This window comes from Oryctolagus cuniculus, chromosome 10, assembly GCF_051225735.1.
Source record: "Oryctolagus cuniculus isolate XC-2025 breed Fujian yellow rabbit chromosome 10, ASM5122573v1, whole genome shotgun sequence".
Classification (NCBI taxonomy): domain Eukaryota; kingdom Metazoa; phylum Chordata; class Mammalia; order Lagomorpha; family Leporidae; genus Oryctolagus; species Oryctolagus cuniculus.
Genome location: NC_142876.1, coordinates 64828775 through 65982207, shown reverse-complemented (window position 1 = coordinate 65982207; position 1153433 = coordinate 64828775). Strand labels below are relative to the sequence as shown.

General features: G+C 44.0%; 2 protein-coding genes, 4 long non-coding RNA genes, 2 other non-coding genes and 2 pseudogenes across 22 annotated transcripts; 4 read left to right on the top strand and 6 right to left on the bottom strand.

The window, feature by feature from the left end:
• Window positions 1-38755: 38755 nt before the first annotated feature.
• RAB12 (RAB12, member RAS oncogene family) lies at window positions 38756-64093 on the bottom strand. 3 transcript variants are annotated; one of them, XM_051852148.3, is made up of 6 exons: window positions 63533-64092; window positions 48096-48156; window positions 43408-43546; window positions 41740-41829; window positions 41074-41178; window positions 38756-39952 (listed from the first exon to the last, which is right to left on the bottom strand). In XM_051852148.3, exons 1-6 carry the CDS (start codon window positions 64071-64073, stop codon window positions 39839-39841), a joined length of 1050 nt encoding a protein of 349 aa, XP_051708108.1. In that variant the 5' UTR covers window positions 64074-64092; the 3' UTR covers window positions 38756-39838. The 3 variants fall into 3 exon arrangements, with proteins under 3 accessions (XP_051708108.1, XP_089161454.1, XP_069906063.1); XM_089305328.1 differs by lacking the exon at window positions 63533-64092 and adding an exon at window positions 48227-48428; XM_070049962.2 differs by lacking the exon at window positions 41740-41829 and having other exon boundaries at window positions 63533-64093.
• Window positions 64094-94478: 30385 nt separating this feature from the next.
• Window positions 94479-95744, bottom strand: LOC108177186 (poly(rC)-binding protein 2 pseudogene; annotated as a pseudogene).
• A 438-nt stretch (window positions 95745-96182) lies between these two features.
• LOC127492531 (U6 spliceosomal RNA) lies at window positions 96183-96291 on the bottom strand. Its single transcript, XR_007922045.1, has one exon. It is a non-coding gene; the product is annotated as a U6 spliceosomal RNA (small nuclear RNA).
• A 7843-nt stretch (window positions 96292-104134) lies between these two features.
• LOC149123801 (uncharacterized) lies at window positions 104135-107095 on the top strand. The gene is made up of 3 exons (XR_016215145.1): window positions 104135-105160; window positions 105931-106006; window positions 106943-107095. It is a non-coding gene; the product is annotated as an uncharacterized LOC149123801 (long non-coding RNA).
• Window positions 107096-114258: 7163 nt separating this feature from the next.
• LOC149123800 (uncharacterized) lies at window positions 114259-126879 on the bottom strand. Its single transcript, XR_016215144.1, has 3 exons — window positions 126737-126879; window positions 120831-120961; window positions 114259-115706 (listed from the first exon to the last, which is right to left on the bottom strand). It is a non-coding gene; the product is annotated as an uncharacterized LOC149123800 (long non-coding RNA).
• Window positions 126880-212315: 85436 nt separating this feature from the next.
• Window positions 212316-249756, top strand: LOC127492407 (uncharacterized). Its single transcript, XR_016214155.1, has 3 exons — window positions 212316-212450; window positions 214698-214809; window positions 249541-249756. It is a non-coding gene; the product is annotated as an uncharacterized LOC127492407 (long non-coding RNA).
• On the bottom strand, window positions 249709-1133994 carry PTPRM (protein tyrosine phosphatase receptor type M). Of its 13 annotated transcripts, XM_089305324.1 has the most exons (35): window positions 1133452-1133697; window positions 1080044-1080242; window positions 921889-922011; window positions 801943-802214; window positions 787427-787505; window positions 760527-760642; window positions 732413-732587; window positions 724583-724876; window positions 615470-615778; window positions 605679-605788; window positions 594041-594242; window positions 590916-591018; window positions 568599-568872; window positions 567668-567704; window positions 560753-560827; window positions 533825-533957; window positions 431003-431154; window positions 427807-427881; window positions 427556-427582; window positions 422718-422905; window positions 376850-376937; window positions 350305-350381; window positions 345796-345832; window positions 315422-315519; window positions 290660-290776; window positions 289927-289977; window positions 285188-285342; window positions 284776-284911; window positions 282130-282279; window positions 278753-278926; window positions 276883-277014; window positions 273050-273175; window positions 271715-271878; window positions 264285-264420; window positions 249709-250445 (listed from the first exon to the last, which is right to left on the bottom strand). In XM_089305324.1, the coding sequence occupies exons 3-35, from the start codon at window positions 921896-921898 to the stop codon at window positions 250392-250394; spliced, it is 4326 nt and encodes a 1441-aa protein (XP_089161450.1). In that variant the 5' UTR covers window positions 921899-922011; window positions 1080044-1080242; window positions 1133452-1133697; the 3' UTR covers window positions 249709-250391. The 13 variants fall into 13 exon arrangements, with proteins under 13 accessions (XP_089161450.1, XP_089161444.1, XP_008259276.2 ...); XM_089305318.1 differs by lacking the exon at window positions 1080044-1080242 and having other exon boundaries at window positions 1133452-1133986; XM_008261054.5 differs by lacking the exons at window positions 289927-289977; window positions 1080044-1080242 and having other exon boundaries at window positions 1133452-1133985.
• Window positions 256756-257060, bottom strand: LOC149123799 (signal recognition particle RNA). Its single transcript, XR_016215191.1, has one exon.
• Window positions 279340-280444, top strand: LOC103349296 (nucleosome assembly protein 1-like 1 pseudogene; annotated as a pseudogene).
• Window positions 885832-886572, top strand: LOC149123798 (uncharacterized). Its single transcript, XR_016214154.1, has 3 exons — window positions 885832-885972; window positions 886251-886326; window positions 886443-886572. It is a non-coding gene; the product is annotated as an uncharacterized LOC149123798 (long non-coding RNA).
• Window positions 1133995-1153433: the final 19439 nt, after the last annotated feature.

Below are 1153433 nucleotides of genomic sequence, written 5' to 3'. Positions count from 1 at the left end.
ACTTGGATGGTGGTCCTAGTTCCTGGCTTCAGTCTGGCTCAGCCCTGGTGGCCATTCGGAGAGTGAACCAGCTGGACTGAAAGTGAAGCAGCAGAGCCTTTGTCTCTCCCTCTCTCTGTAACTCTGATTTTCAAATAAATAAATAAATATTTTAAATATTAAATATAAAATTATTATAAATATTAATATAAATATATTATATTAAATATAGAGTATATTTAATATACTCTATATACTCTATATACTCTATATATATTTAATATTTATAATAATTTTATATTTAATATTTAAAATATTTATTTATTTATTTGAAAGTCAGAGTTACAGAGAGAGGGAGAGACAGAGAAAGGTCTTCCATCTGCTGGTTCACTCCCCAGATGGCCACAGCAGCTGAAGCTGGGCTGATCCAAAGTCAGGAACTAGGAGCTTCTTCCGGGTCTCCCATGGGAGTGCAGGGGCCCAAGGGCTTGGGCCATCTTCCACTGCTTTCCCAGGCCATAGCAGAGATTGGATCGGAAGAGGAGCAGCCGGGAGTTGAACTGGCGCCCATATGGGATGGCACTGCAAGCTGAGGCTTAACCCACTACATCACAGCGCCAGCCCCAAATATTTTATTTTATTATTTGAAAGGCAGAGATACAGAGAGAGGGGGTAGGGAGAGAGAAAAATCAAGTGATCTTCCATTTATTCCCTGGTTCACTCTGCAAATGGCAACAAAACCCCAACCAGGTCTCCCATGTGGGCGTAGGGGCCCAAGGACTTGGGCCACCTTGCTCATCTTTCCCAGATGCATTAGCAGGGAGCTGGATCAGCAATGGAGCAGCCAGGACTTGAACTGGTACTCATGTGGGATGCGAGAGTGGCAGGCGGTCGGTGGTTTAACCTGCGGTGCCCCAACACAGGCCCCTATCTAACATTTCTTAAAAGGGGAGTACATCTGACATGAAAACATATCTTTCACTGGTTTACGTTCTCATTCAATGATAAGTAAAAACTCTTTTGTATTTCATATTGCATCCCCTACCCAGACAGATCGCACCATTCTAAAACTCCCCTACCATCTCCTGGGCCTCCGTGCAATTTTCTCCTCACCACATCTTGCTATGCCCCACTTATTTATCCAAACAAGTCAGGTCTTGCTTCAGTGAGTTTTCATTTCATTTCTAAGCCTTGCAAAGTTCCGGAAGGAGAAGTGAAGACTTGCTATTAAACTGTTGGGCCATGCCACCAGTCGGCCTCACGACTCTGCGTGGGAATTTCAAGGAGAAATGGAAACTCCAGGGTTGGGTTCCAAATTGGAGGTGCATTCTGCAATGCCCCTTCCAATTTATAAAGAGGAAATGGAGGACTATCACGTTTCCTTCACCACCTGAAGTTCGGTCAATCACTGATTTAACAAAAGTCTCACCTCAGATTTATATCAGCTGGGAGAAATTGGTAACACATATCCCTCATTTGTATGTGCAAAACTTCACTCTTTTCTCAACCTTATTAAAGCTGCGAACTTTATCACCGGCACCTTCTGGATTAAAGCTGTAACCATTCAAAGATGAGATGAGTGATTAAGTGATTAACCAGTGGAGGGAAGAAAAGGTCTTTCTTCAAGAGGCAGAGAGACAGAGAAAGACAGATAGGACTCCCATCCATTGATTCACTCCCTGGATGCCTGCAAAGTCATTTGCAATGGGCTGGGAACTCCACCCGGGTCTCCCATGTGGGTGGCAGGCACCCAACTACTTGGGCCATCACCTGTTGCCTCCCACCAGTTGTGTTTGCAGGAAGCTGGACTGGAAAGCCACAACTGAGGTGTTTTTTGTTGTTGTTGTTGTTTTCTTTTAGATTTATTTATTTTACTTGAAAGTCAAAGTTGCACAGAGAGAGAAGTAGAGGCAGAAAGAGAGAGAGGTCTTCCATACACTGGTTCGCTCCCCAATTGGCTGCAATGGCTAGAGCTGCGCCGATCTGAAGCCAGGATCTTCTTCCGGGTCTCCCACACGGGTGCAGGGGCCCAAGGACTTGGGTCATCTTCCACTGCTTTCCCAGGCCTTGCAGAGAGCTGGATCGGAAGTGGAGCAACCGGGACTTGAACCGGCACCCATATGGGATGCTGGCACTGCAGGCGGCATCCTTACCCGCTACACCACAGCGCTGGCCCTACAATTGAGTTTTGAAAACAGGTTCTCTGATACGGGGTTTGGACATTTTAACCAGTATCTTAACCTCAGGGCAAAACAACTGCCCCAAACAGAAATATGCAACTTTCTTAGCTCAGAGATGGAAGTCAGGACAGTGTGAGGGAGGTAATCTTTTTCGACAATGGATGACACACAGAAAAAAAGTCAGTTTGGGAGTACATAATTAAAAATGCTTTCACTGATGTTGATTAGACGAAAAGAGGGGAAAAGAGAAAGTAAAGGCAAAATCTCATCATTTTAGAAAAGATTTTTTATTTTATTTATTTGAGAGGCAGAGTTACAGGGAGAGAGTTAGAGAGAGAGCTTCCCTCCATTTCCTGGTTCACTCTCCAAAGGCTCCAATGACTGGGGCAGGGCCAGGCGAAGTCAGGAGCCTGGACCTCCACCCTGGTCTCCACGTGGGTGACAGGGGCTCAAGCACTTGGGCCAGCTCCCGCTGCTCTCTCAGCTGCACTAGCAGGGAGCTGGCTGGGAAACAGAGCAGCCAGGATTCAAACCAGCGCTTACAGGGGATGCCAGCATCACAGGCAGAGGCTTAACCTGCTGTGCCACAATGCTGGCCCCATCATTTGTTTTTTAAATGAAAAACAGAGAACAAAAATTCTCCCCAGAGATCTGTGCATATTGTAGAGCGATAAACACAATGCTTCCCCCTGGAGGGGGAACGGTTACATAGCCAGCAGCTGCTTCTGAAATTGGGGTTGCTTGGTCTGTTTTCTGTTGCTACACCATGAGGCCCGAGGCTGGGACGTTTATGAAGAAAAGAGGTTCCTGTAGCTCACAGTGCTGGAGGCTCCAGGGCATGGGGCTGGCATCGGTTTGCCTCTAGTGAGGGTTTCATGGCAATGGCAGGAGCGTGGGAGAGGGGGAGAGACCATGTGGCGAAACAGGAACCAGAAAGCAGGAGAGCTCGGGCTTGCTCTTTTTTTTTTTTTTTTTTTTTTTTTTTAAGATTTATTTATTTATTTGAAAGTCAGAGTTACACACAGAGAGAAGGAGAGGCAGAGAGAGAGAGGCCTTCCATCCGCTGGTTCACTTCCCAATTGGCTGCAATGGCCGGAGCTGCGCTGATCCGAAGCCAGGAGCCAGGAGCTTCTTCCAGGTCTCCCATGGGGTGCAGGGGCCCGAGGACCTGGGCCATCCTCCACTGCTTTCCCAGGCCACAGCAGAGGGCTGGATCGGAAGTGGAGCATCTGGAACTGGTGCCCTAAGAGATGCCGGCACTGCAGGTGGCGGCTTTACCCTCTATGCCTCAGCGCCGGCCCATCTTACTCTTTAACAACACCCATCTCCAGAGAACTAACCAGAAGCCTACATCAGTCCTGTTTCACTTGGCCTGACTTCTTAAAGTTCTCTGCACCCTTAGCACCCCCACACTGGGGACGAGGCTTCCAACAGGCCAACCCCTGGGGGACATTCAAACCACAGCAGGAGGGCTCCGGGCTCAGCATTCCTCAGCTGGGGCACTGATCCCCTGTCCACACAGCACAGCACAGCACCCCAGCCTCCTGGGAGCTCCCCTGGGGTGGGGAGAGCCATTGTCTCAGTCCTCAGGATCACTGTTTTCCCACGGGCCAGGCTGTGGAAGGGTCACAGGTCAGCCTGAAGCTCCCCCTGTGCTGTTGTCTCTGGCCTGGCTTGTCACTCTTTTGTGAAACCCTTTTCATCTAGGTTGCCAGTTTTCTCTGTTTTATATTTGTGTATTGGATATCGATAGATTGTGTATGCAAGTCCTTTGTCATTTACGTGCAATGCAGTAAATGAGCAGAACTCTTCTTCTAAATTGAGTACAATAGTGAGAGATCAAAAGACCATAAGTGCACAGCTTGGTGAACGTGGCAGGTACCCACCAGGCGACAGAACAGTGCCGGCACCCCAGACGACTTCCTCACTTCTGTCACAGGTTAGGTTTGCCTGTTCTGAATGTTCTATAAATGGAACCATTCAGTGTGTTTTCTTTTGTGTCTCATTTCTTTTTGTTCAACATGTTATTGAGTTTCATACATACACATTATTGGATATGCTGTATTTCATTTACTTTTTATCACTACATAGAATTTCATTTTGTGACTGCCACAAGTTATTTGTCCATTATTGAAACTGTTTGCATTTGGGTGCTGCTACTAAGGATAATGCATGATTCTTATTTGCCAATGGGGAAAAAAATAAGACTGCCATCAACAATCTTTGGTGCATATATGAATGCAGTTCTTGTGGCTATGATTTTAGTAGATAATGCAAAATTGCTTTTCCAAAATAATGATTTCTATAAATTTTATTCCTGCCAAGTTGTAAAAGAGTTATTGTGAGCTATAACTCAGATGTCAAAAATTTGCTCGGAGGTTGGTGCTGTGGCTCAGCACCTCTGCCTGTGCACCAGCATCCCATATGGGCGCCAGTTCAAGTCCCAGCTGCCCCACTTCTGATCTAGCTCTCTGCTATTAGGAAAGCAGTGAAAGATGGCCCAAGTCCTTGGGCCCCTGCCCCCATGTGGGAGACAGGAAGAAACTCCTGGCTCCTGGCTTCAGATAGGCTCAGCTCCAGCCATTGCTGCCTTTTGGGGAGTGGATGGTTCTCTGTCTCTACCTCTCTCTGTCTGTAATCTACCTCTCAAATAAATATATAAAAATCTTTAAAAAATTCACTCATTTAAAGCATACAATGGATGGGTGCTGTGGCATAGCGGGTGGGGCTGCTTCCTGCAGTGCCGGCACCCCAAGTGGGTGCCAGTTCATGTCCCGGTTGCTCCACTTCCAATCCAGCTCTCTGCTGTGGCCTGGGAAAGCATTGGAGGATGGTCCACGTCCTTGGGCCCCTGCACCTATGTGGGAGACCTGGAGGAGGCTCCTGGATCCTGGTTTCAGATCGGCGCAGCTCTGGCTATTGCAGCCAGTTGGGGAATGGGGAGTGGGCCAGCAGATAGAGGACCTCTCTCAATCTCTCTCTCTTTCCCTCTCTCTCTCTCTCTCTGCCTCTCCTTCTTTCTGTGCGTAACTCTGACTTTCAAATAAATAAAGAAATCTTAAAAAAATAAAGTATACCATGTAGATTTTTAAAGTATATTCACAGTATATTTTAAGTACATTCACAACCTTAAATTCAGAATATTTTTATCACCCTAAAATAAGCCCCATACCAGTCACAGTCATTCCACCCTCACTCCCGGCCCCTGCTGACCACTGATCTACTTTTTGTCTCTGTGGATGCCCATTTTGGACATTGGACATTTCATCTAAATGCAGTCACTCAATTATATGAGTTTTGTGGTTGGTTTCTTTCTCTTAGCATAGTGTCTTTTTTTTTTTTTTAAGATTTATTTATTTTATTTGAAAGGCAGAGTTCAGAGAGAGAGGGAGAGACAGAAAGAGAGAGATCTTCCATCTACTGGTTCACTCCCCAGATGGCTGCAACAGCCAGGGCTGGGCCAGGCCAAAGCCAAGATCCAGAAGCCCCAGTAAACTGGGCCATCTTCTGCCAATTTCCCAAGCATGTTAGCAGGGAGCTGGATCAGAAGTGGAGTGGCGGGGACTGGAACCATCAGTCTGATATGGGATGCTGGTGTCGCAAGTGACAGCTTAACCCACTGCACCACAGTGCTGGCTGCTGGCCCCAAGCTCAAATTTTAACTGAGTTTTCTTTTCAATATTGAATTGTAAAAGTTCTTTACATTTTCTGGAAATAAGTGCTTTGTCAAATACATGATTCGCAAATATTTTGAAATGAACCATTCCATTTTGTGGATTGTTTTTACTTTCTTGATGGCATTGCTTACAGAAGTTTTTAACTTTTGATAAAATTCAATTTATTTATTTCTTTTATTTTGTGCTTGTCCAGTTGGTACCATAACTAAGAAACCATCACCCAAAGTGATGAAAACATTATTTTTTTAATATTCTATATAGGATTTTTAAAAAGATGTATTTATTTACTTGAAAGTCAGAGTTACACAGAGAGACAAGGAGAGGCAGAGAGAGAGGGAAGTCTTCCATCCACTGGTTCCCTCCCCAGTTGGCCACAATGGCTGGAGCTGCACCAATCCGAAGCCAAGAGTCAGAAGCTTCTTCTAGGTTTTGCACACAGGTGCAGGGGCCCAAGGACTTGGACCATCTTCTGCTGCTTTCCCAGGCCATAGCAGAGAGCTGGATCAGAAGTGGAGCAGTCAGGACTCAAACTGACGCCCATATGGGATGCCAGCATTGCAGTCGACAGCTTTATGTGCTACGCCACAGTGCCAGCCCCCAAAAAACTTACTATTGAGCTTTATTTGGTTCCTACACTTATGTTTATGGTCCATTTTGTATGGTCTGAGATAGGGAGTCCAACTTCATTCCAGACATCCTACTTCTATCAAAGATTATCAAAGATAATTTGATTACCAAAGATAATGAAAATGAAAAATATTTCAGATTTTTTTAAACTTTTATTTAATGAATATAAATTTCCAAAGTACGGCTTATGGAATATTTCAGATTTTTGACAACTGTACTTGAATTTCAGAGCAGGAAATTGAACTTATTATCTCTGAGACAGGTAACAAAAGATAACAAGTGAGGGCTGGCATTGTGGTACAGCAGGTAAAGCCGTTGCTTTATATGGATCTAGCTTGGGTCCTGGCTGCTCCGTTTCCAATCCAGCTCCCTGCTAATGCACCTGGGAAGGCAGCACAAGATGGCTCAAGTGCTGGGGCCCCTGCATCCACGTGGGAGACCCAGAAGAAGCTCCTGGCTCCTGACTTTGGTCTGGCCCAGCCCTAGCCAAGTGGCTATTTTGAGAACTAGTAGATGGATGATTTCTCTTTCAAATATATAAACAAATAAATATTTTTTAAAAAGATAAAAATGATTACTTTTCACAGTAAAAACAAAGCCCTAATGTCTTAATTTGTTAAACATTTTCTTTTTTAAAAAAAAGATTTATTTTATTAAATCAAAAGTCAGAGATACAGAGAGAAGGGGAGAGACAGAGATAGAGAGAGAGAGAGAAAGAGAGAGACAGAGAGAAGCAGGTCTTCCATTCACTGCTTCAGTACAACTACAACGACAAATGGCTACAACTGCCAGGGCTGGGCCAAGCTGAAGCCAGGAGCCAGGAGCTTCCTCCGGTTTTCCCACATGGGTGCAGGGGCCTAAGCACTTGGGCCATCCTCCATCGCTTTCCCAGAAACATTATCAGGTATCTGCAAGTGGAACAGCCAGGACTCGAACCAGTACCCATATCCCCAGCACTGCAGGTGGGAGCTTAATCTGCTACACCACAATGTCAGCCCTGACATTTTTTGCTTTTCTATCTTTAGTTCTCTCTTCCTCTCAATCTCTCTCTCTCTCTCCCCACCAAAATACTTGAGACTCCAAATCCTTATGTTTCTTTATCCCCCAATTTTTCCACTTCTTTATTATAATATTGCAAATACATTCAAATATTAGATCACACCCACCCACCCACACACTTGCACTCACACACACACACTCACAGGCACACACACTCTCACGTGCACACACCCACACACACTCATACAAACACACACACTCTCACACGCACACCTACCCGCTCACACACTTCTCCATTTTCTTCCGTCCTGCCTTTTCCTCACCACCCTTTGGGTTGGTCCACAGCCACAGTCAGCAAATGGGCCCGATACTGTGGCTCTATCCGCTACACATCTCTTGGGTCAAACCAAAACACGTACCAGACTGAGCATGGTTTTGCCACGTGCTAAGCGTGCAGTCCCGGGGCTGTAACACCCATGTATAAAAGGGGGATTGGATAAGACCGATCATGTGCACTGGAATGATTTCAGCAATACAGTGTGTTGTGAGAAGGTGTTTCCTGGCCATTTCTACTGGAGGCTCTTGTCCCCGCATGAGATAGGAATTCAAAGCTGGGATGTAAGCAAAGTTCATCAGTGAGAGCAGGATTTATTTAAAGTGATACAGTGAGTATACATCGAGGTGTGAGTGTGGGCAGCCCCACGTGGAGAGAAGCTGTCTATGAGAAGGCCGGAGAAGAGAGCTGCCCATGAGGACAGAGTACCCTCCGTCCCACACGCAATGGTCCCCTTTCTGGGCTTGGGGAGGTTCCCTAATTGAATGTACACACGATGGGGTTTAGCATGTGTGAGGTCTTCTGGGACAGTTTCTTGCCCGCCCACTCAGGTGCATCATGGGAAGTGGGTAGGCTGGACTGGCAGGTAAGGGGGTGGAGTTAAGGTGCAAGGCTTGGGGCCTAAAAAACAGAATCAGTGAGAGCCGGCGCCATGGCTCACTTGGTTAATCCTCCACCTGCTGCGCCAGCATCCCATATGGGCGCCGGGTTCTAGTCCCGGTTGCTCCTCTTCCAGTCCAGCTCTCTGCTGTGGCCCAGGAGTGCAGTGGAGGATGGCCCAAGTGCTTGGGCCCTGCACCCGCATGGGAGACCAGGAGGAAGCGCCTGGCTCCTGGCTTTAGATCGGCGTAGCTCTGGCTGCAGTGGCCATTTGGGGGTGAACCACTGGAAGGAAGACCTTTCTCTCTGTCTCTCTCTCTCTCACTAACTCCGTCAAAATAAAAGAAAAAAAGAAAGAAAGAAAGAAAGAAAAGGTGCAAGGCTGGAGACAGAAACTGGGGGAAAATCATCCAGTCCGTTGACTCTCCATCTAACCCCTGCCTCATCTGGGCCCCATACGAAACCCAAGTTCAAATCTAACCTTGCTCTTTCAGTCACTCAGGCTCCTCTTTGCTCCCTTAGGTATGTGGTATAATTTACCGGCTCGGCAAGGCCTGGCCCTTGGGGAAAGTCTGTAACAGCCAGCTGCCCTCTGCCCTCATGAGTGCCCCCTGTTGAGGCAGCCTGTGCCCAGGGAGTGGCTGGCCCTGCCTCAGGCCTGGGGGAGTGGCTAAGTCTCCAGGTCCAACATGTGGTGGGTGGGTGTGGCTGGGCAGGCCCCGGGGGGTGATGCCAATCAGGTTCCTGACCCACAGGAAGTGCCAAACAGTAACACCCACGGTCCAGCACGCGGTATACACATATCATCTAAATCTCACAACGAGCAACACAGGGGACCCGCCCTCACCCCCAGCTGCCTTCCTTTCTCTTCAGAGAACACTCGCGGTTGGAAGGAAGTGTAGTTCTCTCTCCAAGGCCTGCGGGGGGCCTGCGCAAGGCTTCGCCTCCCCCATCCCACCCCACTGTCCGGTGCTTGCCTAGAATGTCTGGCTCATCAATCCTCGAGGGCCCTTCCAGGGTCGGTCCTGGTCTCCTCCCCCACATCCTTGCTGGCACGCCCCTTTCTCCAGGACGTCCTCTGAGCTCCCTCTGGAGAGCAAGTCCCTCCTGCCTCTCCTTCGCTCTCTAGCCTCCTGTCACAGGTGCGTCCCAGCCTGCCTCCCGTCTTCACTGCCTATCAGATGGCCAGCCTGGGGGACAGGATCCCTGGGTCTCTGCAGAGCATGGCACTTGGCAGGTGCTCAGAAAATGCTGTTAAAGCTCCGAACCAATAAGTCATCTTCCTAGACATCAGCTCTCCAGCCCAGCTCTCTTTTCCAGCCCTTTGGACTCCAACTGTCCCCAGGGACTGCTCTGCCTCGGCGCAACTTCTCACCAAGCCAGAGGACTGAACACAGCTGTGGTCACCAGGAGTTGGGGCAAGGTCTCAGGAGCCAGTCCCATCAGACCACAGGGGCAGATGGGGAGCTCACTGTGGCTTCTGGGGCCAGAGAGTAGGCAAGGACATTGTGGGTAGTCAGCATGGTGGGGTGAAGCCATGGTCCCACACCAGCTCCCAAAAGCCTGGACTATCTTCCTTCCTGCTGGGCCCAACATTGTCACTGAAGCCACATGTGTGGGCAGGCTGGGGGGCAGCCTGGAGACCCTCGTCTCTGCCGTCACACAGCACCCTTGCTCTGCCAGTTACTAGCTGCGGAGCCTGGACAAGTAGGTTCTACTCTGTGTGCCTGTCCATGACCTTTTCTGACACAGGCAGAATAATGTGCCTGTCTCACAGGTTGTTGTAAGATCGAAGTCACTGCATTCATGTGAAGTGTGTAGAAGAGCAGGTAACAACAAAAGGTAGTAGCTTTTATTATGATATAAAGAAAAGAAGGGGGGGCTGGCACTGTGACATAGTGGGTAAAGCCATCGCCTGCAGTGCTGGAATCCCATATGGGCGCTAGTTCAAGTCCTGGCTGCTCTACTTCCAATCCAGCCCTCTGCTATGGCCTGGGAAAATAGTAGAAGATGTCCCAAGTCCTTGGGCCCCTGTACCCTCATGGGAGACCCAGAAGAAGCTCCTGACTCCTGGCTCCTGGCTCCTGGCTTCAGATCGGCCCAGCTCCAGCCATTGAGGCCAACTGGGGAGTGAAGCAGTGGATGGAAGACCTCTCTCTCTCTGCCTCTCCTTCTCTCTCTGTGTAACTCTTCCAAATAAATAAATTAAAAAAAAAAAAAAAAAAAGAAAGCAAAGCAAAGGAGAAGGTCCAACGATATGGCACAGCATGTTAAAGCCCCAGCCTGCAGCACTGGCATCCCATATGGGTGCTGGTTCGAGTCCCGGCTATTCCACTTCCAGTCTAGCTCCTTGCTAATGTGTCTGAGAAAGCAGTGGAAGATGGCCCACATGCTTGGGTCCCTGCACCCAAGTAGGAGATCCGAAAGAAGCTCCTGGCTTTCGTCTGGCCCAGCCCTAGGCATTGTGGCCATTTGGGGAGTGAACCAGCAGATGGAAGACCTCTCTGTCTCTACCTCTGTCTGTAACTCTGCCTTTCAAATAAATAAACTAAATCCTAAAAAAAAAAAAAAAAAGGGAAACTTGTCACCTAGAAGTACAGCCAGGCACACAATGCCCTTCTCCCTGGGCGCCCTGCCCCCACTTCCACACTTTGCATACAGTTGGAGTTCAGTCCCTCTCTCAGAAGTCACCAAGCCCACTGGGCCATGAAGAGGTGAAGGAAGGAGCAGCTGCTGTCAGAGGCGCAGGATAAAGGCTCCGTGTGCAACAGGCGCCTGGAACGCCCGTTGTCCGGGTACACTCACTCACCTCCCCCGTGGGCGCTTTTTGTTTCAATTAACAGAACAAACCAGGAGCCGCTGGTCTTTGTCCCCATCTCAGCTAGTCTCCAGTTCGATGCTAAGCTGCAGGCTCTCTGGGGAAGGTGGGCAAAGTTAGAAACTGCAGGGCCTCGCAGGGAGTGACAGTCCCAGAGCATTATCGTTGCTATTTAAGCATTTGAAGATGAACACATTTTCCAGCCTCTTTGAGGCCAGAGGTGGGCCAGTGTCCCCGCTTAAACGGCCTCCTTCCCAGCAGCTGCGGGGCCCTGGCAGCTCAGGTGGACAGGCAGCGCCCCAGCACCCTCATTCATCACGGGCTCAGGATCGGATTAGCTTTGTGTCCTCCTGAGAGGTCACCCTGAGCCCAGCTGCAAATGCAAATTTGTAATGAGAAAGGGTGTGGTTTCCAATCCCTTCCAGCCAGCGGGAGAGCCAGTTACCTAGGTGACAGACAGCGCTGTTTTCCTGGGGAAATTCACAGGCAGAAGGAAGGGAAAATTAAAACAAGGCTGAGCGATGAATTAAGCCTCTGTAGTTAGGGCTGAGCTCCAGCAGTCACTGAAAATTGAGGGCTGTATTTTTCACCTGTTCTCTAAGATCTAAACCGTGCCGTCAGCTGGAAGTTTGTTCAGGTTAACATTCAATTTTTAAAATGTGTTTTATAGTGAGAATTTTTTTAATTAATTATTTTTTTAAGGATTACAAATTTCATAAGTACAACTTTCGGAATAGAGTGATTCTTCCCACCATACCCGCCCTCCCTACCCCTCCTACTCCTCACTTTCCCCTTGCCAGCCCATTCTCCATTAAGATTCATTTTCAATTAACTTTGTAACAGGAGACCAACTCTATACTAAGTAAAGATTTTGGGGCCGGTGCTGTGGTGCAGCGGGTTAATGCCCTGGCCTGAGTGCCGGCATCCCATATGAGTGCTGGTTCTAGTCCTGGCTGCTCCACTTCTGATCCAGCTCTCTGCTATGGCCTGGGAAAGCAGTAGAAGATGGCCCAAGTCCTAGGACTTTTGCACCCATGATCACTTTAACACTTAATCCAATCCATATGTTCACTTTAACACTTAATGTGATCACTTTAACACTTAAGATGGCATTTTTACCACAGAGCTTAATGGGACTTAGGGTCCCCTGACAAGTTTTTTAAACTATACCCTTAGAAGTAAGTCCGTAGGACTGTATGCAGAACTATACAGCTTTACAGTTACAAACTTCCTCCTTCCTCTCTTATTCCCACTCTTATTTTTTATTGAGATGCGTCCTCAATTGACTTTATACACATATGATTAACTCTATGTTGTAAAGAGTTTAACAAATAGTAAGAGGCCCGCCCCGTGGCTCACTACGCTAATCCTCCACCTTGCGGTGCTGGCACACCGGGTTCTAGTCCTGGTCGGGGCGCTGGATTCTGTCCTGGTTGCCCCTCTTCCAGGCCAGCTCTCTGCTGTGGCCAGGGAGTGCAGTGGAGGATGGCCCAAGTGCTTGGGCCCTGTACCCCATAGACCAGGAGAAGCACCTGGCTCCTGGCTTCAGATCAGCGCAGTGCGCTGGCCGTGGCAGCCATTGGAGGGTGAACCAACGGCAAAGGAAGACCTTTGTCTCCCTCTCTCTCTCACTGTCCACACTCTGCCTGTCAAAAAAAAAAAAATAGTAAGAAGAAAAAAAAGAAAAAACAAAAACCAAAGTGTTTCTCAATAATCAAGACAAGGACAGCTCAGGTCATCCTTTCTTGAAGTGTCAATTTCACTTCTACAGATTACATTTTACATGCTCTATTAGTTCTCACAAATCAGGGAGAACTTTTCTTTGCTGGGAGGGTGTTTATTACTGATTCAATTTCCATCTTGGGAATGGGTCTGTTTAGGTTTTCTATGTCTTCAGGGCTCATGGTAGGTTGTATGTGCCCAGGAATCTATCCATTTCTTCTAGGTTTCCCAGTTTGTTGGCATACAGCTCTTTGTAGTAATTTCTGATGTTTTTTGTTTTATTTCTGTGGTGTCTATTGTTATACTTCTTTTACCATCTCTAATTTTATTGATTTGGGTCTTTGCTATCCTTTTTTTTTTTTTTTGTTAGTTGGACCAATAGTGTGTTAATTTTGTTTATTTTTTCAAAAAACTAGCTCTTTATTTTGCTGATCTTCTGTATTTTTTTGGATTCAATTTTGTTGATTTCTTCTCTAATTTTGATTATTTCTTTTCTCCTACTAGTTTGGGGTTTGGCTTGCTGTTGCTTTTCTAGATCATTGAGATGCATTGATAGCTCATTTATTTGGTGCCTTTCCAATCTCTTAATGTAGGAACCAACTGATATAAACTTTCCTCTTAACATTGATTTTGCTGTATCTCATAAGTTTTGATATGTTGCATTGTCATCTTCATTTGTTTCTAGAAATTTTTGGATTTCTCTTTTGATTTCTACTATGACCTACTGTTTATTCAGGAGCATGTTGTTCAGTCTTCATGTGTTTGCATATGTTCTAAAGATTCCTGAGTTGCTGATTTCCAGCTTCATTCCATTGCAGTCCGTGGAGATGCATGGTATGATTTCAACTTTTTTGAACCTGTTTAGATTTGCTTTATGGCCTCGTATGTGGTCAATCCTAGAGAAAGTTCCATGTACTGCTGAGAAGAATGTGTATTCTGCAACTGTAGGATGAAAAAGTTCTGTAGTTACCTGTTAGGTCCATTTGGTCTACAGTGTTGATTAACTCTGCTGTTTCCTTGTTGATTTTCTGTCTGGTTGATCTGTCTATTGCTGAAAGTAAGGTATTGGAGTCCCCCATGGTATTTGAGTCTATGTCTCCATTTAGATTCCTTATCATTTCTTTTGAATAGTCAGGTGCCCTGTAATTAGGTGCATATACATTTATATTAGTGACATCTTCCTGTTGAATTGATCCCTTAATCATAATATAGTACCTTTGTCTCTTTTAACAGTTTTTGTGTTAAAGTCTATTTTGTCTGATATTAGGATGGCTACAAGCTCTTTTTTGGTTTTTGTTGGCATGAAATACTTTTTCATTCTTTCACTTTTAGTCTGTGTGCATCTTTGTTGGTGAGATGTGTTTCTTGTAGGCAGCAAATAGATGCTTTTTAAAGAATCCATTCAGCCAGCCTGTGTCTTTTAACTGGAGAGTTGAGGCCATTAATACTCATGGTTACTATTGATAGGTAAGAAGCCTGCTCTGCCATTTTTCCAAAAATATTCCTATTTTTTAATTTGAATTTCCACTGAGAGATTTTCTTCCTTTACCTTCTTTTGTAGTGATGACCATGGTTCTGTGTCTCTGTGTGCAACACATCTTTAAGCATCTTTTGAGCATCTTTTCTAGGGCTGGATAGGTGGTGACAAATTCTTTCAATTTCTGTGTTATGGAAGGTCTTTATTTCACCTTCATTCATAAATGGGAGCTTTGCAGGGTATAGTATTCTGGGTTGACAGTTCTTTTCTCTTAAGACTTGGAATATATCTCGCCATTCTCTCCTAGCCTGTAGGGTTTCTGATGAGAAGTCCATTGTGAGTTTAATTGGAGATCCTCTGAAAGTAATCTGGCATTTCTCTCATACACATTTTATAATCTTTTCTTTATGTTTTACTGTGGTGAGTTTGAGTACAATGTGTCATGGCAAAGATCTTTTCTGATCATGTCTATTAGAAGTTCTACATGCTTCCTGTACTTGGATGTCCCTTTCTTTCTCCAAATTAGGGAAGTTTTCTGTTATTATTTCACTAAAAAGTTCTTCTAGTCCTTTCTCTCTTTCCATGCCTTCAGGAACTCCTAGAACCCGTATGTTGGGTCATTTGATAGTATCCTGTAGATTCCCAACAGTGCTTTTTTTTTTTTTTTTTTTTTTTTGACAGGCAGAGTGGACAGTGAGAGAGAGAGACAGAAAGAAAGGTCTTCCTTTGCCGTTGGTTCACCCTCCAATGGCCACCACGGCTGGCGCGCTGCGGCCCGAGCACTGCGCTGATCTGATGGCAGGAGCCAGATGCTTCTCCTGGTCTCCCATGGGGTACAGGGCCCAAGCACTTGGGCCATCCTCCACTGCACTCCCTGGCCACAGCAGAGAGCTGGCCTGGAAGAGGGGCAACCGGGACAGAATCCGGCGCCCCGACCAGGACTAGAACCCGGTGTGCCAGCACCGCAAGGTGGAGGATTAGCCTAGTGAGCCGCGGCGCCGGCCCCCAACAGTGTTTTTTAGTTTTCTAATTTCCTCTTCTTGTTTTTGGTTTGACTGTATACTTTCCTGTGCTCTGTCTTCCAAGTCCAATATTCTCTCTTCTGCCTCACTGATTCTATTTTTTTTTTAAATTTATTTGACAGGTAGAGTTATAGACAGTGAGAGAGAGAGACAGAGAGAAAGGTCTTCCTTCCAGTGATTCACCCCCGAAAAGGCTGCCATGGCCGGCGCTGCGCCAATCCGAAGCCAAGAGCCAGGTGCTTCTTCCCAGTCTCCCATGCAGGTGCAGGGGCCCAAGGACTTGGGCCATCCTCCACTGCCCTCCCTGGCCACAGCAGAGAGCTGGACTGGAAGAGGAGCAACCAGGACTAGAACCTGGCTCCCATATGGGATGCCCGTGCCACAGGTGGGGTATTAACCAAGTGAACCATGGCGCCAGCCCTCACTGATTCTGTTTTTAAGGCTCCCAACTGTGTTTTTTGTTTGTTCTATTGAATTCTTCATTTCATTTTGGTTTCTCTTTAAGATCTCAATGTTGTGGGAGAAATTTCCTTCATGTCATGTACGGATTTCAGTAGTTCGTGCATTTGCTTCTGTTTACTTCTATGTAATCTTATGATCAGTTTTTTGTATTATATTTCTGGCATTTCTTCTATGTCATTATCTCTACAATCCAGTATTGAAATGTTGTGTTCTTTTGGGGGTGTCATGCCTTCCTTATTCTTGTTTCTTGAATTGGTGCATTTGTTATTTGGCATTTGTGGAGATAATCATTGGTTTCCTCTTTTTTTTTTTTTTTTTTCATGTGGTGGCTTTTATCTTTGTACTATGCCTCTGTAGATAAGTGGAGTGTCTGCATTCAGTGAATATCTAGAGGTGTGTGGTGGGTGTGGTCAGGGAGATCTGTTCAGTTCTGCAGGGTGAAGGGTGTATCTAGAGTGACACATCCAGGTTTGGCATGGTAAATCTCTGTTTTTATTTTATCAGGACAGAGGTTTATTCTGCCAGCTGAGCTCCTTTCCTCAAAGGAGACCAGTGCCTGAGTGCTAGCCCCAGTGGGTACATTATTTGTCCACTCTGCCCCTAAGACTACACAAAGGATCTATTTAGTCCTCAGTGTAAGCTCTGATTCCCCAGCAATGTCCTTTACCAGGTAACCAGGAAGCCCTGAGCATATGGAGTCTCCCACAGTGACTGCCCAAAATCCCGGCCACACTGTGAGACCTCCTACACAGCCTATTTTTTTCACAGTCCAGCATACAAGCCTCCCACAGTCACAAGCACCCAGCTCCCTGTTAGTTCTCCCCACCAGAGTCAGGAGTCTCCACTCGGCCAGTTGCTGGGTGCAGACATAAGATGGTGCAGCTGTTATGTATGTCCAAAATGGTGCCTGCTCTATTGGCTTATTACAGGACACTGTTGTCAATGTAAGTTGATCAGGGAGAGAGAAATGTGTCCCTCTTTTTTTTTTCCCCTTCTCTAGTTTGGCAGGTACACTATCCCCCACGGGGCTCCAAGTCAGGTTCCCTCTAGGCTCTTCCTGCAGCTTTATCACCAATGGCTTGGGCTGCTGCAGTCTGTTCTCACCTCACTCTCCAATGCTGGCACGTAGGCTGTCGGCTGCTGGGGTCCTGAGTTGTGGGCGTCCACGCCCTCCACATAGATCCACTGTGTCCCTTTAATTTGCATAGAGTTTCTTCTGCTGTTTTCTCCTGAGACTGCGCTGCCTCCACTTTGTAAAACTATCTTCTAGACTACAGCAGTAAGCTCCTGCCCTACTCCAGCATCTTGAAAGCTCTATTATTCAGTTTTTAATAATAGGTCAAGCAATGCACGTACAATCTGTGTTTTTAGCAGTCAGTAACATTTGCTTCCCATGTAGCAATTCATGCTGAATTTTCATTTTACAATTTTACAGTAGAGCTTGCAAGGTGCCAAGACTTCAGCTTCCGTGTCTTAGAATGATAGAGAAGTAGCAATTCTGGAATTACTCAGCAAGGCTGAGGTTTAAATGTGTCTGGTACCTATCCAGGTACCTACCCAGACACACTACAGCCACATACAATTACCCTCCCTCCTTCCTCTTTTGTGGCAGACACATTTATTTACCAACATTCATTCACTGAATGTTTCCTCCAGGTCACCCGTTCATTTGCAATGCCTGAGATGTCCTTTGCCTTCATGCACTTCATAATCAAGTTGGGCAGCTAGATCAAGAAGTAATTTTGGGGCTGGCACTGTAGCATAGTGGGTAAAACCACTACCTGTAAGGCTGGTATCCCATATGGGTGCCAGTTGGAGTTCCAGCTGGTACACTTTCAAACTAGCTCCCTGCTAATGCATCTGGGAAGAGGATGGCCCAAGTACCCACATGGGAGACCTGGAAGAAGCTCCTGGCTCCTGGGTTTGGATTGGCCCAGCTCTTTACAGCCATTTGGGGAGTGAACTAGTGAATGGAAGATCTCTCTCTCTCTCTCTCTCTGGCCCTCCCTTGCTGTAACTCTGCCTTTCAAATAAATAAATCTTTTTTTAAAGAAGTAATTTTATTTATTTATTTAAGAGAGAGAGAGAGACAGCACCGGCACCTGGGTTCTAGTCCCGGTTGGGGGGCTGGATTATGTCCCGGTTGCTCCTCTTCCAGTCCAGCTCTCTGCTGTGGCCTGGGAAGGCAGTGGAGGATGGCCTAGGTCCTTGGGCCCTGCACCCACATGGGAGACCAGGAGGAAGCACCTGGCTCCTGGCTTCGGATCAGCGCGGTGCGCCGGCCATAGCGGCCATTTGGGGGGTGAACCAACAGAAGGGAGACATTTCTCTCTCTCTCTCTCTCTCTCACTAACTCTGCCTGTCAAATAAATAAATAAATAAATAAATAAAAAGAGAGAGAGAGAAAGAGAGAAAGAGAGAGATCTTCCAACTACAGGTTCACGCCTGAAATGCCTGCACAGCTGGGGGCACTCCAGGCCCAAGGAATCCTGAACTCAAGCTGGGTCTCCCATGCAGGAGGGCAGGGACCCAGGTACTTGGGCATCACCTGTTGCCTTACAGGGCATACATTAGCAAGCAACTGGAATTAGAAATAGAGTCAGGACTCAAACACAGATACAGGCTTCCCAAGTACTGTCTTAACTGTTGTTCCAAATGCCTGCCCCATGAAATAATTGTAATTCCCATGCTAAGTAGCCTTCACCAGCCAGTTAAATCAACCTGTAGTTCCTGGTCCTGCCCCTACTTCCACCCACAGAACCACACTGCCCAGAGCTCACTCCTTTCTTGTGTGGCTGACAGCTAAAACAGGAGGCATGAATGATAAAACTATGGTCCACTCAGGGATGCCTTGCGATTGGTATGAGTATATTCCTGAAAATTGGTTGTTCATTTGATCTTATTTTTAAAACACAGAAAGAGAGCTTACTATTTAAAGCAAATTGATAGCACATCATTTTGCAAAGCAAGGGGATGCCCAACACTCAGAAATGACTGTTTTATGGACTGGTTGTGGCTTATTCTTTTTTTTTTTTTTTTTTTTTTTGACAGGCAGAGTGGACAGTGAGAGAGAGAGGGAGACAGAGAGAAAGGTCTTCCTTTGCCGTTGGTTCATCCTCCAATGGCCGCCGCGACCGGCGCGCTACGGCTGCCGCACCGCGCTGATCCGAAGCCAGGAGCCAGGTGCTTCTCCTGGTCTCCCATGGGGTGCAGGGCCCAAGCACTTGGGCCATCCTCCACTGCACTCCCGGGCCACAGCAGAGAGCTGGCCTGGAAGAGGGGCAACCGGGACAGAATCCGGCGCCCGACTGGGACTAGAACACGGTGTGCTGGCACAGCAGGTAGAGGATTAGCCTAGTGAGCCGCAGCATTGGCCCGTGGCTTATTCTCACCACAACTCCTGCAGAAGTTCAGTTGCCAACCTAGCAGTGTTGGGAGGTGAGCTCTCACCACCTCATCAATAGATTCATTTGCTCTCTGGGGCATGGGCTAGTCTCTCCTGAGGCCCCTCCTTTCTACATAGCCACACTTCACCCTTGGGCTCTCCTGCTGTGCATAGAGCATCCCTTACCAGAAGCTGGTGGCAGAAACAGTGTGTGTGTGTGTGTGTGTGAGAGAGAGAGAGAGACAGAGACAGAGACAGAGAGACAGAGAGAGAGACAGAGATCTTCCATCTGCTGCTGGTTCACTCTCCAAATGGTCACAATGACCAGAGCTGGGAAGAGCTGAAGCCAGAAGCCAGGAACTCTATTTGCAATGGTTTAACCGGCTATACCAGGGAAGTTTTCTGCTATTACTTCACTAAAAAGGCCTTTTAATCCTTTCTCTCTCTCTCTCCATGCCTTCAGGAACTCCTAGAACCCATATGTTGGGTCTTTTTAAAGCTGGCTCTTTCTTTAATTTTTAAAATTTCTTCTCTTAGAAATTGTTCTCAACCGGTGTATGTGGGGAGGTTAAGTTCTCTGAGTGTGCACAGGCCTCCAGAGCTGACAGCACCACAGCCAATGTTTTGTAGAAGTCCAAGAAGAGAAGGGGCTGGCATTGTGGTGCAGTAGGTTAAGCCTCTGTCTGTGAAGCCACTGCCATCCCATATGGGCACTGGATGGAGTCCCAGTTGCTCCTCTTCCAATCCAGCTCCCTGCTAGTGCTCCTGGAAAAGCAGCAGAGGATCGTCCAAGTGCTTGGACCCCTGCACCCACCTGGGAGACCTGGATGAAGCTCCTGAGTCCTGGCTTTGGCCTGATCCAGCCTTTGGGGTCATCTGGGGAGTGAACCAGCTGATGGAAGATCAATCTCTCTGTCTCCGTCCACAGTGCCCTTCCTCTCTGCAGCTCCATCGCTCCTGGGGCAAGAGCCCTCATTCTTGGTTACCAATTGGCTGCTGAATCAGTAAGGGCCCACCTCATATTCCAGCTGCGTTGTGGAGATGCATTTGAGAGAGGAAATACATGGGGCCTCCATAGGAACCGTCCCCTGACTGGAGCTACTCACATAGCTGAAGATGCAATAGCAACTGCCCTTGTGACAGATACGTCAGATCTGGCTGGGTTTCTCCTGTTCCAGTGTCTTAGAGTTCCTAGGGTCCTTATGAAGACCCGAGAGCAAGTGGGAACCATGGTCTCTCCGTAAAAGGCCTTCAGACTTAAGTAAACCAGCTCTGAAGGCAGAGTGAAGACTGAGCTCACTTGCTGCGAACACACACGGAGCTCTCTTCTGACTTTTCCCTGGGCGTGAGCTTCACGAGTCACTGTGCCAAGACAGGTGGAAACCGGCCAGCATGCATGGGGCCTCTGGAGGCTGGCTGGCTGGACCAGCGCCCAGGACCCCAGCCAGCAGCTCTGGAGCTCACTGACTCTGCAAGATGTAGTTGCCATGGTAACGCGACGGTTTCCAGAGGCAGACCAGGTGAGTGCTAGGCAGATACTAAGTCTGCTGGGGGGGAGGGGGGCCGTGTATGTGGGGGGCTGGGCTCAGGGGTTCTGGAAAGAGGTTCAAAAGTATAGTAGGGGCCGGCGCCGCGGCTCACTAGGCTAATCCTCCACCTTGCAGCGCCAGCACACCGGGTTCTGGTCCCAGTAGGGGCGCCGGATTCTGTCCCGGTTGCCCCTCTTCCAGGCCAGCTCTCTGCTGTGGCCAGGGAGTGCAGTGGAGGATGGCCCAAGTGCTTGGGCCCTGCACCCCATGGGAGACCAGGATAAGTACCTGGCTCCTGCCATCGGATCAGCGCGGTGCGGCAGCCGTAGCGCGCCGGTCGCGGCAGCCATTGGAGGGTGAACCAGCGGCAAAAGGAAGACCTTTCTCTCTGTCTCTCTCTCTCTCACTGTCCACTCTGCCTGTCAAAAAAAAAAAGTATCTGTAGGACTTACAGAATTTGTTTGCTAATGAAGGACACATCATAGTGATGATGGAGAAAAATTGCACAACAGTGGAGAAAGGAAAGGAAACTGTGCGAACCAGAAAAAGACCAGCTGCTGAGCGCTATAGATGAAGGCTTGGGACAGTGAGCAAACAGATTGCTGGCAGAGTTTTAAGTCCCTCCCAAAAAGAAGGCAAAGGCAGGAAAGACAACCCCTGGGGACTTTTGAGCCAAGGGCAAAAGGAGAGGGTCTATGCACCTCCCTCTACCTGCAGCCCGGGGCAGGGAGTGACCCTGATGATGAAAAAGCGGGGCTGGCAGCACACAGCGGCATCCTGTTCAGTGCTGACAAGGGCTGGGGATTTTTGCACTGCCTTGCATTTCATGTACTTCTTCACATATCTCACTTCTCGGAAAGTGAAAATGGATTTCATTTCAGCGGCAGTTTCAGTCACCACAGATTACGCTGGGCACAAAAGCAAAAGAGTGCTGGCCAAGTTTCGAGCAGGCAGCCTCTGTTGTCAGGGCAGGCTGGCCAGCAGGTGTTCTTAGCTCTCAGCACCTGGGGAGAGGAGGGCTCCACCAGGGGCCCACTGCAGGGAGTACCTGCCTTGCCCTTGGCACTCACTGTGGTGGCTTAACCCACTGCACTACAACGCCAACCCCTCAGCCCTATTTTTTTTTTAAAGATTTATTTATGGGCTGGCGCCGCGGCTCACTAGGCTAATCCTCCGCCTAGCGGCGCCGGCACACCGGGTTCTAGTCCCGGTTGGGGCGCCGGATTCTGTCCCAGTTACCCCTCTTCCAGGCCAGCCCTCTGCTGTGGCCAGGGAGTGCAGTGGAGGATGGCCCAGGTGCTTGGGCCCTGCACCCCATGGGAGACCAGGAAAAGCACCTGGCTCCTGGCTCCTGCCATCGGATCAGCGCGGTGCGCCGGCCGCAGCGCGCCGGCCGCGGCGGCCATTGGAGGGTGAACCAACGGCAAAGGAAGACCTTTCTCTCTGTCTCTCTCTCTCACTGTCCACTCTGCCTGTCAAAAAAAAAAAAAAAAAAAAAGATTTATTTATTTGGAAAGTCAGAGTTACATAGAGAAGGAGAGTCAGAGAGAGAGAGAAAGAGAGAGAGAGGTCCTCTATCTGCTGGTTCACTCCCTCAACGGCCGCAATGGCTGGAGCTGTGCTGATCCGAAGCCAGGATCTCCCATGCAGGTGGCAGGGGCCCAAGGACTTTGGCCATTTTCTACTGCTTTCCCAGGCCATAGCAGAGAGCTGGATCTGAAGTGGAGCAGCTGGGACTTGAACCGGCGTCCATATGGGATGCCGGCGCTGAAGGTGGCAGCTTTACCTGCTACGCCACAGTGCCAGCCCCCCAGCCCTATTTTTAATAGCCCCAAATTGTCCAGATGTCTGTTTACAGAGAATGGATGAACCGTGGGCAGTCCAGACTCTGGGTTACCACCCATAATGAACACACCAGGGCTTCCTGCAGCAACACGGATGCTCTCTCAAACATGTGAAGGGAGGGCACTGGTGCAGAAGAGTACTTTATGTGTGATGCTCTTACGTAAGTTCAGGTATGGGCACTGGCCTAGCAGTTAAGATGCCACGTCCCACATCGGGCTACCTGAGTTTGAGACCCGGCTTTGGCTCTGCACCCCAGCCTCCTGCTAATGTACACGCTCACATTCCTGGGTTCCTGCCACCCATGAGGGAGACTTGGATGGAATTCCCAGCCCCCTTCTTTGGCCTTGACCCAGCCATGGTCATTATAGGCACTTGAAGAATGAGCCAGCAGATAAGAGCTCTGTCTCTCTGCCTTTCAAATAAAAAAAATTTTTTTTTAATAAATGCAAACCCAGCAAACCTGTCTGTGGTGTTGGAAGTTGGACGAATGCCAAGCCGGAGTGTCTGAGCTCTGCACATGCGCCTTTACTCTCTCTTCTTCAGGGCACAGTTTAGTCATTTTGAGAAAAATGTAACAGTTGCACATCTTACGACTTGTGTTTTCTTTATGTGTTTTATAATGAAAAAAATTAAAATTACAAAGCTTCCCATCCAGAACAGAACCAAATTAAAAAACCTGAACAGCCTGCCCCTGACAAGCCCGCTCATGACTCCCCGCCAAGAGGCCAGGAGATCGCCTCTTCTTCCCATCCCTCTCTCCCTTTACCCCACAATGCCATCTCCACGCACTCTGTATATAACCTCAGTCACCCGGGAAACAACCCTGGCAAAGGCAGCATCTTTCTCCTACATCTGATACTATACGAGCGAAGTCGTGCACTACTTGCAGCTCATGTGTGTTGACAGCACAGCCCTTTGTGGCATCCTTGCCGGGGCCACAAACTTGCAACAGTCATGGCATCCCCTCGGTCCTCTTCTCAAAAACCGTTGGCTAGTTCCAGCCCCAGTGTTCCCCACACTGCACCTGAGGCTGTGCCCTCAGGCTTGCAGGGTCAGTACCGCTGTGTGGATGCCCGGTCATGTGTCACCTCCCTTGCAGTCTCCCATGGCTTCCTTGCCGTGACCCTCCTCCCAGAACCCCATCCTTTCTTCAGCTGCTCCTGCCATGATCCTGAGTCACTGAGATTTAAATAGCAAATGCCAATAGACATGATGAATAAAATATAGTTTTGTCTTCCTTAAACGGCACCTAGCAGAAAAGCACAATGATAACCTTTACTGAAAGAATGATTTTTAAATGAACACTGGGCTCTGTTCAGTTCCAACACTTCCTTATGCTTAAAAATCATCAGTCTACTTAGGAGAATTTCCTGGAGCTCAAAATGAATTCATTAGGTCCTGTTCTAATTACTGCCAAAATGCAGAGCATGATTTTAAAAATTCACATTCCTCTTCTAAATGTTAGCAAATGTACAAATGATACCTTTCAAGTAGGTGTTCATTTTATATATAGTAGACAACATTAAAATTATAAATATTCTAATTTAGAAATAATTTTACAATTTATCAATGATGCCATTTTTTAACATGCAGTATTTTTATTATTGGTGCTTTGGCTCCTCTTAGTGGACGATTTGTGTTATTGCAACATCTCTCCAGCAATTACTGCCACACAAAGACTTTTCATTTTATTCAGTTAGAGACCTTCCATTTTCCATCCAGCTTCCTGCTAAAGTGCAATGTGGGAGGCAGCAGGTGACGGCCTAAGTGCTTAGATCCCTACCACCCATGTGAGAAACCCAGGTCGAGCTCCTGGCTCCTGACTGATCTGCCCCAGAGGTAATTGGCCTTTGGGAAATGAACCAGTGAGAGACCTTCCCATCATTCTGTCTCTCTCTGCCTTTCAAATGAAAATACATATTACATGGTAACAAAGATCTCTAATGGTAAGTATAATTTAGAGTCCATATCATTTGAAGAGACTTAATGAATATGTACGCTATAATAATGTAAAAGAAAATATCAGACTGCAAGTAGGTTTATGGTGTGTTCAGCAGCACTCCTTCACGGAAGGCAACGATGGATTCTGCGGCAGGTGTGCTAAGATTGTTCCGTGTTAGATGAAGGCACCACACCACAGCACAGTGGAGACAGTTCCTGGAGTGAGGCCCTGGGCTTGGAAATCATACAAAGAAAGGAATGGAGAAGGTGGCTTTTGAGCTTTGAACAGATTTCAATAACGTTGAGTAGTAGGTAGCTGAAGCTTGTATTTCATTTCAACAGCTTGGAGTGTATGCAATCCACATAGCTGGTTAAAGGCAATGTGTATGTCTTTTTCTTTTCTTTTTTTTTTTTTTTAAGATTTATTTATTTATTTGAAAGGCAGAGTTACAGAGAAGCTGAGGCAGAGAGAAAGATGTCTTCCATCCACTGATTCACTCCCCAAATAGCCACACGGCCAGAGCTGTGCCGATCCGAAGCCAGGAGCCAGGAGCTTCTTCCAGGTCTCCCATGCAGGTGCAGGGGCCCAAGGACTTGGGCCATTTTCTACTGCTTTCCCAGGCCATAGCAGAGAGCTGGATCGGAAGTGGAGCAGCTGGTACTCAGATAGACACCCATATGGGATGCCAATGCTGCAGGCGGCAACTTTACCTGCTCCACCACAGCCCTGGCCCATCAATCCATATGTCTTAAAAACACCAGATGGTCCAATTGCCTTCACTTCTGGCGGAGAATAAGAAAACCTAATGTGAATGTTAGGCTGAATGGTAGTCAGCTCTTGGCATTCGGTTTATTCACACTTAACACTTCTATTGGCTTTTGTAAAATGGGCTGTCACAGTTATTTTGGGAGCAGCCATGTTGGGGAGAAGGGAAGTGACAAAGACATTTTAAAAGGCAAGGAGAACCGGTGTTGTAAAGTAGTGAGTTAAGACACCTCCTATGAGGCTGGCATGCCTTATGAGGAATGGTTCAAGTCCAGGCTGCTCCATTTCTGATCCAGCTCCCTGCTAACATGCCTGGGAAAGCAGTAGAAAGTGCTTGGGCCCCTGTACCCAGGTGGGAGGCCTGGATTGAATTGCTGGCTCCTTGCTGCTATCTGGTCCAGCCCTGGCAGTTGCAGCCATTTGGAGAATGAACCAGCAGATGGAAGATCTGTCTCTCCCTCTCTAACTCTGCCTTTCAAACAAATGAAGGCTTAAAAAATAAAATAGGCCAGCACCACGGCTCACTTGGCTAATCCTCTGCCTGCTGCGCCAGCACCCTGGGGTTCTAGTCCCGGTTGCTCCTCTTCCAGTCCAGCTCTCTGCTGTGGCCCCGGAAGGCAGTGGAGATTGGCCCAAGTGCTTGGGCCCTGCACCCGCATGGGAGACCAGGAGGAAACACCTGGCTCCTGGCTTCAGATCGGCGTAGTTCCAGCCGTAGCGGCCATTTGGGGGGTGAACCAACAGAAAAAGGAAGACCTTTCTCTCTGTCTCTCTCTCACACTGTCTAACTCTGCCTGTCAAAAAAAAAAATAATTAATTAAAATAAAATAAAAAGGCATATACTGCATTAGCCACCTTCCCTTTGCTATCTAATTTCTTTTTACAACACTGATAGCCTACTTCATGGAACCGAGAAGGTTGGGACCTTGCTGAAGGAGAGAGATTACTTTTTGTGTTTTCTTCTGGAAGATTTTAGTTTAAGCTACCTTGCTTAGTTTATGATCTACTTTGAGTTTGCTTTTTGTGTAGAGTAAGAGGTAAAGACTGCTATCCATACATTCCACATGGATGTTTTATTGCTCCAGCATCCTCCCTTGAGAAAAAGTCTCCTTTATCCATAGTGTTGTCTCTCTCCACACTTGGTGAAAATCAATTCACCATATATGTGTGGGTGTTTTTCTGACTCTGTTCCACTCATCTATATAAGAGGATCTCAAAAGGTTCATGGGGAATGGGGTTAAAAGGTAAACTTATTTTGGTGCAAGATTTTGAAATTCATGTGTACAAGGGGCCTTCAGAAAATTCATGAAAAATGAACCTTATGAAAAAACTGTATGGCTTTCAGAACTTTTTTTCACCAAAATTGCTTTGCTGTAGTCTACTTGCTTTTATATTTAAGGTTTAGAATTAGCTTGTCAATTTTTACAAAAACATACTGCATTTGATTGAAATTATGTTACATCCATAGGTCAGTCTGAAGGGAGAGCTTAGCAACATGGGAATAGCGTATCTGCCCATTCATATGCTTTCCTTGATGCCTTTCATTACAATTGTGTGGTTTTCAGCATATACATTTTGCACATACTTTGTTAGATTTTGTATCTAAGAATATCTTGTGTTTTTTTGATAGTAAATAAAAATACAATTAGTTCGTGTATACTGACCTTATGTGCTGTGATTGCTCATTCTCCTTCCCCTGAGAACCTAAGAATTTCACTACTCCAGGAATCTCACATAAGTGTAATCACGTAAGATTTGTCCTTTTGTGTCTAACTCATTTCACTTAGTGTAATGTTACAAGGTTTCTCTGCATCGTAGTGCACATCAGAAATTCCTCTTTTTTTTTTTAAGACTATTTTTTTTAAATAAAAAGATTTATTTATTTGAAAGGCAGACTTAGAGAAAGAGGGAGATATAGAAAGAAGGGTCTTTCATCTGCTGGTTCACTCCCCAAATAGCAGCAATGGCCAGGGCTGGGCCAGGCTGAAGCCAGGAGCCAGGACCTCCACATTTCTCCATGGGCCATCTTCCATTGCCTTCCCAGAAGCATTAGCAGGAAGCTGGATCGGATGTGGAGCAGCTGGGACTTGAATGGGCACCTACATAGGAAGCCAGCATTGCGGGTAGAGGCTTAACCTGCTGTGCCATGCTGGCCCCAAGACCTTTTTATTAACATGTAAGATGCACATCTTAGAGGATATTATGCACTATTTCAATAGTATATACATTACAAATTCCTTTTCTTTACATTTGGAAACTCCCAATTGCTTTCTTCTAGTTTTTTACACAATAGATAGCACACCATTGTGAACCACAGTTATCCCCTGGTGCTTTGCAACAGAACTGATGATTTTTGGCACTGATTATCCAATATCCCTCTACCTTCTCTCCCCCATGCTTCCCAACCCCTATTAATCACAATTCTAAATTCAGAGCCACATGACAGCATGTGGTATTTCTCTTTAATGTCTGGTTTATTTCACCTAAAATAATGACCTCTAGTTCCATCCACTTTGTTGCAAATGCCAGGATTTAATATTTGAATATTCCAGGCCGGCGCTGCGGCTCACTAGGCTAATCCTCCGCCTTGCAGCGCTGGCACACCGGGTTCTAGTCCCGGTCGGGGCGCCGGATTCTGTCCCGGTTACCCCTCTTCCAGGCCAGCTCTCTGCTGTGGCCAGGGAGTGCAGTGGAGGATGGCCCAAGTGCTTGGGCCCTGCACCCCATGGGAGACCAGGAGAAGCATCTGGCTCCTGCCATCAGATCAGCGCAGTGCGCGGGCCGCAGCGTGCCAGCCGCGGCAGCCATTGGAGGATGAACCAACGGCAAAGGAAGACCTTTCTCTCTGTCTCTCTCTCTCTCACTGTCCACTCTGCCTGTCAAAAAAAAAAATAAAAAATAAAAAAATAAAAAAAAATATTTGAATATTCCTTCATGCATATACACCACCTTTTCTTTACCCACTAATGTACACCCAGGTCAACTCCATCGCTTGCCTATCATGAATAACTGCTACAACTAAGGAGGAGTGCAGGTCTCTATCTCCTATGCTGATTTCAATTCTGTTAGCTATATACCCAGAAGTGGAATTGCACAGTCAAATGGTAGAAGCATTTTTAATTTTATTTAAAAATCTCTGTGAGTGAGATCTCAGTGGAAAGAACAGGTCTTCAAAGAAGGAGGTACCTTTCTCTGAAGGGAGGAGAGAACCTCCACTTTGACTATGACCTTGTCTAAACAAGATAAGAATCGGAGAACTCAGAGGGCTTCCATAGCCTTGGAAACTCATGACTGGAGCATAGGGAGATTACTGATGCCATAGACAGGAGTGTCAATTGGTAAAGTCAACAACAGGAGTCACTGTGCACTTACTCCTCATGTAGGATCTCTGTCCTTAATGTGCTGTGCATTGAGATTTAATGCTATAACGAGTACTCAAACAATATATTTCACTTTGTGTTTCTATGGGGGCGCAAACTGTTGAAATCTTTACTTAATGCATACTAAACTGATCTTCTGTAAAAAAAAAAAAAAAAAAAAAAAAGAAACTATCAACTCCCAACTTGACTCTCACTGGGATTAAACATGACAATAGGTCTGATCTGATTTCATCATCATTAAAAAAAAATCATCTATTATTTTTCACTTTATGTTTCTGTGTGGGAGCAAACTGTTGAAATCCTTACTTAATGTATACTAAGCTGATCTTCTGTATATTAAGATAATCGAAAATGAATCTTGATGTGAATGGAAGGGGAGAGGGAGCGGGAAAGGGGAGGGTTGTGGGTGGGAGGGAAGGTATGGGGGGGAAGCCATTGTAATCCATTATTCGTACTTTGGAAACTTATATTCATTAAATAAATAAAAAAAAAAGTCAAAAAAAAAATAAAAATAAAAAATAGTGTTGTTTATTTATTTGAAAGGCAGAGATGGACAGAGCTTTTTCCACCCACTGGTTGACTCTCCCAAACACCTGCAACAGCCAGGGTTGGGGCAGGCTGAAGCCAGGAGCTGTGAATTCCATTGAGGTGTCCCATGTGGGAGGCAGAGATCTGCAGCCTCTCATGGTGTGCGTTAGCAGGAAGCTGGAATTGGAAGCAGAGCTGGGACCCGAAGCCAGGCTCTCTGATACAGGATGTGGGTATCTCAAGCAGTGTCTTGCCCACTACACAGAATGCCTACCTCTAGTTTTACTTTTTTGAGGAACATCTATACTGTTCTCTATGATGGCTATGATAATTTGCATTCCCACCTTTTGGTGTAAGGGTTCTCACCACCTTTGCTGTTTTTTGCCTTTCTGATAATAGCCAGTCTAACTGAAATGAGATGCTAACCTCAGTGTGTGTGTATTTTTTTTAAAGATTTATTTAATTTAGAGAGAGAGAGACAGAGAGGCTCTTTCATTTGCTGTTCACTCCCCAGATGGCTGCAATGGCCAGGGTTAGGCAGGCCAAAGCCAGCATCCAGGAGCTTCATCCAGGTCTCCTATACAGGAGACCAAGCACTTGGACCATCTTCCCTTGCTTTTCCCAGTCTACCAGCAGTGAGCTGGATGGGAAGTGGAGCAGCCAGGCCATGAACAGGCACCCGTATGGGATGCCAGCTTTGCATGTGTTGCCTTTACCCACTACACCACAATCCTGGCCCCTGTGGTTTTGATTTGCATTTCCCTGATAGCTAGTGCTATTGAGCATTTTTTCATGTGTTTGTTATCCACTTGTATTTTTCTTGAGAAATGTTTATTTAAATATTTTTAATTTTTAACTGGATTATGTTTATTCGTTGTCGAGTTTTTGGAGTTCCTTATATATTCTGGCTATTAATCCTTCATCAGATAAATAACTGGCAAATATTCTCTCCCATTCTGTGAGTTGTCTCTTCACTCTGTTGGTTATTTCCCTTAGCGTGCAGAAGCTTTGTAGTTGGATATAATCCCATCTGTTCAGTTCTGATGTTGTTGCCTGTGCTTCTGGGGTCTTGTCCAAAGCATCAACTGCATTTATTGAGGTCTTGAAGTGTTCTCCCTATTTTCTTCTAGCAGTTTCAGATCTTACACTTAGGGCTTTGACCCACTGTGACTTGATTTTTATGTAGGGTGAAAGGCAGGGTTCAAGCTTAAAGCTTCTGAATACAGATATCCGATTTCCCCATTTCCATTTATTGAAGCGAGTGTCCTTTCTTCAGTGCATGCTTCCGGCACATCTGTGAATAACCCATTGACTGTAGATGCCAGATTCATTTCTGGTGCCTCTATTCTGGTCCGTGTGTTTGTTTTTATGTCATTACCATGAGACTGGGTTACAACAGCTCTGTAGTAGTTCTGGAAAAAACCCACTGTGATGTCTCCTGCTTTGTTTTCTCTGTTCAAGACTGCTTTGGCTATTTAAGGTCTTTTTTGGTTCCCTGTGAAGGTTAGTACTGCTTTTTCCTAGTTCTGTGCACATCATTGGTATTTTGATGGCTATTGCACTGTGCATGTAAATTGCTTTGGCTAGTATGGATATCTTACTAATGTTACTTCTTCCAACTCATGTATATAGGAGATCTTTCGATTTCTTTGTTATCTTCTTCAATTTCTTTCATTAATGTTACATAATTTTTATTGTAGAGGTCTTTCATATCCTTGGTTAAACTTATTTCAAGGTAGTTCTTGTAGTTACTGTGAATAGAATTGGTCCTATAATTTTTTTTTTTTGACAGTTAGAATTACACAGTGAGAGAGAGCAACAGAGAAAAAGGTCTTCCTTCCATTGGTTCACCCCCCAAATGGCCACTACAGCTGGAGCTACGCTGATCCAGGTCCTGGTCTCCCATGTGGGTCCAGGCACCCAAGCACTTGGGCCATCCTCCACGGCCCTCCTGGGCCACAGCAGAGAGCTGGACTGGAAGAGGAACAACCGGGACTAGAACCTGGCGCCCATATGGGATGCCAGCACTGCAGGCAGAGGATTAACCTGAGCCACGGCGCCGGCCCCCCTATAATTTCTTTCCCAATGAGCTTACTATTGGTGTATAGAAATGCTACTGCTTTTTGTGTGTTTTGTGTCCTGCTGCTTTACTGCACTGTGTATTGGTCCTGATAATCTTTTGGTGGAGTCTTTAGGATTTTCAATCTACAAAACCACGTTATCTGCCAAAAGGGATCAGTTGACTTTCTCCTTTCCTGTTTCTGTGCCTTTCATTTCTTTCTCTTGTCTAATTGCTCTGGCTAAAACCTCCAGTAAGTGGTGAGAGCAGACACTGTATGGTAGGTGACTCAAAAGTATAAACTGCCTACAAGGTATAGCACGCCTGGGTGGTTATAGGCTACAGGTTATCTTGCATGTTTGTTTTAAAAACAGAGCCTGTTATTCATAAAAATAAATGTTAGTTTGTAACTGGCCCATTTCTGGCTTCTGTACCCCTGCTTGCTTGACAACGGCTAAGGCCACCAGACTATGGTTTCTCCCAGCTGCAGCCACAAGATAACACAGGTGGCGCCAAGCTAGACCCCAACTGGAACAATCGGATAATTGAATCATTACATCTTTCAATAAGGTTACAAAGAAACTGCCTGATTGGCTAACTATTCCTCCCTTCTGTATGCCTGCTTTCTGCTTGCAAAAGCCCACACCTATAATGAAATGACTGATAAAAAGCAGGTTTTGCTTTAAAAAACCCCCACCACTGCAACTCAGGGCTTTCTTCTCCGGCCTTGCTCTGTGAGAGGGCAGTTGCCAGCTGGCTAATAGAGACTCCTAATTTGACCTCAAAAGTCTGTGTTTTTAATCTGTGCACCCCACAACATCCCTGGCTGGTTCTAGATCTTACAGAAAATGCTTTCACCTTCTCCACATTGTTTTTTAAATTGATTGATTTATTTGGTAGAGTCACAGAGAAAGAGAGAGTGGAGGGAGGGAGGGAAGGAGGGAGGGAGGGAGGGAAGGAGAGATCTTCTATTCACTGGTTCACTCCCCAAATGGCTGCAATGGCCGGAGCAGGGCAAGGCCGAAACCAGGAGCCAGGAGTTTCATTCGGGTTTCCCACATGGATGCAGGGGCCCAAACAATTGTGTCATCTGCTGCTTTCCCAGAAGCATTAGCAGGGAGCTGGATATGGAATCCAAAGCCCATATGGGATCCTGGCATCACAGGCTGTGGCTCTACCTGCTAGACCATGGTGCCAGCCCCAGCTTTTCCACATTCAATACAAATTTTGTAGTGGGCTTGTCATATATAGTTTTTATTATGTAGAGATTTGTTCCTCCTATACCTATCTTGCTTAGGGTTTTATTATGAATACAGGTTGAATTTTATTGAACGTTTTTTATGCATCTATTGAGATGGTCATATGGTTTTTATCCTTTATTTGGTTAATGTGGTACATTACATTTATCAATTTGTGAATGTTGAATCATCCTTGCAACCCTGGGATAAATCTCACTTGTCCTGATGAATGATTTTTTTTTAGATGTGTTGTCCGATTTGATTTGCTGAACTTTTGTTGAGAATGTTTCTGTCTGTGGCTATCAGTGATAAACTGTTATTGGTCTACAGCTTTATTCTTTGTTGTTGTTGTTTCCTTGTCTGGCTTTGAAATCTCCTAGTCTCAGGGTTCCCTCCCTTTCAATTGTTCGGACTAGAGAGAGAAGACTTGACGTTAGTTCTTCTTCCTTGAAAGTTGGGTAGAGTTCATCCGTGAAGCAATCTGGTCCTGGGTTTTTCTTTGTTGGGAGGCTTGACTGCGGATTCAAACTCCTTTCTTTTAATTGGCCTGTTCAGATTTCCTGTCTTCATAGTTCAATTTGGTAAATTAACTGTGTCCAGAGATGTATACTTTTCTTCTGTTGCCAGCCCCACCTTTCTAGGCAGCATCTTGGCACCCACCTACCTTTTCTTCCCCCAAAGCAATTACTCTGTTCATGTTATGCTGTCTGGGACAGGAGGAGGAATGGAGCAAGCAGTCCCGTGACCACCTACACCACAATGCTGGATCACGCCTGGAGATCATAGCTCATGATTGGTGCAGCATGGGGGTAGGGCTGAGGACCACTGTGCTATGTGCTGCCTGTGCTAAGATGAACTTGTGGCCTAAGATTTCTGTAGCCACCCACAGGTGATCCTGGCCAGGATGCAGGTTCAATGGCCTGGGGCATGGCTAGTAACTTAATCCTCAGACCTTGGTGTGAGGACAGGCACCGTTAGTATCTTCCCGGTTTTACCGGTTCCAGGACACAGTCCTGTGCTCATTTTGGTGCCCTGCTCCTCAGTGGCTGAGTCTTGCTTGTTGCTGTCTGCCTAGTCAGGAGGGAGAGGGGTGAAGACAGTCCCTTGCCTGCCCAAGCTGACTCTAAGCTGGGCTGCACTTGAGTCTCACGATCACAGGGCCCTGTGTTGTCTTGCAGATGCATAACATGAGCCTGTGGGTGATGCAGGCTGAAAACAGTCATCTGTCCTACCAGGGTGCAGGTCTCCACCTGCTGCCTAGGCAGGCCTAGAGCTCTGAGTGCTGGACTGAGCACAGGGGCCTCTGGTCATTACCTGGTGCTGGGTCTCACTACAGTGGCTGGCACTGACACTCAAGCCCTAAACTCAGTTTGCCACCCTATTCCCCTGTGGTTACAGTCTCACTCCTTGCTGCCTGCCCCAGGTTGGGGGAGAGATGGTAGAGGTGGTCCCTGGCCACCCAGGCTGCCACCAAGATGGATCTCAGTGGAGTCGCAGTCACCAGCCCCTGCAGACTCAGGGTGTATGCCGGGTCTGCAGAATGCTAGCAGTGACAGACCCAAGTGAGTCTGGCTGTGGCAGGCATTTGGCCAGTGAACTGGCAAATGGAAGATTCTCTACCTTTCAAATGAAGTAAATGAAATAAAAAGCTTAAAAAGTTCATGGACACACATTATGAAAAAACTATGAGCCATAGGGTAGCAGAGTGGTCAAGAATGAGTCCTGTAAAGCCACATGATCCTGACCACAAACCATCTTGTGGTTCAAGCACATTTCCAGTAATTACCTTCTTCTTTTTTAAATAAAGCTTTTATTCAATGAATACAAATTTCATAGGTACAGCTTTAGAAATATAGCAGTTTTTCCCCTCAGACCCACCCCCACTTACATCCCACCTCCTACTCCCTTTCCCATCCCATTCTTAAGATTCGTTTTTAATTATCTTTATATACAGAAGACCAACTCTATAGTAAGTAAAGATTTCCAGTTTGCACCCCCCCACACACAAAGTATAAAGTACTGTTTGAAAACAAGTTTTACCATTAATTCTCATAGTACAACTCATTAAGGGCAGAGGTCCTACATGGGGAGCAAGCGCACAGTGACTCCTGTTATTAACAATTGACACTCTTATTTATGATGTCAGTGATCACCCAAGGCTCTTGTCATGAGCTGCTAAGGCTATGGAAGCCTTTGAGTCCACAAACTCCATGAATATTTAGACAGGGCCATAAGCAAAGTGGAAGTTCTCTCCTCCCTTCAGAGAAAACTACATCCTTCTTTGATGGTCCCTTCTTTCCACTGGGCTCTCATTCACAGAGATTCTTCGTTTTTTTTGCCAGTGTCTTGGCTTTCCATGCCTGAAATGCTCTCATGGGCTTTTCAGTCAGATCCAAATGCCTGATTCTGAGGTCAGAGTGCTGTTTAGGATGTTTGTCATTTTATGAGTCTGCTGTGTGGACTGTTTCCCATATTGGAACATTCTCTCCTTTTAAATTCTAGCTACTGTTATTAGCACACTTGGTCTTATTTATGTGATCCCTTTGACACTTAATCCTATCTGTATGATCAATTACACACTTAATATGATTACTTTAACATGTAAGACGGCATTAGTAATTAATAATTATCTTCTAACATGTGAAGATGCTTAATCAAATGTATACATGAGCAGCCACATGCCTAGGAAGCTATAGGTTAACTGGGATGACTGGGCAGTAGGTTTACCATGTGCACCAAAGACCCCTCAGGCCCTGGTTAGCAGGTTTTTAGCACACCATCCTCATGTTTACTTCACTGTTCAAAGCCAAGGAAGGGCATGCCTCCATTTCCCCTCCCACCTGGCTTCTCCCTGCTCTGGGCTTCCCTAGGACTCTCTAACTTTTCGTGAATAATGGAAACTCTGCCATGCATTGCACTGAAGGATCCACTTCTTGCACCTGAGAACTCCTTAGAGGTCATTTATCTTTGTCTGAATCTCCTTCAGTGCCCAAGCTTAGGCCTTGCATATTACAACTGCACAATAAATATCCAACTGTGGACCGGTGTTACAACTTATACACCAGGCCTTTCCATCATGTCCTGACCCACTCTTCTAAACATTATTTGAGACAAAGACCTCCCAGCTGCTGATTCACTCCCCAGATGCCTGCAACGGCTGGGGCTGGGCCAAACTAGGGAGCTGGGAACCCCAGCCAGATTGTCTCTAAGTGAGTGGCAGGGATCCAACTACTTGAGCCATCATTACTGCCTCCCTGTGTGCACATTAGTAGAAAGTTCGAATTGGGAGTAGTTTGGGATGCAAATCCAAATACTCTGATGTGGGCTGCAGCTGTCCCAATCAGCATTTTAACCACTGTGCTCAACACTCGCCCCGACTCCTTCTCCACTGACTCCACACTCACTGTGGGCAAAACACCTGTAAGGCAAGTACCTTCTCTCTTCGGGGTAGTCACTCCTGAAATGTACACATAGCTAACTTCAGGTAGTTTGTTTTACAGTGGGAAACAAGGGGACTAACTTTTGTTTTGCTATATCATCTACTAATATTCACCTCTCACATTTAAAAAAACTTTATATAATTAAATAAAACCAACCCCCTGCCCATTTGCCCCTTCAAGTCTCTGAGGTGAAATGAGAGAGGGAGGAAGGGAGCCAGGTGCAGAGAGAATTAACGTTTCCCTGCTGCTTTACAGTTCACTCTGGTTCTCCATGAGGCTGCTCCACCCCGCCCCGGTTTACTGTCCACCCATGGACAGAACTGCGGACGATGCTGCAGCACCACACGCTCCACTGATGCTCTCAGAGGATCTTAATTTCTACTTTCTTGGATTAACTTCCACTCTCTGCACGGGTGACTGAAGCTTCATTTTACATCTGGTCCTATTTTTTAGAGTTTCTATGAGAACCAAATGAGACATTGATCTAGGGTAATGAAGCATAAAAATGTAAAACATTACTTGCAACTGTTTCTGGAAAAGGAACAGTTCTCAAGATTCAACCGAATTCATTCATCACACCATGGCCTGTTGGACCATTCGGGGTACACGATGAGAATGACTGTAAAATGGATACTGAATAATCAAGCCTCTAAAATGTGCAGGGGCTGGCATCCCACATGGGTGCTGGTTCAAGTCCTGGCTATTCTACTTCCCATCCAGGTCTCTGCTATGGCCTGGGAAAACAGCAGAAGATACCCCAAGTCCTTGGGCTCCTGCACCCACATGGGAGACCTGGAAGAAGATCCTGGATCCTGACTTCAGATTAGCCCAGCTCTGGCAGTTGTGGCCATTTGGGGAGTGAACCAGAGGATAGAAGACCTCCCTCTCTACCTTTCCAATAAATAAATAAATAAATCTTAAAAAAAAAAAAAAAAAGGAAGTATACTGAGGAACTAAGGAACAAAAATGCAATCAAACTCAGTAACTATTAAAACCACACTAGGCCGGCGCCGTGGCTCACTAGGCTAATCCTCCGCCTTGCAGCGCCGGCACACCGGGTTCTAGTCCCGGTCAGGGCGCCGGATTCTGTCCCGGGTGCCCCTCTTCCAGGCCAGCTCTCTGCTGTGGCCAGGGAGTGCAGTGGAGGATGGCCCAAGTACTTGGGCCCTGCACCCCATGGGAGACTAGGAGAAGCACCTGGCTCCTGCCATCGGATCAGCGCGGCTGTACCCAACGCCGGCTGCAGCATGCCGGCCGCGGCAGCCATTGGAGGGTGAACCAGCGGCAAAAAGGAAGACCTTTCTGTCTCTCTCTCACTCACTCACTGTCCACTCTGCCTGTCAAACAAACAAACAAACAAAAAAAACTAAGACTTTTTGCAAAACCCCTGCTTTAACCCCCATGCTACTCTACTTCACAAGAATGGTGCTTGTGTGAGTACTACAGCTGACATGCATGATGTACGGTCCGCGTTGGAGATGTAAATATAAGACTGCGGGTTGCTGAGTTAGCCGCATCCATGGAAACAAAACTTTTTCCTTAATTCTTCTTTGAAGATGTTTCCTGAAGCTACTGCTGGCATCAAGCACTCAGTCAGGAAGACAGAAAGACAGGCAAAAAGAGGGATCCAGGACAGGAAACTAGCTACAGAGTGGCTGAAATCTAAACCAAAAATGCTGAAGCAACAGACCAGTACAAGAAGCAGCTACTACCTTCAAGGCTGCAAAGAGGAGGTGTTGGCACAACTGGGGAGAAGCGGTGCTCAGCTGAGAGCAGAGTCTGATGGGACTGCAGATGGCCCAGCAGCCGGGACTGTGCCTCTGACAGGTACAGTGAGGGTGGAACTTAGGGACCTGTGGGAAGTTGGAAGCTAAGAGCTCATGGTCTGTTGTCACTGGGTGGAGGCTGATGGAAGGGCGAAATGGCAAGGAAGTCCCCTCTCCTCAGCAGATCTGAATGAAAAGCGCCAGGGGGTTTGGCAAAGAGTTGAGAATCCCAACCCTCAGCATCCCACAAAGTAGCACAGAAGGGTAGCCTTGGAGGTGAGAAAAAACAGGTACATCACAGGCACAGTGGTCAGCTGTTGACGATAAAGGCATGTGCGTGCGTGAGCAAACACACACACACAGATTTGTACAGTTCAGTGGCTGCACAGCGCATTCAGCCTGCTGTGCAGCCCTGCCACCATCCACCTCCAGAACGTCTCACCTGCACAGCTGAAGCTCTGTACCCAGTAACAACTCTACACCCCTCCCTCTCCTCGACGCTCCTCCTGTCTCGAGGAATCTGACCACACACCTTGTCTTAGCAGAATCATAAACCACCTGTCCTTTGTGATTGCGCTGAGGTCTTCGAGGCTCGTCCACATGGCAGCACGTGGCAGGATTTCCTTCCTTTTCAGGGCTGACTATATTACTCCACTGTTTGTGTGATCCACCTTTGTTACCCATCATTCTGCAGATGGTGAGCTGTTTCTACCCTTCGGCTCCTGTGAGTAGTGATGAACATGGAGGGCTGTGCAAGGACCTGCGTGCCTGCTCTCTGTTCACTGTTCCTCTCAGCATGCACCAGGGGGTCAAGCTGCTGGATCACATGGCAGTTCTACGTTTCTACGCCTTCCAGAAACTGCCAAATGGTTTTCCACGGTGGAGGACACGACACCGTTTTTCGTTCCTAAAACACTCCATGAAGAATACCAGCATACACACAATATACACAACTGCATAAATAAACATGGCAACCCAACAGTCATTCATAAATACAAAATTTTATTTGCACTTCATTAGTGTAGAAAGACCACAATGCTTCTCATACCACAACACTCAAGACACGCCAAGTTATTCAAATACATAATTACTTATTTACCTTGACTAAACAAAACAGTGCAGTTTAATAAAAGATATACCAAAGATAAGAGTTCACAAATTCATTATCAGACCAAAAAAAATAAAGGAAGAAAACCGAACACGGTCTGGGCTTAACAGGAATAAGCCTCATCATAAAGGGAAGTCTCGTCATTACACAGGGACAGGATGCTCAGGCAAACACACGCGTGTTCTCTGATAGAGTAAAACCTCTGTAAAATTCCTTTAAACAGGATTTGTTTAGGACAGCAGCGTCGTTTTAAAATCTTTTTCTAAAGTTTCAAAAACACTTCTTTCTTTACTGAATCGTTGTAGTTCTTAAAAGCATGGGGGATGTCCATCAGGAAACCACGGGGATTCTGCGGCCCCGGGACCAAGTCAGACCTGGCCCTCTCACTGGCGGTACTCTGCCACTGGGTCACACCAGGAAGTCACCTGTGACGGCGGCTACGGCTGCAGCCTGGCTTGGTGGCAGGAACACTCCAACGCCTGAGCGATGCTACAGCTGGGGAAATGCCGTGTCAGCAAGAGAAAGCACTTGGCTTAGCTTTTCTTCCCCAAAAGTCTTTCGTTTTATAAATTTCCTTTCAAACAGTAAGCAAAGCACCACGTCCTCTCTTCTTATCACAACATCTTCTGTCCTCATAATATAATTAATAAGGACAAGTATTTAAGAAACATTATAGCTTTCATTTCTCCCATTCTTCATATTAGAAGTACTACGTTCCCAGTGTGTGTACACTAGACACTGGAGCAATGAATGAAATATAATAATTTGGAGGGAAATATGTAATTTATAACCAAAACATACCCAGGATTGCATTATTTGCATATTTACAAGTTAGTGTATAGCTCTGACTTGGATTACAAAGTGCGAAAGGAAATTGTCAAAATGATTGTAGTGCGGAATAGAACGTTTTTCCCCCCTTCCAGGAATTGTTTCCACTTTGTCTCCAAAGCAGCAGATCAACAGCATCGGACGTGTGGCCTGGGAGGAGGCAGTTCCGGTGGGATCTCCGGCTCCGGTTGTAACGAGAGGATGCTGTTGGACAACTCATTCCTTAGGACATCCAGAGGCATCTGAAGGGCACAGGGGAAAGACACACACATTGCAACCTCGCAAGACACACAGGCAGACGCTCATGAACAGCACAGCTCCACCAAAAACAAAGCTCTCCGAAGCAGACATTAAGGGCTTAGGCCAAAACCCAAACCAGAAACCAGGTTCAGCCAGGTACACATCGCTCAGTCTCTAATAGCCTGGGGCAGAAGAAGCAGAACTCAATATCATGAACACTTAATAAAAAGTGGGGGGGAAGAAAAAGGGGTCTGTACTCTAAGCTATTATGTGCTCACGAAAGAGAGAACCTCTCATGGCAATTATGTAAACAACCCATTTACTGGCTGCTTCTGGTCGTGTGTGGACCGAGCAGCCCCCTGCAGCTGCAGCTTCCATAAACTGTCTGTATTCCACACGCACAGACGTTTTTCCTGCCATTCCTCCCAAAGCCATACAGCGTAACAGCCATTTGTTTCCACGGCACTGACAGAGTCTTAGGTATCAGATATCATCTAGAGGTGATCTGAAGCACGCAGGAGGACGTGCACGGGTAACAGGCAAACAACCACGCCATTTTACAGTGAGGACTTGAGCTGCCAGAGTTCGGTATCCTCTGGGAGCACCTAGAGCCAATCGCTCTGGGAAGCCAAGGGACGACTCCATGAATAAACGTGGGTTTTCGCTAAAAGCCCTTGAAAGACGCCTGAAGAATCTGCTATTGCTCACAGAAGCCGCCCTGTTCTCACAACTTGGCATCACAGAACGGCCTCTGCAAAGGCGAGGGGCTCCCCCTAGGGGCAGAGCATGAAGGGACGGCAGGGGCCTCGGGCACTCCTTAGTTGAGACAGCCTGTGTATTTTGCAGCCTCTCCAGCATCTACATGGGACTTAATCCTTGCAGAACGGTTAAGAAGCAAACAGTCAGTAAACACTATCACCGCATTTCCAGGCTTAGTGCATCTACTGAAGATAACAACACCCAAGGGCCCCAGACGGGCAGCAGCTGTCGCTACACCAAACTGGACGCCTTGGCCGGGCTAATAGCTACACCTGGTTTTTGAGCCTAAGCTCCAATAAGAAACTCCCAGAGGAAACAACTGGTGTCAGACGAAAGGCTTGCATGATGCACGCTGTTCTCTTACCTTTTTCAGAATGTCATCAACAAGTTTCAGAAAGATCTCGTCCACGTTGAAGTTATCCTTGGCACTTGCTTCACAGAACCGCATCCCAGTTATCTGCTGTGCAAACTATGAGAGCATAGCAATGTGTTTTTCCTGCGTAAGGCACAGCACCGCCCAGCCCATGTGCGGAAGGCCTGGCTTCCGGTGGGCAAACCCCCAGCTTTAAGGGAACAGCTGGGACAGAAGGTCTGGAAGTCCCACTTACACTCAACTAGGAAGCTCACAGGAGCAGCAAATTCTTAATTTGTAAGTAAACAGCAAAATAAAAGACAACAAAACCCCCAGGGCATAGCAGGACCCTGAAGTCAAGCGCAACAGCTGACATTTAAAATGCGATTATCACCGCTTCTCCATGATTGAGTCCTCAGCAAAAATCCAAGGAAGGTTAAAAACATTTGAGTTATAGAAAAGTCAGAAAATCCACTTGATGGCTTAAAATGTCAGGTTGGATAGCAATTCACTACACACTAATGCAGTTCTTCCTTTTGAAAGGGAAAGTTTTTAAAAAACAAACAAATGAGAAAAACTGTGAATGAGTGATTACTGTAATGTAAAGACAAGTAATCTACTAAGAGGAAAAGTCTACCCCATCAACTACCATGCAGTGGGGCTCCCGCACGCTCTCACCTTTTCACCCTGCTGCCTGCTGATCTCTCTGTCTGTTTCACAGTCCAACTTATTTCCCACTAAGAGAAGCTCTGCATCTTCCGAAGCATACTGTGGAATTTTAAAAGAAGCTGCGTTTCAAAGACGGGCACTGTCGTGTGCTAACAGAGAGAGGTAAGCCAATACAGCGTCTTCACTGCTTTCTCCTTTGCTCACCCACGCCCCACCCTGCCGCCCAAGAGCCCACCCTTGGGGGCGTGTGAGACAGGGCTCTTGGTGCTGCAGAGAGCAGCTGGGTAGTTGCCACGAGGAACCTCTGTGCTCCTGGCCTTGGACCCAGCAATTCCTAAGATTCTCCCCTAAGGAATTCCCCTAAGGAATTCATTCAAAACAGTCAAACGGTTACCAATGGAGACAAACCTGAAAGACCCAACAAGATGGATAAAGAAGAAATAAGATATGAAAAAAATTTTCAAGTTTAAAAAATGCATAGACAGAATCTATACTTCTAAAAAAAAGTTATTTTGAAGAGATGCCAACAAAAAGCACCTGACTGGTGCAGCCTTGACCAAGCCACCGAGCCAGGAGGAGCCAGTTTCCTTAACAGGAACCTGTGTGGCAACGGCGCCAGCAACCACTGTGACAAGGACGGCGCCTGACACTCAGTGCAGAGCAAGAGTCAAGAACCAGAGGGGGGGAGCAGCAGATTCACGAATTCAAGTACTTCATGGAGCCTTAGGATTTGGGCTGTTTCTTTTCAGTTTTACATGGTTCACGTTAGTTTCAAAACACTGACGACAGCAAGCACTGTCCCTTTCTCATGGCCCCTAATGAGGGGAAACCAGCACCCAGTGAAAGCCACTACTGGGCCTGGTACAGCCCACACCCAGAGCAGGGACTCCCCCTCAGCTCTGGTTCATCTTAGAAACCCTGGTCCCCAGTGCGGCTTCAACAGGCACACGCCAGTGGCATGCTCGGTCACACTGCAAGCAAACATTCTCCAACAGCATCTAACAGATGGCTTTAAACACAATCCGGAGTCCACTCGGGATACTTGCTGTGTACTTGGTATATATGCTAGGCATGCTTGTTACCCAAAGGAAATAAACATCAAATTATTGCCCAAGGGGAAGAGAACTCTGAAAACAGGGGCCCAGGGATACCGCCTGCAGCTCATCTCACCCGCGATCACTGTGCCTTCTGAATGGACCTGTGGCACACATTTCTCGGAGAACCCTCGATTTACATGAATCGTAAACACACAGGACAGGTGTAGATATCCAACCATGAGCCAGAGGAGAATCTTATTACAAATGAGAGGCTCAAGGCCATCGACAATGTTGAGGGCAGCCGACCAGTGAGTGAGGCCCCTGGGCTGCCCACAGGCCCCTTGGAGAAGGTCTCCCCCGAGGTCAGTACTCTGGGCAGGCTCACAAAACAAGTGTCCTGGTGACCTCTCAGCTCCACGGGGGCAGCCGATACAGATGAGTGAGTGCCTGGGCTGTGCCGGCAGACAGACCAAGGAACCAGATTAAGTCCTGGGTTCGTTATCTGGATGAACTGAATCCCTTTTTGCCTTGTGGGCCCTGCTACCAATTAAAGGACGGTCAGGCCTTGGCGCATGCTCAGCAAATGCGTTTCCCCTCTCTCCTTTCCAGAGGTCACACTGGTGGAGGACCCGACACTCACCTTGTCAATCATCTTCATCCATTTGGGCAAGTCATCAAACGTCTCCTTCTTAGTGATGTCATACACGAGTATGATCCCCTTGGCACTTCTATAATAAGCTGAGGTAATGCTGTTGAATCTCTCCTGACCTGCTGTGTCCCTAGGAAAGAGCAGCAAAAATCAGTTCCCAAGCCCAATGCAAGCCACTTCACATCCCACATCCTGCACACACAGTAAGCACAGAGGGGCACAGGTTCAGTTGAGGAAAACCTTAGGAGATACACTGTATCTCTGTACACAGGTTAACTGCTCAACTGGATGAATGCAGATGGATTGCAACCCAAGACCAATCAACATTTTCCCCTGAAAGACAGAAAACCAGCAGCGGAAATGTTAATACATCAAAACATATGATCACGTTTTTTCCAAAACACAACAAAGGACACAAGCTTTTAAAATGCAGCCATTTACAAAGCAAACCCCTAATGCTGTCGGTGATTTACAAAACAACTATACAAAAACCTGACAATGCGCAGGGAATTCACATTCTATATGCAGGCAGGTATGCCCTGCCCAGAATGTGGTGAAGATCCCAATAATGTAAGGCCCTCTGAGTCCACAGAGAAATGACCACCAGCCAGCGCTAACGGTGGGGCTGGCTACCTGGGGCAGTTCTCCTATGAGAATAGCAGGGCAGAGATGCACCATTCCAATCTTAGCAGGCTCCTCTGAGGTCAGCAACTCCAGTTCAGCGGAGACCTGCAGCAGGGCCGCCAGGTAACTCCTGCACTGCCAGCAGGTAGTTTTTTATGAATTAGTCACATTCAAACAAAAACATAAGCAAGTCCCAATTTCTTTCAAACCAGGATTTTGGAAATAAGGAGAATTTTCACAGCAAAAAAGACAGTCATAGGTTTTGATCAAATGTTTTCAATGTTTAAAGAAATACCCTCTGCTATCTGAATACTGTTAAGAAACACTTCCCATTTCTTTAAAAAGCCAAAAGCATCACGCATTTTTCTATTCTGAAATCTGTGGATAGCACAATATAGCAGAACCTCAAATTTAAATAGCAATCACACATAAGAGCTTCTTGGAGCATTTTGGGAATTACATGCTTTACTAAATCTCTATTGCAAACAATTTTAATCTGGCTTTTAAATGAACTCACATTCATTTTTGTATACATTCAATGAATTTAGAATCCAGAAATTGGGTCTCAAAAACAGAAATTATAGATAAAAGTAGTTTAAATAAAGACTCCACAATCAAAGCCTCGGGGCAATAAAAAGACACTTCTGATGTAGTTTGAGAAAAGGCTGTGTGAGTAGCAGACTTAGGAATCTTTAGTTAGTGAGTCATCCTTGCTGGTTTTGTATCAGACATGAAGAAAAAAGGATTAAAACCTGAAACGCAAAACCTGAGGCCATCATTCTAACAAAATAAAAGAGCAAGTAAGTTTGGTTTAGAAAAATCCCAGCAAGGGAACATTAACTAGCTCACTACTTCCCATTTAAGACTGTTCCTTAAATCCCATCTTTTTGTGTCTGCTCTGAGTGTTTGCACCAGAAAAGCCCATTCCTTGAGACTATTCCATATTCCCCTAATATCTGGGTTGAGAAAGTTTTTACTTTCTACTCCTCACAAAAGCTCCTTTGCTTCATTTAATTTCCCTACATCCAAAACCGAGTTCATTCACTATTTAGTAAATGCTTCTCACGCACCAAGACCACAGGAATCCCATGCGCTGATCCGCCTAGGAAGAGGCAGATCCTAAAATTTCCTCTTTTTATATCAGTAAACCTGAATTTCACTGTAATGATAAGGAGTTGATTTCTACAGATTTGAAGTCTATTAATAGAAACTAAATCACTTACTACAGCATGCATGTGGCCCTGTTCTGATTTCTCTCTCTGCCATTAGTACAAATAAAAAATTCTTTCAATTCTGTTTCCTCAGTTTGTTAACACAACAATGCTTTTGACAATGCAAAGATTTTTGCCAACTGTATTTAATCTATTTAAATGATGCAACTACTAAACTTATTTGCAGAGCAAGAACCAGTATCAATGTATAAAATGCTCCTCCACCTTCCAAGCAGGGAAGAAAAAGATGTCAACTTGGCTAGAAAAAATTCCCCAACAGCGAGGTGGCAGAGGACGGCACGAAGACGCCTTTGCATGAAGCATTCAGTTCTGTGTTTGCCTAAAAGTAGGGGACAAATTTCATGGCTTCAAGTCCATTTCAACACCTAGACTCCAAGTTCACTGAGAATAATTTTCAGAATAGCATCTGGATATAAAATGACAATCCAGCAAACAGATTTTATTTTAGCTATACTTAAAGATCTTATACTTTCATGTAGAAATGCTTTAAGTACAGAGAAGGAAAAAAATGGTCCCTTTTCTGTCCACAGATGATAAAAGAACTGAAAGATGTGGTCACAACATAAAAGGTGCCGTAAGAATGTGACAGTGGCCGGCACTGTGGTGTAGCAGTGACGCCGCCGCCTGCGATGCCAGCATTCATATGGGCACAGGTTTAAGTCCTGGCTGCTCCACTTCTGATTCAGCTCCTTGCTGACAGGCTTGGGAAAGCAGTGGAGGGTGGCACGAGTCCCTGGGCCCTGCACCTACATGGGAGACCTGGAAGAAGCTCCTGGCTGCAGCCTGGCCCAGCCTTGGCTATTGCGGCCATTTGGGCAGTGAACCAGCAGATGGAAGGCCCCTCCCTCCCTCCCCACCCTCCCTAATTCTGACCTTCAAATATATAAATAAATCTTTAAAGAAAAATTTGGAGGATGAAGGCAAGGGTGAAGGTGAAGCCAGAAGAGTTGTTGTGGAGAACACTTCCCGTCCCGAACAGTGGCCGCCCTGGCTCCCAGAGTGGGATTCCTCGGGGAGGGCCTCTGACGGCGGCACTGCGGACTGCTGAGTCAGACAACACTCCGACATAACTTTTTTTTAAAGACACATTCTCCGTGTTTACTTTTATAATTTTTTTTTACTTTTATAATTTTAAAGTTTTTTAAACATATCATACAAGGTTTATACATGTTTTGATTAACATGTAAACAACATGTACTTATCTATGGGACACCACGTGCATTTTGAGAGGCGGGGGGTGGGGGTGGAGTTCGCATGTCCCAAGTTTGGGGCCTTGGGGCTTCCATGCTTCATAAGACAGGTAATAGGTTACTGCGAACCACAGTCACCACCCTGATCTGCAGAACTCCAGAGCGCACTTCGTCTACTTACGCTTCATACGGGTTATCCAGGATCCCTCTAGGCCCAACCCTCCCTGCGCCTCTGGTCCAGAACGCACTTCGTCTACTTACGTTTCATACAGGCATCCAGCCTCCCTCTAGGCTTACCCCTCCCTTTCTACATTCAATACAACTTTTCCTTTCTCTGCATCAGCTTCCACTTTTGAGAGAGACACGTGGTATTTGTCCTTCTGTGCTTGGTCTACTTCACTACTGTCAGCGAGGAACACTGAAGTACTGATACCTTAACTGTGCTGTTTTCAGATGGGCACTGCCTCCATGAGGTGAGAAAGCAGCTCACCCCCAGGCGCTAGGTGAAGGAGGACACCGCCCCCACCCTCGTAAAAATGGTCCTCGCCTGCAGGAGCTGCTGACGGAAGCAGCAGCTGGGCGACAGATGCTTTAGTGCCAGTGCCACAGTGAAAAGCAGGGGCGGTTATGTGTGAAACATGGGACGGTCGCTGCTGCCTTCTGGAGCATGGGCTGCGAAAGGAAATAGCTTGCTTATCTTCTCCTCGTTCTCAGACTGCTAGTGCTTCAGCCCCAAGCCAAAAACAGAAACCCGAAAACCAAATCCCCAAACCAGAAAGTCCTCCAAGCCGGTTAGCAGTCCCGGATGACCGAACGTAGACATTACCTCAGACAGCTCTGCAGGGCTGCAGCGGCGCCCGGCGCGGGGCGCGGTGGAGAATGGAGACATGGCACTAACATTCAAGCGTTAGGTGACCGGTGACGCCACGGATGAAGCAGCGATTAACGCGGATGAAAGCACACACACACATGGTGGACAGACAGAGCTGGGGACGACCTGCCAAGAGGAGTTAGTGAGCTGAGTACGCTGCGGCCGAGTCACGGGAACAAGGGGCACTCGGGATGGTCCGCCGATGCCACTCTCCACCACCACCACCTCACCTCGTCACAGGTCGCCGGCAAGGCCGTGCGCGCCTCTCCCTGTGACCACAAGGTGAGAAAGGGCTTCTCTTCCACGAGGGGCCTCTCGCCGGTTTCCAGAGGCCTGACAGAGGGCCCTGCCACATGGTGGCGGGAGCGCAGCTGGACATGTAGGTCCACCTCCCGCAGCGTGGAGCCCTGCCTTCCAGGCTTGCAAATCTGGCTCATGCAAAATAATTTAAAGACACGAAGACAGGCACGCGGGCAATCATCACAGCGACGGCAGTTTCGACGTGTGTTACATGATTTGCAAGCAGAGGCATAGAGGTGCCAAATCGCTACCACTGAAGTAGCACAACTCCCCATGTGCCAATGCAGAATGCAGTGAGTGGTCTTCCAAGCTCTCTCCAAGGAAGCACTGTTCGTTTGCTTTGAAAATGAGCACAGGAGCAGAAAAGGAGAGCGTGCCAGCTCACACAGTTAATTTTATTAGATAAGCACAGGGACTGTTAGACACACAGAGCGTCACTGGGGGCGGGACCCTGGCACTTACCAGATCTGTAATCTAATTTTCTTTCCTCTTAGCTCTACAGTTTTGATCTTAAAGTCAACACCTGTAAATAAAACAAACAAGTATAAGGGACAAACAATATAGATGGGCTTTGTCAGGAGAGACAGTCCTACCTGTGTGTTTCTGCACCAGTCCTGACGTTCCCAGGGAGGCCAGAGCACACCAGCGCCTCCAGCTTCCTGGCCCCTTGAAGGCTTCGTGCCCCCAGGCAAGCTGCCCATGTGCTGTTTCATCTGAACCACCAACAGCATTCGTGCTGTTCAGAAGATAATTTACTGCATTCAGTATACAGTTCAGCATACAAGCTGTTTAAAAAAACTCAAATCCCAGTAACAAATGGATGGTTTTCAAAGGGTGTTAAACATTTTTATTTCAAACACTGGAAAGTTAATCTTAATTTCAAACTACCTTATTCTGAATTTAGCAATTATTTTATTAAGTTATTTTGCACTCACAAAAAACTTCAGTGAGGATAAAAATGACTCATTTATCATATTACTGATAGTGGGAGGGAGGAATTATTACTAAAAATTTACTCATACAAATTAACATAGCAATTTTTATTCATCTTAATATTACTAAGTAAGCCATTCATTACACATCAGCTTTCTGCTTCAATTCAGCCTGTAAAGCTCCAGAGATCTGTAAACCAAGTCTTAATTTGTATGTTACCTTTTATGCTTTTTCAATTAGAGAAAACTTAAACTATCTCAAGGCAATTCTTAAATACAGTTTTCACAACTAGGAAAATGAAAGGGACTCGGGCTGAATTTTGAGCATGAGAAACATGTCCCCTGCAAGAACTGCGTTCCAACTGCTTCCCTGGGCTCACATGCAGCGACCCTGGCTCAGGCCGGCACTTGTGGCCACAGTGAGCCACAGGGAACCTGTCTGTCCCATGGCTCTCCACTCGTGTGCACTGAGGCAGCGCTGGCCAGAGGAGGTTCTGAGGTGAAGATAAAGACATGTGACTGCTTTCTATTATTAGTAACGCAGTGTAGCCGAAAGGCAAACTAAAGGCAGCCTCACGCAGTGAGGAAGCTGTATGAATGTAAAATGTCAGGAGAAAACATAGCCAGAGAAGATGCCACCACATCTCAACTCTTCATCTCTCCCAGCAGATGAGACTTCAAAGGTCACTGGACAAGGGCTGGCGCCCCCGATTTCACTTTCAGTTCTGGAATGGCTTTGCTTTCCAGTCAAATGACACAGGCTCCAAAGGGAAGCGAGCTGCACATGACTAAGATCCTTGAACAGAGCTCCTCCAGGGCCCACCCACAGGGAAACGGCCTAACCCAGTGATATTCTGCCAGACTCAGGACCGGTGGTGGTTCCCGGCTGGCCTCCGGATCCCCACACACCTGAGGGTTTCTCCCCGGGGAGCTTACAGAGCAAACCCGCATGCTGTCACGAACGCCAGGCTGTTCTACTTCTGTTTCCAGTTACCTCGGAGGAGCTTGTTTCTAAAATCCTACTTAAGGAAGCCGTAACTTTTTAAAGACTTTCCTGAGAATCGCAGCTGTGAGCCGCTTCAATTCAACGCGGTGACCCCGGCGGGCAGACTGCTTCTGCCCTGACGCTGCTGTTCCCTCTGCGGGGAGCTGCAAGTCCGAACACGTCAGGTGCCGTTTTTCAGCTAACTTGAGCAGCTCTGCCAACTTTAGCAGTCCCTATACTAGGACTGTTTTGCAACCACAAAGTTAACAAAAACAAAAGGATACCATGTTAATGCTCAAATACAGGAGTGGTAATATTATCACAATGGGATTATGAGTGCATTGCTAATCCTAATAGGAAAACAAAGCAAAGATTACCTGACAGCAGACAGGATTAAGAATCTGTTTAGCCAAAATGAAGGCTCCAAAAGAGAAATACCCAATGGTTAAATCTAAGATTATACAAGACAAACAGCTCATAAAATTCTTAAATGACAGATCCTGGGCCTTATCTGACAGCCACGAAGTGGCCTATGATGACAGGAAGCTTAATCCAGTTTATAGCTTAGAAACATGTACTTTGTATCAAAGTACACAACAAACACTTCTAAAAATCTTCTCACATCAAAAAGAAAAATTGCCTAATTCAGGCTAGTGCTAATACCCGCATAACACATCATAGAAATGACTACAATCCTTCCTAAAAGCTCTCAGGTCGCCAAGAGCCTCAGACGTTTGGCAAATTAGCTTACATGGCTCCATGGCTCCTCACTGTTTGGGAGCCAGTAAGGGACTCCACTTTCAGCACCCAGTCACCTGCCCGTACCAGCCGTCAGAGGAACTGTCCCTGCCCTCTGCAAGCCGTCATGTGAGCTAAATCCACACTCCATACACGGGGCAAAGACGTGTCATTTCTGTTCTTAGAAGCCTCCGTACATGCCCAGGAACCTCCAAGGCCCTGGGTTTCCCATGAGAACCCTTCTCCGACAACACCCACGCTGCCCTCACTCTCAGGGGTATTCCCTGTTCTTGGACCTGAACCCTCTTCCTGCCCTCGTCACGCTGTCCCTTCCTAGCCGACCTCCCTCATGGACTTGGAAATGGGCAGCTCACAACACTGCTGGCACACAGCAGCAACTCAATCGAATCGATGGCTGGCAAGGGCCCCTCTTTCCCTCCAAGTGCTGAGGATGTAAGGAGAAATGTTATTTTTGGGAAAAATTTGCTCAAATCAGGACTGAGAGCTGAAAACCAACCAACCCACTTGAGCAGCCAGGACAGGCAGCTGTGCGACGGGAGCAGTGGATGCAAGAAGACACGCGGTGTGTGTGACACGGAGCGCTGCCTTCTCCTGCAGTTCCTTGAAGGATGGATGGGGCAGCCTCCCCCCGCCCGCCCCCATCTAAAGATTACTTTTATTTGTGAGACAGAATGTCAGAGAGAAAAGGAGAGACACATGAGATCTTCTATCCGCTGGTTCACTCCCTAAGTAGCTGCAATGGTCAGGGCTGGGCTAGGCTGAAGCCATCTGAGTCTCCCCCATAATGCTGCAGGGGCCCGAGTACTTGGCCATCTCCTGCTGCTTTCCCAGGCACACGAGCAGGGAGCTGGAGGAAAGCAGAGCTCACAGGGGACGCCGGCACTGCAGGCAGCAGCCCTGGATGGGGCAGTTTTACATGTGCTCGTACCCCCTCCTTACATACACTCGCCCTGGTGGGTTATTGCGGCAACACATTATTTTGGCGGTCACTTGGATGGAGAAGCGGTCCACTAAGTGAATTTTTCTGGCCACAGGAACTTACCTCTCTTCAAGGAATGCTGCGGTTTGGGTGTCCCTCAGGGTGCATGTGTTGAAATTTAACTTCCATTGTGAGGTATTAGGAGGATAGAAACTCCACCCCACTGTGGTGTTAAGAGGCGGGGCTTCTGGAGGTGAGCAGGACTAGGTAAGGTTACCAGGTGAAGCCTCTATGATTGGCTTTACAAGAAGTATCAGAGGACAGGGGACGGGGATGGGGATGGGGATGGGGACGGGGACGAGGATGGACAGACAGACACACTCAGGCTTCCTAACTCGCAATGCAACGCCCTGCACCACCCCAGGACTCTGCCAGCAGGAAGGCCATCATCAGAGGAGGCCCTTGCCTTTCAACCAGAACTGTGGCCAAAATAAACTGCTCTTTTTAAGTACCCTGCCTCAAATACAGTTGTTGCAGTCATGGAAAATGGACTAAGGATGAGCTTGCCTTTCTTTACAAACTGTACCCAGGCTTTTGTTACTTTCAAGTATCTGAGAGGCGCTTCTTAGGAAATAACATTTACTTCAGCCTGCAGTTCTGGGCAGCCCATTCCTCTGGTGTCTGGAGGAGTGTAGAGGGAGGATCACTCGGTGAGCGGGGGCAGAGAGGCGCTGGAAACACTGATAACCAGATCTTCCAGAGAACTGCCTTCCTAGGGCACGGGGCCTGGAGACTTCATACTACGCCCACTTCCCAGCAGCCAAGTCTCCACCTTTAAGTCCTCAACATTAAGCCACTAACCAACATCAGGGGATAAATGTCTGCCTGAGTTTGGGGAGCTAGAGCCTACACAATCAGCACTTTCACCAAAGTTCTACAAATATTTTACAAAGCTTTCAGAAAGGAGGCGGGTTACAGGGCTATCGTCGCTTTCACTGCGAGCTCAGATGCTTTGAGAACTGCCACTGGTTCTTGATCTGAATTTCCTTTAGCAATCAACACAGAGGAAATGTGTCAAACATACTGCCTGACACCCAATGCAGCCAGTTCTCACAGCAGCCCAGTGACATGAGCCACAGTGATACATGTGCCATCTGAGCAGCAAAACCAAAATTCAAGTTTATGCCATGGCACACAATGAAAGTCAGCAGGGTGGGGGTGACTGTGGGGAGGGGGTGCAAAACGGTTTGCACACAGCCCCTAATCACCATAATCCAGCCGGTTAAAGACAAGCTTAACTCTGCACTCCTTTCTTTCAGTCTTTCACAAATCTTAGTTGATAAGATTTCAAAGTTCTCCTGAAGGCAAAACATTTCTCAAACATTACTGTTTCTTTCTGCTGTGCTGTAAGAAGTTAGAGAAAGGAGATAGCAGGCGCACACAGACATTTCTTTCTTCACATTCCCTTCAGGCAAAACCCACAAACAACCCTGCAGCCCACGTTCACCACGGCTGCCTGGGTGTCCCTCCCTCTCCCTTTCTACTTCCATGCTCACCTGCTCTTCTCCCCAGGAGGTGGAGCTTATCCTAGACTACAGACTTGACTCACGTCTCAATCCAAACAGTGGCTTATAATAACTAAAGTCTGTATGGAGGCTTTTCTCCCAGGGGTGTTCGCTACACCATGTCATCTAATGATGCACGGATGTTCCCACGGGAGAGGATTTCAAGCACCTTCAGTGAGTCAAAAGAAACTAAATGAAGATTATGTCAAGGTCACGTACACAGTGGTAACCCTAGGCTGAGACGAGTCATCTGAATAGGAGGCCAGTTCTCAGCCCAAACTACACCATCCACCAGAGAACAGGGCACAAGGAATTTCTTCTGCACAAGGGAAGAGGCACCGTGAACTTGCTGCTAGTGCACCTGTCTTGAGAAACCCCTTTACGGCGTGTACCATGACCTGCCTTTTCCTACATAAGCTGTTAGGAGGACTCGGAACTGAAACCAAGCACTGCTAACTGCACAGCATTCAGATCATCTCAGAAGCAGGTACTATTTAGGGAGTAAAATTTATTATGTGTCATTAATATCCATCCGAAGTTTAGTAAATCTTCCCCGAGTCTCTGTCCTGACAGACACAGGGGCACAAGAGGCACCCTTGAACCGGACTGAACACAGCGTCGCCATGGGCTGCAGTCAGCAGGGGACACAGTGACAGTGCGGGAGGGGCGCTTCGCACATCACTCAGATGGCTCTGCTCTGCAAGTGCAGTGTCACCCGGGGGGGTGGGGATTTCAGAGCAACATGCTTACTCCCTTCATAGATGAAAACACTAAGAGCTCTCTTTTGGTTTTAGCTGTGCTACAAGGGCCTGAGATACAAGAACTCAAGTATGCACTTACGAATTTTAGGGGGTAGATATGATTGCCGTCCCCATTTTACAGATGGAAAAGCTGAAGGCAGAGAGGTTGGAGGACTGCCCAGGTCACTGAATGGGCAGGTTGTCAGAGGGCACGGATGTGATTGTGGGCTGTCTGGCCCCACCTGAGCCCTTCCCATTGCACTGTGCAGCCACAACTGATGAATGAGGCAAGGACGGAACGGCTAGAAAAGGGTAGGAACATATAACTTCGTATGGACAAGAACTCTGCACGCTGGCAAATACAACAAAGAGCGAGGGGCTGGTGCTGTGGTGTAGTAGGCTAAGCCTCTGCCTGCAGTGCCAGCATCCCATATGGGCACTGGTTCGTGTCCCGGCTGCTCCACTTCCAATCCGGCTTTCTGCTTATGGCTTGGGAAAGCAGTGGAAGATGGCCCAAGTGCTTGGGCCCCTGCAACTCACATGGGAGACCCGGAGGAAGCTCCCAGCTCCTGCCTTTGGATTGGCCCAGCTCTGGCTGTTGCGGCCATCTGAGGAGTGAACCAGCAGATGGAAGACCTCTCTGTCTATATCTCTGTCTCTCAGATAAATAAATAAATCTTAAAAAAAAAAAAAACAAAAACCCTCCAAGTGAGCACATGGGATGGCATAGACTCCATCCCTGCACCAGGAGGCTTTCTCCACTCTTGGCCACAGACAGGCTTATCTGCCATTTCAAGTTCTTGGTCACACGGGGAAAAGACAATTTAAAGCGGGAGAAGGAATTGGGGGAAATTAAAAAAAAAAAAAAAAACATATATTCAAAGGGTGAATCATTAACTACTCTCAAACAGGTCCTTAAAAACACTGGGACTGTTTAAGTATCTTATAACCAGACCGTGAGATTACTTTTTTTAAACATTTATTTATTTAATTGAAAAGCAGAGTTAGAGAGACAGACAGACCTTCCATTTGCTGGTTCATTACCCAAACTGTCGCAACAGCCAGGGCTGGGCCAGCCTAAGCCAGGAGCCAGGAGCTTCATCCAGGTCACCCACATAGGTGCAGGGGCCCAAGGACTTGGGCCATTTCTGCTGCTTTCCCAGGCACATTAGCAGAGAGGTGGATTGGAAGTAGAGCAGCTGGGACTTGAATTGGCGCCCATATGGGATGCTGACACTGCAGGCGGCGGCTCATTATATCACAACACAAGACTTATTGATTACACTTTAAAGATTTATTTGAAAGGCAAAGTAGGAATGAGAGACAGAGAGATATTCCAATTGCTGGCTCACTCCCCAAATGGCTGTAATGGCCAGGGGTGGCCAGGCTGATGACAGGAGCCCAGAACTCCATCCTTGTCTCCCACCCATGTGGGAGCAGGGGCCTAAGCACTTAGGTCATCTCCCACTGTCTTCCCAGGCACATCAGCAGGGAGCTGGATAGAAAGGGGAGCACTGGGAGCTTGAATCAGCGCTTTGATAGGGGATGGCCAGCGTCCTAAGCAGCAGCTTAGCCACTTGAGCCTCACCAGCCCCAGTGACTACCTTCTGATGTGCATGTTCAATCACATACGTCTGTATGTATCTTCAAAGGAGAATTTCTGTGGAGTGTTTCAGAATCTTTGGTTCTACAATACAAACTGGGAGAAGAGAATTGTAAATTGCCTTTTCTGGGCCAGGCACTGACGGTACTGCATCCTAATTTATTTCTGCACTCACTGACAGCATATGATGGACAGAGAGAAACACAGCGAGCGTCCACCTGCTAGTTCATATCCCAAATGCCCCAACAAATGGGGTTGGGCCAGGGCTGGGAAGACAATCCAGGTCTGTCTCAAGGGTGGCAGAGACCTAACTACTTGAGCCACCACAGCTGCTCCCCAGGGTCTGAATTAGCAGGAAGCTGGTGTCAGGGACGGAACCCAGGCACTAGGATCGGCTGCTCCAATCAAGAGAGTGCTGAGGTTCTACTGCACCCCAGGAATGAGGAGAGAAGACGGATGTGAGAAGTAACAAAGCCCCCCGCCGAAAGGTACCCCCCTCCAGAAAGGGGCACCCACTCCTCCGCGGGTGCTGGCCTGGAGAGCTGTCTGTGGCAGCGACTTCCATCACATGCTTGCCTGAGATGCACTTGCAGGGTGTCCTGTAAACTAAGACAGTGTTATGTAAGCAGCAGAAACCCAAGAGTGGGGTCTGTCAGTCTGGAGGGAAAACGTTTTCTGCGGAATATTTACACAGTGCCCTGTGAGGCTTGTGTTATGCTTCTTGATCTGAAAGGATAAGAATTTTCTTTAAAAAAAAAAATCACACTCACTTAAGGGCACTATTTTTGGGCCGTAGTTTTGGTTTTCCACGTACTTTCCAAACGTCAAAGATGTGCAATGAAAAGGCAAAAGGGAAATAACGATCCCTTCCTCTACTTGGGTGCAAGGCATTTCCCTCTTCTCCAGCATTTTCTCCTGGCCACCTGCGTGACTCACTTCCCTTTCTGTAAAGTATGAGCAAGGTAAGCAGGTTTAGCTTTGTGCCCTACAAAAGGGCTAGCAGATTTGTAAGTTACATAAAACTCCAAGAGCCTCTCAAACGTGCTTGCTGAGTGACTGCTGCACAAAGCTATGCTTTCTTGACAAATTCAATCCACTGCTTAGCTGGCACGACATAGCTGGCACTCAATGCCACAGAATAATTTGGACCTATCAGTTCTCAAAGGAACTGACTGCCTTCTACAGCCTTTTCCAAGATCTATTAACAGATTGCTTCTGGCAGATTCCACAGACTGGAGAGAAAGCTGCAATCTCTAAGAATCTGGATCCCTTATCATGCATAATGAAGCTTCTCTTCTTCAGCACAAGCAACAGTGAAATACCGCATGCACTCTAGCCAAGTCTTTAAATAGATTTTTATTCAACATAAATAACTGACCCCAACTAAATCTGCATACTTTCTCTGACAGTTACCTTACTCCACAAAACAGGATGCTTCACACAAACCCTAGCAGTTTAGGTTCACAAAGGAACCTCATCGCACAGTGCCCGGCACACACGCATGTAAGACCCAAGTGTTAGCTCCTCACACGCCCATCTCCCTGAGTCATCGTGTTACATCATTTGGCAGGGGAGCTCTCTCCCGATGGAGCGAGTGACGCTGGAGGCCTTTCCCCAGTTCTAAGTCAAACACTTGGGCAGATCTGTTCTGGCCTGCGTTACACGGCATTACAGGCTCACTCCAACATAGCCCAACTGTCTGTTCAGAAGGAAGGCCAAACAGTGTCCCTGGCTGGCCCTCCTACTGCTTCTAGGCAAAGACACTCCTGACTACATCTCATCCTGCGCCTCAACTGACATTCAAGGGCAGGCTCACGGAGAGCTGGGACTCACCTGTTTCCTGGCCCCCAATCCTGCTGTTAGCTCAACTGCTGGATGCAAGTGTGTCCCCAGCTCCTGCACGCTGAGCACATCCTCATCTCAATGTGGACCCAAGGGACTAGAGGGGAGGGTCTGGTGAGACCAACATGGGGGCAGTGGGCAGTGACAACTGCCCTGAAGTCCTGTCATCTTCAGGACCCTGCATGTTCAGGGAGCTCGGCTGTGAAGTTTAACAAACACTTGCTGAAGGAGAAAAATGGAGACCAGGTAGCAAGACTCAGAACAAAATTTAAGGAGCTTCTCACTTCTGTTATCTTGTATTTCCTGACTCTCCTTAGTTTGTTTTTTTTTTTTTTCCCTGTTTTTGAAATATTGGCCATGGCAGATTTTTTTCTTTAAAAAAAAAAAAAAAAAAGGTTTATTTACATCTGCTTGAAAGGCAGAATGACTGAAAGTAACAGAGATCTCCCATTTGCTGGTTCACCCCGAAAATGGTCACAACAGCCAGGGCTGGCCAGGCCGGAGCCAGAAGCCTGGAACTCTATCTGGGTCTCCTATGTGGGTGATAGAGACCCAAGTACTTTGAGCCATCTGCCAATCAGGTACATTAGCAGGAAACTGGACTGGAAATGAAATAGCTGGTACTCAAACCCATGTACTTCCACATGGGATATGTGTATCCCAAGCACTGGCTTAACCCACCACACCACAAAGCCCACACTACAGTGGATTTAAAACAACAATGACAAAAACAAAACAAAACAAAACAACAAAAACCAGAGCAAAACAAAGGAAAAAAAACCTTCTTAGCTTAATAAAAGAATTAACAATCCTATGTTGCCTCCAGCATCCAATAGGAAATTTTACTGTCCATGAAAATCAGAACTCTGGTCTAGACTACCTGATTTCAACCTTTCCCATATTTTAATATTTGCTGAAAAACTCAGGTTAATTTTTTAGAAATATATAAACGTGGGGCTGACGCTATGGTGCAGCAGGTTAAAGCTCCAGCCTGCAGTGCCATCATCCTACATGGGTGCTGGTTCCACTACCAGCTGCTCTACTGCTGATCCAGCTCCCTGCTAATGTGCCTGGGAAAGCAGAAGATGGCCCAAGTCTTTGGGCCCCTGCATCCATGTGAAAGACCTGGAAGAAGCTTCTGGCTCCTGGCTTGGGATTAGCTCAGCTCCGGCTGTTGTGACCATTTGGGGAGTTAAACGCGTGGAAGATCCTGCTATCTTTCAAATAAATAAAAATCTTACTAAAAAAAAAGAAATATATAAAGGCTTGTGATAGTTAAAAGGATTATCCAGGTTAAATCCCTTTGCTTGGGACCAGAAGTGTTTCAGATTTTGATTTATACATACAAATATATATATACATACATATATGTATACATATATCCATATATATATATATATATGGATATTCTGGGAATGGGACCCAAGTATAAACACGAAATTCATTTATGTTTCACAGAGCTGGAGGGTAATTTTATGCGATGTTTTCAGCGCACCTAAGCGTTGACTGTCACACAGAGTCAGCTGTGGAATTTTCCACTTGCAGTGTCATGCCAGAGCTCAAAATTTCAGATTCTGGAACATTTTGGATTAAGGATGCTCAACCTATATAAGAAATGCAGTTTCATGGAGTATTACTTTAATGTCCAAAAGGCAAGTGTCATACGATCACAGGGGCACAAAGAAGGTTAATTTCACTGATAGCATAGAACAGTTACATCGTTCTCGTCACAGCAGTGCTGTTACAAGGACCAGATCAGAAAACCAGGAAAGAGCCTCACGTGTGTGAGCTACCAGTATTTCCAACAAAGCAGTCAGTCAGCTTAAACACCAATGAGAGCTAAGGAACAGACAGAAAGAAAGAACTGACTTTCGGCCCTCACTACCTGCAGACCAACTGCGCCCAGGGCTAGGTTCTACCTCTCCGAGACGGCTTCCTCATCCATAAAGTGGGCGTAAAGTCCCTTTCGGCATTGTGCAAGGCCTTTTGTTGGTACACACAAGGTAAGAGCTCGCCAAACAGTAGTGCCTACTAACAGAACATTGTATCTCATGCACTCAGACAACTAAGTCACATCTCCAAAATCACAAACCAATCAGCTGCAGAGCCTACAGCAAGAACCACACTCACTCTTTATTATGTTTCCCCCAAGACTTAAGGCAGTTAGAGGGAGGGTGAGGTTCTACTTGGTGAAACCAGTAGAATCAGAGCAAAATTAATAGTGGGCTTTCAACAGTTACATAGAAACAAAACAAAGGTTAACAAGTATCTATTTATGAAATTGTCTTTGAAATATCCTTTTAAAAAAGTTCAGTCCTACAGGCCATCAAAGAAGGAGGTACCTTTCTCTGAAGGGAGGAGAGAACTTCCACTTTGACTATGGCCTTGTCTAAATAAGATCGGAGTTGGGGAACTCAAGAGGCTTCCATAGCCTTGGCAGCTCATGACAAGAGCCTCAGGTGATTACTGATGTCATAAAAAGGAGTGTCAATTGTTAAATCAACCACAGGAGTCACTGTGCCCTTACTCCTCATGTGGGATCTCTGTCCTTAACGTGTTGTACTATGTGAATTAATGGTATAACTAGTACTCAAACAGTACTTTATACTTTGTGTTTCTGATGGGTGCAAACTGTTGAAATCTTTACTTAGTATAACTAAATTGATCTTCTGTATATAAAATAATTGAAAATGAATTTTTTATTTTAATTTTTATTTTTTTGACAGGCAAAGATAGACAGTGAGAGAGAGAGAGAGAGAGAAAGGTCTTCCTTTTCCGTTGGTTCACCCCACAATGGCCGCCATGGCCAGCTCACTGTGCTGATCCGAAGCCCAGAGCCATGTGCTTCTCCTGGTCTCCCATGCGGGTGCAGGGCCCAAGGACTTGGGCCATCCTCCACTGCCCTCCCGGGCCACAGCAAAGAGCTGGACTGGAAGAGGAGCAACCGGGACATAATCCGGCACCCGGACCAGGACTAGAACCCGGGGTGCCAGCGCCACAGGCGGAGGATTAACCTATTGAGCTGCAGCGCCGGCCAAAAATGAATCTGGATGTGAATGGGATGGGAGAGGGAGTGGGAGATGGGATGGTTGCGGGTGGGAGGGAGGTTATGGGGGGAAAAACCTGCTATAATCCAAAAGTTGTACTTTGGAAATTTACATTTATACCTTTATATTTATATTTATTAAATAAGTTAAAAAAATAAGTTCAGTCCTTTGTTCACCCCAGTGGGAGTCAAACTGGAGGAAGAAAAACCAAAAGTTGGGGCCAGCACTGTGGTACAGTGGGTTAACGCCCTGGCCTAAAGCGCTGGCATCCCATATGGGCACTGGTTCGAGTCCTGCCTGCTCCTCTTCCAATCCAGCTCTCTGCTATGGCCTGGGAAAGCAGATGGCCCAAGTCCTTGGGTCCCTGCACCCGCGTGGGAGACCCGGAAGAAGCTCCTGGCTCCTGGCTTCGGTTCGGCACAGCTCTGGCCATTGTGGCCAACTGGGGAGTGAACCATCGGATGGAAGACTTCTCTCTCTGCTTCTCCTCTCTCTGTGTAACTCTTTCAAATAAATAAATATTTAAAAAAAAAAAAAAAAGAAAGAAAAACCAAGAAGTCAGTGTTGCTAGACAGAAATGGTTTCTGCAACTTCCACCCAGAAAGTAATGGCATAAAGTTGCACACACATGCGTGCACACTCAGGTTTGTAGTAGGTAATCGAATATGCACAATACTTTGGCCCCACTATAAGAAAAACAGTGGATCAGACAAGTTAAGAGAGTTACCCATATCTATAGCCAACTATTTTTTTCCATTTCTCAAAATTTAAAAAGCTGACCCTCTAAGAACCTATCAAGTTATGTAAGTTATATTAGACTAAGTAATTCAAGTCCATGAATACAAAATTCATTAGAAAATTATATACCATCTAGATTATTTTTAAATAGGTACGCTATTAAAACATTCTTATAGCTTTGTGAATTTTGTGCCTCCTTCAAACTAATCAGACTTTGATTTGATTAGTAAAAAACCAAAATCCAACATTATGCTTATTTACACTTTTACATAGTATTTCACCACCTCAAATTCCTAGGGAATTCCACTTTGATCTTCTATGGAAAGTTAAAGTGAGTGTGAGTCTCTTTAAAAAGGCACTTGGGGAGACACTCCCAGCCTCTGCAGTCTGCCCTGCCATAACTCCAGTGACCCACTGGGCATGCCTGGGGACTGGGGTCAGGAGCAGCAGACATCTGTAAACCTTGCCAGGGGAGGGGAAGCCTGCCACCACGGGGGTGGGCGTGTGGGAATCCTCCTCTTGTGAAGCTCATTGTACCACACAGACACGAAACCAGCCTCACAAGGAGCCTGGAGCCCTGATCCCACACCACCTGATGCCAGGTTTGAAGAGCATTTTCCTAAACTTGAAGAACCAACTTGTCTTCACAACACTCCAATAGAGGACACCTTCTCCGACACGCCCTCACACCCCACCTCCAGATAGGAGGCGCTTCCTGGGTGCTCTGCACAAGTCTCTGTTACCGCCCCTACAACCTCCACCCCAATCCACGTGTCCATTAGCTTGGATCCACTCCTGCACAGAGCCCAGGTCCTGTTGCCATCAAAAGCCTGGTGGACAGCCCAACACCCAGCACCCAGTAGGTGCTCAACCAACGATCCGATCACCACCAGGGAGAGCCGCGTGGAGGCTTTCTGCAAGTGCCTTCTGTCTCAGAACTTCCCACAACTGGACACATGCCCTGAGCCGAGTACTATAGGCTGTGCGTGCGGGAACAAAAGATGAGCAAGAGAAAAATACAACCACACTCAGCATGCGGTGAGATGCACTCCGTTAAGTCCACGTGTTCATGTTTGTTGGGGGGACACAGAACCGCCTGGCCTGTTTCTTTCCTTGGCCCCAAGTGGCCCACACAATCCCAAATTCAGTTGAACTGTCTCTGTAGCAGTCTTCATGGCCACAGGTGCCTGTGGGGCAAGGACCTCACTTCCTAGCATGGTGGTCAAGGTCTCACAGCATCCATTCCTCTGTTCCCTAAAGAACCTTTCCCACGGCTTGGGGGGTCCCAGTCCACTGTGGCCTGGCTTAGAACCCCCCTCCTCTCCTCTGTTCTAAAGCACAACTCTGCTCATGGCCAATCTCACCGGCATCCACCCAGCCCCTCAGTCTCCTGTTTAGCGCCGGCACTGGTTCTTCTTCATCACATGGCGCAACTACATTATCTCTGATTTTCAGATGTCCACGTGTGGAGCCGTGACGGATCGATAATTCTGCATTGTTTTTAACACTACTGGATTTGTGACAGCTACTAAAATAACAGTGTACACATCATGTGATGGTTTAATGACTCCTGCACTCTGCACGGTCCAAGAAGGGACATCTGAAACAGGTCCAGTTATGCTACTGAATTTTAATATCACATTCCCAAGGCCAACTTTTCAAAAAGAGCACCGACAGCACAAATATCACCCCCCCCCCCAAAAAAAAAGGCATGAAGGAAGGAAAGTTCTCAGAAACAAAACAAATACTGGAAGTTTAATTTTCCATAAAGACATCTGAAATGTAGCACTCGTTTTGTCCCGGGACAACCTAAAAGCAATGTATCTGCACACTGGAATTAGCACTGGCTCGGACTCTAAGCCGGTAGGGAAATATAGGAGATGCTACATTTAATTCCGTGCGCCAAATCTCGGTTCTCTTCTGGGAAAAGCCCTCACTGTCCACCACGGGAGGTCAACACCCTTTAGCTGAAGAACCAGCCCAGCTCCAGGCTTCCCCGAGCGCTGCTCCCACGGGCTTTCCGGGGTCACGATTCTCCACCCCCACCTGACACCCCTCCACGGCAGGTCCGGCTGGGCCTGACTTCTTGGAAACAACTCTCCCTTGCAGTTTCCGTTCCGCGTCCTGGGAATGCCACCCCTACGTCGCGGCCTGCAGCCCGCGGTGCTGCCCTCACCGGTGAGGTCACCGGTAAACACAGCTGCTCCAAGTCTGTACTTCAAGACACTTGGTGCAGTCTTAGTTTAAACTCTCTGCGTGGGGAATGTTACACTTCATCATTTCAGCCCGCCCTTGAAAACGGGTTCAAAGGCGAACCGACGCCCCGCCGACAGCGAAAATCCTCCTCCTCCAAACGCTAGGCGAGGACCCGCCGGCCACCAAGGCAGCGGCCAGCGCGGCCAGGCCTTCCTCCTCGGCTGAGTCTGCACAGAGCCGGGAGCCTCCACGTGCAAGTGGATGCGTCGCCCCCCACCCCCGTCCCCCCAGGCCTCAGGACGCGCGAGAAGGGGTCGCCCGCGGCGCGCGCGCTCCAGACCCGGGCTCCGGCCCGGACACAGGCCCGGGCGCCCCAAGGACGCGTCCGCGGCGAGACCCAACGAAAATCTCCGTGCAGCTTCGGGAGTGGCACTGAGGGGCTTCCACCGAGACCCTCCCCTCCCCGCCGCAGATCCCACGCGAGGCTCACCGGCCAAACGCAAGCCCCTGGGGGCCGCAAGATGGGAAAGGGAGGGCCCCCGGGGCGGGGGCGGCGGCGGCGGCGCGCCTTACCCACGGTGGACTTGCAGGCCTCGCAGAAGGTGTCGTCGGTGAAGCGCTCCATCAGGCTGGTCTTGCCCACGCCGCGGGAGCCGATGATGATAACCTGGAGCTTGAAGTCGGCCGGCCTGGGGGGCTGCTTCCTCCGGCGGGCCTGGCCGCCCGACAGCGCCGGGGAGCCCGCGCCCAGGCCGCCGCCGCCGCCCGCGGCCCGCCTCTGCAGCGCGGCGCCCGGATCCATGCACGCATACGGCTCCCGCTCGGCCCGCCGTCCGCCGCCGCCCGCCCCCCGGCCGCGCGCCCCGGGCCCCGGCGCCCCCTCGGCCTTGGCCTCGGTCTCAGCCGCGCGCAGGGGGTCGGCCCCCGGCTCGAAGTCTGCGCGCTCGAGCGGCCCCGGGGGCCCGCGCTGCAGCTGTTCCGCCGGGCGGCTTCCTGCGCCCCCCTCCCCGCTGCCGCTACCGCCGCTACGGCTACTGCCGCCGCCACCACCACCGCCGCCGCCGCCGGGGGAGGAGGAAGGGAAGCAGCTACTCCGCAGCAGCGGCAGCAGCATCCCGGACGAGGAGGGGCAGGAAGCGCAGGCGCGCGGCGGGGGCGGGGCCGCGGCGGGGGCGGGGCCACGGCGGCGGCGGTGACCGGGCGAGCGCCCCCTGCCTGCCGGAGGACTGCCGGGGCCAACACCCGTGATTGTGCGGTTGCTCCCTGATCTCCCAGGCCGGCAGCCTTTGCTCTTTCCCCGCCTCCTGCTCTCATTCGCCCCCCACTTCGGCCCGGGCCGTTCTGTCCGCTAGTTTGTTGTTTCTTTTTCACCTTCCCCCTCTGTTGCACTGTGCGCAGCCCTCAAACGCCACGCCCGCTATTAATCGTCTGCCTTTCCCTGAACCTAGGAGAGCCCCGGAATCAGTGCTGCGAACCCCAGTTGGTTGGTGGGGACCCCGGGCGGTGCCAGGCCAGGCCCGTGCTGCCCGTGCGGCGCATCGGGGGTCTCATTTGGACGCGCAGTCAGGCACCGACAGCAGCCACAGCCTGGCCCCGCGGCTGTCTGCCGTTTCGTACGGAAATACACAAGGTCGGATATTTTCACCCCGGCGGCTGCCTCACTCAGAGATCTCAAGTTCCGATTCCGTCTCATGTTTGCCATAAGCAAGCGGCACACTCCTTTCGGGAGAATCCAAGCAGTGAGATTTAAACTCAGAAAGTTTAGCAATCATGGCCTCGCTGAAGATGCTTTGGCTTTTAGAAAGGTCTCAAAGCGACTGAAAAATCGCCGGGCCGATTGCTGGCCAGGGAGTTGTTTAGCAGATTCCTCGGCGTGAATCCGAGCGCCCAGGAACACAGGGTTCTGAACGCGGTAGGAGCTGGCCCGGAGGCCCGGAAGGCTCCTGTTACCGCCAGGTGACGCTGGGTGTGGACCTCGGTGTGGGAACGCACAGCTCTGCCAATGGCACTCGGCACTGGGCGCTCCGGGGCTGCAGACATCCAGCATCGCCCACCGGGTCAGCTGGGGGAAGTGCGCTTTTACAAGAGAATTCTTAGCTCTGCAAAAGCCACCTCAGTCTTTTCAGTAATTCTCAGGATATGGTAAATATGGTCATCTCTACGATTTTATTTTATTTTATTTTAAATATTTGGTTGAAAGACAGGGTTACAGAGAGAGAGGGAGAGAGCTTCCATCCGCTGGTTCGCACTCCAGATGGTCCAACAGCTGGGGGACTGGGCCAGGCTGAAGCCGGGAGTCAGGTGGGTGCCAGGAGCTTCCTCCTGGTTTCCCATGGGGGTGTCAGAGCACAAGCACATGGGCCATCATCTTCTGCTTTTCCATTTTGTGCGTTAGTGGGGAGCTGGATCCCGAGTGGAGCAGCCGGAACTTGAACTAACGCTACAACACCAGCTCCAATCCATATTATTTTAAACACATCTCCATCACTTCTCACAGTCATGAAACCTTCGTTAAAACAGAGTTTCTCTTCTGTTCTATAGGAAGAGAATCATGACCCTCTTTTCACCCAGCGATATCAGGAAAAAACAACAAACCATCTATGCTCACTATATAAATGTAAGGCAGTAAAGAAACTGATTTATGCACGATTTTTGGAAATACTGAGGCTTTACAAAGTGAAACACATCGGCAAAGGTAACCTCGAGAGTCTTAATTCTCTCCATTCTGCCTCGAAGCACTGCCTGACATAAAAGGCAAATACCTGTGGCGAGGTGTGTGTGGGGGGAGTGTGACAAGTGTGTGGGGGGGGGAGTGTGGTGAGTTGTGTGTGAGTGGGAGTGTGGTGAAGAATGTGCCAGTGGGGTGTGGTGAGGTGCGTGTGAGTGGGGAGTGTGGTGAGTTGTGTGTGTGTGGGGGAGTGTGGCGAGGTGTGTGTATGGGGGGGAGAGTGTGGCGAGGTGTGTGCATGGGGGGAGTGTGGCGAGGTGTGTGTATGGGGGGGAGTGTGGCAAGGTGTGTACATGGGGGGAGTGTGGCGAGGTGTGTGAGTTTGGGGGGTGTGGCGAGGTGTGTGTGTGGGGAGTGTGGTGAGGTTTGTGGGGGGAGTGTGGCAAGATGTGGGGGGGAGTGTGGTGAGGTGTGTGTGTGGGGAGTGTGGCAAGGTGTGCGTGTGTGTGGGGAGTGTGGCGGCGAGGTGTGTGCGTGTGGGGAGTGTGGCAAGGTGTGTGTGTGGGGATTGTGGTGAGGTCTGTGTGTGAGGGTGTGTGGTGAGATGTGTGTATGTGAGGAGTGTGGTGAGGTGTGTGTGTGGGGAGTGTGGCGAGGTGTGCGTGTGTGGGGGGAGTGTGGCGAGGTGTGTGCGTGTGGGGGAGTGTGGTGAGGTGTGTATGTGGGGAGTGTGGTGAGGTGTGTGTGTGGGGAGTGTGGTGAGGTGTGTGTGTGGGGAGTGTGGTGAGGTCTGTGTGTGTGTGGGGAGGCATTTCCACAAGCTTTTTGAAGCCTTGTACTCCTTTCTAAAAGTTTGGATCAGCTTCCACATTTCAGTCTTTGCACTGGTAATGTTGCAAGATTTCTCCGAAAGCTCACTTAATGTTAAGCTTTTGCTGGCACAATTTCCTTGTCATTCTTTTCATCACAGCCTCTTTCCTCGTTGATGAGGGTGATGAGCTCACTGTCCTGCAGGTCCCCTGGCTCAAGAGGCTCTGAAAATGGCAGAGTCAGCTCTTTCATGTGCAACTCCACTTACAGCACATTTGAATTTCATCTCCAGCAATATCATTTTTAAAAAGATTATTTACAGAGAGACAGAGAGGGAGAGAAAGAGCGAGAGAGAGATTCCATCAGTTAGTTCACTCCCAAATGGCCACAACAGCCAGTGCTGGGACAGCTGGAGCCAGGAGCTTCCTCTGGTCTCCCATATAGGTGCCAAGTGCTCAAGTGCTTGGGCCATCTTCTACTGCTTTCCCAGGCTGTTAGCAGGGAGCTGGATTGGAAGTGGAGCAGTGGGGACTTGAACCGGCACCCATATGGGATGCCAGTATTGCAGGTGGAGGCTTTACCTGCTATGCCACAGCTCCAGCCCTGGGCATTATGATTTTTCGCTTCTTTGCTGCATTTGTTTCTTTCTTGGCCATGTATTCATTTAAGCACCCATTTGCATCGCGTGTCACATGGATTTAGCACTGGGAGACTAGGAAGCAGGGCTGCAGGCTTTGCTGCAAGTGTGTGCTATGGTTTGGATATAGTTTGAGAGTGTCTCCCAAAGGTTCATGTGCTGGTAGTGTGGTCCCCAGAGTGATGATGTTGGGAGGTGGGGGGACCTTTAACAGGTGGGGCTTAGTGGGAGGGGGTGAGGTCATTGGGAGCACCACCCTCAGAAGGGATTAATACAATTCTTGCAAAACCCCAGTTAGTTCCTGTGAGAGCAAGTTGTTATAAAAAGAGCAAACCTGGCTCTTGGATCTCTTTGGCTTCCTGTCCCTTCATTTCCCTGGTGCTCCCATCTGCTGTGTTCTGCTGGGAAGCAATGGTGCTATCCTATCTCAGACGTTCAACCTCCAAAACTCTGAGCTAGATAAACGATTTTTCTTCCTTCTTTTCTTTTTTTTTTTTTAAGATTTTATTTATTTATTTATTTGAGAGGTAGAGAGAGAGAGAAAGATAGAGAGAGAGAAAGAGAGAGAGTGATAAAGGTCTTCCATTTGCTGGTTCACTCCCCAAATGGCCGTAATGGCTGAAACTGGGCCAATCTGAAGCCAGGAGCCAGGAGCCTCTTCCAGGTCTGCCACATGGGTGCAGGGGCCCAAGCACTTGGGCCATCTTCCATTGCTTTCCCAGGCCAAAGCAGGGAGCTGGGTTGAAAGGGAGCAGCCAGGACACAAACTGGAGCTCATATGGGATGCAGACAGAGGCTTAGCCCACCACATCACAGCGGTAGCCCCAATATACATGATTCTTATTTGCCAATGGAAAAAAAGTAAGGCTGCCATCAACATTCTTTGGGATGCCAGCACTGCAGGCAGTGGCTTTACCCACTATGCCACCATGCCTGCCCCAACTATTTTTCTTTATCAAGTACTCAGCCTCAGGCATTTATTACAGCCACGGAAAATAGATGAATACTATGTGTGATTTGGGTAATATACACTGTGACCCATCACCAACAGAGTTTGAAACAAGAGCACTGTAATAAAGAATCTGATTTCATATTTTAAATTTGACTGCTGGCACCTTTTTGTTTTTTATTGATTGATTTATTTAAGATTTTATTTATTTATTTAAAAGGTACAACATCAGAGAGAGAGGAAGATAACACATATAGACAGAGATCTTCCATCTGTTGGTTCACTCACCAAGCAGCCAGCTCTTGGCCAGGCTAAAGCCAAGAGCTTGGAACTCCCTTCTGGTCTCCTATATGAGTGGCAGGGGCCCAAGCATTTGAGCCATCTTCTGTCACCTTCCCAGGCACATCAGAAGGATGCTTCATTGGAAATAGAATAGCTAGGACTTGAACCATAACGTTGACATGAGATAAAGGCTTTGCAAGTGGCTTAACCTGCTGCACCACAACATCGGCCTCTGACTTCTCTATTATTTTAAGATTTATTTATTTATTTAAGAGAGAGAGAGACAAAGAGTTTTCATCCACTAGTTCACTCCCCACATACCCACAACTGCTGGGGCTCTGTTGGAGCCAGAAAGGGGAGCTAGGAATGCCATCCAGATCTCCAAGACCGGTGTCAGAAATCCAGTTTCTTGAAGCATCACTGCTGCCTCCCAGAGTCTTCATTAATGGGACGCTGGAGTCAGAAGCCAGAGCCAAGTATGAAAAATGGACAATCCAGTGTGGACCTTAGCCATCCTAATCACTGTCTTAATTGCTAAGCTCAACTCCCGCTCTGAGCTGGTGTCTTTCAGGTCTTACCTCTCCCTTTTCCCTTTCTCTCTTTCATCTGGACAAACTGCCCAGGCGCTGCCTCCTTTGATGCTGATGAGAGAGTCAGACCATGCAAACCTCTGCCCGTGCAGTCTCCTCTGTTCTCAAGCCATTTTCAAACCAGCTCAGGAAGCGCTGTCCAGTTCTCCCCTAGAAAGTACTGACTATGTAAATAACAAGTACATGTGCAGTATCATCCATCTTGACGTCCAAACCTAATTTTGGTGGGAATCCACTTGTTCTTCAGAGTGTCCCCAACAGACACGACAGGTCACTGAGCATGATGCACATGTTATTTACCTGTGTAGTGATCTGTGGACAGAAGAGCTGGCTTGAAGTCTGCACTTTCTGCAGTGACTCTTGGTTAATATGCCAGGGCAGCTGAACTCTGAGCTATTGGGGAACTGATGGCATTCACTAAACTGTGGTAGCTGAAATGTCTGCTTTTTAGAACCTTGCCTGTAGTTAAAGCTCACACTGGATTGAGGAATGCAGGCAGAGTGAGGGCTGGAGAAGCAAGCAGCTCTCCATCCGTTGATGCCACAATGCATTTTGCTTTGCTTGATAATGACAGCAAAGCAAGTAGCGTGAGTCCATAGGGGTCATGTGGGACAGGCCCAGGAGGATGGGCACTCACAGTGGGTTTGCATCACAGCTGAGGAACCTGAAGCTTAGCAAACCCCAGTTGTTGTTGTTTTTTTTTTTTTTTTTAAGATTTATTTATTTGAAAGATTTACAGAGAGAGCAGGAGATAGAGAGAGAGAGAGAGAGAGAGAGAGGTCTTCCATTTGTTGGTTCACTCCCCAAAAGACTGCAACAACCCCGGGTTAGGTCAGACCAAATCCAGAAGCCAGGAGCTTCCTCTGGGTCTCTCATGTGGGTGCAGGGGCCCTGTTACTTGGGCCATCTTCCACCACTTTCCAGCCATTAGCAGGGAGTTGGGTTGGAAGTGGAGCAACCAGGACATGAACTAGTGCCCCTATGAGATGCTGGCATCTCAGGCTGTGGCCTCACCTGCTCCACCACAATGCTGGCCCCAGGAAACCCCCTCTTTTTTTTTTTTAAGATTTTATTTATTTTATTTGAGAGGTAGAGTTACAGACAGTGAGAGGGAGAGACAGAGAGAAAGGTCTTCCTTCCATTGGTTCACTCCCAAAATGGCCGCAATGGCTGGAACTACGCAGATCTGAAGCCAGGAGCCAGGTGCTTCCTCCTGGTCTCCCACATGGGTGTAGGGGCCCAAACACTTGGACCATCTTCTACTGCTTTCCCAGGCCATAGCGGAGAGCTGGACTGGAAGTGGAGGAGCTGGGACTTGAACCAGTGCTCATAAGGGATGCCGGTATTGCAGGCAGAGATTAACCTACTACGCCACAGCTCCCGCCCCAGGAAACCCCCCTCCCCCCCTTAAAGGGACTATAATGCCAACTTGCCCAGTGTTCGCCCACAAGGGAGATGTTACCCCGATTGTACCTGTTAGCAAGCACCTTCTGCGTCTCCATGGGAAAAAACATCTCCATTTTCCAAGACTGTTCACAAGAAAGTACAAACATACCAGAAAAGATGCAAAAGCTGGAAGAAGCTGTCAGAGCCCCAGCCTAGGAGACATGCAGGAACAGCAGAGAGCCCTGAAGAACTATCTCCCAAGAAAAATGAGCTAGGAAGTGAATGTATATTTCAAGTGATAAAATAACTTACAAGTTCGAAAGAGCTACTAATTGTTCTAAACATAATTTGCCAACTTGCTGTTTTTGTTAACAGGCCTGGACCATTTGTATAATTTTGCCTACATTTCTTGCCTGCATACATTTGCTTGTTGGACAGTGACTTTGTGACAACACCTTATATAGTGATGACAAAAATGCACTCTTTTAAGGTCACAACCACTGGGGCTTTGGCAGTCCAAAGCCAGGAGACCGAAAGTCCATCCAGGTCTCCTATATGGGTGGTGGGGCCCAAGCACTTGGAGCTACCTCTGCTGTCTCCCCTGGCACCTCAGCAGGGAGCTATATGCAGCAGCTAGGACTCAAACTGAACTGACACACAGAATGCCGGTAAATTGGCCATGTGGCCAAACCTGCTGCACCACAACGCCGGCCCTGCAGCATTTCCTTTATGTGGTTGATTGGAATTTATGTTTTTGTGGTTGATAGTTGGAATGTATAAAACCCACACCTTCAAATCCAGACGTAGTCCCTGCTGTCACTCTGCTGTAGGCCTGTGCCTGCAAACACAGTTCTGATTGATTCTTTTGACCCATTTACATCCCACCAGGAAACAAAATGTAAGGTTCCTATGCTTTGTCATTAACTGCATCTCTTCCAGGACAGAGTCCCACTTGCCCAGGCATTGTTGAGGACTGATTCTCCATGGACGAATTATGCTTCTGATTTCTGGCTCCACGTGCCTTGGAACACGACTTTTGTGTCACAACCCTGGTGTCTTAGTCTATTGTCTGCTGCTGTAAGCAAATACCTGAGCTGAATACTTTGCAAAGAAAAGAGGTTTATGCAGCTCACGGTGTTGGAGGCTGGGACTCCAGGGTTGAGCGGCTCCACCTCTCTGGTGAGGCCCTCTTGGCAGTGGTATGCCCACGTGCAGCAGAGATCACCGGTGAGACAGCATGTAGAGGAATTTGGGGCCAGGCTTGTCCTTTTTACAACAACTCCCTCTCACAGGAGCTAACTGGTATCCATGAGGGCAGAACCCAAAATTCCCTACCAGGCCCCACCTTTCGAGACCCAATCACTTCTCAGCACTGCCACACGGCTGACCAAGTTTCCAGCTCGTGAATCGTGGGAGGGCACTCAAACCACAGCCAAACCATAGAACTTGGGTCAGTCGGCACAGTGGGCAGAAAGCTCATTCCTACCTAGAATTATTAGCAATACATTGGCTGTAAATAGAAGTGATGGTGAATTATAAGAACCATGTCTTATTAAGCCCAAATTAAAAGAATCCCCAGTTTAATTTCCCATTAGGCATGGCCACTCAGATACACCTGACATAGAGGGAAGTGTGATGGACAGAGAAGGCACAAGAAGAGACAGGGGCCTTGAGAATAAAATCCCAGAAGTGGGAGGATATAGTTCCAGGAGGCTGAAGGTGCAGCTCTGAGCAGGTGGAGGACTGCCCTTCCTCAAAGAAGAGACCGTGGCAGGTGGTTGTCAATACACTTTTTTTTTTTCAATATTTATTTTATTGGTTTGACTGACAGAGTTACAGAGAAAGGTAGAGACAGAGAGAAAGGTCTTCCATCCGCTGGTTCACTCCCCATATGGCTGCAACGGCCGGAGCTGCGCCGATCCAAAGCCAAGGGCCAGGAGCTTCTTCCGGGTCTCCCACGTGGGTGCAGGGGCCCATGGACTTGGGCCATCTTCCACTGCTTTCCCAGGCCATAGCAGAGAGCCAGATCAGAAATGGAGCAGCCAGGACTCGAACTGGTACCCATATGGGATGCCAGCACTGCAGGCCAGGGCTTTAACCTGCTGTGCCGCAGCGCCGGCCCCCGTCAATACACTTGTAAGGAAGGTCCAGAAACACTGAGTTAAGGATGGCCAGGCCCCTCAGCAATTGTTGTTATTATGTCTGTGATGCCCCAGGGTGGATCAGAACCCTGAGAAGCCATGGGGGACAGCATTGTGGCAAATTGGATAATGCTACCAGCTGCGACGCCTGCATCCTCTATGGGCACTGACTCATGTTTCGGCTGCTTCATTTCTGATCTAGCTCCCTGCTAATGGCTTGGGAAAAGCAGTGTTTGAACCTTAAACCCTTGGGGAAGACCCAGATGAAGTTCCTGACTCCTGGCTTCAGTCTGAAGTCTGACCCAGCACTGGCTGTTGTGACCATTTGAGGAGTGAACCAGTGGATGGAAGATCTCTGTGTGTGTGTGTGTGTGTGTGTCTGTCTGTCTCTGTCTCTCCCTCTATTACTATAACTGTTTCAAAAATAAATAGAATAAAAATGTTTAAAAACAAAACAGAACAAAACCGTGAAAGGCCCCAAGCACTGGAGAGACACAGTTTCACTGCTATATTTCCCCTGCTTTTCAAATAAGTAATTTTTTTAGGGGTCGGCGCTGTGGCACACTAGGTTAATCCTCTGCCTGCATTGCCGGCATCCCATATGGGTGCTGGCTCTAGTCCTGGTTCCTCCTCTTCCAATCCAGCTCTCTGCTGTGGCCCGGGAAGGCAGTAGAAGAAGCCCAAGTCCTTGGGCCCCTGCACCCACGTGGAAGACCTGGAAGAAGCTCCTGGCTCCTGGCTTCGGATCAGCACGGCGCTCTGGCTGTAGTGGCCATTTGGGGGTGAACCAACGGAAAGAAGACCTTTCTCTCTGTCTCTCTCTCTCACTGTCTGTAACTCTACCTGTCAAATAAATAAAATCTTTAAAAAATATTTATTTAATCATTTGACAGGCAGAGTTACAGAGAGAGAGAGAGTGAGAGATCTTCCATCTGCTGGTTCACCCCCCAAATGGCTGCAATGGCCAGAGCTGTGCCAATCCAAAGCCAGGAGCCAGGAGCTTCTTCTGGGTCTCCCACGTGAGTGCAGGGGCCCAAGAACTCAGGCCATCTTCTGTTGCTTTCCCAGTCTCATCCCCAGTGGAGCAGCTGAGACTCAAACCCATGCTCATACGGGATGCTTGTGTCACAGGCAGCAGCTTAAAGCGCTGCACTGTGATGTCAGCCCCACTTTATGGCAAGTTTTGAAGTCAGGTACTGTCAGTCTCCAACTATGTTCTTCTTCAGCATGGTGTTGGCTCTTCTAGCTCTTTTGCGTCTCCATGTAGAGTCAGTTTGTCAGTATTCATAAAATAAGTTGCTGGAGTTTGGATTGGAATTGTCTGGAAGCTATGGATGAAGCTGGGAAGGACTCACCTCTTGACAATGTCAAGTCTTCTCGTATTGGTCTGTTTTCCATTACTATCATGAAACGCCTGAGGCTGGCTGGCTTTCTCTCTCTCGCTCTCTCTCTCTCTCTCTTTTAGAGACTTATTTTTTTATTTGAAAGCCAGTGTCACAGAGAGGCAGAGAGAGAGAGAGAGAGAGAGAGAGAGAGATTGAGGTCTTCCATCTGATGGTTCACTCCCCAGATGGCTGCAACGGCCAGACGTGCAGCGATCCAAAGCCAGGAGCCAGAAGATTCTTCTGGGTCTCCCACACGGGTGCAGGGGCCCAGGGACTTGGGCCATCTTCCACTGCTTTCCCAGGCCATAGCAGAGAGCTGGATCAGAAGTGGAGCAGCTGGGACTTGAGGCAGTGCCCATATGGGATGCCTGCACTGCAGTTGGCAGCCTTACCTACTACGACACAGAGCCAGCCCCCAGGTATTTTTTAAAAGTATATTATTTAATTTCTAATTATTTGGGGGATTTTCCAACTATCTGTTTTTTTTTTTTAAAGATTTATTTATTTGAAAGGCAGAGTTACAGAGAGGCAGAGAGAGAGAGAAAGAGAGAGAGAGAGAGAGGTCTTCTATCTGCTGGTTCATTCCCCAGATGCCCGCAACTGCTGGAGTTGCGCTGATTCAAAGCCAGGAGTCAGGAGCCAGGAGCTTCTTCTGGGTCTCCCACGCGGGTGCAGGGGCACAAGGACTTGGCGATCTTCTACTGCTTCCGCAGGCCATAGCAGAGAGCTGGATAGGAAGTGGAGCAGCTGGGACTCGAACTGGTATCCATATGGGATTCTGGCACTGCAGGCGGTGGTTTCCCCCACTACACCACAGTGCCGGCCCTACTATCTGTTACTGATTTCCAGTTTAATTCCACTGTAGTCTGAGAGCAGACATTTTATGATTTCTTTTTTTTTTTAATTGTTAAAGTGTGTTTTATGATCCAGAGTGTGATTTATCTGGATCATGTTTGCACTGTATGAGTTTGAGAAGAATGATATTCTGCTGTTATTGGATCAAGTAGTCTATGTATTATCAAGTTAATTGATAAGATTATTGAGTGCAACTATGACCCTATTGGTTCTCTAGCTTACTTATTATATTTTTCATTTCTTCTATCCAAATATTAGCCTCTATTTTCCTTGATAGAAATCAAACACCTATCCAAGAGAGTACATCTAACATAGAAAAATTCAGAAAGTGGCAACCACAGGGTGATTCCAAAATGCTTGTGCAGACGGCCTTCAGGGTGGTAGAAATGCTAATGCTGGCATTTTCGATTTGGCGCATTATGGGGAAGCCTGAATATGAGTTTTAATTGGAACAAGAAGAAGCTTTGAGGAGACTGAGCCCTGTTCAAAATGAAAACTGAAAAGAATTAACTGGAAATTATAGCTGCTGAAAATTCATGTGTAAAGGCAATATTAACATTGCTGGACCTCAGATTCTAAGAATATCAGAGTGACTTTTGACAGAAGAGTCATTACCTTTGTCAGGAACTGTCTAGAAGGAGCAGCAATCTACTCAAGTTATCACAAGTCTGAAGTTAGAATTTTTCTCATATCCCCGGTATGGGAGGTATAACCGGGCGCCGTGAGGTGCTGCAATCAGGAATTGGACGGTCAGAAATGATGTGCTATGATCTATGCTATCTTCTTCCCTGCCCCAAGCATCAGTGTGACTGTCTCTGGACATCAGGCCTTTAAAGAGGTAATTCAGACAAGACGAGGCCCTACAGGTGGCTGTCATTCAATGACTGACCTTACCCGGAGGGGTTAGGACATAGACACGGTTACAGAACGGCCTTGCGAAGACGCAGGGAGAAGGTGGCCATTAGCAAGCCCAGCAGAGAGAGGTGTCGTGAGGACACAGCCCTGCCACACTGTGATCTCAGGCTTGCAGTTCCCGGGACTCTGAGAAGACACATCCCCGGAAGCCACCCTGGTCTGCGCCACTACGCTCTGGCAGCCTGGGTAAACGGACACGTGGAGACCACAGGGCACAAGTCCCCTCTACGGAGCCGGCGATCTCTCTTTTCAGCGTTTCTTGCTCATTTGCTTCACTGATCTGTACCCGCAGACTTGCTTTCTCTGATGTGGGATGAGCATGACAGAAGTGGTCTCCTTAGTCCAGATTCTGGGTGACCTCTCCCAGTGCCAGTGCCTCAAACCAACCACACAAAGTCTCCCAAAGGGAGAATCTGACTAATTCAGCGGGGCCCAGTATTCATCCCCATATAACAGGAGCTGTGGCTTTAGGGAGACGAGAGTCATGTGATGGAAACGCGGACACCTGGCCATCCCCACCTGTCTGAGATACTGGTAATGACTAATTCACATGAGGAGTTCCAGGACAGGCAGGCAACCCATCGCGACCTACTACACTGACCCTAAGCAGAGCCTTCAAGATGTAAGTACAACAATCAGACCAAGCCATCACCGATGGGCCACTGGGGCTGGACCACACTTCTTGTATCTCCTTCCTTTAGCTTAAACAGCAAGATGCAATGGAGGGAGGACAGGACTCCACAGCTTATTCCAAAAGGCCTGCAAATCAGTGATGACTTTAGCCAAAAACAGAGACTAGGATTGAATCTGTCACCCCCACACACAAACACACCCAACCACACACATACTCTCCAGCTATTGTCTTGTGATCTTTCTTCCCCTTCTAATACTGTTATTTTAACCACACACAAAATGTGCATGTAGGGGTAGAATGGAAAGCAAACATTCCATGTACTTCTATCTGTGTCCCCTAAGAGTGGACACAGATCCCTTTTGTAAATAAGGATAGTTCCACATTTTCAAAAAATTATAGAAATTCAAAAGTCCCAAACTTTACCAAAAGGGGAAATTTGGTTTTAGGATGTGAGCACATCATCTAGAAACCAAAAAGAGAAATGCAAGTCCACCGTGGACTGGCTTGGGGACAGAGACTCAAACACCAGCAGGAGTTTCTCCAGCCTTTCACTCACACTTTGCTGGGGTGTCAGTTTCACTTTTAAATCTCTTGTTATCATATCCCTCTCCGTCTCCTGTTCCAAGAAGAGGAAATGACTTTGTCCTCCATAGCTCTCCGAAAGAAAGAACCTAAACTTACATCTCTGGTCTATTTCCAGCGTCACAGGAAAGGCTCCTCATTGGCGTGGCAAGCTGACCAGAGTTGATTGGTGTTCTGTCTTTAGACCAATGACAAACCACAAAGGCAGTGATGTCATATAAGAACATGGCGGCTCTGACGTAACCAAATTAATGAGTGGGGATGGAGGGAGGGCAGGTTGAGAGGGAAGGTGAAGGTGTGGGTAGTGAGTGAAGGAGTCCACAATTAGAGCAATTGGTTTTCACATCCAGGCAACTGAGAGGGGAAACAGTCATAATTACACTACTTAAAAATAATACTTGCAACTTTTCTTTTTTAAAAATATCATTGATTTTATTTATTTAACAGGCAGAGTTAGGTGGGGGAGAGTGCAGGGCCAGAGGAATCTTCCTCGCCTGCAGGTTCACCCCACAAAGGCACTCCATCAGGGACCCAAGCACTTGAGTCATCTTCCACTGCTTTCCCAGGCACGTTAGCAGGGAGCAGGATCAGAACTGAAGCAGCCAGGACTCAAACTGGCGTTCACATGGGATACTGGCATTGTAGCCCACAACCTAACCTGCTGCACCACAGCGCCAGCCCCCACTTGGATCATCTTGGTATTGTTTTATCTCCACAGATGGAACCACATTTTCTATTCATGCTTTAAGGAAAAATAATGCTAGGATTGTGCATGTGTTTTCACACTTTCTTTTAATATTTTATGTATTTTCTTGTTTTAAAGAGATTCATTTATTTATTTATATTGATTTGAAAGATGTACTGACAGAGACACGATGAGGGAGAGAGAGAGAGAGAGAGAGAGAGAGAGAGAGAGAGAGAGAGAGAGAAAGTCAGAGAGACGGAAAGAAATTGATCTTTCATCCTCTGGTTTATTCCTTAAATGCCTACAACAGTCCAGGCTGGACCAGGCTGAGAAAGCCAGGAGCCAAGAACTCTACCTGGGCCTCCCACATGATGGCAGGGACCCAAGCATTTGGGCCATCATCTGTTTCTTTCCCAGGAGCATCAGCAGGAAGCTGGATAGGAAGCAGAGTGGCTGAGACTTGATCAGCACTCCCATGTGGGACCCAGGTGTTCCAAGCAATGACTTAACCTTTGCATCACAATGCCCACCTCTGTATTTTCCAAATACTGAGTCTGCTTTCATCATTTGAAAAAAAGTAATTGAATTAATAATAGAGGTAACTCAGGAAACATCGTATTTTTCAAAATTTCATTTCTGATCATGACTTGTGCCTAAAAGTCTGATGTGTGGATTGCATTATGAACTGATCAGATTTTTATTGGGAAGATATTTTAAAGTCCAGATAATTGTGTCTATATGTTGAAACACTGGTAGCCAGTTTTCAGGCTCCTTAGTAAGAAGGAGTGTGGCTCAGCAAGTGTAACAGTAAAGCTAATCTGTTGAAATGATTGCTGTAAGAGCTTTCGTATTCATTGCCTTATAGTAAAATTTACAGTAACTTTTTGTCACAAGAGAAGATGTATAAACTGGGAGATTCTCTATAGATATGCATTTATTTATTTTGTGTGATTAATATGTTACAAAAATCATGGAGTAAACCACATTGCTATTTTATAACTTGTTTTTGTAAATTCTAAACAATCTCATATTCTGAAAAGGCTTCCTTCTCTTAATTAATGTTGAGTATTAGATGTCCATGACTGTTATCCCTGTATAATATTTATTTTTTAACTTTGTCCACATCTATTCCTGCTCATCTACAGTAAAATAATTTTATGGAAGATAAAATTACTGTACAAAGAATACAGAAGGCATTCCTTTTATTAGAGAATAAAGTTGGCCAACTAAATTATCCTAGTTTTTCTTAAAATGGATCTTGGGCAAAGAGAAACATAATCAGTGTATTTATCTTGTAAGATGGAAAGACCTATGCTGAGTCTGATTAATGTAAGAAGATGTTGCAAAGAATTGATTTTATAAATCTTAAAGGAGATGTGATTGAAGGGATTTATCTTTTCTTGATTTTTCCTTCTGAACATTGATGTCTTTAGAAAGTGATCAACATGATGGTTTCAGGGCCTAATTGTTGGTAAATGGTTGAGACTCAGATAAAAATGTTAATATCCACTGTTTACCACCATGTTATTTGAATTAGAAGTGACCATGTATATTATCTTGCTTGAAGAAGTATTTGACAAAAAAAAGCAGTATCTGTCATTTGTAAATTTTCTTGTTCTAAAGAAAGCATTATGTTCTATAGATATAAATTATGTAAATAAAAGTTATTTTATACCAAAAAAAAATTTCATTTCTGGTTCCTGAACATGTATAACTTGTACATTGAACACATGTGATTGTTTCATGGGGTACCATCATGTAATCATTTTATTTTGCCTGTCAGTATTCCTTTAAATGTATTCAGTGGGGCTATTTTGTTCCTGTCCCCAGGTAAAAACTCAGGCAGTCCTATAATATCATCATCTCAACATGACAGTGGCCGTGTCCATACCTCTGCAGTATTCCAAACTCCAACTTGATAGAATTAGAGGCGTCTGCCCTCACCCAGTAAGGTGGGGACCCTGCAGCTAAGGAAGGAGCCTAGAGAGAGGGTCTTCCTCTCCTTCCCCATCCAGTGCTGTGCACCTGCCCAAGCCCTCCAGTGTGCTCACCCAAGCCCCTCCAGTGTGCTCGCCATGGTTCCTGACACCCACAGCGTGACTGCTTTGCGTGGAGGTTAACAGGGAGACAAAGGGACGGGTGATTAAATGGTCGCTGTTGTGAGTTGCCTTTGGCTCTGTGGTCCTGACAGATGTTCAAGGCTGACTCTTTCTCTTTCGGAAGACAAGTGGGGTTCCTCAGAGGTCTTCCTCCCAGCACCCTGCAAGTGGGCAGCTCCTTTTGCCAGTTCCCTCCTTGTAGGGGGTGGTTTTCAGCCCGTTCACTGTTAGTGCTTTGCCCACAGCAACCTCTGCAGCTTTGTGCCCTTCCAGATCCTTCTTGGATATGACCCACAATTGGCTTTTTCATAGACACAACCCCTTTCTGGTCCACAGAAAGCATTCATACATGCTGCTTCACCCCAGAATTCTTGGGGTACAGCCTCCTCCACAGTCACTTCTTCCCACATTAACAAAGGGCCGAGCCACTGCATTGTTCCCTTTCAGATTCTCAAGTGGTAATCAGACCCCAGTTGCCTTGGCGCCTGTGCCTGGGACGTGGCCCAGCTCCGTGTGTGGTCGCCTCATACCCCTGTCAGCAGCCTGAGTTGAGGACACGTGTCTCCTTGCATCAAGATCTCTCTCTAAACAGCTCTGCACAAAGCCTGCAGTCTCCACATATTCTGGCCTTTGAGGTCAGTGGAGGATAAAGTTTCTCATCGTTGCTGAACAGCACCCCAAACTATAGAATCCGCAAACCAAGTCCACTCACCCAACGTGCAGAAAGCCAACTGTTGACATTGGGGAGGTGGAAGAAAGCACACCTTTATTGCAAAGTGCAGAGCCAGGAGCCAGGCAGCTATAGCTTAATTCTTGGGCTCCTTGAGGAGTTAAGGTCAAAGGTTCTTATAGAATGAAATTGGGGCTGAGGGGCCAGTGCTGTGGCATAGTGGGTGAAGTTGCTGCCTGCAGTGCTAACATCCCATATGGGCCCTAGTTCATATCCTGGCTGCTCCACCTCTGATCCAGCTCTCTGCTATGGCCTGGGAAAGCAGTAGAAGATGGCCCAAGTCCTTGGGCCCCTACACCCACGTGGGAGACCTGGAAGAAGCTCCTGGCTCCTGGCTCCTGGCTCCTGGCTTCAGATCGGCCCAGCTCCAGACATTGCGGCCATTTGAGGAGTGAACCAGCAGATGGAAGACCTCTCTCTCTCTCTCTCTCTCTCTCTCCCCCTCTCTGTAACTCAAATAAATAAATAAATATTTAAAAACAGAAATGGGGCTGAGAGGTGCATGATCAGCTAGCATCCAAGTGCCCAATTGGTGAGTGGAGCTCATGACCTTCTTTTTTTTTTAAAAGATTTATTTTTATTATTTGAAAGTCAGAGTTACACAGAGGAAGGAGAGGCAGAGAGAGAGAGAGAGAGAGAGGGCTTCCATCTGATAGTTCACTCCCCAATTGGCCGCCATGGCCAGAGCTGCGCCAATCTGAAGCCAGGAGCCAGGAGCTTCTTCCAGTTCTCCCACGTGGGTTCAGGGGCCTGAGGACTTGGGCCATCTTCCACTGCTTTCCTAGGCCATAGCAGAGAGCTGGATTGAAAGTGGAGCAACTGGGACTCGAACCGGTGCCCATATGGGATGCCAGTGCTTTAGGCCAGGGCGTTAACCCACTTCGCCACAGCACCGGCCCCAACTCATGACCTTCTTTTGATTGATAGATGTTGCCATGGGCTTTAGGGAATTCCAAGTGAGCTGCAGGTGGTCTGGTCGGGGAGTAGGCACCTTCTGCCCCAGGGCTGGAATATCTTTGCCTGGGCCTGGAGTTCCTCTAACGAAACACCTCAGGACAACACCAGGGGACAGGGTTTTATCTATTGGAGAAGCAAATGACTGCCCGAGTCTGGTGATTAGAACGTTGTGGACCAGCTGTGCCGCTCCCGCAACTCAGTGAATTCCCTTTGTTAAAGGCCGGGCAAGGACACGAAGGAAGCCAGGAGAGAGGCTGGGCCCTGCTTTTACATGGTAGGGGTTCCGTCTCAGCATCACCTACCTAGCAACCAGCATCCTTATTTGGGACCTCAGCTGGGCCCAAACCTCCATTTTTATATCGTACTGCGCCCTCGGTAGTGCCCATCCCTTTCGTATTTGTTTGCATTTTAAAGAACAGACTCTTGCTTCACCTTTGAAAGCTGACTTTGGGATATTTTAGAAGTGCAACTATATTCTCATCCATTCATTGAGAGAAGAGACGTGAGAGATTACATCACTCTTCTTTTACAGTTCAAACTGGGATGAGAGGGCCTTTCGCTCATCCAGCCCTCTGAGCTTTGAAAAGGAGTGCTTAATTTTAAGTTGCTTATTTCTACACGTGATTGTTCAAAATGAAGGTCACAAAAGGGAAATAACAGATCCTGGAAGGAGGCATCCCTTCGTGTCTACCTCCAGTATGTGTCCATACAAGTGAGAAAGTCCACACAGGGGTTGAAAATTTGGGGAAGATCAATCTCAATCAAGATGACACTTATGATCTATCTCAAACATTCTTTTGGTCTCTCTCATTGGTAGTCATGTGGTTAAAAAGGAAGATTCCGATTTTTCTTGTTTTTCCCTGAAAGGAAAAAGATGGACCCTGATGCTGCTGCACTTAACGGTGCACATGCTCGTGGTGCTAACGGTGTGACGTGGTGGCTCTCCTGGGACCCCGCGGCTCGCAGCCTGTCTCACGAGGCGGGGGCGTGTGTGTCGCAGCCCAAGCCATTCCATTACCCAGATGGCCCCAGTTTCTTGGATTTGCTGCCTTCATTTCCTCTGCCAAGTTTGAGGTTACTGCTCCCCACTGAGCCCAGTCCTTTTATGCAGAATAAAGGCCTGTTAATGATGAAACTGTGGCTTTTTGCCACAAATGAACCCACTTTAAAAAATCTCTCTCACTTCTTCCTCCTGTTCCTCCTCCTCCCTCTCCCTCCTCCTCCTCCTCCTCCTCGCTCTCCCTCTTCCTTCTCCCTCAACCTCCCTTCCCCCTTCTCCACCATCTCTCTTCCTCTCCCGCCTCCGTTCCTGTCTCTCTGTTTTGTCCTTTGCATGAAACAGCCACGCCATGCTCAGACGGGGCTAGCAGACATCTTGGCATTTGCCTGCTGATTCACCCCCCACCTCCAGGAGACGAGGGGCTGAAAGTGCGGGCAGAGACTGAGGGTCTTCCTCCACGTGTAGGCAAGAGACTGGGCCCTGCAGCCCCACCCATCTCTCCAGCCTTGGTTTCTTGCCGCAGAATCTCTCACCTTCTGAGGAAGTGGACCTACTTTAGTCTCCATCTCCTGATAACTTCTCTAATTTCTAAGCCCTGACACATCTTTAAGAACATTTTTTTTAAGAGTTGGGGGATGGGGTGGGAACAGAGAGAGAGAGAGAGAGGTCTTCCATCCATTGGTTCACTCCCCAAATGGCTGCAACTGCCAGGGCTGAGCCAGGCTGAATCCAGGAGCTGGGAGTTTCTTCCAGATCTCCCACATGGGTGCAGGGACCCAAGCACTTGGACCATCTTCTGCTGCTTTCCCAGGCACATTAGCAGGGAGCTGAATTGGAAGGGAGCAAATGGAACTTGAACCAGTACCCATATGCAATGCCGGTGCTATAGGTGATGGCTTTACCTGGTATACCATAGTGCCAGTCCCAAAAATCCATATTTTTCAGGCCTTTAAATTTTTTTAGAGATTCATTTGACAGGGGCTGGCATTTTGACACAACAGGTTAAGCCACTGCATCCCTTAAGAGCACCAGTTCAAGTCTTGGCTGCTCTGCTTTTGCTCCAGATCCCTGCTGATGTACCTGGGAAACAGCAGTGGATGGCTCAAGTCCTTGGGCCCCCTTCACCCATGTGGGAGACCCAGATAGTGTTCCTGGCTCTTGGCTTCAGCCTAGCCCAGCCCCAGCCATTGTGGCCACTTGGGAAGTGAACCAGTGGATAGAAGGTCTCTTTCTCTCCCGCCACCCCCACCATGCCCGTGTCCCTCTCCCCTTCAAGTCATTTGAGAGCTAGAGAGAGAGAGTTCCCATCTGCTGGTTTACCCCTTTCTCCCAATTGCTGGGGCTGGACTGAGCTGAAGCCAGGAGCTGGGAATGGAATCCATGTCTGTCTTGTGGGTGGCAGGAACCCAGTGACTTGGACCATCACCACTGCTTGCCAGGGCCTGCATTTGCAGGAAGCTGGGGTCATGATCTGGAGCTGGGAATAAAAATTGTGTACTCCGATTAGGGATGTGGCTCTCTTAACCTCTAGGCTAACTGCCCATTCTTATCCCATGCCTTTGCATGTGATGTTGTTTTATCATTCAATTACTTTATTAGTTTATGCACCCAACAAATGGTTATTGAATGCTTCTACCTAACAACTCCTGTGCTCAGATAAAGAAGTCCATGAAAGGGTTCCTCTTTGCACTGCCTCCTAACATACCAAGAATCAGGACATTGGATGTCCCTGGGGCCACTTCAAATCCTGTCAGCCCCACACCATTCTCCAACTATAGGAGGGTCCCCTGAACCATGCATGCTCCCACTTGTTTTAAGTAGCTGCAGCCTAGCAAGGTGTTGCATCTCAACAGGCCCATGTCAAGAACTTCATCTCTGACCCCAGGGCTTCTTGGATGCCGTAAAAGGCACCTGCTAAGCACCTGTGCATGTGTAACCTGGACATGAGGGACTTAACCCCTGTGGACACCCTTGACCAGTGGATGATGAGAACTCCCTCTTTTCATTGTTGGACCAAGATGAGAATCAATTCTCCCTGTGGCCCTTGTACAACCCAGATGGGTCATGGGCCATGCCAGAGGATTAGGCAAACATAAACAGATGGTACTGAATTGCAAGAGCTTTGCCGATGTGAAATCTTCACTGGCGCACGTTAGCAACTCCTTCAGCACTTGGGTGCAACCATTCGCCCAGCAGTTGAATTTTTTTCAGTTGCCATTAATAAAATGGGAATTAAACTAAAATGACACCTTAGGAAAAAGGGAAGTACACCAAGATTTTCTTGAGCTGGGGTGTGGTGGTGTTCCTGTTCTCTGTCATAAGAGAATCCGTAGGAACACTGAGGTTTTGGGAAAACCCAGTCCAGAAGACCTGACCACCAAAGGAGGAAGGGACCAAGGAGAGGGGGCATATCCAAGACTACACAGCATCTCATTAATGGGAGTGTGGTTTCTGGTTGCTGCGAGACAATGAGTGCCTGCACTCCCATAAGGGGTTTATATGTCAAATTGGACGGCCCAGAGCTAGCCTAGGTGCACCTTCTTAAGAAATGTTAACATTTTAGGGCTAGATAAAGGACATTCCAATGTCTGGCCTGGCAAGCCAAACCAAGATAAGACCTGCAGGTTATCTTAACAAGTTTATTTACCTTATCAGAGTTTGGGGTTACTTAAAGGGCAAGATGGTGGTTAGGTCCAAAATGGCTACAATCGTTGTCAAGTTGAATCACTACAACTGATTATCCAGACATCCTGAAAACTGCTATGCCAGTCCACTCTGTTGATAACATCATGCTGTGGACCAGCTGTGTATAAATTGGCAAGAACTTTAGATGTCCTTATGAACTACAGGGTTGGCTGAGGGTGAGAGATAAGGGTGATGCAGATCCAAGGATCTGCTACTTAGGCAAAGATTTTAGGGATCCAATGGTCTGAGGGAAGAAGGGACACTCTCTCTTAGGTAAAGGGGAAGTGGTTGCCTCTTGCAACTTCTACCAGCAAAAGCAAAAGGTAAACACAGGGGTGGGAATGTGACCTCAGGACGTTGGTATCACCTGTTAGAGCACTGTGTTCAAGCCCCAGTTCTGCTCCCCATTCCAGCTTCCTGCTAATGGAGGCTCCAGGAGGGAGCAGTAATGGCTCTTTGGGTCCCTGCCACCCATCCAGAAGCCTGGATTGACTTCCTTGCTTTTCATCCCAGAATAGTCCTGGGCATTGAAGGCATCTGGGGAATGAACCCTTGGATGGGAACTCTGTCTAACTGTTTCTCTGTTTCTTTCTTTCTTTCTCTCTCTCTCTCTTAAAAAAAAAAAAAAAAGAGAGAGAGAGAGAGAAAAGAAAAGAAAAAAAAAAAAGACATAGCATTTAATAAACCTCTTTGGGTTTCGGAGGTGTTCTGCATCCTATCCTTGGAAATACCACTCTGCTGTGTTTGCTGGGTGACCCACTCCGATTTCTCCTCCTCCAAGAGTGTCTGGGAGGCTGGCGCTATGATGCAGCGGGTTAAAGCCCTGGCCTGAAGTGCTGGCATCCCATATGGGTGCTGGTTCTACTCCCAGCTGCTCCTCTTGCGATCCAGCTCTGTGCTATGGCCTGGGAAAGCAGTAGAAGATGGCCCAAGTGCTTGGGCCCTTGCACCCACGTGGGAGACCTGGAAGAAGCTCCTGGCTCCTGGCTTCAGATCAGTGCAGCTCCAGCCGTTGCGGGCATCTGGGGAGTGAATCAGCAGATGGAGGACCTCTCTCTCTGTCTCTACTTCTCTCTGTAACTCTTTCAAATAAATAAAAAATAAATCTTAAAAAAAAAAAGTGTCTGGGTTAGTGGAGGAACTTACTGTGGCTTCTTGGTGAAAGGAGACTTTGGGTCCCTTGGGTCCACTTAGGCGTGGAAGATGAGAAAGCGAGGTTCATAGAACAGAGTAGGGTAGTGATTGCGAGGGTATATGGCGGGAAGGGGAGATGATGGTCAGAGACGACGAAGTTGCTGCTGTGTAGGATAAATCCTGTGGATTTGTGCACAGCACAGTCACTCTAGTTAATAACAACAGTGCCGTATCATATACTTGAAACTTGCTGGAAAAGTAAGGTCTTGAGCATTCTCACTACTTCAGTCCATGTAAAAGCAACTATGTGAAGAGATTGATATATTCATTAGATTGACCGCAGTCTTCTGTTCACTGTGTGTTTGTCTATCAAAACATTATCTACTGGGGCCAGTGCTGTGGTGTGGCAGATTTAAGCGGGCCGGGGCTTAAACCAGCTGCGTCAGCATCCCATATGGGTGCCGGTTCGAGTCCTGGCTGCTCCACTGCCAATCCAGCTCTCTGCTATGGCCTGGGAAAATGGTAGAAGATGACCCAAGTCCTTGGGTCCCTGCACCCGCATGGGAGACCCAGAAGAAGCTCTTGGCTCCTGGCTTCAGATCAGCTCAGCTCTGGCCGTTGCAGCCATTTGGGGAGCGAACCAGCAGATGAAAGACCTCTCTCTCTCTCTCTTTCTCTCTCTCTCTCGCTCTCACTCTCTGGCTCTACCTCTCTCTGTAAGTCTGTCTTTCAAATAAATAAAATAAATCTTTAAAAAAATTATTAAAAATCATTATCGTACACCTTAAATCTATACACTTTTTATGCAAAATAAAAATCAAAATGAAGAAATAATACAAACCAGATCGAAGACCATAACATTAAGTTCAAACAGTCAGTGACAAGAATTAGGAGCCCCAAGCTGCCAGAGTTGGTTGAGAAAATCTCTGCTCCGAGAATTGTGTGAAAGTCTGGGCAGCAGCCCGGGTGCACAAGTGCTCCAGGCACCATTGTCCACAGTGGCCTAGCGACCTGGTAGACCCTGAATAATTTTCTGAAAGTTTAATTTTGAGAAACTGTATTCTCCATAGAACACTGAAAATGGCAAAGTTAAATACTATTTTAAGGGCTACAAAAACACTCAGAAGTATGCTGGGAAAATTATTGCTACAATTGAAGGGCAGGAGTAACTATGTTTCGAAAAAGTGCCTCCATTGGGAGAGGCAGGGGACTTCCCTTAAAAGCGGCCCCACTCTGGGGAGACTGAAAGTTACAATGGAACGGCTCACTAGTGTTCACCATATAAGGAAATCCCCCGGGTCTGACCCAATCAGGAACAACCGCGTTTGATCAGGAAGTACCAGAGGTGACCCCAGCCAATCCACTGTTACCCCACACCCCTGGATGACGTAACCCGGCTTTAAAAGAGGCTCCCAAGCAGGGCTTGGGGCCTTCCTCTGCCCTCCGCTGCGCGGTTGAGTAGATGGGTCCCTGCTGCAGCTTGTACTTCCGAAATAAACCTTGCTCTTAGCATTTCGGTGTGTTCAAGTCTCCGGCAGCATTCGGGGATCCGGCGATCTGGACACAACACAATCGCATTGCAATTCTTCAACAAGGTCACAATAGGTATTAAAAAACTACTCAAGGGACCGGCGCTGTGGTGTGTTGGGTAGAGCTGCCACCTGCACTGCTGGCATCCCATGTGGGTGCCAGTTCAAGTCCCGGCCGCTCCACTTCTGATCCAGCTCTCTGTTATGGCCTGGGTATCAGTAAAAGACGGCCCAAGTCCTTGGGCCCCTGCACTCATGTGGGAGACCCGGAAGAAGCTCCTGGCTCCAGCTATTGTGGCCAATTGAGGAGTGAACCAGCAGGTGGAAGACCTCTCTCTCTGCCTCTCCTTCTCTTTATGTGTAACTCTGACTTTCAAATAAATAAAATGTAAAAAATACTCAAGTTCATTAGTTTGATATTTTATTATTATTTTTTTTTTGACAGGCAGAGTTAGACAGTGAGAGAGAGAGAGAGAGAGAGAGAGAGAGAAAGGTCCTCCTTTGCTGTTGGTTCACCTCCAAAATGGCCATCATGGCTGGCACAGCCGATCCGAAGGCAGGAGCCAGGTGCTTCTCCTGGTCTTCCATGGGGTGCAGGGCCCAAGCACTTGGGCCATCCTCCACTGCACTCCTGGGCCACAGCAGAGAGCCGGCCTGGAAGAGGGGCACTGGGACAGAATCTGGCGCCCCAACTGGGATTAGAACCTGGGTGCCAGCGATTGATATTTTATTAATTTAGTATCACTTGTCATGTTTAGCCAGTAATTTCACCATAACTTTAACTTAGTGGCAGGAATTAATCTTATTATAATCGTCAAATGATGTGTGTCTTAAAAAAACAATGGAGGGAGCCAGCACTGTGGCATAGTGGGTAAAGCTGCTGCCTGCAGTGCCAGTATCCCATATGAGTGCCAGTTCGAGTCCCGGCTGCTCCACTTCCCATCCAGCTCTCTGCTATGGCTTGGGAAAGCAGTGAAAGATGGCCCAAGTCCTGGGGCCCCTGCACCCATGTGGGAGACCCAGAGGAAGCTCTTGGCTCCTGACTTCGGATCGGTGCAGCTCCAGCCATTACAGTCATTTGGGGAATGAACCAACAGATGGAAGACCTCTCTCTCTTTCTCTCTGCCTCTCTGTGTAACTCTTTCAAATAAATAAATGAATAAATCTTAAAAAAAAAATGGAGGGGCTGGCACTGTGGCACAGCAGGTTAAGCTATTGCCTGCAGCACCAGCATCCCATTTAGGCACCAATTCAAGGGTTGGCTGCTCTGCTTCTGCTCTAGCTCCCTGCTGGTATGCCTGGGGAAGCAGCAGAGGATGGCCCAAGTGTTTGGGCCCCTGTATCCATGTAGGAGACCCAGATGAAGCTCCTGGCTACTGGCTTCAGATCAGCCCAGCTCTGGCCATTGTGGCCATATGCGGGTGGAAGATCTCTCTCTCTCTCTCTCTCTCTCTCTCTCTCTGCTCCTCCACCCTATAACTCTGCCTTTCAAATAAATAAATAAATCTTTTAAAAAATGGAAAAGCTATGATGTTTTCCAATATTATGAAACTTTCATTTAAGGATATTATTGCATCTAATATGGGAAAAAGAAAAGTTAATTTTGAAATCGAGTGTATTGTGGACTCTGTAATAGAAGTGATTGCTCTCCCTCTGTTTTTCTAGTATTTTCCACATTTGAGAATTCAGTTTTAGTGTCAGAAAACTCTACAATCTGTTTCACTTAAATAACATTTTTAAAAAAGTAAATATGGTCAATGCATTTTTCTTCAAAGAGTTTCTCAACCCTTTTGGTACTTTTCATGGCTATTAAAATTTCTGTTATTGTGTCATTTTGCTTATAATATTAATTTTACTTAAAGCATAATTCCAAATTAGTACTGAGCAAATATATTTGGAAGAAGGTATTTAAAAATCATACCTGGCCTGCGCCGCGGCTCACTAGGCTAATTCTCTGCCTGCGGCGCCGGCACACCGGGTTCTAGTCCTGGTCGGGGCACTGGATTCTGTCCTGGTTGCCCCTCTTCCAGGCCAGCTCTCTGCTGTGGCCAGGGAGTGCAGTGGAGGATGGCCCAAGTGCTTGGGCCCTGCGCCCCATGGGAGATCAGGAGAAGCACCTGGCTCCTGGTTTCAGATCAGCGCGGTGCACCGGCCATTGGAGGGTGAACCAATGGCAAAGGAAGACCTTTCTCTCTGTCTCTCTCTCTCTCTCTGTCCACTCTGCCTGTCCAAAAAAAAAAAAAAAAAAAAAAAAAAAAAAAAAAATCATACCTTTGACTTGCATTTTAGAATGTGAATCTTTACATTTTGGAAAAATTCCAAGTGAGTATTCTGAAGCTGATAGCCCTGCCTTCCCACTCAGGTTCAATAAGAGTTTAAGTTGATACGGTGATGGGGCCGAAGCTGTGGCAGGTAAAGCCGCTGCCTGCAGTGCCAGCATCCTGTATGGGCACCAGTTTTAGTCCCTGCTACTCTACTTCCAATCCAGCTCTCTGTTATGGCCTGGAAAAGCAGTAGCAGATGGCCCAGGCACTTGGGCCCCTGCGCCTGCATGGGAGACCCGGAAGAAGCTCCTGGCTGCTGGCTTTGGATTGGCCTGGCTCCAGTTGTTGCGGCTAGTTGGGAAGTGAACCAGTGGATGGAAGACCTCTCTCTCTCTGCCTCTCCTTCTCTCTGTGTGTAACTCTTTCAGATAAAAAAATAAATCTTTAAAAAAATACTAGATAAAAGAATAAAGGCTCCCCACATCATCAGAATAATGTGGCACATTTAAAAAAAAGTTTACACCAGGCCAATGTCTTTTTTTATAAAAAGATTTATTTATTTGAAAGGCAGAGTTACAGAGAAAGAGAAATCTTTGATCCATTGATTCACTCCCCAAATGACTGCAACTTCATCAAGGTCTCCCACAAGGGTAGCAGAGACCCAAGTGACTGGGCCATCTTCTGCTGTTTTCCCAGGCACAGTAGCAGGGAGCTGGATCAGAAGTGGAGCAGCTGGGACTTGAACTAGCGTTCATATGGGATGCCAGCATCACCAGTGGTGGTTTAACCAGCTGCACCACAAGGCTAGCCCCTAATGTGTTCTTAATACCCCTAGATACCCACAAAAGGAACAGAGAAGTTGCCTGAGTTCTTGGCTATCACCCAAAAGTCAGTTTTGCCAAAGGCTTGTAGTACAGTGTTACTTGGCTTTTTTTTTTTTTTTTTTTTTAAGGTTTATTTATTTATTTGAGAGGCAGAGTTTCAGACATGGCTCACTCCCCAAATGGCTGCAATAGTCAGGACTGGGCCTGGCCAAAGATGGGAGCTGGGAGCTTTTTCTGGAAAATGGCCTGAATGCTTGGGCCTCTGCACCCACATGGGAGACCCGGAAGAAGCTCCTGGCTCCCAGCTTCCATCTAGCTCAGCTCCGACCATTGCAGCCATTTGGGGAGTGAACCAGCAGATGGAAGACCTCTCTCTCTGTAAGTCTGCCTTTAAAAATAAATAAATAAAATCTTTAGAAAAATACAGAATTATGTAGATGAATTAGAGCAAAGGTCATTGATTATTGAATGTCTCCATCTTCATAAGTCAATGGAGAGTCATATTCTACACTATTAAAATAAGACACTTCCATCCATCAAAAATTACCAGTGTATTTTAATTTTGTTAAAATAATATACATTACTGCCATTTCCTGGAAAATTATTCTAATAATTACATAAAGTTTCCATCTTTGAAACAGACAATTATATGATAAAGCATAAAACATATTCACAATAACAAAGATGTCCTTCATGTGACTGTATGTGGTGTCTTTGTGCAGTGTACGGCCTGAACAACTGAATATCCTGCTCTTGGTCACCTTCTGGTGCAGTCATATGGCGTTTTCTGGGTATCTTCCTCGTCACGAGGGAGAATTCCTGGGTTTCCCTCTGCCTGATGGCAGGGAGGTTGGCATGGGAGCAGCCTGGATGGGGGGAACATTCCCTTCCAGACTTGGCGATGGGAAGTGGGCAGAGACTGCCGTGTCCTGGAGGCATCCATGCTCATATATTACCTGCATTTTCTTTTTTTTAAGTTTTATTTTTTTAAAGATTTAATTATTTATTTGAAAGTCAGAGTTACACAGAGAGAGGAGAGGGGGAGAGAGAAAGAGAGAAAGAGAGAGAGAGAGAGAGGTCCTCTATCTGCTGGTTCACTGCCCAATTGGCCACAACGGCCGGAGCTGCACTGATCCGAAGCCAGGAGCCAGGAGCTTCTTCTGGGTCTCCGACGTGGGTGCAGAGGCCCAAGGACTTGGCCATCTTCTACTGCTTTCCCAGGCCACGGCGGAGAGCTGGATCAGGAGTGGAGCAGCTGGGTCTCAAACCAGCACCCATGTGGGATGCTGGTGCTTCAGGCTAGGGCGTTAACCTGCTGCGCCATAGTGCCGCCGGCCCCCAGGCTCCACTTTCTCCTTCCCACTCTTGCCTCTGGGACTTCACATGTGCTCGTCCCTTTGTTTGGACACCTGCTCTTCTTTTCCCCTGCCCTACAATAACAAGCTGTTTGTTTTCCAAGCATAGATACAAGCAAATATAAGTTCCCAAGTATTTTTTAATACGTTATCATTATCATGTTGTAAGTTGTGAGCAAATGCCTATAGCTTCCAATAACTTCTGCACCAAAGGTGTTTTTGGCAATCTAAAACGGTTTTTAGAGAAACAATGAAGAAAGGTTTTGGCAATGTGCACGTTCATTCTGAAATACAGAAAAATCTGTTGTGATCTGTATTGAGTAGTTTGAAGATCAAAACATGAAACAGCAGAGTGCAGCACAAGTGGAAACACTCCGACATAAAGGCCTGTAGACCGCCAAGTTAATTAGCAGAGGGCAGTGGGCGTGGGGCCCAGAGGAAATTAGGCCAGAGGAAGCCAGGCTCGAGGAAAGCAGAAACAATGACTGCGCTCCAGTGACAGCTCCCGCCTGAGCCGTAATTAAGGCATTAACTACACGACACCCCCTTGGCTGCAGGCTGACCCGGTCCCCGGCAGTTCCCATCATCACCATGGGGCGGATCTGCACAGCGCCAGGGAGAGCTTTGCAGCTCGCTGGCAATGTGGCCCGAGGTTTTACTTTTTTAAAAACTCCTCGCAGGCCAGGATAAATGAATGGGATCTCTCATTGTTCAGAACTGATGCTGAACTAAAATTGTGATTCTAGCGAAATAATAGCAGGTGGTTCATGTTGTGGATGTAATTCTACGACTTTTCTTGCAGAGCTTCTCAGGCAATCAAATGCTTTGGATAAGGAAACATCCCAGCACTTTCAGTGGGAAGTCAAGGCCTCCTTGCACAGCGGTGGGAAGACAGTAACAGTTTAATACAAGGTTACTTTTAAAAGTTTGTGGGACATGGAATTAAAAGAAGTTTATTTTGGTACAAAATTTCTGAAATCTACATACATGAGGGGTCTTCAAAACATTCATGGAAAATGTCTATGACCAAAAAAATAATGCATAGATTTCTTTTTTTCTTTTCTTTTTTTTTTTTTTTGCATCAGAATAAGTTTACTAAGGTTGGTGCTAAGGGGCAGGGCATTAAGCTGCTGCTTGCAATGTCACTATCCCATATTGGAGTTTTGATTAGAGTTCCACTGCTCCACTTCCTTGGTAATGTGCCTGGGAGAGCAGCAGAAGATGGCCCCAGGGCTTGAGCTCCTTCCACTGAAGTGGGAGACCCAAATGGAGTTCCAGGATCCTGGCTTCAGCCTGGACCAGCCCTGGCCACTAAAACCTTTTAGGGGAGTGAACTAGCAGATGGAAAAATCTCTTGTCTCTCTTTCTCTGTAACTCTGCCTTTCAAATAAATGAATAGATCTTTAAAGGAAAACTCACTGTTCAATTCCATGAACTTCTAGGTACTCCCAGTATCCCGTGCTGTGCCCAAATGTCCAGGAGTGCAGTGAACATGTGCTAGATAAACTAGAAACAGAGAGAGGAGGGAGGGCAGACGTTTGGCACAGCAGTTAAGTCACCGTTTGGAACACCCACATGTGCTATCAGAGCTCTTGGGTTCTAGTCCCAGGTCTGCTTCTGATTCCAGCTTCCAGCCCGTGTGCACCCTGGGAGGCAGTAGGTGATGGCTCATGTAGTGGGTCCCTGCCAGCCATGTTGAAGATGTGGATTGCATTCTGGGCTCCTGGCTCTCACCTGGCCTGGCCAGGGCTATTGTGGGCATTTGGGAACTGGAGGAGGAAGGGTTCTCTCTGTCTCTGTTTCCCTTTCTCTGCTTTGAAGAATAAAAGAGAGATGAGAGGAGACAGAGATACACTTTCTCTGGGGAGCACATGTTCACGCGACATCAACCATCAAACAAGTGAATAATGGACCCGCAGAACCTTTAACAGGGGAAGGAAAATTTGCAGCTCAAATGGCCTCACGAGCTCCATCCTCTCCCAAGGTGTCTGGCAGCTTCCTCTGTAGACGGGACTCTGCACTTGGATGGTTTCAACTCTACTCCTCCTCTTGTTTTCTTTCTACTTGCTGTAGCTTTTGTTATTTTTTATGAATGTAAAATTTGTAGCATATAGTCAGTGTTACAAATACTGACAGTGTATTTAAAATAATTTTTTATTAATAAAACAAATATTTAACGTGACAAATACTCAAAAAGAGAGGGGAAAGTACAGGGAGGGAAGGAGAAAGAGAGAGGAAGACGGATTGATTTATTCTTTCTTTTTCACTGTAGCATCCAGTTTCCATTCACAAAGAAAAAGCTCCAGTCCATCTTTTAATTTTTTTGAAAAATTCCTGACATTACAGAATTAAAGCGAAATATATTAATATTCTACTCTTACATTTCTAAGACAAACAAAATTCATGAGCTAAAAAAACGCGGGAGAAGCTTAAAAAATTAAATATGGATCTCAGCATTAACAGCTGAATGGAGAAAGAAGTTAAAATGCTTTAATTGTAAAATCACGAGTAGATGATAAAGTGTGTGGGAACTGAAAATTTACAAGCTACTTAAAACCTGGAATCACTGACTGTTGAGATGGATCTTGGAGGGTGGTGCACATGGGGAAAGCTCCCGCGGTCTCTGTGCAGAGGGAAAGGGATTCTGGATGAATCTGCACTGTTCTGGCAGCTCCCCGCACCACCTGTGTCCCAGGAAAGCCTAACATTGGTTAGACATTGAGCCAAGTTAGTGCTGGCAGCAGATCTGGTGATGGAAGCCTGCCTATCAGTAGATCCTTCTACCGGGGTCGCAGTTTTGATCTGCTCCCCAGACGTCTGATGAATCTCACTGATTTGGGTGCCTTGGCACCAACGTATGTAACCAGTCAAATCATTTGGAAGGTGAGTTCATGAGAAGTAGTGTGGGCAGGATGCATCCACCTCTGGAGCGCTGGAGTCAATGCCACTGAATCTGGTGTTGCCATGCATCATGGGAAAATGAGACTGTTGCATTGCCAAGTGGTGCAGCTTGGTCACATCTGGCTGTGGAATGGCATACTGTCGTTGCATGGTAAGGGCCTCCAGAGGTGGTCCCTCAGGTCAAGGTTCAGGCACGGGAACAGGGTGGTGTGGGGAAAGCTCCCGCGGTCTCTGCCTGTGCTGTACCTGTCCTGACCACCTGCAAAGATGACCGGAGAACTGGACGGCTTGGGCTGGCCCAGGATGCTCACATCCTTCCGTAGGGTGGGAGTGGAGGGCCTGGGAGAGAGTCTCCAACATGACCGCGCAGATCTGTCTGACACACTCGGTGATGGACTGTGGAAAGCCAGCATCGTGATGGTCCATTGGTTGAGTAGGGGAGGGAGCACACCCCCTGCCACCTGCACCTGAGCCTCTGCACCCACGAGAGGTCCCACTGACTAGCAGGAACCACCAGCAGCCGTGCTATTGGTCGCAAAACTAGTGATGTCTTCTTCCAGTTTGTCAATGATCGCAGCAAAGGCTTTGAAGATGGCGCGCGTGGGTCCAGCCAAAGCGGTCATTCTCTCTGGACAACTCCCTTCTGAGACGCTGACGCCTGCACCACTCTCCTCAGGCATCCTCTTCACAGATTCTCCTTTCTGTCCGATGACGCTGCCAACTTCCCGGCCATGCATTAGGAGCCGGATGGTGAGAGTGACATTTAATCCACCTTCAGTCATACAGGTGTCCACGTGAAACAGCATTCTTGGAAGCTGGACTTTGAAAGTTCAAGGCTTTGGTCACTGCCGGGAGTGAAACCAAAACTGCAGGCGCGAGACGACTGAGGGCAGGGGGGAGCGGGTGGAAGGGGAAGGGCGGGAGGCCGGGGCAGAGCCACAGTGGTCCCCGGGAAGGCGAGGCTCGCAGCGGCGGAAGCAGAAGTGGAAGCAGAAGCGGAAGTGGGAGGAGGGGATGGAGGAGGAAGAAGGGGAAAGAGAGCCCTAGGTGGGCTGGAGAGGCCGCAGGCTGCGGCTGCTCCTCTGCTGCTCTGGGAGGGAGTTGGGCCTGATTTATTCTGGAGAATTTCTGGGTTTATCAGCCACAGACAGCCTCGATGAACTGTTCGGAAGTGATGATTTAGTGCTTGGCCATTATCTCTGCTCCCCGTTCCTCCCCCTCAGCCTCTCTTCCTACATTTCTTCACGAATTTGCATATCATCCTTGCGCAGGGGCCATGCTAATCTTCTCTGTGTCCGTCCAAATTTTTAGTATATGTGCTGCCGAAGCAAGCACCCTACATTTCTGATTTAGAATTCACCAACCAAATTTGACAGAGGGTGTAGTTTCACTGCCTCTTTGGGTCCTATCTTTTCTGCTGGTAGCCCTGAAATCCTTGGACTGCTTGCACTTAATTCAGGTCTTCATTTCTTATTTGCTGATACTGGGAAGTGTTTCTTCAGATATTAAAAGAGTATTTGCATGAGTGTTAAAAATCCACTTAGTTATAAATTTTTCTTTTTTCTGTCTTACAAAAGACAACATTAAACTTCACATTATCAAAACTCTTTGGTCAAACCATTTATAATAAATGTTAGTCTTAAAATTTTTAGGGGTGGGTGTTGTGATGTAGTGGGTAAAGCCTCTGGTCTGTATTCCGGATGCTCCACTTCTTTTTTTTTAAACTTCCTTCAGTCATTTTTTTTTTAAGATTTATTTTATTTATTTGAAAGAGTTACAGAGAGAGGTAGAGACACACACAGAGAGAGAGGGCTTCCATCTGTTGGTTCACTCCCCACATGGCCTCAATGGCTGGAGCTGAACCAATCCAAAGCCAGGAGCCAGAGGCTTCTCCCACATGGGTACGGGGGCCCAAGGACTCAGCCTATCCTCTGCTGCTTTCCCAGGCACATCAGCAGGGAGCTGGATGCGAAGTGGAGCAACTGAGACCCAAACCGGTGCCTATATGTGATGCCGGTACTGCAGGCCACAGCACTGGCCCTGCTGCTCCACTTCAGCTCTCGCTCCCTGCTGACAGCCTGGGGGAAAACAGCAGAGGATGACCCCAGTGCTTGAACACTTGATACTCATGTGGGAGACCTGGAAAAAGCTCCTGGCTCTACCCCTTCAGCCCTGCCTAGCCCTGGCCATTGTGGCGTGAACCAGAAGATAGATCTCTCGATCTCCAAGTAAATATATAAATATTTAAAAAAATATATATGGGATTTACATTCTCATCCTTTGATAAAGGGTTTCTCCTTTGATAAAGGGTTTCTCCGAGTAGTTGTTCTTCCTGTCCTGAGCATAACGTTTATCATTCGCTTTAACACTCTGCTCCCCAAACTTCTCAACAAGCCTGTGACTTGCTCCTACTTTAGCTATGAGGAATGTCACTTTAAATGCAGTTTTCAAAAACACCATTTTATTCTATTTTTTTCCTCTGTATAACCAACTTTTTTGCTTTATTTTTATTGAAAATAATTATTTTGAGCTTGTCCTAAGGGAAATTCATTGAGTTTTTCAAAAAGATTACAGGACTGGCCAGCACCACAGCTCAATAGGCTAATCCTCCACCTGCGGTGCTGGCACCCTGGGTTTTAGTCCCAGTCGGGATGCTGGATTCTGTCCTGGTTGCTCCTCTTCCAGGCCAGCTCTCTGCTGTGGCCCGGGAGTGCAGTGGAGGATGGCCCAAGTGCTTGGGCCCTGCACCTGCATGGGAGACCAGGAGGAAGCACCGGGCTCCTGGCTTTGGATCAGCGCAGTGCGCCGGCCACAGCGGCCATTTTGGGGGTGAACCAACAGAAGGAAGACTTTTCTCTCTGTCTCTCTCTCTCACTGTCCACTCTGCCTGTCAAAAAAAAAAAAAAAAAAAAGATTACAGACCTTAAGGATGAGATGACAGCCTCAGTGGTTTCATGCTTTTGTTTGGTAAAATTTAGGACACAGCACACCACCTGCTTGCGATCTAAAATTTGTATTTATGTAAAAAAATCTGTGAGTGAGAGAGAGAGAGAAACAGAGATGAAGAGAAACAGAGTTAGACAGTGAGAGAGAGAGAGAGAGAAAGGTCTTCCTTCCATTGGATCACTCCCCAAGTGGCCGCAATGGCCGGCGCTGCGCTGATCCTAAGCCAGGAGCCAGGTGCCTTCTCCTGGTCTCCCATGCGGATGCAGGGCCCAAGGACCTGGGCCATCCTCCACTGCACTCCCGGGGCACAGCAGAGAGCTCGACTGGAAGAGGAGCAACCGGGACAGAACCGGCGCCCCAACTGGGACTAGAATCTGGAGTGCCAGCACCGCAGGCGGAGGATTAGCCTAGTGAGCCACGGCGCCGGCCTCCCCATAGCTTTTTAATGTTGTCCCCAGAGCTTTTGAAAAGATGGGAGATGAGAAGTGGGAACACTCATCACTTCAGTTCAGGTGCTCCTCCACTCATGACAGGGTTATGTCCCAATAAACCAAAGGTAAGCTGAAAAATATCCCAAGTCAAAAAACCATTTAATATACCTATCCTAGCTTGTAACCCAGCTTAGCCTCACCCACTGTAAGTGTGCTCACAATACTTGGGAAAAATCATCACACACAAAGCCAGCGTTACAATAAAGTGTTGAATGTCTCCTGGAATTTATTGAATGACTCCATTGAAAGTGAAAAACAACATGGCTGTATGGCCATTGCACAGTTGAAAAATGGAAGAAGTTGAACCGTGGTAAGTCAGAACCATCTGTAATGAACGTGAACATGGCCTGGGTCAGCGGACACACTGTGCTTAAAGCCTCTAGTAACAACACACAGGGGGCCGAGGGACAGCCCAGGCGCACGGACCAGTCAGCTCAGAGCTCTGAGAACTGAGTCCAACCCTTCAGCCTCAGTGTGACCCTGGGCCTGAGAGTCACAGCGTGACAACAAAGCATGACGGTGCTTTGCCGCTGCGGACAGTCTCTCACCCTTTCTGCTCCTCTTCAGGATGCTGGGTGTGCCTCTCCCTGCTGCTCGTTATTTACGGTGTGGGTTTGTGCGTGTAGGGGAGCAGTCAGTGGGGGAGAAGGGAAAAGACAAAACCGGACTGGAAGGCAGGGGGAAGGTGGGCAGTGTAGGGGGATGGAAAGGTCAGCAGGGACCACAGATTTAGGGGATGAGACAGAAACAAGGCCCTGGCAGGAGCCGTGAAGCCTGGGGCTTGAGGGATGGGGAGAAGGATTCTAGAAAACGCTACTGCTTTGTGTTGTGCAGTCTAAGGTCTCTCTGCCCGGCTTGAGCTTCTGTGTTTTTTTGGATGTGGTGCTGGGCTAAATTACCAGTATAGGAGATTGCAACACTGTCACAGAGTCTCCCATTCATGTTGAAAGAGAATTTTGCAACTCCTCTATCAAGAAGTGTCTATTTTTTATTTCTTGAATCTGAACTAGAGTCACCCCAAAAGTGACAGTCAGGGAGTTCCCATGAGGGCACCAAATGCTCGCTGAGATTGCAAACCAAGCAGCAGTAAAAGCCAGGGTGATCAGTCAGAGCGTTTATTAGAGAAATGTACAGGGGGCTTGGGTGAATCCTCCCATCAGACAGCAAGAGGAAGGGCTGATGTGTACAGATAATGTCCACAGCCAGGCGGTTGTTGTGGGAAACCTATCTGAGGGCTTAGGGACTTGGTTCAGGGCTGGGACCGATTACTTCCGATGTTTGGGGAAAGAACTTAGGTTCCCTTTTCAGTCCCTGAGAATGTTCGAGGCCTGGGCTTGTGTTCAGTCAGGGAAACGACACAGAAACAAAGGTGGGGGAGCTGGGGGACGCTACAGCTCCCGAGTGCTCTTAGGTACCCTGGAAGCATCACCCTGTGAAGGCGCCCCTCTGGACTGCTAGAAGAGGACCACGTGATGTGCTTTGCCCCACGGGCCCCGCTGACAGCTGGCCCACTGTCAGACAGGAGTGGGGCTGCTGAGCGTACATGATGTGGGCTAGGCAGGGAGCTGGAGAGCAAAGGAGCTGAGAGACCACCAGCAGGCTTTTTGCTTCAGCCCTGCCCTGCCTAAAACCCCACCCCTTCTGTGCCCATCCAACATAGCTGCAGATTCCGCAAGCCAATTCCCTATCGTGCACCTGAGTCTCCCTTCCCCACATGCACCAGAAACCATGTGACCATGTTTGCTGTGCCCCATGGGCAGATGCCATGACACCTTCCTGGAGATCACCATGGGAACTGAAGCCCTGCCCAAACTCTGCCTCATTTGCATATTCAATCAGGGCACTCCCCCCCCCCCCCAAAGGGACAGCCTGAACTTCGGTGGGGCAGCCATCTTTCTTTCCTCATGGTGAGAGGTTGCCCACGTTCGTGTTTGAACGAGCACTACCTCTTTAAGTAAATCTTCCCTTCCTTGCACCTCTATCTGTGTTTCTGCTTTGAATTCTCTCACACTGAAAAGAGAATCCAGAATAAACCCAGCCAGGGACTCCACGCCTCACAACACAAACATCCGGGTAAGAGCAGCGACAATGCTATGCAACAGACCAGCCCCTGCAGCCAGCGGAGCCCAAACTGTGGATTCCCAGAACTGTGAACAAACACATGGTGTCTGAGTTGTGCTACCAAGCTTTGGAATGGCGTGTTCTTCAGCAAAGCTAACCCACAGAGGCAGGATCAAGCGATCCCGAACTTCAGCAAGGCTGTGAGCAGATGGGGTTAGATGCATGCTCAACGTGGGTGTCCAGGAATTCATCCCTGGCCCCCACCCCTGCAGCTGGGGTCCCTGTGTCCAGCCGGCCCTGCTGTGCCCCCTGGCTTCCCAGGGCTGGGACCATGCAGCTTTCCCTGGTCGGCCGTCTCACTAAGAGTTTGGATTTACGACTTGCTCTTATATATCCCAAAGCAGCAACATTATGAATGAGGAAGGTGTTTTATTTTTAGAGGAATTGAGAGGTGGAGGAGAAAGACCAATGCTGCTCTGAGCTCGCCCTCCCCTCTCCCTGTCATCTGCCCTGAAGACATCTGCTGGTGACAGCCTCTTCCCTTTGCTGACCCACTTAGCTGGTCTGGGTGATGCAGCCAGCACCTCTCCACGGGTGGAAACCCTGGGAATCTGGGTCACTGGGAAAGAAGGGGCTGAGAAAGGAAGGCCAAAGTCACAGACTCGGACCAGTGAGGGAACAGGCGCTGTGCTGTACGTGCAAGGTGAGAAGCACCCAGGACGATATATAGTATACACGTGTGCTAAGATGGGATGCCATGCTCAATGAATCTGTTGTGACATGATTTCCTCTGCTCTGGGGGCAATTGACACAAACTTGGAAACACCATAAAGTTGACCTGGGGTGGAATCAATTGCTGTCCTCAAAAAATCAAATTGGGGATTGAGTGGGTTGTCCATTAACTCATTCATTCATCTGGTATTTGCTGAATAGTAGGTCCTGGGGTGCAGTGAGCAAAAACGAGAAGTATCAGAACTTACGGAGCTTCTATGCTAGAGGAAAAACACCCAATAACCACATCACTATAAAGCATCATTCGGTCTGCAGTGCTCCTGGTCCTCCTTGGATTGGTCTGTGACCTCGTGTTCTTTAGGGGATTCTGATGATAGCAAAGGGGGCTTCAGGAGAATTGAGAGCTATAGATAAATGGTAGTTACATTTCGCTCAGGGCCTGGGGTTCCTGGAAAAGAAAGCCCTCAAGACCAGAGGGGATGGGGCCAGTGCTGTGGCATAGCGAGTAAAACAGCCACCTGCAGTGTCCCATATGGGTACTGGTTCAAGTCCTGGCTGCTCCACTTCTGATCCAGCTCCCCGCTAATGCTCCTGAGAAAGCAGCCCTTGCACCCATGTGCGAGACCCAGAGGAAGCTCCTGGCTCCTGGCTTTGAATCAGCCCGGCTCCAGCCATTGCAGCCATTTGGGGAGTGAGCTAGTGGATGGAAGACCTCTCTCTCTCTCTCTCTCTCTCTCTCTCTCTGCTTCTCTGTAGCTCTGCCTTTCAAATAAATAAATTTTTAAATAAACAAAAAAGACCAGAGGGGAGATAAAGGATCTCCTGGTGTTCAGGGATGCTGTAGGGCCAGCTGCACCACACCCTGAATTCAGGGAGCTAATTTTAATGAGGGTGATTTGAATCATGAAAGCAGGGCAAGAAAGCTTGAAGCTAAGGAAAGGAGGCGAGGAGAGACTAGGACCTGATGGCTTTTAGCAACTGCATCCGAGGTTCGGTATAGAGGCTTGTTTCCATGGACACCACATCTGGCTGCACCATACCTCTGTTGATGGACACTTGGGTTGTATCCACATCTTGGCTATTATGAATGATGTGGCTGTGAATGTGGGGGATCAGACACCTCTCTGTAACTCTACCTGACACTGGCTTCCATAGTAGCTGGACCATTTGATATTCCAGTTTCTCCACATGTTCACCAATGCTTACTATTTTTGGTTTGGTTTGGTTTGGTTTGATGGTATGGGTAATGGGTGTAGGGTGGTATCTCATTAAGGCTTTGATTTGCATTACCCTAATGATTAGTGATGTTGGCCATCTTTTCATATGCTTGGCGGCCATTTGCATATCTTCTTTGGAGAAATGTCTATACAAGTCCTTTGTCTATTTTCTAATTTTGCCATTGTTATTGTTGAGGTGTAGGTGTTTTTAACATATTCTGGATATTAACCCCTTTTCAGGTGTGTGCCTTGCAAATATTTCATTCTGTGAGCTGCGTTTTCATTCTACTGATTGTGTCCCTTGATGCACAGATGTTTTACATCTTGATGTAGTCTAATTTATCTGTTCTCTCCTTTGTTGACTGTGTTTTGGGTGTCACATCAAGAAAACAGTTAAATTGTCCAACAGTGCTATAAGGCAAATAGTTAAGATTCAATTTCATGAAGCTTTTCCCTTACGTTTTAGCTTTAGTTTTTACATGTAGATTTTTGATCAATTTTGAGTTAACTTTTGTATATCACTTAAGACAGGGGTCCAACTTCATTCTTTCACACATGGATATCTAGTTTTCACAGCACGATTTGTTGAAAAGACAGTCCTTTCCCCATTGGCTCCCTTGAAGAAAATCATTTGACTCTACACGTGTGGACTTATCTCTGGGCTCTCCATTCTGCCTCTGTTTACATCTATACCACACTGTCTAAATTACTGTAATTTTTAGTAAGTTTTGAAGTCAGGAAGTATGAGTCCCTGATTTTGTACTTTTTTTTCAAGTTGATTTTTAACTGTTCAGGTTCCCTTGAAATCCCATCTGAATTTTAGGATGGATATTTCTTTTTCTGGAAAAAAAATGCTCTTGGGATTCTGGCAGAATTGCACTGACTCTGTCGACTATTTTGGGCGCCACTGACATCTGAAGAATATGGAGTCTTCCCAGCCATGTACACGAGATGTCGGTGTCATTCTTTAAATTTCTTTCAGGAACATTCTATGGTTTCCAGTGTACAAGTCTTTCATCTCTTTGTCAAGCTTATTGTTATGTATTTTATTCTTTTTAAAGCCATTGTGGAACTGTTTTACTAATTTTCTTATTGGATTGTTCATTTTTTTTTTTTTTTAAGACAGGCAGAGTTAGTGAGGGAGAGAGAGACAGAGAGAAAGGTCTTCCTTTTTCCGTTGGTTCACCACCCAAGTGGCCGCTAAGGCCAGCGCGTTGTGGCTGGCATATTGTGGCCGGCGCGCTGCGCCGATCCGAAGCCAGGAGCCCGGTGCCTCCTCCTGGTCTCCCACGCGGGTGCAGGGCCCAAGCACTTGGGCCATCCTCCACTGCCTTCCCGGGCCACAGCAGAGAGCTGGACTGGAAGAGGAGCAACCAGGACAGAACCGGCGCCCCAACCGGGACTAGAACCTAGGGTGCCAGCACCACAGGCAGAGAATTAGCCTAGTGAGCCGTGGTGCCGGCCAGATTCTTCATTGTTAATATATAGAAACCCAAGTAATTTTTGTTTGTTGATTTTGTATCCTGCAACTTTGCTGAATTTGTTTTATTTCAACAATGGCATATATATAATTGAATATAACTTTTTAAATACTTTCAAAACCAAGCTCCTGGGGCAGGCAGGAGTGGTTAGGATGCCACGTGGGGTGCCGGCACCCCATTTTTGAGTGTCCGAGTTCGGGGCCCGGCTACGCTCTCGATTTCAGATTCCTATTAATGCACACCCTGGGAGATAATAGCCCAAGTCCTTGGATCCCTACCACCATGTGACTGTGGGGATGTGGTGAGTAAAGCAGCAGGTGGGAGATCACTCCATCTTGTTCTCTAGATCTCTCTGCCTCTCAAACAGCATTTGCAAAACCAGAACCCTGCTCCCCCACCTATTAGAAGGCTGTGCACGAGTGCTCTTTGCTTCTAACAAATGCTGAGTGGAGATGGGAAGAATCCTGAGCACCTGTGCCGCTGCTGCTGCTGCTAGTGCACGCTCCAAAAGCAGATCACGGCTGCGCGTGGCTTTGAATCTGTCTGTTACACAAAATCAAGTGTAAACGGCTGACACACTGAGCTGAAAATGTTGAAGACAGAGAGGAATTTAAGAGGTCTTTGTAGATGTTTTCAATTTGCTTAGTGTAAATATGACCTCTGAATAAATTTAAATTGTGCTTATCCCCACGTCAGAATTTTCACAGAAAATGGTAAACAACGTTTAATAAGAAAATTGCTTTGCCGTGTGAGATTGCCTACCAACCATGAATGAGGTGTCAGCGGTTTTCTAACTTAGGAAAAACAGTGAGGAACTTCTCCTGCTTGAGAAAGGAAGTCTGACCTACTCTCAAAGTAATTGGGAGGCCTCACTGAAAACATTGCAGTGGGGGACAGATGTCACAGAATGTCTGGAATGGCGATTGGAGCTGCCAGGGGAGGGTGTGTGTTATATATTAATGTTAGCCGTCGCAAAACACACCGAACACCGGAGTAAGGGAAAGGGTTTATTGGGGAACACCCTACAGACTGGAGTGAAGGGGCGGCGAAGGAAAAAGAGAGAAAGAGAATATAAGAGAGAAACAGAGAGGAGAGGAGCTAGCAAGGAGAGAAGATAGAGCAGAGAAGAGGAGAGAGGAGAGCAGAGCCAAGAGAGAAGAACCAAGAGCCAAGAGAGCACGTGTTCAGGAACAGGCCCTTTTAAAACTTCGCCTGAGGGCGGGCAGGGAAGCAGGAGCTGCGAATCCCCTTAGGATGGGGGTGGAGCCTGGCTCAGGTAGCTGGGCCTTGTGGCCACCTGGCTAAAACTGCGCCCGTGTCCTAACAGTGTGTATAGTGGGCTGTGCAGATGCAGGTTGAATATCCTTTATCCGAAACGCTCCAGACCACAACTCTGTCATATTTTGGGTTTTTTTCAGATTCTGGACTATTTACATAGACTGGTGAAGGATTTGGGAGCATTGTGGATTGCAGATGATGGGATTTGAGATACTCAACTTGTAATTTCAAGGAAAAGGCTGTGACTAAGAAAGTGGAATAATTGTCAATTGTCCTCACTGCTCAGGGCATGTCCTGGGGTCAGGGCTCCTATCTGTTGGGCCCTGCTTGCTGCCTGATGGAGGGGAGGGCAAACTTTGTAAACAGCAGGCTCATGCATTTCTCAGAACCCAGGATAGCCTCAGCTGGGCCCCAGGAGTCTTTATCCCAGCCCAGCCTCCTGGGGCAGCAGCACCAGGGGTTTGAACAGGTGGGAATGTCATCTGCAGCCCTATGGCTCATCAGAGTCCGTCAGCAGTGGATCAGCAGACCCCAGGAGCTCTCTCAAGCACACAGCTTCCACAAGTCAAGCCATTCCCCTTCCTCCTTTGCCTAAGGGCAAATGCCCTTGGAGCGCCTCCCCAGACCCAGCTATAATGACTGTTTACTCGGCTTTCTGGTGGTTCACCTCATTATAGCCTGTTGACATAATAAGTGGGCCCCCAGCCCGGCAGCCAGGGCTGGAACGGGCTCGGGTTAGACTCTGACTCACTTGTTTCATGTGGTCAGGCTCCAGTGGTGTCTGCTCTCGGCTGATTTCAACTCTGTGGTCTCAGCAACGTGAATGGCTCCAGAGGTCTGCCAGGTAACACTGCCCTCCGCCCCTCCCGCCTCCCCAGCCCACACTGGGTTGCCATGTGCAGCCCCCCTGAGTGCCCAGAAATAGCTCGCTCCAGTCCCCGTTCTCGGCGCTGATGCCTCCTCCAGGCATCACTGCGGCCCACTGAACACCTGCTGCACACATTCGTGCGCCTTTCTGCATCACCTTAGCCCTAGGAGATGCGACTCATTAATTATTTCCCTATCTGTCCATCTTGTTTCACTTCTCTTATATTATTTACCTTTTCCCTTTTCCTTTTTTCTTTTTTTCCCCTTTTACTTAACTTTTTTCTTTTGAAAGGCAGAATGACAGAGAAGGAGAGAGGGAAGAGGGGAGAGAAAAAGAGAGATCTCCACCTGTTGGTTCATTCTTCAAATGCCCACACAGCCAAGGGCAGGCCTCACTGAAGCCAGGAGCCAGGAACTTCACCAGGGTCATTCTGTGTCATAAGAAAAATATTTTTTGGGCCAGTGCTGTGGTGTAGCAGGTAAAGCCTCTGCCTGCAGTGCCGGAATCTCATATGGGCACTGGTTCATGATCCGGCTGCTCCACTTCCAATCCAGCTCTCTGCTATGGTCTGGGAAAGCAGTAGAAGATGGCTCAGACCTTGGACTCCCACACCTGCGTGGGAGATCAGGAAGAGGACCCAGGCTCCTGACTTCAGATCAGCCTAGCTCTGGCCGTTGCGGCCATTTAGGAAGTAAACCAGCAGATGGAAGACCTCTCTCTCTCTCTCCCTCCCTCTCTGTAATGCTGCCTTTCCAATAAATAAATAAATCTTTTTTTTTCCCCAAAAAGTAGTTTAGTGCTGTATTTAAGACTTCCTTTTGGGAGCAGTGGGTTAAGCCACCACTTGGAATGCCTGCATCCCAAATCAGAGAGTGTTGTTCGAGTCACAACAAGTCTGCACTTCCCATCCAGCTTCCTGCTACAGCACCTGGGAAGAAGCAGGTGCTGACTCAAGTCCTTAGATGCCCGCCACCTGTGTGAATGACCCTGCTGAAGTTCCTGGCTCCTGGCTGCAGTGAGGCCTACCCCTGCAAGATCTCCTTCTCTCTCTATTTCTCTCCCCTCTGTCATTCTGCTTTTTAAATAAATAAATCTTTTGTAAAACTTCCCTTGAATTTGAAATTATTTCACATTACTTTTTACCAAAATAATAATAATAAATAAAAAATGAGGAATTGGCAAGCAATAGGAACCTGATGCACTTAGGACAAGGGGATAAATAAGCAGCCCAAGCCTCCCTAACACGGTCAAAGGATAATCCTTCCAGATGCTTCAGTTGGCATAATGGAAAGGATATTCTGTTTGTGAAAGGGGATTGAGATAGTTAACATTTTGTGGGGCTGGCGCTGTGGCGTAGGTGGTAAAGCTGCCACCTGCAGTGCTGGCATCACATATGGGTGCCAGTTCATTTCCTGGCTATTCCACTTCCAATCCAGCTCCCTGCTAATGTGCCTGTGAAAGCAGCAGAGGACAATGCAAGTACTTGGGCCCCCGCACCTATGTGAGAGACCCGGAAGAAGCTCCTAACTCCTGGCTTTGGCCTGGCCCAGCCCTGGCCATTGTGGCCATTTAAGGAGTGAAACAGTAAATGGAAGATCTCTCTCTCTCTCTCTCTCTCTGCCTCTATGTAATTCTGCCTCTCAAATAAATAAATTAATTTAAAAAAACATTTTGTATAACTTCAAACAAGAAGTTAAATAGTAGGGGTTATCAATATTTTTCTTTTTTTAAAAATTTATTTATTATTTGAAAGGCAGAGTTACAAAGAGGCATAGGCAGAGACTCTTTCAGGTCTCCCACAAGGGTGCAGGGGCCCAAGGACCTGGGCCATCTTCTACTGCTTTCCCAGGCCATAGCAGAGAGCTGGATCAGAAGTGGAGCAGCCAGGACTCAAACCAGCAACCATGTGGGATACCGGCACTGCACCTGCATGGGAGACCTGAAAGAAACTCCTGGCTCCTGGATTGAGATCTGCACAGCTCTGGCCACTGTGGCCAATTGGGGAGTGAACCAGCAGATGGAAGACCTCTCTCTCTCTCTCTCTCTCTCTCTCTCTCTCTTTGTGTGTGTGTGTGTGTGTGTGTGTAACTCTGACTTTCAAATAAATAAACAAATCTTAAAAAAAAAAAAACAAGTGCAGATTCTTCCTCTTTGCAGGAATATCGTAGAATGACGACGTATTCTTCTGCTACCTTTTCATGTGGAATGTCTGGTTAAGGTGGTATCTCCCAGCCTCCCCTCTCTAAGGTCACTCTTTCTTTCTCCCAGTAAATAACGAGTATTTTTTTAAAAGATTTATTTATTTATTTGAAATTCAGAGTTACACAGAGAGAGGAGAGAGAGAGAGAGAAAGAGAGAGAGAGAGAGAGAGAGAGGTATCTTCCATCCGCTGGTTCACTTCCCAATTGGCTGCAACGGCTGGAACTGCGCAGATCTGAAGCCAGGAGCCAGGTGCTTCTTCTGGGTCTCCCACGCAGGTGCAGGGGTCCAAGGACTTGAGCCATCCTCTACTGCTTTCCCAGGCCATAGCAGAGAGCTGGATCGGAAGTAGAGCAGCCGGGACTCGAGCCAGCGCCCATATGGGATGCCGGCACTTCAGGCCAGGGCATTAATCCGCTGCACCACAGCGCCAGCCCCAAAACAAGTATTTTTTGAGGGAAATTCTCTGATACTATGTAAGTATCCTGTTCTTCATGAAACTTCTGGGCTATTAATTTGTTTTCTTATTCCACAAACCTGAGCCCATGGATTTCAATTTTCTTCGATGGTTATCATCTATTACTATCTCTGTATCATGCTATGCACTCAACAACGCCCTGGATTTGGACAGTGCAAGCGTCTTCAAGCTGGTTCTGTGTCTCTTTGAGAGGTCCTCTCATTCTTTGAGTCCTGCTCTACTTTCTGGCACAAGCAGAAAGTCCGTGATCAAGTTGTGTGTTCTCTGTCCTAGCCCTGGAATTGGTCACTTCTCCAGGGTGTTCTGGTTCTTTTTAGTGAAAAATGTTATTTAGGAACCAAGGTATAAGCTGTAACTGTGTTCATTGCTATTGGGGTATTTGATGATCTCTCTCTCTCTCTCTCTCATCTGTGTATCTATCTCATTTGTCATCTGTCTGCCTATTCTCATGAAGATATATATGTGCATGCACATACATTTGTATCTGTATTTAATTCTCTCTCTATCGCTCTGCACTGAAACCCTTAATAGCTCCGATCCCCAACACACAGCAGTGTTCAGCTGGCTTTCTTCACTTTCCACGTCTTCGACAATGACAAATCTGGCTCCTATTGCCCTTGGCATTCTCACCTATGTGGTCAGTCTCCTGAGCTGTACCCAGTCTTGCACTACCGCCCTGCCTGTCCCCTCCCTGTGCAGATGGCCTGCTCCGGCAGCAGGCTGGCTCTCACAGGGAGATCCTCCCCACGCTCTGACTGTGGGTCCATTCCAGCCTGGCCCCCTGTGGGGACACAAGCATCCTCCTTGGGGCTTGGGTTCTGAGGCCTCCACAGCTTCCCTCCACCTGCTTTGCTCAGCCTATTGTGCCTTGGATTGCATTGTTCAGAAAAGGAAGGAGGAGCCCCAAGGTACATTGAATGTAGTGTCCATCTCTACAAAATGTCAGCATTCTTACCACTTGGCTCTCAATGTCCTGGAAGCCAACTTTCCATTGCTTCCCATTGCTTACACATCAACATCGAACAGGGCTTGCATTACCTGGAAAATGGTGAGAGTAATTGGCTTACCTCATCATAACTTCTCCCTGTCCCTGGCTGTCCTGGCTAGCATCACCCCTGAACCCCGCCATGGGGCTCCCTCCCTGCCTGGTGCTTCCCTCTCCTAAGTCATGCTCGGAACACCAGGGGCCCCGCAGTTTTCTACAGAAACAACCTTCGAGCCTTCATCTGGGGTTCCTAAGCGCACACATTCCTGAGCTGTGGGGCAGCAAAGGCAGCTACTTGGAGACAGTGGAGAGGAACAGGGAGCAGATTGTGGCACCCACAAGGCCCCTCCTAGTGCATGGTGAAGCTGAGGGTGGACAGGGAAAGAGTGAGTCATTGGCTGCCACAACCCAGACTTTAGAGAAGCCTGAATGTTAATAACGTGAGGCTGGCATTCAAGAGGGTTAGGGAAGAATATCTGTTGAGATAAGGGATAGGATATATTTTCTTTTCTTTTTTTTTTCCTTTGATCTATAACTTTCAAGTATTTAAATAGGGGAAGGCATTGGGCCTAGTGATTAAGACTCCAGGTAAGATGCTTGTGTTTCATACTGGAGTATCTGAGACCAATATTTAGCTTTGCCTTCTGACTCCAGGTCCCTGATCATGCAGACGCCGGAGGCAGCAGCAGTGGCTCAGGTAGTAGGGTTTCTGTCACCCACATGAGAGACCTGGATTGAGTCTGTGTCTCCCAGTTTCAGCTTAGCCATTTGGGGGAGTGAATCAGCAGACAGGAGCTCTTTCTCTGTGTCTTACTAATTCTCAAGTTAAAAAAAAAAAACTTTACAAATCTAGATAGGTAGCATAGGATTTTATATTTGCATTCTTGCCCCTAATCTGTCAATATTTATAAAAAGGCCTGGCCCTTGCATGCGGTAGGCGTGTGTGTGTGTGTGTGTGCGTGTGTGCGTGTGCTTGCCGCATGTACACAGGCCCATTCTAACTTGCTCCTGGGTGTGCACTGTGATCGAGGACATCCACACTCAGAAAGCAGGCCCTAGATGCTCCTACACTGTCACGTTCCACACTTAGATCATCTATGCTGCTCAAGCAGAGAGGGCTGTGTGCAGACCTGGTGGTAGACCTGCTAGAGAGGCCTGCCACAAAGGTCACGGCTCCAACACTGCACAGCGCTCGCTGGCAGGCACACATTGGATCACAGCGCTCAGGCCAGATTGCCCTGTGCCTGCCTCTACCTCTGCACCGTCACGTTCTGATCCAGAGAAGCCCCCCACATTTTGTTCTTTGGGCAACCAAATTATAAACAACCACATTAGAGCCCTTCTTAGCATGAGCCACCATGGTTTGCTGACAAAAAACTTAAGGTCCTGAGGTCCACCATTATGGCACAGTGGATGAAGCCACTGCTTGCAACCCCCGTGGGAGGGTCAGTTTCAGTCCTGGCTGCCCTGCTTCTGATCCAGCTCCCTGATAATGCACACAGAAAGGACGTGGAAGATGGCCCAAGTGCTTGGGCCCCTGCCACTCACATAGGAGAACGGATGGAGTTCCTCGTTCCTGGCTCCTGGATTTCCTTATACTTGAAAGTGATTTTATACATTACATACAACTATATTTACATACTACACTCCATAAGAAAGTTCTCACATTTAGTCATTCAGGGAGTGAACCAGAAGATGGAGGATTTCTCTTTGTCTCTCCCTTTCTGTCACTCTACAGTTCAAATAACCAAAACTTAAAAAAAAAAAAAAAAAGAAAACCAAGAAAAACACAGAAACACAAGGGCTGGGCCAATTCTCAACACTCCCTGCTTCGGCAGGGCTGGCTGTGGGAACGTGGCCCCAGGGACGACTGCTTGCTTTGTGCGTGTTCGTGCCCGAGGGAGGTCGGCTGACTCAGAGAAGAGCTAGAGGTTCCAGCAGAGTTAAGAACCAGAGAATTCCCACTTCCTCCTGGCAGGTGGGGTGTGGGGACTTCAGGACGTGGAGAAGAGCAACGGTGCAGGGTCAGGGGAGAGGAAGGGTGACGCTGGAGGAAAGGATAGGAGGTCGGCCCAAGAAGAAGGACCAAGGGACTTTAAGAGCCATGATCCTTAAACACCAGTGGCATTTGTACTCAGTGTATGCTGTACCTCACCCATAAAGGTCATCAGTACCATCTTAAATACGTTTGCTTATCTGCACTGACATATGTCACTGCTATGTAAAAATTCTTATTTTCTAGCTTTTCAAAAAGTGATAGCAACTTATACTTGAAAGTGATTTTATACATTACATACAGCTATCTTTACATACTACACTCCATAAGAAAGTTGTCACATTTAGTATGTCATGGAAAATTGAATTTCTGCATTCTGTTTTTAAAGCTAACATTGTCCCTTACTATGCTCACTTGAAAAAATACCTTTTTTGTTGGAGGTGTTATTGGATATGCTCCTGAGTTTAAAATCTGCACCATTCCTTATTCTTGTTGCCTTAATCACACCATGACTAGTGACATCATCATTGGCAGGGTAGCACTCAGATTCACCTTTAAGGAGGTAAACCCATCCCCAACCCCAAAATATTATGACCAGTGCACAAAGGTACTTTTAAAAGTTCATGGAAAATGCACATTATGAAAAAACTATACATGGATTTCAAAATTTTTGCAACAAAATAAACCTATTTTTTCATTTTCTACAAAAAATAGATTTATTTGCCATGAACAAGCGAAGAAATACAAATTGATTGGGCCAGTGCTGTGGTGTAGAAGGTTAACCTTCTTTTTTTAAATATTTTCTTTTTTTTTAAATTTTTTGACAGGCAGAGTGGACAGTGAGAGAGAGAGAGACAGAGAGAAAGGTCTTCCTTTGCCGTTGGTTCACCCTCCAATGGCCGCCACGGCCGGCGCACCGCGCTGATCCGATGGCAGGAGCCAGGTGCTTCTCCTGGTCTCCCATGGGGTGCAAGGCCCAAGCACTTGGGCCATCCTCCACTGCACTCCCTGGCCACAGCAGAGAGCTGGCCTGGAAGAGGGGCAACCGGGACAGAATCTGGCACCCCGACCAGGACTAGAACCCGGTGTGTCAGGCGCCGCAAGGCGGAGGATTAGCCTAGTGAGCCGCGGCGCCGGCCCGAAGGTTAACCTTCTGCCTGCAGTGCCAGCATCTCATATGGGTGCTGGTTCTGGTCCAGGTTGCTCCATTTCCCATCCAGCTCCTTGCTAATGTACCTGGGAAAGCAGTGGAAGATGGCCCAAGTGCTTGGTCCTCTGCACCCAAGTGGGAGACCTGGAAGAAGCTCCTGGCTCCTGGCTTCAGCCTGGCCCAGCCCCAGCCATTGCAGCCATTCAGGGAGTGAACCAGTGGATGGAAGATATTTCTCTCTCACTCTCTCCCCTCTTTCTGTATCTCTGTTTTTCAAATAAATGCATCAGTCTTTTAACAAATACAAGTTGAATAAATCAAATTAAAAAATTAAACTGCAAGTTGGGCAGCTGAGTACTTGCACAGCAAGGAACGAATGGCGGTGGGTTCCACTGCCGATGGAGGTAAATAAGAAGGGCTTGCTGTGGTATGAGCAGGATTTGGCTCCCCAGCTCACACGGACATTTAAACCCCGAAGTCTGACACTGATGATTCATGGGCTGCTGGATCTCTTTTGGCACCTGGGAGGTGCACCTGGTGGCCGGCTTGCCTGCCCGAGAGGGATGGTTCTGTAAGCCCAGCATGGTTCGTGTCTGCTTCCTGGTTCTCCACGTGATCCTCCTTTCTCGTGTGTTCTTCCAGCAGACACCAGACTGATGGGGCTGTGATCCGGGGCTGTGGATCCCCACCCTTTAGGTCAAAATGAGCTTCTTCCTCCTTGAGAAGCCTTTCCCGAGGGTTTCAGTTAAAGTAATGTGAAGCCGCTGACGTAGTACCAGAAAGTCATTCCAGCTGCCTGCAAGAACCACTAACTCACAACTAATTGTCTTTGTGGTCATAAGTCTTGGCTCTGGTGTCAAATGCATAATTTTTGATGCAACTACCTTTGAAATGTAATATTGAGATCCTTCTAGACTTACACAGATAAATCATCTCCCTTTTTGTTTCTTCAAAATAGCCAAAAAATGTATAATTGACCAGAAGATTAAATTAGGCTAATCAACAAGAACAAAAGAGGCGTGTCCTTCTTTTATTTCTGCCTCGGATAGAGTTAGAACTAATCCAAACCATTAAGTGTGAATTTTCAAAAACTGCTGTCCCGGGATGACACTTTGCCTTGCTTCGTAAGCACATGTCTGTCTTAGGGGGTGATTCCAGGGGTTACTCAGTAACAAAACTGGTTAATTTTATTTCACAGAACTTAATTTATGAATTTGGAGATTGTGTAGAGGATGCCTAACAGCCTGTTGGTTAAGTAAATTATGGACAACAAATTGCCCACGTGATCACCTTGTAAGTAAGATTGAACTCCTTTTCCATTAACCCACTGTTTAAAATAGAGCTTCTAGAATACCAAGACTCCCGGGAGGGGGTGCTGGTGAGGAGCATCCTCAGTGTTATAACCAGGCGAGGAAGCACATGGGGAAGAGCGAAAAGCAGGCCAGATGCATCTTTTTTTGCTTTCTAAAGTATGTATTTTTATTTATTTGAGAGGAGAGAGAGAGAGAGAGAGAAATCCCATTTGCTCAAATGTCTGCAACAATGAAGACTGGGCTGGGCTGAAACTGGGAGCAGAGAGACCTCCATCAGGTCTCCCATGTGGGTGTCAGGAGCCCAAGCACTTCATCCACCACCGCTGCCTCCTGGGGTGTCGTTAGCTGGCAGCAGGAGCCAGAGCTGGGCATCAACTCCTGGTCCTCCCGTCTGGGATGTGGGCCTCTTAGCTGCTGTCTTAACCACTAGGTTTCAGGCCCCCTGCAGACTCATTTGCTTTTTTTCAGGAGCCCCTTCCTTCAGTAACCAACACGCTCCTGTGAGAGAGCCCTCACATGACCTCTTAAAGGTCCTGTCTGACTACTGTATTGCAAGGGCCATTGCCACTTCAGTTTGGGAGGAGACATTCAAACCGTAGCAGAGGCTCAAACCGAGAGCAGTGAGAGTGAGGAAAAAGGGAGAGCGAGGTGAGGACAATGAGAGCTGGTGCCATGCCTGGCTGGGCTGTGCACGGTGAGTCACAAGGACACTCTACTCAACAGGCACGAGCCAGACTTCTTGGGACATTCGAAAGAGGAATCTGCATGTAGAGCAGCCTGCTGGGGGCGATGGGCAGTGGATGGTGGGGTCGCCCTGTTCAGTTCTCGTCTAACTCCTGTTTCCAGCTATCAGGATATGCTCTGCGGGAAGCTGTGACTCTGAATTCTGGGGGCAGCTCTTGGCTCCCTACTTGGGCATCAGTCCTCTGCCTGGTGTGGGGCATTTCATAGAAACCTGGAAGAGGAAAGGGAACCCAGCTGGGAGCTGGGTATGTATGTATGTGTGTGTGTATATGTGTGTGTTGGTGCATGTGTGTGTATGTGTGTGTATGTGTGTGTGTGTGTGTGTGTGTGTGGCTGTGTGGACTAAGAAAAAACCAATGAAAGGAAGAAAGCAGAAGATGCACAGGTCTGTGTCCAACAGAGAAGACAGACAGTCCTGGCTTGGCTATTAACCAACACCGTGACCTTGGACGTGGCACCTGGCCTCCATGAGCATGTCTCCTCCACGGGGGATAGCTGGTACAGTCTTCCAAGTCCCTTCAGTGGAAACCACTAGGTACACAGAAATTAGCAACCCAGCTGCGTGCCTGGGAGCCTGGGGCCAGCTTGTGGCAGTCATGGCTGCAGGCAGGCAGGGGAAGAATTCTGCAGGATTCGTGCAGAGATTTTGAAGACAGGCAGGAGGAACATCTGCCCCCTCCCTACCCCAAGAGGAAGTATTGCTTTCACTCTGTAGGAGGGGAAGGAGAACTGGCTTCCGTGATTTCTTCTGTCCTTGCCAAAATTTGCCACTGATATCCATTCAGTTGTCAGCAGGATCCTACCCAAATAACTGTAAACAAAATTTATAAAATAACTACCTACAAAGGGAATATAACAATGCTCTTTAAATCACTCAAGTCAAAATACTGTAATGCGTGTGGCTCTAACTGCCAACAAATATAAGCACAAATGCCACAGGGGCTTCAGGTCAGTGGTGACTTAGGGTGAGAGGGTGGGAAAACCACGTGACCACAGCTGTTTGGCGTGGTTCCTCTTTAAGTCAGACCAGGAGGAAACGACTCAAGCATGGAAGCAGTACATGGGGTCTGGAATCACTCTCTGCCCCACTGGGGCCTGAAGAACAGATACAGGCTGCTGTGCACTGAGTGCCAGTGGCCTCCTGGGCCACAGAGTCCCTGTCCCCAGCATGTTTCCATCCCAGCAACTCAACGCGCTGTTCTGGAACCGGGTCTGCACCTCACAGCTCCAAGGACACCACGCCAATTGTCCCTGGTGTAGGAATTTGTGTTCGGAGGGGGGTGTTGCCTCTATTTTCAGTGTGTGCTTTGCCATTATGTTAAATGTCTGATGGAGCATTACATTGCAAAGACTTCATCATCTCAAAGCAGCATCGCCAGATTTAGCACATATAAATGCATGTTGCTCACTTAAGTTTGAACGTCAGATTCAAATGAGTAGTTGTTCATCCCAAGTATTGCATAGGGTATAACGAAAAACTTCCATTGTTTATTTGAAATTAAACTTTAACTAGGGATCCTAAATTTTATCCAATAGCCCTACTTCAAATATGGTACTTTCTATTTATACAAACATTTGTGTGTGTCAATGAATATAAATATATTTTCTTTTTTTCCCATGTAAATGATAGCATATTGTACACACTAGTTTGTGCCTGGATTTTGTTATTTAATAGTACACCTTATATTGGGGGGTGAGTGTTTAGCCTAGTGGTTGGGATATAATAGGTTAAGATTCCTTAGCTTCATACTGGAGTACTTGGGTTTGATACCTGGCTCTAGCTCCTGCTTCCAGTTTCCTGCTAATGCAGACCCTAAGAAGCAGCACTGGCGGCTCATGTTCCTGCCACCCAAGTAGGATACTTGCACTGTGTTCCCAGCTCTGTCCCTTGGCTCAGCCCAGCCCCGCTGCCAGACATCTGGGGAGTGAATCAGCAGATGGGAACTCTCTCTCAAATAAATAGAAATTTAAAACTGTATCTTATCAATTATCTATGATCTGTGCACACATATCTGCCCCCCCCCCTTTTTAAGATTATTTTATTTATTTGACAGGTAGAGTTACAGACAGAGAGAGGGAGAGGCAGAGAGAAAGGTCTTCCATCAGCTGGTTCATTCCTCAAATGGTTGCAATGGCCAGAGCTGAGTCGATCTGAAGCCCAGAGCCAAGAGCTTCTTCCAGGTCCTACACGCAGGTGCAGGGACCCAAGCACTTGAGCCGTCTTCCACTGGTTTTCCCAGGCTATAAGCAGGGAGCTGGATTGAAAGTGGAACAGTCGGAACTAGAACTGGCACCCATATGGGATGTCAGTGCCTCGGATGGAGGCTTAGCCTACTGCTCCACAGTGCTGGCCCCTGCTTCCTTCTTTTTAATGGCTGCTGAATGGATGTACCATAGACATTCAGCCATCTATAGATATTTACCTCCAACTTAGCACTGATTACAGTTGCCAATAGTGTAAAATTTCTTGTTGGTGTTACCGTCTCCGGGGCACCTCTGGGGCTTAGTTGGGCCGTCCTGGTGCTGGCAGACATGTTCTGTTAGACGTCTCTAGTGCACTGTTCAGGATACACTCAGCAGCAGTCACAGTTGCCTGCTTGGGTCGCTTCACATTCTTGCTTCCATGTCTACTGGTTGCTTTCCAGGTACATGCAGATTATATTCACTGTGCTGTGGGTGCCTTCCTGCTATCCTGGGTTGGGTCCATTGCTTCCTGGGTTCCATGGTGTTATTTTTCTCCTATATATTCATGTTGTAGGACAGTACACTGTAGGAATATTCCTTTTTTTTTTTTTTTTTTTTTTGACAGGCAGAGTGGACAGTGAGAGAGAGAGACAGAGAGAAAGGTCTTCCTTTTGCCGTTGGTTCACCCTCCAATGGCCGCCGCAGCACACCGGCCGCGGCAGGCGCAGGAACCAGGTGCAAGGCCCAAGCACTTGGGCCATCCTCCACTGCACTCCCTGGCCACAGCAGAGAGCTGGCCTGGAAGAGGGGCAACCGGGACAGAATCCGGTGCCCCGACCGGGACTAGAACCCGGTGTGCCGGCGCCACAAGGTGGAGGATTAGCCTAGTGAGCCACGGCACCGGCCAGGAGTATTCTTTAGAATTTTATAGGTCTTTGTGTGTTTGTTTTGCTCATATGTGACAGATAATTTGGCTGGTTACAGAATTCTCAAATGTAAATATTTTCTTTCAGAATTCTAAACGTATTATTGCTTTATCTTCTAATTCTAGTGTTATGACTCCTGATATCATCCTGATTTTTGTTTCTATTTAATGTAAGCTAGTTTTTCTTTTTCTTATTATTAAGCTTAAAGAATTGTTCCATTCTGGTGATAAGAAACCTCTTGAAAATGTGCCTTGGAGATGGTCTTTGTATTAATAGTTCCAGGCTGATGATAGATCCAATAATACAGGAGATTTATATTCTTCTATGAAGGCTCATATTTTTATTTATTGAATAATTCTCAGTAGTTTTCTGTGTTGTTTCATTTAGAATATCTATTATTAGGATATCAACATTTTTGGTGTTGAATCTCTAATTTTCTTGTCTGCTTTTCTTCTTGTCTATTCTACTTTCCAGATTTCTTTGACTTGTATTATTAAATCTTTTAATTAATTTTCTTGTTTTTTAAGACAAGATTTATTTATTTGAAAATCTGAGAGAGAGAGAGAGGGAAGGGGGAGAGAGAGAGATTGATTTACTATCCACCGGTTCATTCATTAAATGGCTGCAACATCCTCTGCCAGCGCCGTAGCTCACTAGGCTAATCCTCCGCCTAGCGGCGCCGGCACACCGGGTTCTAGTCCCGGTCGGGGCGCCGGATTCTGTCCCGGATGCCCCTCTTCCAGGCCAGCTCTCTGCTGTGGCCCGGGAGTGCAGTGGAGGATGGCCCGAGTACTTGGGCCCTGCACCCGCATGGGAGACCAGGAGAAGCACCTGGCTCCTGCCTTTGGATCAGTGCGATGAGCCGGCCGCAGCGCGCCAGCCGCGGCAGCCATTGGAGGGTGAACCAATGGCAAAAGGAAGACCTTTCTCTCTGTCTCTCTCTCACTGTCCACTCTGCCTGTCAAAAAAATTTTTTTTTAATTAAAAAAAAAATGGCTGCAACATCCTGATCAGGGCAGGCTGAAGTCAGGAAGCAGGAACTCCATCCAGGACTTCCTCATATGTGGCAGGGGCCTAAGTACAGGGCCATCTTCCACTGTCTCTCCAGGAACATCTTCCAATGTACATTGGAAGTAGAACATTGGGAACTTGAACTGGCTCTCTGATATGGGATGCCATTATCTTGAGTGGCAGCTTAACTCACTGGGCCACAATTCTGGCCCTAGAATTTTTTTTTTAGAGATGTATTTATTTGCTTGAGAGGCAGAGTTACAGAGAGAGGGAGACACAGAGACAGCAGTCTTTCATCCACTGATTCGCTCCTCAAATGGCCGCAATAGCTGGAGCTGGGCCCATCTGAAGCCGGGAGCCAGGAGCTTCTTCTGGGTCTCCCATGTGGGTGCAGAGGTTCAAGCACTTGGGCCATCTTCTACTACTTTCTCAGGCATCAGCTTGGAATTGGAACAGAAGTGGAACAGCTGAGACTCAAACTGGCACACGTAATAAAATGCCAGCGCCACAGGCAGATGTTTAGCCTGCTATGCCTCCAGAATTTTTTTAACTAATTAATTAATTTTGAAAGTGAGAATTACAGAGAGAGAGAGAGAGAGAGAGAGAGAGAGAAACACACACACACACACAGAATCTTCCATCTGTTGTTTTACTCCCCAGATGGTTGCAATGGCCATGTTGGGCCAGGCCAAAGCAGGAGCCAGGAGCTTCTTCCAGGTCTCTCACATGGGCAAAGGGGCTCAAGCATTTGAGCCATCTTCTGCTGTTTTCCCAGGCACATTAGCAGGGAGCTGGATCAGAAGGGGAGCAGCTGGGACTCAAACTAGTGCCCATACGGAATGCGGGTACTGCAGGCAACGACTTTAATCCACTATGCCACAAACCTGGTTCCCAGAATTTTCTTGACTTTTATGTTTCCAATCTTTTAATGCATTAAACATGTTCAGTGCTTAAATGTTGATTACTGTATCAACCAGTACAGGCTGAGATATGCTGTGGTAATGGCACTGGAGGCTCAGTGACTTCCAACAAGAGAGGTCTCTAGCCAGCTCAAGCCCTACATCCATAACCCACCTCTGTACCATGGCTGGGCTGCTAAGAGAGTAGAGCGTCTGGCAAACCATACATTTGAACCTAAAGTTTCTGCTTGGGTTCACTTTTGTTCATGGCTCATTGGCCAAGGCAAGTCACGTGACCAGGTCTTGCAGTGTGGGAAGTAGCATCCTCCCTCAGCCAGGGAGTGAATATTTGTGAACAATAGTACATTTGACCACATGTCATATTTTTACATAGTAAAACTGTGGTTTTGATTTCTCCATTTCTTGATTTGTTGGTTTAATATCCTCGTCAGACCCTCTGAGGATATTCCTGAGGTTTTTACTTTAATTTTAAATATTGCCTCTACAGTTCTGTTTCCCTGTGTGTGTGTGTGTGTGTGTGTGTGTGTGTATGTGTTTGCCTGCCTGTTGGGGTTCTTCTTGTATGGATTGTACCCTAGTTTGCCCACTCAGATTGAAGAGTGAGTCACTGGGGAGCAGACCGGAAGGCCTGCAGGCCTCTTTTGTGAGTGGGTGGCAGACAGCTTACCAAGGGACCAACAGTGATGGGTCTGGGGAAGTTGTGACCACCTGTGTCTATGCAGGAAATAGATGACCTGCTCAGGACAGGGAGCTGGACTGTAGGTGAGGTAGGGGACAACCATTGTTGGATCCCGGTGCCTCTTCCCCATGCTCAGCCTCGTTCCCCCTTGCATCGGGAAGTCCCAGGGCCTCCGCCCACTCGGGGAGGGCAGCCTGAGCCAATCCCTTTCCTACCTGGTATTCCTGGGCACACACTGGGCATTGTGGCTTCCTCTTCTCCGTCACCACTTCTTTTCTAAGAATCTGTTGAAATTTCTTGGTTCCATTTGCATTTTCTTCTTTTTCTTCTTAATTCCTCCCTTTAACTTTATTAAGAAATGGAAATACTCAATTTTTTAATATTTCAACAAAACGATGTATGCTAATTATTTATAGCTTTTTAACATTATCAATAATATCCTATATAAATATAAAACAATTAGTATTTAAAATAATACTCCAATAGTATACCTTCAGTGGAATAAAATTCTAACAATGACAACAACAAAGGATAAGAAATCTTTTTTAAATAAAGATTTATTTATTTATTTGAAAGGTAGAGTTACAGAGAGAAAGGGAGGGGGGTAATCTTTCATTCACTGGTTTACTCCCCAGATGGTTGCAATGGCCAGGGCCAGGCCTGACTGAAGCCAGGAGCCAGGAGCCAGGAGCCAGGAGCCAGGAGCCAGGAGCCAGGAGCCAGGAGCTTCTTTTAGGTCTTCCACATGGGTGAAGAGGCACAAGCACTTGGGCCACTTTCTGCTGTTCTCCCAGATGCATTAGCAGGGGGCTGGATGGGAAGTGGAGCAGCCAAGACTTGAGCCAGCACCCATATGGGATGCCAGTGCCACAAGTGGTGGCTTTATCCATTGAGCCACAGCACCAGCCCCAGGTTAAGAAATCTTAACCCTGGAATTGAGTATGTTCCTTCAGTGGTATTGCAATTTGAAATCTAGAACTCTTGGGTTTGGACTGCAGATTAGAACAATGAGCAAACCCAGTCAGCCCTGGTGTCTGCAGGGAATGGGCTCCAGGACTGCCCCCCGTCCCCGGGCTCCCACAGATGCCCAAGTCCCATATATAAAATAGTGTAATATTTGCATATAACCCTTGCATATCCTCTTATAGACTATAAATCCCCTCTATATGCCTAATACATTGTAATATTATGTGCATTGTTGTCATGCTATATTATTAAGGGAACAATGACAAGAACAAAAATATGTACTAGTTTCATGAAGATGGGACTTTTTCTGAGCCTTTTCCATCTGAGGCTGGTTTAAGCTGAGGCTGTAGAACCCATGGCTGTGGAGAGCCACCTGTTGTCGGCGTTCACTGTGGAAGGGGGGAGCTGTGGAAGAACCCCGTGTTGCTGGCTTTGGTTCTAGGGCTTTAAGCACCAACAATCACATGCATTCCTATTGTGAAGAGTGAGCTGTTCACCAATTCCCCAAATAGTGTTCTTGCCGGAAGGGCTTGACCTAAACATCATTACAAGGACAGAGTCAGACAAACAGAGGATGTGCCCTTCACAGCACTCACTGGTAGAAGAAACAAAGATGGTGTTGGGATTGTTCTCTCCCTGGGATGGTTAACGGGCCATGGACACCCGCGTGTACATGTGTGAGCCTTGGCTGCATACTGAACCACAAGGAAAAAGAACTATCTAGGACGCCACCAGGACAGCCCTGAAGGTCTCTCTCTCCCTCCTTCCCTCCCTCCCTCCCCCCACCCTCCCTCTTTGCCTTTCAAATAACTAAAATAAATTTTTAAATAAAGAAAGACTCAAAACAAAAAACCTTCCCCCACGAGGGCTAAAAACACAGACACGACAGCGTCACCTCTGCTTATCACTGAGTGACAGAGAAAGTTCCTTTTCATCTCATGTGCCAGACCCTAGAGGTGTGAGCGGAATCATGAGAAGGAGAAACAATGGAAGCTACTGATGTCTGAGACAGACATCGAGCTGCTGCCGTCACGCAGTCCAATCTGCTCTCCTGCCCGGATCTTAGCCACAGATGCCTCTGGCACCTGCCTCTGAGTCTCTCCCTTTGGAGGGTACTTAGATCCTTGGAGTAAAGCGATACAGCGTGGGGTGCAACCACCGATTTTCACAATGGTCTGGAACATCTGGATGACACTTGGCCTAGAGTGCTTCCACTCCTGGATATGCCACACACGTAAATTGTATCTGCCACAGATAGCATGGCAGTCTACACATATGTGCATATATCATACACATGTGTATGTTAACCTGATGCATGCATGTGCTTTGCCACATCGCAACAGTGAAACTGAAAGGGTTTAGGGGAGGCTAAAGCTGCTGCTTCCCCAGCCACGACCTTCTGGAATGCATGCTTGTACACCTGCTCACTCTTATACTTAGAGGTGGTTGTGATGGAGTTGGTGTAGACAGGTCAATTTGCACACACAGACATGATTAAAGTGTGCATGGTTAGGTATACACACAGACTGCATACAAACAAATGTGTATCATTTGGAAGAGTACAGGAAAATAAAAGTTCCTAACTCGGATATTGATCTCTTTGCAGAGTTATATGACTTCCTCCTCCTGGTGGCAACAGTCTTGAAAAGCTGCTCATCCTGTCCAGAGGTTAGAGGGGGAGGGAAAGGAAATGGGACAGACTGAAGAGGTGAGTGGGTCTGGCACCTAAGTCACTTTAACCTGCAATTGAATCCAACTATTGGAAAGAGCTACGGGCTTGGTCAAGGCCAGGCGACAAGAGGAGCCAGTCTGAGATGGGACAAGTTTTCTCCTCGCCTTCAGCTGTTTTCCAAGAAGCAGGCAACCTTGACCTACTCCTATCAACTCTCAGAGCTGAGTGCTTCCACACCACAGGAACTGCAGTTGTGGGCAGGCACCCAGAACCTTTCTCATCAGGAAAGCTTGCCAGCTGGATCTCTGCCCGGTGTGGGATGAGCCCCTTGGGTGATGGGGGATGCCCTGCCTCCTGCTGGTGGGAGTGGAGGGCTGCATCAACAAACAAGTTTTCAATCTACCACCTTGAGAAGCGACCATTCTTCATGGCTCCACACGAGGAGGGTGGGCTCAGGGCAGCCTTAAAAGTTGTCTGCTTCAGGCCGGCGCCGCGGCTCACTAGGCTAATCCTCCGCCTAGCGGCGCCGGCACCCCGGGTTCTAGTCCCGGTTGGGGCGCCAGATTCTGTCCCGGTTGCCCCTCTTCCAGGCCAGCTCTCTGCTGTGGCCAGGGAGTGCAGTGGAGGATGGCCCAGGTGCTTGGGCCCTGCACCCCATGGGAGACCAGGAAAAGCACCTGGCTCCTGGCTCCTGCCATCGAATCAGCGCGGTGCGGCGGCCATTGGAGGGTGAACCAACGGCAAAGGAAGACTTTTCTCTCTCTCTCTCTCTCTCACTGTCCACTCTGCCTGTCAAAAAAAAAAAAAAAAGTTGTCTGCTTCAATGCTTCAAAGCATATTCTGAAAACGATTCATCACATCCATCCTCTTATTCTTCCCACACATTTTTTTTTTTTGCAATCCAGGGGTATTTTATTTATTTAATTCTTTTACACTTATTATGCCAAGAATTCATAAGGAATGGGTTCCAGTGCTCAGGCTGCTTTCCATGGGTTCTGACACAGTGGGCTTCTCGGGGTGGAGCAGGCTGGCGCTGTAGTTGAACCCAGGTGCCCTTCTCTTTGGCTGCCTTCTTTTTCTGGTCATTTTCCTTCACACGCTTCAGGAAGCTGTCTCAGCTCTTAGAGTGCTTAATCTGTTCAATACCCACATTTATTCTCTTGGCAAGAATCCTGCCCTTCACTTGTTTGTTTACAACAAGGCCAACAGCATGCTGGGTAGCACTGTAGACTCTCCCAGTTTGGCCATGGTGACATTGATGGGGCCTTCCTTTTTCAACTGTACCCATGCCCTTGATGTCTACAATGTCACCTTTCTTGTAAATGCACGTGTATGTGGCCAAAGGAACAACTCCGCGTTTTCTGAAAGCCCTGGAGAACATGTGTCCGGTGCCTCTCCTCTTTCCCTTTGTGTTCGTCATCTTGGTGAATGGAAGATGGTGGTTCTGGCTGAAAGGCTCTTCCCACACATTCTAAGAGCAAAAGTGAGCACATATTGGCTACCAGTGGTGTATCAGATGGATAAAGTCACAGAATTTCTGCACAAGAAGTTTCTAGAATGGTAGTGAGAGGATTTGTTCCAGATTATTGACTTGGGTCATCTGTGGGAAACCATCTTTAGGGTCAAAATGGTGCTTTACAAGAATGGGACAGTCTTCATTCCTGCAGCGGACATTGCTGTCTGGGACATTGCTGTATCTTCTGGGAGCTGCCACAACAGAAGCCATCATGACATATGGGGATGGTCTTGGCCAGTTGCACATCGTCTGTTCACCCCACATGTCAGTACTTCTGTAGGGAGCGTCTTTACTTTTCCGCCTTCTGGTGACTGTCAGCACCACGCTGGTCTTCTGCTTCCACCTTCACACGGCCTTCACCTCATATGCATATCTCTTAACTCCCCTTCTCCTCCCTAGTAACACTGGCTATTGGAAAATGACAAAAGGAGAAGAGGAGGCATGCTGTTTCCCTTTAAGGGATTGTTCTAATAATTGCAGTCTTTTCTTATGTCCCACTGGCTGAAACTTGGTCACATGGTCAAATTCAGCCTTACAGGAGGCTGGGACATATAGTCTTTAGCTGGCTGTCTAGAGATTCTTTGACTACATTAGCAATGGAACAGATACATGGCTAACTGGTGGCTGATGCCCCCAAAATGTGTCTCTAATGTGAATTCCAGAGTAGAATGGCTGGCCACAGGGCAGGCTTGTATTAAGTGCAGCCTGCCATGTCTTGTGGATTTACTCTTCCATCAGCAACATTGAGAATAGCCTTTCCCATACCCCCATCAATCATTAATAGAAACAAACCTTAAAGATTTTTAAAAGATTTTACTTCCATAGCTTCTAGTGACGTATTTAAGGATCATTTCTGTTTTATTTTCTCAGATTTTTCTCTTTGCTGTATTCACTTTTTTTTTTTTTTTTTTTTGACAGGCAGAGTGGACAGTGAGAGAGAGAGAAAGGTCTTCCTTTTCCATTTGTTCACCCCACAATGGCTGCCGGAGTGCAGCAGCCGGCGCACCACGCTGATCTGAAGCCAGGAGCCAGGTGCCTCTCCTGGTCTCCCATGCGGGTGCAGGGCCCAAGGACCTGGGCCATCCTCCACTGCACTCCCTGGCCACAGCAGAGAGCTGGACTGGAAGAGGAGCAACCGGTACAGAGTCCGGCGCCCTGACCAGGACTAGAACCCGGGGTGCCGGCGCCACAGGCGGAGGATTAGCCTAGTGAGCCGCGGTGCCTGCCTGTATTCACTTTTTCCTACTAACTTGTCTTTCTCTAGTTGATGAGCAGTTTTTTTTTTTTTGGCACCATTTTCCATGTTAATATTTGTCATAACTGTTACATGCATTTCCAGTATGTCACTTGTCTTTGCATTTTGTTTCAGGACATATTTTGTCATAATAGAAATTTTAAATATGCTTTCATCATTAAAATGTTAATTTTGAGAAAAGCAAGTGTTGATTTCCACCTTTTTGTTTTATGAAGCTGGAAAATCCAGAGAAGATTCACTGAGGGGAGTCTTACCCCCCAGGATAAGGAAAGGGGACATAGGAAGCCAGCTTGTAACTCACAGCACCACCCCACAAACCTCCATCGCATCCCACGCCTGGGTGTTGCCTGCACAGGGAGGGTCTTCCCATCAATCAGTGAGTGACAGCATTCTGACGGCCATGTGTGTGCGCTGGCCCCTTGGGAAACTGAGCCACGTATTTAGGAGCAGAGGCCTTCCATATCACCTACCAGAGTCTATGAGGGCCACAAGGCTCTCACAACCACAGAAAGGACCCTCCGGATGGCCAACAAATGCTGTACCCAGAGGTTACTGAGGCATAAGGGAAAAGGTTCCAGTGTCAGAGCCTACATTGAACAAAACTGCGGACAGGAGAAGACACCCCCCCCTCCCAGTGCCTTCCCAGAAGACCCATTTTCATTACCCCCTAATCGGAGGAGAGTGGAGGTCTCAGAGACCAGACTTCCCATACCTTTTCCAGGGTGGCCATCGCGTACCCAGGGTCTGTGTGGGGTCTTCTTCAGGGAAGAGCTTCTCAGGCCACTTTGCCCCAAGGTTTGTCCTTTCTCATGGAGCATTATCCTTAAAGCACCAGGAGGCCTGCACCTGCACAGAGGAAGGAATGGGGCCCCCTCATGTGATGCTTAAGATGCCACACCCCCTGGGGCTGATGAGCTACCACTGGTCAGCATTTTAAGGGACATCCTCATGCTATTAACATAAAACACTGGCTGCAACATTGTCAATGCCATCTTGTGTCTGTGTCACACGACCCCTTCCCCAGTCTGCCACGGACGTCTCACTGCCATTTCAACCTTTCCTTTCCCCAACTGGAGAAATAATTCAGGAAACAAAGGCAGAAAGAGTCATTTAAGTAAGGCACCTCAGATCACAGCCCTCCCTCACACTGGCCCCTCCCACTGCCACCTGTGTGCAGGAAAAGATGAGCTGGGGCCAGTGCTGCGGTGCAGCAGGTTACCCTGCTGCTTGCAACGCCTGTACCCCTGGTCATTTTAGCCATTTGGGGATGAACCTGCAGATGGAAGATTTCTTTCTGTGTCTCTCCCTCTTCCTCTGTCACTCTGCCACTCTATCTTTCAAATAAATAACCTTCTAAAAAAGAAAAAAAAAAGAAAAGGAAAGAGGATGAGCTGTTTCCGGTTCCCTCCAGAACAGGCACAAATTTATGGCTGAAGTTATGAAGGGCAGTTGCTCAAATGAGAATGTCCATATCATGTGTAGAAGAGAGAGGGGTGGGAGGGTCTCCTGTAGAGCATGAAGCTGATTGGTTAGGAAGTAACTGAGCTGAGACCAGTACTGGCTCCTCTGCATGTATCTCCTACGTGTCACTCTTACTCCCTGCAGCACATTGTAGGTGGCACAGGGACAATAGTTTTGGGAGCTGGTGGGATTAAACGCCAGTCAATCAAAAAATGACAACCTGGTAGAACAACAACAAGAACCAAAAAAACCCAACAAGAACCAAAAAAGGAAAATCGGAGGTGAAATGTAAGTAGCCAATAAATATATTAGATAATGCTCATCCAGTCTAGGAATAGCTCTGTCCTTAGATTTCTGTTAATTGGGGGAGGTTAAAGGTCAGATTCTGGTCGACATTTTTGTCAGGGAAGAGCTTCTCAGGCCACTTTTTTTAAAGAGAGAGTTACAGAGAAAGAGAGGCAGGGAGAGGGAGAGGGAGAGGCAGAGAGACAGGGAGACAGAGAGAGAGAAAGAGAGAGATTTTCCATCTGCTGGCCCACTCCCCAAATGGCCACATCGGCCAGGGTTGGGCTGGGCCGAAGTCAGGAGCCAGGAGCTTCCTGCAGGTCTCCCACACGGGTGGAAAGGGCCGGAGCACCTGGGCCATCCTCTGCTGCCCTCCCCGATGCACCAGCAGGAACCCGGATGGGAAGCGAAGCAGCCAAGACCCAAACCAGTGCCCACACAGGATGCCAGCATTGCAGACAGTGGCTCACCCCTCTACGCCTGGGCCTGCTTTCCTGGGATCTTTTCCCAGACTGGTAAATTCTATTTTTTCCTGTTATCCCTTCCTCCAAAGATGCACACACGATGGAAGTCTGAGGCAGGTAACTTTCAGTGTGGTTGGCTCCCATATCCAGGGCCCTCCCCAGCCTGTCTTCCCCATACTCTTCCTTGCTTGCATTGAGAGTCCACCTGCTACATTGTCCCACAGCCTCACCTTGTCTATCAGCACATAAAGATACAAGCACACACTCATCCTGCAAGAGTCGGAGCCCCCTAGCTTGCTAAATGCTGGTTCAGTTTCTGTACTCTGGCTTGCTTGCAGGCCGGCTATACTGACAAGGAGGCTGGCTGGGTCCTTGAGAACAAAGAAAGTAAGCTCCCTGGAATTTATGACCTTCTGCTCCCCTGAAATTTAAGGCCAGTGCTTTCTGCCAGTTCCTCCCCATGCCACCTCCTTTGTGTTGCCTTCCCGCACATGCATGTATAGTCTTTACGTTTAAAAGAACCAATGAACATGTTAGGTCCCAATACCTTGCCATATAGAGAGTAAGAAGGTAACCTACTTAGGAGATGACCTGCACCCTTGCAAGTGTGAGGCTATAAAAACCTCTCTTATACAAACGAAGGGGAGGGGCCTTTTGCCTGTGCACTGCTAAAGGGCTGTGTGCGGGTAGGGGGTCCCAGCCGGCTGGTAACAAATAAACCTCTGCTTTTGCATCCGCAACTGTGCCTTGTGCATTGATTGGGAAATTCGGACACAACAATCCAAATAGGGCATGGGTTCTACTCTTCCTGTTCTAGAGAAACTGGCTTCATGGTAACAATTTCTTCACAGACACAAAAGACAGATGTCTTTAGGGGATTTGTTCCCTTCTGTGTCTTTACAAAAGCTGACTCCCCAAGGCAGAGGGAAGCAGAGGCAGTGAGGTTTGATGGCCAGAAACAATGGACTTTGAGGATTCCAGCCCCACTTGGAGAAGCTTCGCCCTAGCAGGAGGTGTCTGTGCCCTACCTGGGTCCCCTTTGTGCAAACAGCCTCTTACTATAATTACCTTCAACTCCACCCAAGAGCTTCCTGGGGCTGGGGGAGCAGTCTCGGACAAAAGGCAGGCTGGAAATGCTGGGAACCCTTGGGAATGCCTTTCAAACAATGCCAAAGAGGAGGTCCCTGTCCTTTGAGTGGGACAATGCTGAAGCCTGCCCTAAGCCAAGGGTCAGCAAACTTTTCTGTAAACAGCCAGTTATGGACCATATGGTCTTTGTTAGAACAACAGAAGTCTGGGGTTGTGGTGGGCTGGCGGCCAGCATGGGCCATATTTACATATGAATGGGCGTGGCTCTGCTGCAGGAAACCTTCGTTTTTTTTTGCCACTTGCATTTCATTTCAATACTTTCACAGCACAAAATGTTATGCCTCCTTTGATTATCTTCCAACCACTGAAAAAATGTACAGACCATTCTTAGCTTGTGGGTCATAGGAAACCAATGGGCTGGGCCGGCGCCGTGGCTCACTAGGCTAATCCTCCGCCTTGTGGTGCCGGCACACCGGGTTCTAGTCCCGGTCGGGGCGCCAGATTCTGTCCTGGTTGCCCCTCTTCCAGTCCAGCTCTCTGCTGTGGCCCAGGAGTGCAGTGGAGGATGGCCCAAGTCCTTGGGCCCTGCATCCCATGGGAGACCAGGATAAGTACCTGGCTCCTGCCATCGGATCAGCATGGTGAGCCGGCCACAGCATGCCAGCCGCAGCAGCCATTGGAGGGTGAACCAATGGTAAAGGAGGACCTTTCTCTCTGTCTCTCTCTCTCTCTCACTGTCCACTCTGCCTGTCAAAAAAAGGAAAAAAAAAAAAGAAAAAAGAAAAAAGAAAAGAAAACCAATGGGCTGGGTTCAGCCCCAGTTCTCTGAGCCCAGTCTCAATAGTCTCCCAGAGGACCCCAGTGAGAGTGAGCGCTGGCTGTTTGCAGCAGTAGTCTATTCATTGGAGTGCCTTGGGCTGGCTTCCTGACCTTCCTGGCTCACTCCACCTGCTCCCCAGGGATTGCCTTCCTGATAAGCTAACTGCCCTCGGTGCCCATCTGGAGTCTGCTTGTGCTCTTTCACCTCTTCCCACAGGGAACTTCAGGGCAAGGCAACTCTAGTCACAGCTCTATGTCTGCCTTCCCCACCCTCTGCTCTGCCAGCCTAGCCTTGTCACCTCTGTCAACCTCTAAAACTCTTGGCTTCACAGTTCGCTGAGGATACTTCAGTGCACAAGAATGCCCTTCTCCAACACCACCGTGCTCTCATTCTGCTGGGGAAGGTAGAGGGTGAGCCCTCGATTATAGCACAGTGTGAGAACCAGCAATGGTAGCAGGTCACGGCAGGAGCCAGGAAACATTCGCATCGCGCTGTCACCCACAAGGAGAATCTGTCTGAACCTCATTTCTTCACCTGGAGAAAAGACAGTCAGCTCATCCCTTCTGGGGTTATTGGAGGCTGAGACAGACATCAAGTGTCGACCATGCTTTACAGCACAACTCCATAGGGTAGGTACTGAAAGACTGGAGGTGACCATTGTCATCAATAGACGGTGAGGGCTCACAGTGGAAGGACCAGCGAGCTCCAGCCCCAGCATGAGACAGGCAGACAGGTGTGTAGGGGGCAGGTCCCTGAGAAATGAGCAAGACGTGGGTGCCTGGGTGGAGAAGAGGAGCACCTCACAACAGAATACAGCAAGCAAAGTCGTTAGCCATGGACCCCTGACAGAGCAAAGTCAGACGACCAATCCGGCCTCCTATCTGTGCAACACAGGCTAAGGGAGAAGGTGGCGCAAAAGCAATGCATAGACATTTACTGAGTATGGATCCCCTGAGAAACTTCCTAGACTGCAGGCAGTGTCCTAAGGGCTAGCGATTCATCCCATTCAATTCGTACAATGGTGAGTAGATGGGAAGTCATACTGTCCCCAGTCTACAGGGAAGACAGCAAGCCTTCAGGTGGGTTCAGTTGCCAGCCTGGAGACTCCACTCATGGTCGGTCCAGTTGCAGAACTTCAGTTCTTACCCACTGTGCTTTGAGGATTCTGCAGCACATAGAAGAGAGCAAAGCCGGACGTGGGGTTTGGAGGAGGCACTCTGAAGGAACTGAAGTCTACAATGAGGTCCGAAGAAAGCAAGAAGCTATCCTTGGGAAGGCAGATGGAGAGGACTGCAGGCAAGAGCTTGTACTGAGTTCAAGGGCATGCAGGCAGGAGGACGAGACATGAAATCAGGTGAGAGACAGACTCATGAAAGACCCTAGAAACTATGTTGAGGAATCAGGACTTTGTCCCAAAGCAATAGAAAGCTTTTGAAGAGTTTTGAAGAACACAGGTTTCTTTCTTTCCATTTTAATTCTAAGACAGCTCTCTGGTGAATGAGGAGAACGGATTGGGGCCAGACTAGAGATAGGGACCCCAGTGTGATGGCTCTTGGACGCTGCCTGCAGTCTAGGAAGTTTCTCAGGGGATCCATGCTCAGTAAGCGTCTACGCACTGACATAGTTTTCCAGGCAGGGAGAGCTGGTATGTAGGAAAGGAAGTGTTGCCGGTCACGGAGGGGAGGGCGGTTGCTGCGTCGAGTCCCTTGGGTTCTTTTCCTCAGTTTGGTATAGAAATAAAAAGCGGGGAAACAACTTGCAAAGAGGCAGACACTTTCATTTGATTGACAAGCGACAGAGAAAGCATCTGGTTTGAGAGGAGAGCAGACGGAGCGTCCAAGAGGGACACTGGCTTTGAGGAAGTGTCACGGGTTTCTAAGGCATTGCTATCCGTTCATTGGGTCATCTCACTGGGGGGTGCCCATTGGCAGGGGGGTTCACGTACATACGTTGACTGGCTTGGGGCTCATGGGGACAGCGTGGATCTCCTGGAGACTGTCTCCTTAGCGGCTCAGACCCCCTCTTCTGCTGGCTCTGGGTGAAAAGATTGCAGCCACCCTGACGGTGTGATTTAAAGCCGTAAGGTCACACAAGATGGCCTGGATCTCCTGGAGCCGATCTGACAAATGTTTTGAAAGACGAAACATCACCCTCGCAAACATCTACTGTATTCATTGATCTCGGGGTCCCAGGCTTCAGGGGGAACCATGAAATCCTCCTCGCACTGCAACCTGACTGAAAGCCTCTGGGAGTGAATCTGCGTTTAAAAGAAGTCCGTGTTGCAAAGCTGAGGGAACGCAGAGCATGGAGGAGCTCACATAGACCCTGGTTAAATTTAATCTTTCCCGCAGAAAGGGACTGAGCTAAAATCCTCACAGTTTTGGGCAGGAAGCGAGCAAGAAGCAGGCAACACACAGCACAAAGGGAAGAGCTGAGCAAAGAACCACAGTGCTGCCGGGCAGCACCTGCACGCCTCGCTCCGCAGGGGGAGGGCTTCTTCCCAGGTGAGGACTTCCTCAAGGGGAGGGCGGAGCTCAAGGTTGGTCCCCGGATTTTGGCCCCCGGATGTGGAAAGGGGAGCATTTTCAAGCATAGAAATAAACGGAAGCACCCTACTTCGGACGGGTCCCAACCTGTCATGGGAGCGCATTAAACCAAAGAAAGGATCCTTAGAAGGCTGAAGCGGGAGCATGAATCGGACCCTTGGTCCGTTCTCCAGCCTCTGGAAGAACAGTCTCCATTCCTGGCCTAATGGGATCGACACACTGGGCAGCTCTTGTCCGAGGTAAATCAACGCACTGGACAGAGAAGCAATGTGCTAAAAACTTTTTCTGAGGGTCCCAGCAAGCCGCTTCAGGGACAATTCTTCAGTTTCCCTCTGTGCAGGAAAGGCAGGAGGAGAGTGGAAATAAAGGTCAAGGCCTCCTTTCTCGTTCACAAAAACAAACCAAGAGAGGATACTGACCTTGCCCAGTTAAAGTTCAAAACCGTGACTTTTCCTTAAAACAGCAGCCTTGCTGTGTCGGAAGCATCTGAGTCCAGCACAGGTTAGTATCCTGGCTGTGCCACTCGGGCTTCGACTATGAGTGACATACTAAGATGAGAAGAGACAGCTCCATCACCTTCGCTGCAGCTTCGCACCGGTCCTAACCTGGGAGGACACTGTGCTCAGGACAGCTGGATTGCGAAGTCTTCCCCTACTTCCGGAGCAGCGTCTGATGGTTGTGATCCACAGACCACCGCTGGGGCAGGTGCGTGGGCTGCATGGAGTCCAGGAAGTGCTGGCGCCAGCGGCTCGGGTGCTGCATGGGGGAGGGCTAAATCTCTTTTACTTCTACTTTTTCATTGAGCTTTTCCAAGTACCCTCGTATTTACTGAGTATGTACTACATGCCAGGCACTGTTTGAAGTGAGAGCAACTGCAGAAGTGTAATTCGAAGCTTGGGGATCTAGAGAATGAAGAATTACGCTGAGGATGTGAGAGTCTGGAATAAATAAGTGCGGCTGTCAAGTAAATGCGACTTCGCTTCAACTGAATGAAGAGTACTGTGGCCATATCTAGAACATCATCACAGCACCACTGTGCATGCTTATCGAGGAAAACAAATCTGTCACTTAAAGACAACTTTTGGAAGATGTACCAAGTGAAGAAACTGGTAAACAATTTTAAATGTCTCAGATCTCATCTCTGTTTTAAGATCAGGATCGCATGGCCAGGATGGTGGTGCTTCCATTTTCCAACAACCTCAAAACAAAAGTCCTGGGCAGGCACTCTGGCATAGCAGGTAAAGCCTCCGCCTGTGGTGCCAGCATCCCATATGGGCGCCAGTTCAAGTCCTGGCTGTTCCACTTCCGATCCAGCTCTCTGCTATGGCCTGGGAAAGCAGTACAAGATGGCCTAAGCCCTTGGGCCCCTGCACCCACATGGGAGACCCAGAAGAAGCTCCTGGCTCCTGGCTTCAGATCGACATAGCTCTGGCCATTGTGGCCAATTGGGGAGTGAACCATCGGATAGAAGACATCTCTCTCTCTCTTTGCCTCTCCTCTCTCTGTGTAACTCTTTCAAATAAATAAATTAATTTAAAAAAACCCACAAAAGTCCTGAACACACTGATTCTGTTCCTTAGAGAGGAGATTGGGCTAAAGGTGACAGCTTCTGTTAATTAAAAAAAGATAACTCATTTTTTTTCAGAGGCAGCAAGTCACAGAGACATACAGAGAACGTCCATCCAGTGGTTCATTCCCCAAATGTCTACAATGGCTGGCCCTTGGCTAGGCTGAAGCCAGGCCTAGAAATTCAGTCCAGTTCTCCCACATGAGTGGCAGGGACCCAAGTACTTGAGCCATCACTTGGCACTTTCTATAGTGTGTAGTGGCTGGAAGCTGGAATCAGGAACAGAGCTGGGACTATAATGAAGGCACTTTGGATGTAGGGATCACAATTGACACCTTAACCCCTGAGCCAAGCACCCAATAACATGAATAGCTCTGTGTGGGAACTGTAGTGTCTGGAGGAACAGAAGGGAGCTGTCCACTTTTCATAGCCAGAGCAACCTCAGAAAAGGACTTAAAATACTGACCTCTTGGAGCAGGCATTTGGCTAGGATACCAGTGGTTAGGATACCAGTTGGGATGCCCGTGTCCCACATTGGAGTGCTTGACTTTGATACCTGGCTTTGGATCTTGTTCCTGAGCTCAGCTTCCTGCTAGTGCAGACCCCAGAAGGCAGCAGCAATGGCCTAGGTAGTTGGGCTCCTGCCACCCACGGGAGACCTGGACTGAGTTCCTGGCTCCCAGCTTTGCTCTGGTCCAGCACTGACTCTTGGAAAGTGAACCAGTAAGTGGGAGTTCTATATCTATATCTGTATTGCTCTTCTTTCTCTCAGATTAGTAATTTTGTAAACAAAAATTATGGACTTTGCCCTGATGGGATGAGAATGTGCCCCCTTATCTCTCCTGGGACGTTTCCATGGAGATGAACTTCCTGACTTCCTCAGTCCTGAGAATAGGCAAGTGTTGCCCACACTCAAGCAGGAAGGACTCAGTTGTTTTGTTTTCTGCAAGGACTACAAGCATTATCTTCAATCTCAGTGGAAATCAGCTCTTTGTCCCATTCTATATATTTGTCTTATTGTCATTATTTCAAAGGGCCCACTTTTTTTTAACATTTATTTTATTTATTTGAAAGTCAGAGTTACAGAGAGAGGTAGAGACAGAGAGAGGTCTTCCATCTGCTGGTTCACTCCCCAGATGGTGGCAATGGCCAGAGCTGTGCTGATCCAAAGCCAGGAACCAGGAGCTTCTTCCAGGTCTCCCACGTGGGTGCAGGGGCTCAAGGACTTGAGCCATCTTCTACTGTTTCCCAGGCCATAGCAGAGAGCTGGATCGGAAGAGGAGCAACCGGGACTTGAACTGGTGCACATATGGGATGCCGGCGCTTCAGGCCAGGGCTTTAACCCACTGTGCCACAGCACCGGCCCCAGGGCCAACTTTCTAAGCCTGCAATATCAGTAACTTGTGTATTCAAATTGGAGGAGATAGCAACCAGGATTTCACCTGGGGCAGCAAGACAGAGGGCACACTTTGTGTGAGGTGGTCAGAAATGGAGTCAGTTTGACAAGAAGCACAGCTGGTAAGCTCATAGTTAATTTATCTATTACATCAGGTGGAAGACAACACAAAGCATCACCTGTTAGAAAACTTCATTAGATGCCAAAATTAAATAGCGAAGCTCCAGGATCATTCAAACCCTTCTTTGCTGCATCTTCTTTCAGTGAGCACAAAACTAAAAGGCAAATAGGAAGTATTAGAAAAACAAAGAATTATTTATGAAGGGCATAAGGGTTCTAAGGAACACGTTCTAGAAAGAGCAAATGTTCTCAGTTGGACAACAGTAATGGGAAACATTGTGACCCTAGTGCTTGTTGCAGTTGAAGTGACACTTGTGTATCCACTATCCTCCTTGATCCTCACTACCATCTCAAGGCTGTTCTGCGAGCTATCCCCTTACTCATTCTGGAGACAGAATCAAGGATCAGGCAGCTCTGGGAGTAATCAAAAGGCACATTCAAAATTAGTGATTTGAGGAGAGTTTACCAAAGGGGCCATTTTTAAATGCATGGGCAGGATTGGGGGAAGCAACATCAGAGAGCTGTTACCCTCTCTTGGTCTGAAGGTGCAAAGGGAAGAAGGTAGCAGAACCCAGGCTCCCTGATGGGAGCTGTCAGTGAGGGATGCAGCCATCCACAGCAATGTGGTTGGGAGTCTGTACCTTGCCCTCTCTCTTGGTGGCCTTCTGACCTGGGAAGCTCAGTTTCTTAGCTGAACCTAATCCAAAGCCAGACAGCCAGGGAGGTGGGTTGATGCCATCCTCACAGTCAGCCCCAGGCTCCTGGGACAGAGCAGGATGGAGCGGTGCAGAGGGCACTGGGGGACAAAGGGAGGGTCCCACAGAGGTGGGTTAGGGGGTTCACTTGAGGTTGAGACAGAAAGAAGGGTCTTTAGACTCATTTAAATGTTCTCTCTCTGTTGAGCAGAGGATTGAGTAGGAGTTCATCAGGGTGTGAATGTGGCAGAAGAAATTTCTCTTGCTTCAATTCTGTGAAGATGAAGATTACAATGGCTCATTGCGAAGGTGATGGTTCTAGTACAGTCTCGATGTGGTCATTTATGCCTCAAGAATCCTAAATGGAGAATGGCCTTGAGCATGTGATGAAGAGAATGAAGCACAGTGAATAGGCAGCTGCCCCATCATCTCTCAATCTGTCCTTTCTCGGTTTCCATTAAAAATTAGAACATCATGGTGATTAGAAGGAAGTTTAACTGTATGTGTTATTTTTATGGCCAGTAGAGGTGATAATCCTCTATCAGCTGGGCTTGCGTCTGAAGAATACAGAATACAGACTCTTAAGGCTTCCTGGGCATTTAAGGATGTAATGGGATCACAGTCAGCTGTCACGGTTCAGATCTCAACTTAATTGGGGAGGAGGACTTATTCTAAGTAAAATATTGGGAATCTGACTCCTTTTGGTTGATTTTTGAAAGCTAAAACTGAAACTTCATTCTTATTAAGTACATGGCATGTACTATAAATGACTTTTGTGCAATTCTTAGACCAGATCAAGAATGATCCTTGCTAATAGCTTTTGAAGTGTCTGTATATGGTCACTTAAACTCCTAGAGAAGGTAAAATTTGAGAAATGAGAATTTCCTCAATACAATTCAGAGTATTGGGGCACCTGTTTGAGTCCTGGCTGCTCCACTTCTGATTTAGCCTCCTGCTAATGTGTCTGGAAGATGGCCCATACTTGGGCCCCTGACACCTGTTTGGGAGACCTGGATGGAGTTCTGGACTCCTGGCTTTGACCTGATCTAGCCCTGGCCATTGCAGCCATTTGGGGAGTGGACCAGCAGGTGGAAGATAGATTCTCTCTCTCTCTCTCTCTCTTTCAAATAAAATTAAAAAAAAATCTTAAAAAACCCCTCAGGGTATCAACTTAGACATAAACTTTACTTGTGGAAAATATAGGAAACCATGAAACAGGAAGGGCTATTGCAGACTGGATCCATGACTCTTGGGAAATGGCTACACCATTGAAACAAAAAGATAAAACACGACATTGAAGGGATTCACTGGGGAATGAAGACCGTTTTGGAGATCCCCAGATCGCCTAGGTGGGCAAGCGAGGCTGGCGAGCTGTGATGGTGGGACCTGCTACTTTAGCTGTGACGTCTCAGCATGTCACTGAGCTGATCCTGGCTTTGTTCTTACCTGTCAAATGAGGAACATAATTGCCTTTTTCTTTATCCTTCTGAAGATCAAATGAGAACACGGGTGTGAGAGTGTCATGTAAATAGTTTTAGGCCTACAAAAGTAAGGTATTATTTTTGCTTAATTCAAAGCATTTTCTCAGAAGGTGTAGAAATATACCATGTACACTGCATTCTGAAATACTTAAATCCTCGTGCTTACTGGTATGGGTACAGTTCCAGGGTTCTCTTGAGTAGCTTTCTTTCTCTCCCTTCTTCCTTCCTTCCTTCCTTCCTTCCTTCCTTCCTTGCTTCCTTCCTTCCTTCCTTCCTTCCTTCCTTTTTAAAGGTTAATTTTATTTATTTGAAAGACAGTTACAGAGAGAGGTAGAGATAGAGACAGAGAGGTCTTCCATCCTCTGGTTCACTCTCCAGGTGGCCGCAACGGCTGGAGCCCTGCCGATCTGAAGCCAGGAGCCAGGAGTTTCTTCTGGATCTCCCATGTGGGTGCAGGGGTCCAAAGATTTGGTCCATCTTCTACTGCTTTCTCAGGCTATAACAGAGAGCTGGATTGGAAGTGAAGCAGTCCGGACTAGAACTGGCACCCATATGGTATGCCCGTACTTCAGGCCAGGACTTTAACCCACAGTGCCACAGCACCGGCCCCCTTGAGTAGGTTTCTTATAACCCTATATGGCTTAGACATATGATTCTGGAGGCTGCTATTGTGGTTTAATGGGTTAAGTTGCCGCCTATGATGCTGCCATCTCACATGGGCACTGGTTCAAATCCTGGCTGTTCCACCTCCAATCCAGTTCCCCGCTAATGCACCTGAGAGAGTAGCAGAGGATGGCCCAAATGATTGGGCTCCTGCACCCATGTGGGAGACCTGAATGAAGCTCCTAGCTTCCACCTGGCCCATCCCCAGTTGTTGTGGACACTGGGGAGTAAACCAGCAGATGGAAGACCTCTCTCAGTGTCTCTCCTTCTCTCTTTCTACAACTCTTTCAAATAAGTAAAACAAACATTAAAAAAGAAATATGATTTTTGCATTAAATATACATTCTTCTTAAGTGGAAAACAAGCAGAGGTTTATTGTCAACCAACCACTAGGCTTTGGGTGCCATATTGGGAGCTAGGATAGATGCCCAACTTCATTCTCGGACGAGGAAGGAGTAAGGAGCCAGAGTACCCCAGAGAGGCTGTTTGTACCCAGAGGAGGAAAAACGTGGACCTGTAGAAATGACTCTAGACCCATCTAGTTGGGCCCAGAGCTGGGATTCTGGATGGAGAATGGGCAGCCTTCACAGTGGGTGTGGCCAAGCAGGGTGAACTTGGACATGCAGCCTTTAGCCACCCTTCCGCTGCAGACTGCCCTGCTTTCTAGACGGACATCCAGTTGGTCTGTTGCTCTCAGAACTAATCCCCCACTTGCCCTGCCTGGTGCCTGAGGGCAATGTCCAACCCTCCTTCCCCAGACAGAACCTCCTGAGATTCATACAGCCCCTGGCCTACCTAGCTCTCAGCCATTTACTGGGAGCTGCCATAATCCTGCTTTTTAAATTTCAGCTTTGTTATGATCATTTTTAAGGTTTTATTTTGTTTTTAATTGACACGTAAGAATTGTACAGGGAACAGCATTGTGGCATAGAAGGTAACGCCTCCACATGTAATGCCAGCATCCCATAGGGTTGCTGGTTTGTGTCCCAGCTACTCCACTTCCAATCCACTTCCCTGATAATGGCCTGGGAAAGTGACTTTGGCCCCTGCCACCCACATGGAGACCCAGATGAAGCTCCTGCTTTCTGGCTGTGGCCTGGCCCAGCGCTGGCCGCTGTGGCCATCGGGGGAGTCAACCAGCAAATAGAAGATCTGTCTCTCTGTCTCTCCCTCTCTCTCTAAAATTCTGACTTTCAAATAAATAAATCTTTTAAAAAAGGAATTGTTCATATTTGTAGGACATAGTATAATGTTTCATGTGTACATTGTGTATTAGCATGACATCACTTTTTTAAAAAAAAGATTTATTTATTGATTTGAAAGGCAGAGAGGCAGAGAGAAAGGTCTTCCATCCACTGGTTCACTCCCCAGAAGGCTGCAATGGCCAGAGCTGCGCCAATCTGAAGCCAGGAGCCTTGAGCTTCTTCCGGGTTTCTCACGTAGGTGCAGGGGCCCAAGGACTTGGGCCATCTTGTACTACTTTCCGAGGCCATAGCAGAGAGCTGGATAGGAAGTGGCACAGCCAGGACTCGAACTGTTGCCCATATGGGATGCCAGCACTGTAAGCATTGGCTTTACCCACTACGCCACAGTGCCAGACCCTCACTTCTTTTTTTTTTTTTTTTTTTTTGACAGGCAGAGTGGACAGTGAGAGACAGAGAGAAAGGTCTTCCTTTTGCCGTTGGTTCACCCTCCAATGGCCACCGTGGCCGGCGCACCGCGCTGATCTGATGGCAGGAGCCAGGTACTTCTCCTGGTCTCCCATGGAGTGCAGGACCCAAGTACTTGGGCCATCCTCCACTGCACTCCCGGGCCACAGCAGAGAGCTGGCCTGGAAGAGGGGCAACTGGGACAGAATCCGGCGCCCCGACCGGGACTAGAACCTGGTGTGCCGGTGCCGCAAGGTGGAGGATTAGCCTAGTGAGCCGCGGCGCCGGCCCCTCACTTCTAACATTTGTCATTTCCTTGTGGTGAGAATGTTCAGAACCTGTCTTCTGGTGATTGAAGTTAGCCTATTGTGCTAAAAAGCTGTCCCAGAGATGAGCCTCTGGGAAGGCTCAGGCTGGATTCTTCCCTTGTCAGGTCAAGTCTTGACCCAAACACTCCAAGGTTCCCAGATGCCTGACTCACCCTATTCACCCATACTTAGGCTTTGCCCTCACATTGGGCAAAGTCAGCAGAAATGGGAGGTTTGAGCCTGTGCAGGGAGGATATGGGGGTGCAGGGCACAACTTTGCACCTGCCTTCTTCCTTTAGGCACGGGACAGCAGCAACCCGGGAGGTGGGCAGGGCAGGGCCAGGAAGCTGACCTCCCAAGAAAACCAACTCTGTTCTGTATAAAAGTTTTACAAATTTTAAGGTTTTAGGTTGCACTCCCTCACACTAGTGTTGGTAATTTTTTTTAAGATTTATTTTTATTTTATTTGAAAGACAGAGTTACAGAGAGAGGTAGAGACAGAGAAAGCAGTCTTCCATCTACTGGTTCACTCCCCAGATGGCCGCAACGGCCGGAGCTGAGCCAGTTTGAAGCCAGGAACTTCTTCTGGGTCTCCCACGTGGGTGCAGGGGCCCAAGGACTTGGGCCATCCTGTACTGCTTTCCCAGGCCATAGCAGAGAGCTGGATCGGAAGAGGAGCAGCCAGGACTAGAACCGGTGCCTATTGGGATGCCAGAGCTTCAGACCAGGGCATTAACCCGCTGCGCCACAGCACTGGCCCCAGTGCTGGTAATTTAACCTAAGATTTAAAAGGCTTGTTCAAGTGCAATAGTGTACTTTGCCTGTGAATGTTATTAATCTAGTATCATATATATTTTAAAAAATTATGTATTTATTTGAGAGGCAGAGAGACAGACTGAATGAACTTCCATCCACTGATCACTCCCTAAATGCCTGCAATGACTGGGGCTGGACCAGGCTGAAGTAGAGAGCAAGGAACTCAGTCCAGGTGTACCATGTGGGTGGCAGGAACCCAATTACTTGGAACACCACCTGCGGCTTCCCAGGGTCTGCATTAGCAGGAAGCTGAAACCAGGAGCCGGAGCTGAGCATCAAACCCAGGCATTCCGATGAGTCTTAGATGCACACGACCCTCCCTTCTCAGACAGATGCTTTGCCATCAGTGCTGCACACAAAGCACCTGCACACAGGTGCGTGATGCCTTCTTCACCCTGGGGCCCCCTTGGAACTGTGGTGCCATCACTAATCACTTCTGCTACACTAATCGCTGTTGTCATCAGTACTCATCTTTACCCAAAAGCAGAGTGAGAATGAAAAACAGACATGAGGGGATGCACTGGGGCGCAGTGGGTTAAGCTGCCACTTGCAACACTGGTACCGAGTATCTGAGTTCTGGTTCGAGTCCCAGTTGCTCCACTTCTGATCCAGCTCCTTGTTAACGCATCTAGGAAGGCAATAGCAGAAGGTCCAAGTACTTGGGCTCCCCCCACCCACCTGGGAGACCAAGATGGAGTTCCAGGCTCCTGGCCCAGCCCTGGCCATTGCGGTTATCTTGGGACTGAACCAGAGGATGGAAGATTTTTCTGTCTTTCCATCTCTCCCTGTCATTCTGCCTTTGAAATAAGTAAATAAATAAGTAAATCTTAACAAAAATTGGACATAAGACTCTGAGACGTGACAGAGTGAGGATTAGGGGATACTTGGCATTGTTGTTGGTTGGAATACAGTCAACAAGTAAAGAGATCATGTAACAAATGAAAGCAAGGCTTCTCCTGGAACCCAGACACTGAAAATACTAATACTCTTGTCCTGTCATGCAGCTGAATTAGGTTTTTAACAAACATTGCCTCAGAAAGAGATCTTCCAGCAAACTAACTTATAAGCCTGCTGTAAATTCATGCCTAATATAACGTCTCTTTCCTGCAAAGAACAATAAAATGATTCAGTTGATGAGCACATAGAGAATGAATAGGAGTTTGGCATTAATGTGAACTACAAACAAAGTCCTAAAATTAATGTGTGGTGAGAGACTGGTCTTTATGACAGCACATAAGAAAATGCACCCATAATAAATTTGCTCAAAGGATAAATGACTTTTTTTCTGCTGATAGCCCATCTGGCTGTCACCTTGAAATGAATATTTATTAAGGGAATCAAATAAAAGCATTTTAAGTCTACTGAAGAAATGTGTTTAAACACATGTGATGACATAAATATAATAATAGATGATGAGATAGACTAAAGTTTTAAAATAATAGAATAAATCATATTCTTCAGGAAGAATTTATAGAAAATGTGTATAAAAACCTATGATTTTAATTTTTTGTATCAGAATAAACTTATATCCCCCCCCCAAAGATTTACTTATTTATTTGAAATGAAGAGTGAAGGAGAGAGAGACGGAGAGATGGAAAGAGAGATCTTCCATCCGTTGGTTCACTCCCCAAATGGCCACAATGGCCAGGCCAAAGCCAGAAACCTGGAACTCATCTGGGTTTCCCACGTGGATACAGGGACCCAAGGACTTTGCCACGGTCTGCCACTTTCTCAGGCACATTAGCAGGAAGCTGGATTGGAAGTGGAGTAGCCAGGTCTCCAGCTGGCACTCCCATCAGGAATGATGGCATTGCAAGCAGTAGCTTAGCTCACCTGTGCCACAATGCCAGCCTTGAATTACCTTTCAATTCTACCCCCGCCCCCCAACACACTGTACTCCCCTCCCCCACCATGGACTTTGTGAACAGTGCCCTCATGTGTTTTGGGCATTTAATAGTTTTTTTTTTTTTTAAGATTTATTTATTTATTTGAAAAGCAGTTACAGAGAGGCAGAGAGAGAGAGAGAAAGAGAGAGAGAGTCTTCCATCTGCTGGTTTACTCCCCAAATGGCCACAACCACAGGAGCTGGGCAGATCCAAAGCCAGGAGCCAGGAGCTTCTTCCAGGTCTCCCACAGGAGTGCAGGGGCCCAAGGACTTGGGTCATCTTCTACTGCTTTCCCAGGCCATAGCAGAGAGCTGGATCTGAAGTGGAACATCCAGGACTCGAACTGGGGCCCATGTGGGATGCCAGAAGTGCAGGTGGAGTCTCTATCCATTATGCCACAGCACTGGCCCCCGTTTAACAGTTCTTAAATCAAGATGTGAAGTCAGATGCAGTAAGATTGGACTGATTTCTTTTTCTTTTTTTTTTTTTTACAGGCAGAATGGACAGTGAGAGACAGAGAGAAAGGTCTTCCTTTGCCGTTGGTTCACCCACCAATGGCCGCCGTGGCCGGCGCACTGCAGCCGGCGCACCGCGCTGATCCGATGGCAGGAGCCAGGTGCTTCTCCTGGTCTCCCATGGGGTGCAGGGCCCAAGCACTTGGGCCATCCTCCACTGCACTCCCTGGCCACAGCAGAGAGCTGGCCTGGAAGAGGGGCAACCGGGACAGAATCCGGCGCCCTGACCGGGACTAGAACCTGGTGTGCCGGCGCCGCTAGGCGGAGGATTAGCCTAGTGAGCCGCGGTGCCGGCCGGGACTGATTTCTTGAAATAGAATCTCTGACTACTTCTGGGGAGTGGGGCAAGCCTTTATGCCTGCAGGATTCTCAGGCTGGGACACAGCGCATAGTGGATCGGAAGTTCTCAATGCAGATACATTTCCACACCTGCTGGATCGGAAGTTCTCAATGCAGATACATTTCCACACCTGCTGGGGGCAGCATCCTTTCTCACATCCAAACCACTTCCCCTACCTCAGCTGGAAAAAGCACCATTGCTGGGAAATCGGGTGCTCAGCCAGCTAATGAAACAGAGCTTTGCTAGTTACTGTCCTGACCCTGATCTTCCTACCCCGGGGGCCAGCTTCTACCTCAAGGTGGTGGGGACGGGGCAGAGCTAGCCATCCTGGTCCTCCCGGAACTGGCCCCTGACATCTTGGAGCCAAGAAGAGGTGGCTTCTTCAGCCAGGCCTCACGTCTCAGCAGCCTCTTGCCTTGATTCTCTTCAAAGCCAATGAAGGACCATTTTTTTCCTTCTGTGGAGCTGGGGACCAAATTCTGGAATTGGGAAGGAGTTTCTGTGAGTCCTGGGGTGCTCAGCAAATGGGAGAGACCAAATTGGCCACAGTTTCCAATGGAACTAGATCTGCAGTGAGCTGGAATTTGCAGAGAAGATAATAGAAAAAAATGTTCGAGTCCCACCGTCCGCGGTGACAAAGTAAGAACCGTGACTCCAGACCCTGCGCTGTTTGCCAGGGCACTCCCTCATCCCTTGGTACCTGCTGGCCCCTCCGGGGACACCAAAATCAACAGACGCTCAAACCCCTTATATAAATGGTGTAGTATTTGCACAGAAGCTGTGCAATCCTCCCACAAACTTTCAATCATCTTGAGACTGCTTATAATATCTAATAAAATGCAGTTGCTATGTAAGCAGTTGTTACACTGTATTGTTTAGGGAATAACAACAAGAAATGAAAGTTTGTACGTGTTCAGTACAAATGCAATTTGAAAATATTTTTGATCTGTTGGTTAGATGTACACATTCAGAAGCTGTGGTTATTGAAGGCCAATGATTATTTTTATTTTTATTATTATTTTAAAGTTTTATTTATTTATTTGAAAGAGTGACAGAGAGGACACACACACACACACACACACAATCTTCCATCCTCTGGTTGACTCCCCAAATGCTTGCACAAGTTGGAGCTAGGCCAAGCTGAAGTCAGTGGCCAAGAACTCCATCCGGGTCTCCCATGTGGGTGGCAGGATCCCAAGCACTGAACCATCTTCCACTGGTTTCCCAGGCACATTAGCAGGGAGCTGGATTGGAAGCAGAGCAGCTGGGGCTCAACCTGGCATTCTGATAAGGGATGCCGGCCTCCCAAGTGGAGGCTTAACCTGCTGTGACACCATGCTGACTATTCCTGCCTTATTTATTTATTTATTTATTTATTTATTTATTTTTGACAGGCAGAGTGGACAGTGAGAGAGAGACAGAGAGAAAGGTCTTCCTTTGCCGGTGGTTCACCCTCCAATGGCCACAGTGGCCGGCGCACCGCGCTGATCCGATGGCAGGAGCCAGGTGCTTCTCCTGGTCTCCCATGGGGTGCAGGGCCCAAGTACTTGGGCCATCCTCCACTGCACTCCCTGGCCACAGCAGAGAGCTGGCCTGGAAGAGGGGCAACCAGGACAGAATCTGGCGCCCCGACCGGGACTAGAACCTGGTGTGCTGACGCCACAAGGCGGAGGATTAGCCTAGTGAGCTGCGGCTCCGGCCTATTCCTGCCATTTTTTAAAATGCAACCTTCTTCCTGCTAAATTCCTAACAGCTCCCAGCATCACAACATCCCTAAGAATTTTTTTTTTTTTTTGACAGGCAGAGTTAGACAGTGAGAGAGACAGAGAGAAAGGTCTTCCTTCCGTTGGTTTACTCCCCAAATGGCTGCCACAGCCGGCTCTGTGCCGATCTGAAGCCAGGAGTCAGGCACTTCCTCCTGGTCTCCCATGCGGGTGCAGGGGCCCAAGCTCCTGGGCCATCCTCCACTGCCCTCCCTGGCCACAGCAGAGAGCTGGCCTGGAAGAGGAGCAACCAGGACAGAATCCGGCGCCCCAACCGGGACTAGAACCCGGCACCGCAGGCAGAGGATTAGCCTAGTGAGCTGCGGCACTGGCCCTAAGAATTTTCCATTCCCCTCTCCTGCCCCAAGTCAGGCCTTGGTGTCTACTGGCTTCCAAAAAGGTCTCCATGCCTCCTGTTTCTTTCTCTTCCCAAAGATGGCCCCCAACACAGGCATTCTGCATCCAGCAACCCCAGGGCTTTCCTGCTGCCCATTTGGCTCACGTGCCTCAGACTCGCATCCTCTGCACTCTCTCTCCACCTTTCCAGCACCTGGCACCAGACGCAGGCACACCCAGCAGTTCACTGCTAAGCACAACTTTGTTCCTTCCCTTCCTCGCCTGGAACGCGCTCTGCCCTCTTTGTAGACTATCAGAAACCCCAGAGGCCTGATAAGACCCCGTTACCCCCTGGGAAGACTGCTCTCCCTGCAGCGGTCACCCTTCTCTGGGCTGGCCCCTCGGCTTTCCCCAGCTGCTGCTCAGCCCCCATCAGTGAAGCCTTTGGAGTTCCTGAGAGCACTGTTTCTGAGCCCAGACCCGTGGTCTGCAGCATATGAGGTGGGGCTGCTGTCCCGGCGCATCTCAGGGATGTCAGTGCACCCCGCTGCAGCCACCCCACTGGGAACTTCGGGGTGCAGGATGACAGCACACAGAGCCATCAGGACACAGCAGCTGCTCACGAAAGTTTTGCTCATCTACAAGAGAGCAATCCAGTGTCCAGGAGTAGGAGGATATCCAGTAGCCTCTCTTTTTTTTTTCCTTAAAGATTTATTTATTTATTTGAAAGGCAGAGTTACAAACAGAGAGGGAGAGACAGAAAGAGAGATCTTTCATCTGCTGGTTCACTCCCCAGATGGTCACAATGGCTGGGCCTGGACCAATCCAAAGCCAGGAGCCAGGAGCTTCTTCCAGGTCATCCATGTGGGTACAGGGGCCCAAGCACTTGGGTCATCCTCTGCTACCTTCCCAAGTCATCAGCAGACCGCTGGATCAGAAGTGGAGCAGCCGGGACTTGAATTGGTGTCCACATGGGATGCTGGTACTGAAGGTGGAGGCTTAACCCCACTACGCCACAGCATCGGCCCCTCCGAAAGCCTCTTGAAAGTACTAGAAAGCAGCCACGGTAAGTGGCCTTGGGTGACACTCTGTTACTGAACAGGGACCTGGTCATCCCTTTGGCTCTTGTTGCCTGTCGTCTTCCATAACCACGTTACTATCCTAGGGCAGTTTGCTCTCAGACCCTTTCTCCCTCCCTCCTCCAAACAGTATCTCAAATTTTTGTGTGTTTTGTTTCATTTTGGTATCTCAAACAACTCCTTCCTCTGCTGTCAGCCGTGTGGCTCTGTGGGACAGCCGGCTCTAGGTCCAGGGGGCCGCTAGTGTATTCTTGTCCCTGAGCTGCCGTGGTGGGGACGTAGCTCAGGAAGGGCGCCAACAGGTCCTCCAGCCAGTGGGATTCCTGCAGGGGTGGTGACCTCAGCTCGTGCGCTCATCGATGGCCTCAAGGCTGGGCTGGGGTCCCGGCACCTGCAGCTCTCAGAGGCTCAGAACTGCCGCCGTCACAGGGAGCATCTGGAACTGCATTGGACGCTCCCTGTCCTGCCTGGGAACGTGCACAGGGAGTGCAAAGATGGATCCTGTGGACATTGCTGCCTGGATGAAGCTACACCGGAAACAAGGGCTTATCCCTGGGCTCCTCAGTTAGGCGAATCAGAAGCTGCCTGTTTTAGGAAACAGCTCTTGCCTTGAAATCTACAGTGAGACAGTACACAATTGCATGAAAAATATTTATTTTTTTCCAAAACATTTTTCATTCATGAGTATTTTCAAGTTTCTCATACTGTACGCAATTCTTTTTATTTATTTATTTATTTGAGAGGTAGAGCCACAGACAGTGAGAGGTAGAGGCAGAGAGAAAGGTCTTCCCATCTGCTGGTTCACTCCCCAAATGGTTTCAACTGCTGGAGCTGTGCTGATCTGAAGCAAGGAGCCAGGAGCTTCTTCCAGGTCCCCTGTGTGGGTGCAGGGGCCCAAGGACTTGGGCCATCCTCCACTGCCCTCCCAGGCCATATCAGAGAGCTAGATGGGAAGAGGAGCAGCCAGGACCAGAACTGGCACCCATATGGGATACCAGCGCCGCAGGCAGAGGATTAACCCACTGTGCCACAGCGCCAGCCCCACTGTATGCATTTCTTAAATACATGAAACCAGCAGCAACTGAAAATGAATGTTGAATTCGGTACACATGTGTTAGCTACCTCAGGTAACAAGAGTATGTGGCAAAGCATACGCCCTCTGCGTAGTGCTTCACAGTCTGCACTTAGGTTTAGTCGGCGTTTAGTGTAGTCAGCTCTTCTTAGTGAGACTCATCACCGTTTAGTAATGTTCTGGAATTCATTCGAGTGTGAATACCTCGCGTCTTATTTATCTTAGCAAATCATATTTTCTTGTATTTAAATATAAAAGTTAACTGAGTTTTAAAAACTTATTTGCAAATATGCTTTTCCCATTTGACACTATGGTTTGTTGCCTACCTAGCTGAATGCATGTCAGCTTAGCCTAAGGCTGTCCACGTACTTAATTTGCTTAACTGTTCATTTTAATTAAAGTGTTTACTGTGTATAGGAATTTGTATTTTGGAGGTGCTTGATCTAGCTACAAAGAAAAATTAGCAATTGCTTTATTATAAAATGCTGCTAGAAGTCTTAATTGTGTTCATTTTAAAAAAAGAAACTGTAATGTTAGACTTGTGTGTGTGGAAGTAATTGAGGTACATCATTATTGTAGTTTAAAAGTTGTACATGGAAAGACATTTTGTTTTTACTGTATGTTTTTACTGAATGAACTATTCCCCATCCCAAGGCAAACATGAATAAAATTAGGTTAAATGCAGCAAAAAAAACCAAAAAACAAAAAACAAAAAAAACCCTGCTTGTTTTGACCTAAGTTAGACCAAAGTGGTTTTCCATCACTTGTCATCAAAAGAATCCTGAGGTTCTGTAAGTATGGCCATATCGCTATTTCTGTCTATATCCTTGCTTTCTGAAGAGCATTCAGCACCACTCAGTCTTTCTGCCTCCAGCTTGGATTTTGGTGTGCTGTGCTCCCTCAGTGCATGTGCACACACACCTTTCCTCTCTCTGTAAAGTTATGTATCCCTCAGCCCCAAGATTCTCCCAAGTGATTCTTTGAATTAGAAATGTTTGTACATGAAAGGATCTCTCCCTCTTTTATAAAGCCACTGTGCTCCCAGTTATAGCCACAAAAGCCCACCAAGTGAGGAAAATTGGGAGAAAGAGCCAAAGGACGGGAGCAAGCCCGCTCGCTCTCAATCTCTCTTGTTCTGTATTTCCTCCTCTTAAATAAATATTTGTTTTAAGGTTTGGGAAAACCACCACAGGCTGAGTGTTTCATACACAACAGGCATTTATTGTCACAGCTTGCAGACTGAGAAGTCCAAGATCAAGGTGCCAACAGATTGTGTGTCTAGCAGGGGGCCCACTCCCTGGCTCGCAGCCTCGCCTTTTCCCCACACCCTCACACTCACATGGTGGCAGGGGCAACAGAGCTCTCTGGGGCCCCTGCTACAAGGGCACCAGTCACATCCACGAGGGCTCCCTCCCTGTGGTCCACTCAGCTCACAAAGGCCCACCTCCTGATACCATCACCTCAAGGGTGAGTGGGAGCATGCAGACCACTGCAGGGAGGGAGGAAAACAGAACTAATTGAGTCATAGCTCCTGGATCTAGTTAAAGCCACTGTACTCAATATTATGGTTACTGGAGCCAGCTAATTCCCTTTGCTGTCTAAGCTGTGTTTAATTAATTAATTAATTAATTTGAGAGACAGAGCAACAGAGAGGGAGAGATAGAGAGAAAGGTCTTTCATCTTTTGGTTCACTCCCCAAATGGCTGCAATAGCCTGAGCTGGGGTGATCCGAAGTCAGGAGCCAGGAGCTTCTTCTGAATCTCCCAACGTGGGTACAGGGCCCAAGCACTTGGGCCATCTTCCACTGCTTTCCCAGACCATTAGCAGGGAGCTAGATTGGAAGTGGAGCAGCTAGGACTCGAACCGGCACCCATATGTGATGCCAGCACCACAGGCAGAGGCTTAACCTACTGTGCTACAGCGCTGGGCCCATCTAAGCTGTTGAAAATTAGTTTTCTGTCACTGGCAACTGAAACAGCCTTTAGTAACAATATGCTTCCCTTCTCACTCAAGACAGCCAGCTCGGGGACTGACAGCCACTCCCTTCTTGGTCTCTCATTGTGTCTGAAGCATCATCAGTGGATAATGAGCGCTTAGCAAAAGCCACAACTATCATTTAATGGTATGCCATGGCACATGGTTGAAACAGCTGTTTTTTACAAAAGTATTTTTATGTATTTATTTGAAAAGCAAAATTACAGAGAGAGAAGAGAAGACAGAGAAGTCTTCCATCCTCTGGTTTACCCCCCAAATAGTCACAATGGCCAGGACTGGGCCAGCCAAGAGCCCAGAACTCCACTCAGGTTTCCCATGTGGATGACAGGGGCCCAGGTACTTGGGTCATCTTCCACTGATTTCCCAGGCACATTATCAGGGAGCTGGATCATAAGCAGAGCATCTAGGACTTGAACCAGCACTCAGTTGGGGAGTGAATCAGCAAATGGAAGATCTTCCTCTCTCTCTGCAACTCTGCCTTTCAAATAAAATAAATATATCTTTTTAAAAAAGTTATTTCCAAGAAGAACCCCAGGTTTTTATTTTAAGATTTATTTATTTTATTTGAAAGGCAGAGTTAGAGAAAGAGAGAGAGAGAGAGAGAGAGAGAGAGGTCTTCCGTCTGCTGGTTCACTCCCCAGATGTCCGCAATGGCTGTGCCTATCCGAATCCAGGAGCCAGGAGCTTCTTCCATGTCTCCCACGCAGGTGCAGGGGTCCAAGGACTTGGGCCATCTTCTACTGCTTTCCCAGGCCATAGCAGAGAGCTGGATTGGAAGTAGAGCAGCTGGGACTCGAACCAGCACCCATATGGGATGCCGGCACTGCAGGCGGTGGCTTTACCTGCTATGCCACAGCGCCAGCCCCGAGTCCAGTTTTAGACTGGAGTTCTTGACGAGGAGTTACGGATGGGGTGTGTTGGGACACACAGCAGGTGTTTCCAGGGGGGAGGCTGGGAGGCACCCGGGGACATGGAGGTGTGAAGAGGCACACGGTCTAGAAGCTGCTCGCCTCTCTTCCCGTCCAGTTCCCTAAGTGCCCGCCATAGGGCCCTCTCCTCCTCCATGTAGCAAGTTCTGAATGCTCTCGAGTGAATAGCTAACGGGAAGTTTGGTGGAAATCACTTCGGTTGGCAGGCAGCAGCATAGAATCTTTTCAGTTGTTCCGTGTGTGTCCCCCCCCAAGTGGCTGACTTGGTGTTGTCACCTCTGTCAGTAGAGGGCAGGATTCCACTCAGCTAGTGGGACAAACACCCGAATCCTGCATCTGATTGTTTGTCACCACCCCAGGCAGTGGCTGCTGCATGTCTGTGAGTCACCTCCACACACACACACACACACACACACACCCGTCCACAGGGCGGAGAAGGAGGCAGACGCTGACTCAGCACTGGGCACTCCCCGGGTGCTGCTGGCTCCCTATTCATTGCTCTTTCAGTAACTTTATAGCTCTGCTAGGAAAACACATACTTTTCCCGTTAGGCTCAGTCTAGGTAAAATCCTAGGAAGTGAATTCTAAAGGGTTTTTGCGAAGCTCACTAAGAAGCAAAGCTCATTTACTAGGTGCTCACTGCATGCCTGACACACCCTAGGGGTGTGATTGAATTCTCTCTGCCGGCCCTGGTGGCAGATGCTACTCCTTTTCGGGGTGGTTGTGAGCTTGAGGTCCGAGGTTAAGCAATGTGCTTGTCATCCTTTTTTTAAAAGATTTATTTATTTATCTGAAAGGCAGAGTTACACAGAGAGAGAAGGAGAGGCAGAGAGAGAGAGAGAGGTCTTCATTCTCTGGTTTACTCCCAATTGGCTGCAATGGCCGGAGCTGGGCCATTCCAAAGCCAGGAACCAGGAGCTCCATCTAGGTCTCCCATGTGGGTGCAGGGATCCAAGGACTTGGACCATCCTCTGCTGCTTTCCCAGGCCATAGCAGAGAGCTGGATCGGAAGAGGAACAGCCGGGAGTCGAACTGGCTCCCATATGGGATGCCGGCACTGCAGGCCACGGCTTTACCCGCTATACCACAGTGCCAGCCCCATGTCATCTTGGGTCGCACGGCAAAGCCTGAGTTGAAAAAAACAGGTTTGGTCCTTCCATGGCCCATATTCTCCCCATGACACTACACATTGAAGTTGCAGTCAAATGCAGGCCTAGAAAGTCACCGAGAATGGACAGCAAGCTTCCAAATGTTGAATCCACGGGACGCCATTTGGCAGAAAAGCTCAATAATATGTGGACAGCATCAACACTGACACACCCCCACCCCCTGCTGCACAATTAAGGGAGTCGGTGGCCTGTGACACAGAGACGGGAGAGGTCAGGCTGTGCAAGCCTGGAGCTGGGAGCCTAGGAGCCTGGATCACGCAGCTAAGCCGGGGCTGATCCCCTCAGTCAGCTGGGAAGAGGCTGGAAGGCAACTGCAGGTCCTTATCGCCAGCGCTCAGCAACTCAGAAGGCTGTAACCCACAGAAGAATCCAGAATACCCAGGGCAGCATGCAGCAGAGACTGACGTCAGCGTGGAAACAGGCCCAGCCATGCCAGGGGAAGGGTGGGGTTTCCTGCTCTGTTCTCCAGGCCAGTTCATGGCCCTGCTGCTCTGTTGAGACAAGAGGTCTTTAGCTACCTGCTCTGGCTCCAGGAGGCCACGTTCAAGGTGCTCTTGGAGACTTGAGCCCCCTCAGCCCTTCCTGTCTCCTGGCTGCTCCAGGAGGCTGGCCTGGAAACCACAACAGTTACCAACCTGTGCTTGAGGCCGGGTCCCAGGGTATGCCTCTGGTTGGTCATGCCATCCTTGTTATCTTGGAGCACTCCTTAGATACCAAGGTCACCAGCACTTTGCACAAGTTACCTCCTTCAAGTGATCCTGAAACAACTGGGTCAGGGCTTCCTTTTATGGATCTGAGAACGCAAGCAATGCGCCTGAGTCTTAGAGACAAGCATGCAGCTGAACCTGCACTTCCGCACGCAAAGCTGGGCTCTCAGGGCCAAAGGCAGCAGGGGTTTCACTTTGTCGAGACGTTGACAGAAATTCGAGTTTGAAGAGCCTTAGTCAGTTCTTGTGCCTGTCTTCCAAACCGCCTCGCTAGCTTTCTGTTTCTGCGCTTTGATTCCCATCATACAGTTTCCTGGTCTGCGTGAGGCCATCAAACCTAGCTGACTGTCACATCCTGTAGGTGGAGCCACTTCCGCAGCCCCTTGCCTGTCCAAAGTTCAAATGCAGTGCTTGGCACATAGGACAGTTGTCTTGCTTGCTCTGGCAGTGATTGGTCCCAAGAACTTCTGCAGACGCTCAAGTCCCTTATAGAAAATGGTATGGGGCTTGCGTAGCACCTATGCTACCCTCCCGTGTATTTTAAATAACCTCCAGATGACTTGTAGTACTTTATACGATGCGAAGGCTGTGTAAATGGTTGTTCTGCTGCTTAGGGAATAATGACAAGAAAAAAATGTCTGAACATGTTCTGTACAGATGCAAATTTTTTTCCCCCAAATATCTTTGGTCTGGAGTTGTTTAATCTGTAGATGCAGACCTAGAGGTATGAAGGACCTAACTGTAACTACTTAGTATGCACTTGTTCAATGTCATGTGCTCCAAAAAGCAACCAAGCAGATGAACGGGAAGATGTAGGCAATTGTCACCAACTGTCAGAACTTCTGGCACCAGTAACTGGGGAACCATGTGGGTCATTCAGTCCTGGGCTGATGCAGTCTCCCAGACCTTTGTCTCTTCCCTGTGTTTCGACCATTAGTGGAAGTTCCTGGATGATCCTGCCCAGGAATGTGGCTTTTCCGTATATCAACAGACTCTGTGGAAGGTTGTTCAGAAAATACACATGTTGAGTATACGCAAACACGTGTACACACACACACACACACACAGAGGAGTGTACTTCAAAACATTAGTGGGAAATGTGTGTTATAAAAAAAGGCATGGATTTCAAATTTTTTGGCACCAACATAGACTTAATTTTTAATTCTATTTTTTCATAAACTTTTTGAAGTACCCTCTTATCTTTTCTTATTGGAAAAGTAATACCTGATGCTCACTGTTTAAAAAGCTGGGCTGAGGCAAGTGTTGTGGTACAGTGAGTTAAGCCATCACTTGGAAGAGCCGCATCCCACATCCAAATGTCTGGGATTGGGTCTTCCCTCCACTTTATTTATTTATTTATCTTTAATTCTTTGGCTAAGACAGCAAAAGAGATGATGCATTACACATGTGTTACCCTTAGCCACAACTGAGAACAGAACGAAACAGAGTTAAAATCAAGGTGTCCCCAGGCACGTGCTCTTTCTGGAAGCTCTGGGGAAGAGTCATTGCCCTGCCTCGTCCAGCCTCCAGACGCCACCAGCATCCTGGCCACATGGCCTTTCCAGCAGCTTCACAGCTATGTGGCTACGTAGCACCTTCCCCTCTCTCTCAACTCCCACCTCTGCTCTCCTTGTCACACTTCCTATCTCTCTCTGATCCTCCTTCCTGCCTCTTGGAAGTTCTTTCATGATTAAGCTGGACCCACCTGTATCTTCCAGTGTAATCTTTCCATTTCAAGATCCTCAAGTCAATCACATTTGCAAACTGCCTCTTACCATGTAAGGTAATGTGGGGAGCAATCCGGACTGGACTAAGTTACTGGAATTAAGACTTATTCTATGCATCTGCTCTCCCACAATATGGCGCTGGGAGAGAAGTAAACAGCTTCTACACAGCTGCCTCCAGTTCAGCTAATAAACTGTAGGACTTGCTCCTGATTGGAGGAGAGCAGCATACTCGGCGTGTGGGCAGCCGAGTTAGGATTGGCAGAGGAGGACTATAAAGGAGGAAAGAGACGGCATGCACCAGGAACATCTAAGGGGAACATCTAGCTGAAGGAACACCCGTGCAGCCCCCCCCGAGAAAGCTGGCCGGCGGTGTGCCGCTCCCCTGCGGAAGTGGGGAATGTGGCCAGGGGGAACTGCCCTTCCACGGAGGTGGAAGGGATAATAGCCAACCCGGGAAGAACCAGCAGCAAACCCGGGGAGGGCCGAGCAGACGAAAGAACAGCGCAGGGTCCTGTGTCGTTCCTCCACAAAGAGGGGGAGCGACAAGGTAATCCTTGCACAGACACAAGTTCTGGGTATTAGCACATGGCTATGTTGCAAGATCATTATTGTGCCTACCTCATCTTCCAAGAAATTGTTTTTTTGAAATCCAAAATGCTTTCTTAAACCAAAATTTGCCTATCATCATTTTCCTATTTATTTTCAATTTTAGTCTCACTCTTAGTCATTTCCCATGCTTATTTAAGCACAATTGAGTTATCTATTTCTACCAAATATGATTCCCATCCTTCTTTTACATTTCTAAGGATTTATTTATTTGAGAGGCAGAGTTACAGACACACAGAGAGACAGAACAACAGAGAGAGAGGTCTTCTATCCACTGGTTCACTCCCCAGATGGCTGCAATGGCCAGAGATAGACTATCTGAAAGCAGAAGCCATGAGTTTCTTCCAGGTCTCTCACGTGGGTACAGGGCCCTTAGCAGTCAGACTATCCTCCACTGCCCTCCCAGGCACGTCAGCAGGGAGCTGGATCAGAACTGGAGCAGCTGGAACTCAAACCAGCGCCCATATGGGATACTGGTGCTGAAGGCAGAGGCTTAACCTGCTACATCACAGTGTCGGCCCCAGTACCCATTCAGCTTTTACTGTTTAAAAAATTCACTATATCACAGGGATTTTTCCATGTCATCACATATAGATTACCTCTTTCTTGTTGATGGTATACAAGTGTCCATTTTATAGAGGTACCACGAATATGTTTAATCAAGCCCCTACTGATGGACACTTAGGATGTGTGGCAGCACTGCTGGTTGCCTCTCTGATATCATTTCTCTCCTTCTCCTTTCCCAAAATCCATCCAATTATTATTATTTTTGAAAGATTTATCCAGAAAATGGCGGCTTCCCCCTGTGTGGTGTGGTGTGGTGTGGTGTGGTGTGGTGTGGTGTGGTGTCGCGGGCCCTCCGGCCTGCAGTGTCCTTGGAGCTTGCGCGGAGCATCGTTCTGAAAAACAGCAGCGAGAGAAAGAGGACACCCACCTAGCATCAAGGAGTTATGAGCTGCGTTTCAATGCTCCAGGGAACAAACTCAAGAGTGTGGTCGAAAGAAAGAAGAGCCAAGGTGACGGGGTGAGTACTTGTTTTCTTACCTGACACGCGGACGAAGGTGCGGCCCAGGAGCAGCCGGATGAGGTCATTCGGGGAGCAGGAGCGCACCAGTGCATGGGAGAGACTCTCTCCTGCTCTCCCTCTCTCCCTCCCTCCCTCCCTTTCTCCATCAATAAATTAAGGGGAAAAAAAGATTTGTCCATTCATTTAAAAGGCAGAGCTACACAGAGGGAGGGGGAGGGGAGGGGGGGAGGGAGACGCCACAATGACTTTGGTTGGGCCACTCCTAAGTGAGAGGGGGAGGGGAGAGGAAAGGGGGAGTGGGGAAGGGAGAGGGGAGGGGAGAGGGGAGAGATCTTCTACCCACTGGTCTACTCCACAAATGGCCACAATGACCCGAGCTGGGCCAATCCGAAGCCAGGAGCCAGGTGCTTCCTCTGGGTCCCCAACATGGGCATAAGGGCCTAAGTGCTTAGGCCTTCCTCTGCTGCCCTCCCAGGCACACCAGCAGGGAGCTGGATCAGAAGTGGAGCAGCTGGGAGTCGAATTGGCTCCCATATGGGATGCTAGCACTGTAGGCAGCGCCTTTACTCACTTTGCCACAGTACTGGCCCCTCATTCAATTACTTATCCCCTCCCTCTACCTGAAGAAGGGGGTATCAACTAACCTAAGCCCACTGGAACCTGACCTTATCCTGGGGATGGGCCAGGAATGTACATTTGACCTAAGCTCATCAATCGGACTGGGGATAGAGCTTAGAGCTGATGCTTAGAGAAGAGCTGCACCTGTCTTCTGCCTTCTTCTTCTCCCCTCTGGACAAGCAGGGCCCTGTTGCAGTGTTGAAGAAACAGCCGATCCTGGAAGCAGCAGAGATGAGTGAGGAGGGACACACGACCTTGGTGACACCTTTGAGTTGCTTCTCGCAGCACATCTGAGCCTCTGACTGCTGGACTTGCAGTCACGTGAGAGGCTAATTTTCCTATTCTTAACAGCTGGTTGGAATTGCAATTTCTGAAACTTGAGCGCACTGCTAAAGGGTTTCTAGGGGGATTTAATCACTATATATGGTCATGCACTGTATAACATTTCAGTCCCCCAGCGAACAATATGCGAAGGTGGTGTCATAACGCTATAACGGAACTGAAAAGTCCCTACCGCCATTGCAGTGTGATTTGTGACTCACGTATTTGTGGTGAGGTTGGTGGAAACAGCCCACTGAACTGTATAAAATACAGCAGACACGAGTATGTGTGTACAAGGTACTTGATAATGATAACAAGTGGCTATGTCACCGTTTCTCTATTTCCTACGCTATACTTTTCATCATGATTTTAAATCGCACCCCTTATGCTTATCTGTCAGTCTGCTGTAGAATAGCCTGCTGTGCAAGGCCTGCCCCGGCCTCTGCTCGTGCCGACCACATCTCCCAATGCCATCAAGGGGCCACGACTGGTGATTGTGACACTATGTAGGTTTGTGTAACTGTGGTTCAAGATGCTCCCACCACAAGAAAACTGCCTGAGGATTCAGCTGTCAGAATGTATCCCACCCTTCAGCCACACATGACTGTATTTGCAAAATACTTAGAATGGGGCTCAGCATATAGTAAGTGCTATGTCAATGTCTATTGAATAAATAAGGAGAATACAGATGGATTACAAGTAGTAATGTTACAAGCAGCATTACAATAACCCCCTCTTTGCACACTTTCAGCACAGTGAGTGTCGCTTATATGACTAGAAGAACAGTTGCTGGGTCAAAGGTTTGTGTGTGCCCAGTATGGGTGTTGACAAATTGCCTTCCAAAGAAGTTACTGAATTTACGGATCTGCTAACCGAGTATCAGAGTGCTTCTTCTCCTGTCCTTTCATCAACAAGCCATTCGTCAAGCCTTTTCATCTTTGCTAATGTAATAGATTAAAAAGATAGATACATTATCCTTTTTGGTTTGGGTTTTCTAAGTTGTGAGAGTATGCATTTTTCATATTTGTTATCATTATATATATATTCCCTCTTTAAAAGATTTGTTTATTTATTTATTTGAAATTCATATGGAGACACAGGAGACCTTGAATAGCTAAAGCAATCTTGTACAACAAAAACAAAGCTGGAGGCATCACAATACCAGATTTCAGGACATACTACAGGGCAGTTGTAATCAAAACAGCATGGTACTGGTACAGAAACAGATGGATAGACCAATGGAACAGAATTGAAACACCAGAAATCAACCCAAATATCTACAGCCAACTCATATTTGATCAAGGATCCAAAACCAATCCTTGGAGTAAGGACAGTCTATTCAATAAATGGTGCTGGGAAAATTGGATTTCCATGTGCAGAATCATGAAGCAAGACCCCTACCTTTTACCTTACACAAAAATTCACTCAACATGGATTAAAGACTTAAATCTATTTATTTATTTGAAAGCGTGACAGAGAGAGAGAGAGAGAGAGAGAGAGCGATTCCATTTGCTGTTTCATTCCCTTAAATGGCCACAATGATTAGGGCTGGGTCAGGCTGAAGCCAGGATCAGGTAGCTTTCTCTGGGTCTCCCATGTGGGTAGCAGGGGCCCCAGCACTTGGGCCATCTTTCGCTGCTTTCCCAGGCACATTAGCAGGGAGCTGCATCTGAAGTGGAGCAACCGGGACCCAAACCAACACTATGAGATGGGATGGAAGAGTCAAAGGTGGCAGCTTAACCTGCTGTGCCACAACACTGACCCCTAAGCTTCCTTTTTTCAAAAAGTCACAATTTAGAAATTCTAGTTTCAAATAGTAAGAGCCAACTAATTTTCCGTACATTTAATTATGTAAGAATTAGCATATCCATATGTGAAAAAGCATTAACATACCACATTTAATACCAAAAGTAAAAGGTCATCTCTAAACCAGGAAAAATATTTGCAATATGCATGAAAATGGATATAAAATACTTTTCATAAATCATTAAGAAAAAGATAAACACTCAATTTTAAAGTAACAAAGGGCATGAACAGACATCTTACAGAATTCAAATAACCAGTAACTGTATGTCTCACTGAAACTGATTAAAAAGTCTAAATAATATATAATTCAGCTATCAAGTTGCAAGGATTCCTTTCTTAAAATTCTTAGTGTTAATAACAATTTAGTTACACAGAATGAGTGACACACAGTGGTAGACTATGAATTGGTCTACTCTTAGGTGAGATTTACCTTGCCTATTAAAACAAAAGTTTTTTTTTTTTTTTTTTTTTTTTTTTGAAGGTAGAGAGAGAGAGAGAGAGAAAGGGAGATCTTTTATCTGCTGGTTCACTTCCCAAATAGAAAACAGCCGGAGTTGCGCTGATCCGAAGCCAGGAGCCAGGAGTCAGGAGCCAGGAGCCAGGAGCCAGGAGCCAGGAGCCAGGAGCTTCTTCTGGGTCTCCCACGTGGGTGCAGGGGCCCAAGGACTCGGGCCATCTTCCACTGCTATCCCAGGCCATAGCAGAGAGCTGGATCGGAAGAGGGCAGCTGGGACTCAAATCGGTGCCCATATGAGATGCCAGCTTCACAGGCTGTGGCTTTTCCTGCTATGTCACAGCACCAGCCCCCTAAATTGCCTTTAAAACACGTGTGACTAAGTGATGTGGGCTAGGCAGACAGTTAGTGAGGGACAAAGAGCTGAAGATGGCACCACCCAAATCCCGTCTCTCTCCATGCAGATTCCACATGGTTGGAGACTCGGTACACCCACTCCTCACACTGGGACAGGGCCCACTTTCCATCAGGGTCCAGATGCCGTGACACCTTCTTGGAGATCACCCTGTGTGCTGGAGCCGCACCCGTACCCTGTAGAAAGGATGGTCCCAGCCCGGGTGGAGGTGAAGTCCTCCCTCCTGAGGCCGCCATGCCCACGTCTTAGGTGGGTACTGTCCTTTTGCCTTTCAACAAATCCTGCTTTCTGGCTCACCTCCATCTGTCTCCTGGCCGTATTCCTACATGCAGGGAGACAACCTGGATTAAGGGATTAAGTCTAGCTGGGGCCCTCTCTGAGGCCAGCTGGGGCCCTTGCTCCCCATCACATAATTTGGGTGTCTCCATCCCCCACACAAGGACTTTTGGGGCAGTGGAGCTTCCCTGTGTGACACTACAATGGTGGAGACACGTCATTACACACTCGTACCAAAGACTGTAGTTGAGGGGTGAACCCTAATGTGAACCAGGGACTTGGATGATAATGGCATATCTGTGTAGGCTCATTGATTGCGACAAACGCGTCTGTCTGGTGGGTGACGTTGAGGATGGGGGAGACTGCCCGTTTGGGGCCAGGCAGCACATGGGAGATCTTCCCCTCGATTTTGCTGTGAGTCTAAAACTACTCTACAAAAAAAATCTACCAATCCAAAACCTTTTAAAGTGTGTGTGACATGCCCTCTGACACACCCATTCTTCCTAAAGATGTAAACAAAGATATAAAGATACAGATTATTCATTGTGCCTTTACTTATCACTGGAAAAATACACACTCATTGTTCAGTAATAAGACAATGTTAAGTAAATGCCGGTATGGCTACAGGATGGAATACGTAGATGTTAATAACCACAAGCAGACTATTAAATCACAAAGGAAGTTGTGCATGAAATATTAACCCCATGGTGATATTAACAACATGATCTTAATTTTGTGTGTCTGGGAGAGAGAGCGAGCGAGAGAGCGAGTGAGCGAGAGAGGTGTAGGGAGTGCAAGCAACTCAGAGAAAAGATTGTTGTGATTATACATACAGAATGTTGGCCATCTCTAAGTGATTCAATTGCAAATGATCTTCATTTCCTTTTGTACTTTATTGTTTCTATTTTATTTTACAGTGAATGCATTTATATCCTTTCTCCCATCAATAAAGCTATCCAAAGTATTTTCCACGGTATTAGCAAGTCTCGTATAACTTAGGCTATTCTAGTTTGCAGTCAACCAAAATAATGCTAGGAAATGCTATGCAATAGAAGTAAGGTATTAATTAAAAAAAAAGAGTATCTCAGTTATTTGCATGAAAAGTGCACTCTAATTTACCCTGGTTGCTGACAGAATGTTGGAAAGTGTGTTAGCCCTCATGCTGGGGAGGAAAACCATGAGTTATTTTGATGGATACAATGCAGCTGAGGTTATTTTTGAACAATAAAAAGCAGCAGCACTTAGTTGAGTCTGGAAAAAAAAAAGTCTCAGTTTTAAAGCTTCATTTTTCACAGTCACAGTGATTAGTCCAGACTCATAGCAAGAGGCCTCTCCAGAGCTGCAAGCTACTGGGTTTTCTTTCTCTCTCTCTCTTTCTTTCCTTCTTTCCTTCTTTCTTTCTTTCTTTCTTTCTTTCTTTCTTTCTTTCTTTCTTTCTTTCTTTCTTTCTTTCTTTCTTTCTCTCTCTCTCTCTCTCTCTCTCTCTCTCTCTCTCTCTCTCTTTCTCTCTTTCTCTCTTTCTCTTTCCCTCCCTCCCTCCCTCCCTCCCTCCCTTCCTTTCTTCCATTTACTTTGAAAATTAAAAGGTTCTTGTGCATTTTCGTTCAGGTAGCAATTTAGCAAATTAAATTGTTTGAGATGAAAGTGCGTGAATAAGCACCACGTCTTCTCTTTAATCCAATTGTAGTTTCTAAATTTACTTTTAATATTCAAAGTAGCTGGAAATTAGCCTGATACCCAATGGGGCAGAAAACTTACTTATCTTGATGAGAAAAAGGAAGAAGCAAGGGAAGCTGTCCATTTTACATTAGAAAAATGACAGTAAATTGCTTCCTGTACAAATGACTTAATTTGGGCCTCAGCTCCCTGTTGCTGGGTTTATTGCTTTGATCCACACACTCCCCTTTTCACCATATGTGGGCACGTTCGCTGCGAGCTTGCAGTTCAAGACTGCTAGAGTTACGGAGGCACAAGGAACCTTCTCTGGTTCCTTCCTTCAGAAGCAGTGTTTTCTGTCATTAGCTGTTTCCTTAGGCTTCACGAGTGCATCTCACCGTGGAACTGTCAAGCTGTTTGAAATCCTGTCTTCCATTTCCATTTTTAAGTTGCTTATTTATTTATTGTTTAGAAACATTTATTTGAAAGAGAGAAAGGAGGGATGGAGGGAGAAGGGAGGGGAGAGAGAGAGAGAGCGCGCGCGCTCCCATTTGCTGATTCACTCTCCAAACGCCCACAATAGCCAGGGCTGGACCAGGTAGAAGTCAAGAGCCAGGAACTCTATCCAGGTCTCCCAGGAGTGTGGCAGGGACCCAACTACTTGGGCCATCACCTGCTGCTGCCCAGGGTGCTCATTAACAGGAAGCTGGAATGGGAAACGGAGTCGGGGTTCAAACCCTGGTGCTCTGATAGGAGATGCGGGTGTCCCAAGCAGAGTCTTGAGTCCTGTGCTGAATGCCTGTCCCTCCAGTGGTCTGAATAGGGAGGGTCTTTCCTTAGAAAACCCTTTCCTTGGGGTCTGGAGTCACTGTGGCTGAGACTGGGGAACCCTCCTCACTCACAGGGGAAGTAATTTTATGGTTGCAGGCAGGCTGGGTTTGAACTCACAGTTGCAGGTTCTGTCTCTACCACACATGCCCCACAAGCATGGTAGTAGTCTGAGCTTTCACAGGGTCCTGTTGCTTTGCCCCCTTTCCTTTGCATGTGCTAAAAAAGCAGAAATGGGCTGGTGCTGTGGCTCACTTGGTTAATCCTCCGCCTGCAGCACCAGCATCCCATATGGGTGCCGGGTTCTAGTCGCGGTTGTTCCTCTTCCAGGCCAGCTCTCTGCTGGGGCCCGGGAGTGCAGTGGAGGATGGCCCAGGTGCTTGGGCCTTGCACCCGCATGGGAGACCAGGAGGAAGCACCTGGCTCCTGGCTTCGGATCGGTGCAGCACCAGCCATAGCGGCCATTTGGGGAGTGAACCAACAGAAGGAAGACCTTTCTCTCTGTCTCTCTCTCACTGTCTATAACTCTACCTGCCAAATAAATTAAAAAAAAAAAAAAGAGCAGAACCAGTTAGGGCCTTTCTTTCTCTCTCTGACCCCTCAATTTTGGGGCTCGAGGCTCAAGCAGTCCTGAATTATCATCTTCCCAAATGGTCGCATCACTTCCTTGAAGTCAGGCCCCGCGTTTTTGCTGCTGTCTGCAAAACCATGTCCTCACTAGACATCTCCTCGGAGGTGAAAGTCGGCAGGGTGCAGCTTCTGCTTAGAGGGTGGGGTGAAGGCTGAGGGGGCAGGGAGGGGGCTGCCCCAAGACTACCTCACTCAGCCTTTTCATTTTGCAGGGGATTAGCCTGAGACCTGTCAGAATTCAGGGTTGTGTCCCCTGGACATTTTTTGGTGACCTTCGGTTAAGATGGTATGAAACTGTGCAAAATGACCACGTCTTAGAATTGATTCCCTCCCCAAACCAGGTCTCTACCCTGTTTTTCCTCTAGTGCCAAGTGGCACCATGACTGCTCCCACATACCTGAGCCAGAAACTGGGGATCAGACTTGCTTCCTCATTTTCATTCCTAACCTACCAGCAAGCCCTAATAGTTCACCTTCCAAAATATGTCTTGAGTTTGCACACTCCTCTCTGCGGCCACTGTCCCTGCTTTGTCCAGACTGCTATCGATGAGTGCTCAGACCTCTGCTCAGTCTCCTTTCTGTCCTGCCTTGTTCCAACCCATTCATCACTCAGCTGCCAAAGTGACGGCGATGGTCTGAACGTATCCCCACGGAGATCGTGTGCGTTGGCAACCGTTCACGTTTCAATGGCACTGGGAGGTGGGGCCTTCAGGAGGCATTCAAGAATAGATGAGGTCACGAGGGTGGGTCTCCTGTGATGGCATCAGTGGCTTTAGGAGAAACGAAAGTGCGACCTGAGCTCGTGCACCTGCTGCGTCTCGCCATGTGGTGCCTCCCATTGTGTTACCCTGCAGCACGAGGACCCCCTCCCTCCACCAGTGCTGGCACCATGCTCTCAGACTCCATAACCAAGAGCTAAATCGATCTCTAGTTCTTGTTTCTTCTTTATTTATTTGAAAGACAGAGTTACAGAGAGGTAGAGACAGAGAAGTCTTCCATCTGCTGATTCACTCCCCAAATAGCTGCAACAGCCGGAGCTGAGGCGATCCAAAGTCAGGAGCCAGGAGCTTCTTCCAGGTCTCCCAGGCAGGTGCAGGGGTCCAAGGACTTGGGCCATCTTCTACTGCTTTCCTAGGCCATATTAGAGAGCTGGATCGGAAGAGGAGTAGCTGGGAATCGAACCAGCGCCCTTATGGGATGTCGGTGCTTCAGGCCAGGGCTTAACCCACTACACTACAGCACCGGCCCCTGATCTCTATTTCTTAAATTAACTACTGAGCCTTCAGTGTTTTCTTATAGAAACAAAAACCAGACTAAGACAGTGATCTTATGAATATGGAACTCAGAACCCCAGAGGACCTCAGAGAGCAGTGCCTTAAAGGCTCAGGGCAGCAGAAGTGCTGGTGAATTTGCAGCATTGAGGGGAGCCAGGGTGGCTGAGAGTGGATGGCCAGAGGCTGACGGGGCTCTGGGGAGCTGCCCCTCTGCTGGGGCTCCAGGGCTGAGATGTTGCCAAGCATCTTGCTGATCTGGGTTGCAGCCCACTCAGACTCACTCATTTGTTTCGAGACACAGCCCTGAAGCGCTACACCTGTCAGTCAGAGGGCTGGGTGGATGTTCACTGTGGCCCCTCCAGCTCTGTCACTCTGTCCTTCTGTGACTCCAGATAAGACTTGGGCCGTGTCTTGTTGCCCATCACACCTGGGGCCTTCCTGGTAGCTAAAGTGCCTGTAATTCATGTCCTCTCATTTCGCCGAGGCCCTGCCTGGCCTAATGCATTGATGGGAAGCCACATTTTCTCTTCTCCACTCTCTCACCTCCCTTCTCTGCCCCTCTCTTCCCCGGCTGAGCTCTGAACCTCAGCAAAACTGGGTGTTCAGGCTGCTGCCTGGCTCTCAAAGGCTCCCTTATGTCTGACATTGCTTCCTGAACCTCGCATGAGCAAGAACCAATGCTGGAAACCTCTCCTTTGCACCTGTCATTCGTGGTCACAAGGAAGGAGCTGGCTGACTCCCCCAGTGTGCTGTACCAACGAAACAGCCAGTGGCAGCCAAGCCCTCCACACAGACCCAGCTGATATCTACAAGCAAGAAGAAATCAGGAACAGGGGAGAAAGCCACAAAGCTTTAGAAGCTGGGAAATAGATGGAAAGGGGCGTAACAGACTTGGATAGAAGAAGCAGAAAGCTCAGCTTGCTCTGGGAATGTGAAGAATCAGAAGAAACACTTCCCAAACTATCAGGACCATGGACCCTGGAAAATGGAGGTGCAAGTGGAGCCGACTGGAAAGTCTCTTTAACAAACCAGGGTCCCCTTCCTGTTGCATGTGGTGAGTGAAGTCTCCTCTGCAAATACAGTGCAAAGTCAGAGTTTCACTTGCAAAGAATTGGAAACAGAGGAAATCTGAACTCAGGTGCAGCTGAGCCGAGGGGTGCAGTCCTGGGACGGGGTAGGCAGGCAGTAGACTGCCTAGGGCTTGATGAGCACACAGGCTCCACTCCCAGCCTGGCTCCCACAATGGCCACAGCTAGACTTGGACTTCCCAGGGTTCCTCCCATGGAAACCTGACCTTGACAAGAGCAGAGACCTAAAGACGCTGGTGTATTGGTGGGGGGTAGGGTGTGTCCCACAAAAGAAGTGGTCAAGCTAACTCACTGCACCGGGAAGCCCACTGGTCAGCACGTACCTACCCCCCAACCCCGTCCGACACACATGCAGCTTTAATGAACTTTCTTGGTGTCATGTCCTCCAAGGAGCACTGACCTTTATGGAAACCTGCCTTCCTATACAAGACAGAAACCCTACACATAAGAAAAGAACACTCAGAGGACTCAGAGACAGCCCATGGAGCACGGCACAAACTTTTGAAAAGTATGTCTTCAGAGTTTCCTGAGACAGTAACGATGGATTCATCCCTCCCTCATAGAGATAGTAACATTCTGATAGCAGAAATGAGAAATTCTGTAGAACTGAAAAACAACAAAAGAGAGAGGAAAAACAAATAGAAACAAAAGGTAATCATCAATCCAGAAGGTCCAACAAACAAAGAACAGGCGTCCTAGAAACACGGAGTGGAGAAACCGATGAGACAACTCGAGACTGCTCGGAATGGAAAGGTGGGGGTTTCAGGTGGAAAGGGCTCACTGAGTGTGTAATATGATGCGTGAACCAAGGCCGGCAGGTGCATTAGCCTGAATGTTCTAGGAAACAGCAGAAATCCTTCAATCTTCTAAGTGAAAAAGCAGGTAACAGAAAAGGGCCAGGAATAAGAATGGCAGGAGGCTTCTCAATAGCAACACCGGACATTAGAACAGTGATGCATGGGCCTAAAGGTTCAGGGAGGAGATATGAGGGTTTTCTAGTGCCACGGTCTCAATATTCTGTTTTTCCTCATAACACATATGTTGAAATCCCACCCCACTCCACAGAAACCAACAAGCACTGTGTAAAGTTTCCTAAAAATCAAGAATCCAATGTTACTTATGAACCTGGAAGGGCAAACCAGAAGGAAGAGCTAAGGAGTAATTGTCTCCTGCAGGGCCGGAGCCCAGGTGGGGAAGAATGGAGATGCTGTGATGTAAACCTCATAGCAACTACCAGGCTTTTTAAAGTGCGCACATACATACAATTGCAAGGATGGCCGGAAAGGAAGGAAAAGGTGTGGAGGGTGGAGACAGGAAAGGCGGGGGTGAGGGCTGGATCTGCCAAGTGAGTTCCCAATGAGAGAGTTACTGTCTGTACAGTTTAATGGATTCCTTTTTCCAAAAGCCCTGCCTTTTTAAAAGGTGACCAGAAACACCATTTGTGTTTAATTTTTTAAAAATTAACTTATTTACTTTCACTTATTTGAAAGGTAGAGAGAGAGAGATCTTGCATCCCCTGGCTCACTCCTCCAAATGCCTACAACAGCCACAGATGGTTCAGGCTGAAGCCTGGATCTAGGGACTCAATCCAGGTCTCCCCGAGGAGGTGGCAGGGACCCAACCTCTTGAGCCACCTCCTGCTGCCTCCCAAGGTGTGCATTAGCAGGAAGCTGGAATTGGAAGCAGAGCCAGGATTTGAACCTTAGGAATTCCGTTATGGGATGCCCGTGTCCCAAGTGGTGCCTTTAAGACTGCAGTGAACACCCACCCAAAACAAATCAGACCCTGCAATGGGGAACCCTCACTAGAGGGGAGCCCAGCGCCTTGCAACCACAGCAGAATGGAGAGGAAGAGGTCAGATAGCTGGGGAAGGGGAACAGCCAGTAAGGGTTGCTCTGCGAATTCCCCAACCCCGAGATTCCTGTGGAGCCCGGCACATGGTGGGCGATGCGGGAAATCAGCTCTGGCCTGGAGCATGGGGCACTCAGTGCCCGCCCTGGCCAGGGACGAGGAACAGGGGTGTAGACAAGAGCAGCCGCAGCAACTCTGCCTGGGGCCAGTAGGTCCTATCCTGGAAGGGCTGGCAATGCCAGCAGAGGCTCCAGCGCCTATGGGCAACCCTGCCAGAGCGCTCACCTGCTCCCTGAGCACAGGGTGGTGGCTGCCTAGGAAATCTGACTAGAGGAACATCATGTGTCCCACGGAAGGGATCTGGACACGGGCGCATTCAGATGCTCTCTGTGGAAATGGCAGCGGGCCCTTCCTTGGGGAAAGCACTGTGGTGACAGAGACCCATGAACATGCTGACAGCCCTCGATGGGTACCGCACCTTAACACAGTCACTGGACATCTGGACAGGTTTTTGCACAAAGACTCACACCGCAGTGTCACGTTTAATGGAAGGAAGAAGCACCAATGCCAGTTGGCATATTTGCTTCTCTTTTGGAGGGTATTCCTTAATGGCAATGTAAATACATGCCTGTGCATTGTGTCTGTGTTAGAGGTGTTGTGTTATTACTAAGATGATGCTTATAAAGAACTTGGTAACATGGGAAGACTGGGCTGCAATCCTGGGGGAAGAAATGAAACTGCAGCCATCATTACCCCAACTTGTACTGTATTTTATTTCATTTTTTTATAAAATATTGTATTTATTTATTTGAGAGGCAGAATTACAGATAGAGAGAGGGAGAGACAGAAAGGTCTTCCATCTGCTGGTTCACTTCCCAAATGGCTGCAATAGCCAGAGCTGGGCCAATTTGAAGCCAGGAGCCAGGAGCTTCTTCCGGGTCTCCCATGCAGGTGCAGGGGTCCAAGGACTTGGGCCATCTTCTACTGCTTTCCCAGGCCATAGCAGAGAGCTGGATGGGAAGAGGAGCAGCCGGGACTTGAACTGGCGCCCATATGGGATTCTGGCACTGCAGGTGGATGCTTAACCTACTACACCACAGCACCACCGTCCCCCCAACCTGTATTTTAAAGACTAAAGTAGTTCCCCCTTATCCATGGGGCTATGTTCCAAGACTGTCTGAAGCCGAGGAAAGTACTGGCCCTATATTCCCATTCCTACATCCTTACGATACAATTTAATTTCTCTGTTATGCACAGTAAGAAATTGACAACAATAACAGAACAATTGTGACAACACATTGGGAAAGAGTGACCTGTGTGTGGTCTCCTGCTCACAGCATGGTATTGTCCTCCTGCCTCTCCCCGGACAGCAGCCCTCCATGGTTTCTCTCTGGCCCATCTGAATCGCCAGCATCGCTGCTGTTGCACTTCCGGCTCGTGGGTGAGCCCTGTGAGGGTGACTGGAAACACAAGCGCTGTGATCCTGTGACAGTGACTCAGCGGCTAACGGGCGGGTTGTGTATATGGTGGGGATACACTGCTCAGAGGGGTGATTTGAATCTTGGATGGGATGGGGCAGGATAGGATGAAACTTCATCACACTACTCAGAATGGCATGTAATTTGAAATTTATGAGTTTCTTATTTCTGGAACTTTCCATTTAACATCTTTGGGCCATGTTTGATCCTGGGTAGCTGAAACCATGAGAAACGAAACCTGGGTAAGTGGAGACCATTGTACATATGGAGACAAGAAAGAAAACCAAAGCAGTACTGAAACACTGACAGCATGAGACATACAAGTAATCCATCTCCTTTTTATATTTCCACTGGTCCTACTTATATACAATATGCATTGCTTTTTAATGGAAAGTGTGATAAATGCTTGCATGAAAATTTCTCATCCCATCAATAGATAAGTATCACAGAAATCAGATTAGTGACATGCAACCTCTTCAAAGATATACCAAGATTCCAAGTCCCTTCTAACAAATTGAGCTGCTTTGATTTCCACGCACTTCTAGCAAATACTGAATTTAAAGAAATTGATTTAGAAATTCAGTCATCGTAACGCCTGCCTGCAGAGTTAATACAGGTCTGGAGTTATCTTTCCCAGTCTCTGCCAGAGGTCCCAAGCTTGTTCCGGTGTTTCGAGAAGTTTCGATACTATCCCTTTTAAGGGATTTGATAAAGATTTTTATTAGCTTTTTCTCCAAGGACCATGACGGGCATAATTACCGAACCTGGGTGTCATTCAAAGCAGGACACATCAAACCAAAAGGCTGCAGTGGACACTCGCACACAGAGCTGTGCAGGGCTCCCTGGGAGCCAGATAATGCCGGGCCAGGGGGAGCCCTATAAACACTGCGGCCCTGAGCGCTGGTCTCCACATTCAAACCCGGAGAGATCTGACACAGCCGGCTGAGATTTCTTTTCCCGAAGGTAGCCCGGCTGCAGGTCGGGAGAATTGTTGAAAATCCTGAAAGGTCTCCTACCTGTTGTTGCTGCTCTCTCGTCACTTAGGAAAAGCTGGATGGCTTTCTCTCCCGGCCTCGCCAGCAAATTGGCTGGGTAGGACCACGAATGGGTGAATCTGCCTTAAGCTACGGAGATTATCTCCCAGAGCTCAAAGTTCGTCAGTTCTTACACCTACCCTGCTCTCTACCCGTCCTTTCTGTATTATTCACTGCTCCCTGCTCAGAAGACTTCCGCAAACAGGCGCACGGTGCCTGGAGAAGGTATGGGTGTCAGCGACTGCACACGCGGATCGCTCCCTAGCTGCGTTTCGGGCGCGCTGAGGTCCCGAAGCGGGCGCGGCGGCCGCCCAATCCTGGTAATACCACTCTGGACCACAAGATGGCTCCATAGCTACAGCAAAGGTGGGCCCATCCCTGCCTGGCACTCTACTAGGGAATCTGAATTGGCGGCCAAGACTCACCCAAGCCTGCGCGGGGCGCTGCTGATGGTGGTGGCAACAGCCCCAGCCTGGTTATACCCAGGGCAGACAGGCTGGTTTTTATGTTTTCTTGATTTGTTCCTAGGTGACTGTGATGTGTTAACAAACAAGATATCACACTGTAGAAAAGACCGTCGTCTCTAAACAGTTTTTGTTTTTACGGGGCTATTCCAGGGACCGTCATTTTTTTTTTTTTCTTCTAATCATCGTGTTTAAATGGAAAGAAAACAAGCAATGCTTAAAATCCTGAAATGATTTTGGTCCTATAAATCTCCAAGAAGACCTCTCCCGCTGCGATTATCACAAGAGGTTGGTGTGTGTTATTAACAGGTGCAAAGCTCAGGCCTCCCTGTAGCCTGCTTCAGTTGAACAGCACTCAATTCAAGGTCTCACGGGCAAAGGGCACGCGTGGGGCGGCACAGGGAGTGCCCCGTTTTAGCTCACAGAGAACAGCGTTTTCCTGAACAGACTTCACGCAGTGCTGCGGTAAGGTAAGTAGCCAGGGTGTGCCGGGCTGCTCTTGGCAAAGACCTCTTCCTCCCTGTGTGGCAACAGAGAGTCCTAACATGCGGCACGGCCTGGCTCTGGGGAAACTTCCAGAATGGGGTGGGAGCAAATGGTGGTCACCCTCCAGGTAGGTACAACACTGACAGTCAGAGGCCTGAATCTGCACAGCTAGGGCCGGGGCTGGGAATGGCCAGCGACACAGGTCTGCAAGCTCCCTCCTGCCCCACGTGATTCGGGTGTGCTAGCAGAATAAGCAAAAAGGAGAGAAGGTGCCTGAATGGGGGCCACGCTGGTCACCCCACCCCATAGAAGCACCCTGCACCGGGAGGGATTCCTTGGGAAATTACCCTGTAGGAGCGCCCACCCTCTGCAAGGTGCCGAGAGGATGAGGGCGTGGGGATTTCTCTGTGAAGCAGCTGGACCCTAGCCAGGGCTGAATGGGATGCAAAGGAGAGGCAGAAACACAGCCCACAGCAGGCTCGGCAGTTTCGTGGTGTCTGAGGTTAGCACTGTGGTTAGCGGGTGTCTGTGGTGACATCGCTTCCTTCCATCTCACCCCCGTCCCGCACGCTGGTGGTGGCGAGGCTCAGCGCCTAGAGCGGTGAGCGTCCTGGGCAGTGTCCGCTCTGCCCAGCGTCACCTGGGAAGTAAGGTGAGGGTTCTGCTCCCGAGCCCTCTGACCCTGCCCCACTGTGCCAGGTGTTTGCTGGGCCAGGCCTGGAGGCTCGGCTCACCGCCCTTCCCTCTGAGAAGTGTGCCTGGCTGGGCTGGACGCCCTGTTGCATATTCCAAGAGGCCGAGGGGCATTGCACTGGAAGCCCTCCTCCTCCACAGAGGCGGTGCGTTCCCTGGGGCCCTCCTCCGTGGGGGATTCTGCACCCCCAGGCCCAGCACAGAGCTGAGAACACGGCAGGTGCACCAGGAGAGTTTGCTCTCACAAGTGTTTAGGCTCCACCCAGGGGCTCTCAAGGCCAGAGAGGAGGGGCACCCAGCCCTGGCTCTCGAGCTGCACCATGGAGTGACCGCCATCTTCATTTCCACATCCATAAAATGGGATGGCAAGTTCAGTCGCAATAGTAGCTATTTTTTTAAAGATTTATTTTATTTTATTTGGAATATAGATTTACAGAGAGGGGTAGACACAGAGAGAGAAAGAGAGGTCTTCCATCCGCTGGTTCACTCCCCAGATGACCACAATGGCTGGAGCTGAGCTGAGCTGAAGCCAGGAGCCAGGGGCTTCCTCTGGGTCTCCCACATGGGTGCAGGGGCCCAAGCTCTGGGCCACCTTCCACTGCCTTCTCAGGCCATAGCAGAGAGCTGGATTGGAAGTGGAACAGCCGAGACGCAAACCGGCACCCATATGGGATGCCCGTGCTGCAGGCTGGGGCTTTAACCCACTGAGCCTCTGCACCGGCCTCTTGCATTAGTGTTTGTCAAATAGCGGCTGACACTCAGCAAGTCATCTTACTGACAGGGGGCAATCTAGATTCTGTGAGTAAGGGTCTGTTGAAGCCATGGAGGGGGAGGGGGAGATGGCTTTGTTCTTCGGAGCGAATGTGGGGCTAGGGAAGGAAGTGAACTTTGGGGAAAGAGGTGATAACCTAACTGTGTAAACAGGAAAAGCAGACACCCCCATTTCTGCTTCCCAGTGCTGTCGTGTGTGTGTGTGTGCATGTATTTGTGTGTGTATTCATATATGCGTGTATGTTGTATGCATGTGTGTATTAGTGTATGAATGTGCGTGTATATGCATGTATATGTGTGTATACACATGCATCTCTGTATGTATGTATATGTGTGTATTCGTGTATGCATGTGTATGTGTGTGTATTTGTGTGTATGCATGTGTGTGCATGTATGTGTGTGTGTATGTGTGTGAACAGCATAAGAGACTCAAGCACGGGCCTGTAAAGGATATGTTTTGTTATTTAACTACTTGAAATCTAGATTCCTCATTCACAAATCTTGGATTATAATGCCTCCTTTATAGAGACACCATAAAAATTAAATTATGGTTTTAAAGATTTTTCTCAATCTCTTTTGGAAAGGACTTTATAAGGATAAAGCATTATGGAGATATTATCCTGAGTCAGCCTTGTCCACTTCAAACTACGCATCTTATTGAAATTATAAAATATGTTTTTGGGCTGGTGCTGTGGCTCACTAGGCTAATCCTCCGCCTTGCGGCGTCGGCACATCGGGTTCTAGTCCCGGTCGGGGCGCCGGATTCTGTCCCGGTTGCCCCTCTTCCAGGCCAGCTCTCTGCTGTGGCCAGGGAGTGCAGTGGAGGATAGCCCAAGTGCTTGGGCCCTGCACCCCATGGGAGACCAGGAGAAGTACCTGGCTCCTGCCATCGGATCAGCGCGGTGCGCTGGCCGCAGCGTGCCAGCCGTGGCGGCCATTGGAGGGTGAACCAACGGCAAAAGGAAGACCTTTCTCTCTGTCTGTCTCTCTCACTGTCCACTCTGCCTGTCAAAAAAAAAATTTTAATCCTTCCCCCCACTGGCTAGCCTAGATGCCAGGAGAACCCTAAAACATAACGAACAAAGGTACAAATAAGTGGAAAGTGAGTCAACTCTTGAACCAAATTATAAATAGTCATGCCACGTGGCTTTGCTGTGAAATACAGATCAGAGATAAAGATGATGAGCACTTTGAATAATTTTTCAGATGGAAAACATCCCAGTCCAACAACAATGAAGAGTAAGAACAGGTTTTGTGTGTCTTAGACGTGCCAGACAACCGTCCAGCAGGCTGTGAGCATGAGCACTCAGGCACGCAGCCCTGAAATTATTGAAGATGCTGGGGACCACTTTTTTTTTTTTTTTAAGATTTATTTATTTATTTGCAAGTCAGAGCTACACAGAGAGAGGAGAGGCAGAGAGAGAGAGAGAGAGAGGTCTTCCATCTGATGGTTCACTCCCCAGTTGGCCGCAACGGCCGGAGCTGCGCTGATCCGAAGCCAGGAGCCAGGAGCTTCCTCCGGGTCTCCCACGTGGGTGCAAGGGCCCAAGGACTTGGGCCATCCTCTACCGCTTTCCCATGCCAAAGCAGAGTGCTGGATCGGAAGTGGAACAGCCGGGTCTCGAACCAGCGCCCATATAGGATGCCGGAACTTCAGGCTAGGGCGTTAACCCACCGGGCCACAGCATCGGCCCCAGGGACCACCTTCCTTTGCTTCATGGGACAACTCCATCAAGATACATGCGGAGGCTGGGGGAGGGGGATACTGTGGCACAGCAGGTGAAGCCGCCGTCTGTGGCATCCGCATCCCATACGGGCACCAGTTCAAGTCCCAGCTGCTGTCCCAGTTCTGATCCAGCTTCCTGCTAATGTCCTTGGGAAAGCAGTGGAGGATGGCCCAAGTTCCTGGGCCCCTGCGTCCATAGGGGAGACCCAGAAGAAGCTCCTGGCTTCTGGCTCCTGGCTTTGGATCAGTGCAGCTCTGGCTGTTGTGACCAGCTGAGGACTGAACCAGTGGATGGATTCTCTCTCCCTCTCTCTCTCTGTAACTCTGCCTTTCAAATAAATAAATCTTAAAAATGCATTAATCAATGTTTTTTTTAAAGATTTATATATAAAAAAAGATCCATCGGGCCCTGCCACCTTCTCCATGGGGCCGGCTCCCAGACATTCTGTACGGTTGACCCTCCCATCTCACCAGTGGAGGGAGGATTTAAGAAGCGGCATGACCCCCGCCCCCAGTCACCACCCGGAAGCTCTCTTGGGTGTGACTCAGGCTCTGACACTGCTGTGCCCTGGAGGCACAGTGCCCTCCTTCTACTCGCTGCGGGGGACACGCTCAGGAGCCTGCAGGCTCCCACGGGCCGTCTTGCTTCCGGTAGCAATGCAGACGGCCCTGATGACTGAAAAGAGGCTCAAGTGAACGGCACAGACTCAAGAGAGTGAAAAGGAAGGGGTGGTTTAGGGGGAGTTCCGCCTTGGCGTGAGGGCTGGGGCTCCATGCCAGACGTGCTGGTGTGGGGGGTGAGAGCCCACCTCCCTGACCTGGGGCTCGGCGTCTTAGGTGGGTCACGCGTGCGCACACCTGTGCTGTCGTTAGCGGCATTCACCAACGATGAGCTGACCGAGTGTGCCGGTCAGCGCAGAGCGGCACTCATTCTCCAGCTGCCAGGGAAAATGGAATGCAAAGGTGCTCATCTGGGTGCCAGAAACTCAAAATTTCATAAAATGCATTCCCATGAATTGGATTTGCTGCTTATTTCATCAGCATATCCTGCCTGCCTCTGTTAAGGGGAGCTGACAAAAGTGCACGGAATGTCAGCTGGTTTTTTTTTTTTTTTCTGGAAACTTCTAGTCTTTTCTGGAGATCCCCATGCTCTTGCTACTCTATCTTTCCTAAAGTCAGCATTTGGCTCTCATGAGATTTGCCCTCACACCCGAACAGGAATAAGCCAAAAATAAAATAAAATAAAATAAAATAAAATAAAATAAAATAAAATAGCAGTGGCTGTTCTAGATAAATCTAGATAGATCTGAGAGTTGTCCTAGGCCCTCTGGTTTTCTTCCCAGCTGCCCCATCTCTTGCCCGCAAAGGACCCAGCCCAGTTTTCCAAGATGATGACCATGGCGTGGAAGCTGCAAAGAGCCACAGCCGGGCAGCTCCTTCCTGACTTGCAGATCTGATGACACAAGAGCCCAGCTCCCCGGCTCTGATTAGTTTAACGATTCCGGTCTTCTGATGACTCTAAAGGCAAATGTGTTCCTGAGTGCAAAGGATCGGCCGGGTTTCATCACCTCCCAGTAGCCGGGTGCCCAGGGAGGAGGCTGAGTCCGACTGAAAAATCTCCCTGATGAAGAAAAGGAGTTCAATGTCCTGACACCATTTCTGCCATCCAAGCCTCGAGTAAAAAAGCACTATACATGGCACCACGCTCAAAATAAGTGCCCTGAAAATCCCCCACTCCTGCCTGCCCCACCTGGAAGGACTCTGGACAGCAGGTAGCCAGCTTGGCCTCTTTCTTTCTTACTTTGAATCACTCGATGAAATTGCTCTGGTCGGCCAGATACGAATCAACTCAAAGTACAAACACCAGATATTTTCAAACAAAGGCCAATGACCTGATTTTCTATGGAGAACGGTATGACTTTTATAATTAGAAAAAAGGGAAGTTTAAATAAAAAAAAAACCTCAATAGAGCCTTTCTGATAGCTAAGAACAGTCCAGGGCATACCACTTCTGTAAGGCACGCTCATGGCTCCTTTCCAACCCTGGATAGGGGAGAGGCTTCCCAAGCGCACGGAGGTGATGGAAGAAGGCAGGTACAAGAGTTCTCCAGGTCCTCTGCCAACCGCTACATCTGATGACCTTGACGTTGAGGTTGGGAGACTGCTCTAAACCACCAGTGCCCATAGCCGGTTCCCATAGCAATTATGGCGAAACTTGGTCCCTGTGCAGAAGACAGCCCCGGAAAGGGATGCGTGGATGGAATTGTTTCTCAGCTCGGGGCCCCAGTTTCTGTGGTAGAGCCCAGGGTGTTGTGTATGATGGGATGGCTCTGTCTCACACACAGAGCATCACGGTTCTTCTCTGGCTCAGAGGACAAGGCTGAGCCCACTTTGTTCTGCGGACAGCAGCCAGACTAGTGGCCAAAGGTGCAGTGCTGAAGCCACCTCTCGTGGAGACACGGCTCCCCGGGGAGAGTCATCAAAGCCCGTGGTGTACCGTCAGGCCAGAGTGGCGGTGCTTCCAGAGAGAACCCAGGCACAGCTTCTGTAATACTTGCTGTGTGCCACCCCCAGCCACTGGTTTCCTAACCCAGCAGATGCAGATGGGAATGTGAGAAAGGCAGGTGGCAGCTTTGCTCTCCACGGGGCTTCTCCTGGCAATTTAGCAAACAGGATGGCGCGAGTGGTGTTGGTGCCGCATCCTTGGGAAGGAGTTAATGATTCGGGGCAGGGCAGAGCAGTTCTCTTTCTCCTATTTGCTCTATTTACTGTGGCCAGCCCACCCTGATCCCAACAGGGAGCTAGGCTGGATGAGGAGACGTGCCCAACCAGGCACAAATGCGAGTGCAGTATGATTTGGTCATTTATCATGAGTCTGTCCCTCTGTCAAGGTCAGTGTCCAGCCTGCCTCTGCCAGGGGAGCTGATAAGAGTGCATGGCGTTTTTTTCTGGAAACTTCTAGTCTTTTCTGGAGACCCCCATGCTCTTGCTACTCTACCTTTTCTCCAGTCAGCATTTGGATCTCATGGAGAAAGAAGTCAGTGTCTTACTTCCAGTCTACAAAGTTCCCTCCCCTCTCCTTTTTGGTTTTTTAAAATTGTTAGTCTATTTGAAAGGCAGAGTGACAAGGAGAGAGGGAAACACACACACACACACACACACACACACACCCCACACACCCCACACAGATCTTCCATCCCGTGGGTTCACTCCCCAGATGACTACAATAGCCAGCAGTGGGCCAGGATGAAGCTAGGAGCCAGGAACTCCATCCTGGTCTCCTCCAAGATAGGTGGCAGGGGCCTAAGCACTTGAGCCATCATCCATTGCTTTCCCAGGCACATTAACAGGAAGCTGGATCAGAAGTGGAACAGCCAGGACCCGACTCACCACTATAACATGGGATTTCAGGCATCTTAATCCACTGAGCCACACACTGGCCACATGTCCCTGCCCCTTTCACCTGCAAATATCAAGTTCATATGTCACTCAGCATTACCAGAACCAAAGCTTGACCTCTGCTCCCTGACACAGATCTCCAGGTTCAATGCTGCTGTGTCCCAGCCCGGTGGCCGTGGTGTTGCCCTTGTGGTTCCACGAGGCTGTGTTCCTAACGTGCACTCTGGGAAGGCGCCTGCCCTGCTACCAGAAATAGGCGCTGCCGGCGCTAATGCTGATATCCAGAGTGCTGGGCGGAACTGTTTAGTTGCTTCCCTGCAGGGTCTGCCTTCACCTGCTCTTCTATTTCACAGTCCGCTTAGATCCTATCACCACCGACAGACACATGAGCAGGTTCCGCTGCAACCAGGCACGTCGGCAATCCGGGAGGTGGGCTCCCAGAGCTCCCCGGCATGCTGCATTAGGCAGTGGGCCAGTAGGGTTCCCAGCCGAGCGAGCGCTCCACCTCATTAGTTTCTCCCTGTACAGCAAAATGCACGGTCATCTGGGTTACAGCAATCAGGGCAGAATGGCTGGCAATTGGGATGGGAGATGCACTAGATTTCAGAGGCCCCAGACAACGCCGTTCTGTGAACTGTGCCGTTTTAAAGTAGGGCTAACGCAGGGAGGGGGGGGAAGTGGTTTATCCAGCTCTGAGGTTTGGGTCCGCGCTCCTTTGTGGTGAAGAGGCATCTGGGAAACGCTCCCAGGTGTCAGGCTCAGATCAGCAGCGGTCTCAGGGAAGCGCTTCCCCCGGCTTAGCAGCACAACATCAAGCGTTCCAGGAACAAGCAGAAAGTGTCCTGTGCTCTGCTACGAATCCTGGTCAGGGCTTTAAAAGTCAGAGAGGATTTGGGAGCAGAGAAATCTCTTTTATCTGTACAGTAAGCAAACTGGGCCCGGGGCCAAGATGTTGACATGTCCGTGGTGTCTGGGCATATGTCGATGGATAAGAGATAAATTGCTTCACAAAGCTATCATTGATCCTGCTAGTCATTCAATTTTCAGCGGCTCATTTGTTTTCTTAATTGGAGAGAAAGCTCAGGAACCAAATGCGCAGATGATGGTCGGGTTTCACGTCCATGAATGCAACCATTGATCTCTATGAATACCTTAGTTCAGCTCAACCCACTGAGTGTCTACTACATTTCAGCCACTACGCTGGGTCTGAGATGGGCCTTGAAACTCCCTGGCTTCTGATTGGTAGGGGAAGGGTACATAGACACGTCAACACATCATTTCAGTCTACAGAGAACCACCATGGAGCAAGGTTGGTATGGTGACGCAGTGAGTAAAGCCACTGCCTGCAAGGCTGGCACCCCATATGCTGCTTCGCTTCCCATCCAGCTCCCTGCTAATGCGCCTGGGAAAAGCAGTGACAGATGGCCCAAGTGCTGGGGCCCCTGCCACCCACGTGGGAGACCCATTTGGAGAGTGCACCAGCAGATGAAAGATCTCCCTCTCTCTGCAACTCTGACTTTCAGATGAAAATTTTCTTTAAAGAAATACCATGGAGGGTTGCACAGAGGACTCCATCAGCTCTCACTCTGGTCTGCCATCAGCCCTCAATCAAGTCTTGGTCTTTATCCACAAAGATTCCCCGACACCGGCTGACAAGGTCTGCTTCTGTAGTGGTCCTGCCCTGGCCTGGTTTCACCCCCTACTGGTGGCAGAGCCCCTCACAGCCCCATACTTGGCCCCGCTGGGTGGAGCTGGGCATGGATGTTCCAGTTCAGCATTGTCCTCAGCTAGGGGCTTTGGAGCCTGGGGCTGGATGAGGGAATTCTGGAGAAAACTGCAGGGAGGGTGGGAATGCTTCTTTTTTTTTTTTCTTTTCTTTTTAAAGATTTATTTATTTAGTTATTTGAAAGGCAGAGTTACAGAGAGGCGGGAGGGTGGGTGGGGGGAGAAAGTCTTCCATCTACTGTCTCACTCCCCAGATGGCCTCAGTGGCTGGAGCTGGGCCGATCTGAAGCCAGGAGCCAGGAGCTTCCTCTGGGCCTCCCACATGGGTGCAGGGGCTGAAGCATTTGGGCCATCCTCTATTGCTTTCCCAGGCCATAGCAGAGAGCTGGATTGGAAGTGGAGTAGCCGGGACTTGAACCAGCATCCTTATGGGATGTCGGTACTGCAGGTGGCTGTTTTACCCACTATGCCACAGTGCTGGCCCCAGGAATGCTTCTTGAAACTGTGGGAGAGGTCAATACATCAAGATGAGACACTCCCCCTGCCCCCACTATGCCCCTATGAGCCCATCTCCTTCCCCGATAGAGGGGCCAGCTTTTGTATTCAAATGGACACTTTAAAACCTGAAGGGCCCATGCAACACACTAGAAAAAATTTGCTATTGAGGTTTTCTAAAATATTCTGTGCATCTGTGAGGCCTGACACCTGGCTGTGTGTGTGTGTGTGTGTGTGTGTGTGTGTGGACAGGGGGGTCTGAGCTCCTTGGTGTTGAGGATGCATTTGTCTCCTGTCCAGGCCAGCTGTGGCTTCCTTCTGCCTCTCCTCAGGGTGGGCGCCCTGCAGAGGTAGCCGCTGGGGTGTGACTCTCCCCTCAGAGGGCCTGGGACATGACCTGGCTCCACACCTGACTTGTTGTATGTGGTCGCAGACAGGAAGCCTGTCTCTGCTTGTCCCTCTCCCTCCGACTGCCTTCCCTTCCCCCTTCTCCTTGTATGATTTCTTCCACTGGTCCCGGCGGTGGCCATGCTCGTGCCTGTTTGGCTTCATCCTAGAGGTCACTGAGTGTTTCTTAGGCTTTACCCTCAGCCCGGCAAGCCCATGCTCCACGGGGTGCTGGCCTCATGGAGCTGAGTGTCAGCCCGAGCCTCTTGACTGACCAGCCAGGAACCCAGGCCCAAGTTCATTGGTAAATGGCGTCTCCCAGCCACAGAACTGGCTCAGGAACAGCCACGAAGATTTGAGGGCAAGTTTTCAAGGGCAGTGAGGGGAAAGACTTGTCTTTGCTCTGAAGAGGGAATCCCAGGCCTATCTTCAGCCTGGCCCAGCCCTGACTAATGCAGTCATTTAGGGAGTAGACCAGAAGATGGACTCCCCCTCCCCATAAATAAACCAGTAAATCTTAAAAAAAAAATAAAAACTACAATACAATCCAACAATTCCACTTCCAAGAATCTATCTATCCATTAAAATTGAAATTAGGAGGCTGGTGGCCGGCGCTGCGGCTCACTAGGCTAGTCCTCTGCCTTGCAGTGCCGGCACACCGGGTTCTAGTCCCAGTCAGGGTGCCGGATTCTGTCCCGGTTGCCCCTCTTCCAGGCCATCTCTCTGCTGTGGCCTGGGAGTGCAGTGGAAGATGGCCCAAGTACTTGGGCCCTGCACCCCATGGGAGACCAGGATAAGCACCTGGCTCCTGCCATCAGATCAGCGCTGTATGCTGGCCGCAGTGCACCAGCCGTGGCAGCCATTGGAGGGTGAACCAACAGCAAAGGAAGACCTTTCTCTCTGTCTCTCTCTCTCACTGTCCACTCTGCCTGTCAAAAAAAAAAAAAAAAAAAAAATCAGGAGGCTGGTGCTGAGGCCTTAGCACATAAGGCCGCCCCCTGTAGCACCAGCATCCCATACGGGCACCAGTTCAAATCCTGGCTGCTCCAATTCTGATCCAGCTCCCTGCTGATGTGCCTGGGAAAGCAGCAGAAGGTGGCCCAAGTCCTTGGGCCCCTGTACCCATGTAGGGGACCCAGGGGAAGCTCTTGGCTCTTGGTTTCAGCCTGGCCCAGCCTGGCTGTTGTGGCCATTTGGGGAGTGAGCCAGTGATGGAAGATCCTTATCTATCTCTCCCTCTTTGTGTAATTCTTTCAAATAAACAAAATAAATCTATATAAAAAAAAGAACTGAAATCAGATCTCAGAGAGCTATCTGCGCTTCCATGTTCACAACAGCATTGTTCACAACAGCCAAGATGTGGGAGGACCTAAGTGGTCCTAAGCATGTGTATAGACAGAGGAAGCCATAAACCCACAGGATGGAACGCCCTCCTGGCTTCAGAAGTATAGGGAAGGCGAGGCAGGGTGAGAATGGAGGGGACCTTGGGTGCATTCCTGGAAATTCCACCCCTCCAGAAAAACATACAACTTATGAAAACACACTATTTAAATAGACGACGCCGGAGGGAGGAGGGAGGCACCAACGCATGCGCACACACACATGCCGCGACTTGCGATGTGCTGACTGGCGGATCTCATAGCCCTTCATAAACCTGCCCATGGGCCCCTCTCCCTCCTCAGGCCGTTCCCACGCTGGAAGGCGCAGGATGACACAGGCAGAGCACCACTCTTCGTGGAATCCTCTGCTGCCCCAGCATTTGTGGGGAAACCAATCATCCCAGCTTCCCCGGCCTGAGGATGCGGCTGGACCAGGGAATTTCAGGGCTGAAATCAGGAAAGACCCCGCACATCAGGGTAGATGGTCGTCGCCTTACATGCAACACCCCCCACCCGCCCCGTACAAAGGAGACTCCCATGCCACCTTATCTGTGTACCGAGACAATGACAGCCCAACCCTTGCAACGCCTGTCTGCCTGGTGCCCAGGCCTTGCACTTTTTCCAGTAGGGTGCAGCTTCTAAGTAAGAACTGCCTGGCCCAGCTGTCAGTACTAAGGACAGGCTATGCAAGGAATGCTCGTTTGTGTGTTTGAAAAGTCTTTGGCTAGCTTGGGAGGTGTTCAAAACTCTCTACCTTGGATTTAACTGTTGTCTTAGTAAAAAAAAAAATGTGGGTATGATTTTGACCTTTGTGTACAACGAATCCATTTTCTATGGTGCTAAGGAAAGTTGCTGCACATTGCCAGGAGGGAGAGAACAGTGTGACTGCTTCTCCAATTTATACACAGACAACTGGGTGGTTGGTGGGGAACGGTGGACTCTCCTACTATTCTAGCGTCCCCCTAAGAAGTAGAATGGAAATGGCCATGAACACTCCCCAAAACGTGGTGCCAATAAGGGAGACCCCCATCTGAGACACCAGTTGATTAAAAAGTGCCAGTTCTTAGTCAAGGAAATATAAGAACACAAATCACATATTGCCTTATACAGAAATTGCAAGCTAAAAACAACGCCAACCACACAGCCCGCCTTACATTTTCCATGGGGCTAGGAAACCATGTCTGCTTGCCAGTCTGAGGCTGCCCACCCCGGGAAGGAAACTGTGTTTGTCCTGGTCTCCAGAGTGATGTAAAAATAGGAAAGGCAGTCAATAGTGATTGATTAATTTCAATACTGCCAGTAATGGCTGTAATTGCAATTGAAAGAGAAACCTTCCCACCTTGATTAATCTGCCCCCCTGGGCTGCAACTAGCAGAGGCACTTTCAGATACTCATCAGGAAACAAATGCAGACAGATGCCACTCACCGGGACTTCCCCAGCCACGTCCCCTGCTCTCCCTTCGGCCCTTCTGTCTTCCACAGTCTGACCTGAAACGCCCATCTCTCAAACAGGAAAAACCATGCTTTATCTTCAAAACGTGCTGCCAGCTTGGAGCTATTCCCATCAGAGAAACACGCTGGCTGGTACTCTGTGACATTGCCCTTGGCAATTCTGCAGCACTGTGTGACCAGCACTGTGTGGCTGGGGGGACTTGGCTAAGTGGCTAATTTTACAGATTACTGAGCAGAGACATGGAGAGGTTCCTGCCTCGCCCAGCCAGGCAGCAGCAGTAATGTAACTAAGTGTGCTGCTCCAAATGCAACATGGGAACCACCGAGAGCACTCTGGGGCAGCCTCCCGGCTGAGTACTCTGCTCTTGCTTCTTCCCGGTCATCCTCAGGGCTCCGGTCACTCACTGCCTCCTGTCACCCTCTGTCTAGCCCCAGCTGTCACGTGGGGGCCTAAGAACCACGCCTCTGATCAGCCATGGTGATCTCTGCAGGTTCCATGTTCCCTCCCAAGGGTAGCGAACCATTTTTTTTTAAAATTTATTTATTTATTTGAAAGTCAGAGTTACACACAGAGAGAAGGAGAGGCAGTTCACTCCCTAATTGGCAGCAACTGCTGGAGTTGCGTCGATCTGAAGCCAGGAGTCAGGAGCCACCTCCGGGTCTTCCCACGTAAGTGTAGGGGCCCAAGCACTTGGGCCATCTTCTACTGCTTTCCCAGGCCACAGCAGAGAGCTGGATTGGAAATGGAGCAGTTGGTCTTGAACCGGCAACTTGTATGCAGTGCCAGATTGCAGACAAAGGCTCAACCAGCTATGCCACAATGCTGGCCCCTGTATCTAGAATTTCTACTGGTAAATGAACACTTTTAAAAGCACATGGTGGGGCCAGTGCTGTGGTGTAGAGTGGGGCCTCTGCCTGCAGTGCCAGCATTCCATGTGGGTGCTGGTTCTAGTCCTGGCTGCTCCTCTTCCGATTCAGTTCTCTGCTATGGCCTGGAACAGCAATGGAAGATGGTACAAGTCCTTGGGTCCCTGCACCCATGTGGGAGACCTGGAAGAGGCTCTTGGCTCCTGGCTCCTGGCTTTGGATCGACTCCGCTCTGGCAGCAGCCATTTGGGGAGTGAACCAACGGATGGAAGACCTCTCTTTCTACCTCTGCCTCTGCCTCCGGCTCTCTGTAACTTGGCCTTTCAAATAAATAAATAAATATTTAAAAAGAAAAAACACAGAGTTATTCAAACTTGTCAAATATAACATAGAGGACAAATGGGTTCTTTCAAGGACCAGAGCAGAGAGAGACCACTAATTGGGTAATTCTTACCTTCTATAGAAAAACAGCGTTTTAAGTATGTTGGAATGTGTAATTCATCTTAAATTTAAGGCGATTTGAAAAGATTTTCTTCTGAGGAGTGACAATCAGATTTGCTTGGCCCGTTGGGCCGAGTGGCCGCCCCATCATTTCCAGCCGTGAGCCCCGTTTTTCCTGTTGTAACAACGCAGAGAAAGTGCTAGGCGATGTTCCATGCTGAGCCAGGACTCTCATTAACCATGGGAAAATGCCTATAGCATTGACTTGGCTTTTTTTGTTACCACCAAGGCAACAAAAGACAATTTTTCAAGATCACACTTATCTATGCCTTAGATTTCATGTGTCAAATTGCAGTAATTTCTTAGCAGAGTGAAAAATAGTCACTGCTCAAAAAATAACATTGAGGTTTTTTTTTTTTTTCTTTCTAGGCAATCACTAAACTTCAAATAGCCACTGGTAAAGAGCTCCCCTCCCAACCCTCTGTCAAATTAAAACGAAAAAAGCCTTCAACTAGTTGGAAATATGACAACACACAGTGCATTTAAATTCACGCAAAGAGAGACTGTAGATTGTATATTTCATTCTGCCCAGAGCTAGGAAAAAATGCTTTGGCAAATAAATATGTCTTCCATAAACAGAGCGCTTTCCTATCTTTTCCGATACTGCACCATCTCGGGAAAGGGAATTTTTCCTCCCTAAAGTTATGGCATATTGAGAAGAAATAAGGATGGGATATTTCTGAAAGAAACCAGTTCCAGTGAAATGACCCTCAATTCGTTGTCCACTGCCCTGTCTTGAAGAGACCTGGAACATCGGACTCCGCTCCCCTGCTCCTATTCCCGAAGTCCAGCACTTGGCAGGGTATGTTTCTAGCTGCTCTCCATCTCTCTGCTGCAATCCTGCTATCTAACCTACCTGAGAAATGGTTTCCATTCATCACTTCTGCTTATCTAGGCACGGAGTTCTTCACCACCCCGCAAAGAAACCTTTTATTTAAGGAATACAAACTTCATGAATTTCATAAGTACAACTTTAGGAATATAGTGATTCTTCCCACCATACCCCCCCCCCCCCCACTCCCATCCCACCTCCTTTTCCCTCTCCCATTCCCAATCCCATTCACGGAGTTCTGACATAAGGAACTGCTGTAAGAATCCTGAGTTTGTTCCATGGCCACTGTATTAATCAACTTTCCATTAGTACAACTGAAATTATCTGAGAGAAGCTCCTTTGGGAGGAAGGCCTCTTTTGGCTCACAGTTTTGGAGGTTCACAGTCCAATTGGTTCAGGCACCTGGTGAGGCTGGAGGATGGCCAAGGGATAGGAAGCAGAGACACCCAGGGAGCTCCCTCATCCATGTGGTCTTACCTTAAAATGCCATCATGATTTGACCATGGGGTCTACCCTAGCAACCAAATCCAATCCATTCACTTCCCAAGTCCCCATCTTCAGATGCCATAATAGGATTAACCCTCCACCTTTAATACACCAGCCATTATCATATAATACTTTGAGACTGAAACTTCTGCATGGCTCTGGAGATGCCAGTCCTGTTCAAACCGTAACAGTGACTGAGATGTTCTCCTGCCGGACAAGTCCACACCCCTCAAGAAATTGAACTAAGAGCAGCTGTCCCTTGTCAGCAGGTCATCAGCCCCTAGACGTGGTGAATGAGAGGAAGAACAAGGAGACAGCTTGGCCTGCCCAGAAAGAGCCTGCACAGGATGCTCACACATACAGTGACTGATGGCAAGGTGGGGCAGGACGCCTATTGATTGCCTTGAACATGTTCTCACTCAGCTCCCTTACAGATCAGAATATCCCAAACTCCACCATGCATAAGCTCCCCAGGAATCTTGTTCCAATGCAGGCTGATTGGGAAGGTCTGGGGTGGGGTCTGGCTACTTGCATTCCTGGCAGGGTTCCAGAGCCTGCAGCTACTGCTGCTGGAATCACACTTTAAAGGGACAAGGTGCTAGACGCATGCATGCTCCAGCGTGCTACCCAAAGTGTGGTCTGCAGATTGGCAGGGATTGTCACCTGGGAGCTTGGAAGGTAGGTCCGCAAGCCCTGCCCAGACCTTTCCTATTGAAATCTCTGGCTGTGGGGCCCCGCAAGCGATGCCTAACGAACTGTTCAGGGGAGACTCACGTATGAGAAAGTTTGAGAAACTGCTTTCGACTAGAACCATGTGGGTCTCTGACGGGTGGGGACTCTGTCGCCCAGGAGCTTGACAGGGACGCAGAATCCCAGGCTCCACTCCAGACATTGCTTTTTATTTCTTTTTTAAAGATTTATTTATTTATTTATTTAAAAGGTAGAGTTACAGAGAGAAAGAGAGAAAGAGAGGGAGAGGGAGAGAGAGAGAGAGAGAGAGAGGTCTTGCATCTACTGGTTCACTCCCCAATTGGCCACAATGGCTGGAGCTGTGCCAATCTGAAGCCAGGAGCCGGGAGCTTCTTCTGGGTCCCCTATGTGGGTTCAGGGGCCAAGGACCTGGGCCATCTTCTACTGCTATCCCAGGCCATAGCAGAGAGTTGTATTGGAGGTGGAGCAGCCAGGACTTGAACTGGCAACCATATGGGATGCCAGCACTGTAGGCAGTGGCTTTATCTGGTACACTACAGTGCTGCCCCTCAGACATTCTTAACCATAGTCTGCATTTTAATAAGACCCCAGGTGATTGGTCTGCGCTATGATTTCTGAGACGCAGTCCTCCGAAGGAATGTTCCAGAAGGATAGTAACAATGTTTGAGTGGGGCTGCCAGGAGCCCAAGATCCTTGTCTGCTGAGATGGCATTCTCTCAGCACCCAGACCACTCAGAACCAAGCATCCCTGCCAGGCAAGGCCAGGTCCCAGCGGGCCACCTGCACACTGGGCCCTACGCCCCTCCCACCAGTCCCTCAGCACAAGCCTTCAGCCACCAGTCCCCACCCTTTTGCTCTGCAGTGTTTTCTTCTTCCTCTGATAAGAATAATAATACCTGTCTGTCATGGGAAATAAATGTGTAAAGAAGAAAAGAACAGCCTCCCTCTTCGCCCTCCAACTCAGCACCCAGAGATAACCATTATCTACACGTTGGTATATTTCCTTCAAGTCTATTTTCTGTGTATTGTGAGAGTTTCACTTTTTCCGCCACTTAATAGTATTTTAGGTTTTAAAAGCGCTTCATAAACATAATCTTATTGTTTTTTGTTCCATTTGAGAGACAGAGAGACAGAGCTCCCATCTGCTGGTTTATTCCTCCAATGTCCTCAACAGCCAGGAAGCAGGAGGCTGGAACTGAATCTGGGTCTCCCACGTGGGTGGCAGAAACCCAACCACCCAAGTCATCAACTGGCCACCACTCAGCATCTGCACTGCTAGGAAGCTGGAATCCAGAGCTCCAGCCGGAAATTGGACCTTGGCATTCTATTAAGGGATGCAGACTTCTTAAATGCTAGACCAAATACCCACCTCCACTAAAATAATTTAAATTCTAATAGATGCTCCATTGAAGTAGCAGAAATTAATAAACTTTTTTTTGGGTACACTTAGACATTTAGTGGCTTAAAATTTTTCTTTCCATACATGGGAGGTAGATCTTCATATTCATTTCTTATTTCCTTTGAATAGAGTCCTGCAAACGTAATGACAGTAATCAGTGTGCTAAATGGTTTTCGTATTTGCAAGGCTTTTGTTATCTACTGCCAAGGTGTTTTTTGGAAAGTTCTAAATGATTGAAACTTACTTGTACATTAAAGCGCCTGTCTCCCCTTTGCCCTCACCAGCTTTGAGTGCCACTCTTTCTGGAATATTCACTAATGTGAGAAAAGCGGTCTGTCATTGCTGTTGGTACTTTCACGTTTCTTTATGTGATTATGAACATTTGCCTGTTTGTTTAGCCAGTGATGGCAGGAAGGGACCTTGTGGGAGTTGTGCGTCCTTCTAGCCAGTGTCTCTTCCCAAGAATCTCCCTCTGCTCCCAGGCAGCCAGAGGCCACACCCACCCTTTTTCTCAGGGGTCCCCTCCCCAGCCCAGGGGACTGCCTGCTGCCCCAGTGGCTGAAGCGCCCCTGTAACCTGAGGGCTTTGTCGGTTTTGAGGAGTGTCAGTAGAGCCCTTAATTATCCTGTAAGTTATGTCTGTGCCTGTCTGTGTGTAGGGGGGGCCACACATGTGCATGCCAGCACGTGCACAATTAGAAGATGGCTTCCCTCCTGGTGACACAGCCCCTCGGTGGACTGCACCAAGGTGAGGGAAAAGGATTGATTTCAGCCCTGCTTACCTGTGGGCCAGGTATCCTTGTACAGCACCAACCTGTGCTACTCTCCAAGACACCCCCAAGGAGTAAACTCTGTGTGTCCTTCATGAAACCTCTGCTGGATCTGAGAGAGGAACTCCCTCCTCTCTCCCCCATCTTTCCCTCTCTCTCTCTCTAAGGTTTTATTTATTTATTTGAGAGGCAGAGTTACAGAAAAGAGAGGGACAGAGAGAGGTCTTCCATCCACTGGTTCGCTTCCCAGGAGCCAGGAGCTTCTTCCAGGTCTCCCACGTGGGTGCAGGGGCCCAAGCACTTGGGCCATCCTCCACTGCTTTCCCAGGCCACAGCAGAGAGCTGGATTGGAAATGGAGCAGCTGGGATTAGAACTGGCACCCATGTGGGAACGGGCACCCAAAGGCTTAGCCTATTATGCCACAATGATGCCCCCTACCCCCTGTCTCTCTACAGGAGTCTTTTTCTCCGTTTTTTTTTTTTTTAATTTGTTTTATTTATTTGAAAGGCAGAGTGGCAGAGAGAGAGAGAGAGAGAGAGAGAGAGATCTCCCAGCCACTAGTTCACTCCCAAATGGCCACTACAACCAGGGCAGGCTGAGCCTGGAACTCCATCCGAGTCTCCCACTTGGGTGGCAGGGCCCTGCTGCTTTGCCAGGCACGCTAGCAGGGAGCTGGATCAAAAGAGAAGCAGCTGGGATTCTAACTGGCACTCTGGAATGGAATTCCACACTGCAGTGGCAGCTTAACCCAACGGCCACAGTGCCAGGCCCCATCTCCCGTCTTCACATTGCAACAGCTTTTACCCTTGAAGCAGGCCCTGAGCTAAGGGCTGCTCAGCTGCAGACTTTCCCTTACCAATAGAGTCGCTTACTTTACCTTCTTACTAGACGGGCGTATTATTCAGTTGCTCACCTCATCCCAAAGCCACCCGAGTGGCTCCTTCCCCCTCCCTCATCTTAGCTTTGCATGTGGCCTCAGAGCTGGCCGCAGCCCCCACGTCCTGGAGGGGAGAAGCAGCTGTCACAGCATGACTCGCGCAGGTCCCTGCATTGTGCCCCAGAAGGACGAGAAGAGTGGGGCAGGGCTCTGGCGCAGGGGGCAGAACAACCAGGAAAGAGAATCTACTTGTCTTGGAGTAACGACTGGAAAGATGGAGAAGTCACGGGCCATCAGGTCGAAACGACGGTCACCTGGGAGAGGAACTCAATAGCCGGGCGCCTGCCTGGTGGTAAAGATCATTAGAAATAAGCGGAAATGACAGCTGATGTTCCAAACCCCGCTGCTGCCAAACTGAACCTGCAGGGCCTGCTTCTGCGACCACACCAAGGATCCGATGATGGCGAGGACCTATCTGATAGCCGCTGGCAGGTGCAAGCGGTGCAGGAAATTGTCAGGGTTCTACTTTATTCAACATATTTGCTTCCTAAGTGAATCACTGTGCGGTTTCATCATCATCCCCCAAATAATATCCTTTCAGATGCAACCTCATTCGTCTCCATACACATGCAGCAGAGGAGGCTGTTGGGCTGTTTCCTGTGGCTGTGATAAACTGCCAGGGACCAGGGCATTTATAAAGAGTGGAAGCATATTTGGCTCCCAGCTCTGGAGGCTGGAAGTCCCAGAGCGTGGTGCTGGCGTCTGGTGAGGCGGTGGCCGCATCCCACGGCCGGACAATAAGCTGTTCTTCCCTGGCAGAGCCGCTAGTACCAGCTTGGCGGGCTGCCTTACCGACCTCGCCTGATCCCAAGTCCCCCATCCCCGGTGTCCCACCTCCAAATGTACTAACATCTGAATTTGAGGGTTCGGTCTCACCAGGAATTTTAGAGGGGACATTTAAACCTCGGCACGGTGGGGCTGCTGGCCTCGTGTGTGAGCGGTGGGGGAGGGGTGGGGGTAAGGACGAGGAGAAGCTCCGTGGTGGCCAGAGGGCACTCTTTTTCCCAATGTACTCTGTGTGTGTGTGTGTGTGTGTGTGTGTTTTAAAGATTTATTTATTTATTTATTTGAAAGTCAGAGTTACATAGAGAGAGAAGGAGGGGGAGAGAGAGAGAGAGAGGTGTCTTCCATCCGCTGGTTCACTTCCCAATTGGCCGCAATGGCTAGAGCTGCGCCGATCCAAAGCCAGGAGCCAGGAGCTTCTTCCGAGTCTCCTATGCGTGTGCAGGGGCCCAAGGACTTGGGCCATCTTCCACTGCTTTCCCAGGCCACAGCAGAGAGCTAGATCAGAAGTGGAGCAGCCAGGTCTCGAACCAGCACCCATATGGGATGCCGGTGCTACAGGCCAGGGCGTTAACCTGCTGCGCCACAGCGCCAGCCTCTTCCCAATGCATTTGTTGCTTTTGTTCTCACTTCCTTCCAAAGATGATGTCCAGCTTATTTGTTGACGTTCACATCAGAAGGCTATGGTGGAAATCGTTTCTCCATAAACATCCTTCTTTAAAAAGAAGATTTATTTATTTATTTATTTGAAAGGCAAAGTTACAGAGCAAGAAGGAGAGACAGAGAGAGGTCTTCCATCCACAGGTTCACTCCCCAAAAGGTTGCAACAACCAGAGCTGGACCAGGCCAAAGCCAGGAGCCAGGTGCCAGGAGCCAGGAGCCAGGAGCTTCTTCCAGGTCTCCCACAGGGGTGGCAGGAGCCCAGGCACTTGGGCCATCTTCTGCTGTTTTTGAAGGTGAATTAGCAGGGAGCTGGATCAGAAGTTGAACAGCTGGGACTTGAACTGGTGTCCTTAAAGGATGCTGGGACACAGTGGCTGCTCCCAGGAACGAACGTCCTTAACACCCATCATAAACAGCTCAGTCCAGCAGCCAAGAGTGTGAAATACCAGCCACGCCCACAAAGATGCAGAGAACCCTTCCCGTTCAAAGGCAGAGCCTATAGCACGTGAAAACAGAAACCTTTAACGGAAGTGAATCCCATCCCTGCGTTGATTGCTTTGTCTTTCTTTAAAGGAAGCAACCTTTGATCAAATGATAAAGACTTGTTGATTGCTTTGTCTTTCTTTAAAGGAAGCAACCTTTGATCAAATGATAAAGACTTGAACAAATGCAGGAAGTGCACCCTGAGGGCGCTTCGTGACTGGATCACGCCTGAAGACTGCCCCTGTCCTGAGCGGGTGAGGGAGATTCATCTGTGCCAGGGTAAGTCACAGAGTCCCGATCTGCAGGAACCTGTGGCCCAGGGGTCTGGAGGAAGGAAAGTCGGGGCTAAAGCCTCACAGAGCAGCCCTGTATGGGGGCAGCAAGTCTGTGTCTGCCTACAACAAGTGGCAGGAGGGATCGGACAAGGCTCCCATGACTGAAAGAACCAAAAGTGCAACCCAACTTTTTGACATCTGGCAAAATTCCAGCTGTGTAATATAAAAATCAGTTGCAGTAAGTGGATGACAAATTACCACGCAAGATGCGATGTGTGTTTCCATTTTGGCCAAATTTCACTCCAAGTCCCAGACTTTGGATCTTTCAGATGCATGAAGAAGCCCTGAAGAACCCACTCGCTCGTATGCTCTGTCTCAGGCCTGCAGCAGGGAAGGGAGACTTTTTAGTTTCTTAGGCAATATCATCCCCAAAGAGAGAACCACTGCTCTTTTAAAAACAATTAATTAATGTTATTCCTTTGACAGAGAGTAAGCAGGAGAGTACTTATATCTGCTCGTTCGTTCCCCAAATGCCAGCAACCACCAGGGCAGGTCCAGGTCGAATCCAAGAGCCAGGAACTCCAACCAAGTCTCCCATGTGGATAGCAGGGACCCAACTATTTGAGCCATCACCTGCCGCCTCCCAGAGCGCGCATGAGCAGGAAGCTGAAATCAGGAGTGGAGTCAGGGCTTGAACTCAGGCAGTCTGGGTGTGCTGTGTGCATCTCAAACAGCATCTTAACTACTTCACCAAATGCCCACCACTCTCTCTCTCTCTCTCTCTCTTTTTTTTTTAGCTCCATTTTGGAGACTCTGGGCTATTGTTCTGAAAGAATGCATTGTACCCTAACCTCATAGCCGGTTCCTTTGCCTGGGCTCTTCCCTTCCCTTCCCTTCCCTTCCCTTCCCTTCCCTTCCCTTCCCGATTTATTTATTTATTTATTTGAAAGGCAGAGTTACAGAGAGAGAAAGAGAGAGGTCTTCCATAGCTGATTCACTCCCCAGATGGTCATAATGGCCAGAACTGAGCCCATCTGAAGCCAGGAGCCAGGTGCCTCTTCTGGGTCTCCCATGTAGGTGCAGGGGTCCAAGGACTTGGGCCATCTTCTACTGCTTTCCCAGGCCACAGCAGAGCTCTGGATTGGAAGTGGAGCAGCTCGGACTTGAACTGGCGCCTATATGGGATGCCAGCATTGCAGGCAGCGGCTTTACCCACTATGCCACAGCACTGGCCCTTTCCTGGGCTGTTTCACTCACTGAAGGCAGGAGATACCATTGCCATCAGGCGTGCCCAGGTGATCTCGGTCCTGGTGGATGAGATGGAAAAGGAAGTGTGTGGTGGGAGAGCTCAGTTGCCCACTGCAGGTGCAGCTTCTTCCTCCCTCCTGCCACCCTGTGTGCTCCTGGGTGGAGTGGCCACCTTGGGAACACAAGGTGACACACACACCCAGGGATGCAGAGCTGAGAGCTGAAAGAGTCCAGGGCCCTGGTGACACCGCTGAGCAGCAGAGCCCAAGCCAGACCTGCCAGCTTCCAGTCCTCCTGTTCATGAAAAAAGTACCTCCCCTCAAGCTGGCTGCAATTTAGGCTTTGTGTTGCTTGCAGCTAAACACTTCCCATCTGATTCAAGTACTAACTCCCTGAAAATGTGGTTCTCACTGATGCCTGCACACAGAGAGAACTGTGTCGAAAGAGATCAAGCCAACAGTTTTGGTTATATTGGAGTTGGGGTGGGGGTGGGGGATGGAGATCCAGTGGGGAGGGGAAAATAGAACAAAGGAAAACATTTAAAACAATTCAAAAGTAAAATTTAATAAACATTTAATGAAAAGATCGTACATTATATATATAATTTATTGTTAACATTTATACTGGCAAACATTTGGGAGTAATTATTCTGTAAAGGGGTTTGGTACTTGTCAAAAAATGGAAACTTCTGAAGTCATTAACAAGTGTTGATGCACAGATGTTGGTAAAGGGGTGTGTGTGTGTGTGTGTGTGTGGTGTCATAAACATACACAGTCAGCTGTTTCTATCTGGGATCTGCATCTGCGGGTTCAATCAACAGTGGACCGAAAATATTTGGTGGAGCTGCTGCTCCCTGGTAAGCTAAGCCTCTGCCTGTGGTTCCAGCATCCCACATGGGCACCGGTTCAAGTCCCAGAGGCTCCTCTTCTGATCCAGCTCTCTGCTATGGCCTGGGAGGGTTGTAGAAGATGGCCCAAGTGCTTGGGCCCCTGCACCCACTGGCTGCTGGCTTCAGATTGGCTCAGCTCTGGTCATCGAGGCCATTTGGGGAGTGAACCAGTAAATAGACCTTTCTCTGTCTCTCCCTCTCTCTGTCTGTAACTCTACCTCTCAAATACATAAACAGGAAATATTCAAAAGACCTTGCCTCTATCCTGAGCATGCACAGACCTGTCTTCCTAGTCATTATTCCCTAAACAATGTAGTATAATGACTAACACAGCATTTACATAGGACAGGTGTTATAAGTCAGCCAGAGATGATTTAAAGCATAGGGCAGGGTGTGCAGGGATAGAAGCAAATTTTGGGCCTTTTTATAGAAGGGACTTGAATGTCTGCAGATTTTGCTGTCCATTGTGGGGGTCTTGGAACTAATCCCCACAGTGACCGAGGGTGTCTCTGTGTGCATATACACACATCACTACACATACGCACATACTCATATCTACATGGGCATGTATACATATATGTAGCAAGTGCAGTAGGATGCCACCTTTGAGTGTGTGTGTGCCTGGTCAGATAGATGTGTGCCAATATTACTGTGCTGGGGCTGTGGTCTTTCAGGCCTCCCATCTCCCTTAAATTTATTGCTCACTCAAATATCCTAGTTTTCCTATATTAAATTGGATTCTTTCTGTGTAATCGAGAAGTTAGGAAAATCTCACACAAGACCTCTCTGAGAGACCCTGTTCAGCCAGCCAGCATGGCTCAGCGGAAGGTCGGCTGTGGGGGATGCTGGGGCTGTCAGGGCTGTGGAGGGGCTGAGTCAGACGCAGAGGCTGCCAGGGGAACTCTCTTAGTCCCTTAGACTTACATGCGCAGGATGCAACTGTAAGACGCTATTACAGTCTCATGCCCAGCACATCCTGCTCAGGTCTATAAGACCAAGACTATCAAATACTACAGACCTTTCGTTCTGTTGTTACTATCAGGGTAGCAGAGAATAAATTTAACTGGGGGGGACTGAAATGCATGATGCCCTCTTTCCTACCCGTTGTAACCACTGAGAATCCAGCCCTAAACTTTGAGAACTGTGCATCTTTTTTTCAAGGAGGGGGAAAAGGACTTAGAAATCGGGGTTCGTGTGTCAGGGTTCCTTGGAGGATGGCAAAAATTGTCTTTCTATGCTGCTGCTGCTGCTCCCTTCCTGGGAAATTTTACTGAATGAAATTTGATGGCTACTTGTCTAGGGTGAAGTAGCATTTTTCCCTCTTCTCCTTCCATTGGGTCTAACTCTATTTCTGTCTTTTTTTCTTCTGTTTCAAAACATGATTTTAAAATATTGAAGTCATTTTTCTTTTCCTTTAAAGATGCTTGTTTCAAGCGAGAACCTAAGAATTTTTTCTCACAGCATTTAATCTGCAATTTTGTAGGTTACTCTCATTTGCAGATTTTAGAAAGTGCCTTTTATTCTTCTCGAAGCGTTAAAGCAATTTAGATTAATGGGCCTCGGACTCTTTGATACTCGGTTTTTTAAGGCATTTCAAAATCTGCAGAAGATGATACCCTTTCATATGTGATAAGTAAAAATCTTGGCAGATGAAAGAGGTTTTTTTTTTCTTTTTGTTTTTGCACAAAAGAAATTTTCATAACCGCAGAAAAATTGCAGAGGTGAGGAGGAAAGAGCTTCCACATTGCGTTTCTCCTCTTTCCCTCCCCCTTCAGGAAGGTTGTGCTTTGCAACCACTCCCCAGGGGAAGCAGAAGAGGCTGCAGGAAGTCCAGCCCCAGGACAGGGGACAAAGGAAGGCTGACCCTTTTGTTCCCGAAAGAAAACGTCCACCGAGCCCTTTGGTCTCTCCAGCTCAGGCGCCTCTGTGAGGACCTGCATCCTCTGAAACGCAGCCATCCTCAAGGGGAATTGACTCGTTAGAGCCCTGTGCGGTGCTGACGGCAGGTGGGGCAGCATCTTTGCGGCCCTGAGCCTGCGCAGGGTGCTAAGCCCTGGGAGCGCAGTGCTACAGGGCAGACACGGAGCAGCCATCCACTGTCAGCCCCTCCCTTCTGTTGAAGGCTTCCCAGATCCCACTTAGGGGAGACAAGGGAGGCCATCAGAGACCGTGGCACAGTCCGCGTGCCTGTGTCTCTGTGCATCTCTGCCCATTTGGTGGAGAGGATGGCTGCTTCCGGTGGGGAGCCGAAGGGGTGAGGGAGCCGCGCCATGTTTTACTACATTTGCTTTACTGCACCTGCTCACAGACTATAAACCCCGTTCTCCGTTGAGACAAATGCCTGGTTGTGAGAGAATCATAATTTGCTGCCTATGTGAGGGGAACCCCACCCGCACCCTTAAACCCAAGGAAGCAGTGGGTAAGAGGCTGCCCACTGCAGGGGGCGTGGTCATCTGTTAACTTCTCAACCGCTGTGGTCGGAGCTTCTATTTCAGAGTTAGAAAAGCTCACTCCGATGTTCCCAATATTACACCACCAGGGACACAGTTTATTGTTTTCCCTCCGAGGACATCATATTTGGAGTCTGTTTACCAAATCGCATGTAGCTCTGTTAAAACTGAAGTCACCTTCCAGAATCTCCAGAAAGTGGAAATTAATGTCAATGCGTTTAATTTTGTTGGTAGGCTTTTGAGTCAGAAAAAAAAAATCAAGTAATTTTTTTTTCCTTTTATGTTCATCAAGAATATGCCAAAGAATTCTGGGCAGGTGAATGAATAGAAATTGCATGAATTTGAGTCTCAACTGAATCTGCAAAACTCCAGAGTGAGCAGGAGGACGAGCAAATGAAGTGATGCTGAGCACACGTCTCAAGAAGACAGGGACCTCCTCGGCTTTAAAAGGCCGAAATCTCAGCAAACTGTTTCTTGTGTTGCCATCTCAAGACTCTGGAACACAAGAGCAACAGTGTGGGAAATACCAAACAGAAGAGAGAAGAAGCAACCTAATGGAGGGTGTAAAATGGATGGAAAACATTGCCCCCAATGCAACCTCCCTGTAGGTGCAAAAATGCTGAGTGAGCACTACTACAGGGCGCCAGACTGCCAAAGTGTCTTAGTCTGTTTTCTGTTACTATAACAAAATACCCAAGGTGGGCTACTGACAAAGAAGAGACGTCTTGGAGACTGAATGTCTAAGATGGAACAGCCTACTGCTTTGGCCTCTGCTGAGCGCCCAATGGCAGATGGCATAATTATGCAAGCATGGACCACAAGGAGAGATTCTGTTGCAAAACCATGCCCTTGATGACCTAAGGGTTCCCACCAGACTCTACCTCTTCAAGGTCCTAACACTTCTCAACATCACCACCCAATTGGGACCAAGCTCCCAACACATTCGGAACCTTTGAAAGACAAGTGCAAACTGTATCCAGACCCAAGCAAAAAGACTTCACCTCTTAAGGAGAGGCTACATGGAAGGCAGACACAGTTTTTGGAGAATGGGTAGTAAGGTGGAAAGAAAAAAGGCAGAAGTCTTAGAATTTTGCAGGGCAAGAAAAAAGGCAAAAAGGTCCCCATGATCCCTCACCCATGGCCTTCCAGAAAATGCCATCCATTAAAGAAACCATAGTTTCCTATGCAGACAGGAGCACTGCCCCTAATCCAGGACTCTCTTAGCCATCCAGTAAATGAATAGGTAAGCAGATTAAATAGGGACAAAGCTAGCATAACAACAACAACAGAAAATCCCTTCCAGTGATGAAAATCTACCTCCCACAAAGCATCACAAAGCAGAAGAAAACTGTAACACAACAGTCAAAACTGAATTAAATACCAATCAAGCATTTTACAATATCAAAGTCATACCTTGAATCAGGAATTTAAAAGTTAAAACCAGAAATGGACAAAAATAGGAAGAAATGAAAAGAAAGTCGGTTGATCTCAGGAGAGAAAACAAAGAAAAAGACAAAATAACCCAAGAAATGAAAAATAAATTCCAAAGTGCAAGAAGAGTAGCCACCAGGGAATGCTGCAGAAGGACCATTGAAGAAAGGCGGAGAAGCAGAAGGAAGTGAAAAGACTCCGAAAGTAACTGGAATGAAAGAAGCAGGCACAAACCAATATTCATAATTGGAGACCACAAGGAAGAAAACACAATGGAACAAAACAAATACATAAAACTCAACTATAATGCAAGAAAACTTTCCAGGTGTAAGAGGAAACATAAATATAGACATTGGAAAGGCCCATTCAGTTCCTGGAAAACTGACCAAGAGCAAACAGCCAGACAAAGCTTCAACCCATTTAGGAGGGCAATGGAGTTAGGCTGGCACCAGAGCTCTCGGGAGCAACACGCGCACGCGGCAGCAGTTCTCAGGAAAAGTCATGGAAAATGTGAGTTGTAATTTCACATCAAGCCAAGCTATTATGAAAAGCTTAAATACTTAAAAACTTATATATGAAAGTTGAAGTAAAAGAGCTTTGAACAAATAAGAATATATGAAATTCTCTATCTGTGAGCCCTTCTTAGGAATCAACTGTAGGATAAGCCTCACTCATTCAACCAAGAAAAATATCTCTATAAAGGTATTTTAAAGAGTTCATAGAAAATTGAATTAAAAGATAAGTTTGTTTTGATTCAAAAAATATTGAAATCTTTTTTTTAATCTGATTTTTTTAAAACTTTTATTTAATGAATATAGATTTCCAAAGTACAGCTTATGGATTACAATGGCTTCCCCCCCATAACTTCCCTCCCACCCGCAACCCTCCCCTTTCCCACTCCCTCTCCCCTTCCATTCACATCAAGATTAATTTTCAATTCTCTTTATATACAGAAGATCAGTTTAGCATATATTAAGTAAAGATTTCAACAGTTTGCACCCACATAGAAACACAAAGTGAAAAATACTGTTTGAGTATTCGTTATAGCATTAAATCGCAATGTACAGCACATGAAGGATAGAGATCCTACATGAGGAGTAAGTACACAGTGACTCCTGTTGTTGACTTAACAAATTGACACTCTTGTTTATGGCATCAGTAATCACCCTAGGCTCTTGTCATGAGCTGCCAAGGCTATGGAAGCCCCCTGAGTTCACTGACTCTGATCATATTTAGACAAGGCCATGGTCAGAGTGGAACTTCTCTCCTTCCTTCAGAGAAAGGTACCTCCTTCTCTGATGACCCGTTCTTTCCACTGGGATCTCACTCGTGGAGATCTTTCATTTAGGTCATTTTTTTTTTTTTTGCCAGAATGTCTTGGCTTTCCATGCCTGAAATACTCTCAGGGGCTTTTTAGCTGGATCTGAATGACTTAGAGCTGATTCTGAGGCCAGAGTGCTGTTTAGGACATCTGCCATTCTATGGGTCTGCTGTGTATCTCGCTTCCCATGTTGGATTGTTCTCTCCCTTTTTTATTCTATCAGTTAGTATTTGCAGACACTAGTCTTGTTTATGTGATCCCTTTGGCTCCTAGTCCTATCATTATGATCAATTGTGAGCAGAAATTGATCACTTGGACCAGTGAGATGGCATTGGTACATGCCACCTTGATGGGATTGAATTGGAATCCCCTGGTATGTTTCTAACTCTACTGTTTGGGGCAAGTCAGCTTGAGCATGTCCCAAATTGCACATCTCTTCCCTCTTTTATTCCCACTCTTATATTTAACAGGGATCAATTTTCAGTTAAGTTTCAACACTTAAGAATAACTGTGTATTGTCAGGAAAGTGAAGAGGCAACCGACAGAATGGGAAAAATATTTGCAAACTATGGAACAGATAAAGGGTTGATAACCAGAATCTACAAAGAAATCAAGAAACTCCACAACATCAAACAAACAACCCACTTAAGAGATGGGCCAAGGACCTCAATAGACATTTTTCAAAAGTGGAAATCCAAATGGCCAACAGACACATGAAAAAATGTTCAAGATCACTAGCAATCAGGGAAATGCAAATCAAAACCACAATGAGGTTTCACCTCACCCTGGTTAGAATGGCTCACATTCAGAAATCTACCAACAATAGATGCTGGAGAGGATGTGGGGAAAAAGGGACACTAACCCACTGTTGGTGGGAATGCAAACTGGTTAAGCCACTGTGGAAGTCAGTCTGGAGATTCCTCAGAAACCTGAATATAACCCTACCATTCAACCCAGCCATCCCACTCCTTGGAATTTACCCAAAGGAAATTAAATTGGCAAACAAACAAGCTGTCTGCACATTAATGTTTATTGCAGCACAATTCACAATAGCTAAGACCTGGAACCAACCCAAATGCCCATCAACAGTAGACTGGATAAAGAAATTATGGGACATGTACTCTATAGAATACTATACAGCAGTCAAAAACAATGAAACCCGGTCATTTGCAACAAGATGGAGGAATCTGGAAAACATCATGCTGAGTGAACTAAGCCAGTCCCAAAGGGACAAATATCATATGTTCTTCCTGATTGGCGACAACTAACTGAGCACCAAAGGGGAAACTTGTTGAAATGAAATGGACACTATGAGCAACAGTGACTTGATCAGCTCTTGTCCTGACGGTTGATGTACAATGTAATACTCTATCCATTTTAATATTTTTTTGTTCTAGTACTATTGGTTGAACTCTGTAATTAACACAAATTATTCTTAGGTGTTTAAATTTTAACTGAAAAGTGATCCCTGTTAGGAATTTAGAAAACATTAAGCTGGGTGAAATAAGCCAGTCCCAAAGGGACAAATATCGTATTCTCTCCGTGATCGGTGACAAATAACCAAGCACTAAAAAGGAAACCTGTTGAAGTGAAATGAACACTGTGAAAAACAGTGACTTGATCAGCTCTTGCCCTGACTGTTGATGAACAACTTAATACGTTATCAAAAAATATTGAAATCTTTACATAGAAGGGTCATCAAGATGTTCATGGGAAATGAGCATTATGAAAAAACAATGAATGGATTTCAAACATTTTTTGAAATAAAAAATAACCCACCTTTTAATTAAATTTTTCATGAATTTTTGAAGTCCTATCATATTTTAAAAGTAACAAAATAGTTGAAACACTAGCTAACCTAAAAAAGGAAATAAATGAAGGGGTTAGAAAGCACAAACATATAAACTAAAGTGGCAAAGGGGAAGTAGCCTGACACAGAAATTTAAATAATTCTAAGACTACCATCTTTTTATTTATTTGAAAGGGAGAGAGGGAAAGAGGCAGAGATATACCCAGATCTTCCATCTGTTAGTTTGCTCCCTCAAATGCCCACAATAGTCAGGGCTGGGCCAGATGGAAGTCAGGAACCTGGAACTCAGTCTGGGTCTCCTTCGTGGGTGGCAGGGACCCAACTACTTGAACCATCACTTGCTGCCTTCACAGGTGTATATCAGCAGGATGTTGGAATTGGCAGAGCTGGGACTCGAACCCAGACATTCCGATATGGGATGTGAGTATCCCAGGTAATACTTTAACCACTGCACCAAAAGCCCACTCTACAGATCCACTTCACAGGCTTCTCAGCAAGTGAATTTGAAAATTGAAAAATTGAAGTGGGAAATTTCCTAGAGACATGCAGGTTACCAAAACTGATTCCACCAGAAACAGAAAACGTGCAAACAGACCAGTTTCTTCAGCAGAGAGAAAGTTATCAAGGAATGACTATGCAAGAAAAGAAGTAGACCCATATGGTTTTAGAGGATAATTCTGCCTAGGTATTCCCAGTGCTCCTTAGATTGTTCTAAGGCATTAACAAAGACAGAAAAACTTCTCAATTTTTTTTTTTCTGATTTTAAATACTTAAAGAGAAAGTAACAAATATTACTTATGAGTCTTCCTGCAAATTTTCTAGATAAAAAATTATTACAAATCTTATATCACATTAAGAGAATTAAGACCAAGTGAAGTTTTACTCTAGGAGCCCAATAGGGTTCCTACAAAGCTAGCATAACAACAATATTACAATATTAGGAAACCTATTATGTAATATATATGATAACATATATACTTAAATACATAAAATATACTAACAATGTGATATGTATATTAATACATATTCATAGGTCTAGGGAAAAGATCCATATGAATAATGGACTGTTTGGGGAACAGCATTGTGGTTCAGCATGGTAAGTCTACCTAGCTCCCCTATGAGCACAGGTTTGTCCTGGTTCCAGCTGCTCCATTTTCCATCCAGCTCCATTTTAATGTGCCTGAGATAGCAGTGGATGACAGCTCACGTACTTTGACTCCAAACAGGAGACCTGGAAGGAGTTCCAGGCTCCTGGCTCTGGTCTGGACCAGACCTGGCCATTGCAGCCCTTTGGGGAGTGAACCAGCAAATGCAAGATCTCTCTCTCTCTCTCTCTGTCTCTCTTTCAAGTCTGCTTTTCAAATAAATCTTTTTTTTAAAGATTTATTTATTTATTTGAAAGTCAGAGTGATACAGAGAGAGGAGAGGCAGAGAGAGAAAGAGGTCTTCCATCCGATGATTCACTCCCCAGATGGCTGCAAAGGCCGGAGAAGCTGCAATCCGAAGCCAGGAGCTAGGAGCCAGGAGCTTCTTCTGGGTCACCCAGTGCAGGGGCCCATGCACTTGGGTCATCTTCTACTGCTATCCCAGGCCATAGCAGAGAGCTGGATTGGAAGAGGAGCAGCCGGGACTAGAACTGGCACCCATATGGGATGCCGGCACTTCAGGCCAGGGCATTAACCCGCTGCGCCACGGCGCCGGCCAATCTTTTTTTTTCTTAAAAAAAAAAAAAAAAAAAAAAAGACACGAGGAGAATTAGACTATCAAACAGTAAAGCCTGCTGCAGAGCCTCTATGAGTAACACCGCAGGGGCAGGCATTTGGTCTAGTGGTTACGATGCTGGTTGGGAGTGCTCTGTGCCACATCAGAGTGCCTGGGTTCAATACCCAGCTCCAGCTCTGAACACAGCTTCCTGCTAATGCACACCAAGTGATGGCCCAAGGAGCTGGGTCCCTACCACCAGTGTGGGAGACCTGGACTGAGTTCCTAGCCCCCAGCTCTGGGTGCCCTGGCCATTCTGGACATTTGGGATGGAAGTGCTCTCTAAAACAAATTTTTAAAAATACTTGGGGGGCGGGAGGTGGCATTGTGACACAGCTGCTACTTGTGACATCAGTGTCCCACATCAGAGACAGTGTCAGTCTTGGCTGCTCTGCTTTGGACCTAGCTCTCTGCTAATGCTCCTGGGAATGCAGAAGATGGCCCAAGTGCCTGGGTCCCTGCTGATCATCTGGGAGACCAGGATGGAGTTCTTGGCTCCTGGCTATGGCCTGGCTCAGACTTGGCTGTTGTGGCCCTTTGAGGAGTGAACCTACAGATGGAAGATTTCTCTCTGTCTCTCTCTGTCACTCTGCCTTTCAAATAATAAATAACTCTTTCTGGGCCAGTGTTGTGGCGTAGCAGGTAAAGCCATTGCCTACAACACTGGCATTCCATATGGGTGCCATTTTGCGTCCTGGCTGCTCCACTTCTGATTCAGCTATCCTGGGAAAAGCAGCAGAGGATGGCCCAAGTTCTTGGGCCCCTGCACCCATGTGGGAGACCCAGATGAAGCTCCTGACTCCTGGCTTTGGCCTGACCCAGCTCTGGGCATTTTGGCCACGTAGGGAGTGAACCAGCAGATGGAAGATTCTCTCTGTGTGTGTGTGTGTGTGTGTGTGCATGTGTAACTCTGACTTTCAAATAAACAAGTAAATCTTTGAAAAAAAAAAAGAGGAAAGTTAAAACTGATTGAAATGTCCTGTTTCTCACCCCTAGGATCTGAGTGAAAGAGCATGCGGTATCAGCAAGTCATGGGGCTGGAGGATGAGCGTCTTCTGTGGGGTTGTCCCCTGGGCTTCACAGCTCCTCCCACAGCACCGGTCCTGAGCACTGTCTGTGGGTGAATGACAGGTCAGTGTTGTAAAAGGTTAACTTCAGGGAACTCTGGGTTAAGGGTTAAGGGTTGTTATGGCTGGAATATGAGTTAATCTGAAACTCATTCAGGAGTTTAAATCCTGAAGTCTTTTTTTTTTTTTTTACTTTTATTTTTACTTTTTAAAATTTTCACATTAATTAGTTTTTAACAGATTCAATATATTTTGTAGATACATTTTTTAAAAAGATTTATTTATTTATTTGAAACTCAAAGTTATACAGAGAGAGGAGAGGCAGAGAGAGAGAGAGAGAGAGAGAGAGAGAGAGGTCTTCCATCCTCTGGTTCATTCCCCAGTTGACTGCAACGGCTGGAGATGCGCTGATCCGAAGCCAGGAGCCAGGAGCTTCTTCCAGGTCTCCCACGTGGGTGCAGGGGCCCAAGGACCTGGGCCATCTTCCACTGTTTTCCCAGGCCATTGCAGAGAGCTGGATTGGAAGTGGAGCAGCCAGGTCTCTAACTGGCACCCATATGAGATGCGGGCGCTTCAGGCCAGGGCATTAACCCACTGCGCCACAGCACCAGCCCCTGTAGATACAATTCTAAGAATACACTGATATTCCTGTCCTCCCTCCTTCCCTTTCTCTCTCTTATTTTTTTAAATTTTTGAGATAACATTTTAAATTTCCATTACAACAAAAAGGCTTAATACTTCACCTAATGAGAAGTTTAACAAGTGAAAAGCAAAATGACCCCAGTTTAGTGGGAGTACAGACAATGGCTATAAACAATGATTGAATGGAAATAATGATCTTTTCACCCATATACAGTAAATTAATCACAGATCATTAAAACCATAGTAGTGTAACATTCGTAACCATTGGTTTGATGAAGGTATAAAACAAAGTTTTTCAGAAACTAGATTTGCGGCAATACTGATACACACAAGCTTTCTTCCTTCCTTTCTTTTTTGTTTTTTATTTTTTAAATTACAGCTCCCGCATATAAAAGAGAACATGCAGTATTTGTCTTTCAGGGTCCTAAGTTCTGAAGTCTTACGGTGATAGTATTAAGAAGGTGGAAACTCAATCCAGTAAGTCTTACGGTGATAGTATTAAGAAGGTGGAAACTCAATCCAGTAAGTCTTATGGTGATAGTATTAAGAAGGTGGAAACTCAATCCAGTTGCAATGTTTAGAGTTGGGGCCTTTGAAGGAGCGATCAGATTGGCCTAGCTCATCAGGCTGGAGGCCCCATGACTGAGTCCTGGCGGCTTCGTAAGGAGAGACACACTCACAGGCTCATGCACGCCCCAGCTCTCATCCCATGTGGCCCTGTGCCACCCTGTGCCTCTACAGCAAGAACATCCCCAGAGACTCAGTCAATGGAGTCCGCCCAGTCTTTCTTGTTTTTAAGATTTATTTATTGAAAGAGTTACAGAGAATGAGGGAGAGACAGAGACACAGACACACAGAAAGAAACAGAGATCTTCCATCTGCTGGTTCACTCCCCAGATGGCTGCCATGCCCAGTGCTGGGCCAGGCCTAAAACAGGAGCCAGGAGTTTCACCTGGGTCTCCCATGTGGGGTCCACTCAATTGTGAACTCTGAACCTCTGCAACCATGAGCCAAAGTAAACCTCTTCCTTTGGTAAGTAGCCTGCGCCTGGTATTCTTGTTTCAGTGATGGAAAGCTGACCCCCACAAGGGTATGTGAGAATCCTTTGTTCTATTCTTGCAACTTTCCTGTAAGTCTGAGGTGGTGAGAAATGTTTTGTTGTTGTTGAGTTTGCTTTGACAAGTGATTCCGGAACTATACAGAAGCTACCCACGTGCAGGTCAGAGCTTCTGTATCACCAGGCAAAATAAGCCATCCCTTGCTGCCCACTGCTGCACAGCCAAGTACCAGGGTCGAGTGTGGGTAAGAGGAAAGCATTTATTCCCGGAGGCCTGCGGTCTTGGGAAAGAGTGATCCTTGGATCCAAAATGTGCTCTTTCCCTCCCAAGAAGCCTGCAAAAAGTGTTCTTCAAGGGAGGGGAGTCACTGCAGGTGGAAGTTAGTTAAAACAATGACTCCAGTCAGTGGGCTCATTAAGCAGGGTTTCAGGCTTTGTTTTGATGCTGGTCTGTCCACGAAATCCAGGGGCTCAGCCAGCTGGGGGGCGGGTCCTATAATGAAGCTCAGCTGTTTGCAGTTGATGGTTGTGACTCTCTCCTTAGCTGGGTGTGAGGTCTGCCCTCTGCCATCTGCCATCTTAGGCTCCCACTTCCATGCAAATATCATCATTCACACGATAAGTCACAGGTAATTCACAACATCAGCAGTTGGTCCTTGTTAGCTGAAATACAAAAAGGGAAGGGAAGAAACCTTCATTATGGTTATAGCTGGTCTCTAATAAGCAGAGCAGGTGCTCCCAGGTGAGCATTAGCAGGAAGTTGGAGTCAGAAGTAGAAGAGCTGGGACTCCAACCAGGCACTCCAATACGGGATGTGGGCATCCCAAGTGGTAGCTTAACCACCGCACCAATTGCCTGCCTACTGCTGGCTCGAAGGGAACAAGGAGACAGAAAATGCAAGTGGCCTCTGGCGTTCAAGAACCATCCTGGCCCCAAGCTGGCAAGAAAATGGTTCTACAGCCACCCAGGACTGAAGCCTGTCCACAGCCCAGAAGTCCCCCGGAAGGATGCCCTTCTAGAGTCTCCCAGAAAGAGTCATGGCCTCTTTTTTTTATTTTTTTTTAATTTTTTTTTAATTTTTTATTTTTTTTGACAGGCAGAGTGGACAGTGAGAGAGAGAGAGACAGAGAGAAAGGTCTTCCTTTGCCGTTGGTTCACCCTCCAATGGCCGCCGCGGCCAGCGCTATGTGGCCGGCGCACCGCGCTGATCCGATGGCAGGAGCCAGGAGCCAGGTGCTTTTCCTGGTCTCCCATGGGGTGCAGGGCCCAAGCACCTGGGCCATCCTCCACTGCACTCCCTGGCCACAGCAGAGAGCTGGCCTGGAAGAGGGGCAACCGGGACAGAATCCGGCGCCCCGACCGGGACTAGAACCCGGTGTGCCGGCGCCGCTAGGCGGAGGATTAGCCTAGTGAGCCGCGGCGCCGGCCTGTCATGGCCTCTTGACACCTTGATTTTGGGGTGTGAGACCCGAAGCAGAGACTCAGCTGAGCCATGCTGTGCCCAGGAACGGTGAGTAAAATATGGGTGTGCTTTAAGTTTGTGGTCCTCTGTGACAGCAGCAAGAGAAGAAAATGAATAGGTCAGCTAACCTGGAGAGCATGGTTAGGGGTCGGGAGACCCAGCAGGCAACACTGTCGTTCTCTCCTTGTATCTACAGAGCAGAGGTGCTCACTAGGTGTTGTAGGACAATGACAATCGCAGTGACACTGGGGACCTCTGCACCTCTGTGAGGTCTCAAAAGCCTGCTCACACTGAATCCAGCCTCTAATGGTGAATTCAATAGGACCTAGCCCCTCAGAGCAATGCCCTGCCTGTCCCTGTGTGGTGGGAGATGTGAGCGCGGGAGCCTCTTGCAGGTGGAGCTGCCCAAACCCAAGATATCCTTGAGTCTCTGGGGCTCTCTCTCTCTGCTGTAAAGGGAGCAGCTGAGCTGTGAGTTTGAGAATGTCTTTTATACTAAAGAGGTTATTTTCATTTTTATTTATTTTAAAGTTGGGTCCAGAGGCATACACCTTCAAGGAGATGAGGAGGGGTACATAAATTTTGTGCTTGTCCAAAGGCCACAGGTCAACATATGGCAAAGGTGTTGCTTTGGGTCTGTCCAGCTTCTCTCAGTAACACCTGGCCCCGACCCTGTGTGAGCGCTGCAGGACTGCAGGTGGAGTTTGTGTGAGGGACTTCAGATTCTCAGGCCTCAGTCTCCTCATTTGTAAAATGGGAAGAGGGCTGAAACAAAGTCAATGACTTTTATGATGTTTGAGCATCTGTGATCTCTATGGTCAAATTGTCTCACCCCGTGTGGCCAACATCTTAACTGGTTGCCAGGTCTGGATCTGGCATGGCCAAAGGGTAAGCAGCAGCCTTACCGCACCCCCCTCCCCCTGCCCAACTGTGCCCTCCCCACTCATTTATAAAACCTTCCTTTGTTCCTTCTTTGTGGCCTCAAGCAGAATCAATCCTGACCATAAACTTGGAGGGGCTGGTTGTGGATCTCTGAGGTCTGTTCCAGCTCTCAGATTTATGGCCCATACATTCTGGCTTTGAGCAGCCAATCGCCAGGGTCAAAAACATGTTCTAGGAAGATTGAGGACTCTTCACAGATTTAATGCTGAGTTTAATCCTTAAACCTGGCTGTATAGTGTTCATGGGTTTCCAGTGTACCCCTGTTTCTAATTGGATGATATAAACACACATCGTACATTGACATTGTCTGTGTGATGCATGCTGAGTGGTTGGCCTGTGGGCATTAGCCCCTGATTGTCCCCAAAGCATCACTGCCCCACTGGCCTGGCGAAGAACAGCACCTAAGCAGGGTCCTTGCAAGTCGTTCAGCTGGGCCGGCTAGGCCTGCAGCTCTGCAGAGCCGGGGCACTTGATGTTGGAAGGTCAGGCACAAGGGTTCAGTACTAAGTGATCTCCCACAAAAACTGGGTGCTAGTCAGGGTCCAACCAGGACACAGAACCAAGCAGTAGTTGGAAAGTTTAACAGAAAGGGTGATTAGCTACCGAGGGGGTTGGCCTAATAAGAGAATGGCTATTGAGAAACTAAGAGAACTCTAATGAATATGGGGACCACACACATAGGTGGTGGCTACTCCCTGGGGTGGGTGAGATTGGCCATGTAAGGAAGAGGCCCTCCGCTGGCATGGCTGACATCTAGACTTTGCTAGAGGGGAAGGAGAGACCCACTGGTAGGCAGAGAGCTGACTGTGATGCACCCCCAATAGAACCTGATGGAAAGTTGCTCCCTGAGAAATAAGGGCAGCTGACTCCAGGGAGGGGCGGTATCTTAGAGCTTGCTGCCCCCATGCCTGCTGGGGAGAGCTACTCCAGCTGGCCACCGGCCACGGCCAGTAGTACTGGAGAAACAGCCCGCTGTGGGAGCCTGGGGAGAGGCCCACCGCAGGGCTGCAGAGAGCAATGCCTGCCCTATGCAGCACCCCTCCATCACCCTCCACCTGTCAGAACTAACACTGTGCCGCATTTGGAAAGGAGCCCAGGGAGACAATTCTAATCAGGTACATATTATCTCATTTAATCCTCCACCAACCTCATGACACAGACATTCATTTTCTTCTGCAGACAAAGATCCTCAGACTGACAAAGTGAAGTGACAAGTCCATGGTTACCCAGCTTGTGTGTAAGAGAGTTTGGAGCAAATTCATGTCAGTGACTCCTCAACTTGTGCTTTTTAAAATACTGACATTCATTTTTAGTTGAAAGAGAGACAGATAAACAGAGCAAGCTCTTTCATCCACAGGCTCATTCCACAAATGCTCATGACAGCCAGGCTGGGTCAGGCCAGAGCTAGGAGCCAGGAGCTTCATCTGGGTCTCCCACATGAGTGACAGGTGCCCAAGGACTTGGACCATCTTCTGCTGCTTTTCCCAGGCCACTAGCTGGAAGCTGGATTGGAAATAGAGCAGCCGGGACTCAAACTGGCACCCATATGGGATGCTGACCTTGCAGTCGGTAGCTTACCTGCTATGCCACAACACTGGACCCCAAAGTGCTACTTTTTAATAAGAGTGACAGGAGAAGGAATAAGGGTTGACCCAGGAGAGAAGAATTGCAAGACTTTGTCAGGGATGGGTCAGGTGCAAGGGGCCTGACAGCAGGGGGTAGACTTCAGAGAATCTCTGTGAAATGGAAAGGCATGGGGAGATGGTGACTATGGGAAAGCTAAAGAATCTAGAATCACAGCTTGGGAGCTGAGGTGGCCATGCAGTGGGCAGGTCCAATCCGAGAGCTAGGAAATAGCTGGCCCCCAAATGTCTTGTTTTATAGAAACAGAGAAACCATCTATCCTAAGACCATTCTGGGCTCACTCAATAGGAAAAACTCTGCCAATGAAAATGATGCCATATTTATATCACTTCAAATTTTTCTTTATAGTTATTGAAAGCATTCCCTTGTGGATCCTATCACACGTTACTCTAGTGCTTACATGAAATTGAGCAAGTAAGTGAAATACATTGGTTAGTTTCAGAAAAACTAAAAGATCTCCCCATTTAGCATCTACATCCAACTATGTGGAATCACTCGGGCTCACGGGGTGAATGAGCTCCAAGGGGCAGCAGAGGTACATTTCTTAAAGAGAAGTTTCTGGAACTTAGTGATTTCTTGGCCTTTGGGTCACATTCCCAGGTGTGGGATATGAGTTCCTTCTCATATGTCACTCTCTGTCATATCTTCCTTTGTTGGGTGCTATAACCACTTGACTGTTGCTTTGCAAAGATGAAATATGAAATTCTAGTGAGACATATCTGATTCATTGACAACAAATTTTCTCTGCATCCATGCTCATCAGCCTATTTCTTCATTTCAGGGCTGAATCACAGTGTAACATTTTTGAGGATTTTTGAAATGCAGAGTTACACAGAGGCAGAGAAAGAGAGAGAGGTCGTCATACCACTGCCGGTTTACTCCCCAAATGGAGCTAGGCCGATCCGAAGCCAGGAGCTTTATCTGGGTCTCCCACAGGGGGACAGGGGCACAAGGACTTGGGCCATCTTCTACTGCTTTCCCAGGCACATTAGCAGGGAGCTGGATCAGCAGCAGAGCAGCCAAGACTCAAACCAGCACCCATATGGAATGCCGGCACTGTAGGTGGCGGCTTTACCAGCTCTGTCATAGCACCAGCCCCGAGGATATTTAAAAATAGCAATTAAACTCACCACGTATAGTACCAACATTATCCATTAAATTGACAACCACAGGAGATACTTTGATGGAACAAGCCTGTGTGAACAACAGCAATGGCTGGTTGTTTTAGCTGTCACCTGCCTCATAGCAGTTGTCAGCAACATTCCTATCGGAATCCTAAAGTGTGCACCTTAGAGCTGACTTACTCAGGACCAAGCCCGTATTACCAGGGAGGGGAAGAGGAAGAGACCATGAGGCCTTGTGGCCTGCACATTACAATCACCAGGGGACAACACTGAGCCATTTTTCCAGAGATTCTCAGAATAGGTAGGGAATGGGCCTCCCAACATGAGAACGGTTTAAAAGCTCCCCAGGTGACTTCAATGTGCCAGGTGATTCCAGCTGGCCATGAGGTCCCAAGGTTTCTGGGAAAGAGAAGCACGCCTCCTACAGGGATATCCCTGCTGCCCAGGGCGCTGAGAGGCGGCTGTGTCCTTGCCCTGTGCTGTGGCAAAGCCTTAAAAGGCAGAGCTGGGCTGTGGGCCCTCGGGAGTCCCTGCCCTTGTCCCCAGCGCCACAGGTGGCCCCCTCTGCAGGGTGCTGGACAAGAAGCTTCAGGTTTTGTTCTAAAGCCACATCCTCCTGGAGGGACCAGGTCGCAGCTGCTCTGCCTCCTAATCTATGCGGGTACTTCAAAAAGTTCACGGAAAATGGAATGAAAACATGTTTATTTTGATGCAAAAAAAAATTGTTGAAATCCATGCAGCTTGATCATTACAAGCATTTTCTATCAACTCTGTGAAGAGGTCATGTTTGCACGGATTTCAACATGTTTCTGCATTAGAATCAACGTTTAAGTCCATTTTCCCAAGTGTCTGAACGGCCATTTTATCCCCCACCCCCACCCCGCTTTACCCCTCCACACGTGCACGCATGCACCCACCCACACACACCTGTCCCTGCTCCCAGCTGCGTGCACTTGAGGACTCGCCTCTCCCAGGCAAATCACCTCCCATAAGGCTCCCAGGGTTCTCAGTGCCCGAATTCTCCAGCACACACAGGTGGGTATCTCAGGGGACGTCAGCTCCAGCTCGGTGTTCAGTGCTCTGCCCTTGTATTTCCTGCTCAGACGGGCAAGTTTGGGCAACACTCTCCCTCTGCAGTGGAAAGCTGGTCCATCCCATGATCTCGCGGCAGAAGCTGGGCAGTAGCAGGGCTGTGGCCTCTGGACCTGGAACTACTGGGTAGGCAACCAACCTTGACATGCAGGTCTAAGCAAGGCTCCCTATGCGGCCCTTCTCCCACAAAGAGAGCATTCTGGGTCCTGGGGATGGCCCTGGGCTGGGCCTCGCCTTGGCCTCCAGGGTAAGCAATCTTAAGTGGAATCCCGTAGTGACGGGGCGGGCGTAGAAGCCTAGCACAGCAGGCTTGTAGCACACCGGGAAGACGCCCGCCTGCTTAGCCGGTGAACCGCTCGTGCGTGTAGACTCCTGCAGTACGCACGCAAGGCTGCGGACGTAGGCTGGCGGCGTGGATCTTTCCGCTTTCACCGGATGCCGTGGGTCCCTCCCTTGAGACGAGTGGCTGTCTCTCCCAGCCGGATTGCTACCGGTGGTTTTCTCCGGAGTCAGCGTTAAGCGTGCGCCCTCTTGGATTTCGGGCTCCTGCTGGCGCGACGGCAGGTACGCGGGGACCTCAATTCTGCTGCCCCTTGATGCCCTGGTCTGGTGAAGTAGGTTGGTGTTTGTGGTTAAGGGGTGCCAGCACTCCCAGAGGAAGAGGCGGGCACAGGGGAAGGCTTGGAGGGAGGAGTTTCCACCCCTGGTCTGGGCAAGCTGTGGTCCCATTTAGAATGACAATCCCATGCTGGGCTCCTGACCGCCCAAGGGCCTTGGGGACGCTCTGTAAGTCACCCTCCACCTGTCGCATTCTGCGGTCCAAAGGCAGTCAACTGGGCGTGCTGGCCCTGTCCGGTGGGAGGTGAGGCTGTCCTTGAGCCTTGTAACCAGACTTTGATTTGAGAGCTTTGGGGGAAGAAATGAATTATTAGAGCAGAGAGAAACCCACGTTGTCAGGATGTAAGAAAACGTTTCTGTGAGTGCATGTGCTTGTGTGTGTGGTGTGTAGACTGACTGATGTGAAAGGCAGAGCAATAGAGAGAGGTGGGCATAGGGGTGAGAGTAGAGAGAGACCGTGATCTCCAACCGGCTGTTTCCCTTCCCAAATGACCACAACAGCCAGAGCTAGGCCAGGCTGAAGCCAGGAGCTTCTTCCAGGCCTCCCATGTGAGTGGCAGGGGCGAGCACTTGAGTCATCCTCACTGCGTTCCCCAGACGAATTAGCAGGGAGCTGAATTGCAGCGGGGACTCGAACCAGTGTTCTGATATGGGATGCTGGCGTTGCAAGTGGTGGTTTAATGGCTTGTGCCATATGCTGTCCCCTGTACTTGTGTTTTTTAAAATCATTTTAAACATTTTATTTGGGGGTGGGGGGAGAGAGAGACAAGCACAGAGAGCTTGTACCTACTGGTTTGTTTCCAAAGTGCCTGTGATGGCCAGGGCTGGCCCCAGACTGAGGCAGGAGCTGGCAACCCAGTTCCATTCTGTCACATGGGTACAGGAATGCTATTACTTGAGCCATCACAGCTGCCTCTCAGAGTCTGTCAGCAGGGAGCAGGAGTCAGGGGCCAGAGCCAAGAATGGAATACAGGTCCCCCACTGTGGCATGTGGGTGTCTTTAACCAGCTTCCTAATCAACAGACTAAATGCCTGCCCCCGCACACGTGTTTTATTTTTTAAAAGATTTTTTATTTGAAAGGCAGAGTTAGAGAGGGAGATAGAGCGATCTTCCATCTACTGGTTCACTCCCCAAATAGTCACAAAGGCCAGGGCTGGGCCAGGCTGAAGCCAGGAGCCAGAAGCTTCCTCTGGGTCTCCCCCATGAGTATAAGGACCCAATGACTTTGGCCGTCTTTGACTTAGGTGCGTTAACAGGGAGCTGCTTTGGAAGTAGAGCAGCTGAGAATTGTATGGGTGGCCATACGAGATGCCGGCATCGCAGGCGGCAGCTTGACCTGTTACTCTACAATGCTGGCTCCTGGTGCACGAGTTTTAAATATAAGTGGGTTCAAAACTTCCTTAGAGTCCCAGAAGAGTGGTGACTCCTAAAATGGGTAAGCAGCCATTTGTGTGTAGTAAAGCTCATTTGATTTTGGAATTTTTCTCTCATGCAGATGGTAAATCTCATGTTGCTTAGGCGGTTTGATTTAACAGAACTTACTGAGGGGCCATGATGGAGTCTAATGTTGGTCACTGAGGATCATAAATTAAAAGTAGATAAGAGGCCTGCGCCGCGGCTCAATAGGCTAATCCTCCACCTGCGGCGCCGGCACCCCCGGGGTTCTAGTCCCGTTTGGGGCACCGGATTCTGTCCTGGTTGCCCCTCTTCCAGGCCAGCTCTCTGCTATGGACAGGGAGTGCAGTGGAGGATGGCCCAGGTGCTTGGGCCCTGCACCCCATGGGAGACCAGGAGAAGCACCTGGCTCCTGCCTTCGGATCAGCGCGGTGCGCCCGGATTGGAGGGTGAACCAACGGCAAAAGGAAGACCTTTCTCTCTCTCTCTCTCTCTCTCTCTCTAACTCTGCCTGTCAAAAAAAAAAAAAAAAAAAAAGTAGCTAAAGAGAGCCGAGGAAAGGCAGGAGGGTTGGCCTATAACAACAGAAGAGTCTAAGCGGCAGCATTCACAAAGGCCAACAGTGGAAACAACTCCCATGTTTATGGATAAATGAATGGATTAAAAAAAAAAGTCTTATAGGTATTCAAAATGTTAATGAAAGGTGTCTATGATGAAAAATCTGTGCATAGATTTCAAAATATTTTGAACCAAAATAAACATATATTGTAATTGTATTTTCCATAAACTGTTTGAAGGAGTGCTGAAATGGTGATGGGTCTCCCGGGGAAATTCTGACACCTGCTGCAATGGGATGAACAGTGAAGACCCTGTGAAGAAAGGGCCAGCCCTCTGATTCCACCACGTAAGGTACTTAGAGTCATCAGCATCACAGAGACAGAAAACGTTATGGTGGTTCCAGGAGCTGGGGAGAGGGGAGTCGGGAGTGGTGTTTAGGGGATATGGAGTTTGAGAGTTGTGTGGACGGATGGTGGGAACAGTTGTCTGGGGAAGTGAATGTATGTCATCCCATTGAATTGGTTAAAATGGTAAGTTTTATGTTTGTGTATATTTAAACACATAAAAAGGACTTTAGTCACAGCCACATTACTGGAGGGTCTCATTTACTTGTTACCAATGGGTTACACATTTGGCTCTAGGCTTTCCAGCAGTTAACGTTTCAAGCATTTTTCCTTGGAGAGTGAGGGGCTTCCCTACCTTATGAAGCAAAACACTTTGTTATAATGGCCACTTAAGTGGCGCCAATTAAAACCAATACCTATTACACGGCCATTTAAACCCGTGACAATTTGCTGATGCTTTTTATCGCCTAATGGGATGGGAAAGAGAAGGTGAATTTATATTTAACTGAAACATGTACTTTAAAGTGAGGGTAACATCCAACAAATTGGTGTTTTATGAAATAGAGATGCTGAGGTGGGTTGAGGAAGTGGGGGAGACACGGGCACAGGGACACAGACCCCGCTTAAGTCCAAGCCTTCTGCTTCAGGTTGGTCACGCACACTCAAAATTGCAGTTTCCAGCACCCGGAAAGTCTCTCTCTGGTCCAGGAATGTCTTTGCCACCAGCAAGGAGCTGTCAGCTCTGATGTCTTCTCTGGAGAGGTGCAGCAGCCCCCCCACCCCACCCCCATACCTCTGCCTGCCATGGGGCCTCCTCTGCAGCGCTCCTTAAATGACTGTCGTTTCTCTATCATTTTCCAAGGTCAAAGTGAAGCAGAGAGGATCTGCGGGTGAGAGAAGCTGTCATTCAGCAGGCATCTTTCTAGCCCAAATAGGCCTCTGCATTAGTGCCAGGACCTGGCAGGCCAGGCTAGGGTCAGAGAGAAGCATCACCATTTCAGGGCTCCATCCCAAGGCTCAGGCACGCGTTGGGTACCCCCAGGCCTGTCACATGTTTGAGGGTCTGGGCTCGCCATGAGAAGCCACTGACTCTCCTCCCTCCTGGGGCCACCTCTTGGCATTTGAGAGCAGGCACCAGCATTCCATGATGTTATGCGAATCCTTCCCTGCAGCCTTGGGTCTGGTCCATTTCTCAAGGCCGCTCCGTACTGGGAGCCTGCGGCTACAAAGGTGGCCCCTTGACCTTCATCATTTGTTACCAGGCTCGCAGCTCTCTGCTGTTTTCCCATCCTGTGAATTAGCTGCAAGCCTTGCTGTGGTCCATGTGGGAGTGAGTGACAGGCTTCTGTGTGGAAGTGCCCCAGGGTAGGATGCTGAGGCCAGACCATCAGATGGCTGTGCATCCGATGTAAGGGAAGAAATTCCAGCTTCCAGCACCCGGAAAACTGTGCATTTTAAGTAAGGGAAGAAAAGAACCCAGGGGTGGCCTCAGAAGATACATGTGGCCAGGGGTCAGTCAGTTGCAGAAACAAAGAGATAGAGTGCTCAGGATCAAAGTCACGGAGACACGTGGCCCCAGATCCCACGTGGACCTGTGGTGTCTGCAGGAGAAGCTGGCCTGAGGACAAGTCCCGAGGCTGTGGCACAGCTTTAGGGAAGCCACTCGCCTTAAGGTCGGCTTCCTTGGTCGTTGTGGGACAGTAAATGGCACAGTGCCCGTGGAGTTGGTGAAGTCAGGTGGCTCTGAATCCAGTCTCCTCTGTCCCAGGAGGAAGAGGCAGCTTTCAGCCATGTTTTCAGTCGAGTCCACTGTGGCAATGACATTTTTTTTTTTTTTGACAGGCAGAATGGATAGTGAGAGAGAGAGAAAGGTCTTCCTTTGCCGTTGGTTCACCCTCCAATGGCCGCTGCGGCTGGCGTGCTGCGGCCAGCGCACCGCGCTGATCCAGGAGCCAGGTGCTTCTCCTGGTCTCCCATGTGGGTGCAGGGCCCAAGCACTTGGGCCATCCTCCACTGCCTTCCCGGGCCACAGCAGAGAGCTGGCCTGGAAGAGGGGCAACCGGGAAGAATCCGGCGCCCCGACCGGGACTAGAACCCGGTGTGCTGGCGCCGCTAGGTGGAGGATTAGCCTGTTGAGCTGCGGCGCCGGCCGGCAATGACATCTTCATTCTAGCCGTTAAATTAGCCCAGAGGGACAAAGGGTGTCCTACTGTTGCTTTATTTATTTTTATTTTATTTTTTTAATTCACAGGCTTTTATTGGGCTTCTGCTCCCGGCGAGGTTCCCCGGTCCCAACAGAGCAACAGAGCAGGGGCTGGGGAAGTCGCCCGTCAGAGATTGGGAGAGCTCCTTTTATAGATTCAGGGCATGGGGGTTAAAGGTTTTAGGCGGGTCTGATCCTCATTAGTTGACCTTTAGGCACCTGCAGGGACCTTGACAAGGACTTTCTTCCCCAGAAGTAGGCCTCTCCATTCCCGGAAGTGTAGGCCTTCCCTCCTTGCGGATCCCAAAGCTACCATCCTGACCTTTTGATGATAGGAAAGGGGGCGACGACGAGTCTCTCTGGCTACTTCCTGCTGACTGGGGATGTCGTCTACAGGGGCCCGCTGGGGGTATCTTGGGGCTCCACAGGGACAGGCATGTGTGGATGGAGAAGCATCTGGTTGACTGCCTGGTTGCTGAAGGCCTTGGTTCATTCCATTATCACCTGCTGTAAACACTTAAACAGACACTGTAGTATATAAGTCAGGGTGAGAATAGCAACCAATGTTCCTAAGAATGGCATTAACCAGGTAATGAAAGGATTTCATAGAGGAGAGGAAATGAGGGGGGGTCTCTGGACCCTTGTGTGAGGATGGTTTGATGGATGTGGTTTAAATCTGATCCCAGCTGAGACCAGAAGAAAGGCCATTCTTTTGCAGGTAGAGGGGTTTGTAGAGAAATTCTGAATAATCAAACAACATTAAATGTGGGAGAGGACCATCAGTACACATATATTGGGAGTAGAGCCATTAATGTTAGAGTAGAGGCTGTGATTACAAAGGAATGAGACCCAAGTGGGCTAGACAGGGTCTAGAACAAAGGACAGAGTCATTATTAGATGACTCTGACCCAAGAAAGATACTATCTAAGCCACGAATAAGTTCTCTGATAGGCAAACAGAACCTGACAGAAGGGGCTTGAAAATAATCTGGTGGGCTTTAGGCCTTGTAAGTTAAGAGGCCCGGACTTACCTATCTCTTCACATAGGGTACATCCTAAGGGAGGTGTGAACCTCCTTGGGGAAGGCACCCTGTTGACTTCCATTACCTAGCTGGCCTGGGAGGAGAGCTGGCCAGGTAAAGGCAGGTGGCATCTCTAACAGGAAATTTACAGCTCTGCCTGCAGTGTTGCTGATCCTACTTGGCCGTCCCCTCAGCTGTGGTGGTCACTTTGGAAGCTGGGCTGAGTGAAGGGCTTTTCAGCTTAGAGCCAGCAAGATCCGTGGCTCTGACCTGGGTGTCCTTCAACTCCAGGGCAGGTCCATTTCCAGTGATCCAACTCTTGGCAGAGCTGCCAGGGCTCTTCACAGGCTGACTTCTGCTGAAGCCCAGGCTTGCCACACTGAAAGCCACTGCAGTGGACTGGCCTGTTGGGGTCTCCTTGAGGGCAGATCACTGTACAGAACAGCCATTAATAGGCCTGCCACCTATCATCACATTTCTGATGCCTGGCTTTCTCTTCCTCCTGGTTTTTGTTAAAGCAGACCAGAGGATGCAAGTCAAGGGGGTGCCAGTCCCAGATCACTTACTGACAATAGCAATATCAAATGAAAACTTAGAAAGCAGTTTTAATCATTAGATAACAAATATAGCAGTTTCAATACTAGCTTTTTAAACTTTTAAACTTTTTTTAATTTACCAATTGATTCGAATTACTTTCTGCTCTTAGTAACCTCAGCTAACCATACTTTCAGTTGGTACCTATAATACATTATTGGCTTCATCTGTTTACAGCGCCATCCCAGAGTACTGAATACAATAGAAGTGGCTGGAAAAAGTCCATCAGAACCTGTAAGAGGACAGCTAAGAACAGAACCAACAACACTTTAGTTTTATGAGCAGCAAATCTGATATATAAAACTGTGGATGACAAAAGACTTTCAGTTGCCATGTTTAAAATTATAAACTCATCGCTTGATTACTTCACATAGCATTTTTGAAAGCACCTGTAGGATTTTACAGAACATTTAACTCTTTAGGTCTCCGTGGCTTTCTCATTAAGATCCAAGATTTCTTTCTTTCATAACCTTCTGTGACTTCCACACATCCTCTTAACTTACTTGAAACATTCCATCATTTCCATTCCAGTCTAGAGTAAACTAGCCATCAGGATGAAGTCAATCTTACAAACTTTGTCCTTTCTTTATTCAAAATAACTCTTTCCTTTTAACCTTCCTTACCAAATGCATTTCTATAACATTTTTAACACAAATTTAACATGCTGAGTATACAAGAGTTTACAATAAATTAGCAGTTACACCTAAATGACTTAAGATACTAATATGATATATCTCTACTGATTGCCCGGAAACCTGTTAAAATAAATTGCAAAAATAAGCTCAGCAAGTTACAAAGCAATATTTTCAAAGGTAGTGGTCTACTTAGATTCAAAGAAAGGAAACCAGAGGAGGAGGCTAGAGAGCCACGTGTCAGGAACAGGTCCTTTTAAAACTTTGCCGGAGGGTGGCCAGGGAAGCAGGAGCAGCGAATCTCATTAGGATGGGGGTGGGGAGCTTGACACTGGTGGTTGAGCCACGTGGCTACCTGGCTTCCAGCAATGGTGGCGGGGAGAGGCAGGACATGGGGTGGGGCAGGGCGGAAGAATGCGCATATGGGGGCGGTAGGGTCCTAGCTAGCTGTGGGATCCCCAGGAACTCAGGAGGGTCCGAAAAGGTAGAGGGTGGAGAGTTTGGCAATAACAAGAAGAGGCGTCCTTAGGCGGTGGGGGCCAGCAAGACCTGGGCCATGGAGCAGGCAGAGAGTAAATTAGAGGAGAAGAGGGTAGGATGGGAGCGGAGGTCTCAGAAAGCCTGGACATAGGGACCTCTGACCATTTTCTCTCCCTGCGGCAGAAATTCTCAAGGTAATTAGGCCATGCCTGGATTGAGTAGATTAGGCATTTACTCCGTAGGTCCTGGGCCAGTCCCAGTTTATTCAAGTTCTTTAAGAGGCAGGTTAGGGGGCATGTTGGGTCCCACCCTCAGGATTGGCCAGATCCCATGGTCTTCCTGGTAGCCTGGATCTACCGAAATTCGGTCAAGGCGTCCCCTGTCCCGGACTTCAGCAGACGGATTAGAGGTCAGTCCTCTACGGGGCCAAGCCAGTGGTGGGACATCTCCAACAGCCGCTGGGAGGCTAAACAGCGGAGAGAACAGAGGCCACGTGCGCATGATTTGGAGGTCTCTGTCAGGACGGAGAGCTAGCCGGAGATCGCAGAGACTGGGCCAACCCAGAGGAGGGAGGGAGAGCAAGGGAGGAGTTACTACAGTTGGTCGAGCATGGTCCGTAGTCAGCCTGGGGCACCAGACAGGTTCAAGGAGCGAGGGGGCCTCAAACTCAGAAAGGGGAGGCTCGCAACCACAGCTCCCCGTTTCGGCACCATCTGTAAGGTGTCCAGCGTGTGACAAATCTTCCCAGGCAGACGAATCAACTAATTCACAGGCTTTTATTGGGGTTCCGCTCCCAGGCGAGGTTCCCCAGTCCCAACAGAGCAACAGAGTGGGGGCCGGGGAAGTCGCACCCCTACTGTTGCTTTAGTGAACCACGCAGGAGCCTCTTCAGACTGCCAGGCTGAGGGCTATGGCCCTGGTTGTGGCGTCAGCTTTGTCTATGGGCCCAGCCAGCTGCTCTGGGCGTCTGAGGGCCTGGGGCTGCTGCAGCCACCCACACAGCTGGAGGAGCCCCAGGTCTGTGTTGCTGGTATCGCGGCCAGACCCAGCTACCCTGAGCATTTCTTCCTGTGCTTGCCTGCTGCCATCAGTTGTGTTAATTAACGGGCCATTGACCACAGTTTCTCCCTTACCCAAGTGTAGACCCCTTGGCAGGTGTACGTCCTCACATCTGATCCCCATGTTGGCTGCACCTTACTTATGGTCATGGATCTCTTCATTTCCACCACATCTTTGATTTTTTTTTTTCTCATGCCACATCCTTGTGGGAGAAACAGGAAGACCTTCAGAAAGGCATGGAAACTGAGGCAGGGAAGCAGTAGCTGGTTGGCCAGGGCTGATTCAGTTTTATTTCTCATTGGCAAGAGGGGGCCTTTAGAACAGTCTTTGCTGTCCTCCAAGGGGAGGAAGTGGAGTGAACAGTTGTCCTGTTCTCTTCCCAGATACACTCAATGAGCACCCAGTACTGCTGGGGTTCTCAGGTTCCCCCTGGGCTAATGGTGAATGTCCATTCATACAACTTACCAGGGCAGGAAGCTGCCACTATGTGTGTCTTTTAAATCATTTTTATCTGAGAGGCAGAAAGACAAAAGCTCTCCCGTCCAATGGCGGTTCACTCCCCAAATGCCCACAACAGGTGGAACTGGGCCAAGCCAGGAGTCAGGAATCCAGGTCCCCCACATAGGTGGCAGGGACTCAATTGCTTGAGCCACCACTTGCTGCCTCCCAGAGTTTGCATTAGCAGGAAGCTGGAATCAGGAGTGAGGTCAGAACTGAACACAGGAACTCTGATATGGGATGCAGTGCCTCAGGTGATGTCTAACTGCTGGCTGGAAGCCCACCCCACCACCATTTGTCTTATAGGAAACGTTGAGGGGTGGGGGGTGGCCAGGTACCCCTCCCCTCCACTAGCACATGGTGAGGCAGTCATATTAGTCCCATTAAGTCCAATATTTCCATTAGTGGGTTCCAGCTCAGTGCTGGCACAGGTGAGAGTTGGAAGCAGGATCAGAGCCAGGAATCTGGGGCCAGCCCAAAACCCTTTCCTTGCAGTTGTCCCCTGCCCTCTTCCTAAGAGAGGAGGAGAGGGCGAGAAGGCCCTGCAAAGGTGGGCAGCATTTGTAATGACAGCTCTTAGCCAGGCTGTTTTGGGCTAGTGCTCACTTCTGCTGCCCACACATATGTCTGTGAAGGAAGAGAGAGCCCTTGAGAGACAGGCAAGGCCCGGAGTGCTGTGAACCACGGGCAGCGGGAAGGACCCAGAGCTGGTCAGAGGGCTTAGCAGTTGGCACAGGCAGATGTTCCGCCACTGTTGGATGAGTCACCTGTGTTATCTCCACCTGCTGCTAAAAAAAGACTCCTACTTCATAGTCTACACAGGCAAACTGAAACCCCGCAGGTCTGTGTGCAGAAAGGGGGTACAAGGCTGTTATTCCTGGAGCCCAAGGGCCCCCAGGGAGGTGGAGGCTGGAAGTGGGACCGCGAGGGGAAAAGGCAGGACCGAGGCTTCAATCTGGGCGAGAGGCCAACGTGACCACGCAGGCTCCAGTGCTGGAGAGTCCTCCTGCATTCTGAAGTCTTTACTCCCTGCAAGGCAGGGAGGAATGTGCTTTGTTTGGAAGTGGTAAAATATGGGTGACCCCGAAATTTACCATTTTGACTATTTTTAGATGTGAAACTCAGTGACATTAAGTACATTCATTTGTTGTGCAGCTGTCACCTCCTTCCATCTCCAGAACTTTTTCTTTGTTTAAAAGTTTACTATTCAGAGGCAGAGTGAATAGGGACAGAGAGGCAGGCAGAGATATTCCATTCCCTGGTTCATTCCCCCAAATGCCTACAGCAGCCAGGACGGGGCCAGGCCAATTCTAGGAGCCAAATCTCTTATGTGGGTGGCAGGAACCCTAGTACTTGGGCCATCATCTGCTGTCTCCCAGGCGTATTAGCAGGAAGCTGGGTCAGAAGCAGAGGTGGGCCTTGAGAGTCCAGGCACTCCCATATGGGGTGTGCTGTCCCAAAAGGTGGCTTAACCTGCTGTGCCCCTAGAACCTTATCACTGTCCCAAATTGAAACTATGTATCCATTAAACACTAACCCCTTCTCTCCCTGGGCTGCGGCAACCACCATTTTCCTGTTTATGAATTTGACCATTCCAGATAACTAATATGAGTGGAATCTGACAGTATTTGTCCTTGTCTGGCACACTTAGTATTATGGTATCTTTAGGGTTCATTCATGTTGCAGCAAATTTCCGAATTTCTTTTTTTTTTTTTTTAACTTTTATTTAATGAATATACGTTTCCAAAGTACGAATAATGGATTACTATGGCTTCCCCCCCATACCGTCCCTCCCACCCACAACCCTCCCCTTTCCCACTCCCTCTCCCCTTCCATTCACATCAAGATTCATTTTCGATTATCTTAATATACAGAAGATCAGCTTAGTATACATTAAGTAAGGATTTCAACAGTTTGCTCCCACACAGAAACATAAAGTGAAAAATAATAGATGATTTTTTTTAATGATGATGAAATCAGATCAGACTTATTGTCATGTTTAATCCCAGTGAGAGTCAAGTTGGGAGTTGATAGTTTCTTTTCTTTTCTTTTCTTTTCTTTTTTTTTTTTTATACAGAGGATCAGTTTAGTATGCATTAAGTAAAGATTTCAACAGTTTGCACCCCCATAGAAACACAAAGTGAAATATATTATTTGAGTACTCGTTATAGCATTAAATCTCAATGCACAGCACATTAAGGACAGAGATCCTACATGAGGAGTAAGTGCACAGTGACTCCTGTTGTTGACTTTACCAATTGACACTCCTGTCTATGGCATCAGTAATCTCCCTATGCTCCAGTCATGAGTTTCCAAGGCTATGGAAGCCCTCTGAGTTCTCCGACTCTTATCTTGTTTAGACAAGGTCATAGTCAAAGTGGAGGTTCTCTCCTCCCTTCAGAGAAAGGTACCTCCTTCTTTGAAGACCTGTTCTTTCCACTGGGATCTCACTCACAGAGATCTTTTGCCAGAGTGTCTTGGCTTTCCATGCCTGAAATACTCTCATGGGCTTTTCCGCCAGATCCGAATGCCTTTAGGGCTGATTCTGAGGCCAGAGTGCTATTTAGGACATCTGCCATTCTATGAGTCTGCTGAGTATCTCACTTCTCATGTTGGATCACTCTCCCCTTTATTTATTCTATCGGTTAGTGTTAGCAGGTACTAGACTTGCTTATGTGCTCCCTTTGACTCTTAGTCCTTTCATTATGATCAATTGTGAACTGAAATTGATCACTTGGACTAGTGAGATGGCATTGGTACATGCCACCTTGATGGGATTAAATTGGAGTCCCCTGGTATGTTTCTAACTCTACCATTTGGGGCAAGTCAGCTTGAGCATGTCCCAAATTATACATCTCTTCCCTCTCTTATTCCTACTCTTATGTTTAACAGGGATCACATTTCAGTTAAATTTCAACACTTAAGAATAACTGTGTATTAATTACAGAATTAAACCAGTCATATTAAGTAGAACAGACAAAAAAACTACTAAGAGGGATAATGTATTAAGTTGTTCATTAACAGTCAGGGCTATGCTGATCAAGTCACCGTTTCCCATAGTGTCCATTCCACTTCAACAGGTTTCCTTTTTGGTGTTCAGTCAGTTGTCACCGATCAGGGAGAACATATGGTATTTGTCCCTTTGGGACTGGCTTATTTCACTCAGCATGATGTGTTCCAGATTCCTCCATTTTGTTGCAAATGACTGGATTTCGTTGTTTCTTACTGCGGTATAGTATTCTAAAGAATACATATCCCATAATTTCTTTATCCAGTCTAGCGTTGATGGGCATTTAGGTTGGTTCCAGGTCTTGGCTATTGTGAATTGAGCTGCAATAAACATTAGGCTGCAGACCGCTTTTTTGTTTGCCAATTTAAATTCCTTTGGGTAAATTCCAAGGAGTGGGATGGCTGGGGCGAACGGTAGGGTTATCTTCAGGTTTCTGAGGAATCTCCAGACTGACTTCCATAGTGGCTTGACCAGTTTGCATTCCCACCAACAGTGGGTTAGTGTCCCTTTTTCCCCACATCCTCGCCAGCATCTGTTGTTGGTAGGTTTCTGCATGTGAGCCATTCTAACCGGGGTGAGGTGGAACCTCATTGTGGTTTTGATTTGCATTTCCCTGATTGCTGAATACTATTTCACGGTATGGACAGGCTGCACTTGTTAATCCATTCATCTGTTGTTGGACATGCGGTTCCTCACGTTGTGGCTGTTGTGAATAATGGTGCTATGAAATACCTATTTGAGTCTCTGAGTTCAGTTCTTTTGAATTTATAGCCACAAGCAGAGTTGCTAGATAATGTAATTCTGTGCTTGGTTTTTTGGAGGAACCACCCTGCTGTTTCCCATAGCAGTTGTACCATTTTGTGTTCCTACCAGCAGTGCACAATGATTCCAATTCCTTTTTTTGTTTATTTGACAGAATTAGAGAGACAGAAAGGTCTTCCTTCCGTTGGTTCACCCCTCAAATGGCCGCTACGGGTGGCACTGCACAGATCTGAAGCCAGGAGCCAGGTGTTCTTCCTGGTCTCCCATGCGGGTGCAGGGGCCCAAGCACTTGGGTCATCCTCCACTGCCCTCCTGGGCCTCAGCAGAGAGCTGGACTGGAAGAGGAGAGGCCGGGACTAGAACCCGGTGCCCATATTGGGTGCCGGTGCCACAGGCGGAGGTTTAGCCTAGTGAGCCACGGTGCTGGCCCCAATGATTCCAATTTCATCACATCCTCACCAACACCTGCTATTTTCTGTCTTTCAAATAATAGCCATGTCAATGTGTGTGAGGTGGTGTCTCTTTGTGGTCTAGGGGAGGAGTTTTTAAAGGGTTAAGATAGGGAGCAGTGGTGAGCGAGGCACTTCCATGCCTCAGTGCTCTTCCCACTTGCTCCTGACCTGGTTGAGCTTCCTGGCCCTTCCCCAGCCCCCAAAATGAGGACTGCTGGTTTGGGTTGGATTGGGTGACATCCAAAGCCCCAGCAGGGAGGTATAATTATCAGTTCTGCAGAGTTGGCAGGCACTTAAAAGGCTATTGCCTAATAATAACAATAGCAATAGCAACAGTGGCGACAGCCAGCCATTGAGCCATTACTGCTGATTAGGTTCTGTTTCACTTAAGGTTCATAATCATCCCACTTTACAAGTGAGCTCAGTGAGACTTAGCTTAAGGTGACACAGCTGGTCAAGAGGAATGCTGAGATCTGAACTTGGCCTGGCCCCAGAGTCTATACGCTCATCCTCAGACCTCCTTGTGTGGACCAGTGGAAGTGTGCACACGAGGTGGTGCACCGGTGGGTGCTTAGTAACTATTTGGTGACAAAGTAAGACTCGTGAGACTGCTTTGAAACAGCTTCAGATAGCACAAGGCTCCCCAAGACTCTCGCTCCACTGAAGACCATTTTCTGGGCTGTAGTAGTGCCCAGAATAAGTCGAGAGAGGGTCTCCTGTGAGTGATCTGCGGCAGGCGTGGTTAGGGACTTGGAGGGGAGGTTTTAGGCAGTGACAGGACAGGCTTGGAGCATCCTCTGTGAGAGGGACAGGAAGGGCCAAGCCACTGTGGTGTTGGATAATAAAAAATTCACGTAGAGGTTGGAGTTTGGCCAGCAGTTCAGAGGCTGGTTTGAACATCTGCATCCCACATCATGGCGCCTGGGATTCAAGTCCCAGCTCTGCTCCTGATTCCAGCTTCTTGTAATGCAGACTCTGGAAGATAGTAAGTGATGGCTCATGTACTGGGGTCCACGCCCCACCCATGCAGGAGACCTGGATTGAGTTCCTGGCTTTTGGTTTCAGCACAGTTCAGCCCAGTTCCTGCTGTTGCAGGTATTTGGGAAGTGATTGGGAGATCTTTGTTTCTTTCTCTCTCTCTCTGCTTCTCAAATAATAAAACAAGCCTTTGTTCAGGGTTTCTAGCATGGAACTTCTGAAACCCATGGAATTTCCAGAGTGACGGAAATAGCTGTTTTATACATGAGCCCCGTGGATCACCCCTGGATTTAGGCTAATGAGGTGACACGTGGTGGGTCCGTCCCTAGCTAGCTCCAGGATGCTGGCTGGTCACCAGAAAGAGCAACCATGTGATCAGAGGACTGGGACTTCGAGCCAGGCAGATCTCCTGAGCTCTGGGGAGGGATGGACGAACTGGAGATGGAGTTCACTCCTGTGGCTAATGGTTTACTCCCATCATGCCCAGGGATTGAAACCCCAGTAAAAGCTGGACACTGACGCTCAATGCAGCCTCCTGTTTGGGGAGCCCGTTGATGTGCCAGGATGGGGAAGGCATGGAGGATCTGCATGTGAGAGCCTTTCAGACCTTGCCTTACAGCTTGGATGAAATGTGCCAGGCCACTGTCAGGGAGTGGCCCTGGCCCCAGGCTGAGTGACAACTGTCGGAGGCTGTTTCTGCACATTCTGGGATAATCATTGTTCAAGTAGGGTTTTTTTTTTTTTTTTCAAGATTTATTTTATTTATGTGAAAGGTGGAGTTGGGGAGAGAGAGAGAGAGAGATCTTTCGTTTACTGGTTCACTCCCAAATGCCTTCTACAGCCAGGGCTGGGCCAAGCTGAAGCCAGGAACTTTTGGGTCTCCCACATGGGTGCAGGAGTCCAAACACTTAGACTGTCCTTCTCTGCTTTCCCAGGCACATTAGTAGAGAGCTGGATCAGAAGTGGAGCGGCCGGGACTCAAATGGGCGCCCATATAGGATGCTGGTGCTGCAGGCCACAGCTTTAATCCTCTGCACCACAATGGTGGCCCCGAGTTATTTTAATTCTCTTCTTGCTTTCTAAGATTAGGTCAGAATGAAGGATTTTTTACATGAGAAATTGAGTTTTAGAATTTTATCTATTTTTGTGGTTAACATATTTTTAGTTAAAGGCTTAATGGTTCTACTAAATAAAGAGTTCAACAACAATAACAAGAAAGACCATAGTCCAGGAGGAAAATAGACAAGGGCTATAAATAATAAAGTGAAAAGATCAACATCACTCATATAACTTTCAAATAGTCACCAACTCATTAAAACTATAGTAGTAAGTCAACTTGTTTGACAAAGATTTAAAACAAAATTTGACAAAACACTGTATTTGTAGCAAAACTGATAAACACAGAAAGTTATTTTCTTTTTAAATTTTAGCTCCCACATCCAAGAACATAGAGTATTTTTCTTTCTGTGTCTGGCTTATTTCACTCAATATGATATCCCCCAGTTCCAACCGTTTTGCTGCAAATGATAGAATTCCATTCTTTTTTATAGCTGGATAATCTTCTATATTATATATATTTCTTGTATAATATACACACAATCACTTTTCTTACCCATTTGATGATAGACACCTTGGTTGATCCCATGGCTTAGCTATGGTGAACAGTGCTGCCATAAACATGGTGGAGCAGGTATCTCTTTGATAAAAGTAATTCATGTCTTGGGGGTATATACCTAGTAGTGGGATTCACGGATCATAGGGCCGATACTTCTAGTTCTTCAAGAAATCTTTATACTGTTTTCCACAGTGGCTGCACTAAGTTACATTCTCCCCAGCGCTGTGTAAGAGTTTCCCTTTCTCCACATCCTTGCCAGCACTTGTTGCTCTCTTTTGGATAACAGCCTTTCTGACAGCGATAAGCTGATATCTCATTGTGGTTTTCATTTGCATTTCCCCGGTGGCTAGTGATAGCACTTTTTTATATATTTGTTGGACATTTGTATTTCTTTTGAGAACTGTCTAGTCAGGTCCTTTGCCCATTGCTTAACTGGATTGGATGCTTCTCTGTTGTTGAGTTCTTTGAGCTGCTGATATATTCTGGATACTAATCATTTGCCAGACAAGTAGTTGCAAATATTTTCTCCCATTCTGCTAGATGTCTCTTCACTCTATTGTTTTCTTTGCTGTACGAAGCTTCTGAGTTTGATAGTTTTGCTCTTATGGTTTGTGCTTTGGGGGTCTTATCTAAGAAGTCATCCCCTACACCAGTGTCTTGAACTGTTTGCCTTATATTTTTTTCTAGCTGTTTCAAAGTTTCAGTTCTTAAATTTAGATCTTTGATCCATCTTGAGTTAATTTGTGTGTGTGTGTGTATATATATATAATGATTTCATTCTTCTACATATATGCATTCAGTTTTGCCAGCACCATTTGTTGATGGACTATCCTTACTCCACTGTATGGTCTGAGTACTTTTGCCAAAAATTAGTCGGTTGTATGTACGTGGATTAATTTTTGGGTGTTCTTTTCTATTCCATTGATCTATGTGTTGGTTTTTATGTCACGACCATGATGTTTTGGTTACCAGAGCTTTGTAGTGTGCTTTGAAGTCAGGTATTGTGATGCCCCCAGCTTGTTTTTTCTTGCTTGGAATCTCTTTGGCTATTTTGGGTGTTCTATAATTCCATATGAATTTTAGGATTTTTTTCTAATTCAGTAAAGAATGCCATTGATCATTTGATAGGGATTGCATTGAATCTATAGATTGCTTTAAATAGTATAGACATTTTAATGATATTCTAATCATTAAGCAAAGAACATCTCATTTTTTGGTGTCCTTGATTTTTTTCATTAATGTTTTATAGTTTACAGTGTATAGATCTTTTTCTTCTTTGGCTCATTTTATTCCCAAATATTTGATTATTTTTGTGGCTATTGTGAGTGGGATTTCCTTTTTGGCAAGTTTATTATTCATGTATAAAGAAAAGCTACTGTATTTTTTTATGTTGCTGTAACCTGCAACTTTACTGAATTGGTTGATCAGTTCTTTTTTTTTTAAATATTAATTTATTTATTTGAAAGGCAGAGTTACACAGAGAGAGAGAGAGAAAGAGAGAGAGAGAGAGAGAAAGAGAAGTCTTCCATCATTCCCCAAATGGCCACAACAGCCAGAGCTGGACCCATCTGGAGTCTCTTACATGGGTGCAGGGGCCCAAGGACTTGGGCCATCTTCTACTGCTTTCCTATGCCATAGTAGAGAGCTGGATCAGAAGAGGAGCGGCCAGGACTAGAACTGACGACCATATGGCATGCTGGCACTGTAGGTGGCAGCTTTATCTGCTATGCCACAGTGCTGGCCCAGCTGGTCAGTTCTAACAGCTTTTTGGTGGCGTGCTTAGGTTTTTCCATGTACAACATCATGGCATCTGCAAACATGATAATTTGATTTTTCTCTCTAATTTTGATTCCCTTTATTTCTTTCTCCTCCCTAATTACTCTTGCTATTACTTGCAGTACTATATTGAGTCAGAGTGGTGAAAATGGGCAGCCTTTTTGTGTTCCAGCGCTGAGGAGAAATGTTTTCAACTTTTCCCCATTCAGTATTGGAGTGGCTGTTTGTTTGTTGTAGATAGCCCTTATAATATTTAGGTATCCTCCTTCTATACCTAGTTTCTGGGGAGCTTTTATCATGAAGGGATGTTGAATCTTATCAGATGCTTCCTCTGTATCTGTTGGGATGATCATATGGGTTTTGTTCATTCTCTTGATGTGATTTATGATGTTTATTGACTTGTGAATGTTGAACCACCCTTCCATCTCTTGGATAAATCCCACTTGATCGTGGTGTATGATATTTTTGATGTAGTATTGGATTAGATTTGCTAGTATTTTGCGAATTTTTGCATCTATGCTCATCAAGGATATTGATCTGTAGTTTTCTTTTTGTGTTGTATCTTTGGTTTTGGTATCAGAGCAATGCTGGCCTTGTTAAGAGTTTGACTAGGTTCCATCCTGTTCAATAATTTGGAGTAGTTTGGAAAGTATTGTAGTTATTTCCTCTTTAAATGTTTTGTAGAATTCTATGGTAAATCCATCAGGTAATAGACTTTTCTTTGATGGGAGACTTTTAATTACTACCTCAATGTCAATGCTTGTTATAGGTCTGTTTAGATTGTCTGTATCTTCTTGATTTAATCATGGTAGTTTCTATATATTCAAGAATTTATCCATTTCTTCAAGGGTTTCCAATTTGTTAACACCTACTTAGTTGTTAATAGTAGTTTCTTATGATCCTTTGTATTTCTGTGTTAGTTTTAATATCTTCTTTTTATCTCTAATTTTGAGTTTTTTCTTAGTCTGGCTAAGGTTCTATTTTGCTTATCTTAAAAACAGCTTTTTGTTTTGTATTTTTTAGTTTCATTTCTGCTCTGATTCTTATTTCTCACCTCTGCTAATTTAGGGTTTGATTTTTTTCTAAGTTTTTGAGATGCATCATTATATTTATTTGAGGTTTTTTCTTTAAATATATGCATTTATTGCTATAAATTTCCCTCTTTGTACCACTTTTGATATATCCCACAGATTTTGATATGTTGTCTTTTCACTTTTATTCAAGAAAGATTTTTTATTTCCTTTCCAATTTTTTCTAGGACTCATTGATCATTCAGTTAGCATGTTGTTGATTTTTGCACTCATTCCTTTGTGGTCTGAGAAGATACATGCTATGATTTGAATCTTTTAAAATTTACTGAGTCTTGATTTGTGGCCTACCAAATGGTCTGTCCTAGAAAATGTTTCATGCGCTGATGAGAAGAATGTATATACTGTAGCTTTGTGAAATGTTCTGTAAATGTCTGTTCGTTCCATTTGCTCAATAGTATGGTTCAACTCTGATATATCTTTATTTTCTGTCTGGATGATTTGTTCATTGACAGAGGGGTGTTGATATCCTTATGCTGTATTGCAGTGTATCTCTCCCTTTAAGTCTAATATTCTCTCTCTCTCTCTTGTGTTGGGTGCATATATTTATATTTATCACTGAAGTATTGAGTAGTCTGCAGACAGTCTAATTTGTTTTCCTTTATATGTAATTGGACGCTTTTCTGTTACTGTCTTTAGGATTCTCTCCTTGTCTTTTGGCAATTTGACTACAATATGCCTTGGAGAAGGTCTGTCTGTGGTTGAGTCTGCTTGGGGTTCTTTGAGATTCCTAAATGTAGATGTCCATAGTCCATATCACTTTCAAGACTTGGGAAGTTTTCAATTATACTTTCATTTAGTAGGTTCTCAATGCCTCTTTCCTTTCCTTCTCCTTCAGGAATCCCTGTAGTATGAACATTTGTTCACTTAATGGTATCCCGTATTTCACATAGGCTTTCTTCATTCATTTTAATTCCTTTGTCTTTATTTTTTGTCTGACTGGGTTATTTAAAAACTCTTATCCTGCAAATCAGAAATTCTTTCTCCTGCTTGGTCTGTTCTGCTGTTGAAGCTCTCAATTACACATTTTTATTTCATTGATTTATGTTTTCAACTCAAATTTCTGGTTGATTATTTTTAATGATTTCTCCTTAATTTCTCATTCATGTCATTTATTTTTCTCATTTCTTTAAATTGTCTAGCTGTATTTCAGTTGTCTAGCTGTATTCTCTTACAACACATTTAGCTTCCTTCTATTTCAGGAATGTCGTGGATTTCCCTCAGGATCTATTTCTGGAGAACCATTGTGCTCTTTTGGAGGTGCTGTGCTTCCTTGCTTCTTACTGTCTCCTGTGTCCCTGTGGTGATGTCTGCACATCTCGTGTGATAGTCCATTGAATGGAGTAGGTTTTGTTGGAAAAGAGTTTTTATTTTTGTTTTGTTTTGTCTACATGGAATGCAGGGTTTCCCTTGGCTTGTTGCTTTGGCTTTGGTTATAGGTAAGCCCAGAAGTATAACCTCTGGAGTGATTTCCTTAGCTTTAATGAATATCAACAGTGTATATGTCACAGTTCATGGAGTTAGAAGTACTATTTTAAGTGGATGTGGGCTTCCTAGGGTATATATCTTTTTTTTAAAAAAGATTTATTTATTTGAAAGAGTGACACAGAGAGGTCTTCCATCTGCCGGTTCACTCGCCAAGTGGCCACAATGGCTGGGGTTGGGCCAGGCTGACGCCAGAAGTCAGGAGCTTCCTCTGGATCTTCCATGTGGGTGCAGAGGCCCCGTCCCAGGTGCATTAGCAGGGAGCTGAATTAGAAGCATAGCAAGCAGCCAGGAATTGAAATGGCACCCGTATAGGATGCCAGCATTGCAGCTTTACCTGCTATGCTGCAATGCTAGCCCCCCCTTTTAATAATTATTTTATTTATTTGAAAGGCAGGGTTATAGAAAGAGAGAGGGAGAGACAGACATTCCATCTGCTGGTTCACTCCCCAAATGGCTGCAATGGCTGGGGCTGGGCCAGACTGAAGCCAGGAGCTAGGAACTTAATCTGGGTCTCCCTCATGGGTGCATGGGCCCAAGGACTTGGGCTATCACCCCCTGTTTTCCCAAACATTAATATAGAGCTGGATCAGAAGTGGAGCAGCTGGAACTCCAACCAGAGCCCATGTGGGGTGCCAGCATTGCAGGCTATGGCTTAATGCCACAATGCCAGTCTGGGTGTATATCTTTAGCCTCCAGAGAGTTGGATGTCAGTCACACTAGGGTTTGTGATCGACTGTCATTCTTGGTGCTGAGGACAGCAAGGGGGCTTTTCCCCTTGTCCCACTGGGCAAGCCTGAGTGATGTGCTTGTTGCACCAATAGCTCTGGCTCTAGACTATGTAAGATAGATGGGACCTTTCCAAGGTTCTCTTGGGAGAGCATTACTGGTGCTGGTGCTTATAACATCAAAAGCCCTAATCTACACTGGGGGATGCAGAAAGGACCCTCTTCCCATCCTGGAGTGTGACCACAAGATACACTGGGGATTTTGCCCTGACAGGTGTGGGTCTGGAGAGGTGGAATACGGGGCTGCTCTTCCCTAGGTCCCACAGGGTAGATTACTGAAGAACCTGGTACTGATAGTCACAGACCTGGTGCTGCAGGATGCGATGGAATCATTACCCACGTCTCGCAGGGTGAGAGCCAGTTGTGTTGGGGATTGTGGAAGCGGAGGAATGCAGATAGAGCTCTCCAGATACTGCAAGTAAGCATGAGTAACTCTAGAGTTTGTGAGAGTAACACCAACAGTCCCAGATCTGCAAGGCGCTGCCTCCGGTTCCTGCATAGTACGCAAGGTGATGCCGGGGCTTGTTCCCTAGACTCCTAGCACCATGGACTAAGAGGCCCGGGGGGGCCTTCCTCAGGTCCAGTCCTCTTGGATTTTTTTTTTTTTTAACAGGCAGAGTGGACAGTGAGAGAGAGAGACAGAGAGAAAGGTTTTCCTTTGCCGTTGGTTCACCCTCTAATGGCCGCTGCGGCCAGCGCACCACGCTGATCCGATGGCAGGAGCCAGGTGCTTCTCCTGGTCTCCCATGCGGGTGCAGGGACCAAGCACTTGGGCCATCCTCCACTGCACTCCCTGGCCACAGCAGAGAGCTGGCCTGGAAGAAGGGCAACCGGGACAGAATCCGGCGCCCTGACTGGGACTAGAACCTGGTGTGCCGGCGCTGCAAGGCCAAGGATTAGCCTAGTGAGCTGCGGCGCCAGCCAGTCCTCTTGGATTTTTTATGGGCTGATGTTGGTGCTAGGCCCAAGAGGCTAAGAGGAACCTGCATGGATCATACAGGGTGAGTGTGTATGGTTCCAGGTTTATGTCCAGAACTCCCACAGCTACAGGGCCAAAAGAAGAAAGCTGGTCCTGTGGTAGGTCCAGGCTCTGAACGTGGGTTGGAGGCCTGTTGAATGAGCCTTAGGTCCATATGGGGTCAAAGCCCTCCAACTTCGGAGCATGGCTACCTCTGGCTCTCTCTGACCCTGGGGGATGCACCAGGGGTTGGCTGGGGAGTGAGCTAGGATGTGCACCAGGCCAACCTGAGCTCTGCTTCCCAGCCTGTTTTTCCTGGGTTGAGTTGTGTCCTTCAAGATAGGAATTCGGGACACCAGTTACTTGTAAATGTGACCTCCTTTGGTCCACTCCTTGCTTCTCTTGGTTTTGATTTTACCATTTCATTTACCAACAGACGACTATGACCTGTAAGTGTTAAATAGAAAATTGCAGAAGTAATTAATCAGTTTAAATTGTGTGCCATTCTGAGTAGTGTGATGGAATCTTGCACCTTCTCCTTCCATCTGGTCTGAAATGCAAATCATCCCTTTCTCCAGTGTGTTCACAATGTATATACTAGCTGCCCATTAGTCTCTTAATGGCTATCTTGGTTATCAGATCTATTAAAGTATTACACTGTGTGTGTTTAACCCTTATTTTACCTAATAATGGCCCTAAAGCACAAACTGTTGTTATAGTATTTGTTGTAGTTGTTTTATTTCATGAACAGTTCTGAATCTCTTACTGTGTCCAGCTTCTAAGTTAAACATTCCCATGGTTGCATATGTGTAGGAAAAAACATAGTATATACAAGGTTCAGTACTGTCTGGGGTTCAAGCATCCAGTGGGGGTCTTGGAATGTCTCCTCCATAAATGAGGGGGACTGCTGTAGATTCACTGCAAATGTGACTGATAAGACAAAGTCACACTGCAGTGCTGTGGCCCTTCTTCCAACATGCCTGGTGTCATTATAAGGACAGAAGAGACACACATCAGGGAGATGGGCAGGTGATGACAGACATGGGGGGTGCTGCCATTGCAAGCCCAGGACCCCGGTGATTTCCAGCCATCACCAGACGCTAAGAAGGGGCAAGGGAGGAGTTTCCCCTACAGGTTTCAGAGAGAGCCAGGCTTTGCTGACACCTTGACTTTGGACTTCAGGCCTCCATAATGGAGACCACACATTTTTGTTGATGTGACCCCAGCCTGTGGAGCTTTGTTAGGGCAACCTCAGGACCTGAATTCACCCCTGTTGCAGGGAGACCTCACAGCTGAAGGCAGTGAGCAAGGTCAGGGCTGGCTCCGGGGCTGTTTCCCAGCTTCACTTGAGCTCACACTCAAGGCCTTGTCATAATCCAGTATCGCCTTACTATTATTGTTCTAAAGACTTATTTTTATTTACCTGAAAGGTAGAGTTTAATATATAGAGGGAGAGACAGAGATCTTCCATCTGTTGGTTCACTCCCCAAATGATTGCAACAGCCAGGACTGGGCCAGACCAAAGACAGGAGCCAGGAGCTTCTTCCTGGTCTCCCATGTGGGTGGCAGGGGCCCGAGCACTAGGACCATTGTCCGCTGCTTTTCCCAGGTGTGTTAGGCATGGTGCTGGATCAGAAGTGAAGCAACCAGGACTTGAACTGGCGTCCATATGGGAAGCTGGCATTGCAGGTAGCACCTTTATCCGCCACGCCACAATGCCGGCTCCTGCCTTACTGTTATTTACAATGTGTTTTTTAATTGCATCACTTTTTAGTGTTATGAAAGTTATGTTTTAAAAGGAAGCTATGTATCCCTGAGGATATCAATCCTGGAGAGAATGTCGTGGCTTGGGTAATATGGTAACAAACATCTGAGAAGTCAATGAGTACATGACTCTAAAAGAAGTGTCATGAATAGCTCTGTTAGAAAAAGTATCCCAACAGCAACAACACGTACAGTACTTTTCCAAAATCGAAGCCCATGCACGCTCCTGGGGCCTGGACTTTGGTCACCAACACCATTGTCCAACCAAAATGAAAGCGCTCTTTTGGAGTTGGCTGTATGATTTGGATCAAGAAAAAAAAATGTCAGGGCAGGTAATATTGAGAGTAACAGTAGAGTGATTCACAGGAAAAATGAATTCAACAGAACGTACCTCATCCGTGTTGGTCATGGAGAGACGTTGCTGTCTGTGGATGTGTGGATGTCTTGCTTCTCTGGCAAGCACCTGTCACTGGGGGAGCTGCAGAAAGTTTGTGGCAAATGGAACCAGAAAAGAAGTTTATTTTGGTGCTGACAGGGTAAAAAATTCGTATGCGGTTTTAATAATAATATATATTTTCCATGAACTTTATGATGATACCTTGTATTTATGGATCTCAGGTTTTTTTTTTTGTTGTTGTTGTTTGGGTTTGTGTTGTTTTTTTTGTTTTGTTGTTTTTTGTTTTTTGTTTTTTTTTTTTTTTTTGCACCAAAATAAACTTCTAATTCCATTTGCTACAAACACTGAAACCAGGGGCTCAGCTGGGGAATTCCAGTAGAGGAAGGAACTGCCTTGAACAGAAGGCGTGGGTGACACTTGGAAAGTGCCACGGCATGGAGGAGGCTTAGTGATCTCGCTCAGTACGCACTAAAGAATTTGAGATGCGTTCCTGGACAGCAGACTAGCCAAATGTCCTTGAAAGAAGAAACAGCCGCCTCTAGTCTTCCTCCTTCTCTTCCTCAAGAATGAAGCCTCTGGGGGCCGGCGCTGTGGCTCATTTGGCATTGCGCCGGGTTCTAGTCCCAGTTGCTCCTCTTCCAGTCCAGCTCTCTGCTGTGGCCCAGGAAGGCAGTGGAGGATGGCCCAGGTGCTTGGGCCCTGCACCCCATGGGAGACCAGGAGGAAGCACCTGGCTCCTGGCTTCGGATCGGTGCAGTGCCAGCCGTAGCAGCCATTTGGGGAGTGAACCAACAGAAGGAAGACCTTTCTCTCTGTCTCTCTCACTCACTGTCTATACCTCTACCTGTCAAATAAAAAAAATAAAAGATTGAAGCCTCTGGGCAACTCCACTAATTATAACAGGGTACTAATTAGACAAAGGTCCAGGAGCTTCCAGTAATGCTAATAGAGCAGAATCTCAAATCTTCATTATTGGACAATAAGAAGAGGCCAGACGCAAAGCTTAATGACTGTTGAATTCTGAAGAAAAAGTCTTGTCTCAAAAGTTAACATCATGGAGGTGGGCCGGGGCCCAGGGGTTAAGATGCTGCTTTGGACACAGGTGTCTCATGGCAGAGTGCTGGCTCTGAGTCCCAGGTCTGCCCCTGTAGGGAGGGCTCGTAACGCTGCCCTTTTCCCAAGAGAAGGAGTGTCCTGCGGGTGGCTTCTGGGACAGCTGCTGTCCCCTCCAGGGTAGACATCTGAAGTGGAATCTGGGAGGGAAGGCACGTGTAGGTGGACCATCTGCCATAGGTCACCATCGTAGGTAAACTCCTGTCTGTCCCAATTGGACTTCTGAGTGGTTTCTTTGGAATTAATGAAAGTTACGTGTGAGCCCTCTTAGGCTTGGGCTCCCATAGTGTTTCAGCGCCTGATTCCAGCTTCCTGTTACTGTGCATGCTGGGAAGTAAGCAGGTGATTTCTTGCCACCTACAAGGGAGATCTGGGTGGAGTTCCTGGCCCTGGCTTCAGCCTGGCCCAGGATTGGTTGCCGCAGACATCTGGGGAGTGAGCCAACAGATGGAAGATGTCTACTTCTCTTTCTCTTGTCTCTCCGTTAACAAAACGCTAACATCATTACGGAAGGTAGGAGCATAAAAGTCCCAGGATATAATAAGTGAAACTTCTTTGTAACAGATAGAAATTTATTCTGATGCATTGTGGCTCTGGTTTGAATCAACTTGTTCTATACAACCATGGCTGACCAAAAATCCGTAGGTCACCAACCCAAGACCTGCTAACTCCCAGTGGTGGGGTCAAGGCAATATTCTCTGACCGCAAAGTTTTTGAAATTCCAGAAAGGTGTAAAATCTGGGTTACTGAACTCAGGGTTATTGGAATCCCAGGACGATAGAGTGACATTGGACATGTGAGAGAACAAGTGTGAGATGGCGGAAGGAGACAGGTCGTTGTATCGATGTCACGGCTGTGGTGTGAGGGCATTCATTTGGAATCTCTTTGTTTTGTGGAGCCGTGTGTGCTTGAGTGGCCTTGGAACACTGAAGGGAACACTAATAAGTTAGAATTCAGATTTTAATTAAGTATCTGAAAGTGCTGGGTTAAGATTGTAATCTACATTTATATTGATTGGGAAAATTAACTTTGTTAAGTCTATTTTTGTTAGTCATAAGTAATTGTAAATATTTAGGGAACCATTGATTATTTAGTATCTACATGGATGCTAATTGTCTCATAAATCCCTAAGATTAATAACTGGGATGCTGCCTAAATTACAGTTGGTAGTGAGTATTCCACTCCAGGCCCTGATTCCCCTCAGACATGAAGAAATCCATTTCGCACTGAAAATAGAAAACATTTTTGTTAATGCATAATGAAATAAGTGAAGATACATTACAAAAAATAAATACTTATCTCTGCACCTGCTGCAGTCCTCTTGTGAACCATACTTTGGAAATGCCTCTTTCTGTGCACAAGGTTCTAGAACGTGAGCACAATAAAGAGCTTCAACCTATGCTTCCACGTTTTTTGGTTGGAAGTACCTCTTTCAAGAAGCTCCTAATAGATACTAGAATTGGAGTCTATATTGGAGCCACAAAATCACCCCAAAACATAAAATAACCTACATTCGTTATTTCACATGGTTTGAGGATAGGGAATTTGGGAGTGGCATCAATGGGTGGTCCTGTCTTAGAGGCTTGCATGAGGTCCCAGTCCAGGTCCAGGCTGGGGCTGTGGACATTTGAGGCTTGTGGGGGCTGGAAGATCTGCCCCCAGCTCAGTGTAGTGACTGTCGGCAGGGGGCCTGAGTTCCTCACGGGCTGTAGGTGAGAGGCCTGAGTTCCTCTTATGCTGGGCCTCTTCCCAAGAGGAGTGTTCATCATGGCAGCTGGCCTCCCCCAGAGCCAGTGGGCCACGAGAGAGCCAGGGCAAGCTGGCCACCGCAGGGCCTTTTCATGAGCTTGTGGCAGGAGTTAAACACCTCTGCTCCACTTTGTCTTCCTTGTCAGCAGCAAGTCAGCCTGGCCGCAACTGAAGAAGATTGGATACAGGCCCAGCTCCGGCAGAGAGGACTTTATTGATCTGATTCTTTATTATTATTATTTATTTATTTGACAGGTAGAGCTATAGAAAGTGAGAGAGAGAGACAGAGAGAAAAGTCTTCCTTCCGTTGGTTCACTCCCCAAATGGCCGCTATGGCCAGTGCTGTGCTGATCCGAAGCCAGGAGCCAGGTGCTTCCTCCTGGTCTCCCATGTAGGTGCAGGAGCCCAAGCACCTGGGCCATCCTCCACAGCCTTCCTGGGCCACAGCAGAGAGCTGGACTGGAAGAGGAGCAACCAGGACTAGAACCTGGAGCCTACATGGGGTGCAAGTGCTGCAGGCAGAGGATTAACCAAGTATGCCACGGCGCCGGTCCCTTGATCTGTTTCAATACCACCGAGCGCCCCCCAGCGCACCTGGAGGTGAAGCATAGGTTGTTATTCCAAATAAGAAACCCAGTAAGCCTGCACAGCTGTGGCTTCTACACCTGAGCGTTCCCTGAAAGAGCGCATGCGTCACCCGGGGCTGCGTCACTACATCACAGCCGCCTTCGGCCAGAAGGAAAACAGGAAAATGACACAGTCGGTTAATTGCCTGCATTTTATATCAACACGTTCCAAACAGGTATGCTTCGTTTTACTTTTTACAGTTTTTCTTCCTGTGACAACCAAGCTCTCTGATTCCTGTGTATATTTTTTTCCTAGCTGGTGCTTTATAGCAGTTTCTCAGGTAGGAGCAGACCTGTGTTTCTCTCCGATGTTTTGGAGTTCAGACCTAGAGCGGGTGTCCAGAGGGTGTGGCCATGGGCTTCGGGCGGACTCCTGCCCTCACCTGTTCATTGCACCAATACGAATGGGCATGAGGGTGCAGGTGTCGTGTTAGGCTCCCAGCTCTCCAGTCTGCTGGGTGACACAGGCCATGAACGTGGAGACACAAGGGCACAGCATGCTGGAAAGGACAGCGCAAGGTTCTCAGAGACCAGTCTGGGCTGCAGGGCCAGGGCAGGGTTCTGGGGGTGAGGCAGGGACTTTTATGTTGGAGTCTCCTTCCTGTTCCATTTCCCTTCCCCAGGAAGTAGAAGTGAGGTCCCTGGGTTCTCTCCTGGGAGCCCCTTTCATGGACGTGGTTGTTACCAATGTCCCAGGGAGGGGTGGAGGAAGAGCTGGGGTGGGAGGCAGCCCAGCAGAAAAACAAACTGTCTCAGGATGGAGAGGAGAGAGCTGGGGGAGCCATGTACCAGTGTGCGGTGGCCAGGCCAGAGAAGGGTCGCCGTGCACAAGCGCAGGGCCTCAGCCGCCTGGCTGCCTACCTTCCAACCTTAGCCCACTCCTGCTGCTGGAACTGAACACCACACTGGGTCATTTCTAAAGAACAGAGGTTTATTGGGCTCACAGTTCTGGTGGGTGGGAAGGCCAGCCTCAGTGGCTGGCATCTCACGCTGTTGCATCACAACACAGGGGAGGCACCACGTGGCCAGACGGAGTGAGTTGCTGGTTGCGTCTCTCTTCTTGCAAAGCCGCTAATGCTCTCAACAGGGTCTCACCCTCATGACCTCATCTCCCCCTAATCCCCTCCCAGAGGCCCCGCCTCCACATGTTCCCAACGCGTGGACCTCAGGGGGACACTGAAGCTGGGACACCTGCCGAGTGTCCTGTGTGTCAGCTCAAGTAAGCAGTGGAGCTGGCGGGGCTGGAGAACATGGGGGTGGGACAGGGGCCTCCTGGCTGTCACAGGGGTGGGCTGTGCATGCTGGCTGGATAGTGGGGGCCCCTAACCACAATGGACTCTGGGATTCTGTACAATTTGGGGTGGTGGTGGTGGTGGTGGTGGTGGTGGTGTCAGAGTTTCAGGAAAGATAATCTAATTAATTTTCAGCCCAGCATGAGAGGGGCTGGAGGGAGAGGCACAGAGATTTGAGGACAAGTAAATGAAGTTTTGTGCACCCCCAGGTCTGTGGTCTGAGCCCTCAGGCTGGGGGTGGGGTGAGGGGTTTGGGCCTGAGAGCTGGGGGATGGGCCCAGGGAGGAGGGGGAGAGATGTGGGAAAGAGCATGCGGGGTGTGTTGAGGCTGAGCTTGAGATGAGGAGGGCATGGGGGCACTGTGACTCAGAGGGCCAGGGAGGCTGCAGAGGGATGAGGTGACTGGGGCAAGGGGGAGGCAGAGGAGTGTGAGGCAGGGGTCAGGTGGATTCCTGAAAGGTGTCTGGGTGAAGATTGGGAGGGGTGCGAGAACCACTAGAGGAACAGGTACTTCGTAGACACCGTGTTGGTACAAAGATGAGATGGATCCGAGGAGAGTTAGCAGGTGGCCTGGAAACACCCAGTTTCCTGATTAGGCGGCTGCAAGCACAGGGGTCCAATTCACAGGCAGTGAGGAGGACTTTTGGGGGTGGGGGGCGGGGAGGAGTGACCCCCACCTGCCGTCTGATGGAGGCCTGAGCCCTGGAGCTTCCAGGCGCCTCCTGCCCTCAGGAGCTGGCTTTCCAAGGCCGGAAATGATCACTGTTTCTCTGAATTTAGGGAGAAGGATGTGAGGATGGGTGTGGAGGTCAACACAGTTATAGGTGTGTGAGCAGATGGTTGATTTTTCCAGCGAAGTCGGAAATAAAGCGGTTCTTGGGTGTGAAGAAGGGTTGGAATACTACCATAGAGAATAGAACAAGAAAGACGGATGCCAGGAATTTATAGCAGCCGTAACGTGCCCATTTGTGTGTGCGTATATTTTTTTTCTGAGCAGCTTGGGTGTATTAAGGAAGCAGCTGGATGGGGTTCTTTATGTGTAAATATACGTAGGCAGCATTTAGATGGGTGTTGGTATCTTCCCCCAATCTGACAATCTCTTTTAATTGGCGCGCGCAACTCATTTCCATTTTAATGTGATTATTGATACAGTCGACTTTAAATCTACCTTCGTACTCTGTGTTTTCTACTTGTCCCATCTGTTCCTTGTTCCATTTTTTCTGTCTTTTTCTTCCCTCTTTTGGATTAATTGAGTCTCTTATGATTTTATTTTGCCTTACTTGTTGGCGTAGCAGCCGTAACTCTCTGTTGTGTTACTTTAGTGGTTGCTCTGGGTTTGTGGCGCACGTCTTTACCTCGTCCCTGCCTTCTAGTGGTATTATATGACTTTATGGGTAGCAGAAGACTCTTTACAACATTTTTCCCTTCCCTCTGCCGTTGTCACACCTTTTTTTTTCTTTTTTACATATGTTACAAGCCACACACTACGTGATGTTATATTTAAACAATTATCTTTTAATATTGATATGAAAAATCTTTTCTATTTATCCATGAAATACATGTGCAGTGTTCTTCATGCCTTTGTGTAGGTGCGGATGTATTTCCTTCACAGCTTGTGTCGTGGGCTTCCAGGTGGTGCATTCTTTCAACTTTTCCATGCTGGAAAACTTGTTTCTACCTTTGCTTCTGATGGTGCTTTTGTTCAGTATAGAATTCTAGGTTGACACTTTTTATTTCAGGACTTTAAATTAGTGTTTTGTCTTTTGGCTTAGAATAGGTCTGAAAATAAGTCTGCTATAATTACCTTTAAAATTTTTTTTTAAAAAGGTATTTAATTTTTGGAAAGACAATGACAGAGAGATGGAGAGAGAGATCTTCAGTCCAGTGGTTCACTCCCCAAATTGCTGCAACAGGTGCAACTGGGCCAGGCTGCAGCCAGGAGCCAGACTCTCCACTGGAGTTTTCCACGCGGGTGGCAGGAACTTGATTACTTGAACCACTACTTCTTAGGTGGAGTATTAAGGAGCTGGAATGGAAGTGCAGAAGCCAGGAGGCTGGCATTCTGATACAGGTACGGTGTCCTGAGCACCAACTAACCCTGTTGCACCACAATACCTGCCTCCTCTGCTTTACTTCTCCTCTTTCTCTGAACACACGAGGTCTTTTCTCTGCCGCTTACACAATGTGCTGTCTGTCGTTGCTTTGCAGTAACCTGATAATGATGTGCCGGACTACAGTTTTCTTGGTATTTCTTGTGTTTTGAGTTTATTGAGCTTCCTGGATCTGCAGGTTTATCATTTTCATCTAGTTTGGAAAGTTTGGGTCATTTTTTCAAATATTATTCCTACACCATTTCTCTTCAGCTTTGGAGAGATCCTAAATAGTTCACTCATGCTCTATTTTTATTTTTGTTTTCAATCTTTTCTCAGTGTGTGTTCTTTTGGATGGTTTCTACTGATGTATTCAGGGTCACTGAGTATCCTTTTTTTAAATTTTAAAATTTAAAAAAAATTTTAAAAAGGCAGAGTTAGAGGCAAAAACAGAGAGAGAGAGAGAGAGAGAGAGAGATCTTCAATTCTCTGGTTCACTCCCCAGATGGCCACATCAGCTGGAGGTGTGCAGATCCAAAGCCAGGAGCCAGGAGCTTCCTCCGGGTCTCCCATGCAGATGCAGGGGCCCAAGGACTTGGGCCATCTTCTACTGCTTTCCCAGGCCATAGCAGAGAGCTGGATCGGCACTGGAGCAGCTGGGACTCAAACTGGCACCCATATGGGATGCTGACACTGCAGTCAGTTTGCTTTTATCCGCTACGTCTCAGTGCCGGCCCCTTACTGAATATACTTTTTAATTTTAGGATTTGAAGTTTCCATCTCTTAAAGTTCTATTTGGGTCTTTTATATATTTTCCATGTCTTTGCCAAACTTGGCTAAATCTTTCCTCTAATGTCTTGTCATCTATAATAAAGTTATAAAATACTTTCATGTGCTTATCTACTAATTCTATTATCATCTGTGTTCTTTCTGGGTCAGTTTTGATTGACTTTGTCTGCGTTATATGTCATATTTTCATTCTCTCTTTGTGTGCCTGGTAACTCCTGGATTGTGATTGTTCCTTTCTTGAGTACTGGGTATTTTTGTGTCCCTATAAAAACATTCTCGAGTTGCCCTCTGTGACGCGATTGTTATTTGATCCCTTAGTTACTGCTTTGCAAGGCAGGACCACAGCTATGCTAAGCCTGGAGATGATTTTGTGCCACATGCTGAGTCAAAACCTCCTGGGCTCTCTGTCATTGGGACAGACACTCCTCTGGCCTGAGTGTTATTGGCCCTGACCCTTCTGGGGGCGGGGTTCCTCTGTGGCCTCAGGTAATTTCCTTACATGCTTGTGTAGCCAGTCCTTCCCTGAAGACTCGAGGGGGACGCTCCAGGTCTCTGAACTCCTTCCCCATGCAGCGCTCCCATCTCTGGGACTCCGCCCTACAAACCGTAGCCATCTGGGCCTTACCGAACTCTCAGAGACGAACTGGGCTCCCCTGGGTTTCTCTTCCCTGCATCCCTCATCTAGAAATTCTCTGCAGCCTGTTTGCTGCGGCCAGTCCCAGGAGTCCCCCAGTTTGCTTCTTGTTTCTTGCGGATCAGTGTCCTTCATTGTCTGATGTCCAGTATCTTGAATGCCATTTTTACAAGATTTATTTACTTATTTGAAAGAGTTACAGAGAGGCAGAGGCAGAGTGAGAGGAGGTCTTCCATCCTCTGGTTCACTCCCCAAATGGCTGCAACAGCTGGAGGTGTGCCAATCTGAAGTCAAGAGCCAGGAGCTTCTTCTGGGTCTCCTATGGGAGTGCAGGGACCCAAGGACTTGGGCCATCTTCTGCTTTCCCAGGCCATCACAGAGAGCTGGATCAGAAGAGGAGCAGCTGGGACTAAAACTGGCATCCAAATGGGATGCCAGCACTATAGACAGCAGCTTTTACCCACTACACCACAGTGCCAGCCCCCTTGGATGCCACTTAAAAGTTATTTTCATTCATTTGAAAGGCACAGAGACAGAGACCTTCCATCTTATGGTTTACTCCCCAGATACCTTTAGTTTTATTTTTTAAAAAGTATTTTTTAAAAAAGATTTATTTTATTTATTTGAAAGAGTTAGAGAGGTAGAGACAGAGAGAAAGGTCTTCCATCTGCTGATTCCTTTCCCAAATGACCACAACAGCTGGAGCTGAAGATCTGAAGCCAAGAGCCAGGAGCTTCCCCTGGGTCTCCCAGTTGAGTGTGGGGGCCCAAATACTTGGACCATTGTCCAGTGTTTTCCCAGGCATGTCAGCAGGGAGCTGGATGGAAGTAGGGCAGTCGGAGCTTGAACTGCCGCTCACATGGGATGCTGGCGCTGCAGGCTGGGGCCTTAACCTGCTGCGCCATGCTGCCGGCCCCCCTCAAATGCTTTTATAACATCCCAGGTTGGGTCAGGCCAAAGCCAGGAATCAGGAACTCAGTTACTCAATCCAGGTCTCCCATGTGGGTGGCAGGGTCCCAAGGACTTGAGCCATCCCTGCTGTCTTGCGGAATGCACCTTAGCAGGAAGCTGCATGGATAAGTGGAGCTGGGACTGGGACCAGGCACTCTGAAAAGGGCTGCAGGTGTCTCAAGTGGCATCTCTACCACCTTGCCAAACACCCGACCCTGCATGCCATTTATTTATTCTTATTTTCAAAAACAACCTTATTCATAACACATACTAAAAAAAATTTCTACCCCCTGGAAATGAGCTAAAAAAAAATTCACCTCCTTGTTCCCACTTCCTCCATTCCCTACAAATAAAAGGGAAAAACGGCAAAGGGACAAAACAAAACAGCCGTGGAAGAGGTTGGGGTCAGAATCTGGTGTGTTTGATTTCGGGGGGATGCGTTTCAGGTTTCAGGGGGGAGAAGCTAGGAGGTGTGGCGGGCAGTTGTTGAATTGAGATGTATTTGGAATGCGAAGCAATGAGGTCCCCGTGCTTAGTGTGTCAGAGGGGGCGGTTTCCTTGGGGTTTGAGACTGTGGGGGAAGTTTATTTATAGCCGAGTAGGATTTCCTTAGGGCCTACTGAAGATGGCCGGGTATTGTCTGAAGTGGAGGAACAGGAGGAGGTGCCTGGGAGTATGGAGAGGGCTGTATGGGGAGGACTTGACTCCACAGGCCACGCCCTCGAGGGTGGGATTTACTTCACTCCAGCCTACCAGCCTGCGTGGGAGGTCTTCAGGCGGCTGGCAGGTGGCAGCCACCCTCCCAGATGAGGTAATTCCCACATCCTGGTGTTCCTAGCTGTGAGCAGTTCTTTCCCACACGGAGTAGGGCTGTCTCTTTTAACCAACAGAATATTGTAGCAATGGCAAGGTATGACTTGCTAGGCCAGGTATGACTTGCCAACAACCAGAACCAACTTGGCAGACACATGAGTGAGCTTTCCCCAGCCCCAGCCGAGCTCTCAGATGACTACAGCCCCAGCCCAGCATTCAAATGGTCACCTTGTGGGTGAGCCCAAAGCAACTGGGTAAACCACCCCTGAATTTCTTGCCCAAGGAAACCACATAAGGTAAACATTTATTGTGGTTCTACTCATCAAAATTTTGGAGCAAATTTTTATTCAGCAGTAGATAACTCATGCACATTTTGGAACTTGGGAACTAGGATGCCTTAACACAACCTAAAAGTAAAGGCGTGGGTTTGGATGTGGGGAGTGGTGCAGAAGGACCCCCATGGTGGGGGCTGCTGGGAGCTCGCACACATGGTCACTGACCTGGGGCTTCCCCTTGTGGGCTGGGCCCCTTTCTGAGAATTAAGTCGCCATAGCAGCTGCTTCACATCTGGCCTCCACCTCTTGCACCCAGGATTCCCCGGGGCTCCCCCTAGCTGGAAATCCACAGAGAATGGCACTCTGAGAAGTTGAGGCCTGTCATGCCGACGTGCTCCAGAGACACCATGGGGCGCTGCCAGGAGGCTATCCTTGAGGAGCACCATGCCAGGGGGTTGAGGCAGGATCCTCCGGCTTCCACAGCACTCACGGGCACTGAAGTAGCAGGGAGGCTCCGGGTGACATGACCGCAGGGGACCCCGAAGATCAAGACAGACAGAGGTGGCCTCTCAGCCAAGAGCTTGGCCTACGTTGTATTCTGGAGGCACACTTCTCTGTATTGCAAATAAGAGATCTCAAGGCCGAAAGAGTCACAGGATGTCCCTTTATTTATTTATTTTTAAAGATTTATTTATTTCTTTGAAAGGCAGAGTTAAAGGGAGGCAGAGGCAGAGAGAGAGAGAGGTCTTCCATCCACTGGTTCACTCCCCAGATGGCTACAAGGGCTGGAGCTGCACTGATCTGAAGCCAGGAGCCAGGAGCTTCTTCTGGGTCTCCCACGTGGGTGCAGGGGCCCAAGGACTTGGGCCATCTTCTCTTGCTTTCCCAGGCCACAGCAGAGAGCTAGATCGGAAGTGGGGCAGCCGGGATTCGAACCTGTGCCCATTTGGGATTCTGGGCCTGCAGGTGGTGGCTTTACCCATTGTGCCACAGTGCCATTCCCAAAATGTCTCTTTCCTTCCATCAGCATTTGTGCTCAAAGGCGAAAGACGAGAATCCAAGAGATTCAAAAGTCTAGAGGAAGCTGTTGGCTTCAGTGGGAGGCGAGGGCTTCACAAAGGCAGGGATTGCCTGAGAAATGCCTGTGCCATTAGACTCAGAAATCTCGGGGCATTTCAGTGCAGGCTGGCATGACTGCTCTGTTCACCCAGGTGCAGGGAGTGGAGCCCAGGGCCACGACTTGACAGAGGAGTGCCCGGGGTTTCAGCACACTCTCCTGGTCAAGGCCTGGCTCAGACACAGCACGTGTATCTGTCCATGTATTCATCCCTGTTCCTGGAGCCCAGAGTGGTCATTTGAAGAGACACAAAACCAGCAGTCATTTCATCTTGTAGGTGCTCATTCCAGAACTGGGTGGGATGCCGAGGCCATTCCCTGGGAGGAGCCTGTGTGTGGGGCACCAAGTGTGGACTCAAAACTCAGCCAGCTCTTCCAGGGGGTGGAAAGGGTCCCACCCACTCTAAGGAGGGGTTTGGGGAGAATGATGCCCGTCAGGGGTGGTGCATGGATTGCTCAGAGCAGTTGAGAAGGCCAGAGATGCACATGCCAACTTCAGTCGTCTTGGTGGACAGTCTCTGCTCTTGTCCTTGGTCACCAAGCTCTCCAGAGCGGGCAGGAGTAACGCCCTCCTGTCTCCCACTTCCAGCAGTCTTCCTGTCTCAGCATGAGCAGGCCTCCCTGCACCTGTCGGTTGTACGAAGGGTGCCAGGGATGACCCTGCTGCCTTCTCTCCACCTCCCTTGGGCTCTGGAGATGTTTGGAGCCTACTAGCTGGTATGACTTTGGGCAGTTTCTTAAATCTAAGTGGGCTTTCTCCATGTGTCAGAGGGGGCTCATTTTGGGGGGAGGGCTTGCTACCACTTGGCAAAGTGTCTGGCTCAGAATTGGCACTGCATAACGGTGGCTCTCCACCAGAGACTGGCAGTCATTTAGCGGCCCATAGCTCGGGCCTGATTCATACTGTACACCCTCAGCATTCCTCCTCTCAAAGCACAGCCCAGGCTGCCCCGACCATGGTGCTGATCTTTCTATGTGGTGATCTCCCCTTGGGCAGGAGCTGTCTCTCTCTCTGTTCCTGCATCAGTGCGCTGATTCAATAACCTTTTACAAACTCTCCTCCTGGCATGCTTGAGGTTTGAATGAGCCACGGAGAGGACAGATACTATCCCCCGGCTTTGACGGAGGTGAAACAGGGCGGGGAGGGGGGAAATCCCATTCAGAAAGTCCCTATCATTGCAGAATTCACACCCATCATGGGGTCCTCGGGTGTGTTTCCTCAGCACAGGGGGGCCAGAGTTCTCGCTGACAGAATTCGCTCAGAAACCCCAATTTATCCGTTCCAGGCAAAGAGGCTGCTATGGTTTGAATGATGCCACCAAGACGTGCGTTCAAACTGAGCTGCTGTTGTGATGGTGTGGGGAGGTGGGACCCTTAAAGGGTGTGAGTTCAGGAGGGCATCCCGGGCATGAATGGGTTAAGTCCCATGCCATTGTGCAGGGGTGGGTGTGTCACTGTGGGAGTGGGAGTGGCCTGGTTACCAAAGTGAGGCTGGTGTCCTCCTTGTACTCCTGCTGCCTGGGCTCTGTCCCTGGGTCAGATGTGTGCACCTGCTCCTCTGCCATGTGATAACACAGCAAGAAGGCCCTCGCCCTACACCTTGACCTTTGCTACCTCTAGATCAGGGAGAAGTATGCTGCTTTCCTTTATGAATTACCCAGTCTGTGCTTTCCTGATACAGTGGCAGAGAACAGACCCAGATGAGCCCACGAGCACTCTCTCTCCCCCAGGGGTCTGGTGTGACGGGGGCGGCCTCCGCCACCTGTGCGCTGAAACCCCCAGGAATACGCCACGACTGGTCATGGGTCAGCATTTATTGAGTCGAGAATTCACACAAGGTAACATCATACAGGACATCGTTTGCAGGGCTTGATAAAAATGATTGTCACTCACTGTGCTTCACAAAAATTTCTTTTAATGAATAAATAATTTGATGAAATCAAAAATATTTACAAGTATAAACACACGGAAAAGCTTTGGATCTCTGCATCTGACCATCGGGTCCTGTATCGGTGAACCGAGTCCGCCCAAGCTTCTCCCTTGGAAACAATACAAATCTGATAGCAACAGGAACTCATACGACATCTCTGTCCGTTACACGTTTATCTGTTAGTCCTGGAAAGCTACAGGAGTTTCTATTATGCAACATGTTAAAATACAAATATTAAGTAAAATAATATAATGCCAGAGAGCATTCTCCACTGAACAAAGACGGACACTCAGCGGCAACAACGAAGGATCACAGGCCACAAATTCATACCCCAAAGGTACAGATCCCTTCCTACGAATAGAATTGTGCTCTTCGGTTGACCAGATGTCTGCGCTGCTCTAACAAGCCGGCGACTGGGAGTGCGGTATCTGGCGCCTGTATGCAGAGCGTGGGAGTCCCTCGGCAGCAGCATGACTGGGAATTGGGCAGTGCAAGCAGTTTTAGAAACATGTTCTGGGGGCTCTTAAAAAGAGCCAATTATGCAAAGCAAAATAAGCGTATTTGAGAAGTCTCCATCTCGTCTACACGCACACCGCAGCCCGCCCCGGCTCCATGGGACGGAGGGCTTTGTCTGCAGGCCCGTCGCTGCTGTCAGCCGGAATTCAAGTACTCCAGGGCCACCTCGTAGCAGAACTTGTACTGATCCTGGAAAACAGGAGAGGGGCAATGCCAGCACCGTAACATCTAAGCGTTGTTTGTTAAAGCAGTTGTGACAGACGAAGGCCAGAAGGGAAGACGGCAAACAGACAAGGATTTGAATTAGCAATGAGTCGGAAAGTTGGGGTTCTGAGTGACAGGCAGTCACGCTTTGTAGATGCTCCCCATAGGGGCCTCGAGAAAGGGATCTGGATATCTGTGCTTGTTAGAATTCCTGGAAAGTTCTGGACAACTGGGACACATATGCAGCCTGCATCTAAGGGCCTCACCAGCTGCAGATCGCAAATATTCAGAAAAATAAAGCATCTGTACTGAACACGCACAGACCTTTTTCCTTGTCGGTATTCCCTAAACAGTACAGCATAACAGCTATTTACATAACATTGACGTTGTATCAGGGATTATAAGAGACAAAGTAGGGGGGGGGATTGTATAGGTTCTATACAAAGACTACACTGTTTTACGTTAGGGACTTGAGCATCTGTGACCTCCTGGAACCAGTCCTTGAGGGACATCAAGGGGTGACAGTATCTGTTTGTCCCTACACATATGTATATCTGGATGAATGGCCTTCATGGAAAATGCATGTTATGGAAAAACAGCATGGATTTCAAAATGTGTTGCACCGAAATAAACTCTAGCTTGTTCTGATGTATTGGAACAGGACCTAGTTGGAGGAGTAAGAATTGGACACAAGTTTGAACAGAGCCCCTATCAGACTAATGTGAATTCTACTCAAATTGAAGAAGCAGACACCAAGTTGAGGGTGAAGCTTAGCTTGGAAAAAGGGTGCAATCATTGAGTCCAGGGGCAGAGAGAGAGGCCACAAGGGCTTGAGGAAGTGCCTCTGTGACTTGCTCTTAGGAGGCCCTCGCTCATGACCCGGCTCTGCCCTGGGCCTCCAGTTGGCAAGAGCGCCTTAGTTTCATGAAGTTATTAAGCACCTCCGGTGCTCCACGCCCTCAGACCTGGCCCCTGATTTTTGAGGAGGCTATGATGCGGTGAGGAGGACAATACAGGTCACCCAGTGACAACAGGAACTGGCCCCCTGATGTGGGCGGTGGGCTCAGAGGAGGTGAGAGCAGATCTTAGGGAGGATCATAGGTGAGAGTCAGCCCTGTCCTTGGAGGAGGAAGATGATGTGGGGGACATGAAGGTGGCCCGAGGCTTGGTTTGCCTCAGACAGTCCTGGTTCTTGACTGTAGTCCTGGCATAGCTAGTAGCAAAAATGTCCCCGTTGGATGATAAAGTATGTAGCCGTCCTAACTGGGGTGCAAACCAACATTCCAGGTATGGAGAGGCGAATGTCTGAAATCCTCTGGGCAGCACAGACCAGTCCTTAAATCAGTCAACTCAGTTTTCTTCATCAAAACTGTAAGAGTCAGCTTGTGCGGCCCGGCAGCCCTGTCTTTCCACCCATCACCTGTTACAGCCACAACCCAAAGAAATGTACCTTTCAGTTTTGATGTTGCCAAATTAATAAACAGTTCTGGCTCTTTAGAAAAAAATGTGCCTCCTAATTTGTCATTGAAATTTCACTGACATTTCCTTTTCTTCATCTACATCCTGTTCCCTAAACACCCGAGTTGTACAACTCATGTATGTGCGAACCAGGGCCACAGTTTACCACTCATTGTGTAGTGCACCAGTCTATACACAGAGCGTGATGCATAGTTGAGAGCTGAACATTAGCCTTGAATATAAACTATGACAAATCAAGAGTTTAACAGCATCTGATTCAACCCAATATACCTTTAAAGTGAGAGACTGGGGACTTTGGAAGTCTCAGCCGCTTGAGAGCTTACAGTCTAGAAGTGAAGACACATAGGTCATTCTATCCACTGAAGATGCTACAAAATCAAGTCAGTAGCAGCAGTGGCCACTAGAAAGGCTAAAATAAAAAGACACAAGGGCTAGGATGTGGAGAATTCAGAGCCCTTCATAACACTGCTAGCGGGAATGTAAAGTGGTATAGCCACTTGAAAACAGTCTTAGACGCTCCTCAAAGTATTAAACATAGAATTACCACTTAACCCAGCAATTCTACTTCTTGGTATACACCCAAGAGTACCAAAAATATATGCTTACAGAGACACCTATAGACCGATGTCCATAGTGTATTATCCATAAACGCCAGAGGAGTTTTAACCCAAACGTTCACCAGTTGACAACATATGACCAAATGTAGCTAATAACACAATAGAATATGAGAGCACTTCAAAAGCTCACGGAAAATGAGATTAATAGTGAACTGTAGAATTTTTAAAATCCATGCATGATTTTTTTATAGTAGACATTTTCTATGAGCTTTTTATCGATCCCTCAGATTATTTGGCTACAAAGAAGAATGAAGTGCCAATAAATTCTACATTATAACTGAATATGAAAGCATTATGCTGAATAAAAGACACAAAGGGTTATGCAGGGTATGTTCCGTTTATCCAAAATATCTAGAATATAGTGGTCATCCTTTATCTGCAGGGCAAACATTCTAAGACCTGGCAGATGCCTGAAACCATGACATAGGCTATATATTATTTTCTACACACACATTTCCTATATTTCATGTTTTAAATTATATCTTTATATATATGGTAAATTAGGCACAGTGAGAGATTAACAATAATTAACAAGAGAATAATTATAAGATACTAGATAGGATAAGCACACCAGAAGGAATGTTACGTAAGTGTAAATGAGATACCAGAAGGAAAGTCATGTAAATGCGTTCTCTCTCAGTCTGCCTATGGGTTACCTGAACACAAGCATAGCTGAGAGGGCTGCTCGGTGACCACTGGGTAGCAGTAAGCACAGTCTGGATTTGCTGCACAAAGGGATGATTCATGTCCTGGATGGGACACGGTGGGATGGCTCAAGATTTCTTCCTGGGAAATTTCAAATTCATGAATCGCTTCTAGAATTTTCCATTTAATATTTTTGGATCAAAGTTGAGTGTAAGCAACAAACTCTGGAAAACCAAACCTTAGATAAGGGCCAGAGGACTACTGTGTGCAAATCTGAAAATAGACCGTGGGTTGCCAGGGACTGGGAGCAAGGGTAATAGGTGACTTCTAATATGCATTGGAGTTGGTTTTGGGGGGTGATGGTTGCACAACTCTGAATCTACTGCAAACCACTAAATTGTATACACTTTTAAAAAAAAGTTTGAGAAGCAGACACATACTTACACACACATGCACAAACACTCTCCCATCTGCTGGTTCACTCTCCAAATGTGCACAATGGCTGCGGGCAAAACTAGGAACTCCATCCAGGTCTCCCACAAGCATTGCAAGAACCCAATGAATGACAGGTGCTGTGGCTCAAGAGGCTAATCCTCCGCCTGCGGTGCCAGCACCCTGGGTCCTAGTCCCAGTCGGGGCGCCGGATTCTGTCCTGGTTGCTCCTCTTCCAGTCCAGCTCTCTGCTGTAGCCCGGGGGTGCAGTGGAGGATGGCCCAGGTGCTTGGGCCCTGCACCTGCATGGGAGACCAGGAGGAAGCACCTGGCTCCTGGCTGCAGATCAGTGCAGTGCACTGGCTGCAATGCACCAGCCATAGTGGCCACTTAGGGGGTGAACCAACGGAAAAAGGAAGACCTTTCTGTCTCTCTCTCTCACTGTCTAACTCTGTCCAAAAAAAAAAAAAAACAACAACAATGAATGAGCCATCTTTGTTGCTTCTCAGGGTCTGCATTAGCAGGAAAGTGGAAGCAGGAGCCAGACAGAGCTGGGACTCCAACTCAGGCACTCCAGTGTGGGACACGGGTGTCCTAACCACTGGGCTAAAAGACAAACTTAATGGTAGGCACATTCTCTCTCAATAAGGCCATTATACAAAATCAGCAGAAACATACTGCTTGCTTCGTGCTGTGAATTCTACCTCTTGTCAGTGAAAGGTTCGAGTGTGACTGCAAGGAGGGCTGCTTTGATGTAAGAAGCAGGAATCCATTTGCTTCTGTGGCATCACAGCCGAGTGCTCTACGCTGACCTGGACCTTAGGGGCCAATCAGCTCCCCTCTGGTTACAAAATAGGGAGGGGGTGGGTCAGGAGGATCATAGCTAAGGTGGTTTTCTGGCTTTGCCAATCTAGAATTCTATGGATGTAAGACCCGGTTTGCCTTTGAAGGAAGCCCCGTGACAGGGGAGATGGTATCTGTTAAGCTCGCTCGTCTTGCAAATCTTTATATTCCACCTGCCTAGCATCTCTCCCTGTCAGACCAGCTCCCTCTCTGCACACAGGGGCTTGTCAACAAATGTAGACTTTTTTTTTTAATATTAAACTCGATCTGGAGAAACTATTGTTTGCCCCAGGCAAAGTTATAGTTCTGATTCCCATTTTAATATTATTGTCAGGATTCAATACTTTTATTTTCAGTTTTTAAAAGAGTTTGGATTTCCAGCTTCTAAAAGGCCATCGTCATCCCACCAGGCTGACATATTGGCTACAGAGGACTCTGATCATCTCTCTCTCTTGTTTTTGTGCATCACAGGGATAACAGATTTTGTCACGTGCCTAAGAGATTCAAACCCTTACATGTACAAATGATTTTGTAGGAACCTAATGGTGCAATTGAGGGTGGTGACTTTGAGGTGTCCATTTAACATATTCCAACACACTTAGAGGGGACTCCAGGCTGCTGGCTAGAAACACAGGCTGGAAGCCCAGAAGGGCTTTTAGCCATCCCTGCTAAGGAGCGGCTGCCAGCAAGTCACTGAAATTGCCCTGTCTCAGGCGTAACTGTAAATTTCAAGACAAATGCTCCCTCTCTCATCTTCTCCCCCCACAAGCAAGCTGCTTATCCCGGAGATTCTGTGATGACTGGTTTCCGAATCAGAAAAACAAGGGGAAGGAGGAGGAAGACCCTGAATGGCCGTGTCCCCTCCTCCAAGCACCTGGGTAAGCGCCTGAGCTCTAAGGACACGGCAAGCTGATTACATTTCATCACCAATGAGGGCCTGCCTGCTGCGGTTTCCTCTCGCAACTCACTCGCGTTGGAACAGTGTAATTAAGCCACATGAGCTCTCCCTGCACTTCAGAGGGAAAAACAACATGTATGCCTGGGTCCCTGGCAGCCCCAACATGGGCGGCATTGGCTGGCTGCAGGCGTGAAGATGGGTGGGGAGCGGGAGCCCAGCCTGGTCTCGCCTCTCTCATGTGCAGGGTCATCATGAGGGCGATCTGCTATTCAAGACCCCCACACACTGCATGCTGGCCCAGCTCCCTGCTCCTGCGAAGGAGACCGGGACACTAAAGAGAAACTTAAACCTGAAGTGATTGCTTAAAAGTCCCCAGCTTGCTCGATGCAGCAGTCACAAGGCCAGAGCCCCAGCAGGCAGCTTTGGGGGCTCTGCCTTAGGTCAGCACCTGCTACCTGTGTCTGGGGAACTCTGGGGGCCTGCAGCCACTCCAGGCACTTCAAACACCCCATTCTGGCTGCCAAAGAGGATTCAAAGAGAACAATCTACACAGCTTACTTGGGGCAAGCGTCCTCCCTGACGCATCTGCTTTTCCAAGTGAAGACAGGTTTCACATTGTCGGCTGGATTCTGTGCTGAGAGATCCTTTAGGCAGGAAGAATCCTCCTGACTGACGCCCTGCCAGGAAGGCAAAGCAGCCCTGTGTGCTAATAATCGTGGGGGAGATCACTGGGTTTACACACCCCCATCAGGTCCCACAGGGCGATCGGCCCCTCTGTGCCAAAGGCACCAATAAATTCACATTGTCACTCAGTGAGACAGCTGCCACATCTCTGATGATGATGGGACAGGTCCTCGCTTCCATCTATAGTTTTAAAAAATGCAGCACTTTCTTCATCCAAGACCCCTGCAAAATCCACACCCAGTTCCTAATGACATGCCGTCTACAGAGGGCCACAACCTCCTGGGGGCTGGAGAGAGCAGCAGGAGGCCCAGGCTGGCCCCTGGCAAATACTGCACCAGCATTTCTGGGGAGCCGGGGCTCTGCTGCTGCAGATGGTGGGGTGTGGGCCAGACCCCTCAGTTCCTACCTCACGGAGATCAGAGTCAGGGGGCCAGGGGATGCATAGAGTTCAAACTTTTTTTTGCACCAAAATAAACATCTTTTAATTCTACTTTCCCACAAACTTTCTGAAGTATCCGAGAGTAAGCTGTCCCTTTTGGAGCTCTACCTATGAAAGTGTGTGCAGAGTACAGGCTGCCTGGCAGGCTGTGCATGAATGTGTGTGCACACGCATGTGCTGGACTGGAGGGTGTGGGAGGCCAGTGGGGAATCGGAGGCGAGCTGAGGTCCCTGCATAGCCCCTGCAATCCATACTCCCATGGCCAGTCTTCCTGTACTCTTGAGGAAGGGTCTGGGGCAAGCTTTGTCAATCCCCATGGATTTCAAATATTCTGCATCAAAATAAACTTTGGACCTGCTCCATTTCCAACCTGGGCCGGTTCACCCCTCCTTAGGCAACCTGGCGGTCCCCCGCTCCCGGGAGGTCACCATAGTGATGCCGAACTTAGTACGGACACCCGATTGGCATAGCGCACGACAGCCCAGAACTCCTGGACTCAAGCCATCCTCCAGCCTCAGCCTCCCGAGTAGCTGGGACTACAGGCATGCCCCACTGCACCTGGCTCAAAATAAACTTTTAATCCTACTTTGCATGAACTTTTTCAATTGCCCTTGTACCCAGCAGTTAGCTGACTATGTCATCTGCACAGAGGGAGAGTTGCAGTCTCCTCCGGCCCCACGGTGTGCAGTTTGGCAGGTGGGACACTGTATGGCACGTTAACTTTTCCTATACTAAAGAGGGAAGTGAGGCTGGGTCTGGGTGGCCAGCTGTCCAAACTGTGCAGGGGACGCGCAAGCCTGGGTCTGGAGTAAGTGGGGAGGAAGGCAGACTTGGGATGCAGAGGCAGCCATGTTACCTGGGAAGGGATACACCTGTTCGTCTTCCTCTACAAGGAGCACTTGCGCCATGATCCACCCCCAGGGCCCCTGGATGAACTGATCTGGGTCATGGCCTGGGCAAGGGCCGTTTTGAAAACTCCCTGGGGGGTGGGAGGCTGGCTGCTGTGGCGTAGCAGGTAAAGCCACCACATGCAGTGCTGGCATCCCATACGGGCGCCGGTTTGAGTCCCGGCTGCTCTACTTCAAATCCAGCTCTCTGCTATGGCCTGGGAAAGCAGTAGAAGATGCCCAAGTCCTTGGGCTCTTGTATCCACGTGGGAGACCTGGAAGAAGACTCCTGGCTCCTGGCTTTGGATCGGGGCAGCTCCGGCCATTGCAGCCAACTGCTCATTAGGATCTGATTACTCTGGCTTGATGGTTCTACAATGAATACATACAATGTGTTGAAATATCACTGTGTCTCGTAAACATATACAATTATTATCTGTCAACTAAAAACAAAGCTAGATAGAAAAAGCCAGTGCTCTGCTGAAGCCAGGCCACAGGCTGCCAGAACCGGGGGCCTCTGGGTGGTGCAGGGAACAGACTTTTCTTAGGTCTCCCAGGGGACTGTTCGTGTACAGGTCTGAGAATCCTCTGGGAGGGCATGGATGTCTTGGTCTGACGGGGTCCATGTGCCGAGATTACTTTTGCAAGCATCCTGACTGGGTTCTGCTCGGGGATCCTACACACTGATCCATCCAGGTGGGCTTGAGGCTCTTAGATTTTTCCTGGCAGCTGGAAGTGCTTGCCAAGTAACTAACTACTAACACAGCCACCCACGGAGGATTCATGACTGTCGCTTTCACCTTGGTCCCGTTCTTTTCTGATGCCCACATGTCTGGGGTTAATACATTGAGCTACACTGTATCTGGAGTTTTCATCTAATGGTTCTGTGTAAGTTGCTGATTTCTCCCTCCCCCTTGCCTTTTTCCCATAAAAAATCCTAAGAGCACTTTTTGAGTCCAGCCTCTGAGCTGGTAAAACAGCCTGGGAGAGCCTTGTGGGGTGGTCAAAAAAATCAAGGGGCTTAGGACTAGGGATCGGGGTTCTGGTCTGGGTTTGACTTGCACTGGTTACAAAACTCCAGACTGTGGTTTCCTTGTCGGTAGAGCAGGTGCAGCAGAGGTGTCCCCTGTCTCTGTGAAGAAGACTGAGCGAAGGAAGAGAACTCACAGGACCAGGTCTTTTAAACAGACGAGCCCTGGGCCCTGTAGGCATCTAGGACCAGTAGCCCCCATCATCATCATCATCATCTTGAATCATCATCATCATCATCTTGATATTACTTTTTTTTTTTTTTTTTTTTTTTGACAGGCAGAGTGGACAGTGAGAGAGAGAGACAGAGAGAAAGGTCTTCCTTTTGCCGTTGGTTCACCCTCCAATGGCCGCCGCGGCTGGCGCGCTGCGGCCGGCGCACCGCGCTGATCCGATGGCAGGAGCCAGGAGCCAGGTGCTTTTCCTGGCCTCCCATGGGGTGCAGGGCCCAAGCACCTGGGCCATCCTCCACTGCACTCCCTGGCCACAGCAGAGGGCTGGCCTGGAAGAGGGGCAACCGGGACAGAATCCGGCGCCCCAACCGGGACTAGAACCCGGTGTGCCGGCGCCGCTAGGCGGAGGATTAGCCTAGTGAGCCGCGGCGCCGGCCGATATTACTGTTTAAAAATGGCAGCATCACTGACATGTCACCCACGCACTAAACTTGATCTTTTTAAAGGTTACTCATTTTAAATAGAATTCACAGGAAGCTATTGGTTTGGACCAGGCTCTTGTGCTAGGCTCTAACAGATCAGGCCAGGTAGAGTCCCTTGGGCAAGCAGCAAATGAAGTCAGAGACTTTAAAATGGGTCAGTTTCTCACAAAGTGGGAGACTTGCTGCAAAGCAGTGGGAAGAGGTGAGTGTGCCCGCACCAGCATAAGGAAGTGCCCTCTGCCCTACACCTACAAGGGATGGTACTTAGAAAGGACTGGTCTACTTTGTGTCCTGTCTCTGTCTACAGCCCTTTCCCGCCTAGGAAACCAACCTCCTCTGCTCAGTGCACTGGAACACCCACTCTGTTTTAAAACTGCGACGTTGCCTGATTCTCAGACCGTTAAGAGCCGGTTCGATCTTTAACTTGTGATTTTGTCTTAGGAACAGTTCAGGGGTCTTCAGCATATTGACAGAGTTGTACTCTGTCTAAATGAGGACGTTTCCATCACTTTGAAAGGAAAACCCAAGCCTATCAGCAGTCACTTCCATTCTGCCAGTCCCTGGCAACCCTGATTCTGCTTTTTGCCTTGATGGTTTGCCTGCATATGGCACATACAGGGAATCACACAGCAGGTGGCCTTTAGTGCCTGTCTTAATATTCTTCTCCCCATTTTACAGATGAGAAAAACTGTAGTTCAAGAGAGGACTTCGGTTTTGCATTCCCACCGAGTCACAAGCTCCATGAGGGTAAGCCTGTGTCTTCTACTACTTTTGCATCCACCATGATGTCCAGCACAATACTGGGCACAGAGCTGAGGCTGACAAATACATGTTGAATGGAATGGAACTCAGGGAAGACCCTGGCTGATCCTGCAGTGGCACATTGGCAGGTAAATCTTTACTATCTCAGCAGAGAGATGCGTTTCTCATCAATGGGAAAGGCCTTTGCTTGGGCTGACTCCGGAGAAGCCAAGATGCCCGGGGGCATGTGTGTTCAGCAGAAATTTGTCTTGCCCCTGAGAAGGAGAGGCCAAGATGGGAAGGGGCTGGGGGTAATAATGGGGGGTCACTGGGACAAAAAAGGGAGTGGGAGAAGGGAACTGGCAACGTGCACAAGGTAGAAGGCAGAGGTGGTCAGGGCCATGCTGGATGATGATGATGCCTGGTGATGAGGCCATGCTGTCTGGTGCATGAAGAGGAAGGCGGGACCTTCAGGTGTGGGGTAGACCTAGAGTCAAAGAGGACCAGGAGGCTGAACATCCCCATGCCCTGATGGAGACCCTGAGAAGGCCCTGGATGTCTGTGCTGGGGGTCGGAGCCTGTCTCTTTCGGCTTTCATGCACTGGGAGGCCCCAGCCGGTGTGAAGCTCAAAAGCAGGCACTTATTTCCCATACGTGGTGCCTGAAGAGACAGCTGTGCCAGGCCTGCCTAGGGCATCTGGGTGACTGAGGAATCCAGAGATTCATGTCCCGGGCAGGCAAAGCGCTTGGGCTGGGGGAAAGAAGCTTCGAGAGCTTCCATCTCCTCGCAGAGGACCTGCTGTTGTTTCTCCAGGCAAGATCAATGCCCCAGAGCTGTTTCTCTACCAAGTCAGGGCCTGCCTGGGGAGCTTCAAAAGCCAGGCGTCGAGACAAAGGTGAGAGGAGACCGAAGTGGCTGAGTGGCAGTTTCTGGCCACTGTGAGGGCTTCAGAGGCGCTCAGGCTGGGGGACTGCATCAGAATCTAATGAGGCCAGCAACAGGGAGTCTCAGACCCGACCACGCCAGTCTGCCCTCTGGGGACCCTGTCTTTGATGGGGACATGAGGCTGGGGAAGAGATGCATGGCTTAGAAGCTGGGCTCACAAAAGGGTCAGGAGAAGAGGCAGCTGCACCTGCTGTGATTGAAAACCAAATCCAGTCTCGGGTCCTAAATGCTTTCACCTCCCGGCAACCCCCTGCCTCCCGCCGGAGCCCCCGAAAGTAACAGTCGGGAGGGAGAAATCATTGGTAGGGCCTTGTGGAGTTCCCTTGAGAGGCTTCTATGGGAACGGGCAACTTTGCAAAGTCAGAAGCCCATGTCACCAGCGCGAGGCACGAGGGGCGAGGGAGAGGTGTGTGCTGTTCCTCCCTGAGCGTTCAGCCCACACTGGTGGGGAGGGGGCCGTGGGGGATAGAAGGGGCCACAGTCACTGTATGAGGAGACCCTTCCCCCACTGCCTCCCTCCAGGCCAGCTCAGAAGCACCCCCAGGGCGTCCTGGCACACACTCCCTGTTCTAATTCAGCTGCTGGGACAACAACAGTTGGTGTTCAGCTCTCAGACAGCCTGTTCTGCCTCATAAAACTGTACCAGATTTTATCACCGTGACCTAAGTTAATTAATTCTCTCAGCCAACACACACACATATGAATACCAAACCAAACAGAAACGGACTTACGGCAGAAGGCGCACAACCAAACAAACAAATGACAAGGGCTCCTGTTCAGTTCTGGCAGCTTCAAACCCACTGCAAAGAGCACTGTGACATTTCCCCCTGGCCACCAGATACTGTCTGTGACTCTGCTGACAGTTACCATGACAGATTTCTCTGCAAACTGCACAGCCTTCCTACGTTTCTCTACCACTGATCTTACCCTAAACGTGGGGCTGACCTGCGGAGGTCTGGGCATCCAGGGACCCGTTTCCTCCATTAGAATTGCCAAGAACTGGAGCCAGCACTGTGGTGCAGCTGGTTAAACTGTCGCTTGCATACTGGAATCCCTTATGGGCGCCAGTTCCAGTCCTGGCTGCTCCACTTCCAATCCAGCTTCCTGCTAACACACCTGGAAAGGCAGTGGATGATGGCTCGGGCCCCTGCACCCACATGGGAGACTCAGGTTGAGTTCCAGGTTGCTGGCTGTTGCAGGTATTTGGGGAGTGAACCAGCAGATGGAAGATCTCCCTATCTCTGTCACTCTGCCTTTCAAATAAACAAATAAATCAAACCATTTAAAAAAATACCAGCAATGGCAGAAACTCCTAAGTTATTACAGAACAGGGGGCTTTGACCCCTAGCTCCCTTCAGGTCCAGCTACCAGAGTCTCCATTCATTTCATGAAGAATTGCTCCTGTCCAGTCATTTGCACCAGTGACTTGGAAAAGGCCCCGTTGTTTCTGCCTAGGAAAATTCCCAAGGGATGAATGCACAGAGAGCCGGTGAAGGAAAGGCCTGGTAGGGTCTGCTGCTAATAACTTGCTTAATTCAGGCTGCAGTGAGAAGGAAATGGCATTTCATTTTGGATCAAGGTCAGCCTTAACCTAAGGACAGAAGTTTGGAAGCTGCACATCTGTCTCTGGTGAGGTTAAATTCCAAACGAAGTCATGGTCAGAGCACTAAATTCATGCCTTTGTATCCATCCTCTGCCAGCCTATGACCCATGCCACACCCCCTCAGGCCTCCCTTGCCTGCAAGTTTGCTTTTAGCTCACTTGCTCCCTGCCTCCTGTGGGTGTCAGGGAGGGACTCAGTTCTTAGCTCGCTCTAGAAAAGGCTGCACGCTGGACACACTGGTTGACCTTGCAGCCCATCCACTGAAGCCTGGTACTCCACCGGGGGCCCTGGGGGCAGTGCTGGGCGCGGGCGAGTATTAAACATCCCGTAGATGCTGACGCATGGCTGCCTCCTAGTCTTCCTCTCAGTGCACAGAGAGTACTTCCAAGAGTTCATGGATAAAAGTGAATTAAAAAATAGGGTGATTTTAGTGGGGGGGAGTTTGAAATCCTTGCTTTTTGTTCATAATATGCATGTTCCGTGAACTTTCTGAAGATCCCCTCAAGTATGCAACTGACTGATGGGTTGTGAAGGCCTCATCCCCTGTAGGCACCTCCCCTATCAACTGGTATCTCTGTCCCCTCTGAAGATTCCAGAACACCTCCACAAAACAGCATTACCTTCCTGTTGGAACACCTCAATCAGCTACTGTGACAAAGTTTGTCAAAGTAAAACCCAAGGAAGTCAGGGATCTTGTCCAAGGACACTTCATTGGCACAGTTAACGTGGCTCAGGTCACCTAAGCTTGGTTGGTAACAGCACTGAGACAGAGCTTCCCGTGGGCTTCTCACGGCTGCACGGGCTTGGCGCCACAGACACCAACATGGTAACTACGGACAGTGAGAGTGTGCACCTGGCCGGAGGCATCCTTCTGCCAAATTCCCAGCCAGCTCCAGGCTCCCTGGACATAAAACAGCTTGTCAAGCACAGGACAGGTGTCTGGGGACAGCAGCTGCCCCTGGAGAGTAGGCTGTGCTGAGTGGGACTTGACCATGTCCCAGGAGCTGACCGTCACCAGGATTACCTGACACTGCTATAATGACTTTTCTGTTCACAGATGGAGACCGTAGCTACTTCCTCAATCAGCTCAAATCACAACTCTCTTTAGCTGCTTTGTTTTATTTTAAACTTGAACCCCACCCCTGCAGTGTCACAGATGGGGCAGCTTTTGAACCTTGCCTGCCTGGACCATCTCTTCCTCCCTCTCCCCTGCCCTAGGCCATCCTCCCGACCTTGGCTTGGTCTTCCTGCTTCCTTCACACCCTTCCTCTGCTCCCAGGGAAAGGACAAAAACCTAATCTAAAGGCCTCCTCCTTTAAGCTGTTCTCCTAGTCTTGAGTCACAGTGGTTGGCATTTAACAGCTCCACATAAAAAGATTTCACGAACTACTCTAATAATTGCACAAGGCCCTTTGTTTCTCAACTCCTTTAATGCTTTTCTCAGCTATGGCCACCGTAATTAAATGCAATATTCTGGATGTCAAACTAAAATTCAAAGCTTTGATACATATTAGGCGATTAAGCTATTTATAAAATCTATAATTTGAAAATCTGGCAGTTTCGTGTGCTATGATTATTTCTCCTCTGTGAAGACAAAGTGCTTAGCCACATGGATGGCTCTGCCAGGAAGAGAAATGAATAAGGATGTGCACTTATGAGTTTCAGCTATTTCCACATTTCAGAGGAGGCGAGACCAAGTCTCCGAGTGACAACACAAAGAAAGAGGCACAGTGAAGAAAGGGGGCGGAGCAAAGTGGGACAGGCGAAATGAGTGCCCCATGCTTCTGCGACCCAGGCTCTTTCTTTGTGAGCCAATGTCACAGCAGAGCTGGGAGCTGCACAGATACCCCCCCCCCCCCAGCCACCGAGCTAAACCAAGGACGCCCCACAGATGGCACGGGGATGGGGTGGGGGGCAGGGTCCTACCAGGAGATCCACCATGTTGGGTTTGTTGTTCCTCAGCGTCTTCACCGCGTGGAAGACATCCACGCTTCTCTGGTGCCGGAGCATCTCGCAGACGATGCTGATGGCACAAAACGTGCCACTGCGGCCGCCGCCGTTCCTGTCACAAATGACATCAGATGGTTGGCTCACCTGTGGTCTGTGGGACCACGTGCTCTAAGCCCCCGTGGAGCAGTCATGATGCAGGCCGTGGTGGCCAGGTGAACTCGTTGCCTGGGTCAGCTCCTCTCTGCAAGGGTGGGGAACATCCAAGGCCTGTGCAATCCTTTGGTCTGGTCCTCCCAAGAAAACCACAGGTGCAACTCAAAATTCAAGACATCTATACAGCAGAATCATTTTAAACTTGGTAATTGTGTATCTTCTGCAAATGATGGTTTACATATCCAAATGGCCTTTGGCAGAAGAATGGGTTCCCACCCAAAGCAAAGAGAACAGATTAGCCAAGAGTTTGGTCCTTGGTCCACCTGTCAGAAAGCCCTTTCTCTGCTTCGTGTTAGCCCTAGAGTTCATTACCTGATAAAGCATCTTGTAAGAACCCACAGCAGAAAGCTTTGGGCCAATGAGTACCAGTTCATCAAATGCCCGCCAGGAAAACTGGTGACTAGAGGGTTCAAAGACATACCAGGCCTTAGAAAAGAATCCACCTGTATTTCATTATCTCTAAAACAAAGGCTCTTGTTAAAGAAAATTTTTGATTGTGAATTAATTTTAGCTGTATAGGAGTATTGCCAAACTAGCCTAGCGAGTTCCCTTGTATGTCTAACTTCCCGGATGTGAATGTCTTATTTAACCCTAGCTGGTACAACACTGCTGAGCTGTAGACCTCGTCCAGATTCCATCAGTTGTCTTTTTCCAGGTCTAGGAGCCAACTCAGGAGCCCACCTTGAATTGAGCTGTGGTGTCCCCGTGGCCTCCTCCACCTGGGGCCGTGCCCCAGCCTTTCCTTGTCCTACTCGACTTTGACACACCTGAAGAATGTGATCAGGTATTCTGTAGACTGTAAAATGCAGAACGTAGAACGCGGCACAGAGTAGCCGTGGTCCCCAGCTACCACTTGCGAGTCACTACAAGGTGGAGAATGCCGACTGCCTCTTCATCTAGGGGATGTCTGTGACCTCTTACACTTGGAAGTGAGGTTGTACGTTCCTACAAGAAAATCTCAGCATCCTTGAAGGGGCTCACGATGTTGAGCTGTCTATGCTGATGTTAATCCCGCTCACTTACTAAGATGGGGTCTGGCTGGATTTTTTTTTTCTCCGCAAAGTTATCACCTTTCTCTTTGTGGTTAATGCATCTGTTGGAGGAAGAAACTTCAGGACTTTGCAAATGTGTTGTCCTTGTTTTGTGTTCACTGATCTTTGCATCCATCGGTGGATCCTCTGTGCAATAATGAGGACTATCATGTTTGCTTAAGGGCGGTTGTCTATGTCCCCCTGTCCTCAACATTCTACCATAAGACAGCTGCCTCTTCTGCCCCATTGAAAAATGCTTTTTTATGGTTCTATTATTTATGATGGACTTACACTGCTAATTCATTGCATGAGCTAAAATTCAACCGTATCAGGATTTATCTTGTTGCTCATATTGCTCCAGCTTTGGCCAACAGCAGTCCCACAAGGCTAGACCTTGTTCTTAGGACAAGCCTACCTCCGTTCTGAGCATCTGTCTACTTCCTGCAACCACACGATGTATCAGGCTCATCCTGTTATCCCTGAATCAGCTCTAGCATCAATGCCTGCTCCAAGGAGCAAAAGGAAGTTTTATTTGTTTAGAAAGATGAACAGAGTACCACTGTCATACTTAAAATAAGCAGATGTTACTGGCTTAATACAATCAAGCTTCTGGTCAGATTCCCGATAGTTTCTTGTTGCTTTTTAGAAATGCTCACCTTAGCAAAGTCCACACATTGCATTTAAGACATGTATTCTAATCCATAGGTTCCTCTTTGCTATTTTTTTCCTGGAGTTTATTTGTGTAGGAAATGGGCTCACTGTTGGAGCCCCACATTCTGGGTTTTTCTCCCTCATTGCACTGTTGTGATATCATCTATCATGTTGTTCTCTACTCACGTGCATCCTGGGAACTGGTGGTTGGCCCCGTGCCTTGGTCAGGATTCAGGATTTATTTATCGAAATATGGAGACCTTATAGGGGTATTCCTAAAGAGGCAGCACAAGGCATCTGGCTGTCACTTGTTTGTGATGGGTTTCAATGGCAGTCCGATCAATAAAATTCCACACCAGTTTTTAAATAAACAAACTACAGCAAAGTCCTTGGATGGTAAGCAGGTAGCTCAGTGAACTTTGACTGTTGCATATACCACACACCAATCACTATCCAGGTCCAGATACAGACCGGGGTTAGCACCCTGGGGCTTCCCACTTGCTTCCTCTTCATCAATACCATCAGAACCACCAGAGAGAACCTCTGTTCACACTTCTACCACCAGGAGTTTCTTTTGTTTTTGAACTTTGTACAGATGGAATCATATGGTATATACTCTCCCCAGTCTATGTGAGAATCACCCTCATTGTTGTATCAGTTTATTCTTTGATAGGAAGAAGTCCACTGAGCTACTGTGTTATTCATTTATCCAACAGCTGCTGAAGTTCTGGGCCGTTTCCAGTTTTCAGATTTGAGTATTATGAGTAAAGCTGCCATACGCGTGTCTTGTGTTCTGTGAGTCAGCTGTGTAGTGTATTCCTAGGAAAGAGTCATACAGCTTGGAGACTATGCACGAGTCCGCCCAGCAGGCGCTGGCATACCGTTGGCACAGTTGGGCTGGATAATAATTGCTTCCTAACAACAGTGCAGGAGATTTCCAGTTAATCCCAAGTTCACCGATACTGGTGCTACCATTTGTGCGGCTTTACAAATTTCAGCCATTCTGATGGGTTTGTGGTAGTATCTGATCCTGGCTTCAATATGTATTTTACTAAAAACAAATGTTAAGTGCCTTTTCTACATTTATTGGCTATTTGGATATCCTTCCATTCTTTTTTTTTTTAATGAAGTTCCTGTCAATTATGCCCACTGGAAAAACTGTTAGCTGTCTTTCCTGTTGACTGTCAGTAGTTGTCACACAATTTGGTGCTGAGTCTTTTGAAATGTATCACAACGTGTCTTCCCGTAGTCTTAATTTTTCTCCCTCTTATCATTGTCTCTGAGTGAGCAGAAGGGCTTCATTTGAATAAGAATCAGTCGGTCAATCTTTCTGCTGATGGCCAGTGTTCTGTGTCCTGCTTCCCCAAGTCTCTGATTGCCTTGTGGCCAGGAAGGCTTTCAACTGTGTTTTCTTCCAGAAGCTTTAGAGTTTCACTTTTAGTCTGTGACTCACCTGGAACTACGTGCTATGAAAAAGCTATGCTTTGACTTAAAATTTCTTCCAACAATAAGCTATCTTTTAGTTCCATTTCTGTGAACTTTTTGGAGTAGCCTGTGCACCTCTTTCTCCCTATCAGCTTCGGTAGTTCTTGATGATCACTGTCTACATACGTTATTTTCATCAAACGTTTCCAAACGGTGATGCATCAATTCTATTCATTCATTCTGGTTTGAATAGCTAAGACATATGTATATTTTAAAAAAACCCAAAACTCGTTTATTTGCACACCTTGAGTATCTGGGGCTCAGGGAACCTTTCCATTCCTGCAGGTCTGTTCCGGGCAGGAAGCCTGCCCACAGCCATTAGGTGGCGCTATACTATGCCGAATGCAAGGCCCTTCCTTCAGCGAAGAGGAGTTAATGTGGTTTCAAAGCTGGCCAGTACTGGAGAGTCCTTGTTTACACTAACTTCACTTCTTTCAACTGACACACACACACACACACACACACACACACTCTGAGATTTACAAATCTCAACAGAAATAAACATTCTCACCAGGCCCGGGTATCACGCCCACAATGAGGCCAGGAGAGAACAGCCAGGGGGGCTTTGAAGGGGCAGGGAAGTGGCAGAGGGCAGAAAGAACAGATGCCCACCTGGCCTGGTTGAGCCGAACAGCGGCCACTGTGGGACACCACCCAGACCAGCGATGGCAGTGTTCAGGGCCATAGCTGTCTTTGGAAGAGTGTAGGCACGAGGGGCAGTGACCTGGGCGGCGGCGGGGGGGGGGGGGGGGGGGGTCTTTGTTATCTTCTCTGCAGGCCTATCCTGGTGCCCCAGCTCCCTCCACCGCTGATTCAGTCCTGTGGACTAAAGCCTTGGCCCTTGTGAGACAGCCTCTAATCTCAGCAACTAAGACATGTCTCAGCTCCAGATGCTGGGGTCTCCAGACACAGGCAGAAGTAGCTGCAAACGCTTTTTAGCATTAAAAAAAAAAAAGACAAAAACCCTCCAAAACCCTACAGGTTGAACACCCGTGAAGTAGAACACAAATTTTTTCCCTGCTGAGATTGTATCCAGTCAGGATGGGGAACCTGCTACTTATTCTGATCAGAGGTTATATGAGGGCATTTCAAAAAGCTCATGGAAAATGGAATTAAAAAGGAAGTATATTTTGGTGTAAACTATCTTTGAAATCCATGAGTAACCTTTTCTTTTTCTTTTTTTAAAAAAGATTTATTTATTTGAAAGAGTTACAGAGAGAGGTAGAGACAGAGAGAGAGAGAGAGGTCTTCCATCCGTTGGTTCACTTCCCAAATGGCTGCAATGGCCAGAGCTGAGCTATCTGAAGCCAGGAGCCAAGAGCTTCTGGGTCTCCCACGTGGGTACAGGGGCCCAAGGACTTGGCACATTTTCTGCTGCTTTCCCAGGCCATAGCAGGGAGCTGGATTGAAAGTGGAGCAGCTGGGGCTTGAACTGGAGCCCACATGGGATGCCGGCACTTCAGACCAGGGCTTTAACCCACTGTGCCACAGCACTGGCCCTTTTTCATAATATGCATTTTCCATGAATGTTTTGAAGACCCCTTGTATCATGACTTAGAGAAATTAAAATGGGACGTGAATTATTAACTAAAAGCTTTTTGGAATTTTTACACAGAGATTAAAACATTAAAAATTATTATTTTTTATTTGAGAGGCAGGGGAGAGGGAGTGAGACCTCCCATCTGCTGGTTACCTTCCCCAGTGCTTGTGGGCGGTAGAAGCCAGGAGCCTGAACACCTTGCATTCAATGTGGGTGACAGGGGTCCAAATACTTGAGCTGTCACCTCTGCCTCCCAGTGGGCATTTTAGCAGGAAGCTGGAATTGAGGATTGAAGCTGTGTATTCAATCCAGGTTTTCCAATGTGGGATACTCAACTAGGGCAAATGCAGCCCCCTCCCCAGAGAGGCCAGAATGTACTGAGCCCAGGAGAAGGAAGCAGGAGATCAGTAAATAGACTTTCAGAGAACAGAGGACTGGGACTTCTGACTTCCAAGCGCGAGAGGAGTTGCCCAAGACCTTTCACACGTTTCCTGCACCAGGAGACACCCTCACCATCCGATCCAGTGAGAGGCAGAGGCTGAGCTCTGGGAGAGGCTGAGGGCGCCAGGTGGGAGCAGCACTACAGGAGCTCCAAGAGTTGAGGGTACCCATGGCCTCAGCCAGACCCGTCATTGCACTAGGGACAGTCTGCTCAGAGTAGAACTTCGGTTTGCCTTTTTTTTTTTTTTTTTTTGACAGGCAGAGTGGACAGTGAGAGAGAGAGACAGAGAGAAAGGTCTTCCTTTGTCGTTGGTTCACCCTCCAATGGCCGCCGCGGCCGTGCGCTGCGGCCGGCGCACCGCGCTGATCCGATGGCAGGAGCCAGGTGCTTCTCCTGGTCTCCCCTGGGGTGCAGGGCCCAAGCACTTGGGCCATCCTCCACTGCACTCCCTGGCCACAGCAGAGAGCTGGCCTGGAAGAGGGGCAACCGGGACAGAATCCAGCACCCCGACCAGGACTAGAACCTGGTGTGCCGGCGCCGCAAGGCGGAGGGTTAGCCTATTGAGCCGTGACGCCGGCCAGTTTGATTTCAATTTGGGGGAGATCCTATTGTGTGCTTCTACTGGCACTGAGCAGTGACATTCATTTTATAATTTAAGTTTCCACAAATTCTCTAAACATCTTCCTTAACTGCCATGACTTTTTAATTGCCTGTTCCATTAAGCCAATCCCAGCTGGTTGATTAGCTACATATCACTGCCAACGAGAAAACACAGGTGAGAGTGCTTTGGAAAATCTGATACCCTCTATGCAGCAGCTCTTAATCTGGGCTGCCCAAGGAAGTAATCGAGGAGTTTTAAAGAGAAAGGTGAGTTTTAAAGAGAAAGCATTTAATAGGTTTGGGTTTGGCCTGTGGGTGGGCTGATCTATCTATCTATCTATCTATCTATCTATCTATCTATCTATCTATCTATCTATCTATCTATCTCCCTCCCTCCCTCCCTACCTACCTACCTATTTTTAAGCTCCCCATGAATTTCAATGTGCTGCCGAGGTTCTCATATCCTAGCACCTGTTAAAACTGCCCGCCTGGAAGCCACACTTTGCTGGCTGTAACCAAATCCTCTCCACATTTCTTGGAAAAAAGCTCTCCTAAAAACCACACACACACACACACACACACACTCACACTCACAAAGGGGAAGCTTCTTTGAAACCTCTGATGTGATTTCCAATAGAATTACTGAATAATGTGATGGCCAGCTGGCCTTGGCTGGGTGGGAGGGAGCCTGCATTTGTAGCCTTTGCCAATTTCCACAGGTAGTACTTCCACTATAGATGACTTTGAGTTACCAGCAGTTTAACGACCAGCTCAGAAAATTCCTGAAAGTTAACAGTGGGCTCTCTAGAGCCAGGTGATCTCACTGAACCTACTCAATTGGTTTTTCTTCTTCTTTTGGGCAGGGAGCAGTCCCAAATGTAGGACCAATGCTTATTTTTCTAACAGTGACGCATCCCCTGCTGTGGGCTGATTATGTCCCCTACAAGCTGATGGACTGTTAACTGAATCCTCAAACTCTCATGTCAGTGGGCCTTTGGGAAGTGATTAGGGGTTAGATGGGGTCCCCACGATGGCACTGGAGGAGGTGAGACCTAAGCCAGCAGCTGGGTCTGTGTCGCCACATGCGTGTGCACCACGTTGAGATGCAGCACGAGGCCCTCACCAGATGCTGGCGCCATGCTCTTGAACTTCCTAGTCTCCAGAACCAGGTGTCAAATCAACTGCTGTTCTTTACAAATTCTGGGCTTTCAGGCATTTTGTTACAGCAACAGAAAACGAAGCAAGGCACCACCCAGGTGCCAAAAGCACCTAACTTTGTTTCCTACAAAAACCAGTTGAACCTCCATGAGGTTCTGATCATCCCCTTTCCCCGAGACTTGCTTATATCTTTTCCTCTTTTCCAAGAACAGGGAGACACCAGACAGGGAGCTGGGAGGTGAGAGCCACCGGTGGGGCCCCGGCTGCTCCTCCGAGGGGCACTTACAGGCAGTGCACGACTGTGCGGCCTTCACCACCGTTGTACTCCTCCTGCCACTTGTCCACTTGGCGAATGAGCTTCAGGAAGGAGCGCTTGGACACCGGTGTGTCCCTGTACATCGGCCAGCCCAGGAACTGGAACTGCTGCACCATCCGATATCCGTCTTGGGGCTGCATAGAAGCAGGCAACAATGTGGGGGAGTGGAGGGGAAACAGGCAGTGCTTAGTTCGGGGCCTTGCAGGGGGCTGGTCCCACTTAGTTCATCTTCTTGTCAAAGCCAGACTTTGCTCAAGGACAGTCCTAGCCACGAGTAACACAGGCGGCAACTCCAGCCCGGAAGGGCCAAAGGATTTGTAATCCTGAGCTGGGGTGGAACACCTGGTGTTGGAAAGGACAAGCCAGACAGGAGCCATGCTGAGTGCCTACTGGCTGGCAGAAGCCCAGTGAGAAATCACACACAACACAGCGCTACCCTCATTGGGTGTCTAAGTGGGAAACTGGCTTCACTTTCACTACAGGTGAATTGCTAAGGGAAAGGATGCTAATTTGGAGATGTCTGTGGGCCAGTGTGGTGGAGGTGACACTGTGCTTCCCTGTGCGTGCCATATGGCTTGGAGTATTGATGTGAGTCTTGGTAGGGTACCGGTATCTGACTAATCTTTAGTCTAGACTACACTGAACTGCAGGATTCAAAAAAGTGGTGCTTAGCTCACGTTAGGAAAGCGACGACGGCTCTGACTCGGCCGCGGCCAAGTCACCTAGACTCAGTTGCTCACCCTCCCCACCAAGCTGGCCATGCAGCCTCTCCTCTGCCTCAGTCTCCCTTTCTCCCGGCCCTCAGGCTCAGTCCCTGGGTTCCTTTTTCTTTTCTGTCTCACACTGGATGACTTCCATTCAGTCGCGTGGTCTGGAATATCCCCAGCATTCCAGGAAGTCACATGTGTCTCTCTCTCTCTAGCCCGGACCTCACCTGCACCTGGTCCTCCCACAGTCAGGGCCTACCCGATATCCTCACATAGCCGTCCAACAGTCATCACAAACCAGCATGTCTACAACTGAACTTCTGATCCTCCCTCCATGCAGGGCCCCCGCCCCCAAGCCCCAAGCCGTCCTCGGACAACCACAGCCTTTCATGACGCAGTCAGTGTCCATTCTGCTGTTTTGGTTCTCAGGAGAAAAGTCTACTTCATTCTCTGCAAGACCGAGATGGAATATTCCAGCGCCGTCCCCTCTCCCTCCCCCCACCCCGAGCAGTGACTGACCTAGAGTGGGCTCTCTAAAATCCCATGAGTGACAAAAGAAGGAAAGCACAGTAACCGCGACGCGGGCCCCGCCTCTTACTCTGGCTGCATTATAAATACGGAATATCCTGCTGATGATGTCCTCTTCGAGATCAGCAGACACAAACTCCACTTGGATGGGGCCATGCCTGTGCACTCCATTTTCTGGCCAGTACTGCGGACACAGCTGAATGCAAGACACAGTGACACAAAGTTCATGGTCAGAAGAAACTTAGTTCTAACAGCCGAGGCCACGGTCAGTATCCACACTCAGGAACTCCTAGACTTCACAGATTGTCTCCCATTGTTCTCCCTCCTCCCTTCTGCCAGCCAAGTGGACTTTACAACTTTCTCTGGCTGTACTCAGCTGCACCTGTCCTTCTCCTGGGACTTTTTTCTTCATTTTCTCGGAAAGCATCATTTAGCCACAAACCATGCAGCTTTCCAAGAAGGTCATCACGATGCCACTCAACATGTCCCTTTGAAACCTGTCTTTTGTATGGTGAAAGGAACCCTTAGCAGGTCTTGGTGGGAGGGTGGGGGAGGATTTGCTGTCAGGACGTGCGTGAATAAGATACGTCAACTGCACACAGAGCCGTGGACACGGGTCCTCCCCTGGCTGGGCTTGCATGGTAATTTAGTCACCTTTGGGAATCAGGCTGCTTGGTGACAAGACTGAAGACCGCTGACAGTGTCGGGGTTACCTTTTCATGCTGGTCCAAACCCTGACAGCTGAGACCTAGGCAACCCAGTGTAACAGAGTAACTGGTTTGCTGTTTGACCTGGAAGTGGTTTTAATTAAAAACCCACTTTCCTAGAGTCTCATAGTGAATGTAGTGGTGACAACCAGGAAACTAGCACTTTTGCCCAAATGTTAATGTGTAGGCATTGCATTTGCCACCAGCCCTAAAAACTTGGAGACAACTGGGTTGGGGGAACTCGTAAGACTTTTTTTTTTTTTTTTTTTTCAAAAAAACCTTTCTTAAATCTCTGAAACCTTAATAGGCATTTCAAGTTTGAAATTGAATTTCCTCTGGGACTTGGCTGAGTGACATTTTTTGGAGCAGTGTTTAACTTTTGTCTTTTTGAGTTACCTGACAGACTGATGGCATATGGGGAAGCAAGAGGGGAACAATTCATTATTTTACAACCTGTTTCTCTTGGGCCAAGAGCAGATGAAAAACGTAGCACTTCATTCTGAGCAAAATGAGGTACCAGAAAAGGAGAACCCGTGGTTGAATTTCTTTTTGTTTGATGGCTTTTATTTTTCAAAGGATCTAAAATCTCATTGTCAAAGGTTGCAAAGGTTGATTTCTATCCAAGATTGCAAGGTAAGTTTTCAGCGAACAGTGAGTCAACTGAAACAGCCATGTCTCTCTCCATTATAAAGAAGTTAAAGGTTTGAACTTGATGATGAAGAATGAAAATGGGATGGCTAAGGGACATTTTATGTCAGCTACATTTATAGCATTTTGGAAATTACATTATTTTATTATTTATTTATTTATTTTCACAGGCAGAGTTAGACAGTTAGAGAGATAGAGAGAAAGGTCTTCCTTTTTCCGTTGGTTCACCCCCCAAGTGGTCTCTAACCAGGTGATCCGAAGCCAGGAGCCAGGTGCTTCCTCCTGGTCTCCCATGTGGGTGCAGGGCCCAAACACCTGGGCTATCCTCCACTGCCTTCCCGGGCCACAGCAGAGAGCTGGACTGGAAGAGGAGCAACTGGGACAGAATCCAGCGCCCCAACCGGGACTAGAACCTGTGGTGCCAGCGCCACAGGTGGAGGATTAGCCTAGTGAGCTGCAGCGCCAGCCTACATTAATTTATGTTAAAACAATGCCTCCATAAAAGTTTTCCTTTCTCAACAGCACTTCCTGGTGACAAGTTATTAAGTGGCCCTGGCAAACAGTGGCAAGCTCATATTTATTTTCTTTTTGATACCTTTGGGTACCCACTGTTAACATTAAAAAGGCACAAGGATGGGAAGCCAAGAAGATGGTACTAGAAGTCATAACATGTACCTTGGAACTGCTGTGCCCATTTTTCTACTGGCTGAGCTAGCTTTGTTTTCTGTTTGCTCTCTCAATTCAAGCGCCTGATCAAGAACTTGTCACTTACAACAAAGAAATATGAATAGCCTGGGCTGGCGCCTGGCTCTTGGCACATGCTACACTTTGCCCAAGGAAACGGTGTAGAAAATGGCTTAAATGGTGCATAACACGTCCATGAACCAGACCTATAAATACTTAAAATAGTTGAGTGCTAGTCTTGTACAGCTGCAAAACCTTTAAGTTCAAATGCTCAGTTTAGTGCTCGCTAAAAGACTGACTCCCAAGAGCCTCCCTTCTCTCACTCTGAACATAGGCAGTGTCTGCTGAATAGAATTGGAGTCTTTTTGTCTCTCCAGCCGCCAGTCAGCTAAGGCTTGGTGGCAGTCCAGATAGTTTGTATTTAGAATGTAGCTTTAGAATTCAATGTTCTTGTTCTAAAAGAACATGCTAGAATCACTAAGATGAACAAAAATAGTGTATTACTGCATTGCAGTATTCACATTAGGAAGAAGGAAGAATGGTTCTAAATGAGGAACAAGTTTCTTGTCCTGTAACCCTCGGTGACCGAAGAATCTTGAATGAGTGGGATTCGACCCATGGCGCTGTAAGAAACTCAGGATCCTGGGTTCTATTCTGGGCAGTGTCTCGGAAGTGGCCTGAGATGCAGGGCCTGCTGTCTTTATAAACGGCTGCAGCACAGGATAAGTGGGGGAGGAACTGCAAAATATTTAAGCTTTTATTTATTTATCAGATAAAATAAGGACAAGATGAGAACCAAGATCACCCATTGTTATTTCTTTAACTAAGTTTCCGATGTGAGCCTTAGCAATCTAACGTAGTGCCTCAAACATAATGAACAACCCTTGCAGAACTGAATTCACATCTGGGTCATGGATGGGAGATAGGTGGCCACAAAATGGATTTTTGGAAGGAAATATCTGTCCAGCCTGGATGCTGAATTATTTCAGATCTTTGTTGTTGTTGTTTTCTTTAAGAATTTGTTTCCACTAGATAGGAAGTTAATTCCATTCTTGAGCAAGCTTATTCTTAACACCCATGAAGTTCAAGTTTTCCATAATGCCTTCTGTCGTGGGGTGAAGTCTGTGATGAGGATAACTTCAGTTTGGACACTGCTAGTGTTCACCTGACAATGCCCTTTAAGAAGGCACACCTCCCCCATTACTAGTATCAAGTCATCCCTGTCCCATTCCTTCTCTTTTTCTGTTTAAGAGGAACCACACAAAAGCCCCATTTGGCATCCGCAGCTTCTCTTATTTCCAAATCCCAGTTTTACAACATCTTCACCAAAGAGCTGTCAAAACTAACTGCTCTCCCTTAAACTTGCTTGCCTTCTCTACTGCCTCTATCATGATGGTCTCCACTTGCAGGCTCCAGGGGAGCAGGCCAGGATGCACAGACACCCCCGGGACAGGAACAAAGGTTACAGCAAATGCCAACATCCTTTCTCCACTGTCCTCTGGTTTGCCTGCTGTGCTTTTGGATCTGTGGTGTTCAGGTTCCTGGCCAGCTTTGACTTTGTCTATGACCTTGGACCCCTCCAGTGGGAATTTCCATCCACTGGGGACAGCCCTAGTTATACCCTGTCCTGTTCTGTCACTTCCACAATTTACTATTTCAGTTTGTCTTTTTGCTTATTGCTTATTGCTCTAGCCCCTCATTCCGCCCAATTTTTTAACACTTGTTTTTCAGCATCCCCAGTTCTCAATTCTCAACTGGAACTGGAGACCTTGCTTGGGGCCTGCATAGCTCAGTGTGTAAACAAAGCACACATGGCCTTGACCCTGGAACAGGCGCTCTGCCTGCAAGAATTCCCTGGTCTCACCTGGGCAGGATCCACATCATTTAGCATAACAACTGACGTGCAGTGATAATCCAGGGCCAGTCTCCAGAAGTCTTTGACTGTGTTTGGCAAAGGATGCTGGGTGACTATAAAAGCCGAAGGCTGTTTGTAGCTCTGCAAACACAAGCAAGAAAGATCCACATGTACCCATGAAAATATGAAGAGAGGAGGCTCAGTTATCTCTGCACGTGGAAACATGTGGCACAAAACACTGGACATAAATAGCAATTGCTGAATTCTATCACCATTGGTCAACACCAACATAGACCAAATAGAAACTTATCTGCAGAATAACCATGGGAATCAGTTCTTACTTTGAGAACAAGAGAACTTTTATCTCTCTCTCTCTCTCTTTTTTTTTATTTGACAAATAGAGAGAGAGACAGAGAGAAAGGTCTTCCTTCCATTGGTTCACCCCCCAAATGGCTGCTATGGCTGGAGCTACGCCGATCCGAAGCCAGCAGCCAGGTGCTTCCTCCTGGTCTCCCATGCGGGTGCAGGGGCCCAAGCACCTGGGCCATCCTCCACTGCCCTCCCAGGCCACAGCAGAGAGCTGGCCTGGAAGAGGGGCAACTGGACTAGAACCCGGCACCCATATGGGATGCTGGCGCTGCAGGTGGATGATTAGCCAAGTGAGCCACAGCGCTGGCCCTGAACTTAGTATCTCTTATGAAATTTTTGTATTTCTTGTAGAAGAGCAATATCAACTCTATACATAATTATTTTAAGTTACTTTATTTTAAAATTATGCTTAATTAAGAGTTGCCTTTTTTCCTGAAACTTGTCTGTTTGTCATCTGTAAGTAGGACAGGGTTAATAATTCCTGCAAATGATACATACACACATTTTATAGCTCTAGAGGGCTTCACACAAGTAAGCACTTTTTAGCTGATTATACAAACAGAATTAAAACTTCCATATTAGGACTGAAGATATCCATTTATTTCTCATCAATTGAATAATGAGAAATAAAGAGACTGACAGGAAGTAATGAGTTTTGCTTTTTTCCCCATGTTCATTACTGTCTAAATTAAGAGGAAAGGGAATTTAAATAATATTGCAAACCACATTGTCCCATGTCCCCACCATGGTGTCACATCTCTTCAGGCAGCAAGGTGAAAACTTTGGTGTTCAGAGAGTAACTGAAACACATTTCATTGATCACTACTTCCCAACTGATGGTCAGAGAGACCAAGAATGTGCACCTTGACTCAAAAACATTTGGAATCTGAGATGCAAAAAGTTCATGGAAATGGAATTAAAAGATAACTTTGATGCAAGAAATTTTTGAAATCCATGCAATTTTTTTTCACAATATGCACTTTCCATTAAGTTTTTTAAAAGATGTATTTATTTATTTGAAAGGCAGAGTTAGAGAAAGGGAGATCTTCCATCTGCTGGTTCACTCCCCAAATGGCTACTGTGGCCAGGGCTGGTCTAGGCTGAAGCCAGGAACCCAGAACTCCAACTGGGTCTCTCAAGATCGCCATCTGGGTCTGCCACATGGGTGGCAGGGGCCCAAGCACTTGGGTCATCTTCTGCATTTTCAGGTGCATTAGTAGGGAGCTGGATCAGAAGTCGAATGCTTGGGACCTGTGCTTATATGGGATGCCGGCTGGCCTTACAGGCAGCGGCTTAACCCACTGTGCCACAATGCAGGTCCCTCCATGAATTTTTGAAGACCCTGCTCATATGCATGGATTTCAAAATCTTCTGCATCAAAACAAACGCATCTTTTAATTCCACTTCTCAAGTACCCTTGTAGTTTGCATCTTAAAGGGGGCACATGAGCAGAAGACCCATGCCACTCCCGCCTCCCTCTTCCCAGCGGCTCCGCCTGCGAGTGGCTTACATCCATGAGGGCGGCGTTGATGTAGTTGCTGCTCTCCCCATCGATGGTGATGAGGAAGGGCAGGCATCGGTCGGGGGGCAGGATGTCCATGCACCGGTTCTTTTCATGGTTCCGCGGCAAAAGTGCGATGCTGCAGTCTTCCACACGCAGTGTTGGTGTCACCATGTTTAGGGTCTGTGGGACAAAAGAGGCACAAGACCCCCAGGCTCGTCAGTGTGGTGACAAATGACAAGACTCCGACCTTTCTTAATGGCCAAATGGTGTGAGTACATGCAAAGAAACATTGCACTGTTATGCCACAACTCTGTAAAATTATTATGTGCGGATTAAAAGCACATTAAACTTAAAAACTTAAGAGCTGTTTACTTCTGGAATCTTCCAATTAATATTTTCAGACTGTCCCTGTACTAACCACAGATTTTCTGTCTCCCAGCACGGCAGACATTGACAACAAAGAATAGTCTGAACTTGATCAAGGCTTGCATGATGTTGAAAAATAGAAGAAACTAGTGAAGAAACAAAAAGCATTTCTGCTGACAGTTTGGTTCAGATGATGCAAAATCCTCAGATTCTTGCAAGAGAGACTTGATGGTCTGGTAGAAATGCAACAGGATACACCGAAAGCTTGCTTTTGGTAGTTAAAAGGCAAAGAGCAGGCTCTCAAAAGCCTTCAGGTTAAATGCACAGATGGAAGCCAAATTCTACGAGGCAGTTCACGATCTTGAAAGGACGTATGCTGTTTTCTATCAGCCTCTACTTGATAAGTGATGTGAGACCAACCATGCGATTTATGAACCCGTGGGAGAAGAACAGGACTGGAAATGAGCTGAGGAGGATGACGTTTTGGAGGAGTTGACAGAAAAGGCTGAGATTGAAGACAAGAAAAAGGGTTGAAGGAAAAGAAGACCCCAGAGGCATTCCTGAATTTTGGTGGGCTGTCTTGGAGAACGCTGCCTTGCTCGGTGATGTGCTGCAGGAACACCACGCACCCATCCTGGAGCCCTTGAAAGGCAGTTAAGTGGCATTCTGTGAGCTTTGTCTGCGAATTTCACCCTGAACCCGGTGATGAGCTCACAAATGAAGTGTTCACAAAGACACGCAGGATGAGGTCAGAACGGGATGATTCTGACCCCCTTTTCTTTAGATTCACCAGCGGGGTAGGGACGCCAGGTAGATTGGAAAAGAGGGAAGGATGTCACTTTGAAAACCATCAAGCAGCAGTGGAAACACAAGGGACCTGAACAGCTTGTGCTGCGGCTAACAGTTTCCAGTGGCTTTTCTTCCATTTGCTTCGTGCCCTGGAAGCTCCTGACAGTGAAAATCTGGATGACGACGCTGACGCTGGCCTAGCTGTGGACACTGCACCTGGCCGCTTTTTAGGCTGTGAATATGTAATCCCAGGATCGGTGTTAGACTTCATGGAGAAGCTACTGAAGGTGGGGAGTGGGAGAGGAGGAGGACGAGGAAGAAGGAGGAGAGGAGGAAACTGACCTGGAAGATGACTCCGAAAAGGATCAAAACCCACAGAGTGAAAACAGCACGGAAGAGGATGGGTGACCTCCCCTTCCCTGAATGGGATGAATTTACATCATGTGACCAGCCAGTTTCAAGTTTTGGTTGTTATTTGTTTGCTGGTTGTTTTTGTAGCCTAGAGTAAAAGTGTCATACAACACACACATACACATGTATACACACACACACTTACACACTCATATACTCACACATACACATATACTCACACATACATACACATCTACACACATACACAGATATACACACATATATACATATACATACACACACATATATGTACACTTGCATACACATATACACACATACACACAGACATTTCAGGTTGCAGCTGACCATGGGTAACAAACTGCGGAAAGCAAAAATTCAGAAAAGTGGGGACTACTGTTTTGGGTTACATAAAACACAATGATTAAAATTAAAAGTAGAGACAGAAAGACACATCAGGAGGAGAATGGCCCGACTGAACATTTGTCTTATGCTCAGCATGTATTTATTTTAAAATCATTTGTTTTCATTTTAACTGAAAGGCAGAAAGAGAGGGAAAGAGGGAAAAATCTTCCATCCATTGGTTCACTCAATTGGCTGCAACAGCTGAGAATGGGCCAGGCTGAAGCCAAGAGCCTGAAACTCCATCTGGGTCTCCCATGTGGTTGGCATGGAGCCAAGTTCTTGAGTTATCATCCAAGGTACATCCCAAGGTGCACACTAGCAGGAAGCTGGACCTGGGAGTGGAGCTGGGACTTGAACCCGGACCCTCTGATTTGTGGTACAGGCATCCTAAGCAGTGTCTTAACCACTATGCTAAATTTAAAAGTTGCAGGCTTGGGGCTGGTGTTGTGGCATGGCAGGTGAAGCCACTGTCTGTGATGCCAGCATTCCATATGGGTGCCCATTCGTGTCCTGGCTGCTCCACTTCTGATCCTGCTCCCTGCTAATGTACCTGGGAAAGCAGCAGCAGATGACCCAAGTGCTTGGGCCCCTTAATCCACATGGGAGACCTAGCTGAAGTTCTTGGCTTCAGCCTACCCCATCCCTGATGTTTTGGCCATTTGGTGAGTGAACCATTGACTGGAAGATTGATCTCTGTCTCTCTGCCTGTCTGTAATGCTGCCTTTCAAATAAATAAATAAATTTTTTAAAAAAATAATAAAAAAGATGAAGACTTCCTGCAGTGGATTGCAATATGGTCCTCTCCCCCAACATCCTGGAGTTAGATGTGTGTGTGTGTGTATATATATATATATATATACACACACACACACACACACATATTTATTTGAAAGAGTGACCAGGGGTGGGGTGGGGAGGGAAGATCTTCCATCCGCTGGTTTACTGCCTAGATGGATGCAACAGCCAGTTTGGGGCCAGGCTGAAGCCAGGAGCCCAGAACTCCATCCAGTTCTCCTATGTGGATGGCAGGGGCCCAAGTCCTTGGGCCATCTTCCACTACCTTCCCAGGCACATCAGCAGGGAGCTGGATCAGAAGCAGAGTAGTTGGGACTCAAACAAGCACTCTGATATGGGATGCCAGTGTTATAAACAGTGGCTTGTCCTGCTGTGCCCCAGTGCTGGGCCAGGCTAAAGTCAGAAGTTTCCAGCTGCACCTGAGTTTCCCACATGAGTGGCAGGGACCCAAGGACCTGGGCCATCTTCTGCTCCTTTCCTAGGTGTTTCAGCCGGAAGCTGGATTGGAAGCAGAGGAGCCAGGACTCACACTGGCCCTCCAATATGGGATGCCACTATCCCAAGCAGTGGCTAAACGCCAGTGAGCCACAAGGCCCACACCTGAGATATTTCTGAAGGAGCAAAGACAGCCAGTCGTCTTTCTCTTTAGCATAACTTACCCGGAATTCCTCTTTAATCTGGCTTGAGTTTGTCTGTGGATCCAGTTTGTTCATGTCATAGTACAGAGACCTGACTTGGGAGGCAGGGACAGAGGTGTCTCCACAAAGACAGGCTTCCAGGATGGCATCGTGGATAAACACGTACTGCTCCTGGGAAAGCAGAGAGAACAAGTTAGCGTGGGAGATCCAGACAAGCCCAGACAAGCCGCGGAAGGAAGGCAGGGTTGATGCCTCACGTTGTTAAGATAGTGGAGACAACACATTCTCCAGGACCTGAGGATCTGACGCACACGAGACTGGCTTTTCCAGTGTCAGTCACCCTGATTCTCACATAGGCAGCCATCGTGTTACCCAATCAGCCACAGGAAGTAGCATCAATGGAAGAAGAGACAAACAGGGCACCCACATGGAATAGCAGATTTAAAACTAAGCAGACACAGAGGCAAACCAGAACAAGTACTAGAATACTATAGCTGATTAACACGCCTCTGTGTGTCTGAGCCCATGGATTTGAACCCAATACTGCCAGTGAGGAATGGGAGACTTGTACCCACCAATGTTGAAAAGAAGATTTGCTAACCAAATTAATAATGCAAAGAAAGTCCAGGGAAACTTGACATACCTAGGAAGACAAACAGATCTGAATACTTGGAACTACTTATTTCATAGAAGCACTGATTAATGTGATAATCACAAAGGCTCTTACAAACCCAGAGAAGAGTTCTCATATGTATGTACAGTGAGTCCATGGTGACAGATGAGTCCTCCAATTCTGATTGGGTACTGACTTTTCCTATAGTTAATTAAGAAAGTTTTACTATAGTTATGATTCATCATTATATGAGATTTTTTTAAAAAAAGATTTATTTATTTATTTGAAAGAGTTACAGAGAGGGAGAGACACAGAGTGAGAGATCTTTCATTCGCTGGTTCAGATGGCCAAGATGAAGCCAGGAGCCAGGAGTTTCATGTGGGTTTCAAACATGGGCAGACTGGGCCATCTTCCACTGCTTTTCCTAGGCCATTAGCAGGGAGCTGGATTGGAAGTGCAGCAGCCAGGACATGAACTGGCAGCCACAGGGGATACTGATTTAATCCCCAAATGCCTGGGAGCCAGGCACCGAGTCAGGGCCTCTCACATGGGAGGCAGAGACACAAGTACTTGAGCTATCACTGCTGTTTCCCAGGGTTGGCATCAGCAGGAAGCTGGAGTCAGGAGTGGAGCTGGGATTGGAACCCAAGCTTTGATACAGGATGCACATATCCCAAAATGGCATCTTAGGTACTGCCAAATGCCCACCCCTGTTAATTTAATTTCTATAAGTAACTAGATCTCTTGATTACCAAAACCAGATCTCTTGATTACTAAAAACCACCTCTAGAGATGAAATCAACTGAGAAACTGGGTGTGGCAACATTTGATTGACTATAAAGGACATTAAAAAAATAAACAAGAAGCAGGCGTTTAACCTGGGTGTTAAGATACCTCCCATATCAAGGTAGCCGGGTTCATTCCCCAGCTACTTGTCAATGTAGACCCTAGGAGGCAGCAGATGATGGCTCAAGTGATTGGGTCCCTGCAACCCAAGTGGGAGACCCAGACTGAGATCCTAGCTCCCAACTTTGGCCAGTCTCAGCCATTAAGGGCAGGTGGGGAGTGAACCAGCAAATGGGAGACTTTCTGTCTGTGCCACTGTCTTTTCCTGTGTCTCTCTCTGTTTCTCTCTCCCTGTCTCAAATGAATTTTGAAAATAACGATTATATCTTTATTACCTTTAAAGCAAAATATTTCTACTCTTAAAAAAAAAGAGACCATGCAAACAGCACTTACAGCTTTGTTATTTTTATGTTAGCTAAAAAAATGGGATTAGGTTTCCCAGTGGCTTTTGTAAACTTTAATGTACAATCTAAATGTAAGACATTCTTACTTATTCTTCAGTCTGCTTCATGAATCATTTTCTAGGTGGTGGGTTGTAATGCTTACTTAAAACCATCAATTATCGGTAAAAAAATATGAATGTCCAAGGAGCGGGATGTAAAACTTCTCAGTAATTTAAATTCCCGATGCGGCTCGAGTTACAGGTGTAGTGTAACTAGTTGGTGTTGAGCACGCCTACAAAAATGGGCAAATCCCCCTGATACCAAGCCACTGGCAGCATTTTTAGGGACAGGAGTCTGCAGTTCTTCCCAGGTCCCCTGGAGAAGAATAAAATGTTCAGAGATACCCTAAAGCCACTTGGCAAATGCCTGGCAATTCCCAGGAGTGGTCTTGCTCTGGTTCCCAGCTAGTTTAAAAGACAGGATAAAGAGAAGCGGTATGGAAACCCTGACTGCTTCATGCCCGGACTACAGACACAGAAAAATACACAGATGTTGGCTCCCGACTAGAGATTCTGTTACCCGGCACACTCTGGATGCTTTCTGTTTATTTATGAAAGGAAAAACAAAGAGGAGGAAGCAGAGCCAGGTGAGAGGAAGGAAGGAAGGAGGAAACAGGGATTGCCAGGCGGGTCACTTGAGTCACTTTTTCCTACAGGGCATTTTGCAGAGCTAGTTGGTGAGATTCCTTTTGCCCTTGGCTTTGCGAGGAGGAGACACAGACAATGAGGACCAAGGCCCCAGGATGGACGGGGTGGGCTGCAGTACCTCTGTTTGCACCATGTTCACTCTCCGCGACCGCAGCTCCCGCACGCAGTTGTAGATGTCCACCACGCCTTCCCTCTCAGCCATGTCCAGCATGATGTCGATGACGATGAAGCAGCCAGTCCTCCCCGCACCAGCGCTGCGTGAAAAGAGGGCTCCGTCAGCCGAGGACCAGGGACCACCATGCTCCTGCCGCTACTTCCTTTTTGCATTTTTATTTACATGAAATTCACTTGCCATAAACATAATTGTTTTAAAGGTACACCTCTGGCAAAGGGTGCATTCACAATGTTGGCGCCCATCACCTTCTATCAAGCTCCAAAACATTTCCATTAACTGTCCCCGCCTCCCTCCATGAGACCCCATCCCTGGAAACCAGGGTGTTGCTTTCAGAGGCACCCGGCACTCTGCTCACCTGCAGTGTACCACCAGAGGGCCGGCATTGGGTGGGCTCTTGGATTTGACCTGCCGGACAAATCCCAGCAGGCCGGTGGCATGGTAGGGGACCCCGTGATCGGGCCATCCGGTGAAGTGAAACTGTCTGATCTCGCGGATTTCGTGAACGCCTCTCTGCATTCGGGAGCCAGCCACAACACAGAAGAGAACAACAGAAAATCAATGATGAGCAAAAGCCATGGGGGCAGGGCACAGCGCCCTAAGTAGCAACCCTAGAGCCAGTGAACACAGACTTGCTGGGGAGGAAGGTCCTTCTTAGGTTGCACAAGCAACTTGGAAGACTTATCAGCCTGGTGAAGATGTTTGTGGATGTGAAAGGAGAGGTGATGTTTAGACAGTGTGCTAATTAATCTACATGTGCAATTCCAGCAAAGGGATGGATGGATTTCTTTGGTTCTTCAAAATTCCTTTCTAAAAAAAGCAGACTATGTCTAAAACTTTGTGCCACTTGGATTACAGTGTGTGCCGATGGGGTGAGAATCCATACAGAAAGAGCCATAGAACTGAGACCTGAAGAAATTAAAGGACAGCTATGGGCTCAATGGCAGCTACTGAAATGCAAGACCCTTCTTTCTCGTCTGCACCCTGCTGCCTCTTTGTGCTGGGTACTTGAACAGACACACACACACACACACACACACACACAGACTACGCATGCTCACAAACTTTGCTGGAAGAATGAATGGGGGCTACATTCCACTAGATCAGAAGGGTGATCTTCACTTGCAGCAGAGTTTTGTACATTTCTTTTTTTTCAATTCGGATAACATTTAACCCATTCATCCAATCACTAAAAGCGTAAAGGACTACAGTGCTCTAGGCCTGGCACATGGGCTGCAGAGACCTGAAGACACTGTCTCCTCTTCCAGTGGCCATCACAGTCTGCTTGGGGGAAGCAGGCAGATAGGCAAAGGTACGCCATGGGAATCAGAGTGACTTTCTGCCGGAATTATACGTGAGATGTGCAAATTAAAGAAAGCAGGCTGCTTGTTGCTGAACTGAATGGAGGGCAGAAGGAAAGAGACTTTATGATTGTTTTTGCTTTTAATTTACTCTTGCTTCGAGAATAACCAAGTTCATTTAGACCCATCAATATGAGCCTATGTATTTTTTTTTTGACAGGCAGAGTGGACAGTGAGAGACAGAGAGAAAAGTCTTCCTTTGCCATTGGTTCACCCTCCAATGGCCACCGTGGCCGGCGCATCATGCTGATCCGAAGCCAGGAGCCAGGTGCTTCTCCTGGTCTCCCATGTGGGTGCAGGGCCCAAGCACTTGGGTCATCCTCCACTGCACTCCCGGGCCACAGCAGAGAGCTGGCCTGGAAGAGGGGCAACCGGGACAGAATTCAGTGCCCTGACCGGGACTAGAACCCGGTGTGCCAGCACCACAGGCGGAGGATTGGCCTATTGAGCCATGGCACAGGCCTCAATATGAGCCTATGTATTAAGACGAGGCTTTAAAGCAAAAAAGTCTGTTTTAAAATAAGAAATTCAGATCAGGGCAGTATGTAAACCTAGGATCACATGTGACTTTGTCCCTTATTCCTTTGATGACCATTTACTGAATCCCATCTCTGTAGCAGGTCCAGGCGTTGGTTTTTATTACATCTTTTTTTTTTTTTTTTTTTTTTTTTTGACAGGCAGAGTGGACAGTGAGAGAGAGAGACAGAGAGAAAGGTCTTCCTTTTGCCGTTGGTTCACCCTCCAATGGCCGCCGCGGCTGGCGCGCTGCGGTCGGCGCATTCCGCTGATCCGATGGCAGGAGCCAGGAGCCAGGTGCTTTTCCTGGTCTCCCATGGGGTGCAGGGCCCAAGCACCTGGGCCATCCTCCACTGCACTCCCTGGCCACAGCAGAGGGCTGGCCTGGAAGAGGGGCAACCGGGACAGAATCCGGCGCCCCGACCGGGACTAGAACCCGGTGTGCCGGCGCCGCTAGGCGGAGGATTAGCCTAGTGAGCCGCGGCGCCGGCCGGTTTTTATTACATCTTAAAAGGAAATACACACTAACCTTATCCCATTCATCACTGATCATTGTTCATAGTTAGTGAACAAAGAAATCAAGAATTTTTATGTGCTTTGAGAAGCCAGAGGCAAGCACTTACAGATTCTAAGATAAGGCTTGTTTGCTATCAGTGTGTTACTGTGTCTTCGTTTAATAATGTATGAGTACGGAAGCTTGATTTCTCTGTGAAAATGCTTAAATTAAGAGTTTAAGAATTAAGGAATTAAGTTGTCAGGGACTCACAAATGCAAGTCAACACTGTTATCTGCTAACTCGGCTGATCCCAGAGCAGTGTTATGGGTGGCTAGGAGTTACTAAGTGACTATCATTGAAAACACAGGGACAAGTGGTCAACTCCGAAGTCTCCATCAGAACGGAGCCAAGCCTGTGTCACTCACCTCCTCACCCCTAGGGGGCACCCCTGGCTTTTCTCTGAGCTCACTCAGGCAGGTGTGGTCCAGACTGGGTGGTGAACACCCCGCAGACTGGGAAAGCATACTACCAAGAGATTTATTTATTTCAAAGCAGACATAAGGGAGCATTTCTTTCCCTGCTAGATTTTTAACTCCAGCATCTCGAAGCCCTAAACCCTATCCATATTGAGATGGGCTCCCAGCTGATCTCTAAGGCTCATTTTTTGAGCAAGGTAAATGTCAGTTTCTAGAATGCAGAAAACCTGTGCCCAGAATAAACCTCTGCCTTCTAATATGTTCACTATTGATAAGATTTATCAAAGGAAATTGCTTTGGATCCAATGTTCATTCTTGTTCACTGACACAGCAGTTTCTCCTTTTGCAGTTTAGTAATATATTTGGCGAAGAAAATAAGCAATCATGGCCCAAATATATCCCAAGTAAATGTCCAGGATGTTTTCCTTATTTTTCATGATAGTAAGCATTCATGTAAAAATAATAATTGTCACTTAGTTTTCCCATGTAACTTAATGAGAAGACAAATTCAAGTCATATAGTAGTGGTACACACAGCCCATAGTGGGTACTTAACACTGTGGAAGGAATGCATTATCAAGTGCATATTCTTTGAGTCAGGGGGATCATGCCTTCCTTGGGTAGAGAGAATTGGATGGCTGTTGTCCATTTCCCTTCCTGCCAGGATAAGTGAATCGATATGCTCCATTCTCAATTCCTACAGACTTTTGAACTGTTTTCCTCTTGGCACAATGGGCACTGAGTGAGGGTACTTCAAATAGTTCATTAACAATGGAATTCAAAGATCTTTGTTTTGTTGCAAAAATTTTTGAAATTCATGCATACAAGATATCTTCAAAAAGTTAGTAGAAACTGTGTGTTATGGAAAAACTATGCATGGATTTCAATGTTTTTGCCCCCAAAATAAATTTATCTTTGAACACCACTTTCGCACAAACTTTTAGAAGGATACTCCTAAGTGATTTCAAATCTGTTTAGCTTTGAATCATTAGGTATATGGGAAAGGCAAGGGGACAATCAGATGTAAAACAGGAATTCATCAGTTTCAAACTGCAATGTGTCTGCTTGTTTGGCAGCATAAAGACCAAATCCATCTTTCACCGTGAAGTCCCCTGATGGCATCCTGCTCTCAAATAGCATCAGCATTGCAAGAATCTCAAAGTGCACACCTAACTGTTCTGTTTGCCTCTGCCTTTTAATGAGAAAGTTTAAGCCTACAAGAAATGTCCTACCGAAATTCAATGATTTGTTTTCCTTAAAGATTCCAATTGCCCAGTTAGAAAATCACTAACATGTCACTGTGATTTCCCCCAATGCATTAATAAGAACCTCTTCCATCCCTTCCTTCCAACACCTCTTTACTGGTTGTCTGAAGGCTAAAAGAACATTTCTGTGCAGCTGGGAATGTAGAACAGTACAATAAGAGGTTAAAAAAATAGCAAAGAAACAAACAAACCCACCCTTCAGCAACAGAGATGCTTTTGCAGCTTATTAGAGAGCTGACTATTATTCAAAGAACTCCATATTTAAGTGATGGCTTTTGGATTTTTTTCTACAGAAAAAAAAAATGGAGGGTCTTTTATCACTATCTGTTTTAATGCAGTTATTCATGAGTGTTCTTGCCAAGAGCCATCCAAAAATCTTCCACGTGGTTTTTTTTTTTTTTCAATCCTGTCTAAGATGGAAAAAATCGACATCAAAGTGTGAGGCTCAGAACTTGAAGAATTGAGTCAACCAGAACTCCAATTTCTTTGAAGTCTCCAAGCCTCCTGCCTGCTTATTAAAAAAGACAGGCTAAGAAAAAAAATGCTAAATAGTATGAGAAAGAGATTAAAATAAACTAAAGTCTTTTCAGCCTGTGATTCTATGACAAATTTGGATTTGCAAACCAGAAATGGTAGCTCAAAACATCAGGGTAAATTAGCCAATAAACAGCTGCTGCCATTTCCTTGATTTCCTGGAACTGGTCTTGTTAATCCACAAAGTACATTTAGCTGCAGTGAGAATACAAAGTAGACTGGAGGGGCAGGAGCCAACTGCCCAGCCCTCTGCTTAGAACCCAGGTCCTCCACGGGGCTCTGCTACTATTAAATGAGTGTAAGCAGAACAAATGCAGAGCAAAACTGCTTAGTTCAGGGCAGCTGTGCAGGCTCAGTTTTGGAACATGATAGCGCCTCCTAGAAAAGTCTGTGGACCTTCGGAAGGCAGAGTGTCTTAGCCACGTCACCTCCATCTTCCCCACAGCCTACCTGTGCCACTTCTCTGGATGGACTGCAGTTTGCTTCACCTCCGGCCCCTCCCTATGTCAGCAGAAAGAGGGGGAATAAGGAGATTCCCTGTTATGCCCTACAGTGCTTCCCAGGGAAGGAGCCCCATCCATGCACATGGGATGAGGCAGGGCAGAATCAAAGCAACAGCATTCACCGACCCAACACCAGCAACTCCAAAAGGCTGACACCAGTATGGGAGTGAGTATGAGCAAATGGGCTGGTTCATGCAGGAGTGACCTGTGTCTAATGGGGATCACTCACTCAGGTTTCCAGGTAGGATACTTCTCCCTGGAAAACCCATCAGTCCATGGCAAACTGTGGGCCTGAAAAGCCTCAAGGAAGTGATGGAATCCAGGAGGAGTTAGCACCTGTGTCTCAACACTGACACTAACTCACTACTGGGAAACTCATAGTGGACACACGGCATGAAGGAAATTTATCAATCTGGAAGGCCAGGTATCAAAATTGAACAGATTTTGTTCTATGAACAAAGAGAAAGAGAGAGATGGGCAGCATGGTATCAACCAGGTTAAAAAGAAAAAAGAAAACAGACAAATAGGAAATACATTTTGGTTTCACTGCAAAGTATAGATTTGTATGAAATGGGAATGATGCACTTTAATGATGGCACAGAACTATTACAGAATCAGAGGGCAAAGTGCCACCTTGAGAAAACACCAGATAGAGCCCACCTGCGTTCAGGTGTACTTACCTTTTCAACAGCAAATGTCCTTATCACATATTCTGCCAGGAGTTCTGTTTCTATTAAGGTAACTTTAATGTCTTTATATATCTCTGTGTCATCTGGCCAATATTTGCAGCATTTGACCTTTAGAAAACACAAAGGAAATTATGGGTTTAGGTTTTTTTGTTTCTGTGTTTTTTTTTTTTTTTTTTTGGAGTTCCCTCAATAATGGGTCTCACTATAACTTAGAGGATATAATTTGCACACAGAAACAAAAGTTAATCATATACTCAAGAGAAAGGTCTTTTTTTTTTTTTAGATCATCTATTTTTTTTCCTTTCCCTGGAAGGAAACAAAATTTGAGTTATAGGAGGAAGAAAGCCTGAAGTGAACAAATTGCATTTATGCTACAGATACACCATTTACAGGAAGCATTCATTTCCTGTGCATCTCAGACTCAGGGAGTGACCTGGAAAAATAAACTATAAAAGGAAGTTTGCAACATTTTAGCTGCTCTGAATCTTGAATTCCTTCTACTTTCAGAAATTAAAACTTTCTGAGCAGGTGTAAGCTGAACATCAGAATCAACACAGAAGATTATTTTTTTTTTCTGCAGAAGGAAGTGGCGATGTGGGTTTTCCAAGTTAGATGTACAGGTTCATTTTAATCAAAGTAAATACAATAAATAAAAATTTGCTAAGATATGCACATGTATCTTCCCATATTATGTGAAGCCTCCAACTAAAGATCTTCCAGGTAGAAGAAATCTGTGAGACCCGGTCCCTTGTAGCCCTGTGGTTATGCTATTGTGCAGTTCTGCAGACGTCAGCAAGTGCTCGGGATGAGGGCAGACCTGTGCAGAGGTCAGGCCGGGACTCATGGCCATCGTTGGGTTCTGAGCTTGACCTCTTATGCCCTCTACATTCTTGACAGTTCCATCCACTTCTGCCTATGACTCTCCATGGATAGACTTCTATAACTCTGCTCCTGTTTCCCCAAGAAACTGAATTTTCTTCTTTTGTGGGTCTTTTTCCTTGGAGGTCCTGCCAGCATCTCAAAAGTCACATGTCTCAAAGAGAACTGTCCACCATCTACTGCTCTCTTTGTGACTTCTATGATAATGCCAGTCATCCAGGCAAAATGCCTGACCCTTCCTTCCCCACAACTCAACCAGTGGCCAAGTCTAGGAATGTCTTTGAAATACAAGGGTAATTCAAAAATTGTGAAAAAATTATGTAAGTTTATTTTGGTGCCAAAAAAGTTTTGAAATCCATGTGCAGTTTTTCATGAGATGCATTTTCTAAGAGGTTTCTATGAAGACTCTTCATATGCATGTATCTCAAATTAAAAACAACTAAAAACTTTATTTGAAAAGGCAGAGAGAGAGAGAGAGAGAGAGAGAGAGAGAGAGAGAGAAAGAAAGGTTCTATTAGCTGGTTTACTCCCCAAATCCTGAAAAGGCTGGGACTGGGCTGAGGCTAAAGCTAGGAGCCAGGAACTCAAACCAGGTCTCCCATGTGGATGACAGGAACCCAATTACCTGATCACCACTGCCCCTAAGGATCTGTGTGTACAGGAAGCTGGAACCAAGGAACAGGAGTTGGAAATTAAATCCTGGTATATATGTGGGATGTTGGTGTCATAACCCGCAGCTAACCACTAGGCCAAACACATGACCCTCCAAATATTTTGTACCAAAAACAAACATCTTCTAATTTCATTGTTCCACGAGCTTTTTAAAGTACTCTTGCATCTCTCAAATATGTTTTCCAACTTTTTATTCTCTATGCTACAATCAGGCTCTGTTGTCTTCCTGCTGGGCCATCCTACACATATGGTCTACTACCAGAAAAAGCCTCTCCCATCCACTTACTTGCTCTATTTGACATTCTCCCATTTCAACCAGCGGCTGTAAAATTAGATAGAAATTATTTGGACTGGCATGTAAGGACCTTTAAAAACCTGGCTACACTAGCATTTTTCAGCCTTATTTTTTACTACTGTCTTTTCTATCTGCATGTAAGTATTTTACCTTCAAGGACAAGTGGTTTGCCTAAATCCCAAACATAGCCCATGATCCAAACCCCTACTTATGCCAGTCCTTCTGTTTTGACTGTTCTCCTCCCAACCATCCATTTCTTCTCAGTTGAAGAGTTCTTCCATTCTTGAAAATACTGTCTCAAATGCCACCCCCTCACCACCATCCAAAGTCTTTCCTTCACAGATGTGAATTCTTTGATGGCTCTGGCAAAACATGCTTGTTCCAAAGCTAGGATGACTCCATTCTTACGAAGCCAGATACTTGCTCATTGCTAGTGAGCATGTAGAAAGGTGTTGTTTTGCTTCTTCCTACAAACACTGCTATACCTGGTCATTGTGTTCCATACACAACAAATACATACGCACCATATGGTACATGAAGAACTGAATTTCCAGCTGGCGCCGCGGCTCACTAGGCTAATCCTCCGCCTTGTGGCGCCAGCACACCGGGTTCTAGTCCCGGTAGGGGCGCCAGATTCTGTCCCGGTTGCCCCTCTTCCAGGCCAGCTCTCTGCTGTGGCCCGGGAAGGCAGTGGAGGATGGCCCAAGTGCTTGGGACCTGCACCCCATGGGAGACCAGGATAAGTACCTGGCTCCTGCCATCGGATCAGCGCGGTGCACCTGTCGCAGTGGCTATTGGAGGGTGAACCAACGGCAAAGGAAGACCTTTCTCTCTGTCTCTCTCACTGTCTACTCTGCCTGTCAAAAAATAAAAATAAAAAATAAACAAAAATAAAAAAAAAAACTGAATTTCATGGAGAAAGGAAATTAGTGTAGGAGGGAAAATTCCAGACTGGGAAAGATCATGGTACTCTGTTTGCAGTGTCTTTCTTTTGGTTGCTTCCTTATGAAACTTTTGGGCAGTCAATTCTATGCAGTTCCAGGTAAGCCTCATTGCCATTAGTTGGCAAAATGTGAACTAGATGGGCTGGGAGTTGGAAGCTGGAGATTCAGAGGAGTGTAAAATAAAGATGGTGGCTGCCTTCATTAAGCTTTTGGTCTCTGTTGGGGATTTTTTTTTTCCATCATAGTAACATTACCTGTGACATTATAAAGGTTCTATTTAGATGATCTCAGAACTTGACATCATGGATATCTGTGCTGTCTCTAAAATAAGGAGTAAGATATCTCTAATTTCTCCTTTCCAGTGGGTAAAGTGTGTCTGACAATTGCTTTAAGTAACACTCTGACCTCAGAATCAGCCCTTTAGGCTTCCTGTCTGGCTGAAAAGCCTGTAAGAGCATTTCAGGCATGGAAGGCCAAGACACTGTGGGAAAAAAAGTTCTACATAAAGGATCTCTGTGACTGAGACCTCAGTGGAAAGAAGGGATCATCAAAGAAGGATGTACTTTTCTCTAAAGGAGGAGAGAACTTCTACTTTGCTACGGCCTTGTCCAAATACTGATGGAAGTCAAAAGACTTCCACAGCCTAGGCAGCTCATGTCAAGAGCCTCAGGTGCTCACTGACATCATACATAAGAACGTCACTGTGCACTAACCTCTGTCCTCAATGAGTTGTATGTAAAACTCATTTACATGAGAGTTAAATGTAAAACTAGTTCTGTGTGTGTATGTGTGTGTGCATGCGTGCAAATTGTTGAAATCTTTACTTAGTATAGAGTTGGTCTTTAGTGTACAAAGTTAATTGAAAATGAATCTTAATGGAGAATGGGACTGGCAAGGGGAGAGGGAGGAGGAGGAGGGGTGGGGATGCAGGTGGGAGGGAAGGTATGGTGGGAAGAATAACTATTCCTAAAGTTGTACTTATGAAATTTGTATTCCTTAAAATATAAATTAAAAAATAAAAAAGTGTGCCTGAGTAGATCATGTATATTTTGGAGATGTCTAATTTGACAGTAACCATAATTTTACGTATAGACTGTTAAGCCCTCGACTTTCAAAATGTTAATGAACAAACATGCTTATATGGAACATGCTGGAATCTCCTCTGTAATTGGGAGACTTGCTTTTACCTTTCAGTGACTTCCATTAGGAAAGCAGAAGGTAGTAGATATAAAACTACAAATTCAATATGCATGCACACTTTAAGAATGAAGTAATTATTGATGAATGAATAAACAATTAAAAATTCATGTGTTTCTCTAAAAATTACTCCTGAACAAAAAATCACACCCATACCTGCTACCTATGTTATACTGGTTATGGGTTACCTAGTTTAAAAAATACCTTATCTAGATATATCTTATCCAGTAAGATGAGTTTATTAACAGGATGCAATGGGTATATGGCATTTGGTATGTCACTTATTTTAGACATTTTATCCTTTTCACCCTCCTAATTTTCAATAAATATAGATGTGAGGGCCTTCAACACCTCGGAATCAGGGAAACCAAATCCCCGCCATGTACCAAAGGCTCAGAGTTTATCTTTGCAACTCTTCTTCCTGAGGGATGCGCTTCCAATTCCCTTGGCTTGTTAGGGCTCCATCAGAAATCTGAGCCTGCCTGACCCCTCTGAGGCCGGCTCCGCCCGTTCTCCGAAAAGCCCGCCCGCTCTCCGGATGCAGCCCAGAGCCCTGGGTTTTAATTTGAGCCAGGCTCAGGGCTGACAGGTGCAGTCGCGCTCCCGGCTCGGCGCGGCGCGGGGCGCGGCGCAGCAACAGCGCGAACGTGGTCTACTGTGCACCGCTTGGCTCCGTGCTGAGTCCGCGCCGCCCGCCCGGATGCCTCCGGATGAGGCTGTAATTGCTTGAAAGGAAGCGTGGGGTGCTTCCTTCCAGAACGTGTGCGGGGCAGGGCCGCCTTCCGGGCAGAAGCACCTGGCGGGGCGGGTCCAGAAGAGGCGGACGAGCCATTTCGCATCCGGTCCTCCCCATTTCATTTCCCAGAATATCCTGAAATGGTTTGTCACATCTGTTTTCAGCCTACTAAAAAACCCTTCGAAATTGAGTTCCTTTTAGCATCTTTTTAACTGCTTGGACTGGTGTCAATTTATTATTTTGCCTTTTTTTTTTTTTAAAGGAAACAGAAGAGAAGAACTGTGCTTTTTCTCTCTGGCTGAAGGCTTCCCATGTCTGCAGAGTCCAGCCTTGTGGTTGTCTCCTGTCCTCTGAGGTCTGTGCACAGAGAGGCTGAAACCCTTGCTTTTGGGGCATCTGTTGGAGCCCCGAACAGCAGAACAATAGAACCGATGCTTCTGGGCTTGGCACCTGTCAGGTTCAGCTGCCTCCTGCAGCCCAGTGCTACCTGCACAGCTTCTAGGAGAGCCTGTGCCTCCCATGCATCCTCATCTCCTAAAGCAATAGCCTCCAGCCCAGAAAGCAAGGGCCCAACGGGACTGTCTAATTACCTTGGTGCCCTAGCGCTAGTTCCATCCGGCCATCAATCAAGCAAACAGTTCTGAGCCCTGCTGCCTACTCATGACTGGGTGGAGGGCTGCAGGGGTAGATGGTGCGGTCCCTGCCCCAGAGGGGCTATGGTTATTGGCTTTCACATTCACAAACATGAAACAACACAGAAAGCAGTGCAACAAAAACAGCTGCCCGGTGAATGACTTTTAACCAGCAGCCCAGACGAGGCCCATGTACATTCAAGTCGGGATTGTTAAAGGCTGGAGCCAGAGCTCCCTGGGGAGGGTGCACTTGACTGAGATGAGAGCCACAGCAGCGGTTCTCAAACTCCAGCAGGCATCAGGGTTTCTTCCTTTTTTTTTTTTTTAAGATTTATTTACTTATTTGAAAGTCACAGTTATACAGAGAGAAGGAAAGAGAGAGAGAGAGAGAGAGAGAGAGAGTGTACTTCCATCCGCTGGTTCACTCCCCAGTTGGCTGCAACAGCTGGAGCTGAGCTGATCTGAAGCCAGAAGCCAGGAGCCTCCTTGGGGTCTCCCATGTGGGTCCAGGGGCCCAAGCACTTGGGCCATCTTCTACTGTTTTCCCAGGCTATAGTAGAGAGCTAGATAGGAAGAGGAGCAGTTGGGACTTGATCTGGCACCCATATGGGATACTGGTACTGCAGGCAGCGGCTCTACCTGCTGCGCCACAGCACCGGCCCCCATCAAGGTTTCTTAGAGATCTGAATGTTTGGGACCTGAGAATTTGTATTCTGAACAAGCTCTCAGGTGTTGCTGGTCTGTGGTCCACAGCCTGAGCATCTGGGATTTAGACCACACAAGCTGACTGCAGCATCTGGATGGCCAGAGTGCTGTCTGCGTCTGGAAAAGTCATTTTGTTGGCTGTGTCTCAGGTGCTTCATCTGTCAAGGTTACGGTTCCTATCAGAGTGCCCTAAGAGTAAGTCAGTGCTTCCCAAATCTACCTGCATGTGAACATTATGTAGTGGGTCAGGCTTAATAAATTCCAAAGCCCAGGCTACATTCCAGGCTGATTAAATGTTTTAGGGTGGAACAGAGGTGTCAGCAGTTCGATGAAACGCCCCAGGAGATTCCAAAGTTTGGGAACCACTGGATGAAGTGACAGGATGCAATGAAAGCATTTGGCCAAGTGCATGGTTCATTGTAAGTGCTCAAAAAAATGTTAATTCTTGTTACGGGATAATTCAGTGGTCCATACTGTGTTGAGGGGTTACAGGAGTACCGAGGGCAAGCAGCCCACCAAGAGCTTGGTGAGGGAAAGCAGTATTTTTGGAAAAGGAGGAGGGATGTGCTGTGCTCTGTCAGTTTATGCCTGTTTATGATGGTGGAGGGAAAACAAAAGGAATCCTGGCCCCCCCGGCTCCCTGTTTCCCCACGACTTATTCCAGGCATTGGAATGACCTGAGAGAGGCTGGCTTGTCCTTCCTTCCATCTGTGTGGCTTGCTTTACCCCCTGGCCCGGCAGAAATTAGGAATTACTGTCTGTGTTTTGGAGGAGGAGATTCAAATAAAATACAGCGGTGAGGAACTGACCTGCATTTTCAAGGTCATTGCAACTGTATGCACAGTGCCCTTCCTGCTCTGAATCCCAGGCACTGAACGGCTGCATTCTCAAGCTGTGGCCTCGCCTGGCAGCCCAGGGAGGGCCAGTGACCTGCAAGGGCCAGGGTAGGTCTCTGCTTCTTCCTGCTCTAAAAGGTAGAATCAGAAGGCAGCAGGCCCAGCGGCTCCACAAGGTAATACTCTTGATGGCGGTGGAGGAGGGGTGGAGGCCAGGCTCTGACTCGTGCTGCACAACTCTGTAGCAGCGGTGTGATGCCTTCTTCTATCTTGCTGGAGTGTTTCCACTTCTGGAATGGGTACCAAATAGGAAGTCTTGAAGCCAGTTTAGCTGCCTTGCCACTTGGGGAACAGAAGAGAGATGGGGGTAAAGCAGGAAGAATAGAATGCACACTATGCAACCCTCATTAGGTGGCTAATTTCTGTTGGTGCCTCTCATCTCATCAATTCTTCCGTGCAGCAGGAAGCAGCCTGAAGCTGGACTGAAGATCTATTTATTTTCTTTCTTCTTCTTTTTAAAATTAATTAATTAATTAATTTTTATTTTTTTTTTAACAGAAAGGGTTTATTGGGGGAAACCAGAGAGAACGGGCAAAGAAGGAAAATAGGGAGGAGGAGAGTGTAAGAGAGCAATCAAGAGACAGAGGGAGAGAGAGAGCCATGGGTTCAGGGACAAGTCCTCTTAAAACTTTGCCTGGGGAGGGGGGTGGGCAGGGAAGTAGGAGCAGCGAATCCCATTAGGATGGGGGCGGAGCAGACACAGGTGGTTGGGCCATGTGGCCACCTGGCTTCCAGCAATGGTGGTGGGGGCTAGAGCGTAGAATGGTGTCCGGGGTGTAGACCATACCATAGATAAGACTGTCCCATTTTACTAACATTTCCCTCTTGTTTTTTTATAAAGTAAGCGTATATGGGATTACATCAGCCCCAAAAGTCCAGGAGGGGTAGAGGGACATGATCTGTCTTTAGAGCTACTTCCTGCTGACATGGGGTGACAAGGTACTCCCTGCTGCTTTGGGGCATTGTTTCAAGCTGCTGTCTCCTGGGTGGGGAGCCAAGTATATCCCTGTAGCAGCATTTGGTTGACCACCTGGTTGGTGAAGGCTTTGGTTCATTCCATTATGAGAGGCAGAGTTACAGAGATAGAGAAGGAGAGACACAGAGAGGGGTCTTTCATCTGCTGGTTCACTCCCCAGACGGCCACAATGGCCGGAGCTGCAACGATCCAAAGCCAGGAGCCAGGAGCTTCTTCCAGGTCTCCCACGTGGGTGCAGGGACCCAAGGACTTGGGCCATCTTCCACTGCTTTCCCAGGCTATAGCAGAGAGCAGGATCATATGGGATGCCGGCACTGCAGGCAGCAGCTTTACCTGCTATGCCACCACACGGGCCCCCTGAAGGTCTGTTTCTGTGTACTGTGTATGGGTACACAGCTCACTTCACTGAGAAACCCAGGATTAAGAAATGGAAAGGACAGTTCTTGGACTGGGTGCACCAACTGAAGTATGATCTAATAAGCCCAACTTCAAAGGGGATAGAAGGGCAGAGAAAGAAAAAGGCAGCTGTAAGCTTTGATTTGTCAAGAGTTTTCAACTGACTTTTTTTTTTTTTTTGTGGGGTGGGGTGGGGGATAGACATCCAAACAGACTGAAGTGACAGCACTTCTATTAATAGCTGTGTTTAAGGGCCTGCTGCTGCATACAGCTTTGATGGAGATACTGGTACAAAAACCCATCACCACGCAAAGCCCTGGCCAGGAGCAAGTGCCAGCTTGGTTTCCAAAGAACACAATCATTGTACCCAAAAATAAAATTTTTGAAACAGAGGTTTTTAAGCAGAGGAATAAAAATATTCACTCATTCAAATATCCTGAAAATACAGATTGCTTTCGTCTCAGTGTGATGGATTTGATGGACTTGCCTTTGACTTTGTCTGTCTAACTTGTGCTACTGCGGCAAGGGATTCAGACTCTCTGAGCCTCAGTTTTTCCTGCATAAGGTGGCATAATATCATTGCTTCCTTTGGGAGGGTGTGGTGGTGAAATAAGATACATGAATACATATATGTTCATGTATACACACACATATATATGAATATATATATTCATACATACACACACAAAAGTTTTGTGTAAGGATCTGGCTTATGAAAACCTTCCTTGTTTCTAGGCCTGTTTTATTTGGCTACGGCGGGGATCTCCATTGGGCACATTCTTGAAAACTATTTCAAAACTGGCACTAAATCAAAAATTTATGGAGATTGTGTAGTTTGAGTTTGGAAAAATAACTTCATAATGTAAGTCAATCCTTCTTGTGTGTGCCTCTCCCTCCCCTGCCTGGCTTTCTTTGGGGTTTCTCAATTACTCCTTAATGGGCACACAATAAGCACAAGGTCGCATCCTGTCCGTACGCTTGTTTCCATCAGCTGTTGAGGCGCATGCAGCCGGATGCCTCTTGTGGAATTTAAAGGACCATTTTACAGCCCCATCAGAAACGTCCTATTACTTTCCTCGCAGACCTCGTTTGGATGAAAACTTAATCAGAAAGCAGCATCGGTGGACCAGCAGCCGACTTTGAAGAGACACTAATTGAGACTGCTGGTTCCCCACCTTATTCAAGTGATTCAGCTTTGATTCAGCTGTTCCCAACACTAAAGTCCTGCCTAGGAGGGATTTGTCACTATTCAGGGCATTACAAAGAACTGAAAAGAATACCACATACTCCAGTGATCAATCTAACCTTAGAGTTTCAGGAATATTTTGAGCAATCACAGTATCCTCAAAATATAGACACATGCCAGAGGTACATCAGTGGGGACATTTCTGAGAGTGTCAAGTGATACATCTGCTTCAGGAAAAAAAAAGCACATTTTCTCCAATAGTCAATCTTCAGGGTCAGAGTTTACAGCTATGACCTTATGCCAGTCAGAACCCTCCTGGCCCTAAGTTTCCTGTGCTGAAGGGGATATGAGATCACGCAGCAGGGAGAATTATTCTAACGCATAGGATTATCTGATTATATGCACTCCATACTAATTGTGTGGGATTATTATTATCACCTTTATTTATAAACGCATCATGTGAAGCTGAGAGAGATTGAAGAGAGCAACATGTCAACACTGTGGCTGTGCAGACTGTATCTGAGCTCAGGGCTGTGGTGTCCACATTGTCTTCCCAGCTGCTCAGTCAGCCCCCAAAGCCCACGATGAGCAGACCCTGTGCAGGCATTCCTGGGGATGCCGAGAGGAACAAGACATGGTTGTGTGACTCATGGCTACAAAACTGCTCATTGGATTATTCTGCCTCTTGTGGTCCCATTCTCCTGGGAGGCCCCAACATTTGCTCAGGTGTTTCTTTCGTCAGATGACCCCAGACTCTCAGGGAAAGGTGGAGCAAGGCTCAGAAGATTTAGTGAGCTGATTGGGAAAGCAGAGAAGTGGAAAAAAGAACCCTGCATCCAAGAAAGGCCACAAGTTACTGCTTTCAGCCAATTATACAAGAATAGGATATACCTGCAGTGCGAAAAGTGAGGGAAAAACCAATTTCCAAGCATTCATGGGAGCAGAACAGGGGAGGAGGGCCGTGGCAGCTTTGAGATCATCCCATATTGTGTGTCCATTGACAGTGCCAAGAAACTACAGCTGTGCACCTGCCGAAGCAGGTAGGAGTGTGGCTGGGGCTGTGCTATAAAAGCTCTCAGGCTGTGACGTGTGTGTCCTCGGTGCTTTTGTCCATCTGCTGCACACACAAGCTTCCCACCATCTCAGATGCTTTATAGACATGAAGACATACGATTGCCTACATGCACCTCTAAGACTGCGGCAAAGTTAGAGGTAGCAGAGCGAGGCAATGGAAGATCCAAGCCCAGGCCAGGAAAACATCCAGTAGACAAGATGCCTAGACGTGGATTTAAGTGAGGATTTTCCAGGTCTGGTCAGCTGTGACCAGGCAGCAAGAGTGTCTGCTGAGGGCAAGTGACAGAGCTTGACAATGGTGACCAGGGAAGCAGGTGCACATCACAAGCGGCCCATGGGCTCAGCTCAAGGTCCTTGAAGAGCTGATCTGCACACAGTTCACAGTTACCTGGGGAGCCAGCAGACCGAGTTCAGAAAAATACTTGTTATTCAGACCTGCAAATTTGCTTTGATGCTGCAATATCCTGCCACCGAGGCAACGCGAGAGAGGGCTGACACAAAAGCATCAGATGACTTATAGCACATCAAGAATCATCTGCAAAGCCTGATTTGTAATTCATCGATAGCTGAGAAAAAATGACTTTTGCTTTCTTTTGAAGGGACATAATGCATTAGGCCAAATTACCAAGAACTTACTACAAAAGAGTTCATCAGGGAAGCTAAGTGTAGATATATTTCTGTCATATCCAATAGACCTATTGTGATCTTCAGTCCCATCCATAATGAATATATTACAAGAAGGGATTTCAAAACATTGGTGGAAAGTGGAATTAAAAGACAAGTTTATTTTTGCTGCAGAAATTCTTGAAATCCATGCAGAGAAGGGGTCTTCAGAAAGTTTCTAGAAAATGCACATGGATTTCAAAAACGCTTTGCACATCTTTTAATTCTACTTTCCATGAATTTCTGTAGTGCACTAATATGTGGGTTTGACCTGAGATCCAGGTCTGCTGTCTCAAAAGAAACTAAGGGGAAAGAGAGCAGCAAATGGCAGTTTCTGTTTTACAAAATAGGTTATTTTGCACCAGCTTACTTGTCCCTCTGTAATTGTTCATCCGTGTCTCCCAACATATTCAGAGCCCTTTTCTTTGTCAAGCCTTTTGGGGTTCACAGAGGAAATCCCCCAGCCTTTGCTCACAGAAGCCTGTGGTCCCACAGGGGAAGCCATCGGGGGTCGCTGGAGGTGTTTTGCTCCTTCGCAGCCAGCTGTATGTAATGGCTGCCTAATTGGACTGTCAGTGTTTCAGGGCTTTTACCTACCACCTGTTAGAGGTTACCTTACAGGGTCATGTGTCACTTGGCAATGCAGACGCAGTCTGAGAAAAGCACTGCTGGGCAGTTTCATCGTGTGAACATCATATGGAGTACATTCACACACCCGGATGGTCCAGCCTCCCACACACGCAGGCCATATGGAATAGCCCGCTGCTGCTAGGCTAAAAACCTCTACGGTGGGTTACTGGGCTGACTGTTGCAGACAACTGTAATGCAATGGCATTTGTGTACCTAAACATATCTGAACAGGGGAAAGTAAGACGACTACGTGACAGGAATTTTCCAGCTCCCTAATAATCTTGGGGCCACTGTCACTCACAGATGGGATCTATCGTTGACTGAAAGTCATTATGCGGCGCAGGACTGTCCCTGCACACTGCATGCATCCGGGGAGAAGAACCAGCAGGAGGGATGAACAGAGACTCCATGGGGGCGGGGGTTAGGTTTCTAACACTGACAATGGAAGAGACATAGGAGGTGGAGAAAAAGATAGGAGGCTGATCCTGGCTTCCCCACGGGAAGTTCATTAATTCACTGTGACAGCTCATCCAGAATCCAGCAAAAGAGACAAAGGCCTGCACTTGGAAGAAAAGAGCACTCTGCTGTTCCCGGCAGAATGCAGAGTGCTTCTGAACTGGAGGCAAGGATGTGTGAACAGAGGTGTCTGTGTGTGTGCACACACCTGTGCACATTTGGAAAGACCCTTTTATCAGGTGTGGGGAATACTAATGCTGTGAAAGAGACCTAGTCTGGTTACAAATGTGATGGAATGGAATAGCTAGTCTTTAACAAAAATGTGTACCTGTGTGTATATGTAAATATACAGAAATTTATATTGATGGGCATATTTATTTGTAGGAATACTATCAAAATACAGTTTACAGAGTTTGGGTTAGCATTCCAGACAATTTTATATAAAGAACCTCTTTTGAGTTTTAAAATACAGTGCTTGGTAATTTAACTTAAAATCTCAAAAAAGCCTTTAATAAGACTAAAGTTATGTGATTTTCTTCTTGCTTTAGTCTGAGACCCTGTGTTTTCTTTAATCTCACATTTTTCAAAATCACTACCCAATTTAGTTATCAATGAATGGTTAGTTAAATGAATTTGTTTTACAATTGCATATGGTTTTGTATTTCCTTTATGCCACAGTTTACCTTTCAATGAAATGAACTTGCTATTCAAATTGGGCTGAAGGATATGAAGTGTTGAATCTGTATTGTTAAACATTTTGGGTAAAATACTTTTTGCGAACAAGGAGACCACATTTGACAGCTGGGGTTATAAGGAGCACAGTGTCATGGATGGAGATTGCTTTATTAAATGGTCTCAGGAGTGCTCCTCTCCTATTGTGTGCAGGAAACAGGTGCGCTACGGCTGCTCACGTGGTAATGAGACGGAAATGTGTTGGCAGGGTAGCATTGATTTGCTGTGCCAGTTGATGAATTAGCAGATTGTTGTAAGGATTTAAGAACTTGGAAAAGAATGTGTCTGCTCAAAACCATAGTTTACCACAGTCAGGTAGACCATTTGCTCAAAGTTCTACAAATTTTAAAAGAGAATGGACATCTTTTATATTCTGCATAAAGTAAGATACAGATCATTCACTGACAGAATTTGTCTCATTGGTACCTAAATACTGTGACACTCTGTTCCATATCTTCTACCAAACTGGTGTATAATGGTGCAGAAGAAACATGGGAGAATGGCTGTTTTTAAGGGCAGGACAGGTCTCACGTCTTTGTACTGAACCATTCTCTTTAAAATCTGAACTCAGTCCTTTTCTCCCATTGCCGGTTCTCAGAGCCGGCAATGCTAAGTGCTGTGGGTCTGGGAGCCGTGTGGATTATCACACATCTGGCTGCAGACTCAATCGTTTCTCAAATGGAACTCTAAACCAACATGTAAAGAACACACAGAAAAATATTCTACATATAAACATGGGATTTCAGGGCTCATTTGGTCCATCTCCCTTCATCATCAAGGACTGAAGCTTAGAAGTAAGGACTGACTCACCTGTAACACTCAGAGTACCCAGCCCACCTCGGAGTCCCAGTCCCTCCCACCCTGGTTCTGGGATGATTCCAGGCCCCTGCGAGCTGCTGCATCCACCGGAGTCTTCCTGTTTCCCACCTCTCCTCTGCGTGAGAAGAGTAGGCCAGCCCTTGCCTCTCTAAAGTAGCTCTGCCCCCAACTTCCTCCAGTCCCTCAGCCCAGGGCCTGGCCCCTTTCATCACCAGGAAAGCTGATGTTCTCAGGAGAGGCTGCCATCCCAAGACTGTGGCTTACGTCTTGTTTACATCTATTTCAGTGTGTCCACACCTGCCACCAGGCCGCAGGCTCACAGGAAAAGCTGTCATCCCTCGTAAAGTGCTCCAGCTCCCTTCCGTCCGGCCTCCTTGGCAAACGCGTTTCAAGGGCTTCCACCTGGCAAGATTTTCAATCTCGCCCTTTGCCCTGATTATTTTCCTTAATGTGAAAATTTTCAAAGGTCTTCCACCTCACAGATATCCTCTGATTGCAAAAGTCCCCAGTTTATAGTCCTGTTTTTCCCCCTCTCTTTCCTTTATAGCTAAGCCTTGGACAAGTTTTTTTTAATAGAAAGGTTTTATTTAATAAATATAAATTTCATAAGTACAACTTTTGGTTTATAGTGGTTCTTCTCCCCCATACCTGGCCTCCCACCCCCAAACCAACCCACCTCCTACACCCTCTCTCATCGCATTCTTCATTAACGTTTATTTTTAATTATCTTTATAGTATCAACTCTACTAAGTAAAGATTTCAACAGTTTGCACCCACACAGACACACAAAGTATAAAGTCCTGTTTGCAGACTAGTTTTACCATTAATTCTCATAGTACAACACATTCAGGACAGAGGTCCTACATGGGAAGCAAGTGCACAGTGACTCCTGTTATTGATTTAACAATTGGCACTCTTATTTATGACGTCAGTGATCACCCGAGGCTCTTGTCATGAGCTGCCAAGGCTATGGAAGCCTCTTGATCTTGGACAAGGTTAAACTTGGCATAGACTTCCTGGTTTTCTGCTCTTGCCTGACTCTGCAGGAGGGCTTCCGTGTGCACCAGATGCTGTGAATGCCTGTTTTGCTCCATCAACATCTATGAACTTCTTCCATACAGAAATCAACAAACAACAAATGCTGGCAAGGATGTGGGGAAAAAGGTATCCTAATCCACTGTTGGAGGGAGTGTAAACTGATAAAACCATTATGGAAGACAGTATGGAGATAACTCAGAAATCTGAATATAGACCTACAATATGACCCAGCCATTCCCCTCCTGGGAATTTACCCAAGGGAAATGAAATCAGTAATTAAAAGAGTTATCTGCACCCCCATGTTTATTGCAGCTCAATTCACAATAGCTAAATCATGGAATCAGCCCAAATGCTCATCAACGGAAGATTGGATAAAGGAATTATGGGATATGTACTCTATGGAATACTACACAGCAGTAAAAAAATGAAATTCAGTCATTTGTAACAAAATGGATGAATCTGGAAAAATCATACTTTTGTGAAATAAGCTGGTCCCAAAGTGACAAATACCATATGTTCTCCCTGATCTGTGAGAACTAACAGAGCACCTAAAAGGAAATCTGTAGAAGTAAAATTGACACTTTGAGAAGCAATGACTTGAACAGCCCTTGTCTTGACTGAGGAACAGTTTTTTTTTTTCTCTTCTTCATACTATTTGTTGAATTCTTTACTTAACATAGAGTTTATGTGTATAAAGTCAACTGAAAATAGATCTCAGTAAAAAATAAAAGTGGTAAAAGAGAGGGAGGAGGAAGTTTATAACTGTAAGGCTGTATAGTTTTACATACATTCCTACAGACTTACTTCTAAGAGTACAGTTTAAAAACTTGCCATGGACCCAAAATCCCATTAAGCTGGGTTGTAAAAATGCCATCTTAAGTGTTAAAGTGACCATATTAAGTGCTAAAGTGATCATATAGATAGGATGAAGTGTTAAAGGGGGCATATAAATAAGATCAAATGTCTGGTAATAATAATAGATAGAATTAAAAAGGAGAGAATGTTCCAACATGGGAAGCAGTCCACACAGCAGACTCATTGAATGACAATCGCTTTAAATAGCACTCTGAACTCAGAATCAGCCCTTAAGGCATTCTGGTCTGGCTGAAAAGTCTGTGAGAGCATTTCAGGCATGGAAAGAAAGACACTGGCAAAAAAATGTTCTACATGAAGGATCTCTGTGAGAGAGAACCCAGTGGAAAGAAGGGACCATAAAAGAAGGATATACTTTTCTCTGAAAGGAAGCGAGAACTTCCACTTTGCTTATGGCCTTGTCTAAATACTGATGGAAATGGTGGATTCAAAAGGCTTCCATAGCCTTCACAGTTCATGTCAAGAGCCTCAGGTGATCACTGATGTCATACATAAGAGTGCTAATTGTTAAATTAACAATAGGGGTCACTTCCCATGCAGAATTTCTGTCCTCAATGAGTTGTATTGTGAGAATTAACTGTAAAACTTGTTCTCAAACAGTGTATGTGTGTGTGTGCAAATTGTTGAAATTTTTTTTTGTTTTTGTGTGTGTGTGCAAATTGTTGAAATCTTTACTTAGTAGAGAGTTGGTCTTCTGTGTATAAAGGTAATTGAAAAGTAATCTTAATGGAAAATGAGACTAGGAATGGGAATGGGAGGAGGAGTTGGGGTGGGAGGGCAGGTATCGTAGGAAGAATCACTACATTCCTAAAATTGTACTTATGAAATTTGTACTCATTAAATAAAAGGTTTCTTTAGGAAAAAAAACTATGAACTTGAAAAATTTCATGGAAAAACGAATTAAAGATATGTTTATTTTCATTCAAACCAAAAAATATATTTATTTGAAAGGCAGGGTGACAGAGAGAGAGGGAGAAACCGATCTTCCACCCACTGGCTTACTCTCCAGATGGCCACAATGGCCAGGACTTGGCCAGACAAGAGCCAAGAGTCAAGAACTTCATCTGAATTTCCTACACAGGTGGCAGAGACCCAAGTTCTTGGGTCATCATCTGCTGCCTTTGCAGGTGCACTAGCAGGAAGCTGGAACCAGCATTCCGATATGGGCTGCAGGCATCACAAGCAGTGGCTTTAGCTGCTGCACCATAATGCTGGCTCCTCTAAACCTTTCTTTAATGGTTACCCAAATTGTTTTTTTAACAACACTAATTAGAAAATACAATTTACCAACTCAATGCTTTCCATTAAAAGGAATAAAAAATCAAAAATACCAGCCATTTTCTGCTTCTGCTTTCAACTACTCACAGGAAAGGTGTTGCTGACCCTGCCCCATGAGCCTTGATCCAGCCTCCCAGCCTCAGAGTTCTACCCTCCTCAGTCTCCCTTGGTCTCTTTTCCACCTTGTTCCTTGGTTATTGTTGTCTCTTTCTTGCCATTTCAAACCCTTCCCCCTACTAAGGTCTGGTTCCCTACCATGTTCTCCAAGAAGTCCTGCATCCCTTTAGGCAGAATTTACACACACACACACACACACACATTAAACACTTTTACTTTAAAGGGCTAGAAAGGTGGGGAGGGGGTGAGAGCGAAAAAGACAGAGAGAGGGAGAGGCTCACTCCTCCCCAGTGCCCTAAACAGCTGGGGCTGGGCCAGGCCCAAGCCAAGAGAAGGAGTTCCATCTGGGTCTCCAACGTGGATGATAGGAACTCAATTACTTGAGCCATTATCTGCTGCCTCCTAGGGCATTAGCAGGAAGCTGGATCAGAAGCAGAGACAGGACTTGAACCCAGGCACTCAGATATGGGACGCGTGTGTCCCAAGAGGCAGCTTAACCCACTGTGGCACAATGCCCACCCTCCTTGGGCAGAATTACCATGCTTGTTAATACCATCACATTCTGACTTACATGCGTTGGAGTTAATAGTTTATATTAAAGGGCTGGCAGTGTAGCATAGCGGGTAAAGCTGCTGCTTGTGATGCTGGCATCCCATATGGGTGCCAGTTCATGTCCCAGCTGCTCCACTTCCAATCCCGCTTCCTGCTAATGGCCCGGGAAAAGCAGCAGAAGATGACCCAAGTGCTTGGGCCTCTGCTAACCTCTTGGGAGACCTGGAAGAAGCTTCAGGCTCCTGACTTTGGCCTGGGCCAGCCCTGGCTGTTGTTGCCATCTGGGGAGTGAAACAGCAGATGGAAGATCTTTCTCTGTTTCTGTCTCTCTCTCTCTGTAACTCTTTCAAATAAATAAATAAATCTTTAAAAATAGTTCATATTCAGTCTTTATCACCCTTTGATAGCCCTTGAAAAAAATGAATTATAAAAACTTGCAGTGCTGGCATCCCAGATGGACATCAGTTAGAGTCCCAACTGCTCCACTTCTGATCTAGCTCTCTGCTATGGCCTGGGAAAGATGTGGCAGATGTCCCAAATCCTTGGGTCCCTACACCTGCGTGGAAGACCCAGAAGAAGCTCCTGGCTCCTGGCTTTGGATCAGCTCAGCTTCAGCCATTGCGGCCATCTGGGGAGTGAACCAGTGGATGGACAGTCTCTTTCTCTTTCTCTTTCTCTGCCTTTCAAATAAATATATACATCTTAAAAAAAAAGTTAATGCAAGGCTCGGTGTTGTGGTGTAGTGGCTAAGCCTCTACTTGCAATGCTGGTATTCCATTTCTGAACATCTGTTTGAGTCTCAGCCACTCCACTTCCTCTCCAGCTCACTGCCCAATGTGCTTGGAAAATCAGCAGATCATGTCCCAAGTACTTGGGCCCCTGCCACGAATGTGGGAGACCCGGATGGAGTTCCTGGCTGCAGGCTTCACCTGGCTGCTGTGGACAAACAAGGAGTGATCCAGTGGATGGAAGGACTCCGGCGGTTTGGTCTTTGTCTCTGTGTCTCTCCCTCTCTGTCTCTGTTGCTCTGCCTTTCAAACAAATAGATTTAGTAAGCCTTCTGTAAAGGGGGGCAACCTTGCTCCTTCCATTGATTCCAGGTCTGGTGTCCTTTTCTGCATGAGGCACAGGCACTTGGAATCTTAATATACCTTCCTTGCATGTGAATTAGACAGTTAATTCTGATGTCTAGTGTTCATCCTGAACATTTTCCTCCCATTATTCTTTTAGTGACAACTGAAAGGAATTCTAGGCCAGCATCTCTGAGGAAATGAGGTTCTTTGAGGCATCCATTTAGGAGGTTTCTGTGCATCCTCCACTATGATTGGAGAAAACGACTCTGGTTCTTACTTAGCTTCACAGCATTTTCTCATCTGTTTTCAGAACTATTCAGAGCGACTCAACAATAATTTTCCTAAATGACCGTGAGCCCTCATTTGGATTTTTAATAAACAGTCACATTCTAATGAGGTCTTCATAAAACTGACTAAATATGTTTAGAAATCATTAGCGTAAATTACCGGCACGAACGTCTCCTTTGGGAGTCCTGCAGATTTGGTTATAAGACTTCTGGCAGATGGATTAGTGCAGTGCCACAGCCGAGTTTCCGAATTTCCACACAAACGGTGTAAATGGGAATGCCTGGGAAACAGGCGACTGGACCGGAAGCTAAATGTCCCTCAGGTGGGTTCATTAAACAGAGAAAACAATCTCAACACATCCCAGCGCCATTTAAATGCCAGGTGTGCAGCTGTCTGCAGGTGCCAGGAACACCGACTAGGGTCCCTTCCTGGAACACATGGGCTGAAAGGAGCTGTGCGGTGGTGACAGGGAAGTCTCAGATAATGACAGGTCCTGGCAGGTGTACTGGGGACCCCGCTGCAGGGAAGTGCAGCGTCTGTGTCTTTTGCACCAGGTGCAGCGACAGGGAAGGCCTCCCAGTGGCTCGGATACCGGCAATTAAAGCCGCCTAATGCAGAGTGCTTCAGGGCAAAGCGGGGCGATGCAGGTCCCCAGCTCTCCCTTAATGAATCGGCAGCAAGTCTGTGTAAACAAACACGCATCCGCCTGGCTCATGCTTAATTCATGAAGGACACACCATGTGCGGTACACATGTTAAGTAGGTAGCTGTTGGCCTTTAAAGCCATGCCATTTTGATTTCTTGGGTGGGTGGTTGTGGTTGTTTTTAAGCATGGAGAATGGGGAAGTTGTTGCTAAACAAATGTGTAGGATTAACAATGGGAAACAGCCTGGAACAAGGGGAGTGTGCCTGCTCCCCTAGGGGGCATGACCTTCTGTCAAAACTCCCCAATCATGCCAGGCATTCGAGGACAGATGTCATTACTAATTGCAGACACACCAGTGCAGGGGGCAGACGGCAATGGGGGAGGCCCCTTCAAAGCACGCCCACATCCCTGCAAACCTGGTCAGGATTTGGAAGAATTTTCTTAAAAATAAGCCTCCTAGACCAAAAGTGATTTTGAGTTATGGGAAGACCATGGACTTAGATTTATGGGTAACAAAGAAACCCAGGTACCAGCTCACTGCTTCAGCTGCACTGTATTGGCTGGAGCTTCTGTGGTTGTCTGTCAGAAGAGACAGCTGCCCCCTAAACACCAATCATGAGCAAGCACCCTGCTTTCGTAAAAGAAGGTGGGAAAATGAAAATTGGGTAATTATATTCACCACTGCAGGTGTTGGGTTTGTTGGCGGAAGGGTAAATATTATAATATATACCTGTTTGATTTCTCAGAATTGGAGGAAATGTTCCAAACATGCAGAAACCCATATAACCTTTAAACATGCAGCAGGTTGTTATAGACTGAATACCTGTTTACCCTCAAAATTCATAGGCTTCAGGCTGAAGCTCTAACCCCCAAGAGTGAGGATAATCTGAGATCAGGCTTCTGTAGAACTAATTCAGGTTGAATGAGGTCAGAAAGACAGGGCCCTGGTCCACCAGGTTTAGTGTCCTTTTAAGAAGACACACCAGGGGCTTGTTTCTCCACGCCCTGTGAGGTCACAGTGAGAAGGTGGCTGCCTCAAAGCCAGGAAGGGAGCCCTCCCTGCAGCTGAATCCTGCTGCACTTGACCTGGACTTCCCAGCCTCCACAACCGCGAGAAAGCAAACGTGTGTTGTTTCGGGCTCCCAGCTTGTGGCAGCCCAAGCATCAGATGCACAGCCACTACTGCATCCCACTTCTTAGAGAGAGGTCGGTGGCAGGGGAGCCTCAGCCCCCTCCTTCAGGCCTGCTGCACCAGGCCCTGGGCCAGCTCAGATGTGATCCCCCCGAGCTCTGGGCAGAGACAAAATGTAAAGAAATGGTTTCTATAACTTTAGTACATAAAATATTGCTAAGATTTTATGCGTTACACAATGTCCTGTAGGATATCTCCCCTGCACTCTTATCAGTTGACTTGGTACAGTCTTTATTGTACAGAAAAATTTACATTTTGATATAGCCAAATTTTCTGATACTGTTCTTACAATGTGTAGTGATTTGGGTTTCTTGAAACATCCTTAAAAGAACAAAGGTCATAAACATTTGCTCCTATACTCTCCTCTAAAAGTTTGATTATGCAAGCATTTAGGTCTTTATTTGTAGCCATTCCTGGGTGTTTCATGAAGAAGGGAGGCTTTGATGTGCATGGACAAGCACACTCCCAAGTTCACATCATTGAGGCTTTCTCTACTAAGGACACAGCTTCTTATTTAGGTGTCAGGTCAACAACTGGGCTCTCACAAATATGGCTACCTTAGGAGACAGCAAGGTCTGTGCACAGAAAAGACCTGAGCTCCCTGCCTGTTGGTAGCGGAGAGGCAGGTATATATGTGTGTTGTCTTTAATAAAGCATAGAATAATAATAATGAACATAAAACACAACTGGGCTGTTTCAAACAACTGCTGCTAAAATTTGAGGCACCTGCAATTTTCCTTTTTCTTATATTCTTTGTCTGGTTCAGATATGAAGGTTATATTGGTTTTTAAAATAAAGTGGGGGAACAGTCTTTCTTTTTCTGTTCTTTCATGAGAGTTTTTATAAGAGGTCTAAAATTTAGTTTTTACAGTCATAGGTACTCATGCAATTTGTACGAAGTCAACTATCCATTCCTTGAATATTAGTATCTTTAGGTAGTGTTTGGTTCTGGTGTATTTTCGTGAGGCAATTTGTTGGATCACAATTCAATTTTTAAATAATGACTATTTTTTCAGAATTTGTTTCTTTTTGAGTCATGTTTGGATGATCTTTTTTTCAATAAACTCACATAATGCATCAAATTTATTGTTATTACTACTATTCTGGGTGATAGGAAATCTCTATCCTTTCCTAATACTGGATATATGTGGTTTTCCTGATTCTATTTCTGATCTATTTCCCTAGCTTTTTCACAAGGGTGGTTTTTTCCTTTGTTGATCTTAATTCTTGTTTCTTTGCTTTTTATTTAATACATGTGTATTTATTATTTCCCTTTTTCTTTCTTTGCTTTTATTCCATTTTTCATCTACCTTCTTGAATTATATGCTTAGTCTTTCTTGAGAACATGCTTCCTTTTAAGTTCAATTTTATTTGCAGCCTACATGTTTACTGCAATTGTCTTTCAGTTATGTGGGGACTGGTTCAGGACTCCTGAGGATATTAGGATTGGAGGAAGCTCGGGTCCCTTAAATACAATGGCGCAGTATTTGCACAGAACCTTTACACACCCTCCCGTATACTCTGACTGGTCTCTAGAATGGTATGTTATACACACTGCTTAGGGATTAATGACAAGAAAGAAAGGTTTGTACATGCTCCACTCCAGATAGAATGTTTTTCAAGTATTTTTGATCCACGATTGGTCGAATCTGCAGATGAGGAACCCGTGGACGAAGAGATGACTGCATATGACCCTTCACGAGTCACAGTTCTGACCGATTTATATTAGGCATTTTACTTTGCCCTATGAGTCACCAGATGTGCTTTTTCACCCACATCCCGAGTCAAGTCAGCATCACTCCCTGTTCGGCTCCCAGGGCTGGCTGATGCGCTCTTCTCTCTCCCTACTGCCACCCCTCCCTGCTTTCCCCGAGTGCCTGCCCTTAAAGGGTTTGGTTTTGGGTGGCAGTGTCCGTTCAAACTCAGCCTTGCACAGCTCCAAGGCATCCTCTCCTATCCACAGTCAGCTTTAAAACCCACAATCCAGCCGGCACCATGGCTCACTAGGCTAATCCTCTGCCTGCAGCGCTGGCACCCCAGGTTCTAGTCCTGGTTGGGGCACCAGTTCTGTCCTGGTTGCTCCTCTTCCAGTCCAGCTCTCTGCTGTGGCCCGGTAGTGCAGTGGAGGATGGCCCAAGTGCTTGGGCCCTCCACCTGCATGGGAGACCAGGAGAAGCGCCGGGCTCCTGGCTTCGGATCAGCGCAGCACACCGGCTGTAGCGGCCATTCGGGGGGGTGAACCAATGGAAGGAAGACCTTTCTCTCTGTCTCTCTCTCTCACTGTTTAAACTCTGCCTGTCAAAAACAAAAAACAAAACAAAACAAAACAAAACAAAAAACAAAACAAAACCAAAACCCACAATCCAAGGTTGTGACTGCTGGGACTCCCCACTTTTCACCAGAATGGACACAGGCCACCCCTGCCCAGGCTCCTGAAGGCAGTTTCAGGGTGCACGCTCTCCAGGAGGCCTGGTCCTCTCTATATTGCTGGTCTGCAGTAGCTTTCTCTGCTTTCTCAGGGCGAGGTTGACCATTTCTAATATATATGAGAGCACTTCAAAAAGTCCGTGGGAAAATGGCATTAGAAGATAAATTTTGGTACAGAACAATTTGAAGCCCATGCATAGTTTTTTTTTTTTTTTTGTTTGTTTGTTTGTTTGTTTTTGACAGGCAGAGTGGACAGTGAGAGAGAGAGACAGAGAGAAAGGTCTTCCTTTTCCATTGGTTCACCCTCCAATGGCCGCCACAGCCGGCGCGCTGCGGCTGGCGCACCGCGCTGATCTGAAGGCAGGAGCCGACTGGGACTAGAACTGGGTGTGCTGGCGCCGCAAGGCGGAAGATTAGCCTAGTGAGCCGCGGCGCCGGTGCACATGTTCCATGAACTTTGTGAAGACCTCTCATGGTTATGGATACAGACACTGTAGTATGCATGTTTCTCCAGTGTTTCTAGATGTTTCTAGAAGGGTTCTGAGGTTTTGCTAGAATTGTGTCTCCCACTTCCTGAGTATCCTCATTGCAACAGCACAGTAAAGACCTCCAGAGACCACTCCTGTATGGTTTCTGTCCCAATTTCTCCATTCTGGCTGCTCTCGAGGCTGTCTCTGCTGAGGCTAATTCTCACGATGTCAAGGAATAATGTTCTCGTCTCCCGAGTTGAGCACAACCACGGAATGGAACCCACAAAAAGGCAACTGCACCCTGCATACTTCCTCATTTTTAAATTTCACCTTGAAAGAATCCTACAGCATACCACTACCGAGACCACAGCCATATAGAGTAGTTTTGTGGTTAAATAAAAAATAGCATAAATAGTTACTACAGAGAAATTCATCCAAGACCCTCAGAGAAGATCATGACTTCTACTGCACACGCTAGGAAACTGAAGTACATGCCAGTTCAACGTAAGCCAGAGAAGATGCTGGAATTCCAGTGCGAGAACCGAATGCAGTGCCTCACACTGGTGGTAGAGCTGATTTTCCGGAGTTAGGGGATGCAGCACCCATTGAGTTCTGACACCCAACAACAAGCATTCATGCTTGGAGGCATTTTTGTGTGCTCAATATACCCAGATAACAACTGCTTTTAAATCTGAGTGCCTTTCCTGTCTGTTGCTATCGCAACAAATGAAAGCAGTTCCAGCTATGTTTACTGATAATTTATAAGCAAGTGCAGCGAGCAATAGGAGGGGCTGGAGTAGTGAGTGTGCTTTGGAGTCCACATAATACTTCAAAAGCCTGGCTCGTGCCTCACTTTTTGCTCCCAACTACGCACGACACAGAAGGGCCATTTGCGGTGGACGGCCCACTTACCCTTCCCACCTCCACGAGGTTGGTCACCATGATTATGCTTGCAGTGTTTTCATGCCACACCATCCTCCAGAAGTCATAGATGGTCTCCTGCATTGGCCCTGCAGCAACACAGAACAGAGACTTTGGTTTTCACTTTGTCAGTTTCAGCTGGGACACTCCTGGGCTTGCAGATTAATCTCTTACTTCCCACATGCAGCCCCCTCACTTTTACGGATGGACAGGGCACCCTGGTGCAGATGCAGAAAAAGGTGCACCTATTCGAATTCCCACATTTTCCATTCGTGGCTGGATCTTCTCATGTCATCCAATGTTATCTGCATTTGTGCTCCTTCTACCCTTCTTCAACTACTACCGTGAAAGAAAGTTATTTCTCCATCATTAGCTATTTATCTCCATAATACTCAAGAGTGAGATTTAAAAAAATGGATAGCATTACTCTTTGCTAACAATTGGCAGATATCCCAGGGAAGTGGTAGATAGAGTGAAATGAGCCTCTATAGGAAAAATGGCCTTTTCTTGTTTCTAATATTTTTCTTATTCTTTGCCATCTGTCAAATTAATCCATTTTTTTTTTCTGCCTGACTTTCTAAACTGAGAGAGAAGTTTTAAGCAGTGTACTTCTTCTCACTGAACATAAAAATTCCTGGCAGAACATGACTGGGCGTCAACTTCCTTAGCTCTTGGGATCTGAGTAAAATATCTCTTTCCTATGGCATGGGAGATAAAAGGGGGAAAATACATATTACCAAATGCTGGCGCTACTGGTATCGAATTTATTTTAATTCAGATTTAAAAAACAAACCTAAGCTGTATTTAATGCACATGTATACTTAGGGATATAAATGTAACAGTTGAAAATGTTTATTTACTTAAGAATATTTCTTTACTTTACAGGCAGAGGGATTGGCATTTGTGGCACAGTGAGTTAAACTTCTGCCTGTGACACCACCAGCATTCCATACGGAGCACCAATTCCAGTCCTAGTTGCTCCACTTCCCATCCAGTTCCCTAATGCTGCTGGGAACACAGCAGAGGATGGCCTAAGCACTTGTGCCCCTGAATTCATGCAGATGAAGTTCCTGGCTTCTGGCTTCAGCCCTGGCTGTTGCAAACCAGTGGATGGACGATCTCTCTTTCTCTCTCTTTCTCTCTCTCTCTCTCTCTTCTCCCTGTCATTCTGCCTTTCAAATAACTAAAAAGCTAGCCTTAAAAAAAAGAGAGAAAAGAAAGAGTGACAGAGAGAGACAGCACAAAACAGAGATCTTCCATCTACTGGTTCACTCCCCAACTGGACCAGGCTGAAGCCAGCAGCAAGGAACTCCATCTAGGTCTCCCATGTGGGTGGCAGGGGTCCAAGCACTTGGGCCATCTTCCACTGCTTTTCCAGGTACATTAGCAGGGTGTTGGATTAGAAGCAGAGCAGCTGAGGCTCAAACCAGTTCTGATAGGGATGCTGGCATTGGAAGCTGTGGCTTACTCTATTGCACCCCAATACAGGCCCCAGGATAAATCTTAGAAGACAAGTAGAAAAGCAAGGGAGTGAGAAAAACATATCTCCATCAAAAGTATAGGGAATCACATGATATATGCAGCATCACCCATGTTTAGGCAGGTTCAGGACCAGAACCCTATTTCACTGTAGATTTTTGACATTTCAGATGCCTAGATTTGGAACTCAAATATTTTAGATAATAAGTTTGCTTATTGTCAAATAATTCGCTTCAGCCTTTGACCTGGCTTTGTGATTTGGGACAGATGACTTAGCCCCTGTCAGTTCCAGTGTCTTCTGCATCTGTACACTGATGGCAGTGACACCTCTCAAGGCTATCTGAGGCTTCTTGGACTTGAAGTACACACAGGCAGTGTGCAAACAGCAAAGCCACAGAAGTAACATAAGGAGCTTTTGAATATTTTTATGAGCAGTCTCCCCTCTGCTGAGGACTGCACCCTGAGTGTTAATGGCATGACCTGGGAGTCCTCTCTGTCAGTCCCCTCATTCCTCCTTCTCCTTCCTCTTGTCCAGGCCGCCTACCATTCCTCCCGTGACAAACTTCTCGCTTCTTCTGTGCTGCTAAGATCACACTCTTATCCTCCTGTTAAAAGCCTCCCTGGTTTCCTGATGTCTCTGTGTCTCATCCCTTTGGGGCCAGGGCCACACAAACCCCCTCCTGCGAAGCTCCACCAGCCCTCCTGACCGGTGTCCCCTGGTATGTGCGTGCCATTCTCCCGATGTTGAGGCCGAAGATTTCAGTGACTTTAATCCAAGGTTACAGAGGGGACAAATAAACATCAGATTCCATCAATCACCACATTTCCAGCTTGCCCAGAGGCACAGGCATTGTGTACTTAACAGCTTGTTACTTATTCACAAGGAAGAAAAAAATGCACAGAGCCCATCTTTGTGCAAATATCATCTTGTCAATGTGACCCCTGGAACAGGGGTGACCTTCACAGAACAGAGTTCTGGCGACAATGGCTGTGGTAGACATGCTGTATGTATATCCCAGCATCCTGCACGGTGTGTCTGCAGAAAGTAGGGCCTCTCTGTCAGTGCCCAAGAGGCGTCTTCCTGGACACATTCCAGGCTAGGACCCCTCCTGTGCACTTCCAGAATACTCCTCATTTACCCTTCCCCAGCACTGGACACCCTGAGAACACTTAGTTCAATTCTCCCTGCCGGGGAAAAGGACCCTCTTGGTTTACTGCTATTTCCTCAGTGCCTCAGGGAATGCCTGGCACGCAACTGGAGCTCAGTGAATTCACTGAATGAATAAGTCCGTGCTTGTGTATAAATCACATTATCGCTAAAATATTATATTAAGCATATACTAAGTATTAAATAATGTTAACATGAAATGTCCTTTTCTTGACTTGCATTTCTAAAGTTATCTGGAGAAACTTGGAAACGCAGTGCCTTTACTTGATTTCCATTGCTGGACAGGGGTGGTTTTTGGAAGGGTTTCAGAATGAGTGTGATGACCACTCAGTCTTCAGGAACCACCTGGAAGCCTTGAACTTGAACTGCTCTTCCCTCTGCATAGCAGATCGTCCCAGGCTTCCTTGCCCCACGGCTCTGCTTCCAGACTCAGCTCAGTCCACTGCTTGGGGTAACTGCGTGCAATCCTAGCTTCCCAGTAACTGTTCTCTCTGGAAGGCAGTGGCTCCCAACTCTGCCCATGATTTACTGTGGGACTCCAAAAGAAAGCCTGATGTTGGGGCAGGCATTTGGCCTGTAAATGTCTGCCTGGGATGACCATATCCTATATGGAGAGCCTGGGTTCAAGTCCCAGCTCTGCTCCTGATTCCAGCTTCCTGCTAATGTGCACTCTGAGAAGCAGCAGTGGTGGTTCAAGTAACTGGGTTCCTGCTCACCATGTGGGAGACCCAGATGGAGTTCCTGGCTCAGTCTTGGCTGTTACTGAGAAACTGGGGAGTGAACCAGTAGATAGGATTGATCTATGTATGTATGTATGTATGTATCTATCTATCTACCTACCTCTGCCTCTCAAATGATGAAAAAAATATTTTTAAATTCTGATACCCTAATCCAAGAGACCCTGATTTAATGGCTCTCAATCTATATAGCATTGAGGGTATTATTTCCAACTTCCAATCTAATGATCGGTGATCTATCTTCTAGGGAGTTGCCAGTGGGAAATACCAAAGATAGGCTTGATTGAATAAGCTGATTAGTCTGGTACTGTGTAGGAGCTTTGTGAATCAAGCAATTCCACTGCTCTCTGATCGAGAAGGAACATCATTTGTAAGATGTCACCAAGGAACCTGGTTGTACCATCTCACTGGTTGTGGCTGGCAGTTAAGGTGGCATGGGTTCTTGAGAGTATTTCAGGCATGGAAAGCCAAGACACTCTGGCAAAAAGATCTCTGTGAGTGAGATCCCAGTGGAAAGAACAGGTCTTCAAAGAGGGAGGTGCCTTTCTCTGAAGGGAGGAGAGAACCTCCACTTTGACTATGACCGTGTCTAAACAAGATAAGAGTCGGAGAACTCAAGGGGCTTCCATAGCCTTGGAAACTCATGACTGGTGCATAGGGAGATTACTGATGCCATAAACAGGAGTGTCAATTGGTAAAGTCAACAACAGGAGTCACTGTGCACTTACTCCTCATGTAGGATCTCTGTCCTTAATGTGCTGTACATTGAGGCTTAATGCTATAACGAGTACTCAAACAGTATATTTCACTTTGTGTTTCTATGGGGGTGCAAACGATTGAAATCTTTACTTAATGTATACTAAACTGATCTTCTGTAAAAAAAAAAAAAAAGAAATTATCAATTCCCAACTTGACTCTCACTGGGATTAAACATGACAATAGGTCTGATCTGATTTCAACATCATTTAAAAAAAATCATCTATTATTTTTCACTTTATGTTTCTGTGTGGGAGCAAACTGTTGAAATCCTTACTTAAGGTATACTAAGCTGATCTTCTGTATATTAAGATAATCGAAAATGAATCTTGATGTGAATGGAAGGGGAGAGGGAGTGGGAAAGGGGAGGGTTGTGGGTGGGAGGGACGGTATGGGGGGGGGGAAGCCATTGTAACCCATGAGTCGTACTTTGGAAATTTATATTCGTTAAATAAAAGATAAAAAAAAAAAAGTGGCATGGGCTCTTTAATGTTTACACAACCTATCTTTTAATTACACTGTTTATAAGCATTAGTGGTGTCCTTGGATGATAATATAAACAAAAATACTTCAAAAAGTTTTTAAGAAAATGGAAATAAAAGGTAAATTTATTCTGATGCGAATTTTTTTTCTTTCAAAGTCAGAGTTATAGAGAGAGCAGGAGAGACAGAGAGAGACAGATCTTCCATGTGCTGGTTCACTCCACAGATGGTTGCTAAGGTCAGAGCTGGGCCAGTTGAAGCCAAGAGCCAGGAGCTTCATCTGGGTCTCTCTCATGGGTGGCAGGGGCCCAAACACTTGGGTCATCTTCCACTGCTTTTCTCAGGCTAGCAGGGGGCAACGCAAAAATTTTTTGAAATCCGTGCCTACAGCAGTCTTCAAAAAGTTCGCATAAAAAACTAGGCCTGGGTTTCCAGAAATTTTTTACACCAAAATAAACTCCATGAAACTTTAAAAGTCTCCTTGGTTGGATTGGCATTTATTTTATTACCCATTGACTGGACTTAAAAATAGTATTACAATAGAAAAATGAACTAGGTGAGGATCTTTCCAGTACTAAAACTGGATACAGGTATCCAGAAGAAATGGAAGAATTTGGTGCTAAAATCTAAAAATGAAATTGAACACAAAGATTATTCTAAATTGATGTCAGAAAGAAAATAGAAAATGGAGGCAACGGGCACCTCTCTCCTCAGGTTGGGGTTTCTGCCCTGTTCTTTCTTGCCTCTGTTCAGCTTTGCGTGGGGCACAGTGCATTGTCAGCACTTCACAGAGTCTGATTTGTGTCCTCTCCGTGGCCTGGAACCTCTGCAGGCTCCACAGTAAAATGGCTCAGAGGTGGGTGCTAGATATTCATGGCTGGTGATTCAAGGGACTTCTCCAAATGCTCAAATTCTCCTTTTTGAGCCAGGGGAGGGCAGTGACAAATGGGGAAAAAACATTGAAATTTAAGGTTTAAAAATTTTTAAATTTATTAGGCCAGAGCCGTGGCTCACTAGGCTACTCCTCCGCCTGTGGCGCCGGTACTCTGGGATCTAGTCCCAGTTGGGGCACCGGTTCTGTCCCGGTTGCCCCTCTTCCAGTCCAGCTCTCTGCTGTGGCCCGGGAGGGCAGCAGAGGATAGCCCAGATGCTTGGGCCCCTGCACCCACATGGGAGACCAGGAGGAAGTGCCTGGCTCCTGGCTTCGGATTGGTGCAGCGTGCTAGCCGTAGCAGCCATTTGGAGGATGAACCAACGGAAGGAAGACCTTTCTCTCTGTCTCTCTCTCTAACTCTGCCTGTAAAAAAAATTAAAATTTATTTATGTGATATATAGAGAGAGAAGATGAGAGAGAGAAAGATGTGTAAATACCCTCATTCTCTGGTTCATGCCCCAGATACCTGCATGGCAGGGTGAACCAGGCTGAAGCCAGGAGGCAGGAATTCAACCCAGGTATCCCTCGTGGGTGACAGGGACCCAATTACTTGAGATATCACTGTTGCTTCTCAAGGTTCATATTAGCTGGAGGCAGGAGCCAGAATCAGGAGTTGAAGCCAAGTTCTTCAATATGGGATGCAAGCAACCTAGCCTGCATCTTAATCACTAGCCAAACATCTGTGCCCAAATTTAAGAATTTTAATGCAGTTTTTCAATTCAATTTTTTCTTTTCTCTTGGGCATTTTCAAATTATTTCATAAGATCTGAGTATATTATTGCTCAGAGATACATGGAGACTTGAAAAAGTATGTGAAAAATGGAATTAAGAAGTAAGTTTACTTGGATATAAAATTTTGAAATCCATGCATAGTTCTTTCATAGTAGACACTTCCACAAACTTTTGGAAGAGCCCTTGTAGGCATGAATTTCCAATGTTTTTGCACCAAAAACCCTCATCTTTGGATTCCATTTTCTATGAGCTTTGAAAGGATCCTTGTACATGTTTCTGACAAAATCCAAAAGCGCAGTGGAGACCATGGAAGGGTAGACTTGACTGTCACTGAGAGCCACTCAGTGTGATGTCAGCAGCTCTTGGTGGGGTCTGAGCAACCATGGCCATCATGCGTCAATGTCACGAGGTGCCTGTTACCAAGATGCCATGGCCCGGCAGGGCTGATGCACAGGGAGGCACACCACAGGAGGTTAGCACTTGTCTGCCCTCAACCTGCACATCCCAAGGTCACTGGGGATTGCTCAGAGAGTGGACACACAACTCATTCCTGACACCAGGAAGCTATGGCAGGAGGTAAAGGACTCTGAGAGACCTCCCTGTCTCAGGGACTGAATGGTGCCACTCAGGGCCAAGTGTTTGACTTGCGTGGTTTCTGGCTGGTGGGAGCCTCTGCCATTGCTGTGGCGGTGCACTTACAGATGTTTGCATGACAGGCAAGGAAGTCACTCTTGGTAGTGGTCCCCCAGTGGGACTACAGTGCTTAAAAGGTGAGATCTAGACATTTCAGTAATATCAGGCCAGTAACACAGGCCATTCCTTCAGACACAGACCTCTGCTGAGAAGGAAATGTGCACCAAGCCCCAGAGGAACAGCAACATCAGGGCAGAAGGAACTAGAGTATAATAAAACAATTTAAATGCAATGAACAGCCTAAGTGAAAGATGTTCAAGGATGGCTCTATTGTGTGAGATGAGTTCCCCAGTTCATAGAAAGCGAGAGATTACAAATTATAATTTCAAACCTTGATGGATGACTTGTACCTCTTCTTTTCACATTTGAGTTTCTATACAGTTTATTTTCTGTGCTAACTAGAGTTGCTGAGAAGTCAAGGTCCTTTAAGCTCACAGCGGCGTATTCAAGTTTTTTTTTTGAAGTGAAGAAAGACAGCACAAATACAAACTGGTATTCTGCCATAAACAGAATAATACCCAACATGCTTTCAGCATTTCCTATTTTCCTGTTTGAGATCTTTTATATCATTTCATTAAGTTTAAAACTCGGTATCTTATGAAATAGGAACTCTCGTTCTCCCCCCGTTGACTGAAAAGAGACAGAGACACAGAGCAGTCAGGAAACTTGTTCAAGGCCACCACGGCCTCTGGACCGAGGAGCTGAGCTGTGGACCTGGTGATCTGAATCCATTCCATCACACTGCTGCCCAGGTTGTGTCAAAAACAACTCAAAAGAGTTCTACCAGACAGGTGTGTATCCTGTAGGCAACACAATCCAGCGAGAATAAAAGAGAAGAAAACCCACATCAACTCTGCCGGGTCCCTACCCTCCTTTACTACCTCCTGGGGCCCCTGCTGTGAAATAAAATTCAACTTCAGGGGCAGAGTCTGCCTCACATTTTTCTGCAAACTCAGCCAGGGAGTACATCCCTGGTCCTGTTTTATTCACCTCCATTTCCATTCCTCCTCTACATGCCCCAGCCACCCTAACAGCTCCCCGGAATTATCAAGGTAACGCCCATGCCAAACCCACATGGGGCTGGATGCTCCCTCCCATTGGCTCCTCCCCCGCCCCGGCAGAGCACACCCCTCAAAAACCTAAACCCAATCATGTCATTTTTCAGCTTTAAATCCTCCCAGGGGTTTCCACTGTCATTCTCTAGAGACAAACGCTGCCTGCACAGCTGGAGCCTGGGCCGTATCTTGGTTTCTTTTTATTTATTTATTTATTTACTTATTTATTTACTTATTTATTTATTTTGACAGGCAGAGTGGACAGTGGAGAGAGAGAGAGAGAGACAGAGAGAAAGGTCTTCCTTTTGCCGTTGGTTCACCCTCCAATGGCCACCGTGGCCAGCACGCTGCGGCCAGCGCATAGCGCTGATCCAAAGCCAGAAGCCAGGAGCCAGGTGCTTCTCCTGGTCTCCCATGTAGTACAGGGCCCAAGCACCTGGGCCATCCTCCACTGCACTCCCGGGCCACAGCAGAGAGCTGGCCTGGAAGAGGGGCAACCGGGACAGAATCCGGCGCCCTGACTGGGACTAGAACCTGGTGTGCCGGCACCACAGGCAGAGGATTAGCCTATTGAGCCAAGGCGCCGGCCTAAACTTGGTTTCCACCACCTCATGTGGCTCCCCCCTCCCTGCCCACACCTCGTGGATCCTGCCCCTGGCCTCTGTATCGCCCCCTCGTGCCAGTGCATCAGTTAAACCTGCAGGTCCCACTGGTCTTACTGTTAATAGTCTGCAAGCCACTTCTGCAGGTCACTTTTCCAAGACTCACGTGGAAGCTCCCTGTGTCTTCATGACATTTAAAGTTAGCTGTGCTGCCAGTGTTTTTAATGCATGTTCTCCTTGGAAGGCTGTGAACGTGGCCTTGTACCTGGCTGGCTTTGTTTACTTATACCCCCCTGCCAGGCCCCAGCAGTAAAGAAGCAACCCCTGCATGCAACCCTTTAACCATCAGCCTGGTGTTAAATGCTGGCATTGTGCTCCAGATGCCATGATGTACGGAACGGGCTGCACCAGTGAACAGTATAAATACAGAGTGGGGTGGGGATCACAAACAGTTCACGGAACATGGGATGAAAAGAATAGGGTGCAAAAACAATTCAAAATACGTGAACACTTTCTCCATAACCTACATTTCCTATGAATTTTTTGAAGGCTGCTGGCATAGACCCTATTTTCCAGAAGGTTGTCTTTCTCTAAGGTAGAAACAAGGCAACCTATTAACACTTGCATATCAAGTGCAATAAGGCAAAAGTCCCGAGACATCTATATGCATAACCCTGTGAATACACGAGGACTTTCAAAAGGGCCTGAAAGGTCTTTAAGCATTCATTTCCAGATATTTGACATCTATAGGACTCTGCTAAAATTCTTCTCCCTGAGCAGGAGCCTCCAAGCACAACAGTCTTTCTTGTACTTGACAAGACCTTTAGCCATCTCAACTACCACTCTGGGCACTGGCCAGATGTAAAGACCTAACTGTCGCTCCCCCTCTTCGTGGAGGAACAACACTGAACCCTGCGCTGTTCTCTCGTCTGCTCGGCCCTCCCGGGTTTGCTGCTGGTTCTTCCCGGGTTGGCTACTATCCCTTCCACCTCCGTGGAAGGGTAGTTCCCCCTGGCCACATTCCCCACTTCCGCAGGGGAGCGGCACACCGCCGGCCAGCTCTCTCGGGGGCTGCACAGGTGTTCCCCTTAGATGTTCCCCATAGATGTTCCTGGTGAATGCCGTCTCTCTCCTCCTTTATAGTCCTCCTCCGCCAATCCCAACTCGGCTGCCCACACGCCGAGTACGCTGCTCTCCTCCAATCAGGAGCAAGTCCTACAGTTTATTGGTTGAACTGGAGGCAGCTGTGCGGAAGCTGTTTACTCCTCTCCCAGCGCCATATTGTGGGAGAGCAGATGCATAGAATAAGTCTTAATTCCAGTAACTCAGTCCAGTCCGGATTGCTCCCCACAGATCCCCCTTTCTTTTTATTTTTGGTGTTGATACGCGCCTGTCTTCGGTGTCCCACGGCACACACTCTGCTCTACTTGCTAGAGTTGCCACGGGCTCTTACAAGTCCTATCAATCAGGCAAACCGAATCCGGGTCCTCTCTTCGCCATGTTGTGAGGAGGTTTTTAGGCGCTGATGCGTGCCTGTGTTCGGTGCCCTGCAGCGCATGCTCTGGTCGAGCCTGCAGGGGCTTACAAGCCCTATCAGGCAAACCGAATCCAAGCCTTCTCATTGCCTTTTTGTGGGGAGGCCTTACTGATGTTAATTCGTGCCTGTCTTCGGTGACCTGCGGCGCATAAGCTGCTAGCCGCCGCAGGTGCTCATCGTGCTCATCGCCTCACTTAATCAGGCAGACCGAATCCAAGCTCTCACATTGCAGTGTTGTAGGGAGGCCTTTCTATTTCTCTATTTCTCTATCTCCGGGCATTCCTATTTCTCCCATTTTACTTCTATCTTCCAGCATTCCTATTTCTCTCACTTTGCTTCTAAACTTCTGTTTCTCTTATCCCTGCGGCTTCCCGGCTGCGCCTGCCCCGAGGCTGCTTCTCGGCAGCTTCCCGGCTGAGCCGCTTCAGCCCGCGCCTCTTTCATCTGCGCAGCTTCCCGGCTTTGCGCGGCTTGGCTTCGGGCGCTCCGCGGTCTCCACGCCCTTCGCGTCTGCACCACGGCCTCGCGCCAGCCCCGTTCCCTATCTATTCACGCCCCGTGCTCTCTCTGCACGCGGCGGCTTCCGCGAATGTTTCCGCCACCACCGGCATTCAGTCCAAGTTCCCCGGACTAACCTGGCGAATCCTGGCGGCCCACGTCTCTGCCTCTGGTTCCAGATCTTCACCTCTTGCTCCCCGGGGTGACTTGAAGAATTCCAAGGTGGCTTATGTCTCCGCCTCGGCCTGCACTCGCGGCTTCATCCTCCCTAACATTTTTCTCTACCCGGTATGTTTCCTTAAGTTTTCTTCCAACAATATTCCTCTCATTTCTCCTGGCTACTCCCCACAGTCCGTATCCGAGTCCAAGCCTCCTCCAGGTTTCACTTTCGCTTTCAATCTCCTAGCTTCCCCGCCATAGTCCGCATCCGAGTCTATGAAAGCTTTCACTTTTGCTTTCAATCCTAACTTCTTTCCCACAGTCCATATCCGAGTCTATGCCTAGGCTTTCAATAGCTTCTTCCGGCACCTAGGCTCTTTGCTAGTCTCTCTCTCCGATATTTTCCCTAGGCTGTTTGCTAGTTTCTCTCTCCGATATTTTCCCTAGTTCTTCCCGTTTCTTCCCTCCTAAGTTTCATATCCGTCCTAAGTTTCCTATCCGAGTCACGTTTCTTCCCTCCTAAGTTTTCTATCCGTCCTAGGTTTCCTATCCGAGTCACGGCACCATTATGTCGTTCCCCCATGAAGACGGGGAGCGACACCTAACAGGTGTGACGAAGGGATGGGCTGCAACTCTGACTGCAGACTCACCAGGCATCCTGCTTTTCTTGTCTGAAACACACCTTTCAACGACAGTAGCTAGGTGACAATTCAGTGAGGGCAGCATGTGGAACCTGGGAGCAGGAAGGTCAGAGCTATCGGGGCAGGGTGACAAGCCCCAGGCTGGCTTCTCACTGACACAGCCAGGATGGGACCCAAGGCTTGCAGAGACTAGGCTCGGGGGCTTTCAGGCCTGGACCAGGTTGGCTCAAGAATTGCTGGGGTGGTAAGATGGGCTTGTATCCAACCAGGGAAGAACAGGGCTGCCCTTTTTGGAGGATGGTTTTGAAACCAAGAGGGATCCTTGGTCACTGTGAAGGCAATCAGAGCTGGGAGGAGAGCTGGAAAGTAAGAGGCACCCAGGGCAAAGATGGTGAACAATTAAATGAGGCCGAATTATGGCCAGCCCCATGGGCAGGTGCTGCAAACTGTGTTGTGTGTACACTGTCCCACAACAGTATGAGCCAGGAGCAAGACTCCAAGTTACCTGAGAAAAGGGCTTAGGAGACTAAGTGACTTTGGTGAATCTGCATGGCAAGTGGCACAGGTGGGAATTCAACTCCGGCCAATCCAGTTATGATCTTCTTATCAGAGTGCACCAAGTAGCCTGAGACCATGAGGCCTGTGCACATCAGGTGTGTGACAGGGCTGCTGTGCCTTGGGAGCTGAAGGAGGGAGTGTGCAAGGGGGTACCTAGCACAGGGCAGAAGCACAGAGGGAAGGGGGGCAGCCCTAAGGCAATGTAGCTGCCATAAGGTGAGGTCCTGACTTTGCACTCTGGCCTGCACTGGACTTCAGTAGGTCTCTGGGCCCCAGTTTACCCCATCAGAACCACAGACGTGGAAGGGACAACGTGAATGTGGGAAAAGATGAGCCTGAGAGTTATGCATTAACTTTAAATCTTTTGCTACATACATAAAAGTAGCTCCCAAGTTTTGATCCCTGTTGCTACTGCTGCTGCTGGCGATCATCTATAATAAGTATTTTAAAGTCAGTTATTCAGTATTCGGAGAATTAGATGTCCCTTCCGTGGTTTCTGAGTACGTTTTTATTACCCAACTTTATGTGATTTTTCAGTAAGATTCTTCCACAACACTTATGTCTATAATTTCACATTTAGTAGCTTTTCATTTTTGCAGAAGTGAAATGTACAAGGTAAAATATGCCACTGCGCTTTACTTGATTTGCCTTCTGTGTCATGAAAATGGTAATGGTGACATGGAAAACAGTTGGCTTCCACATTAATAATCTTTAATATCACTTATCTGAGAGATGCATTTGCTCTCCCCTGAGGCTACTTAGGTCACAACTGCAGAATTTTTATGAGTAATTTTTGGGTTTTGCCTGCAGTAAAGGGAAAGCAAAGTTGAGATAGTGGGGCATATAGGACAGGAGTTGCTCATTTTCTTGGACTGTGAAGAATATCCTAAAGAAAATGATCACTGAGAAGAAAAAATAAAACTCAACTAACAAGAATTAGAAGCAAACATCATACCAAGAGTTGTTCTAAAATGGGGAAAACTTGGGGATGTTTTATTTAACATAAATTCTTTTTTTTTTTTTTTGACAGGCAGAGTGGACAGTGAGAGAGACAGAGAGAAAGGTCTTCCTTTACCGTTGGTTCACCCTCTAATGGCCGCCACAGCCGGCATGCTGCGGCCAGCGCACCACGCTGATCCAAAGCCAGGAGCCAGGTGCTTCTCCTGGTCTCCCATGGGGGTACAGGGCCCAAGCACTTGGGCCATCCTCCGATGCACTCCTGGGCCACAGAAGAGAGCTGGCCTGGAAGAGGGGCAACCAGGACAGAATCCAGCGCCCCGACCGGGACTAGAACCCGGTGTGCCGGTGCCGCAAGGCGGAGGATTAGCCTATTGAGCCACGGCGCTGACCTATTTAACATAAATTCAAAACTGTAACTGGCAGCTTGTCACAACAGCATTATCTAAGGATCGCTCTTATGCCAAGCACTCTTTATGGCTAGAATTACAGGGTTAAAAGTGTTCCCCAGTCCATTGGAATTTTAATTTAGTGACAGTAGAGGAAAAGGAAATAGACATTGGAGCTATAATAAAACACGCCTTTTTGAAGTAGTGTCAAAAGCAATGACTTAAATAATGACGTTAAATAGTGTTTCGGTTAATAAATTTCAGTGGTTCACATGCGGTGAGAAATCCCTTTTTCTTGCACTGGAGTGTGTCTTCCTCTACGTGAGCCTTTGCCTTTTACGTGGCTCGCTCTGCTCAGCAGGTGCCTGCGGTATCCCCCATTTCTTCTAAATTGACTTGCAGGTGTGTACTCTTCTTACCCCTAAAATTAGACCACATTTTCTGCCGAGTCCCTGGTTAACCTTTCCTGTGGGACACAGAACCCACATGTGGATGTTTGTGCCTCACTCGGATCATTCTCCTTTCAGTCTGAAAAAAGTGTGCCAGCATGGAACTGTGCAAACATTTGTGGCTTTCTTTACATGATCTGCTTGATGGAATGCTTGCTTGTTGGCTTATTTCTAGAATATATAAAATTTCGAATGGGCACCAAGAGGTTATGTCAGGTTAATTAGGAGAAAATTGATAGAAACCACACAGTAGTAGACAGGCTGCAGGTAAACACTACAAACTTGAGAAACCTCTGCCTGTACTACTGATTGTCATCTTCAACTGTTCCTTTTTTTTTTTTTTGGTTAATAACCTTTCATTTTATTGATTTATTCAATCAAAGGTAATTATGAAACATCTAAACACAAAAAAGTAAACAATTTCATGGTAGTTGATATTTAGTATGTCTTTACAAAGATACATTCAATCAATAGTCATTTTTTTTCCTTAGGAATATAAGGAACTTAGTACATTTTAATTTTAATCTTTCAAATTTTCAAGTTATTATTGCTTATGAATGAGTTTATGCCACTTGGATTAGTCATTTTCTAATTCATTTTTTCCTGTTGTATGTTCTTACACACCTTGCTAGTTTTTATTTTGGTTTTCCTGAATTTATCTTTACTAAAGTTTGTGCATTTCCATAGGGTGGGAAGGATCACTATGCTCCTAAATCTGTGTATATGGAATCTGTTCAGTTTATATAAACAAAAATTATTAAAAAATAGACAAAAGAAAAGACATACATACAAAGAGAGAAATAAACTTCAAACACAATTGTTCATAGGTCTGTGTTATCTGGAAGGAGGAGGAAGATCCAAGACTGTAATATTCTCTATTTACTAATGAAGGAGCATTTCAACTATGGGAATAGGCTAGGCTATGCTAAGACTTGGCCAAATAAACTCCTTAATAATTGCAGGAAAAAAAAAAGAGTAAATTGAAAACAAAACGACTCAAGCATTCAGAGTACTTTCTGTTTCAATCCAGAACTCCAAGATCTTTAAACAACCAATCAAAATGAAGGAAAACAGTGGCTTTGAGATCTAGGCTTGTAATATTTCTTAAGAAGTTTTGTTTTTGGGGCTGGTGCTGTGGCACAGCAGGTTAACGCCCTGGCTTGGCTGCTCCTCTTCCGATCCAGCTCTCTGCTAATGGCCTGGGAAAGCAGTGGAAGATGGCCCAAGTCCTTGGGCCCCTGCATCTGCGTGGGAGACCCGAAAGAAGCTCCTGGCTCTTGGCTCCGGCCATTGCGGCCGTCTGGGGAGTGAACCAGTAGATGTCTCTCTGCCTCTCTGCCTCTCCTCTCTGTGTAACTCTGACTTTCAAATAAATAAATAAATCTTTAAAAAAAGTTTTGTTTTTTGTTAAAATTAAGTTGAATTAACAAAAAGCATATAAACTATACAAGATCACCCTTTAACTCTTAAAATTATTTCTGAAACACACACACATATAATATATACTCCTAACCATTAAGAGTGTATGTGTTAATAAACTCTCCACAAAAATTTAAAAATCAGTAGTCACATAAAAGATAACTTTGGCTGTTCTCATAACACATATGCCACACAATGATTTAAATCACAAGGAAAACTAATTCTTGTCATGTATTCTGCAACATGAAGCTGATCTCAGAAGCAGCCTGAAGGAACCCAGCCGGCCTCTCTGTTTCCTGCCTCCTTGGTCTAGAGCATGACTGTCATTTTCAGGTGTCTGGTCAACCTCTGGCTAAGCAGAAAACCTGCTTAGTCTGCTTAGCCAGTCCCACCCAACAGGCCTGGTGCAGAAGCCGGCCAAGTGCACACACCTTTACCTTCAGCTGCCTTGTATTTCCTCTAATACTCCTGGGGCAGTATTCTCTTTGGCAGAAGATCACAGCTCAGCCTTATTTTGTTCTCCAGTGGTTTCTCAGCCTTCCCCAAATACTCTCTGAAACATCCCTGTGTAATTCCTGTCTTCAGGTTGATTTGGATTAAGAAGAGGCAAGTCTGGTCTTTGGAATGAAGCTATGGTCTGAATTTAAATGTGTATGGGGGAAGCCCTTGTAAGCCCAAGGCAGGGAGCTGACAGGGAGCTGACGTCATTTTCTGCTATCACCACTGCTCAAGTTCTGTATGACCCATTGTGGCACAGTGAGTTAAGCCACCACCTGCAAAACTGGCATCCCACATGGGTGCTGGTTCGAGTCCTAGCTGCTCCACTTCCAATCCAGCTGCCTGCTAATATGCCTGGGAAAGCAGCAGAAGATGGCTCAAGTACTTGGGTCCCTGCCACCTACGTGGGAGATCCAGATGGAGTTCGATACTCCTGGCTTTGGTCTGGCCTAGCCCTGGCCATTGAGGCTATTTGGGGAGTGAGCCAGCAGATGGAAACTTGTTTTCTCTTTCTCCTTCCCCTCTCTCCCGCCCGCCCCCCTCGTCTCTTTGTAACTCCGCCTTTTAAATAAATAAATAAATCTAAAAATGTCTCATGGGAAACATGCCTTTCCAACCGTATAAAATAGCTGATGTTGGTCTTTGTTTGTAAGTTAACACTGATGACAATCTCTGTGCTCCGGAGGGAGGTACAGCTGTAGTGTAAAGGTTAGAGGTTCCCTTTGATTCATCCTACGGAAGGAAGCATTGGCAGGCATAGAATCTATCAGCTTTTGTGAAACTATGGCAGTGCACGCTGCATTTGAGTTAAAGCTTAACTGCGTTCCTGCTCCTGCCTGAGGTGTCTTTGGAATCCAGAGGACCATATGATACTAATAATTGTAGCTAGTATTTATTGAGAGGTTGCTGGTATTAGAGACTGGGCAATTTAGAGTCCATAATTAATCACTCTGCTCTGTTGTCTCGCGGGGATTTGAGGAGAGGTTCTGGTCTAGTTATTGACATAAAAATGTTTGCATATACAGCAAATTTTAGAGCCAACTTTCAAAGATCTGATTGTGCCTGTATTGCATAAGCAAAGAAATATTCATGAGTAAAACCAACAAGAAGGTGATTCTTTGCACTGTGTACACTTGAAGCTGAAATGTCCCAAAGCATTTCTGGAAGCCCCACCTACGTCAGTGAACCCTGAGTTGGACCTTGTCCTCTCTGGACTGTGTTCAGCCCTCCTCTAGCATCAAGCCTCCCTAGCAGCCTCATTAGCATCCTCAGCTGGCAGTGCTCTGACGACAAAGGAGAATGGAAAGGCCTCTGTTATCCCCACCATGGAAGGCAAGTGGGTATCGGCAGACAAACCAGATTTAAGTGACCAGGGTAGAGACCGACACTTCAAAGAGGAGCTCTAATAGAGGAAATGAGAAAAAGCCTGGTGGGCAGTGTGGCACACTCTGTTTGGCAATGCAGAGACAGAGGCACCATTTCCAGGGGGACCTTTCTGGCCCCTGTTCCTCAGGCCAAGTTGTACGGCACCGTGCATGCAAGCTGGCAAGAGGAACAGGAGAACGTGTGTGTGGCTTCGAAGGGAAGAACGTGACAGATGTCCCCAGCACAAGAGCTGCCTGCTGGCCCAGCACAGCTTTCATCAGAGCCGGTCTCCAAAGAGAACTCTCAGAAGCTGAGCCTGGGTACTTGAGCATGCTGCAAAGAGGGAGAAGGAGAGAAGGCAATCAAGGAGGGAAAAAAAGAACAGCAGCCTTTAGAATGGATGGACTTGGGGGCCCAGAGGATCTGGCTGCCTTCTGTCAAGGAGAAGCCAAGTGAAGGGAAAAACCCATGTTCATATGCTTCAGGGGTTCCTGCCAGCGAAATAAAAGCTTTCCTTAGTCTCTATCTTCTTTAATTAAGTTTTTCTTAGTACACAAATGGGATCTTCTTTTATTTAAGAAAAAAAGAATAAACCTAATAAATGAATAAAATAGAGATAAATTAACTCCCTGGGTACAGCTGAGTGCAGACAGCCTCACATGTTCAATGGCAGTACGGAGCCCTGCATCAGGAAATTTCTAGCAGTTTCCCTTTGGGTGAGAAAGCAAGGAACAGAAGTAACTGCAATGGCCAGAAACTTGCTGTTTTCTGCCTTGACAAACTTGCCCAAAACTGTGCGCAGGGGTGAAAAGGAAATCCAGTGCCCAGAGTTAGGAACCATGGTTCTAGGGCTTCATGGAATCTTGCCTTTCCATCTGCAAGTGGAGGAGGGGCTGGGGAGAGAAACGCACTGGAGAAGTTCCTGAAAGTGGTGTTCCAGGGAAACAGTCAACTAGTACTAGCTGGCTGTCATCTACAGAGGCTTCTGCAACGTGTGGTTGAGGCCCCTGCTGTGCTGCCAGCCCTGTGCTCAGGCCAGCACTTGGTACGTGTGCAGAAACAGTTGTTCAGTTTTGGATGAAACGTTAGGAACAGCTTTGCTTTGCATGGGCCCACGGTACTGGAGGTGCAGGGAAGCTGGCATCATGGACAGAACATGAGTATTGAGTTGCCATGCTATCCTTTCAAAGGCCTGAACCTGGAAGGAAGATGTGAGCTCACACGTTTTCCCCTGTTGAACACAAGACTCCTTAGAAGGTCTGCCTTAATGTACTATGTTTCTCCTAAGTAGAACATTGCACACATTTTATTAAATGATGACTGTTAGTCCACACAGATTACAAATGTGAGTGAACTTCAAAAAGTCCATGGAAATGGAATTGAAAGATAAGTTTATTTTGGTGAAAACAATTTTGAAATCCATGCACAGGTTTTCCATAGTGTGCATTTTCTACTACCTTTGTAAAGTACCTCCCATACTAATATAAATTTTCAAAAACTAATGATTTATTTGAAAGGGAGGAATGGAGGGAAGTAGGGAGGGAGACAGGAGGGGAGAGAGAGACACACACACACAGAAAGGAATATCTTGCACCTGCTCATTCTCTTTCCAGTTGGGCATACTGGACAAGGCCAAAGTCTGGAGCCAGGAACTCTATCTGGATTTCCCACAGCGGTCGGACATCACCTGCCACCTTTCCAGGTGAATCAGCAGGAAGATGGACTGGAAGCAGGCACTCTGAATGGGATGCCAGTGTGGCATATGGATGCTTAACCCACTATACCACAACGCTGTCCCCTCCCCACACTAATTTGCATATATGACTCATTTGAACTTCTGTGGATGAAGGTCAATTAAATCAATTTCTGTTTTAAGTTTTACATAGAAAAAGGAAATTGGGATGTGAATTTTTTGAAGCTTCTCCCAGCCATATAAGATTCTATAACTTTTTAAATTTTTTTTATTTTTTATTTGACAGGTGGAGTTACAGACAGCGAAAGAGACAGAGAGAAAGTTCTTCCCTCTGTTGGTTCACTCCCAAATGGTTGCTACGATCCAAAGCCAGGAGCCAAGTGCTTCTTCCTAGTCTCCCATGCGGGTGCAGGGACCCAAGCACTTGGGCCATCCTCCACTGCCCTCCCGGGCCACAGCAGAGAGCTGGACTAGAAGAGGAGCAACCGGGACTAGAACCAGAGCCCATATGGGATGCTGGTGCCACAGGTGGAGGATTAACCAAGTGAGCCACTGCGCCGGCCCCCAAGATTCTATAACTTTTTATATCAAATGAGGAAAACTTCAAAATTCTTCTTAGAAATTTAAAAAGCACTCTTATAGATTCTTTTGGATTCTTCATAGAAGTAAGATCATATGGTATTGGTCTCTGTGTCTGGTTTATTTCACTTAGTGTTGCCTGGGTTCATCAATGTTGTGATAGAATTTCTTGTTTCTGTAAGGCTGGATAGTATTCTATTGTGTACGTGTACCACATTTTAAAAAACCCATCCATCGTTAGACACTTAGGTCATTTCCATATGTTAACTATTGTGAATCACACTGCAAGCAGCATGTATAGTATGTTCCAAAATAGCTGAAAGACAGGATCTTAGATGTTCTGACCACAAAGAAATTATAAATGACTGAGGCAATGCATATGTTAATTACCATGATTTGATAATTCCATAATGCCTCCATAAATGGAAACAATTATTATCAATTAAAAATTTGATTAACATCTTGATTAATATTATCAATTAAAAATTTTGTTAAAAATTTGAAAAAAATTTAAAAAGCATTTTATAAAAGGATCTGTTTATTTGTTTGAAAGGCAGAGTGACTGAGAGACAGGAGGGAGGGAGGGAATGAGAGAGAGAAGGAGAGAGAGAGAGAGAGAGGGTGACAGAGAGAGACAGACAGAGATAGAGACAGATATCTTTCATCTGCTGGAAGATTACCTCCCAAATGCCCACAATATCTGGGATTGGGAATGCCATCCAGGTGTCCCGCATGGGTGGCAGAAACCCTAGCACTTGGGGCACCATTCACTACCTCTCAGGTGCTTTAGCAGGAAGCTGGATTGGAAACAGAGTAGTCAGGAACCAGGCATTCTGATATGGAAAACAGATATCCCAGGCAGTGGTGTCACAAGGCCCATCCCAAAGCATTTCTTCTAAGACAACCTGAAACTAGCATCTGCTTAACGGCAGGACATTATTTGCCTTCAGGTTATTCTATGTCCACTGAGATTCTATGATTTCAGGGGTGCATTTCTGCTCAGAGCACTTGTGACCACATACGGGGACATTAGCTAGCATGATCCATACCTGGCTTCATCTTTTAATTTGCAGTCTGTCTTTAAATGTTCTCACTGCTAATGGACAAGTTTATTAGGAGCACAAGGATGAGATATGTCTATGAAATTGACCATTTGGCTGATTGGCCAGTGCCTTTTGAAATTAAGTTGGCAAAGAGCAACTATTATTTGAAAGGCATTTTCTGTAAACGCAGTTAATTGTAATTGTTGATTCTCTTCTGGAAAATCACAGATGGGTGGCAAGATGCAGGTGAGCCCTGCATGAACTTGGCTCTGGGTTGCTGGAACAGTTTGTCTCATGAGGGGTTACCATGTGCCTGTGTATAAACCATATTTTTCTCAAAGCTTTCCTGTTTACATTGGGAAAACAGAGAATGCTCCATTTCACCAGATAATACTTCTAAGTCACTATCAAATAGGACCTAATCCATGAATCCATAACCTACAGTCCATTGACAATACGGGAACAAGTTAGCCGGGAAGAACAATGTCAGCTAACAGAATTTGTGCTTGGAGTGCAAGTCATACGAGTGCTTGGAAGAATAAAAACAAAAGTTGTTTACGGAAGGCTGAGCTTTTGATTAAAAAAAAAATCTTTCAATTCGACTGAGAAATAATTTCAAGTGTTCATCTCCATCTGGAGGCCAGAATGCAGGAGACAAAAGCTTCTTTATGGAGTGTGTCGAACTTGCACTGAGGCTCTGAGAACACTGTGCTTCGAGAACAGCTCGCCCAGGAAAGCTAAGTGTACTATTCAAAGCACAATTATTTACTGCTTCGGAGGCCTGAAGGGGAATTTAGAGCTGAGAAAATATAAACCATATTTATCTTTCTGAATTCCTTATTAAAAATGTTCACACTGCACAGAGTATGTGGAAGAAATGCAGACGAAAAAACAGATTAACAAAGCAAACAGAATGAAGTCAGCATAGGGATGTTTCAATGGAGTACAGTTTGAGACTCTAAATATTTCCACTATAAGCTTTCACCTTCCATATTGTTATTACTTTCACATAAAAGTTAGTTTCTAGCTTAAAATCTCTACATGGAACTTTCAGGTTTCCCTTTTCAAATTAGCAACAAATAATAATTAAAGATAAAACTGGCTATCTGAGTATTTTTCAAAAAGTTTGTGGAAAATGGAATAAAAGATGCATTTATTTTGGTGCAGAACAATTGTGCAGCCCATGCATAGTTGCTTCATAATATGCATTTAGCATCAACTTTTGAAGACTCCTTGTATAAGGTAAATAGGAGGGTTGCACATATAGGGTCAGTGCAGAGCTACGCAAGTTAGCTTGACAAGATGGACTGCCTCAAAAGTCAGGGCCTTGAATTACTGCCACATCTAAATGAGGGTTTCCAAGAATAGGAGCTGGCTAGCCCTTAGAGAAATAGTCACAGATGTGGAGATAGGATCTCAGAATCTGTCCAGGGAAATAGATGCTTTGTAGAGACATCCTTTCTGCCTAGCTGGAATATTCTATCATACAATTGTGTCTGGCACCCAGTAACTCCCCAGTCACTCATGTATTCCTACATATTCTCCCTTAGCCTTATGTTCTAACTGAGTACCTGCTTCCTGCTACCCATCAGGTGGCTGGAACGTACATGTTCCATCAATGGATGGGCGCTGTGACCCCTTCTTCTGATGTCTGGGTCATGAAACAACCTTCTGCCAAAGCATCTTCCTCTATAGTTGGCCGTGGGCACAGAATGCCCAGGCTGCCAGGCCTTAGGCAGTTCTGCCTGATGGATACTAAACATTTCTCAGGCAAATGACTTCCCTGGTATCTAGTGTTCTATATCTGTTCCAGTGGTTTCTGCCAATGTGACTTTGCATCCTTAAAGAGGCAACCGGGCATCCATGGCAGATGAAGAGAAGGTCAAAGGCATGTGCTGTGGGGCCTGTCTGGATGGCCAACTCTCCACAGGCTGCAAGCTCTGTGCACTGTTCCAAGGCCTCCTAACAGTGTACAGCTCAGATCGATTCACAGGTAAGAAATGAAAGTTTATGTGGCTAGCGACTTAGGGGTTGAACAAGGTTCTTTACAACTTGAAAAGTGACATATATAATTAGCAAGACCTACTTTATTGTATGAGTCCATTTTCAAGGTCACAGAAGGAAGACATTATTTTATAAATATTTATATGGCACCCACTAGGTACTAGACACTGACCTAGGAGCTTTAGAAATATTAACTCAGTTCATCTATGCAATGGTCTCTTACAAAGGAGGCCAGTGTTATTCATTTATGATGAGCACAGAGACGTGAAGCAACCTGTCTAAGGTCACACAGGTGACCAACCAGGGAGCTAGGGTTAGAACCACATAACATGGCTACAGAGTCCATGATCCTAATTATGAAGATACCCGTTCTCTCAAAATTTGCAATGGCTTCCATGGAAATGGCATTTACTGCATGCTACCACTGATCTACAGATCTAGATACTGTATATACAAGTTAATTTAATCCCTGTGGAGACTAGTATTAGCAGTACAGTGAGCTGATGTTGAGTCTTGATGTTGGAGTTCCATGGCCTGCATTTAAATCTGGCTCTTTCGTGTCCTAGAACTATGACATTGAGCAAGTCATTTCAACTTTTTCCTCAGTTTCCTCATCTGTAAATTGGAACAGTAAGAGTACCCACCTACCCTTTATTTGTGGTAAAGTTGAAATGAGTTATTACCTGGGGCCAGTGTTGTGATGTAGCAGGTTAAGCCACCACCTGGTATCCCATATGGGCACTAGTTCAAGTCCCCATTGCTCTCCTTCTGGTTCAGATCCCTGCTAATGCACCTGGGTAAACAGCAGAAGATGGCCCAAGTCCTTGGGCCCTCCTCCCATGTGGAAGACCCAGATGGAGTTCCAGGCTTTGGCCTGGCTCAGCCCTGGCCATTGTAGCCATTTGGGGAGTGAATCAGCAGATCAAAAATATCTGTCTCTCCCTCTTTCTGTAATTCTGCCTTTCAAATAATTTAAAGAAAAGTTCATGGAAAATACATATTATGAAGATGCTATGCATGAATTTCAAAATTTTTTGTACCAAAATAAACATCTTAAAATTCCATTTTTCCCATGAACGTTTTGAGGTACTCATGCATGTCTGTGTTTAGAACACCAACAGTCACTACTAGTTACAAATACTGTGTCTCTACCTTCAATTTAGGCAGCCCAAAAAACTTACTGCAGCAGCACAAGAATTACAACCCAGGTCTTCTGATGGGGGTATAGGTGTTATTTCCAGGACATTTTGCTTGTCTTTTTGCAGGTCAGAGGTTTTCTTTTACACTTATTATGCCAAGAATTCATAAGGAATGGGTTCCAGCGCTCAGGCTGCTTTCCATGGGTTCTGACACAGTGGGCTTCTCGGGGTGGAGCAGGCTGGTGCTGTAGTTGAACCCAGGTGCCCTTCTCTTTGGCTGCCTTCTTTTTCTGGTCATTTTCCTTCACACGCTTCAGGAAGCTGTCTCAGCTCTTAGAGTGCTTAATCTGTTCAATACCCGCATTTATTCTCTTGGCAAGAATCCTGCCCTTCACTTGTTTGTTTACAACAAGGCCAACAGCATGCTGGGTAACACTGTAGACTCTCCCAGTTTGGCCTTGGTGACATTCATGGGGCCTTCTTTTTCTTTTTCTTTTCTTTCTTTTTTTTTTTTTTTTTATTTTTTGACAGGCAGAGGGGACAGTGAGAGACAGAGAGAAAGGTCTTCCTTTGCCATTGGTTCACCCTCCAATGGCTGCCACGGCTAGCGTGCTGCGGCTGGCGCACTGCACTGGGGTGCAGGGCCCAGGTACTTGGGCCATCCTCCACTGCACTCCCTGGCCACAGCAGAGAGCTGGCCTGGAAGAGGGGCAACCGGGACAGAATCCGGCGCCCCGACCGGGACTAGAACCCGGTGTGCCGGCGCCGCAAAGCGGAGGATTAGCGTAGTGAGCCGTGGCGCCGGCCAGGGCCTTCCTTTTTCAACAGTACCCATTCCCTTGATGTCTACAATGTCACCTTTCTTGTAAATGCATGTGTATGTGGCCAAAGGAACAACACCACGTTTTCTGAAAGCCCTGGAGAACATGTGTCCGGTGCCTCTCCTCTTTCCCTTTGTGTTGGGGTTCCGGCCAAAGGCAAGCAGAATATTCTGCTTTTAAAAATTAAATGTCAGCTATGGGACCTGCAACTCCAGTCTCTTGTCATTAAGAGAGAATGCTTTCTAATATATGATAACATTGCATAAGTATAAATTTTCAAAATAATGTTACAGAAAACACAGCCTGAGACATCAGGAAAATCCAAGCCTTGAATGTGTTCAAAACACTAAAGACTGAACAATACTCCGGGGTCTCAGAACAAGGTTAGGCCACAAACATTTTAACAACAATTCATTAAAGTTATTTAAAACGTTGATGCTTTCAGAAATGTATTTCACATAGTTATAAACAACCGTGACATTTTTAACCCCTGGGAAGTATGTTATTTTCTAAGGCAGGTTAATTAAGTGTAGCTTTATATCTTACCCTGGAATAACTTTCTCACCACAATGAAGTTCTTCAGCTGAGGTCCAGGGAAACTGAGATAATTCATGAGTAGGATTTGGGGGAAAGGCGATCCAGGAATGACTTCAAATTGTATAAGATGTTTCATACATGTTGTTATGGTTTGGATGTATTTGACCTCCCAGGGCTCACGTGCTGGGAGCTTGGTCCCCAGTGTGGTGATGTTGAGAGGTGGTGGCTGGGGTTTAGCCTATTAGTCAAGATGCTCACTTCTTCCTGGCTTCTATTCCTGGCTCCAGCTTCTTACTAATGTAGACCCTGGGAGGCAGTGGTAATGGCCCAAGTAATTGGGTTCCTGCTACCCACACAGGAAATCTAGATCGAGTTCTCAGCTCCCAGCTTTCACCTTGGCCCTGGACCAGCCACTGTGGGCATTTGGGGAGTGAATCAGTGAATGGGACACCTCTCTCTCTCTCTTTCAAATTAAAAGAAAAATCTAAAATTAAAAAAAAAAAGAGGTGGTGGGTCTTCAAAGTCTGGGGTCCAATGGGAGGTGCTCAGGTTACCGGGGGGCACGGCCCTCAGATGGTGTCAAGGTAGTTCTAGCAGGATTCTGAGTTTGCAAGTAGTTAGAAAAGAAGCCCTCCTCACTCTGTGGCTTCTGGCCACAGAAGTGGATGCAGAAGTAGATGTAGGCCACAGATGTAGACATCCTGTCTGGTCATGGGATCTCTCCCTCCAGTGTTTCTGCCACTGTGGCATGACCTGCCACAGTGAGATACGATCAGTGGGGAGCACTCAACAGAGCCTGTGCTAGATAAACTACCTGGACTTTCCATCTCTGGAATAGGGAATCAACTAAACCTCTTTGCAAATTACCCAGCCGCAGGCACAGAAAATGTATGGCTGTGCACGTGTATGGAAGAAGTGTTCCTGTGGGCAGGAGGACTTCTAGATTTTACCAGCAGCTGAAACAAGTCCTGTGTCTCCTGAGGGTGGTGAACCATTAGGCCAGAGCATCCAGGGCCAGGCAGTGCCGAAGCAAACACGGAGCCAGGGCACAGGGCGCTCCCTGTTCTCACACGGACATCTGGGCACCTGTTGGAGGGCCTCTCTGTAGTTCAGGCTCCACTGGGGTGCTTTGCAGACAGAACACTTCCCTTGGGAAAGGGGGACGTGGTGCTGGGTGAGCCATACCTGCCGCAGACCTGCAGCATTTTCTTCTGTAACTGCCTTGCACTGTCTTTCCCTGAGCGGTCCCAAGCAGGACTCTCCTGAGGTCAGTTTTCAAAAAGACAACTGAACAACAAATACAAGGAACGCTTCTCCAGGGTCTCCTTGGCTGCCCACCACGAGGCCAGCAGGTGCTGGCTCCAATCACTGAAAGCTTCATCCAGCTTTCAGCCCATGCGGTCTCATGGGTTTGCGTTTTGAGTGTGAGATGGGATCAGGTCTGGGCCAGCCCACCCACCTGCAAACTCTTCAGCCCCTGACTGTGAGTCCTTCTGTTGGAATTTCAGTCTCCACTCACACCCCCGCCCCTGGCTCCCAGCACAGCCACAGACACGCAGTAACAGATGCGACCCCTCTCCTTTGATCTCTCGTTTGCCAAATCATAAACCTCACATGTTTTACAACTGTATTAATGTCTGGTCAGCCAGATGTGATGAAGTTAATATTGGGTCATCAACATATTGGCTGCCAGACAGAAAACAGAGGAGTCACAGGAAGAACAGAACAGAGTGAAAAAGCAACAGTTCTGGCTTGAATGGGATCCAGTTTGCAGCAGCGTAATCATCACAGGTCAAAGCCAGCGAGTGGTAGAAAAATTCAATACATCTAAGGCAGGGGGTGGGGAGCAAGAGACCCAGTACAGAAATTCATGATATGTACTCGGTATTGAAGGAACTTGGTGAAAATCTGGGGTTGTCAGTAGATTAGACCATTCGTGTGATTTCATAGCTCCCCAACTGTGAATTGATTTTCAAGAATTATCTCAGTGCAAAACAGAGAGGAAAAGGAGAGCAAAAGAGAGATTTAAAAATTGCATCTGAGGGTGAATGTTTGGCCCAGCAGTTAAAACGCTGCTTGGGATGCCCACATCTCACACTGAGGTGCCTGGGTTCCAGTCCTACTCTACTTCCAATTCCAGCTCCCTGCTACTACAGAGCATAGGAGGCAGCAGGTGATGGCTCAAGTACTTGGGGTCCTGCCACCCATGTAGGAGACCTGGATTGAGTACTGGGCTCCTGCTTTTGGCCTGGCTCAGCTTTGGCTGATGTGGGCATTTGGGAAGTGAACCAGCAGATGGAACACCTTTCTGTCATTGTCTTTCTCCCTCTACCTTTCAAATAAAAAAATAATAAAATGAAAGAAGAATTGCACCTGTCTGTTGGTCTTCATCATGTGTTTGTTTGGCCAGCCTCTTAGAATGAGGTGTTTGAGTGTTTTATTTCTCATGAATGTGGCCCATGGCCATATGCTACCTACCCATAATGAATACTCCAGATTACCAGTGATTCTTATTATGGGTGGTTAGGAGCCAGTCACTACATTATGCTTGCGGCATACACTGGAATGGAGATTCTAGCTTTCTCATCTGAACATCATGGTCTGGGTGTATTACCCTTAATGATGTGTATAGTCTTGACTGAGAGACCAAAACCATTCATTTCCTCCTGGTCCCCTGCATCAACAACAGTGATGTAAGCACTGCCAGTCTGAAAAGTCCCACCTGCAGCTCTGCCTGCCCTGGGGAAAGGCTGCCCTGCTCTGGTCAGCAGGGCACCAGGCCTGCCCTTCTCCCCCAGGGGCAGATTATGGTCTCTGAAACACTACTGATCACTTGACTATGCTTGCCATTTCTTAGCTGCTACACATACATTTGCTCATTAGCACCCAATAGGTTGAATGCTGCCAAAGAGGGCTACTGAGCAATGAAGTATCACTCTAATTAATTCTGCAGAAGTGACTTCTCCGATGGCTTTTGTCTTCAAAGAACACTCTCCCACAGGGAGAGAGAAGTGGAGAGAATGGACACAGGGAAGCTGGACGAAGGGCTGTGCACAGACTCGGAAGTCTCTACGTCAGCAGCTATCTGTTCAGTCACATCACTCTGGAAGCCCTCAATCATGCAGGTTCAATTAAAATCCAACTTTATATTCTCGCTATCTGTGAAAACACGGTTGTTAATCATGTTACTGGATATATAAGAAACACAGGAGTATTTTGGATATTTCACAATTAAATTGTCACATGAATTTATTATAAACTGCCAATTTCAAATTATCATCAAATTTATTAAATCAGATGTTATGATGCTTACTGTAGAACATTCTGAAAGCTATTAGGATGAATTCCAAAGGGGAGCAGGTGTTTGGTGTAGAAGTTAGGATGTGTGCATCCCATACCACAGTGTCCAAGGTTGTCATAGATAATAACCACATGGAGCTGTTTATATGAATATTAAAATTTTAAATATAGTCTCTCATTCCTAATAGCTACATTTTTTTTTTGACAGGCAGAGTTAGAAACTGAGAGAGAGAGAGACAGAGAGAAAGGTCTTCCTTTCCATTGGTTCACCCTTCAAATGGCCACTACGGCCGGCGCGTTGTGCTGATCCAAAGCCAGGAGCCAGGTGCTTCCTCCTGGTCTCCCATGCAGGTGCAGGGCCCAAGCACATGGGCCATCCTCCACTGCCTTCCTGGGCCACAGCAGAGAGCTGGACTGGAAGAGGAGCAACCAGGACAGAATCTGGCACCCCAACTGGGACTAGAACCTGGGGTGCCTTGCCGCAGGTGGAGGATTAGTCAAGTTAGCCGTGGCGCCGGCCCCTAATAGCTACATTTCAAGTACAGCTGTCATGCAGTATCTCTGGAAGACTGGTACTAGAACCTCTGAGCACACTAAAATCTGAGAATGCCGAAGTTTGCTATATAAAATGGTGTAGTGTTTGCCTATAACCTATGCACATCCAGCTCCATACTGTAAGTTATCTCTAAGTTACCCACAATACCTACTTCAGTGTGAATGCTGTGTAAACAGGTGTCACGCTGCATTGCTTAGGGACTAATTGAGGCCTGCACATGTTCAGTACAGTCACTATCTCCTTTAGAACATTTTTGATCCGCTGCTGATTGGATCTGTGAATTTGGACTTGCAGATAGGCAGGGCTGCAGGCAACCACATGTGCCAGTGACATGTGACAGTGTGGTATAGCACATCTCTACCACTGCATAAGGCTACAGGGGGCAGTGCTGCTCTCATGTTGGAATTCTGCTCTCTTCCAATCCCACACCTCCTGAGCTGAACCGGCCACCATGCACTCATTCCTTCCCTCTTGCCGTGGTTCACTGAGCACCTCTGACCTCTCTGCCTCCAAGCCTAGATGTCTCAAGCATGATCTTCTTGGTATCTTTAATTCCTTTGCTCCTTGAATTTCTATGGCCAAACATCCTTCTGATTGCCCTGCGTCTGTTTCTGGGCATAACTGGCTCTTCGCTGCTTCTCAGCACTTTTTTAGTTCACTTTACGTCAACTCACAAACTCATTCCTTCTGATGCTTCATGCCCTACAATCTCAGTTCTCTCGTGGGCCTCATGCTCCACAGATGACCTTCACAGTCTGGAAGGAAGACCACTCAAAAACCATGACCATGAGCTTCTTCCACATTTCCTCTGGCTTTCTTTTAGTTTCCTGTAGCCAAAGAGATCCACCTATCGCTTTCCACCTGAGAGTTCTAATCTTCTGCTTCTAGATCTCTGCTCACAACATTTCCACACTTAGAAGTTTTCCTCCCCATCTTAACCTCTGCTACCAAGCTGTTTGGGTTCATCCCACCAGAAAGCAACCTATTTCCTCAATGTTTTCTCTGTAGCGCTCACAGAAGTCTCCTGGAATTGCACCTATAAAGAATATGCAGGTCACCTTGCATCTTCCCCACTAAATACAGCCATGATGAGAAAGGTGCTTGCTGGGTTCAGCTTGTGCCCCAGCAGCAACTAGTACAGGTCTCTGTTTAGGGAGTAATCACTTTCATATTCCATTTTTATTTTAAATGTAGCTTTTATTCAGCTTAGAGTTTAACCTTACTTTGGTATTATCTAAAACATTCTTAAGTACACATAATTGAATGGATATCTATATATCTGTTATTACAAACATTGGCTAATTCCTAAGGTAGACAGGTTGAATTCAGTTACACACACACACACACACACACACACACACACTTCTCCTAATGATCTCAACATGAAGTTCTAACTAAATGGTTATATTACCAGAACCTCTAATGGGAAAGTAAGGGTGTCTGTATTGATTGTTAGAACTGCAATAAATTGCAGTATCTTCCTAAGGGAGGGTGGAATGGATACAAGATGATAGAGATAGAGAATTTCCCCTTCCAAAAAAAAAAAAAAAAACCAAGAAAGATATCAAAGCTGAAATAAACTTACCTTGAGTAGCAATATAATGATTGGGTCGATGATAGCCCTAAAAATAAATGAGAAAGAACATGTGGTAAACTTAAAATCAATAAGCAGCACAGAAATCATGTGCTACGTTTGCCCAAATGAACACAGATACAAATACCAACAGCCTCATCACTTGAAAGTTAAATTGCCAGACCTAGTACCACGGTGTTTCTCTTCATCGTGCAGCTGGATCAAATGTAACAGTTCTGAGGCATGCACAGGAAGTGTGAGTAACTTAATCACAACACTGGCTATGAGATGATGGATGAGCAATAAACACTAACAACTTATGGATTCTCTGAGAGAACATGACCACAACCCTTATTAAGGTGCAAACAGGCAAGGAATGCACAATAGAACTTCATTTGTGCTTGGGATGTTATTGGCAATGTGCCAAGGGCTTAACACATATTCTGTTATATCAGTATAGACAGTTATATCAATAGTAATACTTAAAACCATTTTTAAACACTGCTAATACTATGACAATGTGCTGTAGCAAGGGGCAGGAATTTAAAAGGCAGAAATTCTGCAAGATCTCTTTTATCAAGACCCTATAAGAAAAAGGAAAGATAAAAATTGGGAGCAAAGAAAGCAGGGAGCAAAGAAATTGTAGAATCAGAACCAGGGAAAAATAAAGCCAACTCAGAGAAAAGTACATCCAGTTAATATATTGTATCACCGTGGACCTCAATACTTTCAGTTTCTGTCCTCTGATATGACTCAAAATACTTTGCCCAAAGTCAGCCGGAAAAAGGAAGAAAAGAAATGTGGAAAGAAAATGCAGATTTCTCAGACAACGTAAGTACATATCTGTTAAACCTGATGCTCTTAAAGGCAAGTTGACAACAATGAAAGACAAAAGCAAACACATTTTTACATACACCTGACCTGCCACAGGACTCTAATTATAGAATCATGACCAACAATAGAATTCCGTAGACAATCACTCATTTCTCATTAGCTGAGTGTCACATGGGGAAGAACCATGACTTATGTGTTCTACATATACAGTGTGTCTCAAGGTACCGAGCAGATAGGAAAGACTCATTGGATAAATTGAGCTACACAGTCCATGAGTGGCCTTTGTGGCTAAATGCTAAGATCGTCCTTGGCCTATCAGCACCCTGAATACAATTGATCTCCTAAAGACAGTTTTTTCATTTGGTTCCAGGATCTGACACTCTGCTACCTATATCCTGGCCACTCATCTTCAGTTTTTTTGGCTGTTCCTCTCCTTCACAGATGTTAGAATCTCGCATCTTGGACTTTTCCCAGTCTACACTCACTCTTAGAGCTCTTGTGCAGTCCGCTTGACCTTCAAAGCCATGTATATCTGCTGAATCTCCCATTTTCATTGCCAGTCCAGACCTTTCCCCTGAAATCTTGTTGCATATTCATTGATAGATACACACACACACACACACGCACACACACAGACACAGACACACACACACAATACACATGAGGGCACTTCAAAAAGTTCACGGAAAGCTCAAAGTTCATGGTGTAAACATTTTTGAAATCCACGTATAGCTTTTTCATGATGAGTGTTTTCTATGAATTTTGTTTTGAAGATCCCTCCTAGGCATGAATTTCAACAATTTTTTGGCACCAAAATAAGCTTATATTTTAGCTGTACTGTTCATGAATTTTTTTGAAGTAACCCTCATATTTAAAAGTTTAACACATCTAATATAGAACTCCCCAAATCTGCTCAAATAATAGCAGCTCCATCACTTGAAGGCATCCCTGACCCCTCTCTTCCTCCTGTACCCCACAGCCAGTCTGTCAGCAAACCCTGTAGATTCAGCCTCCCATGCAGCTCTGGGCTCCCACATCTGTCGACCTCCATAGTTAGCCATGGTGGTCTCCCTCAGAGTATTTCCACAGCCACCCATTAGGCCTCCTGCTCTACTCCTGCCCGGCGGCTGTTTGCTCTTTTCTCTGCAGCCGGATCACCTCACACCTCTGCTCAGATTCCTCCAAGAGCTGCAGGTCTCCCAAGTGTTATATATCACCAACACTCAGGAACCTCCTCTCCTCATCTCCTACAACTTTTTCCACCCACTTCACACCATTCCACCAAAATTCCCTGCTTGCTTCTTTTCCTCACAGCTTTTGCTTGGCTGTGTCCCACCTGGAATGCAATTCTCCCAGGCAATGTGAATGGCTCAATGCCACCCCTGCTGTGCTCCAATGTCACCTTCTCAGGGCAACTGACTCCAGCCACTCTATTACCAATGGTGTTCTCCTTCAATCCCGGCACTCCCATCTAGTGTTCTAGTGTTCTCCATAGCGCATGCTACTTAATAGTATTCCATTTATTGATTGTCCATTTCTCCTGATTAGAACATCAGCTCCAGTAGGTCAGTGGTTTGGTTTGATTTTTGATTGGAATTGTTCACAATTACAGCTTAGCACCTTGAACAGTAACTCACATACAATGGATGCTCAATAAGATCTTATTGACTAGAGGGAATAAAGGGTGTCTGCCTATTGACTTTTCTCTCTGTAAAAATAAAATTAAAACTCATTGATCTGGTATTTTCATTACTTTTTGGCCTTGCTAATGATGTCCTTGAGCTGGAGTCTTGTCTCCTTTGTATCCCTACCCACCCATTGTTTAAAGCTCAGTTTTGGGGCTGCTGCTGTGGTGATGTGGGTTAAATCACTGCCTGTAGCACCAGCATTCCATCTGGGCACGGGTTCCAGCCTTGGCTGCTCCACTTCTGGTCCAACTCCCTGCTAATGCACTTGGGAAAGCAGCCGAAGAGTCCAAGTCCTTGGGCCCTATACCCACGTGGGAGACGGTGTCAAAGCTCCTGGTCCAGCCCTGGCTGATGTGACCATTTGGGGAGTGAACAAACCAATGGAATATCTCACTCTTTGTAACTCTGCCTTTCAAGTAAATAAACTAAATATATTTAAAAGAAAAGCTTAGTTTGAATTATTTCCTCTACAGTGCCTTCTCCGGTTCCATGTACAACTTCAGTTAATTATAAGACACTAAGCACTGGATTGAGTTCCTGGCTCCCAGCGTCAGTCCCTGGCCAGCCCCAGCCGTTGTGGGCATTTGTGAACTAGCAGATGGAGGCCTTCTCTGTCTTGGTCTGCCTCTCTGTGTTTCAAATACAAGAAACTTTTTTTAATGGCACAGTGGTCTTGTTTGATGGGTAAAATATGAACTTTTTTTCAATAATTATCTCCCAGACTCAACCCACAAATCTATAACTAAAATGCCAAATCTTTCCAGTGAGCATGGAAAATAACATTCTTACGGTTATTTTTAGACAACTATTTCCTAGAGATTTTGATACTAGTTGTTTTTAGGACCACCTGAGTCAAGTTCAACCAAGAAAATAAATATAGGCTGAGTGCTCCTAATCTGAAATGCTTGGGACCAGAAGTGTTTCCTATTTTGGATTTGAAATTTGAATTTGCATACATAATGAGATATCAGGGAGGGGACCCAGGTCTAAACATGACCTTCATTTGTCTCATCTATACTTTATATACACAGTCTGAGGTCACTCTGGAGAATCTTTTTAATAGCTCTGTACATGAAACACATTTTGTACATTGCTGCTGAAGGGGTCGGGAGTTTTTATCTTTGAGGGATGATAAATTAACTGTATGTTGTGTTTTGACTGTGACCTACCACCTGAGGTCAGATGTGGAATTTTCCACATGTGATATCATGTTAGTGCTCCACAAATTTTCGGATTTTGGAGCATTTCAGATTTTCAGATTAGGGATGCTCAACCTGTGTATGGGGAAAGCCTGTCCCTAGGAGTTCTGATGGGACATCTAAGTACAGGGTGTGCCTTGGAAACTGCAAGGTAACTGGAATTTGCTTGATATAAACTTGGACATTTCAGGGAATAGCAATTTGCCCTTGATTTTCCAGTCTACTTTTGATTTCATTCATTCTTGCCATTGACAACATGCTGTCTCCTAGAGAATGTAGCCTAATGTAAAACATTAAGTTAACATGATGCAGAATGAACAAAGAAGCCATCGTCAATAATTAAACAGCTTCCATATTTAATGACCTGTCTTGCTTGCATTGGAAGTCATGGGGAACAGCTGCAGACTACTTTGAAGGCAACTTAAAAGTGCAGTGGTGACAAGTGATTGTGAATCACCATATCAGGAATTAGAGAGATTTGTCCTATTAATATGCAAGCAGATTTTAAAGTATTGAATAACGTTAAGTTGTTGACAAGAAAAGGAAATAGCATTTTCTTGGTCCACATAGGCACAGGGCAGCAAAGAAGGCAGAGAACATTACAAAGAAAGTTAGCAACAAAGAGGCTGAACTGAGAAAGGGAGGGAATGCATGGTCACTGTCAAGGTCTGTGGTGCCCTGGCAACATTAATTTTGCTTCTGGATTGAGGCCAACATGTGTCCAACAGTCTTACAGTAGACACACAGTCTGGGATGTGCTGGAATGTGGTGGGGTTTACTGACAGTTTCAAAATACATACATCGATGTAATTGCCATTGATGTAGTCTGAGTTGGTGTCTCCTTCTATTGTCTGCAGCCTCACCCGGGAATGGTCATCTACAAAGGAAAAAGAAGAGAACAGCCATTAACAACGAAAGCAATGGATTCTGGGAGCACACAGAGCTTACTCACACAGGAAGGCACTCAATGACACTATGCTGACAAGGTCCTGGGAGGATTTTCAGGCATTTCACACCCTGAAAGTCCTCCACTTCACAGTTACATGGAAGAGGGAAGAGGGGAGGAGAAACAGGGGTGAGGCGAGGGGTGGGGACCAATACTCATATCCATAAAGACTCCAGTCGGAATGCAGATTGGGCTCTCAGTTCTTTCCTGAGATGCCTGCCTGCTCTGTCAGGAGTACTTTCTCTTCATTAAACTTCACTAGCATGCTTACTGCTAAAAACAAAGCAAACAAAAAACTATGATAAAAGTGGAACAAATAGATTATTTTAATGCAAAAATTGAAATTTATGCATGATGAAATCCATGCATAGTTTTTTCATAATTCACATTCCAATAACCTTTTTGAAGTACCCCTGTAGAGGCTCTTTAAGGATAAACAAAGAATTACATATCATATACCTTCAAAGCCCCAGATTTTGCTATTAATACTGGGAAGGATTTATAATACTTCACCTCTTATGATAAATCTCATTAGCTTATTCTTTGATCATTGACACATGGACATCATCAGCAAAGGTTTGAACTTTTTAATTATATTTCTGTGAACCACAGCCAAATTATGTCTTAGATTGGAAGCTGCAGCAACTTCACCAAATTACATACAAACTGTCTGAGGGCTTGGAGTTGCCTTTGACATCTACTTGGATCAATGTTGGGTACAAATTCACGGCCTAGCCTTCTGGCCTGTGCAGATGTGGTCCTAACCTTTGTTGCTTGACAGTTCTCTGAGCCCTCCCTCTGTACCTGAGGATACTGCAAGGGACAGCAATGCTCTAAGCACAGGCCAGTCAATAACAACACCAACCCTTAGTCTCCCCATCCGGAGAAGGGGACCACAGTGCTTGCCTCAATTTGCACTGCTCCAAGGGGTAAGTGACAATACAGACTGCCAAATCTGATGTCTGACACACAGAAATTACTGGGTAGAAGTCTTAATTGTGGCATAAATTAACTATATTTACATTATTTTCTGAATGAAAACAATTTAACCAAGAGCTCTATGGAGGCGACTCAATTATTTCACTGAAAATTGATACTTTCAGAAGGAAAGTGCTACAAGCACCATAATGGCTAAGACTGTCCTCTTTTGATCACTGTTCTGCCCCCAGCCCCTAGAGTGGTGCCTGGGACACAGTAGGTTTTCCCCCAAGTCCTTTTTTGAGTAAATGTAAAGTGAACTTTTTTCTTTTAAACATCTATCCTTTAAAAATTATTTTCCTTTACTGAATGCTCTTTTTAGCAGAGAAACTCTTCCTTCCAATCCAAGTGTCCACCAAAGCTTGGTATGTGGAATAGAAGAAGCCAGTGGCCCCGAGCAGGGAAGCACTAGATTTCCTGGGTGGTTAGCTACAGGAGCCTGCAGAAATTCACCTGCAACATAGCAGGGACAGGGGGAGTTCCTGATGGTAAACTATCAGTGCTGTGTTCTGATGTGAACTTCGCTCAATATTTCATCTGGGTTAGTGGGTGAGATATGAAGACTCCAGCTGGAGCAAGAGCCGGGCAAAGCACAGATGGCAGATCACTTTATCCCCAGTCATTGGACCAAGTGCTGACTTGGGCCTGTTCCTTGCTGGTGACAGTGGGTAAGTTACCTCTTCTCTCTCTGCTTGCCTTCACTTCTCTGTAAAATGGGGACGAACACTGCTGATCTCATGGGGATATTGTGAGCATTAAAAAATATATATCAAGGGATTTTTAGAAAAATGTTTGGCAGAGCGTGAGTGATGGTCGGAGGCCAATTACTATTGTACTATGTACCAGATGCCCACACTTCTCATTATCTTTGTATCTAATACCCAATCATTGACAGCAACTCCAGGAAGGGACCTATACAGTCAGAACACTTCCTCATGGTGACCCATTTTAGGAGCTAGTTTCCCAGGACACAGATTGCTTCAACAGTTTGCTATGCTGGGAAGTTGGAAGGAGCCGTGTCACGTGTGCACTGGATACCTGTGGGCTGTTGTGGCTTTTTGTACGTGTGAGGAGAGCCACCGCATACACGCAGCTCTTTTGCAGAGTGGAGCTATCAGCAATTCCACTGGCAAAACCATCTGAGCTTTCCAGATGAAAGATGCTGCAACAGGACCGAACCTTGGCTATTCCGTGCACACCAGGCTTTGATTGCACTCCTGACGATGGAGATTAGGTTTGCTTTCCTGTGCACTTGGACTTTGCCTGGGCAGCTTTCACTGGGCAGGTAACTGCACTGGAGCCTCCAATCTCGAGGAGCAGGCATGCCTTAAGAACATATTATAGCCCCTGTCAGAATCCTGCCTCTTGCGTGTTGTATTTCTTTTGGAGGCTCAGGATGAATACTGCCCATTTCCTGAGATTTGCTACCTTTGGGCTTTTCCAGTTGATCCTACATGCTCTCTTAGGGACTTCGATCTCTGACAAAACTGAATTCTCATCTCCTATAAACAGAACCTTCGAAATCAAGTGTCTTCATCATCTCCTACAGCTGAGTCATTTCATCCCCTCCCTCCCCCCTAGCTACTGCTCCCAATTTCACTGCTCTCACTCCCCTCCTGATGGAGAAATCTATAAGACATAAGGACAGGAGCTGGCACTGTGGCGTAGTGGGTAAAGCCACCGCCTGCAGTGCTGGCATCCCATATGGGTGCTGGTTCATGTCCTGGCTGCTCCACTTCCAATCCAGCTCTCTACTATGGCCTGGCAAGGCAGTGGAGGATGGCCCAAGTTTTGGGGCCACTGTACTTGGGTGGGAGACCTGGAGGAAGCTCCTGGCTCCTGGCTCCTGGCTTTGGATCGGCTCAGCTCTGGCTATTGTGGCCATCTGGGGAGTGAACCAGTTGATGGAAGACCTCTCTCACTTTCTCTCTGCCTCTTTCTAACTCTGCCTTTTAAAAAAATAAATAAATCCTTAAAATATACAAATACAAAGCCGGCGCCGCGGCTCACTAGGCTAATCCTCCACCTAGCGGCGCCGGCACACCGGGTTCTAGTCCCGGTCGAGGCGCCGGATTCTGTCCCGGTTGCCCCTCTTCCAGGCCAGCCCTCTGCTGTGGCCAGGGAGTGCAGTGGAGGATGGCCCAGGTGCTTGGGCCCTGCACCCCATGGGAGACCAGGAAAAGCACCTGGCTCCTGGCTCCTGCCATCGGATCGGCGCGGTGCGCCGGCAGCAGCGCGACGACCGCGGCGGCCATTGGAGGGTGAACCAACGGCAAAGGAAGACCTTTCTCTCTGTCTCTCTCTCTCACTGTCTACTCTGCCTGTCCAAAAAAAAAAATACAAATACATACACACACACACACACACACGGACAGCACAGCTCCTAAGCAGACATATTGTTTCTACATTTCTATGGATGCAAAGAGTGGATTCTTCTAGTTCATAATGTCTTTTTTTTTTGCAGGCAGAGTGGACAGTGAGAGAGAGAGACAGAGAGAAAGGTCTTCCTTTTGCCGTTGGTTCACCCTCCAATGGCTGCCGCGGCCGGCGCGCTGTGACCGGCGCATCGCGCTGATCCGATGGCAGGAGCCAGGTACTTATCCTGGTCTCCCATGGGGTGCAGGGCCCAGGGACTTGGGCCATCCTCCACTGCACTCCCTGGCCACAGCAGAGAGCTGGCCTGGAAGAGGGGCAACCAAGACAGAATCCGGTGCCCCGACCGGGACTAGAACCCGGTGTGCCGGCACCGCAAGGCAGAGGATTAGCCGAGTGAGCCATGGCGCCGGCCCATCATAATGTCTTACAGTAAAAAACCAAATTACATATATTCTGAATATCCCAGCAGCACCTTCCTAGCACCCAACTCCAGGGACTCCACTCAGTGTGGCTGCAGTGCCCTGCACATTGGCTCTGGCCACCACCATTGCATGCCCACTAGCAAGACAAGTCTGTTAACAGCAAGTGTAACTACAGATGTGCACTAATATGAACGCAAGGATGCAACTGCTGGGAGTGAAAATTAGTACAATCACTTTGGCAAACAATTTACTATTAATGAACAAGGCTGAAGATAGCACCCCCCATGACCCAGCAGTGAGGAAATGGTTGGTGTGCACATACTGACGCACACACATGAATGTGCACAGCAATACTGTTTACAACGCAAAACTGTAAACAATCCATCAACTGAAGGGAGATAGGAACTGTGTTAAATTAATGAGGTGGAACATTATTTAGTAATAAAAGTGAACAAACTATTGTTGCTCCCCGTCTTCGTGGAGGAGCGACACTGAACCCTGCCTAGGCTTCATATCCGAGTCACGGCACCATTATGTCGCTCCCCCTCTTCGTGGAGGAACGACACAGGACCCTGCGCTGTTCTTTTGTCTGCTCGGCCCTCCCCGGGTTTGCTGCTGGTTCTTCCCGGGTTGGCTACCGACCCTTCCACCTCCGTGGAAGGGCGGTTCCCCCTAGCCACTTTCCCCACTTCCGCGGGGGAGCGGCACACCGCCGGCCGGCTCTCTCGGGGGGCTGCACAGGTGTTCCCTCAGATGTTCCCCTTAGATGTTCCCGGTGCATGTTGTCTCTCTCCTCCTTTATAGTCCTCTTCCGCCAATCCCAACTCGGCTGCCCACACGCCGAGTACGCTGCTCTCCTCCAATCAGGAGCAGGATCAGCTCCTGGAGGTCATCACTCAAGTTGGCAAGAGGCAGCTGCGTAGAAGCTGTTTTCTCCTCTCCCAGCGCCATATTGTGGGAGAGCAGATGCATAGAATAAGTCTTAATTCCAGTAACTCAGTCCAGTCCGGGTTGCTCCCCACAACTATACTTACATAGAACAAACTGGACAAATGATAGAAATCTAAGACTGCACATGAAAAAGCAACACACAGAAGATTACTAGGGCTCCTCAGAACCTTCAGTGTTGATGGAAATGTCCTCCATCTGTGCTTAGCACAGTAGTTACTAGTCACATGCTGTCATGGAGCACATGAAATGTAACCAGAATGACAGAGGAACTGGCTTTTTACTTCAATTTCTCTGGATTCAAATTTAAAAAGCTATACGTAGCTAGTGGCTACCATATTGGAGAACACAGCCTCTAATAGCAAACTAAAGCTCAAAAACAGGCAAGATGTCGCTGTCTGGATATTCTTTGGATCTGGGATCTTTGGATGTTGTCAGATATGGTGCCTGCTAGCCACTTGGGGCTAATCCTAATTGAGATGTGCTGGAAGTGAAAAATGTACACCAAATTGGGAAATTTAATATGATAAAAAGAAAATAAAATATCTCATTTTATTATGCCTATATTGATTATGAGTTGCAATGTTAATATTTAGGATATATTGGCTTAAATAAATATACTTTCAAAGTTAATTTTGCTTATTTTCTTTTCTGTTTTTTAGTGTGCCTTTTAGGAAATTACACTTACACATGTGGCTCGTATGTGTAGTTTATATCCGAGTGGATCATGCTGTGAGAAGATGCATAAAACAGGAAGGACAAGTATGAAAGTTATGACTGTAAGTCACAATGGTCATTGTCCGAGTGGAAGAAGGGTCCATCTGAGAGGCACACTGGGCCTGTCTGGGTTGGCAAAGTGCTGTTTATAGATTGGTTGGTGTTTTTATGGTATTTGCATTACAATAATATATTAAATAGCACATGGATTTTTGTGCCCATTTATGTACATATATTTTGCTATAGGAAAGTAAAAGAATCTCCTTTGAAAACACTACGCTATGTGAAACAAGCCAGATAGAAAAGGAATGGAAGGACAAATACCATATGATTTCACTAACACAGTACAGTTTCAGTACCCCTTATCCAAAATGTTTGGGACCAGAAGTGTTTCAAATTTCAATTTTTTCTTCCAATTTTGGAATATTGGCACATACATGAGTTAACCTGGGTATGGTATATAGTCTAAACACAAAATTCATTTATTTTTCACATACACCTTTTAACACATAGCCTAGAGGTAATTTTATATGATAATCTTAATACTTTTGTGCGTAAAACAAAGTTGGATGGTGTGGAATTTTCTACATGTGGTGTCAAGTCAATGCTCAAAAAATTACAGATTTTGAAGTGTTTCACATTTCAGATTTTTGGACTAGGGATGCTCAAGCTAAACCTAGATCACTCAAATTCATAATGAGATAAATAGAATGGTAGTGACCAGGTTGGGTAGAAACAGGAATGAGGAGTTATTTAGTGGTTACAGGATTTCAATTTGGAAAGACAAAAAGAATTCTGGAAATGGATGGAGGTGATGGTTGCACAACAATGTGAAGTACATAATGCCCATGAAAAGTGTGTTAAAAATAATTTAAAATGGTAAATTTTGTGTATTTTACACTTAAAAATAAATACAGTTTTTCATCCTTCCCTTACATAACAAGTCCACGTTCCACTTTAATCCCAAACATGCTAGGAAACAGCACTTTCAAGGTCGGGGGGACACGTGTGGACATGCAGTCCTAGAGCCCTTGGATCCCTCTGCCAGGCAGATCTCTTGAGGTGGGCTCCTCCCCTTTCCGAGATGAATAAACAGTGGTGACAGTAACTCCAAAGTTTGCTAATAGAGGACAACAGTCACACATTATTCATGTGAACTCAGTAAATATACTTAAGAATGATAAAGTTCAAGTTTGTAGACTAGTCTTCCTTTCAGTGATAAAGTATGAATACTGAGACAAGCATCTATCTTAAGCCACGCGTGCCAGCAACTGACAGTGGGCTAAGTGTCTAGGAGGAGTCCAGCCCTGTATGAGAACACAGTTACACACGTTCTGCCCATGGAGAACAGACTGTTCATCACAAGACTGCATCTCTTAGCTGTCATGGGTCAGCATGTATTGAGTCAATCTTCCTGCCTTCCCACAGGCTCTCCTTCCTAAATAGGAATCCAGTAAACAGGAAAGAAATACCATGACCCCCACCGAGTTAGTGAAACGCCGGCCCTTCCAGCCACACAGCCGATGCCACATGGCTGCTGGGATATCTGAGAATGGCTTGGAGTAGACGCTACAGATTCTCAGGTGTGCTCTTTGAAATCAGGTGTTCAGTTGGTTATAAAACGATTAGATGTTGACTTGGGGACCCATAAGTCACGATATAGAGGCTCATCGTCACATTTTCTTGTAATTTAATTCACCTTGAATCAGATGCCAATTAAGAAGATGAATATATCAACCATTCTTTTAGGGAAGTTATTCTCTTGGGGGCACTGTTGAGGCTAAATCATACCAAATCTGCATGAGGAAAAGCCTGGAGGACATTTCTGCAGTGTAGCAAATATGGTAGTCACTCGGGCAAGGACTCCAGAGAGTGGCCAAGGGCTCATGCACTTGAGCACCTGTTCTGCCAGTTTGCTCTGCAGAACTGCAGGTTAGAGGGGCTTTCTCAGGGCCAGGGTCTGTCTAGCCATTGGGATTGAAAGGAGGAAGAAACCTCAAGGACTCACTGTGTAGGGATAAAATTTAGGAAATCCAATGGGATTTATGGTTAACAATAAGTCAACTATTAATCATGAAAGCCACAGGGTCAAGACCGAGAGTGTGGTATTTCTGGAGATACAGCCTGGTAAGTGTGAGAAGGCCTGAGCTTCAGGGTTATTCATCCCACCTGTGTCTCTCTCCCAGCATGGGTGTTTTCCCCTGGCTACTCCACAGCCATTTCCTGTTGCCATTTTGTGGAAAATGAAAACAGGGCGGTGTTGTCCCAGAATCCTTGACGTGAATGCTGGCTCTATGAATCCCATGAATACTGAACTTGTACAACTGTGGATCTCGGTGAGCTCCTTCCATAAAAAAAGGGGTGACAATAGGCCACTTCATAGGCATGCTGGGAAGATCATGTGAGATAATTTGTGGTAAGTGCTGGAATATAGGACAGTCTGTTCTCATTAAAAATAAATTATCCCTCTTATGTGAATAAAAGCAATGTCCCTGTTTTTGGAGTTTAGCCATAAGAGCTTCAAAGTGCAAAGAGCCAGGAAGCTTGAACTGAAGATTAAGTGGAGGCTGGCACTGTGGCTTAGTGGGTAGTCTCCACCTGCAGTGCTAGCATCCCATATGGGCGCTGGTTCAAGTCCTGGCTGCTCCACTTCTGATCCAACTCTCTGTTATGGCCTGGGAAAGTAGTAGAAGATGGTCCAAGTCCTTGGGCCCTGCACCATGTGGGAGACCTGGAAAAAGCTCCTGGCTCCTGCCTTCAGATCAGGGCAACTCTGGCCACGGCAGCCATCTGGGGAATGAGCCAGCTGATGGAAGACATCTCTCTTTCTCTGTCTCTGTCTCTGCCTCTGTAACTCTGCTTTTCATATGAATAAATAAATAAATCTCAAAAAACAACAGAGATTAAGCAGCCAGTCTTTGGGGAAGTGGAGTTTGAACTAATTTTGAAGAGAAAACAGGGAAAGGCTCAGAAACAGGCTGAACACTGCTCTGCAATTCCTACATTTCAATCTCCTGGCATCTATTCATCTTTCCAGTCCCTATTTCTGTGTGGTATAGTACAGATGCAGAGATCACGGTTCTGCACAACAATCCCTGTTTGAATCCCAGTTCTGTCACTCTGCTTGTGTGACCTTGCACAAGTTACTTAATCTTTCTATGCCTCAGTTTCCTCAACTGTATGATAGTGCCTACACTATGATGGTAGGTAACAAAAAATAATGAAAAATGGAATTAAAAGATTAAGTTTATTTTTGTGCAAAAAATTGAAATACATGCATTGCTTTTCCATAACAAACATTTTCCACAAATATTTTGAAGAATCCTCCCTTATAGACACTGATTGTAAAATTTTTTGCACTAAAATAAACTTACTTTTTTTTTAAAATGAATTTTTGTTTTACAGGCAGAGACAGAACAGAGAGCGAGAGTGACAGTAGAGAGCAAGAGAAGGAGAGCACTTCCATCTACTGGGTTATTCCCCCAAATGCCTCCTACAATTGCTGGAGTTAGGCCAGGCGGATGTGGAAGCTGCGAACTCATTCCAAGTCTCCTATGAAGGTGGCTGGGACCCCAATCAGTTGTGTTGCTGCTTCCCAGGGTGCCCATTAACAGGAAGCAGGCATCAGGGATGGAGCTGGAACTCAAAAACTTGGGCACTCTGATATGGGTTGCAGACATTGCAACTAAGGTAATAGACACTGGGCCAAATGCCTTCTCCTAAATGTACCTTTTGATGCCACTTATTTGAGGGCCACTTCTTTCCACTGGGGTCTCACTCACAGAGATCCTTCATGTAGAACAATTTTTGCCACAGTGTCTTGGCTTTCCATGCCTGAAATGCTCTCAAGGGCTTTTCAGCCAGACAAGGAAAACTTAAGGGCTGATTCTGAGGTCAGAGTGTTACCTAAAGCGATTGTCATTCTATGAGTCTGCTATGTGGACTGCTTCCCATGTTGGAACATTCTCTCCTTTTTAATTCTATCTATTATTATTACCAGACATTTGATCCTGTTTATATGATCACTTTAACACTTAATCCTATCTATATGTTTACTTTAACACTTAAGATGGCATTTTTACTACCTGAGAGCTACTTTTTAAAAGCCATTTTTCTATTACCACTTTTTAGACCTTTCATTGATATCAACAGAGAAATGATCAACAGTGATCAAAGGCATCTGATATAATCATTACAAGGAATTACTATGGCTTTAATTTATTTATTTGGAAAGATTCCTATGATATATTACAAAGTGAAGATGACACTTTACAAAGATGTATGTCCAATAAGGCTATTTACATGAAATAATCGAATGCATCTGTACACACTTGACTCCATATCTCCTGCTTCCATATTTGTAGATTCAATCAATTGTGGAGGGAAGATTCTAAAAATTTTGCATTTGCAGTGAATTTCTTGTCATTATTCCTAAACAACACTGTATAACAAATAGTTACATAGATGGGGCCAGCGCTGTGGTGCAGTGGGTTAACGCCCTGGCCTGAAGCGCCGGCATCCCATATGGGCACCGGTTGGAGACCCGGCTGCTCCACTTCCTGTCCAGCTCTCTTCTATGGCCCAGGAAAGCAGCAGAAGATGGCCCAAGTCCTTGGGCCCCTGTACCCATGTGGGAGACCCAGAAGAAGCTCCTGGCTCCTGGCTTCAGATTGGTGCAGCTCTGACTGATGTGGCCATCTGGGGAGTGAACCATCAGATGGAAGACCTCTCTCTCTCTCTCTCTCCCTCTCTCTCTGCATCTCCTCTCTCTGTGTAACTCTGACTTTCAAATAAATAAATAAATCTTTAAAAAAACAGTTACTTACATAGCACTTACATCAAATTAGGTGTCAGAAATAATTCAGAGATTATTCAAAGTATGTAGGAGGATGTGTATATGTTCTTTGCAAACACTCTGTCATTTTATAAAGAGCACTTGAGTATCCATATGTGTTAGTGTCTATGGAGGTGCTAGAACCAAGATGCTATGGATACTGTGGGAGGGGAACTGTGTGGATATGGAGGTTGGGAAAACTGGAAGGATGGGCCTTTGCTGGTGAGAAAATATGGAATGATTTTTACTTTCATCTTCACAATTTTATGTACTGCTTCAATGATATACTTGATCTATACTGCCTTTATAAGCAGAAAGAAAAAAAATGTTTCCAGTAAAAAACAAAAGAAAACAAAACAAAAAACCAAAGAAACACCAATAGGGGTGGGCATTGTGGCATAGCAGTTAAAGCTGCTGTCTTGTGGTGCCAGGATCCCATACGGGTGCCAGTCTGAGTACCAGCTGCTCCACTTCTGATCCAGCTCTCCGCTAATGTACCAGGAGGGCAGTGGAAGATGATGCAAGTGCTTGGGCCCCTGCAACTATTTGGGAGACCTCAAAGACGCTCCTGGATCTAGGCTTCTGATTGGCCCAGCTCCAACTGTTGTGGCCATTTGTAGAGTGAACCAGTGGATGGAAAATCTCTCCCTCTGCCTCATTCTCTCTCTGTAACTATGCCTTTCAAATAAGACCTGGAAAAAGCTCCTGGCTCTTGGCTTCAGATTGGCCCAGCTCTGGCTGTTGTGGCTATTTGTGAATTGAACAAGCAGATGGAAAATCTTTCTCTGTCTCACTCTCTCTCTGTAACTCTGCCTTTCAAAAAAATAAATCCTTAAAAAAGTAAAAAGATCTAGTAACAGCAAAAGTAAAACTGATAACTTCATGGCATAGGGAAAAGAAAATTGGAATGAAGCAGAATAAAATGTTAGCAGAGTTTTCATTTGCATGGTGAGGTTCTAGGCAATTTTCCCCAACATTTATTTACTGTACAAATGCCTTTAATGTGTATGAATTGCTGTTATAATTGGAGAAAAAGAAGCCCATTTTCCATGCATGGCTGGAATATGATTACAATCCAACTAATGTTTTATCATCATCACAGCTCTACTCCATCAAGAAATGTAACAAACTATGTCACTTTGACAAACTCAATCTGCATTTTCACTCAAAAATTTTAAAGGCTTTTACTAGATATAACAGGGCAGAACACACATTTCTGGATAAGAAAGTGGCACATAAAGACCTGGTTACAAGAAATCACTGCATATGTTGAAAAATTATAATTTGCTGAGGCTTTTACACATGTATGTACATACACACTGGAGGTGACATCATAGGAGATTTATTTTTATTTTTAAATATTTATTTGAAAGGCAGAATGACATATTTATACATATCTTCCACCCACTGGTTCACTCCCCAAATGCTTGCAACAGCCAGGGTTGGGACCAGGCCAAAGCCAGGAGTCTAGAACTCTATGTGGGTCTCCCACAAGGATCTAAGTATTGAGGCCATCATTCTGCTGCTTTCCCAGGCACATTAGCAGGAAGCTGGACTGGAAGCAGAGCTGATGGGACTTGAACTGGTGCTCCAATATGAAATGTCACCATAGCAAGAGGTGGCTTAACCAGTTATGCCGGGACGCCAGCCCCTCATTGAGATTTAAAACAAGATTCCATGGGATTGGAAGGGTAGGGGAGTGTGGGATAGAGGGAGATTGATTAATGATTATCAAAATATAGCTAGATAGGAGGAATTATTTCTTGTGTCCTACAGCACAGTATGGTGGCTGCAATTCACAATTATCTAATATGTATTTTATAAAGAGCTAGAACAGAGTTAAAGCATCACAAAGAAATGACAGATGCTGAAGGAGACTGAAATGCTACCTGCCCTGATTTGACCATTATACATTGGGCACATTTATCAAATTATCACTCCGTACCCCCCCCATATATATATATATATATATATACATATACACACACACACACACACACACACAATTATGTGTTAATTACAAAGAAAAACTAGGTAAATGGCCTTTAAAATTATGTAAATAGCTTTTGAGTAATTAGAAAAAAAACCAGGTATCTGTACTCTAGGTCCCTAAAACATGGCATTTGTGTCTTTCCCATCAAGTAATACATTTAAAAATCCCTTTAAGTAGCTTCAAGTATTTTCATGCTTTAATATTAAACAAAATGGTTCTAGGTAATAGCCTTGCAATTTTAACTTGTGTGTGATTAGATTATTCCCATAGCAGCAGAAATGGCGTATGTCATTGATAATCTCTAACCTCCAGCCAATTCTCTCTCTGCTAAATATTGATGGCATATTTAGGGTAAATAGGAATCACAATGATCTAAGTAACATTTGGCCTCTGAGAGAAGACTGGACATTAATTTTAATTACAATTGATTTCTGTAAGTAGTGGCCTTGCTCCTCTTGTGGTTACGCTCTTGCCTAGGACTGCTGTCCTGCTTGTTTCAAGGGGCAGGATTCTCAGCAAGAAGCAGAGGGACCCTTGAGTTGAAGGGCTGGTGGCTCCGTGTGCAGCTTCACTCTGGTTGTTGGTGCATGTGCGTCTTGCCCCATTTCTGGCTCTGTTTATCTAGTCCTTCTGTTGGATCCTGCTGCTCTTTACTCTTCAGAATCCTGGTTGGGATCCCTGACTTATATTTTGTCTGATCCTTCTAGATTTTATCCTATGCCTTCCCAGGCATATTATTTCAACCTGTTTCTCCCTGATTCCTGCCCATATAAATTTAATACCAGAAGATCTACTTGCCAGTACCCTCTCATTAACTACATTTTTCCCCCTCCCTACAGGGCAGTCCTGCCTTCTATAGTTAAGCCAGATCATGACAACTGTGGATTCCTAGCCAAGGATAAAGACAGTGTTGTAGTCACTTAATCAGAGAGAAGCACACTGCTATGATATAAAGCCCTGCAAAAACAAGGCCTTCAGGGGCCAGTGCTGTGGCATAGTAGGTTAGGCCTCAGCCTGTGGTGCCAGCATCCCATATGGGTGGCTGCTGGAGTCCCAGCTGCTCCTCTTCCAATCCAGCTCTCTGCTATGGCCTGGGAAGGCAGTGGAGTCATGTCTTCACCCCACATTAGAATCTTTATTGTGCTAGATCTGTCAACAGGCCAGGATTGACTTAAACTTTTCTCCACGACACAACATTCCTTTGTGCAGGCTGAGCAGTTGCGTCTTATTGCTCATTACTATAGGCCCTGTGGGTTGGGTCCAAGGCTCTCCATGCGCCCTAAGCTCCTTTCACAGACAACTGCATCACACGATAGCTTCAGCCACCACCCATAAGCCCCAACACACTCAATATTTGGGTCCAGACCCTTCTGTTTTGGGTTCCAGAGCAGCCTATATATTTGTCTATTGTATTGCACTGAAGGTTTCAAAAGCATCCTATTTTGCCCCCACAATTAAACTCCCAAGCTTGCTGTGCTCCTGCTAACTTTCTGACCACCCCTCCATTCCACAATAAGTCTGGTTCCCTTCTACAGTTACCCATCTGAGTAAACCATCCATCCTTCCATCTGTCTATCTCACTGGCCGTCACCTGTTAATCTATCAGTTCACCCATCTATCCTCCTGCAAGTTAGAGATGGAAGACTTCTGCTGTCTTCCTTACCTCATAGCCTGTCCATCTTTCAGTACAGCCAAGCACTTCTCTTGTATCCATCCTGCTGGCCCTTATTAATCATCCGATTAATCCTGTGCTATGGGGAACCTTTTTCTTATAGTAATGTCCCCTTCTAATCCATTTTCTACTCTGCAGTCAGATCAAAATTATCCAATGCAAATTTGATTTACATCCCACCCCAACAACTTTAATGAAACCTCTTTGGTCTTTATAATAAAAACTAAAATCCTTCATCTTCCCTAGAGAGCTCTGTAGGTCTGCAGGTCTGGCCTCTGCTTCCTCCTGTGTCTATCCTAACTCCCACCTTTTACCCCTGGCCTCCTGGCCTCCTCCTGTTCCTCAAACCCAGAGGGTTCCCTTGTGTGACAAGGTCTGCTCACAGGACATTTGCTGTCTACAGCACCCTCTTTTATGCGGTTGTCTTCCATGTCACATCCTCAGGGAGGCCTGCCCACACCTCCCAACTAAGTCAGCCCCACATTATGCTTTTTTTTATGTTTTATTTTAGGGCAGGGATGTGTATAGTGTGTGTGCTCCTTTCCCAAATCCTGATCTATATGAAACCACAGAACTTTCCTCACTTTAAGTAGCTATAACTTTATCTTAACCTTTTTAGGCTAATGCTGAGTTCTCTGTGAAATGAGACAGCTCTTAGCTCTAGGGAAAAGAGGAATGTCCAGCCTTTTTAAGAAAAAAATATACATTATTTTTATTTATAGTCACCCTACTGTGTGATAGAATCCACAGCTTTTTATTCTTACCTTAGTATCACTGAGTAACTATTGACCGACCTTTCCCCCATACTTGCCCACACACTGTTCTCATGGCACCACCTACTTCTTCTCGTACCATAACTTGAATTTCATTTACTCCTGTAATCATTGCACTCACTGCTCCCTACCTACATCCCAGGACTGTCAGCTTCATGAGGGAAGAGACTCTGTCAGCTTTTGTCACTGTGGTCCCCAACTCTTCCCCTTGCTCCTTCTGCTCCAGCAAGCCCGGCCTCGCTGTCCTGACCATTCTGGGGCAGGTACACCTCCTCCCTCAGAGCTGCCCCTCACTGCTTGCACCGCTCCTTCTCTGGCCTGCATAGAACAAAATGTGGAAGCTGCCCTATCTCCTTTCTTTGCTGCATCTCCTATTGCACAGAACACTTGTCAACACACGTGAAAACAGAATCAAAAGATAAGTTTATTTTGGTGCAAAAAATGTTTGAAATCCAGGCAGTTTTTCCTCTATTCACGCTTTCCATGAAGTGTTTAAAGTACATCATATTACACCATGCACTCAGTCTGTTTTCTGTGTCCCCTGCCAGAGTGTCACACAAACCATTCTCCCTGATTTTGTTCCCTGCTCTACCGCTGACTCCTAGAATAGTGGCTGGCACAGAACAGGCACGCAGAAAGGATTTGTTCACAGAATGGCTTCCGCTTGGCTCAGAGCCTGGCACACGGCAGGTCTATATGGATTTGATGAGTGAATGGCAGAAAAGAGGGGGGAGGGAGCCAGCGGAGGAAGCTCCTGCAGATTCTGGTTTCTTCTCTTCAGCTGCCTGCCAGTCCCCTGGGAGGAGGAGGTGGCCACAAGAGGGTCAGCGGGGGTGACTGGTGTGCCTTCAGCAGGCGTTAATTACAACCAGGGGCTGTGGCGGTGTGAGGAGGCTCTATGTGCAGTGGTGGGAAGGGCAGATGGGGTGTCCCTTTAGACTTGGAAAGGGATAGCTTAGAAAATACACAGTGCAAAGAAGGGAAACGCTGAATTTCCCTGTGAGCAGGGCCCAGTAAATGATTCTCAAGCACCACTAAAATCATTTTATATGCATCTATGTTCTGCAAAAAGCAGATATGCTGACAAATCCCCCAATTCCTCCAGCCAGGAGGTAGGGTAGTCCCCAAGGCCTAGGCTCCTTGAAGCAGTCTTCTCAGTAAGTGACACTGGTCTTTCTGCAGTTACTTGCATGTTTAGGGGTGGTCAGGCATCACACACTTTCATGTGTATAAAGAAACCACCGTTCTATTTGGGGATAGACATAAGCGTGGCTTAGTTAAGTGCTTTTATTCTTTTTTAATCCTTAAATCCTGCCATAATTCTAACAACAGCTCAAATTTGTTTCTACTGCTGTAAAGACACATGGACAGCCTCAAATAAAGCTGTTCCCAAACACTGAGTCTCGGGGTGACATTTAAGCAGTGTGGTGATTTATTAGAATCAATCAGGTAACTTGCACTCCATGGAGGCCCTTCCTAGTGACACTATCCAGGCCACTGGGTCAACCACTGGTCATGGACCTGCACCAGGGCTCCTGAAATTTAAGGCAATGGTAGTGGTTTTCCCTCAAACCATTTATGGTATCCACCAGGGTGGATGGTATTTCACAAATTTCTTTTTCTTTTCTTTTTATTATTATTATTTATTTTTTTGACAGGCAGAGTGGACAGTGAGAGAGAGAGACAGAGAGAAAGGTCTTCCTTTTGCCGTTGGTTCACCCTCCAATGTCCGGCGCGGCCGGCGCGCTGCAGCCGGCGCACTGCACTGATCCAAAGCCAGGAGCCAGGTGCTTCTTCTGGTCTCCCATGGGGTGCAGGGCCCAAGCACTTGGGCCATGCTTCACTGAACTCCCGGGCCACAGCAGAGAGCTGGCCTGGAAGAGGGGCAACCGGGACAGAATCCGGTGCCGCGACCGGGACTAGAACCCGGTGTGCAGGCGCCGCAGGTGGAGGATTAGAATCAATCAATCAATCAATCAATCAAATTTGATGGAAAAAAGGAGTTGAAAGATTAATTTATTTTAGTGCAAAAATATTTGAAATCTATGCATATGAGGGGTCTTCAAAAAGTTCGTTGAAAATGCCTACTATGGAAACCTCAATTCTTTCACCAAAATAAATGTAGTTTTAAATTCTATTTTCCCACAACCTTGATGAAGTACTCTGATATTTGGCAGGGGTGGATGAATAGTTCTATCTAAGAAGTTGGCTATCCTATTTTAGAAGCACTAACAATTGTTTGGCAGGTTGTTAAAGTAACTGATATCTCAGGAAATGCCATCATAGGGCCTTACAGAGAATTCTATAAATAACTAGCTTACATATAAGTAAATATATAAGCCACATTATATGAAACTATAGTCATAGAATCAATTGTGTAACAACCGTTCTGCAGGGATTTCAGAAAAGAAACGCAAACAAGGGAGAAGAACATGGTTGCGCCCAGGATGCTGTGGCAGGTGAGGAGGAAGATGGAGATGGAGCAGCTGGGGCAGAGAAGCTGCACCCTGAGATTGTCTCTGACAATGCACTGGGTACAGGAACTCTGGAACAGCACCGGGAGGGCATGGGTTGGAGGGAGGGCAACTGTGGGCTGGAAAATGAAGCCCTAGAGATCAGGGTGGAAGGACAGCCAGGCAAAGCACCAGAAATGGAAGCTGGAGCCAAGCTTGGGAAGAGCCAGGTCCCTGTACACAGTGGTGCTAACATTCAACAAGCAAGAGGCAACCTGCAATCGTCCAACAGCCAAGCATTTGAACCCGACACCACAAAATGCAGGTGTTATCGGAAAACATAAACCAAACTTAAATATTTAGGGTTCTTGCCTTTAGCTTAGAGAATAATTCTAAGCTCAGGCACAAACGAGATAGTCAACATGGTAAAGTTCAGGATTTATTTGGAAAGTGAGAGAAATACACAGAAATGTAAGGGCTATATTAAGGGAGAGGGGGTCAGAGAAAGCAAATGGGGAATTTCATATCATCCTTTTCCTGGGACCAGCCCAGAGACTGCAAGCACGAGAGGGCATGCAGGCAGCAGTGCAGTACACAGTGCGGGAGAGCAGGGATGAGAAGCGACAAAATAAATAAATAAATAAATAGATAGATAGATAGATAGATAGGGTCCTTTTCAGTGGGCTGGGTAAAATATAATGGACCCCATTTTGTGTGCAAATGGATACTCTAGGGTGTCAAAATTATTGCTAATGCAATGTATCCAAGTCACACGCTTAAGGATAATTAACCTGGTGAAGAGCTGTGTCTGTATTTATCTTCTCAGATTCTGCAAAGAGACTGTAAAGCTGCATAGCTCTGCACACATTTCTACGGACTTACTTCTAAGGGTACAGTTTAAACATGGACTCCTGGATCCATGTCTCTCTGTAATACTCCTATTTTGTATCACATAGATAGGAGTAAGTATTTAGTAATAATATAGATAGGACTAAAAGAGGAGGGAATGTTCCAACATGGGAAGCAGTCCACACAGGAGACTTAGACAATGGTAACTGCTCTAAGTAGCACTCAGTGACCTCGGAGTCAGCCTGTAAGGCATTCTGGTCTGAATGAGAAGCCCACGAGAGCATTTCAGGCATGGAAAGCCAGGACGCTGTTGCAAAAAGTGTCCCTCTCATGAAAGATCTCTGTGGTTGAGGCCCCAATGGAAAGAAGTGGCCATAGAAGGATGTACTCTTCTCTGAAGGGAGAAGAGAATTTCCACTTTGCTCATGTCCTTGTCTGAAAATTGATGGGGTTTGTGGATTCAAAAGGCTTCCATAGCCTAGGCATCTCACATCAAGAGACTCGGATGATCACGGATGTCTTACTTAAGAGTGCTAATTGCTAAATTAACAACAGCAGTCACTGTGTACTAACTTCCCATGCAGGATCTCTGTCCTCCAAGAGTTGTACTGTTAGAATTAATGGTAAAACTTGGACTCAAAGATTTACTTTGCTTTAGTGTGTTAAGTAGATGTATTCTTATGTCTCATAAGTTTTAGTTATGTTCAAGTGTCCAACTCCATTGCTTGTAAGAAATTTGTTATTATCCTTAGGTGCTTCCTTACAGTTAATTAAGTTTCACAAACACAGGCTCTTGGTCCCAGGTCAGTCTCCCTCTAATACTCCTATCTTGATCATTTTAAGGTCAAACGGAGAGTACAAAATGGTTCAAGGCCCCGGGGCTATTAATGAGACAACTGTTTCAAGGCATCTTATTGTGTGCTAAACCATTCCCTCTATCTACAACTTTCTCCTACATCCCATTAAACCTAGAATCTAGGTTTCCCCAATAAAGCTCAGGTTTCTAAAGAGGTAGATTACCTGAGATATAGTTTGACCCCAGGAAAGCCTGTTCTTTCAGTCAAGAAAAAAAAGAAGCTATTCCATCTATAGGGTCACCACAGACAAAAAATCAGCTAAAAATATTTCTGGGGATTTGGATTAATAGCCAAGCCTTTGTTTGAAGCTTTAAAAGGCCCTGACATAGACCCACTTCGTTGGACAGGGGAGCTACAAATGGTGTTCCGAAGAATTAAACCGCTTTTAACAGAAGCTCCAGCATTACGAATTCCTGAGTGAGCCATTTGTCTTGTTTATAGAAGGATCCCCTTCAGACCAGTTGCAGCCTAAATGGAAGGGACGCTACCAGGTGCTACTGAACAAGCCTACCCCAGGCTGCAGGGCATCGCACGCTGGGTGCATTTGCAAGGATTAAACTTCTACCTCTTGAGTCTTCACAGGTGAACTCGAAAGACTAGTCTGCTTATTCCTGTGAGCCAATTAAGACCTTAAATAACTCTTTAAAAAGCAAAAGGAAAGGAAAGCTTTTGCTTTTGTCACATCAAGAATGTGCACTTCAAGGCAGACATGCTGTACTTATGTCTTTTTTTGATTCTTTCTGGGAGCTGTTATTGGCAGAAAAACTCCTCAGTGAGTTCTTCTATTATAATGATTGGAAGTCCTGGTGAACCACATGAAGCTGATTTTAAAAATCTGACCATAGCTTTAAGTAATCTGGCCTACACTTCAGGCCAACTTTTACGGCAAATACTTAGGTCAGTGGACACTCTGTCCATGGTAGTTATGGACACATTAGACTGGCCATGGAATATATAGTATAGAGCAAGGAGGAACATGTGCAGTGATTGATGGAATCTGCCACCTTTACTTGAACAGTAACATATTCACTGAAAGAGATGTTAAAAATCTTTATGCTTATGCTAAACAGTTTTATAATCTGCAAAAAGATAGCCTTTCACCACCTACTATCTGGGAGTTTATAAAATACGTTCTTTCCATCTTAAATGGCACTCCACTTGCAATCTGTTTTGTTCTCATTTTGTTTATGCTGACTGATACACTTGTATGTTTCAGAACTCAATGACTTCTGAGAGTAATGATGACCATGCAGGTGACACAGCCATTGGTGGTGACTGAGAGTTCTCCAGCTCATGAAAAGAATTCATTAGATGAGCTAGGAAGAGACTTCTGGACCAGGACAGGAAGAGCGTGCATCCCTGATCAGCAGGAAGCAGCTACAGAAGATCTGATGAGTCTACGTCCTTCAGCATCCCTTCAAGACAAAGGGTCTGGAATCGCTGAGAGGAGAGTGATATGGGACCTGACCCGATCCGGGAGATAGGGAGATAGGATTAGGACAGCACCCCGCTGCCCCTGTGTAATCTCACACCCCCTGCATGATCTCACCTGTATCCACACATCTGTCAATCAGACTATATAACCACTCCCCTTTTGGAAGTGAATAAGAGGCTTGGATTGTGCTGCGATGGTCCTTGCTCTCCTGTGTGCCTCTTGTGCACGTGGCCATTTTGCTGCTTCTCGGGCCTGCTCTTCTGCACTGCTGCTAGCTACTGCTCTCCTGCCCATGTGTCTTCTCCTGCTTGCAGTCTCTGGGATGCAACTTCCCATTTACCCTTCTCGGGCCCCTCTCCCTTAATAAAGCCCTCACATTCCTGTGCATTTCTCACACTTTCCAAATAAATCCTGAATTTTACCATGTTGCCTGTCTTGTTTGTGCCTGAGTTCTGAGTTTAGAATTCTTCTTTATGCTTAAGGCAAGAATCCAAAATATTAAAATCTGATTTATGTTCCCTGATAACAAAGAGTTGTTTTTTTTTTTTATTTTAAATGATCTCCTGAATTTACAAGGCTAAAGAGGAACACAGGAGTAATAAAGCTGTGATTTTTTTTTTTTTTCAGGAACTAACCATCTCCAATGCTTTGTGGCATTTCAGTGCATTTCCACAACAGGTGAAGTTCTCAGGACAGAATGACATCCAGAAGATTCACGACTTATCCAAAGCCATTGGGCCAAGACATGGTGGGACAAGGACTCCAAATCATGTCTCTAACTCAAGCCGTGTTCTTCTCTATTGCCAAGAGGTCTTTCCCGACCAGGTAACCCACTCTCATTACCCTTTTGCTACACATTCCTCATGTTCTCTCCATAACACACTTTCCACATATCTGTGGACCTGACACCTATGATCTCATCCAGTCTTAGCCTGGCGTGGCCCACACATAGTACGTTCTGGGGGTGGGAGATAGAGTTAAACCTGCTCTGCCTCTGACAGCACTGGCTGCCTTCAGTCCCTGTGTCTGGGGTGATGCAATACTTGATCCCAAAGGCAAAGACCTGAGAGTTGAGGATGATCTTGGTGTTGGCAAAATGTTCTCCACCAAGCTGGGAGTCAGCAAACCACAGCCTGTGGACCAAATAAAGTCCATTGCCTGGATCGGAAATCCAGTTGACTGGAACATAGGCCCGCTTGTAGCTATATTATCTGCGTCTGCTTTTGTGCTGCGACAGCAGAGCTGAGAGCTGAACAGAGCCTGGCTACCCCATGGCTGTGAACTGAAATGTGTCCCTCCAAAATTACTCCCAGGGCAATAAGATTAAGAAGTGGGGGCCTTTGCGAGGTGGTTAGGCCATGGAAGTCCTGCCCTCATGGATGGGATGAGCTCCTTATAAAAGGACCAAAGGGAACTAACATGGCCCTTTTGTGCTTCCACTCTCCCATCGTGTGGGGACGCAGTATTCGTCCCTTATGGAGGGTGCAGCAACAAGGTGATGACTGTGAAGCAGGTAGCAGCTCTCCCCATGCCCAAATCTGTCCACGCCTTGATCTTGGGACTCTCCAGCCTCCAGAACTGAGAGTGAGAGAGGGAAATTTTTATTGTTTACAAAGTGCTAGTTTGTAGGATTTTGTTACAGCAGCAGGAATGGACTAAGATATCTACAAAGGCTGAATTATTTCCCACTGAGCCCTACACGGGCAAGTCTGCCAATCTCTGCAGCAGACTGGAATTGCTGGGAGAGCTGTACCCATTTACATGGAATCCTTAACAGCAGTGCCACTTACGGTGTCTAGCAGATAGTAGTATCTGTGCACTGACGGAATGGATTATTTGATCTGTTGAGGCACATTCTCTTTGTCTAGCTGTGAGGAGAAGCAAAGAGCTGTGCACCAAATACCCAGATGGGCCCAGTAGATATGAGGTGAGCAGACATCTGGAGGCTGAGTAAGATGTCTACAGGAAATATCCATGTGGGACGCAGTGGTGAGCTTGCAACCCTTTTGCAGAGGGAAGCAGTGAATATGGGGCCATTCCCATGTGGGCTCAGAGGGGCTCTGCCTCTACCTGAGTATAGAAATAGAAAATTTTCTAGATAATTAAACCAGCAAATCATTTTTTTTATTAACACAAACAGATAACTCCTTACTTAATGTGATCAGAGCCAAGTCACTTCATCTCTCTGAGGATGAGGACAGTGGTTGGTCCCATGCAAATACTTTGCATTTGTGGGTTTTAAATGTCCCCACAAAAAAGACATTATGGATTTTTATTACAGGAATATTGGAGGTAGGTTAGGCCACGCTTATCTTTTGTTCTGCTTCCCTCCCCACCCTGTATTCAGCAGTGCTGGCCAGAGCCCTGCAGCTGGCCATCCTGCCTTCCCAGACAAGGCAGAATGTGGGTGGCCACGCCGGCCTCCACCCTTCTCCACACCTGTCCCGGATATTCCAGTGTCCGCTGACCTCCTGTCCTCTCTGTGCGCATTCTGAGTTGGAGATGATCAGTGATAACAGTCGAACTATTCAGCCTTAACCCTACTGTCCTTAGACAACAGCCATGAAGCCATCAAACAGAACCACAGCAGAAGGCAGCCCTGGAACTTCTCTACAGGGGACCCTGGAGAATCTATACTGAAGCTATCTTTAAGTACACAGATTTTATTTCATTTGTGTATTGATTTGGAATGGCTTAGGAAGAGGAAGGATAGCAGGGCAGGGGGAGCAAGTCTCCTTAAGCTGCCTCCTGCTGGTCACTGACTTTTTTTTTAAAAGATTTATTTATTTGGCCGGCACCATGGCTCACTTGGCTAATCCTCCACCTGCGGCGCCGGCACCCCGGGTTCCAGTCCCGGTTGGGGTGCCAGGTACTAGTCCCAGTTGCTCCTCTTCCAGTCCAGCTCTCTGCTGTGGCCCAGGAGGGCAGCGGAGGATGGCCCAAGTGCTTGGGCCCCTGCACCTGCATGGGAGACCAGGAGGAAGCACCTGGCTCTTGGCTTTGGATTGGCACAGCGCCGGCTGTGGCAGCCATTAGGGGAGTGAACCAACAGAGGGAAGACCTTTCTCTCTGTCTCTCTCTCACTGTCTGTAACTCTACCTGTCAAATAAAAAAATATTTATTTAAATATTTATTTATTTGAAAGTCAGAGTTACAGAGATAAAGGAGAGGAAGAGAGAGAGAAAGAGAGAGAGGTCTTCCATCTGATGGTTCACTCCCCAATTGGCCTCAACAGCTGGAGCTATATCGATCCGAAGCTGGGAGCCAGGAACTTCTTCCAGGTCTCCCATGCGGGTGCAGGAGCCCAAAGACTTGGGCCACCTTCCACTGCTTCCAGGCCATAGCAGAGAGCTGGATCGGAAGTGGAACAGCCAGGTCTTGAACTGGCGCCCATATGGGATGCCGGTGCTTCAGGCCAGGGCATTAACCCACTATGCCACAGCGCTGGTCCCTGATCACTGACTCTTTAGACTCTGATGCTAATGCAAAAAGTAAGCCAGTGGGACCAATCATTCAACCAGGCAGTGGTGAGACAAGCTGCTCAAGGTTGGAGCTCTGCCTCCACATCTTACTAACTGTAGGATGCTTTTACCCTCTTTTATGTTTTCAAAAAGATTTATTTTACTCGAAAGGCAGATTTACAGAGAGAGGGACACACACACGCACACACACACACACACACACACACAGAGAACGAGAGATATCTTTCATCTGCTATTCACTCCCCATTGGCTGCAAAGGCTGGGGCTGGGCCTGGTGGAAGCCAGGAGCTTCCTCCGGGTCTCTCACATGGGTGCAGGGGCCCAGGGACTGAAGCCATCTTCTGCTGCTTTCCCAGGCTCATTAGCAGGCAGCTAGATCAGAAGCGGAGCAGCTGGGACACAAACCGGTTCTCATACAGGATGCTGGCACTGCAGGAGGTGGCTTAACCCCCTATGCTAAAACATCAGCCCCAGCTCTCACCCTCTTGATGCTGCAGTTTTCTCACCCATAAAACAGTGTGTGACATTACCTGTCCCCTGGTGGCATCACAGAGAGTAATGAGTTAATACGTGTAACATGCTTATACTGGTGTCTACCACTTGCAAGTCCTTGGCAAATGCTAGCTTTTATTCTTTTGCATTGATAATTCAAAAATAGCTCTCATGTCTACCAAGTATAGATAGGTATTAAACTATGCATCAGGGAGCAGACTCAAAGATGTATTGTGCAAAGGCCACTAGACTCTCAGCACACTTGAAGTCACACCGCTTGACACTGCCTTTTGTGTGCTCAGCAGGAGGGCCACACGACTGCCAGACAGAGGCTTGTCAACATGCCCTTGCCCTTCACATGTGAAGGGAATTCTTCGGTTTCCCTCTGAGTCCCCTCAGAGCTTGTTATAGAGCAGAAGGCATCCCAGTAAAGGATCTTGGAAGCCATTAGGAATTGCCTTAAGTTCTTCTAACAGGGCCAGGCTTCACTGGCTCCCAGGCAACACGCAGGATCTGTATAGTCCAAGAAGGCCCATTTTTCTTCTCTGAGCCTCTCTCTCTGCAGCACTGGGCATGTGGCTGCCATCACAATGGAGTACAGCCATGGGGATCGGTTGTCTGTGGGGCCTGCTCTGTTCTGGGGTTAGGGACAGTGCCTCATCTTGATAACTTCTGCATTTTCAGTGTCCAGTATCAAGCAAACTCACCAAGTGGCAACCAAACCCTAGATCTCAGGGCAGCATCTCCTGTAGCATGCTCACTGAGGCACTAAGGGAACACAGCATGTTCTAAAAGCAACCAAAAATCATGCAAAGTTATCACTTGTATCCTGCAAAACTTGTGGTTTGGTTTTACTGGTGGCCAAAGAGAAAACAGGGCATGCTCAGTTGGGATGTATCAGAGTATCAGTCAGCTCTCTCTGCCCCCACCCCATCCCTTTTCTTTTGATAAAACACACTGCAGACCGGCACTGTCCAGTATGGCAGCCGCTAGTATCCTGTAGTATCTGACTTCAACACTATTAAAATTAACTAAAATATAAACTTCGCTTCCTTGCTGGCACCAACCACATTCCAAGAACCCAGTGGTGCTGTATGGGATGTCACAGACATAGGACATTTTTTTCGTTCACAGAAAACTCTGTGGGGTGAGGCTGTCCTGGAATCTGTGCTGTCACACTGAGGAAGGGCAACTTGGGCATGTTAGCTGCTCTCCCACAATCAATACAGCACAAAACTGCTCCCCAGGAATAGCCAGCCTTCCCAGGCTGTCCTCTTCTAAGTGCTGTGATACCAAGAGCTTGATGTTCCCGAGGCCAAATCTCATGTCACCAGTGTTTTCATTATCATTATTGTTATTTACTTATCTTCACAAATAGTTTCAGTTCCGTGTGGCTACTTCAGCCAGCGGGCTTGTCAGGGCCGCGATGCAGTCACAGATGCCTTAGCGCAGCTGAATGCTGGGGGAGGGAAGACTGGAGCCTGGGCAGAAGAGAGCTTATCGCTCTACCCTGCGTCTCAGCATCGTTACGGAACATTAATGAGGTTGGGCTCGATTTAAAAACCGTCGCAGGTATTATGGATCGGTAACATTCAGTTTTACAGGCGCTGGGAATTTCTGAGATATAATCCTAGTTCTTTTGCTAATGAGTGTTGTGATATGGGGACTCTCATTTAACTTCAGAGTTTCAGTTTCCTGTCCTTAAAATGGGGCTATTACTGACCTACCTAACCCAGTGTCCAGAGGATTAATGAGCTAACGCCTGCAGAGAACTCCACTAAGGCATGCTGTGCATCATTATTTCTATTCATCCTCACGTAGCAGCTGGGAGAAGTTAACACTGTTATGTTTACCCCTTCTAAAATGAATTTTCACACAACCTAGGCTACCCAAACCTTAAATCTGCAGGTGAACCTGGGCCCTCAGCAAGAGCGCACTGATGTACTGTGGGCATTCACAGGTGGCTTTTCCTTTCTTTAGTATGATTATATACCAGCTCTCCTGGGACTGGGAAGCAGTAATTGCACTGGAAATTCTCCCTGCATGAGTCTGGTGGTCAGTCTTATCAGGTGTGGAAAGAAAGTTATACAACCGCACAATGGTCCCGTCAGCACTTACATGCGATGATATTCCCGTATCTGTTCTTCATTCTGTTCTCATCTTTCTTCGCGGAGTCCCACGGTGCTGACTGCCCTTCAAAGAAGCTCTGGAAGAAAGAGGCAAGTGACAGGAGGCATTACAATTTGGTGCAGTAAACAGAGGGAGCTCTGGGAGGACGGAGGCGCTGAAAAAATGGGGAACAAAGGTCAAAAGCAAAGACTGTCCACAGGAGTGAGAAAAAACAATTATTATACTGTTTTATAGCTTAGCTACTTCATTTAGGCTTTGCTATCCATTTTCCCCCCATAGTTAGTATCTTACAAACACAAGAATGGAGGCTGAAGAGGGGATACCCACAATTTATCTGTATAGCACAGAAAAAAGGTCACATGGTCATTCTAGCCTACCTGGATACATAATCCAGGAAAAATAATTAACATTTCTCTCATTTTCTTAAATACCATTTTTCAATAGTCTTGTAAGAGATATAAAGATATCTTTTTTTTCTCCCTATTTGTTAACTTAAAGAAGATTATTTTTGGTTAAAATGGTGAACTTAGTGACTAAACCTTTATATGACTTCAGGCTAAAATCTTGTAATAAACCCTGCCAGAGTTTTTGTTCATCTTAACTGAAGCTTAGATGTCCATTTATTTGAGGATTTGGCATTATTATGCCTGGGGTCTTTAATCTTCATGTTATTAGATGTATTTTTTCTGTTCCAATTATACTGAAAATGTCCTCTACTATCAATGGACAAGTAAAAAAAAAAATCTGGGGTTTTCATTTCCACTTTAAGTCCGTGTAATATTCTCCCTTTGTGTAGTCAACTATATGAGGAGGTTATGGAAGAAGGAGGGTAGCAAGAAGGATTTTGTGAACCTCATTTCTTGTCCTTGTCACAGCTGCTCTTCTATTTCTTGGCACCAGTTGGGAAAGAGAAAAAGCGAAGAAAGAAGAATGTGGGGCAGACAAGAAAGGCTCCAGTCTGAAACACTTGAGGGCCAGATGGTGTCAAGAATTCAGGTTCTCAAACAAGCACCCAGGGGGCTCTCTGAGGTCTCTCTTCACAATGGAAGCTCTTCCTTACCCACCTAATCTCCATCCCAGTGCCCTGGCCATCTCCACCACTCACCAGTGCTTAGTGATTTATTATTTTTTATGGGTCCTTCCTTATTAGGTAAATTAGTCCTTAGTCTTACTGCAGTAGATACATCTTCTCTCAGACCTCACAGGGTCTCTGTGATCTGCTCCACCCACCTGCCTGTCCCACAGCACCCAACATGGAGTGGACAGGGCTCAATACATTCTGTTATATCTATGTCTGTCTCTCATGCCCCTGGTCATAACTTAGCAATTACTTATTGAACAAATACATGGTTGTGATGTTTGGTTAACATGTATTTTGGCCATGAATTCAAAAGTAAGCTTTATGTTTGCAACTTAAGTGTAGGATGAGTTCTAAGCCTCGAAAAACTTGCCTTTTCATGACCTGCTGGGTATGGATAGCTCAGTTCTCATCAGAGACCAGCTGGGAAAGAGGCAATCCAAGCTCTGTCCCAGTTGGCTAATTCAGACTTTATTATCATTAGGACATCCAAAGCAGCAGGAGTTGAAGCAGACAAGATTTTATCAATTCAAGAGTGAAAAGATGACACTAGACACTTAACAGTTAAAGAGTTGGGGCCGGCACTGTGGTGTAGAGGGTAAAGCCGCTGCCTATAGTGCCAGCAACCCATATGGGCGCCAGTTTGAGTCCTGGCTGCTCCACTTCTGATTCAGCTGTTATGGCATGAGAAAGCAGTAGAAGATGGCCCAAGTTCTTGGGCCCCTGCACCGGCAAGGGAAGACCCAGAGGAAGCTCTTGGCTCCTGGTTTTTGATCGGCGCAGCTCTAGCTATTGCGGCCAATTGGGGAGTGAACCAGTGGATGGAACACCTGGCCCCCCACCTCTGCCTCTCCTCTCTCTGTGTAACTTTCTCTGTGACTTTCAAATAAAATAAATAAATAAATCTTTAAAAAAAATTCTAAAGAGTTTTAATTGCCCATCTTAACTTAGGATGCCTTTCATTCTGATCATTAGATCATTATTATCACAACAGGTTTTTATATTCTATTTGTCATTTAGAAAAGAATAACAGAGGGGCAGGTCAGGTATAGAAGTCCTTTATAGGAGTGAGCTGCATAATGTTTTGGTCAGCAATGGATCCCCTTAGATTGTGTTGCCTTGTGACATCACAGTCGGCTTGGTTTAAGTGCACCTTGTGATGTCTGTCCAACAGTGAAACTGACTAACAACTTATTTCTCAGAATGTGTCCCTGTTGTTCAGCAGCACATGGTGTACATGAATGGCAGTATAATTCAAAAAGTTTGTGTAAAAATGGAATTAAAAGTATGAGTTTCAAACAGGTTGATTATTGTTTACAGCCCTTGTCTCCATTGTTGAGGAATGCTGTTTTTTGTTTTCTTAGTATTTGTTGAATTCTTAAGGAGGGATAACCTTATGATTATAAAATAAACTGAATGTATGTCATTGTACAAATTAAAAGTAAGAATAAGAAAGGAAAGAGGAGGGAGGGTGAGAACATGGGCGGGAGGGAGGGTAGAGCGGGAAGTAACACTATGCTTCCAAATCTGTATAAATGAAATGCATGACATCTGTTCATCTTACATAAATAAAAAATTATATTAAAAAATTAAATGTATAATCAATTTCCAAAAAAGTATGAGTTTTTTGATGCAAAAAACTTGAAATCCATGCATAATTTTTTCATAATACATATTTTCCATGTATTATGAAAACATGTTTTTGCACCAAAATAAACTAATTCTTTTTTTTTTTTTTTTCGACAGGCAGAGTTAGACAGTGAGAGAGACAGAGAGAAAGGTCTTCTGTTGGTTCACCCCTCAAATGGCCGCTACGGCCAGCACTGTGCCAATCTGAAGCCAGGAGCCAGGTGCTTATCCTGGTCTCCCATGCGGGTGCAGGGCCCAAGCACATGAGGCATCCTCCACTGCCTTCCTGGGCCACAGCAGAGAGCTGGACTGGAAGGGGAGCAACCAGGACAGAACCGGCACCCCAACCGGGACTAGAACCCAGGGTCCCAGCACTGCAGGCGGAGAACTAGCTTAGTGAGCTGTGGTGCCGGCCAAACTCATACTTTTTTTTTTTTTTTTTTTGACAGGCAGAGTGGACAGTGAGAGAGAGAGACAGAGAGAAAGGTCTTCCTTTGCTGTTGGTTCACCCTCCAATGGCCGCCGCGGCCGGCGCACCAAACTGATCCAAAGGCAGGAGCCAGGTGCTTCTCCTGGTCTCCCATGGGGTACAGGGCCCAAGGACTTGGGCCATGTCGCTCCCCGTCTTCGTGGGGGAATGACACAGGACCCTGCGCTGTTCTTTCGTCTGCTCGGCCCTCCCCGGGTTTGCTGCTGGTTCTTCCCGGGTTGGCTACTATCCCTTCCACCTCCGTGGAAGGGCAGTTCCCCCTGGCCGCATTCCCCACTTCCGCAGGGGAGCGGCACACCGCCGGCCGGTTCTCTCGGGGGCTGCACGGGTTCCCTTAGATGTTCCCCATAGATGTTCCCCGGTGCATGCCGTCTCTCTCCTCCTTTATAGTCCTCCTCCGCCAATCCTAACTCGGCTGCCCACACGCCGAGTACGCTGCTCTCCTCCAATCAGGAGCAAGTCCTACAGTTTATTAGTTGAACTGGAGGCAGCTGTGCGGAAGCTGTTTACTTCTCTCCCAGCGCCATATTGTGGGAGAGCAGATGCATAGAATAAGTCTTAATTCGAGTAACTTAGTCTAGTCCGGATTGCTCCCCACAGGGCCATCCTCCACTGCCCTCCCTGGCCACAGCAGAGAGCTGGACTAGAAGAGGGGCAACTGGGAAAGAATCTGGCGCCCCGACTGGGACTAGAACCCGGTGTGCCGGCGCCCCTAGGTGGAGGATTAGCCTATTGAGCCGCGGCGCCGGCCCAAACTCATACTTTTAATTCCATTTTTACATAGACTTTTTAAAAAACTTTTGTTTAATAAATATAAATTTCCAAAGTACAGTTTATGGATTACAATGGCTTTCCCCCCCATAACTTCCCTCCCACCTGCAACCCTCCCATCTCCTGTTCCCTCTCCCATTCCATTCACATCAAGATTCATTTTTAATTCTCTTTATATACAGAAGATCAATTTAGTATATATTAAGTAAAGCTTTTGACTGTTTGTACCCACACAGAAACATAAAGTGTAAAATACTGTTTGAGTACTAGTTATAGCATTAATTCACATTGTACAACACATTAAGGACAGAGATCCTATATGAGGAGTAAGTGCACAGGACTCCTGTTGTTGACTTAACAAATTGACACTCTTGTTTATGGCATCAGTAATCTCCCTAGGCTCTTGTCATGAGTTGCCAAGGCTATGGAAGCCTTTGAGTTCACTGACTCCGATCTTACTTAGACAAGGTCATAGTCAAAGTGGAAGTTCTCTCTTCTCTTCAGAGAAAGGTACCTCCTCCTCTGATGGCCCATTCTTTCCACTGGGATCTCACTCGCAGATATCTTTCATTTAGTGTTTTTTTTTTTTTTTTTTTTCCAGAGTGTCTTGGCTTTCCATGCCTAAAATACTCTCATGGGCTCTTTAGCCAGATCCAAATGCCTTAGGGCTGATTCTGAGGCCAGAGTGCTGTTTAGGACATCTGCCATTCTATGAGTCTGCTGTGTCTCCTGCTTCCCATGTTGGATCATTCCCTCCCTTTTTAATTCTATCAGTTAGTATTAGCAGACACTAGTCTTGTTTATGTGATCCCTTTGACTCTTGGACCTATCATTATGAGACTTTTTGAATCCTCTTAGACTGCTAGTTGAAAGGTAAAATAAAATATGATGTAATAAAAAACAAGTAAAATATTTTCAGATTATCAATAAGCTAAGTCAATAAAAATGTAGTACAAGACCATTATATAATATGGATTTATTCAAGCAGGTAACTTCTATCTGTTCTGCTCTAAAATATGAACTTAAAATAGCATCACGAATTTTAAAGTCAGATACTCTTTTTCTGAATAATGCCTCCGTTACTTTATGAATAACAATTATTTTACAGTAGAGTCATAATTATATTTGACTGACACAATTTAATTTTACTTGGAATTTGCAGTGATCTAATTACTAATCTCACTCCCCTCTGCCTTTTCCACAAATCTAGAACATTCTCAGCTCTTGTTTCTTTGTAGGAAGTTGGAAGAAGATCACTGATTTAAAGGGAGAATATGAGGTCTTCCTGTAAATCCACAGCTTCAACCATGGAAAGATGCCTTTAGATCCTTCGAGTCATTGCACACCTGAGCTACACATTCATGTCCTTCCCACTCCTGACAAACAGAAGCTCTTCTGCAGGGTAAGATGCTCTCATCACAGCTGTGTTTCTTGAATATTTGTGCTAAATGTGGGACTTCTAATAGCCCTTGCATTTAAAAACAGTTATTTTAATTTCATTATTTTCATTTAATTGGTGACCAGGAAGCAGACACAAATCAACAAATGGAATAATAACCAATCTTCTTCCACTTGAGCACTATAGTTCCAAAAATAGTTTTTAAGAGTTGGGCTCTTAAGTCTTCTCCATTTCTGAGCACACAGGCTGGGGGCGGGGGCACCAGCACGTGTCTGCAGAACAAGTCCATTATTGAAGTCATTCCCACTTTAGCAGCCGTGTGCCTTATGGCTCAGGGATCCGACATGGAGACAAGCTCTCAACAGCCTCAAACATAACGATGACCAGATCTCAACATTTTCTGATTCTGCATCCACTGCTCTTTCTGTACAGCCCTACCCTGTCAATGGCTTTGAAGGGGAGGACAGTATTAAATCTACACACTGAATATACATGCCAACATTATTGCTTTTCATGCTGACATCATATCTTCTCATCTCTAAGTGAAAGCTTACAAGAAGAGAATGTAAAAATTGTCAAGTGAGCTTTGTTTAGCTGTTGACTACTTTATATAAAATTGTTCTTGTTTTTCTTATTTGGTATGTGTTCCTTGTAGGGAAACAACAGCAGGAGAAGCTGGCATTCCTGCAAAGACCCTCTCAGCTTCCTACCTGGGAACTATGGGAATCATTACAAGTGGCAAAATGTATTTTTTTAAACCAAAGAAAAAACAAAGAGAAAATTATCAGATGCCTAGTGCCTCCACAGATGAATGCCATAGTCTCTTGACTCCCTACAGATATGGCGACTGTTGTCCTGCATTTTCTGGAACAGTTCCACTTCCCATTGTGGAGCCAATCTCTCCATACGTGATACACCTGCATCATTAAGATCACATACCTTATCGTTGAGTTGGAAAATAAGTACTATGCCTACGGGGAGTCTAGCTGCAGGAAGGAGGGGCTTTCTGGATTGATTACTTTGGCTTTTGCCTTCTATTTCTAAAAATTTATTTTGTTTCCTTCTGAAAGGGAGATTTTTTTTTTCCTCATAACATTCTAAGATGGACCCAGTTTTAAATGTTATGGTTTCTGTTAGTATGAACTTTCACAATATCTGAGAAAATATTTACCTTTAGATTTTGGACTCTTTTATACCTAAAGCAGGACAAAAGGCAACTGCCCAAAATTCTATCAGAAAATAAATCTTTGCCTGTACTCAGAGAAGCCAGGACATGATGACACATGACTCTTTGACAGTATGAGCCCCGGTTGCTTTCCTGGTTTGGAAATTCTCAGAGCAAGAATGGTAACTGGATCAGGGACCTGTCATCAGGATCACAGACTGCTTCACGTCTGGTCCAGAGCCACCCCCACCTCCGATGTGTAACTCCAGAGGGAGAGACGAACTTCCTGAGACTGAGAATTCCCTGATGACCCTCGGGATCCATTTCCTTTTGCTTTTTTGCTGACCATAAGATGGACAAACAGCCACTTATAAACCCACAGGTTAAATATGACTGAGGAAAAATCAGGTTCCTGGGGTTATATGCAAGTTTACTAAGCAACCATTTTATTCTGTCCTACCCCACTGACTTTTGGTTTTTAAATCCCTTTTAATAAATTGAGCAAAGTCAACACACATTTTATAAAATTTTCTCCTGTGTACTTTCCTTTGAGTAAGAACCAAAGCTTCTTTAGCTCTCCTTTGTTATCTTTAAGAGGCCAAAAGGTATACATGTTCCTTTTAAATGACAGAAATTGAGTCACTGAATTCTGCGCAAAAAATTCTACTTCGAATCAGTATTCATGAGAAGAAAGTAACCAGCACGTAACTTACGGCACATCTAGAGAAGAATCGTCCCTATGAGACGTGTTGGAAGTAAAACCAACCAGATTCTGAGTCCCTCCAGGGCTGAGATAGAAAGAATTTAGTCCCTTGAAAGGAGTCAGGGTTTCCTGAGCACATGCCAGAGACTGGCATCTGGCTGCTTGAGGGGAAACTTTGCCTGTCTGTCATGTTCAAGTTGACTTGCAACCTCCAATTTCTCCTGCCTCTCACACTTTTTGCTTGACAGCAATGAGGAGCAGGTTCACTGAAATCAGGTACAGCCAAAGCACAGGTGTGATTTGGAAACAGAGGCCCCACAAGAGGCCCACTGAGAGGACAGAAGTGACTGCTGAGGGAACCAAGGCGAAAGACGTCACTGGCCAAGAGAGCACTTTCCCTCCTCAGGGTGGTAACTTAAGGGCAAGCCTGGGAGACGTCAGGGATGGCCCAAGCTTCCAGTACACTTTTATAGGAGAAATTTTGAAAACGATATGCACATTTAGGCAATATTTAGTGGTTAGGGCATATTTTTAATATGCGGGTACAATTTAACACACCAACGATGGGTTTTTTATTATGAACAAAAACACTTTATGTATGTTGGGGATTTAAGTTAATGGTCTCCCTGTGCCTTCTGTTAGAGTTTTCATAAATATACTTATGCTTTTATTCTACTTAAAATGTAATTAAAGTGTTTCTTCTGACTACCTGAGCTCATATATACAGAAAAAAAGGCAGCAAACCTGGGAACCACTCTGAAAGAGTAATAAGTCTCCGAAACAATAAAAATGAAACCAGGCAAGCTCTGGTGAATACCAATGACTTCTCTTCCCTAAGATGCTGCACTCTCCATGGGCTCAGAGTAGAGGGAAATTGAACATCGTGCACGCTGTCATTTCTTCCTGAATAGGAAACATGTTTTTGTGATTCAATAACCTTCTCCCCCCACCCCTCACACCACCATCATTTTCCACAGGATATAATTATACATCTCAGTTGCCCACCTCAAGAGAATGTTACTCCAAAATGATGCAGTCTGTTAAAAATGCCACAGCTTCCAGATATTAAAAAAGGAGAGGGAGAGAGAGAGAGAGGAAAAAAAAAAAAAAAAACCTATTCAATACAAAAGCTGCCAGAAAGAAAGGGATGAAGGTCAGGGCTGTCTGTAACATACAGTATGCTCTCGGGCAGTGCAGGGTCAAGCGTTTTAGAAGCTTCTGAAATCGAATTTTTCCTCTCTTTCTCATATGAATAAAACTGTGCATATAAAATGACTGAGATCATCACCCTGAAAGAAACAAGATGAACTCACTGGGGCATGCAAAGTCTGAACTTTCTTTGTTTTCTGCCCATACTTCTCTTCTGGTTTTTCCAAGCATTGCATTTTATTAGGTACATATAAACTATTTATTGCTATGGCGCTAGAGCAACTAAAGGCATGGAACATCGCCTGTTGGGCCAGACCGCAGAGTGCTGGTGGGAAAGGGGACCCAGCAGTTCAGGCTAAGTGGCAGCAGTGGTCATCGGTCACCATCCATTCTCCAATGTCCTGGATGCAGGAAGGCAAGTGAAGCACATGACACTTCCAGGGCAAAAGAGGTGGGGATTGAAGTGAGAATAGGCATATAGATACATGGACTGCGTTAACTAAAATCTAAGTGTGAACGTTCATTGGTTCTTTTTAAAAGTTTATTCACTGGAGAGGGTCAAGGAGAGGGGTATCTTTTATCTGCTGGTTCACTCCCAAATGTCCTCAACAGCTGGGGCTGGCCAGGCTGAAGCCAAGAGCCAGGAAGTCCATTCAGGTCTCTGCATGAGTTGCAGGGACCCCAGGACTTGAGCTATCACCTGCTACCTCCCAGGGTGCACAGTACCAGGAAGCTGCACTGGAAGTGGAGGTGATGAGGATCTCCCACAATGCTGGTCCCTTACTGATTCTTTTAAAGAAGGTGCTGTTCTCTCAGTGCTTCAGATGGGCAGTTTACATTTCAACTTAATCCAATTCAAAATACTGCAGAATTCTCCTGTTTTGCAGGATTCAGGAGGGTGGTGATCTTGGCAAAAGTCATAAAATTGCCTTCCTTTACCTAACAGCTCTCTTTTGACAATGGATTTAGGTTTGCAGCCTTAGACAATTATATACTGTTTTAGTACCTAGAAATAGTCCCCCTGAGGTCCAGCTGAACTTGAGGACATGTTTTTATTCCACTGAATATTACTCTGAATGAAGGATTTTATCAATGGCTTTTCATAGCAATGTCATATACTGCTTATTGATTAATATATGCTTTTGGGGTTTTTGAAGCTCTAGCAGTTGAGAACTTTTAATCATATCGCACAGATAAGGAAATCTGGGGTCAAAGGTGTTAAGTGGCTCCCTTGAAATCATGCAGCTGGTAAGCAAAAGAGCTGGGCCCCAGGGCCAAGGTCAACCCCACTTTGAACTCGGTGCTATTCCTGCTTGGCCATAAAGCTGACAGAGGGCTTTGAGTCTGCTGTACTGCACTGTGCATGCAAGTCCCCCTGGCTATGGGTCATAAGCCACCAAGCATTTCTGGTTACCACTTTCTCCAGGCTGAGTCAGTTCCATGTCCAAGCCCTGTCACTATTTGCACAGAGATTCTTCCAGGGGATGTGGGAGAATGTGCTCCCTGGAGGAACCTTCAATCTACTTGTTTTTCTTTCTTTTCAGATTTTTCCAATTTTGAAAGTCTCCCTTCCTCCCTCTTTTAGAATCCCTGTGGTAGCCAGCTCCCACTAACAAAGTGACATATCTCTCAAGGTACCAATGCAGAAAAATGTTAAGAACTACAGATCAAGTGGCAAGAGAGGGAAAAAGCCAGGCACCATTCAGGTGAGTGATGGAGGAAAAGGTGGTGGAAGCGGTGACTGCAGAGCAGTCATGGCGGCTGAACATTCCATGGACAAGGCCACTACTCTGTGGCACCACAGAGATTGACACATAGCAAGGTGGCTTTAGTAAGGGAATGCTTTGGACATAATTGGAGTGAATGTCAGTGGAGCTGAGCTGTGAAGGGATATTCAACCCCTTCCTGACATGCACCCCTCTTCACTTTGTTTCCTGCTAGACAGCTTAATATCCAAGAGCCACATTCTCAGCAGTGCCTGGGGCTCCCTGTTAGCTGGGAGGCCTCCTCTGTCTTCCTGTACCTTTGATGAAGTTCTCAGCTTAGAGTTTTGGGAAGTCCCGGATCCCCTGAAACATATCACAAGGAGGATCTCTGTGGGCGTCCATCTCAAAGGCTGTATCTGCAGATTCATTTTTCCTGACAGGGCCTTTGATGCATGTTAGACAGTGAGGACAGGTGTACAGAGGGACTGCATGGCAATGGATTTAGAACAGTGCTTATCCTCATTGCACATCACTTGGTCCAGGTTTCCTCTTCTGAGTTGGGCTTGAGTTTAGCATTGCCTATCTCTTGATTACAATGGTCATCAACAAGACCAATCAATCTGTTGAAGATTCTGGAACTTGATTCTGCCTGGTCCTCACTGCATTACCCTGGCAACCCCAAGGAGGCCACAGGAAGTGCTAGGCTGCTAAAATAGTGATGTCAACAAGTGACTGCCACAGGTACTACAAGAAGGCCTGCTTTGTTTTCCAGGCAGTTAAAAGACTTGGCTTTAATTGCTTTGCAGTATCTGTAAGCCTTGTTGAACTTAACTCTCTCCTTCGGGACTGCCACCACGTTTCAGAGAGAGAGAGAGAGAGAGAGAGAGAGAGAGAGAGAGAGCGAGCTTGCATTTCCCCTCATGCAGCAGTGCGTATGCTGTGCAAGAACTATAATTTTCCCCACCTCTGTACCTGACCTGAAACAGTGACTTGTCAGGGAGCCTTAGCCAGAGGCACCTAGATCTCCAGAGATAAACAAGAGTACCTCTCTCAGAAAAGGCACCCCCAAACAGCTCGCGAGCACAGGGATGCTTCTGCAGAAATCTAGCTGCTCCTTTGCCTCTGGGAGCAGCCAGCAGAGCTGTTTCTGCTCTCTCTTGCCTGCATCATTGCAGTAGCTGCCTCGCTGGTCTCTTTGCTGGGCCACCCTCCCCCATCACCAGTTTATACACTCAAACCACAGTTAGCTATTTCAAATATTTTCTTTTGATGGATTCAAAAGCTGGAGAGAGATATTGCTCATTCACTCTTCAGTCCCCAAATGCATACATAAAGGCTGGTGCTGGGCCAGGCTGAAGTTGGGAGCTGGGGACTCAATCTAGGTATCCCACTTGGGTGGTGGGGATCCAAGGACTCCACCTATCACTTGTTGCCTCCCAGGGTGCTCATTAGGAGCAAGTCAGAATTGGGAGTGGAGCCAGGACCCAACCTAGGCATTCCGATATGGGAGATGGATGATCCAAGTGGTAAATTAACTGCTGCACCAAATGCCTGCCCAATAGTTAACTACTTCAGACACACCAGGGCACCTGCTATTTTCCTACTTGAACACCTGGCAAGTGTCCCTATTGATAATGACATGGCCATAAGAAGGACTAATGAGACTCAACACGTGTGACATGCCCTGCATGCATTAGGTGCTTAATTAAGGCTATCACTTACTATTCTTTTTTCGAATAATCAAGCTTGAGACCTTGATGACAACACATTCTTGCTGACTTGCAGCTATTTGTTGTTGTTGTTGTTGCCTTCCTGACATTCTTTTCCAATTCCCCCAACCCCAGTGGCTGTATATTTCCCCACTCTGAATCTCGAGAGTATTTAGAAGTGGGGCAGTCGTTTCATTCCGTGTCCCTCTACGAAACCAACACAAGCAAACATCCTCTTTTACAATACCCCTTGGAGAGCTGTGGGCTTTAAAACATCCTCACCACAGACATCACAGCACATAAGCACCCATCAGATAGGATGGAAAATCTAAGGACTTTTTTCTAGAGATGACAGGCTTGGGAATGAGTAAAGTGTAGCAGAAAAGGGAATTTTAATGTGAGATTTGTGACTCTCCTTTTGACATCTATTAATTTACAAATCCTATCAGCATAGTTCCCAGGCTCTTCTTGTAATACCTAAGTCATGGTGATTAAAGATCACAATTTAGAATGGAGAATTATTTTAGAAATTTAGAAAAATGGTTAGAAATATCTTTTCAAAGAATCAAATGAAAAATAATTGAATGTCAATTCACTGTCAGCAAGTCCAATGTCTACTCTCAAAAGCAAACACTTTTATTGAAAATTACAACCCCATGTTAGTTCTGGTCACTGCAGCTGTCCTTTATTGACAGAGTTTAGCCAAATGTCATTTCTTATTAAAGACAGTGGATACTGTCACTTCTGAGTCACGCAGACTCTCTCTTTTGTGAGGCCAGTCTTGGCATTGAGCCTGTGACTATGGCAATCAGGAGCAGATGTCAACCCAAGTCCAGCCCACGAGCCTGCACACAGGTACAGGGCAGAAACCCAGGCTGGTGGGAGTTCCCACAGGAATCGATCACCTACGGAGGCAGAGGCAGCCTCCCCCGGGAATCCTGACTGACCCCCCAATTCATCTCTCAAAAGAGATCCATCATCTTACTGTAGAACACCTGCCTCATCTGAGTACACTCCCTACAACCTGTGGGCTCACTAGCAGGCCTTGGGGCTGGGGAACTGTAAGAAACTAAGGGATAAGAGGAAACCCCTGGAGGCAAGGGATAGAGACGGGGGCAGCTCACAAGGTCTTCCCAGATTGCTGTCACCCGGGTAACACCTTCACCACTGCCCTCGTGCCCTTACCACTTTCCTCGAATTTATTCAGTGACTTCAGTTTAGTACTGGATATTGAAACACATTCACTTGCGAATCAGACTGTCATTATTATAGTAAATATAAAGCCAGTAACACTTGGCTCAAGACAATAGAAATATAGATAAAACAGTATTGCATTCTGGCCTGGTGGGTCTGCTCAGCTCTGTTTTGAGCCTGAAACCTCTGCTTTGGGTGAGAGATGGCAAAGATAAGAGTAAGGAACCCTACTTCACTGATGAATCCAAAGCATCAAGAGACAACTCCTACGGCAGGCGATCTCTTTCTCAGCCCGCACGTCAGCACTGTGCACTCCGCACGGTTGCACCTAAATTTACCTTGTACATCACTAGTTGTTTGCATCTCATACTTGGGGAAAACTCTGAATTCACCATCAACACAGGGTATTCACAAGGTAAGAGTCTAGGTTCTAGGACCAGAAGATTTGGGTTTAAATCCCAGCTCTGACCTGTTCCTAATGGTGTGTGCCATCCCACAGGCATATTCCATGTTCCTGCATTTTTCAATTTTCTCCACAGTGTTTCTACAACTGTTTAACAGGACTGCTTTCTGTATTAAGCTCAGTGAATGTCAATGGAAAGAACATGTAGGTTGCATATACAAAAAGCGATAGAGCTGTTATCAGCACGATGTGAACAACCTGTAGAACCTCTATGGAAATGCACAGGGCATCAGAGCCACAAACATTTAAGCCCTCTTACATGCCGTGAGCTGCACTTGGGGGAAGAGTTGAGTCCCTGCACATCCTTGGCATCTAGCAACTACCTGGAACACATGAGGAACTCTGAAAATATCAGTGAATAAATAAATAGCAATTATCAATCAAAGGATTCACACACTGTAAATGTATTTGAATTTGATATATTTCAGACCTACTTTGTGAAAGTTTTTTTTTTTTTTAAAGCACATACTCACATCTAGTTTTAAATGAATTACTGTCATGTTTGAAAGAGTCATACTGACAAGGCATATTTTACATGGAGGGCATGGTACTCAGAGTTTTTAAATTCCTCCAGTGTTCTGTAGTATGGTTTTTCTTTTTCCCTTTAGAATCACAATCTGCTGAAAGGATAACAATTAGTTTAAGTGAACCAAGGTCAGATGCTAAAAGGAAGTAGTCAAAAGTTGTATTTAGAATCTGCTGATGTTTTAAAAAGTGAAGAGTTGGCCCCAATTCAAGGAACAAGATATTAGACTAAAACCTTGGGGGCAGATGGTTCAATTTTCTTATTTAGAACTACAAGGTTCGGGATTAAACAAAAATAAGATGCTCTGTGTTATTAGTTATTATTTTAGTGAGGATGGTGGTGTTGAAAGTAGATGAAAGCAAACTTGAGGGTCAGCTGTGAAATGAAAACAGAGACCTACTGCCCTTGGAGGACCTACACTACCTTCTCTGTCCCAAAGCATAATGAACTTTCACACGTTATCTACACTGATATTTCAGCAAAGAAAATGCCTCAAAGAGGACTTGAAGTTTTGCCAAGAAGTCTAATAAGGAAGAAAACCTGGGCTCAAAAGATTTCAGTTACACAATAATTCTTTTAGTGAAATAACAATAAACTCTCAATTCTGTAGTATTAATAAGAATCAAGTAACAATAATAATAACACAATAACAAGTGTAGTATAACTGCTTTGTTCCAAATGTTGTGGTAAGTGCTGTATCCCAAATGTCTCATACTTGTAAGCCTGTTAACCAACCAGTTTTCCATTATAGCTGTAACCTATGCTCATAAAAAGCAAATACTGGAATTTCAAAAATTAAGGCATATCTTCTTATTACCAATAAATTAAGGAATTATTATTTTGGTAACCAGCAACTTTAAAATAAATTTTAAATTCTATCACTGACTAACTTAAGAAAACTTTTTTATTTGAAATATGTATAGATGGATTCAGAAGTTGCAAAGACAGTATGGAAAGCTCACATGTATTCCTCAGTTTTCCCCAACTGAAAGCTGTATAACTGTCATATACTTTCAAAGGCAGGACAGCAATTCATATAACATGTGTATAGTTCTATGCCATTTTATCTCAGTGCAGATTTGTACAGACACCATCCCAATTAGACACAACTCTCCCATCACCACAAAGAACTCTCTTGTGAAACCTCTTTGTAGTCATTGTATTCTCCTGATATCAGCATCCTTTGGAATACTCTTCATCTCCATAATTTCTGAAACATTTCAAGAACGTTCTGTAAATGCAATCACGTAGGATTGCCCTTTTTCCTCCTCAGCACATTGCCCTTGAGAGTCACCCGCATAGGTGCATGTACCAATAGTTTGTTCCTTATTATGACCGAGTAACACTCCTTGGTAGGACGTATTAGTTGGTTAGCCATTTCCGTAGTGAAGAAAAATTTGTTTCCAGGACTTAGCTATTTCAAACAATGCTGTTATGGATACTCACTTACAGGGTTCTGTGGGGATCTAAGCTTTCATTTCTCTGGGATAATTTCCCAGGAGCTCCACTGCTGGCTGTTATGGTAAATCTTTGTTTAGTTCTTCAAGATCTGCCAAACTATTTTCCAGATTAAATACACCGTTTCACATTACACTGACAGTTTATGAAAGACCAGTTTCTCAACATCCCTGTCAGCATTTGGTGTTCTTCCAAGTTTATATTTTAGCTGTCTTAATACGTGTGTAGTGACACCTCTTTGTGGCTTTAATTCGCATTTTCCTAGTGATCACTCATGTTGATTTCATCTTTTCATGTGTCTTTATCACCCACATATCCTCTTTAGTAGTGTCTGTCATGTCTGCCTATTTTCTAATTTGATGTTTTAATTAAGTTTTTAAACAAAGACTTATTTATATGGAAAGGAGAGAGAGAGAGAGAGAGAGAGAGAGAGAGAGAGAGAGAGAGAAAATCCACTGATTTACATTCCAAATAGCTGCATTGGCTGGGGCTGGGTCAGGTCAAAGTCAGGAGCCCAGAATTCCATCTGGGTCTCCTACATGGGTGGAAGGGGACCAAGTGCTTAGGCCATCTTCTGCTGCTTTCCTAGGTGCATTAGTAGGAAGCTAGATTGGAAGCAAGGAAGCCAGGACTCAATTTGGTGCTTTGAAATGGGATGCTGGTGTTGCAAGTAGCAGTTTACCCCACTGTGCCATGATGCCAGCAGATTTACTAAGCTTTAAGAGTTCTTTATATTTTCTAGGTGAGTCCTTTGTCAGATATGTGGGCTGTAAATATTTTCTTCCCAGTGTGTAGCTTGCCTTTCTATCCTCTTAACAGCATCTTTCACAAGCTAAATTTTTTAATTTTGGTGAAGTCCAATTTACTGAGCTCTCTTTTTTATGGGCTATGATTTTGGTGTGATGTCTAAGAACGTTTCACCAAGCCTTAGGTCCTGAAACAATAACGTTTATTTAATTTAAAACACTGAAAAAAGTCTCCCACATTTGTTAAGTAAATTTCTAAAGTGAAAAGTAACTGACATTTGATAATCAACATTAAAACAGTGATCACTGTCAGCATCTGTACTTAACACGTTAGGAGATGCCCTCCTCAAATGTACTGCGGGCCCCCATGAGCAGGCCTGTTCAACGTGACACTTTGAGCCCTTGACTTTTTCCAGTCTACTTTTAAGTGGATGGACTGGGAATTGTCATAGTTTGCCCAGGGCTCCTGAATACCTCCTGCATGCTCCAGACAAAGGACAGAGTCGCTGGAAGGGCTGAGGCAAAAGAAGCTGTTCACTCTCAGCTGATTGCTCCAAGAAGACTTCCTGACAGCCCAAAGGAGCTTCAGCCCCGCTGTTCGGATCCTTTGTCACCCAGACCATGCAGAGAGCTCAAGAGCCACATGTGGCTGGTGGCCACCGTACTGGATGGTGCAGATTTCTGTCACTGTAGGAGAACCATGCTCTGTGGACTGGGGACTCAGTAAGGTTAAGTCCTGCAATGAGCATCCTACTGTAAGTGGAGGAAGAGAGGTGTAAGACAACGCTAGAGAAAGACAGTGGAATGAAGGAAGTCTTTGTGGATCGGCCAGGATGTGTAAGAGCACAGGGCTGTACTGATGAGTGAATAGGAAAGGCTGAGAAAAGGCAAGAAAAGTGAAGAGGTGAAGAGGACGGAATGAAGGCACTGACATCACTGTATGTCCAGGCTCAAGGGCAGGGTCACAGATATTTTCTCTGCCAGCTATGCTCCATCTTCTGTGGGCTATGCTGCTCCTCAAGCAAGGGGCCCTGCCTTCATTTCCCTCACCTGAAAAGATCACCTGCTCATTACAACGCAGCTCAACATACCTGTTCCATGTATTTTTTCTTCTCTGGTTTCTACTGATATTTTTGTTTTCCCTACAAGATTCTATTGTAGCTATTCTATGAGAGGACTTCAAAAACTTCATGGAAAATGGAAGTAAAGTATTATTTTAAGTCCATGAATAGCTGTTTTTTCCCCCATAATATGTGGGCTTTTCTGTTGTTGTTGTTGTTCAGGAACTTTTTGAAAATCACTTGTATATATGTTTTTCAATTTTTCTGCACCAAAACAAAATTTTTCTTTAAATTCATTTTCCTTGGGCTTTTTGAAGTTCTCTTGTATGTACCACTTGTCTGCTTTATGACTCCTATATGCAAGATTTTATATTATTTTTAGCACCAGATTTAGATTGAGTTGCCTAAAGGGGGTCCATGTCCCCACTTCTAACTTCTACAGAAAAACCTGGGTACAAAGCAGGTGCTTGTGCCAGGATTCCTTTAGTGATGACCAAAGCCCTTGTGCATGGCACGGAAGGTGATGGTGGCTCTCCACTGGCAGAAGGGTTCGATATTTTCACTATTCAACAAGAAGGTCACTAATCCACTTACCCCTATTGGACACTTGCAATGGAGCTAGGAAAACCGAGGAACTAACTTTTAATTTAATTTCAATAGCCATGTTGCTAGTGGCTACTATTTTGAACAGCTCAAGTTATGATTTACAACAGACCCCACCAATGAGGCTCAAGGGATGCCTGGCCCAACCTGTCAGAGAAGGCCCCTTGTTTGAGTCTCAAATTATAAGATATCTCAGCCTCCCTGAAAAAGAATTGTGATTTTCTAAGTGTTATGGGCTGAGAAGAGATGCATTTTGTCTCCTTGAACACATCTCTGCAAATTCATGTTTAAGTTCCAATCCCCAGTACCTCAGAATGTGGCTATATTTGGAGAGAGGGTACTTAAAAAGAAGTAATGAGGTTATATTGGGGTGGGGGGAGGCCTAATCCAATGACTAGTGCCCTCCTATGAAGAGATGAGGGTCAGAGACCCCAGGGGCAAGTGTTCACAGAGAGACCATCTGCAAGCCACAGTGGAAGGAGAAGGAACCAGCCCAGACCACAGCTTAACCTTGGACTTGCAGCCTCTAGAGTGCAAGGAAGTAAGTTGCTGTGGCTTAAGCTGCCAAGACTGTGGTGCTTTGTTAGGGCAGCCCTAGCAAATGAATCCGCTTAGCACTCTACGAAATGAAGCATTTCCAGTTGGATGCACGCACATTACACCGAGGTGACTGTGATGCGTAACCCGGAATGCCAATGCGCTGATTTAAAAAGGGGTATTTGCTTTCCAAGTGTCTGTCATACCACTGGGGCCTCTGCAGTGACACCACCCAGAGAGCCAGATGGAAGCTGAGGCTGTGTGGTGAACACAGAGGTGGAGCAAGTGAAGCAGAATGCTTTCAGGGGCTGCTGCCTACGTGCCAGGAAACTGCGAGAAGCTGGTTCAGTAGGCATGGTGCGTCCCGGGCAGGCCACGGATCAGTGCTGCACACATCCACGTGCAGTTCCTGCTTCTCAGAACATCCTTTCCATGTGACATTCATATGCTTTCACTTCTTTTGGAGATGTCGTTATCGCCAATTTCTTAGTTCAGCCACGGTGCACGTGAGCACAGAGGCATTGTCTCAACACCATAGCCCTGTGATGTGCTATTCCAGGGAGGCACACCCCGCACCGTGGCCTTCCTAGCAGTGCCCAGCAAAAGGCAACACAGGCCACGGGCCTGGCATGGCTGTGGGCCCACTCCTCAGGGCTATTTGGTAGTGGCACAGGGTGGGCTCCTCTGGCACAGGCAGTAATCAAGAACTATCCAGGGAGGTTGCAGGTCCAATGGCAACCTGCAGAGTCCTGGTAGGTATTTCAAGATCAGAAAAAGGCCTTCTCTCTTTTCCAGTCCTGCCTGCTACCCTGGGCCTCAGAGTCATGAAGTCTTGCAAAGATGTTGACTTCATGCCTTTTCCATACCATATTCCTAGCCATAGAAGATGACCTTCAGAAAGGTTCTTACTGCATCCCCATAGTATGACAGCACTCACATTTAGACCATCCTTAATAATTGAGATTATCTTCCAGGATCCATGATCTTGTGAAAGGGAATTTCACAATGAAAGAGTCTATCAATCCCAATAAGTTTTTTTTTTTTTTTTTTTTTTGACAGAGTTAGACAGTGAGAGAGAGAGAGAGACAGAGAGAAAGGTCTTCCTTTTTCGCGCTGTGCCAATCCGAAGCCAGGAGCCAGGTGCCTCCTCCTGGTCTCCCACGTGGGTGCAGGGCCCAAGCACTTGGGCCATCCTCCACTGCCTTCCTGGGCCACAGCAGAGAGCTGGACTGGAAGAGGAACAACCGGGACAGAATCCAGCGCACCAACCGGGACTAGAACCACAAAACCCCTTTGCAAAGAGTCACGTGCTTTGTACATAAATACATCTCTAGTGTGAACATTTCAGTAGGTAGGAGAGTTTGGGGCTGATCAGGACATGGACATTTGCATATTTTGCTCCTGCCATCCCACATCTGTAAGGTGCTCTGTAGATGCTGGGTTCTCAAGGATGCTGTGTGTCATTTCCCCTTCCTCACTTTCAGCAGCCACATGCAGCTTTGCACGTAACCTGGAACTTCAAATGAACTTGTAAGCAATTACATTTCCACTGAAATGTATAATGTGATCAGCTCTTTCATTTATTTATTTTTTCATTTTGCCTCTGCTCTCACTGACGACTGCAGCAATCCCTCAATCAGAAGTGAAGGGTGGAGTTTAATGACTTTATGTATAATTTAGTTTTCTGCAATATGCTTCTGTGCTTTCTGTTTTGCATAAGCTTAGGACAGTATGGCTGTTTATCAGACCTGCAAGGACACCAAAGATTTATACAGATATCAGCTCTATCTTTTTATCTTACACCTTCTTTCATTAGAACTGTGCACTTAAGTCAAATTTGCTGCCATAAAGTATCATAAAGGTTTAGCCCAGGAGAGAGTAGATGCTTTTATATTTGGCATTGCCTCACCAAAACAAAATTACTTAGGCAACGTTGGCTGCTGTATTTGTTTAGATATAATCTTCTTGAAGATGTTAAGTATCTCTTTTTCATTTGGTTCTTTTAGGTATTCTTTGATTATACCAGGCTAAGTTCTAAGAAATAGATACTGAGTGCTGGCTAACTGTGTACCATTCATTAGGAACACTGAATTCATATTTTATGTTGGGAAACCAAATTCCTGCCTTGTAGATGTGTTTTTTACATTTTTTAGATAGCCCCTCCCCCACTCCTCATCACACTTCTTCCCCACTTGGATCAATTTATAGGCACACAGCATATATTGGCTTTTACATAGAAAGAATTATTATTTGACATCTCTAAAAGCACCTAGGTGAGATGAAACAGTATTTTTAAAAATATAGTTCTTCTAGAAGCAGAACTATGGTAATTGGTGGCACACTTTCCAGGTTACCATGCCAAGACAATTTTAAATACACAAAACACATATGCTAGCATTAGTAATACGTTGTTCTAAATCTGGGTATTGGTTATGAATGTGATCAGAGGACAAAACCCTCATTTATCTGTATATTTACATGCATTTCTTAGTATGGATATTATATTTCAATAAAATGTTCAAAACACATGTGCATCCACAGACATGCACAGGAATCAACAAATTTGCAAGAGTCCCCATCAATTTAAGCTTTTCCTGCATTTTAGAAAATTTTAGGTTCTAAAAGTTTATATAATTGGGAGATTGACTTTTTTCTGAAATATCTTCATACTTATATTCCAATCATTTTGATGTCTCTTCTTCACTGCTCCTTTATCAAAGCATATACAATGAACTTGCTGTAAAAAAAGAATTACAATTTGGTTTTTATTTTTGAGATGAGAGAGAGAGAGTTCTCATCTGTTGATTCAATCCCTGGACCAAGCCAGAGCCATGGGTTGAGAACTCAATTCAGGTCTCCTATGGGGGTGGCAGAGACCCAAGTACTTGAGCCATCATCTGCTGCCTCCCAGGGTCTGCATTAGCAGGAAGCTGGACTCAGAAGTACAGCCAGGACTCCAATGCAGGAACTCCAACATGGAATGGTAGCGTCGTAACCAGCATATTAACTGGTAGGCCAAATGCCTGCCCTTGATTGCATATTAAATACAAAATACAATATTCCTTTGCATTGGTGGTCAACACCAAAGGAAAAATGTACTTTGCTTTTATGTAAGTCTCTTCTGCAATGACTCTTCATGCTAATGAAGCAATTGCACACTTAAGTCTGACTCTCAACCCTTTCACATAAGTGAAATTTGTACATAAGAAACAAAACTAGGTACCTTTACATGATGGAAGTTATGACACCAACATCCTATAGTCATGCATTCAATAAGCTTAAATTTCTACATTTCTATCATACTTTATATTTTGGGAAAAATAAAAATATTCCAATTTTGACAAATCTCTATACATCATGCTTTCTATTTCTGCTACTCAAAATTGGAGAAAGTTGTCAAGCTGCCTTCTAGTATCTGATATATGCAGAATTCTTGTTCCAATCATTTTCCTGTGTTCTCCACTTGTTCTGGTTTCACAGGCCCAAAGTACAGAGGAAGAGGAGGGAGAATCTACTTCCTTGTTGTACCAGAAGATAGCACAAGCCCTAGAGGCAGCTGTCCTCGGTTCAAATTCCAGCACCCCTCATGCACTTCTCCTCAAGGGTGAAGGACTAAACCCTCTAAGCCTCAGCTCCTCCTTTCCATAGTGGGGAGGGTGATGGTGAGCCTTAAATGAGACACAGCATAGAAATGCTGAGTCTGATGTCTGGCCCATGGCTGATGCTCAATAAATGTTAGTTACATTTTGATGAAAAAAAAATGCTGACTACTCTTACCATCATCATGAAGGAGTATCATTTCTACTTCTAATAATTTTCAAAACCTTGAAACAATAATTGGCTGTTAAACATCTGCACCACTGGCCTGTGCTGACATATCACACGACAGTCCTTTAAAGAGCTCCTTGTTCAAGAGTCAACCCTCATGCCTGGTAGGTATCAAGCAGAGCGACAGACACTGTGGAGCCCACATCAAAGACTAGAAGGCTTCCTACCTGAAGAAGATGCAGCCCAGTTGTAACACTCATGGAACAGATGGCCAATGGACAGAGAACACATCAGAGGAGGTTACGTTATATTGCAGGGACTTGAATATGTTGTGAATGTCTGAAGAAAGGAGCAAGGAATGAGGGCTTGATCCAAGGTGGAGTGGAGAAATCTTCAAGGAGGAGGCAAAGCTTGAGCCAGTTCTACAGAACTGATAGAAGGACTTTGAGATTAGAAGGGAGAGAGAAATGGGCTCCAAGAAGAGGTAGGCAATGCCTGTAACAAAGTCAGGGGCATGGGAATGAGGCAAAGTAAACAGAGGGTCTGACCCAAGAGAGATTCTGTCATCAACAAACAAGGGGATACAAGGAGGAGGGATGGAGTCCACTGATGAGGGGTCACAAGCATCCAGCATTGTGGGTTTCTAAGCACAGGGCAGTGAATACTATTTCAATGTGACTCAAGAAAGTGAAGCCTGGTGGTGATGTAGTGATGCAGTCTATCAGCGATGTTGGATGGATGGATCTGTCAGTGATCCGGGAATGGAGGGCTTCAGCTTTGGAGCACGATGAAAAGGTCTAAGTCTATATTTATGCCTACACAGGAGTGTTTATACAAAACGTCATTCTCATAACAGGCTGACGGGGTACACATGACCTTATTTTCTCAATGAGGAACTGAAGGTTCTGAGACGCACCAGAGGGGGAAAGGCACACTACCGGCAGCCATAGGCGAGTGTGCCTTCATGTCAGGCAGTGCGAGGAATATGCCAGAAAACACTGTGATTTTAAGATGTTCTGATCCCATTCAGGTCTTATATAAACAACAGGACAATTCCTTGACTTGCCTGAAAAGCTAGGAACATAAAAGAGTCTCTTGGAACCACTGAGGTCTTTACATTTCCATTATTAGACTACTCATAAATCACATGGACGTAGCTGACAGACAGTTTGCTTTGTGTTATCCATTTAATCATCATTTTAGAATCTAGGGCTAATTTTTTAAGCAATCACTTTCTTACACCATCTACCAGTTGCAGACTGCAGAAGAAACACGTTTTATACAATGGCTGAGGGCTGAAGGGTAATCATGTATGTTCCATAAATTACAGGGAAATATTGTTGCTATGATCCTTTAACATGTGATGCTGGAAGGGTGTGTGATGTCAATCAAAATTCCAGAGAGTTATTCCTTGATTAATTATGTATGCAAGCTTTTGACAATGACATTGGAGAAATGATTCCTGAGGAGAGAAAACACTAACTTTTATCTACCCTGACTCCGAGTTTTTGAACTTCGCTTAACAGGGCTCTGGCACTTACAGTGGTGCACAGGCTATGTCCCTAAGGCTTGGACTGTCTAATAGTACTTCTGAGAGTCCTTGTGGGAAGAGTTTAGAGGTCTAATTATTTAACAAATGCTTAGGGGGATGTCATTCTGAAAAATGGCCCTCCCAGAGCAATGCCAGCTCAGCTCAAGCACTGATTAAATTGCTTTGACATAATTGCCAGATCACAAGAATCATGACAGCCACTACTCAAACAATTTTGGAGGGAAAACTATTGGAAAGAGTCACATGGGAAAAGCATTGGAAAAGCAATTATGAAGAATCATTTATTTATTTTATGGGAACATTGATGTCAAATATTGGCATTTTTGGAAAATAAAGCATTGGAGTTATCTGGCCAATGTAGTAGTCATCACTAGAATTCAAACACATAAATTTAAAAATTTTATTTAGTGTAAAATAGATTAAAGTCCATGTTCTACAGTCTACCCGAGGCTCTTTAAAATAGTTAAGAGGTCAATAATATTAATGATATTTGTGCCAAGCTATAAAAAAGAAGTCCAGCATGGAAATTGGACATCCGGATCCTAAACAAATCAAAAACCACTGAAGACTCTATGAAAGATTTACTTTCCACCAACAGACATGGAACAGCATGACAATAAGCAAAGCCAGTTTGGGTCAGTTCTCAGAGCCACACAGGGCTCCTGAGCACAGTGACAATGGTTCTGAACATGCTGGGAGCAGCTCAGTTGCCACCTGGCTGCAGCGGAGCTGTGGGACTGAGGAGAGAACATAGGGCTGCATGCTGACACTCAGAACTCAACATTAGGAGGAATTTAAAAAGGGCAGAGGAGAATGGGCAAACTCTATGGGGCTATTCAGCAAAGAATTTTCCCATCAGTTCTAAATGGTTTGCCAAGCTCCATTTTCTCCTTGTTTCTGCTCCTCAGACTTACAGGACAAGTTATATTATTTCTAAAATACTGGTAGTCTTGAGTTGCAAATTACAAAATGTCTATATATACCAACCATTCCTACTGAACCTGGTGAATTCCCCCAACCTCTGAAGACTGGGAATATGTTTACACTGGGAGGATCTTGTTTAAAAATTAGAGTAGTGTGGGGAGGAGAAGGAAGAGTTGGGGCAGCTGTTGGACAATGAATAAAGCAAGAGGAGGATGGACTATGAGCCCTGGGAGAAGGAAAGAAGAAGTAACTGAGCGAGGGAGTGGAATATATAATCTCCTTCAAAACCACTACAGTTCATAGAGGGAAAGCAGATCAATGAAGTAAAGGAAAATGAGATACAGCTGTTCACTCCGTTTGACGTGTACATCCTAGGTGGAAAGGCAGGTAGCAAAACTGGAAGGCAGACAGAGAAAAGGGGTCTGCTATCAGATGGTAGAAACACAATGCCTACGCTAGAAAGCATCTCTGATAGAGCAATGAATGATGGTGTCCAGGTAGGACAGCTGTTACAAGTAACTACCAGCAAGGGACAGCAGAGGCCCATGTTCCAAGGCCACCATGGCCACCATGGTGTAAGCCTGCAATGGTTAGAACTGGTTGATGACCAGGTGGAAAATATGATTGTAGGACACAAAGACACAGGGTTTTTGGTAGTGATGAGTCACTTTTCTCTTGCTTTAAAAGCAGACTTTTCACAACTTAATAATAGGGTGTTTTGGCATAGATCTTTTTAGGTTCAGATTATTTGGGAACTTTTGGGCCTCATGAATCTGCATATCCATTTCTCCCCCAAGATTTGGGAAGTTTTCAGCCATAATTTCTTTAAAAGACTTTATGTACCTTTTGGCCTACCTTCCCCTCCAGGATTCCAGTAATGCAGATACTATCTCACTTGATGGGGGTCACATAAATCTCACTGGCTTTTCTTAATTTTTTTCTCCCCTGGACAATTTCAAATGATGGTTTGCAAGCTCACTGACTCTTTCTTCTGCTTGGTTGTGTCTACTATTGAAGCTCTCTATTGAATTTTTCAGTTTGGTTACTGTATTCTACATCTCTAGAATTTCTATAATTTGAGATTTTTTATGGTTTCTAATTTCTTTGTTGAGTTTCTAACTTTGTTTAGTAGTCTACACACATTTTCTTGTAATTCTCTGAAATTACTTAAGAGGAATGTTCTGAATTCTTTGTCAGTTAGTTCACTGATCTCCATTTCATTAATGTCAGTTACTAGGGTGATTTTAATTTCCTTTGTCATGTTCCCTGATTCTCTCTGAGCCTTGTATCCTTGGTGTCGGTGTCTGTGCATCTGAGGAATCCTTCATGTTTTCTAGCCTTTGAACGTTTACATTGGCAAGGATTGGTCTTAGTCAGTCCAGCATGGATTGCTGTCAGGACAAATGATGGCTTCCACAGGCAGGTATGGCTTGCCTTGATGTTCTCTAGCTGGGTGAGGTAACTGCATGCTCTAGGACTGGGCGGGCGGCTGGCAGGGCTCTGTGGTCAGGCAGAGACCCTAGTTGGGCTCTGTGTTTGGGTAGGTCTGCTGGGTGGGCTCCCTGGTTAGGCAAGACTATTGGCTGTGCCATGTGCCAACCTAAGTTTTCTGTAAAATTGGACTGGAGGTTATTTCTGCTTTACACTGAAGAAAAAACACACAACATTCATAAAGATTAAAAAGAAGCAAAATTACCAAGAGTGAGTTGACATATTTTCTCCACACAAAAATCCTAAAATATCACATTTTATAAAATGTTAAAAAATTATTAATTTTGATTTTTGGCAAGTAGTTCATGAATTGGCAGAAAATTTGCTTCTATTTATAAAATTAATATATAAAATAATAAATTGTCTCCTGGAAAATATGTTTCTAAATTAACTATTGTCTTTAAACTCTAGTATTTTCACATGACTTATGAGGGAAAAATAAGTCTCTCTGTTAAATTCAGATTTTTCAATATTTTCCCAATGATAAGAAGATAAAAATGCAAAATATAAGATGTACGGCACTATTAGAGTGGCTTCCATTTCTATGTCTTTGTCTTCTGGAATCCTGATAATCCTAAACAAATATCCATTTTATTATCTTTTCTGTTCAATATTATTAAAGACATATTTATACTTAAACAAGTGTTCCATTGTATAATAAAAAGAAAAATCTTAAAATAATCTAGAGAAGAGGCTGGTGCCGTGGCTCACTAGGCTAATCCTCCACCTGCAGCGCTGGCACCCCGGGGTTCTAGTCCCGGTTGGGGTGCTGGTTCTGTCCCGGTTGCTCCTCTTCCAGTACAGCCCTCTGCTGTGGCCCGGGAAGGCAGTGGACGATGGCCCAAGTGCTTGGGCCCTGCACCTGCATGGGAGACCAGGAGGAAGCACCTGGCTCCTGGCTTCAGATCGGCGCAGCGTGCCAGCTGTAACAGCCATTTGGGGAGGTGAACCAACAGAAGGAAGACCTTTCTGTCTGTTTCTCTCTCTCACTAACTCTGCCTGTCAAAAAAATAATAATCTAGAGAAGAATTATTAAAATGAAGTATACTGAACAAGGTTTCTGACCATAACAGCAATGTACAAAAGGCACTGCATATATAAACACACATACATATATGAATATGCCTCTATATATTTATATCTATATACTCTATATATTTTTCTACCTATATTATAAACTTGTAATAAAAACACTCTAAAACAGAATTGCCATATTAAAAAGTACAAGTAATTAAAAGATGTATAGGATATAATGAATAATTTCAAGCTTTATTGAAAAATATTTAAGCATATACAAATAAATGAAGGCATACATCATATTAAGGATAGGAAGAACCAGCGTTGCCAAGAAATCAATTCTCTCAAGCTGTATAAATGGATCCTAAGTAATTCCAAATAAAATTACCCAGGGTTTTTCATGAAGCTGATTGTCTAAACTATTCATATTTCTGATGAACTTGGCGATTCTCAAATTATGGAAAGACAACGCCTAAGGATGACCAACACATTCTTAAAAAAACATGAGCAAGGTCGGCTTCACCCAGGGACAGGCTTTGAGCCCGGCGTTTAAGATGCCAGTTGTGATGCCCACATCCCGCACCAGACTGCTGGGGTTTGAGTCCTGGCTCTGCTCTCAAGTTCAGCTTCCTGCTGCTGCACACACCAGGAGGCAGAGGTAATGGCTCAAGTACTTTGCTTCCTGCCCCCTACGTGGGAAGCTTGGATTGGGTTCCCAGGTCTCAGCGTTGGCCAATCCAGTTCTGGCCATTGCAGACATTTAAGGAGTGAACCAGCAGACAGAAGACCTCTCTCTGCCTTTTTGCTTTTCTAATCAATTAATAAATACACTTTAAAAAAGAGACCTGATACAAATCAGCGAGAGGTAACTGACTTCCTTGAAGAAAAAGAGGCAGAGGATGGGAACACTTCACAAAATAAACATCATGTGCTCAGTGAATACATGGATATGTCTAGTTTCAAAGAGATTAATGAGATTTTCTTTTAGTGAGATATCTATCAAACTGACACAGATTTTAAAGATATATATATATATATATATATATTTATTTTTATTTTTTGACAGGCAGAGTGGACAGTGAGAGAGAGAGAGAGACAGAGAGAAAGGTCTTCCTTTTGGCGTTGGTTCACCCTCCAATGGCCGCCACGGCCGGCGCGCTGCGGCCGGCGCACCGCGCTGATCCGATGGCAGGAGCCAGGAGCCAGGTGCTTCTCCTGGTCTCCCATGGGGTGCAGGGCCCAAGCACCTGGGCCATCCTCCACTGCACTCCCTGGCCACAGCAGAGGGCTGGCCTGGAAGAGGGGCAACCGGGACAGAATCCGGCGCCCCGACCGGGACTAGAACCCGGTGTGCCGGCGCCGCTAGGCGGAGGATTAGCCTAGTGAGCTGCGGCGCCGGCCGGATTTTAAAGATATAATGCTCATTTTTGCAATGTTGAGTTGAGATTAGCATTCTTACAGAATACTGGTGCGAAAGTGATTGGTACAAACTTTCATGATAACAAGTTGTAAGTATGTCAAGATTGTTAAACACTTTGTATGCTTTCAACTAGCAATACAACTTTTCAAACTATATCTTTAGAAAATAATGTAATAAGAATATTTACAGGTGCTGGTGTTCTGGCAAAATAATGTAATAAGAATATTCACAGCGGCTGGTGTTCTGGCACATGAGTTAATCTGCTGCTTTGTGATGCTGGCATCCAGTATCAGAGTGCTGATTCCAGTTCCAGCTGCTCAGTTTCTGATACAGCTTCCTGCTAATGTGCCTAAGAAAGCAGCAAAAGTTGGCCCAAGTGCTTGGGCTCTGCCACCCTTGTGGAGACCGGGTTGGAGTTCCTGGCTCCTGGCTTTGGCCTGCCTCAGCCCCAGGCCCAGCCATTGCAGCCATCCGGGCAGTAAACAGCAGATGGAAGATATCTGTGACTCTGTCTCTCTGTCTCTCTCTCTGTCACTCTGCCTTTCAAATAAATAATTTTTAAAAAATTTATAAAAGTGCTTATTGCAAAGATACAGGAAATATATGGTACAATATTAAGTGGGGAAATAAGATTTTAATGTATTAAAATATTACATAAATTTAACCAAAACTCATAGCTAGTTAGTGGGTGGTTTTTATTAGCTGTTATTCTTATACTTTTCTTAAAATTCTTTCATAAACTATGTTCTTTTTTTAAATGAATCCATTAGCAAAATTGAGCTTGGAAATCTTTAAAAACAAGTTACTCTATATTCTTACAACTGTTTTTATCATTAAAATACAGAAAAAAAATAAAAGTAAGCATTCTCTTTAGCCAGATAAATCATGGTTAATTGGATTTACAGTATGTTCTCTTCATGTTTCAAGAAGTAAGCTTAAAATACACTTAGTAATCAGCCAAGTAAAATATTGTGGCCATAAAATTGGCAAGGAACTCAAATGCATAATTACCTGAAGTATATAAATATGGTACATGTAAAACATATGTTCCCTATTTGTAATTAACACTGAATATGTTATAATTATTCAGTACCTCTTGTATAATTTCCTTGAAGTAAACATATAAAAGGTGTCCCATGTCTTCCTCAATGGTAACAGTAGATGATAAAGGGAGCAAAGCAATTTCCAATTCAATCCCATCAAGGTGGCATGTACCAATGCCATCTCACTAGTCCCAGTGATCAATTTCAGTTCTCAATTGATCATAGTGATAGGTCTAAGAGTCAAAGGGATCACATAAACAAGACTAGTGTCTGCTAATACTAACTGATAGGATAAAAAAGGGAGAGAACGATCCAACATGGGAAGCAGGATACACAGCAGACTCATAGAATGGCAGATGTCCTAAATAGCACTCTGGCCTCAGAATCAGCCCTTAAGGCATTCAGATCTGGCTAAAGAGCCCATGAGAGTATTTTAGGCATGGAAAGCCAAGACACTCTAGGAAAAAAAAAAAAAACAAAGAACCACAAACCTAAATGAAATATCTCTGTTAGTGAGATCGCAGTGGAAAGAAAGGGCCATCAGAGGAGGAGGTACCTTTCTCTGAAGAGAGGAGAGAACTTCCACTTTGACTATGGCCTTGTCTAAGTAAAATCGGAGTCGGCGAACTCAAAATGCTTCCATAGCCTTGGCAACTCATGACAAGAGCCTAGGGTGATTACTGACACCATAAACAAGAGTGTCAATTTGTTAAGTCAACAACAGGAGTCCCTGTGCACTTACTCCTCATATAGGATCTCTGTCCCTAATGTGTTGTACAATGTGAATTAATGCTATAACTAGTACTCAAACAGTATTTTTCATTTTGTGTTTCTGTGTGGGTACAAACTGTTGAAAGCTTTACTTAATATATGCTAAACTGATCTTCTGTATATAAAGAGAATTGAAAATGAATCCTGATGTGAATGGAATGGGAGAGGGAACGGGAGATGGGAGGGTTGCGGGTGGGAGGGAAGTTTTGGGGGGGGGTAGCCATTGTAATCCATAAACTGTACTTTGGAAATTTATATTTATTAAATAAAAGTTAAAAAAAAACAAAAAAAAACTATATTATAATGAATAATATGAGTGAATTCTAAACTTTATTATATTATTATTTATATAATACTAGCACTACATTATTAATGTGGGCCTCAAACCACTTTATCTCAGAAGGTGCAATAGATAACACTGGAAAGTTGGCATGTTTCCTTTCTTTTCAGTGATGTCATGGGTTAAAATATTATGGGCTTTAATTCAATATTATTTTGGGCTGAACAATACATATGGAGATAATATGAATCTATACAACATAAAATGTGAAACAAATTAAGTAACAACTCTTAATCCACAGATTTCTTTATTATTCATGAGTCTTAAAGGCTGGGACAGTGTGATGACAGTCACACTGGAACAACGGCTAGAACCCCATTCTAAGCAGTGGGAGGACTGGTCATAAAAATGTACTAGCACCATTATTATGACATCTCACCTTAGTGTTCCTAGCGTTTTGGAGATGGGGTGGGGGTTAGAAGTGAGGTGGGAAGAGGCTGAAGCTAGGGTAAGTCAGAGAAGGGAAGACAGGAGGCGCACATCAGAATAGGAACCACCTTATTCAGAAATTCTGAAGAAAAAAATCAAAACAGTCCATGGAGAACCAGAGAGGGGCCCGTGGGAACCATGTGATGGCCGTCTACACAGTGAGGATGAGCAGACGGTGTCCCACACAGGTCTCAGCCAGCCAGTCTGTGCTGCCCATTGAAACACGTGCCATCCATGAAGAGTGCCAGTCACCCTGGAAGTCTGCGGTCACCAAGACGACCATCCCACTAACAGGATCACAGGTACCCGGGGAGCATGTGGTTCTCACAACCACTTCACAGTTGCTTCACAGAACTCAAGTAATTTGCTCAATGTTCCTGAGTTAGCAAGTTGGCAGAGAGGAACTGGGACCCACTTCTGATTCCTGATCTATTGTCCTTTCTGTCACCCAGTACTGTTCTTCAAAATAACGGTTGACTTTTTGAATGGTTACCTCTAGGATCACTTAGTGAACGCACAGGTTCTGCTTTGAGGTCAGAGATTCAGTGAACAACGCTGTCACTATTATGCTGTACCATTCCACTGTGAGAAGACTGAGCCACCCCCAAAGAAGATGTTTTTTGAAAACTGTTGGCTTTTAAACACAACTAAACCTCACATATTCATCTCCTTCCTTTCTCCCTTCTTCCCTCTGTAGGGTTGGTTGGCAGTAATGTCGCAACACAGGAAGGCAGAATATAGAACTGACAACTCTAAGAGCTGTAGCTTGAGTTTAGCTTACAGCCAGGCATCCAGATGAGCCTGGCTGGCTGCTATCTTCAGAGAGATTTCCTGTGTTACTCAGACAATGGAAAACTAGAGTGAGGAGGAGCAACGCTGGAGTGACCTCACATCCCCGAGCCGAGACCGGAGCGAGATGAACAGGCAGCATCTGCTACTGCTGAGATGTTGGAAAGCACCAGAGCTGGCACTTTCAGTGGGGTCCCTGGGCTGGATGGGGCCTCTGCCAAAAACACAGAGTGCTGTTCCAAGCCAAGAAAAACAGCAGAGCGGAAAAATATCATGCCCGCCACACAATCACAAGTCAAGTCAATGAAACGCAAGCTTAATTTCCATAGTTCTTATCTCCATGGTGTTGTATGAGGAAATAATGTGGTGTGGTAGAAAGAACATGGGTTCTAGAGTCCACAGATGATAGAGTAATTCCCACAACTCCATAGTGGGATGGCCTGGGGTAAGTTACTGAAATTCTGAGTCATCTCATCTGGAAAATGGGTATGATGGTTATGTTATCGCACTGTGGATAGAAATGCATCTGTGTGTGTGTGTGTGTGTGTGCATGCACACTTATACAATGTTGCTATAGATATTCAACAAGGGTGGGACCAATCAATATCATCCAAGATCTGGGAGCCAAGCAAGACTTTCTAAAATTTTACCTTGAAAACTTTGCTACCCCCACGATATTTGAATGATAACACAAGTCAGCATTATGAAATGTGATTGTGGATAATGACACAATTTCTCTTTTGGCATAGTTATGCTACAAAATTTACTAAAGCCTTGTAAGGAAAGAAAAAAACCAATTCTCTTTGCTACTCGCACATACTCAACAAAGCACAGAACATGTCTGTGAACACCTGTGGGACTTTTCCACACGGAGAAGTTCTCAAGGAGGTACCAACTGTGTGTTCTATGATTCAATCCAGTTCCATCCTGACACTGTCTACCTGGAACTGGAGTCATGTTCAACAGGTTGTTGGCTCAGTCCCACAGACTGATCCAATTTCTGATGCTGAGCAGAAGTGGCTACATATTGTACTTCCTAAGATCCCCTTCTTAGGTTTGATTAATTTGCTAGGATGGCTCAGAGGACTAGGAGAAAGAGTGGTTGATTGTAAAGGATGTTATAAAAGACACAAACAGCCAGAGGAGAAGTTACACAGACCTAGGCATGGGAGAGGGACACGGAGCTCCACTCCCTCTCTGGGGGTGCCACCCTCCAGGTACCTCTATGTATCCAGCAACCCAGAAACTAATCACATTGTGTTATTCTACAATTTTTTTTATAAATAGAGCTTTGCTCCCCACCTAGAGGTTAGTGAGTAGAGTTTAAACTTCTACCCTCTACTCCTCTAATCACTTGGTCTTTCTGGAGCCTCGTCCCATCCTGAGGGTCACTTCATTCTTCATGAAGTGACCTTGAATTGTATTTCAGGCTTTCATTTTAATGACAGCTATTTCTCACTGTGTGCTTTGTACCTTAGCTCTACTGAGCACCCCTATATGCGCTCTGCTTGGATCTTGTTTTCTGGAAAGAGTCAAGAATATTTTGAGCATCAGTCAAACGTGATAACATGCATGTCTTACAAAGCCAACTAGCCGCAGAGCCAGGGGCAACTCTGAAATAGAAGGGATAAATGTACAGAGATAATTTAGGGGATTCTTCCAGTGGTACAGCAAATAGCGGGGGCAGGCAGTGGGGTAGGGAGGAAGCCTGGGACTGAAAAGTGGTTGTGGTGAGGAGCAGGCATTTGGCCTCATAGTTAAGATGCCTGAGACCCACTAGAATGCTTGAGTTTGAATCCAAACGTGGGTTCCTAGCTCCAACTTCCTGCTAGTGTGGACCTAGGAGGAAATGTCTGATGAGACTCAAGTAGTTGGGTCCTTGTCACCCCCGTCGGAGACTCTGAGTGAATTCCTAGCTTCTGGCTTCAGCATTTGGGGAATGAATCAGCAAATGGGAGCTCTTTCTGTCTCTCAAACAAATAAAAGGAAAATAATAAAAATGAAAAATGGTGGAGAGGGAAAAGTACTTAGAACTTTTGACCTGCTGATGTGGAGGTGAGGGAGGAGGGCAGAGGGAGGAGGGCAATGACTACTGTGAAAGATGCAGTGTGACCCACTTAGTGGGCAGAGACCCCACCAACATACTCAAAACCTTGATGGACACCAGGCACGCATAGGCTGAGGATGCTGGGAAATGAGCACGTGTACAGTCCCTTCTGGGCTGGGTCCTCCTCAAAGGCACTTGAAGGCCAAAGGCACATGACACCAAAAGCCTGCTACCAAGTGGGAGACCCCCCTGACTTCTCCCAGGTGAGATGAAGAACATTCTCACTGCCACCTTCTACTGAAAAAGCAGACAGCTGCCTACAGGTGCTTCTCCCAATCTGGAAAGGGAGGGCTGCCATGGTCTCTCCTCAGAGGGAGGACAGAGTTGGAGGAAATAACCACTTCTAATCTACTTTGCTGAAGTCTGAGCTTGCAGATGACGCCATCAGAAAACAGAGCAAAAGGAATCTAAAAGCACAAAAGAGCCCTGAGAGCAAAAAAGAGCAGGAAACAAACAAGCAGAGCCAGTCAGTCCTTCTGGAAAGATAGAACAGGGATCCCTGGTAAAACTAACTTTGTGGCATTATTAAAACACATGCAGAAACTTCTGTTCAAGGTCATTAGCAATCAGGGAAATGCAAATCAAAACCACAATGAGGTTTCACCTCACCCCGGTTAGAATGGCTCACATGCAGAAATCTACCAACAACAGATGCTGGCGAAGATGTGGGGAAAAAGGGACACTAACCCACTATTGGTGGGAATGCAAACTGGTCAAGCCACTATGGAAGTCAGTCTGGAGATTCCTCAGAAACCTGAAGATAACCCTACCTTTCGACCCAGCCATCCCACTCCTTGGAATTTACCCAAAGGAATTTAAATTGGAAAACAAAAAACCGGTCTGCACCCTAATGTTTATTGCAGCTCAATTCACAATAGCTAAGACCTGGAACCAACCTAAATGCCCATCAACGGTAGACTGGATAAAGAAATTATGGGATATGTATTCTTTAGAATACTATACCGCAGTAAGAAACAACGAAATCCAGTCATTTGCAACAAAATGGAGGAATCTGGAACACATCATGCTGAGTGAAATAAGCCAGTCCCAAAGGGACAAATACCATATGTTCTCCCTGATCGGTGACAACTGACTGAACACCAAAAAGGAAACCTGTTGAAGTGAAATGGACACTATGGGAAACGGTGACTTGATCAGCATAGCCCTGACTGTTAATGAACAACTTAATACATTATCCCTCTTAGTAGTTTTTTTTTGTCTGTTCTACTTAATATGACTGGTTTAGATCTGTAATTAATACACAGTTATTCTTAAGTGTTGAAAATTAACTGAAATGTGATCCCTGTTAAACATAAGAGTGGGAATAAGAGAGGGAAGAGATGTATAATTTGGGACATGCTCAAGCTGACTTGCCCCAAATGGTAGAGTTAGAAACATACCAGGGGATTCCAATTTAATCCCATCAAGGTGGCATGTACCAATGCCATCTCACTATTCCAAGTGATCAATTTCAGTTCACAATTGATCATAATGAAAGGACTAAGAGTCAAAGGGAGCACATAAACAAGTCTAGTACCTGCTAACACTAACCGATAGAATAAATAAAGGGGAGAGTGATCCAACATGGGAAGTGAGATACTCAGCAGACTCATAGAATGGCAGATGTCCTAAATAGCACTCTGGCCTCAGAATCAGCCCTAAAGGTATTCGGATCTGGCTGAAAAGCCCATGAGAGAATTTCAGGCATGGAAAGCCAAGACACTCTGGCAAAAGATCTCTGTGAGTGAGATCCCAGTGGAAAGAACAGGTCTTCAAAGAAGGAGGTACCTTTCTCTGAAGGGAGGAGAGAACCTCCACTTTGACTATGACCTTGTCTAAACAAGATAAGAATCGGAGAACTCAGAGGGCTTCCATAGCCTTGGAAACTCATGACTGGAGCATAGGGAGATTACTGATGCCATAGACAGGAGTGTCAATTGGTAAAGTCAACAACAGGAGTCACTGTGCACTTACTCCTCATGTAGGATCTCTGTCCTTAATGTGCTGTGCATTGAGATTTAATGCTATAACGAGTACTCAAACAATATATTTCACTTTGTGTTTCTATGGGGGTGCAAACTGTTGAAATCTTTACTTAATGCATACTAAACTGATCTTCTGTAAAAAAAAAAAAAAAAAAAAAAAAAAGAAATGATCAACTCCCAACTTGACTCTCACTGGGATTAAACATGACAATAGGTCTGATCTGATTTCATCATCATTTAAAAAAAATCATCTATTATTTTTCACTTTATGTTTCTGTGTGGGAGCAAACTGTTGAAATCCTTACTTAATGTAAACTAAGCTGACCTTCTGTATATTAAGATAATCGAAAATGAATCTTGATGTGAATGGAAGGGGAGAGGGAGTGGGAAAGGGGAGGGTTGTGGGTGGGAGGGACGGTATGGGGGGGAAGCCATTGTAATCCATAAATCATACTTTGGAAATTTATATTCATAAAATAAAAGTTAAAAAAAAAACACATGCAGAAACTGTTATCAACCAACAGAATATCCACAAGCACCTAGCTTTCTACAGAGCTTGAAGCAACTTCAACATTCCAGAGAGGAGGGGTTTTATCATTTCCTTACAGATCTGTCTCACCATGGCCATAATAATTAAAGGAAAAAAAATGTCAAACATCACTTGGCGGCTCCAGCCATTGGAGGCGCAGCTGTTTGCATTCTTAATGCATTTACAGCTCCTGCCAATGCCTCCTCCCCCCTTCGCCCCATCCTTAGCTTTCAATGGGTTTGTTTTGTGTATTTTGTATCCGGTGAGACAGAAAATAACCTGCACTGATTGTGGCGATTGATGGACTCAGCTGGTGCCTCGGGATATGAAACAGGAACTGAAAGGCACATCTGAGAAGTGTGTGGGCTGGAGGAGAGGGGACCAGGTGCCTTCAGCCCAGGGTGGTACATGGAATTGCCAGACCGTCAGTGTTCAGGCGATGGCTCTAGCAGCTGAGTAACACAAGCGCCTTTTATTCCACCTGCCTTTGCTGCTGTTTTCAGAAACCCAAGTGCGGGGCCGCTGTGCACTGTTCTGAAAACTTTTCTAAGGGGTCAGCATTGTGGCGCAGCAGGTTAAGCTGCTGCTTGTGATACCGGCATCTCATATGAACACCAGTTCAAATCCCGGCCACTCCACTTTCAAACCAGCTCCCTGCTAATATGCCTGGGAAAGTAGTGGAAGAGGGTCCCCGCCACCCACCTGAGGGACTAGCTCCTGGCTTCAGACTGGCCCAGCCTTGGCTGTTGTGGCCATTTGGCGAGTGAACCAGCAGATGGAAGATCTCCCCCACCTCTCTCTGTCACTCTGCTATCAAATAAATACATTTAAAAAAAAAAAAAAAAGCTTTTCTAGATGTCGTGCAATTCTCCCTCTGCTAGCTAACTCTGGTGCTCCTTTCCTGTCCCTGGTACTGGGTCTGATTCTAGCCTGTTTTCTGCAGCTCAGAGCTTTTCTGGTCTACATACATGCAAAAGTGAGAAATGAGAACTGTGTCCTCACACAGAGCAGGTAGGTTTTAGAGCGTGTGCTCCGAAGTGTTAGGCAAGCGAATAAAAAACAGATTTTAGAGAGCAGGTAAGATATTGTCATAATACTTCTTTCTTAAGTGGCTATACGTTTGCCAAATATAGACAGAGGCATCACATAAAACATGCATGCTTGCATTTAATACCATCAGTGGCTTTACTTAGAAAACAGTGAGACAGGTAAGAAGGGGAGATGTGCAACCTACCTATTGAAAAAATACCCACAAGGAGACAGACACATTGAAAGAAAATTCAGGCTCCTCTGAAAGCTTCATAGGCTGTAGTTAAGCCTGAAGATTCTGACATAAGGTCCTCAATTCCCTCGTTTAAATTGAGCTAAAAATCAATCTCCATGTTCAATTATAAAATTAATCACCAGTGTTTGTCCCCTGGAGAGAAACACAGGAGAAAAGTGTGTGGGATATGGATAATGCTTTTCTAAATGCATTTAGATATAGACGTCCACACACATGAATCTTTTAATTCTACTTTCCCACAAACTCTATGAAATTCCCTCATATATATTAAATGTTAGGTCTACACTGATGCAAAAAAAAAAAAACCTCTTGAAATTAATTTTTTTCATAACATGCATTTTTCATGAATTTTTCAAATATGTCTTGTCTGTCTGGATTTCAGATATTTTGGCACCAAAATAAAATTATCTTTTACTTCATCTTTAAAAAAAAGATTTATTTATTTGAGAGGCAGAGTGACAGAGGGAGAGACAGACAGAGAAAGAAAAACAAATCTGATGATTTCTTCCCCAAATGGCCACAATGGGAAGGGCAGGACTAGACTGAAGCTAGGATCCAGGAACTCCATCCGGGTTTTCCACATGGTGGCCAGGGCCCAAGTACTTGGGCCATTATGCACTGCCTTCTGAGGTGCATTAGCATGGAGCTGGATTGAAAGCGGGGCAGCTGGGACTCCAACTGGTACTCCAATATGGGATGCTGGTGCTGCAGGTGGAGCCTTGACCCACTACCCTACCATGCTAGTCTCACTTCAATTTTCTCTAAACTTTTTGAAGTATCCTCTACTCGCATCTGCTTTGAAGAGGAAGATCCAAAGAGTTACTTAGGTTTCTGATCAGTTTCAGCTCCAGTAATTGGAAGATGAATGTGTGTGCCCAGAGCAATATTGACTACTAGCTAATGAAACGGTGCCATCTGTGTTTTTCAGGATATCCTATCTGGAAGTAGTTTGCAATTGCTATATTTCTTCTATCTTAATTTTACAGTTAGAGCAACACATACTCTTTCAGAATAATATGCTGTTTGCCTACTTAATGTCTTCTTATTGGGAGCCCAAAGAGATTCAGGATCAGTTCAAGCACAGAGGATTAGAAGGCGTGTAGCTTGGCAATCAAGACGCTGGCTGAGATACCTGCATCCATGGGGCAGGCATTTGTTACAATCAAGATGCAGCTTGGGGGCTGGCGCCAGGGCTCACTTGGTTAATCCTCCACCTGCGGCGCCAGCATCCCACATGGGCACCGGGTTCTAGTCCCGGGTGCTCCTCTTCTAGTCCAGCTCTCTGCTGTAGCCTGAGTGCTTGGGCTCCTGCACCCACATGGGAGACCAGGAGGAAGCACCTGGCTCCTGGCTTTGGATCGGCATAGTTCTGGCTGTAGCGGCCATTTGGGGAATGAACCAATGGAAGGAAGACCTTTCTCTCTCTCTCTCTCACTGTCTATAACTCTACCTGTCCAAAAAAAAAAAAAAAAAGATGCAGCTTGGGACACCTGCCTCCCATATTAGAGTGCCCAGGTCCAAGTACTGGCTCTGCTTCAGATTCCAGCATTCGTGATGCTAATGTGATCCCTGGCAGGCCGTAGGTGAGGGCACAAATAGCCAGGTTCCTGCCACCCATGTGTGGAATGACTGCTGTTCCTGGCTCCTGGCTTCAGCCTGGTGCATCGCTGACTGTTTCAGGCATTCGTGGGGTAAAGTGGATGGCAGCTGTCTGTCTGTCTGTGTCTATCTCTGAAATAATAATTTTTAAGGCCCTTCGGGGACTACAGAAGGGGAGCAACTCAGTCATGCAGAGTTTCTGCCCCCTTGTCCCCAGCACAGCTTGAACAACATGTAGCTAGCACTCAGGCTGTGGGAGCAAGAGGCATGGAAAGGGCCTTGCACGCCTGTGTCTAGGGCAGGGTCTACTGGTTCAAGGATGAGCTGCAGGACCACAGTGAATGTCTTGTGTCAACTCCAGGTGACCAAGGCCAGGAGTCTGCTGGGCAGGTGGCTGAACCCCATAGTCCCTGTAGGGTACAGGCGGGCCCTTTCTCTTCGGGAAACTCACGGCCTTCTCCCCAAGGGGTTGGCACCGCCTGCTCTTTACCTTTTGCCCTTTGCTTGGAGGGAGAAAGACTCGGCTCCTCTCTAGTAGCAATGTAAACAAACTTGTCCTTTCCGCTCTTTCTCCTGAGACCCCTGAACGTTTCTCTGCCGACAACATGCCATTTTCTGTTCAGTTCAGCATGTTTACTTCTTTATTGTGATTCATGTCTGAGTTTCTTTTGAATCAAATTATTGCATCTCCCTGGTGAGAGGTGCCATATGACTATCTTGTTAGAACAAAATCAAATAAAAAAATTTGCACCGCATGCCGCTCTGGCTCATCCCCGCCACATGTTCCCTCTTGTTTGGACACACTTCTCTCTGCTCTTTGATCGGTAATGAATCCTTCCGGTGTTTAGGCCAAATCGCAGGCTTTGCCGTCTTGGAAAAGGTAAAGAAGAATGGGTTGTAACAGAATTGACAGAGAGGAAGGCACCATTCAAAACGATTTCACATCCTGGAGGACTGCTTTTTCCTGATCCACATAGACTGAGGAAACCCAGGAGAGTTACAGCCACCAGAGCCATTCTTTCTGCTGCATCCCCAGAGACATGGCTGCACCATAGTCATGCTTGGCTTCAGCAAGGATCGCCTGCATTACTCAGCATTTTTGAAGAGGGAGAGAGAAACAGAAAAATATACTTTCTGTCTTTCTTTGACTTATTTCTATATTGTTACCTTTCAAGGAATTCCTGTGTGCCTTGTGCAAATAATACTTAGAAAACAGAGCTGCTCATATTAAATAGATCCCTATCTGGCTATGGGGGTGAGATTCCTATTCTCTGAGTCTTTCTCCTTTTCTTACTGTGTCTAGAAGAGTATCAGGGCTGGCGCTGTGGCGCAGTAGGTTAAAGCCCCAGCCTGTGGTGCCGGCATCCCATAGGGGTGCCGGTTCATGTCCCGGCTGCTCTTCTTCTGATCTAGCTCTCTGCTGTGGCCTGGGAAAGCAGCAGAAGATGGCCCAACTCCTTGGGCCCCTGCACCCTCATGGGAGACCTGGAGGAAGCGCCTGGCTCCTGGCTTCGGATCAGCTCAGCTCAGCTCAGACTGTTGTGGTCATTTGGAGAATAAACCAGTGGAATGGAAGACCCCCCCCCCCCCCAACTTTCTCTGTCTGTAACTCTTTCAAATAAATAAAATTTTTTTTTAAAAAATAGAACAGTATCAAAACTTTCCAGTGCATCACAATGCCCTTCACGCTGGGAGCTCTGACACACCTTGTATCCCTAGGTTCCCCTGTGACACAGGTACACAGAATGGTGGCCATTTCCCTAAGTGTGTCCCACCCTCTTCCCCCTTCTCCTGACCAACTCTCACTCATCCTTTGAGGAAAACAGTCTTGCCCAGGCCTGGCTAAGGTGCTCCCCCAGTGGCTTTCAAAGCCATCTTTGCACATCTCCGGGGTGGGGGTGGGGCAGAAGGGAGGGGTGTGGTCTGCACAGTTAGCTTCCTTAAGCAGCGGTGGTGGGATGGGGGTGGGGAGGGGGAGATGTTTGTGGGTCTTCTCTGTATCCCAGGCACCAAGTGCAGTGTACAGTCTGTAAATTCACTGTTCCCCCCAAATGCTACTGTGCCAAAAATATCCATGCAGTTGATATTTTAAGAGAACTCTGTGTTCCACAGTTACACTATTCCTTAGAACTTTCCCGAGATACGGAATTATCATTTTAGCAGCAATAGATGACAGCATATATTTTAACATACTTATTTTTCTCAGTTTGTAAGCTCTTAATCCACAGAACCAAGCCTATAAATTCTTCAGTTACTTTGAAGGGGAACTTTTGATCACATACAATATAGGATAAGGGAATTAGCTAGCCCATGGATGAGCAAAAAGCACTGACCACTTTCCACACTGGGTGGCTCTGCTACACACCAGAGACACAGATGCGCTGAGGCCTCAGCAGAATCCGGGTTTCCTCTGAGGAATGCAGCGTGCAGCTTCCGTCTTTGCTCTTTCTATAGCTACTACTTTTTCTTCTAGCAGCTTGAATGAAACGAGAGCCTACTGGATGCCAGATACCGTTCTGGTATTCATAAGGCATCAAAAGATGTAATCTTTTCACAGTCTTATGAGGCTGACACCATCATTATTTTCAGCTGAGGCCCAGAATGGCTAGACAGGTTGCCCAAGGTCACACAGCTAAGAAGCCGTGTGAATACAGGCAGCCTGGCGCCACTGTCTGTGTCCCAAGCCAGTGTCTTTCAGCATCTGATCCATGAGCTGACCCCACTGAGTGGCCTGGGGCGTCCCACTGCACCAGTTAGCACTCCAGGAGCCTGTCTCCGGGCTGTGCTCCCAGGAAGGACGCAGGTGTCACAACATGCCTGATCGAGCTATGTGTTGCTGGAACGTCTAAAATCTCAAGGAAAATTTCTGAAGAATTTTCCAGATTTACAGCAGGATTAAAAACTCTGTGGGGTTTGGAGAGACAGTAGATCAGGAATGACTGCAGCCTAGGACCTACCGCTGCACTGTCAGCTTCCCAAAGCTTGGCTGTGGCTCCAGAAAGATTTTGGATTCAAAGACACACACAGGTAAGGCTGGCGAGGCCAGGACCTCAGGGCTTCAGGTGAGAGGCTACTTTAGGAGGTGGGCCCCTCCCCCAGCAATCCCCCTCCACCACCAAGGCTCTTCCCCCCCCCAGGTACTCTGTCCCTCCAGGGTCCCTGGCAACATCAGCAGTACCTTAATTAGGGTAGAAGGGTGGGTGAGGGGGAAAGAAGCAGATATTGAGTGCTCCTTTTGTCCCTAACAAAATCTTCTGTTTTGAATTTCTCCCAATAGCTGCTTCCCATTTGTCCCTGCTTTTCTTCCTAGTACGAGGGTTTTTTTTTTTTTTTTAATGATTTTCCCCTTCTTTTTACTTTTTTTTTTTTAATTGATAATGGTTTTGGAGTTTAAAAGCATTTGTTTTTTAAACAATGCTTTCTGGTCACTTCCACAGTCTCCACGGCAGGCGTGGCTACATCAAATTACAGCTTCCGGGTCGCTGAGGCTGCCTGAGGCTGCGCAGGATTCAGGGTTTGCTGGTGTCCAGTTGATGGAGGCACGTTTTTCCAGCTGCTCTGCAAAGCCTGTTTCCTGCTCCTCCACGCTGACTACAGCGCCTCTCAGAAACCACTGTTTCTCAGATGAAGGGCATCTTCTGCGTGAATAGCAACTGAACAGGCTACAGAACCCAGACTACCTCCTAACTTCTATGTGACATGTTACACATTGGATCAACCTGAAAATCATGTTTTTGTGCTTCATGAGGGGATGTTTTGGTACTTAAATTGCTCATAATTTCTCACTTTAGCCTGTCAGTGCCTTGCAATCATGTTTCCTTTCTTCATGTTGGTAAAAAATAAGCAGCAGCCCCAGGATTATGACTTTCAGCTGTGTATCCATTGACGCTTTCACCCCATCAACATCTTCCAACCTTGAATGTGCTGGCTATATGTTGGTATGTTGGTATCTTCCAACCTTGACTGTGCTGGCTGTATGTTGGTATGTTGGTATCTTCCAACCTTGAATATGCTGGCTATATGTTGATAGGTGGTTTTTAAACAGTCACTCTGCTTCAAAGTCAGTCTTTCCTTATAAAATGTGTACCATATTTCTACATACCTTGCGACTCTGACCTGAGTGCTAGAGTAAATACTCTCCTAACCTATTTATCCACAATGTTCATTCCAGAAATGACTTCATTCCTGAACTGAGTGAAGACATTTCAGTATACTCTTTTAGTATATAGTTGTTGTAGTTTTGTAAAATTTTTTACTCTCTTTTGCTTTTTTTCTTATTTGGTTTAATTTTTCCAACATTAAGAGTTATAAAACAATCCTAGGTGTTTCCATGGGCAAGTGTGATGACTATTTTTTTTCCTTTGAATGAGTTGCAGTGCCATAATATTTATTTACTGAGAGGATACATTTATAAACATTTTAACATTCTATAAAGTGGACTAGAAATATTTATAGTTTTATGGGCAGGACAGTATTTTATCCTTAATTTATTTAAAAAGAGGCACTATTTGTGTAAATCTCAACTGTGGGATATTTCTTGCTTTAAGGGAAAGAAGTAAACCTCTTATACTGAAAAAAATGCTTTCTGATCACTGAATAGCTTTTTGAAATTTATTAATGGATATAACATTTTATTTCAAAGTATAATAACTTCTAATGAACTGCCAGTCACAGTATACTTAAAATGGGTATAAAGTATTGCAGTTTGATCTTTTAAATCGTATTTCTTCAGGAGATCTGAATATGAAATAATTTTCTGCGTGTTTTCAAATAGACATCAACTACAGTGGGTTATAGGAATTCTTAAGTAGGTATTTCTAGATAGTCCATGAAAAATAGGACTCAGGCCCTTTTGTGAATTGTTATTTGAGTCTCTAACTAATCTCTGACATTAACATCTTTAATAAACATTTGAGCAATATCTGCATTCAGAATTGGATAGAACTGAGACATCATCCCTATTCATTAGGCTTATATTTTCTCAATAACCTAATTTTGTCTTTCATAAGATATTAATGCTTTTGGAAGTCTTACTCTTAATCCTATTAATTCCTAAGCTAGCCTTTAAAAGTGCATGAGGAAATATGCAAAGGCAGTCAATTTCACTGAATTATACATTGAGCAGCTAAAGGTAAATCTAAGAATTTCAGGCTTATTAAAATGTAGAACTTCCTTCGAAAATATTCTCTGGACTGAAATCCAGCCCTTGGGGCATGGTTTGGATCAGTTTCCTTGGCTTTGCCGCCTTCTGTGCTGAGGTCACTGGCAATGTACCAGGATGCACACATTAGCAGAGAAAATGTGTCTATCTGTCTGCTTTGGACCAAAGACCTCCTCCTAAAAGCACAGCAGTAGCAAGGCCAATATTGGTACCAGGTGTTGCACACTGGATGCCATAATGAGCACTAGATGATCAAGACTGGAATGAGAGCTAGACCTAAGACAATGTAACCTCTGGGGTATAACATTAAGTCTGACGAGTGTGCCCACAAGAAGAGGGGAAACAGAGTTGGAAACTGATATGCTTTAAGACAGGTGAGGAGCTGATTTAAACAATACTTGAATTCTGGACAAGATGCTTCCCAGCCATGAGCTAGTGAGGTACATATGGAACCAGAAACACATCCTGAGATTTAAAAAACCACTTACCTGTCCAATCCTATCATTACTCTAAGTATACTACTTCATCGATGACCATAAACAGAGCAGTCCAAGCTTTCTGCCTTGTCCCCCTACACAGACACACCCTCAGGTGATGGTGAGCTTCTCTGAATCAGACTTGCTCAAGACAATCAATCAACTCTCAGTTCGTGAACGACCTTCCAACAGAAATAGCTGTTGGCAGAGGCTGTGAAGGATTAAGCCTTGCATTTTACATAGAGTTGAAGAATGTCACCTTTCCGGGAAGTGCCCACAACAACTGTCCATGCGAGAATCCAGACAGCAGCATGCTCTCTGGGCTGATAGACAATAACAGCTGTTGTCAAAGCCACGACAGGAGCCAGTGTCTTCATTGATAATTTCCCAACACATGACATCACTGGTTAGTCTGTAACTGCTTTAAGTGAATAGTTTCTTCCTGAGATACCATCTATAAAATTATTGGGACTTAAAATCGCACTTAATTACATGAAATGTCAAGGAGGGTGATCAAGAAAGGGGAGATGACAGCCTGGTGGACCCCTATCATCAATGCACATTTTTGCAGAAAATGGTAAAAGCTCTTCCTTTTCCATCCGACGCCCATGAGTGAATGCCTTGGTAACAAGTGTTGGACGTGGATGCATGGATGAAAGACCTGATCCCTCTCTGCATCTCTCTAGGCTGCCTGTGGCTCGTGGAATGAGTTGGGAGCACAGCACCTGGCCCCATGTTCAGCGAGAAACTGGTAAAGAACTCCGACGAGGAGCTCGTGCTCACCTCGTATTCCTCCTTGAAGCCGTAGCCCTCGGCACACTTCATCTGTGTGATGTGTTGCAGGAGATCCGCCACCCGGATGGCGGGGTGAAGCTGCCCGGTCTGGTAGGGCACGTCTGTCTGCTCGCGCTTCTTGTAAGTGTGGGACTGCACCAGGCTGCTGGTATCGCTGGCCATTGTGTGGGTCTCATCTGGGGAAAGAAGGCCGATGGGAAAATGAGGGAGATCCAGAAGGCAAGGTCAAGATCACTGAGAATGCTAAGAAGCTGGCTGCTGAGGTCCCTCAACCTAAGGCTGCGGTAATCACTACGATGACTCAGCAAAAAAGAAAAGTTAAATGTTCAGAAATTTCAATGGGATTGGCAATACTGATAGGAAGGAGGCAGAAATCGTTGCTTTTACAAAGCAGTCCAAACGAGATATTGCTTTCACAAAGCTAATTGAGAAGAGTCTTTTAGCCTTTCCGTGCTGAAGTTTGTAGAAGTTTCAGTCTGAAACTTCATCAAGACCTGGGGCAAAACTGGTCTTGGGTTCCTCCAAACATTAGATTGCTAGTTTTTATGATGAAGTAAATACACTCTGTACAGATGTTGTATGAGCAAAAGAAAAGTGCACAAAATGGTTTGGCTTATAAAGCTAGCAATGGAAACGTGGAAATTAAAGCAGCATGGTGTCAATAAACGGGAATTTAGTTTGGGGATAACGTTTTGATGAGTCACTTTGCATGCTCTGGTATCTGAAAGGCTGACAAGATATTGTGGACCAACACAGCAAACATGGAATGTTCTACAAGCGTGAACATGCAGGCCAGCACAGGGTGCCACCAGCTGGCTTCTTCAGAATCTACAGGTTAGACACACACTCCCACTCCCTCCGCGACCTTTCCATGGGGCGAATCGGGGAACTTACCATTTATTGGCACTTTTAAGAAGATACATTTCAGGAGAAAAGAGGAGGAGAAAAAGGAAACAGGGCATAAGCAATAGTACTGTGTGAAGAATTACAGGTAGTTTTTATATTGTGCTTTAAATTTCTGGTTAAGTTTTCTGTTTGGAGGTGGTCAGAGGGCAAAACCTCAAGTCTCCCACCACGTGGGGATGGAGGTATTTAATTTGAACACTCAATAATAAAAAGGTTAAAATCAGTGTCATAGTTGCTCTTCATTTCCCCATGAACCAAGTAATGACTAAACAAGGCATATTTGTATTCAATACATCTTTGTTGTTTACATTTCTTGAAGAAGTCAACCAAATTGTACTACAAAGTTAAAGTCAAAATTTGGTCAAACAAGCCTAAAGAGACTGTATTTTCATGGGCTACTAGTAAGTTAGATGAATGAACTGCAGAAAATGATAGCTATTAAAAATGTCTTGCGGGAAAGTGCTATTAGATTAAGAAGTCCACATTCTACAGGTTAATTCATTGTAATGCTGAATCCCTTTAACTGTTTTGTGATTGAGGATGGGCATCATTAAAATACAAAGCTAAAATCACTTTAAATAAGAATATTATATAAATACTGATTTCAAGGTATAAAGAATTAAAACGCATAGAAAGGATACGCTCAATTTTTCAAAATTACCATACTGTTTTTCAGTAGGGAATTCAGCTCTCCTTTTTGGTTTTAGTTTTTTTACTGAGAGGTTCGGCTCCAAAGGCCATTTAGTGTTGGGGTGCTCAATGAGTTGGGCCTGGTTTTGGAACCTCATTTCTGTCTGCATTGCAAAGCACCTGAGATGCATGGTATGAAAGGTGGTACACAAGTGTATAGCTATGTTGCTTTGCTGAAATGGCACCTGGATCACTACAAGGTGGCTAAAGACACAAAGACAAAATAAAAAAGGGTGGTAAGTTGACTTTATGATTTTCTTTCATTTGGATTTGCTTTGAAATTCAGCAATTCATAGGTTCCCATTTTCACAGTCACCCATAAACCTGGGAATTGTCACATCAGATTTGCTTGCTGGCAACTGCCAGGCTTTGTCGACTGGGACCCAGGATCCCTGCTGAAGGACTGAATCCCTGGAGTGTTCAGGTGCTCCAGCAGGAAGCCCTGCTCTTCAGGCTAAAATAAATGGAACATTAATTAGTTTCCCCTCTGTGCCTCTCTTGTTCTCTCAGTTTTGTGCCTTATGGGACGAACATAATTAATACGCTCTCCACTGTGGGCTGACCTCCTAGGCTTCCCCTAAATGATTCAGGCCTTTCACTTGGATACACCAGCAACCTGGTGATGCTCAGATCCCAGACCTGGGTATTTTTGGAAGTTTTAAATCCACAGAGCTACAACCACTGTCACTGTTGTACATAATCTTCCCACACTGCACTATGACACCTTGGCCTCATTACCGGCGTGGAACATGTCTTAACGCATTTAAAACGCCTCCAAGTCCACCCAGGAAGAGCCTGCTGCTATCTAGTATGTACATACTGAAGAGGGGATAGGTTTCTCAGGCAACATCTGTTATGAAATTGGGTTACCTCTACTATTAGAAATTCTTGATTCTGCTTAAAAGAGTGATTAATCAAGTTTCCTTTGATTCTTAAAAAATATGGCTGACAAAATATTAATTTCCTATATTTATTAAAAACTACCCCCTAAGATTTTTTAATTAAAAATATCGAAGAGGAAATGCTTGCTGCTTATAGTTCTGATGGTTTTCTAGGAATTGAATATTAATTCTACCTATGTTTTTAATGAATTATCCTGAATTTTTAATAAGCTGGTTGGAAAAATCTGAATTACAATGAATGTTATATGTTTTGATATGGGAGAGGTTCCACCTCCCATATCCCACACCCCCATATCCATCCATCTATCCACCCATCCAGGTATCGATCTTTGCAAGCAAATGAGGTAAGGATATACTAAAACTCTGTGTGTTGGATCTGGGCACCTAAGCATGTGAGGATAAAAGATAAAGGTACCAGAGGATTTGATAATGCCCAGCGCTGATTCATAACAAAGCATTTCTTCTTTTCTTAATGCAAATTATAGCTGCTACCATCTCCTGGAAGGGCCAGAGTAGATACACAGCTTGTCTTCCTTCCATGGCTTCAAGTGTTAACCTCACCAATTCTTCTTATGCAATATGCAGCGTCTCATTTGCAGCCAGTAAGCTGTAAGGAACACAGTTCCCAGGTACTGCTGTTGGTGACTTTGGTACACACATAAGCTATACAGGGTCAATGTATGTCTCGCTGGTGGACATTCTCATGATGTGCGTCACTTTTGCTACCTGAATTGTCCGTTCAACTCTCTTCCTTCAAGAAGCCTAACCAACTTTTATGAGGCCATTAGTGTTCATAATAACAAAGCAGCAACTTTAAAAAAATGTTATTTGTTTAATAAGCTCAATCTTCATCCTGCTGTGAAATCTGCTCGGTCTCGTCCTTCTAACGACCTGCATCTCAGTTCCTCCCCACTCACAGCTCCATCAAGGTCAGAACCTTGGGATCGGAGGTCCCCACAACAACAGAAATGGCAGATTTTCACCTCAAAAGACTCTGCAAATGACATCTGCAGATAGCTTACATTGTTTGGGTGCCGGTGAGTAGCCTGTCACCCCACTTATGCAAAGAATAAGACTGAAGGTTTCTTTCTCTTCCAGTTGGTAAAAAGCAGGGGGTGGTAGCTGGCTTTCATGGGTGCAAAATTAAAGAATTCGATTTTATGTCTACTCCTACATTCCTGTCTTGGTTCTTTCTTTTTCCTCAAGCAACAAACTTGCTTAAGCCCAAAGAATGTTCAGGAAAATACAAATTACCCTCTACACAAAAATCCTAACAACTTAGAGAAAAGAGAAGCACAGGGGGAAAAAATTATGTTGCAAAGAGATAAAACCTTTATAAAGAGAATCAGGAAGAAAGTCAAACAGCTGAGGATGGAACTCTGGCTACGATGAATCGTTATATACCTGGAAGTCGTTTGTGTTGTGCTCCTTCTCGGTAAGGTTAGTAGTAGAAAGAGAACACAGCCGTGATAGACTCGGGTTATTTGTGCGTCTCAGATGCAACAGTAGCGCATGCTTGTGTGGTTATCACAGCCAGCTAATGCCATTTCTCCTCACCCTTCTGATATGGGACAAACGGGAATTTTTGTCTGTAACCCCCTGCTGGGAATATTTCATACTTCAAATGCATTCTGCCCACATGGGCTGACATTTTAGTACATTTCTCGTGACATCTGACACATGATAAACCATCTGAGGATGAAGTGCCGTCTTGCCATTCGCTGCTCAGAACATCAGCTCCTTGGCATTTCCACTGTGTGACAGACACTGCAGAATGCTGGGGTAGGGAGGGGGCACCCCGAGTGGCTCCCAGGTTGGGGAGGGGGCCCAAACTGTTGTGATCATTTTTCTGTGTAACATTTGGCATCATTAGAAAAAAAATGCTCTTTTGAAATGGAAGTCCTTGGTGCTTAGCAGTAAGTGAAAATAAGAAGCTATTTTCACTTTTAAGACTATTACGATGGACAGAATTCAGCTTTTGGAAGTACACAGCTGAGGGGTGATACTTTTTTTTCTCCCTGGTTTCAGACCTAACTTTAAATTCTGACCATGGAAAGGGAGAATCCTGGGGCTGGGCTTGTCCCTGGGAACCTTGTGGAATTGTCCCCAACATACATGCAGGAAACCCTTCTCGTCACTGGAGACTCCTTTAGGAAGTTTTCATCATCTACCCCCACCCCCTCCTCCCAGAGCCAACTCGCCACCCCCACCCCATCCCAGCGCCCTTATCATCCCTGAGCCGTCCAGCCTTAGCACTCCAGTCTGCTACAGAGCGGCACTGACTACCTTGCTCCTGCCATAGACTGTGGGAAAGGGAAATGTTCTCACCTAGAATTGCAGTTGGCACAAATGGATCTGTCATACATCGTAAGCAGGTCAATGCAGAGAAAGTAAAAAGAGAAAGAACAGTAAATGACTGTGAAAGATCCCCCGACCTCCCGTTAGAAAGCCTTAGAAAGCCTTGGGTGAAACAGAGCCAACAGCGTAAGCTCCCAAGCACTGCGCTAGCGCGGGGGGGCTGAGAGAGCTGGCTGCTTAAGGGGGCCGCGAAGACATGAAGCCATGGAAGGACCCGTTACCTGGGTAATAGGAATTAGGCACCGACGTGCTCAGTGTGTTGGTTTTCATCGTAAAGGACGATGGTGAGGACACAGCTGTAAATGAAAGAAGGGCTGGTCAGCGGCTGTAGGGAGGTAAGACCCAGATACACGCGTGGCCGGGGACAGCCGTGGCGACTGCACATGCGTGTGGACGCCTGAGGTGAAGAAGTCACCAGATTCCCCGAATCTACCCGGTAACCACCTCCACTCTTGGGTGTCTCTGGCCGGTTCTTTGGTCTTTAGAGGACACGCACCCTTTTGCTACCGAACGACTTTTCCTCCGCCACAAATGAGGGAAAAACCTGCAACCAACCATGCCCACCATGTTGAACACAGAATTTAATCAAACCTCTGTTTGGACTCCTAGCCTTTGCTCGTTCTGCTGCCACATCAAGCTGAATTTTTACAAATAAAAGCAGACGAGGCATGTGTTTACAAATGGCTTTTGAAGAACGTTCTGAATGTCAGTGTGTTGGAAGCTTGCTAAAGCTTTTCCTTCCTCATATACCTGATATTTAGAGACTCTTCCTCATTGCTATGACTTGGTTTGTGAAAAATGCAGGTGATAGTCCATACCGTTCTCTTAGTCTCTAAAATCCTTACAGATACACTTGCTTTTTTGAAATATTTCTGCAAAACACTCACCACTAGTATACTTTCTCTTCTTTCCTGTTATTAAGAGGGAAAGTCAGTTCTATCCAATTTATCTGATTCCATTAAAAATGGATATTTCCTGTGTTAAAATTAGTCTTTTAAATCTCTTTAATGTCTTAATTGATTGATGTTTTGAAAACACTTTCATTTCTTTAAAAGTAAGGATTTGAATACTCCAAGTGCTTCAACCAAAGTCTAAACCTTCACTCCTCTGCAATAGTTATACGATTTATTTCATGCTGTGTTCCTGATGAGAACACTACCATGCAATTACGTCATCCTATCGATGCGTACCCCTTCCAATCCCTGTGGACACTACAAGCTAGAATTCTCCTGATGACAGGTTAACCTGCTGTAGTTTGCAAGAGTCATTCCTTTAGAACAGTGCTTGACTTGCATTTGTAATTTTAAAGTGCCGAATTGGTACAAAACAGAACCAGGACCAGAACTCAGGCTGCCTATCATTTGTAAGATATTTTTCTAAAATAGAGAAGGATCACATTTATAATCTATGTTTCTGATAAGCTGCCAGGAAAAAAAGAGAGCAATTGATGAAATCAATAACCAAAAAACAAAAACAGAAATAAAACGACAGCAACAACAAAAAAACCCAAACCCGAGTACCTATAAAATATGTAAGGGCCAGGGAGAATAACCTCTTTATTACCTTAGACATTTCACATGGTTGGTAACAATGTGCAAAGAAGATATAAAAGCACTGATTATTTTACCTTGCTGTTAAAATAAGATGCATCAAAATATTGTTTTTAGTATAAAATATATATTTCTTTTTATAGCATATTGCAGTTGATGGTACAACTCATAGTTGCCTTGAGGACAGATTATTCTCCACTCTGACAAATGTGCTTATGCTTGGTTTTAAATCTTCCAATTTTGGGGCCAGTGCCATGGCTCACTTGGTTAATCCTCCGCCTGTGGTGCCGGCATCCCATATGGGTACCAGGTTCTAGTCCCAGTTGCTCCTCTTCCAGTCCAACTCTCTGCTGTGACCCGGGAGGGCAGTGGAGGATGGCTCAGGTGCTTGGGCCCCTGCACCCACAAGGGAGACCAGGAGGAAGCACCTGGCTCCTGGCTTTGGATCGGCATAGTTCTGGCTGTAGCAGCCATTTGGGGGGTGAACCGATGGAAGGAAAACCTTTCTCTCTGCCTCTCTCTCTCTCTCACTGTCTAACTCTATCTGCCAAATAAATAAATAAATCTTCCAATTTCATAAGCTTCTAGCACTTTCTCCTAATCTGAAAAGATCTTATACATACCTCCACCCTTTTTATAATAGCTGTGGGACTCTCTTGTTTTACAGGCGTTAAGAGAGTGGTATGATAAGGCTCACCACCAGGGTCACTCCCAAGGGATGAGGTGTGATGAGACCTTCTCTTAGCTCAAACAGTGGGAGGAGGAGTGGGGGTTTGGCCCAGTCCACATGAGAGTGTCTGGGGTCGAGTTCTGGCTCTATTCCTGATTCCAGCTTCCTGCTAATGGGCACTCTGGGAGGCCGCAAATGACAGCTCAAGTGCTTGGGCCCCTGCCACCCAACTGAGAGACCTGGATCAAGTTTCTGGCTCCCAGCTCTGGCCTGGCACAACCCTGGCCATTGAGTGCATTTGGGAAGTGATGCAGTGAATGAGAGCTCTGCCTCTGTCTCTCTACCTCTCAAACAAAATATAAAATAAAATAAATAAAAACTAGGAGGAGGGTGAAAAATCCTTTTTTCTCCCCTGTGGTATTTATGGAGGGTAGGCACAAAATAATCCCCGAAAACAGATCAGCCAAAGTATAAACAAATGTTGCAACTTTGAACTTGATGAAGGTGTGTCCTGGCCCACAGAGTGGGCAAGATAACGGGGGCTCCCTCTGGGCTCTTGAGAGCTATTGCTCCTCTTGTACTTCATATAGTCAATCTAATTGTTAGTTTCCCAGAATAATGCCTTCTACCTGGATCACAGGTGTAGTGGGGTAAGGTATTAGCTGAGCTTGGTTTACCCACCTGGTGTGAAGTGTTAAGACTTGGGAAGTTGAAATACAGTTTAATTTATTAATTGCTACTAATAGCCTATAATAAAAGCTGAACCTGTCTACTAAACAAATAAACAATTAACTTGTTACTGCCATTTAGGGAACTGTTTTATAACAGGCTTCCTTGGGTAATTCCACACCTGGCTTGCTTACAAATGGGATCTAAACAACAAAAAGGATGATGAGAAACAGGTGCCTTCCCACTGGAGCGACTCAAGGCTTCATCACATTAATGTTCTCAAAATCTTACAGAAACTTCAGTGTGGTTTCCTGCGCTCTCTGATCTGCTCCTATATCCCCGGGACAACATCACTGCTAAGCAATCCACAGCGCGTGGAGTTTTCAGGATCACTTAAAGTAACTGGAGAAACCAACAGGGCACAAGAATTCTTTAGGAAGTTCTTGTATCGGTTTAATCACCCAGTGCTATACAGAATCCTGGAAAGCTAGAGAGAAGCATGAGAAGCCAAGTACTATGTGCACTTACACCTCCCATTCAGATTGTGCGTGTCCATGAATGAGAAGGCCTCGTCGCAGTTGGTGCCTTGCTCAGCATAGCTCTTGTCCATGGAGTTCACCATCACAGTCATCTCCTGCCGGGTGCTGCTCATCGTCTCCTTCCGCTTCTTGGCCAGTTTCCTTAGGACAGAGAATTCAGTCGTGTAGATACACATGGGAATGGACAAGGGGAATTTTGTGCCTATGCACTGGCCAACGTTCAGGAATAATTTCTTCTCAATTAACGATATTCAATGAGTCATTTATTTCTGGTGCCTTCTATAAGGCAGCCAGCTTGCCAAGTTGCATCCATGGGAATGTGAAGCATTCACTGCCTATCCTCAAAGAAACCACGGTCTAAAACATTGTGTTTCTCCTACTAGATAACCTAAATTAAAATGGCCAATGATCCTAGAACAACAAAGTCATCTCCTGCTTACTAATATGCTCTAGAGTCAGAAACTGGTACTAAATAATTGTGTACATTTCCACACGCAGTGTCAAAAAGATTTCCTCTAGAAAATATTTACCAGGTAATACTGAAATACATACTCCTTGACTTGATCTTGGGTTTCTGTTGCAATAAACCAATGCAAGTTGGAAATATTATAAATCCGTATTAGATATTTCATAAAGACCAAAGCGAAACCAGCATAAACAGATAGCTTTATTTATCTTACCATCAGAGGTTGTTTTATGCATCCAAGACAAACTGGAATCAGAGCTGCTTCGGAAGAAGAGATCATGCTTCTAACCCACAGAAGCTCACAGCTCAGCAGCATAGCACACTGGATAGCCTCAGCTGTTGCCCTGTGATCACGGGACTGAGTGGGAGCTGTACTCACTACTCCTGCCCAGTACCCCAAGAGGGGATTGGACCACACAGGGCTAGCCCCACGAAAATTAAAAATTCAAGATCTGAAGTGTGGTTTCTACTTAACGTGTATCGCTTTCAGACCATCACAAAATTGACTGAATCCTCATGAACTGGGTACTACCTGAAATCCAAGAATTAATCTAAAAGGCACATGGTGAGAGTAAGGAACAAAACCAGGTGAGGAGTGAAGAAAGTGTCACTGGAGTTTAGTATAAAGGAGCAAAGGACAGCAGAGCTCAGGTCTCGGAAGAACCAGAGGGACATGTGTGAATTCTCAGAAGGCTGTGACACTGGACCAAATCCCAAGTCAACCCAGATTAGTTCCCCATCAAGGTTTGCAAACTTCTACAGAGCAGACAGTAAGAAAAAAGTCATGAGGCTGGCTTCCCTGGAACATTTAGCATAGCTACATCCTCACTGTTCCCTCCCTCAGTGGAAGACAGCAGAGAAATTTCCAATTGTCTTGGAGACAAAGGTTAATCCTGGCCTCTGCCTCCTGCTATCTGACCATGAAAAATTCATAATTGGAAGTGAGAGATGCCTACATGAAAGCTATAAAAACCTGAGGGAAACCAATAGACATAAACAAGTAAAACCCACTTTTTATATATCTTCCCACCAGAGGTTGCTTTTGCACCCAAGAAGACAAGAATAGAATTAGAGACACTGAAGGAGAAGGGATAAAATAAGGCTCATTAGGCTAATCCTCCGCCTGCGGCGCCAGCAACCCGGGTTCTAGTTCTGGTGGGGGCGCTGGATTCTGTCCCAGTTGCTCCTCTTCTAGTCCAGCTCTCTGCTGTGGCCCGGGAGTGCAGTGGAGGATGGCCCAAATCCTTGGGCCCTACGCCCACATGGGAGACCAGGAGGAGGCACCTGGCTTCTGGCTTCGGATCAGCGTAGTGCGCCGGCCGCAGCGGCCATTGTGGGGTGAACCAACAGAAAAGGAAGACCTTTCTCTCTGTCTCTCTCTCTCACTGTCCACTCTGCCTGTCAAAAACAAAAACAAAAACAAAAACAAAAAACAAAACAAAACAACAAACAAAAATAACCTAACACCATCGTAGCTAAGTAACTGGGTCCTGAAATATTTTAGTTTTGCTTGAGCACCTAGCAGAAGTTACAAAAGAAAATGGCAGCTATTTCTAGTAAATCTTCTTGACATTGATTGACCTGGGACACAGCAGAATTGAAAATGAGCCACATAATCAAAATTGCACCCGTATTAGGCCATTGCTAATGCAACGGGAGGCACTGAAACATTACACCATATGGGTAATCTCTATTATCATTTCCAAGTAACACATAATCCAAATGCTTTCTTGCCTGTAGTTATAATAATCTTTTATTTTCATACGTTGAAGGCAGAAGGGTTTCATTAATAAGTTGCCCCTTTTATTGCTAAAAGTTGGTGGAATGAAGATACATTTCTAAATGGAAAAATGAAAATCAGTAGGAACATTTTTGGCAGGGTAAAGGTAAGATTTGGAAGGGCCAGCCAGTGTGACCCCTGTAGGCACTGGTGCTCCTTCTCTTTCCACGTGCAGACCTGACCATAGGGCCTTCCATCTCCCAGCCGGCCATGCTGGTGTGAGAGCTGGTGTGTTCTCATGAGGTTCTCGTGAGGAGCTCTGGACAGAGGCAGCTCCAGCCTCCATCTCTATAGCTGCACTCACAGTAACACATTTTCTCTCCACTTCTAAATCTGCCAGTTCACTGGAAAAACAGTCTTAGGCCAGGTCTCCTCAGGAACACTGAAGTGGAGAATTGCAATAATTAGCTTTGGAATTCAGGCAAAATGCCCACTTTCTGCTTACATTTCTTTGCTTTGGACTGATTTAAGCAGATAATTGCCTCAATACTCTTTTTTGTTCTGCCTATAATAGAGAAGTAGAGGCAACTTTCCCAGTTCTGCTTGAATTCCTCCAATCCTAAAGGTTAGGAAATGACAGTATCAGTGTCCTTCTTGTACTGCTATTGTTGTTGAGGGTGGGGGGGGAGGTGCACACCCCAATAAAAGCGAGGCTTTTATGGAAAACATCTTTCTCATCTTCCACTTGCAGGAAATCATTTCAGAGAGGTCCCACTAACATGTCATTGTTGATCTTCCTTAGCCACTTGAAAATTCCATTCAGGATCCCTGAGAGCATGCTCAAGTCAAACAGAGGTCAAGTCAAGACTACAACTTCATGCTCATATCCATTAAACATGTACTGTATGTCCAAGGACCTCCTTGAAAACATGGCTTCCAGCGACCTCAGCAAGCCTTCCTGCTTTAACCTTTGAGCACATTTTACACTCATCAGATATTCCAAACATGAAAGTCTCACTGGCTTCAGGCAGGTAATGTAACTGAGGGAAACTGTGTAAGACCTTAGGGAGCTCTGGAGACTGCAGAAAAAGAGGGAAAGCAGTGACTTAGCTCCCATAGACTGATGTCTTAGTCACTGCAAGTTTCCAGATTTTATGTCAAGTCTTAATCTTTGAACGTTGCCAACTAACTCAAATATTTTAAAAATATTTTGATTTAAAAATAATTAAAATCATTTAATTAATTTATTTTAAATTTATTTATTTGACAGGTAGAGTTACAGACAGTGAGAGAGAGAGAGACAGAGAGAAAGGTCTTTCCTTCGTTGGTTGGTTCACTCCCCAAATGGTTGCAACGGCTGGAGCTACCTATCCGAAGCCAGGAGCCAGGCGCCTCCTCCCGGTCTCCCATGCGGGTGCAGGGGCCCAAGCACTTGGGCCATCTTCCACTTCCTTCCCAGGCCACAGCAGAGAGCTGAACTGAAAGAGGAGCAACCAGGACTAGAACCCAGTGCCCATATAGGATACCGGTGCCGCAGGCAGAGGATTAACCTAGTGTGCCACAATGCTGGCCCCTAAAATCATTTAATTTAAAAATAAAATATTTTAAAAATAAAACCGTGTGTGGCCCAATTAAATAAGATTTGAGGCTACGTCTGCTGTTATATAGTTCATTGTATTGGAAGGAAGTATAAATGAACATATAGCATATAACTACTGTAGATCTCTACTCTACATGTGATCTCTCATTTATTCTTAGGAATCTGTGGGCATTATTCTTACTTTCTCTTTTACAGATGAGAAAATTTTCGAAGTTAAGTAACCTGTCCAAATAGTAGAGCTAGGACTGGACACCAGATCTCTCTGATAGAATAGGTACTGACTCTAGGACAATGAGCTATCTTCAGTAAAGAATTTTTTAATTTACATTTCCTTACAGGTTACATTATAATTATCACCAAATTTCTTTAAAGTATAAATAAATCACCCCAAAACTAAATACTATGCTTTACCCCAAAACTAAATATGCTTTGAACAAGTTGAGTCCCTAGTGTCTAACCAGAGCTTTGCACAGGGCAGGCAGCATCTGATATTCCTCTCCAACGGAATCAATCATCATCACAGCAAACCATCAGTAAAGAGGGTTTACGACAACCCATTTATCAAAAGTTCTGTGCTTGGTTAGGGAGGCTTTGAGTCATTTCCCGGGATTCTAATTTGTTCTTGTGTACAGCTCTTAGCGTCTCATCCATAATAACAGGTGTTTGAGGAAGGCTAGATTTAGAATTGAAGCTCAGTTCCAACTGTAGAAGTGGAGTTTCATCTGCTCTTCCTCAATTTTTAAAAAATTATCATTTTTAATTTTAATTAATTTTAGTTAATTCTTTATTGAAAAAGTAGCTTGCAAGTGTTTTCTCCCATTGTGTCAGACATCTCTTCACCCTACTGATTGTTTCTTTTGTTACCCAGAAGCTTCTGAGTTTGATAAAATCTCATTTGTCTAGTTTTGCTTTTGTAGCCTGTGATATTGGGGTCTTATCCAAGAAGTCATCACCTATTCTAGCCAATGTCTTGAAGTGTTTCCCCAATGGTTTCTTCTATAATCTCATAGTTTCAGGCATTACATTTAGGTCTTTGATGCATCTTGAGTTGATTTTTATATATGGTAAGAAGCAGGGATCTAATTTCACTCTTCTGCATACATACACCAATTTTGCCAGCACCATTTATTGAAAAGCTTGCCATTTCTCCAATGTATGTTCTTGGCATCTTTGTTAAAAATCAGTTGGATTTCTATTCTTTTCTGTTGTCTATATACCAGTTTTTATGCCAGCATCATGCTGTTTTTTTTTTTTTTTAATGATTGATTTATGTACTTGAGAAGCAGAGTAACATACAGAGGGAGAGACGGAGAGAGGTCTTTCATCTGCTAGTTCACTCCCCAAATGGATGCAATGCCTGGAGCTGGGCCAACCTGAAACTGGGAGCTTCCTCCAGGTCTCCCACTTGGGTGCAGGGGCCCGAGCACTTGGGCCATTTTCTACTGCTTTCCCAGGCCATCAGCAGGGTGGGAGCTGGATTGTAAGTGGAGAAGCCAGGACTTGAATCAGTGCCCATATGTGATGCCAGTGCCACAGGCGGAAACTTAACCTACTATGCCACAGCACTGGCCCCACTATACTGTTTTAATTGAGATAGCTTTGTTGTACATTTTGAAATCAGGTATTGTTAAAAGAAACTGGGAATATGTTTAATCAAAGAAGTAAAAGATCTCTACAATGAATATTATAATACATTGATGAAAGAATTGTTCATGGACACACAAAAAAAATGGAAAGATATTCCTTGCTCATGGATTGGAATTAATAATATCATTAATGGGGCTGCATTGTGGCATAGTGGGTAAAGCCACCACCTGCAATGCCAGAATCCTATATGGGTGCTGGTTTGAATCCTGGCTGCAACTCTTCAATCCAGCTCCCTGCTAATGTGTCTTGGAAAGTAGGGGAGGATGGCCCAAGTCCTTGGGCCCCTACACCCACATGGGAGACCCAGAAGAAGCTCCTGGCTCCTGGCTTTGGACCCTCTCAGCTCCAGCTGTTGTGACCATTTGGGGAATGAATCAGCAGATAGAAGTTCTCTCTCTGTCTCTCTCTGTATCTCTGCCTTTCAAATACTTAAAAAAATCAAAGAAAAAAATTTTTAAAAATTAATATCATTAACATATCTATACTATACCTAATGTATACAGATTCAATGTAATCCCTATCAAAATACCAATGACATACTTTACAGAATTAGAAAAAGCAATCATAAAATTCATATGGAATCTGAAAGATCTAGAACAACCAAAGTGATGCTGAGAGGGAAACAAAATCAAGCAGGAGAAATCATGATTCCTCTCTTTGAACCCCGGATTTCACGTAGGAACTTCTTTCTTGAGTGAAGACCACGAGAAAATCTTTGTGAATTTAATGAAATGGTCTTCTGCTGAGGACAAACCACTGAAAGTTAAAACAATGTCCTTACCAATCTTACCCAAAGACACCAGGCAAGTTATTTCTCATTCTGATTTTCAACAAATGGTTTATCTATAATATTTAAATCTCCAGACTGTGAACTTGTACGTATAAACTTTGAAGGCCCTTAGTAGTGCAGGGGGTAGGTGGGTGGGTGTCCTACAAAAATCTTCAAATATGGTCACAAAAATCAGAGAAAGGACTTGCAGGTTCCAAGCCAGCAAGAAAGGAGCTTGGAAGTCATTACTGCAGCCTAACAAGAGAAAGCCGGGCACACGAACACCCACAGCTCTTGTTAGGTCAGAGAACTGAGGTCACAGGGCAAACCACTGCCCCGCACTGCACAGTCTGAAAGGCGAACAGGGAGAGCAAAGACTTCACAAGCAGAGCCTCTGGGAGACTCAGCATCAAGTCTGGGAAAACCAAACCGCTGATGGTAGCTCAGTGTAGACGAGCCTGAGAACCAGCATCTCTGGGGAGGGCTGCTCCTGCGGGGGCTTCCAGCCTTCTGCGAGTTTTGCCTTCAGAAGCCCTACCAGGTTTTCATAGTGAAGACTGCACACCAATCTCCTCCTGCTTCCAGGAGGAGGTGGACAGTAACTGTTCTGAAATACACCAGTGCAGTCTGTTCTGAACCAGGCCTGCCCTCAACAGAAGCTCTTCTACCAGAGGCTAACCTACTAGAGTGTTATCAGAGCCTCATGGACCTGCCCAACTCCGCTCCGCTTTAACCATCCTGCCCCTGCTAAGTGCAGGGGTTGCAGGAGACCAAGAGGCATCATGAGGTCACAGTCCAGAGACACAGGCTCACTTAAGACTTGGATCTAATCACAGGGCTGTAGAACGCCTCCCCTCACACCTACCCACACATCATTAAAGGCCTACTTAACGTGATTGCTTTTACCCAATATACCACATGCAGGTATCAAGGAAAAAAACATGAGGTATGCAGGAAGGCAGAACACATAGTTTGAAGAGATAACCAGCTACAGAACCAGACTGATACGGCAGGGATGTTGGATGTAATACACTGGGAATTTACAACCACCGTGATTAGTCCACTAAAGGTTCTAATGGATAAAGTAGACAGCATCAGGACTGGATGGACAATGTGAGCAGAAAGATGGAAATTCTAAGAAAGAGTCCCAAAGAAATACAAGAGATGAAAGACACTGTACTAGAAATGAAGAGTGCCTTCGAAGGGCTCATTGGATTGGACGTGGCTTGTGGTGTGGGGGGAGAATCTCTGACCTCGAGGACAGAATAACAGAAGCTTCCCAAAAGGAAAAGCACAAAGAACAAGACTGAATACAAACCAGAACATCCAAAATCTGTGGGACAGCCACTAAGGTGTAAGTACGTGCAGTGGGAACACCAGAAGAAGTGAGGTAGGAATAGAGGGAGTGTTTAGGAGCAATAATGACTGATTCATAAAAGAAACGTCAGACACCAAACCACACATTCAGGAAACCCAGAGAATACCAAGCAGAACAAATGCCCCAAATTATAGATAGCCATATCACATTCCAACTGCAGAGACTCAAAGACAAAGAACAAATATTGAAAAAAAATAGAGGGACAAAACATCTCACCTATAGAGAAGCAAGGATAAGAATTACATTGGAAGCACTGTGCCGATCCGAAGCCAGGAACCAAGTGCTTCCTCCTGGTCTCCCATGCGGGTGCAGAGCCCAAGCACTTGGGCCATCCTCCACTGCCTTCCCGGGCCACAGCAGAGAGCTGGACTGGAAAAGGAGCAACCGGGGCAGAATCCGGCGCCCCAGCTGGGACTAGAACCCTGGGGTACTGGCGCTGCAGGCAGAGATTAGCTAAGTGAGCCAGGGCATCGGCCGCACAGTGTTGTTTAAAGATGAACGTGGATTAGTTATAAATGAATATTGCAAACTCAAGGGGAACCACTGAGGAAATTTTTTAAAAATCTAAGAAAGGAAGGAAAATGAAATATGAAATGTTCAGTGAAACCACAAAAGGCAGAAAAAGGATAGAAGCTGAAAATGAGAATAAAAAAGGATATGGCAACAAACAGAAAACAGTAAAACTACAGTAGATATTAAACAACTACAGTAATAAAAACTTTAAATGTATATTACCCAAATACAAAAATTATAAATCAGATATTATCATAGTAGATCAAAAGACAAAACCAACTACATATTATCTACAGGAAAACTATGATAAACATAAAGATACATGTAGATTAAAAGTAAAGGGATAGAAAAAGATGTACCATGCTAACACTAATCAAAAGAAAAGTTGGAAAATTCTGTATTAAATTCAGATAGAAGACTTCAGAACAAGAAAAATTACTGGGATCCAGAAAGGCATTACATAATGAAAAAATGCCCAATTCTCGAAGATTTCTTAAAAAATTCCATACCAGTAAGAGAACACTGAAATACACAAGGCAAAAAAGTGACAAAACTGCAAGGAAAAAATAGATGAATTCATTATTGTAGTTGGAGACTTCAAAACTCTTCTATCAGTAATGGGCATTTCTATCAGGAAAGGAGTTTGTTGTGAAGAATCAGTAAGGACACAGCTGAACTCAACAGCACCATCAATCAACTGTATGTAACTGACATCTCTGGAATGTTTTATCCAACAACAGCAGAGCACTCATTCTTCGCAAGCCCAGGGAATAGTCGCCAGCATATGCGGCATTCAGAACCATAAAACACACCTTTAAAAATTTAAAGTAACAAATTATACAATGAATTTTCTCAGATGACAGTGGAATTAAACAAGAATTTAATAACAGAAAGAGGTGAAAATCCCAAAACATCTAAAGACAAACAACACACTTTAAATAACACATGGAGCAAAGAAGAAATCTCAGGAGAAATTTAAAAAGTATTTTAAACTAAATCAAAATGAAAGGATCATTTATCAAAATTTGTAAGATGCAGCAAAAAGGTTGTTAGAAGGAGATTTATAGTACTGAATGTACACATTACAAAAAAGAAAGTTCTAAAATCAATAATCTCAGCTTCTATCCAGGGAGTTGGAAAAAGAATATCAAATGAAATCTAAAATGAAGAGAAAAAAGAAATAAGAAAAATTAGTATAAAATCAATCAAATGGAAAACAGGAAATTAATAGAAAAACAAAACATAAAACTTAAAGTTTGTCCTTTGCAAAGACCAACAAAATTGATAAGCTTCTAGCCAGGCTAAGAAGAGAGAAAATGCAAATTATTAATGTCAGAAATTAAAGAGGAAATATAATTACAGATTCCATGACCATTAAAAGGATAACAGACTATTATGAACAATTCTAAGCCTACAACTTTGACAAACCTATGTGTTTCAAAGAAAATGAATTGGTAACTGATAATCTTCCAAACAGAAATTTCCGGATTCAGATGAATCTGCTGTTGAACTCTATCAAACGTTTACTGAAGAAATTGTACTGACTCTATGCAATACTTTCCCGAAGGCCCAGGGATTAGTTCCTAACTCAGAATGAGTCCATCATGACCTTAATGTCAAAAGCAGACAAACGCATTATAAGAAAACTGCAACCAATATCTGTCATGATCAGAAGTGCAAAAAATCTTCAACAAAAATTTTGCAAATTGAATCCAACAATTTATACAAAGACTTAGACATCACAAACAGGTGGGATATAGGCTGGTTCAACATCTGAAACTCAATATATATGATTTACCACATTGGCAACCTGCTGAAGAAAAAAATCCCATGACCCTATAATAGATGTAGGAAAAGCCTTTGACATAATCTGATACCCAGTTATGAAAAAAAAAAAAAAACTTTTAGCAAACTAGGGATACCAGGGAACTTCCTCAAGTTGATAAAGAACATCTACCAAATCTCTAATAACTAACATTGTCCATAATGATGAGAATCTACTAAAAGCTTTTCCACCGAGATCAGGAACAGGGGAAGGGTGTTTTCGCTCATGAATTCTCTTCAGTATCCTACTGGAATTCTTAGGTTATGCAACTGAGATAAGGAAGGAATGAATAAAACTGTCTTTGTTCACATATCACATGCTTATCTAGACACTGTGACAAAAAAAAAAAATGACCTAAATGAAAGATCTCTGTGAGTGAGATCCCAGTGGAAAGAATGGGCCATCAAAGAAGGAGGGAAGGAGGTACCTTTCTCTGAAGGGAGGAGAGAACTTCCACTTTGACTACGACCTTGTCTAAATATGATCAGAGTTGGCGAACTCAAGAGGCTTCCATAGTCTTGGAAACCCATGACAAGAGCCTCAGGTGATTACTGACACCATAAACAAGAGTGTCAATTGTTAAATCAACAACAGGAGTCACTGTGCACTTACTCCTCATGTAGGATCTCTGTCCTTAATGTGTTGTACTATGTGAATTAACAGTATAACTAGTACTCAAACAGTACTTTATACTTTGTGTTTCTGTGTGGGTGCCAACAGTTGAAATCTTTACTTAGTATATACTAAATCGATCTTCTGTATCTAAAGATAATTGAAAATGAATCTTGATGTGAATGGGATGGGAGAGGGAGTGGGAGATGGGATGGTTGCAGGTGGGAGGGAGGTTATGGGGGGAAAAAGCCACTATAATCCAAAAGTTGTACTTTGGAAATTTATATTTATTAAGTAAAAGTTAAAAAAATCAATACATAGTTCTTTCTATATAATAGGTATCAGTCCTTTATTAGGTAAATTTTTTACAAATATCTCCTCTAGGTCTGTGGCTTAGCTCCTCATTCTCTTTAAAGTGTGCTTCACAGAGCAGAGATTTTTAATTAGAATGAAGTCCATCTTTAATTCTTTCTTTCATGGATCAAGTCCTTGATGTTTTATCATTGCTATACCTGGAGTCATCTATGTTTTCTCCCTATGTTATCTGATTAATTGTTCTGTTTTTACAGCTAGATCTATAATCTAGCTGAGTTAATTTTTGTAAATATTGTGAGATCTGTGTCTAGATTCCCTGTTTGCATATGGATGTCTAACTGTTCTAGCACTATTTGTTGAAAAAATTGTTTTTGTGCCATTGCTTCTTTGTCAAAGATCGGTTGACTGTATTTATGTTGGTCTCTTTCTCTGTTCACTGTTCTGTCCCAGTGATCTCTTTGTATATAATTTGCCAATAAAACATTTCTTGATCATTGTTGCTTTATAAGTCTGGAAAGTGAGTAGTATCAGTCCTGTGCTGTTCTCCTTCTGTGTTGTGTTGGCTCTTCTGGGTTCTTCACCTCTCCATGGAAACTTTAGAATTATTTTGTGGATATCTATAATATAAATTGGTAGGATTCTCATTGGGATTGCATTGACTCTGTAGATATAATTGGGAAGAACTGACATTTTAACAATACTGAGTGAAAGAAACCAAAGGCTACATACTGTATGATTTCAACTCTATGACATTCTGGAAGAGGCCAGACTGTGACGTAAAAAGATTATGAAGCTCCAGGGGGTAGGTGGCAGGAGTAACAAGTACAGGAGCAATGTTTTTTTTTAGGGAAGTCAAACTATTCCTTAGGATATTATCATGGAGGACGAATGTTGTGCAGAGTTGTCAAGATACATAATGGAGCCAGTGCCGTGGCTCACTAGGCTAATCCTCCGCCTTGTGGCACCGGCACACGGGGTTCTAGTCCCGGTCGGGGCGCTGGATTCTGTCCCGGTTGCCCCTCTTCCAGGCCAGCTCTCTGCTGTGGCCCGGGAGTGCAGTGGAGGATGGCCCAAGTACTTGGGCCCTGCACCCCATGGGAGACCAAGAGAAGCACCTGGCTCCTGCCATCAGATCAGCGCGGTGCGCCGGCCGCGGCGGCCATTGGAGGGTGAACCAACGGCAAAAGAAGACCTTTCTCTCTGTCTCTCTCTCTCACTGTCCACTCTGCCTGTCAAAAAAAAAAAAAAAGATCCATAATGGGGCTCATGGCTTATACTAAATATTCCACTCTGGTGTGGGATACTGACAATGCAGAAAGTCTGTATGAGTGGTTAGGAGGTATATGGGAACTCTACATTTTCAGTTCAGTTTTGCTACAAACTTAAAAATGTTCTAAAAAAGTCTATGACAAAGTTGCAATATTGTTTAGAAAAAAAAATTAGAGTGATAAAAAAAAAACTGGGCAATGCCTTAAAATTAAAAACTAGAATAAAGGTAGGAAAGGAGAGAAATGTGAGGAGATGCATTCAAATAAAAGAAAAGGTTGTTGTACTTTATGCTTATTATTCCCTAATAGCTTCTCTCCTGGGGTAAAAGTAAAAACAAACAAACAAAAAACCAAAAAACATGGAATAAAAGTAAGTGGAGTGGAACAATGTGTCTTGGCTCATTATTATTGATGTGGCAGGTATGAATAAGAATCAACAAAGAAAGCTTGGTGAAGACTGATGTGTGTCCCATGAGGGGCTGCAGGATAAATGGCCGTCAACTAGGAGAACAAGTATAACATGGTGGAAGGAGAGCCCACAGAACCCCCTGGCAATTTTCCTCTCTGAAACTGGAGGAAGTGCCTTTGTGAGAAGAGTAGTCCAGAAGGGCCTGTCTTCCACGTGCACCAGTGTATCCCAGGGAAAAGGATTCAAGGGTCAGCCTCAATACCGATGCTACATCCCAGTCCTAGTTTAGTGTACTTGAGATTACAGAACATGGCTGTTCCCACCCTATTCCAGATCCCACCAAAGAGACTGTCACTGAGAAAGACTTCGTAGCACTGACTTGGAGACAGGTGATTCCCCAAGGAAAGTTGTCATCTTTCAAAAACATTCTTTCATCAAAATATTACAAGAATGGCAAAACTTATAGAAAATGGAAATCACCTCTAGATGTAAGAATGAATGGGCAAATGGTTTTCTGGTCCTAGTTTCTACAATTAAGTGTCTGCTTAGACTTCATTAAGGGCTGGGGTAGAAGCTGGAACTGAGAAGTATTTAATTTTGCTCACAGTAGGAAAGAAATCATCATTGCTTGACTCAAGCAATGCGTACATTATACCAGGATCCAGCTGAATAAACCTAAATGAACAAGAGGCTATCACTTTAAAGATAAATCTGTGAGAATTATTGATAATGTTGTCTTTAAAAGTCAACTTTCAAGGAACCAACACTGGTCTAACCATTATTTCAACTCAAAAGAAGCAGCACTAAAAACAACTGGTAGAAACATGAGATGAAAATGGAAATTAAAAAAAAAATATGTAGGAATTCAGATAAGCCAGATAGGTTTTATTAATTAATTTCTGTAATACCTCCAATGGCCCAGTGAGGATACCACCGCAGGCTGGGTAGCCCTTATCCAAAATGCATGGGACCAAGCATGCTTTGAATTTTGATGGGGTTTGGAGTATTTGTACAGACTTAATGAGATATCTTGGGGATGAGGACCAAGTCGAAACATAAAATTCATTTATGTTTCATATATACCTTATACACAAAGCCTGCAGATAATTTTTTGCAATATTTTTAGTCTACCCGTGTTTTGACTGCAAGCTGTCACATGAAATCAAGTACAGAATTTTCCATTTGTGACTTCCTGTTGCTGCTCCAAAACTTTCAGATTTGGGAGCGCTTTGGGTTTCTGATTTCAGGATGAGGAATGCTCGGCCTGCGTGAATACTACTGTCTCAGAGAGAAGGCACTGAAACTCAGTCCTGTAATGTTTTCAAGGTCACACGGCTACAGAAGCACTTTAGATGTCGGGCATTGCTTCCCTACATTGAGATAAAGATCTTCTCTTTGAAACTGTCATGGCATCATTAGTCACATTTATTAGTTGTTTAAGCCTGTCAATAAAGGCTAGTCTGCTTTGCTACCTGGGAGTTTACAGTTGCTGACTGAGGTAAAATCTTCTGCCATCACTAACTGTATCATTACTTAAGAAATCTGCTCAAGCCCTCACTTCCAGACACAGCATCATGGTGGACACTTACTACCTTCCCATTTGCTTTCTATCCTCCATGAACTAGTTAACAAGCAAGTGTTTATCACAAAGAATACGGCTTCTTTGAGATGTTGAGAATTTTGTCTTTATTGGACCTCTAATTTTGAGTTCACCCCTTCACCATGTGACAAGATAAAAGATAGGCTGATGGGCTACCAGGAGGCTGAGATGGCTAGAGGAATCAGAGAGAAAGATTTATATTTATCCTCCTGCCCTGCCAACTAACAAGTGCAAACAGCTTACTGAACATATCACTTAGGCTATGATTTTGCTTTGGGAGATCTGGAAGTGGTAGAGATGCTAGAGAATGTTTCGTTGGCAATTAGGATGTCTGCAAATGAACACACACCAGGACGAAAGAAGCAACGAACCATGTGGATCCCTTCAGCAAGTGGCTGTCAGGGTTGTACTTGGTGCACGTGTACACAAACACACAGATGCACATACAACCACATGTATCTCATGTGGAAGAGGCTCAAATGATAGAGACAGTACACACATAACCATTTCACGGTATAGATATTTTATCTTCAAGTATTGCTTAGTGATTGCTATGGTATGACTGTGTCCCCAAAAGTTCACATGTTGCAGACTTAATCCCCAGATCCATGTTTACGGTATTTTGAGGTACAGCCTTCAGCAGGTAATCAGGGTTGCAGAGAGCCTAAGGGTGGGATACCCACCATGGTTCCAGTTGCTTTATGAGAAGAGGAAGAGATACCCAAGCCAGTGTGTTAGCTGAATCTCCATGTGATGCCCTCTGCATTGTTATGAGGATCCTGATAGTGGACTTTTCAGTCTCCACATTGTGAGAAATCAATTTGTTTTCCTTATAAATTGTCTATGGTACTTCATCATAACAACAGAAAATGAACTACAGCAGAGATGGAGAGGAATTACAAAACCAAACAAATACAATATTTTCTTGTTACTGTGCATTATTCCTTGGCAGGAAAGTCTTTGGGTTAATCTCAACATGTACTTAACGGTCCTGCCCCTTCATTACTTATCTACTGAGCAACCTTCCTACTTCCCTCTGTATCCTTCCTACCAAGGACAAATTCCTTGTGTGCCCCATTTCCCCTCTTCCTACTGCTCCTTCTACATGTGGCTCCTGGGCCTTGGAGGTGAGTGACATGTGACATGTGACAGCATGCCCAGGTCTGAAGCTGGGCTCTTCGAAACACGTGCTGCTGCAGGACCCGTGAGTGTACACACACTCTGCTCTCCAAGACCTACCTGCAGATGGATCCTTCCTGACAAAAATATCCTGCATTTGGGAGTAACTCACAGCTCATGTGAGGGCCAAATGTGATTTCCCAAACCAGCTGAAGATTTTTAAACACTAAAGAAAGTCAGCCATAAAAATAAGAGATGCAGTATCTGTCATCCTTAGTAATATTTTGTTTAGTTTTATTTCTCACATCAGAGCTATATGAATCCAGAGGGACCAAAACCACTGATGGCACAAGAAATATGAAACTGGTACATCACAGTGGAGCAAAATGGGAATAAAGTGACATTAGTGATAGCAGGTCCCAGCCTGCAGTCAGCTTATGCTGCTGAATTCCACATGTGCGCATTATCTTGAAATTTAATGGCTTCAAAAATGTCAGTTTGCTGCAAGACTAAATTGGTATACTGTTGATCCTCTATCAGACTATAAATACAAGTGAGAAAGGAGTTTTTAATGCATGTCATATTGAAATAGTATCTTGATGCTGTTTGTTAAGCTCACTAAAAAATCCTGGAATTCCTGTGTCTAATAAAAATAAGGCAATCCACTGGTATCACCACAAAGAAAATAAGAATCCAAAATACTGCATATTCCAGATCCTAATTTAAATATTGATACTATTTTAAGATCCACATGATTGTATGTGAAGAATTAAATACCCAAGAATCTCACAAATATATAGAATGGAAATTTAATGAAAATATTCTGTTTCATCTTAAAAATATAGCTGCCAGTTAATTTATGCAGGAGCCAACACAACTTATTTCTAAAAGGACTCTGAAATAACATGGGACAAGCTGATTAAAAGAGATTGTTCCAGAAATATGAACTGTAACTCCAGAGGGGATGTCACACTGTGCTGGGTCTCAATCTCATTCACAGGGCAGATGGCTCCTCAAAGGTATTCACCTACTAATCTTGGGACCTGTGAATATATGTTATATTATGTGACACAATGGTATTAAGGTTGTATTAGAATCAAGGTTGTTTATAAGTAATCTTTAGATCAGGAGATTGGGGGATGACTGTGTGGCATAGTGGTTTAAGCCACTGTTTGCATCACCAGCATCCTAATTCAGAGTGCCAGTTCAAGTCCAGGTGCCTCTGCTTCAGATGCAGATATCCACTATTGTGGAGGGCGGCCCAAGTTCTTGGCATCCTGTCACTCATGTGGGAGACCAGCATGGAGTTCCTCTCTCCTGGCTTCTGCCTGGCCCATAACAGGCTGTTGCAGTGATTTGGGGAGTGAATCAGTGAATGGAGGATCTTTGTCACTCCTCTTTCGTTTCTCCCTCTCTGTCACTCTTTCAAGTAAATAAATAAATAAACAAATCTAAAAAAGATCAGATTATCCTAGGTTATCTGGTGGAGTGATAGAAGCATATGACATCTTAAGAGGGAAAGAGTGGGTCTGAACTCTCAACCCACCTTTTCTGGCTTTGAAGATAAGGAAGAGGCCACCAGCCCAGGAACATGGCTGATTTGTAGAAGTGGGAAAAGGTAAGGATGTAGATTCCTCCCTAATGTCTCCAGAAAGGAACACAGCCCGGCTAACATCTTTATTTGGAAGTATCACTAAATTTGAATTAGGTTAAGAGTTGTTCAGTAGGGGTTGGCACTGTGGCTCACTTGGTTAATCCTCTGCCTGCAGCGCTGGCATCCCATATGAGCATCAGGTTCTAGTCCTGGTTGCTCCTCTTCCAGTTCAACTTTTTGCTGTGGCCTGGGAAGGCAGTGGAGGATGGCCCAAGTGCATGGGCCCCCGCACCCGCATGGGAGACCAGGAAGAAGCACCTGGCTCCTGGCTTCGGATCGTCGTAGCTCCGGCCGTTAAGGCCATTTGGGGGGTGAACCAACAGAAGCAAGACCTTTCTCTCTGTCTCTCTCTCACTGTCTAACTCTATCTGTCAAATAAATTAAAAAAAAGTTTTTTAAAAAAAGAGTTGTTAAGTAGATTATTTCCCACACTTCCACCAACACTTGTTACAAAAATGTTTGCCAATATGGCAAAAGTATGGTAACATAATTTGCTGATTCACATTTGTCTGATCATGTGTGAGGTTAACCTTTTCAAATGTGACTTAGCCATACATTCGCATTCTATAGTTGCTGATTTACATTTGCAAATGTACTTTTCTACTGAGTTGTCTTTTCCTATTGAAAATACATACTGAAACGCTGACTTAAAGATACTAGAAATATTTGTCTCTAATCTAGAGAGCTTGTTCTAAATTTCATCTGTGATCTTTTGTCATGCAGAAGTTACTAATTTCAATATATTCAGTTTATTGGTTATGATTATTGTGGTTATAGGGTTTTTCCTATGTGAAGAGCAAAGATTTCCTCTTATGTTTCCTTACATATCAGTGACCTTTCTCTTCTAGTGAACATGGACAAAGGAGATAAGTTTGATGCTGGCATGTCAGATGCAGCGGCTGGATCAGCAGACAGTGGGTTAAAGACAGTGAAAGTGGTTGATGAAGGTATAGAAGCAATGGTTGACTCGGTTCAGTGATTATCAGATTGTGGTCTAGAGATACATTTTTCCATGGAAGAAAACCAGGGTAACCAGGGTTTCTTGGATAAATGGCTGACACCAGACATGGGCCATACAGTGTACAAAATAGGCTGAGAACATCCTCTGAACCATTTCATCCAGAGGGCTGGATTCACTTCCAGAGAACAAAAAAGACAACCGGATTGGGCTTCCAGTAGCCAAAGATGAGGTATTCTAAATATTCAAACACTAGTTACTATAAATATGCAAAGATATCACATTAAAGCCCCTGAGTTCACACTGACACTATTGGCCATCTTACAAAGTCCCATAATGCCAATTCATTTTGGAACTGATAAACAAGAGGAATGTGTTTATCTTGAATCTCCCATATGAACTACATTCATGTTAACTAAGCAGTGAGGCAGGGAATGATACTTCATAAATACAGTAGGAATGACAGAATTAAGATGACACCATTTTGCAATCCCTAATAAGATAATGGATTTAAGCAATTATCATAAGTAGCTTAAAAAACCATTAAGTGAAAGGTTGATGTGGAACTTTATAATGGATGGACAAGATGGGCAAAACCACAACCCACACTAATCAATTTCAGTAGTATGTGCTCTCTGATGTAATAGGAAGCACAAAACGCTACCTATGACTGATTCTTACCAAACCCGGAAACCAGAATCTTGTTAAGCTTCTAGTTCTAGCCTCAGTGCACAGGAAATAAAATGATGTGTTAAATGGTACTAAAATAATGTACAAGCCAAGTTCAGACTTGGGAGTGCTACAGGGTAAACGGTTTATTCAACAAATAAATGAGGTAGGGATGGATCCTATTATTCCATGTTACAAATATATCATATATGAACAGTTAGATAATTTGTCTTGGGACACAAATAAATCAGGCATGGGTCCTGGTCCAGGTTTCCATTATTTTTATTCATTTTCCCCCATTATTCTGAACAAGACCTGTGGCTTGACAAGCTCAGATTTAGGACCAACTCTCAACTGGGCAATCTGGTTCTCGATGATGCAGTGCGGGGACTGTGATTCACAGTCAGTAGATGTCTGCTGTCATGCCATTTTAACACAGGGGCATGGATGGGGCACAGGTGTTTTTGAAATTAAGCAAAGCCGTAAGTCTCCTGTCAGTGGTGTATGCAAAAAGAACTTTCAGATGCCTCCTACCTTCCTTTTGTTATGCCTTACTGGTTCTTGAGTTTCAGTGGAAATTCACAGATAAATGAATAGAGATGCATATACCATGTAAAGCCACTGAAGAGACTGTTCCAAAGCACAGCTCAAAAAGCAACATTAAGGAGTTGACATCTTTGCCTCGTGGTTAAGATGCCCACATCGCGGGGTTTGCTTCCTGCCTCTGGCTTCTGACTTCAGCTTCCTGTTAACCCAGACTCTGAGAGGCAGTGGTGATGGTTCACATAACTAGACATTCAAATGGGAGGCTTGGATTGAGTTCCTAGCTCCTGGCCATTGTGGGTATTTGAGGAATGGACCAGCGGATAGGACTGCAAGTGCATGCTCTCTTTCTGCCTCTCAAATAGATTTTTTTAAAGTATAAGATTAAGACTGATTTGTGAAAACAGACAAGTAGTTTTAGTGGTGTTTCATCTTGAAAAAGTGTTTTCCTTTTCCTTATTCAGTGGCTTCCCTCTTTCCTTATGATTTTTTTTTATTTTATTTTATTTTTTTTTATTTTTTAACAGGCAGAGTGGACAGTGAGAGAGAGAGACAGAGAGAAAGGTCTTCCTTTTCCGTTGGTTCACCCTCCGATGGCCGCCGTGGCCGGCGCGCTGCGGCCGGCGCACCGTGCTGATCCGATGGCAGGAGCCAGGAGCCAGGTGCTTTTTCTGGTCTCCCATGGGGTGCAGGGCCCAAGCACCTGGGCCATCCTCCACGGCACTCCCTGGCCACAGCAGAGAGCTGGCCTGGAAGAGGGGCAACCGGGACAGAATCCGGCGCCCCAACCGGGACTAGAACCCGGGGTGCTGGCGCCGCTAGGCGGAGGATTAGCCTAGTGAGCCGCGGTGCCGGCTTTCCTTATGATTTAAGTCACATGATTTCAATTAAGAAAAGCTGAACCTCCTGATGTGATGGCTCCATGATTCTTAGAAGCAAATGACACAGACACAAAAGATACTTCCTGAGATGCACTATGACTTCTAAATTATCCTTCTAAAGCTCATTAGCATTTTATAAAAATTGGGTTTCAAGCCATCTGCTTGTCTGGGAGCTGTCTGGCTAACAGTGCTGGCAAATTTCTGGGGCTATGCATCCAGCAGCGACTGGATTTTCTTTTGATTTCTGAAGCAAAGAGAAAGACTGTACCACTCCTCCCCCCAACCCAAGGAATTCAAGCATCATCGTAGTCTTTTCTGTGTCTTACATGGTGTTCTTCATTCACATCAAAGAGTAAGACAGAACAAAAGGTAGGTAGGGGGCATCTGAAAGTTCTTGCATATACTATATACTTATACACCCCTGACAGGAGACTTACAGCTTTGCTTAATTTCAAAAACACCTGTCCCCCATCCACACTCCTGTATTAAAATGGTATGACAGCAGACTTTAATGACTATAAATAATAACCCCCACACCGCATGAAGTGCTGTCTTGAACAGTTTGAATAACTAAGACTTCTGTGAGGGAGGGGACAGTAAAAACAAGCCTAAATCATCTTAATCGGATGTAATTTCTTTTTCAATCATGGCACTTTGGATTTTCTTGGTGCCTGGGTAAGAAGATGTTATACAGTGAAATAGTCTGTATATTGGAGACTGACTTATACTAAGACTAACAGAGTTGAAGACAGTTCACTAAACAATACAACTCAGGCCACTGACTTACGCTTCCTTAATGTTCCATTCTGACAAAATAAAAATAATTTTATAATTACTATCATAGGATTCTGCATCCTAGGGTTTATAAGAAGTTAACCAAGATTTAGAGAAACAAATAAGGCATGGGCTGCCTATAGTGAAACTCTGGTTCCATTCTATGGGAAGCTGAAAGTTGATGTATCCTCTTGACACAAGGAAAGCTGTGCCATCATGTGGGAGAACAGAATGAGAAGACTTCAAAAAGTTTATGGACAAATGGAACCAAAACATACTTTTAGGTTGGTGCCAGAATATTTTAATATCCATTCACAGTATTGTTTTTTCATTCTATACATCCCCATGAATTTCTGAAGATCCTTTCATATGCAGGGATTTCAATTTCTATTTGCACCAAATTAAACTTATCTTTTAATTCAATTTTCCAAAAAACTTTTGAAGTACTCTCCATAACAGACATTCCAATTTAGGAAAACTAATTTTCCATTTTCTCTTATCTCCTCCTATCTCCATTTGCTCCTCCCTGACTCCTTTCAGATGAAAACTTCTGATTTCACCAAGTAAATGCCAGCAAGCAGAGGACACCCTCCCCCTTTTCCAGCAGTTACGGCTTCCGTATGAACGGCACTGAAACTTCTGAGGTCTTGATTTCCTCGCACGGGGAATGGCGACAGCATATCACCTACACTCTAGGGTGATTCTGGATATTAAATGAAATTACAAATAAACTACAATTCCTGGAACTTGGTAAAGACTCCACAGATACAAAGGAAAAATGAGAAGAAACTTCTAACAGCTTCATGTTGTTCTAAACACCATTGTTTCTCCTTGGTTATTTGGATACCCACAAAATCTGCCCTTCACTCTTTTCCAGTCTTCATTCATTCAGCAGTTCATAGTCACATTTGTCCATGAGCCCAGCTCTGTGCTGGGTGTGTGGGATAAACCACAGCAGCAAGGGCAAGGCATTTTAATACAGGCTCAATAAAGTACCAAGCAACACAGGTGAATGTGTGAAGACACCCTGCATTATGATTGGGATCTGTTCCTCTCCTACTCTTCCAGGACAAATCCCAATATTTATAGTTTACACAATAAACATCCTCTGAAATCTCCAATAGGGGAAATGGAGGAAAATTAGGTCAAGTGCAAGTTATGTCAAATGCCTCTTTTTTTTTTTTTTTCTAGGATAATCACTTGACTATTACGTTGCCTGAATATTCTCACCTTGTCCATTGGGATCATTATGTCTTAAGGGTTTTTACAGAGCACATTAATGAGTAAACTGCCCTCACTCTGATGGTTCTCATTAGTGGCTATAAAGGAGATATGATGTTCAATCACACTCTTCAGCACATAAACGCTCACACTTAATCCAAAGAAAAATGAGGAATTAAAAACACCAGTGATCTTGCGATAGCTAATTCAAGGAATGATCAAAGTAAAGCCCCAATTGTAAAGGAAACCAGTAATCATAGCCAAAACTGACAAAACATACCAAAGGAATAAGTTAAGTCTTGGCTTTTTTTCTCCTGAGGAGTCTTATTCCTGAGAAACTACAGCTTTCTAAACTCAAAAAAATAATACTCATTTAGTGGGCCCGTCCACTACACATGTATATTTCTGATTATCTTGATAATGGGTTCTAAATGGGACAAATCCACGAAGAGAAACGTCCCAACCCTGTCAGTAGGAGCATGGAGTCTAAATTTCTCAGCCTTTCCAAAAACAACAAAAGAAAAATGAATCCATTGGCGGTATGTGTGTTTTGAAAAGTAGGAGTATCTTGTGACTGCTTTGTGCTATATAAAGGAAGTTTGATAAATGACTTACAACGTGATATGTCTGTATGCCCCCGAAAAGGAAGTGGAGTTGCAATTTGAACGACATAAATTCAGAATCAGTAAAATGTTTCTGAAATCATCACTCACAGTTTCTACATTTTCTTGATCTGTTTTTTACTTCTTTAATCTTCGTATTCCCTTTTAATTCTCACTATGCTTCTTTAAAATTTCATATTAAATTTTGTTATTCTTGATAATGATCTAATGATTCTACCACACAATGATTCCTCAGTGAGCATGAGAGGATTAGAATTTGCATAAAAACTGAGAATAGAATCACTGGCTTCATGAAGCTCAGGGCCTGGGGGGCTCCAAGTTGCCTTGTGGGTGGGAAGGAAATCCATCAGCGCCTCTCCAAACTCTCAGAACTGGGACGAAAACCTGCAGATGATCATTCAGGGAGAGAAGCTTTTGTTGTTGTTTTGCAGGAGGGAAGGGAAGGGAAGGTAGAAGAGAGAGAATGACCATCCACTGGTGCATGTCTCAAATATCTGTAACACCCTTGAGCTAGGGCCTGGAATTCAATTCAAGTCTCCTACACATGTGGCATGAACCCAATTACTTGAACCATCACCACTACCTTTCAGGGTTTGCAGGAGCAGACAGCTGGAGTCAGGAGCCAGTGCTGGGACTCAAATCCAGACCTTTTGCTGTGGGATGCAGGCATCTTAACTGCTAGGCCCCACACCTGCCCCAGAAGGAGAGTTTCTAGTCTTCCCACTTTCTAAAAACCACGAGTCAGCAAATTTTTTCTGAAAATTTGGCCAGAGCAATCTAAATTCCACTCAGTCTTTGGGAAGCACAATGCCACTGTTCCCTGCAAGACTCACGGTGCCAAACACCTGGCCATGTGCTGCTGCTCTCCCATTCCTTTCCTGTAAGTCCCCAGGACGCTCTGCTGACCACTAGAGATGCTTTCCGCACAAAATTGGGAAAGTGGAAGACAGAGCCAAATGACAAAGCCAAATGACAATCTTTCCATTGAGCGCCATACTGCCCCTTGCCCATGGCTCCCAAAGTCCCCCACAAAGTACGATGGTTAATCTGTTTATACAAAACCACCTACAGAAGTTAATAGACAGTTATAAACTAATTGAGTGAGTCTGCGGCGCTGTCTCCTCATTCATCTTGCTTATTCAATTTAACTCCTTTAGTCTTCCATAAGGCACAGTGTCCCTGCTGCTGGAAGCAGTCTCGCTCCTGGAACAACAGGAAGCTAATGGCTTAACCGTTCCTCTAAATTTGTTTGACAAAACTGACATTTAGTGCATTATGTCATATTGTGGGTAATCTGCAATTTACCCCTGGGCGTGCAGTGGATGCTCATTTTATTTACCTCTCATAGTTAAAAGCGTAATTAATATTCCTCTCTGTAACAAAGATTAGAGATTTGACAAACATTGTAATTTAAATTCTCCATTATAGCAAACATTAAAATCAAACATCTTCCACACGCCCCATTGCATAAAGGACACGTGTAGCTGTAATTTAACTTTTTAGTTTTTAATACCACAAACTAATTTCTGCTGTCAGTTTAATGAGCTGGAAAACACAAATCTTGCTGCTCTCTGTGTGGGCACAGGCTGTGAGAGCTGAACCGAGGAGACAGAGCGCACTGATTGCTTTCAAAACATATTTCTAAAAATGCGCCAAGCACGTTGTGTATGTGTGACCCAGGAAGTGCAATGTGATACCATGGAATCCCAAAACCCTTCTAAAGGTTAAATCATAGGTGGAAAACCAAAACATGTCAAGAGAGAAACAAAGAAATGACTCTGGTATTTTCTAAAGTAAAGATGTGCCATGTGTGAATCATATATGAATCCTGACTACAAACCAAATGAAACAAAACCACGCCATGCTAATGTGTACTGGGACTCAGCAGGGGGCCAGGGGGTCTTTAGGATGCGCATTAGCCAGAGGAAGCTTTTGCAGGGCACTAAGGAGGCAACAAGGTTTATCAAGGAAATATCTCCACTGTTCTAATTCTGGCTAATTTGCATGAGAATCTCAGCTTCATAAATTTTATGTGACTGACTAGAATTATTGTTATGGAGAATACCTTCAGGCAGCTAAAATGGCTCATTAAGCAAGGAAGCTAGCTGGGAATTATCAGTAATGTAACAAATTTGTATACTATGAATTTGATGCTTCTAGGAGGAAGGTAGGTAGAGTACGTGTGCTTAAACCACACTCCCACAGTGGAGCTGGGCATGGGAGGAGGGAAGGAGAAAGGCCTGGATCTCAGGGAGGCACTGGTGCCTGTGTTCCCCCACTCCTGGTTACGCAAAAACCCACTGACTTGCCGACTTCTGTACGAGACTTCATTAATCACTGCCAACTTCAATCTGCTTCAGTTATTTTGCATTCACATCCCAAGAGGAAGCCAAATCTCTGCTGCAATTTCAGGCTAAACCAAAGATAAACTGACTCGTTTTAGAAAACGACAAGCCGGCATGTCCCAACTTATGCTAACATCTCACAACACAAGAAAGTATGTATAAATATTAGCAAACTTGCCACAGTGCTAAAGGAAAGAGATATGTATTTCTAAGGCAGAAGGCTTCCAAATGGACACAGAATCACACACTCCATATGAAGTTGTTTCCATAGCCATAGAGTTAGAGAGTTAAGAATATTACATGTGGCATAAGGACATTTTGGTCAGTGGTGGGCCACATACATGATGGTGGTCCCAGAAGATCACGTGGCTGAGTGACACCATAGCTGTCCTGGTTTTTGTGAGCACAAGCTGTGAGCTCCACATGACGATGAAATCTCTAAGGAGGCGTCTCCCCACGGAGTGACACATGACTGTACAGCTACTTCTTGTCATCCAATCTATACTCAAAAACTCTCCTAAATAGATTTTTCAGGCTTTGGATTGGCTCAGCTCTGGCTGTTGCGGCCATTTGGGGAGTGAACCAGCAGATGGAAGACCTCTCTGTCTCTGTCTCTATTTTTCCCAGTAACTCTTTCAAATAAATAAAAATAAATCTTTAGGGGGCCAGTGCAGTGGTGCAGTAGGTTAATCTTCCACCTGTGGTGCTGGCATCCCATGTGGGCGCCAGTTCTAGTCTTGGCTGCTCTTCTTCTCATCCAGTTCTCTGCTATGGCCTGGGAAAGCAGTGGAGGATGGCCCAAGTCCTTGGTCCCCTATACCTGCATGGGAGACCAGGAAGAAGCACCTGGCTCCTGGCTTCAGATCTGCTCAGCTCTGGCTGTTGCGGCCATTTGGGGAGTGAACCAATGGAAGGAAGACCTTTCTCTCTGTCTCTCCCTCTCACTGTCTGTAACGCTACTTCTCAAATAAATAAATAAAATCTTTAAAAAAAATAAATCTTAAAAAAAAGAAGAAGAGGGGCTGGGCAAAACAAAATGGGCTAAATAAACTTACTCTGTACCTCAGGGACCCAGAACAGAAGCCTGGGGTAGAATCTGAGGAAGGAATTAAAGAAAGGACAGAATAACTGAGTGTTTTCTTTTTCTTTTTTCAAGACTTATTTCTTTGTTTGAAAGTCAGAGTTAGAGAAGAGAGAGAGGGAGAGGGGGAGAAAGAAAGATATCTTCGACCTGCTGGTTCACTCCCCAGATGACTACAGCAGCCAGGACTGGGGCAGGCCAACACCAGGAGCCAGGAGCTTATTCCAGGTCTCCCACATGGGTGGCAGGGGCTCAAACACTTGAGTCATCTTCTGCTGCTTTTCCCAGGCCATTAGCAGGGAGCAGGAATGGAAGTGGAGCAGCTGGGACATGACCTCGTGCCCACAAGGGATGCCAATGTTGAGGCAGTGGTTTTAACCACCGTGCCACAATGCCAGCCCCGATAACTGAGTTTTAAAGACAGAAAAGTTTTGAACAATTGTATATCATGTCAGACACATGGCAAAATGGCTCTGAATAGGCACATTCCCAGGGAGAGAAAGTGCTTTTATTGACAGTATCTTCATGAAGTTCCAGGAATGGCAACTTTCAGAAGTTTCCGCCAGCTAGAGACAGTAGATGACAAACACTGCATCATATTTATGTGCATGCAGTGGGTGGCCTGTTTATGTGGTGCTTTGTCTTCATGGTATGATGGAATGTAGATGAGGGACGTTATGGGGGGGAAGCCATTGTAATCCATATTCTGTACTTTGGAAATTTATATTCATTAAATAAAAGTTAAAAAAAAATCCAAATTTATCACTCAATGCAATTGCAACTTCTCTGCCATCATGGGTAATAATCAAGCCTCCTACCAATAATTTAATAACTAAAATTAGAAACACCTAATGCTTTTTTTCTTAAAATTTTATTTAAGGTATACAAATTTCATGTATTTCATATGTATAGATTCAGAAACACAGTGATACTTTCCAGCCTACCCTCCCACCCTTCTTCCTCCTCTCTCTCCTAGTCACATTCTTATTTTTAACAAAGATCTATTTATACTCATCAGATTAACCTTACACTAAATAAAGAGTTCAACAAATAGTATGAAGAAAAAAACAACACTGTTCCTCAACAGTTGAGACAAGGGCTGTGCAAAATCATTGCATCTCCAAGTGTCAATTTCACTACTGGAGATTACCTTTTAGGTACTCTATTAGTACCACACATTAGGGAGAACGTATGGTATTTGTCTTTTTGGGACAGGCTTACTTCACTAAGAATAATGGTTTTCAGTTGCATCCATTTTGTTGCAAACAAACAAGATTTTCTTTTCTTTTTTAACCACTGTGTAGTATTCTGTAGTGTATATATACCATAAATTTTATATTCAATCTTCAGTTGATGGATATCTAGTTTGATTCCATATCTTAGCTATTGTGAATTGAGCTGCAATAAACATGGGGGTACAGATCACTCTTTCATATGTTGATTTCTTTCTATTGGAGTAAATTCCCAGGAGTGGGATGGCTGGGTCATATGGTAGGTCTATATTGAGATTTCTGAGGTATCTCCATACTGTCTTTCCTAGTGGCTGTACCAGTTTACATTCCCACCAACAGTGGATTAGGGTACCTTTTCCCTATATCCTTGCCAGCATTTGTTGTTTGTTGATTTCTGTATGAACGTCATTCTAATGGGGATGAGGTGAAACCTCATTGTGGTTTGGATTTGCATTTCCCTGATGGCTAGGGATCCTGAGCACTTTTTCATGTATCTGTTAGTCATTTGTATTTCCCCTTTTGAAAAGTGCCTGTTCAAGTCCTTTGCCCATTTCCAAACTGAATTGCTTGTTCTGTTGTTGTTGAGTTTCTTGAGCTCTTTATAGATTCTGGATACTAATCCTTTAACAGTTGCATAGTTTACAAATATTTTCTCCCATTCTGTCGGTTGTCTTTTCACTTTGCTGAGTGAAACAACCAATGCTTAAACTTTCTAAGCTATGTTCAGACTCTACTACCTAATCTTAGTTACTGCTGATTAGTATGGTCACCATGTCTTTACAAATACAACACCAAACAGAAGCCAACCCTTTCTTGCAGGAGCCTGAGGTTCATAATTTCATCCAGTGATGCTACCGAGACCTATTTCTTCCTTTTTCAGTGTCTGTATGCCATTCATGAAAGGCTGTGATGTAGAATCCTGGTTCCTTCTATATCAAATGTCACCACTTGACCTTGGATGTACTGACATGAGATTTGATACACTGGATACTGGTGTCATTTGTGCAGGATGAAAAGAATGCTGACCACTTCATGACGCTCCCCTTCCAAAGGCCACATGAAACGTGTGGTTAGTGAAATGTAGGTGAAGATAATTCTCCTCATCCTGAATATTCCATGTTGAACACAGTCCAACAGAGAGTGGGGCTTATTTTGGCATGCCACATTTGGGGTGCCAATCACAAACATGATGTGAGGGATTCCTTGATTTTTGGGTGCAATAGGATATTAGCTAAAGCCACTGCCTATGGCAAGAGTCTCATTTTGTTTATTCTGCTTCAGTACTTCACAGAATAGGAAATTTTTCTATTAGCAAACACGTATGACAGCGGGAGTAAGGTTAACTCAAAGAAGAATTGAGAACAGTGTCTTGCTTTTCTAGTATTTACATTCTCAGAGGGAAACACAGTGTGAAGAAGCTCCTGATATGGTCTGACACAGGGCCCCAGGTTTAACACTGAGTCTGCAAGCAGAGTCTTCTCCACTGCTCATGTAGGAGTGAGCACCTGATGCGTTTCCTCTTTTTCTGCCCACACCTTACTGTGGTGTCCCACCACAAGGTTCTGGCATGTCTTGAATCCCAGCTTGGCTCCATCTCCACCACCTCCAGTCCAGATCAACCCCTGTGCCCACAGCTGGCCTGGTACAATTGGCTCCAACCTTCAGGCATCCAGTCCCCAAATGCAAGGTAATCTTTTTTTTTTAAAAGATGTATTTATTTATTTGAGATGCAAAGTTATAGACACAGAGAGGGAGAGACAGAGAAAGAGGTCTTCCACCTGCTGGTTCATTTTCCAAATGGCTGGATCTGGGTCAATCCAAAGCCAGAAAGGAGGAACTTTTTCTGAGTTTCCCACGTGGGTGCAGGGGCCAAGCACTTGGGCCATCTTCCACTGCTTTCCTAGGCCATAATCAGTAAGCTGTATTGGAAGAGGAGCAGCCCAGACACGAACCCATGCCCATATGGGATACTAGCGCCACAGGCCAAGGACTAACCTGCTATACCACTGCACCAGCCTCAAGGCGATCCTTTAAGAACATAAAGCATTGCAGGTCACTCCTTTGCTCACAACCTCTGAGTGATTTCGACACATTTGGAATGAAGCCCAAGTTCCTCATTTCTGCTTATAAAGTTTATAAAAGGGGTGGTCTACTCCTTGCTCCCTTCTAGAAGACTCATACCCCGACACTCTACTGCTCACTCGCTGTGCTCAGGATGCCCTGACCTGGGCTTTCTCCTTGAACACAGCAGGCTTATTCCCTCCTTTGTGCCTCTGTACTGTTGTTCTCCCTGCATTCTTGGGGTGCTTCCTGTCCCTTCTTTAGGTGTGGTTTGAACCCCGCTTTCTCCATAAGGCCTTTTCTGTTCCATAGCACAGTGACTATATTGTACTTCTTTTTGAATGCACATTTATCTATCTTGTTCACTATTGCAACCCCAACCCTTACCAGTGCAGACATGAGAAAGATATCACCCTGACAGCTCTGTTTGCCATGCTATCTCCTCTAGTCTAGTCATCTCTTACTATTGTCTTGTACCAGATTTTTAAAACATTTTATTTTCATTTTATTAGAAAGCCAGAAAGAACAGGGAGTGACAGAATAAGTCAGATACCTTCCATCTGCTGGTTCATTCCCTTTATGCCCTCAACAGCCACAGCTGAAGTCAGGAGGCCCAGAATTCAATTTATACTTGAATGGTAGGAGTACTTGGACCATCATCTGCTGCCTCCCGGGGTGCAAATTAGTAGGAAGTTGGACTGGAAATTAGGAGCTAGGACTCCACCCAGAATCTCTGTGGGATGTGAGTGTTCCAAGCAGCAGCTTAGCCAGAGCACCAAATGCCTGCCCCACATCAGATTCAGATTCTTTTCAGCAACTGTTGCAAACAGTCTGCTCTCAGAGAACCTGCTTCAGGAGAGCACCTGCTGTCTCTGCTTTCTATAGTGTTGCTGCTGTCCAGGGAGGTGTATAGAGCCTCTCTTTCCAATAAAACGTCTCTGGTCCACAGGGTTTTTGATAAGTGGGATTTCTTCAGGTTTCTAATTAGTCAGGAATGGTGCTGACCAGGTCCAGCATCCGTTACCACCTTGGGTGTCAGCTTTCATAACACTATAATCAGCATACTGTTGACCCAAAGGACTTGCTCACATTTTGATTACATTCTGCAGCCTGCAGAGCTGAATGAGGCTGACGCTTTACCATATTAAGTCATGTCATTACCACTTAAACATTTAAGAAAACTTACATGTAAGAATTATCCACACAGGGGACAGCATTGTGGCGTAGCTGGTAAAGCAGCCCCCTGCGAGGCTGGCATCCCATATGGGCGCCGGTTTGTGTCCCAGCTGCTCCACTTCTGATCAAGCTCCCTACTAATGGCCTGGGAAAAGCAGTGGAAGATGGTCCAAGTATTTGGGCCCCTGCCACCCACGTGGGAGACCTGAAGGAGGCTCCTGTATCCTGGCTTTGGCCTGACCCAGCCCTGGCCATCGAAGCCATCTGGGGAGTGAACCTGTGAATAGAAGATCTTTCTTCCTCTCTCTGTCTTTCTTTCTCTTTCTGTAACTCTGTCTTTCAAATAAATAAACAAATCTTTTAAAAAATAATCCACAAAGAATGTACTTAGTCTAAGTGACCACTGTTATCATTGTGATTAAATATCCAAAACCCTACATTGAAATGTTCATGACTTATAGATAGGAGGACAGAATGTCCAGTCACCTTAAGCTCTGTCATCATTCTTAATAATGGTTATTTGCCAGGTTCCAAACCAAAGTTAGTTTTGTATCTTCAAGTGGGCCTGCTGGAATATTGGTAGGGAGGCCAGCAAATAAGAGCCTGACCTAAGAGTGGCTAGGAGAATGTTCATGAGGTCACAAGAAAAGAGGTGGAAAGGTAGATGGGTGGACAGAGGGGAAGAGCAAAAATATGCTTTTATTCTAGAAGATGTGTAAGAGTTAAACATTCTAATAAAATTTTATAATAAATTTTACATATATAATGCTATATCTATAATTTTGCTATATATATACAATTATACACATTTGGAAGTGACATAGAGCCTTAAACTTGTCAGTAAAGTATAATAATTATTTTTGTGAACTGAAATTGATCACTTGGACTAGTGAGATGGCATTGGTACATGCAACCTTGATGGGATTGTATTGGAATCCCCTGGCACATTTCTAACTCCACCATTTGGGGCAAGTCTGATTGAGCATGTCCCAAATTGTATATCTCCTCCCTCTCTTATTCCCACTCTTATATTTAACAGGGATCGCTTTTCAGTTAAATTTAAACACATAAGAATAATTGTGTGTTAATTACACAAATTAAATTACACAAAAAAATACTAAAAGGAATAAAGTATTAAATTGTACATCAACAGTCAGGACAAGGGCTGAAGAGTCAAAGGGATCACATAAACAAGACTAGTGTCTACTAATACTAACTGATATAATTAAAAAGGAGAGAACAATTCAACATGGGAAGCAGGATACACAGCAGATTCATAGAATGGCAGATGTCCTAAACAGCATTCTGGCCTCAGAATCATCCCTTAAGGCATGCGGATCTGGCTGAAGAGCCCATGAGAGTACTTTAGGCATGGAAAGCCAAAACACTCTGGCAAAACAAACAAACAAAAAAACACCTAAATGAAAGACCTCTGCAAGTGAGATCTCAGAAGAAAGAACGGGGCCATAAAAGAAGGAGGTACCTTTCTCTGAAGGGAGGAGAGAACTCCCACTTTGACTATGACCTTGTCTAAATAAGATCGAAGTTGGTGAACTCAAAAGGCTTCCATAACCTTGGCAACTCATGACTAGAGCCTTGGGTGATTACTGATGCCATAAACAAGAGTGTCAAATTGTTAAGTCAACAACAGGAGTCACTGTGTACTTACTCCTCATGTAGGATCTCTGTCCTTAATGTGTTGTCCAATGTGAATTAATGCTGTAACTAGTACTGAAACAGTATTTTACACTTTATGTTCTGTGTGGATGCAAACTGATGAAATCTTTACTTAATATATGCTAAACTGATCTTCTGTATATAAAGAGAATCGAAAATGAATCTTGATGTGAATGGAAGGGGAGAGGGAGCGGGAGATGGGAGGGGTGTGGGTGGGAGGGAAGTTATGGGGGGAAAAGCATTGTAATCCATAAACTGTACTTTGGAAATTATATTTACTAAATAAAAGTTAAAAATACATAATAATTACTGTTGATGTAGTCATAGATAGTAAACAGGTGGTTTCCCACATTCCATGTGAGTTCAAATCCCTGATACTCCACTTCTGATGCAGCCTCCTGCAGTGTGCACCCTGAGAGGCAACAAGTGAGGGTCCAAGTTCTTGGGTCCCTACCACTTACAAGGGAGACCCAGATGGAGTTCTGGGCTCCTGGTTTCAGCATGACTCAGCCTCAGATGATACAGACATTTGGGGAGTAAACCAGCAAACAGAAAAATTTTTTTTCTCTCTCCCTCTGTCACTCTGCTTTTGAATAAATAAGAAGGAAATTAACAAAGACCAAGGGCATTGCCATTCCTGGGGTTTGCATGTGCACCTGTTTTCTCCTAGTACCTGCCCATTCCTCATCTGTCTGTCATCCAATCTCCATTCATTCTTTAAGACAATGTCCCTGAAGCCATTCCTGGTCCTGCCCCGACCCCAGCCAGGCAAAGGGGGTAGGTGTATTTTGTTCTCCTGGCTTTTTTCTGTACTGGACAATAAGCTGTTTGAGATGAGCTTCTTTTTTCTTTCTGCCTGTGAGGTCTCAGCTACTCCTTCACACCCTTGTCAACCCCGCATAGAGCTCACTCTCCCTGATTCACACCCACACTGCCAAGCATGGCTGGGGAAATACACACAGTCATACGACAAGTACCTGACCACTAACCTCCAGCGAGCCCTGCACAAGCTGCTCCATGGACCACTTACCCTCCTCTGCTACAGAACAGGTTCATGCCCTAGCCTCTGTCTTCAAATCTCACACTGCACATGCACTCAGCTGATGACCATGCCTCCTATTTCACCAAGGAAACTGAGGCAATCAGAAGAGATCTATGCAAGCTTTACTCTAATTCTCCACCTGTCTCCATGCCCCTGTTCCATCGTATTGGGTGACACTGTCCCTGATACAGGCACTCTCCCCGTGTACCACGGCCCACCCCTTCCTGTTAGGCCAGGAGCACCCCCAGCAACCCTCCTGCCTGTCTTCATTCTGCATCTCCCTGCAGCTGGTATACCACTGCTCTACTTCTGATAGCAAAACTCTTCTCAAGAGCTGCTGTGTTCCCTGTATCTAACTCCTCTCCAGTTTTCCTTTGAACCCATTCTGATGAGGATTTCAATCGCATCTGAAACCATCAGTTGGGATTTCTTAGGAGCTCCATGCAACTAAATCCATGCTCACTTTTTAGTCCACGGCAGCTTTTAGTCAAGAAAGTGCTTTTCTCCTGGAGGCATGCTGGCTACTTAGCAACTGTCCTTCCAGGTTTTCCTGCTCCATCACCAGCAAGGCCTCAGTTGGCTTTGTGTGTTCTTCCTCACCTACCAAACCCTACACAGCTAGAGGCCCCCTTCACAACCTCATCTCATCTCACTGTGTTAAGTATCACCCAGTATCAGCCCAAAATTTCTCTCTCCTGAGATTCATGTCCAGCCATCAATTCTACTTGTCTGCTTGCAGAATGTACGTTTCCTAGGGCTGCTATGACAAAGTACCACAAACCGGTGGCCTAGAAAAACAGAAACGTGTTTTCTCAAAGTTCTGGAGGCCAGATGAAGATCCAGGTGCTGGTGGGGCACCGCCCTCTCTCCTTGTCTCTTCCACTGTCTGGTGGCTGAGAGGTTCCTGGGTTGAAGGCAGCATCCTATCAATCTGTCTCCATCTTCAGGTGGCTCCTCCCTGTGTTTCTTTGTGCTGCTTCCCATTATATGTCCTTGTGTCCAAATGTTCCCTTTTTCCAGGACTCCAGTCACACTGGATTGCAGTCTAATCCAAGACCTTATTTTAAAGTGATTACTTCCATAAAGGCCACCCTGTGAAGCACTGGGAATTAGGACTTCAAATCTTTTTTTTTTGGGGGGGGGTTGGGGGTGAGTGAGCAGTGTAGTAAAATTCACAGTTGATGCCAAAAGGACATTTCTGATTTATAGTGTCCAAATTCTGGATTCTGAATTTCTTCTCTTCTCCCATCCACACCTTTTCCTATGATCTTCTCCTTCTCGACGGCAGCTCTAGCCTTCCCATTGCTCAGGCCGAAAGATCTGAGTGGCATCTTTAATTCTTCACTTTCACACTGCACATCGATCCACACGCATATGCTGTTGGGGCTACGCCACTGTTGAGCCCTACGACCACTCTGCACCAGCCGTGATTGCTTCTCATCTGCCTGGCTGCAGCAGCCTCCTGTTTGTCTTCTTGCTTCATCCCTTGGCTCCGTAAGGTCTGTTCTTAACACAGTAGCCACGTTTACTTTTTGGAAAGGCATTGGATGAAAGTATAGACAACCCTTCTATTCTAAAACAGAAACCAGACTATGTCACTCCTTGCTTCAAAAACCTCCCATTGGTCTCTGCTTCACTCAGAAGAAAAGCTGGAGCCCTGTCCACAGCTACTGTGACCTATCTGATTTCAGTTGTGTTCCCCCTGGCTCTCGGGCTTTACCTCTTAGCACCCTGCCCTTGCTTATTCCGTTCCAGCCAACCGGCTCCTTGTTGTTCCTTCACCCTCCAGGTGTGCTGTCCTGGGAGCTTTCGGCTCTCTCTTCCATCTGCCAGGCCTCTCCTGCCCAGGCTTTTTCAGGCTGACTTCTCTTCCTTTAAGTGGGCACTAAAAATCAAGGCCTTGGCTAGCAACTCCACTTACAAGTCTGATTTCTTCCCTCATTCCCTATCTACCTGCCAGGTTTTATTTTTCTCTCTTGTACAATAAGCTACTTGGTTTCTTTATGGTCTATCTCTTCCCATCAGAAATCCAGCTCCACAAGGAAAGAAATTTTGTGAATTGTATTTCCCCAGACTGACATGGCCTAGCTTATAATAGATACTCATTTGGTACTTGTTAAACAAATAAGGCGCACATCTCCAGCAACCACATAGCAATGAGGGTACTTTAAAAAGTTCATGGAAAATGCAATAAAAATTTATTTTGGTGCAGTTAAGCTTTTTTTTTTTTTATCTAGGCACATAAGAGGTCTTCAATAAGCATACAGAAGTGCCTATTATGGAATATCTATGCATGAATTCAAAACTTTGGGCACTAAAATAGATTTATCTGTTAATTCTCTTCTCCACCAGCTTTTTGAATACTCTCATACTAGCCACCGTGAGCATGTTCTTTGTGGGATTTAAACAACTCACTTGCACTGAAATGTATAGTGTGCTGGATGGAGTGCCTGCACATGAGGCACACAGTAGGTCTACATCAGAAGGCATCTAAGCAGGGCCCAGCTTGTGACTATGGTTACTGCCTGGGTCCATCATTTGTCGCTTTTAGGTTCTAAGATTTGCTTATTGCTTTGAAAAGGGCACTTGATGTTGCTCCTACTATAGAGGTAGCTTAAGGTTTTCTTCTTATTCTTTTTTAAAACAGTATCTAACTTGTGAATATTTCTTGACCCACTGCATTTCCATGGAACTGCCAAGTATTTTTTCTTAGCTTCATCACACACCACCACATACACAAGACAGGACCTATTCAGAAATCCTACTATCCACTCAAATTCTCCAATTACACATAATATAATGCCACATGTGCTCAGTAATACTACTAAGACTCAAAGCAGGTTCTTGATTATTGGGAAGATAAGGAAAATTCTAGAAGTCCCAGGGTCCTTTCATAAAAAAGAATGTTCTTGGAGATTGACTAGTAGGATGATTTTTCAAACAGTGAATGTCACTGGTGGGTCATCAAATTAAGTTAGTGGAAAAAAACAGCATTTTAAAAATGAAATGCAATAGAAAATATCATATTTTCTACTTGTCATATGAGTAAAGCAAAACTTGTTTCCTGAAAAATTTCCTACAATATATATGTGGTATACACTGGGCAGGAATGTAAAACACATTTATTAAGAGTCTCCATGTGGGAGACTTGCGTGGCGTTTCTGGCTCCTGGCTTTAGTCTGGCCCAGTTCTGGCCATTGCAGCCATCTGGGGAGTGACCAGTGGATGGAAGATCTCTCTGTCTCCCCAACTCACTCTTTCTCTTGGTAACTCTGCCTTTCAAATAAATAAATAAAATAAATCTTGAAAAAAAGAGTAGCAGGTAGAAACCTTTGAAAGCTACAGTTCAGGTCTACACTTACTCAAAACAGAAATCTCCTTGTGATTGCCAGTGTTGGGTGTCAACTTGCCTGGGTTACAGAATAACTAGAAACCTAGAAAAGCATCATTTTGGGTGTGGCCAAATCAGATTAGCATGTGCATCTGAGGGAACTGGGTAGAAAGACTCAGCCTCAATGTTGGTGGCACCATCAGCTGGCCTGGGGTCATGAAGACAAAGTCTGGAAGGTGGATGAGTGCTGGGACATGCTCAGCTTGCCCGAGTCCTTCCTACCCTGGACAGCAACATGCCGGACTTGCTGGTCTTTAGACTCCAGGATTTACACCAGAGGCCCCCTTACTGGTGCTCATGCTTTTGCCCCCAGCCCTGAGTAGACCCTTAGCTTCCCTGGTTCTGGGGCCCTTGGACTTGGGCCGAGACATATGATTAGCAACCCAGGGTCTCCAAGGCTGAAGAGGACCTGTTGTGGGACTTCTGAGTGGCCATATCTGCATGAGCCAATTCCCCACTACATCCCATGGATCTACATATGCATTCTATGGAGAACCCATTGTATAGAACCCCTTCTCAGTGTCCCCAGCAAATGGCAATAGGCCTCTATAAGAAAGCTTCTGGGATGAAGGTGTTGACAGCAAACAGAAGAATGCAGAATTTACTTTGAGAGGTATCCAAAATATAAGGTGGATTGATAGAGGGACAGATAGAGAGACATGTGATGTGGGGAGCAACTCAGACTAGACTGTTACTGGAATTAAGACTTATTCTATGCATCTGCTCTCCCACAATATGGCGCTGAGAAGGGAGTAACAACTTCTACGCAGCTGCCTCTCGCCAACTTGAGTGATGACCTGCAGGAGCTGATCCTGCTCCTGATTGGAGGAGAGCAGCGTACTTGGCGTGTGGGTAGCAGAGTTGGGATTGGTGGAAGAGGACTATAAAGGAGGAGAGAGACAACATGCACCAGGAACATCTATCTGAAGGAACACCTGTGCAGCCCCCGAGAGAGCCGGCCGGCGGTGTGCCGCTCCTCTGCGGAAGTGGGGAAAGTGGCAGGGGGAACCGCCCTTCCACGGAGGTGGAAGGGTCGGTAGCCAACCCGGGAAGAACCAGCAGCAAACCCGGGGAGGGCCGAGCAGACAAAAGAACAGCACAGGGTCTTGTGTCGTTCCTCCACGAAGAGGCGAGCGACAATGTGATTAATCAAATTACACATACACACACACACACACACACACCATTTTATTCAGCAACTTTTCATTAGCTGGTCCAGAGATAACATTGGCGTTTATTGATTTCTGAAACTCTGTTTCTGAGACTTCATCTTCCCTACCTTATTTTACTGTATTAATAAATTATTAAAATAAATGAAAGTTTAATATAATTTTCCTAAAAATGATTTATTTTATTGTATAAAATTTAAGAAATAGGGAAATCAAGGAACTAAAAACCACCTCTAAGTCTACTGCTCAGAATAATAAGTGTCAACACTTTACATTATTTTTATCCAGTTTTTTTACATATATTTATTTTAAATAATATTTGGATTTTACTGTACTTATAATTTTTCTGTATCGCTAAAATTTGTCTGAAAACACGTTTTAGTGACTGAAAAATATTTAATGAAATGGTTGTACCATCATTTATTCATGTCACTATTGCTGGAAATTTAGGGAACAACCAAATTTTTCATTGTCACATAATCCTGCAATGATCATCCATAATTTATAAATCTTTACTGCATCTGAAAATTCCCTTAAAAGAAATTCTAAATGTTATGAATTAAGTTGTGTGCATATTTAAAAGAACAGTGTTATAAACTATAAGTTGCTTCCCCAAAAGATCTACTAATTTTTACTCTCACCAGCAAATACATGAAAATCCCTTTTTCACTGCACTCTAACTAGATTTTTAAAGCTAATTTATGGGGCTGGTGCTGTGGCGCAGTATGTTAATCCTCCGCCTGTGGCACCGGCATCCCATATGGGCACAGGTTCTAGTCCCGGAGGTTCCTCTTCTGATCCAGCTCTCTGTTATGGCCTGGGAAATCAGCAGCAGATAGCCTAAGTGCTTGAGACCCTGCACCCATGTGGGAGACCCAGAAAAAGCTCTTGGCTCATGGCTTTGGATTGGCTCAGATCTGGCCACTGTGGCCATTTGGGGAATGAACCAGCAGATGGATGATAGTTCTCTCTCTCTCTCTCCCTCTTACTGTCTCCAACTCTACCTCTCAAATAAATAAATAAAATTTTTAAAAAAGTTAATTTAATGTGAAATATAAGCAGTATTTTACAGTTAAAATTTGTATTTCATTAATTTAATTGAATGCATTTTAATGTATTTATCATTTTCATTTCTGCTTCTATAAATTGACTATTTATGGCCTTTGCTCATTTTCTATTGTCATTTGTGGATTTGAATGGATAAGATTAAGAACAGTAGCCATGGGGCCCGTGCTGTAGTGTAGTGTGCTAAGCCTCTGCCTGCAGCACTGGCATCCCATATGGATGCTGGCTCTAGTCCTTACTGCTCCTCTTCCAATCCAGCTCTTTGCTTAAGGCCTGGGAAAGAGCCAGGCAATGGTCCAGCTATTTGGGCCTCTGCACCCGCGTAAGAGACAGGTAAGAAGTTCCTGGCTTCAGATTGGCGTGGCTCCAGCCATTTGGCCATTTGGGGAGTGAGCCTGCAGATGGAAAACCTTTCTCTCTCTGTCTCTCCCTCTCTCTCTAACTCTACCTATCAAATAAATAAATAAATCTTAAAAAGAAACAGCAGCCATGTGTTACTTACCAAAATGGTCAGCCTTGATATGTTTTATTTTAAAGGTTTATTTTATTTATTTGAAAAGCAGACTGACAGTAAGAGAGGGACAGACAGAGAAACTGATCTTCTACCCATTGGTTCACTCCCCAAATGGCTGCAATGGCCAGGGCTGGGCCAGGCTGTAGCCTGAGCTAAGAACTATCTGGATCTCCCACAGAGGTGGAAGGGGCCTAAGAGCTGTGTTCTCCTCTGCTGCCTTCCCAGGTGCATTAGTAGGAAGCTGGATCAGAAACAGAGCATCTGGGATTCGAACCAGTGCTCTGAAATGGGATGCTGGCACTGCAGGTGGGCACCACAGTGCGGGCCCATTGATATGTTCTTTTGTGCCTCCCCCATTCCCTTTCAATTCTGCACCTTACACATTGCTTCCACAATAACCAATTCTTCCCTCTCTTTCACGACTTGGTTCCCTGGCATGCATTTTTCTATTGGCCCACAGCAACCTCACTCAACCCGCAAAGCCATCATTACCCTCACTCATCTTGTCTTTTTAATTAATTACCTTTCAACATGTATCTTATCTTGGGGGAGAAACCACTTCTCACACTTCACAGGCATAGCACATATGCCACCAAGCAGTCGTGATTCTAATCACTGGACACTCCAAATATACTGTATGCCAAAAAATTAGCACCAACTCTAAAAATATTTGCAATTTCCCCCTCACTGAAATAGATTTTCTCTAAGAAGCAAAATGCCATCAAATATAAACAACTCTTAGATAATAGAAATTCATTATGTACCTAGATGAGATTATTGTATATTGCATAGTGCAAGCTGACATTATGTCCTGAGATGAACAAGTAAGTAATTATGTATGAAAGCTAGCAGTGGAAATAGAAATATTTTTGGCAGACATGATAATCCACTGAACATGTGTTATTGGTAGTGGATGTGTCAAATTATTTTTCTAACTCAAGCATAACATATCATTCCAAATATAACTATATATGGATCACAGCGATGTAGCATATTGCTGCAATCTAAAATGCCAAAATATTGAATGTTATCAAGCGTGCAATCAATTGAACATATAATAAAGGAAGCAAATCCAGAGAACTTAGCATAGCATTTTCTTATAATGGAAACCTTATGTAGGTTTGGTGCACATTTCTAAAAATTATATCATATAAACATAACCCAATGCCACACATGCATTTAGGGAAAGGGGGGCTTGGCAGGAGAACCCCAAGTCTACTCATGGATTTTTTTTTACTAGTATTCAGCAGTTAAACCCAATGTATTTTACTTCTATGGTTAGGAACAGAAAGTATAGCAGTGAGAAGTGACCATTTCTTTATATATTTGGCAAACCACTCTTAAAAATTCTAGGAGCTAAATGGTTGACTGTTTCAGCTTTGAACTTTAGATTGCATTCCTGTCTTTATGATAATCATGTATTGTCCCTAGGGCTAGAATGGTTGTCTAATTGTGAAGTCAACTGAATAAACTGAAATCATTTAGCCACACAGAATTCATCGAACACTGTAAGAGAAACTGTATGAAATCTAAGCACTTAGTGTTTTCCACAGTACATCATTTCGTGTTTACAAATGCATATGAAACAAACACGCTGGTGCATGCTGGGAATCACACACGCTTCCTTATTCTGGCCAGAAGAGACAGAAATCCCGATACTGCTGAGAAAATCCAAGGATGCGCGTCCTCAAAGAACTCATCTTTTCATGAGAAATACAAGGTTTTCCTTTTTTTTAGTTACCGTATGAGGGTCACTTAGGAAGAAAAGAAGAGCCCTCAATGCAGACATCATTTTCTGTATCAAGTCCAAATGCAGTTTCTGACAACTCTGAAGTGAAGCAAAGCACAGCAGAAGTGGTCTTTGTCAGACAGTTTCCATTCTACACATGAAAGACACTGCTCCCGGCAGCTGCTGCCAGTCTGTGGGCCACTTCCTGCTTTTGGAATCCGTTTTCTTCCTCAAAGCTCTAACCGACATCAAGGTACAATCTTCACGTTTGTGTCCATCTTTCAGCGTGTGTTTTCTGAGGCTGCATTGTGCTTTCAAAATGAATCTTCCTTCTATTTTGATTTCAATTTTTTTTTTTTAAAAAAAACCTACGAAAATATTTCACTAAACAACCAGAAGGGCTTGCAGGAAGAAGATGCAATTCACCTCCCCTCACAGTTCAACATACACATACAGGAGAGGGTCAAATACGGTTAAGTGATGCTGATTGAAAAGTGAGGCACTGACGGGGGAGGCTGGGCTACCACTGACGACACCACGGAGTGAGAGGTGTGCAGGCATGGCTGTAACCTGGCCCTCCCATCCACCCTCCCTGTTTCATTCCTCTCACTGCAAGAGCAGCCAGGCAAACGTTGGCAATCCTCTTCAGCCCCTGCAACATCAAGTGGTTTAGCTTCCTTGGTTTATTTCCCCAAGAAATAGCAGAGAATAACCCTCTTGTGATTAGTGGCTGAGTTTAATCCTTCCCACGCTGAGCAAGTGACTCTGTGGAGGATCTGGGGACACTGCTGGGAAGGACCAGGAGGGCTGGCCCCTCCCACTGCCACTCCCCTGGAGTTTTCTTGACAGTGTGCAAGAAAGCTCTTTCATCTGTCAGCGGCAGAGCTGACTGAGAAATCTAGCTTTCATTCAGAAGAAGTGAGAAATGACAAGGACGACCGTTTGAAAATTAATATTTTCCTCTCTCTGAATCCATGCATTTTTTTTCATAATACACATGTTCCGTGAAATTTGTGAAGCGCTTCCAGGTGTATGGACTTCACAATTTTTTTCTGAGAAAATAAACTTATATTTTATTTCATTTTCCATTAACTTTTTGAAACACTCTCCTATTTCTCTTTGCATCTATGTATCTATCTATCCATCCACACACACAAAATTTCAATAAATCACTTAAAAGTTGAAAATGTTACAATTTTCCCCCTTAGCCATTGGAGGGTGAACCAACGGCAAAGGAAGACCTTTCTCTCTCTCTCTCTCTCTCTCTCACTGTCCACTCTGCCTGTCAAAGACAAAAAACAAAAACAAAAACAAAAACAAAAACACACACAAAAAAAACAAACAATTTTCCCCCTCCTACTACAGTGTGCATCACCTAAGAACAGGAATTGTTCTGGATTGACTACAATATTATTATTACTCTCAGAAATAAATTTACAAAAATTTATCTACTATATATGTGCATAGTCAAATCGTCCAAATAGTCCTAAAAGTATCATTGAGAATAATTTGTCCTAGTTATTTATTTGAGAGGCAGAGAGACAGAGGGAGTGAGAAAGAATCTGAGAAAGGCAGACAGAGAAAGAACGAGCTCCCATCTCCTGGTCCACTTCCTAAATGCTTGCAATGGTTGGGACTGGGCCAGGCTGAATCTGGGGGCAGGAAACTCACTGTGTCTCTCACTGTGGGTGCAGGGAATCCAATTATTTGGGCTATCGCTGCTACCTCCCAGGATCTGCATTAGCGAGAAGCTGGAGTCAGAGCTGGTGTAGACCCAGGCACTCTGATGTGTGGTGGGAGCATCCTCACTACCAAGCTAAACACTCCTCCTGATAGCGCTGTCTTGTTTTGATAATCAAAGATGATGCACTGCATTCAGCATTCACATTTCTTTAGTCTCTTTAACCTCTAATAGATCCTTGCATTTTTCCCCCTCATGATGTTGGACTTTTTATTTTTTTATTTTTATTTTTATTTTTTTTTAGATTTATTTTCTTTATTTGAAAGACAGAGTTACAGAGAGAAGTCAAGACCGAGAGAGGTCTTCCATCAATGGGTCATCTTCCATCAATGGGTCACACTCCAGATGGCCACAACTGCCAAAGCTGTGCCGATCTGAAGCCAGGAGCCAGGAGCTTCTTCTAGGTCTTCCATGTCGGTGCAGGGGTCCAAGGACTTGGGCCATCTTCTACTGCTTTCCCAGGCCATAGCAGAGAGCTGGATCAGAAGTGGAGCAGTTAGAACCAGAACCAGCACCCATATATGATGCCAGCGCTCCAGGCTAGGGTTTTAACTGCACCACAGTGCCAGTCCCTGGACTTTTTTTAGAGACTAAAAGCCATTCATTTGATAAAAACTTCCGGAAACTTAGGTTGTCATTTTTAGATAGGACACATATTTAGGAATTCATGCCATAGTAGTTTGAACTATGCCTTTATGAATTCCAGCTATTTTAAACAGCAAAGGGATTCCAGGAATATTATTACCATGTTAATATACACAATACCAGTTGTGTCAGGTTACATCATGTTATCCTCAGAACCTAAAAATGATGCCAAATTAGGAGCTGCTCCCTAAACTCAGCTGGGAGGCCCTCCCCGTATTTCCCAACCAGAACTAGCAGTAATTACAGATACATATTCATCGCAATTCACTGTAAACAAGCACTGATATTGTATATTTGGATATTCAAGTGCAACTCATTTTTACGGGTGATGAACAGGAAAACCATCCCAACCACAGGCTGTCTGAACTGAGGTTAGCACGTTGTTCACAGAGAAAAGAAATTGTGCAGAGACCTGCACTCTGACCAGGAGCCCAGCTCTGGAGCAAGGCGCTGAGGCTGTCCAAGTAGAAAGGAAGGCATCCTGGAGCTGTACAAAGCTATGAGCACTATGGGTCTTCAAAAAATGGAGGGGCTTGCACTATGGCGTAGCGGGTAAAGCCGCTGCCTGTAGTGCCAGCATCCCATATATGGACACTGGTTCGAGCCTCTGCTGCTCCACTTCTGATCTAGCTCTCTGCTGTGGATCCACATAGCAGACCTGGAAGAAGCTCCAGGCCCCTCAGGGAGAATGAGGTCATCAGGGTGGGCCTTGTCTCATAGGACTAGTGTCCTCAGAGGAAGAGGGAGGAGGCCATCTGCACACTAGGAAGAGAGGCATCACCAGAAACTGAACTTCCCTGCCCCTTGGTCTGAGACCTCCAGCCTCCAGCAGTGGGAGAAATCCTTGCCTGTCATTTGAGCCACCCTGTCTATGGTATTTTGTCCTGGCAACCTGACCGACTAATAAATGGAGAAATAAAGTCATAGCATCATGAACTTATTTGGTGTGGTATTCATAAATATATTTTAAAAGGACAGAAGTGATATGAGCCTTTCACAGATTTTTTAAAAATTGGACACCTCAATATGCTTGTGAAACAAAAATTTCTATTTCATTTTTAAAAATTCTTGATTTTTCTGATAAGAAATCAGCTGTCAGTCTAAGTGGGGATCTGCTGAAGGTAATATGGAATTTCTCTCATGCACATTTTACAATCATTTTTATGTTTAAAATACATTTTAATTAAAATTTTAAATTGCATTATAATTAAAATCTGAAATTAATTTTTTTGTATTTTAGGGTTTTTTTATTTAATAAATATAAATTTCCAAAGTACAACTTTTGGATTATAGTGGCTTTTTCCCCCCATAACCTCCCTCCCACCTGCAACCATCCCATCTAACACTCCCTCTCCCATCCCATTCACATCAAGATTCATTTTCAATTATCTTTAGATACAGAAGATCCATTTAGTATATACTAAGTAAAGATTTCAACTGTTGTCACCCACAGAAACACAAAGTATAAAGTACTGTTTGAGTACTAGTTATGCCATTAATTCACATAGTACAACACATTAAGGACAGAGATCCTACATGGGGAGTAAGTGCACAGTGACTCCTGTTGTTGATTTAACAATTGGCACTCTTATTTATGGCATCAGTAATCACCTGAGGCTCTTGTCATAAGCTGCCAAGGCTATGAAAGCCTCTTGAGTTCGCCAACTCTGATCATATTTAGACAAGGCCATAGTCAAAATGGAAGTTCTCTCCTCCCTTTAGAGAAAGGTATCTCCTTCTTTGATGGCCCATTCTTTCCGCTGGGACCTCACTCACAGAGATCTTTCATTTAGGTCATTTTTTCTTTTTTTGCCACAGTGTCTTGGCTTTCCATGCCTGAAATACTCTCATGGGCTTTTTAGCCAGATCCAAATGCCTTAAGGGCTGATTCTGAGGCCAGAGTGCTGTTTAGGACATCTGCCATTCTATATATGAGTCTGCTGTGTATCCCGCTTCCCATGTTGGATTGTTCTCTCCTTTTTAATTATATCAGTTAGTATTAGTAGACACTAGTCTTGTTTATGTGATCCCTTTGACACTTAATCCTTAATTATGATCAACTGTGAACAGAAATTGATCACTTGGACTAGTAAGATGACACTGGTACATGCCACCTTGAAGAAATTGAATTGGAATCCTCTGGCACATTTCTAACTCTACAATTAGGGGTAATTCCAATTGAGTATGTGCCGAACTGTACATCTCCTTCCTCTCTTATTCCCACTCATATATAACAGGGATCACTTTTCAGTTAAATTTAAACACCTAAGAATAATTGTGTGTTAATTAAAGAGTTCGACCAATGGTATTAGGTACAACAAAAAATACTAAAAAGAATAAAAAGTAGTAAGTTGTTCCTTGACAGTCAAGACAAAGGCTGATCTAGTCATTGTTTCTCATAGTGTCCATTTCACTTCAACAGGTTTCCTTTTAGGTGCTCAGTTGTCACAGTCAGGGAGAACATATGATATTTGTCCCTTTGGGACTGGCTTATTTCACTCAGCATGATGTTTTCCAGATTCCTCTATTTTCTCCTGTTTTACAGTTGAAAGTTGGACTACAATGTGTGTGGTAAAGATCTTTTCTAGTCATGTCTATTCAGAGTTCTGTGTGCTTCCTATACTTGGATGTTCCTTTCTTTCACCAAATTAGGAGAGTTTTCTGCTATTATTTTACTGAATAGGCCTTCTAGTCCATTTTCTCTTTCTACACCTTCAGATCTCCTAAGACACATATGTTAAGTCATCTGTCAGTATTCTATAAATGTTCAACACTATTTTCAGTTTTTCTCATTTTTCTTCTTTTTTTATTTGTCTGACTGAGATATTTTTGCAGATTTGTCTTCTACCTTGGATACCCTTTCCTCTGCCTCACCAAGTCTGTTGTTAAGGCTTTCCACTGTATTTTCATCTGATACATTGAAACCCTATAGGCTAGGCAAGAACAGAGACATAGCCCAAATCCTAAAAGAAAAAAAAAAACCTGACAACCCAGAATACTGTACCCTGCAAAACTTTCATTGATGAATGAAGGTGAAATAAAGACCTTCCATAACAAACAGAAATGGAAAGAATTTGTTTCTACTTATCCAGCTTTACAAATGATGCTTAAGGATGTGCTACACACAGAAACATAGTCATCATTATGAAAAAATGTGAAGACAGAAAATCTCTCAGTAAAACTATAAAGGGAATCCAAAGTAAAGAACAGGAATATTTATGGGAAAACAGCAGGGCCAAATTGTTACTTATCAATAATAACCTTGAAAGTAAATGGCCTAAATTCTTCAATTAAAAGATATAGACTGGCTGAATAGATTAAAAAAAAAAGACTCATTTATGTCCTGCCTGTAAGAAACACACGTCACCAACAAAGATACACGCAGACTGAAAGTGAAAGGATGGAAAAAGATATTCCACGTTAATAGAAAGCAAAACTGAGCAGGTATAGCAATCCTAATATCAGACAAAATTGAATACAAAAACTGGTAAAAGAGACAAAGAAGGGCATTATGTAATGATTAAAGGATTAATTAAACAGGAAGATGTGACTATATCTGCCTGGTTATTTAAAAGCCATGTTAATGGATCTAATGGAAGACATAGACTCCAGTACAATAAAAATGGGGGACTTCAATGACCCACTTTCATAGTGGACAGGTCAACTAGACAGAAAATCAAGAAAGAAACAACAGAGATAATCTACACTATGGACCAAATGGATAGACCATTTCATCCCACAGCTGCAGAATACACATTCTTCTCAGTGCATGGAACATTTCCTAGCATATACCACATGCTAGGCCATAAGCAAGTCTCAAAAAATTCAAAAAAATAGAAATCATACCATGTATTTTTTCTGAACACAATAAAATAAAGCCTGAAATTAGCAACTAAAAAAAACTCTGCAAATACATGCTCCTGAATGAACAGTTGGTCATAGAAGAAATCAAAAGGGAAATAAAAAAAATTCCTGGAAATCAATGAAGATAACAGCACACATATAAAACTTATGGAACACAGCAAAAACAGTGGTATAATAGGAACATTCCTTAACATAATCAGGGCAATCTGTGACAAACCCACAGTTAGCATCATATTGAATGAGGAAAGTTGGAAGCATTTCCACTAACTTCTGAAGCCAGATAAGGATGTCTACTTTACCATTGCTATTCAATATAGTTCTGGAAATTTTAGATAGCGCCAATAGGCAAGAAACAGAAATCAAAGGGATACAAATTAGAAAGGAGGAAATCAAATTACCCCTGTTTGTGGGTGACATGATCCTATATATAGGAAAACCAAATGACTCCACTAAGAGACTACTGGAACTCATAAGAAAGTTTGATAAAGTTGCAGGATACAAAACCAACACACAAAAATCAATAGCCTTTGTATACACAGACAATTCCATGGCTAAGAAAGAACTTGTAAGATTAGTCCCATTAAAAATAGGTACAAAATTTAAAAATCTTAGAATAAATTTAACATTGATGTGAAAGATCTCTACAATAAAAATTACAAAATATTAAAGAAATAGAAGACCAAAAAAAAAAAAAAAAGCGAAGAGTCTTCCAAGTTCATGGATTGCAAGAATTAATATCAAAAAGTCCATAGTACAAAAAGCAATTTACAAATTCTATGTGATCCCAATCAAAATATCAACAACATTCTTCTGAGATCTAAAATAAAAGGTTACTAAAATTCATATGAAAACACAAGAGACCCTGAATAGCTAAGGCAATCTTAAACAATACAAACAAACCCAGAGGCATCACAATACCAGATTTCAAGACATCCTAATGGCAGTTAGAATCAAAATAGCCTGGTACTGACACAAAAATAGACATGTAGAACAATGGCACAGAATAGAAATCCCAGAAATTAATCCACACATCTATAATCCATGCATCTACAAACAACTAATCTTTGACAAAGGAGCCAAAATGAATCCCTAGAGAAAGGACAGTGTTCAACAAATGGTGCTGGGAAAATTGGATTTCTGCATGCAAAAGTATGAAACAAGACCCCTATCATATTTTATACAAAAATAAATTCACAATAGTTCAAAGATCTAAATCTAAAACCTGGTGCCATCAAATTAGTAGAGGAAAATATTGGGGAAACTCTGCAAGACATTGGCATAGGCAAAGACTTCTTGGAAAAGACCCCAGAAGCACAGGCAATCAAAGCAAAAATAGACAGATGGAAATATATCAAGCTAAGAAGCTTTTGCACTGCAAAGAAAACACTCAACAAAGTGAAGAGGCAACCAACAGGATTTGAGAAAATATTTACAAACTGTGCAACTGACAAAGGATTAATATCCAGAATTTATGAAGAGCTCAAGATGCTCAACAACAACAACAAAAAACCAAATAATATTGTTAAAAAATAGACAAAGGACATGAACAGGCATTTCTTTAAGGGTGATATTCAAATGGCCAACAGACACATGAAAAACTGCTCAGAATCACTAGCCGTCAGAGAAAACGCAAATCAAAACCACAATGATGTTCCACCTTACCTCAGGATGGCTATCACCCAAAAATTAAAAAAAAAAGATGCTGGCAAGGATGTGAAGGAAAGGTCCCCTGATCCACTATTAGTGGGAATGTAAACTAGTACCAGTACAGCCATTGTGGAAGACAGTAGGGAGATTCCTCAGAAATCTGAAAATCGATCCACCATATGATCCAGGCATCCCACTCCTGGGAATTCATCCAAAGGAAATGAAATCAGCATATGAAAGAGTTATCTGTACCCACAGGTTTACTGCAGCTCAACTCACAATAGCTAAGATATGGAGTCAACCCAGATGCCTATCAACCGATGACTAGATAAAGAAAATGTGGTATATTATTCACTATGCAATATTCCTCAATCATGAAAAAGAGTGAAATTGTGTTTTTTTCTTTTGTTCTTGCAACAAAATGGATGCAACTGGAAACCATTATGCTTAGTGAAATAAGCCAGTCCCCAAAAGACAAAAATCATGTGTTCCCCTATTTGTGGTAACTAATGTACTCAGGACAAAAATGTTATGTATATGACTGACACTGGCATTTTCAGATTTGATTGTTTATGGCCCTTGTCTACACTCTTAAGGAACAGTGTTTTTTTCTAATTACTATTTGTTGAGTACTTAATGGAGGATTAATTTATGATTATAAAATAAACTGAAAGTATGTCACTGTAAACATTAAAAGAAAAGATAAGAAAGGAAGGAAGAGGGAGGATGGGAGTACGGGCAGGAAGGAGGGTAGGGTGGGAAGTATCACTATGTTCCTAAGTCTGTATATATGAAATTTATTCATCTTCTATAAATAAAAAAATTTTAAAAATTCTATGATTTTTCTAATATGTCATAGTATTATTAATAATATAAATTTATAGTAAATACCTTATTTTACTGTTTAAATAGAGTAGCAGAAATAGGTCATATTAAATTATTTGAAAATAATTTATGTATTGTGATAAGGAATTTATAAATGTGATTTACTGAAATCTCAGTAAATCTCAGAACATTTAGAAATTAAAAGGCCATGTGCTTGTGAATTTCTAACACAGGCACTCAAACAAACCTGAAGTTTTAACAACTGGACAAGCTGGGTAAAAGACAGGTAGATTTCCTTGTATCATCCTTGTAACTTTTTGTGTTTGAAATTATTTGAATGTAAAAAATTTAAGTTACAATAAACATGGACCATTTCACTATTTGCGAGTGCCCATGTCCTTAACCACAAGATGCCGGCTGGGCTGTGGCCCTGTCACTGCCCAGAGATCCCTACATCCTAAGCCTCCTAAAATCTGTGACCAGCCCAGGGCACTAGCCAGTCATTTAACAAAGGGACAGCTGCAAAATCTCTTCAGGGCATAGTAGCAATATTTATCGTATGTGGAAGAATAATATCCTTATATTATTTAACAACCAGCAGGACTTTTTTTTTAAGTCTGGAGTTGGGTTTTTCACCTCAGAAAGTGGGAAAGGCTGTAGCGTTATTTCTTTTCCATTTGATGTTATTCAGTGACACAGTGACAAGAAAGCATGAATGAACCCCAGGTAAGCGCACCTCATTAACGGCGGGAACAAAACGCACTCTGACTGGCTCTCTCTGCATCTGGCAGTCACTGCTCCCTCACCAGGGAGAACTTGTAGGGTTTATTCGGGCTCATTGTCTCCCTGTAGGACAGTTGGAAATGAAACACCTTCACTTCAATGACTCCTGTCCCTGTGATGTATTGCCGAAATAAATAATAAATGCGTCTTCCTGGCAACTATGCTTTGGGAAGCAGAAACCTGTGGTGTGTACTTTTCTTAACGGAACCCAGAGCATCAAGTCTCTTGTTACAGAACTGCTTTGTCCTTAATTTTACTCCTGCAAAGATGTCTCCTACTGATATTATCCAGTTCTGCTAATGCACAGATGGAGAACACTACCCTCTGCATTGTCTTTCAGACTAGATTTTTCTCTCTTTCCTCCCAGGACAGGAGCTAGGAGCACTGGTTCTGGGGTCACATTGCTGGGTTGAGGGGCCCAGCTCCTCCAGGCCCTACTGTGACCTTAGGAAGTCACCTCAACTCTCAGCACCTTCATTTCCTTAGCTGTTACATAAAGACCATGTAGGCTGAGCAGCCCTTATTCCAAATGCTTGGGGACAGAAGTGTTTCAGATGTCAGATTTTGGAATATTTTCATATACCTGATGAAATATCTTGAGGCAAAACTCATATCTGAACAAGAGATTAATTTATGCTTCAATATTTATGGTATACACATAGAACAAACATAGTTTTATATAATATAGTAAAAATAATCTATATGTATTATATGTATAAACAAAAAGTTTGAGAGACAGAGTGAAAGAGGGAGAGAGTGTTCCCATTGGCTGGTTCACTCATGAAATGCCTGCAACAGTCAAAGCTGGAGCCAGGGGCTAGGAACTCAATCCAGGTGCCCAATAGAGGAGGCAGGGACCCAACCATTGGAGCCATCCCTACTGCTTCCACAGGTCTGCACTGGTAGGAAACAGGAACTTGAAGCCAGCATCAGGACTCAAACCCAGGTACTCTGATAGGAAATGTGGGTGTCTTAACTGCTAGACCTAACACCAGCCACAATAAGATGTTTATTTTTAATGATTTTTGTATCTGAAAAAAAGATGTGAAATATTCTACATGTAGCATCATGTTAGTGATCAAACAGTTTCATGTTTTAGAGCATTTCAGATTTTGGATTTTTCGATTAGGGATGCTCAACTTGGACTAGAATATCCTTTTCTGAGTTGTGATGAGGATAAAATAAATTAAGGCAAACCATAGAGTAAATAGCTCTCTGAATCATGTCAGCACTCAAGGAATTCCAGTGTTAGTATTATATTTAAAAAAAAGGCAACAAGAGAGATATGCAAGTGGGAGAGGCAGGATATGAGTTCTCCGGAATGGGAGCAGAATAGTGTGATCTCTTAATCTGAAGGCGTGTGGGACCAGCTTCCTATTCCTGCAGTGGCCTCGGGGGGTATGTGCCCTGAAATTCTTGGGCTGCCATCACTACATGGCTTTGGCTGTCTAATAATAATTGGTAAGTTGGACAAGTCAACCCAAACAGGCCAGTTAAATACAGCATCTTGTCAACTGGTTTTTAACATTCTGAAAGCTAGCATTTCTAGGGGCTGTCGGTATTTCAGCCTGTCGATCTGGGGCAGCGTTATGTTCAACACATCTAGGTGGGCAAGGCCTAGAAGGAAGCAGGCAGTCTGACAGGTTGGAGCCACGAGGACAAGGTGGCAATCACTCGGTTCACTATTCAGAATGACAGGTGTAATCCGTTGGATTACTCTTGTTTAGAATGTTTCTCTCCTCATCAGAGAACCAGCATTGAGCAGGTCAATAACACCTACTGGAATGATCACATCTGATTTATTGTCTTACAGATAGGGAGGCATTTCTTTAATAAAAGAAGACAAGGCTTTGGATTAAAATTACAAATCCATTTCTAACAAGCAAGGGGAAAACTTGACTTTAGTGAAATGAATCCGCACATCTTCCTGGGCCACATTCTAGCTAAGGGAATCAGCCTATCAACAGATATCCAGTTATTAAAAATTTCAGAAGCTGGGTACATATAGGAAAATGTGGGCCATGCACAGGGATGACCTGCTGCCAGCCATCCGACCTAGAACATTCTTTTCACCAGGCTTCTTATGATCTCTTGAGGCTGGCATTCCGATCATGAACTTCTAGCAATTGGTGAAGTCCTGCGTGGCATTTTAACAGGAGTGTTTGCAGCCAAATGCCTGGGCTCTATTTTCCGATCATACGCTTAGAGAACACTACCTGTTCACCAACTATAAACAAAAAGCTAAACTTCATCCTTCTCTCTGTCTGAACACTGGCCTGTTAGCATTGCTTACATACTGCTCCGTAAGGCTTTTTGTGTGTGGTGTGAAAGAGAAAACGCTGATGTTACTGAGAAATACATTAGTGAAGCCACAGGACAGCATGTGGCCTGATTAATCTTATGAACTCAGCATTAACATATTGCTGGAACATAATGTGGATTATAAATTTATGAATGTACAACAGAGACTCCCAATAAACAGAAACGCTTACTCCCAAGCAACTTCTTGTTTCCATTTCTTTTAATTTTGTCCTATGAACAGAAATTCAAGTTTCAAAGTGATCACTCATGAAATTTCAGAGTGATAAAAGGTAATGTTTTAAATGTTTCCTATCCTTTTGTTGTAAATAGGGCCTCTCAATAATTTGTATTGATGACCCCATTAAAATTTGTATGTAACAGTCACTTGAGTGATAACCACTGGTGCTTTGTGGGTGCTTGGCTTGGTGCCAGAACATCCATGTGATATACTATTTTCATAAGACACACACTAGACAAACAGTAGCATCTGTACCTAAAATAATGCATCAGCAGGTGTGAAATAATTCACCTTATTACACAGACCATCAGTCTAAAGCTCATAAAGATCATGACCAATACTATCGAATGCCTGGTTGTTCACTCAAAAATTCAACTAAGATTTCTGAACATTTACCATGTGCCGAAAATATTCTAGTCTCTGAAAACAAACCAGAATCGAATGCCATCCTTACCATGAAGTGCCTGAGCCTTTGTTTGACTATCTACACAATACACCTCCAATGGAGTTCTGAGAAGCGATTGAAACTTCAGAGTTATTCTGAACACATTCCACAACACATTTTCCAGAATTCTGAATCTGAGTGCCCCAGACTGCCTGGATGGACATTATGGTTTGGAATCATGGCTCCTAACACGAGCTCATGACAGGAGGGTGAGGACCACATCATCATGATCCAGAAATATCAGTGCCACAGTCCCTCCAACTGGCAAATGTCTCTTTGATACAACCTAACAGGGCCCCTCTCAACACAGTTGCTGTCGAACATGAAAGATAATTTGAAAGCCAACAATGATGATTCTTTTCCCATCACCTCTGCCAGCCACCAATCCTAGGGGACTGAATACTCCAAGCAATCGCTGCATGCAAACAGCACAGGCTTGGGATTTACAGACCCACGTGCAGATGCACAGTCCCCCTGCACCACAGTCCTGGTGCTAACAGGGCATTGTGTTCAAGGAGGCAAGCACTGCTCATTTCGCCCCCTGCTGGCCCCACCTCCCTAACACCAGTACGGCACCAGGAAGCAGAGCTGAAGGGCTACACCAGCAAAAACAGAAGGCATCTGACAGCTCTGTTTCAACTGTAGCAAAAACCTTTTATGAACCCAAGGTATCTAATGTCAGGCCCTCCTACACACCACTGGGAGGCCTTAAGAGGTCCTGGTGTGTCTGTCCCACACGGCAGGCTGACTGCCGGTAGCATCCAGTGCTCAACGAGAAGAGGGAACTAAATAACTAACTATAGGCCAAGCATCAGACTCTGAAACTCCAAATCCCAACTCTGAAACTTTCGCATGCTGCTGAGATGCCGCAAGTGGAAGACTCAACCCATGACCTCAAATGATGGGTCACTGCCAAAATGCAGGTGTGCTAAAGATATTTTATAAAATCACCTACAGGCTATGTGCAAGAAGGTGGATGTGAAACCTAAATGGGCTTTATAGTTGGGTCCCATCCCTAAGGTGTCATCTCATTATGCAAATATGCCAAAAGCCTAAAAAATCTGAACTCCAAAACATGTCTGCTCCTAAATGTTCCAGATAATGGATACTCAACACGGAGCAACATGAATATCACCCACACTTGGATAAGGATTCCAGTGTGTCCTTTTCCTTTTTCCACATAGGATGTCAGTATCAATTTTTTTAAAAGTTATTTATTTGAGAGGCAGAGAGATAGAAAGACAGAGAGAGCTTTCAAGGTGCCCGCAATAGCCAGGCTGGGGCCTGGGGCCGAAGCTGGGAGCCACGAACTCAATCCAGGCACCTCATTTAGGTGACAGGAACCCGATTTACTTGAGCCATCACTGCTGCCTCCCAGTGTCTAGACATAGAAAGCTGTAGTCGGAGCTGCAGCCAGGATCAAAGTTAAGTACTCCGATATAGGACATAGGTATCTTATGCTGTAGGCGAGATGCCTGCCCTGGGACTGACGGCACGCTTCTTTTTCACTGTGCCTTTGCCCTTTCAGAATGGATGACACTGCGGTGCCGGCTGGGTCTCTGTGCATATTACAGCAGCTGCTGAGTTTTTGGAAGGTCAGCCACCACTCCAATAACCTTATGCCAATTTCAAGAGAGTGGGAGCCACAAAGCAAACATACACTTGAGCCAGAGGTCGGGGTTTGCTCATGGAGCCTGAGTGAAAGGCCTCTGCAACTGGCTTTTCTGGAACACAGGAAAAATAAAACTCTCAGAGTTGAGAATTTTGACTCAATTCCACTCCTACCCTGGCTACTTCCCAGTCCTCCTGGCCAAAGTGTGGTGAGCACTATTGCAGCTCTGGGGAGGCTTCTCTGCAGAAATGCCATTGTCAAGAGGAACCGTGTGCAGATGCACTGTTCTTCCCTTGGGGCTGCTGGGCTCCCGAGTGTGCCTGCGAGGCAGTTTCCCGAGAGCTCCTCCCTTGACTCCTGAGATGAAAGATTTGTATGCTCAACCCTTACAGAAGGAAAAATGGCTCTTGGGGCTCAGATCTGACAAAACAGAGAAAACGACCCAAGTCTTGGGCTGACAACCACTATATCACTCTAAGTATATGGCATTCCCAAATAGGAGTGTACAGAACAACACAGTATTTCAAAAGCAAGAAAAATAAAAAGGCAGCACAAAACTGTCATTGAGAAGTGAATTTCTACATTTGGTTGGAACAGACAGGATGTGTTGGATGAATACAGCTGTGGCTGTGCCATTTCCTGTTCACGTTATTTTCAGACTGCCTATATCATAAATCATTGTGATACTGCAATCACAACAAATAAATAAGGTCTAATGAATGATGACCTGCAGCTCTCAGAGCAGGAAGTTCCTATGCGTAAAGGAGACTCTGCTTCCAGCCCAGAATCAGGCACACTCCTTAGCTTTTCACTCTGGGCCCTGAGTACAGCGATAATCAATGGGTAACTTTTCCCAGACAGAAGTTTCTAGAGACAGATAGAATCCTTTTAAAGATCTATTTATGCATTTAAAAGGCAGAGAAACAGAAAGGGAGAGATGGATGGAATGAGAGAAAGAGATCTTTTATCTGTTGGTTCACTCCCTCAAATGGCTGCAACTGACAGGGCTGGCCCAGGTGGAAGCCAGGAGCCAGGAACTCTGTCCAGGTCTCCCACATGGGAGGCAGAAGCCCAATCTCTTGGGCTGCCTTCTGCCACCTTCCCTGGTATATTAGCAGTAAGCTGGATTGGAAGCAGTAAAGCCTGGACTGGAACCAGTGCTCCCACTTACAGCAATGCCTGTGCTGTAAGCAGTGGTTTAACCAGCTGTGCCGCAATGTCGGCAGATTGAAGGATGAATGACTGGAAATCAAAGTTGGTTTCAAAATGGCCTTTAAGGCCACCTCCACAATAAGAAGGATTTTCACAGGAGTGTGCCATAATAGAGCATCACTATGAGAAAATACTCCATGTCAGTACAAACCAGCCATTCTCTGTTAATATGAGCTGGTGCTTCTCTTGAAATGGCAACCATGAGAACTCAAAAATTAACACCAAGTGTGTCTGAAACAATTTGGAAAACCCACAATACTTAAGGCAAGGGACAGTGACATGGGGACAGCAGGCCATGGGCTTCAGTACCATCCCTAGAGCCACTGTGCTTGGAATGGAGACCTTCAAACCTTGGCACATGGCCCACTGTCTCTCTAACCCACTCAGCCCTGGCCCCCTAAAGTTACCCTGCATCTTAATCAAGGCAGAAGGCTGCCAGCTGTGCACCTGCTGCTGTTCTCTGCTTCTCTGCTTCCCACATGTTAGGCCCTAATGAGGAGAGCACCCTGAGTCTGCACAAGAGGACCCTTTAGGGAGGACATCTGGCCGTGGGCACAGAATGGCTGATGCCTGTTAGAGCTGACCATAACTCATGGGGGAAAGGAAACCCTTAGCTGCGATTCTACAGCTTTTAAAAGGATTTGTGAAGTACAGAGATTTTGTTTATGTAACTTTTACATGAAAAACTAAAAAACTAGAAAGAGATATAAAAATAACACAAAATCAATTGATAAGCATCTGGAAGAGAAAACACAGTTGTATGGCTTTGTTCCTTGATAGCTTTCTTTCCCACAAGTTTTTCTCTTGAAAATCCTCACGTGTACAGTAAAGGTGAAAGAATAGTGCTACACACATCTGATTTCCCTTCACCTAAGCTCAGCCATTGTTAACATTTGCTCTCTCAATACCTGTATTTTAAAGTCATCATTTCCCCCCTGAATCATCTGAAAGTTAATTTCAGTGATTCTTCCTAATCCAAATATTCCTCTTATATGCATCTCCTATATGAACATACAAGTTGAGCTCCATAACCAATAAATCTAAAAATCTGAATTGCTCCAAAATTCAAAAATTTTTGAGTGTTGTATGGGTCATGAAAAAGTTTCAGATTTTGGAGCATCCTGGAGTTTGGATTTTCAAATTAGGCATGCTACATCAGAAGTCTATGAGAATATTCCCAGATTAGAAGACACACGAAACTTAAAACAGTTCTGGTCCTAGATATTTCACACAAAGGAAACTCAACCTGTAATATCACAACTAATTTTAATTTTAATTATAATTTTAATAGAAGTCTGTAGTCATTATACCAAGCAGTATCCTAATTGCTTTAAAAGTTTTTATTTTCATTTTTATTTGATATTAATTTCATTATTTATTTATTTCATTCATAATATTATTCATTTTTATTTTATTTTATTTATTTCATTTTATTTAGGGGGGAGATTGATTGATTGACTCCACAAATGCCTACAACAGCCAGAGATGGACCTTTCTCTGGGTCTCACATGTGAATGGCAGGAATTCAAGTTCTCAAGCCATCACTTGCTGTCACCAAGAATGTGCAGTTGCAGAAGCTGGATCAGAAGTTCAGGAGCTGGGATTCAAACTTAGCAACTGATATGGGATGAGGGCATCTCAAATTTGGCAAGTTAAGCAGTTGCACCAAACCCCTTCTCCCAATTGTTTTTTTTTTTTTTTATACTTGCTTTTTCCCCCTTCTCTACCCAAGTTCAAACCTCGCATTTGCTTATGTCTTCTTTGCTTCCTTCAGTTTAGTGTAATCCATTTGGCTTTTTTGAGTATCTGTGGATTTGGGTATCCACAGGGAGTCCTGGACCTAATCCTCTGTGGATACCAAAGGGCAGTGGTACGTGAATGTTTATCTACAAATGCACATTGTTGTTACAAAGTTTTTGAAGAGTCAAGGCAAACTGTACCACAGATGCCTCATATTCTAGGAGTTGCTGATTGTTTGCAGAGTAGACATTTATGCCACAAATGCTCCACACGTGATTCTGTGCCCTGTTGACTATATCTCATTAGGAGACACACGATGTTAAGTCGGGCTGTGACTGGCTTTGTCAAATCTGATGAGCAAGTGTTCACCACCAGCTCCTTCCATTAGAAAGGCTCGATTTTCCTTTCAGAATAATCTGTGGGTGAATATGATGACGTCTCAGCTATTTCTCATTCAGTTGTTTTAGCAAACACTGACTGATGATTCCGGTCATTCACTCTTTCTTTTTTTTTTGACAGGCAGAGTGGACAGTGAGAGAGAGAGACAGAGAGAGAAAGGTCTTCCTTTGCCGTTGGTTCACCCTCCAATGGCCGCCGCGGCCGGCGCACCGCGCTGATCCGAAGCCAGGAGCCAGGTGCTTCTCCTGCTCTCCCATGGGGTGCAGGGCCCAAGCACTTGGGCCATCCTCCACTGCACTCCCGGGCCACAGCAGAGAGCTGGCCTGGAAGAGGGGCAACCAGGACAGAATCCAGTGCCCCGACCGGGACTAGAACCCGGTGTGCCGGCGCTGCAAGGCGGAGGATTAGCCTACTGAGCCACGGCACCGGCCCTGCTCCTAATTTTACAGAGATCTACTTTCAGTTTACTTAATGCTGATCATTACATTGGGCTTTGAGAAATGCTGATTTTTCTAATCCTTTAAATTTTACTTTTACTTCCTGTATTCTTCTGAAAAACGTACCCTGCCTTTCATTTATTTCTTTTTAATATTTTTTATTTTTAAGTTTACCATATATACTTGAAGTTTAAAAATTTTTACACATCAGAAACAATGCCCGTCATTATTCTTTGGATAATCCAATTGTCTCAGGTTCGGCCTATAGGGAGCCCCTGACACAGCCCCGTTGGGCTTTGAGTACAATCTTGCTTTTTGCAGTGAAGTGCTCTAGGCTCACCTGGGCTAGGGCTAGGATTAGTCACCTGGGCTGACCTAGGGCTAGGATTAGTCATTTCTCCCAGAAGCCCTGGGCTCTGTTCCTGGGGAGTGATGAATAGGAAGCCAGATTTAGGGACAGGAATTTGGCCTGGTGGCTGACTCCCATGTCCTACATTTTCCCCCCTGGATCTGGCTCCTGAGTTGTTTCTGCTAATGTAGACCATGGGAGGCAACAGGAGATGGCCCGAGTACGTGGATCTCTGCCACGCATATAGGGCGAGTTCCCTGCTCCTGGCTTTGGCCCTGGCTAGTCGCAGCTGCTAGGAGCATCAGGAGAGTGAACCAGTAGATGAGAGCTCTAACTCTTGAAAAAAATTAAAAAAGCAATGCCAGCATTGTGATATAGTGGGTTAAGCTGCCACTTGTGATGCCAGCATCCCATATTGGCGTTGATTTGTTTTCTGGTTGCTCCACTTCCTTTTTTTTTTGACAGGCAGAGTGGACAGTGAGAGAGAGACAGAAAGAAGGGTCTTCCTTTGCCGTTGGTTCACCCTCCAATAGCCGCCGCGGCAGGCGCGCTGTGGCCGGCACACCGCGCGGATCCGAAGGCAGGAGCCAGGTGCTTCTCCTGGTCTCCCATGGGGTGCAGGGCCCAAGCACTTGGGCCATCCTCCACTGCACTCCCGGGCCACAGCAGAGAGCTGGCCTGGAAGAGGGGCAACCGGGACAGAACCTGGCACCCTGACCAGGACTAGAACCCGGTGTGCCGGCGCCGCAAGGCGGAGGATTAGCCTAGTGAGCCGCGGCACCGGCTGGTTGCTCCACTCCCTAACCAGCTCCGTGCTAATGTCCTGGGAAAGGCAGCAGAAGATGGCCCAAGTGCCTGGGCCCCTGAAACCCACGTGGGTGATCTGGATGAGGCTCCTGGCTCCTGGCTCCTGGCTTTGGCCTGGCCCATTTCTGGCCATTGTGGCCATCTGGGGAGTGAACCAGCGGATGTAAGATCTCTCTCTCTCTCTCTTTTTCTGTCTTCCTCTCTTTGGGTAACTTTGCCTTTCAAATAAATAAATAAATCTTTTAAAAAATTAAATAGCAATATCTAGGTGTAATATAGGCTCACTACCTCACTGAAACTGGAGTTTCATGATTCCAGCTCAACAATTATATATATTTACATATTTATTTAACCATATAGATATATTTAGGTCATGACTTCACACTGATATTATTTTGTACCAATATTTCCAATTCAAACTTTGGTTTCTAATTACATTAGAAGATTGACTAATTTGCTTTATTCTATTATATATAAAATCATTTTAGAATAATAAAACCAATATTACTATTAATGAATCTAGAGGTCGCTGCAGTGGCCTAGCAAGTTAAGCTGCCACCTGCAGTGCCCGCATCCCATATGGGCACTGGTTTGAGTCCCAGCTGCTCCACTTCTGATCTAGCTCTCCGCTATGGCCTGAGAAAGTAGTGGAAGATGTACCAAGTCCTTGGGTCCCTGCACCCATGTGGGAAACCTGGAAGAAGCTCCTGGCTCCTGGTTTTGGATCAGCCCAGCTCTGGCCACTGTGGCCATTTCGGGAGTGAACCAGTGGTTGGAAGACACACACTCTCTCTCCTCTCTCTCTCTCTCTCTGCCTCTCTGTAACTCTGCCTTTCAAATGAATAAATAAATCTTTTAAAAATGAATATACTGAAGTTTAATAATTCATTTTAATTCTTTTTGTCCTTGGACTATATTCCACTAGAACTATATAGCCAAAGAGTTGTGTTCAGAATTTACCTGAGATCACGTCTTACCTCTCTGGGTGATAATGTTATTAATTTGACACATTGCTAGATTCATCTGTTGGTTTCCAATTTTAGAGTTAGCTTGTTTCCCATTTTATTTAACTTTTTAGATATACCAAGCATTGACAAGGTTCAAAAGTCAGAACTATATTAAAAAGCTTCCTCAGGAGAATTTCTGGCTCATCTCCTGCCTTTATTCCCTCTGCCCCTTCCCTCGACTCACAGAACCACAGGTATCCATTTTCAGGTGTTTTGAGTTGTGCTCTTCTTGAATTTTCTTTGTAACAACAATGTGCATTTGTAGATAAACATTCATGTACCACTGCCCTTTGGTATCCACAGAGAATTAGGTCCAGGACTCCCTGTGGATACCCAAATCCACAGATACTCAAATTCCTCCCTTTAGAAAGTGGCACATAGCCTACAAGCATCCTCTAGTATGTGTAAGATCATACTAGATGACTGACGATAGCTAGCATGATGCAAACACTATGTAAGTAGTTACTATACTGCATTTGTTTAATGACTGATGACAGGAAAGATAAGGATTGTGCATGTTTAGGCCAAGGGTAAATTTTTGGGGAACACTTCCTACTGTGGTTGGTTGACTCTGGACACATGAACCCAAAGGCAGAAGGGCCACCTGTGTACCACCTTTACCCCCTTTCTCACACAAAGCCATCACTCCATTTACGGTCACTTCAACCTTCGACTTCACTGGCCTTTTCAAACCATGGTTTTCTAGTCCCAGGGTCCCTGCCACAGTCACCAGCTGGCACCCTTTCAAAAAGAAGAGCCGTTCTTCTGCCTGCCTCCCTCTCTGGACGCCACTCCCCTCCTGCTTGGAGAAGCCTTCTGCCATCTCGTTCACAGCTGTGCGCGCCTCAGTGTGCATACCACAGTTCTGAGGGCCTTACAATAAGATGGGTTACTCAGCCCAGGCCTCCCAGCTTCCACACCCTTGGCCTCACATTGTCTCCCAGCACATGCACTATGTATCACCGGATGTAGAAGAGTTAGCAAAGCAATGGGCACACTAGCAAGGCGGGTGAGCTCAGAGCGGACATCCTAGCAAAGCGTGCAACAGGCTCCAGCTCCTGCAGTCTGCACCCTCCCTTCTCCCTCCACTACCCTACCCTCACCCCACTCCCACTCCTCTTCCCCTCCATTTCTCTTTTGTGGGAAAACACAGCCATTTCCAGAGGCTCACTCAATGTCCCAACAGCGTTCTTAGCAGTCTCCAGCGACTAACATACTAACTTGTAGTCTTTTCTATGCATAGCTATCACTATTAACATCTGACCTTTTCCACACCACATCCTTCTCCACCACACACACACACACACACACACACACACCTATTTATCTTCATTAAGAGGAAATTCAGCCTAGTTATAATGTCAGGAAAAAAAATTCTGCCATGACAAAGTAGTTTTCCACATTTTCTACATTTATTCTCTGAATTACAACTACCTTTTTGTTCAATAAAGCAATCATCTTGTATATTACTTTCACCATCTACATATCTGAAATCTAATTTATCTGCTAAATTAACTGTATTCTATATGAGAATACTATATACAAACAGAAGAACATGGATTTATTATTTTTACAGTGGAATAAAACATGAAATATTCACATAAAATTTATTTAGTTACTGATTCCTAAATACATTGTATTATCTGTCTTTCTGAAAGGTAAAGCAGACTAGAAAATCCACCAGGAAAACCATGTTATTATCTGTAACTGTGCTAATCATTTCAGAAAAGCGGGATGAACTAAAGGACACCCTGTCACCTGCATCAACATGGATGGACCTGGGGGACATGTGTCTCGTGAAACAGGCCGGGTGCAGGAGGGCAAATGCCACGTGATCTCACTGAGACACAGAATCAAAAGACGTCAAACTCGGACAGCACAGAATAGAATGGGTTGCCAGGGGCTGGGTAGAGAGGAGCTGGGCAGATGTGGTCAAAGGGCACAGCATTTCAGCGAGACAGAAGCAAGAAAGATCCTCTGTACAACATAACAACCGCTGTTAGTAACAACACATTGTATATTTGAAAACTACTGGGTTGATTTTCAGTGTTCTGAGCACAGAAAAAAGTGAGATGTGGGGTAATACACATGCAATTAGCTTGACTTCTCAATCCAGCAATGCACACATATTTCAAAATATTTTTCACAACATAAATACATAAATTTTAAAACACTTAAAAACACTAAAATATAAAGCTCTCTAGAAATAAAAAAAAATAAATCTAGTCTTACAGAGTTGTTACTGAACATACATTTAAAACTTGGCATTTTTAACTTTTATTTTTAACTAAATAATAAAACATAAAAATGTAAAGAAAGGTTGATATATTCCTAAGAATTTTAAACCATGAAAAGTTTGTGTGCCAACTAAATACATTTACTAACAACGTCTCATCACATCTTTTTTTTTTTTTTTTAAGATTTATTTATTTGAAAGTCAGTGTTACACAGAGAGAGGAGAGAGGCAGAGAGAGAGAGAGAGAGGTCTTCTATCCACTGGTTCACTCCCCAATTGGCACAATGGAAGCTCCAAAGCTAGGAGCCAGGAGCTTCTTCCGGATCTCCCACGCGGGTGCAGGGGCCCAAGGACTTGGGCCATCTTTTACTGCTTTACGAGGTCATAGCAGGGAGCTAGATCAGAAGTGGAGCAGCCGGGTCGCAAACTGGTGCCCATATGGGATGCTAATGCTTCAGGCCAGGGTGTTAAAAGATGATTCTTTCAGACAGGCATTTGGCCCAGCAGTTAAGGTGTCACTCAGGACACCAGTGTCCCCTGTGCAGTGCCAGTGCACCCATCTCCCGTTCCTGACTCCAGCTTCCTGCTTGTGCAGGCCCTGGGAGTCAGCAGTGATGACTGCTGAAGAAGTAATTGGCTTCCTCCCACCGACACAGCAGACCTGGGTTGAGTTCCTGGCTCCTGGCTTCAGGGCCAGCCCTGGCCACTGTGGACATCTGGGGTGTGAACCAGCTGATGGGAGAACTCTCTTTCTGTCTCTCTGCCTCTCAAATAAAAAAAATGAAAAACAAAAGAGGTGATTCTGTTCACTCTGTGGGTGATGTGTCACCCACTGGTCCCTTGGGCCAGGCATCCCAGGCGGACATTTTTCCTTGCTATGCCAGGACAGCAGCAACCTCTAAGTTCCTCTTGCAAGTGGCGTTACCTTCCTGTCCTGTCCACTCCACTCCACTCCACTCCACTCCACTCCACTCCACTCAAGGGAATGAACAAAGGTCTCACACATCAGCTCTGAAGGATGCCATCTAAGGCAGAGATAAACAGCTCTCAACAAGCATTAGGTCATGAGCTCACCTTGGGCTGAGGATAAATCAAGAAAACAAGCTTATAATTAGCAGCAGGAACACTGCGGCTTTCATAAGCAGGAATGAGCTGCCAGCGGACAGAGGAGGAGGCCCAGCATGTCCTTCCCCCACTACTCAGAGTCAACAGCAGCTGCCTCCAGCTCACTTCTCTAAATACAGGGGATGCTCTCTCCATTTGCCTTCCAACTCTTAAGATCTCTGCAAGGATAGCACAAAAATTACCCACGCCAGCCATCTTTGGGAATACGTTTGCTGAAAAATGCACTGCACGTGGCCACTGCTGCTGTTTTAGGAGTCCAGTGGCTTTTAACACGGAGTGGTGTGACACTTCTGTTACTAATTACTAAAATGCACATGTATGCATGTGTCGTCCCTGGAGTTTCTGGATAGGGCTAGCTAAGGTGGAGTCTGACTGTGATAAAAACCAAAACCCAAACCAGCCCTGCGGCAGAGGGCTCTGGATATACCCCCACCCCATTTTAAGAAAACTGTATATTCAATAAGTTACAGTGTAACTAAGAAAAACATCACCTTCATGACCATCAACTTAACCAAACTGAAAGAAGCAGGACATTACTCAGTCACTACGTCACCTGCGCTGAATGTAAACAGTCTATGCAAACCGTCCTGGGGTAGCTCTAGTATGAACAGTGGACAGCCTGGTAGCATGCTGCTTGTTACACATGGCAAGCGTGGGGCACACGTGCCATCACAGAGCACAGAAGTTCACTTCAATGTTCCCTACCACTGGCTTCACAATTATGGGGTTAGTTCAGCGTTAGGGAACGCACTGAAATGTTGGCTGCTACTACAACGAAAACTACAAATTCCAGCTGTGCACATTCTTCATATAAAGCACGGGGGAAACCTTGCTTCTGAGTCCACAGCACTCAGAGTGTATGTATCACCATGGCTGGCTTTATGCTGAGCTCTGCGCCTCTGGATTTTGTGTTTTGTTCTGTTTTGCTTTACTTTTTAAAAAAGTGAGACACTCTGCTGAATGCTGCCGTCCTCCCTCTCGGTAACTCTCTGAGTTATAATTAATGTAAGCAAATTTAACTTCTTTTTCAGATTTAGGAACCTACAATTTCTGACACCGTTTCTTCTGTTTATGGAATGAAATGTGTTTTTAGCTCCTGGAAGGAAGAATCTGTATGCTTTTAAGAATCATGGGGAAAAAAAAAAAAACAGAAAAAAATTTATGGTGTTAAATATAAGCATTTGGAACCATCATCTGCATACAAAGCTCCAAAAGGCAAACGGAAGCACGCAAGATGCGTTGTTCAGAGCATTTGGCAGAGCTTCTCTTGCAGGGCAAAGCTGCTCATAAAACAGGGTGTGGGACTCTCAGGACAACTGACCCCGAGTCTGCACACTTACGGTGGGCAGGGGTTCCACACATGGTGCTTGGGGTCACTGTCACTGCTCCTACATGGCCGCCTTCCCCTAACCATCTAATATGCAAGTCCTGTAAATTCACCCCATGACTTGTGCACTTTTCTCCATCTCCTTTGCTGCCAGCTTGATCTGGGCTCCCACCTTCTCTTGCATTTGCTTCCCTCCAGAGCGACTAAGCCCCTCTGGCCCCACTCCAGTCTGCCCTCCACGCTGTCACCAGAGAGCACTTTGAAAAGACACATCTGCCTACATTGTGCCCTTACTTAAAACGCAACACAGGCTGAGCATCCTTAATTGGGAAATCCAAAATCTAAAATGCTCCCATATCCAATGTTTGGAGCACCAACATGACCCCACAAGTGGAAAATTCCACACCTGACCGGATGCAACGGTCACAGTCAAAACACAGACGTGCTAAAAATATTCTAGCAAATTACTTTTAGTCTATGTGTGCATGGTGTCTGTGAAACAAAAATGAATTTTGGGTTTAGATACGGGTCCCATCCCCAAGATTCAGACTATGTAGATGCAAATATTCCAAAATTAAAAAAAAAGGATTCCAAATCTGAAACCTTCTGAAGCAGACATTTTGGATAATGGGCAATCATTTGTAAACACTCAGTCTGTAGTGGTTTCCAGCCCGAGGATGACGATATCAAACTTTTCTACCTGACCTAGTGGCACCAGGTGGTCTGCCCCAGGTGACATCTCCAGCCTCGGACCCACAGGCTCTGCCCTGCTCCCGGGCAGACTTTCTCTCACTGGCCTTTCCCTACTTACTGGTGATCCCCACTTCCTTCCTGCACCAGGCCCACTGCAAATGTCGGTCCCACAGCTTAGGATGCTCCACCTCCAACCTCACCTCTCTAAGTCCTTTCCAGCTGTAGGTCTTCCGTGGGTCTCTTCCTGAGAAGCCTTCTTTGACCACTATAAGTGGCTCTCTCTTATCACTGGTTGTAGCTGGAACACCATAAACTCCACCCCTCTATGACGCTTGCCACAGAACATGTGTACATTGATTGTTGTGATTATCTTATCAGTAGCTGCCTTGTCAACCCAAGAGTAAGGCTCATGAAGGCAGGTGTGTCTCTGTCTGTTGTTTGCTAGCTGCCTCCTTGCACTGGACTTGGCCCATCCAGCATAACACGGTGGCTAAATGGACATTCTGGAGTCTGTGGGCCTCAGTGCAAATCCCAGCACTGCCACTTCAGAAAGTCACCTACCTTCCATGCACCTAAGTCTCTTCCTCTGTAAATGGGAATAAAAATGGCGTTGTTATGAAGATTAAGTGGGTAAACTACACAAAAGGACTTGGATCAGTGGCTGGCCTATGTTATGCCTGTTAAAGGCAATAAAGCATTGAATGAATGATGTTCTAGAGAATTCTCAGAGACTGCTGACTATGCATGGTCCCATTCCTGTTGAAGGAGACAAATTTCACTGATGTGGAAATGGAGGTTTGTGCTGTCCCAGGAGAACAGCTTTGTGGGACACACACACACACACACACTTGTGAGACATATACAAAATTGTTCAGGGCATCTGTTGCCATGAAAGCAAAAATAAGGCAAAGGGAAAATCCTGGAAATTACCTGTATTCCCATCAATAAAGGAATGTTAAAGTACTAAGCAACAGATTAGAGGAGTAAGGTAGATCAATCATCTTGGCTGACATGGACAGAGCCCTAAGACCTATCAACCTAAATAAAAAGACCTAGACTCTCAGTAAGGAATGAGTCAGTTTACATAAAAACAAAGCACAAGGTACTTATAGATAAAACTGCAGGTGATACTGAGAAGGAATAAAATAAATATCAAATTCTTAGAAGACTTCTGAGTTATCTTTCTTTGCATAAGTTAGATATTTCATATGCTTCTTTTCTACTTTTTCACAAAATGTCCAATAAATGTTAAGAACAAATGAATGAGTTTCACTCTGAGATTTAGGAATGAGATTCTCACTCTGAGGAATGGGATTACATAAGTGGCAAGGGTGCAACATGGGCAGCTTCTTCATTATTTCACCTTATTAATGCCTATACTGATTGCATTTAATTAATTACCTATATACAGATGGGCTCATGTTCATGTCCTGGCTGAAACTGCCAGGTATTTAGCTACTTTATATTAGTCTGATCCCAAATAACTCTGGATCTGAAGCTAATGATCATTCAGTTTGTATATTTACACAGTATCTAAGCATTCTCTTTGCTTTCTTCTAGTTAAGTGCTGCCTGCAAATCTTGTCTAAACTTTAGATGAAGGCCCTAGGCTCCAGGTGGTCAAATGACTTTTACTCTGTGTCCCATAAATGTGTCCAGAGTAACTTCTCACAAAAGGAACATCTTTATTCAGGCAACTCTTGCAGTCCTGGGAGATATCTGTGGATAAGACCCATGTGCACTGACCTCAGAGACAATCAGCCCTGTGTGAGACCACAGGCCCAGGGAGACTGCACCGTATGCACGTGCCAGCCACTGTGCCCAACAGTGCCAAGCCTGCCTCACACCCTCTACAAGCAAAGCAAAAGTGAAGTGAGAGGCATGAAGAGAGAGATGATCACAGGGAGGAATCAAGAGGGTATTCTCAGAAGTCACACTGCCTGGCTTAAAAACCAGTCCCACCCTCACTAGTCATAGGACCCTGTCGAGGTTATTCAGCCTCTGGGTGCCTCCGTCTACACAGGTGTAAAGTGCAGATCACACAGTCTGCTGGTGAGGCTCTGGGGGAAGCCTGGGTACACTGAGGCCCCAGAGCACCCAGGATGAGAACAGCTGGGTCAGGCACACCCTGGACACACAGTGTGGGCACCTAGCCAACCCTCCTGCACAGATGTCTGCATAATAAGGAAATGTACAGATTCTTAAAGTATTCGGCCAGGGACAGGAAGTGTGTGTGTGTGTGTGGTGTATTTTACTAATCAGATGACATCCATGCATTTTATTCTCTTTATACGTAAAGTATATCACTTTCTGCTCAATGGCAAAGTCCATTTGCTAAAAAGTCAAGTTAGTATGTTCCAAAACTGCATCTCCTGACTTTGTCCTCTGGAAAAAAAACCAACAAGACTAACAGCTTACACATGGGGAAGGCAAACTGTGTCTTTTTAATGCCTGTTTTGGAAAGCAAGCGGAGAGTCAGATCTCCCCAGATGGGCAGCCAAGTGCTTGTGAGCGTGTAATGGATCCAGGGAGCAGAGCACTACACAGCAGTGGTTCATCTCCCTCGACACTCCCTGCTAACTCTTAGACGCTGGAGTACTGACATATACAAGGGCACTTTAAGAAGTTGGTGGGGGTGGAATTCTGAGTTTATTTTGGCACAGAAAAATTGAAATCTATGTGCATAAAAGATCTTCAGAAAGTTCACAAAGAAAACAGACTTCAAAAATACGATGCACAGATTTCACTGGTTTTATGCCAAATGAAACTTCTTTTTAATTCTACTTTCCCATATAGTTCTTGAAGTACCTTCTTATGCTAGTTGAGAAAAATGTAAACATTTAAAAAGTGCTGGAAAACCTCTTTAAAAAGGGTTAAACTGAGAAGCAGAATTAAATCCTAAATACACAGAATACATTCTAACTTCAACAGAGCTTTTTCCGACAAATACTGATTGGTAACTAACGTGTCTGTGATCACCTTGGGCCAGTGGTACAGCTGCACAAACTTCCCTGGCTTCTTTGCATTTACTAAAGTAGAAGCCACCTCTCTGTCACTTTCTCTGAGCCTTGCATCCTCATTTCTACTGGTCCCAAGTGGGCTGCTGAAGCTCCCCTTCTCTCCTGTACTCCAAGACTATGGCTAGATCTACGCAACTTCACTCATCACCCTCCTCCTGAGAGCACACGTCGGGGCACCCACTGTGCCTGCTCTGGGGTGCTATCTACCCCTAAGGGACACACCTTTCTAATGGACTCATCCCTTCACGTCCCCAAGTTCCTGAAACAGCACCTCTCTCTTTCCTTTCACATAGCAGCATAAAATGCATTAAGCCCTACTGTGAACCACACAGGATGAGAGAACTTTGAGAGAGGTTTCTTCCTGCTCCACAAATGGCAAAATGCTGCCCTCCAAGGCCAAAGCTTGCTTTAAAAGTCACAATGTCACATCTCTAAAAACAGCATCCAAAGTTAGGATTTGATCCATACTACAATTTTGCCATATTTACAGAGCTTATAAATTTAAATTCTTTTTTTTTTTATCAAGAAGAAAGTTTACACATTTCAGAACATGTTTGATGTTTAAAACCATTTTGATGGGGGTCCAGTGTTGTGGCACAGTGAATTAAGCTGCTGCCTGCGACACCGGCATCTCATATGGGCACGTTCAAAGTCCTGGCTGTTCCACTTCTGATCCAGTCCCCTGCTAATGTGCCTGGGAAAGCAAAGATGGTTTAAGTATGTCAGCTCCTGCCACTCACATGGGAGAGCTGATGGAGTTCCAGGCATCTGGTTTCAGTTGGGCTCAGCCCCTGCCATTGAGGCCATCTGGGGAGTGAATCAGCAGATGGAAGATCTTTCTCTTTCTGTAACTCTGCCTTTCAAATAAATAAATACATCTTTAAAAAAAAAAAACAACATCTGGGAGCTCAAGTTCACTGCGTTGAGCTATTAAAAATGAGGAAGTGGGTGACTTATACTGAGACCAAAGGAAGTTGAGGTTGACACAGAAGCTTTCCGAAATGTTTTCAGATACCCACAGTGGTTGTATAAAATCCTATGAGAATAAATCTCTTGGAAAAAATGTCAACCTATCTACTCCTAAGGACCAGACGACCCTGAGTCTGCAGAGTATTTACTAGTCTTGTATGGTTGGGTATAATACTGCACAGGGCCAGAGGATGTGACATACATGTGGGAAAAACGGAGCTACAGAGTCACCCCAGTGTGAGGCTGCCCTTCCCGTGGGACATACAGACAGACACACACGTGCACACCCACACGAGGACGTCTCAAGAGATGGTCATCAGAACACTTACAGAACTTGGGGGCGGTGGTGCAGGAAGGCTGTTAGCTCATTTTCCTTCCCTCTTGGCCCTTTCCTGCTGTAATTGAAGGTTTTCTAATAAGCATGTATCGGCTTTCCAATGACAACAAAGCTAGCAAAGGTATCATTTAACCCAAGTGATTTTATGATTATAGTATGTTCTTCTGAATAGAGTGTAAGAGCGGTTCTCGAATAGGAACGGTGGTGCTTTTTAAAGAACAGAGTCCTGGGTATTCTGCATGTGTGGCTGTTTAGAGGGCTGGACGTCTGCGCATGTAAAAAGTCCCCTAGTGATTCTGATTTGGAAGTTCAAGAGCACAGGGAACTCTAACTGGTACTACATTCAGCACAGGTCACTTTAATGCAGAATACTGGAAATGCACTCAAGTTTAGCTAAAGCAATTTCTCAACTACTTTAGAAGATGTGAGATACATGAGATTCTTGAACATATGTAAAAACTCTGTCTTCCCCCTCCTGTTCCATTCTTGCTGAACAATGTGATTGGTTTCTGAGGGGGTTTCCTTTCAACCTGTAATAATAGCACAGAAGAAAATAGTTAAATGAGAACTGAAAATTTTGGAGCCAGCTCCTGGGGCAAGCCAGAGACCCCGTGTAATTAATGCCCCCACTGAGTGCTGCTCATCCTCATCTTAAAGTTGAACCAAGACACTTAAAAGAATGGGCTCCCCTGGAGGTCCAGTCTTTCCCTTTTTTTTTATTTTTCTATTTTTTTTTTTTTTGACAGGCAGAGTGGACAGTGAGAGAGAGAGAGAGACAGAGAGAAAGGTCTTCCTTTGCCGTTGGTTCACCCTCCAATGGCCGCCGCGGCCGGCGTGCTGCGGCCGGCGCACCACGCTGATCCGATGGCAGGAGCCAGGAGCCAGGTGCTTTTCCTGGTCTCCCATGGGGTGCAGGGCCCAAGCACCTGGGCCATCCTCCACTGCACTCCCTGGCCACAGCAGAGAGCTGGCCTGGAAGAGGGGCAACCGGGACAGAATCCGGCGCCCCGACCGGGACTAGAACCCGGTGTGCCGGCGCCGCTAGGTGGAGGATTAGCCTAGTGAGCCGCGGCGCCGGCCCAGTCTTTCCCTTTTAAGAGTTATCAAAAGGCTGACTATTGGAGGCTGCCCGGCAACAGACAGCATCTCTGAGGTGTTGCCAGCATGATGAAGGGGGCTGGGTTCTGAATGGTCCAGCTGGGGACCACCTGTGGCAGTTTTGTCTTCCCCTCCAGGCATCTCATCGGCTGAGTGTCCTGAGAAATCGCGACACAATTTTGCTCTTCTCGAAGAGAACGCAATTAACTCCGGCAAGGACACTGCTGCCCAGCACACAGGCATATTTCTGGCATTGGGGCCTCTGCCTTCTCCACAGGGTCTGGTTCAGCCTCATTTCCTTTTCCCACAGCTTTTGTGACTCTCAAGGCCCTTGTGGCTCCCACGCCCTGAGGTTGCTGCTGTCTACAAGGGGTTCAGGAGAGCAGCCGCATAGCCCTCAGCACCCGCTGTTTCCCCTAGCTTCCTAGTTTTCCCCTCCCAGCCCTGCGTAAGTTCAGGCTCATCTTTGCCTCCAGCCAAGGCTGTGCCTTCCTTCTGCAGCCTAGTTTTAGCAGACTGTGTTCATTTCACCAACATGAACACTTGGGGAATGTGGAAAGCACCCCCAACTCTTGCTTCTTCCTCTTTGATGACTGATCACACACTCAGGTTTCTGCCATAGCTTTCAAATCTCCAGGAAGGCAAACATCTCTGTTTACTTTGTTCCCTGCTCTATTTGCAATGTCTTGAATGATACCTGATAGGTAGTGTTGTTAAAGTAATCAAAATTCAGCTGAGGATGCCCCTGTACTTTTGAGTCCTTATGAACTACAACCTAACTTAGTAGGCACACTAACTGCAAGCCCAACTTAGGAGAAAATTTGGATAAAAAATAATTCAGCTGGGGCTGAGATTCCCATGCCTCACATGAGAGTACCTGGGTTTCAGACCTGGTTCTGGCTACTGACTCCAGCTCCCTGCTACTGCAGACCTCTTGAGAGGCATGAATCATTAGGTCCTGCTGCCCATGCAGGAGACCGGATTGAGTTCCTGGCTCCCAGCTTCCACCTCAAGCTCCATGTATTGCAGGCATTCGGGGAGACAACCAGTGAAAGGGAATGTGCTCTTTCACATAAATAAGTAAAAAATTTAGAAAAATAGCCAAGTCTGTGTGGATCACTGCAGCCATGCTTCATGGCACCAGCAGTGGCCAGCTGATCAGATCATGTTCACATAAGTCAAAGGTCAACTGTAATCAATCCAGCTCTTCCTGCTCCCGGGCTTCCCTTTTCCACCCTTATGTGCTGCCTGTCTGTGTCGCACAGTGGAGCTCTCTGAACGTCTTCTGGCTCTGCGGGCTGGGCTGCCGAAGCATCAAAGCATTCCTTGCTCAGTAAAACTCTGTGAAATTTAATTTGTTTAAACTTTTAATTTCAATAGTATGTTCTCAAAAAAAAAAATGTGTTGAAAGAGTGAATAAAAACAGAGGCATGGAAAACTTTGTAAAGAAATACTAAAGAAACTGTTCTATTAGTTGGGTGATAGGCTGAGAAAGTATAACCCATGAATCTAAGAAATGCTTAAAAAGGTTTTAAAAAGTTTTTTTTTTTTTTTTTTTTTTTAAAAAGCTTAATTAGGGGTCAGTGTTTAGCCTATCAAGAAAGGTGCCATTGGGGATACCCACATGCCTTTTAGGAGTGCCTGGATTCCAGGCCCAACTCGGCTCACAATTCCTGCTACTGTATACCTTGAGAGGCAACAGGTGATGGCTTAATTAGTTGGGTCCCTGACACCCACATGGGAGACCTGGATCGAGTTCCTGGCCACAGTTCTGGCCATGGAAAGCGTTTGGGGAATGAACCAGCGAATGGGAGCTCTCTGTCTCTTGCTCTCTTTCTCTCAGTCTCTCAAATAAACAAATTTTTAAAAAGCTAACTCACTGAGTTTGTTCCAAAGGGTATCATTATTCGAATGAGTAAGAAGGAAACACATCTCAGAAAGGCAGGAGAAAACGGGGTTGATGATGAAGTAAAATATAACTAAGACGTTAGTGCTCACTGAAAGAGAAGCAGACATATTTAGGGTCAATCTGATTGACAAGCAATTAGGACTAAAGCTGTCAGCACGGCTACCAAGCCTCAGTGACAGGTGCAATCAATCACCTCTGCAGGGTCTGGAGGGCCGATGGAGAGGCAGGCTTGGTGTGGTCCTGAAGCTGGCTTCCTTTTGGGAAGGTTACTGACCTTGATCTTTCTCCTCGACTGGCTTCTGGTGCTCTGTGAATCAGAGCAAAATCCTTCCTAACAGCCGGGTGCGCTGCAGCTCATCTCCGCATGACCTTTCTCTCGGCCCCTCCCACAACAATCACTTGGACATTCTAACATACATCGCCAGTTAGCATCCTGCTGAGGATCGCGTGCACGCGGGCCCCTTTATTGACAGACACAGCTCTTTAAGGTCAAGTTTAATACTCGCTGGCCATGTTCTATAATGGGAATACGGACTCCTCAACGTATACAATTTTTCACACAGTGAAATTCTGAATAAAGACAATCACGTTGTTGATTTCTACTTGCATGAATAATTATGGGAATCAGAGACATGAAAGGGACTTAAGAAGTCCTCAGATCAACTCCCTGCCTCCAGGCACATCACTCTGAAGATAGATGGCTATTCGACCTATTTTTAGACACTGCAAAAGAGATTACAAGCCTCCCTTGTTAGCTTGTTCCAAAAAGAACTTCGAGATTATGTCTAACTATACCCCCTCTCTATTATACTGTCATACAACAAGCAATTCATTTATCGCTCAAAATACTGGATGAATTTCCCCCTAGGAAACTATTAAAAACATAAGCTCATAAATTTTTAAATTTTCCAATTTGACCCTGGATGGACTAAATGTTTAATTTTTAATACTGCGAATATTGCCTCTTTTAATTAACATGCAAAGCCCAGAACTCTTAAATTGCTGCTTTTCCCCTTTTAAGTCCGAAGAACATATATTTGTGAAGTGTATGTAAAGAATGTGTGAAGTGTGAAGAATGTGGCATAAATAAGGAAACATGTGGCAACTAGGACACACAACTCACAAATACAATCTGCTTCACTGCTACAGCAAGGAAACCCAGTTCTCTGACTGTGAGACAATCCTCATGCTAATACAATCAGGATTGCATTAACACATGCGATGTTTCAAAGTGGAAATCCTTGCAATTCCCAATCTAAGTTTTGTGCAAACAACAAAATTAAGCCAGGCCACCCCATCTCGGGCTATTTCTTTCACACAAGCTGAATATAACCAGTTATAGTTCACTGGCTTTCAACATTTGGCCTAGGGTATTCATAGGGAAAGACTTTCAAATAAGAATTTACATACTATCTCATTAAACTACCAATTGTAAATGCTGCAAGTTAGGAGGTGGGTATCTATACATTACCAGTATGATGACACTTGTACTATAATATCAGCATATTAAAAAACAACACCTTCTGGAAACAAAACAAAAATAAAAACAGAGTAATTTTATTCTAAAGCTTCTACAAGAATTTTAGATCCCTCCCCCTTTGGGCTAAAACTTGCAAAGTAGAGTTTTTCTCTCTAATTTCCTCAAGGCGTGGGTATTTATTAACTCCAGTTGTAGAAGTCATCCTTGAGCACAAAGATCACTTCCTTATTTTAGACTACTGAAGGTCACTGAAAGGCTGGATAATAATATTACAAATTAATTTTTCTTGACTACGGTATAACAACCATAATTAGCGGCAAATCCTTTTGCTCTATTTGCATGTGCTGAATTTTCCTTAATTACTCTGCAGTCTAATTATGGAGTTCAGTCTAGAGGAGAACTCACAAAAGCCAGTGAAGCAGAAAGCACAGACAGCGCATTCCACGTCCTGGATTTACTGTTCTGGAATCCTAGAGCAAACCACTTGGAACAGACTCTATTTGTGAGGGCATTAGCATGTAAACAGTGTCACAGAGAAGACACATGGCACCAACCGGCCATGCTAATGGAACGCGATATTGAGTTTACTAATTCAGATAAGGACACAGATTGCCTTTTCTCCAAAGCACGGGGACTGTCAGAGAAACAAATGCGTGGCCCATGTTGCAATTAATTTGATTCTTGTTCTTTTAAGGCTCTACTTGTAGATTTAATTAAAGCTTTCACACACTGGGCACATTCAGGAAGTATGTGAGTTTAATAGCTTCTTTTGAATGAAAGCAGCAATGGAAGTTATGATTCAAACAGTTACAGGCAATCATAGACAAAGATATTCTTAATAAGAAAGCATGCTCTTTCTTACCCAAGGAGCAAGTCATTTTTAATTTTAATAAGAGACAGCAATTTCTACTTTCTTCAGAGGTTCCCTCCCCATCCTTATTACTTTAAGATTTCTGAGCTAAATTTCTCTGCTAAATACCACTCCACATTCTGCCAGCACTGTGTTTTTATTCTTCTGTTGGTAATTTCTCTAATCACATTAACTATAATATATGATCAATTCTTAGGCTGTGAAATCCCAAATCCATCTGTCTCTGCTAAGATCTTTAAATTTAGTTCCAAAATCAGACTTAATCTTGTGTTTGCCTTATAAGTGGACCACTATTCTTTGTCTGAAAGCAGTACTCTTCTGACCTGGCCTGTTCACAGCACACAGCATACGCACCCGCATGCAATGAGCCAAGAGAGTGCTCTCATAGATCAAGTGTTATGAAGCATTGTGAAAATAATAATTGTTAATATTGGTGATACTCCAGTAGCACATAGCATGGTGCTTCACCAAGTTTGTGGAAAACAGAATTCAAAAAGCTTCATTATTTGCTGCAAAAATATGTTGAGATTCAAGCACGGTTTTCACATAATATGCATTTTTCATGAACCTTTTGAGAACCCTCTCACATGTATGGATTTCAATTTTTCGTTCCAAACTTATCTTTAAATTCTGTTTTCCCACAAACTTTTGGAAATACCCTCATATGCATTACCATTTTTTAATCTTTAAATTTCAATATAATTACCACTTACCCCATGAATTCTTGTAGCTAAAGGCAAATTTTCCTTCTGAGTTTGTGACCATTTACCCATAAATCCTAGGATGTTTTATCATTCAATTGTCTTTGTGTATATTGCTTCCTACTAGACTCTACTATGCTGAGATGTCTACATTACGATGTCTGCCACACGTGGCTTAGTGCCATGAGTAAGTAGGCACCTCAAACGTTCATTGATTAAATCAACATGTCTCTCTAATGCTAGTAATCCCTGAGTTGAGTGCTGTCCTTCATAAGAAGGATCAAATATTTTTAGAGAGAAAGATAGATAGAGAGAGAGAGAATCTTCCATGCACTGGTTGGTTCACTCCCCAAAATGACCTCAATGATTGGGGCTGGGCCAGGCTGAAACCAGGAGACCAGAACTCTACCTGAGTCTCTCAAATGGGTGCAGGGGCCTAAGAACTTGTGCCATATTCTGCTGCTTTCCCAGGTGCATCAGCAGGGAGTGGGATTGGAAGTGGAGCAGCTGGGACTTGAACCTCTGCTCATATAGGATGCTAGTGCTGCAGTCGGTGGCTTTACCTGCCACACCACGGTGCCAGCCCCAAGAAGGATGAAATCTTACGTACATCACACACGGAGAAACACATGGGTGTTTGTGTGTATATAAACAGATACACATGAACCAAAGTTTGTTTTATGCATTAACATACCTTGCCAGGTGAATGAGCTCAACTGAGACACATTAAAGACAAATTTAAAATATGTCTGCTATGGGACAGTCCCATAATACCTGAAGAAGAATGACCACAGAGTTAGGGTTTCTTGAAATTTTTCTTCTGCATCAGATAGGCTATTCCAAGGTTAAGTGGAAGTAGTTTGTTCCTGTGGTTAAGTCAACACTCTCTGATTAAGAACCTTGTTCAGAGTTAGGATCCTATTACACACCAAGATTACAGGCAGCTAGCCCAATCTTTGGGAAGCTGTTCTTCCATATCAGTAAAAATCACTGCCACTTGACAATTTTGTAGTACAGATTCTTCCTGCCCCATGCTCTAATCCGCTCTGCTTGGGGTGTGATCAAGATATTCACTGTCAGAAGCACCCCAGTTGATGCTTTGACAGAGTCCATGGACTGCATACTGAGCAACATTGTTCTGTGTCTGGACACAGCTCTGTCCTGCACAAAGACGGATTTCCCAGGGTACTGAAGGCACAGCTACTGATGGGTTATGAAGAGCAGTAGGACCATGAACAAGGTGACCTATACCCTGTGCATATGTTACAGGGAGCGAGCTAGTCTCTAAAGCCAAAAATGATCACAACTTGAAATGTTATGCGGGAATATGTAGGCTTATTTATGTCACTTGCCATATTTTATTAATTCTATAAATCTGAATGACAAAAGGGCAAACACCTGAAAATACACTTGTCAGTCCTGCGTTTGTTCATTCAGGTTTCTCCTTTAAGCAACAGGAATGATGTGTAAGATACTAGGGTAATGTTAAGTCCTTAGTACTCTAAACAGAGTAGCCGAGGGCAGACCAGATCCATCTGGGAAGACAATGAGTGAGTTTCTCACTTATTTCACTCAAGTGGAGTATATCATAACAAGAAACACATTTTTATAATTACTTAAAAAAGCTGATTTGACAAATGTTTGAACAAGAGGTCTCATAGAAGGAATCCAAGTGTGCATTTTTCCAGTTTATTTAGATGTAAGTTGGTAATATGAGAATTAGACACCAATGCTAAGGAATAGCAATGCTAAGGAACCATAAACATTATCTGGCAGTTTTTGACTTGATCTAATAATTGGCCAGGAGAAGTCCAGTATTTAGTCAAAGCACCAACTGAGTGGCCCCACCAGAGCTATACCGTACACCCTTGACCACAGCCTGGGGCCTATTCATACAAACCAGGATTGGCTTAATATATTCTCAGAAGTACCTTAAGATTATTCCTTCACTAGGATTTTCTTGAATGAGATGGGGAAGGAATTGCTGCCCTCTAAAATGGGCACAAATGAATGCAGGCAGAGTAATCACTGTGGTTTCTATTGGGATCTTGACAAGAAGAGCTACCTTGAGTCTTTTAATTTCCAACTTTTTTCTTTTGCATGATTGGCTGCTACAGACTGGCTAGGACCAGGCAAAATGACATAAGTGAGGTTTCTAACAACGACTGTATTGAAGATTGTCCACCTCTATCCCAGTGTATATAGAGAAAATGGACAAGTTTCAGTTTCCTGTGGTTAAAAGCCAACCCTGGTGACAGCAGACATTAAAGTTATCTAGACAGAGACACTTTCTGTGGACACGACTCTTTATGCTCTGACCTCCTCATCCTTTCTAATCATAAGCTTTGCTTTAATCAGCAAGTGCATTTCCAGCCTTGATGTAGAACTCTGTGTGGGTCCTTTCTCATGGCAGCTGGCACGTGGTCCTCTATGTATGGTCTCAGGTCTAGTTGGGATTATCAAAAACAAGAAGGATCTTTAAAGGAAGATAACTAGGGATACATTTAATTATGCCAACTTTCAAAATCTTAAGCAAAATAAACAGGATAATGCTCAAAAAAAAAGTGCTTTTAAGAGGAATAATGGGTGTAGAGACGGGGTAGTATTTCTTTAACAATGTCTCTTTCCTAAAGAGAAAAATCAGAATTTGAACTCATAAGCAGTTGCTTTTACCTTTGGGAGAATGCACTCTTGTCTTTACCATGAAAATAAAAAGGGGAAAAGTCTTACACGCTAGGAAAAGGAGCCGTTGTGGTGGTGCAGGTTAAGCCATTGTCTGCAAAGGCAGCATCCCATATTGGTGCGATAGTTTGAGTCCTGACTGTCTTGTTTCCAATCCAGCTCCCTGTTAATGTGCCTTGAAAAGCAGAAGAAGATGGCCCACGTACTTGGGCCCCTGCCACCCAAGTGGGAGATCCAAATGGAGTTCCTGGCTCCTGGCCTCTGTCCAGTCCTGCTGTTGTGGCCATTTGGGGAGTGAATCGGTGGATAGAGGATCTGTATCTTTCTCTCTGTCATTCAAATAAATAAAATCTTTAGAAACAAACAGATAAATGCTAGGAGAAGGGTCTAATTGGCACTGGTCTCCAAATGATATGCAATTACTTCATTCGAAAGAGATTTATGCTGCTTTGCAAAAAAAATCTTTTAGATCAGTTCTAATGTGAGTTTTCTTGACACTATTGTTGAAAATGTGAATATGGCAAAAAGATATCCAATGGAATGATGGGGAAATTCAGAGGATTAATCCCAGGCAGCAGAAAAACTTCATCCCCTATTACCTACCTCCAAATCTAGAGTTTTCTAGATAATCATAAAGTTTCTGGATTAGACCCAGCCTCCCCTTTTAAGTAAACACTGGACACAAAAGCCAACACATTCGTTCCAAGCCTGCCATGTTTGCTCTTGCCCGTGATTCTTTCAAGAAGGGCCTAACTTCAGGCTCGCAGAGGTCCGAGCTGTTTACAAAGCAACATTTCCTCATTTCTCATAGTCCACATCCATGGCAGACTCGTGGCATCTGGTTCAATATTTCATTAAATCCTCCTGAAAACTAACAGTTCAATCTATTAGAAAACTACAGTCCCTGAGCCACATAAATTACCTTGCAGGTTGCGGAGGGAGCAAGCGCACAGCCCATTTGCTGTGGAGGCATTTGTAGCTGCAGAGCTCCTGCGCATTTGGGATGCAAAAACCATAACCTTTAGAAGCCTCCCTCAGACAGTCAACACTGCAACTTAAATAAAAAAAGGGAATTCTTGAGCCAGAAAAGGTTATTTATGTCTCACACGAAAGACTTTTGTGTTTTTTCCTTAATTATCCTTTAACGGAATGCACAGCCTTTTCTTGGGGGGATGTTTTCATGTTTGGCCACGCCTGTAGTGTGAGGCTTCTCCCCTCCCCTTTGGCTCCCAGCAAAACAACTGAGGATGGCCCCATTGGAAGGCTGTGCTCCATAGAAAATGCAGAGCTAATTTATTTTTGCTGCAGGGCACCTGTGAGTGACGTGGCGGAGGTGAGGAGGGTTTCAACTAATGTTGACAACTGGTGGTCAGTCCACCCCGCCTTCAGATGCAGCTGTTACTTCAAATGTACTGGAAGCTGGGCTCCTTTGATGGCTGCCGGGGTGGGCTGGGTACCGGAAGGCCTATAATGATCTCACAGCCTCCTGCTCAGTTACAACAGTAACGCCAGAGCTGGACCCAATCAAGCACCTGGATAGCTGCAGGACTGATGCTTCAAGAATCTCCCAGTAATTGCTCCTTTGATGAGTTGCTCCTCCTCCTCCAGGCCATGAGTCTCAACTTGTAATAACCAACAAAAAGGCAGATGAGCCTTTGTATAGTACATTTAAGGGTCCCTAAGAGATTAACTACAGGCCTAAAACTGCCTATTTGCCCCTAGATGGCTGCTTTTCCTGTCTTTTTTTTTTTTTTCCTTGAGTACCATGTTAAGTATTTGTTACACGAAGAGAATAAGAAAATGAAACTTTAATAACACAAATGCTCATTTACAAATTTACTGCCTGGTAGTCTCAGGGAGCAGAGACCGTAACTGACTGTAATTGTGCGGCTGGCACAGCCATCAATCACACAGGGGTCTCTGCTGGGCTGAGCACGTCTGCCAAGCATCCGGGGGCTGTCACAGATGAAGACCTGCTCAGTGGGGCTCACCTAGCTGCGCTAGGAAAATACAGACGTTCGCAAATCAATCGTGAGATCCCAGCGCTGTCAGTGACGTGCCATGAAATTAGCGTGGCTGACATCACTCGGTTAAGCAGTGATCAGACCAGCCACACGGAAGGAGCTGTGCAGAAAGTGTTAAGTGAGGATCTGCAGCCCTGGGTTTCCCCTCCCCCGAGAAAAGCATTTAACTTAGGGGGCTTCTGGTTTTTCATCTATAAAATGAGAGGGAAGGAAAAGGTGAACTCATAGACCCACCACAGCTCTTGAAATTCTATGCACTTTTTAGTTGGAACAGTTATGCATTCTGGGAGATAAGAGCATCAAGTGAGCACTTGCATACTAATTCATACTTCTGAATTATTTGCACTCTTGTTTCAGGAATAAGTACTTACGGACACAACATAAAGAAAAGTCACCTTTCGGGGAATTAGTATCCATTCAGCCTATATGGATATATGTGTTTAACTTGAAAAAAGTCACATTTGCAATCAATTCATGTGCTTGCTGAATACTGAATGAAAATACACACAGACACCATGCTACGCTCTTGCCTTGGGTGAAATTCTTATCAAGTCTATGAATTACACGGAATCTCACCATAGCTATAGATTAGACAGTTAAGAGTTATCCTTTGTTGACAATATTCTAAATGTTTGCTATCTGAAAAAGCCACATGGAGGTTCACTTTATTAAGTGTTGCAAGAATGCACTCAGCAAGAAGAGAAAGCAGCTTGAAATGTACGTATTATTTTTATTCCCAGTATTCCCCCCAAATAAAAAAATTATCTTAATTCGACAAGAAATTTAAAAAATATTTATTTGAAAGGCAGTCTCTCTCTCTCTCTTTCACACACACACACACACACACACACCCACACACACAGAGAGAGAGAGAGAGATAAAAGAGAAAAAGGGAGAGAGAGAAGAGAGAGACAGATAAAGAGAGACAGAGAGATCTGTCCACTGGTTCACTCCCCCAAATGGCCATGACAGCCAGGTCTGGGCCAGGCCAAAGCATGGAGTCTAGGAACTCTTACCTCAGTCTCTCACCTGGGTAGCAGGGGCCTGAGTACTTGCGCCGTCCACTACTGCCCTGCCAGACACATTAATAGGAAACTGAATGGGAAGCTGAGCAGCCAAGACTCAAACTGGCCAAGATGGGGTGCTTGTGTCACAAGCAGTGGTTTAACCCACTGCACCACAATGCCAGCCCCTTATAAGTGATTTTTTCTTTTTTTGCCTGGTTCAACATGATAGTTTTTGAAGATGTTTCTGTGAAACACTGCTGCAATAGGACTTTCTAAATCTACTGACTGTGGAGGAGGGAAAGAAAATGAGTATAAAATGAAAGGAGAAAACTAGACTCTTGTCTCTTCCCAGGAGGTATGATGTTTCTCATTGTGATGCATCAATGACATTGATCCTTTCCAGGTTTTGTTCTTGCTGTCATGGACCCCCGGCACTTCTTTATCTAAGGAAACCAATCCATCTCTTAGGGGGCTGATATGCTATTTTGTAGAGAAATTTAATTCCAAAGTCAAACAGGAAGGCAAAATTTTAATTTAATGTCTTCCACTGAGTCTAGACAGGGCTTACAGGTATGGTATTATAGTGAATCTGGATTATGGATGAGCAAATATTCCTCTTCATGGACTACCTATGGCGACAGGCACTGTGTGCTCCAGGGAGGGACTGAGGCACAATGGTAAGGCCCAGACAGGGAAACTTTCGTGCAATGGCACTTGTTACGACATGGATTTGCCTTGGTTCAATTCTGTTCCATGGCATTTAGAAAGATGGGGTGGGGTTAGATGGACCATTATTAGCTTTGCTCAATACAATTCAATACTTTTTCTAATTTGTGAGTATCTATTGTTTTTTTTTTTTTTTTTTTTGGATCTTTCCTTCAGTAACACAAATAACTGAGTGCTCATTCTACTTATGAAGAGAACTTTAGAAGATAGTTATTTGAAGACAGATGAACATGAGACTCGCTGGCTCATTAATGAAGAAAATTCAGTATGCAAATTACCAAAGTTAGCAAATTTGCCAATGAGAGAGAGGAAGAAACACTAACGACATGAGTACTGCCAGCACTAAATATACCATGCATTTGTTTTGACTAAGTTTAATCTTACATATGTCCAAGCACATTTTGTAGAAAGTACAGAAGATTTTTGTAAGAATTACAAAAGATTTTTATAAAGAGATTCCCAGAGATTCCTGTTAGTCTTATCTATAAAGTGATTTGGCACTGCAAGGTTTAATGTGAAAAGCAAATGATTTGGCATAAAATTGAAATTGTAATCATGAATGAAAATATGGTCTTGTCAGATTTATTTTTAAACATTTAATAGTCCTCAGGAAATAGCTTTGAAACTGATACTATTACTGTAAAATAATATTGAAGTATGTGACAACAAGCATATGAACGCAAGTAAATATTTTGAGTTGGGTGCTAGATATATACTCAGTGTTGTCCAGAATTGAAAAAAAAAAAAAAGGCCATTTCCTCCACAGCAGAAGAAAACACTAACTAAAAACCGTTGCAACTGGAAAATGAGCAGATGAGGGCAGAAAGCAGGTAAGGAAATAAGTCTGGAGCCCCTAACACCAGCCAAAATGGCAAGGCACAAATTGCTCTAAAGGCTTGTAACATGCCATTTCCCTACATCACTGGAAGGTAATATTTTTCTCAGTACCAGATGCCAGAATATGTTACCCAGGGCAAAAAATAAGGGCTGCTGTATTAAATGCCTCTCACCCAACTTTCCACAAGTCAGAAGCAAGCACTGGTCCCATTTGCCTCTACAGGAAGAGCAAACAACCTCATGCCGACAGCCTAGAGCAGGTGTCCTGAAGGGCAGCCCTCGTGCCATATGCCACCTTCTCACTCCAGACAGGAGGATCTGTGCCTTTGAACCACAAATGCTGTCTCTGGGGCCACAGCAGCAGGGGAGAGAGCACCAGTCTGCCCCATCCACCTGCTGGCAACACGACCTCCTGCTCTCAGAATCAAACAAGTGAGCATGTAAGAAATAAGACAACAGCTGGGGCTTCCAGTCCCCATCTTTTCTGAGGGTTGGAGACCAGGAGCTGACTGTGGCTTTAAGGGTCATCAAGGTGAGCTGAGCAGATCAGGGCAGTGCTGGGAAGCGCCCAGCTGGGCGATGCATAGATGCCTAGTGCCAGAGTCCCCAGCCTCATGCCATATGGTACTGGATAGGAGGGTAGGCTCTCAGGGTTGCCAGGTACCTGGCAGTTACCACATTTGGGTAAGAGAAGCCGCTGGACCAATTTAGATTTTAAAACATGTAAAACCATGGGGCTTGAACACTATTTATGCATGGAGGTGGTGCTTCATCTTCAGTGTACTTCAAGTTTACTCAGCTGCTTAACATGCCAAAGGCTTATAAAGAAGTACAAGGTGCCCAGGCGGCCTCTCTGCTGCCTGACCTTAAGTGAGCAGAGCTATTGGCTATTGTGAATAATGTACGAATTGGCTATTGTGAATACTAGAGGGGGCAGGCAGTGGTGGGGGCAGGGCAGCTTCGAGCCTGCACACCTGATTCTGCAGGAACTTCTTTCACATGGGGTGCAATTTTCTTCATGTCCTATATGAGTGAGGTGAGAAACATGGGAATATTGGTTATGGTATAGGCCACGGGAAAGTCTGATGGTTTCTTTCCAGCTCAATGGGTAGATACGACATTTTTTTGCTATGGCTATTCCATTTCCACTAGTGAACCAAAAGAGTTCATAGAGGCAGCTGTGGAAACAGGGGCCCTGGTTTCATCTCTGGTTCTGTCATTTACTGCCTGACTTTAAACAATTCACCTGTCTCTCTCTCATCTCCCTTGAAGGTAATACAGAGTAACAGGATATATGTCAGTCAATACATAAGGCCTAACTGATAACACAAAGAACTTATAACAGTGCCAACAACGAGGCAGATGCTAAGGCTCATGTATTGGCCACTACCATAACCATCACCACCACCACCCCACTACCACCACCATCATCAAGTAAGTAAAAAGCAATCCAAATACCAAGCTTGTTTAGATGAGTCCATTCATGTTCATTTACGGATGTGCTATTAGAAATTTAGAATATTCAAGGTAAATCTGGCCTTTATTCTGTTTTTGGTCTTTACTCTTTCTTCTACTTAATAAAGTTGTATGGAGGGAGGATGAGCTGGGCAAGAAGTTTCTCACAGGTGTCAGACGTAACACATACAGACACACAGTGTCCCACATGGGGTGGGCATGCAAAATTCCATTCCTTGGGTACTGTCGTCTTCATGATAATTCTGATCACTAAGGGAGGTTGTGAACCAGCGAAAGGGGTTTGGCGGGAAGAAGACTGCAGGAAGCAAACTAAGGACTTGTTCCTCACCTCCATTCTGACATGAAAAGAGCAGGCTGCAGTTGGCCAAGCCTCGTTTTGGAGCTGGGGGGAGGTACCCACAGTAGGTAGAACCCCAAGTGACTCACACATGGTAGACCTACTGCTCAGTGACTCAGGTATGGAAGGATCAACATTTAGCAAGTGCCCAGTCCAGGTTAGGGATGAGCAAGACAGAGACAAGGACATCATGGCTCCTGCCTTCACAGAGTTTTTAAGTCAACAGAGAACCACCCTGTCCCCCTACAGAGAAAAGCTGCTTAAAAACAGGAAAGCCAGTGAATACCTCAAGATCCAAAATGAAAGCCTGAGTCAACTGACAGTCCTAAGTGTTAAGTAGTATATTCTGAATCGGTTTGCTTTTTATCAAATCCCTAAGACTGAAACTACCATTCTGAAGCTTGCACGTGGGGAACTCTGGATTTGTTTTGAAGCACCGTGGCACTGCACAATCACTATTGTATTTGCAGACGGCCTGTGCCATTGTCTATTACTAGAAGAGAAAATAAAAACTTGTCAGCTGTGGAAGCCATCGGCTTAACACTGCTTCTGTTGCCGTCTTTGGTGTCTAAAAATCATGTGGCAGAATCACACTGTTTTCTTTGCTTGTGATTGCAATGAGCAGGGCCTCACCAGCACTCAGAGCACTTGTGTGCTGGCTGGTTCCAGGCTGATGAGTCTCCTGTCTTGCGCGTCATGGTTACAACACAGGAGGTGCTTTCCAAAGCCAGATAGGTTTTGTCACTGGCGGTAAATGCCAGGATACTTCAGGCAGCTTCACATGTGGCGCCATGCATTCCTATGGCCTCAGGTAAATATGTGCCCATCACATAAATATTCTTTTGCTATCAGCTAGACAATGGAACTCTCTGAGCCACAACAGGCTTAGCAGTTCCAAAGGGGCACACTCCACTACAAGCCCCATGTATAGCTACCTCGTGCTCACCGCCAGGAGGCTAAGCTCTGATTAGAATGGTGAAGGCAGTGCCAATGGTTCAAAACTTATCTAAATAGTATTCCACCAATATTAAAACATTTTCATTGTGATAAAATATATATACCATAAAATATACTACTGTAACTACTTTTAGGAGTTATAAAATTTTAGCATTATAAAATACATTCACACAGTTGTACAACCATCACTACTATCCATCCCTAGAGTTTTTCATCATGTCAAACTGAAACTCAGTACTCATTAAACAGCAACTCTCCATTCCTTCTGTTCCCAGCCCCTAATTTCTATTCTATGGATCTGACCATTATAGGCACATCACAGAAATGGAGCTATGCCACACTTGTCCTTTTGTGTGTGGCTCTTTTCATGTCCTCAAGGTGCACCCATGTTGCAGTGGGTGTCAGAACTTCCTTCCTCTCAAAGGCTAAATAATAGTTCATTGTATGCATATATCACCTTTTCTTCGTCCACTCATCTATCAGAGGACACCTGGGCCGCTTCTGCCTTCTGGTCACTGTGACTAGCACTGCTACAGACAGGAGTGTGAAAATACCATTCAAGACCATGCTTTCAGTTCTTTTGGACATAAACCTAGAAAGATATTTTTATAAATAAAAACAGTAGGGCTGTGTTTCTGGGTCCCATGCAGTACACGTCTTCTTTTTTTATTGCACACATATCTACAGACGGGATCACATACTGCTAGAGAAAGAGGTTTAATAGATGGTGTTTGCCAGATCACAAAACTAACTAAGCAAGAAAATTCCTGGCTAACAAAACTTTATCCTGTGGAGTCCTCTAGTCATGATAATAAACATCATTTTGGAATCCAAAAATCTATTTTAATTTGCTTTTCCACATTCTGCTTAGTTTCTCTCTTAATTTATGGATCTTTCATTATAGCTATTTCATTTACCTTTGCTGCACTTGATTTGTTATTTGTTCAGAACTCACATATTATCATTAAAATTAGCAGTGTAACATCTGAAAGAGAAATGATTGCTGAGTGCCCTCAATTTAGCTAAAAAATGCTAAAGCTAATGTACTGGTCAGGATAGTAATTAAAGATGTATTCGGGAATTCAAAATTTTATAAGTCACAGAACAGACAGTATTTTAAAAACTGTTAGTAATGTCTTTTGCCTTTTGTGTTAGGAAAAGGACCTGAAAATCAATGAAGAGTGCAGCACTGTACATAATCAGATCTATAATGTTGACCTTTGAGACTGTGAACTTGCTCATGGTGCTCATTAATCAACTGTACTCTTTCCAGAGTCAGTCTCTCCACATCATGAATTATCCTTTTACTGAGCCACTCAGAACTTCAGCTAAACTTCGTTGCTACTGTTATTTACATCAGTGTTGATCAGAGGAGTAAAAAGGTACACAGGATAAGAACCTTTTATTTACATTGTGATCCTTTGGTAAAACACTGTCTGGGCTCTGCACTTGGCAGGTTTCCCTGAGAGTCATCATTAACACTCTAGGCATTGGTGATGGTGGGTGGAGGGCATGTCAGCCTCATTATAAGGGTGCCAGTCTGCAGTCTGGACTTCCCCCTGGCAAGCTGAACAGTGGCCTGCACTGTTCCCTGAGGGGACAGTCGACAAGCTATACTCAGTCTAGAGTGAGGCAAAACTCAAGAGAATCAGGTTAGCACCTACAGTTCTACATTAGATAAAAATCACAATTTAAAAAATGTAGGCAGTCGTTTGCGAACATCATTTAGAAGCTCTTTGGAAATCCAAATGGCCAGGTTATTTTAGTTCAGATACCAGAACGGCTATTAAGGGAGTAAAAAATTAGATCGATGTTGAAGCTAAGCCCTTCAAACCCAGATGCCTAAGCAATTGCCTGCCAAGGAATGAAAGACAACCAAGGAAGTTGGCCTGGTCCTTGGGTGTGAGCCTCAGTGTGGCTGGGATGCAGGGGTTGGGTGGACAGTGGGCAGAGCAGGAAGATGCTGGGGCAGATGCAAGGAGTGGGGAGAGCGGAGGGTGGCAGGGCTGGGTGTGTTAGATGTGCTATGATGGACCCAGGACTTCCTGCAGCCAAAGGAGTAGCACCATGTTTACAGCCCCGGTCTGATGCCAGGATCGACTTGGGGACAGCAGAGCATGGTTTGGACACTGGCGAGCTCAGAAACCTCAGGCCTGCTGTTTGAATCTGTATTCTATTCCTTAGAAACAGGTCCCAAGTATGTGTGCACTGGGGGGAATAAGGTATATAAAGTTGTCCCCCAGCGATCTTGGGGGATTGGTTCCAGGAATCCCATGGGTATCAACATACATGGATACTGAAGTCCCTTATGGAAAAAATGGTGTGGTATTTTCACAGAACCTGTGTACATCCTCCTGTATATTTTAAACCATCTCTAGATGACTTACAATACCTAAAGCAATGTAAATGCTGTAGAAAATGTTGTTATGCTGCATTGTTCAGGTAACACTGACAAGAGAAAATAAGTCTGCACATGTTCAGTACCAAAGCAATGTTTGTTTCAATACTTTTGATCCACAGTTGGTTGAATCCATGGATGTGGAACCTGAAGATCTGAAGGGCTGACTGTCCAAAGAGATATACTGTCTCCTTCTCTGAATAAAGCAGCTTGACAAGTCTTGCTCCTTCTCAAACCTGGCAGGAAGTGCATGAAGACATCACCAGTACGAGCCTTTTCTTCCATGATCTCCAAGTCTCTTGCCTTTGTCACCTGGGCTGGGTGAGCAGGTGGCTCCATGGCACTCAGAGCTCTAATGAACTCCTTGAGAAAAGTCACCTCACTGGAGTGGGCTGGCTTCCCTCCCAGGAACCATCCGTAGAGCAACCATCCGTTACTCTTTCCTACACAGAGGGGAATGCTTTCAAAGACTTGAAAGATGATCTAGGCCGGCACGGCGGCTCACTAGGCTAATCCTCCGCCTTGCGGCGCCGGCACACCGGGTTCTAGTCCCAGTCAGGGCGCCGGATTCTATCCCGGTTGCCCCTCTTCCAGGCCAGCTCTCTGCTGTGGCCAGGGAGTGCAGTGGAGGATGGCCCAAGTCCTTGGGCCCTGCACCCTATGGGAGACCAGGAGAAATACCTGGCTCCTGCCATCGGATCAGCGTGGTGCGCCAGCCGCGGCGGCCATTGGAGGGTGAACCAACGGCAAAGGAAGAACCTTTCTCTCTGTCTCTCTCTCTCACTGTCCACTCTGCCTGTCCCCAAAAAAAAAAAAAAATCTATATACATAGGGTTTAAGACTTTAATCTTAGGAAGGAAAGCATTCTAATGGATGTTACCATCTGAGGCTCACAAAAGTCCAAAGGATTCCCAGTTTGGATAAAAGAGATACAGGGGTCAACAGTCATTCAGGATGCTAATTATAAAGAGCAGGCCAGGCTACATCACTGACAAGGCAACTGAGCTGAAGTTCTCTTGAATTTGTGAGTAGGAACCACCTACTCACAAAGTAGGCTGCAGGACACTTTCTCTAAGGACAGTACAGTATACTAATGAATATGTAGGAAAGACACATAGCTTGGATAAGGAAAGAGTCTATTGTCTTTCCCTCTAAGACAAAGCCTATGGCCAGAAACACATGGGCAATAAGATTTTTAAAATGCGGCAATTTACGTGTCTTCTGTTTACTTTTATCTTCAAATAGAACTAGGAATCACAAACTGGTGAGTGGATATGTATTGACTTGGCCAACACAGCATTAAAATATGATGCGATAGAGACCAGTGTTTGTGGAGCAGTGGGTTAAGCCTGTGACGATGGCATCCCGTAATAGTACCAGTTGGAACCCTGGCTACTCTACCTCGATATAGCTCCCTGCTAATGTGCCTGGGAAAACAGATGACGGCCCAAGTGCTTCAGACCCTGCCACCCACATGGGACATCTAGACAGAGTTTCAGACTCCTGGATTCAGCCAGTACTGGGCATTGTGGTCATTTTGGGGGGAGTGAACCAGCCATCTGGGGAGTGGAACATCTCTGTCTCTCCTCCTCTTTCTGTAACTCTGCATTTCAAACACACTAATCTTTAAAAAAAAAAATCAGGTAGTTGCCAACAAAAAATAAAATACAAGATTCAATGACAGAAATTGAGGTTCCTTTCTTCCCTTAGGAGGAAAGGAAAGTCTGTGATGTTGGGATACACCTGAGTGAGGCCAGGCAGCTGATGCCTCATTTCCACATCCCCTGCACCAAGGCCTCACCTGTACACACCTGGGTTTTCCTTACTGCCCTGTGACACTGAAGCTAGACCCCTGGGGACCGTTAAGCCCAGATTGCTGAGTCAACCCTAGCGTGATTATAAAAGGAAAATCCTGACTACTGTAACTACAAAACCGCAATCAAAGACGGCGATTACAATTAAGCAATTCTCAGTGAAGACACCCTTAGGCATTTCCAGGAGTCCCCTAAGGCAGGAATGCTCCTCTGGGCTGACGGCTGCAGGGTTAAGATGTTCCGTGAAGGCTACATCACCACCTTCTTTTGGAGATCTTAATATATTTCTGAGGTTTTTCTTCTTCCCTCTTTCAGTAAAGGTCAAGATTATACTTAAGAATTAGACATTGACAGCCTAATTTGAGGCGTGGCCAATTTCTTCAACTACAGATAGCTGACTCCAAATCCACAATTTAGGCTTTCAGACAAATCAGGTAAAAGGATAAAGACATTTTGATAGCTCCTGACAACTAGGCACTTAAACTGAGCACTTCAGCAAATGGCTTTCCCCCGCCCCCCGATTTTGTTTCTATTAAAGTTTTCTTTCTGACATGGGGTAACAAATGAACGTTTATTCCAGATTCTTATCAAATACACTCAAGGGACCATACCACACGCAGACGTGGTGGTGGGAGAGCTGTGCGCAACAGCAGGGCAACGCTGGGAAGGAGAAGTTGTGAACGAACCCGAGAGCTCCGGCATCGCTGCTAGAGATGGAGTCTGGACATCCCCACTGTAAACGCACTGCACGCGAGACTTGAAAACCCGATCCTGAGGCTGCTTACTCTCTTTCTGAATAGAAGACATTTTAATCTAAACTGATGGTGACAGGAAAAAAAATGGCAATGCAGTATACTATCAGAGGTCTTCAAAAAGTTCAAGGAAAATGCATATTATGAAAAATGTGTATATTTCAAAGTGATCATGCATCAAGATAAACTTTTTTTAAATTCCATTTTTCCACAGTTTTTAAAGTCCTCTTGAATTTATAGAAATATTTCAATACTGGCTTGGAAATAACTGATACTTTGAAGAACAGTGCTGAGCCTATTTTTCATTTAATTAAGCTGTATTTGAACTTAAATATATTCATGTCAGCTGTTTTAATATATTAAATTAAAAACCTAGAGAACTATTATTCAATTTTTTTAAAAAAAATTCAAAACATTCCAAGTGGGCCGGCACCGTGGCTCAACAAGCTAATCCTCCACCTTGCGGCGCCGGCACACCGGGTTCTAGTCCTGGTCGGGGCGCTGGATTCTGTCCCGGTTGCTCCTCTTCCAGTCCAGCTCTCTGCTGTGGCCCGGGAAGGCAGTGGAGGATGGCCCAAGTGCTTGGGTCCTGCACCCCATGGGAGACCAGGAGAAGCACCTGGCTCCTGGCTTTGGATCGACGCAGTACGCGGGCTGCAGCGGCCATTCGGGGGTGAACCAATGGAAAAAAGGAAGACCTTTCTCTCTGTCTCTCTCTCTCTCTCACTGTTCACTCTGCCTGTCAAAAAAAAATTATTCGAAGTAGGGACTCTGTCTACTAGAACATCTATATTTCAGAAAAATTACCAAAAGATTATAAAACATATATCTCCAAAAATTAAAAAAAAAGCAAAAAGAATTCAAGATTTAGTGTTGTGGTGAAAGGCTCTTTTAGGGGGTTAGGGGAGTTTGTCATAGCAGTTAAGATGTCCCTTGAGACGCCTGCATCTCATACTAGAGTGTCTGTGTTCAAGTCCCAGGCCCACTACTCCTGAGTCCAGCTTCCTTCTAATGCTCAGCCTGAGAGGCAGCAGCTGATGGCTCAAGAGCTTGGGTCACTGCCACCCATGCTGCACTTGCCACTGCAGCAAGTTCAGGTTCCTGGCACAGATCTGGCTGGCCCAGTGCCAGCTGCTGTGTGCATTAGGGAGTGAACCAGTGAATGGAAGCAGTCTCCTCTCCTCCCCTCCCTCTCCCTCCCCTCCCCTTCCCTCTTCTCTCCCTCCTCTGCCTTTCAAATAAACTAATCTAAAATTACAAAGTAAACAAATACACGAGTTTAAAACAAGTACTTTTTTTCATTACTGATTAGGTATACTTCATGTCTACTAAGGCAAAGCACTTTGCTTAGAAGTGTGAGTGGGGTGTAGATGATCATAAAGGACCATCTCACAGAAAGGGCAGATGGTAACTGACATGGTTATGACATTGGCAGGGGGTCCTTCAAAAGTCCAAGATTACAGTGTGGTGCCATTGCTGGGTGTTGACACTGAGATGTCCTGGAACCTCTAAGGAGAGTCCTAGTTGGGGGGGAGGGGCTCTTTAGGTCACTGGGGCTATCCCTTTAGAAGACTGTAGGACCCAGACTCTCTGACTTCTTGACTTCTCGTTTGTGTAAGCTCTTCCACACACACCCACACTCCCTCCCACCACCAACTCCATATGCTCCCCCCGTGGCATGCCACTACCTGCCACCCCAGTGGCTAAACCCCATGGGGCTGCCTGATCTTGGACTCAGAATGGCCAAAACTGCATTAAAGAAAACTTCTTTTCAAGTAGTGTGTACCAGGCACTTTGTTATAGTGATGAAAAGCTATTTTAAAAGAACAACCCTGAATCATTCCAGAGTGTGCACACAAGGAGAGTGTACTGCGGGCACTGTAAAGAGGGGAGGCGTAAGGAAAGCACCAGACCCCAGGTGTCCATGTGGAAACTGAGGTACCAGCACATGCTGCCTAAGTCACTGCAGGAAAGTAATTAACACTGGAGAGTTGTATTCATGCCTGTGAGTGTGCGGGAGAGATAAAATGGCCATTCTTAGATAGGATAACCTGGGCTGCATTTTTGTCAATGTTTTGTTTTGTTTTTACAAAGAAAGCAGGGTATGTTGGAATTTAATGAATGAGTCGATTTTTACTTGTTGCAGTAAAATCCATAAAAATAGCTTCACTTTAGTCACTCCACAGCTGTGCCAATAAGGTAATGGGATAAATGAAAATGGCACTGACAGAAACTTCTCCCAACAGATCCAGTGAGCCATCATTCTCTTTAAAAACACGCTCTGTGCCGACACTGGCCAAAACATGCCTTTCATATTCATGTGAATTTATCATTTAATACATAATTGCATCTCCTGATGCTGACACTTGTCCAGAAACACAAAAGCAAACAAACCATCCCCCTTCTAATTAACACAATAGCTCCTCTTTATCCCTTTTAAAATTTAATTTTATGTAATCTTCTAGAAATGAATCTAAATTAAATATTCCACATATAACCCTCTTCCCCTTTAAAAAGAAATTAGGATCTATGCTAGATAAAGATGGATTATGAATCTTGCCCTCAAAAGTCAGACTAGAAATTATAGTATTTTGTTGCCCTATACTCTAAGCAAATGGGTATTGTAGAAAAATGGAAACACAAGAAAACTGCATTCTGGAGCAAGCTGTTTTCTGGACTCATGCAGTTTTTTCATGATGTGCATTTTCCATGAACCCTCTGAAGTCCCTTCATGGTTTCCACTACTGCTTGACTTTTTAAATATGAAAAAAGAAACTAGAAATAATTGGAGAAGTGATATCTATAAGGTTGAATTCCCCATCTCACTAAGGTTTAAACAACTACTGTAAAGCAAAATACCATCGGTTTTCATGGTCATGGTATTCCCCATTCTACAAACTAGATGGGGAAGCCAGGTCATCAGGAATAGAGAGACACACCCCATAAGGGCCAGGAAGAGACTGGTGGGACTGTGCTGGGTGTCAACACGTGACATCTGGAGGCACTGGTCGTGAAGAACCACCAGCTTTAGTGGTACACATGCATCCCTCCCTTGTCACCCATGGGAACCTGATGGCTTGGGCTTCAGAGGTTAGGAGTCACAGAAAGAAGTTTTCATAAGCTAAGCTAATGGTTAGAGAATAAAAATCAGCTGTGTTGGAAAGTGATGGCAATGAAATTAGTAACCAGGAGGACAAATGTGCCCTGAGACAGCCCTCAGTCCTGGTACATGTGCTACAAGCTCATGGCTAGAGCCTGGACACATGGTAACCAGGGGGCCCATGATCCAGCAGGTTCAGGGGCTGATCCTGACCTGTTGTAAGGGTGGCAGTGGGAGGAGCAGAATAAAGACAGCTCTGAGTTCCACGCAGATGCAAGCAAGGGCTTTACACACCATGAGAGAAGAATGCTGTCCCTGTCCTCCTACCCCAGGGAGCAGACCATTTGCCACCCTGCTGATCTGGTTGGACAGATTTTGATCCCCAAATTATGTGTTTAGTGCCAAGGCCATGCCTGTGGGGAGCAACTCAGACTAGACTAAGTTACTGGAATTAAGACTTATTCTATGCATCTGCTCTCCCACAATATGGCGCTGGGAGAGGAGCAAACAGCTTCTACACAGCTGCCTCCAGTTCAACCAATAAACAGCAGGACCTGCTCCTGATTGGAGGAGAGCAGCGTACTCGGCGTGTGGGTAGCAGAGTTGGGATTGGTGGAAGAGGACTATAAAGGAGGAGAGAGACAACATGCACCAGGAACATCTATCTGAAGGAACACCTGTGCAGCCCCCGAGAGAGCCAGCCGGCGGTGTGCTGCTCCCCCACAGAAGTGGGGAAAGTGGCAGGGGGAACCGCCCTTCCACGGAGGTGGAAGGGACGGTAGCCAACCTGGGAAGAACCAGCAGTTAACCCGGGAAGGGCTGAGCAGACAAAAGAACAGCGCAGGGTCCTGTGTTGTTCCTCCGCGAAGAGGGGGAGCGACACATGCCCATCCAGAAGCATCTGGGGCTTTGAGGATGCTCCCCAAGCTCAGTGCTACTGAGTTCTCAGCACCTTTGATTCACTCCTCTGCAGGTTATGTTTCCCAAAATCCAGCCCTCCCCTGGCTAAGAAAGAATCTCTGCATAGGAAGACTAGAGGGTGAGCAAGCCTGAAGAACGGACTGTACTTTACACTTTCACCTGTAGCACATCCAACAGGCTTGGCCTTAGTCTGAGGCGACAATCAGCTATCTCATTGCAGGCAGCTTTGTCCAAGGTATCACTGTAATGAAAGACCCACCTTGCGTGTCCTTGGGTGCAAAGGACTGGTGATCTCCATTGGCAAAGTGGGGAGAGCTCCTCTTAAGAAAGGGCCACTCCTGTCCTCATCCTTTCTCTGCTTCCAGAGACCAAGCCTCTGTGGGAGGCAGACTAAGGGCACTGAATACAGAGAGGCAGCGATAGCTCTTGGACTCGTGGGTCATGCACACGATGAAGGCAGCCCCTACATTTTGAAGTCAGTGCTTTAAAAGGCGATAACTAGTTTTCTTCTCATAATATTTTTATGAGGCAAGAAGTATTATGATGCCTTTGGTCTAGCTGGGGGAATCCTAGGGACACAGAGCGAGGTGGCTTGCCTGTGGCCATATAACCGTGAGCCAAAGAACCAGGAGATATGCTTGGTTGTCTGCTCCAGAATCCCCCATTCTCACCTCAGCAACTCCCAGACATGGAGCACTAGCCTCCCAGGAAGAAGGGGTGCAGGGAAGACGCCCTCACTCCACACTTACTGTAACACTTACATTTTTCTTATTCACTAAGCCAGACAGAAGGACACGGCACCCTAAGTACTGTGAGTTCTCAGAAGAAAGCTAAGGGATCCACAGATGACACAAAATTCACGTGTCTGAAAGGATTTTGTCTCCAGTCATGGCTCAGAAAGAGGATCAACGCCTGTGGAGGTCTTCAAATATCTGTGGACCTACAGCAATGGTCAACCCTAACAAGCTGATGATAGCACTGTGTTTCCAAAGAATGAGCAGAAAGAGGATGTGAGATTTGCAGAACAAGATGCCTGATTGCATTTTGCTCCTAAGAGCCAGTGTGGTGGTGTGGGTGAGCAGCATGCGGGTGAGAAACAGACACTGTGGTACCCGGAGGTAGGTCACCATTTCAGCACCTGCATCCCATATGGAAGGTACTGGGCTGGAGTCACACTGCTGCTTCTTCTCCAGCTTCCTGCTAATCCCCCTGGGAGGTAGCGGAGGGTGGCCCTATTTACTTCAGTTCTTGTCACTCACAGAGGAGACCTCAATGGAGTTTCTGGCTCCTGGCTTTGGCCTACCATAGCCTTGCTGTTGCGGACAATGGGGGAGAGAACCAGGGGATGGGATCTCTCTCTCTCTCTCTCTCTGTCTTTCTCTCTCTGAGTTTGTGTGTGTGTGTTGCTCTGGTTTTCAAGTAAACAAAAATAAATGAACTTTAATAAAAAAAAAAAGGTAGATTAGATATATTTGGACTTAGCCCAGGCTCTGCCATGGACTACGTAGCTGCCAAGAACCAGTTCCTGAACTTCTTGATCCTTAAGTTATTATGTGCAAAGCACCAACTATGTACCTACATTTTCCATATAATCCTTGGGCTTCTCCAACGAAGTGCACATCAGCATCATTGCATACCACATAGGCAAACTGGTTCAGAGGTGAAATACCTCATTTAACTAACCTTCTACTGCTAGGAAGGAGATAGCCGGGCTGCGGACCCAGGTTGGTAAGGCTGCAGGCAATGTCGTTCAATATTTGTCTCACACTTTCCTCCTAGACGATGAAGAACTCATGTCTACCGTATCCACCCTCCTTTTAAAAATGTTTATAAAGCACTCCCAAAGAATCCCTAAGAGAATGTAGTTCAGTAAACAGTTAAACTGAGTTCAAAAATAGGAGTTAATATAGGATCTATTAGAGTAACCCCTTTAAGTGCAGGCTAGAAGTGGCCTTTACAAAGTCCAGTTGGTCCAGCTGATCCTTGTTCCACAAGTCTACTCAGTGACCATAATGGACAGCCTGGGATGGTGTGTTTGTACATGTCTGAGTACACGCAGACTCTGTTGCAAACATGCTAAAGCATGTGCAAGGCTGGAACGTATCAGCATTTGGTTCTTATTTCTATGACTGCATTTTCAGGATACATTTTAAATAATAATCACAATGAAAGGTGTACATCTGTCTTTTTCCATGTAGTTTCAGAAGATGTGATTTTGAAACTGAACTTTGAATAAGGCTCCCAGACTTAAGATGTTCTCCACATGCAAATCACACTTAACTATAATGGGGGAAAAAATCCCATCTCATATGGAAACAGGTAGCACAGAGGAACTGTGGTCCACGCCAACTTGCCTCCGGCCATGCACGGCAGGCATCTCTTTGAAACTAGGGCTTTCATCACATTTTCCCTCTTATCTTTTCCTTTTCATGAAATCTGCAGAAATATTTCCTATTTTTATTGCAATTTTCTTCTTGCTAGTACTAGTATTGTTCAAATATAATAGAAAGGATGCTAAACATTTAATACCATGTGCTGCATTTACAAAATGTACATCCGTTAAAAATATGTTATGGAAAGGAGGTTGAGGCATGGTGTTTCAGGATTAGAATATGTATATTTACCTATAACAAGTGTTAATGTAATAGAATAGCTACCATTTGCTATTTTGCCCAAGAAAGCATATGCCTTTAATTATTTTCAGATAGTCACAACTTCTGTGATTTTTATGTGCCACAACAGCTATTATTGTAATTAATACAAATGTTCTGAAGCTTCTGAAAGATCTATAGCAATTTTAGGAACAATAGCAAATGCAATTAATCACAGTGAAATTGATGGTACTTATGTACTAAATCCTGTCAAACCTGTTATTGAGATAAAGTATTCCTTATATAAAATGTTGAAAAATGCAGTTATTTTCATTTATACAAATATATCTAAATATATAGAGATATAATATGGTAAAAAGTAAGTATATCCAACTCAAGCTACTGTTTCTTAATTTTGAGAATATACTGCCAAGGGGTTTTGTGTGAAACTTTTGATTTTGTAGACACTGACCTCACCTTCTTTATTAAAATTTGCTGTACCCAAATGCGACACCATCAAAAGAACACACTTATGAGAAAGGGAAGCTTTTCCAAAGAAGAAATTGTTTCTCTTACCGAACAAGTAAGTATGTATGTAGGTTTTTTATAGAAGTTTTTAAAGAAAAGGTTTCATATTATACTAGTCCAGGATCAACTAGGCATGGATTGGTGATAGGATTAGACATTGGAGCCAAAACACTCTGATGGTCATCTCAGATTGAGCCCTTCTTTCCTACAATGAATTCTGTGAGTTAGCATGAGGTACGCAGTTTTTATATTTTCTACAGAGGCCCACCTTCCGCAACTATCAGTCTTTCAGAAGGCAACACAGCCTCAGTGAAGCGGATAATTGAGAGTGTCTTGTAGTACAATGTCTGGCTGTCCTGTAGAGCCTGAGTGAGTTGTGCCCTCACCTCAGACCTCTGGTGGGCTGGCCTGATACGCGGACAAGCACAGAGGATACCTACTGGCACCTGCACAGCAGGAGAGACTTCCACAAACAGGGATGGATTTGTTGCACCCACACTTTCTCCTGGGCTCAGCCTGTCTTTCTGACCATGGGCCTGTGCCCGAGTTAGCTGAATCAGAGTACCATGAGAAGAGAGGAAGCAGGCCAAGTAGCCCAGCCAGGAAGGAGCGCGGAGTTTCAGGGTTTTAGGTTCTGGTAGCAGAAATGACTAACCGAATACAGAAACGCACACCCGAGGCAGCTCCTTTCCTTTCCTTTCTCTCAGTGCTTTTTTTCCACGGCAGCTTCTTCTTTTCAACTGAGAACCTCCTGTGTGACAGTGGGAAATGTGTGGCTGAAAGATCAAGTGCTCACCCTCACATATTTCTGGGCTTGACTGAACAAAGAGAGTCTTTGGAAGAGCTACTGGGAGGTTTAAATAATGAAACATGCTTGCTCCTCATCAATAACGCTCCAGCAACTTATCTATGATTAATATCAGGCTTTAACTATTCTGTTTAAAAAGATGACTTTAAAAACATACTATTGAATTCTGGAGGAAAACCATGAACAATTCGAAGTTTTAAGAATTGCTATTAAACAGGAAACTTTGTGCCCCATGACTGTTCAGGTCTAAATTTTATAACAAGTTTTGTGTTATAAGCATGATCTATAATGTACTTTATGGAGAGAAGAGTCTGTATTTCTGAAAAAAGTAAATACAAAAGTGCTGCATGATGGGGAGACAATCCTTTTAAGGTTATTATCTAGAAAATAATCAGGTACATCTGACGTAACTTCCTGGTGTTGGGTCTACAGTTCTTTCAAGGCCATCTGTTATTGTTGGCAGTCACTTCCAATGCATAATTTATAACACAACCTCAGTGACTACCTGGAAGACCAGGTAGTATAATGAATTAATCCAGCAGAAATAGATCCTTGGAGGATTAGTTCACACTTAGCAAAGGTCACCAGGGCAAGTAGATCAGTAGTTTCTGAGGATTCCTTGCAGAGAACTTACCAGATGACACAGAAATGCAACACACTCCTGGGATTTAAAATAGATCTTTAGGAAATGCTCAGTTTGAACAGTCAGGCATGGAAGGATCTATTATTGCTTAGATTTATACAAGAAAGAAAGAAAGAAAGAAAGAAAGAAAGAAAGAAAGAAAGAAAGAAAGAAAGAAAGAAAGTGGGAGGGAGGGAGGAAGGAAGGGAGGGAGGAAGGAAGGAAGGAAGGAAGGAAGGAAGGAAGGAAGGAAGGAAGGAAGGAAGGGGGAGAGAAAAAAAGATAGGCAATAAAGAAAGAAAAAGAAAGCCACTGGTCCCAAAATAAGACATCTACATAAACACTGAGATGGAGAACATCCAAGAAAAATTTTATGAGGGTGAGGGAGAATGAAAAGGGGAAGAAAAAGGAAAGAAAAATATGGAGTAAAAAAGAGAAACAAATGTGGAGGAAATAAGAGAAATACATAGCCAAAGAAAGAGTGTAAATAAAATAGAGGTACAGAGAAATAAAATGAAAAGGAAAAAAATTAAAAATGAAGAGAGAAATCAGAATATAGGGGAAAAGAGAGAAGAAAGGAAAAGTACATTTAACAAGGAATAAATGATGTTGAAATGATGGGAACCCAGAACTAACGACATGTGCAGCTGCGACAGAGCAACAGTTTGTCCCGGGGCTGAACTAGAACAAACACCATGAAATAGGGCAGAAATAAGAAAAAGAGTGATGCATGCAAATATACTTGGAACACAAACTCACCCCTTAAATAGTGCTGTTTCTCAAGGCTTTATCTTCAGCCTCAAAATCCTTTCTTCTCACTCTAACAATAACTTTGAGTGACCTGAGCCAAAACCATGACCCTGGCTCCAGAAAAGCTGAGGACTTTCAGGCTATGACAGAGACTGTTCCGCCTCCCCACCAGCATCTCCACTGAATGTTAAGGGAATACTGAACTTAAAACATGCAAAACTGAACTCTCTACCTTTACTCCCCAAATAGAAGGGGCCTTCAAAAAGTTCATAGAAAATGGAATGAAATGGTTTATTTTAGTGTAAAAATTTTTGAAATTCATGCGTAGGGGGATGGAAATGCACACTCATAGAAGTGCATGTTATGAAAATACTAAGCATGAATTTAAGAAGCTTTTTTTTTTGGAGCAAAATAAACTTATCTTTTCATGAACTTAAAGTATCCGCATATGTTCTAGTTCCTACAATCCTCATTTTGGTGAATAATAACTCCACTAATTTGCCCAGAACAGGAAACAGGTTTTTCCTGTATTATTCCTTCTCTCTCCCAATGGCTACTAAAATTCACCTGCAAAATCTCCTCAAGTTGCTCCCCTCTTCATCCAGCTCGTCTTGCTGACTCCAGCCCCTTCCCTCATCACTGTGCTCCGCCCCAGCATCACAGCAATCTTTCCAGGATGCAAATCAGACGTCACTGCCTAAAGACATCGGTCGGTTTCAGGGCTGCGTGCAATCTCCTTCCATGACCAGGTAAGACTTCCAAGGCCTCACTTTGCCAACCTTTCCTTCTCCACCTCCTCCACCTTCTACCAGTCCTGATCTTTCTTCTAGGTCACAAGCATTTCCAGATTATACAGAAAAGGAACAAGATCCATGTGTTCCCTCTGTTCGGGCTGCCTTATTCTATCACTCCTTGCCATCTATATTTTCATGCTGGTAGTTTCTAAATGAATGGAAGACTTCATTATTAAGCAAGTTGCCATGAAACAAGACACTGTATATTTTCCAAGTACGGGAGACGAGGACCACTTATCGTAACCAGATCTGTTTTTCTCCTCCCCCTAGATAAACCTCTTGGCTAGACAACGCAATCTACAACATATGACTTGCTCCGCGACTTGTCCTTATATGTGTGGATGCCCTGGGCTTTTCTGTCGGGTGGTCTTTGAGATGCTTTTTCTCATGGGGTACTGTGCTGATTAACCACCCTTACCTGGGGCCTGTGCATAACACTGGCTCACTAAATTCTGTCATCATCATTATCATTGTAATGAGAAGGAAAAGTCTTTTTGTTCTCCTATCTTTGAGAACATCACATATGAGTATGTTAATAATAAGTACTAGCAATTTCCTGGGAAATCAATGGCTTTCCCTGTGGGAAGACACATGTTTCTTCTGTTACTCTGACCTAATATGCTTTGTATATTTATGCAAAACCACAGGCACTTACTCTAAATTTTTGTCCCACCACCTTGAATGCTGTGTGATGAAAAATGTTACCAATCACAGTCACAGATGTGTCTTGGTCATCAAAGCCAACTCAGTAACTAAATATTTTCATGCACATGAAGCAGCCTGGCAATCAATGGGACATCAGCACATCTTTGGCAATAGCTCACCTTTTCTTCATTACCAATACAACTCCGAGAAATATAATAACGAACAGCAAGATGCCGGCAATGACTCCAGCGATTTTAACCGTGTGGTCTGTTTGTTTCTCGGGTTCTGGGACTGGTTTTGGAGTGGCAGCTCCTGCAGATGAAAGGAAATGAAAAAGGAGAGTGGGTAAGAGAGAATAAAGATGTCACATTTTAAAAATTTTTTGCTGTATTTAACAGAGTAATAAGACTTATCAGAGGCAACAGATGGACAAGCTTTGGTTTTTTAAACAGCTTTCATACACACTGAAAGGAGTATAATTGTTCGTGTTGTTCTTCAGTATTTCACTAAACCACAATGCAAGTTAGAGAGCACCCCCCTTGCCTGACCCTTTTATAAGAGACTCTTCTCTTATATGTTTATTATCTCTATTGGCTCCTGCTCTTTCTGCCGTGTGCAGACTTGCTAACAATACAATAGCCATCCCTAAGCCTTTATCCAAATTTGATTTGCTGGAACATTTTCCTCAATTATTTTTCATAAATGAAGCAGTAATTCCATAACATATTAGTCCAAACACCTGGAAAAGTGAGATAAGCTCATTTGCCATGCATTTTACCAGCAATTGTTTCTTAACACAATAGAGACTTTTTTTCCCCCTGCCTCTGGAAATCTAAATCTAGGTCACATCTGGTAGGCAAAAGACTCCTTATAAGCAATTTATTCACAAAGTGGGAAGCAGCTGATGATCACACCACCGGTACCCACATTTAATATCTGTTTAAATGAGATAACCAGGGCCTCACAGCGGCGGCTACTGCTTCAGCCCTCCTGCCTGCACGGGTCTGAAACACCACCTGTCCTGTTCAGGGCATAATGTGATGGAATGTCAAAGCCACGTCTGACGGAATATCCATTTCCTCCGCTCAATGAGTTCAGGATGAAAGACATCAGGGATGAAATGTGCAATTCACTAAGCAGAATCCATTCCTTGGAGGGTGCTGCCTTTTTACATCTGGCCACGACGGTGCTCAGCCTCTGAACCATTATCACCCCCTTCCTGGGGAGACAGAGCATCCTGAAAGGAGGGATTTCACATCCAAAGCCCTTGCCTTAGGATTTCTCTGGTGTTCCAGCTGGTAAAAACGGAATTAAGATGGAATGTTCAGACCAGCTCTTTCGATCCTCTCGCTGGCTTTTTCACTCATGCCTCACCTGATTCTCATCAAGCGGATCTTTCATTGTGCCTCTGTCCCCTGCACTGTACGCTGGGCATATTCTTAAATGGGACACCCCTGAGAAAGAGGGAACGTGAAGCAATCACTCTCCATCTGAATGTCCTTTGGGAACACACAAACACTTTTTTCCCAAAGTCATTCATCTTAAGATTTGATACAAGAGACTGGGAACATAGCTGTGGCCGTTAGATGGACTGGCTACACTGGTCAGGATCAGGACAGATGCACCTGCCAATCAGAGTGACAGTCATGACCACAGTGGTTGTGATAGCCAAAGTGCAGCTTATCTAATAAAACCCTCTGGATCTCCCTTGACAGAGCCTTCTTAATTCTGAAGACTTCAACAACACATCATGCTATTTTGTTTGAATACATATCCTTCAAACTAGTTGTCCAGTTACATATTTTTTTAATTTGTTAATTTATTTGAAAGGCAGAGTTAAATAGAGAGTGACAGGGACAGGGTTGGAAGTGGGAGGAGAGAGACAGAGAGAAGAGAGAGAGAGAGGAAAGAAGGGAAGAGAAGGGGAGTGGAGTGGAGGGGAGGGGAGGGGGGAAAAAAACGAGGAGAGGAGAGATCTTCCATCCTCTGGTTCCATCCTCTGATTCATGTACCCAAAATAGGCACATGGCTGGGGCTAGGCCAGGCAGAAGCCAGGAGCTTCATCTGTTGTCCCTTGTAGGTGACAGGGACCCAAGCATTTGGTCCATTTTCTCCTACTTTCCCAAGTGCATTAGCAGGCAGCTTGATTGGAAGTGGAGCAGCCAGGACTTGAACTGCCGCTGATACAGAATGCTGGCATCACAGGTGACAGCTTAACCTGCTGTGCTACAATGCCAGCCAGAAATCCAGTTAAATCTCGAAGGTATTAAAGCTAATAATTTTAATGGCAATTACATCTGAAATATACCTCTCTAATATACCACTGGAACATACAATCAGGTGGTCGGATTGAAGGAAACTGTTGCATGAAACAAATTTCTAAGAAAAATCTAAAGATAAATTGTGTGTGACTAGATGAGTGAAAATGTAAAATTAAAAAGCAATCTATATTTTAAAAAATAACATTTTAAGTGGACGACACTGAAAAAATCCAATGCTTTTCCATTTTGATTTTGTATCCAATTGTTAAAAAGTAATTTTTAAAAAAACAAAATAAAATTTGTTCCATTATTCCAAATGTTAACATACTTAAAACCAACCCATTCATTTCACTAGTTATAGATTACCAGTTTCCAAAATATATTTCCACTGGCTCCAAAGAAAAGCAGTTTTAGTTTTCAGCCTACTATGTATAGAAATCTACTTTATAAAAGGTTACGTAAATAAAAAAATAACTTTTTATGGTAAAAAAAAGTGACTTATGTTGTTTTTTGTTTGTTTTAACTAAATTAGGTCAATAAATGCAACACTTGAGTAAGACAATATTTAGAAAAACTTATTCAGCCTAAAAAATAAATTAAAAAAAGAAAACCATGATGGCAAGCATTTGGCATCGTGGTTAAGATGTTGCCTGTTGCCTGAGATGCCTGCACGTCACACCAAAGTGCCTGAGTTCAGTCCCCACTCCTGTGCTCCTGGTCTAGTTTCTTGCTCGTATGCCAGTAGGTGATGACTCGTATTTGGGTGACTGTCACCCAAGAGGGAGACCCAGATTGAGTTTTGCGCTCTTGGCTTTGGTTTGGCCTAACCCTGGCTGTCACAGACATTTGAGGAGTTAATCAAGGAATGGAAGATCTCTAACTCTCTGCCTTTCCAATAAAACATGAAAATACAAAAATCACATAGATATAATCCAAGTATTGTAAATGAGAGGTGCTTGTTCTGTTGCTGGTCATATGTTTGCTTCTGTTAACCGAACAGTTGGTTATTTTACTTCAGCATTTTGCTGAGGATCTGAGAGCTGTTAATGACTCTGTCTTCTGCTCTGGTCCAAGGAGAGGTGGCTGGTTGCCCCTCAGCCTTTTCTTCCTATTAGGAAGTAGACAAGCACATTGTCATGCAGCTGCTATGAGCTTAGCATTAGTATTCTTTAGTTCTTACTTAACTCATCGCAGGTTGAGAAAAAGAGACGGTCTATCTCTACACGACAGAGATGCAATGTGATAAGGGTAGCAATTTTGAAAAATGGGACAGGGATGCTAAAAGGGTGGGAGGGTGGCCTTTTGGCAGAGTCAGGGGTTTGGGACTGTACTGGAGAAGCATCAGCATGGACAAGAAATCGGGATGAAACTGGCACTGCCCTTGGAAAATCTGACAAGTGGGTACCACTGGCTCCAGGTCCCCCAGTGGAACGGACAGTGCCTGTCTTCCTGGTGGAGCTGGCCCCTCTAGTTCTCCCTGAAATGAGTTAGGTTCTCCTTAGACAGAATGCTCTTCCCTGCACCTCCTTTCTTGGGAAACATGTGGCTTGGCTATGAGTTGTCAGTCAGCCCGGGTCAGAGGATCACTGGTGACAGAATATGGTTGTAACGGAGTGCTTTCTGTATTCCTCACCCAAATCTATGAATATAATGGTGCAATTTGCAAACTGCTTGGCAAAAGAGTTGTTTTTTAATACTTGCCTCTCTGTCTTGTTATTTTCTTGCCAGGTTTCTAATGATATACACTTTTATTCTTTTTAATACAAGTTTAATTCTTCATGGAAAGGTAATTTTTTCTCTGCTTGAGAGCAATTAGTTCTTTTTAAAGAGAATAAGCTTAAATGTGTGCATTTCACAGTGGGATTTACCTAGGCTTGTTCGTACTCACTAAAAGGAAGAGTATGCTAGATTACAGAGAGACAAGTGGCTGCTACCATTACAGGGCACTGTCCTCACAGGCACCCACTCCACCAACTCCAAGTGACAGTGCTGGTTATTTTTGTTAAACGACCAAGAAAATAAAACAGGGTGGCTTTCCAGTCTACCTGTATCATTGAAGGTTTTAGATACAACATCAGTGCAAAGAAACAAAAATCCCAAAAGAAAGGGAATAGTTATCGAATGCATTACTTGTTTGGTTTTCAGCTTGGCAAGAAACAGTCTGTTTTGGCCCAGTCCTCAGTGTTAAATTAAATAACAGCAGCAAGCCCAGCTGAGAACATGATGTACTCAGCCACTGGCTTGAAGTCTGGACCCAGTTGTAACTACTGAACTAGCGGCAGCGATTTTCCCAGAAGCCCCGAGCTTTCAAGCCCATAAGGCAGTGGAGGCCATGGCTGACGGTGGCAGCAACTGAATGCAGCTGCCCACAGTGCTGGGAGGGTTCCCACCTGGGGAGGGGAAGGGCTGAGGGGACAGCCTGGCTACCCAGAACCTCTGCACAGTAATGTGTCCTACATGGCCTAGGCTGTGTCCAAGGTGTCTAGGCTGTCCCAGAACCTAGAACAAAACACCCACAATATTCTTCCCACGTTCCGCACCAGTCTACTGAGCACAGGACAGGGGGCCATGCACTACACGGCACGTCTCTAGGAAAACAGCCGTAAGCAGGTGGGCACAACAGAAACCTCTGTCCCTGTGGAACTTAGCTTCTGTGGGGAAAGAGGTACAAACATAAACACATACTGCAGGCAGAAGGGTAACTGGTCCCATGTGCTAGGCTGGCTGCAGAGAAACTTCTAGCAAATGGGATAAGGATGGATGGCACTGGTGGGTCCATGGCTAAATCAGAAGGAGCTCTTGAAACAGTAACCCTGTGCAGAGATCTGCAAGGGGAAAGGGAGTGAGAGAGGCCAGGGAGGAAATCCTAGACAATGGAACTACAAATGAAGAGGTACAAGATGAGGCTGGAATGCCTAGTGTGACTGGAGTGGAGTGAGCTGGGGAAAGCGATGGATGGGATGCAGGGGCAGGGGGATCCTCTGCAAAGGCTCTGCTTTTTCTCTGCCCGAGGTGCGAGCAATGGGAGGATTCTCAGTAGGGCGGCCATGTGATCTGGCTTCTATCTAGCAGGATCTTCCTTGCAGCTGTGTGTGTGTGTGTGTGTGTGTGCAGCAGACTTGAAGGGCCACGGTGTGAACAGGTGCATTAGTGATGAGGCTAGGGCAGCAATGAAGGCACAAGACCATGAAAGGCTAGAACACAATGATAGCAATGAGGTGATAGGGCATGATCAAATTGAGACCTATTTTGATAGTTAAATCATCAGTGTCTGCCAATGAACTGAGGTAGAACATGCCAGTGTAACCATCCAGGTTTCATTGGGAGACAAAACTGTCACTTACTGAAACACAGGGAGTGGGGGAGGAGCAGGACTGGAGAGGTGATCAGGGAATCGAGACCTTGGTTTTAGACCAGTTAGCTCTGAGATCCTAACATCCAAAGGCATTATCAAGTAGGCAGTTAGATACACGGGGGAGACATTTGTGTTTGAAATATTTATTTTAGAGTTAACTCCAAAATGATGGTGTTTAAAGCCATGAGGATGGGGCCAGTGCTATTGTGCAGTGTGTTATGTGGCCACCTGTGATGCTGGCATCCTGTATCAGAGTGCTGGTTCAAGTCCTGGCTACTCTACATCCAATCTGGTATTCTTGCTAATCTGCCTGGGAAGGCGGTAGAAGATGGTCCAAATACTTGGGCACTTGCCACCCACACTGGAGCCAGGGAGGAATTGTGGGGTCCAGGGACACCTCACCCTACCTCATGTGTGTGTGTGTGTGCATGCATGTGTGCACGTGTGTCTTAAGATGGGAGAAACTACAGCATCTTTGAATGCGGATGCTAAGGACATTATTAACAGAGAGAAGCTGATGATGGAGACAAAGAATCCCTGCTGGACAGACGATCTTGAAGAGGTGACAGAGTGGGCCGTGGCTCAAGGACTGAGGGACTGCTTGAGTGTGGAGGGCAGGCACCTCACACAGGGGACAGCTGGGAAACCACACCGGCAGACACACAGGTCGCAAGTGGGTAGAAGTGCTGGTTTGGGAGTACGACACTGGCATGGTTTCTCTGTTGGCTTCATTGTTCCAGTGAAAAAAAGCAGCAGGAAGATCAGAGGCAGCAGGAGGGGGCTGAGGTGCAGGAAATCAGCGAGAGAAGGGAGGTGTTGGAAGAGTGCCCTCAGACAGGCATGCATGGCTGGGTGTATGTGCAATCTGCCAGCAGCCAACCTGGGTCCCAGGGACAGAGAAGAAGTGAAGAGGACGGAGGTGGGATTGCATAGGGTGGGAAGAGTGAGGGGGAACAAGGACCTGGACGGCAGGACCTCTGGCTCCTTGAGAAAAAGGGTACAGTGAGGTCAGTCCTGATGATCTCAAGGGTGATGGTGGCGAGATCTAACAGCTGGGGATGGGGTCTGTGGCTTTATCCAGGAGCACACGGTGCTCGAAGGCCCTCTATTCATGCCTCAGAACCCATGTGACGAAGGAGAGGAGGAGGAGGAGAAGGAAAAGGCAGAAGGTGCTGCCTGCTCAGAAGTATATCCCTAGATGGAGCAGTGGTCACCCCAGTGCAGACGCATCCTGGAACAGCATACGTGATGTGTAAACGTGACAGCCCCAGCAACGTGTGTGGGCTGGGGAAATCCTGCACACATGGCACTGTCTTCAAAGGAACCATTCTTCAGGAAGGCCCTGTCTGGCTCAAAAAGCTCTCTGCAGGGGCTGGAGATGCACTAGGACATTAAGCTCTCATCCCACAGGGAGACGGCCATAGTGGACAACATAAGAAGTGACTTTTGAGTGCCACAGGTGAGGGACAGAACTCACGTGCGGAACTGTGGAGTGGAGATCTGGGAAGGTTCCCACAGGGCCGCATGGATGGACAGGGAGGATATTCATAGGTGTTGGAAACCCAGACAAAGGGGTCTCCAGGATCGTAACTGAGGGTCTTCAAAAATTCGTGGAAAAGGCATCTCATGAAAAGTCTGCATGGATTTCATAATTTTTTGCACCATAATAAACTTATCTTTCATTTTTCTGTAAGACTGTTTTGAAGTCCCCACCTGTTCGTTTCATGTGGGCAGAGTCTTGCTTGAAGTCTAGGCGTGGAGGAGAGGGCTTAGAACTGAGGCTTTATGGTGTGGTGGGTGCTGCTCACCAGACAGGAGAGCACGGACTAAGTTGCCTACGTGAGGAGCTACAGAGAATGACCATGGAGCAGCCTTGGGGAGAATCCCTGGGCAGCAACTCACAAGCTCTTTCGTTTTCTTAAAAATAGCAGCATCTTGCTTTTAAAGATTATTGTAATAGACTTCATTTATGTCTTGTTGTTCAGAGAATTAAAATTCCTTGCAATCTTGTTAGTTATTTTTCCAGCTGTATCTGAACAGTATATACAATCACAAAATAGCTCCAAGATTTTTCATTTAAATTACATATCATTATTTTTCTTCCAGGGAACACAAAGTCAATCACTACTCACAGAATAATCTACATTCACACTTTATGTATTATTTGTAACCTGATTAAGCTTTTGAATGGATAACTCTTTCCCTGTCCCTGCTTTGCACTGTAGGGCATACAGAGCACGTAGGCCTAACAAGTAATAATCAGAAATCTAATTTTTCATAGAAAGCTGAGGTACTAGATCTGTTTGATATATACCTCCTCTAAAGAATTAATCTACTTTTTTATTTTTGTTCTAATTTCATGACAGTCATTGTTCTCGTTTATTGATGTGGCTGACATCATGTGGATAAGATGATCTATTAAAGCCTTACCACTTATTATCTGGACACTAACAGTTCCCAGAGAGTTATTAGTGCTGTTTCCACTCTGATGAAATAGCTTTACTTTTTCATTTGGATTTCTCAAATCACAGTCAAGTAATAAAATGAGGAAGCAACTGTCAATAGTAAGTTATCAACTGTGGTGCACCCTTCACATAAAGCAAAGAATCAATAAAAGGGAATGCAAGGGGCTGCCTCTGAAACAGGTGATTCTTGAGGATGACTTAGTTAAGAGTAGAAGTTCCAACAATCTGTTTGCAACTCAACTTTGAAGGCACTAAAATGGGAATCTACTGTCCCTCCAATTTTCTTCCAGACTTTGCTTTCGGTCATTGTCTAGCTTATGCTTAGCTCTGAAAAAAACTATTCAGAGGGGAGAATGAATCATTCCACCTTTTGCACAAAGTAGAAACCGTTTGTAAACACTTCTCAGAGCTTCTTTCTGCTGCCTGAAATGTGTCACTCACTCTCTTATCAAAAAGCAAGTAGACCTAATAAATTCTATCTTCTTGCTAGAAGTATCAGTATTTTGGAGGCTTAAAAAAAGAGTCTGGCAAAGTGTATGCAAATATGTTAGTTGTTTTCCATGTGGTCTAAGAGTGACACACGCAGAAATGGCCCAGGGAAAGGTACGGAGGATTCGTGGAGTTGTAGGAGACAGCAGGGCCACCAGATCACATACAAGTTTTTTTTTGTTTTTTTTTTTTTTTTTTTTTTTTTAGTAAGATCCTTTAACAAGTGAAAATTACATTAATTGTGGCATCCTATTTAATGCATTCTGGAACACAGGGTATCCAATTCTAGACACTTTAATGGTCATTTGGGGAGCTTTTGAAACACACACTTTGCTGAGTTCTCTAAGGATTCTGGATCAAAGGTCCGAGATAGGACCTGATAATCCACATCTTACATGGTCCCTTACACACAATGAAGAAAATCAAATTGATCCTAATTATCTGTGATGATATTTCTCACAGACTATGGCAAAATGGAAAAAAATTTAATTGCAGTGTTATTTTTTTCAAACATCTCTTGATATAATAATATTTTATAGTTAACCATTCTTCATCACTGTACTATTTAAAAAGATATTTTCACACAATTAAGAGGCAAGGTGGGTAGAATTAAACTGTATTTTGTGATTAGTCCTAGTATGCAGATTGGAAGATGCTCTTAATTATAAAAGAATTTAAAGTATGCTGATATTGACCAGGTGCTATCAAATTAGATAAGAAGAAAGAATACTTTTTTGAAGACCTATCTTATGACACAGCTTATATGTGTTTCATTCAATAGCATACCATGGGCTATGATTAACACCATTTCAGAAATGAGGAAGTTGAAGCGACAGAAACTGTGGGGATCAATAGCTTGTGGTGAGTCCGTGAGGAGGCGGTCATGAGCTACACTCTGGATCCAGGTGCCTGACTCTGACGCCCACTCCAGTTTCTGTGCATCCAAACGTCTCCCAGTATGAAACAGAAGACTCGGCTGATAACTGTTAATGCTATGGAAGACAAGACTCAAGTTCAAAATTATCTTGATCAGCTGATCACTCACTCTCTTTAGAGGAGAGCAATGCAATAAGGGAATAAAAATCCTGAAATAAAAATAGGATAAATGACTGAGGACAAGCCGCTTCCTGGGCAACGTGCAGGAAAGAAAGCCCTGGTAATACTGTCAACACAATTCTGAAACAGATGAGAGAATGGCAGGCAGCTGATCACTTGCAGTACAACATGCTGGCCAAGGTAGAGATGGGGAAGAGGAATCCAAGAAGAGGCACTCACAGAGTAGTGAAGAAGAAATACCGAGAAGGGCCAGCGCCGTGGCCCACTAGGCTAATCCTCCGCCTTGCGGCGCCGGCACACCGGGTTCTAGTTCCAGTCGGGGCGCCAGATTCTGTCCTGGTTGCCCCTCTTCCAGGCCAGCTCTCTGCTGAGGCCCAAGTCCTTGGGCCGTGCACCCCATGGGAGACCAGGATAAGTACCTGGCTCCTGCTATCGGATCAGCGCGGTGCGCCGGCCACAGCGCGCCAGCCGTGGCAGCCATTGGAGGGTGAACCAACGGCAAAGGAAGACCTTTCTCTCTGTCTCTCTCTCTCTCACTGTCTACTCTGCCTGTCAAAAAAAAAAAAAAAAAAAAAAAAAAGAATTACGGAGAAGGAGAAACAGAATTAGGGTCATTTATCCATGCAAGAAGAGACGAGCAAGTGCCTTGACAATGTCTCCCACAGGACTGTTGAAAGAGGAAGACGGCTTCTTGCCATTGTTGGCTCCTAGTGACAAACGACATGCCTTTAACAGAGTGGGAACTTAACAAGTCCTTACAACGGGAGAGCGTGAAAATATGCAACAGCTGTTTATGAAGAGAAGAGTGACCATGTGTGGTCTCTGTATGGATGTGGAGAGATATTTTTGAACATATAAGCATAAGAGCAGAAGTCAAAGTTTCTGCTGAGAAAGGATAAGATGAGCTTGTCCCCTCCCTGTCTAAAATATACTATGTCCCTAAAAGAAGTCTGAGCAAGTAAAGGCACTTTGGTTGCACATAGAAGCCATTTTGATCCTCAGCACATAAAAATGGCATAAATTCCATGGAGGTTTATTCTGTCCTTGGGCAGAAGAACAATCACTTCACATTAGACAGAACAGTTTCCACTGTCTCACCCAATCTCTAAAAACACTCCATTTTCCCTTTCTTTATCTTTTCGGTTCCCCCTGCCATGGCTATGGTTTATTTCTCTTCTGGATTCTTGTACTTGACTCTCCAGTTGGTAGACTGTCAAGTCTCCTTTACAATAATACAGTCATACTGATCTTCCTAAATAACAGCTCCAATCAGATCACTCTTTCATTGAAAAAACAACAACAACAACAACAACAACAAACCCAGAGCTTCCCAATGCTTTCTTCAAAGGGCCATCAAGGTCTTCCATGAATTGGCTCCAGCCTCCTTTCCTACCTTGTCTTCCCTCTTTCTGCTTTTCTTCATCGACCTACATCCAACCAAACGGAACTGTTCAATTTTCCCCATACACTGAACATTTTCCCTTCTCAGGGCCTTTGCTCCTGCTGCTGTTGCTTCTCCATGGAAGCTCTACTCTACTGACTTTCTATGGGTCCAAATCATCCCTGTCATTCAGAGGCTGCGTGGCACAACACTGCTCCTGACTGCGAGCTCTGTAGCAAGTGTTCTCTCTGCCACTCAACTCCTAATGCAACTTGCTCTACCCCTCTTGCACACAACTTAGTATTTTCAATGCTGAATTCAGTTATTTTGGTAAATTGTTTATATCATATACTAAGCCATAAGGTTCTTGAGATGAAGGTTGTTCCACTCATCTCTGTGACTTGGCTCTGTATCTTACTGTGAGTCTACAGTAGTGTAGGCTCAGCGATGTTTACTGAGTCAAAAATCTCTCGTAGGAAACCCAACTTTAATTCTTCTCTCTCTTTTGCATTCTTTTCATAAGCTGCCTGTTCTTTCTTCCAGTTACGGTAAAGTGCTCAGAAATTGGGCAATGAGCACAAAAAGACAGCATGTAAGAAAGGACATGTTTGAACACGGGCGCTACTGAGGAGTCTGAGGGACGCCCACTTTTAAGAAGGGCTGTTTTTTTTTTTTTTTTCCCTGTATATCGATGACAAAAAGTCCTTACCAGGAAATTTACTGACGAAATTTCATCATGATGAAATGAGATTAGTAGAAGGAAAGACCATGGAAATAAATACTAGCAAAAAAGTTAAATTTCTAGTGTCCAAAGCAGTGATATATATATCCATCAATGAGGAGAAAGTTAACTGGGACCATATCAGAGAGACAGGAAATGAGTATCTGTCGAGAATAAAGTGATATGAACTCAATACTTGTAATCATTAAGTAGATATAGGCCATTTTTCATGATCACATGTAGAAGTTATTTTAGAAGCCTTTAAACTAGGCCACAATTTCTGCTAGAGAGTAATTGCGATGGTCTAGGGCTCTACAGAAGCAAGAAAAAAGTACCTCAGGGAAATACCAGATTCGCCTTAATTTTATTGATTTATTTCATCCCTATGACCATGACATGGGAGCATTTTCTAACACTCTTACTATTCACAGTGGAAATAAGGTAGAAATACAAATCATTCCCTTTATTAAGCCCCTAAATTGTACAAATGACACATGAAACTCACTTGTGATGTGGTTTTTAACCATGTTCACATGCATACATCTGCTTATAAACATGCACCAATATCTAAAAACTTATTCAGACAAATCTGTAATATCATAAAGATATTTTATTCTTTTTCATGTTTAATGTAAATATATACAAATTCTTAGATAAAAAAGATGAAAATAAGTAACTATAAGGACAATATTTATACAAAATCTCACACAAAAGTTGGTATGCCAATACAGAATGCTTCAAAAAGTTAATAAGAATGGAATTAAGGGATGAGGTTATTTTGATGCAAAAATTTTAAAATCCATGCATAAGGAGCCTTCAGAAAGTTTATGAAAATCCTGTATGATGAAAACACCATGCATGCATCTCAAAATTTTTTTCACCAAAATAAAGTTATTTCCTAATTCTATTTTCCATGAACTTTTGAAGTCCCTTTGTATGTGATTGGACAAAGAGCTTCAAGTTGAATAAACTGTAATTAATAACAAACCATAATTAATAATTGCATCATTAGCAATACCAATAAGTATTATACACATTAAACTGAACATCAATTATATTGCTCAAGTGATGTATTGCTTGGATGTTTACTAGAGTCAGTGGGAAAGCTCATCAGAGAAACTGATGGATGAGCTGAGTAGATGCCATTTATTAACTCAAGGCAGGTGCCAGGCCTGTTTTCAAATATTGCTCCTCAGAGATAGCTATTTACTCTCCTAAAAATGAAAACAACATATTGAAGAAAACCCATGGCTAAGCTCTACGACGAGGTAAGACTTCTTTTTTACAACCCAGTTTATGTTTATCCAACTTGGTAGCCAGTGTCTGAAAAAGTCATTAATGAGGTCATCTATAATCCATTTTCATAAAGTTCTACTAATATGTATTCTCTCAGGTTCTGTTGAGAATTGACATTTCTGATGGACCAATGCAAAGGAAGGTGTCCACATTTAAACCAAGGACATAGAGCACCAAAGGAACCCCAAATGGCCAGGACAACAAAGGGAGCCTGGTGCTTTATCTGGTGTTCTGGGCTCACGGGAAGTACAACATAGGTTATATACTGCTTTGGGCCATTACTGCTTCAAATAATGTAGCTATATTTGAAAGTGCAAGAACTTTTTTCACCATTATCATCATCTCCATCATTGCTAGCAACAAGATAATAGCCCGGGTCATTTTGATGCTGTTTATAACCCAAAGACAGGCATACAGAAAATACCAAATGCGGGGGATCCATTTCAGGTCTTGACACATGATAGAATCATCACATTCCTCACTCGTTCCAGTGCTCCTGGAGACCACAGCATCCAAATGGTGTTCATGTAAATAATGCCCTGGGTACCATCAAGAAACACATCCATTTCCCCAGAAGTTCAATTCTGAATCTCTCTGAGGGGCTGCAGTGTCAAACTAGGGACTGGCAGTAGCCTGGATTAATTATCTACTCTTAAAAGTCTCCAGGGTTTAGAGTAACAACAAAGCCACACAATCAGGTCCCAGCAACTGCCCTTTTACCTGCCTTAATTTGGAGCCAGCTCTGTGCTCCACTGTATACATATTATTGCATTCACAGTCTCACAGCTCACCGTGGGGTGACAAAATCGTTTTCTCCTTGTTTCACAAAAGTGAATGTTAAGATGGTAGGAGATAGATATTCACCCAAAAAGTCTGGCCTTCAATTCACTTATCTAAAGTGCGTGCTTCTCTGGCCTCAGAATCAGCCCTAAAGGCACTCGGATCTGGCTGAAAAGCCCATGAGAGTATTTCAGGCATGGAAAGCCAAGACACTCTGGCAAAAAGATCTCTGTGAGTGAGATCCCAGTGGAAAGAACAGGTCTTCAAAGAGGGAGGTGCCTTTCTCTGAAGGGAGGAGAGAACCTCCACTTTGACTATGACCGTGTCTAAACAAGATAAGAGTCGGAGAACTCAAGGGGCTTCCATAGCCTTGGAAACTCATAACTGGTGCATAGGGAGATTACTGATGCCATAAACAGGAGTGTCAATTGGTAAAGTCAACAACAGGAGTCACTGTGCACTTACTCCTCATGTAGGATCTCTGTCCTTAACGTGCTGTACACTGAGGCTTAATGCTATAATGAGTACTCAAACAGTATATTTCACTTTGTGTTTCTATGGGGGTGCAAACGACTGAAATCTTTACTTAATGTACACTAAACTGATCTTCTGTAAAAAAAAAAAAAAAGAAAGAAAGAAATTATCAATTCCCAACTTGACTCTCACTGGGATTAAACATTACAATAGGTCTGATCTGATTTCATCATCATTTAAAAAAAATCATCTATTATTTTTCACTTTATGTTTCTGTGTGGGAGCAAACTGTTGAAATACTTACTTAAGGTATACTAAGCTGATCTTCTGTATATTAAGATAATCGAAAATGAATCTTGATGTGAATGGAAGGGGAGAGGGAGTGGGAAAGGGGAGGGTTGTGGGTGGGAGGGACGGTATGGGGGGGGAAGCCATTGTAACACATGAGTCGTACTTTGGAAATTTATATTCATTAAATAAAAGATAAAAAAAAAATAAAGTGCGTGCTTTCTAAACTAAGTGTTCTGGGATCCAAAATTCCTGTGCAAACTACACTAGTAAAATCACAGCTAGAGAACCAGCAGGCATAGAGGGCTACTGGGCGTGTTTGAAAACTGCCCTAGGAAGTGAGCCGTGTGAATTTGCAAGTGATGCAGTTCACCCCCGAGGATCCTCCTTTTCCCTTAGGAGTGGGCTGAAGGAAGGCTGTGACCTTTACAGGTTCCATTATTTGAGGCAGCAGAGGCAGAAAAGGAAGTACCAGAAGGAAGCCTAGATTTCTCCACAGTGTCCCCGTACAGCTTGAAATTTCTTTAAAATCTGTGGTTTGTTTATCTTTTAAATAAAACATGCAAATGTTACATTTTATTTCACAATGGTCATTTTTTTAATAAAAAACAATGTTTTATTTTATTTATCATCAAAGAAAGTGATGCTCCCGGAAGATGCACCATGGTTCATCCTGAACAACACAGAGCCCTGGCTTTTCCAGCTGGCCCGTGTATGACAGAGGCCAGCAGCTGGACAGCAATATAGTTCAAAGAGGGAGGGTAGTCTCTCTCTTTCCTTTTCTCTTAAGACAACCTCCCCAGAAGGAGCAAGATGCAGAATATACTACAGCTAAACAAGATGAGCCATGGTTTGAGAAAGAATCGGACATTAACACCAAACTCAAGACTATTTCATTAAAAATGACAATGACAGGCCAGCGCTGCGGCTCACTAGGCTAATCCTCCGCCTTGCGGCGCCGGCACACTGGGTTCTAGTCCCGGTCGGGGCGCTGGATTCTGTCCTGGTTGCCCCTCTTCCAGGTCAGCTCTCTGCTGTGGCCAGGGGGTGCAGTGGAAGATGGCCCAAGTCTTGGGCCCTGCACCCCATGGGAGACCAGGAGAAGCACCTGGCTCCTGCCATAGGATCAGCGCGGTGCCCCCGCCCCGGCGGCCATTGGAGGGTGAACCAACGGCAAAAAGGAAGACCTTTCTCTCTGTCTCTCTCTGTCACTGTCCACTCTGCCTGTCAAAAAAAAAATGACAATGACAATTCTAAAAGAAGCAAAATACTATGTATGTATGCATGTGTGTGGTATGTGTGTGTGTATCATGTGTGTGTGTGTTATGGATATGGGAAAGGAGGGGAAACATTTTTGACAAACAAGAATTTTATGAGTTGTTTTTTAAAAGATGTTGACTATCACTCTCAGTTCAATAATTTAGATATTCATGAACAAGTTACAAGTTTAGATATTGTCCAAAGGGCAAACAGGGAACTTCTGTTAAGAGGACTATGGTTTTCCCTTTTATTCTCCAGGGCTTGATTTCTCTCTCTGTAATTTTACAAAGTTGGCGGGATATTTACACATTTTCTTCAACAAGGAGCATCATTCTATCTGATTTATTCCTGAAATGTTCTCCATCTGTGAGCCTCCTCTCCATCCTATTGCCTTAAGATGATGCAGGAAATTCTGACTTTCCTTGCATTCTGATTAAGTGGGATCACACCCATGTATATTTCCAAAGCACTCTCACACACAAGGTATCTCATGGTAATGAAACAATTATTTACAAGAGAGACGAATCCAAAGTGAACCAAAATTTCACCATACAACAGCACAAGATGGACCTTTGCCTACAAATTCTGAGTAAAGTCCACTGGGATTCTTAGACATAAGTCTGTTGGAATTAATCTTGATACCTTATATTTTAAGTTGCAGGAACTTCTTTAAAGAAAATAAGAGAATACAAATAAGAATATTACAATTGGTGTCTATCAACAGTAGTCGAAGTACAGGTATGTGGGTCCCTTGAATAGAGGCCTCGTGAAGGGGTTGGCGCTGTGGCAGAGCAGTTAAAGCTGCCGCCTGCAGTGCCAGTATCCCACATGGGTACCAGTTCAGGTCCCAGCTGCTCCACTTCCGATCTAGCTCTCCACTATGACATAGGAAAGCAGTAGAAGATGGCTCAAGTCCTTGGGCCTCTGCACCCACATGGAAGATCAAGAAATTTCTGGTTCCTGGCTTCGGATCGGTGTGGCTCTGGCTATTGCAGCCATCTGAGAAGTGAACCCATGGATGGATGACCCCTCTCTCTCTCTCTCTCTCTCTCTCTCTCTCTCTCTGTGTGTGTGTGTCTCCCTGCCTCTGCCTCTCTGTAACTCTGCCTTTCAAATAAAATAAATAAATCTTTTTTTAAAAGACCTAGTAAAACAGATGTTGTCACTCAGCTTTCATAAATATTTTTAAAAATCCATTTCTTCTCCATTTTTATTAATATCAATGATAAATTGATTTCACTATAAAATAAAAATAATACATTTCCTTATAGGAATGCCAAGAATAATCTATTTGTTAAACTGTAGGAACTTTCCTTTTAATGGTATCTTGCACATTTTGCCAGAATCTTGGCTTATTTTCAAATGCATAAGGTTCTGGATTAATACCAAAATTAAAAGGTAGATAAAGTTCAATTTATGCTGCAAGCCAGAAAGTTCTATGCCTCAAATAAATAAAAGACAGTTAAAGATACTCTTTTGTTTTCCTTTATCACACTGCTGATAGAAAGGAAAAACATAAAAGGATATTGAAAAATTAAATTGTTATACACTGAAAATCTTTTACATAGAAATTCTTAAGTTTATGTAATAAAAATGGAAAACAACACTATTTCAGTGCAATATCCAGCTTCAAAAATACATTATTTCCAAAATCAAATACTTGACATTTGACTCAGTATTTCATTCCAAAAACTGACAAGGAGAGGGAACAGAATCTCCCCTGGCATTCCTGCATCCTCTCACCATTTTCTTGTAACTATGCTGTGTTATAGATGAAACTGCCATAGCAAAATGACAAATATAACACATAAAAGAACAAAAAAGGGCAATAAATCAACAATGACACTGTAGCCTATTAAAATGCAGTCAGCTGGTTTTGCAGAAAGAATAAAAATTTCCTCTCATTTTACATTCTTTCTTGCCGAGAAGGAAATTTCAGAATCCTTAAATGAGCTCTGTAAGAGATGCTGAAATCCCAATCAAGTCCTCCTCACACCAATTTCCCATGTTGGCCTCTAACACAGGAAATATACACAGCACATCATGATATGCCTTTACCATTGATTATGAAATGTCTGAGACAGTGTACATGAATTATGAATTATTCATATTTATATGGTACTGTATTTGACCAAAAAACTCCAAGATACTTAGTTGGCAAAAGGTAGTTCTAATCCAATCAAATTTCCAATCAGTTGATTATCAGCATTAATGAAGGGTTTGGCCATTTTTATTTAAAGGGAGAGTAAGGGAGATACTTTCTTCCCCCCATTTTTATCCAAAATTCTCTCGAAAGGTGGAATTGAAGCTTTGAACACTGAAAACAATGTATCTTATAGATGATATGTTTTAGAATACATCTAAATACATGTTAATGTAGTCCATTACCACTTATCATGACTAATAACAGTTCAAGATACTGCTAAATGCACCAAGTGGAATATTTACGAGGTGTTTATGTGGTTCTTAGCCAAGGCCCTAATGAGAAGTTCCTTAAGAGCTAACAGCACATGTTCCTCTTGGGATGTTCTCTTGGCTTTCATGTAGAGCTGATGACACAGCAGGCTCCCCCAGCAGACCCACGAGCAGCTCATGGAAGTGAAAGAGGCATGCACGCGTGAATGAATGAAGCAGAGGCCAGCGCTCACCGTACTGCCCCCTAAAGCTGAGCATTTCAAGGGCCACTCTGATTTCCATCAGAACTCAACACTCTGTGTGCCTTATATATCTGCCAGGAGGGAGGCTGCCCAGAGGTGCCCAGGGAGCCGTGGGTCCAGGTGCACCTCCTGAAACCCCGGGCAGCCTGACTGCAGTCACAGCTTCACGTGTCTGGGGGGGCAGCCATGTTATTTTTAAAAGATGCAATGTGGAAATTAGTTCCCACCTCAAAGGAAGTTTACCTTTGATGAACGACTTCAATCCATCAGAAAATACTAGCCTGCCTGTGAGTGCCTCGCCTGGGCAGCCCCTGACTGGCAGGTTGTGCAAAGTCTGAAGATACACATGATGTGGCCCCTGTAATTGTAGACCAAAATATTTCTATGTGTGGACACACACATTATAGTAAATGCAATGAACAATCGCCTCTGATAAAACTCTTCAAGAGTCCAATGAGCGAACTCTTGAAAGGACAATATAAAACTACCCTCTGCTCAAGGAGGGAGGAGTTTGTCTCAGTGCCCACATATTCACATTATATTGATGAGCTGCATCATCCTGTAGCTGTTGTGATTCTTATGTGCACCACAGTGAAAAGCTCTCAATAGTAATCAAGTGGGTATCTCAAGCCGAGGGTGGGGTGGAGCCATTCCTTCCCGGAGGGATTCAAAGCCTCCTTTGATACGTGTGGCCCTGCCCCTTAATTCCCATCATGTGCTCTTCCTTGCTGACTGCAGCTGACCAACTGCCCGAGGCCACTACCGACTACACTAACATCCTGGCATTTAGCTCTTCTATTCACATACACGCCCTCTGTTCCTTTCTAGGTGGCTGAACAGTCTTCCGTTTCTTAGGGTTTTACTTTCAGTCTTTGTCCTACAGCTGGGAATCGTCTGCCAACCTGATCTCACGTGCCCCTCTTGAAAACACTTCAATCATTTCATAATGTTCTTGGGATCAAGACTGAAGTCCTTAGCTTAATGTGCAAGGTCACGGTCAGCCTGTGTCTGCCTGGACAGTCTAACTGCTCTCCCCCACACATTCTTCTTGTGCTCCACTCTCCAGACATTAGGACCTCATTGCAGGTCTTCAGATTTGTCCTGTCCCATCACAGGACCTTAGCACCTGCTGTTCCTGGCACTGACTGCACCTTATCACCTTCAGTCCAGTCCTCCTAGCTTCTCAGTGTGGCCAAGACCTGACTCCAGTTATATCCGTTTTGCCAATAGAGAATTGCCTGTCTGTGAGGGACAGATATCATCTGTCTGTGTCTCAGCCCTGTCATGGGTCACTGATCCCAAGGAGCACCAAGGCTCCCTTGCTGGCCGTGATGGGTGGGAGGCAGAGAGGTCAGCTGGATGCAACCTGGTGCAGTGGGCGGGCCGTTCACTAGAAAATTAAAAGCTAGACAAGTTTTATGGCTGTTGCCAAAAGAAAGGGACGATTAAAATTGTGCTTTTAAATGAACTGAAAAAAACCACTGGTTTGCTTTATTTGCAATAGAAAAATCTACTGAATTCAAAAAAATACATATAGATGAAGGGACACATTTTGCAAGTGAACAGCACAGTCATTTGAAAGCAAAAAATAAACTAACTTCTAAAGATTTCTGCCCTCAGTCAAGATTTGCTTAGAATTTCCTCCTTCCCGTGATGAAAGCTATAAAATACCTCGAAGTAAATTTAACAAGGAAGATCACAGACTGTTACTTATTCTGTCAATCAGCAAATAATCTGGCATACTTGCTGGGTGCTGTGGGCTACAGTGGGAACAATTGTGCTTGGTGCATCAGTGAAAGGATGCATTCTTCTTCCCGCAATTAAAAGGAAATGCGTAAAGGCAGAAAACAATAATAGCTAACATTTATTGAGGGTGTACTTTGTGCTTTGTTAGGTCATTTAATACTGACAGTAACTTTCTAAGTCCCACTCTCAGTCCCATTTCACAGACGAGAAAACTGAGGAAAGAGAGGTGCTGTCACTTGCCTGAGGCCACTCTGCTGCTAAGGGCCAGCGCTTGGGATCTGAACCTGAGCAATTTAGTTCTACAGCCCATGTTCTGACCACCAGGCTACCCACTGCTATTACACACAGAAGCTGCCGTGCAGCCCTCCTGAGGCACTTCCAGGAACCCCAGCGAACATAGTTTAAGAACCACTGGGCCGGATATTGTATAGGGTTTCCAGCTCTGATGGTCTATGATATGGCAATTGATGACTGATGGTCTATGATACACTAATTGGTTAATGAACACTTGTGGAATGAAGGGCCTTCCTCCATCTCCCAATCCCTTCTCCCCATAGACCAAATTTAAAGCCACTCCCCCAAACCCATTTAAAGACCTTCATTTGGCCTCTCTGCCTGGTTTCAGCTCTTGCCTGGAGCTGATGAGGGATACCTGATATGAACACGCTCATCTTGAGAGTCCCAGAAACTTCCTCGGGCTGTTTGCTGTTGGTGGTGCCCTTCAGTAATGATTTTTTGTACCTAAGGGAAGGTGTCCTTCCGTGTGACTCAACGGCTAGCACCACCACGGGCTTTAGGAAAGCCTGATGCACCGTGGCTGCCCAAGAGACCAGCAGAAAGGGCACAGGGAGGAAAAGGAGGAGAAAGGCCTGACCACGCCACCTTAGGGTGAGTGCACACATCTCCTGAGGCTGAGGGGAGCATGGCTAGGGGTGGTGGGCAGCACTCCATTGCTGCAGGTGCAGCAGACATTGTTGATCAGCAGAGAATCCCCATGGCCGGGGTTCGAACTATACACCTGTTTCTGCAACCTTTGGAATAACGGGGAAAGGAGCAGAGAAAGCAGGTGACGGGGTGTTCTGAGGGCTGGAGATAAACATGACAAGTAGAGGAAGCACAAGGCAGCCAAGGGCCCTTGGAGCCCAGGGTGGCAGTGAGAAACCACAGGGAGAGCTCCAGGGTGTGAGAGTCTGGGGGCATCCATTGAGGCCTGCAAGGTCCAGGAGGAGATGCCGAGGTATGAAGGTGGGGGTCCAACCCACTCTGAGCTGGAAGGACCGAGGGTTCCATACACGAGACATGGTATCACACATGGCATCACATGTGACTCCACGTATGACCTGCGGGGCCTGTGGGGGTGAGGCTCATCCTGGTGAGCTTCTGTGTGCAGCTGTGACATGCCATGCAATGTCTCCCTGGTGCCTGCCACGAGGACTTAGTGAGTGGTGCATTTGCCAGGCTCAGTACAGAATATGAACACAGGGCATCCTCTGTGAATTCTGCACTTTCTCTCTTCCTCCAAGGTGACCCAGTTCAGTGACCTCCAGGTCTTGCAATTGAATTTAAGAGACAAACAAAAAAGCCACCCTCTCAAAACAAGGGCACTTCAAAAAGGTCAGAGAATATGGAATCAAAAGATGTTTATTCTGGTGCAAAAATTTTTTTGAAATCTGCGGGATTTTTTCCATAACACAGATTTTCCGCAGACTTTTTGAAATATCCTTATATTCTCTTTAAGAGCCACATGAAGGCTTAAAAGCAATCCCTTAGGATGTATTTCATGACAGCTAGGCCTCTAAGCTGAGCAGGCCCTTGTCTCCCAGCCTCTGGGGGAGGGCTGGAGCCCAGCTCCAGGAAGGTCAGGGAGGAAACCCAGATGTGTTCACAGGGACCACAGTCCCCTTCCTGCCAACTCAGCCCTCTGCAGCCTTTAGAAGGGCAAGGCCCCTCTGTACAAATCAGAACAGAGCTCAGCTCCTTCCCTCATTGCCTGCAGTTACCAAGTAAACCCATTTCCACTGCCTTAAATAATGTCTGCCTGTATTTCATTTTCACAATATGGAAATGTGCTCCAGGTATGGTTTTCCAAACTTGAAACTTTATGTGGGACTAACTGTTGGCAGCTCTTCCTCTCTTTTTCTCTCAAGTACTAACTGCAACTAGCAAGAAAGTCTACCTGCTCTGATATCTCTGTTTGTACTTGGATCCCAGAAGTCACTTGTTTATAAATACTCCAGGCTACAGATCTCATCATAGTAGATGTACAGGTTAAATGAAACAGATGATAAGATTTTGCATAAGGAACTCATTCTCCACAGCAGCTGAGTTGACTGGGTTATTAAATCACAAACAGAAATATCTTAATATGAAATAACCTATATTTATGAATTTTAAAATTCTTAAAGAGAAATATCTACTGTGTGCAGCTTTCTATTTTCTCCCTAGAGCAAGTCTATTATAAACAATGAAACACAAGATAAAAAAAAGGGGCCAGCATTGTGGCATTGCTGGTTAAGACTCCAGCTGCAACAACAGCATCCCACACGGGCACTGGTTCAAGACCTGGCTGCTCTACTTTCAATCCAGCTCGCTGCTAATTTGCCAGGGAAAGCAGCAGAAGATGGACCAAGTGGGCCCCTAAATCAACGTGGGAGACCCAGAGGAAGACACTGGCTTTAGCCTGGCCATCTCCAGCTGTTGCAATCATTTAGGGAGTGAACCATTTTGTGGAAGATTCTCTCTCTCTCTCTCTCTCTCTCTCTCTCTCTGTCTCTCTTCCTCTCTCTGTAATTCTGCCTTTCAAATAAATTTTTTAAAAAAGGTAAAGGGAACAAAGTAGAGACTAGAAGCACTGCCATTTTCTAGAACTTTCTCTGTGTGCACTCTCTCCTGTACCAGTTTTAGGCAGATGAGACCTTCATTCCAATAAGATATTCTGTTCCCTTTTACAATCTCCTGACTCTAGTGTGCAAGCAGATTTTTTTTTTTAAACTGTGAGTTACAACCTTCAACTCACTAGTGGGAAATGGAAATCCAATCAGAAAATAGCAATGAGACTTTTTTTTTCTTTTAAAGAAAAACATGATAGAACAGTATAGAAAAAAATCAGAGTGCATCAGAGGCTGTCAGCAGTGTTGGTAGTAGAGACTGCAAAGCTTTTGTCTCAGTTACACTGGTGTGTGTGTGTGTGTGTGTGTGTGTGTATGAGTTCATATTGGGTGGTGTTGCATTTCTTACTGCTGACTGAGGATAACAGGTTTAAGACACACTGCCCTGTGCAAGGCAGGACACATGCATTCTGTGGTCAGAGCTCCTTTTAGAGAATCCTCCTGGCATCTGAGCCCTTCATTCACTAGAGTCAATCAACAAACATTTAGGAGCACTTTCACTTTTACCCAGCACAGTGCTCAGTGTGGGGAATCAAGGCACCAAGGCACCTGCTGCTGTTGGACAAGCTAGAGAGATTTCACCCACACTGAGGCCGGCCTAACCAGACAGGCTGCCCGCTGGTGCAACAGTTATAATAACACAACGGACTCACAGAAGTTCCCTAGTGTAAGAGGAGCATCAGATGGCATGTTTAGGGGCAAGATGTCAACGTGATTAAAACAAAATGAACAAAAGAGCTGAAGGCACTTCAGAAGGTGTCCCGCCCGTATTTCTTGTTGACTTCTACAAGTGACAGGAGTGATCTGGCAAACAAACCTATACCTGTCTAATGGGTCACACACAGAAATGTTCAGCGCTGTCCCCATAGCCATTTCTTAAGCTGAGAAAGGCTTTGAAACACATGTCCTTGTTTCCCCATGAGTTGTAAAACTGCTGTTTGTGCCAAAGAACAAGCACAATATTCACTTTCGACTCCTAAGAGGATGTGTGTATGTCGCTTTTGATATGAATGCAAATAGACTTGATGCCACAATGTCTGGGCAACCATACAAAGTGAAACTTTTAAAGTTCAGAGATCCATACCTGGCACACAAAAGGTGCTTAATAAAAGTCAAAAAAAAAAGATTGAATGAATGAAGACTCTTTGTGCAGTCTGACTCATGAATAAATCTTTTTAAAAAAGGACTGTGTTACTGCTATCAAAGTTGATGGCTGAGACAAATAGAAAATGCAAAAGAAATATGACTTCAGTGTGAATGTATCTGAGTGAGATTAACCATCATTAAAACCAGCAGTAAATACCGAAGAAAGAATGAGTGTAGGTTTTTACTGGTGTTTGAGGCTTACTCTGCTCCCATCATTTTAATCCTTAATAAACCAAATTCACCAATGGGGGCCCCTGCAGTCCCTGGGAAATGGCTGCCCTACACAAATGGTGGTGACGGATGCATCCTTCACAGACTAGGTCCAAGGTAATAACACCCAATGCATCCAAAAGCCTTGTGAATGTGGCCACTTTATGAAGTGTCTTCATAACCATAACCATGCAAGTTTTCAGAGAAAACTCTATTGACTAGGAGGTGGAGAATGCCTGGTAAGTGGCTCCCCAAATAATTTGGTCTGGTACTACCAAGATGATTACAGGTGGGACTTGAAATTCAATAATCTATAGTAGGCTAATTTTTAATTTGATTTTTTTTATGGCCTGTGAATGATGTTATAAATATCCAAATGGCCATTGGCAGAGAAAAGGTTCCCCACTGCTGCTTCAGAAACTTCACATACTCCACGGCTAGTTACCTACATGTGTCAGTCAGCTGGAGATAGCGGATTACAGGCAGAGTCTGAGAAAGGGCATACTTAACTATAGTTGTTTTATGATGGTGAGGCCAATCAACTTTTAAGTGTTACTGATGAGTCTGTGGCCAACTCAGACATAATGGGGGCTCAGACCCAGGATCCTAGACAAAGTTCAAGATGGACACATAACTCTACACGGAGCACCATGGGCCAGTCCTTGAACATCTAGTTTTTAAAGGGGAGGATTTTTGCTAAGGTATATATCATCCCTCAAGCACGCGTACTGGTGTGACAATTAGAACTTTAATCAATACAACATAGACGCTCAAAAGAAACTTGAAAGCCAGGGAAACAGAACTGTTGGCAAACATGGCATTTGGGCCCTGAAATAGAGGACTGAAAATATGTGTGGGACGTCAGTGAAGAAGAAAGAAGAGGTTTTTTTTGCATTTGTCAACCTTACAAAATATGTCTCTAATTCTCCTGAGTCTCAGTTGCTTTATTTCTCAAAATTATAAGCTCATAGTACAACCTTAACATTGATTGTTTCTTACCATGAATAAAGCTTTATAATTTTCTTAAATGTTAGGGAATATTCTCTAGTTTCACATACACAAAAACAATTGTTGGATTAGACATTATATGGAAAGTAGTGGTACATTTCTTACATGGCTTCAATTATACCTAAACTACATGCAATAACCTACAACAATCAATAGTCTTTCTGAAATCAGAATTTTGAGACCTTCCTGCATGATTAACGTTGGAAGCCTTGACAATGATTTGCTTTTGTTGCAAAAAAAAAAAAAAAAAACAAAAACAAAAACCAAGTTTGTCTTCTGGAGTTCTGTAGTAATTTATTGGACTCGTTTTTTGTATGAGTTTATAAAGCTATCTGAATATTTTCAGAGGTAGTTAATACTGAGCAAGTTAATTTCAAAAGGTACTTCAAAAAGTTCATGGAAAGATGTAATCAAAAGTTAAGTTTATTTTGGTGCAAAAATTTTGAAATCCATGCTCTCAAAGAGTCTTCAAGAGTCATGGAAAATCAATGTTATGAGAATCTTATTCGTGAATTTCAAATATTTTTACACCAAAATAAACTTATTCTTTTTTCAAAAAGATATTTACTTGAGAGAGAGAGAGAGAGAGAAATAGGTGGGGAAAGGGGGTAGAGAGAGAGAGAAACAAAACTCTCATCCACTGGTTAACTCCCCCATATGCCTACAATGGTAGGGGCTGGGCCAGGGCTGCTGCCAGGAACTCAATTCTGGGTGGCATGAAGCTAATTACTTGAGCCATTAACACTGTCTCCCACAGTCTGCATCAGCATGAAGCTGGAATCAGGGACAGGAGCTGGGAATCAAATCCATGGACTCCAATGTGGGATGTGAAGGGTCTTAACTTACATCTTTACTACTTGCCCCACAAGCTTATCTTTTAATTATGTTTTTCCATGAGACTCTTCAAGATGCTCTGTAATTTCTCTTGGTATAAAGCCTCACACAGTTCAACTTCATGATTTTAAGCCGATCAGTTTTTCTAAACTTTCTGAAATTTTTCAATGCATTTGACTTGCACATATGCCATTGCTTTATATAAACGCTTTGCTTTGCAAAAGGGATCAATAAGGAAAACAATAAGCTCTCAACAATTGTATGTACATGAAAAGCTATTTGAACAGTGTCACTCTAAAGAGCTTTGGGTGAGTTAATTTAATAACATTGGCAGACAAGATTGTGTATTGCTGAATGCAAGTGCTAACTAAACTCTGCACGGTGAAAAACAAAGCTCTCTCACCCTTAAATCTCAAGGCCTTTTTATATTAATTTGGAACACTGGGACTACATCTTTAAGGATATTGTTTGAAATCCTGTCAATTGATGTCACTGCTATTGCAGGTCCAGCAAATTTCATTTCTGTATAGCATTAGGCTAGAAAGGAACATATTAACAGACCAGACACACAATGAAAACATGCAGTGGAGTCGTACTTAATGCATGGACATAAATGTGCACAAAGAAGAGGCCAAGCATATCATTTAATTTAATACAAGCACAGGTCTGAAACAAGGGTCTGAAGCATTATCAATAGGCCTTAAGCAAAGGAGGAAATGTAGAGGGGAAACAAAGCTGAGAAAAATGAGCAGGAAATGGGCAGGATGACTCATCTATACTTGAACATCTGACCTGTTAGTTGGCCGTCGCCTGCAGCAGGGGCGATGCGAATGTAAGGTGTTGTAAGCTGAGTCACGATTATCGCAGCTAAGGCAAAGAGGATTTCCAGGTCAGCATGCATGAGGGAAAAAAAAGCCAGACTGAAGCTAGGCTAGCAAGAAGAATCCCATCAGTATATCAAACCGTCTCAACTTTGTTCCAACAACAACAAAAAGAAAAGGAAGAAAAAATTAAAAAATAACCATAGCCAGGTGTTGAATTTTTCTGAATTCTTTTGTCTTAAACAAGCTCTAGTCATGCAGCAGGATTTCTAACTATGACCCAATTGCAAGCTTTGGCTGAGATCTTGGACAGATCAACTGAAGAAGAGGAAAAAGAAAGTAAAACAAAACCAAAAATATTAGTCCTAAGTAAAGGTGAAAACTAGTGGGTATTCAATTGCACTTGACCATGGTATGTAAAGATATGCCACTAATTTTGATGATTTAAACTTTAGGCTTTTAGAATTTACCAGGTTGTTTAAAATTCTGTTGCTAAATTCACAGTATTTTCTCTTGCTAATATCACCATTGTCATGAACATTATCCTTCTCACTAGAAACATTTTTGTGTAATTTCTCCGATAGATACAGTTCATGTGGATTTCCATTTAGGAACCTTATTTTTTTACATGAAAAAAATTAAAAAGATGCAGCTCAAAATATTGGTTTAAAAAAACGGAAACTGCTAATTGCCCTTGTTCTAGTTGTCCTGGTTAACATGTGACCAAGGAAATGAGTAGGTGGACCAGGCGAACTTCGTTTGCCTGCACAGCTCAGCAGCTGTATTTAAGTGGTTAACATTTATGACACACAGATATTGAAAAAAGATAGAAAATTAAAACGTCAGTTCTAACATGATACAGCTGGAAAATGATGCAAAGAAAAAATATTGGAAAATTAAGGACAGGCTTGCATGAAAGATTACTAATTTACATGGAACAGCCTGGGTGCTATTAGAAGTGTGGCAGCGAGTAAGGAAAATAGATCATCTACCATCTGCAGACAATTAAACCCAAAACTGCTGCTGCATAATATTTTGAAATATCCCTCTGCACCAAACAGTGCTGCTACTTACAACTACACAACTGCAGCAACTCTGTTTAAAAATGGCGGAACTGTCTTTCACATATTATTAACTTTTCGCTAAGGGAGATGAACAAACTAACAGTTTGGTCACAGAATGGAGAGTTACAAAGACATTTCCTTGATATGACATATGATGCAAATCTTCATACAGATAAAAGTTGTACACAGCAAAATGTTACTTCTAAGACTAAGACTTGTTACAAAGTTGGTGCCAACTGAAGTTGTACACACATACTGCTTTGCCCTGGTCATAGACTGGGTGACCAACATAACTGCGTTTGTTTCTTTCTTTTTTTTTTTTTTTTGACAGGCAGAGTGGACAGTGAGAGAGAGACAGAGAGAAAGGTCTTCCTTTCCCGTTGGTTCACCCTCCAATGGCCGCCAAGGCCGGCGTACCGCGCTGATCCGAAGGCAGGAGCCTGGTGCTTCTCCTGGTCTCCCATGGGGTGCAGGGCCCAAGCACTTGGGCCATCCTCCACTGCACTCCCTGGCCACAGCAGAGAGCTGGACTGGAAGAGGGGCAACCGGGACAGAATCCGGCGCCCCGACCAGGACTAGAACCCAGTGTGCCGGCGCCGCAGGCGGAGGATTAGCCTATTGAGCCACGGCGCCGGCCTACAACTGTGCATTTTTCATTACTTACAGGAAACCTTGACCTATTCTCCTTGTGAGCAAAATGATACTATCTTAAAGAAAAGCAGAGCGCCTATCTAATATACAAAATGGGAAGCAATATGAAGAAAGTTCCTTGAGAGTAGCTATGCTGGGCAGCTACATATTTGCACATAAAAAGAATTCTAATTACCATCAGGCTAACACTACTATGAAAAAAACACATTTTAAATTTTAGGAAGAATTTTTATATGATCTCAGTGCTTTGCTTTGTAAAGTGTTTGCTTGTGATTATTTTTAGCTAGGAGGAGCAAACTTGATTACATGACAAGCTACCTTAGAAAGGGAAAGTAGGCCCAGGATACACTTTTGCAAATAAAGTTTTATCAATTCAATTGTTTTTGCATCGCCAAAAGGTGCTCTAGTCCTGAACTGGCATAGCTGAGACGCTGTGCCAGAAACCATATGGCCTACAAAGCCTAAAATATTTATCGCCTGGTCCTGAACATCAGAAATTTGCTGAACTCTGCCTTAAAATATCAATCGGGAAGTTAGTAAAAATTAAGGTAGAAATTCCAGTCCAATGCCTGGAAGGCAGTATCTGGAGGTGGTAACTTTAGGGCCTCTCTTTGCTCTGGATGCATGAACAGAGGAGTAAATCATGTTTCATGGGATTAGACTTCACGTGCACAGAGTGGAATCTTCAGGAGTTTGGTGAATGAGCATTTACCAAACTGTGATTTGCATGACTCCAGTGTCCCCTGAAAAATGACTTTGGGTCAAATAAATTTGAGAAGCATGGGAACTTTTCAGGTTTCTTCTCTTTAGGAACCTCTCAGGGGGCTTTAATATACTCATGATGTACATTGTGAAGACCATTTCAGATCAAGGAAAGAGTATTTTCTCTAAACAATGCTGAATGATGAACATAAATGTTCCTATTTTCTCAATCCATAGCCAAAATAATAGCAGATTAACATAGTTGAGTGGTCTTACTATATAATTTGTTTTCTCATGTATTGAATGTGAGTAATTAAAGGAATCTTAATGAGCATTACATCTCAACAGACACTCTTTTCAATTCCTTTATCAGCACACTTTCATTCTGATGCATTATGGCCTAGAAAGAATGGTTTTCTTTGCACGAAACAGTGAAAAGAAAAACAGTCTAGAGAAACTCTCTAAGAGCCTAGTGAATAAATAAAGAAAGATTCAAATTTATGAATATACTTAGAAATTGCATCAGAACAATGGAAATCCTTCAAAGTTTCCTCAAGGTCTTCTTCCAGCAAAGTATATTCACAGCCCAGTGCAAATTTAAGTTAAATAAAATACTAAACTTACAATGAAGCAGGTTTTCATAGAAAATTTGCCTTGAAACTATCATTGTAGAATAACGGTGGGTTTTTTTGTTGTTGTTTAAACTTTATCATCTGACTTCCTTAATACTTTGGTAGAGAATTTAGCATGTGTTTGTATGCAGGTTTTGTTTTTTATTTCTAGCTATACTGCCATTAGCCAAGCCATAGCATGAAGAGGAACAAATGATCATATGCAACCACTCCTTATACACCAGAAACAAAACAAAAATACCTTTTATGAACTCAAAGTCTTCAAAATTTAAAAATTGTATTTGTGTGTCTATATTTAGAAGTCTTATGGAATACTCTACACATAACAATGGAATATGCGTTTGAGTAATTTTAAAATAGGAACCTTTTCAAACAGGAAAGCTTGCACGAGGCCATGTTGTTACAGAGAAACATAGTTGGCATTGTATTATGGAAAATACAAGTTTATGGAAGATCAATCCAAACTGTAATGTACACAGTTCAAACTGATTGGTATAGCCATTAGAATGAATATATTGCATTAAATACAAGAGTTGTAATGTACTAATCAGACAGATTTTCATTATTAAGTATATCCTTTCAGTTTAGAATTAATCAATCAAGCCTTCCAAAACTATCATAAAAGAATTTTCACATTTGACCCCATAAATATATACAATTATTATGTGTCAATTAAGAAGTTTTTAAAAAAATGTCAAAAAGACTTTCTATCCTACCAGTTACCACAAGGTAGCCATAATGGATCTGAACCTTAACAAAAACTTATAGGAATTACCAAGACACAGCTGAACCAAGTAGTCATGAGATGAATGCAACTACCAAACTGTGAATGTGATTTAAAAAATAAAATATTGGAGAATCTGAGTATAGTTAAGAGCTCCTCTAATTACTCCACTGTACAGATGAAGAATCCTTTGAGTTGGGAGGACAATACCCAAATGTCCTGGGTAACCTACTGCATGGTGTCGCCACCTTGTAACTCAAGAAAGTTTGAGTTTGCCTGTAGTCAACAATGAAATTATGGTCACATGTAACTATTGGACACCACTTATCTAGACATAAGTTAAAGGGCTGCATAAAAATATAGGTGATCCCTCACATGTTTGAAGATATGCAATAGCACCTCTTAGGTCTTTTTCTGTGTCTAACTTTATGGAGCTTTATGTTTGAGATGATCTATGTCAAAATATACCTTTGGATAAAATGAAAATAATCACATTAAATTTATAAATAGTCTGAAATATATTTTTAAGAGACATACCCTAACTTGAAACTAAAAACTAGCTTTTTGTGAAAACAAACCCAGCTCCATAGTTTCTCCATAAAGATACTTGTCAACAGTTATTTCATGAGAACATTGAAATCTATAAATTTAAAACACTGCTTAGAAAAGCAGCTTAGTATCTGAAAACTCAATTAAGCCACAACATTGTCAGCAAAATGTGGCGAAATATACTCAGGATGTTTGGACCCTTACTAAATTTAAAACATCTTAACTATATGGTACCAATAAAATCATGAGACTTCCTTTCTTCTCTGCTTTGACGAAGTAGTCAAGATAGCATGGTTTCCCATGCTACAAAAGAATTTCTGGATGAATGATAATAAGGTGGTAAAGCATGAAGGAGGGTTGCAGAATCTGTCCGTGCAGAACTCAATAAAAGAGCACAAAGCAGAGTTGTTTTGCCTGCAGGGAGATTATCTCCCAAGGTTTCTTCCCGTTCTATGATTTTATGAAACAGAAATGACAATGTTATGCAGTGAATATTAAAATTTGTTTCCTTCTTTCCCCAAAAGAGGTTATTTGGATAGAGTTTGTTGCTGTGTAAATGTTTGCAAATGACTCAGAAAATACGAGCGGGGAATATTGAGTCAATCAGGTCATCTGATTGCCTAATCACCCTTTGGTGAATTAAAAAACAAATTACAATACTGAAGAAATCTAGCTGATGGAAAAAAATGATCCAAATCACCATCTAATTCAATCTATTGTGAAAACAGCAAACTTGTCATGTTTCCATATTTACTAGGGTGTTATTTATATAATTATTTAACCATGAGCATTATGACAGATATTGCACTGTTTTCACAGTAAATTGGCAGTGACTCAGTTCTAATAAAGGGGAGGTCAGATGCTCCCAGTACACAATCCTATAATTGGCCAGAGCTTCTGCTGGGTGAAAAGCCATGAGACACAGTAGAAGAAACACTGGGTAGGCCTCCAAATGCTTAGGATCAAGCTTTGAGCAACAGATTATTAGTTGAGCGACCCTTACATATTAATTTCTCTCTAAAATTATGCATTTTCTTCGAATTAAAAATGAAAGTAGTATTTCCTCTTTCCTTTTTCATGGTAAAAAGAAATAAATAAGAAAGCATATATGAAAGTGCTTTCAGCTGTGATGTTAAACATAAGGCATTATAAATTAGGAGTCCTAGGACTGGATTTACTTTCCCAGACCTCAAAGGTAAGAGGACAGAATTATACAATATTTTGAACTTCCTACTCTTGAGCATAAGCCATGAGCTGGAGCTCTAAGGGCATGGCAGGATCCCAGGTCCAAGAGCATCATAACTGTAACAAGTAGTTGCTATTGCATGGCAGTTCATGGAATAAACAAACAGCCATAATTTCACTTACTATTAATGTATTCCTATAAATAAGGCACTGAATGAGGTACATATGATATAAACAGTTGAGGTTCTTAAAATCTCTACATATAGATTCTTGGAACTAGAACTATAATTTCACGAGGACAAAGAAATTACAAATGAGGTGAGCACCTCATGCAATGCCTGGCACCTAACATGCAACCAATAAATATTGAGCTAGTACTGAATAAAAACATCATGCATCTTCATGAAACAAGAATACAATGAGAATTTTGAAAATGGAGATATACATCCATGTTATGTTCAAACTATGTCACCTAAAACTCAATGACAACAAAAAAGATATTTTTATCCAACAGAACTCATCAAGAATGGCCTGATTAAACCTAATGCCACGGACCCAGTGATGCCTTCTTACCAAACTTTCTAAATTAAATCACACAGAACTTCTTCACATTAGTCATGGTTACTCTCTTGGACTAAAAGAATATACTTAACTACAAGTGTTAATTTATAATGCCTCATTTTAATACAGCATTTTAAATCTCTCAGGGCATTTTTCTCATACATTTCCATATGTGCACAAGACAGTGCAGCTCAGCTCATGGATACACATCTGCACTCTTTTCTTTAGCAACATGGTGTGGGAGCTTATGGTGACACGTGCTACCCTGTCTACAGCTCATCCTTGGTCACATTTTCTCAGATTTTAAGCAGGCCTGGGAGATAGGAGTTCCACATAATGTCACGTGGTTACTGGGTTCAGAGACTGTTTCATCAGTGAAAAAGCCCATGTAGCCTTCATTTTATAGTGCTGTAATAATTCGATCATTGCTTAAAATTAGCTGGCGATCCTTCACTGTGTTGCACACGAAGCTAGGTATAGCTGTTGCTAGCTATACCACTGCCAGGTAGGGTACTACGGTTTGAAAAAATGTGTACTGACATATAAAAATTAATTTTATTTCAAAAACACACTTTAATAGATAACCATTGAAAAGTGTTGAAAACCGGTACTATGGCTTCTTATTTTTCAAAAGCATCTATATGAAATTGTCATAAGACTTAAAACATATATATATATATATATACATACATACATGCATATATACATAAAACATACACATGTACTTATTTCAATGAAGTTATATTTCAAAAAGTTTTGAAATGAAGTCTAAAATTAAGAGACACAAATTAAAAGAGCATCTCACAGTTTCAACCTACCTTTTGTGGCCACTCGAACACAGTCTATTTTGGTTTCCTGTGTCAAACAAAGAAGGGGAAAAATTATTATTTGTGTTTTATTTAGACAGTAAACATTGCTGTAGTTCTAGTGAAATGACACGGATCAGTCCAGATTTCACTGTTCCTTGGGTGGCTTTAATCACACAATCACCCTTTGACGCACACTCAGATATGTTTTCTGGCCCAGGTGCTAGGATGTTGGGCATTTCTGAGCCAGATTACTAGCAAACAGTCTCTACTTTGAGGCCCCTGACTCCTTCTCAGAGCGGTCCTTGCTCCCTGTGCAAGCGGCACAGAAGAACTATACATCCCAGATGTCCTCCCTTCGTAGTGGCAGAAGTCAAGTTGACAATGCTAACTACACCTGTGCTATGAAGAAGGGAAGCCACTGTGGTATCATCAGAGCTCTGGGTTGCTTTGTGCAGGAAGGGGGGAAATTTTAGAAATGATGCAATGATAGTATCTGTTTTGTTTTCCTCTCATCTTTTTACAGCTTTTCCCTCTTAGAGGGATAAAAAGGATATCTGATTTAGTCACATCTATAGGAAACATAAACTCCCTTGGAACTACAGAAAAGGGACAAAAGATGCTGCAAAGACAGACGCTGTGAATCTCACATTTCCAATAAGTGAATACATATGTTGTAGCTACATCATTTGCTTGTGAAATAGTAAGCAAGGCAGAATTGCAAACCAATTTTTGGTAACAAGAAAGAAACTGAGAATAAAAGCCATGACGATTTATACCCCTTCCCTCAAAGATGAACACGTTCATTCATTTCTATAAGCTTCTCTAGATAAAAAACAACACACAAAAGCAAGACATTTTGCCTTGCTATTGTCTTTCATGATCTAGGTTCACAGTCACAACCCCAAACAGTGGAGGTAAAGTGGCATCTAGGAGAACCTACCCCATTGGCTCGACTAGCAGCTTGGAAATAAATTCTGTAGCTTTTGTGGGGGAGCAGAGGAGTGTTCCAGTATCCGCTGTAGGTCTTGTTATCCCCAACAGTGAAAGGCTGAGCTGCTTGCAGGCTGTCCGCTGGAAACTCTGCCGCGAAGTAGTACTGAGAGTTCAGTATGGAAGCGTTCTGGAAGTGAATGGGCACCGGGTAGCACTTCAGGACTTCTGTTGTCTTCTTCGTTCTTCGGGGGCGTTCTTCCTCCACAACAATTTGATATACACTAGAAATCAAAGAGGATTGTCAACGACATCGCACTTGGTCTAAGCTGATCCACTGTGCCTTTAACCACGTGGATCCCCAGGCCATCTGCCATAAGCAGCATGTAGCACACAGGTGACACCAAGTGCTTGGGCCTTAACAGACCTTTGCTCACCACCTACTCATTGAGAGGCAGAGGAGATGCTTGCCTTCATCCTCGCGATGCTCTCACTCAAATCAACACAATTTCTTGAGAGAAACCAAACTCAGGACAGTTATAAACACCTCTAGGTGGCCCTCTCTGCTGCTTATGTGAATAGGACACTAAAATAATGTTTTCTTCCCCTAGAGCTAAAGGTGATTTTGCAAACAATTCATTTGTTAACCTGATAATGAAATTATATTATGTGTAAGTCTGGGGAAAAAATGGATTATTTTGTTCAATGACATTTGTCTGAATACACGCGACGCTTCACCAAGTCATAGAACACAACAGATAGTGATTCACATTAACCTTTCCATGTTTTCTCATATTCCTTTGCCCTTCTCCCTCATCAGTCAGTGGAAAGAGCAAAAAACAGAGGCGAAGGACTAGAATTTTAAAAAGCCAAGACCTTGGAGTCACAAGTGATTTGTCAGAGGAAATCATGAACAAGGTTCCTTGAACCATATATACAGATCAGATGAGGGAAGATCCCTTCAAAGATGGCTGCAAGGATGATGGTTCTATGAGGAATGCGTCTCTGGCACCTACTCTCAATGTCTTTGAATTTTGAAATCACATTAGGAGAACAGGAGAAACCTTGAGCTGATGGACTTTTAAAGAATTAAGATATTTAGAATGATGAATGTTTCATGCTCTTTTGCTAAAGTTTCCAATGCTGAGAAAAACTGAACAGCTTTCAAAAACTAAATCCAGATTAGACGGAAAGCCCTTTTGGCAGGGAGATGTACTTTTTTCTCAACGTAACAGAAAAGCACCATGATTCCCTGGAACAATGCTATCATCCAAGAGGTGCTCAGGACAGGTACCCATTGAAGCTAAGGAGGAAGCAGAAACGGGCGTCTGCCATCCCCACTTCCCCAGGCAATGCCTCTTTCTGCTCTTGTCTGTGTGAACTCTAGAGAAGAACCACTGGACACACACAGTAATGAAACACGTGCCGCCGTTCAGGCTGGAAATCTGCCCAACTACAGATGAACTGTTTGGAATGGGAGATGCTTGCTCAGAATCCAGGTAGTTCAGCAGGTTTACAGTGTGATGAGGAAATGCGTTTTGATATAAATAATTATATATATATATATATATATACAGTAAAATATAGATGTAAAAACACAACTCTTGCTTCTTAACATCAGAGACTTTCTATTGGCTCAAGTCATGGGAGATGCTGCACCAAATGTGGTAGAATTCTCCCTGTATTCAAGAAGAACCTTGCTATGGAAAGGACACAGGAACACAGAAAGAGGTGGAGCAGACTTTGATGTCCCTCCTCCACCTCCCTGGCTTCTCATTTAATAATGTATCTGCAAAGTCTCTGACACTTCTTCTACCAAGAGGCGGGGACAGCCATCCTTAGTGATTGACACACAACCAAGAGATTGTTAGCAGAAAGGATGCCTTAACTGCTAGGCCAAATGCTCACCTCTAATAACTTTTAGCACTGGTTTCATTTAAGTAATCAGCTTTTCCAGTTCCTTTGCATGTGACATGATTTTCAACATTTCAATTTAAAAACAACTTCTCAGAAACATATATTAGACAAAGCAGGCAGATGGAGATACATGTAAAGAAAGTAAGGGTACAGAAATTATTCCACACAGCATCTAGCCTAGCCCATGCAGTTTTAGTTTTTTCCCATTTTACTCCCATGAAAACTGAGTGAGCATTTGGCCTCGTCATTAAGACACTGGTTGGGACGTGTGTGTTCCACATTGGAGTGCTGGGTTCAATTCTCAGCTCTGGCTCCTGATTTCTGCACATCTCTGTCCTTCCCCATCCTCACCTTCGTCTCTCACTTCCCATCCCTCTTTTCCCCAGCATCACTAATACACGTGCTGTGTGAGTGCATCAGTGCTCTTACGCATTCAACCAATGTGTTGAGTGTCTACACTATGCTAGGCATTGTCCTACTTTAATAAAACAAAATGTTGCTTTGTACTTTAAATATCATCTATGTGAATGTGGCTGAAAAAAATTATTTTTTTTCCAAGCAGTATTTTAATGAAGATTAGATGAAGACTTGAGAATTAAACGATCATTTAATGGCCTCCCTTTTAGCCAGCTGGTATTAGTTATATTATACACTCTATTCCACACATATTACTTTTTAAATGGCTACCATCTCCTCATCTTCAGATATATTAAAGAAAGCACCAAGTTGACTAGAGCAATTTCCAACCCCAAATGTCTTTTCATCCTTGCTCCACAAGACAAATTAGATTTGCAAGCATCCAGACCTCAAATCTATTTGCTCTTTAATAATTTAAGCACTGAAAGGTCAAGCAGCTCTTTTCTATTCCCCTTTATCAAAGTCCAAGTGCTAATGAAAAATAGCTAAATCCTTTCTGCTGCCCAATTGCCATCCATTGCTGTCTCTGATGGAAATTAACACATTATCAGCATCCTGGTCAATGGTACCTTGACTGAGTGTTATGGCTGGTGTGCTTTCCAACTGCACAAATAACATCATTTCACTAATGAATTTCACAAAGTCTTTCACCACAATCATAATCTTAAAAGTGCCTTTGAAAATCTTACTGTTCGAATGTTTTTTTTTTCCTAAAAAGATTTAAAAAAAGCAAATTCTCAAGGATGGGAAACCAATCAGAAGTTTCTAGTTTTGTGAGCAGAGTTAAAATTCCATTATCCTTTTAATGTATAACTCATGCCCCTTTTGTTTATTAAAGTTGCACCATTCCCAGCCCTGCTCTACCACTATTCTGGAATTCAAAGTAACATAAGATCTTCCTACAGCATTTGCAATATTAAAGCATAATCCACGATAAAGATAAATCTGCCAAAAAATGTGACATCACTATATCAGAACTTTCTTATGGAATGAAATTTAATTTCAAGTTTAATTTATGCTAGGCTTTATGCAACACAACTCTAAGGCCTTTACAAGGAGAGTAAGAAATCTGCATTTATATGGAATAGTACATGAAGGACAGCCTAGGAAAGAACATCTGAACATCTTTCATGCAGTTTTTTAAACCAGAAAGTTCAAATGTGAAAAAATGTTTTTAGTTCTCCATAACTTTCATGTCTTTGAGAGGAAGCCTGCTACAAATTTGAAACTGACTAAAATTTTTTTGTCCTAATTCATTTAAGGATTAAACCTTTAGTTGTAAGTTCAGTTTTCTTACCCAGTTACTGTGTTTCCTATCAGCAGAACATACTAGAAGGCAATCCAACTGGGAATTAGAAGGGAGGGACAAGGAGGCGAGGACAGAGGGAGAGAAGTAATGACCCTTTCATTGCTATTCTTTTAAAATTGGCACTAATGAGCATTTCAAGGCTTAGACTCCTGTTCATTTCATGGCACCTGATAGGGACTTTTAGGTTTGATTTAAAAGTTTTGGTTCATATCATTCATTCCAAATGTACTAAAAATAGTACTGATCTCTTTCTGAAGACCAATCTTTGAGGGATAGGAGAAAATGACAATTCCACACAAAGTATGCCAAATAAATGTGTTCTTAGGGTATAACAGCTACTCAAGCACACAGAGTTTATTTGCTTCCTATTCTTTGTTCAGCATTTTTTCATTCTCTTTCCATCTCTGGCAGCATTCACCGAAATGACACCCTAGTATACCAAACAATGTGGTACAACCCAAATTAAGTATTTAAAAGTTTACTGGTAGTCTAAAATGAGGGAAAAGAAAGGTTGGAATTCAAGGAGTTCATCTTCTCGGCAAGGATTCTTGGGAGTCCTGCAGGTAATTGGCATTGAGAGTGCCTGAACAGAGCTTGTTCATTAATTATGAATAATAATGGGCAACTAATTTTACACAGCCAATGGGCACTGGGTAACTTACTGCATAGCGTAAGCAGACCTGTGGGATTGAATATGCTGTTAGCAACGTTCATTTCTCTCATCTGATCTACACAAGATGGGCTATAAACTGTGGGATACCTGCAGGCCACCACAGGCACATCTCATTCTCTTGGCTGTAACTCATCATAGGGAGCCTGCATGGCACCTGTAACTCACTGCTGGTCTGTGTATACATGTGTGTGTGTGTGCATGTGTGCGCATCTGTGAGCATGTGTGAGCACACAGTTCAATTCCCTGCTGCTCTGCTAGTTAGGGCCAAAATCTGATATAATAAAATATTAATTACAGCTGAAAGGTTGGGTGAGAAATATGAACTCAATTACAGTCCCACATTGTGAACAAAGGACAAGGTGAAAAAAAAGTCCTGTAGTTATGGAGGTTAGGGATAATAAAAAAAAATCAACCAGTACATTAGACTCAGGCTGAGAATTTCTGTAAAAGGCCACCTGTCATTAATCTTCACACTGGGAGCCATATTGTGAGTAGATTAGTCCTAGTTGGAACATCTTTAAGAGTGATCTCTCTCCCTTTTCACAAGTGAAGACAATTTCCTTTGCCTTTCTCATCCTGGCTAAGCTTATCATAATCTAATCATGACAATTTCATAACAAACACACAATTATAAAAATTATAGTTCAGTATATGTCAATTATGATTAAACTGTGTTCTTTCAAATAGCCCTAGTGATTTGAATAAAAATAGAAATAGGAGACTATGAAAGCCACACCAAATATCTTCATTCTTGAATGCTTGTATTGTATCCAATTTAGAACCTTCCACTCCCAAGAAGTGTTGCTGCTGCAGGGCAGGTGAGCTAGACACAAAGGTTACCATCAAAGGGAGGCAGGTGCACCCGAGGGAGATACCACTGAGATGGCGCCAATATGGGAGTTACCACCTATAGAAACCATTGTAGGACCACTAAGGCCCTTTAAAGCTCTAATATTCTATAGCAGCCAGATACCAGATCAGGACCCCTCCATATTTTCTTCTATAATATTCACCACATTTCAGGCCTTGTGCCAGCCACAAAGGAAGACTAAAAAGACCTGGGTACAGACTGTTTTTGTCCTTGAGAAGCTAGTCAAAAGGGTGTTAGGAATAGGTCACACCAATGAAGAACTACCATGACAAGGATCTGATAATAAAGGCTTGCATAAAGAACAAATTAACAGGGCCCAGGGGAGTGTCCCCCTCTACATCAAAATCTCTTTTAGCATCTGTTCCTTTGAGGGCAGTTGGCCTTGACTGAGTGCCCAGCCCTTCTTACCTGCCAACAGCCCCTGAAGGCTACTCCAGCATTGCCAGCACTCACCCAGCAAGCCCAGTCACAAATAATCCAACAGCAACAAATGAACAGCTAACATCTTTACAGTCCCAGTGTGGTCTCCGCTCACTCTGATCACTTGCAAAGACCCACCATCAGTGGTACAGAGGTGGAAAGAGACACCTGCCAAGTCCTGGAAGGCATACTCCATGAGCCCCCGGAGTTTTACCCAACGGTAACCCCAAGAGTGCCAAGGTTTTCCTCACTGAATTTCCACACGGCCTGACCCCTGGCAGAACTGCATCACAGGGCAGGAGAACCTGGGTTGCAGCCTTGACTTCTGAAGCTACCCACACTGCCTGAGGGGAGGAGGGGAGGAGGGGTGGAGGGAGGAGGGGAGGAGAGGACATGTCCCACCTGGCCTTTGTCTCCCCTCGGCCATCCCCAAATCCCTACCAGGCAAACCGGTGTTGCTTTTTCTACTTCTATGATCACTCCTCAGGTGACGTGGTCCATGATTTCTCAATTTTGGTATTTGGTTTGACATGTACTTTGATAGATCAAAATATTATATCTGTGTTTTATTGGTTCTTTGGGGGGAAACGGAGGTGGAAATTGCACTGAGAGCCTTTCATGTCCCACGCCAGCCTCCGGGAAGCCCCTCTGCCCACCTCATCACAGCAGGCCTGACTGGTTGCCCCTCAGCAAGGGGCCTGTGCCCACTCGCGCACCTGCCCCCGAGGTCCTGCTGCACAAAGTACCCTTCAGAGGAGATTATGTGGAGAAGAAAATTTACAAGATAGATGAGGAGAAGCTATACAGTGTATTCTTATGCACAAAAGCAAATCTGAAATGAAGTTGAAGGGAAAGTTATATGCTCAAATCCAGCTACTCTATTATTATGATCTTCTCTTGCCATTTTTAAAGCTTCTTTTCAAGGCTTCTTGGAGAACAAACTTAGTTTCCAAAATGAATTTTCAAAGAAATGACTGACATTGTCATCCTAGAAGCAACATTAATAAAAATGATCTTTGTTTCCTGGCAGTGCAGGAATCCAGAGTCTCATTTTTTAATACAATAAAACTCACTTAAAAGCAGGTGGGAGGTTAGTAAGGGAGTTAGCGCCTTGCACTGCCATGCACTTTGGTCATGCAGCAATAAAGTTATAATAAAAACAAGGAATATAAAAATTACACCTTTGCCAGAGAATGACATTTTGATCTTTGTGATGATGTGTACCCCAATGGAAAAAGGAAAATTATTAGGTTGGAAGTTATGTTCCTTCCTTTAAACAATTGTAGCAAAGGAGAGAACCTTCTCAAAAGGTTCAAACACATTGACAAGATGCTCCTGCAGACCACATTTCTTCAAGATGCAAAAAGGAACAATTAAAAAGCTACTCAGAAGCATCTCAAAAGACCTGGTATTTTCTCTCTCGGTTCCTTGAAGACTATTAAAAATGGTAAAAGAAAAAAAATACAACAGCACTTTCAAAAAGCTTGTAGAAAATGGAACTAAAAGCAAGCTTGTTTCGATGCTAAAAAAAATTGAAATCCATACATAGCTTTTTTGGAATACATGTTTTCCATGAACTTTTTCAAGACCCCTCGTATATTTCCACAACAAAGGAGCAATTAGACTGACAAAAAAAATCACTACTCTAAGAAAATTTTGCTGAATCTAAGTCCTTCAAGTTTTTCAAAATTATATGACTAAACATTTAAGCAAGTTGTGATGACCTTGGCTTGGCCAAAATATATTTTTAATGAAAAATAATAATGAAGAAAACAGCAACACTACTTCTATGAATGATGCAATAGGATTGAATCCAGAGATTCCAACAACCATAGTCTGGAAACAGAGTTGTTCCTTGTGTTTTTAACACTAGCAAGGACAACGATGAAATGATAGTACCTTTCAGAATGGGCCACGTCTGCAAAGGCTAGTGGAACCACCTTGGTTTCAAGGCCAGCAGGGAAGATGCTCCTGGGAGCCAGTGCCGTGGCTCACTTTGTTAATCCTCCGCCTGCGGCACCGGCACCCCATATGGGTGCCGGGTTCTAGTCCCAGTTGCTCCTCTTCCAGTCCAGCTCTCTGCTGGGCCTGGATAGGCAGTGGAGGATGGCCCAAGTGCTTGGGCCCTGCATCTGCATGGGAGACCAGGAGAAGCACCTGGTTCCTGGCTTCCGATTGGCGCAGCGCGTTGGCTGTGGACACCATTTGGGGAGTGAACCAGCGGAAGGAAGACCTTTCTCTCTGTCTCTCTCTCTCTCTCACTGTCTATAACTCTGCCTGTCAAATAAATAAAAAATAAATAAAAAAAATAAATAGAAGATGCTCCCAACCAAGGAGAGAGAGGTGCGAGGAAGGCTTGGAAAGAGAGGAATGGAGAGGGACCACAGCCCCACGGAGGTTCCTGGGCCTTGTGCCTGTGAGCACAGGATCAGGTGCGAGGCTCATGGTTTGATGTTAGAACAGGAAAGTCTGTTAATCTCACTGACATCACTTCCTCCAACTGTCAAGTGAGGATGCTGGCAGCTAACGTGGAAGGCTGCACTGGACACTTAAAACTCATTTCATCAAGGACCAAGCACGGGCATGGCATACAATGATATAACTAACTTTTCAGTCCAAATAAGAATTACAATTCACTTTGTGTTACTATATTTATTTTTCCTCTATCACAAGCTGCTCAGAAGAGCATAAGGGAGGCTCAGAAACAGGATACTGGAACTCAGAAAATTTCAACAGACTTGGGCCGAGGCAAAGGAGCTACCATGCTATCTCAAGTCTCTTGAATCATTACAGTCAGCACAGCAGTCACAAAAAGAAAAACTTTCTTCCACGCAACAGGTAATAGCTCCATGTCAGCCCGAGTGCTTTGCTTGCTGGTCATTAACCTCCTGGCTGCTCACTGAGGGAGCTATCATCGCTCCCCATAGCTAAGGATGAGGAGAATGCGACTCACATAGTTTACACAACCTGCCCAAGGTCACAAGGCTAATCAGAGGCAAGAGGGAAGCCAGGGATCATCAAACTCCAAGCTGTAATTGCATTTTTTATGTTTTTCTTTAAGTCTCTGCACCTTCCTCCCCTGAAAAGAGCTATAATCTTTAACTATTCTGCCCAACAATGCCGCCTTTGTTGCTGGAATGTTTTGATGGAATAGGAGGTATCCTGAAACTTTGATTATTTGCATGATATTGATACCAAATACACATTTCTTACAGCCCCTGGAAAATGACTGTCAAATATGGGATACTATTAGAAAACATACTCTTTAAGTGATGATCACAGTATACTGGCAGTGACGACCAGGACTATAAAGACTGAAGAGCAATCTAGCCAACATGTTCTGTTCAGCACATCGTGAGATGATAGTTTTACTTTCTAGTTCTTCGGCAGGATTTTCATCTACACTAATCTTCCTGAAAGCTCAGTGAGAAGCAGGACTTCCAGCTTCAAGTGATGCCAACTTAATACACGAAGAAGTGAACTTTCAGAGCCTACGATGTCCTCAAGGTCACACAGTGAGTGAACAGCTCAGCCCAGCCACGTCTACTGAAGCCACGCCACCTGTCCCTTGAGTATGTGACCCCACTTTTCTAAAAGATGAAGCTGCAGGCACTGCTTACATCAGAGACAGAAGATTTCACTTCTTCTAAGGGAAACTGCAGTCACATGGGAAGACGTCAGGAAGAGCGCCACTGAGGACCTGCAAGTCTCCTCCCAGCAGAGTCCCTGTGTCTGGCGTAGGCTGGGCTCTGGAGCACTCACCCAGGATGGCCTGTCAACCCTTCATCTGGAAGTCACATGGGTCCGTTCACTTCCTCTGAGTCCGTGTCCACGTGACTGATCTAAGCAAACCAGCCATATGTTTTCCCTACTAAAAATCCTTCCATGGTTCACTTAGAAAAAATCAAAAAAAAAAAAAAAAAAAGCTTCCCCAAATAACAAACAAAAAACACTCATCAAGGGCTGTGCATGGCACAGAATCAGGACGGGAAAAACAGAGACAAAATCACAGAGAATACAAAACAGAGAACAGTCTTTGCTTGCAGGAGCTGGCAGCTCCCCAGGACCCACAGTCACCAGACAGGGTGGTAAACTGGAGTTCATAGTTAAGAGGGCACAGCAGGACAGGGAAGGACAGGGAGGCCAGAGAAGGGTCAAGAAAGACCAAGAAAGCAGATATCTAGGTCATACCTGGGAGAAAAGCAGAAATTTATAAATGACTGAGAGAGGGAGACAGACATGAAGGAAGCAGCAAATACAAAATATTAGTGTACACAGTAGCATGCCCTTCTGTATGATTTCACTTTCCATGGTTCCAGTTACAGTCAACCTCTGTAACTGTCAACCAGTTTTCAGACAATCAGTCTGAAAACATTAAATGGGAAATTCTAGAAATGAACAGTTTAGAAACTGCAAGTTGCATGATGTTTTGAGTGACATTATGAAATCTCATGCTGCTCTACTCCATCCTGCCCTGAGTGTGAATCACCGCCTTTATTCAGTGTATCCACATTGTATATGCTACCAGCTTATTGGTCATTTAGTAGCCATCACAGTTATTAGACTAACTCTGGTAGTACTGGATTCAAGTTGAATTTCACTTAATAATAGTCCCCAAAGACAACAGTAGTGATCCTGGCAATTTTGTTATAGTATATTGTTTAATTTCATTCTGAGTTGTTAATCTCTTACTTAGTCTAATTTAGAAATTAAACTGGATGACAGATGTGTTTATACAGGAAAAATCACAGTATATAAGCTTTTAGTACTATCAAGATTTCAGGCATCACTGGGGTCCTGGGCCATATCCTTTTCAGATAAGGGGGTGGAGATTATGGCATTTCCATGGTTTCAAGCTAGAGTGTGGCTTGCAAGGGGCTGCCCCTTGCTTAGAACCTGTCATGTTAGACTAAGACTGGATTTAGGCTAAGAACAAGGGCAGGACACCGCTGGGATGGGTTATTACACAGGAGAATCTAAGAGCCTACATCTACTATGTGGGGTGTAGGTTGGACATCTGAGAAAGGCAAAATAGTGACCCAAGGCAGTGAGATACAAGAGGGAGCGGGTGTCATCATTGACCTCAAGAGGGGAGACAAGTTCTCCAAGGAGCCAGGGCACACAAGGAGCCAGGGGTGCAGAGGAGAGCAACTTTCCTAATGTGATCTGAGTTTACAGCAATGGCTTATTTGAAGTCATCGTTCTCAATTCTTCTTCTCATTAGGAAAGGAGTAAGAATCAAGTGATCCCAGGGAGAAGGGGGGCTGTTCTTTTTTACTCCACATGCATTCTGTGGAAGGCTCATGGCATTCAAATTTCATTTAGGGATGAAAATGGCAATTTAAAAACCTGCTTGTTCCTGATGTGTCTGACTAGTTAAACAGGGTTTGGCCTTTGGCTTCTTACCTAACGGAGTTCCAGGTGATAATTAGTTCTGCTGGCAAGAAAAAGATGAGGTTCAGTTCAATAAACATGTATTGCACAATTGCTGAGGTTTGAGGAACTGAATGATATTAAGAAAGTAGATGATGAAATTCATCTTGTGACCATTATGTGTGTTACTATATTTTCATGCAATTTACATAATGTAAATTTAGCTTCTGAAATTGTTCACTCTCAACATGAAATACAACATAAAGCTAAGTAATGCTGAGTGGCTGTTCAAACCTCATGTGTGTTTTTAATCATATTAACTAGGATGACTGTGTTTTAACTTCTCTTATTTTAGCTTGTTCTATACTGTAACCAACCTACACCTGCCTTCCAGCCTTGGGCCTGGCCACCTCCCTTCTCTACCCCTTCAGCGCTCAGCTTCAGCATCATTCACTTTACTCTATCATATCTGCACAAGACATTTGGAACTCCCTTGCTGAGATTCCATCCTTTGTTCTTTGCTTTTAGGGTTTTCTGGACTTTGAAGACTGTGCAATAGAGGCCAGCACTATGGTGAAGCAGGTTAAGGCTCCACCTGTGACACTGGCATCCCATATAGGCGCCAGTTTGAGACCTGGCTGCTTCACTTTCAATTCCAGCTCCCTGCTAATGTGCCTAGGAAATCAGCAGAGGATGGCCCACACGGGAGACCCAGAAGCTCCAGGCTCCTGGCTTCAGCACAATCATAGCACAGTGATGTGAAGATAATGACTGCTCAATAGATACCTGGTAAACAAATGAATAATAAGTGATTAACAGCCAAATGTCGAGCCTAAAATTGCCCAGACCACTTTTCAATATCATGAAGAACAAGGATTTTAACTAGATACTAAGAACAGAAATAGCTTTCATTATTTTGCATTAAGGTGAAAATAATGATATTGGACAGGAAAACACTCGGTAGGTACAAGCAGACAAGCATAAGGTAAAAGGCATTGTGACGCAGTGGGTTAAGCCACCACTTGCCACTCTCACATCCCATGTCAAGAGTGCCAGTTTGAGATCTGGCTGCTTTTCTTCCTATCCAGCTTCCTACTAAGGTACCCTGGAGGCAGAAGATGATGGCTCAAATGCGTGGGCTCCTACCAACCATGCGAGATTCCTAAATGGAGTTCTGGGCTCCCAGCTTTGGCCTGGTCCAGCTTTGGCTGTTGCAAGAATTTGAATGAACCAATGGATAGAAGATCTCTCTCTCTTTCTCTTCTCCTCTCCTTCCCCCCTTGCCTCTGTCATCCCCTATCCTGAATTAAAAAAAAAAAAAAAAAGTAGAGAAGTGTAAGAACTGGAACAAACACAGTGGGAGAATAATGCAAAAGGGACATGGTGATACAGCAAAAAGAATGCTAACCCCAGTTCTTAGTCCTTCTACTGTCTAACACGTTGAAGAAGTGAATGTTAATTTAATTTAGTAGCTGAAGACCAGGGACAGGTCAACATCACAAGCATCATAATAAATTTAATAAAAATAGTTTTTTCATGAGATAGAAGGCATATTAGCATTTTTGTGTACTTTAGTGTTCTCATGCAAATAATTGCATGGAGTATGTTTGCAAGACCTCATTGATAAAATGTTCTGCTGAAGAGAGTGATATGAACAAGAGTTCATTGTAAGAGCACAGCTGTGTCCCCTAACAGGATGAAGAACTACTGTAACCTGCACAGAGTTGCTCCTCAGCTGTGTACGTGCAGGGCTCTAAGCAGCACGTGGGGACAGCTGTCGCTAGGTGCCCAGTACACGACTTTATCAGCTTCTTGCGACTTGTGATGTTTTATCACAAATATGCATGATTTGAATACTTTGCATAAAGTGAAAATGAGGTACCTACAGTCCAATCAGGAGTAGTCTTTGTCAGAATTTCCTTTCTCACAAAGACTATCTGCTTTGCCTTGGAACTCTTTTCTCTTCTAGAAATTCATTCTTTTTTTTTTTTTTTTTTTTTTTTTTTTTTTTTTTGACAGGCAGAGTGGATAGTGAGAGAGAGAGAGAGACAGAGAGAAAGGTCTTCCTTTTGCCGTTGGTTCACCCTCCAATGGCCGCCGCGGCTGGCACGCTGCGGCCAGCGCACCGCGCTGATCCGATGGCAGGAGCCAGGAGCCAGGTGCTTTTCCTGGTCTCCCCATGGGGTGCAGGGCCCAAGCACCTGGGCCATCCTCCACTGCACTCCCTGGCCACAGCAGAGGGCTGGCCTGGAAGAGGGGCAACCGGGACAGAATCCGGCGCCCCGACCGGGACTAGAACCCGGTGTGCCGGCGCCGCAAGGCGGAGGATTAGCCTAGTGAGCCACGGCGCCGGCCTAGAAATTCATTCTTAAACTCACTGGATCAATACTCATGATTAAGAGGACCCAGCAGTTCCCAAGAGCAATAGGACTAGCAGCTTTGAGATTCATAACTAAAGCAACAACACTGTTCAATGCAAGCCATTTGCGGCCTTTCGGTGCACTGGGTTTATCAGTGAAACTAAATTATTCCATTGTTAACATTTGCAAATGCCCAGATAGACAGAAGGACTGGGGAGCAGTAGCAGCATGGAAATTGAGATCCATGCTGCTGGCAGCTCGTCAGTCCAAGGGGATGCAGACACAAGCCTGCCCTCGTTCCAGGCAGGCAGTCGTGTGTAACATACAGCTTCCACTGTCAATGACGCTCAAGGGCTTTTGTGTAATCTGGAGTTCCAATCCTGGAGATTTATTTTACAGAGACAAGGATGGGTTCCTTGGGGGACAGCAGGAATAAGCAGCAGTATGATTAAAAACTTGGGTCTTCCCTGGCTCCAGCCCAGAATTTGCCACAATCATCCACTAAGCAATGCTGGCCTTCCTTTTGAAGCTGAGAGAAGCATTTCACACCCTTGCTTTCTATGAACGCTGCTACATCCATTCAATAGGCCTTGCAGACACAGCCCAACACACAGAATCACTATCACCAAGGTGTCAGTGTAGGCTCAGGGCAAAAGGGTTACGGGATGTAGCCAAAGGAAGACAGAGAGAAATAAAAAGAGAAAGATCCAGAACAAGAGGGATTAATTATGCTACAATTTTCTACTGCTTATGGAAATTGCTATTTTAGAATAGTCATACAATTAGTGATTTCCTGCAGATCATCAGAGCAATTGCTAAGCTAATTTTTCAATTTCTAGCATTTCAGAGTATTTACTTTAATAATACTTTTGACAGTATAACATGCATTTATTGGTTTGTTTGAGAGCCAGAGAGAGAGAGCGAGAGCGAGAGCGAGAGCGAGAGCGAGAGAAAGCTCATATCCACTGGTTTACTCCCAAGATGCCTGCAGGGGGAGCTGGGAATTCAATCCAGGTCTTGCATGTGGGTGGCAAGTAAACACCCACTGAGCTATCTCTTGCTGTCTCCAAGGGTTTGCATTAGCAGGTAACTGAATTCAGGAGCCAGATCCAGAAACTGAATTCAGATCCTCAGATGCACAACACATGAGACTTAACTGTTAGGCCATACATCCCCTGGAAAATACCCATTGGTCAATTACATTACTTGACCCCAGAGTTACATCTTCTCTAAAGATAGCCGGCCCTTTCTTGCACTGACCAATCGCTGTTCAGACCATTGATCCCAGTCCTTATCCCCACCAAAGCAGACTAGATGACATATTGGTCTCTCTTTTTGGCCCTAAGAGGAGAGTCCACAACAGCCTCCTTTTTATATCCCTAGGGTTTGGAATCTGGTGAGTATTGAATAAATGCAATCTCATCCCAACTCTGTGAGATAAGGTGGCATTATTCGGCTTTAAAAGAGGAGGAAATGGACCTCAGAGACATTCAGAAATTTCCAACAATCACACACCCACTTGTGTAGAGAGCTGGGTTTGAAACTAGGTGTGCTCAGTTCCTAACAGTGTTCCCTTCTTGTGAGTGGGGATCATTTAAAAATTTTGTTAGGTCAATAGTTTACATGATATATAAAGCTGAGTAATAATGTGAATACTACAAGTTTCCTCCTTGAAATATGCTGAAGTAGGAAAGAGTGACTCTGTCTAAAAGACTGTATGACACTTGAGTTAGTGTTGTATTTCAGGCTGTAATGATCTTGATGATTAATTACTGATACATTCAATAGTTTCCAATGAGAGTGAAGCATTGTTTATATCTGAAAATCATATGCTGATTTACAATTTAAAATGAAGGATTTTTCAAATTTATGTGTTACATGATCTTTGAATCTTAATGTAATCTGTATGTGACGTTTTACACTACAGATGTTTGCTTTCTCAAAACAATGTTATAATGATAAGAAAGTACAATAAATGGGTAGACTACTTTAAAAATAAATAATCAAAAATAATTTCAAATCACTTCTTAACTGGCTCTTTTAAGCCAGGATCAAACTTTCAAACATAACTATTCTGATTCAAAAGACAAATTCTAGAATCTGGGGCGTAAATTCTACCATAATCATAAGGAATGAATGATTATAAAATAACATTCAAATCATACATATCCTTTTTAGCAATAAAAAGTGATTTGGAAGGAAAATCCAAATCTGAAATTGTGATCAGAACATTCGACTTCCCTGAGTCACACAAGTAACATGTCTCATAGATTCTTCATGCTTTGGACACACTTTGCATTTCACTGTCACAGATCATTTTAGAGTGCTTAACAGAAAATCAGCTTCCTGTGTCGAATGATTCAGTTTATTCAGAGAAGCTGCCAAACAACAGGGAAGAGTTGTTTATAGAGTTTGGGTCAGGGAAAGTTTACAATTACCCATATGATCAATTCCTGAAAACCTGCAAATGCTCAAAGAGGTAGTCACATGCGATCAGACTGTAAAGTAGATTCGAGAAATCTAAACTTACAGGAATCCTAATTATGATTTTGGTGATAGAGGCAATCAAATTTTTCATGTTCAATTCGATTTTTAAATATATCATATTTGAATAAGATGACAGAAGGGAAAAGCTAGAAGGCCAGTGCTGGTTTTAGGAACACAAACAATACAAACAACCTACTGGCATGGCTTGAGGAGTGCTATAGCAAAAGCAAACACTTACATGCCAGTTAACATACAAAGAAAAGTTTGAAGTGTCAGCATTATTTCATTTAATCTTCAAAAGCACCTCACAATGTTGGCATGCTCAGAGACTCCTTGCATGCAGAAGCACATAGGATGTCCAAGAAGCTGTTAATGGAATGAAAAGTCTCTTCCTTTGAATGTGCAGACAGAGAGACAGAAAAATGGGTTGTGGTTTCTTTAAACAGCTTTTTACTGTTAAACTTTAAGCCTCCAACTTCAAATAATCAATTGTATGCCAACAAGTATAATTTATAATACTGGAAACTTCTTACAACACAATGCATGATTGTCTCCTGTCTCTGATGACTGATAACGACCTCTCTCCTATTTCATTTCCCTACACAGTGTCACTCACATTCAGGGACACTCTTTTGCCGAGTCTCCTTAACAGAAGTGGCAGGGATGACCAGCTGGGAACACACAGACAGGCTGATGGCCCACAGGAGAAATAATCTCATTTCCCAGATAGCCCCAGGATCAAAGCAAACATTTTCAGAAATTCTGAAAATAAATACAATTGCTTTCCTGCCTAGTTCCCTTCAATGGAACGAAAATGTGTCCTTCACCTTGTTCTGAGAATACAGCATGGATTTTTCAAAGGACAACAATGAGAAAAGGAGTCTCTTTAATCCATTTTTAATTTTCTTTCTAATTGACTACAAAAGAATATCTGATGAGAAGTTTGAGGAAATCAGGACATATTAAAAGTTGATAATGAGGCTTTAATATCTGTACATGTGTTCCTAAGTTAATTACCTACGGCAAAGTAGCAGAAGGAAGCTATGATAGGGAAGAGGAAATGAAGATAGCAGACATTAGCAAAGTCCACTATGATAATGAATTCCAGACAAAATAAATTTCATGAAAATCTGGACATATTATATGAAATAAATGATTTCTTGATTTATATATGAAATTGTATCTCTTCTGTGATACAAAGGTATTGGTTTTTCTTACTAGAAGTATTTTGGATGAATAAAACATTCACATTTCTGTGTTACTAACAGGAAATGTTTCTGATCTCATTTGAAATCTTACCTATAAAAAGTAAGGCACACTATTTCTTAGATTCCTTGCACCCTCATCTCTTCCCATTCATAAAGTAGAGAAGTTCCTATTAGCTTTAAAAGATTGGCCCCAATTCTTAGCAAGAGAAATGAGGCATGACTTGCTTTTTAAATATAATTGTCGAGGAAGTATTCAATTGCAAGGCTCACGTATTTTAAGTTACCATTGCAAACAGGGACATAAAATTAAAAGGATCGGCGTGGTCATTATTCAAAAAGCAGAGTGGATGCCACATGTTAAGTCCCAGCCACAGGTTTAGCGATGGGTTCTGATGTTTGGTGGATGTTGATCATGGCCCACCTCCCCATCCCCATGGGCAGACAATAGTTACGTGTGCTTTTTCCACTCAGTAGTTTCCTTTGGATGAAGAAATCAAACAACGAGCACACACTTAAAATGGTAATCTTAAAAAACACAAGGACATGAATACGAGAATATTTAATTAATATATTCAAGCATCGAGTTTTAACAAATAAGATATGCAACTCTAAAACATTCACAAATTAAACTAACCATGCTGAATGAACAAATACAAGTCATTTGATAATATCATCACCTAATGCACTAAAGTATGCTTGAACTTCAAGCTATAGAACATTTGAAGGTATAAAAAATCATTAATGAGGGATATTGCCTGGAAGATTGCATTTTATATATATATATATATATAGTGTGTATACACATATACTGTGTACATAATGCATATACTCTTGTTATATGGATATATACACATGTGTATGTGTGTGTGAAGAAGATAAAAACATACACAGAGGGCAACATCACAGAGCAACTTTATTAGTGCAAGTAAAGTCCAACAGTTTGTGTAAAACTCATCCTTTATTTAGAGTTGCTCAAGGGTTTTCTCTTGGATGTGTCTGCATATGACGAACAAGGGAGAAAAGACAGAAATGAGGTGATTCTAAGTGAATAAAAGAAAATTAAGCTTTTGTCTGTGTTAGGAAAGAAAAAAAAAAGTTGAGTCCATGAACAGACATTAAAATTCTGTCCTAGGTGCCAGTTTACTGGCAAGAATGATGGAATTTGTGCTCTTCCTGACCACCTCAGGATTTAAATAATTTTATGTGACAGAGCTGATGTGTAAATCAATAAAAAGATAACAATCATTTACATTGAGAGTTTAGTACAATTTCAAGCATCTGCATTAACCAGGCTGAGCGTAGTGAAATCAATACACAACCACCTTACTTAGTCAAGTGCATAAACGAAGTACAACTGAATTTTCAACACCAATGAATATGGATTAAAGAAAAATTAAATCAATTGTAAGAATGAGTTCTGGAAATCACACAATGACAGTATTTTTGAACACATAACACTGTGCAAAATCCAGGAAGGCAAACAGATGTTGCCTTCCATCTCCTCTCTTTCTTCTAGCATTTATCTTATCATTTTAGAGAAGCTATCTTGTACTGCAGTCTGATTACATGTGCACTTTGCAAATTTCCAGATGTGTTCAAATGTTTTAATCTACATTATGGCTTTATATTTTAGGTCCATATGATTCTCTAATCAGAGTTCTTATTTCTGAAAACATTAAATGAAGTTGAGAATTTTAATATATCCCATTTAGTGTGAAGGTTCTATGGCTATTTTTTTTCCAAGCTAGTCTAGTCTTTCTGGATATATTGGTCTTCCATCTACTCAATAGATAATCAGTTCCATTATGTTGTACTATATAATGAATCATTTGAAGAGAACATTCACTTTTCTCCAAAAGCAAACAGAAAAAACATCTTCTTGAAAGGTGAAGTTGACATAATTTCCTCTCTCAAATTTGTGCCAAGAAAATTTACCCATTTAAGGCAGGCATCCTTCCAGTAAGAGTGGTAACTGTAGCGGCCTCTCTGTAGTGTCTGCAGAACAACATTCTGCAAGAATTGATTTTTATTCTAGTGTTATGGATATAGGTAATGAAAACAGGTAATACATTTGTTAATTTCAACATGTTAACAGTGTGGAAGAAGCTATAAAAGAGTCTGAATGTAGGAGGATTCTGGCAGATTCAAGAAGCATTTAGCCAATAATGAGATAATGGTTAATCAAAACAGAGCAGTGCTGAACTTAGAAACCAGGGTGTTACGACAACTGTGAAAGAGACTATGACAATGTGATCCAGAAGCCTAGCAGACTTAGGGAACGGAGCCTGATGAAATGATCTTAGATTTGTATGAGGGAGGAAAGTTGACGTTAGTCCAGTATTGTGTGAAAGAGGCCAATGGAAAAAGACTCAAGAAGTTCCTGTGAGAAGGAATGAAGGAGCCCTGCCTTTACACACAGAAGTCTGATAACCTAGTAGGCAGTCAGCCTTCCCATCTGGAGACCTCCCAGGGGAATCTCCCTGTCCAAGAGGGCTATTTAATCTGACAACACTGGGCAATAAAACCCTGGGAGGATTTCACATCCAGAAAACCCTTTCTACAACAATATCCTAGAAGAAAAGGGAGGTATAATAGAAATAGTGGGAAGAATTGGACTCCAAACCCGTATAAACCCCAGTCTGAATGTAGACTGGGCATTCTCAGTTTCTTCTGTTGGATGCCCTACCTCATTAAACTTTAGTACAGCCTGCTTGGCCATCACCCTCTAACTCACGTATGAAATTCCTTTCTTTTGGGACCACAGGATCTATCTTAGTCAGCTCCAGGGACATCTTGACCCTAACAAGTTGTTGAATCTACAACTTTTATACATATAAGTATAGAAAATAAGAAGATATACATCTACAACTAAGAAAGTAAGGTCTCTAGAGGCCGGCGCTGTGGCACAGAGGGTTAACGCCCTGGCCTGAAGCGCTGGCATCCCATATGGGCTCCGGTTCTAGTCCTGGCTGCTCCACTTCCGATCTAGCTCTCTGCTGTGGCCTGGGAAAGCAGTAGAAGATGGCCCAAGTCCTTGGGCCCTTGCACCCGTGTGGCAGACCCAGAAGAAGCTCCTGGCTCCTGGCTTCAGATCAGCGCAGCTCCAGCCATCTAGGGAGTGAACCAGCAGATGGAAGACCTCTCTCTCTGTCTCTACTTCTCTCTGTAACTCTGATTTCAAATAAATAAAATAAATCATAAAATCCTTGCTTAGTATATACTAAGATCTTCTGTATATGAAGGTAATATATGAAAATGAAACTCAATGAAGGGTGGGATGGGAGAGGGAGTGAGAGAGGGGAGGGCCGCGGGAGGGAGGGAGGCTGGGGGGGGAGGGGAGCCACAACAATACAAAAGTTGCACTTCGTAAATTCACATTTATTAAATAAAAAAAAAACTGGAAAAAATCATAAAAAACTAAGGTCTCTAAATATCCAATAACAACTAGAAATATGTAAAAGTAAACAACAATAACGTCTTAGCAAAATATGTGATAGAAAAAATGAACAGTCGTTCAGAATGCACCTGACATTTGAAAAAGTTAAGGGAGGGGGAGAGGGAAGAGGACTAAGGTAGACTGCCCAAAGGGGTACAATTTCAAAACTCAGACTTGGAAAAGTCTGTACAAAAATGTGGATGGAAACTTTACTGAACCAGTTTGAAAGTTAGAGAAAAGAATGGGAAATGTGTAAACGGAGTTTATATGAGAAAGAAGTAACAGGAAATAACTGGCCATTTTGACAAGCGGTTAGGATTTTAGCCTTCTTCAGTTTTGAGGCATTGAACACGAGTGACTTTTTGCCTTTTATTTCCTCCTGATCCTTCACAGTAAATCACAGGCCCCTCCCTGTCCTAATGATCTGCTATTGCTGAATCTGTGCAACGGTTAAGTTGGTCAGAAAAAAAAATGATGCCTCCAAGGCCATGGGCAGAGCATAAATTTTCATTTAATACAAATCCAGCTACCTGAAATGACAAAAGTCTAACCCAAGGTCACAGACCCACTGAGTCCTGTCCACATGCTTTGAGTCAATCAGATAAGGACAATCCCTCAGCACCAGCACTTGGTGCAAGTGATGTCAACAGCATCACTTATTTAGCAGTAACATCAACTTAAATTTGGAATAAAGCTTTCATAGATTTCATGATGTTCTCATAAACCACACCTATGAATGGTAACTATAAACCCCTCACATGAGATACCATGTTGCAGAACTCAACAGAACCAACTAAAAACTGTCCCATAAAATTGTGTAGGTTTTCCAAATAAAAGCTTTATGATTTTACCTTAACCTGAATTCACTATCAGCTAATACTGTTCTGCTTTTACCTTTGACTTTAGAAACTTGGAGGTGCATATATGGCATGAAGTAGAAAGAAGTCCAGCTGACTGCCTTGTGATCAAACAGAGCCTGTTAAAAGGTTAATGAAATGAAATTCCTCAAAAGGGAGGTAGAAGCAAACTCTCCAACCAGTCTTCATGGTGAATGTAAGGTTTTCTCAGACCGTGCTATTCATAGTAATAGACTGCTTTGAAGGGAATCTATTCTGATAAAAACAAAGGGTATCTGTTCTGATAAAAAAATCTATTCTAAATCCCCCTGAAACAAGAACATAGAGTTATTCAGGCATTCCTTGGTCCTTTGTGAAAAACAAAACAAAACAAAACAAAACAAAACAAACAAAAAACTTACTCATCTACTGTAAAAGTTACACTTTGTCATTTCTCAGTTATATAAATCATAATAGAATGAGAAACTGGGCCCAGGTTTGGCATAAACTTAAATCTGCTCAAATAAAGACTTTACAAAGTTCTTTCCAATCAGCCATTTTTAAACAAAAACAATTACTGATCACATACTCAATTGAGAAATTAGCCACCCGACTAAAAGTCAAATGACATAAAACCAAGTAAACAAGAAAAACACCAAAAGTCCATTTGAAGACTAGAGTTCTGGACAAAATTGTCATCTGGGAAGGAAATTGAAACAAGAAATTACCTGTTAAGGGTAAAGCCACCTCCTCAACTGACTAAGGCTTTGTTCCTTATCTTCAAAAGAACACCCTTCTTGCATCAGAATGAAACCCTTTAAACAATATTCCATCACCTTACATCAAAGCCCTTTCTTGTTCTTCAGTCATTTTCTTTAATTAGAGCTAATAAAGATACGAATTTACATGTTGGTTGAGGTTTGTAATAAACCCCTAGAAAACACATTGGAGAAGTTAATCAAAGTGATTTCCATTTTCTTCTCTCTAGAGCCAGCCCCTCTCCCAGACCCTGCTTCCTACCTGACAGGTGCTCCTCTGCTCTGCGCAGGTTTCAGCATGACTGTCACTGTGTTGTCAGTTTGATTCAAAGGTGTCTCAAGTTCATAAGCTGGCATCGAGGGTGCTAGGGAAAAAGGCATAAGATAAAGTCTCATTCGCTCCTCATTTATCTTCTTAGGTGTGCTTCCTATGTTCTTTTACAAAAACATTAAGAACACAGTGCACATGCTTTAAATTGCACCTATCAACTGACCACAAATCAGCTTAACTTGTATTCCCTACACAGTCTAATAACTTGCTACAACCAGTATATATTGACCTCTTTGATCTCGAGTCGAAGTTGGAAGATGGTAGGAGGGGGGGTTTGGATTCTGGCTAAATAGCTACAGTCAGTTTGTGAAAACTAATTGAGCTGAATGCTTTTAACTTATGTGCTTTGCTGTAAATATGCTATCTTCAATAAATCATTTCCCTTTAAGGCATATTTAAGTTTTGCAATAAACCACAAAGCGGAACCTGACAGTTCTTCATCTAGGAAGAACTCATGTACTGATACTCCATCAGGGCACTTGGAGAGGACAACGGAGCCAGAAGATCTGTTGGGATTCGTTAGTGATAACTCGGGGACTTTAGGGGAAAGCCTAGTAGGGGCAAACATTTGAGAATCAAAGAAAGGCTTGGGCTTGGCTTGTGCTGTGTTGTGTTTTAACCAGCAGTAGCTTAGGCACAGTCTCTCTGGAGCTTCAGCTATTTTGAAAGCTGGGGGAAATGACCTTCTATGGTTATTGTGACAATTCAAAGAGATAAGAGGATGAGTGAGCAAGGCAAATGTAATTCTCCAAATGTCAGTTCTCTTCCCCATGTGAATCCTATTTCCAACGCCACTTCTTGGCATTCTTTCCTCTCTAGATTGTGAAGTCTGATTACCATAAGAAAACAGAGCTCTCCGGTAACTGTGCTCCCACCATCAAGGAGATATTTCACTGGGTGGTGGAACAGTGGTGTGTGCCTGTGGGAGAGCATCACCTGGCCACAACCCACAGGTGGGGGGGTCCCTGATTTGAAGAGAAGGTAAGAGATGTTTTCTTGCAAAAACAGTTCACAAAACTGTCTTATATACAAAGCAGTTCTCATGGAACAGTCACAGGTTACTTCTCAGCTCCATGCATCGAATTTTCTCTGCATTAAAAATTAACTCCAGTTCTATTCAACATGAACTCTAATTCCTAACACAGAATGACATTTTTGTATACATGAGTAGTTCCTTTCCCTTTGGTCCATGAAAATAGAAAACTGGGTCCACAAACCTGCAACTTTCTAAAGCCTATGCAAATCAAATAGCTATTCTTGATAAGCCTAGGCCAACTGAAATGTCAAGATTCTTCACTTTGGGATAGAATTAAAAGAATTTGGTGGGCTAGCAACGGTCAGAGTTGCATTGATCGAAATTTTACCCAATAAAAACAGAAATAGCATTTTTTTCCTAAGTGAACATCCTCTTTAAGATAATTTGAGACAGGGTTTCCAGGGGAGAAAAAAATTTTTAAAAGGCTTAGAGATACACAGATTGGCATGTATTTCCTATTTAAAGACACATGATAAATCCATGCAATAGATAATGTCATCTTAATTTATATGCAGAAGTACAATCGCTTAAGATCACAGAGGAAGTAAACGCAAAAATTTGAGTTATAGTTAGGAGTAAGTAGTTCTGGGGTCCTACTGCAAATAGGTTGACAATAGATAATGATAATGTACTGGATATTTCTCCAAAGCCCTTTTAAAAAAACTAGAAGAAAGGATTTCAAATGTTTTCACCATTTAAAAGTGTTAAATATTTAAAGAAGTAGATATGTTTATCCTGATGGGTAATCATGCTATAAATATACATGTATAGAAATATCACACAGCACCCCAAAATACGAATAATTTTTATGTGTCAGATAAAAAATAAAAAATTGCTTTTAAAAAGAAAGTAATCTCAAGTAGAGCCCAACTGATTCTATGTCCAGTGGTCTTTCAACTTAGCCTATCTGTACAGTCTGTCATTTTTTAAAGTTTCCAAGTACTGCTTTTTATTTTCTAATTTTATGTATTGTTCCCATAACTTAATGCTTTATGTTGTATGCCAAATGTATATTAGATTTCAAGTCAAGCTTGTGCTCACAAATAAAATCTTGCACAATGAAAAATTATCCTTTATGTTGCAATTGCTTAAAAACAAAATTCCAAATCTCTTCTCAAAACCTAGCAGAACACTTACAATACTCCAATTATGGATATTCATTTCCTTCAATTCCAAACAAAATCTTTTTGATAAAACTAGAAATGAGGGGGCAACAGATACAAAAACCAAGCTAAATTTTATTGCACTAGCCCTGGCTGATAAAACATTACCTCCTACCCCTCCCTCCATCCCATCTGCCCCCACCCACCAGCACAGTCAAAGCCCAAAATCAAATCTTCCCCCCACTTATATCCAACTTAGGAAGGGAGGAAGGCGAGAAAAAGAAAATGTCCCTAGAATTTTGTTATTATGGTTCAATATCCCAAACCAGAAGTCAACTTGACCTCCTCTAGTCAGATGTACTAAGACATTCTAAACAGTTGAACCTGCCCGGGAATATTGCTCAAATTACGGGTGGTCTAACTGAGACGCTAAAAGCAAAGAGCTGGAGGCTTGCCATGCCGGTGTGGCTGCCCCCCTCTTCAGCAAGAGAAGCTGCTCGTGTTGAAGGTCCTGAGAAGACTGGGCCTCCTGGAAGCAGACTCCATAAGGCACCGCCTTTCTGCTGTGATCTCAATTGTTCACGGCTCATTACAGATGTTTTTATAACACTGCTGCTCTGAAACGTGGGCTGGCAGTGGGGCTGAGCGTGTCTCCTCTCCTGCCTTCTGCCAAGTCCTCCAATGCCAATTACTAACCTGAGAGTGGCCACCTCTAACGCATGTGCACCTTAAGCTCTCAAAAGATAAAGATTTATAGGATTCATTTAACTCCATGTGTCTAAGTTTCAGGAATCCAGAGAGGCATTCATCTGGATCCAGCGTGTTAGTGTGGCTGAGACAAGCATCCTTGACAGTGGGAATGAGAAAGTACAAAAATGCCACTTCTGATAAAAGTCTTCACCGTGAATGTGTAATACCTGATATCTTGGTTGTGAACTGGTTTGTTGCTGGAGGCCCAAAGCCCTTAGCTGTGCTTGCTCTGATGGTGAAGGAGTACGTGGTCCCAGGATACAGTCCAAAAAACAGGAAGTGAGTTTCATTTCCCAATTTTGAGACTCTTCCACTTTGATTGGATAAGTCTATTTCTGGGTCAAAAGAACTGACTGCTTTGTAGGTGATCTGCAAAAGAACAAGAATGTGATAAAATATTGACAGCAGATGGACCACACTGCATCTTTATCCAATAAACCCTTCTGATGCATGCACTGTCAGACTCTTTATGGTAAGTTCTCCTTCTCACCAAGACTCTTCAAACCCTGAGTCCACTGAAGAGGCGCGGGAACTCAGCCAAAACTGTTCTGAGTTATTACTTTTATAGACGGAGCAACTTAAAGCCGGTAGATCAGAACATAAAGGATGAGCTCAGGTTTACGCTAATACCTTCAAGTTGTTTGCTTTCAAAATGTCATTTTGTAAAACTACATTACAGTTGTTTTAGAGCAAAGCAGACAACTAGCTCAAACAGATAAGGCCCTGACAGAAGGCTGGCTGCAGCCCTAATCCAGTGGCCATGGTTTGATTTAGCACTGGATAGACGATTGTCTATTGGGAACAAGGCACTGCGCGTGTTTCCATCAATGTAGGCAGAGATAACCGCTCCACAGACAAGTCCGAGACACACACCCATGTGCTGGATGCCCTATGAATAGAATGCTGCTCATTATGGGCCATGTACGTGGGTTTCCTTCAGACCTTCATGGTCCAACAGAACGTCCTGTCATGCTGGAAATGCCCTGCCCTGTTCAACATGGAGGCTACCAGGTACTTGTGGTCACCGAGCACTTGAAACGTGGTTAGCAAGGCCAAGGAGCTGGAAATTTTATATTTTTAAGCTTCAATGGACCCACATTTAAATTGCCACGCATTAGCTAGGAGCTGCCTTATCGAGCAGTGCAGCTCTAGAAATTCTCATCGTATCTGCTATGCAAGATATTCAAAGCATGTCAGATGAGTCCAGAATGTTTGAAAATAAATCTAACAGAGGTGTCTTTAAATTTTGCCCTTTCAAATGATTTTTTTAAAGAATTTCACTAAAAGTCATTCATCAGCTATTCAAGAACATGCACTTCAGTGGTGATTACTAACTTCTACTGGTGGTAATGACATAATTTTTAAATGGGGCATATTCCAAAGTTTTAAATTGCAAAACCGAGCCACTTTTTCACTTTTAAGTAGGTAAACTTACTCATAATTTATGTGCACGAACACTAACACTGTTATTATACGAAGTGATAATTGACATTCTTTCCTCTTATATTTATACCATGTCATTATAATTAAGAAGACCTCTGAAAGAATATTTAGATTGAATCAACAGAGCTTTGGCAGGAAAGTTTGCTGTGTATATATTAATCACTGCGATGTGTGGCGCCATCAGAGTCAGGCAGAAGATAAGCGTTAACCCCCTAACCGACTTCCCTCAGGAGGCTCGGGCCATGAAGAGCAGAAGAGCCCAGAGCCACTGCCCAGCAGCTGGGTCAGGGGCTAGGCTGGAGGAGGGGCCTCAGCAACACATAGGCTGTGAGCTTCCCATTCTGATACCCACAGAGAAAGGGGTAGAGGAGGCAGAGCTGCACTGAGACAGCCTACTGCCTCCCCACTTTACTTACTCACCCCTTCACACACTTGGAGCACAACCCACTTAGCACCCCTAACTCCCCAAGCCCTGGGTTCTGAGCTGGGCTCTCATGGCCATTCAGGTCTTGTCCCTGCCCTGTGGACAGTCACAGTTTGCTGGGGAAAGGGAGAAGCAACCCACCGATTCTGAGTGCATACAATCAGGATAAAGACGATCACTGTCCACCAGGGCTCGGTATCTTCTTTTTCACTGAACTGTACATCCAGAAACTTGAATGGGACACAAAGGCATATGGAACAAAGCCCAAGCTCCTTGGCCTCATTTTCCCACTCTCTTTCACCAATTTCTCCGAACATATTTCAGAATACGTAGCTCTATGATGTTACACTGCCTCAGTTTTGGACAAGGAGTGTGGTTGTACCATCCCACAAACACTTCTGGGGCTTTTCTGAAACCGCTCTTGCTCTCAGACTCTCACCCACTCCGGCTGTCTCTGTCCGGTCTCTATTTATTCAGGCCCACTCATTTCATTTGAACAATGACTGAACACAGCCACTTCATGAGCAGAGTGGCCAGCAGGTGGAATCCTGCCTTCAGGGAGCTAAGAGCCTGGGCAGGATAGGGTGGAGCTGAGGAGACCTACAATAAGGAAGTTAATAACGTTAAAACACAAATATTTCACAGCAGAAGCAAATGGTCGGGGGAAGGCCCGCTAGGAGATGGCAGTGGACTGGAGGAGCTGGAATTGGGGGAACTGGGAAGAACTGCATGAACTGGGGAGTGTGCTGGGCACAGTCGGGAAGAGGGCCTGTCTGGAGAAGTGGTCAGGACCATCCCGGGCTGTGCTTGGTACCCCAAAAATAAAGTTTGGAAACACACAACAGGGAGCCTTGGAAATCTTCAAGAGTGAAAATAAAATGATCTAACTTCCCTATACAAAGGGCACATTGGCTGGTTTGATCGGAAGGGGCAACAAAGATGGTCAGAGGATCAGCAGGAGCCGCAGCAGCGTCAATGGGCCACAGAGGCAGTGCCGGTGAGGAAGAGTAGGTGGCTGGGGCTGAGGCAGGAGTGGTGAGAGAACAGGGAAGGAAGAGACCCAGCACATTTTAGACACCACGGACAGAACCTGGAGAGAGACTGCATATGCAGGACAGGTGGACGGACCCAGAACAGGTTCCACGTTTTGGGCTGGAGCAAAAGGCAGTCCCACTTATTGAAACAGGACGGAACGAATAAAGAGAAATTTACAGACAGATGTGGACACACAAAGCTTGAAATGCAAATGGCAGTCAAGTAGACATACATAAGGCTCCCCTCTAAAGTTTGTCAAAAATAGAATTAAAAGCTAACTTTACTTGGTACAGAAAAGTTTTGATATCCACAGATATTTTTGTATAATATGCATTTTTCTAATACCTTACTGAAGACTTCTCATAGGCATGGTTTTCAAAAAATTTTTTTGTATGTCTAAATAAGCATATCTTTTAACTTTTTTTTCCACAAGCATTGGGAGTACCTTTGGGATACAACATAAAGCTGGGATGCAAAGGAGAACTGGGTTAGAAATGGAGATTTGGGGGTGCTTAGTACTCAAATGACATGGCTTCGGAACGAATGGGATCATCCATTAGGAAAGGAGTTTAGAGAAAACAAAGGTCCCAGTATCATGCCCAGTGAAAAATGGCATTTATTTCTTATATTTGAGAGGCACAGAGAGATATGAAGAAACAGAGAGAGGAGGGGGCGCAGACGGCTCCATCCAATGGCTTGCCCTGTAAATGCCCACAACGGCTGAGATGGAAGATGGGCACTGGGAACTTTACTTGATCCATCACTGCTGCCTCCCAGACTGGGCCTTAGCAGGATGCTGGCGCCAGGAGCCAGAGCCAGGAATCAGACCTGTGTTCTGTGATGTGGAACATAGGTGTTTAGGTGTTTTATTTTTTATATTTATTTTTTAATTTGTATGTGTCTCATAAATACAACACTATGTACATAGTAATTCTTCCCACTGTGCCCACCCTCCCACCCATTCCTTTTTTTTTTTTTTTTTTTTTTTTGACAGGCAGAGTGGACAGTGAGAGAGAGAGACAGAGAGAAAGGTCTTCCTTTGCCGTTGGTTCACCCTCCAATAGCCGCCACGGCGGGCGCGCTGCGGCCGGTGCACTGCGCTGATCTGAAGGCAGGAGCCAGGTGCTTCTCCTGGTCTCCCATGGGGTGCAGGGCCCAAGCACTTGGGCCATCCTCCACTGCACTCCCGGGCCACAGCAGAGAGCTGGCCTGGAAGAGAGGCAACCGGGACAGAATCCGGCGCCCTGACTGGGACTAGAACCCGGGGTGCCGGCGCTGCAAGGCAGAGGATTAGCCTATTGAGCCGTGGCGCTGGCCTCCCACCCATTCCTACTCTCTCTCTTGTTTTATCTGAGAAAGAGAAATAGAAAGAAAGAAAGAAAAAGAAAATAAGAACAAATGGAATAAAAAAAAAAACCAAGTGTTCCTCAACTATTTGTACAAGAGCTGATCCATGTTATTACTTCTCAAGGGTAATTTTGTTTTTCCCCCTTCCTCTTTTTCCTTCCTCCCTCCCCCTTCTTTCCTTTTACAAACTTAATTGTCTTTAAATAAGAACCCAAAGATGATACATCTTTTGCAAGCTCTGAGACATAACTCTAACTTATGAGACATAATAACATCCTCCATTTAACACACTAAAAGCAAGTGTTCTTGAGAACAAGTTTTACCATTAAGTCTCATGACATAACCCTTTGGGAACAGAGGTCCTGCACTGGAAGTTAGTGCACAGTGACTCTTATTGTTTATTTAACAAATAACAGTCTCGTGTTTGACATCAGTAATCGCCCAAAGCTCTTGACATGACCTGTCTTGGCTATGGAAGCCTTTTGGATCCAGTAGTTTGAGACAGCAATATGGGTGTTTTAACCAGTAGGCTAAATGGCCACTTTTAACACTGGTATTTCATGTAGAACAGAGACAGCAACAGCCAACAAAGAGCCAGAAGACCAGGAAAAAGCTGTCACAGCACTGAAAGTTTCAATGTTCTAAAAGGGACAAGTTTCCAAAGATGGTGCTGAGGTTCAGGTGGGGCTGGGACAAAGTATTTATCTATGACTCAAGTCAGAGTTCCAATTTTGTTTACCTGTAAAGCCATCTTTCTAAATCTGGCCTAGCAATCCCTGGCATCCCCTGACTGCCCACTGCTGTGACTGTGTTCATACGATTTATTTGGCAATGAACCTTGGAGTGCGGTAGAATTTCTCATACTGTCTTAAATCATGATTTCAATGTGCCAGAGGAATTAGAACATCTCAGGTAATTATATCTTATTTCTGAGGAGTGACTGATGGCTGCTGCTTCTTTCAGATCCCACTGTGATCTGTAAATATTTGGCACTCAGTATACATTTCCCTAAAAGACTCCTGGAGAGAGCAGGTGTGTGCACGTGTTCCTGTAGAAACTTACAGGATGACACGTGGGAGCTTTGCTCCACTGACACAGACTGTAGATCAAAGCTCAACTGGAGGACTTGCATTCCCCTGGGGCTGATGGGCTGGTACCCGACAATAATTGTACAGGTGTAGGATAGGCCAAGATGAGGTTTTGAAATTGTCTTTCGGACATGTCCTTTGAAAGTCGGATAAAAATTGTCAAATCTTTCTCCCTTGCCCCTGAAAGTGCACATATAGGGGTTGGAGTTATGGTGCAGCAGGTTAAGCTGTTGGTTGTGATATGAGCACCCCATATCAGAGAGCTGATTCAAGTCCTGGCTGCTCCACTTCCAACCCAGCTTACTGTCAATGCCCCTGGGAAGGGAGCAGAGGATGGCCCAAGTACTTGGGTCCCCTGCCACCCATGTAGGAGATTCAGATGGAGCTCCTGACTCTGGGCTTCAGCTTGACTGAGCCCTGGCTACTGCAGACCTTTGGGAGAATGAATCAACAGATGGAAGATCTCTCTCTCTCTCTCTCACTCAAATAAATAATAAATGAATCCTTTAAAATCACACATATACACTAATTCATGCATTCCTAAAAACAGTGAATCCTCTCCCTAATCCCAATGAATATGTTGTGCATATACGAGGATAAGTTGGAAAGTTCATGGAAAAAAACACAGACAGTAGGGGCTGGTGGTGTGGTACAGCGGGGTGCCACTGCTTGCGATGTCACCATCCTGTATTGGAGTTCCAGTTCAAGTTCCGGTTGCTGTGCTTCTGATCCAGCTCACTGCTAGTGCTCCTTGGAAAGCAGCAGAAGATGGCCCAAGCACACGAGCCCCTGTCATCCATGTGGGAGACCCACAGAGTTCCAGCCTCCTGGCTTCAACATGGCCCAGCCGTGGCCATTGTGACCCTAAGAGGAGTGAACCACTGGATAGAATATCTGTTTCTCTGTGTCTCTCCCTCTCTCTCAGTCACTGTGCTGTTCAAATCAATAAAAAAAATAAATTGTAGTTTGGTTCAAAAACTTTTTGAAGTCCATGCCTTGTTTTTTCATAATATGCATTTTCAACAACTTTTTGAAGGCCCCTCAGAGACCTGAATTTCAAATTTATTTGCATCAAAATAAACAATTTATAAAATTCCATTTTCTAACAAGCCCTTTGAAATTCCCTTCTGTGTACACCAATGATAAGAATATTTCTGGTCTCCATCCCCCCTCAAACCCCTTCCCAGGACCCTGGGAGTCTGAGTGACAGGAATGAGGAGCACTCCTGAGGAATGGGGACAAGCTGAGTGTGTAATTCTCCTGCTTGCCACTAGGGCATACTCCAGGAACATGCTGGCTGAGCGGCAGTGGTCAAGTACACCAGGCTTAGCCTCCATGCTCAGACACAAACACAAGGCATCCTTTGGACATCTATTGCTTGCATTTGATACTGCAACAAATGTCTATTCAATACCTATTGTCAGGTGGTGGAGAAAGCTCTTGCACTTGCACTGTATCGCTGGCTGGGGCGGAAAAAATTTTACTGACTCTTAATAAAGAATATCGGTGTTTGAGTGCTACTATAAAATTCTAGGTAATCTTCTAATGTGTACCAAGTCATAAGCAAAATGACACATAAGCAACGTGTGTGTATGTGTGTGTGTGTGTGTGTGTGTGTGTTAGGAGGAAGGTACGTTTAGGCAAGATGGACTAAACTGTGGCTTATAATGGATGATTTCAGTTTTTCAGGTAAGTACCTGCAATCTTCCAAAATTTTCTTCCCTTTCTCTACTTAAAGTCTTGAATTCTAAATTGGGAGATTCAAAGAAAACCAACATGGAATCACATTCAACCTTTGAGCATTGGGAGAATCAAAATCTTGGAAGCGTGAGTCGCTGATAATTCCAGCCAGCATGAGATAATTCACTGAGGTCTGAGAAATCCACTCTGAACACACAGGGATGAACCAGTAAATCGGGTTTTGGGAAAGGAAGGACCCAGGGTGCTTCCAGGAAATGTACATTTGAATAAAACACATCAGCAAAAGTACTGTGGGGGAGACCACAGCGGGGGCATCACAGGCAGAAAGAAGAGTATTAGCAAAAGCAGGATGGCGAGAGAACTCAGAGGCTTTTAGGGAGAAGAAGATTCCATATGCAAGGCTCATTAGATTCCAGGAGATGAAATAATGGGAGTTGAAATAGTAAGTAAATATTGAGATTAGATCACAGAAGGTCTTAAATATTGAAACCAAACTTCTTTTTTAAAGCTTTTTTTTTAATAAAAGATTTATTTATTTATTTGTGAATTAACATTAAAACTACTACTCAAACAGTACTCTATACTTGGTGTGTCTGTGTGGATACAGTCTGTTGAAATCTTTACTTAGTATATACTAAGTTGATCTTCTGTATGTAAAGATAATTGAAAATGAATCTTGATGAAGAATGGGATGGGAGAAGGAGTGGGAGATGGATGGTTGCAGGTGGGAGGGAGGTTATCAGGGGAAAAGCTGCTATAATTCAAAAGTTGTACTTTGGAAATTTGTATCTATTAAATAAAAGTTGAAAAGAAAAAATAAAGAAAGGCAGGGTTACAGATACAGAGGAGAGACGGAGGTTTTCCATCTGCTGGTTTACTCCCAAAATGAGCATAATGACCAGGGCTGTGCCAGGCTGAAGCCAGGAGCTTCATCTGGGTCTCCCACATGGATGACAAGAGCCAAGGGACTTGGGTCATCTTCCACTGCTATCCCAAGCACATTATCAAAGAGCTGGATTGGAAGTGGAGCAAACGGGACTCAAACCTGTGCCATAGTGTTGGCCCCAACACCAAACTTTTTAACATGGCACTAAAATCTCATTGTTCTATATTAGGACTCTATTGATGGTGATTAACTGAACCCAGCTGTCTAGGCTTGGGTTCTTGCAAAGTCTTCAACTCTTGATTTATCAATGCCTCAATCAGTTGACAATTCCAGAACTTTCAATTTTACTATGTGTTCAAGCAAAACTACACTTTATAGTCTAGTCACCCATTAAATTAAATGCCAAAGTTTGACATTTCTTTAATTATTTCTGTAGCTAGTTGCTAAAAGGCAGTTACTTGTAGAACAGGACAAACAATATCTTCTCTACCTGTTTTCCTTCAACACCTTACACATACTAAGTGTTTTAAAAATCTCCAGATGTGTTACTCCCATTCTCACGATCAGGAGTCTAGAATTTACTCACTAGGCAATTGAAAGGTATATAAAGTAAGGGAAGTAGATTGAAAATACTTGAACGTATATCCTTTTGCATTTGGGAATATTATTGGCTGACAGACTTCAAGAAGTCGGTTTGAGATGCAATGTTCTAAATTCTAATAGCTACTCCTAAATTGCCTACAAAAAAGTTGAAAGTACATGTTTCCATCAACAGTCGAGGCATGTATAGATTTTTTCCACATCACCGAGGAACACTACGTATGACAGAAATTTAAACTTTCTGCAGTACTTGCTTTATTTCATTTCCTAATCATTAGTAAGGTTGGACAAGCACCTTATCATTTGCCAGTTTGATTTTTCCTATGAGTTGCCTGCTCTTACTTTCTTTCCACTTGTTTTTCCCTAAAGGGGGGTTTTGTCTTCCTTTTTAATGTATAATAAGTCAATGTATACTGCAGCCACCAGTGTGTTGACTGCTATTTAGTTGAAATGATTTCTCCAAGTTTTTCATTTGTATTTAGACTTTCTTCATGGTATCATTAATCATTCAGAAGTTTAAAATATTATAAAACCAAATCTGCCCATCTTTTTTTTAAATGCCTTCTAGGATTCCAACTTAGAAAGGCATATTACAAAAATGTGTCTATATTTTTCTTATATTGTTATTAACTTTTCTGTTTAGTTCATAAATTTATCTGATATCTCGTTTTATATGATGTGAAGTAGGAGTCTCATGAGGCATACTATTCTTTCAACAAAATGCTAGGCTTGCTAACATACACTAAATTGTATTTATCTATCTTTATAAATGAACTTGTACTAGAATTTCTCTTGCAAAATATTGGAAGGACATGTATCTAATTATTAATAACAGCAGTTACTTCTGAAAAGTCAAGTTGAGAAGCGAGCATATTTGATTTTGAAAGCTTAAAATAGTCTTTTAGAGAATAGTATAACATTTATAACCTGACAAAATGAAAGATCTTGATAGCTATTGAGGAAGGGTGTAATTATCAGAGCCAGATTTTCGGAAGGCAACTGTGATGAAATTAAACAGCTGAACTGGGCAGTGAGGTAGAAGCAGGATGGGAGTCAGTACGAGGACAAGGAGAAAAGAAAGCAGAGGCGAGGTTGGGGAAGGTTGGGGAAAGCTGATGCTATCAATTGTCAATTTTGTTCTTGGAAAATGCACCACTATCAGTATGTTCCACCATTAATCCTTTGGTACATCTTTCACAGGAGGCAGAGACAACTGGAGATAAGCTAAACCTACAATATGTTCATTTGCAGCATCTGCAACCCCCAACCTGCTTCTCTGTCTCTCCATCAGAAACCATCCAAATTTGTTTTCTTCCCGAAAGAAACACCTGGGCCACTTATCACTAACTGTTTCTCAAATATGGTAACTTGGCCCACCTTCTGGATTTTACCTATGTTCAAAAGTGGCTCTGACAGAAGATGGTGTTCTATGGTTCCCGCTTCTGTGAGGACACCTGTTTGTCACTTAACACGATGATGCCTAAGACAGGGTACCGAGTCTGGGAAAACATCAGTCGTCACCTCCAGTAGGAATCTGCCTACAGGGTAGACTCTGGCACAGGCTGCATGGGTCAGAGCACGGAGGTTCAGCTTGGATTAAGAAGAGCTCCCTCCAGAGTTTCCACCTAAGGCCTGCCCAGAGAACTCCTTTCCTTCCTACTTCCAGAAAACTGGAAGAAAAGAAAAGAGATTTGGTGGCCAGAAAACTTGCATTTAATCACTTGAGCCTGAATCACACACTTGACATTTCTCCTTTGGTGCCTAGAAAAATGAACCAACCTGCTCTACTTACAAATATCTGATTTTTAAAACCCTGATTTATGACACATTCATGCATCCCCCTTTGTACTAGCATTTAGATCAGTGTTCAACTGGGAGATCCTGGCTGTTGAGTCAGAGAGATTAATGGGTTCTTTCTTTGAATTATTATTCCTGCTGTTTTCATGGGGAAGTTACTTATCACGCAAGGATATATGTCTAGAGGGATTAGAAAGAATCTTGCTACTATTTTCTCTCTCTGTAGAGCAACACATGGGTTTCTAGGATAGGTGGAGTTAATGCTTAGAATTTAAAGTTGATTTCAAAGATTATATCCTTTCTAGTAAAACAAACAAAACACCCAAAAAACTTTTGCTATTCTTAGGGAAGACTCTCTCCAACTGACACCTAAAAACAATCATGGAGCTAAAAATCTTGACGATAAGAGTCTCATCATTGAAGGGGGGCGGGGGGGGAAGAACTCATCTGATTTGATTATGAAGCTTAGCTCCATAAAAGCTGAACCATGAATTTTCATAAAACTCAAGTCATTTCAACGAAGCAGCCCATGAACAGCATCAATAAAAGCATGAAAATCCATTTTTTTCTTTTATCTTTCTTCATTTAGCTTTCACTTACTGTTATTATTATTTTGCATTTCAATACCAATTTTCAAAAGGCAAAAAGAAACTTAAACGTGGGGCTAGTTGGGTCACAGGAGGGGTTTACGAGTGATTCCTGTCTGACAGCCAATCTGCCCAGGCTTTTGTCAGCAGTTGTGAAAGGCATTCAAGCAGAGGTTCCATATGAGGATCTGCCACAATTTTTAGAAACTGTACAACATATAATTTTGTTGAATTTGCATTCAAATAAATGCTAGCCTTAAAAAAAAGCACCTGTTCCTATGACAATAGGCATAGTGAAATGATGCTTACACAAATGTGATGATGAATGTCACTCGGTTATTGCTGTTATTTTTTTCCTTGAGCAATTCATCAAATTCTTCTCTGCTGTCTATCACCCAACTATTTGATATGCCTCAGTAGACAAAATCATGCCACAGAAGTCTAAAAGATGCTTTGCTAATACTCAGAAGCCAAAAGACATCATTTTATTGCTACTTTGGAGACAATTTTTATTGACTTTGCTAATTGGATAATCAGTATTCTTCTACAATTCAGGACTAAAATATTTCATAGCTAAGCAAGAATAGGATTCTGTATTTACATCTTAATCAACATATGTTTCAAAATACTTACCATTTTTTTCATAGAGGTGATTTTTAAAATGCTATGCTGTGTCTCAACATATAATAACATACCATCTGAGAACTCCCACTATAAATACACAGTCTGAAATTATGCAGATTCAGAAACTCCATTTTTCAGTTTTTTTGAGTCCATACAATAACCATTATAACTATTGAAAGCATTAATTTTAAAATGCATTGTATAATCATACTAGTTGACTTAACTTTTCACAGTAAACTATAATACAAATTAAATTACAAGTGTATATACTACCTCGTATAAAGTGATTACACCATATGTTTGGGTGGGTTCTCTCCACTGAAGAAATATCTTCTCTTCAAAGGTACTTCCTTGGATGGATTCAGTGGGGACAGCACCTGGGACTAAAGGAGGGCAGGGAAAGATGAATGTGTGAGAAATAATTTTCTTCCCCACAAAAATCAAGGTAGATTTTTCTAGACTTAAGCTTTTACTCCTTATTGAAGTATACAACCTTAAGAATCTACAGATACACATTTCTTTTAAAAATGTGCAGTCTAAACCCACTGTAGCCATGCTATCTGTACAATGAAAAACAATTCTGCCATGTTTCCTTTGAAGTTTGAGTAAATTGGAGCTCAAGAGTTATCTTTTAAATGAACTTTTTCATTATTCCAAAATAAATGACAGGTATATACACTATCACGGATGTACTTTATAACTGTACTATTGAATGCAAGATGCATGTCAAAGAAAATTATATATGTACTGTCATACTAACATATCTATTAAAAACACACACAAATCTGAGGTTGATACAGATTAAATACAATGCAGTTTAAAAAATTATTTTGTTGATAATATAGGAGTGTCAGTGAGGTTGGGGCCATTTTTTTCAGAGCTTAAAATATGTAACATCTTAGAAATTTATAAGAAAATCTAATCAACTTAAGGGAACATGAAGATTTACTTGCCAATTTTCTATAAAATGACATTTAATATTATTTTTAAAGGATTATCTATCACCAATTTTAAAATCAGTTTTGGAGTATGCTTTGTAATATACATACTTCAATTACCATGATGTATATGAGCTAGTTAATAAACAAGATATTTATGAAATATGCTAGAATAATTATACTGTTTATAAATACATATATATTTGAGGCTGGAGCCGTGGCTCACTAGGCTAATCCTCTGCCTGTGGCGCGGGCACACCGGGTTCTAGTTCCGGTCAGGGCGCCAAATTCTGTCCTGGTTGCTCCTCTTCCAGTCCAACTCACTGCTGTGGCTCAGGAAGGCAGTGGAGGATGGCCCAAGTGCTTGGGCCCTGCACCCACATGGGAGACCAGGAGGAAGCACCTGGCTCCTGGCTTCAGATCAGTGCAGCGTGCTGGTCACAGCAGCCATTTGGGGGGTGAACCAACGGAAGGAAGACCTTTCTCTCTGTCTCTCTCTCTCTCTCACTGTCTAACTCTGCCTGTTAAAAAATACATACATACATATATACATATTTGAGGGTATATGAATTTATTGGTGATGGGAATGAATGATCAGTTATTTGCAGAGAGCTCAAATGTCCTGATTTCAAAACTTACAACAAAGCTACAATAATCAAGACAGTTTTGGCATAAGGGTAGACATATTGATCAATGGATTGGAATTGGGAATCCCTTTGTGTTTATAAACCTTTGCATTTGCAGTCAACTGCTTTCCTTGTTGAAAAGTACCAGCAAAATTCAATGAGAAAATTATCTTTTCTAAAAATATTTCAAGCAAGAAAGTTAAATCAAAAAAAAAAATAGACTTAAGACCTAAACATAAGAACTAAGAAACTCTTAGAATAAAGTAAATGTAAATCTTCATGACCTTGCATTAGAGGATTGTTTTTGAGCTATGACACTGAAAAACAAAAGAAATAAAAGAAAACAAAGTAAAAGTGGAAACAAAATTATGCTTCACAGGGCACCATTAAGAAAGTGAAAAGACAACAAAGAGAATACCAGAAAGTTTTTGAAAATCATACATCTGATAAGAGACTTGTATCTAGAATACATAAAGAACTATTAAAGCCTAATAATAAGAACTCAGAAATGCATAAAGGCTCTGAATAACAGTGCTCCAAAGAAGATACACAAATAGCCACTAAGCACAAGAAAACGACACTCATCATATTAACCAGCAGGAAACAGCAGATCAAAATCAAGATGTGATGTCATCTCACACAACTACGAGAGACTTCTCTAATCAAAAAAACCAGCTAATAACAAATGTGGGCAAGACTGTGGAGAGACTGAAACCCTCACACACTGATGGAAGGAATGTAAAAATTGTACAACTACTTTGAAGACAGTTAGGACAAACCTGTCCCTTAAATGGTTAAACATAGGTAAAGTTACCATATGACCCAGTAGTTCCATTCCCAGATATGCACCCAAGAAAAATGTAAACATTACAAAACAATACTCACAGTAGCATTGTTCAGAATAGCTGGGAAGTGCAAAAGGACCCCAAATGTTCAGTAACTAGTGAATAGATAAACACATCTCATAAAGTTTAAAAAGGGAGATTGAAGAAGTATCTTAGATGATGGGAGGTTAAAAATGCGTCTTTCAATGGTTGGTAACATTGTCACAGGTGGAGAAGATGGCCTAGAATTTCAAAAGGACCCATAGGTACTATCCACTTTGGAGTTGAGGGGCTACTTATACATAGACATGGGACTTTGTTGAAGTATTGCTTAGAAGGAAAAACATTCTGAAGCAAGTTGGAGGCCTGAGTTATGATTGAAGACTCTCCAATAATTAAGATGTGCAATTTGGACAAATTACTGAAACTCCTTGGGTCTCAATCACCTCATTTCGAAAACAAAAACATTGGATTAATTTGATTTCTGATGCCCAAACTCTAAATAGTATAAAGATGAAAATAATTATTGGTCCTAGGTTGAAGAAATCAATGTGAGACTACATCTAAGCAAAGAAAAACAAAGTACTTAAGAAGTAATTTTCCTTGGTGAATCCCAAGGAAAGTTGAATGCTATATTCTGAGACTAAAGCATTCATGCTAGCTGGGACCTGACTGAAACATGCCACAGCTGAGAAAACTCTGAAGGATTTTCTTCTTTAACTTGAGATGGTTTATTATGATATCATTATCAGTTTTCTTTCAGTTTAAGATAACTTGAGGATCGGCTCTGTTATTTTATGACAGTATATCTTATTGTAAACTATTTAATAATATAGGTACAGGTGCAACAAAAGTAAAAACTTAGAAATAGCAAACTTCTAGTTTCATTCAATTAGTATAAGAAGGAATAAAGTAGTTATATTTATCAGAGAACATCTTAACAGGATAAACATTAAAATGTACAGGAGGAACCTTGTAACTAAAGTCATGTGCACATGATCACAGGAAAACTTGTGTGAGGTTCATATATTCTTTTTCAAGGTTAGGAACAGATAAATTTTTTAAAAAGTACCAGAAGTTTAATTAAATTTAGAGAAGATAGTACTTCACAGGAACTGAAGTCTAATAAAGTGTTAGTTTTTTTCTGGAGTTCAGGGAATTCAAGATTTTGGATATTTAGTCATAATATCAAATTTCATGTAATTTATTCCTATATTATCTAGTATTATTCTTAACAGTAACAAAATATTAAACTTCTCATACTTTCTGATGAAATAAACAGAACAGTATTTCAACAAAAATATTATCCTGTGATAAATTCACAATATTCAGTGAATTACAGCCTTCTTTACAGTAGATCAACAAAGTGATCCTGTTTTCTTTACTTTTCAAACTCAGCATTATTTGACAATTATTCCATTACTCTCCTTCTTCTCCCTGATTTTTCTGAAATATGGTTTTTTGGGGGAGTTACAAAATATAATTGAAAATAAAAGTTTTTCTGATTAACTGGATGCTAGTATGATATGAAAACAATAGATTTTAAAATAGAAGTAATGCATGCTCTGACTTCTGAGACTAGTAAGATAATTTTACAAACAGAGCAAGTAAATGACTCCAACATCATGTTTTGAGCACACTTAACAGAATTCCTAGCTCATATCAGTTCTCCATTTGGAACCCAGAAGTGTTGTGTGGGCTCATGCTTCCACAAGACATATCTGCTCATCTCTAGAAAGATCTGCATTTGATCTCTCCCTGACTTAAATGTAAGAGTTGATTAAAACCTGAATTAAATGTTTAACAGTAATATTTTATTATTGCATTTATAGACAAATAAAGTAATTTTAAGTGATCAGTACCACTTGATACCATGCATATTGCTATAGAAGGAAAACCAATGGTGTCTTCTCTCAAGGAATTTCCAGTTGAAACAAAAAAGAACATATAATATAATGAGGGGACAAGGAAGGCACATAATATGTTGTGATGATTCATTACAGTAACAACAACAACAGTTCTATATTAAAGGCCCCTCTCCAGTAGGCACAACTAGCATCCCATGCAAATGTCTTTTAATCCTAATATGACTGAGGATTATTACTATTCCCAGCTCTCAGATGAGGAAATTGAGGCTCAGAGCATGAAGGGGCTTACCAGTGCAGATGAGGTCAGCCAGATCAGAGTGCTGCAGCTGGCAGATCAGAGCCAGCTTCAGGAAAGCCCTAAAGCCAAGGAGAAGTTGAGGGTGGCAGAGGAGACAGAAGCGAGAAGGGCAGGCAGAAGAGAACAGACAGCCTGTGGCAAAGGGCTCAGGATGCAGGGAATGGGGCATGAAGAACCAACACTGCGGTGACACCTTTGCAGAGCAAGGCACGTTGGAGGCAAAGGTAATCCTGCTGGAGCCCAGGACAAGACTCCAGCAGACGCTGAAAGCAGGCCTTGGGAGGAACGAATGACAAAGAGGAAGACTCACTGGGTGACCTTGAAGAGAGGAAGACATGACCACCGCGTTTCAAAAATCAGTTAAGTGAAAATGAAGAACACATTGAGAAAAGGCCAGACTCACAAAGAAGTTAGAAATGATTACAGACATTTTGGCATAAATCAATAGGATCTGATATAGAAAGCATTAATTGAGAGAAATGAAAGTTCTGATAGTGTGGAAGCAGAAACAACAGGTGTTAAGCTGAGAATAGGTAAATACAGAGGAAGAGGGGCCGGCAATCATTTGCTGCCACTGCCCAGGCCATCTTTGTCCTGTCCTTTAGGAAAGGGAGTACTGAGGAGGAGATGGAGAATACAGATACAGGGTGGCCATGGCAGCCTTGACCGAGTGATTTGCATCAACCCCTGACCCTCATCAAACACAACTGTAATACAACTGCTTGAGGTAACTGACCTGAGCAGGACTTGAGGGGCAACAAAAAAGAGAAAGACACTCACTTGCTCTGGCAGAGCTGGTGTTTTCTCCTACAGCAATCTGCAAGGAAGTGAGAAGGGAATAGCACCCAAAAGTACTTTGCCAGCTCTCTAAATGAAACTACTAACAACTCCCAACATTTAATCCATGATCAACATGATCTAATGAGAAAGGGACATCCAAGTGCAGGAAACACACAGAACTCCTAATAGAAATGACCAGAAAAGATCTTTATCATGACACATTGTAATCAAACTCTCCACAGTAAAACATAAGGAAAAGATTCTAAATAGTGCATGAGAGAAATGCCAGATTGCTTTCAGAGGATCTCCAATTAGACTCACAGCGGACTTCTCATCAGAAACCATACAGGCTAGGAGAGAATGGTGAGATATATTCCAAGTCTTAAGAGAAAAAAACTGTCAACTCAAAATACTGTACCCTGCAAAGCTCTCATTTATAAATGAAAGTGAATAAAGGCCTTCCATAACAAACAGAAATTAAAAGAATTTGTCACCACCCATCCAGCCTTGTAAAAGATGCTTAAGGATGCACTGCACACAGAAACACAGAAACATGGTCATTACTATAAAAGAAGGTAAAGGAAGAAAATCTCCCAGTAAAAGTCCTCATGTAGGATCTCTATCCTTAATGTGCTGTACATTGAGATTTAATGCTATGGCGAGTACTCAAACAATATATTTCACTTTGTGTTTCTATGGGGGTGCAAACTGTTGAAATCCTTGCTTAATGCATACTGGACTGATCCTCTGTAAAAAAAAAAAAAAAAAAAGAAGAAATTATCAATTCCCAACTTGACTCTCACTGGGATTAAACATGACAATAGGTCTGATCTGATTTCATCATCATTTAAAAAAAATCATCTATTATTTTTCACTTTATGTTTCTGTGTGGGAGCAAACTGTTGAAATCCATACTTAATATATACTAAGCTGATCTTCTGTATATTAAGATAATCGAAAATGAATCTGGATGTGAATGGAAGGGGAGAGGGAGTGGGAAAGGGGAGGGTTGTGGGTGGGAGGGACGGTATTGGGGGGAAGCCATTGTAATCCATAAGTCGTACTTTGGAAATTTATATGCATTAAATAAAAGTTAAAAAAAAAAAAAAAGAAAATCGAAAGTAAAAAATAGGAATATTTATGGGAAAATGGCAGGGCCAAGTAGTTATTTATCAATAGTCACCTTGAATATAAATGGCCTCAACTCGCCAATTAAAAGACACAGACTGGCTAAATGGATTAAAAAACAAAACCCATCTATTTGCTGCCTACAAGAAACACATCTCACTGACAAAAATGCATGAAGACTGAAAGTGAAATGATGGAAAAAGATACTCCATGCTAACAGAAACCAAAAAAGGGCTGGTGTAGCCATCTTAATATCAGACAAAATAGACATTAACACAAAAACTTTTCAGAGACAAAGAAGAGCAATATATAATGATTAAGGGATCAATTCAACAGGAAGATATGACTATTATAAACATATATGCACCTAATTATAGGGCACCTGGCTATTGAAAAGAAATGTTAAGGGATCTAAAGGGAGACATAGACTCAAATGCAACAGTAATGGGGGACTTTAATACCCCACATTCAGCAATGGACAGATCAACCAGACAGAAAATCAGAAAGGAAACCACAGAGATAATTGACACTATAGACCAAATGGACCTAACAGATACCAAAAAAATTTTTCATCCTACAGTTGCAGAATACATATTCTTCTCAGAAGTGCATGGGACCTTCTCTAGGATTGACTACATGCTAGGCCATAAAGCAAGTCTCAGCAAATTCAAAAAAATCTAAAAAGCACCATGCATCTTCTTGGACTACAATGTAATGAAGCTCAGCATATGAAAGAGTTATCTACACCCCCATGTTTACTGAACCTCAATTCACAATAGCTGAGACATGGAATCAATTCAAATGCCCATCATCTGAAGACTGGATAAAGAAATTATGGGATATGTACACTATGGAGCACTAAGCAGTGGTAAAAAATGAAATCTGGTCATTTACAACAAAATGAATGAATCTGGAAAACATTATACTGAGTGAAATAAGCCAGTGCCAAAAAGACAAATATTATATGTTCTCCCTGATCTGTGATAACTGATAGAGCACCTAAAAGGCAATCTGTGGAAGTGAAATTGATACTTTGAGAAACCATGACTTGAACAGCCCTTGTCTTGACTGTTGAGGAACAGCTTTATTTATATATATAGTATTTGTTGAACTCTTTACTTAACCTAAAGTTAAACATATGTGTATAAATTCAATTGAAAATAGATATCAGTATAAAATAAGAGTGGGAATAAGAGAGGGAGGAGGAAGAAGGGTGGGAGTATGAGTAGGAGGGCAGGCACAGTGGGAAGACTCACCATGTTCCTAACATTGTAATTATGAAGTATATGAAGTTTGTAACTGTAAGGCTGTGTAGTTCTGCATACATTCCTACAAACTTACTTCTAAGGGTAAGTTTAAAAACTTGCCATAGGACCCCAAATCCCCATAGGCTGGGTGGAAAAATACCATTTTAAGTGTTAAAGTGATAATATGGCTAGGATTATGTGTCTGGCAATGATAATAGATTGAATGAAAAAGAAGTGAATGCTCCAACATGGGAGGCAGTACACAGAAAACTCATAGAATGAAAATCATGTTAAATAGCACTCCAACCTCAGAATCAGCCCTTAAGGCTTTCTGCTCTGGCTGAGAAGTCCAAGACACTGTGGCAAAATACTTCTTACATGAAAGACCTCGGTGAATGATATCCCAGTGGAAAGAAGTGGTCATCAAAAAAGGAGGTACTTTTCTCTGAAGTGAGGAGAGAACTTCCACTCTGCTTATGGTCTTGTCTAAATACTGACAAATGGAGTCAGTGCCGTGGCTCACTTGGTTAATCCTCTGCCTGTGGCACCAGCATCCCATATGGGTGCTGGGTTCTAGTCCCGGTTGCTCCTCTTCCAGTCTAGCTCTCCGCTGTGGCCTGGGAGGGCAGTGGAGGATGGCCCAAGTACTTGGGCTCCTGCACCCGCATGGGAGACCAGGATAAGCACCTGGCTCCTGGCTTTGGATCGGCGTAGTACCAGCCGTGGCGGCCATTTGGGAAGTGAACAAACAGAAGGAAGACCTCTCTCTCTACCTCTCTCTTTCCGACTGTCTATAAGTCTATCTGTCAAGTAAATAAAAATAAATAAATAAATACTGATAGGGTTTGTGGACTCAAAAGGCTTCCATAGCCTAGGTGGCTCATGTCAAGAGCCTTGGGTGATAACTGACACCATATGTAAGAGTGTTAATTGTTATGTTAACAACAGGAGTCGCTGTGTACTAACTTCCCATGAGGGCATCTGTCCTCAAAGAGTCATATTATAATTATGTCTAAGTGCTAGCAAAAGATGTATCATTCTTGGGCGCTTCTTTACAGTTAATTAAGTTTCTTAAAAAAAGAAGTGAAATTAACTTCAAGATGCAATGACTTTGAACAGCCTTTCCTCTACTGTTGAGGGACAGGTTTTTTTTTTGTTGTGTTTTCTTTTTCTTTTTTGTGCAAACTGTTGGACTCTTTACTTAGCATAGAGTTGGTCTTCTGTGTATAAAGTTAATGAAGAATGGATCTTAGTGGGAATGGGACTGGGGATTGGAGAGGAAGGAAGAGGAGGGATGGGAGAGTGGGTGGGAGGGCAAGTTCAGTGGAAAGAATCACTATATTCCTAAAGTTGTACTTAAGAAATTCATGAAGTTTGTATTCCTTAAATAAAAGGTTTCTTTGTGGAAAAACATTAAAAAAGAGAAAAAAAGAAACTACTAACATCTCACAGCATTTAACCCATGATCAAAATGATCTAATCAACTTCATGAAGAAACAAAATGTTAAACATCGACCTTTCCCAGAGATGCATATGTATTCATTTAATGGGCATCTCAAGTTCTTTGCCACTGATTTTAATTCCTGGAAAATGAAGTTGAGGTCAAATATGACCCTGTGCATGATACTCGTGTATTTTGTATGCTATATGAACATGTTCAACGTAAGGATTCCCTGTATACTCAGTGCAGAAGCACATTTATATCTGTGGTATGGGAGTCAAGGCACAATTTTACGATTTTTACATTATTTTAGAGTTTATTACAGTTGTGTATCTGCTTTCACTGTTTTGATGAATTGCTGGTGACATGCATAGTTTATTTGTTAAATCTTTGTTAATTAAGGTAATATTCAATTATGACATTGTTTCTATCAGGAAAAATTACGTATCTCATGACCACCAACGATGTTGTTTCTGAACATGGTGTTAATAAGCAAGGGTTGCCTCTATCCGGTGCTGAATTTTTACCTGAACAATGAAAAATGTTTCAGAATTTCATTTAAATATATTTAAATAAACATCTCACATAAATAATCTAATACCCTAAAGAACAACTTTCCAGTCCTGCATGATAATAAAACTTGAATGAGGGGTTATTTAGAACCATACAGAATTATTGCAATAGGAATTAAAATATATAAAAAATAGAGACTTAAAATACATTTCCACATCTTTAGTCCCTTTTACCTCTTTCAAGGAGTGCTTACATGTGATAGAGGCCATGGATGCACATGCATATTAAAGAAAGCAAGTAGTTCTTTCCCTTGTTGGTAGCAGACAGCTCTCAACAGAAAGGACGCGACTGTTGTCTGAAAGGACGCACTTCACACAAGCAGATCGCGGAAAGGTACTCACGGTCTTCATCCGTCTGGACGACGAGCGCCTGACTCTCCTTGCGTCCCTCGGGGTTCATGAGGATGAGTTTCACGCTGACGTTGGTGTACGGCGACAGGTTTGTGATCGTGTGCTGCGGGTGGGAATTGTCTGGGTCCCAGCTTACTTCTTCTCGCACCTGTTCCTGGCCTCCAACTTGGTAACAGTAGTGGACGGTGAGATTGTAACTATGACAGCGAGTTACATTGTACCCAAACGGCTCCCAGCGGATAGTGATCTGTCGAGATTTCACCTCTACCACTTCTAGTTTTCTTGGGCCACGCATGGGATCTGTTTAGAAAAGAAGAGGAAAAAAAAAATAAGCAAAAATGATTCTAAAAGCTCTAGTGAAATCCAATTATCATAAATATTCCCGTGTGTTCCCAGCATCTGGTCTTCTTCACTGCTAGGCATTAGGCCACCCAGGATAAAGAACAAAGTTTCCATTTTGCTGTGCATCGAAGTTCATTTATGTGAATGACAAATAGAATAAAAGGTCAAGAACAGTTTCTGGGAGATGTTCTTAAAAAGAAGGGACACACCATGTTTGATCCTTCTTCCTTCCTATTAGATTGAGGATATGATGTGCGAAACTCGTGCAGCCATGAGGGACCATGAAGCTCCTAAACATCAAGAATCCAAAGCAATGTTGGAGGAGACAGGAGACCTGATAATCCCTCTACCACACCAGTTCTCAACATAACGACCTCTGAACGTTTCATTAGGAGATCATAAATGCCATATGATTTCAACCTTTCCCCCCTCGGACCTCTGATACAAGAAATCAATCTGAATACTAACACATGCATATATTTAAATATATATTTACATAGATTTAATTTTTCTTTATTTTTTGTTTGAAAGGCAGAGAAAGAGAGAGAGAAAGAGAGAGAGAGAGAGAAACGGCTGCTCCATTTCTGATCCAGCTCCCTGCTAATGTAACTGGCAAACCAGTGGAGAATGGCCCAAGTCCTCGGGTCCCTGCACTCATACGGGAGACCTGGATAAAGTCCTGGCTGCTGGTTCACCCTGGCCCAGCCCTGGTCACTGTAGCCATTTGGAGTGAAATTAGTAGATGGAAGATCTCTCTCTCTTTCTTGCTCTCTCGCTCTCTCCCTCTCTCCCTCTCTGTAACTCTACCTCTCAAACAAATACATCTTTACAAAAATTCTTTGTGTCTGTTTTCTCCATCATTTAGGCCCTAGAGATAACTTAGAACCCCCTTTACATACAGCCTTCAACAAATACAAATATTTAAAGTGAAACAATGTTTTGGTTTTCCATATGAAAGGTAGGAGATATCTGCTCAAATATTAAACAGGCTACTAACGAGCACTGTGTTACTCTATCCTGCAACAACTCTAGGAACCAAGGACAAGCAGACAAAAACTCCCCCAAGGAATCTTGAGTGGCATTCTCACAGAATGTTCCTAATTACTAAGTGAATTTTTAATATTTAAATGACTAGTTCTAGGGAAACTATGATAAATAAGTATTTTAGAAATAACATGGACTTTTTTTTATAAATTAGTGACTTTTTACAATTTAAAAGGAAATATCTGATTTTAAATAATGCCTTGTTAGTTGAATGTTTATGAAAACCTTTAGTAAGTTCCAACCCCTAATACAGATTAGCATGCGACTCTTCACCCTGTCCCTTATTAACCACAGGCTTCCTCAAGGACTGCTCCACAGCATTTCTCGAGGTTTTCATCAATTTTACTTACTAATAAAATGACTAAATGCTTCAGATATTAGTTTAAACAAGCAATGCGGTTCTAACTTAATTTTGATGGAAAACTACTTTCTGTTGCATAAATAAACCTGCTTCAGGGCCAGCGTTGTGGCATAGTGGGTAAATCTACCATCTGCAGTATCGGCATCTCATATGGGCACAGGTTCGTTTCTTAGCTGCTCCATTTCTGATCCAGCTCCCTAATGGCCTGGGAAAGCAGCGGCATGATGGTCCAAGTACCTGGGCCCCTAAACCTATGTGGGAGACCCAGAAGAAGCTCCTGGCTTCAGCCTGGCTCATTTCTGCATTGTTGCGGCCATCTAGGGAATGAGCCAGAAAATGGAAGATCGCTCTCTGTCATTCTGACTTTCAAAATAAATAAATAAACCTTTAAAAAATTAAAAATCTGAAAAAACCCTGCATCATTTTGGTGATATTTAGCTCAGAAATACACACTTCAAGTGGGTCCCAGGATTAAAAGGGCTCTGTCTGTCCACTGGTCAAGTCTTAATAAAATTCAAGCTCTCCTTGCTATTAGAGCCTCTTGGGATATCATCACAACAACAACAACAACAAATTTAAAAACTGATCTCTCAAACTTTCCACACAAACGTTTGCCAAGGAAACTAGCTAAGCTTAGCACAGAACAATCATCTCCGACCAAGTGTCAAGTCAGACTGGTCATGAGCAGTAGGTATCAAACCAGAGGCAGAGGTTTTAGGAGGTTCTAACTTTGAAACAAAAAGAGGTTTGCACTCACTGGCTTGCAACTTCAAGTTTCAGGTTAACCAAAATAAAACTATTCCTCAAAAGCTTTTATAAACAGAGTCCACATGGTCTTTGACTTGATGGTACTTGGACTTTGGATTTTTTTTTAAACAATAATGGTATAAAAGCAAAATGCATTCAGTAGAAACTATACTTGGAATGAGGAATTAGAATCTTTCCTGGACTGGTGCTGTATCGTTCACTCCTCTTTTAGATGCTGGGCAGGAGCAGCAAGCACAGCCCCACAGTCACTAAGGAAATAATCAATATTCTACAGTATACTACAGTCAATAAATTGTATGAGACATTCAGCACTTTATTAGAAAATAGGTCTATATGAGATGTTCCCAACTGTAGGTCATGTAAATGTGAGGACATGTAAGGGAGGCCAGGCTAAGCTTTGATGTTCAACAGATTGGATTTCCTAAAAGCATCTTCAGTATTTTTGAATATCTCAATATCTTCACAATTTTAAATTTATGATGAGTTCATCAGACCATAACCCCAATGTAAGTCAAGGAATATCTATATTTTCCTTTATGTCCTTTGCAATCTTAGATAGTTCTGTTTGTGTCAACTAAAATATTATCAGGCTGATCTCTAAATATTCTTCCTTTTGTTTAAGCATGAGAGAGAATATGAATCAATACCATGACATAGGCAACAAGGTCCACCCTAGATGGAAAACTGTCATTTTCCTTGCCAGGGTCTCAAAGTAAAGTCACCAGAGTTGGGGAAATGGTTAGTACAAGGCAGATCCATCCACTAGCACACAGAGCATGCTGTATGCCACCATGCCTGTGATAGCATTGATGGCAATGATGGCATCGACAGGTTGAGTACAATGACTAGGGAATGGGCAAATCCTATCGACTCATCCTAAGCAAATTCCCTGATTTCAGTTTTTCTTTGTTGTTTTCTTGTCTTCTGCCACTCTGCAAAGCTGAGTTCTGATTCAGCAATAGGTTTATAATGATTCCATCTTAAGTTAGTGATTCATTGTACCTTTATTTTCCGTGTTTATCCAGAGCTATTTCCATCTGAGTCTGCTAACTGTGAGTGAGGGATTGCATGGGGACACTGACTCCAGTGAGTTAGACTGAGGATCACTGAAGGCTCTGAGGAGCAGACTGCAGAAATTTATCACACTGCAGGAAATAAATGGCAACTTCATAATCACAAACGTGTAATTTCAGTGGGCTAACTGTGACTCACATTGCATTTGCAGAATACAAACACTGATCAACAAAAACAAGGCAAACAAAAACCCTCTGGCATACCATCCCTACCTTTCTATGTGTGCATATACATTTCTTCCAGAAAGATACCAGGGGAGTAGATTATATTCATAGGCTCACTAGTTTTTGGGGATATTTGCCTCTCTTTTGCCACCATCCTAAAGATGCTACTGAGGATAGGAATCCATTCAGAGGCCATCTTTCTTCACATTTCCACCCTCAGGTCCCTTCCCTGAGACTGGCATCATGACAGGCCCCACTGGCATGAGTCATGAGCCAACCAGCCCAATCTGGGCCCACTGACTTCTGATAAGAGACTGGAGAAGTCTCCCTAAGGAATGCACTGGCTGTAGCCTAGTCAGGGAGTTCTTACCGATTCCCTGGCTGGTGCCTGCGGCATTTTTCATTCTGTTCTCTTTCTGCCAGTTGGAGCCAGGTTTCAAGCAGAGAAGTCTGACAGTTGCAGTTCTGACCTGAGGGACCAGCAAGCCCAGTTCTAGCCTCCAGCACTTTAGCATCCTGTTTAATCAGTGATCCCGGCTCCTTCTACATTCAGTCCTGTTTTTCTGCGAATAAGGGCAGAAACTGACTGATAGGATCAATTTCCATTGCAGGTTCAATTCACAGCTCATTTCTCTGGAACTCTGCACTTTACCTTCTATTACTTCTACAGTGCTTTTTCAGAAACTCAATTTCAGAACCAGTGAGAGAGATTTGGGTGTAATTTTAGGATCCTGTCATTGATAATCAAAAACATAGATTACAACCAATGCTACTGCTAACAGGTTTCTACCTTTTCATGAACCATACAGAGGTCTATTATAATAAAGGGAATAACAAACTGAATGGCATGGTGGTCCCCTTCAGTACCTGCATTGTAGTTCTGCCTCATCAGTCACATACAAGGGAACAAAAAATAATAAAGGCACATCTTATTTATATTACTGTTCAGTTAAATCAGACCAAAGATCGGATGAGCTAGCTTGGATCAGCCTGCCTAAGAGCTGTCTATTCCCAAGTAGCAATGACTGCAGGTCTAGGGCACTGTTTGCAAGTGGCATGGTTCTAGTGTTTGAACTGGCAAGGCTCTGCAGAGCTTAAAAAGTGTCTTTGTCAGTCAAGTTGAAAATTCTGAATCAGTTTTTCGTTTATGCAACCCTACAGCCATCTACAGGGATGCTTCAAAAAGTTTGTGGAAAAATGGAACTTGAAAGATAAGTTTACTTCTATATAAAATGTTTTGAAAACTGTGCATACCTCTTTTTTTCAAAATATACATTTTCATGAGCTTTTGAAGACCCTTCATGCATGGATTTCAATTTTTTGTTGCACCAGGGTAATCTTAATGTCATTGTTGATGAACATTCTGCAGTACCCACATAGGCACCTGTGATGTAACAAGTGAATTAAAACTTGTCACAAGAATTACATGAATTTGAATAGTCTCTTCCGTGGGAATACTTCTCACAGATACTACATTGACACCTCTCACATTTAATCTTTTTTTTTTTTAAAGATTTATTTATCCATTTGAAAGGCAGAGCCACAGAGAGTCAGAGGCAGAGGCAGAGAGAGTGAAAGGGAGAGACAGAGACCGAGAGATCTTCCATCTGCTGGTTCACTCCCTGAATGGCCACAATGGCCGGAGATGGGCTGATCCAGAGCCAGGAGCCAGGAGCTTCTTCTAGGTTTTCCATTTCGGATGCAGGGGCCCAAGGACTTGGGCCATCCTCTGCTGCCTTCCCAGGCCACAGCAGAGAGCTGGATTGAAGTGTAGCAGCTAGGACTCGAACCAGCGCCCATATGGGATGCCAGCACTACAGACAGCCGCTTTACCCACTACACCACAGTTCCGGCCCCACATTTAATCTTAATTCTTAGAATTAAGAAATGCCCTAACAAACAAGCTGAATTTCAAAAACAGTATCAGTTTAAAAGGAGAAAATAATCTTTCGGGTTAAAGAACTCAAAATATAGCAATGTCAAACTCTAAATGGAATCAGATATTATACTTTATTTCTTGGTTTAGGATGACACATTCTCATAGTGTCTCTCAAGTTTTCCAAGTGCTGGTGTAAGCATGGTCTAAATTTTAAAAATAAGTACCCTATTACTTCATTTTTCTGCATTGTGGACTATACACTTATCAGTTATATCGATTATTTTAATTCAATCACATTAGAAAGCCAGAATTCCCACTCAAATTTTTTAGGGAAGGGGAAAGATAACCTTAAATAATAAAATCAATAGGACATAAACTATGGTAAAAATACAGACCTTCCCCAGCAACAGGTATGGCTGAATAGCTACTCTACACAAAAGTCTAGTGTGAACCTTCTCTAGTAGAGTTAGGTAATCCTAAAAGGTCAAAGTGCACAACAGCTTTGCCTAGTTCTTGGTTTGCATTGTACATTAAAACCTAACAGGGGCTGGCACATTGGCGTAGTGGGTAAAGCCACCACCTGCAGTGCTGGCATCCCAAATGGGCACTGGTTAGTGTTCTGGCTGCTCCATTTCTGATCCAGCTCCTTGCTAATGCACCTAAGAAAGCAGTGGAAGATAGTCCAAGTTCTTGGGCAACAGTACCCACCAAGAAGACCCAGAGTTCCTGGCTCCTGGCTTCTGAACAGCCCAACTCCAACCATTGAGACCATTTGGAGAGTGAACAGCAGACGAAGATTTCTGTGTCTCTACCTCTCTCTCTCTCTCTCTCTCTCTCTCCCTCACCCAGACTTTCAAATAAACACATAAAAATCTTAAAAAAAATAATAAGAGAATGCATATGAGTTCCTGGGTTAGTCACCCAGTGGACCTGCCTTTAGATAATTTCACCAACACCTTCAGGATAATTTTTTAAAATTTAAATTTCCAAGAGTTTGTTGGAGGTTGGAAAAAAGAGAGGGTAAAAATTTACTAGCTATACCTTCCAAAAAATATGATAAGGTACTCAATGGCAATAATATTTGTCATATCTTATTCTGCCTGAATTGATTAACTGTATAAAACAAGGTGACAAATCTCACAGTAGTGGAAAGATGTTTTTCTTTTAAACATGAATTACTCTTTTTTTGTTGGTGTTTAAGGTTTTTGAAATTTTAAATTATACCTTTTATAACACAGTGAAAAGTGAAAAGAAAACAGTTACCTGAGTACCTACTGACATAAATGCTAACATTGTTGTGTTTTACTTCCTAGCACTTACAGGGGCAAGTCCTTTCCACTGCCCTGTTTGTTGACCCAAGGTTATGATTTGTAATTCTCAGGCATATTTTATACTTTTATTATAGATCTACCTCTACAGATATAACTATATATCCATAGGCATACCCATCTATCAATATTTAATCTCTAAGGTGCTTTAAAGTGTACAAAAATACTATCAGTCTTTGTAACTTGAGGCTCCATTTACCATAGTCAAGAAGAAGCATACAGACCTAGTTAACATGTTACCTGGCACATAGAATTACACTGTAATGAACCAGTTTACTGATCTCTTTCCCTACTTGGGGAACACAAAGCTGAGCCTATTTTCTCTACACAACAAGCTCCAGCACGCATCCCTCTTAGCTGCAGTTTCTCTTGGGTGCACACACAGGGTGCGACTGATGAAGAGTCTGCACGTCTTCAAGGGAACTAAACCACATCAAGTTGCTCTCCAAAAGGAAAGGAGTGTTTACACGTTCCATTTTCTCTGGAGAGACTACATTTCAATGCTATGAGCTTATACCAGCCCTTCAGGAAAGATCTTGAATGATCAGCACTTGTTCCAGTTAAATGAAAAAGGTGCAGTCTAGTGGGACCATTTTGTGAACAGTATCATTTATTTGACATAATTCTAGAGACATTTATCTACATGTATATTTATATGTATAATGTATATCATATCATGTGTGTTTGTATGACAGTCAAATAGTCAAACTCACCACATAGAGAACTAGACAAATTAATAAGTTGATGGATAATTTATCCTTAAATTAATCATGAAGGTTTCTGTTAACAATGAAATAGTATATCATTTATTCTGACAGACTTTCTAATTTCAAAACAACCAGATCCAGGATCAGACAACTGTTTTATATTACATACGATGTGGTGTGATTTTAGCAACACCTTAGACAATGCCCCGTGTCCTAAAGGAAGTGTAAGTTGAAACCTTAGTTGACTATGTCAGCTTCTGCAACTTCAATTCTAAGCCTTGGGCCAGGGATAAGGTAGGGATGCCTAATGGTCCTAAGATAATTCCACATATTAGCAGTGGCTAAATCATCCATTGTGAATACTGTCTCCTGGATCCCACAAAACACAAACACAAACACAAATCTAGGAAGAAAATGTTCCTTAAATTAGGACCCTTGTTTTCAAAGATAAGGCACAAGCAAATAAGCTCATCTGTAAAGATCATTAGAAACACCAGAGAATAAATTACCATAAATGAGAATCAGCAGAAATAGGAAAAAATAACTTAGATAACCTAAATTACCTAAGAGTATAAACTTTGAGTAATGATTTCAAATTTCAAAATGTAATTACAAAGGTGCACATGTCATAGGCAACTACAAAAATAAAGACATTTTTGACATGAAAGAATAATGCTCATTTCATGATAGAGGATTAAATAGTTAGATAGGACACAGCTGAATAGAGAATTAATGAACTAGAGAATAGATTACAGGAAATCATCTGGATGCAGGAAAGAAAGGAAAGAGAGATGGAAATATTTTCAAAGTGCTGAGGGAAAACATATCAACTTAGAATGATAAGGTAGCAAAACTACCTAGGATAGAGAGGAAATGAAGTTGATTTCAAAGAATCAAAAATGAGCAGGCTAACTATCAAGGAGCCTACAACACAGCATGGTAAATGAAGGAAGACGGAGATGTTGCAAGAAATGATGAGCAAAAAAACGAAAAATGTAAAATTATGTTTAAAAAATAATAACATGGCACCAGCATTGTGGCAGGGTGGGTAAAGCCGCCACTTGGGATGTGGACACCCCATATGGGCATGGGTTTGTGTTTGGCTGTTCTACTTGATTCACCTCCCTGCAAATGGCTTGGGAAAATCAGCAGGAGACAGCCCAGACTGGTCCAGCTCCAGATGTTGCAGTCGTTTGGGGAGTGAATCAGCGGCTAGAAGACCTCTCTCTGTCTATCCCTCTCTCTTTCTGCAACTCCACGTCTCAAATTAAAAAAAAAAAAAATCTTTAAAAGAGACACAAAAGTGAAAAATATTTAAAAGGAAGAAAGAAAGAAAAAGAAACACAGATGCTCAGGCTCTACTCTGGACCTCCCAACATGGAATCTTCATTTACATGTGACCCCTTGAGTAGCTCTGGCTTGGGGAGTGCTTCAAGTGCAGGCTGCATCCTTAGGTCATACACTCACGCTATTGCTTGTTTTAAAGCAAAAGGATAGAAAAAGAAACCTTGGAATGCACTTTATTTTTCATTTTTATTTTGGACAGGCAGAGTGGACAGTGAAAGAGAGAGACAGAAAGAAAGGTCTTCCTTTTCCATTGGTTCACCCTCCAATGGCCGCTGCAGCCGGTGCACCGTGCTGATCTGAAGTCAGGACCCAGGTGCTTCTCCTGGTCTCCCATGCGGGTGCAGGGCCCAAGGACTTGGGCCATCCTCCACTGCACTCCTGTGCCACATCAGAGAGCTGGATTGGAAGAGGGGCAACCGGGACAGAATCCGGCGCCCTGACTGGGACTAGAACCCAGGGTGTCGGCGCCACAGGCGGAGGATTAGCCTAGTAAGCCGCAGCGATGGCCGGAATGCACTTCAGATTGAAAGGTGAGGGTTGTGTTGGATGACAATTAGGTCACAGCATGAAATGTATTTCATATTGCACCAAGACTGAAAAGCACATTTCTAGAAAAATTCTTCCCACTGGGCACCAGGAGATATGTGCAGAAATGTCTTTAGTAGCCTAAGAAAGGCATGGAAATAACACAAATTACCGAGCAGAAAACAGATAAATATCCATACAATGGAAAGTGATACTACACTGAAAATGAATAAGCTATAACTCCTAGCAAGAAAGAATCTTAGATGTACCCAGTATTAATCAGAAAAAAAAAGTCTCAGAAGATTACCACGATGCAATTCTATAAAACTGAAAACACACTGTCACTCCCCCTCTTCGTGGAGGAACGACACTAAACCCTGCCTAGGCTTCATATCAGAGTCACGGCACCATTATGTCGCTCCCCGTCTTCGTGGAGGAACGACACAGGACCCTGCACTGTTCTTTCGTCTGCTCGGCCCTCCCCGGGTTTGCTGCTGGTTCTTCCCGGGTTGGCTACTGACCCTTCCACCTCCGTGGAAGGGCGGTTCCCCCTGCCACCTTCCCCACTTCCGCGGGGGAGCGGCACACCGCCGGCCGGCTCTCTCGGGGGCTGCACAGGTGTTCCTTCAGATAGATGTTCCCCTTAGATGTTCCTTTTAGATGTTCCTGGTGCATGTTGTCTCTCTCCTCCTTTATAGTCCTCTTCCGCCAATCCCAACTCGGCTGCCCACACGCCGAGTACGCTGCTCTCCTCCAATCAGGAGCAGGATCAGCTCCTGGAGGTCATCACTCAAGTTGGCAAGAGGCAGCTGCGTAGAAGCTGTTTTCTCCTCTCCCAGCGCCATATTGTGGGAGAGCAGATGCATAGAATAAGTCTTAATTCCAGTAACTTAGTCTAGTCCGAGTTGCTCCCAGTTGCTCCCCACACACACCTAAGAGCCTCATTTAAGAATACACACTGTGTGATGAAACTATTTTAATAATGAGGTAAGAAAAAGCAAAGAAAAAATACATAAAAACACAGGCTACTGATTCCTTCTGTCCTGGATAAAGTTGGGAGGAAAGTATTTGGTGACTTGCAAAGGTTTTAAGGACATCCTGTCCTCAAGCTCGGACAGGTGCACAATTTACCTAGGTTACATATATTCTTTTGTCTGTAGCAATTATTATATAATAACTTCAGAAAAAAAGATTATTAGGGAAAGCATAAATATCCCCCAAACACTGTTGGCTCCTGGGCTTTCTTCTAAGATGACAGACGGGTGATGGCTTTTTATTAGGCAGACTGAAAGGATGCAGGATCATATGTCATTAAAGACTGAGCTGTTCTAGAGCTGCACTGATGGAATAGGGCCCTCTGACTTGAAAAGCTCTCTCCTGGGAAAGCACAACAGATTTTGCACCAGTAGTGTTCACATTCCTGAAATCAGGCCTTGGCTCTTCAAAGAGTGAGCCTCAGATCAGAGATAGTGGGTGCTGACCCTCAAGGAGCAGTTGTTGTATTCCTCCTCTCTGTCCCAGGTTTCTTAGGCTCATTCTCTTCCACTCTTGGATATTTGTGATCCATCCAAAAAAGGATGACCTAATTGTCATCCAACACAACCCTCACCTTTCAATCTGAAGTGCATTCCGGCCATCGCCATGGCGACTCAATAGGTTAATCCTCCGCCTGCGGCGCTGGCACCCCAGATTCTAGTCCCGGTCGGGGTGCCGGTTCTGTGATTAGGTCCTTCGTAACTCACACAAGGACAGGTCATTGTGTTAGGCCACAGCTGGCCTTTATGCTACTTGTGTATAAAGAGATGACGCCTCAAGACACTATCATCTGTCAGAAATCCACCTCAAAAAAAAAAAAAATCTATCAGGTTTATGTTATGCATGGGTGTCACATGTTTACACACAACCTATAGAACTGTATGGAGAGGCCCTGTTTGAACCCGTGTGTGTGCGCGCACATATGTGCATGTTTGTAGATGGATGTGTATACTGCTCAAACAGCGGAAGCGACCTGAGTGACAGTTATGCTCTCTACCTGATGTAGGCTGCACACACTTAAAGTCCTTAGAGAACACATTGCTAATGAACAACTGCAATACTAAGAATGAAGCAGGGGCCAGCACCGCGGCTCACTAGGCTGTCCCGGTTGCCCCTCTTCCAGGCCAGCTCTCTGCTGTGGCCAGGGAAGGCAGTGGAGGATGGCCCAAGTGCTTGGGCCCTGCACCCCATGGGAGACCAGGATAAGTACCTGGTTCCTGCCAGTGGATCAGCGCGGTGCGCCGGCCGCAGCGCACCGGCCGCGGTGGCCATTGGAGGGTGAACCAACGGCAAAAGGAAGATTTCTCTCTGTCTCTCTCTCTCACTGTCCATTCTGCCTGTCAAAAAATAAAAAATAATAAATAAAAAATAATAAAAAATAAGAATGAAGCAGGCCGGCAGATGTGAATACGTTATGAAGCACGCATGTTGACAGCAGTGCATGGATTCTTCTTCTGGAAATTAGCACCACTGACTCACTTATCAGACTCCAATATTTATCTCCTTTAAAGTACTTGAATTCCATTTTCTCAAAGCTTCCAATTCTAGCATCTCCTAATTTCATCTGTCCCTCATGGCACTGCCAGAGGCCCTCCTGCTGTGACAGTTCCTCTGTATCAATCAGAGGACTTCTAATTGCTACCCTCATCGTCTGAACCAAACAGAAAGTGTCCCCATTAGTAAATCACAGCTATCGAACCAATCATGTAACCCTCCTTGCTTTCCACACCTGTCAGAGAAATCTATCCGCTATACTTCAAATATAGTTCTCTATTCAAAATTACTGTCTCTGCTCACCCTACACACAGTGATCGGAACCTTTCCATCTGTCAAAAAAGTGTCTTTCAATTCCTTTTCAATCTTGTTTCAGACTCAAACTCCTTTCTTAGTTGAAAGAAAAGAAGCTCAGAGATGTGCATAGATCTACGTGGTCAAGACCCTATGTACATACGTCGATTATGTTTCTACCAGTATGTCTTATTCCATCTGTAGCAATCACGTCACATATCACATCTTATCTAGTATGAAACTTTCCCCTAGAAACTGCCTGTATTTGTCAATCAACACAGTTGAAAAAGGGCACTAACTCTGAGTGGCAATGATCACCGGTTCAGTTCCTTTTAAGTCAGTTCAGGGAACTCGACTTCTCTCCAGAATTCCCTATTCTCTGTGAAAAGCCTTTCCCCTTTCCTGGCTGTGACTTGCATCTCTTGCCTACAGCTTTCAAGAAGCCACAAGGCGCCATGAGCATGGCTTCCACTGACACTGGAATAGCTTTCGTCTTTGCCTGTGCTCCTTGGTGCCATTTCCGAAGTGTAAAGTTCACCACATCAGAAGGAACACCACAGCTCCACTCAAAATTAGAATTGTGAATTGTTTCAGTGCACTGGAACGAACACACGGCCATTCATCCAATAGATGAACTTTACAAGAAAACTGTTGTATGAAATAAAAAAATGAGTCTGCAGCAAAGGATTTCCTGGGTATTTATTTCAGACTATATAAAACAGGAGGAGGCAAAATGATTTCCACAGAATTTCTCAAAACTGTCAAAAATTGGTTTGGAATAGGTTTTGACCTTTTCTAACCCTCATAAAGCTACGATCTCCCAAAAAAGCCTTGCAAGTTTGGAACTGATCGTTTACACAGAGCCAGAGAGCACCCAAACCATTTACTCTTACAGAAGTCACATGGTTAGTGATTGGAAAAATGTCAGTCACATTTAATTCTGCTTTTCATATATGTAACCATCCTCTCCAATTAATACTAAGCAGATGTATGTTTTTAAAAAATTGTGTTCAGTTTCCTATGTTGCCATAATAATCTTTGCATGATTACATAGTTTTCTGATTGAAGCCTATTATGAGTCTAGGCAAATAATTTCACAAAAGTTCACACTTAACTCTGCTATGCAAATGGCTACACCATTAATTTTTCCTGTGTGTTTTCATCAATAAGTTGTTTATAAAAATTATTTCCTCAAGTTAAAGTTTCATATGGCCGACAAGCTAGTTCTTATTCAGAACCTAGGTAGCTGATCCTACGAATCTTGGACAGAGAGCAGCTTGGGGGAGAGAGCAGAGAGAAAGTAGACGCAGTGAGCATAAGCATTGCCAGTTCCCACCGAAGGCCTGCACCTGTGAGGCAGGAAGAGCTGTGGCCCTGCAAGAAATGAACCAGGTTCTTCTATTTTAGAAAAACGAAAAGAAAGAAAACAAAGGTTGCAACCTAGAATTATTTCCATTCCCACAAACAAAACAGTATTTAAAAAAAAAAAAAAACTTGCTCCTTCTGTGAAGACTTAATTCACCTCTGAGCTGAATTATCTCCACAGCTTATCATTTGCATGCCTCTCTAGTGTCAATCTTTCCATAAAGTAGTTTTTGCATGGAGCCAACTACTCCGTTTTCCTACCAAAGTTATAAGATTTTCTAATGTTACTTTTCTAACCCTTTCAAATGTTAAGCCTAAGGTAACATGAGAAAGCTCAATTTTTGGATTTAAAAAATGAAAAGGCAATGTAGATTTTTTTCCCTGTTGTTTTCCTGCAAGCTAGGGAATCAATCAATTATTTATTGAAGATGGACTGATTCATAGTCATTTATTCCAGCATTCTTGGAGGACTGTCATCTGTCCCATATCCCTTCAAGAGAAGTCTATTACATTTATTTATGAATAACTACCCCCAAACGTCTCTTTTAAATGAACCGGTCTCTGATTTTGTGCTGTACTCAGTTGGAATCAGCTATCTGCACAGTGCACAGACAGGAGGAGAGGGAGGGCTGCGCAGTCTTGGAATCTAACAATCCAGGCACCTCACACAGTTCCTAGCCCCGGGATTTTTGCCTTTCAGCAGTCCTGGCCAGAGGACGGGACACAGAATGCTTCTGTTCTTGGATTGTGTGGTGCTAGCCTTTTTTTTTCTTTTCTTTCTTTCTTTCTTTCTTTTCTTTTTTTTTTTTTTTTTTGAAAAAACTTGCTATGTTTTCCAAATATCAGTTATCATAAAACAACAATGAAACTACCACAACATAAGGATTCTTAGATAGCCAATTCCCCCCGAATGGCTCCTTGAAATTAAATGGCAGTTTCCTGACATACAACTCTTACCATTTTAAATTCTGTCACAGCAACTTTTTTGGTTTATTACTGACAAGTACTCTTCTTTGAATATTGCTCAGAACTGGCTCAAAAAACAACGGAATACATTGAATAATCTTATTAAGATAGAGCCTTCACTTGCCACTAGTGTTCAGTTTAGTTTAGAATAGTCAAGATTCTTAGCATGCTGAAAATTTAAAATTTCCATGGGGATGCAGACAGTAATTCTGTTTTTTCATCTTTTCTGAAATTAATTCTTAGTCAAGAGGCAAGTCTTCCAAAATTGAACACAACCATTCTTTGATCTAGTGCTCATCTGAATTTCAAGACCTTTTCTCACTTATTAGCACCTTGTGGCAAGATCACCTGATAGGTAGGTAGGGCGAAGCAGGGGACAAACCCGAGTGGCAGGAGGAGGCAATGGTGCTGAGCTTTGATGTGGAGGGGAGGCCCAGGAATATGAATTTTGAAGTGAGCCCCTCAATATGATCAGATCTATGCTTTGCACGATGTGTATGGTCAAGCTGACCACACTGGGAATACCAGGAGGTGCTGGGCCCTGAAAATATGTTCTTGCAGGCTAAAGTGAGAGGGAGGACAAATGGTGTCTATGGCCAAAGAGAACACGGTCAAGCAAGAAAACATTAAGGAACAGCAGACACATAGGCTGGGGGGCTGAGGGAGAGGATGGTGATAAGTAGTCATATTTATCACCACGACTGCCCTTTTCCTCCAAAGCAGGAGCCAGTTAAGACAAAAACAAATACCGAGTGTTGACAGAAGATGGATACCAGATGGAAAACAGACGGAAGGCAGACACAAGGTATAAGTGGTTCTCAGCTGTGCATTAATATGTTGACATTTTAGGTCAATAAAGAATGTCTGACTGCCCTGTCTTCTCCGTGAAGACAGCTGAGATACAGACGAGCCCTGATTTTAGACAAGTGTAGATCACTATATCAGATTTATTACCAATAAATGTGATTGAAGAAAACAAGCTTGGATCTGTGGAAGCTTCCTTTTACAGTAAGTCATTTTTATTTTTCCTCATTTACATTTCTTCTCAGCATCTTTTTTGAGCTATAATTTGGGTCATAAAACCCACACATTTAAAATGTATAATTCAGGGGCCAGCGCTATGGAGCAGTAGGTTCATCTTTTGCCTGCAGTGCTGGCATCCCATATGGGCACCGGTTCTAGTCCCAGCTGCTCCTCTTCCTATCCAGCTCTCTGCTGTGGCCCGGGAGGGCAGTGGAGGATGGCCCAAGTGCTTGGGCCCCTGCAGCCATGTGGGAGACTTGGAGGAACCTCCTGGCTCCTGTCTTCAGATCAGTGTGGCTCCGGGTTTTGCGGACAGTTGGAGAGTAAACCAGTGGATGGAAGAACTCTCTGTTTCTCTCTCTCTCTGTAACTATACCTCTCAAATAAATAAAATCTTTAAAAATGCATAATTCAATGCTTTTTTTGTATAATCACAGAGTTCTGGGATCATCCTAACAATGGAAGTTTAGAATATTATCATCACCTTAAAAACATCCACCAGCAGTACCTACCATCCTTGACAACCACTATCCTAATACCTGCCTTCACAGACGTTCTTATTCTGAACATTTCATATGACAAGTCCTATAGCACATGGTCTGTTTTCACTGGCTTCCTTTTACCTAGCACAATATTCCTAAAGTTTATGCATATTGCAACATGTACCAGACCTCACTAGCTTTTATTGCCAGATAATATAATATTCCACTTTTTTTTTTTAGTACATCCATCAATTGCTAGGAAATGCAGTTTTTGGCTATTACGAACAACACTGCTGTAAAAATTCACGTGCAAGTTTTGCATGGACATATCTTTTCATCCAAGTGCTAAGTATATGAGTATTATTAGATGTATAGGTAGTAGTGGAATTACTAGGTCAAATGGTATCTCTATGTTTAAGCATTTGAAGAACTGACAAAGTACCTGTTTTTATTTTCCTACCAGCAATGTATGAAGGATCCAGTTTCTTCACATTCTTGCCAACACTTGTTATTTCTCATGTTCTTGATTTTATCTTTTCCTTATATCAAACCTAGTGGCTATGAAGTGGTATCACATTGTGTCTTTGGTTTTCAATTTTCCTATGGCTGATTTAAGTATTTTTTCTTGTGTTTATTGGTCAGTTATATATCTTCTTTAGAAAAATGTCTATTCAAATCTTTCATCTGTTTTTTTCATTGGATTATTTGTCTTTGTATTAGTGATTTGTAAGTTAAATAGCCTGGATACCAGCCCTTTCCACATATATTATATGTGAAAACTTGTCCCCTTTTATGGGTTGTCTTTATTTTCTTGAAAAGTGTCCTTTGAAGCACAAATTTTTTTATTATTTATTTGACAGGTAGAGTTACAGACCATGAGAGAGAGAGAGAGAGAGAGAGAGACAGAGAGAAAAGTCTTCCTTCTGCTGGTTCACTCCCCAAATGGCCGCTTTGGCCGGCGCTGCACCGATCCGAAACCAGGAACCAGGTGTGAAGTACAAATATTTTAATTCTGTTATGTCCCATTTATCTATTCTCATTTTTGTCACTTCTACTTTTGTTGTCCTATCTAAAAACCATTGCCTAACCAAGACCTACAGTTAGGTTTCTTCTAAGTGTTTCATAATTTTAGCACTCACATTTAGGCCTGTGATTCACTTTGAGTTAATTTTTGAACACATTGCAAGGCAGGAGCCCAATGTATTCTTTAGCTTGTGGATATCCAGTTGTCCCAGCACCATTTCTTGAAAGGACTATTCTTTCCCCATTGAATGGTCTTGGCCTACTTGCAGAAAGTCAATTGACCATAAACGTAATAAGGGTTTATTTCTAAACTCTCCATTCTCTTCTATTGACCTATATGTCTGTCATTCTGCCAGTACCACATCGTCCTGACTGCTGCAGTTGTGTAGTGGATTCACTCTGGAATTAAATTCACAGCTCCCTCCTGCTCCCCTTCACTGGGAGATTCAGGCACTCCACCCCTGCTCAGGACAGGTTGATCTACCTCTGGTTGTATAAACAGGACACTTGTGTCCCGAGAACGATGTCCAGGAGAAAGTACACAAATACCCTTCATCTCTTTTTAAAATAGAATCAATTCCATGAGCACTGCTCTTCACAAAGGAAGTGATGACAGCTGACCAAGATCCTCTCTGGCCAGGCCCTGTGGAGCCTTCTTTGCCACAAGGCCTCAATCGTGGCCTAGAAAGACTTGAACAAACACTAACATAGTTGCTAAGAGCTCCAGGACATGTTTCTAGGATAACCTGTTTAAAATACTCGCCTGAGAAAACTTAAGGCTGCCAAAGGAATTTGCTGTCTGTTCTGGCCATCACTCAGGGATAGGGTCCCTGACCCCTACAGTCTGTGGGAAGATAAACCAATGCCTCCTTTCCCAATTTTTGTCATTTTTTACTTCCCTTAAAGGTAAAAAGATCTTTACCAGACCCCTCCCTATCCCCTCAGCCTCCTTTTAAGATGCCCAGTTGGTGGGGTTGGTGTTTGGTCCAAAAGTTAAGATGCACACCAACAGTTAACCAGGCACATCAGAGTGCCTGCGTTTGACGCCTGCCTCTGGCTTCTGATTCCAGCTTCCTGCTAACACAGACCTAGGGAGGCAGCAGCGATATCACAAGTGATTGAGTTCCTACCACTCCCACAGCAGATCTGGTCTGATTCCCCAACTTTGGCACAGCTTGGCCTTGGCCACTGTGGGCACTAAGGAGTGAGTCAGTGAATGGAGGTTCTCTTGTGTGCCTGTCCATCTCCCTATCTCTTTTGGGAATGAACAGATGAGTAAATAAATAAAGTATTTAAATGCCCAGTCACCTTTGTACAAATCAAAGTTGAGTTTAGTTCACACTGGACTTTTCTTTTTCCCCTACTGCAATAGTTATTACTGACTGAAATCTGTTCTTCTATCTTTAATTAACATCCCCATATTTGTTTATCTTTGACAGAGGGCAAGGAGAGGAGGGACGAGGTAGGTCTGTTATTCTGAGACACCAGGAGCATAGGATCAGCATTCCTCCCAACACAGATAATATAAAAGGGAACTAAAAAAAAGATATATAACTGTACACCATAATAAAAAAATAGTTACACACACATTTTATGTTTACTATAAACTCACAATAGTAAACATGCATTGTAAAGACATTATTATAGGATCAAATAGTGGAGGGGAGAGACATTCCAAAGAGCAGTGGATCACAAGGCCAGGTGATGACACAGCAGGTCTCTACAGCGGACCTCAGCAGTGGATTCAGCTTAACTCGAGGAGATTCCATCCGTGACTAGGAAGGTCCTAGGCCAGGAACAGAATCCCCGGCAAACCTTAGGCATATTATTAAGAATGAGGGTCAGGTGCTGTCATCCACAGGCATCTGGTTGTTTGGCTCAAAGTCAGGATCCGCTCTGCTCACTCATTGCTGGAGTAAAACAGGTTATAAGAGAACCAGGAGAGGACCGACACTGCAGCTCACTAGGCTAAACCTCCACCTGCGGCGCCGGCGCTCCAGGTTCTAGGCCCAGTTGGGGTGCTGGTTCTGTCCCGGTTGCTCCTCTTCCAGTCCAGCTCTCTGCTGTGGCCCAGGAAGGCAGTGGAGGATGGCCCAAGTGCTTGGGCCCTGCAGCTGCATGGGAGACCAGGAGGAAGTGCCTGGCTCTGTAGTGGCCATTTGGGGGGGTCGGTGAAGCAATGGAAGGATAGACCTTTCTGTCTCTGTCTCTCTCTCACTGTGTAACTCTGCCTCTCAAAGAGAGAGAGAACCACGAAGCTAGAAAACTGGTGGACAGCAGTCCTCTTTGAATCTTCCCTGCATGACACCAGTAAAGGGCTTGGTGGGAGTAAAGGATTAAGTCTGTGCATGAGACAGAGAGGTCCCAGGCTTGGGGAGAAGAGGACTGATGGGCCTGCGAAGCAGATACGCTGTCCAGCTGCTGGAGGAAAGGGAGAGGTTGGGGGGCCTCAGGGTTGACTGTATTGGCAAAGGGTAAATGGAGCCCGTTCCAGGAAATCAGCCCTATGGGAAACCCAGAGCAAGGGCCCTTAGGTGGTCAAAGGTAAGGTGGAAGGTGGGACAAGGTCCAGGAAAAAAGATTAAAACACAGCTCATACTGAAGACGGTTTTTCTGAGAGAGACAAGAGCTCAGGTGAGGTGCACCTGTTTACTGCTTTTGAGAAATCCAGGCAAGGACACCCGCATGTATGTCACTTAGGACAGATCCAGAGGTTAGGTCAGAGGTGGGAATTAGGCAAACTGTTCAAGCTATGAACACAGACGGATGATAATTCAGAGGAACAGCACTTAAACATAGGAGAATGGAAAAACTACCCTAGCTATGGTTCATTTTATTTTTATTTCGTTTTTCTTTTAAGATTCTTCAAGGCGTCTGCCCTCTCATATGAAACTGACAGTAATAAGATATTAAGAGTTATAATTTTAAAGCCTTCTTTTCTTTGATATATGTCATTTTCAGTATGTAATTTTATAATAGGTTTTCCTTGAATTTTGAAATAAGATAAGTAAGTTTTTAGTCAAGTAAAGTATTTTCAACTCTGAACTAAAGCCAATGGGTATTCGGATTTTTATATTTGGTACTTGATAGTTACACATTTTACAGAATCCTTCATTTAAATTCTAATGTATTTTAATAAGGAATGAAAGAAAATATCACCCAGTATATTTTTTTCTTAAATTACCCCTAGTGCTTGATTACTCCTCCACAATCAAAATCATGTCTTAAATATGAATGATACAAAACAAGAGAGCAGCCTGCATGTCTAACAGAGAGATTTTAGCTGCTTGTTTAAAATGACATACCTAGCTATTCAGTAATCACTTTATAATAACCCCTTTCATTTCCACATCTACTGAGCCATCAGGCAGCAGTGAGGAAAAAGCTGGCAGCAGTTTTTACAACTGCACATTAGTTTTACATTTCATGACAAGCTAATTCTAGAGAGTTCTAAAGAAAGACAAGTCCGGGTACTTGTGATTTTCTTCCCTTTGCATGAAGGAAACATGTGTCTAGCTGCTAAATGAAAGATAAAAGAGTAGAGACATCTATTTTCCACTTTACCCTGTGTCAGTGACAGTTTGCCCCAACTGCACCCCAGGTGCCGTGGTACCTCAGGTCAACAAAAGTGACTTGGTGTGACAATTCCGCCTCAGCTCAGGCCCCAGAGTATCAGAGTTCCCACCATGAGCGGACATAATCACAGAACGATGGCCAGCTTCCCAAAAGAAGTCCTGTGTTTAAGATACTCTGCATGAACACAAGCTAGAGCATTGCCTACACATTTTAGAAGGCAGGGAACACACACAGCCTCAATGTTAGAAATGACAAATAGGCTTGGCCATTTTTTTTCTTTTTCGTCACACAAAGTACATTTCAAAGCAGACTAACTCAAGATCATGATGTATCTAATGAAGTTCAAAATCACTAAGTGTCAAGTGTTTCCACGTAGCAAGAGAGAGCTGAAAGAGCAAAAGGACTCAAGGCATTATTGTATCCTGTCCATGATCCATATCTGAGGAATAACTTAGCACTCCTGGTTTAAACATTTAAGGTTGCCATGAAAAACCCCTGGTGAAATACAAGCCACGGTCTAAATCTCAGATTTTAGAAACTCCACCCTTGCCAGGAAAGCACAGGCACAGATGCTGTTTTGAATGTTTTTTCAAAAATAAATGAGATATGCTCCTTGATACATCAGCCTGAAGAAGATGCACCAGGGTGTGCTTGCTATCTCTGCAGTGTATCACTGCTGACAAACTGCATTAACTCAAAGTCATTATCACCAACAACATTCGCAAAATCGAGAATTTGAGAAAAGACTATACTGAACCCAAGTGACAAAAATGTAGGGTCATATAAATCTGTGCTAAAGAACTGTTTTCAATGGATGCTCCATGGCTATATGGAGGTTGCTATTTTTCTACATGGATAGATTCTGGTTAAGTGTAATCAACCTGAGCTGGAGCATGCAGAGTGAAATTCATTTTCACAGGTGAACTCTCCAGTGCAAGAACTTACAAGTGAACGACAATCTCCAGATCAACTGGTGAAATAAACTTTGAACTGCTCAGTACGTTCAGGCCCAGAGTGAACAGAAATAGCTCTCTCACCAAGCAATTATGTGCTGTTTTAAACATCTGGCAACGAGAAAAAATAGATCGCAGATGTGAAAACTGAAAAACCTGAAATTAAAAGGTAACAAGTGAAAAGAACTTTCACTTTTAGTTTTTGACTGGTAACTTTTCCTAGTTCCCTGCATAAAAACACCATAAGCAAACAAAGATCTTTCTTTACCAAAGAAGCTCGAACTATACCTTATCCCTTTCACTTCAAGTCAGCTTTTGGTTGACTTGCTAAGTAATTTTAATTATAGCACATGTATCACCATCCCAGTGCAGCCTCAAACTGCATTGGACCCAGCCCTGATAGGGGAAGTAGGAGTCACTGTCTCTAGACCCTCCATAAATGACCCAAGTACACAAGTTAACTCTGATGGGGAAAACTACTTGGGAACACAGCAAGATTTCATGCTTGGCTGCCACACATCCAAACACAGGGTACATATTCAGAGAAAGCATGCCAGCCAGTACCTCCTCACCTTACACAGGCTAAACACACCAGAGTTACTGTTGAAATCTGGAAGCTTGGGATGCATCGCCCCAGAGTCTTAACACAAGTGATAGCAGTAAATGGCAAACCCACTGCTTCACCACTGGCTGGGGCTCTACTACCAAGAGGAAGTTGCACAGGCGGGGAGATGGGACAGCAGCAGGAACCTGAGGAGGCTGCACACATCCAACCCTTTGCTTAAGGGCAATTACCCATGCAAAGTTTCATTTCTTTCATCTCACAAGAATGATTACTTCTTGGGTAAAGCTGAGAATGAAAGGCATGTAAATGACTAACACCACCTGCAAGGATGTCCGGATTGCAAAATAACTGAAGATTCTCTATTGTTTTTTAACTGGGCTCTTCAATTATTATTTTTGACCAGGATCTGAGTATCAATTCCATGGGAAGGTGCTTTAAAAATTGTTTACCTATTTTCATTTTATTTGAATAGGTAAAGAGAGCCAGACAGAGGTCTTCCATCTCCTGGTTCACTCCCCAGATGCCCACAACAGCCCAGGCTGGGCTAGGCCAAAACCAAGAGCCCAGAACTCAATCCAGGTCTCCCAGGTAGGTGACAGAGACTCAAGTACTTGAGTGATCACTACAGCAGAAGGTGCTTTTAATAAACTCAATGACTCAAGAGCTTTTGTTGGATTACCTGAATTATCATCTCTAAAAAACTTCTGCCTTGGTAGATAGTAAATATGAATCTACTACAATTTCAGTAAATAAGGACTAAGTTCAAGAGATCTATTTTACAACATGGTGACTACAATCAATAATAATATATTGTGTACTTGAATATCTTTAAGAGTGGATTTTAAGTGTCCTCCACACTTAAACCACCCCTCCACACACACACACACACACACACACACACACACGGCAGGTGCATTAATAACATTGATTCTTTAGCCTCATTTAGCCATTCACAATATATATAAATTTTAAAATATCATGTCACACACCAAAAATACAAACAATTATTTGTCAATTAAATGTTTTGAAAGAAACTAAAAAGCTATGGATCTAAGCAGGCATCACATACCACATTTTAAATAACTTTAAAGAAAGCACCTAACATTTTCTGAATCTTACATATCAAGCAGTATTCTAAGCAGGTACACATGTATTTATATGCAAAACAGTTACATATGAAAGGAATGATTCTAAAGTTAGAGTAAAAACTTTGTGGAAATATAAGATTAAGAAGAAAACTTATTTAAACAAGAAAACGGAACTGAGCAAGTACCATATTGTTGAAGAACAAAATACAGCAATCTGTAAAAGTTTGCAGAACTTCTTAGGAGACTTCATTTTCTCATGCATAGTTTATATGCATACAAAGTAATATACAAGATTTAACTGGTTTTTGCAACACTGACAACTGCATTTTATTAACTTCAAAGGCGGGTTTCTAGACAATAAATCTAGTGTGTTCTAATAACAGAGGTATTAAAAATCTTCTACTTACAGAATTATGAATTTGGTAATTACTTTTGAGTTTTACAAAATCATAAAATGCATCAAGCGTTCTCTAACATAATTCTGGTAAAAAAAAAATAAACTAGAAAAAGTAGTTTCAACTATTTATTCACACAAAGTCCTGTTCAAGATGTTACAAAGATATATTTTTCCATGGACTCTGTTCCTAGAACTAACTAGCAAAAACCCTAACTCTGGCTTTGTGCACGACCAGTGATTCTGCAGTTTCCCAGAATGTGGGCTGGGGAACAGCAAAGACTCACATAACAAAAAATAAAGAACCTGACCAAATGGCTACTGGAACTATTATTACCATTGTGACTATTATGTGATTAAGAATAAGGCTATCTGCTAAAAACCCAAAAACCCAACAGAGGACAAAATAATACCAAGAAAATTCTTGCATATTTTTAGAACAATGTAGGCTTCTTTTCCTACTTATCCTTCCAGCTGTTTGCCTCCTGCTAAAACCAATGAAAATCTGATTGATGTGACAATTAACTTATTTCAATTCCAGAGATGTAATCCACTTCAGGGGTGAATTCTAAGATGCCAGGAGCATAGCATAGCACAGAATACAGCAGAGTCCCGAGGAAGGCAGAGATAGCCCTGTCTCCCTCTCTCTCTCTTCAAATAGATTTATTTATGTATGTATTTATTTGAAAGTCAGGGACAGAGAGAAAGGGAGGTAGAGAAGATTGGAAGTAAGGAAAGAGAGATTACTGCCCAAATGACTACAACAGCCTGGTCTGGGCCAGGCCAAAGCCAGGAGCCTGGAACTCTATCCTGGTCTCCTACATGGATAGGAGAGTACTTGGACCATCATCAGCTGCCTTCCCAGGCACAATAGCAGGAAGTTGGATGTCAAGTCTCCTGATTCACAAGTGGTATATGTGGAGAAATATTTAGTCATTCATTGAATGCTAATTAAGTATGCATTGTGAATTAAAAGGGAATGTAAATATGAAAAAGGCAAGGAGATCTTTGGTCCTACACAAATATTTTCAATTCACTGTAAGAATTTCAAAAGCCCAATGATGACACCTACAGAGGAGGAAATAAGCAAAAATAATAATAGGTAAGTTCAAAGAGCTGGAGCTAACATACAGCAATGCAAATGCTACCTCTGCCCCTTTCCAGACACCTGTTGGGTATGGGGTTCCTGTACTTGTCCATCACTATCCCAGACCTTCTCTTCCTTGCATTAGAAAAGCACTTCCACACAGCTCATCCTCAGCTTGAAAGGGCTCTCCAGAGTTAACTTATGTACTGAAAAATGTTCAAATATGAATCAGACTGAGAAAAAAATTAACCAGAGAATTAGAACCTAAAATGATTTGTGAAATTGTGATATTAGAGAAAGCACACCTATAGACATGGCGAATTTAGGCTGCTTTATTCATATAAACATTTAACTCCTTTCTCAAAATGAGAAATTTAGTACCTCAAGGGAAATGGGTATTTTTCAATAATTGCAGCTAACTACATACAGGCTTCTTACATGTTAAGATGTTGAATCAGCAATAGAAAAATGACAGTAGGCTGCCTCACTAATTAAATAGCAAAAGGAAAAGGAAAGGGGAACATTTCAACATCAAAAGAAGCCATTATTTGAGGCACAAAATATTCTCCTTCATAAGTACATTTCTGAGAGCCTGGAAAATTAGTGCAGATGTAAGAAATTTATTTTCCATTAAGTAGATGAGATAGGGATGTGATCATTCTAACTAATGAAGATATTAAGGATGGGGATGGGAGGGTAACAAAGCTACTACACGGAAAAGCACACAAATGTTGAAAAAGTCTTCAATCTAAGAAGGTGGCACACAGCATGGGAGTCTCCCTTATCTGAGAGGTTTTAGCTGAATGTCTAGGTCACTTACACACTATGCCAACCTTCTGTGAAGAGCATTCATTTCTGGTGGGAAGCCTCATGATGTCTTCCATAAAACAAGAGGCTCATCATCCTAATTCAGAAATAGAGGACGATCCCAAAGGACAAACACCCCATAAGGGGCCATTTCCCTGACTTTTAAGCTTACTCCATAGTAGTAATAATCATATCTATGTAAGATGGCAAGCTTCGATCCAGGCCACCACATAACCAACTTGGATATGCCCACACTACATGTACACTCTGGTGAGGCATCCAAGAAACAGAGGAAGTAAGAGAAGTTGGATGGTGCCTCAGAGCCATGCCTAGGTCTTCTGTGGGAACGAGCCTTAACCCAGGTTAACGTGGTTAACAGCATTCGAGACAGCCCAACTTTTAATCTGTGTTCAGCTGAGTGTACACACACTTCATTCTGTCCACAGAAATGCACTCTAAGTCACTCAAAATAACCGTAATTTACAAACTAATTTTTGCATTATGTTTCTTTTCCACCTTAGCAAATCCTCCTCTCTTGAAGAGTTTAGTTGGCTAAAGAACCTAACCACAAAAGGAAACCTACAGCTGAGAGCCCAGGCTCCTGCTGTTTTACTGTTAAAAAGAAACTAGGGACAATTTAGTATGACTTCACACCCAAGGCATAAATCCCTCCACAGAAACTTCTAGAAGGTTACTTAGCCTCTATCTCAGCACCCATTGCCCTGGGACAATGAGTTCCTGTTTGTGGCAAATGTATATGGTAGAACTGTTTTTACTATTATGTCAGAACAGCCTCTTTGAATCAATCTGATTTTCCTTTGAACCCAAAGAAATCATTTCTATTCTTCTGCTTGCCAGAGGCACCCTGACATTTGGTAAGGGTCATCGTGATCCCCGACCTCCTTTTATTTTCCTTATACACCATGGTTGCTTTAACTTTGCCCACAAGGTGTATGTGCCTATTCCAGGAGAAATTAACCTGTTTGGCTGTATTTCAATATACATCTATATATCTGGGCTATGTATTCCATTTTGGCACCTGATTCCCATAGAGACCTGGATGCTTTCTTAAAGACACCCAACAAGCTTATTCACTGAGGTGTAATGAGTATATCAGGGCAAGATTCTAAATTCAGACTTCCTTTTTGTCAATGCCTTAGCAAGCCTGCAGCGGTCCCCACTCAGGATGACAAGCAGCAGAAAGACCCTGTGAACCAATCTGGGGGCAAGGCCAAAAGAAGTGGTCCCGAGGCAAAACTCAGGACAAGCTCAAAAAACTGCTCTCATTGAGCTACTTCTGACAATCTCTGTAAGAAGTTCCCAACTAGAAGCTTAGGACCCCAGCTGCGGTCTCTGAGAGACAGAAGATTTGAGGTTTCCTGGCCAAGGCAGCCTTCAGGAGCTCCTAAGCAGTGGATTTATCTATGCCATTGGTTTCAATGCGGAAATATCAAGAAATATCAGGGGTGGAAATGCATGGTTAGGTCCAACCATACTTTACTGATTTTTAAAAAAATGTAAAATAATTTCAAGTAGTTTATTTCCTCATTTATTTTGAACTTAAATTTATTTTAATTTTAAAATATTTATCTATTTGAAGGTCAGAGTGAGAGAGAGAGAGATCTTCCATCAGCTGTTTTACTCTCCAAATACCTGCAACAGCCAGGTCTAGATCAGGCTGAATCCAGGAGTCTGGAACTCCATTCAGGTCTTCCAACTGAGTGGCAGGGACCCAAGCACTTGGGCTATTGTGAACTTCCTTCCCAGGAGCATTAGCAGGGAGTGGAATAGGCTGGACATGAACCCACGCTCCCATATGGGATGTAGACAGCTTCACCTGCTGTACCACAACACCTGCCTTTCAATTAATTTTTATAAACATCTTTCCTGAAATATAATTGAGATGCCAAAAAATCACTTACTTAATGTATACAATATGATGAGTTTGGGTATGTGCACATGCTCATGTCCACAATCAAGGTAGCAAACACATCCATCATCTACGACATTTCCTTGGCCTTTTTTCATTCATTCATTCATTCATTCATTCATTTTGCAGGAAGATCACTGAACACGGAGACCTACTCTCTTTTTAAAAGTATGTTCTCTGCATGATATATACAACATATCATGTTTTTCATTATATAAACATCGAAGAGTTGAAATTTTGTTTTCTTTTATGTCTAAACTTTATGCTGTTTCCTCCAGTCATGCACCACATTTGCTCTGCTTCTCAAATAAGCTTTCTTAGTCTTTCTTCTGCACCTTCCTTGCTAATGCTTAGTGTTCCAGAAGGTGCACTATGACCATGTGTGCAAGGAGAAGTCACTCAAGTCTGGGTCTCAAGCCAGGCTTCATGATTTCTGATTCCAGAGATCAGTTTCTCAGAGGTTCTTTTCTTCATGCAAGAAAGACTTCAGATGTGAGACAGAGAGCGGCGGCAAGTGAGGTAGCAAATGCAGTGGCAAGTGAGGTAGCAAAGTTTAATGAAGAGAAACAATGAAGAAAGCACACCTGACCAGCCAGGCAGGCATCTCAGGAAAAGGCCGAGAGTGCAGTCTGCATGCAGATGGGCATTTGTGGACACTGAGTGAGGGCACCCCATTTTTTCCCCCTCCTTGTAGGTAGGGGATTTCTGGATTGTGAAGTTCCTGAAAAATCCTCCCAGGATCTTATCAGCACAGTGTTACTGAGCCTAAAATCCCCATCTGGTGCAGGGCAGGGAAATTTCCCTGACATCTAATTGGGTTACAGAACAAGGGCAATACTGCAGATGTAGTCATTGCTCTGCTTTCAGGGCGTGTTTCCTTGTTCCAGTGCACAAAAATCCATTGCCTTTAAAAATTCCCATTTCCTGCCCATTTTCCTTAAAGATTCCTATTTTCTTCAGCCCCTTTTAACACACAGACTAACTTTTACCCGGCTACCTTCTCGTTTCCATTAGGGTGGCATTCGAATGGGTCAACTTTTCCCAACTCCAGTTTCCTTATTTGCAAACTCAGCTCATGGATCCTATTAGAAGGATTAAATGAGTGAAAACACTTATTACTCCATGTACAGCAGGAAGTAGAGCAGGTTGGACAGCGTACAGCACCCTCAGCATGGAAGCTGTAATTTTTTCTAGATACCTACAATTGTTTTTCCCCATAACTTGCTAATGTTGTTACCCAAACAATCCAAGGTTACTGCACAAAACTTTGAAATACAGATATACAAATAAGGGGAAAATGAAGGGAATATCAACCACCCGAAATCCGACTACTCTCAGATCTCAAACTTAATATTCCTGTTCTCTGAGCGGATAAATATACTAAATTGAAACTGTTTTGGAGCAGCCACTGTGGTGCAGCGGGTTAAGCTATTGGGAAGTCTCAAGAACTGTTGTTTTAAGCTACAAAGTCTGTGGTGATTTGTTATAGCACCCCTAGGAACACAGAGTATTGTTGTGACAGATATCTAAAAATACCCATGTAGCTGTTGAATTGTGCAGTTGGCATAGGCTGAAACTTTTTGGGGGTATAATATAGGAAAGCCTAGGTTGCCTTGAAGAGACTGTTAAAGATGCTGCCGGTAAGGTCACAGTAGGAAATAAGGAAGCTGTTACTGGGAACTGTAGGAAGCACAATCCTTGTTATATGGTAGAAGAAAACTTGTGTTCTACAATGATGTGGCAAAGGAGAATTTGTCAGTGATAAACCTGCAAACTGAGCTGAGATTCCAAACCAAATGCTGAAAGTGCACCCTGGTTTCTTCTTGCTGCTTATAATAACATGAAGGAAAGGAAGAAGGGAAATTGAGGCAGGAATGTGAAGTCAAACCAACCGGCACCCGAGAATTTGGAAGGTGTCCAGATCATCCAAGTTGCAAAGGATGCTGAAACCCTGTGACTCACTGAATTCTGGAGACAGTGCCAAGGCGGTTGCTGGCCAGTCTTCTGCTGAAGAGAGTACACGTGCAACCACGTGTACACACTCAACCATCCATGCAGAACCAGGTACAGGGGCAGGATTATATGTGAAATTCCACAGAGGACTCCCTTGTCTGAAGGCCTGAATTCTGGGACATACACAGAGACTCGGAAGGCGTCTGAGCATGTCTCATCAGCACAAACACTGCCAACTTGGAGGGAAAGGGGAGGGAGGATGAGATCAGGCTGCTGGAGTTCAACAGGCAGAAAACAGCATAGAGCTACTTGACTGAAAACTTCGCGGCCCTTCAAAGACAAGGCGAGTAATCCTTGGGCTGAGCCTTGGGCCTGGCAGGTGCAGCCATGGGTACAGAGGCAGAAGAGTTAAAGGCACACAGGCAGAAGCTGGCAGAACTGTGGGTCCAGAGTGGAGTATCTATCCATTCACATGGGATCTCTCTCAGTCTTTGAAGTCTAATGGATTTTGTCCTGCTGGAATTCAGGCTTGCTTACGACTTGTGATTGCTTTATTCCTTCCAATTTTTCTTTTTGGGAATGAGAATATCTATTTAATATCTATTCTGTTCTATGTCCCATCGCTGCATTTTGGAAGCAGATCATTTGCTTTTGAGATTTTGCCCTGGGATAGATCATGTGCAGCGTCTCAGCCACACCTGATTCAGATGATTTAGATGATGGAACTTGGGACTTCTGAGCTGATGAGATTTTGGTGCTTTTTTGGACTTAGATGTAATGCTTCAGTGTTGAGACTTTTGGGGATACTGGAATAAGGTCAATGTATTTTGTCCATCATGTAGGTATGAATGTTTCAGGCCAGAGGATGGACTGTGTGAGTTGAATGCTACCCCTCAAAAAGATATGTCTGCAACCCTGAACCTGTGAATGTAACCTAATTTGGAAAAAGTCTTTGAAGATTTCATTAATGTGAAGAGCTACATCAGTCTAGGTTGCACAGGCCTGGACTAAATCCAATATTTGGTGTCTTCCTAAGAGACACATGGGGGATATCTGAAAACCACATAAGACCATGTGAAAATGGGGCAGAGACAAGAGTGATGCGATGGAACCCAGCAGCCACACGATTTAGAAATGGAATCTCTCCTAAGGACTATGGAGTGAGCACAGCCCTGTCTTGCTTCAGGCTGTGAGAGACTACATTTCTGTTGCTTTATGTTAGAAAGTTTGCTGTAATTTGCTTTATTATCCACTACCAAGTTACCATATCCTGACACAGGCACTGCCTTTTTAAAAAAAAATTTATATATTTGAAAGAGTTAGAGAGAGAGAGAGAGAAACAGAAAGCGAGAGCAAGCCCAAAGCTTCACCCTGGTCTCCCCAGTGGGTGGCACCAGTCCAAATACTTGGGCCGTCTTCTGCCGCTTTCCCAGGCCATTAGCAGGGAGCTGGATCATAAGTGCAGCAGCCAGGATACCAACTGGTGCCACATTGGGATATTGGTAGCTTTACCTGTAGCACTAGAACACCAGCCCCAGGTAGTCAATTTTAACAAAAATTTTCCAATTTTATATACACTGAAAAATTACGTAATTTAAACCTGTATGAATATGTATTTTCCACTTAGAGCTGGTGCTTTTAAAATATGTTTAATATTTTAGGTTTAAAACATATGAAGCCCTGGTTAACAAACGGCATGCAGTAATCCTTAGCATGTTTTATATTATAGTACTCATTTTTCCTTACTGATTTGCATTAGTGCACAATATTTTTAGGATATTCTTTTTTACTTCAAGATTTAAACATTTCCTCTAGGTTATCACTTGACTTTTTTTTGTTATGATGTTTGCATGCATAGACTTACAAATATGTTGCCAAATCTAGCAATCTTCTTTTTAATGGTTTTGACCTTTGAAATCATGTGATGAATCTTACATTTCTCATTGCCAGACTACAAATATAATTACTTATCCCTGTGTTTTTCTGTAGTTTCAAAGCTTCACTCTATTCAGCTGAACTTTAATATATCTCAAATTTATGTTGTTTTAAGGAGTTAAATACTGTGTTTTTTCCCAAGTGATAGGCAGAGTGGACAGTGAGAGAGAGAAACAGAGAAATGTCTTCCTTTTGCCGTTGATTCACCCTCCAATGGCCGCCGCGGCAGGCGTGTTGTGGCCGGCACACTGCGCTGATCCGATGGCAGGAGCCAGGTACTTCTCCTGGTCTCCCATGGGATGCAGGGCCCAAGGACTTGGGCCATCCTCCACTGCACTTCCTGGCCACAGAGAGAGCTGGCCTGGAAGAGGGGCAACCGGGACAGAATCCGGCTCCCCAACCAGGACTAGAACCCAGTGTGCCGGCGCCGCAAGGCGGAGGATTAGCCTACTGAGCTGCGGCGCCGGCCAATTCTATTCTCTTAAAGTCATTTATTAAATAACTAATTTTTTTCACCTAGATTTGAACCATTACTTTTATAAATTTCAGATGATTGTCGCTCCTATTTTTATACCTCTGAACTATAGTACATTTCTGACAATAACAATACAGTATATCTAAAACCATCATAGGACAAAACGACCTCTACTCAATGCTTCTCTTTCAATTTTTCTTATTAATTTTAAATAAATAAATTTTACTGTGGCACTGTGGCATAGCGATTAAAGCCACCACCTCCAGTGCCGGCATCCTATATGGGTTCTGATTCTATTCCTGGCTGCACCACTTCCCATCCAGCTCTCTGCTATGGCCTGGGCAAGCAGTAGAGGATGTTCCAAGTCCTTGGGCCCCTGCACCTGCGTGGGAGACCTAGAGGAAGCTCCTGGCTCCTGACTTCGGATCGGCGCGGTTCCAGCCATTGAGTTCACCTGGGGAGTGAACTGGCGGATGGAAGACCTCTCTAACTCTCTCCCTCTACGTCTCTGTAATTCTGCCTTTCAAATAAAGAAATAAATCTTTTAAAAAAATTTACTAAAATGTTGCAAGTCTTCATTGTTTCACAGGGGTTATCATATTATAGTTATAGATTACTTTTAGGAGAAGTAACATCTTTAAAACATAAAGATTCCCTCCATTTACTGTAGTAATTTCTGCCAAGTTTTGTGTTAGGCATTGCATCCTTTTTATCAGTGTCATAAATGAAATCTCCTTAACTGCATTTTATATAAAGATTACAGGAAAGCCAGGAATAGCAATGAAAAAAAATAGCTAGGCAAACACCGACACCACTAAGCATGCATACGATATGTATTTCATTGTCATAACAATCCCATTTGTGCAGAAGAAGAAACTGAAGCACAAGATGTTCACAGTGACTTGCCCAAGTCTGCAGAACTGGAGGGTGGCAAAGCCAGGCTTTTAATCCAGGCAATGTGGCTCCAAAATTATTGACTTTCACATATTTTACTTTATAAGTTTGTGTATTACTGGATTCTTGTAAGAGTTTTAATCGATTTTTCACTAGACTTTTCTGCATTTCCCAGGAATAGAATCCTATGAACCAAAATGATAATTTAGTCCCCCTTTTTCAATATTATATTTCTTTCTCTAATTTAGTAAATGGGCAAACAGTCATCAACACTGAATAACTGAGAATCATTTTTCACTTTAGCATATAGTGGTTATTGTATTTGGGAAATGCTTTGCACCTTATAAACTTTTTTTTTCAAAGTTATTTTTCCCTTGCTCTTTCTACCTTCGTGGTTAACTCAGGCCTAATTTTCCAATAACTCCAGAATGAGGTCAGGCTTGCCTGATCTAGAAAAAGTTGCAGAACTGTTGGGACCCAGTAGCTTCCACACTCAACCATGGTACTCAATTATTCCACTTTCCACATGCCCAGGCATCGGCCAGACACGTGGTGGGGTCCCTTGGAGCAAGGTGACAAGGCTACCCATTATTTCCTTGCCAATGTTTTCTCTTCCTGCCACCACAGCTCTTTGACTGTGGCTTCATTTTCTTTCACTGTGTTGTCTTTCTGTAATGCTGTCACTTAGGATGCAAGAGGAAAACACATTTTTGCCCCGAGTTTTGTGCAGAACTAGCATGCTGTCCAGGCTGCTTTGTTTCTGGCATTTTCATTAATTCCACGCATATTGCATCTGACAGAATTACTGCTGTGTTTGTTGACAGGACCCTCTGGCCTCCAAACATCAAACGCATGATGTCCCTATCAAACTTGACACCTGTTTTTCATTCCCAGGCATTGATTTTCCACCCACTAGCCAACATATTTCATAGAAAAACTGTTAGCACTATCTGCAAAGTATTGATTGCACTGAAATCCCTACCTGAAAATTTACAGCCTTAATTTCCAGTAGGTTACATCAGTTATTTTCAAGTGGGTAAAGATTTAAGGGTGTGATCAGCATGTGCTAACTAAAATTTTTACTACCAAACAGCCTACATGCCTTGCAACCTTCAACAAAATTGGAATGATAGAAATAAATATTAAGTAATTGCTTAAGTATCTCAAAGTTCAAATGAATGGCCAAGAAAGAGTCAACATACACACAAAGGACACACTCATTCAAAAACAGAGAAAGGGGAATGGGAGTTTAGCCTCGCAATTAAGATGCCTGGTACCCTATCGGAGAGCCTGGGTTCAAGCCTCAGCTCTGACTCCTCAGTCTAGTTTCCCATAAGCGCAGACCCAGGAAGGTAGGGGTGCTAGTTCCAGTAACTGGGTTGCTGCCACCCATGTATTGTGATTCTGACTCCTGGATCTGGTGTAGCTCAGCCATCGTAGGCATTTGGGGGTGAACCAGTGGATGAGAGCTCCATCTGAGTCTATTACTTTCTCTCTCTGCCTCTCAAATAAACCCACAAAAAGAAAAGAGAAAGGACCCAAATTAGAAGGAACATGCCAGCATTCAATGCAGCAATTTAGGAGAAAACGATTAGGACATTCACAGGTAATCTGCTCAAACATCAAGAGCAAAAAGTCTTGTTTTCAAGATGTTATAACAGAATTTAAGAGTAAAAAGTCTTGTTTTTTTTTTTTTTTTACAAGATGTTACAACAGAATTTATCACTTTATACATAAAACACATTCAGTCTCACTGACATTTAGTTGTGTCATTCAGTAGTCAACAACTACCTACGGAGGACCTACTACATGCTTGTCTCCATATTAAAAATTTCATTCTATCATATCATATTGTCCTCACATCAGTCATAAAGTCTGTACTATTTTACAGAGAAGACACCCTACTTAGAAATCCCATGTTTGTTCTAGAGGGAAGAAAGGTAATACTTTTCATTAATGAAATTGAAAAGGACTTGATATTTCAAGGTTTATTATATTTAAATACACACATGTCTTCAAAATAACCCCAGGATAGACATGATAAGCTACTGCTATAGGAACATGCACCAGAGATGACCACTCACAGGGACACAGTTGTATGCTACTCCTTCTACATTTTTTTTCTCAAAGAAACCTTTTATTTAAGGGATACAAATTTCATATGTACAACTTTGGGAATAAAGCAATTCTTTTTTTTTTTTTTTTGACAGGCAGAGTTAGTGAGAGAGAGAAAGACAGAGAGAAAGGTCTTTCTTTTTCCGTTAGTTCACCCCCTAAATGGCGGCCATGGCCGGTGCGCTGCAGCTGGCAAGCTGCGCTGATCCGAAGCCAGGAGCCAGGTGCTTCCTCCTGGTCTTCCTTGTGGGTGCAGGGCCCAAGCACTTGGGCCATCCTCCACTGCCTTCCCGGGCCACAGCAGAGAGCTGGACTGGAAGAGGAGCAACCGGGACAGAATCCAGCGCCCTGACCGGGACTAGAACCCGGGGTGCCGGCGCTGCAGGCAGAAGATTAGCCAAGAAAGCCGCGGCACCGGCTGGAATAAAGCAGTTCCACTCTCTTTCTCCTCCCTCTCCCATTCCCTGTCTCATTCTCCATTAAGTTCCATTCTCAATTAACTTTATACACAGGAGACCAAATTTATACTAAGTAAAGATTTCAACAAATTTGTACACACACACACACACACAACTGTCTGAGAACAAGTTTTACATTTAACTCTCATTGAGGGCAGAGGTCCTGCGTGGGAAGTTACTGCACAGTGACTCCTGCTGTTAACAATTAATACTCTTATACTGTATGACATCAGTGACCACTCAAGGCTCTTGACATAAGTTGCCTAGGCTATGGAAGTCTTTTGAATCCACAATCTCCGTCAGTATATAGTAAGGCCATAAGCAAAGTGGCCTAAAGCAAAAAATTCTCTCCTCCTTTCAGAAAAAAGTACATCCTTCTTTGATGGCCACTTCTTTCCATTCAGATCTCATTGACAGAGATCCTTCATGTAGAATATTTCTTACCACAGTGTGTTGGCTTTTCATGCCGGAAATGCTCTCATGGGCTTTTCAGCCAGACCAGGATGCCTTAAGAACTGATTCTGAGGTGAGAGTGCTACTTAGAGCGATTATCATGAGTCTGCTGTGTGGACTACTGTGTGGATACTTCCCATGTTGGACTGTTCTCTCCCTTATAATTCTAATATTATTACCAGACACTTGATCCTATTTATATGATTACATTAACAATTAATCCTATCTATATGATCACTTTAACACTTACGATGACATTCTTACCACCCAGCTTAATGGGATTTGGGTTCTCATGGCAAGTTTTTAAACGACATTCTTAGAAGTAAGTCCCTCATTTTGGTTTTGATTTGCATTTCTCTGATTGCTAGTGATCTTGAACATTTTTTCATGTGCCTGTTGGCCATTTGGATTTGCTCCTTTGAAAAATGTCTATTGAGGTCCTTGGCCCATCTCTTAAGTGGGTTGTTTGTTTTGTTGTTGTGGAGTTTCTTGATCTCTTTGTAGATTCTGGTTATTAATCCTTTATCTGTAGCATAGTTTCGAATATTTTTTCCCATTCTGTCGGTTGCCTCTTCACTCTCCTGTTTCTTTTGCAGTACAGAAACTTCTCAATTTGATGCAATCCCAATAGTTAATTTTGGCTTTGACTGCCTGCACCTCCAGGGTCTTTTCCAGGAAGTCTTTGCCGGTACCAATATCTTGCAGGGTTTCTCCGATGTTCTCTAATAATTCGATGGTGTCGGGTCGTAGATTTAGGTCTTTAATCCACGTTGAGTGGATTTTTGTGTAAGGTGTAAGGTAGGGGTCTTGTTTCATGCTTCTGCATGTGGAAATCCAGTTTTTCCAAAACCATTTATTGAATAGACTGTCCTTGCTCCAGGAATTGGTTTTAGATCATTGATCAAATATAAGTTGGCTATAGATGTTTGGATTGATTTCTGGTGTTTCTATTCTGTTCCATTGGTCTATCCATCTGTTTCTGAACCAGTACCATGCTGTTTTGATTACAACTGCCCTGTAGTATGTCCTGAAATCTGGTATTGTGATGCCTCCAGCTTTTTTGTTGTTGTTGTTGTTGTTTTTTTTTTTATTTTTTTAACAGGCAGCGTGGACAGTGAGAGAGAGAGACAGAGAGAAAGGTCTTCCTTTGCCGTTGGTTTACCCTCCAATGGCCACCACGGCCGGTGCGTTGCAGCCGGCGCACCACACTGATCTGATGGCAGGAGCCAGGTACTTCTCCTGGTCTCCCATGGGGTGCAGGGCCCAAGCACTTGGGCCATCCTCCACTGCCCTCCCTGGCCACAGCAGAGAGCTGGCTTGGAAGAGAGGCAACCGGGACAGAATCTGGCACCCTGACAGGGACTAGAACCTGGTGTGCCGGCGTCACAAGGCGAAGGATTAGCCTAGTGAGCTGCGGTGCCGGCCTGGCTTTGTTTTTGTTGTACAAAATTGCTTTAGCTATTCGAGGTCTCCTGCGTCTCCATATGAATTTCAGCATCATTTTTTCTAGATCTGAGAAAAATGTCTTTGGTATCATGATTGGTATCGCATTGAATCTGTAAATTGCTTTTGGGAGAATGGACATTTTGATGATGTTGATTCTTCCAATCCATGAGCATGGAAGATTTTTCCATTTTTTGGTATCCTTTTCTATTTCTTTCTTTGTCCCTTTGGACAGTATGATATTTTCCAGAATCATCCATTTTGTTGCAAATGACCAGACTTCATTATTTTTTTACTGCTGTGTAGTATTCCTTAATGTACATAACCTTTACTTTCTTTATCCAGTCTTTGGTTGATGGGCATTTAGATTGGTTCCATGTCTCAGCTATTGTGAATTGAGCTGCAATAAACATGATGGTGCAGATAACTCTTCCATATGCTGAATTCACTTCCCTTGGGTAAATTATGAGGAGTGGGAGGGCTGGGTCATATGGTAGGTCTATATTCAGATTTCTGAGGTATCTCCATACCATATTCCATAGTGATGTTATCAGTTTACATAGTTTGCAAATAATTTCTCCCATTCTGTCATTTGCCTATTCACTTTCCTGAGTGTCTCTTTTACAGTACAGAAGCTTCTCAATTTGATGTAGTCCCATTTGTTATTTTTGGCTTTGATTGCCTGTGCCTCTGGGGTCTTTTACAAAAACTCTTTTTCTGTGTCAATGTCTTACAGGGTTTCTCCAATATTCTCTAATAATTTGATGATATTAGATCATATATTTAGGTCTTTAGTCCATTCTATGTGGATTTTTGAGTAAGGTTTAAGGTGAGAGTCTTGCTTCATACTTTTGCATGTGGAAACCCAGTTTTCCCAGCACCATTTATTGAGGAGACTGTACTTGCTCCAGGGATTGGTTTATCTCCCTGGTCAAATATAAGTTGCTGGGGCCGGCGCCATGGCTCACTTGGTTAATCCTCTGCCTGCAGCGCCGGCATCCTATATGGGCACCGGGTTCTAGTCCCAGCTGCTTCTCTTCCAGTCCAGCTCTCTGCTGTGGCCCGGGAGTGCAGGGGAGGATGACCCAGGTGCTTGGGCCCCTGCATCCGCACGGGAGACCAGGAAGAAGCACCTGGCTCCTAGCTTCGGATTGGCACAGCACTGGCTGTTGTGGCCATTTGGGGAGTGAACCAATGGAGAAAGACATTTTTCTCTGTCTCTTTCTCATTGTCTATTACTCTAGCTGTCAAATTTAAAAAATATATATAAGTTGGATGTAGATGCTTGGATTGATTTCTGGCATTTTTATTCTGTTCCATCGGTCTTTCCAACTGTTTTTGTACCAGTACTAGGCTGTTTTGATTATTACTGCCTGGTAGTACATCTTGAAATCTGGTATTGTGATGGCTCCGGCTTTGTTTTTGTTGTATAAAATCGCTTTAGCTAATCGAGGTCTCCTGTGTTTTCATATCAATTTCAGCATCATTTTTTCTACATCTAGGAAGAATGCCTTTGGTATTTCAATAGATATCACACTGAATCTGTAAATGGTTTTTGGAAGAATGCACATTTCGATGATACTGATTCTTCCAATCCATGAACATGGAAGATTTCTCCATCTTTTTGTGTCTTATTTCTTTCTTTAATGTTTTATAATTCTCATCATTGAGATCTTTGACATCTTTGGTTAGATTTATTCCAAGGTATATTTTTTGGTGGCTTTTGTGAATGGGATTGGTTTTACAAGTTCATTCTCAGCCTAGGCATTGCATGTGTATACAAAGGCTGTTGATTTTTGTGTATTGATTTTATATCATGTTACATTACCAAACTCTTCTGTAAGTTCCAATAGTCTCTTAGTGGAGTCTTCTGGATCCCCTAAGTATAGGATCCTGTCATCTGCAAATAGGAATAGTTTGACTTCCTCCTTCCCAATTTGTATCCCTTTGATTTCTTTTTCTTGTCCTAAGGGCTCTGGTTAAACTTCTAGGACTATATTGAAAAGCAGTGGTGAGAGCAAGCATTCTTGTCTGGTTCCAGATCTTAATGGGAATGCTTCCAACTTTTCCCCATTCAATAGGACACTGGCCATAGTTTTGTTATATTGCTTTTATTGTGTTGAGAAATGTTCCTTCTATTAATTTGCTTAAAGTTTTCATCATGAAGGGGTGTTGTATTTTGTCAAATGTTTTCTCTGTGTCTACTGAGATAATCACATGGTTTTTGTTCTTAGATTTTTTAATGCGATGTATCACAATGATTAATTTATGACTGCTGAACCATCCCTGCATAACATGAATAAATCCTATTTGGTCCAGGTGAATGATCTTTCTGATATATTGTTGAATTTGATTGGCTAGTATTTAGTGGAGGATTTTTGCATATGTGTTCATTAGGTAAACTGGTCCGTAGTTCTCTTTCTCTGTTGCTTCTTTTCTGGTTTTAGGAATTAAGGTGATGCTGGCTTCATAGAACGAATTTGGGAGGATTCCCTCAGCCTTATTTCAGGTATGTATCTACTCTCCTATTTAATTATTAATTTTGTCTAGCATGATTCATATCATCCTGCTGCTATTCTGCCATCTTGGTCTTCTACATGGTTTTTAGTAAAGTCTCACCTTAGGGGACCATAGCAAGGAAAGAACTACTGGACACTTACTGAAGTTACTTTGGGACACCAGTGTCAAGTTCTGGGCCACAAACAGCTTTCTACTCTATTCCACCTTCAGTGACAATTATGCTTTTTCCCAATCATGAAGACCTCCACTGTGTTCAGTGCCGCTGAGAATATAAAAGTATAAGGTCTAATTCTTTCATAAAAACTTTACTTATTTAACAGCAGAGTGATAGGAGATAGAGAGCAGAAGAGTTATCCTCCATCCACTGGTTCACTTTCCAAGTGGCCACAACATCCGGGGTTGGGCCAGGCTGAAGCCAGGAGCTATGTACTCCATCCTAGTCATCCATGCGGATGGCAGGGGCACAAGCACTAGGGCCATCTCCCATTGCTTTCCCAGAAGCATTAGCAGGGTGTTAGATCAGAAGCAGACAAGTCAAGACTTGTACTGGCACTCTAATATGAGATACCAGTGGCATAAACAGCAGCTTAACCTGCTTGTCACAATGCTGGCCTCAGATATAACTCTTGTGCTTCTATAAGTATGCGAATGAATCTAACATATATGGATCCATGAATGAGGAGTGTATATAATGGCTACATTTTAGTGTACAAAGCATGTGCTATGTTTTGTTTGAAGGTTCTGGGAGGAAAGATAGCACAGGTTGAACATGCATGGGGATAGTGGCATCTGGGCTTTTCTTTAAAGCAAGGGATGGATCTACACTGCTCTTTAGGCGGGAGAAAGGTGGGCAAGGACAATGCCACTTGCAAAAGCTTGCTGTGCAACGAACATGTTTGGATCCCAGGGCTGACGTCAGTGGACAGGCTTCCCTGGCTCAATCATAGGTGACAAAAGATCACACAGGAGAGCAGGAATGTGTCAGTGTCATCCTGTGGACACTGAGGAGACATAATTTGGAAAAGTCAAATACAAAAAAATATATACTGAGGGTTCACTGTATGTGGAATACTGTACTGACACAGGAGATACAAAAGTGTGTGAGAGAGTAAGGCATAAACTCTACTCTCAAGGAGCTCCCATTAGTCGGGAAGACTGACATATAAACAGCTAAGAATCCCAAAAGTTCATCAGGAAAATAATAGAAGCATACACAAAGCATGAAAAAGAGCACAGGAAGCAGGGAATAAATTCACTAGTGGAGGTGCTGGAGAACAGTATCAGGGAGCTGGTGCATGAAGCTTCCCATAGAAGGTGATGCCTCGGCTCAGACCAAAAGAGTAGCCAGACGACGGCCACTCAAGCAAGGATGGGTAACTCTCCAAGGAGGGTGTGTATCAGTGAGGCCAAGGTGGACTTGAGTTTGGATGAAGGAAACTGGATAGATGCTTTAGAATATTCATGCAATAATCTACTGCATAATTAACACTCAGGCCAGCATACTGGGGAAAAGAGACAAAAGACTTATACTTTAATTTTCTGGGAGATTCAGCTGGATTTCCATGTTTACAACTAAAAATCAAGCAGTATGAACTGCAAAGTACTGATATTAGGATAGACTCAGTCTCGCAGTTAAGATGCCAATTAAGACACCTGCAGCCCACATCAGAGTGTCTGGACTTGATATCCATCTCTGGCACTCGATTCCAGCTTCCTGCTAATGCAGACCCTGAGGGACGGCAGTGATGGCTCAAGTACTCGGGACTCTGCCATCCACGTGAGAAATCTGGATCACATTTCCAGCTCCTGGCTTCAGCCTGGCCCAGCCCCTGCCATGGTGAGCATCTGGGGAGTGAAATAGTGCATTGGAGGTCTGTCTATCAATTTGTCTCCCTCTCTCTCTCTCTCTCTCTGACTCTCAAATTAAAAAAAAATGGCCTTGACAGCATTTGGGATGTTACTGCCAAATTACTAAAAGGTACAATTGTTAAAGGGACAAAAACTCATGAGCTTCTTTGCCTGATTTCTTCCTCCATGTATCCTCTTGCTAAATACTTTTGCATTCTACCAGCTGCTATGCTAGAAGTGGGAAAATCATCTCTGATATCTCATTCTTGTCTCTTCCTCCCACGTATGCAGTTTCTCCTCATGTTCTATGTGTACTATTTCCTAAATGTCTCTTGATGAACCACGTCCATCTTTACCTAGGGTACCACAGTGATGTCTGATACCAGAGGCACTGAAAGAGTAGCTTAATTACTGAATAAAGTATTTTTTTATTTATTTATTTTTTAACAGGCAGAGTGGACAGTGAGAGAGACAGAGAGAAAGGTCTTCCTTTGTCGTTGGTTCACCCTCCAATGGCCACCACGGCTGGCGTGCTGCAGCCGGGGCACCGCGCTGATCCAATGGCAGGAGCCAGGTACTTATCCTGGTCTCCCATGGGGTGCAGGGCCCAAGCACCTGGGCCATCCTCCACAGTACTCACGGGCCACAGCAGAGAGCTGGCCTGGAAGAGGGGCAACCGGGACAGAATCCGGTGCCCCGACTGGGACTAGAACCCGGTGTGCCAGCGCCGCAAGGCGGAGGATTAGCCTAGTGAGCCACGGCGCTGGCAGCCCTGAATAAAGTATTGATAAAGGAACTCCTAAGGAGGGCTATGGGAGGCAGCACACGCAGTAGTACAGATAGTTTCAATGGGCAAGTTCTGGTCAATAATTCATATTGATCACACCCATGAATTATAAACATACTGAACTACTATCTCAATAATAATACACAGAAGTATCTACACATTTAATAAACTTTCCTGGAGAGATATTAAGAGCCACTGATGAACTTGACCTTAACAAGATAAAATTAATTATTAGATGAAGAATCTTTACACTGAAGAATGATGATTGGATGGAAGGATTTAGAAAGAAGGAGTGAATGACCATGTACCTATGGAAACCAACCAGGGGGCAGTGATGAGAGACAAAGAGAAGGATGGGGGAAAGGATTAGCAATGCAGGAAATGGAGGGAGAGAGAAAGAGAACCAAAGACCAATTCTACTTCTTTATTCTCAATTTTTAAGAAATATGGCTCATATTTCTGTCCACTTGTATTGTTTTCTTAAGGCTATGGCAACCTGTACTTGGTTCAGTCCCATCTGGCCACCTCTACTGTTCTTTTAAAAAATGCTATCTTTCTTTAAAGGCACAGAAAAAGGGGAGGAGAGAGGGGAAAAGGGGGAGAGAGAGAGAGAGAGAGAGAGAGAGAAAGGGAAAGAGAAATACATATTCTATCTGCTTGTTTTATTCTCCAAAAGGCCATTGCAACATCCTGGGCTGAGTCAGGCTGAAGCCAGAAGCAAGAACTCTGTCTAGTTCTCCCACAAAGGTCACAGAGGCCCAAGCACTTGGGCCACCATCTGCTGCCTTTCCAAGTACATTAGCAGGGAGATGGATAGGAAGTGGAACAGCCAGGGCTCGAACTGGCACTCTGATTTAGGATGCCAGTGTTGCAAGCAGAGGCTTAACCTACTGCACCACGATGCTGGCCTTCTAAAATCAAACTTCCATAAGCTAAGTTCCCTCTTATCATTGTTTTTAATTTGCTATATGTGAAGTCACTTTAACATAAGTAACAAACAAGTGTTTCTATACATGCATATATCTGACTATAAATATAGTATCAGAAATGGGCAGAATTTAACTAAACAAAAATTTCAAAATATTATGAATGAGTACACAATTCCATGCAAAATAGATTCCAGAAGAATGTAAAATCCTAAAAAGTCTCATTTGCCAGTGTGGAATGGACTTCCATTTTCTTAAGGGATAAATCTCTCACTCTAAAATAAGAGAGAATTATCAGGCCAACTCTCTCCAAGAAAAAACTGAATGCAAGAAGTAACACAAAATAATTCTCCATCCAGCTTATTTAGATTAAGATAGTAAAAAGCATGACTTTCTATATAGAATTTCAAGTATCTACATCTTAAATTCTCAAACATTAATCCTTAAATATATAAATCAAGACATTTAATTTCAGCAGGATTTTATAGTGGTTTGCTAGAAGTATATTTGTTTTTTGAGGAAGCAATAAGGATTAGTAAACTCACCAAATGTTCTTTATTTCAGATTTGTAACACAGAGAAATACAAACTGATCCCAATGAATATCCATTTGCTAATAAATATCAATATTAGGGTAACTGCATTTAAGATTGTTTGACAAGAGAAATAGTTTCTGAATATACCACCTGACTCAAAAGTTAATGCCTTGTAATAAAAGACGGAGAGCATTAAATGTGTTGTATTTTCAAACTGATATACTTTGGGGTGGGTGTTGGCACAAAAAAATAAGATGCTGTTTGGGACACCCACATTCCATATCAGAGTGCCTGGGTTCAAGTTCTAGCTCTGCTTACAATTCTACTTCCTACAAATGCACCAGTTGGAAGACAGTAAATGATGGCTCAAGTACTTGGGTTCCTGCCACTTACAAGTATTGATTTTTGGTCCCACCTTGGCTGTTGTAGGCATTACACGAGTGTGCCAGTGGGTGGAAGATTTCTTTTTGGCTGTCTGTCCCTGTTTCTGTCTGCCTGTCTCTGTCTCTCTGCCTTTCAAATACAAGGAAAATCAGTAAAATTTAAATTTTCATGCTTTGATCGTAAGCATATACAAACTTGGAAAAATAAAACTGAAACGCTGGTGTATACTATATAGTATGAAATCAGCATGATGTCAGTAAACATTATTACTTTTATCATTCACTATTTTCTTGAGACTCTTAATATTGCATGTAATTTTTGGATTCAATTTTTTGTACTTAATATATTCTTATCTTGCTATATAACATATTGACACCTATTCATTTCTCCATACCATTCAACTAAGCACTTCTAGTCCATATCAAAGGATTTGTGTCCTTGGAAATGGCTGAGTAAATGGGAAAAGAAATTGGTGTTGGACATCATCCACTCCCCTTTTTTCTGATTCTTCCAGTGACCTAGGCATTCTTCCACAACACCATCCATGGAGGCAATGGGGTCTTATAAACTTGGAACCAGGAGGAAGGTCAAGATATCTTGCCTTTGCAAAACCAAACTGTCTTCAACCTTTCACTCGGGTCTGCATCTGTGTGTAGCAATTTCTAGTGGTTAACATTACTGATAGATTTTCCTCTTCCTTCTAGCTGTGAGCTCTTGCTTAACTTTTTCTGTAGCCGAATCCTGTAGCTGCTCAAGTACACTAGGGCTCCACACTCACTGAAAAAGCACCCTCTCCTCTGAGTTCCTCTGAAAATCTCCGGGACTGGTGCTGTGGTGCAGTTGATGAAGCTGCCACCTGCAGCCCATGCGGGAGCACTGATTCTAGTCCCAGCTGCTCTGCTTCCAATCTATGTACTTGCTAATGTGCCTGGGAAAGCAGCGGAGGATGGCCCAGGTACTGGACCCATGTCAACCATGTGGGATATCTGGATGGAGCTCCTGGCTCTTGACTTCTGTCTGGCTCAGCCTTGGCCATTGCAGCCATCTAGGGAGTAATCCATTGGATAGAACATTCTCTCTTAGCATCTGTCTCCCCTACCTCCACTAAAGCTCAACCCTATCTCTTCTCATGCACCCCATCTTTACATCTCTGCTCTTACCAGGAATGGTTTAGCCTTCTTTGTTTCCTGGGCAACTAAAACCTCTGGCCTTGGGTTCTAGGTACAGCAAGCAGTTTACCAAGGTGTTTTCCAAACAACAGTTCCCTCCCAAATCTGGGGCCAGCTGTTGAAGTAATTCATTTCTTAGGTCTTTGCTAAGAATAAATAAATATAAAATATAATATTTCATATTATAGGAAATTCAGATAGAACAAAGAAACACTCCAACACGATTTGCTAAATGAATCAGTGAGTGGCTTCTTTGAGTGTATTTACCTTTCACAAGAAACTTAAGTAAAAGGCAGTGACTAAGACAAAGCAGAACCCTCTGGTGGTACCAAATCAGTAGGTTTTCAAGAGATACATGAGGGAAGGCCGTCCTCCTCTCTCGTTCAGACATAAGTTTTGTGTTTCTTATAAATAGGAAGGGCAACGGGAGTGTTCAGATGCTTGTAGAAGAAGTTAATCAGTTTTACTCCTCTTCAAAATTTAAGGTCAGTTCAGTCAACTCCATACAAAAATTTATACAAAAGTACCCCAGCAGTGGAGGAGAGAGAATAGATAAGTTTGGAGTGTTGCAGCAAGCAGCTTGACACAAACATGATATTTCTCATGAAGTCCCCAAATTTTATGTTAAAAATATGCAAGTTTTAGATTATTTTGCATAAAAATATGCTCATCTAATGGAAGAAGTATTGCTTATCACTGATTAAAATTGCTATACTAGGAAGCTACCACTTCTAAGTTTCCTAGTGTGAGAAGTAGTCTTAGGAAATAGTTATTTGCTTTGGTTCTGTTTTGTTTAAGATTCGTTTGTTTATTTATTTGAAATATTTACAGAAAGAACGGGAGAGACAGAGAGAGAGACAGAGATCTTCCATCCATTGGTTCACTCCCCAGATGGCCACAACAGCCAGGGTTGAGCCAGGCCAAAGCCAGGAGCTTCATCCTGGTATCTTACATAGGGGCAGGGGCCAAAGCACTTGGACCATCTTCTGCTGCTTTCCCAGGCACATGAGCAGGAAACTGGATCAGAAGTGGAGCAGCTAGGACTTGAACTGGTGCCCAAATGGGAAGCCAGCGCTGCAGATGGCAGCTTAACCTGCTGCACCACAGCATCAGCCACTGTAAACCATGGACTACTAAAGATTCTGAACAGCAAAATGGCCACCTCTAAGTACAGTGCCTGCATGTCCTTGTGTGTGATGGGCTCAGACATGCTGTCCTGGCATCATTCTTTTAGCCCAAAGTCCTCTCTGGTTTAGGTAACAAATTACATGGTCATCTTGTTGACAAACCATGAAACTGCCACTCTGTTCTTGACTCACAGCCCTCTTTGACAGAAATGCCACAGCTATGGGGTATTAAGAATGACAGCCCAGGCTGGCGCCGCGGCTCACTTGGCTAATCCTCCGCCTGCGGCGCTGGCACACCAGGTTCTTGTCCTGGTCGGGGAGCTGGATTCTGTCCTGGTTGCTCCTCTTCCAGTCTAGCTCTCTGCTGTGGCCCAGGAGTGCAGTGGAGGATGGCCCAGGTGCTTGGGCCCTGCACCTGCATGGGAGACCAGGAGGAAGCACCTGGCTCCTGGCTTCAGATCGGTGCAGTGCGCGAGCTGTAGCGGCCATTTTGGGGGTGAACCAATGGAAGGAAGCCCTTTCTATCTGTCTCTCTCTCTCACTGTCTAACTCTGCCTGTCAAAAAAAAAAAAAAAAAAAAAAGAACGACAGCCCAGATTGTGAGCAATCAACTGGTCAGGCCCCAGGAGAAACCAATGGCTCAAGATCATCCAAATGATAAAGCTGTCAGAAACCTCACATCCAAGCTACCAGTTACTTGAAGTAAAAGGAAAAGTCAACCAACAATGAATGCTCAAATCAGCAAGTAAGATTACTAATACCAAAGAAGGCAGATGTCGAAAACAAACAAGTAAACAAAATCACTTACATCATACCAGATAGAAAAAAAAATCAAAACACCTTTCCTTCAACACGCAGAGCCACATGAGCCTTCCTAAGTGGAGGTGCAACATCTTCCATGTTTGTTATTTCCCCACCCGTGAACCCTTCCTGCCAGCATCCAGGGCCACATGGAGCCCAGGATCAGTGAGGGCGTGGTAGGGGAAGTGATCTCACTGCATACTTACTACTCCTATTGACTGAAACACATGCTAGGAAAATGTCTTCACTAATGATAGGGTATACAAAAAAAAAAAAAAAAAATACCAAAATCAGAAAATGGTTCACTTGAGTGTGTGTTGGTGTCCTGATAATTTCCACTGTGAATTGGTAAAGAATTATTATTCACATTCTATATTATTTGTGTACTATTCAAAGCACTTTTGTAAATGTCCAATTCAAATTGGCAGCTATTATTTTTTAAAGAATGTTTTCCTCTGAAAATAAAAACTTATTAAAAATGACCTAACACTGAATTCTTCCATTTAATTTTTTCCCTGGAAATGACAGAAAATTTAATTTCTAAGGACAGAACAAATGGATATTGCAGTTTAACCAGAGAATGCTATACACATTCACTCATGTATACATTGATGAAGATAAAGATATCTAATACAGTATTTATACATGTACACATTTTTCTCTATTATTTGCTTCAGGGCATTTACACTTACTATTTCTCTGTTAGGAAACTGTCAATATATTTTCTTTTTTATTTATAGAAAAGATGCAAATTTCATGTATTTCATAATATAGTTTTAAGAGCATAATGATACTTCCTACCGTACCTTTACTCCCACTCTGTCCTCCTCCTCTTCTTAGTTTTAATTTTTACACTGACATACTTTCCGTTATCTTTATAATCACAATTTTTAATGAGTCCTCTCACATTAATTAGTCCAATTCTGAGAAAAACCTCAGAAAGAACACGCTAAAATGACTTATTTGTATACCAGTTGACTGCGTTGAACTTTACAAGGTAAATTTAATAAGTCCTTGACATAAAATCCTTTATGTCAGTTTATGAATGCAAATCTATATGCCAATTGTATTTCCAATGAAAGCTACACCTTTAATTATCCTAAGTTAAACACACAGAACACAAGTATGGTCTGCTTTGAAAGCCACAGGAAGATAGCATAGGTCTTTCACACTAGTACAGGAGTTCAGCAACCCAAGCTCCTGAGAACACACAGATAACTTTATTACTGCCTGGAATGAATGCCTCTTCCAAATTCAATTGATAGCATCTAGTGTCTCTTCCATTTGTCCATTTCTTCTAGGCCATCAGTCCCTTTCCTCCTGGACTGTCCTTCATTTCCTCCCCGGCTATCCCATCCTGGACTCTCATTGTCACGTACAGCCTTTGACTCTGGCCCTCCCGTTAACCTCCAAACTGTGGGCCCCATGTTGCTGGACGAGATGGCTTTCCTATGCTGTGCTGCCTCACTACTCGGCAAGGACTTCATAGATCACTAGACAACTCCCACTAAGAGGATGGTGGGACACTGGTCCGAAGACAGCCATTCTTCTGGCACTGGCATCATTAGAAAACTTCCCCTTCTCTTGTTTCCTTGGAAGCTTGTCCAGGCTCTACTCCAAATGCATTCTGGGTATTTTTAAACTTCACACGCACAGCACTTACACAATCCCTAATAAAAGTCAGCCATTGAAATATCCATAGGTGAATGGCAGAGTGACTTCTTGTGCATCAAGAAATTTGAAGATCACTCCTGGCTGAAGGACACGGACACAGCTTAGTCTGTATTGCTCTAGGCAGAAAGCGTGAGCCTTGGGAAGAAGCTACAGAGATGGACATCGTCAGATCCAGAGAATACAATCAGGAGCTTCGTGACCATCCCTAACTTCCTAGGGTGTGCACTTCCTGAACACACATGTGCTTCAGTACTGGTGGCCAGACAACTGTTGGCTTTTCTACAGGAAACTGAGGCTGATGTGAGAAGGTGATCGACAGAGGTTCCTTCAAGATCTTGATTCAAGATGCATGAGCTGCAGATTGCATAAAGAACCGAAGGAAGCAGCTAACAAGCTCCAAAGATGGAGGAGGAGGAGGCAGGGATGCTGACTGCTAGAGTGGGTCAGGGTATGCTGTGTGCATGTGGAGCCAGTGCTATGGTGTAGTGGGTAAAGCTGCCGCCTGCAGTGCCGGCATCCCATATGGGCACTGTTCAAGACCTGGCTGCTCCACTTCCTACACTTCCTATCCAGCTCTCTGCTATGGCCTGGGAAAGCAGTGGAAGATGGCCTAAGTCCTTGGGCCCCTGCACCCATGTGGAAGACCTGGAGGAAGCTCCTGGCTTCAGATTGGCACATCTCTGGCTATTGTGGCCAGTTGGGGAGTGAACCAGCGGATGGAAGACCTTTCTCTTTCTCTCTTTCTGTCTCTCCTTCTCTCTCTGTGTGTAACTCTGACTTTCAAATAAATAAATCTTCAAAAAATGTCACACTGTGCCCCATAAAGGTATACATGCATTATACATTAATTAGAATTATTAAAAAAGAAAAAAATTTTAGTAAAGACTGATGTGTCATGAGCTATGAAACAGTAAGGACTGTGTACAAAGAGTAATGTATAAAAATGAAGAGTGACAGAAGAGAATTAAAAATGCTTCCCAAGGGGCCATCACTGTGGCATAGCAGGTTAAGCCACTGCCTGCGACGCTAGCATCCCAAATGGCACTGGTTCGAGACCCAGCTGCTCCACTCTGATCCAGCTCCCTGCTGATGCGCCTGGGAAAGCAGTGGAAGACAGCCCAAGTGCTTGGGTGCCTGCACCCACATGGGAGATCTGGAGGAAGCTCCTGATTCCTGGCTTTTGCCTGGCCCAGCCCTGGTCACTGGAGCCATTTGAGGAGTGAACCAGTGAAGGAAAGCTTTCTCTTGTGAGCACATGCTGCCTCTTCCTCTGTGCATGTAACTCTGATTTTCAAATAAATAAATAAATCTTTAAAAAAAATGTCTCCTGTTTGAGGTAAGTGAGTGCATTTCAGGCATGGAAAGCCAAGACACTCTGGGGAAAAAAAAAAAAAAAACCTAAATGAAAGACCTCCGCGAGTGAGATCCCAGTGGAAAGAATAGGTCATCAAAGAAGGAGGTACCTTTCTCTGAAGGGAGGAGAGAACTTCCACTTTGACTATGGCCTTGTCTAAATATGATCAGAGTCGGTGAACTCAGGGGGCTTCCATAGCCTTGGCAACTCATGACAAGAGCCTAGGGTGATTACTGATGCCATAAACAAGAGTGTCAATTTGTTAAGTCAACAACAGGAGTCACTGTGCACTTACTCCTCATGTAGGATCTTTGTCCTTAGTGTGCTGTACATTGAGATTTAATGCTATAACTAGTACTCAAACAGTATTTTTCACTTTATGTTTCTGTGTGGGTGCAAACTGTTGAAATCTTAATGTATGCTAAACTGATCTTCTGTATATAAAGAGAATCGAAAACGAATCATGATGTGAATGGAAGGGGAGAGGGAGTGGGAAAGGGTAGGGTTGTGGGTGGGAGGGACGTTATGGGGGGGAAGCCATTGTAATCCGTAAGCTGTACTTTGGAAATTTATATTCATTAAATAAAAGTTAAAAAAAAAAATGTTTCCCAAGCGGCCACTCTCTCCGCACAGAGCACCCTTAACAGCTCAGCATCTTGCTCTGAACTATGTGTGGTGTCAGCAGGAAGAAGGCAGAGAAGTATCAGGGGCAGCACGCACCACGCGAGCGCAACTCCAGATGTGCCTGCCAAGTTCACTATTAGTCTTTTCACCCAGTTCTTTCAGCCACAGAAGTAAGTCTCAGAGGTAATTTTATTTAAAGTGTCCCACCGCTTGGGAGCCGGGAACAACCCTCTCTAACCCACCTTGATCTACAGAGCACGAGACAACAACCCTTAGAAAGAGGAAAAACGAAAGATGGAGGCAGAATGTGAGACCGAGAAGCAGATCGAGTTCCGGACTGCTTCCAACTCATGGATGGGTACTCGCTGCAGGGCGCCTGTAGTCTCACCTTCGACGTCTCTTTTGGCTTAAGCCCCTATCACTTAGCTTCTGTTAGCTGGAACTGATGGAGCTTAACTAATACACCACGGCTCTTGGAGGACTTGTTAGAGCACCCACCTCAGCTATGGGTTAGAAGTGTGTAACTCTCACCATGCACAAGACATACATTCTAATCTAGCACACAGGAGGACAACCACTAAGTACTGCGCCTTAGGAAACCCCCAGAATGTCCCATCTTTTCTCGAAGCCCTGCTGTTGTGAGTTTCCAGCCAGACCCAGCCAATGTAGGAATTTATCAGCAGGGTTTATCTAGTGACAATCAAGTCCCGCACTGCAGTAGAAACAAAAGACTCAGAGACCGCCCCTGGCACCATGCCCGGGAAGCTCTGCTGAGTCACAGGTGGCAGAACGTGAAAAAATCATCACCCCATACAGAGCTGTCCTAAAGGGTCCCACGCGGAGCTGTGCAGATGCTACGCACAGAAAACAATATGCAAAATGTGTGTTCACTGCTTTGGGTGACTGTCATTTTTTTTTCCCTAATACTATCAATGAACAAAGCCATCAACCAAAAGGGGAAGAGAAAATCTTGAGAGAATTGTGTGTGTGGCACAGTATGAATATCCTATGACTGGGCTCCAGATGTACCAAATGAGGACGAGGAGACAAGAAGTGATTCAGCTGCTTCAGCAAAGGTGCCTAAAAGCTTACAGTGGCTCAGAGAATCAGAAAATGCTCCGTGGTAAAAACATTTAAAAAAAAAAATTCTCTCAATCCTACAAACGTTCCATGGAGGATTTCTACCTTGATAAAATCTCATTAGAAATAAACATAATCCAGAGCATTGCATAAGTCTTGGGATTGTTTCCCCCTCAACTTTTAAATATTTACAAAATCGGGAAAACTCTTCTGCATTATCCCTCACCAGCCACCATAGGGTAACACTGAAAAGCCTGTGCCTTCACTCTGCTCTGTCCCATTAAGACAGGGAAACCCAGGAACACTGAGAATCCCACGAGGGGGATTCACAGGAAATGGCTGGGACTGGGCCAGAGGACTGGGGCTGCCTTTTAACCTCTGCCACAAGCATGCAGTACCCGGCGGGGTGGGGGTGTGGTTTCACTGAAGGGCGGAGCAGTGAGCACGGGCACTTCAGACAGTTTTTGTCACAGGGGCTTCAGTGAAGGCATTAGCTAGTGAGGATTGGGGCCAAGAGTTAATGACAAATGGTTCAGATTTGTTAAACCTGGTCAACAACACTTCTCCTTGAAAAGTAAGACTTCTTAAGTGCCAATTCTTATAGGAAAAAGTACCAGGGCTGTTCCCCATTTTAAACACTAATCAAGTTTTTCAAGAGAACCTTTCCCTAAGTTACCCACAAAGACCATATACACAGCTCAACATGTGTAAATACGATGCACATCCACTCCACTTTGCACAAATCAAGCAGTACTTCTATTTCTCCTTGTTTATTTCCATGACAGTCAAGCAAGGATAAGAAGGAACAAAAGGTGTTTAAAAATACTGCATGAGGACTAGATATATGGTGAAATTATTAGAAATAGTGGCCAAATTAGAAATGCAACCAGTGAATACTATGTTCTATAAAACAATGGCCCCCACATGGGCCAGAATAGAAAGAGAAATTTAGGAAGAATTTTCTGATTGTCAAGGAACGAACTTGCCTCATTTAATCCTTACAAGTCAGGGTTATGTACATTTTCTATGCTTGCAGCTAAGGAAACAGACTCAGGTTAAGTAACTCGTGCAAAGTCAGATAAATAAAGAATGACAAAGTCACTCTCAGGTCAACCCACTCTGCTGTGCCTTTTCTCCCTTACTCATCTACCTTTACAAAAGGGCTGTATGCTGCACAGCAGTTTCAATGCAGTCTTTTCATACAGATTGAGAGAATGAACGGTACACTCTCTGCAAGGCTTTTATTAGTAGTAGTAGCACTTTTCTAACAACTCCAAAGCCTGTCATAGGTATTACCTTATTAATCTTTACCATTGATCTGGGTGCACTGGTTTCGGATGTTATTACTGTTGCTATTATGGATGGGAAAATTAACATGAGCATTGGTGAGCACGAATGTTAGCAAGTGAGTGACAGTCAGGGCTCGATTTCTTGCCACCTAATACATAATCCACAGCCCCAGCCACTAAATCTTGCTTTTTTGTGATATGGTAAAGCCATGCTACTATTAATCTTCAATGTAACCAAATGTCAACTATACTATTCTGAATCATTACTCAGTTTCTAGGATAATATTCAGTGTATATTCAATCTCAAGACCACACATTCATATATAAAATGTTGAAAGAAAATCCAATTTCCTCTCTATAATTATATAAATTATTTTGCACATGTCATAACAATTTTATATGAGAAAGGAAAATTAATTTTCCCATCAATTTACACTTAAATATTTTTCTTCTCTTTCAGGAGTTGATCCCCTATAATTGTGTATTATTTTTCCTTTCCTTAAAGAATTCTTAAAAATCATGTCACTCTGATGAAATTTCCATTCGTCTCCATCAGTAGTTGCATGCATGTCCTTGGGCACACAAGACGAGACCAGTGACCATGAGGGAAGCATACCAAAGGACAGGAAAGCAACTTTAGTCTCAGCTCAAACCGGGTTCACTGTGATGTTTCCTGCTCTTATGAACACACTGTAAATACCAAAATTGTTATCTAAAACTTCGTGTAGATTTCCCCCAAATCCTTAAGGTCAGGTGAGTACCCCTTCTACAAAGTGCTTGGGACCAAAAGTGTTTCCAAGTTTGGAGTTTAAAATCTGCACAGATTTCCCTGATTGAGCATCCTCAATGTGAAAATTCAAAATCGGAAACGCTCCAGAATCTGACGTTTTGACTGCTGTGTTGGTGCTCAGAAAGTTTCAGACACCTGATCATTCTGGGTTTTCAGACTAGGGATCCCCGACTGGTACTGTGAATAACCAGGCTCCTCTTTCACTTGGATCTTGACCAAAACGTTATCTGTGATGTGCTCTTTTGGCAACAATTAATTAAAAATTATGCCAGAAGACCACGTGGTCAGGGTCAAGCTGGAAGAACACATTCATATCTTTTAATACATTCACTTGGATGGCTTAAAATTAAACTTTTCTTTATTTAAACAAATAGTGCCTTCACCCCTCTGCATCTCCATGAATGCCACTGCTTCAGGCTGGAATCCTCCCCAGCTTTTCTTTCTTATCAGGCACAATCTTTCCAACCCTTCCAGGCTTGGTAGAAAGACTGCCTCCTTCTATCAGCTTTTCCTGACATGCTATGGGCTGGGTGGGCACTGGCTCTCCTGGGTCATCTAACATGTCGGTGGTTCCTCCATTAGGCAAGCATTTCCCATTTGCTACAGGGCTGGGGAGGGGATTTTTTATCTACCAAAGACCATTTGGATATTTATATCATTTGTGAGTCATATAAAATTATAACTTAAAAATTAGCCTGCTGTGGATGTACTGAATTTCCGGCCCATCTATCTATAGTCAGTTGCCTTGCCAGGGCCAAACCAAATCATGATTTCACAGGTACTATGTGACCCATGGACAGATGTTCCCCACCCAATACCTAATGGTTTCTATGCCCACCCTTTCGGATGCTGAGTGCCCTGAGGGGAAGGACCAGGCTTGTTTTAACCCTGTACCTCCCCAGCACATGTTCCTACTCATGTATCAGATCGCTTGGCCATGGATGTTTACAAATGTAGCGCAGATATTCTTGGAAATATAAAGTTCTCAGGCATTCTCAAAGTGTCAGTGGCCTTGCATAGGTAATATCACCTGCCTCTTCACCTGTAAAATGGGTTAATGATAGCAAATTCTGAACAACTCTTTTCCCGACCCCAAAGCATAACTGAGAATATGCCTTGCTATGTAGGTATAAGGTAGGATACTTATATGTATTTTTTAAGGACAAAATATATACTGAATAAAACACTCGAAGTACCAAGTGCACAGTCAAAATAAGAATACATTTGATATACTTCAATTAAAAGCATCCTTAAATTAATAATTCCAGAAATCAGCAAGAAACAGAGCTGCCTATGGGTAACTATTCTATAGAGGAATGCAGCCAGAGAGTTTATAAACTGAACATGCAAGCACTTTATCATAACTCCTCTAGGAGAAAATAAATACGGGAACAGAAAGTGCAACCCAAATCTACCATGAATGAGCACTGGTAAGTAAGAAAGATCAAAGAAAACGAAAAGAGGAAGACTGATTACCTAAAGCTCCCATGTATGTGCTTTGCTTAAAACTTCTGAGCACCTTCCGATCATTCCTACAGACACGGATGTTCTTTCACCAATGAGTGCTGCTTTTCTAGTAATGGAACGGCATCAGACTTACAACAGCTACATGCTGTTTGTTCTGGCAACCCTGTTGCCAACTCACCTTCTGGCTCCAGCTTCTGTGACCACAGGTTTAGTGTCTATTGGACCCTGCACAGCCTGAATGCAGACATCAATTCCTTCCGGATATACTAGAAAGAATATACTTATACAAGGAACTGATAGCCCTGGAATATTTTTCTTAAGTATCTTTGGGTGGCGTAAGTGGGTAAAGCTACCACTTGCAGTCTTGACATCCCATATAGGAGCCCTTTTGAGTCCCGGCTGCTCCACTTCCAATCCAGCTCCCTGCTAATGTGCCTGGGAAAGCAGCAGAGGATGGCCCAAGTACTTGGGCCCCTGTACCTATTTGGGAGACCTGGAAAAAGCTCCTGGCTCCTGACTTCAGATTGGCAAGCTCCTGCCACTGGGACCATTTGAGGAATGAACTAGTGGATGGAAGATCTCTGTCTCTTCCTCTTGCTCTGTAACTCTGCCTTTCAAATAAAATAAATAAATCTTTTTTTAAAAAAGATATTTTTAGAGAAGGAAAATTCATGTATTTACATCAGAACTGAAGAGCAAACTCTTAATCATTCATTTCCTCCAGCAGTCAGTGTGACTAGTTCTTCCTTCTCTGTCTCCCCATTCACCCTTTCTACCAGTTAAATCTTTTCCCTGGTAACACAGCGTCTCAGGATCATCCCAAGTTTCCAAAATGTCATTCCAACATTTACACACAAAAAGGACCCTCATTTGCAGGCTACACTTCCTAGGAAACGTTTTTGGTGCCAACTTTCATTATTTGATCATAGCCTGAGGTCTCAGATACTGCGGGAGTCTTTCCAACTAACTTCAGTACTTGCTCCAAGATTAACTCTGGTAGATTCAATTTTCTTACTTCTAGGGGTGCCTAAAATATTGTGTTCATTTGGGGGAGGGGGATTGACATTTTCTAATATAATTCCAATTCAAAAGACTATAAAAATGACAAACACTCAATTCCATACTTAGAAATAATAGTCTATTGGAAGATAATTAGTAATAGTCCTATTTCAAAGCTTAAAAGCATCCGTAAATATTACTGTCTGCTCTGACAGCTAAATATCTAAACATGCTTGTCACTGACTCCCTATGACTGCCTCTCAGTTAGTTTTAAAAATATCATAAAAAGTAAAGTAGACTCAACAAAAGTATCCTAGACTGTCAATTAGAGTGACCATCCTACCAAAGACTCGGGCCCCCAACTATTATCCAAGGAGTAAGTTTTGAATTGAGTATAAATAGCTTCAAATGAGAAGAATTCCTTTAATAAGAAAAGGAAATTTCAGAAGCATATGTACTAGCCTGGCATTTTTAAAGCAAGAAGGAGGAGAAAATGTAACTACAGATTTTTTTTTCATTTTGACTTTGGGGGAGGGCCTTTGTGATAAGGCAGAGATGGAGCCAGTGGAGGACAATCTGCACCCCTCCTAGCCAGGGTCACATAGAAAGGAGATGCCATCTTTGCAACAGCTGAGTTGCGGATGGGCTCACTAAGCCATGTGCACAAGTAAGGATATCCGGAGGGGAGGTGATTTCTGAAATTCAGTGAACTTCTCAGAACAAGTTCTGCTAATCAACCCAGACAACACCCTCAGACATGAAGAGTGAGGGCAACACATGAGCAAAGCTCTCTTCTGTGAGGTATCAGGTAACAACTGGACCATGAAAAATAACCTGCAACTGTCAACCTCCTACGGATTCACAGTGATGCATTACTGGAATACAACTTAAAGCATGAGATATTACAAAGGATACATTCTATTTGTTTTCCACCTCAAACTCTGAGCACCGAGTATTGACTTACTTAAATGCATTGGGTATGTGTGTGTGTGTGTTACACGTATGTTACATGCGTGTTTACAGAAGATGTCTAACTTGTTCTCAACTTAGACCTACCTATATACTTTCAGGCAGAATACAATTTCCCTTGTATTTATATCTATTTTGTACACTATTCCTAGTCTAATATACACTTTCACATTTCATTTAGCAGTAAACAACTGAAGCATAATGTATCCATAAAAGGCAATTATCCTAATAGTTCTAATTATCTTGTAACACTTCCTTGTTTTTCCTTTAGCGTGTGAGTCTACAAATGTTTGCTTCCTTTAAAAAAGAAAAAAATAGATGAAAGATGTGCTTTTTAAAAATTCATTGATCCATAAGAATGTTACCTGTACAAAAAATACACAAAATCATTTTGAAATGACAAAATATGAGAAGTGAGATTCCCAAGTGACTCCTTAATTACCATAAAAACCAAGTCATTGGCTTAAAAAAAGACTACATTTCAAATACATATGTATATAGAGACATATAAACTTAAATGTTGACATTTACATGTTACTTTTTTAGGTTTCATTGTCTAAAATCGTGATGATAGGTATGTTTTGTTCTCCCCCAAATCAGTCCAGTACTAATTTACTGTATTCCCTAAGTTGGGAAGAAATTCCCCAATTTCTCCAAAATCTAATTAAATAATTTATACTAATTTATACTAAAACAGGACTTTGTTCTTTTTACATTGCTTGTGCCAAAGAAAAGGAAAATTGGAACTAATACTAAAAATTTTAGTTTTTTTTTCTTTTTTCATGTTAATTTTGTTGTTTATGATGAAATCTTGCATTTCAAGGTGATATGTTCAGATATAATTTTTCACTAGTGGATTTAAAAGAACTTTCCCCCTAAAACATATATTCGTGTTTTTCTCTTGAAAGGTATAAATTTTTATTGCTAAAAAGTATTATCTCTACAAGTGGAGTGATATAACTCCTACAGTTTAACATTTTTGAAACTGCAGACAAACTTTTAAATGCCTGGATGGATATTCTCCCCCATGCATACTGGGCTATTGCAGCTCCCCACTCTCCCTCAAACACACACCCCTGTACTCATGGGTACCAAGAAAGAGTGTGCTACCCAAGGCAGCATTTTCTGAATGAAAAGAGGTTGAATCCGGGATTCCGGTTGCTACAAGTTGAAAATTTCATTTTTCAAAAAAAAATATTATTCTCCTATTGCTTTTTGGAGGTTGTTAAGCTATCGAAGATTGACAGTCCTTAGGGACACATGCATTAGGAATAGTGTTTACAAGAAGACACAGCACTCGCCACAGTCCCAGTGTGGCAGTCCCACCCCAGAAGGTTTCCTCCGGGGAAGTGCCTTTGGCTACCACCCTTCCCTCTCTGCCCAGACCACTCCAAGGAGCAGCTGGAGGCACCCACCATTCACCCTTGAGTGCTCTTTTATGGGTATCCCATTGGTCTTAAGTTCTGGTTAAAACACAAAAATACACTTGAGAGAGGTGGCATCCAGTGAATCATGATTCCCTTTGTTAAAAGGAAGCATTTAAAAATGACAGTGATGCTCACACAAAGAACAAAGATAATGTAATTAGAAGGCTGTGGATTGCTGGAGGGAGGGCCTGGGAGAAGTAAAGTTTCATTCTAGAGGAAATCTCCATGGCTCATCAGTCTGTCACAGACATGGATATTCTGTAGTGTCTTGGCAACAAATAAACAAAAAGACGTCTGTCTAAAATAACTCTTAAACATTAAGAAAAGGAGCTGTACAATTTCCCAGAGCTGTGTGGAATCTATCAACGGAACTGTGTCCAAACTTCCAGAGATCTACTCTGCCAGAGGTGAGGGTTCACTGCCATGGTCAGGTGGCACAGGTCAGGGTGACCTCTTTGGGTATCCCCTCAAGAGGTACCACTGCCATCCCACGCACAGGAGAGTAATCCAAAATACAGCAGAGGGAACCACAGCAACATCGAATCCTGGTTTTCCCCTTTTGAGAGAGTTAGGATGAGATATGAGAAAGAAAATATGTGTAAGCAAATATTTCACTTTCTACTTCAGCACTAGGTGAGACTGCTATAAATGATTTTAAGGTAAGTACTAATAAATACATATTTCTTCTTTTAAAGATGAAGATGGGGTGGGAGGTGGGGGTCCGGCTCTGTGGTGCAGTAGGCTAAGCTTCTGTTTGTGGTGCTGCCATCCCATAGGGGAGCCAGTTCATGTCCTAGCTGCTCCTCCTCCGATCCAGCTCCCTGCTATGGGCTGGGAAAGCAGTAGAAGATGGTCCCTGCACCTATGTGGAAGACCCAGAAGAAGTTTATGGCTTCAGATCAGCCAGCTCCGGCCATCACAATCATCTGGGGAGTGAACCAGTGGATAGAAGACCTTTCTCTCTGTCTCTCCCTCTGTCGGTAACTCTACTTCTCAAATAAATAAATAAAATCTAAAAATAAAGAAAGAAATAAAACAGAGACGAAGACAAGTATTACTTGGAAAACAAACTGTTGTTGTCAGCTGTGCTGCAAGCATGGCACTTTAAATGTAGATACTTACATTCCACCTGAGTTAATCAGCTACTACAGATTCTGCACGTTGCCTGTGATAATTATCTTAAGCAATTATTTACTAATACCTATAAAGAGTATCACACTAACTCTTGCGTCTGCCTTGGAAAGGCCAGAGTAGGGGAACTGACACAAGTTTCCTGTTTCTGCAAAAGTCCCTTCCAGGTTGCCACACTTGTAGCTGGCCTTGGGGAAAGAGTGACTCAGAGGAAAGAATCAGTACCAGAACTTAGCAGAAATAATTAAATCGTTAGATGAGCTTAATAGTGGGTTCATAGAAACTTAGGGAAGTGATAAGAAAATACCCAAGAGTTACCACTGATACAAAAAGGCTACAGATGGAAGGCCATGAGAAAATGTCCCAGGCACTCCCTCCCTCCAAGGAGACAGTCCCTAGTTGCCCTTGCCCTCTACCAGGAAGGTCCTGTCCCAGTGGTGTGGGGCAGCAACAGTGCAGCCCTGGTTTCCAGCACCAGCATCTGTTGCCAAGCTATGCTTCAACCTGAGCTGGATATGCACAACTCGCGTCTCTTTCCAGCCACAATTTCAGCTTCAATGAAACTCTTTCCTGCTCTGCAGCCTAGAGAGTCCTCTGACCCCTTCTGGAAAGCCTGTTCTGTTGGGCGCATACACTCTTCTCATTTATTTTTAAAGATTTATTTATTTATTTATTTATTTGAAAGGCGAAGTTACAGAGGCAGTGGCAGAGAGAGAGAGAGAGAGAGAGAGAGAGAGAGAGTCTTCAATCCGCTGGTTCACTCCCCAGATGAACACAATGGTCACAGCTGCGCTGATTCAAAGCCAGGAGCCTGGAGCTTCCTTCAGGTCCCCCATGTGGGTACGGGGGCCAAAGCACTTGGGCCATCTTCTTACTGCTTTTCCAGGCCATAGCTGAGAGCTACAGTCTACAATCTTGGTGTCCATGTGAGTCACATTAAAGTGCATCTGAATCCAAGCCCTTTCCTGCCTGTTCATCTTCAGCCTCAACGAAGGAAGGCTGTCTCGAACACCTTCAATTTAGAGCTGTAGCACTGACCTCACCCCCCATCTTTGAGGTTTTCTGTTTGCCCCATCTTCACTGAGTCTAAGCCCTCTGACCCTCCTGCTGCCTGCCCTGCTCCCACGCTGCCACCTAGCCTAAGCAGATGCACAATATAAACCTCTTCTTGTTTCTTCCTCGAACCCGGCCTTCCCCCACCCCACCGCCCCAGCATGGTGCATTCTCTCTCTTGTGCTGGGTCTTTGAAAATGAAGAGGGTTTGGCTAGACAGAAGAAACGCAGAGTGTTGCTGGAGTCTGTGAGTCACTCATGCTGGTGGGAACAAATTCCACAAAGGTAAATAGCAGGAGAGAGCACTGCAAAAAACAAGAGCCCACCCAAGACAGACCAACACTGGTGTGGTGACCTTGAGACATAAGTTACACCGAAGACTTGTGAGAAAGGAAGCAGCTTGTCCAGAGATTTTATGAAAATGAACTAGGTGATGACATCAAGAAAAAGGAAGTCAACAGGAGTTGTCTCCTGAGTCACAACGTCACCCTAAAAAGTCACTTCATCTAGAATGTCTGTTTCCTGTACGACACCCCCTTATGGGCATTCATATTGACCACAAAACACTTCTAAAAACAAACTTTCAACTTTGTATATTTCAGGAGGGAACAGACAGCTGCAGCAAAGAAATACTCAGCAGATCCTAACCTATAGATCTGTTCTTGAACTTGAATTCCCTTGTTCTTGCCTCTCCATTTGTCTAAGGAATACCTGCCCTTCAAAGCTCAGCCTCAGTTTCCAACCATCCAGGAAGTCTTCTGTTGTGGCCACTGGTAACCTGAGCATCTCCTGCCGTGGGCATGAGCACAATGCTTGGAGCCCAGCACCTTCAGTGACTAGATTCTTTTTTTTTTTTTGACAAGCAGAGTGGGCAGTGAGAGAGAAAGATCTTCCTTTTCAGTTGGTTCCAATGGCCGCCGCGGCCAGTGTGCTGCGGCTGGCGCACTGCGCTGATCCAAAGCCAGGAGCCAGGTGCTTCTCCTGGTCTCCCATGGGGTGCAGGGCCCAAGCACTTGGGCCATCCTCCACTGCACTCCCTGGCCACAGCAGAGAGCTGGCCTGGAAGAGGGGCAACCGGGACAGAATCTGGCGCCCAGACCGGGACTAGAACCCGGTGTGCCGGCGCCACAGGCAGAGGATTAGCCTACTGAGCTGCGGCGCCGGCCCTGACTAGATTCTAAATCTCCTTATGTCCTTATCAAGCATTTCCTGTTTACATCTGGCTTCACCCTCTGGACTCCAAGTGGGCAGGACTTGGCGCCTGCCCAGTGAGAACTGCCCAGAAAGCCAGGGCAGTGGAAGACACCAGGGTCAGTGTGGCCTTGCTGGTGCATATTGCATTTTCACTGAGTCAGGTACTAAGGAGAGAGGCCCGCCATGCCAGCAGCAGTGCCTGTCTTCCCGCCAGCCTGGAAAGCGAAAAACAACAGCTCCAGGAAGTCAAAGAGAACAATCTGCTATTTTATCCCTGTCACCCAACCACATTATTAAACCCCAAATTTCCTCAAACACAAAGAAACAACATTGCCAGTATTTAAGATTTGAACCAGGGCATTCAAGTGCTAGGATGGAGAACATTTTTTCTTTCTTCTTATTTTTTTAACTGTCTGTTCCTAAAAAGCAGTAAGTAAAGACCTTTTATTTAAAAAAATACAAAACAAAAACAGGGGCTTTTTCTTTAAGATTTTTAAGCTGAAGAGATCAAACTGTTCACCAACCTTCCTCATCAACCTTTAATTTTCTCAGAGTTAGGCTCGTCAGCTGCTCTTTATTGATTTCTCAGAGGTTGATTCTGCATTGCACAGAACCCAAGTGCCGACCTCCTACTGCACACATCTGATCCTCTGCAATTTTAGGGGAAGCAGGAGGAGGAGGCTCTGAGAGGGATGATAGCGGGGCAGCAACATCAGCGGTGATGGAACAGGCACTGCCTCTAATACAAAGCACTTCAGTTGATTTTCCATTCTTCCGACAACAGCCAAAGTGCAAATACTTCATATGTACTTCAGGAATAATTTCCACAGAAATATGTTTTGGGTCTTACCTGGTCCCTAAAGGAGAGGCAGAGGTGTGCTATCACGTTAAACCCGAGAGCAGTGTAGAGCAGGCATTCAGCCAGCAGTCAGTGCCTCACCTTGGAGTGCCTGGGTTCAATATCCGGCTCGGCTTCTGATCCAGCTTCCTGCTGAGAGCACTCAGGCAGGCAGCAGTGATGGCTCAGCTAACTGGGTCCCTGCTACCCATGTGGGAGTTGTGGATTGAGTTCTCAGTTCTTGGTTTTGGCTCCAGGTAGGGGATTACTTAGGATATTTAGGAAGTAAACCAGTGGCTAGAAGCTTTCCTTCATAAATAAAAACGAATGAATACATAAACAAAGAAAAGAACAAAAAAAGGGAAGACAGCAACACAGGCAGGGAGGATCCTACAGCCCAGACACAGGAAGGCAGCAACTGAGGGTGATTCCATTGAATAAAAGGAGCCATCTACAATGTATCAGCAATTTATATATAATGTCAATTCCATGTTAAAATTTCAATTTTGAGAACCAGATCCTGAGTGGTCGAGATTTGGTACTGATTCTCAAACACAGGGACCCACACTTCTACCTCATCCCGTTAGCTGTCTTCATCCTTTGCAATAGTAAATTTCTACTGTAGTGTCTCAATCATTCAATCAAGTCCAGTGTTTTTCTACAAGACACCCCCTTTTGGCACTATTCCCACCTGAGGCCCTGCTGGGCACCCTTTTGCAAGTCAATTGACTTTGCTATGGTTTAACTTCTCTTGAAAAGGATGTCAATTATTTACTGTGCTCATAATATATGCAAAGGGCTTTAGCAAAAAAGGGAGGTATTCTGAGTTGCTTTCTGGATTTCTGGAAGGGACAGGATCTCACCCTCATAAGATTTCAGCTGCCTGCTAAAAGGCTAAAAGAAACAATGTTCCAATGTTAGAGACAGACTGCAGGTGGCAAGAATCAAATGTTAGCGGGGAAAATTAAAAGTGATATTTAAGTAACAAATATTTCATCAAGGATTCAGTTTCATTACTCAAACTTGTCTGATTGTAAGAATCAGTGACACCACACTACGTATCAATAGTCACATTGAACATTAATGGTCTGAATTCTTCAGTTAAAAGACACCATTTGGCTGACTGGCTCACAGAACACAACCCAACTATTTGTTGCCTACAAGAAACACATCTCTCTAACAAAGAGGCATGCAGACTGAAAGTGAAAGGTTGGAAAAAGATATTCCATGCCAACAGAAACCAAAAAAAAGCAGGTGTAGCCATATTAATATCAGAAAAAATAAACTTTAATACAAAAACTGTTAAGAGAGACAAAGAGGGACACTATATAATGATTAAGGGTTCAATTCAACAGGAAGATGTAACTATTATAAATGTATATGCACCTAATTACAGGGCACCAGTCTATTTAAAAGATATGCTAAGGGACTTAAAGGGAGATTTAGATTCCAATACAATAGTACTGGGGGACTTCAATACTCCACTCTCAGAAATAGACAGATCATCCGGACAGAAGATCAACAAGGAAACAGCAGATTTAATTGACACTATTGCCCAAATGGATCTAACAGATATCTACAGAACTTTCAACCCTACATCTACAGACTTCACATTCTTCTCAGCAGCGCATGGAACCTTCTCTAGGATTGATCACATACTAGGCCATAAAGCAAGTCTCAGCAAATTTAAAAGAATTAGAATCATACCATGCAGCTTCTCAGACCACAGCGGGATGAAGCTGGAAATTAGCAACTCAGGAAACCCCAGAAAGTATGCAAACACATGGAGACTGAACTACATGCTCCTGAATGAACACTGGGTCATTCAAGAAATCAAAAGAGAAATCAAAAACTTTCTGGAAGTAAATGAAGACAACAACACAACATATCAAAACTTATGGGATACAGCAAAAGCAGTATTGAGAGGCAAATTTATAGCAATAGGTGCCTATACCAAGAAATTGGAAAGGTACCAAATAAATGAGCTTTCAGCGCACCTCAAGGACCTAGAAAAACTGCAGCAAACCAAACCCAAATCTAGTAGGAGAAGAGAAATAATTAAAACCAGAGAAGAAATTAACAGGATTGAATCCAAAAAAACATTACAAAAAATCAGCCAAGCGAGAAGCTGGTTTTTTGAAAAAATAAACAAAATTGACACCCCATTGGCCCAACTAACTAAAAAAAGAAGAGAAAAGACCCAAATCAATAAAATCAGAGATGAAAAAGGAAACGTAACAACAGACACCACAGAAATAAAAAGAATCATCAGAAATTACTATAAGGACCTGTATGCCAGCAAACAGGAAAACCTATCAGAAATGGATAGATTCCTGGACACATGCAATCTACCAAAATTGAACCATGAAGACATCGAAAACCTAAATAGACCCATAACTGAAACAAAAATTGAAACCGTAATAAAGGCCCTCCCAACAAAGAAAAGCCCAGGACCAGATGGATTCACTGCTGAATTCTACCAGACATTTAAAGAAGAAATAATCCCATTTCTTCTCAAACTATTCAGAACAATCGAAAAAGAGGGAATCCTCCCAAATTCTTTCTATGAAGCCAGCATCACCTTAATCCCTAAGCCAGAGAAAGATGCAGCACTGAAAGAAAATTACAGACCAATATCCCTGATGAACATAGATGCAAAAATCCTCAATAAAATTCTGGCCAATAGAATACAACAACACATCAGGAAAATCATCCACCCAGACCAAGTGGGATTCATCCCTGGTATGCAGGGATGGCTCAACATTTGCAAATCAATCAATGTGATTCACCACATTAACAGACTGCAGAAGAAAAACCATATGGTTATCTCAATTGATGCAGAGAAAGCATTTGATAAAATTCAACACCCTTTCATGATGAAAACTCTAAGCAAATTGGGTATAGAAGGAACATTCCTCAATATAATCAAAGCAATTTATAAAAAACCCACAGCCAGCATCCTATTGAATGGGGAAAAGTTGGAAGCATTTCCACTGAAATCTGGCACCAGGCAGGGATGCCCACTCTCACCACTGCTATTTAACATAGTTCTGGAAGTTTTAGCCAGAGCCATCAGACAAGAAAAAGAAATCAAAGGAATACAAATCAAGAAGGAAGAAGTCAAACTATCCCTCTTTGCAGACGATATGATTCTGTACTTAGAGGATCCAAAGAACTCTACTAAGAGACTATTGGAACTCATAGAGGAGTTTGGCAAAGTGGCAGGATATAAAATCAATGCACAAAAATCAACAGCCTTTGTATACACAAGCAATGCCATGACTGAGAAAGAACTGCTAAGATCAATCCCATTCACAATAGCTACAAAAACAATCAAATACCTTGGAATAAACTTAACCAAGGACGTTAAAGATCTCTACGATGAAAATTACAAAACCTTAAAGAAAGAAATAGAAGAGGATACCAAAAAATGGAAAAATCTTCCATGCTCATGGATTGGAAGAATCAACATCATCAAAATGTCCATTCTCCCAAAAGCAATTTATAGATTCAATGCAATCCCAATCAAGATACCAAAGACATTCTTCACAGATCTAGAAAAAATGATGCTGAAATTCATATGGAGGCACAAGAGACCTCGAATAGCTAAAGCAATCTTGTACAACAAAAACAAAGCCGGAGGCATCACAATACCAGATTTCAGGACATACTACAGGGAAGTTGTAATCAAAACAGCATGGTACTGGTACAGAAACAGATGGATAGACCAATGGAACAGAATTGAAACACCAGAAATCAACCCAAACATCTACAGCCAACTTATATTTGATCAAGGATCTAAAACTAATTCCTGGAGCAAGGACAGTCTATTCAATAAATGGTGCTGGGAAAACTGGATTTCCACGTGCAGAAGCATGAAGCAAGACCCCTACCTTACACCTTACACAAAAATCCACTCAACGTGGATTAAAGACCTAAATCTACATCCTGACACTATTAAGTTATTAGAGAACATTGGAGAAACCCTTCAAGATATTGGCACAGGCAAAGAATTTCTGGAAAAGACCCGGGAGGCACAGACAGTCAAAGCCAAAATCAACTATTGGGATTGCATCAAATTGAGAAGTTTCTGTACTGCAAAAGAAACAGTCAGGAGAGTGAAGAGACAACCGACAGAATGGGAAAAAATATTCGCAAACTATGCAACAGATAAAGGGTTAATAACCAGAATCTACAAAGAGATCAAGAAACTCCACAAACAACCCACTTAAGAGATGGGCCAAGGACCTCAATAGACATTTTTCAAAAGAGCAAATCCAAATGGCCAACAGGCACATGAAAAAATGTTCAAGGTCATTAGCAATCAGGGAAATGCAAATCAAAAGCACAATGAGGTTTCACCTCAGCCCAGTTAGAATGGCTCACATACAGAAATCTACCAACAACAGATGCTGGCGAGGATGTGGGGAAAAAGGGACACTAACCCACTGTTGGTGGGAATGCAAACTGGTCAAGCCACTATGGAAATCAGTCTGGAGATTCCTCAGAAACCTGAATATAACCCTACCGTTCGACCCAGCCGTCCCACTCCTTGGAATTTACCCAAAGGAGTTTAAATTGATAAACAAAAAAGCGGTCTGCACCCTAATGTTTATTGCAGCACAATTCACAATAGCCAAGACCTGGAACCAACCTAAATGCCCATCAATGGTAGACTGGATAAAGAAATTATGGGATATGTATTCTTTAGAATACTATACCGCAGTAAGAAACAACGAAATCCAGTCATTTGCAACAAAATGGAAGAATCTGGAACACATCATGCTGAGTGAAGTAAGCCAGTCCCAAAGGGACAAATACCATATGTTCTCCCTGATTGGTGACAACTGACTGAACACCAAAAAGGAAACCTCCTGAAGTGAAATGGACACTATGAGAAATGGTGACTTGATCAGCATAGCCCTGACTGCTAATGGACAACTTAATACATTATCCCTCATAGTATTTTTTTTTGTCTGTTCTACTTAATATGACTGGTTTAATTCTGTAATTATCACACAGTTATTCTTAAGTGTTGAAAATTAACTGAAATGTGATCCCTGTTAAACATAAGAGTGGGAATAAGAGAGGGAAGAGATGTATAATTTGGGGCATGCTCGGGCTGACTTGCCCCAATTGGTAGAGTTGGAAACATACCAGGGGATTCCAATTCAATCCCATCAAGGTGGCATGTGCCAATGCCATCTCACTATTCCAAGTGATCAATTTCAGTTCACAATTGATCATAATGAAAGGACTAAGAGTCAAAGGGAGCACATAAACAAGTCTAGTACCTGCTAACACTAACCGATAGAATAAATAAAGGGGAGAGTGATCCAACATGGGAAGTGAGATACTCAGCAGACTCATAGAATGGCGGATGTCCTAAATAGCACTCTGGCCTCAGAATCAGCCCTAAAGGCACTCGGATCTGGCTGAAAAGCCCATGAGAGTATTTCAGGCATGGAAAGCCAAGACACTCTGGCAAAAGATCTCTGTGAGTGAGATCCCAGTGGAAAGAACAGGTCTTCAAAGAAGGAGGTGCCTTTCTCTGAAGGGAGGAGAGAACCTCCACTTTGACTATGACCGTGTCTAAACAAGATAAGAGTCGGAGAACTCAAGGGGCTTCCATAGCCTTGGCAACTCATGACAAGAGCCTAGGGAGATTACTGATGCCATAAACAGGAGTGTCAATTTGTAAAGTCAACAACAGGAGTCACTGTGCACTTACTCCTCATGTAGGATCTCTGTCCTTAATGTGCTGTACACTGAGGCTTAATGCTATAACGAGTACTCAAACAGTATATTTCACTTTGTGTTTCTATGGGGGTGCAAACGATTGAAATCTTTACTTAATGTACACTAAACTGATCTTCTGTAAAAAAAAAAAAAAAAAAAAAAGAAATTATCAATTCCCAACTTGACTCTCACTGGGATTAAACATGACAATAGGTCTGATCTGATTTCATCATCATTTAAAAAAAATCATCTATTATTTTTCACTTTATGTTTCTGTGTGGGAGCAAACTGTTGAAATCCTTACTTAAGGTATACTAAGCTGATCTTCTGTATATTAAGATAATCGAAAATGAATCTTGATGTGAATGGAAGGGGAGAGGGAGTGGGAAAGGGGAGGGTTGTGGGTGGGAGGGACGGTATGGCGGGGGAAGCCATTGTAACCCATGAGTCGTACTTTGGAAATTTATATTCATTAAATAAAAGATAAAAAAAAAAAAAAAGAATCAGTGACACCAGTGAAAATGCAGATCCCTGGGCCCACCCTAAGGTCTGAATCAGCAAGACATGGGTGGGACCAGGGCAATGGTGCAGGGGACCCTCATCCACCTGTAGTGATGGGAGGGGCAGGCTCTGAGCCAGGACCCCACAGAGAAGGGAAATACAAATTAAACTCATGCATTTTGAGAACAAGATAATATTTATTTGTTCTCTGAAGCAAATTTCCTAAAATAAGACATAGAGAGTTCTGAATAGAGGGAGACAACTTTTCAGAGAACATCCACGTTGAAATCTACACTGAGATGGAAAAATGGCTACGAAGGGCCCTTCTGCCCACTCACTGTTTGAGGACCTGCATGGGCATACAGCATGGTGGGAAGGAGTGCCCAGAACCAGGGCACCATCTGTGTGACCCAGGAAGCCTGGCACTTCAGAGACAGGACTCAGCGCCCCAGAGAGCTCTGAAATCCTGTGTCTGTCTAGGGTTGACATGGTTCTTAGGAACACAAGATCCTCCAAGTTCTTTCATGCATCTGCTGGAAACACAGCCAGGACCATTTCCGCTTCCATTGCTGAGAAAAGCCAAAAGAGATGGAGGGGGGGAGGAGAGGACAGAGAGGAGGATGGGGATGAAGAAGGAGGAGGAGAAGTAGGAAGAGAGCCTGCATCACCATGTACCACTTTGCCCTGTACTTAGACAAAGGCTTCTAATGCAAGCACTTTCTAACAAACTTTGTGATTAATGACACAGGAAGACCAGAAAGGAAGCCTCGTAATGTAATATGCAAATATTTCTGCAAAGCATCCATTATGCCAACAGGACCACGGGGATGCTTGTGGGTCTCATGGAGACACAGATCGTGGCCATGAGTTTTTCCTGCACACTATGTATATCCATTATTCTTAAAGTGACGCTTATAAGGAAAGCTAAATTTCACTGAGATCTTTCAAAGTATTTATAAATTGTCTACTTGAGAGAAAAGACTTGAGCTAGTAACTCACAGAGCAGGAGCTACTGGCCATGCAAACATAGATTTATCCAATTGGCCATCAAAGCACACACTAGCCTCTGCTGCTGGGCAGCAGGCCTAACAGAGCTAGTTCAGGAGGTCTCAAGTTCATCTGTGCCAGCCAGCCCTCAGCAGGATTCCAGCAGCCAAGGGCAACCACTGTAAGAGGAAGAGATCGCAAATCCTTCCTTTACCTCACACTCCTCTTTGTTACCCCAAAACCCAGTTGATGAGGTTCCCGCTTCCACGTGGAACTCCACATATCCTCCAACTCCGATAGAGCTCCTAAAATTACTTTTGAAAAGAAAAAAAAGTCACTTCACAATTAGAAATTAAAAGACTTAAAATATAGGGGTAGGTGGAGACAGTGCTTAAGTATAAATGAGTTCCATCTGTAAAAAATAATGAAATAATGATTGATTGAGAACTATGATTGGAAGAGGGGATGGAAGGGGACACCAGGCTCCCTCCATAGGAGAGGCCACCCCGATGGTGACTAAAAGTCACTGTTGTCCTACAAATGATACCAGTGGTGAGGGAGGCGGATCCTGCTATTATTCACAAGCAGAAAAATTCAAGGAGAGTCTGCAATGAGTTGAATCACAGTTTACCCATCTGTAAAACGGGAATATGCCAACCTCAACTATCGCTCTGGGAATTAGATGGGATTATTTCTGTCCAAGTATTCTGAGGAGAATAAAGCCATGTATCAAAGGGAGCCATGATTTCTGCATCAGAAGGCTAGGGCCAGAAAATCAAACTTTCCCAGAGACACGGCCTTGTCTGCAGTGAGCCTGTGTGCTTTTCATAGGCTAAAGGCAAGAGGCAATGCAGGAAGGTACTTTATGCATATGGGGACTGAATAAAGGGTACCGCTTCACCATGCAACCATTCCCCTGCCTTGCCCGGAGGACCACTCTTCAAACAAGCTCGGGAATGAATTTAAAACTTCGCTATATAAGCTGCAAACATGCTTCTGGAAAACACAATGTAGTGTATGCTCATCATTTACACAGCCAGACAGCTGGCGTCTACAGAAATGCAAATTATGTCATCACTTAAATGCAATGAAAGAAACATTCTTTACAAAATGTAAGAGTGAGGGAGAACCATTTGAAGGGAAAGTGTTAGCAACAAAGCCAAACCTTAAGTCAATGAGAAACAAACTCAACTGAAAAGTTGCAAAAACCAGGTGGGGGTGATTTCCTCCCCATGAGTCCTGTTTACTCTGACTTAGGCCATGTGGCTTCCCAACAGCCCTCCCCAGGGTCCCCTGCAGCTTCGGGCAATTCATGGCAATCAGCTCTCTCCTTTTCCTGACATTGTGGGCCTTCCATGTCTCTCTTCCCTCCTGCAAGAGGTCATCTTCTCAGCTCAGACAAAACCAACTCAGGCCCACCCTAGCTTTGCATGCTCAGTTCCAACCCTCTTAGGATTCAGATCCAAGCCTGGTGGCTTTGCTTTTGTTTTTGTTTTCTTTTTTAACCTCACTACATGGGCAGGCAAACAGCCAGGCAAAATATGTGAACTCCTGCCAAATGTTATCAATATGAATGGTCCGCGATTTTTCTACCCAATTCTCTATAAGACTGACACTACTTAACTGGTGCACAAGCACACACACAATTTACATAAAACATAGGAAGAATCTATGAACTGTAAAATTACAATGATTCTATGGATCTCTTTCATTATTTTCAAACAAGGGGCTTATCCAACAGGCATCCCCTCGACCGTCATTCTAAATAAGACACTGCTTTCAATGTAAAGCACAAACCACTTTTAGCTTGCAACACAATCCTCAATTCACTCTCAAATCAGAGCAAGTCATTTGGATTTGAGAAGTTCAGTGAGTGCACAGCTGAGACGCCCCGCTGTCATATTCTCTCAGACCACATCTGGCTAGGGAAAGGTCAACGGGTCAGTCCAAAGAGAGAGAATTTTCCATCTATTTTGAGAGGAAGTGCCTTCTGCACAGGCCACCAGACCAGCTGAAGTGCGTGCTTTGCAAGGCCGGGAGAATGCACTCAGCTCCTATGGGCCAGGCCATTCTTGTGTTCCCAGAGCTTCTGGCAGGAAGCAAGTGACTGAATTTGGCGCTCCTACATCTAAGAAAGTGAAAGTGCATGTTACTCTTCCTTCTCTAAAAAGAATGGTCACAGGGAGAAGGCCTTGGAGGAGCACAGGGGAGCATAGTTAAGGACGTCCATCTTTTGTGAAAGCCCTCAAACATGCATTAACGAAGCTATGGAATCAATCATGCAATTGCACCGAATGCAAAGAAAATTCACAATTTCTTAAAAGCTTTCATACATACAGTGTAGTTGATGCTCAGAATTTAGCTTAAGGCATTGAGCCACCGCTATGCCTTTGTTTTGCGAAAGTTAAAATTCTTGCTTTGCCCAATGATCTTCAAGGTGGTGGCAGGGAAGGGGCTGCTCGCTCAGCAGATGAGACAAACCCGGACCAGCTGCTACAACTGCAGAGACCAAGTGGTCTGCTCTGCTCGAGGCGGCTTCTCTCTCTCTCTCGTCTGACGAATGCCAGCTCCACTGTCTACATTGGGCAGAACCCAACTTTCAACGTTCACAATGAAACAAGAAATACCCTGGGTACCAGCACAAAAGCAAATGCTAGACTGTTGTGTACTTTCCATTTTCATTTTAATCCTAGGAGAGAACTTTGAGAGAACTTTCATTTTTTAATAGAGGAGAAAGTTGAGAAAAGTAGAAAACTACTACTCCCCGGGGCCGGCACTGTGGCATAGTGGTTAAAGCTGCCGCCTGCAGTACTGGCATCCATCCCATATGGGTGCCGGTTCAAGTCCCGGCTGCTCAACTTCCATTTTACCTCTCTGCTCTGGCCTGGGAAAGCAGTGGAAGATGGCCCAACTCCTTGGGCCCTTGCACCCTCGTGGGAGACCTGAAAGAAGCCGCTGGCTCCTGGCTTTGCATTGGCGCAGATCTGGCAATTGCGGCCAACTGGGGAGTGAACCTTCGGATGGAAGACCTCTCTCTCTCTCTCTCTCTGCCTCTCCTTCTCTGTAACTCTGACTTTCAAATAAATAAAATAAATCCTTAAGAAAAAAAAAAAAAACTACTACTTCCAAAACCTGTTGGTTTCCTGAGGCCCCTGTCAAATCAGTAGGTAGACATGCACAGAGGTACTTCAAAAAGTCTGTGGAAACAGAATTTTGTAAGTAGTTTATTTTGGAGCAAACAATTTTGATATCCATGTACTTTTTTCATAATTGGCATTTTTCATGAACTTTATGACAAACCCTCATATGCATGAATTTCAATATCTTTTGCACCAAGATAAACTTAACTTTAATTCCTTTTTGCATAAATTTTGATTTCTAATTTTTATTTATTTACCTGAGAAGTAAAAATACAGAAATACACAGATAAAGTTCCCACCCCTTGGCTCCCACCCCAGCTACCTGGGATGACTAGAACTGGGGCTGGGTGGAGACTGGGAACCCCATCCAGGTCCCCCCACATAGGTGGCAGGACCCTCACCACCCCAGTCACCACTGCTGCTTCCCAGGGTCTGTGTCAGCAGAAAGTCTACGTCAGGAGCCAGAGTGGGGAGCTGCTCTCTGTCACTCTGATGTGGGATACAGGATCCCTGGGCCAAACGCCCATCTCCTACAAACTTTTCCAAGTACCCCCTGTGTATGAATGAGTATTTCTTTTCCTTAATCTTAGCCTGAGGATTGTGATCAGAGAAAGATGGTCATGGACATTCACGGGACCTTGTTTGTCTTGGGAGACGAGTCTTCTCAGGTTGCCAAGTTTCAGAAGGAATCAGGTTCACCTGAAGGACTTGAAGGACTTGTTACAACAAACTGCCAGGTGGTTCTGATCCAATACATCTGCATTAGGGCCTGGCCTGAACTTTGCATTTCCAGAAAGTTCTTACAGGATGCTGGAGCTTGCTGATCCGCACACCCTGGAGAACCACTGCCAGAGCAAGACACACAGGCTGGTGCTCACCGAGGCTCGGGAACAAGAACGGCCAGCTTCCCCAGCTCACTCCGCCTCCTTCGCCCGCACATCCCACCCCAATCCCAGGCAGCCAACCATCTGATGCTGTCTTTCTACCCTTGGCTCTGATGTTTGCCTCGCCCAGTCTCGCTGACCATCCAGTGTGATCCACAGCGGCTGCTGGGTGGGTACAGACGAGTCAGCATGTCCTTCAGGCCCAATCATTCTGGTGAGGAAGCACCTGGGCTGCCGTCTGAACGCACCCCATGGATGCGTTCCCTTCTGAATGTTGGATTTTTGGTGTCAAAGTTTTTGGGAAGCAAACTCAAATATGAGAACTGACACTATGCATGTGTAAATCTACCCAGCTTGCCAGCACCTGTCTGTCAGCCACACCTCCCAGGGTATGGCCCTCCTGCCTCTGGGGAGAGCCTCATACATCCAAATACACTGTGAATGAGAGTGGTTGCAAGTTTTGATCATCTCTTCTCATGTGGTCCTGCAATGGCCAAAATAATCAGGGGCAGCTTTCAACATTTAACAGCGATTCTCAGTGAATTCTGAAACTTAATGACATTAGCTGAGGCAGAAATGCTCAAGAAGATATCAATTATAACACACAGCAGGTGCTGACAGTGAAGTCTGTGCTAGAAGCCATAAATCTGTCTTAACATTAGAATATTATTTGTTCAGTAAGGCCAGTCTTAAAACGTTCTGTCTGAAGGGTTTCCAACTGCTGGTTACCAGTCTCCCTGATGTTACTCAGCTTCAACAGTGGACTTGCTGCTGGCTCACAGCAGAGGAAGCAGTCATTGGGGACACTGGCTTTTCATGGAGAAAAGCAGGCATGGGATGTTAGGTTTATGAGCCATGCAGCCTGGACTAGAGACTCTAGGAACCATTTCATAATTAATGCTAATTCTAATGATAGCCCAAAGAAGCCACAAAGTGTGACTGTGTGTGTGACTCTGTGTGTGTGTGTGTGTAAGCTGGTGGAGAGGCAAATTAAAAAAACCAACCTTGCATTCAACTTTTTAGCAGCAGAAAACCTAAGTGGCAGTCCAACCTCTCAGCAGCTTTTGTTAAATTCTGGGAGAACATGCAATCAACCTTTTGATCTAGGCACACACTTGGAATCTCACATCTCAGAATAAACTGTAAGAGGCAATGTCTCAAGCTCTACAAACAGGAGGAGGGGGCAGTAATGGTTCCTACAGTTCTAGCTGCACAGGCACCAGCACCTGCAGGTAGAACTCGAGCTCCATGCTGAAGCGTCTGAGATGCCTACAGCTCGCCCCCCTAACAGAGGACATGGGATGAAAAGGGCCAGCCCTGCACAGCAGAGATGCCACGACCACGCCCACACCAACACAGTCACAGGTGGTGAGATCCAGGTGACTGCACAGCTGGTTCTTTCAGGGCCCTGGAAATCGCACAGGTGGCTCTGCTCTCCTTCCAAGCTTGGGCTCCTCACTCTTCTGCCTCGGATCAGGCATTTTCCATTTTCTCTGAAATGCCATTTTTCAATAACAGTTTTAGAAATGGTGCTCTCCTTCCTAGATGCCCATAATATTTCACCAATTTATTCCCGCCACCATTCTTCATTTTCCTGGAACTCATATGTGCTGTGCTTCAAACTGAGTAGTTCACTCAAGTGCCTGACACCTGTGGGGAAGGAGATGTGAGCAAGTGTAAGAGCCACCTGCCCTGCTGACTTCCCATACAGGAACACGCAGCCTGCACTGCTATGCAGAACTGATGGTTTTCTTCCCTTTTCTTGTGACTTCTGATGTAGGGTCTGCAACGATGAAGTAGCCACTATAAGGTGAAGCTCTGTATTTCTACAAGATTGGGCCTAAAAAACTACATTTAAAGAGCGCATTCCAGCTTGATTGTCAAGGATGATTAACTCTTTCCTTAACTAAGGCTTGGGACCACGTCAACATAAACTGAGGCTGGGCTCTTGCAGAGAATAAGAATTCTGCTACTCACATACACTTGCAGAAATCGAAGCGCATTATATCTTATTGACATATATTTAAACCATAATATATCATAAAGAGAGTTTCGGGGTCGCCGGTGTGGCGAAGCAGGTAAAGCCGCCGCCTGCAATGCAGGCATCCTATATGGGCGCCAGTCCTGGCTGCTCCTCTTCTGATCCAGCTCTCTGCTATGGCCTGGGAAAGCGGTAGAAGATGGCCCAAGTCCTTGGGCCCCTGCATCCATGTGAGAGACCCGGAAGAAGCTCCTGGCTTCAGATCGGTGCAGCTCTGGCCATTGCTGCCATCTGGGGAGTGAACCAGTGGATGGAAGATGTTTCTCTGCCTCTCCTTCTCTGTGTAACTCTGACTTTCAAATAAATAAATAAATCTTTAAAAAAAAGAGAGTTTCATGAGCAAGTTGATTTGATTAATAGCATGTATATTGCATTTTAATGAAAGTATTACTAGTTTACTAAATTTACTTCATAGTAGACATTTGCCTAAAGATGGTCAGCTCTCTTTAAATTAAATTGAATGTTTGGTATTCGTGCTTGTGATGGTGAGTTTTATGTGTCCACTTCATTGGGCCACAGGATACCCAGACATTTGGTCCAACACTATTCTGAGTGTGTCTGTGAGGATGTTTCTAGACAAGCTTACTACCTGAGATGAGTGAAGTAGGTTGGGCCTCACCCCATCAGACAAAGATCTGAATAGAATGAAAAGGTTGACCCTTCAGCAGGTAAGAGGGACATTTCTCCTGCCTTACTACCTTTCAACTGGAAGACTGCTTTTTTCCTGGCCTTGGAGTTGACAGGACATCAGCTCTTTGCGGCCTTGTGACTGCTGGCTGAGAACAGGAACTGCACTATTGGCTTTCCTGGGTCTCTAGCTTGTCAACTGCAGCTCAAGGGACTTGTCAGCCTCAGAAGCATGTGGGGCAATTCTTTGTAATAAACCTCCCCCCGCCACACACATGCAGTTGGCTATGTTCATCTAGAGAACCCTAATACAATAATAAAAAACAAAATACCTCTCCTGAAATCCCACCAGTCCCTTCTTTTTAGCATAAAGGGTTGGTTAGCATAAACTTTTTTATCTTATCATAGTCTCCTAAATGACCTAGAATCGCCCCTCCCCCCATATCTTAATTAATACTGCCGACTGGCTAGAATCTCCACCTCCTCCCCTCTGCTCAAGTGGGTCCTTCTCTTCTTTCCAGAAAGTCCAGCTCATGAGCTGCTTTCCCTAGGTGTCACACCCAGCAGTTCTGATGCCACTGTCCATACCACTGACCTGGCACTTCCCCCAGGGACCTTTCATAGTGCACTGCTGGTATTTTCTGTGTATGCATGCCTGCTCCTCACCTGGATTGTAAATTCCTGTGCATCTCTGTATTCTGCGTGGCGGGGGCAGGGGGAGTCTTGGTGTTTACTGGAGATAATGAGGAGGCAGATATTTGGAAGCACCTGTGAGTGTGAAGCTGCACCGGTGCCTTCTGCCACTGAAGCACAGAGGGAAGCGCTCCTGAGCCTTTGGCACAGGCTTGGGCCATCTCATGACTGCCTGCTGATGAGTCTTCTCTAACGAAGTAGCCGTCTGCTGGCTGGAAGATGCTTCTGCCCTGCCTGCACACTCAGTACGGTGAACGTTCCAGACTAGTGGCTCAAAAGCCAAATTAGACTCCTGTACCCAAAATAGTTTGTTAAACAAGCACATATTCAGAGTCCCCAAAGATAAAACAGCTCTTAGTGGAGCTGGTGGGAGCATAAATAGGGACACAAGACAATCCTCTTTTCCGTGCCAGGGGCAGGCACTGGGGAAAACACAGGTCAGATTTAAGCCAAGTATCTTCTTTCCTTATTGGCACCAAAGATCTTTTCTCTTTTGGCCTTTCTTCCCCTTACTGCACTCATATCTCTTTCAGGGGAGGCTAATCCATTTTTCTCATTCCCAGCATCTCATTAGAAAATATAATCGAAAGAATTCCCTCATCTGCAGGGAATCTGAAACGTGGTCCAGGGGTCGCACGGTGGGTTCTTTCCCCCCGACAGTTCTCAGAAGCTAGAGGGCTTCCTGTGAGCAGCCCAGAGCTATGAGCCTTTACAACACTTGCTGTCCATCTTTTTCTGGGAACTGGGAGCCACCTGGACCATCAGCAGAACCCTTGGGTCAAACAGATACTAACGGGACCACGTTCTCTCGCATCAGGCATCTAACATTCTATCAGTTTAAGACAAAACCAAACCGAAGATGTCCTATATAAAGTTGCTAAATTAGATTGCTGATGAAAATACAAATCTGCTTGATGCAACTGGTTCCTTTCTTGCAGGAAAATTATTTGCTGCAAGGAAGCTAATGAAATTAGACCTTGAGATTCTATTATGTGCTACTGCCTTGCAAACAAATACTTCTGTTTTGCTTTAATAAGGACTTTCTGGAGACTGCCTTAGATTTGCCTCTGTCCTAGCCCTCCCTTAATGCCTTCCTTCCCAGCCGTGAGCCATTTCCAGTCACAAAGAATGATAATTCCAGTCACATCACTGCTGAAGCCACCAGCATCCTCACGTGCTTAGAAGCACAGTGTCCTGGGAAGAAAAGCACCTCTAAGCCGCCTGTTTTACATTATTCCTCCCTTAAAGAATGATCCCCCGTCGCTGCAGTGCTTAACAGTGGGTGCAGTGAGAGTTGTTTTTTTCTCCAATGCTTTTATGAAATTCCCCCTGAGGTCAGGGCACAAGCAGAAAACTAAATTAGGAACTCCATTCATGGTTTCTTCATTCTCAAGAACATGCTGATATTAACTAAGAATATAAATCCACTGATTCCACTGAATTACACTCAATTATATTGGGTCAGTAAGCTTCAAGCATGGTAGAGGCTCAATCTGACCCATTTTCACAAGGCCTCCATTAGCTCCAACAATCAGTCATGTAAGAAACCATTACATACCCCGTTGCCTGCAAAACCAGGCACATTGAGACAAGCTTCCAGCAATGCACCCCTCCCCCACTTTAGCCACAATGAACTAGGCTGATGTGAACACTGTGCGCATTCTTAGAGGAAAAGCACAACTTATGGAAAGGCAGTCAAAGGGAGAAGGCACTACTCCATCTATCTGACCAGTGTAGACTGTCTACAAGTGAGCCTCCTCTGGTAACCCGCTATGTGCCCCAGTGCCAATCAGCACTGCCATCCTTCTGGACAGAAGTCTTGAATCCCGACAAGGACCAGGTAATGCTTTCACCCCTAACATATTTTCCCACATATTGAATATTTTTGTATTCATATCTTTAATGCATGTAAGTAATTACCACTCAAAAATGCCACCTCTGAACAACCATTTACTCCACATCAATCTACATGTGGAAGTCAGTCAGATCCTGCTTTACTCAGATAAAATATAATCTAAGATAAACTGGCTACAAAGAGAGACCTAGAGAATCAAATAATAGAACTTAGCACATACTCTAGCTTACCTATCTACCCATCCACCCCGACACACACACAGTTCTTCACACAAAAAAATGCAAAAAGGCACCTTGCATTACGAATGATGGCTAGTGTTGAAATAGATTAAAAGGTAGATACTCAGAAAAGATTCCAATAGGTAGAAAACACCATCTTTATTATTAGAGAAAGCTTTGATGAACTTCATGAAAGAAGAGAAAGAAAGGGAGGCCTTCGAGAGGTAAAGTGAGACACAGGGGAGCTGACAACAGCCAGCGAATAATTACAGGAATGCTGTTTTCATGTTCTGGGCGTAAGACACAACTTTATAAAGAATATGCAGAAATGAATAAAGTCAACGTTAAATATGCTGACTATAAGGAATTGTTTTTACGGTAGAAAAATTAACCAGAGGACAGGAGGTCACCCCACAGGTGCAGTGAAGGAGCACCATACACAAGGAGGGGCTGGGCGATGGCTTCTTGCTGCAGGTGAGCAGATACATCAGTTCTGCTTGCATGTCCTGGATGATGAGTCCTGTCCAAATTTTAACTTGTTTTAAGAACTGAAGATTAATCAGCTCTCTAAAGAAAGTACTCCGATGAACCAAGAAGGAAAATTTTGGGAATGATGATGAGGTGAATATGTTTTTCTTTCTTCTTCTTCTTTTTTTTTTGGACAGGCAGAGTTACAGAGTGAGAGAGAGAGAGAGACAGAGAGAAAGGTCTTCCTTTGCCGTTGGTTCACCCCCCAGTGGCCGCTCTGGCCAGCGTGCTGCGGCTGGCGCACCGCACTGATCCGAAGCCAGGAGCCAGGTGCTTCCTCCTGGTCTCTCATGCGGGTGCAGGGCCCATGGACTTGGGCCATCCTCCACTGCACTCCCTGGCCACAGCAGAGAGCTGGCCTGGAAGAGGGGCAACCAGGACAGAATCTGGCGCCCCGACCGGGACTAGAACCCGGTGTGCTGGCGCTGCAGGCGGAGGATTAGCCTAGTGAATCGCCGCGCCGGCCGTGAATATGTATTTCAGTTGAACCCACTAGCCTCTGGCACACTGTCCATGGCTCAGCACAACAATACCAGCTACTAGACAACTTCTATCTCTTCCTGTTACTTTGGTTGCAATTAGGATCATTGAGCCATAGCCCTAGAAATCACTCTTTACAGGTTCATGTGAATAACAAGCATACTTTTAAGAACCATAAAAACGATACAAAGTCAAAACAAAACTAGAGTGGACTTTCAACTTAAATCTGACAAATATTGACTGAATATATATTAAGAATATTGGCAAGGTATAGATTATAATTCTTCTAAAATTTCATGGAAAACACCTAGTACAAAAACTAAGCATGGATTTAAAAAACTTCTGCACCACAATAAACTGATCTATTCATTCCATTTTTCTACCAGCTTCTGGAAATACCGTCATATACATACCTAAGTAATGTTAGCATATTTTCTCTCACTCTGTAGAAGCTTTTCCCAATGCTTACACTGAACTCATCTACAATATGAGAAGCTTTAGGGCTTAAGTCAAATTTGCAGCAAAAGCCTTCAGAATTCAGATACTTGTACCTGTATGTTCACAGCCATGTTATTCACAGTAGCTATGAAGGTGGAAACAAACCAAATGCCTACCCACAGATGAAGGGTAAACAGAATACGGTCAACCCATACAGTAGACTGTGACTCGGCCAGACGAAGGAATGGCACTTGATAGACGTTACAACAGGAACAGACCTGAAAAACTTCATGTTCAGTGAAAAAAGCCAGACACAGAGGACAAGTGATGTGTGAGTCCCCTTAGACAGCACACGTGGCGTAGACAAATTCATAAATACAGAAAGTAGAACAGGGGTTGAGGATAGACAGAAGTGGAAATTGTTATTTAACAGGTACAGGGTTTTAATTGGGGAAGACATAACGGTTTTAGGTATATAAATAGGTGATGATCATACAGCATTGTGAATGTAGTTAATGTCAGTGGATTGTATGCTTATACATGATTAAAATGATTTAAAAATTATCAGTATTTTGCCACAATAAAAAGTTTTAAAGCCCTTTTCATTTCTTTTAATCACAACTAGAAAAGGTCTATTCACTCTACTGAACCACAAAGGAGTCAAAGAATGTTTCACCAAAAATTTCAAATCAAAGTGTTTCTAAATCACTTTTATTTTCAAACATATATTTGTTTTTAAGGACATCAAAGAAGGATGAAGCGTTTCTGTTTACTTCAAATTTCCAAATCAACCAGTAAGGACTGTGAACAAAGATGGATTATAATGTTGACTTTGACAAACACTGGTTTTAATCTTTAATGTTAGATTTTAAAACTTGGATGATGTGACATTCATGTGACTATTAAATCTATTTGCTTTTCATGGGTTTTCTAAAGCAGGTAAAATAGAAATCAAAACATCAGCCTGGTCAATATCCAAACCAACCTGAGGCACCCTGGAGCCTGTGGTCTCACTTCCAACCCCTGTCCCTGACAGCCAGCAGCAGGGACACCTGTGGTACATTTCCCACTCCCAGCACCCCCTAATCTGTCAAACCATGGAATGACAAGGAGTCTGACAAAATCCACACATGCCCAACGTTCCCCTAATCATGGACCTCCACATCTACCATATGTAAGCTGTCTGGAAGTGACAGCTTATGCTGCTACCTGCATGGTCCCGTGAACATCGAAAGTCTTGCCCATTGTGCTGGGGGCTGGATACAGGACATCAAGCTGTCTGCAGGGCTGACTTCTCCTGAGTTGCCAGGCGGCTTCTCCTTGTGTCTGCCCACAGTTGTGCCTCTCTGGGAGTCTGTCCTCATCTCCTCTCCTCATTAGGACCTCTGCCACATCAGGTTAGGACATTTTACGTACTGATCTCTCTGCAGACCCTATCTCAGGGCCTCAAGCGCTCAAGCCATCTCCTGCTGCAGCCGTGATTCTTATTCTTATATTCTTTCTATTCTCTCTCTCTCTCTCTGCCTTTCAAGTAAAGTGAAATAAAATTTTAAAAATGTTTTTAAAGATTCCATCTCAAGAACACTTACAATCTGTTGCACGAGTGTTTAGGATTTCAACACAGGAATTGGAGAGGAATGCAATCCATGGGATGACACCACCCCACAACACCACTGTCAAATACCGTGTGCTGGTGCAGGCATTTGGTGCAGCAGTTAAGATGCTGGTTGGGACACCTGCATCCCACACAGGAGTGTCTGGGTTTAAATCCTGGCTCTGTTTGTGATTCCAGCTTCCTGATAATGTGCATCTTGAGAGGCAGTCGGTGATGGATCAAGTATCTGGTTCCCTGCCACACACATGGGATATTTACATTGCATTCTGGGCTCTTGGCTAGAGCTGCCCTGGCCTAGAGCCATCCTGGCTGCTGTAAGCATTTGGGGAATGAATCAGAGAATAGAAGATCTTTCCCTTTGTCTGTCTTTCAAATAAATAAATAAAATCTAGAAAAAAATATTGTGTGTTAAGTTATTTTCCAAACTTCAAAATGTTTGCTAAATTTGGACCATCTTGGTTTGCAATCTTATACTGCCACTGCTTATTGATGTTCAGTCACTCCAGTCCAGCCACTGGTGTTTTCATCTAACAAGCTGTGACACCTCCATTCACTGGCCCTGGCCGGAGACGTGTGTGCACTGCTGCCAGTGTTAGGCACAAGCTCCCGATCCCCAGGAAAACAATGCTGGCTCTTTATGGCACAGGGAGGCAATGGCAGGCACTGTCCAGGCCACAGCCAGCAATCACAGATTTGAATAAGTTCCATTGTGTTTCTCTCTGTGCTGGAAGAGTGGACCAGAACTACAGAATAGAAAATATTCCTAGGTGACCAGGTACATAAAAGTAAGGAATCTGCTTTTCTCTTTCCTGAGAAAATGAAACACATTTCAAAACCCCACAAAAGGCTTTGATTCTCGTATGTGTTAGGCTGAGCTAAGCTGCCTTAAACCCTGTTACTCAGTACGGAGGACTTGGAACTATAGGGGATCTGTTATTCACATTCATTTCAAATTCTGATAAGCTCTCCAGAATTTTTTTTTAAAAAAATGTTTTTAGTCCATCTATTTGAGCATTGGGCCTTAGACAGCTCTCTTTTATCTTCAAACTTCAAAGTATAATTTTGAAATAGAGGTTTGCTTTCCTGTGGAATTCTCAGTTTTAGACTGCCAGGGACAATGGGTTGGAGTTTTCAGAAAGGCATCTCAACTCTGAAAGGACGCCCATTTGCTTTGCACACAACCTCCACCTTCCCGGGTGGCTGGGACTGTGAAAGCAGAACTGTGGAGTTAAACTGTACAACTACTCCACCGCCTACCTCATCCCCTGACACCAGATGACCCTGACTCTGCACCTTAACCATAAGGGTAGCTTTTCTAAACATTTTATAGGTTTGCATCAACTTGAACTCTTTGGTTCCCTAGCAGTGAGGTATCTCTGCCATACTAGAACACACCAGGTTTGGAGTCAAATGCATACAGAATTGCATCTGAGTTTTCTGGGACTTCTGCTTAGCACTGTATCCCTCTGAACCTCAGATTCCTGGTTTGGAAAATGGGGATACTGTTTTCTTCCTTGTAATCATTACAGGAATTAGGACCAAAAAATGGATAAGGAGGTGCCTTCTAAACTATAATGCCCCCTGGAAGGTATAAGTAGTATCATATTTTTAAAAAAAGGTTTGTTATTTATTTGGAAGGCAGTTAGAGAAAGAGGAGGAGAGATAGAGACATCTTCCATCTGCTGGTTCACTCCCCAAATGGCCACAACAGCCTGGGCTGGGCTGGGTTGAAGCCAGGAGCCAGAAGCTTCTTCTAGGTCTCCTGCATGGGTGCAAGGGCCCTAGTACTTGGGCCATCTTTTGCTACTTTCCCAGGCACGTTAGCAGGAAGCTGGATCAGAAGTGGAGCAGTCGGGACTTGAACTGGCACCCATATGGGATGCTGGCTTAACCTGCTGTGTCACAGCACCAGCCCCTAGTGGTAGCATTTTAATTCTTCAATGGCTGTGACTGCTGGTCAGTTACCATTATTGTCCTGTGGCTACTTCATATCCTGACATTACCTGCAGTCTGGTACCTAAACAATCTTGAAGCACACAACATTCCAGAACATACCATATCCTAACAGTTTACGTTTTCATTCATCAAGTTAATGATATTTCAAGGCAAACTCATCACCTACCAACCTTGGTAATGTAAATTTACTATCATGGATGAAAATCTCAAATGTCTTTTGCTCTTTAGCATTAAATATTGAGTGGGAGTAGAGCATTCACTGATAGCTTTAGTACTTTATTTTAGTACCACACATTTGTATGTGACAGTAAAGCAGCTAAACACACATTAAGTAAGTGCTGGGATAATTTGATAATGACCTTTCTCAGATTATTTTTTCAAACAAGGCTAGTGGCAGGGAAGATGAGTAAATATATTGCCCTGTAGAAAGTACCCTGATTGGACAGAAATGGGAGTGGTTATTTACATGTTAAAATATCTCCTAGGTCCTTAAATGCATGTCAGGAATTGGTGTCCAAGAGATAAAAGGAGATGGCATAAAAGCCTTACATGGAGAAGTGACGGAGCAGGAGACAGAAAGCAAACTGGCCAGATATAGAGCAAACACCATAATAAAGCTATATTCAAAATGTGATGGCAGAACAGGGTCTTGGCTTTTTTCTGGTGATAAGACAAGGCTTCCCAGTTCCTTCCATCAAGGATATATAAGTATTGACAAGCAAAAGGGGCATAAAAGGCCTTTCTGAGATAGGGAACAGCAGGGAAAAAGGCTCAAAGGCATGAGGGACAGGCTGGGGGGGGGGTGCTTTCAGGCCCCTGCAAGTGAATGGAGTGGTAGCTATGGGGAATGATGTTCAGGGCTGTAGAGTTCTGAACAGACAGGCCACATAAAATCTCCTGACTCTAACAACCCACAGAGAACTCTATGAGGGACGTCATAGTATTCATGGAGGGGCAGGAATGTGGTACAGCTGTTAGTATACTGCCTGGAGGAGCTGGTACTGTGGTGCAGCAGGTTAAAGCCCCGGCCTGCAGCACCAGCATCCCACATGGCTGCTGGTTCAAGTCCTGGCTGCTCTACTTCCGATCCTGGGAAAGCAGCAGAAGAAGGCCCAAGTGCTTGGGCCCCTGCACCCATGTGGGAGACCTGGAAGAAGCTCCTAGCTCCTGGCTTCAGATCAGCTCAGCTCTGGCCATTGTGGTCATCTGGGGAGTGAAGCAGCAGATGGAAGACCTCTCTCTCTGCTCTATCTCTCTCTGTAACTCTGGTTTTTGAATAAATAAAATAAATCTTAAAAAAAAAAAGATACTGCCTGGCTTTGAGTTCTGACTCCCCTTCCTATTCCTGCTAACAAGTACCTCTGTAGGCAATGGTGATGGTTCATGGTTCATGTACGTAGGTCTCTGCCTACCACATGAGAGATATGGATTGACTTCCGGGCTCCTGAATTCAGCCTGGTCCAGCCAAGGCTGTTGTGGGCATTTAGGGGAGTGAACCAGTAGATGGAAGATCTGTCCCTGTCTCTGTCTACCCATTATTCTGCCTTTCAAATAAAAATAAAGAAAAGTGTACTGCAAAAGAAACAGGAGAGTGAAGAGACAACCGACAGAATGGGAAAAAATATTTGCAAACTATGCAACAGATAAAGGGTTAATAACCAGAATCTACAAAGAGATCAAGAAACTCCACAAAAACAAAACCAACAACCCACTTAAGAGATGGGCCAAGGACCTCAATAGACATTTTTCAAAAGAGCAAATCCAAATGGCCAACAGGCACATGAAAAAATGTTCAAGGTCATTAGCAATCAGGGAAATGCAAATCAAAACCACAATGAGGTTTCACCTCACCCCGGTTAGAATGGCTCACATGCAGAAATCTACCAACAACAGATGCTGGCGAGGATGTGGGGAAAAAGGGACACTAACCCACTGTTGGTGGGAATGCAAACTGGTCAAGCCACTATGGAAGTCAGTCTGGAGATTCCTCAGAAACCTGAAGATAACCCTACCGTTCAACCCAGCCATCCCACTCCTTGGAATTTACCCAAAGGAATTTAAATTGGCAAACAAAAAAGCGGTCTGCACCCTAATGTTTATTGCAGCTCAATTCACAATAGCTAAGACCTGGAACCAACCTAAATGCCCATCAACGGTAGACTGGATAAAGAAATTATGGGATATGTATTCTTTAGAATACTATACCGCAGTAAGAAACAATGAAATCCAGTCATTTGCAACAAAATGGAGGAATCTGGAACACATCATGCTGAGTGAAATAAGCCAGTCCCAAAGGGACAAATACCATATGTTCTCCCTGATTGGTGACAACTGACTGAACACCAAAAAGGAAGCCTGTTGAAGTGAAATGGACACTATGGGAAACGGTGACTTGATCAGCTCTTGTCCTGACTGTTGATGTACAAGGTAATACTTTATCCCTCTTAGTAGTTTTTTTGTCTGTTCTACTTAATATGACTGGTTTAATTCTGTAATTATCACACAGTTATTCTTAAGTGTTGAAAATTAACTGAAATGTGATCCCTGTTAAACATAAGAGTGGAAATAAGAGAGGGAAGAGATGTATAATTTGGGACATGCTCAAGCTGACTTGCCCCAAATGGTAGAGTTAGAAACATACCAGGGGATTCCAATTCAATCCCATCAAGGTGGCATGTACCAATGCCATCTCACTATTCCAAGTGATCAATTTCAGTTCACAATTGATCATAATGAAAGGACTAAGAGTCAAAGGGAGCACATAAACAAGTCTAGTACCTGCTAACACTAACCGATAGAATAAATAAAGGGGAGAGTGATCCAACATGGGAAGTGAGATACTCAGCAGACTCATAGAATGGCAGATGTCCTAAATAGCACTCTGGCCTCAGAATCAGCCCTAAAGACATTCAGATCTGGCTGAAAAGCCCATGAGAGTATTTCAGGCATGGAAAGCCAAGACACTCTGGCAAAAGATCTCTGTGAGTGAGATCCCAGTGGAAAGAACAGGTCTTCAAAGAAGGAGGTACCTTTCTCTGAAGGGAGGAGAGAACCTCCACTTTGACTATGACCTTGTCTAAACAAGATAAGAGTCAGAGAACTCAGAGGGCTTCCATAGCCTTGGAAACTCATGACTGGAGCATAGGGAGATTACTGATGCCATAGACAGGAGTGTCAATTGGTAAAGTCAACAACAGGAGTCACTGTGCACTTACTCCTCATGTAGGATCTCTGTCCTTAATGTGCTGTGCATTGAGATTTAATGCTATAATGAGTACTCAAACAATATATTTCACTTTGTGTTTCTATGGGGGTGCAAACTGTTGAAATCTTTACTTAATGCATACTAAACTGATCTTCTGTAAAAAAAAAAAAAAAAGAAATTATCAATTCCCAACTTGACTCTCACTGGGATTAAACATGACAATAGGTCTGATCTGATTTCATCATCATTTAAAAAAAATCATCTATTATTTTTCACTTTATGTTTCTGTGTGGGAGCAAACTGTTGAAATCCTTACTTAATGTATACTAAGCTGATCTTCTGTATATTAAGATAATCAAAAATGAATCTTGATGTGAATGGAAGGGGAGAGGGATTGGGAAAGGGGAGGGTTGTGGGTGGGAGGGACGGTATGGGGGGGAAGCCATTGTAATCCATAAGTCGTACTTTGGAAATTTATATTCATCAAATAAAAGTTAAAAAAAAATAAAGAAAAGTGTAAAACTTCATGCAACATGCATATTATGAAAACTATGCATGAATTTCAAAAATTTTTTGCACCAAAATAAATTTACCTTTAATTCCATTTTCTATACTTTTTTGAAAAATATATGTATATATATACATGCATATATATATATATATATATGCATACTCAAATACCTGTGAGAGATACTCCTTGGGAGCAGGGGAGGGGGTCAGCGATCTTTGGCAGGGAGCTGGAGGCCAAGTACACAGGGTGGAGGTAGGGGAGGGGGGAGACAGGGATTGAGGGTATTAAATTGATGTACCTGGCTCCACTGAGAGAAAAAACAGACGATTCAGACTGTGAATGACAAGGATTCATTCTTCAAAACACCCCCGCTGGGCTAGGTGCTGTGTGTCTATCAGCAAACAAAACAGACATGAGTCCTGAAGACTTGAGGCTTCCAACATGGCAGAGAAGCGACATTTAACAAACTAACCATAAGGAAGGCAGCCTGGTCCAGAGGTGGCTTCGGGAAGACCTCCCCCAGGAAGGGGCTAATCTAGCAATAGGGGCCGGCGCTGTGGCGCAGTAGGTTAATCCTCCGCCTGTAGTGCTGGCATCCCATATGGCAGCCATCTGGGGAGTGAACCAATGGAAGGAAGACCTTTCTCTCTGTCTCCCCCTCTCACTGTCCGTAATTCTATCTCTCAAATAAATAAATAAAATCTTTAAGAAAAAAAAAAAAGAGAAGTGTGATAAAGCTGCAGTTGAGAGCGCAAAGGGGAAAATGAGCAGATGGAGAGGGGCCGGGAGCCAATCACTCATTTCCACTCCTTGAGGGTCTCCAGAGTGCAGGCTGTGAACAAGGCAGATGGAAGCCCTGCCTGCCCCAGCATACACACTAGTGGAGGGACATGGAGTATCACAGGCACTTGAGGGCCAGTACATGCAATTGCAAGGAGTGCTGCTGTGAGGAGGGACACGGGCCAGGCACCCAGAGGAGTCTGCGTGCCACCGGCACTTCACTTTTGTTCGGAAGTGGTATGGTCGAATTTGCACTTTCAAATGGCTCTAGGAGAGAGAACTCTGGAGGGGAGCAAAAGGAAGCGGGATGAGGCGTCCCAAGGGTGCAAGAGTGAGCTGTGCAAGGCGTGAGCTGGCCTGGCTGTGGCTGTAGGGGAACTTGGGGACAAGCAGACTTGTGGGGGACTGAGTGACTGAGGACTCCATGGAGTCAGCAGTGAGGCACAGGTTTCTGGCTGGTACCAGTGGACTCACTGTGGCTTTATCTATTGAGCCAAGGGCCACTGGAAGAAGAAAAAAATCTATTTAATGTGAGGAGCTAGGAAGAGAGGGAAGGAGGAAGCCGCTTAGTAGCATCTTGGTGATAAGAATTAGTGGTGCCAGGGAGTCCCCGTGAGTGTCCTGGAGGCAGGCCAGAGGGCTGGGCTGTGCACGCAGCTGTGCAGAGAAGGGCACCCGCCCAGGCGTGGATGAGTTGGCCCCTTGCTCTCATGCAGCTCTTCTCCTTCGGGAAGAGGAAGTGCAGCCAAAGCTGCTTCAAGAGAAAGGTCATTGCAGCTACTCCACAGCCTCCTGACCCCCACTCAGCCTTTTCTGGAGTCTCCTCCACGCTGCAGCCTGCAGACGGCAAGGAGACAAGGGGACACTCGGCATCGTCACAAGGCCAAGACAGCAGCCGGAGCTGTGCTTTTCCACTGCCCTTTCTGACTGTGTATTTCATTTCTGCTATTACTTATTCAAAATGATGTCAGTTTCTGAGAATAAACTGCTGGAAAGAGATAAGTAATGCAAATATCTATTATGGGCTTGGAGCTATCTTTGGGAAAAGAATGTTTGACTTAAACAAATATTTTTCATTTGGATTAATAAATACATCATGTAACATATTAACCATGGGTCTCAAATCAAACACCTGAGATTCATAATCTGCCTAAAAGAGTAGCTTAGGCTACTGTTTCTAAATCCATTATTAAAATGCTTCCAAAGGTATGCAGCTGATGAGCTTATCAAAAAGCAATATGAATTGCCAACTCCTGGAATTTCTGTAGCTCAAATCCCCAATTATTCTACATACACAGCAAGCTGTTTTACTGATCTCTTCAGAAGGCAGTCTTTGAAACTCCAGCATTCTCTCTGAGAATGGAACATTTGAGTGCTGTATTCACTTACACAGGGTCAGAGCAAGGTGGTCAGAACAAAGGAAGCTACAAGGGTGGGTCAGTGATTTCCTCTGCTGGCTGCATTCGGATCATCTGCAGAAGTCATCTCGCTGCCCTCACTTTCGTTTTAGACATTCTGGTAACAGTGAGAGCTTCAGGATTGCTAGCAATGAAATTAAAGACCCAGCTTACAGATAAGGTCACCTAGGCCACATTCAATTTTCTTTGCCACGGGCCTGTGGCTCCGTGGTAACGCAGGTGCAGAGTCCAGAGGCATGTTCTGGCAGTTTCTAGGGTGCAGCACTGTTTTTGAAAGGGCACGGTAGGCAATTCCGAGGGTGAAGAGACATGTCTGTGTTTTCAGAAACATCAGAAAACAGCACTGGAATTTATATGAAATGACCCTCTGCCACATGCTCACAGACCCCTTGAAACGTTATTTTTAAATTTATTTATTTATTTGAAAGGCAGAGTTACAGAGAGGAAGAGAGAGCGAGATCTTCCATCTACTGGTTCACTCCCCAAACAGCCGGCATGGCCGGAGCTGTGCTGATCCGAAGCCAGGAGCCTCTTCTGGGTCTCTCATGTGGGTGCCCAAGGACTTGGGCCATCTTCCACTCTTTTCCCAGGCCACAGCAGAGAGCTGAATCATAAGAGGAGCAGCCGCAATTGGAATTGGCACCCACATGGGATGCTGGCACTGCAGACAGTGGCTTTACCTGCTAAGCCACAGCGCCGGCCCCCTCCCCCCTACCTTGAAACATTTCACACCCTAACCTGAATGCTACAATAGAAACTTTTTTGATAATTAAATCTGTGATTAATCTTTATGTGATGGGGATAGGTGTGATACTGATAAGGTATAGAATAAGAGCTATGATTTGACAGTACTACCAAAAAAAGCATCATTTTAAAGAGAAAAAGACATAGACACTTAATACATCAAAATAGAAGAAGCATTCCCAATGCACACTGAACATCTCATAAGTTAGCAGGATGGACTTGCAAAAATGAGAGTTTAACTACGGACATGTGACCATCCTACTACATCTACTTACTCTTTGGGCCAAGAGGTGTATTTAAGACCTAGTGGGTGGCACAGCAGGTAAAGCCGCTGCCTGCAGTGCCAGAATCTCATATGGGCGCTAGTTTGAGTCCTGGCTGCTCCACTTCCGATCCAGTTCTCTGCTGTGGCCTGGGAAAGCCGTAGAGGATGGCCCAAGTCCTTGAGCCCTTGCACCTGCGTGGGAGACCCAGAAGATCCTGGCTTTGGATCAGCACAGCTCCAGCCATTTCGGCCAATTGGGGAGTGAACCAGCAGACAGAAGACCTTTCTCTCATTCTCTCTCTGCGTCTCCTTCTCTTTCTGTGTAACTCTTTCAAATAAATTAATAAATCTTAAAAAAAAGACCTAGTGCATAAAGACAGTCCCATTTTAGAACTTAAAATAAGTTGTTACCCAACTTCACTGAATTGCAGCAACAAGCAAAGAAATAAAAAGATAATGAAAAAGGTCAGCTAATTTCAAATCTAGTTCTTAGAAGCGTTATAGCTAAATGACCCTGGTAGATAGATATCTCTTAGTGTTGAATAACCACCACCCCACTTCATTTACGCCTATTGTATCTGGTTCTGTCTTGAGATGAGAGATTCTTATTTTCCAATCACATCCTTAAATCAACCCTAAACCAGGTCTGGGATGATTTCATAGTGAGGCCCAAAGCAAAGTGTGCTGAGAGCTGTACGCGCTGGTTCTCAGAGGTGCCGGGCGCCTCTGCAGCCACAGACCTGCTCAGCCCTTCTGTAAATGATTGCTGTGCGCTTGTGCAAACGTTCCTTTCACCCTTATGAGACCAGACTCATGGCATACCTGTACAGACTCTTGGTACACATTTATACAAGAGATTTGTGTACCTGTGTGAATAGACTTGGTAAGGTGCAAACAGACTCTTGCTGCAAACTTGTGCAAACAGATTCACTGTACACTTGTGCAAGGTACTTCAGTCATCCAGGCCTCAATTTTCCAGGTAGCAAAATGCAGGAAGTCAGATAAAGTTGTAAATGAATCAACTTTTTCTTCTTTCAAGTCTATTCTTTCAAGAACTGTGAAGGAGCTGAGATATCAACCAACTTTCAAACTTACAACTGAACCTTCCAGTTTCATGGACTCCCATAGAAGATACTACATTCTTGGGCCAGAGACAAAGGATTTTATCACCCCTTACAGTGAATACCATGAGTTCTAAGTTCTTCTTAGTTACTCACAAGAGTAACTAAGAAGGTTTCAAAGGTCCATGGGGGCAGCAGAGAGATGTCCAAATAGGTATCACACACAAATTCATTTTGTGTCCCAGCTGAAGGACTCTGAGTTTAGAGAACCCAAATTGTTTATCATGGGTAGAAAGAAAATCTGCCTGCCTTTTGTTGCAGATGGAGGTATTATCTTTCTTATACTGGACAGTCAGAAAGCTTGCCCTGTGCTCCTGAGAGAGACACTGTCTCTACCTTTCAAGGCAACTGGCTATACAAACATCCTCGAAAAACATTCAGAGCAAAAGCTATCGGTGCCACTATTTGCTGCAAGATGTGCACAACTGTGAGGAATCCATGGAGAACTGCAACCCAGCATTCTCTAAACAACTCAGGTATATTGTTTTCTCTCATCATAATCAGACATAAGGTAAGATCCATGCTGAGTTTAAAGAATGGATTTCCAACTGAGCCCCCTAGTCATATGTTTCAATATTCCTGCTAAAAATCAAGCTTTTAAAACATTTAATAAAAAGCAAGGTTCTTTGCGGATCTCAATTCTTATTCATATACAATAGTTGAACATGATAACCAAAGATCATAAAGAAATCTTACTCAATTTCTCAATAGTCATTTGACTAAAAGATTGCATTTAATTGATATCAAACTGTCAACTGGACACTACCCGTTGCTTGCCCAGAATTCATCTTCTCTCTTCCTTCCTAATAGCTCATCAAGTCCATGGCTTTGTTCAGCTATTTAGTCCTGCACATCTTGTGGTGGCTCAGAGACAGCTCATCCTATCCCTAGATGCAAAGGTGAATCTACTTTTTTCGAAAAAACAGATTTTACTTTTCAGAGGATTTTGAGCAGAAGGCCCATAGATTCCCCACATACCCTCTGCCCTGACATGTGCATACTCTGCCCTATCATCACATCCCCCACAGAGTGGTTCATTTATTACAATTAATGATCCCACACTGGCGCATCATTATCACCCAAGCTCACTCTTGGAGTTGTATATTCTATGAGTTGTGACAAATGTGTAACGACTCATACCCATCATTATAGTATCATCTACAACAGTTTGATGGCCTTATATATCCTCTGTGCTCCCTTATTCATCCCCATCTTGCCCCCAACTTGTGGTAATCACTGATCCTTTTACTGTCTTCCATTTACAGAGTGTCATATACTTGGAATCATATATTATGTAGCATTTTCAGATTGTTATTTTTCACTTTGTAATATGCACTAAAGGTTCCATATCTTTTAATGGCTTGATACTCATTTCTTTTTAGACTAAATTATACCCTATCATGTGGGCTCCTGTGGGGAGCAGCCGGACTAGACTGAGTTACTGGAATTAAGACTTATTCTATGCATCTGCTCTCCCACAATATGGCGCTGGGAGAGAAGTAAACAGCTTCCGCACAGCTGCCTCCAGTTCAACCAATAAACTGTTGGACTTGCTCCTGATTGGAGAGCAGCGTACTCGGCGTGTGGGCAGCCGAGTTGGGATTGGCGGAGGAGGACTATAAAGGAGGAGAGAGACGGCATGCACCAGGAACATCTATGGGGAACATCTAAGGGAACCCGTGCAGCCCCCGAGAGAACCGGCCGGCGGTGTGCTGCTCCCCTGCGGAAGTGGGGAATGCGGCCAGGGGGAACTGCCCTTCCACGGAGGTGGAAGGGATAGTAGCCAACCCGGGAAGAACCAGCAGCAAACCCGGGGAGGGCCGAGCAGACGAAAGAACAGCGCAGGGTCCTGTGTCGTTCCTCCACGAAGAGGGGGAGCGACATAATGGTGCCGTGACTCGGATATGAAGCCTAGGCAGGGTTTAGTGTCGTTCCCCCATGAAGACGGGGAGCGACAGGCTCCTACAGTTTATTTATACATTCATCCACTGAAGGATATCTAGGTTGCTTCTACATTTTGGCTATTATGAAGAAAGCCTCTATAAACGTTCATATGCAGGTTTTTTCATGGACATAAGTTTTGAGTAAGTATCAGTAAGCAAAACTAATGAATTGTATGGAAGGAGTATCTTGAGTTTTATAAGAAATTACCGAACTGTCTCCCAAAGCGGTGGCACCATTTAGCATTCCCAGCAGCAAGGCATGAGAGTGTGTTCCTGTTGCTCTACATCCTCACCATTATTTTGTGCAGCCAGGATTCTGGACTTTGCCCATTCTACGAGGTATATGGTACAAAGCCGCATTTTCACCATTCCAAATCAGTAGTTCTCAACTAGGAACATCAACATCACTTGGGAATTCATTAAAAATGTAAATTCTCAAGTCTGCTTCTAAACCTACTGAATCACAAACTCTGGGGTAGGAGCCAGAAATCCATTTTTTAACAAGTCTTCCAGGTGAAGATTAACATCGCTAATAACATTAAAGTCTGAGAACAAATCACCAACAAACAATTCAAGAAAATGCCCTGCCTACTGTTATAGTCTTTAATTGGCTTACATATCAAAAGGAAGGAGTTATATTCCATGGATCAGGAAATGTTTCCACTTTCCCTCTCAGAAGTGAACAAAGCATGTTTCCCTCATTGCTTCCTAAGGCCTCATTATCACCATGAACATTACCAGCCTTGAGTTGAAGCCAATGGAACAGAGATGTGGAAAGAACCCATGTCCTTGTCAAATTCCTGAACCATTAAAGAACAACCTGTAAAATGTGACTTCCCTATGAACTTCCTGTTAATTCAAGTTAACAGGCTTCTTCATCGGTTAGCCTTTTTGAACTGGGTTTATGTTACTTGCAGCCCAAAAACCCCGTAAGCACGTGCAGATTGCAAAGCAATGGAGAACATGAAACAACAGAAGGCTATGTCCCAAGGGCAGAGGCTCCTTTGTTTTGCCCATTTCAGTGTTTTCACAGTCTGAGAGAGTGCCTACCAAATAAAAGCTTCTCAACAAATATTTGTTGACCAGATTAATAAATGAGTGAAGCAAACTAAAATGAAGTGCGGAGGGAATTTTAATTCAGTTACATCTATTCTGCATTCATCATGGCTGTCTTTGTAGCCAGTTTCCTGGCTGCATTCCCAGTACCACATCACACCACATCCAAAGGTGACAAAGGATCCTTCTCCTTGTAGATCTTCATGGGGCCAAGGGTCCTTCTCTCAGAAGTCTCCAGGCCCTGGAGTCCTCTTTTCCAGTCTTGGTGAACGGAATGTCATCAATTAAATGTCTACATGTAAAATAAACTCTAACAAATATTCAATAAAAATGCAGAAAAACATCTTCTAAGACAAGACCAGAAAGTGAAAAGCCATTAGGAAAAAACAATCACTGAATCAGAAAATATGTCCAAAATCTACCTAAAAATAAATGAATGTGATTTTTGATTAAGATTTCCACGATAATTTTATCATATATTAATGTATATAGGTAGCCCCAAATGATATGATTAATAGGCTTAACTATGTAAAATGTAAAAATTTCCCTATAACAAAATAAACTTTGAATAAAGTCAGACAAACAGGTGAATGAGGAAAAATATTTAGAAAATATATGACAAATGGTTAATAACACTCCTACAAATTGAAAAGGAAAACATTCCTATATAAACTACAAATTAAAAGGGAAAAGATCAGAAAAATATCCTAATGACAGAAATAGAAAATTTGATGATGAAGAACTATGGTCAGTACATGCATGAAGAAAAGTGAAAAGCAAAAATAGCTACATATCGCTTTTAAACCAATAAACTGGTAAAATAGGGTTTTAAAGGTCATTAATATTCATTGCTTAAAAGCATGTTTGGAAACTGACATTCTCATGCCTTGCTGGTAAAGTATAACCTGATAGAACCTTTTGGAATGTAATATGACTGCATCTATTAAGATCTTAAATGCACATATTTTTGTTCTAGAAATTCTACCTTGAAACGGTAACCCTAAAGGAAAAAACTGAATGTAATAAGGTATATTTATAGATTTTTTTTCTTCAGGCATTCCCATAATAGTGAATAGCGGCCAGTGCCACGGCTCAATAGGCTAATCCTCCGCCTGTGGCGCCGGCACACCAGGTTCTAGTCCCGGTAGGGCACCGGATTCTGTCCCGGTTGCCCCTCTTCCAGGCCAGCTCTCTGCTGTGGCCAGGGAGTGCAGTGGAGGATGGCCCAAGTTCTTGGGCCCTGCACCCGCATGGGAGACCAGGATAAGCACCTGGCTCCTGGCTTTGGATCAGCGCGGTGCACCGGTCGCAGTGCGTGGGCCGCAGTGGCCATTGGGGGGGGGGGTGAACCAACAGAAAAGGAAGACCTTTCTCTCTGTCTCTCTCTCTCACTGTCAACTCTGCCTGTCCAAAAAAAAAAAAAAATAGTGAATAGCAACTACCTATCAGGAGAAGAAGGGCTAAATAAATTATAGTATCCCTATTATGGAATAATAAATAGCTACTAATAAGAATTACCTAAATCAACATATATTGCACTTGACTCTAGGAATCAGAGAAATACATTCAGAAAATATTGGCAGACACGAAATCAAGTTATGGAATAACATGTACAGTTTGCTCTCATTTTGTCATAATTAGTAAGAAAGGGACTGAGGATATATGCTGATATTTATATGTCTGAATGAGCATAGAGAGATGTGAGAATATACACACAAAAGTATGAACAACAATTATCCTTAGGAAAGGGACTGAAAAGATGATGAAGTCATCCATCAGCTTGCTCATCATATATTTCTATATATTCTGCCTTCTCATATGGCATCCATGGCCTCAGTAATTAAGCTAGACCATTAATAAGATATAAACATTAAGAAATAACATGCTCATTATGATGAATTCATGATCCAAATTAGGAGCAATATGGTCTAGCTAAAGAATATTGAAATAGCAACACATAATATTTAGCAGAAATTATTTTAACATGTCCATCTGTTCTGATGATAATTTATGTTAGAAAGGGTTCAATGCCAACTATAAATATGTGTCTACAGCCACTTGTTTAGATCTGTAAGAAAGAAATATTGCTATTGGGTCAACAGAAATATTTTATCTGAATAGTTACATTATGTATATTATTCATTCTACAGGGCTAATAACATGGATGGAAGATCATCAATTCTGATATCAAACGGTTCTATTATCTTTCTTATTTTAATAATAGGTATAACCATGTTTCCTAATAACATTTCTTGTATTGTAGTTTTAATTCCATTTATATGCATTATTCATTTTAATGCTTTCTATTCACTTACAAGTTATTCTAATAGGTAATATAATTACCAGTTCTTTATATTCTTAAAATTAATGTATTAACAATGTTACACAAACAAAGGAACATGGCTAACCCTCATAAACTGAAAATTTGACATATCATAATGTTTTCACAATGTGTCCTTATTACTGTGCAAGTTTCAGCTCTCATTTATTTTACTTCTTATTAATTTTGTTTTTGGAAACAGATGAAGTTGGTAAGTTCCAGCTGAAGGCCAAATGCCACTGAATATGTTCCAAAGAGTTATCCACTGCATGAATGAGGACAAATAAACTGAGATTTGGTTATCTAAGAGGGAAATAAATCTGGTTGTGCTGAGGGGGAGCCTGTTGCAGAAGGACACAGAGCATAGGCGGTCAAGGTAAAATCCACCTGGTTCCCAATTCAAGACATTGGTTTTGGCCATAATGCATTTGAGGCTCCAGGAAAAATACCCAACACCTTCAGGAAGTCAAGAGTGAGTAAAATTGTCCAACAGGGTACCAAAGACTAAGGCCACCCGAGACTCATTCCCTCTGCTTTCGGCTCAGGATCACACAATACAGGTAAGCAGTCCTTGGAGAGGAAGGGTTTTGCCTGTGTACTTCGAAGCTTCAGAACCACAGCATCAGGTCCACATCCCATTCAATAAGCGTCCTCTGCCTTCCTAAGGACTGTGCACAGACTGTGCTCCCCGGGGCACCTCAGTCTTGTTGTTCACCAAGCTGCTGCCATTGTCCAGCAATGCGTGCTCTGGGTAAACCTACAGGTGGCAGAGTTTGGGGTGGTAGCTTCAAAGGGCCCAAAGTCTCAACAGCATTCATCACCTGCACGTGAATAAGGCATGCAGGGTCACTCTATTTCCTCGGCCACTCTGCAGCACATGACTCTGGCCCCCAATCCTGTTTTCTAGCCTCATGATGCTTCAAAGAGTCGATGGAAAGTTCTCCCAGGTTCCAGTGGCACTAGGTTGAGGACATACAGATTTTTTTTCCTTTTACATAATGCAAACTGAAACTTGATACGTTTGTCATTTGAAACCCAAGCCCTTCCGCTTGAAAGTTTTATTGAAAGATTCTACCATAGTCCTATGTATCCTCCGTTGCTGCAAGAATTAACTGTATAAACTGGTCAGAAGTGGATAGCAAGTCAACTGAGGACAAAAGTGCTCCGCTAAGCAGTTTTCATGCATTAACATCTGTGAAGATGCAGGGACTGTAGACAATCAGTTAGAAGTCTTAGGAACTCAGGTCGAGAAAGGTGGCATAATTTGTTGAGAATTCTAGTCAGAACCAGCATAAACCCCAACTCACACTATAAAGTGAATGAGGTCCCCCAATGGAACACTGTCTCCCTTGAATGTTCACAAAACCAGGTACAAAAGCAAAAGTTGCTATGATAATTAAAAATGGTCAATTATGGCCCATGCCCTATCCAAGAACCTAAGCATGCAGTACATACTGATTATGCGTGGGTCACCAGTGTATTATAAATGCTAATACAGAACCATAAAATAAAATTCCACTGTATCATAAATATCCCCTAGTACTTTATCTCAGCCATTTGCACTAATAAAAATTAATCATTCTATTACCAATACTTACTTTCTTGCTAAATCTATAAGAGATTTTAGGACAGATTAGATGGCCTGAGCCTTTAAAAATTGCCCAAGAAGATTCAGAGGCTTCCTCAAACATTGGGGTGACCTTAGAACCACACTCGGAGCACTGAAGTTGATGCTTATTAAGGGACTGATGTGAGTAACACTGTTTCCCAAAGCAACATCTACTCTGACAGAGACGGATGGAATCAGAGCACCAGCACACGGAATCCAGAGAAGCTCCAACCAGGGAGATACAAAATGCAGCCTGGAACAATTCTGTAATTTTCCCACTAGAGTGGGTCACAGGCCACTGACTGGCAATCCCTATATTTTCTCTATCCCCTCTGTGTATTCAAAACTACACAGGAAGCCATCTACTAAGATTTCAAAGACAAGCTTAGAGGAAACTAAGTACTGTGCGCATGCTCATTCGTCACAGCCAAGGGACCTGTGTGACGCCCTCCAGAGAACGACCTTAGCACTGTAAGAGTAAGAGTCACTGGACACATCTCCAAACAGCCTGCTCCATCATGTGCACTTTTCAGAGGCATTTCCAAACCTCTCACACAGAATTGCTCAAGTTGCTGTGTCCCACACTGTCACTGCCTTGGGGTTCAGACCCTGGGAAAATGCTGACTCCAAGTTTAAAGGCAGCAGGATTTGAGGTTTAGATGAGTTACAAAGCCTCCAGGCCAGGAACACCTGTGAGGGAGGGACTGACTTGATTAAAATAAAGCAGGTGCTGCATGGCGAATACGACCCTGTCCTCTGCACAGTGCGATGCCACACGATACACAGCACTTAGAGTCTAAAAGGGAAGATACTTTTAACGACCTTTCAATGTTGATATTTTTAAGAGGTTCCTAATGGTTTAATGTTTTGGGAATGCGTTAAAAACATGTTGCCCTTTGCCAGAGATCTTTCAGAATTAGAATCCTTTTAATTTTTCCCTGGTAAATAAATTAAATTTAAAAATAAATTACATGCCATTCAATTAAGTATTTCTCTTTCATTCATTCTGAATAACAGCCATTGTTAGATCAGCTCCCACCTGTCTTACAGAACTGACCCATAGGCACTGGAAGTCCAAATAGGTATTACAATACTTGTGGCAATCTCCTACAGAAAAGATGAAACTGGCTATCCTTGATTTAGGGAAAATATCAATCAGTTTTTGGCAGGGTTTTTAATTTCAGATCAGCCCTGTCTCAACCTGAATATATCTTTTTCTCCTACAAGAAGGAACTGAGGAAAACATTTAGAATCAAAGAGGCAGGCTTAGGGTTGAACAAGAACATCATACAGTTTGGGCTCCATGCAATGCCCTCTTGCCAAGAAAACTTTCATGAATCTTTCTCATACGTGAATCTCCTTCAGGTGTATTTAACATGAGTCACTCTGCTATCACAGTTAGGCAAACAAAGTGAATTAATATTTCAAAACCCCTATTAACCTCCATCTCATGACATTTCAACTGGGCCTGGTAAGACAGAGTGTGCTACTCAGAGATGTTCTCAGGGTATACAACAAAAGCAAACACAGTCCTTTAAACTTGTCTGTCGTCCAAACTTCCCACAGACAGCAATGCTGAGTCCTGCCCAGAAGGGCCGCTGATCCTGTGATTCTGTATGTTATTTGTTCATCAAAGGATATGGCAAGGATACAAGGGAGCCACACAAATGTATCTGCTCAGATGCCAGCCTACAACTGTCATCACAGACAGCAAGAGCTACACAAAAGTGCACTTTCACAGTTGGCTAAACTGATTTCCACTCACAGGCCAAAGAACAATGAGATGAAGGACTCAAAACAGTGCACAGCATGTCCAATATCTCATGTCACTGAAAATACTGCAGATAAGATACCCTAACTTTGTGCTATCAAAACATCCAGATAAAAGTGAATTATAATATAAAATGTATTCCAAGTTTTTATTGCAGATATGTAAAAAGCTTTAATTAGGCAATAGAAAAAAGCTTTAATTAGGTGGTAGAAGACAAACCTACAAAAACATACACATACACACACATACACACACACACACACGAGAGTATTTTAAAGTGTTCATGGAAAATGGAATGAAAAGATGAGTTTATTCTGGTGCCAAAGTTTGAAATTCACACAGACAAGGGGTATTTAAAATGTTCGCTGAAAGCGTCTATAGTGAAAAAACTGCATAGATTTTAACTTTTTGAAACTTGTTGAAATACCTTCACACCTCTATGTAAATAGGTGTTAAAAACTTACCCTGTTTAGTTCAAAAGAACAGTAGATAAAAGGAACACTCTAACTTCTTATGCATCACTGTTCTCAACATACAGAAGGCCAGTTGTTGATGGGTGATGAATTCCACTCCGATGCACTTTTGTGGCAACGGTTTGTAATGACTCTTTTAGAAACTTAGCACTACGTGGGTTATTAGTCAATTTCTATAAGTCATAAAGATAATACTTTTAGAAACGTTGAGAATTATCAATTTAATTGAAAGTCAAGATTAAAGCTTAAAGTCTCAAAATAATTCACAAGAATCACATAAAATAAGTACATGTGATATACCTGCTGTGACCAGTGCAATTAAAAAGTTGCAATTGCGCATGCTACAGTTTGGTGGAATGCGAAGGCCATGTCAATATGGCCGCTGGAAAGCGAGTGTCAGTTACTCAGGAATGGCTTCGAAACCCACCTGGCAACAGAGCCTGCCTGGCAACAGGCTGTGATTGGTTAGAGCATAAACCGCCCCTTGACCGGATTGGCTGCCTCGGCTATACAAGCTGCTGTACCAACTGAAATAAACGAGTCTGCGGCTGCTCGCCTCTGGACCACTTTCACTCAACTCCCAGTGTCTGTGTGGTGACTCCGCACCTCTTGCCCCCACAGTGCTTCTCCTCTCAGAACGAATCCACAGCAACACTACAGCATAGATGAACCCAGATTACATTGTGCAAAGTGCAATAAGGCACCCAAAAAAGACAAATACCACATGATTCCACTCATATAAGAGGTCTGGAATAGTCACAATCATATATACAGAAAACAGAATGGTGGTTGTGAATCTAGAGGGAGGCAGGAATGAGGAGATAGTATTTAGAAGGCACAAAGTTTCAGTGTGGGAAGATGAAAGAGTTTTGGAGATGGATGAACACATTTAACACAGCTGAACTCTACACACAGAACTGATTAAGATGGTAAATTTTATGTACATGTATTGTACCAAAATAAAAAATAGTAAAAATATAATCTGCTTCTCTCTTCTGTCCTCTTCTTTACTCTCTTTATTAGCATTTGTTATTAACCTGTATACATATTTTATGTTTCCTATACTCTCATTCCTACAGTACCCTTAATTATATAAGATCCCAAGGGAGAAAACTTGCCTGCCATTCTACCCTTTGGGCTTGGAAGAGTACTTGGCAAACATAGGCACTCAAAAAATATCTTATGGACAATTTTTTTAAAAAAGTGACAACCACTTTTTCTCCCAAACATTTTCAGTTAAAATTAATTCTAAGGGACAACTCTTAGTTCATTTTTTTCTCACACTCACCAATCTTTATGATTAAGTCATTAGTTTGTCTCATCCTTCCTTCACTCCTGGGACCAGTTATTAGCAAGTCACTTAACCACAGTTAACCAATAACCAGGATATATAAAAAAGCAGTATCTCCAAATAAAACACATTAAGAGTCCACCATGAAAATTAATCTAACAACATCACTCGCTTCTCTGCTTCAAGTAGCTACCTCTTAATGGCTTGTGATATACAGGCTGCCCATAATTATAAGAATGTAAGATATAACAGAAACCATAAACTAAATTGCATTTTGTTTAACTGGATGCTGAAGTCATTTCAACTCTCTGCAGTTACTCAACTATAGCTGAACTGTAAAGTTGAGAAATAATTGGATATGCATATAAATCATGAAGTTAGCTCCCAGTGATTTTCATTTTTAGAAATAATTCATGTAGGCAGAGCATTTTATCACTTTTAAAATGTCTTTACAGACAAGCTCTAACTTGGTCTTCACATGCAGCCAGAGCAAGTGTCACTGCCCCCTAATTAGAGATGAAAATGGGCAATCAGAGATGTTAAGGGGATTGGACCAGGTCTCACGTGGAAGACCTGTGCATACATTTCAAAATAATTTCTGGAAGCCTAAGAAGCAAGGACTCTGGAAGTGCACTGTAACACAAGTCCTGCATGAATCTGACCACGTAATGAGACTGCATCTACCAGCTCCTTGGGACAATCAATTCCTTTGCACATACACTGGGTAATAAATGGTAATCTGACCACTGTAGCGCAAGGAGCTCAGTAGTATCACTAAGATGTGAAAGACCAAGAGTTGTTGATGCAGTTCAGAAATGAAAATGTAAAGTTTGGCCAAACATGGATTTCACAGATGAGAGAATAATGTCTGCCATGAATGTGATGCTGAAGAGTCTCCTAGCTCACAATAGAAAACTATGGTTCTTAGATCGAGGTGTCACATAGGTAATATTTCTAAAACAGCAAAGGTAAGAAAATCAGGTTACCAATGTCTCCCTCTTAAAACTATTAAAAGATAAATAAGTTTTAAAATGGCAGTTGGCTTTTATTGACCACTTGCTAAATGTAAGGCTCTGTTCTAGGCACCATATGCCTTAGCCTGGTAAGGCTTCACATCAGACCCATGAGAAACCACGATGCTATGATCACCCCAATTTGTGGATGATGCAATGGCAGCCCAGAGAGGGTCGATGGTTTTCCTGTGGCCCCATGACTAGTTCCATGCAAAGCCAGAACTTAGACCCGGGCAAGTGGTTCCAAAGCCTGCATCTGAACTGCTGGCTCTCCACCAATGCAACTGTTTCATAAAAGAAGTGTTCTTTCAGCACAAAAGCCAGGCAGCACATCTCAGAGTCAGAGTCAGTCCACCAAACGCAATCTATTTCGCCATAATACAAACTCACTGTTCTGCCCCTGCCCTCTGCTCAGATTTGGAAAGGTCACTGCAGGCCTCCACTGGCCTACAGAGTAGTACTTGATAAACATGGTCATGGAGTATTCAAACCAGGATAAAATAAAACCGAACAGCTTCAGGGCAGACATATACAATGGATCATTTCAGGAGACAGAGAATAACAAATGAATTCTACACTCCTCATATTAAAAACATCTTCAAGGTCTACTAGCTCAATCCTCTCCTGCATATAAAAATCACCTTCTACAATGTCAGATTTTGCTTGACAAATCTGCACAAACACCCTGTTCTTCAGCCCCTATCTCTCAGTTTTTTCTACCAGTCTTTACTGACGGAAAAGGGTTCCACATCCTTCCTATCCTGGTTGCTCTCCACCCCCACAACACACACAACCACTCCTAATCTGTTTTGTGCCATCTCTCCTAAAATACAGAGATCAGAAATAAATGTAATATTTATGGGATTCCAATGAGCACTGATAGAATAGTCCTATCACCTCCTTCATCATGGGCACTTTGCTTTCCTAATGCAACCTGAGACCAAATGCAAGTATTTCAAAAAAGTTCATGGAAATGGAATTAAAAGAGAAGTTTGATTTGGCACACACATTTTGAAATCCATAGTTTTTTCATAATATGCATTTCCATGACTTTTTTTTTGAAGATGCTTCTTAGGGGTTCCTTAGGGGGTACAGGGTATGAGGTAACTGCACCACAGAGTTGATTCACATAGATTATATTGTAGATGCACATGCCTGTAAGTAACCCTTCAGTGTATTCTTCACATATGCTCCTGCTAAATTGCATCACTCTAATTTCACAGTAGTACTCTTGACCTTTGAAACCACACAGGAGGAATTTACACGAATTCCTACTCCATCACCCTATCAGATCTATCAACTGTTCCAGCCCAACCAAGGTCATTTTCATCTACTGCTGCAGAATGCTGATAGTCTCTCCCAGGCATATGAGGTCTATGGCTTGTTCTATAGGAACACTAAATGCTCACAAACAATCTGATTGACAGTTCAGGATCAGTATCAAAACTTTCTGTCTGTAGCTTAGAGCACACATCTTCTTCCCTTTCAGTCAGTACTGCTTTCCACAGTTGCACATGGATCACCAGCCCTAGCTGGTGATCTGGTCTTACCTGCAAGTCTCAGGTCAACAAAGGGTGAACTGCACTTCCTCCAACAGTCGAGAATCTCAGCTGACTTTACCTCCCTCAGCCACCTAACATCCTCTCTCTCTTATTTCTAAGTTTAACTCTCTCACCTATCATACCACCCTCTGTTTGGTAAGACTGACTTTCTCAAGTACAGCTTTTTCAAAAATACATAAAGCCAGCACTTGACACAACAGAAATGCAACCACGAACGGTGTCAACTCCAGGTTGCAAAAATAAGAGGAAAAGGGTGCATTATCACTGGGCTTCCTTGCTTAGTATAGAAGTGTAATACTTGAAGGCACAGTGCAGGCCTAGAGGTATCAACCAAAAATTGGTTTCCATCTTGTAAAAGGGTTTCCAATCTATCATAAAGATTCTCTGTCTCCTTGAGAACTATCTATTTACATATCACCCAGCAGTAACAAAAGAATTCCTGAAAACAGAGAGGCATGCATTATAACCCAGGGAAACAGGAGCTTATAGGGCAATGTGTCAACAGCTGTGACCTACCGGCAGCAAACCAAAAGAAGAGAGAAAATTGTGTAGAAAGAGCAAGGATTGGAAACACTAAGTAGGTGGGGCTGCCAGGGACTGGAATGACAGCTGACGGTCTCTCCCCACCCCAGACGATGAAATTCAAACCCTCTTTAGGAGAAAGGGGGAAACTACACAAGGGCATTTCCAACATTTTAAGAAAAATGGGATTAAAAGCTAAGCTTATTTTGGTACAAAAGAAACATTTGAAATCCAGGCATTCCGGGGGTCTTCCAGATGTCCATGGAAAATATGAAAATTACATATGGATTTCAAAATCCATATGAAAATAAACCTATCTTTTAAATCCATTTTCCACAAACTTTTTGAAGTCCCCTTGTGTATGGTCATGCCTTAAACAGGATTCCTTAAAGTAATCCTCAAGTGGATTCATGCTAAATTTATTCTGAAGGAGCATGATACAAGGCATTCAGTTTCTCCGTTGGCAATATGGGGTCACCATACCTCCCTGGTGAACTCACGGGACAGGTGTCAAATGAACAGCACATCTGAAAGCAATTTCTACCCTGAAAAATGATACAGGCTGTGGTACATCATTTTCATTATAAGAGGAGATAGGATAATATAAGAAATTATTTCCCACAAAGGAAGGAATGTATTCATTAAAGAGACAGGAGATGACAGGAGGAGAGAGGAGGAAAGATGAAGGAACTTCTTTCTCTGCAGAACCACCGCACTGGGCTCTGGGAGCCACAGTAGCAGTTCCTGCTCAAGAGGATGTGCACAAGGTGAGCATTCAGAGGTAGATTCCAGAACGGAGACAAGATGTTCACAACAGCCCAGGACAGTCACTGCACAAACAGCATGTACCCCCAGAAGGAAGAAGGTACCTGTTCCCTTTGCTAATAATAATCTTAAAAAAAAACAAGTTTCCCATGAGGGTTGGACTTGTAGAAAGAGTGTTAAGGTTTAATGATTTCTCCAACTCCTACCACATGAGGCAGACTGTGCTGAGTAGAGTTATCCCTCAGTATTCATGGGAGGGATAATTCCAGGATTGCCCATCTCTAGCCAAATCCATGGCTGCTCAAGTTCCTTATAAAAAATGGCATAGTGTCGGCGCCGTGGCTCACTTGGCTAATCCTCTGCCTATGGCGCTGGTACCCCAGGTTCTAGTTCCGGTCAAGCACCAGATTCTGTCCTGGTTGCCCCTCTTCCAGTCTAGCTCTCTGCTGTGGCCCAGGACGGCAGTGGAGGATGGCCCAAGTGCTTGGGCCCTGCATCTGCATGGGAGACCAGGAGGAAGCACCTGGCTCCTGGCTTCGGATCGGCGCAGCACACCAGCGGTAGCAGCCATTTGGGGGGTGAACCAATGGAAGGAAGACCTTTCTCTCTGTCTCTCTCTCTCTCACTGTCTAACTCTGCCTGTCAAAAAAAAAATGGCATAGTACCTGTATAGAACCTACACACATCCTCCCATTTACTTTATTTCTACATTTCTTACCTAACACAATATCAGTGTTACATAAGAAGTTGTTACAATGAATTGTTTAGGGAATAATGACAAGGATAAAAAAGTATTCATTTATTCAGTATTGACCCATTTTCTAAAAAATGTTTTCAATCTGTGATAGTTTGAATCTGCAAATACAGAACCTGTGGGTATGGTAGGGGAGGGGTGACTATATTCTTAGAACCTAAAAATGAAATGAAACATATTCATCAAGAGTTATGGAATCTCCTCACCTCAACACACAATTCAACATGAGAGGATCCTTTTATGTACATGACAAAAGAACAATTCAGTGTCCCAATGCATTATTTCTCTCTCCTCCCTACCAGAGTGTTGTTATATAGGAACAACACCATGACTTCTAATGGGGGGGCTTCTTCAGGTTTTCATTGTCGTATGACTTTATATGTCCCTCTCCAGAGAGTATCCGTGTATTTAAATTGCACAATGAGAACTTCACAATACAAGGACCTAAAAGAGGCATGCAACCACAACCCACTTGTGTTATCCATGGCCCCATGTCATTGGCCAGCAGCCCCTCTATTAAACAGTCATCAATTAAAACACAGCTAGCTGAAAGCTATCTCTAAGATGGGATCTACTGTTCCATGTCCCTCTAGGTTACAAGTATATTGACTGTGAACATAAAACCAAGGGGCCTGAAGCAAGGGTAGACCTGTTAGTGGAAATCATCAAAGTAATCCATTTCTGTGAATGTCAGGGCCCATTTTTGTATGAACCATGTGGAACTTGGAGCAAGGCCTTAAGTAAGAATAGGAAAAAGAGGTAGAGGCAAGCTGAGAGATATCAGACCTGGGAATCTACCATTCGTTCTCAGGCTATGGAAAATTTCTGTTTGTAGATAAGATGTGGACAGAGGTGGGGAACAGATGTGAGTCCGTGGCTGAACCCAGCACTGCCAGTCAATGCCTAGGGGAGACCTTGACAATTAGTCTCAGGTTTCCATACTCACCAGCACACTTGGTTCTTGTCCTGAGAGCTGGCCCAGGAGACCCGGTGCCACCTTCCCCTGGCCTGGTGAGGAGCACACTAATCTCATATTCTGTGTCTGGGTCAAGGTGCCCAATTTTATAACTGGTGGAATCCACAGGCTGCCGGTCGTTCCAGCTCCCACTGGCTGTGCAGTACTCCACCTCGCGGGCCACGATGGGCCCGTCTCCGTTGATGGAGTTGGCGTTGAGCTGAATCCACAGGTAGGTTGCTCCCACAGAGGCCAGCTGGGGTGGGGCAATGGGAACAGGTGGCTCTGAAAGGCAGACCAGAGAGCCATCTTTAGGATGCTTTTACTTTGGCATTAACAGAGCTAAATAGGCAGCACTTATTAAAATGTACACCACTTAAAATTTCAGGAATGAATTGATGAAGACCTAATAAGAAAAAGCATAATGATAAATGTTTTCACAATGCCCAACACTGTGAGACAAATGAGATTTCAAACCATAATTTGTTCAGGTAGGTATGCCCCTCCCTGGTCTCAGGACACAACATTTGCTCAGACAGCTACAGAGACATCTAAGGATTTTTTTTCTTTCTTATTAAAAGTAACTGGTGGGGACTGGCTCGGTGGCAAAGTGGGTAAAGCCTCTGCCTGCAGTGCCGGCATCCTATATGGGTGCCGGTTCGAGTCCTGGTTGTTCCACTTCTGAGCCAGCTCTCTACTACAGTCTGGGAAAGCAGAAGATGGCCCAGGTCCTTGGGCCCCTGCAACCATGTGGGAGACCCAGAAGAAGCTCCTGGCTCCTGGCTTCAGATCAGCATAGCTCATGCCATTGCAAGCCAACTGGGAAGTGAACCATTGGATGGAAACTTCTCTCTCTCTCTGTTACTCTGACTTTCAAATAAATAAATAAATCTTTAAAAAAAAGTAACTGGTAGAAGCTCCCTCATGTGGCAAATTATAAGGTCTAGGAAGCATTCCACTGTCAACTGACTCATTGGAAATATCTACAAAATCATCAGACATTCTCATCATCACATTCAAAACAGTGTTGAAGTTATAGTTTATCTCATTATAAATGCATTTGTACAATTCATTTCCCCAAAATTACCACAATGGCCTCATTGAACTACAGGAGAACTGAGCACTCTGGATGATAAAGTTCACCGCAGTGCAGCTCAGGGAACTGTGAGTAGAAAGGAAAGCTTGGAAACCAAGAACAAGCTATGGACAGCTTGATAAAGCTCTAAGAATCCAGCAGAAACATACATTACAGCCTAAGAAAGTCCCTTTCATTGTTTATACCCTAAGATGGATTCTTACTCCACATTATTGCCTGAGAAGATAGACAATGTTGGGGCCAGCACTGTGGTATAGTAGGCTAAGCCTCTGCCTGCAGCGCCAGCATCCCACATGGGTGCTGGTTCGTGTCCCACCTGCTCCTCTTCTGATCCAGCTCTCTGCTTACAGTCTGGGAAGGCAGTGGCAGATGGTCCTAGTGCTTGGGTCCCTACACCCTCATGGGAGACCTAGAAGAAGCTCCTGGCTCTTTGCCTCAGATTGGCTCAGCTCCAGCTGTTGCAGCCACTTGGGGAGTGAACCAGTAGATAGAAGATCTTTCTCTGTCTCTCCCTTGCTCTGTCTATAACTCAACCACTCAAATAATAAATAAACCTTTAAAAAAAAGGCACATTTTATCATGAACAATATTCCCAGTCTATTAGTTACATGCTGCTTGAATAATTCTCCAAGCACCAAAGGTATTCCATACACTGATGTCACTGTGCATGGTACCACAAGTGATAAATGAGATCATAGAACAAAACAACATTTCTACTTCAATGAAGCATCAGTTCAGAAAAACAAAGTCTTGTGTGATTTTTTTCTAGAACACTTCCACAGGTGATTCATGCATTTCTAGCATGTTTCTTTTTTTTAACTCATTTTGCTCATACAAGTGCATGGAAAACAATGCTTGCTATATCCTACCCTTGGCATATGCTGACATCCTTGTTGCAATTTCTCCTGCCCTCTTGCATGGTAGACCCAACTCATGGATTGCAGCCATGTTGCCTGCTGAATAGGACCTCAGGGAAGCTAGCACCAGCTGAGATTTACCAGGCTGATTCCCAGACTAGTAAGAAACCTGCTACATCCAGTTGTGATCTTTGTTGTTTTTTAAATTCAAGGAGTGATCATTTCTACCGGTTTTTAAAAACAGCTTGGAGAATCTCATTAGAGTGTGCTAAAATTAAGACATCAAATTTTGAATGATGTTTATTTAAGGGACTACAAACAATGTAAACTCCTTAAATATTGTTTGTATTGTTTATAAACTGAAACTGTGTGCTTGTTCTTCATTTCTTTAAATAGTTTGGATTTAAATCATGTATGTCAGTGGGTAGTTCCCTGACACGAGACAAGAGACAGGCCTTGTAAGCCGGCGCCGTGGCTCAATAGGCTAATCCTCCACCTTGCGGCGCCGGCACACCGGGTTCTAGTCCCGGTTGGGGCGCCGGATTCTGTCCCGGTTGCCCCTCTTCCAGGCCAGCTCTCTGCTATGGCCAGGGAGTGCAGTGGAGGATGGCCCAGGTGCTTGGGCCCTGCACCCCATGGGAGACCAGGAAAAGCACCTGGCTCCTGGCTCCTGCCAGGATCAGCGCGGTGCGCCGGCTGCAGCGGCGGCCATTGGAGGGTGAACCAGCGGCAAAGGAAGACCTTTCTCTCTCTGTCTCTCTCTCTCACTGTCCACTCTGCCTGTCAAAAAAAAAAAAAAAAAAAAAAAAAAAAAAAAAAGAGACAGGCCTTGTATAGTGCATCCTAAAGCGTTTATGTAGCTGCGCTGAAACAGAAGTTGAGTATTTTAAGTTGCAAGCAAGGGTTGTTGAACTGCTACAGCTCAGGGGCAAGGTCACAAAAGGTGGCACATGTACCCACTCATTTGGGACACTGTTACTAGTAACTAAAAATAAACACAGCTTTAATGTATTTTTATCTTGAGGATATTTACTTTAAAACAAAAAGATTTGCTTTATTTATTTGAATGACAGAGTTACAGAGAGAGGTAGAAACAGAGAGAGAGAGGTCTTCCATCCGCTGGTTCACTCCCCAGATGGCCGCAATGGCCAGAGCAGCACCTTTCTGAAGGCAGGAGCCAGTAGCCTCCCCCGGGTCTCCCACATGGGTGCAGGGGCCCAAGGACTTGGGCCATCTTCCACTGCTATCCCAGGCCATAGCAGAGAGCTGGATCGGAAGAGGAGCAGCCATGACTGGAACCGGCGCCCATATGGGATGTCAGCACTTAAGGCATCCACAGTTTCTGGCCCTGAGGATATTTTCTGTATCAATTCCCCATTAAGAAAAGTACTTAGTGGGGCTGGCACAGTGGTGTAGTAGGCTAAGCTTCCACCTGTGGTGCCAGCATCCCTTTTGGGCACCGGTTCAAGTCCTGGCTGCCCTACTTCTAATCCCAGTTCTCTGGATATGGCCTGGGAAAGCAATAGAGGATAGCACAAGCGCTTGAGCCCCTTCATCCATATGGGAGACCCAGAAGAAGCTCCTGGCTCCTGACTTTGGATCAGCCTGGCACTGGCTGTTGCAGCCATTCGGATAGTGAACCATTAGATGGAAGACCTGTCTCTGTTTCTCACTCTCTCTGCCTGCAACTCTACCTCTCAAATAAGTAAATAAAATCTTTTTTTTTAAAAAAAGAACTTATATACTTTTCATATCAAATCAAAAGAAAGATTCAAATAGAAACTGGGATCAGTTGAGACAGACATTAAAAAAGACTTTGGGTTTATGTGAGAATCAGTACAAGAGTAAGTCAATATTTAAATTGTGAACCAATTTTCCTAAAGGAAAGGAAGGGAGGGAGAGAAAATAAAAGGGGGAAGGATTTCAATTAAGTGACAGAAAGCAATTGAAAGTATTTTCTTTCTTAAATGATTTATTTATTTCATCTATTTGAAAGACAAACTGATATAGAGAGGGAGAGACAGAGAGAGATCTTCTGTATGTTGGTTCACTACCCAAACAGCTGCAAGGCGTGCACTGGGCTAGGCCAAAGTCAGGAGTCTGGGACTCCATTCCAGCCTCTCATGTGGGTTTCAGGGGTCTAAGAATCTGGACCATCATCTGCTGCTTTCCCAGGAGCATTAGGAAGGAGATGGATCAGAAGCAGGGCAGCTGGGACTTGAAATGGTGCTCAGATATAGGATGTTGGCATTGTGAGGGGTGACTTAACATGCTACGCTGTAATGCTGGCAGTAAAATATTTAAGGACCACAACAATTCTACATCAAGCCAGTAATAAAATATATAAAATATAAATGTGCACATATATAAGTATTTCTAATCAGCACACATATGTGAGTGGCCCGGCACTGTGGCATAGCGGGCAAAGGCACCACCTGCAGTGCCGGCATCCCATATGGGCACCAGTTCGAGTCCTGGTTGCTCCACTTCACATCCAGCTCTCTGCTACGGCCTGGGAAAGCATAAGAAGATGGCCCAAGTCCTTGGGTCCCTGCACCTGCGTGGGAGACCTGGAAGAAGCTCCTGGCTCCTGGCTGCAGATCTGCACAGCTCCAGCCATTGCGGCCATCTGGGGAGTGAACCAGCGGATAGAAGACCTTTCTCTCTCTGCCTCTTCTCTCTCTGTGTAACTCTGACTTTCAAATAAATAAATAAAATTTTTTTTAAAGAAAAGTACACATATATGATTTCCTGATACATGTGTGTCAATATATAGGCTTTTATATCTCACATACCATTAAATATGGTATTGCTACAAAATATATTCTCTCACATACTTAAGTATGGAATTGTTATATATGCCTACATACATACATTGTGAAGGTTACATAAAATACATTATGTGCTTGGTTACCAAAAACAGTGGTAGGCATGAATAAAGACAGGAACAATAGTTACACAATTAAATGATATGAGTTTTATTGGCAAGGGGAATAAGGCTGGCATGAAATTGATGTATAATCACCACAGACTTTAGTTTTTCCTATTTGCAAACACATCAGCACACTAAATATTGCATGGCACACAGAAAATTGTTAAATTATAGTAAGTAGCCTGAAAATATTGTTGTATAACTTAAAGTAATTGTCTCAAGATAATAACTGTGTTAAATTACTAGAATCCAGCATGCTATCTCACTTAATAAACTAAATACACACACACACACGTACAGAATATGGCTATAAAGTCGTAAATGGGGGGAGAAGTCAAACTTCAGATTTGAGTCCTAACTGCATGCAGATTGTTACTGCTTTGGCAGTGTGCAGAGATGGAAAGAGATGCTGGATGTTTTTACCACACTGAGCCAAGATCTGACTATACTGCCACAAGACAGGAAGTGTGGCACAAAAATCTGAGTAAGAACTCATTCGTTCTGTGTACTTTCGTTTGTACTGTTTTACTTATAACTCCCAACAAATTAACTTTTCCACAAAGGCAATTTTAGGAGCAGCTATTAGATTTGTACATCACACTGAGCAGGAAGCAGGATGCCTTAATAACGTGGGTGCTGGCTGGTCTTGGTGAAGCCGAAGACAAGGGTTCTTCACCAGGTTCATGGAAAATCCACAGTATGAAACAAGCATGTGTAGATTTTAACATTTCTTTGCATCAAATTAAAGCTATCTTTCAATTCTACTTTCCATGACCTTTTTAAAGGCACCTCAGAGCAATTATAAATCAGAAAAGAAAAAAATAATCACAAAGAGTTTTCAACAGTGCACGGTGTGTATTACTGTGAAGAATTTTTGTTTTGTTGAAAACATTACACCAAAATCCAAATATTAGTCAACCAGACCAGTTTATGTTTCACTGTAACCCAAAGCACCTAATAATTTAATGTGGCAAAATACATTATTCAACTAGATTCCTCACACTGAATATCTGTCATTTCTGTAAATAAATGATTCTTGAGAATTAATATTAAGCCAAGGGTTTTCTCTTCTAAACAACGCGTGACTAATATTGGTAGTAGGAATCTCATAGCAGAAGCATATGCCCAAAACACTTACAGGTTGCATACTGGAAGGTGTGTCCCCTGGGGATTCTGTTCTGTATGGTATAGTGGGGAGACACAAGGAAGGAGAGGTGTGCAAGCATCTGTAGGGTTTTTTTAAAAAGATTTATTTTATTTATTTGAAAGACAGTGTTACAGAGAGAGGCAGAGACAGAGAGGTCTTCCATCCGCTGGTTCACTCCCTAGATGGCTGCAATGGTCGAAGCTGTGCAGCCAGGAGCCAGGAGCTTCTTCCAGGTCTCCCACATGGGTGCAGGGGCCCAAGGACCTGGGCCATCTTATTCTGCTTTTCCAGGCCACAGCAGAGAGCAGGACTGGAAGAAGAGCAGCTGGGACTAGAACAGGCCCCCATATGGGATGCTGGCACTGCAGGCCAGGGCGTTAACCCGCTGCACCACAGCACCGGCCCCTCATCTGTAGTTTCAAAATGGATGTGAGTGGGCATTTAGCCTGGCGGTTAAGATGTCCATGTGCCACAGCAGGGGGCCTGGGAGGCAGTGGTGATGTCCCCTGTGATTGAGTTCTTATCACTCACGTGGGAGACTTGCGGACTCCCGCCCCTGTTCCACCAGTTGTGGGCAACTGGGGAGCGAATCAACAGAGGAGTGCTCTGTCTCTTGTCTCCTGTCCCTCTCTCAAGATAGACATATAGATAAACTCATCAGTCTGGAAGGGTAGCTCTGACATGCATTCCCAAATGAAGACCAGCAGTCAACTGGATCAGAGAGTAAGATCATGACTGTCCTCCTGGTCATGGCTGTGACATGTGCTGCTCACTCCATACACTGTTCTATGTGCCACACAGATTCACCTTGCACTTGATCCTCCTGGCAGCCCTACCAGGTAGGTAACGTCATTATATCTATGGAGCACAGGAAGAAACAGAAGAATTGGGAGTGTGAGCCAACGGCCCATGTGCACATATTCGGTTCTGGGATTTGAACCCAGTGCTGGTCTTGAAAGTTGGCTGCATAGAGCAATGTACTGAAAAAAAGAAAGAGCTCTGTATTTAACACACAGGGACACGCTGTGTATTTAACAACGGCAGGGGAAATGTTAAAAAAAAATCAGGAGTTGTTCCATTCTCCTAAGAGAACTCCTGCCAAAGTTGTCTAAAAATGCCTCGTGGTACATCTAAAAGTCCAAATGATTCTGTCTGGGACCAAAAACTGCCTTCACAGCTAATACTGTAAACTCCTCAGCCCACAATAAAGAATTAAACATGCAAAAGGAAACTTATTTTCCCTCTCATTTTCCCCTCATCCCCCACCTTCTGGAATATAACGACTCAATTTTTCAGTCCTGTAAAATATAGTAATAGAAACAAACTGGAACATTATGAATGTTAACACGGCATTATCAATATGGCTTGTGTGATATGACTGAGCATTTTTATACTGACACTGCTTCATTTTATTAACCAACCTGCTATCATAAACACCATGGCTGGTGAATATTTGCATTTTAAGTGATTTTCTATCAGTAAAAAAATTTCATTCCTTAAAAAATTTATAGGTTGTAATCTCTGTATATAGAGCTGGCAGAAGACCTTGCCAAGAGCATATTCATTGCTTTGCATGCAACTAAAGCAACATAAATAACACATATTTTTCAGATATTGCTCACGTGCAAAATTTGTAAGCAGAATGCAATCCATCAATATCGCCTGTCACCAAACTACTGTTCAGAAACCAACAAGGATAAGTGTGAGCTTTAAACAAATAATGAACTAACAACCACCTAACATATCTATTTTAATAGACTATTTCAGGGTATAAAAACACATTAAATACCTTTAACTACCAATTCCGCATAGTTGGATATCCCAACACCTCCTTCGGTGCGAATCATGCAGCGGTACTTCCCAGCATCCCGTTTTGTTGTATTCACCACATTAAATGAAGCTATGAATCTTCGGGAACTAGTCACCTTTATTTCCTTCAGGGGAGCGTCGCGCACATCGATGCCCTGAAATCGGTGGGGGTGGGGAGGACAGAGAGAAGCTGCATCAGCCGCAACATTGGAACAGTGAGACACCTGACGGAATATTACCAGCATGATTTTCACGCAGATCTTGGTTCACTTATTTGCTGCCTGTGGGCAGTTGTTCCAACCGCACAGCTGGCCAAGGAAGAGAAACTGTGCCATGATCGACACTTAAGTCTACAGCAATGTCTTGGTTTTGCGCCTTTGAGATATTAATTATATTAAATTAGTTCAACAGAGGGAGGGAAAGGGCATTTGGGAAAATCATTTATTTTGCTCCTAAACTATTGGCATTTGGTCATTTCACAACACTTTATCTTATTTTTTCTAGCTCGGTTAGGAAACCTTCTTAACTCACCTACTACCATACTACTGACCTCATTTTATAAATGAACAAACAATTTATCAAGAATAACTTTAAAATATACATTAGGTACCAGCATATTTCCTACTGAGTAAACCTGGAGGACTAGTCCAAGTTTATGACATTCTTCATCTACACACAGAACCCAAACAGAAGTCGACTTTTAGTAATACCAGCTAATACTGAAGCGTTAGGGTGCAGTTGCCCACTATGCTCACAGTCCCAGAAAGCCATAGAGCAGGCTCCACAGCGGGGGCAGTTTTGTCTTTTATTATCCCCATATACTAATGAGCCTTTAAGTGATAAACACTTGGAAATCCATTCTATGCTGCCAGTAGAGTAAACCCTCAAGGGGAGCCTATGATTATCAGGGAAGAAGTGATCTTTACCATGCCATTTGTAAACATCAGCAGACAGCAAAGGACAAAGCCCTCAAGGCTACTGCATGATGCCAAGCCATATGCCTACCATTCACCTAGAAACCACACTCAGGATGCCAACCACATACTATGACAGCATCAAGACACCCAGCTCCCAAGGGTGGAGGGGTGCTGGCTTGAAATGAATGCATAATCAGGAATGGCAGCAACAGGGACATCACACAGCTGGTGGAGACCATGATGTGAAGCAACGGCAGACACGAGGGCTGTGAGAGGCTAGCCTGAAGAAGCGAAATGTGAGCTGAGAGCTGCGGAGGAAGTGGAAGGAGCCGGGCACAGCAGGAAGATGGGAGGGAAAGAGCATTCACATCACAGGGAACAGTACAGGAAGTCCAAGATGGCGAGAAAGAGCTGCGGGCTTGGATGACTTCAAGGCTGCCAGTGGAGCCTGGGGAGGTGGGCAGACTCCTGTGCATTCACGGATTGGCAGGCCTCATTAAAATGTTTGCATCGGTGGCTATGGAAGCGCCAGGCTGCAAAGGAATTCAACTCATCTGAATTGTCTGGCGCTTTGTATGCTGCAAAGGACTTTAAAGTACCGTCATGTCTTCATTGTCACAGATCCTAAGTCCCAGTTTCACGTGATCACTCAAGTGACAACCTTCATAGGGCCCTACTTTCTCTATCTGTGGAGAGGAGATGATGGGACTTTCAGCGCTGTTATGAGAAATTAGAGACATCTGCAAGGACTCTGGCATAGGCATCATGCAGCCCCACACAAGCTTCAGATCAACTTGGCAGTGAATGCAAGGAGAAAGGCAGGAAAACTGTCAAAAGGTTACCTCTGACTGATAACGCTGAGACTGTAGAATATGGCCAAGTGTACAGAACAATGGGCTTGCTGACACAGAAGCACAAAGCTAGAAAGACTGACCCACCCAGTCACAGGCTGCACTAGAAAGCCACAAGGCCTCCCGCCTGTTGGGAGCTGCTATGAAACTCACAGGCTGGAGGCACAGGGTTCCCAAAGGCAGGAGGCTCCCCACAGAAGGGTGGGCAACGCACGCTCAAGGCTTCCTCCCAGGCTGCTCCTGCTTAGGCAGTGAGAAGCCAGTGCTACACTAGCAGAGTTCCCACCACATGGAAGGAAACATCAGGTGGGGGAAAGAAGAGTTCCACCAACAATATCCTTAATGTCATCTATAAAGGCAGTCTTGTTTATAGCTTCAAAAGTCATAAGTCAGAAGATGAAGTCTCATATATGTCTAGCATGTGTGTGTGTTGCCAAATGCCTTAAATTTGATCTCCCAGAAAGCATAAATAAGTAAACAAATGCAACATAACAAATTTTAGCTCTGCTAATTAATACAACAGGAGGTAGCCTTCCTCTCTGTACGGCACATGCTCAGTCTCTAACACCCCTCCCACAAAGTCATCAATCCGATTCTCCCACTAGGGCTAAACCTGGGACGTACTTCTGTATACAATTAACTTTGTCTTTTTCTCAGACTGAAGAAAAGTGCTAACCTATGGATTCTGTGGGAAAGTGAATGAAACATTAAAGAAAGGCAGATGTCACATTTCTAGGCTTTGTTTTTTATGAACAATACCAGCAGGCATGCCAAATGGTTATCAACTCATTTACTTATTAAGGCATCAGTCTTTTTGAAGGTTATTTATTTATTTATTTATTTGAAAGGCAGAGAGAGAAAGGGAAAGAGGGAGACAATATCTCCCATTTGCTGGTTACTCCCCAAATTGGCCACTACAGCCAGGGCTGGGCCAGTAACTCTGAGTTTCCCACAGTAGGGGGTGGGACAGAGGTCCAAGTATGTAGGCCATATTCTGCTGCCTCCCAGGGGCATTAGCAGGGGGCTGGATTGGAAATAGAATAGCCAGGACTTGAACCAGTACTCTGATGTGGGATGCTGGCGTCACAAGCAGGAACTTGATCCACTGTGCCACAATGCCAGTCCTGGAATGAGCCTTTTTACAAATTCCACACTGTTGACCACATAGAAAACTAGATTCACTTTCATGAGAGATATGTATTAGGAGGAGAAACCAAGTGCTAACTAGTGTCATTCCATGTTAGTATCCACATACCAAAACCAACTCATACATCTTGCTTAAATCTAGAGGTTATTTTATATTAAATAATTCCATGTGCATGTATTCAAGCATTCATTCAACCATTTCTCAGTGACTATGTTTTGTGAGACACACACTCTATCATATGAGGGAACATGGAGTTAAAAGAACAACCCTTTACCGAATTGAATTGATCATTTGGATAGGAAAACAGACAGATGAGGCAATTATCACAACACACAGTGCATGGAGCAAATGGGGAGAACAGTAGCACTGCATTCTGATTTGTCAGAGGTGCACAACAAATCTACAAGGTGCTGTTGGATCTTACGCCAAGAGTTCTATCCAAAAAGTGTAACTGTAGCCAAAATGAAAGTACAAAGTTGGAGGAGCCACACTTCTCAACTTCAAATCTTACCACAAAGCGCCAGGAATCAAAAGGATAGAGTAATATTAGCCTGAGGGAAGACATAAACCAATTCAGCAGAATAGAAATCCCTGAAACAAACCCTAACAAATAGATCCCAGTGCTTTTCGACAAGAGTCCAAGACCATTCAATAAAGAAAGGCCAGTCATTTCAACAAATGATGCTGGGTGAGCTGGAAATCCACGTGCAGAAGACTGTTGTTGGACTTTTACCATGAACCATAGGCAAAAATAATTTCAAAACAGATAAAACACCTAAACTTGCAAGCTAAAACCATAAATCACTGGGAAGAAAACACAGGAAAAATTTTTATGAGCTTGGATTTGGAAATGATTTCTCAAATATGATGCCGAAATCAGAGACAACAAAAACAAGTAATTTTTTTTCACTTTATCAAAAAGGTTTTTGTGGCAATGTTTGCAAATAGCTGAAAAGGGATTAAGACCCAGAATGTATTAAAAAAAGTCCTATAACTCAACAACAACAAAAAAGAAACAATTCAAAAAAATAGATAAATGATTTAAACAGACACCTTTCCAAAGAAGATATACTCTTATAAATGGCCAATAAGCAAAACAAAAAGAGGTTTCACATCATATCATTAGCCATTAAGGGAATACAAATCAAAACCACAATGAGATAGCAGTTCACAACCAGTAAATTAGGTACTATTTCTTCCCCTCCTCAAAAAAAAAAAAAAAAAAAAAAAAAAAAAAAAGAGAGAGAGAGAGAGAGAGAGAGAAAGAAAACAACAAGTGTGGTGAAGATATGAAGAAATTGGAATGTTTGTGCATTGCTGGTGGGGATAATACAGTCCCTGTGGAAAACAGCTTAGCAATTCTTCAAAATGCTAAACCCAGAATTATTGTTATTACCCAGCCATTATGTGTGTGAACCCAAAGAACTGAAAACAGGGGATAAAACTGCTACTTATATTATTTAAAATAGCCAAAGGATGGATAACAGTCAAGTTTTCCATCAACAGAAGAATGGGTCAATGCAATGTAATACACAAATATAAATATAATGGAATATTATTCAGCCTTTAAAGGGAAGGAAATTCTGACATATGCTACAACATAGATGAACCTAAGGGACATTATACTGGGTGCAATAAAACAGACACAAAAACACAAACGTATAATTCTACTTACATACGGATTCTAGAACAGGAATATTCACAGAGAAAGAGGACAGAATGGTGGTCTATCAGGTGAGGGGTGAGGTGGGATTGGGTGCTAATTCTCAACGTGTTTGTTTGAGGTCACGGGAAAATTTTGGAATAGACAGAGGTAATTGATACATAACATTGTTACTGGACTTAGTGTCACTGTACTGTACACTTAAAAATCATCAAAATGAGGGGCCAGCATTGTGGTGCAGCAAGTTAAGCCACAGCCTGCGATGCCGGCATCCTATATGGATGCTCTGGTTCAAGTCCTGGCTGCACCAGCTGCAATGCAGCTCCCTGCTAATGCACCTGCGAAAGCAGCAAAAGATGGTCCAAGTCCTTGGGGCTCTGCTACCCATGTGGGAGACCGAGATGAAGTTCTAGGCTGCTGTGGCTGTTTGAAGAATGAATCAGCAGGTGGGATATCTCTTTCTCTGTCATCTCTACCTCTCAAACAAAATAAATCTTAAAATATTATCAAAATAGTGAGTTTCATACTGTGTCTATTTTACCACAGTTTTTAACACTATCAATACTGACTGAAGCGCAGAAGCACAAATGCTGGGTTTTTCACCTACATTTGAAGACTTCCCTACAACAAACTGGGATGCACTTAAAAGTGCAATGAGTTGGAAAATGTACTTGGTGAGAGAAAGAGAGCACAAATCAAAGACACAAAGCAGACCTGTTCTGTCCAAGCACAGTCAGAGGAAATCAAGAGAGAAAGGCTTTGTTCAGCCATGTAGGGGGAAGAGATAAAGAGAATCCAGACGGCAGGATGTTCTGGAAGCCTATGAGATACCAGGACACCACTGTCCCGGCAAGACGCAGATCTGCACAGACTGCGTGCTTGATGACAATAAAGAGAAAGGAGCTTTCAATGACATGTCTACTACAGAAATATTTTTGTAATACGGAAGAAAAAAATGGGCACTTTAAAAACTATAAATAATCCCAACATTTAGAGATAATATCAGCAATATTTTAATATACTGCAGCATATTTTTGTATGTTATGTAAAATTTTTAATTTGAATAAATTTGAAATAGCGGTGCCAAATATGAAAAAGGTTCTATGCCTTTGTTTAAACTTCCTGTCATATCTTTAAAATTTTTCATATTACTAGTTTTAAGATCATACTTTTTAATGTTTTTCTAATTTATGATTAAAGCTATTATTTATGTAAATATTTTCCTTTTGCTATAGGCTTAGATTATTATATCTTTATTGTTATAAATGATAGTAGAAGGTTATTTATTTTCCAGGATGGGTTTCAGGAAGCAAAATTATCAGGTCAAAGGAAATTTAAAATTGTAAGTTTTTTTGATGAATAACATAAAAATTCTACAGAATTTACAAGATTCATTTACAAGATCCTTGCTTTTTGATATTTATGTTTTAGTTGACAAAAATTATATATATTTAACAAGAGCCTTGTTTTTTAAGTATTCATAGGAGTATTACTACTTATTCTTATGACATTACAAGGTCTTTACAGAATGAAATCACTTTCTTACTAGATATCATTTTTTTTTTGACAGGTAGAGTTATAGATAGTGAGAGAGAGAGAGAGACAGAGAGAAAGGTCTTCCTTTTGGTGGTTCACTCCCCAAATGGCTACTATGGCCCGCACTGCGCCAGCCCAAAGCCAGGAGCCAGGTGCTTCTTCCCGGTCTCCCATGCAGGTTCAGGAGCCCAAGCACTTGGGCCATCCTCCACTGCCCTCATGGGCCACAGCAGAGAGCTGGACTGGAAGAGGAGCAACCGGGACTAGAACTTGGCGCCCATATGGGATGCCGGCACCCGCAGGAGGAGGATTAGCCAAGTGAGCCACGGCACCGGCCCCTAGATATTTTTAAATCAAAAGATATTCTATTTTTAATATTTTCAAGAATGAAAAACTCTCCATGAATTTCTGAGATACCATCTATACTGATTTTCTTTCTACAGGACAAGGATATTCCTTGAAATTCATACCTTCAATAGCTATAAGAGGATATTCCTCAAAATAGAAGACACAAACCAAACTAAGTAAGATTAAGTGTGCTTGAGATAATTTTTTAGAAGAGCTTGTAGAATTACTAAAATGTATACTTACAATTAGAGGTGCATGGCAATATTTAAATATCTATAAGATTAATCACTCAGATTGGTGTATGTTATTTAAATCGGCGGCATCACCAGTCATTTCATAGAAACATAGAATCCCATGGGAAATATGAACTAGACTCGCAGCATGAAGACTGGCAACTACTGGGGCAACAGGAAACATGAACGAGATGCACAGAGAACAAACTAAGAGAGGCTTGGGGGGCGGGGTGGACAGAGGGAGACTGAATAAAACAGAGAAGAAAGACAAAAATGTGAGACATTCAAAGGAGAACAGAGAGGTACACAACAGTGTGAGGACAGGTCTAAGAGACATGCGGAGGGGCTGAGCAGAGAGGAAAGGAGCTGGCCGGGATGGGGACAGGGAGACACAGAAGCAGGAGCTGGCCAAATGCCCAAAGGCATGAGCCAAAGAGCAACAGATTCACTGCTTGGAAGACATGAGCTCATCATCTTACCATGAAAACTTCTGACACTTATACTTAATAAGTGTCTCCTTATTTCTTGATGCTGAGAAATTCGTCAGGTCCAAGTGTAACTTTGGGATCTCTATTAGTTCAATTGTCAGAAGACAGCTTTTAGGGGTAATCCACATCTGAGCCAAAGGAGACAAGAGGGACTGTCCTCCAAGTACTGTGTGGGGGAAAGAGAAAAGCTAGCAAGGAAGGGAGGAGGGAGGGAGGGGTCTTACCCATCACTTTGTTAGTAAAGGCTCTTTCTTCCATTTGAAAGGCAGAGAGAGAGAAAGAGAGAGAGCGATCATCTTCCATGTGCAGGTTCACTCCCCCAATGCCTGCAAGCCTCCCAGGGTGTGCACTAGCACAAAATCTCTTATCCTAACCCTGGTACAGAATGACAAATAAGTTACATTCTCATTCCTATATGGAAGTTCAAGAAGTTGATCTTGTAGAAGTAGAGAGTAGAGAATAGAATCTAGCAGGGAGGAGATGGAGTGGAGAGAAAGAGGTCCAAAACACAGTTAGGAGGAGGGAGTTCGGATACTCCAAAGCACAGTGGGGTGACTCAAGTTCACTGCGATTTAACACACATTTTAGAAAGGACTGGAACAGAGAAGTTCAAAAGCTCCCTGCACAAAGAAATGATGACTGGTTAAGGAGATGAAAATGCTAATTATCGTGATGTGATCACATTTTTTAAACCTAGTCCGACTGCCAGTTGTATTAAGAGGAATAAAATATCAGCAGAGCTGGTCCCTCTCCTCCCCATGCGGAGAGTCAACTGCTTGCAGCATCCTGCCCCGGACACCTGCTCTCTGCAGAGCACAGGAGAAGCGGGCTTGCTCTGAGGAGGACCCTGTGCAGTCCACAGCAAGAACACAGTGTAGGGGTAAGGACCATGGTACAGAAATGCCTTCCAAGTCTGAAAAAGCGAGCATTGAAATAAGACCCAGACTCAAATCCATGGCCTTTGGACTGCGTAAAGGCCACCAGTGCTTATCTGAAATCCTTGGGGCAAATTGGGGTTCAGAATTCAGAATTAGGGCTCTCCTAGGAAACTCTAGGCCAGTACCCCTTATCCATACACATGGATATTTCTGCACCAAACCCCAGGAACATTAACTCTCAGCAGAAAAAAAGAGCCTCGATAGCTTCACATGAGGTCAGGCTTTGTCACTGAATGGATTACAGAAATGGGCAGGCTTTGCTACCAAATTAGATACGGGAAAGCTTCAGTCTGCAGATTTGGGAAGAGGCTGAGGTAGACAGAATGATATCTCAGAGGGCACACAGCCAGTTCTCCCCACTCATGCCCCATACAGTTCTGCTGTGGCCCCTCCTCCATGCAGGCTGACTCCGCCCTATACACTCTGGGGTAGGGGCGGCCCTGGCTGATCCTTCTCACCCAGGCACCTCACCCTGGGAGCTCTGCCTTCCTCCTGGAGTGGTCCCCACCAACCCTCATAAGCAATTCCTCTGTCTCCTCCTATTCACTGCCAAATGTGTTTTCAATGAGGCCTCCCTGAATCCTAGACCAAAAACTGCAATGGGCTCCTGTGTGGTAGTATAGATCCCTCTCTTTGGTCTACCAATGATGGATGGTCCTCTAACATGGGAGCAATGCCCACCATACCTACTCCCCATGGTCACTGTCTATCTCCCCTGTTGGTGGACAAGCAGCTTTGCCAGCCATTTCACTGCTGTGTCTAGCATAGAATCCACACCTGGCACATCCTGCTGTGTGTGTGTGTGTGTGTGTGTGTTGGGGGTGGGGGGTGTTTGATGGCCATAGCAGAAGGGATTTAGATATTGACTGGGTAGCTAAAATTAGTTGACTTTAAGATATCTTTTGATTAAAAAAAAAGATATCATTTATCTGAAAGGCAGTTTCAGAGAAAGAGAGAGATCTTCCCTCTGTTGTTTCACCCCCCCAAATGGCTCCAGTGGGGCTAGGCCAAGTCAAAGCCAGGAGCCAAGAACTCCATCCAGGTCTCCTATGGGGGTAGCAGGGCCCCAAGCCCTTGGGCCATCATCCACTGCTTTCCCAGGCACATTAGCAGGGAGCTGGTTTGGAAGAGGAGCAGCCAGGACTGGAACTGGCAATCCTATGGGATGTCAGCATCATAGGTAGCAGCTTAACCTGTGGTAGGTACAAGTCTTTTGGTCCCCAGATTCCCCTCGTCAGGCTGCAATCAAACTTGAAGTCCAGACTCCTCTGCAGCAAGGGAGGTACAGAAAGCCTCGTGAGTCCCTCTCGCTGCTGGCTTCTCCCCAGGGCAGCAGTGAGCAGAGAGGGCAACAGGTCTGGAACTTCAGGTAAGCCGAGCATCTGGGAGCCTAACAGGAACCTTGGGTTATTCCAGAAGAATAAAGTGATAAAAACGTACACTGAGACGAGGCGGCAAAAGTGTCACCTAGATTTCTCTCCAATTTCACGGGATCAGAGAGAGGCAGCCTTGGTGCTCAGTACTTTTACTGGCATGCTAGAAGAATAATGAGCAGCATGACCAAGGTGGGCTGAGGGGATTCCAAACTGTTCTTTACAATATCAGAGTTCACCCAGGACACAAAAACCTTAGATTCCACGTGGAGCACAGTGACTGAACATCTGAGGTTGTTAAAGAAATTGCAGCCCCATCCTTTGTTAACTTAATGAAACAACCATAATGACGCTGCCTGAGAGAAAATGATCTTACTGGGTTAAATACAACTCTTTATGAAAGCTAGAGTATCTTTAAATGTGCACGTATTTCAATTTGAGCAAGCCTAGAAGAAGTCCTGATAGTTATTTAAATTAGACTTACAACCTTCTTCATGCAATGGACTAACTCTAGGACTTCTAAATGAGCAGCAATTTGCCAGCAAAAAGATACATATTAAGTCTTTCAGAAATAGTTTCGCAATAATCAGAGCAATGATTGAAAGAAATTGAGGTCTGGGAAGCTAGCAGCACTTGCAGCAAATTAATCAATCCCGGGCATTTTGGAGCTGCTTAGAGGAGAGATGAGCCAGTCCTGTCCTCAGCCATGCAGGTGGGGATTAAACTGCACCTTCATTTCCTACATAGTGAACACAGTCCATAGTACTGCCCTTTCCTTTTTAAAAATTTTTTAAAATTTACATAAGGGAAACAAATTTCATGTATTTCATATATATACAGTTTTAAGAACATAATGCTACTCCCCACCCTATCCCCCTCACTCCCACCATCCCTCCTCCTTCCTTTCTGATTTTTCTTTTAATTTTTTACAATGGCATACTTTCAATTTACTTTATAATCACAAGCTTAACTATCCACTAAATAAAGACTTCAACAAGTAGTAAGTAGAAAAATCACTATTCTTCAAGACTACAGACAAGGGCTGCTAACAATAATCAAATCAAAAAAATGTCAATTTTGCCCATATACAATACACTGGTTTTGGGATTCTGGGAAACATGTTATTTGGTTTTTGGGAACTGACTTATTTCACTAAGCATGTGGTCTTTCATTGTATCCATTTAGTTGTGAAAGACAGGATATGCCCCTTGGTGAGACACTGGTTGAAGTTCTTACTATTGTGACCACTAACAATATCAGCAGGGCTTGGAATAATCTTTAAAAAAAAAAATCTTATGTAATCTAAACATTGTATTAATTGAATACTTCCAAACATCTACTTTGAAAAACCCATAATTTTAATTTTGATAAGACAGTGCTGACATTTAATTTCTAACCCATCATCAAGCTAACTGAAATATCTATCAATTTGGAATACTAAACTCAAAAGTTCTTTTTTATCTCATCATACCCTATCAATACATATTGGCAAAGCTTACAAATACTTTAATTGTTAATGAGTGAGTAGACAGATACAAGGGCACTTCAAAACTTCATGGAAAATAGAATTAAAATTTATTTTGACTCAAACAACTTTGAAATCTATGCAGTTTTTTCATATTGCACATTTTTCTGAAACTTGTTAAAGACCCCCATCATACACAGAGAGCCAAAATAATAGCATATTATTTGAACTCTTATAAGCATGTTCAGGTAGAATGTGATTATTGAAATGTAGGGTCTACCTTTGTTATTGAGGCACAGTTCATTTTATTATATATCTGTAATATCTGAATAACATTATTTAATAAACCTATGCTTAAATTTTATTTAGAAGTCCATCTAAATAATACAGAACATACATAATAAGCACAGTAACTAGAAAAATCAATGAAAATGAAATTCGGAGTTCTTTTGTCGTGGGGCCTGCATTGTGGCATAGCAGATTAAGCCTCTACCTGGGATGCCAGCATCCCATGTGGGTACTGGTTCAAGACCTGGCTGCTCCACTCCTGATCCAACTCCCTGCTAATGTGCCTGGGAAAGCAGAGGAAGATGGCTCAAGTATTTGAGCCCTTACCATTCACCACGTGGGAGACCTGGAAGAAGCTCCTGGCTTCAGCATGGCTGCACCCCGTTAGGCCATTGTGGCTATCTGGGGAGTGAGCCAGTAGACAGAAGATATTTTCTCTCTCTCTCTCTCTCCCTCTTTCTCTCTCCCCCCTTTCCTCTCTCTCCTCTCTCTATAACTCTGCCTTTCAAATAAATTTTTAAAAATATTAAAAAGAAATAAGTTCTTTAGTCTTAGTATCAAATATCCAGGGGCCGGTGCTGTGGCGCAGAGGATTAACGCCCTGGCCTGAAGTGCCGGCATCCTATATGGGCGCCGGTTCGGGACCCTGCCGCTCCACTTCCAATCCATCTCTCTGCTATGGCCTGGGATAGCAGTAGAAGATGGCCCAAGTCCTTGGGCCCCTGCACCCACGTGGGAGACCCAGAAGAGACACCTGGCTCCTGGCTTCTGATCAGCACAGCTCCAGCTGTTGTGGCCAACTGGGGAGTGAATCAGAGGATGGAAGACTCTCTCTCTCTCTCTCTCTCTCTCTCTCTCTCTCTCTCTTTCTCTCTCTGCCTCACAACTCTCTGTGTAACTCTTTCAAATAAATACATCTTAAAAAAAAGTAAAACATCCATATATTTTAAAAAAATCAAATATCCAACTGCTGATTGGTTTAACACAGTCTCATAAAACCAAGCAGCCTGACGCTGACTGATACCTTGTTCAGTTCAGGGTTTGGGGTTGCAAGATACAGGCTCATACCCACTTGCTTCACAACTGTAACTGTGGCATCTGGTAAGATTTGGGGGAGAGACAGTAGTGCCTATGCTGTGCATTACACATGATCTAAAAGAATAAGCTTGTTATTAACATGGCTGGCAAAGACCATCCCTTTCCCCCAATGAATATGGGTTGAAATATGTAACTCTTTCCAAAAACATAGTTGAAAGAAGAGAAATATGTGGGATGAAGGAGGTTACAATCTCTGTGATTCTGAATTAAAGCTGAAGTTCTCAGTATGAAGTCAGGGCACATATCTTTAAAATGTGTGTGTGTGTGTGTGTATCCTATCTCTGATGGAAAGAGCTAAAAAAACAAACAGCAGTAATGAGTACCTCTGTGCTTTTAACGTAATTTCTAATTACTGTTTCCCACTAAAAGAGAACCAGGACATCCTGGAGAAATGGTCAGCCCTGGGTCTAAGATGGAAAATGGAAAATAGAAACCTGGAACAGGCTGTTACACCAGAAACCAAGGGAGCCACATGAGCCATCCACTGTTGAGCAGGCCCTCACTGAACATGGATGAATACTGCAGAAACAGCGAGGATAATACAATAATGACTACTGATGTTCTTCAAGTTGTTGATGATGACAACAATGATAATAATACAACCACCTTGGTCTTTAGGGTGATGGCAGGGAACCATCTCTGTATTTTGAAAATCTTGGCAAATGTCAAGCATTTACGTCATTTTCCCTTTATTATTTCTTATATATCAGGATAACCAAATAGTTGATGTGGGAGAGCCTTTCTTTTTAGAAGAACTCCAGCTACTAAGCAAAGAAGGACTGATAGAACTGGGCCACTCTGCTATACTTAAATAATGAACGAACTCAAGAAATGCACATCAGGCTGATAACATTACAAAAATGAGATAATTTGAAACAAGAGTGCAAATAAAAACATATTAAGTGACATGACAGGGAGGCAATAAGCAAAACTGAAAATATGAGAAGCTATAATAACAGTGGCCACAAAGCAGAGGCGAGAGTGGATGGAGAATCCAGAGAGAAAAGGGACCTAAAAGATGCATTACCCGACTGCAGGATGCAAACTGCTACAATCAAAACTGAAGTAGCCTGCTGGAAGGAACAAAGTTATAAGAGAGAAATCTGAGAACTATTTTTCTAGGGGGAAATACAATGATATTTTTTAAAGAATTATTTATTGTTTATTTCCATTTTATTTGAAAAGAAGAGAGAGAAGTCATTTGACCACCTATAGTTGTTGAAGATAGAGATGGAGTATTTTAAGTTCATCACATTATTCTCCAAGTTTATAATTTCTATAATAAAAGAGGAAAACTTTCTCAAAGGAGCAACTACAAGATAATCTTTCGTTCCTTTGTACTTGAATAACTATTTTAATCACAACTATTTTCCCAGGCACACAGGTAGTTTTGCTGCTGGCTTATCAATATCCCAGTACTGTGTGAATCAAAGAGCCATTGTATCCAGGTGCCATTCATTTTCTGCAAAAGAGTCAGGCCAGTTCTCTGGTAAAGGCACCATCACAATAGAAAATATATTTTGGCCAAGGAGAGTCATCTCTAAGCAGTAGCAGCTCTATTGTGCAGCAACATTTGCATAACTAATAATCACATGCCTAGACACAGAAAGTGTGCAATATAAATTTCATAAAGAAAGAAATGGGCCTCAAATGATGGGCCTCAAAATCATGGGCATAAACTAAACTCCATTAATTTGTCACCTGTTCTTTGCACTTAGTGGACTTTTGGTGCTTATATCAGAGACAAATTACACTTATACTTGGAAAATTACCAGTTCCCTCTCCCTTGAATGGAGGAAAAGAAGGATGGCGATTCGTAAGTTGGAGACATGCTAAAGAGAATAATGACCTGCTTTATGATTTCAAAGTTCATCCTCTGTCAGAATTGCCTGTTTGCAACTGTACCAGTCAGCAGTGTCTGCAGCCTTGGCCCAGACTGTGCCAGGCCAGGGCTCCAGGAAGCATGCTTTGTTCCCCACTTCTCCAAAATTGAAAGCCACCAAAAGTTGTCAAATTTTCTTTCCATCTCAAGGAAAGACCCAAGTAAGCCATTGTCTCTCTTTTCTAGGCACATACAGTCGGTCCTTCATATCCAAGGATTCAACCCATCACAGATCAACAAATATTTTCTAAAAAACTGAACCTGTAATGAACCTGGAGACTTTTTTTCTTGTCGGTATTCCCTAAATAATCCAGTATAACAACTATTTACAGGGCATTCTCAGTGCATTAGGTGTTGACCTGAAGTATGCAGGAGGACATGTGTATGTTACTTGAAAACTCTGGGCTGTTTTATATACAGGACTTGAGCATCCAGGATTTTCCTATCTGTGGGGGTCCTGGAAGCAATGCCCCTTGGATAGTAAGGGATGGCTACAATTCCTAATTGCCAGATTAAAACCAACTAGGACTTGCAGGGCCACCTGAAACACACATACAAGCCAGCCAGGAAAGCTCTGTCCATTTTTTTTTTCTTTCCTTCAAAGAGATAGAAGAGGAGAAAACGGAGATCTTGACCCTATCCAGTTTCACCTAGCTCTCACTCCAAGGCCTGTGCTGCTGCAAAGAGACAAAAGATGCAGTGTTACTATTCACAGGCCACAGTCCTGGGAATTCCAGCACAAGGGCTATCTCTGCCTTCCCTTCTCATAGGATAGCCTCGGATACTTGGAGGCGAGACAAACAACTGAACCCTGAGAAATGAAATAGAAGAAAAGCTTTCCCACATTTATGGTTCACTGACCGGAAAGAAGCCGCCCTCGAATGGAGCAACTGCTGCCTTTCTCCTCTGCTCTCCAGGCAGGATCACTCTGACATGCAATTTCCAAAGTGCAATTTCAAACACTTTCAAATTCTGGCCAGAAGACCTTGAGGCTGCTATGAAGGGGAAGCTCTCTCACTGCTTTTCCTGTCCATCCTACATGAAGCATCAGCCGCATCCCTCCTTTTGGACTGCATTAGACAAAGTCGCAAAGATTTATTAATTAATTTCTCCCAGAATCTTCCTAAACATGTCACACTATTTCATCAATGTCCAATAAAGCTTTTCCTGTAATCCAAATTTACACTAAGTTCAAACATACGATGAACACCTGAAGACCGTCAGTGGTTTCAGTCTGAATGTTCACTATTAAAACACACACACACACATATAGTTATGGGTAGTTAACTGTCTAAAACAATAATGGATGTGATTTTAACCACTCAAAATTGGAGAGAGCAAATGGTTCCTATAGCAACTGCAAAGAGTCCTCTTTGTGCATTTCTGGTACTTTCTATGATGGTAAGTGATGTTAAATTTATGCTTTAATATATACTGTGTGGTGTAAAATACTCAAGGTTAGCATGCCAAGGAAACCACAATTTTACTTCTTTTCAAATCATTTTGTGGCTTTTATTCATAATAACAAAATTGTTCTGATATATGAGTGATTTTTTCCCTAATAATCTATAACTGCATCTAAAAGCTACTGAGAGAGGTTGACCACATGCATATATTCCTTAATACATAAATCTAGGCAACGATGCACACAAATACAATTTCAATCTTCTATCTGATGGTTCACTCCCCAATTGGCTGCAATGGCTGGAGCTGTGCCGATCCAAAGCCAGGAGCCAGGAGCTTCTTCCAGGTCTCCCACAAGGGTGCAGGGGCCCAAGGACTTGGGCCATCTTCTACTGCTTCCCCAGACCATAGCAGAGAGCTGGGTCAGAAGTGGAGCAGCCGGGACTAGGACCAGTGCCCATATGGGATGCCAGCACTTCAGGCCATTGCGTTGACCCACAATTTCAATCTTAAATTCCAATAAAATCTATTATTTAAACTGTTACTTGATGCTTAGAAATCCAGGAGAAATGTCTAAGTTTTTCTCTGTACTATTCAAGAAGCCTTATGGTTAAGAATAGGCATTCTGGACAGCGATGGCCTGGGTTCCATTCTCACTCAGCTCCCGTTACTAACAATGTGCCACGGGAACAATCACAGAAATTTTCTGAGCCTCCATAATCGAGCATATCATCAAATTCCCATAGGGATCTTTGACAGATGAACGTAACCTGGCAGAGTACCTAGCCACAGCAGTGCTCAGTGACTATTACTGTCGCCATTTCATTCTAAACCTATGTGTTGAAGTCAGTAACATAAATTTTATTCATGCAATGTATAATTCATTCATTCACAAGCCAGAGAAGCTGAAGTTAGGAGAACTATTTTAGGTTATGAAAATCTCAAGGGGCGGGCATTTATTTAGCCTAATAGTTAAGACACTGGGTTAGGAACCTGAGACCCATATAGGAATACCAGGGTTCTGTCCTCATTTCGTTTCCTGCTAATGCAGACCCTAGGAGAACAGTGATGGCTCAAATGACTGGGTTCTTGCCATCATGTAGGAGACCTGGATTGAGTGCCCAGATCCCAGGTTTGGCCTTGGCCTAGCCCCCACCTCTGTGGGAATTTGAGGCAGTAAACTAGTGAATGAGAGATCTCCATCTGTCTGTTTCTCAGGTAAATAAGTAAGAAAACAAATAAATAAATAAGTTTTTAAAATCTTTAAGATCATCCTTTCTTTCAATCAAAGAAAGACCTAAAAGCTCAGAAAAGAAATAGGAGAAATTGATTAGACTTCTAAGAAAAACTGTTGTCACAATTGGGTAGCTCATATTCAGTTACATGGATTATATATTAACTCTCAAAATATAAAAATTTTTTAATTGTAAGTGAGCTTTTAAAATAAAACTAAACTCCTCCAAATTCAGAGTTCACACTGAATCACATTTCTGGGAAAATGTGGAAGGAGTGGGTTTCATTTACCAATCACTATGACATAGGTGTTGCTAGGGTGCACACTCAAATGGAATATCATTATTAAATATATATTTCTATTACTTTTAACTCAGTACTAGGTCAAGGATATTTTTTAAGGAGTAAGTAGAGAAAAAATTTTATAATGAGAATAAAGTGGTCTAGGGAATGGGTACAAGGTTTACGAGAGATGATATACTGTCCACATTCGCTTCTACAGTTACTCTAATATATGTTCATTTTGATAACTCAGCATGGGATATGCTATGTGTTAGGGCACAGCAGCAGAGACATTATCAGGTGCCATGCACCCCTCCTCTCATCAGAGACCAGCCCACCGAACAGGAGGTGGAGGCCTACCACAAACATCCCAGAAAGAAACTGAGCTTGTTTCTGGCACCAGCTACAAACCTGCTTTCAAGTTTCACCAAGGAGGAGCACACAAGTCAGCAAGTCCTTGCAGTAACAGGTGTTCACTGAGCACTTGCTATGGAACAGGTACTATTCTAAGTGCTGGGGTTGAACCAGTTTTTAAACATATTTTTGTTTGTTTGAGAGGCAGAGGCAGAGGCAGAGACAGGCAGACGGATATATAGATGAGTATCCATTTATTGGTTTACTCCTCAAAGTCCACGAGGGCCAGAACTGGGCTGGGTCAATGCCAGAAGTTAGAAGCCACTAACTAGATCCAGGTCTTCCACGATGGGTGTGTGTGTGTGTGCAGAGACACAACTACTGGGGCCATCACTGCTGCCTCCCAGGGTCTGCACCAGCAGGCAGCTGGAACCAGGAGTCAGAGGCAGTCACTGAACGTATGCACTTGATCACAGGATGCAGGTATCTCAACTATTAGACCAAACGCTGCCTCTCTCCCCCACCAGTCATGTTAATAGAGTACTTCGCAGTAACATCATCTGATTTCCTTTTCTATTTCTATGAATTGATGCATATTATGAAATCATTCTAAAAGGCTTTTCTCTTATCTGACTTATAATAGATGCCAAGCTCCATTTGCAAAAGAGTAAAACTCTCAATTATGTTGTGCTATGATGGATTCTAAAGCTCTGAGCTAATGCAAATATTTTCACAGTAAATCTGAGAATATCTGGTTAAAAGGCTAATATTATTTGAAACACAAGGTCACTCCATGAAGAAAATGTCCAAGCGGCAAAATATACTCATTTTATAAAGGAAAATTTTACATGAGTATGAAATAAACACATGCAAATATATTTATCTACATCTATATGTATGTATAACTGACTTTCACAAATAAAACTGAGCTACCTATAATAAATATAAAAATTGGATATCTGTGCCAAAGTTTCCTGCCATTTCTGGGCTCCTGTTTTCTCATTAAGAAAGCTAAGAATATAAAGAGAATTGAAAATGAATCTTCATGTGAATGGAAGGGGAGAAGGAGCGGGAAAGGGGAGGGTTGTGGGTGGGAGGGAAGCTATGGGGGGGAGCCATTGTAATCCATAAGCTGTATTTTGGAAATTTATATTCATTAAATAAAAGTTAAAAAAAAAAGAAAGCTAAGAATTTGATTTGAAGATTGTGTCAAATTTAGGGACCACATAATTATTCAGTTGCAAAATGAAGCTGTTTAATAATGGGAGGGAGTGACCATTTGGCCTAGCAATTAATGAACTGATTAGGATGCCCGTGATCCACCTCAGATCACCTGGCTCTGATTCTCATCTCCAGCTCCCAATTCTGACTTCCTGCTAATGCAGATCCTGGGAGGACATGAGGATGACTTGACTGGATTCCTGCCACCCACATGGAAGACCTGGATTGAGCTTCTGGCTCCTGGGTCTGGCCTGACCCAGTCCCAGTCATGAAGGGCATTTGGGGACTGAACCAGCAGATGGGGGCTCACTGTGTCTATCCACCTGTCTCTTTTTCTCTCTGTGCCTCTAAAATAAAAAATAAGAATATAAAACAAAAATGGTAGGGACCTCCAGCATCTGTCAGCAGAAGAAAAATCTCAGCTTTCCTTTGCCAGCTGAGGTTCACGCAGCTCATACACATGGATCCCCTGGCTGACGTGAGGGTCCCACTTTGTCACTATTGCCTTCTTCACCACCTCCATGCTTGCTGCCATTTGTCCTAGACGCTTAGGGCCTTTCTAGTTCCCATCCACCCTGAAGTTGATGTGGGAGTGAAACAGGAAGAGTCAAACATGGTGAAGCCTCCACAATGATCAGAAATGAATCAAGGACCACAAGACACAAAAATACTCAAAAAATATGGAACCAGACGCAGGTGAAGAGGTGGGTGGGGTGGCCCCTGTGCCACGTTCCCTAGAGCTGCATGCATGAAGGGCTGGCATTGTAGCACAATGGCTTAAGCCGTATGGGTGCCAGCTTCAGTCCCAGCTGCTCTATTTCTGATCCTGGGAAAAGCAGCAGCAGAAGGCCCAGGTGCTTAGGGCCCTGGCACCAGTGAAGCTCCTGGCTCCTGGCTTAGGCCTGGCCCAGCCCTGGCTGTGGTACCCATCTAGGTAGTGAACCAGAGGATGGAAGATCTCTCTCTCTCTCTCTCTCTCTCTCTCTCTCCCTCACTCCCTCCCTCCCTCTCTCTCACAACCCCCCCACCCCCGGAACTCTGTCAAGTGAATAAATAAATCTTTAAAAATAAAGAATCATATGCATGCAAGACACCTGTAGACCTGCAACACCAACAACAGCTAGTTCTGGTATCACCTTCAGTTATTGAAGAGCTGAAATACAGATGAGAAATATGACTCCTCAAGAGAAATAAGCAAATATAAGAAAAATAAAACTTGGAATGCTAAAGAACAATAAAAGGGAAGGCCATTTGGTGTAGTGATTAATATATCACTTGGGACTCTGTATCCCTTATCAGAGTGCCTGGATTCAAGTCCTGGCTCTACTCCCAGTTTCAACTTTCTGCCAATGTGAACCCTAAGAGGTAGCAGGGGTCCCTGCCACACACATGGGAGAAATGCCCTGAGTTCCCTGCTTGTGGCTTCACCCTGGTCCTGGTGGTTGTGGACATTTAGGGGAGTAAACCATGTTTGGAATCGATCACTGTCTCTCTCTCTCTCCACTTTCAAATCAATAAAATATTAAAAAGAAAAATAACAATCTTAATGCAACCATACTTGGCTTAAAGAATCCGATTATATAAAGTATATGCAATTCAGACATTTTTCATCAGTAAGCACAGCAAAAGTATACAAAAATGAATAAGGAAAAAAATTGAAAATTCCATTTTCTCTTTCCAGTGCCTTGTGTGTACTTCAAAATATTCATGAGAAAATGGAATTAAAAACCTATTGTGGGGCCGGCGTCGTGGCTCACTAGGCTAATCCTCCACCTGTGGTGCCGTCACCCCGGGTTCTAGCCCTGGTTGGGCGCCGGATTCTGTCCCGGTTGCCCCTCTTCCAATCCAGCTCTCTGCTGTGGCCCGGGAGTGCAGTGGAGGATGGCCCAAGTACTTGGGCCCTGCACCCGCATGGGAGACCAGGAGGAAGCACCTGGCTCCTGGCTTTGGATCAATGTGGTGTACCGGCCGCAGCGCGCCAGCCGCAGTGGCCATTGGAGGGTGAACCAACGGCAAAAGGAAGACCTTTCTCCCTGTCTCTCTCTCTCTCACTGTCCACTCTGCCTGTCAAAAAAAAAAAAAAAAAAAAAAAAAAAAGACCTATTGTGGGCTGGCACCGTGGCTCACTAGGCTAATCCTCCGCCTGCAGCACCGGCACCCAGGGTTCTAGTCCCGATTGGGGCACCGGATTCTGTCCCGGTTGCCCCTCTTCCAATCCAGCTCTCTGCTGTGGCCCGGGAGTGCAGTGGAGGATGGCCCAAGTACTTGGGCCCAGCACCTGCATGGGAGACCAGGAGGAAGCACCTGGCTCCTGGCTTCGGCATGGTGCATCAGCCGCAGCGGCCATTTCGGGGGTGAACCAACGGAAGGAAGACCTTTCTCTCTGTCTCTCTCTCTCTCTCACTCTGTAACTCTGCGTGTCAAAAAAAAAAAAAGAAAGAAAGAAAGAAAGAAAGAAACCTATCATGGTACAAAATACTTTTGGTAATCAATGTATAGTATTTTTTATAATATGAATTTTCCATGAGCTTTCTGAAGATCACCCACATGTACACACACACAAACACACACACATAACCGGATTTTAAAAATGTAGGTTCAACAAGTGATCAAAAATTGATAATAAACAACATGGTCATGTTTGGGTTGCCTGAATGATTTAATGTTAAATTAATACCCTTAATTTTAGCATCTCACAGGTTACACCTCACACAGTCACACAGGGATTATCTGACAGCACAGAGTTAAGCTGTGTCATGATCTTACTGCACATCCATTTAGTACTGCGTGAACGCAGTCCTGCAGCTGCTGTCTTCCTGCTCTAGTCTGTCTTGAAGGTGTTTAAAGTACTTTGCAGCTATAAAGATGGATGTTCCTGCAGAGGGCTTTATTTTGTTGTACTGCTTCTAGAACATCTGATCCCACACTGGCAATAACCCGTGAGGCCCACAGGTGAGGTGCAGCAAATATGAGCAGATGGGACATATCCGCTAGTTATGAATTCTTCTCCATCAGTGTCATCATCAGACCTATTTGTCTTATGATTTTGTGAAGACTCTGACCATAATTACATGCTCAAAACATTTTATTTATTTATATGAGAGGCAGAGAGAGATAGCAGCAGAGAGACAGCGAAATCAACAGCAAACTTCCATCTGCTGGTTCATTCCCCAAATGCCCACAACAGCAGGGGCTGGACCAGGCTGAAGCCAGGAGCAGAGAAATCAATCCAGACTTCCGACATGAGTGGCAGGAACCCAATTACTTGAGCCATCATCACTGTCTCCCAAGGTCTGCATTGGCAGGAAGCCGGGTCAGGATCCAGAGCTCGAGGTTAAACCCATACACTCCAGTAAGCCAAATACTTGCTTTGGATTATATTTATACCACAAGGGAACTTGAAAAAACTTATAGGAAAGAATATGGACTAAAAATAAGTTTGTTTTGATGCAAAACATTTTTTTAAAATCCATGCATAGCTTTTTTCATAGTACACATTCATTTTCCATAAACTTTTTACAGAATCATCCCCACTCCTTCTCCCCTGCTATAGGCACACATTTCAAAATTTTTCTGCAGTAATGTAAGCTTAACTTTTAATTCTACTTTTGGCAAAATTTAAGCCACCTTATATATTTTCATTTCTTTTTCTTTTTTGACAGGCAGAGTTAGACAGTGAGAGAGAGAGAGAGAGACACACACACAAAGGTCTTCCTTTTCTGTTGGTTCACCCCTGAAATAGCCGCCATGGCCGGCGCGGTGTGGCTGACACATCGTGCTGATCCGAAGCCAGGAGCCAGGTTCTTCCTCCGGGTCTCCCATGCAGGTGCAGGGCCCAAGCACTTGGGCCATCCTCCACTGCCTTCCTGGGCCACAGCAGAGAGCTGGACTGGAAGAGGAGCAAACTGGGACAGAATCCGGCACCCTGACTGGGACTAGAACCCTGGGTGCCGGTGCCGCAGGCGAAGAATTAGCCAAGTAAGCAGCGGCACCAGCCTCACGTCATATATTTTCCATAATCCAAACTTTGGCCATTTTTCACATAAGAGAATTGAAATGCACATAGACTATATTAGGAAGTTTTCTATGACCATAATAGATACTTGATAGCAATCCTGTAAATTGGTGACATCGAAATTCTTCTAACATACTACCTATTTACTTACCTTCCAGATAATAAGGCTATAGCATAGCATAGTGGAATTAATCAGTAGGGACACAGAAGTAAAGAAACAAGGTTGTACTATTCTCAACTATGCATTTTACCTTCATGATATAGGTCAATCATGAAGCCCAAACATAGCATAGGTAAAACAGGTATAATAGCATGTGATACAAGGGGTAAACGCAGGAAACTACACAAAACATTTATTGTGGGACTTGTAAAATTGTTGATACAAACAACAAAAACTATGCTCAGTGACTAAAGTCAAAACTATCTCCCCCAAATAAAAGACAATATTATTAATTTCAAAACCTTGACATATTTTTGGGGAGGACAGATCACAAAGAAACTTGGAACTATTTTTTTCCTTGTTCAATGTTCTGCTTGGATGATAGAATTATTTTGAAGACACAGGTGAGTTTACATGCAAAAAAAAGCATTTTTGAAATTATTATAGAATTTTTGAAATTATTATAGAATTAGAGTATTACAGGTTGGATATCCCTTAACTGAACTGCTTAGGATCAGGAGTGTTTTGATCTTTTTTCAGATGTTGCAATATCTGCAGATACAGAATGAGATACTTGGATAGAGAGACCAAGTCTAAACACAGAATTCATTTATGTTCCATATGTCCCTTATACACATAGCCTGGAGATAATATTTTAATAATTTTGTTCATGAAACAAGATTCTGTATGGGATTTTTCTACTTGTGGCATCACATAGATGCCCAAAAGGTTTTGAGTTTTAGATTCTTGGCTAAGGGATGTTCAACTGGCATTAAGTCCAGAATGCAGAGAGCTGGTCCTTGAGTGAGATGTTTGCTTCTCCCCACCACTTCTAAGGAATATATTTGAGTCAAAGGGCTGGGGTGAGGGAGCTGGGACCACAAGGAGCCTCTGAAACGACCATCTGCCAGAAATCCTCGTCCCTACTGGAAAATCCTTTGCATAAACCCAGACACAAAGAAGCCACCTCTGCAGCTAAAGGTAACTGGTCTTGGAGCCCGCACTGCGGATAAAGCCACAGTCTGCAGGGCCAGCATCCCATATGGATGGTGGTTTGAATCCTGGCTCTTCTACTTCTGATCCAGCTCTCTGCTATGGCCTGGGAAAGCAGTAGAAGATGGCCCAAGTCCTTGGGTGTGTGTCTCTCTCTCGCTCTTTCACTCTCTCTCTCCTTCTGCCTCTCCCTCCCCCTCTCTGTGTAACTCTTTCAAATAAATAAATAAATCCTTAAAAAAAAGTAACTGGTCTGTCTTTGTAAGCTGTTCATAAAACAAACATCTCCCCACAGAAGGCCTACTCAATCCAGGAAATAAATTATTTAGCAATAAAATTATTCTAACGTCACAATGGTTCATAAACCAAATAGCATCCTGAGTGGAGGATAAACTTAATTCACTTAAAGATTTGAAGTCACAGCAGTCCTATCTTTCTCCTCCTTCTTGACATGGCCACATGGAAACGTCCAGGGTAGATGACAAGAAGGACAAGAAAAAAAGAAAGGAATGAATAGGTTGATTAGGAAATAATTTACCAATACCACAATTTAAATCTAGTAGAACAGCAACAACAACAACAACAACAAAACCCAGACACTTAGAAGGTGGAGAGTTCAACATGAAAATCACGTTGAAGCTCCGGAATACAGCAGGACCCTGCATCCTTCAGTTCTGCATCTACAGATTCAATCAGTACAGGACCAAAAATCCTACAGAGAGGAACTGCATGTGTCCTGAATATGTACGTGCTTTTTTCTGGTCACTAATTTACACAGTGTAACCACTAAGTACACAGCATGTGTACTGTCTCAGGTATTATAAGTCACTTAGAGATGGCTTAAAACATACGAGGGGATGAATGTAGGTTCTATGCAAACATTACGCCAGGGACTATAGCATTCTTGGGTTTGTGAATCCCCAGGGGGATCCTGGAACCAATCCCTGGAGGATAGTGAGGTACACCGATACAGGAACCAGGTATCCATCTACCTTTTTTCTTCTCAGTTAGCAATGTGTTGTATTTTGTTTCAGACTAGTGATTTTCAACCCAGGATCCATACGGGAATCATCTGTGGAGACTAATAAAATAGGTAATGCTAGACCCCACCCCAGACCCATAAAATCAGAATCTGAGAACAGGCTAGATTTTTAAAAAAATTTTCCAGGTGATTCTATAGTGGAGGCAGGGTTGAGAACTCTGCATTTAAACATTAAAAAGAAAATCAGGGCCGGCGCTGCGGCACAGTAAGCTATTCTTCCATCGGCAGTGCTGGCATCCCACATGGGCACCAGTTCCGGTCCTAGTTGTTCTTCTTCTGATACAGCTCTCTGTTATGGCCTGGGAAAGGAGCAGAAGATGGACCAAGCCCTTGGGACCCTGCACCCACATGGGAGACCTGGAAGAAGCTCCTGGTCCTGGCTTCGGATTGGAGCAATTCCAGCAGTTGTGGCCACTTGGGGAGTGAAGCAGCAGATGGAAGAACTTTTTGTCTGGCTCTCCCTCTCACTGTCTGTAACTATACCTCTCAAATAAATAAAATATTTTAAAAAATCAAAATAGTAACTATCTTTCTCCTTACAACAGGACATATTTGTATTCTCTTTAAAAGCAAAGTCTCACTGTTATTGGAACTAATGAAAGATTTCCAACCCAAAATAAGTGCTCAAATCAAGCAGAAACATCCAAAGTCCAATATATTTGCACAAACAGAAAAGTTAATTGTGTCCTCATTGTGCTTGTATTCTTCAGATGATTAAGATGACCCTGCTGGTGGGGCCAGCACTGTGGCATAATGAGTAAAGCTGCCACCTGCAGTGCTGGCATCCCATATGGATGCCGGTTCGAGCCCCGGCTGCTCCACTTCCCATCCAGCTCTCTGTTATGGCCTGGGAAAGGAGCAGAAGATAGCCCAAGTCCTTGGGCCCCTGCACCCGCATGGGAGACCCGAAAGAAGCATCTGGCTCCTGGCTTCAGATCGGCACAGCTCTGGCTGTTACAGCCAATTGGGGAGTGAACCAGCAGATGGAAGACTTCTTTTTCTCTGCCTCTCCTTCTCTCTCTGTATAACTCTTTCAAATAAAAAAATAAATCTTAAAAAAAAAAGAAGGAAAACGATGACCTTGCTGGGAAGAAGACAGATTTTATTGTACTCCCTCAAGTAATATTAACACAAATGTCAGGAGGAAAAAATGTTTTTCCATGAAAAACTCAGATTTATAAAGGTAAATCAAAAGTAAACAGTTTCATTTTTGAAAAGGTGGTTATTTCTTGGCCGGCACCGCGGCTCACTAGGCTAATCCTCCGCCTAGCGGCGCCGGCACACCGGGTTCTAGTCCCGGTCGGGGCGCCGGATTCTGTCCCGGTTGCCCCTCTTCCAGGCCAGCCCTCTGCTGTGGCCAGGGAGTGCAGTGGAGGATGGCCCAGGTGCTTGGGCCCTGCACCCCATGGGGAGACCAGGAAAAGCACCTGGCTCCTGGCTCCTGCCATCGGATCAGCGCGGTGCGCCGGCCACGGCGGCCATTGGAGGGTGAACCAACGGCAAAAGGAAGACCTTTCTCTCTGTCTCTCTCTCTCTCACTATCCACTCTGCCTGTCAAAAAAAAAAAAAAAAAAAAAAAAAGAAAAGGTGGTTATTTCTTTTTGAAAAGTATTAATAAATAATGTCTGTCGCCTCATCAATGCCCATGATAGTCAATCTTGATGGACTTTAATATCAAACAACCTCTAACTGAGAAAATAATTCTCTATCCCTAACATCAAGAATTTGAAACAACTGGAATGCTAGATAAAAAGGAAAAATAAATAAGTTGAATACTGAAGACAGATTTCACGTGCTGCAAAAGGCTCTTAAAGCAGCTTTTTAGAGACAAGGGAGAAAATAAAGATGAATTTGGAACAGATGATTTGTGTCCTCTGCAAACACTCCTCCTTCCTGGTTAGGGAAGTGTCCACCAGGGGCAGGATATGAGAAAAGGCAGAGGTGTGGGGAAGAAGAGGGAAGACCCAGACCCTCCAGAGGGAGCCTCTTCTCTAGGTACACTCCCACCTGACAACTCACTATTGATGTATCTCAGGAATGGACACAGGGCCGTCCCCCATCTTCCCCAGAGACAGATGGATAGAAACAACCATTTATCTAAACCCTGATCATTAAAGGGGAGAAAGGATTTAAAAGTCACACAGAGTGTACACAAATGTAACATGTCACGGTGGTTACTACACTGCCAGAGGAGAGGCGTGACAGGAGGTGGAGAGGTGATGGGGACAGAGGAAAAGATGGAAGCCAACGGGTAATGGGACAGGGATAGCTGGCACAAGGGCTGCACCGCGGAGCTCAGGAGCAAACTCGACAGATGATTCTGTAAAACAACACACAACTAAACAGAGTGGGGACAGGGATCAGCACTGGTCAAGATGAGGAATGAGCAGCCTGCAGATTAATGCTAAAGGGAAAAAGAAAGAATGAAACTGGATAGTGCTACAGGGCAGGGAAGTACAAAAGCTAGAGCCTAAAAGGGGTTGCTGTCTTGGTAGCAGGGACAGGTCAGTTAAATCCACTCCTCTGTCACACCCCAGATACTGAGGATATAGCCATGAAAAATACAACTGGCGGAATGAGAGGTACAAGTCATCCAAATCATAATTATACACATACACACGTTTTAATATGCTCCAAGTAAAAGACGTATTATTAATTTCATAGTTTAGGCTCACAGCTTAGACATTCAAATCACAAGAAGGTCTATAAAGTGATTGTGTGTGTGACAGAGAGAGAAAGAGAGAGGTAGGGAGGGAGGGAAGGAGGTAGAGAAGGAGGGGGAGAGAGGGGGAGGGGATGGGAGAGGGGGAGAGGGAGAGGAGAGAGAGAGATTGATTCTTTAGATTTTTCTCCAAAGGGACAGCAGTGGAAAGGTGCATTCTATGTACTTTCATATGCTATCCTAAAAGTAATTTGACATTTAGATCTACAAAACAAGATGGCTAAGCAAAAACAAAGGGAAAAAATAGATAAGACATCCCATAAAGGTATGTACAGAAAAATAATGAGCTGATCCAGGACCTGCAGCGATCTGGACCCTTGCTCATAAAGAAGGAAAGCCCCACACTAGGGCCCTGAGACTGCCTCCCTTGCCCAGGTCTCCCCACCCCGGCCCAGGTGAACACACTCTTCCCACTGGACGGCTGAAGATGAGTGACAGTACCTGTAGCCACAGCCTGTCGCCGGCCACGGTCCTGCCGATGGCGCTGCACTGGAAGGTGGCAAACTGGCCGGCGTTCACTTCCACGTTCTGAATCCGCAGGAAGTGGGGAGTTCTGGCTATGTGAAGAAAAAGAAGTCAAGAAATTAAAGTGGAGCTCAGTAACTAACACGTGTCTTTTTTATCTGTATGCAGTTTGGGGCTTTCCATTTTGCTCGCCTTAGGGAGAAAATAATGCTTTTGCTTATAAGAGCTTTAAAGATTTCACTAAAATTATGAAAGATATCATGGAAGGTTTCAGTGTGCTTTGTAAAGGAATAAAAAACCAAGCAGTGTGGGATCGAACCAAACAGAAAGAAGATATTTTATTGTTCCTGCTGTGCAAATTATCATAGCTCAGCAGTCTTCTTGTAATAACAGATCTGTATTAATAAAGATTATAGTGAACCTAATTGATGTTTTGAACAAAAACATATTAGATATTTATACTAGCAACATGAAAAGAACAGTAAGAAGTTAAATGATGTTGTCAAGGAAACTTTCTAACCCAAGCACAGAGCTGTGCACAGCATATATTTTAATATAACTAATTGGCATGCAATATTATTTGTGTAATATTTTCCAGCTCCCCAAAATACTAGCCTTACAGACGCACACCCTGAGAAATGATCTTGGCAATGCCATAGTACGGCAATTCTTACTGCTAAATAGCAATTCCAAATGCTAAATAGCACTGTCTCATAATGTACACTGCTGTTTAAACAAAGCATACTGCTTGATCTGAGAAGCAGAGACTGAATCCCATTTAAAACAGGTGTCCAGGAACTGGCCTTAAGTATCACGCAATTTCAGTTATCCTAAGGATGGGGTGAGAGTAGCAGGGGCCACTGGTGGGGGCAGTGGGCAGGAGAAGAGGATGGCGGTGGGGGAGACAGAGAAACCTGGGTAGTAACCAGGATAAATGTGTGATGTCTTGCTTTCTTTTCCACATGTTCAATGTGTGTCTTAAGGCTGTGTCCAGACACTTTGAAAGATTAGTCCCACTGCTGGATACCCAAAGATTATAACCTTGCAGTCACAGTACCATGAGCAGAACATAATTAGGAATGAAAGTGGGTTATCACCAAAGAACAAAGAAAAATGAATTTTAATATCACTAACACATGGCAAGACCCTATTACTAATTTGAAGGCCACTAATAATTCAGACAGAGTATTCATTTTAGCAAGAAAAATATTCTAAATGACTTTTACCAAACAGCATAACTCTGAATCCTTGTTTCTTAATATATTAATGCACAACTCTAACAAGTCTATTTTTCACTGGCTTAATCAAATTACTCTGTGTTCAAAAAAACAAAATTGTAAGGTTTTTAAAAGTTTCTTTGTGAAAAGTCCCTAATACAAATTTATTTTCTACTCTTTGGTCCTGAAAAATGTAAAGATCTAGTGATTTTAGAAAATAGGGGAAGAAAAAGTACCATTTATTGAGTTCTTAAGTACGGCTGACTTTCCCACCGACTGCTCACAAACTTCCAAGTGGTGAGGACTTTCTCCATCTCACTGATGGGAGCACTTGTGGGTACTTGCTTAGTAAGGAGTAAAAGCAAAATGTAAATGGCATTGCAGCTCACTAGGCTAATCCTCCGCCTTGTGGCGCCGGCATACCGGTCTAGTCCTGGTCGGGGTGCCGGATTCTGTCCCGGTTGCCCCTCTTCCAGGCCAGCTCTCTGCTGTGGCCCGGGAGGGCAGTGGAGGATGGCCCAAGTGCTTGGGCCCTGCACCCCATGGGAGACCAGGATAAGTACCTGGCTCCTGCCTTCGGATCAGCGCCGTGCGCCGGCCGCAGCGCAGCGGTCATTGGAGGGTGAACCAACGGCAAAGGAAGACCTTTCTCTCTGTCTCTCTCTCTCTCACTGTCCACTCTGCCTGTCAAAAAAAAAAAAAAAAGTAAATGGGGCTCTTCAGTGTCAAAGCCCACATGGAGCCACACTGCCTCTCCCAGCCCTTCTGACTTCCCTAGTGCTCTCCGTGACCCTTGGAGAAGCTCCAATGTCTTCCTGCTGGGATTCTAGCTCCTTTCAAGGCCCTTCTCGAAACTCCTTCCACTTGTCTAGACTCTTAACTTTGTTGTACCCTCAATTAGCACAACAGCAATGGCACTGGATGCAACAGCACTTGAGGATAATGCCTCACACTGAGCAGACACCTGGTATCATCGTCAAATTTTTTAAGGATTTATTTATTTATTTGAGAGGCAGAGTTACAGAGAGACAAAGACAGAGATCTTCCTTCTGCTGGTTCACCACCCCTAAATGGCTGCAATTGCTCGAGCTGGGTGGATCCAAGCCAGGAGTCAGGAGCTTCTTGGGGGCCACCCACGTGGTTGCAGAGGCCCAAGCAATAGAGCCATCTTCCACTGCCTTCCCAATGCCATTAGCAGAGAGCTGGATTGGAAGATGAGTAGCTGGGACATGAACCAGTGCCCATCTAGGATGCCAGCATTGCAGGGGGAGGCTTAAGCCTACTATGCCACAGAACCAGTCTCCAGCATCAAATTTAATTCATATTACTTAGAGTTAACACAGACACAGACACACACATACACACACAATCTTTAAAAACCATGGACTTGAACAACAACAGGAGTCACTGTGCACTTACTCCTCATGTAGGATCTCTGTCCTTAATGTGCTGTACATTGTGATGCTATAACTAGTACTCAAACAGTATTTTTCACTTTGTGTTTCTATGTGGGTGCAAACTGTTGAAATCTTTACTTAATGTATACTAAACTGATCTTCTGTATATAAGAGAAATGAAAATGAATCTCGATGTGAATGGAAGGGGAGAAGGAGCGAGAAAGGGGAGGGTTGCGGGTGGGAGGGAAGTTATGGGGGGGGAAGCCATTGTAATCCATAAGCTGTACTTTGGAAATTTATATTCATTAAATAAAATTTTTAAAAAAATAAAAGTAAATAAAAAAAACATGGACTTGAAATAGCAACTTCTATAGAATTCTACTCTCCCAGCCTTTCAGCATGCCTCGGACACCAGTTTATAAGTTTTACTATAAAAATTTTTACAACAGTTACTATCCTTGATTCACCTACATCAGAAGTGCCAACATTAATGGAATTAAGTAAGAATCTTGAGATCTGATTAAATTAATAAGACTGAAGTCAAAAAGCTGTTTCCTTATGAAGGAAACTGAAGCAAAACTGAGTATTCCTTTCCTTCTAATCAAACACTAAGTGCATAGAACCACATTGATACATACGTCACGAACTGGAAGCTTTTTCAAATTATCCCCCCTAAAAGGATTCTAAGCCTCTGGGTAGGGAAGAATGGACATCGGCCCACACTGGGCATCCACCATCAGAAACAGGAACAACGACCACAGGGAATCTCCTCTATTTGCTGATTTCCCTGCACAGTGGTAGGTTTGAGATCCTTCACAGGGATTCTAAGGTAGCTGGACAGAGTGGGTGAGGCTTACTGCACCCCTTAGAGACAGACAGACAGACACACACACACACATACACACACACGCCTGCACACCTTTCCCTGCCACACCAACCCCAGAGACAGCTGTATCCACCTGCTGCCGCGCCCCCGAGCCATCACGGCATCCTCTAGTCACTCCTCACCTCCAGCAGAAGGTTTCAGCCTCCTAGGGAAACCGCTCTCCTCAGATCGCTGACAAACCCCAGCCAGCCCTACGGCTTTCTTCCCTCCTCCCAGCAGCACATGCTGCATTTTACTAGCCTGACTTTTTGTACAAATGCTCACAATTCTCCTTTCGAAGTCTTCTTCCTGCAGACATGTCCTCTGTTCAATCCGTTGAGGTGTCCGGGAGCAAGCGCATGGGCCTTGCACTGTGAGGGCTGCACGGGGCCCTCCAGGAAGAGGCCTTCTGCCCCCATAAATGCAGAAACCAAGAGTGCACACTTCACTCCCCCAGCCATAGCCTCAACTCTCTCACTAAAAGAATAGCACCCACCTAACATTTCAGAGGTTCTCAGGACAAGGGTCATGCTGCAGACAGCCAGAGGAGGCTCTGTAGCATCCGGAGCTTTGAAGACACTTCGGTCAACAATCTGCCTTCCCCAGGGCACAGGAGCCACAGGTCCTCTAAGGCCACCCCGAAACCGGGAACCCCAAGTTACTGCTGCAGTCACAGCCAGATGCAAGCCAGGTGCGACCAGAGGGTGACGCACACAGTGGGGAACTGGTGCCACTTGGATATTGCTCTGGTACAAAAGCAGACCCTTCGATGGGAGGAAGGAAAAATCAGAGCAGAGGGGAAGTGTAGAGCAACCACGGATGGCAGCTGGCTTCGGATTTCGAAATTAGGATGACTGTGAGTTACCAAGGCCGGACCTATACTTCTGAGGGTGAGCACAGGTTCTTTATCCCTCCTGCTGACAGAGCAGGGCAGAAGCTGGCTAGGGTGGGGGCCAACTGCAGAGGTAGAATTTGCAGTCAGAGATTTGGGGGGGTAGGGGCTCACCAACTGTTGCCTGCTCTCAGGGGCTCCATTCACATCTAAGTGAGGGCCTCTGCTGCCTGTTCCCCCACTGGGAAGTGCTCCCTGGGACCCCTGCTGTCCTTTTCCTCAACAATCTTTGGGTTTGGGGGACTGCATCTTCTGCACCCTTTTTGGGGTGGCCCTTTGCATCCACGGTTAAGTCCCTGAAAGGCCATGTTTGTGTCACACGTCCATAGAGTGTTCTGAAGCCAGGATGGACTCTCAGGCTGCTTTGTGCAGAAGGTGCCTCTTGGGCCGGAAGTTCTTCCTCCTGGCCTTGGCGTCAGAACCTCCCTCCTCTCTGACCCCACTCCTCTCGCGGAACCCCTCAGTGCATGCAGCCCCCCTGCGAACGACACACTCCTTCAGCAGGGCGCTGGCCCCGTCCACGATCTTTCTTGGTTGCCTGACTTTGCTAAGGATAACTGAGAACTTCTGCGGCTCCAACCCACAAACAAATCTCTCCAGCTGGCCCCTCTGAACCCTTTCCCTGTCCACTGCAGCCCTTCAACCTCCTTAGAGTCTCTGGAAAATGAGGTTCCCCAGGCCCCTACCTCTGAGACACAGAGATCTCCAAAAGGCCAACACTTGACACTGAAGAAAAAAAAAAAAAAAAGGCTAATTTGAAACAGAAGTTAGTCTACTGCCTCCTGAGGCTGCCATAAGGGTACCTCTAAAAGCTTGTGCAAAGTGGAATTTGGAGTTGGGCACTGTGGTGCAGCAAGCTAATCTATTACCTGGGCTGCGCCCGCAACCCCATCTCATAACACAGTACCAGCTCAATTCCCCACTCCTCTGCTTCCAGTGCAGCTTCCTGCTAATGCATCCCAGAATGGATCAGGTGCTGGGGCCCCTGCCACGCTCACGGGAGGCATGGATGGAGTTCCAGGCTCCTGGCCCTTTTACTGTGAAGACACATACCACTAGAAGTTGTGAGAAGATAATTATTCTCGGCTGGCGCCGCGGCTCACTAGGCTAATCCTCCACCTTGCAGCACTGGCACACCAGGTTCTAGTACCGGTCGGGGTGCCATATTCTGTCCCCGGTTGCCCCTCTTCCAGTCCAGCTCTCTGCTGTGGCCAGGGAGTGCAGTGGAGGATGGCCCAAGTGCTTGGGCCCTGCACCCGCATGGGAGACCAGGAGAAGCACCTGGCTCCTGGCTTCGGATCAGCGCAGTGCACCGGCCACAGTGCGCCGGCCGCGGCGGCCATTGGAGGGTGAACCAACGGCAAAGGAAGTCCTTTCTCTCTCTCTCTCTCTCTCTCTCTCTCTCTCACTGTCCACTCTACCTGTCAAAAAAAAAAAAAAAAGATAATAGTCACAAAATTTTCCAATTGCCTACAGAATGGTGGTGTGTGAAGACCATTCACAATTGTCTGCTTCCTCATTTTCTTTGTGAAATAAAATTACTAACAGCTGAAAAGTATACTACAAAGAACGAAAGAAAGCAAAGCAACTCCAAATGAAGATATGCAAGGAGTGAAGGATGTGTTTTGTTAAAAGAGAAAGACAGTAAATTTGTCCTATACTAGAATGATTGGTTGTTCAAAACAAGAAAGGTGGACGAAATAGGGAATAGATCAACAGCTGAATGGATGTGGAAAGTTACAAGAGGTTTGCAGAAAAGAGATGTTAGGTTGCATGGCTAAGATTTGAATGGAATCATTCATAAAGTTCTTTCAAAACAAGCTTAAAATATTAGTACAGGAATGCAAAATGAGTGTGGTTTCCTCTCTGATTTTACATTGAAACAACAAAGTCTCCTCCATTATCAGTCTACTCTCAATAGTAAGCAACTGGAAAAGGATTTTCTGTACCTCTCCCATAGTCACCTAGAAGTAACAAATGCTGCCTCTTCCCAGATTAAGTTCCTGTGTTGTCTTGAGTTTTTAAGAGAACTGAATCCTCTTAATATTAAAATTAAAAAAGATAAGGGTATGTTTCCTTTTTTTTCCTTTACTCATGTTACTTCTATTTCCTTTTTTTTTTAATTTTTAATTTGTTTTTTGACAGGCAGAGTGGACAGTGAGAGAGAGAGACAGAGAGAAAGGTCTTCCTTTGCCGTTGGTTCACCTTTCAATGGCCGCCGCGGCCGGCGCGCTGCGGCCGGCGCACCGTGCTGATCCGATGGCAGGAGCCAGGAGCCAGGTGCTTTTCCTGGTCTCCCATGGGGTGCAGGGCCCAAGCACCTCGGCCATCCTCCACTGCACTCCCTGGCCACAGCAGAGAGCTGGCCTGGAAGACTTCTATTTCCTTTTAAAATCTCTTACTGTCACTTTGGTCGAATGGATAACTCAGTATCTTTTCACTGTGACTTGTGACCTCATTAAATCAAATATTCAAACCTTTTCACATTTTGAACAACTTTCAGTATCCCACAATCCTAGAATCAAATGCTAAACAAAGTCTTTACCTCAAACTGATAATGCACAGAAGCCCCTGAAAAAAAAAATCTCAAATGATTTTTGTTCACCTTGTAAAAAGAGATTTAAAATAACAAAATAGTACTAATCAGATATATTTCACACGTTGAACTGCATGAAAAAAAAGCATTAGAAAATAAGAAGTAAGAAGTGCCAGCTTCCTGCATTATTTTTGTGAGCTAAGTGTTACTAATATAAATACTTGAGAAATTCTATAAAATGTCTGGAAATCGCCAATGCTCTTATTGTCCACATGTCCTCATGCTACTTTGCCTGAGAGTAGACATGTTATTCATGTCAACTTCTGGGTATTATTTGAACTGTTGCATACCAAAGACACAAACAGAACTCCATGTCAAACTGCAGTACTTTTATATTGAACTCTCAGCAGATCTTTAATCACAGCCATTTTAAGTCTTGTCATCTACAGATGGTTACTATTTTAACAGTATTTTCCGAAGGCTCCTGAAATTGGCTGCGAGTCACAGTGCTCATCTTAGAAAAAGGTGACCTGCCTCAGAGACCCATGAGAGAACCAGGCCAGGCACTCCGGAGAACAGGCTTTGTACAGCGTTGGTGACCTTGAGATGGTGTCACTGGACTAAGCAAGGACTTCCATGCCACTAGTAGAAAAACTGTGGATTGGGCTGGTACCGTGGCTCAATAGGCTAATCCTCCGCCTGCGGTGCCAGCACACCCAGTTCTAGTCCCGGTCAGGGTGCCGGATTCTGTCCTGGTTGCTCCTCTTCCAGTCCAGCTTTCTGCTGTGGCCCGGGAGTGCAGTGGAGGATGGCCCAGGTGCTTGGGCCCTGCACCCACATGAGACCAGGAAAAGCACTTGGCTCCTGGCTTTGGATCAGTGCAGTGTGCAGGCCGCAGCGGCCACTGGGGGATGAACCAATGAAAAAGGAAGACCTTTCTCTCTCTCTCTCCCTCTCTCTCTCTCTCACTGTCCACTCTGCCTGTCAAAAAAAATATAAAAAAAAAACAACAACTGTGGATTGGGTCATCAAACTGTTAAGCCAAGGTGAGGCTTAACAAGAATAAACCATCTGAGACCAAATGAACTAATAAAGAATAGTTATCATATTTATAGGTTTTTTGTTTGAAATATTGATTGGTTATTTTATATTCCATTTTCAGAATTCAAAGAATCTTTTTATCTTAAGCTAACTATAACTTACATTTAATACAATTTTACTTTCTTAAACAGAAGTGAAACATTGATTTTTTTCCCTACCTGATGCCTTGAAAATTTCAGAAACTCCTGTGGAGTATTCTTATTTTTAGGAGAATATAATTATTTATACAGATTCAATAAGAATCTGCCCTTGTTGTAACAGGACATAGCTGGACACATGGCTTACATAGACAGGAATGTCACGTCTGAGATTGATGCACATAGAATCATATGTGACCAATGGAAAGGAACTTGACTGAGTTTAAGCAGCCAATGATTACAAAGTCCTCTGGGAAAGGTGGGCCTGATACCTGTATTCCAGGGTTGCCAGCATTAGAGTGAACATGCAAGGATACTTCTGGCAGGCCCGGGAACCTTGGGATATTTGGAGGACCCCAAGGAGAGGAGAATTCGTCAATTGTACAGATTCTGCAGGGGAAGCCTGGTGTTCTTGGCTTGGCTTCCTAGATCTGGGAGGCTTTTCAAGGTCCAATGTGGGATTCCTTATTAAAAAAAAAAAAGGTCCAACTCTCATCAGACTAGACTTACTTTATGAGCAAGAGTACTTTGATTATCTTTGATCAAAACTGAAGTGACTTCAGAGAAAAGTTTTCTGTTGCAGTGGAAAACTGTAACCCACCACGTGGGCTAGCAGATTCCGGTGTTGTTCATTGTCACTGAGCTATTTTTCACCTCTCCGATATCTGGATCTTGCTGTCTTGTGCATTTTGTCCTAATTATTCTCCCACCCTTGTGAGCTGGCATCACTGAGAACTAAAACTGCTGTTTCCCAAATATCAACTTCCCCTACAAGGTGGAGTTGGAAGACTTGATATAACCATTACCTCTATCTGTAAATGAGCTTCAATCCCAACATTTAGAAATCTCAACTAATTGCACTTGGGACTCAGAAGCTGTGTTTGCAGTCTGCTCTTACCCCTAATCTTTGTTTCCCTTCTGTTTCCTTGTTCCAATCTAAATTCTTCTCTGCTTATGCAGATTTCTTAGCTTGCAACTTTTGAAAATATTTATTTATTCATTATTTAAGAGGCAGGGAGACAGAAACGGAGAGACTGAGAAGAAATTTCCCAAACCTCTACTTCATTTCCCAAACGCCCACAAAGGCCAGGGCTGGACTGGGCTGAAGCTGGAAACTGGGAACTCAATCCAGGTCTCCCATGTTGGTGACAGAGACCCAACAACTGGAGCCACCATCTGCTGCCTCCCAGGTTGCACATTAGCAGGAAACTGGAGTCAAGAGCCAGAGCTGGGACTGGAACCCAGCATTCCACTGTGGGAAGTTGTGTCTTCAGTGCAAGCCTCAGTGCCCACACCACTTACCTTGAAACCTCCCACCTCAAAGTCTCTCTCCCCAGCTATGGACCTTGCTTCTTTTCAGGAGGAAACCACTAAAGCAGCTTTAGCTGGGAGAAATGTAGGGGCCCACTCCAACCCCAGGGTTCGTATAAAGATTATGTTCAAGTGCAAACATTTGAGCTAAAGAGGATGCAGAAAGAAATCTTCTCTACACTTCCACTGTTTGGCTCCCCAAAAATACAGCTTCCATTAACCCCCTTCTGAGGGAGGTTCCTGCCAATTCAGTTGCCATGGAGACACACTGCCCACCATTAGCATTAAAAGCCCAACAGAATCTTCCACACGTTTCCATTAAAGGCCTAAATCATTTTGCTTGTTCAATTTGGTGTATAAGCCTTTATCTCGGGTTAGCGGGTGAGTTTCCCTCACCGGGAGCTCCTGTTGCACAAGTGGAAACAAACCTTGTCTTTGCTTCCTTGAATCTCTCTCTCCTCGGGTGACTTGCAGCTCCCAGCAACTAGCCCCAAGTCAGAAGAGGCTAAGTTTCCTTCCGAGAAGCTGTCACTAAGATGCCTACCAGCCCATCACACATCCGCTGGCATACTGCCCCTTTCTCTGCTAGGCTGGGAGGAGACTGCACACTCGGGAAGGCAGGACAGCTGCCCTCTCCTGCGCCTCTCCCAGCCTCTTCACCAGCAGTTCCTCCTGCTTCAGGTCATTCCGACAGACTGGGTCTCTAACACAGGCGATCGGGTGTCTAGCCATTTCTCAGGATAACTTGGGTTAAAGGGGTGTTGGGGCTGCTATTCTGCAGTGTCACTCTGCTTGGTTATACCTGGGCTAGTTCTGAGCTCTTGCCTAAAGGATTATTTAACATTCTGAGTATGACCCCAGTATGCAAGTTAAACTACTAAAAAATCAACAAGTCTCTCCTAAAAATCCAGTGGAAAATCTCTGTGTGCTACTTACCGACCTTGGCTTCTTACCACCATCCCACCTGCGACTCTTTCTTCTCTCTCCTTCTTAGTCTAACATTTCTTCTCCCCCTTCCTGATCCTCTACGTCTGCTTCCTCTGCCTCCTCCTCTTTCTCCTCTTCCTCCCACTCCTCCTTCTCTCCCTATCCTCTGTAACATCCCCCAAGCAGCCAAGAACGTCAAAAACACCTCTTGCTTTTCTTTCACGGTGCAGTTGAGTTCTCGAGCCAAAGAAGCCATCCCAGTGTGAGTCGGCCTCCGTGTCTCCTCCACAAAGCAGAAAAGCAGGGGAGGCTTTGCTTTGCTCTAAGGATCTTCCCTCTGCTGCTGTAACTGCTAGAAAGAGGCCTGCAGCTCTTCAACGGCTTTCAGAGAGACACATGGGGAACGTTACAATGCATGCTGTTTGGAATTTCATGACCAACCTCTGACTGAGTAAAATCATTTACAGAAAGTAAATTTCGAATATTAATTATTTATATTATATTAATTAAAAATTAAGCCCCCTCCTTATCCAGTATTTTGCAAATTATTTTGGAAGATAGATGGCCTGACTACCTAAACTGTTTTCTTCCCATTCTTTTTTAAAAATATTTTATTTATTTATTTGAAAGGCAGAGATAAAGAGAAGGAGAAGGACAGGGAGAGAAGGAAAGAGGAGAGAGGAAGAGAGGGAGAGAGAGAGAAGTCTTCTATCCACTGGTTCACTCCCCTAATGGCTACAACAGCCGGGGTTGGGCCAGGCAAAAGCCAGGAGCCAGGAGTCTCCTCCAGGTCTCCCATTTGGGTGTAGGGACCCAAGCACCTGGGCCATCTTCTCCTGCTTTTCCAGGCACATTAGCAGGGAGCTGCATCGGAAATGGAGCAGCCAGGACTCGAACTGGCGCCCATATAGGATAACAACACTGCAGGCAGAAGCTTAACCCACTATACCACAGCGCCAGCCCCTGCATTCTTTCTGTATTTAAAATTATACCCTATTTCTGAATGGCCTGAAAAATAATTTCTCTTTCCTCAGGCCTAGTAGCCTCCTGAAATAATTTACCTAGACTGCTTTCATTCATATATAATTAATATGACTAATATATTAAAAAATATCAAAGATAGCTGAAATCATTTAATTTTCCTGGAATTTGTGATTTAAGTGTTTTTATATTTAAGAGCCTGGAATTTGTGATTTAAGTGTTTTTATATTTAAGAATATTTTAATGAGAAACAATAAATACAAACATTTTATTTCTAAGAAGCAACTTTTGAAGTATACATGTATTTATGTATTTATGTACACTTAGTTTGTTATGGGTAACTTTTTAAGTTTTTATTTTTGAGAGAGAGAGAGAGCTTCTATCCCTAAATTCCTGTGATGGCCAGGGCTGGGCCAGGCTGAAGCCAGGAGCTGAGAATATAATCTAAGTCTTCCACATGGGTGGTAGGATCTCAAGTCATCACTACGACTTCCCAATGTCTGCAGGGACAGACAGCTGGAATTAAGACCAAGAACCAGAACCAGGTTATCAACTCCAGGAACTCCAAGATGGACGCAAGCATCTTAACCACTAGGCCAAATGCCTACCCGTTAATGGAGAGCTATTGAAGCTGCTGAGAAGACACCTAGCATTCTGATCCAAACCTCAGGGCTCCTGAGGGAGGCTGGGAAACTGAACTTTGAACCATGGAGGCTCGCCATGAGCCCAGGAATGTTCACATAGATTATCTCTTTGCATTAGGCAAGGAAGCAGACAGAACACCAAATCCTGAGACCAGCTGAAAATGGGTTGAGGAGAGAGGGCAGGAGGCCTAGATAAAGGTTAAAAAAATTCCATTGAATTAAAAAAGACAGCTTGGAGCACCAGGCACAATACTCCCTCCTGTGGATTTAGAATGGCCGTATTTTATTCATGGGTTGCTCTGGGCAACCTCTCCCAGCTCCTGGCTTTACACAGAACTCTCAGTACAATCCTTTGCCATTTCAGAAAATTTACAACTTCTAATGTGGCCTATAAATGTCTTTCTGCCTTTTTGTGGCCATCATGTGTTTTTTAAAATTCAACAAGATTTTGTCAGCATTTTCCCTTATTAAATGTTTGTCTAAAATAATTTGACACAGAGTAGGTATTGGGATGCAGTGAATTAAGCTGCCACTTGGGATACCCACACCCCATGCAGGAACGCCTGCCTGGAGTCCTGGCTACCCTGCACTTCCAAACCAGCTTCTGCTAACACACTCAGGAGGCAATGGATTATGCCCCAATACTTGGGTTCCTGCCACCTATGTGGGAGACCCAGAGGCAGCTCCTAGCTCCTGGCTTTGGCCTAGACTAGCCCTGGCTGTTGCAGGTACATGGGGAGTGACCTAGTGAATGAAACATCTCTCCCTTGCCCTGGTGTGTCTCCCTGTCAGTCTGCTTTTCAAATTAAAAAAAAAAAAAAAAGACAATCAGTTTCCTGTTTATCACTGGATCCCAACCTGGGGTAATCTAATCCACTATGGGACAACGGACAAGGCCTAGAGATAGTTTTGGTTGTCACAGTGGGTGTGGTTACAGGGCTGCTGCTATTTAGTGGGCAGAGGCCAAGGATACTGCTAACATCTTAAAATATTCAGGATAGCCCCCACAGAAAATAATTATCCAGACCAAAATATCAATAGAGTCAAGGTTGAGAAATTCTGATATGCATCATGTGGATGTACAAATTTACTGCAACACCTCCTACTTGGGTTTCTTTCCATTACACATAATGCCAAGATAACAGTTTTCATAACTTAAATCTTTGTGTACATTTTGCCTTTTTTGGAAATTGAATTTCTAAGATAAATAATACAAATTTTTAAAAAGACTTTTGATACAATTATCAATCTGCTTTCCAAAAAGTGTGTAACAATTTCCATTGTTTCCAGCAGGGTGTAAAACTACTTCTTCAACAACACTAAACTCAACCCCTCTACTAATTCTGAATACATGCAAAATTTCCTATACCTTAGCCTTAGTGGATTTTTAAAGCAAGATTTTTAAAAAATTACTTATGGAGTGGTATAGAGATTAAGTAAGATGACTCAGACACACAGTCTGTGTGTCTGGTGTTTAGTCCTCAAAAATGCTCCTTACTTCACAAAATAACTCATCTATCACTGGAAACTGGAAAGGAGCCTGTGAAATACAACTCTATAGCCAGAAAAGTTGAGATCCCATGCTGAGCTGGGTGCTATGAACCTTGCCAAACTACTTTAATTGTAACACCAGCTAGAGCAGGCACCTTGAGAATGGAAATTTTCAATCTATCTTATATTCAAAAAGAAGCATTCTCCCCCTCTCTCTCTCTCACTCTCCAAATTTATAGGCCCATTTGTCTCCTGGATACCCTTTCAAAATGCTATGCCAGCTTTCTTCTAAAATCCACAGGAGTTCTAAAACCTCACTATCTTCCATGAATAACAAATGGGCTTTTGGTACAATTTTTCTAGTCTCTCATCTCTGCCATATTCTGTTGCTTCTCACAAGAAAGAATTTTTGGTAAATTACTGATTTCAAATCAATCTTGGATCCCAAAGTTAGAAGACGCAAAACCCTTTGTCCATATTTCATTATTGGTTGTTCAAAGCCTGAATCACAACACTAACAACCAAATCAGAGACCTATGAGATCAGAGTACAAGCTCAAGGGGGACAGATGAGAAGTGAGGCCTAGCCCCCTTCCATTTTAATTTGCATTTTAATGTCTTGGCATGGGTTGCAATGAACTGGATGCACACCCAGATGCCAGAAATAGTTAATGTTTGTCTCTGTGAAATGCACCATCACAAACCAGGAAGCCTACACTGCCAAAAGCAACAGCCTGGCACTGCCCACTTTAACACTAAGAAATTATATAGACTGCAAACATCATCTGGATTTTAAAGTGGATACAACTGAATTTTTCCTTCTGAGCAATCGATTAACTTAGCTATTTAGATTCAACATTTACAGCTAATTAATTCAAGTGGGTCTATCAAGATGTAATAAACAATTATAATAATAAATAGTAACTAAAATGTCTTAAAATGCAGTAAGCAAGGTTCTAAATTCTTCATGTACATTAACTACTCTACTCTTCAATTACTGTAGGAAGAAAACATTATGCTACCCTTGTTAAAGGCACCAGGTTATAAGTACATGAAGGCCGAGTCACTTGCCATAGAAGCACGAAACTTTGATCTTAACATGTTTCAGGTTACACTTATTTTTGTTTGGGTTGAAAGTTAAGAATAGGTCTGGCTGGCACCATGGCTCACTTGGTTAATCCTCTGACTGTGGCGCCGGCATCCCCTATGGGCGCTGGGTTCCAGTCCCGGTTGTTCCTCTTCCAGTCCAGCTCTCTGCTGTGGCCCGGGAGGGCAGTGGAGGGTGGCTCAAGTGCTTGGGCCCCTGCACCCGCATGGGAGACCAGGAGGAAGCACCTGGCTCTTGGCTTTGGATCGGCGCGGGGCACTGGCCGTGGCGGCCATTTGGGGGGTGAACCAATGAAGGAAGAATTTTCTCTCTCTCTCTCTCTCTCACTGTCTATCTCTGACTGTCTAATAAAATTTAAAAAAAAAGAATAGGTCTTAATAGAATAATTACTCAAGAAGAAAAATATTCAACAGTCTTATCAAAGGAGAATAAACAAAATATTATACAAATAACTTTCAGAAATCAACAATATCTTGGAAAATAACATTTTGGAGAAAAAAAAATTCTGTTAAGTTCCTATGTTCAAAACGAAATGTCAGGGGCTGGCGTTGTGGCATAATGGGTGAAGCCACCGCCTGCAACACTGGTATCCCATAATGGTGCTGGTTCACGTCTTGGATGCTCCTTTTCTGATTCAGCTTCCTTCTAATGCACCTGGGAAAGCAGCAGAAGATGGCTCAACGACTTGGGCCCCGTCACCCACATAGGAGATGCAGACGAAGCTCCTGGCTCAGCACTGGCTGTTGTAGCCATCTGGGGAGTGAACCAGCAGATGGACGATCTTTATCTCTCTCTCTTTCTCTGTAGTGCTGACTTTCAAATAAATAAATATTTAAAAATAAATAAAAAATAATATAAAATGTCAGTTCTGAGTCCGATGTATTTCTCAGCCAAAGCATATGGCTATCTTTATTCTACAGAGCAAGGTTCTATAACAATTCTAATTTGTGTCTCATTGCTGTTATGTTTATTTTAATTACATTTTGTAATATCCTTTTAATTTTTTTAGAAATTTGTGTTTATTTGAGACAGAGAGAGAGAGAGAGCAAGCCCCTCCTCTGCAAGTTCACTCAATAAATGACAGCAACAGCCAGGCTGGGCCAAGAATTCAGTTGTGAGGAATCCAATGCAGATACCTCTTGCGTGACAGGGATCTAACTCTCTGAGCCAGCACCTGCTGCCTCCCAGGCTACACACTAACAGGTAGTTAGAATCTGGAGCAGAGTCAGGTCTTGAATCCAAGTATTCTGATAGAGGATGCTGGCATCCCAAGTGATGTCTTAACTGCCACACCAAACTAACAGCCTCATTTAAAAAACCTTTATTGAAAAAGTAAACTTGGAAATAAGCAAATGATGTATGGCTATGTAAAAAGTTAGTAAAAAAAAAAAAAAGGTAACTTACTTTTTTTTTTTTTTTTTTTTTTTTTTTTTTTTGACAGGCAGAGTGGACAGTGAGAGAGAGAGACAGAGAGAAAGGTCTTCCTTTGCCGTTGGTTCACCCTCCAATGGCAGCTGCGGCTGCGCGCTGCAGCCTGCACACTGCGCTGATCCGAAGCCAGGAGCCAGGTGCTTCTCCTGGTCTCCCATGAGGGTGCAGGGCCCAAGCACCTGGGCCATCCTCCACTGCACTCCCGGGCCATAGCAGAGAACTGGACTGGAAGAGGAGCAACTGGGACAGAATCCGGCACCCTGTCTGGGACTAGAACCCGGGGTCCCGGCGCCGCAGGTGGGGGATTAGCATATTGAGCAGCGGCACTGGTCAGTAACTTATTTCTAAAAATAATTTTACCCTATTATAAAACAGCATTTCTTTAAACAAACTGCTGACTTACTTTTATATTGTCCAAGTAATAATATAAAATAGCATAAGATTTTGTATGCAATTTTCCCCATTTATAACCACATGGGATTATAAGGATTTTGTATCATCTTAATTGTGTTATTAATGGGCAACAAAATAATAGTGACAAGATTCTAAGTAAGTTTTGGGTTTCAGAATTCAGGTCATCATATGCACAAGCAACTTTGTATGAAATATGCTATATGGCAATATATAAAAAGATTATACATAATGACCAAGTGGGATTTATCCTAGGATTACTAGGTTGGCTTAACATCCAAAAATCAGTATTTTAAGAACAGGAAACACATGATAGGTAAAGAAAAAGCACCTGTTAAAATCCAACTTTCTTTCATGATAAAAAAAAATCTACAAACTATGCATCAAAGGAAACTTCCCTTGTGCAAACAAGTCTGTGCAAAATCCATAGCTAACATCATCCTGAAAGACTGCAAGGTCTCCTGCTAAGAATAGAAACAAGAAAACAATGTCTGTTCTTTCCATTTTCTATTCTACATTCTTGCTGGAGGTTCTAGCCACGACAATTAGGCAAGAAAAAGAATAAAAGCATCCAGACTGGAAAAATAGGAATATGGACACTCTGTGCAAAGATGACTTGGCTTTATGTATTAAAACTCGTAAGAATTCAAACACACACAATAAAACCCCACACACAATTAGAGCTAATGAGGAAGTTTGACAAGGTCTCAGGATACCAGGTTGTTATACAAACTCAACTGCATTTCTATAGCAAGAGCAAGCCAAAAATAAAATTGAGAAAACAATTCCATTTATAACAGCATCAAAACAAAACACTTAGACTAAATTTTACAAAAAGAAATATAAAACATGTACTTTGAAAACGACAAATGCTATTGAAGAGAGTTTTAAAAGACTTTGATAAAAGAGAAGACATTTCATGTTCTCAGATCAGAAATCCTACTGTTGTTTTGAAGGCATTAACTCCTTGACAAAAGTGATCTGTAGAGTCAACACATCCTTACCAATATCCCAGCTGATATGTTTTTGGCAAGTAGTGACAAACTTCAAATTCACAAGGAGATACTAAGGACTCAAAATAGCCAAAATACAGAGCAGGTGTTTTTTCTAGCAGTTAAGTCTGTATCTGACATCAGAATGTCTCAGGCTTCCAATTCCACTTCTTGCTAACACACACAATACAAGCAGCAGGGAGACAGCAGTGATGGACCAAGGAACTGGATGCCTGCCACCCATACCAGAGAGCTGGACTGAGTTCCTAGCTCCCAGTTTTGGTTCAGCCCAGACCCTGCCATTTTGAGCTCTTGCAGAGTGACCCTGTGGGTGGAAGCATTCTCTAAAATTTTAAAAACATAGACAAAACAATATTGAAAAAAGAACAAAGTTGGAGGATTCACAGAGCCTACTTTCAAAACTTGCTACAAAGTTACATTAATTACAATACTGTAGTACTTTCAGAAGGTTTAACACGTAGATGAAACAAATGGAACTGTAGATCCAGAGATAAACCTCTGTGTGTATGGCTAATGGATCTTCAGCAAGAACGCCAAAGCAATTCAATGGGGGGAAAGAATAGTCTGTCAACAAATGGTGCTGGAAGAACTGGATATCCATAAACAAAAAGAATGAAGTTGTATCTCTTGCTTACCCACACACAAGTATCACCTCTTAGACCTATATGTAAAAGCTGACACTATAAAACTCTTTGGAGAAAACATAGGACTGCCACTTTATGATCCTGGAGAAGGTAGAGGGTTCCTAGATGCAACACCAAATAACACAAGTGGCTTAAGTGCCAAAAGAAAAAAATGAAAAGATAACCAACAGTCTAGGGGCAGGGGGATTATTTTCAAATCATATGTCTGATAAGGGGCTAGTATCTAGACATACACAACAAACTTATTATAACACAGCAATCAAAAATGTGGTAAGGATCTGAATAGACATTTCTCAGAAAACCATATAGAAATGGCCAATAGCAAATGGAAAGATACTCAACATCTTTAGCCGTTAGGTAATCCAAACCACAGAGTGATCCCCTTTTCAAACCTGGTAGGCTGGCTACAATAAAAAAAGACAAAAGCACTGGCAAGAATATGTGGCCATTGGAATCCTCCATGTACTGCTTTTTAGAATATTAAATGCTGCAGCCAACTGGAGAAACAATTCCAGAGTTCCTCAAAATGCTACACATCAAGTTACCCTGTGACCCAGAAATTCCATACTTAAGGATACACACAAAGAAATGAAAACAGTCATCCATATAAAAATCTTCATAGATGTTCAGAGTAGCATTAGTCACAATAGCCAAAATGTAGAGAAAAATGAATGTCTACTAACTGATGAGCAATCACACAAAATGTGGCATTTACACTCAATGGAATATTATTTGATTTAAAAAGTCATGCAATACTGACACAGGATACAACATGGAAGAAACTTGAAACATCATGTTATGTGAAAGAGGCCAGTCCACAGGACCATATGCAACAGTTTTTAAATGAAGTATGCAGAACAAAGCAAATCAATTGAAACAGGAAGTGGAATAATGGTCTACTAGATGTGGCAGAGGCATAGCCACAGGGGCCAGAGGGTACAGAGAATGACTACTTCTGTGTATGGGAATTAGGGGATGAGGGGGAGAGGTTGGAACAAATATTTTAAAATTAATTATGGTGATGGTTATGCAACTCAGTGAATATAGTAACAACTACTGAATCATACCCTTTAAATGGATGAATTGTACAATACATGGTTATGTCTCAATAAGACTGTTAAAATTGGGGCCGGAGCTGCAACACAGCAAGTAAAGCCACTGCCTACAGTGCCAGCATCCCATATGGGCGCTGGTTCAAGTCTCAGCTGCTCCACTTCTGATCCAGCTCTCTGCTATGGCCTGGGAAAACAGTAGAAGACAGCTCAAGTTCCTGTGCCCCAGCACCTGCGTGTGAGACCCAGAAGTTCCTGGCTCCTGGCTCCTGGCTCTGAATCGGTGCAGCTTTGGCCATTGTGGCCAATTGGGGAGTGAATGTGCAGATGGGAGACCTCTCTCTCTCTGCCTCTCCTTCTTTCTCTGTGTAACTCTGACTTTCAAGTAAATAAGTAAATCATAAAAAAAAAAAAACAAAAAACTGGTGACAACTAACCAACCACAAAAAAGGAAACCTGTTGAAGTGAAAGGGACACTATGATAAACAGTGACTTGATCAGCCGATGTCCTGACTGTTGATGTACAATTTTTTGTTGTTGTTGTTTTGGACAGGCAGAGTGGACAGTGAGAGAGAGAGAGACAGAGAAAAGGTCTTCCTTTTGCTGTTGGTTCACCCTCCAATGGCCACCACGGCCAGCGCGCTGCGGCTGGCACACCACGCTGATCCAATGGCAGGAGCCAGGTACTTATCCTGGTCTCCCATGGGGTGCAGGACCCAAGTGCTTGGGCCATCCTCCACTGCACTCCCTGGCCACAGCAGAGAGCTGGCCTGGAAGAGGGGCAACTGTGACAGAATCTGGCGCCCCGACTGGAACTAAAACCCGGTGTGCCGGCGCCGCAAGGCGGAGGATTAGCCTAGTGAGCCACGGCGCCGGCCTTGATGTACAATTTAATACTTTATCCCTTTTAGTATTTCTTTGTTCTAGTTAATACTATTGGTTGAACTCTGTAATTAACACATTTATTCTTAGGTGTTGAAATTTAACTGAAAAGTGATCCCTGTTAAATCTAAGAGTGGGAATAAGAGGGAGGAGATGTACAATTTGGGACATGCTCAATCGGACTTGCCTTAAATGGTGGAGTTAGAAATGTGCCAGGGGATTCCAATACAATCCCTTAAAGATTGCATGTACCAATATCATCTCACTAGTCCAAGTGATCCATTTCAGTTCACAATTGATCACACTGATAGGTCTAAGAGTCAAAGGGATCACACAAACAAGACTGGTGTCTGTGAATACTAACTGATAGAATCAAAAAGGGAGAGAACGATCCAACATGGGAAGCGGGATACACAGCAGACTCATAGAATGGCAGATGTCCTAAACAGCACTCTGGCCTCAGAATCAGCCCTTCAGGCAATAGGATCTGGCTGAAGAGCCCATGAGAGTATTATAGGCATGGAAAGCCAAGACACTCTGGAAAAAAAAAACCCCTAAATGAAAGATCTCTGCGAGTGAGATCCCAGTAGAAATAATGGGCCATCAAAGGAGGAGGTACCTTTCTATGAAGGGAGGAGAGAACTTCCACTTTGACTATGACCTTGTCTAAATAAGATCGAAGTCAGCCAACTCCAGAGGCTTCCATAGCCTTGGGAACTCATGACTAGAGCCTAGGGAGATTACTGACGCTATAAACAAGAGTGTCAAATTGTTAAGTCAACAACAGGAGTCACTGTGTACTTACTCCTCATGTGGGATCTCTGCCCTTAATGTGTTGTCCAATGTGAATTAATGCTTTAACTAGTACTCAAACAGTATTTTACACTTTATGTTCTGTGTGGTGCAAACTGATGAAATCTCTACTTAATATATACTAAATCGATCTTCTGTATATAAAGATAATTGAAAATGAATCTTGATGTGAATGGAATGGGAGAGGGAGCGGGAGATGGGAGGGGTGTGTGTGGGAGGGAAGTTATGGGGGTGGGCATTGTAATCCATAAACTGTACTTTGGAAAATTATATTTACTAAATAAAAGTGTTTATAATAATAAAAAAACTGTTAAAATTGTATATGGTTTATAAAATATAAAAGTATATATGAAGGGTGAAGATTGGGTCTAGCAGTTAAGACACTTCTTCCCAGGGTGTTGCAGCTTGGGATGCTTGCATCCCATCTCAGAATGCCTGGTTCAAGTGCCAACTACTCTGCATCCAATCCAGCTTCTTGCTAGGGTACATCGTGAACGGCAACATGTGATGGCTGAATTATTTTGGTCCCTGTCACCATGCTGGAGACCCAGATGGGGTTTTGGGCTCCTGGCTTCAACCAAATCCAGCCCTGGTTGCTGTGGGCATTTGTGTAGTGAACCAGCAGATGGCAGATAGAAGATCTCTGTGTCACTGTCTCTCTCTCTCTTTCAAATAAAGATGAAAATAAATTAACTGATTAAAAAAGATAGTCATATCTTGTATCATGGGCATCTAGAATAAGAAAAAGGGGCACAGAATCAGAGAGGAGATAGGATATGAACTCACAGCCAAAGTGAATTTATTTATTCGTAGATGTCGGTGACCAACTGCCAGGGAGCATATAGGAAGTACATGTGGCAGAGGGCCCAGTCCTGCAGGCAGCTGGGCCTTATGTATCTTAGGGTGCATTAAGGTGATATGGGACAAGTCAGGGAGATAGATCAAGTTCCTGAGCTGGAGACCACAGCTCCCCTGCCTCCATGTAATCCCACCTGCATCCACCACCTGTCAATCAGACTATGCAACCACTCCTGTTATGGAAGTGAGTAAGAGGCCTGGAGAGCGCCAGGCCCAGTCCTTTCACTTGCTTGTTCCCTCCTGCTCTCAGGCCTGCTCCTTCTCTCCTGTTGGCCCCCTGGAAAGGTCCCTGTTTACCCTTCTTGGCCCCGCCCACTCTCCCTTAATATAGCCCTCGTGCTCCTATGTGTTCTTCTCACTTTCTAAATAAAACTTAAATCTTACTATGCTGCAAGCCATGCCTGAGTCTATGCTTAGACTTCTTCTCTAAGTAAAAGGTAAGGGCCAGAGCTGGAGATACTAATTTTTAGGCTAACCTAGCCCACAACAAAGGGTCTGGAGGGAGGGTGTGGGGGAAGCAGGCAGAGGTGAGCTTCCCCATACAGGTTTTTCAAGTTTTTCCAGGGCTTTCAAACCTGGAGAAGAATGCAGGGGATGGGGTGTGGGGTGGGTGGGTGGGGGGATAATACAGGGTGTGAGACTCAACTGATCTCTTGAAAGAAAGCAGGGATATGGGGCAAAATGGCATTCTATCTACTTTTAGGCAAGAACCTAAAGTGGCTGAGGCTTATGTCCTTGTTCCATCACCCAGAATGGAGACTGCAGCTTCCTGTAAAGCAGGACCCTGGGAAGCAGCTGTGATCCTTAAGGGACTTGGTTTCTGCCACCCACAGGAGAGACCTGGATTGTGCCCCCAGCTCCTGACTTCAGCCCCAGTCCTGCCCCAGCCACTGTGGGCATCGGGCAGTGAACTGGAAGATGGCAGCTCTCCCTGCCTCTCAAATAAATTAAAAAAAATATTAGTAGCACATCATAATAATAGAAATGCCCATATATGCAAGCCTATATTATATTTAATACAGGAGACAACATTATAAAGGTGATAAAATGCTTCTTTGGTTTCTTCTACCAGGATTATTGAACAAAATTCAAAATAGATTTTTAGTGTGCATACCAAATGCAAGAATTATCTGTGTTTATTAGAAGTGGTCTAACATGAGAGAGCTGCTGATTCTGCACAGCCTTCTCCACATTTCAAGCTGATCCTGCAGCTTATTGTCACTACATTAAAGTCAGTTTTATGAGCAACCATATACTGGTATCAGAACAGCTCCTATTAAAAAAATGCTGTAATGTTTACACATAAATGTATGTGAATCGAAATGGGAGCCTTTACAGTAAGGTAAATGAGATTCAGCAATTCTGCATGCATTTGGGAAGCCCAGCTTTGGATATGAAATATGTATGCTCTTTTAGGACTTAAATTTAAGAACCAAAATTTTGAGATAATTGATTATTACTTAGAAATCTCATAGGAAATCTCATAAAATATTACCTGTAAAGCTTTCCATTTTAAGACCAAACCACTGCCTTCCTTAAAATCTTTATTTGCATGTTTTTCCCATAAACTCAGAGATTCTGGAAAAACTACTACAGAAGGGCTATCATCAAAAGCATTTAAAGCTTACAGTTCAAAATGCTGTTGCACCATATATCATCCTGGTACAGAGACTGTTTTGCAATTCTGTGCCTCCTACTGGCAGTTCAGGAAGCCAATTAGGTATTAGCCTAGGAATTCTCCAAAGGGGAGAACATAAGCACCGCTTCCAGGGCCCTAGGAAGCTGGCTCCTCAGGCATGAATAAAACTGCAGGAGTCACATTACAGGAAGGCACTGGCAGAGGATAAACAGTAAGTCTTTATGTCTTTGCTGAATACAATGACTTAAAGCCTGTGAAATGGAAGGGGCTATTATGTCGGCCAAGGCCAGATGTAAAGAAAGGGACCCAGGACAACTTAGCAAGCCCTGAGCAGCACTGGCTACAGCCAGCACACCTGTACCAGCCTCTCCCTGAGACCTGCTCTGCCCCTGGAGCTGCAGCACTCAGCACTTAGTAGGCACACCCTATTGCTGGCTCTGATGTTCCTATTTACCAGTCAGAGGTGAACCAGAGGCCATGAACACTTATGTGGAGCAGATAATTCCGTGGCACATTTCCAAGCTGCAGGCTGTTACTCCCAGGATCTGGCCAAGGTCCAAAGCAGGTAATTATATTCGGCTGCCTAAATGTGTCCCGCTGTTTCAATTAGGTACAGTCTTGTTCCTTTCCCTGCCTTTTCTGGAAAAAGGGGGAGAAATTCTTCCTGAACTCCTCAGTCTTGTGGCCACAGACTAGAAGGTAAATGAGACAGGCTACAAAAGTGAAGTCTGCCTTCGTACCAAGTGAGATCACTGCTGGATATTCCTGTGTGTGTGTGGTAGCAGGCATCACAGCCCCCAGACACAGGCATCAGAGAAAGCAACCCCCTTCGCATGGCCTTAGACAATTGCTCCATGATACTCTCATCAGGTAACTACCACGCAGGCCTTCTCCATGGCTGTGACAGACAGTGCTCTAATGACCACTCATATCCACGCAATAAAATGCCGAGACATTCCTGCAAGTGTTTATGTTTCCAATATTGTAGATTTACCCATTCTCTCAAGAGTTGGGTTGGGGCCATCAGCAGAGACCCATGAAATGCTTGAACTGCCCATTTCTCTTTAATGCCACAGATGCTAAAACTAAAGCAGCCTGCCATCCTCCCAATGGCCAAAAATTTAAAGTCTGATAGTATCAACTCTGGGCAAGGATACAGTGACAATAAAACTTCCACATCTTGCTGGTAGAAAGATAAACTGGTTCAGGCACTTTTCATAGCAATTTGGCAGCATCCAGTAAAACCAAAAATATTTCTCTCTTACATCCCCAGCAGCTCGGCTTTTCAACAGTCTATCCTGCTGAGGCTGTCACACATTACCAACAGGTACAGTCATGGGTATTCACTGTAGCTATGTGTTTTTTTTTCTTTTGAACTTTTAATATACTTATTTAAAGAGGCAGGGCACAGGAAGGAAGACAATTCCACAGCGAGTTTCAAACCACTGGTTCATTCCCCAAATGCCCACAACAGCTAGGGTCGGTCGGGCTGACGCCAAAACTGGGAACTGAGAACTCCATCCAGGTCTCCCACGTGAATGGCAGGAGCCCAGTCACTGCTATTTCCCAGGATATGCATTAGCAGCGAGCTGGAATTACCAGCCAGAGCCAGGGTGGAGCCCTGGTACTCTGAGAAGGGATGTGGGCACCCTAACCTCATCTTAACTGCTAGGTCAAACGCCCACCCTAGCAATGCTTTCAACAGAGGACAACTGAGCACCGGCGAACACAGGGAGAAGAGTCAAAACTCACTAAAGCACAAAAAATTAAAACGTGGTGTATCCATGGGATGGAATGCCACAGATCGACCTTTTGAAAACAGAAAGCTAAGTAGAAGGAAGAAGAATAAGAATACAGTTGTGGCTTCATCACTCCAGATCCCACATCTGTGCCTTCAATGGACCAGACTGAAAATACGTGGAAAAAAGATGCATCTCTGCTGAACATGTACACAATTTTCTCGTCTTGGTAAACAATACAGTATAACAACTACTTACATAGCATTTACACTGTTAGGTATATAAGTAACCCAGATATATGTACAGCATATAGGAGGATGGGTGCAGGTTCTATGCAAATACTATGATTTTTATATAAGGGACTTGCACAGCCACAGATTTCATATCTGAGGGCCTTCAGGGATGCGTCTACAGAACAATATATACAGTTACATTCCATTCATTGGAATTGATTGTGGTTTTTGTGCACACAAAGTGATGATGGGAAACACATACCTCTGTGTGTGTGTGTGTGTGTGTTACTGGCAAGTGTCAGGTGGGCCGAGATGTGGCTCCAGGCCCTCTGCTGCGGTGGTCACTGCGGTCGGCCTGAACAGCCTCCCATCATCCGAGCCTAGAGCACCGGTGCTCACAGGGATTCCGCGAGTACTTGGCAGCCAGTTCCCTTAAGAACAGCTTCTGCTTTAATCAGCTAAAGTCTTCTGCTGCTGAGCATGGATTAGAAACTGCACAGATGGAGAAGTGCAAAGGCTAGTTTACCACTGTGCTCAGCCCTGGGGAATGGGGACAAACGGGGCTGGCTGATATCCAGTACTATTTTATCTATTTAAGAAAATGGTTCCCATGCAAACAGGAAAACTATTGAGAGTTTTCACAGAAAGTACTAAAGTGTGTGTTTAGCATCCATTGCACTTTTTATAAGAAGGAATCTTCCAAAGAGGAAGCATGGGCAATTTCCAGTGTGCCTAGGTGGTTCAGGTAGGTCTCTTACATTCAACTGATGCATTTGTTCAGGACTATATTTTTGGGAACAATGTGACAAAAAGTAAGCAACGGTGCCAGAAATATACTGGACTTAAAAATAAAATGCACAGAGGGTGGCACTGTGGTGTAGTGGGTAAAGCTGTCGCCTGCAGTGCTGGCATTCCATAGATAGGGGTGCAGGTTCAAGTCCCGGCTGCTCTGCTTCCAAACTGGCTCTCTGCTATGGTCTGGGAAAACGGTAGGAGATGGCTCAAGTGCTTAGGCCTCTGCACCTGCATGGGAGACCTGGAAGAAGCTCCTGGCTCCTGGCTCCAGGCTCCAGATCAGCCCAGTTCTGGCTGTTAGAGCCATTTGGGAAGTGAATCAGTGGATGGAAGACTTCTCTTTCTTTGCCACTGCCTCTTTGTAACTCCGCCTTTCAAATAAATAAATTAATCTTTAAAAAGAAGAAGAAAATGCACAGATTCTCAGTATGTAACCTTGTATCACTACAGAGAAAGGGAAATCCAAACATCACAGCAACAAAGAAGTAGGCTGCTTGCAAGGATGTCCCAACAGGTCCATGAATTCCTTTATCCCCATTCCTCGTTTTCATTTTAAAAGACACTTAGCTACACACAAAGCACGGCATCCACATACAGATTCCTCAGTTAGGGACTTGCAGGCTGGCACACCACATCTAGACTTCTAGGAGCCCTCTCCTGACAGCGTGGCTTCTCCCTGGGTTTTATGCCCTCCTGCTCATCCTAACATAAATCTGTCCCCTATGATGTCACCCAACATGTCACAGTGGAGCCAACTTACTGCACGGATGTCCTAACACCTTCACTTCATCAATAGCGAGGTAGCCTTGATGTCCAGAGGTTACCACTTCAAAAATCACCTGGAAAATTAAGAAATATTTACATTATTCACTTATTTTCTCAGACTTTTGCCAAATACCTCCTATAGATACACTACCCATCGTTTCCCCATTTACTCATTCATGTTCCCAACTAATGTTAATCAAGTGCCTCACGTGTGCCACTCAGCGTTCCAGGTTTCAGACTACAAAGTTAAATAAGGCCCCACCCCACTCTGCAGGGACCCAAGGGCTCCCCTGAAAGCAGGGTGGGGGACACACAGACAGGAGCAAGTACTTGGAAAGACAAAGGCTTGGAATTACTTACAAGGGGCTAGGGATACAAAGTATCCAGGCATTTGAGATCATCCACTTTGGAAGGAAGACAGACACTAGTTAAATCATCACACAAAAATAATGCCTCAATAATCGTTGTCCCATGTAGTGGAATGAGAAGGCCATGCCAAGATGGCCACTGGCAAGCGAGCGTCAGTTACTCAGGAATGGCTTCAGAAACCACCTGGGAAACCACCTGGCAATGGAGCCTGCCTGGCAACAGGCTGTGATTGGTTAGGGCATAAACCACCCCTTGACAGGATTGGCTGTCTTGGCTATATAAGCTGCAGTACCAACTGAAATAAATGAGTCTGTGGGCTGCTCGCTCGCCTCTGGCCCGCTTTCACAGGACTCCTGGTGTCTATGTTGTTAGTCCGCGCCACTTGTCCCACCGCGCTTCCTCTCAGAATGAATCCACAGCAACAATCCCAAATCAGGAAAAAAACAGAAACAAAAACCCTGTGCTGAAAGGATACTTTGTGGGAGGAGGGCATGGTAGACCATGCACCTAGTGTGCAAGGATATAGAAAGGATTTCCCACCCACTACCGAAGTCAAGACTGTGACAGTCCCTGAGCATCAGATAAAAATCTAAAGACGACTTTGACAAGTTTTATTATAGGTTAGACTTACCCCAAACACACAGTTTTCCTCAAGAGACAGCATTAAGATTGTGATTGCTCTAGATAACATTTACTTTTATTTATTTATTTATTTATTCAAGAGGTAGAGTTACAGACAGTGAGAGGGAGAGACAGAGAAAGGTCTTCCTTACGTTGGTTCACACCCCAAATGGCTGCAACAGCCAGAGCTGGGCTGATCTGAAGCCAGGAGCCAGGAGCTTCCTCCAGATCTCCCAATTGAGTGCTAGGGCCCATGGACATGGGCCATCTTCCACTGCTTTCCCAGGCCACAGTAGAGAGCTAGATGGGAAGAGGAGCAGCCGGGACTAAACCAGCACCCATATGGAATGCTGAGGATTAACCTGTACCATAGTGCCGACCCCTCTAGATAACATTTTTCAAGGTAACTCTCTGACCAGAGTCACGTGGTATCCTAGGTACCAAATAACAGCCTTACGAATGTAAAGACTCTCCCAGGAGGAAGTGATATTTGAGTCCACAGCTGAATGATAAGAACAGGTTAACAGTGTGGAGAGTACATCTCATTCCAGGCTTGTGCAAAGGCCTTGAGATGGGTGAGACCATGACCATGAAGAGAACTGAGCCTACAGCCATAAGGGGCAACTGTGGCTAGGTTACACACAACTGCTTGTAGGAAAGAAATACCATCATCCACACCCTGTTAATAATGTAGACGAGACACCGTGCTAACTGACCTTCAGATGGCAAAGGTATGAAGTAAGAGGAGAAAGAAACAAAAATGTCCACAGTGGTGAAATCAAGAGGGCTTTCGCAACAGCTTGATCAAGCGAGAAGACCAAAGGAAAAGGGAAACATGTCTGAGGTCATGGAAATAAACGACTTTTGTGAGAAGGTGGAGCCACTTTAGAGAACTTGAGACTAAAAACAAAACCACTGCATGGGCTATCAATGTTCTTTACTGGATTATTTATCTCAAGGGGCCAGATGTCCGGCTATTGTTTAAGTGACCCACACACTTTTAAACATTTACTTATTTTATTTAAAAGGTACAAAGTCAGATACAGACAGACAGACTCCTGTCTTCAGCCTGCTCCAGCCCCAGCTGTTGCCAGCATCTGGAGAGTTCAGCAGCAGATGGAGGATCTTTCTCTGTCTGTCTGTATCTGTCTTTGTACCCTTTAAATAGTCAAAATCCAAAGTCAGAAAGTTTTGGATATTTTCATTGCCTTTATGAGATCTCTTGGGGAGGGGACTTAAGTCTAAACACAAAATTCATTTAAGCTTCATTTACACCTTATACACATAGCAGGGAGGTAATTTGATATAACATGTATAACAGTGTTGTGCATGAAATCAAGTTTCATGGTGTAGAGTTTTCCAATTATGGTATCATGCTGATGTTTCCGTTTCAAGCTGTGGAGCAGTTCAGATTCCAGATTTCTGCAGCAGGGATGCTCAGCCTCTATCCTGCCTTGGATGACAAAGTTCAGAGAGAGGAGTCTCAGATCGACTACTAACTTCATTTTAAACCTGACCATTGAGATACTCCCTTTGAACAGGAGGGTTAGAACATGCAGCCACAACATGAGGGTCATATTCAATAGGTTTCTCAAAAACAGGTTTCAGAATCCCAGGAAAAGCTTCAGTGTCATGAACTCTTGTCATCTGGCAAGTTTTCCAGTTTGCACGCCCCTCTTGCCAGTCCCCTTACCAGGAAAGCTGCAAACCCGACAATAATATTTTTGCCTCTTTCTGTCTATTCTACTTCTCCAGTGAAGCACAACCAGGGTGTGCAGCACCCAGTGGGAGTCACAGAAGCATCTAGCAATGCCAGCACCCAGGCCCCAAAAGACTGAAGTCATAGGAAATGATGACATGAGAGCACTGAGGGTACTTCTGGGAGAAAGTGCACAGGTGGGAAGAAATTCATTTGGAAATGGGCCCTCTTCATTTTGATCGCACCCGACAATTGAGTGTGAGAGTGTGTGTGTGTGTGTGTGTGTGTGTGACAATCTTCTGTTTTAGAAGTGAGGCTTGGGGCGCCGGATTCTGTCCCGGTTGCCCCTCTTCCAGGCCAGCCCTCTGCTGTGGCCAGGGAGTGCAGTGGAGGATGGCCCAGGTGCTTGGGCCCTGCACCCCATGGGAGACCAGGAAAAGCAACTGGCTCCTGGCTCCTGCCATCGGATCAGCGCGGTGCGCCGGCCGCAGCGCGCCGGCTGCGGCGGCCATTGGAGGGTGAACCAACGGCAAAGGAAGACCTTTCTCTCTGTCTCTCTCTCTCACTGTCCACTCTGCCTGTCAAAATAAATAAATAAATAAATAAAAATAAAAAATAAATAAAAAAAAAGAAGTGAGGCTTGAGTTTCCTTAGGGGGACACATCAAGTCCTTCTTTAAAAAAGAATTCAGTAATTCTCAAAACATTTACTTATTTGTATACATGATTCCTTGTCCCAGGCGTGTTTTGTACCAGTTAACCATGTGAGTCGGTTAAGTCAGAAAGTTTAAATAATTTTTCTGACATCACACAAGCAATTACACAATTAGGACATAATCTTTGGTCACTTTTACTTTCCAAGTCTGGACTCTTTCTATGTTTCCAAACTATCTTGACTAGTAGTGTGGGAGAGTATATATATATATACAGACTATACATATATATAGATATACACATACACACACACATTCCCTTAAATTTGTAGACAGTTATGTGCTGAGATTTTCACTTCTGGGGATGTAATGATCATCTATTTAACCTCCAACTATAGATGCCTGGAAAGCTATACAAAGTAGTTTTAGCAACATCAAATTTTAAGACAAGACTTGGTCCACTGCAGGATATGGGACAAACCCTTAGACTATCTGCTTTTTTGCATTGCTCACAAGCTAGAGAGTTTTATAGTTTTCAACAGTGGGAGAAAATCAAAAGAAGAATAATATTTTGTGAGACATGAGAATCACATAAAATTCAAATCCAATGTCCATGAATAAAGTTTTATTGGCACACCGCCATGCTCATGCATTTACCACTTGGTTACAGCTGCTGTCATATAGCATCAGAGTTGAGGAGCTGCCATAGAGACCGTCTGGCCCGCAAAGCCTGAAATATTTACCATCCAGCCTCCTGTTTTTGAGAACAAATTTTCTTGCTCAGTTCACCAATACACTGTCATTTACTCTGGTTAACAAGAAAGCGTGTGTCAAAAGCAGTACTTTGTCACAGCCAAACACAATACACCTTGCAATCCACATGGGAGCCTCATACTCCAGCAAAGTCAAGGAGAAACCCAGGACCTGGCTTGACTTATTTTCAATTAAATTACACATATGGTACTTTAAATGTACATATGAGCTTATAACATTGCTACCAAATATTTAAAATAATGCATTATTGCAGCATATTAGAAAAATAGAAAAACTAACTACTTTACAGGTCCCCAAACAATGTGCAAAATAACTCAGAAGTCAAAAAACTAAACTACTGAGAATCTGTAATATGCAAGTTAAAACCTGACCACAAACACTGGTATTAGCCAGATCTGGTCTAAATGCTGTTGTGTGTTTTTATTGAAACAAACACATGTTTAGGGAAAATGCTTTTGCTTTCTAGTCCAACCTAAATTATGATTATCTGACAAGTTATGGATCAGTATATCAGATTCCTAGAACCACCGTATCTTATTCTGGGATAAATATACTGCCACAGCTTAATTTCAAGTCACCATTTTTAGAGAATTGGCTTAATAAAAATAGTCATTCTTCATTCCTGGATTCCTTGTTACATCAAAAAACTTATTTTAACCTCCAAATTGCAAAATCTGCATGGTCAGTTGGGCATCTGAAGACAGCGGTAACAACTGAGCTGCTCAATGCACTCATTCCCTCAGGAGGCCCAGCAAGGCAAAGCTCTGTCTTCTTGCTTTAACTTTCTTACTATAAAAAAAGAACCAGTGGATGGAAGACTTCTCTCTCTCTCTCTCTCTCTCTCTTTCTGCCTCTGTATCTTTGTATCTGTGCCTTTCAAATAAATAAATAAATTGGGGCCGGTACTGTGGCACAGTAGGTTAATACTCCTCCAGCGGAGCCAGTATCCCACATAGGTGCCGGTACTAGGCCTGGTTGCTCTTATTCCAATCCAGCTCTCTGCTATGGCCTGGGAAAGCAGTAGAAGATGGCCCAAGTCCTTGGGCCCCTGCACCTGCATGGGAGACCTGGAAGAAGCCCCTGGTTTCGTATCGGCCCAGCTCCAGCTGTTGAGGTCTTTTGGGGAGTGAACCAGCAGATGGAAGACCTTTCTCATGGTCTTTCCCTCTCACTGTCTGTAACTATACTTCTCAAATAAAATTAACAAATTCAAAAATAAACAAATAAATAACTCTTAAAAAATAAAGTGTCCTGATGGTAGTGCATTTGTGTCATACTTTTCGCAATTTTATGATTTTAACTGGTGATTTTGCTTTTGAAAATGACCCCAAATGTGAGGAAGGCTCTCTGCTATTTCCAGGAACAAGAAGGCTGTGATGAACCTTAACTAGAAAATACACCTGTTGGCCATGCTGTGCTCAGACGTGAGTTATAGTGTTTGGAGGTTCAATGTTAATGAACAGATATGGCATCTTTAAACAGAAATACACTTAAAACAAGATTATGATTGATTGGTTGCTCACAACCCTGTGACCCGAGGCTCCCAACGACCTGGCCCCATATTTCCTATAGGAGGAACAGTTTGCCCTCCATATTTATGTATTTGTCATCTATAGACTCAATCAAGCAGGGAGCAAAAATAGTTGCACCTGTACTGAACATGTAAAGGTTATTTTCTTTGTCATTATTCCCTAAGAAATGCAGTCAAAAAACTGTTTACATTGTTTGTGGTCTCATAAGTAAACTAGAGATAACTGAAAGTAAGGGGGGGGGAGTATGTGGATATATTATGTGCAAATACTACAGCACTTTCTACAAAAGACTTGAGCATCCACTGGTAGCCGTAGGGTGAGACCAATGCAATGTTCTCTGAGACTTTATACAACAGAACTACTGTGAATAGGATAGGCTACCGTGCTGGTGTGTATGGGTTCATTGTGAGTCCCCATTTCTTCCAAAGGATTTTTGTGCTGATGGTTCCCGGATATTATTTACAGCCACACGACAGAAGGAAATGCAGAACAGAGAGAAGCAATATTCATTCAATCCCTCTACTAATAACAGCTCAGGAGACAAAATGCTGCATCTCCGTAGCCTTTGAAACTTTGGGAAAAGACATTTGCTGTCAGATCAGAAGCAACCAGTTAAGCCATCGCCTAGCGCCCAGGAAAGGCCATTCCCCCGAAGTGGCCCTCTGAGAGGTGTGACATCAAGCCACCCTTCAGATGCCTGCCAACCGGAGATGGGGACACGGCGTAACACTGCAGCATCCCTGCTACTCCCTGCTTCAGTGAAGAGCAAAATGAGCTTTCCATGCTGCCACTTCGCCTTGTTATGTGGGAGCAAAGTAAAGGGATTTCCTCGGCAACACGAACACTCGCCAAGGAAGACGTGCTGGTGAAGTCACCTGTCGGTGCCCTTGGACAAAGGGGATTAACAGGGGCACGTCTATTCTCCTACAGATTACCTAGTGGATCCTTTCTGCTTTTGATTTAAATAAAAAGCAAAGGTGCGTCCTACCTATTTACAAACATGCTATTTTGTTGTTGTCAAATGGGTAAAATAAAAAAAGAACAGAAACACACTGAATGAAAGTTTCTGTAATATTCAAGGAGCCCCAGCAAAACTACCACGCATATCCCATTAAGCAACCAGACGTGAGTAGGAGGAGTACGTTCAGGTGCTCTACAACACAGAAGGGCAACCACAGTTCACAACAGCCTACTGAAGTAGTTTAGAAAGAACTAGAAGAAAAGAATTCAAAGATTCCAAACATAAATAAGAAAGAAATGAAAATGTGGAAATGCTGACTTCTGATTTTATCATTACACACTGCACACATGTATTGAATTATCACCCTGTACCCCATAAATATGTACAACCACAAAAGAAAAAAAAAACTAAATAAAAAGGAACCAGGAGCAAAATATTCCAACATATGTTTATAGGAATGGGTTATTAGAAAATGAAATATAAATTTGCTTTTGGAAACACAAAGCACTCAGTAGACAGTAAATCTGTCAGTGGAGCTAATTTCTGATGCTTTGTCTGGCCTATTCTCAAATGACTTCTTCCATTCCACCTACCAATGTTCATGATTCTCCTCACTTTTCCTTTGGTCTCTTCTTTCCCTATAGAAAATAATATCCTATGATCATAGCTTAAATTTTCATTATATGAAACAGGATGTCTATGAAAATTAAGGTAGAAGAAAAAAACCAGCATAGGGAATTTTAAGGGATTGTGCTAACATGCAAGAGGCAACACCCACATAAAGATGGAAGATGGAAAGCCACAGAAGACGTTCTTATCCCTGCTCACCAAATAAAAAGTACAAACTGAGAATGAAATTTTGAGATGAGGTTACGTTTTAAAAAATAAAGAAAACCATGATCTCCAAGGATGTTCTACTTCCTAAGTGCACTTCTGAGTTAATGCTACAGGGACAACCTAGTATGTTCCCATTGGTTTATTAATACTTATTTTTAAGCATAACATGCAGAGGACAAGGGCAACTGCTTAGAGTAGCTTTCTGCTAGACTAAGGGACTTATATGTCACTGTGGCATCAGATTCTACATGTCATCCTAGAGGCAGGAAGCAGCAATTAGGCTGTCTTGCACTTGGAGGAAGGACACAGTGAGGTATTTATGTAATCAAGGTACGTTCTGTTTCTCAACTGTTACATCTCAGTATTCCCAAGTGTGTGTCAAGGAACACTACACTCAAAAGATGATCTGCAAACACTCCAGGCGGCACCCACATCCTCCGCATGTCCCTCCTAGAGATTCAGAAACACACATAGGCTCCAAAACAGCCTGCAGTTAGACTTTCTCTAATTCAGCATATCTTCCTGTTTGGCCAATTCATGCCTCCAACACTCCTTGGATTTCTAGAACACAATTTGGAAAATGCTCACTTGTTTAGCTCTAAAACACTGTCTCCAAGCAGTAAATGTATGCAGGTCTGCTGTCACTCAGCCGTGCCTTTACATAGCTTTCTAGTAAAATAAGTGGGCTGAAGGCAAACACAGCAAAGAAACCCAGACAGCTGTATGGAGAATAAAAGGTGGGAGGTAACTGTGAAGGGATGGGTAAGACCAAGTCATTCCTATTCCCTCAACTCCTCATTTCCCAGGAAAGATGTCAGTCCTCTAAAGGGTAAGTCTTGGATTAGCCTCCCCACAAAGTACAAAATCCTGGCTGTACAAAGACTTCCTGGCAGGACCCAGAGGGAAGCCCCTCCTCTTCACCCAGGGCCCTACAGTTTACCTAAGGAACTTGTTTAAACAAGGAGGCTCCACTGAGCCAACGAGACTCTCCTTTTCCACGGCTTTCCCCTCCCAGGCCCTCTGCTCATTGCCTACCCCTTGAGCCAACCCATTTAGTGAGAGGCACAGGGAAGGAGATGCCCAGACCACCTAGGCATTGCTCTTTTTTCAGAGCAATCATTTCTACTGAAGATCCCTGCCTTGCCGGCTTCCAACTGGACTTGAGACCACTGCCTTCCCAAGGTGGGCAGAAAGGCTATGGGGGTGCAGATGCAGAGACTTTCCTGGGCCCACGCATGGCGGAACGCAGAGAAATCAATCAGTGACCTCTTTTTTTCTGAAACAGATAGGGACACCAAAGAGAAAGGGGACTGCCGAGCCGAAGCTGAGATCTTATTATTTTTTTAATCAGCATCAGAAAGCAAGATGGTGAATGTGAGAGGGAAATATTATTCTTCCAATGGCAGGAAGTCAATATCTAAAGCCACGGCAACAGGTGCCCAAGGAAGGCAGGGCCCAGGCTTCCCTGCAGCTGCAGGGCCCCAGAAGGGCATGTCTGAGTAGCCGCAATTAGGATAAACATTAATTAAGGAATTAAATGTGTCAATCACCAAATACTTGACAGTTTGTGCTTTAACAAATTGTAATTAACCTGCAATTAGCTGTATTCCATGCAGGTTACCATTGTGGTTTGTATCAGTGGAATACTATTCTACCATAAATAGTAAATAGTAAAATGGGCTCTTGCAGGATTCACAGCATGAGACTGTGGCAATCTCCCTGGTAAGGATGCGCTGGCCCTGGGGCTTGGGCACTGGGTCTGCAACACAAGGAAGCCCCCTGCCAGCTTCACCTGACAGGTAACTGTGCCGGATGTTTTCCATCAGGCTGACACCATGATTTGGCTACAATGATGGCTGCAAGAACAGTTTCCTCTGCTGAGAAACGCTTCAATGCCCCCAGACGTGCGTGATTCAGATCCCATTAGGGGAAACTCTATGAAGACAGGAGAAGAGCAAGAAGACCTTTATGCTCATCAAAACTACTCCAGGCAGTCGTGTCTAGTTGGTCTGAACACTTCTGCAATTCCAGCTCCAACCTAGAGGGAAAATGCCTCTGGACTGTGCAGCCAAAACCACGTGAGAAATGGAAAGTCCTTCAAAGGCTCAGGCTGTAAAGGAAAACAATGGCCATACATAGTGTCACCAAATATGTCCCTAGAGCACCTGTTCCCCAAGGTGCAGCCAAAGGAGTCCAGGGGAAGGGGAATTCCATGGACCCTCAGGAAACCTCACCAGGCACTCCTACAGTATAGCCATTCTGGAGCCTTCTGCCAAAAAGGAACTTGGTTCATTTCATTTCCCCCAGGGCTTTTTCCTGGACCGCTTTTTCATTTAACACCTTTTGACATCCCACTAAACGCATTTAGGAAGTGCTTTCGCAGGGACAAAGCGCTCAGCTATTAGCTGTTTCCCCTTTATATTGCCTTTCACAAATCTTAATGGTGGCTCAACCAAGCGCCACCATTTATTCAGAGGCTGGCATATCACAGATGAGTTTTTCTTTCATCTTCGCACCCTGCACAGTCATTATATCTAAGCCTATAATTAGGAAAGCAAGGCTCATAAAGTTTAAATCAGTTACCCAAGCTTTTTTTTTAAGATTTATTTATTTGAAAGGCACAGCAACAGAGAGAGGAGAGGGGGGTTAGGCAGAAGAGAAGGACAGGGAGAGGATCAGAGGCCAGGAGGGAGGGAGGGGGAGGGAGAGGGAGAGGAAGAGAAAGGGAAGGGGGAAGAAGGGAGAAAGAGATCTTCCATTTGCTCACTTACTTCTCAAATGGAAACAACAGCCAGGTCTGGGCCAGGTGGAATCCAGGAGCCCAGAACTCCATCCCAGTCTCCCACATAGGTAGCAAGGGCCCAAGCACTTGGGCCATCTCCTGCTGCTTCCCCAGGCACATTAGCAGGGAGTGGGATTGGAAGCAGATCAACCAGGACTCAAACTAGTGCTCATATGGGATGCCAGCATTGTAAACAGTGGCTTAATGGGCTGTGCCACAATACTGGCCCTGGTTGGTCAAGCTTACAAATAAGCAAGGGATGATATTCAAATCCAATTCTATCTAAGCCACAGTATGTGCTCTTTTATTACACTATGATGCGGCTCATTCCCAAACAATGAATGTGAAATGTGAAATATACTTATTGCAGCATAAACTGTGATATAACATGAAATTCCTTTAAAAGATTTAATTTATCCTTCTTAACTCATATCAAAATTACTATTGAATGTGAATGCTACCTTTTAGGAGTCAGTATATGTAATATACCAATATTCAAATATACACCAACCTCACTTTTTTTTAGGCATCTATAATGTATCTTACAGACTACACAGAATTCAGAAGTGTTGTCTGGTGGAAGCTGACTCCTGTACTCTGAAAGACAGTTTCTTGGAGATGCCATCTCCTTTAGCCTAGGCTAAAGCGTTAAGGTTCAGACACAGCCTATGTGTAGCATCCCTTAGATGCTAATTTTTACATAGTATGTTAAAAATAAAAAAAGTCACACGCTGGCACCCATGTGCGTATAAGACCAGAAACATTTTTGTTACATTTTGCAATGAAGTGACAGTCACAAGCCAGATTCACATTTGCAGGCCAGTACACACCTCCATATAGATAAATCAATATAGAAACATACACTAAAAGCAGATGGGCTCTTGCAGGATTCACAGCAGGAGCCCGTGGCCATCTCCTCGGTAAGGTACTGGGGCCTGGGCATTGGGTCTGCAGCCCAAGGAAACCCTCTGCCTGCTTCACCTGACAGGTTACTAGTGTTTTCCATTCATCTGATACCGCAAGTTGAGGTGGAAACAGCACGTGGCTCCTCTTGCTTCATATCTGTTAATGCACTTGTCCATGTCATCCCACCGGGAAACACCATCCAGGTCTTCAATGGTGGTGTTAGGGCCTATTCTCAGTGCTTAGGAGGTCTCCTTCTGACATCTCTGCTCTGTCATCTACCTCTTCCCATCTGCCTACAGCTCAGGTTGTGATGAGGGTAACAACTTCAGCAAGTTGTCTCCCCAGCAGAAAGAGGGAACCACAACCTTTCCTGTACCTTCCAAACCTCAAAGGTTGATGCCTGGTTGGGGTGCTCAGGAGTTAAATGAACAAGGGTGGTTTTCAGTGGATTCATACTCTTGACAGTTGTTGATAAGCTGGTTCTTAAAAACTGAGGAACACCGTAAAAACAAAATCTAGAATTTCACCTTTGAATTCAAAGCATGAAGCTATTCTTAATGAGTCACCTCATGCTATGAACTGAATGTTTATGTCCCTCCAAAATTCATGTTGAAACTTTCCGGTGTGTTGAAATCACGGTATTAGGAGATGTGGCTTTGGGGAGGTGCTTGGGTCACACGGTGTAGAGTCTTCCCGAGGGCATCAGTGCCCTTGTGGGAAGAAGCAGGAGAGAGCTGGCTTTCCCCACTTTGCTTGCCACATGAGGACACAGCAGGAAGGGGATCACCTGTCAGTTGGGATGAGAACTTTCCCCAGAGTAGTCCCTGCTGTCACGCTGACCTCAGATGTCCCATGTTCCAGAGATGGGAGAAATAAACGCCTGTTGTTTAAGCTACTTGGTCTGTGGTTATTTTGTCACTGTAGCCCAGCTGACTCAGACAGTGCAGGAATTAACTACAAGAATAAAGTTCTAATTTATTCTGGTAAATCATACACTGCTCATGATGTACCAGAGACCACAGAGGCAAGAGTGGGGGCTTAGGGGTTAGGATAAGGCGTTCATAATTGAGATGGCAGAGGACTGTACCCAAAAGTGTCCAGGCAAGTGAGAATTCACTAAAAATGACCTGGCCCTGGTACAGAGGACCACCCTACTCTCAGTGTGGCTTGGTGATTCCTTTTGGTAAGTCTGTCCTCCCAGAAGCGTTTATCGATCAAATCACCCCTTTACCGCACTGGACTGTCTGTGTTAGTGAGTAAAAGGCTGAATACAAGGTCAATCTGGACTGCAGCTGCCTTCACCACAACCTTCATGCTATGGCTCCGGAGGCCACCGAGGGGCTCGGGAGAACTCACTCCGGAGGTTGGGGGTGGGCACCGCAAGGGTGAGGAGCATACTTTCCAATCCTGTCCAAAATTGTGTCCCCTGGGCCTCGGACCCGTGGACCCCTGGGGCTACAGTGCCCGCAGCCAGGCCCAGGGGGCGGTGGGGAACAGCTCAGAGCTCCTCCACAAGGAGCTTTTCAATCACAGCTTCTCTGCCTGCTCCACGTACAAGGAACCTTCTCCAGGCTACCACGTCAAACTCACCAGAGGCGGCTCGGTGTGTAACCCTATGAAAAGAGGAGCTTTGTCCTAGAGGATCTATTTTTAAGTATAGTCCCGACTGATGACGACTAGCACATTTATAGAAAAAGAAGGCACTCAATAAATAGGATGTTCTCCTTCTGAGAACAAAACTAATTTTTACTCTAATTGCTTTATAAATAAACACAGTACCTGTGTTCTCAGGAAATGTTAGAATGTGACAGATGGCAGAAAGAAAAAAAATCCAATAAATCTCTTGTTACCCCATTTGCAAAGGAGACACTTTTTAAATGTATTTACTTCCAAATATATTTTAGTCTTTATGATAAATTTTTAAATTTAAAAATAGATTTTAATGTAGTATATCAGTTTTATCCACTTAACAATATAAGCTTAAATACTTCATTAAATGATCTTCCATAACATTATTCTTAATGGCTGCAAAATGAATTTTTGTAATGAGGTGGCATAAATTAATGCATCCTCTATTGTTGGAAATAATACTGTTTTTGGTTTTTCATTATAATAAGTTGCTATGAATATCCTTGTACTGAACCAACCACAAGTACTTTTTACAATTTTTAGGATAAATTCTTAATAGATTACCAAAGTTAGACTTTGTAAATTTTTAACATTTTTAAAATTTGCTGCCAAGTGTGCTGTAAAAAGATTTTTAACAATTTATGTGTATACCAATGGAACTTTCACTACCTCCCACTACCACTCAAGGAACATTTATTTACCACTCATTAAATATCAGACAGGGTTGTAGGCACTGGGGTACAAGGATAAATTAAGCATGGAATTTACAGCCCATCTGTTCCCATAGAAGAATTGGGATTGATGGGTTGTGTCTGATCAACACCAGACCTACAGAATGGGTTACAGAGGCCATTCTGGCCTGTTCTGAAGACAAGCAGCCCTCGAAAGACCTGGTTACCCCTCCTAAGTCTAGACGAGCACCTCAATGAAATGTGATATACAACGTTACATGCACCTGCCAGTCAGCTCCTCAGTGAGCCAAGGGAACCAAGAAAGAGAAAAGCAAAAGATCACAGTCTTCTTTATGTCACTCTTAGCTGGAAATTAAGTGAGCATTCGTAATAATTTTCCTTTTTATATAAATGTCCATTGTAATGAATTTCCCACCTTGCATCCCAAGGTGTCCCTTACAGAAGGGCTGTGACCTCAGATGGCTTCTGTCTCACTTCCTAACTGCCCCAGGGCACTGCCCTCCAGCTAAGGGACAAGAAATCAAGCAACAGAGATTCGCTGACATAACAGCATAGGAGACTCGGACAGCCCTCCGTGGCCAAGACAGTCTCTGTAAAATATTTTCTTCTATTGCTTCTGTGGGTTGAAGCAGGGAACTGTAGTTCACAGGCTGGCCTCCAGGAGCATGTAACCTCAATGACCCACTGATTCAGAGGAGAAGGGCATCTTCCTTTAGACTCAAATGCTGTCTACCTGGGTCAGACACAGTCTACTGGACATGGAAAGAAGAATATACTTTTTGCCCCTCTGCAGATTACTGCTTTTATCTTCTTAAAACAATATGCACAAGGCATAAGCAAATTTAAATTATATTTTTTTACTATCACAACATCTTAACACACTCCTTCTTAAACAGCATAGGTTTTACCTACATTGATATAAAAACATTCCTTACACATTTTCTGGTTATGTCAATATAATAATCATTTATATATATATATATATATATATATATATTTTTTTTTTTTTTTAAGAAACTAGAGGATGTTTCAAATCATGAAATGAGAAGTCACATACCTGATAAAAGTTAGGCCAGAAAGTGCTAATGGCTAGTTCTGCCCTGTTCCACGTGCGCGTCGGGTCTCCAGATATATTCCAGATGGGATTTCCCAAGGGCCCATTATTGACCCTCACATAGACATTGAGTAGTCCGGGTGCAGAATTACTCTTGCTGGACACAAAATAGTGAAAATCGATGCAGTGGGTGTCATTTTCTTTAAGCTGAGGTAAGAGCAGGTGGGCTGTCTGCTGCTCGGGTCTCCCAGATGTGTTCACCAGCATGAAAGAACCTGGGGACAAGAAGGCAAAGAGTCAAACCCTGAAACACTGCCTGGTGTGCTTGGGCAGCACTGTCAGGTTTACACAGGCTGGCATTGCAACTTAACATCTCTTTCTTACATTTAAAACTCTCATTTCTTTCATATCCTTTCTATGCACCACCTCCTCCTACCACCTCCCCCAATTCACTCCAGAGTCAGTGAATGGAGAAGTCCCCAGATGTTACTGCAATTCCCTAGATGTCACCTAAATAACGGAAATGCAGCATAGTATCTGTAGACCCCCCCTATCTACCTGGTAGTCGCTAGCTACGTGTGGTTGCTTAGGTAGAAATGAATAAAAATTCCACATGACCAGACATTCAGGTCCGCAGCCCATCAGCTGAGTTTCACGAGCTCCAGGGCCACACATGACTTGGTTGCTGCCGCACAGAGCAGCACAAAGAAGGCACACATCCTCTCAGAGGCTCCACTGCAGAGCAGCATCCTCCAATGGCACTACCATTAGGTAACACAGCCGTGTTGAGACTGTGGTACAGTCTGGCTTGCGGAATCTCCACTGGCCCCTGCGATACTCTGCGGGGTCCTGCCATGGGCACTACTGCCTCTGCCTGATGCTGTGACAGTTTACTTGTCCTGGACAGTGGGGGCAGTTCTACAACTGGGTGTGTCCAAATGCTCACTGCCCCACTGGAGGGTGACCATCCCCACAGCATTCTCTAGGAACTCCTCCTATCTTGACACCCTGAGCATTAACCAGCAACAAGTGCCGAAGAGTTCCAGATGGATTCAAGTTCTCCTGGCACCTGAGTCCTTCTCATGTCCAAGATCAAAAGAAACATCAACTGAAATAATTATATGAATTGTATATACCACAAAAAAGATAAAAGCAAAATGTTCTAAGATAAAAGAGACAAAAGGTTATTGCAAGTTCTTAACAGAGAAAAATTATATTGAACCTCTAAGTTGGAATTTTATTTGAATTTGGAATATAAAAATAGAAGAAAACAAGTACTGTCCAGGTGCGGTTGGCCTCTCAATTCCTACTGGACAAGCAGGCTCTTTCCCCCAGTTGAGTATTCCCTTTCAAATGTCCCTTATTGTGAATCCCAACGTCCACGATGGTAATTTTGTGTGAATAAACATTTCAGTGTTTACTCATACATACCTATAAACAAACACATACAGTACGAAAAAAAGAGCAGAACTTTTATTGAGTTCACACGCTATAATTCCCAAATAGCAAGACAAGAAGATCACCTTTCCCAGAGAATTACTGCGAGGGACAATTAGAAATGTAGATATCCTTTACAAATTAACAGGCAGTTATTAAGGGATCAATATTACAATCCATTTGTTTATGGCTGTTACTGTCACAGCGTCCTTGTACGAGGTAAGCTGGCTTAAATGACACTGAAGATAAACAGGAATGGGATCACAGAAGCAGCTTATCAAGTTTTAGGAGGAGTTAGTGGCAAAACCAGAACTTTGAGCCCGAGTTTCCAGCCCATGACTCATCCTTCCACACTCTAACAACCCCATGTTTCTTCCTGTGCCAACTGAGCATATTCGTATAGGGAAAAAGCAAGCCCCTCCACAGCACTGGAGGGAAATTCTAGGCGACAAGCAATTTTTAAAGAGATGACTGGTATACACCTGGAAATATAAAAGCCAAGCCACAAGGGAAGGTTTATCTATGGCACATACACTCCAATAAAATGGAAGAACTTCACACACGATTTAAGAAAGAGTTGGGGCAGAGAAAGAAGTGTGAGGCAACAGAAAATCGCTGAAAGAACTTGCTTTAGTTAGAGCTGACAAAGCATAAAGTCTTCAAACACATGCACAGTTGGTCAGCCTCATCACAACTCTGAAGCAGGCTGCTGGTGTTCATAGTATGAGTTCATGATTGATCGTACTTTTCTGCTGTTGCTCCAGTATAGCTGACTGAGTCCACATTCTATCATTTGGGCCTCTATTATGTGCAATAAAGTTACCATGGCTATTCCTACCAGTGGGGCTGTGGCATGATATGACCTTGAGGCCACCTGTGAATCACCAAAACCTTCAGTATTGCCACACTGCCAGCCAAGGATATTATTTCTTGCCTTGTTTCCATCAGTTACACTTGGGCAAGGAAGGGTGCTCATCATGACAATAAGCAAAGGATGGCAAAACCACATGGTGCCCATTGTTACAGCTTGGGTAAGGATTGAGTGTGTCCTACTACAAAGCTTCGTGTGTTGGAAGCTTGGTTCTCAGTGTAGTGACGTTGAGGAGGAGGTAGAACCTTCCAGAGAAGAACCTTCTAGTAAAAGGCCACTAGATCATGGAGGTACCAGCCTCAGGACTTGTGGTACTGGACTAGTTCCTCAGAGAACGGGCTGTTAAAAGGGGGCTGAGCACCTCCCCAAGTTCCTCTTCTGCATGCTCCCGCCATTGTGACGTCACCACGAGGCCCTCACCAGAGCTGAGCAGTTGCCAGAGTCCTGCCCCAGGATCTCCTGAACTGTGAGCTAAAGAGGCCTTTTTCCTTATTAAGTACTCAGTCTCGGGTACTTTGTTACTGTAACTGGAAACATGATGACACCCATATCCTGTGAAGCAGGCCTGGCTGAAGCCCAGAGGAGTCTGTCATACACTGGGCACTGCTCTACCATCACTGTTCAGGAAATCACTTGAGTTTCCTAAAGTATTATTTTCCTGGCTTCGAAACAGCACTCCAATGCTTAATCCACCATGCTGGATTCTGGCACAAAATGCTCTTCCAGGCAGTTTTCTGAGCTGTCTAAAGTACACAGAAGTTCCTGTGTTGTGGTCAAGGTGAAATTCAGGTGTCATCCAAGTTACAAACACTCAAATGCCCCTAACTTTGTAATCCTTTCTCCTCCTTTTTCCCCTGTGTGAGTCAGAACAGTCTGTTTGCAAAGGCGTTCTTTTGTTATGCATATAAGCTCAAAAAGGATTAGCAGAGGGAGGACTGACATCCCAGCTACACAGAAGTCCCTTTGGCTTCTGTGTAATGTTTTGCAGTGCATTAATTTTGTAAAGTGATCAAAGGAAATTTTGCTCTTGAAGCTTTTATCAACATATGATGGCCTTTAAACAAAGCTAAACACACCACAGAAGTGCCTTCCTTTAGTGCAAGGAGTGGCAACAAGTTTAGTGGTTTCAAGAGCCAATTTCTTTTTCCACTCAGTTAAGCTCCCTGGGTAACTGCAAGAACAGATGAAGACACTCTGAAGCCTCTAGCCCTTTCCTTTGTGTTCAAAAGGGAAAAACCCAAAATGACTGATGAAGAAGACAAACCGTGCACCATGCTTCTAGGGCAGCATAAAGCTGTCTCCACAAGAAGGGAATGTCTGCAAGGAGCTCTACAGAGGGTAAGAGCTGGAGTCCTATGGTTTGGGGTGAAGGACCGGCTCAGTGGCATGCTGTGCCAGGCAGCAGTTAATGGGGCCAGTATTTTTATTAGGGTTGTCACTGTTTTGCTGCTTCTCTGGCTATAAAAGCTGCATGGGTTTTGTTGTTGTTGTTGTTTTTAATTTAAGGATTTTTAAAAAATGCTTTATTTATTTGAGAGGAAGACAGAGCTCCCACCTGCTAATGCCCACAACATCCCCATCTGGAACCAAAGTTGGGAGCAAGGAACTCAAACCCAGTATTCCATATGAGCGGCAAGAAACCAATCACTTGAGCTGTCACGGCTGTCTCCCAGAGTCTGCAATGGCAGGAAGCTGGAGTCAGAAACCAGAGCCTGGTATCAGACTCAGGCACTCCAATATGGGATGTGGATGTCTTAACCACAAGAAGGCACTTAATACAAAACTTGCACAAAGCAAGAGCCCAACAAATGCTGGTGATTATCATCAGGATTGCTCTGCTTCCTGCCACTTCCTATGGACTGGAGTGTTCTATGCCTGCATTCTAGGAATCCCAAGCCGTTCTCTGCCATCTATCTATCTCTGTTTCTCCCTGTCCACCTCACAATGCTCTTGGCCCTGTCCTAAAACAGCTAAGTGGTACTTTTCAAATTTACTTTCTTTCTGAGATAGGAACACTTGTATTGACAGATGACAAAATCTTCAGCTCAATGTTGCTGCTGCATTTGTAGGGGAGGGTATCTATTTCACAGTGTGGCCATCAGGGCTTCGTTCGCGGCTTTGAGATAGAGAAGGTTTTTCATTTCCACCCACACAAGTGCGTCTTGACAGTGCTGGGCTGCAGTCTCCCAATGAGTTTGGAGAAGCAAATGTGAACATTCATATGTTTAACAACATCTAGTAGCTCTGACTCTGGTAAAGTCAAGGCTGTTTATAAAGGACCGGCAAAGGGAGCGAAGAGATGGTTTTCAATGGTTTGAATTTATCACCCATCTGTTATAAAAAGAAAGTCAGCCCACCAACCAATGTTTAAAGAATTAAAAAATGCAAAGCATTTATATTCAATTTTAGACTATTGTGTTTGCTTATGAAATATCCCTATATGGCTGAATTTTAATGCTCACTTTCTACTTCAATGTTTTGACTGGGAGGGAATGCATTTTCAAAGAGTAATTGGGTCTCCCTCTGTAGTTGCTTCCTTACCTCAATTTTTCCCTCTACATAAAGCACCCCAACTGGGCAAATAAATAAAAGCATTCATAACTCAAATTGGCATAGAAGTTCTGTTTGTGTTCAGATAACAAAAACACCCTTAAGTCACTGGCACGTAAGTAGAGAATATAACATTGCCGGCAAAAGAAATGAGCTCCACGTGAGGAGGTCAGCTTCCAAAGAGAAAATGTTCAGATGCACACTTGGAAGGTTTTTAAGATTAATTATTTTGGTTTACTGAAAAGGAAAAGTCTCTTATGGGAATATGCAATGTTCACATGCTCAAATCTTTGGGTGAATTAAATTTACCATAATCAAATGCTTGTGATGAGACTGGCTTCCATCACTGCTGGCGACAGCAGTAATAACTACATAGGATTACTTAGCTCCTTTCTGGCCCATCAGTAACACTTGCATTGCTGTGACAGAGAACAAAGATTTGCAAAGGCAAAGGAACTGCATGAATCCTCATCCTACACTTGAGAAACTTCGGCCAAACAACACAAAAGGGAGTGCATTCTGTTAGCCAGCAGGAAGAATGAGTGGTGCATGTCACTCAGGACTTTGGCTGACAGAGAAACTGCATTTTGTGAATGTTCAAGCCATTATAGAATTCACTTTTTCAGAATCTCAGTTTGTGCAAAAGCACACAGATCATTGGTCTTTCCAGCCCTTGGGCTGTTTGCCTTCGTTTTTTCCTCTAGGACCATAACTCAAGCTTGTAGATTTAGAATCCAAAAGCTATATAAACTGTTTAAAAGTTTCATCATGGTGGTGCACAGCCCGACTCTGGTTGTCACGGCCGTTCGTGCTTCTTGGGACATACCCAGAAACAACCAGTTATAACAATTCAGCCCACTACAGCAGTGCTTCCCAATCGATGAGGAAAGATTACTATTTTTGAATATTTCCAGTGCATTTCAAACCAAATTTGTGTACAATACAATAAACATGAATTGCTACAAAAATGAAATAGAAAGGCACACAAAAATGTATGCTTTGAACTTGTGATCAGGAGTATTTGATAAAATAAATGTGAAATTCATCCATCAAATTCATATGAAAATTTTCTGCTGTCAACTTCTATAGTGTTCATGGACCAGGAACAAAAAAGGTATGGGCCTGCTCTGATCTGTAGTCTACTCTAGACAGCACAGGCTTAACTTTGTAGCAGACAAGCCATACAAAACAGCATCCAGGGTCCTCAAACAGATATTTTTTCCTCAACAGCAGGTGAAACAAGAGGCTGCTATTGTGGCACAGCAGGTTAAGTTGCTACTTTCAATGCCAACACCCCTTACAGGGGTGGTGGTTGGAGTCCTTGTTCTTCTACTTCCAATCAGGCTTCCTGCTAACATATTTAGGAAGGCAGCAGAAGATGGCTCAACTTCTTGGGCCCCTGCCACCCACATGGGAGACCCAGATGGAGTTCCAGGCTCGTGGCTTTGGCCGGGTCCAGCCCCAGCTATTGTGTTCATTTAGGGAGTGAACCAGCAGATGGAAGATATTTTTCTCTGTTTCTCTCTGTCATTCTGCCTTTCAAATAAATAAATAGTTACAAGTAGGCAAACTGAAAGAAAGGATTGGGGAAAAAAATCTCTGGTTTTTCATCCCAAAGATAATAAAGAAGCCAATCTCTTTGAACATAAAACGGTGTTGTAGAGGAAAATGAGAAAGCAAAGTGGGACGCTCCTGCATTGACACAGAACAACAACCATGGCGCCGGGGCACAGAGGGTTAAGCTGCTGCCTAAGATGCTGGCATCCAATCTGACTGCAGGTTTGTGTCCCAGCTGCTCTGCTTCTGATCCAGCTCCCTGCTACCTGTCTGGGAAAGCAGCAGAAGATGGCCCAAGTTCTTGGGCCCTTGATCCCCATTGTGAGAGACCCAGATGAAGTTCTGGTGCCTGGTTTCTACCTGGGCCAGCCCTAGCCTTTGCGGCCATTTGGGGAGTGAACCTGCAAAGGGAAGATCTCTCTCCCTCCCTCCCTCTCTGAACTCTGTCTTTCAAAAATAAAGATACATTTGAAAAAAATAAGAAAGAACAAACATGATCATGGTGACTGGACAGGCCTCATAGGAACTCTGAGTATGGACAGCACTGGCTCCTCATCCAGGAGAAAATGCAGAGGGTCTGGTGCATCCTTGCCTGGGAACCACCATGTAGTACTAATAGATCTCAAGAAGGAGAAAAGGCTAGGGCCGGCACTGTGGTGTAGTGGATTAAGCCTCCATCTGCAGTGCTCACATCCCATATGGGCACGAGTTCAAGTCCTGACTGCTCTACTTCCAATCCAGCTCCATGCTAATGCACCTGGGACAAGAACTTGGGCCCCTGTACCGATGTGAGAGAACTGGTTCCATTGCGGCCATCTGGGGGTGACCATTAGATGGAAGATCTCTGTTAATCCCTCTCTGTAATTCTACCTTTCAGATAAAAAAAAAAAGGCAAGAAGGCAGAAGAATAACATATGCCATCTGTGCCTGGGCCAGGATCTTGGTATACCTGATCTCATTAAATCCTCACGACAACAAAAACCTGAAGAAACAGAGAGCAGAGTGAACTTACCAGAGCATCCCTGGAACAGTATCTGATAGCCAGGGGCAATTTAAATCTTCACTTTCAAGCTCCAAATGCAAGGCTCCAACATCAGTCCTTTTTTTTTTTTTAAGATATTTATTTATTTGAGAGTTAGAGTTACAGACAGTGAGAGGGAGACACAGAGAGAAAGGTCTTCCTTCCGTTGGTTCACTCCCCAAATGGCCGCAACAGCCGGAGCTACACCAATCCGAAGCCAGGGGCCTGGTGCTTCTTTCTGGTTTCCCACATGGGTGCAGGGGCCTGAGCACTTGGGCCATTTTCTACTGCTTTCCCAGGCCATAGCAGAGGGCTGGATCAGAAGTGGAGCAGCCGAGAATAGAATTGCCACCCATATGGGATGCCATCACTGCAGGCAGAGGATTAACCTATTGCGTCACGGCACCGGCCCCCAACATTAGTCTTTTTCAAACATTTTTGACTGTAACTCATAACACTTTGTATCATACCATGTGACCCATTATGCTTGTGTTGGTATGTTTATTTACATAAAAGTTTCATGAAACCATGTATTTCTGTCTGTGACCAAGTGTGCAAGTAGACAACACTCACGTTTCCTACGCTACTTGACTTCATATCACACAATGGATAAACTGATGCTGGTGCAACCCACAACTGACTTCACAGCCCACAAATGCCACCCTGCGACTTCTCCCCAACAACCAAAGCCAAAGCAACGCACTCCGCACTCTGCTTCCTCAGTAGGAGGACTTTTGTTATTATTTGTCCTTTAAAATTTGATCTCAAACCCCAAGAATCAAATCACTAGGTTATACTCCTCTTCCAGCTCCCAGGAAAAGCCCCATGAAGTGGGGAAGATAGAAGTCTCTGGAAAACTAAGTGACCTCCAGGAGCCTCTGTGGGAAGTGCCAGCATCACAGTAACAGCGCTCCTTAGCACCGCCGTCACCTGCTGCAACCGTGGTCTTCTCAGCCACATTCCCCTGCAGGGCACGTGGCACGCCTTCCTGAGAAGCCACTGCTGCTTGTGGGCCCCTTTCAGACATCTACCCCCCTACAAAAGGGGAAAAGCTGACCTCACAGCCACCAGGAAATCAAATGTGGACAACAGCAGTCCTCTCTACTCCCAACGGGACGTCTCCCTATCAATCTGCCTGCCTTGAGCATTCTCAACAGTGACTCAACAAGACCATTTGTTAACTGCATTCTTTTTTTTGCCATCCTTCTGTTAGGCTGGTGAAAACAAGAGGCACAACAGAAGCATGGTAAAGAGGTACCACCACGTTGCAGGGAGGCCCACTGTGAAGCTCTGTAAACAACTCTGCACAACCCCTTCCCCTCCCTAGAGTCCACTTAGTTGTGCCATCAGTAGGACAGAAGGTGGCAGGATCATCCTGGCCTGAGCTATTCTTACGAGTCACAGTGGTTAGTACATTGTACCCCGTACCCTTGAGTACATTCCCAACCATCTAGGCAATATAAAACTAATAGTGAGAATAATTCATAGCGCTCAAGTGTACATGCAACACTTGCCTTAAGACATCTCTGCCAAATACCTGAGAGATATGCAATTGTCATTTTACTGATTCACAGAACAACTGAATGGCAATTGTAGTTATTATGCATAAAAATACTGAGCTGACCAAAATGTAAGTGGGCATTTTGAGAACCACAAACAATAAAACTTAAACCTATTCATTCCTCCAGCCAGAAGCTTGTAGCTTGTAGTGACAGGCAATGTCATGCACTGATCAGAGGACAGAATGAATGAAACACCAAAACTTAAGAAAGTTACTCAGAAAAGGAAATTAAAGTGGTCTGAATGTAAAATAATGACACACTATTAAATCTATATTGCATATATTTTAAATGTTGTACTTTCATCACAGAATTATTTTAAATGTCACAAAATTAACCAATCAGATCCACTATGTTCACCAATATTTACATGAACACAGCCAGACATATTGTAAAATCTGGAGACTTGGGACTGACTACCAACCTTCAGAAGGAGTCTTGAGACACAGTTGTCATTTGTGACAAAGAAGCATGTGAACAGGTTCATTGAAAAGGAAGTTACATTCAGAAAAGAAATGTGCTCCAGTTTTATAAGGTGTAATGAGAGTTAAATTGTATTATAGTGTATGTCATTTAGACAAACTGCTTCCGTGACTTAGCTGGAAAATACTAGGTGTGTGCTTTATAATTTACAAGTAAAAAAGAAAAACAAACACAGAGTAGAGGAAACATAACCTTTTAACTATCTGATGACGCTAATGACTATATCTTAGGAAATGAACCACAAGTACAACAAGCGAGTAGTGACAGGTGGACTATTTAGAATGTTCTTAAGAGACTGTTTAATTTCCCATATGTCAAGCTTTTAATTGATTGACATCTTAAGAAACGGTTCTCTTTGTTCTAAATCTCAGAATGACATAAGCCATCACAATATAAGCTTCCACTTATTTTTTCCTCCCAAATCACTGTTGATTCAGAGATTTCTTTTTCCACATGTGTATCTGGTGATAGATAAACTAGGATTTGCTTTAAAAAGAAATCAGTTAGCTTTTATATAAAGTGCAGACCAGACTTAAAAACTGCATCATCTTTGACACTATCAGCTTAACAAACTCTTGCTACTGGTGATGAAAAAGAGCTACCAAGACCGTCTTTTTGTCATTAAAAACTATTTCTCAAAAAAATTCCAAGAGTTTCATCAACATTCCTGATTAAGAGCTTCCTATGTGCCTGAAGGGGAAACTAAAAGAAACTGCATGAGCCTGGCTGAGGTCAGAACCAGATCTCACAGGCAATGTCACTCACTGATCAGAGGACAGAATGAATGAAACACCAAAACTTAAGAAAGTTACTCAGAAAAGGAAATTAAAGTGGTCTGAATCTAAAATAATGACACACTATTAAATCTATTAATGATAAATCAGTTTGTAACATCAGAAATCTGTTGGATCAGTTACTACTAAATAATTAGGAAATGATAATGAAAAACCACTTTGTGTTAGCAGAATGACAATGAGTGCAACATAGACTCCTAAGAAAACACTCCTCTTTGCCTCTAAACCAAGCTATTCAAATTAATGCAAATGTCGGGTATAATGGATTTTTTAAATATGTAAAAATCTCAATACCGCGTTTGGGAGCTGTGCATGGGTCAGAAAGGAAGCACAGAACTCATGATCGAATCCCAAGAGCCAGAGAGCTTGAAGAATATCATGTTCTTTGCCCCATGGAGAGCAGGCTAGCAGACAAAGCTCACATCAGCTCTGTGACATTATGAAAATCACTCTCAACCCAAGTCCATTCATCTATAAAATCAGAACGGATTTTACTACAAATGATGTGCACTAAGGCAAGCAAAATACTCATCACAGTGCTGGCAAGACACTGAGCTTAGTGGGGAAAACTGGGCTCTGTAGCCAAATGGATTACAATAAGATGATTTTTATAATAATAATGGTTATTATTATTTTAAATCTGAAAATGAGAGAGAGAGAGAGAGAGAGAAAACTCCCATGTGCTGATTCAGTCCCCAAATTCTTGCAACAGCCAGGACAGGGCTGGACCAAAGTCAGGAACTGGGAACTTAATGTAGGTCTCCCACATGGGTGATAGGATCTAAACTACTAGATTCATCACTGATGCTTCCCAGGGTCTGCATTAACAGGAAGCTGGAGTCAGGAGCCAGAGCCAGGAATTGAACCCAGATATTGAGATATAAGACATGGGTATCTTAAATGCTAGTCTAAATGCTTGACTCTTAAATCTTTTTTTTTTCAAAGATTTATTTTTGCTTGAAAGACAGAGTTACAGAGACAAAGAGAATGAGAGAGAGAGAAAGAGAGAGAGAGAGAATGAATTTTCCATCCACTAGTTCATTCCCCAGTTGGCCACAATGGTCAAGGGTGGGCCAGGCCAAAGCCAGGAGCCAAGAGCTTCATCCAGGTCTCCCACTAGGGTGGCAGGGACCCAAGTACTTGGGCCATATTTCTCTTTTTCCCAGGCCATTAATGGGGAACTTAATCAGAGCAACCAGGACATGAACCAGCTCCCATTTGGGATGCTAGAGCTGTGGACAGCAGTTTTCTCCACTACGTCATAATGTTGACCCATGCATTTGGATTTTTTAAGGATTTATTGATTGATTTGAAAGGCAGAGTTACAGAGAGAGAGAGAGAACAAGAGAGCGAGCGAGAGAGAGAGCACTTCTATTTATTGGTTCATTCCCCAAGTGCTGGCAATGACCAGGCTGGGCCAGGCTGAAGCCAGGAACTAGGAGCTTCATCAGAGTCTCCCACACGGGTGTAAGGGCCCAAGTGTTTGGGCCACCTTCTGCCACCTTGCCAGAAACACCAGCAGGGAGCTGGATTCGAAGTGGAGCAGCCAGGATATGAATCCATATGGGACGCCGACATTGCAGGTGGCAGCTTAACCTGCTATGCCGCAGCACCAGCCCCTGTGTTTGGATCTTGACTCAGCCACTCAATGGTAGTCCTTGAGCAAGCTGTCAAACTCTCTATGCCTCCATTTCCTTATCTATGAGATGACAGTAAGTTTGTATCCCTTTCAAAGAAACTATTGAAAAGGAATAATTCACAAAAAGGGCTTTTTAAAAGAATACCTGGTACACAGCGGAGTTGTACCAAAGTCTGGCCTTGATCCCAGTTTTTAATTCAGATGCATTTGAAATCAGGCAGGGATTACACAATAGCTGAATACTTACTTCAAAGTAATTGCTGGCACCCTTGAACTTAGGTGTATCAGAGATCACATGATTATATAGGTTACCATCATTCATGTCCATCCAGACTAAAAAGGTCATTAATACAATCCACATTTGTACTTGAACATATATTCAATATCTAAACATTAATTTTCAAATATAAATAACCATTTTATATGTAACAGGGAGTGAAAAATCCTCTAATGTGACTTAAATGTTGAAATGTTACCATGTCTACTGAATTATAAATGCACTTATTAAAATTACAAGAGTAAAACACCACGGTAATTAATGAATGTAAAAGTTGTTGATTTCATATACAAAATAATTAACTTTTAAATAAGTAAATATATTAACTATGAATAAGAGGAACAATAATAGCTAAGTTATAAAGTATTTATATTTTATAATATAAAATTTATTTTACACTATGAAATACGTGCCAGGCATTCTTCTAAGAACCTTACATACTTTAACAATCTTAATCCTTACAGACAGGGAGATAATTGAGGCATAGAGAGGTTATATAACTTGCTCAAGACCATTCAGGTAGTAAGTTGTAGACAGGGGACATGAGCCCCAGGCAAATGTGTTCCAGAGTCTGGGCTCTTGAGCCTGATACTAGGCTGCCTCTCAATGTAAGAGGCTGCACACTTATTAGATAACTAAGAAAAACATTTTATCCTCTTGAATGTGTGTGTGTCTGTGTGTGCACATCTAACTCTGATCAATCAACCTAAGATATCATAGAAGGCAAAAATCATGTGAATATGATCAGCACTGTGGGAAGATTCTGGGCTGGCCTGCTGGAAGATAAGAATGACGGTGGGTCAGAGATTGGCCTCCTTACCCAGGACCCTGCTGATCCCTAACGAGACTCCTACCTTATACCTTATACAAAAATCAACTCAAAATGGATCAAGGATTTAAAGCTACAATCTGATACCATTAAATTGTGAAGAATATTCAGGAAAACTCTCCCTCTCCCTCTTCCTCTCTCTCTGCCTCTCCTTCTCTCTCCGTGTAACTCTGACTTTCAAGTAAAATAAATAAACCTGTAAAAAAATAACAATAATATATGCCATTATAAAATGTCCAAAACTGAAGGTTTTACAGGAAAAATTAACCACTTCTTCCTGACTCACAAATTTATGCCTCTCAGGCAATGGTGTATTTCCTTCAAAATCCTTCTTACGGGGCCTGCGCTGTCGCTGTGGTGCAGCGGGTTAAGTCTCTGACTGTGATGTCCAAATCCAATGTGGGTGCTAGGTTGAGTCCTGGCTGCCCCACTTCCAACCCAGCTCTCTGTTAACGTGCCTGGGAAAAGCAGCTGAGGACGGCTCGGGTGCTTGCGCCACTGAGCCCATGTGGGGCACTTGGATGAAGCTCCTGGTTCCTGGCTACAGCCTGGCCCAGTCCCGGCCAATGTGGTCATTTTAGAGTGAACTGGTCTATGGAAGCCTCTCTCTCTCTCTCTCTCTGTGCCTCTGCCTCTCTGTAATGCTGCCTTTCAAATAAATAAGCAAATCTTTAAAAAAATCCTTTCTTTTATAAATATATTCACATATGTGAAAGTGGTGGGGGTTTTTATGTTTATTTGTTTTTTTCAGCTTTTTCTTCTTGCTTTTCAAATAGTAAGTGGGCATGTTCCTTTTCATCGTGTTTTATCTTTTGACCACCTGTATACGATGGACCACCCCTCAGTATGGACACAGGAACCGAACTGGAAATGTGCAATAACCGCTCCTACCAAGTCTACTCCAGTAAATATCCCAATGAGCACAGCCATGTTTTCATTTCTGTTGGAGTTGCACAAGTCAGCTGTCTGACCAATAGGAATACAAGTTCTTAAAAATTGTGTATCATGAAAATAACCATGGATGGATTTGACATTTTTTTCATCCTAAAATCAATGTATATTTCTGATTCCATTTTCCAAGAACTTTTTAAGGATCTCCTGTATCTGGAGTTTTGCAGTGTTTTGAATCATTGATTGTAAATATTAAACAGGCCGGCGCCGTGGCTCAATAGGCTAATCCTCCACCTAGCGGTGCCGACACACCGGGTTCTAGTCCCGGTTGGGGCGCCGGATTCTGTCCCGGTTGCCCCTCTTCCAGGCCAGCTCTCTGCTGTGGCCAGGGAGTGCAGTGGAGGATGGCCCAAGTCCTTGGGCCCTGCACCCCATGGGAGACCAGGAGAAGCACCTGGCTCCTGCCTTCGGATCAGCGCGGTGTGCTGGCTGTGGCGGCCATTGGAGGGTGAACCAATGGCAAAGGAAGACCTTTCTCTCTGTCTCTCTCTCTCACTATCCATTCTGCCTGTCAAAAAAAAATATATAGATATTAAACAACTGATTCAGACATGAAAATCCTTTTTATTTATTGATGATAACATTTAGTGGTTTATACACAACAGGCTGATAGCCTTCAGAAAACACTGGTGCTGGCTAATTTGACAGCAGTTCAAGAACCTGGCAAGCGCTTCCTCGGCCTCTCAGCTCTTCGCTTGGGCCATCATGATGGCTTCCTCCGCACTTTCTCCTTCCTATTGTTGTTTGTGTATGTTTTTGAGTGCTGGCTATATCCCCTCACTCTGCTAGGAACTTTATAATCATTCTTATATCCAGTTCCTCCAATAGCCCATTGAGAGCGGTATTAGTATCATTTTATTTTCAGAAAGGTTAAAAAAGATGCTTCTCCAAGGTCACATAGAAAACCAAGATTTTAATTCAGTGCGTCTGCTTCTAGGATGGAAGAATTAATTCAACACACAACCAAGATTTCACAGCACATCTCAGAGTCTGATAATCAAATATTTGTGATGTGTGCTCTTTGCAGAATATAAAAAATAGAGTGAGGAAAAAAATGCACTGGAACCTATCAGGGTCATCTTCAGTTTTAAATTACAACTCTTAAAAATTAAAAAAAAAAACACTGATCTCAAATTACATTAGCTGTTCTCTTATTAGAAAATAAGAATCAAAACCTACTATGCTTATGATGACAGTATGGAGCCAAAATTAGGTCTATTATTTTCTCTCAGGTAAACAAAAGAACTAGTGACAGAACACAAGCTAAGGAAATGAGGATAAAATCTATTTCTTTAAATATTACAAAGGTTCACAGAGAAACAGGAATTTTAGACAAGACATTCAATAAAGTATAGACAATTAAATCAGTCCCAAGTCTCTTCTGAAGCTCAGAGCACAGTGTTTATTCTTGCTGCTTCTGAATGCATTAAAGTGATACAATACCACTCATGTGGGCTTTACTTAAAAATGTGATTTGAGGTCAAATGATTCAAAACAGATGTCCCGTTCCCTTAGCTTACACAACCCTCGGGAAGACACACAGTATGTATTAAGTACTAAGGGGGCATGTGGGACACAGGCACATTTGTGACAGATCACAAAGGCAATTGATGCTCGTCTAGCCCATTGTCTACCTCCAGTCATAGATTTGTCAAGTGGCTCCCTGAGAACCATGCCCAAAATGTATTGCCATACAAATGGCACTTTCATTGTTGCCGATCCTGAAACAGGAAGACATGCACATGACTTGAAAAACACCAATCATGTTAGGTAATTTTATCCAAAGCTAATTTCTCAGTCACGTAACCAACTGGATAAGCTCTTACCAGTAACTGTTCCTAATCCAGGTAGAGAAACAAAGCACATACACACATGCCCACTGGACAGAAACGCGAATTAACGTGAACACAAGAGAACAATAACAGAGCTTGTTATGTTAACACGCAGGGGAAACATGAGCTTGGAGTAAGGAACAATGGTAATCTATGGCAGTGATACTGGGAAAGTGGGGAAAGATAAAAGGAATGTTTTCTGTTCCAATCAAAGGACTTTATGTCTGAATGGATGCTGAGAAGCTGAGGAGATGATTGTGTCCAAAACTATTCTTAGCCTAAATGATATACAAGAACAGCAATTCCACATGATGGCGATAACTGAATTTTATCTTAAATAAAGCAAAATGGTGAATTTTACACTTCTGTTTCCCAATTTTGCCTATTAACTGGGATAAGGCAGGGACCTGATAACTCGTTACTACCTACCACAATGCATTGCCAACAAGAAATGGCAATGAACACATTTTAAAGTTACTTGATTTATCTTACTGGCTGAAACATTTTCCTTTCATTTTTCTTCTTTATCACTTAGGTAATTAACACCCTAAAAAGAAACAAGAAACTTCATGGCTTTTGCAGGTACTCCCACAATACATTTCAAATTTCTGAATGAGTGTAAAGTTCTTCCTATTTTACATTAGCAACCTTACCTTTGATCACTCCCTATATCTGCAGAGTAACCACTGTGTGCCCAGCTCTGTGATAGGCACCCAAGCAGCAGTAAGAGCCAAGTCTAATCTTAAGTCAGGTCGGGGAGGAAGATGGTAATATTGTAATGGCGTGAGAAGTGACAAAGCTATTCTGGCATATAGACAAGAGGCATCTATGCTTGGCTAGCTCAGGACGGCAGGGTGCTAACGACAGCTGTCAATAGAATGGATCTCCTAGCTGAGACCTTCCATGAGGGGTGGCTGGCCAGACCAGAGGCAGGAAGTGAATAGATTGAGTTTCAGCTTCCATTCATTCAGTGGACATCTGTTAGGCTCCTGTAGGAAAGAGGTTGATTCACCTTATTCACAGCAAACATTAAAAGGATTAGCCAGAGAGCAACAGGTGAAATCAGGTGTGCTTTAATCATGTGAGGTGCAGAGTGTCCATAGCTGTTTTAGCAATCAGGGTATGGCTTCCCAGGGAAGCAACTGGGTCTTCCAGAAGTAATAGCAGTGCACACGAAAATGCTTTGTTCTTTACAGCTTGGTGCTTTGCTTTTATAAAACTTCTTTCAAGGGCTGCATGGCTGCCTTAAGTGGTATTCCAGGGAGTTGAGCTCCCGACTAGCACACAAACAGGTCAAATACTTCAAACCTAACCATTATTGTTAGGAATTTGAAAGCTACTTTACCCCCGTGAGAGTTAACTGTGAAAGAGGCAGTTCTTTTGGAGGCTATTTTAGAGAGCACTTTTAAACCTTTTCATTAGGTGGAATTACTTCCACAGAGTCTCTACGAGGCCCCAAGGAGAACACTAAACAAAGGCAAGGAATATTTAAAAATGGTTGGGAAAAAAAAAACTTACGTGGTTTTACAATATCTCAAATAAAAATAATTCAGTTCGTTCAATATTTAAAATTATTGGATCTTATATTGATTGGTGAGCATTGAAATGAAGCAATGAGAGGGTGGGGTATTATCTATTTAGAAGTAAGTTACCTATCAGCTACATGAAAAATTAAGTCCATCAGGTAAGTATTCAAAGTAAAAACTCTGGGGAGCCAAAACAGGTGCTGTCAAATCCACTCATTTATTCAGGTGACTCAGAGCCTGAATTCAACCATACATGTAAACATTATGTTGCCTGGCCTCTGTAATGCATGAGGAAGTAAAAGACGGCTAAAGTGTACACACCAGCAGCCAGGAGAAAACTGAGTTGTCAAAAGAGAAAGCACTTCAAAATATAAAAGAAAGCCATGACAAGTCCCCACACAGCAGCCAGGTGTAGCTGTGACCATAAAAAAGTCACTATGCTGTAGCATATCTACAGGAAAAATCTTTGTGTTTATAATGATAATCTTGTCACAGACAGGTTAATTAATGTTCAGTAAGATGGGAAGGTGCCTGATAAGAGATGAGAATGAATTTCATCCAAAAGCAGTAAAGAGTAGGCACGGAAAGGCGGTCAACTGTCCATCCTTGAGGGAACGGGACTCCCTGGAACAGCTCCCCCTGCTGAGGGCTGAGCGAGCTGCGTATGTCGCAATGTCTACTGCAGGTGCGCTCTTCATTTCAGGGCCTTCAGCTTTCATGATGAGATCACAAAGTTGACCTGACCCAATCCAGAGCATGAGACCTCTAACTTTCAGGATATTTCAATGCATGTGCCACTTAGGAGATCATATAACAACTCTGTGTGGTCAGAAATCATGAGTTGATAGAGTCCCATAGGAAACACACAATAATTACTTGCATGAGAACATACTCAAAAGAAATCAGCACTACTAAAAATGCCATCAGTTTAATAATGCCTACTGCTTGGCCAATTCAAGATGGTTTTCTTTCTCTGGGAAGCTTAAAATCCAAAAACCTTTAACCCTCCCCATGCATCTACCCCAATGAAACTATCAAACCCAAGATCAACTAAATTAAGCCCCTAGCTCCTATTACATTCTTATAATTAAAAACGAAGAGCACTTAAGCAGAATTGTAAGGAAAAATCTTAAAACAAAATTTTCTCCATACCAGGCTTAATTGCAAGATGCTACAGAAAATCAGAAAGCTGCAGTTTCCATAGAAATCTCCCTTCATTGGGATGTCTTAAAAAGGATTTGACTCCGGGGCCGGCACCATGGCTCACTTGGCTAATCCTCCGCCTGCAGCGCTGACATCCCGGGTTCTAGTCCCGGTCAGGGCACTGGAGTATGTCCCAGTTGCTCCTCTTCCAGTCCAGCTCTCTGTTGTGGCCCAGGAGGGCAGTGGAGGATGGCCCAAGTGTTTGGGCCTTGAACCTGCATGGGAGACCAGGAAGAAGCACCTGGCTCCTGGCTTCAGATTGGCACAGCGCCGGCCGTAGCGGCCATTTGGGGGGTGAACCAACGGAAGGAAGACCCTTCTCTTTGTCTCTCTCTGTCTATAACTCTACCTGTCAAATAAATAATAATAATTTAAAAAAAAGGATTTGACTCCATAAATTTATGTACACATCTAAACCCCAAAGTCTCATGCTAAGGGTTAATGGATTAAAGGTTGCTGGAGTAAGGTGGAAGGTGAGGCCTCTGGGAAGTGATTGGATTGGATTAGAATGCGAGGGTGGTGGTATTATGAGGTGAAACTCAGAGGGTAGATGCTCACTACATCTGCTTCCTGGCTCGCCACATGATCGTCCCTGTGCACTCACGGGTCACTGGCAAGCCTCCACAAGCTGCCAGCATAGTGGGGCCATCCAGTCTTGAACTGTGAACCACTAAACCATGAGCCAAAACAAACTTCCCTTTACAGGAGCCTCTTGGGCATCTTAAAGTAATGAAAAGCAGACTGATGCAACAGGTAGGTGCATGTTTCATTTCTTTTCTGGCCAAGGTTTCTGCTGTGACTTTTAATCTAGTTAGAGAGATCCTGAGTACCCCTAGGTAACTTTCCCAGGCAGGCTGCCACCAAAGCCTGTAACTTAGATATCAGGATTCTGTACTAATAAAAGAGGAAGGAATCACTTCCTCTCAGCTTCAAATGAAGGCAAAGTTATTTGGAGACTTGGTCACATTTACTGAGCTGCAGGTAACAGCCTGCTCACTGCCACAGGGGCAGCATACACAGTTCAAGCATACCCAGTGCCACCAAAAGTGTCAAATTTATCTTCTATGTTGGTCTTCTATGTAGTTTATTTCTCTTAATTTCCCCCTTTTATCCCCTTCATTCATTTGCTTAAGAATTTCTTCAGCCAAATTGGAGAAATCCTTGAGTGGGGTCCACAAATAAAATTCAAGAAATCTATGAACTTGGATGAGAACAAACTGCATCTTAATTTCAAATACCTTCTAACTGAATGTAGTGATCCCTTAAAATATAACATAGGTGACAAATCACAATAGTAGCAGCATTATTTGTGACTTCATCATCATGAAATTACAATGGAGGTTTTTATGTCACAACCCCATACCACATTAACTACTTTGAAATGATCCAAGTACATTATTTTCTCCTTATTAGTGCACTGATAAAGCCAGTCATTATTATGTCACAGATTAGATGTTTCTTAAGATTTAGACACCTTGATTTAATTAATTCCACTGCAACCTTCTGGGCTTTATCTCATTAATTTAAAAGTATCTTTCTTGAAAAGAGGCCTGTAGACTGGTGTCCATGGCACAGAAACAATTCAGAATTCGTTCTAAGATGTCTATGTCTCTCTGGGACTCCACTCATGACCATTTGCATTATAAAGTTTTTAAAAAGCACAGAATTCCACACACCTAGTTAAGACAGAAAAAAAATCTAGAGAAGAGGGTGTCTCCTCAGTAGTCAATCAAATAACCACCTTGTAGATCATGAGTATTTTATTTCTTTAAAATACTGCTATCTGTATCAGGATTTTGGTTTCCTCTATATAGAAGATCTTGTTCTCTGTCTCTCTGTCTCTGTCTTTCTCTCTCTCTCTCTCTCTCTCTCTCTCTCTCTCTCTCACACACACACACACACACACACACCATCATACAAATAGATTCACCCAGTACCTTGCTTGTACAAGGAAAGTCTGCAGGAAAGTAAGAAGTAGAAAGCCCTGTATGCAGGTTCTCTGTTGATCCGGCTGCCTAGGTTGCATCCTGACCCCAACCACACAGACTTTGATCCTCAGCAGGAGAAATCAATCAAAACTCAACACTGGAGCTGGTTTAACAGAAGCCTTCAAAGTCTGATGGTTTTCAGACTTGTCTGGGGTATATTTGCTAGGGTTTTTAGACTCGTTTCAATTTACCCAAAATCAGCTGTAGAAAAATGCTGATTAGTTACAAGTATAAATATTTTAAAATATTACGCTGTCACTTGCAAAGCCCTGCTGCAATAAGCCAGATTGCATTCAAATATTAAAGATGTGAAAATCCTTGGTGAGTAATTGTTGGTCTTGCTTAGTTTTCACATTACTATAAATACAGAGTGTGCTTCATTTTAATCATTATTCTGTTTACTCTATAAGCAGAAACTTAAAGGCACAAAGCATAAATTGTTTGAGTGGATTTACAGAACTGCAGCCTCCAGTATGAAAAAAAAAAAAAAAACACAGGGAAGGCAAGAGAGGCCGAGAAATCATACATTCAGGCACGAAGGACACATTTATTAATGGTCTAGCACGGAGTAGAGTCTCAGGGATGGGATTCAGAGATGAACAAGTCGTGGAGTGCAGCTTCTGGGAGCTCCCGGTCTCATCATGCATGGAGTACAGGTGTTTCTAAGATGGAGCTATAAGCACAGTCTGGCTGTCAGAGGTGCTGTGGGCACACAGCGGTAAGGAAGGATGGAGACGAGAGGTCAGATCAGAAATGGCTTCTTTCCCAGGGGACAAATTTGTAAAGGCTGTGTTTGCCATCTGTCCAAAGAGAAACCGGGATAAGGATTCAAGGAGGCAAGAGAGAGCACCGGTCAGCAAAACTGCTTTGAAATGGTAGGAACAGGGAGCAGGGAGCAGGAGACACCTGTGAAATAAACGCGGAAAGTTGGTGTTGGGTAAGGCGCAGGTGTTCACCAAGCTCCATCACAGCCCCTGTGCAAAGTGGGGCAAATCACAGATCCCTACCTATCAAATAAAACTACTGCTCTGCAATACACATCAAAGATGACTGCCCTGTGTATGAGGAAGCCTGGCTTTCAGGGCTTCTGCTGCAAACAAGGATTCAGCATTTCTGCTAACTTCGTTTTCCAAAGGGATAAGATGAACAAGAAGGGAGAAAGGGGAAACAGGCTGAGTGGGTGACTGCCAAGTCTGGAGAGACTGATGAGCCCGTGACTTCAGCAGTGGGCTTCCCAAGTCACCCAGATGAACAGGTACTTCGCCTGAGATCGGAGAGTGAACGAGGCAGGCTCCCACTGTGCCCCCACTGGGCACATAGACCTATATGTGTATCAAAATCCACACCTGTCTCCCAAACTAAGAGAAGAAAAACTAAGATACCTGTCAGAAATACAACTCAGCAAGGATCAGAAAAGGCCGCCTAAGTTTGCTCTATTTTGAAACTCACATTTCCTAGTCTTTCACCCCTACTGTTGTTGGGTTCCCTAGATAAAAGGCCTAAGTAAAGGCTTCCTGGATTATTAACTGTAAGTGAAGGAGGCAGGAGTGAGGGGCCCAGGGCTGGGGGACAGGCAGCAAAGATGAATAGAAGCAAGCTGGGTACTCAGTTTGCATAAACACAGCAGATTAAAGTACAGCAGCCCCCACTTTGCGCACAGGGGATACACCCAGACCTGCAGTGGAGTCTGAAACCTCAGATAGTATGGAACAATACACCATACTCTTTTTTTTTCCTATGCATACATACCAATAATAAAGTTTAATTTATCAATCAGTCTCTGCAAGAGGCTAGCAACAATAGCCAAGAACAAAATAGAACAACCATAACAGTGTGCTGTAATAAAAGCTATTTAAAACTTATGAACTGTTTATTTCTAGAATTTTCCATTTAATATTTCCAGACCATGGTTGACTGCAGGTCAGTGGAAATAAGCAAAGTGAAACCGTGGATAAGGTTCACCACTGCAGCTCAAGCCTGCACACGTTTTGCCATGGGGCAAAAATGTACTCCACAGCTCCAGTCTCCAAGAATCAGTGTTTCTCCTTGGTGTCCTGGTCCTTCTGGAAGCCGTCTGACCCAGAAGCCTATGTCCCACTACAGCAGTGGCTTGCGCTGCGCAGGCCAGGGCAGAACAGGGACTCTAGGCAGCACACATGGGCCAAAGGAGGTGGCAGAGGTTGAGGAACTGACCCAGAGGGGCTCATGCAAACCCTGGGGTGCCAGGTGAGGATGATGTTTTGCAGGGTCTGGACCACAAACAGCGTCAGAGTTGGAGCAGTCAGCACACACAGAGATCTGTTCGCTGGGATGTTACCAAACAATCAGCCTCAAGCAGGAGTCTCTCAGATGGAAACTTTATTTACTTGTCACAAGTCAAGGAGACAGTGAGAAGGTCGAGTTCCCTAAAGAGAGCAGTCTCTAACAGAAAGGGCCGGGGAACAGGAAGGCCCTTCCTGTGAAGCCAACACCCATCTTCATACATTGCACATTCCGAAATCTGTTTCTTGCAGCTTTCCTTGTGTGTGAGAGCCTGGCTCCCTCTAAGTACAAGGCTGTAAGATAAGTCTTCCTGGAACACTTTCTGAAGAACAAGCTCAAGTGAGTCAACTGCATGAGATTCTCTGCATCTGTTCTTGCGCCTCCCTTTTCTCCAAATCCTGCACTCTCAGTTGCAGCCCAACATGGCAGTGGCCTGGCTGGCCCAGAAGAGGTTCCACGAGGAATTAAGATGGAAATTTGACCCATTTCTAAAGAACACAGCAGGCATCAGGAAAACAGATCAGAAAACAATGGCCCAAAAGATCCTGGGGGATGCAGAGCTTAGGCACAGCACAAGTATACATTAATGTCCCTATTATATACATGGACACATACATATATACTTAACATTCATTAAACACTTGGCTTCAGCTTTCTTATGTAACTCATTATGCAGAAGTTTACCCAACACAGGAGACACCAGAAAATAAATGAAACTGCTCAGATCTCACTTATCTATCTTTGGATTTCACATTTTCTACATTTTGGCCAAGACTTCAGAAGTCATTAATTGCCTCAGGAACTCCTTTCTCTAACGAAGGACCTCACAGTTTTTAAGCAGCCTTAGGACTGGAATGACAATTAAGTTAAATCATGAACTGTTCTCTTTATTGGACATTGGTGGGCCCATTGTCCACTGGAATGTCAACTCCAGGAGGACTTGTTTATAGATGTCCTTAGTGTCAAGATGCTATCTGGCCCTTAACAGGTGCTCAGTAGCTACTGTCACATTTTGTATCTAGTACAAGGGATCTTCAAATAGTGCAAGGAAAATGCCTATTATGAAACAAATGATACCTGATCTAAAAAATGTTTTACCCCAAAATAAACATATCTATTAGTTTCATTTTCCATACACTTTTTGAAATATTCTTGTATATGGACACATGGAGCTAGCCTAAAAATACCATGTGATTCCCCAAACAAGACCTCTAGGTAGGTTCTTTTTTTTTTTTTTAATTCAAAAGATAGAAAAATAGAGAGACAGAGAGAACTCCCATCCAGTGGTTCACTCCCCAAATGACCACCACTGGGCTACCGTCTGGATCTGTGAACTAATGCAAGCCACCCATGTGGGTGGCAGGACTCTAACTACCAGGGCCATTATCACTGCCTCTCAGGGGCTGCACTGAGGGCAAGTCTGAACTGGGGCCAGAAGCCCAAGCAAATAGGATGCAGTGTCCTAGCTGGCACTGTAACTTCCAAGCAAGTAGCCCATTGCCCTAGACCTTATTCTTTTTTATTTTAATTTTATTTAAGGAATACAAACTTCATGCATTTCCTATATACAAGGTCAGGAACACAGTAATTCCTCCCACAATAATCTTCCTCCCGCCTGCACTCCCACCCTTCTTCCTCCTCCCTCTCCTATTTCCATTCTTATTTTTTACAAAGATCTCTACACTCATAGGATTAACCCTGCACTAAGGAAACAGTTCAATAGTATGAAGAAAAAAAAAATATTGTCCCTCAATAGTCGAGACAAGTATTCTTCTTCTTCTTATTATTATTACTAATCTTAGTTCAAGACTTCTTTCCAAATATTTAGCACTGTGCTAAATATTTTACACATATTAAGACTTTTTAAAAATCATACAAATTATAGTATAGTGGTAATTCTCATTATAATAATAAACATGAAATTTCAAATCTCCAAACTTGCTTTTTTAATAAACAAAAACATAACTTTGTAGCTTCTTAGTGCTACATTTCATAGTAGCACTGTTAAGTAGTCCTGTAATTCTTTCTTAATGGGTTTCAAAAGTAATTCTTTCAAAATGTGTTCTTCCCTAGCACACCACATTTACTTACTTGATTTGGGAAGAAAAATGAAGTGCATGAAAGATTTAAATCTTGTACGAGCTCTAAGCCCCACCTAAGCTTAATGGGCTTTGATTTAATGGTGGGGATAGTATTTTCAGGACCAAGCAGAAAGGCGCCTTACAGCCCAAGAAGTTGAAAAGATCCAAACAGAAGATTTGTCCTCTTTCCCTCTTCTAGTAGTAGCTATAAGAGCCATTCAAATAAGCAAGCAAGGGACCAACCCGGTGGCATAGCTGGTTAAGCCACCACCTGTAAGGTTCCTGGCATTCCATATAGGCACCGGTTCAAGTCCCATCTGCTCCACTTCCATTCCAGCTCCCTGCTAATTTGCCTTTGAAAACAGCAGAGGATATTCCAATTCCTTGGGTCCCTGTGCCCATATGGGAGACCCAGAAGAGGCTCCTGGCTTCTGGTTTCAGACCCTCCCACCTCCAGCCATTGCAGCCATTTGGGAAGTGAACCAGCAGATGGAACCTCTCTGCTAACTCTGCCTTTCAGATAAATAAATAAGTCTTTTTATAAAAATAAGTAAGTGCTTTAATCTCTTTGCTCTGCTTTTGTGAGGGCCCCATCTCTTGCTCGCCTGCTTCTGTCAGCAGTCCTCAGGAATAAACCTCATGGTGTAATCTCAGCTGAATTCCCACCTACAATTCAAATTTCTGCATTCAAGGGCCTTACTCAGGTGCTATACTGGTCCAGCCAAGTTAACTGAATTAACAGATACAAAGAAGCCAAACAGCAGGACTCCTATGGAAAAGGCAAGGGATACAAGATCCTGTGACTAAGTCCCTTGGAGAGGGCATGAAGGGATGGCCCTGAGGATGGAGGCTGAAGTCCTGCAGCCATGAGTATGTCTGTGTGAGGGGCAAATGGAGAAGACAGAAGTGTCCCACATGGCCTGTTCTTCCAGCCGCAGAAAACCCAAAGCAAAATGTAAACACAGGTACACTCTCATTCTTCTCTCATGGTAAATTCATCATGCATGGGCTCAAATGATTGTTTATTCCTAAAATCTCCAGCCTTTTCAGGAAAAGTTCATCACGTAGAATCTTTGACATTGGCATCCCAGTTGTATAGCAAAGCTACCTACTAGTATGTGACTAAACTGCCAAGCCAATCAGATCCTGGGGCTGCTTATCTTAAAACCATCAAAAATTTGTAATCTGGGTACTTTCTTTCAAGATTTAAAAATGTAGTTCACCACTTGCTTATGGGATAAAGTCCAATGTCTTCAGTGTAACACACAGGATTCCTCACACTGGGCTCAGCCTACCTATTAAGCGTGACCATCTGTTAACCCAGCTGTCATGTGCCCCGGCCACACACTCCTCCACCACAGGGACCGTCCACTGATTTCCCACAGCACAGAGAAACCAGCAACTAATTCTGCAGGAGTCAACAAGAGTTTCCTAGAAGGGGTGGTCCCTGATCCGGAAAACTGATAGGGGAAAGCATGAGGGAAGGAGGAAGGGAGATAGATGGGCAGTCACTCTGAATCCACACATTTTCTGATAACCGTGTCTGGGAGCAAGGTCAAGAGACATCCTCCAAGAGGTAATGCTTCTGTGGGTGATTTGTCAGGCAGATGTTTTAAATGTAAGTATTGCCTCTGTGCAAACACAGCAAATAGAGATACTGACTGTTATCTAAACGTGCAGTGACCACTCACGGTCTGGACATGTAAAGGATGGAGCATCCTTTCAGAGCAGGCAGATGCCGAAGACTTTGCCACCTTTCCGATGCTTATGCACATGATTCACAACATTTGTTAAGTGACTCTTTTATTGTTGTGGCATTGCGTTGCATGCCTGTGAGTATACATGTGAGGAATAAGACTATGACTTGTGTATTAACCTTTGTCATCAGGGCAGTTAACTCTTGTTTTTAAGAACAGCATGATGTAAAACCAGCCCAGATCAGAACACAGCATGCACCAGAAAACTTGTCCAGTCTCCCAGAAAGCAGAAGGGAGTCCAGAACATGGGTCCATCATCTTCACTATATGTCAGCTATAGCTCAATGTTGAATGGAAGTGGGGAAAGTCTAATACCTTTGGAGCCTTTTCACAATGAATTATCTTACAATATGAGCCTATTTGCAGAGGCTGTACTCCAAGTCACCAAAGTTGGTGAGCATCCAGACCCAGGGACATGGGATACCCACATACACCTTCTCTCCCCCAGCCTCCTCCCTGTGAGACAGCTGCTCTCCACCACGTTCCTGGCAACACAGATCACCTGAATTAGGCCACTAATTCTCCTTACTCTGATTCTGCGCTCACCAAGCCATACAAATGTCTCTCCAGGTAGTTTGTGTGCTGGCACAGGAAATGGCATCCTATCTCACGCATGGTTATGTTCTCCACTGCAAAGTAATCAATGGGCATTTAACGTCATTAAGTCAAGTCCACTGGGAGTTTAGTGACCAAGAAGCTGATCCATCTCCTTGTACTGACAAAGAACACACTGCAAGGTGAACTGAATTACATGCTGTCCATTGTACAAACTAGGAGTTCAGAGTTAGTAAGAATTAAATTGCCCAAAGTCATCTTCTTTCATCATCCAGGTCCTACTTCCAAGCACGGAAGGCACAAAGACAAGTTTACTGGGGAGGACCCACCCCATAAGACAGAGGAGCACTGAGTGGAGATGTAGACCAAGCAGGATTTCCTAAGCCACAGGCCTTCTAAGCCACTTGCTCATGCTGACTCCTCTCCGTGAGACCATGTCTCATCCATCAGTGTGCACCAGGCACATCTCTTAATGTCGGGGACACTGTTGGATTATTATGAAGGGGCAATGTATATAAAGGGCCAGTTAGCAGCTGTTCTTCCTAATTTACATCAGAAGAAAAGTCTTACATTGTAGCATGAGTCACTTGAAACACATATACCGCCAGCCAGTCATTTTCACTGGTTCTACATCTGAGAAGTCAAGCAATCACAGATGGGAAACAACAGTCATATACAGATTTTTCCTGGTCATTATTCCATAAACAATACAGTCTGATAATGACTTACACTGCAATGACATTGTGTTAGTTATTAGAAATGATGATTTAAAGTATCCAGGAGGATGGGTGTAGATTCCATGTGAATACTATGCCATTTTACATGAGGAACTTGAACAGTTATGGATGTTAGTTATTAGTGGTGGTACTATAAGCAGTACTCTGTAGATGCCAAGGGAAGACTAGACTCAATAACATCCACATTGGTAAACTATGCTGTAAATTCTCCCCTGGAAAATATTCATTATACAATGCCCACCTGCCTAGAACAACTGGTTGACAAGCACATGCCTGAAGATAGCAGATGATGCTACCTAACCTCCAGGGATAAGTGTGTGTGTGTGTGTGTGTGTGTGTGTGTGAGATAGTTACTTATTTACAGTTATTTCCTTGCAACAAATCTGTGGAAGATCAAAAGACTGGTCTTCTAGATGAAGCAATCAGAAATAAAGCTTCTCTTCCATAAAAACACAATGTTTACATAAGAAACTTCTAGACCATTAAAAATCCCTTATTAAAAATGATGTCAGTGTGAAACATCCTAACATTTTAGAAGTTTGAAAGTAAAGATTGAAAGTTTCCCATTCTCTCAGCCTTTCGTTTCATACCTCAGAGGTGACCAACTGATAACAATCTGGCATGACTACTTCTAGATAGTAGATTCATCTTTAAATAGTATTTTAAGGTCAAAGAACATTTCTTTTCTGGTACCTGCATTTTCAAGTAGTTGCCAGTATCTTAAACTACAAACTTTCACTCCATAATAGGGTTTCAAGTAAGATGAAATTAGGTTCCATTACATTTTTGACACAAATTTTTTTTGACAATACCTGTCAAGATTTTACATAGAAAAATCACTTGATTCCCACAAAAGATAAGAACCTTTGCAGAAGTGCAAAGGGGTAACATATGAGATCCTCATTATTTCTACTATAACCAAGAGAGGTAAAAAGAAATATAAGACCAGCAGTGGAAGGTCATCAAATTCTTCTTTTTGTAACATGTTCTTATTTCTCTGATCTTTCAGCAATAAAAAAAAAAAATAGCAGCTGCATGGTAAGAGAAGAATGACAGTTACCAAAAATTAGTAGAGAGCTATTTATTTTATTTTTTTAAAGATTTATCTATTTATTTTAAAGTTAGAGTTACCGAGAGGGAGACAAAAGGCTGCAATGGACAGGCCTGTGCCAAGGCCAAAGACAGGAGCAAGGAACTTCTTCAAATCTCCCACATGGGTGACAGGGACCCAAACTCTTGGGTCATCTTCCACTGCATTTCCCAGGCACATTAGCAGGGAGCTGGATCCTAAGTGGAACAGCCAGGACACAAACCAACAACCATACGGGATACTGATGTTGCAGGCAGCAGCATTACCTGCTGTACCCAACACCGGCCCCAACCGCTATTTCTTTAAAAGTAACTACATCCGTAATTTCCTTTAGCTAAAGAAATTATTTCCTTTCGTCCTCTTATGGTATATAAAAACTAATATTGCAGTTTAAATGTTCAGTTTTGTGAAACTTCAGGGGGAAATCCTGAAATACATCCTAACAAATGGCCAATTCAGCAACTCTCCATGCAGCAGTCTAGGTCCAACAGATAGAGATAATTTTATGGCTCATTTTCTCCCAACACCTGCTCTCATTAGCTAGGCTTCTTTGAATGAAAAGACAACCAGACTGAAAATGAAATTCCAGTGACTAACAATTTACAAAATCAGTTTTCATTGAAGTTCAAAGCTGTGAACCTGATTAGAAAAAACTACTCCCTGATTGAAGCTGTTTCTCTTGGTGGACAACAGTAGCTCCAGAGAGAATCAGCCTGGGATAGAACATTATTTTAAGCTCTCGCAAGGTTATGTTTTCAAGTTCTATTTTTCTCTTCCAAAGGTGCGCGTGTACGTCTCTATAGCTACTAATCAATGGAGTTGTTCTTACTAGTCAATAAATAACTGTTATATGGGAAACAAAATGAAGAGAAGATCAGAAAACATGGTGCAACTTTCTGGGTGCTCACATTTTTTATGTACTTGTTGCTACAGCAAAGAATGAGGGAAGATAGAATGCTCACTATTGTTGATGCTTTCACTTTTTGCCTACTTCTGAAGCACTGGTGTGCTCTGGTAAGACTCTGCAAACGCCCAATACCAATTCTTGTCTTTACCTGAATTTCCCAAGTGGGGGCTCCCAGTATCAGTTTCCATCTGCAAAATGAAGAGCAAGTCTAGTATCTCTACATGGGTACTTCAGAAAGTTCATGGAAAATAGAATTTAAGAAAATGTTTATTTTGATGCAAAAAAAAAATCCTGAAACCCATGTGCAGTTTCTTCAATAATGCATATTTTCCATGAACTTTTTGATGACCTGTCCTATGTATGGATTTGCTACCGGCAAATTCAATTGTTTATAGTAGAATATTAGGCAATGTGCTACTTTATACATATTTTATGTTATTGGGTAAGTAACATTTAGCAGGATTATATTTCTCTGTTATATTGAACCTCATCAATATAACATTTCATATCTACTGCTATAGCTTCTTTAAATTTCGGTTTAACTTCTCTTTAGTTCAGGCAATGTAAACTCTTACTTATGCTCTTTCAATATCTTCCTATATAAGATATAAGCTGCAAATAGTTGTGCTTTATTCCTTTCACTTTCTATGCAAGCTGACAATGTTTGCCTTTGATGTGAAGAACTAATTCGTGTATATTTTCTTTAATTATAGATTTGAACTTTGTTGAGTCACTTGTTCTTCGTCTCCCCATAAAGTCCTCTTTTGGATTGCATGTTTTTATTATCACAATCCCCATGCCAGCTGCTTGTTATTCACACATTCTCTCTATATTCCTTTCATGACTGCTGTAGAACTTTTACAATATGGCTCCCTGAATGGCTGAAGTTCAATATCAATTTGTGCTTATACCATAGCCTCAAAAGCTCAGTAAGCATAAAACTCTGTAAGTCCATTTCATTATTCTTGACTTACATGCTACTGCTGTGATGGATTTTCTATTTTTATGTGAGACTTAAAAGCTGGCTTTTTTTTTTTAGTTTTTTTAAGATTTTTATTCAGATTTGTCGTGATACTCAGTCTTATTCCTGATTCTTTCTTGCACCTTCATGTTTTATCTACATTCATTTCCTTTTTCCTCCAGCACAATTTCTTCAGCACTTCCTTTTGCACAATTGTGCAGGTAGCTCATTTCTTCAGGGCTTTGTTTTGTTTAGTGGAAGAATAACTTTATGCCACTGGCCTTAGAAGTAGAAGATGGAGTAGGCAGATATTTTTTGCAGTAATTTGCCAACGTCAATCCACTTATGTGCAGGCTGCATTACTTCTGCTCAGCCGCTGCTGTCTTATTGCACCTGTACAGGTGGGTATCTCTATCTTTTGGCTTCTGTTACTTTTCTCTTCCACTTGGTTTCTAGGAGATTGACATGAGTCTGCCTAAATTTCTTTTACCTTTATCACATTTGGGTTCCTGACTTTTCTTTGCATTTGTTGCTCGATGCTGGTCATCAAGTTCGGGGAAAACCTTTGGTCATTAGCTCCTCACATACCTGCATCACCTCCGTTCCATGGGCTGTCTCCTCCCCTTTGGGGACTCCAGTTATGTACCCAGAACCTTCTGTATCCTCTGGTTCACACGTTGTTGCCTCCTGTGTTTTCTATACTGTTGCTCCTCTGTACTTCAGGCTAAACATTCCTTTTTGCCCAAATTTTTGCTAAATTCTCGTTCAGTTGTGTAAAATCTATTAGGCCAACCGATCGAGTTTTTAGCTTATTAGAAATTTTCACTCTAGGATCTCCATTTCATGCTGTTTATGGAGAATTAGTTCTCTGAAAATTTCCCATCTTGCCATTTATTTCTCTAAATATTTTCATCATTTTTATATTAAGTCCTTTTGACTGGTGTTATATTAAAATTAAATTGAAACTCCAATATCCAGATTACCTAAGGGTTTCTATTTTTATGCTTTTTGTCCAACTGATTTTTCAGTTAATGCCATGATTTGGTGGACCTGGTTATGTTTTAATTGAATAACAGTGTAACTGAAAAACTGGAGAGAAAATGTGAGTAGACCTTAGCACCCTGCAGAGAGTATTTGTTTTGTGAGCAGCAGAGGGATAGGTTAGGAGCAATCCTACTTCAATCCAGAGCTTGGGGTGGTTGGAAACTGGGCTTTAGTAGCCATGAGAATGGCTTTCCTCTCTTATTCCCTTTATTTTAAAGATTTATTTATTTATTTATTTATTTGAAAGTCAGAATTACAGAATGAAAGGAAGAGATAAAGAGAGATCTCCTATCCACTGGTTCATTCCCCAAATGACTGCAATGGCCAAGACTGAGCCAGATGGAAGCCAGAAGCCAGAAGCTTCTTCCAAATCTCTCATGTTGGGGGTGCAGGGGTCCAAGCACTTGGGCCATGTTGCAGGGCTTTCCTTAGTACATTAGCAGGAAGCTAGATGTGAAGTGGAGCAGCCGGGAACAGCAGGCATGGCAGGCCATGGCTTTACCTGCTACACCACAACACCAGCCCCCTCCTCTCTTATTCTTAAGTTGTGATCCTTTGGGGTTCCAATGAATACGTGAGTTGCTTATGAGGGCTCCTGCTCCTAGACAAAACATGCCTTTCAGAGCTCTCTGAGTCTCCATAATGTTTCAATCAGTTTCCCAGCTTCCCAGAGGACACATCTCAGTGACTGCCTGAACATGCAACATTGTGCCCTGGGCTGGGCTCATTTGTTCAGCCATCCTCTTCTCTGGTTATCAGCCCCATAGATTCTTACCGCTGCAGATCAAATTGAGAGCCCTCGCCTCTCTCAGGTTTTCTATTTGTTTTGAATGAACAAGAGACAAGCTAATTGGCCACTGTTGGAAGTAGAATTCCTTCATGCTCATTTAAAAGCTCAAAAACAAAGCCCAGATTCTTAACATCCCAATTTATGTTCTGGGAAATTACATGTATTTGCAAATGTAGCTCTCAGAACAAAATGGTTGTAAACACGGATATGTAAGATAAGCACTTATTCAAGACGGAAGCACCAGTACAGAATCGCCAGCAAATAAAGATTGCCTGAGTTCAAATCTAGGTCATTAACAGATCTTGGACAAGCTACTCAGCCTGTGTATCTAGTTCAATCTTTGTAAAACAGGGATAATTTTACTACTTACATTACAGGGAACTGTGAAGATTTAAGTACAAGACTGTATTTAGGAAAGTACATGTTATTAAAGCTAATAAAAACTCAACACATGTTAGCAATGATGATTACCAGTATTAAAGTAAGTATTAATGTTAGCAGCACCTTCCATAACACATTTTCCTAAAGACGATTTTGTAACTTCTGTCGAGTTTCTTTTTCGAGTTTGTCACTTCCATGGACTGCCTCTCATTCCCATATTTTGCTCTCAGCCTTTGCTGAGGGAAGACATACATCACGGCTCATTTCCACAGTGGGACCCAAGCACTCATGTCAGTAATTTTCACAGACTTCTCACCAGCACCTCATTATTTTAAAGTGACTGCAAAAAGGCTACATGTTATAGTTGCAAATAAACATATTAACAAAGAATTTTCATTTGCTTTACAAGGAAAGTTTAGAAAAACTCCTTGTTGTTAGTATCATCAGGCCCAGAACCATATATCACAACCTATTCTCCCTTTTTCTCTGGAGCACTGAGTACCAATGCTATTGCGAACAACACGTATAGTGCCTACAAGTTGTCTGAAAATCATTTTAACCATTTTAATCCAGAGGTTTAACAAATCTTTTATTTCAATAAATATGCTTTAAAAAAAAGAAAGAAAAACATGGAGGAAAAAAACACAACTGGAGCTGGCACTGTCTGCATATTCTAAACACCTACCTGAATCTGAATATTTCAATTTCTTCACATCTAAAACTTAAAACAAACAAACAAACAAACAAAAACGAATCTAGCTGTGGGGAGCAACTCGGACTGGACTAAGTTACTGGAATTAAGACTTATTCTATGCATCTGCTCTCCCACAATATGGTGCTGGGAGAGGAGTAAACAGCTTCTACGCAGCTGTCTCTCGCCAACTTGAGTGATGACCTGCAGGAGCTGATCCTGCTCCTGATTGGAGGAGAGCAGCGTACTCGGCATGTGGGTAGCAGAGTTGGGATTGGTGGAAGAGGACTATAAAGGAGGAGAGAGACAACATCCACCAGGAACATCTAAGGGGAACACCTGAGGAACATCTGAGCAGCCCCCGAGAGAGCCGGCTGGCGGTGTGCCGCTCCCCCGCAGAAGTGGGGAAAGTGGCAGGGGGAACCGCCCTTCCACAGAGGTGGAAGGGTCGGTAGCCAACCCGGGAAGAACCAGCAGCAAACCCGGGAAGGGCCGAGCAGACAAAAGGACAGCGCAGGGTCCAGTGTCGTTCCTCTGCGAAGAGGGTGAGCGACATCTAGCACTCATTCTCTTTGGTTACCAGGGCAGGGAGAGAGCTTGGGATGCAGGATGGAGGCATGGGGGGAATGTCACTAAAGACACACCACTCTTTTCTCTCGAAAAGAGCAGTTCCCAACCGCCTGAAACATCCTGAAGCACCCCCACCCCGAAGCCTGTGGGGCCTTCTGCTGGCAAGCACGGACACAGGGGTTTAACCCGCAGGGAAATGAACACAGCGTCGCAGCTGGTCACTGGAGGAAAATCTACTCCACAGGTAAGAGGAAAGTCACAATTATTCCGCACTGCTATCGTCTACCAGCCAAAAATACTAATAAAGCAGATGCCAGCTCACACGGAGCTGAATCGGTCACATGCTACTCTATGGCAGGGGAGAAAAAAAAGAACCGAGAATTTGCAAATCCCTAAACCAGAATCAAGGCTGAAACATCCTTTAGTTTCATTTATCAGGATATTTATCACATTTACAAGGAAAGCTATTTAACTTCCTGAAGTCAATGTGCTACTTTAAACAATGCATTACCCAGGTTTTAAGAGAAAATGAAAACATTTCACTTTAAAAAAGCAGTGGAGTCACTCTTCCCCTGTAAACAGGAGCAGTCAGAAGTAAATTTTATTTTTTAGTCACTCCTAGTAATTCAAAACTTGATCAAAAAGAAACACTAGGGGACAGTAAGCCACATTTTTCCCACGTGAACCATCTAGGAATGCCCACTGTTGCTTAACATTTATTAACAGCACAACAACCTGCATGATAAAATGCAGCCACGCATTTTCCGCATTGCTCCATTTGACTGTGGAAAGGTGAGATCTCTTAGAGCCGCCATGGCTACCACAACTCTTATGTCTGACTTATTTAAGGAACGATGCAAAGTAAACCTTGACATCTTGGATTCCCTTCACTCCAGCAGACCATTCTGCAATGCCTGCCACAGGCTGGACCAGGTGCCCGGGAACACACATACACACAGCGGGTAGGGAGGGTAGCTCAGGGCAAGAGCAACTCAAAAGAGAAGGTGAACACAACTTTATGTCTACACTGCTAAAGGTAATGTATTGGGGTGCAAATCTTGTCTCATTAAGTCATCATCTGACAGAACCATGACAGAAGTTTTCATCTGCTTTTGCTTTGTCCAATTCTCTCTTGCAATAGCTCTCTACACCTACACCTGAGGATTCTTCTCTTCTGTGACACAGCACATTTGTTATCTGTCCAGTGCCTGCTCCTGTCGCTCCCCCTCTTCACGGAGGAACGACACAGGACCCTGCGCTGTCCTTTTGTCTGCTCGGCCCTTCCCGGGTTTGCTGCTGGTTCTTCCCGGGTTGGCTGCCGATCCTTCCACCTCCGTGGAAGGGCGGCTCCCCCTGCCACTTTCCCCACTTCTGCAGGGGAGCGGCACACCGCTGGCCAGCTCTCTCGGGGGCTGCTCAGATGTTATTCGGATAGATGTTCCTGGTGGATGTTGTCTCTCTCCTCCTTTATAGTCCTCTTCCACCAATCCCAACTCTGCTACCCACATGCCGAGTACGCTGCTCTCCTCCAATCAGGAGCAGGTCCTGCAGTTTATTGGTTGAACTGGAGGCAGCTGCGTAGAAGCTGTTTACTCCTCTCCCAGCGCCATATTGTGGGAGAGCCAGGAGCCAGGAGCCAGGAGCCAGGAGCTTCTTCCAGGTCTCCCATGCGGATGCAGGGGCCCAAGGATTTGGGCCATCCTCCACTGCTTTTCCAGGCCACAGCAGAGAGCTGGACTGGAAGTTGAGCAGCTGGGACTCGAACCAGTGCCCCTAAAGGATGCTGGCACCACAGGCGGCGGCTTAACCCACTATGCCACAGTGCCGGCCCCAACATTATCATTTTTAAAAAAGATTTATTTATTTACTTGAAAGTCAGTTACACAGAGAGAGAAGGAGAGGCAGAGACAGACAGACAGACAGACACGGGGGGGTGGGGGTCTTCCATCTGCTGGTTCACTCCCCAGGTGGCTGCAATGGTCAAAGCTGTGCCAATCGGAAGCCAGGAGCTTCCTCCAGGTCTCTCATGTGGGTGCAGGAGCCCAAGGACTTGGGCCACCTTCCACTGCTTTCTCAGGTCACAGCAGAGAGCTGGATTGGAAGCACAGCTGGGACTAGAACTGGCGCCCATTTGGGATGCTGGCACTGCAGGCAGAGGCTTTACCTGTTATGCCATGGTGCTGGCCTGCAAAACATTATCTTTATCAAGAACAAACAGGCTGCCCTCCTTCCTCCAAAATCTCCAAATGAATATCAAGGGAGCTTTTCCTGAGCTCACAGCTTATTGTGAAAGTAAGTTACCTATTCCACCCTTCTAGAAGTTTTTTGTTTTATCATGAGCAGGCCAGACAGGATGGAGAACTGTAAATCAGGCCTTTTGATGGGTTTCACCCCTGCCTGGTAACTGAATGCCAATCTGATTGTCAAGTTTTTTTCCTTCAAAATTGTACTTTAAAATCCCACTGTTATCAGGCCTTTTGGTTTTTTTTTTCTCTCTTTCAAGACCCCTCCATGCTGGAGGTCTTTGACTCTAATAAATCTTTTTAAATTTCTCTGCTTGTCCACTTGGAAATTCTTATTCCACGTGAGACAAAGAACTGAGGTAATAGTAAAAGTAATTTCTCTGCCGCTGTTTTCCCATAACACTACCACATCAGGTCTGAATTCAGGCTGAAGACAACAATGATGAAAATGTACTGGTGGACGGGCCGGCGCCGCGGCTCACTAGGCTAATCCTCCACCTTGCGGCGCCGGCACACCGGGTTCTAGTCCCGGTCGGGGCGCCGGATTCTGTCCCGGTTGCCCCTCTTCCAGGCCAGCCCTCTGCTGTGGCCAGGGAGTGCAGTGGAGGATGGCCCAGGTGCTTGGGCCCTGCACCCCATGGGAGACCAGGAAAAGCACCTGGCTCCTGGCTCCTGGCTCCTGCCATCGGATCAGCGTGGTGCGCCGGCCGCAGCGCGCCGGCCGCGGCGGCCATTGGAGGGTGAACCAACGGCAAAGGAAGACCTTTCTCTCTGTCTCTCTCTCTCACTGTCCACTCTGCCTGTCAAAAAAAAAAAAGAAAATGTACTGGTGGACTGGGAGGAGGTCCTCATCTGAAGCACCTCTCAGAGATTCTGAACATGCACAGGGATATTAATTCATATGCTCTGAACCAACATTTTTATTTTTTAATTTTTTAAGGTGAACAAATTTCATGTATTTCATATATACAGATTTAGGAACATAGTAGCATTCATACCCTACCCTCCTTAGCACTCATACTTCCACCCTCCCTCCAACTTCCTTTCCCACTCCTCCCTTTAATTTTTTACAATGATGTACCCTTAATCTATTATCATAAGATTAACCCTCCACAAAGAAAAAAATGAGAGAGAGAGAAACTGTTCTTCAACAGTAGAAACAAGACTGTAAGCAGTCATCGAATCTCAAAATGTCAATTTCCCTCACATACATTACATGTTTTTGGTAGTCTATTAGCTACCACAGAAAACACATGGTATTTTTCTTTTTCAGACTGGCTTATTTCACCAAGTATAATGGTTTCCAATTGCATCCATTGTGTTGCAATAGACAGGGCTCCATGCTCCTTTATGGCTGAGTAGTATTCCACAGTGTACATACAGCACAATTTCTTTATTCAGTCATCAGTTGATGGACATCTGGGTTGATTCCATATCTTAGCTATTGTGAATCATGCTACAATAAACAAGGGGTACAGATCACTCTGTCATATGCTGATTTCACTTCATTTGGGAAACAAACTTTCTATAAAGGCAAGTGAGGAAGGCATAAACTGACCCAGAAATGCCAATAATGACACAAAATCATCACAGATGCTTTGTCTGATGCTCATGGATTAAAGGGCATCCTCGGCAACAACAAGACCCTCAGGGAGAGGGTTGGGCTGGTAAAAACAAAAATTCCATTGGGTATTTTGTTGGTATTGTTTGTTCTTGTGTTGAAAAGGCAAGGGGGCTTAATAATAAAGAGCTTGAGCTCTGGAGTCTGAGAGCCTATGTTCAAATCTCATGATTGTCAGTTATGAACTGTGTGACTTTAGCTGGCTTATATAACTCCTCTGTGCCTTTGATTCATCTGTAAAATGGGTACTGTAAGAGTCGGTCTTCCAGACAATCAATGAATCCAGTCAATCAATCCAGTACATATATGTTAGAGAGAAGGCAAGACAGATTTTAAGGAATTTTTCATGCAGTCATGGGGCTAGCAAAGGTTAAATTCTGCAGGCCAGCAGGCCAGGTTTCTATGTTGCCATCTTGAGGATTTTTTCTTAAGGAAAACTCAGTCTCTTTCTCTTGAGGCCTTCAATTGACTGGATAAAGCTCATTCACATTATGATGAGCAATTTTCTCTACTCAAAGTCTATTTATTTAGGGTAGGGCATTTAGCCTAGTAGTTAAGACACCTATGTTCCATATACCTGGGTTTGTACCTGGCTCAGGCTCCAGACTCCAGCTTCCTGCTAAAGCAGACCCTGAGGGGCAGTAAAAATCAAGTAATCGGGTTCCTGCCACCCAAGTGGGAGACCTCCATTGAGCTCCTGGTTCTTGACTCTGGTCTGTTCAGTCCTGTCTGTTGTGGACATCTCAGGAGTAAACCAGCAGACAAGAGCTTGCTTTCTTGAACTAACAGTCACTTTCTCTTACTCTCACTCTTTGCCTCTCAAATAATTAACCAAAATTATGTATTTAAATAGAATATCTAAATGTCTTTTAGAAAGCCTATTTGATATTAATCTTTACTCCAAGTCCACTGATTTAAATGTTAGCCACATCTAAAAACAGCTTCACAGCAACATCTATACTAATATTTCACCAAATAAACTACACATCATCACCTAGCCGACTGGACATACAACATTACTCATAACAAGGATAAGCAACAGTACCCATAAATCCTATACCTCATTGGACGGTTGAATGGCTTAGGTTATTAAAGATAATTAGTAAGTTACTGAGATAATTCTTAAAGGTACTCAGCAGAATGTCAGGCAAAGAATAATGGTAAAAGTGTGGCAATTACCACTGGGCTGACCAGCATTTTTCCCTGGACAGCCCTGGCTTATGTATGGCGTTCTTGCATAATTACTCATAATACCTTTATAATCCACTAGTTACTACTTACAAATTAATCTTACAAACCAGAGGATTGTTCAGCCTCAGGCTTCGTCCCACCTTTGTGTGAAAGGGGCTCTGAAGGAAAAAAGGAAGCAGGTACTCTCGATGTTTCCAAGAGACAGGCCAGGGGCACTCTCTTCAGCCCTGCGTGCCTCGCTGCTCTAGAGCCAGACTTGAGCCACGTTCCTTCACACTAACCAAGTCTCTGACAAGTCAAACCATGGTTGCTCTGGCTCTATTTTTTGAGCATCAAAAGAGCATATCAATCATTTTAGAAACAACATAGCCTGAAAACCAAGCTAAATTCAAAACGTTGGTGCTTCATGTGTTTAAACACATAGTGACTTCTTTCTCAGGCTCCAGAAAGTTTAAGTAGTGCATGGGAAAGGGAAGTGCAGCCTAGTGGTAAAGACACCTGTGTCAAGCACTGGCGTGCCTGGGTTTGATCCCCAGCTGGAGCTCCTGACTCCAGCTTCTCATGAACAGACACCCTGAGAAGAAGCTGCTATGGCTCAAGTGATCGGGTCCCTTCTATGCGCATGAAAGACATAGATTGCATTCCCAGCTCCCTACTTTCACCCCTGCTGATGCAGGCATTTGGGAAGTGAACGAGTGGATGAGAGTATTCTTCTTTCTCTCTCTCTCTCTCTGTATAATATATGTATATATAATATTTTATATCTACTGTTATATTTATTATATATTAAATAAAAATATACATACATATCTGTTTCTTCGCCTCTCAAATAAATGAGAAATAATTTCTAAAAATTTAATAAAAGTAATTTTATGGATTACATACTTTGGTAACCTCAGAAAGAGTTTAAATGAATCTAGAAAGAAAAAAGGAAAAAGGCATATTACCATCTTTATATGCCCCCAAAACAAGAATTTCAACATCTAAATTGGTTTTTCAGTTCTATCCCTTTTCCACACCCCACTCTCAATCCAAGGGGCTCTTCTTAGAAACTTTCTGAACACACAAATCAGCCTGGCATTATATAGGATGTTCCAATCACCTAGTAAAAACCATTCACAACCTCAACAGCATAAGTCAGTTTGCTTTCTAGCTGACTGGTCATTTTCATGATTATGCTAACATCAGAGTATTTTTTTTTTTTTTGACAGGCAGAGTGGACAGTGAGAGAGAGAGAGAGAGAGAGAGAAAGGTCTTCCTTTGCTGTTGGTTCACCCTCCAATGGCCGCCGAGGCTGACGCGCTGCGGCCGGCGCACCGCGCTGATCCGATGGCAGGAGCCAGGTACTTATCATGGTCTCCCATGGGGTGCAGGGCCCAAGCACTTGGGCCATCCTCCACTGCACTCCCTGGCCACAGCAGAGAGCTGGCCTGGAAGAGGGGCAACCGGGACAGAATCTGGCACCCCGACCAGGACTAGAACCCGGTGTGCCGGCGCCGCAAGGTGGAGGATTAGCCTAGTGAACCGCGGCGCCGGCCAACATCAGAGTATTTTAAGCAATTCTGGTTCTGTATAACCTGTAATACTCCCTGAATAATCAAGCACTGAGCATTCTGACATTAAGCCCAAAATGCCCACATCTGCCTGCCTGATGTCAGAAATACAACCATTGTATTCCTATAAAGAAGCAAGCAGAAAGCAGACTCCAGAAGAGTCCCTATGTCCTTTTGGAATTAAAGAATTTTGGATTATATCACTTACAATTCACCATGAGTTCAGTGTTGCTGGAAATCCATTGTGTATATAATCTGCTTTTCTGCTCAAAGAACTGAAATCCATGTCATGTGACTATAAAATAACAAGCCTAATTTTGCACATCACTTCTCCAATTACTTTCATTGTGATACTTTACAAATTGCATCTTGTCCTTTTATCTCAGATCAATATGGGACATACACAAAGAAGTGAAGCTTGTCTTACACAACAAAAGTCCCATCAAAATGGATATTTGTTTTAATACAACAAACACATTGACCAAAGTGTGTTGGATTTTCAACAGCATGCCACAGCCAACTCTAGTAGCATCATCTGGAGTTACAACTAAACAAACAAAGTCGGTAGCCAACTGTTGTACCATATGTTTCTGATGGTTTTCCTTCTCCATATAGTCAACTCATCATTTGAACAAAACATAACATCACTGAGGCTGGACAATGAAGGCACATTTCTGACCATTTGTCCATTTCTCATGACAGTAAGCTCTGAAGACTGATCAGAAAGTGGGATTTTGCCTGAAAATAACAGACACATTGCCAACAGCTTTTCAAGTACAGATCCTGTTGGGAACAGAGTAAAATCAAAATTATGTTCGCTGTGAGTTTTTGGAGACAGACCTATGGAGTGATTCTCAGAGCACCAAGTTGGATCTTCAAGATATGATACCTTTAGGGGAACAATCTGCCTAAGCAATGCCTATGTACATATATCCTCTAATAAGTAACATAGCTTAATCATACGTTAGCTTTTTTCTGTAAATTACCTGGAATAAAAATCTATAAAGCTCAGGAAGGTTTCCTTGACCGGTCAGTGATCCTGCCTGGAATGGTAACTGGAATGTTCAAAAAGTAAATATATTCTAAGACTGGTATAAGACTGACATGATAAGGAGGGCAGAGCTGCTCCCTAAGGATTTTATTTCAAAGTAAAATATAAATTACCTTTGGCAATACTTAAGACTGTTGCTCTACTTCTCAGTACAGCTAATCAATAGTTGACAACTGCAATCTAGACTGTGTTAAAAAATAAAAGAAGTGCGTATTTTCCTTAAAAAACTAAGAACAATAAGATTGTGATGGTCTAGAACTTTCAGGAAGCTTAAATTCTCCCTTCCTTCTACCACAACTCTTGCCTAACATCACAGAACACATTCAACTCCATCTCTCACAAATCTTATCACTGCACTTAACATTAAGAAGAGATCCAGAGTAAACTACACACCATAATGCCAACATAAACAAAATGCAGAGTCCCTCCTGTTCATTAGTGACAGAAGCCTCATACCAAACTAGGCTCATCCAAAGGGAACTATATAGGCTGGTGTAATAAACAGGTACAGGGGTAAAAATGCACAATGTCATGAGGTCTCTAATGATGCCTTCGACTCAGGTCTGCAACCCTCAGCTCTGCACTCCACTGAGTGCCCAAATTTGGGGGCAAGTTAATTGGCAGCTGCAACATCCTACATCTTCAAGATCCCCGAGAAACAGTGTTCTTCTGCCTAGGAATCATAACTTGTATTATGCATCGTAAATTGTATTATGCATTCCGATTTGAATGAATTTGTTCTCTAAATACGTGATTGTCATCACAGAGAGATAGAGTTACGAGGACTGAGTATCTCAGTGAGAGTCTCATCATGGAACCGATCATTTCGGCTGGAAGAAACTGAAGCTCTCATTGTCCAGCCCTGAATGTCATGTCCAGCTCTGAGAGCTGGCGTTGGGGTTCCACCTGGAGCCTCTGGTCTGGGGGGGGGACTAAAATGTGGGTTTTGATACTGAAAGGAAAGAAATGAATATGGGGAAGTAATTGGATATTTATTATATTGTTATATTAGAATACCAAAACAATGAATGTACTGAACTATGTCAATGAGACTGTAACTCACAAGAGTTAGAAAAGTAGAAGTCTGGGCCAACATTGTGGTATAGTGGGCTAAGCCTCTGCCTGCAGGGCCAGCAGCCCACATAGGTGCCAATTCATGTCCCAGCTGCTCCTCTTTGATCCAGCTCTCTACTATGGCCTGGGAAAGCAGTAGAAGATAGCCCAAGAGATTGGGCCACTGCACCCATGTGGGAGACCTGGAAGAAGCTCCTGGCTCTTTGCATCAGAGAGGCCCAGCTCTGGCTATTACAAGCCATTTGAAGAGTGCAGCAGAGGATGGAAGACCTGTCTCTCTGTCTCTCCCTCTCTCTTGTCTGTAACTCTGCCTCTCAAATAAATAAATAAAACTTAAAAAGAAGAGTCCCATTTAGCTCCAAGTTAACCAGAACATGCATTCTACAAAGAGCAGGACAATATTTGTTTAAAAGGTTTAATAACCACCTGAACAGAAAAAAATGAAGATAATCAATACTCAATTATTGAAATGTTTGACAAGAAAACAAAAGGGGATAAGTAAATAGAAAAATAAGTAAACAAATAAATAGAAAATACAGAAGAATGGGAAGAAGAAAAATGTAAATGTCCAAGGGAGGCAGGCACGGGTCAGGAAATTATTTTCTATAGGTACAATACAGTTTCTATTCAAAACAGAAATGCTGCGGGGGGCTGGAGCTGTGGCGTAGTGGGTAAAGCCACCGCCTGTAGTACCAGCATCCCATAAGGGTGCTGGTTCGAGTCCCAGCTGCTCCACTTCTGATCTGGCTCTCTGCTATGGCTTGGGAAAGCAGTAGAAGATGGCCCAAGTCCTTGGGCCCCTGCACCCACATGGGATACCCTGAGGAAGCTCTTGGCTCCTGGCTTCAGACTGGCGTAGCTCTGGCCATTGCAGCCAACTGGGGAGTGAACCAATAGATAGAAGACTTCTCTCTCTCTGCCTTTCCTTCTCTCTCTGTGTAACTCTTTCAAATAAATAAATAAATCTTTTTAAAAAATGTTTCAGGGAAGGTTTCTGGCATAGCTGTTAATATGTGACTTATGCCTACATCCCATATCAGAGTACTTGGGATCAAACCTCAGCTCCACGTCCAATTTCAGATTCCTGCTAATGTCACTCTGGGAGGCAGTGGTGAGGACTCAAGCAGGTGCAGCACTGTAACCCTTCTGGGAGACCCGGGCTGAATTTCCAGCTCCTGGCTCCAGCATGGCAGGGACCCAACTGTTGAGGGCATTCGGTGAGTGAAGAAGTGGATGGGAAATTAATCTTTCTCTCTCTCTCTCTCTCTCTCTCTCTGCCTTTCAAACAAGTAAAATACAATTTAAAAAAAATAGTAATGTTTCAGAAGTACCACATGGAAGTCTTTACTATGACCAAATGTAAAAATTCTACCTCATGAGACTCACAATCACTTATATAGAGTCTCACAAAACATCTACCAGATCCTATATGACAGTATAGGTTTACAGCACATGCTGGAACATTTCATCCCATGGCTGAACACTACACATTCTTTTCATAAGTATATGGCATTTTCTCTGGAATAGACCATAGGCCAGGCCATAAAGCAAGTCTAAGCAAATTCATTCTCCTTGTAAAAATTAAAAGAAAGAATAAGGAAGGAGGGAGGAGGATGGATGGGATTGTGTTTGGGAGGGACTATAGGGTAGAATGCATCATTATGCTCCTAAATCTGTTTATGAAATACATGAAATTTGTCTACTTTATACAAATAAAAGATATTTCAAAGGATATCTTTAGAAGTTATTTCACAGCCATGATTATAAAATTTCAATACTATAACACACACCTGCTTTTGTTTACCTATATATATATAATTTTTCAATTAGTATTCTACATATGAGGGTGCTTCAAAAAGTTCACAGAAAATGGAATCATAAGATAAGTTTATTTGGGTGCAAATAAACTGGTGTATAGATTGATTTTCAAATAATTCCTGCAAAATTGCATATTATGAAAAAACAATATTTGAACTACAAAATTCTCTTGCATCAAATAAACTTTTAATTACATTTTTCTATGAACTTTTCAAAGTACCCACATATCTACAAACCAGAATATATATATGCAACTATAAATTATCAGTCAAATTTTGGCCACCCATCTGTAGAATATAAATACCTTGATTAGCTAGAATAGAATAGCAAGCATTTTCCTGGATCTAAAATGTGCATTTATTGTTACCTTAAATGTGAAGAGAATGTCATCTTGAATTCTAAGATACGCAAATATATAATTACTATGTACACAGACACAGGTTTCCTGAAAATACTCTGCATAAAATATCTCTAACATTTATGTACATTATTTTGTTTGCTCCTCTCAACACAGAAGTGCTTTGAACCATACAAATATTTTCACAAAGACATCACTATTATTGTCAACTGTGTATAGATTTCCATTATTCATGATAAAAATGATGCAGATAATCTAAATGGCAGATAATTTGAAAATCATCTCATTTTGATTTCAAAACACAATTTAGTATTTATAGTAAATGCATCTTTGATGTCATGGGAATGAATAGCACTGAAAGTGAACTATCAGAAATCACTAGAAGTTATACACACACACACACACCCAAAAAAAGGAAGAAAAGTAGTACTTTATTGCAATCTTTACATAATGCCATTGTGTATTTGCATAACCATTTTGTGAAATATTTTTCATGCTTATTAATTCATTTATCTTTTTAAAAAACACTAAATATAAGCAGTGTGAGTATTTTATCAGCTATCATACCAGCAGGGCTGTTTCTAAGCCAGTTTTCCTACATGCTTCTAGTATGCTATTTCTCCATTGAACTGGAACAATCCCTTTCACATTAGTTCTTTCCTATTTCTTACTCCAGTCTAGAAAAAGTCAAGGGTGGGGCTGGTATTGTGCCACAGTACGTTAATGGCAGCTGTTCCACTTCCAATCCAACTCCCTGCTCATGCACCTTGGAAAGCAACAGAGGATGGCTCAAGTACTTGTGCCCCTGCCACCAACATGGGAGACCCAGATGGAGTTTTGGGCTCATGGCCTTAGCTTGGCCCAGCCCCAGATATTGAGACCATTTGGGGAGTGACGGAGGAGATGGATGGAAGATCTCTCTCTCTCCCCCTCTTTCTGAAACTCTTTCACCTGAATGAATGAATTAATGAATGAAAAGGAGGGAGGGGGAGGGAGGGAGGGAGGGAAGGAGATTGATTCAAGGATATTTTAAAAAGTTCATGGAAAATGCAAGTAAAAGATAATTATTTTTGGTGCAAAAAGCTTGAAATCTGTACAGTTTTTTCCTTAATGCACAATTTATAAGAGTATTTTAAAGACCTCTTGTATGCATCAATTTCAAAGGTTTCTGACTTCCCCTGGGCTATTAACAGGGCATTGGATCAGAAGTAGAGAAGCGGAGTCTCATATGGGTGCTGCAGTGCTGGCCCCAATAAACTTATCTTTTGATTCTGTTTTCCATGGACTTTTTGAAGGTCCTCGGAGCATCCTTCCACATGGCTGTGTGGCACAGCATCCTTTCAGCCCACTCCACAACAGGTGCAAGGGAGACAGACTAAGGCCAGATGCCATAGGTGGGAAGAGCTATCAGGGCCCTGCCAGAAGGGCCTCACAGCCTTGTCATTTCCAGGTTTGTATTTCACCTCTAAACTACTTTTCTTGGTGTTACGCATTCTAAATCAGTGGCTTCTAAGGCTGGGTTGTTCATCATAACAAAGCAAAAAGTCTTAGAATTCCTGATTCCTACATCCTTTGATTTAAGTAATTATGAGGTATAAACACTACATACACACACACACACACACACACACACACACACACACTAGAAGCCTCCCAAATGTTTCAGATCATCACTATAAGCTCTTTCTGTACTTTGTTACACTCCCGATCTTGGACTCCATCAGGTAGAGGGCCCTGTGCGGTACTAGTGGAATAGGCCTACAACAGATGAGGAAACAATGACACCCACTGAGATGAGAAAACCAAGCTTCCCAACAATGGCAGTGCCTGTGTCCGTGGTGGGTATGCACGTGTGCTCCTTTGGCAAGCAGCACTAAACCAGCACAACACATCCACTGGCCTGGACCAAGAGGCAGCGTCCCTGAATGTTCAGTGTGGGGACTCATGCCCTTTTGGCTTTGGCTGTACAAGTCCAGGAGATCCTTGGAGCTCCGCGATCATGTCTGACCAAGATCACCCAGGTGCTGGAGTGAGGCTCTCACAGGAAGATGCAACCATTCGTTGAATGCACAATGTTCGCAAAGGTAGATGAGAAAGCTATACAATAACTTGCTCTCAAGAGAAGGCAGTGAGGCTTATAAGCCAGGGCATAGCTGTGGGAAGTGCTACAGCACAGGGGTAAGGATGGGGCACATTTTCTTTCACCTCTACCATTAGGTGAATTTGAGTAAGAACACGGAGGTGGGCCTCAAGGCTATGGCTACATTAATGAAATCAATGTCATAGTGTGAGAATAAAATGAAAGGGCAGACAGACAGCAGACTAGAGAGGCAGGTAGGGTTGAGGGACAGATTTGGCTTTATTCTGATGATTAGAGACCTAATCATTGGGCTTCCTCTTGCTTGCATTAACAGGGAACTTGTGTTTATTCTCCTTTGTCCCAAAGGGCACCTACAATGTCCTGTACATGGTTGACACACACTACATTTCTATGCCATGAATGAAAGTGTATCCATGCTTACAAAAATGGTGCGACAATGTGCCAAGGAGTGATGAGTTGTTTTCTTTGGGTGATATGTTTGGAGTTACCTTTATGCTTTTCTATGATATTTGGGATTCTGTTTTTCAAGATGGGCAAGTATTGCTTTCATTATTGGGAAAGAAAATAATCATGTGAGCCTTTTTTATTTCTTGGGAACTTTATTTGATAGAATTGTCAAATATTCACCTTTGAAAAATTTTTATTGATTTAATATATTTAAAAGGCGAGAGAAAGAGAGAGAGAGAGAGAGAGAGAGAGAGAGAGAATCTTCTATCCTCTAGTTCACTCCCCAAATGCTCATAAGAGCTAGGGCTAGGACAATCCAGTGCTGGGAGCTGAGAACTCAAATCAGGTCTCCCATGTGGGTGACAAGGACTCAACTACTTGAGCTATCACTGCCGCCTCCCAAGGTGCACATTAGTACGAAGCTAGAATAAGAAGCAAAGCCAAGACGCAAACCCAGGTCCTATGACATGGGATGTAGCTGTTCCAAGCGAACATCAAATGCCCACCCCATTCACCATCTTTAATATCTTATTTTCTGCTTTTCAAGAAAAAACTGGGCTCCACAATAGATGGGAAGTAAGATACCACTTTACTATGTCCACTTTGTATTCTCATAGCAACAACGCATGTGGCATCATGGGACAGCCAAGCTAATAATTAAGCTACTCTGTAACACGATCAGAAAGGTCTTGGGACAGCACAGCTGTCTGCATCCACCTCAGCACGCTGTATTCAGATGAGAAAGTCCTAGGAAGGCACATTCATAGGGGGCATTCCAAAGCAAGGCTCCACATTTTGCTGCTACAGCCTCCATTAAATACAAATACTTCACACAATACATATTTTATGAAATACAAATCTCGCTCATGGAGAGGAAGATGTACTAGGGCAAAACATCTTTTAGACTATAAGAAATGTGTAGCTTTCAGTGAGAGAATACAGAGCAGGCTCACTCCCCCATCAGAGCCATGGGAAGTGCAAAATTCATGTAGATCCAAATGCTGCTGTTTAACGCATACCCTGGGAGGTAGAAGGTGACTGCTCAAATACCTGGGTCCCTGCCACTCACATCAGAGACCTAAACTGAATTCCTGGCTCCCAGCTTCAGCCCTGGCTGTTGCAGGCATTTGGAGGGATTGAACTAGTAGATAGAGAATCTGTCTGTAACTCTTTTACTCTGTCTCTCTGCCTTTTAAATAAACTAAAAATACGTAAATAGAAATTTAAAGCCTGCTGTTGTCCCAGAGCTCTGCGACCCATGTCAGGCTGAAGGATACGATCCAAGTAGGAAGAGCAAGAAGCCAGTCTGTGAGTCACTGTTAAGCCAGCCATGTGGAAACAGTCCTAGTGAGCATCCTTACGGAGTAAGTGCTGTGAGGATTAAATGAGTTAATCTATGCAAAGCTTTGAGAACAATGCCTCACACATAGTAAGCACAAATAACACCCCATTAGATACTAGTGCAGAAAAAATATAAGCTTCAAGTCATGAAGGCTTTCAGTGTGTTCTAACTGCTCTCTCCCAGGCTCCTGGTTAATGGGAGCTTTCCAATAAACATGCAGTGATGACCCTGGGGTCAGAGCAAAGAGGCAAGCACTTGGTCTAAGGGGTTTAGGGTGGTCTTACTATATTGTTAGAAATGGCAGCCTCAGGGCTGCAGACAGCTCACAGCTCAGAGGAGATCGGGGCCACCAACCAATCTCTAGCTTGCAAACTGGAGTCATTTGGGCCTAATTACCATTTTCCAATCTGACTTTTCTCCTCCTTACACCCTTGTATACCTCTCCCCCATCACTCACAGACACCTGGCTACAGCTCAGCTTTTAAGGGGCCTTCATTATTCCTTGGCCAAATTAAATACCTGCCCATTCTGCTGAGTAAATAGCAAAATCTAAACAACAGTAGGCATTGGCATCATGTCTGATGGATATCGCTGTGAACACATAAGCACCACACAGCACCTCTGGAAGGCTGTGTCAGGGCCCTCAGGTGCTTTGGCACACAGTTTGGGAAACAGGGCCTGAGCAATCCCCTCTCTACAGGACAACGGTGACTAAATTTGGATTGCTATTTCATCCAGCACCCCAGATTCCTGCCGTGTTTTCCTGGCCCATTTCTTCCTGTAATGGCTGCACAGAAACTGGTCCCAGCAGTGCCAACGTCTACTTCACATGCCATCAACAAGCCTTACATCAACTGACGCAACAGAAGATCAATGCCTGTAGATCTCAAAAGCAGACAGATGTACAGGTTAAGTTTGTGGTTTAGACTCACGAAGACAAATTAAAGTCTGGAAATCCAAGTGCTGTGTCATTCACTCAGCCTTGACCTCGGCAGTGCGGCTTCCCCAGAGAGCCTCCTGAAGCCAGGGTTCACTCACCCAGCAGCTGTGACACAGCAAGGTCACAAACATCTCAGGCCAGCATGCTAGGACAGGGAGGATGTGCTCCTCAAACCACCTCCCAACAGAGAGAGCCAGATTTTAACTGTACTTCAGATAGTGCTTTGTTTTATTATAAAATGCAAGGCAAAGCTTTTAACCTTAGAAATTACAGAGGAAAAAGAAATGGACCTTGCTAATAGGAAGGAAATGCAAAAAAAAAGGGGGGAGAGGACTAAAGACTAAAGGAGAGAAGAAAATAAGATCAAAACCCTGAAATTTATGGAGGGGGAAAAAAGGAACAACTTTTTTTTTAATACTAAAGACAATGCTACTAAGTAAAAATCAAACAACCACCAACCACAAAAACACCACCACATCCAACAGCTCTCAGCTGGTTGGCGAGGGTGCCTTATGGCAGTGTCTAGACACACATCTGATTGTCATAAGGGTGATACATCCAGATGCAACTAGTAGGTAGCAGCCAGGGACACTGCCAAACATCTTGTATTGCAGACCCAACACAGCAAAGGTTCCTTCCAGCAAGGGAAGTGGGGCCCCCAGCACAGAGCCACTGAGGACAGCACCTATGAGAAACACGGTGAACACAAGAGGGCTGTGAGGAATGCACTCGCGGGCCTGTGATGCCAAGGCAGCCCTGGGGAGCGGGACCAATCAGATCAGCAGGCTGGGGTTGAAAACTGAGAGAAGCCGGAGCTGAACTTGGCCATCTATTTAGATCCTCCTTCAATGCTAAAGAGAGCTGAGGCCATTGGGTTTGGGTCAGAGGTGCACGCAGGCCTGCACAGACAGCAATGTAGGAGTGCTAGCAAGAGTAAAGGCATCCCCTCAACGCTGCACTCAGCAAGAGAATGACAGCGCAGGACAAGCTGGAGATCACACTGCTCTCTCATCACCGCGATGCACCAGCTAGGGCCACTTACATCACACCTAGAAATATACTGTGCAAGTCTTCATGTTAGACAATATTCTTCGCTAAATCCATCTACTGGAAAAATTATAAACATTATTCAGTAAGTACTAAGAAGAGAAAAATTCTGAGACTTCCTGAATTTAGACAGAAGGCCAGGGGAGAGAGGACAGGAGACATAAGAGAAACTATTCAGCTACCAACTTCAGGCCAAATCAACCAATGAACTCTGCCTCAACATTCCTTAGCATATGTTGAATGTATGACCCCAAATCCAGCAGGGCCACCATCCAGGAGCCATCAGCTTCAGCCCTATCCATTCTAACAGCAGCAAGCCTGTCTCCTCATCCTCCCATCCCAAGGCTGTGTTGCTTCCTATTGTCCTATTTCTCTTATCTGCAGCCACTGTAGATGCAATGTGAGCAATTTATGTTCCTTTCCCCAAATCTGAATTCGCTATGAAGTTCTCTGGCTCCTGAGAACCAGCAGACATTCTTCCACTGCATAATAAGCCCTGTTACCAGCAGACTGTGGGAACCCGTCCCAGGACCTGGCCTCTCCTCCCTGGCCAGCATCTGTGATGGCTCAAGAAACTAATTTATTTCAGAGACTGTTTGGTCTACAGAATTTTAATAGTACCCAGTGTATAAAGTACTAATCAGAACAGAGACCCTCAAGTCAAATACACATTAATGAATTCTATCAGTAAAGTTGACTTTTTAAAGTTACTGGAAACAAAAATGGTGGAGCTAGGGATTACCAGGACTCAAACAAACCTCAATGGGAGAAAATAAGGCAGGGAGTCATCCTGAAGCAGACTTGAAGTTTCTGTTTACCTCTATAGCTTGGAATACAAAGGGAACCTCAAAAAGCTCATGTAATATGAAAATCAGAGGTAAGTTATTTTGGTGCAAAATATTTGGAAATTTGCAGGGTTTTTTTTGTAATACATATTTTCCATGAACTTTTTGAAGGATCCTCCATGCATGGATTTCAAACATTTTTGCACCAAAATAATCTTATCTTTTAATCCCACTTGCCACAAACCTTCTGAAGTACTCTGGTATAGACACCTCCAATGAAACTAGAATAGAAAAAAATACTATTGAAATTGAGAGAGAGAGAGAGAGAGAGAGAGAGAGAGAGAGAGTAGGCTAAAAGTATCTGCCAGGGACAGGGTGTTGTTAATAAACAAGAATGAAAAAGATTATGTGATAAAGAAACACAGTAGAACTATTATAGTAACCACCTCTCACACAGCTGTATTTATTTAATTTCTTCCCCAAAGAAACCTTTTATTTATGGAGTACAAATTCATAAGTATAACTTTAGGAATATAGTGATTCTTCCCAGTATACCTGCCTCCCACTCATGCTCCCTCCCCACCTCCTCCTCCCTCTCCCATTTCAGTCCCATTCTCCTTTAAAATTCATTTCCATTAACTTCCCAGTATACCTGCCTTCCACCCACACTCCCACCCCACCTCCTATACCCTCTCCCATTCTCAGTCCCATTCTCCATTAAAATTCATTTTCCATTAATTTTATACACAGAAGACCAAATCTATAGTAAGTGAAGATTTTAATAATTTGCACACACACACATACACACACACAAATAATGTTTGAGAATGAGTTTTACCATTAATTCTCTTAACAACTCATTGAGGACATAGGTCCTGCATGGGAAGTAAGGGCACTGCAACTCCTGTTGTTAATTTAACAATTAACACTCTTACGTATGATGTCAGTAATCACCCGAGGCTCTTGACATGAGCTGCCTAGGCTATAGAAGCCTTTTGAATCCACAAACTCCATCAGTATTTAGACAGGGCCATAAACAAAGTGGAAGTTCTCTCCTCCCTTAAGAGAAAAAAGTACATCCTTCTTTGATGACCACTTCTTTCCACTGGGGTCTTTCTCACAGAGATCACAGAGAAAAATGTTCTGCCACAGTATCTTGGCTTTCCATGCCTGAAATGCTCCGCTGGGCTATTCAGCCTACCAGAATGACTTAAGGGCTTATTCAGAGGTCAGAGTGCTATTTAAAGTGACTGTCATCCTATGAGTCTGCTGTGTGGACTTCCTATGTTGGAACACTCTCTCCTTTTTAATTCTACCTATTATTATTAAAAGACACTTGATTTTATTTATATGATCCCTTTAACACTTAATCCTATTTATATGTTCACTTTAGCATTCAATATGATCACTTTAACACTTAAGATGGCATTTTACCATCCAGCTTAATGGGATTTGGGGTCCCATGGCAAGTTTTTAAACTATACAGCTTTGCAATTATAAACTTCCTCCTCCCTCTTATTCCCACTTTTATTTTTTACTGAGATTGATTTTCTTTTTTAAGTTTGTATTTATTTAATGGATGCATTTTTCATAGATACAACTTTAGGAATAGAGGGGTTCTTTCCCTCCTACCCACCCTCTCACCCCAACTCCCTTTCCACCTCCCTCTCCCATCTCCTTCATCATTATTTTTGTTTTTAGTTTGATTTTATATACAGATGACCAACTCCAAGTTAAGCAAATATTTCAACAGTTTTCACCCCCCCACACACAGACAACATATAGAGTACAGTTTGAAAACAAGATTTTCAGTCGATTCTCATAGTACAACACATTAAGGATGGAGGTTGTTCCTCTTAACACTTATGTTGTTCCTTTAACAATTAACACTCTTATTTATGATGTCAGTGATCACGCGAGGCTCTTGCTATGGGCTACCAAGGCTATGGAAGCCTTTTGTGGCCATAGACTCCATCAGTATTTGGATATGGCCATAAGCAAAGTGGAAGTTCTCTCCTCCCTTCAGAGAAGAGTGTATCCTTCTTTTATGACCCTTTCTTTCCACTGAGGCCTCAGAGATCCTCCGTGTGGGATGTTTTTTGCCACAGAGTCTTGGCTTTCCATGCCTGAAATGCTCTCACAGGCCTTTCAGCTATACCAGGAAGTCTTAAGGGGTGATTCTGAGGTCAGAGTGTTATTTACAGTGAATGTCATTCTAGGAGTCTGCTGTGTAGACTGCTTCCCATATTGGACTTTCCTTCCTTTTCAATTCTATTATTATTACCAGGCAATTGATGTTATTTAAATGATCACTTTTACACTTAACTCTATCTATATGTTGACTTTAACACATAATAATATAATATTAACAGTAAAGATGGCTTTTATACCACCAATTTTTATGGGTTTGGAGTCCTCATTGTGATTTTGATTTGCATTTCCCTGATTGCTAGTGATCCTGAACATTTTTTCAGGTGTCTGTTAGCCACCTGGATTTCCTCTTTTGAAAAATTCCTGTTTAAATCATTTGCCTATTTCTATACTGCTCTGTTTGTTTTTCTGTTGTGGAGTTTTCTGATCTCTTTATGTATCCTGGGTATTAATCCTTTATCAGTTGCATAGTTTGAAAATAATTTCTCCCATTCTGTAGGTTGCCTCTTCACTTTCCTGAGTGTTTCTTTTTGCAGTACAGAAGCTTCTCAATTAGATGTAATCCCATTTGTTAATTCTGACTTTAATTGCCTGTGCCTCTAGGGTCTTTTCCTAGATATCTTTCCCTGTGCCAGTGTCTTGCAGGGTTTCCCAAATGTTCTCTAACAATTTGATGGTATCAGGTCATATATTTACATCTTTAATACATTTTGAGTGGATTATTGTGTAAGGTGTAAGGTAGGCATCTTGCTTCATACTTCTGCATGTGGAAATCCAGTTTTCCCAGCACCATTTGTTGAAGAGACTGCCTTTGCTCTAGGGAGTGGTTTTAGCTCCTTGGTCAAATATAAGTTGGTTGTAGATATTTGGATTGATTTCTGATGTTTCTATTCTGTTCCATGGTCTATCCATCTATTTTTGTACCAGCACCAGGCTGTTTTGATTATAAATGTTTTGTAGTATGTTGTGAAATCTAGTATTGTATTGTCTCTGGCTGTTTTTGTTGTACAAGATTGCTTTAGCTATTCAAGGTCTCCTATGCCTCCATATGAATTTCAGCATCATTTTTTTCTAGATCTGAGAAGAATGCCTTCAGTGTTTTGATTGGTATTGCATTGAATCTGTAAGTTGCCTTCAGATATAGACATTTTGATGACACTGAGTCTTCTAATCAATGAACATGGAAGTTTTTTTTGTATCTTCTTCTATTTCTTTTTTTAAAATGTTTTGTAATTCTCATCATAGAGATCTTTGACATCCTTGGTTAAATTTATTCCAATGTATTTTATTTTTTTTGCAGCTATTGTGAATGGGATTGATCGTAGTTCTTTCTCAGCTGTGGCATTGTCTGTGAATACAAAAGTTGCTGATTTTTGTATATTGATTTTATATCCTGTTACTTTACCAAACTCTTCTATGAGTTCCAATAGTCTCTTGGTGGAGTCTTTTGGATGCATTATATATAGAACCATGTTATATGCAAATGGAGATAGTTTGCTTCCTTTTTCCCAATTTGTATCCCTTTGATTTCTTTTTCTTGCTTAATGGTTCTGGCTAAAACTTTCAGGACTATATTGGATAGCAATGGTGAAAGTGGACATCCTTATCTGGTTCTGGATCTCAGTGAGAATGCTTCCAACTTCTCCCCATTCAATAGGATGCTGGCCATGGGTTTGTCATAAATTGCTTTGATTGTGCTGAGGAATGTTCCTTCTATACCCAATTTGCTTAGAGTTTTCATCATGAAAGGGTGTTGTATTTTATCAAATGCTTTCTCTGCATCTATTGAGATAATCATGTGGTTTTTGTTCTTCAGTTTGTTAATGTGATGTGTATCACATTGATTGATTTGCAAACGTTGAACCATCCCTGCATACCAGGGATAAATCCCACTTGGTCTGGGTGAATATTCTATCAGATGTGTTGTTGGATTTGCTCAGCTAGAATTTTGCTGTGGATTTTGTGTTCATGTTCATCAGGGAAATTGGTCTGTAGTTCTCTTTTTCTGCTGCATCTTTTCTGGGTTTAGGAATTAAAATGATGCTGGATTCATAGAAAGAAACTGGGAGGATTCCTTCCCTTTCAATTGTTTTGAATAGCTTGAGAAGAATTGTAGTTCTTCTCTAAAGGTCTGGTAGAATTCAGGAGAGAAGCCATCCATCTGGTCCTGGGCTTTTCTTTGTTGTTAGGGTGTTTATTACTGACCCAACGTCCATCTTGGTAATGGGACTGTTTAGTTTTTCTGTGTTTGCATGGATTTATTTAGGTAGGTTGTATGTGTCCAGGAATCTGTCCATTTCTTCTAGGTTTCCCGTTTTGTTGGTGTACAGCTCTTTGTAGTAATTTCTCATGATTTTTTCATTTATTGTGGTGTCTGTTTTCATCTATTTCATCTGTAATCTTATTGATTTGGTTCTTCTCTCTCCTTTTGTTGGTTAGTTGAGCCCACAGTGTGTCAATTTTGTTTATTTTTTTCAAAAAAACAGCTCTTCATTTTGTTAGTCTTTTGTATTTTTTGTTTCAGTTTTGTTGATTTCTCCTCTGATTTTAATTATTTCTCTTTTACTAGTTTTGAGTTTAGTTTACTGTTGTTTTTCTAGATCATTGAGATACACTGACAGCTCATTTGTTGCCTTTCTAATTTCTTGATGTAGACACCAGTTGCTATAAATTACCTCTTAACACTGCTTTTGCTGTATCACATAAGTTTTGATATGTTGTATTATCATCTTCATTTGTTTCCAGAAATTTTTTGATTTCTATTTTGATTGCTGCTATGACTCACTATTCATTCAAGAACTTTTTTTTCAGTCTCCATGTGTTTCCATATATCTTAGAGATTCCTAAGTTGCTGGTTTCCAGCTTCATTCCATTGTGGTCTTAGATAATGCATGGGGTGATTTCAATTTTGTGAATTTGCTGACACTTCCTTTATGGCCTAGCATGTGGTCAATATTAGAGAAAGTTCCATGCGTTGCTGGGAAGAATGTGCATTCTGCAACTGTAGGATGAAAAGTTCTGTAAATATCTGTTAGGTCCATTTGGTCTATAGTGTTGATTAACTCTGCTGTTTCCTTGCTGGTTTTCTGTCAGGTTGATCTGTCCATTGTTGAAAGTGGGTTATTGACATCTCCCATTACTATTGTATTACAGTCTATGTCTCCATTTAGATCCCTTAACATTTCTTTTAAATATCCAGGTGCCCTGTTATTAGGTGCATAAACATCTATAATAGTGACATTTTCCTGTTGGTTGATCCCTTAATCATTATAGAGTTCCCTTCTTTGTCTCTCTAAACAGTTTTTGTGTTAAAGTATTTTTTCTGATATTATGATGGCTACACCAGCTCCTTTTTGGTTTCTATTGGCATGCAATATCTTTTTCCATACTTTTACTTTCAGTCTGCATGCATTTTGCTGGTGAGATGTGTTTCTTGGAGGCAGCAAATAGAGATGAGTTTTGTTTTTTGATCCATTCAGCCAGTCTGTGTCTTAACTAGAGAGTTGAAGCCATTTACATTCAAGGGGACTAATGATAAGTATTGACTTTGCTCTGCCATTTTCTCATAAATATTCCTATATTTTTACTTTGGATTTCCTTTGTACTTTTACTATGATAATTCATTTTTTTACCTTTATTTGTACTGATGACCCTGTTTCTTTGTTTCTATGTGCAGCACATCATTTTAAGCATCTTCTGCAGGGCTGGACAGGTAGTGACAATTTCTTTCAATTTCTGTTTGTTATGGAAGGCCTTTATTTCACCTTTGTTCATAAATAAGAGCTTTTCAGGATACAGTATTCTGGGTTGCCAATTCTTTTCTCTTAAGATTTGGAATCTATCTCATTATACTCTCAGCCTGTAGGGTTTCTGATGAGAAGTCTGCTATGAGTCTAATTTTTTCTACTGTGGCAGTTTTTAACTTTGTACTATTCCTCTGAAGATTAGTGGAGTGTTTGCTTTCAGTGAATACCTAGAGGTGTGTGGTGGGTATGGTCTGTTCAGTTCTCCAGGATAAATTTCATGTCTGAGGTGACACACCAGATTTACCATGGTAAATCTCTTTTTTTTTTTTTTATCAGAGGGGAAATTTGCGCTTGTCTGTTGGTGCAGACTCAGATGAGCTCCTCTCCTCAAAGGAAACCAGTAACTGGGCACTAGCCCCAGATTCACACAAAGGATCTGTGCAGTCCTAGTGTAAGCTCAGATTCCCCAGCAATGTTCTTCACAGGTAACCAGGGAGCCCTGAGCATGCGGAGTTTACCACAGTCACTGCCCAAAGTCCCAGCCACACCACGAGTCCTCCCATGCAGCCTCAATGTTTTCACAGTCCTGGCACATAAACCTGCCAGTCACAAGCACCCCACCCCATTTGTTCTCCCCACCAGACTCAGGAGTCTCTACTTGGCTCGTTACTAGCTGTGGACACAGGCTGGCAAAGCTGTTATGTATGTCCAAAATGGCACCTGCTCTCTGTCAGCTTGTTACAGGGCACCGTTGCAGGGTGACTGGAGAGAGAGAAAACATATCCCCCCTTTTGTTTTTTCTCCTCTAGTCTGGCAGGTACACTATTCCCCATGGGGCTTCAAGCCAGATTCCCTCATGCCAACCGCAGAGCACAATGTTGGTGGCAGTGGAAGCCATCCACAGTACGTGGCTGTGCATGGAGATCAGCAGCCTGGAGGCTCCCATAAAGAGCCTTCCAGGAGCAGGTTCCAATTGCAAACTTGGTGCACTCTCTCCATTCAAGGTCACCATCTGCTGCCCACAGATTCTAAGGGTTCTTTCCTCAGGAGTCATACACGTAAATAAAAGGGAAGCAAATTTAACTGTGCAAAGTGCATAGATTTGAGGTTACTGTATGAAGGAGTGGAGAGGCCATGTCCTAGATAACCCCTCATGAAGCAGTTGGAATTGTCTGTAGACTGCAACGAGCTGGTGCCACGGGAACCTGTTAGCAAGTGTGCCTTCTGAGCAGAGCAGGAAGCAGAAGGGCATGTGCAATCGGGCCCATGCCATGCGGGCACCCAGGAGAGTTTTAACAGAGGAGACAGTCTCTTGCTCCCACTTGGCACAGTGTCTGAATCACAGTGGATGCAACCAAGGGGTGCCAGCAAGATCCATTCATACCTTTCCTTGGAAGATCCTGCAGTCTCAGCCTCATTCAAGAACGTACTCCATAAACAGGTGTGGGCCAGTTCACACATTAGTAAGTCACCATAACCATTTACTGCCTCCTGGAGAAAGGCCCTCACATCAGGGGTCTGCTTCCCTCTCTGGGCCATCTCCCCTTCTGGAATGTCACATCCCAGAAACAGGAAACCATGGGACATTCCTCCAGTATACCATCTCTACTCTTCCATACTGTGGCCCCAGAGACACCTTCGATTTTCTTCCCTCCACACACTGCATGGGCATTCTCTCTCCAGGGAAGCTTCCTCAAGCCTAACCATAACAACAATTCAACTGTGCACTCCTGCATTTCCTGGCTGCCTTAGGCAATCCTCTGCAGCACCATTCTCTGCTCCCATCATGTCTCCACCTGTCTGGCTCCTCTGGGACACAAGCTTCCCATGGGCAGAAGCAGCGTTTGCTTCCCTCACGCTCCAGCACACATTCAGTCAATACACACTCATTCATTTGCACCTTGTCTCCAGCAGTAACAATACAAAGTAAGCATCTCACAGGCACCTGCCCAGAGCCAGTGTTTTATAGCCATCTAACTCTGGCTGCCCTCTGCAGAGTTTATGACTATTCCCATTTTGAGGAGTGCAGATACTAGGACCTGACAGGTAGGCTGCTGCTCCCAGACAGCACAGGCAGCAGGTGCAAAGGAGAACAAAACACAGATCCAGTATTTAGGGCAGCTCTTTACTCGCTGCCAGCACCCACTGTGCACCAGGTTCTCTATGGTTCTTTCCACACTAAGATGAATGCAACCTCAGAATCCAATGGGAGGTGACAAGATAGATGATGTAAAGTGTTACGGTTGCCAGGATGTACCTGATAGGTACCTATCAGTCTGCACCTGATAGGATGAGGCACAGAGAGGGAAGACACTCCTCTTAGCTTGGATGGAGTCAGAAGTTCCCCAGTGGCTGAATGAACTGGAGACGGCAAAGGTGGTTAGACATATTTTAAAACTCTCCTAGCCAGACTGAGCAGCAGCCATGGATATTAATAATGGTTTCCCATTAAACTACTCTGTACTTCATCTTTTAAAAAAAAATCTAAATTAGTTTAGCATACAGCATGCTGTTACACAGAATCACATTCTCTAGAAACTTGGTGACACTTTCCTCCATCAATTTGAGTTAAAAGCTTCCTCCAAAAGAGGTGTTGGTCAAGATAAAAGGAAACCGATTTTGGCCCTGGGGAGGGAGGTTAGTAATGTGCACAATCCTTAGGCAGATCTGACCCAGGGAGTGTGAGGTTCAGGACAGGCACCATTTTCTACGTACTCCATCTGCCTGCCAGGGCTTTCCTTCCTGGCATTAAACATTTTCATCCTTAAAAACTCAGACTGAGAGGTGGGCAGCTTCAGTCCCTCTTGCTGGCTTCCAAGAGATTTATTCCAAGTGAAAAGCAGGCAGTCAGACCAATTCCAGGCACAGGAACACGACGGGTTGCCCTGGATGCACACCCAAATCCCAAGACTTGGAGACTCATGGATACAAACACAAGTCCAGTTTTACACTCTGTCCCCAATCACCTCATCAGAGACAGTTCTATCCATCCTGCTGTTATAGGAGAACAGAGCAGCCCAGATGTATCCCTCTCTCAGGTACATGCTATTTCATGGAGATGATATGAAAAAAGAGCATAGAAATCATTGTATAAACTGAATCACCGAAAATTCTGCACAGAACTAGGGATTCTTTTGTGAATATAAAACTCTATCTTACATTTTGTCTATTGTGCAAATTGTAGTCAACTGCTAATTACCAGAAAAGATCAGGACTCAGACAATAACAACTCCCCATGACATCTAATATTTTCTCATATTTCTGGCACCTTGTTTCACATGATATAAAATATTTTAGCAGTATGTTCCCTCGATGTCAAGTTTATGCTGTATTCTCTGTATGATCCACAGAACTTAGTTTTATTCTAGCAAGAAATTATCATCACACACAAGTAAATAACCAACCTGGAAAAAAACCCTCTCTTCTCAAAAAGATCCATCTCAAAAGAAATTTCAGTTATCATGCCTAAATATTATTTATTGCTCCTAAGTACACTTATATCATTTGTGTGTTGTTAGTAATTGTAATCAAAATTCAGTCCAACAGAATGTTACATTCAAACAGAACCGTATGGTCATAGGAGATGTTTTAAAGTATGATTTTAATTTGTTTGTTTGTAAGCCATAAACTGATAATGCAAACACATGACTGAATTAAATTCAAAAGGAGAAACAGAATGGAAAAATGACTCTAAGAAAAAAAGGAATTATGTAAAATTTCTACCTGTTCAAGAACTTAATAATGAACTGAAGTGAAAAATGGAATTCCAGATGATATGTTTAAAATAATAATTATTTTATATTTAAGGTCAATATTAACAATTTACTATAAATAACATCATTTACTCATTTTGCAACTTACATAAAAAAGCTACTTGTCAATTTACAAGTGAGTGAGGGGGAATACATTATTGTTTTTAAAAATCCTTCATAAGCCCCAAGTGGTGGAGTTGGAAGCATACCAGGGGATTCCAATTCAATCCCATCGAGGTGGCATGTACCAATGCCATCTCACTGTTCCAGGTGATCAGTTTCAGTTCACAGTTGGTCATGGTGAAGGGACTGGGAGTCAAAGGGAGCACATAGACAAGTCTAGTACCTGCTAACGCTAACTGATGGAGTAAATAAAGGGGAGAGTGATCCAACATGGGAAGTGAGATACTCAGCAGACTCATAGAATGGCAGATGTCCTAAATAGCACTCTGGCCTCAGAATCAGCCCTAAAGGCATTCGGAGCTGGCTGAAAAGCTCATGAGAGTATTTCAGGCATGGAAAGCCAAGACACTCTGGCAAAAGATCTCTGCGAGTGAGATCCCAGTGGAAAGAACAGGTCATCAAAGAAGGAGGTACCTTTCTCTGAAGGGAGGAGAGAACCTCCACTTTGACTATGACCTTGTCTAAACAAGGTAAGAGTTGGAGAACTCAGAGGGCTTCCATGGCCTTGGAAACTCATGACTGGAGCATAGGGAGATTGCTGATGCCATAGACAGGAGTGTCAATTGGTAAAGTCAACAACAGGAGTCACTGTGCACTTACTCCTCATGTAGGATCTCTATCCTTAATGTGCTGTACATTGAGATTTAATGCTATGACGAGTACTCAAACAATATATTTCACTTTGTGTTTCTATGGGGGTGCAAACTGTTGAAATCCTTACTTAATGCATACTAAACTGATCCTCTGTAAAAAAAAAAAAAAAAAAAAAAAAAAAGAAATTATCAATTCCCAACTTGACTCTCACTGGGATTAAACATGACAATAGGTCTGATCTGATTTCATCATCATTTAAAAAAATCATCTATTATTTTTCACTTTATGTTTCTGTGTGGGAGCAAACTGTTGAAATCCATACTTAATGTATACTAAGCTGATCTTCTGTATATTAAGATAATCGAAAATGAATCTTGATGTGAATGGAAGGGGAGAGGGAGTGGGAAAGGGGAGGGTTGTGGGTGGGAGGGACGGTATGGGGGGGAAGCCATTGTAATCCATAAGTCATACTTTGGAAATTTATATGCATTAAATAAAAGTTTAAAAAAAATCCTTCGTAAGCTAGTCCCAGGAAGACAAATACCATATATTTTCCCTGATGTGTGATAACTAATAGAGTACCAAAAAATGCAATGTCAAGGAGTGGAGTCGACATTTTGAGATTCAATTATCTGTTTATAGTCCTTGTCTCTACAGTTGAGGAACAGTGTTTTTCTCTTCATACTATTTGATGAACTCTTTACTTAGTATAGCGTTAATCTTATGTGCATAAAGTAAACTAAAAGTAGATCATTGTAAAAATTAAGAGCAGGAATAAGAGAGGAAGGAGGTAGATGAAGAGAGTGTGTGCAGGAGGGAGGGTAGAGAGGGAAGTACCGCTATGTTCATATCTCTGTATATATGAAATACATGAAATCTATTTATCTTAAAAATTAAAATAAAATAAAATAAAAATTCTTCCAGGCTCCTGCATGGAAAAGGTAGAGAGACAAGTAGTTGGAAGATCTCTGTGCCACCTGTGTAGTGCATGCCAAGTTGGAAACCCTAATTCTTTTTTTTTAACTTTTATTTAATGAATATAAATTTCCAAAGTACAGCTTATGGATTACAATGGCTTTCACCCAATAACGTCCCTCCCACCTGCAACCCTCCCCTCTCGCACTCCCTCTCACCTTCCATTCACATCAAGATTCATTTTCGATTCTCTTTATATACAGAAGATCAGTTTAGCATACATTAAGTAAAGATTTCAACAGTTTGCTCCCACACAGAAACATAAAGTGAAAAATAATAGATGATTTTTTTAAATGATGATGAAACCAGATCAGACCTATTGTCATGTTTAATCCCAATGAGAGTCAAGTTGGGAATTGATAATTTCTTTTTTTTTTTTTTTTACAGAAGATCAGTTTAGTATACATTAAGTAAAGATTTCAACAGTTTGCACCCACATAGAAACACATAGTGAAATATACTGTTTGAGTACTCGTCATAGCATTAAATCTCAATGTACAGCACATTAAGGACAGAGATCCTACATGAGGAGTAAGTGCACAGTGACTCCTGTTGTTGACTTTACAAACTGACACTCCTATTTATGGCATCAGTAATCTCCCTATGCTCCAGTCATGAGTTTCCAAGGCTATGGAAGCCTTTTGAGTTCTCCGACTCTTATCTTATTTAGACAAGGTCATAGTCAAAGTGGAGGTTCTCTCTTCCCTTCAGAGAAAGGTACCTCCTTCTTTGAAGACCTGTTCTTTCCACTGGGATCTCATTCACAGAGATCTTTCATTTAGGTTTGTTTTTTTTTTCCCCCCAGAGTGTCTTGGCTTTCCATGCCTGAAATACTCTCATGGGCTTTTCAGCCAGCTCCGAATGCCTTTAGGGCTGATTCTGAGGCCAGAGTGCTGTTAAGGACATCTGCTGTTCTGAGTCTGCTGTGTATCTCGCTTCCCATGTTGGATCACTCTCCCCTTTATTTATTCTATCGGTTAGTATTAGCAGGTACTAGACTTGTTTATGTGATCCCTTTGACTCTTAGTCCTTTCATTATGATCAATTGTGAACTGAAATTGATCACTTGGACTAGTGAGATGGCATTGATGGGATTGAATTGGAGTCCCCTGGTATGTTTCTAACTCTACCATTTGGGGCAAGTCATCTTGAGCATGTCCCAAATTGTACATCTCTTCCCTCTCTTACTCCCACTCTTATGTTTAACAGGGATCACATTTCAGTTAAATTTCAACACTTAAGAATAACTGTGTATTAATTACAGAATTAACCCAGTCATATTAAGTAGAACAGACAAAAAGAAATACTAAGAGGGATAATGTATTAAGTTGTTCATTAACAGTCAGGGCTATGCTGATCAAGTCACCGTTTCTCATAGTGTCATTTCACTTCAACAGGTTTCCTTTTTGGTGTTCAGTCAGTTGTCACTGATCAAGGAGAACATATGATATTTGTCCCTTTGGGACTGGCTTATTTCACTCAGCATAATGTGTTCCAGATTCCTCCATTTTGTTGCAAATGACTGCATTTCATTGTTTCTTACTGCGGTATAGTATTCTAAAGAGTACATATCCCATAATTTCTTTATCCAGTCTACTGTTGATGGGCATTTAGGTTGGTTCCAGGTCTTGGTTATTGTGAATTGTGCTGCATTTCTTAATTTTTAATTAGTTTTTAACAGATTGAATGTGATTTGTATATACAATTCTAAGAACATAGATATTCTCTTCCTCCCTCCCTCCCTCTCTCCCCCCATCTTTTCCCATCCTCCTTTCTGCCCCTACTTTATTTTTTAGTTTTTGAGATAACATATTTTAAATTTATATTACAGTAAAAAGGCTTAATACTTGACAGAATGATAAGTTTAGCAAGTAAAAAGCAAAAAGAACCTAGTTCAGTGGGAATATAGACAATAGCTATAAACATTTGAGTGGGAAAATGACCATTTCACCCACATACAGTAAATTTTAAAGTAGTCATGGGGCCAGCTCCAGCCGTTGTGGCCCTTTGGGGGTGAACCAATGGAAGGAAGACCTTTCTCTCTGTCTCTCTCTCTCTCTCTCACTATTTAACTCTGTCAAATAAAAAAAAAATAAAAAATGAAGTAGTCACAGATCATTAAACCATAGTAAGTATAACATTTTAAACCACCTTTTAACAAAGGTATAAAAAGTTTTACAAACCTATATTTGCAGCAGTACTCATATACAGACAATTTTTTTTACTCTTTTTTGGTTTGTTTTTTTAAATTTTAGCTCCAACATATAAGGGAGAACATGTAGTAATTTCTTTCTGTGTCCAGCTTATTTCACTCAACATGATGTCCTCCAGTTGCATTCATTTTGCTGCAAATGGTAGAGTTTCATTCTTTTTTGTAACTGAATAATGTTCCACTGTATATATACACCACATTTTCTTTATCCATTCATCTGACACATTAGTTGATTACATATTTTGACTACTGGGAACAGTGCTGCTATAAACATGGAGGTTTGGGTATTTCGTTGATACGCTCTATTCCAGTCTTTTGGGTATATACCCAGTGTGGGATTGCCAGATCATATAGCAAAGCTATTTTCTAGATTTTTTTAAAGAAATCGCTGGTGTTTTCCACGGTGGCTGCACATTCCCACCGGCTCTGTAAGTGTTCCCCTTTCTCCGCATCCTTACTAGCATTTGTTACATTCTGTGTTTTGGATTTTAACCATTCTGACAGGGGTGAGGTGTTATCTCATTGTGGTTTTGATTTGCATTTCCCTGATGCCTAGTGATGCTGAGCACTTTTTCATGTATCTCTTGGCCATTTGTATTTCTTCTTTTGAGAGCTGCCTATTGAAGCCCTCTGCCCATTTCTCAAGTTGACTGGGTTTTTTTGGATGCTGAGTTTTTTAAATTGCTAATATACTCGGGATATTAATACATAAGTGGGTGGTTTGCAAATTTTTTTTCAGATTCTGTTGGATGTCTCTTCACTCTATTCATCATTTTCTTTGCTGTGCAAAAGCTTTTAAATTTGTGATAGTACCATTTGTTTAATTTTGCTTTTGTTGCCTATGCTTTGGGGGTCTTATCCAAGAACTCATCCCCTACATCAATGTCTTGGAGTATTTTCCCTACATTTTCTTCCAGCAACGTCATAGTCTCAGATCTTAAATGCAGGTCTTTGAGTTAATTTTGGATCTAATTTCATGCTTCCACATACACACATCCAGTTTTGCCATCACCATTTGAAGAGATTATTCTTACTCCACTGTATGGTCTGAGCATTTTTATAAAAAATTGGTTGTCTCTATGTTTGTGGATTAATTTCTGGGCTCTCTATTCTGTTCCACTGATTTATGTATCAATTTTTATGCCCATACCATGCTGTTTTAATTACTACAGCTTTGTAGTATGAAGTTAGGTATTGTGATGCCTCTAATTTGATTTTTCTTGTTCAGGATTGCTTTGGCTATTCTGTTTTTTTTTGTTGTTGTTGTTGTTTTTTTGTTGTTGTTGTTGTTTTGTGATTTCACTCACAATAGCCACAAAAATCAAATATTTTGGAATAAATTTAACCACAGTTTGTAGGACAGGACACCAAAGAAAAATGTCTGCACACGAAGACAGATTCCTAGAGACCTGCAGAGCATCTCAGTCAAGTACTCAGTAGAGTGCTAATCATCACAACCAAGTAGGGGAACTATGACTCAAGACAGAGGCATGCAAGGCTAACAATATCCCCACCAACCATTTCTGGAGGAAGGGCGGACCTTCTTCAGAATAACTGGTGCAAAGAAGTCAAAAGGATCTTGTCATAATAAAAGAGAAAAATCATTTCTAGCTTGTGCACTGCTCCAGTTCTATCTAATACATCTTACATGCAAGATGAAAACATATTCAACTTTTCCAAAAAATGTTACATACCGAAGTTCAGGGCTATTTATAGGAAATCACACAGATCTGGGACCCAAACATATAAAGTTCACAATGTCTAGCATTCGATCAAAGTTACCACACAAACAAGAAAATGTGACTCATAATGAAGAGATAACTCAGTCACTTGACATGAACCCAAAACTCACACAGACACTGGAATTAGGAGAAAAGGACATGTTCAAAAAGGTAAGCAGATATATGGAAGACATAAAGGACCCAAGACCCAACCATACTTCTAGAGAGAACTCACTATACGTGAAATGAAAACTATACTAGATTAGAATAACTGTGATCTAACATCATAAGAAAAAAGATCAGAATTTGAAAACACAACCACACAAATTATCCAAAATAAACACAAAGAGAAAACATTTTTTTAAATGAAAAGGAGCCAGCATTGTGGAATAGTGGGTAAAGCTGATGCCTGTAATGCTGGCATCCCATTTTGTGGGTGGCATCACCAGTTTGTGTCCTGGCTGCTCCACTTCTGATGCAGCTTCCTGCTAACAACCTGGAAAAGCAGCAGATTTACATGGGAGAACTAGATGAAGCTCCTGGCTCTGGGCTTCAGCCTGGCACAGTCCCAGTCATTACAACCGTTTTGGGAGTTAACCAGGTTAACAAGCAAATGGAAGATTTCTTTCTCTCTCTCTCTCTCTGCTGACCCCCACCCTCGTAACTCTAAGTAAATCTTTAAAAAAGTGAAAAGAGCATTACTGGCTTATGGAATGCATTTAAGAAGCACAGTAAATATATAATTGGAATTCCCAAGGAAAAGAAGAGCAGACAGAAAAATTATTGCAACTTTCCAAATTTTCCACATTTGATAAAAACTATAAACTGATGGGCCTCTGAAATTCATAAACATCAAACACAAGAAATCTATAAAATAAACTACATCAGGGCACATCATAATTAAATTGGCCCAAACCAGGGATAAACAGAAAAATTTCAAAGGAGACAAACAAGGATATGGAGTAGGGAAGGCATTTTTCATACAGAGCGACAAAGATGAGGATGAAAGCTGATTTGTCAAAAATGCAATTTAATAAGAAGAAAGTATAACACTATGTTTAAAATACTGAAAGGAAATACAGCAAAATCATTCTTCAAACATAAAGGCAAAATAAAGACTTCTGCAGATCTGTAAGTGCTAAAACACACACTACACAAAATGAAGGAAGTCCTTTAGGTGGAAAAAAATAATAATAATGACACCAGATAGAAACATGTATCTACACACAGGAATAAAGAGCATTAGAAATAATTAACTGGATATGAGTCAATATTTAATACTTTTCCTATTATTTAAATCTCTTCAAAAATTACATATTATGGTTTTTACAAGATAAAATAAAATATACAATGGCAGCAGTATAAAGGCTGGGATAGAGGAACAACAGTTTGCTATTGAAGGTTCTTACACTACACTTAAAGTGGTATAATGTCACCTGAAGGTAGCTTGTTAAATAGATAAGTTAAATAAATATACTTATGAATATCATTATGGTTAAACCAACATAGGAGATAAAATAGAATCACAAAAAGTAATTTTTTAAGGCAACAAAAACAGATGGGACAAATAGAAAACAAACAGCAAGATGACAGATTTAAACCCAGCAATGTCAGTGAACACATTAAATATAAATGGTCTGTGTACCAATTAAAAGACAAAGAGCACCAGGCTAAAAAAAGAGCAAGTCTCCAGTATATGCTGCCTATGTGAAATACATTTCAAAGATATAAGGGTGGAGAAGACACACCTGACACCAATCACAACGAGTAGCTGCAAGATAAAATTAATTTCAAAGTATAAAAGGATACCAGGGATAAAGCTTGTCCATTCATAAAGATAAAATGCTCCAGTCACCAGATGAATATAATGATCCTAACGGTTTAAGCACCTGATAAAAGAAATTCAAAATGTGTTAAGGATGAGCTGGAGCTGAAGTACAGCAGATTAAGCTGCCACCTGCAAGGCCAGTATCCCACCCGAGTATGAATTCAAGTCCTGGCTGCACCAATTCCAGTCCAGCTCCCTGCTAATGTGCCTGGGAAAGCAGCAGCAGATGGCTCAAATGCTTTGGCCCCTGCCACCCATGTGGGAGACCAAGATGGAGTTCTAGGCTCCCAGCTTTGGCCTAGCTCAGCTCTGGCTGTTGCAAACATTCTGAGCAATGAACCAGCAAGTGGATGATTTCTCTCTCTCCCCCATCTCTCTGTAACTCTGCTTTTCAAATAAATTAAAATGAATATTTAAAAAATAGATGAAGAAAAGAAGATAAAACTACAAAGAGAAATATACAAAATCCACAGTTATGAACAGGGATTTCTTTTTTTTTTTTTGAAAACTTTCATTTAATAAATATAAATTTCAAAAGTACAACTTTTGGGGGCTAGCACTGTGGCACAGTGGGTTAAAGCCCTGGCCTGAAGTGCTGGCATCCCATATGGATGCCGGTTCGAGACCCAGCTGCTCCACTTCCAATCCAGCTCTCTACGATGTCCTGTGAAAGCAGTAGGAGATGGCCCAAGTCCTTGGGCCCCTGCTCCCACGCAGGAAACCCGGAAGAAGCTCCTGGCTCCTGGCTTCAGATTGGCGCAGCTCCTGCTGTTGAGGCCAATTGGGGAGTGAACGATTGGATGGAAGACCTCTCTTTCTCTCTCTGCCTCTCCTCTGTGTAACTCTGACTTTCAAATCAATCAATCAATCAATCAAAGAAAGAAACAAACAAACAAAATTTTTGGATTATAGTGGTTTTTCCCCCCATAACCACCCTCCCACCTGCAAACCATCCCATCTCCTACTCCCTCTCCTATCCTTCTTCATTAAGATTCACTTTTAATTATCTTTATATACAGAAGATCAACTTAGTATATACTAAGTAAAGATTTCAACAGTTTGTGCCCACACAGATACACAAAGTATAAAGTACTGTTTGAAGACTAGTTTTACTGATGAACAGGGATTTAAACACATCACACTCAGGAACTGATAAAACAAGTAGATAGAAAAGCAGCACTCTTGAATAAGATTTGAAAAATATTATTATCTGACTTGACCCACTTGAAATTCACAGACCAGTAAATACTCCCTCTAAAAGCAGCATATGCATTCTTTTCAAATGCACACAAGACATTTACCAAGACAGGACATATTCTGGACCACAAATAAATCTCAGTATGATTTTAAAAATCCAATTCATTTAAAGTATGTTTTATTACCGCCATAGAACTGAATGAAAAACCAACATACCGGGAAAATCTCCACATCTTGGGGAATTAACCTAAGTCAGCGTAACTCATGGGTCAAAAACAATGACAAAGTGCTTTCAACTGAGTGAAAAGAAACACACACCTATCAGAATGTGTGGGATGCCATCAAACAGCATTTGGCTGAGGGGGAACATTGTATGTGATCAGATGTGTTAACTTTGGTTAAGTCACAGAGCAAAGGAGTTGTGAAACTTAGGTCACTGTAGAGTCCTTTGGTTTGGATACAGCTACTAAATCCTGCAGAATGTACCTCGGGTCCCAGGAGCACCCATCAGTCCCTTGGCACCAGAGGATATGCTAGTCAGCATATCATCATACAGGTCCTAACTCACTCGCTAAATCGGTATCTTTCCCAGCAGAGGGGCTGCCTTGTCCTTCTTAGGGTAGCACAGGTGCTCAGTACACATGGGCAGCTGTTCCCTTCCATGTACAAGTTTCCATGAGTTCTGTTCTAGAATCGCATTTTGCCTCTTTTTATTGAGTTTTCCCTCCTAAATAAAATCTATTACCAGACTTTACCTTACAGAGACAGGCCTCAGCTTAAAATTAAGTAGGCCACTAGTTAAAATTTTCTGTTTTATGATGATGTAAAAGTGATTTGAATTCACAGGAACTGGTACTGGGGATTTGGGATTTGGATCTTTCTGGGGCTGGTGTTACGCTGTCCCCTCCTCTGTCAGATGCTGGGCAGCAGCAGCGAGCACAGCTCCCTCAGCCCTGAGGTGTCCAGGGAACAAGTCCCGCCCCCCCAGTGCACTCCTGCTGCTGAGCTGGGATGCAGGGTAGCTCAGGGGGATCCAGGGCCTTTTCCACTTAACAAGATCTCCACCTTATGACAGGTTTCATTGGACGTACCCCACAGTAAGTCACGGAGCATCTACAATGTTTTGCACTCATGCTGCTACAGCCCAGACAATTTCCTCACATACCAGGGTTCTATTTCTAAGTATACTAGACATCACCATGAAGAAAAAATAATCTTGATAAGGAAGAAACATCTCTCCGTCCAAAGGTGTCACTATATACCGATCTATACCAATAAATGTTCTTGGCTTCATAGAACAAAAGTATATATATCATTGGACACTTTGCTACCGAGACAAGGTTAGCAGATAAGAGAGAGAAATGTGGACAGACTTGAGGGATACTTGGAGGCAGCAGATGATACTGAAATACGTGGGTCCCTACCACCCATGTTAGAGACCCAGATGGAGTTCTAGGTTCCTTGCTTCCATGTGGCCCAGTCCTGGCTGTTCTGGGCATTTAGGAAACAAACCAGCAAATGAAAGATCTTTCTCTCTCTCTCTCTCTCTCTCTCTCTCTCTCTCTCTCCCTCCCTCCCTCTCTTCCTTCCTTCCTTCCTTCCTTCCTTCCTTCCTTCCTTCCTTCCTTCCTTCCCTCCCTCCCTCCCTCCCTCCCTCCCTCTTACTTTCTCTTTCTTTCTTTCTCTCTCTCTCTCTTTATCTCTCTCTCTTTCTCTCTCTCTTTCTGTCTTTCCCTCTCTCTGCCTTTCAAATAAACAACAATAAACAAACATTTTAAAACAATAAGGGTTCTGAGTAGAAACAAAACTAACTTGTCAATAAAAACTTTTTAAAAAATGCCTTTCTAAAACATTTTTACAGTTAAAGTAGTAAGTATTCTGGAAGACAGGGTCAAAAAATTATCTCTACAAGGCAACTGACTCCTACCAAAAGCAAAGAGAGATGAAAAACAACAAAAAGTTAAGATGAATAAGTTTAACATATCTAATGTGAAAAAGAGAATTTAAAAGGGTAAATAGTTAAAAGAAGAAACACAGAGAAAGTAACAAAGGAGATTAAAATAACAGAAGTATCTCCAGAATCGAGGCACGTATTGCTGCCCGGGAGTTAAGAGGCCACTTGGATGTCCACATCTCACGTGGAGAGCCTGGGATCCAGTCCTGGTCTTGCTTCTGATCCAGCCTCCTGCTAATGTGCACCCAGGGAGGCAGCAGCTAATGGCACAAGTACTTGGGTTCCTGCTACCCACGTGGGAGACCTAGAGTGAGTCACCTGTTCCTGGCTTTTGCCTGGCCCAAACCCTGGCTGTTGTGGGCATTTTGGAGAATGAACCATAAGATCAGAGAACTCTCTTTCTCTTAATTGCTGTTGCTCTGCCTTTCAAATAAAAATAAATAAACTTTAAAAACATATTATTGAGAGTTGAAGGCACACATCTTCAGTCCAGAAGTTCCACAGAGTTCTAAGAAGGATATAGGGAAAGATGAATACATATCTGGATGAGAAGCCCTCCTGACGCCAGGTCTTCTGTCTCAAAATCTGAATATTTCTTATATGGCTACCATGAGTGCTTCATTTAAAAAATAATAAATTACTGAACTATGTGATATAAGGAGAGCCCAGAAATGTACAACTGATTCTTAGAGAAATAATCTTTTTTTAGATTATTTATTTATTTATTTGCAAAGCAGAGTGACACAGAGAGAGAGAGGGAAAGACAGAGACACACAGACAGAAAGCAGGCAGTAGGGGCACAGGAAGATCTTTCCTCTGCAGGTTCACTCTTCAAAAGGTTGCAATGACCAGGGCCAGCCCAGGCCAAAGCCAGGAGCCAAGAACTCCATCAGGGCCGGCGCCGCGGCTCACTAGGCTAATCCTCCGCCTTGCAGCGCCGGCACTCTGGGTTCTAGTCCCAGTTGGGGCGCCGGATTCTGTCCCGGTTGCCCCTCTTCCATGCCAGCTCTCTGCTGTGGCCAGGAAGTGCAGTGGAGGATGGCCCAAGTGCTTGGGCCCTGCACCCCATGGGAGACCAGGAGAAGTACCTGGCTCCTGCCTTCGGATCAGTGCAGTGCGCCGGCCACAGCGCGCCGGCCTTGGCGGCCATTGGAGGCTGAACCAATGGCAAAGGAAGACCTTTCTCTCTGTCTCTCTCTCTCTCTCTCACTGTCCACTCTGCCTGTCAATAAATAAATAAATAAATAAAATTAAAAAAAAAAAAAGAACTCCATCAGGTCACCTATGTGGGTGGCAGGAGCCCAAGCACTGGGGCCAATTTCTGCTGCTTTCCCATGTGAATTAGCGGGGAGCTGGATCAGAAGCAGGGTAGCCGGGACTACTTCTGATGCTCGTATGGGATAGCAGCATCACAGACTGTGGCTTAGCCTGCTGAGCCTACAGAATCCAAGCCTTGGATCTTTGTCAATCTCAGAAAACTTTTTGATGCAAAATTCCCCCTTTGACATCACAAATCATGTATACCTATTGTATTCTCATGTCCTTACATTAGTGTGCGTGCATGTGTGTTTGTGTGAGTATGTGTCCCTACTCCTTTCCCCTTTCCTCCTTACTCTCTCCTATTTTCATTATGTGTGCAAACTTGAGGAGCTGATCTCGGCATGCTAACTTTTTCAGGGAGAGGGTAAGAGATGCTCAGGAATAGAAACATCACCAGAGTGGGCACAACCCTCAACAGCACCCAGGTCACAGGGGCAAGTCACCAGCACACCGTGTCACAGAGCGAGACGGCCAAGAAACTGGCAGCCCGTTCTACGTGAATGGCACAAAGAAGCTATGGCAACGTTCAGACACCCCCTGATCTCTGCTTTGGCCAGGTTGCAGACTGACAAGTTCTACTGTGCACTGCTGCTGCTGGGGAGGTGACTGTCCACACCTCCTTCACGCACAGCAGGGGCCCTTGAAAGTTCTCTTTCAAAGAAGCCAGACTGCCCAGGCCCTTGAGAAGGAAGTCCTCCTTCAGGAGAAGTGCACTGTGAACATCGTTGTAAAAGGAAACAGAAAAGCGAAAACAAAAACAAAAAAGAACATTCTAAGTCCATTTCAGTGGTCAAGTTGGCAACTCAATATTTTAAATTCAGAACTGATGACCCAGCTCTCCTGTGCTGCTTTGTGGAGTTTTATTTTCCCATCATGCCACGACAATCCTTGAGAGTCTGTCTCCCATGGGAAGACAAAGAGTCCAGCTTTGCATAAATTACTGCAGGAGATTCCCAGGGCACATCATGCCCTCCTGTGCTAAACCCAAAGAACTTAAGATCTAAGAGGCTCACTTCTTGCCAAAAATATTATTCACCTTCGATCCCATGAATGTTACCGGGGCTGCCTGTAGATACCTCGACCAGAAAAAGAAATCAGCTTATGCAATTGGCTCCTGCTCATGGAAGAGTTTAGATAAAAGAAGAGCACTCACAGTACACAACGGATCTAACGCAACCTAACAGCCTCATTAACACAATTCTTTAAAATATCGACAGTCATTTGAAAAGCTGAAATAAGGAGAAAAAGCAAGATTTAAAGAAAGTGGACAATGGCCAGAGAAGAACTGGGAATCTGAGAAGTAAGTGTCAGTCATTCAATAATAAGTGCCCTCCATCCAATACTGGTATCACAGACAGAAGGGCAGTAATGAAAACACATTAGACTGAAGTGGATTAAATTCATTTTTTTTTCTTGATTAAGAACTGGTGGCAAAGGCCATCATGGACATGAACTATCATACAAAATGTTTCAGAACCAGAGCTCAAATTCACCCCAATGACATACCCGGAAACTAGGTTTTACAAAAAGTCATCCCAGAGATATTGATCTATAGTGGGGCTTTCATAAAGAGACAGACTGTCATGTATGTACAACACTACCTAAGACCCTGCTTATGTTAATTTCCAACTGTTGAAAAAAGTAGCATAACCTGGCTGTACAGCCCACACGATGTTCCCAAAAATCTGCATTCCTTAGGTAACAGCTCCAATGCACATGTGATGGGACCCATGGCTCCTGCCACTCGGGGGCAGAATGCCAGGGGAACTTTCACTGCTGGAGGTTAAGAAGGTGGCTCTGATGGAAATCAATTCAGGGTTTGATGCCCCGGGCTGCTACCCCTCTAGTCAGCCATACTTGCCTGCCTCTGCTCCCTGAAGAAGCCACTCTACAGGACCCCATGCATTACGCACACTGTCCTTCTTAAAGGATTGCTCCACAAGGCACACTTGGCAGTAACATCGTTTGTGGCAACCTGTCTGATATTGGTTGAGAATAAAAACAGAATCAGTGAACAAAAGGTAGAATGGAATTAAGTACTCAATTGTTTAGGAAAAAGACCTATAAACTATGGAGGCATTGACATTAAAAAGCTGAAATATGGAAAAAAGCAAGACAAAGAAAGTGAACAGTGGTCAGAGAAGACCTGGCAAGCTGAGAAATAAGTGTCAGTCATTCAATAATAATGTCTCATTCATCCAATATCGTTATCACAGGCAGAAGGATGGTACGGAAATACATTAGATTGAAATGGATTTAATGCTTTCATTCACAATAACCACCTTGATCCTAGCAGAAAGATTGAAAGGTATTGAGGTTGAAGTTTTAGTTAAAATGCATATACTTCAGGGGCCAGCACTGGGGCACAGCTGGTAAAGCCGCTGCCAGCGATGCTCGCATCTCATATTAGTGCAGGTCATGTCCTGGCTGCTGTGATCCCGCTCCCTGCTAAAAGCTTGGGAAAAGCAGCAGAAGATGGCCCAAGTATCTGTTCCCTGTTACTCATGTGGGAGACCCGGATGAAGCTGCTGGCTCCTGGCTCTGGCTTGGCCTGGTGTTGACCTTTGCGACCATCTAGAGAGTGAAGCAGCAGATGGAAGCTCTCTCTCTAACTCTCAAAACATATAAACAACTGCTTTTTTAAAAAATTATGTACATGTGAAACGAAGGGGGAGCTGGTAACAGGAATACCCTCCGGTTGAAGCCTATTTCATACAAAATAGGCTTGACAAATACAATGCATTTTATGAAGGGACAGACTTGAGAAACAGTTTTAATGCCCCCATTCAACTCCAGAGCAGGTGCCTCCCAATTTGTCCCTCTCCCACATGCATACAAGCTACTCAGTAGGTGTCTTCCAAGAGACCAAGGCAGGTTACTAATGTTATTTCCATTGCAACTCTAATGCTGTAAGAATCAAGTGCAAATACATACTGTTCACTGCGTATGAATAGGCTTTTGCTCAAGAAATTCATTTTCAGGCTATCTAGAAATCATAATAAACATCTTTATGGAAACTATGTACTTCAAGTAATTTGCAACCCTGGGCTATTCAGAATGAATCAATATCACACAGAGTCTCTCTCATAGTTAGCACTGTACCAAGTGTGCCACAGAATTGAAATGCTAGATTACAATGCTACCAGGAGGAGATATAGTTTTGCCTTGTGTGCCAGGGACATGTCTCTCTCCACACCTCACCTCCAATAAGCACAGGGAATATCTGGAGCCCCAGAGGAACAGGGACTGGAGCGAAGGAAAGTTGAGAGGGAGCAGGAAAGCAGGTGGGTAGATGGACAGGGTCTGTTGCTACCAGAGCTGCCTAAGCATCGTTATTTATGATTCTACTTAGTACTGTAGTTTCTTCCTCCCTCCACACAGCCCCAGCCACACATGCCTCCCACTATGGGTTGAGCCTTCCCAACCCCAAATCCAAATGCTGCAACACAGCGCTCAGAAATTTTCACATTTTTAAGCATTTCAGACTTTTGACTAGAGATGCGTAACCAATAGTAAGGTCTATATGTCTATATAAATATTTGAAACTCCATTAAGATTCTGAAATCTGAAACACTTCTGTCCCCAAGCATTTCCAAGTGGGGGTGGGGCAGGTAGGGCCCAGCAGCTGTGCACAGGGGTGAGTAGGGAAGAGGAAAGGAAGCCTATGTGGTAGTAGCTTGCTAAGGTTTCCTAGGTTCTTGGTTCCTTTGAAAGCTCTCTCCATGTACAATCATTTAGAACCCTACTTACCAGGTGCTGTTATTTCCAGATAGGAAATGGGCATAGGAAGGAGGGTAACTTGGTCAAGCTCCCGGAGCACACACTTGAACCCAGGCTCACCTCAGAGTTCACTCTCTTCCCCGTTCCTCCTAGGCCTGGCCAGAGAACATCAGGTGACCTAGGAGGCTGAAGATGGAGAATCCCAAGTGTGAAGCCCTACTGCAACATTTGCCAGCTCCACAGACTGAGGTCAATCCTCCAGGTCTGAAACTGTCAAGTCAGGTCATGACTGCCAAGAATTAAATGCATGAAGGGGTCAACATTGTGGCATAGTGGGTTAAATCACCATTTGCAACTCCAGCATCCCATATCAGAGCCCCAGTTCAAGCCCAAGCTACTCCACTTCTGATCCAGCTTCCTGTTAGTGCACCTGGGAATGCAGTGGTGATGGCTCAAGTACTGTCATCAGTAGAGGAGACCCAGACAGAGTGCCTGGCCCCTGGGTTCATCCTGGCACAGCCTTGGCTGCTGCGGGCATTTGGAGAATGAACCAGCAGATAAAATATATCTCCCTAACTTGAGCTAAAATCTGTTCACAGCCCACTTGCCTGTTCTGCAGGAGTGTTTCCCACTGAACATTGGTGCTAAAGATGGTGACAAGTATTATCAACAAGGAGTATATTATGGTATTGTTTTTAAAAATTTAAGCTTAAGAACTGCAATGTTAAACTTTTTACATGTTTCCTAGGGTGAGTGTTTGGCCTAGGATTAAGAAACTGGTGAAGATAATCACATCCCACATTGGAGAGCCTGGGTTGGAAACCAGGCTCTGGCTCCATACTCCAGCTTCCTGCTAATGTATACCATAGCAGGGAGGTGGGGGGACAGCAGTGACGGCTAACATTGTGTTACTGCCATCCACATGAAAGACCTGGATTAAGTTTCCAGCTCTCAGCTTTGTCCTGGCTCAGACCCAGTTATTATGGGCATTTAGAAAGTGAACTAGTGAATAGGTACTTTCTATTTCTCTTTTAAATAAATAAAGTTTTAAAAAATGAAAAAAAAGATCTCTCTCTCTCAGTGCACCTTTCAAATAATAAATACCTTTTTTAAAGTTTCTGGAAATGGAATAAGAAGAAGATAAATTAAAATAACGCACAGGAAAATTTTCACACAGTACTTGGCATAGAACAAGTATTCTATAAACAGTTTCATTATTATTTATTATGATTATAATATATACTATTATATGTTATTATTACTAGTGCATTATGGGAGTCTTTGTATTGCTTACATTTCTTCCAGTAAGAAATACTATCTCCATTACATTGTACTCATTGTATATTCACTTTGCATATTAGGGAATATGAGAGATTTACATTAGGAAGGAAACTTAGGAGACAGTTATGACATTAACACTAAAAAAGCTAGTAAAATGTTCTCTATTCAAAGAAACTGCTCATTTCTTATATTTAGAGTTTAACTTCATATCCAACTCATCAAAATTTTTATGATTAACTGAAATTTTCTGATACTATAGATGTAATTTCAGCAATTCAACCTCAGTCCTTTGTCAAACAGGAAGACTGAGGGAAACGGGACAAAGATCGATCGTACAGCCCCCAATCCAGGCCCAGTTTCTATTAATTGAATCCAATGAAAAATAAGAAACTAGAATGACTCTTTGCATGAATCCTCATAAATCCTTCCTCAAGACATGCAGTCAAGCTCATCTATTTAAATGACACAGATGGATTTTTGTCTCGGGTATCCCTGCTTAGGATCGCACCATGAAAAAGATGTATTTTCCCACTGCTACATCAAAGCCACATCCGGTCTTCTCAGCAGGGATGGGGTTCCTGCTGGGCCACAGGGATCACCTTCCACTTCTCTCTGCCATCACCTACTTTCGAGCCCCTTTGTCACATGCCTCTAATTATCCACAGCAGTGTGAGAAGCCACAGAAAGGGAAAATTAAATTCCACTCTGTTGAGTTTGTTTCTAGTTCACAGAGTTGAAGAAAGAAATGTTGGCAAAGACAAGGTTTGGGCACTGCCTTGAAGACATTCACTCAAGCTCCCCACATTGCTCACAACCCACAGAGTGCAGTGCACCATGCATATGCATAAGACGCTAGGACATGGGAACATGCACCTTCCCAGGACAGCAGGAAAGAATGCCTGCTTTATCTTCAGAGTTGGAAAACAGTGCTAAAATCTGAGAAGAAAAGGAATAAAACATCATGACTGTACCTTCAGAGTAATTAGGGAGGCAAAATCTATGCCCATGTAACTGATGCTAAAGCTGCATAGACTCTGTCTATAAAAACAAATTGTAGGGCTATCGCTGTGGTGCAGTGGGTTAAAGCCCCTGCCTGCAATGCCAGTATCATATAGGGGTGCCGGTTTGAGTCCCGGTTGCTCTGCTTCCAATCTAGCTCCCTGCTAATGTGCCTGGAAAAGCAGCAGAAGATGGCCCAAGTCCTTGGGCCCCTGTACCCATGTGGGAGACTGGAAAGAAGCTCCGGGCTCCTGGCTTCGGATTGGCTCAGCTCTGGCTCCTGGCTTCGGATCTGCTCAGCTCTGTCCATTGTAGCCATTTGGGGAGTGAACCAGCAGATGGAAGACCTACCCATTCTCCCTCTGTCTCTACCTCTCAGTAATTCTTTCAAATAAATAAAATATATCTTTAAAAATAAATTGTACATATACAGAAAGAACACTGATATCTATTTCCTCAAACTCATACAAACCAACACAAAAATCCTAGATCAGTCTGAGATCATGCTGTGTTTGCCTTCTGTTTCTTAATATAGCAATGTACTTGTTTATCCATTTGGGGTTTCTTGGGTGTTAAAAGCACGAAAAATAACTTAGGTTACAATAAAAAAAGAAGTGGCTGGAAACAATCATTGAAGAGGCTCAGATACTTGTTTTTCCCAGGCTGCCTTTTTTGATATTTAACTAGCTCTCATCCAGAAACCCTTGGGGGTAGGCCACATAAAATGAAGAGAAGGAGAAGGCTGGGTAAACAGATGGTGGTCTGGGAGCAACAGCCTTCTTAAAACCCATACTGCTGGTTCTTGCTTTTAATTCAAGGTAACAAGTGAAGTGACAGAACTGCCTAGTACTCTGTATTTCAGTACACTTTAGCCAAGCTAACTTACAGAACATTTACTTCTGCTTTCTGTGCTTACTGTCCCACCAGCAGTACACAAGGAAAGAGTCCTCCTAAAGGAGACACTTCTGGAGACAGCTCTTTAAAACCTTCTCTACCGGGCTGGCACTATGGTGCAGGGTGTTGAACCACTGCCTGCAGTGCCAACATCCCATATGGGTACCGGCTCGAGTCTCGGCTGCTCCACTTCCAATCCAGCTCCCTGCTAATGGCCTGGGAAAGCCACAGAAAATGGCACAAGCCCTTGGAACCCTGTATCCGACCTGGAAGAAACTCCTGGCTCCTGGCTTCTGCCTGGCCCAGCCCCTGCCAATGTGGCCATTCGAGAAGCGAACCAGCAGATGGATGTTCTCTCTCTGTCTCTCCCTCTCTCTCTATAACTCTTTCAAATAAAATAAATAAATATTTTTTGGGGAAAATCTCTACTCTATGTCAGCACAAAAAAAATCATGACATCATCAACAATTTCAGCATTGGGGGTTGGAATCTATGAAGAGAGAGAACCACTAAGAAGCTGGTTCAGATTTAGCAAGAGGCAAAAATCTCAGACTACAGAAAGCAAGTTGCTTCTCTCATGATGCGCAGACTGCTCCAGTCAAGATTCTAAAAGGAGCACTGCACAGTGCCTGAGATAACTCAGAGCCACCTGTAGCTCCCTCCAAGAGAGGCGGGCAGAAGGCAGAAGGCAGAGAAAACACAGCAGTCAAGAACAAAGAGAACAAGAAAACCAAAGCTCTGTGCTCCAGAAAGCAACCCTGCTTCCCACAGGTTCTCCTCCTTCTGCCCCTGGGACGATTCCAGGGACTGTCCCTTCACTACCACATTCACATGCAACATAAACAAGGTCACCAAGATGTAAAGAAAAGGGGGCAAAATGCAACTTAGCATTTAGTTCTGAACCTGGGCCAATCAAATACCCCCTGAGAAAGAGGGACAGCCAGAGAGGGAGACAGAGCACTCCCAACTGCTGCTTCACTCACCAGATACACACAACATCTGGGGCTGGGCCATGCCAAACCCAGGAACTGGGGACTCACGCTGAATCTCTTGCACAGGTGGTGACGACCCCAATACTTCAAGCATCACCTGCTGACTCTCGGGGTGCACATGAACAGGCAGCTGGAACTGGGAGCAGAGTGGGAACTTGAACCCAAGTACTATATTATGGGATGCAGGCGTCTTGAGCAGCATCTTAATCGCTGGGTCAAGTGCCCACTATTCCATGAACTTATTGGAGCACCCTCATACAAAGACTGGTATTCAGTTCTGTAGACTTTTATTTTTACAGGAAAGTATAAACCCTTTCCTCTGCCCTTCAAGAACTTATAGCCCAGGCTGAAAGATAAGACAGTTGCCCGCGGAACAAATAAGTTTCAAGTAAATCACACAATCACCAAGGGTTAGGAAATTCAGAAAAACTGTTTCTCAACTTGCTATGAAAAGAAGAAGTAGGTTTTAAAGCTCAACTCTCAAAACTCTGGTTTAATAGTGTTCCAGAAAGTTTCCATCTCAGTCATACCAAAACTGAATTGAAAGAGTTCACAGATAGAAGAACAGCAGGTTACTGAGGAGGCTTAGAAATCTCCCAAGGAACTCAATAATTGCTGGCAATCACTCTGGAATGAAAGGGTTAGAAACTGTGAGGGAGGGGCCAGCGCTGTGGCATAGCAGGTAAAGGCACCACCTGCAGTGCCAGCATCCCATGTGGACACTGGTTTGAGTCCCGGCTGCTCCACTTCCAATCCAGCTCTTTGCTATGGCCTGAGAATGCAGATGTCCCAAGTTCTTGGGCCCCTACACCCACATGGGAAGACCCGGAAGAAGCTCCTGGCTCCTGGCTTTGGATCAGCACAGCTCCAGCCACTGCAGCCAATTGGGGAATGAACCAGCAGATGGAAGACCTCTCTCTCTCTCTCTCTCTCTCTCTCTCTGCCTCTCATTCTCTTGGTGTATAACTCTTTCAAATAAATAAATATTTTTAAAACATGTGAAAAAAATAAACTGTGAGGGAGAAATGGCGAGGGATGGTGATGTTCTGAACACAGCAAGTAAGTGTGGCAGAGAAATCAGAGCTAATGGGCTATCAACAGACTAATGTGGGAAACAAAGCTGGAGACGGGGAAGCAGAGGGGAGCAGTAGATCAGACCATGAGCCTCCACCAGTCATCTGTGGGGACTCGCTGGCCAAGCCTGAGGAGGGAACGGCAGCATCTTGGAGTAGAAGATGATAGAGACAGAGGGACTTCAAGGGTCTGTGCCTTTTAACACAAAGCCGGTGTGAATCAACCGCATGCTAATGTCTTCCACTTGCTCAATCTGCAGTCGGGCCCTTGAAAGAGAAGAGATGCTCATTTACACACATGAAGGCACAAATGACTGAAACGCTGGGAGCAGAATATCTTTACACACAGAATTATCCTAATGCACACCTGTATTTCAATGAAGATAATGTTGTCTATGAAGGATTTCCTGTTTTACTAAAAAGGGAGATTAAATGAACAAGACCTCTTCAGTCTGTTACTCAAGGGAAGAAAGCAATGGCAAATGAAAGCCTGACTTTGTTTCCTTATTATGTAATGCTTAATTAAGTATTTCCACTTGCAAAGTCAGGCCAATGATGTCAATCATCAACAGCCTTGGTGCTAGCTTTAGATGGTGATCTGGCAGAACACACACATGCACATCTGAAGATTGCAAACACAGGTCCACCTTTAGGGATAAGTTAGTGAACGGCAACAAATGACAGATTTTAGAACCAACCCAGGGGCCAGCGCTGTGGTGTAGCAGGTTAAGCTGCCACCTGCAGTGCCGGCATCACATGTGGGCACTGGTTTGAGACCTGGCTGCCCCTCTTCCTATTCAGCTCTCTGCTGGGGCCTGTGAAAGCAGAAGTTGGCACAAGTCCTTGGGCCCCTGCACCCATGCGGGAGACCCAGAAGAAGCTCCTGGCTCCTGGCTTCGGACAGGCACAGCTCCAGCTGTTGCGGCCAGTTGGGAGGTTAGCCAGTGGATGGAAGAGCCCTCTCTCTCTCTTCTCTCCTCTCTCTCTCTCTCTCTCTCTCTCTGCGTAACTCTTTCAAATAAATAAATAAATCGTGTGTGTGTGTGTGTGTGTATATATATATATATATATAAAGAACCAATGCAAACATGGCTCCATGAAAAAGAAATGTAGACAATGCCCCCATCTGTACAAAGCTGAAATGGCCCAACTCTCAAAACACATTCAGAAGCAAGTTTTCAGGATTGCCTAAACAGCAGGGTCTTCTGGCCTAATTCACAGATCACACCTACCTGGTGAAGGCGGTTGGTCAGAGAAGGAGCATGTGACTCAAGGTATTTAACAACGCCCAATCCTAGGACATCAGCAGTTGCCTCCTCTTTGGTCCTGTGACGTGTGACCCAGAAGGTAGCTATCCATGCTGCCTGAAACCTTGTCTCCACAAGAGAATAGTGATGATGTTTAATGCAACACAGAGCACAGCAGTGATGTCATTAAAGGAGCCTTAAATCCAGCCATGCCTGGGGGATTAACCTTGGTGTTTCGAAAACCAATAAATCCTCCCATGTGAGATCAGGTCCACCTGCAGTAAGTATTCACCAAATGAAACAGTCCTAATCCAAATGTTAATCAACGATTTGAACAGCCTATCATCAAATTCTTTTGAGAATTACATTTTTGATGGTGTGCTTATATACAAGGATATTTTTTTCTTCCCACCTCATATTTCAAATTAAGCTGATAATTCTCAATTAATTAGCTTCAATTTATTATCAGTGAAGTAAGCATGTGTTATCAGTTAAGAGCCTCCAAGTGCAGGTAGAGGAAGTTTTCAATAATTCCTGCCTAATTATTTCATTCTTCAGTGAGCCTTCGTTTTCCTTGGGATAGAATCCAACCACATCTTCATGGCTTCCTCCTTGCCAGTAGCTTCCCCACAAGGTAAGTTTTTAGCTGTGCTGATTTTCTTTCAGTTCTTCAAACATGCTATGTTCTTTCCTCTGCTGCGAGGTACAGAACAATGGCTCCCTCTAAGATGCCCATGTCTTAATCTCCAGAACCAATTAAGACGTAAGTCACGTGGAAAAGGAGAATGAAAGTGGCAGATGGAACTGAGGTTGCTACTCTGCTGACCTCGGCTGGGGAAATCATCCAAGGTAATCACGCGAGTCCTCACAGGTGGAAGAGGCAGGCGGGCAGAGAGAAATCTGAAGACATCAGGATGCTGGCTCTCCAAGTGAAGGAGGCAACCGCCAGCCAAGGAAAGCAGCCAGCCTCCAGAAGCTGGAAGAAGCAAGCAAAGAGAATGCAGCCGTGCTGACACTTAGATTTTAGCCTCATAAGATGCATTTAGGGAACTCTGGCTCCCAGAACTACAATAGATTTTTTTCCTTATTTTAAGTTACAAAGTAGTAATCTGGCACAGCAGAAATTAAAAAAAAAAAAAAACTAAATATTTGTCTAGAACTTTCTTTCTCTCACCATCTTCCCACCGCAAATCCTTCCCATTCCCAGGAATCAGAGATGTGATTTCCTCTCTGAAGCACTGTGGATGACCGTGCAATGCTGGCTTACCTGCAGTGCTTTCCTAACACCTGCTTCATCAGAATCAGATGTTCCTAATTCTCACCACCATTATACAACTAGCATTACCTCTGACCTAGTCTATATCTCCAACACATTGTAACTTCCTTGAGGATTTACTTACTATTGAATATGTACTACCTAACAGAATGCCTCATACATAATGATTTTTCAATAACTAAGCCCACAAAGGCCAACAAAGCAAGCTGAGAGCTGCCTCCAACTGGAAAAGGTAGAAGAAGCCACAGAGAATGAAAAAGGGGAAAAGGGAAGTGTGTTTCTCTCCAAAGGCTGCCAGACTTAACAGGAGGAAGGAAAAGGGCTGCTTCTAATTTCTCCAATACAGTGATCATTAGCCCCACCTGCCTCCCCCAATTTAAAATTCAGTGAATGAAAATGAAAACTTCAGTTCTCCAGGTGTATTAACCAGATTTTAAGTGTTCAACAACTCCACGTGGCCAGTGGCTGCCATATGAGCATAGATGTAAATCATATTTTATATTTCACAATAAAAAAATCAATTAAAAAAACACAACTTCAGTGGACCCCATAAAAACAGGTGATCTTACACCAAGGCACCTAGAATATTGCATACTTTTGCTTTTGCTTGGATTCTCCTGGAAATTTGAAGTCATTAAATATGCATAAAGTAACAGCAATAGTAAGGACTATATGACCCACAGGCAACACACAGACAAGTGACTAAAGAACAGGTTTTGAATAAGACAAAGCAGAGGGACCCCGTGTGAAGACACAGAAAGCATGAGACGTGTCTGACGTTACTTTCCTATCACTGACATCTGGTCACTATATGGTGAAAAGTAATCAACTTTAGAGCAAGGAACATCATCAATTTAAACTAGCCTAAGGCAGGCATGGTTAGTATTGGTTTAATGCTAAGATGTCTCAGAATCTGAGAGCCTCACAGACATACAAATAGTGGATATAAGGAGTTTTGGACTAAAATAGATGCTTTCAACTTACACATGTCCTGGAAAAGGACAAAATGAAGCAATCACTTAATAGGTTTGTGAACTGGTATTTCTTTTAATTCAATCATTATGGCAGACTTAATGATTATGATATAAATCAACCAATTTTTTTAATTTTTATTTATTTATTTATTTGAAAGTCAGAGTTACAGAGAGGGAGGAGAGGCACAGAAATAGAGAGGTCTTCCATCCACTGGTTCACTCCCCAATTGGCCACAAAAGCTGGAGCTGTGCTGATCCAAAGCCAGGAGCCAGGAGCTTCCCCCAGGTCTCCCACACAGGTGCAGGGGCCCAAGGACTTGGGCCATCTTCTACTGCTTTCCCAGGCCATAGCAGAGAGCTGGATGGGAAGTGGAGCAGCCTGGACTAGAACCGGCGCCCATATAAGATGCCGGCACTTCAGGCCAAGGCATTAACCCACTGTGCTACAGTGCCGGCCCCATCAAGGCTTTTTTTTTAATAGTCACAAAGCACATATAACATAGAAATTCAAATCACTTTGCTTCATGATTGAATTAAAGAACTTGAAAATACCCAGTCCCAGCTTTCTGATGTTAATGGTCTACCTTTTTCTCTGGGACTTACTGGTTGAGCTAAATTATACACTTGTTTTTAAAATATTTTAAAAACTGAAACAGTCATTTTTGCTGTAGCTTCATCCTGTGAGGCTAGATGGAGGTGACTAAACACTAATGGAATATTTTCAATATTTGAGCAATTAATTTTTACCTAAGATAATTAATTAATAGACTTGGATTTTCAAAATACTGTGAAGTCCAACACTAATTATTTCAGTGTTGATGAAAGGAATAAACTTTTTTTTCTCATTTAAACAAATGTTTGCACAAATCAGAAAATAAAAACTTAGGGGCCAGCACTGTCGCATAATGGGTTAAGCCACCGCCTGTGATGCCGGCATCCCGGCATCCCGTATGATTGCCGGTTCAAGTCCCAGCTGCTCCATTTCCAATCCAGCACCCTGCTAATGCACCAAGGAAAGCAGCATCAGAAGACCCAAGTCCTTTGGCCTCTGACCCACATGGGAGACCCAGATGAAGCTCCTGGCTCTTGGCTTCGGCTTGGCCCAGCCCTGGCTATTGTGGCCATTTGGGGAGTGAACCAGCCAATGAAAGATCTAACTTTCCTTCTCTCTCTCTCTTTCTCTAACTCTGCCTTCAAATGAATAAATATTTTTAAAAAAGAAAGAACAGGCAATCAAAAAGAAAATAACGTAAAAAAACCTCAAATTACCTACTTAAAGTGTCACTGCACAGACCTTGGTTATAACCTTCTAGACACTACACATTTGGCAGTTTTGCAGAAGGCAGCCATACCACTTAGTCCTGTAATCTGACTTGTCATTGCTAATATAAAAATGTTAAAGGTTTTAGAATGCTTAACCAACCCCAGACTGTGGGATCGAGATATATATATATATATATATAGATATATATATATATATATATTTTACATGTGAAGACTTTTTTAAACATCTAAATCACACACACACAAACAAAAAACAGAAAATACATTTAGTCACCTGTCTTCAAAAGCAATAGAATCCATTTACATGAAATATCCAGAATATGCAAATCTGAAGAGGGGAAAAGGGAGAGAATGGGAAGCAAAGGCCTCACAGGCACAGAATTTCCATTTGAAGTGTAAAGAATGCTCTGGAACTAGATGAAGGTAGTAGTTGCATAACATCATGAATGCATTTTGTCATAATACAAAAATACTACAACTTAAACACAAGCAAAAAGTTACTTTAAAAATCACTAAAATATTGCCAATGCTTGATGGGTCACACACATTCCTCTAATTTTATAATTCAAAACCAAAAATAGATACTGGAAATATTAATCTTTTAAAATATTTATTGATGTATTTAAAAGCCAGAGTGACAGAGAGAAGGGAAGAGACAGAGAGAGAGAGAGAGAGAGAGAGAGAGAGAGAGAGAGATCTTCCATTCATTGGTTCACTCCCCTAATGCTGGCAACAGCCAAATATGGGCCAGGTGGAAGCCAGGAGGCAGGATCTCCATCCAGATTTCCCATATGAGTGGCAGAAATCTAAGGACTTGGGCCATCTCCTGATGCCTCCCAGGTGTATTAGCAGGAAGCTGGATTGGAAGCAGAGGCAGGACTAGATCCTAGGCACTCTAATATAGGATATGACGGCTAACCCACTGCACCTGTCCCAATATTCATTTTTAACTCCATTGTTATCTTAACCAATGGATATTTTCAGTAATTTTATCAGATACTAACAAAAACACAAATGCAGTATCCACCACCGTGAGTCTGCAGTATCAACCTGGTAGGCTACTAAAACTACAAGTGTGACTGCAGAGTGAAACATACCCAGATATTTATAACCAGAAGCTAGACACCTGCAAGAACAATGAAGACTATGAAATATGGACTACTTCATAAATTCTTATTAATATAAAACATTAAGATTATTATGAGCAAACAGAACAGAATTTAACTTTTTAAATCCAAATTGATTGACCAGGTTTGGGAAAGTATCTTTTTATTATATCAAAATGACTGATGAATGTGTCTACATTCTAATTCACTAATCATTAGAAGCCTAGAAAGAGGCTTTGAGGTGATTTTATGCCTTTTTTTAAAGATTTATTTCTTTATTTGAAAGGTGGGGTTATAGAAGGAAAGATGAAGAGATAGAGAAGTCTTTCATCTGCTGGTTCACTCCCCAAATGACCACAATGGCCAGGGCTGGGCCAGGCTGAGCCAAGAGCTAGGAGTTTCTTCCAGGTCTCCCACATGGGTGCAGGGGCCCAAGAACTTGGGCCATCTTCTTCTGCTTTTCCCAGGTGTGTTAGCAGAGAACTGCATCAGAAGCAGAACACCTGGGACTTGAACAGGCACCCACATGGGATGCTGGCATTGCAGGCCACAGCTTAACCCATTATACCACAACATCAGCACCTGGGTGACTTTAAAATGTGTAGTTGTGATAAAATATACATGTAAAATGTGCCATGCTAACCAATTTTAAGGCCCAGTTGGCTAATGGTAAGTATATTCAGTGTTGTGCCACCAATTTTCATGATGGTTTTCAAACTATCAACCTTTGTGGGTATTTTATTTCCCCTTTATTCTGTGATAGCTCATCTTAAACTCCTCCATCACTACTGCTCAACTAGAGGACATGGAACCCTAGGGTAACTATAACCAGAGCACTCTTGCAGGAATCTAGCCAAAGTCATAATTTTACTGGGAGAGTCCCTCCCTGATTCACAAAAAGATTCTAGAGACACAAGACATCAAGGGAAAGCCAAACGCCAATGGCAATATGGACAGGCATCACACAGAGGAGCTGGTGGTAGCAACAGCAGCTGCAGACCCTGAACTTGAGATGAGCTGCTCCCAGGACTATGGCTACAGAGCTCACCAGACTGTGCAGACAAATGCAGGAGCTGCTCAGGCCCTTGTCAGGAAAGGCTTCTTAGGTCCTTGTCAGCAGGCTTCTCCTGCTCCTAAGATCACAATGCATTGTCTTTGGTGGTCGCTCTCCCAGAGCTGGAGGTCAGAGGAGGTGAGGATTATGCTCAGTTATCTTCAGAGGCACCAAATAACAACCTAAAACCTACAACACCCCACACAGATCCAGCTAACTGGGACGCCACAGTGATTATATGCATAATTCGCTCTGTGCGATGTTGTCATCTTTGAAGACTACTGCAATGTGAAACAGCAATCTCGGGAGCTGGAACTACAGCATAGCGGGTGAAACTGCTGCCTGCGGTACTAGCATCCCATATGGGCACCAGTTCGAGTCCCGGCTGCTCCTCTTCCAATCAAGCTCTCTGCTATGGCCTGGGAAAGCAGCTGAAGACCCCTGCACCTGTGTGGGAGACCCAGAGGAGGCTCCTGGCTTCGGTTCGGCCCAGCTCCAACCATTGCTGCCATTTGGGAAGTGAACCAGAGGATGGAGGACCTTTCTCTCTGTCTCTCCCTCTGTCTGTGACTCAAACTTTCAAATAAATAAATAAAATCTTTAAAAATTAAAAATAATAAAAAAATAGTATCTTGGTGATACAAGGTAAATCAGTCTGTGCTGGGAAATGATATCTTGAAGAGCGATGGTTTTTGCCAAAATAGAGGAAGTGCAAATAGGAAGGCAGATAGATGATGCGGATCTGAAGGTCATATGTGCATAATGAAAGGTCAATGTATTTGCTCCATGTTCTCAGTAAGCTGACCATCACAAAACTTTCATAAAGAATACAAGACAAAACATGGACAAATTTTTCAAATTAGCATCTTTGGTTGGTCCAGTCGGAACTATCCAAAACAAGTACATTAATTTTCTCTATAACCATAATGAATGTTGTCAGGAAAGAAAGAGAAGAACCTTGAATTAGGCACCATTCAAAACGGTTCTCCTCAAAGGAAAAAAAAAAAAAGTACAAATCACACTTTGAGAAGCTCTTAAAACCAGCTGCAAGGCTGATGAACCACATTATGCTCAAAGAGAAAGCCAAGGAGTCCACTGGCAGAATTCCTACCTAAAATGACATTGCTGGCCACCAGTCTAATACACCAAAGTACAATGGCAATAGAAAATCAAAGGCATTCTATGGGGAACAATTACGATCCATAATACCTGCCATGGATAAACCACTGTGAATCAGCTCTAGCAAATCTGTGGTTACAAAGGAGAACTACTCTACAACTTAAGCCTTTTGATGTCAGAAAAGCATTTTTTTTAAATGTATTTGAGGCTCACTTTGCATAGACTTGGAAAAGTCCTCTGAGTTTGGGCCTACCAGAATCCTGCCGAGAATTCCACAGAAGGAGATCAGAGCTGCACCTGGCTACCACTCCACACCCTGAGTTATTCCTAGGGAACAGTTGGCACAGGCAATTCAGGGTCAGAGACCCATGCCAGTACTATTTTGAAGTCCTTTGCACATTAAAAAAATGAAAAGATGCCAAGATACAATTTTTAAATGAGATTATTTCAAATGTTTAATACATTAACATTTTAAGCACTAAGAAATTATAATGCAATACAGTTATGTTATTTACAAGGTAACAAAATATATTAAAAATACTAATTCATGGTACATGGTAAGCAGTACAAAAATGGCTGGGCCATCTGATGAAGGAACACATTCTACTGTCAATTTTGCTCCCACGTCTCTGTTTTCCCAAATTTAACCTTTCTGGAACACAATGTTGAAAGTTGAGCTGTGACTCTTGGGCCCCATGGCCCTCTTCTCCCCTACACCCATCCGTGCCAACCTCCGGGAGAATACAAAATCTTGTCAAGCTTCAGATCTCGATTCATCCTTGAAGAAAACAGTGAATGGGCGAAATGTCCACTGCTCAGCCAAATTTCCAAACGACCACATTTCCAGGACACCGTACATGCAGAAAGTGAACAGCTTTCCCGCAGCGGAATGCCTGGAGCAATGGGGACTTTAAGAGGCCGACTCACGTGCTGTGTTTCAGCAATAGTCGGTCTCTTGAAGGGCTTGCTGCTCCATAACCACAAGACAAAAATAAACCCACACAGATGCTAATTCAGTGGGGGAAAGGAAAGTGCATTAGTCTGCTGGTGCTGCCATAAAAACATCCCACAGCCTGGGAAGCTTAAGCAACAGACAGTGTATTCTCTCACCCTGTGGATACTGGGACTGTGAGCAGAGCCGGCTTCTTCAGAGGCGTCCCTCCCCCACGCGCACACAGATGCCTTCTCACTGGTCTCACTTGGTCCTGCTCTGCACAAGAATATCTCCGGTGTCTCCGCTCCTTTCACAAGGTCACTGGTCATCTTGGATTAGGGTCCACCAGAAAATCTTTATTTCCAAATACAGTTAGGTTCTGGGGTTTGGGACTTCAGCATATGAATTTTGGGGGATGAGGAGAACAGAATTTAGAGCACAACAGATGATCTATTCAGCAAATGAGGCTGTTACAATAGGATAGCCACATGCAAAAATAAACACTCTTAGGCCCTTACTCACACTATATACAACAATTAACTCAAAATGGACCCTGAATCTAAGGAGAAGTCATTTGGAAGGAAAATCTATAAAACTTTTAAGAGAAAATGCCCCTGATCTTGAGGTACAACATGGAAAGTGTGATCCATAAAGGAAGAAAATGGAGCGGCATGGAAGGATAGACAGAGGATGCCCAATGGGTACCAGGCTGCAGGTGCAAAGAACTCCTAATATTCTGTAACATGGTGGGGTAACTGTGGTTGACAATAATTAATTGAATGTTATAAAACAGCTAATATGGAGATTTCTGAATATTCCCAGTACAAAAAAAATTATACACATCTGAGGTGATATGCTAATTACCCTGATTTGGTTATTACACAGTATATACATGTTCTGAAATGCCACACTGTACCCCACAAATATATACACTTAAAATATATAAAAATTTCATTAAAAGGAGAAAAACCATTCATTGGACTCACCACCATTTTTCTGGGCTCTGTATACTTCTCTAATTTAACTAATGTGACAATAATGTGATGTGAGCTGTGTTCTCCCCATTTTACAACTGAAGAACCTGAGGCTTGGAGAAGCCAAGGCCACCTGGTTAGGAGGTGAAGTCGGGGAGCTCTTAATGACTGTGCTAACAGCTACCTTCCTATGGGGCGTATTACAGAGCCTAGTTAGAAAACACAGCCTAATCATGCAATACAATTTTTTAAAAAATTTCATAAAGTTAAATGCAACCCAACTGTGGTCTGGAAATTTATTATTCAAATTGTATCCTGATCACCAGGTTTCAGTGTGGACATTCCTTGCTTATATCCTTTCATAGTTTGTAGGAAGAAATATATATAAATTGATAACAATATTTTTTAAAAACTCATTCCCAGGGAACCATTTTTATTTTTGCCAATTTAAAATAGAACATATCAAAAATCATATTAAAATTTGCAATGAACCTTTTTTTTTTTCTTCTTCAAGCAGTTTATTCAGGAACCTTGAACAAGCTTCTTCTTCTTCCTTCCCTCTCCCATCCCTCTTATAGTCATCAGCACACCAATCAAAAGCAGCCAAGTGGCAAGGATTGATAGGTACAGCAATGCAATGAACCTTTTTTTAAAAAAATGCATTGGGTTCCAGTCATATAAGCAATGGACCCCAGAGGCTTGAGAAAGACAGGCTTTTATAACAAGGTACCTGAGCTCCAGGAAGTTGAGCACAACCTTTGTCACAGGGAGGTAGACAGGAGAGCAGCAAAACCACTGAGCACAGAACAGAAGAAGTCAGAGGAGCCACAGGCTCTGCACCCTCGGAGGTGTTCCAGTGTGGAAAGAGATGCCAGAGAAGTCTTTGCATGCCTCCATAACAAATCACCTCTCCCGGCACAAAGCTGAAACTGAATTTGATTCAGTGCACAAGACCACCATGACAAATAATCAACAAAAATTATGATGATGTCATCCATAAACACCCATTGGTATCAATTGCTTTAAATTATTGCTTGGCATTTTGGTTTATTAGGAAGCTCCTTCAGATGTATTAAAAATCTGTTTACTTTCTGTATTGATTTCTAGATAAATATATTATCCAGAGAGGTTATATGCAGTGATTTCCCTGGAAAAGCTGACATTTATTCAATGATATTTGCTTTACTGAATTAAGTAGCAATATATGCTCATATATCTTTGCTGAATCTGGGAAAATTATCTTATCAGAGTTAAGGTAAGAGAATATCTATTTTATAGCAATATTAGGGTCTGGTTTAATAATATAAAGCTTAGGAAATAATCTAGTTGTCTAAGATCTAGTAGTTATGGATTAATTCTTCACTGACTTTTATATCAAAAGTGATAAAGTTAAAGTTTATTCTCAAAACATTACTTTAGTGAATTGTCTAGGTTTTTTTTTTTTAATGGCACACCTTTAAAGTAAAAAGGTGGGGACCGGGGTCTAGCAGTTACAGTGCCAGTTAGGGCAGCCATGTCCCACATCAGAGTGCCTGGGTTCTATTCTTGCCACTGGCTTCTGACTCCAGCTTCCCACTAATGAAGATCCACGGGGGTACTGGTAACAGTTCAAGCAATTGGCTCCTGCCACTGACATGGGAGACACAGATGGCATTCCAGCCCCCCCCAGCTTTGGTCTCAGCCCAGCCCTTGTAAGCATAGGGCAGTGAACAAGTAGATGGGAGTTCTGGTTGATTGATAAATAAATATCTCTTTCAATGCAATCATTATATTTAATTTTAAGTTATTTTTTCTGCAACAATGCACCAGGACCATTTTCTTAAGGAAAATCCTTTAAGGCACACGGAGCAGAGGCTTCCAACTGGGCCCCAGTGTTCTTTGCTTCCTTCCGGACGTCCAAATAAGCCAAACACCCAGATGCTGTTTTCTCCACTTCTAGATTGGCTCACATATACCCTCAACACAACTCTCCATGGACTCTTTCCTGTACCATTCTAGATGTGAGGGACATCTAAGAAGGCACACAGAAGGTAGAGGCTTGTTTTAAGCCACAGGTCTGTGTGGAACCAGACTCCCAGTCTAACCATCTGCAACCTGCAACCACACTAGACTATGCCAGGATGGAAAATAAATGTCTACCATGTTGGGGCACTGACATTTTGAGATTTGCCATAATATCCAGTAGTACTCTAAGTTACTCTTTTTGTACTCTATAAATTTGCAAAAAGAAAAACACAGTAGTTGGTTATTTAGAAAGCTCTTTAATTCTAAAAATAAGGATTTAGACCACGGATTCCAATGAAATCAGATGTATCCTATTCTCAGGACTCATTCAATCAGTCAATGGACATTTATGGAATCACCATTCCATTTGCTCTGATGAAGAGTTACGAGGTAAGTGAAAATGGCATGAATGTAATTCAAGAATTAGCGTGGGATACAACACATTTGTAAATTGAATCTTAAAATTAAATTGAAAGCCTAATGATAAGAAAACATTACAAACTACAAACTCCCCTAAAGAGCAATCAATGCCTTTGTTCACAATTTGTTTTGCATTCAATCATTTGGGTAGTTGAGTTATACATGCATTCATTCGTTTATAAAGCCAAACTTCATTTCCAATTCTTAAAAACTTACCAGCTACTCCCATCAGTGACCTCATGATGTCACCTTGGTTTTTTTTTTTTCTTTTTAATTGACTGGAGGGAAACTAGTCTAGTAAATATCAGGCCTACGAATTTGAAAACTTATCATTTTTTCCCAAGAGATTAGTAGAAACAGCAAGAAAAGCGGCAAAGGCATGATAATAAATGGCTCCACAACAATAAATATTTTTGAAAGACTACATTGAAGTTGTCAGTGATGACATCCTAGAGATATCTCCTTTGACGTTCTAAACTAAATGATTTAAGTGAATCAAAGAGGAAAGAAAAATCACTTTAATCAGAAGACCTCCTTGAACCTAAGGCTGTTTTGAAATTCTTTGTGTCAGTGGCTATGCAATGAGGCAAATAGGAGAGCCTCCCTCTGCTCCCTACACTGACCTCAGAGATCTGTGACCAAAGTTTAGCCTGCTGGCTGAAATACTAGGTGATCTCTGGGATTTACTCTGAACCAAACATGGGTAGCATGTGGTCTGTGAAAGGCTCACACGGGATTTACATGTGTTCCCTTAGGGCTCAGAGAATTCTCTGTTCTGTGCTGTTCTCCTGGGCTGGCAAAGAGCACTAAGAATAAAGACCTTGTGCTATGCAAGAATAAATAAGAACTCTCACAGGCCCAAGGAGGGCAGAGGACGCAGCGCAGGAGGGCATACCCATTAGCTCCTCTGCAGCATCTGACGCTGCACCTGAACCGGAAGTCAAGCAGAGACTCCTGGAGCTGGAACCGAGGCCCCAGCCAAGAGCAAAACATTGCACATCTCCATCTGCTGGGGGACTTAAGGAAGTACCCAAATTAGGTGTGATTTGGCTTAAAGCTTATCAAAAATCTTATTAAATATGAATCAAGTCAGAAAAGAAAGCCTGATCCATTTCAGGTGTAGTACAGACTTTTATTACTTAAGGGGTAAATGAAACAAGTAATATGCTACTGGTCTTTTCAGTGTAAAAGTCAACAATATAGAAAACAAAAATAGGCATTTCATAAAGATAGACTGTCTCTCAGGGCAGGCAACTTCTTCTGCGTGAAATTATACTTGAGAAAAGACAGTGCTATATCTGTAACCTCTTGGGGTGGATCCTCTTGCTATGGATTCCAGCCTCAGCAAATGGGCAGATGGCAACAACTGGCTCTCCTGATTACATCTATCAAGGCTTCCTAGGCAAGCTCTGGCTTAAGTGTTCTGTCCAATGGGGGACACCTGAAGTGAGTCCCAGGCTTCAAAAGCCACCACAATGAGTAGGCAATGAGTATACTCAGTGTACACCATTTCACAAATTTAATATCCTTCGTTCATTTGGTGCATTATTCTATTTTTTTACTTATTTATTTATTTGGCAAAGACACAGGCAGAGACTTCGCATCTACTGCTCCACTTTCCAAATGAAAGACCGGGGCTGAGCCAGGCTGAAGCTGGAAGCTGGGAACTGAATCCGGGTGTCCCATGGAGTGGGGAGAGGGCAGGGACCCAAATACTAAGCTGTTTTCCAGAGTCAGCATTAGCAAGAAGCTTGAACTGGGAGAGGAGCTAGAACATGAACATAGGCACTCTGATACGGCACGTGGGCATTCCAACATGGCATCTTAACTGCTAAACCACAGGTCTGCCCCTATAATTCTATTTTAACATTTGTTCTCTCTCTCAAGCAAAGCCTTGGTCTTCCATGCAGACCTCAGCAATCTGGTACATAGGTACTCCAAGTAGTTCTTTATCTTACAGGATACAAAAACAGTGACAAGTAGCACTTCATAATTATCTACCAAAAGATGAAGAACTAGAAAGGTTGCCTGCTTCTGTTCTCTTCCCGAAGCTTAACTATGAACTGTATGTAATGGCTAGACAAATCTGTAAAGGCCACCAAATTATTTGGATAACTCTTTCTGTGGCAATATTCATGTGAAGCTCAGTAAATATTTATCTACCCTGACTTTTAAAATTAGTAAATTCTGTTAGAGCCCGTATCTTCAACTTCAGAAATAAACGTATTACCTTACATAATTGGGCAATTGATGGGAGATGTGTGACTGGCAAATTCACCTATGGGATTTGTATTGATTCATATGCAATTTCCATCAATCACAACTTCTAAGTCTCCCTGAAATGTGTTAATCATCTTTATATCATTTTGTCACTATATACTTCATAATAAAAGGAATTTGAATTATTTTATCATGACAATATATGACAGTTCCACAGTTAAAAGCTTCAGAACAGCACCACTGAATGAATTCAGAGAGGCTCACTCATAAATGAATAAGTTTAAGTAAGTCACTCTCTTCCACCCTCTACTGTCCAAGAGGCCTACGTGTAATTTCAAGAACATGAATGTCAACCCTACTTTCAAATTTGTCTGCAGCTCACTGAATTAATAATAGTGACATACAGTCATGTAGCTTTACCCAACATAATATTGTATGTATTATTGCGTTTCATATTCTACTGAAATAGGCATCTGTTAATAGAAGAACGACCTCTCAAGAGCAAAGATGAACTACTTGTGGTATCAAATTTCTTTCTCCAAATTCCAAATTCTTTCTCCTTTCTTTTTTCCTTCCCAGTTCCTCTGAGCCTTTAACTGTAAATCACAAGGTACCTGACCTAGGATGGCTTAAATCAGAAATGCTCAGAGTATGTACTGGGGCCCTTGAAATTCCTCAAACACTCTGAGACACCACCAGGTCAACACCATTTTCATGACAATAAGAAGACAGTGTTTGACTTTGTTGTTTCCATTTCACTCACAGTTGCTCACAGGTGTACATCACTACTCTGATGACTAATGGATGGTTACTTACTGCTAAGTTTTCAAAACTTCAGGTTTTTTTTTCCTCCCAGGAGTCTCTGCTTGACTTCCGGTTCAGGTGCAGCGTCAGATGCTGCAGAGGAGCTAATGGGTATGCCCTCCTGCGCTGCGTCCTCTGCCCTCCTTGGGCCTGTGAGAGTTCTTATTTATTCTTGCATAGCACAAGGTCTTTATTCTTAGTGCTCTTTGCCAGCCCAGGAGAACAGCACAGAACAGAGAATTCTCTGAGCCCTAAGGGAACACATGTAAATCCCGTGTGAGCCTTTCACAGACCACATGCTACCCATGTTTGGTTCAGAGTAAATCCCAGAGATCACCTAGTATTTCAGCCAGCAGGCTAAACTTTGGTCACAGATCTCTGAGGTCAGTGTAGGGAGCAGAGGGAGGCTCTCCTATTTGCCTCATTGCATAGCCACTGACACAAAGAATTTCAAAACAGCCTTAGGTTCAAGGAGGTCTTCTGATTAAAGTGATTTTTCTTTCCTCTTTGATTCACTTAAATCATTTAGTTTAGAACGTCAAAGGAGATATCTCTAGGATGTCATCACTGACAACTTCAATGTAGTCTTTCAAAAATATTTATTGTTGTGGAGCCATTTATTATCATGCCTTTGCCGCTTTTCTTGCTGTTTCTACTAATCTCTTGGGAAAAAATGATAAGTTTTCAAATTCGTAGGCCTGATATTTACTAGACTAGTTTCCCTCCAGTCAATTAAAAAGAAAAAAAAAAACCAAGGTGACATCATGAGGTCACTGATGGGAGTAGCTGGTAAGTTTTTAAGAATTGGAAATGAAGTTTGGCTTTATAAACGAATGAATGCATGTATAACTCAACTACCCAAATGATTGAATGCAAAACAAATTGTGAACAAAGGCATTGATTGCTCTTTAGGGGAGTTTGTAGTTTGTAATGTTTTCTTATCATTAGGCTTTCAATTTAATTTTAAGATTCAATTTACAAATGTGTTGTATCCCACGCTAATTCTTGAATTACATTCATGCCATTTTCACTTACCTCGTAACTCTTCATCAGAGCAAATGGAATGGTGATTCCATAAATGTCCATTGACTGATTGAATGAGTCCTGAGAATAGGATACATCTGATTTCATTGGAATCCGTGGTCTAAATCCTTATTTTTAGAATTAAAGAGCTTTCTAAATAACCAACTACTGTGTTTTTCTTTTTGCAAATTTATAGAGTACAAAAAGAGTAACTTAGAGTACTACTGGATATTATGGCAAATCTCAAAATGTCAGTGCCCCAACATGGTAGACATTTATTTTCCATCCTGGCATAGTCTAGTGTGGTTGCAGGTTGCAGATGGTTAGACTGGGAGTCTGGTTCCACACAGACCTGTGGCTTAAAACAAGCCTCTACCTTCTGTGTGCCTTCTTAGATGTCCCTCACATCTAGAATGGTACAGGAAAGAGTCCATGGAGAGTTGTGTTGAGGGTATATGTGAGCCAATCTAGAAGTGGAGAAAACAGCATCTGGGTGTTTGGCTTATTTGGACGTCCGGAAGGAAGCAAAAGAACACTGGGGCCCAGTTGGAAGCCTCTGCTCCTATTATTTAAAAAAAAGAGAGATTTCTAAAGGCAACCCAGAGGAATCCTTAATCCAGTTCTTCATTAGAAGAGATGTGCAATTCGGGACATGCTCAAGCTGACTTACCTCAAACGGTAGAGTTAGAAACATACCAGGGGATTCCAATTCAATCCCATCAAGGTGGCATATACCAATGCCATCTCACTAGTCCCAGTGATCAATTTCTGTGCACAATTGATCATAAGGATAGGACTAAGAACCAAAGGGATCACATAAACAAGAATAGTGTCTGCAAATACTAGCTGATAGAATCAAAAAGGGAGAGAATGATCCAACATGGGAAGTGAGATACACAGCAGACCCATAGAATGGCAGATGTCCTAAACAGCACTCTGGCCTCAGAATCAGCCCTTAAGGCATGCGGATCCAGCTGAAAAGCCCATGAGAGTATTTCAGGCATGGAAAGCCAAGACACTCTGGGGAAAAAAAAAATGAAAGATCTCCACGAGTGAGATCCCAGTGGAAAGAACGGGTCATCAAAGAAGGAGGTACCTTTCTCTGAAGGGAGGAGAGAACTTCCACTTTGACCATGGCCTTGTCTAAATATTATCAGAGTCAGTGAACTCAGGGGGCTTCCATAGCCTTGGAAACTCATGACAAGAGCCTAGGGTGATTACTGATGCCATAAACAAGAGTGTCAATTTGTTAAGTCAACAACAGGAGTCACTGTGTACTTACTCCTCATGTAGGATCTTTGTCCTTAGTGGGCTGTACATTGAGATTTAATGCTATAACTAGTACTCAAATAGTAGCCTCTGCTCCGTGTGCCTTAAAGGATTTTCCTTAAGAAAATGGTCCTGGTGCATTGTTGCAGAAAAAATAACTTAAAATTAAATATAATGATTGCATTGAAAGAGATATTTATTTATCAATCAACCAGAACTCCCATCTACTTGTTCACTGCCCTATGCTTACAAGGGCTGGGCTGAGACCAAAGCTGGGGGGGGCTGGAATGCCATCTGTGTCTCCCATGTCAGTGGCAGGAGCCAATTGCTTGAACTGTTACCAGTACCCCCGTGGATCTTCATTAGTGGGAAGCTGGAGTCAGAAGCCAGTGGCAAGAATAGAACCCAGGCACTCTGATGTGGGACATGGCTGCCCTAACTGGCACTGTAACTGCTAGACCCCGGTCCCCACCTTTTTACTTTAAAGGTGTGCCATTAAAAAAAAAAAACCTAGACAATTCACTAAAGTAATGTTTTGAGAATAAACTTTAACTTTATCACTTTTGATATAAAAGTCAGTGAAGAATTAATCCATAACTACTAGATCTTAGACAACTAGATTATTTCCTAAGCTTTATATTATTAAACCAGACCCTAATATTGCTATAAAATAGATATTCTCTTACCTTAACTCTGATAAGATAATTTTCCCAGATTCAGCAAAGATATATGAGCATATATTGCTACTTAATTCAGTAAAGCAAATATCATTGAATAAATGTCAGCTTTTCCAGGGAAATCACTGCATATAACCTCTCTGGATAATATATTTATCTAGAAATCAATACAGAAAGTAAACAGATTTTTAATACATCTGAAGGAGCTTCCTAATAAACCAAAATGCCAAGCAATAATTTAAAGCAATTGATACCAATGGGTGTTTATGGATGACATCATCATAATTTTTGTTGATTATTTGTCATGGTGGTCTTGTGCACTGAATCAAATTCAGTTTCAGCTTTGTGCCGGGAGAGGTGATTTGTTATGGAGGCATGCAAAGACTTCTCTGGCATCTCTTTCCACACTGGAACACCTCCGAGGGTGCAGAGCCTGTGGCTCCTCTGACTTCTTCTGTTCTGTGCTCAGTGGTTTTGCTGCTCTCCTGTCTACCTCCCTGTGACAAAGGTTGTGCTCAACTTCCTGGAGCTCAGGTACCTTGTTATAAAAGCCTGTCTTTCTCAAGCCTCTGGGGTCCATTGCTTATATGACTGGAACCCAATGCATTTTTTTAAAAAAAGGTTCATTGCATTGCTGTACCTATCAATCCTTGCCACTTGGCTGCTTTTGATTGGTGTGCTGATGACTATAAGAGGGATGGGAGAGGGAAGGAAGAAGAAGAAGCTTGTTCAAGGTTCCTGAATAAACTGCTTGAAGAAGAAAAAAAAAAAGGTTCATTGCAAATTTTAATATGATTTTTGATATGTTCTATTTTAAATTGGCAAAAATAAAAATGGTTCCCTGGGAATGAGTTTTTAAAAAATATTGTTATCAATTTATATATATTTCTTCCTACAAACTATGAAAGGATATAAGCAAGGAATGTCCACACTGAAACCTGGTGATCAGGATACAATTTGAATAATAAATTTCCAGACCACAGTTGGGTTGCATTTAACTTTATGAAATTTTTTAAAAAATTGTATTGCATGATTATTTTTCACTTTATGTTTCTGTGTGGGAGCAAACTGTTGAAATCTTTACTTAATGTATGCTAAACTGATCTTCTGTATATAAAGAGAATCGAAAATGAATCTTGATGTGAATGGAAGGGGAAAGGGAGTGGGAAAGGGGAGGGTTGCGGGTGGGAGGGACGTTATGGGGGGCAAGACATTGTAATCCATAAGCTGTACTTTGGAAATTTATATTCATTAAATAAAAGTTTAAAAAAAATAAAAAATAAAAAAAAATAAAAAAAAAAAACAAGTAAACAAACAAATAAAAAAAAAAATGACCTAAATGGAAGATCTCTGTGAGTGAGATCCCAGCGGATAGAACTGGCCATCAAAGGAGGTACCTTTCTCTGAAGGGAGGAGAGAACTTCCATTTTGACTATGGCTTTGTCTAAATAAGGTCGGAGTTTGTGAACTCAAGAGGCTTCCATAGCCTTGGCAGCTCATGACAAGAGCCTTGGGTGATTACTGACGTCATAAATAAGAGTGGCAAGTGTTAAATCAACATCGGGAGTCACTGTGCACCTACTCCCCATGTAGGATCTCTGTCCTTAATGTGTTGTACCATGTGAATTAATGGTAAAACTACTACTCAAACAGTACTCTATACTTTGTGTGCCTGTGTGGGTGTAAACTGTTGAAATCTTTACTTAGTATATACTAAGTTGATCTTCTGTATATAAAGATAATTGAAAATGAATCTTGATGAAGAATGGGATAGGAGAGGGAGTGGGAAATGGGATGGTTGCGGGTAGAAGGGAAGTTAAGGGGGGAAAAGCTGTTATAATCCAAAAGTTGTACTTTGGAAATTTATATTTATTAAATAAAAGTTGAAAAAAAAATAAAAAAAAAAAAAAAAAAAAAAAAAAAAAAAAAAAAAAAAAAAAAAGAATATAAATAGCTATTCTGACATGAACAAAAGTTCTTTGGCTGTCCCAAACATTTTAAGAGTACAAGCTGAGTCCTGGGATAGGTGTCTGACCTAATAATCAAGATACTACTGAAGATGTTTGCATTCCATATAGAGTGCCTGGGTTCATGTCCCAGCTCCACTCTTGATTTCAGCTTCTGGGTAATGTGTATCCTGGGAGTAGCAGATGATAGCTCAAGTAGTTGGGTCCCTGCCACTCATGTGGGAGACCTGGATGGATCTTCCAGTTCCTGGCTTTGGCCTAGCCCAGCCCTGCCAGTTGTGGGTATTTGGGGAATAACCAGTGGATGCATGGGATCTCTCGATCTCTGTCTACCCCCCCCCCCAGATAAATACGATGAATTTTAAAAAGATTTTTAAAAGAAATAAAGGAGTCCTTAAGCTGAAGAGTTTGAGAACCATTCCATAAATGACCACTTAATCCCAGTAGTATACACCACAGGTTTATTTCTCACACAAGCACCTGCCCATTGCAGTGAGCTGAATTTGAATGTGGGTACATACAGGAGGGAAGGGAAAGTCATTTTCACATCTTCTTTACTCAGATATTGTCTTAGTCCGCTTCCTGTTGCTATAACAGTGAGACCGGGTAATTTTTAAAGAAAAGAAGTTTATTTCTCACATTTCTGGTAGCTGGAAGTCCAATGCCCCAGCACCAGCGGATGCAGGAGACATTCTTGTTGTACCATACATTGCATTACTTGGCAAGGTCAAGAGTACTTGCCAGCTCAGTCTCTCTTTCTCTTCCCATGAAGCCACTCACCCCACCATGGGGCCCCCACCCTTGTGTTCACTTCTAAACCTAATGACCTCCAAAGGGCTCGCCTCCAAATACCACCAGCATATGAATTTGGGGATTAAATTTCAACATGAGTTTCAGACAGGGCATTCAAACCATACCAGACACCCAAGCAAAAAGCATTTCAAATGCTGTCCCAACTACGAAGGCTGGAGAAAGTGAAGAGAACTTCTTGAATCCCATCCTAGTTCTAGAAACTTATGGCTGAAAGTGGCACATATAACTGCCGTCACAGTTCTCCAGCCAAAGCAGGTGACATCTAAATCAAAGGCAACAGAAACACACAATCTCCCCACATTTCTGGAAGGTGAAAGCCAAAAGCAATTATGCAACCATAAGAGCCATCTCTTTTGGCATCTAAACTCTTCCCTTAATCTTTCTCAGGAGTCATTCACCTTCTTGGCCTCGCAAAACACAGTTCGGGAATCTTGTGGAAAGGCAGGCATTTTGGTGCAGTGGGTTAAACAACCGCTTATGACACCTGCATCGAATTTTGGAGTGCGGGATGGAGTCCTAGCCACTCTGCTGCCAGTGTAGCTCCCTGTTAATGTGCCTTGGAGGCAACTGATGAAGGCCCAAGTACTTGGGTCCATGCTGCCCACATGGGAGACCTGGATGGGATTCCTGGCTGCTGGCTTCAGCCTGGTCCAGCCTTGGCTGTTGCCAGTATTTTGGGAGTGAAACAGCAGAAGGTAGATCTCTCTCACACACACACACTCACTCTGTCTCTCTCCCTCTCTCTCTGCAACTCTGCTTTTCATGTAAGTATTCTTTTAAAAATTGCTAAAATAGTAAATTTTCTAAAAAGGATGTAGACATACTATTTAAATATGACATATCCAAGGGCATGTATTAAATTTTTTTTTCCCAGGGGCTGGCACTGTGGCATGGCATGTTAAACCTCATTTGTGATGTCGGGATCTCACACTGGAGTGCTGGTTTGAGGCCTGGCTGTTCCACTTCCAATCCATCTTCTTGCTAATGTGCCTGGCAAGGCAGGGGAGGATGGCTCAACTGCTTGGGCTCTTTCCACCTGCACTGGAGACCTGCATGGAGCTCTAGACTCCTGGCTTTGGCCTTACCCAGCCCCAGCCATTAGAGTCATTTGGGAAGTGAACCAGTGGATGGAAGAGCTTTCTCTGTCTCTCTCCCTCTCTCTGTCACTCCGCCTTTCAAATAAATAACATAAAACTTAAAAAAAACCTTTTCCCAAAACAACTGAGAAATACACAAATATACACATTATATTGCAAATATAAACAAACATGTTGAATGCTTGCAAACATATAATGCTATTATGCCAAATGGGCATTCTGAAAGCCTTTGTGTGATGCACAAAATCAATTATTTATAATAATTTGTGGCCATCAACTAATGTCCACCACCTTTTTTATAAGAGCAAGACCTGGATCAATTCAAATAAATTAACATTCCAGTGTGAACTGACTCATGCAACCCAAGTAACAAATTCACGTGTCAGTGGTGGGAAGACCCAACGACCTACCACTGAAAAATACAAACTGTATCATTTTGTTTTCCAAATAACAAGCATTGATTGCAGTGCTGGAAAGGTCACCTGTCATTCGTTCAGTCATTGACCTGCTGGCAAATTGCAGCCTGTCACTCCACAGTAGGCGAGGCCCATCAGTGGGAACTAAGGGATGTTTTGCTTATGGAGTTCAATTAAGGAGGTGACACCATTTTCACAAAGTACGTGCTGAACAAGGTGAGTCTTAAATTCAACAGAGTTGGAAAGGAATGAATATATGAAGAATTTCATAACTTCCTAAGGTGACTACTAGAAACATCATTTATATTTACTTTAAGAAGCACTGGATGTTAAAAAATAATAAATAAAATAAAATGTTAGCTTTAAAAAAAAGAAGCACTGGATCAAACTCAATCTGTGTCTTCACTCTTACACTAAGAATTTCAACATTATCTATGAGTAACAGAATAAGTATAAAAGATCTCTTGTTTTCCAAGTTTCCTAAAAGAAACAAGGAACAAGATCATCAAGAAACAACTTGGTATTAGAGAATCTGAAGCACATAAATAAGTCCTGGTCACTACAAAAGAAACTTTCTGACAATGTCCACTCTGTCAGTGCCACTATGTTAATATGCTGCCCCCCCTACCCAATTCAGAGACTCACTATTGCTGCATAATCAGTGTTTCAATTTGTCTACCTACTAGATGGAGGCATTATGATTGTCCAGGAGACAATTAATTAAACAGCAATATTTATATCTCTTTCAACCACTTAAGCTTTGAAATATCACATTAAGATATAATTTATCACAATCTCCTGGCATAAAATGTCAGTTAACTAGGCTTTAAAGGCCACTTAAAATAATGATCTGCCCAATCACTTAGCAGAGTTTGCCATGAAATTCCATATGATTTATTCAGTATTCAGTCCTATATTATGGACAGGATGTCAACGAATGCGAGCATGGATCCTAAAATAAAATTCAGTAATTCCTTATGCACCTTCTTACAAAGCTTCAGTTGACCCCCAAAATATCTACCAATAGGATGAGGATCTTTATACTTGAGACATCCACTGAGGCATAAAACCACAGCATGAAGCACCTGTCCTATTTTAGAAGGCCCTAAAATTATATCCCTTAAGTTACTCGCTCCAGATCGGTGTTACATAAGCCCATCAGCTCCACTCAATCTCTTCAGTAATGACCACCGATCATCACAACATGTACACGAGAGGAAGACAAGGCTGCACCTCAGATTTTTAAACCTAAATATTTGCAATGCAATTTGACAAGATAGCATTTTACGTAAAATGCATAGTGGATACAGATTGCACTGGCATGGCACTAAGTCGACGTGCCTCAGTCATGCATCTTTTTTCCCCCACACCCTCACACTGCAAATTCTGCCTCACTTCAAAAGTAGAGAGAAGTGTGTAGAATAAACACTTACATGCACCTTTCCTATACCTAACAATTGCTAATTCCTTACAACATTTGCATGTCCTCTGCCTAAATACACACGCACACACACACACAGCCATGCTAACATGCACCCTTTAATACCTTAGCATGGAGGGCATGGATCCAGCATTCTCCTCCATAGTCAGATGCCCTTTGTCTCTTTTTCACTAACAAAATTCCTTATTACACCTTTTCCTGACACTTCCACCAGAAACGTGGACTTTCCCTCCCCACATACTCAGTGAAATGTTTTCTTTCCTCCTCCCTTTGCTGGAAATCGAGTCACGTCAGCCCCTTGCTGTAGAGCCTTCACAGGCTCAATCCAGCTTCCAGAGTCCTTCCTCTGCCCCTCCCACCTCTTCGCTCCCCAAGCATTCCAGGTGGCTTGCAGACCCTGATTTTAGCTGCAGCTTCCTGGAAGCACTGTGCATACCTGTGCTCTCTCCTGCAGAGCCTTTGGACAGGAAGTTCCTCTACCTGGAGTTCCCACCTGCTTGAGCAGCCCTCTAGGAGAAGGCTCCCCCTGCACATGCCCTGCTGGCCTCAGGCTGGGTAATGGCAGAAGGAAACAGCCACCAGAGTGCTCTTTCATCACACCATCTCTCAAGGTCTGGAAGACCAGACACTGACCTGTCACTACATTCCCAGGGCCTGGTGTTCAAAAAACAGGAAGGAATTTCCATTTCCTCCTGGCCTTGTGGTATAAAGGATTATCCTGGTTTAATGATTTCTTATTTAAATGTATTCAGCTCTTTGATGTCTTAGATCATGGAAAATGTTGAAGGTACTTAAGGGGGATCTGAGAATGACTTCTCAGCCTGCATAGAATTCCCAAGATTTTCTCCATCCAGGCTCCATCCCAGGGCCCCTCAAACACCACTACTTACCTGCCAGTGGGCTGGGCCAGCTCATGCAAAATCAGCCCACCTCAAATTCATCTGACTCCAAACATGTGCTAAATCAACTGGAACTAAACTGGCTTCAGTACTTGAGTGATAAAATCTGGCCCCAAGTTGCCACCATCTATAGCGGCCTGCAACTTAGCTAGACATTCAAACAAGCTACAACCTAAGGATATATGCTCTTATCCAAGCAACTGAGCCTCAGCCAATCCCAGGCTGAAGGTTTCTAATTTATACCCAAATAAGGCAAACAGTGTTCCAATCAGGTAACCTCTGCAAGTCACTTCCTGTTTTTCTGGTTATAAATATAGCTCAACATGCTGTTTCAGAAGCACCCTGAACTGTCTCGGATCTGGAGTGTGACCGATTCTAGGACATCTTCTTCTTTAGTGAACTTTGTTTTTCAGGTCTCAAGTTTGTTTTGTTTTTCTCAACAGACACCATCCCCAGAAACGAGAGGCTGCTGTTGTAAGACCCTGGAACCAGGACACAAGTCTTCCTCAGGCCCCTGGCTTCCTGGCCTTTACAGAAATTGTTTTCAACTCAGCCCCACCCACACCCCACGGCCCCTCTTCAGCCTGACTTGGATTCTGCACACAAATGCCTGAGGGACTATCTCAGAGTTCCACCTCAAAACTCACTGTCTTTTCACTCTGTGTTCTGTTTTAATTATTTATTTATTTATTTAAAAGGGGGCAGGGAGAGGGAAAGAGACATCTTCCATCTTCTGCTTCACTCCACAAATAGCAGCAATGGCCAGAGCTGGGCCAGGCTGAAGCCAGGATTCAGGAACTCCATCTGGGTCTCCCACATGGGTGGCAAGAGCCCAAGCACTTGAGTCATCACCTGTTGCCTCTCCAGCTGCATTAGCAGGGAGTAGGACTGCAAGAGGAGCAGCTGGGACTTGAACTGGCCCTTTGACGTGGTATACCAGCACTGCAAGCAGAGGCTTAATGACCAGCCCCTCCCCTTGTCATTGATTCTTATTATCTAATTGGGCTCCTCCAACCCAATAGCTGGACCCTGCCCAGCAGGACTGCCTCTTGCATCATGGAGGCCAGCAAAGGAACACACAGGGTGTGAGAGTTGACCAAATCCTCAGCGGAATGTTCTCAAGCCCGGTAAAAGAACCGCCCCGTGGCCTGATCACTCAAGTCCTCACCTCAATTCTCATGCTAATTCAGAGATTTACAACATCACTTGAAGTAGGCCTATTTATTCCAATACTTGGCTTTGTATAACTTGTATAAAACCTCTACAGTTTTACAGGAAACTGGACAAGAAATAAAATGACTAAATAATGCATATTTATATGTACAGGCTGCTTTGTATACTTTCTGGCAAATATTTAAATACCAGCTAGCCACTTTTCTTATTTTTTGAAATTCTTCACTAATCAAGACAGGAATTCAGAACAAATTTAAAGAAAAACATTTGTTGAATTCTAAATATAAACTAGTGACATAAATAAATGGTCATATATAATACAATGGTTTAGCATAGGCCCCTTGGAACAGTTAGATATTAAAAATCAAAACACTTTTTAAAAAAGTGACTCATTCAATCTTTGAAAGTCTTTGCCTTGAATAACTGAGCCACTGAAAACATTATGCTAAGTGAAATAAGGCAGACACAAAAGGACCCCGCGGTATGACTCCACTAATGTGAGTAGTCAAATTTATAAAAACAGAGAATAGATAGAATGGTGGTTGCCAAGGGCTGAGGGAAAAGAGAACGGGAAACTTTTTGTTTGCTTGTTAAAGATATTATTATTTTATTTATTTTGGTAAAGATTTTATTTATATTTATTTGAAATGCAGAGTGAGAGAAAGAGAGAGAGAGAGATATTCCATCATGTGGTTCACTCCTCAGATGGCCACAACAGCCCTGGGCTGGAGCCAGACAAAGTCAGAACTTCTTCCAGGTCTCCCACATGAGCGCAGGGGCCCCTGCACTTGAGTTATCCTCGGCTGCCTTCCCAGGCACATTAGCTGGGAGCTGGACCAGAAATGGAGCAGCTGGGACTTGAGAACTGGTGCCCATATGGGATGCCGGGTTGATGGTGGCAACTTAACTTGCTACACCACAATGCCAGCCCTGGAGAGTTTTTTTTTTTTTTTTTTTTTTTTTTTTTTTTTTTTTAAGAGTATACAGTTTTTCAGGGCCAGCACTGTGGCACAGCAGGTTAAAGCCCTGCCTGGAGCACCGGCATCCCAAATGGGTGCCGCTTCTAGTCCCGGCTGCAGTAGAAGATGGCCCAAGTCCTTGGGTCTCTGCACCCATGTGGGTAACCCGGAAGAAGCTCCTGGCTTCGGATTGGCGCAGCTCTGGCTGTTGTGGCCATCCAGAAGTGAACCAGAGGATGGAAGACCTCTCTGTAACTCTGTCTTTCAAATAAATAAAATAAATCTTTTTTTAAAAAAAGATTATACAGTTTTATAGTTTGGGAAGATGCAAAAATTAGGGAGATGGTTGAATATGGGTGGTTATCCAAGTGTGAATGCCCTTAATGCTATTGAACTGTACACTTGCAAGCAGTCACAAACAGTAAATTCTGTGTTATATACACCACCATTTTTTTAAATGGGCAGAAAATCTAAATCATATATGTGATTCAAGAATTAAACAAAGCCTTCCTTCTTTCCTAATGAAAGTGAGATATTCCCCATACATGCATTCCCCACACAACCAGCCATGGCTGCTGAGCAGGGCTCACTTGTCAACACCCATGTGGAAACAAGGCTACACAGCCCAGTGGTGTTTAACAAACAGCTCCCCACAGATCACTGATCTGAAACAGTTTGTTTTTCCATTATCATCTAAAGTTTATTTTTCTAAATTTTGTGACTTGGAAACTGCTGACAGACTACCACTGCAGTCCAATTGCTTTCAAGTCTCATCACTCACCATTTAAAAGCTAACTGGAAGCCCATTCTAGGCCTCACCAAGGTGATTTGAGTACGAACTCAGAAGAATGTTCATTAGTGGGGATACTGTGTCTGGAAGTTGAGAGGAAACCTCTGCATGGAATGATGGGATGGGATGGTCAAGGACAATGAAACCATTTTCAGCTCCTGGGTTCATTGGCTGGAAATCTTGGAGCTCAACTAAAATAATGCCAAATTCAGTGCTTCCCACCAAATAATTTTAAGTGTTCACTTCTGTTAAGACATTAGAGTGGACCACAAACAAAATGTGTCAAATAGGAACGAGTTGGCAATTATCTCAAATCCCAGCATCCTGATGGAAAAACATCATTAATATTGCAATTAGCTCCCTTAGCTGGTGTTTTCTTTGGTCCATTCTAAAATTCTATGAAGATCTAGATCATCTGTTTCTTATTTGGTGTCACCAAGAGGAGAAAATAAACGTATGGCATGAACTGCCCACTTCAGCCAAAAGTAAGCTAAGAAATGACTTTATAGCATGTTGCTCCTGATAGTTAATAATAAAATAATAGTAAGGAATGTACTTCTTGAACACTGCCTTGGGCCAGAGACCAAGCTAAGTTCTTGATGTGGATTATGGGGTTCTCACCTGATTAGCACCCCTCTGAGGTAGATCCCAGGCATATCCCCTGTGTGATCTCATACCCCTCATCTCCCATCATAAAGCTTTCTCCCGCCTCCCCTCTCCCCTCGCCTGGCTAGTTCAGCCTCCACAGCCTCCTGGTCCTGACCTGATTCGGGTCTCAGCTCAGCTCAGACGGTCTCCTCAGCAAACACTCCACTTCCCTTGCTCCCAAACCCTTATCCTGATAGAGTTCTTAGCCTCAGCCATCATTCCAGTACAGACTCTGCTTGCTCATCAACTGCCTGCCTCTGCCATGGGAGGTCATTAGCAGAACTGAGACACTGCAGCTATAGCCCCAGTACAGGTAGCCAGGACCACGTACAGCCCCATAAACATACACTCCTAAAGGGTACTTCAAAAAGCTCATGGAAATGAACTCAAAAGCAAAATGAACTCAAAAGTTTATTTTGGTGCAAGCAATTTTGAAATCCACGCATACAAGGGGTCTTCAAACAGTTCACAGAAAATGGGTATCATGGATCCCAAAGTTTTTTTGGCACCAAAATAAAATTAACTTTTAATTCTATTTTCCACAAATGTTTTGAAGTAACTTTCTATTTTACAATGATGAGATTAAAGAATGCAGATCTTGATGCAGAACAATAGCTACAAAGTAGCAGAGCCATCAGCTGAACCAGGGAGGGCAGGCATGCAGCCCCCAAGGTGAACAGTCTCTTCGTGTATTTACAGATGCCACCTGGGATACAGCACTATCCCCCTCACCTGACGCATGTGCTCAGGTAGGAAGAGCACTCACACAAGCTCAGAGGAGAAAAGGAAGAGGCTGTTTTTCTCACCAGTTAGCCTGGGCCCAGCGTTCTTTCTCTGAACGTCAGCATCCTATGGTATACCATGGGGTCATATCACCTGATCTCCCAGGGTCATCATGAGGACCAAATGATATATAGCAAAGCAGAACTTGTCAGCTGCTCAAAGTGTCACTTCAGCATAAAGATTACCTCGTTTTACAAGGCAGATTGATCAAACAGTGCTGCACTGGCTCTTGCCTGGGAGTTGGGCTATTTCTTGTTCTTTGCTCTTATTGTCATTTTATTTGTTAAAGGGATACAGCAAATAGGAAAGCTAAATTTGATGCTTTGGTGTGCTGAGTTTGATTAACTGAATTTTGGACTGTCTTTTACATATTTGCCAACTCATTAATGAATGAGGTAAAATAAGGCTGTAAGCCATAAAATTTTCTCCCCACCCCAGAAAGATCTGAAGAGACGGAGACTGTAAGGTGCATGGGGGAAGGGATTTTGATTGGTTCCCCTCTGTGAGGAAGCTGGAGCCTCTATGACAATGCTGAGCACATAGCAGGTGTTCAACAAACATTTGTTGAATGTTGAAAGAATGAGTGAGATAATTAGACAACTGTCTGACTATTCTATGCCAAAGATGCTTCTCACTAGATACATGCTGAAATTTAAGGGGGCAAAAGCCTTTTCAAGCCCAGAGTCGTCTCTCTTTATTACTTCCTAAGCCCTCGAGTGTGAATAAATAGAAGCCTTCCCCAGCAAAAGGGAAATATGCCCGATCAATGCACCCAAAGAGAAAGCTTCAATTACTTTGTCACTCCATCAACTTTCCCAAATGTGGATTGACTCTAAACAAATCCATGTGGTCATTTTTCTATTTTCTGGGTCACCACACTAAGAGGGCGCACTGCTGCTCTATCCCAGCGCTTCTGCTCTGCCTTCCACACGCGCCCCCACAGGATGATTCCTTCCATAGCCACAGCATCTCCACGAGATTAGCCTCCTCACCATCCCCAGTGCCCAGCATGTAAAACGAAGACACAGAAAGCTAATGACAGTTACACATCATCCTACTGGGAAAGTACCAGGAGAATTATATTTTCCCAGCATTAGGACCCAAACTCACTTAATCAAAACCTTTTTTTAGAGGTGTGATAATTTAAAGATATAAGAAAGGGTATAAATTTCAATTCTACATGTATTAAACAACTATGGTTATAAGCAACATTTATATATTTAATACTATGGATTTATTTTCTTTTTCATAAAACAGTCATATTTTAGACATAAAATGAGGGACCTTTTTTTTTCTTTTTTTTTTTTTTTTTTTTGACAGGCAGAGTGGAAGAGTGGACAGTGAGAGAGAGAGACAGAGAGAAAGGTCTTCCTATACCATTGGTTCACCCTCCAATGGCCACTGCAGCTGGCACACTAGGGCCAGCGCACTGCACTGATCCGAAGCCAGGAGCCAGGTGCTTCCTCCTGGTCTCCCATGCGGGTGCAGGACCCAAGCACTTGGGCCATCCTCCACTGCACTCCCTGGCCACAGCAGAGAGCTGGCCTGGAAGAGGGGCAACCGGGACAGAATCTGGTGCCCCGACCAGGACTAGAACCCTGGGTGCTGGCGCTGCAGGCGGAAGATTAGCCTAGTAAGCCGTGGCGCCGGCCAAAGAACTTCTTAAATATCAAGTTATAAAACTGGAGCAGTAAGGTCCAAATGTATCACAGTAACAAAATACAAAAATATTAACACTGTCAAACAAGGTATGTCTTTTTAAATCACTAGATACGTCTTAATCTATGTGACAACTATGCAATGTGCTGTAATATTCTACATAAAACTATATAATCCAACAGTGCTAACAACATGTCCCAGGATAATATATGAATTCTTACTCAAAGCTCTTATGCTGAAAATGGTGAATCTTAAGAAATTGGAATAAATTTCCCCCATTGCTAATGGAGAAAACCAACTGATGCGAAGTGAATCACACACCACCAAAGGAGAAACTAGGTTTGGCATAGTTTGACAAGAAAACCATAATGGTGTGGAGTTAGTTGCAAAAATATAATCTACTGTAACATAAAGGTCGACTTTATAAACAGAACTTTACATGCTATTTGGTATTCATTTGCCTTACATACGTATTTACAGAGCTAATGTCACTGCCTCAGAGCAGTTATCAAGTCAGCTTCTATAAAGCTCCAGACTGTATTTAAATTTTTTAAAATATGGCTAAAAATAACCTCATACATGAAGAAAAAGAGAAACAGACCCTACACACAGAAGCATTGGCTACAAATAGGCAAAAAGCTGAAATTTTTAATCTCTCACTGTCATAATTTTTAATGAATTATTAGAATCATGGTATTACAACACAGGTTTTGGCACTGAACAATAAAGAAAATCATAAAGCTTTTCAACAATAGAACATTCAAGATAAATAGAGAGAAAATTCCCTAATGTTTATTTTTCTTATTGAGTTTCATAGCCCAATATTTAGAAGACACATAACCTGAAAAACTGAAATAAAGTTTCTGTATTAATAACTATAATATGAATAGAGAAAACAATAACAATATAAACCAAGAGTCCAAAACAACACTTATATGCTGGTGTCAAATCTAAGACCAGACTAAGCAAGATTTTTCTGCAAAAGGCCAAAAAGTAAATACTCAAACTTTGTGAACCAAATGGTCTCCATCGTCAACAATTCAATTCCGCCATTTACTGGTTGAGATCAGCCATGGGCAATCTATAAGCAAATGGGCACGGCTGTATGCTTAAAATCTTTGCCTAGAGCCATGGAAATTTGAATTTCACGTGTCACAAAATATTATTCTTTTTGCTTTATTTTTTTCAACCATGCAAAACACTTACAACCATTCTCAGCTTCTAAACCACAGAAGCCTAGCAGCAGCCTGCTTCTGGACAGCAGGACACATTCTGACAACTCTTGGTTAACAAACCAAGAAACACCTGAGAGGTCAAACACACATACTCCTGAGATAAGTTCAATACTACTTTAAGAAAAGGATTTAAAAAAAAAAAAAACTTAGCCCATGAAAGGCTATGGTTGTTATGTGATTTTGCCACCCATTTACCTTGAGAAATTTATAAAATTCATTTCCGGTTTTGAATGGAAGGCCCACCTTGACAATCTGTTGTTGAAAGCAATGAATCACACTGCACAGGTTAACAGAAAAGGAAAAGGAGGAAGAGCAGAAGGAGGTGGAAAGGGAGAAAATCCTTGCAACTCAATCGTTCTTAAGCTTACAGCTATATACACATATTGGGAACTCAGTTCTAAAATCTACACATGAGAACAATACATGCAAGTTACTTGTAACGATTTTGTTTTGAGAATTTAACTTCTCTGTTTGGGCAGAAGGGTCAGTTGGACTCAATTCCCTACACTTTTATAGCATGTTGGGCTTACAGTAAGAAAACTGCTCTTAGAACACTTACAGTCTGTACCATACTTAATTATATAAAGTTTTTTTCACTTTTATTCAATAAACATAAATTTCCAAAGTACAGCTTATGGATTACAATGGCTTTTTCCCACCCATAATTTCCCTCCCACCCACAACCCTCCCATCTCCCGCTCCCTTCCCCTTCCATTCACATCAAGATTCATTTTCAATTCTCTTTATATACAGGAGATCAATTTAGTATATATTAAGTAAAGATTTCAACAGTTTGCACCCACACAGAAACATAAAGTGTAAAATACTGTTTGAGTACTAGTTATAGCATTAATTCACATTGAACAACACATTAAGGACAGAGATCCTACATGAGAAGTAAGTGCACAGTGACTCCTGTTGTTGACTTAACAAATTGACACTCTTGTTTATGGCGTCAGTAATCTCCCTAGGCTCTTGTCAAGAGTTGCCAAGGCTATGGAAGCCTTTTGAGTTTGCCGACTCCAATCTTATTTAGACAATGTCCCTAATAGGTGACAACTAACCAAGCACCAAAAAGGAAACCTGTAGTGAAATAGACACTATGAGAAACAATGACTTGATCAGCCCTTGTCCTGACTGTTGATGTACAACTAAATACTTTATCCCTTTTAATATTTTTTGTTCTACTTAATACTATTGGTTGAACTCTGTTTTTTAACACGCAATTATTCTTAGGTGTTTTAATTTAACTGAAAAGTGTTAAATATAAGAGTGGGAATAAGAGAGGGAGAAGATGTACAATTTGGAACAAGCTCAAGCTGACTTGCCCCAAATGGTGGAGTTAGAAACGTGCCTGGGGATTCCAATTCAATCCCATCAAGGTGGCATGTACCAATGCCATCTCCCTAGTCCAAGTGATCAATTTCTGTTCACAATTGATCACACTGATAGGTCTAAGAGTCAAAGGAATCACATAAACAAGGCTAGTGTCTGCTAATACTAACTGATAGAATTAAAAAGGGAGAGAACAATCCAACATGGGAAGCGGGATACACAGCAGACTCATAGAAAGGCAGTTGTCCTAAACAGCACTCTGGCCTCAGAATCAGCCCTTAAGGCATTCGGATCTGTCTGAAGAGCCCATGAGAGTATTATAGGCATGGAAAGCCAAGACACTCTGGCAAAAAAAAAAAAAATAATAATAATAATAAATAAATAAAATAAATGAAAGATCTCTGCGAGTGAGATCCCAGTGGAAAGAACAGGCCATCAAAGAAGGAGGTATATACAGTTTTTATTGCTCCCTAATGTTATCTTTGTAACTTTTTTTCACAAAAAGAATTCATAGAAAGAAGGAATGATTTCTTATAATCCTTTAGCTCTCTCAGTAATTAACATCATGTTTAGCATACTCTAGGATTCACAAAACATTTTCCAGACTAAAATGTGGTAATGAATACAAGGGGTGGACATTGTGGCACAGCAAGCTAAGCTGCCATTTGAGGTGCCTGCGTCCCACATCGGATATCTGAGTGCTGGTTAGAGTCCTGGCACCTCCAACTGAGTCTCCTGTCAATGAACCTGTGAGAGCAGCAGATGGGGGTCTAAGTGCTTGGGTTCTTCCCACCCACATTACAGATTTGCATGGAATTGGGGATCCTGGCCCAGCCTTGACTATTGTGGACATTTTGGGAATGAACCAGCATATGGAAGAACACTCTTTAAAAAAAAAAATCTGTGCATCTTCTACAAACTTTTAAAATGAATGATACAAAAAGAAATATCAGCATTTATGATTCTATATTATGGCAGAAAAATTATCACATGGAACTATGAATTTTCAGAAATCTCATCTGTACCCATGCACATAAACTTCAACAAAGGGGTGCAGAAATTTCTTGTCACTCACATGCTGACAACTCAAACCACACCCAAACAATGAGCTGTCCCCTGGTTCGGAAGTAAGGATCCCTAGGGCACACCTTTCATAATGATCACTAATCAGATGGACTTGACAAAAGCATTTAAAGATGTAATATTCAGAGATCTTAAGATACACAGGCCTGAGAGATTCACCAAGAATTCTATTAGTCAACAGAAATAGAATGAACTAAAGCAGAACATTTAAATGCCCCAACTTCCTCAGTGCACAAGAACTGTCAAAGGCCATTAGTTTTCACTTTCCCCTTTGTTCCTCCAATTATCTGACTATTGTAGGATGCACCTGGAATTTCATTCTTCACTATCATTTTCAATGGCCTCTGTTAGGACTCTAGGCTTCCTATATTTTAAAAGTGAACTTTAAAACAGTCTGAGAAGGTAGTATACAACATCAAAAGGTAAAAAATGGGGGGCAGATGTTTGGCCTAGCAACTGGGACTCCTGCACCCCATATTGGTGTACTTGGGTTTGAGTCCTGGCCCTGCTCCGGAATCCAGTTTCCTGCTAATGCACACACTGGGAAGCAGTGGTGATGGCTCAGGTAGTTGAGCCTGTCAAACACATGGGAGACCTAGATTAAGTTCTAGGCTCCTGGCTTGGGCCTGGCCCAGTTCTAGCTGTTGTGGATATTTGGGGAATGAAGCTCCAGATGCAGTTCTGTGTGTGTGTGTGTCTGTGTGTGTCTGTGTGTGTCTCAATAAATAAATAAAAATATAAAAAATAAACAACAATAGGCCGGCACCATGGCTCACTTGGTTAATCCTCCGCCTGCGGCGCCGGCATCGCATATGGGCTCCGATTCTAGTCTCGGTTGATCCTCTTCCAGTCCAGCTCTCTGCTGTGGCCCAGGAGGGCAGTGGAGGATGGCCCCAAGTGCTTGGCCCCTGCACCCGCATGGGAGACCAGGAATAAGCACCTGGCTCCTGGCTTTGGATCAGCACAGCACCAGCCGTGGCGGCCATTTGGGGGGAGAACCAACAGAAGGAAGACCTTTCTCTCTGTCTCTTTCTCTCACTGTCTATAAGTCTACCTGTCAAAATAAAAGATAAAAAAAATAAACAAACAACAAGATGGTGAGCAGAAAAGATTCCTTTGGCCTCTTTTATGGGGTAGGGGTATTATCTTGGCTAGAAAAGGTTCTACAATAGTGGAACTTCTTTAGCTAAGTTAATTTTTTCAAGTCAGGCTTCATGTAAGATCGTAGTACTGACATCAACTACCTAATATGGAAAATTACAAATCTCTCATCAAATGAGAAGACAACAAACCAAGCAAGTGTGGGTGCACTCATCAGAGAAATCAGCTGTGACCAAGTCATATGTTTCCACCCCCTCTCCGGCCGTCCACCTCCCGGTCCCACAGCCTTAGCTGTCCCTGGACGTGGCCGTCCTTCTCTGGACACAGGCTGGACAACTGCGAGAGAGTGCTAAGACCAAAAGGCCTTCAGGGTATGCAAGAGAGGTCAGCTCAGCAGAAGGAGCACCACTGTGCTCCTCCTCCTTGGCTCCCTCACCAGCAAGAACGAGAGCAAGAATCTGGACAAGCAGTGAACGTGCACCCCAGATTCCAAGGCAGTCACATTTGAAAGCACTTACTCACACAACACACACACACACACACACACACACAGAGGAAAGCAGAGTGTGAGCTGGAGGAAAATTACCAAGAGGTAGGAAGGTTTTGAAATCTGACAAACCCTGGCACTAAACGGCTGAGTGCTCCCCTCTCTGAAGTTATAAGGAGTTCACCTCGGTGCGGGAAGAGAAGGGCAGGAACGTGGTGGGCACTGCAACCCCTCGAGCTTCGTCACGACAGCACTGACCTCTGTTCCATGTTGAAAGGCTGTGTCGACAAGATGATTTACTAACTAAAACTGCTGCTGCATGTACATGAGGGAAAAACTCTGTATTTGCTAAAAATAACAAAAGTTGCATTTTATCTGAAATGCAAATGGGAATATCTTTCACAGACTGAATGCTAAACGGAACACAGCCATCACCCCAAGTACATTATGATTCTGTGCCTCTAAAGTTGGAGAGGGCTGTCTGACGTGACGTCACAGCCTGACAAGGGGTCTAGGACCGTGATCAAGCTCCCACCTGAATAGAGTGCCACAGTCGCCACCAGCCTACCCCTCCTTCCAAACAGGAAGTAGAGTTTGCCCTGGTGTTCAGTGGAACAAATCTCTCTCATCCGTTAGAAAATTTACTGAGCACATCAATAGTGAAGAAAATATGTGCATTTCTCCAGCACCATTTTATCTTCAAAATGTTTTCAGTATCACCAGGCATCCTCCTAGGCTTTCTAGGAGCCAAGTGAGTCTCAGTTACTGACAAAAGTTAAGTCGCCTCCAAGTTCCGCAATGACAGATGAAACTTCAGTTACTTAGATTCCTCATCTACAGCTGAATCCATTCGATACACTTGCCAGAAGATAGATCCATCTATTTCCCTTTATCTGCTGCCTGGAGAAGAATCAACTGGTGATTCCTCATTCATCTAGCTAAGGTGTACACTTAGATAAAGAAGAAAACTTTAATTAGACTTGGAAGGTTGATACAAAGTTAAAACTCTTGTAATTGGTACTGGTGATGTACCATTCGCACAGCTAATCAGTCTGACCGTCACAAGGACCAATGCCTGCATTCATTCAACCACTATCCAGCGAACATTTACTATGATTAAAACTCTTGTGCATCCTTTATTTTAAACAGAAAACTTAAAACTAAAAGCAAACCTGATGGCATCCACGGATCAGAAGTTGGTTTGGTCAAGGTGTTCACCTGCTCCCAGTTGAAGTCATCATCTTCAGCTTGACTGTATCCACAGGTGCTGTACGGCTCATCAAAGAGGCAACCACCTAACGTAAAAGAAATAAAAGTAAGGTAAACAACATGAAACCTCTGGAATAAACCATTATGATAGCAGGAAACCATACTACGGTCTGATGTCAAACTCATTTTGATTTGACCTTTTCGCCTAAAAACTGAGGCTCTTCCTCTTCTTGTGCCCTTGCTATATGTTACTGAGTAGTAATCATGTCTCATCCAAACCGCCATACTCCATTGCTCTCCAAAAGAAATCTAACATTGGTAAAAGCCAATCAAAAGTCAAACCTAAGGAAGCATAAAATCCATGCTTTTCAGATGTAAAGGAATCTGGAAAACAGATCCTGCATTCTATTTTTTTTAACTTTTATTTAATGAATATAGATTTCCGAAGTACAGCTTATGGACTACATTGGCTCCCCCCTCCCCATGACTTCCCTCCCACCTGCAACCCTCCCCTTTCCCACTCTCTCTCCCCTTCCATTCATATCATGATTCATTTTCAATTTTCTATATATACAGAAGATCAGTTTAGTATACATTAAGTAAAGATTTCAACAGTTTGCACCCACATAGAAACACAAAGTGAAAAATACTGTTTGAGTACTCGTTATAGTATTAAATCTCAATGTACAGCACATTAAGGACAGAGATCCTACATGAGGAGTAAGTGCACAGTGACTCCTGTTGTTGACTTTACAAATTGACACTCCTGTTTATGGCATCAGTAATCTCCCTATGAACCAGTTATGAGTTTCCAAGGCTATGGAAGCCCCTTGAGTTCTCCGACTCTTATCTTGTTTAGACACGGTCATAGTCAAAGTGGAGGTTCTCTCCTCCCTTCAGAGAAAGGCACCTCCCTCTTTGAAGACCTGTTCTTTCCACTGGGATCTCACTCACAGAGATCTTTTTGCCAGAGTGTCTTGGCTATGGAAGCCTTTTGAGTTCTCCGACTCTTATCTTATTTAGACGAGGTCATAGTCATACCTTTAGAGAAAGGTCATAGTCATACCTTTAGAGAAAGGTACCTCCTTCTTTGAAGACCTGTTCTTTCCACTGGGATCTCATTCACAGAGATCTTTCATTTAGGTTTTGTTTTGTTTTGTTTTTTTTTCCAGAGTGTCTTGGCTTTCCATGCCTGAAATACTCTCATGGGCTTTTCAGCCAGATCCGAATGCCTTTAGGGCTGATTCTGAGGCCAGAGTGCTGTTTAGGACATCTGCCATTCTATGAGTCTGCTGTGTATCTCACTTCCCATGTTGAGATACTGCATTCTAAACTTTTAACAGAACTGCCCGTAGGGCTCAATATGTATTCAATAGGAAAAAAACATAACTTGTCTCAACAAAATTAAGAGAGAAATGCTTTCACCACAAATCTGGCAAAATGGTAGAAGATGAGATGCAGGAAACCCACGGACATAGCTCGCAAAATATTTTTCATAGAAGAAGTCTAAATCTAACAGAAATAGGTTTCCGTTTATTACTTTGGAGATTTGAAGTCTTAAAATTTAAAGAGATTGGAAGTTCACTGATAGTTCAAACAAGTTTTAAAAGCAAAATTAAATTCAAAAGTAACATGGTAAATATCTGCTTAATTTTGGTATTACAAATGAAACTATTTAAAGGAGCAAGAAAATGCTAGAAAATGCAGTGTATGCAGAGCAAATCGGCGGTTTCAGCACCAAGAGCAGTCCGCACATTGAGGAGTACAGGTCCTGCCTCATACTCAGCTAAACACTTCCTGGTATTCGAGTTCTGACAGTATCAGACCCTTTCCCTGACACTTCATACAGGGAAAATGAGTGATTATATGATCATATTAATCATTACGAAATTTCTATCTTTTCAATACTGCTATTACTTACATTAATTCAAAATATCCATTATAATTGATTGCCACTGATGGTAAGGGTTCTGGTCAAGAAAAGCATGAATTGAAGACTGACTACATTACGCCTATGATGTGTGTCCTGGTGGTAAGAAGATAAGTGGTCACTGTACAACCTCGGGGGTGGGGGTAAGGGGGACTGAGTTCACCTGATCCAACTTCCCATCCAAATGCTTAAGTCAACTCTGCATCTTCCCGATCAGCCAGCCTCAGACACGTGAAGCACTCAGTATGCTGTAGAGCCTCCCTACCACAAAGAAAATGCCCCTCCAAAAGGTCCTCGGGTAGATATTTGGCCTAGTGGTTAAGGCATCCAGTCCCTGGGTTTGAATCCCACCTCTGCCTCCTGATTCCTGCTGGTGTAGACCATGAGAGGCAGTGGTGATGACAACAGTGACCATGTTCCCACTAACCTCTGTGGGAGACCCAGATTGGGCCGCCACCTCCCTGCTTCAGCCTAGCTTAGCCCTGGCTGTTGTATATGGGGAGTGAACCAGCAGACAGGAGTGCTGGCTCCCACTCACTCTCTTTCTCTCTCTGTCAAGAAAAAAAAGTCCGAACTCTGCTTCTTGAATTGTACCTGTCGATCTTAGCTCTCCTCTAAGGAATGTATAAAAGAAAGCTCAGCTCTGAAAGGAAAAGCTGGTTAGTTGTAAAGAGCTGTCACATTACAAGTCTTCATTTCTCCAGGCAAAACATGCCTTGCTCCTCTCAGTTCCCCCTCTGCCAAGCTTTCCAGACTTTGCCTCCCCTGGCAGCTGCTCTAGAACACTCGTCCTAAAGAATAGCACCAGTAGAATTCAAACAGCTCCTTCCCTGCTAACAGTCAGGAGGGCTTCCGGTTCCCTGGGAGCTGCTGTGAGCGTGCAGTCTCCCCTTTGAAATGAGGCAAATTCGCAACTGCCCATTTGTCCCTACAAAATCTCAGCAGGTCACTTCCAGTGCCTCACTCTTGAAATCTTGATCCTCTCACTCAGAGTCCTCGAGCCATCAAGATTCATGTTACAGAGTGAGCACCCCTAATCCCAAAAGCTCCTAAATAAGAAACTTTCTGAGCACCGACAAGATGCCACAAGAGGAAAATTCCACCACTAACACCATATGATGGGCTGCAATCAAAATGCAGGCACACTATAAATCTTATATAAAAGATTATATAAAATTGCCTTCTTCAGACTATGTGAATAAGGGACATATGAAAACACAAATGAATCTCATGTTCAGCCTTGGGTTTCGTCCTCAAAATCTCTCTATACATTTCTCTCTTTCTGTAAACACACACCCCTCCACCTACCCCCCCCCCTCCCCGCCGTGGGGAGCAACTGGGAGCAACTCGGACTAGACTAAGTTACTGGAATTAAGACTTATTCTATGCATCTGCTCTCCCACAATATGGCGCTGGGAGAGGAGAAAACAGCTTCTACGCAGCTACGTGATGACCTCCAGGAGCTGATCCTGCTCCTGATTGGAGGAGAGCAGCGTACTCGGCGTGTGGGCAGCCGAGTTGGGATTGGTGGAAGAGGACTATAAAGGAGGAGAGAGACAACATGCACCAGGAACATCTAAGGGGAACATCTATCTGAAGGAACACCTGTGCAGCCCCCGAGAGAGCCGGCCGGCGGTGTGCCGCTCCCCTGCGGAAGTGGGGAATGTGGCAGGGGGAACCGCCCTTCCACGGAGGTGGAAGGGTCGGTAGCCAACCCGGGAAGAACCAGCAGCAAACCCGGGGAGGGCCGAGCAGACAAAAGAACAGCGCAGGGTCCTGTGTCGTTCCTCCACGAAGAGGGGGAGCGACATAATGGTGCCGTGACTCGGATATGAAGCCTAGGCAGGGTTTAGTGTCGCTCCTCCACGAAGAGGGGGAGCGACACCCCCCCACACACATATATGCTCACACATTCTAAAACCTAAAAATAATCCCAAATCTAAAAACACTTCTGGTCTCAAGCAAGCACTCCAAGTCACTGACAAAAAAAAAAAAAAAAAAAAAAACAAACAAACAAAAAAAAAACCACCACCTTGAATGGGTTATAGTCAAGGAATTCAACTCTGATCCATAGCTTTCTTGTGTTAGCTGCGGGCATGAGGATGACATCTGTGGCCCCTGACACTCATGCCTGTAACATTTTTAACAGCGCTAACCATTCCACTGGGAAGAGCAAACTCATTATAAAAGGTACAGCACTGGCTCCATGTTTCACCTTGACAATAATCGGTCATTTCTCTTTCTCTCTCTGAGTTTTTAACAAGTTTGGCAACAAAGTGGATTTGCTTAAAGCACATAATTCTCACAGCTCTCCAAGAAATGCTGGAAAGACTATGCAATACATTTGTTAGAAAATGTTTCCTCGGGTGCAAACCCTAATTTTGATGTGGAGAATGGCTTCAGAGCTGTTGAAAATAAGCCCAAACAGCAGTAGCACAGATGATACTGCAAAGAGAGAAATAACCATCAATGCTGACAGACAGCACCGTGATGAAAGTCAAGTCCGGAGCGCAGACGTAAACAGAGAGAAGTGGTGGCAGCCGCGCACAGAACAACTCCAGGCTGCTGAGATCAGCCTGCTTCACAAGCCGACTTTGGCGTTGAGACGGAACCAACCATAAACGCAAAAGCATGTGAGCCTGAGAGTGAAACCCAAAGACTAACACGATGCTCATGTGAGGATAGAATTTTCCCATCACACAAAGCTGCTGTTATCATTTGAAAGGAAACATAAAAAGTAAGATGAGGTTCTTTCTGGGCCCATATGGGAGCATGAAGCCACTGAAAAATGGGAGAGCCTACGAATTGACTATTGCCCTAGAACAGATCCCCTGCACATTGATCTTCAGATCAGTCCCTGGCCTTCATCCAGCAGATGTGGGACTCCCAGAACAGCAAAGGTGGTTCACTGAGCTTAAAAAAAAGCAGCAGCAGCAGCAGCAGCAACAAACAACATCAGAACTGAAATAACCAATCACAGAGAGCATTTGGCTTTCAAAGTACTTTTGCATAGCACAGAAGTATAAGGGGTCCAGGGTCAAACACCCCAGGTATTTTTTCATAAAAACTGCAGAGTTCAACGACAGGCCCACTGGCAGGGTAGGAATTCTGTTGCAACTGTACCTTGGTTACCTTAGTATTCCCTAGAGCTGGTACATGGTAACACCCAGCAAATGTTTTTAAAGTAATAGGTAATGAATTCCCCCACATTTCGAGGCAGAATCAGGCTGCAATCATTTTGACTGGAAAGTAGTTAAAGGAGCACAATGTCACTTACACATCAACAATGAACACAACCTGAATACATCCCTCACACACACCCAGTCCTGTCCTGGAGAGCCCCAAACTGAACCAACTGCAAAAAGTGACCACATCACTGAACATGGTCATTTTTATTGTGCTTGAAAACTGTAAGCAGTTAGACGTTAATGAAGTCTCCACAGATGCTGGTCCTCTAACTCTTTTTTTTCTAGCAATAATTAGAGAGCAAGGCTATTGGTCTAGAAAGGTCACTGGTGATGCATGAAAATAAAATAGTATCCTTTGCCTATTAGTGGGATTGATCTTTCTGCTTTCTTTGGAATAGCAGAGAATGACTCAGTTGATTGGAAATAGCATGGAATCATTAAGGTATAAGCTAGGAAGGCCAAGATGACCCACTGTTACCCAGGCAGAAACCTTGGAAGAGCCCTCACGTGAACTGCCACCTCCCACTCAAGTTCCAGGCCCGGAGAAAGACAAAGCAGACAAACAGGCAAGGACTTGAGCTGCCCATTGAAAATCGTATTTGAACATTTCTTTCAGACTGCAACCTACAGTCATGATGTCTTGACTCAGCATACATATATGCACATTTTGGGAAGCAACTTTATCCCTACTAAGCTAAATGAGTATTTTTCTATTTGATTTTGTAAAAGGCAGCTGTAGATTGACTTAAGGGCCCTGCACAGGCTGCCACCTGTGGTCTCTGAGGTTCTGGAATGAGAGCCCTTATGGGCAGCCATCTATTTAGACTAAAGTTATTAATGAGCAGTACTGGGTGAGAGCACTATTTAGCTACTCAGAGAGCTACCTGTGGTCTAGAAAATTCTCCGATATCAACACCTAGCATTTCCTGAACCTGGATGATGTGGCCAGTCGCATTCTGCCTGGAGCAATACATAGTCATCATTTCATTTACTCCTCATAACCAGTATAGGACTTTTATCTCGATCTATCTGACCCGCCCACCTGTTACACTAACCATCCTGCTTAGTGAAATAAGCCAGTCCCCAAAAGACAAATATCATATGTTCTCTCTGATATGTGGCAATTAATATAGAATACAAAAAATGTACAGGAATGAAACAGACATCTTATGATTTGATTGTGGTTTTCAGCCCTTATTTATAATCATGGGGAACCGTGGTCTTTCTATATTTTACTTCTTGAATGTTATGATTTGTGGTGCATTAAGCCTGTGATTATGGAGCGGATTGAAATATGTTTTTCAAAAGCTGAAGAAAAAAAAAGAAAGGAATGAAGGAAGGATACTGAAGGAGAGCGACAGGCAGGGAGGTAAGTATGGTTATCTTAGATTTTCATCTATGAGGGGCTAGCATTGGGCACAGCAGGTAAAGCAGCCTCCTGTGATCCCATATGGGCACTGGTTTGTATTCCAGATGCTCCACCACTGATCCAGCTTCCTGCTAATAGCCTGGGAAAGCAGCAGAAGATGTCCCTGAATCCATATAGGAGACCTGGATAAAGCTCCTGGCTCCTGGCTTTGGCATGGCCCAGCACAGGCTGTTGTGACCATCTGGGGAGTGAACCAACAGATGGAAGATCTCTGTCTTTCCCTCTCTGTGTGTATCTCTGATTTTCAAATAAATCTTTTTTTTAAAAAAAAAGAATTGTACCTATGAAATACATGAAATTTATCCTCTTTATATTAATAAAAAAATTTTAATGCAAAAATGTACTTATCTCATTTGTCTTAAAAATTATAGCAGCAACCCTCCAAATCCATTACCAGTTAACCAGGTATTATGTCTCTCGGCTCTGAATCCACTTACTATTTACTCTGTGAAAATGTGTTCTGGCCCTTTAGTTACTGTGTCTTGTCCCACTGGGCAAAAACCTTGTCAGCAGAGGGTGCAGAGACCCTACAGGAGGGAGAAGGGGTGGACAGGGTGAGCTCCCAAGTACTCAGCAGCAACCAAGGCAGGGTGTTCCCAAAGCCTGGCTATCCCTGGACACCGCCCCCGGCCCCAGGCTCAGCAGGAAGGGCTTCCCTGGAAATCCTCCCCTGGACAGTGCCTGCTTGCATGCTCTCCCTCACACCATCCATAGGTAGAGCCCCAAGGGGCCTCCCCTGCTGTCCACTGGACCAGGACCACAGCCCTGCCCTGCATGGCTCTCCTCCTTGGTGCTCTGTCTCTGCTTGGGGAAGTGGCTTCTCCCTATGCAATCCACCCTCTACATCTGAGGGTTCTGTACCCATGGGTTCGACCAACCACAGATCAAAAAATCTCCAGAATGAACAGGCTGCACCTGCACTGAACCCATATAGGACATTCTTCCTTGTCATTATGCTCTGCACAGTACAGTGTCACAACTATTTCCATAGCATTCACATTGTATCAGGAATGATAAATAATTGAGATAATTTAAAGTATACAGGAAGATGTACATACATTATGCAAACACTCCACCTTTTTTTGTCAGAGACTTGAGTATCCACAGATTTGGGTGGTCATGCGGTGTCCTAGAGCCAATCCCCTATGGATACAGAGGTAGGACTCTATCTGCAGTCCCACCATTCTTCAGAGCTGTCCTTAGTTTGTGCTCACAGTCTCTCATATTCCAATCCCCAGTTACTTACTCTTTGTAATACATTTTTTCCTACTCAAATTACTGCTTCTGTCTCCTGGCTGAATCCTGACCCACCCATTCCTGTCTTCACAAAGGGCAGCTCAAAGTAGTCTAGTGTCTAGGATTTCAGGGTGGGACCAGGAGTAGGATTGAGGCTTGCATCCCAAGGGCATGCTCGTTGAAGCCTGTGCATACAAGGTACAATACCTGCACACTGACATTGATGTGAGCTGCCCTACAAATCAGTTTCTCAAAGTGTTGTTCTTTAGAACCCCGTGGAGGACGACCAGGCGTTCATGTCACAAAGTTACAAGACTTTTGGAATTGTTCTACTTCCAGGGCCAAATTGACTAAGAACCCTCTCCCCATCATTCCTCTATTATAATTATAGCCTCTTAAAGTGATTTTCTAAAAAGACTGTAATACTCCTTGAGGAGTTTTCTGGGACATTATTCTCATTTGTTCTAATTACAGAATGACCCCATTTAAGGCATCCTTTATCAAATGCATAACGTACTTAAATGGGTCTCTCTACAGAGAACACAGATCAAAAAGCAGTGCTCAAGTACCTCCCAAAAATGTGATATGTTCTATTTCCCTAAAATACATGAAACCTTGGGTGGCCCTACTTATTTATTTCAAATTTGACAACTGTATGAAATAAAAGGTTACAAGCTATGCAATTCAAAAGATAAACAGATGGGCTGGCGTGGTAGCACAGTGGGTTAATCCGATGCCTGCAACACCAGCAGCCCAGCTCAGAACACATGTTCCAGTCTCAGATGCTCTGCTTCCAAGTGGGATCCCTGTTACTGCGTCCTGGAAAGCAGCAGCAGATGACACAAGAGCTTGGACCCCTGCCACCCAGGTGGAAGACCAGAATGGAGTTCCAGGCTCCTGACTTTGACCTGGCCCAACCCCACCTGTTACAGCCATCTGAGGAGTGAAGCAGCAGGATGCGAGATCTCTTTCTTCTCTCTCTCTTTCTTCCCACTTCTTTCTCTCCCTCTTCTCCCTCCCCCTGCCACCACCCCCTATCACTCTTTCAAATAAATAAAAAATGAAAGTGAGCTACCACAGAATTATTTTAAGAGTTAAAAACTTAAAAAAAATTAACCTAAACCAACGTGGCAGAGCCTTGCTTCCTTCTTATAAATCAGAGAGACATCTTCATTTAATTGCCTGCCAAACAATAAACGTATATAATGCCTGCTAAACTTCGAATGCGCCAGTGATGTTTAGTGGATCAGACACTAAGCATTATAGAAATGCTCTTCCACATAATTTAATCTAGCAGAAGCTTTTACACATTGCACAGGCATTTAAATGGCTAATCTTATGCTCTATTGTAAAAAAAATGCTATTTGCCAATGGATATATTTTATGTAATACTAAGAAAACGAGTTGTCTTGTCCTTAAAGCTTCTAGGGTTTACTTCATTTACCACATACTTCATTTCCTATCAATCTGTCAATTCCTAATTTTTAAAAAGGCTGAATTGCAATGAACACCCACGTATTCTTCCTATTGATCTTAAAACCTGTTTTTAAAATGGGTAATGGTGCAATTTCTATTCCTAAATATCGTAGAGATGTGCCAAATAACGAGGGACTGGATGGTCCCAGCTTTTCCACATACAAATAAGTACCTCATAGAGCTGCAACTGTATTTAATTAAACCACTTACATGAATTCCCCATGTTAATTTGAATCTATCTGAATATAGCACTGGTGCTCTTATCCTCGGCCCCACAACACTGAAAACCGTAGTGTAAAAACTAGTTGTTTGGGTTCAGCATTGCAGCACAGGGGGTTAAGCTGCCCATCACACGCCAGCATCCTGTATTAGGGAGTCAGCTGGAGCCCTGGCTACTCAGTTTCTGATCCAACTCCCAGCTAATGGCCTGGAAAGGCAGCAGAGGACGGCCCAAGTACGTAGGCCACTGCTACCCACATGAGAGATCCGTATGGAATCCCAGGCTCCAGCTTTTAGCCTAGGCCCCAGCCATTGTGGCCATTTGCAGTGTGAACCAGTAGACAGAAGAGTTCCCCCTTCCCTCCCCACTTCCTCTCTCCCTCTTCATCTCTGCCACTTTGCCTGAGCTCTGGCATCACTTGTGTCCCAGGTGCCACCCTGGAGTGATGATTCTCAGTGTGGATCCTGGACCAGCTGCATCTCCTGGAAACTCATTAGAAATGCAGATCTCCCCTCCCCCAGTGCTCCTCAATCAGAACTACTAGGGGCGGGACTCAGTAACCCTCAAAGTGGGGCCGGTTTCGTGGCTCAGCCTGCTACGTGATTGCGATGCCGGCATCCCTTACTAGACTCCTGGCTGGTCCCCTTCTAATCCAGCTGCCTGTAAACGCACTTGGAAAGGCAGCAATGATAGTCCAAGTACTCGGGTCCTGCCACCCTGGCCAATGGGCCCTCTTCCCAGCCCATTTGGCCATTTGGGGGCTAAATGAGAAAGTGGAAGATTCTCTCTCTCTCTCTCCCCTCTCTCACTCTCTCAGATCTTCTGCCTTTCAAATTAATTAATTAATTAATCTCAAAAAAAAAAAAAACCCACAACCCTCAAGGTGATTTGATGCTCACTCATGTTTGGTAACCACTCTTCTGGGCTGGCCTATTTAACTAGAACCTTCTGGGAGCAGCCCCAGGAATCAGATTTTAATAAAGGTCTCAGAATAACCTAATCATTGACCTATTTTAGAAACAGTGCTCTAGATCAGTAGTTTGAAATATTTTTAAGAAGAGGGCTTACCAATTTTTGAAAAAAGACACAACCATCCTGTGTCTATTAATATATTATGTACCTATACTACTTCTATATATGTAGATTATTATAAGTGACCTTCCAAAGTATTTCTAGAAAATATCCAAGTAAGTCGAGGCTTGACTATTTTCTTGCATACATAGATGGATTGTACTGTAGTTCTCAGAAGGGATATGAAGAATGCCTTTTGGAGATCATTCTCTAAATAACTCTTTTCAGTCATAAATACCTCTTTGAATGAGACCAACAGAATAGCATGGCTGGATCAAAGTGTCCAATTCATTGCTCTAATTTCATGCTAAGAAACCCCTGATCTATAATTTTTCTGCTAAGCAGGGCTACTCAAAAAGAAGAGATATCCTAGGTATAAAACGATTCTGTTACTAGTCAGAGACGCCCAGGAAATTAATAAAAAGCAGAATTTCATTTTATGCCCAGTAGCACTCCTGCCAGTTTAGTATAATTTACAAATCCATCTCTTGATGATTTTATTAGCATAAAATCATTATCTGGGACAGCTGATAAAATAAACTCCTGAACTCACTAATATGTAGTACAGCCAAGTATTCAGCAGCCCGCCAATTGTTTATCTTCACTGGGTGCTTATTAACCTAAACTCAACAAAATGGACATCTCTCGGTGAACATTTTTTTTTAGCATAGTACATTCACTGAGTAGAATCAATCTATAAGGCAAAAGTAAATATAATTTCATCTATCCTCTTAGTATATTATTCCAATTTCCTATAATTAAGATAATTTGTTCTACCATAAAAATAGGTAACTTGTACTGTACTTAATTGGGACCAAAGACCTGGGACACAGGAAGTTCTGAACCTGTCAGTTATACCTGCTTTGTTCACTGTAGAAAAAGAAGATACATGGGATGGGGATCTGCAATGATTAAGCACTGCTTGCAACACCAGCGGCCTATGTTAGAGTGCCTGGGTTCAGATCCATTCCCAATTCCAGCACCCTGTTAATGTGCATCTGGGGAGGCATCAAGTGATGGCACTTGGTCCTCACCACTCTTGTGGAAGATCCAAATTGACTTCCTGGTTCCTGGCTTTGGCCTGGCCCAGTCCCAGCTGTTGCTAGCATTTATGATATGAAACAGTAGATGCAAGATCTCTCTCTCTCTCTCTCTGCATTTTAAATGAAATTTTTTTTATTTTTAAAATTTTACTTGTTTTAGAATTTAAATTTTTTTAACATTTTTCCATGTTCACTTCATATGTAGATACTAAACGCATAGATATTATTTTTATTGACAATGGGACATTAAAATCACATAACAGGATTCATGAGAATGATCATCAAGTGAGGAAAGAAATTATGTAGATGGCATAATTCAGCAGACAAAATTTATATATCTATATGCCAAGTAATATGACGCACAGTTTATACGCTCTCTCTGCATATTAACTTCCATATAGGAAAGCAAATATGTGGTATTTCCCTTTCTAAGTCTGGTTTATTTTTCTTAGCAAAAAGACCTCCGATTCCATCTATTTGGTTGCAAATGTCAGGACTTCATTCTGTTTATGGCTGAGTAATACTCCACCATGCATATATACTACCAAGGAAGATATGTTGTCTTCATATTAATGAAGACAATGAATTTGCATGTTTTCGAAGGTACAGGATAATGGAACCATTCATTTCATCCACGAGGCTAAGAAGGATAAGCCCCAGATGAGTTGGAACTGAGAAACGAGAAAAATGAACCAGTGCTCCCCACCTCATACAACTGATCCTCGCCCTTCATCCTCCACGCTTTTCCTAGGGTGACATCTCATCAGGCTAAGTATAATTCTCACGTCGAAAGGTCTACATCTTCATAAAACATGAGCCCCACGTCCAAGCCACCTATTTCATTCTCTGCTCAAATGAGAGAGTCATCTATTTCCATGTCAAGAGGGACAGAAAGTGGCTGTACAGAACTTACAGAGAAGGCCGGAGCCGCGGCTCAATAGCCTAATCCACCTAGTGGCGCCGGCACCCCAGGTTCTAGTCCCGGTCAGGGCGCCGGATTCTTTCCCGGTTGCCCCTCTTCCAGGGCAGCTCTCTGCTGTGGCCAGGGAGTGCAGTGGAGGAGGATGGCCCAAGTGCTTGGGCCCTGCACCCCATGGGAGACCAGGATAAGTACCTGGCTCCTCCCTTCGGATCAGCGTGGTGCGCCGGCCGCAGTGCGCCAGCTTTGGCAGCCATTGGAGGGTGAACCAACAGCAAAAGGAAGACCTTTCTCTCTGTCTCTCTCTCTCACTATCCACTCTGCCTGTCAAAAAAAAAAAAAAAAAAAAAACTTACAGAGAAACAAGATGCTGATCTTCAATCCCAATATTCTCTACAGTATTTTCAGGGGGCAGTTTTGACCATAGAAAAATCCCTGAAGATTTATGCCCTTTAGCATATAAGAATCCTGGGGCTGGTGTGGTTCAGCAAGCTAAGCAGCCTCCTGCAATGTCATCATCTCATATCAGAGCGTTAGTTTGAGTCTCAGCTGTTCTGCTTCCAATCCAACTCCCCGCTAATGTGCCTGGAAAAGTAGCAGACGTAGGCCCAAATACCTAGGTCCCTGCCACCTATGTGGGAGCCCCTGGATAGAGCTCCGGGCTCCTGGCTTTGGTCTGGCCCAGCCCCAGCCCCAGAGGTCATTTGAGGAACAAACCAGCAGATGGAAGTTTTCAGTCTTTCTCTCTCTCTCTCTCTCTGTCTCTCTTCCTCCCTCCTTCCAACTGTGTGTGTGTGTGTGTGTGTGTGTGACTCTCCCCTTTAAATAAATAAATCTTGAAAATATGAGGGTACTCCAGAAAGGACATGGAAAATGGAATTAAATGGTAAAATTTACTTTGGTGCCAAAAAAATGTTTGAAATCCATGTACACCAAGAGGTCTTCAAAAGTTCATAGAAAATGCGTATTTGGAAAAATTATGCATGGATTTCAAATTTTCTTGCAATAAAACAATATATGTTAAATTCCATTATTCTAAGCACTTCCTGAAGCATTCTTTTATTATACCTACGTCCCAGAGAAAAGGGGAAGATTGAACTCGGTAGTGTATGTGAAAGGTTAGTCTCTGTTTCAAGATTATGAACATCAAAGAAAGTCCCAGCTATGTCTGACACATGCTGTCTAAAACAGGAAAACAAAGGAATAGATCTGGCCGGCGCCGTGGCTCACTAGGTGTGGGGAGCAATCCGGACTAGACTGTTACTCGAATTAGGACTTATTCTATGCATCTGCTCTCCCACAATATGGCGCTGGGAGAGAAGTAAACAGCTTCCGCACAGCTGCCTCCAGTTCAACCAATTAACTGTAGGACTTGCTCCTGATTGGAGAGCAGCGTACTCGGCGTGTGGGCAGCCGAGTTGGGATTGGCAGAGAAGGACTATAAAGGAGGAGAGAGACGGCATGCACCGGGAACATCTATGGGGAACATCTAAGGGAACCCGTGCAGCCCCCGAGAGAACCGGCCGGCAGTGTGCCGCTCCCCTGCGGAAGTGGGGAATGCGGCCAGGGGGAACTGCCCTTCCACGGAGGTGGAAGGGATAGTAGCCAACCCGGGAAGAACCAGCAGCAAACCCGGGGAGGGCCGAGCAGACAAAAAGAACAGCGCAGGGTCCTGTGTCGTTCCTCCACGAAGAGGGGGAGCGACATAATGGTGCCGTGACTCGGATATGAAGCCTAGGCAGGGTTTAGTGTCGTTCCTCCACGAAGAGGGGGAGCGACATAATGGTGCCGTGACTCGGATAGGAAACCTGACTCGGATAGGAAACCTAGGACGGATATGAAACTTAGGAGGGAAGAAACGGGAAGAACTGGGAAATTACCGGAGAGAGAGATTAGCAAACAGCCTAGGGAAAAGCCGGACGAAAAGGGTGCCGGAAGAAGCTATTGAAAGCCTAGGCATAGACTCGGATACGGACTACGGGGGGAAGCTGGGAGAAATCTCTAAGGGCGAAAGCGAAAGTGAAAGCTAGAACAAACAGACTCGGACGCGGACTGTGGGGAGAGGCCAGGAGAAATGAGGGAGGAGTATTGTTGGAGGAAAGCTTGGGGAAACATACCGGGTAGAGAAAAATGTTAGGGAAATTGAAGCCGCGGGGGGCAGGCCGAGGCGGATACGAAAGCCACTTTGGGGTTCTCAAGTTAGCCCGGGAATAGGGGGCGAAAAGTTAAAACCAGAAGCTGAGACGCAAGCCAGATTGGGATCCGTCTGATTAGCCCGGGGAGCAAAGGACGGGAAGCCAAATCGTGGGGCGGAGACGTACGCTGGGTTGAATTCGCCAGGCTAGCCCGGGGAACTTAGATTGAATCCTAGTGGCGGAGACGCAAGCTACGCTGTGTTACTCGCGGAAGCCGCCGCGTGCAGAGAGAGCACGGGGCGTGAATAGATAGGGAACGCTGGCGTAGGCCGTGGTTCAGACGCGAAAGGGTTAAGCATGGAGACCGCGGAGCGCGCGAAGCCAAGCCTCGCAAAGCCGAGCCGCGCAGATGAGGCGCGGGCTGAAGCTGCGCGGAGCCGTGAAGCTGCCGGCAGCGCGAGGTGCCGGAAAGCCGCAGGGATAAGAGAAACAGAAGTTTAGAAGTAAAAGAGAAATAGGAATGTTGGCAGACAGAAGTAAAATGGGAGAAATAGAAATGCCCGGAGATAGAGAAATAGAGAAAAATAAGGCCTCCCCTCAACATGCCAATTAGGAGGCTTGGATTCGGTCTGCCTGATTTAAGGCGGTAAGCGCCAGCAAAGCTCGACCAGAGTATGAGCTGCAGGTCACCGAAGATAGGCACGAACCAACACTAATAAGTCTCCCCCACAATAAGGCAATGAGAAGGCTTGGATTCGGTTTGCCTGATAGGTCTTGTAAGTCCCCTGCAGGCAGAGCAGAGCATGCGCTGCAGGGCACCGAACACAGGCACGCATCAGCGCCTAAAAACCTCCTCACAACATGGCGAAGAGAGGACCCGGATTCGGTTTGCCTGATAGGACTTGTAAGAGCCTGTGACAACTCTAGCAAGTAGAGCAGAGTGTGTGCCACGGGACACCGAAGACAGGCGCGTATCAACGCTAAAAAATAAAAAGAAAGGGGGATCTGTGGGGAGCAATCCGGACTAGACTGTTACTCGAATTAGGACTTATTCTATGCATCTGCTCTCCCACAATATGGCGCTGGGAGAGAAGTAAACAGCTTCCGCACAGCTGCCTCCAGTTCAACCAATTAACTGTAGGACTTGCTCCTGATTGGAGAGCAGCGTACTCGGCGTGTGGGCAGCCGAGTTGGGATTGGCAGAGAAGGACTATAAAGGAGGAGAGAGACGGCATGCACCGGGAACATCTATGGGGAACATCTAAGGGAACCCGTGCAGCCCCCGAGAGAACCGGCCGGCAGTGTGCCGCTCCCCTGCGGAAGTGGGGAATGCGGCCAGGGGGAACTGCCCTTCCACGGAGGTGGAAGGGATAGTAGCCAACCCGGGAAGAACCAGCAGCAAACCCGGGGAGGGCCGAGCAGACAAAAAGAACAGCGCAGGGTCCTGTGTCGTTCCTCCACGAAGAGGGGGAGCGACAACTAGGCTAATCCTCCACCTGCGGCGCCAGCACTCTGGGTTTAGGCCTGGTCGGGGCGCTGGATTCTGTCCCACTTGCCCCTCTTCCAGGCCAGCTCTCTGCTGTGGCCCGGGGGTGCAGTGGAGGATGGCCCAGGTGCTTGTGCCCTGCACCCACATGGGAGACCAGGAGAAGCACCTAGCTCCTGGCTTCAGATCAGCGTGGTGCGCTGGCCACAGTGCGCCGGCCGCGGCGGCCATTGGAGGGTGAACCAACGACAAAGGAAGACCTTTCTCTCTGTCTCTCTCTCTCTCACTGTCCACTCTGCCTGTCAAAAATTAAAAAAAAAAATAAAATAAAAAAACAAAGTAATAGATCTATATTATGTTTACCAACCGAGTGACCTACCTCTCTGCCCAACACTTAACACCCCAAACAACTTCTTAAGCATTTCTCTTATAGTATCCTATTCCCCTATCCCACAACTGGAGTCTCAGCTCAGGCTCCCTCTCGATGTGACCTGCTCTTCCACCTCGAGACATTGTCTTCTCCAGCACATCCGCGATCCAACGGAAGGAAGACCTTTCTCTCTCTCTCTCTCTCTCTCTCTCTCTCTCTCTAACTCTGCCTGTCAAAAAAACAAAACAAAAAACAACTGCACAGCTGAAAACTCTCCCTTCCTTACAATTTTCACCAGCTCCTCACCGCCCAGGAGACAATAGTCAAACTGGATCATGTGACATATTTTGTTTTTTTCTGATTCGACCCCTGTCAATTTTTGCTTCCTGCCACCTCTTCCATTTATGTTCACACTCCAGCAATTCCCAACTCTGCTGGTTCAGCCCCAGTGCCATGCTGCTCATATGCTGCACATCTGCTCCTGCAGCCACTGTACTTGTTGGGTAACCCGCATTTCCACTCCTACCCCAAAGCCTGCCTAAAAAACTCTGAAGTGCCTCTCCTAGGTACCTGCTGCTACCAAGCAGTCCATCCTATGTGCCAACACTACAAAACCATGTGGCTTCATAATGCACCACAGTATTCAGCAGTACAGTTGTGACATGTTTGTCTTGTCCACTATACTGTGAGCTCTTTGGACCAGCACAGTGTTGTGTTCCTTACTGTACCCCCAGTCCCTGAACAGTGCTTGCTACTCATTAAATACTTGCTGGACTTAATGGAATGTTGCAAAATTTTTGGTAACAAAATAAAGACATGAAGCAATTACAGCTGTAGCTTTTCAATAGGAAGGAACATTGATGAAAAAATGTCTAATGCATTCTATTCACCAAACACTCAGGCTGCAATCCAGGGAAGAAGAAACACTGGCTCCAGAGCTCTTGCCTTTTTGATCTGGCATCTCCCTCCTCGCTCAGCTCCACGCCTTCTAAACCAAGGACTAACGTGCCAGGAGTATGTGAGGTGCTGGGGAGGAAAGAAGGGCACTACAGGGCACACAAATAGAATGAAATACAACCCCTTGCCCTCAAGGAAGAAACTTCAGGGGTTAAAAAGGAGAAATATAAAAAATAGTCATAGCCAAGAGAAGAAACAAAAATGCATCCTGAAGGCCTCCTTCCCCTAAACGGTTCAGATAAAAAGAAAACCAGAGAGTCAGCAACTAGCTCTAAGTCTCTACTAAGATATCCATGGCCTGTTATTCTAAGAATCTGCATAATAAGGCTGTTATTTGGCAGACCTCAGCATAAGTCAACAAAAAGCACAGCGATTCTATGTGTATCATGCTAGAGCTCTGGTTTAATGCCTGTCAGTTGTGTTTGGTTTTATGTTTTAAACATAAAAAGAATGTTAATGATTACATATTATATATCTTTCAAACTTAGAAAACATAAAAGTAGGGGCTGGCGCAGTGGCATAGTGGGTGAGGCTGCCGCCTGTGGTGCTGGCATCCCATATTGGCGCTGGTTCAAGTCCCAGCCGCTCCACTTCCAATCCAGCTCTCTGCTATGGCCTGTGAAAGCAGTAGAGGATGCCGGAACCCTTGGGCCCCTGCACCCATGTGACAGACTGGGAGGAAGCTCCTGGCTCCTGGCTTCAGAATGGCACAGCTCTGGCCTTTGCAGCCATCTGGGGAGTGAACCAGTGGATGGAAGACCTCTCTCTTTCTCTGCCTCTGCCTCTCTGTAATTCTTTCAAATAAATAAATAAATCTTAGAAAAAAGAAAAAATAAAAGTAGTTAATATTTACTCAACATGAAATTTTAGTACTCAAGACATAAAGAAACTACACTTTGAAGAAAAATAGTTCATTATATAATTTTTAAAATGAGGAAGCTCAATTCCTTGCCAATTCTCTAGGCTAAGAGCAATACTTAACAGCACAAAACTGTTGTGAATACACTTTCCCTGCAGTCATCTTATATGATCAATTAGTTGCTAAAATATAGGAACTAAGACATTAATCCTACTCAAGGTCAACACTACTGGGGTGTCTTTCCTTTTCTACTTGAATGCTTACTCAATATTTCGTTTACTTTTTAACATGTATACTTTACTGCTAGCTAAAAAAGAACAGGTTATATGACTTAAAATCTGGGACCAGGAAGCAGAAGTTCTTGGTACCAACCCTGCTACTGTCCCTACCACTTGGGGTGTGTGTGTGTGTGTGTGTGTGTCACATTTTACAAGGCCCCCAGCCATCAGAGTAGAGATAGGATGGAAAAAAACACAGATTTACCACCAAAAAGTACATGGTCAGAGGTCAGCCCCAACTCTATCAATTTAAAGGTCTATAATTGTCTATGATATTTCAAAATAACTAGAAGAATCTAAGTGTTCCGAACATGGAAAATGGGTATTATGATAAAACTACTCATGGATTTCATAATGTTTTTACACCAACATAAACTTACCTTTTATTTTTCCATGAAATTTTTGAAGTACCTTCATACTTGTATCACACTATCATACTTTCCAAACTATCATGCTTGCATAAGTAAGTACAAGGGATATGTGATGTGTGTTTAAAACATACCAAAGTGTGGGTGTTCAGCATAGTGGTTAAAGTGCTTGCATCCCACATTGGAGTACCAACCTTCAACTGCCAGCTCCTGATCCCAGCTTCTTGCTAATGTGAACTCAGAAATGGTAGTGATGGCTCATCAGGTCTGTGCCACCCATGTAGGAGAACTGACTGAGTTCTACTCCCAGTGTTGGTCCTTCCAAGCCCAGCTGCACTAGGCATTTGGGGGGTAAACCAGTGAGTAGGAGATCTCGTTCTTTGTCTCTTTATCTCTCTGCCTCTCAAATAAACGTGGAAAAAGTTTAAAAGCTTGGCTGATACTTGCTAATACATAAATGTCTATCTCCTAGAATGTCATGAGGACTAAATGATTTTGTGTGTCCATGTGTGAGTGTGTTTCTACATCATAGAGATTATACTATCTATCTACTTCCCTACCACCCCATCCACTTACCTATCTATTAAGCAGGTAAATGTTGGCTCCCTTTTCCTTCTAGTCCTCAGAGTCCTGTCTATACAGCAACATGGACAAATCAGATCATCAGCTTTTTGAACTGTGATCCTCAGAACCCCCTGTGCTTCTTCAGATCCTGAGGATGAGCCCACTGCAGGCCCTTCAATCCTCGCTGTATTCAGCTTTCATCTACTTTAAATGTTGGGTAGTTCCATGGGCTTCAAAGGAACTGGGCCACAAAACAGTTGCTATTTAACAATACTTGACAATCTCAGGTCTAGGTTATCCCTAATGTAACAATTCCATTCTAAGAATACACATGCTATTATTATTTCTGTCTCTCCTAAAGATAATACATCTTTATCAGTAACCTAATGGAGGCTCAAATGTGTTGTGCATCAAGTGTATTGTAGAGGTGGAAATGATTCTAATATAAAAACTAAATATAAATGATAGAAGCACAAAGGATAGCTGGACTCAACGTTCGAGCAAGAGGTTTGGGAGGCAGAAGAGACCCTCTGGATAGGAAGATTTGTGCTCATGCTGGCCACGCTCCTGTTCTTTGCAAAAGCAAGAAACACAGGGACCACAGAACAAAGAATGCAGCACATGGAAACTTCAAAAAGTTCGTGGAAAATGGAATTAAAAGATAAGTGCTAAAATTTCAAGATCCATGCACAATTTTTCCATTATACACATTTTCCATGAACTTCTTGAATACTCCTCACAATCTTAATCCTAAATGGGCTGAGACCTTTTGCTGTGACTGTCCCAATACCAGTCAATCCAAAATGAGTAAGTCATGTTTGTGGAAAGGATCATTAGAGAACACCTAACACAATGTCAGCAAGATTTCCCTAAGCAAGTGGGCACCGGATCTGGGGACGGTGCCTTGAGGCAGCAGGGGTCTCATGCTGGCAGCCTGCTCGGGACTTCTACGGGCCAGGCTGCAGTCTGAGAGCTCTTGGTTAAAGAAGAACCTCACTGATAAATCTGAAGGGTTTGGTCAAATGCTTTCTCACTAAATCAGCATCTAAACTTGATGGATTTAAAGTTTATTAATTCCTCAGACCTTGTTTATTAGAATTAAAAACACTACAAGGTGATCAATACTGATGGGAGAAGAAGACTAACCACCTGAAATTTAAAGTTACCCATATGGGCAAGAATTGATGGGTTAATTTACTCATCATAGTTATGAGTTCACTTTTGTATGTGTCTGTAAAAAGTATTTAGTGTGCATCATTGTTCATGTGATCCTAGCCCAGTCTGTTCTGAAGTCCTTTTCAGTGAGGTTGACACCGTATGAAGTTGTAATTATCACATTTGCAGTCTCTTTTGAGGAGGGAACAGAAATCCTTCCTTGCGCTTCCTCAAGACCAGCTATTACATAGGTTTGCACAGGTGGCACACACGATACAAATGTACACCTGGACAGGCGTGGGATAAAGGCTGATGTGACTCCTATTCTGTCTCATCCCTTCCTTTTTTAAATTTTTTTTGACAGGCAGAGTTAGACAGTGAGAGAGAGAAAGAGAGAGACAGAGAGAAAGGTCTTCCTTTCCCGTTGGTTCACCCCTCAAATGGCTGCTATGGCCGGCGCGCCGCACCGATCTGAAACCAGGAGCCAGGTGCTTCCTCCTGGTCTCCTATGTAGGTGCAGGGTCCAAGGATTTGGGCCATCCTCCACTGCCTTCCTGGGCCACAGCAGAGAGCCGGACTGGAAGAAGAGCAATCAGGACAGACCCCTGGCGCCCCAACCAGGACTAGAACCCTGGGAGCTGGCGCCACAGGCAGAGGATTAGCAAAATGAGCCGTGGCACCGGCCAATCCCTTTCTTAATACAAAGCAATTCCATGGGACAATCCTGAGATTTCCAGTAAGATAACTTGGGAAGATTCCATCCGGATGGCAGGGAATTTGTTTTTTTCAGAGTTGCCCAGCTTGCATCCCATTTTCTCTGGTTTGTGAACTGCTACTTTTCTCCCAACCACCCTTACTCATGAAGCAGCTCCTTATTTTGGTTTTTCTACTCTTGGTCTTTACCAAAAGTATTAAACTGAGTGCATCTGATGTTAATTCTGTGCCCTGGGTCTCTCTCTCTTTCCTTCTTCTTTAACTCTGAACAGCGGTACCTCCACCTGTGAGGATAGTGCTCCTTGGTAATTGCTAGCTTCTGGCACCTTTGTAAAATACCTCAGCGTAGCTTCGCATTGTTGCAGAACTGGTTTTAAACTAAAAGTCAAATAAATAAATGAATAAATTTTATAAATAGTGGAAATAATTCTAGCTGTAGCTGTTGAGCTAATGTTTATTATGATCAATAAGCCTGACTGATACTGTATGTATTTGGGATCCTGTTTATAGGTTACAATTTATAGCATTAGGGAGGGTTGGGGTGTGGGAAGAGACGTTGATTATGTTAGAAGGAAACTGTTGCTCATGTTTATGTTTGTTTTTCCTTTTATCTGTCTTGACAAAGGAAACTTGAGTTCTCCTGTGAGTGAATTTGGGATTTGTTGGTCTCTCAGTGGTCTTATCTCCAGCACAGTGTGATGGCAAGCAGGTAACATTCAGGGTGTCCAATAGGTTCAGGGTTCCTAAGGGCTCATTGACATCTCTTGCTATGGCTGCCCATGACACCCAGCCACTGCCAGCCTCTCCTAACGATCATTACCTCTATACATAGCAAAAGCTTAGACAAAAGATGAGTGTGTGGATGTCTGGGTGTGTGGCTGAGACACAGAAACAGAAATAAATGTACCAATTAATTTGGGGAGGAAAGGAAGGGTGAGTGATCGACGTATCTTAATCTAGGAAAATTAAGCAGATTCTTTTTGTTGTGGAGTAGCCCAACATTTTCTCACACCTTTTCTCATACCAAGGCTAGTTCTGCCTAAACCAAAAACACAAACAGAAGAAACCCCAAACTGAGAAGCTGAAAGCTGACTTGCTCACCTCACTCTTATGATAAGAGGTGACCCTTGCGAATCGGTTGTTTGATGGGAATGTGAATGAGAAGTGATGCTGGTGTGGGAAACACTGAGAGCCCTTGGTGGCCATTCTCTGGGGTGAACATCCTTGACTCCCTGCATTCAGATATAGGCTGTATCTCCAGAGAGGCTTTTTTTTTTTTTTTTAACTACATGATCCATCTCACAGAACTTAAGTGGGATTTGGTTTGGATACCAAAAACACTGCTATGTCATTGATATCTTTACGTTTTCAAAACAGAGGGAAGAAGAGCAAAAGGCTGACATTTGGAAAAGGTTTTACTTTCTCTCTTTCCTTTCCTTTTCCTTTCCCTCTTTCCCTGTGTTTTACAGAAATCTTGGTTATCCTAGCTTTGGAAAAGAGATTTGTTTTCACGCTGCTGGCTCTGTTAAAAATGGAGAGGTACCCCTTTTAGCAGTGACGTTCTTGAATTGCTGAGGGATTTTTTGAGGGCAAAAGATGGTAGTAGACTCCTTTCCTTTATCTAATACTTACAAATAGAACCAGTACAACCTATTTGAGTTCAGAAGATACATAGACGTGCTGTCTCTGTTCTGTCTCTTGTAGTGGATAAGCATTTTCAAGAGCAGGAATATGTGGCGAAACCAAAAGAGCTTCTCTTACTCTCCCATGGAGCTGTTCTCTTCCAAATGTTTTTATATGTGAGCTCGGGGGTGTTGAGTAGTTGGTTATTTAGATGTGCTGTTGATAGGACACAGACAGGGAGACAGGGAAAAGAAATATATATTTTTTTACTACTCCATCCAAAAATGATCAGGTTGCAGAACTCTGCAAAAGCTTTACTAATAATCTTTTGTTCTGACATTATATACAAGTGGTCTAAATATTGTGGGACTTTTCAAAGCATTAGGTAGGTTTATCTGTAGGTAACAGGGATATTGAACATAAGAGCACTTGAAACAAACATTCCGGGAAAACAAGGTGTGTGTAAGGGAACACCACTTTGAGCATGGAATTGACACTCCCTGGGGCAGGGGAGGGAAGGTGTGGTTTATGACTCTCTGGTGTCCTTGAATGTGCCCACTCTCTGCCCAGGGCTCTGCCACCCAACATCACCTTCTGGTGCAAACCCAGGACACTGTCAAAAAGTTAAGACTCCAAAGCCAACTTACTGTAAAAAAAAGTTGATATCTGCTGCAAAGTTTTCCCTTGTTTTCTTGGTTAACCTGTTCTTCATCGTTTCAGTTGGCCACAGCCTCACAAAGGCAGCCTTTCACAAACTGGCAGCGATGCTGGGTTTTTTTTTTTTTTTTTTTTTTTTTTGACAGGCAGAGTGGACAGTGAGAGAGAGAGACAGAGAGAGAAAGGTCTTCCTTTGCCGTTGGTTCACCCTCCAATGGCCGCCGCTGCAGCCGGCGCACCGCGCTGATCCTGGCAGGAGCCAGGAGCCAGGTGCTTTTCCTGGTCTCCCATGGGATGCAGGGCCCAAGCACCTGGGCCATCCTCCACTGCACTCCCTGGCCATAGCAGAGAGCTGGCCTGGAAGAGGGGCAACCGGGACAGAATCCAGCGCCCCAACCGGGACTAGAACCCGATGTGCCGGCGCCGCAAGGTGGAGGATTAGCCTATTGAGCCACGGCGCCGGCTCGATGCTGGGTTCTTAAATATTATATCCCGAAGTCTGCAGGCAGACAGCTGGATACAGTGCTGCTACAAAATGAGGCATCCAGTATAGTTCTTTGACATTGGGATCTCTTTTCAAATGATAAGAGAAAGTGGCAAGTAGGGAAAAGATTCTGTGCTCCTTCCCAGGCCTAACAGTGTCTCAAGGTCTGAAACACATAGGAGGAAATGAAATGCACTTTCAGAAGCTAAAATGACAGTGTCTGCCATGAAAGGTTGTAGTTGGAGGCAGCAGGGGCGCCGAGTCTTTGCTTCCATTCCTGCGTGGCTCTGTGGAAGGTACAAGCCCTGGAAGAGCAGAGTGGGCTAGTGCCAGCCCGGTTAGGCTGCAAGCCGCAAACAGCTGCAGGGAGTAGCAGGCTTTGCAACCATGTTCTGACATGGACTTTGGACAAGATTGCTGGTTTGTCTCCCCACAGTGAGACCAGGGAGAGACAGGCTTCTGCCCACCTGTTAGCTCTGCTTGCCTGGGCCTCTGTGCGCCCTCACTGGCTCTGCAGGGCCACGCCTCCTCCACATTAGACCACATTTCCATCTCACTCATCTGGGGTGGTAGGGAAGGTTAGATGAGTAAGTGTGGGGCTGTGCACCTACCACAAGTCCAAGAGCTGTTGTATACCTCATTTCTAACTTGTGACTTGCTTTATCTTTCTCTTAACCCTGCCGAGTTGCCAAGTCCGCCCTCCCTCCTCCCAGCAATGTTGAACTCTGGCCTATAGAATCAGGGGACCCACAGCAAAGGGTGGGACCTTCCAAAGCCTCTGAATGTCACTGCTTAAAGCTGTTGCAAACCAAGGGCAAATTGCAATCTTCTATTCCTTTTTGTCACAAGGGGTCTTCATAGGTCTCTTACTGTCTGCTTTCCCTGCTACCCTGTCTTTGGAGCTGGCCATTTCACTTTTCCCTTTAACATGACCAAAAAAAAAATCCAAATATTTAAGTGTTTTATTATTATTAATATTATTATTTGACCATTTTCTATCCATGGGCTCTCTAGAAGCTCCATCCCCTGCCCCTCCCTCTTTTCTTTGAATGTAGTTCCTCTCCTACAGTGCCTACCCCAGTCGTGAAAAAGGCTTAGCCAGGTCATAGTGCTACTGCTGTAAGGCAAGGGAGGGCAGTTTGTTTGTTTTGTTTTGCTTTTTAAATTTCCAGCCAAAACCAAAGATTTCTTAATGATTGTATAAACTAAAAGCAAACAAACAAACAAACAAAAAACCAAAGAAAAGTGAAGTCTTCAGCATCAGTCCAGTCTGCGGTGACCTGGCACCTGGAGGAGTGAGCCCAGGGGCAGGTGGGGTCCTCTGAGCGGATCGGACAGGGCAAGCAGGCACCGGACTGTGCACAGGTGCACACTCAGGAAGCAGCCTGGGCCCCTCCTCACTTGGGAGCATGCCGTGAAACAACTGGCATTTCTCATGTTCCAAAACAAAAGACAGAACCCAGCCACACCATCACCCACCCTGCAGCAACCAGGGTCACCACAGGGACTTCACACAGAGCCCGGGAGGGTGGGAGCTGCTGCCAGACTGGCCTGAGACTCCACAGAGTGAGCAGAAGTTGAAGGCACTGGTGCAGGACTGGCTGCTCTGCTGGGTGCTTTAACCTCTGGGGGCTGGGCGAGTGTACGCCCAGGGGCCCTTCTGAGTCTTTTTTTCCCCTCTGTTCCTTTACTGGAACTGCTTTGTGAGAAAACATGCAGAAAGATGATCAAGGCTTTCATTTCTCTTCTCTTCCTTTTTGCAGCACCACCATGCAACTATGCATTGTATTTCACAACCTTGTTTGTTTGCTTTTAGTTTATACAATCATTAAGAAATCTTTGGTTTTGGCTGGAAATTTAAAAAGCAAAACAAAACAAACAAACGGCCCTCCCCTGCCTTACAGCAGTAGCACTATGACCTGGCTAAGCCTTTTTCACGACTGGGGTAGGCTAGGTGGATGCCTGTGACTTTTTAACTTGGGGGTGAGGGGGATTGCAAAGGAAGGAACTTTTTACATGGATCTTTTTACTCTCAGTTGATTGGGAGGGTAATATTTGGTTCTAGGGTCATACAACCTCCATCCTAAGGCAAAATCCAAATGTTAATAATATTACCCTGATGCAGACACCAAAGATAATTTCTTTCCTGCAGAACCTTAGACTCGTGTATTAAGTACGATTACCCAGCACTTGCATTAGTCTAACCTCAGTAAATCCAAAGCTTAGATATATATTTTGGTATATTAAAAAAACCATTTAACCTCTTGTTTGTTTCAGTGTAATGCTCTTAAACTCATAGCATGAAAATAATTGAACTGTTCTATTCTTAGTAGTTTGAAATAATACTATTTTTATATGTTTTGGATGTGTCTTTGTATGTATTAACAACAGTTTTCACTGCCTAGGTGTTCATAATAAAAAATAAAATAAAAAAAAAAGATTCTCCCAAGCCTGTCCCCCTCTCCACCACCTGCTTACTGACGGCTAATGTTATTTGAACAAGTCTTTATTACTCAATATACACCAAGGAGGCTAGAAAACCTAAAATGCAAAGAAACACTATATGGAAATGGACTCCTACTAACCACAGTCACTTCAAAAAATCCTTTTGTAAGCCTGTCATGTGCAAGCATCCACAAACAATCACAACTACAAATAACCAGGTAGTAAACATTTCTCATTTTGACAAAGATTTCTTAAGGACATTAAACATATGAGAAGTGAACAGGGAGTAAGTTCAGAACAAGAAGATATTTTCATAATTACTGACTTCATAACATGCCCAAGATAAGCCCTATTTACTTCCAGAAACTCTTCATTGGGTGTGTTTAATACACATCCAGGAGAGCAGGTGTTCTGTTTCGCATAAAGCTTTTATTTTTTCACATGGGTGACTGACTCAAAGAAGCTGTATGCCTTGGGATAACTTACCAAAGTGTCACCATATAGTTGGCTTTAATAGCCTGTGTGTATAATTTTATACTTGATTCTAGATGACCTAGATCTCTCTTTCTTATGAGCTATTCTTTAAGTAAGCTTAAAGGTGGCCCTGGCCATATCAGACACTCACTTTAACACAGCTAATCTAGTACTGGGTACCTTGTAGATCAATATAATATTGACTTGGTTTAAGAAACAGTAACCTTTGGAGGGCCAGTAATTTGTCTAGAGGAAGCTTCACAGACCAGCTCAATTTCTGTAACATTTAAACCAACGATCAAATGAGGTACTTTGAGAGCCACAATCACCCACTGAAGATACCAGCGGATGGCTCTGCCTCGGCCATGGTTGGGAAACACCACGTGGACCACAGGGCCCCCTGCTAGGGTTACTACATCCCGTCTGGGGGACCGAATTCTCCAGTATAAGCAATATGCTCATTTTATCCTAGGCTTAGAGGGAAAGTAAGTGAGAGTATGCCACTTTTCAGCAGTATACTTGCTTGATGCAAAAATTCTTCAATTGGGAGTCAAAACCAAGTGGCGTCAATCTCAGTTTTTTCCCACATGCTCTATAAGTTTCAGAGAGATATTTACTACAGAAATGCAGACATGACCCTAACCACAGGGGAGCAACATGGGGCATTGTTACTAATAATTCTCTATAAAGACCTTCATTCTATTGAATTTTTATACATTGCTAACTTCAGAATTAAAAATAAAACCCAGGAGAAAACCAGAAAGATTTAATTAGGTCAGGAAAAACTGTGCACTTGGATTGTTTAAAAAAAAAAGCCACACACACAAAATAAACTGTTATAGTTCTAGATCTACTGAATACTGTCTCCTTCAAACACTGAGCTGCTAGCACAAATACAAATCCTGATTTACAAACTGGGCGGTATGCCTTCATGTGTTCATAGGAGGGCCGCTGAAAACACCAACTTTTTTTCTGATCACAAGCTATTTCTTTAAACGAGATTACCAGTCCACAGCATTCCTGCCACGGCCTGTCCTCATTCTGTGCCGCGTGCTTTTCTCCTAGCTTGGTGATCTGAAACTTTGGGGAGTTTTTAGATCTCTGAGAATCTGAACAGAGAGCTATGCATGATCTGCTTCCTATGGACAAATGCAAACCTCTGCAAATTTTGCAATTTCTTAAGTTACAAAGCTCTTAGAGACAATTCAGCATTAATCCAAGTGGTTCATTGGCTACCAGGGTCAGAATCACTGGGACCATTTATTTAAAATAAAGATTCTAAGCATCACTCCAGACTGGGGGGATCAGAATTGCTGGGAGAGGGATCAGAGCTCTTAATTTCAGAATACTTGCTCAGTGGACTTGCTGCAGGTTGGAGGGTAGGAAAGACCCTCTGCTCTGGCCTTTTCCTGTCCTCTCACCCAGCTGGTTCTGAACTAGATTTCCAGGCATCTACTCAACCTTCGCTGAGCAGCCCATGCTCTGGCCTCTCCATAAGACAATCCTTTACAAACTAAATCATGTTAAGCAAGAGCACTCCAAGACGCTGTACGCTGCAGTAGGCAATTTTACAAAAGGACAAGGGAAACGCAGAATTAACTGTTTGTTTGCCTTTCAATTTGCATCAGAAACCTAAAGGTACTTCACACCCATACCCACCTTTTGTTTTGTTTTTAGATTTATTTATTTATTTGAAAGATAGAGTTAGAGAGAGAGATGGGGGGGTGCAGAGAGGGAGACCTTCCATCTGCTAGTTCCCTCCCCAAATGACTTCAATGGTCAGGGCTGGGTAGGCCTAAGCTGGGAACCAGGAGCTTCATCTAGGACTCCCACACAGGTGGCAAGGACCAAAGCAATTCAGTCATCTTCCAGTGCTTTTCCCAGGCGATTATCAGGGAGCCGGAATGGAAGTGGAGCAGTTGGGACACAAACCAGAACGCGTATGTGATGGCAGTGTCGCAGTCAGCGGCTTTGTATGCCGCAGCACTGCCCCACCTCCACCCCCCAACTCACTCTTGATACCAGGTTTAGGGTACTGGCACACACCCACGCCTCTGCCCCATGCACACAAGCTCCTGGACTCTCCCTCATGTTCACCTGGAAGCACTTTCCAGCACACCTTTGCCACGCATGTGCTGAGGCCCACTGTCACAAAGGGACTGACTCCCAGGATCAGTGATGTGGCATGGCAGGTGAAGCTGCTGCCTGCAACGCTGGCTTCCCTCATGAATGCCAGTTCAAGCCAGTCCTGGCTGCTCTATTTCTGATCCAGCTCCCTGCTAATGCACCTTGGAAAGCAGTGGAAGATGGCCCAAATACTCAGGCCCCTGCCGCTTATTTGGGAGCCCTGGATGGGGTTCCAGGCTCCTGGTTTTGGCCTAGCCCAGCCCCAGCCACTGCAGCCATTTGGGAGGTGAGCTAGCAGATGGAAGATCTGTCTCTTTCTCTCTTCCTCTCTCCCTGTAACTCAGCCTTTCAAATGAATAAGTAAATATATCGTTAATAAAATAGAAGAGGCTGGCTCCCCTCCTTATTCCTGAGTTATTACCTATTATTCCATATTTCCCATGCAAATAAGACTGTTCTGCTTACATGTGTTTCTGTCTTTCTGATGACACACTGAGCACCTGCGGATCACGGCAGAAGCAGCACCTGCTGCTGGCTGCCCAGGAGTCGCTCCTTAACAGTCTGCATGAGCACTGAAGGACTCCCAACTCACATTGCTGCGCCGGAACAGAGTCCTGTCCTCCTTTGGGGCTCCAGCTAAAAGGGACCTTCTTGATCACCCAAAGCATAATGCAAATGATGCAAATGCTGGAACTAAAGCCAGGGCCTCATCCCAGAGTATCCATGGCAATCTGGTCAACTCCCAAGGATTCTTGACCCACACCAGGGCACTGTTCAGCATGGGAAGAGATGTCAAAACCCAGGGGCCTGAGCCTCAACTTTACTTTATTTATTTATTTATTTTTTTGACAGGCAGACTGGACAGTGAGAGAGAGAGAGAGACAGAGAGAAAGGTTTTCCTTTTCCATTGGTTCACCCACCAGTGGCCGCTGTGGCCGGCGCACTGTGCTGATCCGAAGTCAGGAGCCAGGTGCTTCCTCCTGGTCTCCCATGCGGGTGCAGGGTCCAAGCACTTGGGCCATCCTCCACTGCACTCCCGGGCCACAGCAGAGAGCTGGACGGGAAGAGGAGCAACCGGGACAGAATCCAGCGCCCCGACCGGGACTAGAACCCGGGGTGCCAGCGCCGCAGGCAGAGGATTAGCCTATGGAGTCGCCGTGCAGGCCGAGCCTCAACTTTAATTAGCAACACAGCACTCTAATCAACACTGTGACGGAGATTACTAAGAGGCCAGTTCAGATTAGGAAGAGAGAAGGGAGCGTTTGCAGGGGAGGATTTACATTGAGGCTAGGAAGCTGGCTCGACATTTGAGATCCGTCAGAGCCGGCCAGAAAGCACAAGCAGAGCATCATGAGGAGTCCACACTGTGTGCATGCACCTGAAGCTGACTGCAGCACCCACAGTGTCAGAGTGGCTGAAGATCAGGATACAGAGGTAGATGGGAGCCATGCAGTGCCAGGCTGGGATCACCCCACTGCCACCACCGACAAGGAAGGCCAAGGTGTTACCCCCTCTAGTGGGCAAGAAGCTGTCAGAACGATGCAGGGTGCCCAATTGGGCCCCAGAGGTGAACAAGAGCAGAGGATGAGCTTGTTCCTATCCTACTTCCTAGGAGGCACGCTGTCATCACAGTCACACAGGACAGTGCTCCCGGGGATCTCCCCTTACATATCCGTAAAAGGCATCTTCATCTTTATTAAAATGCACAGAGTCAATATCATTCTTGCATCCTATGCCAAATAACACTGACACCTCACCGCCACCGGAGCTCCTTTGTGGCCATATTAAGTAAAGATTTGATGATTACAGAAACAAAGTTAATGAAAGAAAGTCATAGGGAAGTGAGATTAATATCCTCAAAGAGATGCCAGAGAAAATACACTCCTAGAAGCAACTCTCTGTAATTCTGCTGAACAAATCAATCCTTTACAAACTAAATCATGTTAAGCAAGAGCGCTCCAAGAAGCTGTACACTGCAGTAGGCAGTTTTACAAAAGGATAAGGGGAACGCAGAATTAACTGCCTGTTTGCCTTTCAATTTGCATCAGAAACCTAAAGAGAACCCTCACCTAACACTGACAAGGGCCACAAGAAACCATCACAGGACCACAGACACAGGGCAGGGGTGCTCAGAGATCAGAATCTCTCTGCAAAATTGAAAATAAATGCTAATGGGCTCCAGCTCGGGATTGCTATACCAGAAAGGAAATTAATGTCAGTGCGAACAGCATCTACTATTCCACGTGGTGAAGGGAAACAAAAGTGTTTTTGGCCAGACAGTACAATGAGTCTGATCGAACAGAGAAGATGAAGACAAACCTTGCATGGAATTCAAAATGAAAGAAAGGTACAAGTGAGACACTAGAGGGAGAACATGTTTTGTGTTATAGGATATGACCACAGCAGCCCCTCACTGTAAAACTTAATACTCTTCAAAGTTTTACTCTGGCCTCCCACAGAGCAGGCGGCAGGCAAGTGGAAAGGAGCCAGTGAAAATAAAGAATTCAGGGGAACCAGTCTTGTGGCAAAGCAGGTAAAGCCACCACCTGTACTGTGGGCATCCCATATGGGTGCTGGTTTGAATCCCAGCCGCTTCCTTTCTTATCCAGATCCCTGCTAATGGCCTAGGAGTGCTTGAGCCCCTACAACCCACATGGAAGACCTGGAAGAAGTTTCAGGCTCCTGGCTTAGGCTTGGCTATCGTGGCCACATGGAGAGTGAACCAGCAGATAGAAAATCTCTTTCTCTGTCTCTCCCTCTCTGTAACTCTTTCAAATAAGTAAATAAATCTTTTAAAAAATTTGTAGAACACAAATACTCTCACTTTTTTATTATTATTTCATTTATACATAGTATGCGGTATAGTGTGACAATTTGACATGTATATACAATGTGTAATGATCAAATCAACTGATTTTCTATAGAAAAGGCTTGGTTACACCTTGGGCCGATGATATTTAAGAAAAGCCATAAGGAGACAGGGACAGACTGGTTTCCATCTTATTTTTTTCTTGAGTCCATTTAAAACTGAATTAACACACACAGCACAAAATAAAATTCTAGTGCCTGTCCTCAAATCCTTGACTTCCTTTGAATCCAAGTCCAATCAGCTCCTCCATGCAAATCACACAGGCCTTTCTCCTCCACTGGGGCAGGAAGACCATCTGTCTCCAGACTCCAGAGGCTGCACCGTCACTCCCTCATTCTCTGGTCTTCCTCCTCATCGGAGTAAAAGCCAGGCCAGTGTAACAGATCACGCTAGCCAACTCCTCGAAATGGAAAGCCAAGCTTGTCTTCCTCTTGCTAACCCTCCACCTTTCACCCCTAACCTCCATCCTTAACCCTAACAGAGCCTACTGTGCATCTCTCAGGCAACCTCTGCTTCACTGCCTTTTCAAGGATAATTCTCTCTCTTCCTGGAGGGCTACATAGTCCTCCATGACTACTGCTATTTAATTTGTCTGTTTATTAACTTCAGCTACTTGGCTCCAAATATCACAAAGTGTTCCCTAGTAACTTGACTTAGAATAGCTATTCATCAGAAGGGTAATTAACAAATGATAAGATTACAGGGGCCTGCAGAGGGGAGACACAGATAGGAAGAGGCCACAGAAGCAATCCGCTTAGCAACTCTGGACACTCAGGGTCACTTGTCAGCCTATGTCCTCTGCAAAAGGCTCACAGGGAATAATCTCCAAACCAGCCACATCTTCAAGGCTCAAATTCCCTGCATTAAGCTTCTAAGTGGCCAAAGATCCACCTTTGCAGCTACCAGGGAGCAGACTGCAGGATTGTCCACTCTCCACTTCAGGGGAGGCGAGTTCCCCCAAAACACTAAAGCCCACATCTGCTGATTATTTCTTCAGACAATAGACGGTGAACAGAATTAAAGACACACTGCTGCAAAGTTAGATAGTGACTGCTAGTTCAATCAAAAGGCAAGTTACTTGTTTTCCAGTGATGCAACTGGCTGATAATTATTCCAGGCAATATGGAGAGAGGGTTGATGTCCGAACACTCAGAGACAACAAAGGCAAGAGGGGAGGATGACATCTTGGGTGTTACAGGGAAGGTCTATAGTAAACAGTGTTCTTACTCATTTACTGTTCATACACTCAGCCATTGCTTAACCATGTGCTGGGCTGATGTGTCGATATTTGTTTTAGATTCAAGCACCTTAAAGATGACAATCGGTGTTCTACGAAATGCTGCCTATAGGAAAGGTTGAGTAATTGCACAAGGTCTCTTGGAACTTCATGATACAAGACCAAGCACAGTGCTATGCACAGTAGGATTCTTATTCATGGACAACTAAGAATTATCCATGTTAACTATAAGGTGTATAATAAGAAAGGTAAAGAATAAACAAAAAACCCAAACACAACCACACAATACTAGCTAAGATTTAAAATGTCAACTAAGCTATATCCAGTACGTTCTAAAGTATTTTCATATTCTTGAATTCTAAGGTTGTCGTTTGGAAAAACAAACAAAAAGAACAGAAAGGAATATTGCTTGGGGTAGAGTTACAGCATACACGTGAACAGTTATGTGAATGGTGCCAAAATGCAATAGGAAAAGACAGGCCATAAAAGAGAAGGGAAAAAGAGTGAGTGAAGCCAAAAACACAACAGTGAAACAGGTCCCAAAATGAAATAGTACACACACAGCCAAAAAGAAAATAGAATTATAAATGAAGCCAACAGTGAATGGTATGATGCCATCGCAAACATGAGCAAACACAGCCAAAACAAGATGATATGGACAAAAATAAAAATGGCAAATTTAAACAAGAGTGAACTTAACCATTTAAAACTTCTTCAAGGTAGTCTGGCCAAGTTAGTCTGTAGTTATAGATGATTTAAACTCTTATATCACATAAGGGAGATGAAAGCACAACTTGATAAGTATTGGTCATCTTCTAGGTGGCAGTTTTTAAAAAGATTTAACTTAAGATTCATACTCAACAACTCTATCACACAGGAAGTACTGAGCAAATAAAGCCTGGAGAAAGGAAAATAACTTCCTCAAGATTATTTAAGTTAATGATATAACTAGTACTCAAGGTACTCTTGCCTTGAAGGCCTATTTTATCTCACTCTTATGCTGCTTCTCCTTAAAATTTAGAAAGAAATATATATACACATATACATATCTACATGTCTATACATATCTACCTATCTACATGTCACTCTGGCTTTATTTTAAGCCAAAATAGAGGGAAATATCTAACTCTATATATCAGAATAATATAGAATAGGGCGGAGAATGGAAACTCTCCATTACAATTTTTTAAAAAGAAAAAAAAATAGATGGATGTAAATATTACTGGTTAGTTCTCAAGTACTTGCTTTACAAAATTTCTAATTTTATTTATTTTTAAATATTTACTTATTTATTTGAAAGTCAGAGTTAGAAGAAAAGAGAGAAAGAGGTCTTCCATCCACTGGTTCACCCCAAGTTGGCGCAATGGAGAGGGTTAAGTTAGGCTAAAGCCAGGAGCTTCATACATTCTCCCACACTGGTGGCAGGAGCCTTAGCACGTTAGCCATCTTCCACTGCTTTCCACAGGCTATTAGCAGGGAGCTGGATCAGAAGTGGAGCAGCCAGACACACAAACCAAACCAGCGTCCTGTGAATGCAGCATTGCAGGCAACTGTTTCACCCACTACACCACAACACAGTCCTCCCAAAATTCCTAATTCTTCCAAACATGTTCAAACTTACATAACTAGGAAAAGATTTGCACCTCCTTCCAAACTGGCTTCAGATACTGTACTAAACAAAGATTGCTAAGACTGCCCTTCTTCCAAACTCCTAAATAACTTGTTCCTTTTAGGAGTGCTTAGAAAATTAAATAAATTTTTTTTTTTTGATAGGCAGAGTTATACAGTGAGAGAGACAGAGAGAAAGGTCTTCCTTCCGTTGGTTCACCCCCGAAATGGCCACTACAGCCGGTACCCTGAGCCAATCCAAAGCCAGGAACCAGGTGCCTCCCCGTGGTCTCCCACGCAGGTGCAGGGCCCAAGCACTTGGGCCATCCTCCACTGCACTCCCGGGCCACAGCAGAGAGCTGGACAGGAAGAGGAGCAACCAGGACTAGAACCTGGGGTGCTGGCGCCGCAGGTGGAGGATTAGCCTAGTGAGCCGTGGCGCCGCAAAAAAATTTTTAAAAAAAGATTTCAAACCAAGAATATCCATCAATGTTACTAATCAGCTTAGAAAACACATTCTTTGCCACATGACCCTAACTCAGGACCCAGGGACATCTAAGCCAACTAGGCAGCTTTCTCTGGGTACTGTTGCTCTGACTTAAAGCCTAATGTGAATAAAAAACCTAAACACAAGTGACACTCAGAATCACACCTCAAAGACCACAGGATCACAAAAACACATTCAACAGCATTCAATTTCATTAATTTAGAACAGAAATTCTGGCTAATCCTAATAAGATGTGACTTTTCAGTACAAGTTTAAACCAAAAACCATCCTCTGAATTTATTTCATTATAAACATGTGCGTGTGTGAGCTGGAAGTGCAATTCAGCTTCATAAAGGCCAGACAGAAAGGCCACCCTGGCAGCAAACGCGCACAAGCATGAGCCACGTGCAGGCCTGGCTGCTCAGTGAGCCTGGGACATGATGGAAACACCACAGAGGCCGCAGCTAACCGTAAGAACTGACCACCTGATGGCCAAGACTGTTCTACTCAGAAAGGTCAGAAATGACACAAGTGTAGTCTCTGGGTTGGAGAGGTTTACAGGCTGTGAGGAAGTCACAGACAACAGAGCAGTAGTGCTCTGGACAAAGGACACTGCAGGACGATGAGTTCCTGGAACAGAGGTGAGTCACCACCCACCAGCTCTCCCGGCCTGGAGCGCCCATCCAGGCCTTCACTGCCCTGGACTTGTCACAGGCCTTACTAGGCTTCACACACACTCCAGGCATAATCTGAAAACCTCTTAGTGCAGAGCCAACTCCTGTGGCCTTTAGATCTCAGAGCTTACCCGACCCTTCCTCCATGCAGGCTTCCCTGACCAGCCCAACTCATCCCAATCAAACAAGCTCACCCTATGTTCCCACAAAACTCCCACTTCACATGGGGAGCACCCACTACACTTGCCATTATGTATTCACTGTGAGAGGTAGCAAAAAGTTGAAAGAGATCACTGCCAACTAGAGAGGAAGCTGTGAAAAAACATCTTCACAGGGAGTAAAATAAGCAGGTGAGGCATTTGCAATGGCGTGAGTATACTAGATTATGCTAGGTGCCTGGTATTGTGCAGGTCACCTGCAAAGATGTATCTCATTTAATCCTCGCAGCAACTCTAACAGGAAAGCACTGTTCTGACTTTCACATCTGGGTTTGGTGAGAACATGTTTTCTGCCCACAGTCACCCAATTGTATGTGAAAAAAAAAATTGGCTCTCCAGATACGGGTCTAATTCCAAAATTAAATGTAAAACACATGATCCCCAACTCCTTTTGTTTTCAGATGAAAATTCAGATCCTGAGATGTGAGTGGCATGGTCAAAAAGGCAGATTGTGGCAGTGGTAACACACTGAAAAGAACAGATATGGGGATCATTGGAAATGAAAATCGAACCAAGTAAAATACAGGGGTGGAAGAATAAAGAGAAGTCAAATGTGATTTTAACATTCTAGGCTATATACAGCCACCAGATGAGGCTGAAGAGGTTCTAGTGGAAGGTGATGGGAAACACACCCAGCTGACAACTAGAAATGTCATATTAACCTTGCAGGTACCATATGAGGAAACATGGCACAAGAGCACAGGCCCAAATTCTAGGCGGTTAGCAGAGGCTAGAAAGTTAAGCTGGGAATGACGTGAGATCAGCCTTGAATGCTGAGCAAGGACTCCTCTGTCCTATAAGCTGGTGCTTCCCAGCTTCCCTCATGCCACAGCAGGCACAGAAACCAAATACCTGTGCATCTCACTGGGGTCCGTGGTGGGCAAGCCCAGTGTGCATCCCACTAGGAACAGTTTCACAGGGACCCTCTAGAGGTCAAACAGGGAACGAGGCTCTTCCATAGGCAGTAAGAAGACAGTGCCTTTGTTCCTACCCCCAGAGGACTTGTCTCCATCATGTCTGGTCTTTGATGCTCAACTCTGCAAGTTTCAGTGTTCTGGGAGACAGAGGAGAAGAAGGATGCAGTTCCTGGTGGATGTGTGCTCGGGTGAAAATGAGGACATCAGATGAAGTCAACCAGGGTCATGCGATGGTCCCGATTTTATCCAGGTGTAAGGAGGGAAGAACTGTGCCAAAAGGACAATAGGAGGGGCGTGGCTTAGGGTAGCATGGCTTAGGGTAGCATGGCTTAGGGCTGCCTGGCTTAGGGCTGCCTGGCTTAGGGCTGTTAAGAACCTTGGCTGTGAGAGAGCTAAAGGGTCTTAAATATAAAAATATTTTCTTTGCTGTAATGCCCAGTGAAAACCCATTCTGGACACCTGAGTAGAGGCCATCTGCAGCTGGCACGGCCAATGGGTACACAGGTGGTCCAGGAAGAGGGGTTAATTCCTCAAAGTGCTTTGGAGGCAGATTTGGCAAAGCAAAAGACTTTCCACAAACAAGCTTGTTTTACTAAGAGGCTTAGAAGCCATTTTGAATGTTCTTTAAAAAGTAAAACAACCAAACTGAAAGGTGAACAAAGGATATAACTTAAATTTAGTTTCTCAGAACCAAACTTATTCCTATGGGATTGCATTCTCTAGTTATTAAAGTAGTAACAGAGAAAAACATCCTTAAGTTGCAACACTATCCTGTAATTTCAATTTTGCTAGCAAAATCTTCATGGGTATTGTATATTTGACAATTTATATGGAAACCCTTATCAAGTAGGATACTACATATTAAAGTCTAAAGTGAATAAGGACTTGGCTCAAAAAAAGCAGCAACTGTTAACCAACATTAACTGTCTTTACAATGATAGATAGTGAGCTTCTTAAGCCATCTACAGTCACAGGATTTTATCCAACTTACTTTAAATGAAATTTTTTTAATGCTTGACAAAGCAGAGACATGTCTAGCCTTCAAAAGCAAACAATTTCACTTAAAAACAGAACTGTTTATCTCTAGGGATTTCTGCAAAGATTTTTTTTAATATCTCTAACATAGAGATTGGGAATATATAACTGCACTGTAAGCCACAAAGCACTAGATTCAGTAAATCATCGCTAATGTGAGTGAATCTGCCAGCAAGTCCCATCTTTCTGCCTGTAACCCTGTAAGCACAAACCGTGGACCATCTCATTATAAGGGTTCAGAATGCTAGGAACAAATGGGGTGGGACTGTGATTACATTTAAATAGGACTCCAAGCCCTACTGCAGCCAAGACGTGTGCTTCCCACGTGGGGCCAAGGGGTTTTTTTTTTTTTTTCAAAAACACGCCCATCATCTCACTTAAAACAAAAATATTATTAGCTCACATCTCTGGCTATTCCAACATATACAAGGAGACCAGGAAGGTTCCGGATGGTGGGGGGAAAAGCAATTAACGAGCTATTACTATTTAAAGACCAAATCCCTGTCAAAACAGCTTGACAAAAAAATGGTGGTTTTTAACACACACAGCCTGCAGTAGAGCTGCCAACAAAAACAGTGGGTGGTGATTCTGCCAACTAAATGGTGCTGCAATGGGTGCAGGGATGAGAGGAACACCTCCCCCGGGCTTCCCTCCACAGCCACTGGACAGGCTGTACCCCAGTCCTGCGTCTGCAGTGCCCCCTGTGCCCTCAGAAGCCCAGGTGGGGGATTTTCTGGCCAAGAAATCCCAATGGTAAGCATCAGAACAGCTAGAAGACCTTGAAACCATGTCCCGCGTAAATAAAACTGCTCCTCAAATGCAGTTGTCTCCTCGTAAGCAAACCTACGACCATTTAAGCTGTAATCAAGAAATATCAACTCAGGAATTCTAAAATTATCCTGGAGTTAAACATGGCAAATTAGTACAAACTTTCTACAGAGGAAAATTCCCAAGCCATCTAGCCGATGTCGGTGGTTATGCCAATGGCGGTGGGGGTGGTCTTCAAAGTCCCCTCTCCAACCATGGGAATGCCAAGCTCTGGGCTCTAACGCCAATACCCTGCCTGCTATGCCTCCTAATTTTAAAGCTGTTTATTCTGGAGTGGGCTCTGTGGCACAGAGGATTAAGCCACTGCCTGTGATGACAGCATCCTAAATGGGGAACACCAATTCTCCATTTGCAATCCAGCTCCCTCCTAATGCCCTTAGGAAGGCCGCAGAAGATGGCCCAACTTCTTAGGCTCCCTGCACCCCTGTGGAAGACATGGATGGAGTTTCTGGCTCCTGGCTCCAGCCTGGCCCATCCCTGACTGTTGTGGTCCTTTGGGGGAGTGAATCAGCTAATGGAAGTACGTGCACTTTTTAACTCTGCCTTTCAAATAAAAATAAATCTTTAAAAAATAAATAAAAATAAAGTTGTTAATTTTATGCATGGCAATGGTTTTGTTGGTGCTACAAAATGTTAAGGTATTACTATCTCTAACAATGCGGGGATTTTCGCTTGGCTTTCGCTTCCAGTATTAATGAGAATTAGATTAGCCAAAGAGGCCAAGAAAACTCAAATGCTGGATTTCTTCTCTCCCAGATACATGAAGTGTATGGAAGTAGCCACTTTGCTCCACAGGGACTGAGAGACCCTGGACACCTCCAGCCCATGGTCTTCCCTACGGGCTGGCACAGCACAGCACGGCCAGAGGGTGAGGGAAGAGGACAAAGGCTCTACTCGCTCCATGCCAGGCACTTGGTGGCTGGTGTCGGGGCTCAGAAAGCGATCTCCCGAAGGACCTTCCCTTCGCTCCCTCAGAAGCCAAGTTTCTCCCTGACCTGCCCTCCTGACTCCTGCCCCACTTTTCCCACTGAAGTGAGCTACAGAAACCAGAGCCCCTCTTCCCCAGACTCGGCCAGAAAGCCTAAGGACACCACTCTCATCTTCCACTGCCTTTCTATTTTGGAGCTGGCCATAAAGACATTCTCTGCTCCACCTTGCTGAGAGCAGATCCAAAGACCTTCATTCCAGGGGAGACCTGCCCCATCCCAGGGAGGAAGCCATGTTCCACAGACACACGCAACAGAATCCGTATAACTCTTAACGGGTTTCTTTTCTTAGCTTATTAGCAGTAGATCCTAACCTTTGGATCCAATCATGCTTCTACATGTCTTTCTAAAATTCTCTGAACATAAGCATGAAAATGGACAACTCTGGGGCCTGTACTGGGGCACAGCGAACCAAGCTGCCACCTGCAATGCCAGCATCCCATATCACAGGGCCGGATTGAGTTCCAGGTGCTCTGCTTCTGGTCCAGCTCCCTGCTAATGTGCCTGGGAAACCAGCAGAAGAAGGCCCAAATACTTGGGCCCCTGTCTCCATGTGGGAGACCCAGATAGAATCCTGGGCTCCTGGCTTTGGCTTGGAACAACTCCAGCTGTTGTGGCCATCTGGGAAGTGAACTGGCAGATGAAAGATATCTCTCTCTCTAACTATCCCCTTCAAATAAATCAATCAATCTTTAAGGCAAAGATCAACAATAAAAAGGACAGTTGTCCCTGGGTTTTGAGTTTTCATTTCTGATGGCTCCCATGTCATGTAACACTAGGAGTCTACAAATTGCTATGCTTTTTCCTTGAGAACCTCTCTTTTGTTAGTGGGCTGTCAGTCCTGACCGTCTGTAAAGGGCAGGAAAGGAATTACCACCTGTTTGCCTCAAGGTGTTGTGCACAGCACAGCCATGCCTATCCCACTCTCTAGAGCTCTGCTGTTCATTATGGACCTGGTCACCATATGACACTATTTAAATGGAAAGTAACTAACTTAACTAAAATTAAACACCATTCCTTAAAGATGTTAGTCACATTCCAAGCAGTCAGCAGCCTCTTTTGCCCAACGGCTGCTGTCCTGGACAATACTATCATAACAGAAAGTTCTGTTGGAAATTCTGCTTCTCACAGCCTAAGGCTTCACACGGGCATCCTACAAAGAGGTGCTGGGAAATGCAGTTTCATGGTGACAGAAACACACCCAAACACAACCACACAATTCCCTCCCATGGAAGGAAGGAAGAATACAGTGGAGAAGGAACTGTAACAAGCACTTTTCTGAAAGTTCCATGGTATCACAAAGACAACCCTGAAATACAGGCTCTTGAAACTTTCACACCCTGTGGTGCTGGGGCCCAAGCCACCGCTTGCAGCATCAGCATCCTATCTTGGAGAGAGAGCTCAGCTCTTCTTCTACTCTAGTTCTTGCTAATGTGCCTGGGGAAGCAGCAGAAACTGACCCAAATACTCAGGCTCCTGCCATCCATGTGGGAGACCAGGAGGGAGTTCTTGGTTCCTGGCTTTGACTTGGCCCAGTCTTTGTGATCACTTGGGGAGCAAACTAGTAGATGGAAGATCAATTCTGTCTGTCTGTCTGTCTGTCTCTCTGTCTCTCTTTCAAATTAGTAAGGAAATAAATCTTTAAAACCACCTTATACACATTCCTTGTGAAAAGAGCCTCTTTTAAATGACGAATGTTTTGGGGAGAATTGTATACCCCCAAAAAATTATGTTGAAGTCTTAAGACTTCGGAATGTGCCCTTATTTAGAAATAGGGTCAGTGCAGACATAATCAGCTCAAATGAGGTCCTACTGGAATAACGTAGACACTTTAAGCAAGAGGACTCCTGTTATTACATGAAGAGAGATTTGGACACAGAGAATCACATCCAGGGAGAATGTCCTGCGAATGTAGGACACAGACAGGCGTGATGCATTTGTAAGCCAAGGAACCAATAAAATTGCCAGATACCCACCACACATCAGGACAGAGGCTGGAACAGATTCTCCCTCCCAGCCTTCACAAGGCACCAATCCTACAGACACCTCGATCCTGGACTAGCCACTCAGCTCATGGAACTTGTAGGGCAGCCTCAGCACACTGTACAGCCCCTCGGGTGACTGTCACACAGGGTTCATCTTCCTCTACAGGAGCTCATTTCTCCTTTTCCTTTCCATCAGTACTAACAGCACTAACCTGCTCCAGGGCTGGCTGGACCAAAACAGTCTTATCTCCTGAATGCAGCTGAACCTTATTTATGTATCCCGGGCACCCCTATGCTTCAAATTGATGCACATGTTTGGGAGGGCTGTTTGGACCTCTTACATATTTCCTACCATTACAATAAAATAATTAATGGCTAGCTTGAAACAATGAAAGAAAAATGTTCGAAAGGTTGTGTTCTAGTTTTAGGATAAAGTAAAAAAAAAAAATTAGAGAAAAGCTGTGAGGCTGAGATTCTAAAGAAAGACAAAAATGATGGCCACAAACAGCAGCTGGAAAGCAAATAGCCTATGCAGGGATAGCAGGTGAAATATTTCACCCAGAGTAGACCCTAGGTTCACATAGGTCTTCCTTATCTTCCCCCTCTCCCAGGGACGTACATCTATACCTTTGACACTTGCTCACCACCCTGCAACCTCCCCTGGTGAGACTGCTGGTCATGGAACCACCACCATCCTGCCAGGAAAAGACGTGGGGGAAAGAGAACCTGGTCCAAAGTTGGAGGCCAGCATGGGATGAAAAAGTGAGGGGAAGAGGCGATCTTGGCACCTCAACTTGGAACTCTGAGCACATGAATTTACAGAAGGAAACTGTATCTTGTGGGGGACCCTGCAGATTTAAAATATAGTGTTTTACGTCTATTTAGGGGCTCTAAAGAATTTATTGGGCCGATCAAATTCTTTGTCTGAAAATAGTTGAAATACAGTCTCCCTTTTGAAGGATATCATCATTGGATACAAAATTCTACAATGTCATAATTCTTCCACAACTTCAAAAATTTCATGTTATTGTCCTCTGGATTCCATTATTTCTGTTGAAAAATAATAATAAAAAAATCTTGTGAATTCTTTGAAGATCATATGTCTGTTTTCTCTAGCTATTTTAGCCTTTTCTCTTCCTCCTTGATTTTCAGCAATTTGACCATGATATGCCAATAGACAGTGTTCTTCAACACAGTGTTTAGCTTGATGACATGTGTAATTTTCCCAAATCTCTGCCCAATGTGTTTTGTCAACATTGGAAAATTTCAGGGATTCTCTCTTCACACATTGCTTTTATGCCATTCTTCTCCTCTTTTTCTGATACACTGCATCCATGTTAGATTAAATATATTCATCATATTCATATGTATTTGGGGCTTGTTCTCATATTTTGCGGGTTTTTTTCTTCTTGCTTCGGTTTGGATATTTTATTCTGTCTTTCCACTATTTTTCCCTTCATATGTACCTAATCTGCTGTTTAATGTATTTTTAAATTTTGGCTATTGTATTTTACAACTTTAGAATTTATAGTAACATGTCAAACTTAACAATTCTCTCTTTAGTTCCTTTACATTATGAATGTTAATTTTTAAAATTTTGGGGGGCCAGCGTTGTGGCATAGTGGATAAAGCCACCGCCTGCAGTGCCAACATCCCTTATGGGTGCTGGTTCGAGTCCCGGCTGCTCTACTTCCAATACAGCTCTCTGCTATGGCCTGGGAAAGCAGTAGAAGATGGCCCAAGTCCTTGGGCCCCTGCTCCCATGTTGGAGACCAGGAAGAAGCTCCTGGCTCCTGGCTTCGGATCGGCACAGCTCCGGCCGTTGCAGCCAAGTGGAGAGTGAACCACCAGATAAAAGACCTCTCTCTCTCTGCTTCTCTCTCTGTGTAACTCTGACTTTCAAATAAATAAATAAATAAATCTTTTTTAAAAAATTTGAGAGGTGAGAGACACACACACATACAAAATGAGAAATGGAGATGGAGGAGAGGAGATGGGGAGGTAGAAAGAAAGAGAGAGAGAGCGTGACCGAGCATTCCCTTCTACTGGTTCACTCTCCAAATGCCCATGACAGCCAGGGCTGACCAAGCCAAAGCAGGGAACCCAATCCTTGTCTCCCACGTGGTTGGTAGAGACCTAGACACTTTAGCCATCACCTACTGTTCCCTAGCGTCTACAAAAGGCCAGAATAGTGAGTAGAGCCAGGACTCAAACTCAGTTTGGTGTCTTAATCATAAGGTCCAACACCAGCCTAATCATAGTTACTTTAAAGCACGTATCTCTCAACCCCTCTTTAAAGACACTCTGTAGATATGTTCCTACTGCTGTGTTTTCTCTTGGTTTTTGGCCATGGATTTGCCGTCCCTTCACATGCTTAGTTATTTGTGAATGGCTTCTGATAGGCAAATAGACTTGGGGGTACCAGCAATCCTAGGCCAACTTACTATAATCAGTGCCTGAGATGATTCAAGCTAGTCCGCTTCCTATTCTCCCTAACACTAGGATGTGACCTCAGAGGCCCCAGAGCCAGGAGTGTTGACTTCCTCCTTGGTAGGTCCAGGTTAGTCGTTTCATCCCCAGTCCTGGGGGTCTTCTGAAAGCTCTGCTCTTTAATATCTACTCCCACTTAGCAGAGCTCAGGCTGAGGCCGAGATACTCAGGCCTGGGAAAAGTAGCCTGAAATGCAGGGCTCACCTCTCTGGACTTTCTGGACCATGGTGTTTCTCTTTAGAGGTTCATTAATGAATGTGAGTAGATAGCTTTATATACATATTGCTGATTTCTAATCGTTCTCAGCAACAGAGTAGCCTAAAACATGTGCTCCTGTTGCCTTTGATACGACATGAAAAACTCTTATTTCCATTGCTTTATTTAATCCAACAACAGTAACAAATAATATATTACAATTTTGTAGCCTATAAGATGAATGTGTAGAGAATTTCAGTAAAATTACCCAAGTTCATCAGCTACCAAAAGACTATGGATTTGATCCCAGTTCAATAAACCTTGAGAGTTGAATTTATTAATGACTATATATTATCCTTCCTCTGATTTGATCCTTTATATAACTTAAGTGATAGACAGACTCAGAAAGTGGCATGTGGGGCTCAGAGCTCACATTCTGACTTCAAAATCTGATTTCTTGATAATCTTTTCTATTGGAGTGTGAAATTAAAAAAACATCGCTTTTGTTTTTTTCTATGAGAAAATACATTTAAACTTCAAACAAATGACATTTTGAGACACAGTCCCAGCTCAGTCAAAAATCAGATGATGTCTTTGATCACAACTGTCCTCCCAGTGGCTGGAGGAACAAGCTGAAAGGGGAGTGTCCAATACTGCTCTCATTTTTTAGACAAATAAACCAAAGGCCATAAAGATAAATCACTTAGCTTCCGGATCACTTATTCAGACAATAAGTATTTATTATAGGCCATGCGCCAGGCATTGGTCTGAGCACTTGGGATATATTTTAATAGGTGAGATAATAGAGATAATAAACATAGTGAAGAAGCCAAGTACATAGATCTTAAATTCTTTCGAGGAAAGGAGAGCCCTAAAATGTACTGGGGATGCAGGGTAGGTTATAGTACTTCACTTTAACACAGGGTTTTCTAGAATACAGTTGATAAAGACTCCCTATCACCCCCACTCTTAAACACAAAGACATACTTCTTCACAGAATAATTAAAACTTTTTTATTTTGTGCCCTGCCAGTTCAGTTTCCTATATTTTGCCACCTTTCAATACCCTGGGACAAACACCTTAGCACTGATTTTTCATTCTGTGTAACTATCCTGCCCTCACAATGTGCAGGAAAACACACACACTAGTCGTCATGCTGTAATATGCACTGGTATTCTCTACCAGTTTTTGGCCTTTTTGAGCCCCAAATCTCAGGCCACGAGGACACATTTTTTCAAACCTGATTTTACTTATTTTTCACAAGACCTTCAAAGAAGCTGTACTGCATAATTCTTGAAAATGTATAGTCTGGCTTAGGCTTTAAAAAGGATTTCCCCCAGTCAGGCTAAATAACATAAATCTAAGGGTGATGCTTTCTCACTAATTGCAGAAAAATCTAAGTCAGAAGCCTGATTTCATGGTAATCATTCCCATTTGTTTGATGAATTTTGCAGTTATTTCAGAATACTTATGAGCATCTCAGATAAGAGCATGCTAAGCCCGGAATAAGAGCTACTAAATAATGCATTCATACTTTTATGTAAATAAAAGTATTATTAATTTTGATGGCTCCTATGGATATTCTTAATCTACAGTTGAAAAGAGAGGCATTTTTCTCTGTAAACCAGTTCACACATCAAAATATATGTAAAGAATAATCACACTACACACAAATTTCACCTTTTTTTGTCCAAAATATTCAAGGAAAAATTTGCTAATTAGTCAACGACAGATGTAATCCTGTAGTGATAAAGCCCTGTGCTCTTAAAGCACAAGCTCCATTTGTATAATTAATTAAAATACCAGGTTTAAGCCAAATTATTCAAAATTTGTCATGTGGGCAAGCACAGTAGCACAATGAGTTAAGCTGCCACTTGCAAAGCCCATATTGGTGAGCAGGTTCAACTCCAGGGTGCTCCACTTCTGATCCAGCTCCCTGATCATGCACCTGGGAAGGCAGCAGAAGATGGCCCAAGTGCTTAGATCCCTGCCGTCCACATGGGAGACTCAGACAGAGTTGCTGGCTCCTGGCTTCAGTCTGGGTTGCAGCCATTTTAGGAGTACCCAGTGGATGGACAATCTCTTTTTCTCTCTGTCTCTGTCTCTCCCTCTCTGTCACTCTGTTTTCAAACAAATAAATACACCCTAAAAAAACCTGTCTCATAATTGTCTTGATTTCTACCACCCTGCTGTTTCTCAATAATTACTCAGTCAACAGTTAGGAACAAATTGTTAATTCACTTATGTGAGCTAAGATGGAAAAATTTCTTTAGACTGATGTGAAAGATTACATTTAAACAACAGTGGAATATGTGTAGAATCTCTAAAATGAAGCATTTGCACACACATTATCTATTCCATGACAGCCTCACAACAATGTACTAAACTTGAGAAGTTGGGCATTGCAATGTCCATTGTTGTAGCTGTGAAAAAGTACAGAAAAGAGGGTTAAGTGACAGTCAATCAGCGGTCATTACTTTAGCAAGTGGCAGAACTGGAATGTTTGGATCCCTTTCCCTCCTACCCAGAGCAATTTGAGGCTTCCACACACAGCGCTCTGGTCCATTCAGACCAAGACAAATCCTGAGTGGGTGGCCAGGGTACTGGAGACTGGATATCCTTGACCCTCCCCCTTTCTTCTCATCAGCCAGACCGTGATAGGATCGCTGTTAGCCCTGCACTGCTGTAAGAATTAAATTAGATCAAGCATATACATTGCTCATGTTCTGGGCAAATAAACTATATCAAGCAATCCAATGCAATTCCTAACTTGAAGGTGAGCTTTTTACTTTCACTAGAAATTCATTAACAATTCTATGAATTTAGGCTTACCTTAATCTCTCTCTGCCTATTCTCATGCTTCTGGCTGGCAGGAGCTAAGCAGTCTTAGAGGTCTTTGTAGAGAGCCAAAGCTCTAATCTGCTATATAGAAACCCAGGGATAGAACTACACTTCCCCAATACACATCTATTTACACCTAATTTCCTAGTATACCTTTTACCTAAAGTATGCCATTTATACCTGACAAATAAAGGATGAACAGACAGCTGAGTGCATAGCGAGAGGGAGGAGGCAGGGAAACCTGTGAACAAACAGAAATAATCAGATGGACAGAAATCCTAGCAGCTTAAGTACCATAAAAGAAAATGAACAGAAAGCCCATTTTTTAAATACCATTTATCCAAAACTCTGTGTTGGATTACTTTTTAAAGTTATTAGAAACTGAAAACTTATTTCTCCACTCATTGTAACTTAAAACAATTCTGTTTTAAATGCACATATGCCTTAAAAATGGAAAGATGAAAGTTATATTAATGATAATTTGTAGAATTCCTTTTCACTACCCTGTCCCATCCCATACCACCTTTCCCCCTGGGAATTCCAATGTGTGACTATTTGACTATACCCATCCATTACGTCCCACACAGCCGCCTCTTGTCTTCCTTCAAGCTCCAGGAAACATCAGTGGGGAACAATGTGTAATGACATAAGTAATGCGGTTCTACAAGATGGCACTTTTTTTTTTTGTACAACTGTGAGGAACTGATGGTGGCACATCAGAATCACAATAGCTCTTGAACCGGGGGTGCACAGCCACTGCCATAAACAGGAGCTTCCCTGCAGGAACACTTGCTTCCCTGGGATCTGTGATTTGGCTGTTGCCTTGGAGAACGGATGAAAGCAATTACAGGACACAGAGGCTGATTCCCCCTGTACCTGTTGAGGTGAAGCCAGTGATGAGGTCTCATTTATACTAAAGGAATTCATGGTTTCCTTCACAATAGAATCCCAAAAGATTAAACTAATCTCATCAGAGGCACATTTCATAGAGATGAAAACTCAAGATTTAGTATCCCAGGCTTAAAGGTGAGGCAACTTATTACGAGTGATAGCAGTTTCCTGGAAAATGACCTCCTTTGCTGCTTCACAGAAGCTGTGTAGAAAACAGGACAATTCCTGTGCATTTTCCCGAGTTGAAAGTATCAGTGACAGACAATTCAAAGTTTTATGAAAAATCATAAAAGAAATGTGGCTTGGAAAAATAAGTTCCTTGTTGCCAATGTCTTAAGATGACCCTATCGATGGATGAACCTGCCTGTCATTTGGGACACTGCTCAGTGCAAAGACAAATATTTGCTCTACACATGTGGAGTAACCAGCTACAAACCCAGTGCCTGGCTCCTGGTCGCAGCCAGAGTACGGCCAAAGTATGGAGACGTGCATTCTCAGATGTGACACCCACCTGTGCACAGCTCATGCAAACATGTTCCCTGAACATGTACTGCATGGCGTGATGGCGCAAAGAACTTTTCACCAAGTATCTCCTTTTGAAATCAGAACAAGGAGCTCCATCCATTAGAAAACACTAAGGCTCTGAGCATTTCATATCTTGTTGCAGTTCACAAAGATAGGCAGCTAAATCCCAAGAGTTTGCAACTCACCACTACCTCTCACATTGCTTACCCTCAGCGTCACCCACTCAAACCAGGACACACACATGATGCTCCCAGCTAGGGACCAGGGCAGAGGGTGGGGCAGAGAAGACCAATCAAAGCCCTTGTGACCAGAGGGTAGCCCAGTGCAACAGAACTTTCTCCAATGGTATATATGTTCAGCAGTGTCCATCACAGTACACACAAGCCACATGTAGCTCATGCAAGTAGGGGAACAGATTTTTAACTTTACTTTGTACAAATTACTTTACATAGTAAATATGGCAAACAGTGACCATATGGAATGCTTTAGAGTTTACACAGAGACAAAAGACATTTTTTTAGGCCAACACAGGGCAGGAAATACAAAGGAGTAAATATTCTTTTCTTTTTAAAGATTTATTTATTTTATTTGAAAGTCAGAGTTACATAGAGAGAGATGAGAGGTGGAGAGAGAGAGAGAGAGAGGAAAGAGGTGGAGAGAGAGAGAGAAGAGAGGTGGAGAGAAAGAGGTCCTCCATCCGATGGTTCTCCCCCCAATTGGCCACAATGGCTGGTGCTGCTCTGATCTGAAGCCAGGAGCCAGGAGCTTCTTCCAGGTCTCCCATGAGGGTGCAGGGGCCCAAGGACTTGGGCCATCCTCTACTGCTTTCCCAGGCCATAACAGAGAGCTGGATTGAAAGTGGAGCAGCCAGGACTCAAACTGGCGCCCATATGGGATGCTGGCGCTTCAGGCCAGGGCGTTAACCTGCTGCACCACAGTGCTGGCCTCAGGAGTAAATATTCTAAGAGACATACCAATGAAAACTCTTCCAAAATTCAAGGACACCAGAATAGGTGATGGAACAAGAAGAGCTTTCAGATCCAAAGGAGCAACAGAGCGGATGCAAAGTCAAGGAGACTCAGTAGAGTGTAGCAGATGCATGGGGCAGCAACGGAGAAAATATGGCAAAATAACAGGTAAGAGACATGCAGTTAAAGTGTATTCATTCTTTAAGGTGTTTATTATGTCCTTTCCCTCCAGTATATCCAAGATGAAGAAAAAGAGAAAGAAAATAGTTCATAATCAAGACAGGCTTTATCAATATGAAATAATGAACAACAGAACTATGCATCCATGGGAAGAGATCATTGTAGGTAAAGAACAAAATACATTGATAACACAATTTTGAGAAGCATGCACTTAAGATGGCATGGTAAATTCCCAAATATGTAATGAATGGCACATTCATTGATCAAGGGAAAGCTACAGTATCCTCAATGGGGGTCCATGGGATTTGCCAATGGGATTTGCCAATAGTCTGAGCCTAGGGATGGGGGTGCAGAGGGCCTTTTGAACACAAGATAACTGCCTTTCAATGTCTCTTCATGCCCCAACTGGGACTGTCACGTATCCAGCAGGGTCTGAGCCCACAATGATGGAACTGGTACAGAGATGCTGACCAAGTTGGCTGACAAGGAGCTGGCACACGCTTGGGCTCTGGCCACACAAAGCTAACAAACAGCACCACCAACACCAAGCAGTGGCTCGTATTAACTGGCCCTTGGGTGACTTCATATTTTAATAACCAGACACATACTGGTTGAATCTGGGCTCTGGAGTCTTGTATAATCTGCAGAGTCATATCATACCTTACACCACAGAGTACAGACAAGGCCAGCAGGTGTCCTGAATGCCACATTTGGAGTTCATTTTGCTCACACAGTGTATAACACCTGGCATATTTTATTTTATCTTATATTAACCGACAACATTTAAAGGTCAAGAAATCTCACTATATTGTAGACATTAAGAATTTTTTTTCCTTTTGAAAATTCAGAAGATCTGGCAAAACTGGGCTCATTCCCACTTGAACCTGAACGGCTGTGGCCCCTCTTCTGCCCTGGGAACCTGGTGACTAATGTCATCTGTCACTCCATCCCAAAATCATCTGGGCTGTGACCCTTGCCATGGAGTCTTCAGTGTCTGTACTGTAAAGTGGCACTGCAAATGAGATAGGAGATCAAAATGAAGCAAAAATATATACCCAGAGGAAGATGGATAATTTCTGTCCTAATGAATTTGAGCCGTAACTCTTCAGAGAACTTATTTTATCCCTGATCTACTAACAGGGCTACCAGCCTATTTTTAATTGAACTTGGCAATGTCATAATATCCCCTAGAACTTTAATGCCAGAACTTTTTCAAGGAGTTGTAAAATTCCTTACCACTTTCTCCCATTTTCTGAGTAATATACAAAATAGACCTGCAGTCTGCTTGCTATCATTTACCACAATTGTGAACGTTAAATATCAACTTTTCTATAATCTAGATTCGCCTCTCTTCTCTCCAGAATGTTTGTTTGTTCACAGAATTACATGATACTCTTTTTTTTTTAACTTTTTTTATTTTTTATTTTTTTGACAGAGTTAGACAGTGAGAGAGAGAGAGAGAAAGGTCTTCCTTTTTCCGTTGGTTCACCCTCCAAGAGGCCACTACGGCCGGCGCGTTGCAGCCGGCACTGTGCTGATCCGAAGCCAGGAGCCAGGTGCTTCCTCCTGGTCTCCCATGCGGATGCAGGGCCCAAGGACCTGGGCCATCCTCCACTGCCTTCCCGGGGCACAGCAGAGAGCTGGATTGGAAGAGGAGCAACCGGGACAGAACCGGCGCCCCAACTGGGACTAGAATCGGGGGTGCTGCCACCGCAGGTGGAGGATTAGCCTAGTGAGCCGTGGCGCCGGCCACATGATACTCTTGATTTAATATTAAGACTATTAATAGAGACTTACATATAAAACTCATAAGTATACATGCAATCACAATTATATAAACAGATCCTAGATTTGTGAGCTTTGCCACAATCAAATCTACAGCTGAAATATCACAGGACCACGCTGAATGTGCAGTGTTCACACGTCACCCTCATTTGATTCAGACAGAAACAACATATCTTACTCGTTCTCTTCCTGGCCCAAACCCCACTGCCCCTGACACATACAAGATGACTTAAGAAAATCTCTGGAAAATGGAATTAAAAGATAAGTTTAAAAGCAAAACAATTTTGAAATCCATGCTTATGAGAGGTTTTCAAAATTACCTTTTAATTTCATTTTTCCACCACCTTTTTAAAAGTATCATAGTAACAGATTTGGGATACTTAGTTTTCTACCCTTTATGGTGCTTGATATTAAAGCTACTCGTTTGACTCCTGGGCTCAGTGGCATAGTGGGCTCAGGAAAGGTTTAAGGTAATTTACCACAAAGTTAGGAGCTAGATTTGGCTTTGGATGTAGGTGTGGGATATACTGGGAGTGTTGAACCCTTCCTGTGTATTAAATGTTTAGTGCAGAGAGCTTTTTAAATTTTTGGATGAGGGTATGTCTAAACAGCTTAAATGAGTATGACAGTGCAGTGGTTCCTAAATCAAATGTGAAGCAGGCTGCTTAAGGAGCCTTGGAAAAGCTTGTTGGGAATAAATAACCAAGTAACCCAGAGACTCTGATTCCACGCTTCAGGTATGAGTTTTAAGAGCATGCACTGTGAGTATCTTCCCCAGGAGGTTCTAAGGATTGGGGCGTGGGGGTTAGTTAAGGAATCAGTTATCCCCTGCTGGTTTGAGATGTACTGAATCTCCTTTGTAAAGGACGCAGTCAAGTTCAAGACCAATAAAAACCCTCAGAATGACACAGTGACACAAGGCCCACTTTTTTCCTTGAGAAACCTGGGATTTTGGGGGTGGAAAATGAAGCCTGAAGACACCTTTTATTAACCATCAAAGTCTCAAAGAGACCCATTCTATTTATAACCTTATGTGTAGAGGTCTATTTAGTGATGGGCTCTGACCACTGGGAGGGCATGACCCTGGAAAGCCTTCAGAGGCTAAGCCTTGCCTTTTCCCAGAACAGCGCCAATCATGTCCAATAATAGACATCAAAGACAATGAAAAAAGAAAAGTAGGTGTTCACAGTACTGTCTTGACAGAGGGTGCTAGGGCACTTACAAAGTCATGCTTTTAGGCTCATGAGATAAAGAACTGGGCAGAAGATGGTGTTTAGCCTGGTAGTTAAGATGCCCATGTCCCATGTTGTAATGCCAAGGCTTAATTCCTAGCTCTGGATACAGACTGCAACTTCTCCTAATGCAGACCCTGAAAGACAGCACTGATGGCTCAAGGAATTGGGTCCCTGCCACCCGTCTGGGAGATCTGGATTACATTCCTGGCCCAGCAGTTGCAGACAACTGGGGAGTGAACCAGTGGATGGAAAAGTTTGTTCTCTTTCTCTCTCTCTCTTTCTCTCTCTCTCTCTCATACCCATTTCTCTGCCTCTCAACTAAACACAAACTTAAAAAAATTGATTGGTCAAGGAAGACTTCCCTGACCACAAACACGGACTTTATAAAGAGAACAAGTGATGAAAAGATTGGTTGACAGTCACTCTCTAATGGCACTACAGGACACAAATGACATTCTTCAAATGGCACAACAAACATGACAATTAAAAAACTGGCAGACCAAATCTTCAAACTCAGATACTATTATCTAGTCACATCAAAAGCAGTAACACAAATCCTGGTTTTACCTGGATTCCTGGCCAGCCAGAAAACAGATTGAATTTTCCTATCATCCTTGAAGCAAGTCGTTTTCTAATAACAAACATCTGACCAGTGGAAATGAAAATGTAAGTGGAAGTCTTAAGGGGTGGTTTCCAGACGCTGCTGTGTAAGTCAGCTCATCTTGTGCTTGCCATTGCCACACTAGGATGGTGGAGGAAGCGAGACAGATGGAAGCTGTGGATTACTATGACTTGAGGGAACAACAAATTCTCCTTGATTACACTACTCATGGTTTGTGTCTCCCATCATCTTGGGGTAGATTTAGCCCTACATGATATAAAAGTTCGTATAGCAATAATTTCTATCAAAAAGTTAAACAATATTTTCTTATCAGAAAAGAAAGAGAAAAACTAAGTGTTTGGTCGTTGTCTCTGCAGACGTACAACGTATCCAAATGGCAACACCCTGCCAGCAAGGTTCATGAATAACTGCTTCTTTGCTCACCAATGTTGAGTAAGCTGGAAAGAAGCAAGAACAGAGAGGGCTCTCATACCTCTTACTTTCTCCACGCACCTCCTCTCGTGCCTCAAAATTTAGGAGCCGGTTATTCTGTTCCCTACTGCAGTCATCCCTCTTCTCTCCCTTAAGTCCCTACGGATACTGGGAAAACTTGAGGGTCACAGAATCCCTGTAGAATCTGTACACAACGACGTAGGGGGAGACGAAAGAAAAGCTACTATGACAATAAGAAATCCTGCATGTCCCTGGCACTACTACAATCCAGGTAGCCTTGTTGTGACAGTCCCATGGGTCTTAGAGCTCAGTTTTCTTAGCTGTAAACTTATGGGATTGGAGAAAATATTTAGGTACACTAATTCTTTTATTTTATGGTCCTAAAATGACACCTCATAGTATTTTAGAGGGCTCCAAGTTAATACGTGAAATAACAACCAAGTTCATTTCCATTCAGAACATCAGTATTAAATAATGAACTACAATATTTTATATCATTGTAACTTAAGAACAGATTTCTCATTGCTATATAACTAAATTGATATTTGTTCTTATTATTAAGAATGAAACTGAGAAGGGCAAGGGATTAAGGGCCATGAAGACTGGGAAAAGAATTTACCAAATGCCGAATTTTTGGAAGAAGTTTCAGAATCTTAAGTTGATAAACAGAAAGCCACAGCTTGATGAAAATGTGCTATTCCCTTTAAGAGTGTATAAATCCTGTTAGATAAAAGTTGTTAAATACATTGAATTCACTCTGGAGTACAGTTAAATGGATATGATGGATCGCAGGTTGTCTTGAACTTTTCCATTGGTTAAATTATGATCAATGAATGGCATTCTCTGCAGAATCTCCAGGCAGTCTGTGTCTGAACTCCCTGTCTTTATCAAGAGCTTCCAATCAGCAACTGTTCTAAATCCATCTCCATCAGACCAACATGACACTCCACAATTATGATAAAGGGGAAGGCCAGACACCCTACAGAATATGTCCCTCGGTTGTGTGTGTGACATGAAGTGCAATCAACGTGTCAGAGACACAAAACTATCTCAACAAATACAAGATATTTTAGACTTTGAAATAAGCTTGCTAAGCAAACTCTAGCCCAGCAAAGAAAAAAATGTTTCTGGCTCTATCATTGCCCTTTATTTGAAGGGGGGGAGAGGGAGAGGGAGAGGGAGAGGGAGAGGGAGAGGGAGAGGGAGAGGGAGAGGGAGAGGGAGAGGGAGAGGGAGAGGGAGAGGGAGAGGGAGAGGGAGAGGGAGACTGACTTTTCCATTTGCTGGTTCACTCCCCAAATGGCCAAAGCCAGGAGCCAGAACTCCACCTAGGTCTCCCACATTGAGTGGCAGGCTTGGGCCATCTCTACCTTCCTCTGTCTTCCCAGGCATTTGAGCAGAGAGGTGGACTGGGAGTGAAGCAGCAGGAAGTAGAATCTGCACTCTGATATGAGATGCTGGTGTAGCAAGCAGTACTGCAATGCTCCCCCATTACCTGCCTTTAAGGAAAGCATTTACTCAGAGGCACTGGCACTGGTATAGAAATTTCACACATCATCTTTCCTGTTTGCTGAGTACTACCGTGATCACAGATAAAGGACTTGTGATTACCTGTTCAAAATTGAATGAAGAGTGATACAGACCAGCTAAGCTATAGATAATCCAAGAATAATCACTTGGACTTTAGGTAACAGTAGGAGTGTTTGTTGAGTGCTGAATGCATTTGGCATGTTTATGTTTTTAATTATGTGGACTTTGAGGTACAACAGATACTTCCCTGCTACCTCATGAAAACTTCCAGCAGGAAGAAAGATAGGGACTCTAAAACAGCACAGGAGGGCACTGGCATTGTGGTGCAGCAGGCTTAAACACCGCCTGAGACACCAGCATCCCATGTGAGTGCCGGTTCAAGCCCCAGCTGCTCTGCTTCTGATACAACTCCCTGCTAACACCTGCGAAGGCAGCAGAAGGTGGCTGAAGCACCTGCAACCCTGCCAGCCATGTGGGAGACCTGTATGGAGTTCCCGGCTCCTGGTTTCAGCCTGGCCCAGCCCTGACCATCATAGCGATACGGGGAGTGAGCCAGCAGACAGGCTTTCTGTCTCTCCCTCTTTCTCTCTGCCACTCTGCCTTTCAAATAAATAAAAAAATGAATCTTAGACCAAAATGCTGGAAGATATCCTTATGGGAAACACAGCATTAATATTCAAATAGCTTAAGACAATAATTTATGCGGTTCATTTTCAGCATCAATCATCCTATGAAAATACCTTCTTAAAAAGCTGGGAATGGCCATTTTAAAGTTGCCTTATAGGAAGACAGCCTAGCAGTTAAGATGCTGGTTGGGACATCCATATCCATGAGTCCTGGCTCTGTTCCTGATTGCAGGTTCCTGCGGATGCAGACCTGAGAGGCAGCAGGTAACAGCTCAAATACTTGGGTCTCTGCCACCATGTCAAAGACCAGGATTGAGTTTGTGATTCCCGGCTTTCGCATGACACAACCCCATACATTTAGGGAGTAAATCAGTGGATGAGGGTTCTTGAGCATGTGTTTCTCTCTCTTTCCTTTTCAAATAAATAAGAAATTTTTAAGGTTTTCTTGTGTTTCAGCCAATGTTGTGAGTCCAATTTCATTTACAAGAGTCGACCTTGGCCCCTACAAAACAGATTTGATTACCTAAGTGCCAACTATTTATAAATACGAGTACTCACCACACCCACAGGCCCCAAAGACTATGTCACAGTGGGGCTCCAACACACTGAGATTTATAGTCAAAGCAGAGTCTTCTTCTATAAATATCTGATAGAAAGGTTATTTCAAGAAAGCATTACAGTACTGGGAAGGCGAAAAGGCTTGGCATCTCTGCCTTCGTGGTGTGTCCGTCTCCTCTGCCACCTTAACCTTTGGGTCAGATCCTTTCTGCTCAGCCCTGCACACAGACATGCCAGTCATTAGAACTCTGCCTGCAGCTTGAGGTTTCTGCAAATAGTCTCTTACCTGGAGCTTGCCACCCTGCCTTCCCCATCTCCACGAGATAAGGAGGCATGCACAGAAATAGTGATTGCTTGGTTAAGGATTTATAGGAGCAGGCTGACCAGATCCATGTCTCCTAAGTCAACGAACCGAGGACAGAGAGTTTTACAACCTGTGCAGGCACCCAGTATATGCCGCAATTCACCACCTCTTGACCTAACTCCCTCCCCTTTTCCTGCCACTTGTACTTAAAAACAGCCTGTTACAAGGCACAGGCAAGATGGTTCTTTAGAACGCTAGTCCCTGTTGTCTTCTCAGTTTACCAGCAATCTGAATAAACTCCCTTTCCTTGCTTTAATACCTCAGCCTCGAGTCATTAGCTTCTTCATGCAGGGGCAGATGAACTTGGGAGTCTTGACAGTACACACAGAGGAGACTTTTCATTCTTGGAACACACTAGAGACAACTCCAACAACACAGAATGCCCCCAAACTTGGCTTTGTTTCATTATTTTACCACTAAGATAAAAATGAGACTAGGACTTAAATTTAGGTTAACTTCATATGACCCCCTTATGATTAGACTTTACAAATGCTTCAAGGTAGAGTTATTTTAAAAATCAAAGTAGTTAATGAGAATAATAACTGAAGGAATAAACTAAAATGTGCGCTCTGGAATGATAAGGAAAACAACACCTGAGTAGCTCTAATCTGACAATATGGTGAATAACAAACAGTCCCAAGATCATTTTTAATTGCTTTATTTACTTAACTGTTACAATTTCCTTTTGACTTGAACTGTAGTTTGACTGTATTCTGTTACGTACTTTCTACTGTTTGTTTTTCTTTCATGCTTACTACAAAACAAATGCTATTTTTAACTACAATTGAAGTTGTACCTGTAGCAGAAAATTAAAAGAACAGGGAAGCAGATAATATTCCAGTCCAGGACTACCCTAGAGCATGATGACATAATCTAAAAAGAAGATCATTGACTTGATCAACTAAAGGGAGATCTCTGTGCAGAATCTGGGACACACAAGGATCATTGCAAAGTATTTGCTTTAAAAAAATAATTGAGACAAATATGAGGATGGACACCAAAGGCAAAGACATTTCATTTAGCAACACCTCACATGGAACATTAGAAGTAAATTAATTTTTAAAGATTTATTGATTTATTTAAAAGTCAGAGTTACACAGAGAGAGGAGAGGCGGGGGGGGGGGGTCCTCCATCCGATGGTTCACTCCCCAGTTGGCCACAACGGCTGGAGCTGTGCCAATCCAAAGCCAGGAGCCAGGTGCTTCTTCCTGGTCTCCCATGTGGGTGCAGGGGCCCAAGGTCCTGGGCCATCTTCTACTGCTTTCCCAGGCCACAGCTGAGAGCTAGACTGGAAGTGGAGCAGCCACGTCTCAAACTGGTGCCCATATGGGATGCCGGCACTTCAGGCCAGGGCATTAACCTGCTTCACCACAGCGCTGGTCCCAGAGGTAAATTAATTTTCAAGGAGTAATAGCTAGATCCTCATTGATGCTTTAGTGTGTTTTTTTTGTTTGTTTGTTTGTTTTTTTTTTTTTTTTTTTTTTTTTTTTTTTTTTTTTGGACAGGCAGAGTGGACAGTGAGAGAGAGAGACAGAGAGAAAGGTCTTCCTTTGCCGTTGGTTCACCCTCCAATGGCTGCCGCGGCTGGCGCACTGCGGCCGGCGCACTGCGCTGATCCGATGGCAGGAGCCAGGAGCCAGGTGCTTTTCCTGGTCTCCCATGGGGTGCAGGGCCCAAGCACCTGGGCCATCCTCCACTGCACTCCCTGGCCACAGCAGAGAGCTGGCCTGGAAGAGGGGCAACTGGGACAGAATCCGGCGCCCCAACCGGGACTAGAACCCGTTGTGCCGGCGCCGCTAGGCGGAGGATTAGCCTAGTGAGCCACAGCGCCGGCCCATGCTTTAGTTTTTTTACTTATGGAAATATATTTAAATTGGGATACAATTCACAAATAGCTGTGGACACAGATCAATTACACATGCTCCCATCAATTACAATAAAGAAATCCTGCTATTCTGGATTTTAGATATATTTTTTAAAAAACTAAACACATTGAAATATTATAAATAAGTCAGAAGTCATATTCTTTTTTATCTAAATATTTATGTATTTATTTGAAGGGCAGAATTACGGAGATGGAGAGAGATTTTTTTTTTTAAGATTTATTTATTTACTTGGCCGGCGCTGCGGCTCACTAGGCTAATCCTCCGCCTTGCGGTGCCGGCACACTGGGCTCTAGTCCCAGTCAGGGTGCCGGATTCTGTCCCGGTTGCCCCTCTTCCAGGCCAGCTCTCTGCTGTGGCCCGGGAGGGCAGTGGAGGATGGCCCAAGTACTTGGGCCCTGCACACCATGGGAGACCAGGAGAAGTACCTGGCTCCTGCCATCGCATGCTGGCCGCAGCGGCCATTGGAGGGTGAACCAACGGCAAAGGAAGACCTTTCTCTCTGTCTCTCTCTCTCACTGTCCACTCTGCCTGTCAAAAAAAAAAAAAAAAGATTTATTTATTTACTTGAAAGTCAGAGTTACACAGGGAGAGAGACAGAGATCTTCTATCCACTGGTTCACACCCCAAATGGCCATGATGGCTAGCACTGGGCCAAGCTGAAGTCAAAAGCCTGGAACTCCATCCAAGTCTTCCTCGTGTGTGGCAGGGGCTCATGCACTTGGGCCATGTTCCCCTGCCTTCCCAGGCACATTAGCAGGGAGCTGGATTGGAAGTGACTCTGCTGGAGCCCAAATCAGTGCTAATATGGGATGCTGGTATTGCAAATGGCAGCTTAACCCACTGCGCCACAATGCCAGCCAGCCCCAAAATACCTGAATGCTATTTATCATCTCAGATGATGGCACAAAATAATTGAAACTGGAAGAATTTGGAGAAACCTTCAAGAAATAGGGCTGAGACCAGAGACAAGAAGATTTGGGCTCTAATCCTAAATTTGTTATTCATACTTACTGATTCTGTGGCCTTGAGCAAATCACATTCTACTGTGATATCCTAGGTTTTAGTGCCTATAACCTCGAAGCTATTATAATACTAATAGTGCTATTTGGGGGATTATCGAAGACACCATTTGTGTAACACCTGGTCTGGTGGCTGGCACACAGTATACAATACCAAGTAATAGATGTTTTTCAACCACTTAACATAATTCTTTGGGGTTAGATTTCCCATATTTGGACTTGCTACAAAATTGCAAACAACACAGCACACAGGAAAACCTATTTAGCCATTCTCAAGTTATTGTAGAAATAAAAGCCAAATGCAAACTCACTTTCTCACATCAAAACTGGGGAGAAATGATAACTTGGCTGTTTATTTGGACTTCAAAGTCTGCAAAACAGCTTTCCAACATAAATTCAAATTTAACGTGCCATTGGCTTGCCACAAAAATCAGTTATTTGGCTGCCTCTCAAAAGACTTTACTAAATACAGCTGTGAAATTTCACAGCCAAAAACAGTGAGAGAACACATAACTAAGTGAAAATTTATCTGAGTATACATTTAAAATCATTAACGATTAATACCAAAGGAAGCATATTTCCCTTACAAGTCAAAATAATTTAGTTAAGAACAAAGGCAGTATCTCGAGGTTACAAGTATCTGCTTGAAGAAAAAAAATTAATTGAAATAAAATCTCAATGCCTACATATACACACAAAATGGCCTTTTCTCGTAAGTAACTTGGCACATACCAAAACTAGAGTTGAAAGAAGCTGGTTTTAAGAATTACTTGGCTATGGTTTCTTTGATTCAAGAGTCTCTCTGCCATATCCTTAATCATTTTTCATCCAATCTGTACTTACATACTGCGGATGACAGCGAAGTCACTACTTTCCAAATCATCTTCTCCATTATTTTACAACTCTAACAGATAAAAAAAAGTTTTTCAAATAAAGCCACCAAGAAACTCAAAATAATGACAACAACAAAACAAGTTTGTCCTACTACTGAATTGCATATAAGAAATTTTCTCAAAAGCCTAGGTCTTTTTACATGAACTACCTTCAAGATTGGTATCCTCTATTCCTCACTCACACAGTGATTCTTTTTTTTTTATTTTTAACTTTTATTTAATGAATATAAATTTCCAAAGTACAGCTTATGGATTACAATGGCTTCCCCCCTATAACGTCCCTCCCACCAGCAACCCTCCCCTTTCCCACTCCCTCCCCCCTTCCATTCACATCAAAATTCCTTTTCAATTCTCTTTATATACAGAAGATAAGTTTAGCATACATTAAGTAAAGATTTCAACAGTTTGCTCCCACAGAGAAATATCAAGTGAAAAATACTGTTTGAGTACTAGTTATAGCATTAAACCTCAATGTACAGCACATGAAGGACAGAGATCCTACATGAGGAGTGAGTGCACAGTGACTCCTGTTGTTGACTTAACAAATTGACACTCTTGTTTATGGCATCAGTAATCACCCTAGGCTCTTGTCATGAGCTGCCAAGGCTATGGAAGCCCCCTGAGTTCACCGACTCTGATCATATTTAGACAAGGCCATGGTCAAAGTGGAAGTTCTCTCTTCCCTTCAGAGAAAGGTACCTCCTTCTTTGATGACCCATTCTTTCCACTGGGATCTCACTCGCGGAGATCTTTCATTTAGGTTTTTCTTTTTTCCCCCAGAGTGTCTTGGCTTTCCATGCCTGAAATACTCTCATGGGCTTTTCAGCCAGATCCGCATGCCTTAAGGGCTGATTCTGAGGCCAGAGTGCTGTTTAGGACATCTGCCATTCTAAACCTAACCAGAACAGTGTGGTATTGGCATAAACAAACAGATCAACAAAATGTAATTGAGAGCCCAGAAATAAGGCCCTGTGCGTATAATAGGATGATATCTAAAAAGGTTGCCACAAATATTCAGTAGCGAAAGGATGGTCTCTTCAACAAATGGTGCTGGATTAACTGAATATACAAAAGAATGAAATTGGACCCTTACTTTACACCATATGCAAAAATTAAAAATGAAAGAGTTAAGACCATAAGAATCTTAAAAAATTAAAAAAAAAAAAAACTTAGAAGAACTCATCAAAGAAAGCTTTATGACCCTGGACTGAACAATGATTTTTTTTGAATAAGACAACAAAATCATAGGCAACAAGACAAAAATAAAGTCGACTATATCAAAATATGAAAACTTCTCTATGTCAAAGGGCACAATCTGTAGAATGAAAAGGTAACCTGTAAAATGAGAGAAAATATTTATAAATCAGATCTCTGATGAGGAATTAGCAGAGTACAAGAAGAACTCCTAAAATTCAACAAAATGGAAACAAGCCAATTATAAAATGGCCAAAGACTTAAATAGACATCTTTCCAAAGAAGATACACAAATGGCCAGCAAGAACATGAAAAGATGTTCAAAATCACTAATCATTAGGGAAATGCTATCAAAACCACAACAGAATTCCTGATGGCTACTATCAACAAAGCAGAAAATATTGAGTGTTGATGATGTGGAAAAATTGGAAACTTTGCACACAATTTCTAGGAATGATGCAGGCTCTGTGGAAAACAGCATTACAGGTCCTCAAAAGTGCAAAATAGAATTACCATATGATCCAGCCATTGTGCTTTAAGCATATCAATAAGAACTGATAGCAGGGTCTTGAAGAAATATTTATACACCCACATTCATTGCAGCATTACTCATAATAGCCTAAAAGTGGAAGCAACACAAGTGCTCACAGATGCATGAACTGACGAACACAGTGTGTTACAAAGATATAATGGAATATCCTTCAGTCTCAAAGGGCTGGGTATGGCAGAGTAGGGATTTGGGCTGCCACTTGGAATACCTGCATCCAATATCTGAATGCTTGTTCAAGTCCCGGTTGCTTCACTTCTGATCCACCTTCTTGTCATTGTGCTTAGGAGTCACCACGTGGTGTTTTAAGGACTTAGGTCCCTATGACCCTTGAGGGAGACCTGGAGGGATCTCTTAGCTCCTAACTGGTTTGGCCCAGCCGTGCCTGCTGCAGGCATTTCAAGATTGAAGCAGCAAGTGGAAGATCTCTTTGTGTCTTGCATCAGATATCCAGAGTAATGAAATTCAGAGACAGAAAGTAGAATTGATGGTTGCCAGGATCTGGGAGTAGGGGTGGGGTTACTGTTTAATGGATGTAGAGTAGTTTAGCAAGAGGAAAAGAGTTCTGGAGAAGAGCTTCAGAAGGACAGGACATTTAGTACCATGGAAATCCAACAAAGATGATAGATTTGCTCTTAGGTGCACTTTACCACAATGACTTCAACAATGATTATCAATTAAAAGTCCGTCTTTTCCTATTGATTTGAGAAGCCATTTTTCTGACCCTGACTTTCTGTGTGCTCCTGGGTCTATTTCCAGTTGCTCCCCCAGTGGCCTCTGGAGCACCACTCTAGTACAGAGGGCCCAGCTGGAGTGTGGGTGCTGGATAACGCAGGCCCCCACTACACTTCTCCTTTCAGTTTTTCCTGGATGCTCTTGCATAGGACTGGCAAGTCCAAAGTAGAAACCTGTCATCTTTACTGGCATTATATTACATTCATTAAACTGAAGACAACTGGTATCGATGATGATGAGTCATCTGACCCAAGAACAAGCTATGCCTACCCACTTGCCTCAATCTCCTCTGGGCTCCACGGGACAAGTTTAGAGTTCCACTTCCATACATAGAGTTTGTAACCTGTAAGTATTTTACTTTATTTTTATTATTGTTGTTGTCATAAATAATATTTTTTCTTCCTTTTTAACTTTTGGTCAGTTAATGTCTGTATATACAAAGGTCACTGATTTTTATAGGTTAATTTTATACCTTGCTCTCTGAACTAAATTATTTTATTTCTTTAAGTTTTTTCATTGGTTATTTGCATTTTCAGGTATCATCTGTAAGGGGATAGTTTCACTTCTTTGTGTATAATTCTTATTATTATTTTTTTTTGTATTTTACTGGCTATACCCTCCAGAACAACGTACAATAGCAATGAATACTTAAAATTGTTTTTGAACTTAATGGGAATGCCTCTTATTTTACCATTATGTAAGATGTGACCTTATTTCTGTAAACATTTTATTTATTAAAGAATTGTTCACCAACTACTATTTCATCGAGTGTTTTGAAACTGCTTTTTAAATTAATCAGGATTAGATGCTGAACTTTGTCAAAGCCCATTTCAGAATCTATAAAAAGAATAATAAGGCTGAGCACTTAACCTAGCAGTGAAGATTCCAGTTAAGGGGCCAGTGCTGTGGCACTGTGGGTAAAGCTGCCACCTGCAGTGCCCACATCCCATATGGGTGCCAGTTCAAGTCCTGGCTGCTCCTCTTCTGACCCAGCTCTCTGCTATGGCTTGAGAAATCAGGAGAAGATGGAACTCTTGTGGGAGGAGACCTAGAAGAAGCTCCTGGCTCCTGGCTTTGGATTAGCCCAGCTCTAGCCGGTGTGGCCATTTGGGAAGTGAACCAGTGAATGGAAGACCTCTCTCTCTCTCTCTCTCTCTCTCTCTTTCTCTCTCTTTCTGTAACTAAAATAAATAAATAAATCTTAAAAAGAGAGAGAGATATGCTGATTAAGACGTGTTTATCCAATTTGGAGCCCTAGGGTTCAGAATTTAGCTCTGGCTCCTGACTCCAGTTTCCTGCTAAATGCAGACCCTGGAAGGTGGCAGTGATGGCTGAAGTAACTGGGCTCCTACCTCCCACATGGTAGATCTGGATTGAGTTCCTGGCTCCCTGCTTGTGTTCCAGGCCAGCCCTGGATAATGAAGGCATTTGGGGTATGAAACAGTGGGCAGCGTTGTCTCTCTCAAAAAAAAAAAAAAAAAAAGAATTATAATAAACGTCTTGACTGTAATCTCATGAATTCCACAGAGGCAGCAACCTTGGCAGCATTTGCAACACTCTGTCTATAGAATGCTAACACATAAAGTATAGCAGCAGTATTTTTAAAATACGCTTATCTTACAGCTCATGGTTTAAATTTTTATTTTATTTACTTGAAAGGTAGGGATACTGAGACAGAGACAGAGACACACATGGAGACAGAGTAATAGAGCTCCCATCTACGGGTTCACTTCCAAATGACCTCAATACTGGGTCAGACTGAAGCTAAGAGCTGAGAACACAATTTGAGTCTCACACATGGGTGGCAGGGACCCAAACACTTGAGCCATCACTGCTGCTTCCCAGGATACACCTTAGCAGGAAGCTGGAATTGGAAATGGATCCAGGACTCGAACCCAGGCATCCGCAAATAAAATGCAAGCATCCAGCCAGAAGCTTAAGCACTGTGCCAAATGCCTACCCCTAGTATTATTTTTGATAAATGCTTAAGTGAGTAATTTTAAGATCCTAACTGATCTATATTAATATATTGACTATTTTGTCTTGTACTCTTTATAACAGACAATGGAATGGAGACATTACAGCTCTGAGTATTCGTAATTGCTCATCTGATACATGGATTCAAGTGATGAAGAAAAAGTAGCTGTGGAATATCCAGATTCCACCTGCACAATTTGAGCTCCAAGGCATTTGATAAAAAATTCCATGTCTGTACTACGGAGCTTGTTTCTTTTCCCTCCCTGGAGGTCAACAGCAGCAATAGAGAGCTAATCTAAGCCTATTTTAAATAATCTACACCAGTTTCAACATTCATTATGCTCTCATTGTAAAAATGTTCAGGTGAAAAGCTCAGAGCACACAACAGCAGGGTGAAGGCTGTAATTCAGTGGGAGGAGGTGGCAACATCCTAAGCCAATAACATAAAAGCCTTTTTAACAAAGGATGCTATTCTCTTAAAGTAGTAATCTATAGCAAATTACACAGAAAGAGCTTGATTATAGTTTTCAATCTTTTTGAAAAGGATAATTTAATATGAAGTTAAAAAGCTGATTCATTTTTACAAGAGCTTTACTCGCTGTCAATTACACTCTTTGAGTTGTCCAGTGAGTTGATGTATAGTTAAACACAGACTGGAAAAACATTCTTTGATCACAATTAAGGCTCTCGATATTGTGGAAGTTGGATATACTAACAAAAATATATTCTTGAACATTCAAGAGCTGAATAAAGCAGTTGGGTACACACAATCAAAACACTTTTAAATAGCAATTTCTGCAATATTCTACAGCTAAAGTAATTCTCGAGAAAATACAGGAAGGAGTCAATAGACAGGGTATTAGCTTTTGGGGCCATTGTGTCTGAAATAGAAATAGAATATTGTAGAAGTCAAGGACATTGAAGATTGCATACTAATGTATTCAACCCTCTCATGTAATACAGAAAAAGGTGAACTCAAGAAGGTAAAATGCTTTTCTAAGTCACACATCCAGTTCTGGTAGAGGCAGAACTACTTTTTGGCTTCTCATCCAAGGACTGACTCCACTTTCTCTGTTTCTCTCCAAGCCATAGTTAACACAGAGAATATGGGACAGAGGTTATAAAGAACTACACAGCAGACTTTTAGCTGGCTGGAACTATATGTTAATTCACATTCGGCTTAAGTACTCAGAGGTCAAGTTCCCTTACCTCATTTAGAAAGAGCTTGTAAGTGATTAATAAAATACTTTTCTTCATGATTTTCACTTGCGCAATAAAAAGTTAAAAGGATGGAGCCTCAAATGTTTAACAATGCTTTTAATTTTCCTATAAAGAAATTCCTAAAAGTCCTCTGATACATGCGGTAGGCTTTTAAAAGGGATTCCATAATTATCTCCATAAGGAATTCAGGTACCAAGAGTTATGAAACATCAATGTTCTAAAAATTATCATCTTAAAACTCAATTTTTATATTTGTTCCACTTACATGTCCCCTGCCCATATCCCATCCTTGAACTAGTTTCATAGGGTTATTCTCAACAAAAAAGAAACATTCTTAGGAGGGTTAAGAATTCAGAAGGCAGATACTGCACACTTCCTTTCCAATAATTATTTTTGTTTTAAGTAATAGCTAGTCTCTGGAGCAGGTGTGTATTCTGGCAACTAAACTGCTGGTGAGAAGACCTGTGTCTCATTATCACAGGAACTGGATCAACACCTGGCATTGGCTCCTGACTCAAGTTCCCTACTAATGAAGATCCTGGAGGCAAGAATAATGGTTCAAGTAGTTGGGTTCCTGCCACCCACGTGGGAGATCTGGATTGGGTGTGTGACTCCCAACCCTGCCAAGGTTACTGGGGAATTTGGGAAGTGAACTGGTAGATTAAGAGCGCACTCTCTCTCTCTCTTTTTATCTCTCTTTCTCAAATTAAGAAAACAACAACAATCCTAACAACTCTAATACTCTCCAGATTCTCACTATACACAGGATATATTTTCAGGTAAATTCTTCTTCTGTAGGTAAAAACAACTTCCCTTTCTTACTGGCAAGCACAAGAGTCTAGTCTGCAGTGTTTCACTGGGGCGCACTGTTCACACCGCAGTTTTGGCCTGCAAGCCTTTAAATCATCTTCTGCCTGAAACAGGCATCTCCTTGGAGCTATTTTTAAATATCAGTGACAAAACATTTTAAAGCTGCCATCCCCCTACCAGGAAAATACTCTCATTTATTGCCTTTTTTCCTTAAAGATTTATTTTATTTTTATTCAAAAGAGCCACAGAGAAGGAGAGACACAAAGAGAAAGAGATCTTCCATCTGCTGGTTCACTTCCCAGATAGCCACAACAGCTGGAGCTGATTCAGCCTAAGGCCAGTAGCCTGCAACTCTGGGTTTTCCACATGGACGCAGGGGCATTAGGAGGGAGCTGGATCAGAACCAGAGCACTCGGGATTTGAACCTGTAACATATGGGAGCCAGAGTCGCATGTGACAGCTATACCCTCAGCGCCACAACACAGGCCCTATTGTCTCTTGATATCACTTGTACTCTCCTTCCTACATACAGATGGCCTCTATACAACAGTGCTTAAAAACATTCATGGGAAAACGGAGCTAAAAGATTAACTTTACTTTAGTGCAAAAAGATTTTGAAATATAGGCATAGTTTTTCCATAATATGCATTTTTTCACGGACTTTTGGAGGAAACCTCCATGTAAGGATTTCAAAAATTTTGCACCAAAATAAATATCTTTTAATTCCATTTTCCATGAACTTTTTAAAAGTATCCTGCATATCAATCTCAGATTATCTAAACACAAAACAATGCTCCCTGGCTGCCTACACAAAAAGGCTTGTCAGAGTACAGAATCGTGACTATTAAAGAAGATAACATAAGGGGCTGGCACTGTGACATACTAGGTTAAGCCTCCACCTGCAGCGCTGGCATCCCAAATGGGTGTCAGTCGAGTCCTAGCTGCTTCACTTCCAATCAAACTCCCTGCTAATGGCCTGGGAAAGCAGTGCAGATGGCCCTAGTACTGGGCCCCTGCACCCACATGGGAGATCCATTAGAAGCTCCTGGCTCTTGGCTTTTGATCAGCCCATCTCCAACCATTGAAGCTATTTGGGGAGTGAACCAGCAGATGCAAGACCTCTCTCTCTCTCTCTGTCTTTCCTTCCCTCTGTCTACTCTCTGTAACTCTGCCTCTCAAACTGATGAAATCTTTACTAATTATATACTAAATTGATCTTCTGTATATAAAGATAACTGAAAATGAATCTTGATGTGAATGGAATGGGAGAGGGAGCGGGAGATGGGAGGGGTGCAAGTGGGAGGGGTGCAAGTGGGAGGGAAGTTATGGGGGGGAAGCCATTGTAATCCATAAACTGTACTTTGGAAATTTATATTTACTAAATAAAAGTTAAAAAAGAAGATAACATAATTAAATAAGATTCAATATATTGCTTTTATCCTTTGAGTTTTTAAAGAAACTTACATTAAAATTATAATTTCTCTATGTTTTCCCAATACAAATCTTTTTTACTCTTTTCTTTAAAGAATACATAATGCTTTTCTGGCTACTGGATTTATTATGCATGGCACCTAATTCTCATAATCACTTGGTTCCAGAAGGCATTAAAACCTGGCACAAAGGTTTTGCTGATCCAGCTACCTTATCAACCTGGTTGGCTTAGTTCCTCTTACCATGGAGAGTCCTCCCTCTATTTTTGGAACTTATTTTCAATCTCAAATATACATTCACTTTTATAAAAGATGTTATTTTCATATTGGAAAGGAAGATAAGCAAAATTGACATCAATTCACTGGATGCCATATTCTAACCTATACATTTTTCATAAACAAAATGACATGTACAAAATTCTGTAAGTCCTCATTATACCATCTCAATACAGGCAGAATAGAGTGATTTGTGGCAACAGTGACAATGTAATGCACTGCAGGAAAGAATGTTCTTTTCAATAAATGAAGTTGGGTCAACTGGAAACACATATGGAAGAAGGGTAGCTTCACCTTACCTTACACAATTTACAAAAATCAATTACAGATGGGCTGCACATATAAATGTAGAAGATAAAACAATAACGTGCTTATTGAAAAAACAGAATAATATCTTGATAACCTTGACACAGGCCAAAATATCATAAGCAGGCTATAGGAAGAAAATGTTAACTATTAAAGAAACTACTTATAAATTAGACTCTTAAAATAAAGAGACTCTGTTTATCAAAGGACATATCATTAAGAGAATAAAAATGCAATCCAGAAAGTGGAAAATATATTTGCAATAAATCTAACTGACAAAGGTCTTCCTTCAGAATACACAAAAACTACCACATGGAGTATTTAAAAGATAGGACATCCAATGAAGATTTGTGAAAAAGTCTTGAATAGATCCTGCACACAAAGATATCCAAATGAACAATAACGTGAAAAGGGATTGAACTTCATCGGTTACCAGGCGACTGCAAACCAGCACTGCAATGTGATATACTACTATACAGCCACCAGAATGGATCAAAATGACAGACCAAGTGTATGGTATGTGGTAAAACCAAAACATTCTTCTCCTGTTGAAACAGCAAAAATGGGTACAATTACACTGGGAAATTATTTGATGGTATAATTGGAGTTAAGCATATCAAATCCACTTCTAGATGTGTACTCATCAGAAAATAATGTTGGTACTATGGTTTTAGAAAGCTGGTACAGATCATATATTTTAGGCAACTTTCCCATAAAATGATTAAAATGCAAAATGTTATACTTAGTGAAATAAATTTCAATCCTCCAAGAGAATTTAATTCATGTGATATATTTCTTCCTTTTATCATGATGATAGATGGCCAAGGTAATTGCAAATTGAGCATCCTGAATGTGAAAATCTGAAATCCAAATGTTCTGCAATCTGAAACTTTCAGACTGGGAATCATCTGGATTAGGGATGCACAACTGGTAAAATCTATGCATACATTCCAAAATACAGAAAACTCAAAAATCTAAGACATGTCTGGTACCAGGCATTTTGGATAAGGGATACTCAATCTGCATATGAATGATGAGATGTTTACTGAAGTGAACTAGGTAAAACATGGAAATCCTGGGGTTGGGATAATGAGCAATTTAAGCCCAGTTATTTCTTTGAAAAGCTGCTACAGGAAAAATATATACATCAAGGAAGCTTCACCTCCAGGGCCGTTGAAGAATAAGTGGACTCACACTATGGATGGATATTCAATGGCAGCAGGACAGATAAAACATGACTATAAACAATTTCTCATCTCAAGCTCTACAGCTGACTTCTAACAACGACAAAGTGAGAAACACAAAGCTCCCTCTGTATCTTTAACCCCTGCCCATCTTATTTTGACTCAGCCATCTCAAGAAACAAGCTACCAATAGTTGTAGAACTACCAAGAAAGTAGTTCTTTTGGTAGAGAAACCTAATGTTCTTACTAAATACTTACTTAATACTTAATACCTAATGTTCTTACTAATTCTACTTAATAAAAAAAGCAGGAATGCCGAAATATAGGCAAAGTGGATTTGAAAAAAGAAACATAAAAGAACAAAATTCAGATGATGTTCAAATCCATTATTAAGCCAAGAAACACAAATAAACCCTCTTCCACTCATGTACACCAAGACTGAATTGGGTGCTTTGGTTTCACAAGAAACTCTGTAAGTGAGATTCCTAAAGTCGCCTGTTCAACAAATTGTCTTGCTTTAATGCACAGAGTGTTTTCAACTATTGAGTGAGCAGGAAAAAATAGCAATACACAGGGGAACACTCGCAGGGGAGTGCAAAAGAGAAGGCAGAGGAGGGGAGGAGGGAAAGGAAGCAAGAAAGGCAGACAGAAAAGATGCCCATTGTTAGCAAAGGCAAAATGCCCACGCTCACTTCAGATGCCCTGGTTGCTTGCACTGGCTGTAAGAGCAGACAGTGCACAGACAGAGGGCATACTTCTTTCTCCAGGGTGAACACCTAGGGCCAGATGATGTTAGCAATCTTCTCTTACCATTGAGTTATACACCAGGGGCTTTCAGAATCACTGTGTCCCTAAGTTTGTGCTTATGAAATGCATGAAGTTTACATACCTTACAAAAATGGTTTCTGGGTTAAAAAAAAAAAAAAAACCTTCATGAAAACAGAATTAAAGTTTGAGTTTACTGTGGCGCAAAAAAAAAAAAATCTTCTGATGTAAAAAACTTTCCCCCATAATATGTGAAATTTCAGAAAAAGTATGCATGGATTTCAAAAAATCTTGTACCAAAATAAACTCATACTTTACATACCATTTTATATGGACTTTTTGAAGAACCACTGTATAAGTCAGAAGAACCACTGTATAAAACAGAAAAAAAATGTCTGTGGATGCTTTGACTAACTATAAATATTCTTGTGTTAGTGTGTGTGTGTGCATTTATATATAGTGCATGGGAACCAGTTTGGCATTGGTGACTAGTGAATTCTAAAGCTGCCAAATAGCAATTCACAAATAAAATAACCAGAAATCAAATCAACCAAATACTCACGGAACAGCTACACTATGTAACTGAGGTTTCAGTCCTATGTGCATTTAAACACAGAGACTTGTAATGCTGTAGGAGTTCTCCCTTCAGGGCTCACCCAGAGCTTGCTTTGCAAACTCCTTGCAGGAGTCTATTTGCTAAAATACATTTTTTGAAAGTGAGGAATCTGTTTAAGTTTTCCTCCTGGCAAATGCATATTAATCAGTATTCATTCCTAACAACCCCTACTCCTCCTTCAAGGGCAAGTTCAATCGTCATCTCAATCATGTATTTACTTCACAAAGCAGTGTTTGTATACCTCCAAAGTGAGAGGCCATGGAAAAACAGGGCTGAGTAAGACAAACCCTACTGTCAAGGAGCTCACCAAATGCCACAGGAGACAGGACATGGAAATGCTGTGTGATATCTGTATTGCTGTGGTAAGAATGAGGACAGACAGATGGGGGAAGACTGACCCAGCATCCAGAAGCTACAACATGAAGCCCTAGCCTCCATTTTAAAGACAGTACAGAATTCACTCGACAAAGCAGGAAGAGTTTTCCAGGCAGAAGCACAGAAGGGAAGTCTTAGTAGGGTGAGCACGAGTCTGCTATACATCAGAAGAATGGTGGAGGGTCCATGGGGTTGTCCAGAAAAGTTTCAGCTTAAGGCAGGAGCTGATGTGCACACTGCAAACACTAGATCAATATGGCTGATGGCAGAGAGCTATAGGAGACAAAAAGCAGAACTCACTTGTCTGCTTCAATATTGTTTCCCATGCTTTGGGGGTCATTTCTTGTCCAGTCCAATGTCATATAGGGTGTGCAGGTCTTCATCCATATCTTAGTAGCTCTACCAAATACATGCTCCATAAAATATTTTTAAAGATTTATTTATTTGAAAGGCAGAGTTACAGAGTAGGGTGGGGGAGGTTGAGATTGACCCATCTTCTGTCCTACGTTTTCTTCTGTACTACCAGATTTTAGGTTTTACATTTCATTCTTTAATCCATTCTGAGAGACAGGGGTCCAGTTTTATTTTTCTGCATGTGGATATCCACTTTCCCCAGTGCCATATTTTGAACAGATTTTCCTTTCCCCAATGCATATTCTAGGCACCTATGTTAAAGAATAGTTGACTACAGAAATGTGGATTTATTTCTGTGCTCTCAATTTGGTTCCACTGGCCTATGACTATTTTTATGTTAGTAAGTATTTGCAGCAGTATTCACAGTAACCAAGAAATAGAATAAACCTAAGTATCTATCATTGGATGAATGGAATGTGAAAAGCTGGTATACATACACAATGGAATATTGTTTAGCCATGAAAATGATGGAATCCTGTCATTTCTGACAATACAAACAGAACTAGAGTACATTATGTTAGGTGAAATAAGCCAGGCACAGAAACACAAATAAAGAAACCCATTCTCCTAGAAGTAGTAGCTAGAACAGTTCTACCAGGCACCAGACAGGACAGGTGAGTCAAAGGGTACAAACTTACAACTACATAGCAAGAATAATTTCTGACATACTCTTACTCAGGAGTAGAGAGATCACAGTTAACAGTATAAGGGGCAGGTGATTCTGTACAGAGGGCTGAAGTACTGTTTAGGATGCCCTCATCACGTATCAGAGTGCCGAGTATCAAGTTCCACCTCTGCCTTCCAGCTTCCTACAAACGCAGCTGGGAGCCAGTAGAAGATGGCTCAAGTACCTGAGTCTCTGCCACCCATGGGAGAGACCTGGATGGGATTCCAGGTTCCTAGCTATGGCTGCCCCTGCCCTAGCTATCGCAGGCAATTGGAGAGTGAAGGAGTGGATAGAAGATCTCTCTCTCTCTCACTCTCACTCTAGCTCTTGCTCTCACTCTCTCAAATAAAACATTTAAAATAGTGTATTAAAACAATAATGTAACCCATATTTCAAAATTACTAGGAGAGGGAATTTCAAGTATTGGCACCACAAAGAAATGATGGGTGTCTGAGATGGCTAATTTGCTAACTAGCCTAACTTGATTACTACATTGTATATATGTGTGTGTGTGTGTCAAAGTAGCACATCAAACCCCATAAATTTATGTAATTACAGGTCATTTTAAAAATTATATGGAGCAGGAGCCAGCATAGTGTACAGAGAGTTAAACCACCAGCATGCTCATCCCATATGAGTGCTGGTTTGAATCCTGGCTGCTCCACTTCCAATCCAGATCCCTGCTAATGGCCTAATGGCCAGGGAAAGCAGCAAAGGATGGCCCAAGTACTTGATCCCCTGCCACGAATGTGGGAAACCTGGATGGAGTGCCAGGCTCTGGCTTCAGCCTCGCCCAGCCCCAGCCCTTTGCAGCCATTTGGGCAGTGAACCAGTGGACAGAAAATGGGTCGATCTCAACCTCCCCCACCCCACTCTGTAACTCTGCCTTTCAAATAAATAAATATTTAAAAATATTTTATGGAGCATGTATTTGGTAGAGCTACTAAGATATGGATGAAGACCTGCACACCCAACACTGGAGTGCCTGTGTTTGATGCCTGGCTCCAGCTCTTGATCCTGATTCCTGCTAACACAGATCCTGGGAGGCAGGGGTAACAGCCCAAGTAATTGGGTTCCCGCTATCCATATGGTAAACCTGAATTGAATGACAAGCTCCCAGCTTCTATCTTGGTCCATCCTTGATGATCACAGCCACTTGGAGACTGAACCAGCAGATGAGAGTTTCTCTCTGGCCGGCGTCACGGCTCAATAGGCTAATCCTCTGCCTTGCGGCACCGGCACACCAGGTTCCAGTCCCAGTCGGGGCGCCAGATTCTGTCCCGGTTGCCCCTCTTCCAGGCCAGCAATCTGCTGGGCCCGGGTGTGCAGTGGAGGATGGCCCAAGTGCTTGGGCCCTGCACCCCATGGGAGACCAGGAGAAGCACCTGGCTCCTGCCTTTGGATCAGCGCGGTGCGCCGGCCGCAACGCGCTGGCCGCAGTGGCCATTGGAGGGTGAAAGAGAAAGGAAGACCTTTCTCTCTGTCTCTCTCTCTCACTGTCCAGTCTGCCTGTCCAAAAAAAAAAAAAAAAAAAAAAAAAAAAAAAAGAAAAAAGAAAAAAAGAGTTTCTCTCTCTCTCACACACACACACTCTCACTCTCTCACACTCTCCTTGTCAAATAATAAATTTTTTATAATTTTTTAAATTATAAAAGTAAATACCAGCAAAGGACCAGTTAGACTTCAAAGGCCCAGAAAAGAAGGTGTCTGCCCTTTATGAAGCCACAGCTGTGAGATGCTGCAGGGAGACACAGTTAGGAAACAGGAGCAGCAGCAAGACAGGAAGTGTATGGAGCTGCCTTGGTGCAGACTTTGGAAGGGCAACAACAGGACAGGACTAGGGAATAACAGAACACTCGCAGCAGCTCCACGGTAGCTGGCTGTTGATTCAAGCGAGGATGACGAGAGTTTATTGGAGTCAGCCTAAGTTTGCTCAACAAGAACCACTCATCTCTTCCCCCTGTGTCTTTGCACAGGCCACCACTGTATGACTCAAGAATTACATGTGCCACATCAGCCACCCTGAATATAAAATGATAAGGCTCTTATGCTCCTTTTAGTCTTCAGCACTTGGCAGTGACTGGCAAAAGGGAGAAACCAAGAGCATTTGGGGAGAACCACTTTTTTCTCCATTCCATCACAAACTATCCTGTACCATCTTTGAGTAACTAAAAATTCCACCTTCTTTACAGACTGTAGACTGTACATAACATTTGCTTTTTTCCAAATCAGGACAAGTCGCATGCCAGGTTGGGGAAGCTTCTTTAGATTACTATGTAAACACACTGGATCTCAAGATTCTTTGAACTACAGAACTCATACAAATTTAACCTCTTTATGGCTCAGCAAGACTCTCGATTCAACCACCAACCTTCCTTCTAAGGAAAAGAGGGAATACGAATGCAGTGCTCCTCTAAGCAATGTGACAATCCCACTATTGTACTCTTTCCATCTCCCTACAGAGGGAGAACCCGATTATACTCAAGTGTAGGTGTACCAAAGTTTCAACAACATGGAACTGAGTATGTAGTCAGCTCTCAACTCATATCACTAACCTTCTTTGTTTATACATCTTAATTCTTTTCAGGATTCAAAGCATTAACAACAATTCAACAGGAAATCTATGAAGGATCCCATTTTAATACTGAAAAGATCAAGGAATCAGTTACCTAAATAACCTCCAGATGAATGACAGACCCAGTTTTGAAAACCACCAGCCAACTGCTTCATCAAGCTAAACCAAAATCAGCTCCAGGTAGCTGTGTATTAGTAGGGATCCTTATAGGATTTTCTTCATTTCCCTTTATATTCACACACCCTGACGTTCAGTAGTGATAAAACAGCACATATGGATAATGCTGTTTGGAATACGCTAACAATCTTGGCAGGTTTCCCTTTAATAAAACACACCAGATGTTAGTCTCAGTAATTATGCCCGACATCACTCAGCTTTAGGAATGAAATACTGCTGCCACAACTTCTTGTTTATGTTTCTATGGATCATCTGCAAACATAAAGCCTGCACAGGAAAGACAGCCCCATCCACGGGCTGTGTATAAACACGTGCATAAACAAACACCCAGCAAGAGGATGAGCAGTATGCACGGGAAACCATGAAAACACATTAGACTTCTAGAAGTTTCCAACTAATTCTTATATGGCACATTTGCACTATGATAGCTCATAAAATATTTACACATTCCTTTGTATGACTATTTCAAAATATGTAAAAAATGACAAATGTGCTCCAAATAACAACCTGTGATACAGATACAACAGAGTATTAGACATGAAAACAAATGTACCCTGGATATCTGTTTTTAGGAAAGTTTAGATGCCACATGTTAAACTTTTCAAAATGTTGTTGGAAGCAGAAAAACACGAGTCTGTTTTCATTTTCCAAAGGCTTAATTTGCATAAAAGGCTTTTGATGACCTTATTAAGAAAGAATATATGTCAAAATAGATCTATAACTCAGTGTCAGGAGAGTAAGTTATAATTATTTTTCTAAAAAAAAACCTGAAAAGGCATATCTGAAAATTCAAGTGAGTTGACTTTTTAAAAAATTATAGATTGAAAAGTATACTTGAACTTTCTATTCTCAAGAAGAAACTGTACAACATTGGAAATATCTAATTATTTTAATGGTTTATTTCATTTGTTTGAAAGGCAGAATGGCCAGACAGGGAGCTCTCATCCTCTGGTTCACCAGAACAAGCCAAAGCCAGGATCCAGGAACTCATTCCATGCCTCCCAACTGGTAGCAGGAACCCAAGTATTGAACCATCACCTGCTGCCTACCAGGGTATGCATTCACAGAAAGCTAGAGTTGAACATGGAGCCAGGACGTAAACCCAGGCACTGCAATATGGGCCACGGGCATCCCAAAGAGCATCTGAACTGCTGCACCAAACACCTGCCCCATTTCCTGACTTTAGAGAGAATCGACTTGATGAAGAATGATCAACCCAATCTTGGGGGTATCTAAATGATCATGCTTAAATGCCAGCATTAACCATTAAAAGAATTTAACTGATGTCAAAGGTTGACATTAGAATATTCAAAGTATTAATAATGCTGTCAGTGGCATCTTTGACACTGAAAAAGGAACTTTTGTAAGGATCAATTTTACATTAAGGAATTTAAGCAACATTTTTTACCTTTTTATCTTTACCCCACCATGAGAGCAATGTCAATATTCCTGTAAAAACTCATTTGCTTCACTGAAGATATAAAGTGGCAGCTGCATTTTGATAGGAGGTTGGCCATACATTGTGGACCACATCACTTTAACCTCCTTAATAGCCAGGGTGGCACTGAAGTCCACTCTTCCCATTAAGTCTGCAGGAGCCAACTGTCAAAGCAGCTAATTCTATAGAAAATCCCTTTGAAGTAGATGAAATCTAAACAAGAAACTCCAAGAAAACTGAAAACAAGCTACTATATATCAAAAGGAGACCTGAGCATTTTAAAAACTCTAAAATTACAGAATCTGTCAAAGAACAAGTAAGTTGTTGCAGAATGGCATGCGTGGCTGAATGCACTTAAAACTGTTAAGAAACGACTACAAGACATTGTACAATAAACCCAGCAGTAAAAGCTTTGCTTCTGGTTTTCTTTTTAAAATTATTTTGCTTCTGTTTGAGAGGGAAGGAGGGAGGGATGGAGGGAGAGAGGAAGGGAGAGAGAAATTTCCACTAGCTGGTTCACCCCCCAAAGGCCCAGAAACTGGGAGCTCAGTCCAGCTCTCCCATGTGAGTGGCAGTGACCCAAGTACTTGAGACATCATCTGCTGCCTCCCAGAAAGTGCACCAGGAAGCAGCTGGAGTTGGAATCAGAGCTTGGACTGCAAACCAGGCACTTCAATACAGGATGTGGGCCCCCTATGCAGCATCTTAACTGCTGCAACAAACACCTGCCCCAGGCTGTTGGGTTTTCAGCCTTTCTTTTTAAATACTGTACATTTATCTTTTTTTTATCTTTTATTTAATGAATATAAATTTCCAAAGTACGACTCATGGGTTACAATGGCTTTCCCCCCCATACCGTCCCTCCCACCCACAACCCTCCCCTTTCCCACTCCCTCTCCCCTTCCATTCACATCAAGATTCATTTTCGATTATCTTAATATACAGAAGATCAGCTTAGTATACCTTAAGTAAGGATTTCAACAGTTTGTTCCCACACAGAAACATAAAGTGAAAAATAATAGATGATTTTTTTTAAATGATGATGAAATCAGATCAGACCTATTGTCATGTTTAATCCCAGTGAGAGTCAAGTTGGGAATTGATAATTTCTTTTTTTTTTTTTTTAAGGAAGATCAGTTTAGTGTACATTAAGTAAAGATTTCAATCGTTTGCACCCCCATAGAAACACGAAGTGAAATATACTGTTTGAGTACTCGTTATAGCATTAAGCCTCAGTTAAATACTGTACATTTATCTTGACATTTGTAAACTTACCACTTTATCTAAAAGAGTGATAAATATTTCACAAATATATTCAGATGATCTTATTTCCTGGTCCTTTATATATTTAACACTACTGGAAACCCATGCACACATGATCAATTTCAAAGTATTTTCCAAAGCAGGAATCCTCACTGTACACCATCAATAATTTTTCACAGCTTTTCAAGGAGTAGAAAACACCGTAACAAACATGAGACATATAGAATTTACTAAGACTCTTTAACACATAGCCCTTTTCTGTTTGGGGGTTGGTGAGACCTCAAATTTAAAGTAAGTCAGCAACATAAGGGAAAGGTTAGAAACAGGTGTTGAGTGCGTGCATTGCGGAGACTGCACCTCCACAACGCAACCTTCCATGCTTCTGTACTGGACTGTGCCATACCTGACCACTCAATCAGCACAGAAGGCAACCCCAAGGAATTCCACAACACTCCACTCTCTACTGAGAAGTCTTCAACCAAGGCTTTCAAAGCTCCGACACCACCTAATCACTATAGCCCATTAGGGGCCAATCATTTTTGAAGACATAATTTCTTCCTTAATCTTTACCTGTTCACAGTTGTCCCACCCTCCTTGACCCCAAGATCCACCAGAATTCCATGTCTACTTCTCAGATGGCACCTGGCCTTCCAGACCCCAGTGCATCTGCAACTTCCTCCATGACACCTTTCTAGATTCTCCTTAACTCTGGGTACTCTTCTCTTCAAGCAACTTTTTTAAAGCACCTATTTTTCCATTCTGTGCAACTGTTCTTTACTGATGTTCTAGATTGACTCTATTTTACCTTACTCAGCCCCTGAACCAAAAGCATGCATGGCACTTGTTTTCATTTGCATTCCACACAGCCTTTTATATGGTAGGTAGTCAATACATCTTTTTGGCAAAAGGAACAGATCACAATAACATTCTCAAGGCTCAAGCACATATTACTGATTACAAATGCACCAAAAGTTTGTTTATTTCAGTTCTTTGGCCTTTTTTTCTATTTCTTGAACAAGAGGGCATTATGAAATAGTCAGGAAGTTGGTGTTTGGGATTGGACTTGCCTGGTTTCTGATCCTATTTTGCCACATACTAGCTGTGTGATGATAGACAAGTTACAACAAATGAAGCGCATGCAAAAGTGGATGCTAAAAGCTCTTGCCTGTGTAGGGCTGGTAGGAAACGGAAGAAGATCATGCATGTGGAGTGCTCAGCCTGCAGCATCCCTCAATGTTGACTGTTAACTTTTTATTAAAGCTCATTCACATAGGTCACCATCACTCATTTAAGAATAAAGTAAGCAACGTCAAGGCAAGCTGGTCTCCAGCTCTGCTCAGCCTGCAGCCACGGTCTTCCCATCTTTGGAGAGTGAGCGCTGCTGGTGTTTACATGAGTTCAAAGCAAGGTGGGAGTACTTGATGAGCTGCTGGTGTGAACTCAGAGCCTCAGAAAAACTGCTCCCAAAATAGAAGCAAATCTGACTTGCTCTGTAACTTTCTAGGTTTTGTTTTCCATCTCTCTTTCTCCTATCTGCTTTCCCTTCCTGTCCCTCTTCCTCTTTCTCTCTCACTGGCAAGATAATAGAAATGGATACATATACCTTCTCCCATCCAAAATTTTGATGCATTTACACAATGTAGTAATGCCATGTCAACAAAGGTAGTGCATTTCTCTCCATTCATCAGGTAACCTATGCACCATGATGGATACAAGGCACAGGTATTTTCTCCATATTGTTAGAGAAAAACAATGATAACAGCCACAAACCAGTGAAAATAGAGGAGAATAGCACTTTATAAGTATAGTACCACTAGTGTAAGAAACTCCAGGGTAAGCAAATCACTTAAAAGTTTCTAATTACCTGTTTCACATCATCACTGAAGACAGACATGGTGGTAGTCCTCAATAATGCCATGGTAGAAAAAGAATTTCTGTTCCCATTAGAATGTTCTGCCACCCACAGGCTTGACCAAGGATATCACAATGGACCTTAACATCTAGTTAGGACTACATGAGATGTAGAGTCCCAGAAAGAGAAAGCACAAGAATACTTAATGTGGTCTTTAACGTGCCTCAGTCCAGTCTTCATAATCCAGTCATTAACTCAGTACCACCATCAGTAGTTCCCATTGTATGCCAGGCCATGAGAGAGTCACTTTTTGGGTAAAAGAAAACTAAGACACGGTGTCTCTTCAAGGCCTTGGAGTTAGAATGGGGTTCAGTCTAACAGAGATTTAACTCTCAAAATACATACATATAACACAATTCAAGCTTTTATTTGAATCACTGCTCACAAATTCCCATGCATTCCCATAGGTTCAGCACAAACATTTTGCTTACAGTATATCCAAATACAAAGCCACTCTAATTTTTCATATTTTCCCCTAAAGGAAGTTGGTTTGTGTAATCTGAGATCTTAAAAACACAAAAAAGTAAAATCAAAACACTGACTGGACAAGGCTCCTTACAAAAAGTACTGAATTGAGATGTATTTAGGAAATATTCACTCCAAAGTCAAAAAGAAAAAGGTCACAATTTTCCTAGGTCAAAGGTCAAGGCTTTTGAGAGCTATTGTAATGGCATTGTTCACATTCCACTAAAAGTCTGGACAACAAAGAACTTAACATATAAAGCATAACATAACTTCTCTTTCGATGAAAAGTGAATTACAGACTTGAAGAAGGCCTGTCTTGAAGCCCAGTGCTATTTAATTCTGAACACAATAGTTGAAGAAATGTTGGGCTTTTCTTAAAAGGCCTTATCAAGCTAGGAAGATAATGAAGCTCAGGTAGCAATCATACTTTTAAAGCACTGAATCCTATCACTTGCAGCTGTTTAAAGTTCCCATTTGCAGGAGCACTTCCTCGCTTTCAGACTGAACTTCTGAACAGACTGCACTTGAAAACCTTTATTACATACAGTTCTCCAGATCCTATTACATGTTACACTTCCATCCACTTACGAAACACTTAATCAGACACACAAGCCAAGACTAGGCCTGAGCACTGGCTAAGACACACTGTGTCTACACACTACAATCTCTCAGTCCAATGAATAAAACCAACAAATAAAAAAGCAAGCATAATATAATTAAATGTATGTGTGTATACATACATTTTTATGTACATGTGTGCATGCATGTGTGTGTGTGTGTAAAAGATAAATAACATATGAGGAAGAGTCAGAAAAGAATATACAGTGATTAAATGTGTGCTTTGGAACTGAACTTGGCATCTATGATTTAACCGTGATTTTTTTTCACAAATGCCATTCCAGCCTTATATAGATGCAGCTGCAACCACGTGCTGGGGACCTTCTGACTGTCTACTTACCACTGCTCATCCAAACAGGGCAAGAAACAGAGCTGGCTTCCTATAGCTTCTGTGACATAGAGTTCCTCTGTCACAGTTCAGGGTTTGCTACTACATGAGATTAATTTCTATAGCTATTAACAAAAGGTGTGACCTGGATCTCACTTGGCAAAATGGCTCACTCCCTTTGATTTCTCATACTACTTCTTCAAACACAGCAGGGGCTAACAGTCAGGCATTGAGATCTCCCACTTCAGTGTCACCCTGGATACTCACCCCAACATGGAGCACTGATCAGGGCTCCCTGGCTACACCCACCACACATCTCTTGGTATTCACTGAAAGTGTAGACATTCCACTAAGCCAAGGAGGAACAGCTCAAAGACAAAAACCATCAGAGAAAAAAAAAAATAAACTCCACAAATGCCTTTAAAAAAGGCAGAAATTCAAGAAACAAGAATAAGGAAGATTGTCGCTCCCCCTCTTCATGGAGGAACGACACTAAACCCTGCCTAGGCTTCATATCCGAGTCACGGCACCATTATGTCGCTCCCCGTCTTCATGGAGGAACGACACTAAACCCTGCGCTGTTCTTTTGTCTGCTCGGCCCTCCCCGGGTTTGCTGCTGGTTCTTCCCGGGTTGGCTACCGTCCCTTCCATGGAGGGGAAGTTCCCCCTGCCACTTTCCCCACTTCCGCGGGGGAGCGGCACACCACCGGCCGGCTCTCTCGGGGGCTGCTCAGGTGTTCCTCATAGATGTTCCTTCAGATAGATGTTCCTGGTGCATGTTGTCTCTCTCCTCCTTTATAGTCCTCTTCCACCAATCCCAACTCTGCTACCCACACGCCGAGTACGCTGCTCTCCTCCAATCAGGAGCAGGTGCTGCTGTTTATTGGTTGAACTGGAGGCAGCTGCGTAGAAGCTGTTTCTCCTCTCCCAGCGCCATGTTGTGGGAGAGCAGATGCGTAGAATAAGTCTTAATTTCAGTAACAGTCTAGTCTGAGTTGCTCCCCACAGAAGATACCACGACTGCCCCCCACCCCTCGCCACAAAGGAACACAGCAACATGTCAATATTAAAATGAGAAGATGAAAAGATTGAGGAAATGCCAGAAACAGAATTCAAAAAACTATTCAAAGGATTACTCAAAAGCAATCAGACTTCAATACTCCACTTTCAGCAATGCATAGATCAACCAGACAGAAAATCAGCAAGGAAACAACAGAGTTAATTGACATTATAGACCAAATGGACCTAATGAATATCTATAGAACTTTTCACCCCACAGTGGCAGAATATACATTCTTCTCATCTGTGCATGGAACTTTCTCTAGGATAGATCATATGCTAGATCATAAAGCAAGTATCAGCAAATTCAAAGAAACTGAAATCACACTATGCATCTTCCATGACCACAATGGAATAAAGTTGGAAATCAACAACTCAAGAATCTCTGGAGCATATGCAAACACATAAAGACTGAATAACATGTTCCTGAGTGAACACTGGGTCATAGAAGAAATCAAAAAATAAATCAAAAAAATTTCTGGAAACAAATAAATATGACAATATGATATATCAAAACTTATAAGACATAGCAAAAGCAGTGTTAAGAGGGAAGTTTATAGCAACTGATGTCTACATGAGGAAATTGGAAAGGTACCAAATAAATGACCTATCAATGCATCTGAAGGACCTAGAAAAACAACAAACCCAAAAGAAGTAGGAAAAAGAAATAATTAAAATTAGAGAAGAAATAAACAAAACTGAAACCAAAAAACAATACAAAAATCAGTCAAATAAAGAGCTGGTTTTTTTTTTAAGATTAATTTATGTATTTGAAAGGCAGAGTTACAGAGAAGCAGAGGCAGAGAGAGAGAGAGAGAGAGAGAGAGGTCTTCCTTCTGCTGGCTCACACTCCAGATGGCTTCAACAGCTGGAGCTGCACCCATCCAAAGCCAGGAGCCAGGATCTTCTTCTGGGTCTCCTATGCGGGTGCAGGGGCCTAAGGACTTGGGCCATATTCCACTGCTTTCCCAGGTCACAATAGAGAGCTCGATCAGAAGTAGAGCAGCCAGGACTCAAACTGGCACCCATATGGGATGCAAGCAGAGCAGGCAGCAGCTTTACCTATATGCTACAGCTCTGGCCACAGCACTGGTTTTTTGAAAAATTAAACAGAACTAATACAGCATTGGCCTAACTAACCAAAACAAAAAAAGGGGAGGAGAGATTTGCAAATTAATGTGATACACCACACTAACAAAATGAAGAACAAAAACCAAATGATTATCTCAATAGATGCAGAGAAAGCATTTGAGAAAATATAACATCTTTTCATGATGAAAACCATAAGCAAACTGAGTATAAAAGGAACATTCATCAACACAATCAAGGCAATTTATGACAAGGCAATTTATTAGCATCCTAATGAATAGGGAAAAGCTGGAAGTATTCCCTCTAAGATCCGGAACAAGACTAGGATGTCCACATTCACCATTGCTATTTAATATAGTCATGGAAGTTTTAGCCAGAGGCATTAGGCAAAAGAAAAAAAAAGAAAAAAAATCAAAGGGATACAAATTGGAAAGAAGGAAATCAAACTATTCCTATTTTCAGATGACATGATTCTTTATATAGGGGATCTAAAAGACTTCACTGAGAGACTATCGGACCTCATAAAAGAGTTTGGTAAAGTGGTGGGATATAAAATCAACAAAGAAAAAATAAATAGCCGTTGTATACACAGACAATGTCATGGCTCAGAAAGAACTTCCAAGATCAGTCCAATTCACAATAACTCCAAAAAGAACCAAATACTTTGGAATAAATTTAACCAAGATGTCTAAGATCTCTACAATAAAATTACAAAACACTAAAGCAAGAAATAGAAGATGACACAAAACATGAAAAAAATATTCCATGTTCATGGAGTGGCAGAATCAATATCATAAAATGTCCATACTATCAAAAGCAATTTACAGATTCAATGTGATCCAGATTCAATGCGATCCCATCAAAATACCAATGGCATTCTCAAATCTATAAAAATTTTTGCTAAAATCCATATGGAAACATAATAGATCCCAAATAGTTAAAACAATATTGTACAGCAAAAACAAAGCCAGATGCATCATAATACCTGACTTCAAGAAATATTATAGGGCAATTATACTCAAAACAGTTTAGTACTGGCATAAAAACAGAGTTGTAGACCAATGGAACAGAATAGAAACTCCAGAAATCAGTCCATGCATCTACAAGCAGCATGTCTTTGACAAAAGAACTAAAATCAATCCTTGGAGCAAGGACAGTGTCTTCAACAAATGGTTCTGAGGAAACTGGATCTCCACATGCAGAAGCATAGACCATTACCTTACACCTTACACAAAAATCCACTCAAAATGGATCAATTACCTAAATCTACGACCTGATCCCATCAAATCATTAGAGAACATTGGGGAAACTCTGCAAGACATTGGCATAGGCAAAAACTTCTTGGAAAAGACCCAAGAAGCACAGGCAATCAAAGTCAAAATTGACAAATGGGATTACATCAAGCAGAGAAACTTCTGTACTGCAAAAGAAACACTCAGCGAAGTGAAGAGGCAACCAACACAATGGGAGAAAATATCTGCAACTACACAACTAATAAAGGATTAATAACCAGAATATATAAAGAACTCAAGAAATTCAATAACAAAACAAACAATCCTGTCAATCCAGCTAAGAAATGGGCAAAGGGATTTGAACAGGCATTTTTTCAAGAAAGGAAATTCAAATGGCCAACAGGCGCTTAAGAAAATGCTCAGAATCACTACTGTCAGGGAAATGCAAATCAAAACAACCTCACTCCAGTGAGAATGGCTCTCATATAAAAATCAACAAATGACAAAATGATGGCGAAGATGTGGAGGAAAAGGTTTCCTGGTCTACTGTCAGTATAAACTGGTACAACCACTATGGAAGACAGTATGGAGATACCTCAGAAATCTGAATATAGACCTAGCATATGATTCAGCCATTCCACTCCTGGGAATTTACCCAAACCAAAATAAATCAGAATATAGAAGAGTTATCTGTACCCTCATGTTCACTGCAGCACAATTCACATTAGCTAAGATATGGAATCAACACAGATGTCCATCAACTGTTTACTGGATAAAGGAATTATGACATATAAACACTATGGAGTACTACTCAATTGTAAAAAAAAAAAAAAAAAAAAAAAAAGAAATCCTACCTTTTGCAACAAGATAGCCAGAACTGGAAACCATTCTACTTAGTAAAATAAGCCAATCACAAAAAGAGAAATATCATATATTTTCTCTGACCCAAGGTAACTAACAGAGTACCTGAGATGTAGTGTATTAGAGTGAAATAGACATTTTGAGAATAGATAATTGTTTATAGTCCTTGTTTCTTCCATTAAGGAAACAGGTTGTTTTTTTGTCTTCATACTATTTGTTGAACTCTTTTACTTACAATAGGATTAACTATACAATCATTAAGTACACTGAAAACAAACCATTGTAAAAATTAAGAGTAGGAATCCAAGAGGGAGAGGGAAAATGAGTCAGAGCATGGGAAGGAAGGAGGGCAGGGTGGAAGTGCCACTACATTCCTAAACCTGCATAAATGAAATATATGAGACTAGTATAACTTAAATAAAATTTCTAAAAAAGAACACAAGGTATCAATACAATAGTCTCTTCATACTGTGTGAATGCTTAGGGCAACCAACAGTGCAATATAGTGTGTAAAGAGTGCTATTTGACAAATATTTAACAACAATTTATTACCTTCCTGGTAAATCCTTTTCAGGAAGGCACACAATTCTGTAAAAACACTGAGTACAAACTACAAATATGAACTAAGAATATTGTTTTTAAAAAATTAAAAGGGACTTACCACTAACTACAATTTTAATGAGTGGAATAAGTAAAAATAAGCCAGTGATGTCAACTGACAAGGAAAAACATTAATGCAGCAGTTATCACAGTTGATTACTTTTCAACATTGCTCTGTTTAATCTCTCTGAAGGTTATTGCTAAATTTCAAGTTCACATTCACAGGGCTCACTCAGTTCCTTCATGGAAGAATAGTACCTGGCTGCACCCTGACTACTTTCAGATGTTGGAGCAAGTCACTGAAAAAGTAAGTGGGGGCCATTGGCCATACATGTTACCCCTAGCATAGATGGAATTTGGATTTTGAAAGCATCTGGTCAATGTTCTCTAAGGATGAGGAAACCAGCCTCCATCCTTGGTTAGGAAGAAAATCCAAAGGTTGCCCCAAAGATAGAGATAACAGAGGCAGGGCTGGGGACAACATTGCTATTATAGCTCTAAGAGTCTCATGCACCTGGTATGGATGTACACTTCACATGAAAAAAATTCCCCCCCAAAATTACATCTGTACAAAACACGTATAGACTTTTCTCTGTGCTCCCTAAAGAATATAGTACAACAATTATCTACATAGCATTTACAGTGTATCAAAGATGGCAAAGTCAGATGATGTGTGTAGGTTCTATGCAAATACCACATCACTTTATATAAAGGACTTGTGCATCCAGGAACTTTGACATCTGCAGGGTCCAGGAACCAGGCCCCCTTGGATACCAAAGAATGACTGAGAAGCCTCAGTCCTGCAACCATGAGCACTCACAGAAAGCAGCCTCAGCAGCACAGGCAGGTTTTCAGCAAGGGCTCCCTCTGTATTTCCACCACAGAACTCTCCTTTGTACTTTCCTGTCATTCTCTCTCTTCTTCTCTAGTGACCATCCCCTGGAGGCTTCCTCCTTGAGACAGGAAGCTCCCTGCAGGAGGACATGGCAAGGCTGAGGCTGTGTCCCCCAGGTGTGCAGCACTGAAACTGAGTCAGAAAGAGAAAGAACTCATCCCATCTCCATCTGCCCAGTATGAAGCCAGACACAGGTGCTCAAAACCTCCCAGGCTGCACAGTGGCTGGCACTGCAGAATATATGAGAGCTGACAAAACGGGGTGCCATAAGCTCAGTCGGCACTTCTGGGGAAACTTCAGAACTTTTAGAGGTCTTACAACGCCTTCTTTATGCTACACACAGCACGTGTCGTAAATGGTAGTTTTCGTCTATCTCTATCACCATACATTATGAAGCACAGCAACACTGTCCTGTCCATTAAGGACATCATCACTCTGCACAAACATCAACATCTTCTGCCGCCAATACATAGTTTATGGTGTTGAGATGTACGTTTTAAATGGAAACCTAAATTGATTCTAGGGAATAAAATTATCATTAGGAAGGTTTCCTAAAGCAATTACGGTAGCAGCAGATTTTTAAATTATCATCTAACAGGCTGCTGATATCAGATAAATTAGAGTAAATCAAAATAAGATTAAATGTGTAAATAATATATTGCTTCAATTCCACTATATGTGTAAGTCATTACAGGGAAGGATTTTTTTTTTATCTAGAATGGAGAACATTCACCAAAATTATCATTTTTGAATGTCCCTGGTGGTTTTATGCATTCATTTTATTTCCTTGAAAGAATACAATTAAACCTTAGATTTGATCTCAATCACCAAAATAAAATCTTTTTTGCTTATTTATCCATTTAGAAATCTCACATTTTAAGTATAAAAGTTCTGTGCTATCAAAAGGAATGACTTACTCCTGTCAAAAAAAATTATATTATCAATATTTAAAACATCTTTTGCAATCTAATAGTAAAACTGGTCAGTGTAACACCCAAATTACACATTAAAATTTTGCTTCAAAATGTTCTCTATAGAATTAGTTGAGAGAATAAACTAGAAAAAAAATCATTTTTAACAAGTCAAAAGTGATAACCTTATTTTACATCAACTCTTTCTACAACAACTTTTATTCGTTTTACAAAACAGTCAAAATCTTTGAAACTGTTACTTCTTTCAGGAGCTTTCTCTTTGATGTCATTAACTTTGGCCTCTTTTTTTTATCTTCAATCTTAAATTAATTCCCTGGGAAGCTGGTAGCATGTTGGCTGCTTGTAGGGATTAAATATAAGGATTTATAAAGAAAAGCAGCTTTTGATACAATGCTATTACAACATGATCACTTACCCATAAATTGTCAGATACAGAGGGTTTTTTATGTTAGACACAAATGTTCATTTTAAAAGCTATTATCATGTAATAAATGGAATGGAGATTATTTTTGTAGTTTGCATTCACTTTACAAATAAATAACCAGTTAACATGACTCCAGGACAACAAAGAATGCTTTTTCTCTCTTCTGTATTTGATTACAGATCAGGGGGAGGCTTCAGTTTTTATTGTGATATGCTCAATGGACCCTTCTTATAAATCTAGTCAAAGGATTCCACAGACATTATATATAAGAATATGCCTGAAATATTCTAATTTAACATTGGGTTGGGGAGAGAACATGTGGGTTTCTATGAAAATGACATTGTATAGCAATAAAACACCATTCTTCTGTTAAAGGCAAAGTATGTTTTTTAAATTACTACTCAACATATTTTTCTTTATAAACACACTAGGCCTGGGCCCAGTAATGTGTGTTGTGACCATTTCTTGAGAAACAGAGAGAGAGAGAGAGAGATTGAGAATATCTTCTATCTGTTGGTTCACTCTCCAAATGGCCACAACAGCCAAGACTGGGACCAGCTGAAGACAGGAGACAAGAACTATGGTTTCCCACATGGATGGCAGAGTTCCAAGCACTTAGGCCACCATCTGCTGCTTTCCCAGGTGCATTAGCAGGGAGCCAGATCAGAAGCAGAGCAGTTGGGATTCTAACCCATGCTCAATTATGGGATGTTGGCGTCACAGTTGGCAGTTTAACCCACTGTGCCATAGTGCCAGCAACACGAATTCCAGAACAAACTTGAAATTTTTTTCTATTAGAATCTATCCACTGGCACCTGCCAAGCATCTACAGTTGCCTTGCATGGAAACAGCAACCAGCTAAGGCCTGGATTCCTGCCCCGTGGATCTCTCTCCAGAAGGGCTTTGGGTCTTAACTGTTGCAGTGTCAGGGCAGATAAAATGGTTCCATCTCACCCCCTGCAGCACACCCTAAAGAGACGGGGCAGGAGTCAGGCAGTGTATCAGGCATCCTGGACCCACCTTGGATTCTAAGCCCAGGTTTCTGGCCAGCCACTGGATTCTATGGGGTTCCTCCATAGAATTCCTCCTCTTACAACAAATTCCCCCTCTTCTTTAAAGAGACTGCTGTTTAATTTTATTGCTTGCAACCAAGAACCCTGTTGGATACAGGTGCCCTTTGGTGAGATTATCTCTATGATAGAGTAATGGACACTGACTCCATTGTACCCATCAGGCACTCATTCTAGGGATGAATTATCACCTTACCTTGCTGAGTGGCTCCAAGGAAGTAAACACAAAAAAATCAATAGCCTTAGGAGTACTACTTCTAATGGCTTCGCTGTTGCTCTGCTGCCCTAGGATTTGGTAACAGAACGTGGCACTGCATTTGCCCCTGGATATAATGGACCTTTTAAAATTTATGACCTACAATCTCAACTATATCTGTGGAAACGCCATATGATCCAGTCCCACAACAGACTCATTCCCACAACAACAAAAAAAGCAGTGGATTGACCTATAAAGGTCTTTTTCTCACCTTAATGATCTATACAGAAATAATTCTACTAAGCTTAATCACAATACTTACTCCTTTTCTAATAGGTATGCTATTATCGTTAGGAATCTCTATCACTCCTGTGGTATGAAGATTCAATGATCACACTTTAGCTGAAATTTATGTCCAGAAATTCCTTAAAATCAAATGAATTCATCTATCTTGACTTCATTAGGGTGATCCCTGGACTGGCAAATAATGGCAAAGGCATGGGCTTATTCCAGCAGGGTTCAGACAGGGTCAGGGACCCTTGGAGGTATCCTGAGATATCCCTGGTGGTGGATGAAATTCCAAAGGGTACCCACCTGTCCCCAGATTCCATACACTGTAGGACTCGTGAACATGATGATGCTATCACTCCTATGATTGCGCCTATGATTATGATAACATGACTGTGTCATATTGTTAGCATAGTCAACTTTAAGTGTGGGAGATTATAAATGGAATCCTTGCATACTGCTGCTAAGGATGTAAATTAGTGCAGTCATTGCACAAGACAGAATAAAGATTCCTCTTAAAACTACAGACAAAACTACCATATGATCCAGCAATCTGCCTAATGGATATGTATCCAAAAGAATATCCAAAAGACATCAGGATCCCAAATAAATATTAGCACTCTCAAATTCATTTCAGAATTACTCATAACAGCCAAGTTGTAGAAACAAACTCAATGTCCATCAACAGCTGAAAAGAATGAGATGAATGTATATACATGAAACAGAAATGCATATACATAAATGGAATATTATTCTGCCTTCAAAAAGAAGGAAATTCTTCACTATATGATAACATGGATGAATCTTGAGGAAATTGTTTTTGTTAAGTGAAAATAGGCCAAGCAGGATACTTTACATACTCCTATGAAGTATCTAAAACGTCCAAAGTGATGGCAGCAGAGAATCGAGTTCAGTTGCTATGGGTTGGAGGGGTGTGGGTAATGAACAGGTGCAAAATTTAAATTATGCAAGATGGGTACATTCTGATATAGTGCCTATAGCTACTAATACTATCTTGTACACTTAAAAATCTGGTAGGACTTCTTCTATTAAGCTCCCACAGTAAGTGTTGTTACCACAACTTAAAAAAAAAAAAAAAGAATGGAGGATTTTAATCTCTGGGTCTGATCTAATTCCCTAAACTCTTAAAAGCAGAGACATTTCTCAGGCTGATGGCAAAGGGGAAGTGAAAGATTCAACCACATGAGCTCTGCTGCTTGGTGTCGTGATGCAGGGACACACACAAAAATGACTGCAGGTAGCCAGAGACTATGAGAACCCCTGCTGACTGCCAGCAAGGAAACGGGGACCTCAGACTGACAGCCACAACCAGCTGGATTCCACTAACAACCTGGATGAGCTTGGAAGCAAGGTCTTGTGACTTCGCCCCCAGAGCCTCCAGGTAAGCGATCAGCCAGACACCTTCACTTTGGCATTGTGTTATTCACAGCACAGAAAGCCAGCCCAGACTTCTGACTTCTAGAGCCATGAGCTAAAAGGACTTGTTTTTAGTCTGCTAAATTTGTGGCAATTTGTTATGCAACAATTGAAAGCTAATACCAAGGTACTTCAAAGAGTCTGTGGAAACTGGAACAAAAAGATAAGTTTATTTTGGTGTAATTTTTTTTAAAATCCATGTATACCATCCACATAACGTGCATCTCCATGAACATTTTGAAGACCTCTTAAATGCATAGATTTCAAAATTTTTGCACCAAAATAACCTTACTTTTCAATTCGATGTCCCATGAACTTTTAAAAATTACTTATGCATATTTGTTTGAAAGACAAAATGATGGTGGAAGATTGGATGTGGAGATCTTCCATCTGCTAGTTCACTCCCCAACTCCCCCAAAAGCCTGCAACAGCAGGCCAGATCCAAAACAGGAGAGAGGAACTCCATCCAAGTCTCCCATGTGGGTGGCAAGGACCAAAATACTTGAGCCAGCACCTGCTGCCTCTGAAGGTGTACATTCGCAGACAGCTAGATTGGAATTGGAAGCAGGACTCAAACTCAAGACACTCTGATATGGAATGTGGGCCAAGTGAGGCTTAACCACTGTGCCACAACACTTAGCCTAAATTTCTACAGTACCTACATACGTCTCTTAATCAAGAAACACTTAGGGGCTGGTGTTGTGGCACAGCAGGTTAAGCCACCAGCAATACTGGCATCTCTCATGTGTGGGTACTGGTGGGAGTTCTGGTTGCTCCGCATCTGATCCAGCTTCCTGCTAATACATCTGGGAAAGCAGAAGATGGCCCAAGTATTTAGACCCCTGTTACCCACTTGGCAGACCTAGATGGAATTCCAGGCCCCTGGCTTTGGCCTGCTCCAGCCTTGCCTGAGTAAAACTTAAAAAAAAAAAAAAAAAAAAAAAAAAGTAGAGGTGGGAGGTGCTGGTGCTGTGGCATAGTAAGCTAAGCCTATGCCTGTGGCACTGGCATCCCATATGAGCACCAGTTTCCAGTTCCTATCTTGGCTGCTCCTCTTCTGATCCAGCTCTCTGCTAATGGCCTGGGATAGCAGTAGAAATTCACGCAAGTACTTGGGCCCCTGCACCTTTGTGGGAGACCTGGAGGAAGCTCAAAGCTCCTGGCTCCTGGCTTCGGACCAGCCCAGCTCTAGCTGCTGCAGCCATTTGGGGAGTGAACCAGTAGATGGAAGACCCTCCCCCCTTCTGTCTTTCCCTCTCTCTGTCTGTAACTCTACTTCTCAAATAAATAAATAAATAAATAATTTTTAAAATAAATGAATAAATAAAAATTTTTCAAAAAAGAAAAAAGCACTTGGTCAGCTAAGATGATCTCTGACACCAAGCCTTCTAGGTCTTTTATATGGAAACCAAAGTGCCTTTGGGAAGTCATTCTTCAATTCCTCTGCCAACTTCCCATGCCCAATGAAATCTTCTACTTGTCCCCAAAGGAGAAGAAGAAGGGAAAGGATGACAAGTAATGAATGCTGACCTAGCGCAGGGATTTCACAGGTACTCTCCCCTGAGCAGGCAAGACAATCCTGAAGGCGAAAGGTTCACCCTCATTTTCTACACAGAGAAACCAAACCTCACAGAAGTTAGCTCAGGTGGAAGCTCAACTAGAGGCTCAGGGTTACAGAACAGCAGGTAAAATCAAGTGAGCAACTCACTGTTCCATAAACTGGGCTTTTACTCTCAAATTTGCACTCACCCTGAAGCCTCCACAATATGCTAAACCACAAGGACACTAAAGAAATCTGAAGAGGGGTCAGTGTTGTAGCATAGAAGGTTAATCTGCCTGCAGTGCCGAAATCCCACATGGGCACCGGTTTGAGTCCCGGCTGCTCCACTTCTGATCCCGTTCCCTGCTAATGTGCCTGGGAAAGCAGCAGAAGATACCCCAAGTCCTTGGATCCTTGCCCCCATGTAGGAGACCCGGAAGAAGCTCTGGCTCCTGGCTTCAGATCAGCCCAGCTCCAGACATTGTGGCTGTTTGGAGAGTGAACCAATGGGTGCAAGATCTCTCTCTCAAACACACCTGCAATACCTAAGACGTGGGGAAAAAAATGGCATCACGGTGTCATTTAAAATGAAAAATCCTGAGTCACTTCCCCCAAGCTACTTAAGCAAATTATTTGTGAAGCTTAAGAACGTGTGCTCTCTCACAAATAAATAGTGCCTAATTTTAAGCTGTATTTTACAACTAACTCATAGAGGTCATAAATTCCATCAACCCTACGGTTACGACGCAATGTGTCTCTCTAATAAATAGAGCGATTTAAATAACTTCGACCGTCAAATGCAAACTAAGTAGACACCATACCCATCATAAAAACAATTGTCCCATAACCTGAGAAAGCTAGAATAAATCAAGTATAGCCTAATAAAAGTCAGGGAGCAGAATTGAGTGAAATTTAAAATGCTAGCCGTTTTCTTCTTTATCCCCCCTTTTTCCCCCAAGGAAATTTATAATCTTGAGGAAATGGAACCCAACCCAAATGATTCTAAATAAACTTGTCAGTTACTGTGTTTCCTGATGTGAGTTTCCTAACCAAGATGTTTCATGTATACTCTTCAACATTCTCTGGAAATAGCTTTATCTGAGGCCCCCTGCAGCTAGAATATGTAAATACATGGGAATCAGGATAAGGCTGAAATCTAGCCTACTGGTTAAGAACTCAGCCTGGAGAGAATTTGACCAGCAGAAATGGAATCCCAGCCCTGACACTTCAGCTGTGTTGCCCTTCAGACAATCATCGCCTCAGTTTCCTCTTCTGCAAAGTGTGGATCATCCTACCATCAGCTGGATCGGGCTGTAGGGGCGAATTCACACAGAACCAGCACTTACATGGTACTTGGTATGTGCCGATCTCAGTTAGGAGCATTTGCTCTCCAGAGTGGTGTGCTCTGCTAAATTCACTACAGCACATGGCTGGATGACGTTTGGACAGACTGACAGCACCTTCTCTTCCAGGGACCCCATGCCTAAATCCACCCAAGCAAAGCAACAACGAACTCATCTCCAGCCATACGTAGGAGAGGACCACGTTCTTGTTACATAAATGACTACAGTAAAATAAAATGCATTCAAAGACTTCAGAGTTTGTCATTAAAGGGAAAGTTATCAAGAAGCAGGGACCCAGGTCAGGCGTGGACAAGAATGAGGGAAAACAGTGACACCATCCCACCCACAGTTAGAAGAGGTCATGGACAGAGCAGGGCTTGAGAGAACTCATACCCTAAAGCCAAAAAGCTATAAATACCTGTACACGTCTTTCCATTCCAGTTTTCCCTATTCAAGAAAAATGTCCAATTTCCCTAGTATTTCCCACACCTAAAGTCCCTGGTCCACATACACGTGGGCAGCAGAAACATGGGATGGCTTTAGGACGTGTGAAGTTTTCCATTATCTCCTCAAGATGTCATCCTCTACAGACGTGTGCAGTGACACACCTCCAACTCTCCACCATTGCCCAATGACAGTGATTTTTATTTTATGCTGCAAGATTGTGAGCATCGATGAATGGAGTTTTCACAACACACTGAAACCTCTGGAGATGGAAGCCAGCCCCCCTGAACATGGCGCACTGTTGTACCCAAGTTCCTCTACACACTGCTGCCTCTGCTCTCTGGGACAAAGATGCCATTGCTGCACTGGTTAGCCTGCCTCCCTCAACACACCCCAGCCTTTAGATCTGAGATTTTAAATACATAGCACATGGAGCCTTCATTAATAACACTGTAATAAATGAATAAAGCCTTTTGTCAAAGTTAAAAATTATATGACAACTTAATGGATCACAGCCTTCCAAATCGTTTTATTAGACATCCAGAATCTACTAGAGACAACCATAATCACCAGAAAACTTTTGAGTACAAATATTTCACGTAGGACTGTCTGAGAATATTAAATATTCCCAATCATAAACCCTGATTTGAAAGTTCCTTATTAGCCATATTTAGAAATTAAACTTGGAAATATGTGAAATATCTTATAGAAGGGAACGTCAAGAAATTTGTGGAAAGTAAAATTAAAAGAGATGTTCATTTTGGTGCAAATTCACACATACAATGAAATTCATGTATACAATGGTCTTTGAACTGCTCATGAAAACTACAACTGATGAAAAAAATCTATGCATGACTTTAAAAATATTTTTGCACCAAAATAAAGTATCTTTTCATTCTTTTGTCTCATGAACTTTTTGAAGTACCTCGTAAATGTAATAAGTGATTAAAAATGGCAAATTCTATAGGTTAAATTTTAGTTAATAAACCCCCACAGTAAATGCTTCGTATCTTGGAGGTACAGAATGCAACAAAACACTAGGCTATAAGATAAATCCACAAAAATGCAGGGCGAAAGTAAAAATCTAATTTTACCTAAAGGACTGGGGAGAAAGGGAGTTGAGCGTTCACTGCTGACCAAGATGTGAGGGACCGCAGGCCGGACACTGCTGCAGGGGGGATGATGGGCACCCTCTGGGGAAAGCACCTGGTGATGACTGTTAACATCAAAAATGCACGTGCTCTCTGCCTATGCAACCCACTCTCAGCGTCAGCATTAGGGATAGATATACTCAGGTAGCTTTTGTTTAAACACAAAAGGTATTTGTAATGGTAACGGAAATAGCACCACATACAGAGAGGTATGGCTGAATAAATCAGATATATCCACCTGTAGAATACTGTGCTACAATTAAAAAGAACAGCGGAGCTGAGTGTTTGGCATGGCACCTAAACTGTGGCTGGAGACACTTCCATTCCCCAGCTCACTCTCAATTCCGCCTTCCTGCTAATGTGAACCCTGGAAGGCAGAAGTGATGGCTCAAGTAGTTGGGTCCCTGCCACTCAATCCGGGTGGGAGACCTGGATTGAGTTCCAGGCTCCTTGATTTGGTCTGGCCCAGTCCTGGCTGTTGTGGGCATTTGGAAAGTGAACCAGTGGGAGTTAACACTTGCTTCTCTTTCTTCCTTCCTTTCTTTCTCTTTCTCTCCCCACCCCAACTCTCTATGCCTTTCAAATAAATAAAAATAATACATAGCTTAAAAAAAAAAAAAAACAATGAAGGGAGAAGGTACTGGCCTAGCTGTTAAGATGTTTGTGTTCTATATTACAGTCTCTGGATGTGATTCCTGGTTCCAACTCCTAATTCCAGTTTCCTACTAGTAGAGACCTGGGGAGCCATCAGGTAAAGGCTGGGTATTTAGGTTCCTGCCACCCACATGGAAGAGCTGGATTGAGATGCCAACTCCCAGCTTCAACCACAGCAGCAGCTGCAGGCATTTGGAGAGTGAACCACTGGATGGGATACATGCACTCTGTGTGCCTCTCAGCCTTTCCAATAAGAAAAAAAAATTTAATGAAGGAGATCAATATGTATTGAGCAACAATGATGTTCTAAAACATTAAGTAAAAAAGATTTGGGAAAGTATGGGAATGCTATAAAATCATTTTAAATTTTTTAAAGATTTATTTATTTATTTGAAAGAGTTACACAGAGAGAGAGAGTGAGGAGAGGCAGAGAGAGAGAGAGAGAGAGAGAGAGAGAGAGAGAGAGAGAGGTCTTCCATCTGCTGGCTCACTCTCCAATTGGCTACAATGGCTGGAGCTGCACTGATCCAAAGCCAGGGACCGGGAGCTTCCTCTGGGTCTCCCACGTGGTTGCAGGGGCCTTTGGGCCATCTTCTACTGCTTTCCCAGGCCACAGCAGAGAGCTGGATCGGAAGTGGAGCAGCCGGGACTAGAACAGGCGCCCATATGGGATGCCGGCACTTTAGGCCAGGGCATTAACCCGCTGCGCCACAGCGCCGGCCCCATATAAAATCATTTTTAAAAAACCAAAGCAGAAGGCTTGACTTCACACGTATGCACTTATTTACATTTAAATACCTTTGTGTTAAGGGAAATATACAGAAAGACACAAACCAAAATGGTATGATCAGAAACTTTAGAAGAGCTGAACTTAGAGGAGAAAAATAAACTAAACTCTTGCTAATAACCACCTTAAAATAGTTGCAGAATAAGAATAAGGGGAAGAACTGAAAGGTACGAGATGAGGTCTAGGATGGCTTCCCACATTTATTACATGCAGGCACATGCAGACATCACGTTTCAAATTAACTATCAGCTGCTACCTATGAAACTGAAGTCCTGAGACATTCCTCTTAATGATGTGACTGATCACGATTCAGGGTATACAGCCGGTCACATCTGGCTCATTTTTCCATTTCATGGTGCAGGCTGTCTGCAGATCTATAACCACTGCTGAATGTCCTAGTAACCCCAGGAGCTGCAGCTGGCTGGCAGGGTTTGTGCAGTGCAGTGAGGTGGGGGAGTGGAGGGACTGGGTTTGCATGGGCCAGGGAGACAGACTAGAATTCCTGCAGCCCACACATGCTCCCAAGTCACTGCTGAGTTCCACTTCAGTGTCAAACACTAGTGCCTGGCCCAGTGAGAGCTCATGGGCTCTCCGGAGCGCACCTCCCCTGTCGTAGGGTCCTGTGTAATTGGGGAGAGGGTGAGCAGTACACCTATGCTCCCAAGCTGTTCTTCTTAGTGCTCCCCAAGGGAACTCACACAGAGAACTCCACCTAAGGAGGCTGACCCCATATTGTAGCATCCAAACCAGGAAACATGCAAGAATGGAAGAAGGTGCTAGCAAATATTAGGCTGGGGTATAACAAGCACCCCAAAAGAAAGGAGACACACAGCCACCCTCCCACGACACAGAGCCAGGCCTAGCCCACCACCCCATTCCTCACACAGACCCCTCCCTCCTTTATCCAGGACAAGCAGGACACACTTCTAGGGGACTGTGTCTCAAGGATTTCCACATTTAGCTGCCCAAGTGCCAAAGCCTTCTTTCCTCCTTCCTTCATCCTACAAACACACCCTGAGCACTTACTAATCCTTCACTCACCCTTTCATTTTTAATATAATTGTTTGAGACACAGAGAGACACACACAGAGAGGAAGATAAGACGAACAGATTTTCTCTCTGCAGATGTGGGGGAGGTATGCAGTCTCAGAGAAACACCAAGGCACTGCACCGAGGCCTCAGTCACAGCTCCCACCCCTGCAGGGGCAGTGAGATATAAACCAACAGAGAAAGAGAGGACTTGGCTGGAAGCTGGCTCTCATCAGCTCCCTCCCATCCCTGCTGTCTGGAAAATCTGTCTGGAAAACAAAAATCCATGTTTTACATCCTAGGTTAGTTCCCAAATAATTTCTATAGCTGGCCCTAACCTTGGCTTATCAGTATCTTCATTGGCAATACCGTGCTAAATGCATAAATTGATAGTAGTTGGGAGAACTTGAAGTATCTCTCAAAGAACTCAGCCACAGGTGGACAAAACAGAGCAAGCCTACCTGCATGGAACTTGACGAATGGGACAGTAAAATATGAATCAGAGAGATAAGAGATTTCTAGGGAAGATTGTTCTCCTTAACTCCCTGCTGAACCTGTGTCTTTGTTTTTCTTGTTCCAGGCAAACAAGGAAACCCTCCCTGGTGGCCACTTCATTGGCAAAACTGTGCTAAGTGTATAAAATTAATGGTCATTCAGAAAGTCATAAATACCTCTCAAAGAGCTGAAGAAGTACTAATTAAAAAAAAAAAACGTATGGTCTCACATCCTAATATCTCTTCAATGTTTTATCTAGTTTTGTAATCTGGCAATTTGCATCAACACAACAACTTGTTGATAAGATCTGTGCAGTGCAATGTTTAGAACTAGATGTCCTAACACTCTCATCCTTGGCACACACACACATACACACACATGCACATACATGGAGGACCAGAATCACCTCCAGCTATGGAAAACCTGAGGAGATGACATACCCACTGATCATTTCTTCTTGAAGAATTCTCTTGAAACGTGAAATCTGGCAGGGAGAGGGGCAGGGTGATGACAGTTTGTTTTAAAAGTCAGTCATATTGATTTTGGCTTCCGGTTATTCCCTCACAGCTGTTCTTTGCAAGCAAGACACAGCCTATGTTGAGCTAAAGGACAAGGATAAAAGAGAGGCTCACCAAAAGCCCTGGAAAAAGAGACAATTACACCTACAGATGTAACTCATCACTAGCCACCAAGCTCTTCTTTCCTTAATACCAGGTCTCCAAGGTGAACAAGAGGTTATCTGTCTATTGACCTGTCATGGAACAGGCTAATCAGGAGATGGATGGTTGTTCAACAACCGCAACAATAAAGCATTTCTATCTTCTCATGGCCAAGAATACTGTGAAAACACTAAAAAAGCAAGTCAAGAAAAATGTCTTTGCTTCCCTGGGCTTAGTGTACTTCTTGAGAACAAGACCCAAGTCTGAATCATTTCCTCATCCTTTGGTGGCTAGCACAGAACTACCCATAGAACAATCTCACAATTAAAAAAAAAAGTTGGAAAGAAGCATAAACAAAACATTTCCCATTAACCACCATGTTTACTGTGATGCTGAACATATCCAAAGGTTCCTGGGAGGGAAAGGGTGGGACACAGGGGGCTGGCTCAAGTGTGTGTAGATGCCAACCAAGTACAAAGAAGATCTCAACAGTTGATGTTCACTTCATCTTCACCACTGCAAAGCAAAGAAGTTGGTGACATTGAGGGACTTCAGAGACATTTCAGATGGCCCACTGTGGATTTAATTCTTGTGCATACTACTGTTCCCACCACAATGCAGGGGCCCTGCCTCAGTTTCAGCTCTGGCACAGTCTCTTCCAGTATGCTCATGGGTGAGAGCTCTCCTCCATGGTCGACTCTTCAGTGCCTCCCTTAAAATATCCCAGTGTCCTCAGCATCAATTTCAGTGTCCACCAAGATAGGTGAGATGACTGAAGATGGAAATTACCTGCACAACAGAAGCCCTGATGTAAAAACACTGAGAGAAGGCAGGCACTAAAGAGAATCAAATGCTCTGTTCCAAGGACCCACCAACGAACGTCCAAAAAAGAACAACAAAATTCTATTTGTAAGATTTGCAAAGTGGAATTATGTTATTAAATACTGATTGAATTGATGCTTTCTTTCAAGCTGACTCCAACGGTATTTCAAAGTAGAGCCTGGGTGAGCACACGGTTTCAACAATGAATTTTCAGCAGGGAAAATCACAACAATCTTTACAGTAAATCATACAGTAGATATAGAACTCAAGTGTTCCATTTTAGGAACATAGGGCCATCAGAATTTCCTATCTGTGTTTTTTTTTGAACAACTAGGATTAAAATCATTTCTTTCCCATTTAACTGAATGAAACAACTGGGTTTTGTTGTTGTTGTAGTTCCATGTACACACAGAAAGATAAGCAGCCCAAAATTGAGCTAGACAATTTAATCTGAGGCGTTATTTTTATTTACTTATGTATTTTACTTTTACCAGGGTTTGATTCCCTACATAGTACACAAAATAAGAAAAAAATCACAAGCAACTAACTTCTCTACTCTTTGCCTGAAAATGTAGCAGTCCCCTCATCAATAGTCCGTATGTACAGCTGGAAAGGAAGAAGAACTGCGGCTGTGAATAGTCATCTCTGGCTTCAGCCTCTCCCCACTGCCTGCACCGCATCTTTTGGAATGTCTCCTAGCACACTTTCTCACTCCCCACAAAGACCTGAAGTTTGCTCCAGTCCTCTCAGTGCCTTCCCATCTTCCATCAGACACTCTTCTCCACCCCAGCCCTCCAAGAGAAAACAGCCTGCAGCAGGGAGCTCCAGCTTCCAGCCTACTGGAAAGTGCTTCCATCACTTTTTCCCTCCAGCTCTTCCGGAAAAGGAAATCTTCGTCTTATTTTCAGATGATTTCTCTACCTTGGGACCTTGCTTCATGTTTTATAAGAACGGCTTTCCAATCAGTTACCTATTAAAATTATCTGGGCAGCTTTAATAAGTCAACACCAGCCACATCCAACACCAATTCTACAGGAATCTCTGTGGATAGGACTCACCACCATAGATATTTCTTTTAAAGACTTCAAGTAGCTCCAATATCCAGCCAAGGTTGAGATCTCTGTCTTCTATGTTCACATTCTCTAAGGATGTTTCAATATGTGAAGGTCTCTCCCATCTTAAAAAAGCACAGCCTCCCCAGTATCAAAAAGACAAAGAATGACAAATGCAGCCAAGGATGGAGAAAGGGCAATCTTATACACCAATGATGAGAAAGGAAATTACTATAGACAGAATGGAAAAAAGTACAGAAGGTCATTGAAAAACTAAAGCAGAACCCTATGATCCAGCAATCCCACCACTGGACGTTTATCATACTTATCAATAGCCACAATAATGAAACATCTAAGTGTCCACTAACAGATGTGAATAGATAAGAAAATGTGGTTTCTGTACACTATGGAATACCATCCCACTATACAAAGGAATGAAACACTGTCATTTGTGGCAACACGGATGAACCTGGAGGATACTAGGTTAAGTGAAATCAACTAGGAACAGGTCAAAAGGAATGCTGCATTTTCTCACTCACATGTGGAAGCTAAAGAAGTTGACCTCAAAGAAGCAGAGAAGAAAAGAGGTCAGCTGAAACTGGGAAGGGTAGGGGAAGCCGGCATAAAGAGAGAATGGATAAAGGGTACCAAAACATAGTGCAAAAAGTAAGTTCTAGAATTCTACAGCACAGGACAGCAACTATACTCACCAACAATTTACTATACAAGCAGTCTTCAAAAAGCTCATGGAAAACTTGTATTATGACAAAACTTGTATGAATTTTGAGTTTTTTGTACCAAAACATTTTTTAATTCCATTTTCCACAAACTTTGTGAAGTACCTTTGTATATTTCAAAATAGTTAACAGATTTTGAACATTCCCAACAAAAGATGGGTAAGCTAATTACCCTGATTGTAGCACTGTACATTGTATAAAAGTACTGAGAGATCACCCTGAACCCCATGCCTGCGATTGCTATGTGTCAATTAAAACACACACAGCCCCCCTCAATCCCATGACTGCTCTGGATACAGCCACACATCCCTCCTTCCCCCTCATGATGAAATCTCTCAACAGATCTGTCCATAATCTTCGCCTTTACATACCTATCAGCTTCTCCACCCAGTTCCCTCACCTTCTGCCCTGCTGTTTCATTAGAAAGGCTTTCAATGCCCTCTAGCTCACTCCAGTACACTCCCTAACCTATTGTTCCTGATGTCCTTGCCTGCTGGCCAGTTCAACAGCACACTTCTGGTGAATTACTGTTCCTAAATCATGTTTTTCTTGGTAAATAGTGTGGCCTTTTGACCTTTACGTATGCACCTTTCTTTTCTATCAGGAAGTTCTCTTCCATTATACCTTTTAAAGTCTTTCACTTCCTTTTTGTAAATTCTCTTTCTTTGGAAAAACAAGTAAATATGTCATGGATTATCCTTTGTTTTGCCTATGTATCATCTTCAGAGAAATCCTTTCTACCCCATCTTTCTCTGTTTTGCAGGAGGTTTTCAAGTCTGACTGTTTATTCCTGTGTTTTCATTCATATTTATAACTTCCAGGTTCTTCTAATGTGACATCAGCTTTTTAATGGTTTTATTTTTTATCTTTCTTTACTGGGATAATAAGCTTACTTCTCATCTCCTTACTCCTTTCTTTAAACTCTTCAAAAACCCAACTATCATTTAAATCCATGAAGAACTGCAAGTCTGAATATTTTTTCTATCCATGAGATAATTTGCCTTCTGATGTGTATTCATCGCCTCCCTCTGTCTTCCTACTCCCACAAATGTGCACCAGGTGTGGTGGTATCACCAGAGGCATTCATCCTGAAGCGGAGGCAAGTGATCGGTCTGCGGAAGATCAGGAGACATGGTCAACACCCCAATAATAAAAGACAGGCTAACAAGAGAAAAGCAGAAAAAATGTATTTGATCACAATCTTGTATGACACAGGAGCCTTCGTATTGAAGAATTAAAGACTCAGGGTGAACTATTCAATTTTATGCTCAGGTTCAATGAAACATGGACAACCACGCAGAAATAGGATGGGGGAAAAGAGTGTGATCTGAGGCCAACAGACTGAGGATAGAAACACAACAAGGCTGGCTGTCCAGATTCTTCTGTAACATTCCTTTCTTCCAGGTATGGAGAGACCCCTTCTGGAATGAGGGTGCTATCAGAGGAGGTAGATAAAAGAGCTTCTTTATGGCCAGCTCCAAGAGAGAAGGGTAAAGGAAGGGAAGTATGATAATTGCTAGGAACTATGGCTTGCTTTGGGAAGAATTTTAGATGCTATCATCTTCCTTGGGGAGAATGAGAGATAAGCACAGAAGGGCAGAAGGAGATCAGAGAAAACACTGCTTCTGGGGCCTTCATGTTGGGGTACTGTTTTCTGGGCCCCAACCATAGTGTAGAATGAATAGCTAAGCTTCAAGTCTGCACTGACTGCCAATACTCCCTCCACCTCTGTCAAGTCCTATACCCTGGGAGGATTTCATACTCCAGCTTTTAGGGCGGCCCCCTTCAATACTATGAGTAGACGATAATACAGATTAGAAAACAGCTCCTCTTGTCACAGGCTGTGTGCTGATGTCCTTATCACTACCTACCTCACCTGCATCCAGCCTCACTCTGAGGAGTCTTTGATGCTTACAAACCCATAGCAGACATTAAAACAAATGGTACACAGCACCATGTGTGTGGAGAGGTGAGGACGCAAGTTAGGCAGTGGTTCCAATGGGCTCCATTCATACACCTTACTACTCAATAGAGATTGAAGAGCTATTTAGTTCACAACCTGCCTAACCATACATAGCAGCTCTTCCCTATCAGCTTTCTGTAGTACATGAGCAAGTTGCCCAGCGAGAACCCCTCTCCTCCTAATAAAAACACTTCATTATTTCACTAAAGCCATTTAATGCCCAGAGGTCTGACCCCTTGAGAAAACTGGACCCTGTCCAGAATTCCAGGACTGTGCATACGCACAACAGCCTCTCTCCTTTGGTCCAAGTGTCACTACATCTGGCAGACATTCTACAGTCTGTGGTTAGAGGGTGCAATTATTTAACAGATGATACATTTTGTTCTTTGTTTTTATTCTTTTTGTGGGCTTTCAAGCAAAAAAATGAAATTTCAAAAGGCCTTAAAGCCACCATCTTAGCTAGGTCTTTCTTTCATTTTTGAACAGTTTAAAGTATAACCAATAATGTTTTTCTTTCAGTGAAGTCAACCAACACCAATCATCCTGAAAGTCTTACTAAGTTGATTGTACTACAAAAAAAAAAAAATGCTTACCCTATATTTAAATATTCTAACTACTGCCAAAGACAGGAATCATTTCTAAAAGACAAACTGTGACTTTTGCCAAATTTCACTATTAACTTATATTTGCAAATTATAAATGTGCCCTCTGCTTTCTACTGATTAACTCCCAGAAGGGAGTGCTCCACTCATTGCTGTGACTGTGGATTTCAGTGTCTGTGGAGTTTGAAAACCTGTTTTAAAAAAAGGATTCTTGAAAGAAATGCTTGAAAAACTGTGAGTGATATCCAGGCCATGAAATCTCTCTCTGTAACTGAGCCCTGAATCAGTGCAGGCTGGGTGCTATGAGCAGGGAGGTTCTGCCCTAAGACATCAAGTCTGACCATTCCCAGTGTTGACCACCTCTTCTCTCAGCCCTGCCAGCCAGGGAAGAGGCTTCCACAAACTCGACCATTTATTCATACAAAATCCCAATCTTGTCTCCATTTGGGTTTTCAGTTGTTTTATTTCTTTTCTAAACCAACACCAAAAAATGTACAACTGAAGTAATCGTTATGGACTCTAAAAATCTGGCTCTCAGGTCCAGTGCTGTGGTGCAATGGGTTAAGCCACTGCCTGTGAGGCCGTCATCCCATATGAACATCAAGCCTCAGGTGTTCCACTTCTGATCCCGCTGCCCACTAATGCACCTGTGAGAGCAGTGGAAGATGGGCCAAGTGCTGGGACACCCGCCATCCACCTGAGAGACCTGCTTGAAGTTCTTGGCTTTGGCCTGGCCCAGCCCTGACTAATAAGGCCATCTGGGGAAGGAACCAGCAGACAAAAGATCCTTCTCTCTGTCTATCCCTCACTCTCTATGTAACTCTGTCTTTCAAATAAATAAATAAACATTTAAAACAAAATCTGCCTCTTGGGGATGGTGTTGTGGCACAACAGGCTAAGCCATCAGTTGAAATGCCCACAGCCCATATCTTGAATATCTGAATGCCCGGTTCAGGTCCCACCTACTCTGCTGCCCCTCCCACTCCCTGCTAATGCACCTGGGAAGCAGCAGGTGACGGCTCCCACGTGGGGATCCAGTTAGAGTTCTTAGCTCCTGGCCTCCTCCCAGACCTAGCTACTGGGACCATCTGGGGGAATGAACAGGTAGATGGACAACCTCTATCTCTCCTTTTCAAATAAATAAATAAATCTAAAAAAATGTCTGAGTTTCTTCTCGGCCCCCAGCTCCAAAACTGAGTTTTTAGAACCCCAAATGCAAAATCACAATCATCCACAACGACCAACTTTATATTCAATCGATATACAAAGGAATTACTAATGTTCCAGAATCAAATCACATTTGGGGGAGAATAATTTATAACTAATAATTGTTATACATTCCACATACATTGAATTTACACAGTTAACAAAACACTCACCTAGTATACATTTTCTCCATAAAAAGACAATAGTCCAGACGTAAAACAAATAAAAATTTCAGATATTCTATTATATTTCCTTTCTAATGGCAAGTGGCAAAATGAGTAACTGATAGTCTGAGACCCCTGAGAAGCAAGAATTACATGGAAGAAGACCAGGGAGAGGCTGGGGCAGCGTCACCGAGGACCGAAGCCCACTTCCCAGGGAACGGAGGCCAGCGCAGCAAATGCAAGCTGACAAGCGCCAAGAGACAGCAGCAACATTCCATCAACTGTTTTTAAATTCAGTTCCACACAAGTCAACTCGGTTTTGCCTGGAGATTTTACCAGCCATTTAGCTGGTGTGGGTATAATTACTTCTCTTTCCGAACTGGGGGCAGGAGGAGCAAGCAGCACAGGAGGTACCCAGCGCTTAACACAGAGCAGTAAACTAAAGGCCTGAATCATGTGAATGAGATGGAATTCGGGCATTCATTCCAACATGGGATTACTTTTATCTTCGTTTTAACATCGTTAAGCAACACTATTTTTTTTTCTGAATCCAAAGGCTGACACCATCGTTTTGCAGACAGCTTGAGAACAAAACTACAATGTTATTTACCCCTCCTTTCAAGAGCCACCATTATCTTTATCTCATTTATCACAGATTCTCAGCATGGATTACAACTTCCCTTCATTTTTTCATAATCAATCAAGTTACAGTTGCATACCATAAGCATCCTTGGACTATTTTCTTGAGGATTCATTTGGAGTGTTTAGTAGCTAAATCCCTTGGAAGAGGTCCAAGCCATATCCACTTTATGTAAGTTTCAGCTCAGTTCTGAGATAAGGATAATGTTGCAACATATAAAAAAAAAGCAGTAACACAGGAATTCCTAAGTCAGAGCTAAATAAATCCTCATGTAGCAAAATACAAACAAGGATGACACCCCTATATAGCCAGATCTCAGTTCTTTGCTTCTACTGGATTTATCAGTACTAACTGATTCACCAGTTATCAGGGTAGGGCGATGGGAGAAGAAATGATACCACTAGCAAGTATGTCCATGGTCATCTACAGAGTGGTACAGATTTTCTTCTTGTGACCCTTACTTCACAATATCAGGCATGTTGTAACAAAATTTATAGACTGACAATATACTTTGGATCAAAGCAAACTTTGAGAGAGAAAAAGAATATATGTGTTTAATATATAAAACATTATAACATATATAAGATAAAAAGTATACTCCCTCTCTCTCTCTCTCTCTATATATATATATATATATAATTTTTTTATCTTACCATGGAACTCTTTAGAGTGGCACTGTCCTAGATCTTAGCCACCAGTCAAGGAGACTATGAGCGCTTGAAACCTGGTCAGTCTAAATTGAGATATAAGTACCTCAAGTTTTGAATGCATAGTTTAAAAAAAATCTCAAAATAATTTGTATATTGATGACAGGTTGAAATGTTTTTGACAGAGTAGGTCAAATAAAATATATTAAAATACACAATTAAAAAATACAGGGGCTGGTGTTGTGGCATAGTAGGTAAAGTCACAGCCTGTGCTACCAGCATTCCATATGGGTAATGCTTCATGCCCTGGTTGTTTCACTTCCAATCCAGCTCCCTGCTAATGGCCTAGGAAAGGCAGTGGAAAATGGCCCAAGTGCTTGGGCCCCTGCTACTCATGTGGGAGACCCAGATGAAGCTCCTGGCTTCAGCCTGGCTCAGTGCTGGACATTGCAGCCTTTTGGGAAATGCACCAGCAGACGGAAGAGATCTCTCGGTCTCTACCTTCCCCTCTTTGTCTGTAACTCTTTAAAATAAACAAATAGAATTTTTTCCTTTAAAAATGTGGCTACCAGAAAATGTTAACTTACAGCTATGGGCCTGCATTAAATTTCTACTGGATGATACGATTTTTATAGACTAATGTTGAAATAGTCTCTGGGGCGGTTCAGCTGTCCATTTTATGAAAACGAAGGTAGAAGATAACACGTTTTTCCCTCCCTCTCTCACTTGTGCCTGCCAGGTGAAGGCAGGCAGCAAAGCTGTCCATCAGAAAGGTCACAGAAACAAAAGATTCAGCTCATTGCCTTTAGCCTTATCCCTGACATTTAACTCTTCCAAAGATTTCCTCTGCTCTACTTCTTCCTGCTGTGAAGTGTTTCCAATCAAATCCTGACCCCAATCTCTTAGGAGGTAAGCAAGCCCTGGCTTTGTAAATCAACTGAGGCATGGCAACCAGCAGCCACACAGGTATGCAAATGAAGACACCTGCAGGAGTTCACAGAGCCCTACACCAATCAGTGCACCTACTCAACCCCAAGCCACACGTGGTTCCCCTCGTGTCATCGCTACAGCCAAGCAGAGGCAGTCTTTCCACAGGGCTGGTCACCTGAAAAGGAGAGCATTTCCAATATGGTGCTGGAGCACCCTCTGATAGAGTCCGCGGCAGCAGATGTAGCACCTTCATGGAGGAATATTCCTTCATCCATTCATTCAGCAGACAGACACAGAGCTCCTACTGTGTGTTGGGCGTTATGCTAAGGCACAAGACACACATCGTCAAACAAAGAAGACAAAGCTGCTCTGCTCAAACAGCCAGACAAAAACAGCACTTGGAGGTAAGCGAGGGTATTCTAGCAGGGTGAGCCCTACATGGAAATGGAAAGAGCTCAGTGTGCACAAGTTCTGGGCCTCTGGGTGTCGAAGAGCAGTGCTCGAAGAGGCCAGCCTGAGCCCTGCTGAGATGGGGACACCTGGGGCCTAAAAGGGTGAGGAAGGGAGCCATCAGGTGTCCAGTGGAAGGGAGCTGAAGGCAGCTGAGGTCCCAGGTGGGGAACAGGGCTAGCTTGAACCCCACGCAGGAGGGAACCCATGTGGCAAGCAGACAGTGGTGAAGGGCAGAGGGACAGGTGGTCACGGAGGTCGCAGGGCCACACCACACAGGACGCAGAGGCCATCATGAGGACAGCAGCTTGCACTCGAGGTAAGAAGCAGCCGAAACGGTTTAAGCACAGGATTAACTTGTTCTGCCTATTGTCCTGACCATAGACTCCAGGCGTCAAGGATGAAAGCAGAGAATGCTGAACGGCAATGTGTTCAATGGTGTTGCAAGTGAATGCCAAAAAAAAAAAAAAAAAAGTCAAGCCAAAGAAAAAAAGAAAAAAGGATCAGAATGATGGTTTCTGAGCTGCACCGAGGGGTGAGGTGGAGAGGTGGGGCTATTCCACTGTCACCAGAACCTGCAGTGCTGTCACTAGGACTCTTCACACAGGAGCAGGCGCAGGAGGCCCTCGGCACTGTCCACAGACATGATCGGGGTACAATTCCAGACTGCGCCTGTCCTTCGAAGAAGCACCATGCTAACAAGAGTTTGACTTTCTCTTGTGCGTGCAAGAAACTATTTCTCTAAAAGCAAACAAATTACAACAGCACCAACTAAACGAAAAAAAGGGCAAACACAATTAACCTTGGGACTTCCAAGCGGATTCAACATACAGCAGGTATGTGCACTGCTTTTAGATTGCCTGCACTAGCAGGAGAATGCGAGTGTGTAAAGAAAAAACATTTTTTCAGTATAAATAAACATTAATTCAGACCTAATTCTCTTAGTTCTCATTTCACTGAATAATTATACCTTTGGGCTACCATGAATAATTTATTAAGGAGCATGCAGTTTGTATGTAGCCTTGCAACTTTCTGCCCTCATTATACAATCATTTGACATCATTCCAGGGCAACCTATAGCTACAAAGTGACTTCCACACAATACAGTCACTCCATGGACAGTTTACTAACTGTCTCTTTGGGTTAACACGAGAGCTATTCAAAAAGCTATTTCAAAATCTCCTTTCTGAAATATATTCAATAATTCATTGAAGTTCTAAAATGTCAAACTCCTTTTTTTTCTTTGCCATTACACAGATTGATGCTTAACTCAAGTAAGCATTTAAGGAATGGTAAAACTATATATTTGTTTCCTGGTTTCTTCACAGTTATCAGAACTAACCTTACACTTCACCAAGAACTCTTGTTACAATATTAGCCTCATGAAAATATTCAGTCTGGGTGCTTTGGGACCTACCAGCTCTAAGAAAGTTCCACTTCACGTTCAGATTGCCTCCGTTGTCAGCCGTCATAGTAAGAAGCCGACATGTAATGAAGCATCGGTCTACTCATCCTTTGAGCTGACCTGCTCAATAAGGCTCACAGGGCACGAGAGAGCACGGATTAAATAGCTCAGGGTGGTCCTCTTCATTTTCTCCCTTCTCCCTGTTCTCTGCTACATTGTAGATCATCATCAAATGGGAATCCAATTACCATTAATTATACCTATGATTAATTTGAAATACTTGACATAAATTGTAAATGGTGCACTGAGAGACAACACACAGTCTTAATGAAATTCCAACACCTGAAACTGTTAGGCATCATTATCCATCAAGTAATTGTCCTTAATTTCCTCTCTGTTGGGCATACTAATAAAGGTGGTCCCTGGTACTATTTATTTAAAATGTGCTTCAATTCAAAACAGTGCGTGTGCACCTGAACTATGACCTGGAACTCAGACTCACTTCTAGCATCAGATTCCCGGGCACGCTGACCCTAAAATAAAGCCACTAGCCCCTGCTTTCCACAACTTCTTAATATATTCTGATTTTCGTGAACCTCCCAATATAATCAGGCTGATAAGACTTCTGTAAACTGCTCTGCAAACTGTTTAGGGTGGAAATTGGAGGAGGGGGAAATGTTGGTAGAAAGAAATAAACAAAAACAAAAAAATGCTTCGCTGAAAACAACAGGGCCTTACTCTTGATGCATGCAACAGAGAAGTGGAAAGATCAGCACACAGGCCCTCTTGAGTTTCCAAAGACTTGACCTAGAAGCACTGGGAGTGGAACGAATTCTATACACAGCACTGAGTGTTGGGGCAAAGCATTCTGCAGATTCTCCAGGTACTTGACCCTTTCCCTTTGTTAACCTAGAACAGGACTGCTGTTAACCGAGACTCGAGGTTGCCCAGGGTCTGTGCAGCAACAGCACCTGGCGCCTGTGCCTCTTCAGGACGTCTTAAGTGGACGGTAGGAGAAGCAGACATATGAGTGCCATCACTGAGACCATGTTTGTGCTGTCCTTCCTATCTGCGTCAATCTCCCTCTTGCAAGCATGAATGTCATCTTTGTTCCAGCAGGAGAGGCCACAGAAGGGAAGAGAGACAGGAAGGAAAAGGATGTATGTATGTATGTATGTAGGAGACGAAGGGGCAGGGTTCATGGAAGGAGACAGCCTCACGTAAACGGGAAGAATGTTGAATCTAAGAATAACATTTTTCACAAAAGCTTTCCCTAACAGCTTTGCCTCTGAACAAGTCTTTAGTTAAAATGAAAACATATCTTATCCAATAAAATGTATTTTAATGATATATCTTAAAAACATTTTATGATGGCATGTCTTTCTCCTAAGATCAAAATAAATCCTGTCATTTTGCCATCAATCTATTGCATAGTTTGAATCTAATGGAATATTCATCACTCATTATTCATAGACTATTAACAAAAGTTACATAAACCCATTCTATGAAACTCATAGGTATGGTAAGCATACTGATCCAAAGAAAAATTCCAAATTTCCTCATTTAAATGCTTTTTATAATGATGATACCTTCAAAAAGAATCAGATCACTAGAAGACAGGGGAGGAATAATTTGGTCTCCAAGTCTTTGAAGGCACTATTTAAGCTGGAAACTGAGTTTATAAGTTCAATAAATTTACATGTTAATAAACAGAATGCATATAAAATATCCATTTGAATGAAAATTTGAATGTCTTAGAAGTGTAGATAATCTAAAACAAAACCATCATCATAATTGAGACCTCACCTCTCTCGGACAGTCCTCAGCTGGCACCCTGGCCACAGCCTGGTGCCCCTTTACAGTGCCTGCTGCCTCCTTTGCCCTTGGCAGAGGAGAGGAACAGGTGCACATGCCTATTAGCATTTCAAGGAATGTCATGGGAGAAGCTGTCCCCACCTTTGACTGGAAGCTCCCCAGCGCATGTGACATGTGACTGGGTGGGCAAGCCCTCACCCACCTCTAACCCAGGTACAATATGAAGGGTGTATTCCCTCAAGGGTCAGGTCCCCTGTGTCGTACAGTAGTGGAGCCATGGGAAGGGGAGAAGTCTGGCTTGGCTTCCCCACCCACAGCCAGAGAAGGGGTCCCCTGCCCTGGGGCTGGCAGGAGGGGTACTTGGCAGCTGGTGGGTTGGAAGCCCTGAGGCAGGAGCTCCAGGTACCTGTGAGGCACTGCACTGTGCCACAAGGGGACCCAACATGACCCAGCAAATAAAACAATGTTAACACGTAGAGAAAGAGACTGCGGAAGGAAGGAAAAACGTTTTCTATTTCCATATCATTTATCATTAAGGGCACATTTTTCCTGCTTTTCAAATACGAGACCCCTCCTTTTCTTTGTGCGCAGGGCGGTGCTCCAGCACTCCGTTAACGCCTCATGAATGAAGCCAAGACAAGCCTTCCCCAGAGAGCCCAGCCCAAAGAGCAGATCTATGAGCAGAAGACAGAGCTGCTATTCTTTTAAGTCACTTAGTCTGGGGCCGGCTTGCTGTACAGCAAAACACACAGCAGCCCCTGACCCACAGCTCTGTTTTCTGAGGTTTTAGTTACCCAAGATTGACCATAGCCCAAAACTATTAAATGGAACATTCCAGAAATAAAGAATTCATACGTTTTCAGTCACACACAGTTCCGAGTAGCCAGATAAAAATCTCACATCATCATGCCCAGGGTGTGCATCACCCCATGGTCCAGCATATCTACGCTACCTGTTAGTCACTTAGCGTTCTGGGTTACCGGATGGACTGCCAAGGGTACCACAGTGCTTACATTCAAACAAACCTTATTTTCTTAATAACAACGCCACTATCTAAGAGTCTCCATGCTGGCAATTGTTATAACTGCTCTATTTCATTATTCATTACTATTGTTAACCTCGTAATGTGTCTACTTCATATATTAAACTTTAAAATGGGTTTGTATGCTTCAGAAAAACATCACACTATATATAGGATTTAATGCTACCCCTGCTTTCAGGCATTCACTGGAATGCATTTTCCATGGATAAGGGGAAGTGCTGTAAGTAGGATGGTTACTAAGCTGTTATCCTGACTCCCCTCAACCCAGAATATGCATGGCTTTGACTGGTAGCTCCACTAAGGAACTGGTGTGTGTTCATTTGTTTGTTCTTCCCTTGAAAGCAGTGTACAGAGGGCACTTCACTGTGGGACATGGGCACCTTAACTGATGCCTCATCCCCTAGGTCAAACACTCATCACAGAGTTAAACTTTGATGATGGAGATTTACGTGACCATACTTGCCAAACAACATTACCATCCAAAAATAAAATCATCACTGGAAATAATGCTTATTATTTGAGTTGATTGCAATGTTCACTCCTGATACCACACTGTCCCCGCCTTCAGATGTTACTTGGTACTTACACCATCAGGACCAAAAAGGTACACATACCCAGGAGTCTATCAGAAGTGTCAGATGCTGGCAGTTGGCAGTGTGAGTGGATTCCCAAGTCGCAGGAGCTGCGAGTCTGCAGCAGGAAAAATGCACACCCTTCCAAAGACTACCAGGCCTCCCAGCCCTGCCCAGATCATTTCTCTCTGTGACTTCATTTTTTGGGATGACCGAGCGAAAGACATTCTTCTAACCCAGTGTGGATTATATTTCCATTGACTACCCTGGAATCTGGTGAATGGTCTTCTTCTCTCTCTTCTTGGCACACTCAGTAACACTGCCTTCCCAGGCCTCTTCCCAACCTTTCCCTGCTGAACACTCAGTCAGGGCTAAGATCAGAACAGCAATTCACTGGTGAGAATCCCACGTGAGCAGCGTGAACGGCCCCCAGATGCAGCTGAGGCACGAGACAGAACCAAGGATAGACCCTGGATCTGCTTAGTGGGATTCAGACACTTAACCACATCTGTAAGAGGAGCTTCTAAAACTGCAGCATCGTCACGTTAGCTGATATCATGAACATTCTGAGTGCCAGCAAATGATATGGTTGATGTTGCTAAATGGCATTTCTCATGAGAAGAAAACAGTTTCTTAAAACACTGCTACAAATCAATCAGCGGTTTCTTGACTAGATCTTTGCCCTGCTTCCCTTTGCCCTGGGCAAAGACAGAGAGCTCTTCAAAAGCCTGTTTCTCCAGGTGCCTCCAGTGCTTCCTCCTGCCATGAGGGCCGCTAAGCTGATCGCAGCAAGTCGCAAAGGTGACTAGCGTGGTCTAGAGAAGCCAGCGGGCTGCTACTGGGGAGAGGACAGCCGCGGGCTCGCCTCGTGTTCTCTACCTGGTGAGGCAAGGTCACGCCATAGTGGCTGGTGTGGATGAGCAAAGCATTTCTGCCCATCCCTGCCTATCTCTTCCCAAGTCTCTTGTTCCTCTGAGCCAGCCGCCCTCTGTGGACGCTCTGGTCACCTGTCCCCTTTGTGGCCAAACCTAACACCTTCCAGGGTCTACTTGCAGCTTCCAAAAGCCTGGGTGGAGAGCAATTCAACAAGCCAAACTGTCCCCAGATCCTCTTGAATCCCACAAAATGAAGAAATACCGCAGAAAACTTTGAAATGAGATAAACAGCCAAACTCACTGACCCTATTTGGAAAGCTATCTCAAGACTGCAAAGACAATGCAGCCACTCACCTATCCACACTGGTGTTTTCTCTGTCCAGGGAACATCCCAAGAGCAAAGAAAATGTCATCAATGTGAAAAAGATAGATGCAGTGGGCTACTGTTATACAGAACGAGATATAAGACTGCAGTACAAGGATGGGAGGGGAAGTGCAAAGAGAAGACTCTATCGCTCCACCCATTCTTTCCTGAGCATCTACTATCTGCCAAGCCCTGCTGTAGGTGCTGGGATGTCAGGTGAGGAAGGCAGACGTGGTCCTTTCTCACTGGGAGCTTGTTTTCCACTTGGGGAAAGGAGACAGGCAATACATGAAAACATAAATGAGCAGAGTAGGGAGATTCCTGAATTCATAGGCTCATATCCCAGTAGCAAACAGAAAAATGAAAATATTCAATAGGTAACATGGAGAAGGAGCTGTAGAAAAAAAGGAGGAAGAAAATATATGTGTGCATGCTCAAGTATCACAAACACAGGTTTGCATACATCTGTGCACTTGCAACTTTAAATAAGGTCAACACATGAGATCTCATTAACAACCAGGTATCCTTGGAATGAAATTTTGGCTATGGAAATGTTGACTCTACAGAACTAGAGAGAATTACAAGGAGAGGGGTGGGGAGTGCAAAGGCCCTGGGGCAGAAGAAATGTTTGTGAATTAAAAGATTGAAAATGTCATGAATGTGACTGAAGCACAGAGAATAAGGATGGGGGGAGAGGGAGCAGAGGCCAGAGAGATGACCAACACAAAAGGACCTTAGCAAACCAAGATGAGCGATCGAAGAGAAAGAAGATGTGGTTTTTGCCAAAATTCACCAGGCAGTCTATGTACCAGGAAAACTTCATGTTAGGTAAGCAGCACCTTCTGCCCTCCTGAGCTGTTCACTGAGTCTACCAACAATTAAACCGAGCACCCACATCAGTAAGACATGGTGTGCCGCACTCTCTTGGAGCATCGTGTCGGGCAGCAGGGCACCCACAAAACCTCCTAATGAGGGGGAGAATGCAAAAGCTCCAAGTAGGAGAAACAGTCTCAGTCATTCAATTTCTAACCACACTGGGGACCAGATATGTTGGAAATAAGGAAGTAGAGAGGCCACTTGATTCACTCTAAGTCAAGTTCAAAGCCTTGGAAGCTATCTCCATCAGTCGCCAAGCATTCTGCTCTAAAGCTCTGTGTATGTGTGTGTGTGTGGTTGCTTTTCAAAGCTACCCCTATCTTAATGAGGCACAAAGTTTTAAATAGATTCTCAGGCTTCCTTTGGATCACACTGGAGGAAGAGAGAAATTCTGTATAGTTACTGCATCTGATTCACCCTAGAGCCTGGAAGAGCATTTAAGTATGAACAGATAAAGGCAGGTGTTGAGGTACAGGAGGTTAAGCTGCCACTTGGAAAGCCTGCATCCCACACTGGAGTGTCTGGGATCAAGTCCCACCTCTGCTTCCAATTCCGCTTCCTGCCAGTGTGCACCCCTGGAGGCAGCAGGGAAGCAGCAGGAATGGAGTTCCTGGCTCCTGGCTTTAGCCTGGCCCAGCCCCAGCTGGGAAATGAACCAGCAGCAGATGGAAGATATCGCTCTGTCTCTGTCTATTATCCCCTGGTTCTATCTGTTTGCCTTTCAAATAAATAAATACATTTTTCAAGAAAAGAATGAATATATTAGGAGATGTTGGTTAAAGAGCACAGTTTTCAGTTAATCAGGATGAGCAAGTTCTGGGGATCTAGCGCACAATGCCCATGGGTTCCACAATTGAGTATTCAACCAGCTAAAGGTTGAGAATGCTCATGAAAAAAAAAAATGCATAAACTATTCTTGTCATCATTCCCCCAAACAATCCAACTACTTACATAGCATTTACCTTTTATCACATATTGTAAGTCATCTGCAGATGATTTAAGGCACCCAAGAGGACATCTGTAGATTCTAGGCAAAGAGTGCACAGCATTATATAAGGGGCTTGAGCATTCATGGATTTTGGTATCCAGGAGGGTCCTCGAATTAAAAGCTCAATGGATGCCAAGGGACACCTGTGTTTGCAATGTTCTCAGTAATTTCAAGTGCCCTTAATGTAGGAAACAAGGTAGCTACACGAGGCCACGTGGTAGTCAAGGCACAGTGGGTATCAAAACACTACGTTGCATGCTTAAGTACATATATGATTTTTGTCAATTATACTTCAATGAAGCTGAGGAGCAACCAGAATGAACAGTGTCCTTTCCATAGTAACACGATTAAAAATCCTCATTGCTCCTTGGGAAAGAGGTTCCCTGACAGACAAGGCCAAACCGAGCTGGCCCTTGCAGAGCATAAATGAAACACCTTTTCATCTCCCCGGCACCTCCCGGAGTAGCAGTGTTTCATGAAAATCTGAGTCCTCTCCAATGATGCCCTGCACAAGGCCGACGTACAATTAAAATTGCACGCCCCTCCCCCGGCAGGGCTCGTGGACGACCCACTGTGTAATCCAAGCAGAAGACAGCATATGAAATGAGTCATGGACCGGTGTGTGTCTTCTGTCATTCTGCATTACCGCTGTGCACGGAAAATAAGATGCAAACGGTTAGTGATGAGCGAGGTGAAGGAGGGAAATGAAAATGTCAGCTGCAGGAGGAAACTGTTAAATGGCACCAACTGCCTGGGCCAAGTGTTTGTCTGCCCACGTGCTGCTTGTCTCCCTCAATCCATCATCTGACGGGACAAGCCTGCTCGGGAGGACTGGGCGTCCCGTGTCCCAGGCTGCAGCACCCGTCGCCGCCTGCCCACGGCAATGGCATGCTTGCCCTGAACTGTCAGTTTACGAGAGTCACTGCCATCCGGCTGCTGTCAGTGGCAGATCCAGAAATAGCCAAGCACGGAGCTGCTTGGCCTTCAAACCCTGCCGACAGCGTGGCAAGCGCTAAACTCAGAGGCTGATAGGCTGATCTGAAGCATCTTTTAATAGACAAGGCCACAACTGCCTTCTCGCAATTTTTTGTTATTGTTCAACTAAATATCCAGGTTTTTATTAGAAAAGGACCTCAGGAGATACAGGAAAATGCAGGGCTCATAAGAACCACAGTGACTGCAGAGGAACACGTGGGAAGACAGGGTTGCCTCTGCTTCCTACCTCGGCACATGGTTTGACAGCCATGAAAGGGAGAAAGCTGATGGCATGAAACAAGAGGGCAACCCCACAAGATCAAGCGGCTGCTGTTAGAAGCTGGCTACGCTCCTCAGGAGGAGAAGTCTTAAGGATTGAGAGAAAACTATCATACCATGAATGCCAGCCACAAATAGGCCAAACAACAAAAACTTTTCAGGGAACATTAGAGAGAAGCTTCTCATCCCAGCAAAGAAAGCAGCAGGTAAGCAAATGGTCCTGAGAAAAGAAGGAGCCCGCCTCTGGGAGAGTTCTTGAACCTTCTGAGCTAAGACAAAGCTTTTGCTGTCCATCCAACACTGCACCAAGTTCTTCGACGTGCATGCATGTGGTGATGGTTGCAGGTGGAAAGGGTAAGACAAAGAGGTTTAAAAATACACCAGTGGCAGGGGGCATTGTGGCACAGAGGTTAAAAAGCCACTGCCAGCAATGGCTGCATCCTATACGGGTTCTGGCTGCTCCACTTCTGATCCAGCTGCCTGCTAAAGGCCTGGGAAAGCAGTGGAAGATGATCCAAGTACTCTCCACATGGGAGACCCGGATGAAGCTCCTGGCTCCTGGCTTCAACCTGGCCCAGCCTAGCTTTTGTGGCCATCTGGGAAATGAATCAGCAGATAGAAGATCTCTATCTCTCTGTGTCTCTCCCTGTCTCTGTAACTCTGATTTTCAAAATAAATACATAAATATTGGCCGGCACCGCAACTCACTTGGCTAATCCTCCGCCTACGGTGCCGGCACCTCGGGTTCTGGACCCAGTTGGGATGCCAGATTCTGTCCCGGTTGCTCCTCTTCCAGTCCAGCTCTCTGCTGGGGCCCAGGAAGGCAGTGGAGGATGCCCAAGTGCTTGGGCCCTGCACCTGCATGGGAGACCAGGAGGAAGCACCTGGCTTCTGGCTTCGGATCAGCGCAGCACGCCAGCCGTAACAGCCATTTGGGGGGTGAACCAACGGAAAAGGAAGACCTTCTCTCTGTCTCTCTCTCTGTCTACTCTGCCTGTCAAAAAAATAAAATAAAATAAAATAAATAAATAAATAAATCTTTTAAAAAATACACCAATGGTTATCTAAATAGCTGATTTTTATCCACACTATTTCTAGTATGTGTTTTTCAAAAATGAACCACATTTTACTTATTCTTCAACTCTGTGTAGTTTTTTCCCTAATGAAGAGACTATATGCACAGCATGCAGGTTTACAGAAAAATTGAACAGAGAGTTCCCACATGCTCCCTCCCCTTCCAGCCATGTCTCTGCCCTTCTTTCAGCTGGGTAATCCTCACCCGGCTCTGGTCTCAGATGGGCATGAGGACCTCAACCAAGACGCCACACTGCATGCCCTGCACAGCCTGCAGGATGTACTAAGGCTGACCCCACCCCACACTGATGGCCACCGTGCTACAGAGCTTAGTACAGAGAGAACACGGCCAGGACACATGGATGCACTACAGCTAATGTTAACACGGCTGTCCGAAACCCTGCACATGTGTTTGCAAAAGAAACCTGCTGTCCTCCCAAGCACTTTGTTCCCTGCCTCCAGACCCACCAAGAGAAACTTGAATGTAATGGGTTCCCCACATAGCACTCCGCAAAGACTGTCCCAAAGGATTAAAGGTTGTCTTGGGGGTTTCATTCTCTCATTATAAATTAATACAGCACCAACATGACTCATCTGGGGAACAACCTGGTCCTCCTGAGAGACAAAGACCAAGGGACAGACTGGTCCTTAACACCTGGAAAATTCATAAAGGAGATGCTTCTCTCAGTGGATGGCACCAGAATGGGCCATTCCTACAGTGTCGCTCCCTGGGGGCACTTCGCCTTGTAATTTCCGCAGGTGGTATAAATTCAGATGAGACCAGCATTGTAGCTGGTCTTTTTCTGTGTTATATATTGAGTTATTACTGGTCTGACAGCCAAAATGAGCAGCGATCCACAGTGGCAGAGAAGACGGTTCACACATTTATTACTTTGGAGACTCTATGGTTTATATCAGCACATTTGTGCTTTGAATGCTTTGCAACAACCAAAGTGCGTTTCAGATTCCTACCACTAAAATGCTGTTATACTTGCATGCCTTCTCAAAAGGCCTTTTTATTTTTTCATGATTAAAAGTATTAAAAGGAACATTCTTTTGAACTATTAAATTTAATAGACTTTATTTGAGCAAGCAAAAATGATTCTTGAATTAGGCAGCTCCCAGAAGCAGGGCAGGTTCTGAGAACATCGACAAGAAGGTATACAACATTTATATGAAAACTGAAGGGATCAAAGAACACAACTTACTATCAGTCAGCTGGTCACAGCTTGACTAGAAGGACTTCTACAACCCGCCAACGCTCAGCTACTGCAATACACTCTGTATGTTTAGTCTGTTGGGTACACTGCACACTCCCAGTTCTGATCCATGGCCTCCTACAAAACACTATTTAATAGAAGTGATCCAAACTAAGGAAAACCAAAGCTTACCACTTTGATAAAACAGGTAGGTCATGAATTGATTTCATTTCTCAACACTAAAGATTTTCCTGGAATTGTTGAAATCCTTACCTAAGTGGAGCTGAAATATGCCTCACAGGCATTAAAATGTGCCTGTTGCCAAACAATCCCCCTAATAAATACAAGAGAACTTCAAAATTTTGTGAAAAAGTTGAACTCAAAGCTGTTTACTGGGAGTAAAAACATTTGAAATGTAGGTGGAATAATTTCTTCATGATATGCATCATCATGAACTTTTTGAAGACCCCTTGTATGCATGGATTTCAGATTGTTTGTGAACCAAAATAAACTTATCTTTTAGTTCCATTTTCCATGAGCTTTCTGAGTTACCTGCATGATGTCAAGTGAGGTCGGTTGTTTAAATTTTGCTTTTGGGGGCCAGCGCTGCGGTGTACTAGGCTAAGCCTCCGCCTGCAGTGCTAGCATCCCATGTGGGTGCCAGTTTGTGTCCCAGCTGCTCCTCTTCCTCATCTCTCTGCTAATGGCCAAGTACTTGGGCCCCTGCACCCACATGGGAGACCCAGAAGAAGCTCCTGGCTTTGGATCAGCCCAGTTCCAGCCATTGTAGCCATTTGGGGAGTGAACCAGCAGATGGAAGATCTCTCTCTGTGTGTCTGTAACTCTATCTCTCAAATAAATAAAATCTTTTAAAAAAATTATTTATATAGTTAAATTAAAATCTGGCTTTTATTATGAAGAAATATTTAATATTTAATTAAATTTGGGGCCAGCGCTGTGGCACAATGGGTTAAATCCCTGACCTGAAGTGCTGGCATCCCATATGAGCACCAGTTCTAGTCCCGGCTGCTCTTCTTCTGATCCAGCTCTCTGCTGTGGCCTGGGACAGCAGTGGAAGATGGTCCAAATGTTTGGGCCCCTGCACCCACATGGGAGACCTGGAAGAAGCTCCTGGCTCCTGGCTTCGGATTGGCGCAGCTCCGGCCATTGCAGTAATCTCGGGAGTGAACCAGCGGATGGAAGACCTCTCTCTCTGTCTCTACGTCTCTCTATAACTCTGTCTTTCAAATAAATAAAATAAATCTTAAAAACAAAAATTTAATTAAATTTATGCTAGAGTTCAGTTCAAATATATAACATTTCTACAAAACTACTTCAAAGTCTAATCACACAAGGTTTTAGTGAGAAACAAATTCTTTCATTTACAGCTGACAAAAGCTTTATGTAGACATAAACATTAACTGAAGTAAAATCTAGGAAGCTAACAAAAACTGAATATTTAATTATAACCAGTAGAGTAGAAGGTCTCTCATTCAACCTTGAGAAAGGATTAGTTGTTGAGTTAATTGGAAAAATAATGTTTCATATGAGAACCGAAAAACAGTAAAGCAATATAAAAACAACTCACTTTGTGCTTAAATGGCATAAACACATATCCTTCTCCAATTGTCCCAAGTGCAAGTGCGTTCATGAGCGCTCCCAGTTATCAGCACAAGCCTCAACCATCGCCCACACTTGCCCTCAGATTTCCAGAGTAGGTTCCCCCTACCTCTCCTAATTTCTCCTCAGCTGGCTTGCTTTGCCTAGTGCCAGGGCATTTTATTTTTTAAAGCAGTTTCTCTATAGTCTTTCCACAGGCACCCCTAAGTTTTGATAGAGAAATTCTCCATATTCCAATTCACATTTCTTCCATTTTCATGACAGGGTAATTTTGTCAATTAATTAAACTGCACATACAACCAGCATAGGTGAGGTTGAGAGCTGACTGGTCCAGATTTCGTGTTGCATAGGGTGGATACCAAGTAGCACCAAGTAGCACGTTCTGCAGAAGTATTGGAGAGCAAGGGCTTCGTGTCTTAAAAACGCTTCCACATTTCCATGGAAAGTTTTCTGATTTGAAAATAAAACAAATGGAAGGGGACATGGAGCGGGGAGGTTTGCGGGTGGGAGGGAAGTTACGGGGGAGAAAAAGCCACTGTAATCTATAAGCTGTACTTTGGAAATTTATATTCATTAAATAAAAGTTTAAAAAAAAGAAAAGAAAACAAATACAACTGTCCTTTACTTTAACATAATACAGTACAAAGCAATCTAACACAAGTAACACAAGCAAACACAAGTAACAGGGCATTTATTTTGAACACTACTCTTCAATCTGCAAAGTAAAATATCTCCGACCACTTTCATAAGTAGAAACACACAAGTATCATTAAACAGTCTCCTTATGGCATTTTAATTCATACCTAACTTTTAAGAAAAAAATATTATAATACTTGTATACAAGAAAATTTGAAAACAGAAAATATTCCTATGTTCAAATACGTGTTACCTGGCTATTACAAGTTTCCTTCCCTTTCAACCTTTTTCTTCACTTGATTTCATCAGTACCACTTTTTAAATGATAAAAAGTTTAGAAATTAATAAGAAAATTATCCAGGCCGGCACCGCGGCTCACTAGGCTAATCCTCTACCTGCGGCACCAGCACACCGGGTTCTAGTCCCACTTGGGGCGCCAGATTCTGTCCCGGTTGCCCCTCTTCCAGTCCAGTTCTCTGCTGTGGCCTGGGAGTGCAGTGGAGGATGGTCCAAGCGCTTGGGTCCTGCACCTGCATGGGAGACCAGGAGAAACACCTGGCTTCTGGCTTTGGATCAGTGCGGTGCACTGGCCACATTGTGCGGGCCGCAGCGGCCATTGAGGGGTGAAACAATAGTAAAGGAAGACCTTTCTCTCTGTCTCTCTCTCACTGTCCACTCTGCCTGTCAAAAAATAAATTAAAAAAAAGATTATCCATTTATGAACTGTGCTGATAATGTGCAAATGCAATAGAAAAAGAAAAAGAAAATCTGAATAAAAATTAACTTTCTTTGGGCTGCTTTTAAAAAAAAAAGCTTAGATTATCTTGAATTGCATATTTTCTTTACTATTTGAAGAATTAGCAGGGGCCAGCATGTGGCGTAAGAGGTAAAGCCCCAATCGTCAATGCCAGCATCCCATATGCACTTGGTTCATGTCCCAGCGGCTCAACTTCGATCCAGCTCCCTGATAACTACCTGGGAAAGCAGGAAAGGATGGCCCAGGTGCTTGGGCCCCGGTTACCCTCATGGAACACCTGGAAGACATCTATGGCTTCAGCCTAGCTGCACGCTGGCCACTGCAATCATTTGGGGAATGAACCAGTGAATGGAAAATTCCTCTCTCTCTCTCTCTGTAACTCTTTCAAATAAATAAATAAATCCTTAAATAAAAAGAATTAGTAATTAAGATTTCACAGCCCATTGAAATAAACTGAAAAACATGGATTCAAACTAAAAATAAAGACATGTAACTCTAATGTTTGTTAAGAAATAGGGTTTTCCATTAATGGGTTTTATTTCAAGCTATGTCAGCATATAAAACATTATTCTATAAATTTTTTTTTTTTTTTTTTTTTTTTTTTTTTGACAGGCAGAGTGGACAGTGAGAGAGAGAGACAGAGAGAAAGGTCTTCCTTTGCCGTTGGTTCACCCTCCAATGGCCGCCGCTGCAGCCGGCGCACCGCGCTGATCCTGGCAGGAGCCAGGATCCAGGTGCTTTTCCTGGTCTCCCATGGGGTGCAGGGCCCAAGCACCTGGGCCATCCTCCACTGCACTCCCTGGCCATAGCAGAGAGCTGGCCTGGAAGAGGGGCAACCGGGACAGAATCCAGCGCCCCAACCGGGACTAGAACCCGGTGTGCCGGCGCCGCAAGGTGGAGGATTAGCCTATTGAGCCACGGCGCCGGCCTATAAATTATTATACCAGGAAAAGCCAAAGCACAAGTAATGGAAAGGTGGTGCCCAATCAGGACCCAAAGGGGACACGTGCTTTGTCACAAATGCCACATCTTGTGATTTTCTCAAAGAATCTTGTCTTTGCGTATGTTACAGATTATCAAGAATATCTATTTTAACAGAATAAGACCACATTTAAATTTTATAAAACATTACATTACATGTATTCCTGTATGAAGGAATAAGCTCATGACTTCATATACTATAATCTCAATTATGAAAAACTTTTTAATATCCCTTTATTAAAAGATAAATCACACAGAGATGAAAGTACTTTTAAAAGTAATAAAATATGGAATGAGGACCTATTACTGAAATCTCAGGCCCCTGTAGCTTTCCAGTGTGTGCAGGCTGCTGAGGCCATGCTAAGCCAGAGGGGGCAAACAGCTCACAATAGTCACAAGAAACACTACAACAGGCACACCCAGTGACTGCAGCAGCACGACCACAGCTTGTCACCAATAAAGTCAGCATTTAAACTTTCTGCCATTCATACACTCTGCTGCTATGAAAGAGGAAATATAAACCAGAAAATGAAAATGAAAGAAAGAGAAGGGGAAAAAAATAAAGAGGCTAGTTGCAGGGTTTTATTTCCCACGTTGTGGAATAATTTTTTCCATTCCCAAGATGATTTAAGTTGACAAATTGGTTCTTCTGGTTGCTTAGCTCCCTGACCTCAAAAAGTCCATTTTCTAACTTCTGTCTCATCCAGCTGTTGACAGGCTAATGCCCCCAACCAATGTAATAAAACCTCCGCAGGGTTTAGGATTAGGGGAGGAAATTGTAACGGCAGTACAAGAATTAGATGCGAAGGCTGCCCAACTTTTAAGACCAATCTTGTCTCTAAAAGAGAACAAACAGTTCTCTGGAAGGAGGTTAATGTATATTCCATTCCTCCTGGGACACTGTGCCGTAGCGCATTTCCTGGGGAAAAACTGGACACTCCTCTTGCCTAAAAAAACCCCTCTCCGAAGTTGACACAATTTAAAGGCCCTCTCCACTTTGGTAGAATTTTCCCCAGGAACAATCACTCAATTTTCTGTCTTCATAGAACCATGAGCCAATCACCCAGGACAGCTACTTGTGTTATCTTATCCTGGAATATGTAAGGCAACTTCTGCCATGGATGCGGGCAGAACTCAGGGTTGCTCTGAGTGACAGGTCTTCACACCATATGTGGACACAGCACCCACATGTGCCCTTCTCACCCCTCAGGTGCCCAAGACCACGGGGTCGGACCAAGATCTGCCTTATAGCATTTACTCTCTCCTACCCTCGGTTTCCTCACCTGTAAAGTGGACTAGTACTTTCGATACTCCGTACTTCACAGATGAAAGGGAAAATTCATTAGAATGCCTGGAGAGCACCATGCTGGACCCAGAGTGAGTACTGGATAAAATTTTCAGCTACGCTTCACTGCCCTAGTCTCTGATCATAACAGATTAACACCCACTAATGAGATTCTTCTACCTCAAAACTAACTTGATTCATCACCAAGCTCTCAGAACCATATCAGATTCTCTAAGAAAGTTCAGTGACTGAATACAGAGACAGAAGCCCCGCTCTGGGTAACTGTCCGCTTCTGAGGATGCAGTGTCTCTGGTTTTACGCAGGAAGTGCATCTGTGGAAGCACACATCATTAATACAGTTGTATTAATATCTGGAAGATGTGTGCTTCTCACTGAGTTTGTAAACATTCTGTTATCAGTGGTAGCAGTCATATCTTCATTAGGAGCAGGATGCAGTTTGCAGATTATTTCCTAACACGGTGCCTATTTCTGAGGACATACCAACTGAATAAAGATAATGAGAAAAATCAAAATTTAAAAACACATACACACATACTTACTGAACATACTTAATATCAGAAGATAAATTAAGTCTGGTACCAAAGATCCAACTTACTCCTGAATCATACTTTGGGCTTTATAATGCATACCTGATGGAGAGCTAACAGCATCAGAACTCTGCTATGAACTAAGGAAATGAAGAACTAGTTCAAAATAATTGACCCTAGCATAGGCTCAAGATACTTTCAAATACACAACCAATATTTATGAAGCTCCTGCCCACACACTCAGCCCTATGTCTGGAAAACTGAGGGATGAGCCGTGATCTCCAATGAGGGAAATGGGAGCACTGACAGGAGTGAGCAGAGAAGGGCTCCGAAGAAAACCAAAGGCCCCTAGAGAAGAAAGGCCTGGATGGCTGGAGAATGAGGGGTACGTTCCAGCTCCACGTAGGATACACAGGGCCAGGTCCTGACATGGGACTTCTGCTACAAGACACAGAGCAGGAAAAGCCAGAGGCTCTGTGTGTTCAGTTTTTGCTACTCTTAGGAATTATTTCCCTAATCATAAAGAAAAACAAGCCTTCTAGCTTTTTAAGCAGAATTGTGCTTTATTTGGGTCATTTATCATGTCACCAACACCAAATTTTATTTTACAAAAACTACCTCCCAAAAAACTGTGGCTACAAGTTTTTACAGGCTTCAAGTCAAGACTTAGGAACTGAAATTTCTGAGTGCTCTAGGTGAGAGCCAAGTAGTCTTCTCAACTAAAAGCAAGGCGTCCTCCTAACTCACTCGTCCAGCCTACAATGGACCAAGGCTTTGATGCACTTGACATTAGCCTGAGAATCTAAAGGCCAGACTCCAGCAGTAGTTCTACCACCAAACAAGATGAATTCCTTCTCCAGAGACCTGTTTCCCACAGTCCTTCCCCACCATGTTCTTGGGATGGGACATGACCCACTATCATGATACCCAACCCCCAAAGACAGCAATAGCCTGGGGGATCCGCACATGACCCAAGACAGGGAAATCAGATTATTCCATGATATTTTATATACAACTAGTATTAAATAAGGAGAAATGGACTCCTCTATGTCTGAGATTGTTAATCTGGAATAGGCTCAATCGCCATAATTAATTGCATTCATAACTGTCTCAGAGGCCTGGAGCAGGAAACACAAAGGAGACGCACAATTATTTACTGTCTTTTAATATCTGGTTGTCACTGCAGGACAGAATGGAGCAAACACTACCAGAGGAGCTATGCCTACAGATGCAGGACGTGCCCTGGCACCGCTGTCAGGGTCCTAGCACCCCAACTCCAAATCTTCTCCTAGAATTCCCAGTCATCTAAACCCATACAGTACCCGCCCCATCACCCACTGTTTCCCTTTCTGTGGTTCCAGTTACCTGCAGCCCATGCACTCTGAAAACAAGAATGGAAAATTCCAGAAATAAACAATGCATAAGTTTAAAGTGTACAGTGCCCTGTGAGTAGTGAAATCTTACATTGGCGTTCTCCCTCCCACCCGGGCCATAAATCACCTCTTTGTCAGTGTGTTCCACTCTGTACACAATACCTGACCCATGGTAGTTAGGAGAGAGATCACATTGGTATAACTCTTGTTACAGTATACTGTTACAACTGGCCTATTTTGCTATTAGTTACTGCCATTAATTTCCTACTGTATGTAATTTACAAACTGAAGTTTTTCATAGGTGTGTACATGAAGGAAAAACATAGAACATAGTAGTTCAGAACGATCCAGTTTCAGACATCCACTGGGGGTCTTGAAACACATACCCCCTCACAGTAAAGAGGGACTCTTGTATTTTATTTTGTTTAATTTACTTAAACTAGTTTCAATGAGGGGTTCTTTCACTGCCAACTGAAAGCATCCTAATACAAAGTGACCTGTGAAGCAAGCCTCTTGGGACCTCTGTATCCCAATAAAATAAACTCTAAAGCTCCTTCCACATAATTACTCACTTCCACTTACATGACTACCATAGAATTTGGACCAGCAAAAGTATCTATAATCAATCCGTTCCTTGCAGTGGACACACAAGTCTTTTCTATTCACATTGGTGCAGTAAATCCAAAGAGAATTATCAACATAATACAATATATAACATTTTATCAACCTCCTAAGATACAGGAAACTCATTTTTAGTACCATTTTCCTTCTGATCCACATCTGTCACTTCCAATCATTCTTCCGGTCTACCACTTATTTTAACTACAGATCAGCTCTACCCCCACTACTTGTGCCAAATATAAACTACCTGGGAAAGACTAGTTACGTATGTCTTTTGCATGACTCAGGAACTTGTGATCAGTTAGAAGTAAAATAAAATATGACGACAAATCTGTTCCTACTTTACTCATCTACTTACTAGTGTGTGCACTTTCAAGCACAGATATATTCTAAGTAGAAATGAAAGCTATGTAAAACACTCCTTTTGCTCACTAGAAATGAGCCAATGGAAACACAGAAATTGCATGCTCTACAACATAAGGATAGCATCTGCTTGCTTACCACATACAGCAAGGAAAAATCCCACAGAGCAGGGTACGTCAATCAATTCAAAGATGCTGAACACTGCAACTAGTATACATTCATCACATAGAATCCAAGTAAACTTGCAAGGCAGAGTACTACCATTTTAGAGAATCAAACACAGTTAAGTTTATTTAAGTTGATCAACTTTTCCACTGTGAAGAAAAGAGCTTAGAATCATTATTCCCTGTAGAATTTAGTATTTAATTAGATTTAGAAGTGCTATGAACAAAATGTCTTGCACCAAGTGATTAAATCAGGAGAAAAGCATTTTCTAATAGACCATAAGAAATGCATCTGCATTTCTGACTTTACCAATTATTGTTGAATCAAGAGTAAAAATTAATAATTGGTAGACTCAAGCATATCTTTTAATAAATCTAAAATTAACATAAGAATCAACCTAATTATACTCATACAACAAATGCATTAAAACTAAAATTCTAATTTAAATAATACTTTAACACACTACCTCATGATTTTTGCCTCAGAAGACAGTCTACATAACATTTTCAACCAATTAAAAATGAACTTAAAATCATTAAAGGAATACAGAGACACAAAATGTGGATTCTATCAAGCATACGTCATATATCAACGTTGACAGAATTATAAGCCACTTTTCAAAAGGGTTTATGTAACAAAAGGCAGGCAGAAAAAGTGATTGTTCTTTCTATAATAGAGTTTGAAACCTACATCATGTCAATACATTGCCTTTCCCCAAAACCTGAGCCCTGAATCAAAATATTAAGAAGTATACATTTTGGGGGCCAACACTGTGGCGTAACAGGTAAAGCAGCCACCTGCAGTGCCTCATCCCATCTGGTGCAAGTACCGGTCCCAGCTGCTCCACTTCCGATCCAACTCTCTGCTGTGGCTTGAGAAAGCAGTAGAAGATGGCCAAGTCCTTGGGCCCCTGCACCTGCATGGGAGACCCAGAAGAACTCCTGGCTCCTGGCTGTAGATTGGCGCAACTCTCACCATTGCAGCCATTTGCAGGGTGAACCACCAGATGGAAAACTTCTCTCTTTCTTTCTCTCTCTCTCTCTCTCTCTCTCTGTGTGTGTGCCTCTACCTCTCTATAAATCTGTCTTCCAAATATATAAATAAATCTTTGAAAAAAATAAAGCAGCATATATTTTAAGATCCAACAAACCAGACTGATCGCATAAAATGAAAATCACTAACCTTCAATTTGTCTTGCAGAAGAATGTTCTCTTCTACTGTTCTTTACCAGATATTTAATTCTGGACCCTTCCTACTAATCTGGCTTTGCTTGGTCTCCCCAGGAAAGGTGAACCACTGGGCATTTAGGGCAAGGCATGGGGAGCATATAGTCTGCCAGCCTTCCGAATCAATCATTGCATTTTCTGTGTAGTTGACAGATTCGTTTCTCTCTCATCCTCAAATCATGTAATAGGTGAAATATTCTAAAGTCTAAAGAACTTTTAGCATTCACATAGGTATGCAGGTATTTTTTCCTGAAAAAGCCAAGACGAGTTCCTAATGCTTAAATTGATGCCCAAACTCCATTAGATGGTAGGGTTAGTCAAAATACAGGGTTAGATTTTAGAACACTGTTCTGTTTCATCTGTGGAATTATCTGCTAAATGAATGCAAAGCACTTGGCAAATTCCAAAATTAGTGAGTGAATTCTGTCCTAATTAAAGCTCTATGAAACATCGTACTTAATATTTGTACTCAATTCCAACCATAATGACATTTTCAATAAGACCATCTTGCTCATCAATGCCTGAATTCTCTTCTGAGGTTTCTCAATATTTATTCATTTGATGATTATTAAGAACCTACTGTATTCCCCCAGAGAAATCTTAACAGAGTATGAGAAAAAAATGAATATAAAACATACCATAAGTCATGCAAGCACAATTTAAAGATACTAGACAGTGTGTGGCACAGTGCAGGTGCCTAATGAGCATCTGTTGCATGAGCAAATAAACAGAAGAGATGGTTCCAGCGCTAGTGGGGAAGGGGCAGGCATGTACACATTACTGAATAAACTTCCACTTTCTACTATGAACACTATCCAACATAACTTCAAAGGAAATCACAACATGCACTTGTGATTTCCATTTTAACCTTGACTGTGAAGAACTCCCAATGCTTGATAGAACTAAAACAGTCAAAAGCAAAGAATTTGAACAAAAAAAATTTCATTCTGAAATACATCCTACACCAAAAGGAAACAAAATTTGAAAAATCCTATTTCTCTTAAATTTGCAAAAATCCAGTTACTGAAATATACATGTGCCAATGAATTAAGATTTTAACTAACATAAACTCATTGAAGTGACCATAGAGTTACCAATTACCAGGCCTACTGCATTTTCTTCTTACAATGTTCTCACTAAATCTCAAACCCAGCCAGACCACTCTTTTAAAATCCAATATATCGGGGCCAGCGATGTGGCACAGCCGTTAAAGCCACCACCTGCAGTGCCAGCATCCCATATCGGCGCTGGTTCGAGTTCCAGCAGCTTCACTTCTGATCCAACTCTCTGCTATAGCCTAAGAAAGCAGCAGAATATGGCCCAAGTGCTTGGGTCCCTGCACCCATGTGGGAGACCCAGAAGAAGCTCTTGGCTCCTGGCTTTGGATGAGCAGAGCTCCAGCCATTGCAGCCATTTAGAGAGCAAATCAGCAGATGGAATACCTCTCTCTCTCTGCCACTACCTCTGTAACCCAGTATTTCAAACAAATAAATAAATCTATTTTTAAAAAATCCAATATATCCTTTAAGACCTTGTTCAAAATGCAGCTTATTCTCTAGAGTCCTCTGGATTTCTCCCAACTGTATGGAATACTTCAGTCCCCTAAGTCCCCTGTTCCCTGGAATGGACAGTGATATAAGCAGGTCTCCTCCCCCAGGTAAGGCAGTAAGCATCTCAAGGAGATCCATTTTGCTTATATTTTATTCCCACTTATTGCCCAGTTGAGAGCCATGCAACTCTGAGACAGAGCATTTTTGAATCGCTGTGAGAATGAAAAAAGTAATAGGGGTCAGCGTTACGGCATAGTGGATAAAGCCACAGCCTGCAGTGCTGGCATCTCATATAGGTGCCAATTTGAGTCCTGGCTGCTCCACTTGTGATCCAGCTCCCTGTTATGGCCTGGGAAAGCAGTAGGAGATGGCCCAAGTCCTTGGGCCCCTGTACCTGCATAAGAGACCCAGAAGAAGCTTCTGGCTGCTAGATTTGCATCAGTGCAGCTCCAGCCATTGAAGCCAATTGGGGAGTGAGCCAGCAGATGGAAAACCTCTCTCTCTCTGCCACTCCTTCTCCTGTGTAACTCTTTCAAATTAAAAAAAAAAAAAAAAAAGTAATAGAATCATGTCAAAGAAGACTGATTTTATCTGGAAGTCAATCGTATAATACAATATTGATTTCGTGATCAATTCCCTTCATTGATCTGAAATGATCTAACCTTCAGGCCAAACGCCGAGCTTGGGAACATCAATGAGGCCTGGAATTGAGTGATCTCCAAAAAGTGAGCAAGCTGCTCCTTTTGCAATAGTGTTTCTTCCAGTGTGCCATCTACCACCCAAGTATTCCTCAAGGGCCTGCTAGATTCCAAAGCACTGCAATGGTTAAGAGAGAGACAAAACTAGAACATGTTGCAGGCCCTGTGTCGGCTCTCAGAGACCAGCAGTTCTCATCTTCAAAGGGGTACCCAAGCAAATGCTTTTCCGAAGCAGAAAAACAGAAGCAGCCACACACAGGGTCTCATATTCTCTCTGTCAGTCTTCCTACCTTTCTCAAACACATAGAAGCCAAATGAGTCATTAGCCATAAATAAACTGAGTAACTAATCTTAACCAAATGGGGAAGTCTTTCCAACTGTGGTTGAAGTGGGCATGCTGTGGGTTTTACCGTGCCTTTGAGGTTTCAGAATGCTGTAATGTACCTCTGTTAATCTAGTAGAACTGTCTCAGCAAGGAAGCCAGAGACAGGCAAATGTGACTTCTGGTTAGTCCCCAGGGACCCCTCTGTCTCCAGTGGCTTTTCTCAGATCATCTCAGGCATTAACTTGTCTGTGTGCACAAGTTTCCACCACGTTTGGCCTCAGTATTACGGAACTTCAAATAATCAAAGCTACTTAAATTTTAAAAGAATGTTCACAAGTTCATTATTTATTCAGTGGATAAATAATTTATTAATCCCTCACAATGTACAAAACTCTCTACAATCTTAAAGTATACTTAGCTAGAAAAGACATAGAAAAGTAAGTATAATACAAGGCAATCCATGATGAATAATAAGCCAAGAAGGACTGAAAGGAGAACACTACTTCTTTCTGAATAATAAAAGCTGCCAGTTACTGAGCACTCACAATATATTAAGCACACATTTCTGAACTAAGCACTCTATACAAAATAGTGCATTAAATCATGAAGTACTTCTTATCTGGTAGGAGGACAGATAGGGATGGAAATGAGATTTGGGCTGTGCACTATAAAACTGCCTTGGCCATTATCCTCAGATCTGTTTTAAATATGGAAAAATAAAATAAATGTTGATTTAATAATGAACATGAGGCTTTTTTTCTATTTTTCTCTACTGTTATACAAATATCTAAAACTCCAACATATACGGAGTATATGTTCCAAATATATGGCATAATTTTAGAAGACCCAGCAAAACTTAAAATTTCTCTTTTTTGTAACTAGTCATTTCTTATGTAAAAATAATAATTTTCTCTGAAAAATCTAAAAACACTCATTCTATCAGCTTTCAGTATGACAATTTAGTTTTTACAATTTAAAAACCAAAATAAATAAATAAATAAAATATGTGCCCGACTGGTACATTAATAATTCATTGTTTATTATCTTAGGGACACTTAATATGAAAATAACACATCCTAATTTGTTACCATACGCATATTATTCCTTGTTCATGTAAATAATTCATACAAGAGAAAATCATAAAAGCTTTCCCCACTAATTGAAATCATTTGAAAGAAGAACTGAGCTGTTTCCATCAGTAAATAAGTTGGATAAACACATGTACAAGGTGATAACTGAAAACAGAACAAATTGAAAAGAAATCCATCCTCATGCTCCTTCAAAGGATAATGATATTCACAAATAACTTGCACAAGGGTATTTCAGAAAGTTGGTGGAAAAGTGCATTTGAAAGATAAGTATATGGGCAAGTGTCTGGCACACAGGTTAAGCTGCCACTTGCTACACCAGCATCCAATTTCAGAGCACCCATTCAAGTTCCTACTGCTCCACTTCTGATCTAGATTCTTGCTAATGTGCCTGGGAAGGCAGTGAAAGATAGCCCAAGTGCTTGGACCTCTGCCACCCACATGGGAGATTCAGATGGAATTCTGGGCTCCTGGCTTTGGGGCTTGTCCAGCCCTGGCCATTGCAGCCATTTGGGTAGTGAATCAGCAGATGGAATATTCTTTCTCTTCCATACTGTCACTCTGCCTTTAAAATAAATAATTCTAAAAAAAAAAAGGGCTTATTTGGTTCAAAAAATTTTGAGATCCATGCATATTTTTCCCATAACAGTACTTTCTACTAAGGAAAACATTTATCTTATATAAGGCCCAATGTGATAAGATACATAAGTGACAACAAATATCAAAGGCAGGAGGAGAAGGCTTTTACAGGGAGGCATCTAAGAGGTCTTTCAGCAGATGGCAATCCAAATGGATATTAAAAACAAGAAATACATCTATAAAAAGTTAAAATAAGGAAAGAACTTCCTAGTCAAGAAGAATGAGACACAGTCAAGATCTTCTTAGTACATGGCCACATGCAGTTCAGGCTTCTGTGGGAATAGAAACTGTAGTGGCCTAAAGGTTGCAAACTTGGGGCTGGCGCTGTTGTGTAGTGGGTTAAGCTCCCGCCTGCAGTGCCAATATTTCATATGGGCACCAGTTCAAGTTCATGCTGCTCCACTTCTGATCCAGCTCCTTGTTAATGGCCTGGGAAAGCAGCAGAAGAGGGCCCAAGTGCTTCAGCCGCTGCACCCAGGTGTGACACTTGGAAGAAGCTCCTGGCTCCTAGCTTCAGCCTGACATAGCCTGGGCCATGTGGCCATTTGGAGAGCAAGCGAACAGATGGAAGACCTCTTCCTCCCTCTCTAACTCTGCCTTTCAAATAAATAAAATAAATCTTAAAAAAAAAAAAAAGAAAAAGAAAAAGAAAGAGCCATGCTTTGTCATCCCAAGTGGCATCTATTAAAAAAATAAAATAAAAAAGACTGGAAGCTAGGCACTGTGGCAGAGGCCAAACACCATAAGGACTTTGAATCTGTAGGTGTGCGTTTCTCAAACTAAAGAGGGGCAATACAGAGATGGGGATAGGGGGTTAATACAGCAGTGAACAAAACAGGAAAAATCTCGTTCTGGGGCCTGTGCCGTGGCTCACTTGGTTAATCCTACGCCTGTGCTGCCAGCATCCCATATGGGCTTCCGGATTCTAGTCCCAGTTGCTCCTCTTCCAGTCCAGCTCTCTGCTGTGGTCCGGGAAGGCAATGGAGGATGGCCCAAGTGCTTGGGCACCTGTACCCACATGGGAGACCAGGAAGAAGCACCTGGCTCCTGGCTTCAGATCGGCATAGTTGCAGCCATTTGGGAGTGAACCAATGGAAGGAAGACCTTTCTCTCTGTCTCTCTCTCACACTGTCTAACTCTGTCAAATAAAAAAAAAAATTAAAAAAAAAAAAACTCATTCTTCATGGAATGAATAGTCGTATGGAAGATACAGACTACAAGATAATGCATGGAATTCTGAAGTCTAATACAAGGGTTGCTACTTTTATATGTGGTGACATTGGACCTAAAGGAACTCAGAGAATCCAGGAGGGATACTGGGTGTCTGAGATGAGCTCAAAGAAGTAAAGTACAGATTCTACGTCTTTCAAAGTGAGATGGGAAGGCACTAGGGTTTCTGTGACCTGTTCCGTATTTTGAAAACATCAGTGTGGATCATCATGGGCCAAGGTGGAAGGCAGGAAGGCCAAGTAGTAACGTGAGGATTCATGCCAACCAAGATCCCCATGAAACAGAGAAGGTGGCTAGAAATACCGTGAAGGGAGACTCAACAATATTTGCTGACATGCTGGGTGCAGGCTGTCACTTCCTGAGTGGGGAGGATACAGGAGGCAAATGGGGAAAGAAGGGTGGGGGCATCAAGGGTTCCAAGTGAGCTGTATCTGTTCACTCTGCCAGGATGACAAGCAGAGGAGGTCAGATTTGAAACCAGAATTGTCAGACTCCCACATCTACACACTCTCCAAACAGATGACAGCCTGAGCGACCCTGAGGAGAGCTAAGGGGAAGTGGAGGAGTTGGACACGGAAATCAAATAGAAGGGAAAGCTCCCCATCAGGAACAAAGGGAAGGGGAGGCATTTAGGGATGCAAAGAAAGCAGAAAAGCCATGCAACATCTGCTGAGTGGTTCTGATGCAGCACCAACCTAAGACAGATTTTTAAGGGGCCAGCACTGTGGTGTAATGGGTAAAGTCACTGCCTACACGGCCAGCATCCCATACAGGCACTGGTTCATGTCCTGGCTGCTCCACTTCTGATCCAGCTCCCTGCTAATGCACCTGGGAAAGCAGTGGATGATGGCCCAAGTGCTTGGGTCCCTGCACCCTCCTGGGAGACCTGGAAGAAGCTCCTGGCTCCTGGATTCAGATCAGCCCAGCTCCGGCAATTGCAGCCATTTGGGGAGTAAACCAGCAGATAGAAGACCCCTCTCTCTCTCTCTCTAACTCTAACTCTAACTCTAACTAACTCTAACTCTAACTCTCTAACTCTTTCTTTCAATCAACAAAATAAATCTTTAAAAAAAAAATGAGTGAGAACATGGAGCCTGCGGCTTGGATAAGCTTACCACCAAACATATGAGCAAGAGCCCATTTCACCTAGTAGCAGTTGCACAATCTGAAGCCCTTTGAATTTATCAGCAGTGTGTTTCTTCATAGGGGGCACCTGCAGAAGGTTTTGTGTTTGAAACAACATCTCATTAACACAACTGAAAAGCCTGAGCCACACCTCTGACAGGTGGAAGGGTTCATGATACAGACCATTGCCCGGCGAGTGATATGCTGCATGGCACTTGGAAAGTGAGGAAAAGGAGCACACGGCTGCCTTGGAGATTCACTGCCTCCCATTTTCCTCCTTCAGTGTGCTGTCTCAACACCACTGCTGTAATGACACACTGTAATGTGATGCCTCAGCGGCTAATCCTGAGGATTCTCTATTATCTCTTGCACTAGGACGTGCAGCATCAGAAATCTGAGGGATTAATGAAAGACTGTGACTGCTAATTGCTGACATAAGACTATTTAGGGCACCCAGGCAACCACTGGATTTTTTTTAGAGATATTTTCACAGCTTCTCAGAGCAGTATACTAATCAGTCGTGCTAATTCCTACAGTAAACAGCACGTAGCTTTGGCAGGAGACCCAAATAACTCTCCTTCATCTTTACATCTCTCTTTGGCTCCTTCTCAAATACCATCCCTAAACCTGTAACATGCAGTCTATCCAGGCTCCACGCACACTTGATGGCTGGAGTTTTATACTTCCCTAATGAGGACAGATGTGACCAGCCCAGAGAGCTTTCCCCAACCACCCCACCCAGACAGCAAAGTGGCAAAGAGAACCAGAAGCTCTGTTCAGGGAAGAGACACCACCTGCTGAGGCACTGTGGTTTCTTGGGCATGATCTGTGCTACTGATGACCCAAGGACCCCACAAACCTTACCAGCAAAGCATGTCGAGCAGAAACATTGCCTGGTGTGAAACACATGTTCCAGTTCCAACTCAGTTCCTATTATCAGTGTAGGTTTTGGCCAACTAACCGTCTCTGAGCCTCACTTTCCCCATCTGTAAAATAAGCCCCTCACATCACCTCTCTACATACGAATGTTCTAGGACAGGTGAGCCTTGCATCGAACAGCTCAGGACCTGACCCAGAAAGCAGCACTGTTTGCAGAAAGCAGCACTGTTTGGTCCTTGTCCTGGAGATGTCACTTCACTGACCATGGACCCAACAGGAGAAAAGGCTGGTGACAACGGGCCACTGACATCCTCCAACCATCTCCCCGTGTGCTAAGTCCAACCCTCTAATTTAGCCTCCAGTTCAGAGTGCTCCGGTTTGGGCACCACGTGCCCAGCAGAGAATATTGTATCACAGTTCTCACTGTAAACTGCCATTTCAATTTTCATCATTTGCACCTAGAGATTTTGCTTAACTTGAATGAATACAATCATCACAAGCTACATTGACAATCAAATTTAGTAACATCTGTAGCTAGCATTACTACCTGTTACCCCTGACAGATATGCAGTGTTGGAATAACTGAAACAAATATCCCAGACTCAAGGCAAGAGAGCAGCGCCCAGGAAAACATTTCATCTACCTGGGAATCCGTTCTATGTCTCTAGACCAGTATCTAACTCCCAAACTAGACTCCCTAATCCTCAGGACCATCTCCCAATTAATCTCCTGGTGTATTGTGAAATTAAAAAGGCAGGCTGAACTCCCCGGCACTCTGAATACAAATGCATTGTCTCAGCAAAGTTAATGGGAAGAAATCTCTTATCACGGGTTCTAACACCAAGAATCACTGCTGTTGGATATCAAGTTTATTGATTCTTTAAGAAAGGAGGGGTAAAAACAGAGAAAGAAAAGAACACAGGTTTTGATGAGGCTGGGTTATATTTTCTCAGTGGGATTCACTTTCAATTTCAAGCTGAAAGGACACTTTGAGCTTAAAGATCTTGGGTGATTTGGTTAAAATTCCCAAGGATTGAATTCAAGATTACAAAGTAATCTCATGACTTTAAAACCTTCTTAATTAAAGACTCACATTTGTTTTAAATAAAACAGGACATAGATTTGTAGAACAGAAAAGCCAATTGGCATGAGGGAAAATGTTCCCGGAGGGAAGTCCCAGAATTTAATGTGAAAGTCAATTAAGGGGAAAAATCATGTCCCAAGCACGGGCTCTCATGTTCACAGGGGCCAGCAAGCCAGGTGACCCGGGCAACCCAAATGCAAACCAGCGCTCCTCCAAGTGTGGCCACGCATAGCTGGAACCATCCCTTCCTAGATAACAGGGAGGCAGAACGTGGTATCAGTGGCAGGGGTGTTCATCTTCTCTCCAGGAGAGAAACACAAAGTTTGAACACAGTTGTTGCTCAAGGGACGGCTTGTGTAAGGCACTCTGACCATGGAAACCCCTCATCCCAGAGCTCAGGAGAGAAAGCATCTGCAAACAACAGAGAGGATCCTTGAAGACCATCGCTGCGCATTTTCCTCGCTGTAATTCCCTCTCAAAATTCTAAAAGAAAGCAGCGAATAGGCTGCAAGCATATTCCATCTTTTTTTTAAAAAAATTATTTATTTATTTGAGAGGCAGAGTTACAGAGAGAGAGAGAGAGAAAGGTCTTCCATCCACTGGTTCATTCCTAAAATGGCCAATCCAAAACCAGGAGCCAGGAGCTTCTTCCAGGTCTCCCACATGGGTGCAGGGGCCCAAGAACTTGAACCATCCTCTACTGCTTTCCCAGGCCATAGCAGAGAGCCGGATCAGAAGAGCAGCAGCTGGGATACGAACCGGAGTCCATATGGGATGCCGGTGCTTCAGGCAGAGGCTTAGCCCATGCTGCAGTGCAGGCCCTTGTCTATTCAATCTTTAAAAACTGTTGAAGACCCTCCCTCGCAGCACCCGCTGGGTGGCCTCCGCTTCCTCTGTCCCCCTCCACCACGCTCTCACTAGCAGGTTACCGGGTCTCAAGTTCGCTGGGCCTCATGCCCCATTCACTGCACCTGAACACAGGGACTCCTCCCCTGCGGTCACACCTGGCTTCCCCCGCTGAGAACTTTACCATCTGTGAAAAAAACCCTACTCCCAGGGTTTCTGGGACACCCACTGTGCTGGCTTCCAGCCTCCTCTGCCAGGCCTGCCAGGTGGAGAGTGTTCGCTCAGCCCCACATCCTCTTCCTAGACAGTGCTGTCCACCCCTGCCTTCCCCTTCCTGACCTCTACTTCCAGGCTCCGGACACCTGGCTCAATCTGCCCATTGGCTCAGAAAGGCTGTCACCAGCACCTTGGACTCCATGCTGCCACAGACCTGCTCTGCTCAGGGCCCCTTGAGAAGCCAATGGTGTCACCTCCACCCCCGATTCTTCCCGCAGATCCCTCTAGCACTCAGGCAGCCTGGATGCAGTTGGCTGTCACCTGGAATACATCAGTACCCTCTTAAGTCGATTGCCACCCACTGCTGCCCCTTCTCCACCCACAGTTCTAAATCCGTTCTCTTGGAGTGGGCTTTTCAGCCTAGTGGATAAGATGCCCATGTCCCACACCAAAGTGCCCAAGTTCAATACCCCAGCTCCAGCTCCTGACTCCAGCTTCCTGCTAATGCACACTCTTGGAGACAGCAGTGATGACTCAAGTGATGGGTTCCTGACCCCCATGAGGGAGACCACAAATGAGTTTCCAGTTCCTGACTCTGGAAAGCCCTGGCTGTTGCAGACATTTGGGAAGTGAACCAGCAGATGGAAGATCTCTCTCTCTCTCTCTCTCTCTCTCTCTTTTCTTTCTGTTCTCTCAAATAAATACAAAATAACTTTGAAATTTTTCATTTGTTCTCTTTACAGCCCAAATGATCTTATCAAGTATCATATGCATTTGTGTGTGTGTATGGACACACACACATGTGCACGCACACACACACATGTGCACATATGCACATACGACCTTGTTGTTTCTGGCTAAAATGGTTGTCAACTGCAGTTAAAATCCTCAGTACGGCTCAGCAGAATCTCCCATGATTGGCTCACACTTGCATTTCCAGTGTTTTTCTAATAAAAATTCTTCTCATTTTCTCTTGAATAAAACCAAAAGTGGATTTTTCACTTTCTAAAACATTCCATACATGCGCTTCAAAAAAGGGCTTTAACACCTCTGTGATCTCTGCTATGTCCCTTAGGCAGCCAATGGGACATCAATCAACTTGAATGAAAATTCAGATGTAGGGGCAGATATTGTGGTGCAGCACTAAAGTCACTTCTGGGCACACCCACATCCCACATAAGAGAGTCTTATTTGAGTCCCAGCTCCTCTGCTTCTGATCTGGCTTCTTGCTAATGCACACTTTAGGAGGCAGCAATGATGGCTCAAATGCTTGAGTCCCTGCCACCCATATGGGACAAGTGGATTGAGTTCTGGGATCAGCTGGCTTCAGCCTGATCCAGTCCCTGCTGTTGCAGGCATTTGAGGAATGAACTGGCAGATGAAAGAGTCTCTCTCTCTCCCCCTCCTTCTATCTCTGTCTTTGAAGTAAAATAAAAATAAATAAAAATTCAAAAATGAATAAATATAAAACAAAAATTCAGATGTGCAGATCCCACCCTAAGCCAAATGAATCAGAACACATCCTCTCGACATGTGGCTGGGTCATTCTGACAACAGGTCTGGATACTTGACACGAACAACCATCCATCTATCACTTGAATCCCCATCCATAAGCACATGATCTCTGGCTACAACTCAGCATCTAATGAGGCAATCCATTCCTCCCACAGACAGGTTAGACAGCTCTTCCTTATATTGACCGGCAACCGCCTCTCCAACCTTCCACCCATTGATCCCAGGTCAATAATTCTGTGCAGTCGCCCTCACAAGGTGTGATGGACAACCCCACCGTCTCAATGGCTTTCCTCCCAGGCTGCTTCCACACATCTACGCCATTTTTAAGTGGAATTCCTAAGGCCAGATTTCAGTGGTTCCATAAAACTTCCTCACTGAAGCCAGCATCAGAGGAGAGAGAGATGACTGGGAAACCTGGCCTCACCAAGCCTCAGCTTCCTCATCTCTTAAACTAAGGTAACAGTGCCCTGCTCTCCGGGAAGATGCAAGGATTCCAGGAGCTTGTGCATGGGAAGTGCCTAGCCCAGAGCCTGTGCTAGATGTGTACACCAACAGAAGGTGAACTCCTGCGGCCAGGGCTCTGTCTGCAGTCTGTCCAGCACTGCTACTGTTTAGAACATCACCTGACACATAATGGGCACTCAATCACCCACTGAATGACTGTAAAAACTCATGGACATGTCTGGAATTAAAGAACTTTTAGAATTTTGAAGGTATTAAACAATAAAGACAGAAGATAGACGTGAATTTGAGTTTAGTTTCTCTGTAAGTTTAAATTAGAGCACATCCCCCCCCCCCCACTTTTTTAATTTAAAGACCAAGTTAGAGAGAGAGAGAGAGAGAGAGAGAGAGAGAGAATATCTTCCATCCACTGGTTCACTCGACAAATAGCTGCAATGGCCAGAGCTGGGCTGGGCTGAAGCCAGGAATCAGGAGTTTCATGTAGGTCTCCCATGTGGGTGGCAGGGGTCCAAGCCCTGTGCTATCTACCACTGCTTTCCTAGGCATATCAGCAGGGAGCTGGATCTGAAGTGGAGCAGCCGGGAGCTGAGTCAGCATCAATATGGGATGCCAGCATCACAGGTAGCAGCTTTACCCACTACACCACAGCAGCGGCCCCACACATTTCCTTTTAAATTTTTATTTATTTACTTATTTTTATATGAAAGGCAGAGAGACAGAGACAGACAGAGGGAGACAGAGATATCTTCCATCCACAAATTCACTCCCCAAATGCCCACAACAGCTAGGGCTGGGCCAGGCCAGAGCCAAGAGCCAGGATCTTAACCCACATCTCCCATATAGATGGCAAAGACCCAAGTACCTGAACCATCATCTGCTGCCTCCAGGGATGCACATTAACAGGAAGCTAGGATCAGGGGCAGAGCCAGGACTCAAACCCAGCTACTCTGACTTAAGGCACAGGCATCCCAAGTAGCATCTTAATCACTGTACCAAATGCCCACCCTAAAGCACATAATTTAAGTGATTTGTAAAATTCCGACTAATAATTCTGTCAGTTGTACAGTGATTTAACTATCTCTTTTAAATGAAGTAGCGTAAGACATGTATGATTTAGAATCAAGTTTCTGTACCATAACTGCAATTTTCAGAAAGTTATATTATCTTTTTAAGCCCTCATTTCAAAGATAATAACTACTGTGCAACAATAGTACACTGGGGAATAACAGAAACACATTAGTTACATTAATTTAAGTAGAATCACTAAACGACTTACCATTTTTGTTTCTGAATTATTTTAATGCTTTGATATTAAAGTGACAAACAGTGAATGCTTCAGATGCTTTTAAAAATCCAAACTGGGCTGGTGCCGCGGCTCACTAGGCTAATCCTCTGCCTTGCGGCGCCGGCACACCAGGTTCTAGTCCCGGTCGGGGCACCAGATTCTGTGCCGGTTGCCCCTCTTCCAGGCCAGCTCTCTGCTGTGGCCAGGGAGTGCAGTGGAGGATGGCCCAAGTCCTTGGGCCCTGCACCCCATGGGAGACCAGGAGAAGTACCTGGCTCCTGCCATCGGAACAGCACGCTGCGCCGGCTGCAGCACACCAGCCGCGGCAGCCATTGGAGGGTGAACCAACGGCAAAAGAAGACCTTTCTCTCTGTCTCTCTCTCTCACTGTCCACTCTGCCTGTCAAAAAATAAGAAATAAAAAAAAAAAAATCCAAACTGGTTGGTATACAGAAACTAGTGGTGATTCAGGGAATGTGAACAAGAATACATTGTTTAGTATATTGGTCATGTGGCCTCTTGGAAATTCTTCAAGCTGCATTAGAAAAAATAATGCAGCTTTCTATTTTCAAACAGAAGTACGAGTAGAGTGCAGTTACCAGGATGTCCACCTGCACAGGCTCTCTCATTTGGAGAAAAAGGACCCAAGCCCTGTGGCAGCCCACAAATAACAAGCTGCTCCCTAACTAACCCATGTTGTTTCCTTGCTGCTTTTGTAAGAATTTATTTATTTATTTAAGAGGCAGAGAGAGAGAGAGAGTTCCCATTCAACAAGTTCACTTCCCAAATGCCCGCAATGGCCAGGCTATGTCAGGCCAAGGCTGGGAGCCACAGACTCAAAGCAAGTATCTCCTGTGGGTGGCAGTGACCCAATTACTTGAGCAATGACTTGTGCCACCCAGGGTCTACATTAGCAGGAAGCTTCAATCAGGACCCAGAGCTGGGAGTTGACCCCAGGTACTCCAACATGGGATATGGGTGTCTTAACCACTAGGCCAAATGCCCACCCCCTTGCTGCTCCTTTTAGAGGCCCTCTGAGCAAATTGGTTAAACTTAGAACCTAAATTTAGAACCACAGAAACTCCCCATCTGAAACCTTTAAGGTGAGCATGGGTCTCATCTCCATATTTCCATAGGATCTTGCACAAGGCTTGCAAAAATGCTTCCTAAATATTTGCAAGAGTGAACTGAGCCTCACCTGTAGTTGCTGGGCATTGTGGGAGATTCCCTTTCAACCCAGCCCTTGAAACATTAGGATGAGCCCCTTCACCCAAAATACCAGTGGCCACTGGAAAGGGCCAGAGCTCCAGGAAGACAGAACTCATTAGAAGGGTCCCAGGGCGCACAGTTTCAGACCATGCCCTATGCTGGTGAAGAGTGGACTGCTTCTCTGTCCAGCTTCTGGGCTTCACAAGGCCCTGCAAAGGGAAAGGCCAACATTCGAGGCCCAAAGGACTGTCATGTTCAGTGGCCACACACTGAAAAGGGAAAGTGTCCCACCCAGAGAGATACAAGAGCAGCCATCTGCAAGTAAGCAGGGTCACAAGGTGAGCGGAAACAGCAGCTCCCAGACACCATCCTAATCCCGCCCATGCTTCTGTGAGTCATCCCAGAACCTCGAGAAGAGGAAGGAGACCTGGAAGTCCCCCATCGTGAAGGAGGGACACTCAGCCACCTGCACCGGACATGGTGTGTGGAGCCTAAGGAGCTCCCCAGCTGGGGGGACATGACTGAATACAGCCTGAAAGCATGCCAGAAATCTCACAGCCTAGAGCCCACACCACCCAGAGTGTGAACACGGGTCAGGCTGAGACCCCGGAGCACCAGGGTGGGACACGTACCGGTCTCGCCACTGGCCTGGCCTCCTACGTCATGGCACCCCTGTATTACTGGGAGGAGGGAAGGGACCACACCAGCACTTCCATTCTCCTTGCCCGTTCTTCCAGTCCTTGCCTTCCAGGCTGACATGTGGATTCATACAGCAAGTCCATGACAGCAGTTTTTAGGGCTGCAGGTGTGAGACTGTGAAATGGAAATTTATCTCTCTGCCTAAACTCGGAAAGGCAAAGATGGGTGAGCCCTTTGAAATGCGGGTGAGGACCACCGCCCCTGCCAAGGTCTAGTGCCTGTCTCAGGGTGGCATTTCCCAAGTTCTACTGTCTGAACGGACAGTGTAAGGAAAGGATCTCCTCTAAAAGCCAGACTGCAGTCCCGGCTTGGGGACAAGACATTCCTCGGCTCCGTCTACACTCTTCCCTTTCTCCACTAGCATCACTGTCAGAGGCAAAGATGCCGCCATCACAACAGGCTTACCTTAGATGCTTTCCCAAGTGTTAGTGCACTCAATCCTCACAGCTGGGGGATTCTCCCCGGGTCACACTGCAGAGAGAGGCAGCTCAGAGGTGGCTGCAGGCTAGCTAAAATGCCGGGTGTCAGGCCTGGGCTCCCCACCACCAAGGTCACACCTGGACCAGTATCACTCCTATGACTGCAGAGTTTGCCAGTGACTGGTGACCAGCAGAGACAGAATTAAGTTCACCTGGAGGATTCCCAAATCGCCTGCAAACTCCCTACTTTTTCATTAGAGAAGGCATAGAGGGATTATAATAAAAACATTGTTTTCTCTTCTTATACCTTGCAATATAATTTCATGGTAGGGCAAGGATTAGGTCATATTCCGTCACTTTTTCAGCCAAAAATAGCAAGCTATCAAAGTGTGGGAAAGCAGGCTTTTAAAAACATCTATTTACATTCAATGTGATAAGAGTTGGGAAATCACTAGTAAGAGAAACCAGGTCAGGAAATCTGGAAACCTCTGACTTATTGATAAGGTAGCAAGATTGTTTTGCTCTGTTTTAAATACATTCATATCACGAAACAAAGGAAACATATTCGAGACGACATTGTAGTGCCTGCTTAAAAAGACCTTTGAACTTGGAGTTTTCTTAGCCTTCTAAAAGCCTTTCTTGCACAAAAGCTTTTATCTTAATACTCTCCCCAAATATACACTCTCACTGACAACTACAGGTGCATTTCATGCTCTTGCGGAGTTTCTGCAAGTTTTGTTCGAAGCTAAAGATGATTTGGTCAAGGTCCCTGAAAATCATAGCTAATGGAGGGACATGGAAAAGGAACCGTGCACCTGGCTCCTCATACACACGCTGCCTCGGGCGTGGTACGCACTCACCCCCGTGGCCCTCACAACAACCCCATGCAGGAGGGGAAACTGAGGCATGCACAAGTGAAGTAACTTGCACAGGCTACCTGGCTAGGAAAAGGCAGAGCAAGGCTTCAAATGTGGCCAGTCCACAGTCCTGCCATACTTGCAGTTCAATGGGAAGTGCCCTAACCACCAGATAATTTGGAGTAGAGGGGCCTTTAAAGATGCCATCTGACTTCATTAAGAACAGAGTAGGAGAGGCTGGCGCCATAGCGCAGTAGGTTAATCCTCTGCCTGCGGTGCTGGCATCCCCTATGGGCGCCGGTTCTAGTCCCGGCTGCTCCTCTTCCAATCCAGCTCTTTGCTATGGCCTGGGAAAGCAACAGAAGATGGCCCAAGTGCTTGGGCCCCTGCATGGGAGACCAGGAACAAGCACCTGGCTCCTGGCTTCGGATTAGCACAGCGCCAGTCATAGCAGCCATTTGGAGAGTGAACCAACGGAAGGAAGACCCTTCTCTCTGTCTTTCCCTCTCACTGTCTGTAACTCTACCTCTCAAATAAATAAATAAAATCTTTAAAAAATAAAATAATAAAAAAGAACAGAGTAGGAGGACCTGGCATCTTCGATCTCCAGCAAGCCTGCAGGGTCTAGCACAGAACAAAGACCTCAGAAGACCAATTACTGGCAGTTGTGGGTCTCCCTCACAGCCATACATAAGTGGTTATGTCACTTTTGGTAATTCGTTTCACTTCTGAAAACTTCACTTTTAAAATTTAGGATGGCAGAGTGTGAAGAAGAAGGGAGCTGTACACTTCCCACTTCACATTTGGCTGATCTGGTGGCAGGGTTACCAGTACTGGCAGGTCTCGTTCAGATAGTACAGCTTTTTCCCGTACGATGTCCAATTGTCCTAATTTGCTCTCACGGCGCTGTCCACGCGTGCCTGAGCCAGATGCGAGGGGCAGTGAAGAGCTGGGGCAGGGACCTGCCAGTCCTCTGTTCACGCTGCACCTCCATGGCCTCACCCGGCAGCTTCCTGAGAGGGGCACAAGGCCACCTACCCAACACGGCTGTTCCAAGGGTTAGCAAAGTGTCTCTGCCACGTGGGAAGAACCTGTCAGTAGTAGTTACTTTTACGATTCTAGGTGCTATCTTTCAAATGTGTTCCCTCAATTCCCAAATTGGAAACTTAATTCCCAGTGCAACAATGCTGGAAGGTGGAACCTTTAAGAAATGCTGAAGTCATGAGGTCTCTGCCCTCACCAGTGGATTAACGTCGTTACTGCACGAGTGGGTTCATCATCAAGAGACTGGGATTGCTGCAAAAGCAAGTCTGACCCAATCACTCCCACATGCGTGTGCATGTAGTCTGCCTCTCTCCATGTGACAACTTCCACCATGTGGTAACACAGCAAGAAGGGGCTTACCCAACGTGTCCCCTCAATCTTGGACCTGTATCCCCAGAACAGTGACCTGAATGAACTCTCACTGTTAGTAAATTATCCACTTTGAGTTATTTAGTGCTATAGCAGCCCAAGAAACAGATGAAGATACTAAGCCTTAATCATCTCTCACCTAAACTGGTAAATGTCATGAAAACATAAAGGCAAAGGAGCTCAGTGTAGCATCAGTAGCAACAAAAGACTGCTAGAAAACTAAATGCCCAGCAAGGCAAGAAGTAAGAATATTTAGATTGTGGAATAGTAGGAAAGTCATTCACAGCTATTAAAATCATATTTTCCAACATGATTTCCCAGCATGGAAAAAACGATGATGATTTTGATCACTGAACAAGGCAGGCTATCAAAACGGCATGTATAGTACATCCATTATTAAGCACACAAGTAAGTACACATGTATAATGCATATACACGTGCATGGAAAGCTGGAAAATATAACAAATCGTTAACAGTACCTCTTTGAGGAATTGGATTGTTTTATTTGTCTTTTATATTATCTGCTATTTTCTAGTCTTTCCTACAATGATGATCCAGGATTCTTAGAAAAAGGATTAAAAACAGTGATTGCAAAAAAGAACAAATACACACTTTTCAAATAAAAATAAGATTTATATCGAAGGAAAAATCATTTTAAGTTACTAAATTGTAAAATACTGCCCCAACTGAAGTTACCTCATGCCAACAAAAATAAATAGACAAATGAGAATTTCCAAAAAATCCAACAGCATTAAAATAAACAAGTTTAACATACTGAGGATTTACAAATAGAAAAGGTATCATTAAAAACAAAGAAAATGCTTTACACAAGTTTCACTGCCCAGAATCACAGAAAAATCAGAAATGGAAAGTTTTAGAAAATGATTTTTTTCCTCTTATGGCTGGGAAAAAAAAAAAAAAAAACTTGGAGGAATCATGGTTTCAGAGGAGAACTTGGCCCAAGTCTGGCTCGTTTTAACAGCCCCATTTTTTTATTCTCTCTCTCTCAACACAGGCACACAGACACACACACACACACACACACACAGAGCCAGGGTGACCCTCTCTAATTGAGAAACAAAGTCTAGCTTCACACAGCAGCCTCGTGGTCCTGTTCCTCGTGCTGAAGCTGGTGTGGACAGGGGCTTTCTTCTCCTGTCCCTACCTGCCTGACCCCTCCCTCACTCCAGCCACTGCACCACTGGCCTGCCCTGGGGCTTGCCTCTCCCTGCCCACTCTACCAAGGCCTTCCACAGTGCAGCCCACAGCAGGTGCGGCACCCAAGCCTGCCCCCGTTGGCATTTGTGCCCCTTCAGGTTCCATGTGACAGCACCTCTCTCCATGATCAGCAAATCTAAGGGACTGAAGTCTCAGGATAGTTCATGAGGTTGTCTTTCCCTTTCCTTTTTCAATTTTGTAGAAAATAGAAAACAGTGTGTTAACAGCACTTTTTGTAAGGACAAAATTGATCAATGGGGGAGCCCAGTATCAATCCCTGTCTCATAGCAACACGGGAGAGGCCTGAGCCCTCTTGTGAACGGTGAACTGTGATGGTGAGGTAGGTGTAGAGGAGGGCAAAGTGGGTGGCTAGAAATTTGAAAGATAAGGCACTGATACATGCCCACAGCATGTATTTCAGGACCATACTGCTGAAAAGGCAAGCCAGGTCTTATTTATAAAAATTCATTTACCTACTAAATGACCAAAACCCAGGACACTGATAAGGACGTGCATCAACAGGAACTCTCGCTCACTGCTGGTGGGAACGCAGAATGGTGCAGCCACTTTGGATGGCAGTTTTGATGTTTCTTAGGAAACCAAATATCCTCTTACACTATGATCCAGGAATGCCAGCACTGGGTATGTACCCAAAGGAGCTGGAAACTTATGTCTACACAAAAAAACTGCCCACTGTTGTTGTAGCAGCTTTATTCCTATCTCCCAAGACTTGGAAGCAAACAAGATGTCCTGTAGCAGGAGCATGGATGAACAGTGGTACACCCAGTGATGTATTCTTTAAAGCTAAAAAGAAATGAGCTACTAAGCCGCAAAAAAAATTAAAAAAAAGCATATCACTCAGCGACAGAAGCCAATTGGAAAAGGCTGCCCACTGTATAATTCTAACTAAATGGCATTCTGGGAAAGGCAAAATTGGAGAGACAGTAAAACGATGAGTGGCTGCCAGAGATTTGGCAGGGGAGGACGAGGGGAGATGGAGAGGTGGAGCACAGTAGATGTTTAGGGCAGCAACACTGTGGGATCCCGTCATGCTCCATACATGTCGTTCCAGACAGCACCAAGCGAAAGCCTGTATGCAAACTATGCAGTCTGGGTGTTGATCACGGGACAGGCTGTATGCAGAGGCAAAGGAGTGAATGGGAAATCCCTGGACCTTCCTTCAAGTTGTGCTGTGAACCTAATACTGTTTTTAAAAGTCCTTTGTACAAAAGCAATACTCTTCTTGTCCTCATTTAACAGTCTCAAATCCTTTGGAGCAAGAATCCCAGGGGCTGGGTTCAAATCCCAATTCACCAATTATTAGTTGTGTGCTCTTGGGCAAGTTTCTTAATCTCTCTGTGCCTCTACTGCCCTATCTAAATATCTACTCATAGTTTTATGAAGATTAAGTGCATTAATAAAGCACACACAACTGTATAGAATATAATAAGTACTATATATGTTTTGGCTGCTATTTTAATCAAGTGATTATCTACTTGAACCAGGCTACTCTAGTTTCAAATATTTCTGCCCCTTTAACTATGCTACTGAATTACACTCCAAAGTCATTTGTGGCTGCAGTACAGACAAGCATCCACACTGGAGGAAGGGGAGCCCCGAGGCTGGTTCAGCCATGCAACAGCCCTGAGGATGATTTAAGCACATCTCCTCAACTTCTCTGGGTCTGCCTTCCCCATGCACAGAGCGCACATTCTATCACCCATCTCCCAGACTTGTGTGAAAAGTGGAGAACATTTGTAAGAGGCAGATTCTATATAGCACTGGGATGTTCCTAAGGAAAACAGGTCTCAAACACGACCCTACCACCAGCAGCAGCTCTGGTTCCAGGAAAGTCTATGAACCTTCCCTGCTGGGCAACAGCAGAGACCCCTGTCATCAACTTTAGGACACAAGAGTTTTCCTCATCTGTGGCAGAGACGAGGGGGCCCAGGGCTCCAGCCACCAAGAGCCATGTACCTAAAGGACAGAAGTCACCTTCCATTCAGGGTTAATGCAGAACTGAGAATTCCTGCCAAGAAACCATCTGAGGATCAAAACAGGCTTAGTTGGTAGAAGGAAGAAAAGGAAGGATCTTAGAGCAACTGTGAGAGAGAGGAAGGGAGGAGGAAGGAAGTGGAGAGGAAAAGACAGAAGAAAGAGACAAACAAATGAACAAACTGAAGAGAGGTGCCAAAGACCAGAAGAGCTGGGCTTGCAGCAGCCAGGGCTGGTCTGTGCCTTGCTTAGCCCTCCTCTCATCACCAGAAGTTCTCTTCTCGGTCCACGGGAAGGAAATGCCAACAGACCTCCTTCCAGAAGAATCTAGCACCTGTGGATTCTATCAGTCAAGGCAGTCTGAGTCAAGCCACAGTCACAGTCATCATGACAAAATATCTTGTCACACTCCAAGCCCACTGCCTACCAGCAGAGGTGAGGGTTCTTTCCTTAAGTGTGGGAAACACACACTGGCTCTGAATGCTCAGTCCAGAGGTGACAAGGACAAGGGGTCTTCAAAAAATTAGTGGAAAAGTCATACTGGGGAGAAAAATGCATGGATTTCAAAAAGCACTTGCATAAAAATAAGTATTTTTTATTTCTATTGTCCTACACACAACATTTGGCCAAAGCAAGTCACAGGATGACACCTACATGATAATGCATAGGAAAGCACAGTGCTCATTTAAGTCCACAGGGAGAATCAGAGTATGAGTATCCATACATGCAACAAGTCAATAAAACCTGCCTTCTAACCTGTGTATCAGAGAACACACTCAAAAAACTGTTTTACTAGGATCCAAAATAGGAAACGAGTGATGCAGCTCAGGTGGCTGTCATGAGACAAACTGTGACTGTATGTCCCTTCTGTTTCTAACAAACGTTGCCCAAAAGCTTAGCCATTCAATAGTCCAAAGCTTTAGTACTTACTTAAGACCCTAAATAATCATTACCGTCCTGTATTTTAAACACACACACACACACACGCCTGTGTGCACAGCAACTGCCAACCATCTGCACTGAAAATAAAATACTCTTTGTTTAATGAATCACACTTTTCCAGGACTGCAGTCCCCGGTGAAATGTGTCTTTACAAAGCTCAGTCAATCCCCAGCGAAAGTTCTTTCTTTCTTAGAAAATGTCATCATCTATAAACGCTCCCTGGGGCCGTGCTCAAGTCAGCCTCCAGAGCTTTCCCCAGAAGGAAACCTTCCGTGCATCCAGCTCTTAGGCACTCTCACCATGCTCGGCATCCAGACATGCGTACAACTCTGAATTATTTATTCACCAATCTTTGCACAACTTCCCAAACACCGGGGCAGACCGGGACGGTTTCAGCGATTTGATGTTACATCTTCTCAAGTGGCTAAAGAGGCTATAAAGCACCCCGTTGCTTAAGCCTGCCATCCTGGTTCCATTAGCAGTAAAGACCTCTCTATTCAAACTGCTAAGTAAATCCTCCGAGAGCCCGGGGACTGTTTCATGCTTGAAAGCAACTGTTAAGAATTTGACAACAACCAAACTGTTCCTATTTAATCCTTCTCCCAAGGTGAAAAGAATTATAGGTAAACATATGCCTTCATTATTTGCTTTGCTGCATTTCAATACCCAATCCCACACAAAATTGCCAGCTGAGGATTTAATGCAATCCACTTCTGCATTTCAGAGCTATTGCCTTTGCAGATTGGAAAAAGCTTAACAAGGGTTATGGAGCTGGTTAGCCAGGAACCGAATTTTGTGCAGCATGCATCTTAAATGTCACCGGGGTGAAGGGTGAAATAAAAAGCATCAAAAATCCAAGGTTATGCCAAACTCTAACAACAAGAAGGAAGAAAGGGGCTGAAGAACTGAAGTTCTTATTAGTTGGGTTCCGAGTGGTAGTAGGCACGGGAATCATTAGGGCTTGGGGGTGTGTTTTAGGGCTTCTTTCAAGTTTTTTTGTTTTCTGGATGCTTTTAAACTTGACAGTAATGTATATGCTTGTCACATTATCAATTCACCACTCCTACTAAAGCCAATTTTCGTAATGCATTATGCGAAAGTTCTAAAATGTGATAAATATCTAAATTAAAGGGAGGGAAACAAATACTCTTTTAAGATGTATTATTCACTAAGAATAAAAGATCGGTAAAGCAGAATAAGGAATGCAACAGGGACAGGATGAAGGGGATGGAAAGGCAGGAGCCCTTATCCGACTGCGGTGTCTTGGGGGATGCCCAAGACACAAAGGGATGCCCTGCAGTATTTCCCTGGGGAAGGGGAGGCCACAGCACAGTGCTTTATTCCACTCTCTAGGTCGTGTGCACAGCTAAGGAGTGGCCTCCAGAAGAGGGGCTGGTTCTGTTTCAGGATTCACAAGCTGCATGTGAAAAGCAAACATTCTTCTTAGCTGTGGGACGGTTGTTCCAATGCAGGGCTGTCATCCACCAGTCAGGGGCAGGCAACATCTGCGAGAACAGAGTCCAGGCCACTCCCTCGCACAAGCACAGTCTCTGAAGCCCTCATTCCAAAGCTACTTGGAGCATTCCTCGCCTTGCAGCCAGTTCACACAGAACCCAGAGTCCAGGGCAGGGTTCCAGGTCTCTCAGACCAAGAGTAGGTAAACCAAATTAAAACCAGAACAGCTCACAATGTATTCAACAATGCAGCATTTCTCAACTCCCACTTCCCAGACGCTCCGTCACAGGAACTCACTCGGCGAATAGCTACACCCTTCTCACCAAGGGCTTGCGCTGAGGGGCAGGATATGTGTGTATTTATGTTTATGAGGTTATTCCAGAAAGTTCTTAGAACACGGAATTAAGGAATTAAAAGAAGTTTATTTTGGTGCCACAAAAAATTTTGAAATCCATGCATGGCTTTCTCTAGAGCTGAGGAGCAGCTGGGACTAGAACCAGCGCCCATATGGAACGCCAGCGCTTCAGGCCAGGGCATTAACCCGCTGCACCACAGCACCAGCCCCCCCCACCCCATGCATTTTCTACAAGCTTTCTAAAGACTGCCTCATATGCATACATCTCAAAAATTCTGGCACCAAAATAAACTTATCTTTTCACTCCATCTTCCCCAAACTTTCTAAAGAGCCCTTGCACACCTCCCAGTGTTCATCTTGAATGCAAACTCAAAACTAAGCTTTTCGATTAAGACTTTTATTTCTCCAGTTAAGCAAATAACTTTTAAATTTACTCAAGAAAGCAATGTTTTTTCCCAGAAACAGAAAAAAGAAGAAAAAAAAAACTTTGATTCACATCAATAAATCTTTACTGAGCATGTAATGTATGCTCCAGGGAAACAAAGTGGCAAACATGAGGCTCTGCCTTCAAAGGACTGACAAACGCACAGAGGACAAAGTCATAGGAACAAGAAACTAGAAGGTGTGCACTCGACACAGGCCCGATGTTGCAGCCACCAGGACAACAACATGCAACATCGATAAAACTCCTGGCTGGGAAGACCCAGAAAGGCACTGGAGAACAGGAGATATTTCTGCAAGGACTTGAACATCAAGGAGGAACTGATTATCCAGCCTACACGTCTCAGCAACTCACGCTTCCCACCTTCCCTTCTCTGAACTCTCCTTGCAAACAAGGCTTCCCCTCAGACAACCTTGTGCTGAGCATCATGACCATTGCACTTCCACGGACGCTGAGACGGGGTGCCCTTCAACCAGGCTACCAGGCGCTGTGGTGTTGAGTCCTGAATGCTTTGTGCTAAAAAGAGGCCACTAAGCTGTGAGCCCCATCTCAAAGGCTCCACTCAGACACATTCTTTTTAAGACCTTTCTGCTTTAACTCAGAACCCTCCTCTCTGTTGTCGCTTGCAGAGGTGTTGACTGTGAGAAAACATGTCAAGTGGCCCAGCACAGGCAAGCTACACACATGTGGAAACACTAAGAACCTGCATCCTGGACACTGGCCAGGCAGGTAGGCTACACAAATGACAGCCTCGAGGCCCAGCCTGGCTGAGTGAGTGGAAACAGCCGGGTCTCCTTGGGCCTCCCACCAGCAACGTCTCCCCTGGTAGCCAGCACCAGCTCAGCTCTATGGGAAGGCAGGCAGAAAGGGGACAGAGGAGTCACCCCAAGGGCTATGCTCGCCTCACAAGCACAAACTGTCTGCTGCCTTTCAGGAGACATTTATTTCTCCAGAAAATTACCCCCAGACAGAAGTCAGGGGAATATGGCCCATGGACGAGGGCCACCCAGGCTGGATCCTGTTGAAGAGACCCAGACTCAGAAGAGGAGCACAGGGCCCTTCTGAGAGCTAGGGCCAACAGCGGCTATTTTCTGTAGCTTCAATAAAATGCTCAAGGCTGAGTATTTAAGAAAACAGGTGTATTTGGCTCACAACTGTGGTAGCAAGTAATCCCAAACAGCACAATACCATCATCCTGGCGAGGACCCCTTGGTACAACACCACAGGGAAGAGAAACAGAAATGGAACCAGTCACACTCAGAAGGGGTCAGGGTGTGGAGTGGCCTTGATAATGAGCTGCACTCAAGTGAACTGATACACTCCAAGAGACCAGCATTAATCCCATCCCAGGGTGGTGTCCCTGTGATCTGGTCCCCTTATACCAGGTCCCTCCTCTTAAGGGTACCAGCATTGCCACACCAGGGACCAAGCTTCCAGCACATGAACTTGTGAGGGAAAAACCCAACCCAAATCCACACTGTGGCAGTAGCTCAACTCAGCTAGGGAGACTCAACAACTAGAGAAATGGGCAAGCAACCCCTGGTCCATGAGCCGCTTCCCAGGACTGTCAGTCCATCCAGATCTGCAGCAGGCCATCACTGCAAGTGTCTGAAACAGGCAGCGACCCTAACAAGACTCCACGTGGAGCCTCCTGACAACCCTTAAGGAAGGGAGGGCAGGCTTTCTCAAGAGCAGATTGGCACCATGTCCTGCCTCTGCTTCTGTACCAGAGATGGCTCCACAAACTCAAATAGAGGGGCCTCTACCCCTGCCAAGGGTCCAGGTCACTAAGGGACAAGACACAAACATCACAATGGCTCTGGGGTCTCCTTCCAACAGTTTGCTACATCTGATGCCATAAAAGCTGTCTTGGTCTATCTCTATGTTCCACTGAAGCATATAGTGGACTCTGACAAGGACCCCAAAGCCCACCCCTGGCTACATCCCACATACAGCAGCCACCAAGCCTTCCCAGCAGATGCCACCATACTGAGGTGGTGGCAGACCCTGTTACTCTGTCTCTCCAGCTCATTCCTGAGAGAATGAGGGAAACCTCTAAAACAGGGATCCAAGGATGAATAATATTTAGGATATTCTGTAGACCACTGCAATCTGGGGGTTCAGTTGCACACTCAGCACCTACAAGACCTTCAACAAAGAAATCTGTGTATGACCCCTGTTTAACCTCACATTTTCAAGCCATATTTAACAACAACAATTAAGATGGGCTTTTGGTGCAGTGGTTAAGACACCACTCGAGATGCTCCCATTTAATACTGGAGTGCCTGGGTGTGAGTCTTGGCTCCAATCTTGATTCCAGCTTCTTGCAAATTAATATCTTGGGAGGTAGCAGGTGATGGCTCTAGTAGTTGGGTTTCTTCCACCCACATGAAGAGATGTGGATGAAGTTCCTGACTCAGCTTTAGTGTGACACAGCCCTGGTTGTTGTGGGCATCTGGGGAGTCAACCAGCAGGTGGAAGATCCACCTCTCTCTCTCTCTCTCTCTCTCTTTCTCTTTCAAAGAAATAAAAATTAATAAAAAAAAAAAAGCCAGAAATCACTTAAAAGCAACAGCAACAACACTCAATCTTTTCCTCAGGTAAAATCCACTGCTATATCCCACAGAACAAGTTAGAAAAATCAAGTGCATTCCAGGGATGGACAGACTGCACTGTAACAGAATGTCCTGACACATAAGACACAAGCCCTCCCCCTCCTCACCTTCCCGTCACACCAGCTGTGCCCCAAAAAAGGCACACAGAATGAGGCAACTCCCTCTCTGACAGGGCTGCCTTCAGAACTCTAGGGGACTATGGTATCTCCCCTTAGTATGGGCCATGCTGAAGATGGTGGCTTTGCATGTACGCAATGCTATGTAAGGAAGCTCCTGCAGGGCAGAGACTTTGCTGGTACATTGTGTGCCAAGTCTTTAATCAACTACACTTTTATAATGCTAATTAAATAAAGGGATAAGGCTTTAAGAATGGAGATTAACTCTAAGAAGATCAAGTCATCTCAAACTAGAGTGGGAGAGACTTTGCAAGACCCCCAGTGGATGCCTGACACCAGGGAGAATACTGAACTCTAGATAAACTATGTTTTACTACACAAACTTGCATCTACCAACAAATAAAGTTCAGTTCACAAATTAGGCAGAGATTCACAACAATAACTAAGAATAAAATTGAACAATTACTACGTTTACTCTAATGAAAGTCTCGTAGATATGTTCTCTCAGAGCCGGTGCTGTGGCATAGTGGGTAAAGCTGCCACCTGCAGTGACAGTATCCCACATGGGCGCTGGTTCAAATCCCGGCTGCTCCACTTATGACCCAGCTCTCTGCTATGACCTGGGAAAGCAGACGACAGCGCAATTCCTTGGGCCTCTGCACCCACGTGGAGGACCCTGAGGAGGCTTCTGGCTCCTGGCTTCAGATCAGCGCAGCTCCGGCCATTGCATCCAGTTTGGGGAGTAAACCAGCAGATAGAAGACCGACCTCTCTCTTTCTGCCTCTCTTCTCTCTGTGCAACTCTTTCAAATAAATAAATCTAAAAAAAAAAAAAAAAAAGATATGTTCTCTCTCTCTCGTCATCCCTCCCACCTCTCCCTCAAAATATCTTACTAGGAGAAGGCATTTGGCCTAGTGGTTAATATGCCCATGCCTCATATCAGAGGGCCTATGCTCAAGTCCTGGCTCTGCTCCCAATTTCTCCTTCCTGCTAATGTGCACCCTGGGAGCCAGGCCTCAAGTGACCGTTTTCCTATCACCCGCATGGGAGACCTGGATGGAGTCCCCAGCTCCTTGCTTTGGCCTCCCCCACTCCTGATTGTTGCAGACATTTGGGGAGAGAAACAGCAGATTGGAGCCCTATCTATTTGTCTGTATCTCTGTCCCTGAAATTCAGAAACTTCCTGACTGAAGTCTTTACACAGGGTTGGTACTGTGCACAGATGACTGTAACTGAAACCACAGAAAGCCCCATCCCAGAGGCAGGAGGACTGTGCTTCCTGCTGGCCAAATGAGCAGCATTGGAGAGTATGTTTACGGGGAGGCACAGAGAGCTTTCAAACGGGAGTTCCTCTACTCTGTAGGAGGGGAGGGGTCAGAGCCCTCTGGGAAAGTACTCGAGGAAGATGAGGGGATCCCTTTCCAGAACTCTGCTTCCCTCCCGGGGCTCTTCCGAGGATGGTCTGCACTTTCTCCAGCCTTCCCCACTCCTGCTCTCTCCTCTCCACCAGCTCTCCAGCTCCCACCCCAACAGCCTCTCTTCTACCCCTGATCTCACAGTGGCACCAGCCCATGCCCCCATCACATGCCAGTCAGCTCGTACAGCTCAAAGGGTTGGCAGAAAATAAACCCAGAGCCAGTCTGAGAGAGGCAACGTTTTACACATACAGTGAGAAGTCTTACAAGTCAGGATTATTCTATTCCTGCATAAATTCCTAAAGAACACAGGCCTAGCATACACAGTCTTCCAGAACATCCACCACCAAGGGGAACATTCTCCTGGGAGAGAGCTCCCAGGGATCCCTGGGGATTCCGTGTTGTTTGCATGTTCATCCCCCAACACTGAAGACTGAAAGGGCTCTCCCGATACCTGTACCCACTCCTGGCCTGAACTACCACCCTCCTGTGAGGGTCCACCACGGATAACCCACAGAAGTAGGTATCCAACTCCGCACTCCACATTCTGCCCCTGGATATCTGACAGTCGCACGAAGAACAAATAAACCTGAAGAACAAAGGACAGGGAAAAAACAAGTTCCTAAAAAAATCCCGGTATGGAAAGTCACAAGTGATGACAGTGCTTATTAGTAAGAAGCAATTTACATGAATAAGTTCTTCCCTATTATAGTTCCCGAATTTTGACTATTGCTACATTAAAATTATAATTAAAAGTAACTGTATTTAAATGATGAGGGTTTTGCCTTGTTTTTAGCAAAATCCAATCAGCTACCCAAATTGAAAATTTATCAAGGTTAGGCAACAAAGGATTCTGAAGATAACCTTTCTGAAAATTCTCAGTGTTTACCCCTTGCTGTGGTACAGCGGGTTAATGCCCTGGCCTGAAGCACCGGCATCCTATATGGGCGACAGCTCTAGTCCCAGCTGCTCCACTTTCGATCCAGCTCTCTGCTATGGCCTGGGAAAGCAGTGGAGGATGGCCCAAGTGCTTGGGCCCCTGCACCGGAGGAAGCTCCTGGCTCCTGGTTTCAGATTGGTCCAGCTCCAGCCATTGTGACCAACTGGGGAGTGAACCATCTGATGGAAGACCCCTCTCTCTCTCTCTGCCTCTCCTCTCTCTGTGTAACTCTGACTTTCAAATAAATAAATAAATCTTTAAAAAAATTTTAAAACAGAGACAGAAGTCACTTGTTAAATGTTACAATTGTATCATGTGTTGGCAAGGAATGGTCAATAAGGTCAGAGTTAAACTGTCAACTACAGTCTCACCCCCAAAACAGTAAAAAACTACTCGCCTCTCTTGAAAATCTGATGCAATTTGTAAAAACAGTCAGAAGAAAGTTTATTTATAAGTTCCTTGGATTTAAAAACAATTCCTTAAGCTCACGCTTTAAGAAGCCATATCAGTGCTAAAGTCAGATGGCACATTGATCTCGTGTCAAACTCATTATTTGCTTGTCAACAGCAGCTGGCAATTTCTTAATGAAAACTGAGAGGTATACTGGACTAGTGTTTCAAATTAGCCAGGAGAAGGCAAGAAAATCCATCCAGATGATTTGGTTGGGGCTGATGATTAATTGAATCGGTTGCCAATAGGTGATCCGATTTTCTCTAAAGAGAACATTGCAAGCAGCTCTTCTCACGCTCACTATCACTCACTCCCTACATCTAAGCTTCTAAGAGCCTCTAATTACCTCCAACACAAACACTCCTGGATTCTTCAATATTCCCTAAGTTCCTTAGCTTCTAAATGATCTCTGATCACACAAAACTTGCAGCATCTTTTCCTGTTTCTGAAGCGGGTACTGCAGAAGTGCTCTGACTACTGCCTTCCATATTCCACACACCACAGGCACATCGCCCTGTGTGTGCTTTATTACCATGGTAATAGTAATAGTTTGGCCTTTGTGTCTGTGCTGAGCTGGCAGTATACACAGATTTCCACAATAACACTTACAGTATTTGTACAACTGGTAGGCTGACTTGGATTCTATTTAACACACATGGTCTGGTTCTGCTTCTTACCCATGCTAGGAAGGATGGAGGCATTTTCCTATCTAGGATATATTCACCACCCACAAGCCCCATTGCCTAAATGAACCAGACTGAAAATCTCCTACTAAATCATTAACAAATCATCTTCTTTTTCCCAATAACTATCTTGCATCCCAAATAAAGCTTTATATGTTGCCAGAGAAAAGTCAGATTGCCATTCAACAGGGTGGTTTCCATCTAAGCAACATGACAATTTATCTACCTGATTCAACTTAAAAAAATGATGAGTTAGACTGATTGGAGCTAACAATATTTATCTGTTGATCCCAGGCAATTAATCAAACAGGGTCACCTATTTATTGCACTGGAATCAACCATTTATTTGCTGATTAATACCTGCCTGAGAACATGATCTCTACTCTCAGAGTATTTTCAGTATTTTTGCAGATACAAGGTAAATAGGTCAACAACTGTCAGTAGTATCCTACTGTATGAAACAAAAGTGACTGAGACAAAAAATAATCAAAGGTTGGCCGGCGCTGCGGCTCACTAGGCTAATCCTCTGCCTGCAGCGGCAGCACCCCGGGGTTCTTGTCCCGGTTGGGGCGCCGGTTCTGTCCCGGTTGCTCCCCTTCCAGTCCAGCTCTCTGCTGTGGCCCAGGAGTGCGGTGGAGGATGGCCCAAGTGCTTGGGCCCTGCACCCGCATGGGAGATCAGGAGGAGGCACCTGGCTCCTGGATTCGGATCGGCGCAGCGCGCCGGCCGTAGTGGCCATTAGGGAAGTGAACCAATGGAAGGAAGACCTTTCTCTGTTTCCCTCTCTCACTAACTCTGCCTGTCAAAAAAAAAATTTCTTAAATAAATAAATAAATAAAAAGAATCCCAGATTAAAATGGTTAAAAATTACATAAAGCTGCATTGACTGAGAATAATCCTAGAAAGTTTAGTTGTAAAACCTCATTCATAACTCCTGTGCAAAACCCAGCAATTTCTCAAAGAAGCTGTTCCTGTCAGTTTGCTCTCATCAAGGTTAGCATAGGAGGTTTTCTAGTTCCTGGAGTCTCTATAATACCCTCCCTAAAATGACCACTTCCCTCATCAGGTTGTCAAAGCTCTTGATAGCATCTGTCTTATGTTTATCCTGTCCTCCTCTATGGGACAGGTCCCTATGTTGATGTTTGTAATAAATATAATTACCACTATTATAAAAAACGCCTCCCGACTTCCAATACCAGTGTAATAGTGCAATAGGTAATTTGCCTAGATCCTCCCCAGGGAAACAAAATTGCAGTGATACCTTTTCACAACAGGCAAAGCATCCCTCCTTAGTAGCCTTCATTAGCAAAATTCTTGCCATTTGGTGAGGCCAGGTCTCCCTAAACAATTGCATACCCACTGGAACTACCTTTTCACCTCTGTGGAAATATAAGGGCATTTCAACAAGCTCCTGGAAAAGTGGAATTAAAAGGCAAAATGTATTTTGATGCAAAGAAATGTTAGAATCCATGCAGCTTTTTTATGATACGCATTTTCCATGAACTTAGCAAAGAGCCCTCATATGCATGGATTTCAAAACTTTTGTAGCAAAATAAATTTACCTTTTAATTCCTTTCTCCATGAACTGTTTGTTGTTCCCTTGTATTCTTCCTAGCTTAAGGCTAATGACCATGTCAGAGCAGTAACCACAAATCTAAGAGCTGGCAGGGTTCAGGGACCCTCTAATTCCAGCAGATCAGAAATTGTGCTTTTTCTACCGCTGAAGGTGTTGTTTGGTGAGGTGGTGGAGGAGCACCATCAGCAGTGAGGAGGGGATTAGGTGGAATGGTTGTCAATTTCACGTAATACGTTTCCTCAAGCAAATTTCCATATAAAATTGCTTGAGAATAGAGCTTCCCTTAAAAAAAAAAAAAAAAAAAGGAAGGAACAGTTTCTGTAATCCACTGCTATCCCATGCCCACATTCTATGGACAAGAATCCAGGATTCTCTGAAAGAAGACATGACACCCCAAGATACCAGGCAGCCAGCGGCAGCAGGTGTAAGCAATCATCCAGGGCTGCTCCCCACAAATACGCTCTGCGGAAAGGACCAGCCATGCTGCCATCGCTGCGAAACCCATGGCTGGTAACTGAACTGAGAACTCCATCTCCTCACTTAAACCCACCAGCGCACAGAACGAACATGAAGGCAAGATTCACCACGGTGCTAGAAGATCAAGATCTCAGAAGAAAGAAAGAGGGCTGGGCAGAAAAACCTCAGGCACGTTCATTAAGGACCACAGAAGTATTTTTAGCTTTCAGTGACATTAGCTAGAAAGTATACACTAGGAAGAACTGAACAAGTATGCGTAATCATTTAATAATAGCATACACATACTCTGGGGAAGACAACGAGAATTATGAAGGCCATCCCACACTGCTACCCCTGACATCTGCCTCTCTCTGGCCTCTCTGATGATCTGACCTCATGGGGAGCTCAGGGACTGATCTACACTTGCAGCTTTCCAGATGTTTCTGGTTTGTGCATCTAACTGGGAGAGGCTACTCTTTGCTCAGCCCCTGTGCCCCAGAGAATTCTTCTAAAGTTCTCTAGGCTATTTGGGAGCAGACAGTCCTCCTGTGACTTCAGTTCTTCACCTCCCTTCAAGACACATGAGGACAGGTTTACGGGGTTGCTCCAGCTCAGCCCCAGTCAGCATGGCTCAAGAATGGAAGACCCAATAATGGAAATAGCCTCCTCATGGGGAAAAAAATCACTCCTTCTATCCCTAGGATCAAGGGGTTAAATGACAATCCAAAAGAAATCTGTACCCTACAGACACCCACACAGCAACTGCACTCAACTTCTCGGGGCTGAAAGAGAGCCAGGTGCTTCCCAGTCTCATTTCAGAGACTCTTCAGAAGCTCATTGACATGAATTCCAGAGATTAATGTAGAGCTTCAAGGGAAAAACAATCAGATAATTAATACGGTAATTTCTTAATGCAATCTCACGCAGTAGCAGGACTATCTTTCCCTTGGAACTTGGAGAATTATTCCTAAGAATGGGATGTAAAACGTTAGTCAAAGCCTTCCCTGGCCAGGACAAGCTCACTTTAAATCACTGTAGTATCAGGAGTGTGCAAAGGCATATTTGCCCAAAACAGAATTTCAACCAGGAAACATTATCCTTTGTACCCCCCAGACTACCCACACCCTCCTTTCCCCAGCATCTCAATATTCTCATAGTATTTCCAACCTGTGGTCTCTAAAAAAGAACTTGAGGAAAAACAGGTTGCATGTTCCTTTGATTGATCAGTCAACGTGACGCTACTCCAAGGAGCCCTTGCCTTTCCAGTGTCTTCTCTAACTACAGACTGGAGGTAGGGCAGGTAGGAGGGCTCTTTCAAAAGTTCATGGAAATGCACGCAATAAAAAACCATATGTGGATTTAAGTTTTCACTCACTACTGCAACAGGTGGGAGAGAGCAGGAGGATCCTATGCCCCTAAAAGGCCATCACACAGGCAGCTGGTAAGGCTGGACCACAATACCCTATCCCTGAGTTGCTTCCCCCAGCCCCTAACTCCACATCACTGGGGATCAAATATCAGACAGTGGGACTGAAAGTAATCATGTGCAGTGTGGGGGCTTTGATACATGTGGAGAGGATGATTAGGGCTCTGTGGAAGGCAGAGCACACTTACCTACAGCCTCCAGGGTTCTTATTTTAGGAAACCTGACATCTTAACACCCAGCAGGCAGCCGCAACATGAAACTGAACAGCCCAGAGTATGTCACAGACAAGGCCCCAGCACTGTCCTCTTCCAGACCAAGCTGGCACAGAGAACCCTTCCTTTGAAAGTCATGGATCAGAATTGTATTGAATTGCTGGTATTTCACAAATATCACTATTTGTGAGGCACAGAGAGGTTAAGAAATTTATCCAAGATCATATCAAAAGTCATGCAATCAAGATTTGAAGCTAGGGGCCAGCATTGTGTCACAGCAGGTTAAGCTGCCACTTGGGACCCCAGCATCCCATAGTAGAGCGCTGGTTTGAGTTCTGGTTGTTCCACTTCCAATCTAGCTTCCAGGCTAATGCACCTGGCAAGCCAGCAGAGGATGGTCCCAGCTTTAGGGCCCCTGCCATTCATGTGGGAGATTTGGATGGAGTTCCTGGCTCATGGCTTTGTCCTAGCCCAGACCAGGTTTCTGCAGCCATCTGGGGAGTGAGCCAGAGGACTGAAGATCTCTTTCTCTGTGTGCCTCCCTCTCTCTCTTTTGCTCTTCCTTTCAAATAGATAAGTAATTCTTTAAAAAAAAATAATTTTTTAAAGGATTCAAAGCCAGAGATCTGGCTCCTGACTACAAGCTCTGGTGTACACTGGGACAAAGTTGCCCCCCCCACACACACACACACAGAGGAGATACACAAAGCACCACTGAGCACATCAATGGTCCTCCCCTCCCCGACGTCATGAACAGTGTTGTCCACACGCTATGAGCACAGAAAGGAAACATCAAGTGGCTGCAGGGAGACTTCCTGTAGTAAATCCTTTGCAAATGCCTCCATTCCATTCCATTCCATGCAGCTCCAAATCTCAGTTTCTGCACTGTTAAAAGGGTGATAAAGGGTATCTCCCTTTCAGAGCAAGTGTGAATGTTTAATGAAGTAACACCTGCAACAGTGCCCAAGGGCCTGGCACACACACAGTACTGAATGAAAGTTACTTCTCCCAGAGCAGCGGCCCCAGGGGCAACCCAGTGAGACATCTCCTCTTTCTGGAACTGTGCAGATCCAAAGGGTCCCTCAACTCATTGGTGTTCAGGGATCTAGGAGCGGCAATCTCTTGATTCTCCAGCTTTCAACCATTAGCTCGAAGAGACTGCCCCCAAACACCCAGCGCAGGCCACAAGATCCCCCAGGATTTTCAACATGGTCTGTATTCTATCCAGAAGGAGGGTGGACAGCAGGTAGGAGGGCTCTTTCAAAAGTTCATGGAAATGCATGCAATAAAAAACCGTATTGGATTTCAAAATTTTTTGCACCAAAATAAACTTATCTTCCAATTCCCTTTTCCACAAACTTTCTTAAGCACCCTCTTACAGAGCTGCCAGCCCCAACTTCAGTGGCAGGAACGATTCAGGCACCTTCCTCTCCTCTACTCTGCCCAGGGCAGAGTGCAGATGGACGGAACAGCTACTTAGAAGGGTGTTCACAGAGCTTCCTGCCTTCCTAATTCTCACACCATGCTCATGCTCACTTCCAAAAACACCGCACCAGTTCCAAACTGGTGCCATTTGGTCTGTAAAGCCTTGTCTCAGGATGAGAGCCAGGACCCTCCTATACCAACTCTCAGTCTGTACCCAAGAAGGCAAAAGGGATGTTGCCTTGGAGAGCTGGACCACTAGGGCCAGGCTGGCAACAGCAGAGACTCCACCCAGCCATTACTACAAACTTCAGGCTGCAGTAAGAGCCTGCAGTTCAGGCCCTCAACAAAATGGAAATTATCCAGGACAGCAACGGCATGAGGGAGGTGTACGTGCGTCATGTCAACCCACTCCATACAACTGAAACTCTGCAGAGCAACCAAGGGATTAATCCTTAAAATAACTGAGTTGAAAAGTCAAGTTGTTATGTGCCTTGCCTTCCTTGTATATCTACAGGGAAAACAATGTCTGCGTGCTATGACCAAGAATGTCTTTTCTTTCCTAAAACCCATTGACATGAAGCATGTTACCAAAGAGTGGAGGAAGGGGGATGTTATTGATGATTTCTAAAATAAGAAATGATAGAGTGGTAAACACAGCTAATTTCTAAGACTTTATCCCTGCAACTTTACAACAGCACTGCCCTCCTGCGCCTGGCTATTTATTAATATTATAGTGTGTAACACCGACTTGGTTGCTCACATTAAAAATTCAGCCATGTAACTTGGGAAGTTTTTTTCAACCTTCGAATGGTACCAAAGTGTCACCACCAAAAGAGAAAAGCCTAAACTCTATTTGGGGGGACTATGACAGGTTTAATGTGATGTAAATTGAAAATTACTGTGTCTGACTACTGAAAAATATGAGTATCAGAACTGTTTTATCATTGCATACAAAACCAAATGAGAAGAACCAGCCATGTCCCCACTGGCTGAAGCAACGCTGGCTTCTGTGCTCACTCCGCATTTCCATGGACAGAGGTGACAGTGACACCAGGTGCACCAGGGCACCTCTGGACGTCTTTCAGGCACCACTGTGCATTTCACAGGATGATAACAGCAAAATTGACTCTAAAATCTGCTTGCTTTTCTCTTCCTGATACATGCTTTCCTCCCATAGTCATAGCTTTGGCATCAGCACCAGCACTGAACATTCCTGAAACAAGCACCACTTGCAAATTTCTCCATGCATCCCCTACAGGGCCCACTTCAGACTCATCTGAAATGAATGAGTATTTCCAGGTGTTATCACTTAATGCTGGGATTCCATGGGATTTCCCACACCATTGAGGCTCAATTTTCTGGAGTTTAGCATAGTTTCCACATGAATCAAATTTTTGATGTAGTTTTACAACCAAGCAGTAGTTATGTCCAAACCCATCAAACACCCAGCCCGACCTTCTGCATCTGGCATGTGGCCAAGTAGCCACCGTGCCTCACTCTTAACCCTCCGGATCCTAAATCTGTCTCCTGAGATCCCAAATTTAGCATGAAGCCTTCCGCGGCATAAAAGGAACTGGAACAACACATTTGCTACCTGGATTATTTTTCAGTCTCCCAGAGAGAGATAGCACAAGACTATTTCAGTAAATACCAAAAGAACAAATGGATCAGGTTCAATTCCTGGTAACAGGACCGATCAAAGCATCAACTGAAAATCCTTTCTTGTATGAGGGAATAACAAGCAAACAAAAAACAAGTCAGATGTAATGAGATTATTTCATAAATGCATGTATTGGGGACAGGCAAGAGATGCCTGCATCTCATACTGAGCGTCTAGGTTAGATTCCAAACTCCATCTCCCAATTCCAATTTCTTTCTAATGCATATCATAGGAGGCAGCAATTCTGACTCAGTAGTTGGGTCCCTGCAACCCATGTGGGAGACCTGGACTAAGTTCCTGGTTCCCAGCCATTGTGGGCATTTGGCCCAGCAATGGGATCTCTCGCTCTCACTCTCTCTTTCTCTCTTGCTTGTCACTTGCTTTCTCTGTCTCTCTCCAATAGGTAAACCTTTTTTTTTCAAAATGCTTTTAAGTACTTATGCTTGCATCAGAAGTCTATAAGGCAGCTGACCACCCCTATATAAAGGATGGGGGAGCAGGGGAGACACCAGCCCCTGATGTAACTGCAAAATGAAGACAGCAAGTGACATCTAAAAACCCACTGAAGTCTGTTTTGGCCCAAGCACTTGTGTGCTGCAGAGCCAGAGTGCCACACAGCACAGAATCAACGCCAATGCTCCATTGTAAAGTATAGGCTTAGTAGCCTCCATAGGCTACTGCGTGGTCCACAGCAAGATCCTCAAAAGATTAAATCATTCCTTCTGAACCAGGAAAGCAAGAAGTTTGTCTATTTTAAAGCCAAAGCTACCTACTGGCACATACAGAAATGACGCTGGAGAAAAAGAGAGAATCAGCAGGCCTCAGATACTATTGACAGCAAAGCAGAGAGGCAGAGAGAAATGGGAGGCCCTGTCACTTAGGGCCAGCCACAGAGCTCTCCTTGTGGGCAACGTCTGGCTTCACACAATTCCTGCAGATCCCAGCCCAGGTTAGCAGGAAGAGCTGACGGTAGAGAGCAAAACGCTAACAGGCCAGGCCCCTACGCAACTGTTCACTTAACACCAAAATCAAACATGCTTCGTAAATGCTTCAAAGCACAGCGCCCCAGAATTTCAAGAGACTTTCCTGGGGGTTTGAGATGAATCTCAACTAAGTACATTCTATAGCTAAGGAAACCTCTAATTGCTGCTCTGCCATAAATTTAAAGGATAGTGTGAACAAAGATTATAAAAGTGGTTCCAGCAAAATTGTCCTTACACATTCTCACAGCTTTCTCTAACAAACAAATTATCACAAACTTTCTGGCTTAAAGCAATGGAGATCTTTGTCACAGTTATGGAAAAATGTCAAGTATTGAAATATTTAGGTTCATTGGAGCATTAATGAGCTTTTTTTTTTTCATTCCAAAAAGTTTATTTATAAAGTACCATGGTTACAATGTAAGGGGAAATGGGCAGTAACTGAATAGTAGTATCATTTGATATTTGTATAATGTTTCACAGTTTAGATAGCGCTTTTTGTAAAAGCATTGCCACAGTCAGATTTCTCAGATAACCCAACGTCAGTGTTAAATTCAACCTGGGGCAGGCGTTTGGCACAGTGATTAAGATGCCCCTTGGGATAGCTGTGTCCCACATCAGAGTGCCTGGGTTCAAGTCCCAACTCTCCTCTCAATTCCAGCTTCCTGCTAATGGACACCGAGGGAGGCAGCAGCTGACGGCTCATGTACACGGGTCCCAGCCTCCTACGTGGCAGATTCAGACTGAGTTCCCAGTTCCTGACTTCAGCCTGGTCCAGCCCCAGCTATTCTGGGCTTTAGGGGAAAAAACCAGCAGACAGCAGGGGAGTGGATGCATACTCTCTTACTCTCGTCTCCCCACTTCAAAGTACTATATATAGCATTTTTTTTTTTTTTTTTTTGACAGGCAGAGTGGACAGTGAGAGAGAGAGACAGAGAGAGAAAGGTCTTCCTTTGCCGTTGGTTCACCCTCCAATGGCCGCCGCTGCAGCCGGCGCACCGCGCTGATCCTGGCAGGAGCCAGGAGCCAGGTGCTTTTCCTGGTCTCCCATGGGGTGCAGGGCCCAAGCACCTGGGCCATCCTCCACTGCACTCCCTGGCCATAGCAGAGAGCTGGCCTGGAAGAGGGGCAACCGGGACAGAATCCGGCGCCCCAACCGGGACTAGAACCCGGTGTGCCGGCGCCGCAAGGTGGAGGATTAGCCTATTGAGCCACGGCGCCGGCTCAAGTACTATATATATATATATATTATATATATATGTAAAAACAAAATGTCAACCTAATCCAACCAAATCTTTATCCAAAACTTCTCAATCCCCTTCCTTTGATTCATCTGCTTTCCCCTCCCTATTAATTCCCCTTCCGTCCTTTTACTGTGCTACACCAAAGGTCAAGTTGGTAGAGGTGGGAAAAAAACCAGGACACCAAGCCCGGGCCTAAGCCAAAGCCTCCTCTGTGCAGTCCTGAACACGTCTAAGAACACAGGCTCTGAGGGTGACTACCAGGATTGAGTGCCAACTCACATCCACCAACCCAGCAGCCCCAGCAAGCTACTGACATGCTCCAGGCCTCAGTTCTCTCATCAGTAAATGGGATCATCATGGCACCCTTCTCCAAGGCCAGTGCAAACTGCTGTATGTCACAGAATGCAACACCTCCTAAGGGCTCGAAAAATCATAACTGTTCCTGAGTCCACTATTCTCTCTCTCCCCCAAAATCGAAGCATTCCTGGCAGCAAGGTTAGCAGATGCAGAATAGCTTACGAAATCAGTATGACATAAGTGAGATAAGATCATGTAGGTTGCTGTTACACAACATAGGCTGAGCGACGGCCACCCCAAAAGATCTCAAGTGTTAACTGAGGGAACCTGTAAATCACTGCACCTGCTCTGGGGATGGGTCATTTCAGATAGAGCTGAGATGCACAGAGAATCCTGGGTTATCCTGGTCGGCCTTAAACCCAATGACAAGGATCCCAAGAACAGAGCCTCAGAAGGAAAGAAACCCAGGAGAGGAGACGTAAGACGGAGGCACAGTGGGGAGTGATGCAGCTACAAGCCAGGGACCCAAGGCATCCTGGCAGCCCCAGGAAGCCAGGAGAGGGGTGTACAACACACTGCTCCCCGAGCTCAGGAGGGAGTTCAGCCTCCACAACAGTGTGAGAATAACTCTCCATCGCTTTATGCCAGCAGGTTTGTGATGATTTGTTTCTGCAGCCCTGGGAAACTATCAAATGAGGGGTAAGCAGTGATTGGTAGAGCAAGAAATAAAAGGGGGAAGAGAAATCTCCACAGAAGCAGGGAAGGGGAGGAAACCTTGGCTGGAACCTGGACCTAAGACCCGTGAAATTGTTTATAAACTGTGCAGCCTGGAAAACAATGGTCATTTGTACATTCCAACCAGCTTCCTGATGGTCATTTCCCCCTCAGGCCAGAGCATTCCTTTTGTTCTGGGAAAGCCACTGGGCCAACCCCACTCCTGCAGCCCTAATACAAGTCTCCAACCAATAGAGAGCCTGGCTGGGGGAGTGCAGATGCAGAGGCGGCCTCGCCCGTTACAAGGACTGCTGTCTTCCCCAAATAGAGATTTAGGTCCTGTGTTCCACAGGAGGGGAGTCTGCGGCGATTCCGGCAGTGCTGTTTGCAAATGAAGCTGTTTCCTCCAATACCCGGCAGCAAGGGCAAGGGAGGCCAGGAGAGGCAATGGCACCAAGGCACCCCTCGGGCCCACAGCCTGCTGTGAATCAGGAACTGGCAGTCTGGTACAGAGGGCAATGGTACAGGGCAGGCACAGCCAGCAGTAGCAAAGTGTTGCTCTTCTCCGAAACTGGTGAGGACCCAGAGGAGGGGTGGAGAATACATGCCGAGACCACTGAAATAACAAGGCAGGGGAGTCCTCTGGGTCCAATGGGAGGTTCGGAGGGCAGCGGGTGAAGACAGCGCACAGGGGGTGGTCATGAGGACATGGACTTGAGATGATTTCACAGTCACTGACTGCTGAGGTCTCGTGACACCAAAGTCAGGAAACAGGTTTGCATGTCAAGTCAGTTCAATCCAGTCGACGCTTGTGAGTGGTCTGCGGAGTGAGTGGCATGTGCCCTGCTGGACTTGGAAGTGAGGGTCGAGACTGCCACCCTCCAACTTTCTCAGTACCAGGGAGTTCTCGGTAGGATGCTGATGCAAATGCCAGCAACAGAGACTGCACTGATGGCAGCGGCTGGCCTTGCTGCATCCAGGCTGTGTGACAGTCACTGTGCCAAGCACTGCGGCTCTATCAGCTCCCTGGTCCTGTGCCAGGCTGTGAGCTGGTCGCCACTGTCCCAGCTTCGTGCACCACACATCCAAGGCCCTAAGAGGTGAAGCAACTTCCCCTTCATCAGAACAGGAGGAACAAGGCTTAAAACCCAGGAGGCAGGCCCCAGAATCCTTCTTACAGACATTAGCCACTGCAAGAAGTAAGAAAAGAGCTAAGAGATTTGGGCAAGGCATTCCAAGAACAGGCAAGAGTGCCAGACTTCGCACCAGAGCAGGGTGGCCCTTTGGGAGACGAGTATGGTGACGAGCTGAGAGGAGACTGGAGAGCAAAAGAGGAGTGGAAGGTCCAAGTAGGAAGGCAGGGTGGCCTCACCCCTGATCTGAGCGAGAGAACACGGTAAAGGTCAAGTGTGCTTGGGGAGCAGCAAACACACAGTGCGGGAGTCCCAGGCTCTGTGTGTGCCTGGGCGTGGAGGCCAAGAGCAGCTTTGGAGCATGGGAAGGCCCTGGCTTTCTCTCCAGAGGGCCTGACATCGCGCCAGTGACTTCTTTCCATTGCAGGTTCTCCTGGGGCCCACGCCAGCCTCCTGAATCCCAGGTGTTCAGTGTGGTGCTGCACGTTAGCAAGCACCCCCAGCTGATGGTCTCAGTCCAAAAGCTGGAGAAATTCTGCTGCAGCCAATGGGAGCTCTCACGGAGGTAAACTAGACAATGAAGTGACGAGAGCTGCCCCAGGAGCTGGGAGCGGCAGTAGGGAAACAGATGCAGCAGTGGTACGTGCAATTGTATGGTACCGCAGTGGTACGTGCAGTAATTGGCAGCCTCCCAATTACACAGTGGGATTTGCAGGTCACACTTTTTCTCAAAGTTCTAACTGCACAAGGTCAAGAACCAGGTGAGACTGTTTAAACCTGCATGAATTCTCACAGTACAATTTACACTCCAACTTTAGCAGTTCAGCTGTTAATTACAAACACTAACCATCCAGGGGTTGTAAGCCAACTTTTTTTTAATCATTATTTCAAGCCTGAAAATTGCCCGTGAGCCATTTTAAAATATTTCACTTTTTATATCAAAACATAAAGCACAATGAGTTCATTTTATATAAGTATGACTTCAAAGCTTCTTCTGTTTTTTTTTTAAAGCTCTTAACAATACTTACAGAACCTCAGTAGTGACTAAAGAATTACCTTTTCCCAGCAATGGCTGGGCTAAACTTCCCTAATCTGATTGAAGCCAAGAAAGTCTTAATATTTGATTGAAATACTCAGGCCAAAGAAGGCCACAGTGGTTTGGAAATGGCAAAAATTAGACAGAATGTCTTTATTTGGTCTAAAAATTGTTACTAATACTTTAACAATTGCAGAGTCCTGACAATTCAAGGGTCCTTGAAAGAAATACAGTTTATATCCTTTAGAAATAAGCTAGGTGGCAATAAATCATCTTAAATCACTACTGGGCCAAGGGAAACACAGTTGATTTCTTACTCTATGCCGCTTTAAAAAAAAAAAAAAAACACTTTGAATACTCAGACCAGGGAGTTAGTCAACAAAATACAAAGATAACAGCAACGTTGAGCAGAAACAAATCTAACATGAGGCAAAGTTGAATAAGCAAAAAACACTTCTCCCAGGAAAGTGCTGACACCAACAATACAGCCAAGTTCAACTACGGTTGGAAGTCCTGTTCTAAAACCATGCTATTCTAAAACCATTCTGGCACTGTTTTAAAGATAATGTTGCTTAATTCTGGAAAATTCTCTCCAAGAACTTCCGTACTTCCCCCTTGCAAAGGACAAAGCACTGAACTGAGAACACAGTAGCTGATCAATATACAAGTGTAACCATGATCAGCAGAGTTGAGGGAATACCAAACATGATTATCTTAACCCCAGAATCACATGTTGTGTTCATTCCTACAAAAGAACATGTAACTTCAAACACACTCACACACACTTAGGTCAGTTACATAAACAAGGGATCAGAATTTTGAGCCACACCAGTTACTGGAAGATAATTGACTACTGTCCATAAACATTTTCAGCTTTGGGAAACCAAAGCTTTTCTTGGTAATTTTCAGCTCGAAAACAAGAAATACCAACCGATCTACACATTTGGATTCAATGACAAAAATGTCACTGTAGCTTTCAATAATAAATATTTTAAATTTTTGTTTTATTCAAGAATCTGATCTAAAAGAATGCCTCTCATTAATGTCAAAAAGACTATATTATATAGGCCATTTTTGGAAAAATAAAATATCCCATTGTTGGAAACACAATCTATTTCTAAAGTGCACTGCTTCAGGTCTGGAACATTTTACTGTTCATGTTAACAGGAATTATTTATAAAAGTTCTGTCACATGATGCTGCACCACTCACATGTGGACAGATTTAGGCAAGAATCTTTCACCTATGACATTTTAATTGCCTTCACAAATTTGCAATCTCTTTCAAATACTGTGATTTATGAAATCTCCACTGAAAATCTGATGCTTTCACACATATCTACACTAGCCCTCTACACAAAACGTGTAACATAGGCTTTAAAGGTGCTTAAGTTACACCTTATCTAGACTCGCCCAAGGTCTCCAAACCCACTCAGTGATTCTCACCCTCTTCCTGCCTCACCAGCTCAGTGGAGTTAGTGAAGCAGATGGAAGAAGAACAGGAACTTCTCTGCAAAAAATTATTTAAAAAAAAAAAAAAGTGGATGGGCTGGCACTGTGGCATAGTAGGTTAAGCATCCAAGTGCGGTGCCAGCATCCCATATCAGTGCCAGTTCAAGTCCAAGCTGCTTCAATTCTGATCCAGCTCCCTGTTAATGTGCCTGGGAAAGCAGTAGAGGATGGCCTGCGTGCTTTAGCCCCTGCACCTACATAGGAGACCAGGACGAACCTCTTGGCTCCTGGCTTTGGATTGGCCCAGCTCCAGCCACTATGGCCACCTGGGGAGTGAAAGAATGGGTGTAAGATCTCTTCATCTCTCCTTCTCTCTGTAATTCTGCCTCTCAAATAAATAAATAAACCTTTAAAAAAAAATAAAAAATAAAAAAAAAAAAAAAACACAAGAGGACCCCAGGTTGGGAAAATGGCTTACTATTGTGTCTAATTTCATTCTACTTCCATTTTCCCACTACAATACAAAAATTTCTTTGCACAAGAGCAACAACACTGATACGGTAAGTCAATAATTTTCCACTTGGGGAAAGAATCACCTCCAGTCACAACAGTGACAGGATGGTGAAGAAAGGCCCTGCGTCCAAGGCTGAGAAGCTGAGCAAGGGCCCTCCCAGCGCCACTCTGCACCCCCCATCAGTGACTCAGGCCTCACTGCTGACCAGAAAACAGTGAGTCACCCTGCTTCACTCCCACCCCCAACAGTTACTCTGTTATGAAAATGCTATGAAGCACGGCCAGCGCCATGGCGCAATAGGTTAATCCTCCGCCTGCGGTGCCGGCATCCCATATGGGCGCGGGTTCTAGTCCTGGCTGCCCCTCTTCCAATCCAGCTCTCTGTTATGGCCTGGGAAAGCAGCAGAAGATGGCCCAAGTCCTTGGGCCCCTGCACCCACAGGAGAGACCCAGAAGAGGCTCGAGGCTCCTGGCTTCAGAACGGCACAGCTCCAGCCGTTGCGGCCATCTGGGGAGTGAACCAGCAGATGGAAGACCTCTCTCTCTGTCTCTCCCTCTCACTGTCTGTAACTCTACCTCCCAAATAAATAAAATCTTTAAAAAAAGAAAATGCTATGAATTAAAAGCTAAATGCACAAACTAGGGGCTAAGACTTAGAAGGGAATCCTCCAGTTTTACAAAACAAACAAGATGATGACTGCAGTAGAAACAAATCAAAGGACAAGTCAATAAGTAAATACAAATGGCCAAGAAGCCTTAGGAATCAGAATTATTTTCAACATATCATCAAAGAAATCGTCCATGGTCAAACAATTCAGCAGAGACAGAAGCATTTCTGGCCTGTTTCAGGAACGTGGATTTAAGTGGGGTACAACAGTTCTGGTAGGACTCTCAGAAATCCACTAACACATTTATGATGAATTGTCTTAAGTAGATAATCAAGGATATGCAAAACGTGGCTGCATGAAGAAACACATTACTCACAGCACAAGCTGGCAGTCACAGCTTGGAAGCAACACACAGCCCAGAAGAAAAGCTGCCTAAAACCATGAATGCCTCTGTAAAGGGCATCACGCAGCCACAGAAGCCACGGTCTCAGGGGACAGCACTGTGGTATAGAGGATTAAGCCTCTGCTTGCAGTGCTGGCATCCCATATGGGTGCCAGTTCGAGTCCCAGCTGCTCTACTTCCAATCCAGCTCCCTGCTAATGGCCTAGGAAAGCAGCTGAAGATGGCCCAAGTTCTTGGGCCCCTGCACCCAATGGGAGACCCAGAATAATCCCCTAGCTCCTGGCTTCAGCTGGCCCAGTTTCAGCCATTGTAGTCATTTGGGGGAGTAAACCAGTAGATGGAAGATATCTCTCTCGCTCCCTCCCTCCTTTCTCTCTATCTCTATATCACTTTTAAACAAATAATCAAATCTTTGAAAAAAAAATCACAGTGTCGGGAGCCGGCGCCGTGGCTCAATAGGCTAATCCTCCACCTTGCGGCGCCGGCACACCGGGTTCTAGTCCCGGTTGGGGCGCCGGATTCTGTCCCGGTTGCCCCTCTTCCAGGCCAGCTCTCTGCTATGGCCAGGGAGTGCAGTGGAGGATGGCCCAGGTGCTTGGGCCCTGCACCCCATGGGAGACCAGGAAAAGCACCTGGATCCTGGCTCCTGCCATCGGATCAGCGCGGTGCGCCGGCTGCAGCGGCGGCCATTGGAGGGTGAACCAACGGCAAAGGAAGACCTTTCTCTCTGTCTCTCTCTCTCACTGTCCACTCTGCCTGTCAAAAAATAAAAAAATAAAAAAAAAAATCACAGTGTCAAATGTCTGCCTACACGTCTAAGGACTTAAAAAATACAGCTTGATTACTTAAAACTAAATTACACTAAGGTTTAAAAAAAGTACAGAATTATGTGAATCTAACTTTTTAAAACATGCACAAAAATTGAAAGGAAATAGAATTGCTACTAACGACAATAAGTAGTGGGATGATTTTATGTTTTTCCTTTACCCCAAATTTTCTCTATGAAAAAAATGATAAAAAAAAAACAGTTAAAGGAAACATTGGTAAAGAAATAAACATATAAAGAAGTGTTCTACTAAATCATATCTGGAAGATTTGGACTGAAAATACATGCACAAAACCCTTTTTAAAAGGTTATTCTGGGAGTGGGCAGTTAGCCTAGAAGATAAGATGCCTGCATCCCAAAACAGAGTGCGTGGGTCCAATTCCCAGCCCCAGGTCCTGAATCCAGCTTCCTGCTATTGTAGACCTTGGGAGGCAAGATGATGGCTCAGGGATTGGGTTCCTGACAGCCCTGTGGGAGAACTGGATTGAGTTCCTGGGTCCTGGCTTCAGCCTTAGGCCAGCCCTAGCCATCCACTGTGGGCATTTGGGCAGTGAACCAGTGAATGGTGAAGTAAGCAGCAGTGGGGCAAGGGATGGATCACTCCCTCCCTTCCCCTCCCTCTCTCCCCTTCTACCTTTCAAATATATATTTGTTTTAATTAAAAAGGCAGTCCATATAATGAAATCTCTGCTAGTGATTTTTTCCAGAATAAAAGTAATGGCTCCAGAGCTTTAGTTTTTGAAACTCATTCACTCACTGAATAAATGAACATCTAACTGGTACAACACACCATTCTAGACAATCTAGGCACAGAGTGACCAAGCTTAATTAAAAGCAATTAATTATAAACTAAGCATCCACTGGTAGAAGAACAAATGCTCAAGTACTGAAATGTCAAATGTGGCTGTTTTATTTTAAAGGATTAAAGATCCTGGGGACCCAGATATGAACAAAGCATCCTCAACTATAAGAAAATAATTTCAGAGTCACATTTTCTCTACATTTTTTTGTTGACAGGCAGAGTTAGACAGTGAGAGAGAGAGAGAGAGAGAGAAAGGTCTTCCTTTCCATTGGTTCACTCCCCTAATGGTCACTATGGCCAGTGTGCTGCAGCCGGCGAGCCAGGAGCCAGGAGCCAGGAGCCAGGTGCTTCCTCCGGGTCTCCCATGCAGGTGCATGGCCCAAGTACTTGGGCCATCCTCCACTGCACTCCCAGGTCACAGCAGAGAGCTGGCCTGGAAGAGGAGCAACCGGGACAGAATCCAGCACCCCAACCGGGACTAGAAACTGGGGTGCTGGTGCTGCAGGCAGAGGATTAGCCAAGTGAGCCGCAGTGCCAGCCTTCTCTACATTTTATTGTATTTCTTTTCTATATTTTCATTTGAAAACTTCCCCACTATTTAGTTGAGTAGGTTAAAAAAAAGCCAAAAAATTACAGATAAAATTTGCTTGATAAAAATCCCACTTGCCATTTTTCAAAAGTGACCCATCTCTCTTATTTGGGGGGTAAACACTACTTTATTGTATTATTTCTTTCCATCCATTTACTTTTTCCAAATAATTCTCTTGGTCAATTCCAGTGAAAGATTTTCATCATGTAGATGCCTAGTTTACAATTAATTTAATTGCTTTTAATTAAACTTAGCTACTCTGTGCCTAGATGTCTACAATGGTATACTGTACAAGTCCCTGGCATCAAGCCCCAGCAGCCGTCATTGAACCAGTCATTCAAAGAACAGACTGAGGGGCTGGCATTGTGGCACAGTGGGTTAAGCCACCACCTGAGTTCTTGCTGCTCTGCTTCCAATCCAACTCTTTGCTAAGGAGCCTGGGAGGCAGCAGAAAATGTCCAAGAGCTTGGGTCCCTGCCACCCACATGGGAGACCCAGATGGAGTTCCTGGCTCCTTGTTTTAGCCTGCCCCAGTCCAGGGTGGCATTTAGGGAGTGGACCAGTGAATGGAAGATCTCTTTTCTCCCTTTCCCTTTGCCTTTCAAATAAATAAAATGAATCTTAAAAAAAAATGAATTGAGCATTCTGGTACTTTCATCGCATCCTTAGCAGGAAAGCCCCAAGAACTCCAGACACAGCAAGAGGACGACCACTGTGTCTCAGCTGTTGAACTTGACCGAGACAGGTGGACCCGCAGGACAATCGTCTAAGAAACAAGCTGTTCTTCATCCTGTTAAATATGCTGATTCCCATGCCTAAATCAGCACAGCTTTGCATCAACTCTGCCTCCTACAGAAGGGCCTTCACCGAATTGGTCCAATAAATTCCTTCAGTCTGATGGTCGGACTAGAAACAAAAAGCTAGAAACATTCTGCTGCCATGTGGACAGTGAAACTGCTAATGAGGAGGATACCTCCCATTGCACCGTTGCCACGGGCCAACCACCGGGAAACCACTTCTCTCTCCAAGACTTCTGCGCCTCCCTCTGCACACAGCTGCTGGGGAGCGTGAAGCAGTACCTCACCGCGTATGCACCTTTCCTTCTCACCCTGCCATTCATCAAGTCCTTAGTTATTTATGACCTGCTTCAGATATGTTGAATAGAACTGGCTCTACTCCCTCTCTTTCTTCTGTAACTTTAAAATGTTTTCCTTAGCCAATCACAAATGTCTACTGCCTCCCTAACTTGTGTAAGAACAAAGCAACAGAAGGTTAATTCTATCCTTAAGGGACACTGGAACCCACTTAGGAGAAAGAATATTACACCTGACCTAAGAAGTTCTAGGTTCAAATCCCAGCCCTGCCATTTAGTTCCCATGAAACCTTGGCTAAACCACATGGGGTTTTTCCAACGCTCGGTCTCCACAGGTGAAAACTGGGTGTGTGGCCTTCCTCGCTCAGCTGTCACCACTCACAGCAGGCAGAGCAGGGAAAGCCAAGTTAAACTCTGTAAAACATTACATCTGAGGAAGCTCTCTGTGTCATCAATCCAGGGGTTCAAGGTTAAAGGCTTGCAAAGGAAAACTCTTGCAACGGCATTTTCTCAGGCACGGGACCAGCGGGTAGAAAGCGGACATAAGTGATTGCTAATGCATTAATGACTGACATGTGGCAGCCACCAGGAGACGCACAGATGCAATTTGACATTAATGGAGAGATTTGCCTGTGGTCATGCACGTGGGGGGTGGGGGGGGAGCCGCGCCACCTCTTGCCTTGAACTTGGGTATGAAATCAAACGTCAGCCACGATTAATTAGAAGCCTGGAGTTTCATTCTACTCTGTGGCTAGGAAAAGTACATTTCCATAATGTGAGGAACCGTTTACGTGGGACGCAAATCTATCTGACACTGAGGGACGGGCCACTTTATTGTGAATGCTGCCTGCGTGGTGCTTGTCAGGGCAATTACTTTACGCTCAAGTGGCTTGCTTTTTACCATTTTATTATCTTAACAACAAAAAACCCTGGAAGCAATAATTATTTATTATGTTAATTCTTTAGCTTTCTTCCTGAAATTTCTCTAAGACCATTAAAAACTAGCTGTGCCCTTGAAACCAACCATGAGTTTATTAATACTCAACCAATTAAAGGGGACAAAAGAATAGTAAGAGCATGCCCCACACCAGCAATTACCAACGAAGCAGTGGGTCTCCACGCTTTCCTTGCCACCGGTTGTATTCACAGATACATCCTATATATTTAACTGTCTGGAAAACAATGTGGAATGGGTTTCAATTGTTACAACGGCCTAGAAAATCGGAAGGGAACAGAAGGAACCTACTGCACGTGTCTAGGAAATGTTTAAACCCAGCTTATGAGGGGAGCTATATTCCTTTTCTGCCTCTCGTAAATATGGGCAGTCTCTGTTGAGTCTTTCTTGAACCTTTCAGAGGAGGTCTCCAAAGCAAACAGCCCGCCTTCTCAAGCCAGCTGCCATTCCCCAGCAGACGTTCTGCATCAATGTTGCCCACCTTTGTATAACACACATTCCAATCTTTTAACTCCCCAGGATCTAGGAGCCTGCTGATCGCAAGGCGCACATCAATCTAAGAACCACAGAGCAAGAGAACAGATGCTCAAGGAGACAGGTCACTGAGCTGTCTCCCGCAGGACAACAGGCAGAGGGCAGAGGCACCGAAGACAGAAGAAACAGCAGACCCCACACGGCAGAGACTGGAAGGACCCGGGGACACTGCTGGGGATCCCAATCCATCTCCTGTCCCGGTGGGTGGAAGGGATTTTGATTTGAGGCACCCAGAGAACCGAGAAGGCAACATCACCTCCTCCTCTCCTTGGCTTTTGTTCTATTTGCCCTATTTTTACCCTCCACGCCCATGTTCCCTGGAGAAACATGAATTATGTAAGGCTTCAAAAAGTAATGATAGCCTTAATTTTTCTGTTTTCCAGAGAAACTCTTGAACCTCTGGGAGCGTGCAATATAAAACAATAAGGACACGAACTCTCTGGGAGGTAGAGTGGGAGCTGCAGAAAGTCTGAGTGCTTTTGGGTTTGCACTGGCTTTCAGCCTTCATGGTTCTTCAGTCTGTCTGTCTGCAAAAATGCTCAAATACATCATGAATAAGTAACTTTAAGCCAAACAACAGACTGCTAAAAATCCTACTTGGCATTTTGGTACTATTGTGATAATGTGAGTAATTCAGCTTAGAATCTGGGGGGAAAGGAATGGGAATGTGTAAGGTACAGAGATGTATGAGCTAAGGGTCACACAGGCAGAGCTCCCAAGGGCCAGTCTACTGTCTCTTCACCCACTCTCCCCACCTCCACCTCTCACAGCCACTGAATTCACCTCCTTTACCTGCAGAAGACAGCAGCTGTCAAGCAGTTTTTAAAAATCAGCATATTCCGGGACCAGCATTGTGGCATAGCTAATAAAGTTACCACCTGCAGTGACAGCATCCATTTGGGCACTGGTTCAAGTCCTGGCTGTTCCTCTTCTGATCCAGGTCTCTACTAACGTGCTTGGGAAAGCAGAGGTAAATGGCCCAGGTGCTTGAGCCCCTGCACCCACCTGGGAGAACTGGAAGAAGCTCCTGGATCCTGGCTTTGGCCTAGTGTTACAGCCATTTGGGGAGTGAACCAGTAGATGGAACATATGTCTCAGTGTGTGTGTGTGTGTGTGTGTGTCTCCAAGTCTGCCTTTCAAATAAAAAAAAAAAAAAAAAAAAAAAAAGAATCAGTATACTCCAGGCTATTATCTTTGGTTTTCAAAACAGACATGGTCCAGGTACATTTTCTGAAACCGTTTCCCACTCCTTCTTTAAGCACAGAATACCTGCAACCTGGTGTCTAAATATAAACACAAACAAACAAAATAAAAACATCTAGCACTCCTGAGATTTTGTTAATTCTTGCTCATTGCTTTTTCCCCAAGTAAAAGTAAATCCTAAAAGATCTAAACAAAAACTGCTGGCTGGCTTGCAGTCTCTCTCTCTTTTCCCTGGTGTTGAGAACTCCAGCCAGGGAGCTGTAGGGTGCACGTTAGACAAATTCTGAGCCTGTGGAAGTGGAGTTTTCTTTCTATGTTGCTTTATTTCACACCCAGACTCACTTGTTAGCCTAACATTCTCCCATCTTCCCTCCGACCATTGGCACGCTGCTTCCCCAAGCTCTCAGATCTAATTCTGCACAAATGCTTAATAAGGTTGTAGAGATTTAATACAATTAGGAGCGCTGCTCACAAATTAACCAATCCATTAACACTCCAGCAAAGAAACAATGCCAGCCAAATGAGGATTAGAAGACAATCTGCAATCAGTTTTCAAAAATCACACTGCAGTGCACCTCCACACATTTGTACATTTTGTGATTTATACATTTCAAAGCAAAGGAAAATGGAGATTTGTCGTCACCTAGAAGTATTCCTCTTGCACTTTTCTGCTTCCAGGAGAGGGAAGGGAGCATTACTCTGCCAGTTTGTGCTCACAAAATCACCATGGCTCTTTTTTTAACAATTATTTTATTTATTTGAAAGACAGAGTTACAGAGAGCGGTAGAGCCAGAGAGAGAGGTCTTCCATTCCACTGGTTCACTCCCCAAATGACCGCGACAGCCAGAGCCGAGCTAATCTGAAGCCAAGAGCCAGGAGCTTCTTCCGGGTCTCCCACATAGGTGCAGGGGTCCAAGGAGTTGGGCCATCTTCTACTGCTTTCCCAGGCCACGGCAGAGACCTGGATCAGAAGAAGAGCAGCTGGAAGTCGAACTAGTGCCCATATGGGATGCTGGCATTGCAGGCTGGGGCTTTAACCCATTGTGCCACAGCACTGGCCCATCATCACGGCTCTTTAATGAATCCAGTGCCCATGGAGGGGACAGCGGCTAGCTAGCAGTTAAGACACTGATTAAGATGCTGGAATCCCATTCCAGAGTACCTGGGTTCAATTCCCAGATCCAGCTCCTTGCTAATGCAGACCCTGGGAAGCAGTGTTAATAGCTCAAATAATTTTTGGTTCCTGGGACACCTGGACTGAGTTCCTGGTTCCCAGCTTAGCCATTGGTGACATTTGGGAAGTTTTTTTTATATTTTTTATTTATTTATTTATTTGAAAGGTAGAGTGGTAGAGTTACAGAAAGTAAGAGGCAGAGACAGAGAGAAAGGTCTTCCTTCCATTGGTTCACTCCTCAGATGGCCGCAATGGCTGGAGTTGCGCCGATGCGAAGCCAGGAGCCAGGAGCCTCCTCCCGATCTCCCATGTGGGTGCAGGGGCCCAAGGACTTGGCCAACCTCTACTACTTTCCCAGGCACAGCAGAGAGCTGGATTGGAAGAGGGGCAGCCAGGACTAGAACCGGCACCCATATGGTATGCCGGCGCCACAGGCAGAGGATTAACCTACTGCGCCACGGAGCCGGCCCCAACATTTGGAAAGTTAACCAGCAGATGGGAGTGCTCAGGTATGCACACTCTGTGTTTGTGTATGTGTGTGTGTGTATGCACACGCACACACATGCATGTATACCTCTCAAAATAAATACTGATAGGTTTAATCTTTCCATAGTAATTTAATTAACTTTCAACATAAGGTGGATAATCTATCAGTAACACTGTAATATTTTGTTCTGCATTCCATACATTCCCATATATTTTTCAATAAATAAAACTGGCATTATCCTACACACAATTTTTTCCCAGATCTCCAACCTGTGATCATCTCATGTCTTTCCCATATTATTCTTGGTTATGAGTGGCTGTGTATGTATAGCACTCTATTATTTGAACATACTATGACTTAATCCATTCTCTATCACTCCATATCTGTGTTGCTGCCATTTTTTTAACTCTCCAAACAGTGCCTTTATGAAGCTGCCTTAAGGAGATTCTTTGTGCATATCCATCCCTCTTTCCTTAGGGAAAGTTTATCACATTTGGGGAAAGTTCCACTACTTACTTTACACATCCTAAAGGATTATCTTTCCAACCTACAGGTATGTTCACTCTGGAGACTGCTGTTTTAGATGATCCACAGCCCTGGAAATAGCCACTGATCAGTGGGATGACCTTGGTAACCCAGCACATGACCAGCTTCTTCAGTGCAACTCACAACATATCATAAATATCCATTGGTGCAAAAATTTGCAACATAGTTACTAGATGCTAATGTTATAATTCCTGAAAGACAACTAAAGGAGAAATTTTACTTAATATTAGTAAAAGGGATATGTCTGTTCTATGTGCCTCCTGATTTTCACTAATTGCACGTTAGACAAGCTTTGCCATAGATCTGCTGAAATCAATGGAAATCTGAGACCCTGCTTTTCTCTAGGGCCTGGAAAAACCATTTAACTTGTGTTACACATCCATGTAAAAAGAGATCACAGCACCCATCCAAGTTCCCATTTGGGATAAATCAAAAAGACACTATGCCAGTGTCTTGGCATAGTGGGAAAAGCCTAGGAAAACAGTGGAAGATGACCCAAGTACTTGGGCCCCTGCAACCACATGGGAGACCCAGAAGAATCTCCTGGCTTCTGGTTTCAGATAGGCCCAGCTCTGGCCATTGCAACCATTTGGGGAGTGAACCAGTGGATAGTAGACCTCTCTGTCTGTCTGTCTGTCTCTCTCTCTCTTCCCCTCTCAACCCCTCTATAACTCTGCCTTTCAAATAAATAAGTAAATCTTTAAAAAAAAATTAAAAGACCACCCAAAGTAAAGAGACAGATCTCCAACAATAAGTGGCCTGGTGACGCACAGGATATTGTTAAGTGTCTCTACAATTCTGTGTGTTTCTTGTTCTCTCAAAGGTCCGCTTCCTGAAATGAAGTGAGAATTCAGCTGGGAACTGTCAATTGTCCAGAAGATTTAGTCTGTAACAGGAAATTAATTGTTTCACAAGATTCTTTTAGGTCAAATGAGTTCAACTATTGTTTAGTGTTCATCTCACTCTTAATGACTCAGAATGTGATGTCTTAACGTCTAAATTACTTTTTAAGTCATAATTACCCCTTTGATTTCAGGAGAGGTAGGTGAGGCAGAAAGACATAAAATAACTGCCAAAGTCACTGAGACCAGGATGAATTACTTCAGTTCCCTTTACCTGCAGTTTCGCTTACTGTGGTCTCAGTTGCCTGCAATCCATCAGGATTTGAAATATCAAATGGATCAAATGGAAAATTCCAGAAATAAAGGACTCACAAGTCTAAAATGGCACTGTTCTGAACTGCATGATGGGAGCTCACAACATCCCAATCTGTACTGCTCAAGATTTGAATCAGCCTCCTGTCCAGTGTATGCCTGCTGTATATGCTACCGACCCATAGTCACTTAACAGCCTTCTTGGCTATCAGTAGGGCATAAAGGATAAGACCTGTGATTTCAAGCATCCACTGAGAGTCGTGGAACACACCCCTCAGGATAAGAGGGGACTACTGCATTGTACAACAGATTATACCAGCTTGATGTCTGCCTATTGAGAGATCACATGTTCCAACATCAAGGCCTCTAGCCAGAAAATCAAGGGTACAGACCTCACAGACATAGCGCCTGCTCCATCATTCCCAGTGTTCAGTGTCAAAGTCCCAACAGAGTCACACTATGTGGCTTCAGAAAAAGCCAGAGGAACCCAGCAGTGACAGGTCAAAGGGCACCAGCTTCTATGTTAGAATCAGGAGGCCATTTCTCACTAGACCTCACACCTTCTGAAAGGAAGGCACAGCCTCAAATGCAAACAACTTAGGTTTCCATCATAGAAACAACATCAGCTGCAACTCCCCTGGAAGCCTTCATCAATGATTAATCAAACAGGAGACACTCACCATAGGGCTTCCTGTCTTGCACTATCATATACATATTTCATTTAAAGGTGAAACAAGGTACGAGAGATACTTTGTTAGCCCTTGTGGGATGCTGTAAAATTAGATACATTATACAATTTAAAAAGCACACATCTTCCTTCACGTAACAGTGGTCAAAGATGCCATCCGCTGCAGAAGAACTGGTGACAGTAAAGCAAAGATGACATCGGTAAATATAAACACGAAAAATTACTCTTAAACGTACCTAAATGCAATGATTCTTTGTTGTGAACATACATACTCACACTCAAACATGGTATTAGCCCAAAAGAAAACTATCTTCCAACAACTCCAAGTGTGCAGATTCACGACACTGATTCTTTTATGCCTAACTGCAATGCTTTCTGAAGTTTTCAAATTATACAAGAAAAACATCACAAATAAAAGTATATGAAATTGCATTTAGATTCAGTGAGCATTAAACAGTAGAGTTAAAATCTATTTTATCACAGCCAGCATTGTGACACAGCAACATCTACATCCTGTACCTCATGCCAGTTCAAGTCCCAGTTACCCCTCTTCCAATCCAGCTCCCTGCTTATGTGTCTGGGAAGGCAGCAGAAGACAGCCCAGGTACTTGAGTCTCTGCCACTCACATGGGAGCCCAAAATACAGTTCCTTTATCACGGCCCAGATCTAACTCTTACAGCCATTTGGGGATTGAACAAATAGATCTCTGTCTCTCTGTCTCTCTGTCTCTCTGTGTGTCACTCTGCTCTGCAAATAAATAATTTAATAAATCTTTTTTAATCTAGTCCATCAAATATGCACTTATGTAGGAACTCTTCCAATGATACTAAGGTGGTAGTCCATTTTGCAACACCATAATGAAGTATCTGAGGCCAGGAACTTTATAAAGAAAAGAGGTTTATGCAAGCTCCCCTCCTCACATCTGGCTGCATCACCATAGGCAGCTGGCAATCACTGGAAGGTGAGTGAGTGGGAGGGACCATCTCATCTTGAAATAATGTCAGAGAGCCAGCTGGGGTCAGGCTCATGTTCCACAACAACCCTCCCTTGAAAATCACCAAGGCAGCCTGAGTGCTCCTTAACCCCTTCTAAGGTGCCCATTATATCACATTCCTATAAATAAGAAAGAGAATCAATTTGGCATTGTATTAGAACTCGTTTTAGAAGATATAATTAATCCTATTAAGTCTATACCATTTTAAAACTGACTCAACTACAGTTAGTAATCTGCCATACTGTCCCTATTTACCATTTTTCTTCAAAATGCAAGTTAATATTATTTGAAATTAAAAACAAATATCTTTTTCTGATGGAAGGTGAGGCTGATTTTACTGACGGCTCTGGTAAGGACGGCTTCCCTAACTAAATCCCCTGAAAGATATTTTTCATTCACTGATTGGCCTGATTCTCCATCTCCAAGGTTGGACCATATATAAATATAACAGTATAATAATGAATATAAATAAGATGACATAAAGATGTGTAGCTATGTCTAAACATGCCTTGGCTAAAGTATACTGAAACTAGCATTATTTTTGTTTTCACCACCAGTTCTGGATATTTCAGGGTTAAACAAGATGCCTTTAATTTAAAAAATAGCAGGTGTAATTAACAGTCATTGATGAATCTTAAAGCCCCTTGGTCTAGTTCTCAGCTACTGAGAAGGTCTATGATCAGACAACTGCTTTAGAGATGAGTTAGATTCCAATGTTTTGCTTTTGACAATTTTGAGACTGAACCTAATCAAACTGTCAACTTATAGGTCATTAAAAATGATTCTTGGTGCTACATCATGACATGAATCTTGTTATGAAACTTGAAAAGAATTCAAAGAAGTTGTCACAAAGTCCTTCTAATACTGCCTATTCATATGGACAAAGTTTCTTAGTACACATTAATAAAAATGAAATGTTTAACCCAGCTTAACTCTATCCATAAATAACATCCATTCAAACACATAAACTGATGTCTTTAAAGCCCAGGTGACTTTCAGAATATTTTTCCAGTAAATTTTGATAATGACTCAACTCTACACTAATCATTTTAGTGATAATTCAATAGCATCAAGTACAAAAGTAAAGATAGAACTAAATGTCCACTTCTATACATATTTTTGCTGTAGAGAATTTCAATTAGTAATCAGAAAAAGATTGTCAAGCTTAAACAGGTTACAATAGGATATAATTCTATGGGGAAATAAAATGGAAATATTAGTTCAAGGAGATAGATTACAGATGTAAATTTTCTCTCAATTGAGTAAATGCTTGTTTGTGTATTTTAAGAATGAATGATACCAAATCTTTCTGGCACTTGGGTTCTCTTTCTGATGGGTACCTTTACAAGAGGTTTGTGAAAGTTTGATTTAAAATGTCAATAGAAATTGAGCATCCCTAATCCAAAAGTTGAAATCCAAAATTGAATTTCAGATCATTTAAGATTTTGGACTTTTGGATTAAGAATGCTCAACCTCAGGGCCAGCGCTGTGGCAAAGTGGGTTAATGCCTTAGCCTGAAGTGCCAGCATCCCATATGGGCTCCGGTTTGAGACCTGGCTGCTCCACTTTCAATCCAGCTCTCTGCTATGACCTGGAAAAGCAGTAGAAGATGGCCCAAGTCCTTGGGCCCCTGCACCCACATGGGAGACCCGGAAGAGGCTCCTGGCTCCTGGCTTCGGATCGGCACAGCTCTGGCCGTTGCAGTCAATTGGGGAGTGAGCCATCAGATGGAAGACCTTTCTCTCTCTCTCTCTGCCTTTCCTCTCTCTGTATAACTCTGACTTTCACATAGATGAATAAATCTTTAAAAAAAAAAAAAGAATGCTCAACCAGTAAGGCTTATGAAATAATAATAATAATAATAATAATTAAAACTCTGGAATCAGAAACACTTGTGGGTGGTCCCAACCATTTTGGGTAAAGGGATACTCAACATGTACTCACCAGGAAGCATACATTCTCTCAACTGTACAAGCATACAATGTGCATTTTCAGATCTGAATTTATCAGTGGGTAAGAAAGTGCCTACTTTTCAAAAATTCTTTTTTTTTTTTTTTTTTTTTTGACAGGCAGAGTGGACAGTGAGAGAGAGAGACAGAGAGAAAGGTCTTCCTTTGCCGTTGGTTCACCCTCCAATGGCCGCCGCTGCAGCCGGCGCACCGCGCTGATCCTGGCAGGAGCCAGGAGCCAGGTGCTTTTCCTGGTCTCCCATGGGGTGCAGGGCCCAAGCACCTGGGCCATCCTCCACTGCACTCCCTGGCCATAGCAGAGAGCTGGCCTGGAAGAGGGGCAACCGGGACAGAATCCGGCGCCCCAACCGGGACTAGAACCCGGTGTGCCGGCGCCGCAAGGTGGAGGATTAGCCTATTGAGCCACGGCGCCGGCTCTCAAAAATTCTTAACCAAGAGTACTTTGGGTGTAAAACTTTTTTAAATCCATGCACAATTTTTCATAGGACACATTTTCTATGAATCATTCAGGTGTGGAAATTTCCATTTGTTGCATCAAGTTGGCACTCAAAAAAAAAAAGTCAGATTTTGAAAAATTTCTGATTTCCAATTAGGGCTGATCACCTTGTACTGTAGTTTGGGGGTTTCACGAGTTGGGCTGGTCAGGTTGAAACCTCAGCTTTGTCCCCTACAATTTGCCTGATGATAGCCAAATTTTGCTTAACCTCTGAGCTATTTCCCAGGCCTGTAACATGGGGGATAACTTAGGTTTTTGTGAGTGTTAAATCAGGTAATGCACATTAAAAAGGACTTAAAAGAAGCATCTGTTGGGCCTCAGCTGTTATTCTGGTACTTACACTGTCCCCTTGTAGTACTGCTGTGCTGAGCAGACACACGGCAGAGCACCAGTCGGTGCCCGACTGATGAAGGCAGGCAGAGAGGACAGAACTGATTAGATTTGTGAACTGGAAGACCACTCCTTCACTACACCCCTGTGTGATCTCATGCCCCTACCTGAGCCCTCTTGTATGCCCACCTGCCAATCAGGCTGCAAAACCACTCCCCTTTGGAAGTGGATACAAGGCCTGGAACACGGTGGGCCCCTCCTTTTTGCTACCCTTGTTGCACATGGCCTTCAAGTGGTCTGCTCCCTGCTTTCTTACCTGCATGCGTGCTGCACGTGGCTTCTGGCCTGCCCTCTGCTTGGTATGAACTCAACTTAATTTCTAGACTTCTCTCTCTCATAAAGCCCTCACTCTCACTCTCCTACTCATTATTCTCCTGAATAAAATCCTTAAAACGTACCATGTTGTCCAGTCTATTTAAGCCAGTATTCAGAATTCTCTGAATACATGGCAAGAACCCATGAGCTTATTGATATTGAAAAAATATTAATAGGCAATACGGTATCACTACCAGCTGTGGTACTGGTTTAGCTTTCTCTTGCCAATTCACTCCGTCTAGACCAGCGCTCCCTGTCCTGTCCACATCCTGCAGAGGAGAAATCTGACAGGTGGCCTGCCCTCTGGTAGTTCTACCACAAGAGCAGTGGCGATGGTCAGGTGGGATAGACACCTGCCTTGTCTTACATTCCCTTTTTATACTAATCTCTTTCACAAGATGAAGATGGAGGAAGGAAAAGAAAAAAAGAAAAACAAAAGGCTAGGAACTAGATAACGGACATGGGAGTAAGAGGGGGACCAGCATGTGGCACAGTAAGCTGAACTGTACCTGCAAGGGCAGCATCCCATATCTGAACACCGGTTCCAGTACCGGCCGCTCCACTCCCAATGCAGCTCCCTGCTAATGCTCTTGCGAAAGCGGTTGAAAACGGCCCAAGCGCTTGGGCCCCTGCCACCCACAAGGGAGACCCAGATGCAGTTCCAGGCTCCTGGCTTCCTCCTGCCCCAGCTCTGGCCATTGAAGCCATTTGGAGAATGAACCAGTGGATGGAAGATTTCTCTTTCTCTTCCTCTCCCTTCACTCCTTCAGATGAACAAATGATTTTAAAAAAAAAAAAAGGAATAAGAGAACAGCAGGTTCTGAGTCAGGAATTCCATAATTCCAGACAATTCTATTCCTGCACAAAGCCACCCATTAAGTATAGCAGCAAATACAATCTGCCTGGCACAGAAAGGAGAGGAGCTAGCCACCAACACCACAAACTTCTAGTTTCAAAACAAACTTCTGAAAGTTTCCTCCTCTCTGCAATGTCTTGGGCCTTTTCCGTTCTGTGTTTACTCTAAGTAGAGGGAAACATGCTCACTGGGGGTATTCCAGGGCTGCTGCTCTCCCTGCCCTCTGAGCAATACCTGAACAGCTTCTACATGTCCTGTGGGCGGCTCCTGACATCCACAATGCACTGAAAACTCCTGGCTTTGCAGCTGACCACCACGGCCCTCCCTTGAGTCTTCCAGGGTCTTCTTCCCTGCAGGGTTGGCCTCCAGTTCGTGTGCCAGGCCAGCCCTCCTCCCACGCCCTCATTTTCAGTCCATTTCTATTAAAAAGTAGAAAGCACCACTAACCTGGGTATCCCTTGAGATTTCCTGTGAGCTCCTTAAGGGCAAGCCCTTGTCTTGCACTCACTTATAGCTCAAAACCCAGCACAGGCCCCAGCCCAAGGCCTCAGCAAAGGCACTGACGCCTCTCGCGGCAGCAGCACTTGGTCCTACCTCATTTCCCTCTGAGTCCTGGAGAACTATTATTTTTGGCACACAACTTCTTGAATTTTCTTCCAGTTACTGAGGATTGCTCACCACTGAGTGCAGTTTTAGTCTATAAATCTGAGGCGTGAAAGAACAATCTTGGGGCAGGAGGAGTGGTCCGGAGCAGGACAACCAACCTGCATCAAGAAGGCATCCTGAGAGAAAAACATGCAACGTAATAGCAATTTTCCATTTATAACAAAATTGAGAACCACCACCCAGTGGCTAGCAGCTTGTTCATTTTAACTCAGAGCAGACCCAGGAGGGCCATGCAATGGCAGGAGAACCTGAACCCTAAGCTACAAAGCCAACAAAGGATCCCACAAGGCCAAGGCCAGTCCTACCAGCCACACTCTACAGCTGAGAAAGCAATGTGTGTGTGTGTGTGTGTGTGTTTAAGGATTTCATGTTATCACAATCATCCTTTTAGGTGCTCAAAATATTGCTGTAATACCCACTTTTCTCATCTAGGGCTTAATCACGATTAAGAGACCTGACACAAAGCAGCCAAACTTCAGGACTCAAGAGCTCCTAAATCCCAGCCCTGGGACCTTTCTCATCCTTAACAAGGAAAGGAACAAACACCTCATTGGATCTACGTCTGGTCAGGAATCTTTCCAAAATACATACTTATGTATAAATTTGCATCTGTTAATGCTGATCAGCTTCATATGTAATGTTGGTAAAAAAAAATGAAAACCTAAATCTATTTTTTTAAAGTTAACTCTGAAGAATACAAATATTTTCTTAGTATTTACTTATTCTACTTCTACCAATGGAGTTTATTGTGATGTAATTAATGGGGTTTATTTTGATGGCCAAAGACTGGGCCAAAAAGTGATTTTTAAAAATCTTTATCTTTTTAAATTTTTAATTGGTTTTTAACAGAGTCAACATGGTTTGTAGATACAATTCTAAGAACATAATGATATTCCTCTCCTAGGCGAGGTACACAACTTCTGTGGACTCACACACCAAATGCTTCTTCTCCGTGGTGAATACTATCAGACTATTTACGGAAGGGTTGAAATCCTTCCAACAGGGATCTACAGGCCCTCTGTGTCAAACTTCACAGAACAAAGGATTCTGTTCTGGAGGAGGCACCTTGCCTTCCCTCTCCTAAGTCTGCTCACCTCCATTGGAAAAATTTCACCAATTTAGTGCACAATGTTAGTACACTTTGCTTCTGAAACCACCAGCACACCACAGACTTCCAACCTCAATCAGATCTTGAGACGCCAAGCACAAGAACTTAGAAAAGCACCGCTCCACCGGCCAGATCTGAACCACGGAGAAGACCACGCCCTGCCTTCCTTTGCCGCTGAATACTATGACGATTCCCTAAGCAACAGTTGTATTCAAGTCACTAAGAAGCCCAGGGCTCTTCCTTCTAATTTACTCTTTCAGAACACTGTAAAAAAGCAGTAAGAATATGGCAAGGCTGGGCTCCTGTAATTTCACAATTGTTTTTAACATCAACAGGAGAAACTGTACCAAGTACTACAGCCACGTTGAAAATTATGATACTTGCTTTGGGCGCAATAGGCACGGACAAGTAAACAGGCTTTGAGCCCAAGAGGCAAGGGAAAAGGGGCATTTGGGATCCAAAATCAACCGCAGGCACTGTGAGGGACACCAAGAAAAGCCAGGCCTCAGTGCCATAAACTCCAGGAGGCAGGGGGATACAGCTATGGGGAGTAAACAAATATGTGAAGAAACTAGCACCCAGGTGGCATGAGATTGTCCTGTTTCCCAGCCGACCAGAGGAAATGTTTATAAATAGAAGGAAAAAAGGCTGGGGAAAACCAGGCTCTGTGGGCTTTGCAGACACAAAGGAAAACTACAGGCAATGGCTCCAGGTTACTGGTGGTCACGAGGCTCCAACCAGGATGAAAACAGCCATTCTGGAACCTCCCAGCAGGCAGCAATTCACTCCCATTTCCAAGATGGGAGAGGCCAGTGACTCTCACACCATCTGAATACTGCCCAAGAGCTTGTAACGCCTGTCACTGGATCTCTAAAGCCAACCCTGATACCAACGCCACAGAGCAACCCTGTGTGCAGATAAGGAGATGGATTCACAGCTTCCCCTCCTGAGGACAGTATGTGGCAGGGTGTGTACCGAATGCAGGTCTTTCTACCCCAAATTCCTTTCCTTTTGCTCATGCTGCAAGTCTCCCACTAGGGTCATCCAAAGCATTTCAGGTCGCGTGCACTGAGTCCTGAAGACTCCTGTGTGGAGCCCAAATTCTCCATCTCCCTTTGTATCCACACCCTTTACCATGTGCCTTGCAGCCCACATACCAAGGGGTCAAGTCTATTTCGGCACCCTTGACTCCTGGCTGCCCTTTCCAACCATGAGCCAAGTGGCCTTAGCACAAGTCTGTGCTGTCTTTAGAAACTCTGCCTGCTGGAGAATGACCACGTGGAGCAGAGCCCAGTTGTCCCAGCCCAAGCCATCCTAGCCAGCCAACCTCCAAATTTCAAGAGAGACAGCCAAGATCGGCTGAGCAGAAAAATGTACACAAAGTATACCAAGCCCAGGCTGGATCAACAGAACCATCCACCAGACATGAGAAGTAAAAATGAGTTTCAGGATGGTTTGTTACATAGCAGCGCTAGCCAACGCATTTTACTTCCCGATTTGGAAAGCCTTTGTATTTTTTCAATCTGTCCACATAGAATTTTAAATTTAGCCAAAAGATTTTTATGCTTTCTACCTATGTAAAATTTTGCTTAATCAAAAGATTTGGATGCTTTAAAACTGAACCAGTCCACTATAACCTCTGTACCATCTGCCCATTCCTGCAATCTTCACCTTCCGGGACCTATGAATGGGTTCTATGGTGTCAATAAGATGTAAAAGATGCACAACACAGAAGTTCGCTTTGGAAAAACGGACTCAAATGGAAAGATCTGGAACTCATTTATTCTCTGTCACCACCACCCTGTTCCAACAAACTGAATTTATAATGATGCATAAACTACAGCAAGGTAAACTAGAACAAGGTGAGAAAAGTGAAGGGGAAATGAAGAACCAGGCCAGGAAAGAGAACCAGAAATGAAGATCTATTGCACAGGCAACTGCTCTGAGCATTGGGCTGTTTCGTACAGACACCATATAATCTCTTCAACTGGTAACAGAATCTATGTTCCTTGTGCAATCACAGCAGCAGTTTGTATCACTGGGGAATGTAATCTCTCACCACTGAAGAGCTGGAGGGATTTAGCCAGCAGCTTCTTAGAAATGTCACACAGACAGGAAAGGTGCAGAGAGGACAGTTTAGGGTCCCAGTGACTATGCTGGGTCCCTGGGCCCAGCAATGCTCTCCTATGGCATTCTTTGTTTCAAGAGCCAACAATTTCCCTGTTTGACACAAGCCGGCGTTGACTGAGGTGTTTCATTCATTAACAAAAGCATACTACCTGCTGCAGAACACACATGTGAATCGGGATTTCTAACAGCCAGCAGAAAGAGGAAAACTTGGGGGCGGCCATTGTGGCACAGTGGGTTAAGCCATCACTTGGCATACAGTTTGAGTCCCACTTCTGCACTTCTGATCCAGCTCCCTGCTAATGCACCTTCAAAGGCAGCAGATAATAGCCCAAGTCTGTGGGGCCCTACCACCCGCAAGGGAGACCCTTATGGAGTTCTGAGCTCTGTCCCACCCATGGTTGTGGTGGACATTTGCAGTCAGTCAGCAAATGGAACACTGTGTGTGTGTGCACACGTGTGTGCGTATGTGCACATGCACATGTGCATGTGTCCCTCCCTGTCACTCTGCCTTTTAAATAAATAAATAAATATAGCTTATTTTTTAAAAAAGAGGAAAACCTGATAGACTTAACAATTCACTATGTCCACAAGAAAAACTACCTATACAGGAGATTCTGGAAGCAAGATCCAGAGAGAAATCGCCCCGACCTCATATAGATTTTCTATCATGTAATACAACACCACTCAATATCTTTCTAACATACAGACTACAAGTGAAATGCTTTGTCTTGGAACACACTTCAATACAGGTGGATGCCATCGAAGCAAAGTATAAACCAGGAAAAGGCAATTCTGTGGATGTGTATGGGGAGGGATATATAAAACAGTGCATGCAACCTTGGCTCTGAGGAGCTGGGCTGGTTAGGTCGAGTCTCTCAATGCAAGCTGTTGGTAGCTACTGGGCAGCAATAAGTTTGAGAATCTCATATTCTCTCAACGTGGTACTAGCCAATAATTAGCATGCAATCTACGGTCATCAATTATTAGCATTGATTCTAACCCCCTGAAATACGGCTTACGTATGTCGTCAGTATTTAAGTAGAACAACACAGGCCTTACCTGTCTAGTCACTGCAGAGCCTTGGGTGGCACTGGAGGAAACCCACACTCTCAAGTACAGAGGGACTGCGTGACCCTCTTTTGCATGTATGTCAGTAGCGGCAGCCTACAGAAAATGTGCAAAGCATCTCTCCAAATCCTCCAGGCAGCCCTGCAGCACACACGTCCCTTCAGCAAGCAAGCTCACGCTCTGCCAGGCACCCCCTCAGATGGGAGCCATCATCCTACACATTTCTCCCAACCTCATCTATCAACAATGACCTTCTGATCCAAGTCCCATTCTCTCAGCCTGTGCTATCTGACAATCTAACTCAGAGTTAGACACTAGTTCATGACACTCCTCATACTCTTTAAGTAAGTGAACAGACCTTATAGACGTTTGAATCGAATGTCTTCATTGTGCAAGAGAAATATGAATCTGAGGATGTCAGTGTATCACAGTGACAGCTAGTTAGGGATGTCATATTAAAGATAACTTAATGAGCCACCTCTCCCAGAGAATACATTTTGACAAGCACCTTTCTTCCTTGGCCAAAATGATGAGCTAGTGGAAACTGCAAGTCTTTAACAGACTGGAATGCCTATTTTGAGGTTTGTGAGACTTGTAGATATGTTATTAAATGCCACGCTTTTGGCCAATGTGTCTGGGGCCCCCAGGACAAATGACTCTACAGTTTCCCTACGTTTCAATGAACATGAAATAAAGGAGTAAGTGCTGAAACCTAACCCTGCCAAAATACTTCATAGATCCTCCCATCTCATGATCTTCCCCGAATAAGCCATCTCAAAATGAGACTCAAATCTGTAATAAATTTATAGATCAAAAGTCACCTGCTTTCTGACTACTCTGAAATGCCTTTAGTTTTTCACTCTAACCTAAAAATTTCACAGTGATACTACTTTTCCTAGAGGATACAGGCTGGAAATGAAGTGGATAACTTGCTATAAATGCTTTTATTTCATAATGCATTTTGCCTTGACACCAGAAAGCCTCTGCTCCATCAAAGAAATATTTCACAGTCCATTATAGTTTGGGATGTAAAAATCCATGCAGTGGTCCTCAGATGCTTTCTTAACACATGTTAAAGAAGGTATGAGTAACTCCGCACAAGGACAGGGTCTCTGAGTCGTGGCTACTCTCTAACCAGTAGCGCTGCAACGTCTGTAGTAAGCACCACAGTCATCCGCTGGGTCTCTTGGCCAGTTTCTGTGGCCCCAGGACTCACTAGTCCATGGTGGCCAGGAATCTGCATTTGAACAATGCCTGGGTAGCTCCCACCAGGGTGTCAGACACCATCTATCTCCCACAGCACTGAGTGATGCTGGCTTTCCATGGTGCCAATTCTGTGGAGATCATTTTGCAAATTTCAGGGTTGCAAAGTTCTTGTAACACATAATACTGGCCAGATCTTTCTGAAATTTACATATACAACCTCACAGACTTATACATGGCCCTATTACAGCTCCCAGCACCAGGACTATCAAGGCCTGGGAGCAGGGAGGGGATCGGTCAGTGAGAACTCTATGCAGTTGCCAACATTCCACCTTTTTTGAATTATGTTCACAGTAAGCTCACATGGTTAAGCTCATGCTATACATGGGGGATGGCAAAGGAGGGGCTGGTCCCCTCTTATTCTGATCATTAAACACACAGTCCTGTCACCCTAACAGGCTCCTAATTTCACAGCATTTGGTCCTCCACGTTAGTCCTTTTTTAATTTATTTATTATCTGAAAGGCAAAGAAACAGAGAGAGAGAAAGCTCCCTTCTACCTGACCACTGCCCAAAGCCGGCAACAGGTAGGGCTGAGCCAAGAACTCAATCCAGGGCCAACTCTTTGAGCCATCACCTGCTGCCTGTTAGCAGGAAGCTAGAATTGGAAGTGGAGCCAGGACTGAAATCCAGATACCCCACTATAGGATGCGTGCATCCCAAACGGTGTCTTCACTGCCCACCTCTCTGAGTTAGTCCTTACAGTAATCCTGGGATGGTATTATTCCAGAAAAGAAGACTGAAGTTTGATATAATGAAATCATTGTCCAAGGCCACAGGAACATTCGGGATGAACTGGGGGCTTCTGCCCCTCAGGGATCACCATGGCTGGCATCCCTCCTTTAACCCCCACTGCTGCCTGCCTTTCTCTCTGCCGGGGTAGGCCCCACTGCACACCTACTTTGGCATGAGGAACAGCTGCTTCCCTGGGGCTCCTGGCCACAAAGCAGTGCTGGAAAGAAAGTGACACCTGGGAGACCAAAATGGCCCCTGACAGAGAGGGGAGAGAAACATCCCCACCCTGTGGGGCTCGGAACGTGAAGGTGACTCCCCAGATTATGGCTCCGAGGCTGAGTCCTGAGAACTGCAGGACACCAGGTGGGCCTCGGGGGCAGTCTCGCAAGCAAGGTCACCCTGACCACCTCCTGGCCTGCTGCCTCTCCCCCCTCACCCACACCCCAAGGCAGGCCCGAGAAACCAGAATTCCTCTCCCCCAAGAGGGATCACGGAAGCTAGAGCCTTCTCCCTGCAAAGCAGTGATGATACCTTTCTGTGCGGGAGCTGGCCCTAAGCAAACTCTCAACCCTCCTTCCAGAAGGGGTCCTGCCCTTCGCCAGGAAGGAAGGCAGGGAGGAGGGAGGAAGGGGGAAGAGGAGTGGGAGAGAAGAGGAAAGGATGGAGGGAGGGAGGGAGGGGGAGGAATCTGTGCCCTTCCATCTATGACCATTAGTTCTCAGCCTTCTGCCCAATCACACGGTCCATTCTTCTTCAAGCCTGAGTACCAAAACAGTTTTCCCTGGGTCTGCGGGTCTTCATTTCTGAAGGCTCATGTGCCACCTCCAACTTTGATTCAATAAATTCCTGATGCTTCTGTCTTGTTGAACAGCCTCCTGTTACAGGCATGTCACTGCGACCACTGTGGTGATGAGCAGGGAACGGGGTCAAGCCCTTCTGCCCGCACCACACACAGCGCATCACGCGGCTGGGTACCCACGCCCTGACTCACTGGGGACGCCACGTAGCACAGGCAGTGGTCAGGATTTCAGAGGTCAAGGGAGGAAACACAGCTTATGAGATTGTTGTCTGAGTCACCTCTTTTTATTAAGCTTCATCGCTTGAGAGAATGGCGTGCAGAATGAGGAGAGAATGGGAGCATGCCGGCTGTGGTGAAGTCGAGCCCTGTGTTATCTCGGTGCTGTCTGGGTTCCGGTAGGTAGGATTCATCCCATTCCGTATCCAAAACAAACAGTGCCAGAGATGTTATCCCCTGCCTCGGAAGCTTCCTACTCATGATACTGTGGTTCATTTAATGCACGAGTGAGTAAACCACATCTCCCCAGAGTAGGATCAGAACAAGCCCACCACGGTACATTTCATTTGCTGGTGACCAGTATTACATCAAAATTCTACTTTATAGAAATAACTGATTAATGTATGCATAGTGCACCTGATATAACCCCGGGCTTATTTTTTTACTTTTACATATGCAATTACACTTATTCCTTTTTGCCCTTAGGCTATATATACATATATATATTCATTTCCTTAGGCTATAAAATATTCATTTAAAAGGCAGAGCAATAGGGAGAGATAGACAGATCTTCCATTTGCTGGTTCACGCCCCCAAATGCCTGAAACAGCCAGGTCTGGATCAGTCTGAAGCTAGGATCCAGGAACGTCACCCAGGTCTCCCAAGTTGGTGGCAGAGGCACTGCTAACTTGGGCCATCACTGCTGCCTTCTCAGGCACATTAGCAGGAAGCTGGACTGGAAACAGAGCAGCCAGGACTCAAACCAGAGCTCCCACGTGGTATGCGTCACTGCAAGATGGGGCTCAACTGCTGTGCCACATCATCAACTCCACTTTTTCCTTTACATTTAGCAATTGAATCTCTATACACCTCTAAACTTCTAATGGCACCAAGCACTAAACCCACAGCCTGGCTGTATTGGCAAAGTTATTCCAAAAGCTTTAAAAAGTCAAATTTGACATGAAGGAAGAGAGAAAACAAAAACAGCAGTAAGCATAAATAATTTGATCTTTTTCTTTCCAAAGGAACTTCATCATTCACGCATGCAGATTTTTATTGAACAACTACTATATGCTAAAAAACACTGTTCAGTGATTTGGTTTTAGACATGATCAGCACTTTAAAATTTATAGATTCAATGCAATACCAATCAAGATACCGAAGACCTTCTTCTCAGATCTGGAAAAATTGGTGCTGAAATTTATATGGAGGCACAAGAGACCTCGAATAGCTAAAGCAATCTTGTACAACAAAAACAAAGCCGGAGGCATCACAATACCAGATTTCAGGACATACTACAGGGCAGTTGTAATCAAAACAGCATGGTACTGGTACAGAAACAGAAGGATAGACCAATGGAACAGAATTGAAATACCAGAAATCAACCCAAACATCTACAGCCAACTTATATTTGATCAAGGATCTAAAACTAATTCCTTGAGCAAGGACAGTCTATTCAATAAATGGTGCTGGGAAAATTGGATTTCCACGTGCAGAATCATGAAGCAAGACCCCTACCTTACACCTTACACAAAAATCCACTCAACATGGATTAAAGACCTAAATCTACGACCTGACACCATCAAGTTACTAGAGAACATTGGAGAAACCCTTCAAGATATTGGCACAGGCAAAGAGTTTCTGGAAAAGACCCGGGAGGCACAGGCAGTCAAAGCCAAAATTAACTATTGGGATTGCATCAAATTGAGAAGTTTCTGTACTGCAAAAGAAACAGTCAGGAGAGTGAAGAGACAACCGTCAGAATGGGAAAAAATATTTGCAAACTATGCAACAGATAAAGGGTTAATAACCAGAATCTACAAAGAGATCAAGAAACTCCACAAAAACAAAACCAACAACCCACTTAAGAGATGGGCCAAGGACCTCAATAGACATTTTTCAAAAGAGGAAATCCAAATGGCCAACAGACACATGAAAAAATGTTCAAGGTCATTAGCAATCAGGGAAATGCAAATCAAAACCACAATGAGGTTCCACCTCACCCCGGTTAGAATGGCTCACATTCAGAAATCTACCAACAACAGATGCTGGCGAGGATGTGGGGAAAAAGGGACACTAACCCACTGTTGGTGGGAATGCAAACTGGTCAAGCCACTATGGAAATCAGTCTGGAGATTCCTCAGAAACCTGAAGATAACCCTACCGTTCGACCCAGCCATCCCACTCCTTGGAATTTACCCAAAGGAATTTAAATTGGCAAACAAAAAAGCGGTCTGCAGCCTAATGTTTATTGCAGCACAATTCACAATAGCTAAGACCTGGAACCAACCTAAATGCCCATCAACGGTAGACTGGATAAAGAAATTATGGGATATGTACTCTTTAGAATACTATACTGCAGTAAGAAACAACGAAATCCAGTCATTTGCAACAAAATGGAGGAATCTGGAACACATCATGCTGAGTGAAATAAGCCAGTCCCAAAGGGACAAATACCATATGTTCTCCCTGATCGGTGACAACTGACTGAACACCAAAAAGGAAACTTGTTGAAGTGAAAGGGACACTATGGGAAACGGTGACTTGATCAGCATAGCCCTGACTGTTAATGAACAACTTAATACATTATCCCTCTTAGTAGTTTTTTTGTCTGTTCTACTTAATATGACTGATTTAATTCTGTAATTAATACACAGTTATTCTTAAGTGTTGAAATTTAACTGAATTGTGATCCCTGTTAAACATAAGAGTAGGAATAAGAGAGGGAAGAGATATATAATTTGGGACATGCTCAAGCTGACTTGCCCCAAATGGTAGAGTTAGAAACATACCAGGGGATTCCAATTTAATCCCATCAAGGTGGCATGTACCAATGCCATCTCACTAGTCCAAGTGATCAATTTCAGTTCGCAATTGATCATAATGAAAGGACTAAGAGTCAAAGGGAGCACATAAGCAAGTCTAGTACCTGCTAACACTAACCGATAGAATAAATAAAGGGGAGAGTGATCCAACATGGGAAGTGAGATACTCAGCAGACTCATAGAATGGCAGATGCCCTAAATAGCACTCTGGCCTCAGAATCAGCCCTAAAGGCACTCGGATCTGGCTGAAAAGCCCATGAGAGTATTTCAGGCATGGAAAGCCAAGACACTCTGGCAAAAGATCTCTGTGAGTGAGATCTCAGTGGAAAGAACAGGTCTTCAAAGAAGGAGGTACCTTTCTCTGAAGGGAGGAGAGAACCTCCACTCTGACTATGACCTTGTCTAAACAAGATAAGAGTCGGAGAACTCAAGGGGCTTCCATAGCCTTGGAAACTCATGACTGGAGCATAGGGAGATTACTGATGCCATAGACAGGAGTGTCAATTGGTAAAGTCAACAACAGGAGTCACTGTGCACTTACTCCTCATGTAGGATCTCTGTCCTTAATGTGCTGTGCATTGAGATTTAATGCTATAATGAGTACTCAAATAATATATTTCACTTTGTGTTTCTATGGGGGTGCAAACTGTTGAAATCTTTACTTAATGCATACTAAACTGATCCTCTGTAAAAAAAAAAAAAAAAAAAAAAAAAAAAAAAAAAGAAAAGAAAAGAAACTATCAACTCCCAACTTGACTCTCACTGGGATTAAACATGACAATAGGTCTGATCTGATTTCATCATCATTAAAAAAAAATCATCTATTATTTTTCACTTTATGTTTCTGTGTGGGAGCAAACTGTTGAAAGCCTTACTTAATGTATACTAAGCTGATCTTCTGTATATTAAGATAATCGAAAATGAATCTTGATGTGAATGGAAGGGGAGAGGGAGTGGGAAAGGGGAGGGTTGTGGGTGGGAGGGACGGTATGGGGGGTAAGCCATTGTAATCCATAAATCGTACTTTGGAAATTTATATTCATTATATAAAAGTTAAAAATAAATAAAAAATAAATAAAAAATTAAAAAAAAAAAAAAAAAAAAAAGAAAAATAAACCACTTTAAAATTGTATACCTAAGACATTTAGTCTATTTCAAGATGTGAGTATTCCACAATACACAATGCCTCCAGCAAATTAAACTGACCAGAGAGAGCAAATAGGCTCCATGAGAAACAGCTGGCACCAAGCACAATCCAATTCCTTTGCACCCCCACCCCCACCCCACTGCAGAAGCCCCCCTATGGACCCATTTTTCTCCAACAGCTGGAAGCAGAGGGGAAGTAACAAGGCCTCTGACTTCCACGGAAACCCCCGCTAAAATGTATTCTTTTCATTGTATGCAATAAATCTGCTTTCTGCATATTGAATAGGAAAGAAAGATTAAAATGAATATTCACCCATGTGAAAACAAACTGATGCTCTATAAGCTTTTATGCTTTGCAGCCCATAAAAAGTAAATGCTTTGCTTCTGCTTAGGCTGTTGCATGCGGAAATAAATCATTCTGTTAAACAGTGGCCTTTTTCTCCCAGGGAGATTCTAAAAACCTTATCAGTTTTGACAACTCTCTGACACCTCAACTCTTTTTCTCCCTTTCTCTCTCTCCCTCTCTCTCCCTCCCTTCCCTGTATAGCCTGCAGACATTGCCCATGTGGCCTGAGAGCCCACTCCTACCCCATGTGACCCAGTCCCAAAATAAGCACAGCCTTCTTCAGTCCTATCCTCCACCTACCTCTCTGCTTCCAAGGCCCAACACTTCGGTTTCACAGAAAGGTTTTACTAACTCATTAGTCCTCAGCGTGTTACACAGGAAAAATGAAAAATGACTGAATCAGATTTCCATGCAAAATTTTAATGACTTCTTGAATTATATACCCAAATTCTTGATCAGCACCGAAAAAAGTCATCTCTGGCAGATGCAAGCACGTTCTGTACTCACCAGCCCCTTGCACAGCTGTCACATACCTACGTGCAGCCGTTCAGCCCAGTGCCTTTTCTAGCCTACAACAAGAAGGCCCCAACGGTTAACAAGAATGCTGGCTTAGTTGGCAAATACATAACTGCTTCTTCCAGTTCCATATGCATTAGCAGCAACATAGCATAGCCGAGAAAAGCAAAGGAGAAAAAGGGTAAATGATGCCACGGCTGAGTCTCAGGGTACCTGTGGGTCAGTGCTGAAATCCAACAAACTGAGCTGCAAGCAGGGCTGTGGGAACCGCAGCATCCACTCAAGGATTTAACTTGACAATGTAGAGACTGACACACACACAAACGCACAAGTGGATGAAGGCCCAGCAGTGACAGTGCCTTTTCTTTAGCTGTAAGTGAATCCCTCGGTGGTGGAGGCTGGGCCCCTCCCGCTCGAGCAGGTGGGCCTGGGGATGCAGCTACACCTAGTGATCAGCCGCAGATGGCAGCCAGAACAGGAAAAGCCCTTTTCCACTGGTTTTTCTAGAAACGTCTGCTTGACAAAGAAATGTGTTAAATACCGCCACGCTTTCATTTACCTGGGAGTGTTAAATGACAGAGATGCAAGGATTGTCTTTTGTGGCTAAAGAAAGAGCAGACACACTTTAAATCTGAGGGGACTGCAAGAAGTTCTGGGAAAATGAATCTCACAAAAAACTCATGTATGGATTCTCAAATTTTTTCAACAAAATAATCTTTTAAGTCCACTTGCCATGGATTTTTTTTTTTTTGGAATACTGTCTTAGATATACACCAAAATTTTGTTTTCTTTGATTTTGTTTTTTCTTAAGATTTATTTTATTTACTTGAAAGGCAGAGTTACAGAGAGATCTTCCATCTGCTGGTTCACTCCCCAAATGGATCCAAGGGCCAGGCCAAAACCAGGAGCCAGGAGCTTCTTTAAGGTCTCCCACATGAGTGGCAGGGGCCCAAGCACTTGGGATATCTTCCACTGCTTTTCCCAGGCACATTAGCAGGGAGTTGGATGGGAAGTGGGGCAGCCAGGACTCGAATAGGTGCCCACATGGGATGCCGGCACTGCAGGCGGCAGCTCAACCCACTGAGCCACAGTGCCAGCCTCCAACTTTGTTTTCTATCTTGGTGTTGAGCCTATTTGTGAAAACAAAGTTTCACATGTCCACATTAACACTACAAATCTTACATATGCTAATTTCCAGCTCTTTCTTGAAAAAAAAAAGTCTCTTTTATACTTCAGATTTGGAACCTTACTACTTGACAACTTCTGAAATATGGCAACCCTACTTCCCTCCTTATCTTTGCCTATTATCACCCCCACAAAGAAAACTTATGAATGCTAAGGGATCAATATTGACAAACTATTTCAAAAAGCACTCTGAGTTGCACTTTTATTACAACAAGCCAACAATGATCTTCTCCATCAAATATCAACTCAGAGAAATTACCAACCGCTAAACATTACAGCAAAAATTTAATTAAAAGTTTACACTGTGGTAAGCACAACTATAGGGAACTGTATTTTACTTCCACAGCCGGCTAGATGGAAGATCTCCACCCCTCCACCCCAGAGAAGCCTGGTGCTTTAAATCTCACCGTGGTGGTTCCACCTAGCAGACCCACAGCAGTCTGATGTGAGTTCAGAATTTTGGGACATTTAACCGAGAGGCAAACAAGGGATCATGCATGGTATTTTTTTTTAAACCTCTGTTTCCCATTCAGCTCTTATCAAGGCAGGCTGACAACACTGCAGGGTGCGTCAGAATCCCAGGCAAGCTCATGCTAACAAATTACAGTCCTGTACCAGAGAGCCTGCAGGTGCCACAACCTGTCTCCCACTCGCCAGCATGGTCACGAACCAAGAGCACCTGGGCATGGTGTGGGCTCCTCCTGCAGGTGCTCGACCTGGGAATCCCCACAGCCAGGCCCCAGAAGGCAGTGTCTGGAAGGAAGACCCAGGCGGTGCTTGTGCTCACCCTGTTTGGAGAAGCACGGGTTCAAACCCAGCTCACCGTCCACACTGGTCCAATACCCAGGCCCGCAGCAGAGCCGCCTGAAGCCACAGAGGTGTGGGACTATCATCACTTGCTTCACATATGCATATGTTCCCTCTTCACAGCCAAGAGGGTGCAAGGACAGCGACCCCTCCCCTATAGGACCGCCAGAGCTTTCCACACCTGAGCTACAGCCCTTTTCTTCCCATTCTGTTCTCTTCTTTTTACTTCTCTCTCACACACACACAGCCCAATTATGCCCTGGCCTTGCCAGCCACCCCACCAACAGCGTTTGTGCCGGACTACAGCCTAGGAAGTTGGCTGAGTAAATCTTCCCTGCTCCCCCGCCCACGCCTGCCTGCCTTGTTTCCCTCTGCTGGGTTTCTCTGGGCTACAGGGTAAACTCGGGCTTGCGAATGACTAAACTGCAAACCACCAAGGGATTTTAGGAACCGGAGAAGATGGGTCCTCTCATAACGGAAGGCTTATGGGATTTTGTATCTTTTCAAAATGTTTCATTAGTGGTTTGAAAGACACTCGTAATTCACCCCTCACTGGCTTATCAAATGATGCTATTAACATGTCTGTTGCAGGCAGAAAGACAGTAAGGGCAGGAAGATGTGAAACTGCAATGTTGTGGGAAAGCTGGTTTTGCAAAGAGTGGAATCTTAGAGTAAAATGCATGGTGGACACCAGCCTGAAGAGAAATGTTACATTTAGAAAAATGTTGGGGGGCCGGCACCATGGTGCACTAGGTTAATCCTCCACCTGTGGCGCTGGCATCCCATATGGGTGCTGGGTTCTAGTCCCGGTTGCTCCTCTTCCAGTCCAGCTCCCTGCTGTGGACCAGGAAAGCGGTGGAGGATGCCCTAAGTGCTCAGGCCCTGCACCCACATGGGGGACCAGGAAGAGGCACCTGGCTCCTGGCTTTGGATCGGCGTAGCTCCAGCCATTGCGGCCATTTGGGGGGTGAACCATCAGATGGAAGACCTTTCTCTCTGTCTCTGTCTCTCACTGTCTGTAACTCTACTTCTCAAATAAATAAATAAATAAATCTTAAAAAAAAAAGAAAAAGAAAAATGTTGGACAAGTGTAAGATTGATTAAAACGCCCATCCCACTAACTAAGCAACCTGTTATAGGATATAAAGATAATACATACTCATTCTAGTAGACTTAATGGGATGTAAAACGTAAACTGAAAGGAAATAATACTTAACCTAAACACAGTTCCACTATCAAAATAGGTATATACAACCTAACGATTCCTACAATGTATTACACTGTACAAAAAAAAAAAAAAAAAAAAAAAAAAACACAAGTAAAGCCACTGACTGGCTCTTATACAAGTGCCCCAGAAATACTTACATCCTAAACCTAACTTTTCCCAAATCCAAAGGCATGCTTCTTTGATACAAGGTTTACATAATCTGAAATCATTATTTAAATTGCTTGTTCATTAAGGAAAGCTCATTTAGGATTACTCGAGATACAACACTTATCCATATATCACAGTATGTCAGTAGCTTTTTTTCTGGAAACTGTAAAATAACCCTTAGAAAGCATGAGACACTAAAACCTATAATTTTCCAGATCAGATCAATTTATTCTGCTCAAGCAATTCTTTACATACACATAACACTAAGAATGTGATAGTAATTTCTTAGCATATTTTCCTTCATGCTCACTGATCTAAACTTAAAATATTTTCTTCATATCAATTATCTCCTGAAAGCATTACAAAAATGTAAAATGTCATGAGTATAGTTATCTGAAAAAGAATAAACAAACTGCTAAACAAATCTATTCCCACTCAGTAAGGAATTCTTGCAAAGTTCCTCTTTTAAGCAGAAGAACTTCAAAAACAGCACAATGAGTTCAAGCACACCCTTTAACTGGCTCTCCTAATGGTTAACACCTTACCTAATCAGAGCTGAATTATCAAAACTAAGAAACCCATGTTGGCACAATACCATAAACCGAAGCCTTTGTGCAGAGTTCACACAGCTTCACAAAGACTATTCCTCACAAGACCATTTTGAAAAATAAATCTCGCCAAGAGTCCCAAATCCACACTTCTATGTTAAGGTTTAATCTCTTCCAAACACTGTAGTTAAAACAAAGAGCCAAATCTGTTATTTCTATTTCTGCAAACCAAAACTTAATAGAATTTAACACATCAGTCTTGTCAAAACGCAGAACTAAACACGTGCTTATATAATATATATTAAAACTTGGCTTTTGAGAAACTGGGTCACAGAAGAGTAACTTGCCAATTCATGGGCTTCTCACCGTGGAAAAGACAATTTTAAGCAAAACTAAAATGATTTAACTTTCTTCTTCATGTCTTACTTTTATTCCTTTTTACAAAAACCTACTTTTTCCCCTATTTTTATTTGAAAGGTAGAGAAACAGAGACAGAGAGATCTTCCATCTGCTGATTCACTTCCCAAATGACAGCAACAGCCAGAACCAGGCCAGAGCCAGAAGCCCAGGACTCAATGCAGGTGTCTAAAAACACTTGAGCCATCACCTTCTGCATTAACAGGAAGCTAGGAAAAGGAGCTGGGACTCAGACCCAGGCACTCTGATGTAGGATTCGGGCCTTCAAAGTGAGGCTTTAACCACTGTACCAAACAGCCACCCCATCAGCTGCCCTGTTTTATGAACATCAAAAGCCTTGAACGACACAAAGTGAACCTCCACTATTTAGCCTAACAAATTAGAAATTTGAAAGTTGGAAAGCAATTGTTTAAGAAAACGTCCACAATACGTAAATAAAGTTCCCCGTGGGGTCCTAATTCTTTTCTCTGCCAGTAAGCTGAGCACTCTCTTTCCAATGTCTCGTATCTGCATGATGTGCAGTCCACCTCCAGAAATGCTTGATGAACTACCTTAATTCCAAGCCCACTCCAAAAGACAGCATAGGAGAGCAGGGCAGAACAGGAACAGCAGTCTGACGTATATATCTGAGCTACACAAAGAACCTCCACTCATGACTCGAACCCTCAGGATCGAGTGCACTAGGTGGAAACTGCAAGCCAAGTCTAACTTTTAAAAACCATTCCTATCCCTCTCTTTCATGCCACTCAGTTCACTCACAGTTTGAAAGTTTACAAATGATGAAGATTTACATTACATTTCATTCAACAGTTAAGTGCCTATTAGATCTAAACTTCTAAGTTACATATTTTATGAAGACTCAAAAGGAAAAAAATTTTTTTTTACTTTACCCTCAAGGAACTTACCATCTAATCCCTCTCTATGTGCAATTTATTCTCCTATGAGGTGAAAAGCAGCCGATTATTGCAATTGTTGGAAGAATCATAAAAAGAAATATATTTCAATGTCACTCAAAGCATCAGAATTAACTTTCCCAATATAAAAAAAAAACTACCACTATAAAACATTAAATGCTTCATACTTGTACTGCCTAAAATGCAAAGTGGAAAAAAAGTAAACACAACAAACTGCAAAATATCCAATCCTTGCACACATGAAATTTGCAACTTTAAATTTTTAGAATTTCAACATTTCTAAGCAATCGCTTGGATACGGCCCTCCATTTCCCCTTTACCCACTAACACACCAGGGCAACTCTGGCTCTCCAACAGAAAAGAAAACACACTTCTTCAGCGAATGGTATGGTAACTCAAACAAATAGATTCCTTCCGAAAGAAAAAAGTATGCTGAATTTTAGCAAACACGTATTTTAGTCTTCTTCTAGATCACTTCAATCAGCCTTAACAAGAAGAGCATGAGCCGGTACTACCCAGGCTGAAATCCTTTTCGGTAATGAGGGACCCCTAGTTTAAATAAACTACGTAAATATTTGTTTCTGCCTCCTTGCACACAATTTTAAAACCCGTCACAACAATGTCTGCCGTAGTTTAAACAAATCTCAAGCAGGGAGTCATGGAGCTGATTAAAGCGAAACCCATCACGAAGGCCCCAATACTCGACTTCTCATACTAATAAGTTACAAGGCTCCCAAACTGGCGAACGCTGGCTACTCCATTATTCACTAGTAAGCACGCAGACCAAAAGCTGCATCAATTTTTATAGCAGTCAGCAGTGCATCCTCACGCTAAATGCTCTGAGCACGTGCAGATACAAGACAGTTCAGCAAACAGGAAACTTGGGGACAGGGTATCTATTGAAGTTGACGGTTTGGGTTTCAAACCCCAGAGCAATCGCTAACTTCAATTTCCATCTCCTCCCTGCGGCCAACTATGGTCAAGGGTCCCGCAGCTCAGCAAGGCTCCGTGGAGCACCCCCCCAACCCCGCCTCTGTGTACAGCCAACAATCCTCGGCTCCAGGAAAGTAAGAATTTTTATTTCCATGCGTCAGAGGGCCAAACGTCTCTAACGTGTGAAATATGCTCTTTAGGTTAACGAAAGTCTTCTTCGCCAATCTGCTTTCTTTTAAAGAGCCCAACTTATGCCTCTCGAATCAACACAGAAGCCTGTGTTGCAACCCAAGCTTCCGGCCAAGCGGAGATTTTCTTTGTTTTATTAAAAACTTAGTCCACCGCCTTCACTGTAAATACTTTAATTAACCTGATAAACAAGAAAGCGTGCGACCGCTGCCAGCGCTCGCCATCCACCCACGTGTGTTCCCCCACTCCCCCACCCCACGGGTGCTGAAGGCGATCCCGGAGGTAAACCCCGCGACACCAGCCGGGACCCGGTGCACAGGTGCTCTCCACCCGCGGCCCGCAGCGCCCCGGGAGCACCAGTCGGCGCACGCAGGCTTACGCGCGCACCGCCAGTCCACACCTTCCCAGCTAGGGCCCCGGGCCGCTGGACTGGGTCAACAAGTGCCACTGGCCTTGGCGCTCCGCTAGGGGGCCGGGGGCGGGGAGAGGGGCCTGGCCGGGCGCAGGGGCCTGGCGGCCGGCTGCTTCCTCCGTGGCTACCCGGTGCTACCGCGGGGACCGGCGAGAAACGCCCCGTCTGCACTCTGCGGAGGCAGCGCAGGGCGCCGGGGACCTGCCGAGGTCTCCAGCCGCGCAGTACGGAGGGGCGACAGGGAGGGCAGGGCACTGGGAGACAGCCGCTGGCTGCGCTGCCGCCAGCTCTGGGCGATCGCCGCGGGCGCAGCTGGGCACGGCGGCCCCAGTCGGGCCGCTACTTGGGGTCGCGGGGGACCGTGCAGCGCCCACGTCCGGCGGCTGCGGCTGGGAACTTCACGCAAAGTTTTTTGCCTGTTCCTTTCGGAGCCGGCCCGGGAATTGGAGTGGCAGCTGCCCAACCTCAAGCCCGAGCCCAGGCCGCGGAGGGACCCGGCCGAGCTTGGATCCCGACTCGGGGCTCGTCTGCTCCTCCTGCCCGAGTGCTTGGCGCCCGCCCTCCTCTCCGGCCACTCGCCCAGCGCCCGGCTACCGGGCAGGCGCAGCGCCCTGCTCGCTGTGCCCCCTGCCTGTTCCCCGATGCCCGCCTCGGCTCTGCCGCTCGGGAACTGCAGGCGTCCCCGGCGTCGGTTCCCGCCTGGGCGCTCCAGGCGCAGCAGAGGCGTCCCCGCTTACCTGAAAACGTGTCCCCCGCTGCAGTTAGCAAAAGTCCGGCCAAAGTCGCCAGGCAAGTCCCAAGTCTCATGGTGCTGAGTGCGCGCCGGGCCGCTCCCCGGCGGCGGAAGGGAGACGGCAGCTTTGGCTCCACGGCAGCGAAGAGAGAAGGGGAAACAGCCAGACACAGAGCCAGCCCCGCAAAGTGCCAACAGTTGCACAAGTCCGAACTCCGGCCGCTCCCGGGCTGCGGGGACAGGAGGTCCCGGGTCCTCCTCCCCTGCCGCTGGCCCCACTGGGCGCCTGGCGCCGCTGCGAGAGGCAGCGGAGGGCGCGCCCGCGGAGCCAAAATCCTCTCTCGGTTCCGGCGACTACACCCGCCGCCTCTCTTCTTCCCCTGCTCGGGACCCGAGCCGCCGGCGCCGGCCGTGGCGTGGCCGTGGCCGTGGCCGCGCGCGTCCTGCCCGCCGCCTCTGCTCAGGCAGCCGCGAGCCCAGCCCCAGGCGGCGGCGCGCCAATGGCCGAGCCCGCGCCGGCTGCGCGCGGGGCTCTTGCTCCCCGACTGACTGGCGGCGCCCCGCAGGCCGGCTGAAGGGAGCGCCCACGTCACGGCCACCCGGCGCCGCCGCGGCCCGCTAGAGGGCGTGAGCTCGCGCGCCCTCGCCGGCCTGCGCCCCGGCAAGAGCTGCCTTGGCACCTCCGGGAGCTTGGGGAGGGGCGGCCCCGCGGCCACCGCCACCGCCGCGGGCGTGACCCGCGCGAGAAGGAGCGGCCGCACGGTTGCCACCCTCTGCCCGTCCGCGCCACAGCCGCGTCTTCTCTTTGAGTGACTGGCTTTGGCGAGGGTGGCTGTGGAAGAGGGGCTGCGCCTCCGTCAGAAGTTTGTCCCGGGTCACGAGCCGCCAGTAGTTAGAGCGGGCGGCGGGGCGGGCCCAGCGGCCTGCAGCCCCTGGGGCGCGGCCAGGCGGCCCGGTCTCCGCCGCCTGGCGCCGGAGCGCTGTCACGGAACACGGCCGGCTGCACCCGGACTCGCCGGGCCGTGCTTCCTCCACTCCCGCGGCTGCGGGAGAGGCGGGCCAGGCGAATGCTGAGGCTCCGAAGGGCTGCGGGGCTTCTCGGCGCTGCGCGGGCGGAGCGAAGTTGGCGGGCGCCGGGAGAAGGAGCGGGAACCGCGAGCGCCAGCCAGCCTGCGCGCGGCCGGCCCCGCGGGATAGACCGGCGGCAGTTCCCGAGCCCCTGCAACCGGGACGCCCGGCGCGCTTCTGCCGCTCATGGTGCCTCGGCGAGCAGCGCTCGGAAAGCGGCGGTGGCACAGGAGCGAGGGGTTTGGACTTGTCCCAGGATCGCCGTTATCTGGTGCAGCGTGCTTGGGGGACTGGGAAAGAAGAGAGGTAGGAGTGGATCAAATACTCTGCAAGTATCTTGATTTGACATCTGGATCTGCGGTAACACTTTGAGTGAATGAATGAAATAGTTTTCAGCGCTTCAATAAAATTTTACATTTTAAGTGTAACGGTTTTTCAAATGCCCCCCCCCCCCCAATCTCACTTCGGAATACGCACCAGACAGCCTTAGGCTCCTGGCCTAGCTTACTGCGTGCCACGGAAGACTTGGGGGAGATGGATGAGAAGAAACCGGAGTAACTGCCTCTCACGGTGTTCTGGCGGTGAAACTGGCGAGGAGACAGGGCCTCGACAACAGGGTTCCCGCAGCTCTCCCGTAGGAGAGAGCCCCCTGCCCAGCCCACCGCTGCTGCCCAGTGCTTGTAGATACCTGAGAAGCCGGTAGTCCCCGAGCTCATCTTGACCCAGTCCCCTGCAGGGCCCCAGGACGAGCAGACCTGTCACCCCCACCCAGGAGCCCATCTGGGGACTCAAGGTCTGTGGCCCGTGGTATTGCAAGCAATACTCCTCTTCTTCAGGAATTCCACTTACTGGATCCTTATCTGACCTCGAGCTTAAAAGTCTGTATTAATCATTTGCTTCTTGATATGATCTTCCATCATCATGCTGCCTCTCCTCGCAAATGTATACTTGTTGAGCCTTTAATTGCAAAAGTGAAAATCTGAAGTCTCAGCCAGGGGAGCCTCCTACCTCAAAGAGATCAACAAGAGAGAATCGGCCACTCTGCTACCTGGGCTTCCCATTTTCATGAGATCATGCGCTATACTGGAGCTCTTAAAAAAAAAAAAAAATGTGGATGTTCCAGTGGAGTTTCATGCTGGTGGGAGGATGAGGACCAAAATAAGGAGGCCAAAGACAATTCAGTCCCTCTACCTCTGAGTAACTTCTTTAACTTAGGTGAAGAAGTTAACACGAGGCTAGGATTTCCTTCCTAAAATGTGTTCCTTCTACCAGCTGCGATCTATTCAGGCTACACTACACACTAGGTTCTGTGCTCAGTGCAGGAGGTTGTCTTCCGTCGGGTCATCCAGGAACAGACCTTGGGTTTAGGATAGAAATACAAGTGGCTTTTAGTTAGAGAAGTAATCCCAGAAAGCACTGTAAGCAGAGTGAGAATGTGAGTCAAGAGAGGGTGTATTCATGAGCAGGTTACCACTGTGGGCAACCAGGTTCAATTCCCTCAATTCCCTGAGAAGCTCACAGGAGGCAAATGTGGAGCAGCCTCAGGGTGGGAACATCCAGGGGTGGGCAGCTGAGGAAGGTGGCTGGGGTGGGCCCTGCACCTGCTGCGGGGAGGGAATGCTCTGCTTAGGGCTCTAATTGCTTAGGCCAGTGGACTACACTGGTAACCTTACTGTGAATTTTAGGATGCTAATTTGCCTCTACCCTTATCAGCTAGCTGCCATTGCATTTCAAAGGGTGTAGGGGGGTTGGCCAGAGGCCCCTTCCCTCACAATTCCTAACAACTTCTGTTTGTTTACTCCCTCTTGAAGGTAACAGCCAAGCTGCCTTTGAGCCCCACTGGAAGGCCTCTGCAGAACATGACGGGATTCAAATTTGTCTAAGGAAGAAAGGTTGTAGGAATCCTCCCAGTGGGACACTGGCCTTGCCCTGTTTGCTCAGCAGTGAAGATTTCTCATTTCAGTCTAAGCACACATCACTCCTGGTTCTCTGGGGACAGCAGTGTCACCTGCAGAGTGGCTGATCAGAGGGGTGCTGTCAGGCCAGCCCCTAACATTGGTAGGCTTGAGAACAGAGTACCAATGGAGACTGCGTGTCTAAATAATTCAAAGTTATTCATCAAGCTAGCAAGCTACCATAAAAGGGTAATTCAAAAAGTTTGTGTAAAAAAATGGAAACAATGGTGCCAAAAAAAATGTGAAATTCATGCAAAGGGATCTTCAAAAAATCATGAAAAATGTATATGTATTTTGAAAACTTTGCATAGGATACTTCAATTTGTTTTGCGCCCAAATAAACTTGTCTCTTGATTCCATTTTCCTGGGAAGTTTTTGAAATGCCCTCATACACAGCAGCACCCAGCTCCTAGTTCAGTTTCGCCCCTCAGTGGCACTGATGTAGTCAAGCATACAGGATAAAATTGATCAGGTTTGTGAGCTGGAAGACCACGCCTTTACCACGTGACCTCATGCCCCTATCTAGCCACACCTGTGTGTCCACTGGCCAATCAGGTTAATTAACCACTCCACTTTGGAAGTGAATTAAAAGCCTGGGACACAGTGGGTTCTCTTCTTTTGGCTTTTTGACCTTTTGCCATTGCGGGCCATGCTGCCCTGCGCCTCCAGGGCGTGTGGCCTTTGGCCACCCGCCTCATGCTTCCTGGCCTACATGCTCCTCCACATGGCTGACTCCTAGTGCTCAGTATGAATCCAGATTTATCTCTCTTTTAGATAGGGCCCTCACTCTCCTATGCATTTCTCTCACTACATAAAAACTTAAAACGTATCACGATGCCTCGTTTATTTATGCCGGTATTTAGAATTGTTCTCCGAATATTAGGCAAGCATCTATACAGATTACAGATTACTAATATTGGGAATTTATTAATAAACACATGATGATATCGTATGGCACCCCATATTCTAATATCACAGGTGGGACTTTTAGGGGGTCAGCCTCTGGTTTCAGCACTTTTCTAGTGCTTGTAGCCACAGGTGACTAGAGGCTGCTGTATTGGAAAGCACAGATACAGGACATGTTCATCACCATAGAAAGTTCGATTTGACAATACTGATCTAAAGGATTAATTCTGTATTCAAATCACACATTATTTTGAGTGTATGCATTCATCAAAATGTTAATTAATTTTTTTAATCCAGAAAACTAAAAATATTTCCTATAGTTGAGTGATTTCTTCCAAATGATTCTAAATTACCTCTTGGAATTAAGATGCAAAATGTAAATTATGACTATGGATATCAACATTAAACAAAAGTTATTTTTAAAAGGTTAACATTTTAATATTTGATGATTTAATTATACCTTATTAATTTTTCAATAAAACAAACATATTAGCGATTCTAACATTCAGTGTGCACCTAGTTGCCAATGGAAAGAATCAGTATTGTGTTTCACTTTGCTATAACTATATATCTACGTTTTTTATAGTAATATTATTTAATTTTACAAGATTGCCATGTTCAACCACAGGCAAGTATTATACGAATGTGCTGCTTCCCCTAGAACTATGCATTGGAAAACAAAGAGAAATAAGACAGTGGATGTTTGGTTCAGTTCAGAGGTAACACTCATTATCTAAGACTACCGGATATGCATGCTGGCTGTATTTGGCCACTTTTATAACAAAATACCTGAGGCAGGCTAACTTTCCAAGAAGCTTGTTTAGCTCACAGTTTTCTAGGCTGTCTCGGTTCGTGTCTCGGCTGCTCCTCTTCCAATCCAGCTCTCTGCTATGGCTTGTGAAAGCAGTGGAAAATGGCCTAAGTCCTTGGACCCCTGCATCCATGTGGGAGACCCAGAAGAAGCTCCTGGCTCCTGGATTCAAGTTGGCCCAGCTCCAGCCTTTGCAGCCATTTGGGGAGTGAACCAACGGATGGAAGACCTTTCTCTCTGTCTCTCCCTTTCTCTGTTTGTAGCTCTACCTCTCAAATAAATAAATAAAAATCTTTAAAAAAAATAAACAGCGGCCGGCACAGCGGCTCACTAGGCTAATCCTCCGCCTTGCGGCACCGGCACACCGGGTTCTAGTCCCGGTCAGGGCGCCGGATTCTGTCCCGGGTGCCCCTCTTCCAGGCCAGCTCTCTGCTGTGGCCAGGGAGTGCAGTGGAGGATGGCCCAAGTACTTGGGCCCTGCACCCCATGGGAGACCAGGAGAAGTACCTGGCTCCTGCCATCGGATCAGCGCGGTGCGCCGGCCGCGGCGGCCAATGGGGGGTGAACCAACGGCAAAAGGAAGACCTTTCTCTCTGTCTCTCTCTCTCACTGTCCACTCTGCCTGTCAAAAACTAAAAAAATAAAAAAAATAAACAGCAACTCACACAGTTCCAAGATAAAATAGGATAGGCACATTCCAAAGGAGTGGAATGGGCAAGCAGCAAAGAGTAATCAGCCTAAGGCAAGTCAAACTCCTTGGAGCTAAAGCTCCATGTTGGGCATCTTGTGCACACTGTGGCAAAGGGTGGGCCTCCAGGGCCTTTTTTTAAAAAAATTTTTTTTTATTTATTTGAGAGGTTCTGCTGGTTCACTCCCCAAAAGGCCACAGTGGCCGGAGCTGAGCCCATCTGAAGCCAGGAGCTTCTTCCAGGTTTCCAACTTGGGTACAAGGGCCCAAGCACTTGGGCCATCTTCTGCTGCTTTCCCAGGCCGTAGCAGAGAGCTGGATAGGAAGAGGGGCAGCCAGGACTAGAACTGGCGCTCATATGGGATGCTGGTGCCACAGGTGGAAGATTAACCTGCTGCGCCACAGCGCTAAGGCCTTTTGGAAAGCCCCGCCCTTGGGGCTTTGCTGGTTGCCACCCACGTGGCTGTTCTGTGGAGCTGCACACACTGATGTTGGCAGCTTTTCAAGGCTGGCGTGGCCTACTGCTTGCAGCTCTCCACAGTGGGTAGTTCATGTGGCTGACACCTGCCTTCCTGATGTCTCCTCTCCCACTCCACTCTCACAGCTTCACTACCTGTTGTCCCAACAGGGACTCCATCCCTGGCCTCCCTTTGAGATTTCAAAGGCTTTCCTTTGAGATTCTAGTGAAAGCCACCATGACTGCATAATTCACATCCGTGCACCTGCAAAATCAGCTCTGCATGTACAGCAAGGTCTGCCTGGTACCATACAAGCTATGCCCGGCCCTGCTTGAATCAGAGCTACAGTAGTTGCAGAGTGCTGTGTCAGAAAATCAGAATCCCAGGGCGGGCCCCGCGTTCAGGCATCAAGCCAGTTCAGAACACCCTGGGGTTCCATGAAGTAACTCTGTTCCGGAACATCTCTGGGCCTGTGATAGGAGGGATGGCCTTGAAGATTTCGGAGATATCCGTCAGAGCTTTTTCTAATTTGTCCCAATGCAAAGCAACTGGTTCCCTCTTCCAAGCACTAATCTCTTTAGCAAGTGGCTCCTCTTCTGTAACCGTACATGCTATTTTTCTGCTCCTTTCCCGACCAAGCTGTGAATTTTCCAAATCTTTCTGCTCTGCTTCCCTTTTAATTATATATTCTGCCTTTAGGTCATGCCATTGCTCCTGCATGCTACTGTATGCATTGAAAGTCACCAAGCAGAAGCCTGCATGCTTTGTTGTTTAGATATTCCCACCACTAGATATCCCAGTTCATCACTTTTAAATTTGGTCTCCTAGGGTGGGTATTTGGTGCAGTGGTTAAGGTGCTATTTTGGGAAGCCTGCATCCCATATTGGACTGCCTGAGTTTGAGTTCCCCCCTTCTGCTTCATATTCCAGCCCCCTGCTAATACCCATCCTGGGAGGCAGCAGGTAGTGGCTCAAGTACTTAAGTCCCTGCCAATCATGTGAGAGTCCCAGATTGAATTCTGGGCTCCTGGTTTCAGCCTGGCCCAGTCCTGACTGTTACAAGCATTTCTCTCTCTCTCTCTCTCTCTCTCTCTCTTGCTCTGCCTTTCAAAATATGTAAAAATAAATCAATCTGGCCACCCATATACCTCTGGCACAGACACAGTTCAGCCAAATTCTTTACAGTAGCGTGACAAAGGTGGCCTTTACCCCAAATTCCAGTAGAATATTCCTCACTTGCATCTGAGGCCTTGTCAGCATAGCCTGTCCTGTCCACCTATCTTTCTATCAGTGTTCTGGTGATGATCACTTAGCCAGTCTCTAAAATGTTCCAGCTCTTTCCGAGGCTCCTTATCATTAACCCCTCACCAGAATTACCTGTAATGCTTCCTCAACGGCATTCCAAGCTTTTTCTAGCCTCTCCTCCAAGCTCTTCCAACCGCCGCCAATTACCCAATTCCACAGCTGCCTCTAGATTTTTAGGTGTAGTTATAGCAACAATCCCACCCTCATTGCACTTTTTTGTAATGGTGACTTTTCATCATTTTATATACCTGAGGCAGGCTAACTTTCTAAAGAAAAGAGGTTTATTTAGCTCAAAGTTTCAGTGGTGATGGTCCAAATGGCATTGCACAGGCTCTTACAAGGCCCTCCACTGGCTGTCTCACATCATGTGGCGAGTGTGTGTGTATTTGTGTCTCTATTCCTCTGCTTATAAAGTCACCAGGGCAATTGGGGGCACCAGCCTGACGACCTTATCTAATCCTAATATCCTCTGAAAGGTCTCACCTCTAAAACCATAGTTAGTTAAGTTTCTACCTTCTTTGTGCCCCACAATGTGGATGAAATTTCAACACAACCTTGAGGGACACTGAAACCATATCCAAACCATAGCAGAATTTCAGAGGAAGGATTTAACATTTTAATTCTTTTGACTTTTCTTTTAATCAAGTGCTTCCACTTTTAATCACATCATCCATGCTCCCAGGACTGTCTGCCTTCCACGTGAGCAGCAGCACACCCCACAAACAGCAGCAGTGCTGGATACAGTTGCCTTTTGCTTCTAGGGCAAGGGGCAAAGGTTGTGGTGAAGTGTTTTCTGGGCCCTGAGCAGTGTTGATTCTGAGAGCAGAGGTTTAGGGTTATGTTTAAACTCTCCTAGTACTGAGCTCCAGACTTTCTGACAGAGGTGACCAGGTTCCCTAATAAATTGATTTTCACACATTTTATAGGAGTTCATCATGCTGGGTCTACAGACAGAATTACTGGCTGGACTTCTGCAGTGATGGCCGTTTTGCTCCCAAGATTTGTACAAATTGTGTTAAAGTAAAAACATAAATAGAGACGTGAACACAGCTCTAACTATAGCCCATCCCCTTTTTCCTAAACATTATATAGAATTAGGATGTTAACCCTTAAGCCATTCAAAGTGTCACCTCACCTGCCAAAGAGCATAGACAAATGATTATTAAAATACCTCCCAAGGTCACTTTATTTATTGGGACTGCTCTGACCCTCTGGAAAAGGAGAAGAAAAGATTGCCATCGTTTTCATGACTCCTCCCATCTTCAAATGTGCATTGAAATTATGAAAGTGTTTTATGAGATAATGAATGGAAAATATATGTAGGAAAATATATGTAGGTTTCCACAGCAGGAGAGTCTTTTTCTGTTTGTTTGTTTGTTCATTTGTTTTTAATCAAAAATAGCAATGTTGTGGGAGGGAATGAGAAGGGGAGGGAAGAAAGAAGCTAGCTCTGAGTAAAACAAGTTTGTGTCCACTTCCTGGCTTGGTATTACATGTGAAAGCTCTGTGTAAACTCTAAGTGAGCACACCTGATTGTTGATTATGCTAATCTCTGATTAGGCAACACTTAAGTGGGAGCTGCTGTATGCCACTCCCCATGCCCCCCCCCCCACCCAGTTACCCTTACCTAAGGGAACTTTGTGAACCACATTCGGCAGTGGGGATGGGAACCTGACACACAGATCCCTCAAGTCAGCACACTCACCATCTGTGTCACTTTGCTTTGCTGGGACAGTACAGGAGCAAATACAACTAGTCACGAAGGACTTGCTACACAGCCTCACTCTCATTTTGAATGTGGACTTAGTCCATTCTCAGTCTTGAAGAACACAATACTACAGGCTGGATGAGTTACAAATAACAGAGGCTAAACTTGGCTCCCAGCTCTAGAGGTTCAAGGTTATCTGGGCAAGTGGTCATTTCAGCAAGGCCTAGGTAGCTTTCCAACTGGCAGAGTCCCGACACAGCACAATAAGAGAAGGACAACGTGTGTGTGTCCATCTGTCTGCTTTTTTCTCTCAAGAAGCCACCAATGTCCAATCATGGAAGCTCCAACCTGATGACTTTACCCAACCCTAGTCATCTCCCATAGACTCCACCTCCAAATGCCACAGGTGGATGAAGTTTCTCATCCGCTTAATATCTCACAATGGGGATAAAACTCCAACATAGGTTATGAAGGGGACAAGCTGTATTCAAACCGCGGTAAATGTGCATACAAGGAACCAGAAAGAATGGGCTGGAAATGGAAAACACATCCCTCGTTTTCCATGGGGGAGAAGAAACCAAGTCATCTCACCTCTCACCAGTGAAGCCCCTGTTCTCTCTTAAAACAAAACAAAACAAAAGAATGAGGGCGCATGCCCTGTTTTGTAGCTGTTTATTGATATCCTACCCAACGTCAGAACCTGTCACTGACAAAAGGCAAAGCTCACCCAGGCAAAGTTCAAAGCCACTGGGGTATAAAGGCTGAAATCTCTAGGATGGAGTTTTAGATGCCTCAGGTGCTGCTTCTTATGACCTGATTAAAGTGGAAAAGTAATGGGCTTCAGTTCTTTGCTTTGCCCATATTACCTTCAGAATATAAATTAATCTTCTGTAGTGTTGGTACTCGGACAGTGTATTTGCATATGCTTTTTTAAAAAAAAAATCTATCATGGGGCCGGTGCCATGGCTCACTTGGTTAATCCTCCACCTGCAGCGTCGGCATCCCATATGGGCGCCAGGTTCTAGTCCCGGTTGCTCCTCTTCTAGTCCAGCTCTCTGCTGTGGCCCGGGAAGGCAATGGAGAATGGCCCAAGTGCTTGGGCTCCTGCACCCACATGGGAGACCAGGAGGAAGCACCTGGCTCCTGGCTTTGGATCAGCGCAGGGCGCCGGCCATTGCGGCCATTTGGGGGGTGAACCAACAGAAGGAATACCTTTCTCTCTGTCACTCTCTCTCTCTCACTGTCCAACTCTGTCAAATAAAAAAATAAAAATAAAATTATAAAAAATTGATTTATTTGAAAGGCGTGGTTACAAAGGCAGAGGCAGAGAGAGAGAGAGAGAGAGAGAGAGAGAGGTCTTCCATCCACTGGTTCACTCCACAAATGACTGCAATGGCCGGAGCTGTGCCAATCCAAAGCCAGGAGCCTGGAGCCTGGAGCTTCTTCCAGTTCTCCCATGCAGGTGTAAGAGCCAAGGACTTGGGCCATCTTCTGCTTTCCCAGACCATAGCAGAGAGCTGGATTGGAAGTGGAGCAGCCGGGACTTGAACCAACACCCGTAAGGGATACTAGCGCTACAGGTGACGGCTTTACCTACTACACCACAGCGCTGGCCCCTGTATATGCTTTTTATAAACCTTAACATTCACACTGTTAAGACTGTGTGCAAGTCACTTAACCTCTCTGTACTTCGGCGTCCTTATCTGTAAAATGAAGCTGACAATTGTACCCACTTCACAGAATCCTGAGCATTAACGGAGTAATAATGTGAAGCGGCCAGGATAGCTCATGGCAATTCATTAGTGATACGGAAGTTGTTGTTGTTAATGTTATTAACCATTGGTCTTAAGATCAAATACCAGGCTGTCTACGATGCACAAAGTTCAATGCTGAGGGTCTAAACATGTACAGGTAGAGTAGAAATATAGCTAGTCCTTGGTAGCTTCAGGTTCTACATCTGTGATTTCAACCAATCTCTGATGGAAAACATTTAAAAATGAATTGAGTCTGTGCTGAACATTTAAGACTTTCTTTCTCTAAACAGTATAACAACTATTTGCATAGTCCTTACATTGCTTTAAGTATTACAAGAATACTAGAGATGATTAAAACTATACGAGAGGGTGTGCGTACATTATGTGCATATACTATGCTATTTTAAACAGGGGACTTAAGGATCTTTAGATTTTTGCCATCTGTAGGGGGTCCTAGGACCAGTTTCCTATGGATACAGAGATAGACAGCTGTCTCCAGCTGGGCCCGGTTACCCCTGGAAGGGAAGATCTTGAAACAAATATTCCGGTCCTTCCTCATCACGCTCTTCTTGGTATAGTGAGGCTCTGTTGGCTGGCAGACCAGCACCAGGCTCTACCTAGTAGAATGGCCTGGTTTATCATGGCAGTCCCCTGCTGTCTTCCCCTACGCAAAAGGAGGATAGTGATTGCTGTCATGTCTGCCCCATTGTGTTCTGAGAGTCAGTGGCTCTGAAATTGGGGCAATCCTAGGCAAATGGAAATGTCGGGTGCTGGGCCCTCAATTACTGAATGTGTACTACTGATGATCTTAGATTATCGCATGGCACTGTTTACCAGGAAGCTCTTCCATTTAATTTTGTCAAATGAGACCAGAAGAATAAAATTTGCCAATAATTCTTGTTTTCACAAAACTTGTTTCCTGATTGAAACTTTCACCTAATTACTATGTTAGGTGGGATGATTGAGCAGATTGATACTCTTTAACAAGTCCCTGCTTAGTTAAGGAATTAATAGTAGGGAAGATCTCACAAGGTGATCTCAATTTACCAGAAAATGCAATTATTACAGCTGTATCTGTCCTTGTGTTCTTCAGAACAGTAGGCAACAGAAGCAACCTGTTGAAGAGTCAACAGGTGTGTGTGTGTGTGTGTGTGTGTATATATATATATATATATATGAATGACTGGTATTCCCTATCAGAGTGTCAATGTGAGTCCAGCTGTTCCACCCCAATCAAGCTCCCTTCTAATGCACTTGGGAAAGTACCGGATGCTGGCCCAAGTGCTTGGGCCCTGTCACCCATGTGGGAGACCCAGATGCAATTCCAGACTCCTGGCTTCAGCCTGGCCCAGCCCCAGACATTGGTGACTGTTTGGGAAGTGAAACAGCAGATAGAAGATCTCTGTCTTTGTCTGTCTCTTTCTCTGTTTCTGTCACTGCCTTTCAAATAAATAAATAATTTTTTAAAAAAGTTCACAGAAAGTAAAATTAAAAAATAAGTCTATTTTGGTGCAAAATGCTTTTAGAAGTCCATGCATAGTTTTATCATGATATTCATTTTCCATAAATTTCTTGAAAATATCTTGTATGCATGGATTTCAAATTTCATTAGCACCAAAAACTCAGCTTCCATGAACTTTGTGTTGGCCTCTCGTGTACTCTGCAGAGAACGACCCAGTCTCCCTGGTGACTTCCTGCCCCACGCGTAGGCAGGACACGAGGCTGCCTTTGCACGGAGGGTCCTCTGGGGTAAGAGGTCACGTGGCGCCCTTGGCTTCCGCTTCTGCATCCTGAACTGGGGGAAATCACTGCCTGGACAAAAGCACTCTCCCGACCAGAATAGCCTGTCTGCCTGTTCCTCTGGGACTGGAGAGGTGGGGACAGGCTTTTTCCTGTCCAGAGCAGGACTGCATCTACAATGACTGGCAGCTGCAGGAAAACATAACACAGTCACCACACGCCCGCCCCACACATGTAGCGGTCATTTCCAGGCTGCTTAATTGGATGTAGAAAAAGAAAAGGGAAAAGCTGATTTATGAAGATTTTATCAGAGCCCTCTGGCTATCGCTGCGGTCACTCCTCTTCTTTTGTTTAAGTCACCAAGAAGTCCTAGAAGAAAATGCTGTCTGCAAACTTTGTGGAGTGCGGGGAGGTTTGAGCCATCTGCTGGCTCACTCAGAGAATGTGAAATTGACACTTCACAGTTTGAGTCGCAGTCAGTTCAAAGGCACAGGCGCCAGCTCCCCAAGCAGCAGCCACTGTCCGCATGGGGGTTCATTAAAGGAGAGAGTGTCTGTCTTTGTGTCCCTGGTTTTGCCCGGAGGCTTTGAACTAACGTTCTATATTAGTTCTTGTGCCTTCGCATGAGACAACTATTTTTCTCAGAACACAGTTTGGAGGTTGGTCTGGTTTTCCAAAACTCAGGGTAGAAATTATGGTGCTGCATCATATCCCCATAGATGCTTATTTCCTTTTTATTTCATTTTCTTTAAAACAAACCCTTTGAAGTCAATAGGTATGTTCTTGAAAGCTCAGCTTGACTAATAGTATTAAGAAATGTTATGCTAACAATGTCAACCCTACCTCAGATTAAATTATTGCCACAATGGTATGCAGGGTCCTGTGATGTGTAATAAAGCTGGGTTTCCACTAGAATATGAAAAAAAAAATTTTCAGTTCTAACATCAAAGAAAAGATCATCTTTACTCTCCCTTGGTCTTTGATATTTTCAAGTTTCCAAATGTTGCCATTTGAATTGATGATTTTTAGACAGGAATTACTGTCTCCATAGCGGACACTGAGAAAAACATTCAAATTTATCTCAATACGTTTTTTAAGGGAATGGTTACTGAATTCTTACCACAAACAAAGCATTTTGCTGGAGCATTTAAACTCTCAAAGATGTGTGTGGTTATACCACAATTTTAGAGATGAGGAGACAGAGACAGCAAGCTAGAATTACTTGAATATAGTAAAGATAGGGCAGTGTCATTAGGCCACAGCCACAGTAGTATCTGGTGCAGCGAATTGCAGGCAAACATTCCAATTTCCAGAACTCCCTTGCCTAACCACTCCTCTGTTCTGTCCACCTTCATATTTGTTTCACTTCCTACTGTACATTCTTCATCATATTGTTGTCTAATTCTCCCTCCTTTGGCCATACACTGCCCTGATCTTGTTTATATAGTGATCTGAAAGCTCCCATCTAAGCATTATGTTTCCTTCAAGCATGGGTAAGTTGGGACGACAATCATCTGTGGGTAACAGAAACCCAGCCTGCAGTGGAGTTTAGAACAATGGTTAAGAACACAATGCCTGTGTTCAAAGTCCAGCTTCTCCATTGGGGAAATTATTCAACCTTTCCATGCCTCAACTTCCTTATCCAAAGACTGGGGTAGCAGTACTCACTATTCAAACTTCTTATGAGGGTTAACTATGCATTCACATAAACTTCTTAGAAAGTGCTAAAAACATTTGAGGTTACCAGTATTTACAAAGAAATCTGGAGGTAGCAAGTCCAGCTGGCACAGCCACATCACAGAGTCAGAGTTCCTACTGTCTCCAAGTGACCATTTCCTGCTTGTCAGTTTCATTCTCAGGGATGCAAACTATAAGTGTCCCCTGCATTCCAGACAGAAATAAAGAGGAAAAGGAAGGGACGAGGTGGCTTCTTGTTGGGCTTTTGGTTTTTATTTGGGAAGGAAAGGCCTGCTAAGGATTTCCCCTATGCTCAGCAGCCAAAACTAAGTCATACAAGCCATGCCTGACTTCAGCAGAGACTGAGGTAAATTAAGCCTTCATTTTCCATCTATCCAGTGAAGGAGGATGTGGGAGAACATGGCTGGGTGTGGATGTTAAGTGATGTGACTTCTAGTGCCAACCAGGGGGTCCAGCTCAAACCCCAATGACTTGTTTTCACTGAAGACCAACACTTACTTTTGGCATTTCTTTGGTGCTGATATATGGTTCTCTCATTCATTTCTTCTCATTCCTCAGGTTCTAAATAAGTTCTTCTCCTTGGAAAGGAATTGTCTAACTGCCCTACTGAATACATCTCCTGCCTCTTTCTTTCTTTCATGGCACCCTGTTTATTTCCTTTTTAGAGCTTACTCCAATTTTCAAGGCTGGGGGGACAATACCTTTGTGTATAGCCAGGTGTTTCTCTCTGCCGATGGTTTACCACTATGGCCCCAGTAAATGACAGGATGTTCTTCCTTCACCTCCGGAAGGAGGTGGCCATGCTGTGGAAGCTCAAGTCAAAGACAGCGGGAAGTGGGACAACAATTCCCTTCCTGACACAGTGGAACATTCGGAGAAAAAGGGAAGGAAAATGGAGCAAGAGGTCGAATGTCAAGGTGGAGCTACCCAAGAGTACTGGGGTCAATAGTCCGTCCCCTTCTAGAGGGCAGCATGAGAGGGTGGCACATCTCTCCTGGAAATCCCAAATTCTCCATGGCACTAATCTAATTGGATCAGCCAGGATGACTCAGTTGCAGAAAGGAGCTAGGTTTCCTTGCATGAATGGACGAATGATTTGAATGATAGATTTTAATGGAATGTGAATAGCCCATATTTTCAAGGGATGTGGGATCTTGCCCTCACTTTCATATGGCCACACTGTGATGTTTTGATTCTCTCCAAAGAAGGCAGATTTTTCAAGTTAGAAGTTGCCTTTTCCTTCTTTGTACCCCCTCTGGAGCCTGCAATTCAGCTACCCTCCATGGGTATATGGTCATTGATTAAATAAGGGATAGGGATTGCAATGATAGGGTTAAGAAGAAACAAGGATTATAAGTACCAAAGTCACCTGTGTTTTTCTTCCGTAGACCTTACAGCTCAGCAGAAAGAGAGATGCTAGCTGTTGGGAAAGCTAGGTTCTGTCTGCTCCCTAGCCTGTTTCAGGGCCATTCTTCACAATGGGGAACAGCCCAGAGGGTAACACAATTCTCAGAGGACATCTAACATAGGACAATCATATTTAACCTTAAGAATCGGAGCTTGGTGCTTCAATCAGGACTTGTATCATAGCTATCATTTTCAGAGAATCTAATTTGATGTCTTGACATCCTTATTAAATTTCTAGATTTCATCCTGTTTCCTGACCAATAGATTTACAAAAACAAAACAAGACAAAATAAAAAAAACACTATTTGCTTGGTAGAAGCTTGCATCTTTTATTCTTGCCTAATATTTTTATTTTTGCCAAATTACATAGACATTCTAGTGGCAACTCTATCATTCTGTTACTCTACTCGTTCTCTCTAGGTTCAAATAGTTCTATTAGACCCTGTGGCTTTCAGAAGCAGTCCCAGGTCCAACCCTGTGAGCAGTGTGACCTCAGCACACACATGGGCTTCCCTGATCCTCATTTTCCAAGTCAGTCAAAGGAACTAACAATTCCCCAGTTATTGACTTATGCAGAAATCAGGAGGATGAGGTGAAATGAATAGGAAACACCTTGTAGACCATAAGTACAACACAGATGAAAACTTATGTTTCTTATAAATAATATCTGAATCCCTATGAAGGATCTTCATAAAGTTCATGGAAAATATGTAATATGAAAAACTATGCATAAATTTCGAAGTTTTTTGCATCAAAATAAACATCCCTTAATTTCATCTTTCTATAATTAAATTTTTTTTTACTTATTTATTTCATTTTATTTGAGAAGGAGAGAGAAAGAGAGAGATCTCCAAACAGCTGGTTCACTTCCCTAAATGCCCACAAGTGGGGTTGGGACAGGCCAAAGCCAGGGGCTGGGACTCAATTGTTTCCCATTTGGGAGGCAGGAACCCAATTACTTGAGCCATCACCGGCTGATGGGAACTCATTAGCAGGAAACTAGAATGGGGATTGGCACTGGAACTTGAACCCAGATTCTCCAAGGAGCATCTTAACTGCCATGCCAAACGCCTGCCCCTCTACAAATTATTCAAAGTATTCGGTATTTCATTCCCCATTTTACAGGAAAAGATACTGACAGCAGAAACGTCAACTAATTTGCCAGGGCTTGGGGTGAAAGATGGTGGAGAGAATCCACGCAAGTACCTTTGCAGGTCCTGTGGGCCTGAAATGCTGATGACAAAAGGCTGAGAGAGAAAAAGACAAAGAAAAGGAAAGGAGGCAGCAGCAACACAATCGTGAAAATGGCAAAGCAGGAAATAAAGGCACAACAGCTGCCTCCACAGGACGAGGAAGAGATGCGTCCTCCCAAGCATCCGAGAGAGCCAGGAAGTACCTGGTGCCCCCACAGAAATCTCAGATGCCTCGGGAACTGGGGTCAACGCGGGCTGCACCTAGGGAGGCTGAGTTTATGTACAACATCGTGCAGGGCGCCCTCCACACCTCTCAGCTGAGGCATACTGAGGCCGCCCAGCCACACAAGAGGAGAGTCCTTGCAGAAGGCGTGCCTGCCTGTGGGGACTCAGCCACAACTAAGGCGAGGCACACCGTGCTGAAACAAACACCAAGTGACCACCGTGTACGTCAGGAAGATGGAGGCGCCCCCACCTCTGCCTTTCCACTCAGCTCTAGGACGTTGGCGACCAGACTTTCACCTTCCAGACTGAAGGCAGCAGGATTCTCTCTGAGGAATCTGGCTTGCCCAGGAGAACAGACATTGACTCTGACCCTGGGGCATCTCCCCATAAACACATCTTTCAGCTGCCTGAAGCCCACGAGCCTCATTCACAAGCTCAGAGCTTCCCATCCCCTCCATGTGTACCACATTTCCCTCCTTTGACTTGTATAGAGCTTGTTGTGGTCCAATTTACAACAGTAAAATAATGGCCACTTTTAAATACGGGTAGAAAACCAGAGGCCACCAGCAAATGGAATTGCATCTTTAATAGGAACCAATAAATAATAAGGAGAAAGAACACCAGAGATTGGATAGTAATGTGGCAATTTCCAAAACAAAATCAATTAACATTCTCAGAGCAATGAGATGGAGGATCTTTAAAATAAGAACAGGATGCTATAGAGAATGAATATTCAGAGAATGAAAATGAATTATTGAAAACTAAAAATACTTGTGGTGGGCATTTGATGCAGTGTTTAAGCTGTTACTTTGGAGGCCCACATACCTTTTCTGAGTGCCTTGGTTCCAGTCCCAGCTCTGCTCCTCATTCCAAACTTGCATCTAATGTGTGCTCTGAGAGGCAGCAGGTGATGGCTCAAGTACTTGGGTTCCTATCACCCATGTGGGAGACCTGGATGGAGTTCATGACTCCTGGCTTTGGCTTGGCAGATGCAAGATCTCTCTTTGTCTGTCTCTCAAATAAATAAAATTCAAATAAATAAAAATTAAAAAATACATACTGGCAGAAGTTAAAGTTTTAATAGAAAGAAAAATAAAGTCGGTACATTCTTCCTTAAAGGAGAATAAAAAGACAAGGAGATGAAAAATAGAAAAGAAAAAAATGAAAAAATTGGAAGATTAAGCCAGAAATATTTATCATCTAGAAAATGATGTTCCAATGGTAAAGGAAAGACAGTGGGGAAGAAGTAGAGAAATAAACCAAGAAAATGCCCCCCAGAAACCAAGGACATGGTCCCTGGATTGAAAGAAACCTTGGCCGGTGCCGCGGCTCAATAGGCTAACTTAGGCCCGGTTGGGGCGCTGGATTGTGTCCCGGTTGCTCCTCTTCCAGTCCAGCTCTCTGCTGTGGCCCAGGAGTGCAGTGGAGGATGGCCCAAGACCAGGAGAAGCACCTGGCTCCTGGCTTCGGATCAGCGCGGTGCGCCTGCCAGCGCGCCGGCCGCAGCAGCCGTTGGGGGGTGAACCAATGAAAAAGGAAGACCTTTCTCTCTCTCTCTCACTGTCTACTCTGACTGTCAAAAAAAAAAAAAAAAAAAAGAAAGAAAGAAAGAAAGAAAGAAAAGAAAAAGAAAGAAAGAAAGAAAGAACCCTTTATGTGCTCAGAAAAACAGATAACGGATGAAAATAGCACCAGATCATAGGGTAGCACTGCCAAGTTTCAAAACAGTAGGACAAAGAAAAGATACTAACAGCTTCCAGAGAGGAAGGAAATAGTTCCATAAAACAGACTGGAAGGCAGAGTGACTTCAGACTTCTCAATAGCCCTGGGAGTCTAGATTTAAAAAAAAATAGAGCAAAGCCTTCAAAATTTGGAAAGAAAATAATTTCCTATCTGGAATTGTATTTCTGGCCATACTACAATACAGCATGAGGATGAATTAAAAACATATTCAGGGGCTGTATGAATGCTAGTTTAAGTCCCAGCTGCTCCACTTCTGATCCAGCTCCCTGTTAATGTGCCTGGGAGAGCAGCAGAAGATGGTCCAAATGCTTGGGCCCCTGTCACTATTATGGGAGATCCGGACGGAGTTCCAGGATCCTGGCTTCAGCCTGTCCTGGTTGGGCCATTTTGACCATTTGGGAGTAAGCTAGCAGATGGAAGGAAGGAAGGAAGGAAGGAAGGAAGGAAGGAAGGAAGGAAGGAAAGAAGGAAGGAAGGAGAGAGAGTGAGAGAGAGAGGGAGAGAAGGAGGAAGGAAGAGAAGGAAAAGAAAAAGAAAGAAATGCACGCATTCAGACATGCAAAGTTTCAGGAAAATGAACTGATTGGCTTTGGCTGATACAAGACTGTGATCTGGTCCTATTTTCATCTGTTACCCTCTGTTATCCTGGGCACATAAAGGGCTCTTTTAATCCAAGGACCATGTCCTTGGTTTCTGGGGCATTTTCTTGGTTTATTTGACTCCAGTTCTCATGTAGAGCTTCAAACCCCAAAGTTTTATGTTAATGGTTAGTAGATTAATGTTAGTGCTTGATCAGTTCAGAATGGAGGCTTAATTTGGTTATGGAGATTAGCAGGTGGGCCTAAGGGAGGTCCTTGGGACATGTGGCCTGGAAGCTGGTTCTTGAGAGAGCGTTGGTTGCATAAGCAGACTTTGGCCTAGCCTCCCTCTGCCTGCTGCCTGGCTCATCACGCGATTGCTCCCCTGTATATGCTCTCCCACTGCCAGGCTCCATCAGACAACAAATTGACGGGTGCCCAGGCTGGGACTGTGACCTTCTTCCTGCCTAAGCAGCTTCTCTAGCTGACTTCTACACCCTCCACGGAAACTACTGATGACATTCTCCACCCAAATGAGGGAGGAAACCAAGAATTTTAAAAGTGTAGAATTGGGTGTGAGGGTGTCATAGCATTTGGTATATAGTTTTAAATACTGCTTCACTGAATTATACCATGCGTATGACAGCACACTCGTCTTTCCCCCATGTTATGATCACTGTCATGAATCCCTCATTTAGTGATTTTAATAACCCTCTTTTCAAGAAAAAATAGCATATATGTATGCATATA

Bases quoted from the DNA above. Each gene is read 5' to 3' on its own strand.
- RAB12 (XM_051852148.3), bottom strand. From the start codon at position 64,073: ATGCTGCTGCCGCTGCTGCGGAGTAGCTGCTTCCCTTCCTCCTCCCCC. The intron at 41,830-43,407 runs GTGAGTGTCGGG...AAAATTCCACAG, and splicing joins GGATGAAGATGATTGACAAG to TATGCTTCGGAAGATGCAGA. The intron at 39,953-41,073 runs GTAAGAGAACAG...TGTGCCCTTCAG, and splicing joins TTGATGACATTCTGAAAAAG to ATGCCTCTGGATGTCCTAAG.
- PTPRM (XM_089305318.1), bottom strand. From the start codon at position 1,133,521: ATGAGACTTGGGACTTGCCTGGCGACTTTGGCCGGACTTTTGCTAACT. The intron at 787,506-801,942 runs GTATGTGACTTC...TTAATTTTCCAG, and splicing joins TCTGGCCTAACTTTTATCAG to GTGATTTTTGAAGTGGTAAC. The intron at 594,243-605,678 runs GTAGTATATACA...GTTCTTTTGCAG, and splicing joins GTGTAATCACTTTATACGAG to ATCACCTACAAAGCAGTCAG.